This window comes from Trichosurus vulpecula, chromosome 1, assembly GCF_011100635.1.
Source record: "Trichosurus vulpecula isolate mTriVul1 chromosome 1, mTriVul1.pri, whole genome shotgun sequence".
Taxonomy (NCBI): domain Eukaryota; kingdom Metazoa; phylum Chordata; class Mammalia; order Diprotodontia; family Phalangeridae; genus Trichosurus; species Trichosurus vulpecula.
The window spans coordinates 401,700,152-402,853,584 of record NC_050573.1 but is presented as its reverse complement, the minus strand read 5'-3'; the positions used below and the strand labels follow the sequence as shown (position 1 = coordinate 402,853,584).

The 1,153,433-nt window shown below is 37.6% G+C and overlaps 5 protein-coding genes, 1 non-coding gene and 2 pseudogenes across 9 annotated transcripts; 6 read left to right on the top strand and 2 right to left on the bottom strand.

Moving 5' to 3' along the window:
- The first annotated feature begins 175,944 nt into the window (after positions 1 to 175,944).
- GDNF (glial cell derived neurotrophic factor) lies at positions 175,945 to 212,144 on the top strand. Of its 2 annotated transcripts, none has more exons than XM_036742099.1 (3): positions 175,945 to 175,981; positions 182,342 to 182,440; positions 211,669 to 212,144. In XM_036742099.1, exons 2-3 carry the CDS (start codon positions 182,368 to 182,370, stop codon positions 212,142 to 212,144), a joined length of 549 nt encoding a protein of 182 aa, XP_036597994.1. In that variant the 5' UTR covers positions 175,945 to 175,981; positions 182,342 to 182,367. The 2 variants fall into 2 exon arrangements, with proteins under 2 accessions (XP_036597994.1, XP_036597993.1); XM_036742098.1 differs by having other exon boundaries at positions 182,342 to 182,515.
- Positions 212,145 to 254,290: 42,146 nt separating this feature from the next.
- On the bottom strand, positions 254,291 to 574,372 carry WDR70 (WD repeat domain 70). The gene is made up of 18 exons (XM_036736844.1): positions 574,234 to 574,372; positions 574,081 to 574,140; positions 571,546 to 571,629; positions 565,801 to 565,921; positions 551,126 to 551,303; positions 522,372 to 522,431; positions 516,610 to 516,743; positions 502,927 to 503,080; positions 482,665 to 482,741; positions 406,607 to 406,781; positions 322,093 to 322,192; positions 312,200 to 312,284; positions 307,330 to 307,468; positions 279,920 to 280,020; positions 278,128 to 278,207; positions 276,145 to 276,261; positions 264,260 to 264,422; positions 254,291 to 254,567 (listed from the first exon to the last, which is right to left on the bottom strand). Exons 1-18 carry the CDS (start codon positions 574,256 to 574,258, stop codon positions 254,480 to 254,482), a joined length of 1,941 nt encoding a protein of 646 aa, XP_036592739.1. The 5' UTR covers positions 574,259 to 574,372; the 3' UTR covers positions 254,291 to 254,479.
- Positions 431,435 to 432,089, top strand: LOC118829989 (annotated as a pseudogene).
- Positions 574,373 to 597,526: 23,154 nt separating the features above from the next.
- On the top strand, positions 597,527 to 651,367 carry NUP155 (nucleoporin 155). Of its 2 annotated transcripts, none has more exons than XM_036762229.1 (35): positions 597,527 to 598,206; positions 601,001 to 601,138; positions 603,096 to 603,192; positions 604,615 to 604,685; positions 605,823 to 605,915; positions 606,617 to 606,783; positions 610,617 to 610,722; positions 611,436 to 611,509; positions 611,821 to 611,912; positions 614,581 to 614,678; positions 615,533 to 615,685; positions 616,893 to 616,993; positions 618,667 to 618,837; positions 619,432 to 619,542; positions 620,420 to 620,514; positions 621,816 to 621,904; positions 622,348 to 622,410; positions 622,953 to 623,103; positions 624,004 to 624,070; positions 625,033 to 625,148; positions 625,699 to 625,799; positions 626,872 to 627,002; positions 628,838 to 629,029; positions 629,963 to 630,101; positions 632,325 to 632,460; positions 632,996 to 633,149; positions 633,439 to 633,543; positions 633,987 to 634,141; positions 637,332 to 637,461; positions 638,392 to 638,505; positions 639,309 to 639,429; positions 639,869 to 639,979; positions 647,886 to 648,022; positions 648,900 to 649,006; positions 650,945 to 651,367. In XM_036762229.1, the coding sequence occupies exons 1-35, from the start codon at positions 598,044 to 598,046 to the stop codon at positions 651,081 to 651,083; spliced, it is 4,188 nt and encodes a 1,395-aa protein (XP_036618124.1). In that variant the 5' UTR covers positions 597,527 to 598,043; the 3' UTR covers positions 651,084 to 651,367. The 2 variants fall into 2 exon arrangements, with proteins under 2 accessions (XP_036618124.1, XP_036618115.1); XM_036762220.1 differs by having other exon boundaries at positions 597,928 to 598,206; positions 626,869 to 627,002.
- A 19,579-nt stretch (positions 651,368 to 670,946) lies between these two features.
- CPLANE1 (ciliogenesis and planar polarity effector 1) lies at positions 670,947 to 796,007 on the top strand. Its single transcript, XM_036746498.1, is given in 57 exon segments — positions 670,947 to 671,027; positions 673,582 to 673,645; positions 674,018 to 674,137; positions 674,470 to 674,702; positions 675,627 to 675,733; positions 677,275 to 677,431; positions 680,683 to 680,786; positions 685,153 to 685,335; positions 687,215 to 687,461; positions 687,618 to 687,776; positions 687,940 to 688,700; positions 689,080 to 689,288; positions 690,103 to 690,183; positions 692,233 to 692,397; positions 695,151 to 695,324; positions 698,697 to 698,925; positions 699,582 to 699,721; positions 702,499 to 702,716; positions 704,687 to 704,851; positions 706,559 to 706,697; positions 708,802 to 708,911; positions 709,071 to 709,229; positions 709,329 to 709,437; positions 715,211 to 715,496; positions 719,211 to 720,141; positions 726,239 to 726,402; positions 726,977 to 727,137; positions 733,795 to 733,877; positions 735,135 to 735,214; positions 738,507 to 738,584; positions 739,725 to 739,917; positions 751,069 to 751,350; positions 752,342 to 753,121; positions 754,453 to 754,604; positions 758,110 to 758,239; positions 758,727 to 758,781; positions 760,530 to 760,634; positions 761,140 to 761,164; positions 763,346 to 763,439; positions 763,892 to 764,002; positions 764,963 to 765,161; positions 766,581 to 766,611; positions 770,544 to 770,604; positions 770,606 to 770,779; positions 771,524 to 771,614; positions 772,382 to 772,531; positions 775,722 to 775,746; positions 777,928 to 778,056; positions 778,861 to 779,029; positions 781,707 to 781,765; positions 782,471 to 782,641; positions 784,733 to 784,857; positions 785,244 to 785,333; positions 793,830 to 793,981; positions 795,558 to 795,577; positions 795,777 to 795,808; positions 795,811 to 796,007. Coding segments are annotated over 57 exon segments (9,582 nt in total). The 3' UTR covers positions 795,891 to 796,007.
- LOC118835027 lies at positions 727,501 to 727,606 on the top strand. Its single transcript, XR_005009392.1, has one exon. It is a non-coding gene; the product is annotated as a U6 spliceosomal RNA (small nuclear RNA).
- Positions 796,008 to 827,057: 31,050 nt separating the features above from the next.
- On the top strand, positions 827,058 to 827,598 carry LOC118839064 (annotated as a pseudogene).
- A 38,476-nt stretch (positions 827,599 to 866,074) lies between these two features.
- On the bottom strand, positions 866,075 to 1,141,485 carry NIPBL (NIPBL cohesin loading factor). Of its 2 annotated transcripts, none has more exons than XM_036758735.1 (47): positions 1,141,024 to 1,141,485; positions 991,896 to 992,038; positions 986,725 to 986,890; positions 983,131 to 983,258; positions 981,243 to 981,342; positions 980,139 to 980,290; positions 971,987 to 972,147; positions 970,935 to 971,031; positions 967,055 to 967,669; positions 953,231 to 955,171; positions 940,900 to 941,082; positions 934,871 to 935,074; positions 934,548 to 934,619; positions 934,362 to 934,451; positions 933,125 to 933,228; positions 929,899 to 929,985; positions 926,326 to 926,557; positions 925,270 to 925,421; positions 924,576 to 924,656; positions 923,704 to 923,804; positions 912,060 to 912,198; positions 910,875 to 910,957; positions 910,068 to 910,200; positions 907,318 to 907,461; positions 906,294 to 906,383; positions 904,550 to 904,764; positions 904,304 to 904,406; positions 903,413 to 903,511; positions 903,160 to 903,306; positions 899,639 to 899,773; positions 897,703 to 897,801; positions 894,865 to 894,918; positions 891,476 to 891,584; positions 889,543 to 889,679; positions 885,970 to 886,110; positions 885,697 to 885,790; positions 884,858 to 885,012; positions 884,283 to 884,373; positions 881,674 to 881,847; positions 880,504 to 880,694; positions 874,097 to 874,204; positions 872,499 to 872,699; positions 871,593 to 871,739; positions 870,097 to 870,374; positions 868,799 to 868,973; positions 867,936 to 868,121; positions 866,075 to 867,368 (listed from the first exon to the last, which is right to left on the bottom strand). In XM_036758735.1, the coding sequence occupies exons 2-47, from the start codon at positions 991,957 to 991,959 to the stop codon at positions 867,003 to 867,005; spliced, it is 8,724 nt and encodes a 2,907-aa protein (XP_036614630.1). In that variant the 5' UTR covers positions 991,960 to 992,038; positions 1,141,024 to 1,141,485; the 3' UTR covers positions 866,075 to 867,002. The 2 variants fall into 2 exon arrangements, with proteins under 2 accessions (XP_036614630.1, XP_036614636.1); XM_036758741.1 differs by having other exon boundaries at positions 867,287 to 867,368; positions 867,895 to 868,121.
- Between the last annotated feature and the right edge of the window lie 11,948 nt (positions 1,141,486 to 1,153,433).

The window sequence follows — 1,153,433 nt, the reverse complement described above, 5'->3', positions numbered from 1 at the left end:
TGATCTGAAAGGGGAAGACTAATCAGGGATAGCCTGTTTGGCATGGTTCTGATTTTCTGGCTAAGATTACTAAAGGCATATAAACCTGTGGAAGGAGGAAATAATAGGAAGGATCTGATATAACTCTTAACTCACCTCCTCACTAAAATGTCTACCAATCAGGAAAGGTCCAAATGATGCACTGTCAGGCCAGTCAGAAGGAAGACACGTGGAGGTTTTAAAGACTCCGTTGGCCCTCACTTGGGGTCTTCAGTTATTGAGAAAGGCCATTGATCCAATTTATTAATTACTGTTAGCCTAATTAAATAAATTGATCACACTCTGGTCCCTGGCTTTGCTGAGGTGGCCAGAATAACCTATGCAACAATTACACACATCACTGTTAAGAAACTGTAATCTTTCCCTAGAAAAAATCCATGCCTCAATTTACCTCAGTGTCATTTTACTCACCAAACAATTACTCTTCACTGCACTGAGGATGCTAGATTTACTGCTGGAGGGAACTTTACAGGGATCACAGATTTAGAGCTTGAAAGGACCTCAGAGGTTACTGAGTTCAACCTCATTTTGCTAATGAGGAAACTGATGCTTGGAAAAGTTAAGTGAGTTGCCCAAGGTCACATAAGCATTAAGTGGCAAAGATGGGATTTGAATTTAAGCCATTACCAACACTTTTCCCATGCTACCATATGTATTAGTTCCTGTCTGTTACAGGGAAAAAAGGAACACTCTTCCTTATCTAATTTCTCTGCCTCCCGACTATTTAAGATGTCCTAATTTTCCACTGAAACATGCCAGTGATTTGCTCTGAAGCCGAATAGAATAATAAAAGGAAGAGTAATTTTAAAAACATGTGGGCTTAACATTCTGTAGTTTCTTGCTCTGATCATATTAATGAGAAAGTTAAAATTCAAAATCATGAAAATTTCTGTGAAGTAGGAGTATACGCAGACACCTGTGCTTGTGTGAATAGCGGCAGGCAGGCAGACTGTCACTGTGCTCCCCACAGTCAGAAATCTCCAGAGTGAGCCCTCAGGTGACAGCTTTTAGAATGTTCATTCTGGGTCTGAAGGCAGAATATTTTAAATGTTGCCAGCAAAGGAAAATAATACTCTCCCTAGAACTGAAAGGTAAAGAAGGGGAATGTGAAATGATTCTGGCACATCTAGCGTGGAATGAGAACATTGCCCTCAGATCTCAAAAGAAAAAAAAAACTGCATTTCACTTGGTCTGTTTCAGTGGTGAGAAGGCATCTTCCTCTGTTTATGGAATCCCTGTAAAATATACAGGCATTGCTCCCTTCTGCAATCTGGAAAATAAATTTGTAGGATTGTTATAAACAAGTCAAGGTAGGATTGCAATCTGTCCCTTTGAATGGGATTTATACATCCAGAGATTGAATTTTGAAGCACTGGTCTCACAGAAACTGCTGGATTCCGGCTAACTTTTCAGTGGTGCAATGCATCTTAAGTAATAGGCTCTGGGTTGGAACCCCTACATTGCCACATTATTATCTGTGTGATTTTGGGCCAGCAACTTCCCCTCTCTGTGCCTCAGTTTCCTCCTCTGAAGGAATAGATGATTTTCTGGAATTTCTGGAATTTTCTAGAATAGATGATTTTTAAGGTCTCTTCCAACTTCAAGTCTATAAGCCTATGATTCCCATTCAGCATCATGCCTGTTAAACCACATTCATGTCTTTGGGTCCAAAGTGCATACTAGTACCAGGCACTATACTAAGTGCTGGTGATACAAATATAAAAATGGAATCCCTACGCTCAAGGAGCCTATAATCTAAAAGACTGAAAAGTGGGGGTGGGTCAGAAAGGTGGTAGCTGCCGTGGGGAGTGGTGGAAAAGTTGAGCCAGATGAGAAATAATATATTCTGAGCTGAACACCTTCATTAAATAGAGGTTTTTGAGTTCATGTGCCACTCTCCAATCAGGGAGACGAAGGATAATGATGAGGTAGATGCTGATGGGATCTTGCAGTGTGATGATTACATAATGAATTCTAGCCCAAGATCTCCAAAATATTTTGTTGCCGAAGAGGAATCCTGCATAGTAATGAAAGCTATTCTCACTCAGTGAATTCCCAAGGTTGGTTCAATTTTGGTTCAACCCTTGGGATTTCATTCTTACTATAACATCTAGCCTTAAAATTATCATCTCCTTTTCCTCATCTTTTTGATAGATTTGAGTTGGAAACAGAACTTAGACAAGTCACTATCCTACTATTATTCCTTTATAATTAACGTCATGCGGACTTGTAGAAGTATATAAAATGACAACTTTTGGTCATTAAAGGAAAATATTAAGATGTCAGCTCATCTTCTGCAGACCCCTTGAAAGCATTTCCAGACAACTCTAGTAGCTGACAAGATGAGAGAGAGAGCATGGAATGCATCTTGCCATATGGTTTTTATTTCTTCTACTAGGTCTTTATATTTTGAAAGCTTTTCAATACAAGTGGTTTGGAGATTCCAAGTATTTGGTCTGGTGGCATCTGTTAAAGAAATGTTGTTCTTAAATATTTATAAATAAGTGTTATTTCCAAGCTTTGGGGACTACAGTTCTGTTTATTAAAAAGCCATAGTTCCAGAATGGTTTTTTTTTATTCTTGAAGCTATCAAAAGGGGGAAGGGTGTTGCATTTATAACAAAGTGATTTTTCATGCTAGTTTATACTTGAAAGTAATTTCTTGTTGTATAGTTCTAGCCACATAATCATGTCTAAGTATCCAGTACATGCTAAATGTTTGCAACCTGCAGTGATATGTTGCTTAGTTTCCACTGTCATTGCATAATCTGCATTGATCAATTAATCAACATTACTATGTGCCAGACACTGTGCTAAGTGCTAGAGATACCAAAAAAAAAAAAAAAAAGTCAAAAGGCAGTTCCTGCACTTGATGAGCTTACAGTCTAATGGGGGAGATATTATGTAAACAAATATATACAAAACAAGTTATATACACGATAAATGGGAAATAAATAACAGAGGGAAGGCACTAGAATTATGAGGATTTGGTAATGGTTTCCAGTAAAGGATGAAATTTTAGTTGGGACTTAAAGGAAGTCAGGGAAGCCAGTAGTCAGATTGGAGGAGGGAGAGCATTCCAGGCATTGAGGATAGATAGAAAATGTGCCTGGAGCAGAGATATGGAGTGTCTTATTCATGGGACAGCAAGGAGGCCGGTGTCACTGGATTGACAAGTACATGTTGGGGACAAAGGTGTAAGAACACGCACAAGGTAGGCAGGGATTAGCTTATAAAGGGCTTTGAATGCCAAACAGAGTATTTTGTATTTGTTCCTGGAGGTCATAGAAAGCCACTGGAGCTTATTGAGGAAAGGGGTTAATATCATAGGACCTGTACTTCAGGAAAATCACTTTGGTGACTTAATGGATGGAAGGTGGGCTCTTACAGATAATCTTTCTATAATTTTAGTAGTAATGACCTGACTCTGAGTTGTTCTCATAAACTCCCCCATGTATATAAATAAATGCATAAGACTCAGATGTTCGTTCAACACTTTATGAACTTAGCCATGAATATGTTAATGTGGATGCTTCCCATATAGGACCTTTTCATTCCACTCTTGGATCTAACTCATTTCAGAGGCTCCACACAAAGATAGACCACTCTTAATTACATGCAATAAATGTAGTGTCGTATACGTATTGTTAACTGTTACCATTGCTTTGTGAAGTACAGCCTGCTTGTTCCAAAAATATTTCTGTAAATTTTTAGCCTGTTTATCATATATCAATGAGAATGTCTATCAATCCTCTTCCGAATTTTTTCATGTGAAAGTGTTGAGGTGGCATAGTGGATAGTGCACTGTGCCTAATGGGAGGAAGACCTTATTTCAAATCTGACCTCAGATGTTTACTAGCTGTGTCATCCTGGGCAAGTCAGTTAGCTTATTTTCCTCAGCTTTGTCATCTGTAAAATGGGCCTAATAATATCACCTATCTTCTAGGGTTATTATGAGGATAAAATGAGATTATATTTGCAAAGCACTTTTCAAACCTTAAAGCACAATATTCATGCTACCTATTATTGCTCTATAGCTACTTGGGGTGATGAATTTCATTGTTCCATTATCATTGTACAAATTTTCACTTGGACACCCTATAGGTCTGTTGTGGCCCATTTTACCATTCCAAAAGTACATATGAAGACTGTAATTGCATAGGTATTAATTGTCCTATGTGTGTTCTTCCTGTTAAGCTTTTATTTCAGAATGTCAGTCAATCTCTTAACATATACAGCCTCAGCTTTCCCCTTGAGAGTGTTATGATCAATAGGAATTGCCTAGGTTAACACATTTATTAGGTATAACCTTCATCTTTTGGTTTGATTTCACCTCCAAATTTAAGATTAAAGCCTTCAGTCTTTATTTCTCCTTAACATCATTAAGTACTTTACACTTATTAGGCCCAAATGATATTTTGATATCAGTGGGTAAAGTTCCATTTGGCAAAGTAGCAGTTTAATATGTTTTTCAGTGGAGCAATGTAACATAATGTCATCCATGTATCAAGAATAATTAATCTGATATTTGGGGACAACTTTCTCTTTGACTTGAAAGAGACAGTTATATTCAATTATATTCAGGAGTGATAATAATGGGTTTAAGTTTAGGTAGAATTCTAGTGGTCATAAACTGTCTCATAAAATGCCACGTTTTATATCAATTGTCGTTTACATTACTGAATTAGTGATATATTTAAATAGAGGACAGTTTTCCATATGGACACCAAAATCTCTAGGAGACCATTGCTGATTGTCCTGACCTGTATCTTTCCACTGGACTCTGATGACTCTAAAGGAGAGAGTGAGGCTGATGACTCTGCGTAGCTCTGCCTCACTTAAGTCTAATTCCCTTGCAAGTCAAGATATCACTCTCCTGATGTTATTGGTCCTCTTTGAGAAGGAAGGACAAATAACAACAAATACCCTAGCATTCATTGGAACTATTTGATGTATTTGCAATGCATGACTAAGCCAAGACTACACAACTGAATCAAAAGCTTTATAGTAATCAATAAAGGTGGAATTTAGATTACAGAACTTTTAGGCCATTTGTACAACAATCACTGATTGAATCATGAGTTTTCTTTATACCCCTTGGCCTTTTGAACTTTTTGCTCCTTAGTCAATATGTTGTTTTCTTATAAATATTTACCATTTTTTCAAGCAATGCAAGCAATGATTGTTTTGTATAAAATTATATAAATGCATAGTTGGCCTATATTTGGAGGAATCACTGGTACTTTCATCTTTTAGTAATAAATATGTCTTCCATTAAGAAAGATAGAATTGAACTTGCGTTAGAGAAGAAGCTGGTAAATAATTTTCCTGTAAATTCACACACCATTCACACACACATCTAAGCCAAGAATTCCACTTTTCCAGAGAAGCTAGTGTCAATCACCTCCTTTCCATAACCAATTCGCCATTGTTTATATTAACAGTACACTTTTGATCCATCTTGCATTTTTATTGTATGGGTTTTCTTCAAGCCATAGAGGAGATCAGGGGTCTTTGATGATTTTCTCAAGCCACTTCTACCATTGTGGTATTCAAGGCCTGTCTTTAATATTCCTAGACAGCTCTACCTTTCCTCCTATGGTTCTTCCCTTCTCAATCTCTTTATCATATATGGTTATGTGTACATATTACACTGTTTTGCATCCTTTCACAAATTTGGGGAAATGCATTGACTCATAATGGTTATCGTAGATACTAACTTTTTTGAATTAATTTTTTTTTGGTAGCGTTGACCTATTAGTTAGATTCATACCATTGAACTCTAAAAGTGCTTTTCCAAATTACATTCTAAATATGTCACTCTCCTACTAAAGATTATTCAAGAAACTGAAGTTATCTTTGTTATTCACTTCAGTTTCAGAAAGCACTTTTGAAGATTGTGTTCAGTATGCATTTTTAGTGCATTCAAGGTTCTTCAGTTTGTCCCTCGTTGGACTTACGTCATTCTTAAAATTCTGTTCTTTTTTCATCTAATCTGGGTTTAGGAAACAGGTGTATTTTTAAAATAATTGCCCTACATTGATCTGCAATATAATAATAATAATTATAATAATAACAATAGCTAACATTTATATAGCATTTACTTTGTGCCATACAATGTGCTAAGCACTTTAACAATTATTATCACATTTAATCTTCACAACAACCCTGGGCATTAAATATGATTATTATTCTCATTTTACAGATGAGAAAACTGAGGCAAACAGAGGTTACCTGACTTACCCATGATCACACAGCTAATAAGTGTCTAAGACCAGTTTGAACTCAGACCTTCCTGCCTCCAGGCCCAGCACTACCCACTGCACCACCTAGCAGCTGTGGGGAGAAGGGAAACTTCTCTTGGCAAAGGTGGGATTTGAAATGAGGCTTGAAGGAAGCCAGGGAAACCAAGAAATAGAGGTGAGAGAGCCAAGCATTCTAGGCATGAGAGGCAGCTAGTGGAAAGACACCGAAGTGGTCCGTGATGTGTCACATTCCAGGAACCACAAGGAGGCCTTTGGAGCTGAGTCTTAGAGTGTGTGGAGGAGCATAACATGTAAGATGGCTAGAAAAAGAGGCAGCCACTGGAATTTGTTGAATGAAAAAGTGGCATGGGCAGACAGATGCTTTAGGAAAATCACAGCTGAGTAGAAGATGGCTTGCAAGGAGGACAGACTTGAGGGAGGAAAACCAAACAGAAGACAATAATAATAGTTCTGTTCAGAGGTGATTAGGGACTGAACTAAGGAGGTAACTGTGAGTGGAGGGAAAGGACCATACATACAGGCAATGTTGTGAAGATAGAAGAGAGAAGTTTTGATATTAGACTCAATATGTGCTATGAATGAGAGAATGAGAAAGGATGACAATAAGGCTGGCGGTACCTTGAACAGTAACAGGCAAGTTCTGAATGCTTTGGGGCAGGGGTGTCGTGAGTTCTGTTTTGGACACGTTGAGTTTGAAACACATATGGGACATACAGTCCAAAATGTACAAAATACAATTGATGATTTGGGACTGAAACTCAGGAGAAAGACTAAGAATTAATATATAAGATCTGGGAATCATCTGCATAGAGATGATAATTAAAGCCACAGGAGCTGATGAGATGGCCAACAGAGATAATATAGAGAAAAGGGCCCAGAACAGAGCCTTTGGGAAGGCCCACAGTTAGATGGTATAGTTTGCATGAAAAACCAGGAAAAGAGACTAAGTACAAGTCTTTGGATAGATAGGAAAAGAACCAGGAGAGAGCAATGTCACAAAATTCTAAATAAGAGAGAGTATGCAGAAGGTGCTGATCACTGACAGACAAACACCACAGAGGTGGTCAAAGAAGAGCAGAATTGAGATAAGGTCATTTGTTTTGGCAATTAAGAGTTCACTGGTAACTTTAGAAAGGAAAGTTTCAGTTGAATGATGAAAGTGGAAAGCAGACTGCAGAGAGTTTATGAGAGAGAGAGAAGAGAAAGTGGAAACACTGATTGTAGGTGGCTTACTCAAGGAGTTTTGCCAAGGAGAAGAAATATATAGGTTATCAAGAAGGGTAGGGTCAAGTGAGGGGTTGTGTGAAGGAAAGGGTAGACTGAATGTTATCCTGTCATATCAGACAGACCTAGACTTGTCATCCTTTTCTCTCCAAATTTCCTCCTAGCATGTGTTAATTTTAATCATAATATGTTTATTCCTGAAATATTTCTCATATTAGAAATTACATCACCTCTTCTGAAGCAGAGTCTGATCAGAATATTAGCTAACAGTTACTTGTAAATCAAATGAGAATTCCATGAAAATCCATTATCACAAATTAAAAGTAATAAGAAAGACCCATAAAATTTAAAGAGGTCAGAAAAGAAAGGGAAAAGATTGTCATCTACAAATTTGGTCCAACACATTGATTCACCTCTCCCCAACTTGGCTAAATATGTTTATATGGCCATTTCCTTCTCAAAACTTGAAAGCCTAGATAATGAAATGTCCTAATGCTCAGAATAATTAAGGAAATGAAATAGGACATGACTTGGTTTACGCCCTTGGGAAAGAGAGATACCTGCCCCAAATATCTCTCCCACAGACCTGCCACAGAGTCTGTTATTCTCTCCTAGAATTTGCAATACTTCTTAATGACCTGGGCATTTAATTTACCTAGGTTTTGCCTGGGAGGGTAGCTTATTAACCAGTTAATTTAGCTGAGATTAATTCTATCTGACTAGTACACTGCCACACAGCTAAGGACCCGAAGGAAATGGAATATGAGAGACTTGCCTTTGTCACTGGGGTGGTGAGAGAAGGCAGCCAGCTATTAGGGGAACTGTCCAAAAACAAGTGAGACTTTAGTAAGCCAAAGAGTATTTTGAGGGTCTTAGGTACTGGAAAGGGGAGGAGTAGAGCACAGAATAGACTACGGACTAGGCGCTGTGTACCCGGGTTATAAAGACAAAACAAAAATGAAAAGATCCTTGTCACCAAGGAGGTTACAGTTTACCAAAATATGCCTATACAGGCACATAAAGAATACGTGCAAAATAAAAACAAGGTCATTTTGAGGGAGGGACACTGGCAGATAGCGGCATCAGGAAAAGAGGTTTCCTATTTTCTAGGGTAAATTACAAATTCCTGTTTGGAATTTACAATCCTTCATAACTTGGCCCATCCTAGCTTAACACATAACTCCCCTTCCTTCATTCCGTAGTCCAGACCCTCTTCACCTTTGCTCATCATACAGCACCCTGTCTCCCATATCTGTGCTGTTACACTAGCTGTATGTTCTTCCTCCAATGCACTAATTACTCACCTACAGCTCTAAGGATGCTAAATTTCCCTGATGAGCCTGCTGAAGTGCCACCTTTAATATGAAACCTTTTCTTAATCCCCTCATTTACCAGTCTCCCTCTCAAAAATATTTCATATAAAATCGTTAAATCAAAACAAAATTAAATAAAAATATTTGGCATTTATTTTGTATGTATTCTATATGTGCTTATATAGTTATATATTAATAAAATGTAAACTTCTCTGATGACAAGGATACTTTCATTTTTGTCTTTATAACTGCAGCAAGTCACACAATGCATAGTAGACATTTATTGACTAATTAGTTGATTGATTGAAACAGGGAGGCATCAAAGACAAAATATTCATTCTTCATAATTTTATCAGAGAAGCTCTGGCTTGCAGACAAGAGAAGCTCCACCCATCTCTAGCTCAATAACGACAGCCACGAAAATCCAGACTGTACAACTTTACTCATTATCCAATACCTTAGCCATGTGAGGCAGACAAGGAGGCACAGTGGGTGGAAGACCTGAGTTCAAATCTAGCCTCAGATACTTCCTAGCTTCAAGACCCTGGTCAAGTCACTTTACCTCTGTGTCTCAGTTCTTTCATCTGCAAAAGAGAATAATATTAATACCTACCTCCCAGGATTGTCATTTGGATTGAAATACAATGAAATACTATTTGCAAACCTTAAAGAGCCATATAAATGCTAGCTATTATTGTTATTATGTGAGGAGCAGGATAGCAAGACTGAAATCTCAGCTGACACTTCCTTTCAGAACATCTGGAATAAATAGCCTTTGGATGAGAAAAGGGAGAAAAGACTGAAAAATCCCAAAAGATCACTTGTTTAATTGATTAATAGTTCTTGTGCAAGGTTTAGAGTTAGGTTTAGCAAAATGAGGTTTTTAAATTATCAGTGGACTTCCCCTCCCAGCAACAATACAATAAATAACTGAGAATTAGCTGTTAGAATTATATCACTAGAGTGAGAGAGGACCTTGGTGATTATGTGTGCCAGCACTATATTTTTTAAAAGGTGGAACTGAGGCCCAGAGTAGCAATGTGAATTGCCCAGCTCCACGTTAGAAGTAAGTAACAGCGGCAGGTTGGACCCAAGGCCTTACACTCCAAAACTAGCATTCTTTGCACTATACCAAACTCTCAGAGTTAGGAGAAACCAGAATCCCATGATTCTGTGACTTCAAAGGTCATCTAATCCATCCCACACTTGAGGAAGAACTTAGAACATTCCTGAAAACTTGTCATCTAATGATCTCCAGTGGAAGAAAGCTCACTTCCTCCCAAGGAAGCATATTCTACTTTTACAAAGTTCTAATTATTAAAGAATTTTCCCATCTATCAAGCTGAAATCTTCCTTGTTACCATTGTCTACCATAGCTCTGTCCTCTGAGACCAAACACAATAACTCTCACCCTCCCTTTCTACATGACAGGCCTTCAAATACTTAGAGACAACAGCTTTATTCCCTAAAAGTTTCCTGTTCTCCAAGCTAAACTTCCCCAGGTCCTTCAACAAACTCTGTATGGTGAGAGTTTCAAGGCCCCTCTAGATGTATTGTAGCTTGTCAATGCCCTTCCTAAAGTTCAGTGCCCAGAATTGAATACAATGCTTCAAATGTGGGATCATCAGAGCACATTATGCTAGAACCACCACCTCACTCATTCTGACTCGAGGCTTCTATTAATGAATGATAAAATTGCCTTGAGAGGCAGAAAGGCCTGGTAGACAAAACACTGATTTTGGAGTCAGGATGACATAGGTTCAAGCCCTGCCACTGAAACATGCCTAGCTCAGCCACCAAGCACAAGTCCTTCACCATCTTACTGCCACAGGTTTTTTCTCTTAAAGACCAGCCTTAACCCCAAATCATTCTAGTTCCAGACCAAGTCCTATCTGGTCGCTGTTTGGGCCCTGATTGGCTCAGAATGAATGTAAATAACAAGTGCTTCTGTTTTGGCCAGAAAACCTGAGGGTCTTCCCCTCCCAGATCTTTTTTTTTTTTTGAAAGAGGATATTCTTTGCCTCATTGTTTTAATTACTCCATAGTGTAGTCACCGAATGGGCACTGCCTCAGTCAAACTGAGACTTGTAAAGACCTTAGCTTGAAAAGGCCAAGGTCCCCCACAGCATCCTGGGCCATCTCCAGTCTTCCTGATCTATATCAGGTCACTGGACCCAGATGGCTCCAGAGGAGAAAGTGAGGCTGGTGACTTTGCACAGACCTCCCTCACTTAAATCCAATTCACTTGCACATCATGGCATAACCTCCCTGTTGTCATGGACCTCTTCGGAAATGAAGAACAAACAGCAGCAGTCAGAGGCAACTCAGATTAGAAATAAGTTTATGATCTTATCAGTTGAAGGAAATAGGGAGAGTTATCCTAAAGAAGAGGAGACTGGGGGAGAAGGTGATAGTTATCTTTACTAGGGTATCTTCCCAACAAATAGAGCTGTCTAAAAGTAGAGTGGGGTACCTCAGGAAATGTAGGACCTCCTTCATCAGATGTCCTCAAGTCAAGGGTGGATGACCACTTATTCAATTATACTTTCATGGGGATTCCTTTCATGTATGGGTTGGACTAGGTAAAGGTTGAGGTCCCTTCCAATTCTGAATTCTATGATTCATTTGAATTGCTTTCTAGGTGGCACAATGGGTAGAGTACCAGGCCTGGAGTCAAGGAGACTGGAGTTTAAATCCAGCCTCAGACACTTACTGTGACCCTGGGCACGTCATTTAACCCTGTTTGCCTCAGTTTCCTCATCTGTAAAATGAACTGGAGAGGGAAATGGCAAACCACTTCAGTATATTTGCCAAGAAAACCCCAAAGTTGGACACAACTAACTGACAACAACAATAATACCAGAAGGTCTCTACACCAATGAAACCTAGATCCAGGCCCAGTATTCAGTTTACATTGGATTTTTTTGTTTGCCACCTCACACTCTTGACTCAGACAATTTCCAGGTGATGAAAGCCCTCGGGTCTTTTCTGTATGACCTTATTTACCTAACCACTCCTTCACCATCCTAAACTTGTCGTTTGATTTTTTTTTGACAAAAGCATAGGACTTATCTTCATCCCTATTCAATTTCATCTACAAACAGGTGATTGTCCTGGACCAATGCTTGTCTATTCTATTTTAAAACTTCTCTGGGGATGCCTGACTTCATCTCATTAGCTTGCTCTGAGGTTCATGTATTCCTATAACAAAGAGATCCTCCTTCATATCTCATTTAACCTTGCCTTATTACAATTTAAACCTACTTCTTGTTTAAAAAAATTTAGGGGAAACAAGAATGGGAGTAGGGAAGATAGCCAGAAGGGAGCCGGGTTTCCTTTGGATAACCAGGATCATTCAGGCAAATTGCACGTACATTTGGCTCAGTTTTCCCATTGTATAGGTCTCACAAAGAGGAAAATGAGTCTCTTCTTCATTCTTTTCCTTTCCACGGCAAACACCTACCTAATCTCAAAAAGGAGGAGGGGGAAAACAGGATAAACGTTACAACTTCCCAGAGAGAACTCCCCCTCACAGCCAGTGAGCTATGTTACAGGTCAAGTCAAGTTAGGTCAAGGAAGTGCTTCGAGTGTCCAATATTCTTGATTTATCCTGTCAGCTGAGAGCTGTCAGGCCATGTGGTGAGTGTGGCCAGTGCAGCCAGGCCAAGCCAAGGGGGAGACAGTGTTGGTTTAAATAAGGAGATGTATCATGTTTAGTTGAAAGGCAATGTGCATATCCAACTGGGTGATTATCGATGTCAAGAGGAGCAAAGGATGAATGGAATATTAATGTAGTTAATTTATGCTCTGGGCTATTTCTCTTTTTCAGATCTTATCTATGAAAACAAATACTTCAATTCCACTCACACCCTACAACTCTACCAGAGAGAGCACAAGGAAAAGTAAGTGGAAAGAACAAGAAGAGGGTTGTTGGATAATCTGTGGCATCTGATTTTCCTCCTAGAGATGGCCTTTCGTAATGAAGTTAGGATTTCAGGCCCACCCTATCCAGGGCATGCCTCTAAAGGTACATCCTTGGAAGGCATCCAAAGAAAAATGAACAATACATTTCCAAATACTGCATTTTTTTGTGGTTTTGAAAGACAAGATGATAGTTTGGTGTGTTTTTTTTTTTTTAGTGTAAAAAATGCCAAGACTTTTAACTTGTGCTTCACTGTAAAACACGTGTTGGGAGCTGTCCTTATAGCTGGGGTGGGGCTGGGGACTAAGGGAGGAGAGAGAGGAGGTGAATAGGAAAGTAAAGGGAGACTCTGCTTCACAAAGAAATAATTGAATTTTTTTCCATTTCAGCGGTACACATCACCAGCAAGGTATCTGCCAGTGCTGGATTCTACAAAAGCTTGGGAGCACCTAAACATTCCTCATGGTGACAACCAGACAGTCACAGTGGCAGAGCTGATTGCCCACATAGCTCCTATATAGCCCTTTCTCCTCACCATTACTCAGCACTCCATCAGTTATAAACAAGTTAATTTGGCAGAAACCCTGGCTTTAATACCTCCCCTCAGATTTTGATGTCTCTCCAAATTAGAAGCTTAGCTGAAAACAAGAATGAATCAACTCTCAATGCAAGTAGACAGCAATATGGTGAATTCAGGTTTAACCCAGGGCTTACAGGCAAAGGGAAGCAATGCTGCCAGTCCAGACATGAGCTCCTTTCCCTCGTTTTAATGGGGGTGCTAAACTCTGAAACCCAGTTATAGCCACTCACATGCCAGGCATGTCAAAAACTTTAGGCTGACTCAAGTACGAGGTATAGCAACTCCAACTGATGCGGTCACCTAGGGCAGCCAGACTGAGCCCTGGACATCCTTAAAATCCTTTCCATGGAAATAGTTGCTCCATGGAGAAGTTGTTACATGATGTGAAAAGCCTGGCAGCCATCTGGGACCGAATGTTCAAGTTTCCTCCCCCTACAGCCCCTTGTGTGTCTGCATCAGCCACACAGGTCATTGAGAGGCCCACTAGATAACTTTACCCTCTCCAGTTCTTTTCCATCCATAGGCACATTTTGTGTGAGGACACAAAATGGGTTTGCCAAGCACTTTAGTTATGTATGCATTAATTACTCCAGTTGAAAGAGAATGGGGTGGGATGGGGTAAGAGTGAGGGGGGTAATAGAAGGGAGGAGAGACTGAGGGATGGGGTACTCAGAATGCACACCATCTTGGTGGGGGAGGGGAGAGATGGGGAGAAAATTTGGAACTCAAAATCTTGTGGAAATGAATTGAAAGCTAAAAATAAATAAATCTAAAAAGAAAAAAGCAACTAAAAATAAAATTAAAATAATAATAATAAAATAGCAGAATAGTTATTAAGATATTATAACTATAGAATGTAGACATTGAAGTAAATATTACAATAAATATGCAATGTTAAGTTCTGAGCAGTCAAGTCTCTAAGTGAATTTTGCTGAAACATCTATCATCAAAAAAGAAAGAGAATAGAAGTACAGTGAGGAAGGATATTGTAAGGAAAACACCAGCATGTAGGATGTAAGACAACAACAAGAAAAAAAACCCCTGCATGTCTCAAGTGAAAGACACGCTGAAGAAGACCCTAAAAATGTGAGGAAAGTAGAATGAGAGAGGGCATTAATGGCATACGGAAGATAGATGAATTAAGGTGTAGTGGGTGGATATTTGTCTATGAGGAAAGACAAGAAAGCCCATGATCAGATTTCCAAAGAACCCTGAAAGATACATTCTTCCTATAATACGTATTGATGTGCATGCTGTCCCACCAATAGTTTATAAGCTCCTTGAGGGCAAGGATTGTTTCCTCTTTGTCCTTGTGTCCTCAGTCCCTTGTATAGGGACTGGAACTTAGCAAGCATTTCAAAAATGTTGAATGACTGGTTACTACTATTCTCATCGCCCTCTCTAGGTCAGTGAAATGCACTGTGTAACCATCACAGTGATAGCTAGCAGTTATACGGCACTCACAAAGTTTGCTAAGAGCTGCACATATGTTGTCTTGATTTATTCTCACAACAACCTTACGAGGTAAGTGGTCATCATTATTCTCCTTTTACAGGTGAGGAAACTGACTTCCCCCAGGGTCTTTTGAGGTGGAATTTGAACTCAGGTTTTCCTCACTCCAAATCCAAAACTCTCACCCACTGGGACACCTAGCTGCCTAGCATGCATAGACAACCCCACAAGAACCAGTGGGAACAACCTTAGAAGGAACAAACTCAATGAATTTTAGAGGCAGAAGAGCAGTTTTCTAGTCTAGCCACACAAGAGGAAAGTGAGATGGTAGATCCAGGTCTGGAAGGAACCTCAGGGGCCATCAAGTCTAATTATCTAACTTTACACGTGAGAAAACTGAGACCCAGGGAAGTTAATGACTTGCCGAAGAGCATGAGGTAATAAGCAGCGGAAGCTGGACTAGCACCCAGGTCCTCTTATTCATGAGGCAATGCGGAGTCCCATGACATAATGGAGATTTTGTTGGAGTTTGTTTTAGAGAAATCAAACAGAATCAGATTACCTTTCCTTGGGCTCTGCATCCACATTCAGAAAAAAAAAATCACTTTGAATGCTACTCCAAGCCATGCAAAATTTGTGGCTAAACAAAACTCTAAGCCTCTGAGTTGAAGGGCTTTTGAAAGGGAGCAAAAGCCATCTCCAGATGATTCAGCAAAATAAATCACACAAAAAAGAATTGGAAATGTTGCTAAAAAATACTCTTTTACCATTTCACTTAACTCCAATGTCAAAACTGTCATGCTGGATGAAAAGAAAAGGAAAAAAAAATATGATTTATCTGAAAAATTGATCCAAGTGTCTCTCCTCCAGTCTCCATCCCTTGCAATAAATTTTACACAGCATTAAAATTACAAGCACACCTTTCTCATAAGAAAATTCCCAAAGAAATGAATCCAACCTACCATCAGTCCCATGCTTTCAACAGGAGAGTAGGACTCCTCACGTTTTTTGACCAGAGTCCAATCAGGCCCCTGATTCTCTCAGAGAGGGGCCCACACACAGAGAAGGAGCACAGAGATGGCAAAATTGGGGACTTATGATGAAGTGCTTCCTATGGAGGCCCGTGAGATCCTCTTCTTATTGCTTCTAGGATGGGGGTCATGATCACAGCCAGAGCTTACTACTCAGGTTCGGTGAGAAGCACTCTTGACTAACAGTCCAGCATAGCCACAGAGATCAGTAGCAAGTTTAAAAAGGAGCTGAGGCTCTGTTAGGTGCAAAACACGCCCTGCCAACATTAATGCAGATAGTCACTGACTCTGTTCCGGGAAGCATTAACCTTTATCAATGAGTTGGAAGTTATTTTGCAAATTTTCCCCCAGCCTCTTCAGAGATAAATACGGTGGCAATGTCGACCATGTTTTTGGATCCATGCATGAGATCTGAGTTCAGATTATAGCTCTGCCACTTACTGTGTGACCCTGGACAGGTCACCTAACTTTTTGGGGCCTCAGTTTCCTCATCGGTAAAATGAGGGAGTTCAACTTGATGGATTCCTTTCTAGCTCTAGATCTTTAATTTTATGAATAATAAACATATTCTATGGATAGCATTTTATATGTGCATATGACACCCTTTGTCAGTAATTAGCAAGGTGAGTATTAGTTCGGTACTATATAAAAGAACTACGTAGCAGATCTTATTAGACTATAAGCTCCCTGAGGGCCAAGTCTGCATCAGCTAGCACAGTGTCTTTCTTATTAAATATGTGCATATTTAAAAAATTTTAAATTGAATAAGAAATAAGGATGAGTAAATATAAATAAGAAAATCATAGTTGTTGTGCAATATAGTTAGAAAGTGGCAGGATAGAGAATTTCAAAAAATTCAATTTAGTTCAACTCAAGTTTACTCTAAGACTAATTCACAGAGAGCAAATATACTAGTTTCCCCTGAATGCTCAGGTACAACTTGGGTTGCTGACTTGACGGAGGGTAGTAGAGAAGTACAATCAGCCAGACAAAGCAATAATAACCTAGGAAGGTTTGGGGTATGCACCCCTGCTGCAGAGATTTACACATGATCGTTAGGTCTCAGCTCAGGAAATAAGAGAGTCGACAAGCCCAGAGACAGGGCACTGCAGTCTGACTACAATGTTAGAGTCAGGGAAATCCAGAGAGCAAACAGGAACATGGGTCTCAAGTTCAAAGCCAGGAATTCACTGATCAGAGTGATACCAAATCAAGGGACTAGGCTGGAAAACAGGTTCACAGAGCAGTGAGTCAAAAGCCAAGGGATTTACTTAGAGTAGAGACAGGAAAACTGCCCAGAGGATATAACAGGGTGCTTTGAGAATAATTATTTCCTTCATGCAAAGAATCTGCCCAAGACAGTGCATTGTTATCCCTTCCCAGCCCCTAACAAACACACATACGGAAAGAGAGAGAGAGAGAGAGAGAGAGAGAGAGAGAGAGAGAGAGAGAGAGAGAGAGAGAGAGAGAGAGATGCACAGCTGAAGCTAAAACGGCCATGGGCTCAAACAAGTGTCTATATCCAAGGTATCCCTTATTAGCATTCTTTGAGTGCCTCACATGAGAAAATATTTTGTTTGTAAAAAAAGGACAACTCTCCCACTAATTAGCTCTGTGACCCTGAGCAAGCCACCTTACCTCTTTAGACCTTACTTTCCTCATCTGTAAAATTAGGAACTTGGGCCCAATTATCATTAAAATCCCTTAAAAATCTTGGATTCTCTGTTAAAAATATATGTGCAGAAGATTATTGACTGTAAACATTGTAATACTTCCTCTATAACTACTTCCCCAACTCCTATATGTACACAAGGGTCAGGTCACCAAAGAGCAACTGACTGCTTCTCCCCTCAGGGTTCATAGGGTAACTTTAGGGGCTGAGTTTTCCAGTACTGATGCTCATGAGCCCCCATCAACATGTTTCCCACTTATTATCAGACTGTAGACTCAATTAACTTTTAGAAAAGAGTTTTTACTAAGGTGGTAAAGTAATAAGAATGGTTCAAAACATCCCCCCCACAAAAAAAAAACAGAACAAAACAAAACATGGGCACTCTCTGCAAATGTACACATAATGCCCCTGAGAAGAGAGTACTCAAACTTAAGGTGCAAAAGTAAGGAACATATGTGGCAAAGGGATACCTGCTTTGCACATTCTGGCACTAGGAGTCCTTTTCTCCCTTTATGTAGTCCTTAGAAAATGCCCCTAAGGAGTGGCTGTCTGCTGGTCTCAGGATCCATAGCCAACATTCTCTCTACCACAGAAGGTCACATTCCCTAAAGCCATTTTCTCCCTCTGGTAGCTATCTTTCTGTACCCATTTGTCCTTGGTGTGTCTCTTTCTCTCCCAAGTGAATGTATTATCTTCTACTCAACCTTTCTCTCCAATGACATAGTCAATTGCAGAAGGGAGATTGACAGAAGAGGAGAGAGAGACAAATTAAGAGAGAAACATATTATCAGGTAATAGAAGAATTATCAGGCATGCCTAGAACTGGGGAAAGTAGAGATGCATAGGAGTTTCCTATTCTTCTATCTTCATCCCTAGACCAAACAGACTGTCACTTGTATAGAATTCCCCCACACACACACTTCAAACATCTCAGTGACTTGGCTCAAACGCAAATCCTCAAGTCCCAAACTGAAACCTTCTACCACTGAGATGGACCCCTCTAGATTAAAGAGCTACTGAAATTTCTTGGCTATTTAAAGCCCATAAGGGCACAAATAGCTTGTTTGGTTAGCCAGTCAACTATTTCCCTTCTTGATACAATCAACTGAGTTCATTCCTCACAAAAGATCACTGAGCCTGAACCACCATATTTATACATTTAAAACTTTATCATAGCCTTAATTTAATAAATACAATACATTAATAGAGATGGGAATGTGGGATACCCCTCTCCCCCTCCCATGCAACCACCTCCCCCCTCCATTTTCAAAGCACAAATTTTAATACCACAGATTTCAGGGGCCTTCTCTGAGGAAAACACTCAGTGTGTTTCCTAGTACATATGCTCATTCCTCCTACTAGTCAGCTGCTTTTTATACGCTATCACACAACATGCCTAGAGTCTTCTTTATTTCCCTTAAACTATCTTCCTCAACTGTTGCTAGCATAGGGGACAACTACAGACTTGTTCTATGTTGTTTTCAGGGGCAGAACTAGGATCAGTGAATGAAAGTGTACTTGGGCTTTGTAGAAGGATGAACTTTCCAACAATGGGACAGCAAAGTAATGAGCTTCCCTTCACTGAGGATATATAAATAGAGACTGAATGTCCATCTGTCATACACACTATTCAGAGGATTCTCTTAGTGGTATTGTGGAAAGGTAAGGCCATGAACTCAAGGTTATTTCCTCCAAGAATGTGCTCGAGTATATTCGTAATTCCAATTTTAGGGGGAAAAATAACATTGTGAGAAAGCACTAGATGTTTCCACTATATGCAGCTGCCTTATTATCATAAGAGAAAATTTCAAAATCTGATATTATGTCTCATAAAAAACAAATTTAGCCTCAAGTGTTATGGGGGAAGGTTACTGGATGGGGATCCCACTAATACTCCCTTGAGTTTTATTATTTCTGAATATTTGGGGGAAATTGATCTTTATTATATGTTATTGGTTTCTAATAACATATTGGTTTGGTCACTGAATGACATTGTCACTTGCAACTTATAAGTAAGTGGCTAGGCTTAGCCTGCTACTTTCCTCTGGAAAGGAGGGATACAGTTTTCCCTGAGGAGTAAGTAGCCACAGATGTGGAACATATAGTCCCATTTTCTGGGAAAGCCAATTGAGACTCTTTAGAAAAAGTTTGTATGCTCTTATCACCAGGGGATCAAATCCTGAGTAATTAAGGAGAGCTACCTCAACCCCATTATCAGGTAATAAAAGAACTATCAGCCATGTCCAGAACTGGGAAAAATAGAGACGCATAAGAGTGTCTCATTCTTCCATCCTCATCCCTAGATCGAACAGATACCCATTTTCAGGATATTGGGGCATGTTGTTATTTTTATGGTTATCATTCCTACAGTTTCTTTTTATGCCTAGCACAGCTAGGTGGCACAGTGGATAGCACGCTGGCTTCCCTCAACTGTAAACTAAGAATAAAAATAGCACCTGCCTCCCCAGGTTGTTGTCAAGATCAAATGAGTTAATATTTTCTTAAACACAATGCCTGATGCAAAGTAGATGCCATATAAATGCTAGTCATCATCATCATCAAAATTATACCCTCTGGGCCAGAAATTAAAAGACCTGGCTCTAGTTCCAAGCTTTGCTACTAAATAGTTCTGTTACCTTAGATCAGTTATTTCTCCTCTCTAGGTCCCAGTTTCCTCATCTGTAAAGTGATGGGTTTGGACTAGGTAATATCTGGAGTCTCATCCAAGTCTGGAGCTTTTGATCCTATTATTTCTAAGGTGCCTTCTAACTCTAAAGTTCTACGCTTTAATACAGTTAGTAAAATATCTTCCTGAAGAAAATCAATACCAATATTATCTACTATTTATCTCTATTTTATTAATGCACTAAGATCATAAAGAGACTAAGTGCTTTACCCAGGGTAACAGTTTGTCTGAAATACAGAGAGGTGAAGTAGAATCCTAAATTCATCTCCAGCTTCAGCTCCAGCTCCTGAACTTAGTCCCCAGTCTTTGCCACCTCAGAATCATGGGCAAGTGTAAAGGAAAATCAAAACATTTCGAAATCCTGGACTTACATCCAACTCTATCTTAGAGAAGTTTAATCATTGTCAAACACTCACCACAACAAGGTGGCTGACAGAGTCCAGAAAATACCAACCCAACAAGCATTTAACCTCTCTGCCAATCCAAGAGCCATGGTAGCCAACCAGAAGCTCATCTACAAAATGTTATATAGGAAGGTGAGAGAAGATTCCAAAGCAGTGTCACCTCACAAAATAATGAAAAGTAATTGAAAGAGAAAAGAGCATGCAGAAAACTTGGTCTAAGCTTTAACTAAGTCAAATCATTCTGAAAACATTTGTAATGAGACTGGAAGGAGGACAAAAAAATACTCAGCATGAGATAGATTTGCCAGCATTTTATAGTCATTTTTTTTTCTTCACAAGATCAAAGTTTCACGTTCTACCACCTTACTCAGTACTTGACATTCTATTTGAAGAAGTAGTGATGGACCTTAAGAAAATAAAGTTGGCAGTCAATAAATAGGCATTTGTTAAGCACCTATTAGGACACAAACACAAAGAATGAAACAATTCCTACTCTAAAAGAGCTTACTTTCTAACAGTAAATACAACAAGTACACATACAGAAGGAGAGAGAGAGAGAGAGAGAGAGAGAGAGAGAGAGAGAGAGAGAGAGAGAGAGAATACAGTTATGGCATCCACATGATTTTTCCCATGGTGGTTTCAACATATCATAGGTTGGCATAAGAAGTAAAATGGGAATTTTGGGGGACTTTTATGGAAGCCCCAGATGACATACAAAGACTAGCAGATGACATAGAAAAAGTTGAGAAACTCAGAAAGGCAAGATTGTTATAAAAAAGACATTCCAGTAGACTCTAGCATCATACAAGAAAAGGCTAAGTCCTTATATGATTTCCTAAAAGAAAACGAAAGTTAAGGGTCTACCTCTATGGATTTTACATCGATTTTCCAGATTGTGGGGGTGCCTTGCCCCTAATCCTTGTGATATGGAAGGGATAACGGTAAATATAAAGAAAATAGATGCAAATAAATACAAAATAGAGAAGGAGAGAGATCACTCACATTTGAGGGGTCAGGAAAGACTTCATGTAGAAGGTGGTAGGGAAAGTGATTGCACCTGACCCTTTATGGGGGTAATATTATTTTAAAGTGATTCAGGTTATGATTTTAAAAACATCTCCAAGTGTGTGAGGGCTGAAGCAGAAGGAATGAAGATTCCAAAATAATAGAAAAGATCATAAATAACACAGTTATCAAAGATGGGATCAAGAAGACACCAGCAACTATCAGTCCATATGCCTTCTTTCTCTTCTCTAGGAGGAGATCTTTGTATCAAGGATCTCAATGGAAACACAAGTTGGAAAGAGATAGGCATCCAGAGATGATTTTCTCCAGCAGACCACATCTTTACTGTCACACTGCTAACTTGTAGAGAATAGAAAATCCTGTCATACCTATTACTGATTGATTTTTTAAAAGCATCTGAATTAGCAGAACAAAATGCAGTCTTGAAGGCTCTCTCCAGACAAGGTGTCTCCCAGGCATAGACTTAAATTATATGACTGTGACAGATGCAACTAACAGAAAAACTTAACTTAGTGACCTGACTGGTATTAACATCAAGTAAGGTGTAAAACAAGGAAATATATGCTCACCTAAAATCTTCACCAGTGTAATGGAAAGCACCCTGCTCAGTCATTTTTCAGTTGTTTCAAACTCATTGTGGCCCCATTTTTTTTGTTTTGGCAAAGACACTAGAGTGGTTTGCCATTTCCTTCTCTGATTCATTTGATACATGAAGAAACTGAGGCAAATAGGGTTAAGTGACTTGTCCAGGGTCACACAGCTAGTAAGTGTTTGAGGCCAGAATTGAACTCAGGAAGATAAGACTCCAGGCTTGGCACTCTAGCCATCACAGCACCTACCTGACCTACATTGCTCAAGGCCTAAGCAAAAGAAGGATTAACTATTAATTAATTAATTAACTAAAATTAACCTTCCCTCAAAGGTTCTTTATTGCAAGTGACATTATACTTATTGCACCAAAACACTATAAAGATTTTTTAATGAAATTCACAGCGATATGAAAGAGTCTAACAGTAAGATAACACTGGAAAATCAGTGTGGATGGAAAACATCCAGATTGTGACATGCAGATGAATGGATAGCCCATCTGGTTAGTCTGGTGAAGTGTATGGCTTGGGTATATACAGCAAGGAGGAAAAGAACTCTTCCCAGAAATAGGAGATGATAAATGGCTATAAATAATAATAACTTTTTTAACAAATCTCTTTCCTCACAATGGGTCCTTGCAACAGGTACTATATGCATTATTATCCTCATTTGGTAAAGAAACTGAGTTTCAAAGAGATTAAGTGACTTGCCCAAGGTCATGCAATTATTAAATATGAAAGAGAGAATTCAAACCTAGATCTCCCCATTCTAAGGCCAGAACTTTTCCCATCATACAATGCCTCTGAGCATAATGTCTTAATAATAGCTAGTATTTATATAATACTTTAAAGTTTACAAAGCACTTACGTGTATTATCTCGCTTTATCCTCACAATAACTCTGTAAGGCAGAGGGAGGTCTATGATGTGCCAGGAGCTGCTCTAAGCTCTTTATAAAAATTAATTCATTTGATCTTCACAATAACCCTGGGAGATGGGTGCTATTATTATCCCCATTTAACAGTTGAGGATATTGAGGCAAACAGAGGTCAAGTTATTTGCTGAGGAAGGAAGGAAGGAAGGAAGGAACAAAGGAAGGAAGGAACAAAGGAAGGGAGGGAGGGAGGAATGGAGGAACGAAGGAAGGAAGGAAGGAAGGAAGGAAGGAAGGAAGGAAGGAAGGAAGGAAAAGATGGAGGGATGGAGGAAGGAAAGAAGGAAGGAAGGCAAGAAAAGATGGAGGAAAGAAAGTAGAAAGGAAGGGGGAGGGAAGGGAGGAAGAGAAAGAGGAAGGGAGGAAGGAAAGAAGAGAAAATGGAAGAGAGAAAGGAAGGGAAGGAGAGAAAGAGAGAGGGAGAGAGATTAAGATAGAGAAATTATTAAGTATTTACTATATATCAAGCACCTAGCTAAGCACTGAAGATAAAGATTGAAAAGGAGCCCATATTCTAACTGGAAAAGACCACATACATAGAGGAGTCAGTTACAAGACAGATGAAAAGGTGCAAGGTTCTTAGGGTATAGAATCAGGTCTGCCCAAGGGTCTGGAGGATTCAACAGCAGAGCACCCAGCAAGGTCTGGTGGAACTTAGGGTACAGTTGCAGGGCATATGCTTTGGTCTTTCATCTTACTGGAAGCATTGTAGTTGGCGATTCCCTGCTCTTCTAATCAATGTGACCTGTTAGGTCCGTTCTCCTTTCCCTAATGGCAACTAGGCAGCAAAGGCTCCCTGGAGTCCCAGCAGGAGACATGGAAACAAATGAGATTGCCTAAGAGTATAGAGGAAGAATGGTCAAGAAGAGGGCCAGGGGCTGATCCTTAAAAATGGAGACAATATGAAGTGGAACCAGGGCAGGAGATAGAGGAACAACTTGAGAAGAAGGAGAAGAACCAAGAGAAGGTATCCAGTCACTAATCAACAGTATCAAACACTGCACTGAGGGAAAAGGAAAAGCCATTAGATTTGGTGATTAAGAGACCACATTTGAGAGAGCGGTAAGAAAGTTATACTTGTTCTGGGCTCTAAAGGATAAGAAGGATTTCATCAGAGAACAGTATAGAGGGGGAGAGCATAAGTGGAGGGTACTTCAGATAGAGGGAATGTTGTCAGAAAAGTGGAGGAATGCCCCAGGCGTGTCTTGGAGGTAGGAACAGGAGGGATGGCAGTATTCCAGTTTGGCTGGCATGTTGATTATGGGACCTGCAGATTTTGGAGTGAGAGAAAGCTGGAATGGCAGATGGCTGAAGTTCAGACCTCTGACACAACTAGACTGTAGTATAGAGAGAAAGCAGCTCTATTTAGATGGATGCTTCTTTTGTCATTCTGCTAGGTGCAGAGAGTGGAAGGGCAAGACACTGAATGAGCAAATGGAATGAGAAATCTAAACATTTTTTTTATTTCCACCTGAATTAAGCCTTTGCAATAGGGTCATGCAGCCATGAGATCCAGAGCTGGAAGATATATTTTCCATTATGGGATCCAACATCCTTCATTTTCCAATTAATGAAACTGATACCCAGAGAGAGAAAGTGACTTGCCTAAGGTCATGCAGATAGCAAGTAACAATGCCGAGATTCAAACTGAAATCTACTCACTCCAGATCTGATGTTCTTTCTACTACATAGGCTGCCTCCTCTAGAGCAGCTACATTGTTTGATTTGAAGTGGTTGTGAATCCCCACAAGTGACACATCTCCGTCCAAATGTAAAATCAAAAATGTATTCCAAAGTAATTGCTTTGACTATTATTTTAAGTTATCAACATTATAGCTCCTATTCCTAAACATGGTCATTGATATAATCAGCTATTAAAGCCCTGAAAGACTTAACTCTTTCACTACCTGAACTTATGGCCTGAGGTCCAGCTACCCTGATGGCCAAGCACCTCACCGTATCTCTCTAGGAGGTCAGCTCCAACCATAGTTCATTTTGTTCCCTAGCCATCTTCTTGCTGGTAGTTTTGCTAAGGCTTGCGTACTCTCTGTTCTCCATCATGTCCTTTCTAGTTCTGAAAACACAATCCGATAAATAATACCATTGATACTGGAAATGTCAATCTGCTTCCCTATGGGTCTTATGGGTCCACTCATTATGTCAGTAAGTTCTCAAGCCAGAATACCTCTCTCTGGCCAACATTCCTCTATGTGTGTTGTCGCTCCTATTACAATGTAAGCATCTTGAGGACAGAGACTATCTTAGCTTATCTCCACTGCTTAGCATAGTGCCTGACACATAAAAAACACTGAATGCATGCTAGTTCATTCTCTCATTCTCTCTCTCTCTCTCTCTCTCTCTCTCTCTCTCTCTCTCTCTCTCTCTCTCTCTCTCGATCTCTACCACCAGTACTCACCAACCTCTCTTCTTTTACAAGTCTACATCAACTGATTACAGTACCCTTTTCTCATCTTGTGGCAGTCATCTACTGAATTCCAGAATACTTTACCATTTCATTTGGACTGTTCAATATTTGGTTCATAGGCATCCCCTCTGCTCTACCCTCTGTCATCATCCTCAGAGACAACAGAATGGATGGGTAGATGGTTGTTGTCCTTTGTTCTCAAAGAGGACCAAAATGATATCTCTATGCTTGAGTCAAGATTCAATGTGTCCAACTGGCTGATCTGGCCTGATTGGCCCAGATGGATAGATGGGAGAGAGGAAGGGAGTAAGTGAGGGAGGGAGAGAGAGAGAGAGAGAGTTTTGGATGACAGGTAGGTGGATACACAGATCATCTTTCAAATACCCTGGCCTCATAGTTCCTAGGACTTTCAAATATTCAGACAAGCCCTATATGAACTCATTTATGAACTTTGAAATTATCAGTCAATAAGCATTTATTAAGTGCTTAACATATGCCAGACACTTTGTAAAATACTAGCAATACAAAGAAAGATAAAAGTGGTCCCTGCACTCAAAGAGCACTCGGGGAAGACAACATACAAGGAGCCCTACAGACAAGATAGATGCAGGATAAATTGGAGGTACTTTCAGAAGGAAGGTATTAACATTAAGGAAGACCAGAAAAAGTTTTTTGTAGAAAGTCAGACGTTAGCTGAGACTTGAAGAAAAGGAAGTCATAGGAGACAGAGATGATAAAGGAAAGAATTCTGGGCCTGGGGGACAGCCAGGGAAATGCCCAGAGACAAGACAGATAGCCTCTCATTCGTAATGCCTAGGAGGCCAGAGTGGATCTCAGACTATGTAGAGGTTTAAGAAAGGTAAGGGGAGTCCAGGTCATAAAGGGCTTTGAATGTTACATAGAGGATTGTGTTTTTTTTAACCTGGAGGTAATAAGGAGTTTATTTAATAGAGAGGGACATGGTCAGCTATTAAATTTGTCTTCCTTAAATTGATCTGACCATGTCCCTCTCTATTAAATAAACTCCTTATTACCTCCAGGTCAAAAAAAAACACAATCCTCTATGTAACATTCAAAGCCCTTCACTTTACTTTTGGAATGAAGGGAGCAAAGACTTAAGGCACCAACCGGAAGGCTATTACAGGAGTCCAGAAGTAAAGTGATCAGGGTCTCTACCAGGGAAGTCGTAGTGTTAAAGGTGAGAAGGATATACAAGAACTATACAAGAAACATTATAAAGGCAAAATTGACAGGACTTATCAACTGATTGGATATGGTGGGGAGAGGTAAAAAAGAGAGTGAGGTATTATGGATGGTAACTAGGCTTTATGACTGGGACAGTGGTGGGACCCTCAATAGAGATAAGAAAGTTAGGAAGAGGAAGAACCTGAGGCAAACTAACAAGTTCAATTTTGGACATTTTGAGTTTAAGATGTGTGGATCATTGGGCTTGAGATGTTCAACGGGCAGTTGGAGCTGTGAGACTGAAGGTTAAGAGAAAAGATAGCTCCGGATAAGTAGATCTGAGAATCATCAGCATCGAAATGATAATGAATTCATGGCAAGTGATGAGGTAGCCAAGAAAAGTAACTGCATCCTCTTGTCCTTCTACTGATGTATGTCACTCGCTGATTTCTAGTGAATCTTTTCCTTACCTTCATTACAACCTATGATTCCTTTGTTGTTGTTCAGTCATTTCAGTCATGTCCGACTTTCCGTGACCCCGTTTGGAGTTTTCTTGGCAAAGATCCTGGAGTGGTTTGCTATTTCCTTCTCCAGCTCATTTGACAGATGAGGAAACTGAGGCAAACAGGATAAAGTGACATGCCCAGGATTACACTGCTGGTGTCTGAGGCTGACTTTGAACTCAGGTCCACCTGACTCTAGGCCCAGTGCTCCATCCACTGTGACACTTTTATTTTCCCAGTCTATCAGACTTTTCCTGGCTTTACATGCCTTCATCCTCAACCTGAACACCGGGTAAAATGCTTTTCAATAAGGCATTTATCACCATTCTAGAATCCCTCAATCCTTTGACCCTCCTGCCCTCTAAGCTTTACCATTCTCCAAACCTATGTAAACTCATTATCCATTTTCTTCCTCGGTTGCTTCTATTTTGTCCCTAGTTTTCTAGGCATTACTGGATGAAGCCACAAAACAATTCTGAATGACTACTCTCTAAAATTATTCTGATCAAGTTCATAGAACATAATTTTACCTGGACCTCCCTTGCTGCTTGGCCATCCTTTTATTATCTTTTTCTCAGTGCTCATCCTGTTTGACCTATCTGAAGCATTTAACAGTGTGGATCACTGCCCTCCTTCCTGCTATTCTCTCCTCCTATTCTTAAGTTGTTCCTTCTCTATCTGCTTTGATGGCACCTCTTCCTTTTCTTGTTCCCTTAATATGGACATTCTTTAAGGCTCTGTCCTCAGTTCCCTTTTCTCTCTGTACTCTCTCCCTTGTCAACCTCATCCATTCCCATAGCTTCTCTTGCAATTTCTGTAATAATGAGTACCCCAAAAGTTCTCTAAGAACTCCAATTCTGAAAACCTTTGCTATTTTTCCCAGACTCAATATGGGATGTTTTAGGTATGTAATTCTGCAAATCATAGCTCAATTCTCCACTGATGCAATAATATTTATTTATAGCCTGTACAAGACACCAATAAAAAGCAAAAGCATTTAATTAAGACATAAAAGCAATAGAAATAACAAGAGGGAATCAAGTGACAGCGTAATTCTCTTCCCCAATTCACAAATGGCTTGAACTGCATATAGACTCCAAGACTACTCTAATCTAACAGTCCCTTTGGGTCTCTACGTCTGACTACATTGGTTCAGGGATCTCCCAGGGAAGAAATTCCTTCTTCCAATGCAGATTTACAACAGTTCTGCAACTTAGAGTCTCAGAGAGTTACCTGGGACCCTGCAGGGTTAAGTGACAGTGTTGGTCAAAAGCAGGACTTGAATCTAGGTCTTCTGACCCTGAGGCCAGTTCTCTTTCCACTACCTCAAGCTGACTCTCAATTCCGTTTTCATGCCCGTATCAATTAACCAGTACCCTATAAGAGTTTGTTGTTTTTTGGTTTTCATCTCTAAAACCAGCCAAGAAGTTCTCCCCCTCTTTTCCAATAACAGAGTGTTTTTAAGCACTTGCTATGTGCTAGACACCATGTTAGTTCCTAGAGGTACAAACGCAAGTGAGAAAGACATTCCTGGACTTCAAGGATCTTGTATTCTAATGAGGGAAGACAACACATAAGGGAGCTGGAAAGAGGTAAGGGAAGTGATAGTGACCAGAAAGTGACATTTAGGCCTGATTCTAGACAAGAAAAGGGTCTCCTATCAAAGCCGTGGTGCTTCCAGGGGCAGAATACAAGCTTCCTATGGGGTGAAGGTGGGCATGATAGCACGATAGTGGAGGCAGTGTGGTTTAGAGCCAATGGCCAAAAAGTGAGAACCCATAGATTAGGGGTGGGGAACCTGTGGCCTTGAGGCCACATGTGGTCCTCAAGGTCCTCAAGTGTGGCCTCTGACTGAATCCGAACTTCACAGAACAAAGCCCCTTAATAAAAGGATTTGTTCTGTAAAACTTGGACTCAGTCAAAAGGCCTCACCCAAAGACTTAGAGGGCCACATGTGGCCTTGAGGCCACAGATTCCCCACCTCTGCCATAGATAAATATCCATCTGGGCTCAAACAGCCCACAGCACATGGGATCACAGATAAGACACTCTATAGTGTCCTTGTCAACTAACCTTAAATAAATCAGAGAACATTCTGATTTCTACACTCAGCCTACCAATTACTAGACTCAAAGATCCCAAAGTAAAATCTAGAAAAAGAGACACCTTATCCTGACCAATCACCATCCTGGAACTTCTGAAAAGGAAGTAGTATCACTAACGCATCTAAGAAATAGGACTTTCCTATAAAAAAGAGAAATCTGGGAAGTGTCAGCTTCAGAGCTGCCACATTATCCCAATAGGGGAAACTCCCCTGCCATCATCTGGAGATAGAGGCAGACTTGGAGACTCTTAAAATCCCACTCTCATCTCCACCTGGCTGTAAAGACTCTCTTTTAATCTCTTTTGAACCCCTGAATCTTGTTTGGGCTTTCCCAAAGTGCAGATGTTGTTGCCACATAACTTCTAATTTAGGACGACATTTGCCACCAAATGCCAGAACTGAAGTGAGTGGGAGAAACTGGTCCAATCTCTGCATTTTTAAATGCCGGGAATTCAGAGAACTCTTATTCTACTCTAATTCATCAGGAGCCCCTTGAATGTGATCAACTTTCTCGCAACAGCCTAGGATCTGCTAAAGCTTCCTGGTTTGGTTCCAGGGTCATCAAGACTCTGCTAGTGTCCCTGGGTTCAGAAATGCCATGGCAGGGCCATTTAATATCCTTCCATTTCCCTACTCTGATTATAGCCCCAAACTTGCCTCCCTTCTTCTCTGCTGACAGCTCCTCAGGAACACTCTCCATGAGCCCAACCCTCCCCTTCTCAAATGCTTTTCTCCTTTTTCAGAGTCCCTGACCTGTTATACAATTGTCTCCTGGGATTCTGACATCCTGGCATTTCCCCCACTGAACAACAATTCCTTTGGTTTTTGACATTTTGGACCCACAAAGCTATGGTGGAGAGTTTCCCCTGAGAGGACTTCTTGCCCCTTTTATACTATGTGGATGGAGGAGGTGATGGTAAGTGTTTAACAACCAGTTCTCAAAAAAACAAACAAACCTACACACAAGACACACTTTTAAGTTTAATCTGCATTAACATTTTCTCTCTCATTTTCTTAAGTCTAGAGAATCAACAAAACTATAAATCAAGCCCTGATTTATAGCATTTGACAATTTCTGAGGTATAAATGCTCACACTGAAAATGTAACAATTGGCTCTCAGAAGCCTCTATGAACTGGTTCATCCATGCCCCTGTTCTTAAACCTTTATCTCTAACCCAGATTTCTGTCCTCCATTCCAGATCCTCATTCACAGTTGTCTTCTATGCCTCTTCACCCAGAAGTCCTTCTAGGACCTTAAACTCAACATGATAGGAAGAGCAGCATTTTTCAATTAAAAAAAGCACTCCCTCTGAAGTCAGAGGACTTGAATTCATGTCCTGCCTCTGATTTTTATTACTCGTATGACTTTAGGAAAGTCATTTAAGTTTCTGTGCCTCAGTTTCTTCATTTTCAAAACCAGGAGGTTGGACCTGAGGTCTCTTCAAGCTCTAAGCCCATGATCTTAGAATCCTATGCTCAACATGACAAATTAATACCTGAGACTGGAACTCTAGCCCAGGACTTTTTTTCCATTACCCACTGTAAACTTATTCAGAGCACAATCCACAATCTACTTATCCTCTTTCCTTGCCCTTCCTTCTTCCAGTAGCACCCATCACACCAAATAAGGATGACAATCACAGAGACCAAAGGATCAGACAGATGATGTCAGCAGCAATGGTGTTGTGCCCCAACAGAAAAAGGAAACAGTCAAAAAAGGATGGTCCAAAGGAAACCAGAGAAAGACAGTTTCCAAACAGAATAAGATTTTTTTAAAATTATTTTAAAGTGAAAAAAATAGTTAAGAAATCCCTGCCAAGGATGTCCCATCTGGTACACAGAGCCCATGACACAGCCTCCTCAGGTGGCCACACTTGGCTCTGAGAGACCCGTTTCATTCGCCACTGACCTTCACTGTAGACATTCCTGGCCTGTTTCAGTTATCTTCAAGTTTGGCTCCAGGAGGAGGTTGGAAAGGAAGAAGGGGTAGAATTGCCAGTGGCAACAGAGGCTTCTGATTAAGAAATGTTACTGGAATAGAAGTTTTGTCTTCTAAATCCCACAGAGCAGTTTTTCAAAAGAGGAAGAATGTGAAGGAGAAAGGAGAGAAACAGGAATTTATATGGATTCCAGTCTTGAGGGGTTAGGGGAAGAAGACACAGAGGGAACGTGATAAATGGTCTCAATGGTCTCAATCAGAGAACAGTGTGACCCTGCCAAAGACTGGACACACACAAACACACACACACACACACATACATGTAAAAATACAGGGACATGTATATGAGCATAACTTTACAGGTGCAAAGCAGTTTATATACATTATCTCATTTTCTATAAAAACGCTCTCTCCCATTATCTTCCCCAATGCTACAAGAAGTCTGAAAAACAGAAAAGTCTAGTATTTCCTCTATCTGGACACTACCTCTACTAACTTAGAACACAGTCCCTTGTAGATGTTTCTTTTTTTTTTTTAATTGGACCTGTGATTTCATCAGTCTAGGGAGCTCCCATTAAAAAATTCTTTCTACCAATGCAAATTCACACCTGCTCTTGCGTCTTACCTGGGGCAACTTGCCCAGGGTCACATGACCATAGGCCTTGAACCCAAGTTTTTCTTACTCTGGAGCCAGCTCTTTGTCTGCTCTGCAATTTCATCAAGGCGAGGAACTTCAAATTTGGAAATTCCCTCTGCTGATATAGATCAACAAATCATTAGCAACATACAACCTTGGAGGGTTGTCCATGACATTGAGAGGTTAAGTGATTTGTCCACGATAACTGTGCTTTGGATGCAGGATTTGACACCTCCTCCTCTACATCTTCCTGACTCCAACTCTGGCTTTCTATCCATTATGCCACGCTGTCTCCCAATGGTTGCTGTGTCCCTCCAAAATCCATGATGTGGTGGCCACTCTTCTGGTGATTAGTCTCTCCAAATCTATCTAGACACCATGGTGGTCATCAGACCCACAGAGGAAGCCTTTCCAACTTGGCAGGACTAGTCAGAGCCTGGGCTATACAGTCATAGTCTTCAAGAACCCAGTTTATCAACTCCACAGCATAATAAGGCATTGGAGTAGGATCTTTGCGGAAGTCTCCTTTCTACAGATGGAAAATGAAGCTCGGAGAATGTGATTCACTCACATCACACCACTAAACCATGGTAGAGGCAGGTTTTGGACCAAGTTCTTTTAAAGCCAAGTCCAATGACCTTTTCACTATTTGTTATTCCTCTTCTTACCTGAATACAAAGGTGATAAAATTTATAGAAATGAATTCTCTCTTGGAGAATCTAGAGAGAAACCATTATCTGAAAGACTAATTATGTCAAACAGAGTCATTTTGCTAGACAGTCTTTTTGAACTGCCAGGCCATGAGACAGATCCTTCTATAGGCAGAGAGTCATCTTTTCTGGAAGCTTGGAAGGGCAGACACAAAGATCTCTGCCAGTCTCCTCTGTGTCTCTCTCTATTTATACACTTGGGCCATGAAGAGTCTGGCTGAACTCTCGGACAATGGCCAGCCCAGAATACCTCCTCTAGCAATTATTCTTAGCAAAGGGTCCCTAGAGATTAGGTTTCTTCCTCAAAGATAACCACTAAGAGATGATCATAGCCTAGACCAGGTTTTCTTTACTTGGGGTCCATGAACTTTTAAAATATATTTTTTAAATTTCAACATAATTAGTTTCATTCACAAATCCTATATATTTTATTTTAGTGTAGTTAAAAACATTCTGAGAAGTGGTCCATAGACATCACCAGGCTGATGAAGGAGTCCATGACACAAAACAGGTTAAAAAGCCCAGCACTAAACAATTATTTTCTAATTTGACCACCATTTTCACAGAAAGAATCCAAGAGTTCAAGTTTCTATTCCATGACTTTTTGGTCATCAAAACCCCTAAGTTAAGTAAAGTTAAATAAGTTAAGTAAAGGGAGTATTATGAAAGCAGGTGGCGGGGGGGTGGGGGGGGAATTGTTCCCCTAAATAAAGTTCCTTAAAGAGAGTAGCAAGGAGGAAAATGATTCAGTCTGTAGGGGGTAACATAAGCTTTGTGGTACTTCCCTGGCTGGTTTATAATGTATGTACTTTTTTTTTAAAGAAATTGAATGAAAATAATACAGGATGACTCAAGTATTTTAGCTTTGTAATGAGGATAGGCAGGAAGCACGCCTGTGAAATACCTGAGCTGTACAATTACTAGATCTAAAAATGTGCAACAAAACGTCAATTAACCAGGACCTTTAATTTGATGGATGCCACTTTAGGAGGAAGAGACAAATGACAACAAAAGAAGAGGAAAGAAGGAAGGAAGGAAGGAAGGAGCAAGGGAGGAAGGAAGGAAGGTTGGGAGGAAAGAAGGAAGGGGAGGGAGGAAGATGGAAGGAAGAAAGGAACAAAGGGAGGGAGGGAGAGAGGAAGTGAAAAAAGGAAGAAAGAAGGGAGCGAGGGAGGAAGCAAGGGAGGGAGGGAAGAAGAAAGAGAAGGAGGGAAGGAGGAAAAAGGGAAGAAAGGGAGAAAGGAAAGGAAAGAAAGGAAGGAAGGAAGGAAGGAAGGAAGGAAGGAAGGAAGGAAGGAAGGGAGAGGGGGAAGCAAGGGAAGGAGGAAGGAAGGGAAGGAGGGAGAAAGTGAGGGAAGGAGGAAAGAAGGAAGTGAGGGAGGAAGCAAGGGAGGAGGGAAGGAAGCGAGGGAGGGAGGGAAGAAGGAAGGAAGGGAAGGAGGGAGGAAGGAAAAAGGGAAGAAAGGGAAGGAAGGAAGGGAGGGAGAGAGGAAGCAAGGGAAAGAGGAAGGAAGCAAGGGAGGAAGGGGGGAAGGAGGGAGGAAATGAGGGAAGGAGGAAAGAAGGAAGTAAGGGAGGAAGCAAGGGAAGAGGGAAGGAAGTAAGGGAGGGAGAGAAGAAGGGAGGAAGGAAAAAGGGACGGAAGAAATGAAGGAAACAGGAAACAGTAGAAGAGGGAAAGGAGGGAAGGAAGGAAATAAAAAGAGAAGAAAAGCAAGCTGTCAAGGGCTGGCCCAAAATGAGCACAAATTCATCTCCTATACACCATCTACTTCTCCATATTCCCCACATGGTCCAATGGAAAAAATCTTTTTTGACTACATTGTCAAAGGATGTAGGTTCATAATCCTGCCTCAAATGTGCACCTCATCTGTGAACTTGGGCAAATAATTTAACCTTCTTGTGCCTCAGTTTCTTCATCTGTAAAATGAGGGGTTGGACTAGATGGCTTCTGAAGCCCCTTCCCATTCTATGATGTGATATTCTTTGCTCTTTATGATGACTGAGTCCCTGTGAGATCCTTGGCAATGAATGAAATGTTCATTTATATTCTCAATAATGAAATTACTAGGGCAGATTAGTTGGTGATTACATAGTTTACAAAAATTTTCAATGATAAGAGTTTAGACAAAAAAGGATTTTAGGTTTAATTTTAGGTTTAACCTTCAGCTTAACAGAAAATTCAATTAAACCCCAACAATCCACTCCCCAAGAGTCTGGAAAATCAAAATTTTACTGTATGTCTGTGTCAAAACGTATGGGCAGCCAAGCATAAACTCCTTTACGCTCTATGAAAGTTTCCGTATCTTATCCCTCATACGGACAGAATGCTCTGTGACCCGACAGCCCTCCTTTTCTGGAGTTAGAAAACTAATAGGAACCAGCATTTGTCACTAGGCCTGAGTTCGTGTACTTTAATAGATTCCAGCATTGCAGTCTGCACCCTGTCACCAGAGACTTTTAAAATTCAACTGGACAGAAGCCTTGACAACATACAGCACAACTGAGAAGGATTCTGTCCTGGCAGGGAGATCAAGCAAAAGCCACGAAGGTCACACATTCATGTGTGTGCGTGCATCACAAACTCTGCCCAGAATCCAGTTAGGCCTCTAGTGACCAGGCTTCTCTCCTCTGGGACAAATCAGCTTGTCTAGTGCTCAAGGGAACAAGGGGACCCTCTAATGTGTCCAGGAACCTGAGCCAGCTCTCAAATATTATGAACTAGTAATGGAAGGGAACAGCAATAAACCCCGCTGCGTTTCTCCCTCGCCCCACAAAAAATCATTTGACTTTGAAATTAGTTCTGTGGATTTATTTATGAAGCAGTTGGGTTATTTCCCAAATTACCTTTTGCTTAGGCTAATACTACAATAAAATCCTTGAGCATGTACCAGGTGAAAGTGGACAGTGCAGGCCTGTATTTGATAATAATAATAATAATAAAACACTTAAGTGCCTACTATGTTCCAGGCACTGAGCTAAGGGCTAGGGATATAAATAAGTAAAATAAAGACAGTTGCTGACCTCCAGGAGCTTACAATCTAATGGGAAGAAATCATACACACAAAAGGTCAGGGGTTGGGGCAGGGTGCAAGAAGGTACCCAATGTGGTAAATGAAGAGATGGCTGGGAATTCTGAGTACTCTGTAAAGAGAAGCTTTGAGAGGAATTTTTTTTGCACCACTCTCCAGTCCTCCAATCAAAGGGGTAGAAGTAACTGAGGTTATTGATGGGGGCATGATTACCAAAGCTGACGCAATCTCCAAAATTATGTTTCCTGATGATGAGCTTATCCTGAAGAGAGTTGGGGGTGGGTCATAATGGTGTTGGAGCTGAAACCAAGCAGAGCAGCTGGCAAAAAATGAAAACATGCTTGATGACCAGGAGAGGCCAATAGAGACTTAAAATGAGGGTTTGGGGGTGCCATATATAAAACCAACAAAGTTGGAATAATCCAAATATCCTAAAATATTTCTGAAAAGGTCCCATGAGAGAATTTCAATCCTAATTACATTTTCCTTCTAAAATATTAAATATGATATAATATCTTTAACAAGCATGCTTGTTTTGAATATGTACACACTAGTGTATATACTGCATGTAGCCATTTGTTTCCTCTGGAAATGGGAATAATACTCCTTATTTTACTCAAAATTTTCCATAAACCACCTCTGTTCTTGGAATATTTCATAAAACTAACAGTACCCCCAAACTAGCATTTATGAGTTGATCAATATATTTCAAGTGCAATAATATTCCTCAGATTAATTTCAGAAAAGATAGAACAATCTTTTGTGAACAAAAGATTGGGTTATTTTATGTATGGTGGTGGTGGTGGCAGTGGTGTGTGTATGTAGGTATTTGTATGCCTGTACCTCAATATTTCAGTATGCCTACAGAGATTGACTTCCATAGGTCTAGTACAAAGGAACACACGTGTGTATGTGTCTGTATACAGGCAATATAGATATAGCTATGGATATGTCTATAGATAGTAATAAATATATGGTACATGATATAGTGGATAAAGAATTGACCTTAGAGTTAGAAAGACTTGGGTAAGCTGTAAATTTGCATTAGCAGCAGCAACCCATCTGCATTGGCAGAGGCATTATTCCCACCTGGATTATTCCCATCTCTACTCCTGATAAAATCACAGACCTGGACTACACGTACACACACACACCACACACACACACACACACACACACACACACACACACACACACAGTGTCATTCTCTGACAACCACAACAGCATTCAAGTCTAAATTCTGTGTAAGTATATATACATTTGCACACAAACACAAGTACATCTCTATTTACATACAAGTGTATATGTGTACATATGTCCATGTATTGATAAAGCTTCATCCTCTCAAGGGAATTTGCTTTCCAGAATCCTGTCTTTGGTGGACAGACTAGTTTGTTTCTGGAAATGTTTTCCATTTCTCTGGTTTACTATCCCTTAGTCATTTGCTTACTCAAATAAAGAAAAGTAGAACCTGTAAACCACTCCTGCCCTTTCCAGGTCGTCTGACATTACCACGGGCAACTAAGCTCTTCTTATTTCTCAATGACCAAGATTCACAAGGTCCCTGTTAGACACTCCCGTCCAAGCTCCTAGCCCTGCTACTGCCTGATTCCATGGTCACCAGCAGCAACCTTGTCTCCTAATTCTCTCCCTCTCCCTCTCCCTCTTCCTCTCCCTCTCCCTCTCCCTCCCTCCCCCCTTCCCTCCCTCTCTCTCTCTCTCTCTCTCTCTCTCTATCTCTCTCCCCACCCCACCCCCACCTCTAGGTAGCACCCAGGTTTTGTTTGTTTTTTAAAGGGCAGTATTTAAAAAGTCATTTTCAGCCTCAGTCTACAATCTACATATTTGGATTCAGGAAATCCTGCTTACAAAGTGCTTCATAATACTGCAGGCTACATCATGTTCTCTCCAGCCCCCAAGTACATGATGATATACATCTCTCATTCTCACACAGGAAGCCTCTCTTTATGATTGGCTTTAGCCACAGCAGGCAGTTCTAAATCCTATGATCTTATGGTTTTGAACGTGTTCCTGCTGTTTTAGGAAATGCCCAGAGAACTGCATTTCCTTGTGGTTATTCAGTATCATATAAAATGAAGGGGTTGGACTAGATTACCTCAAAGGTCTCTTAAAGTTTTAGGATCATAGAATCCTACTGTATCTCAGTTGGATGTTGTTAGAAGTGTAGAGTTGGCCCTCTGTTATTCAATCCTTTCTGCTCCTCCTCTGTGTTGGATAAGATAGAGCTGAATCCTTCCCAGACTTTGCCCGTCTTTTAAACCATGGGTGGTTTTAGGATGCAATCTTTTCTTTAGCTACCACTCTCCTCTCAACCCCGCTCCTTTGTGTAGATTCAATCAGCCATACCTTGTTTAAAAAAGTTAGCTTGATTTTCAGCCCTTGGGCAATATAACGGACCTCAGGTCCACATGGTCAATTCCTCTGATGTTTTATGAAACTTATATCTGATGAAAAGTTAATGAAAGTAACTCAGAGCCCTCAGTTAGGAAAATTCCTACCATTCAGATAAAGGTTTGGCTCTCTGCCCTAATTTAAATTTTTGTGTATCTCCAGCTAATCCCTGACTCTTTCTGTCTGAGGCAAAATCAAGTTATAGGAAATTTTTTGGTAGAAATGAACAGAGTATATTATAGTGTCTGTTATTAGACAGGCACAGAAGAGCTGAGAAAAATTGGTAACTTTACTCTAAGACCTCTGTTCTAAGACATTTGCAGGTTCTTATGTTCTACCTCAATCTTTCCCTTCTCTGTTGTGGTTTATCTCTCCTTTCAGTTTCTGCTTTCACTTTTTCTTTTCAGTTATTGATCTTGTGCCACCATACTTTCCATCTCAGTTCATTAATTTCTGGGTGGAGGTAGGGACACCGTCTCTCCGCTGTTGCTGAAATTGCTCAGTTCTTGCAGTCCCTGTTTCTTCTTCTCAATTTGCTCCCCACAGAATATGTCTCTTCTGTTAAAAACTCTTGGGCGTGACTCCATTTCAAAGACCATGAGAGGACCAAGTTGCTTTCAGAGCTTAGAGGGAATGCTTGTCCTTCTGAACTACAAATCTCAGGATGCCGGTGAATTCTAAAACCCTTATTTCACTATGGATTCAACAAACACTAAGAGTCTACTATGGGCACAACACTCTGCTAGGTTCGTGATATAAAAAGGGGGTGGGGAGTCTTGTTTTTGTCTTCAAGGAGCCTATAATTGGGTAAATAATCCTCTTTAACTATCTGAAAGACAATTATGTTTTAGAAGGATAACATTTATCCTGCCCAGTACCAGAAGACAGAACTATGAGCAATAAGTAGAAGTCAGAGTTTTTGGATACTTTTTACATAGAAGGAAAATTTGCCTAACCGTTACAGCTATCTCTCTCACAGTGGAATAAATGAACTGGTCAAGGAGGCTCTGCATCACTGGAAATCTTCAAGCAAAGGCTGATGATGACTTCTTAGGGATGTTATAAATCTTATTGGTACATTATAGAATCTCAGAGTTGGAAAGAACCTCATGGGGCAGCTAGGTGGCACAATAAATAGAGCACCAGCCCTGGAGTCAGGAGGACCTGAGTTCAAATTTGGCCTCAGACACTAGACACACTTACTGTGTGACCTTGGACAAGTCACGTAACCCCAATTGCCCTACCTTCCCCCCTCCAAAAAAAATGGAAAGGACCTCACAACCCCTCTCAGAACAAGACTGTTCTCATACAAGTGGTCATTTGGCCCTCACTAAAGACCTCCTATGAAAGGAGACTCACCACATTTCAGGGCAGTCCATTCTACTTTTGAATGGCTCTACTAGGAAACATGTCCTTATATTAAGCAAAACTCACTTGCAAATCTGGTTCTACTTTCTGAAACCATGCAAACAAGTTTAATCTCCCTTACACTGGATAGCCCTTTAAATACCTGAAGGCAGCTTCAGGGAGGCAGTGTGGAATATTTAAAATAACAGATCTCAAATCGGAGGACACTGGTTTGAATCTTGCCTCTGCCACCTACTAGCTGCGTGACCTTGAGCAATTTCCAAACAACAGTTTTCTCATCCATAAAATGAGGGAAGCTGGGGCGGAGCCAAGATGGTGGCTGGAAAGCAGGGACTTGCTTAAGCTCTCCCCCCAAATCCCTCCGAACACCTGTAAAAATGGCTCTGAACAAATTCTAGAGTTGCAGAACCCACAAAATAGCAGAGGGAAGCAGGTCTCCAGCCCAGGACAACCTGGATGGTTGCTGGGAAGGGTCTACTGCACAGTGCTGGGAGCAGAGCATGACCCAACATGTGCTGCACCAGGATCAACCAGACAAGGAGTATGGCAGAGCAGGCCTGAGGGCCATGAATCATTGAGCTGTGGCAGTTACCAGACTTCTCAACCCACAAACACCAAAGACCACGGAGCAGGTTAGTGGGAAAACTGTTGGATCATGTGAGAGAGTGGTCCAGCCCCAGCCCTGGGGGTGGTGGAGGTGGTGAGGTGGTGGAGGTGGTGAGTTGGTGGCAGCAGCAGCAGGAAGCTCCCATGGCTGCTTCCAGAGCTCCAGTGTCAGCTACTTCCAGAGTCCCTGGCCCACTCAGTGGGAAGAATCAAGTGGACCATCAGAGCAGGAGTACAAGGAGTGCTTTGCGGGCACAGAGGCAGGTTCTCTTGCTGTGCCCTGCTTGGATCTGGGTCACAGTCTTAGTTGGTGGTTCTTGGGGGAGGAGAAGCACTGCTGTGGCAGAGCTTGCAGTGACAGTAGAGTAGAAGTATCTCTGAAAACTGCAGTGCAGCCTCTAAAGCTTGGAACAAAGTACTCTCTACCCTAAAAGCAGTCATACCCTGACAAAAAGTTCCAGGGTCAAGTAGTTGGCTGGGAACATGGCCAGGCAGTGAAAACAGACTCAGATTCAGACTTTAGAATCTTTTTTTGGTGACAAAGAAGATCAAAACATACAGCCAGAAGAAGTCAACAAAGTCAAAGAGCCTACAACAAAAGCCTCCAAGAAAAATATGAACTGGTCTCAGGCCATGGAAGAGCTCAAAAAAGATTTGGAAAAGCAACTAAGAGAAGTAGAGGAAAAAATGGGAAGAGAAATGAGAGTGATGCAAGAAAACCGTGAAAAACAAGTCAATGACTTGCTAAAGGAGACCCAAAAAAATACTGAAGAAAATAACACCTAGACTAACCCAAATGTCAAAAGAGCTCCAAAAAGCCAATGAGGAGAAGAATGCCTTGAAAGGCAGAATCAGCCAAATGGAAAAGGAGGTCCAAAAGACCACTGAAGAAAATACCACCTTAAGAATTAGATTGGAGCAAGTGGAAGCTAGTGACTTTATGAGAAATCAAGATATTATAAAATAGAACCAAAGGAATGAAAAAATGGAAAACAATGTGAACTATCTCATTGGAAAAACCACTGACCTGGAGAACAGATCCAGGAGAGATAATCTAAAAATTATTGGATTACCTGAAAGTCATGATCAGAAAAGAGCCTAGATATCATCTTCCAAGAAATTATCAGGGAAAATTGCCCTGATATTCCAGAAACAGGGGGTAAAATAGAAATTGAAAGAATCCACCCATTGCCTTTTGAAAAAGCCCCCAAAAAGAAAACTCTTAGGAATATTGTTGCCAAATTCTAGCATTCCCAGGTCATGGAGAAAATACTGCAAGAAGCTAGAAAGAAACAATTTGAGCATTGTGGAAACACAATCAGGATAATACAAGATCTAGCAGCTTCTAAATTAAGGGATCAAAGGGCTTGGAATATGATATTCCAGAGGTCAAAGGAGCTAGGATTAAAACCAAGAATCACCTACTCAGCAAAACTGAGTATAATGCTCCAAGGCAAAATATTGATTTTCAATAAAATAGAGGACTTTCAACCTTTCTCAGTGAAAAGACCAGACAGAGCTGAATAGAAAATTTGACTTTCAAACACAAGATTCAAGAGAAGCATGAAAAGGCAAACAAGAAAGAGAAATCATAAGGGATTTACTAAAGTTGAACTGTTTTGTTTACATTCCTACATGGAAAGATGATGCGTGTAATTCATGAGACGTTTCTCAGTATTAGGGTAGTTGAAGGGTATATACATACATACATACATACATACATACATACATACATACATATATACATACATACATATGTGTATATATATATATATATACATATAGACAGAGGGCACAGGGTGAGTTGGATATGAAGGGATGATATCTAAAAAAATAAAATAAAATTAAGGGATGAGAGAGGAATATATTGAGAGAGGGAGGAAGGGAGAGATAGAATGGGGTAAATTATCTCCCATAAAAGTGGCAAGAAAAAGCAGTTCTGTTGGAAGGGAAGAAGTAGCAGGTGAGGGGAATGAGTGAATCTTGCTCTCATCATATTTGACTTGAGGAGGGAATAACATACACACCTAATTGGGTATCTTACTCCATAGGAAAGTAGGGGGAAGGGGATAAAAAGGGGGATGACAGAAGGGAGGGCAGTTGGTGGAGGAGGTAATCAAAAGCAAACACTTTTGAAAAGGGACAGGGTCAAGGGAGAAAATTGAATAAAGTGGGACAGGATAGGATGGAGGGAAATATAGTTAGTCTTTCACAACATGATTATGGTGGAAGTGTTTTTGCATAATGATACAAGTGTGGCCTATGGTGAATTACTTGCCTTTTTAGGAAGGGTAGATAGGAAGGGAAGAGGGGAGAGAATTTGGAACTCAAAGTTTTAAAAGCAGAAGCTAAAAAAAAGTTGGTTTTGCATGCAACTGGGAAATAAGATATATAGGCAATGGGGCATAGAAATCTATCATGCCCTACAAGAAAATAAGAGGAAAGGGGATGGGGGGAGTGACTGGGGAACAGGGCAATCAGGATATATGCCATCTTGGAATGGGGGGGAGGGTAGAAATGGGGATAAAATTTGTAACTCAAAATCTTGTGGAAATCAATGTTGAAAACTAAAATACTAAATAATAAAGCTCTAAAAAATTGAGGGAAGTTGGAAGTTGAGACAATGGATCCTTCCCTTCCTTGGGCACTGATAATCAAATCAACATTACCTTTTGCAATGTTGAAGGTCACGACCATCTACTGCTCTGTGGCTCCTCAGAATCACTTTTATTCTGAATCCATCTGTCTAGGCAGAAGATCTTTTTCCTGACTATCCAATATTCCCTGCTTCTTCATACCCATCCATGGAAGCTCCAGCCCTCTGGTGCCCTATTCTGTTTTTTCTATCCTTCCACTGTGTCCTCTGGCACCCCTATTCTAATGTTAACAAACTGCCCTTCATATTAAACTTGTGCCCTTCCCATCCACTTCACCCCTAGAAAATATTTGTATTTTATTTTGTAATTATTTATACAGGTACATGCTCTCCCAAAATAATGTAAGTTCTTTGAAGTCAAAGAGAGTCTTGTTCTGTTTTGGCATGTCCCACACTTAGCATATTGCCTGGCACACAGAAGTGTTTGGTAAAATGCTTAATGAATTAAATATTTGCTCAATCATTCATTCAATAAACATTTACTAAGTGCCTACTATGTACCAGCTTAGTTCAAACCCAGCCTCAGAGACTCACTAGCTGTGTGACCTTGGACAAGTCACTTAATCTCTGTCTGCTTTAATCCACTGGAAGAGGAAATGGCAAACCACTCCAGTATCTTTGCCAAAAAGAAAAGCCCATAAGGGGGTCACGAAGAGTTGGACATGCCTGAACAACTACAGGCCAGGCACTGTGCTGAGCACTGGGGATACAAAAAGAGACAAATATACTCTCTGCCTTCAAGGACCTTACAGTCTAATGGAGGGGAGGGGACAACATGCAAACAAATATATACAAAGCAAGTAATACATAGGACAAATAGGAAAAAATTAATAGAGGGAAAGCAGTGGAATTAAGAAGGATTAGGAAAGGCTTCCTGTACAAGTAGAATTTTAGTAGGGGCTTAAAGAAACCAAGGAGGTCTGTAGGCAGAGTGGAGGAGGAAGCACATTCCACTCATGAGGGACAGCCAGAGAAAATTCTAGGAACCAAGAGATGGAGTGTTTTGTTAACAGAATAGCCAGGAGGCTGGTGTCACTGGATCAAAGAGTATGTGCTGGGGAATAAAATGTAAGAAGACTAGAAAGATAACACTTTTCCTAGTGTCTCTTTTTCTCTAGATTTTTTTTAGAGATTACTACCTGCAACTCAACAAAGCAGATCCTGATACTACACCTGGAAGGAACTAAGCTCCTTAGATCCCATTTCCACCTAGGAACAACGCTCATAGGATGATGGGATCATTGTTCCTGAGCCAGAAGGAACTTCCAATCCCTCTTTTAGGTTAAATGACCTTCCCCAGGTCTCACAGGCAGTAAGTGAGAGAGGTAGGATTTGAATTCAGATCTAACTCCAGCACTTGTGTTCTTTTCACTGTACCACAAATGGCTTTATTGTTGGTGGTGGTGTTCAGTTGTTTTTCAGTCATGTCTGACCCTTCTTGACCCCATTTGGGTTTTTTTTGGCAAAGATACCAGAGTGGTTTGCCATTTTCTTCTCCAGCTCATTTTACAGATGAGGAAACTGAGGCAAACAGGGTTAAGTGACTTACCCAAGATCACACAAATACTAAATGTCTGAGGCTGGATTTGAACTCATGGAGATGAGTCTTTCTGACTCTGGGCCCCTCACTCTATCCACTGTGCCACCTAGTTGCTCATGAATGGCTTCCATGAATAGCTTTACCCTGGCCATTTTACACTCTGCCACTACTATTGCTCAATCCTCCAGAGACAATGCACAGAAAAAATGCAACCATCCCTCACCAATTCCGATCTTGAGATCATGCTTCTTCACCCTAATGGTTTTTCACTTTGCTCCCCCCTCTCCCTCACCCCCTCTCTTTCTCTGAGAATTATAATCAAATCAACACTTCTAGTATCTCTGGAAAGGGTATTTTAATCAAGTATCCTGTTTTTCCATTCATTTTCCATTATGAACTTCCCAGTCCATAAACACTTCCCTGACAGCTACTTCCTTACATGTGTTGTCTCCTCCATTGGAATTTAAGGTCCTTGAGAAGAGGGGCATTTTTTTAATTTGTATCCCCATCATTTTGTGCTGTAGTTGGCACATAATAAATTCTATGCTTTTCATTCATTCATTCATCTGCAAGCTCTTTCAAGACTTTTAGATGTGGTGTTTTGTTTTGTTTTCTGCACATAGTAACTCGAAATCATTTTTGGCTGCTAGGGTATCAACCCTCAGCTAACCATGTTTATTCATTTTTCCAAATCTGAAAATCATTCTCATAAGCAGAGAAAACAGCTGCATAATAAGAGCTGAATCCATCTCCTTCATCATTCTTCCAATTCAAAAATTGTCCTAGCTCTTCCTTTATCTTCTTCTCGTCCACCAAATAGTTAAGAAAACCCTTTTTGCTGAACCTAACAGTCATCTCAATTCTCATGTCTTTATGAACTTTAATGCTCCTCACATTATTATAGGCCATACTGCTATTTTGTATTCATCTCATTACCTGCCCTTGTTTCCATCTTTTGTACATATTTGTTAACTTTAAATTGGTCAATGAGTTTCCCATACAATCACATTAATCTCTTTAGACAATGTCCCCCCTTTTATTCTTCATTGGAATCATTTAAATTTGACATCAGAATTTTATCCCTGAGAGTGTCCCATAACTCTACTGCTAACTTCACCTGAAGAAACTTAGGATATAGGATCCTACCTTTTTTTTTTCACTGAACTCTTTGAAATCTACTGTGCCAAAATCTAGTGTACATGCCAGAATATTCCATTTTCCCTCTTCTTAACTCTCACAAGTTCTATGTAAGATGGCACGATCACTTCCTTCCCATGTGCTAATCATTTCTATTTTGGTAGTGAGTTTCTGCTTATTGGTCAGAATCAGATCCAGAATAAGTTGCCTTTTTTTTCTTCCATGTTTCCTACAATGAAATTGTACAGGCAAGTTCAGAAATTGTCCCCTACATTGTTCTTAGCAAAGCATCCATCGGATGTCCTTATAGGTGAAGTCCCCCATCTTATTTCTGCAGCTCATGTTCTGTTTCTAGAACCAAGTATTCATTTTCTCCCTCTGGCCAGGTAGTCTGTAGCAGATTCCTATATTGTTGTTTGTTGTTTAGTCATCCAGTCATGTCCAATTCTTTGTGACTCTGTAAGTCATACTGTCCATGGGGTTTTCTTGGCAAAGATGCCAGAGAGGTTTGCCATTTCCTTCTCCAGTGGATTAAGGCAAACAGAGGCTGAGTGACTCACCCAGGTTTACCTAGCTAGTAAATGTCTGAGGCCAGATTTGAACTCAGATCTTCCTGACTCCAGACCCAGCACTCTATCCACTGAGATACCTAGCTACCTCCTTGACAATATGGTTTCTGTTTCTTCTTTCAGTGGTCTTCAATCAAATATTCTTCAACCATGCTCTGGACCCTAGATTTCCTCCCATGATTACACTTCCACTGAAGTCTTACTCTGAAATCTCATTAGATTATGGAGGTGATCCTTGTTTCCCAAAAAATGTTCCACAAAGTGTAAGCTTGGGAAAGTCCTACCCAACTAGAAATATTTCAAGTAGGAACCCTGACTAGATTATATTTCTCTTATTCTCATTTAAAAACCAAGATAGCTAAGTTCAGAGAGGCTCTTCACCAGGATGGCTGTAGGGTGCTTTTTTTCAGACATAGCAACTATCCAAAAATAACAAGATTAAAGATCTTTGAAGTAGGGAAGTACACGATGCTACTCAACTATATTATCTTCTTTATCCGTTCTGTTCCTTTTGAATAAGGTGTTCCTGTCCATTGCTATATTCCAGTCATGAATCACGTATCACAAGGTTTCAGTGATGTCTATGAGGTCAAATTTATGCCTCTGCATGTAGATGTTGTTTCCTTCAATAGAACTTAAGTTCCATGAAGGTAGAGATGATTTCAGTCATTTCTTTGGATTAGCGCTTAGTAAGTACTGTGGATGGATTGAACTTCCCCTATGTCATCACTTTATTATTCTTAATATATGTGTGTATACAGTATGAAAACAGAGTTTTCTCCATACAAAGTCTTAGGGTGATTGCTGACTTACACGCTCCTCACGGCTATTTATTCCATCTACATTTAAGGACAATGTTTTAAAGGCCCTCTTCTTGCTCACACTTACTTTTATCTATAGATGTTAATTAAGTACAGACATCTGAGGAACACATCCCAAGCAATCTTGGATTAGTCTGTAAGAACTCTTCATCCCAAACTATGTGTCCTTTCAATCACACATTTCTCAGCCCTTGGATAGAAAGAGCGACTCTGTCCTTGGAGGTGAGACAATCAGCCTAACTGAATTATAGTCTAGTGGCCTGAGTTATTGCAGCTCCCAAAGAATCAACATGAATATAATGAATATCTCCACACTATAGTTTGAGGTGTCCAACTTTTCTGAAAATCAGGATAATTGCTGATCTTTGGTCCCAGAAATAATATCCTGCCTACTCTAGTTGAAACATAACATTTTTAAGTTCCTTTAGCTAAGTGGCACAGTGGTTAGGATGCTAGATCTGGAGTCAGGAAGAAACTGAATTCAAATTCAGCCTCAGATAGTTATGTGGCCCTGGGCAATTCACTTAATCTCTCTTTGTCTCAGTTTCTGCATCTATAAAATGGGGATAATAACCCTGTGAGGATCAAATGAGTTAATCTATGTAAAGCACTTCACAAACCTTAAAGTACTACTATATAAATGCTATCTATTAGTATTATTATTGAGTTTAACAAAGGGATCTAAATGCCCTCTTACCATATCCTCACTTATATATTTCAATTCCCTGTTAATCATTTTTGTTTTATCCTTCCCAGCCTGAAAAGCTTGCTCTTGGTAAAGAAAACAAGGACAAAACAAAAGTTGTTTATTTCTGAAAAAAAAAAAAGTTACTTTACCTCCCTATGGGTATCATGGTAGCATATCAAGCATTTGGCATTCTGGGAGATCCAACAACCAGGACACTTTGGTCATGTACACAATGACCATCAAAGATTTCACTCCTGTTTCCTTTCATTGACTTAAGTCTGGAAAGAGAAAAGAGAGAAAAAGACAATTTTATAACATATTTTCAGAAGACAGATATGACCTTTGGATCTTAATTGTCTTCCATGTGAGGAGGTTCTGGAATGTTGCAGTGGGAAATCTGACAAGCCTTGAGTAATGGTAATGAAGAGGAAGGGAGATGGGAGTGAGAGCTACAAATGCCTGGAGGAGAGGTGAGAATTGGGGCTGTGTCTATTCAGTGCCAGACATCTGAATCAACACTGAAAGGTGCCAGCAAATATTTGGACATTTTCTCTATGTGACTACCAAACGCTCTGGTCTGGGGTTTCATGCAGGTGTTTCATCCTGGGAGAGGCCCAATGGTACAATCCATAGCATATTGGACTTGACATCAAGAGACTGAGGTGTGAGCCCTGGCCCTAGCACTTCTTGAAGTGTACCTGGACATTTGACTTATTTTTACTGAGCCTCTGCTTCCTTCCCTGTAAGATGGAGGTAATACTATTTAAACTATCTTCTTCATAACATTGTTGTGTAGAAACCCTTTGTAAATTGTAAGGAGTCATATAAAGGTGAGCAATATATTGTTAAGGTTCTGATACAAATGCTGACTCTTTAATTCCACAAGCACCTTCTATGTGTCAGGTACTATCCTAGGCACTCAGGATAAACAGATAAAAAATGGTGTGGTCCATGCCCTTACAAAGCTTATATTCTACTGTTCTTAACTATTCTCCACGTTCTAAGTCTGCTGTGTCCCATCAAGTATTCTCTTTCTCATGTAAAGACTAGCGAGGGCCCACAACTCTAAAATTCATAAATACCATCTGCTAGGGCTCTTTCCTGATTGTTTCTCAAATACTCACTTTGTGTGTAAAGGAACTGGGCCCCAGAATCACATACAATGTCAAGACCCAAAACACTAGGAGACCACTCCAGCCTCTACCCAGCCCCACTGTCTCCACAGGCCCACAGGTCAAGGTTCACCCTCTAGCTCAAACCAACTATAATGTTAATTCTTCTCCTGTGCTCCATTCTCCAGACTTCTTTCTTTACTCTTGAAACCCTTGACCAAAAACACCCAGAGGCTGAATCTCATACTGTCGAAGTTTAGGAGTGCTGGGACCCCAAAATAGTGACATGTGGGTCCTGTCCAAATGAATGAGAGCCAAGTCTTCTGTCAGCCAAAGAAAAACAAGGTTTATTAAAACAAATCTGCCATATTGGCCAGACTCTTAAGGTATCCCAGCATTGGCTAGACTGTTAAGGAATCTGGGTGCTTTCATGGAAACAAGATGGATCTATAGAGAAAAACTATGGGAGGGATCTAAGGTTGGCCAAGTAGTCTGGGGTGATTGAAGGAGGGGTCTAGGGAGGATCTTGATGGGAGTGGCCAGTAGGCTGAGGAGACTAGAGGTCCCCCAACCAAGATAGGATTCAGGGTGGGAAATAGCCGAAGGCTATCTGGAGATAACAGACAATGGAGGGCTAGGTTAAAGGTAACAGAAAATTAGGCATTTCTTTCTTTCTTCCTTCCCTTCCTCCCTCCCTCCCTTCCTCCCTTCCTTTCTTTCTTTCTTTCTTTTTCTTTCTTTCCTTCTTTCTTTCCTTCTTTCTTTCTTCCAGACCAAACCTTAAATACATTTCACTCTGAAGCCAATAGATTGGACCACAATAGGTCCCTGCCCAAGCTCCACTTAATGGCTACATTTTAGGCCCTCCTAACTCAGAGTGAATGTCAATGGTAACAGAGGGTCTTCCCCTCCCACTTTGATTTTTTTTTCTTTTTTCTAATTAAAGGGGCCATCCCTTGACTCACTTCTTAAAAGGCCTATTCACTTAATGGGTGCTACCTCACTCAAAGTGAGAACCTGAAAAAACCTTAGCCTAAAACGGTCAAGGTCTCCCATTGCATCCTGGGCCATCTCCAGAGGTCCTGATGAATATCAGGCCACTGAACTCAGAGGGCTCTGGAGGAGAAAGTGAGGCTGGTGACCTTGCACAGCCCTCACTCATTCAAATTAAAGTCAACTGCAAATCATGCCATCGTTTTCCTGGTGTCATGGTCCTCTTTGAAAATGAAGGACAAACACAACAGAGAATTGGGTATAGTGATAATGAAAGGCTTATAGCCTCAGGCAAATGACAGATCAAGTGAGGAAACTCAAGGAGAGTTCGAGGTTGGGTTTTCCAGGGCACATAGACAAATGGGACCCAAATTTTTTTGGGGTAAGGGGCAAAGATTTCATCTTGGGCCTGTACCCCGTCAATACCACCATGCCAAAACAAGATCAGCAGCACCAAAATGATGTCTTAATAATCCTCTGTAGCTCAGAGAGTAATTGCCAGTTATGAACAACTGCCAGGCCCTTTCACCCTCCATACAGTTATTTGTCTTTCAACTCACACCATCACCAGAGTCTAATCGTTATTATATTAACTATAATTACATGCCATCTCAAACTCATAATGGCCAATTACATATTGAGAGGAGAAAGTAAGAAACAACTACCTTTACAATTACTACTATATGATAAGAGAAAGAGGTCTCTTCTTGCCCCCAAGGAGAGACAATAAACAGAATAAGCAGGCTGGGAAAGTGGGGTCCAGACCCTCTGGCACCAGGGAAACATCTTTGACCTGAACACGTGAGATGGATTCTCTGTATTGTTAGTAATTATTTGAACATTCAATTGGCTAGTCAATGAAGAAGGTTGAGTTAGTTAGGTTCACCGTATCAGAATATTGAGGAGCCAAGTTGTACATTACCATTTCTAAATACCAGTCATACAAAATGAGACTAAGTGGCCACACCATTCAACGACTATATATGCTGGTGGTCCCACTGTCCTATGGAATATTGTAAGCCTCTTTCCTTCTAACAAGGGTTCCTCTCTTGTATTTGTTCCCATTACTCAGGGCTTGGCAGGTAGGTCACATACTACATGCCAAACCTCTTTTAGATGGAAAGCGATTAAGACCATGCATGGCCCTCTGACCATATGATGCATCATTTTCTACTTCCCTTTTTGCTCCTTCCAGACCCATGTCAGTGAGGAGAAAGCCAAGTAAGTTTCTTCAGGGCTGCTAGCCTTCCGCCAATATCCTTGATTGCCTGGCCTCTCAAATTCCATATGTTTGGCATTCCAAAAGTCACAGCTGAACCCTCCCTTATCTGGAATTATTGGGGAAAGAGGGAGCCTGGACAAAAAAAAGGATCTACAAGAAACACAGGCTCATATTAGCCATCATCATAACATTGTCCTCAGCTGCCAGCAAGGAATAGCAATCTACCAGGCATGAGTTTCAAATCTACTTTTTCCTGCCCTTGGGAGGTGCTAACTAATGATCAATCAACTAGCATTTATTAAGCACCTACTATGTACTAGGTTCTGTGCTAAGCAAAGCAACAGTGGACAGCAGCGTTGAGAGGCAGCCTGATGTAATAGATAGAGCACTGAACTAGAGGTCAGAAAGACCTGAGTTCAAAACTTACCTCAAATACCTACTAATGGATGACCCTGGGTGAGTCACAACCTCTCTGAACCTCAGTTTACACATATGTAAAATGAAGGGATTGGACTTGTTGATCTGTAAAGTACCTTCCAGCTTTAAATTTAGGATCCTATACGATTCTCAACTTTTAAGGGATCCACCATTCATCAGCAATTTCTTCAGTTATTTAAGAAAAATAGTGGGAGAGAAGGGAGCACAAGGTAAGCTAGAGAGATGATCTCTACAAACTATTTTGTTGACAACAATCTTGTTATGTATGAATCCTACCAATGGGATATAAACCTGTATTAATAGGCTATAAATACTCTCTTGTGATAAGTGATTAAGGCTCCAAAAAGCAACTGTTACCTTATTCCCAAATCATGGAAGGTTTTAACAGTCAACCTGTAACTTATTCAAGAAACCACCTTTATGATGCCTATAAGTACTTGTTTATATAAACACTCCACTCAACTTTTTTGTGTCTGATGGAACCACAACGATGAAGCCTCCAGCTGGGAGATTCCCTCCCCACCATCCTTCTCCTTACTAATTTCGGTAGAAAAAATTAGGTGAGTTATATCTACAAAGCTTTCATTCGTGTGGCACTGTTTCTAACTAGTTCCTAAAGGATCTCCATCCCGTAGCAGACGCAGTTTGCCAAGGCAATGTAGGCCTAGGTGCTACGCCATGGGACCATCCCATGAGTAAGGGAAAAGCCAATCAAAAGGCTGGAAAGCTTTAAATTTAAAATTGGAAAATGGGCAACACAGACAGCATCTCATCTATTCACCAAGTAAAATTCCAAGAAAACTGATGTTAAGGTCAAAGAATAGAGAGCAGAGGTAGCAGGTCAGGAGAAAATACAAAAAGGAGAAAGATAGAAATGCAAGAGTACAGGATTTCACCTCTTCTCCCCCACCCCAAACTTGGGTCTGTTCTATAAATAGGGAAAAGGCACACACACACACACATACACACACACACACACACACACACACACACACACACACACACACACACACAAAAGAATGGCTACTCCCACAAGAGTCTGTCCTTCAGGAGTCCTAGATAACCAAATTACATTGGAAGCAACCTCAGCCACTGAAGATCATCCTGTTGGAGGCATGAAGACTTGGCTCCAAACCAGCCAAATTATCCTGGGGTAGCCTAGACCCAGAGACCTAATCAGTACTCATCTTCAGTACTCAACAAGTATTAACATCCATTCTCATGCACTAACCATCAAACTTATGAGGAGGGAAGAACTCCTTTAGTTCAGCTTCACCCCTTACATAAGTATAATGAACTACATGATTGTCTTCTTTCCATTATAATCACCCTACTCACACTGACCAGCAGTTCTGTCCCTTCTTTGATCCTCCTTATTTTTCCCCAACAGAGCTTTAAAAGTGTTTTTGTTATCTTCAGTATTCCTTGCTACCCTCAGATCATTCTGAGCTTTTGCACTAACACTGTTACAAGATTTTGTGTTGCTTTTCTAATTATTCTTCTGCTAACAACCCCTGCTTCCATCTTCTGTGCCTTTTTATTTAACTTTTAAAGTTTTATCGACGTGTTTTGTTTTCACAAACAAAAATGTTTACAATACATATATAGATTACTCCCACTTCTTGAGAGATCTCTTATAATGAGGTAAAACAGTTCAGTAAAATTTATAATAGTCACTTCATCTGAAACTGACTGCAACATTTCACATCTGTAGTACTGGTACCACCTCTCTGGTTTTTTTTTTAATTAAATTAGCAAAAATCTATTTTCTTTCCCTCCCTCCACCACCCCTACTCCACTGGAAGAAAAAAAGGAAAAATATATTTCTTATAACAAATATGCATAGTCAAGCAAAATAAATTCCTTCCATATCTGAATGCAAACATCTCATTTCACACCCTAAATCCATCCCTTCTCTGTAATGGATATCATGTTTCAGCATTGGTCCTTACAATCAGGAATGGTCATTGTTTTCATCATATTTCCTACAATATTTTCTTACATATTTCCTCATATTTCCCAGCTATTTGTCTTTACAGTGTTGTTATCATATCAATTGTTCTCCTAGTTCTGCCTATTTTATCCTTAGTTTATCAAAGTCCTCAAAATTACTCACTTTTATGATATCAGTGCTATAGGATAAATTGGTCTTCTGACCCTGCTGATTTCATTCTGTATCTATTTATATGTCTTCCCATGTCTTTTTAACATCATCTCTTTCCTGTGTTTTTATCTTTTTAAAACCTAAGTAGGTTAGTGAGTTCCCTATGCATCCACATAGGTTTCATTAGACAACTCTGCCTTTTCTTTTTTCCCCCATCTCCTACTCTTCAACATCCCCGTTTTCCTCTTTGTTGGAATTGTTTCTCTTTTCATTTCCAGAATATCATTCCTGAGTTTCTCATACCTCTTGGGCTGACTTCCTCTGTAGAATTTTTGTGTATGGGCTCCTACTTATCCTTTCTTGGAAGCCTTTGAACTCTTCTCTCCCAAAGTTGAGAGTTCATATTGGATAATTCCTGACTTTCCTCTCCTTTGTTCCAAGGTGGCATGGATCAGGGGTGGGGAACCTGCAGCCTCGAGGCTACATGTGGCCTTCTATGTCCTTGGGTGTGGCCTTTTGACTGAGTCCAAGTTTTATAGAACAAATCCTTTTGGATTTGTTCTGTGAAGTTTGGATTCAGTCAGAGGGCCCCAATTGAGGACCTAGAGGGCCACATGTGTCCTTGAGGCCGCAGGTTCCTCACCCCCGGAGGTAACTTCCCTCCAATGATACCACCATTTCTACTTCAGCCACCAATTTGTACCTCCTTGCTGGGGAAAGTCAGTCCAATAATAGCAGTTGCCCCACTGCTTTCTCTTCCTTTTAAAGAGTGAAATTAGCATAAGAACAAGCAAATTGATAGTTTCTCTACTTTTGGCAGAGAAAGAGAATAATAGATGTTTAGAGAATTGAAGGCTTTCATTAGTACTACTTCATTCCTTGTGCCAGGTTTGTGATCTCCTCAGCTATTTCCTCTTTCTGTCCAGGTGGTCCGTAGTAATGATAATACTGCTTCCGTTTCTGCCTCCATTCTCTTACTCTTGACCATTGCTCTTTGCCATACTTCCGTTCCACCACCATCCCTCCTTCTGGTTCCTGGATTTCCTCATTTAAGTATGTCTTCTAAACATGGAGTGTTACTCTGGCCCCAATTTGACAAGACCCATTCTTTGTAAACAAGCTATACCTCTCCAGAATTATCCTAGCCACATATTGCATCCCACCAAATTTCAGTTATAACAATGTGATCCAGTCTGCCTACCTGCATTAGAATCTTTAGCTCACTTTGCTTGTTACCCAAGAAGATTGGATAATTAGCCTCTTCATGAAATATAGCTGTATTCAAAATTCCCACAGACTGCTTCCATTCCTTTTCTGACCTCTACAAATTAATCAAAACCATAACACCTACCTATTTCTTACTGCCCATTGGTTGTACAATTGTATTAGCTCCCTAAAAAACTAAAGAATATCAAAATCTCTCATTGTGAACTTCTAAGACATTCCAACTCAGAAAACTCCCCCTGCCTCCACTAGTTCATGTCCTTCCACTTTCTACACACTTTTCTTAGCATAGGCTACAATTATTGTGAATCTCATTGCCCTCTCACTAAATGCACACTCCACATCCCTTCACAAAATCCATTATTAGTAATAATGTATGTACAAGTTTTGTAAAAAGTTGAATATATATGTTGATTCAATTCAATTTGACAGCCATTTATTAAGATCCTATTACATGGGGTATCCCAAAAGTTTTAGTGCAGCTATAAGCTTTAATAACTTAAAACTGAAGTTAGACTTTTGGGACAGCCCATATAATACAATTTAATTCAACAAGTGTATATTAAGTGACTACTATGTGCCAGGAACTGTGTTTAGAACTGATAGTGAAGATGGTCCCAACCTATGATATAAAGGCAAAAAAAGAAACAGTCCTTGTCATCAAGGGGTTTATGTTCTACTGGAGGGAAATGACACTACCTAGATAACTAAAATATACACAAAATAAATATAAAATTATTTGGGGGATATTTTGGGGGGTTACCAGCTCATACCAATGTTTCGATGTACTTAGGATTCAAACTCTGGTGGTGTCAGTAAGGGACTTGTTGAGAGATCATGATATGTCATTTGCATGGTACAATGGAAAGAACACAGAGTGAAAACACCTAGGTTCAAATCAAAATTCAAAATCATTTGCCCTTCTTGAGCCTTGGTTTTCTTTTCTGTCAAATGGGAATATCCACATTACCTATATTTCACAGAGTTGTGACAGACCCTATGCTACTAACTGACGAGACAAAGACAAAATTAAAAACAATACCTGCCTACTAGGGGCTTACATTCTACAGGGATGTTATTGCTAATGATAAATAAATATCAAATGATGAAGATGATGATAATGGCTTCTTACTCTACCAAGTGTGTTTCTTCTTTTTGTTCTTCCTTAGGTTAAAAAAAAAGGTCAGTGATATTAATTTTGATCTAAAATGACCATAGAAATGACCATAAAAGAATAAAACTGGTTTTCATTAATGGACTTATAAACTAGCTCTGAAGACAATGCCAAAGGGAAAGTTCCAAACATACTCTGAGCAAGAGCAGCATCGCTGGGATAAGTACATAATCCTTTTCTCTCCATCCCTCCTCCCCCCAGGCCCCAGCTCATTTGGAGCTTCGGCCTCTAGTATGCCTGCCAGAAAACCAGTCTCACTACTTTATAGATATGGCTCTCCTTGCCTCGTACCTAAGGAGAGCAAAGTGCTTTCTAAGCATTCAAATGAGGAGTGCTGGAGAGAAAGTGCTAGGAAAGAGGTGGGGCTCTGAAAACAAAAATGCCCCCTGCCTAGAGAATGTCACTGAAAGTGAGACACAGAATTGAAACACGGAGTAATCCGAGCTCCATGAATTTCTAGAAACCTGATCCAGGAAGCAGCAGTCAGAGATGGGGCAGCTCCTTTGTAGGAAAGGCATTCTGCGGATTAGGATGATCAGACTGAAAGGCAGAGGGGCACCCCACTACCCAGTGGACTCACCACCCCTTGGCCTTTCCTCCTCTCCTCATCCCTGCTACTTGTCTGCTATATTTTCATCTCATGACAGAAGGGAGATTCAAGAAGGGAACTTGAGGGACATGCTCCACCCACCCCACCCCCAGCACTCTGTGAACCAGAGCAGAAAGCGGCCTCTTCATTTCTCATCTAAATCACCCTGACTACTGATGCACTTACGCCAAAGAGGAAAGGCCAATGCCTCCAGAGTTAAACCATGATGAATTTGTAGTTGCTTCCCTTTGCAGTCTCCCCTTAAAAGAGTGGGAGCAGGGCTAGTGCTGCCTCCACCTCAGCAAGGGAGTCCCACCCCTCCAGCAAGAGACTCAAAGGACAATTACACCCTCTGAGGCCAAGAGAAGAGAGACCTGGGGCAGAGCTGCTCCCTTTTTAAAGATCCAGTGAGTTATCTGCTCCTCTTGTTCAGGGATCACTGAGAAGAGGGTGACCAGATGCAGCCCGAAGTACCCAAGTACTGAGCTAACACTTGTGATTGGCTGGAATGAGAGGAAACTGTCACCCTTGAAATAGTCAGAGAGGGGCAGTTAGGTAGCGCTGTGAGTAGAGCACTGGCCCTGGAGTCAGGGGGACCTGAGTTCAAATCCGGCCTCAGACACTTGACACACTTACTAGCTATGTGACCTTGGGCAAGTCACTTAACCCCATTTGCCCTGCCTTCCCCCCTCCAAAAAAAAAAAAAAAGAAGAAATAGTCAGAGAATAACACAAGGTATAAAATAGGTGCAGGCAAAAACTTGTAATATGTTCAGTAAAGTGCTACTAAAGACATGAAAAGGATAAACACACACTCCCAAATACACACAAAACTCTCTCTCTAGAAAAGAGTGGGTCATCTCATAAATCTAACACGGAGGTGGAACCCATCATCTCTCAAGGCAGTGCATTCCACTTTTAGACAGTAAAAGATGGGTTAGGACACCGACCCTAAGTCACACCACCATAAAGGGGCTGTTGAAAGTAAGTACATGGCCAGGGTGTCCCCAAGAGGCGGGGCTTCACATAAAGAATAGCCTTGTGTGTTATAACTCATCACTTGTTGAAGAACAAACTCAATGACTGTATAGAAGAGACACTGGGGCAGAAGTTGCAAAGATGGCCATTTAATTTAGTTTTGATGTTAGGGAAAACTTGATAACAAGCCATCCAAAAGTGGGGTCGTGTACCTCAAGAGGTGGTGAGTTCCCCCTCCCTGGTAATCTTCTAGCAAAGCCTGGATGGTCACCTACTGGATATGACATAGTGGAGGAGCCTTTCCAATGTGGCTTAGAGTTGATGGCCCTTCCATTTCTGAGATTCTGCAATTCTGGGAGTGTCCAACTTTGGACAAGACTTTAAAGCATGGACAGGGAACTCTCTAAGGCCATAAGATGTGGATGAGATGCCAGCTGCCATTGCAAGAGGGATATTCTTGAGCCAGGCTATTCCCTACAGCAATGAAACCCATCCAGGTCCACTTCCTTATCTCAATCCTTTTAAGACACCTGACATGCAATCACATGTGTCTAAGTACAGTCCTGGTGCACATAGAGAGACAATATGATACAGGGCAAAGGGTAAAGGGGAGGTAATAAGCGTTTATTAAGTGTCTACTATCTATCAAGAGCTCTGCTAAGTGCTGGGGATACAAATTACAGTCATATGATGCAAATATTGTGCTTCTTGATGCTGACAACAACCCTGGGAGATAGGTATTATTATTGTTGTGGTTGTTGTTATTTATTATTACCCCCATTTTATAATCAAGGAAACCGAAGCAGACAATAACTTAGCCAGGGTCACATGACTGGCAAGCATCTGAGGCTGGATTTTAACTCAGGCCTTCCTAACTCCAGGCCCACTGCTCCACCAACTGCTGGGAGCACTTGTCTGAGGTGGAGGCAGAGCTAGCCCTGCCTCTACCTTTCCAAGAAGACACTAAAAAGGAAGGAAACTCCAATTTAACCATAGCCGAATATCAGAGGCATTTGCTTTTCCTGCTCTGAGGTAGCCAAGTGAAAAAAAAAAACACTAGAGGGGCTTGGGTTCAAATACTGCCTTTATTTATTACCTTTGTGACCTTGGGAAAGTTACTTAACCTCCATGGGCCTTGGTTTCCCCTTTTGTAATAAGAGAGAGGGACCACTTAGAGCCCCATATCCTGATCCTATGATCCTATGAACAACAAGACAGGATCCCCAGTAATGAATTCTGGAGCGTTCTCAAGTCTGCTGGCTTGTAGATGGCAACACAATCTCACAAACGTGCGAAGGATGAAGGAGAGCAGGAAACCCACTTAAGCAGCTGCAGTCTACAGAGCTGACTTAGGGCATCTATGAGTAAGGTGGGCCATAGAAATGCCCCAGGAGGCACGGTTTGAGGCAATTCGGTACGACTGTGTCCTGATGGGCAAACAACAGCTGCACGGAGGCTAGCAGCCATCAGAGATGAGATTGCTCATTAAAGCAAAGGCATCTCCAAAGAGCACAGCCATAACTAAAACCCAAACATAGTTGATAGCCACAGGAAAGATTAGAACTAAAATGCCAAGGTTTGCAACAGAAACACACTTACAAATAGAATTATTTGATTTTTTAAAAAAAATATTTTCAACATACAAATTGAAGGAGTTGCCTACTAAGGTACAGAAGGACCTCAATATGGATCAGTAAAAGAAATACCCACCCCTATGTAACTTTTGAAGTAATTTAAAGATGAATTTTATGCCTTATTTGAAGTCTTTTCTCAACCCCTGCCCCTGCCCAGTCCAGTCAATAATGATCTTTCTTCCCCAAGGCATCTCACAGCACTTTGTACCTCCATTCTGTACTTCTATACTGTACTGTACTGTGCTGTATTATTTTATATTATAGTTTGTTGGGTGTGTGACTTATGGGAATCATTCACCTACCAAACTGGAAGCTCCATGAGGGCAGAGAATGTATCTAAATTCCATTTCAGAGCTGGTACTTTGCAGAGTGCTCTAAACATAATAGGCATTTCACAAATACTTTTAATCACTTACAGTATCAGTCAAAAAAAAAACTTTTAGCAAAATCTGAATCCATGCTATGAAATGTAAGATTTGTAAAATTTATACTTGTGAACAAACAGTGGCATATAATAAATATAGTCATTTCTATTCAAAGATAACAGTGCTGGCCCACCAGCAGCAGGGACTGTGCTTTGGGTTTATTTCTTTTCAGTTGTAGGAGCAGATTTACCCTATTCCACCTATACCCTGTCACCTGCTTTCCCTTGTGACCAATAACATGCATCTTCAGGATGGCTGACTGTAGTTAGAAGAACAGCAAGCAGACTGACCCAAACAAGGGTAAAACTGAGCCCTTTGTCTCATTAGGACCATGCTCTAACCAACTGGGCCAAGTAGCTTTTGGGACTTAAGCAGAAAGCCTATTTCTATAACCAAAAGTGAGTTGTAATTTGGGCCTCAAAGAGAGCAATAGGAATGGCAAGGAAGGGAGAAATGCAAGAGATAATGCATAGGAAAAAGTAGCTGATATAATATCAACAGGGATAACCAAAAATCCATAGGCAACCGTGTTGAAGAAGAAATCCATTGAAAAAATTAATGCTCTTAGATGGCTAGCCACACATGTACCTAGTATGGATAATCAACACAGCGAAGAAGAAATACTAAAACAAGGAAACAGATTTGAGCTCACAGGCATCACTAAGACTTGGTGGAATGGGAATCATGACTGGGATGTGGTTATAGAAAAAGATTCAACAGAATGCCTAAAATAGGGGTAGTGGAGAAGTGTGATATATTAAGAAAATAAACAAACATAAGGAAATTCAGGAACATAATGGGGAAAACATGTCGGACATCATTTGGGTGAGGAGAGAGAAACAGAAAAAATACTATCATTATATACTCCTAACTCCTAGATAATTAAAAGAAATTGATAAGGAGTTTGGAAAACAGATCACAAATCTAGCATGGAGAAAAGACCCAGTAGATATTAGTCTTGAATTATTGGAAAATTGATGGTACCCTTTCTCTGCTCAAAGAAGAGCAGCTTATAATTTCTTGGCTTTGCTCAACAATAATTTCATTCTTCAAAAGGTGGAGGAAATCAATGAGGGGGGGGGGCTTCATTTCTGCACTCAATTATCATCAACAAGCAGAATCATAGATCTAGGAGAGACCTTCCAAGTAATTGAATATAATCCCTTCATTTTATGGATAACTGAAGACCAGGAAAGTGAAATAATTTGCCTAATATCACACAGATAGTAAAAGTGGATTATGAACCCAGAATTTGACTCAGAACTTCTGACTCCAAGTCTAGTACTCTATATACCATAAAAGGGAGCAGACCCCACCCTCTCAAACCCAGGAGAACAGATATAATGAAAAGGGAACTAAGGCATTGAGGAACAGGATAGGAACTCAAATACTTGTAACTGGAAGTAAGGAAGTACACAAAGATCAAGGGAAGCCCTGATTATTATATCCAGTCTACAAGGTCAGAGCAAGAGTAGCAACTATTAAGCCACTAAGTTATTGACCTAGGGCTCCTTAAATTTCCCCTGCCCAGGGACTACATTGGCCCTAGAGCCAATTAGGGCTAAGCCTATGGGTGGGGTTAAAGCGTTCTAGCTTTGGAATTTGAATGCAGCAAGTCATTACACTTTCCTGTGGTTTGTTCAAAGGCAGAAAAAAATAACTAAAGTAGAAATGAGAACAACTTTTGGAGGTTGTGACTATATTTCAGAATTTTTAATAGAGAAAGCTGAATATAGTCTGGTACTCTCAATTTTTGGAGAGCAATTTTCAAAGGGTTTTGATAAAAGATAGATAGCATCCCATGAATTAAGATTCTTCAGAAGTCAGCCCAGGAGATATGGGAATGAATGAAATTCTGAAGGCACAGTGAAGACGAAAAGGGAGAGTTGTCTAAAGAGATCAATGTGAATGCTTAGGGAATTCAGCTACCTCAGATCTTGATTAGCCATGTACCAGAGAAGACAGCAGAGATGTAATAGAGGGTAAATACAAAAGTTTGACATGGCCCTCTGAAATGAGGGTGGTAAAGAACATCCCAAAAAGAGGTGGGGTTTTTTTTTGTTGAGTTGGAGAACAAGAAAAAGGATAAAATAGTAACACAACCATAGTTTAGAGTATATAAGAAGATGATAATGGGTAAAAGAGAAAAGACTGAATTATTGAACTTTTTTTTTGCTTGTTTTCTCATCTAAAGAGAATGACTTTCTAACTGCAATGAATAGAACAAAAATGACTACCAGAGAGTTAAAACCAGGGCAGTGCTGGAGTCAACTTGAACCAGTTTGCCAAAACTGATTGTTAAATTTTCAGTGTAAGCATTTCCACCTCAGAAATAGACAATCTATAAATCAGGGCTTGATTTATTACTTTATTGATCATTTAGACTTAAGTGTTAATAATGCAGATTAAATTTAAAAGTACTCGTACATACATCCTCCTCCCCACCCCCACCAACTCCAGAAATTAGATTTTAAACATTTACCAGCACCCCTCTGTGTTGTTCTATAAACATTGCTTGAGCTCAGGAGTGCAGGAAAAGGCTCATGTAATTAAGTAATGACCAGAATGGAAATCTGGTGACTGTAGGTTGATCATCATTATCATCATCATCATTATTGTCATCATTAGCATTCATATAATGCTTTAAGGTTTGCAAGTGCTTTATATTCATTATCTCATTTGAGTCTCACAATACTCCTGGTTGAAGCCCAAGATAGATCACCTAACTGCTTTCATTGAATTTGGACTATCAGATCAAACCAAACTATATCCAAGAATACTGAGAGAACTGGTGGGTGTGATCGCTAAGTTGCTAAGTTACCTTTGAAGGATCATGGAAAATAGGAATCTCCTACAGAATTAAATAAAAACAAATAATGTACCAGCTTTCTAAAAAAAAAAAAAAAAAGGAAAAAGAAATCTACAAACTATGGGTTGAAGAACCTGACTTCTATTTATGGCAAAATTACAGACAATTGTTAAAGGGATGGTTCATGAACATTTAGAAAGAGAAGCAGTGATTACTTGTACTCATTATGTTTTTCATCAAGAATAGGTCATACCATACTAATCTTATTTCCTTTTTTAAAAAGATAAATCAAAGACATGCTATAAACAAAGTGTGCCTAGGTTTTAATGAAGCACAATTAAACAGTTATTTCATGTTACCTTTATGGACAAGACTGAAAGAATTAGACTATGTAATAGTATAATTAGATTGTTATAGAGCTAGTTGGATTACCAAAGAGTCACTAATGGGTCAATCAACTTGGAGGGAAGACCCTAGGTGGTAGTACCATGGTACAGTGGAAAGAGTGTTAGACTTGAGGTTAGAGTACATGAGTTCACATTCCACCTCTGCCACTTGCTACCTGTGTGACCCTGGACAAGTCAATTAACTTCCCTGGGTCTGAGTTTTCTTATCTATAAAATAAGGAGTTAGACTAGATATTCTCTAAGATCCCTTTCAACTCTGTCTATGATATGTCCTGGGATCTGATCCTAACTTTGTGGAAGTATAACAATTTATCAATAATATGTATGAATATATAATTGACATGTCTTTAGCTTCATAACATGAAGCTAAGAGGGATAGCTAACTGTCCCTAGAAGACAGAGTCAGTACTAAAGCAATTTCACAGACTAAAACAATGGACCAATTCTAATAAGATAAAATTTAAGAGAAAGTAATTTAAATTCCTCTATATGGGTTCAAAAATATCAACTTTACAAATGTAGAACAGGGGAGAGGTATGACTAGAAATAGTTTCTATGAAAAACATCTGAAAGTCTTAGTGTGCTATGAGCTTAATACATCAACTCTGTGGAAAGGCAGCCAAAATTAACCTGATCCTAGGCTGCATTAAGAAAACATCTTCATGTGATAGGAGGAGGAAAAGCATTTATAAGTGCCTACTATGTGCCAGGACTGTGCTAGGCACTTTAGAAATATTATTTCATTTGATCTCTTATAAAGCACTATTCCTTTGCTTTATAATGGCATAGAGGTGATGCTGGGTTCTGAAAGGTAATTCCAGGAGAGCATAAATTTTAATAGGTTCTACCATGCTGAAAAAGCATGATAGTCTCAGCAACAGGGATGAATCTGCTGTCTGAGAATAGTATTTGTCCAGTTGACCAAGTTCTTTCTGGGTTTAGAGGGGAGGACCCTCACTGCAAAAGAATGTTATTTCATAGAGTAAGTAGAGAAAGGATACACAGGTATTTGAATCCCATCAGTGACAGATTCCCCCAGGTCTCAGGATTCCCATCTCTGGAGTATTTAGTAGGCTTGTCTGCTGAGAAAACTGTGCTACTTGAAACTGCAACTGAAGCATGGTCCAATTCCCTTTTATTTTTTTCCCATAGCTGGTATCAGTATAAGAAGGAGTGACCAGGACATTAGCATCAGTCAGTTCAGATCACATGTTACAGTAATGATTGGTCAGTTCCTAAGGGGCCCCTCATCCCAAGCTAATTATTCCTTGTGTTCACTCCATATTTGGTCAATAACTTGCACGTCCTAAGATGCCTACAACAATCAGAAGAGGTGGGCTCCTTAAACTCTTTTGTTCTGAACAACTGGGTAGATAACATGCATAAATCAACAAATCTTTCTATTGTCAACAACAGGATATGGGGACTATAATGCAGGCACCAGCTGCTACTAACTAACAGGATACAGAGAAACAAATATGTCATCCATCATTTCAAACAAGGATTCACTGACCACTTTTTGGCCAGGCATGGGCGCCAATAAGTCTGTTCCTGGTCTAAGTATGTGACTTATCACCCAATCAAAACTGACCTCTTCAAGGTCACCAGTGATGCCTTCATTGATGAATCTGGCAGCCTTTTCTCAGTGTTCATCCTTCTTGACCTTCTGAACAGCATTTGACACTAATGACCACCTCCTCCAGCTGAAAATCCTCTCTTATCTGGGTTTTCATGACACCATTCTCTCTTGGCTCTCCTTTGACATTTCTAGACACTCTTTCTCAGTCTCATTTGCTGGATTATCTTCCATGTCTTACTTTCTAATTGCGGGTATCCCCCAAGGTTCTAATCTTGGGCCCCATTTTTTTCTCTTTCTCTCTATATCTCATAATCTCCCATGGGTACAAGTATCATCTCTATGCCAATTACTACTAAATCTATATATCCAGGCCTAGACTCTCTTCTGAACCTTAGACCCATATCACCAGCTGCCTACTAGAGATTTCCATCTGGATATTCCACAAACATCTTAACCTCAACATATCCAAAACAAAATTCATTATCTTTCTCCTTCCTTACATCTCTATTTCTGCCAAGAGTACCACCACCCTTCAAGTCACTCAGGTATACAACCTCAAGTTTATTCCTTACTGTATTCAATTTTGAATTTAAAAAAAAAAGGTGCCTCTAACGGTCTACTACCAATAAGTGCTACAGCTACTTAAACACCCAACAACAACCATTTAAAAAGAGCATGCACAATAGGGTGAGCTTGTGGTCATGATAGATATAAGCGTTCTCTGTGGATGGCAAAAAATGGCAACTTACAAACTCTTAAAAACATAAATTATCCATATTTTATTGCACTTTTCCCCCAGTTTAAAATTTTAGCCAATACACATAAACCATGCCATTAAAAGAAGTCTCTGGAAGTGCCTTCTCCAAATAAGAATATGACTTTTTGCCACACTACATGATCCCACTTCTCTTTGGCTACCCAACTGCCTTGGCAAAGAGCTTAAGTTTAGCCGATTACAGTAGCTGGTGTAAAAGTTAATCTGAGCAAACATGGATCATTTCGCCAGCCCCATAATTAGGACCAGAAATCTGTAACTGAGACACATTCATAAAACTGGGGTTTTCCAAGTGCCAGCTTTTCCTTGGATCTATCAAGAATATGTTGGAAAGAAAGCTTTCTGCCCAAAGGAGTCTGATGGGAGGAGGTGCAGACTCACAAATGAATAATAAAGTAGAGACATATGAAGTGTGGGAGAAAGAGAGGGGTGTAGGGAGAAAGTGGGGGAAAGAGGAGGGGAAGAGAGAGAGAGAGAAAGGGAAAGACAGAGAGAGAGAGAGAGAGAGAGAGAGAGAGAGAGAGAGAGAGAGAGGTAGGAGAAGAGAAGAGAAAAGAGAGAGGGAGAGAGGGAGGCAGAGAGAGGAGAGAAAGGGAGGGAAGGAGAGAGAGAAGAGAGAAGGGGGAGAGGGAGGGAGAGGGAGAGAGAGAGAGAAAACCCAATCCAGTAGACCCTAAATACCCATCATATTGGGGTTCCAGGGCTAATCTTGTTTCAGTTTTTCAAGTGTCCTCTCTACCCATCTCTGTTAGCGACTCTTGGACTTAACATACCTGTGTTAGGCTAAAGAACAAGTGGACAACTTAAACAAAAATTCGCTGACATTTGCCTTGTCAAGGCTACTCTTTTGTTAGTTTTATGGGGTCTGCCTTCATTAAAGCCATTAACTCCTTTGAATAAGTTAGAAGGCTTTTACATTCCTACAAGTATGTTTGATTTTCATACATCTTGCCTTTCATAACAGGGACCCTGGCTCAGTCATTAGTTTTCTCTTCTGATATTTATAATCAAAGCAAAGGAGTTTCCTTAACCTATATTTGTAAATTTGTGAATTGTCTTTTTCTCCTTTAGACATAGCCACAACATATACAGTGAAGCAACAGACTCTTTTCTCAATAAACAGCCCTTGTTATAGACTCAAGGTATTGCTATTTGAACTAAGTGCTGACATTGGCAAGCCATCCTTGATGTGTTCAAGGAGCTGTAAAATTCTGGGCAACATGCATGGAGCCTTTCTTTCTGACACTGCCAGAAGGGTAAGACTGCCATAGCCCCATATGTCTTCAATTGCTAAGATATTTTTTTCTTACCACTTCTCACCGTGGAGACTTTTTTCAATCAATTTAATATCTAGGGGGGAGCCAGCTTGCTATTTTTGGGTTTTACTACGAAATATTTATTGAGCTCTGATTTACTGAGAGCTGTACAAAAACCCATCACCCCAGGAATTTGATCTTTCCAATAAAAAAGGGCCCAGAAATTGGCCAGGTGAGGGGTAGAGAAGAAAGAGAAACCCTTATGTAGCAATTAAGCAATCTACATGAGGCAATCTGATCAGACTAGGCCCTAATTCCCAGAGCAAGGAGGGGAAAAACAGACCCAGAAGCAGCCAGAATGACTGATGAATCCATAAATGTAAACACTGAGCACCAAAGGAATTGTATCGGTCCCTATATACATCTTTACTTGTCTTACTACTCATGATTCATGTATTCAAAGGTGCCTGGGATCTGCTTACCCTGGATCTGTACATTTGCAAGTGGAGAGAGTTTACTTCACATCCTCCTAGATATAAAATGGGATAAGCCTGCTGTGTTGTTCATAGGCTAGTCAGTGTTTTCTTCATCTGGATCTTTTGTTTTGGTATCAATAAATTATGACAAGTCAGCAAGGTGGTGCAGCGGATAGAGTACCAGGCCTGAAGTCAGAAAGACCTGAGTTCAAATCTGGCCTCAGATACTTACTAGCTATGTGACCATGGGCAAGTCAGTTAACCCTGTTTGCCTCAGTTTCCTCATCTGTAAAAAGAGCTGGAGAAAGAAATGGCAAACCATTGCAGTATCTTTGCCAAGAAAACCCCAAATGAGTTCATGAAGGGTCAGACACAACTGAAATGACTGAACAACAACAAGCTCCCTTAGAGCATGAACTGGTTCATTTTTTTAAAAAATCTTGAATCAATATGAAACACTAAGGTACATGGATCATTCTAAAGAGGAGGAAATACTTTAAATTGTTATACATGAAGTTGTACAATATCTTACTTAACAGAACCATAACTCAATTTAATCCAACAAGCAATGTCATGTGATCAGCAAGATGGTAGATTAGCCCTTTGGACCCATTTAACTCTCTAACACTCCAAAAAAAAAAAAGAAATTATGTAACAGATGCAAAGCAATTATAACTGAATCCAAAAGACAAAAAAGATGAGAAGGTAAAAGCTTTATGAGTTAATACCAGAAAATTCTAACTCTTAAAGTAGTAATTCAGTACTTCTCTCCTACAAGCCCCCAAGTTCCCTTGGCAAGGACACAAGGGAGACCAGATGACTTGAATGTTTGTGTGGTTAAGAAGGAAGGACCAAAACCATGCTGCCTTCTGACATGGATTTTAGGTCAAAGATTTCAGAGACTCTGACTGGAATACCTTCCCTTTTCACTCACTCTCTCTCTCACAAAAAGTGGCAGAAGTTAATTCTGTTAAGCCAGAAAAGGAAAAGATTGGAATTAAGGGAGGAATTGGGGCAGGTGACCAGCATATATGGTTGTGTTAAACCCTAAGGAAAGAGGACTACAAGCTGAGACCAGACTTCTTGCCAAGGGTATTCTGGGCAAAGACACGGGCCAGTGAATGCTATAATCCCTGTTGAGAAGGCTTAAGCTGTATGGCTCCAAAGGAGGAAGGGCAAGAAAGTAAGTGGCATGGGAGCACACAAAAAGATTGAAATAAGAAATATTTCAAGAGGAAAACCCTTCCTAAATATCTAAAGCACCAGCAGATACATTAACAAAGAGAATTTTAAAACCAAAAAGAAGGCTAGCCAGCAAATCCTCAAAGAAAATATAAAATTCTAACAAATCACACAAAATAAAGGCAAGTGAACCAACAATTAATGAAATACAAAGTCCTATAGACTCCCAATAAAACAGGGATAAACAACAAGAAAGATAAGAATTCTTCAAAAGAGAAATGAAATACAGAAGAGAAGAAATTAGGAATGGATATAGGTCAAAATCTGAAAGAACAGTTTTAGAACTCAATTAACAGAATAGAAAAAAATTAAAGTAGAGAGTTTATCTAGAGAAGTGAGAGATCAATAGATATGGAACACCAAAATGCCAAAGTAGAAAGAAATCTGGCAGAAGGGAAGCAGAAGACAATGTGAAAAGTACACTCCAACTCCATTGAAGTCAAAGCTATCAGCCCCCAAGGCAGAATGTATAGAGATAACTTAACAATCATAGGTTTCCCAGAAGAACATGAAAAAATTTTAAGGAGAAAATTTTAAGGCAAGAAATAACTCAATAAAACTTTTGAATACCAAAAATAAAGCATAATCTGAAAATCTCACATCTCCTGCAGGTGGGTAGCAGAAAGGAGTGGGGAGATCTGTGCTTCAAAACTCCAAGACACAAGGTAGTTAAATTTAATAATTTCAATGGTAAAAAATAAATATTTCAAATAGCTAGGGAAAGACCTCCAAAAATAAAGGACAGAAAATTTTAATAACACAAGATTATTCTGTACACCTGAAAAATCACAGAAGAAAATAGAATAGCAAAGAAAACACCAAAAGAACTCAATCAATAATCTAAAATGACACATCCTGTAAAGCTGAGCTAATCATCAATGAAAAAAAATGAACACTTAATTTTTTAAAAAGTGGTGTTCAAGACATTCCTTAAAAAATAAAACAGAAGTGAGTAGTCGATTTGAAAACATCTTCACTTAACAGGAGAGAGAGAATCCCATTGAATAGCAGCCCTGGCGGGGGTGGGGAGGCAGGAAGATGCATGTCTGCAATGGAAAATAGGCCCTTCATGATGAGTTTAATCTGGAAAGGAGTTGGTGATTTGTGAGGCCATCTTCTCTCAGAGTGCTGTATCCCTATGGACAACATCTTGACCCAAGAGAATGAATGTATAAGCTCCTAGGAGCAACTGGTACATAGACCCAGAGATGAGATGGCCTATTAATAGAAAAGGAGAATGACCATATGGAAGACAGAGTATAGACTTCGGCATGTTTCAGGACATGTGGTAATTTCTACTATGCAGTACTACTTCTATTTAATATTATTTCCTTCACATATTAACACTTCTTAGAGTAAAGTACAGTGGGGGGGGGGGGGATAATGAGCTAAAATTTATAAGCTCAATAAGTTAGGAATTGGTTAGAAGAGGAAACTCAAACATAGTCCTTCAAAAATCTTAACCACATGAATAACATTAAAGAAGCAATAAATAATGGCATATATAGTCTATAAATCTATAAATAAAATTTCAGAACAGATTGTAAGGGAACACTAATGAAAAGAACAAAGCAAAAAGAAACTGCATCAAAGTAGGTTAAGAAAAATGAATCATAGGGATAAAGTATAAACTGCAAAGAAGAATGAGATAAAAAAAACTTTTTAAAATTTCTAAAGAAATGAGTAGAGGAAAACACAAGCCTAACCTCATAACTTTAAATGTGAAGGGACTAGACAATCAAATAAAGTAAAAAACAGTGGCAGAACAGATAAGAAATTAAACCCCATAATCTGTTGTTTACAAGAAGTGCTTCTGAAAAGAAAAGACAAAGAGAACTAGAATGAGAGGTCTGAACAAAACTGACCATGTATCAGGTGAATAAAAAAAAAAAGCAGGAGAGGTGGGGATAGAGAAGCAAGAAAGTACATTGTTTAGATGAATCATAGACAATGAATCAATATCAATATTAAACATAATAAACATAAACATAAACCAAATAGCATAGTACCTAAACTCATAACTGAAGTTGCAAAAACATATAGATAATAATATAATAATAGGAGGAGACTTAAATAGTCCTCTCTCAGTATTAGACAAATCAAACAGAAAGATAAACAAAAGGAAATTATGGCATTAAATAAATTATTGAAGAACTTAGATATAAAATATGTCATCTTCTGAATGGGAACACTGAAGTGTGTGTGTGTGTGTGTGTGTGTGTGTGTGTGTGTGCAGAGAGAAAGAGAGAAATGTATAAAACATGTACATATATCTCGGAAACATATGACATCTTCACAAAACTACACCATGTAGTAAGGCACAGAAAAATTACAAATTAATGTGAAAAAGAAAGTAGAAATATAAAACAATATTTGTAATCAATAACACAATAAAACTACAATCAATAAAGAATATATTTAAAAGATACAATCCTGAATGGAGACAATAATAAAATTATTGCATTGAGAGAAGAAATTTCCACATCAGGAGTTCTCCATAACAAGGGCATCATAGTTTCAGTCCCAAATATCCCAAGTTAAATATTATAATGAAATAAGATACGATAAAGTTAACTTAACACATAAAATGATATTTATAATTATGCTAATCAATAATCAACCAACAAGCATTTGCTTAGTATTAATGATAATTGGTATGTGAGAGGCCTAAAACATACTTTACACTTATTACAATTTTGCCTATGTGGGGTGACACAGTAGATAGAGCACCAGGTCTGAAGTCAGGAAAATTCATCTTTCTGAGTTCAAATTTGGCCTTGGACAGTTACTGTGTGATTCTGGGCAAGTTACTTAACCCTGTTTGCCTCAATTTCTCATTTTTAAAATGAGCTGGAGAAGGAAATGGAAAACCACTCTAGTCTTTGCCAAGAAAACCCTAAATGGGATCACAGAGTCAGAGAAAACTGTAATGACTGAACATCCTACTCATAGCAAAGCTACTGTCTACTGAGAATCCATGAATACAAAAAAATGGTAAATACTAGGAGAATAAAGGAAGTCAGACAAGAATAAGTACCACAGTTTAGCCTAGAACAATGCCATCATATGGGGGGAAGGGAATACTCAGAAACATTCATTGACTGGGTAACCTAATAAGAGAGAGGCAATGACTGGGAGTTTACCACTACATAAATTGAACTAGCAAAACTCCATAGGATTCTCGTACTTTTAAAGGAACAAATCTAGCTTTAGAAAAACTTGAAGAGAGGATAGGGAGAATGGGGGAGGGATAAACTTATACATCAATATTTTTTGGTCACATTAAGCTCTGCCCTAGAATTTAGATAAAACTACCAGTCTAGTTCCTGACTCCAGACAAGGAGGGGAGAGCATCATCTTTATTGCTGGAGGGAGGAAAGGGGAAAAGAGAGTAGATTGCCTTCTGTCATATCTCCCCATAGCCCCAAATGACTGAGATAACCACAGCCCCCACAGTTCTTAAAGTGGGTGAATATATCCCATAAGGCAACAACAAATCGAAACAGTGATACCTCTACTCCCCAGCTCTTTTCTCCTGGGAGGGGGAAGGCTAGGAGATTTTTATTGTCCTACAACCCCAAACTTCCTAGGAGTGTGCTGGAGTTGGCTCAAACCAGCTTGAGGGAGCCGATTATTAAATTTTCAGTGTGAGCCTTTACACCCTGGAAATTGGCAAATGCTACAAGTAAGGGCTTGGTTTATTGTTTTGTTGATTGTATGGACAAGAAATTGATGGAGACAACAGTTAACAATGCAGACAAAACTTAAAAGTATGTCCTCTGTACATTTTTTCAAAGCCAGTTATTAAATGCATACCAGCACACCACTTACTCTGATTAACCCTTAACAGCTTGAAATTCAATTCAATAAACATTAATTAAATACTACTATGTGCATAGAGTCGTACTGAGGAAGATGAAAGGCTTTGAGAACATGCCATATGAGGACTGCTTAAAAGAATGTTTAGCCTGGAGAGGGGAAGATAGAGTGAGGGTGGTATTTGGTAGAAAGTCACACCATTGTTTCTTTCAAGTATTTGATGAGCTGTCAAGCAAAAGAAGGACTAGGTATTCTGCCTAAGTGCCTTCAGAAGAATTTCGTGATGGAGGAATTCTTGAACCCAATGGAATCTTCCTCTTAGCATAGCTATCTGGGAACTTTAGCTAACAACACAACTGCCATAGTTATTCAGGGTCCATTATAAATTCATGTTGCATAATCTCAACAGAGACCCTTGCCTCGAATTTCCCTGAAAAAATTAGGTACATTCATCAACACTTCCCTCTTCCATTACAATCTCCTCTTTCATCCCTGTCTCACATGAAGAGGTAGTACTTCTCCTTGCTAAGGTAAACCCATCTACATGCACAAGTAATCCCATTCCAACCCACCTTCCCAGCAGATCACTCCCTCTATCACAACTACTCTCTTACTAATCTTCAATCTTTCCCTGATTACTGTTTATTCTCTACTGCCTACAGTCATACTCCATCCTCAAAAAAAAACCCACCCTCATTTAATTGATCTTTTCCCACTAGCCATTGTTTTATATCTCTCCTTCTTTACATGGCTATCTATGGTAGATATGGTAGAAGGCCATCTACAACAGTACCTCTGCTTCCTCTGCTCTCACTCTCTTCCCAACTCTCTGCAGTCTGTTCTGACCTCATTATTCAACTGAAGCTGCTCTCTCCAAAGTTCTCTTTGATCTCTCAATCAAATCAAATCTCAGTGATCTCTTAATCAAATCAAACTTCCTTCCTCAGTTCTTATCCTTCTTGACCTCTCTACAGCCTTTGACACTTCCAGTCACCCACTTCTCCTGGATACACTCTTCTCTCTAGGTTTTCATGACACTGCGCACTCTCCAGATTCTTCTACATTTCTGACTACCCCTTCTCAAGTTCCTTTGCTTGATCCAGGTTATACCTACTAATGGGGAGCATTTCCTTAAGGTTTTATCCTAGGCCCTTTTTTCTTTTCCTTCTATACTATATCTTTGGGGGATCTCATCAGCCACCATGGATTCGATTATTATTATGCAGATGGCTCTCAGATCTACTTATCTAACCCTATCCTCTGACTTCCAAGCTCTCATTTCCAACTGCTCTTTGGACATCTCTAGCTGAATGTCTCCTAGACATCTTAAATTCAACATATCTAAAACTGAACTCATTATCTTTTCTCCAAAACCTTCCTGACTTCTCTATTTCCTCCCAATCACCCAGGCTTGCAACTTAAGTATCATCCTTGACTATTCGCTGCTGAACCTCAAATCTGAACTGAGGGTATGGTTCTTCAGAAACGTCACTAAAATCTCATGGATGAATGTAAATAATCAACTTCAAAAAAATTTGAGACAAATTAAATTCAGAAAATCCTACTTTAGGCTCAGAGCCAAACCAAATGAATAGCCCTAATGGCCTCAGTGTTTGTTAACTTTTTCAGAGCAACAGCTAAAACAGAGCTGTCCGTGGTCCTGAGACCATCCCTGTATCTGACCCTTCTCACCTCTTACTACCAAATTCTGCTTTTTCACCTGCTCCCTTGCTTTTGACTTTAATCTCTACAACTCCAAATCTGACTGTGCTTCTGCTTAATTCATGACACCTACTGTTCTACTATCCCACTATTTTTTATATCAACCATTCACCCACAAAATAGTGCATAGTAGTACAGTTGAAGTTAGTACCATATCGTGGAAAGAGTACTCTCTAATCCTAGTTCTGCCATTTAATTTTCTTTGTGAACTTGGACAAGTCACCATCTCTATTGAATCTGTTTCCTCATCTGTAAAAGGAGAAAATTGTACTAGATGAGCTCTAAAGTTACTTCTGTCTCTAGGACTTATCTATGATACAATGACCAGATAATCTCTAAGGCCCCTTCCAGCTCTAATATTTTAGTTCCATTACTCTAAATTTTACTGTTTTCTCTTCTCTATTAAGGATTATATCTGTGACCTGAGGGGAAAATGCCCAGAAGCAGGTTTCTGTGATGATGGAATCCCTGGGCTCCATTTGAATTTTCCCTTTGGCAAAGTGACTTGTGAGTTTAGCTGCTGAATAATACAACTGACATAGATATGCTGATGTAGCTCCATTTTCTTTAATAGAAGCTCTTTCCAGGCTGTATGGCCCAGAAATGAAAAAGGCCAAATGTCTATATGGGCAGAGTAAGAAGCTAATTATGTGATATAATAAGAAGAGTCAGTCAATAAGAATTTAAGTGCCTACTATGTGCCAATCACCATACTAAATATTGGGGATAAAAAAGAAAGGCAAAGGACAGTCCCTCCATTCAATCATCTCATAGTCTAATAAGAGAAGAGAGGCAGATAGGGCTTCTTTCCAAAATTTCTTCTTCATTGGCTAGAACGTTGTCTGATTGTCTCACTGTTTTACTGAATTAAGGCATCCTCTTCTGGACAGGGAAAATAAGGAAGAGGAGGAGGGAGGAGAAAAAGAAGGAAAAGGGGAGAAAAGAGAGAGGGAGAGAGAGACAGAGAGAATGAATGAATAATGACATGTTCCCTATAATGATATATTACTAGAAATCATGGTATCTCACAACCTCCAAAAACTCAAAGTTAAAGATGACCCAAAGGGCAACTTAAAATGCACGGCAGGCATAAGCAGTCAGCAGTACATAATCAGTAATGACTTGTTTGCAAGAAATTGTCAAATGAGGCAATGTATATAAAGTGCTATGCAAAAATTAAAGGTTGTCAAGAGGGTAAAGAATAAGATCATTCAACAAGAGTAAAGGATAACAGATGGACAACCTGAGTGCTGTACTGGTACCCACAGAATGTAAAAAGACCTAGAGGAAGACCTCCAACAGGTTAGGTAAATGTTCTAAGGAACATTTGTGGGAGGAGATGAACAGGAACTGGGCAGGAAGAGAAGGCTTGGATGACTGCTCAATGAGATCATTATCATCCATTAAGTACTGAAGAATGACATCCTTTCACCTGGGAAGGGTAACCTATTTATTTCCTAACACATTAGCAGAGATTAATTCATGTGACTAATTTATTACCACCCAGTTGGCACCTAGCAAAGTAAGTTTCAAAGTAAGGCTCAAAAGTAAGGGGAAAATGAAACATTGACAGGGAGTTAGGGAAAATCATAGAGCAGTATATCTGGGGCCAATGAGATATCACAATGGGGTAGTGGGATCCAGTGAGGATACATGGGGACATGGGGTATCAAGAGGATAAACACTGAAAAGAAGGGTAATGGTGCTTTTAAAAATGAACAGTCTTCACAATTTTGCCCAAGGATGACTCCATATGAGGATCATAGCACCCATTCGTATTTTGTATTTGTATAATTTTTTACAGTTTTCAAAGATTTGTCTTTCTGTTACCTCACATGACCTCTGAAAAACCGTATAGAGAAACAGAGCTTTTGGAAGGTCATCCCAATTTTTCAGATGGGAAAGCTGAAGGTTACTAAGGGTGATTTACCCATGTTCACACAACTACCAAGTGGTGGAGCTGGAAATATAGCCTAGTTCTTTTGACTTCTACTCCAGTATTCTAATGACTGGAGCATCCTGCTGCTAGCCAGCCTGCACCCACATGAAGGTAAGAAGCAATCTTCTTCAATTAAATTCAACAAACATTTACTAAACACTTGCTGTATGTAAGGAAGGAGTCAAAAGATCTGAGGCATATTGCGAGTGTCAACCAGCTTTTAAATACCACTGTTCTTACATTGCTATGATGTAGTTGTGAATCACGAAAGACCACAACCTTCAAAGGATCAAAACTGCAAGTGACTCAAAGAGTGCAGAAAGTAATGGTGGATATAAATAAGTCGAGACGTATTACCAAGAATGAGCAACACGCAAAAAAGAGAATTAAAAGATTATCCAGGAAAGTGATTTGTAATTATTCAAATAAATTTATTAAAATTTCCATGCCATTTGACTCAGAGATTCCACTGTTAAGCATATGCCCCAAGGAGGACAAGAAAAAATAGAAAGATCCCATATTCTCCAAAACATTAATGGCTGCACTATTTGTAGTAGCAAAGAACTGGAAACAAAATAAATACCTTTCTACTGAGGAATGGCTAGACGAATTCTGGTATGTGAAGGTAATGGAATATTACTGTGCTATACAAGAAATGAGAAATATAATACATATACATATATAATACATACATATACAAATATAATATATAGAGAGATTCATAGGAAGACTTCTATGAATTAATGCAAAGTGAAATAAAGGGAACCAGGAAAATAATACACACAATGACTACGAAAATGGAAATGCAAAAGACAAGAAGAAAACAAAAATGAATGCTGCAAAATTATAACTAAACCTGGCCCCAAAGAAGATATATGAGAAGGTACCCTCCACATACTTGTTTGCATATGTAGGGGTCTATAGGTGTCTAGCACTGAATATAATGTCTGGCTTTTCCCATATTTTGGCTACTTTTGCTGACTTTTTTTTCCTCTTTTTTATTCCTTACTATAAGGAATGATGCTCTGAGATGGGAAAGGGAAAAATAAAGGGCTTAATAAAAAAGTCAAGTGATGTAAAAGATAATGACAAATTTATTTTTAAAAAAAAAACAAGAATTTAAAAGAGAAAAGATTATCAACAAGATGTATGATATACCAAATGACTCCTACAAAAGGGCCCCTTGTTTGCATCAAACTACTGCTCAGCTGAACCCACAGGGGCTGGGACAGTCTTCCATCCCCGTATGCAGTCCTGTGGTTTGAACTGGATTCAGTGCCTAGCAGCCTGGAAAGAAGGGGATCCCTTTGCTCACATTTGTGGGCTCATAAGACTCCCACCCTAGCGACCCTGGAGATACCTATTCATTTTAGTGAATTAGACTGTGACTCAAAAGTCTAACGGGTCGCCCAAAAGGGATAAAAGAAAAAGAATACTCAAGGTACAATATGACTTAAGTATGGGACAGGTGATTTCTATATACAGATAAGAGCACAGTTAAACATTTAAAAAACTCACAGGTGGGAATTAAGAAAACAGGATACAGTAACAATGTATAACTACCATTACAATCTGCTGAGTAGCTAATATTTAAACCTGATCAGTACCTAAAGTAGCTACAACACCTCTGCTAGTTCTATGCCCTAAAGAGATCAAATAAAGAGAAAAAGGATCCATGTGAACAAAAATATTTATAGAAGTTCTGTTTGTGATGGCAAAGAATTGGAAACTAATGGGTTGCCCATCAATGGAGGAATGGTTGAACAAATTTTGGTATATAAATGTTATGAAACACTATTGTACTGCAAGAAATGAAGAAAGAAATCCAGAAAGACTTCTCTAAACTGATGCAGAAAGAAGTGAGTAAAAAACTAGGACAATTTGTACAATAATAATATTTTAAAAACAAAGGTCTTTGAAAGACTTCAGAACTCTGATCAATGCAATGACCAGCCATTATTCCAAAGGACTGATGAGGAATTAGGCTTGTCACCTCCTGACAAGAGGTGTTGGACTCAAGGTGCAGAATGAGACATACATTTTTAGACATAGACAATGTGGAATTTATTTTGCTTGACTGTGCATAGAGTTTTGGTTTTCTTTTTGTATTTTTATTAGATGGGTGGGAGGGAAAGAAAATAAATATTTAACTGAAAAATCAAATACCATTTAAAAAGAATATTTAAATGCTTTGAGCAGATTTATGAGATGCCTGATAATCAAGTTTTTTTTATTTCTCCTCTTATCTGCAGCACTATGACTCCACTCAAATACAAATTTCTTCTGAACTTTTTGTTCAGCCTCTCCTATAGTCAACTGCTTCTGCAGCTGCCATTGCCACAATCAAGCACTCCAGAAAACACCCCCATCATCTTTCCAGGGAATATAGTCCTACCACACTCTCATACCTCTAGATCTTTGAAACACACAAGGTCACCCTCTGGGCATGTCCATTCTGAGGCTGATACTAGGTCACTTACTCAGGAAAAAACATACACACAAAAGAGGTAGCCAAAATCCAGACTCAGGCTTGCAGACAGCCCCATGGAAACTGGATGGACAATAAAAGCAATTGTTTCTTCTTCCATATGACTCTTGGGACAGAGATAGAAAGAACTCATAGGCCTCACAGGCAGAAAGGAGGAGAGATGCAGAATGGATAATCAATTTTCTGGCTCAGTAGTCAATTTAGGGACTCTTCAGCATTGTTCATCACAGACCTCCTCAGTAATGAGTCATATGTGGCCAGAGGCTACACACCTACACGGTCATTGAGGACCAGAAATGGAGAGTGCTCATGCCCCCAGTGAGGATGGGGAAGGTCTTCAATAGACTTGGCTTCAATGAAGCTGGTGGTGGCTTGCACAGAAACTTCCATGTTATCCTAAATGACCCCCAGGACACAACACTACTGGATGGGATGAGGGTGATGATTAGTGTCGCCACCTCCCAAATTGTAACTAATCCCCTGGAAATTTCCTATACCTTATGAGTGCAGGATCCTTCAGTATTCATTGGTATTTAGACTTCATGTTGGCCCAATAACTTACTGTCTGCCCAATGGCCCATTTGAGGCAGTAGTACATTTCATATTCACACCATGCTCCCTCATCAGCTAGCTTTCCTTTCAGAGCCTAGACAAGTTCCTCTTTACCAATTATATTTTCAACCACAATAAGGGCTGCTGCTGTCTTTCAAGAATGAGACATTATCTCTGCATTTCAGACACAGCTGAGGCTATGTCTTTTTTCTCCTGAAAGACATTAATCTGTATTCACTGAGCATATGGATAGCATGTTTATCCAAGCTTCCATCAATTTGGTCATTTCATTCTCCTCACCTCTCTGTGCTTCTTGAAGAGTTTACTTGTCCCTTCCTTTGCTGGACTTTGTTTTTCTAAGTTCAGTCCTTAAGAATACGCTTATTTGAGAGGAGAATGTGAACATCCCTCCCTTTGTTGAAGGACTATGAGTAGGAAACATTGCACATGTTGTCAGACTCAGTTAATGTGTGTGTTAGTTTTGCTGAACAACATATCTCATTTCTATTCTTTGCTACAAAGAATGGGTCTCTGGGGGCAGAGGCAAGGGGATATATTTGGGAGGGGGAGGAATATGGCATAAAAGTAAAATGTATCAAGAGGAATGTTAAATGAAAAAAAGAAAAGAAATAAGCATTTAGCTTGCTAAGTGCTTTTTACAAATATTATCTTATTTGGTCCTCACAAAAACCATGAGATAGGTGCATTATTATACTCACTTTATAGTTGAAAAAACTGAGGCAGAGATTAAGTGACTTGCCTAGGTTCACACAGCTAGTAAGTGTCTGTAGCCAAGCTTGAATTCAGATCTTTTGAATCTAGGCCCACCCAATGTTTAATCCACCATACCACCTAGCCAGAGGGGAGGAGGAAAAGATGTACAAACCTCTCTGTTGAACTTTTAACAATCTGATTCCACCCTACCTCTACAGGCTTATTGCCTTTCATGCATTTTATCAAAATGGTCCTCTTTCTGCTCCTCCCACATGACATCCAATTTCCCATCTTCAGGCCTTTGCAAGCACAGGCTGTCCCAATGCCTCCCTCCTCACCTCTGCCTATTAAAATCCTGTTTTTTCCCTTACAAACTCAATGTAAGCAACACCTCTTACATGAGGCCTTACCTAATCCTCTTTGCTACTAGTGTACCCCCAAAAAGTTACCTTGCATTTACTTGGAACATGCTTAAATGTGTTTGTGTTTCCCCCGAGAGAATGGAAGCTTCTTCAGAGTAAGAAGTGTTTCATCTTTATCTTTTTATCCCCAGCCCCCAGTACAGTATCTGGGACATAGTATAGTCGGTTCTGCTACACCTCAACATCTGTATTCCTAAAAACCATCAAGCTATGCAAAATCGCATAATTAAACCACAGGGTTCATGGGGGGAATAGGATTAGGGGCACAATGTTCAAAATCTCTGTCAATGATACACAAGAAAAAAAAAGAAAGGAACCTAATAAAGATGCTAGCACTATCTTATACATGTTAAATGGTTAAGAAATATGTAAAGACTAGAATAAAAAGTGGCTACATCTGCAGTCTAGGGCTGCTGCTCAGCCTGTTCCCCAGTTCCCATGGGTCTTGGGATGCTGAAAAAAAGTGATGGCTATAGTCAGGAGAAGACTACCTCAGTGGGTGCAACTGGATGGGAAGGGAGATGGGACACAACCCTGGCTTAACCTGGGGGGGGAGGGGAGGGGAGTATGTGAGTGTGGACCAGCCCTCCTCCCCCCACAGCTCCCACTACGCTAGAAAATATATAATAAATATGGCACTTTATCTTGAAAAAGAACCATAATTTGCTTATGTGAGTGGGTGTCAAAAAGGTTGTAGCCTGTGGGTTATTGCAAAGTGGTACAGTTTTTCTGCTGTTTCACAAGTTTTTGAAGCAAGCATTAGAGCAGAACTAACTGTAGATCCTTAATAAGTACTGATTTATTGATTTCCAATCCCCTTTTATTTGATACATATTTCTCCCCATATTTTCTTGACACTCCTCCTTCTCAGACTCTTTTGCTGGATCATTATTCATGCCCACCTCTAGCTATGTGTAGATGTTGCTGTTGTTATGATTTGTCCTTCATTTTTGAAGAGGACCAATGACATCACAGGTGATATCTTGACTTGTACATGAATTGGATTTAAGTGAGGCAGAGTAGCACAAAGTCCTCAGCCTCACTCTCTCTTCCTGAGTCACCTAATTCTGGTAGCAGGACAAAAGTCAAGATGACTGGTAATGGCCCAGGATGCAGTGGATGACCTTGACGTCTTCAATGCCTCTAAGCTCTTCACAGTGCCTGCTTCAGCCACCTTCATGGCTGTTGGAACAAATTGTTCTCATCCTCCCATTCCACCAGGGAAAGTCTTTACATCCCCCTAACCCACCAACAGGTTTGAGGCTTGTCGGTTACTATCAACCTAGCTTAGCCCATCTGCTGAGATGGTTTACCAGGATGTGGCCACTTCTCAGACTACAGTTTCATGGAGCCACAGGTGAGAATTGAATGAAGGTAGACACCAAAAGTGGATGAGCAGCCCTGAAAAAGGGCTGAGAAGCACTCACAGCAGAGGTGCTAATCTTCCCTGAAGCCATGACTCTGTCCTGGGCCCCCCCCCCCCCAACCATCTCCCATCATATATACTCTCTCTGATCTCACCAACTCTCTTGGATTCAGTTAACATCCCAATAAAGGTAACTCCTAAATCTATATATCCACCCCAACCCCTCTGCTGAGCTCTAATCCCATATGACCAATTGCTGATTTCATATCTCTATTTGGAAACTCATAGTCATCTTAAACTCAATATGGCCAAAGATAATCTTTCCCCTTAACTCACCCCTCTTCTTAACTTTCCTATTTCTATCAAGTACATCACCATCCATCTAGTCATGAAGGCCCTCAAATACAGAGGTAAGGGATAAAGAATGGAAGATTACTCTGTATTTGAGGACTTTCATGACTGGATGGATAGTGATGTGCTTGGCAGAAATAGGGTAGTCAATTCTACCTCCTAGAGAACTTTTTCCCCTTATTTCCTCCAATTAGTAATCCACCCACCACTGCAACCAGAGTTACTAATTTGTTCAAAGTTGTTTGTTTTTACAATATTGTTGCTATATTATAAATTATCCTCCTAGTTTTTCTCTAAGATGTGAAATTCCTTTAAGAAATTTAGCTCCCTTTATAAAGCTGGGAAAAATGGGTATGGAACATTTCATATTCTACCGTTGGACTTGTGCCATATGCTGGTTAGTTTTGCAGAATTGCTTTTTTCTCTTTCTCTTTTAATCTTTGTTACAAAGAATGACCTCTGGGTAGGGGATATATTGGGAAACAAAGGTAAAAATACATAAGATAACTTTTTTAATAGTTCTTTGACGAGATGCTAATTCACCTAACCCTGGGTATTCTCTTTACCCCTTTAATACCACAGTGAGGATTACTGATTGATTCTCAGCCAGTTTGTAGAACCTTGGACTTGTCTTCTAAAAAGAAGTATAAAGACACATGAGCACAGAAACACAGAGAATGTGAGCTGGGAAATTGGACAGAGAGAAGCTAGTAGATTCAATTTTCTGGAGGGAAGCTTGTGCATCCAACACTGCCCCCTCTAAAGAGTCATGTGCTCCAGGAAATTGTGACAGCCCAGAGACACTGAATGTCCCAGTGACAAGCAATTCTTGAACAAAGAGGAACCTTGAGCTGAGGAGAAGCAAGGGTCAGAGCCTCAATGTGGAGGAACGAACATCAACCCTGGTCTTTATGGGAAATGTGAATCATGAGGACTATGTAGGCCCTAAATTAAAGCTCTGAACCCCAAGGTCTTTCCCCACTTGGGAAGAATCTCAACTTTAATGTATTATTATAAGTCTGCAGTGACTATGTAGATCTCAGGGGCAGGTAGGGCCCATCTTACTATAGGAGTAGGATGCTTAGATTTCTAGCAACCTCAAGTTTTCTGCTTGCAGAACAACCTCAACTCAAGGGGATGCCACATAGTACTTTGTTTCTGGGCTGAAGTTTATGTCCCTGTATGATCATGCACAACTTAAACATGAACTTCAGCCCAAAACCAAAGGCAGTCATCCCACACAAGGTAGTTCCATGGGTTTACGACTTGGAATGTTTTTGCATTAAGTTGATTTCTTATCTTTTAGCCCATATGTCCTCCTGAAAGGAAGAGGAAAAAAAGAGTCTCGCCCTGCCTCCTTCTCATATTCCTCCAGATCAGCAAGTTTAGAGGTAGAACTTTGGAAAAGAGAGTTAATTTCTACATTAAACTTTTATGGGAGATATACGCCAATAAATCAAAGTTTCCTAAATCTCCCCCATGTTCCCTTTAAAGTTTTTAATATTTTAGTCAGAGTTTCTTTAGATAATGCTGCTGGAGCCTATTGGCATAAATTTTTTCAAACACAAGAAGCACTCTGACTAAGGCCAGACTTCAGGAAATTACAAAGTTCTAATGACTTTCTACCTCTTTCTGATCCTTCCCCTTCCCCCCGCCCAGTTTCAGTCCTCTCCCTTTTCCCAATTGTCCTTGTTCCACTTCATCACTGCTCAGTTTCCCACTGTATCAGCTCCCTACCTGGGCTTGCCTCACTAGGTAGCCATCTAGATTCCAGACTAATTTCTACTTTTTTCTACTTCCCCATGATCTCATCCAATTAAATCTTATTCACCCATGTGAGATAATTGCTATGCAAATTTATCATAATCTCATTTTTCTTATGTGTTAACAGAGCAATATATGAACTCTCCTAAGGTTTTCTAGGTGTTTTAAGGCTGAGGAAAGTTGTTTTAATGCAATGGAATGGATTTCCAATAGTAAAGATTTCATGCCCTGTAGCAAACCAGTGGAGGAAGTATTTTGGAGAAAAGGTTCACTTATTTTTTGGAGGTGGGGGAAGGCATGGCAACTGGGGTAAAGTGACTTGCCCAAGGTTACGCAGCTAGTAGATGTGTCAAGATTCTGAGGCCAGATTTGAATTCAGGTCCTCCTGACTCCCAGGCTGTGCTCTATTCACTGTGCCACCTAGCTACCCCTCTTGTCCACTTTTCTATAGAACTCTCACAAACCACACCAAATCCACAGCCCAGAGAGAGAGAGAGAGAGAGAGAGAGGAGAGAGAGGAGAGAGAGAGAGAGGGAGAGAGAGAGAGGAGAGAGAGAGGAGAGAGAGAGAGAGAGAGAGAGAGAGAGAGAGAGAGAGAGAGAGGGAGAGAGAAAGAGAGAGAGAGAGAGAGAGAGAGAGAGAGATCCTTCACTCTGATGTACTGAAGCCATAGGAAGTCACTCATTGATGCTCTTAGGTGTGACACTAGTTTCATTAGTTTCATTTCTAGGATAGAGAAAGTTGCTTTCATCTAACATTCAGTTTCCATATTTCCTTAGAACTTGATGGATATGGCCATAGCACTGTGTTGTCTGCTGGGTATGCATCACCTTGAAATAAACAGCCTCTCTGAACCACTTTCTCCTCACATGGCATTGTGGGTCACAGCCTTCGGTCCTTCTAGGACACAGCAACAGAATGCCCTGAGTATAGCCAGGCTCTAAAATATTAAGCATCTCCTGTTGTCCCCAAAGACACTCAATCCAACATAGACAAGCAGGCCAAGCACTCGATACCCTGATTCAGACTGCCAGCCATGCAGGAACACAACCTGAGCACAGTGCGATGGAAGAGATAGCAGGCAGATCCATGTTGCTACCCCATAAAAAGCCTGGCTTGTCCTGGAAGCTGCTTCATGAATGCCCTAGATGCCATCTTTGGGAAACAGAATCACCTTTCCTTTGATAGATAGGCATCTTACCAGATGAAAGGGCTATTGTCAATCAAAGGATTTAGAACTGGAAAGTAACTTAGAGATCATCTTGCTAAAGCTGAAGAAACTAAGGCTCAGGGAGATTAAGGGACTTGTCCATGGTCACACAGCTGGAAAGTATTGGAGCACACATCTGAACCCAGGTTTCCTGAAAACAATTCTCTGCCCACTATACCAAACTGCCTCACAAGATGGCTAAAATGCCTGTAACTCTCAATTAACCACATAGACAATCCAAAATGACAAATAATCTAAATGTCATTTATAATTGATCCAGGGGAAAGTTGGTTTATGCTTTCATTTGGATAAGGGTGACCCCATGTTCTAGGTAGCTAGGTGGCACAGAGGATAAAGTGCCAGACCTGGAATCAGGAGGACTCATCTTCCTGAGTTCAAATCTGGCCTCATACACTTACTAGCTGTGTGACCCTGGGCAAGTTAGTTAACCCTGTGCCTCAGTTTCCTCATCTGTAAAATGAACTGGAGAAGGAAATGGCAAACCACTCTAGTATCTCTGCCAAGAAGACCCCAAATGAGGTCATGAAGAGTTGGACATGACTAGAAAAAGACTGAACAACATGTTCTAGGCATTCACAACTTTCCAACAATAAAATGAAATTGTAAAGATTTGATTCTGAAACAGCTAGAAAACTGTTGAACCTTCCTGTCCTGTCTTCGTTCTCAAATACTCCCTACCAATCACTCCATCACTTCTCAGGATGTTGCAAACCATCCGTTTAAAGCAGAAAAGCTTCCCTCCTCTTTCTCAGCTTGCTGGCTCACACCTTCCCTTAAGTAGGAAAGTCTGGCTTAAAAGTCCTCCTCTAAAATGACCTGTTGGGCCAGAAAAAACAAAGATTATATTTATGTCAATAAAATAGTTAAGCAAGTGACAATAGCAATAAGAATGTGAAAGAGCTTCCTCTTCTAAAAAGGACCCTATCGTTTTCAATGTGTAACAAGGAGACAATCAAGTGCCCTTGATATAAAATCCCTTCTTTGGGATGAGTGATTACAACAGCTGTATGAGGACAAATATATTTAGCCAGATTCTCCCTAGTGCCCTCCTCCCCTCGACCAACAAGTTAGGAGATAGGGATGGGGCACTCATCCTCTTAAGGGAACCCAGATTGCAGGAAGAAAAACTAGGATCCTGTTTAAAGAGGTAAATGGATTTCTATTCTTTCAGGCTATAATTAGAAATAGTATAATGCATAATGGAGAACGTGCTACTTTGCCATCAAAAAATCTAGACTGGAGCTACAGCTTTTCCATTTACTACTTGTGTGTTCCTGGGCAACTGACTTTACTTCTTGGGTCCCACAGTTTCCTCATCTATAAAATTCGATAACATCAAATGACATCTCATTTGCAAAGTTATATTTAGATAGAAAACTTCTCTCATGCCTGGAATCATAAAGGTCAGCTTGAGGTTAGGCTCAAGAGGATGGCCCATTGGGAAATAAACAAATTTGACTCAACTCAACCAGCACAGCCCAAAGTTGTGTGCAATAGGACTCTTTCGCTGACTTCCTGGAATTTCAGAAGTCGGAAATTCAGAGCTACATTTGTAACTCAGACAAATACAAAATAACATAGTGGTAAAAAGCTAGAATTGATTTGTGGCAAAGTCTGTTTATTTGAGAATGTGAAACAAGGGTGAGAAAATATAGAATCCCAAAATGTAACAGTTGAAAAGAAACTTCAACTGCATTTAATCCAATCCCCTGATTTTATAGAGGGAGAAATCCAAAGTCCACCCCCAAAGCCTACAGATGGCAGAATGAATGTTCCCAAACACTAAGTACACAAAGTTTCTTTTTTCAACTCACCTTCCTCACTTAGCCTGACTTTTGGAACCCCTTATCTCTTCTTTGTTCATCATTTTCTCCCCAATTTTTTCTTCTGTTGGTTACAGATTTTAGTTTATGTGCTTCAATTCAAAAAAAATTTATTAAATTCCTACTAAGTACAAGGCACTGAATTTACAAAGACCAAGCAAAACAGTCACTTCCCTCGAGAAGCTTACTTTCTACTTAGAGGGAAGGAAGGGTAACATAACACATAGACAAATAATGAAGAAGTTCAGGGAGCACTCATTCTAGCACCATGGGGAGGAACACATGCTAGCCAATTACTCAAGAGCACAAACAACCATAGACTCCTGGTTGATCCTTTGGTTCCAGTGATGGATATCAGAATGAGAATGCATTATGGCTACTCCAGACAAAAATTCTCTGGGAAAGAAACACAGAGGGAAGAGGCAGTCAGGGATACGCAATCCAGCCTCAGGCTCACCTAGATAACCATGTGCTGTCCCTGCCCTGTGCGTGTAGCCACCATAGCCGCTTCTGCTGGGAAAGGGAACATAATGCATCCAAAGCACATATCCCATGGACTCATTCCATTACAAATAAATAAAATGCTAGATTATTAGCAGAGGGAAAGAGCACTACAATCTCCAATCTTTTCCAGATGAACAGCTGTTCACCCACACCTCCCCCACCTTATACTTATATAGTTGATTTTTTGAAGACTAACATAAGATTTTACATTTATACATATTACACCTCATTTTAATTCATCACTCTCAATGTCATAGACTATTGAAATATTTTGGATGCTTATTTTTTCATTCAACATGTTAGCCATCCCTCCTAGGTCATGTGAAAACATGCTAAATGTACATGATAAGTTCCTACATCTCTATCCAAGCCATCAGTAAAAATGGCAAACACTAGCCCTGAGACTAATAAATAGTGCTATATTATAGCTTTCCTTCCTTGAAATTTAAAATAATCATCACTACTCTAGCAAACTACTTTTGAATCCACCTTACTATATCTAGCCCACATCTCTCTACTTTGTTCACAAAAGTAGCATAAAAACTTAGTCAAATGTTTTTGTTAAAATGGAAGTAAAACATGTTTGCATCATTCCCCTGACTTATCAGTGGGGTAACCTTGCCTCACGTCCCAGAAAAGGAAATGAGATTAAGTGAGAAAACTGGTATGACTTGTTCTTAATGGAGATATACTGACTCTTTAGGGTCACTTCTAGGTATTTCCCAACTATGTCTTCAAAAATATATTTTAAAATTTTGCCAGGAATTGATTTCAAGTTCACTGATCTCAATTCATCCCCTTTTTGAAAACTGAAACATTCGCCTTTCTTCAAATACTATGGCATCACTCCAGGGATGTGCTAGTAAATTATTAATAACAAGCTCTCTGGGGGGTAAAAATGTAGACAGGGGACACTTTTATGCTTAATCTGCATTATTAATATTTCTCCATCACTTTCTTAAGCCTAGATAATCAACAAAACAATAAGTCAAGGCCCAATTTGTAGTGTTTGGCAGTTTCTGAGGTATAAATGCTCACAACAAAAATTTAATAAATAGCTCTTGCAAGCTAGTTTGAGCTGTCTCCAGCACACAGCTATATCTCTCTTATTTTCTACAATCTTTTTTTAGATATTTTTATTTATTTCATTACATTTTTTTCTTTTTGATTCTTTTTTTTAATTTTTTAAGTTCCAAACTCTTTCCCTCCCTCCCACCTGTCCTCCACCTATTTAGAATGCAAACAATATATCAATTATACATATGAAATCACACAAAACATATTTCCATTTTAGCCATGCTTCCAAAAAATACAAAAAGCAAGAAAAATAAAGAAAATGGGGAAAAGTATGCTTCAATCACTATTCAGAGTTCATCACTTCTCTCTCTGGGGGTAGATAGCATTTTTCATCATGGGTTCTTTGGGATTGTCTTTGTTCATTGTCTTGATCAAAGTAGCTAAGTTTTTTGTAGTTAATCATCCTTACGATATTGCTGTTACTGTGTACAATATTGTCCATTTCTTAAATCATTTCATATAAGTCATCCCAGGTTTTTCTGAAACCATTCTGTTTGTCATTTCTTATAGCACAGTAGTATGTAGTCACATACTACAACTTGTTCAGCCATTCCCCAGTTGATGGATATCCTCTCACTTTCCAATTCACTAAAAGAGCTACTATAAATATTTTTGTATAAATAGGTCCTTTACCCTTGTCTTTGATTTCTTTAGAATACAGACCTAGTAGTGGTACTACTGGGTCAAAGGGTATGCACAGTTTTATGCCTTTGGGCATAGTTCCAAATTGTCCTCCAGAATGGTTAGATCAGTTCATGACTCTACCAACAATGCATTAGTATCCTTAATTTTTCCATGTCCCCTCCAGAATTTGTCCTTTTCCTTTTCTGTCAAGTTAGCCAATTTGGAGTGTCACATGGTACCTCAAAGTTATTTCAATTTGCATTTTTCTTATCAAGAGTGACTTAGAGATTTTTTATGTACTATTGATAGCCTTAATTTCTTCTTCTGAAAACTGCCTCTTTATATCTTTGACCACTTAGCGATTGGGAAATGGGTCTTATTTTTACAAATCTGGCTCAATTCCCTAAACATTTTGGAAATGAGACCTTTATCAGAGAAAATTGCTATAAAATTTTTCCCCAGTTTCTTGCTTGTCTTCTAATTTTGTCTGCTTTGGGTTTCTTTGTGTAAAAAAAAAATTTTAATTTTATTTAATCAAAATTATCCATTATACTTTTTCTGATCCTTTCTGTCTCTTGTTTGGTCATGAACTCTGTGTTTCCAGGGATGGGGAAGTTGCAGCCTCAAGGCCACATGTGGCCCTCTAGGTCCTCAAGTGTGGCCCTTCAACTGAATCCAAACTTTACAAAACAAATCTCCTTAATAAAAGGATGGGTGGGTTCAAAAACTGGGAGCCTGGGAGTAATTACTAAAAGAAGGAGCCTGAAGATTAAAATTAATGGCATTAGAGAGCATGAGGAAGGTGCTATTAAAGTTCTAAACATGAACAAAACTCCCATAATTAGTGAGTTACAATTGGGGCTTTATTCCTGCACATAAAATTTAGGCAGCTAACAGTACAAGGAAGGGAAGGGAAGACAAATTGTTCTCGTAAGCAAAACACAGTAGATACAGAAACTACCCTTTGAGAGATCACCCAATAAGGGTCCAAGGAATGAGAGAAAAGTAATATTAGTTGGTGGTTCTTTGTTTAGGTAGATGCCACTATTTGTTGACCTGATGACAAGAATAGAAAGGCGTTTTGTCTTCCCAGAGCATATATCTGAAACATAACAGTACCTCCCAAGAATTATCAAAACAGACAACACCTACCCATTTCTAGTGATTTACATATATACAAATGACATTTCCAGAAGGAACCCAAAAAGTATTGCCAACAATTATAAAAGTCTTAGGCAAGAAACTGAAGACAATTGGGGAGGGGGTAATATAGGCTATGTTTTCTCTTCACTGATGGCTAGTAAAGGCAAGGGATGCTAAAGAGAAATTTTTATTTGAAAAGTGAACAGATGATTAAGAAGGTGGTGACTAAGAATGGAATTTAGATTTCTCAGTCATCATTTCCAGTATAGAGTTGATAGATTCTTGGCCAGAGATGGAGTACATCTAACAAACATCACCTTGGACACTAGTACTAGCTGTGTAACTCTGGGCAAGTCACTTAACCCTTATTGACTCCCAAATAAATAAGGGCAACTAGGTGGCGCAGTGAGTAGAGCACTGGCCCTGGAGTCAGGAGGACACTTGACACATTTACTAGCTGTGTGACCTTGGGCAAGTCACCTCACCCCAATTGCCCTGCCTTCCCCCTCTTCAAAAAAAAAAGAACATTTGCCAAGATTGTTATAAACTTATTCAAAATGGCTTTACATTTAAAAAGATAGGGATACATATATGTGTATATGTGTATGTATATACACATATACGTACATACATACATACATATATATATATATATATATATGTACACATATGTAAAATGTCCCCCAAGTTAGATACTATTGGAAGTAGCCACAAAGAAGGGAGAAAAATAACAGCTCAAATATCCATAAATTCACAGGACACGAAATCCAAGAAAGGATCCAGTAGTAAAATGCATGGCCTTGAATGTCCATATTCAAATTCCCAAAGCTCAGGCAACAAACAAGAGGAACTAGCAGTGCTAATGCAAGGAGGCAAATTTGACCTCACAGTTATCACTGACTTGGTGGGATAAAACCCATACCTAGACTATGCTCTGAATAAGTATACTTACTCAAAGGAAATAAGATGAATTAAATATATATGGGCGGGGGCAGGAGGAGGATAGTAAGCATTGCTTATTAGCAAGGTATACTCATATGAGGAAATACATGACTCAGAGGGCAGAGGCTTGATGGGAAATATTTGGATAAAGGTCAAAGAAGAGAGAATCCAAAATATTTCCTCATTAGACTATACTACAGACCACATAGACAGAAAGAGGAAATAAAGATCACAAGCCTGACACAGAGATATGATAGAGAGTGATTGGGAGTATGGGGGTGCTTTATGAGATCCAATTATCCAGATATCTGCTGAAGTGCTCTCTCCGTCTCTCTTTTCCTCTCCTCTCCTCTCTCCTCCTCTCCACTGCTTCACTCTTCTCTCTTTTCCTCTGCTCCATTCTCTTCCTCCTTCCCTCTTCCCTTTCCCTCTTCTCTCCCTCCTCCTCCTCCTTCTTCTCTTCCTCCTTCTCCTCCTCCTCCTCCTCCTCCTCCTCCTCTTCTTCTTCTTCTTCTTCTTCTTCTTCTTCTTCTTCTTCTTCTTCTTCTTCTTCTTCTTCTTCTTCTTCTGTCTTCTCTCTGACTGTCTGTGTCTGTCTCTCTCTCTCCCTCTTTCTCTCTCCCCCCCCCTCTCTCTCTCTCCCCACCCCTAATTACTATTCCTCAAACATGGCACTGCATTTACAACCTCTACACTGTTTCCCACCCTGTCCCTATGCCTGGAATGCGTTCCTCCTCAACCACACCCTATAGACTGCCTAGTTTCCTTCAAAATTCAAGTACCACCTCCTAAAAGAAATTGATTCTGGTCATCCCAGTTGCTAGTGCCACTCCCCACTCTCTAATTACTTGACATTATTTTGCATTTATTTTTCTGTGCATGTGTTATTTATTTCCAATAGAACATAAACTCCTTAAGGACAGGCACTATTTTGGTTTTTATCCCCTTTATTCACAGCACCAAGCACAGGGCCTCCTAATAAATGAGCAAACAAAAGAACAAATGAATGAATGAGTATAAATCAGTCCACAGACAGAAGGATGGGCTTGGCAGAATTTCATAAAGTCCTTTTTCAGCTTGCAGCTGCTGAGATCCTAAATTTGCCCCAATTTTCCTATCCTCATAGAATATATAGGGATCACACAAAAAGGTCCTTTAAAATAGTATTTTGCTAAAATGACTCAAGACCAAGACCAGAGCTGGAATGTGTGCCGAGTTTGAAAATAACAATGTAAATAGGAGCAAAGGGTGAAGTCAGCTGCGCTCTAGGATCGGCAAAACATCTCAAATTATTTGTCTGAAAGATTTTGCAATTGGCAAGACCCAAACCACATTTTTCCAAGCATTTCCCCCCAACCCAGTCCCTCCACCCCACTTTACATTTTAAGCCCATGTGTATTCAAAAAATGTAATCCATATGTCTCTGATCCGTTTACACTTAACTCATCAAATTGTTGTTTTGTAAGAGTTGTTTGCTGTCTATGAAGCCTTCTGAGACTGTCTGTGAGGCCTTCTGAAGGCCCCTTTAAAGCCTCTTTTCTTAGAAACAGGAAGCTACAAGGGCAAATCATCTCGAAACTGAAAATATTGGCAGTTTGAAGGAAGGGATTCTAGGCCTCAGAGGTTTGCTTCTGAACATGGCAGAAAGGCAACCCCTACCAAGCAATTTCTCTCCCGAAAGCTGTTATCCCAGAATCCTGAAGTGTAACTCCTGGAACTCCACTGACCACTGAAATCAAACCCAATGCTGACTTTGAAAATTCGGTCCCTTTGCCTTCCAAGTCTCCAAAGACGGTTCAAGAATTTGGGGTTTCCCCAGCTATAGAGATAGAAAATACACACAAAAACTAGCATTGAGATTCTAATTTCTTGACTTCAGTCTTTGGTGGCATCAATGTTACCAGTTCCTATACCCAGACCAGAGCAAGAGGTCAGCATTCCCACCTCAGGAGCCCAACCTTTCCCTCAGTTCCACTTTTCTATTTTCTTTAAATACACACCCTCAGGGGAGAAAAAAACACTTTTAAAAACAAACCATTACATCTGATATGGTTTAACTCATCCATGTTTTTGGCTGTAGCAAGAGGCTCTGTTTGTGTGTGTGTGTGTGTTTTTTTAATTGCTAAAAGTTCAGCTAACATCAAATCTCATGGGAAAACTGATCTATATAAATGGGATTTAACTAAAGGGGTCTGGGCCACTCACATATGTTTCACATTTTCTAATCATTCTGAGTTCCATACATGGTAAGCAGCCTGAGAAATGATGGTGGTCTCATTTCAGCATCAATTTGGATCCATTTTTATCTATCAAGAATGGCAGAGTGAGGGCAGTGGAAGAGAATCTCCTCCTTCCCATTTGCAGACAATCAGCAGCTAGTATTTAGGGAAACCCTGGAAGTGTGTGAAGTGAATTGCCATTCTTGAAGATGTGCATGATCTTAAACATGGCTAATGCACCAGTTAAAATTCATGTGAAATGTGCAATTTCCCCAAGAGCTTAGTGAGAGTTCTTAGCATTTCATTGCTTTCATTTGATCTCTCCTCTTGCAAAAATCCATTTCTCTAGATCCAAATTAACAGTAGAAATGTATATAAAAATAAGCTTAAGAATCTATTTGGAGAAGTGGGATTTCATCAGTGTGGGCATGCTGTCCCCTGCCTCAGACTGCAACACTTTAATGCCTTTGCAAACAGTATGGTGAGTTGCTGTGGCCAAAAAGAAATTCATCATTTAGCGGTCACCCTTCTTATTCAGAGCCTCTTTGAGATTAGCAAGACTGATCTTGGTCCTCACAGAGTCCACATTTGAAGTACTTCCAGGCTAGTATTGCCCACTACCACAATTTGGACTTAACTGGCATAGACTTCAAGGACCCATAGTGACTTGCATGGCACAACAAAACACCAGAGTAGAATTTTGCTGTAGAATAAATATTCATGTGTCACATAGCTGCACATATGTGCACAAATACATACATGTTGCGGTTTAGTCTAGTGGACAGAATGCTGGAGTTAGAGTCAGAGTCAAGAAGACTTGGGTTCAGATCCCACCTCTGACACTCTGATGTGTGCTTCAAACATCTCCCTAGTATTATCACCTAAATAATAGATGGAGGGCAATGTGTGTTAGGAGTTCCCACCCTGGGAGTTATCCTACACTTGCAGTTCTTATGTATGAACTGATAATTATGTGCACACAGACAAATCCACACCTACCTCTAGTTAGGAAATATACATTAAAAACTTCAACAGTTCAAAAACCCACAATTTTATCAGTGTATATATGCCCACCAGTGACACAGACTTTCTATGACTTAAGTAGATATGCTTTGAGAGTTGCAGTAGTATAAGAAGGAAGGAAGGGAAGGAAGAAGGGAGCTAGAGAGGGAGAAAGGAAAGAAGGAAGAGAAATGAAGGAGGAAAAAGAAGGAAGGGAGAGAGAAAGAAAGGAAAGAATAAAGAGACAAGAAGGGAGGGAGGAAGAGAAAGAAAGAGAAAGTGAAAAAGAAAAAGAAAGAAAGAAGGAAAGAAAAAAAGAAAGCAAACCCATTATCCATGACTACCATATAGTCAACACTGTAATGAGTTTCTTTGGGTGACACATTGGAAAAGGTATTAGCTCTGGTGTCGTAGGACCTGGACTCATATGCTATTTCTGAAGTTTACCACCTGTATAACTTGAGGCAAGTCATTTAATTCCTCTAGCCTTATTTATTCCTTTGCAAAATGAGAGAGTTGGATCAGATGGCCTTCTAAGTCCTTTTCAACCATTTCTATTATCCCGTGAGTTTGTGATCCTATGACCTTAGCAAGGCTGGTACCAGTACAAGCAATATGCAATCTATCACCACACCTCTAAGGCTGTTCTAGGTTGGTAAGCTCCCACAGCTTACACCCTGAAAGCAAAACTACCAATAACCCAGGGTCTCTTCTACACCAAAGGGAGGCATTCATTGAGGACATTTGGTGAAGGACTATATATAGGCTTGTATCTGTAACACATGTGGCTCATCTGCCTACAATATTCAGGAGAATAATATTCAGCAAGGACATGTGCAATGAATTAACATTAACCACTACCATGAGGAAGTCCACCCTGTTCTGTCTTCTTCAGATCACATGGGCTTTTGAGGATCAAGAGGTTCACTGGGAAAGTTGAACTAGGGTCTGTAACTATAGGATGTTACCACCCCACTCAAGAAAGGTAGGAAGCAGGAAGAAAGAAAGAAATAGATTGGATCAGTAATTGGAAAGAACAATTGAAGGAGGAGCTAAAGTCATCCAAATACCAGAGCCTAACGTCATACATGTTGCTCCATACTGAATATCCTGGCATTTTCATAAGCTAAAATGAGGTTTATTTTAGAAGCTTAAAGTCTTATGGCCCTTCCACCACAATATATAAACACAAGAGAAAAAGAAACTGCCTTTAAAAATACAGTAGTCCTTAAAACAATTTGAAAATACCTCTCAAGTCTTTATGGATTAGACACAACTAAAGTGAAAAGTTGGCTATCTGGCAGTTTCATTTCCAACTTACTACTCCCATTACCAAAGGGGACTGTGGCTTTTCTGCTTACCTATAGACACCTTCCTTAGTCAGCCTATTCCATCTTTTAAGACCTATCTGTATCAATAAATGAGTAGGGAAAAAAAAGGTGGGCAGCTAGATGGCACAGTGAATAGAGTGCTGGGCCTAGAGGCAGGAAGACTCATCTTCCTCAGTTTGAATCTGGCCTCAGGCACTCACTAGCTGTATGACCCTGTGCAAGTCCTGTTTGCCTCAGTTTCCTCATCTGTAAAATAAGCTGGAGGAGGAAATGGCAAACTGCTCCAGGCTCTCTTCCAAGAAAACCCCGAATGGGGTCATAAAGAGTAGAACACTAAACTGCACAAAACACACTTGAAGAGAATTGCCCTTGAGTAAAACTAGTCTCTAGGACACCTTCCCTTCCCTTCCCTGTCTACCTTCTCTTCTCTACCCAAGTTTTCTAACCTACTCTTGTTCTTCCTACTTTCATGGAATCATAGACTTTTAAAGTTGAAAGAGGTTAGAAACCACCCCACATTTAATGAATAGAAAAATGAGACTCAGATTTGAGGAAGTGATTTGCCGAAGATCACACAACTCTTTGGTGACAAAAGCAGGTCTAGAGGTCAGGCCTCCTGACTCCCTGTGCCATTCTTATTCCTGCTCCCCTAGGGCTAATTTAGTTGCTTAGGGAATTTAACCAGCTCATCTAAATTCAAATGCCAGCTCTGCCACTGTACCCTGTGAAAGCTTGGGCCAGTTATTTGATCTTTGTGGTTCATTCTCCTCTTCTATAAAATAAAGGTCATGTCCTAGATGGCCTCAAAACTCCCTTCCAACTGAAAACCTATGATCGTTGGTGCTGATGTACCAATAAGAGAGAGCCAATGACTGTACCCAGAGAACCAACAAGCACTTTGACTGTGGTCTCACTTTTTTCCATTAACATTTACCCAGCATGGCTGAAAAAAAAAATTATGTTAGTGATTCTTTTCAGAGAACAGAATCTTATCCTTTAAAGTATATGTGTGTGTATGTGTGTTTTAAGGTTTTAAGCTTTAATAGCTTTATATGTTTTGTTATATAAGCTTTTAAAGCTTTAGAAATCTAAATAGTTTAGAAACTCTGAAAAGCTCCTGTAAGACTGGAGGACCAGCACCTCTGGTGTGAGGGTTTGCCAAGCCATTTTCAGGGCTATTGTTTTAACAATCCAGCTAGCAGCTTCTGTGGGGGCGTAAGATCCACCCACAGCCAGCACCCAGGAGGCTGCCGGCACGCCAGGAAAGCACAGGTTCTTTTTATCTGCTTAACCAAGGAAAGCATGGTGCTTACTTTAATCCAGCATACAGACTACATTCAGTTAGTTCAGGGGAGCATACAGACAGTATTCAGTTAGTTCAGGGGAAAAACCGGCCAGCACCCTGAACTTTAGAACATTCATTTAGTTCGGGGGGGGGGGGGCGGAAATCAGCACCCCGAACTTCAGAACAAAATACAAACAAATTACAAATATCAACAGACAGACCCAATACAACTCATAGTTACCAACATCTAGGTTCAGCCCAAGGCCTGGCCCAGAGTCACCCACCCGCTGCCTCGCCAACCGGGAAAAAAAAAAAAGGGATCTTCAAGCTGTCTTCTCCCGTCTTATAGAGTTTTTGACATCATCAAGCACCGCCTGAATGACCAGAGTTGATTGGTTCTTGAGTTGGCCCCTTCCCCTAGGACCCTGGGAGGTTCACGTCCACGTAGACTAGGTTAACACCCAATAGGGCATGGCTCTGGAGTCAACACCTCCCCTCAGCCAGCCCCATGAATCGTCACACAGGAAGTTCTCTGCTCTCCGGCATGGGTCTCTGGGCTTCCTGCCCCAGAAGAGAAGCAGCAGGCACCAGGGAAAGGTGAAGCAAGGCTCAATGAGATAAACTGAGTCACTCAAAGAAAACAAAGGCCATTCTGGTTACAGCTATTCATCCACCTTTGGTGTCCACCTTTCCACCCAACTCTCACACAGGGGCCCCATCTTGGTAAACCATCTCAACAGAAGGGCTAAACCAGGTTGAGGATAACTGAAAAGGCACAAACCTATCAGTGAATTAGGGAGATATCTACCCCAAGCATCTGAAGACCTCCTCCCAGAGGAATGGGCAGATGGGAACAATTTGTTCCAACAGTCATGAAGGCAGCTGAAGCAGGCTATGTAGAATACTTAGAGCTTGGTCAGCATCACAGACACCAAGGTCATCTGCTACATCCTGGGCCATCACCAATCATCCTGACTTTTGACTTGCCACTGGACTTCAATGACTCTGAAAGAGAGAGTGAGGCTGAGGACTTTGTGCAACTCTGCCTCACTTAATTGCAATTCATGCAGGAGTCAAGACTACCTATGATGGCTGGAAATTCTCTTTAAAACATATTTTTCACTTCCGTATTTTCTTCAATAGAACCTATCTAACAGAACTTTCTCTTGATGATTTACTGTTTGAGCAGCTTTTACTGTACTGCCCCCCCATTTGAATAGACTTCAGGTGAGGCCCCAGGTGGGGCCAATGAAGGGAGGTCTGATTATATCTTCACTCCCAAGTAGACCCAAAACCCCTAACTACTAGGTGCTAAGCCGATGTGGGCATGAAGCCCCCAGGGTCCTAAGGGGAGTTGCTAAGACCAGAGCCAATAGTAGGCACCCAAGTTCTGGTCACTCAGATGACGTTCTAGATGGCTAACAACTGTATAAAAACAGAGAACACAGCTTGGAGATTGGGACTTGGTGGAAGCAGAAGTAGCAGAAGCAGGAAGCAGCAGAAGTGGTAGAAGCAGCAGCAGCAGCAGCAACAGCAGCAGCAGCAGAAGTCAAAGCAGAAGAAGCTGAAGCAGCAGGTGCTACTGAGAGCAGGACTGACCCATGTGCAGACCAGAGAGTGCTGAGCAAGGGCTTGAGGCCAGTGGGTAATCTTCTTATAGGAGAGCCCTAGCATTGGGGGGAGGGAGGGAGCACGAATATGATTTGGCTTACTGTCATAATGTTTTTCTGTAACTTCTGGTTACTATTGTGAGGAGGACTTATTGGGCCTGGAAGCTTTTGGCCGGGATATTGAATTGGGGACACTGGTCCGTGGGTCTGCTACTCTGGAGTTTGAATAAATGCTTTGATTCCTCTACCTTCTACTTAGAGAATTCCTTATATCCTGCAATTCTGAACCATTCAGGCATATTTGAAATCATGAGTTCTGCCTTCATGTTATAGCCATATGTAGTCAGTACCATAACATCAGGAGACATTGAGATATGGCAGGCTTTTTTCTCCAATGTTAAATGGTGCTAGATTGCTATGCCTTTTTTTAGCCTTTCTACATACTTTTATTGTGTCCTCCTTCATTTTCTGGATAGGTTGTCATCTCTTGCTATTATTGGCATGGATGGAATGCTCTCTCTCCTCATCTCTGCCTCCTGGCTTCTCTGGCTTCCCAGTTAAAATCTTATCTTCTATAAGAAACCTTTCCCAATCCCTCTTACTTCTGGTGCCTTCTTTCTATCACTTCTTATTTACCCTGTATATAACTTGTTTATACATAGCATGTTGTCTCCCTCAGTAGATTATGAGTTTCTCAGGGGCAAAGACTATGTTTTGCCTTTCTTTGTATCCTTAGCACAGTCCTAGGCACATAATAGACAAGTAATGAAAGTTTGTTGACAGATTGCTACTTTGTGCATACTTCAGTGGATCCATGATCTTGACACTATAGATGTTTCCATGGATGCAATCCATCAATGCTTTCTCATCCGTTGAAGTCTTTATTCATGTCCTTTCATACATTGTCTATAGAAGATCAAAGCAATACAATGGAAGCCTCTTGAGTTTTTTATTATTTTTAATGTTTTACTGCTACTAGTGCAACACTCAGGTTATTCACTAGTTTCCCCTCACTATCTGCTACATAACTGGACTACCCCTGGTTCCTGATCACACAGAAGATGTCAGTGAAAACTTATTTGAAAAAAGAATAAGTAGGCTCTGAAATGAGGGACTGAGAAGAGATGGAGCATTAAAAAAATAAGAAAATATGGAGAAAATCACCAGTTTTAAAATGCTAAAGACAATTTATATAAAAATTACCTCAAAAGTCAAAGATAAGCAACTGAACTAGAGTTAAATGTCAACAAGAACAACATATGATCCAATCACTGAACTTGAACTGACTCCTGATTTATATCTGCTCATTGTTAAAGGAAATTATAGAGGCAAGGAGGATGAATAAGACGTTTTGTAGCAAAATTAAGGAGAGAAGATATACATCTGGACATGACTCCTACATTTCTCCCTACTTCATACTTGAGATGTGAACCTCAAGGTCAAAATATACAATGAATCAGCCGAACCTGCTCAGGAGAGATAGGAAATCCATAGTAGGAAGATGAATTTAAAATCTACAGCCATCAAAATATCCTCACTGATAGCAAACTTCAGCCTTAATCTGCATAATTGCTTAAGCTATAATGAAAGAAGGGGAGATAGGATAAGAAAATTGCAGGAAATGGTCATTGAAAGTTTTCTATAACTGAGAAAAATGTTCTGTTTTGGCTCTCTGATTTTATCCTTTCTTATCTCCTATTTTGCTGTCTCCTATACTTTGGCTAGCTGAATTGATCATTTCTTTGGTGTTCACTCATTTTTTTAGTTGTGTCCAACTCTTCATGACCCCATCTGGGGTTTTCTTGGTAGAGATACTGGAGTAGTCTACCATTTCCTTCTCCAGCACATTTTACAGATAAGGAAACTGAGACAAACAGGATTAAATGACTTGCCCAGGGTCACACAGCTATTAGTGTCCAAGGCCAGTTTTGAACTCAGGAAGATGAGTTTTCTTGACTTCAGGTCTGGTACTCTATCTACTGTGCCACCTAGCTGCCCCTTGTCATTTTTATCTCCTGTTAAAACTAACAAAGATTATTTGAGGTTAGATGTTATTTAGCCCTTTGGAATAAAAAGATTTTCAGGGGTAAAGCTGTTCTCTCTCTGCTTCCCATCCCCATTCTCTTTGGCTTCTTGCACTGTCATCTTCCCCACCTAAACTGCCTTTCCCCTCCTCTCCTTCCATCTATACTCTGCCCGGTCCTTCAGTGCTGAGCTCAGCTCTCATCTCTCAGAAAAATCTCCAGTCACCTTGATAGAACTTCTTCTCTCTCCAGAAGGACCTCTTGCCTTCTCTTCCCTCTGGAAGTCCAAACTGATCCTTCAGTGCCACCTCCAGCAGGAAGCTTTCTGCAACTTCTCTAGCCCACAATAACTTTCTCCTTTCTCTGGATTCCTCAAGCCTCTCACAATCAGCTCCACCCAATCTCACATTTAGTTCCTTACAAATAATTGGTCTCATGTGGAACCAAAACAATATATGCAATCACTACAACAAAATAAATGGCAAGAACCCTAAAAAGACGTTGAATTCTGAGCAACTGAAAAACCAATAATGGCCCCAGAGACTAAAAAATGAAATCTGTCTTGGCAGGAAGGCAGGCAGCTACTAGAGCCGAATGTTGTATACTTTGGCAGAGAAAGACTCTATTGGGTGTTTTTGCTTAGCTGTTTATCTTTGTTATGAGGAAATGTTCAGTTTGGCATTGGGGTGAGGATTTCCAGAAAATAATATGATGCAAAAAAAAAGACATCAGTAAAATATTTTTAAATAAAAAGTACAAAAATGAGGTTTTTAAGAACTGGTCTCTCATTTCATGGGAGTACTTGTCTGCCCTGTTACACTGAAAGTTCCTCAACAGCAAAGTCACATGTTATACTTCTGTTAGAGCGTGGGACATATAACAGGTGCTCAATAAATTCTTGTCAAAGGAATGAATGACTGTTTATGGGAGGAGCCACTGGCCTGTAACTGGGTGCTTCAATGCCTGTAAGTGGCAGCCAAGATTGGACTTAATCTTAGAAAGAGATTTAATCTAATAACATGAACAAGTGACTGGGATCTGAGACCTCCAGAGCTCTCTCATTTTGACTGCCACTGAATCCTTCCATCATAGAAAACCAATTGTATGGCTTCCCAAATTAGGGTTTTCTCAGTCCTGTGATTTAAAAAAATTAAATTAAAACTGCAATTGTCTACCAGTTTTTCAGCAACCGCAGTTGTGAGGAATCTTCTTGTGAGGTTCATGGATTTAGAGCCTGGAAAAGATCTTCCAGGCCATCCAGTCCAATCTGTTCACATTACAGACGAGGAGACTGAGTCTCAGAGAAGTCACACTGAGGAAGTAGCAGAATCAGGAAACAAACTAAGGGCTTCTCAATCCAACAACCGCTTCACTGTACCCAATCTCCTCAATAATGATATAGTTTCCTTTCCCCCAGGCTCACAGCAACCAGCTCATTGGTCACTGGACAAATCTCTCACACTGTACTTCAAAAACCTCTCAGCTGCACATGACCATGAACTATTTTTGGTTTTTTTCCTGAGAGGAAAATGAACTTAAAATTCACTCAAATTGTCATCAAATGAAAATTTTATGGGTCCAAAGAACTTCGGGTATTTCCTTAAATTTAACCATCTAGAATTATAGTTATGTTTTGTTTAAGCACAACCTTGTTTGACCTTTTTGAAATGGTTGAATGAAAATCAGTATTTTGTCCTGAAGATGTAGTATTTTGACAAACTACAAAGGCCAGAGTTCCTGAGCCCATAGTGGCAGAGCCTCATCTCTGCTTTCCTGCCCCATCCCCCCAACCCCAAAAAGTTTGTCACGGGAGTTAACATCAGGGCTTGTTAAGAGAGCACACATAGGATTAAGTTTCATTTTTAGTGGGCATGAATATCAAACTGCCTATTCCAGGTATAAGCAGGGCTTATGTGATTGATGAATGAATGAATGAGCATTTAAATGCTTACTGTGTGCCAAGCACTTCACTAAGCTTGGGGGATGCATCTAGGGGAAAAAAAAAAACCCAGTTCCTGCTCTCAAGAAGCTCACACTTTAATCAGGCAAGACAAAATATAGAAGATGTAGGTAAGGCTTGATTCAGGCCAGAACCCTGATAGTTTAGATTTAAGATTGGAATGGAATAAGATCCTCATTGAACTTTTAGCAATTAACAAGAGTCGGTGAGGCAGGGAAGGACACTCAGAGCAGGAGAAGGATTTTCTGGGAGGTTTCGGCCTTGATCCAGCTGAGTACAGCTCTCCTGTGCCAGTATCGATCACACTGTTGGTCTGTGGTCAGCAGCCTAAGGAATTTCCTCACATAGGAGCTGTTTTGTACTCAGGTGAATAGGAAGCTGCATCAGTGGTTTGAGCCTTGGTGTCCTCAGCCAAAAATCTCATGGAAAATACCTCTTATGAAAAAATTAGTCTAAATAGTATGGGATGGAGGTGGTGGTGTTTAGTCTCTTCAGCAGTGTCCAACTCTTCATGACCCCATTAGGAGTTTTCTTGGCAAAGATACTAGAATGATTTGCCATTTCTTTCTCCAGCTCATTTTACAGATGAGGAACTGAGGCAAACAGGGTGAAGTGACATGCCCAGAGTCACACAGCTAGTAAATGTCTGAGGCCAGATTTGAATTCAGGATGATGAGTCTCCCTGATTCCAGGCCTGGCACTCTATCCATTGTGCCACCTAGCTGCCCCATAACTGCTATGGTGTAGCACCTTAGTATAGTTCCCACCATACCACACCCCTTGGTGTCAAGCTCCCAAAGGTCTTTTAGAAGACTTCCCACCACCTAAATTGTTTTGGGTCATTACTGAACAACCTTGGCCTTAGGTAAGTGAGAAGCTTTGCATAGAATTCACTGGAGGGGAGAAAAACTAAACCAAAAATATAGCAAAAACAAAACAAAAATGACAAGCAATGTAACTCTTTCTCTGCCCCTGTTTGGAATGACCAATTCCCAGATCTAAATGATCTGGTCCGAGTGGCAGGTGATGCCAAATCTTTGCAGTACATGGTGAGTCTCCTAATGTAAAGAGGTAAAGATGAGTAGGGCCAGAAACATCATGGTTATAGTATCTATTGAATTTTTATTTAAAAATTTCCCAGTTATATCACTTACCCTTGCTAGGACCCATTCTGCTGGAGTCTGTGTCTCTGCCCACTCCACTAAAGTCCTTGTTGCCCCTGTGCTGAGGCCTGAGGACCATTGCATAAAGCCTGGGCCCTTCCTCCACCCACCTCTCATGCCAGGGCCAAGCACTACCCAGCTATGCTGACTCCAGAGTACTGCCCCTTCTGGGACCTGAACTCTGCCCCACCCCCATGCCACTGCCCCCTATGTAGGGCCCTGAATACAGCTGTGTATGCCTCTGTGCCTCACTTCTCTTCATCTTTAATGGTAGAAATTTGGATCAAATTATCTCTAAGGCCTCTTCTATCCTGAAGTCTCTAAAGCTGATCCTGTATTGCAGACAGACAGATATAAGGAAAACTTTTCTGATAATTAGAGCTGTCCAAAAGTGAAATGGGCTTCCTCAGAAAGCTAATGGCAGTCCCTGTGATTAGAGGTCTTGAAGAGGAGGCTGACTGCAAAGGCTCAGACCTTCAGGGCCCTGCCCATTCTGACCCTCCCCACTCCACCCCCGCCACTTTTCCACCTTTAAGATTCTTCTTCTTCATGCCCAAACTGGAATATTCTTTGTCATGCCCCACCTCTCCCCAATTTGCCCAATGCTCTGCTGCCTTCATGCTTTACTCACAAGGCATCCTATACCTGAAATGTCTTCCATTGCTTGACAAATTAAATTTTAAAGTTCAAAAGGCTGCCTCTCACATGAAGCTTTCCCTCATCCACCCTGTTGGTAAAACTATTCCTCCTGGAAACTCACAATGAATTTTGTTCTGTACCTGTCGAGTGTATAGTATTTTTGCAATATATAACATATTACATATTATGGTCATTTGTATTTATGTCAAATTATAAACCTTCCCCCCACTCCGCTGTTCTCGTCCTGGGGGAGTTGGTCTACTCAGTTTGGGGACTTGTTTCAAGTGGGAGTTGCCCACATTGGAGCATGTGTCAATTCTCACCTCATCTTTCTATTTCTAGCCATTCTCAAGACCCTCCACCCCTACCCCAACCATGCTTCATAGCATCCAACCATCCACCAAGACCCTACAGCCCAAGGCCCACTTTCTATCCACTGGGTTGTGCCTCTCTCTAACCTCCATTTTTTACCTCTTGCTCAGGGAGCAATAATTAAATCAATACTACCATCAGCTAGATGGGCAGCTCGGTGGATAGAGCCCTGGGCCTGGAGTTAGGGAGACCTGAGTTCAAATCTGGCCTCAGACCCTTACTAATTGTGTGACCTTGGGCAAGTCACTTAATCCTATTTGCCTCAGTTTCCTCATATATAAAAATGAGTTAGAGAAGGAAATGGCAAACCTCCAGTATCTTCTCCAAGAAAACCCCATGGACATTCAGAAGGGAATTTATAATTTTCATATTAATCAATATGATACATGTTATGAATACACTAATGATTTAGTTTTCTCAAGAGCTGCCTCTCTGGCTCAGGAGTCAGAGCTCACAATGCAGCTTAAACTGATTAATCAAAATTCTGACAAGGCTCACTATCACTGGACCTTAAGTGAAGCAAATCAAAGATTGTAGAACCCATTCCCATCACAGAATTCTGGTTCTATACTCCAGGGGAAGTGGTCAAACCCCCAAAGACTTGACTCCAGAATTGTTGCATCATGGGACTTAGGGGTTTCTTGTGGGAAACCATTAAACAATTGTTTATAATCCACCTTCCCCCTTCTTCCCTAGTAGTGATTTAAGTAGATAACCTATGCTTTTACTTCAGCTAAGAGAACATTCCTCACTCTGAAACTGATTAATTAAACGACTTGACTACTGGTACTCCCATCTCTAGGCCTGCTCTGTGTGGCTCCAAGCATTCTCAGGTTAGAGACTGGCTCAGTAAAAATTCTGTTAACAGCAGTATTGGCATGCTCCACGGGGTCACAAAGAGTCAGGAATGACTAAACAATGATCACCAAAACTAGAAAAAGCAAGACAATGTAGTGTCCAGTGCCTCTATTCACAGTTATTGTGGCTGACTAGACCAAAGCTCCTTTCCCTGGCCACCCCACTCCCATATGTGTTATAGCCCCCTAGAAGCTTCTTGAGGTCAGAGAAGGTTTCATTTTTATCTTGGAATACCCATCATTCAGTGCATAGTGGGCACTTAATAAATGTGTGCTGATCAAGGTCCCTAAAGACTGGGATCTTGTTTTATCTCATCTTGAAATTCCCTCCATATCCCTTTGGCACAGTGCTCTGTATGCAGTAGGAGCATAACATTTGATGAATGAAAGAAGACTGGATGACCATTTGTTAGAGACATTGCAGAGGGAATCCTTATTTCAATATAGGTTGAATTGGTTGATCTCTGAAGACTCTTCCAATTCTGAAAGTCTGACATTCTGAGATTTTGTGATTCTGTTTGTCAGTATGCAAGACTGGGCTGCTAGTGTACACATCCACGCTTCTCAGTCCAAAAAGTGACACTTACTAGTAAGGTACATGAGCTTTATGGTAACTGGGATCTGAGATGTCTATTTTGACTCCTCAGAGGCCTTTTTTGATTCCTTGTACTCAGATGAGGTCTCCTAGATAAAAGTGGCCTTGGGGTTAAGTGGGCATAATTAATAGTTATAGATCCCAAATACAATAGAGCCCAATTGCTGGGGTTCAAAGTCAAGAAGCATCACTTTAACTTGGGGATAACAAGAATTCATGTACAATAGTTGAGAAAAGGCATAAGCAGAAATCAATGCAGAAAGCAGTCCTCTGGAAATGATTTATAAAAATATTGCTGCTGAAATGAGAATATCTGGCAAATCTCATCACTTTGCCAATAGTCTAAATGCAAGCACTTGTAAAATAAGCTATAATGTTTTTAATTGCAATAAATTAATGACAAATGCAAATGGAAGAGTTATGGTTCTCTTGGAATCTGAGAAGAAGTCAAAGAAATGAAAATGATCACTGTTTTTATGACTTTCCGAAGAAGATCCTTTGATTCTGACAACTTGTGTTGAGTTAGAAGTGAGTAGAAAAGGATTATGCCTTCACTGAGCCATAGTAGCTTATTGAACTAATTTGCTTAATTTGGATTTCCTTTCACTATCAAAGCCCAAATCTCTTTGTAACCTTCTGATTTCTAATTTGGTCTCTTAGGTGGACCTACCAAGCAGGAAGTCAGGGCCAAACACAAAAGATTAGATTTGATTCTCGGGCCAAGGATGTTCCCTCACATCCAAATTCATGAATCCATTTTGTGATGTGATTCTCCAGAAGAAAAAGACAATTGAAGGGGAAAAAAAGTTCTTGAGTGTACAAAGATGACCCAGAGTGACCCCAATAAGGGACAATCCTTCTGGGAAAGCCAGTCAGAGGAGGCAGCCAGGTTTAACCATGACATGGTATGGAATTACTACCTACATACTGGTAAGCAAATATATCTTTATGCGGTTGTTAAGCCATAAAATATTATTAAACCTGAATTATTATTACATGAGGTAGGAATAAGGGGAAAAACCACCGAAGTCAGTTATTTTCTACTTTTAGAAAAAGAGACCACAACTGTTCTCTTGTCACATCTAACATGTTACAGATCCAGGAAGGCCCACATGACAAAGGAAGGGAATTCTGAAGAACTATTTGAATGGGACTTTTATTTACAGCCTTCTTTCTGTTTCTAGTGATTAATAGCACTTCTCTCTGGACAAATGATGTAAAGATACAGATCTAGAGCTAGAAGAGGCTTCAGAGGTCATCACACTCAATTCATTTATTTTACAGATGAGGAAATCGAAGCTCAGACAGGGGAAGGGTCTTGTGGAAGGTCACAGAGGTAAGGGAGTAGCAGAGATAGAATCAAACCCAGGTGCTCAGTCTCACTCCACTATGCTGTCTCCTCTCTGTCCAGAGAGTTTAGTAAAGGCTGTTGGTATATCATGGAAATTTGAAATATCTTTTCAAAATCAAACCTTACAGGCCAAATCAATTTTTCCCCTCCTCTTATTTTTCTCTGATTCTTTTGACTTATAAAGGAAACAGGACCTTTCCTTAAGCAAAGTTATTACTCCTACTCTCCCACCCAACTCATTTGAATGGGATTACTAGTTGCTGTGGAGATGATTTCATCATAATGAATAGATTTTTTTATTTCAGAAAGGAAAAAAGTAGCAGGACCAGATAGACTTTTTAAACTGCAAAGCTCTTTATAGCTTTTTGATGCCTCATTATAGAAAAGGGGAGAAATGGGAACTAAATTAAGTGGAATATTAACAGAATTGCTCTGAAAGGCAACTTTCCTATAAAACTGACTGCCACATAGGAATGGCAGCCCAAGGTAAAAAACTGAATCATAATTGGCATTTGCATAGCACCTTGAAGGCAGCAGTCTATGGCATGACAAAAAAAATCAAAAGGCCCTCCCCCAAAAAAGGATTCTCTCTGATGATCTGTCTCCCCATGGCTCCCTCCATTACTTATTCCTCTTGGTTAAGACAATAGAAACTAGTTAAAAGAACAAAATTGGAGAAAAAATCACTATCCAAGAGGGTTAATGCCTTAAAATATTATCAGCCATAAACTAATTTGAGCAAAAGTGTTCATGTTATTATCATCAGCTGCCTAAAAGATTGAGAGACAGGGAAGGTAAAGTTTTATGGAAGAGAAAGGAAAAAGGTACAATGGATGAAAGCTACAAAGAGGAAAATTTAGGCTTAATGTTAAGAGAAACTTTCTAGTGTTTAGAACTGCCCAAAAAGGAAATAAACCCACTGCCTCATTGGACTCTTTGAGCAGAGGATGGATGATCACTTGTTGGGTATGTTATAACAGGAATTCCTTTTGAGTATGGATTTGACTGGATGTTCATTGAGGCCCCTTCCACCTCTCAAAAATCTGTGATTCTGTGAGCATAGTTGCTACTGAAAAGCTCTACTGGAAGAGAGATGCCCTGGACATCCAGGAATCAGCAGGAGGGCAATCAGGGCATTATAGGATCCTAGATCTAGAATTGAGATGGATCTCCAAGGCCATCTAACCTAATCTACTCATTTTGATAAAGAGGGAAGTGCAGGCAAATAGCTATAGATGTCTCTGTCTCTGTCTCTGTCTGTCTGTCTGTCTCTCTCTCTCACACACACACGCACACACACACACACACACTCACACACACACACGTTTTTGCCTACTTCAAATTTTTCTGAGGATCAACAATGTTCATATTATTTTACTGGGTAAAAATCAAATCTTCAGGAAGCAAAGTTTTGTCTCATGCAAAAAAAATCACTTTGCTTCATTGGGTTTTTTTAAAGTAAGTTTGAGTTTTCAAAGTCATGATGTTCAAAGAGATCCCTTTGGTCATATTCAAACACCAAAGTAAAAAATAATATATTGGTTTACTATTATTACTTTTAAATTATTATTATTACTTTTAAATTGATTGCTGAAGTCTTCCTCCAATACTTCAATTATGAGCTGAACCTCAGTTCTTAATAATTATGCCCTGTAAGATCTCCCATGGCAAGAAAGTCGTGGAACATGGGTCTAACCATAAGATAAGAATCATTCGTAATTTTTGTTTTTGAAGGTCCAGTGGCTATGACAATGTACCACATAGCAAGTCTTTATTAAGTGTGTGTTTCGTTTTGTATCTTATTTTATTTTTAATTTATGAAACAAAATAAGCATTTCCATAACATAGTAGAATAAAAAAGATGATTGCACATAAAACTGCAAATTTACTGTATATAATTTGCCAACCCTTCTTAATATATAATAAAGTTATCACGTAAATTTATTTTTTCTTCTCTCTTCCCCCCACCCTAATGGAATTATCATCAGAGGACCAGAAATGTCCATCAAGTTGGTGATAGGGTGATGAATTTTTTTGTCCAGAGTAGCTATCAAAAGCTTTTTCCCAAATCACAATGGAGTCAGGTTCAACATCAAATGGGGGAGGAAGAATACTCATGAATGAAGGGACTAGTCCTTGAAATATTGAAATGTTATACTTTTACAATGAACAGGTTAATTTAGAGTAGGAATAGACTACCCTGGGAATCAAAAGACTCAAGTTCCAACCCTAGTCCTGCCACTAAACTAGCTTTGTGACCTTACATGGGTCATTTCATCTCTCTAGACCTCAATTTCCTCATCTGTAAAAGGGGGGAATTGAATTATATAATCTCAAATTTGGAAAGTTACTTCCAACTCTAATAATCTATTACTTCAGGTTACAGAATCACTGCAATCTAAACCTAGTGAGCAATAGAGTCCCAACCAGGGTGGGATAACTGATGCTTTTCCAAAAAGCCAAAATTTAGAGGATGCTGAAAACACTTATAATCCCTTTAGTAGAAAGAAAACTAGACTCACCAACTCATTAGAAAGAATAATTCACCCAGGTGAGCTCCTTCTTGGCCTGGTCTTGACCTGCTCTCTCTCCTGGCAGTGACTTCCTGAGCAAGTTGTCTAGGAGTATCTCCTGCATCTAGGGTCTATTAACCTCTGGGATCTCAATGTCTCATGAACTAATTCCTCTCTGTGTAGTCTCCTACCCAAACTACTAATTAAATTAATTTTGGCCCTGTAACAATTTTGTAATGTTGGCGCTATATCCAAGAATTGCTACTCTTCTAAGAATACATTTAAAGCTGCATGAGAGTAATTTCTTCTGTTTGCAGGAATATAGGCTCCTTTTTTCCCTCTTACTTTTGTATTCTTTGTTACAGGGGAAGTCTTGGTAGGTAGGGAAGGGGAGAACAATATATTAGGAAAGTCAGATGATAGAAAAATAAAAGATATCAATATATTTTTTGAATAATTAAAGCTCTTTCCATACCAAGTGGGCCTCAGAAGGTCCACTGCTGGGCATAGATGCCAAAGAAGTCAATTACAATAATAAAGCCCCTCATATTTCAAATTATTTTAATAGCAATTTTTATAGTTATTAGAATTAGAAGCAAAGTAGATGACCATGAGTTGAGGAATGGCCAACTAAATTGTGGTATGTAAATATAATAAAATATTAATGTGCTGTAAGAAAAGATAAACATGATAAATTTGGAGAAGCATGAGAAGACATATGAATTCATGCAAAGTGAAGCAGAACCAGGAAAACAATATCTTTAGTAAGTATAACAATATCAATGGAAAGAATGACCAAAAAATCAAAACTGAATGCTGTAAAATCATAATGACCTTGAAACATTTTTAATGTACAGAAAAAAAAATAGAAGGAAAGCTAGAAATAATTACAGACAAGCAAGACAACTTTGAAAGTTACATGTTGAATTTATTTCATATTTTGAGAGAAAAGAAATCTGTATATAATAGAGATTTTTAATTTCATATATGATTCTTTTTCCATTCTACTAGACATATGGAAATATCCATCTTATTTCAGTGTTTAGTTCAGAATTTTTTAAAATTTTAACAAAATTTAATGATCACATTTGTCTACAGAGATATGAAAAGTTACTTGCCCCTGATTTTTGCAGAGGTATGAGGGACTGGAGAAATAAAGCATTTATGTAGCATTTGCCATTTCCTAGCATTGATACGGCAGATAATACCACAGTTTTTTTTTAATATGTTAAGTTTTGTTGAACTCCATTTATTCCAGTTTTATCCTTTGTTATGAGGAATTACTCCCTGGGAAGGGAGAACAGGCAAATATATTGAGAAATGTAGGTGATGTAAAAACAAATATTTGTTTTAAAGAAATTTTTTAAGGCATCTCAGATCTTCTTGAGGGCAAAAACTCTTTCATTTTTATCTCTGCATCCCTAGAATCTAGTACAATAGCAAGTGCTCAATAAATGTTTGTAGAATTGAATGGAATTCTAGAACATGTTTTGTGAGGATAAAAACATTCTCTTCTAAAATATAACTACTAAAGAGTGTAAATGTTCATTCTATCAATCATAAAAGTAATTCCCTGAATGTAAGTGATGTATGCATGGTATGATGGATAGAGTGCAAAGTTAGGAGTCAAAATCCCTTGGTTCTCCTCCTGTTCTTCAAGTTACACTGCTCTGTGGCCTCCAAATAGCTTTAACTTCACTGGCCCTCAATTTCTTTTGTCTTTTTTGCAGTTTTCTGTATATATTTTATTTAATATTTTAGTTTTCAACATTGTTTTCCACAAGATTTTGAGTTACAAATTTTCTCCCCATTTCTACCCTCCCCCCCATTCCAAAATGGCATATATTCTGATTGCCACATTCCCCTGTCAGCCCTCCCCTCTTTCACCCCATTCTCCCCCTATCCCCTTTCCCCTTACTTTCTTGTAGGGTAGGATAGATTTCTATGACCCATTCCCTATATATCTTGTTTCCCAGCTGCATGCAAAAAAAAATTTTTTTAATTTTTTTAAGCATCTGCTCTTAAAACTTTGAATTCCAAATTCTCTCCCTTCTTCCCTTCCCACCCACCCTCCCTAGGAAGGCAAGCAATTCAACATAGATCACACACGTATCATTATGCAAAATACTTCCACAATGCTCATGTTGTGAAAGGCTAACTATATTTCCCTCCATCCTATCCTGTCCCCCTTTATTCCATTTTCTTTCTTGACCCTGTCCCCTTTCAAATGAATTTGCTTTTGATTACTTCCTCCCCCTGTCTGCCTTCCCTTCTATCATCCCCCCTAATTTTTATCCCCTTCCCCTTACTTTCCTATAGAGTAAGATACACAATTGAGTGTGTATGTTATTCCCTCATCAAGTTGAATCCAGTGAGAGTAAGATTCACTCATTCCCCCTCACCTGCCCCCCTCTTCCCTTCCAACAGAACTGCTTTTTCTTGCCACTTTTATGTAAGATAATTTACCCCATTCTATCTCTCCCTTTCTTCCTCTCTCAATATACTCCTCCCTCACCCTTAAATTTATTTCATTTTTTTAGATATCATCCCTTCATATTCAACTCATCCTGTGCCCTCTGTCTATATTCCCCTCAACTCCCCTAATACTGAGAGAGGTCTCATGAATTACACACATCATCTTTCCATGTAGGAATGTAAACATAACAGTTCAACTTAAGTCCTTTATGATTTCTCTTTCTTGCTTACCTTTTCATGCTTCTCTTGATTCTTGTATTTGAAAGCCAAATTTTCTATTCAGCTCTGGTCTTTTCATTGAGAAAGCTTGAAAGTCCTCTATTTTATTGAAAATCCATATTTTGCCTTGGAACATTATAGTCAGTTTTGCTGGGTAAGTGATTCTTGATTTTAGTCCTAGCTCCTTTGACCTCCAGAATATCATATTCCAAGCCCTTCGATCACTTAATGTAGAAGCTCCTAGATCGTGTATTATTCTGATTGTGTTTCCACAATATTTGAATTGTTTCTTTCTGGCTGCTTGTAGTATTTTCTCCTTGACCTGGAAACTCTGGAATTTGGCAACAATGTTCCTAGGAGTTTTCTTTTTGGGATCTATTTGAGGAGGCGATCTGTGGATTCTTTCAATTTCTATTTTACCCTCTGGCTCTAGAATATCAGGGCAGTTCTCCTTGATAATTTCTTGAAAGATGATGTCTACACTCTTTCTTTGATCATGGCTTGATCTCTCCTGGATCTATTCTCCAAGTCAGTGGTTTTTCCAATGAGATATTTCATATTGTCTTCCATTTTTTCATTCCTTTGGTTCTGTTTTATAATATCTTAGTTTCTCATAAAGTCACTAGCTTCCACTTGATCCAATCTGATTTTTAAGGTGGTATTTTCTTCAGTGGTCTTTTGGACCTCCTTTTCCACTTGGCTAATTCTGCCTTTCAAGGCATTCTTCTCTTCATTGACTTTTTGGAGCTCTTTTGCCATTTGGGTTAGTCTATTCTTTAAGGTGTTATTTTCTTCAGTATTTTTTGAGTCTCCTTTAGCAAGTCACTGACTTGCTTTTCATGGTTTTCTTGCATCACTCTCATTTCTCTTCCTAATTTTTCCTCTATGTCTCTTACTTGCTTTTCCAAATGCTTTTTTAGCTCTTCCATGGCCTGAGCCCAAGTCATATCTTTCTTGGAGGCTTTTGATGTAGGTAGGCTCTTTGACTTTGTTGACTTCTTCTGGCTACATGATTTGATCTTCTTTGTCAGCAAAAAAGGAATCTAGAGTTTGTATTTGAGTCTGAGTTCATTTTCACTGCCTGTTCATGTTCCCAGCCGACTACTTGACCCTTGAGCTTTTTGTCAGGATATGACTACTTGTAGAAGTACTTTGTACCAAGCTTTAGAGTCCAAGCACTGCTGTTTTCAGAGCTACTTCTACTCCACTGTCACCCCAGGCTCTGTCACAGCAGTGATCCTACTCCTCCAAGAACTGCCAACCATTACTGCAATTCAGATCCAAGCAGGGCACAGCAAGAGAATCCGCCTTTGTGCCCACAAAGTGCTCCTTGCAATCCCGCTCTGATCTGCTGCTAGATTCCTCCCACAGTGTGAGCCAGGGACTCAGGAAGACACTGACACTGGTGCTCTGGAGGCAGCCTCAGGAGCTTCCTGCTACCAGCACCACTGCAGGACCTCCTCCACCCCCAGAGCTGGCGGCCAGACCGCTCTGAACTTGATCCCGCAGTTTCCCTCTAACCTGCTCTTTGGCGTTTGTGGGTTGAGAAGTCTGGTAACTGCCACAGCTCACTGTTTCGTGGCCCCAAGGCCTCTTCCAGCTGGCTGACTCCGGGTCTGGTCTGTCCCAGTGTGGCCCATGCTGGGCTGCCCTCCACTCTCAGCACTGTGGGATAGACCCTTCCTCTGCTATTTTGTGGGTTCCTCAGCTCTAGAATTTGTTCAGAGCCATTTTTTACAGGTGTTTGGAGGCATTTGGGGTGGGGGGAGCTTAAGCAAGTCCATGCTTTCCCGATCTTGGCTCCGCCCTCAATTTCTTTACACATAAAATTAGACTGATTAAACAGTTCCGAAGATTTCGTCTAGGTCTCAAATGATATTATTCAAGCAGTACCTTATCACCTCAATGACTCTTCAATTAATTATTCAGTATATCCTCCAGCAGCGTGACCTTGAACACTCAAGATGTTGATGGGCTTCAGGTTTGTGCCACGTCAGGGTTATCTGAAGGAACTAGAAATGTTTAAAAAAGGTATAGGATTGGGGAGGGGGAGATAGGATAGTTACCCTCAAGTATTTGAAGGGCTTTTAGGCAGGAAAGAATTTAGTTGTATCCTGTTTGGTCCCAGAGGAAAGAACTAAGGGCATTGGGTAGAAGTCACAAAGAAAAAAATTTTCCCTTATATAAGACATTTCCTAACTATCGAAATGTGAAATGGTATCATGCTTAGAGGGAAGTAGATGACTCCCTCATTGGAGGCCTTCCTTCAAAACAAAGGCTGGAGGCCCACCTGTCCTATGTGTTATAGAAGGGATTTTTTTCTAGATATGAATTGGGACTAAATAGCCATTGAGATACCTTTCAGGTCAGTGATGATTTATCTTGTCTGGATGTCAGCTTCCTCCTCTGTATAATGTGAGACAGTTGAATTAAATCAGAGGTTTTTAACCTAGAGGTTCCATGGACAGATTTCAGAGGGTCCATGAACTTGGATGAGAAAAAAATTACTTCTTTATTTTCATTAAAAATTTTTAAATTACATTTTAATAAGGAAAAATTCATCTTCTTCCTCTCTCCTCCCTCCCAGAAATAAAAGCAAATTTTTTTTTAATTTTACAAACAGATATAGTCAAGCAAAACAAATTTCCTCATTGGCCATATCCAAAAAAAAAATAGCTTCATTTGACATTCTGAGTTTTTTAGTTCTCTATCTGGAAGTAGGTAACATGCTTCATCATTAATCCTATGGAGTTGTGATTGGTCACCATGCTAATAAGAGTTCCTAAGTCTTTCAGAGCTATTTGACTTCATAATATTGTTGTCATCACATAGATTGTGCTTCTAGTTCTGGCTACTTCACTCCATCAGTTCATAAAAATCTTCCCAGCCCAGCATCATTTCTTACAGCACAATTTTTATAGTTTTAAGTTTTAATTGCTTAAACTACACTAAGACTTTTAGGATACTTTGTATACCATAACTAGTTCAGCCTTCTCCCAATTGATGGGCATATCTTCAGTTTCCAACTCTTTGCCACCACAAAAAGAGTATTTTATGTTTCTCTCGATTCCTATGTTTGCACTTCAAAGTTTCTACACATCTATTTTCTTCTCATCAGGTGTGTTGAGAGGTCTTCTACCTAGTTCATTACAATTTCATTTTTTCACCTATAAAACTATGTTTAGCTCTGCTGAAGAAGTTATTGTTGGTTGTAAGCCTACATCCTTTGCTTTCTCAAATATAGTATTCCAAGCTCTTCACTCACTTTAAGTGGGGGCTGTTAAATCGTGTGTGATCCTGACTGTGGCTCCTTGGTACTTGAATTCTTTCTTTCTGGCTGCTTGAAGGATTTTTTTTTCTTTAACCTGAAAACTCTGTATTTTGGCTATAATGTTATTGAAACTCCATTCCTGGAGCCCAATTCACACAAGTTAGTACTTCCTTTTGAATTTTCTCTTTACTAGGTACACAGTCTAATAGGACCTGCATAATCAATTCTCACCCTGAAATGCCACCCTTAAGCATAGGTCTCTTCCTTAGTCCACCTTGGATCCGTGAACTGGAATTGGGCAATAAATGATAGTTCTACCAGTTGGTACCTGTTCTTTCACCAGGCATAAGCTTAGGCCCCTCTTTTCTGGATCTGTTATCTTTTCTTGCATAAGTATATAGCCTCTCCTTGCACTAGAAGTCTCCACCACCAATGTGTTCTTGGCCAGACCCCATCTACAATGATCTCAGACCTTTCTATCTCTCAACCTGGGCTGACCTGAGCTGCTATGATTACTCAGTGTGATTTTTTTTCCTTGGATTTTCCTATCAAGATTTGGTCCAGTGCATTTTGTAGATCTATTTGGAGGAGTTTGTTTCTGTTTTGTTTAGGGAGAGGGGCTTACTGCACTTCCTGCTACTTTTCCATCTTAGCTCTGTTTCCATTAACTTCTGAATGAAATCTAGAGTTTCCTTCAATTATGGATTTAGGCAATAAACCACAGTAGTATTAGTAGGACCCACTTTGTCACCAAGAGAAATCATAGCTACTTTCATATCACATTATAGTATTGCAGGTCTTAAAATATCATTTATGTTCATTACTATTTTGAAATTACTATAATTATTAGTTCTGGTGGATTATGCCTCTAGATCACATATGATCAGTCTTCCCATCTCAGATATCATTTCAACATACTGTTATTGCTTTCCTCTATAATCCTATGTGTTTTGTTTTATGCACTTAATGACATTATTCTGAGAAAGAATCCACAGGGTTTGCCAGACTGCCAAAGGAGTCCACAACACAAAGAACCCCTGGACTAAATCAATTCTAATGACCCTTCCAGAATTATTCTGTATTTTAGTTTCAACATTCTGGGAGTCCGATCACTTTTCCTATGGCCATATTCTCTCTAGATGCCTTCATCTTTAAAATGTTTTAGGATCCTTATTAGGTCAATTGCTCTAATTTTTAAAAAATACGATATTCCCAATCCTGAGAGAGAATATGCTCTTTGGAAACAGACCTAGGAGAACAACCATGAGAGATGTCCTAGCCTCATAAATCCCAGCCCCAAAAGAAACTAACACAAGTCTAAAAGAGGTTAGAGTACATATGTATATATTTTTTGAAGTTAATGAAGAATGCTGGTGGATTAGAATAATAGTATAGACATAGAACATTTAGACTTTTGCAAAGCATTAACAAATTTTCTCATGTTATCCTTATGAACAAGATGGAGGACTAAAGGACTAGATGATGTTACAGTTGAATCCAAACTAATTGAATGACCAGACCAAAAAAAAAAATGATCATCAATGGGCCAATGTTAACTTGAAGAGAGGTCTCTAATTGACTGTCCCAAGGATCTTTCTTCCTCCCTGAAGCCATTGTACATTTTTGACAGTGACTTGGATGAAGACATAGAAGGCACGTTTATTAAATTTGCAGGGGCCTCAAGTCCTGGAGAGACAGATAGTGTACTGGGTAACAGAACCAGAGTCCAAAAATAGCTAGGCAAATTAGAATTATGGACAGATCAAATAATATAAAAGTTAATAGGGACAAACTTACTTGGATTAAAACAATCAACTTCAAAAGGTCTAGACAGATAGATAGATAGTTGGATGGATAGCCAGACAGTTGGATGGACAGGTAGGTAATAGAGCATCAAGCACTTAGTTGTTCCAGGAACTGTACTAAGTTATAGGGATATAAAAACAAGAAAACAATGTTTCCAACCCTCAAGGAGCTTATATTCTACTAAGCAAAAAAACCATAAAGAAGAGCTCAAAAGTGGGGCAAAGTTAGAGGTGAGCGAGCAGAAAGTTAATGGACCCTCTCATGGTACAGTAGTTCCTGGCAAGGACTCACCACCAATCAGTGCATCGTCCAAGGGTGGAGTTGTTCCCAAGGGACCAAGCGGCCAGAGCAGAAGTGGAGTAGATCCCAGAGAGGGCTAGAAGTGGAGAGTGATAACCATTTGTGTTAAAAAAAAAGTGAGAGTTTAGAACCTCTGTTTAAGGCATCCAAGCCAGCCACATCTTTATTTCCCACCAGGCTGCACCTAGATTCTCCCATCATGCCCCAAAAGTAGGATAACTTCCCCCCTCCCTCCTTCCTTTCTTTGTATTCCTTTTATTATGGTCTCCCCCTATTAAAATGTGAGGTCCTTGGGGACATGGGGACACAGACTATGTGTCATTGCCTGTACTTGAATCACTAGCACTTAAAGGCATGCCTGGCACATAATAAATGCTTAGAGTTTGTTGACCCCTCAACTGACTAGGGAACCACAAGCTCCCTAGTGTTGTATGAAAGCCAAAGAAGCTAAATCTGTCTTGCATTAAAAAAGACACATTGTCCAGAACAAGGAAGAGGATAATTCTTCAACCTGCTGCTGCCATGAGAACACATCTGGAGCATGTGTTGTGTTCAATTCTGGGAGCAACATTTAAGAAGGACATAATCAAGCTGGAAGGCATCCAGAAGGAGGAAAAAGGATGATAAGCATGGTGAGAGGAATCAAGATGGACAACCAGCTAACTCAACAAGCATTTATTAAGTGCTTACTGTGTGTTAGACACTGTGATGAAACTACCATACATGATGCTGGCTGAAGGGATTGGAGCTGTCAAACCTGGAGAAGACTGAGGAGGGATGGAGACTATGTTTTTCAATGATACAACTGCACAATAATTCTCTTAAGTTCCTGCTGCTGCTGCTCAAAACCACAACCACAATGAAGGGGGAAGGATGAGTGAAAATCCTCTGAGCAACCAGATATCTGGAAAATATGTAGCAGGCATATTTCTTGAGCTCCTCAGAGGAAAGGTATCATGAAACAAAAATAATTCAATACTTTTTTTTCATGAAGAAGGAAGATCAACATACCACACGTGCAAATGCTGAGAAGCAGCCAAGTCAGCCCTCCTGCTTCTGGTTAGGCCAAAATTCGAGGGGCAGATTTTGCTTCCATCTGGTGAATCAACAAGCAGATATTTTGCTTTGCCCCACAGAGAAAGCATAGGTCTGCCTGGCACCTTGGAGCACCTTAGACAGAAGGAGGTCTTTCTCTGAAAACCTCAACCTGCTATTAATCTCCCACAGCCGATGTCTGGAGAAATATGTCCTTTATGCTAACCATTCTAGGAAACCACTTTCTGAAGAAGTTTCCTCCTCACTGTGGTCTTGGCATTTGATTCCAGTTGCTATAACAAAGCTCAGTGTTTGAATGTTTTTAGGTAGCACATGGGAAATGGCTAAGAGGGAGAAGGACCAAGAAGGGGAAAGCCCCCCATCAAACTCAAATTTCCCTATAAATATATGGAGCAAAATAATGGCTTTCACCTTTAAGGGTAATTTGCTGTACTTCCAATGACAATGACTGCCCAAGACTGGTGTCTTTGGCAAAAATTTTTCCACTTAGAGCAACTGGTTCTGAGTCCTGCCTCATAAAACACAGATCCAGAACTTCAGACATTCAAACTAGGAAATGAAAGGACTGGAAAATCTAACATTTGCATGCTGGCCCCTGACACACATTGAGACCAGACATGCTAAAGCTTCTCTTTGGTTCTTTAGAGGTTATCAGGATCACTCCATCTGCTTGACTAGATTCTAAATCTCTCCCCTTCCTCCCATGCTGGTGCTCGATCTAGAGGCAGCTTGTTACTATACATCCACCAACTGATTTTCCTAGGCTTGCCTTTCACACAGGTGGAATAGTAAACTATTTCTGTAGTGTGACTGAGGGACCTTGGAGAAACCAGCCATACCCACAAAAAAGCCTTGTGCCTGAGTTCAAATCCAACCTCAGACACGTACTAGCTGTGTGACCCTGAACAAGTCACTTAACCCTGTTTGCCTCAGTTCCTCATCTGTAAAATGAGCTGGAGAAGGAAATGGCAAAACCACTCCAGTATCTTTGCCAAGGAAACCCCAAATGGAGTGACAAAGAAACAGGACTGAGCAACAAAAACAGTATTTCACATTTACTCCTAATAAATTTCATAGATTTGTACCATAAGTCTAGCCTGTTGCAAAATTTTGGAGTCCTAATTCTGTAATCCAATGCATCAGGTATCCCTCCCAGCTTAATGACAGACCTATATAGTCCATCTGTGCCTTCTTCCAAGTTATTGATAAGAACATTAAAGCAGGGGCAGCCAGGTGGGGCAGTGAATAGAGTACTGGCCCTGGAGTTCAAAACTGACCTCATATACTTGATACTTACTAGCTGTGTGACCTTACGCAAGTCATTTAACCCCAATTGCCCTGCCTTCCCTCTCAAAAAAAAAAAAAGACCATTAAAGCACACAGCAATAAGCACAGAACCTCCAAGCACATCACGAAACACCTTCTTCCAGGCTGGTGTTGATATATTAAATATCCACAGCTTAGAAGAATGAAAAGAACCCTGGAGTTGGAGTCAGAAAGCCTATTAGCTACGTGACCTTGGTCAGATTCCTTCATTTGTAAAATGAAGGGGTCCGACTATAATTTTTTTTCTGAAGTCCTTTCCAGTGCTAATATTCTGTGATTTTGTGAACATGAATGTTGTTGATCCCAAATCTATCAAACTGTACTTTGTCCCCCAAAAAACATGAGTCTTGATCAAATATCCTACTGAAATCCAAGTATGTTAACTCTACTACATCCCCCTGATCCACTAGGATAGAAACTCAGTCAAAAAGGAAATGGTGCTAGCTCGTATAACTAATGTTCCTAAGGCAGCCTTGCTTACTTCACAGCTAGAGTTGCTTATCTAAAGGCTCACAAAGACCATGGAAGTTTTCAGCAGAGGACCTTGTTGGGGATAGCACAGCAGGGGTTCCATCTATGTATGGACTGGACTTGATGGAAAGGACTAGGGTCCTTTCCAACTCACAAATTCTTTGAAATCATCTCAAAAAGCATTTCTAAAGTTTTGTTGGAATCAGCTCCAAGCTTATTGTCCTATAATTTTCAGGATCCACGTTCATCCCCTTTGAAAATTGTTATTTGCCTGTCTCCAATACTTCAGCAGCAATCTTAGCCTCCGTTATGCCTCAAACATCACTGACAGTTCTTTACTCATATATGTTTGTTGAACTAACATCAGCTCAGCAATCACAACACCAATTTCTTTCAGTGCTTTGCAATGTAATGAATTATTTTGTACCATCAAGTGTCCCTTACTTAACTATACTTATCTTTTAATTTTAATTCTCTTTTAACCATAAACATACAAAAGTCATCTCATGGTGTGCTCCTAGGGAATTTGAAGCAAAAATTTATTGAAGACTTAATCGTAACAGACATTATGTTATTCAGCAAACTAAAGAAAATAAAATTTAATTAAGCTTAAGTTTTGGTTAGCAAATTAAACTTCACTCTAAAAATATGTATTTTTTTTAAAAATAAGACATAAAGCATCAATTTTTCTGAGACAGACTGTACCTGAGTGTACTCAGTAGCACATCCTATATTCACACCTATGCTCTTGGACATTTTTTGTTCTTCCATTTAGAATCTAAAGATTATTATCCTTGATAAAGAAAACAGGAGCAAAAAAGGAAATGGGTTGTTCCACATTCTCTTCAGTGTCCATCATCATCATCCCATCTACCTTTAAGCACTGCTTCTATTCTCCTTTGTTCTTCTTGCCTCCAGTATGGGGCAAAGGACTCTTTTGGGGCATTTAGCAATATTTCAAAAGCCTCAGATAATTCTGAGCTTTAATCTTTCCAAAACTATAATTCCAGGTTCTGGCCACATTTTTTAACAGAGTGAAATCTTATAGAGTCAGTGTATTATAATGGATAGACAGCTGTTCTTGGAGTCAGGAAGACTAAGCTTGACAAGTCACCTAATTTCCCAGCATCCTGGGCAGTCCTATAAGCATGGACCCAGGAAGCAGCACTGTATATTGGAAAGAGCATTGGCTCCAGAGGCAAAGGACCAATTCAAATCTTGCCACTAACATTCAATATAAGCTGAAGAACAGTTGCCAATTTGTATCGGTAAAGGCAGTTTCCTAACAATAAAATCACAAATGTAGACCAAAAACAGAGTTTCATAAAAAAAAAAACTGGTTGAACTGTGTGTATTAATCTCTAATCTATCACATCTACCTGTAGCTGGAGATAGTCTAATCAGTATTTCTTTACTGTATGATAACAATCTACTTGATAGTAGCTAACTGAATTGTGAGTTCCTATCTCTAAGGCATGTATCTTGAAGATACCTTCCTTCCAAGAAGTCATGCCTGAAGCCCAGGATGCATTGCTTTTCATTTCTACCTCTAAGAATCCTTAACATCCTCCAAGGCTTAACTTCTCTATGAAACTTTCCTTATCTCCATACTAGTTAATGTTCTCTCATCAAATTAACTGTTATTACTCTTGTTGCTAAGTTATATGTCTATTGTACTTAACTACCCACCCATCTTATCCACTGGTAGAATGTAAGCTTCTTAAGGACAAAAACTATTTTCGCATTTGTGACTTTGTAATCCTAACCTCTCTAGTTTTTGTTGAGTTGAACTGACCTGTTTCAGTGATGGGAAATATCCCTATAAGCTCTCAATAAGTTCTGGTTGAGTGAATGAAATGTAGAGGGAGTTATTACATAGAATACTCTGGTTCTATGAGAATGGATATATACACTGGCCTCTCACTGAAAAAAAGATATTTCCTTTTGCTGAGATGGCACAGCAACTCCTACCATTTGTCTACGTGACAATGGGTTTTTTTAGAGTCACTGAACATAACAATTTTTTGTGAAAGAACCTTTCCTTTCAGTAGATTTTAAGAGCAATACAAAGGCACCACCCTCTCTGTTGGTACCAATACACTCCTGTGAAATTCCAGCAAAGAAGGGAGGGGTTATTTGTCCCTTCCCACTCCCAGTAGCAACGGCAACTTCAATCTGAGCAAATGGCAGTGGGACCAGTGCTGACCTAAGTGAGTCTAAGTCAGTACTTCAAGTTCCTGGTTGCCTCTTCTGCCTTATGTTTCTTTTCTTAAGCTCATATCACTGAAGAGAGATTTTGAAAAATAGATGCTTCTAGACCTAGTACCAACCTCATGAGCTTGAGAAATCAGCAGTTCCTTAAATGGAAGGTATTTCCAGCAACTACATATGTTTGTATATATTTTATAGAGAGATGTAGATTTATATAGATTATATTGATAGATATATAGGTTGATAGGTGATAGAGATGGAAATAGAGGTGAAGATGGAGATGGAGACAGAGATACAGGTGTTCTTGGAGGAGAAGATAACCACTGGCTGAATCACCTTAGATTGAAAGGGACTAAAGAACCATGCCCATAGATTCAGATCCCAAACAGAGTGTGAATTTGTCAGTTGCTTGGAAAATACACATCCAAGGTGAATGCAAAATACAGTCCAGCAATCCCACAAAATTGTCTTTCCCTATTAAAGGTCATTTTCTTACATATGTGTTAAGTATTTATTAATATGCACTTATGTCTTTTGTGTTTTAAGTGTTTGTTTTATGATGGGAAAAATAATAGCTGTACTATACTTAATATCTATATCGTAACATTGAGTCCCTTTCTGGAAGGGACCTTGTTAGCCACCTTTGAAGACATTCCAGATTTGAGCCATAACTAAACTTTATCTGAGAGATTTTCTACTCTATGATGGGAGCATGATGAGCTAGAGACATGAGATAAAGCCTCATCCTCTCCCTTTCAGCTCAGATTCCCCCAGAACTGAATCTAGTCCATATGAGTCCAGAGTTAGAGCTCCTTGTAGGAAGGGTCCCCCCAACCTAAGACCATGGACAGGTTATTTTTTTCAAACAAAAAAAAGACATTAGCACCCACTAAACAAATTAGCATATATCACTTTAGAAGTGTCCCATACTTGGTTGTGGATAATGTGAGAAATAACAAAAGATATAGAAAGGTACTAAAAAACCTTAATTTCACCATTTTACTAAAGGCTGGTTCTACTCCCTCTCTCCAGACAGCTCAAATTCGACTTCCTTTGTGGAGTCATAACCAATTAATTACCAGAGCCAGTTGGATTACAGCTCTCTATTTAAAAAAAATCAAGCAGTATCTCCTTCCTTACCCTCCACCCCCTTTCCTATAGCCTTGGAGAAGGGGAAGAATGGTCAATAGTCCTAAATAAGAAACCAAAAGGAAGGAAAAGTGTGAACAGAGGATTCAGCTTTCTTAAAATTAAAACTCACAGAGGACAGGGACTATGTCTCATGTATTCACTGTATAGCCCTAACATACTATGATAGCTTAATACATATTAAGTAGAATCCAATAAATTCTAAGCCATTTTCATCCCCAAGGGAGAGGAGGGAGTATGGGAGAAGATTAACATGTGTTGTTATCTCCAGATGCTCTTCTCCAGGACTTTCTCAGGGTAATAGGGCTCACTAAAGGTAAAAAAAAGAGATGATACGTATTTATGTTCAACACATTTCTTCCTAAAGCCAAATATATTTGGTTAAATGTTCAACATTACTGAATCCCATCTCTTCAAGTCTGACATGAACTACCTAATCATCACCTAGACAGTAGTGGCAACAGGATATCTTCATTCCTCTCAACAGAATCACTGAGCAAAAAAAAATCCTTCAAGTGTCAGGGGAATGGGCCAGCAGCATTCGTTCCAGAATAATAAAAACAACAACTGGCATTTATATGGCTCCTAAAAGTTTACAGAGAGGCGATGTACAGGTCATCCCATTTGATTCTTACCATGTCCAGAAGTTAGCTAATCCATTTATTATCCCCCTTTTACAGATGAGTAAACTGAGCCTCAAAGAGGATAAGTGACTTACCATGATCACATAGCTAGTGTCAGAAGCAGGTCCTGAACTCCAGTTTTGCTTGGCTGCAAGACCAGCACCCTTAACACTACACCACACAATCTCCCAAGAAGTTTATTCTACTCCCCCAGTTGCTTGACCATAGAGCTAATAGGACTAACTTACTTGTCCAGGGTTACAGAGCTAGAGTGTGAGATGAGGTTAGATCCCAGGTGTTACTAACTCCAAGTGTAGAATTCTCTCCACTATACTCTTCTGCTTCTCATAAAGTCTACCATTTGAGAAAACTAAACCCTTTAAACCAATTCTGTGTTTCTGTTGTTGTTGTTTTATTGTGGCAGATTTTAGAGGACAAAGCCAGACCTGAAATTGTTGTATTCACAAAAGTTCATGGAGTAGAAGAAAAGAAAAAGGCGATGAGGGGAAGGGGAAGAAAAGGGAGAGAATCGTTTTTAAAGGACCACACTCTCTAATCAAGTTCTTAACTTTTTTGCATAGTAGACCCCTTTGGCATTCTGGGGAAGCCCATGGACCCCTTCTGAGAATAATGTTTTTAATTAATTGAAGAAAATACTAAGTTTCAATTAGGGATTAGTGAAAATAAGGATTTTTTTCCCATCCAAGTTCACTGACCCTCCTGAAATCTGTCCATAGACACCTTAGGAGTCCATTTACTCCAAGTTAGGAACCACTGATATAGACCAAAAAAAATACCTAATATTCCCTTGCTTCCTTTGTCAGGCTATCTAGGACAACTAAAATTTGAGCTCCCAAAATATTAAAGACATTAGAAAGTATGCCTGTTTATGCCTTTCCATTTAATTATAAAACATGTTACTGATGCAAAGTTTTTGTACACACACATTCAACAGAAAAAGATTTTTGCTGTGAAATCCTCTGGGAACCCACTCACTCTCCCCCCCAACCAGATGCTTTGCTAATTCTATTGTTTTGGATTTATTAAATCCATGGGCTCAACCAGTTATTCACTATGTCTGCCTCCCACATCAGGGGAAAAACTTTGGGGAACAAAGCTGGACAGGCTGACTTGGTAATTCCTACTGTGGCATCCCAGAGGATCAAGAACGGTATCTCATAAATCACAAAATTTTCGGTGAGTGAATGCTAAGGGGCCTGGAGAGATTAGCTAGTGTCCACTTGACCCAAATCATCTCTGTAAGTGGTCTATCCATTTAATTTTTGGGACCTACAAGGAAGATTCTATAATGTGCCTCAGTCATCCATTTCAAGGAATTGATTCCAAAATGTCATCTTCAAGGCAGACCCAACCACTCCAACTTTCTGATTTCTCACTGTACAGGAACCTCTGGGTTCCTGCTTTTCCCATGAATTTTAAGCCAATTATATATTCCCCTGATCTTTTTAGAGGAAAAGGATGGCTCCAAGCGATGAAGCCTTTGTGAAGTCCCCTTTAAACTAATCCCATAATAGATAGGCCATTTCTAGACATCTGTAAGCTCCCTGAATGCAGAGACACTTGTTATTTGTATTTATATCTACACATACACACACACACACACACACACACACACACGCACACACACACCCCACAGTGCATTGAACATAACAGGTAGGTGCTATATATATAGTTACAATAGTGAGTTGACTATGCATCTTTCAAAAAGAGAAGGAAAAAACCATTTTTATGCTTATGAGAATACGGGAAACTGTATACACTTTCATGAATACATAGCGCACACAAGGTAAGAAAGCAGTTGGATGATTCTATTCTAATCCTTTCTACTCTGTAGGAAGAATTCCTGGTTGGGTGAATAGTAGCCATAGAATAGATCTTTATGTGTATTTTGGGGATTTGTTGGGATTTTTAGTTTTATCTGTGCCTTTTGGTTTTATCCACAGTCATTTTCTGATATACCCTCTCCCAATGAACCACAAAGATCGTGAAGTGAAACTAAGCACCTATACAATGTTCTATGCCCATAACTCTCTACCTCTTATCGAGAGGAGGGAAATGTTTCATTATCTGTTCTCCAGGATCAATAATGATAAAAACTAAGGTTGAGACAGTAATTGAGCTTTTCAAAGCATGTTTCATACATTATCTCCTTTTGAGATCACAGTAACCCCATAGATATTATCTCCTTTTTCATAGATGATGAAACTCGGGCTAATGAAGGTTAAGTGACTCACACATGGTTACCGAGCTACTAAGTGTCAAAGGCAGAATCTGCACCCAGGCCTTGCTGACTACAAGCCCTACATACTATCTTCTCTACCATGCAATTAATCAAAGCAGCTTCTTTTCACCTTAAGAGCTATAATCAGAGCTATAATCACCACTCCAGAAGACTGATGATAAATCATGCTTCCCACCTCTTAGCAGACAAGTATTGGACCAGAGGTACAGAATGAGACATACATTTGCAAACACAGCCAATCTATGTATTTGTTTTGACTGTACACATTTGTTACAAGTAGAAGAAGGGCTGCCTCACACCCCTTAACCACACAATTAATGTAAATACCAATATGTTCTATGTTCTTTTGCCTGGTTTAGGTAAGAATGCCTTCTTTAACTGTTACAGAATCAAAGTGGAAAAATACATGTGAATAATTTCTATACATCTCTATTGAATCAATCAAAGACTTCAACTAGATAATAATAAGAATAGACAGCATTTATAAGTTCTGTAAGGTTTGCAAAGCAGATGACAGCACACAGGAAATGCCTTGTAGTTAATTGAGAGGAATCAGTCATGCTTTGTGGGGCTTTGGATAAAATAGCAAGAAAGTTCCAAATCCCCCATTCCAATAGGCCAGCCTTGGGGGAACTGTAATTCCCTGAGAGGGAATTAATTACTTGGTGGGAAAAATGTAGGGTAGAGGGAAGCAAGACCTTCTTTTGTCCCCCACCTCTCACTTAGAGAAACTTCAAAAGATGAGAAGATACAGACTTCTCAACAGCATCAGTAGCAATATTGTCAGAACAGCAGTGGTTGAATAGTAGCATATGTTCAGTTATGTCCAACTTTTCATGACCCCTTTTGGGTTTTCTTGGCAAAGATGCTGGAATGGTTTGCCATTTCTTTCTCCAGCTCATTTTACAGATGAGGAAATTGAAACAAACAGGGATAAGTGACTCAATCAGGATCATACAGCTAGAAAATATCTGAAGCTGGATTTGAACTCAGGAAGAATTTTCCTGATTCTAAGCCAAGTGTTCTACCCACTGTCCCACCTAGCTGCCCATCAGTAGCTGAGGATAAACTGCAAATATAAACCAAAAGCAGCTTCAGGATTCTATAAAGCAGTGACTCCTGTAGACCAACAAAGAGCTACACACACATCAAAGGGAGAAAAGGACTTCCCAAAACCAAGGACTGCGCACTACCCCTTTGTCACAGGTACTCTCTAAGTTTGAGCCTACTTTTCCCTAGACTGTGCATATAATTGTGGGAGGGTACATCCAAGACTTCTGAAGGGAATATTTTGTACCAACTGTTTTTACTACAACACCCTAGTAAATACTAGTTTCTATAAACTAATTTCAGCTTCCAGGCTGATAATCAATTGAGAGAACACTGATAGGGGCTCGTGAGCAACAGCACTAAAGAAATCCCTAAATCTCTCAGTGTTACACCTAGAGCCTTAAGGGAAGAATTCATCTGCAACACTCTGTGGAGTCATCAATATGAACAGAAGTTGAGAAATAGCCCAAGAAGGGGTGCTGCTCAAGGAAAGCCTTTTATTTTATTTTGAGGATAGAAGACTAGGGAGAGGAATAGTGATACCTAAAATTTGGAGGAAAAGAAACAAAGGTACATAAATTAATAATTAAAATAAAGAAAAAAAGCAATTCAGAAGAGGATACAGACCAAGAGGGCTATTCAAAACTACCATAGTAAATTTGAAATATACTTTTAGAAAAACCAAATCATACTTAGTAGAAGGGAAAGGATGGCTGGTTGTACAAACACTGTCTTCTAAACCTTTTACACCCTGACTTCCAACCTCATTATCCAACTGAAATTCCCCTGCCCAAAGTCATCAGCGATCTCTTAATTGCCAAATCTAGGTCCTCAGTCACCTTTCACCTAGATTATTGCAATAATAACCTTCTAACTGATATCTCAGCCTGGATCCTTTTTGATCTCTCTAGAATTTGACAGTTTTGATCACCTCTTCCTGTCCATGTTCTGTCCTGCCTAGTTTTGTGACACTCGTCTCTCCTATAGATTTTGCTCCAATCTGTCCAACTGCTCCTTCTCAGTCTCTTTGGATGGTTCTTTGTCCAAGCCACACCCTCTAATCATGGGTGTCCCCCAAAGCTTTTCTTGAGCCCTCTTTTCTTCTCTCTCTAGACTATCCCTTTGTACTTTGCTATCTCATCAGCTACCACTCAGGTGACTCTGAAATCTAAAACTGTACAGCCCTAACCTCTTTCCTGAGCTCTGGTCCCACATGACCAACCATCTTTTAGACATCTCAGTCTGTATATCTCAGGCATTTCAAACTTAACATGTCCAAAACATAACTTATTAGTTTTTAATAACTTAAATACTCATCTCCTGTCTCCATGTCTTTGCCCTAACTGGCTCCTCCCCAACCTGGAATTCTGTGCCCCCTGACCTCAGCCTTGTAGTCTCCCTGGCTTCCTTCAAGACTCATGTCAAATTCCACCTTCTGCAAGAAGCCTGTCCTGCTTCCCACCTCCTTTGCCCTGGCCAGATGCTAATGCTGTCCCCTCTTAGTTTGCCTTCTATTTACTCTGTAAACATCTTGTACGTATTCTGTGTGTGCAGGTGCCCATGCCTGCCCAGCTTGAGCCTTTTTCCTCATTAAAAGATAAGTTCTTTGAAGGAAGGAACTATTTTTGCCTTTCTTTGTATGACCTGTGCTTAGTACAGTGGCTGACACATGTTAAGGGTTTAATAAACGCTTGTTGACGAACTGAATGGAAACATTAATCATTAAATTACCAGTCAGACAAAAAACATCCTTTAAAGACACTGATCCAGCAAAGAATGACTTGGTACTCACAAGCCCAACACCCAATTCGTTTCAAAGGACCTTCTGAGGAAGCTGTTCTTTGGTGGCTCCCACTGTTCAGAACAAAGATTAGTCTGTGAAATCCTGTTTCAGGCCTCTCAGAAATATTTTCTCCTGTTTCTAGAAGTGAGGCTGAATATACCCTGAAGCTTTGTCTAGTGTCTAAAAAACTTGTATGCAATCCCCACACTGCAGCTTGTAAAACTAGCCTGTTCCTAAAAGGCTAGATCCAACAGCGGTTTCACAAAATAAACTAATAAATATTTGTCAGTGACTTTTTTTTCTTATTATTACAATATCTGGAATTAAAGTAAATGACTGGGGGAAATGTGCATTAAAACCATTCAGTCCTCCCACCCAAATACAGATGCTAACAGGGGAAGGCAATAGCTTCTTCCATCGGAAAATTCCCACATGGTTTAGGAGGAAAGGAACACCCTTCCCTACTTGATGCCGTGTGTGGTTATCTCCTCTTGGCTATTTTGGAACTGTCTGGTGACCTTAAGGCTTGACAAATATGTTGTCCCCATGCTTTTATTTATGATCTCATAATCCCTTAGATGGTGACAAATTCTGAGCTTATCGCGAATATATCAGGATCCCAATATGAGTATGAGATAACAAAAAAGACAACTCCAATCTAAGGCTGATGAATGCCAACCCAAACAGTAGCTGAATATGACAGCTGTTTGCAATTAAATCTAATTAACAAGTTTTAAACACTGCATTACCAGGAACCTCTTTGAAGTGTGGGGCTCGTTGACAGTTTTACTTGAAAAATGTTTCCCAAGGGAAACAAGTAAAAATTCATAGCTGAACATTTAACTTCCCATCTTGATTTATACTGTGATGTAGGCTTCATGATTTTAATTCATTTTTTCCCTTTACAAAAAGGTACAGATTCCAACAGTGAAACTTCACTCTTGGAACTACAAGGTACCTCCCTGCTGCAGAAACTATGTGCATGGCGAGATGCTACTGGACTCTAGTGGAGAGAAGGAGGTGGCAGGATCAGGAGGCCATGAGTTCTAATTCCCATTCATCACTATGGCAAATATGTGCTAGCAAAGTAGAATACTAAGGGAAGTATCTGAATAATGCAGGCCAATGTGTTGGCCCATCCCTCCCACAAACTTGGTGAATCATTGTCTCAGTGCTTTTCTTCATTTTGCTCATTGAGACTATTTCCACAAGTGTTTTGGACTCAGTTTTGATATTTATTTTCTTTCTCAAGGAAAGGAATAGGAGTTCAGTAGAATGTTGGGGAAACAATAAGAAAGCACATTGTCACAAGTCATAGGATGCTGTGAATGTTTTCTTCCGTGGGTTTGCTCGCTGACTTCACTGGATAGAACTGTCAGCCCAAACCATATGGGTACAAAGCAGGGACAAGACAGCTTCAGGGAGAGACCAAGGCATTCTCTGAGTGTACACCAGAGACTTCTAGAAGTAGATGAAAGAGGAAATTCTTCTTCCTTACAGGTAATGCTGAGACAAAGGAAAGAATTAAGCTGCTGTCCCAAGAGGCGGCTTGGATATCCGGCAAAATGGCAAGTTAAGCTTGAGGAGAGTACAGCATGGTATCAAAAAATGGTATCGGGCAGGGGGAACCAAAATGGCAGAGAAAAGGCAGAGACTCACCTGAGCTTTCCCAGATTCTCCTCCAAACAACTTTTTCAAAACATCTAAAAACGAATTCTGGAGCAGCAGAATCCACAAAAGGGTGAGGTAAAACAATTTTCAAGCCCAAGACAACATAGAAGGTCTGGAGGAAAAGTCTGTTCCACCAAGTTAAGAGTGGAGCACAGTCCAGCACAGGCTACACCAGCACAGACCACAACCCAGCAAACCAGCAGCAGGCCTTGGGGGGTAACTGAATCATTGGAGGCAGCTGCAGTTTCCAGAACTCTCAGCCCACAGACAGCAAGAGGGTTAGACAACTGGTCAGAAGAAGATTAAAGGGTTCCCTTTGCTGAATCTAGATGCAGGACTTTGTTGGGGAAGTAAAAGCTGATGACTCCATGAGACATCAAGAAACAATAAAACAAAATCAAAAGAATGAGAAAGAATAGAAGAAAATGTAAAATATCTAATTAGAAAAACAACTAATCTGGAAAAATAGATCAAGAAGAGATAATTTAAGAATTATTGGACTACCTGAAAGCCATGATCAGAAAAAGAGGCTAGACATCGTCTTTCAAGAAATCATCAAGGGAAACTGCCCTGACATTGTAGAATAAGAGGGTAAAATATACATTGAAAAAATCCATCGATCACCACCTGAAAGAGATCACAAAATGAAAACTCCCTGGAATATTATAGCCAAATTCCAGAGCTAACAAGTCAAAGAGAAAATATTGCAAGCAGACATAAAGAAACAATTCAAATATTATGGAGCCACAGTCAGGATAACACAAGATTTAGCAGCTTCTACATTAAAGGATTGGGGGGCTTGGAATATGATATTCTAGAGGACAAAGGAGCTAGCAAAACTGAGTATAATCTATCAGGAGAAAAAAGTGGATATTTAATGAAATACAGAACTAAGCATTCCTGATAAAAAGACCAGAGCTGAATAGAAATTTTAACTTTCAAATACAAGACACAAGAGAAGCATAAAAAGGTAAACAAGAAAGAGAAATAATAAAGGATTCAATAAGATTAAACTATTTGCATTCCTACATGCGAAGATGATACTTGTAATTCCTAAGAACTTTCTGATTATTAGGGCATTTAGGAGGAGTATATATAGACAGAGGGCATAGATGTGAGTTGAATATGAAAGTATGATATATAAAAAAATAAAATTAAGCATAAGAAAGGAATGCACTGGGAGACGGAGAAAGGGAGAGGCAGAATGGAGCAAATTATCTCATAAAAGAAGCATGAAAAAGATTTTACAGTGAAGGGGAAGATGAGGGAATGTTTGAACCTTACTCTCACTGGAATTGGCTCAAAGAGGAAATAACATACAGACTCAGTTAGGTATAGAAATCTCTCTTACCCTACAAGAAAGTAGGGAGAGGAGGGAATAAGAGAAGTTGGGGTCTAATAGAAGGGTAGGTGGATTGGAGGAAGCAGTATTCAGAAGCAAAATACTTTTGAGGCTGGACAGGGGAAAGGAGAGGGAGAGTAGGATAAATGGGGCCAGAGCCAGGGCTGGGGGGGGGGGGGGCAGGGTTAGAAGGAGGAATAGGATGAAAGGAAATACACAGTAATCACAACTGTGAAAAAAAATTTACAGCAAGTTTCTCTGATAAAGGCTTCATTTCTCAAATAAATGGTCAAAGGATATGAACAGGCAGTTTTCAGATGAAGTAATCGAAGCTATCTATAGTCCTATGAAAAGATGCTCTAAATCATTAATAATTAGAGAAATGCAACTTAAAACAACTCTGAGGTACCACCCCACAGATTGGCAATCAGATTGGCTAATATGATTGAAAAGGGAAATGACAAATGTTGGAGAGAATGTGGGAAAATTGAGATGCTAATGCGCTAATGGTGGAGATGAACTGATTCAGCCATTCTGGAGAGTAATTTGGAGCTATACCCAAAGGGCTATAAAACCATGCATACTATTTGACCCAGCAATACCACTACTAGGTCTGTAGCTCAAAAAAATTTTTTTAAAAAAGGAAAATGACCTATATGTGCAAAAATATTTATAGCAGCTCTTTTAGTGGTGGCAGAGAATTGGAAATTTTGGGGATACCAATCAATTAGGGAATGGCTGAACAAGTTGTGGTATATGATTATGATGATTACTGTGCTATAAGAAATGATGGGCAGGATGCTCTCAGAAAGACATGGAAAGACTTAAATAAACTAATGCAAATTGAAATGGGCACAACCAGAACACTGGACCCAGTAACTACAATGTTGTACAATAATCAATTGTGAATGACTTAGCTCTTCTCAGTAATACAATGATCCAAGACAACTCCAAAGGACTTATTATGAAAAATGACATCCATCTCCAGAGAAAGAACTGATGGAGTCTGAATGCAGATCAAAGCATACTTTTTTTTTACTTTACTTTTCTTGGGATTTTTTGTTCTGTGTTTTCTTTCACATGACTAATACAGAAATATGTTTTGCATGACTGTATTTGTATAATCTATATAAATTGCTTACCTTCTCAATGAGTGTAACAATAAGGTTTCTAGCAGCTGCTGTGGCTGTGTAAGACCAATAACACCAGCACACAGGAAGGGCTGCCAGCACAGATTCTTTGATCTGCTTTTCTAAGGAAAGCAACCTTAAGGGGTTAACAATCTCACTTTAATCAAACATACATATATAGTTCACTTAGTTCAGAGGGAAAAGCCAGCACCCTGAACTTCACAGCAAATACAAACAGAAATTACAGAGACAATATAAATAGACCAAATCACAATACATAGTTATCAGAGAAGCACCAACATCTGGGTTTTTTTCAAAGCCGGGGGACTACCCAGAGTATCCACCAACACTCTTCCAGTGAGTGAGAGCCCCAAACAAAATGTTAACCTCTGAGTTTATATACTCTTCTTAGGGCGCAAAGGCTTCACACCTAATCAGCAAAAGGCTGCTTAGCACCTAGCAAGACTTAATCAAAGGCACTTGATTACTTTAGCATTCTAAAAGAGAAAATAGTTTTTAAAAAGTCCCACTTTAATTACCAATACAATGAGTCAAGATGAAAGAGAGGTAGAGAGGGAGAGAATTTGGAACCCAGACTTTAAAAAAAATGGATGTTAAATATTATTTTTAACTGTGATTTGAAGAGGTGGGGAAAGTAAATTTTTTAAAAAATTTTGAAGAAAGAACAAGAATCTCACGAGAATTTGTGCTCCAAGTAGAATACCATATAAGAACTATATAGATTGTCTTCTTCCTTCTCCAAGAAGCAAGAAATTTCTCCTTCTAGAACAGAGGTGTCAAACATGTTAGCCCACCAGTTCCACAACACAAACTAGATAAAAATGTAATTTTGAAATATTTAACAAACTAAATAAAAATATGACAGAATATATAGTTAATGTTAACATATAAGTTTCTAAATTAATATGCAACCACAGGAATATTTATGTGCTGTTTAGTGGCCCCCACTTCTGAGTTTGACACTTCTACTCTAGAAGATTCATTGTCTTGAACATTCAAATTCAATTATTCTTGAAACTGGAGTTACCTATGAGATTTTGACCCATACACCTACTTTCTCTTCTAGAAGTCTAGATGCAGGGTTCATGGCGTCAGGGAATCTAGAATTTCTTCTCTACACAGAAGTCTGGGCTTCAAGAAGCAATGTCTTTGAATTCTCTTTTAAGCTGCATGAAAGCACATATTTCTGTGCCTATGTCTTTCTGCTGCAAATCACCATGACAGTTTCTGTTGGGGGACAGGGAGAAGTCCCCCTCTGCCCTCCATTGCTTCACTAGGAAAAAAGTACAGGGGGAAAGTGTGAGCTGGTCATTAAGAGCTGAGAAAGCTAGCCATGGGACTAGTCTGCTTGTTAATAGACCACAAAGGATATGATTAATCATCAATCTGGAAGGAGTTCCCTATGTCCCATCAATTACCTTCATCTGATAACTAATGCCCTATAATCTCATTAGGTTGATTGAGGAACTTCTTAAACCTGATCAGAAATAATAAAAGCCCATACCCTACCAATGGAAATCCCTTAATTTGATCACCTCCCTTAATAATCTATTATCAAGTTATTTAGGAAAACTCTCCAATTTGCAAAGGGATTCTACTTCCTTTACAGAAGGAAAACTATTTTTCAGGGTCTGGGTAGAGAGAGATGTTTTCACTGAATTAAAACCATAGAAGGTTTGATCTGGTGATCGAACCCATGTGTTTTTACAATGATCTCAGGGCATGTCAGGGAAGTCCCTAAAGCATAGTTTTAAAAAAATGTTAACTTTTCAAATTCTAAAAAATAAGTATTTTAGAGGCAAAATAATGTAGTAAAAAAAAAAAGCTGGCCTTAGTTCAAGTAAGAAATATATTCAAATCTTGCCTCTAACACAATAATAACTATGTGACCTTGGGGAAGTCATTTAACTTCTCAATGTTCTAAATAAGTCTTTAAGACTAGAAGTTACAAATAAAGTTCCTCATCTGAAAGTTCCCCACACCAGAGAAATTGTAAGTCTGATACCTAGCCCTAGCCCTAAACACCTGCCATACAATACAGTCGGGTTTACTTATGCACAGTTTTGTCCAGAAGAAATAGCAAAGACAAAGAAAACAACACTACTAGACAAGAAACTAAACTAGAAAAATGTGTATCCAGCTCCAACTTCAGTAAGCTGGCCTTCATCTGCCAGCCTTGTTTCACTCAGGGCTGCTATTTGGACGGGAAACCTTCTGTGTTCTCTTGCCAAGAGCTGTTCATCTTTCAGGACTACTGGATTTTGTGTTGTCTAAAGTGTGCACACATTTCATGTACTGATGGTGAGTGGAATCATCCTTGCAGACATTTTTGTACATTTTTGTGTGTTTTGATCACAGAGTCTAACAATTAACAACAAGAAAACACAGGTGCTCTATCAGCCACCACAGCACTATCCATACGTGGAACCACTGGTTATAGCAAAGGGAGAAGTTTTGAATGCTGTAGATAAGTTCACTTACCTTGGCAGTGTACTTTCTAGGGATGTACACATTGATAATGAGGTTGACACACTCATTGCCAGAGCTAGCTCAGTGTTTGGGAGGCTGTCTATCAAACTGAAGGTCTACGGAGCCATTGTGCTGACCTCATTGTTGTATACTTGTGTAATCTGGACAGTATGCCAGTGCTATGCCAGGAAACGGAATCACTTCCATTTGAATTGTCTTAGGAAGATTCTGAAGATCATCTGGCAGGATAAGGTACCAGACACTGAGGTCCTTTCTTGAACTAAACCATCAAAATTTCAAACTCTACTGCTGAGAATGCAACTGTGAAGGTCTGGCCACATTGTTTTAATTCAAAACGTACACCTGCCAAAAAGACTATTTTGTGAAGAACTCACACAAGGCAAGCATTCACATGGTGGTCAGAAGAAATGATACAAGGATATTCTCAAGGTCTCTCTTAAGAAGTTTGGAATTGATTGTGTGACATGAGAGATACTGGCACAGGATTACTCAGCATGTCATGCCCACATCAGAGAAGGTGCTGTACTCTATGAGCAAAACAGAATTGAAATAGCTCAAAAGAAACATGAGATGCACAAATTTAGAGCATCCACCCCAAATATTCACATAGACTATTTGTGCCTGACCTGTTGCAGAACATTCCTAGCTCATATTAGTCTGATCAGCCACAGTTGGACACAACTTGACTCCAGCATAGTGATGTCATTTTGTTCCTCTTCAAGAATGAAGGACAACAACCAACCAACTAAATAATAATTCACAATATGCAACATGTCCTGTGCCCATGTCCACAAGCAAACTTCAGGTCAAGTGCCGTATTTACTATATTATCTTTTGGTGCACTAGGAGCTATGGGCAGATGAGGGCTGGTCCACCAACAAATATACACACTTTCTTCTTCTTTCCACATTTATTTATTTTTAATTTATGAAATAAAACAAGTATTTCCATAACACAGTATAATAGAAAAAGATGATTGCACATGAAACTGCAAATCTACTATGTATAACTTGCTATTCCTTTTAAATACGTAGTAAAGTTGTCATGTAATTTTTTTTCCTTTTTTTCTTCCCTCCCTCCACTTTCCATAATTGACCTCCCAGAGTTATCCCACTCTTTCCCTAGTAGCTATAGACTTTGACAGGTGCCTTCAGAGTAGCAGCCCAAAGCCATGGATAAAACTACTGCTTATTGTTATATTTATATATTTCTTAATCACTTAACATGATAAAATAGTGCAATCACATTTTTATCAGGTTCCTGTCTTTTTTTTTAACATGCCACTGACAAAGTTTTTGAGTGCTGTGTTCATAACTACACTTTTTCCATAAGTCCTCTGGTTTCTATTTCAAAGTTTTGCTTAGAGTAGCAATTTTTAGGAATGTATATGCCCCATTATAGCAGAACTGACTGTACATTTTTTTTCTAGGCTAGCAGAATAGTGATTGATTATAATCAGCCATTCAAAAGGTACCACAATTGCAAAAAGACTGAGAATCCCTGTTGTAAAAGAGTGGAAATCTAAGGACACCATCGTGGAGAACATACATCCTTCCAGAGGCAAGAGGAAAAATAAGCAAAAATGCTGAATTAAGGAGGTTCAGGGGAAAATCAAAATTTTTCATTACCACAGAAACTCCAACCAAAAAGGATGTTAGAAAAAAAGGTAACTGATTAGTACTGATTATTCAAGATGAGGTTTGACTGCCAAGAGAGCTTTAGTTATCTATAGGAAAATGACCTCAGCAAAGGGGTGAGAACAAAATAATTGAATTCAATGAAAGTACTATAATTAGTTTCTCCAAATAATATTTACTCTTCAGGAGCTTTATAAAATAGGAAATATTAATTTGCCTATCCATACGCTGGCTTAAAAATCATTGTCGTTCTCCTTTAAGGCAACCCTAGAAAATCTAAGATACATGGTCTGTTATACTAAAGGATCAGAATCGTTTGTCCTCTATACATCACACCAGCATGAAACGATTCCCATATAAACAGATGATGGAGACCACACTGTCTTATGTCAAGAACCTTCTTAGTTTGTTTAAAAGGAGGCATTACTTCCCAGTAGGAAATAGAACCCAAGTTTTCCATTAGGGATGTATGTATATGTGTCTATATGTCTATATGTGCAGGCATAGCTCTTTTTGAAAACAAGTTTTGTAATTAAGATATATGTCAGCCTTATTTGCCACCATGAGAAGTTTAAGGACCTATATGTACCCCTAGATTTTGGAGATGCCAAACTACCTGATCACTAGGTAAGTTAGCAGAGGGTATTTCAATTCTCTCAACTCTATTTCCCCTTCCGCCCCGATCTCTCAGATTCTAAACTAGGCTGTGTAATAGCTAATATTTAGCAGACAGATAGTTTTATAAATATACATGTTAGGTCATTGATCCTCATAACAATCCTGTAAGGTAGGTGCTACTATTATCCCCACTTTACAGATGAGGGGATTCTGAGGCTGAGAGAGACCAAGAGATTTGTTCAGGAACAAACAAGCAACTAAGCATCTGAGGAAGGAATTGAACTCGGATCTTCCAGACTCCAACTCCAATGCCACTTGCACCACTGTGCCACTTGTCTGAATGTGCAAAAATTACATCTGCAATTTATTTTGTTTAAGATAGAAGACGGACCTAGGCATCAGGAAGAACAGGTTCCAGTCATGCCTCTCACCCTATGTGGGTGAACTTGGGCATTTATGCCAACCTTCCATAACATCCTGTTAGGTACCTGTCTGCTTAACCCACCAAGGTGAGTTTACTGACCTTTTCCTGGTTTCTTTTTGATTTGTCTACTTTTCCATCTTATAGATGCAGATAGATAGATAGATAGATAGATAGATAGATAGATAGATAGATATGATATGATATATGATATGATATGATATGATATGATATGATATGATATGATATGATATGATATGATATAGAAAGCCTTAATATAAGGTCTGTGTAATTTGTTCTAGATGACTCTAAAATCTCAAACCTGGAGAGAAGCTGGGATTTGAGGATGATAAACCAAAGTGGATAAATAAACAGAACCTTTCCCACCTTAATCCATTCAACCTCTTTAGTGTCCCAGGCAACTCTAATGGCTGCAAGTTACCTATGAGATACAGGCCTGCTCCTTTAGAGGGAGTTTCCACACTGATAATTTCCTGGGCTCATGGATCCGCAAATTGGCACAACAACAACAACCAAAAAATAAAATCAAAACCATAACAGTTAAGATGGGATGAAACTATTTCCACAAGGCTTTATTCTCCATGTGAACTGCAGACCGAGGGAATTCCAATCTATTCCTGGCGCTTTCTTGATCACTGCATTTGCAGCAAGACCCTGGATCTACATAGAGGCCTTCTTATTCATAAATAGTATATTAAGTGGATAAGAGCATAGAAGCTGTATGGGGTTAAAGAGGGCACACTGACGGGGGGTAGAAAAAAACTGAAACCTCTCTCAGCCAGAAACAGACCACCCCTAAGTCTCACCAACCATATTTCAAGTGCTGTTGAAAGTCTGAGTGGGTAAACATAACCTAATAGGTATAAAATGCTTGGTAAACTTTAAAGCAGTGTATAATAGTTGTGTTTTAGATTTTGGAGGGATTCAGGGAGGGGAGGGAAGGAAAGGCCTGAACTTAGGATTTCATGTGTGTGTGTGTGTGTAAGCTCCCTTCACTGAAACAGATCTGCAATTTGTGGGTAATTTCTAGTCTTAGAGAGTCGCCTGGGGGCACAGAAGTTAAATGGCGTGCTCAGGAATTGAAAGAAAGAAAAATTCCACAACAGCCTTGGCAGACTTGTCACAGCTGTGCCACCATCTGACAAGTCACATTTCCAGGAGAACTGCAAGGCAAGCATTGACAATTATATGAAAACCTAGAGAATAGTGCTGAGCCTACTGGATTGGCAGGATCAGAACAGTGGGTGCCTCCCTCTCAGCAAGATGGCCAAGATATGGGCAATAATCAATAGCACTCTATGCTCCCAAAATCTAAAGGAGCCATTTCATCTTTTTCCACAAAAGGGACCCACCTGAGTATTGGGTAGACCATAACTAGGGGTTCCAAATTCACTGACACTATAAACCAAGATTCTACAGGGCAACAGCTAATTCACTTAAATGATTAAAAGTGATAGTCTTAACTCAAGACTTAAAAAGGGCTACTTTTAATATCTCAGCTGCCCTTTGTTGTTACTGTGGTTTAGTCTTTTTCAGTCCTGCCAACTCTTCCTGAAGTCTTTTTTGGGGGGGGGGAGTGGTGTCTTGGCAGAGATACTGGAAAGGTTTGCCATTTCTTTCTCCAGCTCATTTTACAGATGAGGAAACTGAGGCAAAGTTAAGTGTCTTGCCCAGGGTCACACAGTTAGTAAGTGTCTGAGGCTGGATTTGAACTCAGGTCTTCTTGAACACCAGGCCTGGCACAAGTAGTCACTAATACTTTTGAGGTGGGGGAACAAACCTCTTGCAGAAAGTGGTATTTGAGCTGAGTCATAAAGGAAGCTGGGGCAAGTGATGAGGAGGGAGAATATTCCAGGCATGGGGATGACCACTGAAAAGGCACCAAATCAGGAGATGAAGTATCATGGCTGAGGAACAGCAAGGGGGCCAGTGCTGCTGGGTCATAGAGTGTGCAGAGGGAAGTGAAGTGTAAGAAGATTGGAGAGGTAAGAAGGATGCAAAGAGCTTTAAAAGCCCAATGGAGGATTTTCTATTTGATCATGGGAGTGATGGAGAACCACTGGAGTTTATTGAATAGGGGCTTGACATGGTCAGACCTGCACTTGGACAGCATAGTGGAGTGGAGAGAGACATGAGACAGGGAGACCAACCAGAAGGCCATTGCAGTAGTGTAGGCAGGAGATGGTGATACCCTGCACCAGGGTAGTATCTATGTGAATGGAAAGGAGAAATATACAAGGGATGTTATAAAGGTAGATATGACAAGACTTAGCAACAGATTGAATGTGTAGTGTGAGTATAAGTGAGGAGTTGAAGATTACACCAGGATTGCAAACCTTGGAAACCCTGGAAGGATGGTGATACCTTCAATATTAACAGGGAAGCTGGAAAGAGAGGGGGACTTGGGAAGAAAGAAGAGTTCTGTTTTGGACATGTTGAATTTGAGCTGTCTGTGGGACATCCTTTCCTAGATCATAGCACATAACAACAATGTTGCTAGCAGCTGCCGTGGAGATGTAAGTCCCATAACACCAGCACACAGGAGGGCTGCTAGTACAGGTTCTCTGATCTGCTTTTCTAAGGAAAGCAACTTTAAGGGTTTTACAATCTCACTTCAATTAAACATATATATATACATATATATGTATATATATACATATATATACATATATACATACATATATATATATATATATAGACATATATTCATTCCCTTAGTTCAGGGGGAAAAGTCAGTACCCGGAACTTCAGAGAAAACACAAACAGAAATTACAAGCTGAAATAACATAAACAGAGCGAATAACACAACTCAGCAAACAGGGCTTCTGTCTGTCCATAGCAATACACATATAGTTACCAGAGAGAGAAGCACCAACGTCTGGGTTTTCAAAGCTGGGGGACTCCTGAACAGCTGCCCAGAGTCTCATCTGGAGAAATCACAGGAACGCTCTTCTAATAAGTGGGCCCCCCAAGCAAAAATGCTAAGTGTATATATACACTTCTTCAGGGCCAGAGGGCGTCACAACCATGTGACACAAACTCATATGACTTAGGCTTTCTCCTGACCCAAGCAGGTCATCAAAGACTCTTGATTCAATCAAAGGCACTTGATTGCCTCAGTGCTAAGAAGAACCCCAAAAGAAAAAACAGCAAAAAGTCCCACTTTGCTTGCCATTACATAGGATCACACATTCAGAACTGGATTGAACCAAACTTCCCCTCACCTCAATTTTTTGGGAAGGGGGAGAGAACAAGCATTTATTAATTGCCAACTGTGTACCAGGCATTGTGCTAAGCACTTCACAAACATTATCTCATTTGACCCTCACATCGACCCTGTGATATAGGTGCTGTTAGTATACCCATTGCACAGTTGAGGAAACTGAGGTAAACAGTGATTAAATTATTGCCCAGGGTCACGTAGCTGGGAAATATCTGAGAACAAATTTGAACTCAAGTCTTTCTGACCCCAGGCCCAGCCCTCTATCCACTGTACCATCAGATGCCCAGGCAAGTCACTTTTCTCTGTGCTAAAGTTTCCTCATCTCTACCTCCATCACAAAGTTGTGAGGAAAGCTCTTTGAAAACCTTACAATGCTCCTCAAATAAATTATTGGAGTTGTCTAAAAATTAAACATAAATAGATTTCAGTAGATGCACATGGCTACATAACAGTATTTTACGGTGTCAGTTCTGTCTTATGAAAACTTGCTTAAGAGGAACAGTTACTAAATAAATCCCCATGGGTTTAAGGATAAAATTTTTCTTCTTGTTTTTATAAGCCACTAAAGTACTGTGATAAAAAGAAATTTCTTTTTATATTAGAATATTCTCTCTATTAATGCAGGATTTTGTTTCAAATTTTATATGCAAATTACAGTTCTTATAGTAACGTTTAACAGTAGTTGTGACATGTGACATGCTATTCATATGCTCTGCATGGTACATCGCCCTCAACAGAAAAGGGAGAGACAGTGACAGAAAGAGGGAGAGAGGAAGAGGGAAAGAAGGAGAGGAAGAGGGGGAGAGAGACAGAAACTGAGACAGAGAGAGGAAACCCAGGAGAGTAAGTCTTAGATACATATACGGATAAATAGACCCCATCAAAATGAAAAGCATAACTCCTTTCTCAATCATATTTTAACATTTTTCAGTTCTGGAAGTCCTTAAAATCATTTGCTTATACTTTCTGGAGTCTCTTTTGTCTGCTTGTGTCATCTCCAAAACCCAAAAAACGAGGATGTTTCCTACTTGTCCTATATCATTCAGGGTAGGTCTATGTACACAATAAACTCTCAGAAAATATTGTTCCAACGAACTAACAAAATAAGAAGTTGTTTATCAGCGTAGAAATCTTTGTGTTATAAAGACACCTTCATTGTAAACTTAGGTTGTTAGACTAGGGCAGAATCTTAGGGAACATTGAGTCTGTCCTTCCAGGAATCCTGGAATCATGAAGCAATTTTAGTTTCAGAAAAAGCAGCCCAGTTTCAGACATTTCTTCCAGACTTGACATGAAATCCTTTGGAAAAAGTCCTCTGCACTGGAATCTCGAAATATTGGAATTCTTTCACATTATGTCAAGCACTTCATTCCAAGTAACAATTTCACCCATGCTCCTGCACTCTAGCAAGTTCCTTCTATCTTGCTTTGTGCAGAAGGCATTCACTAGCAAAGTTTTGGACAAACTGAAATTGTACCTATTGTGTCTGTTTCACTTAAAATTATATTTTAAATGCACTAAGGGAATTCACTAGAGGAATGCTGCGGTAAATACAAATGAGCTAAGGGAAAACTTCCTAAAAAGATTATTGCTCTCCAAAAAGTAGAATGGGCAGCTTCACGGGACAGTGAGTTCTCTTGTCACAGAAAGTGTTGTTGCTCAGAAGTGGGTTGAACTTAATAAGTACCAGTGTTACACAACCAAAAAAAGAAGGATTCAATGATATAATGAAATGAAAAAGGAATTTTACTATGAGCCAAACACTGGGGATACAAATACAAAGAAAAGATATTCCCTGCCCTCGAGCGACTTACATTCTAAATTGAGGGCTTAGGAACGTCACACATAAGGGGATGGTAGCCAGGAGGGGCACTTAACTTTGGAAAGTTACAGGAATGATTAATGCATTGTCACACTGTTGATTTGATTATGGTTCCAGAACTGAGGGAGGAGGATAAAGGGAGGGGAAGTATGGAATAAAGTGCCCTGTGGAAGATACTGGGCTGAAACAAGTAAACAAGGGGAAGCGATCACCTAATCAGGACAGCAGGACTCCAGACTGGAAATGTTGTGGAGTAACAGATAAAGATACTTTGCAATAATACCATGGGACTTGATATCATCTGCACAATGTCATTATCTCCAGAGATCATCTGGACTCCAGATTCTGGAGGACCTCACCATCCACAAGGAAACTCTATTCAGCTGGTTCTATGTTCTGGATCTCCTCCAGTCACAGTAGCAAACACCTTTCTCCAGCATACATCTTCTTGTACATGCCTCGCCTGATGTTTATGATCAGAAGGTTGTTGAGGAGAGTTATTTCTCTTATATTTTTCAATGAAAGGGGGAGGAGGAAGCCTATAAGAAAAGAAAATGTCTATAAGGCAGCTTTTTGCACTATGAAATCAAATGTTGTTTTATTGTCTACAATAAGGACAGTGTGATTTTATAGTCTCTACGTATCTGAAACAAAAACTAGGAAGAAAAAGATAGAAAGAAATTCTATTTAAAATAACATCATAAAATACATGGGATTTGACTCACCAAGATGCCCACATGATGTAAATAAATACAGCTGTAGATTATCAACCTGCCCAGAAAGACCTTAAAATTTCTTGAATGACTTAATGGGCTTCAGGAGAACTCCATGAAATAGCTAATAATGAACTGTAAGCTTTTCACTTATTGTGCCATGAGCTCAAAACTTATCCTTCATCTGATACTTGGCTGGGGAGAGGTCACTAGGAGGTGAGATATTAATAGGAATTAAGGAGAAACTGTACTGTACTCCCCCCTGAGTCTATAAGGCGTTCATTATATTTCTCTCTGCATGTGTGTATGTGTGTGTGTGCGTAAATTAAATGCTTTGCTATCAGTATTTCTGATTTTTCCACTGTCTATGAATAGGGATAGTTATACTGTGTAATACTGATTACCCAAAACACTGAACCCAGGAAAAGTAGTGATATCCTCCAGAAGCAGAATTCTTAGGGGTACTTCAGGGACGTAGTGCTGGGCCCACTCTAGTCCAGCGCCACAGGGGAAGGTGTAGGCATGCACTCTATCTGGTAAAAGACAAAGAGGTTTCTTTCACTCAGCCCAATATCCATTCCATCATTGACTGTGTTAAAGAGGAAGGACCCAGAAGCTAATAGTAACCACAATAACAAAAACATTTAAATAGCGCCTACTATAGGCCAGACACTATGCTAAGAGCTTTTCAGATATTATTTCATCTAATCCTCACAACAACCTCAGGAGGTCCCAGCATCACACAGCTGTTAAATGTCTAGGGCCAGATTTGAACTCAGGTTGTCCTGATTCCAAGGTCAGCATTCTATCCACTGCACACTTAGCTGCCCCAATAAACAGGGCTTTCTTACTGCCCTGCCACAGGCTGAGGGCTGAGAATTTTACATATTCAGGGATAGGAAAGTCAGTAAAACCAGCAATTGTTTATATGAGAGAAATTGCAAAGAAACAGCAAAGGGAGGGAGGAGTCCTTTGCTAGCCATCTCAAATGGAAAGACCAAAGAAATTAATGAACGTAAGAAAATCTCTAAAGAAATACTGTAGGTAAAGAGAACCTCCAGGTACACTTCCAGAAGAAGAAAATAATTCTACAATAATTACAATTAGAACCCAATAAAATAATATAGATTAACTACAAGAGAAATGAAGGAAGAGATAAAGAAAAATTGGAGCTCCTGGGGAAAAACTTGGAAACAGGAAAATGGACAGCTTAGAAGACAAGCTAAAAAAAACCTTGCCAAAGTAATGGACACTAAAAAAAAGAATGGAGGAAACGGACATCAAAAATGCAATGACATAACAGAAAATATTAGAGCAATGTAAAAAAGGCAGGAACATTAAAACATGTGACATTTAACATCACAAATAATTGATTAATGTCTTTCCCAAAAAACATGCCAAAATGAACAAAACACCTGGGTACCATATTTGAAAAAATTATAAAAGAAAATTACCCATACTATGGGAGTCAAATCACAAACAAAATAGAGAGATCCACAGGTGGTCACTACCTGAAAGCAATTCCAGATTTAACATACCCAGAAATGTGAATGCTAATCTCTAGAGCTTCCAGATCAATGAGAAAAAATACTACAAACGTTCAGAAAAGGTGGGATCAGTCCAGTTAGAAGAAAACAGAAGGAAGCCCAGAAGGCATAACAAACAAGTTGCTGAATTTGTTATATATTTTAAAGAAAAACTAGCTGTACACAATAGAGATAAGCTATTTCACCAAATCTATTTCTGTATATATGGAAATGCTCATCTTATTTTACATTTATTAAGTTCAGAATTTTTTTAGAAAAGCAATTTTAAAAAAAGAAGAAAAGGAATGTAAGAGACAGGAGAAATGTACAAAGATAAACAAGTTGGAATAGTTCAAAATTTTAAAATTTTAAAAAAAATTTTAAAAAGAATAAATGATAACCAGTTGCCTACATCCTGAAATGAGGCTATGTTCAGAATCGCGCAACCTCTAAAGGTTGAGAGAGGAAAAACAAACTTGGGACCTGAATATGTAATGGAAATATGAGAAAATCACAGGAACAATAATTTTATTATCACAGTGAAAAAGCCTACCAAAACTAATGAGATGCAATCAAGACCACACTTTCCCTAAGCACTTAAATCAATGAACAAGGAAATCAATTAATTAAACAGGCAACTAAAAATAACTAGAAAAATCAAATAACCTCTGAGTGAGCACAAAAATGAAAATTCTGAAAATCAAAAAAGAGATTAAAAATTTTAATTTTTTAACTATGAGACCATAAATAAAACCAAGGTTTAAAAAAAAAAACAAAATAGGCAAACCACTAACTAGTTTGGTAATGACAAAAACAGGCAATGAGAAATAGAGAGAAGAAAACAAAATTTCCCAGGATTCACATCAAATGAAGAAGAAATAAAATGGTCAAAGGTTATTGTATCCAGTTATATGCTAACAAAATTTAAAACTATCTAAATGATACCATCGCAGAAACAAAAACATAAAAGCTATAAATTACTTCCAAAGTTAAAGCCCTGGACCCCAGTGGAGTCACAAGAAAATTCTAACAAACATTTAAAAAGAAATCAACTGCTATATTACATATTTTACAAAAACAAAGAAAAGAAACCTAAACTACACCTATGAAAAAAAAAATGTTTCTTACAACCAGAGAGAAATAATGCAGAGAAAGAAAGAATTGGCCACTATTACTAATAAATATTGAAGCAAAAATATTTCATAAACAATCAGCAAATAAACTAAAGAAATGTGTTCAAGAAATTATTGTTATGACTAGGTTGTATTTATACTAAAAGTGTCAGAATTGTTTATAATGAGGAAAACTATAAATATGTTACATCATATTAATAGCAAAAGCAAGTATATATAAATAATAAAACAATATTTACATGATTATATCAATAGATGCAGAGAGAGCCTTTGACAAATACAGCACTTATATGTAGCTAGTCCCATTGTAGAGAAAGAGATAGAGCAAATTGTTTCACCTGAAGCACTGTTTCTGGACGGGGGCTCAAAGGTAACAAAAAGGATAAAGAATAACAGATTCATTGGTTCCAACTCTCAGAATCAGGAGGGAACATTTATACCCAGACACCTATCTGAGCAATCAGTAGGGTGAGTGGCAACTAGGTGTGGCTGAACAATCCTAACCAGCACATCATCTCCATAACTGCTATAAGTGGAAACTCATCTGGGACAGAAAAAGTCTTGCTTTTGACATGGTTATCAGCAAAGTTTTGCTCTTTCTTAAGGTCTTGAAGGTAGTGGGGCACTGATCGTTAGGCAGGGTACAGAAGCCACTGAGCTTCATGGATTGTCTTTCTGGACTTATGATTGGTCTTATGGGAAATGACCTTGGGACACACTGAACATCCTGCTCACTCTTAAACATGGGTGTGGCTGATATCTAGATAAGAGTCGCATACTTGGCAATCTCTCCCAATTAGCCATAGGATCAAGAGATTGTAGATCTTGAGTTATAAGAGACTTCTGAGGATATTTGTGGACCTCTAATCCAGCCCTCTCATTTTACAGATGAGGAAATTAAGATTCAGCCTAAGGACAACTTTGAACAAGTTATCATTGGCTCAGAATGGGGGTTGAGAGGGATGAGGAAACTGCACAGTGAAGCTTCATGCACAAACTACAGAGAAGAAAAAAAGAAAATTTCAACTTTTAGCAGCCAAGTTAAAAAGTTGGAAGCAGATATTATGTATAGAAAACTGACCTAACATGAAAGCAAAATGGCTAGAATATGTTCTACTTAACACAAGCATTTATTCTCTTGAAGAAGACACTCTGCCTAAAAGGGGGTGGTAGCAGCGGTTTATTTCTGAATAAGCAATAAATGCATCCAACCCCTCTCAGGGTCTTAATCTACCCAATAGAATGGCTATTTCTACAGGTAGAGATTCATAGATAAAATCGTGACTTGAATCATGAAGTGGTGCACTGAAGTCACATCCATCACCCAGAACACTAGGCTGATCCACATGATGCCCTAAGGGGAATGGGGGAGATTACTACATGGAATCAATGATGTCCTCTGATAAATTGTGTACACTGCAACATGGTATTAAATGTCATATAAGATAGAGACTGAACCTTTTGATTTTATTGGCATAGTGGTAAGGAAACTCCCTCTCCTAATATAGATTATCACCTTCTATGCAACTTATCATCTTAGACACTTGCCTACACCAAAATTTTAAGTCATTTACAAAAGGTCACACAGTCAAAATGTGTCAGAAGAAGCATTTGAACTCAGGTCTTTCCAGCTCTGAGTCCAGTTCTTTATCCACAGTGCTACATGGGCTCTTTAAATACTATTTGTGGTCTCTATATTTGGTATCTACATGCATTCTTAATATGTAATGCTATATGTAATGAATTATATATGGCCTATGTTTTTACTCTTTAATAAACAACTTTGCTATATGTGCTATTTTCCAGGCTTCTGCTTAGGCCCTCTGCATCTAGCCTGCTACATGTAGTTTTAACATAGTACCTGCATGTGGCCTTTGTCATTAGAATAATTGCCTATAACTAGGCTATATGAAAATTAATAGCTCTTTATGATGCTTACTTTCGAATATACCTGTGTGCCCAGTTTGACTTGTTTTTGTTGTTGTTCAGTCATTTTAGTTGTGTCTGACTTTTCATGACCCCAGGCCCAGCCCTCTAAAAGCTGTGTCAGAGGAGGAGGTAGTAGAAAGGAGAAAAGTCCACAGGACTTCATTTCCCATGGTGCTGGTAAAGAAGAAAGCATTGAGAGAAATTCATTAGACCAAATTTCCAAGAAGGTTGCATATCTGGTCGAAGATCAGTGCCATATAGGTAAGGTTACTAACTGGTGGGCAAGTATTCTGGAAGAAGTAGTGTTGACCTTGAAGGGGGGAGACAAAAGGAATGTGTGGGGCAGTATAGCCATGGACTTCTGAACCCCGTACTTCAGGCAGAATTCTGATGATATCCCTGGAGCCAAGCCAAGAGGCTCCAGTGAACCTGTCCCAAGAGGCCTCACTGATCTCTAGCCTGCCCTTAGAGATGTTAATGGAACTCTACAAGAACAGTACCAGACCTTAAGCTTTTTAAGAACACACTGAGCTATGTGTTCTGAAGCAAATACGTCCCTTCTCCAACATGCTGGGGGAATCAGACTACTGTCAATTAAAATAAGTTTAGATTGTAATCCCCCAGGTGCCTTTAAGGGGATACATCCATTTATGTATAGAAATAGAGAATGAATCCATTGATTTCTAATTATTTCCTATTCTATTGACTTCCTTGTTGTTTACTCTGATTTTACTTCTAAAATGCTTCATTATTGATTTCTTTGGCTATATGAATAGAAAATATCACACAGTTGGGGGCCTCAGACATGATTTGCAAAATTTCTTACTCACAAAAGCCCATGATGATACTGGAAGCAGTAACAAGGGACTCTAGCTCCCAAGTTCTCACAGGGGCTTCAGGTACCTGATAATTAATAACTACTATGAATATTTATATTTTTCAAAATACCTTTACCTACTTTCTCACTTAATCCTTACCATAATCCTATGAGATAGGAGAAATTAGTGTGTTCCCCTTTTACACATGAAGAAACCAAAGCTCAGAGACTTGTCTAAAATTATGTAGCTGGTTAGGTGGACCCGGACCTAGAAGCTAGATCTCCTCACTGTCTTGATCCAGTGCACTGTGGTAGAGCTTCCAGGCTGTAAGACAGGTAACACTAGCACACAGGAGGGCTGCTAGCACAGGTTCACTCTTGATCTGGTCAGATAATGGGAGCACCAACTCCTACAGCATTCCTTAATCACCCTCCTCACAAGGGCCGGCAAGAAGTAGGGGCAACTACCTCCACATCTCGATGGGGTCAATCAAGATAGGCACAGCTCGTGCACTCCCCTAAACCCCCTCAAGCCTCAAAGGGGGCCAGTTTAGGCAAACACAGATTCCCTCCAAGACTTGATGGGGGCTGATCAAGGCACACACAGCATTCCAACTTGTGCATTCAACCCTAAGGGCTCCCCACTCATTGACCAATGTCCACCTGCTTTACAGGGCATCAGACAAAGAAGGCAAATTGCTAGCAACAGCCTCCAATTTTATATTACCTCATCCCTGTATCTCACTGTGCAGTCACAGTGGATATTTACAATTTAAGCACAAATGTTTATATTATTTATCATTATATAATGCTGTGTAACCATGGTGGAGATGTTTCGAACCATAATTGTGAAAACTCATATCTTATACCTAGTGTAAGTAAGGTGGATTTTAGTATAAGTAAGGTAGATTTTAGTGTGTGTAAAGTGGATTTTTGTTATTATTTCTTAGAGTTCAGTTTCCCAGGATCTGTGGCCATAACAACCTCAGTTTCCCAGGATCCGTGGCCATAACAATCTCTATTTCCCAGGTATTAGATATGAGTTTCCAGGCTCATGGTTCAAAACATCTCCACCATGCTTGCACAGCATTATATAAGGTTAAATAATATAAACATGTGTGCTGAAACTAAACATCCACTGCGACTGCACAGTGAGATACAGGGATGAGGTGATGTAAACTTGTGAGGCTATTGCTGGCAATACGCCTTCTTCATCTGATGCCCTATAAAATAGGTGGTTGGTGGTCAGTGAGTTGGGGAACCTTTATGGTTGAATGCACAAGCTGGGATGCTTTGTGCCTTGATCAGCCTCCGTCAAGGCTTGGGAGCAGGGAATCTGTGTTTGCCTCAACCAGCCCCCATTGAGACTTGAGGGAATTTAGGGGAACCTTTTAGGGTTGAATGCACAAGTTGTGCCCCTCTCGACTGGCCCCATTGAGACGTAGGGGTAGTTGCTCCCCCCCTTCTCAACGCCCCCTCCGAGAAGGATGATTAGGGAATGCTGTAGAAGTTTGTGGTGCTTCCGTTATCAGCAATACTGTGTTAAAGAAGACTAGGCTAGAATAAAGCTTATTATTAACCCCTTTGAAACTGTCTTTCCTATCTGACCAGATCAAGAGTGTTAGAGGCTGGAGTCCAAACCTCCAGTGTCTCCTGCATATTATGTCTAACACCTGGGAACAAGAGATTGTTATGGCTTTGGATCCTCGGAAACTAAACTCTAAGAAAGAATAACAAAAATCCACTTTACACACACTGAAATCTACCTTACACAGGTATAATAAGGTGGCGATGCTGCTCTGTACTGGTCAGATGAGAGAGAGAGAGAGAGAGAGAGAGAGAGAGAATGTATAGTGTGTATAAATATGTATATATGTATGTATATATATATACACATATATATACATATATATATATATAGTGTGTGTGTGTGTGTGTGTGTGTGTGTGTGTGTGTGTAGAACCTTGTATTCAGTTCTAAGCACCATAATTTAGAAAGGAGATTAATACCCTTCAAAAACATCCAGAGGAGGGGGCAACCAGGATAGTGAAGGCCATGTCATATGACAATAGGTTGAAAGAAATGTGACTGCTTCACAAGGAGAGAATAAACAAAGAGGAACATGATAAATGCCTTCAATTTTAAGGGCTACTTTGTGGCAATAGACTTGTTCTGTGTGGCCTGAGAGGGCAGAATCAGAAGCAATGAGAGTAAGTAACAAAGAGGCAAAATTGGGCTTGATGTCTGGAAAAATCTTCCTCACAATCAGAGTTGTTCATAAGCAAAATAAGCCACCTTGAGAGGTGCTTATTGGATGTCTTCAAAGAGAGGCTATATGACCTCTTATTGGATATCACTGGACTGAGAATTCCTTTTCAGGTATGGGTTGAACCTGACGGCCAATGAGATCCTTCCCAACTCTAAAATTCTGTGATCCTGAACTCTCCTTGCCCTTTCTTGCCACTGCCCAAGTCCTTTGGCCTCCCTTCAAGTAGACAGTATGAGCTAGGTATAGAGATGAATTCAGGGCTTCATCTTTTCTACCTTGGTACAATGTTCTAGGGCTTTTGTTTTCTATTCGACACTTTCTTCCCTCACTTACATAAGAAGCAATGACCTAGCATACTACCCAAATGGTGGCAGTAAGAAGGTGTCTTTTTGGCTTGGATTCTTCCCTTCATAATTAACAGAACACAACTGTGTATGTAACATTTTGATGAACTGTTCCTTTAAACACACACACACACACACACACACACACACACACACACACACTTCCCTAAAACTCCATGTCCATCTGCACGATTATTTTTCTTTTCTTTTTTTTCCTGGTTTATTTATTTATTTAATATTTTTAGTTTTCAGCATTGATTTTCGCAAGAATTTGAATTACAAATTTTCTCCCCATTTCTACCCTCCCCCCCACTCCAAGATGGCATATATTCTGGTTGCCCTGTTCCCCAGTCAGCCCACTCCTGCCCATCCCTTTCTCCCTTACTTTCTTGTAGGGCAAGATAGATTTCTATGCCCCATTGCCTGTATCTCTTATTTCCTAGTTGCATGCAAAAACTTTTCTTTGAACATCTGTTTTTAAAACTTTGAGTTCCAAATTCTCTCCCCTCTTCACTCCCCACCCACCCACCCTCCCTAAGAAGGCAAGCAACTCCACATAGGTCACATGCGTATCATTATGTAAAAGCCTTCCACAATACTCATGTTGTGAAAGACTAACTATATTTTGCTCCTTCCTATCCTATCCCCCTTTATTGAATTTTCTCCCTTGACCCTGTCCCTTGTCGAAAGTATTTGTTTTTGATTACCTCCTCCCCCATCTGCCCTCCCTTCTATCGTCTCCCCTTTTTTATCTCCTTCCTCCTTCTTTCCTGTGGGGTAAGATACCCAGCTGAGTGTGTATGTTATTCCCTCCTCAGGTCAATTCTGATGAGAGCAAAATACACTCATTCCCCCTCACCTGACCCCTCTTCCCTTCCTACAGAGCTGCGTTTTCTTGCCACTTTTATGTGAGATAATTTACCCCATTCTATCACTCCCTTTCTCCTTCTCTCAATATATTCCTCTCTCATCCCTTAATTTGATTTTATCTTTTTAGATATCATCCCTTCATATTCAACTCACCCTGTACCCTCTGTTTCTCTATATATGTATACTCCCTTCAGCTACCCTAATACTGAGGTCTCATGAATTATACACATCATCTTTCCATGTAGGAATGTAAACAGAATGGTTTAACTTTAATAAGTCTCTTATTATTTCTCTTTCTTGTTTACCTTTTCATGCTTCTCTTGATTCTTGTGTTTGAAAGTCACATTTTCTATTCAGCTCTGGTCTTTTCACTGGGAAAGCTTGAAAGTCCTCTATTTTATTGAAAATCCATATTTTGCCTTGGAGCATGATACTCAGTTTTGCTGGGTAGGTGATTCTTGGTTTTAATCTTAGCTCCATTGACCTCTGGAATATCATATTCCAAGCCCTTCAATCCCTTAATGTAGAAGCTAATAGATCTTGTGTTTACTCAAATTGTTTCTTTCTGGCTGCTTGCAGTATTTTCTCCTTGATCTGAGAGCTCTGGAATTTGGTGACAATATTCCTAGGAGTTTTCTTTTTGAGATCTTTGTCAGGAGGCAATTGGTGGATTCTTTCAATTTCTATTTTAACCTCTGGTTCTAGAATATCAGGGCAGTTCTCCTTGATAATTTCTTGAAAGATGATATCTAGGCTCTTTTTTTGATCATGGCTTTCAGGTAGTCCAATAATTTTTAAATTATCGCTCCTGGATCTATTTTCCAGGTCAGTGGTTTTTCCTATGAGATATTTCACATTGTCTTTCACTTTTTCATTCCTTTGGTTCTGTTTTATAATATCTTGATTTCTCATAAAGTCACTAGCTTCCACTTGCTCCAGTCTAATTTTTAAGGTAGTATTTTCTTCAGTGGTCTTTTGGACCTCCTTTTCCATTTGGCTAATTCTGCCTTTCAAGGCGTTCTTCTCCTCATTGGCTTTTTGGAGCTCTTTTGCCATTTGAATTAGTCTATTTTTTAAGGTGTTATTTTCTTCAGTATTTTTTTGGGTCTCCTTTAGCCAGTCATTGACTTGTTTTTCATGGTTTTCCCACATCACTCTCATTTCTTTTCCCAATTTTTCCTCTACTTCTCTTACTTGCTTTTCCAAATCCTTTTTGAGCTCTTCCATGGCCTGAGACCAGTTCATGTTTTTCTTGGAGGCTTTTGATATAGGCTCTTTGACTTTGTTGACTTCTTCTGGCTGTATGTTTTGGTCTTCTTTGTCACCAAAGAAAGATTCCAAAGTCTGAGTCTGAATCTGAGTCTGCTCTTGCTGCCTGGTCATGTTCCCAGCCAATTTACTTGACCCTTGAGTTTTTGGTCGGAGTGTGACTGCTTGTAGAGTAGAGAGTACTTTGTCCCAAGTTTGAGTGGCTGCACTGTTGTTTTCAGAGCTACACAGCAAGCTCTGCCACACCAGCACTCCTCCTCCCCCAAGAACCACTAACCCAGACTGGACTCAGATCTAAGCTGGCTCTTCACTCCTGCTCAGATCCACCACTTAATTCCTCCCACCAGGTGGGCCTGAGGCAGGAAGCAACTGCAGCTGTACTTCTGTAGCTACACCACCTCCTCTGCGCCTGGGGTGGTGGCCAAACCTCGAACTCCTTCACTCTGTCCCAGCAGTTTTTCCCACTAACCTTCTCTGTTGTCTTTGGTGTTTGTAGGTTGAGAAATCTGGTAACACAGCTCACTGATTCAGGACACTAGGGCTGGTTCTGCCCAGCTCCTGGTCTGGTTGGTCCGTGCAGCCCTCAATGGGCTCTGCTCTGCTCCACTCCCAGGTCTGTGCTATAGAGCTTACCCTGTAACCATCCAGGCTGTCCTGGGCTGGAGCCCTGCTTCCCGCTGCTATTTCACAGGTTCTGCAGTTCTAGAATTTGTTCAGAGCCATTTTTATAGGTGTTTGGAGGGACCTGGGTGGGAGCTCATGCAAGTCCCTGCTTTCCAGCCACCATCTTGGCTCCGCCCACCTATTTTTCTTTTCTAAACCAATTTTTCCCATTGTATTGCTCTAGGTTAAGTAATAAGCTTGAAAAGTAACATAGGAAAGATTTCATGTACTACTACTGTAAGTTTAGTGAAATAAAACCCTGCAGACAGCTAAAAATTTCAAGTTACAGTGCACCAAAAACTGTTCTTAATATTTTTGTGACATGATATATATAACTAATGTTTCATCCTGTCAAGAACAGTGAAGAGATTTCTTAAAGGGCAAAGCAATAAAAGTAGCAACAACAACAACAAAAAGACATCTTCAGGAAAAACTGAGTTCTGGCAGCTTGCAGTTCATTAAAAATTAATCTGAAAATATATTTTTCCTATTTTTTGTGGTTTGGGACAAGCCACTTCAAAAAAAAAAAGACTCAAAAGACAAAATGCTAAATTTCTTCCAGGACAAACCAAGATGCTTTTGTTGTAGTTTATAAAATTTGGTAACAATCATAAAGCAGAAATAATAAGCCCAATCCTTAAAGGTCCATTTCATAGTTCTGAAGCAATGTTGTACTTATCCTACTATTATGCTCAGATAAGGGCAAAAGTTCTTCAAGGCCAGGGGTTCTTTTCAGAATTCTATGAACACTTCCATTTGTTTTACAAACTACTGGCCCCATGTGAACTGGAGAGCCCAGTGCTTGGAGCTTATCTGTTCCCTCAATAACAGATAATTATCAGGCTCCAAGCACTGTGCTGACATCTCCTATGATAGGAGTACACAAGTAAGGAAATAAACACAAACAGCTGTGCTAATTCCAGCAGCATTCAAACACTAAGTAATAGGGGTTTGGGGGGGGGGAGTTGCTGAATCAAAAAGAATTGAATTCATACAAGAAAAAAATGTTCTCCAGAAAATAATTCTTCTAAAGTCAAAAGGACTATAATCATGGAACAGGAAAGAAAGAAGTGCAAAAACTATAGATTCAGAAAAAAATAATAGTTGAAAATGTTCTTTCTCTTCCTAATGTATATTTGTAATTTATAAGGCTCTATAATGGAGACCACATTCTCACCTGCCATGTTTGCATTTTAAATAGATCACTCATTGAAAACATTAGATGAAATATGGCTATAAAGAAAGAATTTTTAAATTGGGGGGGTCATTGAACCCCTTGTTGAATGAAACCTACGTACCCCTTCACAGAATCATGCTTTTAAGTGAACACAATAAAATGTATAGGATTGCAAAAGAAGGCAATTTTATTTAAATACATTTATCCAAAAAACCTTTTTCTTAATTTCGCAGACTTTAGTTTAAGAACTCCCAGTATTACGAATTGGTAGTAGTTGTGTCTCTGTGTGTGTGTGTGTGTGTGTGTGTGTGTGTGTGTGTGTGTGTGTTAAATAACAAGCATCCTAAAATTTACAATATACCTCCAGCTTAATTCTACTCCTTTCAAAGCAGCTACCTTCAGAGTCTCTATTAAAAAAAAAAAGATTTTGAGAAAAGAAATGTACACTCTATAACTAATCTAGTGGATCTATTGTTATTGTTTTGGTTTTTTTTTTTTCACTTAATCCCAAAACTAATTTTCTCCAGAAAATTAGTCTCTATTTTATAATCACACTCTCATTTATTTTTTCTTATTTGTAAAATACATTTTATTAACGATTTTTGTCTTTACATCATAGTCATGGGGGAGAACCCCTCCTTCAGACTGAACCCCTCCCTTGTAACAATGAAAAACAATTAATTTTTAAAAGTTCCCTGATTCAGTGACCATGTCTGACACACACAGCATAGAGGCACACTTCGTTATCTGTTCTCTGGCACCACCACTTGTTTTTCAACTTGACTTCCTTTTATCAGTCTTTTCATTTACTTTGTTGTAGTCACTGAACATATTGTTCTTTTGGTTCTGTGTATCTTGCTCTCTGCAAGATTCAGAGAAATATTTTCATGTTTCTCTAAATTCCTCATATATGTCATTTCTTTCAGTACAACTATATTCTATTATGTTCATATACATGATTTGTTCATTCCATAGTTGATTAACAAGCAATTTGTTTCCAGTTCTTTGCCACCACAGAGTGCTGTTAGAAATATCAATGTTATTGGAGCTTTTTTATGTCTTTGACATTATACCCAATTTCAATCCAAAAGGTATTTTTCTAAATAGATTTTTATTGACGACTTTTGTTTTTACACCACCCAGATTTCCCTTATATCCCTCCTCTCATCTCTCTAAGAGAGGTATTCCTTATAACAAAGAATTTCTCAAAAAAAAAGAAAGAAAGAAAGAAAGAAAAGTCAGAAAAACTAATGAATACATTGAAAAGAAAACTGATTTTATATGCAGTGTTCCACACCTAAAGATTCCTCGTCTTCCTCTACAAAAGGGAAGAGAGGAGTGTCTTTTCATATCTGTTATTTGGGGCAAACTTTGTTCTTTATAATTTTAAAACATTCATTTTCTACTATCTTGTGGTTGCTATTCTTTGCATTTACCATGTTGCAATCCTTGTGTCTATTGTTTTCCTAAATCTGCTTGTTTCACTTTGCATCAGTTTATGTCTTTACATTCTTCTCTGTATTCATAATGTTTTTTGCTTTTTAGAGCAGAGAAATTATTCCATTATCATACCAAAATATTCTTCTGCCCAGGTTATTTACTGTGAAATATTCAAGCTTTGGGGCCTGAAGCTTATTGACCTCTGCCAGCTAATGAAGTCCCCCTCCTCCTTGCAATGGGTCCAGGAAAACTTGCCCTTGGGCCTCAAGGCTTGCATCTTTCACACATTTCTATATTTCACTCCTCACTGAACCTCACCTACCTCAAGGCCTTGAGTCTCCTAACCCCTCCAAGTTTCTCAGTCTGCTTGGCTCCCTGGGTTGAAAAATCTGTCCCATCTAATCCCTAATTCTACTTTCCCCTTTCCTGCCTCTGCCCCAAGAACTGAATGACTATTTCTTGCATTTGTTCTCTCTTCCCCTTCTCACTGCTGTTATCCTATATTTGAAGGATTTTCTAGAGTTTATTTGGAAAGAAAGAAAAGAAGGAAGGAAAGAAGAAAGGAAGGAAGGAAGGAAGGAAGGAAGGAAGGAAGGAAGGAAGGAAGGAAAGAAGGAAAGAAGGAAGGAAGAAAGGAAGGAAGGAAGGGAGAAAGGGAAAGAGAAATACAAATTCAGAACTAATACAAGAGGGTAAGGAAGTAGGAATAATTAGGAAGACAAATCAAAGAAAATTAACCAGTCCCAGACTGGATGGTACTTGACCTTATGCTATCCAGTTACATTTCCCCAGAGCCTAGGTTGGCTCATGATTCTTTCAACTATGGAACCACCAGCTCCCTTAGGAGCCCCAGCAGAAAAAGATATCTTTTCCTAGAACACACCTCTATGCTGATTTCTAATGCACTAGATAAAACTCATAAACCTGTTCTGCTTTCTCAGACTCACTCTCAGTTAACCAGGAGACACGTCTCGGACACTGACTAGCATTTCATATTTCTCTTATATTACTACATGGTCACAACCAATCAATCAACTACTCAACTTAAACAAGCTAAGTCGATATCTCCCGATAAAGGGTAGGAAGTAAGAGAAACTGTCACATATAATTAGTATTTCTGATCAACTCTCCAAAAGTACACAAAACGAATCTACCTATTTGAATCACCCACTTTGTTCACCTAATTTGGTACCAAATTATTTCTGGATTTTTCTAAAACACAGTCTCTAAAAACAAATAATGCACTGGGGCTTGTGACTTTGCATGCCCTTATGCCATCACCCCCTCTTGTATGCTTTAGCGTCCATCATACTGTGCTATACACTATACCCACCAAATAAATATTTACTTTTCAAAAGCTATAAAATGCTTGTTGCAGGCTCTGAAGGCAATTCCCAAAAAGCAGCTACAAGAACAGCTTGGGCAATGCCAGTCTAACCCTGAGGCATCACTTCTGGGTCACCAAAGGGCTAAAGGAACTGTGCCCACTCCCTGTTCTGTTCCCAAACTTGGATCCGTTTCAGTCCTTCTAGAGAATCCTTCTAATGATAGGACCTAGGCTCCTCATTACTGAACTATTTAACTCATCGAGTTCCCCACGCAATGCTCCTCTCTCCTACCCTTAGGATAATTTTACTTATGGTTTCACATTTAGGAATGCTAAACACAGGACAGCTAGGTAGCATAGTGGATAAAGTGCTTGGCCTAGATTCAGGAACTCATCTTCCTGAGTTCAAATCTGACCTCAGATACTTTCTAGCTGTGTGACCCTGGGCAAATCACTTAACCCCATTTGCTTTAGTTTCCTCACCTGTAAAATGAGCTGGAGAAGGAAATAGCAAACCATGCCAGTGTCTTTGCCAAGAAAACCCCAAATGGAGTCTTGTACCTTTTCTGCAACTTAGGATCTTAGAGAGGTGTCTACAGCAGAGAGAGGTTAAGAGACTTGTCCACATAGCTAATATATGTCAGAGGCGGGACCTCAACCCAGGTTTTCCAGTCTTTAAGGTAATCTCTCTATCCATTACACCACACTGTTTCTTGTTACATTCATGATAACAATCTAAAATAATCATGATACTAACCACAATAATAACAGCTACCATTTAAATAGCTCTTTAGTTCTTTTCAAAGAACTTTATGCAAGTTGTCTCATTTGCCAAAGCAGAGAATCTCCAATGATTGCATCAACTACTCATTAAAGGCCAGGTATTTTATTTTTTTATTTCATTTTCTTTTCTTTTTTGAGATGATTGTGAGAAACTTCTCCTTTTCTGAAATCTTGGAAGAGAGCAATACCCAGCACATTTAGGTACAGTTACTTCTTAGCATGCAAATAATTCAATAACTCAAAGTAAGGTCAAAGATAATCAAAAGAGCTTTATTAGCCCATAGTAATAAACATTAAGAACCTACTTACATGCCACTGGGGATACAAATACTTAAAAAGGAAAGATAATTCCTGCCCTCAAGGAGCTTATAATCTAAAAGAAGAACTTACAGTCTAATGGATACTTATAATAATTACATCAATTATATAATAATTATAATAATAATTAGCTATGGAATTATAGAGCTAGAAATGACTTTAGAAATCATAAAGTCACAGTAAATCAAGTGAATAAGAGGATTAAGTGGGCCTCAGGATACTTGAGCCACAGGCTTACAGGATGACAAAGTCAGAGCTGGAAAGGACCTCAGAAGCCAGCTAGTCTAAAACCATTCATTTTACAAGAAACTGAAGCCCAAGGTGGCCAAGTGACTTGCCCAATGACCTTGAACAAATAGAGAGTATGGTATAATAATTAGATTGTGTTGCCTTCCTACTAAAAGACAAAGGAAGATGGTGGCCCTGAAAGACAATCCCCACAAGTAATAATAAGAATACTAATGACTCATCTAATGTTTACAAAGTGCTTTCCTCACAACAAACCAAAGAAGTAGGGAGGACAAGTCTAATTACCTCATTTTAAAGATGAAGACAAATAGAGGAGAGAAAGGAAGTCAGAAAAGTAAAGTAAGTTGGCCAGGGTGACAGAGCTAATAAGTGATCCATGTCATTCAACTTTTAGGTCCAACACTCTTTACATAACATTTTTTTTATTTCTTAACTAGTAGTGTCTGGACTCTTTCATGTCAAGAATGAGGAAAGAGAATGATAGACCTAGATATTTCAGTGTCCTAAGCAAAAATGTTAAAAACAACAAAAACCCAACTCTCTTGTCTTTTATGCAAATTTTAAAATAAGTCTCCAGATTCTTTTCTCTTTTCCTCTAACCAATAGGGGATAAGCTCCTTTGTATTTGCATCTTTGGAAGGAGGTCAAGAAGGCAGCTGGTAGGGTCTTTCTTTTTTTGTGTGACTCTTAATGTACTCTTGTACTTCCTCCATGATTGGAAGATTGAGGAGGTATGCTACATACATACTTTATAATATCAGGCTGATTCCTGCCAAGCCCTCCCACAACCACCACCACCCCATATACCTTTTTATGACCCCTTACTTACAGATATTGAAGTCATTCCACAAATATGACACTCCCCAGGCTCCTTTTGGTTAGATTCCTGATGGGTTTTTAGTTGTCTATTGTTTGACTTTGGAAAGAGAAGGATAATAATGACCTACCTCCCAAAACTGTCATGAGAAAATGTCATGACAGACCTCTTGAAGCAAGTCTTCAAATGTATTGAATACAACGCTAATTCTTCGAATTTCTGTAGCCGACCTTCTTCCAAAGAACTCAAAGCACTTCACATATGGTCTGCCAAATCCTCTCAGAGTATAAATTATGCCCCAGGAGTAAGTTAATCATTTGGAGGGGAGGAGTTAACTCTTTCAGGTCACTGGGGTACCATTTAGTACACTGCAGGAGTACAGCAATTTACAAAATGGCACCCCAGTGGCCTGAAGGAGTTAATGCAATGTAAATTAGTCCCAAGGAGTCATCTATGCCTTAGAAAATCTGGCTGATTATCTTATTTATCTTCTTTCTGTTCTTGTGAGGAAGAAGGAGGCAGAAGGGAAAGAGAGAACAAAAAGAAAAAAGAAAAATAGAGGCAGGTAGACCAAGGCTACATTACCCAAGGTCATAAAGTTGGTTGGCAGAAGAGACAGATCTAGCCCAAGTCTCTTGATCTACTGTGACCAATCCTCAAATAGTCTCAGCAAGGTTTGGGGACAGAATCTAAGGGAGCCCACAATACCAGCCTCAAAATCAGAGCAAAGAAGTTGACACCTATTTAAAAGATGTTTTACTAATTTAAAGGATATATATAAAGTATTATCAGAAACCTCTGAAGTTACATAAAACCAGACTGCATTTATATTCTGTAAATTTAGCAGGTACCTATTTACTGAGCTTGTTGAATTAAACAAGGATTCTTAACTTTTCGTGTATGTCATGGACCTATTTATCAGACTGATGGAGCCCATAGACCCCTTCTCAGAATAATATTTTAAAATGAAAAAAAAATATGGGGCAGATAGGTGGTGCAGTAAATAAATAGAGCACCAGCCCTGGAGTCAGGAGGATCTGAGTTCAAATCCGACCTCAGACACTTGACACACTTAACTAGCTGTGTGACCTTGGGCAAATCACTTAACCCCAATTGCCCAGCTTCCCACCCCCCCACTCTCACCCCCCCTCCAAAAAAAACTGAAAAAAAAAAACCCAAACCAGCCCATAGGGTTACAAAGGAAACTAATTACATTAAAATACAATAATCAAAATACGTTTTAAAAAAAAGTTAGCCTCAGGTTAAGAACACCTAGGTTAGGATCTTTATGGAGAAAATATAGTGGAATTTAGGACTTTTGATCATTAATCAAAGTAGATTGAACCTGAACCAGAGTTTAAAAGCTTGGCAATAGCCAAGGACTGAGAAAAGTGATGATTACAAATTAATGCAATTATTTTTTAGTAGACACAATAGCAAATGTTTATGTAATGTTTCAAAGTTTACAAAGCAAGTCATGTGCATTGTCTCTTTGGAACCTTAAAGCAACCCTGAGAATTAGGTATTACAAGCATCATTATCTCCACTTTACAGAACATAGTAGAACTTATACATTCAAACAAGACTTGGCCCCTACAGAGTAGTCAATCACCTCAGGCACATATATTTGTTGCAATGAAACTGGAATAGCAGGGGCTAGTCCTCACCTTTCCCCCATCATCCATGGAGCATACTCAGGGTTGCCATTCATGATTCTGGCAACTGAGTGTAAACTCTGAAGGGCCTACTTCTGGCATAAATATTCTGGCCACGTGTGACTTATTGCCGAGGGGTTTACACTCTGATATAACGATGCACCCCTTTATTGACAGTAGGGAAGTAACTGGTGACTCAGTGACTATACAGAAGGGATTAGTTGCTAATTTGGAAAGACTGTTTTGAACTGTGTCCTGAGAGGTAGGTGGAGTTGGATTGGCCCCAGGTGGCTTCAAGCATATGGCAGCTGAAGCACATTTTCTGCCTAGGGTAGCTTAAACCTGGGTGGTTTCCATTTCCCCCTTCCCCCTTCCCCATTCTCCCCCTTCCTCCCCTTCCTGCCCTTCCTCCCCTTCCCCCCCCTTCTCCACCTTCTACCTTCCCCCTTCCCCCTCCCCCCTCCCCCAAGAATCATCCTCAAGGTGGATGTGCCTGGGCTTGGAGCTGACCTTGTGAGCTGGAGAGGTCTGGAAGCCTTGGGTTTCATTGGCTTGGATTTGGCTGGTGGCAGGGGAAGCTTCTGCCTCTTTTTAAAAGGATGACAACTGACAAGAAATTGTTTTGAGTCTTGATGCTTTACCGGAAGATATGTACTAGGAGTTGTTCAGATAATGCTGAGCCCAGGTGAAAAGTAAAATGTCTAAAGAGCAGTCCTGTAAACTGCTTTGTGTTCTAGAATGGTATAAATGTCGGACTCCCAGCAAACTTTAATAGTATTTAAATAACTGAATCTTCTTTTGTTGTCAAATGAACTTTTGCCGGTGTCCTGTGTTTTGTTGTCATTGACTCATTTTCACTCATGTCTGACTCTTCACTATGAAGTTTGAATTCAAAGGGCCACACTTGAGGACCTCAAGGGCCACAGGTTCCCCACCCCTACCTTAGACCAATAAAATCACAGGTCCATCCCTATCCATATGATAATCATCAGCACATAAAACCAGAGGGAAAATCTCATTCCTAACCTCATCATACCCCACTTCATCTTTTAGCATGATAGAAAAAGAAATGTGGGATGGGGCAGGGAGGGAAGATCCTTTTGTTCTCTCTCCCTTCTGGGCCTCTCCAAAATTCAGCCTGTTTTTCTTCCTTCTTTCCAGATAGCTCAATATAGCTATAGATACAGATGTATGAATTTATGCATATATATTTGTAGTTAACATATATACATTTTTGGTTCTGCTGATTTCATTTTAAATCATCACCTACAAGTCTTTCCATATTTCCTTGTATGTTTCATATTTGTCATTTTTCATAGTGCCACATATTTCATTATGATAATATACCATAGTTTATTCAATTATTTTCCAATTGTTAGAGGGCATTTCCATTTTTTTTTACAATTACAAATAGGTCAGCAAAGGAATATTTTTCATGATTAATTCTTATTGGAAAGAACAAAATAATTTTTTTAATGAATCTTTCCCATCATCAGCCTTCAAAGGGGTTATATCTTTAGTCTCTTTAAATGGATCTGAAGAACAATGGAAGGCTTGGGGTGTGTTTGTTTTCAAGCAGTTGTATCACTGGTTGATAATGACTTTCCTTTATGGCTCTTTAAATTTTACAAAATACTTTCTTGTTAACAGCCTGCTGCTGAAAGAGGGAACACAAATATTATTTTTCTCTTGTTAACAGCCTGCTGCCGAAATAGGAAGCACAAATATTATTTTCCTCATTTTACAGATGGAACAGAGATTAAGTCACTTGACAACGGTTACACATTTAGCAAATGCCAGAACCAGGATGTAAACTCCGGTCTCTCTTTACACTCCTGCATTCTGAATACTATAGAACTGGCAAACCCAGTACAACAAATATAGAATGCCTGCTAAAAGCGAAGGACAAAGCTTGGTGCTACAGATACAAAGATAAACTGAGACAACTACTTTGAAAGAGCCTACTATCTAAAGGGGACAATAAGAAATGCATGCCAGGGGCACCTAGGTGGCTCAGTGGATAGAGCACTGGCCTTGGAGTCAGGAGGACAACCTGAGATCAAATACAGCTTCAGATACTTACTAGCTGTCACCCTGGGTAAGTCACTTAACCCTGATTACCTCCAAAAAAGAAAAGAAAGAAAGAAATGCTTGCCCAACAACTGTATCATATAAATTGATAGAGAAAGACAGACTAGGGTGATGGATAGAGAATCAGCTTGGCCATCAAGAAGACCTAAGTTAAGAGTCCTACCTCTGGTTCATACTAATTGTGTGACCAAAGGAACCCAGTCAGTATGCATGGAGAGAATTTCAACATCAGGAGTTCTTGATATTGATAAAATCAGAAATTCAAATTAAAAAAAATACCATGATATTATAAGTGCATTCCTTCCTCACCTCCACCTCTTAGAAGTCTTTAAAAGTGAGAGGGATTCAAGGAAGATGGTAGAACAAGGCAAGGAAATTACACGGCTCTCCCAAATTTACCCACAAATAATGCCTCAAAGTGAATGTTAGAGCAGCAGAAATAATTAAAAGTTGGGGTAAAGCAGTTGTCTAGCATAAGAGACAACTTGGGAGAATGTTAGAAAAGATCTGATCTCCCAGGGTGATGGTCTGCACTGATTGAAATGCAGATACCTCCAGTCAGATACCATCATCAACAAACAACAAGTCCCTAACTTTGATAAACTTGACTCCTCTCATCATTGCAAGGTTCAAAGACAGCTCCAAAATACTCATGATGGAAAAAGCTGTGCACATCCAGAGAAAGAATTACAGAGTATGAATGCAGATTGAGGCAAACTATTTGCTCTCTCTCTTTTTTTTCCTCCTTTTTTGGTTTTGTTTCTCCTTTCTCATGATTCATTCCATTGGTTATAATGCTTCTTTACAACTGGACTATTATGTAAATAAATACAATGTGAAGGTATATGTAGAACCTACACTGGATTATATGCCATCTTGGGGAGGAGAGGGAGGTAGAGAAAATTTGGAACCCAAAAACTTGTGGAACTGAGTGTTGCAAACTAAAAATAAAAAAAAACTTATAATTTAAAAAAACAAACAAACAAGTCCTGGGGCAACTGTGGGGGTGGCAGCCTCAACTTCAGGAAATTTCCCCCCATGGGTAGTATGGGGGGACAGGATCAGGGGAGATTACAAGGTCCTACTGGCTGGTATTGGAGAAGGGGTCCAGGTATGCTGATCAGATGCAGTCCTAGGCTGTGGCAGTGGTCAAAGAGGAGCAAGGACAGCTAGTAAGTGTGGTGTAGAGGGGTAGGGGCCCTGCTGGCTGTAGTCACTCAAAGGATAGTGGAGTCCCTGGTTTTGGTTCCAGGGCAGAAGGAGGAGCTGAAACTAGCAACCATGGAAGGGGTTGCAGGGAGTAAAAGTATCTGTGGTAACAGCCTTGCTGGGAGCCCTGGTTGAGGATCAGGGACAGAAAGGAATACCTGAATTAGGATCCCAGATACATCTCAGAAAACAACAACACAAAAAACCTGAAGCAAAAAAATCCCCCCACATCCCAGGACTCTAACATAAAGTTAACAGCCAAGAAATAAGCAGCCAAAAAAAAAAAAAGACCCAACCATAGATAGCTACTATGGTGATAGAGATGATCAGCTTCAAAGAAAAATGTAAAATGGTCACAATCCCAGCAAGAGTTCTTGAAAGAGCCTAAAATGGACTTTAAAATCAGAGAAGATGAGGAAAAAGTAGAGGGGAAAAAATAAGAGTGATGAAAGAACATCAAGAAAAGAAAGTCAACCAATTGGAAAAAGAGATCCAGAAACTTACAGAAGAAAATAACTCCTTAAAAATTAGAGTTGGGCAAGGGGAAGCTAATGACTTCATAAGGCACCAGAAAATAATAAAACAAAATCAAAAGAATGAAAAATAGAAAAGAATGTGAAATATCTCATTACAAAAACAACTGACATGGGAAACAGAGAAGACACAATATAGGAATTGTTGGGACTAGCTGAAAGTTATGATCAAAAAAAAAAGTCTAGACACTATACTTCAAGAAATTATTAAGGGGAATTACCCCAAAGTTTTAGAACCAGACAGTAAAATAGAAATTGAAAAATCCCACCAATCCCACCTGAAAGAGATCCCAAGATAAAAACTCACAGAAACATTATAGCTAAGTTTCAAGGCTCCTGGGTCAAGGAGAAAATATTACAAGCAACTAGAAAGAAACAATTAAATATTGTGGAGCTACAGGCAGGATAACACAAGATTTAGCAGCTTCTACATTAAGGGATCAGAGGGCATGAAACATGATATTCTTAAGAGCAAAGGAGTTGTATTTGTAAACAGGAATAATTTACCTAGCAAAGTTTTGAGTGTAATCTTGCAAAGAAAAATGGATATTTAATGAATTAAAGTACTTTCAGGTATTCTTGAGGAAAAGACCAGAGCTAAACAGAAAATATGACCTACAAGAATCAAGAGAAACATAAGAAGGTAAACATGAATAAAAATGACAATTTAACCTTAATTAATTTATTTATTCAGCACCATACCAATTGAACTACCAAAAAATTATTTTACAGAGCTGGATAAAATAATAACAAAATTCATCTGGAAAAACAAGAAGTCTAGAATATCTAGGGAGTTAATGAAAAGAAATGCTAGGGAAGGTGGCCTAGCCATACCAAATATTAAACTGTACTATAAAGCAGCAGTCATCAAAACTACCTGGTACTGGCTAAGAAACAGAGGTGTGGATCAGTGGAATAGGATAGGTACCCAAGATGGAGAAGTCAACAACTATAGCAATCTACTCTTCTATAAACCCAAAGAATCCAGCTTCTGGGCTAATAATTTGCTATTTCACAAAAACTGCTGGGAAAATTGGAAAACGGTAGAGCAGAAACTGGGCATAGATCAATATCTTACACCATATACCAAAATAAAGTCAAAATGGGTTCATGATTTAGGAATAAAGGCTGATACTATAAGCAATTTGGGAGAGCAAGGAATAGTTTACCTATCAGATTTATGGAAAAGAAAAGAATTTATGACACAGCAAGAGATAGAGAGCATTACAAAATGCAAAATGGATAATTTTGATTATGTTAAATTGAAATGTTTTGTATAAAAAAAGCCAATGCAACAAAAATTAGGAGGGAAGCAGAAAATTGGGAGAAAACCTTTATGACCAGTGTCTCTGATAAAGGCCTCATCTCTAAAATATACAGGGAATTGAGCCAAATTAATAGGAATACAAGTCATTCCCCAATTGAGAAATGGTCAAAGGATATGAATAGGCAGTTTTCAGAGGAAGAAATTAAAGATATCTATAGGTATACGAAAAAATGTTCGAAATCACTACTGATTAGAGAAATGCAAATCAAAAGAACTCTTAGGTACCACATCTCTCCTGTCAGATTGGCTAAAATGACAAAACAGGAAAATGATAAATGCTGGAGAGGTTGTGGGAAATTTAGAACACTGTTACATTGCTGGTGGAGTCGTGAACTGATCCAGCCATTCTGGAGAGCAATTTGGAACTATGCCCAAAGGGCTATAAAAATGTTCATACCCTTTGACCCAGCAATACCACTTCTAGGGCTGCATCCCAAAGAGATCACACAAGTGGGAAAAGGACCCATATGTACAAAAATATTTATAGTTGCTCTTTTTGTAGTAGCAAAGAACTAGAAATCAAGGGGATGCCCATCAATTGGGGAATGGCTGAACAAGTTGTGGTATATGAATGTAATGGAATACTATTGTGCTATAAGAAATGGAGAAGATATGGATTTCATAATAACCTGGAACAATCTACATGATATAATGCTGAGTGAACGGAGCAGAACTAGGAGAACATTATACACAACCACAGATATGTTGATTCTGTGATGACTAACCCTGATAGACTTCACTCTTCTCAGCAATACAAGGTTCAAAGACAATTCCAAAGGACTCATGATGGAGAAAGCTATCTACATGCAGAGAAAGAACTATGGAGTCTGAATGCAGATTGAGACTATTTGCTTTCCTTTTTTTTCTTTGTTTTTTTTCCTCTTTTTGTTTTTGTTTCTTGTTTCTCATGATTCATTCTATTGATCATAATTCATCTTTACAACTTGACTATTGTGTAAATAAGTTTAATGCAAAATTATATGTAGAAGATATATCGGATTCCATGCTGTCTGGGGGAGGAGGGAAGAGGGGGAGGAAGAGAATCTGGAACTCAAAATCATGCAGAACTGAGTGTTGTAAACTAAAAATAAAAAACTTAATTAAAAAAAGACTGATTATAAGGGATTTTATATTTATATATATAAAACATATATACACACACATATATACACATATGCACATGTGTGTATGTATATATATGTGTGTGTGTATATAATATATATACATTCCAGAAAAAGAACTGATAAATAGAAGTATGCATGGTATAGTTTTATATTTATAATTATACACACAAATGCGCATAAATATATATATATATATATATTATGTATAATACATACTGTGTGTAATAGATAGATATAGTGTGTGTAATATAGATATATAGCCAAATTGTTTACTTCTTATATGGGAAAACATTATCTGTAACTCTTAAAAATGTTATCATTACTAGGGTAGTTTGAAAGAACATACATAGAAGTCTTGGTGTTGAGTTGATTATGATGAAATGATTCTAAAAAAATAAAATTGGGTAGGTAGAGGTAAAATGAAGCAATTATCTCATACAAAGGAGGCATGAAAGGAAGAATTGTTTCAGTGGAGAGTAGGAGGAGGTAGAGGGCTTATAGTACTAGTTCTCATTAGAATTGGGTTAAAGAGGGAAGAGCATGGACTTCTAGAAGGTATAAAAGTCTTCTCAACATAGAAATGGGAGGATGAGGAAATAGGATAAGGGAGGGACTCTTAGAAGGATGTGCCTATTATATCATAAGCAAATTATAAGAACATGGAACATATTACCTACCAGACTTACAGATAGAAGAATTTATGAATAAACAAGAGATAGAGAGCATTGTGAGATTACAAAATGAATAATTTATATTACTTTAAATTAAAAGGGTTTTCTACAAATAAACTCGATGTAACCATGATTAGGAGGAAAGCAGAAAATTGGGGGGAGGGGTTCTCAGATAAAGGTTTCATATCTCAAATATATAGAGAACTGTGTCAAATTGATAAGAATGTTAGTCATTCCCCAATTGATAAATGGTCGAAGGATATGAACAAGCAGGTTTTGGATATATACAAAGCTATTATATATTGTCATATAAAAAATGCTCTGAATCATTATTGGTTAGAGGAATGCAAATTAGAACAACTCTGAGGTACCACCACATACCTATCAGATTGGTTAAAATGATAGAAAGGGAAAATGACAAATGTCATAGGGGATGTGGAAAAATAAGGACACTAATACACAGTTGGTTTAATTGTGAACTGATCCAACCATTTTGGCGAGCAATCTGGAATTATGCACAAAGAGTTATAAAACTATATATACTCTTTGACCTAGCAATACCATTATCAGGTCTGTTTTCCAAGGTGATCAGCGAAAAAAGAAAAGAATCTATAAGTTCTAAAATACAGCAGCTCTCTTTGTGGTGGCAAAGAACCCGACATTGAGGGGGTGTCCATCAATTGGGGAGTGGCTAACCAAGTTGTGGTATATGATTTTGATGGAATATCACTGTGCTGTAAGAAATGACGATCTGTTTGATTTTAGAAAAACTTGGAAAGACTTGCATGAAATAATGAAGAGTAAAATGAGCAGAACCAAGAGAATGTTGGATACAGTAACAGCAATATTGTTCAAAGAATAACTGTGAACAACTAAGCTATTCTGAGTATTATAAATACTCAAATCAACCACAAAGGTCCTATGAAGGAAGATGTTTCCACCTCCAGAGAAAGAACTGATAAATAGAAACATGCATAGTATGGTTTTATATTTATATTTACACACACATGCACATATGCTCACACATGTGTACGCGTATGCATGTGCATGTGTGTGTGTGTGTGTGTGTGTGTGTGTGTGTGTGTGTGTGTGTGAAATGGTGGCTTACTCTAGTTTGGGCTGAGGAAGGAGAGAGGGAGGGAGACAGCTTGGAACTTAAAATGTAACAAAAAAAACTTAATTTTTTAAAAAAGCCCTTCAAAGTTCAGATCAAACACTATAATGAAGTCTTTTTGAATCGCCCAAGACACTAGTATCTCCTTCCCTGCCGTAACCTTGAATGTTTTTATATATATTTAGATATGCTCATGTCTTCCCTGATTTTTTTAAAATCAGCTCCTAGAGGGCAGTGAGGGGCTGTTACATTTTTGTCTTTTTATTGCCATCACAATGCCTGGCATATGGTAGGCACGTAATAAATGCTTATTGATTGACTTGTCGCTTGATTGATTAAAAGCACCATGAGGAATATGAGAGGAGGATTATTTTAATCTGGATGCATCAAAAAAGGTAGAGGAGAGGTCATCCTGGAAGCTTTGAAGGAAAGGCTCTTAATAGGTGGGAACAGTAGGAGGGAGGGCAACCACTTCAGACATGGCGACCTATGTGAACAAAGCCAAAAAGGCAGGAGAATTCATGAAGCACAAATTCCTATCAAGTAAACTTGTGACTTTAAAAGAAAAAACATCATGAGGCAGTGAAAAGCAGTCTTGATTTAGAGTCAAGAGACCCGGCTTTGCATCCTACCTTTCATCCTTCCTAATCATATGGACATTGGTAAGTGTAACTAATAGTAAGACCCACAGTGGCCACTTCATAGGGCAGTTGTGAGGATTAAATGAGAATGGATTTAAAGTGTTCTATAAAGCTCCCAGGGTAGTGGAAAGAGCACTTGGCTCTGGAGTCAGCGAACCTGTATTTAAATCTGATGCCAATTATCTATGTGACCCTAAACAAGTCACTTAAGCTCCCTTGGCTTAGTTTTCTTATCTGTAAAATGAAAGGGATTAGACTAGATGGCTTATGGGGTCCATCTATGGTCCTATGATCTTGTATAACTACGAGTTAGTTATTATTGCTATTAGAGCTGTGATGACCCACATTATGATGGAGCCCAGGGACACAGGTCCTGGCTCTCACAAGAAAAGCAGCTGTGCCCTGAGCAAGAGCACATGGAGAGGGCTCTGTATATAGACAAGGCCTGAGCCATAATCCCTGCCATCCCCTCTGCACTTGGCAGCCCACAAAAATCAAAGGAGTCTGGGCATGAAAGTGTGAGGAGTGAGTTGTGTGTTGTAAACCATTGCAGCTATAAACAGTAATGCCTTTCCAATACAGAGATGTTATTCCCCCTGCCTGGAATGTTCTCCCTCCCTTCCCTAGTCTGTGTCCCATCCTTCCTCTGAGGTGCAGTTCAAACCCCATCCCTCCACAAAAGGCCTTCTCTGACCGCCTCAGTTCTCAGGGATCACATTCTCCTCTGGCCTCCTGCAGCACTCACACTATTCCAGGGCCACAGAGCTAACGCAGGAAGGACTCAAGGCCAACCAGTCCAGAGCTTCTTCATTTTACAGATGAAGCAACTGAGGCTCTGAGAAATAAAGGATTTGCCTGGGGTTACCCACAAGTAATAAGTATTAGAGCTGGGATTTGAACCCAGGTCAGGTGCTCAGTCCAAATCCATTGCTCTTTCCATTTGACCATCCCATCTATTTAGCTTTTAGTCATCATCAAATATTTATTTAACAAGCTCACAAACACAAAAACTCCCACTATTTACTGCATTTTTTCTAGATTTTTCTTTGCAAATTAAACAAAACAAAGCCCAAAGTGCAATAAACAATTTTTGGTTAAAAAAAAAACAAACAAGCTCTGCCTTGAATTATTCTTTGTCTCTTTATGTTCTTTGTTGCCCCACCACCTCCCAACTAGATTGTAAGCCTCTCTGAGCAGGAACCAGGTTACCGTGTTCTACAGTCCTTTGTAACCTGTACATCTAGCATGGCAAGGACACAGATAGTCTGTAAACACAGTTTGCTGTTGATGATACTGATGACGAAAACCTCTTCTGGTGGGACATCAGCTTTGAGTTACTTGGGTGGGGATATGATGAGCTGAGCCATTTTTGATCTTCTTCTAACCAAGGCCTTATGTTTTGCAAAGTGGCTGGCTGTGGCCTGGGGTATAATCTGGGGCCACTGAGCAATGTCTCCCCATGCAAAGCTCATAGTTCCATTGAGGATCAAATCCACAATTAGCGTGATCCTTATTAGCACACTGTCCTCACCAGATGAGCTAACTGCCCAGGTAGAAAGCCTTCCAGAGGTATAAAATTACACAACTGACCAGACATGTTTAGTGTTCCCATCTTCAAGTTCCAAAGACTGACATTCAGATCCTAAAATCTTAATGAATTCCTTCATCAGCCTACGACAGTGGGAGAATAAATACACCAAGAGGTGCTAAGTTCCCATTTTCTAATTCATCTAAAGGTATGCTACTTTCTAAAGAGAAACTATCAAAGAGAACAAAGGTGACATTTCACAGGGCTACAAAGAAAACACATGAGGAATTCTGAGACAGCTGAAGTAAGGTATGCATATAGATCATTAGACTTTTGCTTCCTCACAAACTTAAATCTCGGTAATGTTAGTAAGAACAATTTTCCTCCCACACCAGTTTCAACTAACAAGTTTCCAAAGTAGCTTATCTTTAACTTTTACAAAGAGTTTAATAATACATGATCTTCTTTCCCTCTCCCCCTCACTACTACACACACACACACACACACACACACACACACACACACACTTCCTGGGTCTATTGTCTATATCAGCTATGTGAAGACCCACATACTCCCCACCAACCAGATGAGTCATAAATATAAGAGGTATATGGATGTAAACTGAGACTGTATACACTTTCTGTGGCCTGCAGCTAGTAAAATAAAAGCAGTCCACTGAACTTGATTGTATTGCTTCCAGCAATGCAGGTTACTTCTTATCAAAGGAACTTTATTAAATATCACCTTTTACAGCTAATTTTATATCACATGTGACTGAAGGATAAGTTCTCTTCTCTGAACAACAGACCTTAGGAAAGGGCTCGTAGGACTTGGCGTTACGAGTTTGTTAGCCTTCATTTTTCTATAAAGAAAGATAAATCCTAGCTTCACCTATTTAGATGAAAAATGGTCTTACCTCTGCTTTTCAAGTATCTCTGAAAACAGGTATGATTTCTGTAACCTAGAAATTCAGGGACCACTCCCAAAGAATTGAAGTGTTTTCTTGAGGTTTTTTTCCCCTTTGCATTTCTGAAAACTTGGACAAAATCAGATTTAGTCAACCTCCTGTGACCTGTTCTCACAGAAATGATCTTATGATTCTGGAATTGCGATTTCGAATGTATGTGCCTACCCCAGTGTCTGGTATTATATTACATCAGCATGAAAATTAGCCCAGGCCTAAGGAGCCGGCCAACTTCAGAAGCCTTCTTCATTGCTTGCCATGTAATACATGATATGTAGAGCCTCTGACTTCAGCCAACAGACATTTGGAGACCGTGTTGGCCCTAGCATAGGGTCTAATCTAGCGTGTGTTTAGGTCTGAAAGCGAATCAGAAAAGGCACTCGAGGGCACGTCACAGAATAAGAGCCCTATAAATTCATCACCACTTGCAGCTTCCCCTGGCAAACCGACTGCTCATACTGGACTGCTCCACATCTGTCCCCTGTGATACACCTCCAGCTGGCAACTCCCACCCCTCTTTCCTTCCCCAGGAGAAGAGAGTGAGTGAAAGAGAGAAATAAAAGGAGACGGAGGGAAAGGACAAAGCATAGGAAAGAAGCAAAACAACCACCACCACCCCCAAGCCCAAACCATCATCAGGTCAAGCTCCTTCTCTCTGACCCCAGGGACAAGAGGAGTGGATCCAGAAGCCCAGAGCCCTTTGGTCAAGTTTGGAGAGCCCTAGTTGATCGACCTGAGCTCTTCCCAGGTTTCATTTGGATCTAATCGGGCAATGTGATTCAAGCCCTCGCCTGCTTTACGGAGATCCTACAGCTTCTCCCAGCACTGCTGAGCCGCACCTTCGCAGCGCCCCTCTCTCCTTCCAAACTCGCGTAGTTGTCTACTCCTGACATCCACTCCCACCCACCCCCCACCCCCATCTCGGAAGTCTCACGCACGGTTGCCTCCTTTTTCTTTTCTTTTTCTTCTCCCTTCCTAGTCTCCCCACCCCCTTCCACTTCAAGCCCGGGTGGTACGTGTGTGACTGTGGGTTCCCTCCCCCGTCTCCCACCCCCACTCTCATCTCTCTTCCCCTCCCCGCTCCCCACCCCCATCCCCAATATCCCCTCCCTTGCCCCCCCCCGCCCCCGGGCCCAAACTAGGGCTCTCCTAGACCATCCGCTGCTCCTGGAGCCCTGATGTCTTCATTGGACTCCCCGCAGGGGTTGATGGGGTGTCTCGCTCAGCTTTCCAAGCAAGAGGATCTCGGCTTCGGCAGCAGCAGCAGGAGCAGCAGCGGCTGCGGCAGCGGCAGCGGCAGCAGGAGCAGCAGCATCCTCCAGCCCCATCTAGTGCTCCCAGGCGGCGCTCCCCGCGGCGCAGAGCGCTGCCGCGGCTGAGCTACTGAGCGGCTGGGACTCCAGCCAGCGAAGCCCGGAGAGCGGAGCGCGGAGAGCGCATCGCGGCCGAGCGCAGCACAGCGCAGTGGGGCCGTGTCTCCCCCCACCCAAGGCAGCAGCGGCTGCACGGACTTGGTCCTCTGGGGGTGGGGGGGAGCAGCAGGAGAGCTGTCGGCCGCGGCGATCCCAGCAGCAGCAACAGCCGCCGCCGCCACCTCGGTCCACCCCTCGATTGACTCTTCTCCGCACCGCTTCCAGCAGGGATTGCGAACTTTGTGTCCAGACCTGTTCCGCGGGTCTCTGTGGTCCTGACCTCGGCCCCGATGCGTTTATTGGCTGGCACTCGGGCTTCCTGGGGTTAATGTCCAACTGGGGGTCTGCCGAGACCGGATCAAAGGTAAGAGGGGCTGTAGCGGAGGGCTTAGGTCTCTTCCCACCCCCACCCCCCCCACCCCACTGGGATGAGGGTGGGGAGAGGAAGGGATGGAGAGAACCTGGGTTCCCCTGGCTGGCCCTGCAGCGCCAGGCGTGGGACCAGGCAGCAAAGGAGAAGAGGGCAGGAGGATGAGACGACGAGGAGGTGCGGCGAACCCGAAGAGGGAAAGGAGGAGGATAGATAGGATGGGAAACTAGGAGGAGAGGGTGGAAAGGGAGAAGTTGAAAATGAGAAGGCAGAAGGCCCTGCCTAAAAGGGAACTTAGGTAAGTTTGGGGGAAGGTTATCTTCTCCTCACGTGCAACCGCCCCAATTCTGCCCCCGCCTTCCAGAGTCCAGGATGCCCCTCCGTGGAACCAGGGCTGTGCCACATTATCTATTCTGTTCTGGGATAGGGTGCAAGGGAAAGCGAAGTAGTCGTCCTCCCCACAACTTAAAGTGCCCAGGCTGTCCTCCCTACCCGTGTCTGCCGTAATGCTGGAAGGAAGCTATTATTAGTGAGCCCGCTTTAGTCTTCTCTGGGTTGAAAAGAAATGCAGATAACTGGGAGCGTGTGGCAAAGGTGCGTAAAAGTGGAAAGTTAAAGAGGACTCCCGTGGTCACTTCTGACTGGAGCGTTAAAGCGACTTGAATTAAGCCCGTCAAAATAGGTTTAATCTACATTATCATTTGCTGTCCTCCCCATCCAGGAGGTTATGGAAAGATGACTTCCCCCTTCCCAAGCATATACACCTGTATGGGTGCTCGCTCACCTTTGCACTCCTGTCCCTCAGGACTTTCCAAGCCTCTGCCGAGTGGCATAACTTTCCCCATTGATGTTTCTCAAAGCCTCTCCCCTTTCCACTCTTCCCAGTGAAAATTGGTGTGGGAGAGGGGAGATTCAGCTATCTTCCTTTTCTGCAGACATGCTGTCAAAATTAAACCTAAGTTAAGCATAGCACGTGCTAGATGAGCCCCTGGTCCCAAAGACATTGACCAACAACCACTGTGTATGTATCTTGTACGCATCTGACTTCCAGTGATGTCACTGTGCCTAGACTTGAGCTGTAAAATGAGTTTAAATAAAAAAAAAAACTAAAATTCCAGCTATGGCATGAATCTTCTAATGAATGCTTTGCTTTCAGGCTTTTCTTTTAAATGTAGCACCTGTAATATCACCCTTTTTTCATGTGGGGTCTCCAGAATAGCTACCCCATGTTCAAGTTCCTCTGTGAATATGCCTTCATTCAAAAGGATGGCCTCGCCAATGAGTCTAATTTTTCTCTACTCTTGGCTTCAATTCTCCCTACAAATAAATTCCAAGCTGAGGAAACCAAAGAAATTAATTCCCCATCCATACACACACACACACACACACGATGTCTTTGTTTCTTCCTAAAATGTTGTTTGCTTGGTGTCCTTTTGATGGGACTAGCAAATCCCACAAAATGTTTAGGTACTATAGGCCCTGATCAGCTATGCCTCTACTTTCTAAGGGAAGGGGTTAAGGCTGTCAATGTAACAAGTGTCAAGTGAGGGAAAACTGCAGAGTGAGACTAAACAATCTCTGTGGTAGAGCAGGACTCCCACTAACCTATTTGATACAGGACAGACTTGCAGTCCTTTAACACATCACTGCCCTAGCCTGCTTTGGACTTTCTGTTTTCTTCCACATTTTTCAGACACTTTCCACCCTGTCTCCTGGGATAGTATACCCATAGCCCAGTAAGAAACTAAATTGGTGACTCCCCAAAGCATGGGATGAAAACCAACCTGCTCAGCTCTTAAGAGTATGGTGAAATATTCACTGGATGGAAATTCAGAGGGTTAAGACAAAAGATTCACAGGAGTTAAAAATCACCTCAGAGGCTAGAGATGTTAAGTGACTTGCCCTAGCACTCAGTAAATAGCAGTTAGCTACTTCTTTCCTCATCTCTCTTCCTTACTTCCCCACATAACACTTCTCAAAGTATGCTATTTTAAGGCTCATCGCTGAGGTTAAAGTGTTGCTTACAAATATCCCTGTTATGTAGGTATATTTTCTTTCCTCCTTTCCAGGCCTCTTCCCCAGAGATTGGTTTAAAGCTGACATATCTATCTTCTCAAACCCCTTATCCCACTTTTTTATTTCTCATGTCAATCTTGAAACTAAAGCCCAACTGTAATTTCCTCAGACTTAAGAATTAAGAACGAGGAGGCAGTTATGGTGGTAGGAGTGTGAAACTATCTCCTTGACTAGGTTTTCTTAGGTGAAGAGTGAGGACAGACTTGGATTCCAAAGAAAAGTTGTCAAGAAACTAGTCCAGGTTAGAAGGAAGGTAGATTGGGGAAGAGAATGAACAACAGGGACAGTGTTAGGTAGGAATATCAAATAGTTCTAGGGGTAACTTCATAAGATTTTAAGGTGAGCAATTCCCCCACCACCACTTCTGTTATACTTAAGATGACAAATGACCAAACTTGCCAGCTATGTAGTAAGGTGGACCTATTGAACTATGGTGGGTTTTAGTGCCCCCTAGTGCCCAAAATGATGAAAAGTTATTCAGACACTTGGTAGGGAGGACAGTGACCCTCTTTCCAGCACCATTGATCGGATTCCTCCCTAGGAGCTGTACTATGCTGTGTACCTCAGATTTCGGTGTTGAGTGCCGCCAGGACACTTATCCTCCTGTCTGTAAGGCAGTTCATTAGCCAAAAACACCAGATCAGGGAATCTGCTTTCTTGTCCCATCTCCGCCACTGTTGACTTCTCTAGTGTCTCTGGTCCTCAATTGTTATTATTATATTACTATCATAACCATCATTAAGCACTGTTACAACGCTATATTCTAAAATCTTTTAGCTTTGGAAAGCACTTTATGTGTTATCTCATTGGATTTTCACAACAACCCTTCGAAAGAGGTGTTATTATCCTCATTTTACTGCTGAGGTTAAGTGACTTGCCCAGGATCAGTCAGTCTGAGCGCCTTATCTATAAGATGAGGAGGTTTTGGACTGCTTAATCTCTAAAGTTCCTTTATTGCTCTAATAATTTACAACTCTGTGACTTTGTCGCTTTCTTTGTGAGGATTGTTTTTTTAAAAAAGCTATATATGTATGAAAAAACTTTGGTGAATGTCGTAAGAGCGTAGGCAAATGCAAGACGCTGTTACTCTAGGTTTGCAGTTAAGCAGACTAGTCTGAAAAGAAATGGGGAAAGAAGCAAGAGGCACATTTGTTTGGGGGCAAACAAATGGAAAGAGAATGAGGGAAGGGAAGTAGAGAGAGGAAGAAAAGGAGAGAGTGACAAAACCCGGGGGGCTAAATAGGAAAAACAAACCTAGACCTTTGAGAAACACGTCCAGACAAAGCTGGGTCTACTTTTTGCACCCCTCTGCAGCCAGGCGGTTTGCATATGATGAGCCTGCATTCGGTTTCCTCCCCAGAATAGATACGAGAACGCAATAAGCTTTTAGCTCCAGAGCCTTCACTGAGGGCTTTCTCGGGAGAGAAGAATGCGCTTTCACCAGCCCAGGGGGCCTGTTTCGGGGACAGGAAAGAGCCGGGCCGTGAGCGGGAAGACAACCAGGGATCGGGGAGCCTCCTCTTTGGCGGGGCGTAGAGTTTTCCATTTCCATCCCTTGCCAGCTTCGCCACACTCCTAATTGAGAAACTCCACGTCCAATTTTTGAAATCTCCCATCCGCCCACAGCTTGGGGAAAACAGGGGAAAGCCCTTTTAATACAGAAGGGAAATCTGCTGGCTCCCTCTCTTCCTGTTGGTGGGCGGGAGGGGAATGGAGGCGGGCACCTGGGTTTTGAACGGTGCATTAACCTCGTGCCCGGGAGCTTTGGGGAGGATGCGGGCTTGCAGGCAGGCTGGAGGACGAGAGAAAAGGCCCTTTACGCTTCCCAAAGTCCTGCTCCCTAATTCCTCCCGCCCCACGCCCGTTTGCATGAATTCGGTGTCTCAATGTTTATTTGGAGTAGAAGGCAATGGAACCACGACCTTGGTTCCCCGCCCCCCGGGGGTAGCTCGCCGCAGCCTCCCCCCACCTCCGCCGCCCAGCGAACAAGCCCAGACCGGCTTGGGAGGCCGGAGCTGCGGGTCTCTCGGAGTTTCTTTTTCCTCCTTGCCAGCGCGGCCAAACAGCTGCTTAGCGAGCAAACAAATGCCAGGAGAATGGAAAACGCATCCATCTCCTCCGAGCTAGCTCCAGGGCGGGCAGCGGGCACCGTGGGAGGTGGCGGCCCAATTAAACGCTTCTCTAGCTGGGCCTGGACTGGCACTGGGGTTGTGTGAGGAGGCAAGAGGAAAGTCTGGAGGGCCTGGGAACCAGAAGGGCAGGGGACAGAAAAGATGTTGCCTAGATAACGCTGGCCCAGGGCAGCCACCGACTTTTCTTCCATCGCTTGCTGAAAACTCTGCTTCCCGCACCTCTTCCCCGCGGCTCCATCCCTTCCCTTTTCCCTTTCTGGTGGGAGGGGGCGAGGGCAAACTCGTTCTTTTTCCGACGGGTACGTTTTATTTAATGGGAAAGAAGGGCAGAGCTGTGGCATAAACCACGTGGAGTTTCAGGAGCAGGGTCGGTCACCAAAAGCCAGCAGAGTTGGAAAGGGAGACTGACTTTGGAAAGCTGGGGTCAGCGGGCGTCTACTAAAGACCTTGACTGAATTGGTCCATGGGGATGTCTGGTCCCTAGAACTCAAAAATACATACACACACGTTTCCCCTTCGCTCTCCAATTCAGCCCAAGTTTTCGCGGTTGGGGAGGAGGGGGCGCGAGTGAAAAGTAAAGTTTTGCGAGTAACAGAAGTTGGACGGCACATTTTTCTTTCCGCCTTGCCTCTGCCTTTTTTTTTCTTTTTGGGGGGGAAGGGGGGAGGGGGGAGGAGGAGGGAGTGTGAAAAATCCAAATGGTGCCCCCTGGCTGAGGGAGGCTCATATTTACTGTATCACGCTCCTCCTGCCCTAAACCCCCACCCCGCCCCAAGCTGGAGCCAGAGCTCGACGTGAAGCGCCAGCCCAGGCCTCCCAGTGCCCAGGTCCCCTTCCGAGAGCGAGCAACGCCCCGGAGGCGCCGCGGGCAACGTCCTTTTCTGCGTGCTCCCTGTTGCGCATCCCGGGCGATCCCTCCCCTGGAGCTGTGAGCAAACTGCAATGCTTTGTGCCTTGAGACACTTGGCTGGGGCTGGATGTGAGAGAGCGCGGGAGACTTCGCTTGGTCTGGTCTCCCTGGAAAGGGGAGGACGTGGGGGGAAATTCCCGGTAGAGGTGGGGGAACTAATGGGGCGGGGGGAATATTTCACTAGTGCTGTTGCTGATCAGATGTTAAGACAAGTGCCCTCTCTGCCTTACACTTAAACAGAATTAAAGCTGCCAGATGCCTACTAACATTCCTTTCCTGTCCCCAATAAAAGTTTGTTGGTTTGTTTTTGGTTTTATTTTTTCCCTTTGGTGCCGGGTTAGTGCAAGAAAAAAAAAAACGGGCCGCCAATAGACAAAGATGCAAGTGCACAAAGCGAAACCGGCTGTAGCCACTTATTGCAAGTGATGGATCAGGAAACCCTTGGGAGAAATTTTATTCTAGTTCTTGTAGCTATTAGCGGGTGAGCCCTGCGATGGGGAGAAAGAGCGGCTTCCACGGCAAGGCTCCCCATGTAGGAAAGGAGTTTCTCTGGGAAGGTTGGTTTCTCCGAGCTGCCTTTTGCGGGGGCGGAGGGGAGGGGTGGGGGGGGTGGAAGGTGTTAAAGTTGAATTGGAGGATGGGGTGGGGTGGAGAAGGAGCTTGGGCTCCGAGTCTGCAGCCTGGGCTGCAGATGTGTGGCAGGGCAGGAGCAGCTACCCAGCTCCAAGGCTCCCCCACCCCAGAGGTGGGGTCGGGCCGGAGAAAAAGGGGCACTGGACTTGAAAAGAGATCCAGGAAAACATGAGAGGTGGAAGGCACTCCTTCCAGCAACGGGTGAGGGCCTGAGGGGTTAGGGACTGAGTTCATTCCCCGAGTGCTGGAGGGTATCATCTAGGGAAACAGAAAGGGACACTAGGGACCGAAGCCCCAGCCTTCTGCCCTTTTAGTTCAAGTCCTAGCGTCCTGTATTACAAAGTTGTAATGGGAAAGGTTCCTAACTGGAAAATGTGCTCCCAAAGGGCATAGTAACAATAGTATGCGAGGGGGTTTCTTTAAGGAAGAAGTCACCTGTGGGGTTCGAAAGCGCATCAACTGGCATGAATGTGAAAATTGGCGGGGGCGGGGGGGGGGGCCACTGGCTTTGCAATGGGATGGAGAAGGGACTCTGCGGCTGTCCACATCACTGGAAAGTTGACCTATCCCCACCCCTCTCTCTCCTGACCCTAAACCCCCCAGGAGCCACCGCTGGACGGGAATCTAAGATGAAGTTATGGGATATTGTGGCTGTCTGCCTGGTACTGCTCCACACTGTGTCCGCCTTCCCGCTGCCTGCTGGTAAGAAGCATCCCGGAGGGCCAGAAGAAGAGTACTCCCCCAGCCGACTGGCTCCTTATGCTGTGAGAAGTGACTGTAAGAAACGTTCCCCAATTCATAGCCACCCTTTCAGACCTACTAATCATGCACATCACCATAAGAGCTTACAAAAAAAATAAATTGTGCCCCCAGGGGTAGAGATGTTCTTCTCTTAGACCTTGAGGAACAAGGGGAGGGCTGATAAGGGAAAATGGGAGGGTGAACTTTTTCTACAGAAGAGAGTAATGGGGTAGCAAAGTCCAGGGAAAGGGACACCCTGATTTTAGCATCAGATGCCTTGGGTTTGAACCCCAGCTCTCCACTTTGGAACAAATTCCATCACTTTTTTGGGTCTCTTTTGTAAAATAAGGAGGTGGGCAGGGAAAGGGATGCGAGTACAGAAGTGTGTATGTGTGGCCTTTCTCTGTAGTATGAAAAGAGCCCTGGATTCGGAATTACAAGATCTAAGCTCAGACCCAGGCTTTGCTATATACCACCTGTGTGGTTTGGGGGCCAATTCCTTCACCGCTCAGGGCCTTGGTGTCCTCCTATGCAAAGTGAGAAATTTGGACTAGAAGACTTTTGAACATGTCCCTTCCATCTCTAAATCTATGATCCTGTGACTTAGAGGAGCTCTAAAGTTCCATCCAACTCTAAATCCCATGATCCCTAGGAGGTTCAGGGTTACGAGATTATTTTTAAAGTGCTTACTGGTAAAAAAAAAAAAGTAGCAGAAAGTGGATAGATTTCAAGAGGTCTGTGAACTTGGATGAGAATTTTTTTTTCTGTTTTCATTACCTCTAACTGAAATTTAGCATTTTCTCCAATTATTTTACAATGTTATTCTGAGAAAGGATCCGTAAGCTTCACTAGATTGCCAAAAGGGTCTATGGCACACATAAAAAAAGTGTAAGATTGCTTCCCCAGCCTAGCTGTTTAGTTGGGGGAAATTACTACTTAGAATGTAAACCCCTTGAGGGCAGGTACCATTTCATTTTTGTTTTAATAAATGCGTGCTGATTGAGGTTCACCATGCAGAGTACCTCATCTGCCATACAATTTACCATTTTAGTCCATCCTTTCCAAAAGGAAAGGTCCTGATTTCTCATAAACTCAGCCAGAGACAAGATTTCTTTATAGAAAGGGCACACAACTAGGTAGTGTCAAATCTAGATAAAAGAATCTCCATTTCAACGTTAGGTAAAATTATTGACAAAGCAGCCTCTGAAGTGCTTCTTAAAGGAGGTATCCCCCCTCTGTTCCCTACCTCCACCCCCATCTTATTTCTGATAGGGCCTCTGTACCCACTGGACTAGAGGACCTGTGCAGCTTTGGAAAATTGGCTTTGGAGATCTGGAGTTTATAGAGTTGTCTGGGGTGTGATACAACTATCTCCTTCTCCCTAGATTTATTTCTGATATTTCTGATATTCCATTCCCACACCCTGTACCCCTTTGAGAAAACCCAAATTTTAATTTTATAACAACACTTGAGTTGTGATTTCATGTTATTTCATCAACATGGAGAACTTCTTCCACTATTCTAGAGCATATTCGTACCAGAAAGTGTTAGAAAAGGAAAGTGCCTTAGTCCCTAAGGTTACTCAATTTATCCAAAGTCAGTATGTGTCACAGTTTGAACAAAAGTCTATTTGACTCCAATCCTAGTCCTCTATCCATTATACTTACGTGTTGCCTCCAATAACAAATAAATTAGATGATTACTCACATTTCAAGAGGAGTCTTTAGTTCAACAAAAATATTCTGCAGAGATCTTATAAATAGCAAACTTTCCTACTGTTTCGTAAAAGGTGATTTGATTAAGTAAAATGGGTTCCACTCAAAACCTTTTAGCCATGTTTTATTGAATGAATTAATGAATAGCTACATTATAATGCACGACCAGAGGTAATGATAAAAAAAAAACTCCCATCCAAGGAGTTGACCTGATGACTCCTTTCTTTTTGAGGTAATAGGACAGAAATAGATATTTTAGAGGGTAATTAGCAATAGAAAATTCCCATCCAAGGAAGTGACCTGATGAATTCTTCCTTCTCTTTTCCCAAAGTCATTCCCTATGTAGGCATGGCCTACCATCCAGTCTATTCCAGTGAAACATACTTTGATCATAATCATAACAGAGGCAGCCAGAATACTCTGGCCATATGGTAGGAGGGGGAGATTAATAGTCAGCCTAAACCAAGAGGCCTTAAGGCTAGGAAACAGCTTATGGAATGTGATGTGCATGTTATGGGTCTAATTACAGCAGCGTAACCACCTTCCTTCCTACGGCCCCAGGAAAGAGGAGTGAGCTACATTGTTTATAGGGTACCATAGATGAACATAGACAGGTAAATTAAGAATAGAAGAGTGATCTATCAGAGACTGAAAGAGGTAATACTGTTGACACCCTGAAATTAAAGGGCCTGTTAAGAGAACACCAACCAAAAATAATTGTGTTATGAACCTATTTTTAAAAGCGTTAGAGCTGTTGATTCAAAACATTAGCTTGCCCTCTTAGCTGATGTAAATTCGCTAATCATTTGCAAGAGCCTCTGACTGTAACATTAAAGTGAATGATGCTACCTCCTTATCACAGTTACCTTTAAACCCCATTTCCAGAGCAATACACATAAGAAAGGCCTAGCAGCCTACCCACACAATATAACTTCAGCATAGGTTGAGAGGAAAAAGAGAAAAATGGAAGATAACTGCTTACCAGCATTGCACAAATGAAATGGAGTTTATCTCCAGCCCCATCTGCATAAGATAATGACAATTTATGCCAACTACAGCCTCAGTGAGCATAGGAGCATCTTAACATTGATCAGACAGCAGAATAACGGTGTACATATATGGCATGGAGTCAGGTAGCCAGGTGCACCAAAGCACTATGGGCACAACATTTACCATCTCTGAGCCTGTTTCCTTGTCTGCTGAAGGGCTGCTACTAGCCACATTACTTACCTGACAACATCATTGTGATGAAAACACTTTACAAACTTTAAATAGGTTTATAAATTTGAACTATTAGGCAAGGAAGTCAATGTAGTGAAAAGAGTGATGGATTTGGATTCAGAAGCTAGAATTTGAACTCAGCTCCCACACAACATTCATGTGAGGACATAAGTAAGTCATTTAGCTAATCTCTGAGCCTCATTTTCCTCATCTATAAAATGGGTGTGATACCGGCTTGCACTGCCTTTCTCACAGGATTGTTGTAAGGAAAAAGGCGTCTTGCAAATCTTAAATTGCTGTGTAAACATGAGTTATTCATATATACATACATACATACATATATATATACATACATACATATATATATACATACATACATATATATATACATACATATATATATATATACAGAGAGAGAGAGAGAGAGAGAGGGAGGGAGGGAGGGAGAGAGTTATTAAGTGGGCAGGTAGGTGTCTCAGTAGGGTTCCAGCCAGGCTTGGAGTCAGGAAAACCTAAGTTCAAATTTGGCCTTAGACACTTACTAGCTATGTGACCCTGGGAAAGTCACTTAATCCTGGTTGCCTCAGTTTCCTCATCTGCAAAATGAGTTAGGGAAGGAACTGGCAAACCACTCCAGTATTTTTGCCATGGAAACCCTAAATGGGGTCACAAAGAGTCATCTTCCTGAGTTCAAATCCAGCCTCAGACACTTACTAGCTGTGTGACCTTGGGCAAGTCACTTAATCCTGTTTGCCTCAGTTTCCTCATCTGGGGAAGGAAGTGGCAAACCACTCTAGTATCTTTGTCAAGAAAACCCAAAAGGAGTCACAAAGAGTCAGATACTACTAAACAACAACCAGATATTCCCTTGCAGCAGTGAGACCCCCCACGTTGGATCACATAACTAATGACACTATATTTATAATCTATTATTATTATTATGTTACATATTATTATAATACATCATATTATGATATGATACATTATGTATTATAAATGTACATATTATTGTATATCATATTGATGTATTTTATAATGTATATTATTATTATATATACAATCAAAAAGGGACCTGGAACGAGGAAACTGCAAAGCATTCTTAAACACCTTGACTTCATTCCAGGTACACTCAGGTAGGCAGGCCTGTCAGCCTAGTAAGGGCAAGATAAATAACAAGTAGGCCCACTTTGAACACTTAGCCAGTGCAAGCCACTAAGAATCACAACACCAACACCATTACAATTTATTGTCGATGTTCCTGCTTTTCTTCGCTCATGATGCACAAAGTCTTCTGTAGTAAACCATCACACATGTTTCTAAACGTTGAATTCCTTTGGAAAGTAGGAAGGATTCCAATGGCTGGATCTATGGGGATGCTGGTAAATGTTTAACAAATGGCCAACCTGTGGCACACTTTTAGTTTAATCTGCATTATTAACACTTTCTTAAGTCTAGACAATCAACAGAACTATAAATCAAGTCCCCATTTGTAGTGTTTGCCAAGTTCCAAAAGACATATGAGCATAAAAATGTAACAATCAGTTCTTGAGAGCTAATTGGAGCTGGCTCTGGCACACCCCTAACTGAATCTTTCTGATTTCTTTCAAAGGTTAGCAACTTAATCATTGAAAAAAAATCCAAAGTTTTTCAAGTCTATGAAGAAGAGAGAGAACCCACTGTAGGAGAGAGCCACCCTTAAAGTCAGGAAGGCCTGCGTTCTGGTCCCACCAGGTCTGACACATACTAGCTGTGTGATGCTGGGCAGATCCCTCAACTTCTCAGGGCCAAATAACTCTCTAAGACTATATGTTGTAGAGTAGCTGCTGATCTACATTGGTGGAGGGAGTTTCTTCACTGGGAGTTCAATACACCAGTGAAATAACAGGTCTAAACTAATAATGACCACAGTAGGAGCAAGGGTAAAGTTTATGAAGAAGAAATTCATGTACATTGTGCCCAGTTCACTCCTAAGTTTGGGATGAAATATGTTCTCTTGGTTCCAATGCAAAAGAATCAAAGCAACCCAGCTGGGTGGGTTACTGACGTAGGGTCTATTTTGGAAAATATTAATAACCCCATAATAGTCATATGCAAACAAGTAGAAACTCACATTGCTTACTTTCTTACCCTGTGATTTTTTTGCTCCCTAAATGAGGGGGCACCTGTATCATACAGCTTCTGTAACATTCCCTCATTTGAGATTTAAAATCTACTTCGTGGATTCCCAAAAACTACCTTTGTTTCTATCCACTGCTCACCAGTAAGTTCAAAAGAACTGAAGAATCACAAATGAAACTCATATCAATCTGTTTTGCTGTGTGGGGACACACTGCTTAGATGTGTACTCTGATATTTCAGTGGATCATGATTCCATCTATGATCCACACTGCTTAGACTTGTACTCTGATATTTCGGTGGATCTTGATCCCATCTATGGTCCACACTGCTTAGGTGTGTACTCTGATATTTCAGTGGATCTTGTATGATCTCATCTATGTGGGTCCTCCCTTCATTAATGCAGCTCTGAACCTAATTATATCCTTTCCTTCCTTTGCCACCCTCGTCTGTGCCCTCCACAGCAGTGGAACCCAATGTGCTGGGCCTTCCTCCAGATCAGTGGTTCTCAAAGTGTCCAGTGACCCCCGGAGACCATTTTAGGGGGTCCATGAGGTCAAAGTGATTTTCATAATAGCACTCAGGTGTTTTAATTTTTAGTACGGTAAAGAAGGAGGAAGTCACAGGTTCTTAGGAACGGTGTAGCAATCATCTCGTCTAGCCACCTCATTTTTCATGTGAAGATATTGAACCCCAATTTCAGAGCTAATTTGAGTTTTAAATATTTACATGAAGAGCAACACAACTAGCTCTTCTTATCCCTGGGGTATCCTCCAAGAACTGAGCCCTTGAAAGGGATCCATAGCCAGAAGTTAGGTTCTAGGGGTACAGAGTCCAGAACAGGCCCCTTCCAACTCACAACCTGACCTGGGTCCGTGGCCATCCTTTGATCCTCAGCTTCAGTTCTGCACCACCCCTTTCACGGCTAATGTGTTTGTATAGGTGTGATTATACAACATATGACCAACCAAGAATTGCACAAGGGAAGAAAAGGCCTCTTTTTAATGGAAGGGGTTGGGCTCGGTGGCCCCTGAGATCTCTTCTAGCTCAAGATCTAATGGTTCTGTGAGTTGTTCCTGCCTTTCACAGCAACTTCCCTTCTGCTTTTGACCCCCCATGTTCACTAAGGTGGTTTTGCTTTCAGTGCCTTTTCTATGTGAGGTGGTGTCTAAGTGTTCATAGGTCGTGGATAGCTTCAGCTGTTATTTCGGTTTTTCAATCATTCCGTCTAAATGTTTAGCACTAAAAAAAACAGCAAAAATAAAATAAATCACCTGGTTCAGCCCCCTCCTTTGACAGTTGAGGAAACTGAGGTGCAACATATCTAATAAGAAGCTAGCTTTTATATAGCACTTTAAGGTTTGCAAAGCATTTTACAAATACTATCTCACTTGATCCTCAAAACAACCCTGGGAGATAAGTGCTGTTTTTTTATCCCCATTTTGCAGATAAGAAGACTGAGGCAGACAGAGGTGCCATTAGTGATTAATGACATCAGGTGACAAGTGACTTCACCAGACTCACACAGATAGTAAGCGTCTGAAGCTATATTTGAATTAGGGTTCAGCACTCTATCTGCTATGCCCTAACCGTGGAATGTTACCATTAAAATGTTGTATAACACCAAGTTCTGGGTCAACCAAGTTACCTCCACTGGTCCACATTGCTTAGATTTGTGCTCTGATATTTCAGTGGATCATTATTCCATCTATGGTCCACACTGCTTAGGTTTGTACTATGATATTTCAGTGGATCATGATCCCACCTATGGTCCACACTGCTTAGGTTTGTACTCCGATATTTCAGTGGATCGTGATTCCATCTATGGTCCACACTGCTTAGGTTTGTACTCTGATATTTCAGTGGTTCATGATTCCATCTATGTGGGTCCTCCCTTCATTAATGTAGCTTAAAAGCTAAGTATAATCTTTCCTTCCTTTGCCGCCCTTGTCTGTGCCCTCCACAGCAGTGGAACCCAATGTACTGAGCCTTCCTCTGGATCAGTGGTTCTCAAGGTGTCCAGTGACCCCCAGAGACCATTTCAGGGGGTCCATGAGGTCAAAACCATTTTCATAATAGCACTAAGGTGTCTTAATTTTTAATATGGTAAATATCAGAAGATATAACTTATAAATAAAATCTCTTTGGGGGATTTTCAATAAGTTTTGAGTGAGTAAAAGAGTCCTGAGACCAAAACCTTTGAGAACCGCTGTTCCAGACTGCCTGACATTGGGTAGGTGATGTTGGCGGAGCACACGAGCTGCCCATCGGTTACCCCTTGCTCTTGCTACATGCCGGACTGGCCCACCTCCCTTTCCGGTCACACGTATCTCTGATGATATCCTTTACTGGCCTCTTTCTTCCCTTGCGCAATTCTTGGTTGGTCATATGTTGCATAATCACTGTTATACAAACTCATTTGCCCAGAAAGGAGTGGTGCAGAGCTGAACCTGGGGATCAAAGGATGGCGGTCCCCAGACCACGGACCCAGGTCAGGTTGCAGGTTGGAAGAGGCCTGTTCCGGCCTCTGTACCCCCTGAACCTAACTTCTGGCTCTGGACCCCTTTCAGGGGCTCAGTTCTTGGAGCATACCCCAGGGATAAGAATAGCTAGTTGTGTTACTCTTCATATAAATATTTAAGACTCACATTAGATCCCAAATTGATCTGGCTCTCAGCTCCAGCACCTATTTTATGTAGTAACTTAGGACCTAGAGTCTGAAAGATAGCTACCCTAGAAATAAAAGTAGTCCTCTTCCTTCTGTGGTTATTCTGCACTATTCATAAATAGGGAGCACCTTTCTTTCAGCAGAATGCCATAAATTTTCCTTACTTTTCTAAAATACGGGAGTCCAGACTGTGAACAAGCATTTGCTGGCCAGCCACCCTCTGCTCCATGTTGTACTAGGTACTTCACAGAGAAATAGGACCTGATTCTGATCCTCCAATCGGATCAGGTATCAGACCAGAGCACAGTAAACAATATTTAATCAGGTCAAAGTAACCTACAGCTGTAGCTGTGGAAAGATGAAGGGAGAAAGAAAGGCATTTTAGGTGGGAGAGAAGAGCATGAACACAAAGTGGGGAATTGGGAACGAGCTTGTAGGAGAAGGAGACGGAGGGACAGACAGTGTAGACTCCAGGCCTATTGCAGCAGAGAGTTGTTGTATGGGAGGGGAGTGGGGGAGCAGAGAGAGGAAGGCTGGATAGTGGAACCACAAAGAAGTGGGCAGAGGAACTTAGCCGTGATTTGGTAGATACTGGGGAGCCATGGCTAATTCTTGAGAAGAGTAACAGGAAACCAAATCACTGCATCACAGATACAAAGAAATCTAAGGTATGCTTCTAAATTGCCAGATCAATCAATCACTTAACCTATGCCTAATCAATTAGGCATTTATTAAGCATTACTATGTACTAAACAAGAGGGCAGCTAGGTAGCACAGTGGATAGAGCCCTAGTCCTGGAGTCAGGAAGTCCTGAGTTCAAATCTGGCCTCAAACACTTACTAGCGGTGTGACCCTGGGCAAGTCACTGAGCCACTGTTAGCCTCAGTTTCCTCATCTGTAAAATGAGCCGGAGAAGGAAATGGCAAACCACTTAGGCATCTCTGCCAAGAAAAGCCCAACGCTAATGAAACGATGCAACAACAATGTACTAGACAAAAATTAAATAGGCTCCAACTCCAAGACCCTTATATTCTATTGGGAGAAACAAAATGTACACGTACGAGTATATTCAAAATTAGCACAAGGAATTTGCGAGGGAGACAAGTTCCTGGGGAAATCAAGAAAGGTTTCATAGAGGAAGAAGTGTTTGAGCTGAGCGTTAAAGGAGACTAGAGACTCTAAGAGGAGGAAAGGTGGAAGGAATGCATTTGAGGTATAGAAGACTGTCTATGTAAAGACATGAATGTTGTGTATGAGGAACAGTTAGAAGGTCAGTTTTTCTGAAACATAGACTGTACGAAGGAGAATAACATGCAGTAATCTTGGAATGATACATGGGAGCTGGCTCGTGAAGAGTTTTAAATGCCAAACAGAAAAATCTATATTTGGCCCTGGTTGGTAGAGTGGTTGGTTAGTTGTTGTCCTTCATTCTCAAGGAGGACCAAAATGACATCACTACGTTGGGGTGAAAGTACAGTGTGTCTGACTGTGGCTGATCAGACCAATACAAGCTCAGAATGCTCTACCACAGGTGGGGCACAAATAGTCTGTATAAACATTAGGAGAGGACATATCTCTAAATTTGTGCATCTCATGTTTCTTTTGAGCTACTTTAATTCTGTTTTGCTCACAGAACACTTTCTTTGACGCAGGGATACCATGCTGGGCAGTCCTGTGCCAGTGTCTCCCCTGTTACACAATCAATTCCAGAGTTCTTCAGAGAGAACAGGGAAGAAAACTACACATACACTTATTTGGCCCTAGAGACAATAAGGAGCCACTATCACTGGGCCAGGGAGTAACATGGTCAGATACATGCTTTAGCAATATTATTTCTGCAGCTGTGGGGAAGGTGGATTGTAGAGACAATTCTTGAGGTAAGGATACTAATTGAGTTATTTGTCATAGTTTGAGCAAGAGGTGATGAGTGCCTAAACTAGAGTGGTTGAGTGTTTGATTAGAGAGAAGGGGATAGATGAGAAATGTTGTGTGGGTAGAATTGACAATAGATGGCGAGTGACTGGATATATGAGGTGAAGAGAGAGTGAGGAGTCAACAAGGAAGCCTCCAGGGTTGTGAACGTGAGTGACTGCAGAGATGGTGGTGCCTTTGAGAAAAATAGATAGGCTGGAAAAAGAGCTGGGTTTGGAATGAAAGATGATGAATTCTGTGTTGGACTTGTGCAGTTTGCTATGCCTGAAGGACATTCAGTTTGAAATGCCCAATAGAGGCAGGTAGTGATGCGGGGGCTGGCATTCCAGAGACTAGGGCTGGCTATCCAGTCCTATGAATCATCCGCATAGAGATGATAATTAAAGCCATGCGACACGAGGAGATTGCCAAGGGAGAGAATGTACAAAGAGCAGAGCAGAGGGTCCAAGACAGAAAACCTAGAATGAGGAGACTCTATATGGATGATGAGGCGGCTCAGAAGGCATAGATGGGAACTGTTCGGTATCAGGGTGTCCCTAGAGACGCTCTCATCAACATATTGTCAGAAGCATCATGAAGATTATTTTTTTATAAATTTATTTTTTATTTTTAGTTTACAATATTCAATTCCACACGTTTTGGGGGTTCCAAATTTTCTCTCCCTCCCTCTCCTCCCTCCTCCCCCCAAGACAGCATGTAATCCAATGTAGGTTCTACATAAACTTGAAGATTATTTTTAATGAATTGTATTCCTATCTTTATTTTTACTAAAATGCTTAAACCGGTGAAATTAAAATGAAACCTGACAGCGTAAGACAGAATTAGACCTGGAAGGGACTGCGCAGAAATCACCTAATCCAACCTTCCTCATTTTACAAATGAGGCCCAGGGAGGTTAGCGTCATAGGGTCATAGATTTAGAGCTGGAAGGAAGCTTAGAGATCAGTTAATTCCCCTCCCTTTACAGAGCCGTAAGTAAACTGGCATTCTAGCCTAGGCCCTCTGACTCCATCACTCGCGCCGTACCTAAACCGGTTTTTAGAAGGTAAGTTTTGTCCTAAGGCTAAATGAGGTCTTTTGGACCAGATAAGAAAGGAAGTTCCACAGAAATGATTCCCCTTCCCTGCTACTATGATTCCCCAAAATGCCCTGCCTCTGAAGAATAATAGTTCATAATAATAACCAGGATTTATATAGCCCTTTAAGATTTTCAAAGTGCTTTATACGTGTTAATTCATTTGAACTTTACAACAACCTTTTAAGGTATTATCCCCACTTTACAGATAAGGAAATTGAGTCTAAGGTTAAGCAACTTGCATAGGGCCACACAGCTGGTAAAGTGTCTGAGGCAGGATTTGAACTCAGGTCTTTCCTAATTCTTGGTCCAGTACTTTATTCACAGCTCCATCTAACCTGCCAAGTCTTGCAAATAACTTTCCAAAAGGAACTTTGGTTGTAATAACTCTAAACATTTGCCAATAACATCCTTAACCACTGCTAAAGCAGCCCTGCCCCTCTTTCCACTCCCCCTTTATTAGAAGAATAAGCAAACACAAACATCTGCTTTCTAAAAGGATATTCAAGTTCTCCCCCAAAACACAGATTTCCAGAAAAATCAAACAAAAAGTAAACAGAAAGGAGGGGTGGGGAATATTCACTTTCTTTTAGGTCCAGCGCATGATTTTTATTTGGGTCATTTGGGACACGTCATCCAATGATTATTTTGCTGCTCATTCCAAAGTACAAATCAGGAAATCTGGTGCCGATAAACATGAATTCATTTAAATTCTCTTGCAATACTATTGTTTTCACTAGTGAAAGAGATAGATGGTCTCCACAGACAAAGCTAAATTGAAGAATTAGGTTAATGATCTGGATTTATCCAGAAAAAGAGCAGAAAGTCAAGAAGGCAGTTTGGTATGGTGAAAAGTTGTTGCTTAGTCATTTTTTAGTTGTGTCTGACTCATAGTGACCCCTTTAGGGGTTTTTTTGGGAAAAGATACTGAAGTAGTTTGCCATTTCCTTCTCTTGCTCATTTTACAGATGGGAAACTGAGGCAACCAGGGTTAAGTGACTTGCCCTGAGTCACACAGCTAGTAAGTATCCAAGGTCAGATTTTAACTTAGATCTTCCTGACTGCAAGCCTGGTGCTCTACCCACTGTGCCATCTCGTTGCCCCTTGGTAAAAAGATTTGGAGTCAAAGGATGTGTGTTCAAATCCAGGCTACCACTTCACTCTCTTTGTGACCTTGCAAGTGACAACATATTTGAGGCTCAGTAAAGTGGAAAGGTTGGTCTGTATTACTACTAAGATTTCTTCCAGCTCTAAACTTAACATCTTGTGCATATAGCACATCAACAAGCACTAAAGAAATAGTTCTTGCCCTCAGACAGGTGGGTGGCACAGTTGATAGGGTGCCAGGCCTGGAGTCGGGAAGACTCATCTTTCTGAATTCAAATATGGCCTCAGACACTGACTAGCTGTGTGACTAGCAAGTCAGTTAGCTCTGGTTGTCTCAATTTCCCCATCTGTGAAATGAGCTGGAAGAGGCAATGGCAAACTACTCCAGTATCTTTGCCAAGGAAACCCAAATGGGATCACAAAGAGTCAAAGAGCTTTGCTGTTTCATAGGTGGGGTGGGACATTGAGCTTTCCTTTCATTGGGTATAGATGCTAAGTGCTACAGGAGCTAAGTGAAGGGAGAGAAAGGTGAGCATGGGGTGGAGTTGTCAGAAGAGAGGCTGATGCAGAGGGTAGAACTTCAGCTATGCACAGAAGGATAGACAAGATTTAGAAGCTGGTTGTACATTGTCTGTGGGATAAAGAGCCTTAATTTAATTCAGACAGAAATCCGCTTTTGTTTTAATTAATATAGGGTAGAAATGGATCTTTCTGAAGGAATCATCCCTTCTTCACTTTAGTCCTAGTGGAGGCTTGGCTAGAGAGAACATCAGTAGATGGTACAACATTCTCCCTGCATTGTGAAGTCATGGGATACTTGCATCATTAGGCATCATCCAGTTGAAGGCTCATGAAAGGTGGTGGTTTAGCTGTGGATTCCCTGAATTCAAGGATAAACACTTTCTGGCAAAATAGATGGAAGAGAATCCCCTGATTGGTTCATTTGTTTATTCATTCAGTTAACAACCATTTATTTAAAGCATCTGCTGCATGCAGAATACCATGCAAAGGAATGAGGGAGACACAAAGTTCTGGCATGATGTGGCTCCTTCCCTCGTGAACCTTACAGTTCAGTAAGACAAAAGTATGGAAGGAGACTCATTAGGTAAGTTGGTGTCAACTTGTGGAGAGCCTTGAATGCCAGGCTAAGAAGTTTGTATTGTATCCTATAGGCAATGCGGAGTGACTGAAGGTCTTACACCAGGAGAATGATGTTGAGAGGGCTAGGTTTGGAGTCAGAGCATATGGATTTGGATCCGACTTCTAAGAGACATTGGACAAGTCACTTCCCCTGTCTAGACCTTAATTTCCTAAATTTTATAAGGAGGTGGCTGACTCAGTGAATGCTAAGATCCTTTCTAACCCTGTTCTTAGATTCTGTCACTAGATAATGTCTGCCAAAATAATGTTTCCAAGGCATAGGTCATAATTCAGAAAGGAAAGGCTGCAGACAGAGAGGTGTAACAGTCCAGGTTGAAGGTACTGAGGTCCTAAAGCCAGGATAGGCAGATAGGTGCACGGGGGAAATGCACCCCTGAGTCAGGAAGACCTGAGTTCAAATGTGGCCTCAGACACTTACTAGCTGTGTGACCCTAGGAAAGTCACTTAACCCTGTTTGCCTCAGTTTCTTCATCTGCAAAATGAACTCGAGAAGGAAATGGCAAAGCACTCCAGTATCTCTGCCAAGAAAACCCCAAATAGGGTCACAAAGAATTGGATGTGACTGAGTAACAACAAGAAGCAAGGATAATGGTAAAGAGAATGGAAAATAGCAACAGAAATGAGAAATGTTGGGGCAGTTCTACTTTAGCAATAAAGAGAATTTTTTGTTAAAGCATTTCTCCCTTAAGCAAAAAAAAAAAAATCCTTTGGGAGATTAGAGACCCAAATACCAGTACCCATCCTTCCTCAAATCATGACTGTGAGAATTTTGTGCTTACATAATACCGAGACGTGCTCCCTCACAACTTACAAGTTTAAAGTCTTGGGAAGGCGCCAGGATTGTGAAAATACCAATGAGACAATTCTTCCAATTTTAAAAAAAGAAAACCGAGGCAGAGAGGTTGTGCAACTTGCTGTAATATTAGAACTCTGAGGCTTCTGAGTCTCTTTGGTGGGTGTTTTTAACTTCTGTCATGTAGATAGCATGGATTTGGATGTAACTTGTGATCTGATTAACTGGAGACTCCTGGGCTTACTTTCCAAAAAGCTCACTCATCAGATGAAGATATGCCGATCAAACCATTGCCACGATGAAAAACATTTCCATGCATCCACTTCCGATCCTCCTGTCTTCCCTCTCTTTCTCCTCCTCTCTCTTGTTTGCTCAGTCCCTGGAGGACCCCGTTCCTTTCTGTCTTGTTCAGCTACTCGCTAGGTCTGGAGGAAGCCAAAATAAGCCTGGGAAGGGACACAGAAGTGTGCTGGGGAGGAAAGGGAACTGGGCAGAGTGTAAAGGGGCAGCAGGGGCAGGGGTTTATAGGAGGCTTCACTATGTTTTTCACTCTACTCACTTGAATTGGTTAATACTGCAAGGGATTAGGTGGTGGTGGTGTTTTGGAGTGGATAGGTCCCTCAGTAAACTTTACTATGAAACTTTTCTTCCTTCCAAATCACCGGGTTTTATCAGGGCAGTTGTTAGTGGTTGGTGCTTATTACATCCTTGAGTATGTTTAAAATCTATTCTGTTAGAGTTCTGTTAGAACATATCAGGTGTAGCATGATGATGATGATGATAGATAGATACATAGATACATAGATAGACAGACAGATGGATGCCAACAAGTACACACCCTGTTGCATGTTTCTCTAACTTCTAAACAGGGAAATGAGGATCCTTTACCCAGAGGAGCCATACTGCCTTGCTATTGCACTGTTCCAAGGGAAGCTGGGAAATGAAGAATTGGCCATATATTCAGAAATCAGAGCAGGCCAAGTTACAATCAGACCTTGGATCCCCAAAATTACTATAACTTCACTATCCCCAATTTTGGTTTTTGTGGTGCTCTGGGCTGCTGGGGAAGCATTCCGGGGCATTTGTTGTAAGTAGCAGAGAAGCAGATTTTGTCTTAATATGAGAAAAAATACTTTGTAGTCATTGGAGCTATCTAAAAAGTAAAATGGAGGTACTTCAGAAAGGGAGGTCATGGGTCTTCTTAACTACAAGTCATCAAGCTGAATGAGCTGCCACCTGGTGGGGATGCTGCCTGTGCACAGAATTCATGTTTGGGTACAGCTTGAAATGGATGGACTCTGAGGGCCCTCCCAATTCTGAAATTTGGACTTTTTTTAAGGATATGCTTGCTTTCTCTTAGCTTAGTAGAAAGAATAGGAGGATGTGTCCATGGCCAGGAGGCAGAGATGTTTTTAGCAGAAGGGGGATGGGACTAATGTAAATAAATACCATTTCAATGACTTCTGAAGACTCTTTCCACGGCTATAGTACTATACTGTTAAATTATTTGCATTCTAACTGCTTTTGTTCTCTGGGCTTGAGAGAATCCAGAAATGCTTTTAAACCAACAAAACACTGATGTTTTTACAAAGCAAATACTTTTCAAATAAACCAATGTCATGCCTTGTTGTCAACAAACCACTGGTCATTCTGAAAGCTTGCTGGTAGCTTTCTAAATGGTCACAATAAATTAGTAAATTGTAGCAACTAATAATGGTTCACAGGAAGATTCATTTATTCCTGAGCCCCTCAAGTTAACTAGGGATCATCCTAGAAGCAGAAAACTCTAGTTAAGTATTAGGTGAGAATCCACTAGCACTGTTTTTGCTGAGTTGTTCGTATTTGGTGCACGTTTGGTGCCTTGACAGTTGCCACCACATAGATTTTAAAAGGCATATCAGCTAAGCGGCAAACAAAATTAAAACCTTGAAATGGTAGCAGATCCAAAAAGTTGCCAGAATTCTTTCTGAGAGTGAGAGCACTACCACAGTGAAGTCATCGATTAAGCTTCTCGTTTGGTCGTTTTTCAATCATGTCCTACTCTTCGTAACCCCATTTGGGATTTTCCTGGCAAAAATACTGCAGCAGTTTGCCATTTCTTTCCCTAGCTCATTTCACAGATGAGGAAACTGAGGCAAACAGAGTTAAGTGACTTGCCCAAGTTCACATAGCTCGTAAGTATCTGAGGCTGGATTTGAACTCGAGATGATGATAAGTCTTCCTAACTGCAGGCTGGCCTATCCACTGTACCACCCAGCTGCCCCACAGTGATTAAGCAGAGGAAGCCTAGACCAATGACTCCGGAGCCATAAGACTTGGATTCACACATCCTAATTCTAATGCTTAGTACCAGTGAAACCTTGGGTAAATCGCTTAGCCTCACTAGACCCCAGTTTTCTCATCTGTAAAATGAAAAAAGGGACAGCAAAGTGGAATGGTGGTTAGAATTTTGGGCCTGGAGTCAGAGAGCCCTTAGTTCAGATCCAGCCTCAGACACTTAATGGCTATGTTAACCTAGGCATGTCACTTAGCTTATGCCTCCGTTTCAGCAACTGTAAAATGGGTATTGTATTTACCTCACAGGGTTGTTGTGAGGATCAAATGAGATAATATCTGTAAAGTGCTGAGCACAGCACCCAGTATATAGTAAGTGATTAATCAATGCTTCCCCCCACACACACACCTAAAATTGGGGAAAGAGAGGGGTTTGGATTAGAGGTCCTCCAAGATCCCTTCTCATTCTGGATGTATAATCCTGTTAACTAGAGTGTGTGGCGTACTCTTCTGAGTGCTGGGAGTTTGAGAAATTCCTGGAAGTCAGACAATGGCAGGGCATAATTCATTTTATTCAGATTACAATTAAACCCCCATGCTGACCACAGTTGGTGAGTCCTAGCCATGGTTTCACATCTAATAGCCGGCTAAATGCATCCTAAAAATTCTGAAAGCAGGAGAGGAAGGAAAAGTAACTTGAAATTTTGAGAAAATGGAAAATTTAGCATTTATAATTCTTTTTAAAGAGAGAACTAAAGGAGCATAGATTGTTAGAGCTAGAAGAGCCCTTAAAGAGCATCTAGTTCATTTTACAGTTGGGGAAACTGAGACTCGGCCTGGGTAAGTGACCTGCCCAAGCAGAATTGGGACAAGAACTCAGCTCTCGTGTTTCTTACTATATAATGCTGCCTCTTATTTCAATAAAGGCATAAAAAAAAAAGATGGTTCGGTGTGAAGAGAATGTGTTGTATTCATTTCAAAAGAGTAGCCAAAGAAGTCATTACACAAACAAAGTTTAAAACCACTTGTTGCTAGCACAGAGTGGCCATATTTCCCATAGCAGCTGATTCCAGGGCCTGCTGTGGGTGAAGCAGCAGGTGGCAGTCTCTCTCCTGCTGAGAGAAATTATAAAACCCACCAACATGAAGTTGGGCATCAATACATTCCAGCCCACTGCATCGCTGTGAGATTCTAGCCAGCCTTTGAGGCATCACTGAAAGATAATGTCCCCTCCTCTCAACCCCCAGCAAGGATTCCGGATAGCCCTGGAATTGCATCAGACTTGTCATGTATATCTGGGAAATTGGAAAAGCCATGCTTGGAAGTATAGAGGCATAGGGTTTGAGGGCACAGTATCAAGAAACTCCTTCAGGGATCATGGGATTGAAGCTCTAAAGCAAGATGGGACCTCGTAGATGCTCTGGTCCAGCTACTTAACTTTTACAGATAAGGAAACTGAGGTCCAAAGAGATTGTGACTTGCCCAAGGTCACACGGGTAGTGAGCATAGAGTTGAGATTTTAACCTGGGTGCTTTGAGTCTAGAACGTTTTCTTCCTTTCCTTTAGAGACAATGGGGCTGTTTAAAAATGATATTCCATTGACCCTTTCAAAAGAGTACTCCAGACAGCTCAAACATCAAATAAATTTACACCTCGGAAATCAGCAAATACTGTAAATATTGTTTTATTGATTGGACTTAAAGAAAGGGAAGAAGAAAAATAATGCAGATTGAAATCAAAGGTGTCCAGGTGAATTTTTCTTTTAAGAGCCATTTGTTAAAAATTTACCAGCACATCCCTTCTCGTGCTTTGGCTATTTTCCTCTATTTCCTCTACCAGAAGTTTTTTCTGTAGTTGTCCAGGAAGGTGGTAGAGAGTGGTTGCAATTACTTTCTGCCTGGAATTCTGCCAGCAAAGGCTTGTAGTTAAACCCAACTTAAATGGCATAAGTACCAGGACATCTTGTTTCAATGGGTCCTGAAAGGTTGTCTATACATCAAATATATATAAATCATACCAGTTTTAAATGCATCAAAGACTTTTGATATTTAGAACAGTGAAATGGTGAATTATTTTGTAAAGCAGAGAATCTACTTCTTATTCATATTTTGCATAAACTCATATCATGTGTTACTTTTGCTTATTTCAACGCAGCAGACATTTATTAAGCATCTACTCTATGCAAGGCACTCCTCTAAGTACTGGGGATACAAAGAAAAAAAAATATACCCTGTCTTTAAGGAACTCCATTCTAATGAAGAAAACAACATTCATATACCCCAGGTACACTTGAAATAGGATGTTCAATCCAAGTTCGTCAGTTCCGGTTGAAATAATTATGTATGAAAAGACAAGCATTACCATAGTTTTAAATAGAATGAACTGTGCAAAAGTGTCGCTGGTTGGGGCTTATCAGCTAGGGAACTGCCTTCAAGGAATGTTAACAAAGATTTAGATTACTAATGCATAGATGGGTTATGTGTTCGTTTTTCATGCATCGTCAGTACCTGCATTCTTGTTATATGTTGTTTAAAAATCAATGTTTACTGTACTAGGGAAGCAGGTTGGGTCTATTAAAAAAGAAAAAGTAGCTAAATCAGACTGAGCCCAAACATCTGGTGTTTCCAGTTTGCTGCTCTTCTCCCTCTTGGCTCTGCTTAAGAAGTACGCAAGAGGGTGAGAGCGCGCGCGCGCGCACACACACACACACACGAGCACACACACACACACACACACACACACACACACACACACACACACACACACGGAAAGCAACCCCAGGCAAATCAGATGGACTGAATTGGAATGGCCCCATGTCAAATTTGCCCTCACTATAAATGTAGGAGTGTAGCCTGTTAAGCTGGACACTAACCACAAGTAAGGAAACCTGGGGACTACTTCAGGACAAGGTCCTTGCTCTGTAAGACCTTGAGGCCTCAGCTTGCCCTCATTTACCTCATAAGGATGCAATGCACATTAATCAAACACTGATGAAAATGGGCAGGAAAAGGGAGGATTCTCCCTTCCCCAGATTCTCCAGTACCCAGGAATAGAATCATTGCCCTCTTCCTGGCCATGGGACAATGACATTGGATTGTTCTCAATTCAACTACAGACACTTCTGCCATGGAAGATCCAAATATAGTCATATCCTCTTTCTTATTTACCTTGAGCCCTGGGAAGAGACCAACCCATGTTTCCCTTCCACTCTTAGGCAGTAAATTGAAGAAGTCTTGCCTCCATCTTTAAGGGTTTCCCTCCATCAGATGACAACAGTTTATGACTAATCGACCCAGAATTTGAAGAATGAGGGGCAACAGCAAATGAACATAAGGCAACTCCAATGATTAAACTCTTATTGTCATGGCTACTATAACTAGTAAACAATGAAAAACATTACATCTTTGACCTCAGTCTTCTTATATAAGACCAAACCTAAGCTCCACTTTTTTAAAGAGAAAATTAATATCTGAAGAACTCATTTTGTCTAAAGGTTGACAGACATCACCTAATTCCAGCTAGATCCTGAGAATGACTACTCTAATTTTAATTATGTTTGTTTGTTTTTTAGCATGACCATTCCAGGAAGTTCACTAAGCCCTTAAGTTGTTCCTGTAAAATAGCATTGTCTTTACAAAATAACCCACTCTTCAAGCCTTTGTTACTGAGGCAAAGAGTTTCCATTTTTCCTTCATCAGTCAAGGGCAGAGTGCCCCCTTAAACTCTGCCCTGCCAAAAGGTTTCATTTGTTAAAGTAACACTATGTTTATGCTATCAATGCATCAAAGTTAAAACATTTTAAAACAGAAAAATGCCCAAATATTTGGATGCTCTCTGAATCATGGCTTAAGTGCATTTTATCATTTTAGTATTTATAAAGCCTTCTTTCCATCTCATTTTCCAACAGATTCTATCATAGTGCATTTGGGAAATGAGCAGGTATTCGGGCTTTTTAGACTTCTTTTTTTTTAAGTTTGCAAACATCTTACCATCGACATTATTTAATACTAATAAGCATTACTCAGTGTCTGGACAGCATGCCAGGACCTGGACAGAAAGCATTTGCTATCTTAAGTAACTTACTTTGAGGAATTAATCTGAATTTAAATCCCTTCCTTCTGCCCAGGAGTTCTTAACCTAAGGTTTGCGAACTTTAGATAGATTGATAGATAGATAAACTGTATTTCAATATAATTGGGTTCCTTTGAAATTTAATGTATTTTGTTTTATGCATTTAAAAAAGACAATTCTGAGAAACAGTCCAAAGGCTTCACTAGATTGCCAAAGGGGTTCATGACACAGAAAAGGTAAGGAACACCTGGTTTGGTATAATGCAAATCTATGGGCTTCTCATTTTATCCAATAGTTTTTCTCCTGGACTTAACTCAAGAAACAATTTCTTAAGCCCTTATCACCCACAAGGCACTTTCCTAGGGCCTGGGGAGAAAAAGACAAAAAAAGAGTATCTGCCGCCAGGAAGCCTAATTGAGCCCCAGATTCTCTCTGCAAAAGCTATGGTAGTAGACTCATAAAAATTCATTTAACTAGCCTCTGTGGAAGTGGGTAACTAGGCAATCACAACCAGTCCTATCTCCTCAGCTGATATCAGTACATCAAGGTTTCCTTCAATGAGTTCTGAAGTGGTCCCAGATCCAGGCCTAATATTGTCAGGCAGAAAAGTGAAAAGAACAGACTTTTTGTTAGAACAGTGTGGTTTTTTTTCATGCAATGGTTGGTCCTTATCTCTTTTCCAGAGTTAATATTAATACAAATCTTTGAGTATACATACTGACTATTGATTACATTTTTCAGCAAAGGATACAAGAAACCATTAGTTCCATAAAAACAATCATATCTTGGAATTTGACCTATTCCTCCTACCCCCGTTAAATGGCCCAGTTAACAAAATCAATGAGGTTGGTATAATGCAAGTCTTCACTTAGAGTGTAAAGTACATTTGACTAATGTAGCATTGATAATCTACTGTCAGTCTGCCAGGATGATTTGGATCTTCAAGTTACTGGGGCTCTAACTCTGATAAAATGTTGATGTCTTTAACTGTTAAAGCTCTTTTCCTTGGAATTCTAAGTAAGGAGGAGGGGAAAGAGGGGAATGAAAAGAGGGAAAGATACCTATCTTATTTTCTAATAAATAAATGAAGCCCCTGAGCCAAAATCAAAAAAATCAAGCAGTGATTTCTAGAGGGAGCAAGCTATCGTGCCCCTAACTTGGCTTCGTTATTTTGCATACTGTAGACATCCACTTTGATATCTCATCTTTGAGCAAATGTTTGTAATTTGTTCTGTGGGCCAAAGGGTCACTTCAGAGCCATGGTTACAGAGATGTTATTATTAAAGCCTAGACATGTTATCATATTCAGATCACTGTGTGATATTTCAGGCCATTTGGAGAGCAGCCCTGTTGTAGTCTGTCTTAGCACATTTTTAAGCAGAATTATCCTTCAGAATCAAAAAATAAAATAAAAATTTTACAATTTCTTGAAGTGCCTTTTGAAGTTCTGAGCATGCTTTAAGGACTGAATAAATGCTGATTCACACTACCACCATATTGGCAGGGAGTGACTTAATTTTCCCCCAATAAAGTTTACAGAAGATGTGTTCCTAAACTATTCTAAGTTGAACTTTTGTAAATCAATTTTCTCCTCAGTCACCAACATTAAAATTTCAGAAATGGGGGCAGGTAGGTGGCGCAGCGAGTATAGCACTGCCCTGAGTTCAAATTGGCCTCGGACAATTGACACACTTACTAGCTGTGTGACCTTGGGCAAGTCACTTAACCCCAATTGCCCTGCCTTCCCCCCTCCAAAATTAAAAAAAAAATTTAATTTCAGAAATGCTTTTATCTTCCTTTCTGGTGAATTTCATGTTGACTCTAACTTCTCTTGGTCCTACAAGTCATAACTTAAATGTGGAAATGGGTTGTGAATCTTTTTGTAAAGTAAAGAATCCTTCTTAAATGTCATTAAATACTACCTATCATCCATTTTATGATTTCTCATTTTTATGTGTGGAGTTTTCATAGGATCATAGGATTTAAGTCTGGCCGGAACCTTAGATAGAGGTCATATGGTCCCACCCTCTCATTGTACAGATGAGGAAGCTGTTGCTTTGTTTTATGCAGGGAACACTTGTATTTATTTCCTCTTTGGTAGCTAATTATTGAACGTGTTTCAGATCATGAGTTTTCCCAGAAAACACCTCATCCGTGCCCTTTCATGACCTGTTACAGTAGGTTTTGCTATGTGAAAACCAAAGTGTGTTAGAGTCTTGACCACAAATTCTTCCTAAGAAATCTATAGCTAGTAAGTATATTTCTATGGACCCACTACTACGCACTCATCTTTTCAAGAATGTTGCCCTGGGTGTGGAATATTTCAAATACTGTTAGACTTGGTGGATATATTGGTTCATTTTACTGAACTGCTTTTTCCCCCTCTCTTTTCAAAAATCTTTGTTGTGACAAGAGATGGCTAACTGAGTAGGGAAGGCAGAGAGCTGGAAATGGATGTGATGTGAAAACAAAAGGCACAAATGAAAATATGAAAAATACATCACCCTGTAGGGTACAGGCCTTTGTGTCTTTTTTTTCGTGTGGTAAATCCCAAGAATAAAGAGAGGGAGTGTTTGTCAGCCAAGAAGCATTTATTAAGTGCTAACTATGGGCCAAGCCTAGGGCTAAGCACTGGGGATACAAAGAAGGGGAAAAATGCAGTCCCGTTCTCAAGAAGGTCACAATCTAAGGAAGGAGATAACATGTAAATAATGTCTGTACAATGAAAATGGGAGGTGATTTCAGAGATGGGAGGGCAGAAACTAGGCCAGTTTTACTGCATTATAAAGTACAGGGAGGGGAATAAAGTTTAAGAAGTCTGGAAAAGGTAGGTAGGGGGCAGGTTGTAAAATGACAAACAGGATTTTATATCTGATCCTGAAGGTAATAGGGAGCCATTGGAGTATATGGAGTAGGGGGGTTGACATGGTCTGACCTATGCTTTAGGAAGGTCATTTTGGCGATTGAGTGGAGGATTGGAGTGGGAAGAAACTTGAAGCAGAGTGACCAACCAAAAAGGGCTCCAGGCATGAGATGATGAGGGGCCTATGCCATGGTGGTAGCTATTTGAAACTACTTTTCATTGTGGGGTCTGAGGCCTCTGGAGAATGGCTAAGGAATATTTGTTTCCACTAGTAATTTGTTCGGCTTTGTCATCCCCAGTTGTGAGTTACTATATACTTAATGAAATATAAATTTGATCCCACTAAATCATTTAAGATCAGTACCTAAAACCAAGAAAATTTTTAGATGGTAAATGGGCAACTGGCTTTGGGAAAGTATATTTCAATAAGTTCAGAGAAAGAAAAGCATGATTTCATCACCAGGAAGTCTAAAAGAGAAACTAGCTCAGAAGGTATAGGAGGCTCTTTAAAAGGAAATCCCAACAATTCAGTCATGATTCTTACGGGGGTGGTATCTAAAGAAATACTGGCTGATAAGCTCCAAAGTTAAAAGGACATTTAGAGGAGATGGAAGCTGGGGCAGGTAATCAAGCCCATATATAAAAAATGTATACAGTAAAGCCCAAAATAAGCTAAGGCTTGCAATAAAATGGTAGATACATCAGAAAGGGTTTTAATAGCTATGTTCAAAGCAGAAGAGGAAGAGACAGGCCACCCTGCTTGGGGGGAAATATAATCTAACTATATATTATATATCATATATATAACATTAACAAAGGAGAAGGGAAATGGAAATACTCAACTCTCTATCAAGAAGAATGATCCTTAGACTAGAAGGGGTATGGGGAAAGCATGATTAAGAGGGCATTAAGTCCCCAAACTTGTGAGGAGATAATGAAAGAGCAAAATTGAGTTGAGTTCTCCTGGACCCACTGAGAGAATTCTCATGTTACTCCCACTGTCAGCCATCTTTTAAAGATATGGATAATGGGAAGGGTACCAGAAAACCATTGTCTTACCCTAGATTTCTAAAGGGTTCAGAGGAGGAGGAGGAGTAAATTCTAGAAATAATGGACCAGTGAGCTTGAAGTTAGTACCTAGTAAAATTTCAAAAGGGATGAAAAATGGAAGGTTTATGTGTGTGATGCAGTACAAGGAGTGATGAATTTGAAGTGATGAACTTGGAGTAAGTAGACCTGAGTTCAAATCCTAGTTCTGTCACTTCTTACCAATTATGTGACCTTGGGCCACTTAACTTCTCTGAGCCTCTGTTCTTTCATCTGTAAAATGAGAGTTTTGGACTAGACTTCTAAGTTACTTCTAATCTCTAGATCTATAATCCTTAAAAAAGAAAATATTAGTCACTAGGAACAAACATGGGCTCACCAAGAATGAGTAAAATCAAGTATGTATCTTTCCTCTTTGATAGAATTACTTGAAATACTATAGAACTGGTATTCTCATACTCATTGAGTGTTGTTTTACATTGCTATTACTGATTCACAGGTACTAGATTATCCTCATCTTTGTTTCTCTTTGCTAATACTAACTAATCCGGTTATATATTTGTCTGAATAAAGGAATATATATATATATATATATGCATGTATATGTATGTATTGATTTGGGACTTAAAAGCATGCCTAGGGATTAAGATCTTTAATGTAGACAAAGCATATTTGGGTTATATCATTGGCAGGTAATAAAAACTCTTCAGGGAAAAAATACAGAGCTATGTGATGGAAGATAGTACATTTAAGTAGATTCAGAATTTATTAAATGATTATACCAATACCATAAATGCTGACTGGTGGTTTGATGTCACCTTGAGAGAAGTTTCTAGTGGTATGCTGAAAAGTTCTGTCTAGTTCAACATTTTTATCATTTACTTGAATGAATGAGTATAGGTCACATTTATATAGCACCTTAGCATTTGCAAAGTCCTTTATAGACATAAAGACTTAGAATATCACATCTGTGCGTGACACAAAGCTGGAAGGGAGAGTGTGTACCCCTAAGATGGGAGTGTTCTAGTCTTGAAGATGATCTTGGGGCCAGGCCCTGCCCTGGGTCGAGGGGCAATATAGTGCAGACCCTTCTCTCTTGCTCAGATTTTCTTTTTCCTTCTTTTAACTTTAACTTTTTTTATTATTTTTAAAATGTTATTCTACTTTTTGTTAATGCCTTCTGTTTCTACATCACATTCATTTCTGTATATATCCTCTCCCCACCCCTACCTTCTTCCCCCATCCTTTGGAACAAAGATTTTAAAAGAAAGAAAAAGAAAAGCAACCATCCCACCATTAAACCTTGTCTGACAATACATATGTCAAGCTCAGAGTTTCCACAAAGAGGAGAGATCTTTCTCTGGGAAGATGCCACTTGTGGGCCTGGGCTGAGGTAGGGAGTTAGCTATGGGGTGGGGGGAGATAGAAGGAGAATCAGCATTGCTAAATGCCAAAATGGACCTGAATTTGGAATCAGGAGCTCTGGGTTCAAGTCTCAGATTTGCCACTTACTGCATGTGTGACCCTGAGCATGTGTCACTCAGGGAAGTGGTTCCCTGAGCCTATATCCTCATCTCTAAAATGAGTGGATGGGACCAAATGGCCTCTAAGGTCTATTCTTCCAGAACTTCTCTCAAGGTGACATCAAACCACCAATCAGCATTTATGGTATTGGTATAATCATTTAGTAAATTCTGAATCTACTTAAATGTACTAGCTTCCATCACATAGCTCTATATTTTTTTCCCTGAAGAGATTTTATTACCTGCCAATGATATAACCCAAATATACTTTGTCTACATTAAAGATCTTAATCCCTAGGGATTTTTCAATAGGATATGGACTTTTCCATGCCTTAAAAGAAAGTGAAGGCACCAAAACATTCTTATAGATTCCAGTGTGATAGATGCAGACTAATACTAGACTTCAGAGATCAAAAGAACAAGGTATGCTAGAGAGATCACACGAAGAGATCACAATGCATATACATTCCAATGCATTGGAAGCTAGAAAAGCTTAGGATTTTGGTTTCTACTGCAGGATAGGTAGGACCTGCTGTATCAATAAACAGGTTGTAATACTAATAACAATTATGATTATTGTTACATAACACACATAGCTCTTTAGAATACAACAACCCTGTGAAGGATGCAACACAAGTTTTTTTTTAATTTTATTTTTTTCATATTTATTTGGAGCGTTGTTGTATCATTGGTAAAGTCTTGCATTTCCTTTTTTGAAGATTTCTTATTCCTTTGCCCATTTACTTATTAAGAAATGACTCTTGTATTTTACGTTTCACATCCATTGGCTATCAGACCTTTTAGCAGAGAAATTTGTTGCAAAGATTTTTCCTCCAGGTAACTGTTTCCCTTTTAATTCCAACTATCACAAGTATTTTTAATCCCAGTTTTACAAACAAAAAAACAGAGGATCTGCAGGATTTGCACCTAGATCCGGGGTGGGGAACCTGCGGCCTCAAGCCTCATGTGGCCCTCTAGATCCTCAAGTGTGGCGTTTGAGGACCTAGAGGCCCCAGGTTCCCTGCCCCTGATCTAGATCCACCACACCCCACTCCACCATTTTATGCTAATGAAGAAACAGTCAGTATGTGTAAAGGTCTGTATTAGGATGAATCTGGTTATATGCTTACAAGATTATTGGTAGTCCCCAAAGACAGATGATTGTCCTGACTGTATTTTTGAACAAGTGGAATTAATTTAGTCCTTTTTTATCTCAATACATAACATAAGCCTAAGGACAAACTCAAACATTACAATAAGGGGAAAAAAAGAAAAAGGACGCATCCCACAACCACGGTAAACCCCAGAGTCCGTAAATTCAAATCCTATTCTAATAAACATTAGCTGCATGACCAGGGGTAAGCCAATCAATCTCTCTAAACCAAACTTTCCTCACCTGTAAAATGGGACCCATAATACCTGCAATAGAGGCTACATGTGGCCCTCTAGGTCCTCAAGTGTGGCCCTTTGACTGGATCCAAACGTCTTGTTCTGTGAGGTTTGGATTCAGTCAAAGGGCCGCACTTGAGGACCTAGAGGGCCACATGTGGCCTCAAGGCTGCATGTTCCCCACCCCTAGCAAGAACTTTGTAAACCTCAAAGTACTTTATACATATCCATTGTTCTTATAAATGTATTCAACTTGTTTGAATTTCTTTTTTCTTCCTTGAACCTGGTCAACTCAAGTAAAAATCAAATCAGCCTCAGAATTTAAAAGTCAGAAGAGATTACCTGCTCCAGCACATAACCATATAGGAATCCCCTTTACAAAACCCTCAGCCAGTAATGGTCTGACTTCTACTGGATGACCTCCAGGCAGGAGGGTCCAGTTCCCTCCTGAGGCGACCCATCCCACTTTTGTACAACTCCAATTATTAGGAAGTTTGTCCTTCCGTCAAGCCTACATCTACCTCAATGCACCTTTCAATCTTTGCTACTACTTGGGCTCATTTGGGTCAAGGGAAACATATTTAATCTCCTCTTCATATAGCAGCCTTTCAAGTACCTGAGGACAGCTTCAGGTCTCCCCCCAAGTCTTATTCAGGATAAACATGCCTATCAGGGCAGTGAGGTGTCACCAGACCTGGAGTCAGGAAGCCCTGAATTCAAATTTGACCTCAAATGCTTACTAGCTACGTGTTCCAGGGCAAGTCACTTAACTTCTGTTTGCCTCAGTTTCCTCATCTGTAAAAATGAGAATCATAACAGGATCCACCTTCCAGGGTTGTTGTGAAGCTCCAATGAGAGGATAGCACAGAGCCTGGCACCTAGTAAACATACATATTATTACTATTATTCATCTCCCTTTTCTGATCCTTGGTCTCTCTCACCATCCTGTTTGCCCCCTTTTGAATGCTCTCTAGCTTGCCTGTGTCTGCATAGAACAAATAACAAGCTATAGTTTTTAATAGCAGACCTTATCAAAGGCTCTTAAACCTCTCAAAGACATCATTTCATCATTCCATGTAAGACCACTGTCGAGTCAGCCCCTGTTCTGGCTGTGCAGCTCAAAAAGCCAGGACTGAGAGCTGCATTACTCACCTCAGATCACACAGGAAGTCAGCGAGACTGCTATAAACAGAAGCCAGAATCCCTGGCTCTTGATCCTTGGCAGTGTCCATTAGTCACAAGGAAACCGAGTTAGAAGCAAAACACCAGCCCAGCTCTTCTGCACCCACCTACCTACTCACCTAAGGATTTGTATATTTTGTTTCTGTTTGCATGCGTAGTGTTACCTGGTTCTACCACTAGTTACCTGTCTGTGGCCTTGTCTCATTTTCCCCCGTCTAGGCCTTCTCCTTGAGCCTCTTTTAGGTAACAGCTCCTTGTGTGGAACAATGGACAGAGAACTAGTCTGGGAGGTAGGAAGAGGGTGTTCAGGTTCCACACCCCACTCTGCCCCCAAACCTCGTCTGACACATACTAACCTCACAGGATCCCGCACAACTATACACAACTAGGAGATGCCATGCAGGTGCCTTTCTATGTTGGTAGAGGAGGTTTCCTCACTGGGAATTACCTATGCTTATGACATCACAGATTTGGCCAAAAACAAACAAAAAAACTTAGTCATGCCCATGAATTCTACATTTATTCTTCCAAAACATCTTTTCTCATTCATTCATTCATTCTCGGCTTTTTCAATCATGCATAATGCACCAGACTAGAGCAAACTTATCAGTAAGGTTGGCCAGCACCAGCATGGCTTGTCCTAACCCCTCAGCCACACACCTACCAGGAAGATGAGTCTTCAGAGACCAACCTCCTCATTTACCCTTTTTTTGGCAAATGGGGAATCTCACACTAGCAGAAAACAACCATGCAATCAGTGGACTAATTCTCCATAGGGAAGCATTTGTCCATCATTTCAGGACATTTGCTCCTGGCTCTCCACCAGTTTTATTTAGTGAGGTTTTTCTTCTCGTTTAAGGGTATGAACATTTTTTATTTCTAAGTTCTCAAATGAGTCTCCCATCAGCTTCATCAGCTTCACAGGTGGAAGGCCCATCTTTTTTTTTTCAGACTTCCCAGGTTGCGGGCTACTTTACGGGCCAGTTAAAATGCAGGTGGTGGTTGTTTATTGCCTCCCGAGTGTGACACTTGTGTCTTTTCTTTTTTAAAACAGCAAATATGCCGGAGTATTATCCTGACCAGTTGGATGATGTTGTGGATTTTATTCACAACACAATCAAAAGACTGAAAAGGTCACCAGACAAACAAGCAGAAGTGTTTCCTCGGCGGGAGAGGAACAGACAGGCTGGAGCAACCAATGCAGATAGAAAAAGGCAGAGAGGACAGAGGGGCAGGAACCGGGGCTGTGTCTTAACCGCCATACATTTAAATGTGACTGACTTGGGTTTGGGATATGAAACCAAAGAAGAACTGATTTTTCGATATTGCAGCGGATCTTGTGATGCAGCTGAGACCACATACGACAAAATATTAAAAAACTTAACCAAAAAGAAAAGGCTAATGAGTGACAAAGTCGGGCAGGCCTGTTGTCGGCCCACTGCTTTTGACGATGATCTGTCATTTTTAGACGATAACTTGGTTTACCACATACTGAAAAAACATTCCGCTAAAAGGTGTGGATGTATCTGACTCTGTTTCCGGGAGACGGCTATGTATTGCATTCCTGCTACAGCGCAAAGGAAGGGACCAAGGTTCCCAGGAAATGTTTGCCCAGAATGGAGAATGAGGACCAAGGATGGAGATGAAGGAGGAGAAACAGGCAGAAGTCAGCCATCATGGGAGCCTGGTGGAGGGAGATCCAGCTACAGACGACTGGATAAGAGAGAGAACGGCCCTCTGGTTTCTACAGGAAAGCAACTTCAAGGCGCATCGCAAGCTCAGGGCCAGTGTTCCTGGATGGATGTTGCCACTGTCATTTCACTCGGTACAATCCACCATCACCTATCATCAGCTCGGAATGTGCTGAAAGAACACAACCACTTAGTCTCCTGTGGTTTGTTTTCACATGTTTGGTTACACCAGGCAAATAATGCTGGTGTAAACTCACGTGGCATTAAGAGTCATTACTGAAAGTCAGGAAGTTATTTTTTTTTCTGTCACTCAGTTAGGGCATACCTGCCCCTCCTCCCATCTTTCCCCTGTCCCCCCCCCCGCCCCCCACAAAAAAATATATATAAAACAAACAGATACTAGAAACAGCCTTTTGACTTTGAAGTTGAGGCCTAAGATATACTTGGACAGGAATCTAATGGTGGGTTATTGATTTTTAACAAAATGTGTTGGGTGGGAAGAAATTGGACAGAAACTAACAGGCTGTATTCACTGACTAAAGAAAACCTGAAAGTATTTTCTTTATATACTCTTGGAAACAGGAAAGGAGCTGTGGTTTTAAGCAGCATACATTTCTAGGAGAGTGAGGGGGAAAACAAGCCCAGATGCACCTCGGTGTACAAGGAGACAAACAGGTCTCTTTCAGTTTACAGCTGGACAAATGTCACATCATCACTACATTTATGCTTGGTCACCAGTGGCCAGATAGAGTACTCGATGCAATGCATCCATTTCAGATACAGAAATATATAGAAGAATATTTATTGAAATTTAAGTTATTGTTATTTATTACAGTTCACTAATGAGTTTCTTTTTTTCCCCTTATTTATTAAAATTTCTTTTCCTAAAGGTGCCAAAGTGTAACGTGCTTGCAAAGTACAAAGAAAGAAAGAAAGAGAATCAGATTGGGAACAAGGGTCCATGCTTTTAAAAATGTTAACAGTTTTTGGATAGCCAAAAAAAAAAATCACTTACTTTACCTTTTTCCACAAAACTTTCTGGTTAAATTCTCTAGATCTACCTGTTTTCCGACTATTTGTCTAAAACCAAGCGGAGAAACATTGTTTCTGAGGGACCCCCGTACCCCCTTTCTCAGATGATTTCCACAGATCAGTGAGCAGAGACCAGTGGCACTTGGCTTTATTTCTCTGTTGTTCCAACACTGAACAAACATGCCATAATTTTCACTCTGTGTTGTACTTAAGCTTTTTTTCCTTCCACGTATGTTTATCTATAATATGCATAAATATATATGAAAGGCGTAATACCTTTTAGTAGTTAGTCCTGGATTTTAAAGTCAACTAAAAGGTAAACAGTTCATGTTCAGTAGCAGTCAGCGTTTTGCTGTGATTCACTGAGAATCATTCACACAAAACACACCCCCTAAAAAATGAAACAAAACAAAATATACCTGATTTAAGAAGGAAATGTTCTGAGCTGGGAGCCAGGTGCTGACTACTGTGATCGAAACAGTCGCATTGGTCACCTTCCAGGAGGCAGATTGTCCCATTTTCCCCCAAAAGCTTTTTGACTACACCCTCAGACCAGCAAGTAGTAAGCTGTTCTTTTGTGTGAAATCCCTTTAGGGTAACACAACACGACTGAGGAGGTCAGAGGCTTCTGGCCTGGCCACAAAAACATGTAAATGGCAGGATTGCAACAATTCTGGTGGATGGAGTGGAAGAAAGTATAGGGTCAGCCATCTTTGCCAGTGTCCCCTAAAGTGGATTTTTCTGACAAGCTAATTGGGATGTGCATTTGTAAAGAAAAACAACGTCGGGCCCTATATTGTGGCTTTTTTTTTCCATTTTTGTCAGGAGGGATTTTTTTTTAATCAAGAAAAAAACGTTTAGCTATTAACAGCAATGGTTTGATAAGAGTTGGGAATTCCAGTTGGCTTCCAACCAATTAGCCATGCTCTTTTACAAATCAACCCATCAGCTACCAACACTAATCCCTGTGAGACCTGAATTCTCCTCATCCCCACCCCTACTTTTCCCTTCCTGCACCTCCAGATTGGAAACCAAGGACAGGATGGCCGCATCCCTTCCAGCAGAATGGGAAAGCCAGGCCGTGTAGCTCTTAGAGGAGACAAATCTGTTAATTTGCTATAAGAATTCAGAAGTGTACCCCCAGAATTATCACCCTTGCTCAGATAATAATATTGACTGCGTGCAGAGTAAACTGCTGATTTTTTTTTAAAGTTTCAGCCTAAATTAGTTTGCTGCATTAAAATCCAAGCCCTTGTCTACACTGGCTGCAACATTTCAGGAAGTGCTGTGGGCACATTCCCTGTGTCCCCTCCACACCATAAGCAGGTTTGAACTTTTGCAGATCTAAATACAGCTAATCTACAAAAGGGTAAAGTTTGTGATTTTTCTTCATCATCATCATCATCATCGTCATCGTCGTCGTCCTTATTATTCTAACTATTCTAATTGTTATTATCACCATCTGAAATAGGAGTGCACTTCTTTGGAAGCTCTGATTTCACCTCTGATCTATGTCTCAGTCATTTGTGTTATACAACCAAAGTTCTCTACAAACTTTATTTTTGTACAATATCATTTTGTAACTTTTTACAAATAAAAGCTCATTTCTATCGTTCTCTGTACTTTGACCTTCCTCTAGCTGCTGCTTGTGTGCTCTGCCTCACTCCCCACATCAGATGCTATAAATGTTTAAACATCTGCGCTGCTAGATAACAGGACTCTGTACCTCCCTCTGACTCCTGCTACCATGCCCTCAGAGGAAGGATTGGAAAGTCATTCAATGGGGACAGCTAGGTGGCAAAGTGGATAAAGCAACTGACCCTGGAGTCTAGGGGACCTGAGTTCAAATCCTGCCTCAGACAGTTATTAGTGACTCTGGACAAGTCACTTAACCCTGATTGCCTCAAAAAATAAATACACAAAGTAATTCAGTGGTGAAAAAGTAAAATAGATGAATGGTGCAGGAGGGCAGCAGTAGGAAAAGTAAGTCATATTCATAAGGATATACCTCCAACCTTTTCCTCTTGAGAGAGCCTACTGCACCACTCATTCCATGCCACACAGAGGATTAGATCTGGGGCTGTACCTGTGATTCATTAGTCTAGAGAGCACCCGAAAAGGAGGCTCTGTTCTCTGCAAATTACAGGCTTAGAGAGTTGTTTAGAGTACTGGCAGGTTAAGTGCATTGCCTAGGAGCAAAATGCTATCAAGAGTCAGGGGCAACACTTGAATCCAAGTCTTCCTAGGTCTCTATGCCCTACACCATATCCTGCCTGTGATGCTTACAACCTGTGTGACCTTGGGCCACACCCCTTCACCTCCCTGGTCCTCCATTTCATCATTTGTAAAATGAAGAAGTTATTTCGAGGGTCCCATCTAGTTTCAAATCTATGTCACGGTGGATATGGAGTCAGGTAGACTTACCTTCCCGAGTTCGAATCTGGCCACAGGACCCTGGGCAAGTCACTTCACCCTGTTTGCCTCAGTTTCCTCATCTGTAAAAGGAGCCAGAGAAGGAAATGTCAAACCACTCCAGTGTCTGTGCCAAGTAAACCCCTAATGGGGTCACAGAGCCAGAAGGACTGAAAACAGCTGAACAACAACAGATTATTTCACAGATAACCTCAATGATCCATTGTAAATTCCCAGGCAACTTCATTGATCCATTCTCAGATACATATTATTAAAAAGCAACAAAAAAAAATTGAAGTTGATATTACCCTCAGAAGCCAGTTTTCCAACCTGGGTTTTCGTGTGGATAGCATTCTGAGAGGTGCTATGTTTTGCTCAAGCTGCCCTCACCTTTTCTAAAATGGGTGATCCTTTGTTTAGAGCCCTCACACCTCAGTTCTATTTGAAGAACAAGGCTATAAAATAGGAATGAACAAGTCAGGGCTTTTTTTCCCAGGGTGCTCACGTCAGTTGCAAAGAGTTATAGCAATATAATTCTATATCCTACTGTTTGAGAGATGGGTGCTTACACTTCCCAATAGCTGGACATTTTATATAGAATCCTGTTAGGGCCAATAGTCCTTTATCCAGTGTTTTATTAGAGACTTCAACACCATGCTGTTGGGATTCATTTCATGACACACTCTACTGGAGACTGAGTCTAGATGGTGTTTACTTTGTAAATTCTTCCCCCACCTCCATGTGCCACCCCAAATAAAGCTGCCCCCAGCACAAGAATTCCAAGTTAGGACTCTGTTAGAGAAGCTGAGGGGATGGTGAGATAGAGCATTAATATGAACCTGTGAGCCCACAGGCATAGGATAGTCTGGGAAGGAACCTCGAGGCCACACTCTTATCTAGCCATCCTCACCTTCTGTAAACAGGGATGCTAGAAAATGATGCATCTTTAAAAAGATAGGAAAGGGATGAGGGAAGGAAGGAAGGAAGGAAGGAGGGAAGGAGGGAACGGAGGAAGGAAGGAAGGGAGGGAGGGAGGGAAGAGGAGGGAGGGAGGAAGAGAGGAAGGGAGGAGGAAGGAAGGGAGGAAGGGAAGAAGGGAGGGAGGAAGGTAAGAAAGGAAAAAGGAAGGGAGTGAGGAAGGAAGTAAGCGAGGCACGAGGAGAGAGCGAAGAAGAGGGAGGGAGGGAGGAAGGAAGGAAGGAAGGAAGGAAGAAAGAAAGAAAGAAAGAAAGAAAGAAAGTAAGGTAGGAAGGAACGAAAGAAAGAACGAAATAAAGAAAAAAAGAATAAAAAAAAGAAATAAAAAAATAAATAAAGAAAGAAAGAAAAGGAAAAAGAAGGAAGGAAAAAAGAAATAAAAAAGTCACAAAAGGGTTTTTAACAAAGCAGCCATCCCCATCCCCTCACTGGGTGGGCAGTCCATAGACAGTAAATGCCCCTATCTTCCACTAACAATGGGATAGCACAGTGGATAGAGTGCTACGCCCAGAGTCAGAAAGACTTGAGTTCAAATGTGACCTCAGATACTTACTAGCTGTGTAACTGTGGGAAAGTCACTTAACCCTGTTTGCCTCAGTTTCCTTATCTATAAAAAGAGCTGGAGACAAGAAAACCCCAAAGAGTTGGACACAACTGAACAACAACAATCTTCCACTGGAAGTATGAGCTTTTCCTTAAGGCACAGGGAGCCACCACATCTCCCCAGCCTGTGACAGACCTCTTCACCATGTCTTCACATCCTCTGCTTCCATTTCCCTTTTTATTCCTCCCCTTCACTACCATCTTTATCCACAGACCTCTTGAGCCATTTGTTCTCCTGATCTATGTTGAGAAGCTTGGGAGAAGGAAGGGTCTTACATCTAGTTCCTATTTAAGACACTAGAATGGTTGTCATGCCTGATAAAGGGCAAACCACTCATGTTCACTAATGTTCCAAGACACTTTAATCATCTTTTTTAAATGGGGGGGGGGGGAGGCGGGGAAGGGACTCATGAATCAGATGTCCTGGAGAGCCCTGGCATCTGTTTTTCTAATACTTATAAGAGTCCGGGAAGAGAGCGTAACTTAGGGGAAGTAACAGGGCAGAGCTGGAAGGAAAGAGAGGTAGAAAGACCTCAGGCTTCAGGAAATCAAAGAAAAGTGAGTAGAGCTGAGTGATGGCAAACAGGGATGAGGTTTTGAAACATTTGGAAAAGATTATGTTACTTAAAAAACTTTTTTCTGATGAGAGTAGAGGTTTTTTTTTAATTCTTTTTTTATTTAATATATTTAGTTTTCAGCATTGATTTTCACAAGAGTTGAATTACAAATTTTCTCCCCATTTCTACCCTCCCCCCCCACTCTCCAAGATGGAGTATATTCTGGTTGCCTGTTCCCCAGTCAGCCCTCCCTTCTGTCACCCCACTCCCCTCCCATCCCCTTTTCCCTTCCTTTCTTGTAGGGCAAGATAAATTTCTATGTCCCATTGCCTGTGTATCTTATTTTCTAGTTGCATGCAAAAACTTTTTTTTTGTTTTTGAACATCTGCTTTTAAAACTTTGAGTTCCAAATTCTCTCCCCTCTTCCCTTCCCACCCACCCTCCCTAAGAAGTCAAGCAATTCAACATAGGCCACATGAGTATCATTATATATAACCCTTCCACAATATTCATGTTGTGAAAGACTCACTATATTTTGCTCCTTCCTAACCTATCCCCCTTTATTGAATTTTCTCCCTTGACCTTGTCCCCTTTCAAAAGTGTTTGTTTTGATTACCTCCACCCCCATCTGCCTCCCTTCTGTCATCCCCCCTTTTTTATCTTCTTTCTCCTTTTTTTCCTGTGGGGTAAGATACCCAATTGAGTATGTATGGTATTCCTTCCTCAGGTCAAATCTGATGACAGCAAGATTCACTCATTCCCCCTCACCTGCCTTCTCTTCTCTTCCTACAGAACTGCTTTTTCTTGCCACTTTTATGCGAGATAATTACCCCATTCTATCTCTCCCTATCTCCCTCTCTCAATATATTCCTCTCTCATCCCTTAATTTTATTTTATTTCTTTTAGATATCTTCCCTTCATCTTCAACTCTCCCTGTGCCTCTCTCTCTCTCTCTCTCTCTCTCCCTCTCTCTCTCTTTCTCTCTCTCTCTCTATATATATATATATACATATATATATACATATATATATACACATATATATACATACATATACATACATATATACATACATACACATTCACTTATATATATATATATATATATACACATAGACATATATATATATATGCATATTCCCTTCAGCTACCCTAACACTGAGGTCTCATGAATCATACACATCATCTTTCCATGTAGGAATGTAAACAAAACAGTTCAACTTTAGTAAGTCCCTTGCAATTTCTTTTCCTTGTTCTTTTTCTTGATTACCTTTTCATGCTTCTCTTGATTCTTGTGTTTGAAAGTCAAATTTTCTATTCAGTTCTGGTCTTTTCTCTGAGAAAGCTTGAAAGTCCTTTATTTTATTGAAAATTCATATTTTGTCTTGGAGCATGATACTCAGTTTTGCTGGGTAGGTGATTCTTGGTTTTAATCCTAGCTCCATTGACCTCTGGAATATTGTATTCCAAGCCCTTCGATCTCTTGATGTAGAAGCTGCTAGATCTTGGATTATTCTGATTATGTTTCCACAAGACTCAAATTGTTTCTTTCTGGCTACTTACAGTATTTTCTCCTTGATCTGGGAGCTCTGGAATTTGGCAACAATATTCCTAGGAGATTTCTTTTTGGGATCTATTTGAGGAGACGATAGATGGATTCTTTCAATTTCTATTTTGCCCTGTGGCTCTAGAATACCAGGGCAGTTCTCCTTGATAATTTCTTGAAAGATGATATCTAGGCTCTTTTTTTTGATCATGGCTTTCAGGTAGTCCAATAATTTTTAAATTATCTCTCCTGGATCTATTTTCCAGGTCAGTGGTTTTTCCAATGAGATATTTTACATTGTCTTCCATTTTTTCATCCCTTTGCTTCTGTTTTATAATAGCTTGATTTCTCATCAAGTCACTAGCTTCCACTTGCTCCATTCTAATTTTTAAGGTAGTATTTTCTTCAGAGGTCTTTTGGACCTCCTTTTCCATTTGGCTAATTCTGCCTTTCAAGGCATTCTTCTCCTCATTGGCTTTTTGGAGCTCTTTTGCCATTTGCGTTAGTCTATTTTTTAAGGTGTTGTTTTCTTCAGTGTATTTTTCAGTATTTTTTTGGGTCTCCTTTAGCAAGTCATTGACTTGTTTTTCATGGTTTTCTCATATCCTTCTCATTTTTCTTCCCAATTTTTCCTCTACTTCTCTAACTTGCTTTTCCAAATCCTTTTTGAGCTCTTCCATGGCCTGAGACCAGCTCATGTTTTTCTTGGAGGCTTTTGTTGTAGGCTCTCTGACTTTGTTGACCTCTTCTGGCTGCATGTTTTGGTCTTCTTTGTCACCAAAGAAAGATTCCAGAGTCTGAGACTGAATCTGGGTGCATTTTCGCTGCCTGGCCATGTTCCCAGCCAACTAACTTTACCCTTGAGTTTTTCAGCGGGGTATGACTGCTTGTAGAGTTAAGAGAACTATGTTCCAAGCTTGGGGGGATGCGCCAGCTCTGCCACACCAGCACTCCTCCTTCCCCAAGAACCCCCAACCCAGACCGGACTTAGATCTTCAGCAGGCTCTTCACTCCTGCTCTGATCCGCCACTTAATTCCTCCCACCAGGTGGGCCTGGGGCCAGAAGCAACAGCAGCTATAGCTGCCCCACCTTCGCTGCCCCCGGGGCAGCAGCCGAACCATGAATTCCTTCCACTCCGCAGCTTTTCCCACTAACCTTCTCTGTTCTCTTTGGTGTTTGTGGGTTGAGAAGTCTGGTAACTGCTGCAGCTCACTGATTCAGGGCGCTAGGGCATGCTCCGCCTGGCTCCTGGTCTGGTTGGTCCGCACTGCCCACGCTGGGCTCTGCTCCGCTCCCAGCTCCATGCGGGATTGACCTCACCCAGAGACCATCAGGTTGTCCAGGGCTGGAGCCCTGCTTCCCTCTGCTATTTTGTGGGTTCTGCAGTTCTAGAATTGGTTCAGAGCCATTTTTTATAGGTTTTTGGAGGGACTCGGCAGGGAGCTCATGCTAGTCCCTGCTTTCCAGCCGCCATCTTGGCTCCACCCCGAGATAGATCGAGAGTAGAGTTTTTAACCCCATTAGATGTTATGCTTCTATCTCAGATGGACCTAAGTTTAAATCTGTCCTCAGACACTAGTTGTGTGACCCTGGGCAAGTCACTTAACCTCGGCTGGCCTCATTTTCCTTATCTATAAAATGGGGATAATAGTAGCATCTAACTCCCAAGGTGGTTGTAAGGATTAAATGGGATAATATTTGCAAAGCAAGAAGCTCCATGTTTGCACATAGTAGGTGCTTCATAAATGCTCTTCTCTTCCCCTCCCTCCTCTTCCCACCCCTCACAGGAGTCACAGCAAGATAGGAAAGCAAGGTTGCTCCCCTAAAGTTATGCTGAGTGAGAGCTCTTTCTGGAAGGAGTTGCCCAAGTGCCTAATAGGCAATTAATTTTTTTTATATCCTGTTACCCCAACTTCAGGCAACCACTCCCCACTCTAAGGACTTAACTTAGTCTGTCCCCTTCCAGCAAGACCCTATTTGAAGATCAAAAACCCTTTACAATACAAATAAATGAATCTCTAATGGTCGAATTTCGGTAAGAGAGGTTTGGGGATGGAGGGCAGGGTTGGAGGGAAGATGACATCTTGAAACTCTTCTACCCATATGTGTCACCAATCTGCCTAAAGGCAGCTTCTACTGGTTAGTCTTAGTATTGTGGTTCAGTCCAGGCCGAACAGCTCCTGAGATTTTTTTTATATTGATTACTACTATTACTGGGTGAATTCATCCATTACCAGTATGTGATCCGATTGGTCATATTTTCATTTTCTCCGCAGCCTGGGCAACGGTGCCTCCACCCCAGCCTCACTCTGCCATGGTTTCAAGTCTCTGATCTGGATGGAGTTCCTTGGAGTCGATTACATCATTGGCACAGATAGTACATCTATAACCTATGGTCTTAGAGAATCACCAAAGACTTTATGTTTAAGCGACTAACCCATGGACACACAGCCTGCGAGCATTAGAGATGGTATTTGCACTCTCAGGCATTGTAGACAGAGTAATGGGCTTGGAGTCAGGAATCTCTGAACTCAAACCCTGTCTCAAACACTCACTAGCTGGGTCACTCTTGAAACTTCTCTCAGCCTGAGTTTACTTACTCCCATGCAGACCAGTGACTCAAAGCTGAGGCAGAGTTAAAAAAAACAAACAAACATTGCTGAGGCTCTGGAGAAAATGAACACACGACCGATCTGATCAGTCACTGGCAATGGATAAGATGGGGGTAAAAAATAGCACCTACTTCATAAGGTTGTTTGGAGGATCAAAGGACATATAACATATGTCAAGCACTCTGCAAACCTTAGAATGCTCTATAAATGGCAGCTTAGCCCAGCACTCTATCCCTATGCCAGGCAGCCTCTCAATCTAATCATAAGAGGAAACTACTCATCTCTGTCCCTTGAATGGCCTTCCTGATGGGTAATTGGAGCCAGCAGCACTTGGAAATTTAGGGAGCTGGGCACCCAGTGGAAGGAAAGTATGAAAGCTTTACAGCATTGGGCCACACTCCCACCTTGAGCCTGAAAGGGCTGAAGGGAATAAGCATTTATTAAGCACCTATTATGTACCAGGTGCCATGCCAAGGGCTTTACAAATATCCTCTCATTTGATTGATGAAAGGCATTGTTGAGGGTTAGGCATTTCAATCACTTCATATTTGAAGCTGCAAAGCAATTCAATTCTAACTTTCCTTCAGGTTCTGAGATCCTATGTGTCTACCTTCCTGACATCCAGCTGGGATTCAATTCATTTCAATTCAATGAACATTTATTAGTCACCAACTGCAAGCAGAGTTGGTAGCTGGATGGTGAAGTGGTTAGAGCAACGGGGCTGGAGTCAGGAGGACCTAAGTTCAAACCAGAAACTTACTGGCTGTGTGACCCTGGGCAAGTCATTTAACCCTATTTGCCTCAGTTTCCTCATCTGTAAAATGAACTGGAGAAGGAAATGGCAAACCACTCCAGTATCCTTACCAAGAAAACCCCAAATGGAGTCATGAAGTTATCAGTCATGACTGAAACAACTGAACAGAGCAAGCAGAGTACCGTGCTGAGCTTCAGGAGATGACATACGGGTACTGCCTTCATGGTATTTACACACTAGTAGAGAGAGGTGATACAGACATAGATAACCATAATCCAAAGTGGCCCATGATAACCGCATTAGAGAAGAATGAATAGTTACGTGAGGTCTAGTCGGTAAAGATTTCATGAAGGAGGAAGCTTTTGAGTTGGGCTTTTAAAATGAGTAAGAGGGGCAGCTAGGTGGCACAGTGAGTAGAGCACCAGCCCTAGAGTCAGAAGGACCTGAGTTCAAATCCAACCTCAAACACAAGATACACTTGCTGGCTGTGTGACCTTGGGCAAGTCACTTAACCCCAACCACCCTGCCTCCAAAAAATAAAATAAAATAAAATAAAATGAGTAAGAATTCAAACAAACCAAGACAGGGAAGGAGGACATTCTTAATGTAGCTGGTAGTCTGAGCAAAGTCACAGAAATAGGAACAGTACTTAGGGGAGAGGTTGCCATCAGGAATTGGTGATGACACTAAACTTATTTCCTTTCCTGACAATGTGACAAGACTGATTGATCAGAGAACATTATAAACATCATTTGCTTGAGTTTGGCCAAGTCCTAATGGATCTCTGTGATTCTGGATGGAGGGGTCTGGTGGAATGCCCTGGGATCTATTCATGGTCCTATTCTGTTTAACACAGGACCATTTTAATCAATCAGGCACAGGGAAGGAGGCCCCTGTACTTTCCTGCTCTTGTCTTAAGTGATTCCATTTTAGAATTAGCCATCATTTCAGTGTAAACTGGCGATTTCGTCCACCCCCTAGATTTTGGTTTCCCTCTACCCCAATTCTTGTACAAGGTCAAACCTATCAAAAGATAGAGGTTTGCCTATTTCAGACCCTGAGGTCAATGACAGACAATCAGAGGTCAGAACTAGAAGTAGTGGACTAAAGTTGCAGAGACAAAGACTTAAGCTCAAATAAAAAGAATTTTCCTAGTGATCAAGCCTCTGCAAAAATGGTCTGCCTTAGCATAACTGGAGGTCTTCAAACAGATGTTTTGCTATAAAGAAGTTTCTGTCCAGGTAAGGGTAGTATTTAAAAAACAAAAAATTTCTGAGATTCTTTCCAACTTTGATTCTATGATTCTAGGATGGCGATAGTTTCTATAAGTATAGTCTTTGGCAGGGGTGGGGAACCTGCGACCTTGAGGCCACATGTGGCCTTCTAGATCCTTAAGTGTGGCATTTGACTGAATTCAAATGGGAGGATTCAGTCAAAGACCATGCTTAAGGATCTAGAAGGCCACATGTGGCCTCAAGGACGCAGGTTCCTCGCCCCCAGTATGGGCAACTTATATCTGACGTATAGTGAGACCTTTAAATGCCAGGGGATACCTAGGGTTTTGTGCCTACATACCAACATCTTGAGGTGGGGGAGACATACTTCTCCCCTACAATGGCCCACCCCTCTGGCACTCTGCTGGCACTGGCTTGACCACCCCCTACTCTCTCACCCAGATCCAGGCCACCACACCTGGAGGTTTCCATTGCTCTTCATCAGATTGCTTTCCTCGTCACCATATTCCTCTTGCCAAGTCAGTTGAACTGCATTGGGGAAGAAATCTCAATCTACTTGGCCAGGTCTAGGGACCATTCACAGTGTAATGGACACCCAAGATCAGCAGCAATGGTAGCCCATGCCCACCTCCCTAACAGTAGCTCTCTCTCCCACCCCCCTGCACCTCCACCCTCAGCTCAACTGAATTTGCTCCAGGTGCTGGAATTCCTAGTTACAATTCTGTCTGTAGTTGAGTTCCACAATTATTTTCCTTTTGATCAAGCACTTCCCTTAGACTCTTTCTCATCCCTTCTGAGCTCAAAAATCTTAGTTATCTAAATAAAAACTACTTCAGTGTCCAAATCATTTACCAAAACTAGTCAAACACAACACAGGTAAAGTTACAGAAGTGAGGAAGAAGCAACGAACGACTAGGGTGAAGTGAGGGGTGAAGTATGTTAAGGATTTACCTCCTTTCTTCCCTTACTCAGTCTTTCTTTTCATTTGCTAATTCCCCAAAGAGAAGATATAGATAGGTAGATGATAGATAGATAGATAGATAGATAGATAGATAGATAGATAGATAGATATAGATATATGTATATATGTGTGTATGTATATTTAAGCACTGTTTCCTCCCCAGGCATTATAGTCTAGAAATATGATTTTTAGCAATATATTCATGTTAACAAAATATCATGACAATAAAGTTTGGAGGTCCACCAGAGATTGTCATCATGAGATTTTGTCTTCATGGTGTCAGTTTTCTGCAGGGGGCGAATTAACTAGAAGCACAGGTAGGGCATTTGCTTTTGTTTTTAGCCAAGCCACATCTATTGGGTTCTAATTTAATCTGGGTTCCCCATCATCAGTTCTGTCAAAACATCATTCCACAAGAAGAGCTCTGCTCTCAGAATCAGATTTACAGAAAGAAGGCAAACAGTGCCAAGCATTCTTCCCCAGTCTGAGCATCTGAAAATGGGATTGTTTCTCTGTTTTTTCATCACACACCCCACACACCTTGGCCTTGGTTTAAACATTTCCAATCATAGCCTTAGGGAGGGAGAAGCTAAGCTCAAGATTCAGCTTGTACTAGAGGACCCATCCAGAAGAAGGTGGTCAGGTCATTTTCCATCACATGGTCTCCATTACTAGTACAGCTTTCCAATTTGTCAGACCTCTCTGTTTTCTGCCTTTGACCAAGACACACAGGGAGAGAAATCAGATGAAGGGCAGAAGGTAATAGGACAAAATGGCGACTGTTTTCTTCTGGTGGTCTGCCCTGGGGGTCATGAGTGTCCCTACCATTAGCTGTCATTATGTGCTCCCAGGACTCTGTGGAACCAGCTCCTTTCCACCACACACAGTATTCTGTCTTGATCATTCCCTGTCGCTGGAGCTTTTCCTGACAATTGCTTTCACTCCAAATTCTTTCTTCTTGCAGGCCATAATGCCAAACACTCCATCATTTTTTTTTTCTCTGAAAGAATTGCACACTATTTGATGTGTACTCTGGACCACAGCCACAATTAAACAAACAAAAAAAAATCCATCCAAACACATTAATCTCCTTGCAAGCTTCTTCCCTTCAGGGTTCACTGTTGACAGGGAGCTCTGTTCATTCATCTTTCTGGCCTAGAATTCCATCAACAGGATGCTGATCTGAGATCCCTGGAGCTAATGGACCACATCCACCCCCCAGGCTCTGTCTTCTCTATAGGGGAGCTAGGAAGACATATTTTTGCTTATCTTCCACTGCTCTTCTTCAAGGAAAGATATCTGAAACAGAAGTGCCAATTGACAAAGAAAAGGGAAAAGGAACTATTTATAGAAAAGTATTTATATTTTATAAATATTTATATTTAGCAGCTCTTTTATGGTGGCAAAGAATTGGAAATCAAGGGGATATATATTAATTGGGTAATGAAAAACAAGTTGTGGTATAAGATTGTCCTGAAATACTACTACACTATAAGAAACAATAAGCAGGATGCTTTCAGAAAAACCTGGGAAGACTTATATGAACTGTTGCAAAGTGAAATGAACAGAATCAGAAGAACATTGTACACAGTAACAGCAGTACTGTAGGACAATCAACTGTGAAAACTTAACTACTTTGATCGAGACAATGATCCAAGATTACTCCAAAGGACCCATGATGAAAATGCTATCTGCCACCAGAGACAGAATTGATGACTGTGAATAGAGATTGAAGCATACTTTTAAAAAACTTTATTTTTCTTGTTTTTTTTGTCTGTGGTTTTTTGTTTTGGGGTTTTTTGCAACATGGCTAATATGGAAATTTGTTTCCCATGACTTCGTATGTATAATCAGTATCAAATTGATTGCCCTCTCAAGGAGCGGGGAGGAGAGGAGGGAGGAAGAGAATTTGTAACTAAAAAAATTTTTAATGAATGTTAAAAATTTGATTTGCATGTAATCGGGAAATAGTTAATGAAATAAAAAAAAAAAGAAATCCTGACTGAGGCCAGATAGACCAGGCTTAGTTTTTGAGGTTATCAATAATAATATTCCTAAGTAGCTTGTGACCCCATCCAGAGCTTTCTCTGGGAACATCAAAACCTGGCTCACTTCTAGGGTATTCAGGTCAATTTACCTGCTAGCAATCAGGGCAAGTATTTTGAACATAAATATTGAATGCAAAATGTTGTATTTTGTGTATAAAATACAGATAAGGACAAATACAAGTTAACACACAATCAAGCAAGGCCATAAAGGAGGCTCAGACCCAAGTTGAGCAAGAAACAAATTCATCATTAAGCCAATGCCACGGGCCTGTGCATACTGTGATTGGGGTCCCCCGGAAAGTACAAGTTCTATACATCAGTCTGCTGGCCCTTCTGTGTCTGCTGCTGCCTCTGGCTCTTCCATCGCTGCCACTGTCTCTCTCATCGGCTGCATCGTATCACTGTCTCTGCAGCTGCCATCTGTTGCATGGCACTGCTTTTTAGTGGGCTCTGCCCCTAAGCAGTCAGCAGAACAGGGAAGCCCTTGTTTTCTGTCCTCATTCCCTTCTTCCTTCTTCTTCTTTCATATAGTCTCCTCTCTATTCTCAACTCTTTGTTATTTAGTGTGTTATCCCAAGGCCAGAGTGTTCTGGGAAATGTATTTTCTTTCCTCCAATTAATAAACATACCTTCCCTGAGGGTGAAGGGAAGAAAGAGGAGTAAAAACCTACAAAGATCCTCCTGTGTATTTCTCTCCTACTTCAGAATAGAAGTTACCTTAACCCTCATTCCCCATTTCTAAAGACTATAGTCTGTATATTTTAGGGGCTTCACTTTCTGTTGTGATCAAGTGATAAATGGTGCAGAGAAGGCAAGGAGGAGGAGGATTGAGGAAAAAGTCTTTGTTAACCTTAAACAGACTAGATTCAACAGAGTAGTGGAAACAAAAGCAAGATTGCAAGGGATAAGGACTGAGTGGGGAATGGGGAAATGGATGTAATAATATGTAATAAATGTAGACTGTTCTCTCTATAAGTTTGGCTGGGAAAAGAAGGAAACGGCCTGGTGGCTTGAAGAGAGCAGAACCACGGTAAAGTGTATTAGGAGGGGGAAGACTGGGAATGAAACTATGGAGAGAGAGAGATTCAAGACACAGGAGAGGGGCAGCTAGTTGGCGCAGTGGATAGAGTCCTGGAGTCAGGAGGACCTGAGTTCAAATCTGACCTCAGACACAGTGCGACCCTGGGCAAATCCCTTACCCCAGTTACCTGCCCCTCCCCCACCCCACCCCCCAAAAAAAAAACACAGGAAAGAGGAAAAAGATGACTGATAGAGCAGGGACTTGGAATAGGGGAGATGAGAGAGGAGAAAAGACATAGAGAGGTTGGTCTTAAAAATAAAAAGAATGACTTCTCCTGAGACACGAGGGATAAACTTGGATTTGTGATTTTTTGGTACAGGGACCTCCCAGATGAGGAAAGTCCCTCTACCAAAGTCAACAGGTATCTTCCCTGCAACATATAGTGTTAGAGAGATGCTGAGAGGTGGTGTTTAACAGCCAGCATGTGTCAGGGACAGAGCTTAAAAGTGGGTCTTCCTGGCCAAGGCCAGCTCTCTATCCACTATGCCACGCTCCACCCCTCGTGTTTGTGACCCCTGAGATCTCGGGTCAAATTACTTCATCTTTCTGGACTCAGTTTTCTCATTTATAAAATAAAGGGATTGGGCTTGATGACCTCTAAGGTCCTCTCTGGCTTCAAATGTATGACCCTTAGGTGATCCAGCAGACTCTTTGATACATGGCCTTGTTGGCCAATTCCCAGGTATGTGCGTGTAGTTATATAGATATAGTATATTATATATTAAATACATAATTATGTCATACAACATATATAACACATATATGTTGTGTGTGTGTATATGTGTGAGTATATACGGGTAACTCTGGAGTGTAAACGGAGACAGACACAGAGACAGAGACAGAGGATGACTTGACCTCTCCTCTTTGATTTTGACCCCACCCCAGGATGAATCTGGGTCCATGTGAGCCCTGTGCCACTTGTCAGGGTACACATCATTTTTCCATGCTGGAGCTGCATGAGTACAGACAAGCAGGATTTCTTCCACTGGCTTTTCACTGGTCTGAGATCAGTGTAATTATGTGCAAGGTGTGAGAGAAGAGACAGGCAGGACTTGGGCTGTGTCTGGGCAGCTCGCCGGCAATTATCTCAGTCCTTCCCTGTTTGTCCTTATTTGTATATATTAATATTCTCTGCAGATGTGCTGCCCATGGTGGGAAGGGATCTCAGAGAGCAGGTAGGGCGTAAGGTTTCCCCCTTGGGTGGAGAGAGAAGCCCCTTATTTCTCAGGCTTGCCTAGGCAGGAACACATTCCTGCTCTCATGGGCTTGTAGCCACCACTGCTACTGAAAAGATTACTCTCCTTTCTCCCCAAGCCTAACTGGTCCATTCTACAGTAATTTCTCCAGGTTGTGAAATAAGCTCTGTGGTGACCAACAGATTGAACCATTCCAATTGAGCCACTGTAGATACACTCTCAGGCCCTGCCAGAGGGTCTTCCTGCCCTCTAGATGTGGCTGGTGTTGGGACCTCAAGGAGAGGTCAAGTGTGACTCAGGAGAGTCACAGAAGAAGGAAATCCAGGAAGTTTATGTCAGACAGCTCAAAGTGAATGTAAAGGCTAGCCTGTAAAGTCACAGGACTTTAGTGAAGCAGTGTGATGATTCCATTCTATTTGAAAAACAGCTGTAAGCAGCATGAGGTAACCAGGGCTTTTCCCCCAGGTTGCCCACATCAGATAGGGGCAGGTGGTGGGTGTGATTATACAGATTGTCAGCACGATAGGGAGGGCCTGACTGCCACAGTGGGAAGGAATACACTATAACCAGTCATACCAAAGGATATGTCCTGTAAGAGGGGTGCTGGGGAGAACCCCAAACTTGCTGGCCTCACTCACCTTCCATGAAGCTGGACTTGGTCTCTCACTGAGGAACGTGAATTTTGCTGGGATGGAAGAGCAACTCCTGATTGGTTCCCAGGACTCAAAGGTTATATTGAAGATGGTCAGGAGGGTGGACTTAGGCTATAAAAACTGTGAAAATAACTCGGAGCTAAACTCTATTATCTCTCCCTGGTGTTAGCACAATCTGTAGGCATTTAACAAGCGTTCTTTGAAATGGCAAGGTCAAATAGTGACTTCCAAGGATCAGTAAGGAAGCCCCACTACTCATCTATTCACAGATAGGTGGTGGACCCAGATTGAGACATAATATATTTTGGACATGGACTGTGTGTAGATTTGTTTTCTTGACCATGAATACTTCTTAGAAGGGTTTTTCTTTTTTTTTCTTTTCAATGGGGAGGAGAGTAAATAGATTTTTGTTTATTTGAAAAAATAAATTTCTACAGTTACATATATACATCATATATGTATATTATATACATATGAAAAATTTTAAGGAAATGGCAAGGATATCTCCTGAGAAGCAACACAGCACAATGGGAAGAGCCTCTGTCTCTGGACTTAGAGGACCAAGATTCAAATCCTGCTTCTGACAGCTTACCCCTTGTTTGATGCTGGACCCATCACTTAAGTGGCCTTCTGTTTCTTTGTCTATTAAATGATGGGGTCAGACTAAAAGGATCTCTGAGGTTTCTCTCAAATCAAATGAGATCATATTTGTCAAGTGCTTGCTTAGCCTAGTGCCTGGCACATAGTAGGTGTTTTTTAAAATGCTTCTTCCTTTTCCCTTCTCTGCAGCTCTAAATCTATGATCTTAGGATGCTCTAAAACTCCTCCAATTCAAGGTTGTCCTCTGTGAGTCAAGGGCTCAAGGGGATGGAAAAAAGATTTAGAATTGCTGCTGCGGGGCATCTGATGGGGAGTTAAAATCTACATAATTTTCTACTATGGCAAGTAGGTGGTACAATGGATAGAGGGCTGGGCCTAGAATCAGGAAGACCTGAGTTCAAACCCCACCTCAACACTTACTTGCTGTATGACCCTGGGCAAGTCATTTGTTACTCTGCCTCAGTTTCCTCAACTGTAAAATGGAGATGATAATGGCACCTTCCTCAAAGGATTGCATGAGGACCAAATGAGATAATATTTACAAAGTGCCTGGCACATAGCAGGCACCATATAAATGTTAACTATTGTTTGTTATTAGGAAGACTTTCTTGAGTAATTTGACACTGCACTGTGTTCATGAAAGCCTAGATAGAAAAAACAATCTTAGTGGGCAGGTAGGTGGTGCAGTGAGTAGAGCACCAGCCCTGGAGTCAGGAAGACCTCAGACACTTGACACTTACTAGCTGTGTGACCTTGGGCAAGTCATTTAACCCAATTGCCTTGCCTTCCCCCTACCAAAAAAAAGACAAATGAAAAAACAATCTAGGTACGTAAGGTAAAATGACACAGCCACCATTTCCAAATCATGCTGCCTGAACTCCGGCTATCTGTAAGCAGACTTTCCTGATTCCCTTTAATGCTGGTAACTTGGATAATTTCAATTATTTTAAATTAAAATTTTCTTGTATAAATAAAATCAATGCAGCCAAGATTAGAAGGAAGGCAGAAAATTGGGGGGAAACTTTCACAGATGATCTCTCAGATAGGATGTGATTGTGATGGGATACTGCTGTGGTATAAGAAATGACAAGCTGGTTGATTTAGAAAAACATGGAAAGACTTGGGCCTATGAAGGAAGATGCTGTCCGCCTCCAGAGAAAGAACTGACAAATAGTGTGGTCTTACATATACGCATTGTATATGTATGTATATGTATATATATAATATCTGTTATAGATATATATGTATATGTGTGTATATACATATACATATGTTTATAGCCGTATATGTATGTGTATATATACGCATGTGTATGTATGTTTATAGATATATACATATATGTATATACATATCTATAGATATAGATATATTTGCATGTAATTGTAGCCTCCTCTAGGGTAGAAGTGAAGAGAGGAGGGAGGGAAGGAAAGAGAAAAAATAAAATAAAAAGTACACAGCAAAGAACAAAAGAAAATGTAGAAAGAAGCACAAAAAAGCTGAGTTACTTTGAAAATTATGTGTAGGATCTATTAGATAGGTTTTCGTGAAATGGAAATTTATTGTTTTATATTGAATCTTCTCTTCTACTGTGTACATGGAAATGCTCTTTTTTTCTTGTTTTGTATTTGTTTAAAATGAATTGTTAAAAATTTTTAAATGCCAGTAACTTCACTCTATTGATTACCTCCTGTCTATCCTGTATAGACCTTGCTTGTCTATAGTTGTTTGCATATTGTCTCCCCCATTAGACTGTGAGCTCCTTGAGAGCAGGGACTGTCTTTTGCCTTTCTTTGTAACCCCAGCACTTAGCACAGTGCCTGACACACAGGAGATTAACTGTTGGCAGATTGTCAATCTTATTCTACTCCTCCCCAACCTTGTACTCTGCTCCCTAAACTCTGTAGGTGACCTTTCACTTTATCTTGCCCAGAATCAGGTCTCCATATAACTTCCCAGTGACCAGCTCTGAATTAAGCCTATCTTGTCTGTGTATATTGTGCGCTTTGCTGATATGTGACCCCCAACCCTCCATATCCCCTTTATGTGTCTTTTTTCTCTGTTAGGATGGAACTTCCTTGAGAGCAAGACTTGCTTGCTTGTATTTGTAGCCCTAAGGCTTAGCACAGTACTTAATAAATCCTCTATCTGCCTGTCTCTGTCTCTCTGTCTCTATCTCTCTTTCTGTCTCTGTCTGTGCCTCTCTCTCCTTCTGTCATCCTCAACCATGCCTTGAAGAGGATAAAGTTTCTAGCTGGGATCTGCAATCACACATAGAGCTTATCTCTGATCTATAGACAGATTAAAACAGCCTTAATAGGTTCATAAACGAGCTCAAAACATTTCCAAGTTTCTACTGGAGAGAAGAAGAAACAGAAAGACCCGGATTTAAATCATGCCTGAGACTCTTGCCAGCTTCTTGGCTGTACAAGTCACTTACCCCCTGTATTCTTCAAGCAGCTCTTCTCCTTCTGTCCTTCCACATACTCTCGCTCGCTCGCTCGCTCTCTCTCTCTCGTTTTCTTTCTTTCTTTATCTTTTCTCGAAGAACAAACCTTAAACTCATTTCACTCTGGAGCTCATATATTGGACCACGATAGGTGGCTACATCTTGGGCCCTTTCTCTTTTGACTAGCAACCCTTAGGGTCTTCCCCTCCCAACTGGATTTTTTTTCTTTTTTTTTCTTTTTAATTAAAGGGGCCATCCCTTGACTCACTTCTTAAAGAGGCCTATTCACTGAATGGTGTCACCTCACTCTGAGTGAGAACCTGAAAAGGCCTTAGCCTAAAAGGGCCAGTGTCTCCCACTGCATCCTGGGCCATCTCCAGTCATCCTGATGAATGTCTGGCCACTGGACCCAGATGACTCTGGAGGAGAAAGTGAAGTTGGTGACCTTGCATAGCCCTCCCTCACTCAAATCAAAGTCAAGTGCGAGTTATGTCATCGTTTCCCTCATGTCATGGTCGTCTTCGAAAATGAAAGACAAACACAACAACTAGACCAGTAGTCTCCAAATTTTTTGGCCATACACCCCTATCAATAAAAAAAAAATGTGAACACATACCACAATATGTGCATATGTGTTCATTTGTAAATTATTACTGATAATTATGTTCATTTTAATACTTATACAAAAATGGAATGTTTAAACAGATAAGATAAAGATAAAATAATATCTGATCTTTGTTGTTCATCCTTCATTCCTGAAGGGGACCAGTGACATCACAAGGGTGACATCCTGACTTGCATGTGAATTGGATTTAGTGAGACAGAGCTGCTCTAAGTCATCATCTTTACTGTCTCCTCCACAGTCATGGAAGTGCAGTGGCAAGACAAAAGTCAAGATGACTGCTGATGGTCCTAGGATGCAGTGAGTGACCCCTGCCTTCCTAAATTAGGTCTTTCCCAGGTTTAAGTTTGTCTGAGGCCATGGCCAGTGACTAAGGGTGAGGTAAGAATTGAGAGAAAAGATGGCCCAATTTACCATTACAAAACTGTCAGTTTGGGAGGGGAAGACCCTTAGAGTTTCTAGGCAGAACAGAAAACAATGACTATTTACACTCATTCTAAGACATCATAACCTAAACAATGAGCCATGGAGGCTTAGACTGTGTCATTCTGTGATTTGGATTGAAAGGCTTAGTCAAGAAGTTCCATTTGAAACACAATGGGCTTTTTTTAAGCCTGTTTTTTCAGAGCTATATTTCAAGAATTCATAAATGAAAACTATGCAGGCCAAAAAGTAAAAAAGAAATGATAATAAGCAAATCAATAGAAATTAATTTAAAAAATAAATTAAAATCTAGGCTCCAAACCCCAACATTTCTTACAAAATATAAGTTACCAAAAATTATTTGTCCTTTGTTCTTGAAGAGGACCGATAATATCAGAAGGGTGACGTCTTGATTTGCTCATGAATTGGACTTAAGTGAGGTTAAGCTGAGCAAAATCCTCAGCCTCAATCTCTCCTCCAGAGTCAGTAGGGAGCCATGGCAGTTTTTTAAGAAGCCTTGTGTCTTAGGAAAAATCACGCTGGCAGCTGGGTGAAGGATGGATTGTAGAGAGGAGAGATTTGGAGCAGAGACCAATTAGTAGACTATTGCAATAATCCAGGCAAGAGCTGATAATGGTCTGCCCCTGGCAGGTGGCTGCATGAGCAGAGAGAAGGGAGCAGATGAGAGAAATATGAAGAGGTAAGTAGCACAAAATTTGGCAACCGACTAGCTATGTGGAGTGAGGGAGAATGAAGAGTTGGAAATACTGAGGTTGTAAACCTGGGTGGCTGGAAGGATGGTGGTGCTTTTGATAGTAACAGGGAAATTTGGAAGACAGCTGAGTTTAGAGGAGAAAGATATTTTAATGATATTGGTGATGCACATCACACTTTCAATAGTGTCTCTCCAATCCTGCGTGACTTCCTCCTTCTCACCCAAAATGGTAAGATGTACTGTTATCACTGCCCTAGAAGGAAATGTCTACCTGGGAGGAAGCTGTTGCAGCCTCAAGGTGATCTGGGGACACTGTAAGAAGAGGGGGATGTACCTGTGCAGCTGCTTCTGAGAGGGTTCAGTAATGCCCCAAGGGGCCGGATACTGAGGGACAGCTCAGAGAGGGGAGTGTCAGGAATAAGGAGAAGGGTGACAGTTAGGGCCCTAAGCTATTGTAGAGAAGATGAGATGGGACCCATCTTCCCACCCCCAATTAGCTGATCTCATGCCCCACCCAGGGGGCCCTGGCCCCAACTTTGGAGTCTAATGAAATAGGTAAATCTGCATTGGTGGGAGAGGTTCCCACAATGAAGATATCCTAGTTTTGTTTTGTTGTTGTGTTACTTTTTTAACCAAACCTGTAAATCCCAGTAAAGAAACTCTTACCAATGCAGGTCTGCAACTGTTCTGTAGAGTTGCCTAGAGCACTGAGATTAAATGATTTTCCTAGAGTCACACAGCCAGATTGTGTCTAGAGGCAGAACTTGAATCCAGAATTTCCTAACTCTAAGGATAGCTCTCTATCCACTATAAAATCATCAAACCTGCTCCCTTATAGAGAACAGCAATTCACTGATATTGAATGAGAGATATAAAACCTTACCATTGAATAGCACCTTATGCCCCCACAATCCTGTGAGGTTATTGATCTTATTATCACCACTTAGGGGCAGATAGGTGGCACAGTGGATAGAGCACTGTGGGCTTGGAATCAGGAAGACTCATCTTCATGAATTCAAATCCAGGCCTCAGACACTTACTAGCTGTGTGACCCTGGGCAAGTCCCTTAACCTTGTTTGCCTCGATTTCCTCATCTGTAAAATGAGCTGGAAAAGGAAATGGCGAACCATTCCAATATCACTGCCAAGAAAACCCCAAAAGGAGTTATGAAGAATTGGACACAACTGAAAACAACTGAACATCAAAAATTGACATCTTGCAGTTGAGGAAAATGAGACACGAAGATATTTGCTGATATATCTGGTAAGTGGTTAAAACAATTAGAACCCTGGTCTTCAGCCTTCTTAACCTAATGTTCTTTCTCTAGTACTCCAAGCTGCTTCCCATAACCATCAAGGTATGGCCTAAATGACATTACTAACCTTTACAATCTGTTTACTTCACGGAAAGCTTAATTAAGGTCTGATTTCATGTTCATTGAATTCTGCCTGCCCCACAGCTAAGGCCACATAATAAGTGAGGTTGAGTGACATCATTAGCCAAATACAGTAGCTATTCAAATGTGCGTGGACTCCTTACATAATTACCTAATTATAGCCACTGGGTGAGCATCATACAATAATACACTGTGTCATGAGGCCAGTGAATGACTGTCAAATAGCCAGATAGCCCTTTTAATCTTATTTGATATTAGACAGATAAAGGAGAAGAAATTCAATGGGGGTTTTGTGGGGCTTTCTGGCCAAACAGGTCATAAATCTTTCCGTTCACCAGAAAGGCCTGCCCTGCCCTGTGAAATCAACAGGACACTTCAAAGCTGGAAAATTAGTGCAATGAGAAGTATGCCTGACCTTCTGGCTTTCTGTACCCGGGTCAAAAGAAGAGGGCCACAGAGGCCATGAAGTTCACATAAATATATGTGCATGTGACAGGCAGAGTAACATATAGGCACCAATTTACTAACCCCACCCTTTCTCTTATTTGGAAAATCTCATTTTATATTGACGTCAGCCATATTTTCTGCTCTCGGTAATAAGAGCAGCAAAAGACCATTCCTAAAATTCCAAACCCTGGACAAGGGCAAAGCCAAATCCAGTAGGAAACACTAGCTTCTCCAGGATTATTTGGAATGACCTGTTATAGTTAATTATAAGTGCTGATGGACTTAGAGTCACCACTCTGCCCATATTTTAAAGATCTCCACTTTTATAGATGAGAGCTTTCCCTCTATGCCAGGTACACCAAGATTACCTAGGGTGGGAGCAGTAATCCAATCTAAAGGTTCACAAACCTTTTGGTCTCAGGATCTCTCAAAAATTATTATTATGGACCTCAAAGAGTTTTTGTTTATATGGGTTATGTCTAATAATATTTACCTTATTAAAAATTAGAACTGGTAAACTTTTAAAATATTTATTTCTTAATTCATTGTTATTATTTTAACAATTAGTAAATGCCACAGATTAATGTAACATTTTTCTTAAAAATGATTTAGCGAGGAGGGTGACATCATTTTATATATTTTTGCAAATCTCTTTAATGTCTGACTTAATGAAAGACAGCTAGGTTCTTATATCTGCCTCTGCATTCGATCTGTTGCTATGTGCTGTTTTGGTTAAAGTATATAAAGAAAATATAGCCTCAGAAATACAGGCAGAAAAGTATTTTGATAGACAAGTAATATCTTAGTATTATTATGAAAATAGTCTTGGGGACCCTCAGATGTCCTTGGACCACACTTCAGGAACTACTGTACCAATCTTGCTCCCATGCCACTTAGTCTAATTTTTTTTAAGATATTGAAAACATCCTCAAGACTTGGTTGGTTCAAACGGACTGAGTAATGGAGATGCTGACATCCTTTCCTGGATGCCTGAATACAAAGCAACCACAAGGAGGTCTATGAGCATTCTGATGCTGGAAAAGGATGTGGAAAAGGATGAACTCAAGCAAAGGAACTCAAGCAGTTTAATCAGCTCAGTGTGTCATCGATACCTACTCTTTTTGAATAACCTCTCTGGCTAAACTAATTAAATCTCCTTTTGTTCACTGTTGGGTGACCTACCAGTGTCTCATAGTTTTGCTCCAATATCAAACACAAACTACCAGGGGTCTGGCCTATTTCAGGCCCAGACCAGAACATCATCCCCTCTAAGACTTTCTGGTAGGACTTTCTGTGAACAAAAAATTCCTCTCTCTTGTTAAAACACATCCCCTTACTTTTTATTCAGAATTGGTAAGCTAAAAGACCAGAAAGTTGTGTCAAAACAAAATATATCATTTTTAAAACCCATCTTTGGCCAATCGAGCGATGACCATTTCTGCATTGATGATCAGGCAATATGCCATTACTGAGCCCCTCCACACTCTCAGCTTTTCCATCTTGGTACTACTTTCCACAGCTTAGACTCTATTGACACAGCCTTTGAGAAATCAGGGTCCTAGAGACAAGCAGGACAGCTCTGAAACTCACATCTGACTTTCTTTTATACATTTTTAAATAGCAAGTGGTATGTAATGGAGACTCACAATTTCATATACAATCCTCTTTTTCTGCTCTTCTTAGTCAATGGAAATGTTCACCAAATGTTTGTTGGTGTTTATCGTGTTCAGAATAATGAAAAATAAAAACAGAGCAAAAAAAAGTATATTCTACCTCACCCCATACCACAGAGGAGGATGTACTAGAGAGTCCCTATATGTTTCAAAAGAAATTATTCACTTCCAAATAATGGGAACATAGTATACTTAAAAGGGTAGCTAGGTGATGCAGTGAATAGAGCACTGGGCTTGGAATCAGGAAGACTCTCTTCCTGGGTTCAAATCCGGCTTCAGGCATTTCCTAGCAGGGTGATCCTGGGCGAGTTATTTCACCCTGTTTGCCTCAGTTCCTCAACTGTAAAATGAGCTGAGGAAGGAAATAGCAAACAAGTCCAGTATCTCTCTCAAGAAAACCCCAAAATGGGGTCACAAAGAGTCATACGTGACTAAAATGACTGAAAAATAACAACAAAATCCTACAAAGCTGTTTTGGGGCAGCTAGGTGGCACAATGGATAGAACACTGGGCCTGGAGTCAGGAAGACTTAAGTTCAGCCTCAGATACTTACTAGCTGTGTGACCCTGGTCAAGTCATGTTACCCAACTTTCCTCATTTCCTTGCCTGTAAAATGAACTGGAAAAGGAAATGGCAAACCACTCCAGCATCTTTGCCAAGAAAACCCCAAATGGGGTCATGAAGACATGACTGACTGACTAGCCAACAACAATACATTTAAACATTGTTCTTTCACACATAATTTACATTTTTACCATACCCAAATGCATAATAAAAATAAATTTGGTCAATAACCTATCCAATATTGACCTAAGAAGTTGTAAAACCTTTGTTCATATGCTCATCTGGGGTACTTTCCAATACCATGGAGAATGGGCTGCTTGGAGTCCAAACAAGAGGATTCTCTGTTGAGAGCAAGGTACTTGAAATGCTCCGATTTATTGATGATATTGCATTCAATGTATCAATTTCTGAAATGCCAGAAAACCTCCCCAATGAAATCCGTAGCAATATGAAAGGATTAGTCTAACTCTTACTTAATTCTAAATCCAGTTTATTGTTCACCTGCAGTGCTGGTCCGAGAGATAGACACAGGATGATGAATTAATTTGATAGGCTGTCTGCTCAGTTAACATGACACACCTGAGAACCATACATTTTCCCACCAACTTGGTTTTTCCAAGGTGGTTGTTTAGAACACACACTGCAGAGGTTTTTTCCAGATTTTAGAATGAGAGCCTGAGAAAAGAGAAGCCTAAAAGTACTGACAAAATGTAACCCAGATCCTTCAAGTCTTTGTAGCTGACAATTCAGTTCAACTCTACTCAATTCAGGCCAGTTCAGCACATAGTCATTACATCGGTACACAGTGTTATAAACTACCACCACCTCCAAGCTCTAGGTTTATATAGACTAGGTTTGATGGCCTGACCCCCAAATAAATTATTTCCTCTAGGAACCTCAGAATATAGTTCTATAAGTTTCCATCAGAGTCTAGCTCCCATGTAATAGTGCTCGAGGTCATAATGCATCTCAAGTAGAGCCTTAATTTGACCTCATAGAAAATGCAAAACAATTCAAAGCAGCTCGCACAGAGTGGATCTAATTCTCTCCTCTCCAGTGAGTCCCACCATCAACCCAAAGACTTATTCAGTCTCATTCAGACTGTACATATCATTATTACTAAATATAGTAATACATAAGTTATTGTGCATGTTTATTGTTTAAAAAAACTATTAAGTATTTACATTAAGTATTTGGTCTCCAGTGAATAGAAAAACCAAACTTGGTTGTTGGACAAATTCCAACACCTTCTCACTGGGCCTGAACTGTCCAAAGAATTCATTTGTAGCAAAAGACAAAATCTAGGATTTTATTCCTTCATGTCATGACTCTGTCCTTTGCTGCTCTTCTAGCTTCCAGTCCTTGCCTTTGACTCTCAAATCCTCTAAAATACTGGGGTTCAGAAAATCCTACTCAGCTACGTGATTCCCCTTTTCTAGGGCCATGTGGGTGAGCATGTGCAGCTTCAGTGGGCCTCTGCCACTGTCCCCAGCTACTGTCATCTCTTGGGCTAGGAGGCTCCATCACTGTCTTTCCATGGGTGCCATAACCAAACCTAGAGGGGTGACAGTTGAGCCTTGGGGGAAGAGGGATGAGAGCCTGTGGTAATACCCAGGCTTCCATACCTCTACTAACAGAGTCTGCAATTTGGTGTGCTCAGCTCTCTCTAGACCTCTCCAACTCAGTCTGGGGATCTGCTTTACTCCTTTTACAATTCAAATGGGCAGCTCTGATCCACAATAGCTTGAACTAATCAAACTATCTTCCAGATGCTGGGATTTAATCAGTCATCCCTAATGAGGCATACATAGACCCAGGATTTCTCAACCCTCTAAATGAACCGTTAGTGGGCAGATCTAAACACTCAGTAGTCAGGCAAGGCAATGGCCTTACATCCCCCAACCTCATCAAGTAGACGAGGCTTCCCTGACCATTTGGCCCAGCTCCCTTCTCCTCACAGATAATTATACATACATAGACTCTTAGAGTTAATAGGATCTTAGAGAGTATCTCCTCCAGGATTTCTTACCTTTTTGTGGGTCATGAACCCTCTGGCACTCCAGGGGTGGGGAACCTTTGGCATCAAGGTCACATGTGGCTTTCTAGGTCCTTGGGTGAGGCCTTTTGACTGAGTCCAAGTTTTACAGAACAAATCATTTTATTAAGAGGATTTGTTCTGTGAAGTTCGGATTCAGTCAAAAGGCTGCACTTGAGGACCTAGAGGGCCACATGTGGCCCTGAGACCACAGGTTCCCCACCCCTGATTCTAATCCATCCTCTCATCTGTCTCTTCTCTGCAGGTGTTTGCTTTTAGAATCAAGCTGTCTCAAGATTTGGGCCTGAGTACTTTCATCATGTTCTGAGGAACCACCCTATGGATGCTTAATCGATGCCCTGAAATGATTAGTGAAATATACCCTACATGTTCCGGATGTGCTTGTAAATCCATAGCAAAAAGTTGTAGTGAAGTGCTTGGGCCCCGGGAGAAGAAAAGGGCTCATCCAGGGTCAACCACATTTTGTTGCAGGCTTGTGGAGAGTGTGGAGAGAAATAGTGATAGACAAGTAGGAAAAAAAGATTTTTTTTAAAAAACTTCCACAGGACATTCAAATCCTTTAGTCACATTTTGGGTAAACACTAGCAAAAGGCATTTCCATTGCCCCGACTGACACAACCCTGCTTTCCCTCTGACTCTTCTCCTCATCTCACCCCACTTGCCAGAGTATCATTTTCTTTCACCCTCTGCTTAGCTCCTGCCACCCAAACTTCTCCTCTAAACAAGAAAGCAAGCAATCAGCTGGGACTCCCTTGTGTAATGAAATATCTCACCCCAAAGATATGCTCAGACTCTGCTGGCCCAATGTCAGCTCTCCCAACTTGCAATGTGCAGTGAGTGGCCCTACAACCAGTCCAGACTCCCACAAGTTTCTAATTAAAACAAAACAAGTGTTGCTCTAGACTGAGAATGGTTTCTGGGGGTGGAAAGGCCGCATGCCTCAAGTCTTGTGTTTGGGTAGATAGCCCACAGAGTGGTGATCTTTTTAGTTGCAAAGGCAAATGTGCCTTCTTGACTGCAAACATGGGTTAGTGAAATTCAAATATGGTGCCTCTTAACTGCATTAATATCTGGCTCTGACAACAAAGAATTGGAAAGATTTCATTCAGGATGGCATTAAACAGATGAAAAACGCTCACATTTTTAATGAGACAGAGCTGCAAAAATAAAAAGGCAGTTCTCCCCCTCAGGTTATAAAAATGCACCTAACATTCTCCAGCTTGATACCATTCAGCCTCATTGGAAAGGCAAGCATTCTGTACTCTTTCATTTCCTGAAAATAAAAACTCCCATACATTAGACAGTGATTAGACAGGACCTTTAGCTAACTGTAATTGAGGCACTAAAGCTAAGAACGCTCCACTCCCAGAGAGACCAACAGTTTCAGGTTGTACCAGACCAGCTATTGTGAAGGATAATAGTGGTAGGACTTCAAAATTCCTTTTGCTGAATTAAAGAAAATTATGCCAAATCCCAATATTAAGGAATTTTCAGCCAGCCTTATGCCTGTTAAAAAAAAAAACAAACCTATTCAACAGAAGAATACCAGCACAATGTCACGATCATAGAAATAGATTTGGAAGCTAACTTAGAGTTCATCTTGTCCAACATCCTCCTTTGACAGTTGAGGAAACTGAGGCCCAGAGAGGTTAGAAGCATTACCTAAGGTCTTATTGGCGAGAAAGTCACAGAGCCAAATTTGAATCCAGGTCCTTTGATTCCAAAGCCAACATTCTTTCAATAAGCACCACCCATACCGACATTTATATGCCATTCTAAAATTTAAAAATTGTTTTCCATTCTATATCTCAGTTGAACCTTACAACAACCTGCAAAATGGGAATACCAGCACCTACCAACCAGGGTTGTTGTAAGGATCAAATGAAATAATATTTGTAAAAAGCTCTTAGCGCAGTGCCTGGCATATAGCAGATACTATAGGAATATTAGCTATTATTATCACCCCCAACTTCCAGGTGAGGAAACTGAGACTCAGAAAGTTTGTGACTTGCCCAGAGTCACACAGCCAGTAAGTGTTGGAGAGGATTTAAAACCAGTTCTTCTTCCCTACAAGTTCAGCAATACCTATTGTGCCACATAATAAAATAAAATGGGAAATTAATTTCCAAGAACAATAGCTGTGACTGGAAGGAGGGAAAGAATATTCCGAGAAAAGGATTCCTGCTGAAAGTGATGCAAAGTTCTGGAAGTTGGAAAAATATACCCAGTATTACAACAGTTGAATTTTAATGGCCTGGCTACCATCAGTACCTTTTTAATCAACAGCTGTCAACTCAAGAGGAATGTGAAATGTTGAGATCAAGTCCAATCATCTTATTATGGACAATTCCTTTCATACCCCATCTGGGTCTTAATAGATTGCTTTATAAGTTCTCCAATCAAAACATGCATTGTCTGATGTCCACCCTCCTGAGAAGGGACGCACCTCTAAACCTTTTTTTAGGATAGATTTTAGGTGGCACACATTGATTGCTTGGACCATGATCCTTTTCAGCTCATTAGCGCCTAATTGAGCTCAAGCTCTGCTGGCAAGAACTAAGGATGAGGCATTGGAGTAAGATGTGAATGGAGGCAATTCATCCTGGGGACATTTTCCATGAGAAGAGAGCTTTAGTTTAGAAACTGAAGTTAATTAGAAAATAGAATATGAATTACCAAAATTAATCTTGCAGCTATCTTAATGGAGAAATGGTATAATTTCTGGGTAAAGAAGAAGCCTTTAAATCCTAGTCACATATAGTCAGTGGGGCCATGCCACGGCTTCAAAAAAAAAAGAAAGAAAGAAAGAAAAAAAGGAGGGAGAGGCTAAATTTTCAGACTCTTTGACCCAGAGAGCCCACTTCAGAGATTTTATCCACAAAGTGTTCTTAATATCAAGAAAAAAAAAACATAAGTCCAAGGTTCATAGCAGTGTTTTTTAGGATAACAAGTTGGAAGCAAAATATGTGCCCAAAGATTGGAAAAGAGATGAACAAATGGAATATTATAATGCGTAAGGCATAGTAAAAAGGAAGAATTTAGAGAAACACGGGAAGATTTGAGTGAAGTGATGTAAAAAGAAAGTAAAACCTGAAAAATGATAGGCATAATCTCTGCAACAGTGTTTGGAAGAAGAGGAAAAAGCAATGTGGACAAGTAACAAAACTGTGGTCAATTACAGTGGTCACTATCATTTAAAGAGCTAGTCACAATGTGTCAAAGCTAAGAGAACACATTCTTCATTTAATGGACAATCTATCAGTTTAGGGAAAGTGCTTTGGAAAGGGTTTGTTGGATGTTTGTTGGGAGGTATCCATTGTGTCAAAATACAACGTATCAATAATTTATTTTTAAATAGGCTGTCACAGTGTACAAGCAGTGTTAAACATTTCTGACTCACTGATATTCTCAATCTCATTAGCATAATACATTGGTTTACTAACTTCAGATTTGACCCCCTTGCTCTGGCTTTAAACCCTGGATAATACATCTATCTCTAGTGTCAATCACTGAGCTTACAGCTTTTCAAGCATGCCCTGGGGAAGTGGGAGGTGAGGAGAAAGTGATATTAGAGAGTATTAATCAGGGGCTCAGCCTTTCCTGACCTGGAGGCACAAACTCCCACCTTACTGGAGCAACTAACTTCTTACTGGTATACTTCATGCCCAGACTACGGAGTTCAGCAGCCTGGCAGGCACACAAAAGTCGACAGATTTTGAAAACACAGAATTATAGAATCTTGGAGCCAGTTAGCTGGCAACAGTTCATCTAATCCAACCTTGATATTTTACAGATGAGCAAACTAAAGCTTAGAGTGGTGGGGGGTTGGGAAGGTAGGAGGGAAGTGAATTGCTTAAGATTACATAGATAGTGTCCGAGCTGAAACTAAAGTCCAGGTAGCCTAGCAGATAGCATACCAGGTCAATTTTAGGGAGGCAAGACCCTCTTAGATTAGAACCTTCTATGCTACCCTTTGGTGCAGCAATACCACTACTAATCCGTATCCCAAAGAGATCACCAAAAGGGGGAAAGAACCTACATGAAAATATTTAAAGCAGCTATTTTCGTGGTAGCAAAGAATTGGAAATTGAGGGGATGCCCATCAACTGGGGAATGGCTGAATAAGTTGTGATATATTAATGTAATGGAATACCATTGTACTATAAGAAATGACGAGCAAGCAAATTTCAGAAAATCTGGAAAGGCTTACATGAACTGATACAAAGTAAAGTAAGTGGAACCAGGAGATCATTGTACATAGTATCAGCAACCCTGTGACAATAAACTATGAATGACTCAGCTCTTCTCAGCAATGCAGTGATCCAAGACAATTACAAAGGACTCATGCTGGAAAATGCTATCCACATCCAGAGAAAGAACTAATGGAGTCTGAATATAAATTGAAGCATACTATGTTCACTTTTTTTTTTGTGGTTCTTTTCTTTTGGCCTGTTTCTTCTTTCACAACATGAGTAATATGGAAATATTTTCTATGTGATTGCACACACATAAGCAATTTCAAATTGCTTGCCATCTTGGGGGGGTGGTGAGGGAGGGAAATAATTTGGAATTCAGATTAGAAAAGTGAATGTTAAAAATTGTCTTTATGTGTAATGTGAAAAATAAAATACTATTTTTAAAAAAAGAACCTTTTATGTTTGATCTAGTCATTTTGGTATAGTGAAAAGAGAAATGGGTTTGGAACAAGAGGAACAAGAATCCAAGGTCTGCTATCTACTAGTGATGTGGTTTTCTTTAGGGCTGTTTCTTCAACAATAACATTGCAAGGTTGGACTAGAACAATAGTGTCTTATTGTTTAGCAGTCTAGTGAAGCCCATGAACTTCTGCTCAGAATAACGTTCTTAAATACATAGGATTACAAAAGGAAACCAATTATATTGAAATACCATTATTAAAAATACATATAAAACACCTCAAAACTTCAAAGCACTATGTAAATGTCAATCGAAATCAATAAACATTTATTAAATGCCTACTGTGCTAAGAGCTGTCATCTATCATAATTATCGGTATTAGATTGGTTTTAGATATGTCTTTCTGTTAAAACTTCCACAAAATATCCAGTTTCCTCCATTTAAAAAATATTTTTCTGGTCTAGCAATGTATTATTCAAGCTTTCTATCAACTGTCGTCCATTCTTGCTACGGGCCAGACTTTCCTGGTTACAAATATCCTCATGATATCTTTGACCTCCTTTCTTGCTTCCAAGCCATTGTTGGCAATCTGCTGCATCTAATAAAAGCCTGCTAAATGACATAAAGATATGGCCCCAGCCTCCAAGGAAAAGACATGTACATTGATCCATGGAATGTACATATTAGAATATGAGAAATGTAGGAGGAGGGAGTGCTAGGAGATCTTTGTGTAGATGACTAGATTAGGGAAATCAGTCTCAAATGGTATCCCGAAGCTGCTTTGCTTCCGAAAGCATCTCTTCCCTAAACTTTATTCCACAGTTGGTTTAGAAGCCTCCCCTCAGACCACCTCTATTTGGCAACATTCTTTTAGCAGTTAGTAAAGTACCAGAAATAGGACCAAAAAGAAGAGGGGCATTCTGATGGCATTTTTGGCTTAGTCAAGGCAGCTCCCATTTCCAAAGAATCATTGTTGCAACAATGACTGAATGGATGACTAGTACAGAAGTGCCCACAAATATGTACCCTGCAGAGATGACCTCTGGCCATGACTTATACCCCCATAGTGGTTTGAAGTGGTTTTCTCCAAAGAAAGAATCACATTCTCCATTTGAGGGTTTTAAAAAGGCACCTGTGAATAAAGTATCACATATTTCAAGCTTCTGCTGCGGCAGAGAGAATGCTATCTTGAGTTCCATTCAAATCCTAACGTTAGTGTAACTACTGTGTGATACAGTTTCTCCAAGAGTAGGACTGGAGTTATTTAAAAATGCTTATGCTTGGCATTAAAAAACCTTCACAGAATTTTCTAGCTTACCTTTCCTGACTTATTTCATGCTACTCTCCTTTACCCACTCTATATTTCAGCCGAACTGGCTAATTACTGTTTTCTGAACTACCCACTCTGACTCCCACTGTGCCTTTCACTCTCCAGTCCCATATGCCTCACTTTGGCCTCTTGGAATGCCTGCCTTCCTTCAAGGTTCAGCTGGTGTACTACCTCTTACGAGAAGCCTCGTAGATGGGTTTGCCTTGGCAAGGAGAAAGGCCTTCTCATCATGTGATATGGAGTGAAGGAGAAGATAGTGTCAGAAGGCATTTAAGTGATGTGAGATGAGGAACAGAGGAGAAGAGGGAGCTCTCTTCAAATACCTTCAGTTTTTTCAATGTAATATGAGGCAAGGTTCTCAAGTAGATCACATTTATGATACCATCTTTGTATTTTTAGTATTTCATTTGCATGAATTGAAATTGAAATTCACTGGAAGGGCATTGGAAAGATACATGGTGGGCATAAGAAGATTGTAACACATTACAAACAATGAATTATGAAGAATTAAGTGATAGCAGCTAGGAAATGTATAAAAAAATAAAAGGAACATGGGCTAGTCCCCTGGTGAGAATTCATCCAGCATTCAAACTGTTGCACAGCAGCATGCTCCCCTGATGTTCTCAAGGAAGGCCCTCGGCATGTTGTGTAGGATCCCTTTGATGAACTTATGGGAAGATTCAGATGACTTGCCCAAGATATGCAAGAGTAGATAGGTTGCAATGGAAAGAAAGACCAATGTTGATGAAATCACAAATCCACTTGAGTTTTTGTATAGCGTAAGTATAATAAATTGACATCTCTTTGTATAAGGTATATTTTAGTCCATGTGTGATACAAGAATGTGGCATAGTGAATAGAGTGCTGGGCCTGGAATGAAAAAATTTGAGTTTAAATCCTGCCTCTTAACACTCAGCTGTGTGAGTGACCGTCAGCAAGCCATTTAATCTCTAGGTGACTTAAGTGAAGTTTAGCTATTGTCTACAAGGCTTAGGCTAGCATATCTGAGGTATAACATGCCTGACTTCAGTGCCGGTCACATCGTGGTACTATTGGAGGGGGTTCCTACACCAAGACTTCCTTACGCTGATAAACTTTTGAGTATTTTAGTGGGAGAATGGAAAGAACACCAGACAGAAGTCTAGAGACCTGGTCTCTGTACCCAACTCTGCCACTCAGTGATCATGTGACCTTGGCAAGGCTCTGGAGTGTTGTTGCTGCAGTTTAAATGTGTCAATTGTGTGAGTTGACTAAATGATCTCCAAGAATACTTCTAGGTCTACAATTCTAATTTTACAATTATAAATGATCATGGGGATTTGCTATTACTGAGCCTCTGCTTTTATGACAAATTGTTGGTTGTATCTATGCTATATATTATGGTGAACACTTGGCCAGAAATGTAACACCATAATTATACTGCTCCCATAGGAGCATACAGTCTTTAAAATAATCTCTTTTTCAACAAACTACAAAATAGGGATAAATAATGCTTTACCTATCTCACAGAATGCTACAATGAAAAAAGCAATTTGTAAAGCATGGAATACTACAGAAATATGACGTTTGCCAATGGCGACACCTAGGAAGCCTAAAAAGGTTTCTAGGAAGACCTTGAGGTGAAACATGTGAAGGTTTAACAATGTATTTCCAGAGCCCAGAAACAATACCATTTATTTTTGGATAATCCATCCACCTACTTGACTAATGTGGTAAATTGTGAGCTGACCACACAAAAATTAAAAAAATCATTTTGATTGTTGTTGAAAGTTTATCAGAAGCCATAGCTTGGGAAATGTGATTAAATTAGAGGCAGCTGGTGGCTTAGTGGATAGAATGCTGGGTCTGGAGTCAGAAACACCTGAGTTGAAATCTCACCTGTGCTAGCTGTGTGATCCATGGCGATTCACTTAACCTGTTTGCCTCAATATCCTCAACTGCAAAATAGGGACAATTAATAGTATATACTTCCCAGGGTTCTTGTGAAAATAGGATAATTTTTTAAAAGCACTTAGCACAGTGTTTATTCCTATAGCCTTGCTATAGTTATTCACCCTTCACCTCGAAGAAGAGGACCAATAGCATCACAGGGTAATGTCTTGACTTATGTGAAATTGGATTTAAGTGGGACAGAACCAGGAATTGAATCCAGATCATTTAAACCCGATGTGCTTTCTATTACATCACTCTGCCTCCCAGGTCTGAGGTTTAATTACTACCATATGTTTATAGAGTATTTTGCATCCAAAATGCTTAATTTACATAAGCTTATTTAATCCTCACACCAGCCCTATTATTTTTTAAAGTTATATACACTAATTATTTCCAAATTACTGAACCCCTCCCTAACACATATATAATCCCCTTTTATATCTGTAATGAAAAGGACTGGCCAATGAGAGCCCAGTCTTTGAAACATGCACTTATAATAGTAATAATAATGATGATGCTAATAATAACTAACACTTATATAATGCTATATGGTTTGCATATGCTTTGAATATATCTTACTTGATCCTCACTCTGTTTTCAATCCAACCATCATGTATTGAGGATGGAAGTATTTTATTATGAAGGTGTGGTCATATTCTACAGTGTAGCATTATCTGACCCTGTCTATGAGTCCAAGCCTGAGCATGCTCCTTGAACATAGATATGTTTAGTTCATCACTGTTGATCTCTCCTTCCATTGCAACTCATCTATGCTTGCATATCCTATGCAATTCATCCATGTCTTTCCATAAGTACATCAAAGGGTCTGCACTCAGCATGCTGAGGGCTCTTCCTCATTCTTTTGATACGGACAGAACATCAGTGGAGCATGCTGGGTGTGCGATAGTTTGAACATTGGGACAATGGTCTCACCATGGGACTAATCCATTTTCTACTTTGCTTTATATATCTATTTCCTAGATGGCATCATTTAGTTTGTAATTCATTGTAAAATGCTGCAACTTGCTCATGCCTACCATGCACCTCTCCAAAGCCTTTCAGGTAAATTTTAATTTCACTTCATGAAAATTAAATATTAAAAATATAACTATTGTATCATAAACATAATCCTACCTAAGAACCTTGCCCCATTTTCAACTGAAAAAAATTTGAAAGCATTAGCAGAGAGTTCTGTCTTTTCCCCAGTTCCTCATATCATTCAGATGTTTTCTGACAGTCTTTTCTTTCACTCTATTTCACATAATGAGGGGAAATGTTTTATACCAGATGTTCTTGTTCTAACTTCTCAGTAAACCCATTTCTAAAAGTTAATGTAGTGCAACTGGTTGATTGTTAATGGGGAATATACCAGTGGGGACTCATAAGTGACAGTACTAGAAATCTCAGCCCCTAGTACCCAGAGAGGAGTAGTAGTAGTAGTAGTAGTAGTAGTAGTAGTAGTAGTAGTAGTAGTAGTAATAGTAGTAGCAGCAGCAGTAGCAGCAGCAGTGGACCAACCTCTGGGGAACCCAACTTGTAAATATGAATATCCAGTTGGGGCAGTGGCCTCAGAGGGGATGCAACAGAATCATTAAAAACAGTTTAGTAAAAAGAAAAATCTGATAGCATGGCCATATCTGAAAGTATTTGGTATAGCTTATACCAGGGGTGGGCAACCTGCCGCCTCGAGGCCACATGTGGCCCTCTAGGTCCTCAAGTGCAGCCCTTTGACTGAATCCAAACTTCACAGCACAAATCCCCTTAATAAAAGGAGTTGTTCTATAAAACATGGACTCAGTCAAAAGGCCCCACCCAAGGACCTAGAAGGCCACATGTGGCCTTGAGGCTGAAGGTTGCCCACCCCTGGTCTATATGCACAGTCCCCTCCTTTTCTACCAAAAGGAAGAATGTTCATCATTTGCCTTCCAGGACCAAGACTGGACATTGATTTAATCTGAGATCATTCATCTATTAGTGTTATTTTCATCTACATTATTATAATCACCACAAATACTGTTCTCCTTACTTTGCTCAGCAACAATCCATAGAAATCTCCCTACATTTCTCCTGCTTGATGCTTTGTGGTGCAATGATATTTCATTATATTCATGCACAGCAACTAGCTCAGTCATTCCCCAATTGGCAGTTGCCTACTTTGTTTCTGGGTTTGTTGATTTTTTGGGTTTTTTTGCTACCACAAAAAAGTGTTGCTACATGACTATTGGGGATCTTTTAGTTTTTTTCTCTTTGGAGGTATATATGCCCAGTACTGGGATCACTGTGTCAAATGTATTAAAGTATAAAGACTTTTTTCACGTAATCTCAAATTGCTTTCCAGAACATTTAAACCAAGTTGCAGATCCACTATTAATGTATATGTGTATATGTATGTATGTATGTATGTTATGTTAGTATATATAATACCTATCTTTCCATACTCCCTTCAATAGTAATGACAGTTACCATTTATTATTAAGCTTACGAAGCGCTTCACGTACATCATCTCATTTCACCTTTACAGTAACTGGCAGGTGCTATTATCACCCCCATTTTACCGACTGATGAAATTGTGCCTATGGCCACACAGCATCACTACCTATTTCCACTTTTTTTAATCATCTTTGTCAATTTGATAGGTGTGAGGTGAAACCTCAGTTTCATAACAACTCTGTTACAAAGGTATAACTAGTATTAGACCTATTTTACAGATGAAGAAACTGAGGATCAAGGAGCTTGTGATTTGCCTAAGGTCACCCAATTAGCAAGATTTGAGATTCCAACTCAGGTCATTCGATTCTTGTCTAATGCTCTTTCTCTTATAACATAATGTGTTTGTCTTTGCTTAATGCAGTATATTCATGTTTTTTTCAAGTTTGATAAACCTCAGAAACCAAGGTAAGTTGAAACCAGTTCACACAAGAGGGCTCATTTGTTTGCTGGGGTAACAACTAAATAATTTGTGCAATAACACTCTGTCCCTGTTTTTTTGCATCGTGAGTGAATGTAATCAAGTCGAGTTTCTTCCTTCCCAAATCCTGATTGTACAAAATAGATATACATCTCTCTGACTTGATGAATCTGTGATTTCGTTAATTTGGGTGTTCTATCGATGTCCATCAAAAATCTTCTAGAGAAAGGTGTAACAAAACCAAAAGTAAAATAAAATTTTAAAAAATCTTCTAGATCTGAAGAGACAGGCTTCCAAAAGGTTTCATTACCATGCTAATGAAAAAGCCTCTGAAAATGTTAGGCTAGTCCTCAGGTAAGAAACACTAAATTTATCACTGGTGCCTTAGACAAAGTTGTTCCAATTTGGTAAATCTTTCTTGAACTTCTTTCTGTTCCACTCAGGCACCCAAGAGTCACTTTATACCACAAGGAGGCATTAGAGTTGTCTGTTTTAGTTATCAAAAACAATACTAACTGCTTGGTTCTGGAGCTACTTCAGGGAGTTCATGAGATCATCCAGTATTTTAGGGAGAGCAGTAGAGGAAAGACCCAAGGGAAGAAAACAGCAAGGTAAAAGCCGTCATGGTCAATAGGTCCAAAAACTATCTAATGTACTTAATTAAAAAGTAAAAAAAAAAAAAAGCAAACTAAGAAAAGTAGTGATGTAAATGTTTCGGAGTATATGGTATTTGTAAAAAAAAAAGAATAAAGTATGGGCGGAGTTTACACAACAGTTACACAGTTTCTAAAGGAGTGGTAGCTAGGAAGGAAGCTTTTAGAGGTGGGAGTGGGGAAGGAAGGGATTGTTGCCCATGGGCTGTGTAAATCTAGTCCTTAGGCCAGATCTCAATATAATCAGTACAATCTGAGAATAACTATCTTCCCCAGAAGAGTAATGTAATTAATAGAGAGGATGAGGAAGGGAAGGCTGAAATGTGCTGGTCAAATCAGGGAAGATCTCAGAGCCTGCAGAATAGCAGATCAGAAAGCTGTTAAATCAGCAGATGCTGGGGGTCAAGAATCCCATTATGTCCTCCCAAGGAGAATGTTAGATCCTCCAGAGCAGACTATTTAGTTTTCATCTTTGTATACCTAACCTCCAGCATGGTGCTTGGCATGTAGCAGGTGCTTAATAAATGCTTGCTGAATTGAACTGGGCTTGATTTTTCAATCTTCTCTGTGATAGGCAGCACAAATCTCCCAAATCTCGCATGTCTGGAGCAGTGTTACTAAATTCCAAGACAGGACTCTAGGAAGCAGTTGGCCTTGAAGACCCGACAAGAGGCTTCTCATAATGTAGCTGTAGTTAAGGTAGGTCTTCTTCATCTCCTCAGCTCCGTGGGAAGCTCCCTGAGGGCAGAGTTCATGGTTTATATGTACCTGAATTTCCCACAGTTCCTTGCACAGTGCAGGCAGTCAATAAGAATCTATTAAATGCCTGTGCCACCAAGTCACCAGGCAGCTGCTCCATGGTAAACCAAAATGGGTCAGCCCCAAAGAAGACGGACAGAATAATGTTTGAAGGGATCTAATGAAGTAACAAAAATAACAAACAACCCAAAGCAACGACTGACATTTATAAAGCACTTTGAGGTTTACAAAGCACCTGACATACAACACTCTAAGGCAGACACTGCTAGTATGAAGATCCTCATTTTATAGATGAGGAAACTGAGGCTTGGAGAGGTTAAATGACTTGACCGTGGATAAACAGCTAAGTAAGTTTCCAAGTAGGACTTGAACTCAGATCTTCCTGATTTCAAATTCTGCACTCTGTGCTTTCTGCCAGATGCCTCCCAGACAAAATGAGGCATTATACCTTCAGCCAGTCAGGAAAGGGATAAAAAGCCAGGTGCGGATCAATCCAAACCAGGGTAGACCAGAGGCAAGGATTCTTTTTATTTCAACGCCACTGGAAAAAGCAATGCTTATCTCAGCCTCACACTTCTCAGAAGATACCAACACTGATAAACTTGAAAATGAGGAGGAGATTACTTCCATTGACTAGATTAGGTTCTGAGTTTGACCTTTAGCCCTAGAGGCTAGAAGGGACCCTCTTTTTACTGTGCAGTGTAAAATGAAAATAGGATATTAAAATGAGTCAAAGGACAGGGACATAAATGTTTTTCAAACCAAAATCTTTATCGAATTAATGAACTCAGTCTAATAACTATTTGTAGAGGCATACAAATAACTTATGTGAAATTGTACAAAAAAGATGGACTTTTTTTTGAGGCAATCAGGGTTCAGTGACTTGCCCAGCATCCACAACTAATAAATGTCTGAGGTGGGATTTGAACTCAGGTCCTACTGACTCCAGGGCCAGTGTTCTATCCATTGCACCACCTAGCTGCCCGAAGATGGAGAATGTTAATTTCCATGTTATATCTCCTTGGCTTCAATTTGTCCCAAATAGAGGCAGCTGTGAAGTATGTAAAAATTTTCTCTGAAGATACAGAAACATTTATAGTAGTTGACTATTGCTTCCAGATAAAATGAAATACCAGGCATGGGTTAAGAATCTGCTTCTTTAATGAAAATAAATGGGTTTAATAAATGCAACAAAAATATTTGAGCACATAGCACAACTTAAAACAGTCACTACTGGTGTTAGGAATCAATATACTCATTTATTTGCAAAGAATTAAGAAAAAAAATTGGTCATCACTCCACTCCTCTCTGACCTCCAAATGGATTCTTCAAATTTTACGTTTTTTCCATTCTGGTTCATTCTTTGTTTCTTCGTCTTCAGATTCTACTTCTGCAAAAACAGTTTTAGGCTGAGTCCTAAAACAAAAGAGAAGGAAAGTAGTTTAGTTAGTGAGTACTTACTGAGCTCTCAACAAGATGCGGCTTTGTCCTTTTGGCCAAGTGCTAGAGAACGAATTAAAAAAAAAAGCCATCATTACTTCTGAATGATTAAATTCTTAGGTTTCTAACCACCAGAAGCAGGCGGGGGGATGGGGGGGAAGCGGGGAAGGGATCTGTAACGTTCAGACAAGGATTCACATCCCACAGTGTAATCTATGTTCCCCTAGTATAAAATGAAAATGTAATTTAAATACTGTGGAACCTCAACCACCCAACTTCTGAACCATCTGGAATCCAGGCAATTTGGTTCCATTTTGGGGACTGAAAGGAACTGGGGAATAGAGCTGACTAAGGAGTTGTCTAGAAAGTGAAGGTCATCAGAGCTAGAGCCACAGCAAGGCCTAGGCAGAAACTCCAACCAATCATTTGTATTTCTGTATAGCTACACTGTTCCAGTCTTGAATGGCTCTGCCATATGAAATTTTAATGTGCTGCAGAAGAAAGACTTAAATTAACTGTTTGTTTTGTTTTTTTTTTTTTAAATTAAACTGGTGTTTTAAAAATAAAGGATACTCTGCAGTTTTACAACTGCCAGAAAAAAAGACAATGGGGTTTCTGACCAGTTCAATGTATGGAAATTCTGAGACTTTGAGAAGACACTACTGTATAGTACTATGGTATAATAAATAAAATAATCTTCATGAGAACTTTCTATGCTTTATAATTAAGCTCAACTTCATGAAATTCTTGCCTATTATTAAATCAGAAAATGCCAGCTATTGGGATTTAAATAATATATACTTCAACATTTCCTCCATGGTTGATTAGTTCCTCCATTAAAAAGTCATTTTATATCTTGAAGGAAACAATTTTCAAAGGAAGCGTAAGTTTTTAAAGTTTAATTTTTAAAACCTTATACATTCAAACTATGGCTTAATTTCCTCAAGATGCTTCAAGAGTTCTACAAAGAATAATTACCTGGTTGTGTGAATGTATGCTCACATGCATGGCAAAACTTTCAATTTTATCTAAGTTTTACAAATATATACATTTTAAATATATACATGTGTTTTACAAATATATACATTTTATGTATAGTTTAAGGAGAGGGGGAAGAAAAGGTCACAATTCTGGATGACTTCTTACTGTTACTTTATTACTTTCAGAGAAGAAGCAAAATCCACCCACAACTCATGCTAATGCTACATGGCGTGAGTTGCAAACCAGAATTCCTGAGGAACATAGTAGCCAGTGGCCCGTCTCCATTCATACAAACCTGCCTGAAACCTAAGGGTCCCCCTCACAGAACAAGTTGGTTGTGCTACAGTTATGCTACCCTGAGATATCGCTATATGACATTTGAGTACAGGTCGAAAGACTAAAATTTAAAAAAAAAACCAGCTTCAGAATTTCATATGCTATGGTGCTACTAGATTACTAGAAAGCTGGATAGGTCAGCTTCCTTCCACAATACACTCAAGGCAGGTAAAATACATCTGTGACTTTTGGCAAGAACGCTGAATATTTAATTATGGGCAAACCTGTGCAGGAATGGCCTTGTCCAGTGTAAAATATACTTTTAAATTAAATATCTAGTTTCTAATGGGGAGAAAAAAGACATGATTTTCCCAAAGAGGGCAGAGAATGTCTCCACAAGCCAGGTTTAAATTTATTAAATTATTGAGACTATAATGAAACTGAAATGCTGCTTTTCTGGATATCACAATTAAATAGAAAAGAGAAATGGAGGTAAACCTAAAGGTAAGAAAGTGATTTAAGGACACTGATATTTCTTTTCATTTTCCTTCTGAAAACATATAATTATGGCATCAACTTTACAAATGGAGATCCATAAAAGATCAGGAAAATAATTTAGCATATAAAGTAATATATGCAGAAGTGTTTTATAATCACAATATATAAATAAAACTTATCAATATCAAATCAAGACTTTATAGAATCCTAGAACTACCATCTAGTACCTAGTACCTTAGAACTGGAATAATCTGCATTATATTTATTTAGTTTACTAATTTTTTGTCCATGTGAAACATATTCATTTTATAAATGAAGAAACTGAGGATTGGAATTATACAGGCACAGAATTAAACAGAATTAAAAAACTATTCTTCCCCTGGGGAATGTCTAAATTTGCCTCTCTGCCTAAAAGATGAATAACTTCCAAAAGCAAAAGAAAGAAATCTAGGTCTCACCAGTATAGTCACTGGCTACAAAAACAGATTTCTTTTCTTGTCTGAGGAAATGATTTGGTACAATGATCCTAAACATAATTCCTGTCCTATGAGTAATTACAATCTAATAAAGGAAACAAACACTGGTTAGACAATTAAACAAGCAGTGATGTTATATTATTATATATTATGTTATATATAATAGTATATATCATATAAATAATTAATATCACATATATCAGGCCACATGTTGTAGTCAAGAACTAGATTTGGAGTCAGAGGGCCAGAGTTCAAATCTTCTCTCTGCCACTCAGAAGCCATAAGATCTTGGGCAAGCAACTTAAGCATTCTAGGAGTTGGACTAGATGGTGTCTAAGTCCTTTCCAGTTATAAATCTATGAGCTCTAAAATGTAGGCAGGAGCTGACCTCAGATCGTACCACTTACAAGAGATTATCCATACAAACCCTAGTCCAATGTGCATTTGTTTATTCACTCATTTCCCTGGACTATTATTCAGCTGTTAAACCTCTTTTGTTGTTATTGTTGTCGTTCAGTCTGACAGCAACAACAAAACACATCGACAATCTTTGCTTCCCTTAATGGCTGCTGTGATTTCATAGGACTCAGTAGTTACAAGACATAGCTACAGAATAATGGTCAAAAGGGGACCTGAGTTAAGTGTGCAAAGCCTGCCTCTTGCATCTAATATAGCTAAGCCAAATTACTCAATTCCTCAGTTTTCTCATCTGTAAAATATGTATAATAATACATATTTGCAGTACCTATATCTCAGGGTGGTGGGGATCAAATGAGCTAAATACATGGAAAACCCTTCGTAAAACTTAAGTAGTACATAAATGTCAGCTATTATCATTATTATTAGATGATGCCCTCTACAAGTTACTTTTTAGATTTCTCAGTTCTATCAGGTATTTAATATGCTCTAAGTATCCATTCTAAAATCCCATTTACTGTTGGTCCTCAGGCTTGTTTGGAGAAAATGAGAGCCCCTTTTAACAAATAATCTCACAAAAAGTCTGAGAAAAAACCTACAAAATCACAACTATATATACAACATGCATATATACAACTATATATAAAGAATAAGCACACCCACCCTGCTGTTTTTACTTTTTTTTTTAAAGCATTCCACTGGTCTTGCAGAGTTATTTAAAACATCAATACATTCCCCCCACCCCCTTGCTATTGACTGACTGATAAAGTTTTAATTTAGGTCTTCTATGCTCACTTTCCTTTAGCATTTGGTCTACAATGAAACAGTCAAAATATTTTCAACTATAAATGAAAGTTCACAGATCAAATTCTTTTTAATCATCATTACTCATTTGATATGATTCATTCATAAAGTATAAAGCTAGCTTCAGGCCAATGGCAAGAATATGAGGGGGAATCCCTTGTATTATTATTCACAAGTATGTAAGTAGAAGCCACAGGCTTTCTTGGCTTAGGGCCCATTGTTTATTATAAAGAAAAACCTCAAAGTGCAAAGTCAATTATAGCCATGACTTGATAATCTGACACACTTGTTAACCCTATTAGGATAAATATGGACCAGATGAACTCTAACCTAGTCGTTACAATCACAGAATTATTCAAATGAAAGGGCTTGACAAAAAACCTGTAGTTTCAATAGTCTTTTCTATTCAACATCAAATCAAAGATGACTACTGTTAAACGTAAGAAACACTTGAAAAAAATGAAAAGAAAAAAAGATTTTTCTAGATAAAGAATTTTCCATTTTCTTTATGTTTCTTTTTTTTTCTTTTGGAGGGGGGAAGGCAGGGCAATTAGGGTTAAGTGACTTGCCCAAGGTCACACAGCTATTAAGTGTGTCAAGTGTCTGAGGCCAGATTTGAACTCAGGTCCTCCTGACTCCAGGGCTGGTGCTCTACTCACTGTACCACCTAGCTCCCCCTTTCCATTTTCTTTATAAAAAAATAATATGGAAAACAGATAGGTACAAAAAGAGTAATCCCCCTCACCTCCTACCCAGAATTATACAAGTGAAAGTTCAAAGACTTTTTTTAAGGATAAAATGAAGTGGGAGAGATGGAAACTAAGGGAAGGGGAGAAGAACCCAGGAGCCCTGTGAAGAATCCTAGGAATAAGGAATAAGCTCCCAAACTGCCAGCAGCCACCTGATCACCAAAGTGAAAATACGCTAGACTGATAAGCCAATTAGATTTGAAGAATACAACATACATTTTTGGAAACCTTAACTGGCCATTTACAACAGGCAAAATTATGTATTATAAAACTTTTATAATAGCTAGTATTGTGCATTTGGCAACGTGTACAGCCTTATTAATCAAGTGTACATTCCTTTACATAATAGATATGTTTTTGAAAGTGTGCACAGACTGCATTTTAAAAAAATGAATGCTGTGTAAAACACCTTGGGGTCAGGAGGAAGGAAGAAAGGGAATGGATTATTATTTGAAGCAAGCCTGTGGTGAATCCTTTAGTACAACTGAGGGTGTTTCTACAAACTTTTGTAAAGTTTGGATTTTGGACTGAGACACACTTAAGGCTACCAGTGAAATATTGCCTGTGCCTGAAGTATACTCTACTTAAGGCACAAAGAGTACAGGAACACACTGGGTAAAGACAACCAACATAGCTAAAGCAATTTTCTTTCTCCACTGTGTATGTCTCGTATACACATACACAACGTGTATTAAAATTTTGCCCTTACCCCATACGGCTTTACATGGGGTACTCTGAAAGTAATGATGATATTTTCGTGCATGTGTGTTTATAGATTCTGTGTCAGAAAGGATATGCATATTGAAAATTAAATTTACTGAACCAGCAATAATGGCAGCATATTTGGCATGAAGACTCACCATCTACTGACAGAGCTGTCAAGCTTGGCAGGCAGCTGGCAATCTTCCAAGCTCCCACACACACATCTATCCCTGTCTGGTGTGTAAGCTAATAGCATTCTGGACCTACATCCTGCCCACTCCTTGGCTAGCTCCTTTTTTTTTCTCCCTCCAGCAACATCTTTTAACAAGAAACTGTAACTAAATCTGCCCACGTGTGGTTGAATGAGAGCCTTCTGTGATCCTGCTGTGTTTTAAAACTTTCATGGCTATTACATTGCCAGTGTCAGGAATGAAATCTAATATCCAATCAATGAAATTAAAGGGCCCAAACACACTGGCTGAGTTATCAGCATTAGAAAATTTAACAGTGTTGAAGCATGTGCCACATTTAGGCATGTACAGGCAAATAAAACATAATTATGCTTTTTTTAAAAAAAAATGAAAAAGCAGTCCCTATTAAATCTACATTTCATCATCATCAGCAGAGTCAATTGCAGTGAAGAAAAACAACCAGGCATACATTCTCGATTACAGTGACCTTTAAAAAAAGATCCTTTTAAACACTAGCTTCCCTTCAAACACTTTGCCACTTGGCAGTAAACTGTATACTCTAGCAGGTGAACAGAAGAGAAAGAGCCAAGGCTGGCTAACCAATGGCTGTGTTGTGTACAGTGCAATGGGCTTAGGAAGAAGAGCTCAATAAATGTTAGGGCATAAATTCAGGGCCTCTGAAGGGGGTCTGAGCAAAAGGAAGAAGTATATAGGGATGTACATTTAACACAACGAACAGACACATGCCCTGCCAACATCTCAAACTCTCTATGACCAAAAGAAAACTTACAACTTCCCTCAAAACCCACCCATTCTTCCAGGTTCCAATTTTTCTCGATGGCACCACCCATCCCAGTCACCCAGACTCAAAACCTTAGAGCTAAATCAATTCAATTAAAGCAACAAAGGTTTATCAACCCTTTATTACATGGCAGACACTTGGATATAAAGACAAAAATGAAATAATCGCTGCTCCCAAGGAACTTAGATTCTACCAGAGGGAAGTAATGTGTAATTAGATGGGCAAGTACAAAATACAGACCAAATATATACAAAGTGATTTCATGGTGGTTTATGGACAGCACTAAAAATTGGAGGAATCAGGAAAGATCTTTTTCAGAAGGTGGCAACCAAATTGACCCTTGAAGGGTTACAGGGATTTCAAGAGGCTGAGGTGTAAGAGAGCATTCCAGGGTGACTGCCAAGGGGCAAAATCACAGAGTGGGACATGGAAATATATGGGGAAGACCAAGTCCTGTAGGCCAGTTTTCCTGGAATATACAGTGTGTTAAGAGTGAGCAACGTGAAATAAGTTTAGATAAAAAGGTTGGAGACAGATTATGAAAAGCTTTAAACACCAAAAAGCAAACTTTGTATTTTTTTTATCCCAGAGGCAAGGAAAGGCTGATTTCTTTATAGAGACAAAAGCAAAGAAGGAAAAAAAAATGAGAGAAAGTAAAGAGTAGAATGGAGTATGGAGGGAGGGAAAGAGGGAATTCACAATGCATTGCCTCTATTTTTTTTTCAGTAGTAGAAAGTGAGGTCCTTTGCTATAGGGGTGGGAGAGGGAAAGGAAGGGGAAGAGGGAGAGGGAGATGGTATAGGAAGTCTGGGGAGCGAACAGTTGTAATAATCACTGTGAAGACAACAAAGGGATCATCATGTGACTACAAAGGTTTAGTTAAGATTAGTTAACAACTCTGTGGTGAACCAGGGATCTATCCTGGGACTTCTTACCTCTTCTCTATCTCTTGGCTAATTTCACCAGTTCCGACAGGTTCAACTATCCCAGTCCCGCTCTTAAAATTCACTTCTGGATCACAGACTGCCTAATGGATATCTGCAACTATATGTTTCAGAGGCATTTCAAACTCAATACACTTTCAACTCTTCTCTCTTCCTCACTCCTCATAAGCACTCAGTCTTTTCAATTTCATGTCCACATATACCTTAGTTCAGTCCTTTTCTCTCTATTCACATAGCCATCTAGTTTAGGTCCTGATAACCCCTCACCTGGACTTCACTGCAAAGGTCTCTTAAGTAGTCTTTCCCCTTCCTCTCTGTCTCCTCTCTAAACTAGCCTCCACATAGCTGCTTTATAAAAGCTTGTAGGTATTTAATAAATGCTTGTTGATTAATTAAATTGTACCCAGTTGGCATGGTTGTATGGTTTTCTCCAGGAGCAATCAGCAGCACACAAGCATAAGTAAAGAAGGTGGGTGATGTAAGTAATTCATGGTTGAGATTTGGCAAGGTGTGACTGACAAGAGGACAAAGGATTAAGTGATTCAGGAATAAACAGATGATGGTATGTGTCTACACTGGGCAACAAGGGTGAAACTAATAAGAGAGGGAAGCAGAATCGGAGTGGGGAAACAGGCTAGGAGAACCAGAAGGCATAGAGAGATTAATGGTGAGCAGGCTACATTATGAATGAAGAGTTGCATGTCAGAAGTGGAGAAATTGCACTATTATGTACTCCCATAACCTGCCATTCCACTCAAATTCCTTATATTTCTATTAATGGCATCGATATATTCCCAATTGTTTAGGCTCAAAACCACTTCTGGCTCTTCCCTCTCCCTTACTCACAATATTCAATAAATTGTTGAATCTTCTCCCTCTCCTACTTGACCTCTCCCTATGTCTCTCTTTCTCTCTTTACCCCCCCCCTTTCTTTTCTTCTCTCCTCCTTTCCTTCTCCCTCTCTCCTTCTTTCCACTCATGTGGGTCCCATCCTGGTTTGGGCCTTTATCACTTCTTTACCTAGAATGTTGTAATAGTTTCCTAACCAGTCTCCCTATTCATCCCTTCTAAAAATCATTGTTTACATAGCTTCCAGGATAATATTTTAGTGCATAGGTTTGAAAATGCTATTTTTCAGCTTGGACCCTGAATGACTCTATATTCTGTAGGATACCAACCCTTAGCCAGGTATTGAAAGCTCCTCCACAATCTTGCTCCAACCTTTCCAACCTTATTTCACACTATTGTCCTGTATGCAGTCTCACATCACTCAGATGCCTTCTGCCACTTTCCTCCTTCACCCATAGTTCACATGGGTGCCAAGGCAAAACCCTCTCCATGCACAAGTGATCCCATTTCATCCCCTCTCTAGGAGATTGCCCCCTCTGTCATCCTCACTTTCTCATTTATATTTAATCTCTTGTCTACGAGCTGCTTCCCTACTGCCTACAAACGTCCATGTCTCCCCCAACCTCAAGAAACCCTCACTTGACTCACCTATCCCCATTATCGTCCCATACATCTCCTTTTTTTGTGTGATTAAACATTTTGAGAAGGCTGTCTACAGAGGCATCTACTTCCTTTCCTTTCACTCTTTTTAATAACTGAACAGTTTGGCTTCAGACATCATCATTCAACTGAATGTTACTAACAGTTTCTTAATACCTCAATGTAATAGCCTTGTTTCAATCCTCACCTTTCTTGACTTCTCTGTAGCCCAACACTGTCAATCATCTTCTCCTCCTTGATACTCTCTTCTCCCTAGGTTTTTGGGACACCATTCTCTCCTGGTTCTCCTCAAACCTATCTGACAGCTCCTCTTTAGTCTACTTTATCAGATCTTCAGCCAGGTCATATTGCTAACTGTGGATGTCCCACAGAGTTCTTTTCTGATCCTTTTCTCTTCTCTCTCTATATTATTTCAATTGATAATCTCATAAGTTCCCATGGATCCAATGATCATCTTTATGCTGATGACTCTCAAATCTATTTATCCAGCCCTAATCTCTCTACTGACCTCCAGTCTCACATCTCCAAACGCCTACTGAATATCTCAAATTGGATGTCCCATAGACATCTTAAACTCTTCACATCTAGAACTGAATTCATTATACTCTCCCCCGCCCCAAACCTCCACTCTTCCTTACTTCTCTATTAATATTGAGGGTACCACTATCCTCTTGGTCATCCAGATTTACAATCTAGGTGTCATCCTTAAGTCCTGATTTTTTTTCATTCCCCGCCCCCGCCCCCCCATATCCAATCTGTTGCCAAGGTCTGCCCATTTTACCTTTGGAACATCTCTTGAATATGACCCCTTCTCTCCTGTGGCACTGCTACCACCATAGTGCCTATCCTCATCACCTCACACCTAGATTACTGCCAGAGCCTGCTGGTCAGCCTACCTGCCTAAAGCCTCTCTGCACTTCAGTGAATCCTCCACTCAGCTGTTAAAAATGTTCTTCCTAAAGTGTAGGTCTGATCATATCACCACCCCAACTCAATAAATTCCAGTGGCCTCCTTCACTCTGAGGATCAGATATAAAATCCTGTGTTGGGTGTTCAAATTCTTTCATAACCACACACCCCTACCCACATTTCCAGTCTTCTTACACCTTACACTCCACATTTCATTTATAAAAAGCACTTTTAGCATCTCCTGAATCAAACATAAGGTCATCAAGTTGATGAATGATGGCTATGGATACGGTTTTCCATGCTTAAACATATTATGATAAAGAAAGGAGTACAATGGTGCCCAAAAGCCTATTTGCACATGGCAAACTCTAACTTGTTTTTAAAAACAAAAACGACAAACTAGTCCTTACTTGGAATATGCTGGAGCAACCCAGTATGGGTTATCCTCAGCTTCCTTTGCGTGCCGTAAAATGGCTTCCCGGGGATTGCTGTCGTCAGTCTTATCCAGAGCAATGTTTTTCACTATGTATGATGACAAGGTTCCTCCATGGGTTCCGACTCTACCACCACGACCTGTTTCAGTGCAAAGAATAAAATTAAGAACTGAATTAGAGACATGCGCACCCGGGCAATCCCAGTACATTCTGTACTTTTAGCAGTTTATTTATCCAGCGCTATTTGATAAGATTGAAAAGTGTTTAGAGTGGGTTCCACAAGTGGCCTGTTGATTGAATTATGATATGCTGAGAAAGGGTGAGTCGGCCTATGAACTCCATGGTGACCTGATTTCCATATTTCTCAGTGGAATGAACTTTCCATCACATGGAGTATCTTCAAATATTAGATGTTTCAATATTATGTATATTAATTCCAAATCACACTGGCTTTGTTTCCTATGTTAAGGCAGTATGTGCTATTTTAGTAGGTCCCTATTGGCTTTAACTTAGAGTGATCATGAAAATAAAAGGAAAAAAATTTCAAGCTCCTCATGACATATACAAACATAAAGATAATTTTTCACAATTCTCCTTAATTATCCCTATTAACAAGTTTTAAAAAATCATAACATTTCAATTTTATTTAAATTAGGCTAAATTCAAGTTGATATATCCAAGGTTAGGCTATTTTTACTTCTCAGTTGTTAAATGTATACCATAGTATACACTGTCAATGTTGTTAGGGAAAACACTGCTTTCTAAGTATGTTCCAGATGGCTGATAAAATTGAAATTTAATTCAATTCAAAATCAAATTAAACTTAAGAAAAAAAACACCTCAAAGTGAAACTCACCACTATATTTCTGAGTACCTAATACATGCAAGGTTTTGAGGTAAAAACCAAAGCAACTAAGAGATGGAAGGGATCTCAGGAACTTTCTGAAACAATTTATAATTAAGAATCCTTTGTACAATACATGCGACAACCGGTCATTTTGTTTGAAGACTTCTAGGAGGAGAAAGGAAGGTGGCATGGAACCCTTCCCAAGACAGACCATTCTACTTTAAGGCTTCTCTAACAAACAGGCAAATCTTCCTTATACTTAGCCTAATTCTGCCTCTCTGAAATTTCCACTGCCCTCTGGGGTTAAGAAAGACAAGTCTAATCCAGTTTTCATACAACTAAGATTCAAATACTTGAACGCATCTATCATGTCCCTCACTGAGTCTTCTCTTTTTGAGGCTAAATAGCCCTAGTTTCTTCAACCAATCTTCTAATGGCATAATGTTGAGGTCTTTCACCATTCTGGTTGCCTTCCTCTAGAAATCCTTGAGCTTATCAATGTCCTTCCTAAACTATGCATCCCAGAAATGAATGCACTATTACACATGAATGCAGTATAACACATGAATTTTGATGACGGCAGAATACAGTGTAAATGCCATCTCTTTAATCATGGGCACTATTTCCTTCTTAATATTGTCTAAGATTGGACTAGCTTTTTTTTTTTTTGGAGTGGAGAGAGGAGGAAAGGGGAGTGTGAAAGATTCAAAGCTTACAACCTCATTAGGGAAGTCAAGACACACATAAAAAAGAAGTAACAAAAAATTATTGGAATAATAATTGAAGACAACTATAGAGAAGATGTCATAAGGCAATATATGATTAGTTGGCCAAGTTGACTTTAAAAAGACAACTACAAATAAAGAAAAAGAACATAACATGTTGAGAAATTTAAACTCCTAATCTTAGCACTCAAAGTCTTCCACAATCTTACTCTGTCCAGTCCAGGGGTAGGGAACCTGCTGCCTCGAGGCCACATGTGGCCTTCTAGGTCCTTGGGTGTGGCTTTTGACTGAGTCCAAGTCTGACAGAATAAATCGTTTTATTAAGGGGATTTGTTCTGTGAAGTTTAGATTCAGTCAAAGGGACACACTTTGGTGTGTCTTATCTGATACTACTCCCATTTATATATCCTATACCTGATCAAACTGTACTACCCTCTGCCCCCTCTCCATGTCTTTGTTATATCTTCCTCTCTCCTTCCTTTCCCACCTCTCTATCTGTTGAAAATTGCTGCCTTTCTGTAAGGTTTCTATATCAGATTCCATTCTCTCCAAGAAATCTTTTCTGGATGCCACCAGGTGAAAGATATCTCTCTCCTCAAATTTTTCATAATACTTTGCCTGGCTCTCCTTTACATCTCTCACATTATATTTTGTGTCATACTCCTTTGTGTATATGTTTTATCTACTGCTTTTAAACTGTGTACTCCTGGAACATGAGAACTGCTTTTCATTTTGTATCCGCAGGACCCATTACAGAACCCTGCACATATGAGGAGCTTAATAACGATTTCTTGAACTGAACTGGATAAGGAAGGTTTTACATAAAAGGTAGGATTTGAACTGGGTCTTGAAGAATGGATAGGACTTGTATAGGCAGATAGAAGGGAGTTCAATAACATTCATCTGAGTTACAACTGGACATAATGGTAGGAAAGGGTAATGTTTGTGGGTGGACAGAAATTAGTAAATCAATTTGATCCAAGCAAAAGATTCAGCAGGGGTCAAGAAGAGATTAAGCTGCAAGCAGATTGGCTTTAGATAATAGAGAACTTTGTAATAACTTATATTTTATAAATTTAGAATTGGCTCAAAGAGGGAATGAAATACATTCTCAGTTGGATATAGACATCTCTCTTACACTATAAGGAATTAAGACGTAAAGGATAGGGAGAAGTGGGAGAGGGGAATGGGAGGAGGGAGGGAATATCAGGGGAGGCTGGTGGTCAGAAGGAAAACACTTCTAAGTTAGGGACAGAGTGAAAGGCGAGAAAGAAGGGTAAACGGGAAAAACAAGATGGAGGGAAATATACATATAGTTATCATAACTGTAAATGTGAATGGAATGAACTCACCCATAAAACAGAAGCAGATATCAAGATACATTAAAAACTAGAATCCTACAATATGCTGTTTACAAGAAATACATTTGAAGCACAGAGACACACACAAAATAAAGGTAAGGAGCTGGAGCAGAATCTGTTATGCTTCAGCTGAAATAAAAAAAAAGCAGGGGTAGCAATCATGATCTCAGAAAAAACAAAAGCAAAAAAAGATCTAAATAAAAGAGATAAGCAAGGAAATTATATTTTGCTAAAAGGTATAATAGACAACGAAGTAATATCTATACCAAACATATATGCGCCAAATGGTATAGCATCTACATTTTCAGAGAAGAAATTAAATAAGTTACAGGAGGAAATAGACAGTAAAACTATACTAGTGGGGAAACCACAACTTTGCCCTCTCAGAACTAGATAAATCTAACCAAAAAATAAACAAGAAAGAAGTTAAGGAGGTGAACAGAATTTAGAAAAGTTAGATATAATAGACCTCTTGAGAAAACTGAATGGGAATAGAAAGGAATATACCTATTTTTCTCAGCAGTACATGGCACCCACACAAAAACTGACTATGTATTAGGGCATAAAAACATCACAATGATCTGCAAAAAGCAGAAATATTAAATGTATCCTTTTCAGATAAAAATGCAATAAAAATTACATTAAATAAAGAGTAGTGAAAAGATAAATCAAAATTAATTGGAAACTAAATAATTTTATTAAATTAAATAATATTAAATTAAATTAAACAATGGGTCAAAGAACAAATTACAAAAACAATTAATAATTTCATTAAAGAAAATGACAACAATGAGACAACATTCTAAAACTTGTACATGCAACAAAAATAGTACTTAGAAGAAAATTTATATCTCTAAACGCTTACAACAATAAAATAGAGAAAGAGCAAATCAATGAATTGGGCAAGCAACTAAAAAAAATAGAAAAAGAACAAATTAAAAATCCCCAAATTAAAGACCAAATTGGAAATCCTGAAAATTAAAGGAGAGATTAAAAAAACTGAAAGAAAACCATAGAACTAATAAATAAAACTAGAAGCTGGTTTTATGTTAAAAAACCAAACAATAAAACAGAAAAACCACTGGTTAATTTGATTTTAAGAAGGGAAAAAGAAAATCACATTACCAGTATCAAAAATGAAAGAGGTGAATTTACCACCAATAAAAAAAGAACTTAAAGCAATTATTAAGAGCTATTTTACCTACCCATATGCCAATAACTCTAACAATCTAAGTGAAATGGATGAATGTTTACAAAAATAAAAATTGTCGAGACTAACAGAAAAGGAAATAGAATATTTAACCCTACCTTAGAAAAAAAATTGAACAAACCATCAATGAACTTGCTAAGAAAAAGTCCCCAGGGCCAGATGGATTCACAGTGAATTCTACCAAGCATTTAATACCAATACAATATAAACTATTCGGAAAAAATGGATGGAGTTCCTACCAAATTCCTTTATAACAAATATGGTGCTGATACCAAAATCAGGAAGAACAAAAACTGAGAAAGAAAACTATAGACCAATTTTCCTAATGAACATTGATGTAAAAATTTTCAATAAAATACTACTAAAGAGATTACAGCAATATATCACAAATATCATACACTATGGCCAGGTGAGATTTATACCAGAATGCAAGGCTGGCTCAATATCAGGAAAACTATAGCCATAATTGTGTATATCAATAACAAAACCAAAATTGATATGATTATTTAAATAGATGCAGAAAAAGACTTTGACAAAATACAACACCTATTCCTTTTATAAACACTAAAGAACACATGAATAAATGGAGCTTTCCATAAAATAAGTACTAGCTATCTAAAACCAGTAGCAAGCATTATCTGTAAAATATAAGCTAGACGCCTTCCCAATAATAAGATCAGGGGTGAAGCAAGTATGCCCATTGAGGCCACTATTATTCAATGTTGTTCTAGAAATGCTAGCTATATATTCTACCTGAGCTAATCTATGTATTCAATGCCATCCTAATTAAATTACCAAAAAAATTATTTTATTGAACTAGGAAAGATAACAAAATTCATTTGGAAGAACAAAAGGTCAAGAATATCAAAGAAATTAATGAAAAAAGAAAATAAAGGTAACAGTACCAAACTTTAAACTATATTATAAGGCAGTAATTACCAACACTATCTAGTACTAGCTAAGAAATAGAAAGGTAGATCAGAGGAACAAAAAAGACATACATACATAGTAGTAAATGATTATAGTAATTTTGTGTTTGACAAATGTAACAATTTAAGTTATTGGGATAAGAATTCACTATTTGGTTAAAAAAAAATTTGTTGGGAAAAGTGGAAAGCAGTCTGGCAGAAAATGGGTGTAGACCAATATTTTATAGTACTTACCAAGATAAGGTCAAAATAAATACATGACTTAGATATAAAGGGAGATATCATAAGGAAGTTAGATGAACCTGGAACATATTATCTATCAGACTTATGGATAGGCAAAGAATTTATGAATAAACAAGAGATAGAGAGCTTTGTGAGATGCAAAAAGATAATTTTGATTACATTAAATTAAAAAGGATGTGTGCAAATACAACCAATGTAACCAAGATTAGAAGGAAAGCAGAAATTGGAGGAAAAATTTTATAGACAGTTTCTCAGATAAAGGTCTCATATCTCATATATGCAGAGAACTTTGTCCAATTTATAACAATATGAGTCAATCCTCATGTAACAAATGGTCAAAGGATATGAACAGATAGTTTTTGGATGAAGAAATGAAAGCTGTATATAGTCTGAAAACAATTTTGAGATACTAGCTCACACCAATCAGATAGGCTAAAACAACAGACAGGGAAAATGAAAAATGTTGGGGGGGATATGGAAAAATTGAGACACTAATATACTGTTGGTGGAACTGTGAAGTGATTCAACCATTTTGGACAACAATCTGGAATTATGCCCAAAGAGTTATTAAACTGTGTATACCTTTTGACTCTGTAACACCTGTCTAGGTTTAGGTCTATTTCCAAAGGTGATCAGGAAAAAGGAAAAGAACCTATATGTTCTAAATTATGTATAGCAACAATCTTTGTGGTGACAAAGAAATGGAAATTGAGGGGATGTCCATCAATTGGGAATGGCTAAACAAGTTGTGGTATATTACTGTGACAGACTACTACTGTGCTATAAGAAATGATGACCTGGTTGATTTCAGAAAAACATGTTAAGACTTGCATGAAATAATGAGTGAAATGAGCAGAACTAAGACAACGTTGTACACAGTAACAGTAATGCTGTTTGAAGAACAATTGTGAACAACCAAGTTATTCTGAGTATTATAAATACTCAAATCAACTACAAAGCACCAATGAGGGAAGATGCTATCTACCTCCAGAGAAAGAACTGATAAGTAGAAGTATGCACACTATCATTTTATATATATTTATATATCTGTGTTAAATGGTGGCCTTCTTTAGTGCAGGGTGGGAAGGAACAGTTCAGAATTTAAAATGGAACAAAAAATAAGCAAACTTTAAAAAAAGAAATGCTAGCTATAGCAATAAGAGAAGGAAAAAAATTGAATAGATTAGAATAGGTAATGAGTAAATAAAACTATTACTCTTTGCAGATGATATAATGGTATAATTAGAGAATCCTAGAGAATGAACTAAAAACTAGCTGAAATAATTAACAACATTTCTATATAGTATCAACAAAGTCTAAGACCAAGATACAGAAAGAAAAATTCCATTTAACTGTAGATAATATAAAATACTTGGGAGTCTACCAGCCAAGAAAATTCAGGAACTATATGAACACACTTTTCACATACAAATAAAGTTAGATCTAAACAATTGGAGAAATATTAGTTGTTCATGGGTAAGCTGAGCCAATATAATTAAAATGACAGTTCTACCTAAATGAATCTACTTATTTAGTGCCATACCAATCAAACTACCAAGAATTATTTTACAGAGCTAGAAAAAATAACAATAGCATTCATCTGGAAGAAGAAAAGGTCAAGAATATCAAGGGAATCAATGAAAAAAAATGTGAAAGAAGGTGGCCTAGATGTAACAAATCTGAACCTGTATTATAAAGCAGTAATCATCAAAACAACCTGGGACTGGCTAAGAAATGGAGTGATGGATCAGTGGAATACATTACGTACACAATACATTGTAGAAAATGACCATAGTAATTCGGTGTTTGATAAACCCAAAGATTCAAGATTTTGACCAAAAAAAAAAAAACCCCAACAAAACAAAACTGGGAAAACTTGAAAGCAGTTTGGCAGAAATTAGATATAGACCATCATCTCATACCATATACCAAGATAAGGTCAAAATGGGTACACGATTTAGACATAAAGTGTGATGCCATAGATCAAGCCTGAACAACATGTATCTTGTGCAGGCCTGTTTCTCATTTTCTACATTTTTTACTGGCCACCTGAAATCCTTTTATAGGCTGCAAGAGCCCATGGGCCGAAATTTGTACAGGCCTGCCATAAGTAAATTAAGGGAGTATGGAATAGCACAACAATATTCCATTAGAATCATATACCATAACTTGTTCAGACATTCCCCAGTTGATGGGCAATCCCTCAATTTCCAGTTCTTAGCCACCACAAAAAAGAGTTGCTATAAACCCTTGTAGAAATAGGTTCTTTTCCCCTTTTTTGGACCTCTGTGGAATACAGACCTAGCAATGGCATTGCTGAATACAAGAGTATGCATGGTTTTATAGCTCTTTGGACATAGTTCCAAATTGCTCTTCAGAATGGTTAGATCACTTCACAACTCCACCAACAGATCTACGGATGAGGAAAGAATTTAGGACTAAACACAAGGTAGAAAACATTACAAAATATAAAATGGATAATTTTGATTATATTAAATTAAAAAGGTTTTGCACAAACAAAACCAATGCAACCAAAATTAGAAGGAAAGCAGAAAACTGGGCAAAAATTTTTTTATAGCAAGTATCTCTGATAAAGGCCTCATGAGTCAAAATTATAAAAATACTAGTGATTCCCCAATTAATAAATGGCCAAAGGATATAAACAGGCAGTTTTCAAACAAAGAAATCGAAGCTATCTATAGTCATATGAAAAAATGCTCTAAATCACTGTTGATTAAAGAAATGCAAACCAAAACAACTCTGAGGTACCACTGGACCTTAAGGACCATTATACTTTTCCATCTGTCTTGTAGCTGAAGCCTGCCTTGTATTAGAATATATTAGAACTTGAGCAAAGCAGGGACTTTCTTGCTTTTCTATTTTCATCTTCATCACTTAAGACAATGCTTTGTACATAATAAGCACTTAATAAATTTTCCTTTATTTATTCTTTTTAAAAACTATTTCCCCATGTAACAGCAAGCACCCTGGCACACCCAGGATGGCCTGCTAGCACTGGTTCTTTGATCTGCTTTTCTAAAAGGAAAGACTACTGTAATCTAACATATATAAATCATTCACTAGTTCAGGGGAAAAGGACAGCACCCTGAATGTGGAGAAAATACAAGCAGAGAAATTAGCACAAAGATCAACAGACAGGGCTCCAGCTGTCTAAACACAGCAATACAACCACCTACATATACCACTGGATCGGGGAAGCACCACTACATCTGAGTAGTCGGTGGGACTCTTAACAAATGGCTACTCAGACACCCATCCAGGGAATCAAAAGGTCCTTCTCATGAGCAAGCCCCCAAAGCAAAATAGCACCACAGAATATATATACACTTTTGGCTAATAGGCTCAGAGCCAGAAGGCATCACAACCCTCCTGACTCAGTGCCTAATTAGCTTAGTACCAAAACGTGTGAAAGCCTTCCTACAAGCAAGTCTCCCCTAAGCAAGCTTCCCTTTTAAGCAAGTTCCTCTCCTAATGGGCTCTATGTGACTCAGGATGTATCACAGCTGGGCCAGAGCTCAAAGTAGTAAGACATCCGTGATTGAACACAGGTAGTCACATAGGCCTATTAATGAACGGGGAAGATCTTCTTATTCCATTAACATTACACCCCATTAATACGACAGAAAAGGAAAATGATAAATGTTTAAGAAGATATGTGGAAAATTGGAACATCAATGCACTGTTGGTGGAGTTGTGAAGTGATCTAACCATTCTGGAGAGCAATTTGGAACTATGCCCAAAAAGCTATAAAACCATGCATACTTTTGTATTCAGCAATGCCATTGCTAGGTCTGCATTCCAAAGAGGTCCAAAAAAGGGGAAAAGAACCTATTTCTACAAGGGTATTTATAGCAACTCTTTTTTGTGGTGGCTAAGAACTGGAAATTGAGGGATTGCCCATCAACTGGGGAATGTCTGAACAAGTTGTGGTATATGATTCTAATGGAATATTGTTGTGCTATAAGAAAAGACAAACAGCATGATTTCAGAAAAACCTGGAAAGATTTGCACGAACTGATGCAGAATGAAGTGAGCAGAACCAGGAGAACATTGTACACAGTAACAGCAATATTATACGATGAACAATTGTGAATGACTTAGCTATTCTCAGGAATACAATCATTGAAGACAATCCACAAGGACTCATAATTAAAAATGCTATCAGCCTCCAGAAAATAAACTGATGGAGTCTAAATACAGACCGAAGTATACAATTTTTCATTTTCTTTCTTTTTTTGTTTGAGTTTTCTTCCACAAAATGATTAATACAGAAATATGTTTTACATGACTGAACATGTATAATCTATATCAGACTGCTAACAGTCTCAGGAAAGGGAGACGGGAGGGAGGGAGAGATAAAACTGGGAACTCAAAATTTTAAAAAAAGGTTAAAAATTCTTTTTATATGTAATTGGGGGAAATATTATTTTAAAAAAAGAATAAATGAATGAAGTTTTATGTGCTTACTATGTGCAAAGCACTGTCTTAAATGATGAAGATACAAACAGAATAGGAACAAAGTCTCTGGTCTGCTCAGATTCTAATATATTCTAATACAAGGCAGGCATCAGCTACAAGACAGGTGGAAAAGTATAAGGGTCCTTAAAGTCCAATAGCAAGATAGCTGGAAATTCTTTTTTACTGTAATTTTCACTGACAAGACCATATTCTTTTCTGATGTCAAACCATCTGGCAGCACCAAGGACTTTAGTGGCAAGAACCTTCTCTTCTTCATCTTCCATAGCTCTTACTTTGAAGGAAGTAGGAGTTGCAGCACCTCTAGATGTGCCCAGTCTCCACAAACATGGTTTCCCTGGGCTATAGCTGCAGGGCCTGGGCTGAAAGTAGAGCTGGTAGTCAGTGAGATGCTGCTAGAGTACACAGTGCTGGGTCTTAGGAGAGGTGGTGGTCAAGGTGATGACAGGGATTTGGCATTCCAGGCACATGCTGTCTCTCAGGGCAAAATGCTGTTTTAGCTGGGCTGACCTGCCTGCCTTTTCGTAGTTGGTGATGGTAGCGATGGTGGAGATGGCAGGCCTCATCTCAACAGGCAATGCTCCCCTAGCGGATGGTTTGGTGGTCCGAAATGGATTTGGGTCTGATGGTCTTGAGGGCATACTATTCCTGGAGCTTTCGGTATAATGTATTTTGTTATCTAAATATTATTACCCCTATTTTACAGATGAGGGAAACTGATACTCAATTTAAATGAGCCACTCAAGGATACACAGTAAACAGAATTTGAACTAGGGTCTTTTTACTTGAAATTCAGTATTTTTGTGTCAGTAAAGAATCATTTAGTAGTTTTGAGCTGGGGAAACATGATGAATGAGACAATTTAACAAGATTAGTCTGGTTATAATGTTCAAGATGGCCTGATGAGGTAAGAAATGAAAAGTAGTGAAATACTTTAGCACAATATATGGTAATTTAGGCAAGAGGGTCTAAGAACCTAGACCGGGATAGTGGTAGTGGGAAGGGAAAAGGATAGATTATTAGAGGGGCTTCAAGTGTATGGTCTGGTGATTAAATTAAAGGAGAAATCAAAGATAAGGTTAAGATTCATCATTGATACAAACATGCAAGTTTAGTTGGAGACACTGATCAAAAGAAAAAATGATTAGTTCAGTTTTATTCTTGCTGAATTTAATGATATCTAAGCAGAAATCACTGCAGTCAGAAGGTGATATAGGGCTAAAACACAGGTGAGAGGTCATCTCTATAGCTCTACACACTTAGAGAGCAAAGAGCAATTGTGAGATAACAGATGAAGTTATAAGGACTGTAATGTGCAGCAGATAACACCCTCATTCACATAACATCCACTTTCCATTTCTTAAAGAGCCTACCAGAAGTCTATCCTGATCCTCTGGTTGCTAGTCCCCTTTCCCAGGAAATTACTTTGCATAGAGTTTATATTTAATTTCCTACGCACACGCTGTTTCCCTCCAATAGAATGTAAACTCCTTGAGGGCAGGACTATTTTGTTTTTGTCTTTGTATTTCCAGAGTAATACATGCTTGTGGAATTGAATTTCCAGGAAATCCTATTAATTTTTATATTCTCGTGAAGCCAATATGAGAAGCACAGTGGATAGGAATCCAGCCCTGAATTTAGGGACAATGGGACTTAAGTCCTGCCCTTGACACAAATAGCTTAGGTATCCCTGAACAAGCTACTTAACCCCTCGGTGGTCTATGTAACTGTCTGAGGCTGTAAGTGGTAGAAAAGATGCCACCCTGGATTGTAGAGAGCTCCCTTGTCCCAATGAAATTATAGGTCTAGTTCTTATTGCTATCCCTTTAGAGTCAAGAGAGTTAAGGTACCCTCATTCGGTAACTCAGGTTACTTTCCTACTTGTCTAAAGTTCCACATGATATCTATGTGGTGGAAATTCTGGTCAAAATTATTATAACGTATTAAAAACAATAATCTGAGGAAATTTTAAAGGAACAGAAAATCTAAGTTTGCAATATTTTTTCCTTGCTGTTTAATGAACCTATAAAAACAACAGATCATACTTACCTGGGCCTGCCACAGGGGGTTCAGGTTTGTGAGACTTCAGAGGATCTAATCTATCCTTTTCCAACTGTTTCCTTGTACTTCGTTGGCGTGGCTCACGGAACATAGGCAGTGCATGAGCTGGAAGTCACATTAAAAAAATTTCATTTTAATAATAACTCTTCCATCCAAAAACATAGCTAAAGAATGACTAAGTGAAACATGAAATGGAAGGCATAATGACAGTCTCCATTTGTAACAACAGACAGTCTTACTATAACCAAATTAGCCCATTTAGTTTGTGGATTTTTAGAATCACTTGTTCACCTCTCTTGGAATAGAACTACACACAGGAAACATAGTTAAATCCATGTCACAGACTTCAGTTATGAAAATACACTTCCCAAACCGTTTGTAAGCTAATAAAACTTGGTGAGCAGCTAAAACTCAGTTTCCGTGGGACTTCCTAAGATTATCCATCACAAATCAAAGATGAATAACACTAACAGTTATATTGTATATAGCATGCCTTCCAATCCACAGATTTCCCCAGATGTTTCATAGCACTGAAATCACTTCACACATCACTGAACTTTGACCAGGTCCAAGGAGGAGTGTGACAACACTGAGCAACAGTAGGAGGCCGGAAGAAAGAAACACTGTATGCCAACAAAACTAGGATAAAGGTTGCCCTGAATGTAGTGGGGTGCCTGAACTTTTGGTTTGGGCAATTTAGTGGTGACTTGGGCTGTAGGCCTGTATATGAAAATGACTCCACAAAATAAAAAAAAAAATCGAAGTAACACTTCTCTACATACTGAGGGTCAGGTAACAGTTTTATTTTGGGGTTGGGGTAAGTGCAGGGGAGTGTTAAATACTTGTCATTGGAGCAAAACAGTCAGCATAATTCCTTTTAAAACTCACATCAAAACTGACTTCTTTCAAGAAGAAAACTTTTTTCTTCCAGGGGGTCAGGGGCGTAGGGATATTTTTTATAATAAATATAAATGCCTAAAATTTATATAGTTGTTCGCAGCAAAAAATCTGGAAGTACTTTTTCATCCCCAGGAACCAAGACCACATCACTCACCAGTGAAATGCAGCTACCCTGGGAGGGGGTGGGGCAGCAGAGAACAGCCTCTGTGCACAACAGTATTTTTAGGAGGGCAAGTGAAAAATAGCTTTTCTACTTCAAACGACTTTAAGGGTGGGGTGGGGGTAGGGGGGAATTTAAGCAAGCCGCATGTAATTACATGAGCTGGAATTTGGTCATGACACCGAGTTTAACACTTCTACTCTTGCAAAAAATGTCATGGGATATCTTTAATGATCCCAGGTTCTAAGGAGGTTGGTTTTATGTTTGATCCGCCAGGCAGAACCACTGGCCATACACTGCCCCCTGGGCAGGACATAAGGGCACTGGCCAGGCTAGTAGGCACTGCAGGGCTTGCTTAGCCTTTTCAAAAGGCACTCGGTTTTCTTTCTCAAAAGTTGTTTTAGTCACTTGGAAGGGCATCCATTAATGGGAAATAATCAGCATGTCTGTAAAAAGCAAGTTTGGTCAGGTCAGTTAGATTACATTCCCTGTCAGAATGACACCTGATAAATCTTGGAGAAGACGATTAGCTTTTATTGAGATTTTGTATCTTGTTGCACATAATTTAACTTCACACACAGAGATCTGGATCCCTATCCCATGATCTTAGGCTAGGTTGTGGGTCCTTCAGAGGCTCACAACCCTGATGATGTCGGGTTACACCAACCAGGATTTTCCCTTCTGGGTTGTAATAGTGACATGAAGAATCCAACAGCCCTGTCTGTCTCTGGTGAGTCACATGAGTTAAGTAAGTAAGCTACTGCATGACTGGTAGTACCTTCCATTTGAATGAGATAATTTTTCAATATACGTCTGAACTGAAGGCTTTTTCCTCCTCAAAATCCATGAAATCAACACCACATGAAAGCAGACGAGAGACGTAACTTTTAAAAATCATTCCAATCACTTACGAGTTATGATGTAGTCCTGGGTTAAAGTCTCAGCTTGTCTAGTCTTCCGTTTGTTTTTAACTACACATAATTTTGCTCCCCTGAGAGGAAAAACAAAAGAAAGAAAAAGCCATTTTCTTTGGTCCTAGAAACAAAGCACGCGTTGAAATAAACAGACATTTCTGCTCGGAAGTTCACTTTGTACGTGCCATCTTGCCAAAGTCCAGAACTCGGCAAGCTAAGGGAAATAGATACAACTTCCAAGATAATGGAATTCCACTTACAAAACAAACCTACCACTCAGTGGCCCTTGACATATGATGGGATTAGCAAGACAATGTGGCAAGTGGACAGAATTTAGATACTATTTTTCAAAAACTTTGTAGTTATTTTTTAAAGAAAAACATAAAGACAGCCTTGTAGAGACAGTTAGGTATCTGTCCTTTTTACCCTCAAAGAACATAGAGTTCAAATTCTAGCCTAGGATACAGAAGAAAGCAGCCTGGGTGGTCTACATTCTGAAGGGCATCTGTCCACATCTCAAACAGAATCCACATAACTCTCTGGAATTCAGTATGACGGGCAATGTTGGAAAGAGCTAAGGGGCTGCTGCTGCCCAAGACTGAGCTGAACTGGCTGGCTCTGTGCAAGGAACCCCACACTTCTTCAAGTGTTCTTGCAAGAATGCTTGGATGTCTATTTTAATATCAGCAAGGAAAAATATTTTTTAAAAAAAAATAGATTTGGAATTTGCTGAATGAGTGTTACATCAGGGTTAATAAACTTCTCAAAAGAAATGGGCTTCTATCTCAGTCATATCCCTTGCTTTCAGTTTCCTTGATAACAACAAAATGACAATTAGTTTCATGTAGCATAGTAGACCTGTTTTTCTAGAAATGGCAGAGATATAGCACTCTGTAGGAAAAGAGGACTGGCAGCTTTGATACACTGCACCAAATCATGGAAAATGAATATTCACTATCTGGTCAAGATTATAACTAAGTCTTTCTATCCTTTAAAGGAACAAAGACAAACCAGTCAAAATAGCCTTAATGAGAAGCTTGTTTTGAAAATGAGAGGAATTTACTGATAAATTGCCCCAACAATGAATGGCAAGTAAATTTCCCCACAATTAAAAATCAGAGTTCTCTCCATAAAAGAAAACCTTTTGGAAAAGAACAAAAAACTTCAAATCTTGGTGCAATGACATATGTAAAGAAAATGGAAATAGCTGAAGGATCAAATTAAGATATTATGCTTTTAGAGAAGTGTATCTTTGGAATACCCATGTTCGGAGCCCGATGCTTAAATGAATGAATGAATAAATATGTGTATGTGTATAAAAATAAATAAAATTGTGCTGTCTCCATCTGCTGGCAGAGAACAATCTTACCAAACATCTGAACTAGCAACCTATAGAAAGAACAAGCTATCCATTTCTATTTCCCAAATTTGTGCATGCATCCCTCCTAATGCACACTGTGGATCAGAGTGGGTATGGGAAAGCAGATAGGATTTTTTCCCCTTGCACTCAACATTCCAGTTAAGGAATTACAAATCCCCTGGAAACTCTCAAACACTGTGAATTCTGTATGGATCAACGAGGATACCAAAACTGTCTCTGAAGCCCAGCACTATAGGCTCAACATTTTAGTCCTAGGAGGCCTTACTCAAACCAGCTGCATTTTCCCAAAGGGCAGATCTCCATAAAAGAGAAAAGAAACAACGTAAAAGAAGAAAAACCCATCTCCCTCCCCTCCTCCACCCCCTGTTGTTGCTATTTCATCTTCAATAAGTTATACTTATAAAATACCTCTGACTCTTGTTGGGATCATAATACACTTTAGCCAATCCATTTCCAGTTCCAACCATGATCTGGTTTAACTTCGGATGCCACAGGCAGCGTACCACACTCTGAAAGAGGATTGGAACATTAGATAACTTGCTCTGCTTCTTGTTAATATATTTTAATATATTAGTTAGAATTTCAGCTGACCACTAGTTTATTAAGTGAAACACATGTCTCTTTTTTCCTCCTCATCACTGTTACTGATAAATTTTCAGGTCATTCTCTTCTGAACCACAGTTATATTCATAATGTTTAGTTCTTAGTTCATCACTTGGTGTCTGTATGACACCCTTTAAAAATCAAAAAGATGTTCCCTTTTTGACATTTTTCCCCCTTTCCTGACAGCCTTGAAACCACAAAGCTAGCCTTTCCCAGCTCTGTTGGCTTGTGTTGTTGGCATCTTGAAATGCTGGGCCCACATAAGTGAGTTAGGCTCACCACTGAAGCAGACTGGGATCTCAATGTTTCATGCTTCTACACACACAATATGTCCCTCTGGATGACAGATTGAGGCCTGCTCTTTCATTTATTTATTGTTTTGATCATAGAGATCAGAATTTTGTAATGTGTTTGGGAACAATATTGTCCATTTGTAGTCATTCACCTATATCTCATTTACCTCTGAGATTTAGAAAAAAATACAAAAACAGAAAAAAATGTGCATAATGGAATTAAAAGTCTTAATGCATTTAAAAAATATGAGTGGGTCATATGATCATGTGATTTTACTGCCAGTGAGGAAAACTCACATGATTTTTTGGATCCAATGGACCCTAAAGTTTTTGTTGTCTCTTCCTAATCCGTTCCCTAAAGTGCTCAGACAGAACTACAACCTGCATTTTTGGTTTCTGAAGGGATACACAGTAGTAGAAGGGAAGGTACAGAGAAGGGGAGCAGAGAAAAGAAGATAAAGTCAACAGGGGAGAAAGCACCAATACCTCAAAAAAATTAGTGGCCCTTTTCCCCCTATCACCCCTACTTTTCCAGGACTGCAAAATCTTCTCTGACACAGCAGACAATATGTGGAACTGAGGCTAGAGAAGGTACCTTTATACAGAGAAACATGAAAAAAAAGTAAAGTTAGGGATCTACCCTTCAGAGTTACAGTAGTAAAAATAAAACTCACTGGAGTTTTGGAATGGAACTTGGAATGGAATTCATTCTCCCAAAATCTGTTTACAGCTGTCTTTTCCAGCATCTTCTTCCAATATTGGACCAATATCTGACCCTCTCTGACAGAGTAAGATTATTCCTGACCTTTCTCTTTGTGGTCTTATAACACACTAGATCACTAGGAACTTCCCAATGCCCACATGCAGTTAGATGATAAAGCTAGAAGAGCCACCAACATACACGTAGCAAAATGTCCACATAGATTGCTCAAATAGTTTTCTATGTCCTTCGACAATGTTCTAAGTGAAGATTTCATTATGTCCTTGTGAGGGATGGTAAAAATAATTTCTTGATTTTTCTCTCACATTTCTCTCACTCATTTTTACTCTGGTGCTAGGGAAAGAGAAGTGCATGACACACAGAGAGATGAAATACAAAAATAACACAGGACAGGAAAGAGGGGCCAATAAGGATCTTCAGAAACCCCTGCCAAAAAAAAAAAAGAAATGAAACGATCATTGCCAACCCTCCAAATTGGCTCTGAAACAGCAGTTGATTTAATTTAATGGAATTATAGAATGTTAGCACTCAAAAGTACCTTAAAGATAATTCTGTCCAACCACCTGATTCATGGATGAAGAAATCTCTTGCTCAGTACACTGAAGCCTGGACAAACAGATTCAAGACCTGCTGATTCTCAAATATGAGTTCGAATGAGGGAGTTACAGAATTGGGCCACCAATCAGGGTAGACAAATCCCAAGAAACCAGGCCAACAGGCAACTTCCAGAGGCAGCATGTCCACACAGGCCAACCACACATTCATGACTGCCTCCTGGAAAAGTCCAACCTTGGTGAGTATTCCTCCATCCCTATTCACATACGCTTCCTTCCAAACCCATTGGGCAAACTAGGTGGCACATAGACATACTGGGGTGGGTAGGGTGGGGGTAGATACAGTTCACAGTCCTTTTGGCACTGGAGAAGGAGAAGGCAAATGAAGGCTACTTGAAATAAACAGCCTCTCCAGTACCCTGACCACTGCTATAATAAGTAAGCAAAGTAGCCAACAGGGAGTGTGAGTGGTCTGACTGAGGGAAAGGACACTTAAGACTCAATTACTCTAAAGAGGTTATTAATCAAATACTATAGTGGTTCCAAAACATGGAACGACAAGACAGAACTGAAGGTCAAAGGTGGGTGGGCCGTTTCGTTTGTTAATGTTTATTGTATGTGTGCAGCTAACCTTTCTAAACTCTGCAGCTAATGTGGTTCCACACTTTGTACTGTCAAGGAAATGTATCTTATAGCAGGGTATTGGACATCAGCCAACCCAAACAAACCCTGAGACGGCATGGCTAGGAGCAAGTAGAGCTGCCACACTGCTAACTTGTCAAACATGCATGCCCGGCCATACTTAACAACAGTACACGTGCCTCCTAGAAAGCTAAAGGAGCCACTGTAAGACAGGCAAGCTATAAATCCTGAGAAAAAGGTGCACTCAATCAGTCAACAAATATTTCCTTGCATCTCCTTCCTTCAGAGGTTGCTTCTGTGGATTAGGGATTGTGGGTATGTGCATGGGTGGGTAGGGACTGTTGCATTCTGAACAGCAGATTTATAGTGATATACCAAGTGAGAGGCTAAGACACATTTTAATCCAAGGTTAGGGAACACACCCTTGGTAGATAGGGTGATGTGGGTGCTTGAACAGTCAGTACTAAGTTTTCACATTAAGATGAAAGAGGCCATCTCAAGGAGAGCACTTTAGTGTTAAAAATAGGTTCTGCAATCAGTCCGCATATTGTAATCTGCTAAATTTCCAAATTTGGTTAATAAAGTATTTTTTTCTTTATACTGATCTAGTTAATCTTACAAAACATGCAAATCCATTCATGGCTTCCATTAGCTACCCAAGTTAAATTCCATTTTGGCATAAAATTAGCTTTGGTCTTTTAAACCCAAACCAGCTTTCCTTTGAGCATTATAATGTGGCAGTGCAATAGAACCACAAACTAGCCAGTAAATACTCAGTTCTAGCAGCCGCAACAAGCTGGAGTTGGAGATCATCAGCAAAATAACTACCAGGAGTTACAAAATTTTAAAGCATTCAAACAAAAGCATTTTCCTTTCCTACAGAGAGGAAAATAAGGCAGAAACAAGGGTGGGGATAAAAAAGCACAACCAGCAGCCTGCCTCTAAATTCCAAAATATTTTAGGTTTGCTGCATTAACTCTTCACAAGAGCAAAGCAGCTGTAAAGCGTGACAAATTTGCTGTGCCCTTTAAAAAAAATGAACTCAGTGACACAAGTGGTGAATTAGCCTCTAGATAGATATTGTCATCTCCCAATCTACCCAACTTCACAGTGAAAATCAGTAAGTTTAGAAACTTGCTAATAGGCAGGTGGCACTATTAAAATCACAAAGAAATAATCCCACTTGTATCCACTTCACAAGTGTTACTAAAAAAGAAATCAATGCCTGTGTAATATCGTCTAAGTCTGTATAGCATACATCTAAACACCATCACCACCTTTCTATACATACTGAAGAGAGGAAGCCCAAGAACCCTTCAAAATATTATATCTTAGACATTACTATGTTGAAACTCCATTTCCTGACACTTTCCAGCTGCTAGCCCATACTATAAACCAAATCCCATCTGGTTTTAAATATGTTTTGTTTTCATCATCCTGCGTAGGGATATAAAATCTATATCTTCAAACTAACAGATTATTTGGGACAGTTTTCCAGGGCTTTCAGATCAAAATCCTTACCCCTACCAGTGATGGGAAACACTCTATTTTAAAGTCTTCTTGTGATTTTCCCAAAGCACATGTCTGAACATGTCACATCCTATACTCAAAAACTCCAGTGGCTCCTTATTACCTCTAGGAACCAATATAAACACCTTTGGTTTGATATTTAAAGCTCTTCACAACCTTGTCCCAACCAGCTTTCCTGGCTCATTACACATTACTTTCCATCCTATACTCTATGATCTACCAGGGGTGGGGAACTTGCGGCCTTGAGGCCACATGTGGCCTTCTAGGTCCTTGGGTACAGCCTTTTGACTGAGTCCAAGTTTCATCGAACAAATCCTTTTTAAAAATTTTTTAAAATTAATTTTAGTTTTCAACATTCACTTCCATAAGCTTTTGAATTTTAAATTTTCTCCCTCTCCTCCTCGCTTCCCCAGACGGTGTGCAATCTGATAAAGGCCTACATGTACATTCTTATTAAACATTTTCACATTAGTCATGTTGTAAAGAAGAATTAATGGGAGAAACCACAAGAAAGAAAAAACAAAACAAAAAAAAGAGAGTAAATAGTATACTCTGAGCTGCATTCAGACTCCATAATTCTTTCTCTGGATGTGGATAGCATTTTCCATCATTAGCCTTTTTTTTATTTATTTTTTTATTTTTAGCTTACAATACTCAGTTCCACAAGTTTTTGAGTTCCAAATTTTCTCTCCCTCCCTCTCCTCCCCGCTCTCCCCTATAGACGGCACGTAATCTGATATAGGTTCTACATATACCTTCACACTGAACTTATTTACATAATAATCCAGTTGTAAAGAAGAATTATAACCAATGGAACGAATCATGAGAAAGGAGAAACGAAACCAAAAAAGAAGGAAAAAAAAGAGAGAGAGCAAATAGTTTGCCCCAACCCGCATTCAGACTCCATAATTCTTCTCTGGATGTGCATAGCTTTTTCCATCATGAGTCTAATGATCTCCTGGTTCTGCTCCCCTCACTCAGCATCAGTTCATATAAGTCTTTCCAGGGTATAACATCATGAGTATTTTGGAGTAACAAATGCTTTTATTGAGGGGATTTGTTCTATGAAGTCTGGATTCAATCAAAGGGCTGCACTTGAGGACCTAGAGGGCCACATGTGGCCTAGAGGCTACAAGTTCCCCAACCCTGGAGCCCAACTAGCCTTGTGGTTCCTCATAAAATACTCTATCTCCAAACTCCAGGCCTCTACACTGCCTATCATATTCTCTCCTTACTGTCATTCCTTGGCATCTCTGCACTCCTCAAAACGAAGCTCAAGTGCCACTTTCTATAAGAGGTCTTTGCTGGTCTCCCCAACTGCTAGTTCTTCCACCAGCTTACCTTGTATCTATTTTGCATGTGCTTTGTCACTCATTTCTAAACTGAAGGCAAGGACTGTTTCATTTTTTGTTTCCTGTATCCCTAGCTCCTAGCACAGAGTCTGACACATAGTAAGGACTTAAAAGCTTGCTGACTAGTTGATTAAAGAAGCCCACAATTGACTCCCAATTGAATCTCAACTTACTGAATTCAGACCAATGTCAGCTTATCAAGAACTTTTTAGTTCTTGATGGATTCTAACATCTAGTGTGTTAGTTATCCTTCCCAAGTCTGTGTCATCTTCAAAATATGATGAGCATCCCATCTATGCCCTTATCAAAGTTATTAATAAAAATGTTAAATAGTACTCGGCTGAGCACAGTTCCCTAAGGTATTCCACCATAGACCTCCTGCCACACTGACATTGAACCATTAATGACAAATCTCCCAGTCCAGTCATCCAACCAGCTCTGAATCCATCTAATTGCACTAGCATCAAATCCATTCTCTCTTCTTCACAATAATGTTATACTTTATTAAAAACTTTGCTAAAATCTAGGTAAACAGTATCTATAGCATGTTTCTTATCTATTAGTTCAGTAATCTTGTCAAAAAAGGAATGAGTTTAGTCTGTCAAGACCTGTTCTTGATGAAGCAATATTGCCTCTGTAATCACCACTTCTCTTTCTAGAGGTTCACCAACCACCTTTTTAGTAATGTATTCTAAAATTTTCCTAAGAATAAAGGCCAAATTCATTGGCACATAGTTTGTAGATTCTGTTTTTTAAAAGGACAATTGCCCTTCTTCAGTTGATACTTTTCCTGTTTTCTAAGGTCTTTCAACATTACTGATAGTGGCTATGTAATCCCATTTGCTGGTTCTTTCAGGACCTGAGTCAGGTGGCTTGAATTCATCAAGACTCACAATCGCCTTACTCATTTTGGGTATCAATTTCTTTCTTGGTTATTTTTGTTCTGCCATTTCCAGTACTAAGATAATTTTTGCTGGTAGAGAGATATGAAATTAAAATTGGGCAGCTCTTTCTTTCTTGCCAGTTATCATTGACCCACCACGCCAAGCAGAGATCCTATTTGTTTTGGATCATCATTTTTCTCCCAATATAGCTTTTTTTTTTTTAGGCAACTGAGGTTAAGTGATTTGCCCAGGGTCACACTACTAGTAAGTGTGTGAGGCCAGACTTGAACTCAGGTGCTCCTGACTCTAGAGCCAGTGCTCTATCCACTGTGCCACCTACCTGACCTCCAATATAGCTTGTAAAAAATTCCTTTGATGTCCTTAGCTTCTCTCATCAGCCTCAGATCATTCTGAGCTTTGGCATTTCTGACACTATTTTTATAGGACCTTATCATGCTCCTAAATTCATCCTCTGTTATATGACTTGCTTTCATCTTCTGTACATTTCCTTTGGTCAAATCCCATTATTTCCTCCTCACTTGAATTTGATTCTTGAGTATCTCCTATATCTCTGAGTTGAACTCAGGCAGACTATCTATCCCTGCAATTCTCCCTATTTCACTGGAACCCTATGAAATCTGGTCTCATATTAGGGTGCTTGTCAGACTGGATCTGCTCTGATTCTCTATCACAAAACTCTAGGAGAAAGTCACTTCCCTCTAGAATTACCTTCGTTTCTACCCTAGCACTCAGTTCCCCTTTGTTAGTGAAAATCAGAACAAGACTAGAACTTCCCTCCTTCATCTTTGAAGGATGCCCTTATTATTGAGGCTAGTCAAAAAATTATAACTGCTTTACTTTTGGCAGACAGCAGATTTCTGGATAACTGAAATTCACAATCACTCCTCTATCATCCTTCTGTGCCACACCTGTGATTTGCTGCCCAAACTCCTCACCTATCTCCTCTTTCTACTTGGGAGGTAGTGTAGTAGGCTCTAATAACAAAATATCTTGTTTTTCCCCTCTACTAACCTTCATCCAAATGCTCTCCACCATTCTTCCACCTTTTGGGTCCTGGATATGCTCTCAGGAATATATATTTTTTAATATACAATGCTGCAATGCTCCCCACCCAACCCCTTTTAAAATTAATTAATTGATTTATTACCATTTCTGTTTCTTTTAAATGAGGTATACCAGTCCAAAGTCATAGTCTAGTCATGGGCTTCATCTCATCAAAACTCAATGACACCTATGTGGTCAAATTTTCTTTTTTGAAATTAGGATCTCTAATTTCTCTTGTTTGTTGCCTAAACTCTGGGCATTTTTGCATAGGCTTTCAAACCCAGGGTTTTCACTACTGGATCTTATCTTTAATTTTATTCCCACAGCTCCATTTTGCTGATTTTCTTAATTACTATTATATATGTATATATGTATACATGAACAAACAACACAGTTAACCCGCAAAATTGCTATGTGGAACAATGCTTGTTTGGTAAGTAAAAAACCCTAGTCTTCTTCCTCTTCTTAAAGCTACCTCCCAACTTCTGAGGAAAGATATCACTCTCAAGAGGCAGGGAAGACACATAAAGAAGATGATATAAAAACTGAAGTCTTTGCAATTTTGCTTAGGGCCTTCTTTCTGTGTTTAACTTCAACTAATGAGAGACAAATAATGATTTTGGAGGTACATGGGCTAAAATGCAGTTATATGTGGCAATTCCTCCAGACATCTGTAGACCTCATCTCAATAATTAAACTCTTCTCACCATCAATGGAGCCCAGCTGTTCGTTTAGACTGTTTTCAAGCTGCCTAGTTTACTAACATTTCAGAGTGAGAAGTGACGGCCTGAACCTAGAACTAGGACTAAATGCAAAACACCTACTTAAAAATTAGTAAATTAGTTCTTATACAGTGAAATGAAAAAATTCATCTATTACACAGACTATTTATATTCTCTATGGTCTAGAATTAAGGTAACCACCAAAGTAGCAAATGTGGAGCCTCACAGCTATTCTGGGCATTAAATGAATCACATCTGTGTCTGATAACAACCTGCCTAAGGAATTATAGCAGAAAAAAATTCCATCTGAAAATAGAAAAAAGATCTCTAAGAGGAAGAGAATTAAATGATTTTCTTCATTTAATCCAAAATGGGAAATGTTATTTAGCCCCAAAAGAACTTACTTCCAACTTTTTAAAAGTTGTTTTTTCCTTTAAAATCATATCTAATAAAACAATCAGGGAGCAGAGTGAAAAGGAGTGTGAAGTCTGTGACACTGATGGACTGAACAACGCAATATACAGTCACAGAATCTATTAATGTAAAATTACCCCAATTCCTCCATGCCTCATTAACTCCAATTCTATGTGGACCAAGTCTCCTTGGCCTCTCTCCCTTCTTTCCCCTCTTAACCCTATATTTTATATCCACGAGAAAAGGCCATTCAGGGAAATGTCATTAATCTTTAGAACAGTGGGGTAATTTTTTTCTCTTTCATCATATATGGTTTCCCTATCTTCAGCATCTCATCATACAAACTCTGCAGAGTAACCATCCTACTGTAGCAATGATTATATTATCAGCAGTATTGGAATGGGCCCCCCACTGACCACTGAAGTCCCAACCCTTTAGCCTCCACTCCAAAGCCCTCCACAATCTGTCCACAAACCTATCTTTGCAGCCTCGTGTTACATATTCCCCTTGATGTATAGTCTATGATCCTGACAAAGTTAACCTGTTTGTTCCCATGTTATTTCCTCACAAGGTCCCTATGACTAGACTACATTCTCTACCCCCTTAATCCTGCCCAAATCTCTGCCTACTGAAATCCTACTTATTCCTCCAGGCCCAGCTATAATGCTAGTATTTCCTTAATAACTCTAAGGAGACATTTTGCCTCATCCAAACTCACAGTACTGTGTACCTCTTTTTGAGATATTATAATCTATTCTGACTTAGTCATTGATGTACATGTCTTATCTCACCTCATGGACTATAAGCACCCTGAGCGGAAGGGATTATGTCCTATTTATGTCCCTAGAGCTTAGCAAATAGAAGTACTTAATGTTCTGTTTAGACTGCTACAAAGTTAACTGTCCTAAGATTATTAATCAGATTCAGGTAGGGGAAGAAAATATGTCTGGGGAAAACAGAAAGCATAAAAATACCTTACCAGGTAAATATGAAATTATATGGTATTGGCAAAGACAATGGAATAATATTTTAAAATGAGTTGAGTAAGTATCATAAGCAATACTATAGTAATGTGGAATGGGCAAAAGGAATGGTCTGCACCCCATGTAAATAAATGAAGTGTACAGGTTATCAAACAGTTAAATTGATATCTGACACAACGGAGATGTACTCTGGAAGGGAGATATGAGAAGTCATTAAGTGTGTAAATCTAAATGTAATTCAGGAAAAGCAAGGCCTTCCATGATGAAATGGATAGGATATCTAGGACATTATTAATCCTAATATAGTCCTGGTGAAGACATAAAAACCCATAAACCTTTTATTTAGTCCTTCAGGCTTCCACACCCTCTCCTAGTACACAGAATAGTAAGACCTATCATTTCAAAAAAGGGAAAAGATCTTTGGTTATGTGCTAATTATAGGCCTGAGTCTCACAAACCATGATTATGAAATACTGGCCAAAGTTCTGACAGGACAGCTGGAAAGTTTATTACCCAACGATTATTCATTAGATTCAGGTATGGCAGGAAAAGTTGTCAGGGTAAAACATAAAGTGGCATAAAATATTTCATCATGGCCCATTGGTATAAGATGATATGGGGTTGGCCTTGGACAATGCAGTAATATTAACAGCTCCTGGATATTAAAGAATCTTTTTGTACATGTTATATCAACTTCAGTTTTACTTTTTTCAGCATTTCATTGGGGCAATCAAATGTGATTCTCACACATAGTAGTACTGAGTATCTGAATTTCCATACAATTCTGTAATTCACAAAGCCCCTACTTGTACTTGGGAACTAGTCCACATATCAGTGGGATAAAACATGAAACCAGTGAACACAGGAGAAGTATGTTTCCTATTTTATTATATCAGGAAACAACAATTTACGCACTGATTCTGAGGAAAAGAAGTCATGGGTATAGAAGCTGATAAATCTGAAATGTTTTCCTTGAAGTTCTACATATCCCAGTTGTAATGAATGTCTTTCAGGGCTACTCATTATTAATAGAATAAAACAACACAAAGAAACAGAAAAACCACCTAAAAAGGAACAATCTATTCTATGACAAATTTAAAATTTGCCATTCTTTCAGTCAAAACAATCAACTTATGTATTGGATCTGGAAGCTCTTCTTTGGTTGGCTCTGCATTTACCGAAATTCACAAAAAGGGATAGCTATTGAGATAAAAGTGCGAAATAAAGGCACAACACTACCGATTTTGAGTTAGTGACATACGTCTGCACTGTTCAAGGGTCTACTGTTTGGCTGTAAATAGAACTGTGTAAAAACCAAAACAACTTGACCTATGAGAATTGAGACAAGTTAAAATCCTAATCATTTAATGCATTTACAAAGATAATGATGCCCTCCTAATAGATCTGAGATTATAAAAGAAAGAGAATAATGAGAGGCAGTAGAGATTAGTAAAAAGAACACTCTACGCAGGGATTTGTTTTGTGTGACTATACTATATTTGTAACAGGTTTTGAGGGAGAGAATTCAGAACTGAAAATAAAATAAAATTGAATTTTTAAAAAATGTCAAGCTAGAGGAAAGGAAGGAAGAAGGAGGGAGGGAAGGAGGAAGGGAAGGGAAGGGAAGGAGGAAGGGAAGGGAAAGGAAGAAGAGAAGGGAAGGAGGAAGGGAAGGGAAGGAGGAAGGAGGAAGGGAAGGAGGAAAGAAGAAGGGAAGGAGGAAGGGGGAAGGGAAGGAGGAAGGGAAGGGAAAGAGGAAGGGAAGGGAAGGAGGAAGGGAAGGGAAGGAGGAATGGAAGGAGGAAGGGAAGGGAAGGAGGAAGGGAAGGGAAGGAGGAAGGGAAGGGAAGGGAAGGAGGAAGGGAAGGGAAGGGAAAGAAAAAATGAATGAATACTGGTCTTGAATTTATAAGACTTGAGTTTGGGCCTCAGCTCTTCTACTTAGCAGCTGTGTGACACTGCGTAAATCATTTACATCACTGTGTCTCAGTTTCCTTATATATAAAATGAAGATAACACTTGTACTTCTTGCAGAAAAGAAAGTATTTTACAAAATTCCAATGAAGCAGATGTTAGAATTTGTTTTGTTTTGTTTTTAGGAACAACGCTGGATTTTCAAGAGTATGCTACATAAAATTTCAAAAAAAAATGCTTACTTTATGTGTGATACATTGACATCTCAAGATATTAAAAGACCAAAAGAAAGGGCTTCACTGCATTTGTTAAAATATCCTTTTACAGGACCTTTAAACAGAGACAGACGAGAACTACAATATTTGGAAGTTACAGAGGCGGTAATATTTGTGCTGGTAGAAATACTTATACCAATGAAATCACAAATTAATCTCAATATCAAAGAAAAAATATTCTACATTGTGAATTTTTCCCCTATGGAAAACAAATCACATTTGTTCATATACACATTACTAAAATTAATATTTTAACCATTACCACTGTAAATTTATATAGAGTTCATAATATTTTTAAATCACTAATAAAAGTTCCTTACAAGTGTTAAATCTTATGTAATTGTGTTTATGAGATTTCAAAAGCAACAAGAAAAAATGGCTGCTACTTTTCTTTAGCAAGAAACTTGATAAAAAAGAAACTCCATAAGGCAGACCACATAGGCTATAATAGCACATATAAAATGAGAAATTTCAAAAGAATATGTACATGAATCATAATTAATCAAAGGAGAAAAATTATCTTTAAACATGTGCTGCAAATAAAATTTTAAATTGCAAGGGAAAACTGTCAATGTGGATGCTCAAGTCTGAAATTAATAAAAATGGAAAAATAACCAAATACTCATTCTGATCCCTTATTACATTCAGTACTGCTAAGATTCTTACTGTGTTCCCTTTTAGACTTCACAATTTAGATGCAGGCAACTTAGTAAAGGCTCAGCAGAAGTTGAGAAAAAGCAGTAAATAATTCGTACTGTTTGGCCTAGAGAAGACTGAATAACAACTTTATAAATGGCATTCATTGCTCAGCTTTTCTCCATTTCTAAGACAGAAACAAAAGGAAGGAATAACACTTATAATATCTCATACTTATATAGCTCTTTAAAGTTTGAAAAGTGCTTTACATATACAGGGTGTCCTAAAAGTTTTTTTTTAAATAGCTTTAATAACCTAAAGCTGCATTCAGATTTTTGAGACTTCCTGTATTATATCCTTAGGTAGGTGCCATAATATTTTCCATTTTACAGGTGATGAACCTAAGGGGAGGTTAAAAGACTTGCCCAGAATCACACAGTTCATAAATGTGTGAAGAAGGAAGAGAAATCAAGTCATCCTGATTCTAAATCCAGAGATCCTAAAAGCATTTTAGGTTAGGTGTACAAAAAGTTCGCATAACGGGATGGCCTCCCACAATATTTGTGGAATTCTTTTCTTTTAAAAATAAGACAGATTCCCACTTGTTTGGTTGATTGAGACACGGTCCTTCACAGAAATATGGAAATGAATCGTATATGCTCCCAAAGGTCCTTTGATTCTTTGTTCTAAATGACTTCTAAAGTCATAGTAAATAATACTGAGAAATTCATAAAGTGTGTAGCCTGACAGCTACTACAGCACTAGTCATTAGTTTAGCCTAGGAGGAGCAATTTCTGGCCAGGAATATATTCCAGGTCACTGAAATTGCAAAACAGAGTGATACGTGTTCAAGAACAATCAATCAACAAGCACTTCTCTACATCTGGTGCTGTGCACTTAGGCACCTAACTGGAGATACAAAGTTGAGAATGAAACAGTCTCTTCCTTCAAGAAGCTTATATTCTGTTGGAATGGACAATAATGGGAGGAGTACTGAATTTGGAACCAGAGGTCCTGGGCATATAAATCATGACTCTGTCATCGACTACATAAACTTTCTGGGCCTCAGTTTCCTTATATGTGTATTGAGGGGGTTGTACTAGATGGTATTTAGGTCCCTTCCAGCTCTAGATCTGTGATCCAAGGCAAGCATATACATAAAATTAAGGCAAGACGATCTGGGAGCACCAGCAATGGAGGGAACAGAAACTAGAAAAAATCTCATGTACAAGGTTACACTGACTGAGTTTTGAAGAAAGGTTGTTATACTTTCTGAAAAAATAATATTTACAAAATTTATTCCTCCATTTATTTGACTTCTGTATACTGAATGCAGCAGCTGATGACAAGGACTCTGTTGCCTAGTGTCATCGCCTAGCTGTATGGTCATCATTTCTAAAGTGTAGAACAAAAGGGAAGAGAAGGGAGGGAGGGAGGGGAGGGGGGAGATACCAAATTAACATATAGTGTCATAGGACATTAGGGCTACAAGAAACCTTAGAGAACATCTAATCCAACTTCCTCATTGTTACAGATGAGGAAGTCCTGTGAGATTGGGTAATTTGCCCAGTCCATAGAGTAGATAGTAGCTAGCAAATTTTTTTTCTAAATATTGAAAAGTTTCAAATTAGTTCCCACTATGATTCTTACCTAGATCATGTTAAAACTTGATAGGGCAACATAATAAACACTAAACTAACATGACATGTGAAGGAAAATACTATATACTCTATAAATATTTCTTCATTAGCGTGTGTATGTGGGTTGCCATCCAAGTATGTGTAATAATCACTCTATCTACTCTTAGAAACCCACATAGTGTTGAAATGACTGTCCTTCCACTCCACAGTATTATTACCCTGGAGTCTTCAAAAATGACACCCTTGGGGTAACATTAAATGTAAGATATAAACAATTCACATTTGTAGAAAGTTTTACTGGTATAAAGTACTTTCACATATTTAATTTAATCTTCATAACAACCCTGTGAGATTGTCTGACTATAAGTATTATCCCCATTTACAAATAAAGAAACTGAGGCTTTAAGAGTTAATAATGAATTTTAATGAGCTACACTAGAGAGTAAACCCCTCTGAATGAAGTCCAAAACACAAATACCATGCTTTATCAGGTTTCTATAGCTAGGCTCAACTCCATTCAATCTAACAAATATTTATTAAGCACCTACAGGCAGATGTGATAAAATTAGGAAGAGGTCTAGCAAAAGAGATCACCTTAGTTGGGGACATCAGGGAAGGCTTGAAGGAGGAAATGGCAGATAAACTGGGCCTTGGAGACAGGTGGAGATGAGTGTGATGGAAGGCAGGCAGAGCTGATTCCTAACATGAAGGATGGCATAAGTTAAACAATGGAGATCAGAGCAGTATAAGAGGAAAATGGAAAAGGGCTGGAGCGAGATTAGGGACAGTCTTCTCTATTAACATTAGGGGTTTTAATTTATCCATAAGTACAGTAAGCAGTGTGGAAACACTGAAGGCTTTGCAGAGGGGAATCACAATCAGAATAGTTAAGTAGAATACTTGTAAGGCAGTAGTTTGTTTGCTTGTTTTTTTTCTCTTTTGCTGAGTTCATACACAGATCTCCATCTTCAGTCTTCATGCCTCTGCCCAGCTGGGCTCCATGGCTAGAATGCACTCTCTCTCACCTTTGACTCTCAGAATCCCTAGTTTCCTTCAAGGCTCAGATGTTCAAGCACCACCTTCTACATGAAACCTTCCCCTTAGATGTTAGTTTCTTCCCCTGAAATTCTTTTGTATATATTTTTGTATAGACCTATATAGGAAGGCTATGCTGTTAAGTTCCTTAAGGCTGACTGGTCTTTATATCCCCAACACTTAGGAGAGCACCTGGCACTCAGTAGGTGCTTAATAAATACTTGATTGATTGGTGTGCTGCTCTGTGCAATAAATAAGAACAATTTTTATAGTTTGATAGATTTAGAACTGTAAGGAACCTCCGAGGTCATCTTGTCTAACTCCCTCATTTTACAGATGACCTAACTAAAGCCAAAGGAAGTTAAATGATTTGGGCCAGGTTAAACAGGGCTAGGATTTGAACATAAGTCCTTGGATATCAGTTCAATGATTTTTTTTTTCTCTTTGTAGTTTCATGCATTAAGGGATCATAATTCAAAGGTTACATGATCTGAAGAACAACAACAACAAAAATCTAAGGATGCCCTGCTCCGGCTACTAGCATTTGCTCCTTTTAGCTGTTTTTTAAAAAGTTTATGTTGATGTCTTACTTTTTACATCATTATTATTTTCGTCATTGCCTCTCCCCCTCCAAGAAACAGCCCCTATAACATCCCCTTGTTTTTGACGGACAAAGACAAAGGAAAAGAAAAGGAAAAATCAACACAACCAAGCAATTCATTGAAAAAGCCTCCAAACAGCTGCGATGTGCAGTACCTGCGGACCTCTCACCTCTGTGTTGGACTGGGTTTGGAGTGTCCCCTCAGATCTCTTTTTTATGAACATGCTCGTTCTCTGTAGCTTTTTAACATCAGTTTAGCTCTCAAAGTACATGTATAACGGTGGACAAATCACTTCCTTTCTCTTTTCTTCAGTTTCCTCATCTGTCAATTGAGTAGGAAGGATGAGATAATCTTTGATGCTGTGAAGATGTTACTGGACAAAGGAGCATAACACACCTAGAAGCCTGGTTCACATAATGCCCTCTCTTAAGCAATGTTCTGTATAGTTCCTAGACACATGTCCAAACAGGAATACCAGCATGAATACATAAAGAGTACTCATTTCCAGTACTGGCTGCACCTTCACTCATACTCCTCAGCTCACCAGTCGAGGCAGGGGAGCTGGAATACTCCCTGCTGCTCATTGCCACATCTAGGTTCTCTCCCTACTTCCACCACTCAGTAATCTTTCCTCCTTTTAAGTTCATACTATTCATATCTACCAGCTGATCAAAATCCTGGTAAGTCATTGTCTATAGACTGCCCAGGTCACTCCCTTTCCTTCATCAATGCATTTGGTATATGGCTCATAATTTTTCTCTTCTCCTCAACTCCTGCTTTTATATAAGGGGATTTCAACATACATACATATTGACTCTTACACCAATTCAGTTCTATACTATCCTTGCTTGAATCCCCAGTCTATCATTTTGCCAAGTCTCAGCCTTGGATCACTCCCACTATTGTTCCTTCACTCCTACATAAATGCTAGTGAATGAAGGTTGAGAAAATTATACAACCATTCTGACTGGGCCCCCTACAAGTTTATGTTACAGAACATCAACTGGGCCATCATGGCTTCTAGACAATCCTATACTTGCCTTATCAACTCACTGTCCCATTCTCCATAGCAGTTCTTCCAAATCTCTTCATCCCTCCTCAAACATATCATAGCTCCTCTTCCCCCCACTCTCTCAGCTGAGACCCTTGCCTCGTATTTTACAGAAAAAATTGAGGCTGTTCACCACGAACTCCCTCTTCTCCATCTCTTAACACTAAGACACCTTCTGTCACCCCTTCACCCCTATCTTACATGATGAAGTGGCCTTACTCCTTACCAAGGCTAACCCCTCTACCTACTCAAGTGATCCCACTCTATCTCATCTCCTCCTACAGATTGCCTCCACTGTCATAGTCATTTTCACTTATTTTCAATCTCTCCCTGTCTCCTGACTCATTCTCTACTGCCTACAAACATGTCCATGTCTCCCTCATCCTGAAAAACCCTCACCTCAATCCCCACCAGAAATTTTCTATAACTCTTTTGCCCTTTATAGCTAAACTCCTCAAAAAGGCTATCTATGATCAGTGCCTCCACTTTCTTTTCTATCACTTTCTTCTTAGCCCCCTACAATCTGGCTTGCTACCCTACTGTTCCACTGAAGCTACAACCTCCAATGATCTTACCAATGATCTCTTGATTGACAAATCGAGTGGCCTTTTCTCAATCCTCATTCTCCTTGACTTTTTTTTTTTGCAGCCTTTAAAACTGAAGACCACTCTCTCCTCTCTGAAACTATTTTCCCTCTAGGTTTTCAGGACACTAATCTCTCCAAGCTCTCCTTCTACATATATGACCACTCCTTCTCCATCTTCATTGCTGGATCTTCACCCAGATCACACCCTCTGCTTTAAGTGTCTCTCAGGGTCCTATCTTGGGCATTCTCTTTTACCCTCTATATTACCTCATTTGGTGATCTCATCAGGTCTGATATATTTAATTACCATCTATATGCTGACAATTCTATCCCACCTGCCTGCAGCCTTTCAGAGCACATTCTCTTTCCCCCTAAAGCCTCCCACCGTCCCAGTTACGGTAGAGGGCAACTCCCATTCCCTTAGGCTCACAATCTGGGACTTATCCTTGACTACTCATCTCCCCCACATCCCTCACCCCTGCCCCTGCCATATCCAATCTGTTGCCAAAGCCTATTGATTTCACCTTTATTACATCTCTCAAGAATACATCATCTTCTCTTCTGCAGACCTTCATCACCTCATGCCTGGACCATTTTAATAGTCTACCAGTGGGTCTGCCTGCCCCAAGCCTCTTTCTATGCATCCATGGCATGCCCTCATCAGAGAAGGTGCTGCTATGCTCTATGAGCAAAGCAGAACTGAAGTAGCTCAAGAGAAACATGAGATGTGAACATTTAGAGAATCGACCCCAAATGTTCACATAGACTATTTGTGCCTGACCTGTGGTAAAACATTCCAACCATGTATTGGTCTGATGAGCCAGTATGACACTCTATGACTTCACTATAACATAGTGATTTTGGTCCTCTTCAAGAACAAAGGACAACAAACAACCAAAATGATTTTCCTAAAACCCAGGTCTAACCATGTCACCTGGCTACTCAATAAACTCTAGTGGCTCCCTATTGCTTTCAGGTTCAAATACAAAATACTATGTTTGGCATTCAAAGCCCTTCATACCCTAGCCCCTTCCCCTACCTTCTTGTATCTTACTCTTTAACACAGTAGGTTGTCCCATAAAAAAAGAACCTCTATCTCTTAGCTCCATGCTGCCCCCATGCCTGGAATGCTCTCCCTCCTCCACTCCACCTACTGACCTCCTTAGCTTCCATTAAGTCTCAGCCAAAATCTCATTTTTTACAGGAAGCCTTTCCCAACCCCAACCCCTCTTAATTCAAGTGCCTTCCCTTTGTTAATCATTTCCTATTTAGCTATATATAGCTTGTTTGTACATATTTGTTTCCCCCATTAGACTGTGAGCTCTTTAAGCACAGAGACTGTTTTCTGCTTCCTTTTGTATCCCCAGTGCTTAGCATAGTACCCGGTACATAAAAGGCACTTAATAAATGTTGACTGATTGAAAGGGTTATCTAAAATTTGCTCACTCTTTACCCACTAGACTTAACTATTCATTTGAAATTAGGTTGTGAATATTCTATACACCTTTAACATCTCCAACCCAGTTTTGGGCAAATATTCGAAAGCTTGTTAAAATAAGCATGTTAAATGAGCCCCATCAGGAGTTTGCATTATTCAACTTACCCCAGAAATTACAGGAAAACCTCATTAGGCTGATATCAGTTTATTCAAAATAGTCCATAATTCAGAGCAACTGCTATTCCCTAGTCAACCATATGCCGGCTTGCTCTTTAATAAAAATCAGATAACAGAAATCTAGTTAATTCAAAGTCAATTTTTCCATGCCTTGTGTTTCATATTAACAAGGTTTCACTCTTCTAGAAGGCAGATAACATTGCCAAATATAGTCTCATTTTCAGCCAGCAGTTACTGTGCCTAAGTGCTTACTCTGCCCACATCTCAGGTTCCTTTGATTTCCTCTCAACTCGGCAGACAGCTTGAAGCTGGCAGAGAAGCTGTCACTTTATTACCTCTCCCTTTTCTAAGAGGGCTTTAAAGTTGGGTCATTCTGATTAAGCTAATGTTTTACATCAATCTGAAAGCCATCATCTATTCTAGTTAAAAATGGGTTACAAGGAGGAGAAGAATCAGAGGGCAGAAAAGGGCAGTGTGGAGCTTCTTGAGTGAAGTTTTTGCTGTTTGGATTCATTATTTTACTTGAAGTTGATTTCCAGATCATAAGATCAAACTATATATCAAAATAAAAATACAATACAGTGAAAATTATCAGCGATTTCTGATGATTGATAAATCGACATTAATTGTGCAGCTGCTGCCTCCTTTTATAAACAAAAATCATCAAGAGTTGACCAAAACCTGAATGAGTAAAAAGTTGTCCCTTTGATATTTGTAAATTAAGATCAATAATATGCCTAATCAATGCTCTACATTTATTTCTCCTGGTCCATCTCTAACTAGAAAACGTATAAAGTGGTCAACAAACATCAGTAAATCACGTAAAAACAGTGGTATCAAACTCAAATAGAAACAGCGGTCACTCATCTGTACATGAGGATCGCTGCTGGCCACATACTAACTTAGAAAAACACATATTAATATTCCCTATGTTCCACTACATATTTTTATTTTGTTAAATATTTCCCAGTTACATTTTAATCTGGTTTGGGCAGCATTCTGGAGTGTCTCGCATGTTTGACACCTTTGATGTAGAGAAGCTTCCTCATAGGCAATGACTTATTACAACTTGAAATAATTCATTTCAGATATTTCTAATGACATTCTGGAAAATCACATTTGATGTGGAAGGAGAACAGTACGTGATTCAAGTCCCCTCAGAACCTCAATACTTCAAGGGATCCATGACCTGATCAATATGAAAATCAAGATCACGGTCTTTACTTTCCCCATTTCTCACTTATTAGAGCCAATGGCTGTAAATAATTAGCACTGCTGTACTTGTATGTAGCTGTTTCTTCTTCATTAGTCAACCAGACAAATATTTATTAAACACTTTCTGCTCTACTCCAGGTACTGGGGATACAAAAAGAAAAATGAAGAAAATCTCTATTCTCAAGGGGCTAGCATCCTATAGGGGAAGACATATAGACATAAGTACAGATTAACTAGAAAACAAATATGAGGTAATTTAGGTGGGGGGAGCAGTTGGGAAGGATCAAAAAAGGCTTTGTGCAGAAGATAGTGTTTGAACTGTGTCTTTATGAAAGTAGGGTGGAGGGGAGGAGTGAGTGAATTACAGAAATGGAGTATGGCCAATACAAAGAAAGGCATGGAGATGAAACATGAAGAACAACCTGTGAGGAACAGCAAGAAGGGCAGTTCAGTCGGACCTTTGAGAGTAGGAAGAGTAGTAATGTATAATGAGGCTGAGACAAAAGTAGGGGCCACACAAGAAAGGAAGTTTTTCCCAATCACTCAGTTCTAGTACCTTCCTTCTGCTTATTATTTCCTATTTCTCCAGTACATAGTTTGCTTGCCCATAGCTGTTTGCATCTTGTCTACCCTACCGGATTGTGAGCTCCTTGAGGGCAGGGATTATCTTTTGCCTTTCTTGTATCCCTAGCACTTAGCACAGTGACTGGCACACAGTAGGCACTAAATAAATGTTTACTGACTGATTCTTAACACTCCCTGCCTTTTTTCATGTCATTCTACCACCACCATTAAGGACTGAGGCCAAAAAGACCTCAGGGTCACTTGTACTTTTGTTTCATGGATTGCCATCATTGAAGAATTCCTCACCTAATGGTCCAATGAAAAGTCTCCTCACACTAGCTAGGCTAGTCCTCAGATAGCAGGCACAGTCTATCGCTGGAATCTTCCTTGAAGCTTTTCCAGCATGGCAAAACCTGACAGGGCTTCTGCTCTGCTGGCACAGACTTGAAGAACCCAGAGACATATCCATATTTAATTCAAGTTTCCTGCAGAACCTCACATAACCAAAAACCAAAACAAAACCAAAAAAACTGATAGTAGATTTTCTTGCTTATAATTTTTTAGGGGGGAAATCTAAAAAATATTTTTGCAAGATGAAATATTAACTAAAATTCTGAGATGGCAGGGAGTAGTGAAATGAGGATGCCACAAAGGAGAAAAAGAAGTGTTAATAATTCACAAATTGGATAGTGAATCTCTGAAGATTTAAAAATTAACTGTGGTTTCCAAAATAATATATAAATTCTGATACTTCAAAATTGGAGATCATTGACCAAGTAGCTACTTAACATAATTACAAATAAAATTTTCAAAAGACAATTTTAATATTTCTCACTCTGGTTATTTTCTGTTTTTCTCATTCAAATTTTGTCATTTTGAAACTTCCCAATTCCTGAGATTGTAATTAAAGAAAATTTCTTTTCTCCCAGCCTCCACAGCCCTTTTTCTATTCCAGCTCTGTTTAACTACTTTTATTTAAAAGGCTTAGTTGTTTCTTTCAGTTCTGCTACTGATATTTTCTTATTTTGCTGGTCAATTTTTATAAGACCATGGTACTAAATGATGGCAAATAATTCAGAAAAAGATTCAAGCTCACGTGTAAAATTTTGAGCTTTTCCCTTTTTAACCCAATGAAACCTCAAAAATCTTCCTGATAGTTATCAAAATGAAATGAGATTAAAAGGCTACAACTTGAACTTAAAATTAGGCTAGAGACTTCCTTGGGAATTCCAATGTAGTAGTAAAATTGCACGAACCATTTTTCTAGTTAACAAAGCATATAAAGGAAATTTTTATAAATATTTTGTAATTGGTTATAAAAAGATTATTACTTTCTATTAACATTTTCATAATTTTAGATGTTTGACATAAAACAAAAGAATAAAAAACATCATAAAATGTGATGAACTATAAAGTAAATTATTTTATTTCATTTCTAAACTTTACCTTATTTCATTAATTATTTACAAAGAAATATCTTTTAAGACTCGCTAGCCAAAACAGAGCAATGGAAGCTTAGCTGAACAAGGCAAACTCAAACTAAGAGTCTGGTCTTCAAGAAAAAAGGAAAAAAGAAAGCCTGGAAATTCAGCAGTGAAGTTATATTTTGGAGCTCATCCTAGAAAAGAAGCCAAGAACAATAAATAAGGTGGGAGTTGGGGAGTAGCTAAACTATAGTGGTCACAATACTATTTGATTTAACACACTCCAGAGGATTAAGCTGTAGAGGAAGCAATATTTTTTGATTTTAGGAAACCCTTTTGAAAGATGTAGAAAACATCCAAAGGAATTTTAATATAACTATACAATGTATACAAATGCCACAGAATATGTGACCTGGGTAAGTCACTTAACCTCTAAGCACACTAGGCAACTTAGTTAAGACTATGAGTTGCCCATTGGTTCACTAATAGCCTTTCTCACTAGGAAATTAATGATATTAAAGGTAATATCCCTCCTTATGCTCCCCCTGTCCATACATGCAGATGTTATTTTACAAAAATAGGTAATACTTTTTTTTTTTTTAACATTAGCTGTCTCCCATCTAGGATGCTCCCAGAGGACAGTGACTACCTTGGTTTTGTCTTTAAACCCTCCGTGGCTAACACAATGCTTTCAATATATTTTTGTATCTCCAGGGCTGAACACAATGCTTTGTTCTGGGAGGGAACCAGAATGGAGAAGATGAATAGAACTATACTGGTCAATGTAGCTGGACAGCCTTAGGACAGGCTTGAGGACACCACTCCTTTTATACATGCAGTCACATAACAGCACCAAATTTTAGTAATAGCAAAATAAACAGGTACTTTTCCTTACTGTGGGATGTGGCTTTTTCTTAAAAGTATGGAGACTATTTGACTCTCTTAATGATGAAAACACACACTAAAATAAAAGAGGTGATTCTTGGCCCATCCAACAATTTACCCATCCTTACTGCATTCCAAGGAATGCATTTGTTTGTTTTCTTACATTCCGAGAAGATTTAAAACTTGAGACAATGGGTCAAAGGAGCAGTTTAAAGCCCCTTTAACATACCATTCTGCTAGATAAACAGAAACTGATGCTGCCTGATGGTGAGGAGAAAAAACCAAATCAGTGATGAAAAAAAGGTGGCTTTAAGGTATATTTTCCTTTGCTCTCATTAAAACAACATGTTGATTCATTTGCTTAAAGAAGAAGGGCCTTATAATCTCTTCTTAGAGTGTCTTGAAATGCTCAACAATATCTATTCTTTTATGTGAATAAACCTTGTAAGAATCTAGCAATCATTCTTCAAAACTCTATTTTTCTGAATTGAGCATACTTTAAGTCTATCAAACTTAAACCAAAAAAATTACAGAGATCATAACAAAATACAAAACTAACACACAAAATGACACGTCTGTACAATATACATGTCATTCCCTATGTATGTGTGATATGGTGGCATATTCCCTTAGATAATTACATTAATGAGGTCAGGATGCTAAGTTCAATCCAAATTGGCTCAGTTTTAGTCAGAGACTTCACACTAGCTACCACATAAATTTACTCTTTTAAAAAGTCATAATGGAGATCAGATAAAAGAAAACGGACAAAGGAAAGCAAATTCACTACAACTACCATAACAATCCAAGTATATTCTCCCCTGATGGCAGGTCTACCACATGAGTTTTACATGTGAAAAGTGACCTAGCATTATTAGCATGTGTCTATTCCTAGAGCAGAGATATCAGGTTGTAGATTCTGAAAATTTTGTATGCCGTATTCTTAAGAAATAAACAAAATCTATATAGAGGCAATATGTAAGAAATCTATCTCTACAATAAGGTAAATAACTAAGGCATAGGACAGTTCAGGTTTTGCTTTAGCAACTTTACAAGATGGGAAAGGATTTAATGGTACAAAAAAGACATTTTCTCTGCTAGTTTAAACAAATGTCTAGTTTCTATTGCAACTTCAACACTAAGTTCATTTACAGGACAAAATGACTTAATTATTTTTTTGCTGCAAAATGTTAATCAATGCAGTAAATGTGCTGACATTTTATCAAAGAAACCCAAAAGCCATGAGTACTCTCTGGTTACTCTACAATTTTAAGTTCTCCAACTGAGCTCTTATTGCTCTAGGAAGGCCCTAATGACACTGGCAAAACTACATAAATATAAAAATATATAGAAATATACATTCACACATATATGTATAAATGCTGGGAGAAAATTCTGAATTGTGTTATAATTTCTTTCTCTCTGCTATCTACTCTATTAACAAGCCTGGTTTATAGCTATCTTTTCATGATGGCTAGCTTCATGGTAGTGAAATAAATTGCTTACATATATTTGTTTCAACACTATAAATTAAAAGTATTCTGTCTAGTATTCGAGTTTCTGACATGCACGTTTAACCTTTTCCATGGCATGCACAAGACTAACATAAACAAAGAATATCCACAGGGTAGGTTATCCTTAAGATACATACTCCTTAACAGCAGGTTATTTAGAAAATCTTACATCAAAGGAAAGCTTTCTGAGGAGCTACTGAATATATTATAATGTTTAACATTAGATACCTTGGAAAAATCAGAAGGTACCTGAAGCAAGGGAAGAAAAATGTTTCCAGGCTGCCTTCTGTTATGGTTCTGCAGTATCTTCCTGGAACTGAGCTGTGGGCTAAAAGCCAGAGATTAGCCTCTGGTCTTTAGGCCTACTGCACTGCCTCTGGGCCAGTCCACATCCGAGACCAGTCACTTTTTGACAAGGTACAGGTGTAACTGGGCCTAATGGGTGTGGTTCATTTTGACTCTTTTGGGTTGTCAATAGGATCTATGATCCTATAATCCAACTGGATATCACAATGTTTAGCCCATGATAAGGCCTGGGAAAATTAAACTCCTAGGAGAAGTTAAAAGAAAGAGACAGAAGCTAAGAAAGTGTCAGGGTAAAAAAGGCATATGGAGGCAAAATTCATAAGAAAAAAAGACAGGTAAAGTAAGTATCAGGAAGAAAAACGTAGGGCAGAAAATATTTTATTAATTGTGGCTTAGTCTTATTTACTTTAAGTGAAACTTAATGTCCACTTTTGTTGAATGAATTTACAATTTTCATTGCATTTTAGGTGAAAAGGAAAAAGACTAACAAAATGGCACTTGTTATTAATAGAAATTGTTAATCGTTAACATTTGAACCAGCCAAAATGACCATCAATTGTGTAATGACTACATTATTATACATGAATGCAATGAAATATCACTTGTGTTCTAAGAAACAACAAATATGACGAATACAGAAAAGCAAGAAAAGATTTACATGACTGAATTTAGCAGAGTCAAGAAACACAATACACATAATTACTACAATGTAAAGAACAACCACAAAACAATCAAAAGTGAATGCAGCAAAATTATAAAGAACAAGGACAGTTCCAAAAAAGAAATGAGAAAGACCCTTTGTCTACCATCTCCCTCCCCTGACTCATCTTACTCCCTGGTAGAGGGGGGAGGCCCACAGAAGTGATACACTGCATATATTTTCACATTTTTTGACATATCAATCAATTTTGCTGATTTTTTTCTCTTCTTTCTCTTTTTTCCTTTTTTTGTCCTCACTTTAGAAAATATTATCTGTTATATAGGATTGCTCTTTGGGAAACAGGAAGGGAATGGAGCCTAAGAGAAATGTGAATGATATAAAAAACAAAACATATCAATAAAATTTTTTTTAAAAAAAGTAAAGTAACTCAGGATACAAATCTGTCACAATTATGGGCCCTGCTCATTCCAACAAACAGCATGTCTCTTCTCCAAACTGGAATCTCAGTGCCTTTAAAATCCATTCATTTTTCAACATTCTTTAATTTGTTTATATTGCCTTTTAGATTGTAATTTGAGAAAAACATAACACTAAACAATGTTGAAATGTACAAATAAGTAAAAGCCATAATGGAAAAAAGTCAACTTTTTCTGGAACAATCAATTACAATAATTTTATGTTTTGGGATTTAAGTTAATGTACTCAAAAGTGTTTTTCTTAGATGTCCAGTGTTATACTTGGCTCCTGGAAACACCAACTTCACTAAAATATTATTAGTGTTGGAACACAGCAAATTATGTCACAAGATTAAGATTTGTAAAACTGAGGTGCCCATCTAGAATTACTCTCATTTTTGTTAATTTCCTCCTCTACAGGTTGAAACAAAAGTGTGGTTTCAAACTTAGTAGCTGCAAATATATATAATAGTACTAAGAGTATTTAATTATACAAGCGTAGTGGAACAGTTTTATTAATAGCAGTATAAAAACATTTGTTCAGTTGTCTTCACTACTAAAGCATGTAATATGTCACAACTGTTTACAAAGAACTGAAAAAGCTAGATTAATTCATATGAATACAGTTTATGGTAGAGGAATTTGCTAAAGGGCTATATACTTTTTTCAGAAAAAATATATACATGCAAAGCCCTTAATTGGCCCATTTTATACTCTCTTGGGAAAGTATAATGGTTTGTTTTACTAACTAAATAATAATATACAATAAAAGAACTATAAAGGGTATATTTTTACTTCTGGGAATTGCTTCTCTTACTGTATTCCATCTATTCCTGACATAGTTCTAATTTCATGATGTATTTTAGGTCTTATAAGAATGCCTGAAAATAAACCCGAAGCTTTGAAGTCATTGAAATTATTTCTAATATATGTAAATTGCCAACTAAGTAAAAGTTGAATGAACCCATACTGAGGCTTCAGAAGCAGGTGAGTGGCTCAATTGATAAAGAGCTGAGTCGGGAAGACCTGAATTCAAATATGACCTCAGATACTTCCTAGCTATGTGATTTTGGGCAAGTCACTTAACTCTGTTTGCCTGAATCCACTGGAGAAGAAAATGGCAAAAAAAAAAAAAAACTCCATTAACAATATGGTCCATGGGGTTACTAAGAGTTAAACAGAACTGAACTGAACAACAACAACATTGAGCCTTGTTTTAAGACAAAACTAACAATCAGGGACACAGAGAAAAGTTCTGCTAGTCTAGAACAACAGTCCCTCCACATATCGTTACCCTTTGCGTATATAAAAATTTCCTGCCTCCCTCCATTGCACTATTCCTCTAAATTTATACACATATAGACATGCCCTGGAAGATTCCCTTTCTTCTCTGTTCTCTGATGAAATTTCTTCATAGAGTGGGCAGAAGGCGGGGAAGGTGCATCGGGACACTTACAGCCACGAAGAAAGGTCCACCTATTGCAAATGTGGTAGTGGCTCCATGTTCAGCAAAGTCCTACTATGTGGCAAGTCCTCCTTGCCCAAAATGTCCCAAATGACAAGAGGGAGAAAGTCATTGTTAAACATAATGTTATTTGTGTACTAAAAAGTAACAGATGATCCTAACTACAAAGCAAACTTTATTTCAATGGTAGAAGTAAAGTAAAAAATACATACTGCATTGGTGACATCGATTTCATACACTTTATGGAACGTCTGGCGTTCAAAAAAAACAAGCCTGCCATTGCCACCTCCCTTCTTAACAGATGTTCCAGTGACCAAAAGCTTATCATCTGGACTGAAGCAGCAATCGGTCCTGAGAAGAGACAAACAGCTGTCACAGCATGTGAAAAGGTGATGGTGCAATTATTATGAATAAAGTATGCAAAATGTTAGAAGTGAATTCCTAAGTTTTTCATCTTTATTTCTGAATAAGGGTGAGAAACAGAAAGAGGAAAGAAAAAACCAGCTTATAACTATTTATTTAATATTTTTAGTTTTCAGCATTGATTTCCACAAGATTTTGATCTACAAATTTTATCCCCATTTCTACCCTCCCCTCCCACTCCAAGATGGCATATATTCTGATTGCCCCATTCCCCAGTCAGCACTCCCTTCTGTCAGCCCACTCCCCACCCCCATCCTCTTTTCCCTTACTTTCTTGTAGGGCAAGATAGATCTCTATGCCCCATTGCCTGTATATCTTATTTCCCAGTTGCATGCAAAAACAACTTTTTTTGAACATCTGCTTTTAAAACTTTGAGTTCCAAATTCTCTCCCCTCTTCCCTCCCTCCCCTACCCTCCCTAAAAAGGCAAGCAATTCAACATAGGTCACATGTGTATCATCATATAAAAGCCTTCCACAATACTCATATTGTGAAAGACTAACTATATTTTGCTTCCTCCTATCCAGTCCCCCTTTATTCAATTTTCTCCCTTGACCCTGCCCCTTTTCAAAAGTGTTTCCTTTTGATTACCTCCTCCCCCTATCTGTACCTCCCTTCTATTGTCCCCCCTTTTTTTATCCCCTTCCTCCTTTCCTGTGGGGTAAGATACCCAACTGAGTGTATATATTATCCCCTCCTCAAGTCAAATCCAATGAGAGCAAGATTCACTCATTCCCCCTCACCTGCCTTCTCTTTTCTTCCTACAGAACTGCTTTTTCTTTCCACTTTTATGTGAGATAATTTACCCCATTCTATCTCTCCCTTTCTCAACATATTTCTCTCATCCCTTAATTTGACTTTATTTTTTCAGATATCATCCCTTCATATTCAACTCACCCTGTGCCCTCTGGGTGTGTGTGTGTGTGTGTGTGTGTGTGTGTGTGTGTGTATTCCCTTCAGCTACCCTAATATTGAGGTCTCATGAATTACACACATCATCTTTTCATGTAGGAATGTAAACAAAACAGTTCCACTTTAGTAAGTTCCTTATGAATTCTCTTTCTTGTTTACCTTTTCATGCTTCTCTTGAGTCTTGTGTTTGAAAGTCACATTTTCTATTCAGCTCTGGTCTTTTCACTAAGAAAGCTTGAAAGTCCTCTATTTTATTGAAAATCCATATTTTGCCTTGGACCATGATACTCAGTTTTGCTGGATAGGTGATTCTTGGTTTTAATCCTAGCTCCATTGACCTCTGGAATATCATATTCCAAGCCCTTCAACCCCTTAATGTAGAAGCTGCTAGATCTTGTATTATCCTGATTGTGTTTCCACAATACTCAAATTGTTTCTTTCTGGCTGCTTGAAGTATTTTCTCCTTGATCTGGGAGCTCTCGAATTTGGCAACAATATTCCTAGTTTTCTTTTTGGGATCTTTGTCAGGACGCCATCAGTGGATTTTTTTTTCAATTTCTATTTTACCCTCTGGCTCTAGAATATCGGGGCAGTTCTCCTTGATAATTTCTTGACAGATGATATCTAGGCTTTTTTTTGATCATAGCTTTCAGGTAGTCCAATAATTTTTAAATTATCTCTCCTGGATCTATTTTCCAGGTCAGTGGTTTTTCCTATGAGATATTTCACATTGTCTTCCACTTTTTCATTCCTTTGGTACTGTTTTATATCTTGATTTCTCATAAAGTCACTAGCTTCCACTTGCTCCAATCTCATTTTTAAGGTAGTATCTTCTTCAGTGGTCTTTTGGACCTCCTTTTCCATTTGGCTAATTCTGCCTTTCAAGGCATTCTTCTCATTGGCTTTTTGGAGGTCTTTTGCCATTTGAGTTAGTCTATTTTTTAAGGTGTTATTTTCTTCAGTATTTTTTGGGGTCTCCTTTAGCAAGTCATTGATTTGTTTTTCATGGTTTTCTTGCATCACTCTCATTTCTCTTCCCAATTGTTCCTCTACTTCTCTTACTTGCTTTTCCAAATCCTTTTTGAGATCCTTCATGGCCTGAGACCAATTCATATTTTTCTTGGAGGCTTTTGATGTAGGCTCTTTGCATTTGTTGACTTCTTCTGGCTGTATGTTTTGGTCTTCTTTGTCACCAGAAAAAGATTCCAAAGTCTGAGTCTGAATCTGAGACCATTTTTGCTGCCTGTTCATGTTCCCAGCCAACTATTTGACCCTTGGGCTTTTTGTTGGGGTATGACTGCTTGTAGAGTAGAGAGTACTTTGTCCCAAGCTTGAGGGGCTGCGCTGCTATTTTCAGAGCTACTTCTACACAGCAAGCTCTACTACACCAAAGCTCCTTCTCCCCCAAGAACCGCCGACCAGGATTGTGGCCCAGATCCAGGCAGGGCAAAGCAGACTTTGCACTCCAGCTCTAATCCACCATTTAATTCCTCCCACCAGGTGGGCCTGGGGCTGGAAGCAACTGCAGCTGTAGCTCTGGAAGCAGCCTCAGAGCTGCACCAGCTCTGCGCCACTGGGGAGGTGGCCAATCTCTAACTCCTTTCACTATGTTCCAGCAGCTTTTCCCACTAACCTTCTCTGTTGTCTTTGGAGTTTGTGGGTTGAGAAGTCTGGTAACTGCCATAGCTCACTGATTCAGGGTGCTACTCCTGTTCCACCCAGCTCCCGGTCTGGTTGGTCCTAGCACAGCCCATGTTAGGCTCTGCTCCACTCTGCTCCTAGCTCTGTGCGACAGACCCTTCCCAGCAACCATCCAGGCTATCCTGGGCTGGAGCCCTGCTTCCCTTTGCTATTTTATGGGTTCTGCAGCTCTAGAATTTGTTCAGAAGTCAACAAATGCAAAGAGCCTACATCAAAAGCCTCCAAGAAAAATATGAATTGGTCTCAGGCCATGAAAGGTCTCAAAAATTATTTTTATGACTTATTTTATGACTCTCTGATGATAGAATTATTTCTTTAGACCTATTCCCTCCATTCCCAAAGCTTTGAATTGGCCTTGCCATTTGCCGTTAAATGAAGCACAACCTCGACTGCTATAGATGGCTGTTATTAACAGATCTTGTTATTAGGAGTCTGGTTATCTAAATAATTTGCAAAACATATACACAAACATATGCACAAAGCTGACTTCTGGTAATTGACTATATTATCCAAAGTGCATAAACAGCATTATTGGTAGCAACCTTATGAACTGTGTACATATTAAAATGACATGTTTTTTAAAAGATGAAAACTATAACTAAAGTATTTCTAAATATTTTTTTTAATCTTGCAGTTTCCTAAATTTGGTAATTCAGTTCCTGTCAACCCTAGTTACAGTGAATACCAATGTGAAATTACACCTCAACAGTCATAGGCAAATTTGTCACAGATCTAACCACAAGGCTGGGAGTTCAAATCCCAATTTTGCTGCTAATTCACTGTGATAATCTACAACACTCCTTTGGTTAGCTATTTAGTAAAATGGATATAATACTCAATCAATCAAACAGGGAATGACATAAATAAGTAAATGATGTCAAATGCTTGGACAAAAAGGATCATAAAGGTATTTGCATAATAAGTATTAGGATTAAGTCTATTGTAACGAGGTAAAGTATATACCATATAATAAAATATATAAAGATATATGTGATATATTTATATACATATATACATATACATATAAACACTTCCTTATAATATGCTTATAAAGAAGCGTTAAATATATTTCTATACCAGGAAAGCCCTATATTGATGAAATCATAGGTGTGATTTAGAAGTTTAAAATTAAAATACAAATGCAAATTTACATATTTCTACACACACACACGCACACACACGAGAGAGAGAGAGAGAGAGAGAGAGAGAGAGAGAGAGAGAGAGAGAGAGAATGAGTGACAGAGAGGGAGGGACATGTGGTTTCATCGGTGTAGGGAATTCTTGGTGTGGAAACTTCATCTACTAATTCAGTGGGCTGTTATTTATAGTCTTAGGAAATTGACTGGGAGCATTTGAAGGTTTGGAGGCAGTTAGGCAGATAGAGTGCTGGGCCTGGAGTCAGGAAGACTTGAGTGCAAATCTGACCTCAGACACATACTAGCTGTGTGACCCTGGGCAAATGACTTAACTTCTGTTTGCCTTAATCCACTGGAGAAGGAAATGGCAAATCGCTCTAATATCCTTGCCAAGAAAATCCCACGAAGGGTCACGAAGAGTAAGACATAACTGATCACCTGAACGAGCATTCAGAGGTTTAGTGACTTGCCCATGGTCATACAGCTAGTATCTGAACCTCAGTCTGATTCTAGAGCTGGACCTTTATTCACTAAGCCAAAATGCCTCTTACGTCTATATTTATATACTCACATTTTCACACATATATTTTAGCATATGATTAACAGAACTATTTTATTTATTTCAAAACAACCTCATACTTTAACCTAATCACAAAAAATAATATACCAATAGGAACCTTCAACTCTATCTTTCATTACTGTCTGGAGAATCAACCTAAAAGAGGAAAAGTAATGTGGTTAATAAAAAGAGGCCCCGGGGGCAGGAGGGAATGGGGGTGGGGTAGATCAAATCCCAGGGCAATCTTTTGGATGCCCTAAATGATAAATAATGTGAGTAACCCCTAATTAGAGGAAATTTTGCATTTATCTACCAACCTTAAGTGCATCAAAATCAAAGAACAGCCACTTACATTGAGAAGAAGGTAGGAAGATTTGAAGCTGAAAAGAGCGGTTTCTTAAACTGTCGGATGTCCCACAGTTTTAGAGTATCATCTCCTAGAAAAGGAATGAGGGGAAAAATGAAACAGCATGTTGCTGGTTTCATGACTTAAAAATAATAGCTCATACATATAAAATATGTTTTATTTTTCAAATGCATTTGTTTTGGGAGACTGTAAAATGGTAGAAAGGAGGCAGGTATCTCTTTATTAAGAAGACTTCCAGATATTACTTTCCCATTTTTAACAGCATCTGTAAAATAAAAAGAAAGTCTCCAACAAGTGCTCTCAAGCCTGATTTTCAAGCAGATGGTATTTCCCCCCAGGGCATTTCTGCAGGACATCCGGCTTTCTTCAAAAGCTCTTAATTGACTAACCATCAGGACTAAAATGCAGTTCAACTCCTCAGAGACTCTTTCCCCAGCAAAGTGTTGGTAAAGCTATCCATTCATTAACACTGATAAGAATGATCCTTGTCAATCCCTCCCTCACAATCTAACTATAACTGCAACTATTATTTATTGCTCTCCTGTGTACTGCACCTTTTCCTAGGCAATTTAAGAGTAATGAATTTTTTAAAGTATCACATTCTTATATTTCGATCAGGCTACTAATTCCTGAATAAAATGACAGCCGGAACTTACACAAACAATGTCTTTGTTGGTTATGTTCCCCAGTGCCCACAGCTGGGACCTGCCTCATCTCCCTCTTGTACAACATGGAATTTGCATCAGATGCAAGTGAAGTGAATTGAGATTCAATAAAAATCTCCATTCCCTCACCAGCAATCTTTTCTTTGAAGTTCAAAATTTGGCAGGTATGCTGATGTAGAACTGGTTGGATCTCCATCTGCTTTTATTGGACTAGATCCAAAAAAATATTCCCAATGGAATATTAACTTACTGCTTCTATTCTTAACAGAAAGTTACCAAGAAGGCCACAATCTGCAATCTACAGAAAAACATTAATCTGCATTAAATAGTTCAGCTGGCGCGGCAAGTATTAGAGCCAGAAGAGTGATTTACAATATTCTGGGGGCTACTGGCTGAGTATACTTAAATTGAGACGTTATACAAATAATACAAATGTTTACCTATCAAACCACCAAAACGTCTGTTTTTAGGATGAACGACAGGAAAAAGGGAAAAGTATATAATTATTATTATGGTGATCATTCTAAGAATAATACTAAGCATTTACTAATATTAACATGACACCATACAAGCTTCTCTAGGATTTCTAGAGACTTGATTAGATGTAGTCTCTTACCACAAGGAGCTTACAATCTGGTGGAGAAAAGAGATGGAGAAGCAAACACAGGTTATATTCTATATAAAATGCTCAAGATTATGCAGAATAAAGTGAAAAGAATTTGGATGAATTACGATTCAATCATTCAATTTGGATATGGATGTGCTCTTGGTAGAGGTAGATTTTGACCTGAGTTCTAATAGAATGATGAAAGAGATACAAACTGTTCATAAGATCATAGAACTAGAGCTGAAGATCATCAACTGGAGCCCCTCCTCATTTTGCAGATAAGGTCAGTAAAGTGAAGAATGAGTAAATGATTTGCTCACTGTTACCCCACTAGTAACTGGTAGAGCCTGGATTCTAGGATCTCAAGTTCATCATTTCTTCAGTCAGTCAATAAGAAGCCATTAAGTGTCCACAACACAGCAAAGACACAAGGCAAGCTCTGGATACAAACAAAGGCAAATATACAGCCCTTGCCCTTAAAAAGCTCACATGAGGGAGACAGCATGCAAATAACTAAGAACATACCAGATGAACCTGAGTGAATGGAAGGTAAACTTAGAAGGAAGGCACTGACCCAGGGAGGGATGGGAAAGATTTCACTAGGATGCAGGGTTTGAGCTGAGGAGGGAGAGTATTCCAGGAGGCAGCAGCCCAGCCAAGTTCCCCAACCAACCTCCTCCACAGGGATCTAGAAAATGTACCAAATCAAATTCAGATCAGGAAAACCAAAAAGTCTCAGTCATGTTTCTAGACCACACTTAGAGAGACCTGCAGACACTGGGGACAGAGTCTGGCCAGGAGTGTACCAGGAAAGGAGCATTCTCGTACCTGAGGACTGAAAGTGGAACGAGATTGGGCACTGGGGCAGAAAGAGACCCTAGGAGATCCCTGGACTAACATGGGGAGCAGGTGATACACAGTGATATATAACAGGTGATATATGGCCACTACTCCATCCTAGGTCACAGATGCCTGGAGGAGAAAAGTGATTGCACTAGGATGTGTATATGGAGCAAACAAGTTTAGAAGCAAACAGCAGCTAAGGAGCAGAACAGGGACTTGGGTCTAGCTTCTAGCCCAGCATGGGAGCCTGCAGTAGAACGACCATTCTAGAAGTCCCAGATCAAAGGCGAGCCTGCAGTCCAGTCACTCTGAATCTGCAGACCCTCCCAGCAGGCTAACAGTGGCCAAGTCCAGTAGCTATCTGGAACTGAAACTCCCACCCAGGGACAAGCCAACAGACCCACATGTGAAGTCAGGAACATGCAGAACTCAGACCAGAAGAGCAGTGAACAGACTTAACCCCCTGATCATGTTAGCTTGATATCACTGAAAGCTTGAAGGGGTCTCAGTCTGAGCTGCAAAACAACCAGATATAAGGAGACAGAAAGAAGCTCAACCCAGATATTCTCCCTAGAAGGGCACAGAACCTGGCACTAACATAAGAGTCCAAAGTCAAGAAGGAGGCTGGAAGGATAAGCAAACAAAACAAAAGAATCCCATCATACAGAGCTATTATGGTGAGAGGGAAGCTTAAGACACAAATTCTGTAGAAGAGAATGACTCAAAAACATTTACAAGCAAATCCTCAAAGGAAAATCTAGCTTGGACACAAGTTCAACCAGAATTTCTGGAAGAATTAAAACAAGGGTTGGGGGGATGGGGGGGGGTTTAAGCCAAAAAAATTATTTCACAAACTAAATGAGTAGTAGAAGGAAAAATGGCAAAAAAAATGAAAGTTATGGAAAAATGATATGAAAAGAGCATTAACATTTGCACAAGAGGTACAAAATCCTGCCCAAGCAACAAAATCCCTGAAAACTAGAATGGACCAAATAAAAGCCAATGACTCCATGAAACAACAAGAAATACTAAAACAAAGTGAAAATACTGGGGGGAAAAAGAGAAAATGTGAGAGCTCTCACAGGAAAACAACTGACTTGGGAAACAGATCCAGGAGAGATAACTTAAGAAACCTTGGGCTACCTTAAAGCCATGAACAGAAAAGGAACCTAGACATATTTCAAGAAATCTTAAAAAAAAAAAACCCAAGCAGATCTCTTGGAATAGAGAGCAAAATAAAAAATTAAAATAATCCACCAGACACTTCCTAACAGAAACCCTAAAATGGAAACTCCCAGGAACATTATAGTCAAAATCCAGAGCTCTTAGGTCAAGGAAAAAAATACTGTAAGCAGCCAGAAAGAAATAATTAAAATACCAAGGAGTCAGTCAGGATCACACATAATTTAGCAGCCATCACTATAAAGAAGCCAAGAGCTTAGAATATGATATTCCAGAAATCAAAGAATATGGGCTTATAACTGATAACTGATCCAGCAAAACTGAGTATAATCCTACAGTGAAAAAAATGGTTATTTAATAAAGAAGACTTTCAAGCATTCCTATGAACTGACCAGAGGTGAAGAGAATGTTCTCATTCAAACACAGGACTCAAGAGATGCCTAAAAAAGTAAACTTGAGTGAGCAATCATAAGGGACTAAACAAGATTAAATTGTTTACATTCTTATATGGGGAAATATGTGTAGCCCCTCAGAACTCTATCATCATCAGGGGTCACAGAGGGAGTCTAATTAAACAGAGGGACTGCTTTGATGATCTCAGAAGAAGAATGAAAACGGTAAGGAACAAGAGCTCACTAGGAGGGGGGGAAGTAGAGGAAAAACGGGGAAAATTATTTCACATAAATGGGGTGTACAAGTATAAGTCAATACAACAAAAAGGAGAGAGTGGTGGGGAGTGAGTAGGACACCTGAACTTCACTCTGGAAGAATACACACACACACACACACACACACACACACGCACGCACGCACACGTACACACATGCACACATACACTCATACACATGCACACATAGTTGGTTACAGAAATACATATTACCCAATAGAGAAATAGAAATGAAAGGGGTTAAGAAAAGGGAAGGATTGCTAAGAAGCAAAACAAACTCTTGAAGAGGGGGCAAGAAAAAAAAAGAGTATTTCGGTGGTGATGAATAGCCATGGAAAAAGGCACCAACCAGGTTGGGAGATGGACCATTCAAGCTGGTGCATCTGGATCATGGGAGTGTATGGAAGGGAGTAGTGTAAGAAGACTGGAAAGGGAGGAAGGGATCAGGTTGTGAAGATCTTTAAATGCCAAAGAGAGCATTTAGCATCTGGTCCTGCAGGTGATGGGAGCCACTAGAATATACTGAGTAGTGACTGGCATGAGGTGTTATGGGCCTGCAGCAAAGTCTATAGCTGTGTGAGTGGAGAGAAGGGGACATATAAAGGAGATTTTATGAAGGTAAAAATAACAAGATTTGAGAACAGATTACATGTGTGGAGTGAACCACATTGTATGGACGAAAACCTGAGTAAGTACTGGACAGGGATAAGATAAATACAAGAAGAATGATAATGGAGCAACTTTTCTTTTTAAATTCTGAACTTGAACACCACAAAAAGAGCATTTCCATCCACACTACATACATGAAAAGAGGATTCCACGTGGATTCCACATTTCTGTTTCATAATTTCTGCTTTCAGAAAAAGTATATAATAAATTCTACACATTACTTTCCAAACAGTCCCTGCCTGTGCTTCCTTATGAAACTCTTACCATTCTCTTCCTTGCATTTTAAAAATGTTTCAATAGCCTTTTTAGAGGCATCACTATTGCTAAACTCCCTTTACTCTGACTGCATTCTCCCAGATTAATTGAGAGAAAGAAAGGGAAAAAATGCCCTTGTAACAAATAAGCATAGTCAAGACAAACAAATCCACACAGTAGCCATGTCCAAAAATGTATGTTCTTGTGTCTGTTCTCTCTGTGTCAGGAGGTGAGCAACAGAATTCATCATAGGGTTTTGATCAGAGTTTCTTAAGCCTTTCAAAGTTGTTTTCATTACAACATTGTTTTTCTAAATTGTTCTCCTGATTCTGCTCACTTCATTCTGTATTCATTCATATTTCTTTCACACCCCCGACTTTAATTAGTATTTTTTTCTTCCTCCCCTCTTATAATCAGGAATTTTGTTTTGCATGTGACTAATTCTTCATCCACAGGATTATCCTCTCTTTAACATTCCCCCAGTCTCCTCTGTTTCCAATAGACCCTGGCAACTTTTCATTTAGGGTTTCTTGAAATACAGTGTCTGGGCTTTTGTTTTTTAATATGGTTTTCAGGGAATCCAGTGATTCTTAAATTATTTTTCCTTAAACTGTTTGCTGGGTCAGTTTTTTTTTTAATATGAGATATCTTTGATTTTCTCTTATCTCTTGACTTTTGTTCTAATAATTCTTGTTGCTTCAGAGTTATTGATTCCTGTTTGGTCAATTTTAATTTTTAGGGATTACATTTTTAGGATCACTTTCTGTTATAAACTATTTATTCTCCTTTCAATTCTTTTCTCCAGAGCTTTCATTTTAATTTTTGACACTAGTTGTTGTTTTCTTTGATTTACTCAAAGCTAGGTGGTGAAGTGGATAGAGGGCCAGGCCTGGAGTCAGGAAGACTCATTTTCCTGAGTTCAAATCTGGCCTCAGACACTTACTAGCTGTGTGACCCTGGACAAGTCACTTAACACTGTTTGCTCAGTTTCCTCATTGTAAAATGAGAAGGAAATGGCAAACCATTTCAATGCCTTCACCAAGAAAACCCCAAATGGGGTCATGAAGAGCTGGACATGACCAAAAAACAACTGAACCAGTTTTTGGGCTATGGTAGCCAGCCCTACTAGGTCTCTTATTGGGCTCCCTGAGTTCTTCTACTGACTTCCATCTGACAGAGTTAGCCGCCAACTGAATCTTCAGGTTCATAATGCTAGATCTTCAGTGCCCTCTCAGACACTTGGGGCCTCAGAGTCCGTAGGCCTGGACTTTCCCCTTCTGTGAGCACTGAGGCTCTGAATGGGTCAGCAGTGGGTTTTTCACACTGCTGCTCCCTAGGTTGCCAGGAAGCCTATCCTAGGGTGTTCTGATAATCCTATGGCTTTTTCTGCAGAATGTTTTGCCCATGCTGCCTCCAGACACAGAGTCTAACAGGACACAAATGTCTTGTCTCTGGTCAAGCTGGCATTAACTTTGCTGGAAAGGACTTATTGCTTTTGGGTTTCTGGCTGACGTTTTATGCACCAGAATAAGTCATTTTTACTATAGTTTCTCACTGGATTTCTTGATCATTATTCAGTCTGGCAAAAAATTAAGGGTTTTGCTAGAATAAGTACATAAGAACTGGACAGCCTGCCTCCCATTTAGCAAGCCAACTTGGCCAGAAGTCCCAAGGGCAATATGCTATTATGAAAACAAGACTGGCTCTGGCTTAACAAAATGTACATTATACTCCCAGTTCTTTGACTTACTACCTGTGTGACCTTAGGCATTCACTTCACTTTTCTGGATCACAGTTTACTCACCTGTAAAACAAGGGATTTGGACTAATTCATCTCTATGATCTCTTCTAGCTTCAAATCTAGTGATTCAAGAGTATTAGAAACACAGTGTTGTGCAATATTGGTGGGAATAAAATCATTGAGTGATTCCAAGTCCAAAGACAGGAATCTATACTTGATCTAAAACTGAACTGGTAACCAATAGAAGGTTTTGAGGAGCTTGATAATACGATCAATCCAATCACTCCAGACTGTTCTAAAGAAAGAGGACGCAGACAGGATGTCTCCAAAGTTTATAGTGGTCAAAGCACGAATGTAAAAAAATAAAAAAGGAGCCTGAAAAAAGCATCAGAAGTAGGAGATAGAGAGACAATGAAATATATGTGGCAGTGATGGATAAAAAAGGATGAAATACTCATCAAAGACTTCAGTAGGTTGAAGGGAGAAAAGCCATTGCCAAAAGCAAAAAAAGTAAAAAGCCTCAAATTTCTGGCTTTGCCTTCCTGAATTGAAGGTGGCAACAAGACATAAAGGCAATAGGGAGTGGGGAGCAAGGGAGGGGGAGGGGAGGGGGGGAGAGGGACAGGGAGAGAGCGAGACGGAGGGGGGAGCGGGGAAGGGGTAAGGGGAGGGGCAGAGGGGGGGAGAGGGGGAGAGAGAGAGAGAGATAGAGAGAGAGAGAGATAGATAGAGAGAGAGAGAGAGAGAGAGAGAGAGAGAGGAGAAATAAGCATTTATATAGCCTCTACTATGTGCCAGGTACTTTGTAAGTGCTTTGCAATTATTATCTCATTTGATCCTCACAACATTGTGAGGCAGATGCTAACATGGTCCTCATTTTACAGTTAAGGAAACTGAGGCAGGCAGCCTTGCCCAGGGTTACAAAGCTAAGGCTGGATTTGAAATCAGGTCTCTCTGACTCTAGACCTAGTGCTCTGTCCCCTGTGCTATCTCTAAGCATCTTAAACAAAGAGTGAAAGATATGGGTCTAAATTGAAGGAAACTCATTGGGTTAAAACAGTATTTTAGCGTATCATCTCTGTATCGCTGCACACAAGAGAAGATAATCTTACTAGAATGAATATATAGACAAAATGGTCAGAGCTCTAAAGAATATCCAAAGGTGAGAGACAAGAAAAGATGATATGGCAAAGAAGACACTAAAAGAGATTTACAATAATGGAAAGAGCTCTAGAGGAGATATTCCCTCTGTCAGGCTACTGACTAACTCCTGGACAGAATGACAGCTCAAATTTAAGCAAGGCTGCCTTATAATTTAGAGGGATAAGGGCTGACTCTGCGGTCTCACTGGTATAGATAACTCCAGGGGTGGAGGTTAAGTCAAGGAAAATCAGATCAGACGTGACTGCTGCTTGAAGTAGATAGCTGGATAATGATAGACTTGAAAAAGAAAGCAGAGTGATTTAACTCATTTCATTTCTACTTCCTCTGCCAAAGAAAAATGACATTAGGCCTGGGAAGCAAAGGAAAAAAAAAGATTAATGAGGAATTCAAATAACAAATGTTGGAAGGACTGTGGGAAAACAAGTGCAATGACAAAACAAAAAACAAAAACCAGTCACTGCCCTTGATAAGCTAACATTCTACTAGGGGAATACGTCATGGATATAAGCAATTAAATACAAAATGATGTCAATAAGGAGAGAGTGCTAATAACTAGGGGATTCAGGAAAAGCCTCACATAGGACAACACCTGAGCGGAATTCTGAATGAAACTACAATTTTTACGAAGAGGACATAAGGAAAGACAGACTGAAATCTGGACAAAGGAAACCACTTGTGCAAAGGCAAATAAGGAGATGGAAAGTTGTACACAGGGATTTGCTAGCAAGCCAGTTTGGTTGAAATAGAGAGAAAAGGGAGAATGGAATAAAGAGCTCACAAAGGTGAAAAACTGAGATACTACTGGAAAGGAAGTTGGGAGAAGGCTTTAAATGTCCAAGTGAGCATTCCACAAATGATAAATGGTTCAAGAACAGGCAGTTTTTGAAGGAAAAAAATCCAATCTATTAAGAGCCATATTTTTAAAAAATGCTCCAAATCACTAATAGAGAAAAGCAAAAAAGAAACTTTGACTTTCTACTTCACACACATCAGGCTGACAAGAAAAGAAAGAGACAAATGCTTGAGGGACTGTGAGAAAACAGGAGCATTAATGTAACGTACATCCCAGTGGTGGAACTTCTAGAAAGCAATTTAGAACCATGCCCCCAAAAGTCACTAAACTACATACTCTGACTCACCATTAGTCAGTCAACTAGCATTTAAGTGCCTACTATGTGCCAGGCACTACTAGATCTATACTCCAAAGAAATAAAAGAAAAGGACCCATAGGTACAAAAATATATATAATAGCTCTTTTTTTGTAGTGGCAAAGAACTATAAATTGAGGGGGCATCCACCATTGAGGGGAATGGTTGAACAAATTATGGGACAAGTTCAAGAAACCTGGTAAGACTTATATGAAATGCTGCAGAGTAAAGTGAGGAGAAGGAGGACAATTTGCACAATAACAATGTTACAAAGATAAGTAACTCTGGAAGGCTTAATATCATTGATCATAATTCCAGTGGGCCACTGATTGATTATTCTGTCCCACTCTTAACAGAGATGATAGGCTCAAAATACAGAATAAGAGTGTAATAAATATTGTTTTAAATGTTTCCTGGAAAGCAGAGTAGAGTTATGTGGCTAAATAAACTAAAAAAGAGGAAAAAATGGGAATATACTACTTCTGCTTACAAAGTTACAGTTATGTGTATTTTCCTTTCTTCTGTGGGTCCACTGGCTGAAGATAATACACTGCTACCATGTTCCAGAGAATAGACTGTCTTGCAGCACGTATGGAAAGTATAATTAGAATATTAGCAAATAAGCAGTGGAGATACAGCTTATCCTTAGAATGAATCCTTGAAGAATTTAGAACTCTTAGGAAAATGGCAACTAAAGTTGAGATTTATGAAAATCAATAGAACACTAAAAATATTTTTGCTTGATTTTTTAAAATAACCTATAGCAGCATAATGATTAGTTATTTTAATGAAAAGGTAGACTAATATAATACTAAATATAAAAAATAGAGCTAGTTTTGATTTTTTCTAGGAGGTTCACTTTTGATTTTAAAATGTTCATTTTGTATTGAAAACAGTGCTCTGAACAACACATACTCAAGAATTTTCTTACACTTACCTCCCCGAGAGGCAAGGACAGTGCCATCATAGGAAAATGTCACACAGGAAGTGTCTGTGCCAGGATCATGGGCCTGTCTGCAGTGGAATTTGGTATGAACCTGTTCATGGGAGGAAAAAAATTAAGGTTTTTAATTCAAATTACATCATTGCTGTGCAAGGTATACAACATGCTTAAATAAACATTTCCATGCATTTTAAATAGTGGAGATGTTTCTCAAAGTGTTTTATATCACTTTTGTTACTGGAAAATTATACAGACAAGCAGTAATACATAAAATAACTAATAACAACAGCTGATGTACTCAAAGGTTTGAGAAGTGTTTTACCCACATCATCTCATTTGGTCCTACAGCAAGCCTATGGAGTAGGTGCTATTATTCCCATTTTACAGAGAAAAGGCTGAGAGAGGCTAAGTGACCTGCCCAGGGTCACATATTGAATATCTAGTTGTTTCTGTTCAGTCATTCAGTCCCATCTGACTATTCCTGACTCCATTTGGGATTGTCTAGTTAGAACTACTGGGGTGCTTTGCCATTTCCTTCTACAACTCATTTTACAGATGAAGAAACTGAGGCAACCAAAGTTAACTGACTTGCCCAAGGTCACACAGCTAGTAGGTGTATGAGGCTGGATCTGAATTCAGAAAGATGAGTCTTCTTGACTCACCTAGTTGCCCAGTAAGTATCTAAGGAGAATTTAAACCTAGCTTTTCCTGATTCCAAATCTGGCACTCTATCTATTTATGCCGCATTGGCTTCCTTAAGTTCATTATTCTATACTTAGTTTTCTGAACTGTTTTCTTTTAAAGAAACATGCCAAGTAGTTTTGTAGTTGTGAGGGAAATATCAGAGGTCATAATCAGAGGTTCATAATTAAACAGTACTGTGTGATAAGAGCCAAGATACGGATATGTTTGTAGGAAGCTTAAGTGGAATGAATACAAAAGTTGCTGGAGGTGAGGAATAAACAGCCTTGGGGGCGGGGGTGGGGGTGGAATGGGAGCATAGCTATGATAAAGGAAATCAAAGTATTTATTTTATAGTAATTTGGTATTCAGAAGGTACCCAGGTTATTCTCACAAAATTACCAACAAGATGGAGAACTAGATATTTTTCTAATCCTTTCAAACTTCTCCTAAACAGAAATTATATGCTAAAGATAATGCAGCTTCAGTTGTCTCAACAGTCTAGGACACCCAAGACCCAAAAGAAGGTCGACAAAAAACAAAACAAAACAACAAAAACAAACCCATGAACTGATACCTACCCTAAACACAGGTAGTAGTCACTCCCCACCCACCCACTATGATAGCCAAAATGATCCACAAACATGCAACAAAACCCAGACCCCTACGCTAGTACCCCCACCTTCTCCCCAGTGCCTTAGATATCAGACTTCTAGACTATGTACGTTTTTTTGGCTCTGGTAGTCTGTACAACAGCAGCTTTCTATGCTACAAAAAAATCTCTGTAGAAGAGAAGGAACAGTGCAGGCCATGAGTCTGGACCTGAAACAGAGTTTAATTCTATACCCTGACCTACTCCCTCCTTCCAACGTCTGAGATCCAAACTTCAAAGGGCAGAAATCATCTCGGGCTGCAAAAGCACCAGCGTGGAAGTGCTCAACACTGCTGAGCAGAACTGAGGAACAGAGGGAATGGGACTGTGTATGTGTTGGGGAAAGGGGAGAGGGGGAAAGAGGGTGATATGGCACTCTGCTAAGTCTGAGGAGAAGAGCCCAGTATTTAGCTTCCAGTTCTGTCCTGCCACAAGTCACTTTGGGCAGAGACCTAGGCTAGTGAATCATGAACTGTCCAGTGGACAGTGGGCTGTGAGGCTTTGAGAAAACACCATTAGAGGGAGAGAGTCAGAAAAAGAGTAATAGGGAAAATAGGGGGAAAAAAGACTGAAATTACCAAAGATTTCAAGAGGAAAAAAACCTCAAAGGCCTTGAGCATAAGCATATAAATCAACAGATAAAACATTAACAGCAGAGAGAAATATGGTCTCCAGATTTAATAAATGAGTTCAGGCATCTATGAAAAAAATATTAAAAAACAAAGGGAAATGAACCAACACTTAGTGAGACAGAGGACCCTGTAGAATTTGAGAAGAACATAGAACCATAACACCTGTTTCTGAGTAGATTAAAAGAGAAATGAGAACTATGAGGGTAGAACACATGGCCTGAACAGCATAAATAATTGGTAGAATAGAAAAATGTGAATTTGAGATGGGAAGCCTCACCACAGAAATAAAATAGAACTATTTGGGGATGCAAAAGAAAGGAGTGAAGAAAATCTAGAAGAAAAGCAAAAAGTAAAAACATCAAAAGGGAACACATGCTCTTAATTTAAGCAAAATATATTGATCTTTTAGACAGTATGCAGAGAAACAAATGAAGAATTACAGGTCTCCCACAGCAAGACAAGTCAAAAAATGTGAACAGCATTATACAATAATATAAGAAAATAGTCAATTCTGAACACAGAAATATCAATTAAAAGAATGATAGACTGCTGACAAATAATTAATAAATAAAAACTGCAAACTCCAAAACATATAGTGGTTAAATTTAGCAATTTAATTCAGAAACAACCAATTCTGCAAGCAACCAAGAGAAAGACGTTCAAACATGAAGGAAAGGAAATTTAAATAACTTGAGACTATTCTGTACCCACCAGAAAACACAGGAGAGAATGGAATGTGTTCTGAAAAGCAATGGAGCTCTGGAAGCCACCCAGAATGACCTAACCTGCAAACAGGATCTAAATTATAAATGAAAAAAGATAGACATTCATTAATAAAGAGGTGTTCAAAACATTCTAAAATGAAAACTAGACCTGAAGAGCTTATTTGCTTCTTGAATACCCTAGACAACAGAAATGCATGAGTATAAATGAATGCAGCCACAGAGGAAAGCAATAGCAACAGAAAGAGGAGAGCCTTTTTTTTCAATAGACATGAAGAGAAAGAGTGAAGGCACAAGTCAGGTGGAAGTAATGGTATAAAGGCAGGCCTGGAGCATTATGGAAAGAACTTCAAAACACCTCACCTGCACGTGAATCAATGTCTTTTGTAGGACAACTTTACAAAATGGGAGAGTGGATGGAAAGGAAGAGGAAGACAGAGGGAAGTGTATGGTGCGTCCAGGTCAAATTGAAGACTATTAATGAGGAGATGATTCCTATAGTTTCTCAGGAAGAGAAAAGCCTATGGGAAAGTGGGTGAAGAGAAACGGGAAAAGACTGAAGGGGGGACACTTTGTATTGATAGTGAAAAGAAGTTTCTATGATGAATGCTCCAATGGGTAAAGAGATGTTCTTTGAAGGGAGATGGGGACAATATGCAGAGTGTTTGAATTTGGTGTTTGAAAAGACCACATATCCTGCCTTGGGAGAACAGAATTGAAACTCCTGAGGGAAACTGGTACCTGGAGGAATGGAGGGGCATGGGTCCGGGGAGGATATATTTGAAGGAAATGGGGAAGGAAAGTGATGAGGGGGAGGCTATAGGTCCGAGGTCAGCTATATGGTCAGGGACAGGTTGGGAAGGCTGATGGGGGAAAGGGAAACAAGACCTGAGGGAAATGGGACCTGAAGGAATCAGTATTTTTCTGGAGGTGAGGCACAATGGAAAAGGGAAATTTATGGGGCAAACTCTATTATTAGGTAGTGGCAGAAACTGCTTAGAGTGGAAAGTCCAGAATGGATACTTCAAAAGTTTTGACTTTATGAAGAATGCAAAGAATAGAGAGACTAGATAAGTATAGGGATTGTGAGCCAGAGAAAGAAGGTCTAGAGTAAACAGAAAGAGAAGATGGATAATGAAGAGAATGAGTTGGAGAAATCCTCTCTGGAAAGGGGTACAAAAAATAAAACTAAAAAAAAGACTAACAGAAGGAGAGGAGGAGGAGGAATCTATTTGATTGAGAGAGAAAAAAGAATAAAATAACTAGATAAAACTAGATATAAAATGTCTAGATAAATTTTCAAAAGGAGGAAAGAAGTTCAGAAGCAAGCAGCAGTTGTGTGGCTCAGACCCTAGGAATAACCAGCATAGAAATCCTAGACCAAAGGGAAACCTCCAATTCAATCACTCTAAACAAGCAGAGCTTCCCAGCAGGCTGATAGTAGCCAAGTCCAATTGATCAGACCTGAACAAGGGTTAGGAACTTGCGGAGCAACTTTGGAAGAACTGAAAGTTTCCACAAGCTGAGCCTGAACTGTCCCTGAGACCCACACAACATAACAACATTCAATATACCCAAAAAAGAAGCAACAGGACCAGTCCAATCTTTCCCTAAGAAGTGGACAGAGCTCAGGGCCAACAATAAGTCCAAAGACAAGAAGTGGGGTAGAAAAATGAGGAAACAGAAGAAGATTCCAATTATAAAGTTGGTGATAAAGCAGCTCAACATGCAAACCCAGAAAACAATGGCTCCAAAATATCCACTAGCAAAGACTAAAATAAAAACACTGCTTGGGCACAAATTTAACTAGAATTCCTGAAAGAGATGAAGCAGATAAGGCGGAAGGAGGGAGGAGAGAGCAAATGTTTTTCCCCCCAATAAAATAAGAGGGCTAGAGGAAAAGAGTGGAAAAGAAATGAGTTATAGAAGAAAGAACTGGAAAGGAAATTAACAGATTAGTGCAAGAGATTAGTGCAATAAAACTTGCCCAAACAACAAAATTCCTGAAAATTAGAATGGATCAAATAAAAGCAAATGACTCCATAAGATGACAAGAGATATTAAAAACAAACACCAAAAAAAGAAAGAAAATATAAAGTATTTCATAGCAAAAAATGACCAACCTGGAAAACAGATCAAGGAGAAAAAAATTAACAGTCATTAGATTATCTGAATATCATGATCAAAGAAGAGCCTACAAAACATAGTTCAAGAACTTTTAAAAGAAAACTGACCAGATCTCTTAGAACCAGAAGGTAAAACAGAAATAGAAAGAATCCATCAGTCACTTACTGAAAGACACCCCAAAATGAAAACCAGCATACTGTAAGTAAACAGAGTTAGTTTCATCTCTTCTTTACCTATCTTTATGCCTTTTTTTTCTTTCTCTTGTCTTATTGCTATTGCTAACATTTCTTGAACTATATCAAATAATAGTGTTGAGAGAGGATATCATTGTTTTATTTCTATATTTCTTGGGAAAACTTCTAGCATATCTCCTTTGCATATGATGGATGCTTTTGGTTTTAGAAGATAGTTATTTTTAATGATAACAAAAGAGGTCTTTATGTCTATACTTTGTAGAGGTTTTAGCAAAAATCTGTTGCACTCAAAGACTTTTTTGACATCTATTGAGATGATCATGTGGTTTTGAATGTTTTTGTTTTTAATATAATTACATTATTTAATGTTGAACCATTCTTGCATACATTGTCTAACTCAAACTTGATTAAAATAAATTATTTCTTGTAGAAAGCACTGTAGTCTTTTGACAATATTTCATTAATGATATTGGTCTATAGTTTTGTGCTTTTTTCTTCCTGGGTTTAGGAAGCAGAACTGTATTAGTCTCATAAAAGGGATCTGATTGGGTGCTTTTTTCCCCTTCAATTTATAAGAGTATTTTCTGTAAAACTGTTAATAATTATTCTTCAAAAGTTTGAGAGAATTCTCCTGTGCATCACCAGGATAGTTCCCCTCTCCTCACCTTTTATAGTTCCTTTATAGTCAGCTCTATTTCCTTTTCTGAGATTGGATTATTAAAGATGTCTATTTGGTCTTGTTTGGATATTTTATATTTTTGGAGGCATCCTTATGTTCTTTATTTTGCTAGCATATAAATGTGCATAGTATGCTCTACTAAATTCTTTTTATTTATTCTTATTTTGTTGTAATTTCATCTTGTTCTTTGCTATTTTGTTATCTGGATTTTCTGCCTCCTTTTTAAATTACATTGGCTAAAGTTTAACCAATTTTTTTTCGCATTAAAAATTTTTTAATAGTATAGGATTTAAGTAAAATTTTCTGAAATACAAGCCTTTCTTTAGGACTCTCATGTATATATTATTGGAAAAGAAATATAACTTTCAAGGTAAACAGTGGCTAGCATCAGTCCTTTAATCTGTATTTAAACATGTTATAGATAAATTAACACATTCCTTCAACTGAGGAACCACGGCAATAGCTGGTCAAGAATTTAAAAAGAAAACAGTATCTATCATTTCTCTTCCTTTAGTAAAATAATCTAGGAATAGACATTTATTACAATGCTCAGGTTAATAGCTCCTATTGTGGTTGTACACATTTGTTTTTTTTTTTTAATTTAATTTATTTATTTAACATATTTAGTTTTCAGCATTGGTTTTCACAAGAGTTTGAATTACAAATTTTCTCCCCATTTCTACCCTCCCGCCCCACTCCAAGATGGCGTATATTCTGGTTGCCCTGTTCCCCAGTCAGCCCTCTCTTCTGTCACCCCACTCCCCTCCCATCCCCTTTTCCCTTCCTTTTTTGTAGGGCAAGCTAAATTTCTACTCCCCATTGCCTGTGTATCTTATTTTCTAGTTGCATGCAAAAACTTTTTTTGTTGTTGTTTTTGAACGTCTGTTTTTAAAAACTTTGAGTTCCAAATTCTCCCCCTCCTCCCTTCCCACCCACCCTCCCTAAGAAGTCAAGCAATTCAACATAGGCCACATGTGTATCATTATGTATAACCTTTCCACAATACTCATGTTGTGAAAGACTAACTATATTTTGCTCCTTCCCAACCCATCCCCCTTTGTTGAGTTTTCTCCCTTGACCCTGTCCCATTTTGAAAGTGTTTGTTTGATTACCTCCACCCCCATCTGCCCTCCCCTCCATCATCCCCCCTTTTTTTTTATCTTCTTCCCTCTTCTTTCCTGTGGGGTAAGATACCCAATTGGGTATGTATGGTATTCCCTCCTCAGGCCAAATCTGATGAGAGCGACATTCACTCGTTCCCCCCTCACCTGCCCTCTCCCCTCCTCCCACAGAACTGCTTCCTCTTGCCACCTTTATGCCAGATAATCCACCCCATTCTATCTCTCCCTATCTCCCTCTCTCAATATGTTCCTCTCTCATCCCTTAATTTGATTTTATTTCTTTTAGATATCTTCCCTTCATCTTCAACTTACCCTGTGTCCGCTCTCTCTCTCTCTACATATATATATACACACACACATAGATATATACATACACACACATTCACTTATATATATATATATATACATAAACATATATACATATATGCATATTCCCTTCAGCTACCCTAATACTGAGGTCTCATAAATCATACATGTTATCTTTCCATGTAGGAATGTAAACAAAACAGTTCAACTTTAGTAAGTCCCTTGCAATTTCTTTTTCTTGTTCTTTTTCTTGATTACCTTTTCATGCTTCTCTTGATTCTTGTGTTTGAAAGTCAAATTTTCTATTCAGTTCTGGTCTTTTCACTGAGAAAGCTTGAAAGTCCTCTATTTTATTAAAAATCCGTATTTTGCCTTGGAGCATGATACTCAGTTTTGCTGGGTAGGTGATTCTTGGTTTTAATCCTAGCTCCATTGACCTCTGGAATATCGTATTCCAGGCCCTTCGATCTCTTAAGGTAGAAGCTGCCAGATCTTGGATTATTCTGATTGTGTTTCCACAACACTCAAATTGTTTCTTTCTGGCTGCTTGCAATATTTTCTCCTTGATCTGGGAGCTCTGGAATTTGGCGACAATGTTCCTAGGAGATTTCTTTTTGGGATCTATTTGAGGAGGCGATCGATGGATTCTTTCGATTTCTATTTTGCCCTGTGGCTCTAGAATATCAAGGCAGTTCTCCTTGATAATTTCTTGAAAAATGATATCTAGCCTCTCTTTTTGATCACGGCTTTCAGGTAGTCCAATAATTTTTAAATGATCTCTCCTGGATCTATTTTCCAGGTCAGTGGTTTTTCCAATATTTCACATTGTCTTCCATTTTTTCATTCCTTTGGTTCTGTTTTATAATTGATTTCTCATCAAGTCACTAGCTTCCACTTGCTCCAATCTAATTTTTAAAGTAGTATTTTCTTCAGTGGTCTTTTGGACCTCCTTTTCCATTTGGCTAATTCTGCCTTTCAAGGCATTCTTCTCCTCATTGGCTTTTTGGAGCTCTTTTGCCATTTGAGTTAGTCTGTTTTTTAAGGTGTTGTTTTCTTCAGTGTATTTTTCAGTATTTTTTTGGGTCTCCTTTAGCAAGTCATTGACTTGTTTTTCATGGTTTTCTCACATCCTTCTCATTTCTCTTCCCAATTTTTCCTCTACTTCTCTAACTTGCTTTTCCAAATCCTTTTTGATCTCTTCCATGGCCTGGGACCAGTTCATGTTTTTCTTGGAGGTTTCTGTTGTAGGCTCTTTGACTTTGTTAACTTCTGTCTATATGTTTTGGTCTTCTTTGTCACCAAAGAAAGAATGCAAAGTCTGAGACTGAATCTAGGTGCATTCTCGCTGCCTGGCCATATTACCAACCAACTTGACCCTTGAGTTTTTCAGCGGGGTATGACTGCTTGTAGACTAAAGAGTTCTATGTTCCACGTTTGGGGGGGGATGTGCCAGCTCTGCCACACCAGCACTGCTCCTTCCCCAAAAACCCCCAACCCGGACTGGGCTTAGATCTTCAGCAGGCTGTGCACTCCTGCTCTGATCCGCCACTTAATTCCTCTCACTAGGTGGGCCTGGGGCCAGAAGCAACAACAGCTGTAGGTGCCCCACCTCCGCTGCCCCCGGGGCTGGAAGCCAAAGCGAACTCCTTCCACTCCCGCAGCTTTTCCCACTAACCTTCTCTGCTGTCTTTGGTGTTTGTGGGTTAAGAAGTCTGGTAACTGCCACAGCTCACTGATTCAGGGCGTTAGGGCCCGCTCCGCCCGGCTCCTGGTCTAGTTGGTCCGTGCTGCTCAAGCTGGGCTCTGCTCTGCTCCCAGCTCCCAGCTCCCAGCTCTGTGTGGGATAGACCTCACCCAGAGACCATCCAGGCTGTCCTGGGCTGGAGCCCTGCTTCCCTCTGCTGTTTTGTGGGTTCTGCAGTTCTAGAATTGGTTCAGAGCCATTTTTTATAGGTTTTTGAAGGGACTCAGCAGGGAGGTCACGCTAGTCTCTGCTTTCCAGTTGCCATCTTGGCTCCGCCCCCCCAAGTTTTACCAATTTTATTAGTCTTTTCAAAGAACTAGCTTTTAGTTTTGTCATTTCTATAGATTTCATTTGGTTTCCAGTTCATCTATTTCTCCTCCAATTTTTATTCTCTTCTCTTTTGTGCTTATTTTAGGTTTGTTTATTTGTTGGTTTTCTAATTTTTAAAATGCCTATTCAGTTCATTAATCCTCCCTTCTGAGTTCAATGTATTTCTTAAAAAAATAATTGTTTTATCTTCCTATATTTTGGCATGTTTCAGTAATTCAGTAACATTTCAGTAATAACATCCAAGCAGAAACAGTAATAATAACTTTTTCCCTAGGAAAATAGCCAGCATTCAATATTGAATCTTACTCCCCAATTCCCAACCCCAAGCACACTGTTCTACAAGCAGGTTTTAATTGTGACTTTCATCTTTTTACAAAGAGAGGAATGACGAAAGCAAATAGTTCTGTGCCTTTTTCCAAAATCTCAATGAGACAGGACATGGAGACAAAATATAGCAATTGTCTTATTATCCCTCCAGAGCAGAGAGTCTAAAGTTTTTCATTTCTCCAGGTATCTGTTTTGCTTTTACAATCCTGAAAGATTCAAAGACAAAGTAGAAAATTAAACTTTAGGGTAAGTTGTTTTGTATGTTTTTAGGAAATAAGGTACTTAAAATACAGGTTACAAATTTAGTTCAAGCTAACAAAGTTTAGATGTTTTTATGAGTCTACTGAAAAGTAAAATATTAATTTATTTTCTTTCCTCTAATTCAACTGGCAGAGTCTCATGAATATATTGTTCTACAGAGTAATATAATCCTGCTGTCAACACCAGAAAGAAAAAATTGTCATTTGGTCTTGCACCCTCATCAAATTAAGACTGTGAAACTATATAAAAACTTTTGACAGACACTGAAAACAGGTAAAACAATTTATTTTATAAGTCCAATATGTACATAACATTTTTATCTAAATTTAACCATACCTGTTTTTAAAGAATAGTGTTTTTAAGTAAGACCTAAACATTATTTTCTGAATGAAAATTAAAGACATCAAAATAGCAGTTAATATAATGTTTAAAGGTAGAGTTAATTACTGTATTATAGTTAATAGGTAAATATTACTATTCATAAAAGCTATTCATAGAGCTATATGAATACATGCATAGAAAAACAACAGGAAGAGGAAGAATTTAATGTGAAACATGCATGAAATGCCAACTATGTGTGCACAAATGTCCAGAATCAACTATGAGTTACTTTTAAAAGATCGCTCCATTAAAGAGTATTAGTCTCAATCATTTATTTAGAATATGCAAAAAAAAAAAAAAAGTACACTCTACAAAGCAAATCTCCTGGCTTCCACTCCCACTCTAAAAAAAAATACTTATTACTTTATGACTCAAGAGAAGATCCTTATAAAGTAGCAAAGTGATATGAATTTAAAATTAGATTCAATAAGATTTTAAAGAGCCCACTATGGTAAAGGTTCTGAATATGGTCGAGAAATATGGAAAGTGGATGGGTCATAAACCCAGGCCCCAACTTTATATACATTTTATAATACTGATTTATTTCTATCTTATATAAACCATTACCATAGATAGCACTTTCAGGTTTTACGGAATGAAATTGTTTTTAGTTTTAAAATCAATCACTCTCAACAAAAAAAATTATTAAGCAGTTCAAACAGATTGAAAAACACTGGCACGATATGGGGCATTTGGAAGTGTCGACGCTCCTCCCTGGCCTCTTTTTGGTTTATTTGTTTTTTGAACTAGACCTGTGAAGTGGAAATTCTCTCTAACTATGCAACTTATGGTCTTAAGGAGTTAACTGGGGTACACTTTAGATTATCTTATGACAAACTATTATTTTTTCTCCAAATAAATTAAAGAGATTAGATTACCTATCCACTTAGATGAACGCTTTACTCTCAGCATTATGCCTATATATGTTAAGGAACTTGTCTCCTAATTCAACTTCAGTATCATCAAATCAACAAGACAAAAAAATATATACAAATTAAATAAAAAATAATCTAAATTGCTTCAACTGTCTCACTCAAGAAATCATTTATCAGCTATTTTAGAATTTAAACAAATTCAGAGGGTTACTAAGGGCCACTAAATAAATTATTTCCAGCCCCTCCCTATTCATTTCTGATATATAAGACAGAGGGAGAGGGAGAAGGAGAGGGAGAGGGAGAAGAAGAGGGAGAGGGAGAGAGAGAAGCAGAGGGAGGGAGAAGGAAAGAAGGAGAAGGAAGGGACAGAAGAAGGGAGAGGGGGAAAGGATATGACTTGAAATAACAATTTTATCTCCTTTGGTAAAAGGAGGTAGCAGGACCTGAATTTAGCCTCATTTTCCTGCCTATATTCTCTCCAGATAACTGCTGAAGACCAAAGAATCTGCCAAAATGTAAACAGCAAGAGAAGGAAGCAAAAGTCAGATTAATTGGCTGATTCATTAATAACTGATATTTGAATGTAATATTAATCCTTCTTTCAGTACACATTAACAATATACATTTCTTTCTAAGTGGTAATCATTTCCAGCCCAGTAAATAAAAAAAAGTCTCTGATTCAATCACTTCTCTTACATAGTTTCAGTTACTCTGATAAGTCTGGATTTTTTAAAATATAAACACAAAATAGAACACAAGTACAGAACTAATCCAATTCCCATTTTCCTTTTTCTCCTACCTAAGAGGGATGCATGTAAAAATTTCTTGCCCTTTCAGAAGACAAGTGCTTAACAATTCTAAGATGGTAGTTTCATCTTTTCAAGAAAAGTCAAAAATCTAGTAACACAATAATCTAGTACAGGCTGGGCTTGTATTTAATGGCTTTGAGCAACTTATCACAACACAGACCAAATAATCCTATTTTACTTAACCAAATTAAATTAGATTTCACTATCTCACTTTTTTTGGCACCTGCTTTGTAGAACAAGAATATTTTTCAACACCAGCTCTTTTTTCATCCCATTCTATTTGCAATTGTTGGTTTCAAACAGAATGCTTTCCTCAGGAGGCTATGGTATATTTTCAACCAGCAACAATCATTTCCTCTGTTTTGATACTGAATAAGATATAATGGTTCCAGTAGATGGGAAGGGAGAGCTGGAGAAAGACTAGCCCTCAGAGGAAACAGAAGTCATTACATTTAAACTGATTTTCCTTATGATCCCTAGGTGAATTTTTCCACATTTCTAATCCTTTCTTTAAAGTAAAACAGTCATGTTCCATCAAGCAATTCCTTTCCCATACACACCATCTGAACCCCAGGAACACCTCTTTGGGGCTTGATGTAAAGTATCATATGTTATACATCACAGACATTGGGTACCTTCAAAAAGAATTCACTTAATAATAAATATAACAAATGAAACTTCTGAACTTTTGACCAAGTTTCAAGGAAACAATATGTTTCATAGTAAGCTGACAGTTCTCCAAGTTTCTAATGCTTTTTTAAAAAAAAAGTTATGTCTCAGCCAAGTTGTTTTTCTTCTTTTCTGTCATTTATGTTTTATAACTTTTTTTTTCCTTTTTAAATTAAAAGGAGAATAGCTCAAAGAGGTGGCAGAAAGCATGGCCAACATAACACTTGCTAGGAAGTCTGTGTCCCCTTTCCTTCAGACCCTCAAGAATATGACTTCTGAGTTGTAGAAGGAGGGAAAGAGTGCTTTATTAAGTTGCATATATATATACACACACACACACATATATATACATACATATATATACACACACATATATATATATATGTATTCAAATAGTCTGATCAGTCAACAATATTTACTGAACACCCACCATGTACAAAACATTATCCTGAAGAGAAGACATGGCCCCTCCCATCAAGTAATACGCAAGTAGAGAACTAGAAGTCTTAAGTATCTTTTAATTACAAAATCACTTTATCCAATAGACCATCCACAGAGTACGGGCAATCAGTAAATGTTTCTGATGTCAAAACAAGAAATATTAATAAAACTTTTTTTAAAAAATCCATCCCCAAACCAGTATAAGTGAACAAACACAACAGTTATATACTTCTTATTTTTCATTGATTTTTTTTGTTTGTTTTTACATCACCTTCATTTCCCAATATATCCTTCCCCTTCCCTACCCAGTAGACCAACCTTGTAACAAAAAGAAAAAAGAAAAAGTAAAGTAAGTAGTTCAGGAAAAGTAACCAAACACATCAACTAAGTCTGCACTGCTCCACACCCATAGTCTCCCACCCTTACCAGGAATGGAAGGAGGCATATCTCCTTATCTCTTATTTAGGAACAAGTCTGACCACACATGTTTTTATGGGGATGAAGAATAAAGAAAGAAATCATATTGGGGAAGGGTTAAAGCACATTCAAATAACTAAGCAGTGCTATGAGACCTCCCACCTTCCAATTCAGCTTAGTGTATACTTCTAGAACCATTCTTATGTTCCTAAATAATGGAACAGGCATGATTTGGGAGATATTTTTTTCCCATGGGAATATGAATAATCCCATAATTTTACTTGTCTAAAAGGACTATGCCTGGTTGTAAACTATGTCAGATTTATATAGGCTTTATCCAACTCTGACATATCTTCCCTGTACTTAGTCAGATCTGGGGCTGAGATGATAATGAACTGATGCAGGTTTAGCTGGAGAAAGAGAAAGCTGCAGGGCAGCAAGTATGCAATTGGGATAGTTTCAGACATCCCACACAGAGGTAAAGATTTGTGTGAGGTTCTGCAGCCTGGGATTTTTCTAGGTCTGAGGCTGTAATCTTTTTGAGGGTTAACAGCATTTTAGTCTTTTCTCTACGTTTAGCAAAAAACAATCACTCCTTCAGTTAGAGATGAACTGAAACTACGGTGACATCGAGGTAATGTCTCACCTGAATTCCTACAGTGCGCACTACTTTAGCTGGTGCACTCGAAGGCCACCTGCAAGTGCAGAATGCATTTAGCTCAGCTGCTGCTTTACAAGTGAGAATCCCAGGGAGAACCTGACACCACAGCTTTGGAACCTGCCCGAGCTTTCCCTCTGCTCACAACAGCAATTCAAGGTGTTTACTTTAGTCTATAAAACTCTTTATGGCTTGGGTACTAGTTTCCTTCAAATTAATCTCTCTTCATAAAAACCATTAGCACAGCTCAGTTGGTGTAACAGCATTTCCTGAGTTTATGCTTAAGAAAATGGGAAGAAGTGTGGGAATGGTCTGTGAAGGGCTCCTGGTTTTGGAAATTCAGGAATGTATCCTGCCCACCTTCCACTGAAGTGGGGTTCAAATATATCAATATGAAAACATGATAACTGTCTCTGTTTAAAGTATCTTTTTTTCTGGCATATTTTACTGCTTCTGTATCTTAAATTCTAAAAAAAGCAGAAAAAGTTTAAATAACATTAATAGCCAGCATTTCCAGAACACTCCTGAGTTTGCCACATCCTTTACATATGTTATCTCATTCAATCCTCACAGCAGCCCTGTAAGGTAGTTATTATTACTGTTACCCCCACATTTTAGAGATGAGAAAACTGAGCCTGAGAAAAATTAAGTCACTTGTCCAGGCTCAGACAGCTCGAAAATGTCTGAGGCAACAGGGGAACTCAGGTCTTCCTCTCTCCAGGCCCGGCTCTAGCCTACCTAAGGATCACAGTGGAGGAGAAAAGGACCTTAAAGATCATCTAGTCCAACCCCTTCCATTTAGAGATGAGGAAATGGATGCCCAGAGACATAAAGGGATGTATCAAATCTGAGATGGTCATGAGTGACAGAACTGGAATTTAAACCTGGATTTTCAATGTCAAATCTAATGACCTTTCCAAAATAACATGCTGCCTCTCCTATTTTAAACATAAGTTTACTAGGAAAAGAAATGCACTGAGAGAATCTTGCACTGAGAAAGGCCTACAGACTACAGAAAATTCCACTTTAAAAAAAAATCTTCTAAAGCAACACATGCATGGGGGAAAAGTATCTTAATTGTATCTAAAAATCATTAAAAAAACAAAAAAATCATTCAAATATGCAAATTATACAATCATTCTTAAAGTTTTGCATTTTTTTGGAAATCACTACAACTTTCATTTGGCAACATTTTGAGGAACTACCACCTTTTTTTTATTTTAAACTGTTTAATGAAAATAAAGGTTTCAAGTGTTCATCAACTATAAAAGGTGATTTAGATGGCAATTAGGTTGGTGTTAGTGATGGTACTGTGGTTTTAACAGCATGAATCGATTCTTAAAATTTTTCCGAGTAAATGTATTATATGAAGCAGATATCAACAATTTTTTAACAAAGGATCACCAAAACCCAAAATAAGCCCTTCCTCAATTTTATCAACATTAGTAAGTCAAGTGACTCCTCTAACTCTTACAATTTGTCCCTGGTCCCATGTCCAAATTTTAGCAAACCTTGCCTATTACCTCAAACCCTAATAAAACAGAAAGTTTAAACAGTGTTCAGGTGGCATCAGGAGTTCAAGAATACGGATACATTATGGGTCATGAGCCAAAGCCCTGAGATGGGTGACTCCACCATCACCCACCACAGTCCATGGCATAATCTGATACTGTTCATTCATTTCAAACGTCATAGATTGCTCCTCCTTTATCCCAGGATATCAGACTAAAAGAAATTCCAAGCAATTCAAATCTTGTTCACCATGGACAAAAAGCACAGATGATGAACTGGTAGTAAGGAAATCACAATGGGCATTTCAGTCCTTTGGTGTCATTTAGATGTCATATTAGAAAGCGGAACTTTAAGCCAAGTTAACAAAGAAGCTTGGGGAACAAGGGGTGCAAATTTTGTGGCTCATATGTACATCTGAAATTTAACTTTAGCAACCTCTAATTCAGCTTTTAATTAAAGGTTAAATTGAAAGTAACCCAATTATACCGGAAATGCACTGCTGCTGAATGACCTGCCCAGGCTGGAAGAAACACTTGGCGGTTTGGCTTTGAAGTTCAGCTGCCCAAGAAAGACTGGCAGCCAATCTTCAAAGAGAGCCGCTGCTTCCTTCCCTCAGCCTGGCCGCCAAGCTTCCCGGGCAGCTGGGTACATTTTCCCAGTTTCTGCCCAGCTGTCTGTGAACTTTGGCAGCTGGGCCAAGTTGGAGGTGGAAGGGGTGGGGGAAGAGGAGAGAATGATGGAGACTGGAGAAAGGAGGGGGCCAATGGAGGCAGGAGGAAGACTACGGTGGGTTTCTTTAAATACAAACTTACTAATGTTCATTCAAAAGAATAGGCTTTGAAAAGGGATAAATGACCAGTTACATGTTATAGCAACTTTAGAATTAGGATGAAAACATAAAACAACAACAGAAAACCAACTTTGCTTCAACGGCTGGAAGAACCTCATAAATCTAAGCAGTGAGTAGCAGTCTCCTGGTATAAGTGAGGTGAATGCCCAGGACATGAGTCTGGGGGCAATGGGCAAAGCATCTATCGTTATTTATTTTGTATTTTTCCAAAAGCACAAGCTTATTCTTCATGGAGACTTTTGGTGGTTTGTGTCTGCTGACTGTTGTGGCAACCATCGTGTTCCATCCCCACCTTCCCCTCCCCCCCACAACTGAAACAGTTTCTTTGGTTTTTGTGCCTGTGCAACAGATGCTTTGAGAAGGTTGGGACCTTTCACACGAATATTTCAAGTGTATTATTCCGTTCATTTTCACTGACCGTATTCTGTGGGTAGAATGTAGTAAATGGTGTCATCTCTAGATGCAAAATTAACATAGAACAATTCTGTTAACGGAAACAAATGGTTAAAAATCTAACCCAGTTTGAAATTCAATGTGTGGATGGAGTAGAAAACAAAAAGAACTTGGCTATTCTTACATAGTTAAAATGTAGCTTTGTATATATAAGAATAACAATTAGAAAACATTTTCTTTAAGATTCAGGTGAAGACAAAGCAGAATGATGAGGTTACTGCAGACACTATAAAATCAAAAGGAAAGGACCTGTTAACTCAGATAGATGATGCTTTAAGTCAAACTTAACCTGAAATGCAAAACCAAACTCATCTAAATACTTGGAAAATGACTCCTATTCTGATGTTCTTCACACATCTTCACACATGCTAGTATTAGACACAAAGTGACACAACACTGTTAAAATCATACAAAGTAAATGCGACACACAGCACCAAGTATACAATTAATGAACATTTGTTGAATTGAGATGAATTGCTGAAAATAAAGCAATTATGAATGCAGTCTGCCAAAGTGGAGCTACTCTTTTCCCCAAGACTAAGAAAAGACTGATCTAGATTTCTAACTCTCCCAAAAGCTAAGTGACAATATGGAGGGAGTAGAGAATTAACCTACTTCCCAAGGAAGGTGACATGATAAAGTTTAGTCTGCTCATAAGCTATCAAGGAAGAACTAATCTTCTCTCTTTTTCTGGTAGATGAGGGGCAGGTATTCTTTTATAGCTGAACCTACTTAAAGATAATATATGAAAGCTAAAGTACTTTCTTTGCCCAACTGTAGTACATAACTATTAATGCCCTAATTTAATGAGCTCCTACTACACCTTCTCAAGGAAGCAAGAGTAGAGTAAAAGCAGCCAATATTTCATTGACCCCAAAAGAATTCACTGAGCACAAGAAAGACAGTGAAACAGGTGCTACCAGAGATTTAAAATATATATATATATATATATATAGGTATGAGACACAGTTTTCAAAAGATTTACAATCTAGTCTATTTAAACACTCTCTCTGTGTCTCTATCTCTGTCTCTCTCTGTCTCCCTGTCTGTTTCTGTTTCTCTCTCTCTCTCTCTCTCTCTCTCTCTCTCTCTCTCTCTCTCTCTCTCTCTCTCTCTCTCTCTCTCTCTCTCCCCCCTCCCCTCCACCCCCAGGGCCTATAAAAGGTAGTTGCAGTGATTTGGATATCTCAACTGAAATCATGAATTCAGTTCACATAACATAACAGATGAGGAAAAATAAGGAAGCTAGCTTTGTTGTTTGGATTATTTTTAAGCCTGAAAAAAAGAAAAAAAATAAGTAGGGACACACAGTCTTCAAGTTTATGAAGTGACGTTATCTCATTAGCAGTAAACAGCTCTTTTCTGCATTCACGGATACAAAAACAAGAGAAACAAAACTTTAGTAGTAGCAGAAAGGCTCTATCTATAAGCTCTAGGGCAGGGAAGAAAATTCATTGATCATGTATCTTCTCCAGCCTCTAGCACAGGGCCTTGCTATGTGCTTAACAGATACTTATAGAATGCTGGATATAAACATTCAGCTTAAATTTTGAGAAGAAGTTATTAACTATAATGGTGAGACACAAGAACAGGTAACCAATGAAAGCCTCTTCTGGCAATTTCTAAGAGAAAGGCAGATGACTAGTTCTGTGAGATGACAGTAAGACATAAGGACAAATTAAGGGGTCTAAAGGACCCTTCCAGATTATCTTCCAGTTCTATAACTCATCAAGATCATTAAAAGTATCATTAATTGCTTATTTGTGTACGTCACTCTTAGGCACTATGCCAATTATTTATAGTCTACTATTTCAATACCCACTTTCTACAGAACTTTAATTTCAAAATTTAAGTGTTCAAGACCCTCTTACTGCAATCCCATCTAAGATTTTCATTGGAATGAGAGAATTTGTGACACCCCACCCCAGCCTCCTGCAAGTACAAAGGAAATGTTTTCTTCCTTATTTTTTAAAAAAACCTTCAAAAAGGGAATTATCATACTCTTTGGGAGCTAGATTGGGTGTGTTTCTCTGTGTGATTTACTAGCAAACACAAAAAAAAGTCTGAATGAGTTTTATTATTTTCCAAAGTCAAACTGGTTAAGATAGTTCATGATAGAGGATAAGATGGAGACTAGACCTGCAATATCATTCACATACAAAACTCCTGGTTAAGAAAACTCTTATCAATGCAGTTTTGTACCGTCTCTACCATGTAGAATCTTCTAGAACCATCTAGAACACTGAAAGATTAAGTGAAGTTCCTAGGGTCAACCAACCAGTATGTGTCAGGCAGCACTTGACCCTAGACTTCCTGGCATTGAGGTCAGCTCTATCTACTACACTACACTACTGCCTCTCCATAATACAGGAATCTTTAGCAGTGACTATATGTGTGTTTCTGTTGTCCTTGAGAAGTAACAGAGCATTAATTAGATCAAATACCAAGTTAAAAGTCCTCATTCATGTAAAGAAAGTTTGAAAATGACAAAATATTAGAGGCAGTGATCACTAGACTTTAAAAGTATGTTTCTAATTTTATAAAACATATATAGTATGGGGGAAAAAAGATCAAAATTATAAAATAATTTAAAATCAAAATTTAAATGCATAAGAATTAAAATGCCCTATGTGTAAAGTACTGCCTCTTTAGTATATGAGCATTTTATTTAATAAAACGGGAAGAAAAAGAACATTAACGAGAAAGAAGAGTAGCTTGATACTATTCTGAGCAGCTGAGAGAAAACCCCAGCTCAGATAAATGTACTGAGAGGACCTGTTTGAAAGCAGCCCACAGGCTTGTTATAAGGATTGCCTGAAAGGGAGTGGGGGGGGGGGCTGCAATGCATTGTGGTCTATCAGCTCATTTACATATGGTTGTTTTCAGGGTTGTGAAGGACATAGCCTAGAAAAATCTTTGTTATCTATCTGTGACATAACTGATAGAACTGTGAGCTGAGGCTTTTTAAACCTAGATAATAGATGGGAATAAGCCCAGTCTGAGGCATCAGAAGCGGGATAAAGATGGATGAGAAATTACAGATCAGAAGAATGAGAAGACACGGCAATTGCCAGAAGATGACAACAGAGACTGCCCCCTGAGCAGAGCAGAGGAGAATCAGACCATGAGAGCGGATGTCTTGGGCTGACTTGGCTGAGAGAGGAAGCTTCTGTCCTCACTGGAGAAGAGCTCTGAGGCTGCCGGAGAAAGGAAAGGTCCCGTGCTGAAGAATCAGCTGGGTCTGTCAGTACTGTCCTCTGGCGTCATCTACTGATGACTTTGGTGACCAGGGGCTTAACTGTATTGTCCTTTGCCACCCTTTCGGGCTTTAAGGAAGGAAACAAGCAATTATTAAGCACCTACCACGTTATGTGCCAGGCATCGTGCTAAGTGCTTTAAAAACATTACCTTATTTGATCCTTACAACAACAACTCAGGGAGGCACGTGTTGTTATTATCCCCATCTTCCAGATGAGGAAGCTGAGACAGACAGAGTTTAAGTGACTTGCCCAGGGTCACACAGCTAGTAAGAGTCTGAAATCAGATCTGAATTTGAGTCTTCCTGACTCCAGGTACAACACTCTATCCACTGAGCCACTCTCAGCACTCAGAAAGCAGATCTGAGGAACTTGGTAAATGCTTTACACTGCTTCAATGCCCATCCAAGGGAGGCACCCTCTTTCACTGAGTAATACTGAAACTTCGATAAAAGAAAACGCAGAACATGCTTCAGTGTTGTGAGATTAGCAAAGGAGAAGCTTCGACTAGCAGGAGGGGAGAAGGGCTGGGAAGAGGAGCAGGTTAGTACAGTGAAGACTATTGCTAAAGAGATCACTAGCATCTAGGCCCACAGACCAGGGTTATAAGTTGCCCCAAATATGTGTTTCCTTACTTCTATACTTCATCTTTAGGTTTCTGTATGTGCCCACTCCCCCACCTCAGCCCCACCCCACAAAAGGGCACTGTGCTACTTGATGGGAGAGTGTGACCCAGATTTATGGGTAAGGTGTGATATTCTGATTAGTCCTGCTTTTGCCTTCTATGGAGTAAATGCTGTGATTATTCCCATTTTTCCTTCTGAGTAAATGTCATGATGATTCTTACTTTTGCTTCTCACTAGTAAATGTTTCATACATGAGCCAATGGTGTCCTTGTGACTGATGTCATGTAAGTGGAAAGAATGCTGGTACGGTCTCAGGAGCAGTAGTGGTAATAAGAGGGCATCCTCCAGGCTATGCCTAGGACCCCAAGAGTTTAACTGTAGCTAAGACAGGCAGTGGCCAGCTCCCTCTCTGGAACCCACAAGTATATCTGCAAGCTGGGGAAGGGTAAGGAAGCCAGTCCAAAGTGAGGGAGGTGAAGGTGCCATACTAGACAACACCCTTGCACTACACTACCAGAGTGGGTAAATCAGCAGCCACTCTTAAGTTGTAAATATGTAAAAGATATGTAAATAAGTTTAGATATGTTAAAGGCACTATCAATTTATTTTCTCTCTCTTCATTTTATAAACTTGTTTATTGTCTACATTTTAACAAGTTTGAACTTCACGGAAATTAACAGATGGTTACTATCTGAAGAGGTCATCTAGTCCAAGATCCTCATCTTACCAAGGTAAATGACTTGCCCAAAGTGACAAAGGCAGGAAAAAGCAGAGTCAAGATTCAAACCCAAGTCCTTCTGACAGCAAATCCAGCACTGTTCCTGCTGAACCCATGCTGCTCTCTCACAAGAAGTTTTTAAAAAGTTTTTGTGAAAGCACTGTTTTTCAGTAAAATATACTGCAGAATATTTAACAGTACTTTTGGATAATTGCATTGTTTTTTAGAGTTCAATAGTAACTTTTGTCATAATTAATGCTACATTACATATGTGCATGTGTAATTTAAATGTATGCATAACATGTAGTCTATGTGCATATTACTTGTGCATCAAAAATGACAAATACCTCTTAGAAAGCTACATTCCTAGATAACATACAATTTATTTTCACTTTTAGCATTCACATTCATGGCATAAAAGCCTAGAAAAAATGTAAGACATGAATGTCCAGCTCACCAGAGAGGCAGCATGGGCCAGTATCTAAAGAGCCAGCCTCAGAACTGGCAGCTCCAAGTTCTGATTCTGCCTGAGACATTTATCCCACATGTGGCCAAGGGGAGTTAGGCTTCGCTGAAGATCGGTTCCTATAACTGTAAAATGGGAATAACAATACAACAGCAGTTACCTAGCAGGAGTGTCATGGCATCCAAGTGAGATAATGTAGGTAATAATGTGCTTTGATAACTTTAAAGTGATATCTAGATGTCAATACTTGCTATTAATGCGACTGTATAAAAAAGCATTGAAGTAAAATCACATCCAGCTAACATGCAGCCTTTTTTTATTCATTTCATGTGATAAAACTCAAGATATTTAAATTACTAATATGCTTTAAAAACAGAATTTAAGCTAAAATTCTATTCCCAAATTTACAAGGATCATTTCTTTCAAAATGATGTATTTTTATCCTGATAAGCTATCTTCTAATACGTGATACATCCAGGTTTCATGTTAGTTTTTTCCAGTCCTTTCAAAAAATAAGCACTTTCCATCCCTCCCAATAAGAAACTTCCTAAATTTAAAGATCTCTAACAAGTCCTCAAAATCTGCTAAACAACTGAATTACTATGTAAATGGATATTATAGAATACATACACACATGTAAAGGGAGAGTCACAACTGTAAGGAAATCAAGAATATTTCACAGCTATCACTATACAAATATCCAGTGGCGCTTCACATCAAATTCTAACACCCGCCTTTCCGTTCTTTAAAAAATCCCATGTTACCTGCCAATAAAACAAAGCTCTCCTGGCAGAAATTCGATGTGACAGATCCTTCTATATGAAATTAAACAGAAATCCACACTAAACTGGGACTATTATAGTTAATAGAACAGAGAGATAAATCAAGACGTAAAAATTTCAGTGCTTTTATTTGATTGAATGCTGTATGTCACAGACAGCTAACTAGTATTAACAATCGGTTTTCTTGCTATACAGGCACTAATCTGAAAATCTACACATATTCCACTGAGAAATAAGCATGTATCTCTTTTCATAAAATGAAAATAAAAGTAAAACTTCTAAAATTTCTCTAAGGACAGGTTGAAGGAAACGTAAAGGAGGAATAGACACATAAATTTTCCTTATTCTAGAAAATGTTAAAACTTGATGACTCCACCTACAGTCTATGTTTATTTGTGAATTTTCTAAGCCCTTTCAGGTCTATGGATCTTGCTCTAAGTAGCAAATAATTTTGATTATATGAAGTTGAAAAGGTTTTGCATAAATCTAAATAAAATAAATCTAATAAATAATAAAATAATAATTATATTAAATAAAGTAATGAATAATAATAATAAATCTAACAGCTAAAATTAGAAGGGAAACAGGTTAACTGGCCTCCAAAAATCTTTATACCAAGTTTTTCTGATAAAGGTCTCATATCCAAGATATAAAAGGAATTGATTCAAGTTTATAAGACTAAGAGATCTCCATTCCCAATAGATAAATGGCCACAGGATATGAAAAGTCAATTTCCAAAGGAATAAATCCAAGCTACCAATAACCATATGGAAAAATGTTCTAAATAATTAAAGAATTAGAGAAATGCAACTAAAGCAATTCTCAAGTTTATACTTCATAACCATCAGGTTGGCAAAGATGACAAAAATGACAAATGTTTGAGAGACTTTGTAACTAGCACACTAATGCATTGTTGGTGGAGCTATGAATTGGTCCAATCATTCTGAAAAGCAAAATGGAAATATGCCTCCAAAATAACTAAAATTTGTGTACCCTTTGACCATACTACTAGACTTATATCCCAAAGAGAACAAAGGAAGAGGAAAGGGACCCATAAGTATAAAAATATTCATAGCAGATCATTTAGTAGTCAAAAATTGGAAAGTAGGGAAGTATCTATCTATTGGAAAATGGCTAAACAAATTAATGTACATGAATATATTGGAATATTAGTGGAACGGGCAGTTCCAGAGGAAGACTCCTATGATCTGATGCAGAAATGAGCAGAATTAGAAGAAAAATTTAAATACCAACAACATTATAGAGCAAAACAACTTTGCAAAACTTTAAAACTCTAATGTAATCATAAATCATGAGTCTAAAAGAGTAAAGATGAATCATGCCCCCTACTTTCTGTGAATTGATAAATTTAAAATCTAGGATGAAACATACATATTTGGACATGGCCAATGTGGAAATTTATTTTGCTGAACTACGCATATTTATTGTGAAGGTTTTATTTTTTTTAATTGTTCAATGTGGGGTAAAGGGTAGTGGGAGAGAAGATAATGAATGTTTGGAAAGCAAAATAAATGGAAAAATATTTTAGAAAATCAACTTCCAGGCCCTTTCTTCTATATTTCCACCATGGTCATCAGCATCTCAATAAAATTCAGTTCAATACAAGGCACTGTATTAAGGGACTGTACTAGGCACTGTACATGTGGAGATCAAATGGCATAGATCCTTGATCCTAAAGAGCTTATTATCTAATGGAGGAGGAGAGGGAGATAAAACATCCACACAAAGAACAATGATACATGGTCAAAATGTAATAAATACAGACTATAGGTCCAGACAAAATGCTATAAGATATCTGAAGGAAAGACTCTTCAGCTGGTAGAGAGGGAGTGGGGGGACAGAGCTTTAAGAAGGGGACAGTACTTTGACAGAAGGAAATGATTTTAACAAGATATGGGGATGACAGGCAACGATATAAGAACAATAGAAAAAAAGGCTAAGGATGGAAGATAGTTTGGTTAAAACTGAGACCTGAGGAGAATAAGGCAAGACACAGCTGGAATGGTAGGTGGGAGCCAGGTTGTAGAGTGCTTTCAATGGCAGAATCAGGAGCTGAAATCTTATTGGTTAAGCAATGGTGAACCACTGAAGATTTCTGAATAAAAGAGCACCATAATCAAAAGAGTGTCTATGATTACATGAATAGCAATGCAAAGAATGGATATATGTAAAGCAGTTTGCACATTTTAAAATAATACATAAATATCATCATCACCACCACCAATATTACCATCATTGTAGACTAGAAGATCAGTTAGAAAACTTCTAATAGTGTAGGGAGAGAAATGACAAGTCTTGAATACAGTACCTGCAGTGATTGTTAAAAAAACAAAAAAAGGAGGTGACAGATGAGACACAGATGTTTAAGCAGTAGGCTAAGCAACCAAGTGAATGTGGGGGAATGAAGGAGAGAGCAGAGTAAAAAATATTTCCAATGCTTTGAGCCTGGATGAATAGAAGAATGATGGTGCCATAAATGAAAGAAAATTAGGAGGTGGCAGCACAGATAGAGGGAGCTTTTTAGGAAAAGATAATGGGTTCAGTTTGGGACTTCAAAAATCCACACATCCAGTCCAGATCTCTCACCTAAAGTCCAGTCCAATGTAACCAAGTTCCTGCTAGACATCCTTAACTGATGTCTGATCAGCATTTCATTAATCAGTGGCACAAAAGTGTTCATTATCTTCCTCCTAAATGCAGTCCCTCTTCCCACGGAGGGTACCAATATTCTGGTCATCCAGGATTGTAATCTCACAGTCATCCTTCTTTGCTCCTTCTCCTTCAAATGTATAAACAATCAGTTGCCAATCCTCAATCTGACTTTTCAACATATCTTGCATGCATCCCCTCTTCTCTCCTCATACAGCTACCACCCTAGTTCAGGCTGCCTTTACCTCTTGCCTCCCCTATTCCAACAATTTTCTAACTGTTCCTCCTGTCAAAATATCTTCATAAGACTCATGCCACTCTCCTGACCAAAAGGGTTCATCAGTTTCCTACTGCCTCAAGGATAAAATACAAATTCCTTGGTCTTACAAGACCTGGCTTGACCTTATCTTTCCAGACTTACTTTTTCCAGTGACTTTCCATACACTCTACCTCCCAATCATAATGGCCTACTGACTGTCTCCTCTGTCTGTCTATGCTTCTGAACAGGCTGTTTCCTGGCACTCCCTCCCTCACTCTGTCCCTCAGATTCCCTAGTTTACCTCAAGGCTCAACTGGTATAATACATATGAGACTAGAGTTGTAGAATCTAAATTTAGGAATCATCTTCATAAATATTATGGACACGGAAGCTGCACTATAACCAGGTGCAAATTACTTATGCTCCCTCCACCCTTTGTTTTTTAAACCAGCAGAGCCTACTCAGGTCTAGATCACTGGCATCCCCTTGAAGTGGCAAACTGCCAACATTTTGTCAAGTTAGGTTCCCAAGCCCCTAATCCCTTGTAGAAAGAAGCTGACTGGGTTCCATTAGCCCTAGCCCTTTCTCATTCTCCAATAACAGGACACTCACCCTTAAGGTAATTTTTAGGTGTTTAAAGGTGATTCACTATTGAGTTAAGAAAAATAAACAAAGGTGGTAGAGAAAGGAATTACCATAACACATGAAAATAGTGAGTACTCTATAATGGTTATCACAGTTTAGTCCTGGTCCTGTAAGTGCCTTACATAAACATTCCTTCCTATCAGCTTAGATTTTTATATTAATTTGGTTCTAGTTCCATAACTGAAGAACTGGCTTATAGAACTACCTTGTCATAGTCCATCACAATATGGTCCTCTAACTCAGTGGTCCCCAAAGATTTTAAACTGTGCACCTCAAATGTCTCCTCAAAATACATAAATATGTTTAGTTATAAGTTGTACATACACACACAGTGCAAAGTTCAATTTATTTAGACACTTGGTGCTCATGTCTGTCAGAGCTGAAAAAAATAGATTTAAAAAATACGCAGCTCGATGCTGAGTGAACAGAACCAGGAGAACACAGTAACAGTCACAGTGTTCGATGACTGACTTTGATAGACTTAGCTCTTTTCAGCAATGCAAGGACCTAAAACGATTCCAAAAGACTCACGATAGAAAATGCCATCCACATCCTGAAAAAGAAATATGAAGTCTGAATGCAGATCAAAGCAGACTATTTTCTTTTTTTTGTTTTGTTTTATGTTTTTCTTTCTCATGGTTCCTCCCATTCTTTCTAATTCTTCTATACAACATGACTAATGTGAAAATATGTTTAATAGGAATGTATATATAAAGCCTATATCTTATTGCATGCCATCTTGGGGAAGGGGAGAGAAGAATGTTGAAAACTAAAAATAAAAACTTCTTTTTTAAAAAAATGGAAAAAATACATAGCTCCAAATGGAGTAAATGTATCATTATAAACTTATATTATCTATTTTTCAATTCCACCTATCAATTATACAAATATTTTTTTGTTGAAATTTGGCTAGTAAATTTCTGTCTTCTGTGGCATAACTCAGTTTTTCCTGCACATTTTTCTAAAGGTGTTGCATTTTAAAAATAAATTTTTAACAAATGAGTTCAAAACCCACTGAAACTCAATTTGGAATATTTCAAAACATGTTAGAAAATTGTGTTTCAGATTTTTTTAAGCATGAAGGAACATTTTTGGCAACAAAATCACTTAACAATGGAAACATTTCCAATCATCTGTTTTCAAAATGCTCTCTCCATAACACCAGTTTCTTTCAAAGGAATTACCTTCTAGGTCATTGTTAAAACATCATCTTTGTCTGATATCCAAGATATGTTGGGTACTAATACAAATATATAACACCAAAACCATTCCCCCAAGTTGTCCAAGGATATGAGCAAACAATTCTCAAAAGAAGAATTGTGAACTATTAATGACTATATAAAACATCACTCCAAATCACTAACAACAAGAAATGTGAATCAAAACAACTTTCAGGTTTCACCTCATATATAGCGATTAGCAAAAATGAAAAAGATGGAAAATAAAAAAACCCACTAATTTGACATCTCAAACATGTCAGTTGTCTTGATTCAAAAATGCCAAGCAGTGCATACAAGTGCAGTTTTGAGTATTGAGGAGAAGTTTCAAAAAATGAAGTATTTTGAAAGAAATGAGAACATGTGATCTCTCCTCAGCAACAGGCAAAAATGAATTCACATCATGGATCATGAGAGACAACGTCATGAAAATAAAAGAAATGCCTATGACTGAAAGCACTGTGCTCCTAACACATTTTTCCTAAAAGCCCTGTGGTTTTTATTGTGTGATTCTGAACAGCACAGGTTTTGGGGAGCCCATATGTCAGATTATGGTAAAACTGACTGTAAAGATTTGACAAAATATTCTGAATTCAGGAACAGCCTAAATCTGTAATTTAAGCACCAAAGTCCAATTTGTTCTGCTATCTGAAAAATTAGCAACACACAGGAGCATCAGTCATCTAGATGGCTGTGGCTATGTAGAGTCAAGTCATCATCAGTAATTAATTTTCAGGAATATATTAAACAAGTATTTGACAAGTTATACTTATATGTGCATATGTGAATACATAAAAATTTCATTGATGCTTTTTGTTTTTCTATCATAGTTATTTGGGGATACAAATCCCTGCCCATTCTGGATCCCTAAACTGTAAGCAAAGTTTCCCCTGTAATAAAGAAAAAAAACTAGGCAAAAACAATTAATCCAGACTATGTTTGATAATGTATTTGTCATTCTGCACTCTTGTTCCCTTGGTTGGGCTCTCTACTAAGAAGAGATGTGTTATTATCTGATTTCTGCCAGCAATAACATTTTTAAATATCACAAATTTTACCTATTTCATTCCTATCTTCAATGTAAGTAATAAGAACTTCAACATCATCATTCAGTGTTTAATGAGAAATGCTAGCTTTTTCATTTTTTATTTGTAGAATGTTTCATTTTGCTTTGTCATTCCATCCCCCGTGCCTGGCACAGCCCCTTACAAAATCCTAATAAATGTTTGTAGAATTAACCTGGTGATGAAATTATAAATGCTGGATCTATTCATTCAAATACAAAACTACCAAAAGTGTCTAAACTGAGCACTTTGCCTTCAATTATAAACAACTTTCTTATACCATGAGAACTACTCATACATTTCTTATGCAAAAGAGTTTCTTCAGGTTTTGTCTTTTAAACCCAATATGAAGGATAAAACTGAAAATTTTAGAAGCTTTAATGAACTATTCATCCTTATTTTCATATCAGAGAAAAAAAACTGAGATAGCATTTCCAGACGATCAAGGTCTCCAAAGCATGCAGAAGCAAGGGCAAGGTTAAAATCTATCTTTTTGCGACAATAAGTATTATCACTTAGTTCTTAAAGCGATGCAGGTCAAAGTCAATTAAGTCCTAGGGAGCTAAAGAGGCATAAAAGAAAATGCCTAAAGAGTCCAATTTCATTGGTGGGAAATCTTTAAAGCCTCATTTGAACTTAAATTTATTTTAACAATCTGCCTGGCCTCAGCAGAATGGAAATGAGAATTATCAAAAACCTTTATTCCTTTATCTTTTATATAAAACCTATCTGGATAACTAGCAGCAATTCTACTTTGGTAGCTTGTGAGAAATCTTCTTAGGTCCAAGACAGTGGTTTCTTTAGCCATCAGGTTACCCACTGCACAGTGCAATCCGGGTCAAAGAAAAAATAAAAGGTAGCTGGAAAATGCTCTACCTATTTATTTCATCACCCTCTCTGCTAACTATTTAGCATCAATGACTGTTAGGAACAAGGTTTATGTAACACTATATAAAGGGAATTTTAACTTTTGAAGTGGTAAAATTAAAATATTTTGGAAGTCTCAATCTTTAGAAAAAGGTTTTCTTTTTTTACTACATCTTTTTCTGTAGTTATAAAATTCTATACGACTATCATCCAATGCATGGTAGACTAATAATTTTTTTAATTACAACTTTCATTTGGGAGAGAAAAGAAATATTTTTATTTATACCTAATATGTTACTGGATAGAAATATGAACTCTCACAGGAATTAGAAGTCCAAAATACTGCCAAGTTTGCTAATTGAAAATGATTATTTTCCTCTATTCAGAAAACAAACAAACATTTCTTGTTTACCATTTACCAAAAAATAGCTGCATGTGGACTGTGGTGGCCATTTTTCTAAAAGTATCATGCTCCAACCAGATCATGACCTTCTGAAGATCATGTCTCCCACTTCTTTGAAATGTCTCTCCCCTAGGCACATAGCAGGGTGCCTTGCAAAATTACTGACTGAATAAAAATTTATTTAATCTGTTCATTTATGTTGAGACATTTTCACTAGCTAGATATATAAAGATTGGGTTGGACAATTTGTATTAAAACTATTTTTTTCTGGCGTGGAGCCAAGACAGTGGAGTAAAATCAGGGACTTTTACTGAGCTCTCCCAAATTCCCCTCCACACAACTTTAAAGTAACACCTCAAAACAAATTCCAGAGCAGCAGAATCAACAATAATTTTCCAGTCCAAGACAACTTAGAAGAGGCAGCAGCTTTCAGAGTTCTTAGGCCACAGAAAGGAAGGAGATTGGACAACTGGTCAGAAGACGATTACTGGGAACCCTTTTCTGGAACTGGATGCAAGACTCAGTTGTATTGCCCATACTCAGTTCAGAGTACCAGTCCTAGGGTGAGGAAGAGCACTAGCTCACTAGCATTTGCAGCCCAACAGGAGCTAGAGCCCTGGGCAAAGGTCCAGGAAGGAAAAGAGTGGATCATAGAGTATAACTAAGTGGGATTTAAAGCACAAATGGGGGGCTGGTTCAATATTCAGAAAACTGTCAGCATAACTGACCATATCAATAACAAAAACAACAGAAACAATATGATTATCTCAATAGATGAGAAAAAGCCTTTAGACAAAATATAACACCCATTCCTATTAAAAATACCAGAGAACATCGGAATAAATGGAACTTTTCTTAAAATGATAATAGGTATCTATCTAAAATGATCAGCAAGCATTATCTATGATAGAGATAAGCTAGAAGGCTTTCCAATAAGCTCAGGCTTCCAATGAAGCAAGGATGCCCATTATCACCACTATTATTCAATTTTGTTCTAGAAATGCCAGCTATATAAGACAAGAAAAAGAAACTGAAGAAATTAGAATAGGGAACAAGGAAAGAAAATTATCATTCTTTGTATATGATATGACGGTATAGAGCATCCTACAGAATCAACTAAAAAACTAGCTGAACTAATTAACAACTTCAGCAAAGTTGTAAGACATAAAACAAACCCACATAAATCATCAGCATTTCTATATATTACCAACAAAGTCTAGCAGCAAGAAATAGAAATAGAAATTCTATTTAAAATAACTACAGACAATATAAAATACTTAGGAGTCTATCCACCAAGACAAACCCAGGAATTATACGAACATAATTACAAAACACTTTTCACACAAATGAAGTCAAATCTAAATAAGTGGAAAAATATTAATTGCTCATGGGTAAGCTGAGCCAATACAATAAAAATGACAGTTCTACCTAAATTAATCTTCTTATTCAGTGCCACAGCAAACTACCAAAAATTATTTTATCGAGCTAGAAAAAATAATAAAAAATTCATCTGTAAGAACAAAAGGTCAAGAACATCAAGCGAATCAATGCAAAAAAAATGTGAAGGTGGCTGTACCATATCTCAAACTGTATGACAAAGCAGTAATTATCAAAACAATCTGGTACTGGCTAAGAAATAGACTGGTGGATCGGTGGAATAGTTTAGGCATACAATACACAATAGTAAATGACTATAGTAATTTAGTGTTTGATAAACCCAAAGATCCAAGATTTTGGGACAAGAACTCATGATCTGACACTCCCCCCACCCCACCCCACCCTCAAAAAGCCCAAAACCAAAACCTGGAAAAACTGGAAAACTGTTTGACAGAAATTAGGTACTGACCAAAATTTCATACTGTATACCAAGATAAGGTCAAAATGGGTACATGATTTAGACATAAAAGACAATACCATAAGCAAATCAGGGGAGCATGGAATAGGTTACCTATAAGGTCTATAAGGGAAGAATTTAAGGACCAATTAAGAGATAGAACAAAATGCAAAATGGATAATGCTGATTGAATGTAATTACATTCAATTTAAAATTTTGTGCAGAAATAAAACCAATGCAGCCAAGACTAGAAAGAAAACAGAAACGTATAGGAAAAAAATTTATTGATAAAGGCCTCGTTTCCGAGGGAAAAGGTTATAGAAGGCTGTAAGAAGGGTGTTTAGATTTTGGTGAATGAGAGGATTGGGGGGTGGGGATCCTTGGAGGGGGATAGGCAAGTAATAGGAGGGCAAGGTAGCAAGTAGAAGTAAAGTAGAAGAGGCAGGAGGGATAGGAAACGAGATGTGCACAAACATAAAAACAAAGATCAGGAGTAGAATTTATTTGGGAAAGTATATGTCTATTTATGTATGTATATGAGTGTGTGTATATATATATACGTGTGTTTGTGTGTGTGTGTGTGTGTGTATATGTATATATATATATATATATATATATAGCTACAGAGAAGTATATCCACACTTAATTGTAACCTTCTGGGGAGAGGGGAGAGGGAAAAAAAGAACAAAGTAAAGAGTGCACAGCAGAGAACAAAAGAAAACTAACAAAGAAGAAAAGAAAAGATGAATAGCTCTTAACACAATGTGTAGTATTTATAATACAGGCTTTCCTGAAATGAAAATATATTGTTACATATTGTGATTCCTCTCTTATGTTCTGCTACGTATGTGACATGCTTTTTCCCCCTTTTCTTACTTTGTATTTAAGTTTATGATATGTTTTTGTTTCTTTTCTCTATTCTCTACTTGTGTTCTGGTGTTAAATTTTTTTTAAAAGCCTCATTTTTCAAATATATAGAGAGTTGAGTCAAATTTATAAGAATAGAAGTCATTCCCCAATTAATAAATGGTCAAAGGATATGAACAGTTTTCAGAAGAAAATGTCAAAGCTATCTACAGTAACATTAAAAAATGCTCTAAATCACTATTGTTTAGAGAAATGCAGATTAAAACGATTCTGAGGTACCACCTCACACCTATCAGATTAGCTAATATGACAGAAAAGGAAAATGATAAACGTTGGAGGAGATGTAGGAAAAGTGGGACACTAATGCACTGCTGGTGGAGTTATAAAGTAATCCAACCATTCTGGAGAGCAATTTGGAACTATTCAAAAGGGCTACAAAACTGTGCATACCCTTTGACCCAGTAATACCACTACTAGGCCTGTATCCCAAAGAGATTTAAAAAAAAAAAAAAAGAAAGAGGACCTATATGTAAAAAAAAAATTTATAGAAGCTCTTTTAGTGGTGGCAATTAATTGAAAATTGAGGGGATGCCCATCAATTGAGGAATGGCTGAACAAGTTGTGGTATATAATTGTGATAGAATACTATTGTGCTGTCAGAAATAATGAGCAGGAGGCCTTCAGAATTACTTTGGAAAATTTACACAGACTGATGCAAAGTGAATTGAGCAGAACCAGGAAAACACCATACAGAGTAATAGCAACCAACTATGAATGACTTAGCTATTTTCAACAATACAATGATCCGACAGTTCTGAAGGACCTATAAAGAAAAAATGGTATCCACCTTCAGAGAAAGAACTGATAGGGTCTGAATGCAGATTGAAGTATATGTTTTAGAACTATCTTTAGTTTCCTTTTTTGGAAGGGGATAAGGATGGGGGGTAAGGGATTTCTATGTTTTCTTTCACAACCTGGCTAATATGGAAATATGTTTTGCATGACTGCACATATATAATCTAAAACAAACTGACTGCCTTCTCAATGAGGATGAAGAGGAGGAAAGGAGGGATAAAACTTGGAAGTCAAAATTTTTAAAAATGAATTTTAACATTTTTTCATATAACTGGAAAAATGAAATATAAAAATTTTCACAAAAAACCTTTTTTTCTTTCAAATGCATTTTTAAAATTCTCTCTTCTCCATGCTACTTCCTCTACACCTTTATTTCTCTATTTGTACTTCCAAGGTTAATAAGAAAAAAGGACTCTATACTTTCAGGAGAAAATTTTTCAATGTTTATGGAATAGTAACTGTAGGCTGAACACTGTATTACTATACTAAGTGTATGTGCATTGTGAGCTCAATTATATTCTTCTTCCTCATGCCAATCCTGTTTCTTTCTCCATTTCTAGGCTGCCATGTGCAACTTCTACATTTCTGAAATGTGATGGAAACCCTACATCTCTGATGTACCTCTAGGGTCTTGGAAACAGAAATATTTATATCAGTCTCTCTATCTTCAGTGGATGCATTTGATTTCATCACATTTTCACCTTTAAAAGTCCAATCCAAATGCACCTTCCTCCATGATGTCATCCTTACAGTAACAACCTTCCCCATGAGATCTCATGTTACACTTTGTTTCACAATTTTTTAATGTAAGTAGCAATATGCAGTGGGAAGTCTACTAGATTTTGAGTCAGAGGGCCTGAGTTCAAATTCTGATTCTGCCACTTAATACCTGGGGACCTTCAGAAAATTAGTCAACCTCTCTGGGTCTAAGTTTCTCAAGTATAAAATGAAAGGTGGGGGAGGGAGAACAAGTTGGAAAAAATGATTTCTAAGATCATTTTCCATTCTAATCTTACAGATTTATTAATATGTCATTGTGTTTGTCTTCTTTGTTCTATTATAAGATTTAGGAGGACAGGAACCTCACCTTGCTAAATTTTTTTTTTAGTCTCCCCTAATGACTAGTACATTATAATGCTACATACAGTAGGCACTTAATGAAAGTTTACTGTTGCTTCCTCTTTTGTTTTCTTTTTTTTTAACTGAGATGGAGGTCTGGGGAGGAAGTACTAATACTGATACCAACCCTTTGTGAATAGTAGGAGGTCAGAGATGGAATGTAAAAGCTGAGGAATGGTTAACTGAATCAATGATAGAACACATCCATAATCTTTTTTAAGGTTGTTAAAGGGGGCAATTATGTTCTTATGCAAAAAGTTCCTTGTTGCCAGGCAGACACAAAAAACTATATTTAACAAACCACTGATCTGATGTGTTGTGGTAGCTATTTCTTATGTTCTAAGAGCCACTTGTAGAAATGTGATTATTTCTGAACTACAGCAGGTTTCAATCATTAGACTTTGGTTCAAATCTGCTGAACCATTTCAACTTTGCATCTGCTATACAGGTTTATCACTTTTGTGTGATTTATATGGCCATGAAAATAATTTCAAGACAATAGGAAGTCTTTGAAATTCAGAAAAGTATGTAAATGAAGGGCTTTAAACTAACACGAATCTCAAATTGTCCTAATAACAACTCCAAAAGTCCTCTGGCATCCACTTAACAACTATATTAAGGATTTTTTTTTAAATGTAGAGAATATGGGAAGAGCTCTGGATTTAGTAACAGAGAACCGAGGTTCAATTTTTGGCTGCTTTTTACTCCCTAGATGATTTCAGGGAAGTCATTTACAGCAGTAGTGTCAAATTCAAAGAGAAATGGGGAGCACTGAAAAATTATAAGGTTCCTTAAAGGCTGCATATTGACTTAGAAAACCAAACATGTTTGTAAATTTCTTTTTTATTAATACATCAACACATTAAAATCAAATAGGAACTACATTCAATCCAATTTAGGCACACTTGGCAGTGTTGTGGGTCACATGTGGCCCACAAGCTGTGTTTCACATCTCTGACTTAGAGTCTCTCAGCTTCAGGGTTACACCTCCATATGACTGTTATGAAGAAAGTATTAGGAACCTGAAAGTGCTACCCAATCTGACTTATGATTACTACTTTGGGTCAGGGAGATCAGTTCCAGATATAAATGTATGATCATATGATCTAAATTAGTCTCAGAGTTAGAAGACAGAAAAGGCAATGTCAGGAAGGGGCAGCTCAAGGTCAATCTAAGGAACATGTGGTCAGCAACTAATACTAATATTGATGTACCACAGTTGCAAGAATAATATTGTATTAATAAAGTGATATCGATTTCAGTAGCTATCATCTTAGTGACAATTCCATAGGTCTTATATGGATTCTGAGTTCCCAGTTTTAGAGACATTTAGATGAGGTACCCTTTGTTCTCTGAATGGAGAAATAAGGTTTGCTTTCAGTGCCATCTCTTTTAGCTCAGGTTTCAAAAGGAGGGCAATGTTATTAGCACCAAGTCCCTATAGCATTGCCCATAATCAGAATTAGGAAGGGTAGAAAGTGGGGAAAAGAATTTTGTCTCCAAAAGGAAGTGTCCTATAAATTTGGGTAGATAGAAGAACTGTTTAAAGGTTAAGTTCTTCAGTAGTTAATGGTAGTTGTAAAACTGAGAATAATTGGTTCAAATAACTCCTAGCAAATTTCCCAGCATTAAAAGATGAGAACTGGGACCTAAATTACCTGCTGATGAAGTGACCTTAAAGATCCATGGCCAAAAAACCCCAAAAGACAAACAAACACACATACACATACACACACACACATACACACACACAGAGCAGGGGAGTTAAGGAAAGATGACCTTGAAGATTTCCCTTCATTTCAGAATTCACAAGAAAATGGTAAGAGCTAAGCTCACCATCTTTCAAGATTCCCTCAATGAATGTGAAACAAGCAAAGACAATTGGGTAAGGAACTTGAATGAAGGAGGTGGTAAGGGTTCTTCAAGGCCGACGGGAAAGCTAGATATTGTTAGGTACTATCATATGTGACTAAACTGGAAAACCCCAGCTATAATTTGAGTGCCCAATGAGGGGAGAAGTCCTTAGGTTCTTTTCACAGTGGGTTGACAGTAAATTGTAGGTACGATAACTAGCAGCATTCTGGGTCTCAGAGGCAGAGCTGGCATAATGGAAGGAGCATTGGACTTAAGAGTCGGAAGACCTGGGTTCAAGAATCAGCTCTGCATCCTAGCTGTGCAGTCATAGGTAAGTCACTTAGCCCCTCTGACTATCAGTTTCTCCACCTGCAAAATGAAATTATAAACCTTTGCACTATATATGCCCCCATAGGACTGTCATGAAAAAAGCATTAGGAGCCTAAAACTGTTACCCAATCTGAGTTGCTACAGCTTTGGGGAAGGGGGATCCAAAACTGTCATTTCATCTGCATAAGAACCTCCTGATGAGGAAACTCCATTTACTAAAGCAGGGAAGCAACGGTTCTGCAATTTCTATAGTCCTCGGGGGCTGGCAGGCCACTGAGAAGATGAGAGTCTTGCCCAGGATAATGCAGCCAATCTGGGTCAGAGGTGAAATTTAAATCCAGGTACTCCTGAGTAAAGATAGCCCTAAACTATACCTTGTTGCCTAATATTATTAGGTTATCTACTTAATATTATCTACCTAATATTATTAGGTTATTGTCTACAGTCTTGTTTTACCATTAGTCTGGAGGCAAAACTGGCCAAAAAACAACAGGCAAAAAGATCTTCACATCACTGTTTATCAGCCACAACCCCTGCTCTGCCTCCTCTTCTACCAGTCCTATAATAAATGTCCGGCTGCGTCCTTTTCTCTTTGCGGATGTTCCATGAGGGAAGCATCAAGTGTCCCATCTCTGCTGTTCTCATTAAACAGAACCTCTTGGGAGGCCTTCCTATAGCCTCCTAGCCTTGCTCCTGAGCTCTGATACTTGTTATTTGTTCTTCTTGACAAGCAGTATAGTATAGGGGATGGAGAGCCAGTAATGAGACAAGTCCTGCCCCTGACACGTTTGCTGTGTGATCCTGGCATATTGTGTAAACCTCTTGTGCTCGACACAACTCTCTAAGGGCACAAGCTGCAGAAAAGGTGCCAATCTACATTGGCGGAGGAAGTTTTCACACCCATGACTTCCAAGCGCCAATGAAAGCACAGAGTCAGTCCCCATTATTATTCTTACTACTGCTGTTATTGAAGAGCCCAAGTCTTGGACATTGCTGCAGAAAACCAAATTCTGACCAGAAGCAACAATCTTAGACTAAACCCAGGGTGCTAATGGTTACAGCAGTCTTGTGCTCTGAAACATCACGCCCCACCACCCTGAGGTCATTTCAATAGATGGCAAAGCTTTACCATGTCACTGGTAACTGTCCAATCACCCATCCCAATCCTCCAAAACACTTCAGGATATTTGCCTATACTGAGGATAGAATAATAGTCACCCAGAGAAAGAGTGGTATTGTGGTAAGAACCCAGGATCAATTTCTGATTCTACTCCTTAAAATCTCTATGTCACCTTGAGTTCGTAATTTACCTCTCTTGGCCTAAATTTCCTCATCTGTAAAATGAAAGGATTAAACAGATTATTTTTGAGGCGGATTCTAGTGCCCAAAACATGTTCTGTAATCTTCAATTCAATCTAAATTAGGATGGCAGTAGAAAGGGAAGAGACTATCATGACACGAAGGGGCAGAACAGCAGACAATGTGATAATGAAAGAAACGAGTCAAATTGGGAAAAAGATGGTTAGTACCTAACATGGAACTTGGCACATAATAATAATAAAAAAAACCAACAACTTCTCTTCCTATATTCTCTTTTTTTTAATGCTTACATTCATGCATAAGGTTTACAGATTAAGGCTCATGGTTTTGTGCTAAAGGGTGAGGACAGCTGAGTAGAGTGTGGAGGGAAAATCATTTCCTATTTCTCTTCCTGTGCTCTTCCCAGCTTGGCTCATGTACACCACAAACTTCTCCCAGATTTATCTTTGTAATCACTCCTTCCCCCACAATACATAGAGTAGGCACTTGATGTTTGATAAGATGAATGAATGAAAGATTTCAGAGTGTTCCAGATGCCTCACTTGTACCTCAGGTCAAGTTCCACTTTGTAAGAGTAAAAAAAGAAAAAAGCATTAAAAATTACACTTAATTTTTTTCTTTCAGAATAAAGACAGCTGGCTTTTTATTTTGTAAAGAACTTAGAAATTTGAAAAGGCAACTTGTGACTTACTGGGACCAACAAGATCAAAAGGGGCGGTAATACAGATAGCAAATATCTGTTCATGGTTTAAACTCGAAGTATGACTTTATAGCCTAAAGGGGAAGAGTCTTTAGATCTAAATGTCACCATTTAAAAAAATTATTGTGATTATTTTTAACTCTATCATTCTCTTGGTAAAAAATAAGAAAAACCACACAATATCTTCTATTTTAAAAGAGTTGGTGGATTCTGTCAGAGTGAACAAGGAACATCTACAGAAGCACTATTGTTAAAACCTGAAACTCATCGGTGACTAAAGCTAGTATAAAAATACTGTAGTTGAGAAAGTTAAATTCTATGTCATAAAAGCATGTTTAAAGTCATGTTTTATATGTTATAAATAATGGAATATTTAAAAGTCATTAAATTTTTTTGATGGCATTAATGTATATGAAGTTCCTTTGCTAGTTTTTCAAGTTTAATATTTTTTCACAATTATTTTCTGTACACTTTCCGTGCTAAATTTGCATGTTTAGACACTTGGAAATACTCATAAGGAGTACCAACATAACCACAGGTATTCCATTTAGATAACACAAGAACAGCTAAGAGGCAGCAGCTGCTATTGAAAGTTATAGGGATCTGTATTTTATTAAGCTACACTGGAGTCAGGATAAAATAAGAATTGAAGGACTAAAACATTTACAGTCATCATCAAAGAGTTCAGAATGTACCTCAAGCTAAAAGATAAAGTCACTGCCCACAAGGAGCTTGCAACATAAAACAGACAACATTAGCAGAGATGACCAATAAAAGATACAAGCTGACAAAATGGTACAACAACCTGAGACGAGAAATAACCTAATGAACCATGACCATGGACTCCAGGGGAAAAAAAACAAATACATATACATACATAAGGTTGACAGATTAGAATTCATGATTTGGTGCCAAGGGGTGTAGGGACTTGGGAAAAGACTGAAAAAGGAAAGCAGTTTACTACTCCTCCCTCTCATTTAGAAGAGCTGACTTTATGTTCTCAGTGTATTAATTGATAATAATGCAATTTTTAAAAGAATTTTTAGATGCGTCTTTAGAGATAAATAATAATGTCCATATCCACTTGGAAAAGGAACAAAACCTCATCATAATGCTTTATTAAGACTTTTATTAGGCTTTTCTTAATCACATCATTAGGATGTGTAGGACTATGGAAAATTATTACTAGGTTTTTTCTATCACATAATAACAGTAATTCCCAGAGGAAAATTTTTCTCATATATAGATATATATACACACACATATACATATATACTCACACACAACTGAGAGAACAAATACAAAACCTTGAAGTACTGAAAAATTAATTTATTTGCTATTATAATTAACAGTCTCCCTTTAGTTAATTTTTATGTTTCATTTTTCCTCAAAATACTCTAACATCACTCATTCTTCAACGAGCCTATTAATGACCTAATGTTGTTTATAAAGCTCACACAAGTTCATTTAATAAACTACACAGTTTTTCATTAAAGTGTAATAAAATTACAAGATATTAGAAAACTTTTAACTGAATAACAAATGTTAGAAGTTGAGAAAAAAAATTGTACTTGTTCTTGAAGCCATAAGACTAAAATCCTTCAGTCAAGCACTAGCCTGCTAAGCCATCCTTGTCAATTTTATAATTCATCAGCTGATAACACAATTATGCCTTCTATTTGGTGGAACAGAGGAAGGAGGATAATGATACTGCAGCCAGCAAAGTGGGGTCCAATGAATCATGGGGACTGGACTGAGGTAGCAGCTTTTTCTTTAGTAAGAGGGTAGGACTCTTTTGATTCAAAACTGACTTTCAGGGGCTTCTCCATTGATTTGGCAAAGTTTGGAATACAAAATGCAGTGTGTCCAAAAAGCCTCAGTGTATTTCAAGCTTTAATAGCTTAAAACTGCACTACAACTTTTGGGACACCCAATATACTGACTTTGACCCTAATATAGAGAGAGCTGAAGAACAAGCAAAAAGATACACCATCGAGCACAAATGACCTGACTGGTGAAATATGAATACTGAGTGGGGCTTAAAGGTACAGGTCTTCAGCTCTCTTCTCTCACATCACATCCTTTCATTTTTTCAGGCAGGCAAAGGAGTACTATTTGGCTGTTCTGCTTCGACTCAGGTGATCACATGCCTGGTTCAGTGAGGCCTCAGACCGCAACTATGTGATGATCCCCTTCATCCTCCTTTGTGTGCTTCACATCTTTGGGACTGCTGTTAAGAATTTTATTTTCAATACAACTCATTTTTGATAGATTTTAATTATTATTGTGAGCTAAGAATTTTGCAATATTAAATCTGTGTGCTTGATAGTCTCCATTAAAAATCTTTATGGGGCAAAACTGCTTGTTTTGTGGGATTCAGCTCACCAGGTACTGAGAGTGCTGCCCCTCAACAGATATGGGTTCTGATAAGCTTAACAATTCTACAGTCAGATATATTACTTTTCCCCACTTCTATGATACACTGTAAAATATATAGCCAAGTTCTCAGATATTCTACACTTTCCCATAACAAATGCCTTGTATAAAACTATTTCACTAATTTATCAAATCACAAAACCTGACCTCTGACTTCAAGGTAGCATGAGGGTAAAACTAGCTACTAAAACAAATGAAACTAGTCAGTAAGGATAAACCTCAGACCACAGGGGCAACTGGTGCCCTGAGCCTTCCATCTGGACGTTCAGCAGGCATCTTAAACTCATTATATCCGAACCGGAACTCAATATCTTTTCCCCTAAACCCAGCCCACCCCCATCCCACCCCCACCTCCTACCTTCCCTGTTATTGTAGAAGGCAACACCACCCTCCCAGTCCCTCAGGCTTGCAATGTAGGAGTCACCCTGGATCCCTCACTATCTCTTACCCCACAAATCCAAGTTGTTTCAAAAGCCTGCTGATTTCACCTTTGTAATATCTTCTGAATATGACCCCTTCTCTCCTCTGACACTGTCACCACTCTAGGGCAGGCCCAGATCACTACAATAGCCGGCTAGCAGGTCTGCCTGCCTCAAGTCTCTCCTTATCGTCCATTCAGCAAGTCTGATCATGTCAACCTCCCCCCCCCCACTCCCCAGCCCTACTCAATAAACTTCAGCAGTTCCCTATTACCTCCAGAAACAAATACAAAATGCTCTGCTTGGCATTCAAAGCCCTTCATAACCTAGCCCTGTCCTATCTACCCAAGTCTTATTATACCTTACTCACCAATATGTACTCTGCAATCCAGGAACACTGGCTTCCTGGCTGTTCCCCAAACAAGACACTCCAACAGCTCTGGGCACCATGCTTGTAATGTTCTCTCTCCTCTGCACTGACTACTGACCTCCCTGGCTTCCTTCCAGTCCTAGTTAAAATCCTACCTCCTACAGGAAGCCTTCCCCAACTCCTCTTAATTCCAATGCCTTCCCTCTAGTAATTATTTCTTATTTATCCTACACATAGCTTGCTTTGAATATATCTGTCTGCACATTGTCTCCCCCATTAGATTGTGAGCTCTATGAGGGCAGGGAGTGTTGTTTGCCTCTTTTTGTATCGCTGGGGCTTAGCACAATGCCTAGCACATAGTATGCACTTAAATATTTATTGTATTGAACTGAACAAAAAATGAGTACTGAGGTCAAAAGCTGGAATGCCTAGTTACAAAAGGCCTTTCAAAAGATGGTCACCTAAGCAGGATTAAGCAGGAACATTAACTAGAAATCGAATATAAGACTGTTTTCAGTTTCAACTGAGACAATGAAAGTATAAGCACTACACAAACTGTAAAGTGACATATAAACATAACTTACTATGTAATTATAGAACAGTCCAAAACTGCATAGTAAAAAATACTATTTAAGGTGTGAATGAGGTAGATATCCTACATGGTTTTGCATCAGTCACGCAGCTTATAACAATAATTACTTTCTACACTTTGAAAGCTCCACTTTCATATTCATTCATTCATTCAACAATCATTTGTCAAGCACTTTAGGTAGCACACTGCTAGGAGCAATGGGATACATAAAGAATTGACACTTGCCCCCTCCCCCCCAGAGGCAGGTGTAGGGTGGAGAGTAGGGTCAAACAAGCCACAAAAACAAATAACATCAATGCATCATGTAAAAGCTGTTTCTTTAGAATTGAGGGGATGAAAACAAGATTGCAAGGGGATAAGGAAAAGGTGGAGAGAAAGTCAATGAAGAAAATGAATGTAGTTTCAAGAAATTTGGCAGTCAGGGTAAAAACAGGGAATAGGGCTTGACTGAGGATCAAGAAAGAAGGTCCTTGTTTTGGGTTGCTGAGGGTGGGGATCAACATGTGTGTGTATATGTATGTGTGTGTGTGTGTGTATGCATGAGCATGCACACTGTGCACATGCACATGCACAACTGTGTATGTGTAATAGATATTATCACGGAGAGAAGATCTTTCCAGATTTAAAATGGGATTTCTGGGACTGTTTAGAGAAGATTTCTGGGAGGAAGACAACAAAAGCATAAAGCCAAGTAGGGTATGAGAATTTAGAGTTCATTCTCCATCCTAGGGCCACGTAAACAAGACTAAGCAACAAGTTGGGTCTCTAGGCATATGCTAACGTGGTCTTCTCCTCCAAAGAAAGACTGAGACCAGAAATAGTCAAGTAACTAAGGAAAGGGGAAGAACAAATTAAACCATGGGATTTTTCCAAGGATAATGATTACATGTGGGAACACTGGACTGGTGAGGGGATAAAGAATGGTTATTATTTATCTGAAAGGGCTGATCATGGGCTTTAAACTGGATGGGGAGGTAAATCAAACCAGAACAGGAATAACAAATGAGAAAATAGGGAAGAGTATAAGGATCAGAGATAAGGACAAATTATCAGCTTCTGTAAGAATTAGGAGATGTAGAAAGACAGGAAATTGTGGTCGAAACTGGAAATTTCAGAGGCCAAGATTTTGATTCCACACTGGTGTACAGTTAAAGTTAACTAGAAAGGGGAGGGGCGGGGGTATGGTTATAGGAATTGAGGAATTATGAAGTCAGGATATCACAAGAATTATCAACATGAAGAATGACATGTAAGATCAAAGGTTCAAAGATCCTACTCATCATTCATTCATGCTGAGCTATCAGTGATTAACATTTATAAATTCTTCTTCTCAAGAAATTTGCAAGGCACAAGTCTGACCTGAACCAGAAGAGAATTAGGAACAAGGGTGGATAAATGACGTAACAGAAGTCAGCAATGGCAGCTAGAAAGAAAGACAATGTAGCCATGGACAATTACTATGAATCCAGGAAGATCGAGTATGGGAGCATCAACTATGACGAAGTGGGAATCAAGGCAAAAGCCTGGCACACACTGGGGCCGGAGACCCAGGAAAGGCTTTTTACAACAATCTTTAGGACATAGGCAGGAAAAAACAACTAACTGGCATGGGCTACCATTTGTAAGAAAGAATCATGCTAACTAGTGGAAGGATCTTTGAAACACAGGCTTCCCCCAAAATTTTGAACCAAGGATAGTATTGGTTGCACAATGCAAATTGTGACTGAACCAATGGGCAAAAGCAAACATGTGTACATAGTACAAGTCAGAGAAAGAAAGAGTAGAGAGAAAGGCAGCTCCAGATAACTCACAAAATTAAAATTCAAAAGTTAGGACCAGAAACTCTAAAGAACTATTATATTTTAATGCAACAGAAAGTATAGGTAAAATTTACACACACACACACACACACACACACACACACAGTGGTATTTATACATTATTATACTGAATACACAAACAGAATTAGAGCGATGAAACTTTTCTAGAGATATGCAATAAAGCACATATGAAAGCTAAAGAAATTATTTTGGACATGCTGAATTTATTTTCATAATTCTTTCGGATTTCCTCTTGCTAGATGATTTAATGACAGACTCACACTAGAGTTCCTAGAGAAAATAAAAGATGATTGTTTAGGGGAAGTGAAGAGGTATATTTGCTTCTTTTCAGTTAAAAAAAAAGGAATTCTGAGTTCATGTGGAAAGGCAAGCTGGTTTGGTGTGAAAGGAAGAATCTTTGGCATATCATAATTGCTCTAACAATTGCTCAATTCAACTTAAAATAATTATCATAAATTTTATTTGAAACAAATGTTACGGTGAAATTGGCCTAAAATATTATTCCCTCTTTGAGGTATACATGTAATGTGTGGGAAAATGTTCAATTCCCATGCAAGTATCTATAAAGCAATATTATTCCCATATATTTTACCTCATATGACATTTGAAAAGTCTGGTCTGCTAGCACATAGATCATGCAGAAGTTTCACCCCTCCCCACCCCCCCAGCATATAAAACTAAAAATAGGAAAACATAGATGTATGCTGTCAATGCGATTGTCTAAATAAATTCCCTTCAGTTCCACATGTTTTATGGTTACTAAAATCCTTTTAATTTTGAGCTATTTCTATAATTTTTATTCACTATCTCTGCAACAATATACAAGCATCAACTATTTTTTCCCAAGATACACTTAACATTGATTCCAAGGATCATTTTCATTAAAGATGACTAAAATAGAGTTTTTAAATGTCTCCTTTTTAGTATATTTCAATAAATCAAAAGATCTGTCATCAGTATAGACAGGCAACTAGGTAGCATATGTAATCTAGTGTTGGACCTGAAATCAGAAAGACCATAGTTCAAATCTCCTCTCACATATTTATTAGTTACATGACCCTGAACAAGTTACATAGCCTTCGCCTGTCTTGATTTCCTCATCTGTGAAGTGGAGATAATGATGGCACCTACATCTCAGACTTATAGTATGGATAAAATGAGATGGTTGTAAAGGGCTGTGCAAACCTTACATGTTAAATAAATGCTAGCTGGGGCAGCTAGGTGGCACAGTGAGTATAGCACCAGCCCTGCAGTCAGGAGGACCTGAGTTCAAATCCGGCCTCAGACACTTGACACACTGACTAGCTGTGTGACCTTGGGCAAGTCACTTAACCCCAACTGCCCTGCCTTCCCCCCCTCAAAAAAAAAAAAAAGAAAAAAGAAAAAAAAAATAAATGCTAGCTGGGGTGGTCATATACTCCCTCCACCAATGAAGATCATAACTCTTCCAAATTTGATGGTACAAGACAAGGTACCATAGCCAAAAGTTCACCACCAGACAAGCAGCATTTTAGTCTAATTATCCACCACCAGGTTTGTAGGCCAAGCCTTTTCAGTTTGATTGAATCTAGCACAGCTTGTGCTCCCCTAACAAAGCCTTCCAGAACCAAGGTCACCTCCATGCTATAATGAGGCATCAAAGTAGGGTGTAAGTGGAATTATCACCAGATAACTAAAGAATGAAAGCCAGATTTTAAAAGTTTTTACCTAACAGACACAGAAATATGCAGATTCCCATTTTATCTTTACTAAGGGGAAAACAACCTGTCACTCTGATACTGTTTTGATTACTTCTACAACTTCTCAAATACAGTGATCTCCTTTTAACTGCTACTTTACTTGCATCCCTACCATACTGTGAAGAGAAAAGAGATTAGCATGTAAAGCTGATCCCAATTGTTCTCTCCTGGATTCTGATTCAATGTACACAGTTCAACTCTTTCCCTTTACCCTGGTTTCCAGAGGTAAACACTGGTTCCTCTACCAGGGCAATTCCCTCATACATAATTTAATGCCTCAGCTAAGAAGCATCTAATGTATGGGCAACATGTTTATAAATATTCATATATATATGCATATATATATATACATACACATACGAATGAATGAACAGGTGCTGCTGGAGCATTCACAAATCCAAGAGAGCTGCCTTTCTTTGCATGGGAAGAGAAGGTCCAGGTCTTGAAATTAAGGAATGGTGAATAAAGTTCTCCTTTGTCATTAGGGCCAGGCCATGAAAAAACATGTTCCATGGCTAGGTTCAATCCATTCAGAAAACTTCAGATGATGATGATGATATTTCTATAGTACTTTAAGATTTATTAAATTTTCCTTATGAGAGACAGCATGGCATAGTGCATAAAGAGCCAATCTAGGAGCCAGGAAGACCTGAATACTGGTCCTGCTTCTGACACATAATATTTTGTGACCCTTAGCAAATTATGTAACCACATAACACTGTAAACAACTATTTAAGACTATAAGTTCTTGAACTGAAAGAAGAAGTTTCCTTATCCTGTAATTTCCTAAACCAGTGAAACCAAGCAATAAGTATTTATTGGGCACCTATTATGTGCCAAGTACAGTGCAAGGTGCTCAGGAGACAACTAAAAAGAATGAAACAATCCCTACTTACAATGTGCTTACATTCTAATAGGAATCACATATAGTCCCTATTCCTAAAATTTTCCTCAGGTTATACAGTATGCAGTACTTTGAGTACGCAGTCCAAGTATTATTCTCATTTTAGAGGCAGTGAAACAAAAATGTAAGTGTCTTGCCCATACTAACACAAATACAAATATGAATACTAATATTAATAAGGACTGGGGTCAGAATTCAAATCCAATTCTTTACAGATTGCATGTCTAGCATCTTTTCCCCTATGCCATGCTATCTGGTTTTTGTCAAAAGTTGTTATAATAGATTTTAGTTTTATGAATAAGATCTATAATACCACTATAGATAATGAGTACTAAAGATTATGGATTGTAATAAAGGATATTAGTAACTAGTTTAGGGACCTTACCACCATTTGAAACTACTCCTATGAGAAAATTCATTTCACCTTCCCCCAAAAAAACCAACTTCAAAAACTTTAGAAATGCAGAGTTTGCATTTTGGGGCTCACTTATATGCTGCCCCAAAACACAATGTAATGGGAACTTATTATTATATTGCATTATGTTATAATCTAATTGTTTCATTTGCAAACTGCTAATTCCCCAACAAGACTATAAGGACCTCAAGGACTCACCCACGTGCCTTTTGCTTTGAATTGGCCACCTTATTTGTGAAATAAGTCTAGATGAAACCATTATAGTAATAGATAGACTTGTTTCTTTCTGTGCTTTAGAGAGTAGTAGTTTATCTCCTGTCAGCTATTTGCAAACACCATATGGTCAAATGTCTGGACTCTCTAGGGATATAAAGTACTATTATTTGAGAAGTCAGAAAAGTATAATATGAGTGTATACACATATCTGTATATGCACATATATATGTATACACACATATATATACATATAAACACACATTTATTTATTCATCATTTATTGAAAAGCTATTATTTGTGAGGTATAAGTCAAGCTAAGGAGGTATAAAAAAGGATAAAAATATTGATTCTACTGTTAAAGCTTATTCTGATAGGGAGATAAGCAATTTAATGAGATAACATAATGCAAAGTGTAAGTGCATAAGAACAACAAAATACCAAGAGATTTAACAGGAAAGGCAGACAATTCATGGCCAGGGGGAAGGAATAGAAAAGGTTTTTCTAAGGAGGGGGTATTAGAACTAAATCTCCAAGAATGGGAGGGCTTTTATAAGAAAACAAAAGGTATGGGGCCTTTGAGGCTCAGGGAACACAGGGAAGGAAAAGGGGAAGATGAATGGTGGGGACAGACCCATGCATGCACATAGTGTGAAGAAGATCATCTTGGATAAGATGCCCTAGGTTCTACTCCTTGCTCTGATACTGGCCAGACAGATGACTTTGGCCAAATATCCCTGTGCTTCAGTTTTACAAATGATTTTTCTTATCTCTAAAAAAGAGTACAAAATGAGATAATGGAAAATGTGAAACACACAGAAATGTGAAAAGTGATTGTTACAGTCTCTTCCTATTACTTTTTTCTTTCTCTACCCTGGCACCTCACAAGGGAGGAATAAAAATAGAAGGGTTGGAGAGTAGGAAAAGGGAGATATATGAGCCTGAAGAGGTAAGATTGGGGATAAATTGGACCTCACAGCCTGAAGTCCTAATATGTTAATTCGAGCATCACCAAAAATCTTCACAGAGGTGATTTCCAATCATTTGTTGTAAATTAGAACTGAGGAAAAATTACATACTAGTCAACATTTTGCATTCTTCATTTTCCCTTCAAAATTCTTCTCTCAATGACCTCATCCTTTCCCTTGCTTTACAAATACCATACACTTTTCAAAACTGATTCCTCGTGTAACCTAAGCAACTCTTTTCTTCACCTTAAACAAAACTTCCTTCCCCAAATCCTACAAAGATCTGATTAAAATAAGTGACAAACAGGCTGAATAAATAAGCATTTTAATAGGTGTCCATTAACTTAGTTTTCTCATCTGTAAAATGAGGAAGTTGGTCTAGAGGGCAAGTGAGGTCCATTCTAGAACTATGATTCCCATGTACTCAAATACATCTTTAACCAATAAAGTGGGCAGGTAAAATGAGTGCCCTGGTGCCTCTTCACTAGTTTGGGATAACTTTGGCCTGCATGACTTCAATAAGAACAGGATATACCAGATTAACTTTATTCATTTTTGGCAAGGTTACTAAATTGGCAGACTGGGGAAATTCTGTAGGTATATTTTACATCATTACCATCACCATTACCACCATCATCATCATCAACAATGTTCATATACAGTACTTTAAAGTTTACAAAGCACTTTACATATATTGTCTCACTATACCATATTTTACTCTAACAGTCCTTTGAGATAGGTCCCCATTTTACAGGTGAAAAAACTGAGGCGGAGAAAAGTTAAATGACTTGACCAAGGTTATACAGGAAGTATCTGAGGTAATATTTGAACTCAAGTCTTCCTGATTCCCAAGTATCTCTATTACCATTATTTACTGGACCATCCAGCTACTTCAATGTTAGCAAAGCGTCTCTCAATGCGTTAGCAATGACCATCTCTCATGCCATTACTGTACACAAGATGGATACGCATGCTAGATGGCAGTACAGAACTGGTTAAAGGGCTATCCAAAGAGTGGCCATTATTCATCCAAAGGAAAAGGAAGGTCTCTACTGCAGTGCCCTGGAATCCTTGGCCTTATGCTGTTTAACATCTTTTATCAATGACTGGCAAAAGGCGTGCTTATCAAATCTGTAAATGACAGAAAGCTCGGAGGAAGAGCTGATGTAATACAGTCAGCATCCAAAAATATCTAGAGTACTAGAACACTGGGACAAATATAAGAAGATGAAACTTAGTAGAAAAAAACATAGTCTCACATTTGGGTAAAAAAAAAAAACAAAAAGCTGGGAATTCTTGTGAACTACAAACTCAGCGTGACTTAGCAGCCGTAGGCAAACAAGTTAACACGGTCTTTGACTGCATGAAGAGATGCCAGGCTCAGAAATTACAGTCCAGCCATTCTCTGCCTTCACTGTGCTCGGTTCAGTACACCACATTTTAGGGCAGGCACTAATAACATGGAGAGGATTTAGAAAAAGGCAACCGGGATATGAATGGCTCTAATTTCATATATATTATATGAGTAAGATGAAGGAACTGGGGATATATAGCCTCAAAAAGAAAAGGTTTAGAGGGCCCATTAAGAGACAGTATGGTGCAAATGCAAATGTGGCAAATTTGGAGGGAGAAGATCTGTATTAGAAGTATGCCATGAGACGCTAGACAAATTATCTCACCCCCTAGGTTGTAGGTGCCTCATCTATACAAAGAGTTCATCGGTTGTTTGTTGTTCATCCTTCATTTTCAAAAAGGACCAATAACATCAGGAGGGCGATATCTTGACTTGAAAGTAAACTGGATTTAAGTGAGGCAGAGCTGTGCAAAGTCATCAGCCGCACTCTCTCCTCCAGAGTCATTGGATTCCAGTGGCAAGACATAGGTCAGGATGACTGGCAATGGTCCTGGATACAGCGGGAGACTTTGGCTTTTTGAAGCTAGGGTCTTTCCCAGGTCTCAGTTTTTCTGAGGCAGCATTCATTCAGTAATTAAAGGCTAAGTAAGAACTGTGGCAAAAGATAGCCTAGTTTGCCTTCACAAAATAATTAATCTGGGAGGGGAAGACTCTTAGAGTTTCTGGCCAGAAGAGGGACAATTGCAATTTACACTCACTCTGAGCCATCAAAACCCACACAATGAATAAGTGAAGTTTGGGCTGGGACCTATTATTGGCTAATCAGTGAAAGCCAGAGTGATTTGGGTTTAAAGGCACAGTCAAGTAGCTCCATTTGAATCCCAATGGGCTTTATCAAAGCCTGGTTTCCCAGAGCTATATTTTAAGAAACCATAAATGAAAACTACAGGAGACAAAAGAGTTAATTTTCTCAATTTTTGAAAAAAAAAACCCATAGTGATAGAATAAATAAGTAGGAAAGAAAAACGGCCAGCCCCCAAACCCCAAGATACTTTTGCAAAGTATAAGTGATCAAAATTTATATTCCTTTGGAGAAAGCACCCACATGCAAAGGTATGACTCTCCACATGGACAGTGGGAAAGGAGGAGGAGAAGAGGCCAAGATCTCTCACTGCATTTGGACCTACGTCTTGTCACTGGACTCTAACGACTCTGGAGGAGAGAGTGAGGCTGATGACTTTATATGTCTCTGCTTCACTTCTAACTCAAGACGTCATCCTCTTGATGTCATTGGTCCTCTTTGAGAAGGACAAACAACAACCTGTGAGTACCAGTAGCTGCCCCTGGGGACTCAAATGGCCAGTTCCAGTTGGGAAATGCACCTATTTCCTCTTCCTTTTCCTCCTCTTCCTTTCTTCCTCCCCCTCCCCCTCTAAATCAATGAGAGGTTATAATCTAGATTCTAGAAGAGGAGTACTAAAAACACAAAAACCATAAGTATGAAAGTAAAAGTTATTTGTGTAAAGGTCTCTTTTTCCCTACCAGGCTATAAGCTCCTTACTAGGCCATGACCATGAGTTACATATCTTTTTATTTCACCTAGAGTTTAGCAAAATGTTTACTGATAGGAGGTGCTCATTAACAAATATTTGCTGAATTAAGTTCTTTTGAGGCCTGAAATGAAAAAAAAAACCACAACACTAAGAAATTTTAATAAATAGTAGGCCATTAAGTCATGTGGCCTATTCTGATGAGTCTTCAGTCTTTGCAATGGCTGAATGGTAGTCAGGTAGGTTTGCTGGGCATGCTGGTCCTCCAGCGCAGTGCTGGGCTTTTTGTTTTAGTTTTTGGAGAAACTCCTCCATTGGTCTGCTTTATTGAAACTTCTGCAGGGTTCACTTTGAAAAATACTGTTCTAGAGTTGGCAAAGCACTTTTTAGGGGCAGCATTCTTTTTTTTTCTTCACAGCCAAAGAGAGACAAAATTTATCACAGGTTCACCATATTGAGTTGTCTTAAGAAATCTCACCCTTTGTGACAATCACTTTCACAAGTGGGCCAGATTCCATCTGTAGAATCTGAGCCCCTTCATGGAGGCAAGATGAAACTTATATACAGGAAGATTGTGGGAGGGATCTAAGGTGGTCCTAGGGTGTTGGGAGGAGGGGTTTAGGGAGGGTCTTGAGGAGGAGTCTAAAAAGAAGCTTGATGGGACTGGGGTAACTAGAGGTCAGACTCCAGGAGTGGGATTAAGGGTGAGGCTACCTGGTGATGACAGAAAACGTAGGGTTAGGCTATTCATGGATAACAGATTTGGGCATAGACACTTTGATAGGATCAAGGGTGAAAACTAGCCAGACAATGGAGGGCTATGCTAGGTTAAGAGTAACCTAGCCTAGAGATTTGGGCCTAGCCAAAATGAAAGGTTTATGGCCTCAGGCAAACTAGGGGCAGCATTCTTTGAGCATGCTCTTTCTCCCTCAGTAACACGGTCTTAACAATTGCATATTCATAGGCTGTCATCCAGAGGCAATTCCTTCTTTTTTGTTTAGCCTTATCTGCCTGCAGTTAGACCTGAACAGGCAAGATTCCCACAAAATGGTTTATTAGCTATAATAATGTTTATAGTGGCTATAAGATTATATTGTTTATATTGTTATCTCATGAATGCTAAGGGCATGATTTTACATCAGTGGCATTCTACAGGGTGTCCCTAAAGTCTGGACACACAGGAAATCTCATTAACCGGTTCACCTAAGACTGTGTTGTTCAGAGACTTCTTTTTCTGGGGTATGCTAAAGGAGAAGGTGTACTCAATGAAAATCACAGATGTAACACACTTGATTGATCACATAGAGAGTGAATGTGCTAAAATTGACAGCAAGGTGGAGTTACTGTATCGAGTTCATGTGAATCTTGTAAAGCACATCAACATTTGCATCACAAATGATGGAAATCATATTGAAGATGTTATTTGTCAATATTCCAATTAAAGAAAATGTTGTTGAAAATTTCATTCATTTCATTTCTTGAAAATATGCATTTTTCCTATGTGTCCAGACTTTAGGAACACCCTGTATAATCTAAATACAAATGGAGGTCAGTATGCAGCCAAGCCATTCTTATTGTCTGAAGTGGCATCTAGAATCCAATCTAAAGAAGTTCTTTGCCAGTCAGATCTGTAAATCAGTTTGACAAACATGTATTAAGTCTGTGTTGGTGCCAAAGTTCAGATAGGTCCTGCCCTCATGGAGTGCCCAGGCTATTAACTGTAATCTTCTGTATTTATGTGATAATTCAAAATGGTCTTGTAGTCACGAGAACTGGAACTCTAAGCCAACCCCCAAGTCTTAACTCAATCGAATCTGGAGTCTTCTCTTCCTTGTGGTAGAATCCAGATGCCCCTTTTAATTCTCAAAGATGCCAGTATGTTCCTCAGTGTTTCTGTCAGCATGAGTACATTGCCAATAGAATTCCACATATTGTAACATATGTGCCAATAAGTGAGCATCCTAACACCTGCTTCCGCTGTGCCCCTGTGACTGCCATACAGTGATGGATTGATTGATTACCCTCCCATAGGGAGGAGTGAAAGCTGCTTGACTCCCACCAGGATTGCACTGTATATATAATGATCATCTACATAAATTTTATATGTACAATAATTTCCCTTTTTATATGTCAGGTAAATATTTGTAAGAGTTATACTTACACAAATGAAATGATTATAATAAGTACTAATATTTTTTCATGTTTCTTTGCCTGGATAAAAACTGTTTATCACTATTAAATAAAGAAATAAATAGTAGGTCACTGCATGATAAAATACTAAGCCATATGTTATAAATAATGGAAGATGGGAGGAGGGGTGTATGGAGGAATAGATTATGACAGGATTCAATATCCTACCAACAATGATATGTACACATAAGGTTCAAATAATATCAAATCATCACTAGAAATACCACCCCTCTGGCTACAATGAAGTAAAAGTAAGTTTGAAGAAGAAAGAGGCTTGCTTGCAGACCAACAAAATGTTTCACATTTTTGGCTCACATTTTACTTTCTGTATATAAAAGCATTACTAGTGGTGCTATCTAGTTAACATTAAACATTTACTATTTTGTTTATAATGGTTAAAATACTAATGTTTGGCCTTGTAGGCTTACAAAATAAATTATACTGTCTTAAAATTCAGAAACAGAATTGAGACAGTCATCCACTACACTGAGATACTCCTTATATAGGCTTTAAAGGGTTTCATAGTAGCCCCAAAGTGTCTGGTCTTTTATAAAAAAGTGTAGAAGGCTTTACATAAGCATGAAAAATAAGGTTAAATATATTAGGGGGTCAGCAGCACAAAGTCCATAATAACTGAAAAGAGTTAACAATGTAAATAAAATGTTATAATTCCAAATGTAACAAAAGCAAGATCAAAGAGAAAAATTTTTAAATGGAATAAGACTTAAGTAGCTAGATGATGACTTGTAATTTAAGAAATTATATATATTTTTCACTATTATTCCTTCTGACTTGTAACTATAATTAAAAATAGTTTAACAGGTTCTCTTACTACCCAAATTTAAGTTACTCTCAAATTAAAGGTTCAACACTTAAAAGACATTTTCCAGACAAATCTAGTAATACAATTATCAAATACACAGTTTATAGTGGGCATTTTTAAGAATGTAAGCTTCTTATATATAGGGATTTTTTCATTCATAGTATTTATATTCCCAGTTCTAGAACAAGGCCTGGAAGACAGTAAATGCTTCATAAAGACTTGCCAAATGATTATTGAGTGACTTCTAAGTATAGAAGGCCATAGTCCAACAAGGGAGAACTTGGGAATTCTACACATAACTAGGGGAGAGAAAGCAGAGGGGAGCTATAGCAACACTAACCAACAGGGCACAGATATTTTTTAAAAGCAAATGCTTTTTTGATAACAAATATAGTCAGGGGTCTCTTGGAATACTGTAGCAGTCAAACTATAAAAATTACAAGAAATAATACTTTTTAACACCCAATAGCTACTTTAGAAACATCTATCTGATACATGCATTTCAGTCAGTCAGACAGTCAATAAGCATTTATTGAGCACCTATTATGTGCCAGGGATTGTGCTAAACACGGGGGATGCCCCCCCCAAAAAAGGCAAAAATACAGTCCCTGCTCTCAAGAAGCTTACAAACTAATAAGGGAAAGAAGCAAAAAATAAATATGTACAAACAACTATATACTGGATAAAGAGGAAATAATTAAAAGAGTGAAGGCATGAAAATTTTAAGAGTGTTTGAAAAGATGGGATTTCAGTGTGAACTTGAAGGAAGTCAGAGAAGCACTAGAGGGGGGCAAGGGAGGGATATGGCAAAAGAGGAATGGAGGACAGCCAGAGAAAATGCCTAAAACCAAGAGACATCTTGTTCATGTAACAGCCAGGAGGCTAGTATCACTGGTTTGAAGAGTATATAGTGGGCTATTCAATACAGTACAAGAAGACATATACGGGGTTAAGAGGCTGGATTATGAAGGTCTTTGAACACCAAACAAAGGATTCTGTATTTAATCCTGGAGGTCACCGAGAACCCCTGGAGTTCACTGAGTAGGAGGGTGACAGAGTCTGACCTGTGCTTAGGAAAAATCACTTTGGCAGCTGAATGGAGGACACATTAGATTGAAGAGAAACTTGAGGCAGGCAGGCCGGCCCGCCAAAAGGCTAGTGCATTCATCCAAGCATGGGGTAATGTAGGCCTACACTAGGGTGAAGGCAGTATCACAGGACAGAAGGGGGTATCACTGAAAGATGTTGGGAAGACAAACACAAAAGACCTTGGCAACAGACTGGATATAGGGAATAACAGATGGTGAGGAGTTAAGGATCACACTTACGCTGTGATTAGAAGGTTGGTGGTGTTCTCAACAGTAATGGAGTTTGGAGAGGAGAGAGTTGAAGAGGGAAGATAATACATTCAGTGTGGGGCATGTTTACTTTAAGGTGTCTACTGGACATGCATGTTAAGATATCTAAAAAGCAGTTGGAGAGTTGAGACTGAAGCTCAGAAGAGAGATTAGGACAAGATAGGTAAATATGCTTCAAAAGATCCATTTGGGGGATGCATTACATTATATTATATAACCACATGGGTCATGATATGAAGAAAAGTAAAATTCTAAAGCAACTGGTTCACTCACAATAAGAAGCTGGAGGTACAGGGCAAAATCTTTGATTAACTCACCTCAGAAAACTAGCATTAGAGAACTTAGCTCATGGCTAAACGCTACAAAGGTGATGATGTTGACTGATGCTGTTTAACTGAATTTCCTCACTCAATATAGGCCAAACACTGTTTTTATCTCAGTTAAAAGTCTTTCTAAAATGGGACTAATCTAGGTTACTGACTTAGTAAGTACAGTATGATAGATTATTATGATAATCTATTTGGCCAAAAATGCCTCCAGCATCATCATTTTGAATGTTACTTTTTTACCATGGAAATACTATAAATACAGATATGGAAAATAAAGAATGCTGGGTTAAATTTATACCGACCTCAGATCATGCCCTTTAAGTTATTTTTTTTAATCTCTCATATTAACTGGATTTGTCGTTTTCTAAAAACTGAATGCAGAAAAAATTTTTGAGATTATAACAATTCTGAGAACATACCTGTTAACTGGGTATAGCACAAGCAAATTAACTACAAGGTTTTGTTTTATTTTTTAAATAAGTTCTACCTTTTAAAATTTCTGTGTGTTATTTACAAACATTTACTACTTTGTTCGCATTTACTAATTTTTCCCTTACTAATAATGTAATCTACAAAAAAAAGGCATGTTTACCAAAGTAAGATCCAATCAAAGTCTAAGGATATGAATAGGCAGTTTTCAAGGAAAAAATTCCAAACTATCAACAAAATGAAAAGCTGTTCCAACTGACTAAAAATAAGAGAAACACAAAACTGAGACTGATCACATACCTAAGAAATTGGCAAAGATGAGAAAAAAAGTGACAACTGTTAGAAGGCTGTAAGAAAACATGCACATTAAACAGTGATCTGGTACAGCCATTCTGGAAAGCAATTTGGAACTATGTCCCAAAACTCACTAAACTATGTATATCCTTTGACCCAGTGACACCACTATTAAGCTTATAACCCCAAAGAGATCAAAGAGGAAAAAGATTCATATGCACAAAACTGTTTCTTTGAAATTCTTCTTAATATTTCAAAGAAACAAATTAAGAAGTTGCTCATTAACTAGGAAACGGCTAAATAAATTACAGCATATGAATGCAATGTAATGTTATTGTATGACAAAATGATATGGCTTCAGAGAAACAAAGGAAGACACGGATGAACTGATACAAAATGAAGTAAGCAGAACAAAGAGAACAGTTTCTACAGTAACATTAAAAAGAAAAACTTCAAAAGAACTGAGAATTCTAATCAACGCAATAACCCAACATATTTCCAGAGGACTTCCTGAAAGAGAAGTAATAAGACTGAAGACACAGAATAAAATATGATTTCAGACATGGCCAAAAAGGAATCTATTTTGATTTGACCACGAGTATTGTTACAAGGGTTCTGTTTTTCTTTTTTCCAGTACAGATTAGGTGAAGAGAGAATGAAGGGAAAGGAGAGCTAGGGAGAGTGTGTCAGAGGTAGCTAGTGGCTCAGTGGATAGAGTGCCAGGCCTGGATTCAGGAAGACCTGAGACCAAATCCAGCTCCAGACACTTACTAGCCATGTGGCCCTGGGTAAGTCACTTAACTTCTGTTTGCATCAGTTTTCTCAACTCTAAAATGAAGATATAATAGCACCTACCTCATAGGTTGTTGGGATGATCAAATGAGATATTTGTAAAGTGCTTTGCACAATGCCTAGCGAGTAGCAGGAGTCTGTTGTTGTTGAGTTGTTTCATTTGTATCTGACTCTCTGGCAGTTCTGATGTTTTGATGGGGTTTTTATGGCAAAGATACTGGAGCGGTTCACCATTTCCTTCTCCAGCTCATTCTACAGATGAGGATATGAGGCAAACAGTAGGTTAAGTGACTTGCCAAGAGTCATACAGCTACTAAGTGAGTGGGCCAGATTTGAACTCACATCCTCTTGACTCCAGGGCCAGTGCTCTATCCACTGTACCACCTAGCTAACCCCCAATAGGAGCTTAATAAATGCCTGTTCCCTTCATCTTCCCTAGCCAACAGAAAAAGTAAGGAAAGAAAAGGGGGAAAAAGGTTAGTAAAGAATGAAAAAAAATGCAGAGAAAGCCAATAAGAATCACAAACATGCAGGACAGCTTTGAAAGTTTAACAAAAACACATTTAAATGTATGATACTCTTTTTCTGTTCTACTATGTATATGGAATTTTATTTGATGACTTAAATTCAAAATTTTTTTTAAAAAGGTCCTTTTATGATACAAACAGGCAATTTTCAGTTGAAGTGATAGTGATTAGAGAAATGCAAATTAAAGCAACTCTGAGCTACCATCCCACACCTATCATATTGGCTAATGTGACAAAAAAGGAAAATGACAAATTCTGGCAGGGATGAGGGAAAATTAAGACACAAATGCATTGTTGGAAGTAGCATACTGATTCAACCATTCTGGAGAGCAATTTGGAACTATACCCAAAGGGCTATAAAACTGTGTATACCCTTTGACCAAGCTATACTACTAATAGGTCAATATGCCCAAGAGATCAAAGAAAAAGGAAAAGGACCAAAAATATTTATAGTAGCTTTTCTTGTGGTGGCAAAGAATGGGAAATTGAGATTATCCATCAGTTGGGGAATGGCTGAACAAATTGTTGTATATGATTGTGATGAAATTCTATTATGCTATAAGAAATGAGGAGCAGGACACTCTCAGATAAACCTGGAAAGACATAACATGAACTGATGCAAAGTGAAATGAGCAGAAACAGGAGAACACTGTACATACAGTAACAGCAATATTGTATGATCATCGGCTGTGAATGACTTAGCTATTCTCAGCAATACAATGATCCAAGAGAATTCTGAAGGATATATGACAAAAATGCTGTCCATCTCCAGAGAAAAAACTGGTGGAGTCTGAATGCAGATGAAAGCATACCTTTTCTTTATTATTCTTGATTTGGGGTTTGTTTTTTTTTTGGTGTTTTCTTTCATAGCATGACTTACAAGAAACTGTGTTTTGCATGACTACACATATATAACTTATGTCAAATTGCTTGTCCTCTCAGTAAGCGGGGTAGAGGAGGAAGGCAGAGAATTTGGAACTCAAAATTTGAAAATGGAACATTAAGAGTGTTTTTACACCTAATTGGGGGCGGGGAGGAGGATAAAATACTAAATTAAAAGAAAAAGAAAAGATCTTTTTTCGTGCTCACTGATACACAGATATTATTTTAGCACATTTCCCTGTCAATATATCTACAACCCACTTGCCTCCTTGATAACTGCTCTTACTGACATTTTCTGAACTGTAGGGTTTTGATTCACAGACAATTTCTTTTACTATTTTATTAATTACCACTAACACACACACCATGAATGCTTCATTCAACTTTTTAATTCTTCCATATTTTTGGTAAAGTTCCAAATTTCCCAGCTGTATGTTATAAGTGTAAAAATGCTGTTTGCTTAGAACACTTTTTTTCATTATTATGACACAGATGGTACTAACATCCCAAATAACTGGAGTTAAATTCACTCTATTTCAATCTTACTTTTCTCCACATTTCCCTAATATGTTTATGATCCATAGCAGTCACCTGTCTTTAGGAATTTTTTCTAAAATTAATACCATTAACCAGTATTTTCTTTGCTGTACATCGACAGGAACGAAAACAGCAAAGGGTGAGTTCAGACTTTTTCAGAGTTTGTCACAAAATACAAGCATACTCTTCTTAAAATATTATTTGTTGGTGAGAAAACACGAAGGCCAAAAAAAAAAGGTATCACATCACCAAAGGACAAATGTTAAAAATGATATAAATAATATTTGAGTAAAAAGGAGATATAGGGATTTTTGTGACACAGGTAGAAGTTTGGTTAAAATGCATAAATGATTTCCTGTCTCCTTAACTCTCTATATTCTAGCTTCCAACCTCATCATTAAACCTCCAAAGTTACTTTGTTACTAATGACCTCTTAATTGCAAAATCTAATGGCCTTTTCTCAATCTTCCTGACCTTTCTGCAGCCTCGGACACTGTCAGTCATCCTCTTCTACTAGATGCTCTCTCCTCTCTAAGTTTTCAGGACACTTGGCTCACCTGGTTCTCCTCCCACTTGTTTGACCTCTTCTCTGTCTCCTTTGCTATCTCCAACCACGCTGAGTCCACTAACCATGGGTGTCCCACAGGCCTCTATCCTCAGCCCTCTTCTCTTCTCCCTCTATACTATTTCACTTGGTGATCTTCTCTGCTCCCATTTCAATTATCATCTCTATGCAGATAAGTCTCAGAACTAACTACGTGACCAGTCCTAACCTAACTCCTGATCTCTAGTCTCCCAACTGCAACTGCCTATTGGACATCTCAAATGGGATGTCTCACAGACATCTGAAACCCAACATGTCCAAAACTGAATTCATTATCTTACCCTTCAAACCCTCCCTTCTGTAGAGGCTACCACTATCAGGCTCAAAACCTAGGTATCACCTTTGAATCCTCCTTCACTCTCTCACCCTCCATATCCAACCAATGGCCAAGTCCTGTCATTTCTACCTTCATAACATCTCTTGTATATCCCCTATTTTCTCCTTGGACACTGCCACCACCCAGATGCAGGCTCTCATCACCTCACTCCTAGACTACTACAACAGCCTGCTGGTTGGTCTCCCTGCCTCAAGCCTCTCCCCATTCCAATCTAACCCCTATTTAGCTGTCAAACTTATTTTCCTGAAGTTCAGGCCTGACCATTTCACCACCACCACCCCCCTCTCTGCCCACAATTCCAGTGGCTACCTATTACCTCTAAGATCAAGTGGAAAATCCCGGGTTGGGCTTGAAAGTCTTTCATAACCCAACCTCTTCCTACCTTTTCAAGCCCTCCATATCCTGTGCCATTCATACTGTTTCTCCTACATGGCACTCCATCTCTTGACTTCACTGGCTATTTCCCATGCCTTGAACTTCCTTCCTCCTCCTCTTTCTCCTCTATGCCTTCTTGCTTCCTTGACTGTCTTCAAATCTCACCCAAAGTCCTACCTTCTGCAAGAAGCCTTTCTTAATCTTAGTGACTCCTCTCTTTTTATCCCGTATAGACGTTGTGTGAATATAGTTGTTTTCACGTTGTATGCCCTATTAAATTATGAGTTCCATGAGAACAGGAATTGTTATTTACCTTTCTTTATATCCCCAGCACTTTGCATAGTGCCTGGCACTTAGTAGGCACTTAATAAATGCTAGTTGACTGAATAAAGGAAAACTACATTGTGACAACAACATGAGAAATTTAAATTTGTACATAAGTTTAAGAAGTATGGATCTTTCTGGTTGACATGCAACAGCCACAGGCAAGAAATTTAGATGATATGCTGATAACTACTTCCTAGGGTTTCAAATAATAATGAAAACACATGATTTTTAATTCAAAATGACATATTCAAGCACAAATGAATTTTTTAATGAAACAACTTTTAGGTATTGAACCTGGAGTAAAAGGACCTAAATTTGAATGTTTTCTTTGCTGCCTATTCTCTGCATGATCTCAGTCAAGTCACATAACATCCTACAGGACAATTTCCTCGTATATAAAAATGAGGGAGTTAGACTACATGACCTCTAAAACCTTGTCCAGTTCTATATCTATGATTCTATGACATTTTTGTGAATAATCAGAAAATGAGTATAGAATCATCTTTGTGACTCTTTTTAAAAAAGTTGTACTGATCCCTTTGCTTTTATATCACATTAGCTAAATACACCAACCTTCCCCTTCCCCAAACCCCTGAGGTAAAAAAAAAGTATAGTCACTTCTTTAGATTAATTACAAGTTATTTTACAGTATGACTCATAAATTCAAAGCCCCACCTAGAGTATATTTGTGTGCCTTTCCTTCTTTAGCCTTTCTAATGTTATTTCCATATTTTATCATATTTGCAATTTGGTGGGTCAGAGTTGAAGTTTCAGAATTATTTTTATTTATATTACTCTTATTCATTAGTACTTTAGAGAAATTTTTCACATTGCTCATAGTTTGCAATTCTTTTGAGAAATCTTTGTTAATATCCTTTGACTATATATCTATTAAAGAGAAAGCATTCACTTATTTGTTACTCAGTTGCATCTAACTCTTTGTGACCCCTTGGATCATAGCATGCTAATACGGTCCATGGGTTTGTTTTGTTTTGTTTTGTTTTGCAAAGATACTAGAGTAGTTTACCATTTCCTTCTCCAATAAAAGCAAACATAGGTTAAATGACTTGCCTAGGGTCGCACTGCTGCTAGTAAGTATCTGAGGCCTCATTTGAACTCAGGTCTTCCTGACTCCAGGCCTAGCTCTCTATCCAGTCATCTACCTACCTGCCTTCACTTATAACAAAGTTCACTAAAATCAATCAACATAAAACCATGACTAAAGAACATATAACATTCTATATTCAAAGATGCCCATCTCACTATCTAAAGGAGGAAGGTACATTTTCTTACCTCTTCTTCAAAGTCTATTGGTCACTATAATTACACAACATTCAGGTTCTGCTTACAATGTTGTCATCATCAATCAACAAGCATTTGTTAAGCACTAAGAATGCAAAGAAAGACCAAAAAAATCAAGTTCCTGCCCTGAAAAAGCTCAAATTCTAATGAAGGCAACATGTAAGTAATGAGTTACATACAAGATATTACACAGAACAGATGGAAGACAATCTCAGAGGAGAAGGCACATGAGTCTTGAAGGAAGCCAGGGAAAACTAAGGTGAAAGCAAGGAGGGAAAGCCTTCCAACCAAAGAAGACATACAGCACAAAAGCACAGAGATGGGAAATGGAGGCTCAGGTTCAAGGAATACTTTGTAGGCCAGTATGGCAAGATCATATGTATATGGAAGAGAGTAATTGTAAAAAGACTGGAAAAACAGAATAGGGCCAGTTTTAATTGGTGGAGTACTCTCTATTTTAACTCAGGGAAAACAAGGAGTCACTGGAGTTTACCAAGTTAGAGGCTGAAACAGGCAGAGCTAAGCTTTAGGTTAAAATGACCTTGGCAGCTGAGTAGAGGAGGAAATGAAATAGGAAGAGACTTAGAGATAAGGGTTCCTTTGAAGGCTGCTGCAATAATCAGCAAAGAGGTGCTCAAGGTCTGAACTAGGTTGTGGCTAGGTAAGCAGAAAGCAGGAGACGTGTAAGAGAAATATAAAAGTAGAAATGACAAAGTTTGGCAACAAACTGTATATGAAAGGAGAGGACAAGGATGACAGTGACGTTCTAGGCCTGGATGCCTGGCTGGATAGTAGAGTACCAGACAGTAAGGCAATAGGAAAGTTTGAAAAGGGGAAGGTTGGGGGAGAAATAGGAATTCTATTTTGGACCTGTTGAATTTGAGATGTCTGCAAGACAATCAGTTTGAGATGTTTGAAAGATGGTGGTGACGTATGACTGGGGCTCAGGAAAAAAACTAAGGCTAGATGCACGGATCTAGAAATCAGCTGCACAGAGATAATAAATGAATCCCATGGGTGCTGAGACCACAGAGAATGAAAACAAAAGGGGGTGACAGTATAAATCCTTAGGGGATATCCACAGTTAATGGTCACAACATGTACAAAGATCCAACGAATGAGACTGAAAAGGAATAATCATAAAGTCAAGAAGAGAATTAAGATAAAACATCATGACAAAAACCTAGAGAGGAGAGAGAATCCAGGAGGTGAATAATTATGTCAAACGCTGCGGAAAGGTCAAGAAACATTTAATCTGTCACTACTACATGTGAAACACTATGTTAGACACTGAACGAGAAAAATGATGAGTAAGATAGCCCGTGTCCTCAAAGAAATTACAGCCTTGTAGGATGGAAGTTACACAAATACATAAACACATGAAGTGAAACACAAAGTAGAATACAAAAGTGTAAGAGAGGTTCAAAGTGCTAAGAAAATTCACAAATGGAAGGGATCACTGGCTGAAAAGTTCTGAAAAGATTAAATAAAGGAAGAAATATTTGATTCAGATCTTGAATGCAAGAGGATATTTAAGAAGACAGGAAGGAATGAAAGAAGGAAGGAAGGGAGGGAAGGAGGGAGGGAGGGAAGGAGGGAGGGAGGAAGGAAGGAAGGAAGGAAGGAAGGAAGTCTTAAAATTCTTAAATATCTCACAAAATTTTTTCTTATACAGTAATAATTATTTAAAGCTAAGTTTTAATTGCTTGATTTTAGTTAGTTTGTAGCTCATTCAAAATTCTAGCAAAATTCTTGGCAAAAAATTTTCAAAAAATGATAAAACTCCAAGTCGGCAAGGTTGTGAAGAAACAGGAACAGTAATACAAAGCTGCGAGTAGAATATAAGGAGTCAATAAGATTTGCATACCCTTTGACTCAATAAGCTTGTTGTGTATAATGTGTTCTCAGAATGTTATCATAAAAATGTTTATACATACACACATATGATCATTATTTGCAAACAGAATTAGAAAAAATATTGAATTTTGATTAACTAAATAATCTACGGCATATCAGTGGAATGGAATGCTCAAAAAGGGCATGAAAGTGATAGATATAAACAAATTTGGAAACACCATTATGAAGTAATGTGAAGCAAAAAAAAATGCAAAATCTTAAGACTATATATACAAGTATATACATGGACTAGAACTATATAAAAGGAAAAATATAAACATTCTCAAATAAAGAGATGAACAGAAAAACAAAGAATACAAAATACAAAGGACCTTAGCTATTGGGGACACTGACAGAATAATTTTAAAGTCTATAAATAGTTATAAATGTATGGTTAATTGATTTTATGCATATAAAAATATGTACAATTAATTATAACAAATAAATGAACAAGGTTCAATAGAAACAAGTTTAATCTCCTCTACCTTCATCCTCCTGCTTTGTAGGACTGGAGGTGAATACAAATCATCCATTTAATAACTTATAAATGACTGGGTAGGAGAGAAAACTAAAATCTAATGCTAAAATAAGTTTTCTGAAAGTAATAGAAATGGTTTCTATGTGTAAGAATAACAGAGAAGCAACATAAAAAGCTTTTAATTTTAGAAACTACATCTCAATTTTTGAAAAGTGAACAACTTAAAATCTTAATATGCTATATTTTGCAAAAATAAGATGCATTTAATAGTTTAGACTTTCATAAAAATAGCTGACAATTACTGTAACTGTCCAGCAAGCCTCTCTTTAAAAAAGATTTGTTGAACTTCATCAGTGACAAGAAATCAGAGACCCCTTCCGGGCCTGCAGGTAATGTGGTCCCAAGGATACACTGCCCAGCTATGTAATTAATTCTTTTATTCATAAGTCAGATCTTTATCAAGTTACTATTTTGCACACAGAATTGAGCCTGGTGTTTTTCTCAGAATAATAAATCCATTTTATATTCTTTAAATCTTTCACAAATGATTCAGTGACAGATTTCACAGATTCTCTAATGTGAATTTGATATATTATGCAATCACAATATCTAGTTTCATTACTCAAAATATCCACACAAATGGTGTAAGACTCCCAAAACAGACAATGCTGTTAAATATTTGTTTTAATTTTTTTCAGATTCATACAATCAGTTACCCAAACCAATTTTAGACCCTATGAGCACATAATTTAACTCTACTGCACTCCTATTTCAGAGACATAAAGACTACTCTTAAAATTTATGAAGACTTGTATTAGTGTATCTGTCAGACACCAACTCTTTAATTTATATGAGTTTTGATATCAGTTGGCTTTTCTTTCCAAATTAGAAGAAAAATATACTGACTAAGATATTTATTGCTACTGTATATCTACAAATCATTTATTTCAAAAGCTTCACCAAGTGGAAAATATTTATGTTAAGTATTAAAACTATATCAAGATAACTATGCTTACATTGTATATTTAAAATTCAGAAGCATGATCTGAGAATTTTCTTTGGCTGTAAAAGACACATCACTTACTAGCTCTGAAAGCTGTTATGCAGAAAAAAATTAGAAATTTTATAGTTTTACCACTAGTGGTGCAAATAAAAGCTCCATTTTTCTATGACTATTTTTTATTTCTCTTATTTAAGCAAATGGCATATTATTCCACCTTTCTTTATCAAAAACTACCATAAGAAATATAAAATAGTTACCAATAAGTGGTTTCTAAAAAGGAAGACCCTAGGTCCTCAATACATTCAAAACAAATTTAGAATTGTGTCAAATACAGATTTTTCACATGATTCCTCCAATTAAATTATGATTCTTACAGAGAAAATATTAATTTCTCAACATTTACAGCATGCTCTCCAAAAAAAAATTATTTTCACTTTTATGCCTTTATCGTCTTTGAACTGTCCTTTCCTCCAACTTATACCAGGAAATTTTAGTATAGTAAGTTTAACATCTGCAAGGGTTATGATTAGAGGTTGAAGAAAAAAAGGAAATGACACCTGGAAAAGCCTATTAGAGTAAGCACTGCAAACATAGTATTAGCCATTGGAGGTCATGCTTAACAAATTAAAGTTATCTGATATGTACTACCATGACAGATAAGACAAAGTCCAAGAATCTTGAGCAATTAGATTCCAAAAAGTTCTCAGATAAGATTACTAGAAGATTTTTGGAGGAAAAATACACATGGAATGAGTTCACAGATCCACTGGAGTATGTAAGTAGCTCTAGATGTTTCTGACAACTTCATAATGAATATAAAAATAAGAAAAAGGCAGCACACAACTGCCAGAAACAGAATACTGAAAAACTGGTTGCTATTCTGACCTAGTGTGATTTTTATGGTGCTCTTGGAAGAGTATACTATAATCCAGTATAACTCTTAAGTTACCAACAGAACAGAATGTAAGCTCCTTAAGAAACAATTGTATCATTTTTTTCTCTATATTCCCAGAGCCTAGCATAATGCTTTGCACACAGTGGTACTTAATAACTGCATGATGACCAATTAGGAGCAAAACATCAGAAGTCAATGATTAAATTAAAATTTCCCCCAGGACCATATGTATTAAAAAAGAAATAATAGCAGACCAAGGAAATCATTAAGGATAGCGATTTGTTCATTTTTTTCTGATTTGGGAGCAGGGTACCTGGAGGATTGGGGTAGAGGGAAGAACTGGACCTATAATTTCACTGACACAGGGAGCTGTCAATGGCAAACTCCCTTTCCCAATTCAGATCAGCACCAGCTCTGTAACTTAGAAAGAAAACCAGGTCTTCCTAACTCCTCGGTTAGCTCTCTAACCATGGTACCATTGATGCCACTCTCTTAATATAGCTCTCCTAATACATATTTAAGGAATAAAAAAAAAACCTAAGAATATCTCAAATATTCTACATGGGGTGAGGGAAAGGTAGATTAGGGAAAAATCAGAGCATACAAATATACATCTATATAAAGAAGGGGCGGTGGTAGTATCCAGTACTTGTACTCACTCTCATCTGAACTGATCAAAGAAGGAAAATACACACACACACACACCCCACTCAATAAACTCCTCAGGCTTCCTATTGCCTCCAGAAGTAAATGCAAAATGCTCTTTTTGGCATTCAAAGCCCTTCATAATCATTGTATGATGAAGGGAATGGTTTCAGAAAAACCTGGGGAAGACTCATATGAGGTGATGCAAAGTGAAGTGAACAGGACCAGGGGAACAATTTATATAACAACACAGTAAAGCCAAACAACTCTGAAAGAATTAGGGATCCTGATGAGTTTAATGACCAACCAGGATTCCAGTTCAGGATAAGACTTTTTTTTTTTACAAGCCCAATGTGTAAATTTGTTTTGCTTGACTATATACATACCTATCAGGGGTTTATTTTTTCTCAGTGGGGAGGGAGGGCCACAACCATGCTAAGAATGGAAGAAGGCAGGTTTTTTCAGATGAAAATGTGTGTGTGTGTGTGTGTGTGTGTGTGTACATATATATGTATAAACTTTTAAAAAAACCCTCTCAACTTCAATTTACTGATCTCTAAAATTAGGAAACTTTTATCTGTAGTAATTTCCTCACATGATTACTGTGAGATTCAAAAGTGATTCAGTATATATATCTATGTATAGGTGCAAACTTTAAAGCACTATATACTATAGAAATATCAGCGATCGCTACAGTTATTTTATCCTAGAGGCAACGAGTCATTGAAGCTTCCTGAGCAGGGTCAGACAAGTCCTTTGGGAAGATTATTTTGGCAGCTCTGTGGAGGACTGGAGAAAGAAGAGATGAGAAAAGTCATGAGTACAATTCAGAGATGGCTGCAATAATGCAAATTTAAAAAGAGGAAAAGTCCAAATTAGGATAGTGGCCATGACTAGAAAGAAGGGATCAAAGATGTTATAGAGGTAGAATCCACAAGGCCACACAATTTTTTTGTGGTGAGGATGTTGGGGGAATAGGGAAATGAAGGAGAGGAAAGAATGCTTTTGAGGTTCTGAACCTGATTAACAGGAGGAATGGTACCCCCTTTAACAGAAAAAAGGAAGTTCAGTAAGGGATGGTGTGGTGGGAGCAAAAGCCTAATTTCACTGCTTTCCCTCTCAAGTCAGGTTAGTTTTTGCTTAAAAGGTATTGAAACTGTTATTGGATATAAGTGGCTCCAAAGAGGAAGGCTTGGGTCATCATTAACAGAGCTTTCTTTATCATATGGGTACAAAAGAGCTAGGACACCAGCCCTTTTGTCAGGCCAAGCTCTTGGACTAGCAAGATGTTGAACACTGAGGTGGGAGAGCTGCTGTTGCTGCTGTTCAGTTGTTTCAGTCATTTCCAACTCTTCATGACCCCACTTGCAGTTTCCTTGGCAAAGATACAGGAGCGGTTTGCTGTTTCATTCTCTAGCTCATTTTATAGATGAGGAAACTGAGGCAAATAGGGCTAAGTGACCTGCCCAGGGTCACACATCTAGTTTTTGAGGTCAAATTTGAACTCAGGAAGATGAGTCTTCCCTACTCCGAGCCTGACACTCTATCCACTGCACCACCTAGCTGCCAAATCAAAGACATATCCTGTATGAATAACTTCCTGGCTCTAAATATCCTTCTCCTGCTACAGTGAAAGTAAGTAATCCTTTTGTTAAATGTTAGAAGGATACTGAATATCTCATTTTGTTCCAATTTCCAAAATATATGGAGTCAATTTTGAATTCTCAAGGGACTGGCCTGATTTAGGCCCCTGCTTTAGGGGCAGGAGGTGATGAAGATAATGAGTTCCTTTTTGGACATGTTTGAGTTGCCTATAAGACATACAGCTGTAGATGTCCAAATGGCAGTTGATGATACGAGACTGCAACTCAGCTTAAAGATTAGGGTTAGATACACAGATCTAGCAGTCATTTCCATAGAGACTATAATTGAACTCAAGGGAGCTGACATCATTTAGCTTCTTAAGCACTTATATATTCTCTAAGAAGAGTTGTTTTCACTATTAATATAGTCAGCAAAGCAGTTTCTTCAAGGACATTCAAACTCAGTATCTCCAGAACAGAACTTATTAAATTCTCCCTCCCACCACTACCTTCTGCTTTCCCTATTATCACAGAGCTCCCAGTCCCTCAGGCTCAAAACCCTAAGAGCTATCCTGGTTTCCTCACTATCTTTCATACCCCGCTATATCCAAGGTGCTGCTAATGCCTGACGATTTCCCCTTTGCAACATCTCTCAAATGTGCCCCCCTCTCTCCTCTGACACTGCCCCCCTCTAATGCAGACCCCCATCACCTAACACCTGCACTATTACAACGGCCTGCTGGTGGGTCTGTCTGCCTCAAGTTTCTCCCCACTCCAACCCATTTGTCAGCCACTAAAGTGATTTTTCTAAAGCACAGGTCTGATCATTTCAACACCCTATGCAATAAACTCCTCCAGCTTCCTATTGCCTCCAGAAACAAATACAAAATGCTGTTTGGCATGCAAAATCCTTCACAACCTAGCCCCCTCCTACTGCTCCAGTCACCTTACACCTTACTCTCCATCACATACTCTTCAGTCCATTGACACTGGCTTCCTGGCTGTTCCCCAAACAAGATACTCCATTTCTCTGCTCTGGACATTTTCTCTGGCTGTCCCCTATGTCTGAAAAGTTTCTTCCTTCTCCACTCTGACGACTGACCTCCCTGGCTCCTTTAAGTCCAAACTAAAATCCTACCTTCTAAGGAAGGCTTCTCCAACTTTCATAATTCCAATGCCTTTCCTTCAGTAATCAATTAACTCCTATTTATCCTATATATGGTTTGCTCTGTATATACTTATTTGAATGTTGTTTCCCCCATTAGATTGTAAGCTCCTTGAGGGCAAGGAATATCTTTTGCCTCTTATTGTATCCCCAGTGCTTAGAACAATGCCTTCTGCATAGTAAGTGGGTAATAAATGTCTACTAATTGATTGAAGGACACTGCACAAAAGTAATTTGGGCAAAATCCCTATCCAAATTATCAGAAATTCTGAATTAGTGGGAATCTAAACTAATGAAATTTTACTGAAAAGATATTTTCTGTTATCAAGCAACTCAAGAGTATAGATCACATTTTCCTATATGACTGGGAAACATTTAATATACACTGCCCAAAATTTTCACTCAAGAATGTTTTTTTGGTGGAGCAACAACTATAGAGCAAGTACCAAGGCCCCTGCAGCGTCTACTTTATTCTCCTCACTCTATATTCTGTTTGTAGAATTGTAACTGGAGAAACAACTAAAAGAACAAAAAAAGCACTTCCTTTTGTCTTTCTATCCTACCCTCTGTTTTGTCATTGTCAGTATAAAGCAGCAGCAGCAGCAACAGCAACACTACAGTGGGGTAATTCAGTCATGTAACTGAATATATACATATCTTTGTCACCACTTCTCAATGGGGTGTGTTAAAACCCAACTCTTTCCCTGGGCTTCGATGCCTCATCCCAATCTGTTCTCACACATGCAGATCTATGTTCACAGAGATAGACCACCACTCCACAGTTACTGTCAAACGCTCCCACAGTCATCAGGGCAATGCTATAGAGGGGAAATAATCTTCCCCAACACCATTCTATCTCTTGAGCCCCCATCCAATGTGTTTTCTGTCTATACAAGCAGCTGCTCACAAGCGAACGCATCCAAATAGTGTGTGACTTTTATAAAACCAGCCAGTCATAATAATGAACCATTTACATATTAAACATTAAAATTTGCTTAAGGCAAAAGAAATGATATTGAAGATAATAAATAATAAAATACATATTTACATGCACATTATACTCAGATCATACTCTCACACCAATGTACTCGTTACATATTTATATAAACCTAACAGGAAAGCACATAAAGGAGGGAAACTCACGTACTTAGGTTAACTCACACCTCTAAACAGCAAGCTTGAAGGTTATCGGTACACTCAAAATATAAGTAATACAGCACACAAAACCGATTTTCTGTTCACCCTTGCCTGTGGATCATCATCACTCTTCAGTGATGGAAATTCACTGCTCTCTACTTGAACATAGCCTTTAAAAACTCTTTCAGTTAATCATAACCCTCTAAAGAGGGTTTAGAAAGTGTTAGCTCTTAAAATGAATAACAATTCCTGTTAAGCTAGAGAACTACAAAGCACATCCAACTAGCTACCTCTGGGTTTTAGAGAATAGTCCCACCAGCTATTCACTCACCTAGATGCTGCACTGTCCAATCATAAAGAAATTCTGGGCAAGATAGCTAGGGCCTATTCTTGAAGTGAGCTCCCTGGGATATCAAAGCACATTAAGAGCCCCCTCTGCTTTTCCTTCTCAAATCAGAGGTGGCAGCAGAAAGCAACAAGCTCTTAGGAAAAGTCTGACTGTCCTCCAATTCCAGGTGGAGATAAAGGGCAAGCGTGAAGTCAATCATTTATTAAGTGCGAAGAGCTAGGAATACAAAGGCCAAAACAATCACTGTTCTTAAGGAGCTCATGGTCAAAAAGGAGGGATGATACGTAAATATCTATGAACACACAAGAAGGAAATAATTAAAAGAGACAAAGCACTGGAATTAAGAAGGGTTGGGGAAGGCTTCCTGTACAAAGTGGGATTTTAGTTTGGACTAAAGGAGCCAGGGAGGTCAGCAGTCAGAGTGAAGAAAGGAGAACTTTTCAGACATGGGAGACAGCCAAAGAAAATGTCCAGAGCAGAGAGATGGAGTATCTTGTTTGCGGAGGCCAGTGTCACTGGATTGAAGAGTATATGGTAGGGAGTAAGGTGTAAGGAGACTGGAAAGGTAGGAGGGGGCTAGGTTATGAAGGGCTATGAATAACAAACACAGCATTTTGTATTTGTTCCTGGAAGCAATAAGAAGTCATTGTAGTTTACTGAGGAGGGGGATAACATGATCAGACCTATGTTTTAAGAAAATCATTTTAGTGGCTGAGTGGAAAATGGTTAGGAATAAAGAGAGACCTGAGGCAGACAAACCCACCAGCAGGCCATTGCAATAGCGCAAGTGTTAGGTGATGGGCATGCTAGTTGACTGAGTGATTAAAGATGAGTAGAGCCAATGGCAGTGAACTTATACTCTTTCCAAGAGCAGAGGTAGGGCTGCTTTCATTCTTGTGCCCAAAGTAAAAGGGGGCAGGAGGGGAGAGGGCGGGAAATAGATATAGACTCAAGCTAAATTTGCCCTGCATGATAAAATGTGAAGCATGTCCTGGAGCAAGATAGATATTGGCTAGGTGATTGTGCATTCCTTCACATATTTACCAATAGGGGCAATCAGCCCCAGGGTGGACCCAAAGCTGAGTGGATTCACTAAACCAAGAAATGAGAGCATATTCTCTGGAGGTCAGGTTAAAAGGGTGGCTGGTTCAGATGAGAAGCAGAACAAAGGAGGGCAGTCGAAATGACAGGATGCCCAAGTAGGCCCTGGATTCTTCATGGATTCCTGAGTGAGATGTGAAGCATAGTCTAAAGCTGGCTAGGACAGTGATAACTGATGTTTGTAAAGAGTAAACAAACATCCTAAACGATTCTGGAGCATTGTATAATTATCAAAGTGACTCAATGTCACCCATAGGATGTAGAATCTCCTTGAGGGCGGTCTCATTTTTGTCCATTTATTCTGAGTCATCTATATTATTGTGATTTCGTACTTGAATTCTTTCTTTCTAGATGCTTGCTATTTATCCATATCCATACATCTATATCCACATGTAAATGTGAACATATCTATCATCTAGATAGCTAGCTATTTTGTGACCCAAAAACTTTGGATTTTTGCTACAACATTCCTGGGAATTTTCATTTGTGGATTTCTTTCAGGTGATTAGTAAACTCTCTTTTCACTTTGCCAATTAGATATTAATAGTTCTGGGCAGTTTTTACTCATGAGTTCTTGAAATATAATAGTCAGGCTTTCAGGTAATTCAATAATTTGTAGATTATTTCTCCCTGACCTGCACCTGCTTTTTAGGTCAGTTGTTTTTCATAGGAGATATTTTATGTTTTCTGGTACATGTTCAGTCTTTTGATTTTGTTCTAGCATTTCTTGCTTTTCATGGAATATCTCTGTCCCTTCTAACTTTCAAAGACTCTGTTACTTGCATAAGGTTTTATGCCTACTACGCTAAAGCAGTTGTTCTCTTTCCAATTCTTTCTCTTGTGCTCTCATTTCTTTTACTTAACTCTTGCTTCATTTCTTCCAGTTATTCCAGTAGAACTTGTGACAAGTCAGTGGGTCTCTTTGAGGTTTTGCTTGTAAATAATGTGGAGTTATTTTCTCCTTGTAAGTTTGCATATTGGGAATTCTTGGCCCCACGGTATTTTTATACCATCAGTGTTTTCTTCTGTTTATGAATTTTTCCAGCCTTACTTACTAAATTAGGACTATGTGTCAGAGGCAGGCTCAGTATTTCTGAAAAGAACAAGACAGGGAAAGTGGAACTTTGGTATTGATCTGTAATATCTGTGGTCTGAGTAATGAATGCTGTGCTCTTCAAGGACTTCCACGATGGCTTCAGCCAGTAACCTAAGGCAAGAGTGGTCTGTACTACGATGACCTGATCCAGGAAAATCCCTGACTGGCATATTGGTCTAAGCCCTAAAGGAGCTACTGAGCCCCAATTCAAGAACAAAGAGACACAGCTACAGACTCCAAGTGTCACTGGCTAGTCTGGACTCCTGTCTCCCTGCCCCCACCTACACAGCAATATGTTTCAAGTTTACTGACTTGCCTCTTATTCCTGATAAAGCAGGCTTCTGGCAGCTGACCACCCAGGCCAGGCATTTCTGGCCTGCTAGTTTCTAAATTTCTCTTTGCATAGACCTGGCCTGGAAGAATTTAATTTACTACTGTTTCTCCTCGGATTTCTTGATCATCAGTCAGTCTGGTGCTCTTTTTCATCCTGGATGAAGTAATTGTGAGAGAGCTATTTCCACTATTCTGTTTCCATTCATTCTACCACCTTGAGAAGCCATGAATATGGTGACCACATTTTTTTTTAAACTGCAAACCAAAACAAAAGGTCTATAAAATGATTTTTCTATTTGTGAGTGAAAACAAATATTTTAAATCAGGATTGCACTAGAAAAATCAGGGTGTAAGGTCCCCATATCCATGGGATACCCAAAAAGGAGGAATAAACAGATGGAAAAGAATGTGGAAATAATACAAAATGGTGGATGTGGGCAAGAGTCAGAGAAAAGGAGAAAAAGGGGTTCACAGAAGATGAGGGGGTTTGAGGAAACCACAAAGGGAGAGGAGAACAGCAAGAATTTTGTTGCAGTTGCAGAAGAAAGACAGAAGTAGCAATGCAGTATAGTGATAAAAGCAGAGAAAGTTGCTCTGAAGATCAGATTCTTGAGTGTTTCCAACATGGGAATGCTCCATGGTCTCAAAGGAGTCCAGAGAGCCTAATGTGAAAAAAGCTGATCTGGTGAGACAGGAACAAAGTTAGCACATTATAAACAAAATAAGATGCAAAGCAGCAGACCATGAAGAAAGTAGAGACAGACAGGTCAATGGATGAAAAAAATTCATTCACATACATCAAGAGTAATCACATGCTCCTCTAGATTATTGTGTGTTCTTTTTATGTCCTTATTCTGGTGAATGGGGAAGAGAGGAAGGAGACTAGTTAAACCCTCTTTTAAAGGAAATGCATAGGTGTCCTCCTATTGAGGAATATCTACATAATCTGTGGTATATGAATGTAAAGAAATACTATTGTGCCATCAGAAATGATGAATGGACAATTTCAAAGGAAACTGGGAAGAGCTCCATGAACTAATACAGCAAAGTGAGCAGAACTAGAATAACTTATGAAATGATAACATTTGAAGAAATCTACTTTTGAAGCCAACTTAGAACCCTGATGAACACAATGATAAACCACAAGTCCAAAAGAATGAAGACAAAACATGCCACTCACCTTCTCCTCAGATATGATGAACTTAAAATGCAGACAGAGACACACATTTTTGGATATAGCCAGTGTAGAGGCTCATTTTGCCAGACTACAAAGCTATGTGTTAAAGGCTTTATTTTTAAGTTGTTTGTTTTTTTTTTTTAATTTGCTCAACTGAGGATGGGGGAAGTAGTGGGAGGGACAGATTAATATTTTTAATCAAAGGATATTATGATATTATATGCTATTTATTTTACCATAGTTTACTGCTGTGCGGTAATACTGCTCTAAATTAAAACTCAAAAATAGAACCACACTACCAAAGGGGAATGGTGAAAATACACTTCATCATCTTGCTACTAAAAAAAAAAAAAAAAGTAGTACAGTATATCGGGGAAGGTGCTCCAATTCAATATAACAAACCCTAGATTTTTAGAGAGAAATATCCCTTAAGTAGAAAAATACAATTTAAAATGCTGCAATGGTTTGATAAGAAATAGTACATAAGAACGTTTAACTTCCTTTGCTCTGATTCTATGTTCCTAGATATGCATGATTTTTATGACAAAGCCATTTCTGTTCCTCATTCAGAAGTGATAAACTGGTGTTCTAATAAAAAAGGAGGCACTGAAACATTTTTAAAAAAGAATACACAGGAGAGAATGGATGGAAGGATGACCAGAAGGAAATATAAGTGGGATAGCTTTGAAAGTGTTAAATTTATTATATACTTAAAAGTAAAAGCAACAAAATAAAAAAAGTTTATAGTTTTTCTGCTCTATTTTCTGCTCTATATGTAGAAATACTTATTTTATTGAATATTAAGTTTAGAAATTTTTTAAAAATAAATTTGTATTCTAGTTTACAAACGGACAGTTTGTATCATCATTGGAGGGAACTCTTGATCTATGAGATCATAGATTCATTTGAATTATTGAAGTTTACAGATAAATCACAAGTCACTGCTTCCAGTCTATTCTCCAGAGCCCAAGTACCCCTAAAGGAATCAATAAAATCAAGTTTCTAAACATGCAAAGATGAAGGCAAGTTTTAGGGCTATGGCAGCCCCATCAGGTCCAGAAAGCCAAGCCTGTAGTACTATTTAGTCCTATTTTTACATTACTACAATGCACCATGAAGACAAAACTCTACTTCTTTTTCTAACTATATACTATAGTAAGTACCAAGCAACTCAAAATATAAAAGTGAATTAATAGATGGTTAAAAAAAAAGTACTAGCTAGCTACTGATGGGAGAGTGATTGCTAATTGTCTATATGCACTCAGACTTGTTAAAGTGAAAAATCAAAATTAACTCCAAATTGAAGTGAAAAAATAATCAAGATATGGGGTACTATCACAAAAAATTTTTATATTAGAACAATATATGAATACTTCAAGCATCTGAGACTTTGTGAATAAAAGTACTCCCTTTACCTTTGCAAATATACCAAATATCTGAAACATCCTAGTAGATAACATTCAAAAGTTCCTATGATCCCCAAACTGATAACCTCAAGTTGATAAACGTCTCTTAACCTAGCTTTTGTGGTTGTCATTCAGTCATTTCGCCCATGTCTAACTCTTTTTGACCCCATTTTCTTGAGTTTTTCCTGGCACACTTAGCTAGGGCTAGTTTTCTGTGTTATACATGGAATCCAATAAGGGGCCTGTACTTGATTCATTTCCATCTTACAGAACTTGTGCTCCAAAGACACAGGCTTTGAGAATGGAGGTTAACTCCATACCATGAAAATGTAGAAATTTACTGGAGCAAAAAATTAGATCAATTTTAGCTCCATCATTTACCTAGCACTATGGTTCTTGCTGTTGCAGGCCCATAACAGCCGAGAAGCTGAGAAGCCAGACTATGCAAATCATCAACTAGAACCTTCCTGCCACTGAGCCAGGTCAACAACTATAGTCATGGCAATATTCCCATCACTCTTTCTACACAAATATTCCTTACGCCTAGGCAGAGTTGGCAAACCAGAAGAGAGGCAACAAGAAGCCAGAGAAGGCCAAAAGCATCTTGCATCCATATGCTGGTAAATTATGTACCTTCTTCTTCAGCCCACGAATACCCCAAGAGCCCCTGCTGCATCCTAGTCAAAAGCTGAAAAAAGGTAAAATTCCCTATCTAATAAATGGGAAAAAATCAGGAAGCTCAAAGTCTGGCCTCCAAAATACTATCATGATGTAAATGTAATAGCTTGCCTTATATAATAGTTAGAAAATTGTGGATGCTTAATAAATGTCAAAAAAAAAACCAGCAACACTACTTCTAGTGTGATGACAAAGAAACGTTCTTTTATTTAAAAAAAATCATTTCATTGTTTTATTTTTGGAAAATATCTTTGGAGAGCTCGCTACTAAACAGCAAATGGTTGGTTTGTTGGTTGTCCTTCCTTCTTAAAGGGGACCAAAATGACATCGCTATGCTAGAGTCAAGTTACAGTATATCTGACTGTGGCTGATCAGACCAACATGAGCTCAGGTCGGACACAAATAATCCATGTGAATATCTGGGGTAGATTCTCTCAATTTGTGCATCTTCCGTTTCTTTTGAGCTACTTCAATTCTGTTCTGCTCATAGAGCACAGCACCTTCCCTGGTGAAGGCATCCATGCTGAACAGTCCTGTGCCAGTATCTCCCACGTCATGCAATCAATTCCAAAGTTCTTCAGAGAGACTTTGAGAGAGCTCTTGCATTGCTTCTTCTAACCTCCAGGTGAGTGTTTGCCTTGAGTGAGTTCTCCACAAAACAGTCTTTTACACAAACGTACCTTTGGCATTCAAACAATGTGGCCAGCCCATCAGAGTTGCGCTCTCTAGAATAGACTTTGAATGCCTGGCAGTTTAGTTTAGTTCAAGAAAGGACCACAGTGTCTAGTATCTCATCCTGCCAGCTGACCTTCAGAATCTTCCTAAGATAATTTAAATGGAAGCAATTCAGTTTCCCAGCATAGCGCTGGCATACTGTCCAGGTTTCACAGATATACAACAACGAGGTCAGCACCACAGCTCTGTAGACCTTCAGTTTGGTAGTCAGTCTAATACACCTCTTCTCTCCACACTTTCCTTCAAAGATTCCCAAACACTGAGCTAGCTCTGGGCAACTTGGTGATGCAGTGGATAGAGCACCAGCCCTGGAGTCAGGGGGACCTGAGTTTAAAACCAGTCTCAGACACTTACTAGCTGTGTGACCCTGGTCAAGTCATTTAACCCCAACTGCCTTAAACAGCAAAAAACAGGTTTTTTAGGAACTCACAATGCATGCATCATTAAAATGGAATAAAATGAAATCACAAGTTGTTTTTACTCATCTTAAAAAGTTATATTGTGTAAAGAAGTTTCCTAAGTCTCCCCACCAACAAAACAACTTATCAACTGCATAAAAAATCTTATATCATAGTCCTCATCACATTTGACCATGTATTATTTAGTTATCTGCTCCTGTTTCATCCCTTCTATATTCTCTAAGACTATAGTCAGATAGAGTCAAATATAGTTGCAGACAAGTGCCAAACTGCACTGGGGGTGGGAATTTCCTTATCCAGGAGTTCCCTACACCAATGAAATCAATCACAAGTTCAGTTCAGAAACAGACAGATGAACTGTGCATCTCCCCCACTTCTTCTTTTCCCACCTGGCTGCACTCTTTTGTACTTCGAGAACCTCATCACCCTACGAGATCACATCACATCATGTGTCATCATTACTCTCTGCCCTTGGGACCCCTCTGATTGGAGAGTGGAGTAAAAAGGTCCTCCCCAAATCTCCATTTAGGGAGGGTGCCCAGGGCTGCCGCCTCTTCATTTCCTGCACTCCTTCAGACCTCTCCATCATTCTTTCCCTCTCCCCCTTCTCCATGCCCCCCCATCCTTTTTCAGCTTCCTTTTGTGTGCTGTCTTCCCCCATTAGATTATAAGCTCCTTGAGGACAGGGACTGTCTTTGTTGTATTTGTATTCCCAGCACTTAGCAAAGTACCTGGCATATAGTACGTGCTTAATAAATGTTTACTGATTTCTTGACTGACCACTGTCCAGGGCAATATTTTGCACAATATATGCTTAGCATCTGTTTAGAGTAGTTTTATCTTTGTATCCCTGGCAAAGAGCCTTATTCAATAAATGTTTACTTGGTAAGCATATGCAATATTATACAACAGCATGACTATTCCTGAGCATCTATTATTGCTACTTATAGAGTAATAAGTTATTTTGAAAAATATGACTGTACACTTTAATAATTAACTCATCCTCTTCCATATCATCAAGAACATAAGAAATATTTCTATTCAGTTGGATAATACTGCACTGTAATAGAATATATGCTCCTCAAAGGCAAAAAAAAAAGGTGTCACTTTTGTATTTGTGCCCCTAGTAAGCAGCACATGGTAGACACTTAATAAATGTTTCTTGATGGCTTATTAATAGTTCAACCACTCCCAACTGTTAAAAATGCTAATAGCATAACATTTGCTTGTCTTTTAAAGCACTTCACCTCAAAAATTTAAAATGCTCACTCTGAGATATATTATTAGCCTTGCTGAGCACATCATCTGAGTTTTCTTAATAAGTGAATACATCAAATTGATAGACCTTTGCCATCAAAACACAAGAAATAAACTCAAGCAAACCACCCCTTTTAAGAAGGAATGGTTCTTTCAGAGTTAGAGAATTTATCAGTTGTGGGCAAAGCTCTATTTCTTAAAGAAATTCTATTCTACTCAATTACTGTACTGTAGGACTGGATCCAACATGAGTATTATAGATACATACTGGTCTTAAATACTTACACCTAAATGATACAAAAATAAATTATACACTAGCATAATTTGTTTCCTTGGCTGATGCAGGGGAAAAAACTGCCATGTTAATTCCCATAAGTCTTTTATGTTTCATTTTTAGTCAGTGTTTCTCTGAGGAAGATTTATTATTGTCAGAGTACCAAGCTAGTAGTGGATTTCTTTGTTTTTTTCGGGAATCTATTTTCAAATCAAATTGTATTTCTTCTTAGAAATTTCCGCTCCAAGTTTTACTTTCCTTCTCCATGCATGTATATATGCAAGCCAATGAAAAAGAAAATTAATATGATGAAAGGAGTATGTGCTTTATTTAAATATATGACACTGAAGGAAATAAAACTTCAATGATAGGCATGAAAATTCCTCCTGATTATACAGTATTAGAATGAAGGGATTTTATAACTGGAAGGTACCAGTAGCATACCAGGTATGCCAGTGCTTCTTAAACCGTGATCATGACCCCATATGAGGTCATGAAAAATTTGGCAACAGTAAAAGGCTTTTGAATGTGCAATGACCAAAAATTAATTAAATTAACTTTTAAATTTTAAAATTTTAATTAATTTAATTTAATTTTAAAATACAAATGTACAATGAATCTGAGGTGTTTCTGGCAGCACTTGTCCATGTTGCATCATGTGACTTCACTGTAGCCTTGGTTCTGAACACAAAGCACTCTCACTTTGCACTGTGCATCCCGTCACGCCACACAACACCAATGGACTCTGCCAAAACGCAAAAAGTGGTCGCTAGAGGAAAAATGTTTTAGAAGCCCTGCTCTATGCTACTTTTCTAGTTAAATCTACACATGTAGCCACCATAGAAGATGGAAGAGCACTGAAGCAGTGTGATATTCCCAAAAGAAAGCTCAAGCTGGAATTGGGCCACTATTTTCCTGGCTTGCCATTTATTGCCTACGTGACCTTGCCAGACATTTAAAAACTGTTTTGGGCACGAATTTCCTTTCTCATCTGCAAAATGAGAAGGTTAAATGAGATGAACTCTAAGGCCTCTTCTAGCTCTAAATTTGTAAGGCTAAGAGCATATGAAAGAGGATGTGAAATAAGCGGCCCAGAGGTACTGGTTCTGAGAACCAATGCAAAAATTGTAAATACATCCCAACATGAAAGCTACAGCTTGGCCCATTTATAATAGGATAGCTTTATTTAATAAAAGTGTTTAAGAAAATGATTTTGAACATCATCAAAGTTTTAAGTCGGAAAAAGAAAACAAGCAACCTAGGAGATCTTCAGGAAGATAAGACAAAGTCCATTTTCTTAGGGTAAGGAAAAGCACAGAAGCGAGGGGAGGGGAGCACAATGACCATGTCCAAAATACTTTTGGTATTTTCTGTTTGTCAGCTATTTTTATTTCTGTTTTTATCTCTATTATAAACGCCATAAAACTTTTTAACAGCACAGAGATTTGAGAACCCCTACAAAGTGTAAACTTTGTTTTTACAGAACAATAAATTTTTAAGTGACTGGCTTTCATCGCTTCTATGTACTGTTCATTTAAACACAGTACTAAAATATTAAGCTTTCTTCTGTAGCTTTAAGAGTATTTAATACATTTAGTATTTGACATACACATCTGCCTTTCCCTCTGAACCTGAAAATGCACTTGATCAGAATACCAACAGGTGTTTATAAAAATACATAGAGATGATTAATAATTATTTTAAAATATGTCCACAGTACCACATACTGTTGGTGTCATCCATAATTCCCAAGATAGGCTTATAAGTCCATGATAGACCATATAAAATTAAGGCATTCATCTATACATTATGAATATACCAAAATGAAAGCATTGTAGATATTTTTGCAAAGTATTATTTTTACTATTTGACTTTACTTCTATATAATCACATAGAAGTAATTAATCACATAAAATTAATTACCCTACCATGACAAGTTTTATAACATGATGAAATGAAAAGGAATCTCCTAATGTCACTTAGGCTAACTGCTTTCAGATAGGGTACATGTATTCATAAAGGAATATATATTAAGTATAAGGTAATAAGGAGAAGGCATTAGTACCTGAAGAGAGCTGTAGTTTTTTAACTAAAGTTTGGTGAATAAAGTTTAAAATTACTTTTAACTAAATTCCAATATAGATAGTACTTTTAAATCATCATATTTTACTATAGGTAGCATTTCATCTTCTTTGTTTTTTGTTTTTGTTTTGCAAGCCAATTGGGGTTAAGTGACTTAACCAGTCACACAGCAACTAAATGTCGAGTATCTGAGGCCACATTTGAACTCAGGTCCTCCTGACTCCAGGGTAGGTGCTCTACCCACTCTGCCACCTAGCTGCCCCTGGTAGCATCTCATTTTAATGAATAACATTTAAGATTCAATCAAAAAAACATTCTGAGTGCCTAGTTCAAAAGAAGATTATAATCCACTTTCCTCCAATAGTCCACTGTTAGTACATGTGAATGATAAATTATGGGGGAAATGCTGTATAAAGGATGTACAAGGCATGGTCCTTGTCCTCTACGTGAGTGAACTTAGATAAAATGTCTTTTTTCTAGATGATGATATGAACAGTGACTACAGCTTGCATATATATGTGGCCAAAAAGACGAAAATGAAATAACAGCAGTTTTCAAACTACACACATGTGAATGTGGTCCTTTGGTTAATATCTATGGAAATGATGCAAAAGTCTTAATAAGTATCTGAAGCAATGAGGTAACCATTTACAGGTAAAATGCAGACAGGCAGCAGGTATTGTCAGACAAGCAATGGAAGAAGATGGGAGTCTGAACCCTGGCTTCAACAATGAGAAGCTGTGTGACTTGGGAAAAACTCCTTAAGTTTTCTGAGTCTTACTTCTCATCTTTAAAATGGAGACAATAATACTTACACCACAGAGTGGCCGTGAAAATGCAATGAGATAATGAATATAAAACTGTTTTGTAACTATAAAATGCTATTTTAATGTATGATGTTATAATTAGAATCACATATGTCTCAGTAAAAAAGGGCAGCTCTATTCTTTGTGGCTTAATAAATTTGATCTGGCATTTTAGAGCTTAATAAATTCGATCCGGTATTGTAAATAAGACAAAAACTTGGGCACTGGATAAAGTTTTCAGCTTTCAGATTTTTACATTTAAATGATGGCCTCTGAAATGCTGCATGTCAGCTATACTGATTTCTTCCAAAGAATGAATATTTTCTTTGTTGCACTTTAACAAAAAAATCAATCAGTTGCAAATGTTTTCCATTTTATTGTTTCTCACTTGCTGTGATATACTTCATCTTTACAGTATCCAGGAACAAAAACGAATACCACAACAGATGATCACACTCTTCATTCCCATCTTCTAATCCAGCTCTCCCCCAACTTCCCTCATCCTCTGTGACACTCTTAAATCCTAACTCCCATTTCCTGGTGTCTTCTCTCATTGTATCTCACTTCTCCTACCCAGCCCTACACATACTCATCTCACATCACTTCTAAATCTGTACCCCATTTTATTTCTAACCCTATCCTCACAAGACCTACTCAGTTCCCATGGTTCAAATTCTCTCCCTTCCTCTTCAGACCTCACTACTGTAAGAATCAGTCTCTAAGCTAAGTCACATAGAGCAAAGCAGGGATAGAACACAGCTTAATTCATCACCCTAGGGTTGAAAAAAGTTCCAGTGACTACACACAAGAGTAAGGATTATCTCCAAATCACTGGAGCATCTGTACAATCTCCCTTTCTCCATGGTCATGTGCTGCTCCCAACATGGACCCATAGCTCTCAGTCCCCTTTGGATGATAGCCTACTTTCAATCTCTTCTAGTTCTGTCTCTTAAAAATCCAAGGTACTATGGCAACGTAGGCCAAGATTATTCATATAATGATAAAAGTAAGAATGGGAAAATATACCTCTTTAATAATTTTGGGTATTCCATCAATAAAGGCAAGAATATTTTTAAGTATATTTTTAAATGCTCTGTTAAGTCACGCCATAAATTTTGTCATATTTCTCTCTTTCAAAATCTAATTAAAACCAAGAACTTCAAAGTGCTTTTCTAAATTTGTTAAAATGCTTTACTGTTTATAAATGGCGGGTTGGAAAGTTTGTTGAAATGCTGTTTACTGCAAAAGGTCCAATGTTTGATCAAGTTAACACAGGTTTCAATTTAAACTAAACTCAGGAAATTCACCTTCATAACATTTAACATTGTGTTTGTCTTATTAAGGTTGTGATCTTTAAAAAAAAAAAAAGCAGATTTAAATGTCCTTACTTACACTCATATTTCTGTCCCAGATCTGGATGCTTCCATCCTGACAGCCAGCTGCAATGAGCTTCCCATCTCTACTGTATGTACAAGTGGTTGGAATTACTTTTTTCCCCTGAACTGTTCTTGGTTTAAACACACTCTTGTGCTTCTTATCATTGTCCACATCCCAGGTTCGCACAGTCCTGGAAATGGAGACAGAATGTTTCATTTACAAAAGAATTAAGCATAGAAAAAGGAGGAGTTCACATATACTACTCAGAAAACTTTTAAACAGTGAATTTGACATTTTATTTAAAAACTAAAATTAAATGTGCAAAGGTGGAGAGGAGTGACTTTGTTTAGAAAGTAAGACTGTGTGAATATCATTATGCTGTTCCCAGTCCTCTGACAAACAGCTTAAGATTGACTGCAACTCCAGTGTGTTTCCAAGGTGTTTTACAGTTTATTTAACTGATTCCTGAACACTCAGTTCATTGCCTTTCTGATAGACAAAAGATGTAACTCTAATCTTTTTTGCTTGCCTTTTATCTCTTACATATTAGCTCCATGAAAGGCACTACATGCAAAAACACCACCACCACCACAAGTAGGCCGGTGCTGATTTATTCCTTCTTAGTATGGCCATATATCAGAGGATGATGATGGTAATGATGATAACGATGATTACGATGATAAGAATAATATTAATAATAATAGTAGCTTACATTCATATGTTACATTAAGGTTTCTGAAGGTCTTTAAACTTATTATCTCCTTTTATCCTTACCACAACCCTGGAAGGTAGGTGCTATTAATGATCCACATTTTTTTAGAGACGAGGAAACTGAGACAAACAGAAGTTAAATGATTTGCCCGGGGTCACACAGTTAGTCTTCAAGGACAGATTTGAATCAGGTCTTCCTGACTCAAGGTCCAGTGCTCTATCCACTGTACCACCTAGCTGCCTACATCAATCTTGTCTATAAACTGGGCCAATAATATTCATGAGGTGCTTTCTTTGAAGTCTTCAGCTGAGAAGCCCCTCATATAGTCACTATTTGGCTTCCTGGAAAGCTAAAATAACACTAAAACATCAAAACTAACATTTAACAACCCCCAGAATCTCTACAGCACATCTATGTCATTAGTATACAAATCAAGTGGGCAGATTATCAAAATTGGGGTCAGGAGGGTGAACTGCTAGCCTTGCAAATCCATGTGTAAAATAAGAATTCACGTAGAGTTTGCTAGTGACAATGTGATTTTACTGTTCTGAATCCCTGAATCAGTGCCCAAAAAACGGATGGTAGAGTGTGAGGCCATTAGGTGTCTGTCAAAACATTTTATGTTGAAGTGCATGTATTTTGAAAGCTGGAATGAAATCTGGTCTTATAAAATTAAAACTTTCATAAACAAAGATTTAAAAATAGAAGTATGATCTTCCCAGGCCTTTCTGGCCACAAAAAGAAAACATGGAAAAGACAAGAACAAGATACAGGTGGAATCATTGTACTGCCTCAAGCACAAATGTTTTCTGTCTTAAAGTTTTGAGTTCTTTCCAGAAAAAAATTCAAAAAACTTCTGGCGGCATCTACTGCCTAAAAGCATCTCAGCTTTTGGCAGAAGTCAAGGAAAGCATTAATTTTGTATGGAAATCACTTAAGAGATAGTGGTTTAATTTTTCTCCAAAGACTACACAAATAATTTCAGTGATGTAAGAAATAAAATTCACTGCCTCCTCTACCATAACAAATGCAACCAAGAAAGCCCACAAAAAGGACTAAATACTGATGAGCAAGTGAAAACTCCATTTTAACTCAGAGGGCCTAGATCCAATTCAAATAGGTACTTACTACCTCTAAGGCCTCAGGCAAGTCACCTCCTTTGTGTTCCAGTTTCCTCATTTGTAATAAGAGGGGGATAAACTGCATGACATCTAAGGCCTTTGCATCTCTAGAGTATATGATTAGTTCCAATGAGGACAAATAGTCCAACTTTCTATCATGACCCATACACAGAACTGCTGGTAAAGTCAAACTCCCCTAGAGTTCCTTTATATTTGCATGCCTCTCATGATCTTCAAGATGGTGAGGAATTCACCATGCAACCCCCCACTCAAAAAAATGTTGCTGCTTCAATTATCCATAAACAATAAACAGAATAGAACAAGTTCTATTCTAATATTTAGAAATTTGCAAATGTTTTAATTTTGGCACAAAGATCTTGAGATATCCAATCAGAGCCTTTCAAGCCTTATAAAAATGTAAAAACAATAAGGATTAGATATTATAAATACATTTTAATAATTTATTAAATCCATTAAAAAGATTAATAATTAAAAGTCACTGGGGAAGAATTTATCAAGGAAACAGATGAAGTCAGAAGATGAGAAAGATTTTCTAATTTCAAATTTTTATGTCAACTTCCCCTTTTCTTTTAGAGGATCTGTGACTTTACTATGTGGAGTCTCTCCTTCACGAACACAGAGAAACTTCTCAGTAGTTGCTGGTATTAAAGAAATTCATCTCCTGATAGCCAACCTGTTGAACCTTTCCAATTTGTTCTGTTAAGTTTGGATTCAGTCAAAGGGCCACACTTGACGACCTAGAGGGCCACATGTGGCCTCGAGGCCACAGGTTCCCCACCCCTGATGCTAGACTCTTCTGAGGGTAGCATTCCTTTGCTGGGGCCTGCTACAGCACCCAAAAATAGTCAAGATGGTCATCAAGAATTCAAGGCAAAGGCCACCTCTATGCCACAAGATACATAAAAGTAGGTCCATGATGGTCCACCAATTTTCCTATCCCACAAAAATTACACGATGTCAGAATAAATACCCTATGATCCTAATCCATGTCCTTCCACAAAGCTGACAAAAAGGCATGAAAGACTTCTTTCAACGTATCACTAAAAGGTAAACTATAGCTACAGAATTCTCCTGATATGTCAAGTCTAGTAATCCCGTCCAAAAAAGGAAATGAAATTTTTACTTGGGTAAAAATTGTTCTTAATAAAGCACTGCTGACTGTGATCACAGCTTCCTTTTCTAGTTGCTCACAAACCATCGTTTTGATTGTATCTTCTGATCAACTGCTGGGAATCAAAATCAAGCACACTGTCGTATGGTCTGCAGATTCCATTCTCTTCTCTTACTTGAAAACAGGGTAAAGAGTTCCCTTTTTCCAGTCTTGAAATACCTCTCCTAGTCTCCATGATCTTTCAAAAATCACTGACAGTATATCAGCAATCACATTTACCAGTTCTTTCCACACCTTTGGGTCTGGGGATCCTGATCTTCCCTTATAAGTGTCAAAATACATATGATTCTATGTTAGGAATTGGAGTCAAAGATCATGCTATATAACTTTATGCTTTGCTGATCACCTCAGAAGTTTGACCTCAGAAGATCAAATTAACACTTTTCTACCAACATTTGAGAAATTCACTGCAGTCACTGAGATGTTTTACTTCTTAAAAGCTTGTTCACAAGCACAGAAAGAACCATTAACTCTAACCCTAACCCTAATTAGCTATGAAACATCAGAGAACATGTAAAGAAAATACTCACATGCTCAATTATTCTTGTTGATGGTCATAAGTAAGAGTAAGTACATGGTTTTAATAAATGATGCTGGAATTGAGTTTATATAAATTATCTCATTTACTCCTCATAACACCCCTACCTAGGACTTTGCATAATCAAACAATCTACAAAGTGACAAAAATATCCCGAGTTACTACCAACTTAGCTAAGAAAAAAAAAAAAGGGGTGGACAGGAGATATCCTTGAACAAGTTCTAAGTTAAAATAACAAATGCTGTTTGGTAAGACAAACAGATTGTAGATAAGTGAGATCCTTACTAAGAGCCTAGTTGGCTTGTTCAGGTCCTGGGCCATTCTGGAGACTCAAATTTCCCCTGGTGACAAAATAGCAGACACAGAGTTACTCTTTATGTCCAACAGCCTGAGTCATAACTACAGAAATGACAAGAAAGGAGTCAGAGGAACGAAAGAATGAGGAAACACTATTTTCTGGGCAAAATTATATCCATTGCTATTTTCTATTATTATATTGTTCATGTCTATGAAAGATGAAGTACACAAGAAAAAGAACTGAATACATTCATAAGCAAAAGGGCTTTCTCATCAAGACATGTAATTTACTTTGGAATATTAATCAATCAATTACTAAACATTTATTAAGTGTCTACTATGCACCAGACACTGTGCTAAGTGCTGGGGATACAAAAAAGGGCAAAAGATAGTCCTTAACTTCAAAAAGTTTACAATCTAATAGAGGAAACAACAAGCAAACAAATATATTCAGAAAAGCTATATACAGGAAAAACAGGAAATAATTTTTAAAAAGGAAGCTACTGAAATTAAGAGGGGTTGGGGAAGACTTCCCGTAGAATGTGGGATTTTAGATCAGACTTAAAGGAAGCAAAGGAGGGCAGCAGTCTGAGTGGAGGAGGGAGAGCATTCCAGGCATGGGGGACAGTTAAAGAGAATGCAGGGAACAGAAAAAAGGAGTGCCTTGTTTGTAGAATAGCAAGAAGGCCAGTGTCACTGGATCAAATTCTATGGGGAGGATTAAGATGTAAGAAGTTTGGGAAGATGGGAGAAGACTAAGTTATGAAGGGCTTTGAGTGCCAAACAAACCACCGGCCCATCACATTGTCATTCCCACTACAACTACCTTTGCTCTGGTGCCCTCTTCTCCTCACTGGTGACCCCCTTCCCAGTACTGCCATTTTAGGAAGGACCTCAGCCATGGTTCACTTCAATCACACTCTAACCTTCTCCAAACTCTACCTCTCTCTCCTTGACTACCACATTGCCCCTGATGGTAGCCTTCCCCCAAGCTCACTTTCTAGCATCCCATCAGAATGGAAGCTCCTTAAGGGAAAAAACTGTTAGTATTTGCAACCCTAGTGCTTATTACAGTGCCTGGAAGGGAAGACGTGAGATATAACTGGAAGGGTAAGTTGGACTCAAACCATGTTGGACCCCGAATGCCAAACTAAGAAATTTGGCCTTTATCAGGAGTCACAGGAGAGCCAAGTCTTTAGGCTTAGGAGTAATCTGAGTCGACCTTCACTTTAGGAAGATTAATGTGTTAGTGGTATATGATATATTTGAAGAGGGAGAAACTAGGCATGAAGAGAAGTGACTGTTTACTTCCCCTTTCTTTCTTTTTCTTTTCTTGTCTTTTTTTTTTTTGGTACCTCTTGCATCAATAATGATGGTCTGGAATCATCCCAACTTTTAAACAGATGCATATACCATAGAACATATATCACCAACCCTATTATTTCACCTGTGAATACAGGTACATAAAAGCAAATTCTTAAGCTCTAAAAAGATAGTGGGAAAAGAGTAATATATTACTTTCAAAAATTAGATTTTTCAGTTCTGGGTATGTGTTTGTGTATATATGTGTGTGTGTGTGTGTGTGTGTGTGTGTGTGTGTATACATACACACACACATTATATATACATATATATGTATATATATGTATGTATGTATGTGTATGTGTATCTTTAAATGTATCCATGTTAAGGAGCATGTAAACATGATTCACATGCTTTGCTTCTGTATGGCTAAGATAAATTCAAAAATGAACTTGAAAATAATAAAGAAAATATACTTGGGCTTTATCAATAGTTATCCTATCAGTTGACAACAACCATGTTGAAAAATTCTGGCACATGAATGTAATACAATATTGCTTTTCATAAAGACAATTTCTAAAAAACAGTCGTTTAGTACAATTTTGTTCCCTTCCTTGCAGAAGTGGAAGACTAGGTGTGGCGTTAGATATAGAAATACAGCTAGAGATAGAGACGTGTGCATGTGTATGTATGTCAGCATATACATACATATATACATACACATATATATGCACACTTTTAAGTCAGTCTATGTGTTGGCTGGTTTTGCTGAGCTTTTTTTATTATAAAGGTTGGCTCTCTGAGTAGAAAAAGTGTAGGGGGGTATATATTCAGAAATGAAAGTGACATAAAAACAAAAGACATCAATACAATTATTTTTTTAAACATATTATGGGGGCAGCTAGGTGGCACAGTGAGTAGGGCACCAACCCTGGAGTCAGGAGGACCTGAGTTCAAATCCGGCCTCGGACACTTGACACACTTACTAGCTGTGTGACCTTGGGCAAGTCCCTTAACCCCAATTGCCTTGCCTTCCCCCTTCAAAAAAAAAAAAGCTTAAAAAATAAATAAAACCTATTATGAGGGGGCACAAGGCAATTGAAGTCAATGTGTCAGTGTCAGGAAAGGTCAGGCAACAGTTAACAATAAACTCAATCAGATAACATTATAAAATGACCACTATCAGATAGCATTAGTAAAAATATAGTATCTATAATATGGAGTCATACTTTAGAATCAACACTGGCAAACATGTACAAGATTGTGAATGATCACGATGGTGAAGGGACTTGAAACTAAGGAGGAGGGAAAGAAATGTGAGAGAAAGAGAGAGAAGGAAAACATGGGAGAGAGATAAGACAACTATTTTCAAATATCTGAAGGGCTATCATGTAGAAGAAAGATGATGTGTGCTGAGCTGCCAGGAGAATTAGGAACAATGCAAAAGTTAAAGGCAAAGAGATTTTGGCTCAAAATATTTTTTTAAAAGAAATCTTCCCAAATAATGGAGCTATCCAAAAATGGAATAAGCTGCTTTGTTTGGGAATAAGGTCCCTATTGCTAGAAGTATTCAATTTAACAAAATTCAAAAATTCAATTTAACAACCCTTTCTTAAGTACCTATGATGAGCCGTGCACAATGCTAGATCCTGAGGACAAAAAAAAAACAAGCCCTTGCAACACGTACATCAAAAATAAAATGTAGGGGGAGTGGAGCCAAGATGGCGGCTGGTAAGCAGGGAATAGTGTGAGCTCTGTACCGAGACCCTTCAAAAACTTATAAAAAATGGCTCTGAACCAATTCTAGAACGGCAGAACCCACAAAACAGCAGAGGGAAGCAGGGCTCCAGCCCAGGACAGCCTGGATGGTCTCTGGGTGAGGTCTATTCCACACGGAGCTGGGAGCTGGGAGCTGGGAACGGAGTGGAGCAGAGCCCAGCCTGAGCGGCATGGGCCGTCCAGACCAGAAGCCTGGCGGAGGGGGCCCTAGCGCCCTGATTCAGTGAGCTGCGGCAGTTACGAGACTTCTCAACCCACAAACACCAAAGACTGCTGAGAAGGTTAGTGGGAAAAGCTGCGGGAGTGGAAGGAGTTCCCGGTTCGGCTTCCAGCCCCAGGGGCAGCGGAGGTGGGGCAGCTACAGCTGTTGTTACTTCCAGCTCCAGGCCCACCTGGAGGGAGGAATTAAGTGGCGGATCAGAGCAGGGGTGCACAGCCTGCCGAAGATCTAAGCCCAGTTCGGGTTGGGGGTTCTTGAGGAAGGAGCAGTGCTGGTGTGGCAGAGCTGGCACCTCCCCCCCAAAGGTGGAACATAGAACTCTGTAATCTACAAGCAGTCATACCCCACTGAAAAACTCAAGGGTCAAGTTAGTTGACTGGGAATATGGCCAGGCAGCGAAAACGCACCAAGATTCAGTCTCAGACTTTGCATTCTTTCTTTGTTGACAAAGAAGACCAAAACATACAGACAGAAGAAATTAATAAAGTCAAAGAGCCTACAACAGAAACCTCCAAGAAAAACAAGAACTGGTCCCAGGCCATGGAAGAGCTCAAAAAGGATTTGGAAAAGCAAGTTAGAGAAGTAGAGGAAAAATTGGGAAGAGAAATGAGAAGGATGTGAGAAAACCATGAAAAACAAGTCAATGACTTGCTAAAGGAGACCCAAAAAAATACTGAAAAATACACTGAAGAAAACAACACCTTAAAAAACAGACTAACTCAAATGGCAAAAGAGCTCCAAAAAGCCAATGAGGAGAAGAATGCCTTGAAAGGCAGAATTAGCCAAATGGAAAAGGAGGTCCAAAAGACCACTGAAGAAAATACTACTTTATACTGGAGCAAGTGGAAGCTAGTGACTTTATGAGAAATCAGGATATTATAAAACAGAACCAAAGGAATGAAAAAATGGAAGACAATGTGAAATATCTCCTTGGAAAAACCACTGACCTGGAAAATAGATCCAGGAGAGATAATTTAAAAATTACTGGACTACCTGAAAGCCATGATCAAAAAAAGAGCCTAGATACCATCTTTCAAGAAATTACCAAGGAGAATTGCCCTGATATTCTAGAGCCACAGGGCAAAATAGAAATTGAAAGAATCCATCGATCGCCTCCTCAAATAGATCCAAAAAAGAAATCTCCTAGGAATATTGTAGCCAAATTCCAGAGCTCCCAGGTCAAGGAGAAAATACTGCAAGCAGCCAGAAAGAAACAATTTGAGTACTGTGGAAACCCAATCAGAATAACCCAAGATCTGGCAGCTTCTACATTAAGAGATCGAAGGGCTTGGAATGCGATATTCCGGAGGTCAATGGAGCTAGGATTAAAACCTAGAATCACCTACCCAGCAAAACTGAGTATCATGCTCCAAGGCAAAATATGGATTTTCAATAAAATAGAGGACTTTCAAGCTTTCTCAGTGAAAAGACCAGAACTGAATAGAAAATTTGACTTTCAAACACAAGAATCAAGAGAAGCATGAAAAGGTAATCAAGTAACGGAAACTGCAAGGGACTTACTAAAGTTGAACTGTTTTGTTTACATTCCTACATGGAAAGATGATGTGTATGATTCATGAGACCTCAGTATTAGGGTAGTTGAAGGGAATATGCATATATATATGTTTATGTATATATATATATATAAGTGAATGTGTATGTATGTATGTATCTATGTGTATATGTATGCATGTGTATGTATGTATATATATATATGTGTGTTTTTATATATATACATATATATATGTAAAAGAGAGCAGACACAGGGTGAGTTGAAGATGAAGGGAAGATATCTAAAAGAAATAAAATGAAATTAAGGGATGAGAGAGCAACATACTGAGAGAGGGAGATAGGGAGAGATAGAATGGGGTGGATTATCTCGCATAAAGGTGGCAAGAGGAAGCAGTTCTGTGGGAGGAGGGGAGAGGGCAGGTGAGGGGGGAATGAGTGAACCTTGCTCTCATCAGATTTGCCCTGAGGAGGGAATATCATACATACTCAGTTGGGTATCTTACCCCACAGGAAAGAAGAGGGAGGAAGATAGAAAAAAAAAATAAAAGGGGGGTGATGATGGAGGGGAGGGCAGATGGGGGTGGAGGTAATCAAAACAAACACTTTGGAAAGGGGACAGGGTCAAGGGAGAAAATTCAATAAAGCGGGATGGGTTGGGAAGGAGCAAAATGTAGTTAGCCTTTCACAACATGAGTATTGTGGAAGAGTTATACATAATGATACATGCGTGGCCTAGGTTGAAGTGCTCAACTTCTTAGGGAGGGTGGTGGGAAGGGAAGAGGGGAGAGAATTTGGAACTCAAAGTTTTAAAAACAGATGTTCAAAAACAAAAAAAAAAAAGTTTTTGCATGCAACTAAAAAATAAGATACACAGGCAATGGGGTGTAGAAATTTATCTTGCCCTACAAGAAAGGAAGGGAAAAGGGGATGAGAGGGGAGGGGGGTGATAGAGGGGAGGGCTGACTGGGGAACAGGGCAACCAGAATATATGCCATCTTGGAGTGGGGGGGAGGGTAGAAATGGGGAGAAAATTTGTAATTCAAACTGTTGTGAAAATCAATGCTGAAAACCAAATATGTTAAATAAATAAATTTAAATTAAAAAAAAGAATATGAACAAATAAAAAAAATAAAATAAAATAAAATAAAATGTAAAACATCCAAAATAATTTTCTGGGGGAAGGTACTATCAGTGTAAAAGGTGGAAGAAGCCAGGGATTCTATGAGTCAGAGGAAATGAGGAAAGAGTTGTTGCATGTCTGGGAGACAGCTGGTGCAAAGACATAGAGAAAAGAGATGGAACCTCCTGTATGGGGAAGAGCAAAACAACTAGTTTGGCTGAAAAGTAAGCCTATGATAGAGATGTGCCTCATGAAATAAGCCTGGAAAGACAAGCCAGAGCAAGACTTTGAAGGGCTTTAAAAGTCAAATAGGAGTTTGTCTTTTATCCTAAAGGCATGAGGAAGCCACTGAAGCTTCTTGGACAGAAGAGTGGCATGGGCAGACCTCTGTGCAGTATGGATTAGTGAGAAGAGACTTGAGGCAGAGAAATCACTTAGGAAGCTACTGCAATAGTCTGGACTGGAAATAATGAGGGCCTGAACTAGGTGTTGGCTCTGTGAGTCGCTAGCAGGGCACAGATGCTAGAGATGTTGTGGAGAACAGAAACAAGCAAATATTTTAAAAACTGACTGGATGTGAAGGGTGAGAGAGAAGGAATTTTTGAGGATGACTCTGACATGATGAAACTAGGTGATTAGAAGGATGATGGTACCCTCAAAACAAAGAAGCAAATTAGGAAAAGAAGGAGAAAAGGAAGAGAGTTTTGTAGAGTTTGAGATGCCTACAAGGAGTCTAGTTGGAAATGTCCAATGAGCAGCTGGGGATACAGGACTGCAGATAAGGAACTAGGGCTTAGAAGAGGGAGTGAGTCATGGAAAGGGATGTTAGGTGAATCCATGGGAATTAACAAAATCATCAATACAGAACACAAAGAGGGAAAGACAAGAGGGCCCAAGACAGAGAAAGCACTTGTTGGGAATCCTGCAGAAAAGATACATGCCTCTAAACAGGGATTTGGAATGAATGACCTCTCAGATTCTTTTCAACTGAGAGAAGCTACCTCAAAGTTCTTTGTTTCTACAATCAATCACTAGACTCTTCAAGCCATGCAGATATAATGGATGGGTCAAGGGTAGACAACTCCAGAGAACAAAGGGAATGAATCTCCTCCACATGATCCACTCTTACTTTACTAGCTGGCTCTTCATTTTTGAAATATTCTTATTACACACAGGAGCAAAAAAGCAACATGGGAATTTGGCCTTCAAAAGAAATGCAATTTGCTCATAAATAACTGTTTAGAACAATTTATAACCCAACTGCATGACTATGTTATTACTGCATGATATTTTTGCATAAAGCTATAACAGTGAATTCATGCATGAGTTAGGCTGTCTAGTGAGTTGATTACAGTTAGGGAGCATAGGATAAGACTGATGAAATAAGTCCTCAATAAATCAGGATCTGATATCTTTATCCTGTCCCATGAGGGTTCATTTGGGCCTTTTAGGAAAATTTCTCACTGGACAATGGAAACTATAATCTAGCTTCCTGAGAAATTACTATATTGAAGGATCGTAGGATCAGAGTATGTTAATTTTTCCTGAATATCCAGTGAAATTCAGTTAAATAACTTTTAAACAGTAGATTCCACATCTGCAAAGCAGATTCTATTTTTTTTTCTTTTAAAGTGCCAAAGAGTGATTCAAAACAAAGTTGAAAATGAGATAAATATTCTTTTGGAGAGGCAATGGAAAGGTTGCATGAGGATTGAGAAGTTAAATAGTGTTTAATCAAGCAAAGTAATGAGGTTGGTATTAAATTCAAAGTATATCAAAAAAATAGCATATTTTTAAATATTTCTCATTAAAACCTTTTGAGAGCAGAATACTTCAAAGAATAAAAAAATGTTAGTGCTACAACACATATTACATAAACCAGAGATCATGCAGTTTAATCCTTTCAATACACAGAGGGGGAAACTGAGATCCAGAAGGTGAAGTGGCTTAACCACAGTCATACAATAAATTAATAGCAGGGCAAAGACAAGAAATTGCATCTCCTAATAAGAGGCCCAAAGTTCTATGCATATGATATCTTTACTCAAAGGATCATCCATAAAGATTAAGGAATACTGAAATTCACGAACTTGAGGATGAACTCAGAAAACTGAACACATATTACCTTCAAATGGAGACAAATGGAATAATTAAATGCTATGCATGTACAACATATTATCTTACACTTACATTGGATTAAAAATACTACTACTACTACTTTCTTAAGCAGAAAAATATTCCTATGTTTTAGGTTATCTTTAAAGCTAATAGGAAGTAAAGTTAAATATTATTTATATCTTACATATTCATTAGTGAAAAATTGTTTTGCATATCAGATTACAGGGTAATGTGGTTACAGAGGGAGAATAAAATAGTAATAATTGTTCAAAAATGAAATTTTTATTCCAAACCCTCCTTGTTCCATTGTATAACCCTTTCCTCATACCAAGTTGTAAAGCAGACAGCACATATGTTATGAACCCTATTTTACAGATGGAGAAACTTAAGCTTAAAAAGGTAATAACTCATACATGGAAAGAGGGAAAGCAGGAGGGAACCTGAGCCCAAGTCTTCTGATTCCAAAGCCCAGGCACTTTCCACTGCCCACACATCACTACCTCTCATTAAGATTATAAAGGAGGAAGAATTTTTTGTAAGATTTAGTTTTTTTTAAAGGTACCACCTATTTTCACATCACATACATTTCCAAACACATCTTTAATCAATCTCCTACTTAACAAGCCATCCTTTGTAACAAATAGTCTAAAAGAAACAGGAAAAAAAAAAAGTAGTTCAGCAAAATCAACATATTCAACAGGTCTGAGAAGTATATGTAATATTCCACACCTATAATTCCCAAATCTTCAATGAAGAGGAAGTGATATATTTTCTCAACCTTCATCTAGGGCTAAACTTGATAATTCTAAATAATGTTAAGTTTTATTTTTAGTGTTCTTTCCACTTAACATCACTAGAAGTATTCTGCATATTGTTTTCCTTGTTCTCTTGAAATTTTTCAAATTTACTACATTCAATGGCATAGTAATAATGTGCCATAATTTCTACAGCCATCCCCAGTGGCTTAAAAACACTGATGTTGTTTCCAGTTCTGTGTTACCACCAGAAATGTTATTAGGAATATTTTGACATATATGGGATCTTTAGTTTTATGTTCAATCTTTTGGATTATGTGACTAGCAGTGAGATTTCTGGGTCAAAGGGCACAGGTATTTTATTCCAAATTTCTTGAAAAACACAATTTCAAAGTATATCGTACCAGTAAGGTATTATCATTAGGTTACCTCACGTCCACCCTTGAACTACCTTTCATAATTTCACAGATCTAGAGCTGAAAAACACCGTGTAGTACATCTAACTGGATCCTCTTCCCTTCCTTTTTTTTTTAACAGATGAGGAAACTAAGGCCCAGAGAAGTTAAGTGATTTGCCCAAGGTCACACAGGTTAAGTGTCACAGGTCAAGATGGCAGACTGCTGGTGATGTGGGACTGGAGTGCAGGAGGCTAAGGTTGACAACAGAAATCTGAGCGTCATTAAAATAACCTGGGAGATGATGAGATTACAAACGTAGGCAGTATAAAGGGAAAAGAAAAGAGAACCCAGGACACGGTTTTTCAGGATACCCAGAGCCTTGACGTGAAATGACAGAGGAGAGGAACAGTTAGAAAGGTGAAAGGAAAATCAGAACAGAAAAGTATCACAAATGCCCAGAGAAGAGAGATTATCGAGGAGGAAAATCCATGGGTATAAGTAATCAGCAACATAAATGTCAAATATGTAGAATAACATTACCTGTGTGTATATTTATGTCCAACATTTTATATCATTTAATTAAAAAGGTTCAGTTACTATTATATGAGTAAATCATTCTTTTGACTAGTATATATTGCTAGGCACACAGATCACAAGTTGGTTGAGGACAGCTGTCATTTATTTATGGGAACTGTAATTCACTTCATGGGAATACACCCAGGAGAATACTTCTAAGGCAGTAAGTGATAGAAAGTTTCCTTGTGTACCAAAAACAAAATGAGCAGAACTTTTTGTGGAAGAAAGTGGGTTATGACTGAATGGTTTAGCAGTGGCTTAAGGAAACGGTAGGTAGCTCTGTGTACCTGGACTCAGGAAGACCTGAATTCAAACATGGCCCCAGAAACTTACTACCTCTGTGACCTTGGACAAGGCACCTAAGTCAGCCTCTATTTCCTCATCTGCAAAATTAGGATAATAGCACCTACCCTTCTGGGTTGTTCTGAGGATGAAAAGAAGTAATACTTGTAAAATGCTTTCCAAAAAGTAAAGTGCAATAAAAATATTATTAATAAACTTTTGTTGTTGTTGTAGCAGCAGCAGCAGCAGCAGCAGCAGCAGCAGCAGTAGTAGTAGTAGTAGTAGTAGTAGTAGTAGTAGTAGTAGTAGTAGTAATAGCTAACACTGGGGCAGCTAGGTGGTGGAGTGAGTACAGCACCCCTGGAGTCAGGAGGACCTGAGTTCAAATCCGGCCTCAGACAATTGACACATGTACTACTGTGTGACCTTGGGCAAGTCACTTAACCCCAATTGCCCTGCCAAAAAAATAAAAAAAAAATTACAGCTAACATTTATATAAAGCTTACTATGTGCTAAACACATTTGATCCTCAAAACAGTCCTAAGAAGTAGATGCTATTACTCTCTTAATTTTGCTGATGGGGAAACTAAGGCAGACTTAAGTGACTTGTCCAAAGTTACAGAGCTAGTATGTTTCTAAGGCTATATTTAAACTCAGGTCTTCGGATTAAGACCCAGAGCTCTATCTACTGCACCACCTAGCTGCCTCTATAACATGAAAGTAAGGTAATGTCACTGTACTGTCAGAAGAAATGAATATGAGAAATTCAGAGAAACACGGAAAGATAAATATGAGGTGATTTAGGACAAAGAAATATGAACCAGAAGAACTGTATGTACAATGATTACAGTAATGTAAATGAAAACAATATTAAAAAGCAAATGAACAGAGATTAAAGGCAAACACTAGTTACCAAGGATAAGTAGTGAAACACACCTCCTTCCACAAATGGGGATTAAACAATTAGATGTAATTGCTGTGGTGTATTTCACTTAACTATTTTTATTTTGACAAAGGAAGGCTTTATTGGTTGGAGATAGAGAGAAAGGTCGACATCAAGAAAAGTCACTAATAAAATTTTTTTAAAAAATGAGGCCCTCACCTAGCTTTTACCTAATTTCCAAGATTCTCTACTTTAAGTAAGAATAATGAATAGGGAAATTTTAGATTTCATCCAGAAGGGAGGACCAAAATTTATATCCAATTAAGATAATCTTCACATAAATTACCTAACATACTCAATATCCAAGTAAAGTAGACAATTTTCATCAAAAAAAATTTAAATGTTTTATATACCTGGGGCCCAGTGAAATCTCGTATTTGCAGTCTTAAAAGATATCATTAGGTTCAAGCTTTGGAAATAGGTTGGGGTGTAAATTCTTACTGTCACAGTATATAAGGTATCATTTTGTCAAAAGAAACTAAATTATTTGGCTAATTCAGAAATAGTGAATTTGTATCAGAATTAAGGAAAAGGATCTAAATTTTTGGACTTTAAATCATTTGTTTACTGAGTCAACAGAATGGTATTTCTTGAGTTTTAGAATTTTAAAAAAATAATCAATGTTCAAAACTCTTCTAAACATCCTCCTTTGTTGTTTGATTATAGCCAGAAGGTGGCTATGCCAGTAAAGTACAAACTCTGAAAGTTCTTTGGAAAGGCTTCGTGTGTGGAGCAAATGGAGGACATGTCATGGCTATTACCCAAGGGATGGTTTAGCTAAATTCGGGAATTTAGCTACAGGTTCATTGCAGGATGATGAGTTTTGTGGTCACAGCAATTCTAGAAGACTTGTCTATAAAATCATAGAAGAGCTCCTATCTGAGTCTATGGAGGACTATCCATACCAATAAAAATCACAGATCACTGAAATATAATAGTTTGAAGGTCTTCAGCTTAGAAACTACAAATGTCATGGAACATTACGGAAATGGCCCAGCATCTTCAGTCTTTTGGAGGAATGTGTACATGAGCACATGTATGTGTACTTTCAATAATTTAACTCCTGGATTTCAGTTGTCAACATTTTTAAAAGGTCAAAACTACAAATTCACAATAATGGTTATATTGCAATAGATGACAGATAATGTTTACTTGTCCCTGGAAGATGGGCAAGTCTCTTAACCATTTTGAATCTGTATCCTCCTTTATGGTATAAGAATAATGCCATCGTTATTTGCCTTACAAGGTTGTTGTAAAGATCAACCGAGATATGAGATAAAGCATGTGACCTACCTTATAAACCTTTAAATATTAAACAAATGCAAGTTATTATTATTCCTGAGGAATGCAAAGAATCTGTTACTTCTAAATGGATTTGTCCCTCATTGGTAGCACTAAAAATATGAAAGATAGCTTTAAGACAATATGTTCAGAACCAACCAAATGGAAATGCATTGTAGCTGTCGTGTGTGGAGCACATGGGACACCAAAGGGGTGTATTGTTTGCCAAATACAGAAAGAAAAAAAAGTTAATGTAAGCCAAAGAAGCTTTCCATAGTTATCTGGCAATACAGCTTCTAAATAAACTATCTTAATTCAATTCACATGTGCAAGGGTGGATAATTTAAAGCAGGATGTGTTTAAGAAAAAACATTAAGCCAATTCATTAGGTAGATAAAAAGCATAAACCAGTACCTAGTGGGGAGGAAGAGGAAGCAAATCACACAAACATAGATATCAAGAATAAGCAGTATGGTATAATGGATAAAGAGAACAAAACTTGAAATCAAAAGAATGTATTCCAAAAGCCGCAATAGACTTACGTAATCATGGACCTAACAACCTATACTAGCCTCATCTCTATCATCTGCACAAACAGTATAGACAGTATCAATGTGGGGAAAGCATTTTCCAAACCTTAATTCACTATTTTAATGTGATTTTTTTGTATTATTATTATTGTACGAGGAGAGAAGAGGGGGTCAATTGAGCCAATTAATGAATTATCATGTCCCACTTAAAGTAAATTCTATTCCAATAATACAGCAATATCTTTATCAGGTTAGAATATTTCTCAACTAAAATAATTAATCATAGGCCAGAGGTTGTTAAATCATTTTGGGATCATGGGAACCTCCGGCAGTCTGCTGAAGCACTTTTCAGAATATTTTTAAACACATGAAAAGAAATAACTTAGGATTACAAAGGAAACTCATCGTATGAAAATATAGTTATCGAAATATTTTTAAAATAAATTCATAAATTCTAGGTTAAGAATCTCTGCTTTACACTGAATGCAAAAAAGTCCTTGATTAATTTAGATGCCCCTAAAAGCCAGAAGGTGGCTATGCCAGTAAAGTACAAACTCTGAAAGTTCTTTGGAAAGGCTTCGTGTGTGGAGCAAATGGAGGACATGTCATGGCTATTACCCAAGGGATGGTTTAGCTAAATTCCCGATGTTGCACAGGAAGTATGTTCAGACTGGTTAAGGAAGTCTGGTGGTATACAACATATTCAGAAATCTCATTCTCTTAGCCTCAAGTCTTTTTCTCCAACTAATTTTCCTATTACTGTCAGGGCACCACCATCTTCACAGTCAAAAAGGCTCACAACCAAGGTGTCACTCTCAATTTTTCACTCTCTCATCCCTCATACCCAATTAGTTAACAAGTCCAATCGATTCTATCATAATAACTATTCTATATGGCCCCTTCTCTCCCTTGACTCTGCCCCACGCTGGTGCCAGCTCTCATCATCTCACACCTGAACTATTTTATTAGCTTGCTCGTTGTTCTCCCCTCTTCAGTTCTTCCCACTTCAGTCTATCCTACATCCAACTGATCTCCCTAAAGTGTAGGTCTGTGACTGCCTCCAACTTTAGGCAAGAGTTTCTTAAGCCACTGTGTGGGTTAAAAAAACAAGGAGAAGGAATCAGTTTGGGAAGCAGGGGGTTCTTGGTTTCCTCTTTCCCCACCTCCTTGGCTGGCAGGGCTTCTTAAACTTTTTCCACTCATGACCAATTTTAGTGTTCTGGCAGCTTGTTGGTGTTGCATGGCCTGAGGGCATGCATAGTGCAAAGTGAACATGCTCTACGTTCAGAACCAAGGAGAAGTTGCTGATGCAACAGGCTGCCATAAACACCTCTGATTCATTACGCATTTGATTTTTTCAAATTAATTTCTGGTTGTTGCATGTTCAGACACCTTTTACTATTGGCCAAATTTTTGCAATCCCATATGGGGTCATAACCCATATTTTAAGAAGCGATGGGCTAGAGAAGGCCTTCGTGAACTTAAAGAGGTAGGGGGGTTGTGGAATCCCCCCGGCGTTCTAACAGTAGCCCCATAATACCTGACATGATTTCCCAAGGTCAGACTGGCCTCAGTGAGGAAAGGCAGACTGAAGGCACTAGAAGGAGCCCAGCAGAAGAGCTGAACCAGATCTGAGGGTTACTTCATAAGTACTCAGAACAAAAGGACTTTGAGCAACCAGTAGTGGTGAGTTACCTCTTTGCAACACATGGGCTTTAAATCTGATGGGAAAAGGACCCACATGTACAAAAATATTTATAGCAATTCTCTTTGTGGTGGCCAAGAAGTGAAATTTGAGGGGATGCCCATCAACTGAGGAATCGCTGAACAAGTTGTGGTACATGAATGTAATGGAATACTATTGCGCTATAGGAAATGATGAGCAAACAGACTTCATAATAACCTGGAAAGACTTATATGAACTGATGCTGGGTGAAATGAGCAGAACCAGGAAAACATTGTACACAGTAACAGCCACAGTGTGAGATGACTGATTTTGATAGACTCGGCCCTTCTCGGCAATGCAAGGACCTAAAACAATTCCAAAGGACTCATGGTGGAAAATGCCATCCACATCCAGAGAAAGAACTACGGAGTCTGAAGGCAGAGCAAAAGCAGACTATTTTCTTTTTTGTTTTGTTTTGTTTTTTTCTTTCTCATGGTTCCTCCCATTCATTGTATTTCTTCTATACAACATGACTAATGTGAAAATGTTTAATAGGAATGTATATGTAGAGCCTACATCAGATTGCAGGCCATCTTGGGGAGGGAGGAGAGAAGGAGGAAGAGAAAATTGAAAACTTATGGAAGTGAATGTTGAAAACTAAAATAAATACATTAACTAATAAATCTTCTGAGCCTACTTCTCCCTAAACTGTGTTTGTATCTGTGGGAGAATGTGACACAGGGTTGTTTTATATTACTTATTCTTACTATGCCACTTCAATAAATGCCCCTAACTAAAAGCTAATTAATTCTGGCTGACTAATTGATATCAACTCATAATCATGGAGGCAGGCATACTTCGAGGGCTTCTGAGCATAAGAAAAGCACCCCCAATCCTTCAAGAACACTGAGGAGAGACTGGTAGCCTAGCCCTGGAGACCCAACTTGCCAATGCACAAAGGAAGTTGGGAAAGCAGTTTCTAAAATATTTGTAACAACTTATTGTTGCAAGGTCAAAAACAAGGTCACTCATTCTGTCCTTTTATACTATGTTGATGCAGACACAAATTTCAAGAACCCATATATGTAAGAAGAAATGGAGAAACTATATGTAATCAGAAATATTATAAAATAAATTTCAGTGGATTTTAAAAATAAATGCAATGAAATATATTCTTAAGGAAAAAAATATACATAATTGAATGAGGAAACACTTAGTGGTATAAACACAATAAAGTAGGAAAACGTGATACATATGTCTTTCCAACATAAATTTACGTCACTTTTTAGGCAGATAGGAATTTTTATTCTTTTTTCATTAAGCTAATATCTATAGAAGCAGAAATAACATCTAATTATTTTCCCATATTCTTGAGGCTTAAAGATGAAAATGGATCCCATTTTTAATTATTCATGACAAAAGAGTAGAGAGTAGAGACAATTTTTACCCATTCAAAAATAAATAATGAATATCACTTCACAATACATGAAATCCTTTGCCAAGGTTGCTGAAAAATTGACAGATACAAGTTTTATCTCAGTTTTTTTCTTTCTGCCTACCTTGAGAAAGATATGACAACTCAGTCAGCAAATATATACTGCCTACTCACGATGTATAAGACATTGTCCTAGGTATCATGGAGGACACAAAGATAAATGAAGCATAGTATTCATTTTACATGAGTAGGAAAAATTGTGACCAGGATATTGACATGTTTACAAGTAATCCAAGTCATTTGCTTTATTCACGCAATAAATTTTTTTAAAAACCTGACAAATTAAAATACATATTCTATAGAAGCTGAATTCTATATATTAATCATTTGGATGTTATACTAAGATCTGAATACTGAATAGGCCACAAAGCCTATTCTAATTTATAAAATACTATATTGGCTTGTATATGTACCCTCCTTAGAATGAATTGAATTAAGATGAAGAGATGAGCAAAAAAGGACAAAAAAAAAGAGATCGTATTAATCTATTAATAAGGTTTTTCAAAGTGTGATTTTGTTTATTAGTTAGATTTTCATTTCCAGAACTACAGAAGAAGAAAAAAAATGCATTCCAAATACATTACATCCCATATAGAAAATATTCTTTTTTAAGTAAATACCCATTTTATGGAAATTAATGTTTCTATTAAAGACTTTGGCAGAAGTATATTCACAACAATGGCATAAAAGGAATAAGCAGTTAACACTTGCCAAATATAATAGTTAAAATAATTTAGGGATAGTCTGGATAGCACTAGTATCCATTGTTCTTTAAAAGTTTGAGAGAAGTAGCCTATGAACTTATCAGGACCAGGAGTTTCCCTCCCCCCAATTTGGTAATTCCTTTACAGCTAGTTCTATTTCCTTTTCTCAGATGGTATTGTTTAATATGCCTATTTGGTCTCCTGTTAGTTTGGATATTGATATTTTGAAAGTATTCCTCTGTGGCTTTTGTGTTATCAGTTTTTAAGCATATAATTCTGCATAGTGGGTTCCAGTAATTCATTTCATTTCTTCTGCCATTTTGTGATTTCACCTTGTTCATTTGCTATTTCATTGACTTGATTTTCTGCCCTTTTCAATCAGGCTGACTAAAGGCTTATCAATTTGGTGTTTACCAGCTTTTAGTTGTGATTATCATTTCTGTACCATTTTTAGTTTCTAATTTACCAATTTCTCCTCTAATTTTCAATCTCGCTCGTCTTTTATGCTTTGTTTGAGTTTGCTTATTTGTAAGCTTTCTAATTTTTAAAATGAGTATTTAGTTCATCAATCATCTCTTTTTCTATTTTGATAAAGTATGATTTTTAAAGAATATGAGTCTTCCCTTTGGAAGCAGACTGTTTTAGCTGCATCTGATATGCTGTTTCATTATTATTATTTTCTTTCACATAATTACTTATTGTTCCTTAACCCATTCTTTGTTAAGTTCCCATTTGAGTTGATCTTTTGTTTGTGATCCCTGATCTGAATGCTTTTTTCTAAATTACAGACTATAAAAGATGTTTTAGTATTTCTGCCTTTCTACATTGTTATATTTCTGCACCTTAATAATCAATTTTTTAAAAAGTTCCATGTGGTGTTGAAAAAAAAGTATAGTGTATAAGTATTAGTGAAAAGATGACAAAAGCCTTTTAGCTTTAGTATCTATACAGCTATGCAACTTTTAGGTACAATTTCTATGAAGGTTGATGATGGCACAGTAGGAAGACCACAGGGCCTGGAGTCAGGAGGACCTGAGTTCAAATCCAGCCTCAGGAACTCAGTAACAGGGCAAGTCACTTAACCTCATCTGTCTAAAATGGGAATAATAACAGCACCTGATATTTGTAAAGTACCCGGCATATAGGAGGTATTTAATAAATGCTTGTTTCCTTCCTTTTCCCCACAATTTGTTCAATTATGTATTTTCCCTTTTCTCTGTTAGATTTGTCTAAAACTGAGAGAGGGACATTAAAATCTACAACTATTATTTTGTTATGGTCTCCTTCCTGTAATTCAATTTTTTTTCCCTTTATAAATTTAGATAATGAGGCATTTGGAACATATAATTCTAATACTGATATTGATTTGTTGTCTAGGATTTCTTTTATCATAATGTAGTTTCTTTATTTATCGCTATAGGCATTGTGAATTTCTGGTTTTGCTTTGTCTAACGGCATGATTACAGTATCTGGTTTTCTGGATTCATTGGATTCATAGTAAAGTTTGTTCCAGCACCTCATTTTCATTCTCTGTTATCTTTATTTTTATTTGGTGTATAACTTATAATCAACTTTCTTAATCTATTATTCAGTTTTATTATATTGTTTCATTTATTCACATTTAAAATTGTAAAAATTAGGTTTATATTTTCTCCATTTGTCTCTAATATTGCATTTCCTTAATTAGAATTACTTTGTGTTCCTCTTCCTCTGTTTAGAAATATATTTTATCTCTTCAGTTATCTTTGCTTACTCTGATTTAAGGCAATGCTTTAATGCACTGACTCTCTGCAAGTTGCTCTCAAGCCCTTCCCTCTGACCCCAACCCTGGCATTCCTTTCCCTGGTTTTAGAATTGTACTTTGTTAATTCCCTTTCTCTGTCTTCCTTTTATATATTTATCTCATCAAATTCTTTCTTTTCTCTCAGTTAATTAATTTAAATCCTCCTTTCCTCCTCTCCCCTTTAACTTCTTTTGTTAGGTTTTACTTTTCATTTTCTGCCCCATTTTTCTAAAATGTATTCCTTTTCCTGTTCTCTTTATCTTTCCTTTTTTTCTAATCTAAACTTTTATTCTTCAATTCATGACTCAATCATTTATTCCATCTCTGTGATCCTCATGGAATTAAGGCTTCTGAATTGTCTATTTTGAAGTCTCTCTTCAAAAGAATTTCTATCACTGCTTGTAGATCGTGCCCCACTCTCTGCTGTGTTTGGGTCTAGCTGAGGCATAATAGATTTTACTCCAATCCCTTATTTTAACTCTTTGTTATGTTTTATATGTGTTTCTTGTAAACATATTGATTGGATATTGATGGATTTTGATTTCTAATATCTGATAACCTCTTCTGTTTTATGTGAGAGTACATCCCATTCTCATTTACATTTATGCTTGTTAATTGGATCTTAAATGTTTTCTTCTTATTATTCCTCTCTCCCTGTTTATTTCACTAGCTTTTCTTTTTCCCCCTTTTAACCTTCTCTTCATTATCCCCTCCCCAAACTTATTTTGTTTTGCTTATGAATAATTCCTCCCTGAATATACCTTCCTCTTTACAGTGTTCTTTCCCTTCTTCATGTTTTTATCTACATTTCTACTGTGCCAAACTCTATGTCTGTGATCTACGCTCTTTTGACTCACTTGGATGAAAGCAGAGTCCAAGTGACACTTGTTCCCTTCGCTCATTCTATATTTGCATGTAGTTAGACTTGTATAACCTGATCATGAAGTCCTCCATCTTTTCTCTCATTTTGACAATGCATCCTCTCCTCCCCTTTTCTTTTTTCTTAAAACATAACAAAACTATAGTTCTTCTGTCTTAACTGACTACCTCTATGACCCCTGGTGACATTAGGATTCTGAAAGAACCCTTTTAACGCCCTCCCCCATTTTCATAAACAGTTAATCCTTACAAAATCCCTTTTGATTGTTCACCTGTGATTATCTTTTTCATTTTCTCTGGATTCCCATATTTGTACTTCAAAGTTCCTTTTCAGCAGCTTTCTTTTTATCTCCCCTTCAGGAATATTTGAAAACATTCTTTCACTGAAGGTCCATTTCTTTTCCTTGTAAGATTATACTCAGTTTTGCTAAATTATTCTTGGTTGCAGACTATTGTCTTTTTGCCTTTTAGAGTATGTCATCCACAGTAACAACTTCTTTATAGTGACAGCTGCTAAATCTTTTGTGGTCCTAATTGTGGTTCCTTGATATTTTAATTCTTTCTTTCTGGCTGCTTAAACATCTTTTCTTCTTTTGTCTAGAAGCTCTAGATTTTGGCAACAACATTTCTAGGAATTTTCATATTGGAGTTCCTTTCAGGAGGTGATTGGTGAATACTATTTTCACAATGCCTTCTTCCTCTAATATTTCTGTGCAATTTTAATGATTTCTTGAAATATAATATGCAGAATATTCCTTAAAACCTACCACACAAAAGGTATCCACTGTGTCAGAAATTTTGGACAGAAATGGACAATGCACTCTCATGTGCACAAGAAACATCAAATGACCACTATGTACTGCAGACGTGACTGGAAGGGGAGTGTAATTTCACAATAGGTACTTAGAGCTATCAGCAAGAAAGCAGATTGCTTATATAAGTGATATCAGATAGGCAGATGCTGTCCTGGATATTGTGATTGGGGGATATGATAACAGAAGCATAAGTCGGAATATATGATTTGGGATGAGAAAAAAAGAGTAATCAGTAAGGATGGAAGCTCTCGATTTCCTTGGATAGCTCTCCACTGTCTATCATGATATACAGAAGTGAGTACATAAGGGCTTTGCTTTCTGTTCTTGTTGCCAATACCAATCTATCAGTTCATGCCATTAGGGAGCAAGAAATGGTGAGAAGCATAAGACTTGGTTCTGTGTAGAACAGTCTATATAAAGAATGAGTAGTAAACTTGGCTCTAGGTTTCTGCTACCAAAGGAAGCACCATGAAACCTAACATGTTGCTTCTTCGAGATCTGCAAGGAGGAAGATGCCACCACCAGTATTACTAAACTCTAGAGTTAGAAATCCCATATTTTAACTGCTTCACTTTGTGAATGAAGGTGAGGGTGAGAAAGTGAAGTGATGTGCCAAGTGTCACAAAATCATAGTAAGTGGCAGAGCCATAATCCAAAACCAAGTCTGCACATCCAAGGCTTTGAGAGTTTTCTCGTTCCATGGCAATGTAATGGCAACCCTTTTACTTCAAATAATAGTTAATGTTACTCTTTTCATACTAAAATAACTCTTGCCTGTGTCTCTTTATTTTTGTTAGATTAAAAAGTCTAGTGAAGAAGGTTAAGATGGCAGCCTCCATGGCTGTGTCCCGGGGAATCCGGTGGTTGGGGACGGCGGCTCAGCGGGTGACCCCTCTGGGGGCCCAAGCAGCCTCGGGCCTCAGCAAGGACATGCTCCCGGGACCGTATCCCCGCACGCCGGAGGAGCACGCCGCCTCCGCCAAGAAGTACAACATGCGAGTGGAAGACTACGAGCCCTACCCGGACGACGGCTTCGGGTATGGTGACTATCCCAAGCTTCCAGACCACTCTCAGCATGAACGGGACCCATAGTATGACTGGGACCATTCAGAACTGAGGCTGAATTGGGGTGAACCGATGCACTTCGACTTTGATATGTACACTCGAAATCGTGTGGATACATCCCCCACACCTGTTTCCTGGAACACTATGTGTAAGCATTTCTTCGGCTTCATGATGTTCATGTTCTGGTTAGGAGAGGTGTTCCCCTCCTATCGGCCTGTGGCTCCAAAGCAATATCCTTATAACAACCTGTACCTGGAGCAAGGAGGTGATCCCAGCGTAGAGCCAGAGCCAGTGGTACACTATGAAATCTGAAGGACCTAGCCTGAAGGGCCACTGACTTTCTCCTGTGCAAGCCTACTTGATCAGAAAGATTTAACCTTAATGAAATACCTAATGAAACTCAAAAAAAAAAAAAGTCTAGTGAAGTCAGAAGGGGGTGCATACTAAAGATGTTACAAAGGTAGAAAGGATTTAGCAAATGATTGGAATTGGGGGGGGTGGTAGGAGTAAGAAAGTGAGGAGTCAAGGATGACACCTGAGTTACGGAAAGTGGGAGGTAGAAATCTCTCCCCTTAAATAAGTTACCATGGAAATACATTATTTTAGTATCTATTGCAAATTACTATTTTAGACAAAAAAAGTCATATAATTATTTTTCACAGTATTCCTGACATGGTAAAATTGGTGCACAGAATTATATTGCGGAAATATCTAGAGAGAAGTAACAAAAGTAGTAAAAGGATCCTTTCCACAAAAAAAAAAAAAGGTAAATGGAACCTCAAGTAGTATTCTATGTGATTCTATAAAAAAGAACTTATTTAGATATAATCACAGGAAAAAAAAACCCTCTGTGATGCAGAGTCTAGTCTCCTGGCATTCTTAAGCATTCACAATGGATCCAAATTCAAAAACTTAAATCATCTTCCAGTTGTGTCCAACTCTTTATGACTCTGTTGGGGGTTTTCTTGGCAAAGATACCGGAGCGGTTTGTCATTCCCTTCTCCAGCTCATTTTACCGATGAGGAAACTGAGGCAAACAGGGTTAAGAGACTTGCCCAGGTCACATAATCAGTAAGTTTCTGAGGCCAGATATGAACTCAGAAGATTAATCTTCCTGATTCCAGGCCTGGTACTCTATTCAGTGCTCCACCTAGATGCCCAATTTAGAAACTACCTCCCCAGCAAAACAAAAACAATGAATACAACAAAAGCCTATACTCCTTTTCTTACACATCAATCTGACCAAGGTCACTTTTCTCCTCAAAATCTTTCAATTGCTCCCTATGGCCAAGTGAAAAAACTTCAAATTCCACTGGCATTCCCCAGGCTGGTATCCCTCATTTATTTACAACCACATTACTCCTCTCTACATGCACTATGACTTGATATAATTCAAGGAACATTTATTAGAATTTACTGTAAGCAAGCCTTCTTGCTTGGCACTGGGAATATAAAGAGAGAAAGGACTGTAAGCAAGTCTCCTTGCTTGGCACTGGGAATATAAAGAGAGAAAGGAAATAGTTCTTACCCTCAAGGAATATACATCATTCTAGAAAGATACAATATTAGAAAGGAGGACCTTCCTACTGCAGTGCTACCACCCAACATACCTCCCTCCTTAATGTACTTCCTTGTCTGAAGATGATGTGAACGCATTCTGGTTGACAAAGGCCAGACCTGGAAGGAGGATGTGGTGACCCAGAAAATGTGGGTACAGAGGATCTCAAATCCAGTGGCCTCTATGGGCAGCTCCCTAAATCCACAGATGGAGACTTTGCCTTCTACCAGAGCAAAACCATCCTGAGATACTTGGGGAACAAGCATGGGCTTCATGGCAAAGACACTAGAGAAGATACCTTAATGGATGTGGCAAATGATGGGGCGGAAAACCTTTGAATCAAATAGTTCGACTTACCTAACAGAACTATAAAGCATGAGAGGAAACTATGTTAAGGGACTCCTTGGCCAACTGAAGTCTTTTGAAATCCTGCTGAAATCCTGGTCCTCACAGAGGACCAGATCTCTTCTGTGGATTACAATCTGCTAAACCTGCTATTGATACACCAGATCTTGACCCCCATCTGCCTGGATTCTGCCATCTGTCTATGTGGTCTGGCTCTCTTCTCAGCTCACAATCAAGGGCTTCCTGGCTCAGTGGCAATAGCAAACACTGGGGGCTTGGCCTTGGGATGAAAAGAAGGAAGGGAAAGTGGGAGTGAGGAAAGAAAGGAAAGGAGAAAGGGAGGAAAAAAAAAAGGATGGAGGAAGGGAGGGAGAGAAGGAGGAAAGGAAGGAGAGGAGGGAAGGAAGGAAAGAAGGAAGGAAGGAAGGAAGGAAGGAGCATTTATTAACCACCTAGTATGTTCCAGGCACTATGCTAAGTGCTCTATCTCTCTACTGCTTCAAAGCCCCATCTGGCTATCTGCAAGATAAGGAATAAAACAATGTCTGAAGAATTAAAACTGTATAATACAGGAAGAAATGGAAAGGTACACAGAGTGTGAGCAGGCTACAGGAACATTTGAGAGATATTGCTGGTTGGGTTCCAGATAACAGCAATAAAGCAATTATCACAATAAAACGACTCACACAAATATTTTGGTTTCCCAGTGCATATAAAAGTTATGTTTACCCTATACTGTAGTCTAGTAAGTGTACAACAGTGTTATGTCTAAAAAAATTCACATACCTTAATTAAAATAATTTATTGCTAAAAAAAATGCTAACCATTATCTGAGCCTTCAGTGAGTCATAATCTTTCTGCTGGTGGAGGGTCTTCCCTTGATGTTGATGGCTGCTAACTGACCAGGGCAGGGATTGCTGAAAGCTGAGGTGGCTGTGGCAATTTCTTAAGATAAGACAACAATGAAGTTTGCCATATGGATTGAATCTTCCTTTCATGAAAGATTTCCCTGTACGGGCAATGCTGTTTGACAGCATTTCAGCTACAGTAGAACTACTATCAAAATTGGAGTCAATCCTCTTAAATCCTGCCACTGCTAAGTTTCAACTAAGTTTATGTAATATTCTTCAATACTGTTGTGTCTCAGGGATTAGGGAGACCTGAGAGAGGGAGGGACGGGGCGGGAGGAAGGGAGGGAGGGAAAGAGAGAGATGAGAGGGAAAGAGAGGAATGGCCAGTCCGAATTGCAGCCAGAGCACATACAACATTTATCAGTTAAGTTCTCCAGTTCATGGGACTCCAAAGTAATCACAATATTAACATTAAAAATCACTGATCACAGATCACCGAACAGATATAATAATGATGAAAAATTTGAAATATTGTGAAAATTACCAAAATGACAGAGAGATATGATGTGAGTACATGCTGTTGTAAAAATGGCTCAGATAGACTTGATCAACGCAGAGTTGTCACAAACCTTCAATTTGTAAAAAAAAAAACAAAAACAAACTGCAACATCTATGAAAGCACAAAGTGATACTCAATAAAATGAGGTATGTCTGTTAAACCCATAATAAAAGGATTTGTTCTTTAAAACTTGGACTCAGTCAAAAGGCTGCTCCCAAGGACCTAGAAGGCCACATGTGGGCCTCCAGGCCACAGGTTCCCCACCCCTGTCATAAACAAATTTAAAGAGCAAGAAAGGAGATAACTTTTGCAACTATGGACGGGGTAAGAGTTCTTGATCCAATGTGGGAGAAAAGATTACAGAATTTAAGACATAAGAATTTGATCATATAAAACTGAAAAGTATTTGACAAAACAAGACCAACAAAGTGAGAATACAAAGTGAAATAGTTAATTGGGGCAGGGGAACTATAACCAATTTCTCTGATAAATTTCTCTGATATTAAAGATATATTAGGGAATTCACAAAAATATGTAAGAACAGGAGTCACTCCCCAACAAAGAAATGGTCAAAGAATATGAACAGGCAATTCTCAAATGAAGAAGTTTAAGCTATCAACAGCCAAAAGAAAAAACTTCTCTGAACCACTAATAACAAGAAAATGGCAAATTAAAATAATTCTGAAATTCCACCTCACATCAGTAAGAGTGGTTGGGATGACAAGAAATCAAAATGATAGTTGTTGGAGAATCCATAGGAAGACACGAACACTAATGCACTGTTAGTGAACCTGTAAATTACTATAACCATTCAGAAAACAACTGGGAATTATATCAAAAAGGCACTAAATTGTGACTAACCTATAGCCCAATTATACTTCTACTAGGTTGATACCCAAAAGACGTCAAAAACAGAAGGAAAAAGCACATGCACAAAAACATTTTTTAATATAAATTATTTATTTTTAGTTTTCAACATTCACTTCCATAAGTTTTCAATTTTCTTCACCTCCCTCCCCTCCTCTCCCAAGATGGTGGGCAATCCGATATAGGCTCTACATATACATTCTTTTTAAACATATTTTCACATTAGTCATGTCATATAGAAAAATTGGAATGAATGGGAGGAACCATAAGAAAGAAAAAAAAAGAAAGGGAGCAAATAGTAAGCTTCCATCTGCAGTCAGACTCCATGTTTCTTTCTCTGGATGTGGATTCCATCATAAGTCTTTTCAAGTTGTTTTAGGTCCTTGCATTGCTGAGAAGACTAAGTCTATCAAAGTTAGTCATCACACAATGTGGCTGTTACTGTGTACAATGTTCTCTTGGTTCTGCTCCTCTCACTCAGCATCAGTTCATATAAGTTCAGGTTTTTCTGAAGTTCGCCTGTTCATCATTTCTTATAGCAAAATAGTACTCTATTACATTCATATACCACAACTTGTTCAGCCATTCCCCAATTGATAGACATCCTCTCTACTTCCAGGTGTTGGCCACCACAAAAAGAGTTGCTATAAATGTTTTTGTACATGTGGGTCCTTTTCCCATCGTTATGATCTCTTTGGAATACAGACCTAGAAGAGGTATTACTGGGTCTGCAAAAACATTTAAAGCAGTAATTTTTTTTTGAGCAAACAACTGGAAAAAAGTGAGTACTTATTTATTGAGGAGTAGATGAACAAATTATGATTTATGAATATAACTGAATATTATCACATTGTAAAAAAGTGACAGAACGAATAAATTCAAAGAAAGCCAGGAACACTGGTATGAAGTGATACAAGATTAAGTGAACAGGACTGTAAGGAAGGTGGGGGGAGCAGTTTTGTTTCCATAGAGTTGAAAGCATTCCTCTTCCTCCCCTACCCCCCCACCCAGCTTTGGCAGAATCTAAGTTGGGTGACTGGTTAGAACTAGTTCTAATCAAAGCTCTGGGGTGAAAGGTTAGAGGCTTGTATGCATGCTTAAATGAGCCATTTCAGGAGGGCATGAGGTAGGCAGTCAAGGTGTTGTATCTGGACAATGAAGAGCCTGATGAGAGATTCGAAGGTGAGGGTAAATAAAAAGATTGGCGTCCATCTGACTCCTTTGCACTCTCCTGTACTCTGTTCAGGGGACGTACCCATTTATTCAGATCAAATAAATGTAAGGTGGTGTCCTTTCTCATAAGAAAGCAATAAAATTCTTTTGCCTTTTCTCAAGAACGGTCTCTATTTTTAATGTGAGTAGTGGTCTCAGATCCACACAGTACCAAGAAGACAATCTATACATTGATTACAACATAAAAACACACAAAAATTTTAACCAAATACAGCTCCAAAAGACTAAAGATGAAGTATGTTTTCCACACCTCTTCATAGAGGGGTGTTGGGATAGAGACACAGAATGAAATTTTCATTTTCTGACACAAACAACAAAACACAAACTTGTACTGCTGCACTATCCATATTTATTATAAGAGAGGGCTTTTGCAGGAGGAGGAGAAAGTAACATAAGTAGGAATAAGGTTTAAAGTGAGGTCCAAAAATATTTTAAAGGAAAGAAGAGTATGAAACAGGTAAAAAAAAAATAAAGTGAATGGAGACATAGACAAGAACAGTGTTGGTTCTACCCTGTTAAAGTAGATGTATAATTTTTAAAAGCAAACTGTATTTGGTTTCATATATAAAACTCTATCTTCGTAAAGTATTTTTGTGTCTTGATAACTGCTAAGTTCATAATAAAAAAAAGTTTAAAAAAAAAGACAAAAAAAAGAGCAAAAGCAAAAGACATTATTAAGGAAACGTATGATGAAGAAAGAAGGTGGGCTTGTCACTTGGCAAGGGTAGGAAAGACAGGTGGGATAGCCAGAAAGCACTGGTACGCTCAGAATGTCAGGAGAAAATAAAAAAGGCCTCTAACACATTCATTGGATCTCCTGAAGACATGGATGAGAGCGCTGCTCAGGACAGGCAGGCCTGATAGGGTGTGATGTACATTGCTCTAGCAGATGAGACCACAGATCCATTTCAGTATTTGAGTACACAAGGTAATGTGACTGGGTACATGCTAAATATTCTAATTTAATAGTAATGTTTAATGCTGCTGCCACATCGAATAACACTGCAAGTAACACTGAAGAAAAAAAGCATATTTTCTAGAGACTGAGAAAAATCACTAGGAAGAAAGTAGCTTCAGCTTCACAAATTAATTTTTCAAAAAGTCAGCCATGGTACATTGCACAGACAGACACTTGTGCATATTTAACAAAAGTTGTTAGGGGGAGGCTTAACTTAACTTAGGGGGAGATTTAACTTGAAGGATTTAAGGCTGGATCATTTTGTACAATCTCCTCGTTTACACATGGGAACATGACTTGCCCAAGCAGGACAGACTGGCACTCCCAGGATTCCATCCCAGGTCTTCTCATACTAAATCCTGCTCTTTTCCACTCTATCATGCTGTAAATAAATAAAAACCAAGCTAAATAAGGGACTTTTTCAAATTTCTACGCTACTTTTGTGGTCAATACTCATTTGGCCCTATTCTATATATCATACTGGATATTATATATATTGCAGACTGGATAATTAATGTTAACAATGACCCTGGATCACCATAAACAAGGTTAAATTGTGTTCAATAAATTAAGAAGGCATAGAATTATTACATTATAAAGACTTGAACATTATGTGAAAATGTTCCCTATTTCCCAGAAAAATTACTTATTTAAAATTACTAATTCCTGTTGACTCTGGATAAGTTTATTATCAAGAAATGCAATAAATTATATTCATAAAAAAATCACAAAAAAGTGTAAAAAATGCTATTTTTAAAAGTTAAAATAAGCATCAGCCATTGGCTTATGCATTTGTGGAGAAAACTATTTTCTCTCCGATACCAAAATGAAAGCAAATAGTTTGTTTAATGCTATGTGCGCTGGTTTCACCTTCCAAATATCAGCCATAAAGGAAATGAGAATTCTGTTAAAAGCCTTTATATAAACATAAGCACATTTGATGGGAAGGGGCCAGACCAAAGGTCAGTGGGAGTTAAATGAGGGGCTTTTTAATAGAAGATACATATAAACCTGAAAAGTGACTACAAAGAAAATGAGAGGGTAACAGTGTGAAGAATCATAAAAAATACAGAGGGGAAAAACTGAAAGAGAGCCGCATTTGTGTGCCCAAAGAGATGACCCATAAGGATCTTTTCATCAGCAGGAAAGACTGTGTCAATTTGAAAAGACAAACAGAAACCTGACTAAATCTGAGACAAGCAAAAGCATGCAGATTCTCAGACTGACATGATATGATAAGATGTACATGATTCCTGAACTGTGAGACCTGATTCTGTTGGGTGACCCTGTAATTTCTAAAAAGTGCCTCCTGACAACTAACTCTTCCAGACTCCAGCCTGGGAACTCTTAGCATTTCCGATGTGGATTGCAGAGACAAAGATAGAACACTAAAAGCTGCCAAAACTAAACAGGATATCACTTTCAAAGGTCAAAAAAGCCCCCACCCCACCCCACCCCTTGCCTTTCTCCCTTGACTATAGATAAATTATACAAACCAAGCATGAAAGTTAAGAACAGTGAAAAGGTGACTTTCTATAGTAGGCCACCCTGCTATATATAGTAAGTTCTACATGGTAATAAAATGTAGTTTTGGATGTATAATCATAGTGGTTATTATGCTTTAAAAATAATCTCAAGAACATGAAATCAAAACTTGGATACCTGACGATATTACTATCTCTTGCCATCGGGAAATTTTTTCCAGGTTTCCAAATAAGTCAGCATTTCATTTCTACTTCTAGAGCTATTCACTGATTTACAAAATAGACCTGTTGCTGAAGAGGTCTATAAAAAAATGAAAGTTTGTAAACTGAACAGTTTTCCCATGATTTTCATTGTGAAATCCAACATGCATTCCTATGCAAAAGTATACTTCTTGGTGCATGTTTTTTTAATTCATTTCTTTACTGGCTTAAATCTTCAAAGCCTCCCCATTGTTTTAAGGACAAAATACACTCTCTCCAGATTAGCATTTGAAGCACTTTACAATCTAGCTCCAATCTGCCTTTCTGTGACTCTCCTTCCAAAACACAACTTTCCATCCAAACTGGCATAACTGTACCCCCAACAAAATGTTTCACCTCCTCCTCTCCCTGCGCTATCAGACAAGTTCATTCACTCATGAACAACCAGACTGTTGTTCTCTACCTCCTCATTAGGACTTGTTAGAATCCTTGGCTTCCTTCAAGGTTTCACATTACTACTTCTACTCCTACTCCTACGACCTTTCCTGATTCTCTCAGTTCTTAGTGTTCTCTCTTTTCAAATTATCTTACATTTACTTCTCTCTATATTATGGCACCCCTAAAGCCCCTCAACTTTAGGACATTTTAACTTCTTTAAAGGCAGGGATAGTTTTATTTTTATACTTGTATCCCCCTTAATTCCTTGTACATGGTAGGTACCAGTATTTGCTGAACTGAATTAAACTGTCGCAATGGAACTGTACAAGGCAATATGAGCTGTTATATTTCATCATTCCCTTCCCTCTTCCCCAGTGTCATGACAAGGGGTTGCTGACTCAAAGCTGTCTAACTCAAATATAAGACTGTGGCACAGTGGACTGAGCAGAGGATATGAAGTCAGGGAACTTGGTGGACAATCAAGTTGCTTCCCCTATTTGACACTCAGTTTTTTCATCTATAAAATGAGGGTACTAGGGACATTGACTGCATGATCACTAAGATTCCTTCTAGGCATGACTATATGAACCTCTTACTGGGTTATAACATTCTCTTTCAATTGTGCCAGGCACTGAACTAGGACGCAAAGACAAAAGTAAAATAGTTGCCTACCCTCAAGGTGATACTCTATCAGGAGAAACAAGACAAATATATAAGCACATACAAAATGTATCCAAAGTTGTTTTGGGAGGAAGGATGCTATCAGCTGGAGGGAATCTAGACAGGCTTCAAGTAGAAGGTGGTAACTGAGATGAATCGTGAAAGAAACCAGGGATTCTAAGAGGTATAGAAAAGGAAGGAGGACATTCCAGGCATGGGCACAGGGAGAGAAAATGTGATATGCTGTGTTTTGTGGAAATTTGAAACCTGAGACTGAAAGACCAAAAAGGAGCCTAGGATAATCCAGCTGAGTAGAGATGGGCGGTCTGAACCAGAGCAATGGCTATGTGAGTGGATGGAAGGAGAGATATATTTTGAAGGTAGAAACAAGATTTAGCAACTGACTAGAAATGTGGTGGGTGAGAACCTAAGTATAATATTGAGGCTGAGAACCTGAATGACTGGAAAACTGGTGGTACCATCGGCGGAAATGGGCAGTTTGAAAGAGAGCTGTTATGGGACAACATCACCATCAATAAACATTTATTAAGTACTGGGGATACAAAAAGAGGCAAAAGACAGTCCCTGCCCTCAAGGAGCTTACTATCTAATGGGGGAGTTTTTGTTGTTTAGTCCTTTGCCAGTCATATCCAATTCTTTGAGACCCCTTTTTGGGGTGTTCTTGTTTCAATCGTGTTCAACTCTTCATGACCCCATTTGGGGTTTTCTTGGCAGAGATAATGGAGTTGTTTGTCATTTCCTTCTCCAGTTCATCTTAGAAATGGGAAAACTGAGGCAGACAATGGTTAAGTGACTTGCCCAAGGTCACACAGCTAGTGTCTGAGGCCAGATTTGAATTCAGGAAGTCTTCCTGACTCCAGGCACAGCACTCTATCCACTGCGCCACCTAGCTGTCCTCTATGGGGAAGATAACATGCAAACAAATATACAGTACACAAAGCAAACCACATATGGGTTAAATAGGAGATAAATAACAGAGGGAAGGCACTGGAATTGAGAGGGTCTGAGAAAGGCTTCCTGTAGATGCTGGGATTTTAGTTGGACTTGCAGGAAGTCAAGAAGCTAAGTAGTCACAATGAAGAAGGGAGAACTTTTCAGGCACAGAGGACAGCTGGAAAGAATGTCTGAAGGAGAGAGATGGAGTGTCTTGTTTATGGAACTTCCAGGAGGCAAGTGTCAATGGATTGAAGAGTATGTGTCAGGGATTAAGGTGTAAGAAGACTGGAAAGGCAAGAGGGGGCTAGGCTATGAAGGGCTTTGAATGCCAGAGTATTTTGCATTTGATCCTAGAGGCAACAAGTCACTGGAGTTTGGGGCGGGGGGGGGGGAGTAGAGTGACATGATCAGATCTGTGCTTTAGGAAATTCACTTAAGTGACTGAACGAAGGATAGACTGAAGTGGGGAGAGACTTGAGAAGGCAGACCTACCAGCAGGCTACTGCAATAATCCAGGCATCAGGTGATGAGGGTCTGCACTAGAGTGGCATCAGAGAAGAAAAGGGTATGTATCTGAGACATGTTACAAAGGTGAACTCAACAAGCCTTGGCAACCACTTACATATGGAGTGTGAGGTAGTGGGGAGTATAGGATAACTCCTACATTGTTAGCCTGAAGTTTTGAGAGGATGATATAGCCCTCTACAATACTTCTTATTTTGAAACTCATCCAACTCACATGGAGAGGCGTGTTGTGAAGAGAGGCCCTGATTCATTTGCCTCATATGAGAAAGTTTTTTGGGTAGGCTGTCTCTGGGCTTAGTTTAGAAAAAAAGGAAAAGTAGAAAACAGAGCCTAACTTTTGTGACAAGTGCTAGAGATGGAAGAATATTTATGTGGAACAATAAAGAAATAAAAAATTAACATAATATAAATTCAGCACATACTGCTTAAGAAGTAGTTCTCAAAGAGTATATACTGATTTGCATTAGTACAGGAAGTTCCCACACTAAGAGTCCACTACAATGATGACATCAGAGCCCACACCAAAAACACACATACACACACATACAGGCACACACACGCTCTTTTTAGTCACCCAGGGTCACAAGCTTGGAGTCCTCCTCCACCCTTCATTCTTCCTTACTCAGGCTCACTCGTCGTGCCCTTCACCATCACCTTCTGTTACTTACACAGTCACTCCTCTAATTCAGGCCTTCATCACCTCTTGCCTAGACAACTGCAATGGTCTTTTCCCGATCCAAACTGGGTTCTCAATCTCAAGGCTCTCCCCTCTCCAATCTAGTTTCCTCTTAAATGCCAAAGCAACAATCCTATAGCCTAGATCCAACCAGGCCATTCCCCTGCTCAAAAGCTCCAGTAGCTGCCTCTAGGATCAAATGTAAAAGTCCCTCACAGTCTGGCTCCAGGCTTATTATTCATGACTGTCCTTCACACGCTGTACCACCCAACCAAAATACGGCCATAACTGCTGTTAAAGACTGAAACAAAGTATATGGAATAAAATATATTACTCAGTTATCCATTTATTTCTGTACTGGTTTAGTCAAGGCAAGATACTAGTTACATGCTTTATCTATAAAGCTAAATAAAACAAAGTGATAGTACGCTTTTCTTCCAAATTCAGAGCTAGTACTGGGCACTAAAAGTTACATGGTAAGACAGAAAAGACAAATGCAATGCTAAGCGATCAACTTCAATTACGAATATAAAGTCAAAATTATTTTGATAGAGAAAAATTTTGGATTTGCTTAATTATAAAAATCTTTCTCTAAAGTCCTACCCAAGTCCAGACTCTGACATTTACTATTCATGTACCCACAGGATCAGAGAACCAAAGATAGAGAGAAAAAGATCTCAGAGGGTTTCTCATCCAACTCTTTTGTTTTATGTAAACTGAGCACAAGGGTGCCACCAAAAGAGAATGGATATCAGGACCCCGGAGTGACCAAGGCAAGTCGCCTTGCCCATGCACATCCCTTGCTCCTTCATGCTTTAAGCTTCTTCATACTGACACACTCGGCTGCTGGGGGATATGGGGATACAGCACAGCTTCGATCCTTCCCCTGCCATCCAAGGAAGTGCCTTTGTTTTCAGCTAATTGTATCAACTAGCTGGCCCCTAAGAACAGGGGCTTGTTTTAGGACTAGGAGACCACAAAGTATCCTGAGACCTGCAGACACCTGCACCTCTTGGCAGGCATCTAACCTACAAACCTATGAATGCCAAGTTAGGAAAGTAGCCCTACATGAATGTCACTTCAGAATGGCAGCAGAGGTTACACTCTGCATCAATAAAGGGAATTCCCAAATTGATGAAACGAGTTCTTATTCTTTAGATTATCATAAAGGAATATTTAAAGCTGAAAGGGACTTTAAAAAGCCATCAACTACAGCCCTCTGACTTTACAGATGAGAAAACTGAGGCACAGAGAGGTTAAGTGACTTTCCATAAGGTCAAACAGCTCTTAAAACTCTGAGGCAGGCATTAGCCCAGTTCTTCTTGACTCCAGGCCTGTACTCCATCCATCAGGCTGTACTAGTGATAAGCAGGATCAGACAGTGTCCTAGGAGCAAGGTAATTTTCTCAGAATCCAAGAATTAAAAAGGATTTCCAGAGGCCATCTTAGTTAAACCCTTACAAGTAAGACAAAACCTGTCTATACCACCCTCAGTATATGGTCCTCCAGACTCTGCTTGTAAACTTTAGGGAGAAGAGAACTGTGACTGTACTAAAAGCCTAACGACTGCAGACACCCCTGAGGCCCAGGAGACTCATTTCTTATGGAAGGCTGCCTCTTTTCCAGATACAGGGTGCGGCCCCATAAGCCACCTGACAAGGCTTCCTTGTCATTTTCTGATAACCTCCACACCCCATGCTTAGACTTAGTTCACATTAGTCAAAGCTAAGTATTTCCCTGTCTATGATGTCAAAAAATGAAAAAACAACCAAATGGGTAGATGTAATGCACAGAGTTACAACAGGAATGCCTTGAGAATCCCTTACTCCCTTCATACTTTACAGACATCAAGTTCTGTCTCCTATAGGAATCCCCCTCATTGCTAGTGCAAAAATTTCTTTTGTATCTGCTTTGAATATATCTGATTTTGTGTTTACTTTTCTATGTATATGCTATTGCCCTTCCTTAAGATTTAAGCTTCTTGAGGGCAGAAACAGTTTTATTTTAATCAACTGCTTGAACAGTATCTGATACAAAAAAGGACTCTGTTCCAACAAATGTGTGTTGAATGAGTGAATATCAATGAATGAAATCATAGATCCTTTAGCAAGGGATTCTTCAGCGATATTCCTGGCATTTTCTCAGCTAGATATTCATGTTCCCAATACTTCCAAGAGTGCTTCATGCCAAGGAGCAGGCACCTTTCTGCAAGGAGGGATACTGAGGATAACCCTGACAGAAGACAGGAGAGTGACAAATATAGAAGATGTCCTTTCCTTATCAATCAGTCAATTAATATTTATTATTGAGCCTACTATCTTCCTGACTCTTTGTGAAATCCCATCAAAGTCCCGTAATTGCTATTATGAATTAGCAAAGAAATTTACTACTTCAGGAAAAGTAAAGGACAATTTAAATAAAATCCTAAGACTAAGTTGCATGGAAAACAATTTGCTTTATGGTATCAGTAAAAGCTCATCTGCAAAATGAGCTGAAGAAGAAAATGGTAAACCCCTCTTGTATCTTTGCCAAGACAAACCCAAATCAGGTTACAAAGAGTCAGACATGACTGAAATGACTGAACAAACAACAACAACCATAACCAGTAAGAATCATGCAGACTGGACTGAATCATCTTAATAGCCTACCACCTATGTTTTTCCTTTAAGGCAACTTGGCCAAGACTGGGGTGACATCAATCCACTCCTAAACCTTTCATTTGTACATCCAAACTGTCAGTGTCCTTGTTCTCCTATGTTTGCACATTTTACAAATAAGATATATTTATGATCCTTCTCTATATACTTTGATGACATGGAACTGGTTAAATCCAACCTAGCTCTGACACCAGTGAGAAAAGAATGATATAAATATTGCCTGGGGATACAGGAAGGGAAGGTTGGCTATTGCTCAAGGCTAAATCAAATGGGGGGTGGGGGGCAGGATTTAAGAAATCTAAAAGAGAAACATGTCCAATAAATTGACAATGAAAAGAAACATGTGGCAATAGACTCTCACTGTGCCAAAGTAGCAATCTTATAAAACAAAATAGTGACGTCTGGAAGACAACTTCAAAAGTTTAGAGATTGTTTCTCTTTGTGGAGCTACCCTCTTTTTCCGTCGTCTCTTCCCCACTACAGGAATGATGGCAAGCTAGGCACTCTTCCTGGCTGAGACAGTGTCAAATTAGGAAGGAACAAGTGAAGAGAAAGAGAACCAAGGATGACCAAAACTGGATGAACTAAGCAGGAAAATGTCAAGTGTAACTAGATTCAAAGGAAGAATTGATCCTGACTTTGATCTGCCTTTGCTGACACTATTACCTCTACAAAAATGTCCTCCCCCAAGTTGATCTATCTAATTTCAACCCATTCTTCAAAATTCAGCTCATGATCTTCATCTTCCAACACATCTTCAATGTTCAATCCAACTCACAGTGACTTCTTTCACCTCCGAACCCATATAACATATCAACTCGCTTGACATGTTCTGTAATATCTAATTACAGTGATTTATATTCATGTCTTGACTTTTCAATAGACTACAAATTCCTGGAAGGCAAATGTTACTCTCCCTATTTTACACATGAGGTACCTGAAACTCATGGAGATGAAATGACTTGCCCAAGGTGATACAACTAGTAAGCAATGGAGGAAAGATAAAGATTCTCTTCACTACAAGGCAGCATGGCTTAACTGAAAGAAGCAGTAGGGGACAGGAGGGATCAGAGGTATAACCTGAATCCCAATCTTCCTGACTCAAAGGCTAGATTATCCACTACTCTGCACTACCTCTATTTTATTTCTATATTAAGGAAAAATCTGTGTATTTTTATGCTTAAAAAACACCTATATGAGCACTGTGCTAGACTGAATAAATCACAGTTGAAAGGGATCTATTATCCTAAATCTCTAACTTTCTAGGTCACTGTCCAAGCACATTTCATAGCTCTTTGGAGGTACGGAGTTTGCTTCCACACATCCTTTAGTTTCTTTTTGGCTTTTAAAAGTCAACTTTTTGATTTCGAACTGAATGCTCGGATTTGCCAAGACACAGTGTCTCAATGTGCACACACACACCACCACCACCACCACCCCCCCCCACACACACACACGCACACACAGTATATTCCAACTATTTCTGGGTACAGGGAAGAATTAATTTGAGGTGGGACGAATCTTTTTGAGAAATGGCTAAAATTCATAATCTCTTCATTTTGGAGCCTTGAAAGATTTTTTTGTCCTCGTCACTGTAGTTTTGAACTATGATAATGATATTCATAGATGAGTTCATTTTTTTTTTACTATCTCCTTGCTGAATTTTTATAGATTCCAATGACAGTGGTACTTAATTGCTATAATCCTAGGGAATTTTCTCAAAAATGCACCTTAAAATATAATAATCAGATTGTTTTTTTCTACCTCAGTGTTTTCAAGGGCAGCAATAATTCTGACAACTTTCATTACTTTCGAATTTTTTTTCAAGTATAGCTCAATTTTCTGGGCTTTTCTAATACAACTGCATTATCTGTCATTCCAATCTCCAATCTACTAATTCTGTTTTTAAATATTTTCAAATTCTTTATTTTCATTTCAGCGTGGGTGAGAATTGCCGCTGTTTCCTATCAAGACTTCCTTAGATACATTCTATTCCATTGAATCCAATTTCTTCACTATTTCTATAAATTCCTTTCATGATTTTTAAATTTGACTTCACTCCTTCCTTTAATTCATTTGGTATGTTTGTGGTCCATTTGAGAGTATCTCTAAGGATATCTCAGGTTGCTGTCACCATTGCTGCTTCTGATTCTTATTCAATATTTCATCTAGTGCTTTTTCTACAATTTCCCTTACTCCATGATATTTTCTCATGTCATTAGAGTTCTTCATCTATGGGCTTCTTTGTAGAGTTTTAATCTGAAAAACAGTATTTTCCTTCTTTGTGATGTTTTCATTGTTACCTGTGGCGGAGGAGGGAGGAGTTAGAGGTGGGCACAGTGAGAGGGTGTAAAAAGAGTTTGGCTCCCTTTCAGTCATATAGTGTAATGGAAAGAGTGCTAGTTTTTAAGTCAGAGGAATTTAATTCAAGTCTCTGTTATGCCATTTTACCTCTGTATGCTTGGGCAAGTCATTTGGAGTCAGTTTCCTATCTATAAAAAGAAAAGGTTAACCTAAATGTTTTCTAAGGTCCTTTCCAACTCAAAATTTATGATCTTTTGATTCTTTCAATCTTGTTTTGCCATCTTCCTTGGAATCCTATCATAAGCAGAAAAATTTAGATTTTTTTTTTTTGGTTAAAATCACAGTCTAAACCATGGATTCTTGACTTGAGGCTGTAAATTTGTTTTTAAAAAACACTTTGATAATTTATTTTAATTCAACTGGTTTCCTTTGCAATCCTATATACTTTATTTTATAAATTTTAAACATTATTCTAAGACATGTCCACAGGCTTCACTTAGTTCCTTAAGGGCAAGGTCTATCTTTTGCCTCTTTTCATATCCCCAGAACATAGTTGGTGCTTAATAAATGTACACACACACACACACACACACACACACATATGCAGAGAAAAAGACAATGAGTAGTTAAACAATTATACAGCAGAGCTGACTTCAATGAAGAAATCTTTAGGGCTCATCTCACTATGCACTCTCAGTTTATATTCCTCTGAGCCTCACAAAAAGTGTTAATAGCTAAAAAATGTATCACCTAGTGATCAATCCATTCAATGTTAAACTGGTACTCAGGCAAAAGACATTTCTTCATGATGTCTTTTCCAGCTTGGTAGAACATGCCAAACCTTAATGTGTGACAGGCATTGCCTTGAAGAGCCTAAAATGAATTCTATGCCATGAGGAATACTGTCATAATCTTTTATCATTCCATCTTTCCCTCTGCCTTATAACTATTGAGCCTGAAGTTAATCTTCACAGTTATGTAACCCAGTAGATAGAGCACTTGGCCTGGAATCAGGAGGACCTGAATTCAAATCTGGCCTCAGACACTTACTAGCTATGTGACTCTGGACAAGTAACTTAACTTCTGTTTGCCTCAGTTTCCTCATCTGTAAAATGAGCTGGAGAAGAAAATGGCAAACCCCTCCAGTATCACGGCAGAGTCAATCGTGACTACAAATAGACTGAACAACTAACCCTGACTGTAACTGCCAATCCTTTCATTTCTCCATTTCTCTCTCATGCCATTACCGGCAGTGGCTAGACTTTGATCCCTTTGCTATCTTGAACCCTTAGTGAACCAGTTCAACTCCACACTATCCGCTGCACTGGAGTGCCCTGCCAAATTTACCCTACCGCTGATTATGCCTTGCCAAACTTCAACCTCGGGTTACTGCCACTCTCTGCTGCCTTCATTCCTATTCACATGCTGTGGAAAGGAGATGGAGAAAATCAGGAAACCATGATGACTAAGTCTACTATAAATTTAAGTCACCTAATCTCAAATGGAGACTCACAGCAGCAAGACAATTCCCTAACTCATTTCCTATCGCACTTACAACAGTGGCTACTTAAAGTTTTTATCTTTCTTCAAGCTTTCTACAGCACCACCTCCTCCTACTCTCTGAGGACCATGTCCAAGGACCTACAAAAATAGATGGAGCATAAAAATAAAGCTAATGATACAAATATACACAAAGCAGATAAATATAGGACAGCTTAGGAGAAAGGTACTAGGAGCAGCGGAGCAATCAGGAAAGTCTTTAAGCAGAAGATGGTGCTTGAGCTAAATCTCATATGAAGAGAGGGATTCCATGAGGCAGAAGGAAGGAAGTACATTCTAGGCATGGGGGAATGGCTAGAGCAAAGACACAGACAGAGACAGCGTGTAAGGAGCGCAGAGAAGGCTAGTGTAGTTGGACTGCAGAGTGCTGGAGGGGAAGCAGTATCCTGAGAAGTATACCTTTAGGTTAAGGCCATGTTGTATATGGCTTTAGAAGCTAAACAGGGAAGTTTCAATTTTATCCTAGAGGAAACAAGAAGCTACTAGAGTTGACTGAGTAAGGGAGTCACAGAGTCAGATCTATACTTATGGAAAATTACTTTGACAGCAATATAAAGTTATATAGAATGTACTGTAGTCAGGTGAGAATTGAGGCAAGCAGATTAATTAGGAAGCTGTTGCAACAATCTAGGAAAGAGATGATGAGAGCCTGAACTAAGGTGGTAGCCAAGTGAGAGGAGAAAAAGGGTTGAATATGAGATATGGTGAGCATGATTTGGGAACTTAAGTGATACGTGGCATGAGGGAGATATCTTGGAATCATTTGCATAAAGATGATTATTTAAATCCACAAGAGCAAATGAGGTTACCAAGAGAAAGAGTGTGGAGGAAGGAGAGAACCTAGGTCAATGTCCACAATTGGGAGGTGTCACATGGATCACATGCCAGAAAAGGAGAATGAAAAGGAGAGGTTAGCCAGCAATAGAAGGCAAATCAAAAGACTCCTCTGTTATCCCCTAGGTTTATCACCCCTAGGCCTTCTCAAGCCAGAAAATCCCTCACTGATCGCAACTTCTTTTGTGTGGTCTCCCCTTATTAAAATGTAGGTTCCTTTATGACAAAGACGGTCTCTCTTTTGAATCTGTATCCCCAGCACTTAACACAATGCTTGACATGTAGAAAGCACTAAATAATACTTTTCATTCAATTATTCTCCCTTGGGTTCTATGACACTGTTTTCTGGGTCTCCTTTTGCCTATCTCTCCCTGCTCATTTTAAGTCTCCTTTAATGGTTCATAATACATCTCCTATCTCCTAAGCTGGGATGTCCCTTAAGGCTCTTGTCTGGACCCTCTTCTATCACTACATTACCTCCTTTAATGATCTCATTCAACTCCCTTGTGTTCACTTATCATCTTTAAGATATTAGGCAGATCCAAAATCTCTATATGCAGCACTAATCTCTCCTAAACCCTACTTACTGAGCATCTCTACCTGGCTATCCCATTAGTATCTCAAATTCCACCTACATCCTCTTTTCTGCACTCACACAGCCTCCCACCCCAGCTCAGGCCCTCATAGGCCTCTTATCAGGACTACCACAACGTCCTCATGATCGGTGCCCCTGCCTTCAGCCTCTTCCCTCACCAATCCTTGAGGCTCTTTGAGTAGAGCCAGTGAGGATGTTCAGAAGCTAGCTCCACATGCTGCCAAAATAATATTTCTAAGGACCACAGGTGACCACATTCCTCTCTGATGAAAAGCTTTATGTGGCTCTCCCTCTCCTTCTGTAGCTTTTGCCTCTAACAAAAGATACATGCTGCTCAACCCAGCTTTTAAAACGCTCCAAAATCTGGTCTTAACTAATCTTTCCAGCTATGTTTCACATCTCTGTCCCTCATTCATCCTACATACCACCTAAACTGGATGCCCTGCTGCCTTGAGCATATACCCAAGTAACCTCCATGGCCTGTTATGTATTCCTTCCTCTACGTGCCTCTAGGAAGCTTTACTGTTCTTCAAGACTTAGCCCAGGTATCACTCCCTAGATGAACCTTTCCTTGATTTCTCACCCACAATCTCCACCTTTCTAAATGTTAATGTTCTTTTCTTTATCAACTTACATTTTATTACTTATATCTGCAATAAAATGAAGCTCCATAAGGTCAGGGACTATTTATTTTTTGGTTTTATATCCTCAAAGAATAGTACAGAATCTTGCACATAGTAAGAGACTAATAAAAGATCTGTTGAAGTGAATTGACAATTGCAGAACTGAAAATATAATTCTGGGTGAATCACTGAGGAAAATGTTATTAACATACACACTAATTAGGAGAAGAGGTTTAATGACCAAGTACATTGTTCCCTTGTATTATATCTGTGATTTTATGATGTCTAAAATACAGGAAAGCACTTATCAAGAATGAGTTATTATAGTTTTTTTTTCTAGCAGCAATAAAAGCTAACATTTTAATCAAGACAAACTTTAGAAAATATTAACATAGGGAAGTATAGTTTATTTAAAAAAAAAACAGCTTTCCTGAAATTTATATAATCATAAAGCATTTAAGGGAGAGTAAAAAAGGACAAGTGATAAACCCTTCTTTGTATCATACCCTGCAATTAACTACTCAGTCTTCATCATCTCTGTCAATAAGTGGGAAGAACAAGTAGAGGAACGCTCTTCTCCAATACAGAAATACATAAAAGGCACACAAAAGGTGAGGGAGTGAGAAGGTAAACCAGTATTTCTCTGACTGTCAGCACTGTCAGAAGTCGACCAGAGAAAGAATAAAAAGAAGACTGAAAAAGATAAAAGTTTTTCTAGCCAATCTTTGGGTAAAAGTTGAAAGGCCAAACAAAAAGGAAGATTTCTGTTTCAAATTATGAGTTCTAACAGTCCACACAGACTATGTCATGGATCGTTTTCTTTTATTCTCTACTTCAAGTGAGGCCAACTCTTGAATTTTCACATGGAAGACATTCTTCTTCCTACAATCACTTTCCATAAACGGCCGGCAGGCCGACCACACACCACAAGAGCACTGGTCTATTAGTCACACATACAGATTTATTTAGTCATACGTTGAAATTGTACTAATTGTACTAATGCTACCTTGATTGACCTAGAAATCTCCACACCCAAAAACAAAAGTAACCAAAGCAAGGTAGCATAAACACTGCAGCAAGCAACCAATTTGCAGGATCTTCCTCCTCAGCGTTGTCTGCCCTCTCTTCTCTAAAAAGTCACATGAGACTCCATCTGTGCCAGTGATGGCATTCAAGATGACTATCAAGTGAATGGAGATGGTAAGAAGGGCAAAGACCGCACAATATGTTTCCCCTATGACTCTACACTGTAACAGTACACAACAAAATACCTTATACAACTATGACACTATACCCAACAGAATCAGAGCTATAATGAGTTATTGATCAGCAAATGTGAAAGATACCAAATATTAACTGAACATATACTATGTGAAATGTACTAAAGAGGACAAAAATGAGAATTCCTCATCCCTTCCTTCTTCAACCAGGCTGGGAGGTGAGATCTCGCACATGCACACACACACACACAAAACTACACCACGTAATTTTAATATAACTACAATGCAATACAATATAATAATATAAATAGCCAACAAAAAAGGTAAAGAGTTCAAAGGAAGGAGGAAAAAGTGCTTCTGGCTAGGGGAACCAGGGAATACTTCACGGAAACGATGTGGCATTGCAGCTTGGCCTTGGCAGGTACCATAGTATAGTTGAAAGAATAGTGAACTAAGAGTAGGGAGAAACTTAGATTCAAATAACCACCTTTAACCTTTACAAAATATGTGACCGTGGGAAAACAATACCCCTGAGCCACTCAGGTTTTCTCTATCTGTAAAGTAGGAATAATAGTAATATTTGTAACACCATAGGGAGAGGGAGGTAAACAGAGAAAGGGAAGAGAGGGGAAAAGAGATACTGACAGAAAAAGCCTTAAAGACAGAGCCTTAGACAGCACCATCTGAGGGGTGGTATTAATGGTAACTGAGACACAAAAGAGACACAGAGGGACTCTGACTGGGAAGGGGAAAAGAAAAAAGAGGGAAATGTCATGAAAACCCAGAGAAGAGAGATAATTCAAAAGGAGAGGGTGGTCAACAGTGTCAAATGATGCACAGAAGTCAAAAAAGTGGAAGACAGAACAAAAGCCAATGTGTATAGGAGAAGGCTATCAGGAATGACAACTGTACAACAACAAAAAGCAGTAATAAAACTATTAGAAAACAAACAAGAGTCAGAAGAAGGAAAAGGTTTCAGGGGAGAAGATGGAATATCTCAGTTCTAGACACATTAAGTTCAGGCACTAACAGGTCAAACAGATGTTCAGGAGGCAGCTAGATTAGTGAAAGTGTGCTGATTTCTGAGAAATCCATTTAAAAAAACAGAGATTAATCAAAAAATCACTATTATATTACCATTCTCCAATTTTAAATTAAAGAAATCAGGATTGTTTTGAAAATTTTGCTCCCAGAGCCAAGATGGCAGCTGGAAAGCAGGGACTTGCATGAGCTCCCCACCAGGTCCCTCCAAAAACCTATAAAAAATGGCTCTAAACAAATTCTACAACTGCAGAACCCACAAAATAGGAGAAGGAAGCAGGGATCCAGCCCAGGAGAGCCTGGCTGGTCACTGAATGAGTTCTATCTCGCACGGAGCTGGGAGCAGAGAGGAACAGAACCCAGTGTGCGCAGCCGCAGGACCAACCAGACCAGGAGCCAGGCAGAACAGGCCCTAGCACCCTGAATCAGTGAGCTGCGGCAGTTACCAGACTTCTCAACCCACAAGCACCAAAGACAACAGAGAAGGTTAGTGGGAAAAACTGCGGGGGACAGAGTGAAAAGAGTTCCAGGTTCGGCCACCTCGCCAGGAGCAGCTGGGGGTGGTGCAGCTACAGAACTACAGCTGCAGTTGCTTCCTGCCCCAGGCCCACCTGGAAGGAAGAGAAGTGCAGAGCCAGCTTAAGATCTGAGTCAGGTCCAGGCTGGTGGTTCTTGGGGAAGGAGGAGCGCTGGTGTGGAAGGGCTGGCTGTATAGAAATAGCTCTGAAATCAAGGCGCACCCCCTCAAGCTTGGAACAAAGTACTCTTTACTCTACAAGCAGTCATATCCCAACAAAAAACTCAAGGGTCAAGTAAGGTGGCTGGGAACATGGCCAGGCAGCAAAAAAACACCCAGATTCAGTCTCAGACTCTGGAACCTTTCTTTGGTGACAAAGAAGACCAAAACACACAGCAAGAAGAAGTCAACAAAGTCAAAGACCCTACATCAAAAGCCTCCAAGAAAAACATGAACTGGTCTCAGGCCATGGAAGAGATCAAAAAGGATTTGGAAAAGCAAGTTAGAGAAGTAGAGGAAAAATTAGGAAGAGAAATGAGAATGATGCAAGAAAACCATGAAAAACAAGTCAATGACTTGCTAAAGGAGACCCAAAAAAATACTGAAAAAAATATTGAAGAAAACAACACTTTAAAAAGTAGACTAACTTAAGTGGCAAAAGAGCTCCAAAAAGCCAATGAGGAGAAGGATGCCTTGAAAGGCAGAATTAGCCAAATGGAAAAGGAGGTCCAAAAGACCACTGAAGAAAATACTACCTTAAAAATGAGATTGGAGAAAGTGGAAGCTAGTGACTTTATGAGAAATCAAAATATTATTAAACAGAACCAAAGGAATGAAAAAATGGAAGACAATGTCAAATACCTCACTGGAAAAACCACTGACCTGGAAAATAGATCCAGGAGAGATAATTTAAAAATTATTGGACTACCTGAAAGCCATGATCAAAAAAAGAGCCTAGATATCATCTTTCAAGAAATTATCAAGGAGAACTGCCCTGATATTCTAGAGCCAGAGGGTAAAATAGAAATTGAAAGAATCCACAGATCGCCTCCTCAAATAGATCCCAAAAAGAAAACTCCTAGGAACATTGTTGCCAAATTCCAGAGCTCCCAGGTCAAGGAGAAAATACTGCAAGCAGCCAGAAAGAAACAACTTGAATATTGTGGAAAAACAATCAGGATAACTCAGGATCTGGCAGCTTCCACATTAAGGGACGGAAGGGCTTGGAATACAATATTCCGGAGGTCAATGGAGCTAGGATTAAAACCAAGAATCACTTACCCAGCAAAACTGAGTATCATGTTCCAAGGCAAAATATGGATTTTCAATAAAATAGAGGACTTTCAAGCTTTCTCAGTGAAAACACCAGAGCTGAACAGAAAATTTGACTTTCAAATACAACAATCAAGAGAAGCATGAAAAAGTTAAACAAGAAAGAGAAATCATAAGGGACTTACTAAAGTTGAACTGTTTTCTTTACATTCCTACATAGAAAGATGATGTGTATGATTCATGAGACCTCAATATCACAGTAGCTGAAAGGAATATGCATATATATATATATATATATATATGTGTGTGTGTGTGTGTGTGTGTGTGTGTATACATATATATATATATACATATGTGTGTGTCTATGTATGTATATGTGTAGGAGTGTGTGTGTGTATATATGTATGTATGTGTGTATATGTATACACACACACACACACACACACAAAGGGCACAGGGTGAGTTGAATATGAAGGGATGATATCTAAAAAAATAAAAGCAACTTAAGGGATAAGAGAGGAATATATTGAGAGAGGGAGAAAGGGAGAGATAGAATGGGGTAAATTATCTCGCATACGTTGAATTGCTTGCCTTCTTAGGGAGGGTGGGTGGGGAGGGAAGAGGGGAGAGAATTTGGAACTCAAAGTTTTAAAGACAGACGTTCAAAAACAACGACAACAACAAAAAAGTTTTTGCATGCAACTAGGAAATAAGATACACAGGCAATGGGGCATAGAAATTTATCTTGCCCTACAAGAGAAGAAGGGAAAGGGGGATGGGAGGGGAGTGGGGTGACAGATGGGAGGGCTGACTGGGGAATGGGGCAACCAGAATATACGCCATCTTGGAGTGGGGGGAGGATAGAAATGGGGAAAAAATTTGTAATTCAAACTTTTGTGAAAATCAATGCTGAAAACTAAATATATTAAATAAATTTTAAAAAAAAAGAAAACATGAACAAGATATGCACAAGATATGAATGACCTTGGATCTGCCTTAGTGGAAGAAATTGTTTCAAATACAAAAATGACTAACAGTAACTCACAATCATCGTAGTGATGAATTCACTAGCTGCTGTCTGACTATCTTCTTGGGCTCTGACTCCCTGTTTGTCATTTTTATTCTGTTATTTCCAACATAAAAATCATTCCTCATGACAGAGAAAATAAGCAAAATCAGAGCAGTCACTTAGCTTTTTTCTGTCCCTTCTTTGGGCCTCCTTTTTAGTAGCAATTAAGAAAACTGCTTCTTCACTGTCCTTAGTTTCCCTTTTCAGTCTCAGTTCATTTCAGCCTTAGAACTCTTGATAATGCTTTAACATGGCTGTGCTATGGTCTTAAATTCATCCCTTGTTATCTAGCTTTGGATTCCTCTTCTATAAATTTCTATTTAAAATCTAAGTTGGTTGGTGAACTATTTTACCCACATCAGAGTTATTTATACAAATACTATTTTTTGTTCGTCATTGGAATTGTTTTCCTTAGAGTTCTGTGTCATCAGAATTTCCTTCTCAAGCTTCTCCAATCCATCCTGGGCTGACTTAACCTGTACCATTTTAGTCTAGGTGATCTTGACTATCCTTCCTCCAAAGGCTTTGAAATCTGCTTTCCCAAAATCTAGAAGACAAGACAAACTAGGCATGGATTTTATCCCTTCTGGTACAAACTCTGGGGGGGGAGTAGTCATCCCCCACCCTCAAGATTCTTTCATGATTTCAACCCCATCAATTATTCCTTGTTCGTGAAAATCAGACCCAGAACAGAATTTCCCCTTGCTATTTCCTCTCTCTGTTGAATCTTAGTCAGTCTTTGTCAATGCCATATTTAAACCTCAAGACACCACTGGATTCACTACTTTATCTGTCTCTGGCTGATCCTTAACAGCCATCACCAGTTTTTAATTCTTTTTCAGTTTCTTTAGCTGTGAATCATTCCCCTTCTCCAAGCCACACAGTAGACTCCGTGCTACAGCTCACATTCAAGATCCTTACTTTTTGCCTCAAATCCTTTACCAATCTTTCCCAGGCAAAATTACTTTTTATATATAATTTTCTTGGGTTAACCTATTCATTTATTGTCTCTTTTTTTGCATTCTATGGTTTTTTCCAAAGGTGCACCAGAAGCCTAGAAATTCTGTAAGGGTCTATGAAGTACTTTTTGAAAATTTTCAGCATGTAAAGTAGTAATAGCCTGTCATTCCTCAAAATTCTACCTAGTGGCCTAATATCAGGATATTTTATCAGGTCTACTTCAGTAAGGCAAGTATAGTCCTGCTCTGTAGTTCTTCCATCTGCCAAACTACTTCCTGAACTGATTCCCCTCTACTCCCTCACTAGACCACAATCAGCTAGGAAACTCATCTGACCAGGGAGTGAAGGAATGTTCTCAATCATTCCATTGTCAAAAGCTTTAAATCATCACTAGATTGCAGCTCCCAACTGAAAGGTTGTAAAATAGTTGCAAAGTGTCATTACATAATGAAAGCAAATTTAAAACTAGAATTCACACCTTTGATATCTTTCAATTGTTAAATAACAATTTTAAATAGCAACACTCAAGTTTACCTTCAGACTGAGTTATAATTCATATGGTATAGACCAGAGGCACACAAAAATAACATGTTATAGTTAAAACAATATAATGTATATGAAATTTTCCTGTGATTTATGGGCAAACAACACACTTGTGGGTTAGGAACAATTCATGTTTTTAAAACTTAAGCAAAGAATGAGGGAGGAAAATAATTCACTTGGTAATCCAAGTGTTCCTCCCACCCCCGCATTGGAAATCCTCATAGGACCTAGAAAGCAGGAATGTTGGGAGACACCAAACAATTACTTAGGCTTCAAAATCAACTGGTAGCCCCCATTAGTCCCCAATATAAGAGGTATGTTTTAGGAGAAGATTAAGGAGTTTACAGGACAGAGAGTGAAAAATTAGTTTAAGTATAGATATAATTTTGTCAAAGATTTACTTCTAGGTAAAGCAAATAAGAAATGTTACAATGGTCAGCCTGATTAGGATTTTTTAAAAAAGTCAGAAAGATATGCAGGAAAAAAGACAGGAAAATCCATCTACCTTATCACCAGACACAACAATAAAAAGTCTTGTTTTTTAAAAAGTCAATTTAACAAATCAAAGAACTTAAAATAGAATGTTTACGCCTGTTGAGTAAAATAATTAAGTAAAATCATTTTTTAATTGGCGTTAAATGTAATGTCAGTAGCAGTTCCAGAAAAGGATTCAAGCAGCTATCTCTACAGTATCTGCTCAATTTAGATCAAATAATCAAGAAAATTATTATCTTGATTCCTCAAGATGGGAAAGTTTAGAAATTAATCCAGAGAAGAAGGACTGAGTTGAAAAAATAAATCAAAGAATAAGGAAAGAAAGCTCAACACAGGTATTCTATTTCCTGAGACTTGTGGTATTTATTTCTTAGTGGAAAACTAAGAAATTCATTCCACTTCCTAAACCCAAGGTTGATGTGTGTACTTTCAGTTCAGGATTTCAATAATATGGCTTATATTAAGTAGGTGCTCAATAAATGCTTCAGGAATGAACACAACAGATTTTAAATAAAAGGAAATATGCCAAGATGGCAAAAATACTCATATTTCAACTACTGGGAAAATCCTAGGTAAAAATAAAGCATAGTTCAAAAAGTGTAAATTGAAGTTTTATACAAAGAACAAGACCTACATATGTGGTTTCTGTCCAAGCTGATTAACTTAAACTGAGTAGCACAACTTAACTGAAAAAGGAGTTTATACTTTATAGCCTACCATTTTCAGAGTAGATCCAGTTTGGGTTTTGGGAAAAGAATTCTCCTCATTCTGTCCTCTCTTCTCTCCATATCTTTGTTCACACCAACATCAATGGCTGGGATATTTTCTGCCTGGAGAAAAACCTTCCTTCAGTGCTTACCTCAGGCACCTCATAAGTCTTCTGAGTCCCTCAGAGGAAGTGATTTGTCCTGCCTCAGACTTTCCATAGAACAGTGTCTGTATGTCTCTAACTTCCCTTATTACATTCTGCCCTGTGTTAACAGTTATTTGCCTATCATTCTACTTCAGAGGAGCCTTACTTAGTACCTTTTACACAGTGGAGTAAAGGCAAAGACAAGGAAAGCAGCTCTCGATTTCACCTTCGTTATTTTGATGGGGGATGAGAAGCTAGAAAGATACGCCTATAGCTGTGATTTCCTAAATGTGGGGTACTCCAACTATGGAAATGTTTTTCATCTATGTAGGCTGATAAACTTATAGTGTATCTTAGAAACTGCAACTTATAAGTTTATGTGACTTGCTCATGATCACAGAGTTAGTATCTATCAGAGGCTGGATCTGAATCCAAGTTTTCCTAATTCCAAGGCTGGAGGACCATCCACTATGCCAAGATGCATCCCATCTTCCATGGAATAAGTGCTTTATGAATATTTTAATTTAACAGAATTGTATCATCAGCAGGAATAAGTTTCACTGAATCATCTACATTGTATAATTCACATTCTTCCCAATAACACAGGTAGCTGACAGGACTAGACACATGATCTGTGGCACTATAAAGTTTTCACACACCCTCTACTTCAAGATACAGCCCTGTCATATCACACTGATGAGACTTCTGCAAAACAGAAATTATGTACCAAAGACAAAGCAACACTAACTCTCCCAATGGTTTAGGATACCCAGAAACCAAAAGATGTTTTAAAAAAAGGAAATGAATCCATAAACTGACCCTCACTAAACATGAGCTCACTTGGCATCCCTCCCCCACTTCTCACGCAGGGAGGCTACACTAGAAGACCCTAGGATACAACAGGTTGTTGTTGTTGTGTTTGTCCTTCATTCTCGAAGAGGACCATGACATCAGGGAAATGATGACTTGACTTTGACTTGAGTGAGGGAGGGCTGTGCAAGGTCACCAGCCTCACTTTCTCCTCCAGAGCCATCTGGGTCCAAAGACTTCTAATAAACCCCCATCCCTGGCCTCACACCATTATCCTCCATCCCTCTTTTTCCAGTAGAGTGGAGACACTGGCTCCAAGCCTCAGAAATATGCTTTACGGCAGACGGTGGGGGGAGGATGTTGTGGGGGGGAGTGACAAGACAGCCACAAGGCCACAGCCCATCAGGAGCAAAAAGCCTCCTGGGGACCACAACCCTAAACGCCAGCACTACAAACTGTGAACTGCCAGTGGGGAGGAGGCCGAGATGCTTTTAGATCCAGCCCCTAAGGTAACCATCATCTAAGGGGACAAAGTCATGAAGTGTTCAAGAGAAGAAAATCAGGAAGTGGAAAAAAACTAAAACTATCAAAGATCTCTGGAAAAAGAAAAACCCAAAGACCCTGAGCATAAGCATGTAAATCAGCAGGAAAACATTAACAGTAGAAGAAAATATGGCTCCAGATCTAGTAAGGAGGTTCAGGCAGCTATGAATAAATGCTACAAAACAAAGAAAAATGATCTAACACTTGAGACAGAGGAGATGTGAAATTTAAAGAGAATGTGGAACCACAACATGCTATTCCTGAGTGGTTCAAAAGGGAAATGAGAATTACGAGAACAGAATTTATGTCCTCCATAGCAGAAATAACGGGCAGAATAGTAAAACTGGGATCTGCAATGGCAGCCTCACCAAAGAAACAGAAAAGAGAACAGACTGGGAACGAAAATACACAGTAGTGAAGCCTGATCTAGAAGGAGGAAGCAAAAAAAGGGGGAGTGTTAAAAAATTTTGCTTACAAAAAAAAAATAAAATAAAATAAAATAAAATAAAATAAAATAAAAAATTTTGCTTACTATGCAAGTAAAACATACTTAAACTCAAAAGACAGGATGCATAGAGACAACTTAAGCACCATAGATCTCTCAGAAGAATAAAACAGAACAAAAAACCTTAAGTCATAATACAGAAAATAATAGAAGAGAATTGCGCAGAATTTCTGAACACAGAAAATGAAATGGCAATTAAAAGAATTCATAGATTGCCTCCAGAAAAAAAAAAAAGCCAAGACAGCGAACTCCAAGACAAATTGTTAAATTTAACAATTCAATTCAGAAGCTGTAAGTTCTTCAAGCAATCCAGAAAAAGACCTTCAAATACAAAGTGAAGGAAATTCTAATAACACTCAACTATTCTGCACCAACCAGAAAATGTAGGAGGGATTTGAATAATGTGTTCCAAAGAGCAATGGAGATTGGGACGCAGGCCAGGGTGACCCACTCTGAAAATCTGAGCTTAACCAAATAAGTGGAAGAAGACAGATGTTCAATACCAAAGAGGGGTTTTAAACATTTTTAGAAAGAAAACTAGAACTGAAGAGGTTTGCTTCTCGAACACCCCACAAAACAGAAATGCAGCAGCCAAGGAAAACAACAGTAACAGAGTGACAACAGAGAGACACAGATGAACAACTGCTTACATGTTAAACTACTGGAGCTGTCACAGCTTACTTAGTCAGGTAATGTCATGGCCTACTTTAGCCCTCTGTGAAACTGATAATCACTTAGGCAGCAGAAGGACCAGTCACATCATTTGATGCAAAAATTTCCTTGGTCCCTCAAGGTACTCTTAAGTTCTAATCCTTATCATATTTACAATACTTAACTGTTGAGATCAATGCTGCCTATTTTATTTCTGCTGACGCCTCATTCTACTGAAGTATTCAGAAACTTAAGATTTCTTGTTTTCATTTGTGGAAATAAGAATGAACAGGAAAAAAATCAAGAAAGAGAGAGCATGTATTACACAGAAGAACAACATTTTACATAACAATCTGTAGAACACATACCCACAAAGAACAAATCCACAGTTTCTGTGTTTTGCAATAAGGAATTTTTTTCTTCCCTGAAGTCATCTCATTGGCTAATTCAACAGCTACTGAAACTAATAAATTCTTCATAACTCTCTCTCTAATCTCTTTTCAAACACGGCCAAACCTCAGAATATGGAAGACATGTAAGCTCTACAAAATCACCCTCCCCTCTTTTGAGATCCAAAAATTCTAATGCACTACTACCAAGGCAAGAAAAGAGCAGGATAATCCTACTAGATATTTTGATGTTGTTAGTTTTTTGAGACACTAGTTAAAAAGATTTGTTACTAAATTTGGGACTCTTGATCTAATCAGTGTGTTACTGTGAAAAATCAAACAATAAAAGCTGTTAATCCTTTGCTTTCTTGACTGGTTTATGTGAAGGTGTTGGCAGATTAAGTAGATTACAATGGTTCAAAACTATTCTACTTTCTTTTGGCCATTTAGAATTTAGACATAAGTCTACACAAAACTATCTCTGGGCTTTACATTCGGCAAATAATTGATGTTTGGTTATAAAGAGCAGGCTACAGATAAAACATCACAGAATGTTTTAGTGCCTTACAACACAAAACAAATATACATGTTGTTGAGTGAAAGAAAATGTGTGTGGCCTTTTTCCTTTTGCCTGTTCACATATCATGACAGTTCATTTCTAAAGCTCAAACCAAGAAAAGGAAAGCCATTTCATATAAATAAGAACATCCAATTGTGGAAATGGCTATTTGACAGTGACGCTTGAAGTCTTTTCAGATCAACAGTCAAATAAAAGAGCGGCACCCAGACCGTGAACTGTCTGATGGACTACATGCTTTTACCAATGATATAACAAAGTAGCATCAAGTTAAAGTGTATAAAAAGGCAAAGTGGAAGGGAAAAAGCATTATAAAGCACCTACTACATGCTAGATATGGTGCTTAGTGCTTTACAGATAATGTTTATAGATGTTATTTAATAATAGAAAACATTGTATAAATCAACAAAATAGGACTGCCCTACTTTCTGTATGGCTGAGCAACTAAAACCATTCACAAACAACATACCCTACTATGAGGATTTTGTTCATCGTGACCAATTCTTCATGACCCCATTTGGGGTTTTTCTTGGCAAAGATACTAGAGTAGTTTGTCATTTCCTTCTCTAGCTCATTTTATAGATGAAGAAACTGAGGCAAACAGGGTTAAATGACTTGCCCAGGGTCACACAGCTAGTAAGTGTCTAAGGCCAGATTTGAAGGTGAGTTTTCCTGACTTCAGGCCCAAGGCGCTTTCCATTGTGCCATCCAGCTGCTATATGGATTAGTATCCCCCAAAAAGCAGAATTGGCAGCTCTCAAAACTAGATGGGGGAGTATTTGTAACTATACATTAAATAGAGGATATTCTCAAAGACAAAATATATAAATTTATTATTAATAATTGTACATAAAAAGTTCTGGTACAAATAAAAGAAATGAAAATACAATCAGAACTAAAGATGAGGAGTAGTAAATATACACACAAACATATCTGATGAGTTTAACATCCCAAATCTTTAGGGAATTGACACAAACTTATAAGATTAAGAATCACATCTAATGGGGAGTAGTAAAAGTCAGCATATAAGCTACAATTATTTTCATTGTGAAACTTTTGGAAGATAATTATCATAAACACTGCAATTCAAGATGACCAAATATCTCATGAAATAATTTTTCTTGTTGCCCTGGGTATATGATAACTGTTGAGTCCTGAGCAAACAGCTCTCAAGAGAAAAGACGTGAACTATTAATCCAAATATTCAAATGAATCTGTTATCTCAACCACATGTATGTTCCCTCTAAGGATGAAGATTACAGTCCATTCTGTGTAGTTCCCATCCGTGTGCTTTCCTAAGTGTACCACAGAGAGTCCACACAACAAGCTAGTGGATTTCTTTTATTTCCCGTGACATACTGAAATAGCTCCTCATCAGATGTCTGGCCACTTAAAGATGAATTCTTTGGCCACAATAATCCATAAAACAAAGCACAAAATGATAGTCAGTGACAATGTAGTAGAAAAGGGGAAAAGGGTATGAAGAACCCCACAGGTTCTGCTGGTACCCTAAATGTTGGTTTCTTTTCCAGTAACCAAATGGACATATTTTTAGAGGAACTAAATCATGTCAATTAGAGATTCTGACAATAAATAAACCCAGAAGAAGGAAACTTCAGTTAAATGAAAACTTGGCATTTTCACTTTTAAAAAAAATAGAAGACCAAAGATTAACAGAAGGATAGAATGGCAAAGAAAGGACCTGGAGACTCCCTGGACATTGCCATTCCAAAGGGTAGCAAAGAAAGAACTCAACAGAATTGGTTTTATCAAATACCCACAGACAAGAAAAAAAAAAAAAGATTCTTTCATGGTCATTTTTGAAATAGTGGGTAACTTATGTACCAACAGTGATAAAAAGGTAGAGAAAGTCTATGAAGAATTCAGTAATACCTTCCAAAATAAATCAACATGCACCCTGATATGCAGCAACTTTAATTTAAAGATCAGAATAGATAAGGATGATAAAAAAAAAGTATATCAGAAAGAACAGATTGGAAAGAAGGAATGAGAAAAGCTAAAGACTTAGAAAGCATACAGAAGTCTCACACTTTTGCCTTCTTCAAGAAAGTTAACAGGAAGATTTGTATACAACAAGCACTCTAGGGTTGGGAATCTGCAGCCTCGAGGCCACACATGGCCCTCTAGGTCCTCAAGTGTGGCCCTTTGACTGAATCCAAACTTCACAGAACAAATCCCCTTAATAAAAGGATTTGTTCTGTAAAACTTGGACTCAGTCAAAAGGCTGTACCCAAGGACCTAGAAGGCCATGTGAGGCCTCGAAGCTGTAGGCTCCCCACCTCTTCTCTAGAATAATACAAAAAATGAAATTGATTATATCTTCACAGATAGGAAAAGACTCATTATTGATGTGGAAGTAATAGCCAAATCAGCCTGTTGATGAAAGCCACTGAACTGTTAGAGCAAAGATCAAGATTAACAAGAAAAAAAAAACCTAGAAGAATAATCATAAAAATATATAGTTTGCAAACTAAACAATTCAATCCTGAACTATTCAAACTAGTAATTGATAAATAAAAATGGAAAATAGAAAGAAATGACACAACACTGACTATAATTTAATAAAATAAGTTGCCAGAATGAGACCAAAAGAACCTAAAAAGCACATGAGCTAACACCTGACTTATTTGTCAATAAATGAGACATATTGGCCAAAGGCAAGCAGACTATAATTGTTTATAAAATGTTAGGAAGAAAGATGTTGGAAGATTATGAACACTATTGCTTCATAAAGTGAACATAAGCAGTAGAGGGTTTAACCAATTTAAATAAAATGTGGCAAGAGATGCAAATAAGCAAAGTTATCCTGAGGACATTTAAAGAAAATGGAAGAACAAAGAACAAAAATGGAAAAGACTTAAAAAAAAAGTTTTAAAATAAAATAATTTCACCACTGAGGAAAAAAGAACTACCATATTTGGATTCTAACACCACAGTCCCAGAAGTGCTTATAGAGAAAGTAGAAATGGCATTACAGAGATCAGAAATGAAAAGTAGATAAATTGTATCAACTGTACAGACATCCTGGGAGATGACATAATTATGAAGGAATCATAATTATTGAGGAATCAATTCACAGAAGGAGAAAAAGATACCAAAAGCATGGGGAAATTTGCAGGTCTTAATTTTTTTAAAAAAGCAACTAAAAACATCAACAACCTCCTACCTACAAGCCTACCTCCCCATTTATACAAATCATCAATTATAGTCCTTAAAAATACTCAAATCACCAATAATTTAAGTAAGTAAATAAATGCAGATCTCTGAGGTGTCACCTGAAAAAATACAATCAGGTAGGAGGGGGAGTATAAATGCCAAGAATAAAACACTTGAAACAAGTTCAATAAATTAACTGAATTTATATGATCCAGACTCAATCCCATAACATACAAACTCCAAAGTAAGCAGTTTGCTCAGTTTAGGGTCATTCTGGGTACAGTCTCTGGACATCTAAGCCCCACCTGTTGGCTCACCTGGGGACATTCCAGGCACTCTCCTTCCAAGACGTCTCTTAGGACCCCCAAGCTGTACCTGCCTGGGAAGAATTCCTGGCTTTATACTTGACTGAAAAAAAAAAATTGAAGCCATGAGCTCCTTCTTTTCCCCTCCTCATCTAACATCACCCACATCACATTATGCTACTATCTCCTCCCTCCCTGTTTCATATGAAATGGTGGCCCTTCTCCTTCTTAAGGCCAACCCCTTTACCTGCACAAAGGATCCCACTCTATTCCATCCTCTCCAACATCTTCTATCATCCCCACTCTCACATTCATCTCTAATCTCTCCCTATCTACTGGCTCCCTCCCTACTGCCTACAAACATGCCCATGGCTCCCCTATCCTCAAAAAATCCTCACTTGATTTATCCATCACTACAAGATATCCTATATCTCTTCTCACTTTTCTGGTTAAACGTACAAAAAGGGTCCCTGCTTCCTTTCCTCTCACTGTCTTAACTCTTTGCAGTCTGGCTTCTGACTTCATTATTCAACCAAAAGTTCTCTCTTCAGAGTTACTAATGAGCTCTTATTTGCCAAATCTAATGGTGTTTTCTCAAAACTCACTTTTCTTGATCTCTCTGCAGCCTTTCAGATCGGAGATCACCCTCTTCCCCATTATATTCTCTTCTCTGTTTTGACACATTGCTTTCTTTCGGTTCTTCAACATGTAATCCACTCCTCTCCTCCTCTGCTAGATCTTTATTCATGTGATACCAAGGCTTTGGAAGTCCCAAAGACTGTGTCCTGGGTCCTCTTCTTTTCCCTCTATATATACTATTTCATTTGCTGATCTCATCACTGCCCACAATTTCAACCATCATCACTATGCAAATGACTGAGATCTCTCTCCTGACCCTCTGTCTTACATCTCCAACTACCTATTGGTATGTCTGGAACTGTGTGTTTCACAGATCACTTAAACTCAACTTATCCAAAACTGAACTCATTATCTTTCCTCCCCAAACCCTCCCCTCTTCCTAACTTCCCCACAACTATCAAGGGTAGCCCCATCCTTACACTTACTCGGGCTCACAACATAAGTGTTATCCTACTCACTCTCTCATTCCCTGTATTCAATCAGTTAGTTGCCAAGAACTATCTTTTCTGCTTTTGCCATATTTCTCAGCTATATCCCTTTCTTTCCTCTAACACTGCCACTACACCGATGTAGGCCCTGATAACCTCACATCTGGACTATAGCAATATCCTGGTTGCTTTCCTGCCTCAAAGTCCTCTGCTCCAGATGATCCTCCACTCAACTATCTAGCTTATCTTCCTAAATTGCAAGTGACCAACACACACACACACCCCTTCCCCAATTCAACTGGTTCCAGTAGCTTCCTACTGGCTCCAGAATCATATTTTAAAAAACCTTCTGTTTGGTTTTTTAAGTCCTCCACAACCTGACCCTTTCCTACCCTTTCAATAATCTTATTCCTTATACCCCTCCACATACTTTGCCTTCTATTGACACTGGCCTCTTTGCAGTTTCTCTCATGGTACACTCCATGTCCTGACTCCGGGCATTTTTACTTACTGTCCCCCATGCCTAGAACTCTTTCCCTCCTCATCTTTGCCTCCTAACTTTCCTAGGTTCTTTGAAGTTTCAGCTAAAATCTGACCTGCAAGAAGTCTTTCCAGATCCACTTTGATGCTAGTGACTTCCCTCTGTTAATCATCTCCAATTCATATTGTAAATAATTAATTTGCACATAGTTGTTTGCAGAGGTCTCCCTCCTTAGACTGTGAGCTCCCTGAAAGCAGGAGCTGTCTTTTACCTTTGTAGGTATACTCAGTGTTTAGAATAGTGCCTAGCATATAGTAGACCCTCAATAAATGCTTGTTGACTTGCTAACTGATTCAAAAAGCTTTGAAATTTGGCTTCTCGAGTGATCATAACCTTTTGCATGACCATTCTATAACATTTAACCTCCAAAGAGAACAACTGATCTTTTAGCTAAAATGCTTAGGATAGTGCTGTTTATATTAAAGTCTGGTATTGTCCTTGGCATGGCTATCCCCAATACTTCTAAAAGTGGTGAAAACTGTAGCCTGGCAACATTAATTCTATTGAGCAAAAAGTGTTTGCATAATACCGTGGTGACGCAGGAGGTGTTCAGATGAATAACATTTATGCAAAGTTTCTACAGTATAATCATATTATCCAAAAAAATGTGTTTATCCATGTGTGCAAATGAATATTTTTCTTTTGATGCATACAACTAAGGCTTATTGAAGTGTCCTGGCTCTAAATTCGACAACTTTCACAGAGAAATTTCCAAAGGTGGCCTCAAAGTACATGTTAATTTTATTAGACAAACACAGGGTCAGAAGAGAACAGGATTAAAAAAAAGTTGGGAAAATGTGGGGTATCATTGGCATAAAGGACAGATCTTCCTTAAAACCATTCCCTAACTTCAATCTGGAGGAAATTTGCTCAATCAGAAGCATATTTCCTGAAACCAGTCAGAAAAAAATTAACAGTACCCGTGAGTATATTAGTGACATTTGTTCCTACTAAATGCTAACATCACAGGTCTAGACCAGGAAAAAAATGTTAGTAAGGCCTAAATATTCACATAACACTCTTCATAAGTGAAACACATATTTCACATTTTACTCTCATTCCCAGAAACTCTCATAATTATTATAACATACTTATTTGACCATAATTTCACTTAAATATATTTATTTTCACTATCAGCAATTTCAAAACTTTCATCTTAATCATTAATACTGAGGACCCAGAGGGATGAAATACTTGGAATTTAAAAACAAAAGATATCAATAAAATAAAATCTACTATTTAAAAATAATAAAATTTGCCAAATATTGAATAATTTCAAGAAATTCCTAGTAAAGAATGAAAAATAAATTAGTTCTAGTTCTCAACCTATCATTTTAGAAATAAGTTTTATAATTACCTAAGGAAGCCAAAAGTGGCTTGGTTTCTTGATTCTTATCCTCTAGCACATTGAACTTTATTCCCAAACATAAAAATCCTTGATCCCTAAGGAGAAAAAAAAATATCCCATCACTGATCTGTCTAACAAGACAAATTTGGATGGATTTTGTGATCTCATTAATGTGGGCACTAACTCAAAAGGAGAAGAGTGCAAACCTTTTCCATCTTCTGCAATGCCTCACCATATACTTCTGTCAATCTTCTACGGGGACTCCCCCTCCCCCACATGTTGGAGGTCTTCCTCTAGGTCTCTTGTCACAGCATGATACCAATGGAGTACAAGGGTTGTTCATCAATAGAAGGATATCTAGCCCTCCATTTTACTCATTACATACAGGGTTATATGGATATTTTGACAGAGCCAGATTTTTTTTGTATCCAGATCTGTGAATTTACCATTTTACTGTCACTAAATGATCTGTTCATTTCTTCTCCTGGTCATACATCTCTTTGATCATAACTTTTATAATCCTTTTGGTATATAATTCTTCACTGGTAATCTGCTGCAGTATATTCACTCTCACAATACACCTTCTCCATTGTCTTTTGGGTGGCCTATGCCTTTAATTCTTTGAAGACTGTATACTATACGATCCATAGGCACACAGCATCACCAAAAAAAATGGATCTTTGGGAGAAGGTTAGACTTATGAAAAGCATTGCATAATTTCTCAAAAGTAACCCATACTTCTTCCTTCTTTCATTTCAATTCTAAATTGAGCTCATCATCCATCTCTAGGTGCTGTGAAAGATATGTACCCAGATCGACTAGCTCTATGAGCTATCCTTCTGACCAGATACAGAGGTGCTCTACATTGGAGCAGCGGGGATAATAATCTTCTATTGCACCATTCCCCAGGCCAATACATAGCTCATTATTTTTTTTCAAATATTAATAACTCAGTTTAAGAGAGGTATGGGAACACTCGAAGGGACAACACCTTCCAAACTACCAATTCTGCTTCCAGACCAGCTTTCACAGACACCATCTGAAGAGGAAATTCCTGTGTCAAAGGGAGCAGTGATCCTCATCAGTGGCCAACCAAATGCCACACAAACCAGGGGAACCAGGCTAGTTTACGCAGCAGGGCATCCTGAGGGAGAAACAGGAGGCAACCAGGAAAGTCAAAGCACCACAACTATCCTGACCATCATTTCCCCTCTGACCTAGATGGAGAAATCCTAGAACTCTGAACACAAAAGCCTTGGGAATGGCAGTTCACCCAAAATCACCAGACCAACTTAATGCTCAGCCCTCACATCCATCAATGGAAGGAGAAATTATTGTTGAAAGCAATCACCACTAGCAACAACTGCTGACCAATTTTGCCACAAACAGGCAGATAAGCAGAACTCTGGGAGTAGCACCCCCCAGACCACCAGTCTGCTTCCAGATCACCTCTCACAACCATCACCTGAGGAAAAAAAACACCTGTGCAGGAAAAGCCAGCCATCCTCACTATTAGCCAACTAACTGCCACATACAGGGTAAGCATGCCAGCCTCACTGAAGCAGTAGGGTACCCTGAGGAAGAGACAGGAGGCAGAATGTGCCAAGCGAGTAAAGCCACCACCATCACTTTGACCACCATCTCCCCTCAGTTCTTCCCGATGGGACAGCCCAGGAGCCAAAATCTAAGAGCCCTTGTAATAGCTATTAGTCCAACCCCCTCTCATCAGCCATCATTCTGGGAGGCAAATCCTGTGGAGATGCAGCCCAGCAACTGTTCTGTAGGGTGCTACAGTCACAATTATTGAAGACTCAGAAGAGAAAGTTCTTTTCACCAAAGTCCTTAACCTTGCTAAATGGTTCAGTATCAGAAAATGTCATTCATCAGTAGAAATGACACTAAAGAAGAGGCATCACCATCTGTTTTGCCTCTATAGCCAAAGGACCATGGCACTCTTAGATCTGACTTGTAGCTGAAACTTTCCATATGTGGGCTCAGGGAGAGGAGGGTCTTGTTCTACTTTTCTATTTGTGTCCCCAGAGCTCAGCACAGGGTTTTGTGCATAGTAGGCCCTTTCTAAGATAATGAGAAAGATTGAAGGCAAAAGGAGAAGGGGATGGGAGAGGATGAGGTGGCTAGATAGTGTCATGGAAGCAACAAACATGAGCTTGGACAGACTTGGGGAGATAGTGGTGGACAGAGGGGCCTGGTGTGCTGTGGTCCATGGGGTCTCAACTGAACAACAACAACAACAATAAAGCACTTAATAAATGTTTTATTCATTCAAGTGATATTCTCTCTCTTTATCAAATAGTTTCTAAGTATTTTTAATTCAAAATCGGTGATAAGGTCAATGTACATATTCCCAGTTGTGTTCACATTCTTTTTGCCCTACCTAATACTCTAATTTCCAACTTCCATACACCCTTCTTTACACAGGAAACTGTCTATTTCTGGTGTACTGATACCTCACCTATATGCAATCAACATGTTCATGAAAAAGGTGTATATAAATCAGATCCTACTTTACTACTGACATTTTTTTCAGAAAATATATTTCCAAAGAAATTACAGTTAAGAATAAGGGAATAAACTACTAGCTTCCCCTGTATTCCTATGAAACCATCAATGAACAGTTTATTCAACAGTGTTGGAATCAAGACTAAGAACTTAGTCATAGGAGAAAGGCCCTCTCCAGTTCCCAGTAGATGCAAACTTCATGGGGTCCTCGCTGGTATGAAAGGCTAAAAAAATAGGGCAATGGAGATTCTCTTGAGGGCTTATATAAAAACATACATATTGATTGAAAAGAAAGGCAGTGAAAATCCAGAAAAAGCAGAGGTGCTAGTTTTCAGGAGCAATCACTACCATTTAAGAGCCAAAAAGCTAATGGAAGGTATGGTATACATATACCACCCTGAAGCTGCGGGTGTGAATCAAGTACAGAAGGCAGTGGATCAAAGCAAAATTTCTCTTGCTGGATTTTGCTAATTTTATACAAATAAATTTTATTTCTTGGGGGAGAAAAGATTAAAAGAAACCTTTTAAAAGCATATTTAGAAGTAGAATTTCTAAAGAGCATCAACACTCTACATTAACCAATGATATACTTTTTAAAAGTAATATTCTTATTGATGACACTCCTAGCAACCTGACCACAGAATTCCTCAACCTATATGATGGTCATTTTTCATTTGTCATAAATGAAATAAAAAGTCATTAACTCCTATTTTAAAGGTGTCATCAGACACAAGAAAGTTAACTACGTCTTATGGCTAGCAGATTTTAAGGTCACATTACTTGTAAAAAAAATTAAATATTCCTAAAATTAACAAATTTTCTATCATAGCTACAATCTAAGGTGCTGAACTTCTAAAGCTGAATACTGAAGAACTACACAATACCAAGTATATAAAGATGGTTCACATTAAGAAAACAATGAACACTGTTAATTATATTAAAAACCAAAACATCCAAAACCACATGAACATCTCAACAGATGCAGAAAAAGCCTCTGACAAAATACAGCACACTTTTATGATAAAAATCCTACAAAGCAAACGTATAGAGGGACAAAATTAATGCACCTAGGATAAGAAGGAAGTGGTAGAAAGGGAAAAAAAAATCTTTATATCAACTTTCTTTGATAAGTTTATATGTATACAAAATATATAAACAATTAATAAATATATGACTAATAACTACTTCCCAATAGGTAAGTGGTCAAAGGATATGAACCATTCTTAAGAAAAGAATTGCAGGGACAGCTAGGTGGCGCAGTGAGTAGAGCACTGGCCCTGGAGTCAGGAGGACCTGAGTTCAAATCCAGCCTCAGACACTTGACAGATGTACTAGCTGTGTGACCTTGGGTAAGTCATTTAACCCCAATTGCCCTGCCTTCCCCCCTTCAAAAAAAAAAAAAAAGAAACGCAAAGTATTCACAACCACAAGAAAGAAGTTTCCAAATTACTAATAACAAGAGAGATGCAAAACAAAACAAAGTATTCATCACATGAAAGTTCCAAATTACTAATAACAAGAGAAATGCAAAACCCTGAGTTTTTGCATCACACCCTGCAAATAAAGTGACTAAACTTTTCATAGCCTCTGAACCAGAGACTCCATTACTAGGCTTATATCCCAAGGAGGTCAATGATAAGAAAAAAGTCCCCATATACACCAAAAAATTTATAGCAGCACTTTTTATGATAGCAAAGAACTGGGAACAAAGTAGATGCCCACTGATTGGAAATTGGTTAAGCAAACTGTGGTACACAGATGTAACAGAATCTTACTGTGCTGTAAGAAATTATGTATATGATAAATACATTGAGAAGCATGGAAAGGGCTACATGAACTGAAGCACAATGAAGTAAGCAGAGCCAAGAAAACAATAAACATAATAACTACAACAATGTGAATGGAAAAAACAACCACACACCCAAAAATCAAAAGTAAATGTAACAAAATTATAAAGATCAAGCAGCACTCAAATGAAGAACTATGAGAGGACATCCTCAACCTACCTCTCTGTGGAAGAAAGACATCCACAGGTGTTACACATTACATATGTTTTTGGATTTTTTTCAATGTATTGATTGATTGTGTTGATTTTTTTTCCCCTTTAAAAAATGTTACTCATTCAATGGAATGGTTCTTTGGGTAGGGAGATGGAGCAATACTGGGGATAACTATGATGATGTAAGAAAGAGAAGACATCAATAAAAACTTTTTTTTAAAGAACTATACAAAGACCATATATGTTTAATATTACAATGAATATGAATTTAGTACAGCTGCATGCAAAGCACACAGGGGTCATGTGACTCTTCCATTTACTAAGAATTGCCAATGTGTCTGCTGGGTCACTATATTATTATACCAGCAAAAACTCCAGGGGTCCAGTGCCCTATACCCCTCTCCTACCTGGGGCCAGAAAACCTAGAGCCCCTTGGCCCTACTTCCCAAATCAAAAAGACAAAGATCACATGAAAGAAACAATTTAGGCAAGCTGGAGAGAATTTCTGCAGCTCTTAATCATTCCTATCAGGGTCCAAGAAGCCTAAAGTTCAGAGCCCCAACACTGACTCCCTGCCCTCAAAAAGCTAAAACACTTAAAAGAGAAACTTTATGGAAGTACACACCAACAAATGGCTCCAACTTCCTTCTCAGCTTCTAGATAGGTTTGGTGAATAAAATACTATATCAGTTCACTTCTGCATAAGGAACATACCAACTCCAGCTATATTAGTTTCCCTACCCCAACCACGCAGTTTCATCCCATAGATAATGCTCATCTTACCACCTCCTAAACCCCTGCCTCTATCCTCCCTGTTACTCTCCATTCTCATCTCTTCACCCATTCCACTGTTTTTGCTGGAATTCCCACTCTCTTACCAACAAACACCCTAAACACCTTCCAACATACAGAAAACCAAACTCATAATTTTTCCCACAACTTTCTCACCTCTCACATTCAAAAAGTTTCTTTTGATTCTATCTTCTCAGTAACTGTAAAAAAAAAACAAAACAACCAAACTATACCTTCTCCTATTTATAATGCTACTACCCTAATACAAACTCAAACTGCCATGCACTTAGTTTTTACATCAGTTTCCTTACAGGTCTTCCTGAATATACTGTCTTCCTCTCACTATCCATCCTTCATACCACTGCCAGAATAATTTTTCTTAATGCATAGTTCTAAAGAAGTTATGGTGCAAAGAGCAACGGTTTTGGAGTCAGGGACAGAGCTTAAATCCCATTAGTATCTGTATAACTCTGGGCACATCGCTTACTGGGCCTGTTTCTTCTGCTGTAAAATGAGGTCATTTTCCTTATTATGTCTAGGGTACTTTCTAATTCTAAATTCATGGACTTATTATCTGGGCATGTCACTTTCTTACGTATCCATTGGTCGTGCAGTAACAACAAGTAAAATTCAGTTTTCTGTTTGGAATTCAAAACCATCCACACAAGTTGGCAACACTCAGCATCTCCAGTCTTATCTCATTAATTACTCATTAATTAGTCTCTAGGCTTATCTCATATTAATTACTTGCCTCCATACATTGTACAAGAGGGCACTCTCTACCTGCAAAATATGCCCTATATTCTTATATCTTTGAACAAGATGTTTCCCAACCCTTGAACAGCCTCCTCTACCTGTTAAACTCCTACCCATCCTTCAGAAGCCAATTCAAATGCCAGATCCAACAAAAAGCCTTCCTTGACCCACCACCATTCCTCCAGTCCAAGAATTTTACGCCCTCATGTCTCACATGGTATACTTTGCTTTCTAGCTCTCTAAATACCTATCAGGTAATACTGTATATAAGAGCTTTCTGTGTTGGTCTTGTACCCCCTGCTACTATAAGCTCTGTGAGACTAAAGCTTCTCAACTTTTTTTTCTTCCCAGTTTATTAATTTAACTATTTTCAGTTTTCAACATTCACTTCCATAAGTTTTAACAGTACGCAATTTGATATGGGCTCTACACATACATCCCTATTAAACACATTTCCACATTACTCATGTTGCATAGAAGAATTATAACAAATGGGAGAAAGCATGAGAAAGAAAACAAAACAAAAGAGAAAATAGTCTTCTTTGCTCTGCATTCCAACTCCACAGTTCTTTTTCTGGATGTGGATGGCATTTTCCATCATGAGTACTTTGGAAAAGTTTTAGGTACTCCCATTGAAAAACTTCCTAACTTTTATCTCTCTCACCTAGCACTCTCACACCTAGGACTCGGCACATGGCTGACATTTAAATGTATCAAATGCTTATGTTACATAAGGTCCTTGAAGGTACAGGTTCTTTCATTTTTTTTCTTTGTATCCCAGAACTGAGCACATTCCCTGACACTTACTATGTGCTTAATGTTTATTAACTGATTATTACCACTGATACAAAATAAAAAAGAGGCCTTATCTTATTTGAAAAAAAAAGCCTTTGTTTTTGCTTTTGAAATAAAATACATTGTTGAACAATTCTTTGTAGGTATCAATTTCTTTTCATTTATTCTTTTTAGAAAACCTTAGTAGGAAAGGTGAAACTACAACTATACACTACTACATTTCTGATATGCTTAAGGAAAGGTTTACCATCCTTTTAAAAATTAGGAATACTCTTTTGGCTTAAAGATTTCTTTACATAATTTATTTTTATTATATTTTTAAATTAGGAGTGATTTCTAGCTTAAAGATTTATTTACATTCAACACAGGAAAGGTAATAAAAAATTAGGCAAAAAACAAAGAAAGCAAAATGAGCTTATGCACCCTATATGGCAGCCAGGAAGGAAAATGAGCTGAGTAATATGGAGACTGATAAGGGACTACTGAAATGGCTCATTTCAAAACAATTTGTGTGTAGTATATAATTAATCTGATGCACTAAAATTTATAAAGATCAAACCTGATTAAATGTAGTTGACCTGAATTGTTATTACCCCAATTCTTTGCTATGTTTATAAATCACTAATAAACAGAAAGTCTTAATTGAATACAACTCATATCGTACTGTTGTTTTTAAGATACACAATTCCGTTGCTTTCCATTTCAAGCAAATAATGAGTTACCATAAACTGCAACCTCAAAAGTAAATAAATAAGTCTGACACTTGGAAAAACCAGCACAGATCCATTACCTAATAAAATAATCACAAATATGATTTGGCCACCAGCAGGACCAAAGTGTATGCTAAATGATTTATTATGACATTCCCAGTAGAGAGTAGTTATTAGACTCAAAGACACATTTTAAAGTTGTACTGGGAAAGGAAGGCTGCTAGTGGAGGAAAGGTTAGAAGTATGAATTAGGAAAGCAATTTTTTTTTAACAGTAAACCAGATGTAAAAAGTAACCTTGGTCCTGGTCATAATGACAAATCACAAAATGAAGGACTGCTAAATTTCAAGGCTGGCTATAATTCTGTTTAAGAAAGAGAAAAAAATGAGACAAGGGACATAGAACACCTGCTGCTAAAGAATTTAATATCACTCAGACCTCCTGTTTGCTCACATGGAAATACCCCCAAGTGTGGTAAGAAAACTTCCAGATAACGGATGGTTTGAATAATTTTTTTTATTGCCTGTATTCATAAGTGTCAACCAACCTCTTGCAGTTATACTAACAATAAATATCACTATATTTATTATAAACAATAAGAAATATTAACATTACTACAGGATTTTGGCAAATGTGAAAATAACAATGAAATTTTTAAGTGGTCCCTAATTTTAAACTACCAATGGCTGATCACATCTTCATTCATTCAAAAAGTAATTATTAACCATGTAGCCCAGATGGGACAGCTAGGTGGAGCACTGCACTTGGAATCAGGAAGACTCATTTTCATGAGTTCAAATCTGGCCTCAGACACTTAGAAGTGACCCTGGGCAAATCACTTAACTCAGTTTCCTCATCTGTAAAATGAACTGAAGAAGGAAATGGCAAACCACTCCAGTACCTTTGCCAAGAAAACCCCAAATGGGATCACAAAGAGTTGGGCACAACTGAAACAACTCAGCAAGAACAACAAGTCTAGGCCAGATCTTCTCAAAGTAACAAGTTAATCTTAACTATCTGCTCAGGACAAATGGAAAAATTCAGATGCCCCAAGGAGATCCAACAGCTTTATTCATTCAAACATACGTCATAGTAGACTCTAATCATTTAAAGAATATATTCCCCAACACTAGACCACCTTTTTCACTTGGCTTCTCTACATGTTCTTCTCTTTAAGGGAACCTATGTTATTTGCCCATCTTTCTAAACTATCTTCCTAGTCCTGCTCTCACTGCCTTTCAATCAAGAAGCCTTTTCTCATTAAATATTTTACTTCCTTCTTTGACTCTGTGAATTCTCCCCTTTGACCCCCAAAAGTACAAAACAGCCTTTATTGAGATAATTTCCACTTTTCCCTTGAAATCACTCTAAAGAAAATGCTTTCAAGTTTAACTTCAATCTCTTACGGTTCAAAAGGATCAAAATTAACTTAATGACAACTACAGCAATTTATTTATAGCTTCATTTATCTAGCATCATCAGAAACGGATGGGTCTATGTTCCACATGAGGATTTTCAATATAAATGAAGCTTACTTAACTTTTAAATGTCAAAATTTTACTTCTGCCACTTTTCATAGATCTTTCTAAAATCTAAAAAAAATGTAATCAATTAAATAGTTATTTAATAAGCATTTGGTTTGTGCTTCACACGCAATCCTAAGCACTGGAGATATAGAAACAATAACATCAATTGCCCCTGCCCTTAAGAAATTCACATGCTATATATCTTGACCACCAATTATTTTATCTACTTCTTAGTTTGTCTATCTTCTTTGTCATTAGACTACCAGTTATCACTTCTCACTGCTGAACCGTTGTGCATAACTGCTCCCGCCATCCCTAAGCTATTTGCCTGTATGTTGAAGAATCAGGACTTATATGAAATAAGAATAAACAGGACTCTCAGTAAGAGGCAAAGGGTCCAAAGAAGGAGGGTAAGACTAAAGAAAAATGGTAAGACTTTAGTGCTGGGCTTGTGTAGCTCCTGTTTTCAGTGCTAAGAAGTCTTTCCCCTCTTCCTTGCAGGCTAAGGGCTGTGTTCTGGAAGGCTGAGGTTGCCATCTGTCTCCAAATGAGTAGGTTGTTTGACTGCACTTTTCTTCTCGCTTATGCTATATTAATATCTTTTCCCCTTGCTTATTTCTATAATTGCCCAAAACCTTACTTAAGCCCAGTGAGTACCATGACTAATTCTGTTCTCAGTACATAACAACGAAAATTACAGCAATCCACTGATATATATAATTGATGTCCTAAGCTGGCATAATATCATCACTCCTTTTTGCCACACTGCCCACATGGTTATATCAAAAAGAGCTTAATATAAATTAAAATTCTTCCCCAACATAAGCATCCAAAAACAACTTAAAGGTTCATATTAGTCCATATAGAAATATGGAAATTTGACATAGAAAACCCCATTTGGACCTCTATTGTTTATAAAAATAGGACAGGATTCTATGTTTTATGTTCTCAAAGTACCATCCAAAGACCAGTAATACACCTGCAAGGCAGAACAGAAAACACAAGTGCTAAAAAACTGCTAATTTATTTTTAAAGAATTTCAATTGTAATTTTGTTCATTTGAAAATTGTTTTTTCTCTTTAAAATAAAATACAAGATAGCAACCAACTGCTTAATTGCCATGCAGTTAGTTAGACCACATTACATAATTCCTAAAGCAAGACCCTATTTATTTGTAGTAAGATAAACAGTCTTTGTCTAATATCAGAGCAAGATATCTTCAATGAAAACACTAGGGGTCCTAAATAAATAAATAGGGCATCTAGTTGGCACCAGGATAGAAAGCTTGGCCTAGAGTCCAGAAGACCTGAGTTCAAATCCAGCCTCAGTTGTGTGACCCTAGCAAGTCACTTAAACTATCTGCCTCGGTTTCATCATCTGTAAAATGGAGGTAATAATATCACCTACTTCTCAGGGTTGTTGTAAGGTTAATACGAGATAATAATTATAAAGCACTTGGCACAGTGCCTGGCACACTGCAAGCACTATATAAATGTTAGCTATAATTATTAAATAGCCATCTATATATAACTCACCATGTTTCCACATTGGTGACCCAGCTTCCACCTGCCATCTAAACATACAAAGCTATCAAGCAGTTTTACAAAATACAAATCAGGAAATTGCGTACAAAAATTTGTGTTCCTTTATAAAAAAAAAAAACCTTCTGAAGATGTAAGAATTAAAAAGATCTACTACTTTATTTCAAGAACTATACTTCTTTTAAAGCATTTTGCATTTAATATATTGCATGCCAATGTCTTATGTGGCTATTTTCTCCCCCGATGCAGTCGGCAACCTTTCTATGGTTTCCCATCTTGTTTAATAATCACCCATGTCCTTCTAGAAAGAAAGCACTAGAAATGTTACAAAATCAAACAGAAAAATGCCTTGGAAAACATGAACATTTCAGTCACCCAAATAATCACCACACCCGATAGCTTTCTCAGTCCTGACACTTCTGCCACATTCAACAATAATGATAATTTATCTTCTTCCTTCTAGATACTATCCTCTCTTTACTTTGATTATTATGGTTCTCTGACAGCCTCTATTCTGGCTGCTAGTCTTCTCCACAGACACCTTAACACAGTATTCCTTCATGCAGTTGTTGATCCTTTGCTCTCTCTTAACCTACATTATTCCCGTCACAATCTCTCCAATTCCCATATTAAATATCTTTGCTAGCTGAATGTCTCTCAAATCCCTTACTCCAATCTCAACCATTCTCCTGAGCTTGAGAACCAAAATTTCAACACTATACTGGATGTGTGAATCTAATCTAGTCTAGTCTAGTCTGGATCCTTATATCAATTCTCACTGCAATGATCCCAGGTCATACCCTTATTATTTCTTACATCAATCATTGCAACAGTCACCAAGTCAGTGTTTCCTCCTGCCTAAACATTGCTATCAAATCAACTATCCTAATATAAATCTTGGATGTGACTCTAGCATAAAAATATCTTCTAAAGCTCCCTAATTATTTCACCTTCTCTGTTAAACTAGAAACCAATCTTTTCACTTAGGAACTCCTGCCCTGGAGCCTGCTGTACTGATGGGTAAATGCCTCAACAATGGTCCACTCTGTTTAGATTAGCCCCAGTGATGTTTCAATGTATACCCTGTACATCTTCTCATTAACTACCTTGCCACAACATGAAAAGCCAACTCCGTTCTCATCCCTTTCTGGTTCTGAAATCAAATCAATTTTACCTGCCATTGCTGCTAGAAAGGATGTGTCAATCTGCTCCCCTATAGTTCTGCTTCATCCCTGAAAATTTCCAAACTGAACATCCCTCCCTGGCTACCACTCTCCTATATGTGTTGCTCCCTGCTCTTCCAACTCAAGCTCTTTGAGAGCAGGAGCTATGTGTGCTTTTGTATTTGTAACCCCAGTTATTAGTACAGTTCCTGGCACACAGTGAGCACTTAATAAAATGCTGTTTCATTCCTTCCTTCCTTTGTTCATTCACTATTTTCAGTAGTTTAGTCAGTCAGTCCAAATACCTTAGCCTGCAATTCAAAGGACCTTCATGTTTTGGCTTCAATTTATTGTTCCAGTATTATCTCTCACTATTCTACGTGCACTCTAGTTCTATCTAACCTAGGGGTACTTAACCCAGGATCTATGAACCTTTTTCTTTATATCTTGACGACTGTATTCCAATATGATAGACTTCCTTTATAATGCTTTTAGTTTATATATTTATCTTTTATCTTATATATTTAAGACATTATTATGAAGAAGGGTTCATAGACTTCGTTGCCAAAACATGCTATGACATAAAAAAGTTTAACAACTCCTGCTCCAGTCAAACTACACTGTTTTCTATAGCCTGAACATATCTGGCACCCTGTGTTTTCTGTTAATTTTATTCTTTATATCTAAAATTCTCTCTTCAACTTTCAAAGCTGGTACCAATATCACTTTCTCCAATTGTATCACCACCATAGCCAGAAAGGGATCTTTCCCAACATCATCAAGGCTAGATGTCCACCTCGTCCCCACCAGGCCTACACTCAAAGCCTTGCCAGCTTGGTATGGCACAGCACACCTGAAATCTCCAGACACGGACTCTGAAGACCCAAGCTTCTCATATCACAATACTCATCTTTTTACCCATTCAGTTCCCCTGACAATCCTAGTGGAATTTATACTATATCTTTTTTCATAGTATTTTTCCTGTTTATATAACTACATATTTCTACTTGTTAAAATCTGAAAAGCAAAAGAAGAAAACCATGGAAAATATAAGCTCCTTGAAGAAAGTGATTATTTCACTTTTGTCTGTGGATCCCAAGGCTAAATACATAGTATTTAGCATGGGCTTAAGAAATGCTTGTTTGATTGACTGATTTCTCAGTCACTACCAATATTATTTCCAGGCCTCTTTACTAAAATAATAAAGTCACATTAAAAAACTCAACATAGTTAATTATAAAGTTAACATTCACTGGCAAATAGAAATAGTTAGAAACACAAACAAAAAGACAATTATCATAAATAAAAACTATAAATTTTGTTTAGCTTGTTTTTTAAAAAGGTGAATATCAACTTAAAACATAAGTTAAAGAAAACCTGGCAAACATTGTGGTGCATGCCTCAAATTAAGATTACTCACCCATCATTTGAACAAGTCAAAAATTCTTCCTTTATTTTGGGATGCCAGCAGCCAGTATTAAGCATTGCCGTGTGACCCTAAACAAATGAAAATAAATTTGTGCTAAAAAAGCAGACAGGCAATTGGCAAAGATATCAAAAGGTAAGAAAGTCAATGTCAGAGCAGTTGTGAAATGAGAGGCATATTTGTGTATTATAATGAAGCTGTGAGTCAATATAATAATTTTTATAACAACTTGGAATATACAAATAAAATGATTAAATGTTTATACCCTTTCATCCATATTTCACTACTATTTCATACCCCAAGGCCACTGACAAGAAGAAAGTCTCCATATACACCAAAATATTAAAAACAGCACTTCTTGAGAAAGCAAAGAATTGAAAACAAGGTATATGTCCATCAACTGGGGAATGGCTAAACAAATTAATTATGTGAATGTAATGGAATATCACTATGCTGTAAGAAATGATACATACAATGAATACAGTGAAACATTAAAAGATTTGCATGAAGTAGGCAGAGCTAAGGAAACAATATACACAATGACCATAATAATGAAACCATTATGAACCATCACCAAAAAATCAAAAGTGAATGTTTCAAAATTACAAAGAAGTAGCATGGCTTCAAAGAATAGATATGAGAAGACACACCCACCCCACCTGTTTACAGAGGTAATAGGTCCAAAAGTGTACACTGCACATCATTTTCAGACTTTTGCTTTAAAAATATTGTTTGTTAGATTGGATGGCTCTCCAAGAGGAGAGCAGGAAAGGAAACTGTGGTGATAAAAAAAAAGATATCAATAAAAACTTTTTTTAAAAAAAGAATACATGTAAGCTAAAATGCCCATGCCTTTTGACCCAAAGATTCCAACACCAGGCATTGATAAAAAGAAAGCCCCCAAAAATACCAAAATATTTATAGCAGCCTTTTGATGCTCCTCAATGTGGGAAATAGCTAAATAAACTATGGTACATGAATATAATGAAATATTACTGTGCTACAAGAAACAACAAATATGATTAATATAGATAAGCATGAAAATATTTCCACAAAATAATACAAAGTGAAGTGAGCACAGTCAAAAAGCAAGATGAAGAAAAAGAACCACAAAACAATGGAAAATAAATGTTGTAAAATTACTAAGAATAAGCATAGCTACAAAAATAATGTGAAAATACAACCTTTCCCATTCTCTCTGCAGAACTGAGAGATAGGAGGGAAAGAGAATTTTCTATGGGTGTAGAACATTGCAAATATTGTCAGATTTTTAAATGAACTGATGGGTTTTCATTAACTTTTTCTCTTTCTTTTTCTTTTAAAAGAAATTCTTTGTTACATGGGATGGCTTCCTTAAAAGGTGAGAGGAAGCACAGGAGGTAATTTAAGTACTATAAAAATAAAAGATATAAATATAACTAATTTTTAAAGTGCATATAGACCTAGTTTTATTTTAATTAGAGATCTAGCCCTCAAAAAATTAGTTAAAAGATATGTCGCTCTGATTTGACCTCATAACTTAGAAAAACATGGGAAGTCATGTGAACCGATGCAAAGCAAAGTGATGAGAACCAGGAGAATTCTGTACACTGTAACAGCAATATTGTAATAATGATCTCCTGTGAAACTCTTAGCTACTCTGATCAATACAATGATTCAAGATATTTCTAAAGGACGCCTAACAAAAAATGATATCCACCTCCACAGAGAGCTCTACTACACTGAGTGCAAGTTGAAGCCTAATTTTCTCACTTTCTTCATTGTTCTTGCTTTTTTTGCTATATGTTTAATATGGAAATATGTTTTGCATGACTTCACTTGTATAACTGATATAATATTGCCTGTCTTCTCAATGAGTGGGGAAGGAGTTCAGAGAGAGGGAATTTCGACCTCAAAATATACAAAAATGGAGAATAAGGTGGGGAGGGAGAGGGAATCACATGAACTTTACTCTCATCTGACTTAGACAAAAGATGGTACATATGCACAGATGTAATATTATAGCCAAATTTCAGAACTCCCGGGTCAAAGAGAAGATACTTCAAGCAGCTAGAAAGAAACAATTCAAATATCACAGAGCCATAGTCAGAATCACACAAGATTTAGCAGCTTCCATATTAAAGGAGAGGAGGGCTTGGAATATGATATTCCAGAAGGCAAAGGAGCTAGGTTACGATCAAGAATCACCTCCCAGAAAAACCGAGTGTAATTCTTCAGGGGGGAAAAGGAACATTTTACGAAACAAAGAATTTTTAAGCATTCAAGATGAAAAGTTCAGCGTGGACTAGAATAACTGACATCCAAACAGAAGATTCAAAAGAAGCAAAAATAGGTAAACATGAAACAGTAATCCTAAGGACCTCAATAAAGTTAAACTGTTTACATTTCTATATGGAAAGATGATGTATGTAATTCCTAAGAACTTTATCGTTATTGGAGCAGTTAAAAGGAGTTTACAGAAGACAGAAGGCATGGGTGTGAGTCAATTATACTGGAATGATCTCTAAAAAATTAAGGACTGAGAAAGAGGACTGCAACCAAAATTGTCCTTAGGTGAAGATTTAGATCTCCAAACCCTTTCGGCAATAAAAGACAAAAAACAAAAATTACTTGATGGCTACACACTGCCATCTGCTTAAACCCACCACATTTCTTTATAGTACCCTCTATTTGGGGACACTGTTAGTTCTTCACATGCAATGGCATTCCAGGTTTCACTGCCACAGAGCAACACCAGCAAAATGTACTGAAGAAATGATATAATTATTAGGAAAAATAATACAATCTTAGTACTATAAAGAACATTTGAGGGGAAGGGGAAAGGGAGGAAGAATTATTGCCTGTTACATGCCAGACACTGTTCTAATGTATAATGTATAAACATTATCTCATTTGATTCAACTCTTTCATTTTGCAGATGAGGAAACTGAGTCACAAAATAATTAAATGACTTTCCCAAAGTTACACAGTGAATTACAGGTAGGGCCAGGACTAAAACACAAGTCTTCAGTTTTCTAGTTCAGAACAGTTATCACTGTACCATGCTGTCAATACCACAGATCCACAACCACAGTTAGAATACTCAATAACTAATATAAATTTATCTAACTATGAGAAACACTGTGGTAGAGTATCTAGAGAGGTCCCTTCAAAGGCAAGACCTGGACTCGAGTCCTATTTTTGATAATAGTGGCTGTAGGGCCCAGGGTAAATTACCTCATGTCTCAGGGGTCCAGGCAATAAGACTATACCTGCTGAAGTGATAAAAGGTTTTCCTCACCAGGAACACACTATGGTACTGAAATCACAGGTCTGGTTTAAAAAAAAAGGGGAAGTTGCTACTGTTTTTTTTCTTAAAGCTTATAAAAAGAGATGTATTTATATACATAGTCTCATTATTATGAATATATAGCAGTTCTGTAATGTGAAGTTAGCTATATTTTTGTCCTTTACTCTGTAATGAAATATTTTGAAGATATGTTTAAATTATATGTAGTTATCAACTTACTCTCACATATAATTTGGAGGGATGGGGGAAGATGGGGCATGGATAGACTTGTTTTCATTGGTGAAGAGAATCTCCACTAAACAAATTCCCTCCACCAATGAAAATAAGCAACTGCTTTACAACTTAAATTCTCAAGAGAATTATCTGGGCCACTGAGAGATTAAGTGATTAGCTCAGGAAGTATGTCAAAAATTAGAGCTGAACCCTGATCTTCCTAACTAAGGACAACTCTCTATTCACTTTGCCACATTGTCTCAAAAAGATTATTATCACAGCAGTCAGCTATATCACTAAAATTTACAGCAAATCTTCAAAAATGCTCATCAATTCAACAACCAAGCAGATTAAATAAATAACGAAAAGATAACATGAGAGCAAATACATACCCACAGCACAAATATGTACAACATACTTACTACGCTTTCTAAAAAAACACTGTCATGAGCCAACAAAATAATTTTCTAAAGTTTTAAGGAAAAAAAATGAATTTTTTTCTTTCTATTCAATACTGATAGCTGATTGGACTGAGAGGAAAATGGGAGGTCAGGTTAAAATTAGAAACTTAAGACTGGAGTCTTTTACTAACTTCTAAGATTAATGTGGAAAGGATGAAGCTTGGTCCTGGGAAATTAAGTTTGGTCTCAGTCTGTCAGTTTGTCCTGTTTCTCCAGGAAAAGAGTTTACTTGAAACTCTAAAGTTATTTACTAAATTAATGAGAAATCAGAGATCCCATGTACCAGGCCCACATATAAAGAGGAAGATACTTTTCATTTTATTGCATTTAAGAAGGGATAGTCCATAATGTCTAGCAAATATTTAACATTGCTCATAATATGGACTTGAATATTTGTACATTTGATTTGAAAAAGCTTTCTAGAAAACTTAAACAATATACCAAGATAAATTCCAAATGTATAAATGACTTAGAAATAAAAGTTCACACCATAAGCAAAAAAGCAAGTAAGGAAATATCTAGAACAAACTACGGATATGAGAAGAGCGTATGATCAAACATGGGATAAAGAAGATCACAGATAATAAAATGACCAATTTTAAATATATAAAACTGAAAAACTTTTGCAAAAGGAAAATTAAAAGTAGTTCACAAATTGGAAGGAAAAGAATTAACTGACAAAAAAAAACCTTTGAAGTAAATTTCTCTGATAAGTCTAATAACTAAGCTACGTTAAAAAATTGATTCAAGTATAAAATGATGACAGTTTCCCCAACAGATAAATTGACAAATGGGGGCAGGAGGTGGCGCCAGGATGGTGGCTGGAAAGCTCTCCCCTGGGTCCCTCCCAACACCTGTAAAAAATGGCTCTGAACAAATTCTACAGCTGCGGAACCCACAAAATAGCAGAGGGAAGCAGGGCTCCAGCCCAGGTCAGCCTGGATGGTCGCTGGGAAGGATCTATCGCACAGAGCTGGGAGCAGAGCGGAGCACAACACAGCGTGGGCTGCACCAGGAGCAACTATACCAGGAGCTGGGCAGAACAGGCAGTAGGGCCCTGAATCATTGAGCTGTAGCAGTTACCAGACTTCTCAACCCACAAACACCAAAGACAACAGAGCAGGTTAGTGAGAAAACCTGCTAGATCAGAGTGAAAGAGGCGCACGGTAGGCCCCAGCTTCCAGCTGCTTCCACAGCTCCAGCTACTGTTGCTTCTGGTCCCAGGTCCACCTGGTGGGAGGAATTAAGTGGTGGATCCCAGCAGGAGTGCAGAGCCTGCTCAGATCTGAGTCAGGTCTGGGTTGGCAGTTCTTGGGGAAGGAGGAGCGCTGGTGTGGCAGAGCCTGCTGTGTAGAAATAGCTCTGAAAACAACAGCACAGCCCCTCAAGTCCGGGACAAAGTACTCCATACTCTACGAGCAGTCATACCCCAACGAAAAACTAAACAGTCAAGTAGTTGGCTAGGAACATGGCCAGGCAGCAAAAACACACTCATATTCAGACTCGGATTTTGGAATCTTTCTTTGGTGACAAAGAAGACCGAAACATACAGCAAGAAGAAGTCAACAAAGTCAATGAGCCCACATCAAAAGCCTCCAAGAAAAACATGAACTGGTCTCAGGCCATGGAAGAGCTCAAAAAGGATCTGGAAAAGCAAGTTAGAGAAGTAGAGGAAAAATTGGGAAGAGAAATGAGAAGGATGCGAGAAAACCATGAAAAACAAGTCCATGACTAGCTAAAGCAGACCTAAAAAAATACTGAAGAAAACAACACCTTAAAAAATAGACTAATTCAATTGGCAAAAGAGCTCCAAAAATCCAATGAGGAGAAGAATGCCTTGAAAGGCAGAATTAGCCAAATGGAAAAGGAGGTCCAAAACACCACTGAAGAAAATACTGCCTTAAAAATTAGATTGGAGAAAGTGGAAGCTAGTGACTTTATGAGAAATCAAGATATTATAAAACAGAACCAAAGGAATGAAAACATGGAAGACAATGTGAAATATCTCACTGGAAAAACCACTGACCTGGAAAATAGATCCAGGAGAGATAATTTAAAAATTATTGGACTACCTGAAAGCCATGATCAAAAAAAGAGCCTAGATATCATCTTTCAAGAAATTATCAAGGAAAACTGCCCTGATATTTTAGAGACAGAGGGTAAAATAGAAATTGAAAGAATCCACTGATTGCCTCTTGGAAAAAATACCAAAAAGAATATTGTTGCCAAATTCCAGAATTCCCAGGTCAAGGAGAAAATACTGCAAGCAACCAGAAAGAAACAATTTGAGTACTGTGGAAATGCTATCGGGATAACACAAGCTCTAGCAGCTTCCACATTAAGGGATCAAAGGGCTTGGAATATATTCTGGAGGTCAAAGGAGCTAGGATTAAAACCAAGAATCACCTATCCAGCAAAACTGAGTATCATGCTCCAAGGCAAAATATGAATTTTCAATAAAATAGAGGACTTTCAAGCTTTCTCAGTGAAAAGACCAGAGTTGAATAGAAAATATGACTTTCAAACACAAGAATCAAGAGAAGCATGAAAAGGTAAACAAGAAAGAGAAATCATAAGGGACTTACTAAAGTGGAACTGTTTTGCTTACATTCTTACATGGAAAGATGATGTGTGTAATTCATGAGACCTTTCTCAGTATTAGGGTAGTGGAAGGGAATATACATATGCATAGATAGAGAGCACAGGGTGAGTTGAATACGAAGAGATGGTATCTAAAAAAAAATAAAATTAAGGGATGAGAGAGTAATCTACTGCGAGAGGGAGAAAGGAAGAGACAGAATGGGGTAAATTATCTCGCATAGCTAGATGGCGCAGTGAGTAGAGCACCGCCTTGAAGCCAGGAGGACCTGAGTTCAAATCCAGGCTTAGACACTTGACAAATGTACTAGCTGTGTGACCTTGGGCAAGTCACTTAACCCCAATTGCCCTGCCTTCCCCCCCTCAAAAAAAAAAAAAAGAAACAAATTATCTCGCATAAAAGTGGCAAGAAAAAGCAGTTCACTGGAAGGGAAGAAGGGGCAGGTGGGGGGGAATGAGTGAATCTTGCTCTCATCAAATTTGACCTGAAGAGTGAATACCATACACACTCAATTGGGTATCTTATCCCACAGGAAAGAAGGAGGAAAGGGATAAAAAGGGGGGATTATAGAAGGGAGAACAGATAGGAGGAAGAAGTAATCAAAAGCAAACACTTTTGAAAAGGGACAGGGTCAAGGGAGAAAACTGAATAAAGGGGGACAGGATAGGAGGGAGGGAAATATAGTTAGTCTTTCACAACATGACCATTTATGGGAGTGTTTTGCATAATGATACATGTGTGGCCTATGCTGAAGTGCTTGCCTTCTTAGGAGAGAGTGGGTGGGGAGGAAAGAGGGGAGAGAATTTAGAACTCAAAGTTTTAAAAGCAGATGCTCAAAAAAAAAAAGCTGTTTTTCCATGCAACCGGGAAATAAGATATACAGGCAATGGGGCATAGAAATCTATCTCACCCTACAAGAAAGTAAGGGGAAAAGGGATGGGAGGGAGGGGGAGTGGGGTGATAGAAGGAAGGGCTGACTGGGGAATGGGGCAATCAGAATATATGCCATCTTGGAGTGGGGGGAGGGTAGAAATGGGGAGAAAATTAGTAACTCAAAATCTTGTGGAAATCAATGCTGAAAACTAAAAACTATCAAATAATAAAGTATGGAATTTAAAAAGTTGAGAAATGACAAGAACAGATAGCTCAGAGAGGAAGAAATCTAAGTTATCAACAAATGTGAAAAATTACTCCAAAACACTAATAAATACAGAAATACAAATTAAAATGATTCCAAGTTTCTGCCTTACTGAACAGGGTGAGGCTAGCTGGTTCAACTAAGAAATTAACCTATAACTTAGGCCTCATTAACGAGCTATTTTAATTTTTTTAAAATTCACCAACTACACAGATACAGTCCTCTTTTAATCAGACTGGCAAAAATGAGGAAAAAAAGAAAAATGACAGTCACTGCAGAGGCTGCACGGCAACAAGGACACTGACTAACATATTTTCAAACACAGCCAATGTGTGGATTGTTTATTACAAAGGTTTTCCTTTCTTTCCAATAGCAGTAAGGTTACCAAAAGGAGAAACAAAGAAGAAAAATAAGAAAAGAAGGCTACTGAGGCATTTTTTTAAAGGCACAGTAAGGAACCAAAGAAAAGTCAGTAGGAAACACGAAGCAGGACGGCTTTGAAAATCAAAAGTTGAGTTTATGCTTAAAAAGAAAAGCAAGCTACAGATAATGCAGACTCACAGCTTCATATACAATCCTCTTTTCCTGTTCTACTTTGTATGTGGAAATACCTATCATATTAGGTGTTTAAGTTCAGAATAAAATAAATTTTTAAGAAAATTAAGAAAATAAAATGTTTAAAAAGGAAATACATCTAGTCACTTACAGTAGCTAACTATACAGTATTCAGAGTCAAGAACTCTAAGCTGCGTATTATACAGCAATAATCTGAAATCTTCCCACTATGAATGATGACACTAGTTTGTAAAGGTAGGAGCAAGAATGATACCAGGCCATTGGAATGTTAAGTGGCTCCCTGTTAAAACAGTGACTAACAATGAGTCATGAAGAAAAGCAAGTTCAGCCAAATATTCTCAAAGAGATCTAAACAGAGGCATGGCTCACATTAGTGAAAAAAATTTAAGGTGAACAATTAGTAACTAAATCTACTCATTGATCAAATTAACTGGCTTATCTCTCTTTTCATTTAATCTTACTAGATGCCCTCATGGAAGATTCTCTCCCTTTACTAAGTATCATTTTAGTAATGAGGTCTTAATCTGAAATTCATATGACAGAGGGAGAAACACTTTATTTCCATACAATTCTGGCATTTCTCCCTCCTAAGATAGGAGCTTTTAGAGTAATTTTTCCAAAAGTTACCATAGGTTTGTGCCAATCCAATTGGAATCACTTTTGGCCAACATAACTGACTTGAAAGGCTGCTATTTGGGGCCACTGAACAGGGTGAGGCTCTCTGGCCCAACAAAGAAATGAATCCATAACTGTGGCCTCATTAATGTGCTCTTCTAATTTTAAAAACCAACTAACTACACAGATAGAGTTCTCCCTTAATCAGAATAACAAATGAGAAAATTTGTTATAAAATCATTGCCAGTTCCTAGTAAAAGTCAAACAAAAATATTAAGAAGCAAAGTCCAGAATCTAGGCAAAGAGTAAGTTCTGAGTGGATTCTGGATAGAATCAAAAAAATAATGATAATCAATAGATCTGCTGGGCCCTCAGGTTTGAAGATGATGCCAAAGTGAATCGACATCAAAAAGGGCATTCTGCTGCTGTGCTTTGGGGTGCCATGCTTATTTCATAACTAGACATAAGAAGAAACTGTGGGTGAAAAGTTAAAGCTCTCTATTTTCTTAATTATCATTTCTTAATCTACTGAAGGTATTTTAAATTATCAGGAGTGGAAAAAATATGCCTTGTAAATTTTCCTTAAATAAGGCTGCCAAAGTTAAGACTTTATTTAAGAAACAGAATTTTTGCAGAAATTGAGTGCCTACTCAATGAATATGAGTGAGATACATATTTCTTACTTATCTTTTTTTCTTTATGTAAGCAACTCATTGTCCTATCTTCACAATAATAGTAATATGTTCAAAATAAGGTACTCAATTTCAAAGAGTTTGAATTGTTTGGAGCTACTCAAGACAATTTTCGAATCAATGCTATCACATGCCAAGACAATTCAGACAACTGTACATATTTGTTGCTGCTCAGGCATTTTCAGCTATGTCCAACTCTTCATGACCCCATTTTTGTGGCTAAGATACTGCAGTGGCTTGCCATTTCCTTTTCCAGCTCATTTTACAGAAGAGGAAACTGAGGCAAACAGGATTAAGTGACTCACCCAGAGTCACATAGATAGTAAGTGTCTCAAGCCAGATTTGAACTCTGGAAGATGAATCTTCCTGGTCCAGCACTCTATCCACTGCCACACCTAGCTGCCCACAATAGTACACATTATCTACACTGAATTCATTCTTTGGAATGATCAAACAACGCAAGTTAAAAGTTATCTTCTTGAAGTTAACCGGCCTAAACCTTAAGATGCTCACTTCAAAAATTAAAGGAAGGGAGTTTTGCCACATTAAAAAGAGGATAGACAGTACAGACACTCTCACATCGTCAGGACTCATATTCAGAGTTGTTTTCTTAGTGTGATAAACCACTATACAAAGTCACTGTATACTACAACAAATGGAAAGAATTCACAAGACAGCTAGCCTGGGTTGGCAAGATAATATGTAGTTGTAGAAAAGTTTTATTCCTCTTTGAAACTAAGTAGGCTACCTAGTTACTATATTTTATGATATTTATCTCCTCTAAAAAATGTTATCTAATCAACTCCTGATCCCAATTCTGATTCAGTTATCTCATTAAATAATTAAAGCCCAAGCTCCTTGCTTTCCCCATAAGCCTAAGAACCTACTGTAGTCCCCCATGTATAAGACCCACCCTTTTTCGAAAAATTTGGGTTCTTAAAAATGGGTGCATCTTGTACAGTGGTTGTAGATTTTTTTACTTGCATTTCCTGCTTTTTCGCACTTGTTGTCTTTGCGCTCATTGTTTCGGTATATTAGGTTACATTTTGCCACATTCTGCCCAGAAATGGCTCAGAAAAGATTTTTGTACAGTGCTGAATGCAAGTTAAAGTAAGTTTGGTCCTCCTCCAACTGAGAAAACAATCCAAGACTGGCTATGGGAAGAAGAAACCCTACTGAAAACGCCATGGCAAAAGAAGCTCATGAGAGGCAAATAAGCAAAATGGCCTGATTCAGAGAGGGAACTGAAGATATGGATTGAAGAGCAAAGGGCAATTGTAATTCCTGTGTCCACAAAGATGGCTCAGCATGAGGCAAGAAGAACTGCTGATGAAAAAGAAGTTACTGATTTCAAAGGAGGGCACAACTGGTGCTTCAGGTTCATGAACTGGAATGGACTAAGCATGCATACACGGACCAGACTTGCCCAAAAGATATCTGAAAGCTATGAGCAGATGAATAAAACCTGAGTTCAATAACTTTATGTAAGACATTTTTTTTTAATTTCGGGCCCCAAAATTAAGGTGCATCTTATACATGGGAGTGTCTTATACATGAGGAAATGCGGTAATTATGCCTCTGAACCCTTCATTACTACTACCCTAGACCAAAGCAACTGCCTCTGTACCAGACTCCCAACTTCCAGTCTCTCTCCTTTCTGTTTCTCTTTTTGTACAGATTAATGTTCTCCTCTAAACTCTTTGTTAACTGCCCAATGCCATCTGAATGAACTCCAAACTGAATAAGTGCCCTCCACAGTCTAGTCCCAATCATTCCTTCTAGGTTTATTTGATACTAAACATGTTGGGGGGTGGGGGGGCGGGGTTGGTTTGGAGGAAGAGGTTCATGGGAAATAATTAAGAAAATTACCAATTTTGACAATAGGAAACTCAAAAACCAACAGAAGCAACAAACAATAACTGCACATGATACAGAGCAATTGGAAACACAGACTCCACAAATCACAGAATTGTCTTTAGGATTACAGAACACAAAGATTCAGATCTGGAGGAAAGATCATGAAACAGTAATCTCAGGATTACTGACATCTCAGGAGACTTAGGAGGAAAAAATAAACTGAAAACTATCTTCCAGGAAATTGTCAAAGAAAATTTCCCAGAATTAGAAAAAATAGGCAACAAAATACAACAGGACCTTGAAAAGGAAAAATTCAAGATTTAATTTTCTTTATATGAACATCTGATTATGTCACTCCTCTGCTCCAAACTCTTTTTTAGATCTCCAGGACACAATATAGTTAAACTTCAACCTTAAAAGTTAATGGGAAAAATATTTTAAACTGTCAAAAGACATAGAGAAATAATATCCCTTAGTCAGAGGCCATATAAGCATAATCACAGTAGGTTTTTCAAAGAAGATGAAAAAGAATCAAAGAACTTGGAACATAATACCTAAGAAATTAAGAAGCATGGGACATTAATTCATTTCAACAAGCATTTATTAAGCACCAATGACTTGCAATATTGTGCTAGGCACCCAGGATGCAAAAAGAAAATAAAAAGACACACAGTCCCGGTCCTCAAAGAGCTTTCATTACATAATTTTACTGAGAGTGGGGACCCAAGAATTATCTATCTAGCAAATTTCTTCATATTTTTTTATTGCAAGAGATGGCCATTTGAAAAGCACTGAAACTTTGTAATGCTGAAAGAGGCATACATTCAAAGAAGTTTTCAACCAGTCAAAATTCTCAGAATAAAACAAGTATAAAAGTTCACACTTCTGACATCAAGATAAACCAGTTTTAACAAGATGTGAGAACTCTCAAAGTAATGTAATCACTGAATCACTAAATGTTAAAAGAATGCTATTTCAGAGAAGGAGAGAAAAACAAAGGAGTGGAGAAGAAAGGGAAAGAAAAGCAAAAAGCCAAGCACCAATCACTAATAAAAGAAAGCTCCCAAGTTTAAGGGAAAAAAATCTGCATAGTTATTAACAGGCAAGAGTTTTGTTTGGAGTGATATTAGTGTAATAATAGAAACATTAACAAGAAAGCAAGCAGTCCCTTCCAATTAGAATGACGGAATCAATGACAAACCTAATATTCACATAAAGATAAATGTAAATGGTCAAGAGTCACAGGCTCAAAATTCAACAATATTCTGTTCACAGGAAATACTAAATGCGGAAAGATTTAAATAAATTTTAAAATGGATCAGTGGTCCAAAATTTACCACACTATCACCAAATCACCAAAAAAGAGGACTAACGACATTAGAAAAAGTTTAACTACAATTAAAAAGCATTACCATAGAGAAAGGTATTATCTTATGTTATGTCCTATGCAAAATGACAATATAAAAATGTTTAAGAAAATGCATTCAGTCATTCTAAATTTATGTGCATTAATGAAAATCTCATAATCTTAAAAGACAAAACAGCTACAATATCAATAAAAATGGGAGATTTTAACACCTCCTTTATAAGAATATGACAAATAAATTACTGAATTTAACAGAGCAACGGGCAAGGCTGGAGATCAGTATAAATATTTTGGAGAGCAATAGGAAATATAAAATGAGTCACAAAAGCAATCATACTTTTCGACCTAGGGTACCAGTATTAGTATTTTATCCTAAATAGAATCATAAAGGGAGGGGGGGCGGGGCATGGAAGGATCTATCTGTACAAAAATATCCCCAGCTACTTTATTTGAAATGGCAAAAAAAAAAAAAGATAGAAACAACCATATTTCCAATAAGTAGAGAATGGCTAAATACATGATGGTACATTAACATCATGTAATGAAATACCTTAGTATCTCAAAAAATTATAATAAGGAATACAATGAAATATAGAAAAACTTACAAGACATGAGCCAAAGTGAAATCAGTAGAGCCAGAACTGTATACAAGCTGATCATAATTATTAAAAATCAAAAGGAAACAAAGTAAAGAGTAGTAGAACTTAAAAAGTAGACATTAAAAGAATAATAATAATAGCAGTAGTAATAACAACTAGCATTCATAAAGCACTTTAAGGTTTGCAATTCATTTTACAATTACAATCTCACTTTATCCTCACTGCAACCCTGTGAAGCAAATGCTCTTATTATCCCCATTTTTCAGATGAGAAAACTGGTGTAGACAGAGGTTAAATGACTTGCGCATGGTCAAAAAGCTAATGTCTGAAGCTGTATTTGAACTTGGTTCTTTCTGACTCCAGATCCAAGGATGAACAAACATTTTGGGGGGAAGGGTTCATTTTGGTCTAAATTTGCATTCATCTACTTTACTTTTAAAAAAATTACGGTTTTTGTAATTTTTCCTTTTTGTCATCTTTGCTACTTTTATAGATGTGTGGTAAAATTTCACATTCATTTTAATTTGCATTTCTCAAATTAGTGGTAATTTGGAACAGTTTTTCATGTGGTTATAAATATCTTGTGCTCCTTCCATTGAAAAATGTTCACTTGCTAATACCATTATCCCCTGAGGAATGGCTCTTTTTCTTATAAATTTAATCAGTTCCTTATATATGTGTGTTGGTAAATAAAATGGGCTCTTAGCACTCAGCCCTAGAAGAGTTTGGCCTTTGTTTCCTTGATTAGATTTGGGAGTCCTTGGTGACCTTCTTGCCTCAGGGGAGGGCCTAGTTTACACATGACTTTGAGTGACATGTTTGGGACATCAGAGGCTTTTAGATCACATGGGTTTAAGTTGCCTCTTTGTTATGATTCTAGGTCATGTGGGTGAGTCGCATGTGTGACTCACCCCTGACCCTGAAAAAGATATAAAACCAGGGGTTGGCTTTCTCTTTTTTGGAGCTCTTACCCACAGCCATGGTGGCTCATGTGACTCTGGGCCAGCCCTTGTTATGAGCTCCCGGGCTGAACCTAGATGTTGGTAACTATGAATTGTAATGGGTTTGTCTGTTGATGTTTGTAATTTGTTTGTATTTGTTCCGAAGTTCAGGGTGCTGGCTTTTTCCCCTGAACTAAGTGAATGATATTTGCATGCTGAATTAAAGTAAGCTTGTCAACCCCTTAACGTTGCTTTCCTTACTAAAGCAGATCAAGAGAACCTACGCTTCTGAAGCGTGCTGGTAGCATGCTTGTTGTTGGGCTTGTGTTGGTCTTTCACCCCCCACAACAGCTGCTAGCCAGATTGTTGAAACAATATCATAGAAATAAAGTCTTTATCAGAGAAACTTTCTGCAAAGATTCTTTCTCTCACTTAATTATTTCCCTTTTAATATTAGTTTTATTTGACTTGTGCAAAACCCATTTTAATATTATGTAATCAAAATTATCCATTTTGTCTCCTGTGATCCTCTCTATTCCTTGTTTGGTCATGAACTTTTCTCCTATCCATGGATATGATATGTAATTTTTCCACAATTCTCTAATTTGTTTATGATTTGACATTTTATATCTAAGTCACATACCCATTTGGAACTTCTTGTTCAGTTGTTTCGGTTGTGTCTGACTTTTCATGACCCCATTTGGGGTTTTCTTGGCAGAGATAACAGAATAGTTTACCATTTCCTTCTCCAGTTCATTTTACAGATGAGGAACTGAGGCAAAACAGGGTTAAGTGACTTGTCCAGGGTCACACAGCTAGTAAGTGTATGAGGCTTGATTTGAACTCATGGAAGATGAGTCTTCCTAACTTTAGGCCTGGCACTGCACCACCTAGCTGCCCATTTGGATAATTAACTTTGTATAAAGTATGAGATATAGGGGCAAAACAGGTATATTAACGTACTGTTGGTGAACTTGTGAGTAGGTACAACCATTTTAGAAAGCAATTTGGAATTACATGCAAAAAGTTGCTAAACAGTATGTGTGCCCTTTGACACAGGTATACCATTGCTAGGGCTATATTCAAGAGATCAAAGTAAAATAAAAAGTTCTTTACATTTAAAATTACTTCCAGTAGCTCTTTTTCGGGTGGCAAAAAAACCAAACAAACTGGAAACAAGCAAGATGTCCATCAACTGAGGAATGGCTAAATAAGGTGTGGTATATGAATGTGGAATACTACCATGTTGTAAGAACTGAGGAAACAGATGGTTTCAGAAGGATGTGGAAAGCTATATAAACTAATGCAGAGTAAAGTAAATGAAACCAAAAATATATATACTTTAACATTATACAAATGTTCAGTTTTGAGGGCTTTTATATTCACTTATAAACTGATAAAAAATGAAATAAGAAAAACCAGGAGAACAATTCATGCAATAACAACAATATAGTAAAAACAAACAACTTTAAAAGATGGAAGAACTAGGACCAATACAATGAACATTCATGAGTCCAGAGTATGGATGACAAAATATGCTATCCATGAAAGATGATAGATTTTGGAAACAGAATAAAACATACATATTTTTGAACACAGCAATTGAAGAAATTTCTGTTGCTCACGTATGCATGTTTGTTACAAGGAATTTTTTTTCTTTTTTTCTAATAGGGACAGGGGGACAAAATAGATTTCTGTTAATTATTTTTTAATTAGAGAGTTGGGGAGCTGCCACAGGTGTGGAGTATTGCATGCACTTTGATACTTCACCGTATGTACTAGTTTTATTTAAGTTTTACTTTATTACAAAAGACTTCTCACAAAGTAGATCTATAAATGTAATATAATAATAAGATACACAAATAAAACTTTTAAAAATAAAAAAGCTAGTATTTAATGTAGAATTTTATTCTCTATTATACATATTTAATTCAAAATTGTTCTATGCTGACTTTTCAAATTTATAATTTTTGAAAAATGTAAATAATAATGGTCAATATCAATTAGTTCAGTGGCCTTAACAAAGAAATGTTTTTAAGACCAATCAATATAGAAAGGTCAAGCTCACAAATCTGTGTGGGCTGGAAGAGATAAACCTACCTGAATCTCAAGGAAAGTAAGCTACCCTAAAATTTACAAGAAACGTGTTCTCTCTCTCTCTCTCCCTCTCTCTCTCTCTCACACACACACACACACACACACACACGTACATACCTTTTTGCCATTTGTCACCTCGTTGATATTTATAAATCTTAGTGAACACAAAGATTTAGCCAGTGTCAATACTATTATATCAGTAAAACAAACTTAAAACAAAAATGCCATTTCAAGCTGGGACCAGTGGTTGAGACCATGACTGGTACGTCTCTGCCACCTAGTGGCAACATCCCAAAACTTCAAGTGTACAACTGAAGAATAAAAAAGGCCAAGTGCAAACACAGTTGTGCCTGCCTTAAAGCTTTAAAGACTTACATTTCTAAACTTGAAAATACAAAGCATTAGCCTTGTCAAAAATCCCATGAAAGGGTTACAAATAAAAAAATGGACTCTCCTACCAAAGTTTCAAGATTATCTAGAGATGCAATGAAGAAGGGCTGGGCCCAGGGCTAAAAATGTGGGTTCAGCCACTTATTCCTCCTGTGACCTTAAACTCAGCCTCTCTCTAGGCCTGTTTCCTCATCTATTAAAAAAAAAAGACTGGACCAGAGGATCTCGCATTCTATGACCCTGTAATTCTAGTAAAGGAATCAAAAAAGGATGATATCTCATTTAAAACAACTGTGCACCTTTGGCATAAGACTAACTATAAATATTCTCTCTACATATATAGACAGACAGGTAGATGCATAAATAGATACACACATATACACACACACCTATACAAAAATATACAATATACATGCACATATACATATATGTGCATGTACACATATATTTATACACACATATACATGTAAATATATACACATTACATTTTTAATCAAATAGGTAAACTGTAAGATTAGAAATATAAACAATTTGATCTATACAAACTTACAAGCTAATTAGGAAAGCTGTTCATACTCAAAGCACGTGCTATTTAGATTTTAATAGGGCACATATATTTTTGATGTCCTATTTTCTAAATTTTATAGTAAACTCGGAAGTTGTTCATTATTCTTGGACTCAGAACAGAGATTGAAATTAAAGATTTGCCTCATTCAGGCACCTACTTCTAAAAAAATCATTCTTTACTTATCAAACCTAACCACTCAAGCCAGGAACTGCAACCCAAATATCAGTAACATTTCTTAACCATAAAAATGGCCTATTAACTATATTTCCCTCTGGGCAAAACAAAAGCCAAACAGGAACCACTATTTCTGTTAAAGGTTCCTATAGTACAGAAATAACATCCTAGAGAAAATTATAGTATAATCACAATTACTTTGTAATCTGATAATCACCCTAACATTTCCTTCAAGATTTCTTTGTCCTCCATCACAATTCATCTCTTCTAATCTCACCAGGACTGTGATCAAAAAGCCACTGGACTGGACATCAGCAGCTCTGGTTCTACAAAACTGTGGGAATTTCGTGAAGTTACGCTCTGTAAACTTCAGTTCCCTCATCTGTAAAATCCTCCATGGGACAACTATAGGAAGTTCATGATATTTAAGCTTCAGTGTAATTTTTTTTAAAAATTGGAATGGTGTGGAAATTCCCTCCTCTAATTATCTCAGCATCTCATTTATAAGTGTGGTCTGAAAGAGTTATTTAGGGATTCAAAGGACTCCTGGTCATGCAGCCAGCAATGCCAAAGGCAGAATCTGAGTCCAAGATCTCCTGACACTGAGCTGCATCCATCTATCCACTGTACCACACAGCCTCTCTATGTAGCACCCATGTGAAAGAGAATATAAATTGAGTTCAATATTCATCCCAAGACAGGAAACTTTGATTTCTCTACTCAATGAAAATACAGCTCATGACATTTCCTCAAGGGAAATACTATAATACAAGAATGGTTGTTGTAAACTTCTGCCATCCTTCCCTACAATATATCCGAAATTTATCCAAGATACCAAATGACCTCAGAATGATGCTAAGTAAAAAATTATCAGGTACCAGGACAGTGAATTGTCTGGACAGCAAAATTCTACACTATGTTTTCAAAAACAATAATAAATCTTACAAACTTGCAAATGCAACTTTTTAAATTGTGCAAAATATCCTCAACTAAACAAGCTGACAAATAACTTTCTAACTCATGATGGAGTAAAAACACAAGGAGCTGGATGTATACTTTTAAAACTTTCCCAGCCTTGTTTCCTGAAATAACTCTATGCAAAAGAAAAAATGGAATATCGCTTTCTGTATAGTTCAGTTAGAAGAAACAAGCAAGCTATTTCTCAAATAAAATGGATTTTCCCAAAGACCACATTCAACTACATGTAATAGTACATTTGAAAATTTCTTAGATTTGATTCCTGTGTCCATACGATTTGCACGTGATTCATACAAAGCCTAGTATTAGTTCATTTTCTCAGCTAAATTACATTATTGCAATTTTTCAAGTTGTCACTTTTAAGTTCTCTTCCTTTTGTTCCTTTTTTACCTACTGACTTCTCACTGATTTATGAGAGTTGCTTAATAAATGTTTACTAATTTATATGTGGCAATATATGTGGCAAAATATGAGCACATTCAAGGGCAACATAAGTGAGAGATACTGAGTAAACCTAGAGTCTCTTTCCCCAAATCTCCATTTGGAGAATAGCTCTGGGGCAGGTTTTGTGGGCTGCAAAATGAAAATATTAATGTGGGCCTTAAAATTCTGCATCCATTATACACTTAGAGTCCCCTATTCAACTCTGATCTTCTGACCCATATTTTGCAATATGCCACTTGGAAAATACATTCATAACAATGATCAATAGGATAGAAAAGTCAGCTTCCAGTGCTCCTACCTCTCTAGCCTCCATCTCTACTATTGAACTTAAAAACATGGGAGTGAGGGAGGAGAAAGAGAGCAAGCAAGAAAGAGACAGAGACAGGATGTAGATGTCGATGTCGATGTACACACACATGTATTTCCCATCTAGAATAGCTGGGCTGCAGAAAGTCCTTCAGGCACTCCTGTATCCTTTATTCCTCCCTCCTTTATCACCCTCTCCCATTACCCGGCAGTCTGGGGTACCCAGAATGCATCCAGAATTCATCACACAACTGAATGAGATTTTTGTTGTTCAGTTCTTTTCAGTCATGTCTGACTCTTCATGACCCCTTTTGGGGGCTTTTTGTCAGAAATACTGGAATGGTTTGCCATTTCCTTCTCCAACTAATTTTACAGATAAGGAAACTGAGGTGCAGGGTTAAGTGATGTGCACAAGGTCACACAGCTAGCATGTGTTTGAGGATGGACTTGAAGTCAGGAAGATAAGTCTTACTGACTCCAGCCCTAGCACTCCAACCACTGGGCCTAAAACAGCTTACCAACCTCTCCACCTCCATCCTGGAAAAAAAAGATCCAGTTGAATGTGAAAAAAAAAAGATAAGTAGACTTTTCTTCTTATCTTGAAATCTAATTTTACTTGCTTATTCACTACAGGGAGAATGGGCATCCACTCTGTATACAATGACTAGGTTCTGGGAATTTCCACCTTAACATTTTAAGAAAAATTTCCTACAACAAAATACCTTGGTGTCCTATGGAAACCCCTATAAAATTTTACCCTTCAGGAAAATTAAAGGAACAAGAAAAAGATTTTATGAATTATTCCACCACTTCCAACTCCAAATAAGAAAATTAAAGGTACAATTTGATCTTCAATATCAAGAAAACAATCCAAATAAGTAAACAGTCATGATTCACAATTTAAAAATTAACATAATGATGCTATTTGGAGTTCATTCTATATTGGTACTCACCTTAGTGTTGGCCATGTCCACAATATACTGGTCTCCTTTCACACATTCCATCACTAGGAAGCCATCTCTGTCAAGCACTTTGGCCTGAGAGTTTCCAGACACCACAAGAATCACATCTCCTGTGCTGCTATACTGTAGTGACTTAATTTGGTGACTGTGAAAAAAAGAAAACACTCAGATGAAGCAAGGTATTTATGGGCATCTAAAGCTTCTTCAGTGATTGGGAATAGGGGGAATATTCACGAAAAAAAGCACCAGGCATGAGATTCCCGAAGCCTTTAAGAGAGATTTAAAAAAAAAAAAAAAAAGGATGATACAACACACCCAAGGTCACTGTAAGAAAGTTTTCACGATAAAAAAAACTTCATATGAAATGTATAGATAGAAATATGCTCAATAAAGACAAAAAAGGTAAACAAGTGATTTTTGGTCACACTAGGGATGCCTTTTGGGGAGTGTATTTTTATATTTAAGAAAGTAAATTTTCTGCTTACATTTAGAAAAGTTTCATTATTTTTTCTCTATATATCAATTACTTTTTTTGGACTGAATTTGCAGATTTTGTTCAAGATGGAGATTTCTAGTGAGAAAACTTTTTCCACAAATGAAAGGCAATGAGTATAATGGAGTGAAGAGTGCTGAGTGTGGAGTCAGAAGACCTGGGTCTGAAAAGAAGCCCTACAGCTTAACAGCTAGGGGACCTTTAGAGTGTAAGATGCATACGGTGTCAGAAAACTAAAAGGGTGGAGGGGAGCAGGTTATATAAAGGGCTTTGAGCACTCTGAACTGGCATGAGGAGAGATTTGTGGGAAGGAGATCAACCAGCAGACATGAAGAGAAGAGGCCGCCCCCCCAGTGTAGTGGCAGTAAAAAAAAAAAAAAGAGGGGACATATTCATGAGATGTTGCAAAGCTAAAATAGACAGGCCTTGGCAACATAATGGACTGTAACCAGAATGGCCTTTGTTTTCTTTGAGTGACTCAATTTATCCCAGTGAGCTTTACTAGGTGCTAAGCCCCAGGCCCAAACCCCATTAGGTGTTAACGTAATCCATGTGGATGTGAACCTACCAGGGTCCTAAGGGGAGGGGCCAACTCAAGAACCAATCACCAGAGCCTGAGCTCTGGTGATTCAGATGATGTTTGATGTCTGAAGCCCTATAAGAAGGGAGGACAGAGCCATTTGTGCAGGGCTCTGGAGATGGTGTTGACGAGGAGACTGGGCAGCTGTAGCTAAGGAGCTCTCCAGCTTGTAAACCCGGATACTGAAACTTTGTTGAACTCTGGTAACTGTGTTAGGATTTGAATCAGACAAAGTCTGTTGATGTTTGTAATTTATTTGCATTTTGTTTTGAAGTTCAGGGTGCTGGCTTTTTCCCCTGAACTAACTGAATGACATTTGAATACTGAATTAAAAGTAAGCTTGTCAACCCTTTCACCTTGCTTTCCTTAATTAAGCAGATCAGAAGAACCTGTGCAGCTGGCAGCTTACTGGGTGCTGGCTATGGGTGAATCTTATACCCCCACAGAAGCTGCTAGCCAGATTGGTGAAACATGGACATGAGAGGTAAGAGTGAGTGACAAGTCAAGGATGATACCTAAGTTGTGAGCCTAGAGGACTGGGAGGATGGTGGTACTTGCAATAGTAATAGGGAAATTTGGAAGGGAGAGGATTTGAGGAAAAGATTATGAGTTCAGTTTTGGATATGTTGAGTTTAAGATGAGTAAGGGTATGAATGGCAAACCACTCCAGCATAAGGCAACAGAGCTCAGGCCCCAGCACTGACAGTGCCGAAGACAAGGTGGCAGCAAAACTCCTGCACAGGGAAGGAGAGAGGGAAAACCTGTGGCACAGGAGCCACCACAGCACTCACTCACTAAACACAAGGGCACTGTTTACTCAGCACAGGGGGCCAAGCACAGGGCCCAACTGTCCTAGCACAGCACAACAGCACTTAGACCAGAGGTAGTATCTGCTAATGGAAGGCAGAGTCAGGCACTGGCAGAAGGTGCAATGTCCAGGAGGAGAATCATCTGGATCACATTTGAGAAATTAAAGTTCTTTCAATGGTTCCAACCTGTTCCCTGCTAGAAAAGCCCAATTTCTTTATACTCATACTCCCTTTATAGATGTTATATGAAGGTAGATCATGGAATGCCCTCGACGAATGAATTAAAAATCACTTAGTAAGCACTTACTATACCCAAAGCACTGTGCTAAGAGATGCTGTTCCCAGGGTTTTTAGGCACAGGGTCCTGAGCTATCTCTACTGGGGTCCAAAAGGATATGCTAATAGTGGTCTGGACCATTTGGCACACAACACTTCCTGTATATCAATAGGAAATCTGTTAAACTACTTACAGTTTAACCAAAGACAACCAGAATGATGCACAGTGATTATAAATACAATTAACACATTGCCAGTGATGACTTGCAAGTAAGGAACAACATAAAAGAAACTCTCAAGGCTATGTATGACTGAAAAAGGAAGTGGGTCAGTCACGTGATAAGAATGGGATATAACAGATGGATTGTCCAAGCACTGCACTGGTATGCACGGAATTTTATAAGATTCATAGGAAGCACTCCAGAGTTTTGAGTAGGTCTTCTGTGGAGGATCTGGGGAAAGACACGGATAAGCATCACACAGAATGAAAGTGTGGATGGATTACAATTTTATGATTGGAGGAGGGACATAGATGAATGAAGTCACAGATCTACCAAAGTACCTTAGATCTTAATTTGCTTCTACTCTGCACTTGCAGTATCTTAGTTTTCACTCTGTAAGAAAGCACTATTTAAGTAAGCACATTAGACTACAAAATGCTTACAGAACCTAGTGAACTGTTCCTGACATGGGGAAGAGACTCTAATTATAAGGAATTATAGATTTAAAAAAGCCATCAATATAGTTATTATTAAACATGTACTACAGTATGTTTACCATTGTCTTGGGTACATGTATATAAAGGCTAAGACACAGAGATCATCATCAGGAGTTTACAATCTAGTATAAAAAAGCAGGCTCTATATATGGTGCTCCTAAAGTCTGGACACATAGGCAACTGACAGCAATGTGGAGTTATTGCATCAAGTTCACATGAATCTTGCAAAGCTCATCAACCTTTGCATCACAAATGATGGAAATCATATTGAAGATGTTACTTGTTAATACTCCAATTAAATAAAAATCTCATGCATTTCATTTCTTGAAAATATGCATTTTTGCCTATGTTTCCAGACTTTAGGAACACCTTCTATATCTAATAAACCTCTTGAAAAACTAATTTTCCAATAGAGCTCTTTTCTCATCAATGTCAGTACTCTGTCCCAATGGCTTCACAGATTTCTTTCCAAACACAAGCTCCTTTTGTGTGTACAACTCTTTAGACAAAAGTTTAATGCCCTGACTGAAAGTTTAACCTAACAAATCAGTTTTATCTGCCACAAAAGAAACATTGAAGATACCTAGTTCTGTCCAAATAACAAATCACGCAGTCAATTTAGTTTCCTAAGCTTTGAATTCCCTCCCATAATACACAGCACAACCTCTCCATTCCTGCCCATCTTCTAAGGCTCTCAGACATGTCATCCCATAAATTCACCACAGAGGGTCCATTGAACATGCTAAAGGCCTTCTTCTGTTTCACATGTCATGGACATCAAAGGAACACATAAACTGTCCATCAGTTTAGTCGTCACTCACTCTCACTATGTGACTGGCTCAATAATTTTTCCAGTCATGCATTTTTTTGCAATATTCTTTAGACAACTTTTCCCATAAAAGATTTCATTTGTAATGTGGGACACTCGGCTCTTGCCCTTTATGGGCCTCTCCATTTTCACTGGGGTAGTTTCTGATTTCAGTTCTTCAGAGATTAGAGTATTCTACTCCTTAAAGCCATACGTCATTACTAGAAAACTCTAAAATAATTTTAAAGGAATGCATCGCTAATAAAGGCTGCAAAAGTCTAACAAGCATTATAAAAGTTTAATAGAAAAAAATGAGCAATCAAGAAACAAAATGTGTTGGTAACTCATTTCCTATATGTGACTGCACATACAAATACCAAACAAAGTAGAAAGGATTCTAGTAGCAAGCATCTCAAGTGGAAATGCCTAGTCTGATCTCTAAGTTATTCAAAGATTAAATGATAGAGTATCACTTTCAAGACACTTATCACCTGTAACTAACTCTAAAGGAATGTGGCCACAGGTGCGTGTCTCCTTACTTCAGGGGAAGTGACAAAGAATTCCCCAGTAGGGAATAAATACACAGAAGCACTAGACCAAAGCAAAGCCTTCTAATTCCAACTGAAAAGCAAGTAAACTGATACCAAAGCAGATAGCAATTTAAAAGTAAAGATGATCAAAATCTCACTTGAGAACCAAACAATCAAAAGCAATCTACCCAGAATAAAAATGGATTCTTTTGAAGACTGGGTCTCCCTATTTCACCTAAGTTGAAAGTATAAGGGCTGCTCATGGGCATGATGCTGCCACAGAAACGTTTTTAACCTGCTGTTTTTCCAACATAAGCTACTTCACCCCTCCCTAGGCAGATCACTGGCCCTCTGCTCCCAGACTTAGTTCAAACATCCAATCAGCTTTATCCTTACAAAAGCACAGAAATCTCAAACTCAATCAATTGACTAAGCTCTCAAACTCTCCAGCAGCAGGTGTGTAACACCAAACCTGGTCATAATTATTTTTAAAAACACTTGCCTCCGTGGATTTTTTCCCCAAATACAAGCACTTTTTAATGTGTGCAACTCTGTGAGCAAAAGGTCAACCACTTAGCAGAAAATTTATCCCAACAGACTAGCTTTATTGGTCTGAAGATAATATAAACATCAGAGATGCCTAGTTCTAATCAAATAATAGGTTTTGTAGTCAAATGAGCTTCTGAAATTTGAATTTCAAAGCTGACCTAAAAAGAAGTGATATTTCAGACATGCCTCCAATATATCAAGTTAATATCAATATCACCTGTCTACTAGAAACACAACAAATATACAGAAAAAAATATTTTCAAAAAGATATTTTAAATCAATAATAAATCAAATTCCCAAACCATGAGATCAAAGGAACATTAGTGATAATAAAAATTTAAGTAGGAAAAAAGAATAGAACCTCAATTATTTTTTTAAAAATCTGCTATATTTAGCATTCTTATCAGTTCCTGGGTCAGACTAAGCCATCTCTCTGTGAATATTTTTGTGGTGTCTAGACCACTGACAAAGAAACTTCATGTTAAGAACTTCTAATGTGGAAACTCTCTCCACAGATGCCGATCAGCAATTAGTCTGTAGCTTTAAGTCTTACGAAGTTGTCCAGAGCACTTAAAAGTTAAGTGCCTTACCCATGGTCATACAGCTAGTATATGTCCAAAAAAGGACACGAACTCAATTTTTCCTCATTCTATATGTTATGCCAAACTCTGTATGTGCATTTATATATACACATGTACATACGTAAACATTCACATAATGAATACACATATCCATAAACAAAATTATATGTGTATGTATAAATTTATTTATCACATTGCTTTTCTCTAAACACATTAGCCAGACACCTGCTACTCAGCAATTACACATTGTCCATTACTTGTGAAATTCTGAAATTCTAGATGACTGTTCTCAAATTATCAGCACTTCAAAAAGGTACTTCCACAGTGGTGAGATTCAATGCATCAATTCCAAAGGCAATGACAACTCAAAGGAAGCTCTTAGTGCCCTCAGCAATTAGTCATAATGAAAAAAAAAAGGAGTTTCATCAAGGCAGAAAAGATCAAAGCAGCTCAGAGTGCCCAAGTTCCAAAATATTTGTTTCCCTTAAGAGAGAAGCTCAGAAAGGCAGAGGCAGAACTAACCTCAGAGTGCAGAATCAGTGCTAGGATATCCCAAATAGAACAGAGACTTTTCCAGGACATGTAGGAAAGATCCTATTTGGTAAAGTTCTGATCTAGTTCCCAAATTTAAATCAATACCACTTGAAAAAATTGAACAAAATAAGTACATGTCATTTGAAATCCTGAAAACATTATGACCATGAGTTGGGGAAAAAAACCAAAATGAACACACAGACAGAATTATTAATAAATATACTGTGTGAAATGATAAACTACTGCAAAAAATGGAATGAACAAGTAAGACTACAGAGTATATTCTTCCTAACAGTACCCAGGTGATTAATAATATGATTGTAAAGCAGATAAACAGATTTTATTCAAGATAGCTTAATTTTTTTTTTCAAGTCAAGAAAACTTGAGTTCAAATCCAGCCTCAGAAACTTACTGGCTATGTGACTCTGGGCAAGTCATTCAACCTTGGTCTGCCTCAGTTTCCTTATCTGTAAAATGAGGACATTAGCGCCTACCTCCCATGGCTGCTATGAGGATCAAATGAGATAATGCTTTAGAAGCATTCTGCAAACCTTAAAGCACTAAATGTAGTTATTATTATTATTATTACATAGAACATATTTTACATGATACCTCTATTTTGTCACTTTCCACTTTCTCTTCAAGGTCTTCAGGCCCACCAAAAAAATGTGTGTGCCTAAGGATTCCTTTGCCACATCCTCCTTAACTGCAGAGACCACAGAGTGAAAAGGATGAAACCTGAAGTCATTAGACTCAGAGTTAAAGAGAATTAAGGAGCCTGTTCAAATGCTATCACATCAGCTTCTCAAATTCCTGACTAAACAGCTAATATTGTGATCAAAGAGAAGAAACAGAACGCCAATCTGACAGTAACCAAGAGTCATATGGAAGTAAATGAATGCACTCTCAGGCAGTAACACTAATACCGATCCAAAGGATTAGTGACATTGCACAATTCTTTCTATGAAGTTATTCCTGGGAGGAGGAAGGTGGAGAGTGAGGAGTCACTTTTAAAGCATGTGTTGCCCAGCTAGCAGAACAAGCCGGGACACGCACTGCAGATAAATAAATACAGCTGTTCAGGGCTGTCACTCGAGGCTCAGGAGCCACAGAATCTTGTTGCAGTTACTATGACCTCGCCATAGAAATTACTCACTATTAGGAGCAAATCACTACTACCAACTGTCACTCTGCTCCTAAAACACTGTAAAGGAAGCTATACATACATATGAGGCGTTTCCATCATCACTGATCAAAAGTCCCAGACTTTCTACTCTCAGTCAGAAGCTGAAAAACTTTTTCTCAAAACGTGCCTCAGGTCTATGTGCTACATTTCTAGCCAAGTAGGGAAACAATCATTTGAGGAAGTCAATCAACAAGCATTTGTTAAGCTTCTGCTATATGCCAGGCACAATGGGAATACAAAGAAGATCCCAACCTTTCCCAAAAAAGCCAGTCCCTACTCTATAAATTACATGCCAGATTAAAGCATCCCAGAGTATAAACTTCCTGTAATTCCTTATATAGTTCTACTTACACCCCAAATACACAATAAGTATTAATTAGTGGTAATTAATAGTAGTAAAGAAAGATTATGTGGAGTTTGATTCAAAAAGCAAAAGTTTCTGTTACATAATTAGAAAATGAACCTCAAGACAAATTTGTGCCATAAAGAAACTAATAGATATAACAATATGCTTCACTGATTGGCATAGAAAATGTGCATGGTTGCCTATTTGATATGCAAAATAAGATGTAGCCACAGAACACTATTCCTTGAGAACGCAATTCTAACCCAAGATGAAATATTTTCTTATTAACACTATAAATTCACATTATTCAACTTAAACTGGGCCCTCATTGCAACAAAGTAATCCTTTTGCGCCTCCCTACATGATTCACCTGGGGCAGCTGGGTGGCAAGTAGATAAAGTGCCAGGCCTGGATTCAGGAAGACTCATCTTCCTGAGTTCAAATCTGGCCTCAGCCACTTACTAGATGTGTGACCCTGGGCAAGTCACCTCACTGCTTGCCTCACCTTCCTCATCTGTAAAATGAGCTGGAGAAGGAAACAGAAAACCACTCCAGTATCTTTGCCAAGAAAAGCCCAAATAAGATCACAAAGAGCCAGACATGATTGGAATAACTGAACAACAAAATTATTCCCCTTTCTTCACTCCCCATAAAAGTCACCCCAAACCTTTTCTTCATTTCTCAAGTATTCTACACTTCCTCCTCTCAGCTGAAGAATCTGTCTCTTATTTTACTGTGGAAATTGAAGCTACCACCCTGAATTCCTTCTTCCCTTCCCCTCGTCTCAGATCCCTCCATATCACTTCCCACTCTCTCCTCCCTTCTCCCAGTTTCTAGTAATGATACAATTCTTTTCCTTGCCAAGGCCAGCTGTAATGGGAATCAGAATGGGACTTTTTTACTGTTTTCTCTTCTGGAATGCTAAGGCAATCAAGTGCCTTTAATGAGTCTTGCCTTTGTTTGAGTGGGGCAGGTAAAGTAGGAACCTTTTGTTGTCTTTTGTTTTGGAGTGCTTCTCAGCACTAAGGCAATCCAGCATCTTTGAGTCTTTCAAGAGTCACTGACAGGAAACAATGTATATGAAGGGGTGCTAGTGATTTAAAGATCTTTCCCACACCCTTTCGCTAAGTAGGCCCTGAGCACTCAGGGCCCTGAACAGGGTATATGTGCTTGAAGGTTAGCATTTCACTTTTAGGGTTAAACTCACTGGAAAAGTGTTGGTGACGAGACTCTGGGTAGCCACTGAAGCCCCACCCCCAACGGCTTTGAAAACCCAGATGTTGGTGCTTCACTCTCTGGTAACTACGTATGTATTATTCCCATGGAAAGAGAGAAGCCTGTAGGTTGATCTGTTTATATTTTCAGTTTGTATTTGCTCTGAAGTTCAGGGTGCTGACTTTTTCCTCTGAACTAAGTGAATGATATATGTATGCTTAATTAAAGTAAGACTGTTAACCCCTTAAAGTTGCTTTCCTTAGAAAAGCAGATCAAAGAACTTGTGCTAGCAGCCCTCCTGTGTACTGTTGTTGTTGGTCTTCTTGTTGGTCTTACACCTTCATAGCAGCTGCTAGCAACATTGTTGTTACACCAGCCCATCTAAATTGGTACTGGAGCCCATTATCTAAAAGACTTCCCTACTCTCACCTCCTATTATCTCAAGTTTCTGACACGTACACATGTACAATAGGGTTGGGTACAGAAATACACCTTTCCAAACAGGGAAATAGGAAGGAAAAGAGTTAAAGGAAAAAGGATGAAGAAGAAAGGTAGATTAAGGGGGACATCAGTCAGAAGCAAAACAGACCCTTAAAGAAGAGTCAAGGGAAAAAGAGAAGGAAAAAACTATAAAATAGGATGGAGAGAAATAAAGAATTAGCTATCATAACTGTGAATATGAATGGGATGAACTTATCTATAAAATAGAAGATAGCAGTATGTTTCAGAAACCAGAATCCAACAATATATTGCATACAAGAAACACACTTAAAACAGAAAGATACACACAGTTAAAATAATAAGAGGCTGAAGCAGAATTCATTATGCTTCAGCTGAAGTAAAAAAAACAGGGATAATAACCATGATCTCAGACAAAGCAAAAGCAGAAAAAAACCCAATTAAAAGAAAAATTAGATTTTGCAAAAAGTTATTACAGACAATGAATTAATATCAATACTGAACATATATGTACAAATGACATAGCATTTAAGTTCTTAAAGGAAAAGTTAAATAAGCTATGGGAAGAAATAGACAGTAAAACTATAATAGTGGGGGATCTCAATTTACCTCCTCTCAGTCCTACATAATCGAACCAAAAAATAAACAACAAAAATAATGATCACTTCAAAAGATATAGAAATGTTTTTGACAAATACTACACTCATTCCTATTAAAAACAGTAGAAAGCATAAGAATAAAAGGAGCTTTTTCTTAAAATGATAAGTATTATCTATCCAAAACCAGGAGTCAGCATTATCTCTAATGAGGATAAGCTAGAAGCTTTTTCAATAAGAACATGAGTGAAGCAAAGCTGTCTATTGTATTATTCAATTTTGTACTAGAAATGCTGGCTACAGCAATGTGAAGAAAAAGAAATTGAAGGAAAGAACACAAGCAAAAATGAAACAAAACTAACACTTTTTACAGACAATATGATTGTTTATTTAGAGACACACAGGAACTATATGAACACAATGACAAAACATTATTTACATGAATAAAGACATCTGAGTAATTGAAAAAAATACCTAATTGCTCTGCCAATACGATAAAAATGACAATACTACCTAAATTCATTTACTAATTCAGTGCCATACCAAGCAAATGACCAAAGGATTACTATACAGAGCATAATTTAAAAATTTATTTGGAGCATCAAAAGTTCAAGAATAGCAAGAGAACTGATGGAAAAAATGGGAAAGAGCCAAGCAGTACCACATCCCAAACTAACTACAAAGTTATAAATCATTAAAACAATTAGATAGTGGATCAGGTCACATGCTCTGTGGATCATGTGGATCAGGTCACATGATCAATAAGACGGAAAACCAGCCATTTTCTCTGATCCCCTTAAACTCTCAAACCTCTCCAAAATGGAAATTATGAATTGACTATAAAGAATCTTTAGCAGTAGCCATTATTTCAAACATCTGGAATCCAAAAGATGGTTTAAAAAAAAAAGAACTTCTACACTGAGCTCACTCAGGACCCCTTCCCCACATCTCAAGCTACTGGCAAGAAAACTGCACTAGCTGACCCAGACTCACATAGGCTCAGAATAAAACAACCCCACACCCTAGTCTCCCCTCACTTTTTTCAGTGCCATGGAGATCTTGGCTCTAGGCTACAGAAATCTAATATGGCCAGGACAGATAACCAGAGCCCCTCTGCAGTATTCCAGACTACAGAAGTTTACTGGGGCCACCCAGTCAGTGTCACAGAGCAGCATTATGTGCTGAAAAGATCTCTACAAAAAAGCCAGCAACAGAGAGAACGGGGCAGGTCCTAGGTCTCAGCTTGAAACAGAGCTCAATTCCACACCCCATATCACCCTCCCCATGAGAGCCACAAAAACACAAATTACAAAATTAACGCCTGTAATACCAGCATTACAATTCTCTATGTATGCTGGGGCAGAGAACTGAGGAACAGAGAGAGGAGGACATGACACCAAGAAAGAATACCTTGGGGTTGGCGGGGTGGGGAGGAGGAGGAAGATGAGGCGGGGCATGCTACTAAGCCTGAGAGAAAGTACTCAGTATCCATATGGGGCCAGTGCTGACCACCCAAAACTCACTTGGGGCACAGAGCTAGACTGGTGTACCATGAATTGGGAATTGGCCGGGGTGGGAGAAGGCTGAGATGCTTTGATATTCAGACCCAAGGAAACCACAATCAGCGGGGAGTAAGCTAGAGAGTCAGAAAGAAAGCAATATGGGAAAATGGGGGGGGGGAGGGGCGGAGAGAGACTAAATTTACCAAAGCTCTCAGGAAGAAGAAAACTCAAAGACCTTGAACATGAGCAGATCAATTAATAGGGAAAACATTAACAGTAATACATACACACACACACACACACACGCGCGCGCGCGCGCGTGCGCTATTCCTGAGTGGTTCAAAAGGGGAATGAGAATTATAAGAGCAGAATTTATGGCCTCAACAGTAAAAAATAATGGGCAGAATAGAAAAGCTGGAATCTGCAATAGCAAGTCTCACTAAAGAAAAAAAAAGAGAACAATAGATTGGGAATGAAAATTTATAGAAGTAAAGGACAATCTAGAAGGAGAGAAGCAAAAAACAGTAACATTAAAAGAAAATATGTAAGCAAAACATAAAAATCTCAAAGACAAGATGCATACTGATGACCTAGGAATCACAGGCCTTCCAGAACAGGACAGAACAAAAAAAACTTGATGCCACAATGCAGCTTATAATACAAAATAATAGAAGAAAAGCTGATGGCAGTGGAAATGATTATATATACAATATACAAAAGCAAATAAGCACAATAACCTAATGTTATATTTGATCCTGGAAGTGATTGGGAGCCACTGGAATTCACTAAATATGGGAAGTGACATGGTCAATTGACAGCTGGGTAGAGGACAGACAGCAGTAGAGAGAAACTGAGATAGGGAGACCAAAAAGCAATTGATCAGCATGAGATAATGAGACCCCAGACCAGGACAGGGGCAGCATCAGAGGAGAGAGGAGGGCTTAGTGAAAAGATTCTACAGTGTCATTTAACTTGAATATTTACAAATTCATATAATACCTACATGAAATTCTGAGGAACTAACAGAGGCAAGATTCACTAAAAGAGAATATAAAAATTGTATAGAAGTGTTACAAAATGCAAAGCGGATAATTTTGATTACGTTATATTGAAAAGTTTCTGTATCAACAAAGCCAATGCAGAAAATTGGGAAAGAATCTTTACAACCAGTGTCTCTGATAAAGGCCTCATATCTAAAATATACAGAGAACTGAACCAAATTTATAGAAATATAAGTCATTCCCTAATTGAGAAATGGTCAAAGGATATGAACAGGCAGTTTTCAGAGAAAGAAATTAAAAATATCTATAGGCATATGAAAAAATGCTGTATATCACTATTGATTAGAGAAATACAAATCAAAACAACTCTTAGGTATCACATCTCTCCTGTAAGATTGGCTAACATGACAAAACAGGAAAATGATAAATGTTGGAGAGGATGTGGGAAAATTGGAAGACTGTTACATTGTTGGTGGAGTTGTGAACTGATCCAGCCACCCTGGAGAGCAATTTGGAACTATACCCAAAGGGCTATAAAAATGAACATGCCCTTTGACCCAGCAATACCTCTTCTAGGGCTATATCCCAAAGAGATCAGACAAGTGAGAAAGGGACCCATGTGTATCAAAATATTTGTAGTAGTTCTTTTTGTGGTGGCAAAGAATTGGAAATCAAGGGGATGCCCATCAACTGGGGAATAGCTAAACAAACTGTGGTATATGAATATAATGGAATACTATTGTGCTATAAGAAATGAGGAGCAGACAGACTTCACTACGACCTGGAATGACTTACATGAACTGATGCTGAGGGAGGGAAGCAGAACCAGGAGATCATCATACACGACTACAGACATACAGTATCTGTAAGGACTAACTTTGACAGACTTCACTCTTCTCATCAATGCAAGTTTCAAAGACAGCTCCAAAAGACCTCATGATAGAAAAAGCTATGCACATCCAGAGAAAGAATTATGGAGTCTGAATGCAGATGGAGGCAAACTATTTGATCTCTTTTTTTTTTCTTCTTTTTTGGTTTCGTTTCTCCATTCTCATGATTCATTCCATTGGCTATAATTCTTCTTTACAACTGGACTACTATGTAAATAAGTTCGATGTGAAGATAAATGTAGAACCTATACTGGATTACATGCCATCTTGGGGGGCAGAGGGGAGAAGAGGGAGGGAGAGAAAATTTGGAACTCAAAAACCTGTGGAACTGAATGTTGTAAACTAAAAATAAAAATAATTTTTTAAAAATTTTTAAAAATTGGATAGAAATGAACAGTAACTAAAATAATGTTTTAATTGTTTTAGTCATAAAGCCACAGGAACTCCACAGAATCTGTATTTTTCAAGTTGTGCTAATTTACTATATTCTGTTACTGTGCAATAAAAAAAGTCTTGGTGAGTAATTTAGAATTATAGAAATTTGAGTTATCAGAGACTGTGACTTCAAGTATAAAAAAAAAGCAGTCATTTCAATACATACCAATCACAGGGTTGAAGAGATCGGAAAGCTTGAAGGGAAGCATCCATCCCTGCAAAATCCCAAAATTTAACATCATAATCAAATCCTCCTGTTACCAAACGGGCACCTGAAGGGTCCAGACCTAAGGCGGAAACCTGCAGGGAAGAAAAGTCACACAAAAATAATTAGAGAAAAGTTGCTCACAGCCTATCCTCATAAGCTACAGGATGTTCTTAAAAACAAAATAAAAGAGGATTAATTTCTTCGTTCAACATATATTTAATTGTTGCTAAAGGGATCGTTTCATTCTTTGGATTTGTACTGCCACGCTTGGCATGATACCTGGCACATAACGGCCACTTCATAAATACTTTCTGACTGATCGATGAAGAGTCTACAATGGGTGAAAGGATATTAAGAGTATTCAAAAGGTTTGCAAATTATAAATGACCACATGAAAATATACTTAGTCAAAAACAGTTGGAGGAATATAAATTAAAACATCTCTGAAGTTTCATCCCACTCCATGAAAATTAACAAAAGATTAAAAAAAAGGTTCAACAGCAGAAATCAATACAATTTAATCGGTAGAAATAGCTTTCCTCTTTTAAAAGTTTATATTGCTTCTGAATAATCCTTGCATTAATCTACTCTCCCATTTCCCTTTTCCCTCTTGCTTCTTCTGTACTAAACTATGTGTTTGTATGTGGGTGTGTATGTGTGTGTGTATTCTTTCTTTTGACCAGTTCAGATGAAAGTGAGGTTAAAGTATCCTCCGCTCTCCCCAAAACCCAATTCCTTATTGCATAGACTTCTACTTGCACAAGCCTTCAATGTGAGATAATTTTTCCCATTCTTCCCTTCCCTTCCCTCTCTCCCTCCCAGTAAATTCCTCTTCCCTTCCTTTACTATTCTTCTTTTAAGACCACCAAAATGTAACAGAACCCTCCCAGGCCTTCTGTACAATTAAACTTTCTCTATAACCCCAGATAATGATAGATTTCTGAAGGGATGCATGTATCATCTTCCCACATTGGAATGTAAACAATTTATCCTTGGTTAGTTTCTTATGATTTTTCTGCTCACATTCAACTTTTTATGCTTCTCTTGATACCTGGGTTGGTATATCTACTTTTCTACTTAGCTCTAGTCTTTTTGTCAGGAATGCTTAGAAGTTCTCAATTTTATTAAAGCTACATTTTCCCCCTGTAAAATTACACTCCATTTTGCTAGGTAAATTTTTCTTGTTGTAAGACTAGTTCTTTTGCCACTGGGAATATCATATTCCAAGCTCACCAATTCTTTATCATAGTGGCTGCTAAAACATATCTGATCCTGTGACTCCTTATAGGGCAGCAGTTTCTTGATGCAGCTCCCCTTACCTTGACACAACTTTACACACACACACACACACACACACACACACACACACACACACACACCCCTACAACTTCTTTATGGCCCTGACTTCCCCAATGGCTTCTCTTCCCCCCACCCCCACCCCCACGAAACGAAATTGCCCCAGTCTCTTTGGTACACCTGCCTAGGGCCAAGAAAAAGCCCAAGTCATGTGGGCTCCATGTCTCTCAGATGTGGTAGGTGCCCAATATCATTCAAGTCACCATACCCTGGTGACTGACCAGACACATTTCCAAAGAGAGACAAAGAAAACAAATGCCAATGTATCTTTGCTGCATATGCTCACTGCATTAGAGCAAAGTAAACTTCCTCATCTGTTAAATGTTCAGTGCCTCACAAATGCCTTATTTTGTTCCAACATCAAACCTAAACTAAGAGAGTAGTGGCTTTAGAGCCATACCTACAGGACTGCCCAGCAGCAGTGAGGGTCCAATTGAGGTCGTGTAACATAAATTTGTAGTGAACCCAGTTGCGTGATTTTCCCCACACTTGTTCAGCAGCTCACAAGCAGGAGTGAAGGCAACGAATAGTGGGAGTGATCCAAGGCTGAGGCTTGGCGAGGGCAACTGACAACATGATAAGGAGGCTAGAGAGCCAAGAGAACTAAAGGATCAAGGGACTGGAGGTCACGGTGAGGACAAAGAGAAGGGTTTTGTAAGGGAAGGCAGAGGGAGAGGTGAAAAGCCAATAAGCTTGTGCCCAAGGAGAAACAGAAGTGTTAAAGGTTATTGGTACAGGAAAGAGAAAGAAGAAGGCTTGACAGAGAATGGTTACTAAAGCCTGCCTTGTTGGGGATGGCTTTACTTGAAAACCGCTGAAATAGGAAAGATTTATTAGGCCAATGAGTTTGCGTTTTAAGAAGGCTCATGTAACTCATCTGGAACTTACAAGCCACTTTTTGCCTACCCATACTTGGTATGAAGAAGAATCCCTACTCACCCTATATACAATTTGGGGTGTTACTACCAAAGGGACTACTGCCATCAAAGGGAATGTGAGTGAGCTGGGCCTTGTGACACAAAGAGGAAAAGTTATTTGGGGAAAATACACACAGGTTACCAACAATCTGGAAAATGATATTTGCATAAAAGCTGTGTTGCTTGTTTGACTGAGTGACTGAAATTCTACACATCTGACAATTATTAAAGATTCTACAATACATCAAGAAAACCACAACAGTTATTACACTAAACAGTGTCAGTAGGACCTGAGTTCAAATCTGGGCCTCAGACACTTGACACACTTACTAGCTGTGTGACCTTGGGCAAGTCACTTAACCCCAATTGCCCTGCCCTCCCCCTGCAAAAAAAAACAATTCATTGCTTTGCCAGAGTAACCTGGAGGCCATTATCCCCAGAAACAACTAGAACACTGATGCTTTAGTATATTATCAATAATTAAATGTTTTATAAAAGCTTACATTTATAATACAGTAATTCACAAACTGTCTACAAGTCCAGTGGGGTGGAAGTGGCCCTGAGTTCTTGAATGCTACTCCTTCAGAACAAGCTGACAGGTTCTTCTGTGCTAGACAAGATAGGTACAGTCCTACAGAGAAACTGTCTCCAATTGGAGGACCAACCAAACTGAGCATATGGAAGTTCATCACCAGAAGGTGGCTATTACACTATTTGCCCAAGGCAGCCCATTAAAGCCCCTCAGTTCTGCAGTGACAATGGCAGAATAGGGGAAAGCGGAGGAAGAGGCTAAGAAATACACCATCTACCAACAACTGTTAGGACTTCAAATGTGAGATTATCATTCACTGACCACACTGACATGCTGAATGGACAACCCAAGTCACATTAATCTTCACTTTGTTGCTATCAATTAAACTAGCGAACAAAAAGGAAGCTGCACCTAAGAACAAGTAAATGAGTTGGATTCATTGTCCATTCAACAGCAAAGGAAAAATTTTATGGGATTGTTCTTACATAGCAGAACTTATAATGAATACTTTCAAAAGACTGAAGCTAAATACAGTTTTTACACCAACATTTGTGGCAGATGAAGAGGCAGAGAAATTATATTATTTGTCAAGTCCCTCCAAATTAATTAAATCAATATATACTTTTAAAAATGAATAACGATAGAAGGAATGTCTATTTTACTATATTTCCTATTTTTCAGATTTAAGATTTTATTATCTATTGAGCTGGACTTAATGGAAATGTCAGGCTGGAACTACTCTAATCAGTAGTGTTATCTTCACATCTTTATCCTTCCTTTAACTTAGCTTTAGTTTTAACCTTTTTTTCAACTAGTTAATCAGTAAGAATAAGTGATACATCAATAGTCAGCCATTTCCATGTCAAGATTTCTTGTGATGTTCTACATTTACTAGATCTAAGGCTTCCAATTCTAATCTTGATTAAAGAATTCATCATCTAAAGATTGAGGCTTCTTAACTACCTACAAGCTTACATCCTCTTTTATGTCTTTATCCCAAACAATTTTCTCCAAAATATTTTTTGTCATCCTTCCTTGTGCCTATCTTCACAATGAAGTCAATCAATCAAGTATTTATGTGTTTAAGATGTGTTGACCATTATGCTAAGCCCTGGTGATGCAAAGACAAAAGTGAAATAGCAGGTAACATTCCAACAGGGGTGTGAAGTCAAGCCAAGTCAAGAAGCACTGATGAAGCACGTGGTATGCACCAGGCCCTGGGCTACAATGAAAGGCAAAAATCAGTCCTTGCTTTCAAGGAGCTCATGGGAAGAGACAATACACAAATAACTAAGGAGGAAGATAACAAGTATCCACATGAATATATATAGGACACATACAAACATATACAAAGTTACAAGGTACTTTGGGGAGGGGACAGATAGCTGATAGCTAGATCATCTGTTTGCTGAATCCTAATCTCAAGGTATATACTAGCATAATTTAAAAGCTCTGGTCAGGTTCACTTCAAAATTTTAGTCTTCTTTTATCCTCTGCAACAGATAGATACTGGTACATAAGCTGCAAATACCTTCAAGTAATAAAAAAAATATCTTTTTGCTTATACACATTGAGCACAAAAGGGAGATAAGCAAGTATCTTGTGAAATGCTATTTTTCATCATTAGACACACCATCAAAACCAACTCCACCACATCTTTATTCAACTCTCAAAGAAAAACTTTCAAAGGAAAATGAGTCACCCCTGCCAGTTATCACAATTCATTTATGTCCTCAGGTTTCACTTGTAGCAAGAATGTCAATATGGATATAGTTCAGTTGCTCCTGTAGTGTTATTGGACAAAGATAGCACATTTAGACCTGGCATTTAAACCAATGTTTTTAGGAAGTCTAAATAGCACCCTATTCCCTCTTTTCTACAATTATTCTATCATATAACATAAGTCAAAGGTGGGGCTTGGTACAGGGAGAGGGCACACAGGCTGAGGGCCTTTGAATACATTTATCTGTTTCATAGATAGTAAGGGCCAAAAAAATTCTATCAACTAATAGAAAACCTTCTGGAAATGAGTCTCTTCTTATTCAACAAACCACTTGATCTGGAATTATATCGAAAAAAGCCAGCTTGTGCACCACTCACATAACATCAAAGAACCCAGATCATTTGAACAGTACAATGAGGTATATTTATATTTCATGTAGAGAAATAATGAAACATAAAAAAGATAACATAAAGGAAAGAAAGAAGAATCAGAACAATTATACACACTGATTGTGGCTACATATCTTTTTAACATACAAAAACATAAAAGAAAATCGACCAAAAAAAGGGACAGGTAAGCAGAAAAAAATAAGAAAAAACGATATGCTTATTTTTTTCATTGTACATCATTCTGAATGTCCTTTTTTTAATTAGTTTACTATATTATTTAAATTTTACAATTAAATAGGTAATCATAAGTTTTTAAATTAGCTTCATATAACTATGAGAAATATAATTGTGTTAATAAATTACCAAAACACCAAAAAATATAGATCTCAAATGTATATAGTGTCCTAATATCCATTCTTCATCTCAAACATTAATTCTACAAAAGTATAAAATCAGTTATCTTTGAATATTGGTTAAAAGTCAAGAATATCAGAACATTTTCCCATTAAAAATATACTTTTTAGTTTCTAGTCTTGCTACTTCAGGTTGCTGAATATAAACTAGGATTTAGAGCCAACAATAACAACAACAATAGCAAGTGTTACTATTTTTAAATAATAAGCAAGCACTGTTTCACAGCAAGGACAGATCACATGGAATAAAAACAAACATGTCTACCTTTTACTCCTTTAGTATTTGTCATTTTTGCAACATCGGTCATACAACTTGTCTTTAGTAAATTTTAAAATTGCTTTATCATAATTCCACCTTTGAAAGAAAAGTCCCACCAGTATAACACTTACTGTTTTACTGCCATGCTGTAGAGTGATTTCATGAGAATCAGGAATTTTTTTGACAGGGTTCTGAAATGAGAAAATTACTTCCTATGAGTGAATCTGAAGACCAGCAACAAAACAAGGTATGATTTCTTTCAACCCAAGCCTGTCATTAAAAACAATGTGCATAAAATACAAGATGATAAAACAAAAACATCAATCCCAAAGAATTTTTTTCAATACCTTAATAGATTTGGAAATAAAAGAAATTTGTGAGACTAATCTCCCCCATCTAGAGGCAGAACTACATTTCATTACCCCAGGCAGATAAGAATGCACTATACTTTTTTTTTTAATTCTCTAAATATATAATCCCCTTCAACAAGCCATTATTTGTGGAGAGCTTCTCCTTATAATTAACCTGTCATTCAATATAAAATCTGATGAATTTTTTCCTATTTTTTATGAGAAAAGAAGAAATTGATAATAACTTTTTCTACATAAAAACATTGTGATTAATAATACTATAGAAAAAGAAAGTAGTTTCAAACATAGAATAAAGGGGAAATGACTTTCAGGATAGTTTCAAAAGAAAAAAATGAATCAATGATCTCTTATTACATGTTATATAAAGAAAAAATAAGACGACTATTACCAGTGAACAACAAAGAAGAAGAAAATGTATCTCAATAAAAAAAAAATTTGAAGAAATGCCAAATATAAAGATGAGCACAACACACAGCACATTTTCTAGATTATTTTCAACACAGGCAGAATCAAACTTGGTGCCATGACTGCACAAAGTGGCTAACACTGCCACAAAAAATGAACAAGAAAATCAGCATTAATCATTTTAAATTCAAGATTTTTCAGTATGAACTGCTAGTGTATGGAGACTGATATAACAGTGGAGGCAAACTGATATAGCAGAACAAGAACAAGAGCTAAAAGACTCCTGTTCCACTATTACTAGCAGCCTTTCTTGAGTCTGACTTTCCTTAACTATACAAATTCCACTCAACACATAGAGTTGTCTTTTGTTTCTCTAAACAACATGATCTCACTAAAAATATCCATGGGCCTCACGAGCTGGGGCACACAAAAGCATCACCCCTCTGTAGATTAGATTCTATGATCAACTAGGTGAATACTCTTTTTGTAGGCTGATTTTATGAGGTTTATACGTATATACAAGATTATCATTTATTATTTCACTGTATATAGTTAAAACTCAAAGGATAGGCTTTGGTCTCTGTTATTGTCAAACTTAAGTAACAATATATTGCATTAGTTTTAGCTTTGACTTATTGGCATCGTGAATCTTTGTTCTAGTGTAATAGGAAATGAAAATGACTACCTTACCTAAAAAAAGATAGGAAGCACCAAGTTCAGAGAGAAAAGACTGCTCCGCATTTCTTATGTAAGAACTGATTCAGTACGTTTCTAACATAGGCCTAAGAAGATATAAAGGACTTGAGCAATAAGGGAAGAACAGAACAGAATGGGAAGATGAAAAACCAGACATTTTTCCATTTTCTCCTGAGTTTTAACATAGAATCATGAAAGTCATACTAGAGGCAACCATATTCAACTTTAAGTTCAAGCATATTTTCATAAGCCAAATAGAAATCCTCTACTCTAAATTATCTGGGCCACCTACTCCAACTAATTAGTAGGAATAACAGTAAGACAATTGCTCTGTAAGCAATATGTAAAAGGTACACTTAGAACAAACTATTACATTTTTTTTTCTTCTATGGAGTGCTTTCAAAACTCCACAAATAATATAAACATTGTCACCAGAAAGTCAGACTAAAGAATATTTCATTTAAATACAGAATATGTGTGTTTCTCTGTGTATTTATGTATATAAAGAGAAACTACATGTACTTAAATATATGTTTATGTATACATAAATATTCAACATTTTAAAGAGTAAAAAATCTGAGAATATAGATCAGCTTAGCATTTGTTAGAAAAGGGTTAAATGTTTAAAAATGTTTATGTTTAAAATCGAAGTTTTGTTGAAAATCATGTAAGGCATAACTCACAAAAAGCACATATAACTGGCATAACTAAATAATCTAAAATGGTAGCAATCCAGCTTTTTAAATTTTTTTACATGCATTCAGCTGGTGTTGACTATTCTTTTTCCAGAACTCAGGACTTTTTGAAATATGGTTTGGTGTGAAATTTGTGAAAGCATTATTTTTAAGATTGGCTGGCCAAGGACATCATAAAGCACAAGACTTCAACGAATCTTTTTATTACCAGAATCCATAACAAGTAGTGCAACTTTAAAGTGAGAAAAAAAAATCATCTGTGTGCTTCCAGTGTCAACAAAGGATCATTTCTCAGGCTCTTTTCTCTGCCCCTAACAACAACAAATAAAGCTACCATATCTTGAATCCTGTGAAAGATTCCATCTGATTTCAATCTTCACAAGGAATTCGAATTTAAAAATCAGAAAGTTGTTTTCTGGGGTAAAGGTCAAAAGCTAAAGAAACAGTAAAGTAAACATGCACTGTCACAGAAAGGGTTCCCAGTAAGAATCCTGCCAAGAAATGTCTAGAAGAAGGCTCAAACCCACCTAAGAAGAATAAAAGGGGCTGCTTCCCCTCCCTGAGAGGTTTCATGCTGATCCAGCCCTGGTACCTATGGCAGCAGAGTGGACCAGGTTGCAAAGGTCTACTCGAGAGTAAACTTGGTAAATACAGTCCCATAAGGGTTATGGGAAATTCAGACATTACTTGAGTCAAGAACTCTGAACCAAAAACAATGAAATTAACCCACATCCACCATAGATTAAACTAGAACCCCTGGTGTCTCTGAAACTGGCCCTGGTCTAGGGAGCCATTTGAATAGTACCTCCCCTTCTCTCTAGAGTAACTGTGGCATCTAGAATGACTACAGGTCCAAGATGAGGCTAGACACTGATTCCTGCAGTCAAGGGCTGGTAATTCAGCATCAGAAGACTAGATGACCTTAAAATTTCATATCCTATTACATGTTGCATTATGGTTTGCTCAGCACAAAGTTAACACAATAAGAGATAATTTACATTTGATGAACTTCTACAACAACTATAAGAATCATCATCTACTTACTACCTTTTATACCAAATAATCTTTAAAATATTAAATTTTATTCTTCAGTGTTGAATTGCTCTCCTTTACCTTTAAAAAGTCCCTAGGTGTAATGCGCACTGGTTTTCTGGCACTGGTGAAGATTTTATGCTGATTTAGTCACATACTCTCACTTATAATAAATCTGTGAGATTGGGGGTTCCTAATGCTTTCCTTATCATGGACCACAGAGATGCCCACCCCACTCCCCGGCAGTCTTGGAAGCCTGTAAACTCCTTATTGCTCTGTGTTCATAAATGGACATGCTAAATTTCAATTAGAGGTAAGTGCAAATAAGTATGCACTTTTTTTCCCATTCAAGTTCACAGATCCCCGGAAATTTTTGGTATCATAGATCCCAGGTAAAGAAGCTCAGTGTTAAGAGTTTGGCTGGTGAGGGTCTTTTATCCAAAGAAAACAGTAAAAACAACCCTTTTCATGATCAAACCTGAAAGACTGGTGCATTTAGCACTATATTCTAACCACAAAGCAAAAGGAGAAATTCCCTGTCTGCAACAGAAAATTTATGTTTAAAAGTAGTATAAAATATTATTAGATAATTAGAGGTAGGGGGCTAGATTGTGAAAAGTCTTGAATACCAGAATAAGGAGCTTGGACTACATAGGCTTGGAAGTTATATCATAATTCTGAGCAGAGAAGCAATAAAGAAACTTATGTTAATCTGTCAGGAGAGGGGAGATGGGACCCAGAGAGATAAGTTAGTAGGAAATTATTATGATTAATCTATGTATCAGGTGATAATAACCTAAATTAGGGAAGGGTGGCAGTGGAAATGGAAAGAAACAAAGAGTTAAGTTTTGTTATCATTATAAAGTAAGAGGCAGAACCACTGTACCTATGTTCTATCTACCTTACTTTGTTCACTCCACCAGCCCAACTAAATGAACCAGAAAGTTCCACTAATCCTGTCACTGAGACAAGAGAATACGCAGTGTTTTCTTATTAAACTCAGGAAGTGTCCTATTTAATATAAATCTGTTTTCTTTAAAGGCTTCACTCTGACAAATGCTAAATAATACAGCAATCTCCTATCCCTCAACAGGGCAATTTTCATGAAGTATTATTTTCTCTTTGAAATACATATTAAGAAATTTGTTTCATGAAACTCAATGTGCAAAACAAATCACCAAAAACTTTCATAACCTTAAAAACAAATAGGGTGGAGATCATCACTCTTTAAAAAGAAAAGGGCTGACAGTCAGACATTTCTTAGCAAATAAATTATTTTTATTGCTAAGGAATCCAGTAAAAATAATTGAGTAATTTTGTAATGAAAATAAGTGCAACACTGAAAAGATACTCAAATAGAACACTGAGCATTTGGGGAATTCTACCAGTGTAGGAACATTCAATTCAAATAACTACCAGCTTCCATCTTGGTCGGGGGGGGGGGGAAGAAGGGAGGGAGGGGAATTAAATTTAAAAATCAAAAGGTTGTGGAACAGAATGTTGTAAACTAAAAATAAATTAATTAATTAAATAAAGAAAAGAAGGCCTTTTCCAGTCATCCCACTACCCTGGCTGCAAATACCTTCCCCTCTCAGGTGACTTTCTACCCACTCTGTATGTATCTTGCGTGCATTTTGTCATCTGCACACACAAAATTAATTCAGCTAATCAGAACAGAAACAAGAAGCTGGGGAAAAATCTCTGCAGCAAATTTTTCTGATAAAGATCTCATACCCAATATACAGAGAATTGATTTAAAATTTAGAAGAGTAAGAGCCATTCCCCAACTGATAAATGGTCAAACGTTGTGAACAGGCAGTTTTCAGAGAAAGAAATCTAAGCGGTTACCAATCATATGAAAAAAATGCTCTAACTCACTAATAAATAGAAATATGCAAATTAAAATAACTCTGAAGTATGTCCTCACATTCATCAGACTGGCAAAGTCAACAAATGATGGAAGGGTTGTGGAAAAACAAGTACATTAGCCCATTGTTGGTATAACTTTGAAATTGTCCAGCCATTCTGTAAAGTGATTTGGAGCTATGTCCAAAAAGCTATAAAAGTGGGTATATCCTTTGACACAGCAATACCATCACTAGGTCTATATCCCAAACAGATCTGAGAAAAAGGAAAAGAACACAAATGTAAAAAAAATTTATATCAGCTTTTTTTTTATAGTGGCAAAGAACTGGAAGCTGAGGCAGTGCCCATCGACTGGGGAATGGCTAAACAAGTTATGGTATAGGAATAGAATGGAATACTATTCTGCTGCAAGAATGATGAAGGGAATGATTTGAGAGAAACCAGAAAGACTTGTATGGGCTGATAACAGCGAGGTGAGCAGGACCTGGAGAACAATTTCTATCATAACAACAATATCATAAATATAAACAACTTTGGAAGACTTAAGAATTCTTATGAATACAATGAAAAACCAAAGTTCTAAAGGACTTATAATGGAACATGCTGCTTTTTTTGGACATGGCCAATGTGAGAACTTGTTCTGTTGACTATAAATAACTGTAAAAGCCGAGGCGGGGCAGGAGGAGAGAGAGAATGCAACCTTTAAAATGAAATGTTAAAAAAAATTTTCTGAAGACCAAGTAAAGCCCACCCTCCCATCAGAGAGCCTAACCCTAGCACTAGGCCCCAGTTCTAGAACCAAAGCTGCAAAGTTAGAAAAAACTGAAGAAAACAGTGATTAATACAAATCGAACATAAATCTATAGATAGTCCAAAAATCTAACCTAGGAGAGACTATCACCATAACAACTACAAGCAGACACTCAGAGGAAAAAAAAATCTCTTTTCCACAAGGACTACATGAATATATGGAATAAATGAAGAGATTTAACAAATTAAATAGAAGACCTATAAGTTTTACTAATGGAAATAGCATTTTAAAAGGATGCATTATCATCTGCTTTGCCAGTGGATCTTAAGAGGGAAAGAAGGAAGGAAAGAAGGGAGGGAGGGAAGGACAGGAAAAGGAAGGGAGAGGAGGGAAAGAAGAAAAGAAGAAAGGAAAGGAAGGAAGGAAGGAAGAGAGGCAGAAGGAAGGAAAAATATGTCAAGTGCCTACTATGTACCAGCCACTGTGCTAAGTGCTTTATAAATCTTATGGGCTAAACATTTGAATAAAAGTAACCTGGCTGAACTTCAGTACCAAAATTTGAAAAAAAGGAGGAGGAGGAGGGAGGGGGCAAAGGGAAAAAAGGAGGAAGAAGGAGGAGGAGGAGAAGGAAGAAGAAGGAGGAGGAGGAGGAAGGAGGAGGACAAGGAGGACAAGGAGGAAGAAGGAGGAGGAGGAGAAGGAGGAGGAGGAGACCTGCAGAGAAGACAGAACTGTGAGAGGAGAGAGCTGTGAAGGAGATGGAGAACTGGAAGAGATGAAGAGAGGAGAGACAGAGAGAGAAAACTGGAAGGGCTGAGAGAAAGGACTGCAGCACATTTAGGAGAGACACAGAGATGCAGAGACAGGAAGAGGGAGAACTGGAAGGGCTCTGAGAACTGCAAGGACTTCCAGAACTGTGGGAGGAGAGGATGCAGGCAAGCAGACAGTTAGAAATCATGATTGAGTGTTTATTGGAAGGCCCTAGCAGAGGGGAAGATTATAGGATGGCTTGGCTCCTTACTGTGATACTGTGTTTTAATTTCCTTGCTGTTATATTGAAATGGACTTACTGGTTTTGGGATACAATTACTGCTACGTCAAATTGGAGTTATTGGTTTTGGGATTTGATCCTCTGGCGTCTGAATAAATGATTTACTTCTTCTGCTTTCTATAGAGAGAGTCTCTTGTATTCTGCAATTCTGAACTATACAGGCATATTCATGGTCACCATCGAGACCGTGAATCTTGCCTTACCGATACAAATAGTTGTAGGAAAAAAATGTTAAAATAAATAGATTAAGGAGGACCTTTAAATCCTGACAAAGTAGTTCTGGAATGTAATGGAAAATAAGGAACCACTGAACATATCAATGGTAAGGAGAAAATCAATAGTAACAGTACTCGCAGGAATGGTCAGTAAGCAGTATTCAGGATATAGGAAGAGGCAGAACTTAGTGTCAAAGTAGAACAATCAGGAGGCTGTAGGGCTTGAACTAGTATAGCAGGAGAGAGAACACAGGACCTATTGAATAGAGGATCTTTACTGAACACAATATGTGTTTGATAAGGTTTTGGTGTTACGATTTTATGTGAATGTAGAGGGGATAGATAAGAAACATTTCACAAATGAAAAATGGATAAGATTTGGTAACTTACTAGCTAAGATATGAAAGGAGAGGAAATAATTCAAATAATTCAAAAAAGACTTAGATGATTTCATGTCCATATAAACCTCTAGTTGAAAGAACCCTTCAACTTTAGACTAAACAAGAAAATTGTTTTCTCCAATTCTCAATAAAAATCACTGCATGTAAAAATGAAATATATTCAAATACTTATTAAATGCCTTCTGTGGGCAAGACAGAGAGCTCTATAGAAGATACAAAGTTCAACTCACAATCCTTGCCTTCAAAGACAACAAAATAATTGCACTTCTTTAAGCTAGTGAAACTAAGTATTTACAAACTAGAATTTAAAGTTCTATTCATTCCATTCTCAAATATTCATTAAAAATGATATTCTTCACATACACTAACAAGTTTAGAAAGCTATATTGTTAGAAAAAATGCATAATCTGAAATTTCAAAAAATATTTTTAAATGCTCTTGCATGCTTCATTTAACCTCAAAAATTACCCAAGAAGATTTTAAAGGCCATGGTTACTCTAAATTACTGCAGGAAGGAAAACACAATTTCCCACCTTAATCACACAGCTGGTTTCAATCCTATTACTGCTATGATTAGCAATTTTCCCAGCCAAGCTATAAATTACCTTCAAAATATTACCACTTATACTCTTAAGAGCTATGAGAAGTACATTTTTAAGTAAAGTGACATAACACTGACAAGCAACTTCAAGAAAGCATCTAAAAATGTTTTCCTAACTTTCACTAGACATGTTTAAGATTTGTAAAACTCAAATTACTTATTTTTTTCTAGAAATTTTAATTTTTGATTGCTTTCTTCTAAACAAAGGACTATATGGTTCAAATGAAATACTGTCTATAAAGCATTCTGCAAACTTGAAAGTGCTATGTTTATTTCTATTATTATTATTCTACTAACGCTAAGTTTCCAATGCTATGATATCACTGGCTAATACTATAGTAAAATCCTACTGGGATGCTTCTTCAGGGCCTGAAGGCAGGCCAAGGCTCTGAAAGACTATGACACCAAAGCAATGCAAATTCTGGTAAGTCCTTCCAAGTTAAAAAAGTTTGAAGTATGGCCCTGGCAATGAATTATCGTCTAAGAACTATTCCAACAAAGGTCAGAAAGCTAAATCACCTGAAGGCTGATGAATTCTTTTGGCCATAGGAGCTCATGACACCATATACTCAAAATAAACTCATGATGAAACCATAAGAAACCATAAGAAGAGCTGTGATCTACATTGGTGGAAAGAATACTCATACCTACAAAATACCAGATTTTCTTAAGCTGAATCCAAAAATGTTTAATAACATTTACTTTGAAATTAAATTGAAATGCATATCACACCAGTTTACTACGTGCTCTTATAGGCCAAAACAGAAAAAGAATAAAATTGATTCCACCTGGGGTTGAAGGAAGTGGTAGAGACAGACAAGGTTAAAAGGCTGGAACACAAGGTTCAGGACCTACTATAATGAAATTCAGCCCCCAAAGAGAAGGTTCCCTGGCCAAGTAATTTTGCATAGCCACCACTCAGAGGAAATGGGAAATTTCTTCTCCAAAGACTGTCCACTTCTGGGATTCACAACCTTTCTCCCTGCACAATGACCCAAAATACAAAATCAAAAGTTAATAATTCTAAAGTATACAAATGATTTATTTCAAGGTAGCATAAGGGAATCTTGGAAATAAAGACTATCTATCGAATAAGTAACATTATAAATAATATCTCATGTCTGTCTCCCTAGGAAATTTACTTTCATTTTAGGAATGTGGCATTTAGGCGCTATGGCCAGAGAGGGAAAAAGAAAGGTGACACACTGGGGACTATCCGAATGATACAAGAAAAGAGAGGAGCAGAGTAATACAATGGCAAGAACACATTAGAGAGATAAAGAGGGTCTGGCTAGAATGAAAAGAGCAATAAATGGTGGGAAAGGAGAATAGAATATCTTAAGGCAAAGAATTGTACTTATAAACAAGGTGATCGCACAGACACATTAAAAAAAACTTAAGAAATTATGCTTTGCTTAAAAAAAAATTTGCTCCAGCTTCTACCCTACCTCTCTAATTCTACTCCAGTACTTCACAGGAGCTGTCATCTCACTGAAGTCAGACGTTTTTACAACATTACAGAGTGCAAGCCATCCATGCTTTTGTGTTTCTTGAACATGTCCTGCATTTCTTGTACATGTCATGATCCTCCAAAAAATCTACCCAATGTACAGGAGATTTTTGTTGTTTTTGTTTTTTAAGAATCTAGCAGATACAAGTACAATATTATGGCTGTCCTTTTTTTTGTGCTAAACACAAGGATAAACTCTACTAGAGGAAAGACTCCCTATTCCAAAAGAACTGCTGGGAAAACTGGAAAGGAATTTGGCAAAAATAAATAGATAAGGTTTAGACCAACACTGTATCATATATCGCAATAAGTTCCAAATGGATCCATGCTATAAATATGAAAGATCACAATTATAGAGAACAGAAGAAGGTACATCTACGGTTTGGGGAAGAATTCATAAGCAAACACGGGATAAAGTTTATTATAAGAGGTTTAAAGAAAGCAAATTTTACAGCATAAAATTTTAGAAGCTTGGCACATACAAAATAAATCCATTTAGAATAAAACAAGCTGTCAACCTGGAAAAATACTTTCAACATAAAAAAACATAAGAATCAATGGACTTTTAAAAAATACAGTATGCAACTATCTAAAACAAGAACTGGAAAACTACAGCCAGTGGAGCAAATACTGCCCTCTGCCTATTCTATATGGCCTAGCAGCTACAAATAGATTTTACATTTTTAAATAAAATTTAACTGCAATTAAAAATGTAAAAAAGCATTCTTATTCTTCACTCACTGGCAGGCCAGATTTGGCCCTCAGGCTATAATTTGCTGCCTGCCCCCATCAAAAATCAAGAGCAAATATTATATGTAATGGAAAAAAATTAAGAGCTTTTCCATTAAGATAAAACAAGAATACCCATACAATTTAACACAAATGCCAACAATAGCAGTAAGAAAAATCAAGAAAATAAATACAGGCAAAGAGAAAACAAAATTAACACTTTTTGTAGATAAGATGATGAAATACTTAAGAGAACCATAACAAGTCGACTAAAAAATGAATTGAAACAGTAACCTCAACAAAGTTACAGGATATTAAAAAAATCCACAGAAACCATCATTGAATTCTGGTAAATAATATGCTGAAGTAAACAACCGTAGTAGCCTAGTGTTAGATAAACAAAAAGATCCCAGGCTACCAGGATAAAGACTCATTACTGGGAAAACTGAACAGCAGAATAAAAGAAATTAGATTTAGATCAACACCTCACACAAATGATTATAAAATCTAGATATAAAAGGTTACATCATATATAAACATATCAAAAATTACCTAATAAGAATAATACTAGCTAACATTTATATAGCGCTTACTATGTGTCAGGCACTGCGCTAAACACTTAACAACTATTATCTCATTTGATCCTCATAATAACCCTGCAAGGTAGATATTATTATTATCCTTATTTTACAGACAAGGAAACTGAGGCAAATAGCAGTTAAGTGACTTGCCCAGGGAAACAAAGCTAAAGGGTATCTGAAGCTGGATTTTAATTCAGGTCTTCCTGACTGCCCAATATGGTGCTCTATCCACTATGCCACTTAGCTGTCCCAAGATATGGATGAAGATATAGCTCCAGATGTCGATAAATATAGGTATAGGTATAGACAGAGATACACAGATACAGAAATCTCCAGTCCTAGTTTCTCTCTAGAATGTCAGTCACATGTCTCCAACAGCTTACTGGACATTTCAAGCTAGTGTCATATACATATCAAATTGACATATTGTGTCCCCCCCTCCAAAAAAATTCACTTTTTACACCAAAATCCATCCCTCTTCCAAATTTCCCTTCTTCTGTCAAAGGAACCACAATTCTTCCAATCACCTAAATTCTAAACTTTGGTATTATCCTTTATTCTCCACAGGCCTTCACCTCACAAACTGTCAAGTGTAACCCAAAAAAAAAAAATCCTTCAAACTGTATTAAAGGAAACATTAATGAGAACAACTCCGAAGTTCCACCTCACTCCAATCCTATTGATAAGAACAATAAAAGACAAAAATGGTAAATACAGAAGGGGCTGTGGAAGGACAAAGGTGGTAGAGCTGTGAACTGGCCTAACCACGGTGAAAAACAACAGATTCATATTGAAAAAGTCATTATGCGTTCTTCGACCTGGCAATACCACTACTGAGAATTGCCCACAAGCAAACCAAAGAAGAGGAAGTTTCTATTTTTTCATGGTTGCAAAGAGCCCAAAGCAAAATGGCCATCCACTCACTGGTTGGGGAGTAGCTGAAAAAAATCTGAAGACTATGAATATGATGGAATACTACAGCACCATAAGAAACAACAAAAATGAAAAGTTCAGAGGAATTTCGGAAGAATATATAATATATAAAGAATATAAATGAAATGATGGTAAAATAAACAAAAAACCAAGAGAAAAATCTACACCAATATTTTAAGTAAAACAACAGTGAAATCACCAGAATTCAGATCAATGTAGTAACCAATCTTGACTTTAGAGGACTCACAGTGAGGCATGCCTTCACACCCTACTCCCCTTCTCCTCCAACAGAGTTGGTGGACTATAATAAGGTATATACCGATCAGACATTACCAATTTGGGTTTCTCTGTTTTAAATTTTGCTCCACTACATTTCTTGGAATTCTATTTGGGTAGAAAATATCTAAATATCTTGAAAGTAATAATGATTTGGGGGGGGGGGAGCATGGAGATTAATAAGAAATTTGTTTAAAATTAAAAACAGTGAAAAAGTTGATTATATATCATACAGCACAATACAAATATAATCTTTGTCACAATACTTTGTGTACATATCACAGTCTTATTTTGTATCACTTTATATTATACCTATTTTTATATGGATTATGTAAGACTATAAGCACCTAAGGATAGGAAATAGTCATTAACTAAGCCTTTTATCTCTATCAACACTTCAAAATGTTCATAACAAAGTAATATCTGTAAATTAAGAACAAGGTGGTCAAAATAAGCACTTAGTAAATACCCACTAAATTGCCAGGCCATGTGGATAGAAAGACAAAAATGAAACGGCCCCTGAGCCCAAAAAGCTTATTCTATAGGGTAAGAGAAAATGTACATGTATAAATATATAAAGATTCATAAAATATAGATACAAAATAATTGGGCATGGGGGTGGCACTAGGATCTGGAAATATCAAGAAAAAGTTCATAAATGAGAATCAGACGGACTTGATTATAACCTGGAAAGACTTATGTGAACTGACGTTGAGTGAGGGGAGCAGAACCAGGAGATCATTATACACAATTACAGACACACAGTATCTATTAGGATTAACTGATAGATTTGGCTCTTCTCATCAATGCAAGGTTCAAAGGCAGCTCCAAAAGACTCATGAAGGAAAAAGCTATGCACATCCAGGGGAAGAATTACAGAGTCTGAATGCAGATGGAGGCAAACTATTTGCTTTCTTTTTTTTTCCTTTCTTTTTTGGTTTCGTTTCTTCTTTCTCATGATTCATTCCATTGGTTATAATTCTTCTTTACAACTGGACTACTATGTAAGTAAGTTCAATGTGAAGGTATATGTAGAACCTACAATGGATTATGTGCCATCTTGGGAGGGAGGAGGGAAGACAGGGAGGGAGAGAAAATTTGGAACCCAAAAACTTGTGGAACTCAGTGTTGTAAACTAAAAATAAAAAATAAATTTATAATTAAAAAAAAAGAAAGGGTTCAAAAAAAAGTGGCACTTGAGGCTTGAAAAAAATGGGGGATACTTAAAAAGACTGCTCTAGTTATCCCAGAGGCCACTGAACCTGGAAAATGATACTCCAGGTCTAGAGTAGCAAAGAGTGGTAACTGTTCCCTCCCTAAATTAGCGCCTTAAGGGGAAAACAAATTAAATCCACAAGGAACCAAATGTTCAAGGTAATACATGTAATCTCCTGGGATAAAAATTACCCTGAGAAAAATCTATTTTATCATTAATAATAACAACTACAACTACTGGATTTGTTTCACTATCACGCAATGAGTTACATACAACTGGCTGCTTCCACTAACTTGAATGCATTTTTCTAGTCCACAAATGCACAGCCTGCGGACCTTGGCATTTTTTACATTTTTTCTTAATTTTCTAAACTTCATATACAGGACTAATAGCTTAAAAACTTGCATGGAAAACCAACCAGTCACAAGTGGTAAAACTCTCTAAGTGATTCTCAATAGAGAAAAAGTACGATTCCTGCAAATACTCTGGAGCTTTTTAAAAGGAGAGTAAAAAGAAAATAGCTACCAGGGTTTTCAGAATTGTCTTTTTTCAAAAACCAGATATTTCTCTATCACTTCAATTCCCAAGGGATCACTTTAAGATTTGAGTGAACCACTCCTGCAGTACCTCTCCTCCTGCATCAAGGTCAGAGGATCATAAGAACATAGATTTATTGCTGGACAGGGTTCTTAGCCTTTTTTTGTGTCATGGACCCCCTTTGACCATCTGGCAAAACCTACAGGCCCCTTCTATGAATAATGCTTTTCAATGCATAAAATAAAATACAAAGGATACCAGGGAAAACCAATTATACTGAAATATAGCTAATGAAATAGTTCATACTTTAAAGTTTGTACATATTACTTAAGGACTTCTGGTCTAGTTTTAGTCCTTCATTTTACAGCTGAATAGACTGAGGCCGTGCCCTACGTCAGAGAAGTGTTAAGTATCAGAGGAAGGATTTGAACCTAATTCATGTGACTCTAGATCATGCTCTTTCCACTAGCCAATGACAACTATTTTGTGGGCCTTTTGTTTTAAATTTGAACTTCTAATATCAGTTCCTTATCCCATGTAACATGAATTAATTAAATAACTAATGCACTTATTAAATTACGACCATGTGCCAGGTACTATGCCAAGTAAGAGCTAGGGATACAAACACAATTAAACAAGACAGTTCCTGCCTTCCAGGAGTTTACATTTTAATAGAAGAAGAAAATAAATATAGGGAGTGGTGATCAGGAAAGAGTATTTTGGACCAGGGAGTCAAAGGGATGATGATGAGAGATTCATGGGGTGACTGACTGACATTTTCTTTCCATGAATGGCAGTGCTGATTCCATACTGTTCTCAGAGCTAGAGTCAGCAACATAAGGCAAAAGTTAGCTACTCAGAGCCCACGTTCCCCAGAAAAGACTTGGAGTTCTGACAGGTGATAGAGACTAGAGCTGCAGGTGACATGGTAAAGAGAGGGCCAGGAGCTGGTGTGATGAACCTGGATGGGATAAGATCAGATTGGAGTTTAAATCTAATTTCTAAAATCTTCCCTCATCAAAACCTAGGGAAATTGAGAGATTTTTACACCTCTTTTTTTATAAGATGAAAATAGGGGAATGACTGAACAGTAATTTTATACCTGTTACCAAAAGGACACAGGAGGATTCAAATGAAATCTGTGCATTCTAATATATTAGCCACATTTCAAAAGTTGTAACTTTTTTATGAGTGCTTTGTTCCTCAGGAGAAAGGCAGCTGATTCTCACAATTTATGAAAGGAAATCAAACAAGCAAAATAAGTTATGTGCATGCTCTGCAATCCATTTTTAAAGAAGTTTTTAATCACATTAAATAAAAGAAAAATGCTCACAGTATTAATATAAGGACAACAAATAAAAAATGATTTATACATACTGCACAAAATAACACTGAACTCAACATATAAGTTCTTGAAAAGTTATGGTAGCACAGATATAAACTAAGATTAAAAAAAAAAACCAACAACTATGAAATGTGGAAAAGAAATCCAAGGAATAATTGGATCTGGTCACTATCAAGATTAAGTATCTGTAATCCCTATATACCACTAAATGCTCACCTGGAAATATTCTACAGTTGCAAGGTAATAACATTATCTTCCATCTGCAAAATGATATCCCCAAAGTAAAAATGATCTGTTTGCAGTATCAGCAATTTAATTTTAAAAAGCTCAAAAATACTGGGGTGCCTACCTACCTATAGTAAATGCTTTTTTAAAGTAAAAGTACTTAGCATTTTGGAGATTAAGCATTGAAATTAATCCCCATCTGTGCTCTCTGCACACATGGATTCACCTTCGCAAACTGCAAAGACTTCCTCATTTGAAAGCCTACTGCAAAAATAGCTATCCCTCTAATATAAGGATGGGCCTCAAATTTAATGAGTTTCATGTCTATTTCATCATAAAGGTAATTAATTTAAAATCTTCAATACCATCAAGTTCTGGAACTGCCTCCACCATGACCCACCTACCCTCCATTTTCCTCTCATGAAATTTAGAAGCAATTTGAAGAAGTCACTGCCGGAGATGTTTTACCAGGCGCCACAGAATTCTCTGTTCATAGAATTCCAAGGAAGAGTGGGAGTGCTGGTTTCCATATGTGACCACAACTTCCAGAAGTAATCTCCCTCATTTACTAAAAGAGATACAGAAAGAGATGTCTCCATGGTCACACAATAAGCCAGTGACAGAGGTGAGACAAGAGCACTGAATTCCAATCTCACAATCTCAACTCATATAATTATCTATGTACCTTAATACATCATAAAATAGTATCATTTTAAATGTATTGTATGTATGCATATAGTTAAAAAGAATTTAAAATACTTCCTTATATATCAAAAGTAAAGCATCCATTAGTCTAATTTGACACTATCCCTAACCCTTTCCTGGTTATGCAGCTTCTCAAGATGGTGTCAAATACAAACATTTCAGGACATCTCTATCAATTAGTTCACTCAGGCTTTGTCTGAATACTTTTGGTGAAAACATCAACTTTGGGTTCAGACTAACAGAGAAATACTTAAAATTATAAATTACTTTAAATTTTATTTACATGCACAATAATTGTTGTTTTCTTCTTACAATTTGTTCCAAAAAATGCATTCTCCAAACAAGAATTCCCATTTGCCAGAAAAGAGAAAAACACTCATCTAGACACCACATAACTAATGTAGTTAGTGACTTTTTGTCCATCTCTTTTTCTTCTAAAACTTTGGTTTACATTCCCCATACGATAAATCAGGGGTGGGGAACCTCTGGCCTGAAGGCCACATGCAGCCCTCTAAATCCTCAAGTGTGGCCCTTTGACTGAATTCAAACTTCACAGAACAAATCCCTTTAATAAAAGGATTTGTTCAGTAAAACTTGGATTCAGTCAAAATCTGCACCTAAGGACCTAGGAGGCCACATGTGGTCGCAAGGCTACAGATTCACCATCTCTGTGATAAATGGTCAAAGGATATGAACATGCAATTTTCTGAAGAAGAAATTCAAGTTATCAAGAGCTATATGGAAAAATTATCATCAATAATAATTCAAGAAATTAAATTTAAACAACTCTGGTGTTCTACCTCACAACCCCTCAGATTGCTACCTGATGAAACAGGTACATTAATGTACTATTGACAGAACTGTGATCTGGTCTAATTCTGGAACGCCTTTTGGAAATATGGCCCCAAAGTTATTAAATTGTGCATACTTTTTGACATAATAATATTGCTACTTGAGCTATCGCCCAAGAGATGAAAGGAGGAAGAGGACCCAGCTCTTTTTGTGATGGCAAAGAATTGGAAATTGAGGGGGTACCCATCAATTAGGAAATGGCTGAACAAATTATGATCTATAAACATGATGATAGAATGCCACTGAGCTAAAAGAAATGATGAAGGGAATCGTTTCAAAGAAACCTGAGAAGATGAATATGACCTGATTAAGAATAAAGAAGCAATATATCTAAAAGAGTAATTAATACAGTAATAACAATATTATAAAGAAGACAATAAATTATAAAGCTCAGAAACTTGAACCATCCCAATGACCAACCATGATTCCAGAAGATACATAATGAAACTGGCTACCTGGCAAAGAAATGATAGACTCAGAGTACACGCTGAAACACAATTTTTTTTGCACAAAGCCAATGTGGGAATTTGTTTTACTTGACTATACATATTTACAACAAGGATTTTGTTTTTCTTGCTTTCTTAGGGAGGAAGGGGGAAAAGAGAGAGAAGGGATAGAGAGAAGGCAGAACTACATTTGGAAAAAATAATTTAATTAGTAAATAAATTAAATTATGGCTTAGCAAGGAAAACACCATATCAGGGAATTCTCAATGAAAACTCACTAGGAGTCTAAATGAATTTTAAAATTAACAACAGCAAATATAAGAATCCAGCCATGGTTCCAATCTCACATCTTAAGGGACTGATACAGAGAGCAAACTGCTTATTAGTGACTTATGGTTCAAAGGGCATGGAGTCCTTCAGGGTCTCTAACATGCTTGGACAAATGTTTTTTCAATGGTGTTATAGTGGTTCTGAGATCTTTTATTTTTGTCTTTCTCTTTATTATCAACCAATTCTTAACTCTAGGAAAAGCACTGACCCCAAACTGGTTCCAGCTATCCTCCCCTTCTTTTGGTACTTCTAGTACAAAATTTCCTAGGCTTTTCAATTACTAATTATGCTTTTAAATAAAGTGATTAAAAGATTTACACCCTTTAACTCAGATACCATACCCTCTAAACCAGAGATTCCAATACTGGGTACCCCAAAGAGGTCACTGAAAAGAAAGTCCCCATATACAACTATGTATCTGTGAATTTTTTGTGATGGCAAAGAATTGGACACAAAATAGATGCTTATTGAGGATGGCTAAACAAATTGTGGCACATAAATGTAATAGGAAAGATTTACATAATGTGATGCAATATTAAGTAAACTGAGACAAGAATACAATATACACAATGACCATAACAATGTAAACAGAAAGAACTACTACAAAACAATCTAAAGTGAATGTTATGAAATTACAAAGAATAAGCATGGTTCCAAAGAAGAGACATGAGAAGATACCTCCATACCACACCTTTGCATGAGTGTGGAACACTAAATATAATCATATTTTTACAATATATTAATAATTTTTGCAAATTTTTTCTCTCTTCCGTTTTTTTTAAAATATTGTTTGTTATACAGGATGATTCTCTGTTAAGTGGGAAAAGAGAGAGATTCTACTGGGAGAAATATTGGTGATGTAAATATATACATACACATATATTTACATGTATATGTATATATGTAATTATTATTATAAAAATGTATTTAAAAGAAACTTCCCAAGCTTGCAAAATAAATATATCTGGTTTTGTCACTTTTTAATAAATGATGTTACAAATATTTCAAGTGATAATTCTAAATTAGTTACACAGACCCCTGGCCCAAGCTGTTGTCACGTTCTGAAAACGGTAAGAAATCTGAGAAAGATGAATCTTCTAAAAATGGTGGTTTTCTCCTGCTTCAGGTCATGGTGCTACCATTGTGAAGGAATCACCTACCTGAAAACATCTGGATGAAATTAAAAGTGTTACTTATTATTAATTTTCCATCTTCCACATACACAAAAACTTAAAAATATAAACATCAAAACATGAGGAACTGTCTCTAAAGTTGATAACCCAACGCCTGTCTTTTGCTTCCTCAAAAAAAAAAAATCTGATGTTATCCTAGTGCCGTATCATTCAGTTAAAAATATCTACACCCCTTAGAGGTTACACTGAGAAAACCACACATTCTCATAAAATCCAGCAAATATTTCAAAGACATCTTAATCATAATAAATCAGAAGGTAAGCAGAGGAAAAGAAACTTCCTGGAAACAAGATACCACCATGGTGTGAATCATTTACAATATTAGCTAATACTCTACAGGAAATGACACCAGGTGATATCTGAGTCCTAGTAAATATGGATTAACTCTGAAAGTGGATTTTCCCCTCTAGCATATCAAATAATTATGATGAGAGTGTTTCCTTTTAGTATGGTATTTACACATTATATCTTGGATACACGTCTCAAGAAGACAATAGTCATTATCAAGTCAACAAATAGCTCTCTCAGCAATAACCCTGCCTCCTCTTCTTCCTATGCCTTCTCCTGGATGACCTTTCACATTATAGGTTTCTCTGGTTCAACTGTACAATTCCTGGGAGGACAAGCAGCTACTTTCTCCTTGGAGCATCCAACTTTTTCCTCCTCAGAAAGAGCTACCAATCTATTTTAAGCTATAATCATACAACTATCCTTTCCCTTCCTTCCATCTCAGTGTAACAGGCTTCCATTCTCCATCATCCTGACAAAAGTCAAGTCTCTTTCTATTCTTCCATCACATCAGATTCTTTTTTTCTCCCAATAAAGCTTTATTTCTGTTTCCTATAGGACCCCTTTATTCTCCCTAATAACTTGAGACTTGAATATGTGTTCTTAAAATCATTTCACATTGCCCAAGAACATGGAAGACTAAACACTGGTAAGAGTTATTCAGCTGTGGCAGAAATACAAACAACACACACTTGACAAAAATAACTGCAAATTCCCCCTACTCTCTACAGTGGCTGAGAGTTTTTGCTTTGTTTCTTAAAAATATTTAAGGCTATTTACATCTCGACTGGTTAAAACTTTTCGGAGACAGCTTTCCTCAAACTCCTTCATAACACAGTTTTTAGAGGAAAATCCTCCATTCAATATCCGGTAAGTATGTGCTGTGTGATGCAAACTGGAGTTTCAAGATAGACAAATAGATTTTATCCTGACTTGAAAACAACAAACTTAGCTAAACTTTTTTTTATAAAATTTGAATTGTAACTTGAGAACTTACATTTTTAAGTCCTAATTTCAGTTATGTTACGAATTATTCTAACAAAGGGAAAGGGAGAGAAAAAGAAAAAAGCATTTATATAATGCCTACTACATTCCAGGCACTGTGCTAAATGATATACAAATATTGTCTCATTTAATTCTCCCAACAATCCTGCAAGGTAGGTGCTATTACTGGTCTCATTTTACAGTTAGGGAAACCGAAGCAAACAGAGGTGAAGTGACTTGCCCAGGGTCACAAAGCTGTAGTACCTGAGAGTAAACGTGAACTCTGGTCTTTCTGACTCTCTGCCCTATGGCGCCACCTAGTGAGCTCAAAGGTGTAAAACTGCAATTGCCAACAGTACAGTCGAGTCTTCATTCTTTGCAAGACATACATTTCTGAGTGACACAATGAAGGACACAACAAAAAAATAGAAGAACCCTGACCAACCCTGACCACCACCACCATCTCCCACCTTTCATCCTTGAAGAGCAAAAGAGACAAGATTGTTCAATTGATTTTCCGCCCAACAGGACCAATCACAAGATGGACAATGGGAAATCTTTATCCATTTATTTTTTTCTTACGTGGATGATTAGGCCAGACAGTGGACTCCGCACTGAAGCTCTGGGAACAAAGGCAAGGGCCTATGAACACCCCTGCCCACTTACCAGGAACTTCTTCTGCTCTTATGGTCATTAGCTGGTCTCTCTTGAATTTGGGAGGAATCCACAAAAAATCAAATACAAGAAATTACACAAATTAAAAGGTGAGTCTTAGCTAATATAGTTCTTACATTTAGAAGCCTTAATATGAAGTCTGCCTTGACCAATGCATATTATTCTACTCACTGTATTTTTTATCTCCAGAACCTTCCTGGAACATAGTAAGGGCTTAATAAATGCATGCTGACTAACTGATTGAATGCAAATCCCTACCCTTCCACATCTCAGAAGGCATTTCCTGTGTATGTAGCCACAACACTTATCATCTAGTGATGAACATTTCAATGTTGATCTTCTCCAAATTTAACTAGCTGAAATTAGAACAACACTTCTCACCCTATACCTAGTTAAGATCAAAATGGATACATGACTTTGCTATAAAAGGTCACATTTTAGAAAAGAATAGAAGAAATTGCCTTTCAAAGCCACAAATGAGGGAAGAGTTCATGACCAAATGAGGTATAGAAAGGATCACACAAGAAAAAATGGACAATTCCAATTACATAAAATGTGCAAAACAATATCAATGTCAATCCAAAATCAATCAACCTAAAATTAGAAGAGAAAGTTAACTGGGAAAATATTTGCAGTAAGTTTCTCTGATAAAGGATGTCCATTATCACTCCTATTACTCAATTTGGTACTAGAAATGTTAGCTTTAGCAATGAGAGAAGAAAAAGAAGTTGAAGGAATTAGAATAGGCAAAGAAGAAACTAAATTATCACTTTTTGCAGATGATATGATGATTTACTTACAGAATCCTAGAGAATCAAGTAAAAAAGCTACTTGAAATAATGAACAACTTTAGCAAAGTTGCAGGATATAAAATAAACCCACATAAATCCTCAGCATTCCTATATATTACTAACAAAGCCCAACGGCAAGAGATAGAAACAGAAATTCTATTTAATTCTATTTAAAATTACTAAAGACACTATAAAATATTTGGGAGTCTACCTGCCAAGACAAACCCAGGACCTATACGAACACAATTACAAAACACTTCTCACAAAAATAAAGACAAATCTAAATAAATGGAAAAGCATCAGCTGCTCATGGGCAGGCCAAGCTAATATAATAAAAATGATAATTTTACCTAAATTAATTTACTTGTTCAGTGCCATACCAATCAAAATACCAAAAAATTATTTTACAGAGCTGGATAAAATAGTAACAAAATTTATCTGGAAGAACAAAAGGTCCAGAATATCAAGGGAATTAATGAAAAGACATGCGAGGGAAGGGAGAATAGGCGTACCAGATATTAAACTGTATTATAAAATAGCGGTCATCAACACTACTTGGTACTGGCTAAGAAAGAGAGTCGCAGATCAGTGGAATAGGTTAGGTACACAAGACGCAGTAGTCAATGACTATAGCAATCTTTAATAAACCCAAAGAATCCAGCTACTAGGTTAAGAATTCACTATTTCACAAAAACTGCTGGGAAAACTGGAAAATAGTATGGCAGAAACTGAGCATAGCCCAAAATGTTATACCATATACCAAAATAAAGTCAAAATGGGTTCATGATTTAGGAATAAAGGCTGATACTACAAGCAATTTGGGAGAGCAAGGAATAGTTTACCTGTGAGATTTATGGGAAAGGGAAGAATCCATGACCAAACAAGAGATAGAAAGCATTACAAAATGAAAAGTGGATAATTTTGATTATGTTAAATTGAAAAGTTTTTGTACAAACAGCCAATGCAACAAAGATTAGGAGGGAAGCAGAAAATTGGGAAAGAATCTTTACAACCAGTGTCTCTGATAAAGACCTCATGTCTAAAGCATGCAGGGAACTGAGTCAAATTTATAGGAATACAAGTCATTCCCCAATTGAGAAATGGTCAAAGGATATGAAGAGGCAGTTTTCAGAGGAAGAAATTAAAGATATCTATAGGCATATGAAAAAAATGCTCTATATCACTATTGATTAGAGAAATATAATCAAAACAACTCTTAGGTATCACATCTCTCCTGTCAGATTGGCTAACATGACAAAATAGGAAAATGATAAATGTTGGAGAGGATGTGGGAAAATTGGAACACTGTTACATTGTTGAGGGAGTTGTGAACTGATCCAGCCATTCTGGAAAGCAATTTGGAACTACACCCAAAGTGTTATGAAAATGTGCATACCCTTTGACCCAGCAATACCACTTCTAGGGCTTTATCCCAAAGATACCACACAAGTGGGAAAGGGACCCATATGTACAAAAATATTTATGGCAGCTCTTTTTGCGGTAACAAAGAACTGGACATCAAGGGGATGCCCATCAATTGAGGAACGGCTAAACAAATTGTGGTATATGAATGTAAAGGAATACTATTGTGTTACAAGAAATGAGGAACAGACTGACTTCATTATAACTTGGAAAAATTTATATGAACTGATGCTGAGTGAGGGGAGCAGAACCAGGAGACACACAGTATCTATAAGGATTAACTTTGATAGACTTCACTCTTTTCATAAATGCAAGGTTCAAAGACAGCTCCAAAAGACTCATGATGGAAAAAGCTGAGAACATCCAGAGAAAGAATTATGGAGTCTGAATGCAAACTGAGGGAAACTATTTGCTCTCTCTCTTTTATGTTCCTCCTTTTTTGGTTTCATTTCTCCTTTCTCATGATTCATTCCATTACTTATAATTCTTCTTTACAACTGGACTATTATGTAAATAAGTTCAATGTGAAGGTATATGTAGAACCTATAACAGATTACATGCTGTCTTAGGGAGAAGAGGGGAGGAGAGGGATGGGGAGAAAATTTGGAACTCAAAAACTTGTGGAACTGAGTGTTGTAAACTAAAAATAAAAAATAAATTTTAAAAAATTTTTTAAATTAAAAAAAAATTTATGAAAGGGGTGGTTTCAGAGAAACCTGGGAAGATTTTTATGAACTTACATAGACTGAAGTGAGTAGAACCAGAAGAGTAATTTATTCAATAACAACAACATTGTAAAGACAAAGTACTTTGAAAAACTTAACTGTGATTAATATAATGACCAAAACAAAGAACCAATGAAAAATCAACGCAACCCACCTCCTACAATACCAGCAGCAAGTGCACTAGCACACCAAAGGACACGACACAGGCTTGCAACAAAACACATCCCCATACGCCATCCTCCTTCCAAAGTTCCAGTGCCATGAAGGCTCTGGCTCTAGGCTGGAGGAGTTTGTCTAGGACAGGCAAGACATCCAACACGACCAAAGCCCTTCACGAACAAAAGCCTTCCAGGGGCCACAACTTCATAGGAATGGAATATTGTGTTACAAAGAGCATAGGAGCTCAGGATGCAATCTCTTGCAAATGAAATATCTTACGAATCTGAGCTTAACCATACAGGACAAAAGATCGACATTCAATAAAGGAAAATTTGAAACATTTTTAGAAAGATAACCAGAAGAGATTATTTGCTTCTCAAAGACTGCAAACAATAAAAATGCAGGAGAAGTGAATAAAGACAGCAGTAGCAACAGAGTGATAACAGAAAGAACAGTAAAAGAATTCTTCCTAAATGTACACAATGAAACAAGAGTGAAAGTTGAAATTTGGTAACAGTAACAGTGAAGAGGAGCACAAAGGGCATTGTGAACAGAACCTGGCAACAACCTGCCTACGGGAATGCTTCTTTTATGGGACTACATTGTAACATGGGAGGGGGGAGGGGGAAGAAACAGTGATACAAAATAAGTGATGCACCAGGGTCATCAGGAATTACCTCTGTGTCTCCAAAATCGAAAAACCTACAGGGGAATGGGTGAAGAGGAGAGGGGAAAGACTGAAAATAGGACGAAAGGAAGGAAGACTTACTTTGGTGGTAGGAAGGGGTTCTACTGATGAATTCTCTTATGGGCAAAGGAAGATGAGGGTCTGACATTGGATGAGGCCTGGGGGATTTGGTGCCTTAGAAGTCTATTTGTTCTGGAAAAAGACAAGTTGAAATCCCTGAAGGCAACAGGCACCTGGAAGACCAGGGGAGCAGGGGCACAGAAGAAATTTCCATGTAAGTGTAGGAAATGAAAGGTCAAGAAGAGACAGTATGAATCAGTAGTGGGGATGTCCCCTACCATGGGATAGTGTTCACTCTGACACTTGCAATAACAGGCATTATTCTGAGGGTGTAGCACAACAGAAAAAGGGAATCCATGAGGTAAGCCCTACAAGGCAGTGAGAGAAAGCACCTACAAGACAGTGCCTTCTAGAATGGATACTGAAGAAGCCTTGATTTCATGAAGAATACAAGAAAAAAGAGAGACCAGATGATAAAAGAGATCATGAATCAGAGAATAAGAGTCTAAACAGAAAGAGACAATGTATAACGAAGAGAGTAAGAGAAATAAATCCTTTTTGAAAAGGGATGCAAGAAATGAACAAAAAAAACCAATGAACAGGGCTAGCTGAAGGGGAGGAGAGGAAGGGAGAATCTACTTGATTGAGAGGAAAAAAAGAGAGGGAAGAAATATAGAACCAGAAAAAAGCAAGGGAAAGGAACTAATAAACCCTAAAAGGAAAGGGTAACCAATTAGAAAAGAGAATCTGGGGGAGAGGAAGAGAGCCAGGAGGAAGAGGACCATCTTAAAAAAAAAGATTAAAGTAAATGAAGGAACCATGTTAACAGCAGAAGAGGAGAAAAAACATACCTGAAAAAAAAAAAACAATTTAAGAGACAGATGGAGGAAAATAAAAATCTAACGCTTATCATTTTAAATGTGAAAGGATTAAACAATCATTTTACTGAAAACTTGGATAAGAAAACAAAACTCTACAATCTGTTGCTTACAAAAAGCACATTTAAAAAAATAAAGACTTACACATACTAAAACTGAAGGGATAGAAAAAAATTTTACTATGCATCAAGTGAATCCAAAAAAGCAGGAGTTGACATCATGCTATCAAACAAAGCAAAAACAAACAATCCCAAAAAAAAGGATTGACAGGGAAACAATACTATGCCCAAACAACAATAGACAACAAACCAGTATCAGTAATGAATTTATATGCTCCAAATGCCATAGCATCCAAATGTATAAAGGAAACATTATCTGAGCTTCAATACATAGATAGCAACACAATAGAGACAGGAGACTTCATATCCCTCTATCAGTTTTTGATACGTGTAACAGAAAAAAAAAAGAGAAAATATGGAAATGAACAAATTTCCGGAAAACCATCTAGCATTCATCAAAAAAAAAGAGAGATCAATGGAACATTCTAGACAAGGGAGAATCTGAAACAACAGAACTCAATAACTCTGTGTTTGATAAAAATGAAAACCATAAATTACCTAGAAAAAACTCTTTATTTGATAAAAACTGTTGAGAAAACTAGAAAATAACCCAACAGAAATCAGGCTTAGATGAATGTCTTATGCCACACTCCACAATACATTCTTAATGGATATGCAATCTAAATATTAAAGATCAAACTATTAAAAGAGAATCAAATTATATTCCTCTCACAGCTTTGGGTAGGAGATGTATTTTTAATCACTAATAATAAGATAAATTCAAATTAAAACCTTTTAATTTTACCTCATACCCTGCAAATTAGCAAAAATGACCAAAAAATGGCAATAGTTAATGTTTGAGGGGTTGTGGAAAAATAGGCACATTAACATATTATTGATGGAACTGTGAAATTTGGGGAAAAAAAATTTAGAATGATGTGAATAAAGTGACTAAAATGTCTAGACTCTTTGACCCAGAGACTCCATTGCTGGGCTTATCCCCCAAGGAAAACACTGATAAGAAGAAAGTCCCCATATAGTCCAAAATATTTATAACAGCACCTTTTGTGATATCTAAGAATTAGAAATAAAACAGATGCCCATTGACTGAGGAATGGCTAAACAAAATGTGGCACATGAATGTATTAAAATATTACTGTGCTGTAAGAAACAATGTGTGTGATAAAAACAGAGAGGCACAGAAAGATCTAAAAGAACTAAAGCAGAGTGAAGTAGAGCCAAGAAAACAATACACGTACTAACAATGTAAAGGGAGAGAACGATACACCAAAAAAGTCAAAAGTAAATGTAAAAATTATAAATATCAAGGAGGACTCAAATGAAGAGATTGAGAACAAGAGGTCAACCCCAACCCACCTCTTCCCGGAAGTGGAAGGTCCACAGGTGTTACATATTGCATATTTTTTTCAATATATCAATCAGATGTGCTGATTTTTTTTCCTCTCTAAAAAAATACTATTTGCTTTGGGGCAGCTAGTGGCGCAGTAAGCAGAGCACCAGCCCTGGAGTCAGGAAGACCTGAGCTCAAATCCGGCCTCAGACACTTGACACACTTACTAGCTATGCGACCTTGGGCAAGTCACTTAACCCCAAACGCCCTGCCTTCCCCCCACAAAAACAAAACAAACAAAAAATAATACTCTCTGTTTTAAGGGATGGATTTCTAGAAAGGGAAGAAGGACAGATACTTGGGATAACTATGATGTAAGAAATAAAAGATATCAATAAAAACTTATTTTTTGAAAAAAGGTATATTTCAAACCAGCTTCCCACAGCATTCTGCAATTTCACCAGTGTCTAGAATTTTCAGTGAACTATTACGCCAAACCACAGAAAAACAATTCATTCACATTTGAGATTTATTATCACATTAAGGTGAAAAGAAATAACAACATTATGCAGGATCATTGGTGTAGGTAGCTGGGCAGTTCCGTAGCTACCAACATACTAGGCAGCTGGTGCCATTGTGGATAGAATTCTGGGTCTAGAGTCAGGAACACCGGAGTTCAAATCCAGCCTCAGGCACAGCCTCTATTTTGCCTCAATTTCCTCAACTGTATAATGGAGATAATAATACCTCACAGGGTTGTTGTGAAGATCAAATGATGTATTTTTAAAAGCACGGGGCAGGGAACCTGCGGCCTCAAGGCCACACGTGGCCCCCTAGGTCCTCAAGTATGGCCCTTTGACTGAGTCCAAGTTTTACAGTTTAAGGGGATTTGTTCTGTGACATGTGGCCTTGAGGCCGCGGGTTCCCCACCCCTGGTCTAGCACATTGTAGCTGCTACATAAATGCTTATTTTTTTCCCTCGCCCTTCCCATACCTGTTCCAGTCCCAACTTGAGCTCCAATCTTTGCCATACTTGACAGGAGGAAAAAAGGCAAGGGAGAAAATGGTGCCAGGGGAAAGGAAGGAGGTAGGACCCTCTGACCAGCAGACCTGACTATCTGTGCTCAGAGCCTCTCCAGAGTATTCACCAAGATGCTCAATAAAGACAATCTGTGTCACAATTTGAGGTTGTAAACCAATGCTCTATCGCAATCATTATATGCTCCTTCTTTCTTTTATTCTCCTTTGTTGTTGTTGTTTTAATTACCAAATTACAGACCGAAAATTTAAAAAGATTTCAGAGATCATATAGTCCAACACCTTCATTTTACACATAAGGAAACCAAGATCCAGAGAAGGAAAATAAATTGCCACACATTACAAAAGGAAATAAGTAGCAGAGTGGGAATTTAAACTCGGACCTTCTGAACGCCGAATCCAAGATGCCTCTTGAAAGGCAAAAAAAAATCTATCTCGTCTTTTCATAGTTTCTGGCACATATGAAGCAATCAATAAATGTTCTCAGACTTAATGATTAAAATTGAGGGTTGGGCCCTAAATCTAAAGCAAATTTGTCTAGCTTTGTCTCACACTATGTTCTCAAGTTTATTGTACGGAGCCAGGTGGGAAGTTGTATAGAAATGCTTTACCTTCAGAAATGCCTAACTATGGAGGAGTATCACAAACAGCAATCTGTAATCAGAAATCGGTTTTTTATGTTTTTGTTTTGTTTTTGTTCTACTTTTTTAGAACAGTACCTTGAGTACTTTACACAAATAGGAATGATCAAGTAAATGATATAGCTTAGTGTATGAATGCAATATAACAAGACAGTAACACTTACAATTTCATCTTGCATTTCATCGTCATCATCATCACTATCATCATCACTATCCTGGTATCCGGGTGGGAGTGGGGGACCTATGAGTTCATCTGTATCTTCAGATTGTATTTGGGGTGGCAAAGGAGGCCCAATTAATTCTTCATCAGAACTATCTTCATTTCCACTGCTCTCTGTGTCACTAAAAATAGAGAAAAATAATTTTTTTTTTACATTCAACCCTATCTTTTCAATCTTCTTACATTCAACTCCGACTCCATTTAACCTTACAATCCCACAAGGCCTTTCTCCCTGAGATAGTTGGAATGTGAGATAGTTGGAGTATCTTGTGTGAACTTAATTGTTTGGATGCTGTCTCCCCTCTCAGAATGTGAGCTATTTTAGAACAGGGACCATGTTTTTGCCTTTATTTGTATTCTAGGTGCTTGGCCTTGAAACATAGTAAGGAATAAATAAATGTTCATCGATTGACTAATTCTCTGCTATTGTTTAACAAAGCATTCACAAGATGTGTAAAATCTCTCAATTTTTTTAAAAAACTGGATTTTTAACATTACTGTTAAATATATAATTCTAATATTATTCTTGTTTTATTTTATCTCAACTACTCAAATAACTGATTTTTCTGATTTTCTCACTCAAACTATCTCAAACTCACTCAAAATCTGATAACATCAGATATAAATCAGAGGCACTGGTAGAGGCTGGGGAAAAGGTATTGTACAAGTACCAGCACCTCCATATCGCTGGAAAAGATCAACAGGAACATATTAGGCTAAAGAATCTTCACCCTGTTTAAATGGACATCCTTCAGTTTTCTTTGTCTTATAATCACTATACCTGTAAAATTAGCCAAATTCTGTTTGAAAGCTGAGTATATGAAACAGTAATAAGAAAAACTCAGTATCATCCCCAAAATATTTAAATACATATTTGAACTACTATCAATTCCATGGTTGCTGTTCATCACATAGAACACTCCATTCGCCATCTCTCATGCTGCTTGTGTTGGTCACTCCTGTGCACAGAATGAACCCCCTCCTTGCCTTGCCTCTGAGAATCCCATTTCCTTCAAAACTAAGTTCAATGACACCTTTTACAAGAAGCCTTCCCCAATTTCCTACTCCACTCTCACCCCAACTGTTAGTGTCCAACACCTCTAAAACGACTTTGTATTTATTTGGGATACAAATACTTATATCCACACAATAGGTTGTGAGCTAAGGGCAGAGACTATTTCATTTTGGGTTTTATAAGCACAACACCTAATACTGGTGTTTAATAAATGTCTGCTGATCAACTGGCATACTTGCTGGATTGAGTGCACTATATAGTTTTCTAAAATTTCAAAAATATTAAGTAGTCTAATGCTTTAAACTACTTTTATTTTTTAATCTAAAAATAATTGTAACATTCTTGTTTTCATTCGTGAGAATCATTTTGGATTTAATTTCTTTATTCCTGACAATTCAATGTTGTAAAGGATAAACACTGTACCACCTTATACAAAACATTAATAAGTACTCTGACTTGTTTTCTCTTATAGTGGTGTGAAATATGGGTTTAATTCAAATCCTTTCTTATATGAACACCTTATAAAATGCATACATTTTCATGAGGGCTGTTATTTAATGGGATAATCCATGACTAGAAAAGGGTTTTTTTTCACCCTAAGCAAAGTTAACTAGCCCATAAAGAAATTAAACCTGGAATTCCTGCTCTGTTCAAATACATGAATTATTATGCTTAAATATCTATTAGTCATACCACTTAAAGGATCAAAGCTGATTTCACGGCTGATATAAGGGAACTAATATTCAAGAAAAAAAAATAGTTGCAAAAGACTTTAGGACTTCTAGCTCCATTTTTGCCTTTTAACTTTCAATATTCAGAAGCCAAAAGTAAAAACTTTCCTCAAATAGTAGTCTGGTACTTGGGGCTTGTAGCAGTGGGGGGAGAGGAGGTAGTCCATAAAGAGCCAAAACTGTTCCTTGTTGCAAAAAGAGATGCATTCCATTTGTCAAATATTCTTTGATTCAACATGATGCAAGGGCATGAAGGAGGCCATGAGAAACGTTACTAATTGGATTAGAAAACAGTTAACTTCCAAATGCTTAATTTTTTCCAGACTGGCTACCATTAAAGATTTCAACAAATTATCAAGTTAAAAAAATAGAAATATAAAATAGCAGCCTCAGAGAAGAAAAAGCCATTGCTTTCTAGTATTAATTTTTTAATATCCAATTTGAAAATTCCTATTTCACAACAGCTTATCAGATCCATTCAATCTCTAAGTGCTCTTCTGGTTCAAGGAATCCAAAAACATATTTTTACATATGGATTGATAGGCAGATAGATAATCAGAACCCAGATAATTTAACTTATACACATAAAATGCAGTGGTAGGTAAATAATTTGGGAAAGTCATAATTTTGATCTGGTTTCATTTTGTGACAGCAATAGTCCTGAGTTTTGGCCTCTACTAAAAAGACTGACTCAGAATATCTGACCTTTTCCAGATGAAACAAACGAACTGGACTCCCTACTTTAAATTAGTTATGTCAGTTGATTTATGCCATATATATTTCATTTGCCATCTTATGTGGTGTTTTTAATTCCAAGAAAATGGATATTACTACAACGGGTAAGGGGGGATAGAAAGGAAAGGAAAGCTATTGAAAATTTTCTCACATAATCAGGGTACACAAGTAGACATTTATATAAACAAGGATAAGGGGTTGGATGGGGGGTATTGACTGACACTAGAATCTGTCATCTGAACTAGTCAAAAGAAGAATATCCACACACACATACACAGAGTAGGATATAGAAATATATTTCACTCAAGGGAAAAAGAAGGGAAATGGGAAGAGGAAGAGAGAATTGGAGAGAGGGGAGATTAAGGAATTAGTCCTAAAGAAAATAAACTTTAGGGACATACAAAAATATTTATAGCTCTTTTTGAGGTGGCAAAGAATGGGAATCTGAGGGAGTGTCCATAAATTGGACAGTGAATGAACAAGCTATAGTGCGTGTGTATGTGTGTGTGTGTGTACTATTGTACTTAACTCTTTATCAGCATAATAACCACCTAGGATTCCTGAGGACTAATGAAACATGCTACTTGACAGAGACGTGAAGAACGAAGATTGCAGAATGAGACAAATTTTTTTTTGGACATGGACAATGTGAAAGTTTGTTTTGGTTGACTACACGTCCATAATATCTCTTAATTTTCTTGTATTTTTAATTGGGGGGAAGGGGTGGGAAGGTGAAAAGGCAGATTGTAGCTGATTAAAACAATAAAATACATTTTTTAAAATTTATGATGAGCCTTCCAAGACAGAAAAGTAGACCAAAGCCAAGAAACTAAGTTCCCTAACTCCCCTCAACAAAAACTGGGAAGGAAGAAAAAAAACAGCTCTTCAAAAAAAAAAAGGTCTTCTACCACTATCAACAGATGCATTGTTGCAGGGATGAGGATCAAATAACAAAGCTGTTGGCAGATCCATGAGCTGCCTGGAGAAGAAGTAAGGAGAAACGGAAAGAGAATGATGAGCTACTGAGCATTTTGCCCAAGATTAGGCTGTAGGAACAGAGTTAGGAAAACTATCCAAGCTTCTTCTGTAGCTGCTGTGTTCTCTAGAGGCACTTGCATCCTCCCCCACTCCCAACTAGGGACGAAGAGAAAACAGAAAACCCTGAAGCCTGGAGCCAAATCAACCACAAAACTGCAACTCTATGTTCCAGGTTATAAAAGGAAAAGCGAGAACAACTGAAGAGAAAAATTAGGAGATCAAGAAAAAGGCTTCAACAATAGTCCTAGCAATGAAATAAACAGCCTTAAGCATCCGGACATAGCCACAGCCACCAGTCCCCCCTACCCTTACCCCTTTCTACACCTCTAACTGGGACTTGAGAATACACACTAGGCCATTCCCCTCCTATCACTTTGTCCAATGCAGAAGGTAGGGGAAGGTGGGAAGAAAGGAGGAGTGGTGATCCCTCTTATATTCAAGGTCATCTGCTTTTCAAGATATTTTTAAAAGGGAAAAAAAAACTATTAAAACAGCAAGGAAGTAAAGGCTCTCACCTAAAAGATAATGAAAAAACATCAACTAAAAGCTAACTAGCTAAATTGTGTAACAGAAAAGAAGAGAAAGGACAAAACTAAAAGAGAAAGGAAGGCGATCTGTACCAGAAATAATGGAAGGCATTTAAAAATGTAAAATTAACTAGATAATAAGCACAATAAGGGACTTCAAGTAAGATTCTAATGGTGGAGGGGAAAAGAAAGAACTTTTAATTTAGATTGTTCGGGATGCTGGATGGCATTAAAAAGGAAAAGACCTAAACCTCTGCAGTACAAGTGACAACTAGAATAAATATTCCAGAACAGACAATATCACAGGTATCACATCACCTTCCCAAGTGGAAATAATTCACAGGAACACAGCTTAGAGAAATACAAAATGCAAGCCTCTCAGATCAGTAATTATTAAATTTCAAAATAATGAAGAAAAAGAAATTTTAGTGAATCCAAAAAGAAAAATCACATATCATAAAGTACCAATTAGAATCATCCTATATATACTTCAATAACAACACAAGCAAGAGAGAAAACTGGTCAAAAAGTATGTATACTAAAAGGAATATATTAGAAAATTTTTGTTCATGCTATACTGAACTTTTTCTTGAAGCAAAAAAAAAAAATTCAAAAACCAAAAAGTTCTCAAAGAATGAATTTATAAAAATCCAAATTTATAAAAATAAAAGGAAAACTACATTCAAGGAAAAACTTCATATCAGTGGAGAAATAAGTACTCAATGAAAATAACTAGATAATTTAAGCCTGAAGCTAAGTCTACAAATTAAGGCATTAAGACATTGTAAAAAGAAACAGAAATAAATTAGGTTTTGAGACTTTTTTTAATGTGAATTATAATTTTAAAAAGAAGAAAGAGTTAAATATATAATTAGGTTAATAAATTTAAAAACATTTCAAAGGGACAACAGAAAAGAGGACAAAGAAAGGAGCCAGCTATGCCGAAAGCAAACATTCTTTATTCAATTTTTTTAAAGAAATAAAGCTACAAGAAATAATTGTTACTCATTTAAAAGGCAAAAAATGTTTGATTCTTTAAACAATTTTATTAGTAGAAACTTTAGAAAAAATAAAGTATTTCACTCCTTTTAAACATTTATAATAGTGAAAAAAATTAAAAAGCTATAAAAGAAATCAAATTTAACACATATTAAATGTGAATTAACTGAATTATCCAATTTTAAAAAAATGAGTTATGGAATTAATTTAAAAATGTACAACAAAATCTATTAATATGCTACTTACATGAAACATTTAATGCATCAAAAGATATATACAAACAGAAATGAAATAAACTATATTGATCTAAAATCTATCACATAACTGTAAGCTCAAAAATACAGCAGTATCAGTATTATCTGATATGCCAGAAAAGATTGAGAAAGACAGATAAGGGTATTATATAATGTTGAAAGGAGAATTAAAAGATGAATATAATAGAACATTTAATCTGTATGTAACAAATACACTATCCAAACAGGCCCCTATGACCAGAATGCACTCTCCTAACCTCCACCTCATAGAATACCTGTTCTTCCAAGACTCAGCTTGAGTACAACCTTCTCTAATCTCCTTTTCTAGTGTTCTCTCTTCCTAAACTACCTTGTAAGTATTCTTTAGTTTGTATGTATTTATTTTGCACACATTTTAATATATTTGTTCATACATATTTATTTCCCACACAGAATGCAAACTCCCTGAGAACTGGAACTGACTTTGCTGCATCCCACGGTACCCAGCAGGACACCTGATGCTAAGCAAGCACCTAACAAATCCTCGTCGGCCAACTGATAAAATCATTTGTCAGTTGAATTATTAAAAGGTGAAAATAGGTGAAAATATAACAGTAGGAACAATTATCAGAATATGATAAATCTGGTACAAAATATTGTGCAAATAAAAGAAGAAACTATAAGCACTGACAACTCTCTCCACCAGGGCAGACAACAACTTAAAATCTAAGACTCAGTAGATAAATGCTAGGGAGTTGTCTAAGGCACACAGAGGTTTAATGATTTGCCCAGTTAGCAAAGAGCAGAGGCAAGATCTGAATGCAGATCTTCTGACTCCAAAGTAACTCATTTGTAACCTTGAAAACTGACTGGCACAAGGAGAAATTAAGTGACTTGCCCACGAATCACACAACAGTAAAAAGCATCAGGGATAGGACCTGAACTGAGGTTTTCCTGACTCTAAGACCAACCTTTTATCCATTCACCCTTAGACTCTCCTGATAAAAAAGACTAACAACAAAGGAATCAAAACAACTGAATAAGATGTAATTGCGAGAACTAAACATAATAGGCAGAGGGGATACACACTTTTTGCCAAGCATAGCAAAACTCCTACAAAAGCTGTGCACACGCTTAGGTATAAGGAAAGGCTGGGTAAGTTCAAAACAAATGAAACTACGTATGCCATATTTTCACACTGCAAGTCAGACATACATAACACTACTCAATAAAACAGACAAAGCTAAGGAAACGTCTATTTAACAATAACCAGATTAAAGAAGAAATTGGAAAAACTAATTTTTTTTAGCAGTAAAGATTTTATTCTCAAATCCTAGGAGTTACATCACTTTTGTGATTTTATTTAAATAGATACATTAAAGCTGTTTGGTTCAGTTTTCAAATTCAAACTGAATAGAAAAAAAATTAACCCTGTTCTATATTTTTTTTATCAAAGCTGGCCCTATTTTTTAAATAGCCATTTGTCAAAATCTACAAGCTAAAGACAAAGAAGTCCTCAGAGCTAAATGTATAGAACTGATTCATAAAACTGAAATGAGTAGTTAAATTGATTCATAAAAATAATTATTATCTACAATTATAAGAGTGAAAAAGAAGCAACGTATAGTCTGCACTCAAAAAATTATAAAAGGAATAGACTTAATAGCCTTTAAGGAAAGTAGAAAAAGAAGAAATATAAAAACAAAAATAGGTAAAAATTAAAAATATAGCAATTGGATTAAGAAACTACCAGGTGTTTTTCCTGCAAGAGCAATAACTTAAACCATTACCCTAACTCATTAAAAAAAAAAAGATCACCACAAGCAGAAATGAAAAAGGTGATCATAACAAATACAAAGAGAAACTAAGACTACTATCAGGGAATGATACATTCTAAAAGAAAATTTGAGAACTTAAATGAAATATTTCCAAAAACATAAATCTCCATAACAGAAAATAGGAAATAAACCTATTTCAAAAAAAATAGAAATAAGGTAAGTCATCAGAGAGCTACCTTTCCAAAAACAAAGGACCCACATGATTTCCTACATAAATTTTTTCAAACCTTTGAAGAACAAGTAAGTCTTTGAGATAATCACTGTAACAATTAGCAAAGGGAAGAGACTGGCAGATGCAGGATTCAAATCTGTCTAAATCCTGCGCTCTTCCTAATAAATTATACTCTTTATCCAAAGATACAGAGGGACAGACAGACAGACAGACCAAGAGAGAAACAGAAAGAACATCAATATTTATTGTCATTCCAAAGAAATAAAAAAAGAAGAGTTCAGGAGTTGACTAATAGGTCAAAATTACAGCACATATATCAATAACAGAAGACTATCCTCTGACCCTATAAATGTAGGGCAGTTATGAGATCTGAGAGCTCTGAAGGGTTAACTCCACTTGTAGAAATCTCTCTCCATTAATTCCGATTCTTAACTTATCTGTAATTTATATTCTTAGAGAGTTGCCTGGAATACCAAAAAGTTGAGATTCGCCCAAGACAACACACAGTCAGTAAAAGTTAGAGGGAAAAGCATAGAAGACTTCCATGAAGTAATGCAAAGTAAAGCAAGCAACACAAAGAAAACAATATACACAATAACTATAACAATGTAAATGGAAAAAAACAAAAAAAATTGAAAATTGCTACAAAATTACAAAGAAATAGTGTGACCCCCCCCCCTTTAAAGGAGAGGTATGAGAAGATACTTCCCTCTTTGCAGAGGTGTGAGGTCAATGGGCATGGAACACTGCATGTATTTTCAAACTCCTCTATCATTTTTTCTTTTCTTTAAAAAACTATACTCTTACATAGAATAGTTCTTTGGGAAGACATATTTAGGGAATATAAAAACCAATGAGAGCAATGAAATGTTTTTTTAAAAAGAAATATATAGCATTGAGATTAAAAACCAAAATTGACCAATATATAATGAAAACCATACCAGAAAATGGTATGCAAAAAAAAAAAAAAAACAACAATGCAGTAGTCATGAAAAGACCTGGTTTTAATTGCAACACTGCTACCAATAAGCTGTATGACCTTCCCTCACTGAACTTCAGTATATTCTCATCTATAAAATTAAGAAATTGAACTAGGAGTTTTCTAAGATCCCTACTGACTCCAAAATTCTTTATCATTCCATAAGTTAACAATGGAGAAAGGAGTCACTATTTAATAAACATAGTTGAGGTACTATGGAAAAAAAATTATTTGTTTGGATCTATACCTCGCACTGTAATATATCTCAAATGTATCAAAAAAATTTTAAACCAATTTATTACTAGAAGCCATGAAAAAAAAAATTATCCCAGATACACAGAAGATAAATTTTCTTCTTAATAAAGAAATGAAAATTATAAACAGAGATAAACATATAAAGTCTGAATATTTTAAAAATAAGCATAACAAAATCAAACACAGTATAACAAAAGCAACAAAATAAGATAAATGTTCATAACACAAAAACAATAAAAAGGTCAGAAATGTGGGGAAGTTCTACTATGGAAATGCCTTCCACCAGTAAGGACAGTGGAAGTCATCCTTAACTATGGCCACAGAGCCTATGTGACAGAGGTAAGCATTGGACCCAGCTCTCCCTGACCTCAAGGCGGGCCCTCTATCTACCACCATGCTGCCTCTTCAAAAGAAATATACCATACAAATACCCAGACTCCACTCTCTAAATGGGGTTAAAAGAAATGAACAAACATTTCAAACAAAAGGCAATAAAAACAACAAATGAAGACACAGAAATGTAAACATCTTTAAAGTATTAATATACAGCTATCAAAGTAGCCAAAAAATCCATTTTTGGCCAGAAAGTCAGAATAAAGGTAAAGAGTAGGGAGAAAAGGGAAGGAAGGAAGGGAAGGGAAGAAGCATTTATTAAGCACCTACTATATGCTAGGTACTGTGCTAAGATATCACAAATATCTCATTTGATCCTCACAACAACCCTATAAGGTAGGTGCTATTATTATCTCTATTTTACAGTCGAGGAAACTGAGGCAAACAAGTTAAGTGACTTGCCCAGGGTCACATAGCCAGTAAGTGTCTGAGGCCAGATGTGAACTCAGCCACATTTGATTCTCACAACAACCATAAAAGAGAGAAACTACAGACATTTTTATTCCCATTATGCATAAGGAAACTGAGATTCAGAGAGGTCAAAAGATGCACAGTCACAAAGTTAAAAGGCCATGCATAATACAGAATCAAACCCTCTCACCACAAAATCTTAGGACTGATCCCTACAGTACAGAAGAAAATATAATGAGGGTCCTAGTGACATGAAGTGGGAGAAAGTGAAGCTTCCACTTGGGTGTAGAGGAGCAAATAAACTGGACCTTTAAGGACAAGTTGGATTTCAAAATGCAGAGAGAAGAGGACATCTCCAAAGGAAAAGGCAGAACCAAAGTGACAGAGTCAAAGGGGCTAGATGTTTACCAAGGACAGTTCATGGTCAAGTTTGGCTAAAACCAAGCTTTGGAAAAACTAGGTAAAGGAAGAGGGAGACATCAAACTGAAAGATCCTTAAATGCGAAGGTAAGAATTTGGGGTTTTATTGGACAAAAAATAGGGCATCCATTGGAGAGTAATGACATAGATTTATGCAAAAGGAAAATTATATGGCAGTAGCAGGAAGGACAGATTGTAGGCCAGGGAGAGACTAAAAACAGGGAGACCAGTTAAGAGGCTACCTGAGCAGTCCATGTGGGCAGTAAAGAGAGCCTCTAAGTAGAATGATGACCAGGGATCTGATAAGATGAAGCAGATTTGAGAGAGAATGCCAATGTAAAACTAATAGGAATAGGTAATTAATATCCTCTCCCACCAGGTCCTATATTCAAAGGTAAAACACCTGAAAATACGGAAATAATCCATCAAAAGCAAAATAGTCAATTTTCCTTTTCCCACAGGTTCTGGATATTATTTTCTCCACCAAATACAGTCTCAAAAAATGTTCATTAACTAATTCAACCTAAGGACTCTCAATGTTTCCCTAAACAAAAATACATTTTTCCAGAGTTTTAATAAAATCATTTCACAAGTCTTCATTAAGGAAACTTGTTTTTATATTTAGAAGGAATACAATCACTTTGTTGATTCTCCAGAAGACTGATATAGGAAATGTTTCCCACAGTGCCTCCTCCAACACATGGCAGATTTACATGACTCATAAGATGGCACTGTAATCATTTCCCTGGGAAAATTAAAAATTAATAGTATCTCCTTGTTTTTCTCTTTTGCTTGTGTCCAATTTGAGCTTATGAATGTTTTGTTTTAAAAAAAATTCTCTTTTCACGTCTTTGTGATCAGTTTGCACATTTCGATTATTCAATGTAAAATCAAAAAGCCAATCAGGATCTTAAGACACCTAATTAATCCAACCTCCCAGCCTCAACAAAAGAATACAAATACAAGATCCCAGACAATAATCTATCCTATTTTTAAAGATTTATTTCAAATGTTTATAAACTATCAATTTTTTTTACACTAAGATTTCCCTCCCATTCAGAGACTAATCTCTTCTTGTTTCTTGGACCCCTCTGACAGTTGGGTAAAGCCTACAGGCTCCTTCTCAAAATAATATTTTTTAATGTATTGAATGAAATATAAAAGATTACCAAGGAAATTAATTATATTAAAATCATCACGAAAAAATTTAAAAGAACTAGGTGCTTGTAATGCTGAGATCATTTCCAATTTCATCACTAACTATAATGCCTGCCACTGTTACAGCTGAGCCAATGTCCTTCATCAACACAGAGAAAATACTACCTCAGCCAGGTAGTTACAATATTTACCACTGCTCTGGCCAATAAGTTCTCCGTTAATATTACCTGACAGACAAAAATCTTAAGAACTATAAAAATGTATTTCTTCAATCTCAAAACTGTCTTAACTATCACTATCATATCATTCTAAAATGCTACAAAGGGACTTCACATGATAAATTTAATAAATATCAACTAAAAGCACCTGCATGCAGTTGAAAATATTAATATGGGACATTCAAAAATGCATTAAAAATTGACCAAAGACTTGGTACTTGCAGTTTTTATGTACAACTGCCTAAACACAGAATTAAGCCTGAATTCTTCCAAGACATGGTTCCCTTTGAGCATCTATAATGGTAATTTAAATTTGAAGATCTTTCCCACCCATTAATAGACCCATGTGATCTGCTTACGTCACAGGAAGCCTAACTTACATGTGGTGGGAAGATCTTGCTGAACGAGTGGAACTAGAAGGGTGGAGCAGGAAATGCTTAGAACCCTGGGAGGAGAAGAACACAGGCAAGGAGTGAGCTAAGATTTGGGAGTGTTTGTGGGAAGGCCCCAGCAGGGGGGCTGATGGCTTTGGGATGGAGTCGTTCTCTGCTGCGATATTGTGTACTAAATTCTTTGATGCTATGATGCACTGGACTTACTGGTTTGGGGACTTGGTCCTCTGGTGTTTGAATAAATGTTTTACTTCTTCTACCTTCTATATTGAGAAACTCTTATATTTTGCGATACAAAACTACACAGGCATATTCACAACTATCGTCGATGTTGTGATTATTGCCTTACTGATACAGCATCTAATCTTAATTCTAGTATTACCATTAAATACAGCCAGATCAGTTGCACTATCCCTAAAATACACCACAAACATCCCTGACACCAAGTCTTTGTTCAAGCTGTTGATTCTCTTTAAAATGTTCTTCTTTCTCCTGCCCAACAGCTTCTTTCTCCTACCCACTATTCAAAGTCCAGTTAAAGCCCAGTCCTCTTTCCAAGAAGCCATGCTACACATGTCTCCTGCTTTTAGATGTATGTGCTTCTGTGGAATAACTCAACAGTCACTTGGTTTTCAAATAAAAATAACTCTTGATTGTCAATGCTAGGCATAAGCAAAGCAACTCAGAAAATAAGGGTCAGTAGATAACTTAAAATTCACTTAGAATAAATTTCTCAGGTATTTTGAATACAGGTGTGCTGGAAAGGGGTCACCAAGCTAACCTACCTATCTCCAACTCCTGATCAACTCCCCTGAGTTCCCCTGCTCCAAGTAAGAATGAAAAGCAACAGCTTGAGGAAAATTCCCCTTTCACTAATTTTTTGGATGACAGGCACACATTTTATGGAAAAAGATGAATAAAGGCTGAAGAAAAGAAGAGAAAAGGAAGTAACCACCTTTCACAGCATCATCTTGGATCTTTGAAGAATTTTTTCTTTTAATCCAGAGACTCTTAAATTGAGGTCCACAGACCCACAAGCAGATCCATTTGTATCTTTGCTAAACTCTAAATGAAATTTAGCATTTTTTCAATTACAAATGAGGGCAACAAACATTATTTTGAGAGGGGGTCCATCCATCAGTTTCCCCAGAATGCCAAAGGAATTTGTGACACAAAAAAGGCAAAGAAACCTTTGTTTCAAGTTTTTGCTAGGCTTCAGGCTATATGCATGAATCAAGAAAATAAGAAAAGTTAAGCAAAGGAATAAATCAATAAATTTAAAGTCAAGAAAGACTGCAGGGAAATCCTATGGCTAATAAACATCAATTCTAATTACTAATATGAATGGCTGAATTAAAATACCTGCTCAAAATACCTAATTTGGGAGTGTTATTTCACTTCTTCTCCGCTAAACCTCTAGGCAACACAAAATAATTAAGCTCAAATTATCAAATTATCTAAAAACTGAAAATATTTCTTTTTCATTGCCTATCTTTTCACCATGTCATTTAATATAATCCTCTAGGAAAAGAAGATAGACAGTAAAAGAAAGGAAGGGGGAGAGGGAAAACAGGGTCCTTTTTTTCCATTTTAACTTGCTGACAGCTCTAGGAAGAAAAAGTAAAAGACAGATAAAATGAGATTAATGTTTCAATTTATACACTCTCCTTACAGATGATACAATTAAAGGGAAAACTATTGTTATTGGCCTAAAATCACAGCTGAATCCACACACATTTATACAGTCACATACATACATGGCATGACTGATATTTTCTGACAATCAGTTTCCTTGACACCTGTCCCTAAACTATATACTCAAAGCCAAGGGCAGAGACACTTACAAGGGCTTCTCTCCTCTTATACCTGCCAAGTCCTTGTTAGCATATTCCTGAGACTGACTACCCTACCCTGATACCCTATGGATCCTTAAGCGCCTGATGTTCTCAGTTTCATGTCTCACCACATGCTCTGATGACAGCAAATTCTCTAAAACATTTGCATATCTGTATATAACACACAACACACTCACAAATATTCCCATACACCAACATACATACAACAATATGTGATTTAAAGACAAATACATTAGAAAGACTTAAAATATACTACATGAATGGGGAGAAAAGTTCACAAGAAAATAAGTGAAATGAGAAAAAGAATGGAAAGAAAATGGGTCAGAGACCATGAATAGAAAAGAGCTAGATAAAGGAAAATGATGCAAGTTGGGGAATGACTTACTAAGGCGGTAATTTAGAGAAAAGAGGGAATGAATAAGTACAAGGGCAAAGTGATGTTACCATAAAATATTCCTTACCATGTTTTATATATCCAACCTAATTTAATGTACATCAGTAAATTCCACCAAGGAAATATTCAATATTTCCTCTCAATATTTCCTCTCAAAGGGCCATTTTGTGGATGAGGATGTAGCTACCTTACAGAGTAATCATACTCAGAAGTTTAGAAGTAGTAGCTGGAATTCCTATTTTCCTTTTAATATTATAATTCAATTGTGATGAATTTACATATATCTTTTCTGAACTACTGAAAAAGGAACTTTTAAGCTTTTTACAGCTACATGTACTTAAATTACATGTACAGCCTTATCAGCTATTCCCTCCCCACTTTTATCTTCCTTAAATCAGTAAATTGTAAGATGTCGATTTTTTTTATTTTCCACTACCCATTTCAAACTAGCAAAAAGTTTACCATAAATGTAAATTTTCTGAAAAAAAGACAAAACAATGTAAACTGAGAAAACAAAAACTAGACAAAAAATGTGAAACAGATTTCTTGCTAAATTTGTAATAATGCACTCTGTAGTGAAAATGCATAAATATATTACACTACATCTGGACTACATCAGGAAAACTCAAATTATTTAAAACATAACAGATATAATTTCTCATGGTCTTAGACTTGGAGATGTATACTCTGAATTTGAATGAAAGCAAGAAAAATGTGCAAGCTTTTGTTCTTTTTGGTAATCAGGTTTAAATTTGCCTTTTGATCACTAAAACAATAACAGTAATATTATGACAATTTGTTAAATAATTAGACAAATGAAAATGTTGCATAGTTCCTTCTTAGAAAACTAGGCACCTGGAAGCTGATACAGAAGGATGCTTGGTCAAACTTGAGCCTGAAGGTATCGATTCATTATCTTCATGTTGCCTTCTTAATTCTCTCCCTTTCTGCAGTTCTTCCTCTTTCTCTCTAGCTTCTGAAAATGGAAGAAAAAAAAAGAATTCATACTTGGGCTTCAAATATTTCAGTATTAAAAAAAAAACAGGAAATACAGTATTTTTCTTAAAATTAACATATATCCCAAAATACTAATAAACAAATAAGGTAAATTTCCAAATAAAGTTCTGAAATTTAAACTACTAACATTTCAATTAAAAAGAAAATTCCATACCATGCCATTTAACTAAATGAAAAATACATTTGCTCCAACGCCATTGTCCATTTACAATTTTTGTAATCAATGTGAATATTATTCAATTTCCACAGATCTAGCTTTGCCATCACTTCACGAGACTTTATACATTCTTTTTCACTGTCTTTGTCTCTGCCGTGTTTCATTATACTAATAAGCAATAATTTATTCAGCTATTCCCCAATCAGTTAACAATAATAGCTGACATCTATCAGAGCACTTCACATGCTATTTCATTTGAAATAACAATAACCATAAGACTTAGGTGTTGTAGCCAGTATCACCACATCTGATGAAAACACGGAAGCTGTGGTTCAGAGAGAATCCAAGTCAGTTCTCCCCAGCTCCGAGTCCCACACTCATTCCATGATGCAGTGTTGTCTCTCATAGGTAAAATAGGCCTGAAAATTGTCAAGACAGGGTCTTTTTTTTCCTTTTAATGACATCTTTAGCCATAGTCCAAGCAACATGATTAGTGAGTAAAACAGTATAGTCAGTTACATAACTTATATTGTGTGTTGTTCTCAATAAAGCTTATGACAGTGTCAAGTTTCACAAACTACTTAATGGTGTCCCTACAGGTCAGGCAATATTGGATTTTAGCTTTTTCTGCTAAATTGTATTAAAGATGATGAGATAAAATTGTACAAGGGTCAATTAATTAGGTACTGCTGTAAATCACCACATCCACAACACAAAGACAGCAACTGCATTTTTCACTGTGCTCTGAGCATAGACCACACTGCTTGTATGCGGTAGTCACTGAGTCCAGAGCAGCCTTATAAAGAAAGTGAATACATAAACAGCACAGGAAAATGGAATTTAACAGAAAACAAGAGGGAAAGATAAAGGCATACACATCTGAAACAAGCAATAGAAGGGAAAGATAAGGACATTTGCCCCAAGAAACAGCTGGTCACCGGAGCGGTGGCTTTTATCACCAAACTTGAATTTTGTAAGCAGTGTGATCTAAGTTCTAGCAACAATGTCCAGAAGCTCAAAACAGACACTGAAGCAGTGTCCTCTTCCTGTTATAGTGGGAGCCAGAAATCCAAGCCAATTTCTTTCCCATCACAGTCACTTTCTTATCATAGTGGCAGCAAGAACCCTGAGCCAAAGTTTCTTTTCCATCAGTGTCTTTCTTTTATCAGTTCCCATATTCAGTCCTAGATTATACACATGGTTACTCTAGACCAGTCCTGCTCTAGAACCATATTGTTACACAACTTATCAATTTCTTCTCAGGATACACTCTCATATGTTTGTTGGTAGGAATTTCCAAAGGCAGATGCAATCATTGTGAAACACCTGTACCAGAGCAAAGCAAAATTAATACAGTAACTATTATTATCATAAAGCACAGCGTTTTCAAAGCTACCTTAATCCAGCCTAAACCTAGCAACCAAGCCCCAATGTCCCATCGAGATATCCCCTCATGTTTAATGTGTTCTAATTCTGATTGAAACTTTCCAATTCAGTTCAGATGACAGATAATGTTGGGTGACTGATCAGATACAAAGGTGTAGCATCCAGCCCCCACTAAGGTATTTAATCTAATTAAGGTATTATGTAGCCCCCACTAAGCCACCTCCTTAGCTAGCTAGTGAAGAATCAAGAGCCATGAGATTCTACAATGCTAACTGTCTAACTTTACTTACGTTAGGAATGATTTGGCATTGCTGATAGATTCATTCATGAATCTTTTAACAAAGCATCAGTAAATCTAAGGATGCCAATGTGATTAACTGTTATCTCATAATGAGGAATGAACCTTCTGAGGTCAGATTCTCCCAAAGCCTGGATATCACTAAGATCATTTAACTGAGTGTCAGAGGACCTCGGTTTCCAGATTCGTCCCCTTGGAAGTGTGGGATATGTTTGAATGTCAAGTATGATTACTCCCCAGATAGCACAGGCTACCCACTGATGGAGGTCATGTAAACTACTGCCCTATGCCTAAAAAAATTAGGCATAGCAAAGACCATCTGGAATAGCTCTCAGGTTGGGTGGCTATCTGGCTATTCATTAAAATTTCCCACAACATTTTCAGGGTTCCATTAGCAAAGGTCCCTCCATGCAGGCACTACTCTTGATTAACCTGGTCCATACTCAGCAAGTGTACCCTAGTAAAGTCCTCTTTCCAGAGCAGACACTATACAAGGGGCCTTTACTTCTGTGATGGCAGTGTAGGAAGTATAATTATAAATGGTGATATTCCAGTGCTTTGGATTAGCACTAGCCAGCTCCCCATCATTAAGGGGAGGGCAATCAGAGCAGTGCCTCCCTTGGTAGTGAGTGGAAACATTCATACACACCCAACAGTTCTCTTTAGTGACTGGGGCCACTTTCTGCAACGATCTCAAGTAGAAGATCTTCAGCTGATGGAAGCTCTGCAGGTGGGCTCTTGGGGGGTGAGGGGCTGGTTAAGGTTGTTACAGGAACTGGAAGGGCTGGGGGAGTGGTGCCATCAGGGGTTTTATATGAATTATTATTGCTGAGATGCCCTGTAATCGCTGGACTATCTGAAAACCAGCAAATGAGGGGAAAGGCATACTTGTTCAGATGGGCTATTAACGTCAACTATAATTTCAAAAGAATCACAGCAAAGGGAAGGGCACTGATACTGAACCTTAATTCTGAAATCTCATAATGTAATATGATTACACTTCCCCAAATTCTGCCAATGAAATGACAATGGATTCCAAGAAATAGAAGAGGTTCTCCCCAAACCACAAAGCAGGATGAGAAAAAGACAAAAAAAAAAACCAAACCCCTCAATTCATACCAGATCAGGGCTTGGATATAGTTCACACAAGAAAACTTAAGCTAAAGGGCAGACTTTTCACTCATCTGCTTCTAGATCACCATTTCTGGGAGGTATGCCTGTGCTGTTTCCTCAAAGTCATCTGCTTCCAGAGGTCCAGTGTCCTGTTCAAGGAACTCAGTATCTTTTCCTCCTATGGAACCAGGTTTCCTTTCCCTTGACCTTGATTGCTGTTAGGATGGTCAAAAGCACCAGGAAGGGACCTCTCCTCTTAGGCTCCAATAGATCCTTGTGCCAGGTCTGTACAAAGACCTGGTTATATGGTAGGATTCAGTGTGCAGGGACATCCAAAGGTACTGGTTATCCTAAAGCTGTGTACCTGTGAAGGAAGGATAACTGGCACTGCGAAGACCTCCTCCTCCTCCTCATTACCTCACCCCACCCTACCGCCACTCAGTCCCTCAGTGAAGAAACATGGGCAGGGGAGAGAAAAGATAATGACAAAAGGAGTCTGTCAAAAATGATTTTAAATGATGAAAACTTCAGTTTTGCCTTTGGGGAGGTCCTAAGACAAAATAATGCTAATGGAAGGGCAAGTAGCCCTTTTAATCCTGTATCTTGGCAGATATTGGCTAGTTTGTCGTTGTCGTTTGTTTTGTTTGGGGAATGAAGGGGGTTGGAGGCAATCCGAGTTAAGTGACTTGCCGGGGGTCACACAGCTAATAAGTATCTTAAGTGAGATTTGAACTGAGGTCCTCCTGACTCCAGTGCCAGTGCTCTATGCACTGTGCCACCTAGCTGCCCCTAATTTGGTTTTAATTGACTCTCTACTTGTCTTAAAGACTAGGGGTAATGAGGTGTGTATTATTTCTATTGAATCCCTATTGTCTGGGTAAATCTTTGAATAATGCTACCAGTGAAGAAAGTCTCCTGGTTCCTTTCAATAACTAAAGACAGGCTGAATGAGGAATGACTTTTTTTTTAAAGACCTTTTATCACCACCTCATCTATAGTTCTATGGCTTAGAAATTTTCAGGCCAACTGCTGAGTTGATCTACTAGAACCAAAAGATGTCTACTTCCCTTGCATTTGGACATATTTGCAAAATTTATCTGAAGTCATGAAAAAGGGAAAAATACTCAGGGGTGACCTTCTGGGGGGACCAGAAGATTTCCCCCCTCTGACTGGCTGTAGGAGCTGAGCATTTGGTTATGGGCTATGGTTCTCTGGTGTCTGAATAAATGGTTTACTTCTTCTGCCTGCTATGTGGAGAGTCTTGCATACTTGTGATACAGAACCACAGAGGCATTTTGACAATTATCATCTACATTGTTATTACTGCCTTACTGTTTCAATTATCTGCACAGAAATGACAACAAAACCCATAGGAGCTGATGAGATCATTAAGTAAGATGTAATTATTAATCAAAATACCAATGGACTACTCCATAAAGTTATAAGGAAAGTTAGATGGAACTATATCTGATACAAATCTACTATAATATCCATTCCCAAATGAAGAAATAGCCAAATGACAATTTTAGGAAGAGGAAATATAAATTGTTTCTAAATAATTAAAATAGTCACTTTCTATTAAATATAGAATGAAAATTAAAAGGGTAAGGTACCAGAATGCATGCAAATAGCAAACATAGAATTAAACAATAAAATTCACTGTTTCCAGGGCTTAGGATAAACAAATACTTTCATCACGTTGTTGGTGGATCTATAAAGAGTTGAAGCTTTGGAGAGACCGAAACTGATACCCTTTAACTCTTTGACCAATTTATATCTCCCACTAGAGTTGATCAATTAATTCATCAATGAAGTTAAAAGTCCCAGAGAATCAATAAAAGCACACTTGAAAATGCCAGTAAAAATAAATTGTGAGCATTCAATAATGGAAAATTTGGTCAAATCTCCATCTTCTGTTCAGTTGCAATTTTTATCATATTCAAAAAAAGTCACCATGGTATGGTCTATCACAAGCCAAACATTTTGCAAGTTCACATTGCTTCCACTGTTTTTTACTATTTTGGGAGGTGAGAGTTCCAATAATGTTCTGTCATCCTTAGTGATTTGCAAATGAACTTGTACTCTAAATGGAGAATGAGGGACAGCAAACAAAGCTTAAAACAATTACCAGGAAATATCAAAAGAACCAGAATAATAATCTAAAGCAGGACTGTCCAACCTTAGGTTTTTTTTGAAATAACAGACGATATATTTTGATTTGTCATTTTAGTGACAGCTCTGCGGTAGCTCAGCTTAGTTTATTAAAGCATTTATGTAAATTTCTATGCTTGTAGGCGGGCCACATGCAGCCTGCGGACCGCATTTTGGACAACCCTAATCTAGAGTAATAACATCTCTAGTACTCACAGTAGGTCCTCTATAAAGGATTAATGGCAGGTTATACATAAGAATCACAGAAGATGAGAAGTTATAGCTGGTTTGTTCTTTGTACTAGTGGCAGGATTATTCACATCCATGAGATTACTTAAATTGAAATATTATGGAAGCTTAAAAATCATATACACTTGTTCAAAAAAAAATTTTAAAAGTATTTAATAATAACTTTGTACTATTATGCAACTTATAGCGTTTAATTTAAACAAATGTAAATGCAGGTATCTAAACTTACCCAAAACTTTCCTACTTCTTTCTACAGCTGTTCTTCGGGTTTGCTCAAACATGGCTTCCAAGTCAAATGTCCTGGCTTTCTTTCCTAAAATGGAGGGGCATGGATGACTACTGCACAGTGAATATAACATTTTTGATTAGTCTAATTTACAGTATAGTACAGGATGACCACACCATATCACAACTAAGTGTTCAATGCACAATAGATGCTCCTCTAGTCTCCAGTTATCACTTCTTTAACTCAGAAATTCTTGTCCTGCTGTGGGAGGGGAAAAAGAGAGGTAACTCTGTGTCTGTCTGTCTGTTTTAAGGGGGAGAAGAGGGAAAGCAGCAATTATGTCTCTAAATTAAAGAACTTAAGAACCACTCCCTTGAGTACCATTTCTCAAAGACATGGGGCAAGCCAAAAAATAGCTTAACCACTGTATAAAACAATGATAATAGCAAATTACCTACTTCAAAGTGTTGTTATACAGTTCAAATGAGATAAATGTATGTCAAGTACTCTAACATGCTTTAAGGTGCTCTATGTTAGTTATCAATGCTATGTTCACACATCTTCAGAGGCTTTAGACCCCACACAGATAAATAAAAATAGGGAGGATAGCAAGTGAGTTAGAAAGGAAAATAATTGTTCGGCAAAATATCTTCTATTATGGATATCCATTCCTGTTTTGCAAGCTACAAGTGTGCTGGAAAATGTTATTCCCCCTTATGCAACTTGGCAGTACTCAGACAATGCAGGTGGGAGTGGTAGTGGTGGTGGTGATGGTAGTAGCAAAAGTACCAAAAGTAAGAGAGGCAACTTGAAACAGTGAAGAAGACACAGGTTCAAGTGCCACCTGTAACACATACTGGCTGTGTGACCCTGATCATTTAACCTTAGGCCAGTATCTAAGACTGTAAGTTTATAGAGCAGGTGTTAACTTGCTTTGGTGGAAGGAGTTTCATTACTGAGAGTTCCTTATACCAATGAAATCACAGGACTAATACAAATGATAGTAATGTTGTACTGAAGTAGTCAATACTGATGCACTAATATTGCAGAATTTACTACAAGCTGTTCAATCATAGCACTTTTGAGATAAAGGGAACTACAGAAATTATCCAGTGGGACCTCTTACCCAATGCATGGCTCCAAACACAATACCACAGTCATAAAGCAGCTTTGCTTTTTCATCTTTTCTCTTAGTCACTTTTAGGAACAACGGCATACATACATGCATACATATATAAACAAGGATGTTTGGATGTGGAGTCCATGTCTATTGCCATGAAAAAAAAGGGGGTGGATGGATGGAATCTTAAGCTCTTCAGACTGTTAGGAATATACATATACATATATATATACATATATATATATATATACACATACACACACATATATACATACATATGTGTACATATATACGGGTATGTGTGTCTATATATGTATGTATCCCCAGCACCTAGCAAAGTGCTTAGGACAGCAGGTACTTAATAAATGTTTACTGATGGCTAATATGGAAATATGATTTGCATGACTTCACATGTATAACTGACATCATTTGCCTTCTCCATGGGTAGTGGAGGAGCAAGGGAGGGAGATAATTTAGAACTTAATTTTTTTTAGATGAATGCTAAAAATAAAAAACAAATTTTGTAGAAATAAATAATAAACGTTTGTTGATTGATGTCAAACATACACTCATCACAAATATGCATTTCCCTTTATGACTAGTAAGGGATGAGGTCACAGAAGCAATCCATCAAGATTAGTTTTTGTTGCAGTTTTCCTTTGAGAGATGCCTTTGTCATGTATCTATATTTCATAGAGTTCCTATTTATCTCCTAGCATCTGCAGCAGTTTTCTACTCACAGGGACCAATGTAATCTCCACTCAGTACCAGGTTCTGCAGAACCTTTTCTGATCTAAGACCTTGACTCCCTGAATGCAAAGAAACTTAATCTGCCTCCCCTTCCTGCCGTGCTCCCTGCACCCCGTTCCCCACCCCCACCCCGTTTCTCCCTCTTCCATCTATCTGCTCCTGCTCCTCCCTCTCCCTCTCCTCCTTCTCTCCCTCTTCTTCTTCCTCCCTTCTCTCTCCTTCTTTCCCTCTTCCCTTCTCCTTCCTCTTTTTCCTCCCTCCCCATCTTCCCCCATCCTCCTCCTCCTCCCTCCCCTGCTGCCCTCCCCAGTTCTTCCTCCCTCCCCCTCCTCCCTCCCTTGCTCTCCTCCCGAATTCTTCCTCCCTCCTCCTCCTCCTCCTTCTTCCCATGCTCCCCTCCCCAGATCTTCCCCCCTACCTCTCCTCCCAGGCCTCCTGCTTCTCTACCCAAAGGCCGGCCAGAGAAGGGGCAGCAGCGCCGAGCTGTCAGAGGCTGCGTAGGCCTGGGGGCTGCACTGGGGCCGTGGATGGGTGACCTCCACTCCAAGCGGAGGAGTCGGGGCTACCCTGGGGGTCCCGGACACCCAAGCCCCACGGGCCCGCTCTTTCTCCCCGGGCTCTCCCAGGGCTCCTGCAACGCCACCCCCGCCCGGCGCCCCCGAACTCACCAAATCCGGTGAAGCCCATGGTGGAAGCCAGCTCCGGATCGGCTGCCGGCGCTTCGGTGCCTGTGAGGCAGGAAGAAAGGGAGAAGGGAGCTTCGTTAGGACCGCTCTGTCTGTCCCGGGCCGCCCCTGCCCCCGCCCAGAGACCGAACCCACCATCACCGCCTGTGGAGGTTTCCATGCCGGCTCCACGGACAGGTACAGACCTATATCACACACACCCGCCCAGCTCTGCGAAGCCGGGCGGAAGCGTGCTCACAGCGGGGCGGAAGTGTCTTCGCAGCCGGGCGGAAGCGTCCGCACGAAACAGGAAATGGCGCCGCTGACAACGAGAGATGACGCGCCTGGCCAGAGAAGCAGAACGCGGCTCCTGCCACAGCCCCGCCTGGTGGGAACGGCGAGCAATAGAGCAAGCGCAGGGAGGATTTCTAAGGCTCGTGGGTAGTGTGTTGGGTTCTGGCGATGGGGAAGCAGCCGCGGCATAGCCCCTGCGCTCAAGGATCTGACACCCGGGAGCCTATATGTACTTACATTTATAAGTATATACAGAATAAATTCTAAATAGTATGGGGGGATGGAGGGGAGGGAATCAGGAAAGGCTCATCCGTCTGTCTGAGACTTGAAGGAAGTAATAGATTCCATAAGGCAGAGAGGGGAGGGGAAGAAGGAACGGCGATCCAAGCAAGGGGTACCTCCAGTGCAAAGGCTCGGAGATGGGAAGGTGATGTGTGAGGAACATCCAGAAGACCTGAGTGTGGAGTGCAGGAAGGAGAGTCAGGTCTAGTGGGGCTGGAACAATGGGTTTGGACTAGGTTGTTAAGGGCTTTCAAAAGCCAGGGAGGAGTTTATGTTTCCATTGACCACCAGCTGCTCTCTTTGGTATCAGCTCCATTCCCCATCCCTGCCCTCAGCCACTGAACCGCCCCCCCCCCCTCAACCTTTCAGCTTCCTTTTGTGTATTGTGCCCGACCCCCACCCATTTAGATTGTCATTTCCTTGAAAGCAGGGACTGTCTGTCTTATTTGTATACCTAGCGCTTGGCACAGTACCTGGCACATAGTAGGTGCTTATTAAATAAGGAGAGGACTGTGACCAGACACTCTCAGCTAGATGGAGGATGGATCGGCCTGGGAAGACATCTGTGGCGAGGAGCAGAATGAGGAGGCCTCTGCAGCAGTCCAGGCAGAAGCCGAGAGGGCATGCGTGGAGGGGTTGACCCTGCTGCCTAGTAAGAGGTCAGATGGAGGGAGAATGTAAGGGTTTACGTGGCAAGACCTGACAACACTTGCTTATGTGAGTACACCCTACCCTAAGCTGAAAACCATGATTCTGTTTTTTCTGGACCAGCAATTTTATGCATATAGGAAAATCCCACCTGAGGAAACTCTCTGCACCAAAGCAGATCAGTGGTGTCAGAGAGCTGCCTAGGGCACTGACAGGGCAAGTGACTCGTCCAGGGTCACATTTCTAGTATGCCGCAGAGACAGGTCTTGAATCTAGGCCTTCTGACTCAATGGCCTGTTCTTTTTCCAATCTGTAACACAACTTCTCCACAATATTATTTAAAATGACAATAATGTGCAAATAGACTTACTTTTATAAAAGACTCTTCTCTTAAGCCTTTGAGGGAAACAGTACAAGCATAATTATACCTACTTTGGAGTTGAAGAAAACAAGACTCCAAGAGGTGAATTAACTAGCTTTAAGTCACATAATTGGCCAAGCTCAACTAGAACCAGGTTCAGTTACTCCAAATGCCCTTTCCATTAAATCATGTTCATGTTTGGATTATTAATGATAATACTAAGATAACATTTTGAATTTATATTTCACTTTAAAAGGGATCAGTATTTCAGAGAATTTTTCTTAATTTACTCATTCAAAACATATTAAGTGTTATGTAATAAGCAGTGTGCTGGGGAATGAGGGTGATACAAAGATAAAAGATGTGATACAAATCCACTCTAGCGTCTTTGCCAAGACAACTCCAAAATGGGGTCACAAAGGGTTGGACACAACTGAAACGACTGAACAAATGATACAAATACAAATGTGAATATGAAAAGTGCCTTAGAGGAGTTAAGGATACCAAGAAGTCATATGAGAAAAATCACTTTCTACTGGGCCAGAAAACCGCTATAAAACCTGAGTTTCACAATAAGTATGTGAAAATATTTGATAGCAGAAAAACCTGATGCACAGATAGGTTCTGAGTTGTCTTAGACTATATATAGACTTAATAACTGATCCTTCCTGGAGAACTAAAATAACCATGCTAATAGTATTTGCAAGGGCTACCTCTGCATAAAATTGTGAAATATGGAAAATTTGTCATAATCCTCTACTTCCTATACTTTTTCTCACAATGTAGGTACATTCTTGATCCAACCTAAGAGAGAAAGAAGTTCGAAAAGGGACACAGACAAGCAATGTTGGTACTACCATGTTCACCATTTATTAAGTATCTTTAGGAACAAAATACCATCTATATTAGGTACAAAGACAATAGGAAAAATATTTGTTGAAGTGAAAATAATTTGGAAAATGAGTAAACAAGCTTTCACAAATCAATAGATAGTATATTACATCTTTACAAGTATGCAATTGACAAAAAAAAAAGAGAGATCCCATTGTGTTTGTCAGCTACAGAAAAAACATTCAATTCCATAGAGTGAAATGCTGCTTTAAAGGCTTCCTTCAAACAAGAGGTTTCTCATACATATCTTAAAATTATACAATATTCCTCAAAAGATACCACATAAATAATGTTCAATGATGCCATGGTTATTAATATGACCTCTAAGACATGAAAGAGAGAGACACATGCTCATGAAAGCTATTTCCACTGTCACAAAGAGCATCTAGTGCAGAGTCCAAATCAACTGTGGTACCCTATAAATGCTGCGGTCCTCCAGATGCTTCTCTTTTACGTCAAAGCCCTGAAATATTGCAGAAGTTCTAAAGTTAGTTCATAATGCCTCAAAAAAGTTCAGCCTGACTCTGTCATCAAGGAAAAAATGAGAGTGCCTGTTGTCCAGTCTACAGTAGGCAAATGGATCAACGACCTTTGCAGCTAGTCCATCAGTGCATCTAATTTTGCATATATATTTCAGTTGGATAATTAGTTGGGTACATAATTGAAATGGAAGAAGGGAGCAGACTGGATTACTTTTGGAAAAGTGCATAATATTACGTGATAACTAAAAATAAAAGTATCTGTGAGGTCTGAGAGGGAGGGGTATTCAAGAAAAACATAATGCAAGAGATGACGTTTGAGTTAAACTTAAAAGTATGTTTAGGATCTCACTGGATGAAGTGGGAATGAGCATTTCAAGAATGAGTATAACAAGAGTCCCCTTAAGCTTTCCTGAGGATTCTGGCTCTGCTACTTTTTGCTACTTTTTTCAGGATCAGTATGCAGTGTTTTTAATTATCACTTATACAAATCCCAACCAGGCCAACACTCTCTATCCACTGACCATGAAAGCCATAATAACGGCTAGTATTAATGTAACGCCTTAAGCAGTTATACAGGGTGTCCCTAAAGTCTGGACACATAGGAAAATTGACGGCAGTGGAGTTATTGCATCAAGTTCGTGTGAATCTTAAAAAGCACATCAACCTTTGCATCACAAATGATGCAAATCATATTGAAAATGTTATTTGTTAATATTCCAATTAAATAAAATGTTGAAAATTTCATTCACTTCATTTCTTGAAAATATGCATTTTTGCCTATGTGTCCAGACTTTAGGAACACCCTGTATGGTGTCATTTATATACTGTCCTTGCATACATTGTCTCATTTGATTCTCACAGCAATCCTGGATGTGGGAGCAATTTTACAGATTTTTTGGAGGAAACAGTCAAACAGAGGTTATGATTTGCCCAACGAAGCACAGCTAGTAATTATCTGAAGCAAGATTTCAAATCAGGTCTTCCTAACTGCTTCTGAAGTCCAGGACTCTAGTCAGTGTGCCACCTAGCTGACTCCAATTGCAAGGCATATAAATAATTAAGACATAAGAGACATAGAGATGATGATTGAACCCATGAGAGCTGATGAGATCAGCAAGTCAGAAAGTATAGAAAGAAAAGAGAAGATAACCCAACATAAAACCTTGGGACTCACCTGTACTTTGATGCCAAGATGTGGAAGAAGATCCAGAAAAAGAGACCAAGAAGGGAGTGGTCAGAAGGGTAGGGGGAGAACCAGGAGAAAGCATTATCACAAAAACTCAAAGAATATCCTGGAGGCAAGGGAAGTCAATGATGTCAAATGCTGCATAGAGGTCAAGAAGAATGAAGAATGAGAAAAAAAAAGCATCAAATTTGGAAATTAAGAAATCATTAGTAACTTTTGGAGACAAGAGTTTCAATTGGCCAGCATATACCTCTAAATGGTGAGAAGTGAGTCACAGTAGAGTAAGTAGAGCAACAAATATAGACAGTTTTGTCTAGGATTATTATTGATAATAAAAATAGGATATAGACAGCAGAAAGGACAAATACACATATTGCAATAATGCCATACAAAATTCCACCAGTATAAATCAATAGCAATAAAAGGAAAACCAAAAGAGCCATTAAAAGCACTTTCATCACCAAACTTACTTGCCAACAGAGAGATACAATAAGGGCAACACAATGATTATAAACTCTCTTGTAAAATCTTAGGGAGAAGTATACTAGAACTTTATGAGCAGTATCAGCTCACAAAACAGAGGAGCAACGTCGTGTAAAACTAGTTTAAAGACAGCTTGCCAACAGATGCAACCAAGTAAAGTCATTCCAAGGATAGTTAAAAATCGAAATGGGAGGGCAACAAGAAGGAAAATGGAAAAAATTGGCAAAGAGTTTTATAACAAGTTTTTTTCAGCATCAGTTAGAGTAGAGTTACCACATTTGGACTCTTGACACCACAGATCCAGATGCACTTAATAGAGGAAATAGAAATGGCTGAAGAAAGCAAAGACGAGAAAAGCAACTCAAATACAAAGTCTGAGAGGGTATCTACATTAGAAGTGACAAAATTGACACAATTAAGGAACTGATCCATAGGGTATCCAACAGAGAGAAAAATAATAGAACACAACCATAGACATTATTAATACAAAAAAGGGCAACCAAAAGACTATCAACTTCTACTAACCTGTATGCCTCCTTTCCCATCTAGATAAAAATTTTCATGTGACTAATCTACATTCATATTGAGGGCGTCCTCAATGATAGCATTATGAGAGAGTAGGCGAGCTTTCACAAATGATATTCCTCAGTAGAACATGGGGCAGCTAGGTAACATAGTGGATAAAGCGCTGGGACCAGAGTCAGGAAGACTCATCTTCTTGAGTTCAAATGTGTCCCCAGACACTTACTAGCTGTGTGACCCTGGAAAAGTCATTTAATTTGGTTTGCCTCAGTTACCTAATCTGTAAAATGAGAAGGAAATGGCAAACCATTCTAGCATCTTTGCCAACAAAACCCCAAATGGGGTCACAAAGAGTCAAACATGACTGAATAGCAACATTTCCTATCAATTAATAAACATTTATTAAGCACCTACTGTGTGCTAGTCACTGCATTAAGCTCTGTGGATACAAAAAGAGGCAGTCCTTGCCTTTAAAGAGTTCTCAATCTACTAATTCCCTCCCTGTTTCCTTCACTAGACTGTATCATCCCTTCAAACTATTATCCTATAGCTTTCCTCCTTTCCTCAGCCAAACCCCTAGAAAAAGTTATTAATACTAATTTCCTCTACTTCTCTCACTAACTCAATGCTTTGCAATATGACTTCTGACCTCATGACTCAACTTAAACTGTTCTTTCCAAAGTTATTAATGATGTCTTCACTGCCAAATCTGATTATCTTTTCTTAGTCCTCTCTCTGCTTGACCTATCTGTTGCCTTCTGTATACTCTTTCCTTTCTGGAGAATGGTGCCTTCCAGCCCACTCCGCACAGCCATTATCAAGGTGAACAGCACTTGGGGATAAAAGGCCCAATATCCTCTCCACCACTACTGCCAACAAGCAACTGCTACCAACTGGCAGGTGAACCCACAATCCTAGTCATAGCAGCACATAGCTCCCTCAGATCATTTGTCCTGCTTCCAGCCCAGCTTCTATAGCCATCATCCCTGGAAGTAATCCCTCTAAAGATAAGCATTGACAGCTGGTACTGTAGGTGCTGCAAACCCCCACCTCCTCAGCAGCCACAGCTACTGATAACCTGGAAAAAGAAGCACTCATCATTAGAGTCATTTGTACTGTCAAATGGTTTGGCATCAGAAAAAGATATGGTTTTACTAGTGGGTATGGCATTAAAGAAGATTTGTTACTATAGAAGGCCAGCTCTGAGAAAGTCCATTCTTGGATAAGATACAGGCCAGGTTTTCCCTGAAGCCTGTTCTTGCCCTTGGGCTGATAACTCAGCATGTGGGCTTTCCAAACCTCGCCCCCCCACCCCCAGCACACACATGCTCTCTCCAAAGCTCCCTTGGCACATACATGCTCTCTCCAAAACCTCCACGGCACACACCGGTTAAACACCACCTGTGGGCTATTAACACAATATTGTTTATGGCAAAAGGGGAACAAAGCACGAGGAAGTCATGCTATATAACAAATGTCTCCCATGTGAATTTGTTGATCTGCTTGCCTAAAAGGGTACATAAGCCCTTTTCTTCAGCTTAACAAATGGAGCTATCCTATACTGTCCTGCCTGGCCCATGTAATCTTTTCACTCTCCCCGGCATTGGGCCATCTCCGGCCATTAGGCTCCACAGCCAATGGCAGCAAGTGGTGCCCCAACAAGGGACCCTGAGGCAAGGGACACCTGAAGCAGACGAACCCAAAGCAAACAGACCCGAGGCAACGGACTTGGAGCAAACAAACCCAAAGAAGATGGACCAAGGTGAACACAGACCCAAAGCAGATGAACCTGAAGCAGATGGGTTCAGAGGACAGAAGCTCTGAAACAGTGAGTCTCCCTTGGAGAGGCCCTGGTAAAAAAGGAGCTTCAGTGGGCAAACACAGTCAGCTAAAATAAGGGAGATAATCTTTCCTCGGGGATTAAGGAGATGGGAGAGCAATGATCTTTCCTCTCCTTTACTTTCACTTTCCTTTTCTAAGTATCACCAGGGTTATATGGGGATTAAAGAGGTGGGGCAGACACAATCTATACTATATGAAAGCCTTAAAGAAGCTAGTAAGGGAAAGAAGTCTCTTAATAACAACTACCCAAATCACAAGAATTTTTAGAGACAGCAGAGATGGGCACATCTCCCCTACAGCTGGGGATCTGCCCCAGGTCATCTTAAAAATTTGGGTCTCTAAGACCCCAATAAAGCATGGCACCTGGCCTCCGTTACATTCCTGACAGCCAAGCAATTTGTGTAAAGGATTCAAAAAATCCTCTGTGTTTCCTGTCTCTGTGTCTGTGTTCTGTCTCTGTGTTTCTGTGTTGAGTGTGTAACCTGACACCCTGTAACGTCCACTATCTGTCTTTCTTTCCCTCCCTGACTCCAGTCTTTTCAGAGGAACAGGAGGGCGGGAGAGAAAAAGAGAAAAATGTTTTCTTGTTTAGGTTTTTTTATGGAAAAGGCAAGATGGAGAAGTATCAGGTCAAAATTAGAAAGAAATAAAGTTTGGAAACTTTTGGGAAATAGTTGGAAATAATGCTTTCTTTCTTTCTCACTCCATTCCACATCTGGCCAATTTGAAATGTGAAGAGAGATAAGAAAGAAAGTGAGAAACTTTTCCCTCAGATTTAAGTGAAGTGTGTTACTCCCAATATGATAAATCAGAATTTATTATACCATTTGGCACTAATCATGTTGGTAAACAAAATGGACTCTTAGCACTCAGTTCAACCAGGTACCCTTGAAGAGTTTGGCCTTTGTTTCCTTGATTAGATTTGGGAGTCCTTGGTGACCTCCTTGCCTCAGGGGAGGGCCTAGTTTACACTTGAGTTTGAGTGACATGTTTGGGACATCAGAGGTTTTTAGACCATGTGGGTTTAAGTCAACTCTTTGTGATGATTCTAGGTCACGTGGGTGAGTCACTGTGATGATTTTAGGTCACATGGGTGAATCGCATGTGTGACTCACCCTTGACCCTGAAAAAGATATAAGAGCAGGGGTTGGCTTTCTCTTTTTTGGAGCTCTTGCCCACAGCCATGGTGGCTCGAGTGACTCTGGGCCAGCCCTTGTTAAATGAGCTCTCGGGCTGAACTTAGATGTTGGTAACTATGAATTATATTTGGTCTGTCTGTCAATGTTTGTAATTTGTTTGTATTTTGCTCTGAAGTTCAGGGTGTTGGCTTTCTCCCCTGAACTAAGTGAATGATGTCTGTATGCTGGATTAAAGTAAGCTTGTCAACCCCTTAATGTTGCTTTCCTTAGTAAAGCAGATCAAAAGAACCTGGGCTTTTGCAGCATGCTGGTAGCGTGCTTGTTGGGCTTCTGTTGGTCTTTCACCCCCACAACAGCTGCTAACCAGATTGTTGAAACACTAAGGCAAATTGGAAAATGGATAGATCTCAAAAAGAGACACTTTGAGTCTCCCAGTATGAGGAGAAGGGACAAGGAGCCACTGGATATTTTTTTCCAGAGTCCCGCTCACCTTTGACTGGCAGATTCAAAGTCCTCACTTTCAAAAAGTTTTTAAGGAGTGAACACGAAAGTGAAATCTACTTGAGTAAAAATTAGAATCACTAAAATTCTCTTAGAAAAACGAAAGAAAGGGGGCAACAGAAACATTCCCGTATTTTCTTAATAGACTCACACAAGTCATCCAAATGAGTGTAGGGGACGCTGAAGCTGCCAATATATTGTTACAAAAGTTGGCAGTTGAAAATTGTAATGCCTATTGTAAGAGCCCTGCTAGGTGGGGGACCTCATATGACCATCTCTGAGATGATTCAAAAATGCCAAAAAGTGGGCACAATGGCATACCAGGCTGAGGGTAGTGGCCACTGCTTTTAATCAACAGCAGCCAAAAACCACTGTAAAATGCTATAACCATGGAAAGTCCAGACACATGAAAAAGGAATGTAGAGCACCACGTAAAGGGATACAGAAAAGTTCTGTGTCCCAACCAACCACACCGTGCCTTAGGTGTGGAATGGGGAACTGGAATGTGGAATTGGGCATCAGAATGCTGTTTGAATTTGGGAAACCACTCTCAGGGCCAGCCCTGGCCCCGGCAAACAATAGGGGCCACCCTTTCCCTAGTTCCCCCTCAGACGGTTCCAACTATGACCCTAACAATGGGACTCCTCATAGGATGCTCCTCCCAGTAGCTCCTCCCTCAGAGGGCTCATTATAGTCCCCGGGGTAGTAGATTCAGATTACATGGGAGAAATCAAAATTTTATTATACACAATCTTGCCACATCACATACATATAGGAAAGGGGGAGAGAATAGCGCAATTGATTTTGATAAAATATGAAACCACAGGGAACTATTTTCAGAAGGTTCGGGGCTCACAAGGATTTGGAAGCATAGGAAGAAAGGCTTTCTGGGTACAAGATATTACAGAAAAAAGACCAACTTTGAAAGTAAAAATAGAAGGCATAGAATTTGAAGGATTGATAGATACTGGAGCAGACAAATCAATCATCGCAGACCAACTTTGGCCAAAAGCCTGGCCACTAGTAACAAGTGATGTCATTGCAAGGAGTAGGGACAGTCACCATCCCGAAACAAAGTGCAAGATGGTTAAGCTGGGAGGTTGAGAAACAGAGAAGAAAATTCAGACCATATGTTTTATCATATCTACCTACAAATCTATGGGGGAGAGACCTCTTGGGATATATGAAGGTCACTATACAACTTCATCCCCCCTAGGATTTTTAGGAAGGGCCACTGTCATAAATTCTAAGAATAGAGTTCCTAAGGAAACCTGGCCCGCAGTATGGGTCGAACAATGGCCTTTAACATCAGAAAAAGTACAGGTCCTTACCGATATTGTTAATGAACAATTAAAAATTACTGGACTACCTGAAAGCCATGATCAAAAAAAGAGCCTAGATATCATCTTTCAAGAAATTATCAAGGAGAACTGCCCTGATATTCTAGAGCCACAGGGCAAAACAGAAATTGAAAGAATCCACCAATTGCCTCCTCAAATAGATCCCAAAAAGAAATCTAGGAATATTGTCACCAAATTCCAGAGCTCCCAGATCAAGGAGAAAATACTTAAAGCAGCCAGAAAGAAACAATTTGAGTATTGTGGAAACACAATCAGAATAACAAAAGATCTAGCAGCTTCTACATTAAGAGATCGAAGGGCTTGGAATATGATATTCCGGAGGTCAATGGAGCTAGGATTAAAACCAAGAATCACCTACCCAGCAAAACTGAGTATCATGCTCCAAGGCAAAATATGGATTTTCGATAAAATAGAGGACTTTCAAGCTTTCTCAGTGAAAAGACCAGAGCTGAATAGAAAATTTCACTTTCAAACACAAGAATCAAGAGAAGCATGAAAAGGTAATCAAGAAAAAGAACAAGAAAAAGAAATTGCAAGGGACTTACTAAAATTGAACTGTTTTGTTTACATCCTACATGGAAAGATGATGTGTATGATTCATGAGACCTCAGTATTAGGGTAGCTGAAGGGAATATGCATACACACACACACACACACACACACACACATATATATATATATATGTTTATGTATATATATGTATATGTGAGTGTGTATATATGTATGTGTGTATATATATGGAGAGAGAGAGAGAGTGGACACAGGGTGAGTTGAAGATGAAGGGAAGATATCTAAAAGAAATAAAATCAAATTAAGGGATGAGAGAGGAATATATTGAGAGAGGGAGATAGGGAGAGATAGAATGGGGTAAATTATCTTGCATAAAAGTGGCAAGAAAAAGCAGTTCTGTAGGAAGAGAAGAGAAGGCAGGTGAGGGGGAATGAGTGAATCTTGCTCTCATCAGATTTGACCTAAGGAGGGAATACCATACATACTCAATTGGGTATCTTACCCCACAGGAAAAAAGGAGGAAGAAAATTAAAAAAGGGGGGGATGACAGAAGGGAGAGCAGATGGGGGTGGAGGTAATCAAAAACAAACACTTTCAAAAGGGGACAGGGTCAAGGGAGAAAATTCAATAAAGTGGGATAGATTAGGAAGGAGCAAAATATAGTTAGTCTTTCACAGCATGAGTATTGTGGAAGGGTTATACATAATGATATGCATGTGGCCTATGTTGAATTGCTTGCCTTCTTAGGGAGGGTGGGTGGGAAGGGAAGAGGGGAGAGAATTTGGAACTCAAAGTTTTAAAAACAGATGTTCAAAAACAAAAAAAAAGTTTTTGCATGCAACTAGAAAATAAGATACACAGGCAATGGGACGTAGAAATTTATCTTGCCCTACAAGAAAGGAAGAGAAAAGGGAATGGGAGGGGAGCGGGGTGACAGAAGGGAGGGCTGACTGAGGAACAGGGCAACCAGAATGTAGGGTAGAAATGGGGAGAAAATTTGTAATTCAAACTCTTGTGAAAATCAATGCTGAAAAAAAAATATATTAAATAAAATAATAAAAAAAAAATAAGAAAAGTGGCAGTTAGGTGGCTCAGTGGGTAGTGAACTAGATGTGAAACATGGAAAACTTAAATTGGAATCCTCCCCCATACACTTTAAGGAGCTGTTAGTATGACTCAGAATTATGTTGCAGCCAGTTCAAACTGACTCCTGAGAGCTGATTGTTAAATTTTCAGTGTAAGCATTTACACTTTGAAAATCAACAAATGTTACAAACCAGGGCTTGATTTATTATTTTGTTGATTGTCTATACTTAAGAAAGTGTGAAAGTATTAATAATTCAGATTAAACTTAAAATGCCATGCAAAAAAAAAAACTATCTGCACAGGCAAGGTCATCATCCCCGGGAAAAGAACTTGTTTGAGTTATGTAAATTCTAAACAATGAACTTGGCTTGCTGAGAAATTGCAGGTTCATGTACAATAGATAGAAAAGATTCTAATGATTGACTTTTACACCAGGACAAGTTTAAATTTGAGAAGGAAAGATATTTAATTAAATCCCTTATATGTATATGAGTCCTGGCAAATCTTTTTTCCTTATTGCAACTAAAAGCAACTAACTGTACCTGGCTATAGGCTATAATTGGTGGAACTTGCTGTTTATGGCAAAAGGCACTTGGGACCATAACTAATTTTGCTTTGAGTTTGAATTTGAGTCTGCATTAAATCAGTATCTGAGAGAAATGCCACAAGCTACTCGCGGGGAATGTGATCCTCTACCGTTAACAGGTGGAGGTCTGCATTTGGGAAAAAGCTGAGGGGACGATCTTAGTCTCAATCTAGGATGGGATCCTCCTGGCTCAGTTTCCCTTTGTGTTCCTTTGAAAAGGAATGTTCCCACCTGACTATTCCTGAGTTTAGCTATGGAAACAGATACTACATAATTGAAGAGCTATAGCTATATTTCAATTTAAACAAAGCCAAGGATGTTTTATCCTGTCATATTTGGCATGTCACATTTCCCTGCTTTTTTCCTTCTATAGCAAATTTCTATGATTGGAGCAAGTAGTTAGTATAAGATATGAGCTCTTTTGTGTTATCCTACTGGGCAATCTAATAATACGTGTGCAAAAAAATTATACAATCTGCTTAAGACTCACCTTTAGATGTTAGCTTTGTTTTAAAGGATTGTGAGAGCAGCAGTACTTTTCCTGTGATCAGTCTCCTACTGTTACCAATGTGAGATTCTATTACAACACCTTTTTGACTAGGAAACTTTGTGACAGCTAGGAATTCTTCAGTAACTAGAAACTTTGTTTGTTATTACCAACTTAGTAAAGCTTTATATACAACAGTAAAAATGCACGTGAGCCATTTAGGACTCGCTTTGTAAATATTCCTTAAGCAATGTAAGAATGTTATTCTGTTATTTGATTCTAAAGTCTTGTTACAATTAATGTTGCTAAAAAGAAAAATGGTTTGTGGTTTATTTTATAAATGCCATCAAAGAAATATGACATGATTAAAAGGTTAAGATTCTGTATGCATTGTGTTAAAATTGACTATTTAATGTATTTATGTATGTACTGAAGCCTGTTATTAATTCTTTAAGTGACATCTCATCCTCCTGATGAGGAAATTAATAATGGATGAATGTAGAGTGTAGGACACTGGCTTCTGATGTGAATTTCTTAAACATGACAGTTTGCCATGGTTCAAGTTTTGAGTTTGTGAGAATGATCAGGGTTATGGAGTTTGGAGGTGGTATTTTGGAATTGTGCTAGATCACTCTTGTAGGAGAGTGGACAGAAAGCTGGTTTCTACAAGAAGAGAAGAAGATGCTGAGATGCAGTGCTGGAGATGGCTGGAACTAAGGACCAGAGGATTTCACTGATGGTGTTCCTTGCCAGACAGCTGTATAAGAAAGGACTTTTTGAATCTTAAAGAGACAATTGCTTTTTGACTTTATATTCAGAAAGGGGACTGCCACCTTTGATTTGTCAATGCATTGAATATTTACTTAAAAGGGGATTACTATGTACAAGTTTGTCTCTCCTATCCCTATTTCTTTGTATCTACAAATTTATGGCATAATCATAATGTGACACGAGATACAATTGATTTAGAATTTATCACCCATTTAACTAAAGACAGCAAAGCCCCAGGAATTGATCCTGAAGGGAACTCCTAAAGTAAGTCAAAACAACATTGTTGCCACTTTCTCCCCTTGTTTGCCTTCTTAACACTATTGTGTCTCATAAGGCCCTGTCTTCTACAAGCTGTTATTTGACTCATCACTAGCTTAAACTCCATCTTAAAATAATGGGGAGGAGATGTAGAGCTCCAGCTCTGAGAAAGTCCATTCTGGGATAAGATACAGGTCAGGTTTTCCCTGAAGTCTGTTCTTGCCCTTGGGCTGATAACTCAGCATATGGGCTCTCCAACCCCCCCACCCCCACCCCGCACACAAGTGCTCTCTCCAAAGTTCTCTCAACACACACATGCTCTCTTCAAAACCTCAACGGCACACATGGGCTATACACCATCTGTGGGTTATTAACACAATATTGTTTATGGCAAAAGGGGAACAAAGCACAAGGAAGTCATGCTATATAACAAATGTCTCACACACGAATTTGTTGATCTGCTTGCCTGAAAGGGTACATAAGCTCTTTTATTCAGCTTAATAAACAGAGCTGTCCTATGCTCGGCTCCCTGGGGAGGGGTCTCCGGCCGGCGGGGACCCTGATCAGGAACAATGAAGAGACAAGGAGACAGAGGTGGAGAAGTCTCGTTTATTCAAGGAAGCAGCAAAGCTTTTATAACAGTTTCAGCCAATCATATGCTAGCTCGGCACCTGCAAGGAGGCTTATTGCCAATCATGTAAAAAGTTTTAGCTGTGTGTATGCCCTCGTGGATCCCCTGTGCACTGTCTCATGCTCAGGTGTTGCTGAGAGTGTGGAGACCCGACCCAGCCTGTTTGGCCTTGACTGTGAATGGAGGCAGCACTCTTTTCCCACGGGACCAGCTGTGAGCCTCAACAGCACTTAACAGTCCTATACTCTCCTGTCTGGCCCATGCAATCTTTTCATTCTCCACAGCTTTCAGGCCATCTCTGGCCATTAGGCACCACAGCTGCTGGCAGCACATTACCATCTGCTTTGCCCCTGCATCCTAATGACCACAAGACCTTCCCATCAGTCTTGCAGCTGAAACTTCCTATACGTCTTATGGCCTCCATCTGAAGGGGAGCACTAGAGAATAGAGATGTCCTGGGTTTTCTATTTGTGTAACTCAGACTTAGCACAGTTCTTTGCTTTGTAAATGCTTTCCCACTCATTTATTCATTCGTTCATTTTTTGTGATATATTCTTGTGGTTCTTTTACATGTCTAATGGCTCCTCAGACTCCTTGGCTCATTCATCATCCTCATGACATCTCAACTCTGAGTATGATGCAAGGCTCTATATTGGGCCCCTTTCTCTTTTTTCTCTGCTCTTTGTCTCATTGTCCTCATCAGTTTCTATGGGTTTTATTATCTCTATGCAAATGACTCAGTTCTATATATCTAGCCCCAGCCTTTCTCTTAAATTCAGTCCTACATCACCAATTGCTATTTAAATATTTCAAACTGTATGTCCCAGAGATATATCAAATTCAACATGTCTAAAACAGAAGTCATTATATTTCCCTCAAAGCCCACCCTTCTTCAGAACTTCCCTATCACTGCTAAAGGCACCGACATTCTTCGAGTTTTCTCAGGTTCATAACCTGATTATTATCTTTGACTCTTTACTTTCCCTCACTCCACATATCCAACCATTTGTCAAATCTTGCCTGGGCCTGGGAGAAGAAAGGATTTGAGAAGGAAGACACAAGACGGGACACACCAAACCACCGTCTCTTGCCTGGCTTTCTGGGGAAAAAAGGACACCAAATTCTATAATGCTCCCTTCCTCAGTCACAAGCCTGAGCCTCTCTAGCGGATACCTCCTCTCTCCTCCCTTTCTTTCCCCTCCCTCTTCTTCCCCTCCCCAGCTTTCCAACTATACACAGATGATGCCTAATGTTCTGAAAAGTCTCCAACCCAAGGCCAAATGCCTAGGGATGTTGATAACCTAAATCCCATTGTTGGATAATTAACAAACTCCCACCCTCTCTATCCCAGCCAGTGATTCTGAACCCCATCTTTCATTATCCAAAGACTTTCTGTTTGTCCCATACTGCCTGCTCCCTTCTTCCCATTCCCCTCATCCCACCCCGACCCCCAACCCAATATCTCACTCTAAAGCTACCCTCCCAACACTGTTCTTTAGAATGGCTGCTCCATTATTAATAAACTTGCTTCAAGTTAAACCCTTTCCTTTCCTGTTTCTTCCATCTTGAGCTCACTGAGACCTGACTCCCTGACCCAGCTTCCATGGCCATTCTTTCCAGCACTTGTTACATTTTCATTCATACTCCCAAATCATTATTCAAGGTGACGGAGTTGTAATACTCATACTCCCCAGTGTCACTTCCATGCTTGCTATGTACCTCCATTACTCAGTAACTCTCCTCCTTTGAGCTTCACTTAATCCGTATCTACCACCCAATCAAAACTCTGGTAGCTGTTACCTACCGATTATCTATCATTCCTCCACAATTTTCAGTGCCTGGCTCACAGTGTTTTTCCCTTCCCCAACTTATACCCTCAAACTGAAGGTCTTCAATATATATCTTGATACTCCCTTAAACTCCCTAACCTCACAGTTCCTCAATTTACTCATTTCTCTTCTTCACCCAACCTCAGCCACACACAGAGATTGCTATCACTCACACATGTTCCACATTCATGTTTATAATCTCTTTAATTCTTTTATTTGAGCGTTCTACCTCTCCCTCTCTCTTGCAACTCCAAAGCGTGTTTTTCATCCTCACCATGAATTCCAATGCCTTGACCCCCTCAGTTCTTTCCCAGGCCATCACCCCTACATGGGTCTCCTCCCTTCCCCACCTTGGTCCCTGGTAAACCAGTTCGACTCTATACTGTCCTCTTTTCTTGAATCCCTTGCCACTTCATCCTATTGCTCATCTTGCCCCGCCAAGTTTAAGCCGTGGATTGTTCCCAACACCCACTCTTTTCATTCCGACTCACACGCTGTTGGAAAAAGCTGAAAAAAAATCACAAAATCTTGGGTCCACTACAAATTTATGTTATATAATCTCAACCAAGCACTTACTGCTACAAGGCAATCTTTTAATATTTCTCTGATTGATTCATTATTCCATTCATCACAGCACCTTTTCCCTACCTTTTCATTCCTCTTTAAATCTCCCACAGCTACACTCCTCTTTCCTCCCACTCTATGAGAACCTTACCTCATGTTTCACTAAAAAATCTTAGCTATTTGCCAAGTGCTCCCCCTTATCTTCTCCATTTCACCTCACATCATTCAGATGACTTCCTCCTCCATCTCACAAGAAGAGATAGCCCTTTTTCTTGCCAAGGCTACCCCTTGAGTGCCTTAGCACAGTGCCTGGCATATAGTAGTTGCTTAATAAATATCTGACTATTATTGACTTCTAGATGCATGTGATCCTATTCCATCCAGAAGATTGCCCCCTATATATCATCCCCACTCTCTCACTAGTTTTCAATCTCTCCCTGTCTACTTGTTTCTTCCCTGCCGTCCATATCTCCCCCATCCTCAAAAAACTCTCACTTGATCTGTCCATACCTGTTATTATCCCATGTTTCCTCCCTTTTGTGGCCAAACTCCTTTAGAAGGCCATCCATAATCATACTACCAACCACTTCCTCTCCTCTATTCTTGACTCTCTGCATTCTGGTTTCCAAATTCATCACACAAGTGAAACTTGAAGTTTTAAACTGATTTCAATTTCCAAATCTAATGTCTTTTTCTTTATCTTCATCCTTATTGACCTTTCTGTAGCCTTTAACCTATGGGTCACCTTCTGTTCCTTGATATTCTTTTCTCTCTAGGTTTTCATGACACTCTCCTACCCCATTTTTCTCCTAACTGTCTGACTGCTCCTTTTCAGTCTCCTTTGCTATATCTTCATTCAGGTAATGCCCCAAAATTGTGGATGTCTCCCAAGGCTCTGTCCTAGGTCCTCTTCTTCTATACTATTTCTTTTGGTGATCTCATCAGATTCCAGGTATTCAAATAACAGTCTTCGTGCAGATGATTCTGATCTCTATTTTGTCCAACCTTAACCCCTCTCCTGACCTCCAACTGTCTACTGGACATCTCAAACTGATTGTCTCATAAACATCTTAAACTCGACATCCTCAAAACTGAACTCATTATCTTTCCCTCAAACTCTTCCTTCTTCCCAAACTCCTTATTACTATCAAGGGTAACACCATCCTCACCCCCAATCTGTTTGGGAGTCCTGTCAATGCCACCTTCATAATAGCTCTAATATATGCTTCTGTCTCTCTCTGCTACAGACCCTTACACCTCACAAGTGGACTATGGCAATAGCCTTCTGGTTCATCTCTCAAACTTCAAGTCTTACCCCACCCCAATCCATCCTCCATTCATCTGTCAAAGTGATCTTCCTAAAAGGCAGATCTGACCATATGGTCAGTGGTTCCCTATTACCTATAAGATCAAATATAAACCCTTCTATTTGGATTTTAAAGCCTGGCCCTTTCCTTCCTTCTCTCACCTTACTTCTGAGAAGATTAAAATTGATCCTGTATCATTTATTTATTGATCCTAATTACAATTAATTGATTTTGTCCTTTAACTGCTTTGATCCTATAATTGCTTAAGTTGTGGGTCTTTGTCTCTGAACTTAGTTCAGAATTCAGCTGGTCTGTAATGCAATAACTTAAAAAATCTAGTTCTCCTAGTAATCACTGATCTATTCTTGCCTATTCTTAGCTGACCTTAGGGAAATGTTTGTGAACACAACGGAGTTGGGTCTAATATCTTTACATCACCAAGCTATCCTTCAAAAATGCCTGGTTTGCTGTCAAAAAGTCTAGCCCACTATCTTGCACCTGGACTCAATGAGCACTTTTTAGTCTCAGAAGAGAAGAGAGTTGTTGCTAGCCTCTATTACCAAACTTCCAAATAATCATGTTGTTCCCCAAGTCTCAGCTCTGTGATCAATCATGTTGCCCTCAATTCTATGATGCCACCTACCCTGTTCTTTTCTTTGTTCTGTACTCCTCAAAACCTATAAAAGGGGAACTGTTCTTTTGCTTGGGGTCTTTGGCATAAATGGAAGCAAACCATTGACCCAGTTATTGACCCAGCTAATAAACTTTATCTTGCTTGGAGAATTGCCCCAGTTTATCCTTTTGTTCAGTTTCACCTGTGACACTCTTCTCCCCTCGCTCTGAGATCCAGTGACACACGATTCATTGCTGTTCTTCCAATGAGACATTCTATCTCCAAGCTCCATGCATTTTCACTGGCTATCCTCTATGCTTGGAACTCTCTCCCTCCTCATCCTGGCCTGCTGGCTTTCCTGTCTTTCTTCAAGTACCAGTTAAATTCTTACATCCTGTAAGAAGTCTTTCCTGGTCCTCCTTAGTACCTCTTTTTTGAGAGTATCTCCAATTAATTAAGTATGGTTTGTGTATACACACACAGTCACATGGAAGCCTAAGTCACATGAGCTTGAGTCACATGAAGCCTGTGGTGGGAAGGGCTTGCTGAAAGGGTGGAACAGGAAGGAGTGGAGCAGGAAGGGTGGAGCAGAGCTGAGAGGAAGGAAGTTGGTCAGATCAGTTAGAGCTAAGAGACAGAGAGGAAGCAGGCAGCTAGCTGTGAGTGTTCATTTGTGGAAAGGCCCTAGCAGGGGGAAGGCTTGGGGATGGCAGTGCCCCCTGCATTGCTAATGTATATAGCTTTCTTTGTTGCTATGATGGATTTGGCTTTCTGGTGTGGGATTCTGTTTTCTGGTGTTTGAATAAATGTTTTGGTTTTCTGTTGAATTTTAGTGATTCAGAACTATGCCAGCATATTCATAGCCACCATAGGCATTGTGAATATTGTGTTGGTGCTACATTTGGTGACGAGGATCACATTGGCGATACAGTACACTAACCAGACTATTGGTCCATGGCCAGCAGGAATCAAATTATCCAAACTTCTATTAGCTCTACTCTGATAGGTGGGGTCTATAGAGAAGATCATCCAACTTCCTGCTAGATGTGGGTTGGGTGGAAAAAAGAGTCAATCTGGTTGTATAGCCACTGGGTTATACACCACTATATAATCACAAGTCATAACCTACTGTTCCCCTTCCCTTCACTCCTGATAATGGATCAACAAACAACTGAGATAGTAGAGACTTACTCTTGTTGGAGAATGGAGGTGTTCAAAGAATCTGAACCAGGTAATTTATCTAGTCAGAAAGGAGTTGCCTATAACATTAGAAAAGAGGGCTTGTTTCAAGTATGCATCCCACCATTCCACGATGCCCACTGCTTGAGGGCGGTATGGGTAGTGGAAGACCTATCTAATGCCCTGATTTGGGGCCCATTATTAAATTCAGGATATGGTAGAATTCATTGTTATTAGAAACATGATCTGCATAATTGGGGTCTTTTTCAAGGGCCATGATAGCCTTCCATTAGGGTCAGTGACAAGTGTAGCTAACTCATACCCTATCAAGATATATCATAGGCTCCAGTGTCATGGAAGAGGCCCTACATAGTCCACTTGCTAAGATCTAGACAGCTATACTCCCTGGGGGATCTTCCCTAAGGGTCCTTTTCTCTGTGGCAATGAAATAGGCAGAAAGTACAACCAGCCTTCTTTTCCTTGGCTTCTTTCTGAGTGAGGTAGAGATTTAACTGGTGGGCCTAGTCCTGCACAGTGTGTTTATTTCCATAGCACAAATCCATTGTATTACTGAGGAAATTTGTTGCATATAGTTTTGATGAGCTATGTCGTTTCATTTTGGATTCTTCAGGGGAGAGTCCCTTTCTGTGGCCAGATACACAAATGACAGACATGGCAGTGAGTTCTTCAGTTCAACCTCTACGTGGAAACAAGATGATGCCCTTTTTCCCCATCCTCCCATACTGGGTTGGACTTGATCTTCTAGTTGCTGCCGTTTAACAGACCAAACAGCTAGTCCATGGGCCACAGCCTATGAATCAGTATAGATGACTATTTCCTTTTCACTCTTTAGTTTGAAGGTAAAGAGTCAGTCAATAAACATTTATTAAGTGCCTACTATGGGCTAGGCACTGTGCTAAGCACTGAGCATACAAGTTAAAAAAAAAGAATCCCAATCTTCAAAGAGTTTACAATCTAATGAAGGAAGACCACACAGAGGAAAGCTAAAAAGGGTGGGAAAGATGGGAAGGAGTAAAAGTACCCAGTGCAGGGATATGATGGTGAAATCTAAAAGTTGTATAGCTGGTGGGAAATGGAGAGAAGACTGTGCTAAGCTCCTTTCTTAAACAGAGGCCCTGGAGCATATGGTCATGCACTCCATGAGCATTGCTCATAGCTCTGCCCATTGGACTGACTGACTATTGGCATGAATGATATAAACCTCACCTTCAGGCATCTCAATATTGTGGTACTCCACTGGACAATCATTTTTGATGCAAGAGGTTCTATCAGTAAAATAGGCCTCTATGTCCTCCAAGAGTGATGAGGGCCTTAGCTAGGGGTGTGGGCAACAGATTACTTTTGGCACATCTCCTTCAGTTTGTTGGTCAGCCACTATTCATGCAGCTTATTCACCCTTCTGGGTCTGTGCTTTCCTTTCCTTTGAATGTACCATTTCCATATTGATGCCTCTTGAGCCCTCTCAGGCTTGTGCAATTTGTTATTGGGCAAGACACATTGGAAAATGGAGATCTTAAGTCTCATTGTATAACTCAGGGCTCAGAAGCAGGCTAATAATTGCTTCTCAAAGAAGGTATAATTAATGACTGCCCACAAAAACCCAGAACCCAAGGAGTCTCTCTGCCACTTTCTCCAGTCTCTTGCCATTAGACTAGCTGAGTCTTGGTGTTCAATGGCATCAGTATATGACAGGGGTCCAAGGAGAACTTACAGGACCACCTCCATGGATGCTTCCAACATAATATGGCTATATTCCTCAATCAGTCTGTGTAGCATGGCAAGTCCGTGTAGCAGATGATGATCCCTAAATGTGGGATATACTCCTGCTGGAGGCCAAAAAGTAGAAAGAAGGCCTGAGTCTCTTTCTTGGCTGTTGAGGGGTTCAAGGCCAGGAAACTACATCTTGGTAAAATGTACCACAGAAAATGAATTAATATCAATATTAAACATATAGGCACCAAATGGCATAGTACCTAAATTCTTAAAGGAAAAAGTAAATAAGTTATAAGAAGAAATACACAGTAAAACTATAATAGTGGGGATCCTCAGTTCACTCTTCTTGGATTTAGATAAATAGAAGCAAAAAACAAGTAAGAAAGAAGTTAAAAAATTGAATAGAATTTTAGAAAAGTTAGATATGGTTGACCTCTGGAGAATATTGAATGGGACTAGAAAGGAGTATATCTATTTCCTTCTGTGAATGGCACATTGACAAAAGTTGACCATTTTAGGGTATAAAAACCACACAAATGCAGAAAAATAGAAATATTAAATGCATCTTTTACAATAATACAATAAATATTACATTCAATAAAGGATTTTTGAAGCAAAGGTTAAAAATTAATTTGAACTGCATAATTTATTCTTTAAGCAAGTGGGTCAAAGAACATGGAGTAAAGGGAAGGGGACCACTGACCATATCTGGCTTTAGTCTACCTTTCTATGCTTATTTCACATCCTTCATGACACCCTATAGTCCAGTCCAACTGGCCTACCTTCTGTTTTCTGTACATGAAATTCCATCCTCCATCACCATTTCTTTGGACTCCCTACAGGCTCCCTAGTTTTCCTCAAAGCTCAGGTCAAGTGTCTCCTACAGCAAAATCCATCTTGATTCTTGAACACCCTCCTCCCCAACTAACTCTATTTTGTATAATACGTTCTGTTTTCTCGACCAAAAAATAAAACTCTGTAACACTGTAAGCTTCATGAGGTCAAGGATTGTTCCATTTTTGTCTTTGTATCAACCACCCTTAGCACAGAGCCTGAGCACAGTAGGTTTAGGAATGATGTTGATTGATCTGTATTCATAGTTTCCCCACAGACAAACATCTTGAGGGCAAGGTCCACCAATTGTAGCATTGTGTCATGATATCCTAGGCTCCAAGCCACAATGTCTGCCTAGCTCATAGTCAGCAGGCTCTTCATCAAGGCTGCTACTCAGTGCCTGTCACATCAGTCCCACAATGCTGGTTGATTTGAGTTGGAAATGAAGCACTTATCTCTTTGAATAGTAATAATAATGATTTTATTATCGTATTTTTGCATATTTATATATGAAATATTTATAGGTTTATGTATAGTACTTTTATACTGCCATAAAAACTTTACATATATAAAATGTTTTATCATAAATTTCAAAGTTTGCAAGTGCTTTACAAACATCTCACTTTATCCTCACAACAACTCCAAGTATTAGGTGCTGTTATTTAATTATCCTCATTCTACAGATGAGGAAACTGAGGTAGACAAGTAAATGATAAGTGCAGGGCTGGAGAACCTACAGCCTCAAGGCCACATGTGGCTCTGTAGGTCCTCAACTGCGGCCTTTTGATTGAATCCAAACTCTCTAATAAAAGGATTTGTTCAGTAAACCTTGGACTCAGTCAAAAGGCCGCACCCAAGGCCCTAGAAGGTCACACGTGACCTTGAAGCCGCAGGTTACCCACCCCTGGACAAGTGACTTGCCCAGGGTGGAACAGCAAAGAAGCCTCCGAGGCTACTTCTGAACGCAGGCGCTCCTGACTCCGCCTGAGCTCTGGGCACCGTGGTGCCCCCTAGCGGCCCTGGGAGGTCCGGGATCCCTGCCCAGCCCGGGTTCGAGCCTCGGCTCGCGCTCATCCCGTAGCCGGAACCCGCCTCACCTCGCAACCGGCAGCCAGATTCCAGAGCCCAGACCCCCTAACCCGCTCCCCTTCCCCTTCCCTTTCCCCTTCCCCCTTCCTCTTACCCTTCCCCCTTCCCCTTTCCCCTCTCTACCCTCTTACCCCTTCGTCTTCCCCCACCCTCCTGTCCTTTGTCCTCCTCCTCTCCCTCTCTTTCTTCTTCCCCATTCACTTAGGCTCCAGCCCCTCCCCTCTCACCTCTCAGCCCTCCCCGCCAAAATTGCATCCCTCTTCGACTCCACCCTTCCCCCTCTCTTTCCTCCAGCAACGGAAGGTCCAAGAAGCGGGACTACGGAACCGGAAATGCGTCACTGCCGGGCGCCCTGGCGCGTTTTTGACCAGCGCCCGTGGGCTGCACGCCTCTTCTGGGGTTGGGTCTCTTTTTCATCTCTTTATTTTCAGATCTACCAATTTTTGTCGCCGCGACAGTGACGGCGGCCTCGCTGGTGCGGGACGGGTCGCTGACCATGCCGTCCTCGCTCGTGGGCCCGGCGGCCGCGGCCGTCACGCCTTCGGCGGTCGCGGCCCTGCAGGAGGCTCTGGAGAACGCGGGGCGGCTTATCGACCGCCAAGTGCAGGATGACCGCCTCTATCCCGACCTGTCGGAGCTGCTCATGGTGCCGGCCCCAAGTGAGATATGTTTGCTCGCCTTTCAGTCGTGGCTGCCAGTCCCCGGCCTCCCTCCTTTAACTCTTCCAGCTCCTACACCCCAAGCTTGGGATGTAAATTCATTTCTGCGTTTATTAGCTCCCAGTGTGTGCCAGGCGGACAAAGGCTAGCCCTCAGGGCGCTTGCTTTTGGAGTACGCGGATAAGAAGATAAGTAAATTCAAAGTAGGCAGTGATGGAGACAGTGCCGTAGGGAAATTTGATCAGAGAGGACATTTTCAGCTGGAGGAGGCAAGCAAGAAAGGAAACACGGAGGAAGTAGGGTCTTTAACTGAGCCTTGAAAGGAGAGAAAGATTATGAAAGGCATAATCTACCCCATTGCACGTATCGAGGTGACATCGAGTTTGGGAGAAGAGCTAGAAGTCTTGTTTGCTGGTTTTATATTTTAAGTATTGGAGGGAAGATTCTTGAGCTGATCAAGGTTTCGCTAGCTGGCCTCAGAAGTCTTAGTTCTAATGTTATGTACTACAGTAGCTTAAAAGTCTTCCATTTAAACTCTATAAGCCAGCCATTATATTCCTGGCAGAATTATTTTTCTGGTGCATAGGTCTGGTCATCGAAATTAGCAAACCGTTTATAAAGTACCTACATAGTACCTACAGGGCACTATGCTAGACAAAAATGGAAGGCCCTGGACCAGGTTACAGTCCACTGAAGAATGGTAATGTGTATGCAGAAAAGTAAAAAGTGCAAGGAATGAGGAGGGAAAGACCATTCTGAGCAGTTGGGGAAGGCTTCAAGATGCTGGTGGGAACTAAGCATTGAAGGATGATAAAGGATTCTGAGGTAGAAATGCAGAGGGAGTGTGTTCTGGGAATGAACTATAACTTGTGGGAGTTCACAGAGGGAAGAAATGGCAAGTCCAATTTGTCTTGACATAAGTGTGTAATGGGAAATAAGTTTGTTAACGTAGACCAGGGCCAGATGGTAGAAACCTTTAAATTCTTGCATAAGGAATTGGTGTTTTGTCCTAGATTCTGCTCAAAGTTAACAGGGAAGTGTCATCATCCGACCTATGCTTTTGAGAGATTATGTTGGCAATTTTGTGAAGGATAGAATGGTGCTGAAGGGAAAACTGGATGGAAGGGAGACTAATTAGGAGCCTGTTGGGATGGTTTAGGTGTTGAGGACTGAATTGGTCTGAGTAGATCCAATCAGGAATTCAGAATGGTATTTGTAGTATATGTCTAATTCAGTGGTTGACCCTTTCCTTTCCTCTTTTATCTCAACCTTTGTTCTCCTAGGCAGCACCAGCATATAGAGGAGAGCAGTACAATGCTTCTCTATTATTCTGGCCATTTCCCTCATGCTGGTATTCCACTGTGGAAGCCAGATGGCAGAGGAGTTTGAGATTTTTTGGCTCCTCAATACTTGTGTGCCATTCCTGTTGGGTTTTTTTTTTTAAGTTTTAAACCTAAACTTCTAGACTTGAAGAGTGCCACAGGAGATTGACAGTTAATACTGTGTTCCCACAAAGAATTGCTTCCTGTATAAATGCCCCTCTTCCATTATTTTGGGTCCCAAAATTGTAAAGCAGTTTGTGAGCTATTATCCAACATTCAACAAGCAGCCTTTATGAGTATTATCATTAACTTAATGTGTAGTAGCAAAAATATTATGGAAGGATATCTTATTTTTAGAGTTTTATATTTTAAAAAATTTTATTACAAATTAGACAAATTTGAACATTTCAAAATAAAAAATAACAAAAAAGCATTGTATGTGATGCCACCAATCAGTAATGTAGTACTTTTAAAAACTGTATGTTAAATTTAATTTCCAACACTGCTCTGCTTCTTTGTCCCTTTCTGTTTTCTTCTATGCATTTTAAAATATTTAATTGACACTCTTTTCTTATCACTGTCATTCAGAAAAACCCAGAAAAACCCTCTTATGTCAAATAAGGACATCAGGTAAAACAAATTGCTTCATTGGCCATATCTAAAAATTATATGTCTTAGTCTACACTCTCAGTCCATCACCTCTCTGTCAAGAGACAGCTGCTCAGTCCTAAACCTCTCAGTCTTCTGGAATCTTTTTCTGTCATTCTATTGACTAGTGTTCTTAAGTCTTTCAAAGTTGTTTTCTTTATAATGTTGTTGTTATTGCATAAATTGTTCTCTTGGTTTCGCTTATTTCACTCTGCATCATTTCACACAAGAGTACCCAGTTTTCTCTGAAACCATCACTTTCGTCATTTTGTACAGCACAATAGTATTCTATTATAAATGTTTTTGTACTTATAGATCCTCTCCGTCTCACTTCTATCCCTTTGTTTATGCTTATGTGCCTATGAGATATCTCTATTGCAAAAAGAATGGCATGTTCCATGAGGAAAAAATGAAATTAATCAAAGAAAATAAATACAAAGTTTTATCTCTATAATTTTTTGTTTGAGAATCCCAAAGCATCCCAAATCACATGATTGTTTCCATTGAAGAGTTTACCATGTGGTTGGGGAGAAAGTATAACCATACTTCAATAACTTCAAAAATAGTTATAGAACATAAACATAGGGAAGTAATGGGTTTTGTCAGGAAATCTTCTGATATTTTTATCTTCCTGATTTTAGATACAGGTATTTTATTGCTATTATTGGTTTGTGATGTAACATAAGCAAGCTTCAGGAAAATAACTTAGCTCACTCGCCCTAATAACCAAGTGCCAAGATCCACTAGAGACTATAAAGAAAAATTCTTTAATGCCCCAAATAATATTACTGTTCATTTTGAACAAATGATTTTCTTTGTTATAGGTAATCCCACAGTTTCAGGCATGTCAGACATGGATTATCCTCTACAAGGACCTGGTTTGCTCTCAGTACCCAGTCTTCCAGAGATCAGTTCCATTCGAAGAGTTCCTCTCCCCCCTGAGCTTGTTGAACAGTTTGGCCGTATCCTATATTTATTGGGGGGGGGTGGCAATGAGAGAGAGAGTGTGTGTATGTGAGACAGAGTATGTGTGTGTGAGAGAGAGAATTGAGAACTTTGTGTTATTTAGATTATATTCATTATTTCTTGGTTTAGTTTTTGTCATGAAAAATGTTGGTTATGCTCAAGTCAGTGTTGTATACCATGTGCTGAAGATGTATTCCTGAAAAATTATGATAAAATTTTACAAATTGTATAATTTAAAATGTATTAGTGACATTTGTGAGACATCACTATTTAAAGAAATCTCTAGTAAATCATTTTGTAATACAGACATTTTACCCCTAACTTAGTTGTTTTGTAAGTTATTATGCTCCTGTTCAAATAGTCCTCATAGTTACTCATGGATTCATCTCTTAAAAAATGACTATGACTACTCTTCCTGCTATAGGAAATAGGAAGATGCCAGTAGTGTGGTGTCTATTGGGTTTCTGGAGAATGACTATATCTTGGGTAGGATGATGAAGAACATTTAGAGGATCCCTTAAATTTTAGTCTTTAAAAGTGGGGTACACTTGTACCATTTTTCTGTAATATAGGTGCATTTATCATTTGGCTTGGTTTTTTTTGCATACTGTTGTGTATTTTAATGATTTATAGCCTTTGATAAAGAGCTCAAGGGATTATACAAATAATTTAACTTGAAACTTAATTGGATGTTTAAAAAAGAAAAGGAATTCATGTTTTGAAACATTGACTAGGTTTGCTAAGTGGCACATTGAATAGAGCACTGGCCTTGGAGTCAGGAGGACCTGAGTTCAAATCCAGCCTCAGACACTTGACACACTAGCTGTGTGACCTTGGGCAAGTCACTTAACCCCAAGTCACTTCCCCCCTCCAAAAAAAAATGAAAGAAACATCGACAATAGCAGCCAGGTAATGGAAAGGAAATACAAATGGACTAAGAGCAGAGCATAAATAGAAAAGTTAGCAAAAGAAAATTTGTTTCTGCTAAAATTTCTAGTCTTAGTTCTTCTGAAGTGCCTAAAAATATCATTTTATTATGTTTTCTGCGTCTTACACTCCAGCCTATCTAAATTTTTAAATTTACATTTAACGCAATTATAATACTTGAAATTTTTTATCAGAATTGTCCTGTGGATCTCATTTTCACATTTCCTACTCCTGTTAATTTATATAAGTTGTTCTCTTGTAGGACAGAACAATTTTTTTATATTGTGTTCACACATAGACTGACTTCAAACTCTTACTTAGCATCTTTATTACCATCCTTATTTTACAGAGAAGGAGCCCGAGACTCAGAGATAGAATAACTTACAGCTATTAAGAATTTGGACTTGTAGTTCTTTCTGACCACAAGTTCAATACTCTTTCTACTCAATTGTTCCACTTTGTGAAATTGACACCTATTCATGGCTTCCAAATGCCATACATAGTTGTATCCCAATTAGTATGAACAATAAATCCCCTTGAGGTGGTTGCAGGTATTTTAATTTTTCAGAGTCATAATTATTTAAAATATGATAATTAGTTACAGCCTAATAGAAACATGCAGCACAAATTCAAATAACGCAGCCAATACAGAGGGATTCATTATTTGCATTAATCAGAACCTACTTGAATGTAATTTTTCTCCCCATTTTTCATGAACAGTTTTTCTTATATTAAGCTTTGATGTTAAAATTCTGTTTGGTACATTTTTAATTAGGTAGTTAACAAAATTAAATATCACAAAATAGATAATACCATATGTTGCTCATTCTTAAGGATTGCTAAGAATTTTTCTGCTTTAAAAATCATGATTCTTGATTGAAGATAAAATCTTTTAATAATTGATAGGTTATTTACTCTGTATAGGGCATGAAGAAGTTATAACTTGTTTAAACAATTTTTTTAGGCTTCTGAAACAGGTTTGGGGTGAGATCAAAACATTTAAACCTTACATCTATAATGCTTCAGATATGCAGTGTAACTGTATGATGGGAGTGTTCCCTCAAATCGGGAGGGCATGGCTTACTATTGACAGTGACATATTTATGTGGAACTATGAAGATGGGTATGTATGTTTTGAATACACAATTAAAATGAGATTCCTCTGATGTTGAAACTAGAAATCTTAACACCTACAATGTACCTCTGTTCTTTAATTGTACTGTTCTCCTGTACTTTTCCTAATAATCTGTAAGAGAATTTAAGAAGCTCCTTTTGAAAAATTTACAGTTTGGTTTTCCAGTCAGTCATCAGTTCATACTTTCAACAGTTGCCATTTTTAAACAGATCAGGCTATCCAGATCATCTTAACATTGTGATGAAAATAGAGATTACCTTTAGCTAATTTTGGTATAATCATAGAACTTAAAGGTCTAATGAGGATCTTAGTGATGTTATAATCCAACTCCTTCATTAAAAATGAAGGGAACAGAAAGAAAAAATCACGTAGTTGTTTAGTGGCCTGTCTTCTGATTTCCAGTCCAGTGCTTTGCTACACTGCATTGAAAAAGCATAATTTGAATACAGTTCCTTGAAGAAATGGAGAAGACCCATTACATATAAGCAAAGTACTTGATATAAGTAAAATACAGAATTACTGGAAGGTATGGAGCATAGGAAATATTTCATGGTCAACATACATATGTAATCTACAAGTGATTTCTTGTGTTGCCACCTTTTTATTGTTGGTAGATTGAGCATAATCCAGAGTTAATCCTTTAATGTTTAGCTTTAAAGTTGGATGAATGTGTTAGTTTTTACTTCACTCTAGTGCTAATCTATGGAGTGAACACTGAAGACGTGGTCCTACCTTGTATACTACTGGCTACCGCACACCCTCATCAGACATTTACCTTTTTATCTTTTTTTCCCTCCATCTTTCACCCTTCCGTTTCTAACACTCTCAAATCCCAACTTAGCCACTCAGATGTGGAACATTGTGATGACTACTATATCCATAATCACTAATTTTTTATAGTGAATGGGTTTCTTCTGTTTTCCTATGGGCATTTAAATAATGTAATATGTCCAAAACGTTGCTGAGGAAAATATTTGTACAGCTCTTTATTATAGATTATTTTTGAAACAGTGTACTTTTCAAAAGCTTAATGCAAGATTTGTACATTTAAATACAAGTTGAAAGTTCATGTATTCCTGTTTATTTTGTTGTTCAGTAATTTTTCAGTTGTGTCTGACTCTGTAACGCTATTTGGGGTTTTCTTGGCAAAAATACTGGAGTTGTTTGCCATTTCTAACTGAGGCAAACAGGATTAAGTCAGATCTGAACTCAGGAAGATGAGTCTTGTTGACTCCAGGCTCAGCATGCTATCCACTGTACCATCTAGTTGCCCTGTTGCTGTAAATATTAATGACTCTGGTTTTTGTAATTAATAAAAGTAGTAATTAAAGATTTACTTGATAAATAAATTGAATATTAAAAGAATTATGTTATTCATACTTGTATAACTTTTCTTTCAACTATTGGCAGAGGGGACCTTGCCTACTTTGATGGACTTAGTGAAACTATTCTTGCTGTGGGTCTCGTGAAGCCAAAGCCTGGTAAGAAAGTGGAATACTTTCACATGCAGAGAAAGGGAGAAAAAGTGTGTGTGTGTGTGTGTGTGTGTGTGTGTGTGTGTGTGTGTGACTCCAGATGGTTAGAATCCATATGTAAATGCTTTAAATGAGCTAGATTTTCTTTTGAATCCTTGTGCTTAGATTACACCAATTGAAATTAAAATAATTTAGATGTAAGACTTCTTCATTGTAAGTGTGAAAATAACTCTTTTAATTCTAACCAACAACTCTTTTCTATCTGAAATATTTTAAATTTGTTCCTCTTTCATTATGGTGCCTAAATACTTGACATTTAAAGTTGATTGGAGGTAGTGGTATTTTAGATTTCTGTTTAATGTAATTTTCCAGTATCTTTAAAAAAATTGTTAAATGTGCCATTGTTTCCAATGGCTACATTGTACTTTTGGGTTTTGCATCCCTTGTCTTGGGATTGCTAGATGAAATTCATAAAATCCCCAATCATTTTACCTAATGTCTTTCAACCTATCTCCTCCCCCAATCCCTTTATAGTTGGGAACAAATAATAGAGTAAATGAATTAGAATTTTATCTCATGTCTGGCATTTCTCCAAGATGCTGATTAGCATTAAAGTAACTATAAGTTACATGAAAGGAGTTTGCTTTAAGGGGGTTAAAAAAAAACCCCAAACTCTCCCCAAAAAACTGAATTCTGTATTTTAGGAGTGGAAGTCATTTTTAAAGATAAATTGAAATGTATGCTTACTCTTTGTAACTGTTTTTCCTGCAGATACCAAGTGAATTTGGTTTAAAAAAAATTTAGGTTGTTTTAAAATTACCAAGAAATGCCACGTTCTTATGTTTGTGATCTATCACTTTCCTATGCAACCCACATTCTGAATGTTAGTCATTGCAAGATTCTCTCCCAATGTTTGCTTTCCAACTCTTATTCAACTGAGACAGATTATTTGTGACCTCAAGTTACTATAATTTTTGAATGTTGTGTGTTAGAAATAATATACATATGTTATAAATCAATACTAATTAGACTAGAATCAGATAATATTAAATTTACTATACACAGAATAGATTTTTTTTTTAATAAACTCTCGTTCTTCTTCCTTAAGAACGATCTCTTTATCTGAATTTGTCCTCTTAAAAGGTATTTTTCAGCCTCATGTAAGACACCTCCTGGTTCTGGCCACTCCTGTAGATATAGTGATTCTAGGACTCAGCTATGCTAATTTGCAAACAGGTATGTATGTATATTTATTGTGTCTTAAATGAAAATATTTTGAATCGTTTGATATTTTAATTTGAAACTAATCTACTTGACAATATTAACTTCATTGGCTATTTAATTGGAAAGAGCATAACATTTCCCCATAAGTTTGGGTTAATCATGGTCTAACTTCTCTGCCTAACATGTAAACATGCTGATTTATTCAGAATTTTGTAGTAAGTCCTGGTCCTTGTGAGTCTTAATACTTGTTTTAGAGGCAAGATTTTGTGACCTAAATACAGACACTTGTGTGAAAGAAAGGATCATTTTCAAAGTGCATTTTAGATGACTTTATGCTTAAATCTTTGATTTCAGTATATGCTTAAAGCAGAATCATACTTCTATGTTCCCATCAATTTAGTCCTTCTCAAACTTTTTCCAGATTTGTCTGACAAATGATTTCATCATGTACTTAAGGATTTCTTCAAATATCCTTAGGTCTGTTTTACTTGAGTATCAAGTAATTAAGAAATGAAATAAATATTTCTTATTCAAAACCATAAAAATATTAACCTGCCTAGCACATTTTAAGTATAACCATTTACAAAACTCTTTAAGTCTATCATTAATGAAATCCATTATTCATGACAGTATGTGATTATGCTTTAAAACCAAAAAAGTAAAGTGGATATTTCTCTTAGAGTTATGAAATATTTCATTGTTTCGTAAACTAGGTGTTGGAGTCTTTAATGACAGCATGTCTGGTGGAATGCAATTACTTCCAGACCCTTTGTATTCACTACCCACTGACAATACTTACCTTTTGACAATTACTTCTACGGATAATGGTAGAATTTTTTTGGCTGGAAAGGATGGCTGTTTATATGAAGTAGCATACCAAGTAAGTATTCAATTTTAGGAAACTAGACACAATTATCAATCTTTTTGTGAAGGTGGGGATGGTTAGATTTTTTGAGACATTTTATTTTGAAGATTGTGGTAATCTTATGAAAATGAGAAATGTTCTGGAATTAAGTATTTTATATTAGAGAAAGAATATAGAAAGGTGCTTAGAAAGGTTTTAAGTTGCTTTTCTAGGGTAAAAGATAAAAATCTTAAAAGGACAGAAAATTAAAAAAAAAAAAAGTCTTTTAGCAGAAGGGAAATCTACCCATGTAATATCTTTCTGCTGGTTTCTTCAAATTCCATTGGCCTGGCATTCTAGAATCCTAGGTTGTTTTCTTTAATTAGGGGACATATGATTGAGGTATCAGAATGAGAATTGATTTGTTAGCAAATATATGAATCATTTTTTCAATCAATCCATAAACATTCATTAAGCTTCTACTGTGTTGCAGGCACTGTGCTAAGCACTGAAGTTAGAAAAAGAGACAAAAGACAGGTTCTGCCCTCAAGGAGCTTACAATTTTTAAATTTAAGTTCAAATTAGTTACCTTTAACAATTGTGATTCTTCTTCAGTGTTAGATTGTTTTCTTAAAAATTGCAGAAGTTGATTAATTAAAATGTTTCCTTGTCTAATCTTCCTTGATTTGGCAGAATCACAAAATGTTTGAATTAAGAGAAACTTAGAGTTTATTTGACCCACCCCCTTCATTTTCTTTTTTTTTCTTTTTTAAAAAAAGGTTTTACTGATGGCACTTGTTTTTTAGATCATAGTACTTTCCCAGTTTATCCCCATCTCCATTGAACCCTTCCTTGTAACAGAAAAGCAGTTGAGGAGAACAACTTGACAGAAGAATTACATCTCTCAGTGTGTGCAGCATTCTGTCTTCTAACTACCAAGTAGAGGGAAGTGTTTCACATCTGCCCTCTGGGAATAATTTGGTCAGTTCAGTTGATTTGAATCACTCTGCCTCTTACTGTTTTTATTTACATGTTATGGTCATATATATTTTTGTGGTTCTACTTTTTTTTACTCAGTTTATATGTTTTCACATGTTTTTCTGAATTCCTTATACTTATTTTTTTTAATGACACAATCATTCCATTATCTTGATATACTACAGTTTGTTCAGTTGTTTCCCAATTTGATGGGAACCTACCATGTTTCTAACTTTTTGCTATTGTAAAAAGTTCTGATATGATTGTGCAATTATATGTAGGACATTTCTTTCTATCTATTACTTTCCATCAGGTATGTGCCCATTAGAGTGGAAGAAATGAACATTAATGACATTTCTAATTTCAAGTTATTTCCGGCATGGTTAGTTAGACCAATCCACAGCTTCACTACTAGGCTTATAGTATGCCTGTCTTCCCAAAACCCCATCTAACATTAACTATTTCTGTCTTTTCTCATCTTTGCTAGTTTGGGTGTAAGGTATAAATTCAGAGTTGTTTTGATTTGCTTTTCTTTTATTAGTGATTTGAAGCACTTTCCCATATTTGCAGTTTATAATTTACATGTTTTTAAAAATGCATTTTTTGGATATCATTTGTTCTTATATCATCTAAGTTTCTTCTCCCCTTACTATCTCCCAGAAGGCCATCCCTTGTAACATATTTTTTTTTTAAAGGAGAAGAAAAAAAATCAGGAAAACGGATCAGTATGTTGAAAAATTCTTATGACTATAAGCAGAGTGGACACCACTACCCCCACTAACCTCCCAAATGTACAAAAGGAATGTGTATAGTAGGAATGTGTAGGGATGGGTAGTTATCTGCTCACCTCTTCTTTGGAGTCTAATTTAATCTTTGTAATTTCACAACATTTTTTTTTTTTTGACATGGTGATGGTGGTGGTTCTTTTCATTTACATTGTTGTAGTCATTGTATACATTGTTTTCTTGGGTCTGCTTATTTTACTATGTTTCATTTCATATAAATCTTTTCATGCTTTTTTGTATTCATTGTTTTTGTCTTACAACACAATAATACCATCATGTTTGTGTACCACAGTTTATTCAGTCATACTCCAATGGATGGACATCTACTTTGCATTCAGTTCTTTGCTATCATAAAAAGTACTACTATAAATAGTTTGGTGCATGTAGAACTTAAAGTTAAGTGATTTACCGAGGATCACACAGCTAGTAAGTGTCAAGTGTTTTGAGACCAGGTTTGAACTCAGGTCCTTCTGACTCCAGGACTGGTGCTGTGGCCACTGCACCACCTAACTGCCCTGGAATTTTTTTAACAATGACCTTCTTGGTATATATTCCTGTTAGTGGAATTTCTAAGTCAAAGTGTATGAGCGTTTTTAGCCACTTAACATAATTCCAAATTGCTTTCCAGAATGGTTTTTGCAATTCACAGCTCCACCAACAGTGAATAGAGTGCTTGATCTTTGTATAACTTCTCCAACATTGTTGCTTTTCTTTTTAAAACTGGTTTATATCCTATTACTTATTTATGTCCTTACTACTTACTGAAGGACAATTCTTGGCCTTATGTAACTGTATCAGCTTGTTATATTTTGGATACTTTTATTAGAGCTATTTGATGCCAGATATTTTTACTCATTTGACAGCTTCTCATACTAGCTGAACTGATCTTGTCTATCAAAAGCTTTTGATTTTGTAATTTAAATTGTCTGTTTCATCTTTTAAAATCTCTCCTATCCCTTTAATGCTTAAGAATTCTCCTGCTAACCATGTATCTGAAAGGTGTTTTATTTTACAGAGGAGGAAATGGATACACAGAGAATGATCCTACAGGTGGTGGGATAAGTAGAACTTGGATCTACTATTCTCTCTAGGGCATTTTACACTACTTTGCATGATATCCCCACAGAAAGCCTCACTAGAAAGTTACAGAAAGTAATCATAAAAACATGACTCAGAATTGTAACACTTTTTTACAATATTCAGCATATTGACCCTCAGTAATATTGATTGACTAAAAATTTTTTAAAGTATGGAACATGTTTGTTTCCCCACAATATTCCTTTCTTTGAAAGAACTCTCCTTGCCTAAAATGTCTTATGCATGTTAAGTTTTTATTGTTGTTAGCTTATTTTCCAAAAGTAATAATAACTTCCTTGGGGTATAAAGTCAGCAACAGAATTACTGAATCAGAAAATCACAATGCTAAGAATTAGGAATAATTTTAAAGTTTTTTTTTCAGTAATTCTAAATTATGTTCCAGAATGGTTGGATACCTAAAGCCTTTTCCGATCCTCACCCTCAGTTGTTAGTGTTTCCCCATCAAAATGACCTTGTATTTATTTTGTTTATATTTTTCTGTGTACATGTCTTTCTTTCCTTCTTTTTCTGCTCTTACCCCCTGAAGTTCCATCAATAGTGAATGTGTGCCTTGTTCCCTACATCTCTCGTAACACTGAAATTCTCCACCTCCATTTCCAAATGCACAGACCTCTGGGGAGGCTTGCTGCCACTGCTGTGATTGAGTCTTTTAAAGGAATTTATGTGAGGTAGCCAAAAACCCATAAACTTTTAGAATTGTGGTGGTGTTTTTTTCTTAAATATATGTATCCTTTTCCTTACTGCTTGATTAAGAATTTTCAAGAAAATATAAAAATTAGTTTACCAGTACAAAGCATTTCCATACCAACGCTTCCAGAGGGAAAATAAAGATGACACATATGGGCAAACAGATGTTCTTTGGCTAAGTTTTAATGACATATCCTACAGTTTTTAGTTTTTAACAGTCCTTTGTAACCATTGACATTTTGTGCAACAGATACACAATTAAAATTCAGTAATTGTTATGGGGGAGTTAACATAGAATTACAATTTTTTATATTCCTCCAGGCAGAAGCCGGCTGGTTCAGCCAGAGATGTAGAAAGATAAACCACTCCAAGAGTGCACTTTCTTTCCTTGTTCCATCTTTGCTGCAATTCACATTCTCAGAAGATGGTAAGAAACTATTAAAGTCACGGATTTTACAGCTATACTTAAAATAGTAAATTGATGTTTTATTGGCAAATCCTCATCCTTTTGGGAAAGACTTATTTTACATTGATTTTACTAACATGTGGCTTCTAGAGTCTTTACACAGAGGTATTGTGGGTATTGTTGCTAGGGACTCTAAAAGCTATGTAGACAGGCCGGAAGAAATTGCTAAAAGAATAAACTATATGCTAATTTAAATAAATACTTGTGAATACAGGTGAAAATAATGAATTCTATTTTGTGTTACTTAGAAGGACTTATTTGGGGGAAATTTGTCTAGAACTGAACTTTTCATGAAATATGGGATACCTACATGTGAACTAAATGAAACTCATTTCTGTGAAGTAAATCAGTATATTTATGGAAATTTTTGGCTGTCTTCAAGGAGAAGAAATGGATAAAAAAGAAAAGTACAGGTCATCTAAAGTTCAGTACACACAGTACCTTGTGTTTATTTATGTGGGGCTTTAAATTTTTTCCAAAACATTTTCCATCTATTTCATCAGTTTACACCTCACCAGAAACCTTACTTGGCAAAGCTCTCCTTTAAATAGGTTGGAATCTTTGCTAGACAGTATTGGGAAGAAGGCTCTGAGGTATAGAGGTTTGGTGCAGCAAGGTTACCTTGTTTTAAATGGCTTGTGTTCAATTTTGTTTTTATTTTCCCTCAAACTTAGATCCCATTGTACAGATTGCAATCGACAATTCCAGGAATATCTTATACACTCGCTCAGAAAGAGGTGTGATACAGGTAACTAAAGATATCCATTTAACATTTAAGAGAAAATAAAAGAAAAATAATTCTTCTTAGTAGAAATGATTGGATCTTCATTAGGATATTCATGGATTTCTAGAGCTGTTTGCTTTTTAAAAAGATATTCCCTATTTCTTAAAATTCCTTTATTGTAGCTACCAACTTTGTCCCTTCTTTTTCCATTCTTGCATGAAAAGTAGATAAAATAAGCTTAGGAAAAAGTTTGAGGAAATACATGTGCATGCTTTCATGTGCCTTTTTTCCTTTGGAAGGAGGGAATTATCTAAACATAATTATATTAATTATAGGTTTATGATTTGGGCCAAGATGGAAAAGGAATTTCCAGAGTTACTTCCGTTTCACAGAATGCTATTGTTTGTGCCGCTGGGAACATTGCAAGGTAATTGAAAAAAGTAATATTAAGTATTTCTAAATATCTCTATAATTAAAAATTCATGAATTAAAATTGGGATTACACTTCCATTTTTGAAAGAATGTTGACAGCATATTCTGGTTCTTAAAAGAATCAACTAAGCCTGAGTCTTTCCTCTAAAACAGAAGACTTGTAAAATTCAAGCAATCGTGAAAAAGCAAGGTTTTATTTACTATTCAGTCAGTAATAAAGATTGTAATACAAATAATGAGCCTAGACCATAGCAGTGCACACAGTTGTGTTTTTTGAATTTGCTACTTGTTCTTCCCTGCTATTACCCCACGGTTTGTTGTTGGTTTTTTTAAGAAGTTAATCTCTTTATAGTGATACATTTTCTTTTGTTCTTGATACCATTCTTTGGACAGATTTCTAATAATGACATTACTAGGTCAAAGGATTTGATCATCTTTTATTTCTTTTTACCAGATTGCTTTCCTAAAAGATTCTACCAGTAGTGAATGAGTATAGCTTTTTCTCAGCAACCCAACCAAACATTGCATTTTTATTGCTTTTAACTATTTTGCTAGTTTGATACATAAGTTTTTCCTCAATGTTGTATTCCTTTCTGTTCACCTCTCATAGAGGTTAAACAGTCTTTTTTTTCAAAGTTATATTAATAAGTTGTGCGTTCTCTTTGGAAAATCTCTTCATTTCCTTTGACTTTTTATCATGGAGTTGGAATTAACTTTGTTCATATTCAGCTGTTCCTCATAGCAAGTTCATATTTATGTTATTTTTGTTTGCCATATTTTTCCTACATATTTTTTCCTATAATTGCCACAATTTTTTCCCCATTTCCCATTTTTTCCCATATATTTCCCATATACTACCTGTAATTTTACTTTTTAAAAATTGTTATACAAAATTTGCTAATTTAATGTAAATCAAATACATCTAGATAGTCAGCATGGTATAGTAGATACTTGGAGTCAGGCTAGGAAGACCTTTGTTCAGTTGGACACATTGTCTGTCTAGGCTAGTCATTTGTTTCTCGGTGCTTCAGACGAATCTAGAGGAGACTTTTGCAGATACCAGAACATCATTGATACAGGGAGTTTCCTTGCCAGGAATTGCCTATACCCGTGAAACCATAGGTCTGCTACAAAAAATGAACCTATCTTGTTCCTAATAATTATTCTATTCAGTACCCAAAAGATGATTTCCCCTCCCCAATTGAGATAAATGCATTATTCCATTTTCTTCTCTCCTTTTTAAAGTGTCTTTTTTTTAATGTTTGAATTTTTGTTCAACTGGAATTCATTAAAGTATATAACTCACTGTGTTTTGTGTGTAATGCTGGTCTAAACCATTTACCACCTAAATTATTAAGATTTCTCATATAAATTTGTTTAATAATAGCTTTTTTAAAAACCATTCTATGAGTTTATCAGCTGGTAATATTTTGTATGTGTGGATGTGATTGCATGTCTGGTATCTCATAATCTCTTCCTTTGCTCTAGTGCTTTTTTTGCCCATTACCAGGTAGTTTTGATGATGACTTTGCAGTATGTTTCAAAGTCTTCAAGTGCAAGAACACTTTTATCTGCCTTTTGTTCTCATTTCAGTGTGACCTTTGATATTCTACTTCATTTATTATTTTCATTTAAATTTCATTATGATTTTATTTAGCTCTATGAAAAAACTTTTTCATATTTTGATTGGGATTGATTAAATATGTAAATTAACTTGGGGAATATTGTCATCTTTGCTCTCTTAGCCCACTTCTGAGGATTAGATATTCTTTCATTTGTTTAGATCTTCCATTATTTTGTTCATTTTAATTAGTCTTATTATATGTGTTGTTAGATTTGTAGTTTATTATACTTTCTAGTATATTTTACAGATAAATTTCACATTCCCACAGCAACTTTTCCTTAAAGTTTAAAAGATGAAAAAAGCCTGCCTTATCAGAGTTCCTATTCTAAATTATACTAATTTTTTTGTATATGAGAATGAGAAGAATATAATTATTGTTTACAGTTAACATCATTATATGTACTATTAATCAAATTGGGCTTTTTTTCCCACTAACATAGGCTAAAATTTCTCATGCCACCTCAGTTATCCATGAGATTTACAGATCATGTTTGTATTTCAGTTTTGGTTAACTATGAAGTAAGCATTGTTTTTTGCCATTGCTCCCTGTAGGGTTTCTTTTTTGTGATATTTTCTTGGTCTTTCTCTTTAAATAAGAATGTAAATGATGTTGGTAAATTAATTTCATATCCTGTGACCTTGCTAAAGTAATTTTTTGGTCAAGACACCATATTTTGTGGTTATACCATAAGTCATCTACAGATAATGGTATTTTCACCCCTTCATTTCCAGTGTTAATTCCTACAGTGTTTTTTTTCCTATTTTGCTGTAGTTGCTAGAATTTTCAATACCATGTTAAATAAAAGTGGTATAAGTGAGCATCTTTGTTTTATATCTCTTTCTAGTGGGAATACTCCCAATATTTTCCCATTGTTTATTATGTTGGCTCTTGATTATTTAATTTAATCTTAAGTTTGGTTGGGATATGTTCAACTGTGTAAAAATGTTTATTGTAAAAATCTTCCCTATTATAACTTACTGCACATTTCCTGACACCATGAAATTTTTTTAAAATTTTGATTTTTGTCTATTGTTTTAGGACCATAGATCGTTCTGTTTTTAAGCCAATTGTCCAAATAGCAGTGATTGAAAATTCAGAATCTATAGACTGTCAGTTACTGGCAATCACACATGCAGGTATGTTTAAGTCATCAGATGAAGAGATAAGACAATTTATTTTCTGCTTCTATTATGCATCATTTTATATATATATATAACCACAGTCTTAATGTAGAACTAGAAAAGACCTTCGAGATATCTAGTCCAAGCTCCTCATTTGGAAAAAGAAAACAAAAGAAGGTACAAATTATATATATATTTCTTCAAATAGAACTTTCTTTTTCAAGGTTTACTTTGAGTGGATGAGGAAATCAGTCAATCAACAGAGTTATTAAATGCTTACTATGTGCCAGGCATTGGAATACAAAGACAAAAATAAAACTGTTCTCTTCTATCAGAGAAGACAGTGCACTGTATGAAAACATACACAAAACTAATATATAAAGGACAAGGTTTTTCAGGGGGCAGGGAGGTGTTAGCAGCCTTGGGGAGCTGTAAAGACCTCTTTCCTGAGGTTGTTGAGTCAAACATTGGAAATGAGGGGTTCTAAGAGTCAAGCGAGGGAGGCCCAGAGCTCGGAAACGTTAAGTAACTTCCACAAGACTTTGTAATTCGTTTGTTGCAAAGCCAGAGCTAGATGGATGCTGGATTGCCGCAACCCTGTTGTGGTTTTGGAATCTCTACAGTAGTTAACCTCAAGTTGAATAACTGCTTCACTACCAATTAAAAATACAAAAAAAGTGGTTTTAGTTGATTGTGATAGCTACAATTTATTGAACTCAAGTAAATATTCACAATTCAAGTGAATTCAAAGACTTTATAAATTTAGCGGAGTTCTTTGTTTCTTACTAAAACTTTTGATGTTAATGTGTGCCACTAGCAAGCATTCCTTGATTATCAGTGACTGATTTTCTTATTTTCCATGTGCCTAGGTGTAAGATTATATTTCAGCACATGCCCGTTTAGACAACCATTTGCAAGGCCCAGTACACTGGTACTAGTTCATGTCCGCTTACCTCCTGGATTCTCAGCTTCTTCAACTGTGGAAAAACCATCAAAGGTGCATAGAGCTCTTTACAGCAAAGGTAAGTGCTAGAATGTGCTTTTGTTATATTTTTTTGTGGTATGGACTTCAAGACAGAGAATTGCATCTTAAGCAGAATTTTTCTTTTTTTGGAAGGGGGAAGGCAGGGCAATTGGGGTTAAGTGACTTACCCAAGGTCATAGCTAGTAAGTGTGTCAAGTGTCTGAGACTGGATTTGAACTCAGGTCCTCCTGACTCCAGGGCCAGTGCTTTACTCACTGTGCCACCTAGCTGCCCCTTAAGCAGAATTATTTCAATTGTCCCACATTTTGCACGTTTACACCATTATTATTGAATATTACAATCAGTGTAATACTTTCTTAAGGAGAATTCATAAGTGTGCTTTTCTATTTTACATTTTATTACTTGATGATGCTAATTATTCTAGATCATTCTAAAAGTTCAGACTTTAACTATTGAAAATAAAAGTTTTGTTTTAATTAAGTCATGCCATGAATGTTGGTAAAATTACTTATACCTGCTTTACTCTCTAGTATGTGTGACAAAGATATTTAGCATTTCTGTAGCAACTTTTTTTAAAATTAAAAGATGAAAGAATTAAAATCTCACTTTGAGTTTACACTCCAAATTCATTTAATTTTTTTTAACATGAGAAATGTTTTGTGAATGTTATTTGTATTTGTGTACTGTCAGTCAGCTTCCAGTTTTTTTCTGTTAACATATGATAAAATTTCTTATTGGTACATGGGTAATTTATTTCCTTTCAGGAGTGTCAGTGGATTCATGCACTAAAACCAACAGTATTAAGCCACTGACAATAAAGTCAGCTAAGGATGAGATGGGGTTAAGTACAGAGAAGTACTTGACTCAGCATGTGTCTGACTATTTTCCAAAGCCAAATAACAAGTTTAATTTTTTTCTTTACTTATTTTTAAAAACATTTGTACTTCTGCACACAGATAATGTAGAATTTACTGTGTACTTCCACTGTCTTAGGACTAACACTTTATGTGATGCTGAATATTGAACAAAAAAATGCAGTAAATATTCTTTTAAACACATTTTTCCTTTAAGACAATCAGAAGTAAACTTGAACCAATTATTGTTTGTTTGAATTTTACATTGGTTAATTATAGAATAATGAATTTTAGGTTAATTAATTTTTTAGAGTTAACAAATGACATTGGTTACCCATATAATTTGGCTTAGTGCATATAGTCATATTCATGTCACTTTTATGCATTTAGGTATTCTACTGATGGCAGCTTCAGAAAATGAAGATAATGATATTTTGTGGTGTGTCAACCATGATACCTTTCCATTCCAGAAGCCAATGATGGAAACCCAGGTAAGTCATTCTGCGTGTTCTGAATTGCAAATATTTAAAAATGTAAATACATTCCTATAAGGAAGAAGGAAGATTGTGATTTAGTTTTGCTTATTTGCTTCTAATTATCTAGTAATATGAAGTTATATTAGAAAATTAAATGGAATTGAACAGTGTTCATTTACTGTTATAGTTTGTTCTTTGAAAATTATTATCAATGCTGTGTTTGCAGTGAGTTTCATCTAATTTGAGTTCTTAAAAGTTTCATATGATGTACATGAAAGTATATCAAAAGAATCTGCATTTGTTCCTAGATTTCTTCTTTGAAATATACTTTTGTTTCTTAATGAATTTTCTTTTTTCAATTCTACGAAAACTCACTTTTCTGGTCAGTTTTTTCTTCATGAGGCAATTTCTATGGTTTAAATTGTTTTCGGATTATCTAGAATGTCGTGCCTAAATTTTGGAGTTCAGAGAGTTGAGAGACAGTGCTAGAAAGCTATGGTTATTACAGTTCTGAACAAAAGAACACTACCGGATTTGGACATAGGCTAACCTGTGTAACTACTCTGGGCCTTAGTTTCCTCATCTGTGGTATTAGGGTTTCATACTAGAAGATATTTGTAGTCCTCTTCCAGTCCTCAATCTAGGATCCTATTAGTCAGCAAGCATTGGTTAAACAGCTGCTGTGTGCTATACACTGATGATTAAAAAGGTCAAGTATACACAGAATAAATATAAATACAAGATAGATAGGGAGCAAGGGCACTAGCCATTGGTAGGCATTGAGAAGGGCTTCATTTATTGAGAAGGTGGTGCTTAAGCTATGTCTCAGAGGGAGACGCCAGGGAGGGAGGGAGCACTATGTAGATTTTGGTGACATCTTGTGTGGGGACACAGTAACTGAGGGTTTGATGGAAGGTCGTGTAAGCAACAGAGAAGGCCAGCTTGCATGGATCATACCAAGTGTGTGAAAGGGGTATAATGCACTATGAAGCTAGGAAAGTTGGTTGGGGCAAGGCGATAAAGAACTTAAAAAGCTAAAAAGAAATATTTGGTCCTCTCAGCTATAGGGAACCTCTGGAGTTGATTGAACAGGGAAGTGACTTGGTCAGATCTGCACTTTAGCAGTTCTGTGGAGAATAGCCTGGAGTGGAGTGGAAACCCAAGCAGGGTGACTATTGCAATAATCTAGGGAAATAGTTATGAGGGCCCAATCTAAGGTGGAGGCTTTAGAAATAGAAAGATGGACTTGCATCCTGTTATTTTATGAATGTTTCTCAGAGGAGGAGGAAGAGATGTAGAAAATTATATCAATAAGAACTATTTGGTGGTAATGCGGAAACAGTTATTTGCATTTTAACAAATGTCAAATTAATTGACCATTATCGAGAAGTGAGCTATACTTTGGGTTAAGAAGAATGTATACCGTGAGCCCATTGTAAGCATATCATAAGCCAAAATATAAATGATTTTGAAGTTCAAAAATACTACTCCTTTGCCTTTTTGATCACAAGGAATATGTATGAATGAGGGAAAGAACTGAAAATCATAAAAATTGGGAATTGAATATAAATGTCTAATGTGTGTTTATTAATTTGTCTTTCTATTCATAGAATAGTAAAGTGATTTTCTTAAAAGTTCTTACCTACAGTTAGTGACTTGTGAAAATGATTTTCTTTTTAAATAAATAGATGACAACACGTGTTGATGGTCATTCTTGGGCTCTCTCTGCAATAGATGAGTTGAAAATTGACAAGATAATAACACCTTTAAATAAGGACCATATTCCAATAACAGATTCACCAGTTGTTGTACAGCAGCATATGCTACCCCCAAAGAAATTTGTCCTGCTTTCTGCTCAGGTAAGTGTTTGCATTTCATATTAAAATAGAGTTAAAGAAAAAGGAAATAGTGGTTAATAGCTCTGTGAAACAATAGGCTTTAATAAACTCTCATTTAGCACAGTACCATTATCTTGTGATAGTCATAAATATTTGTTCTAATGAAGTCTTAGTGGACTATTATAATTTTTATATATCTTAATGGAGTTATAATTTATATGTAGATAAAATAATCTGAAAACTGTGGATCTTAGAAGAAGAATAACAGTTTCCTGAAATATATGCTTTATTTGCCATTATTCAGTATTTTGAAACAATAGAAGGTCCAATGGCGTCTGGGATCAATTTCTAAGAGCAGCTAGTCAAAAAAAAAAAGATCAGTATTATCATTAGCATTTTTAGCAATGTTTTCTTTGGAAATATATTATGTGGTTCTGTGGATCAAGTATTATGTTTGATGTTGAAACATTATTGACTTCTCTGGGAATGTTTGGGTTTTTGTCTTGTTTTTTACAAGGGTGTTGAGTTCTTTATCATTTCAATATTTGCCTTGGTGAGGGTTGTTACTCTGTAGTTGTAACATTTGTGCTTATCAATTTCCTCATTTTTTCTTAGGGGAGTCTCATGTTTCACAAACTTAGACCTGTGGATCAACTGAGGCATCTTCTTGTTAGTAATTTGGGGGGAGATGGAGAAGAGATTGAAAGATTCTTCAAATTGCATCAGGTGAATATTTGTAATTCCATATAGTCTTGTCTAGTCATAATAGAGTGTTTACTTTTTTCATATAATCCAGGTAGCCAATAGGTGGTTGTTTTTACCTCATGTTTATACCATGAAATTTCAGCTTAAATAATAAGCCCAAGTGAGCCTCTTTGGTTTAAACTTCTCTTGTTTAAAGGTGAGGATTACTATGATGTTGAAAAATAACAAAGTCAACCAATTTCATTCCTTAATCTTTTTGTATTTGTTTTTATTTCTTTAGCAGCTTCAGTTTTGTCTTTCTATATTGATGTTTGGGGAGAGAACTGTATTTTAGGATCCTTATTGTAGTCTGTTCTGATTTTTCCTGTGAGTAGATTTAATGAATGTACTTTAATCTATGTTATAGCAAAGTAGGGTCCTATTATTTTAAATGGTAAATATAACTTTTTCTGTGTCATTAATTTGACTTTTCTTTACAAAACATAGAATGTACTTTTTCCTATCACTGGTGGAAAAAATAACCCATAATGAAAAAGCTATCAATTGCTTTAAAAAACAACAACTATAACTCAGAATAAACCAAAATGACTGTTAAGATTAAATACTTAAGGAGGCTTTCATGACACAATACATTACTCTTTTCTGAGTAGTAGGATATTAAGTAGGAGATGTCCATAAATGATGAAATTTAGATTAAACTAGGGAATAAACTAGAAGTAGTACTATTAATTAGGTAAGGAGTGCATATGGTAATATTACAGGATATGTTTTCAAAATGGGCAGTTGTGTCAAATTTTTTTTTAGCATTAAAGCATTTTAGGATTTTAGCATTTAGGATTAAAATATGTTTAAATATTTTAATATTTGCAGTATTTATGGGTGATAATATTTCCTATAGGAGGACCAGGCTTGTGCAACTTGCCTTATCCTGGCTTGCTCCACCGCTGCCTGTGATAGAGAGGTATCTGCTTGGGCAACTCGTGCATTCTTCAGGTATACAGATAAATGTTCATTTCATCTGTATTATATTGTGTCAGATGTATCTCTGAATCCTGGAATTGTAGCTTTTAAAATTAAAATATTGTTGGAAAAAAGAACATCATTAAGCCTAGTTTCAAATTTAGACTGTTAATGAGTAGCTCTTGAGCAAGAAATTGAATATCAATCAATAAACATTTGTAAAAGAGATTTGTGCTATTTACCTTCCTTAGAGATGCCAAGGGGATAAGAGAACAAAATTGCCCTTGATCAGGGACCATTGAAATTGAACAAATCACATTAACATAGCCCATATGAAAATAATGAATGGTAATGTGCACCTCCTTTCTCATCTCCTCCTAACCTGAACCTCAGGTACCATGACACGTTTCAGCCTACTCTTTTTTTCTTTTTTCCTCCTTTCTCTGTTTTCTCTCCTTTTATTTCTTGGCATTCTGGTAACATTTTGTGAGTCTAATTTTTAAAATCTGTTAATGAAAAGCAGGTTCCATTAGGACAAAGAACTTCATAGGCTTTAAAACCAAAGGCCTTTCCACTTACCACTGGAGTATCTATGAGCAAGTCATGTCACTTCTCTGGTTTCCTCTTTTGTAATAGGAGGGGATCGGGTTGAGTGATGCTTTTCCTACTCTAATTCCATTACCTTTCTTTTTCTGATTAACTTTGAGAAATAAGCCCCCAATAAAATGTTGATGAGGAAGAATTAGATTGATTCTGCTTGGTTCCCGAGAACAGTGATTAGGAAAATTACAGTGCTCGCGTGTATGCGTGTGTTCATGTGTGTACGTAAAACAGCGATGTACAAAAAAGTAATGGGCTGCTTTTGAAATGGGAAAAATAATGAGTTTCCTTTCTCTACCCTGAAGTCCACTTTTCAGTCATATTATAGAGTGGATTCATGCTTCAATTAAAAGTAGAAATAAATGACTTCCCTTTCAGTTCTTAAGCTTCTGCTATTTTGTACTATTATATACTGATTAGTCAAATTTTAGTGACAGTGAAGGACTTTGAATAGTTCAGAAGAAATATGTTCTTTTAGATGTTTTCTGTGAAAAAAATAACATTTTTAGAAAGAGTGCAGTATGATTTTAGAAATAGAAGCAAAAGACAGCCTTATGTGGAAAGTACAGTGCTATTTTGTATAGAAAAATGTTTATTATGGGCATATGGTTGATGTAATTTTAAGAAGTATGTTTCATATAATACTTTTGCCTCTTAAACATTTTGAACCTAACATGGTTTCTGAACAACATATATAGTGAATGAAGTAACTCAGGATTTGTTTATTAAAATAGGTATGGTGGAGAGGCACAGATGAGATTTCCATCAGCTCTTCCTCCTCCAAGTAATGTCGGACCCATCTTGGGATCTCCTGTCTATCCTAGTGAGTATGAAGCACTGAAATTAAACTGTTTCAGTTACTTTGTAACCATTTCCACAATGTTTTTTAAACATTGAAAACATTTGATTCTGTTTTAATTATTGCTTGTTTTTTATGATACAACATACATATCTATTGTCATCTTATATCTTAAATTTCGTAACACGTTGGCATCATCTCAAATAACATAGTTCCCTGACAACTAAGACTTTGTACCAGCATTCCCCAAAGTGAGAATTCTCAGAAAGCTTCAATCATGTTACTGAATTATTTTGCCTCTGATAGATTCATGGGGAGTGTTCAGCTTCCCTGGGCTCTGTCCTTCATGTCTGTGGGGATATGGTCCTCACAGGCCCATTGGGCTTGAGGCATACTTTCTCACATATAGAATCTATTTCTAAAGGTTTTTATGTTTCTTTATAAGTATGTTCTGATTTTATTTTTAGGTTCTCCTATGCCTGTCAGTAGCCCATATCCTAATCCATCCTTTTTGGGAACACCGTCTCCAGGTACTTTACTTTATCTGTTTCAGACTTAAAAGCACTGACAAGCTAACATCTACCCTAAATATTCTTTGGTTAATATTTTACATTTTTGTCCCTGGTAGGGATTAGCAGTGGAAGTTCTCTTCCTTAAGACTCTGTTCCTACTGCAATTTAATTTGCAGACATTCAGGAAATGAATGAAAATAGACGAGTTAGCAAAAGAACATTACAGCTGCCATTACCCCGGGACAGCAATGGGGCTCAGTTTAACAGAATGCCCTTGGTATGTTTCTTGGCACATCCCTTACTCAGGTGCTAGAGTGAACAAGTTCTAAATTAGCTCCTACATAATCTTTTTCCAGACTGGAGAGAAAGCAAAAATATTGTCAGTCTTCCTTTACCTGTACCTGGCATTCCTCTCATATAACGTAGATGTCTCAGGGTCCCACATTTGGACTTGAATTAGGTATTAAGGAAAACCAAACCAAATATCTACTTAATTGTGTCATTCACCTGAGGAAAACATTTATTTTTGACGTTTTGGAAACTTTTTATGTATGTCTTAGGTGTGCATTCTCCTACCATGTCAACACCAGTATATCTTACTGGAAGCCATTTGTCTCAGCCTACTACAAGTATTGGTTCTATGACTGGGCCAGAGATGGTGTATTCTGGCAAACACAATGGTATCTGCATTTACTTCTCTCGAATTATGGGGTAAGTTACTTAAGGAAAGTGCATTGTTTGAGTTAGCTCTGTAACATTTTCTATTCTTTTTAACTTATAATACAATATAATTTTTTTTAGTTGGTAATAATAATTTTGTTTAAACAATACAGAAAAAATAAAATCCCTGGAAACAGTTAAGCAAAACAACACCAAAAAGGGGGGATTATAAGTGATTTTATACATGGCCATGCTCTCCTGGGTTTTAAAAAACAGTTTTATTCAAATAAAGGGAGACTAAGTCTTGCAAGGTAGCACCAGCATCCATTGTATATTTTTAAGTACTTAATGACACATGTTTTTACATTGTTTTCCTTTCTGTAAAATTTCTGTCTCCTCCCATATTGAGCAAGTCATCCATTATAAGAGAGAATAAGGAAATAGAAAAAACAAGTCAGCCCAGCCAACTAATATATCAACTAAATCCTGCACCATATGCAATATTACACACCTAGAGTGTGCAGAAAAGAATGGGAGGTGTATTTTCACAATTCTTTTCCAGGGCCTGGTTTGATTATTATAATTATACTGTTATGTTTCATTTAGTAAGTTATTTTACTTTATTGTAGTTGTGTATATGTTTTTCCTGGTTCTGCTTACCTCCACCTACATCGTCTTATGTAACTGCTTCTCTTCATATATTTCATCAGAATGATTTCAAGAGTCTCCTTTAGCAGCCTTACATAAACTGCAATTTACATTATTTTCTCTCAACAAAAATTTAATAAATGAAGTAAATTTTACTTTTTGGGATATGTCAAGTATAAAAGCAGGTGATTTCTTCAGCATTGTGTGTTTTAATTGATATGCTAGATGAAGATCATTAACAATGTTTAGATTTTTTTTTTGAGTCAATTCAAAAGTTAATTAAAATATTCTTCTGTGTTTCAGAAATATTTGGGATGCAAGTTTAGTTGTGGAGAGAGTATTCAAGAGTGGCAACAGAGAGATTATTGCAGTAAGTGTGGGGTGCCGGTTTTTACTTTTTTTGCTTTGTACTTATTAGGCTCTTTTTTTAATCCTTTTATTTGTATACATTTTATCAATTCTTCTTTCTTTTTAAATATTATTGCCATTTTACAGGGACACCTAATAATTGTCTTAAGTCCTCCCAAATAATAAATATAATCAAGGAACCAAATTGATACAGTAGCTATGTCTGAACATAGTATGTATTAGGCTTTTAAATGAGAAACATTTTTGCGTGTTTGTACCTCATGATTTATCTCAAATTAAAACAATTTAAATATAAAAGTTTAAATTTTTTTTTTAGAGAATCCATGTACATTATATACATATATGTGTGTGTATATACATATACACATATTCACATGTATATGTAGAGATATCTTCTAGTTGTATTGAGTTGATGACCTTTCAGATATCCTCTTTTATCCACTGCTAAAGATTGTAGAATTGGAACTGTCTTGTTGACCTTTGTACTCCATCAGATTAGAATCAGAGTCTTAGAGATCTTACAGGTCATGAGGGCCAAAATCTTTATTTTATAGATGATGACACACAGCTGAAGTGACCTGGAAATCTCTTTGTGTATCCCCAGCACTTAGCACAGTGCCTGACACATAGTAGGTGCTTAATAAATGTTTATTGATTGATTTACAAATATAAACCCAACATACTTCTTTTTTGCTTGTCTTTTTTTTTTTAACCAAAAGTTATCTGTCATCTTTTCAGCTCTGATGTTATTGTATTTCCATATTTGTTTATGTACTAACCCCTTTGTTCTAGTCTCAGTATTAATCAGTGGGTAGCTTCCTTTGTTGTTTCTGAAAATCTTGCTTCTTGCAGCGAACTCATCAAGTTATTTTTATTCAACACTGACTGTTCAAGTTAACTCTACATATTTTATTTTGTAATGTAAAGTTTTTCACCTTTTTAAAATGTTCCTCTTATTTGTAGATTGAAAGTAGCGTACCACCTCAGCTGCTAGAATCAGTGCTACAGGAACTAAAAGGTTTGCAGGAATTTCTGGACAGAAATTCACAGTTTGCAGGTGGACCCATAGGGAACCCACAGTAAGAACAAAATTTGTCTTTTAGAAAATTTTTTGTTTTAAATTAACCATTTTTGTTTCATTTTTAAGTATAAAGTTTCATTCAAACCATCTTTTCACTATTTACTATAAAATATTGGTCCATGTCTTAAAAACAAATTCACTTTAAATGGTATTTTCCCAGTACCAATCATCCTTAGATAAGGTGGGTCTACTATATTGTTTCACCTAAATATTAGCAAGGAATTTTACTTCATTTAATTCATTTCACCTTGATTTCTGCCAAAATTGTCATGCAGTCTTCATTTTATCTTTTGTATATCTTTTGAGTTTGTGTTCATGGCCAAATATTTGACATGTTTTATTATTTTTCTCTCAGTTTCTTGTAATTTCATTTCCTTGGGAATATTAAAGGGGGCATATAGCTCTGATAGCATACTCTTTTATACCCTCTTTTGCCACCCTTCTTTATACTAAATCTTTGGAACTTCAACGGTGAAGGAAAAATTAATGTAATTCAATGAAATTTCCACATTTATTTCAGCTGCCTAAATTTTTTATTCCAATTTTAGTACTACCCCTGCCAGAGTGCAACAGAGGCTGATTGGGTTCATGCGTCCTGAAAATGGAAGTTCTCAACAAATGCAACAGGAATTACAGAGGAAATTCCATGGTATGTTACTATTCTTGCAAAATTAAACATGCATCTCTCTAGTCTAGAGTCCCAGTTAGTCAGATTTGCCAATTAACAGATATTAATTTCCTGATTTGTACAAAGTTCTGTGTTTGGTTTGAGAGAAACAAAGATAAAAGAGGGCCTGAGCCCTCTCTAGTAGATTGGAATGAGTGAATTTAAGTCATTCACACGACAGCATAAAACTGCTGTCATGTTCCTAGTTACTGGGATAAACTGCAGTTAATGATGATAACCTGTTATCTGTAAAGTATTTTTCAAAGTGCTTTTACATTCATTTCCATTAAAATCTTTTTCTAAAAAATGTAATCATACTTTTTTAAAAAGTAAAAGTTTTATCCTGCTAAGATTTTGTGTCATACACAAAATAAACCTATACGGATTTCAACCTTATCTTTTTTTTTGCTTTCACTTTGGTGGAGGTACTTAGCCAACAATGACATGGCCCCAGCAAGTGATATCCAAATGAAAAGCAAAAAAAAAAAATTAGGATGCAGAATTTCTACTTTTGGAGTAATAATAAAATGTTCACAACCATAGGATGGATATATGATGCCTTCTAAGAAGCTCCAATTTTGTAAAAACTCACCAGCCATTGAATCCTATGCATATTAATCAAATGTTCTGACTATAAGAGTTTTCCAGGGGATGAGCATTGTCCCTGCTCTTACAATTTTCATTTTATGTTAGTGATAGTGTCCTGTGGTATGCCGTCATAGCAGCTCCTGAAACATCTTAGAAATCTAATGTCAGCAACTGTAAAACATAAGTGTTCTTAACCATGGGTCCCTGAACTAATTTTTTAAATATTTTAATAAATGTTTTTCAATATAATTGCTTTCCTTTGAAATACTTAGAATTTCATCTTACGTATTTTAAGACATTCTGAGAAGGGCTTCTCCAGAGTGTCAGAGAGGTCTATGGCCCAGAAAAGGTGAAGAATGGCTGCTCCACTGGCTTCATTGTCATTCTCTGCCCACATGATTTCACCGCTATACTATTTTACATTGATCTTTATTATGGAACTCCCTAAGTTTTATTTTTCCAGCAGAGGCTCAAGTGAGTGAAAAAATTTCACTGCAGGGGATCCAGCAGTTGGTTCGCAAATCATACCAGGCTTTGGCTCTATGGAAACTCCTGTGCGAACATCAGTTCACCGTCATTGTAGGAGAGCTTCAGAAGGTATTTTTTGTTCATGTAACATTAACAGAAGAGTTCATATTGTTTCTTCAGATATGCTTGACATTTATTTACAATTTAGAGGAGTCAGTTATTTTGGAGATTTGATTAATTTACAATAATGATGTTTGAGAATGATCATCCCAAAATAGTGTGAAGCATGGTTACTGGTTATAAAAACTGACCTTTGAATGAGTGTGTGTCTGGCTGTCTGTGTCTCTGTCTGTCATTCTGTCTGTCTGTCCGTATTATTCTGGTTCACTGTGATTCCTTCCCCTAAGTAAGAGTTTTTAGAAAGGATTATTAATATTCCTTATTTCTCGGGTAAAATTCTTTTTTTGGATAGATTCTTACTCTTTGAAGTTTAGAAAACTCAAGGTGGCATTTCATCAGAGATACTCTGCTTATTAATGAAAACAATTATTTGTTCAGTGCTAACCTAAATAATAGTTTTTAGCTTTATTTAGCATGCATTATAGTTTGAGGTAGGCTTTAAGGTTATTTATAACATACCAGCAATGCAGTATTCGGTTTGTAATTTATCTGAGGGCTATCTCTGGCTAGTTTTCTCTGTCACCAGTCTTCTGGACTTCCTTCCTTCATCATCATATGGTGTGTGCTTTGGAAATGCAAAGTAAATAATAGCCTATATATGGAATATGTAATTACCTGCTCCTCTCCTGTAAGGGCAAGCAAAATGGGACTTTTTGCTGTTTTTTTCTTTTGGCAATCAAGGCAAAAATCAGGCAATCAAGTGCCTTTCATTGAATCTTGCCTTTGTTTCAATCAAGAGTCTTTGATTGAATCAAGAGTCTTTGATGACCTGCTTAAGTTACAAGAAAGTCTAAGTTACATGACTTTGAGTCACATGGTTGTGACACCCTCTGACCCTGAAGAAGTGTATATATACTCTGAGGTTAGCATTTTGATTTGGGGCTCACTCATTGGAAGAGTGTTTGTGTGATTTGGCCAGACAAGACTCTCGATAGCCGTTAAGGAGCCCCCCAGCTTTGAAAACCCAGCTGTTGGTGCTTCTCTTTCTGGTAACTATGTATATATTGCTGTGGACAGAGTTAAAAGCCCTGTCTGCTGATTTGTGTTATTTGCTCTCTTTATATAATTTCTGCTTGTAATTTCTGTTTGCTCTGAAGTTCAGGGTGCTGACTTTTCCCCCTGAACTAAGTGAATGGTGTGTGTGTGTGTGTGTGTGTGTGTGTGTAGTTTAATTAAAGTGAGATTGTAAACCCCTTAAAGTTGCTTTCCTTAGAAAAGCAGATCGAAGAACCTGTACTAGCAGCCCTCCTGTGTGCTGGTGTTATTGGCCTTATACCTCCACAACAACTACAAGCTGCATTGTTGTTACACTCCCCCCTCCCCCCAGCCCCATCACAGTCACATAATGAATCAGAAAGATAAATGTGGAGAATTTTTGAATTGTTCAATGTTTTTGGACTCCCTGGATTCCTGTTGTTACCCAGTTAGGATAGATAACCAACAGACTGTAAAAATGTGTTCAAAAAAGTTGACTGGTAGCCAGGAGCCTGGGCTTTAGTCCCAGACTACCAAGGTTGGAAAAATTAATATTTCCATGCCTTTGTTTTCTCATCCGCAAAGTGGGGGAGGGGTGTCTTGGTCCTGTAAGGTTTCTTCTAGTTCAAATGCAGTGATTTTATGGTTTGTTTAAGAATGATGGCATTTCCTTTGTATTATGAATTTAGTTGGTGTTTGGGGCTTTTTATCCACTGGAGAGAAATTTGTGCACACTTCCAAGCAAGATTATATATAGTGTGCCACTTCTCTACTTTTCAAATATGGAGTGGTATTTTTTTTTCTTCTAGGAATTTCAAGAGCAATTGAAGATCACTACTTTCAAAGACCTAGTCATTAGAGACAAAGAGCTGACTGGAGCATTGATTGCTTCTCTTATCAACTGTTATATCAGAGATAATGCTGCTGTTGATGGCATCAGTTCACACTTACAAGACATCTGCCCTCTTCTATATAGCACAGATGATGCAATTTGTTCCAAGGTATGAGCATTAACAAAAGGATCCAGGATTTAGGAAGATGTTTCTGGTTAGTAGGGCACTAGATATGAGTCAGTTGTATGACCTTGAACATTCTATATGCTTTACTTCTCTGAGCTTCATTTTTCTTTTCTTTATAATGAATTTGTTAGACTAGATGATTTAAAATGTAAAGAGGACTTAAGAATTTATCTTAAAATGTTTCTGTTTTATACCAAAAAAATGTATTTATATCTGAATGCCTGAAATTAAAACATAAAACACTTAAAAGGACAAGTCGGAGTTGCAGTAAAAATTAATTTTAACCAAATATTAGAAAGTATACTTAATAATAATGAAATTATATTTATTAATAACTCACATTTATATAGCCCTTTTTGATTTACAAAGTGCTTTTCTATAAAACATTGTTGATAATAATATCTGTAGTGCCTACCTTATGAAGCTGAAATGAAATAATTTATGTAATGCATCTTCAGACTATAAAGGACTATATAAATGGTTGTCATTTTCTTTATTATAATTTCTTGAAATAACCCTGTGAGATAGATAATGCCATTATTATGCTCCCTTTTTTATAAATGGGAATTCAAAGATACCTATCATCAAACATGTAGGCTTTTATTCATAATCTACGCATATATTGAATTAAAGGAATATTCATTCTTCCTCTAGGTAAAAAAGATTATAAAGTTGTCTTTGTAACTTTTATCTAGGGATACCAAACATAATTTTGATTTTTTAATTTTTATTAAAGATCTTTTATCAAATGGCTTCCTTTCTGCCTAACACTGTATTGAAGAATCAAATTTGTAAATTTTTTACGTTTTAATGATAATAGAGCAAGGTGTGTGTCCTATCCTAGATTGAAGATGTTGGAATATTTCTTTACATTGTACATATTTTTGCATAGTATGATTATCTATTTATGTTTAGGCAAATGAGCTTCTTCAGCGCTCCCGACAAGTTCAAAGCAAACCTGAAAAGGAAAGAATGTTAAGGGAATCACTGAAGGAATATCAGAAAATTAGTAATCAAGTGGATCTTTCCAATGTTTGTGCTCAGTATAGACAAGGTGAGATGCAAAGTGTCTTTTATATTTTTTTAATATGCAGGATCAAGGGTGGATAATAGAATACAGAGAGAACAACAAATGAGGGAAGTTATGATTGGAGAGCATCTTGATGAAGTAGATAAGGAACTGAACCTTTAGTTTAGTTGTGCTAGGTATATGATCTTCACCCTCCTCCATTCTAGTGAACCTAATATTGTGTCATCAAAGTGTGCCCTGTATTGATTCCAACGATTGTGTGACATTGGCACTGCTTTCTGCAAACATTTCAGTGCTTTTTTGTTTTGACAGTTGAAACTTTACACCCTATTCCTTTTTCCACCTTGGTCTAAACAAACTACTTTTTCTATATGTATGTGTTTTCTTAGGTTTTAAAAACATTTTAAAATTGAATTTTTAGACATTAGATGATGATGTTTTGAATTTCTCCAAAGTGTTCCTTATTTTACTTGATAGACAGTTAGGGTTTATATTCCATTCAGCCAATATTTATTGATGTGCCTGTAGTTTGACAGAGCATTGTTATAGCCACTGGGAGAAACAATAGACAAGTCCCTTCTCTCATGGAGCTTACAGTCCTGGGCACTCTGTAGAGGAGGGTAAGAAAGAGCAATAGAGAGCTAAATGTAAAATAATATACAGTGAGCCCTTAAGAGAAGTGCAGCATAAAGTGGTATGTGCAGTTCAAGAGGGAAGTAATCGCCAATTGAGTAATGGTTAGAAAGTTCATATAAAAACAGAAAGGAATTTAGCAGAGTTAGAAGAGAGTAGACATCTTGAGCTTGGGAAGCATCTTCATCAGAGACGCAAAAATGGGAAAGCTTAGTGCAGGAAGTTTTGGGGAATAAATAGTGAGCCATTTTAAAATGTTTATTCATTATTAAAGGTAAGTGATGAGAGCCTTTACTAAGGTGGTAACATTAAAATAGGGAACAGATGTGGATGTTGAGAGAGTAATATTGGCAGAACTTGATCGGGCAGGACTTAATTGGCAGGACTAGATATGAAAGGTGAGGGAGAAAAGCATGAAAGACAGCGTTAAAAATAAAATAGAAGATTGATGGTGTTACTCACAAAATCAGGAGGAGGATCCAGTTTAGGAGGGAGGATGTTAAGTAGAGAATGGTTTTGAATTTCTTCATCCCCAACAAGGAATTAAAAACCACAGATACACTAAAATTTTAAGACACTAAAAAGTAGGAAAAAATTTTGTGAAATGTATTTAATCTTCTTGGGTATTTGTACTTTGAATCATGCCATCTGTGGAACACAAAAGAACCAATTTTTGATGATGTTAATTGTGTTGATGATGACACCAAGATACCAGATGGTGAAGTTTGTAGATAATATATTACTTTTGTATGCTTGGGAAGCTGTGTTCTCTTAGCTGGTTGCTTTTTTCAGTGGTACTGATCACAAACCATCCTCACCTTCCCTTCCTGGGGGTTGCAGTGCAGTACAAAAGCTATCCAGCCTGGCACTTCATGATTGGTCCATCATATCTTAAAAATATTTTACATATTTTAAAATTATTGTAATGTATTTTAATTAATTTCTTAATAATCTTTTTTGTCCTTCTTTCTCCCCTTCCCACTTAAAAAAATAACAAGAAACATGCAAAGTCAAGTAAACAGATTCCTCTGTTGACTGTGTCCAAAAATGTGTCACATTCTGCAAATTTAGCCTGTCACTTCTCTGTCAGGAAATGGGTAGCATTCTTTATCACTGGTTCTCTCAAATCATGGTTAGTCATTGAGTCATGGACCCTTTTTTTCCAATGGCAGCTAACAGTTACATAGCATTTTGAAGTTTGCAAAGTACTTTATTTTCTCGCTTTTTATCTATTTTGTCATTTGATCGTTATATCAACCTGATAAGATAAATGCTGTTTTCCCCATTTTACAGATGAGGAAATTGATGCTGGCTAGGATAGCACAGGAATAAATGTCTGATGAAGGATTTGAACTCAGGTTTTCCTGACTCCAAGTCCAACACTATCCACTAGGCCACCTGTCTCATTTGTCTGGTTATATATCTGTTCAATGATACCTTTTCTGTTTTTTGTGTATTCTCCATCATTTGATAAAATGCTGCAGCCTTTTCGCACCCACCATGCATCTATTTTCCTTTGGATGACCTGCAGTTTGGATTCTTCAGGTGTGGTTTTCCATGATTCATAGCCAGCTAATCAATATAATCCCCAAACTCATTTTTCCTTTCCATTAGTGCGTTTTTATGAGGGTGTTGTGGAACTCTCTCTCACTGCTGCTGAGAAAAAAGATCCTCAGGGTCTTGGACTCCATTTCTATAAACATGGAGAACCAGAAGAGGATACTGTGGGACTGCAGGCTTTCCAAGAGAGGCAAGTTGACAGCTGACAATCCTAATGGTTTATCAGGGTTATACGTACTGTTTTTTGTTATTGTTTTCACATTTGAAACAGTTTGGTTTTAATACACCTACATATGTTTATTAAAAACATTTTTTACTTCATCATGAATTGTATTTTTAGTAATAATTTGAAGTTAGTTTCTGTTCTAATTTATTTTGTAAATTTAGGATAGGGCTTCTAAAAGCCTGCACAGTGTTGGATACCTGTTGAAGAAAAGCACACAAAGAAAGTTTTATAAGCTATGCCAAAGTACTTGAGACATTTTTGGTATTTGTTTTTATTATATCATCAGCTTTTATGTTTGAAAAGGAATTTGCAAGTATGTTTGAAAAAAAATCACTGTGTAACTTGTAGTTCTTTTAGTACAAAATAAAAGTATAAACTGTATAATTTTATTCATACGTATCTCTATTAATTTTTCTCAAATTGAAATGTTTACTTAAATTACATGAATAAAATTTAAGCCAGTGTCTAAATGTCTATGATGTCTTATAAATTTTTACAGATTGAATAGCTACAAGTGCATTACAGATACACTTCAGGAACTTGTCAATCAGAGTAAAGCTGCTCCTCAGTCTCCCAGTGTCCCTAAAAAGCCAGGTCCTCCAGTTTTGTCGTCAGACCCCAACATGTTGAGTAATGAAGAAGCAGGACATCATGTAAGGAGTCAGTTTTTGAAACAGAGTTTGTGGAGGTGTGTAGGAAGTCTTGGGGAAAGCATATCTCTTCGAAATTGCACCTCAAGTGATCCCAGCATAGATGGACTTGCATTGTATCAGAGCCATTAATTAACTACACTACTGTCCATTCCAGGCTCTGAAGAAACCTCAGATTTCTGTTTATTCATAATGGTTATGACTAAACTGGTGTGTGTGTGTGCATATATACCAGATGATCTCAATCATTGAATTTTTACTATATTTTCATTGTGTATTTGCTGTCCTTTAGTTTGAACAAATGCTTAGATTGGCTCAACGGTCTAAAGATGAACTTTTTAGCATTGCTCTTTACAACTGGCTGATACAAGCGGACCTTGCAGACAAACTGCTGCAGGTAAGAGGGGTTTTCATTCATGCTTCAATTCTTTCATTAGTGTAAGGGTTGCGCATACCTAAGTACATGTTTAAGAATTGGGAATTGTGTTCTCTCATAACCTGTTAATATGGAACAAATTTGTGTCTTTTCTCAGTGTGTATGTGTGCAACTGGCTATGTCTAAGTATCACGGTATGACCTGCTTCAAATACAGTAGGGAACTACCTGTTAAGAGCAGCATTGCTATTCATGAACTTACGTTATATTTTTAAAAGGCCTTTTTAATGAAGATTGTCTCCTTTTTCTACTTATTCTTTAAGATTTTATTTTTACGTTTCTGAGTTCCTTAATGGGATACAATTACACATTAAAAGATATTGTGTATTTTGCAATTTTGTTTCAATGGTGCGTGCATATTCAACAATTAGTAAATGCTTTTAACTGACTTTCTGAATCTTCCAGATTGTTTCCCCATTTCTGGAGCCACATCTGGTCCGTATGGCCAAGGTTGATCAAAACAAAGTCCGTTATATGGATTTACTCTGGAGATACTTTGAGAAGAACAGGAGTTTTAGTAATGCTGCTCGAGTGTTGGCTAAACTAGCTGATATGCATAGGTATGTAAAAGGTTTTGTTTCAGTGGGAGAAATAATTAAAAATCTCATTAATTCTGAAATGACACTGAAGTTTTAGAAGAACACTAAAACTTTAGTCATTCAGGTGCTACTAACTTAGGATTCATGGTCACTTGGAGTGGCTCGAGCTGAAATTTGCCTTTTTCCTACACACCTATGAACATATGGACAGCTAGGTGGTGCCATAGTTCACAGAGTGCTGGGCCCGGAGTCAGGAAGACTCATCTTCCTGAGTTCAGATCTGGCCTCGGAAACTCCCTAGCTGTGTGACCCTGGGTAAGTTTGCCTCAGTTTCTCATATGTAAAATAAGCTGGAGAAGGAAATGGCAAACCTCTCCAGTATCTGTGCCAGGAAAATCTCAGATGGGGTCACAGAGAGTCAGAGACAACTGAAATGACTGAACAGGTTTTACTCTACTCTTCTTAGCCCAGGCCTTAACTGGATCCTTTCTAAAAGGCAGGGTATTGAGAGGACTTGAGGATGTGCCATATAAGGAAAAGATTTTTAAAAGTGTGAAGACTTCGTGGGGGCATGAGAGAAGTTTTGAAGCATTTAAAAGGTTTTCGTGTGGAAATGGGGGTAGGGGGAGAGTAGCGCAGGGAAGAGACTTATTCTGTTTGGCCCACAGGAACAACCAGAAGCAATAGGTGGAAGCTGTTTAAAGACAAGTTTTGCTGGGCTACTTCTGGAGGAAGTGGCTTTTCCTTCATTGGATGTCTGGAGGCAGGTGCAGGGTTGCCACATTTTGGAGGCTGTGGTAAAGGAAGTTTTGGGTCAGGTGGAGGCCACTCTAGTTAGCCTCAGAGCCTCCTTCCCACCCTTGGATTCTGTGGTTCTTTTCAGGACCATCTACCTGAGAATACTCTTTATTGGTTGCTATTAAATAGAACTGCTGGATTTGCTTAAAAGTAATTTAACTATATTTCTTTTTAATTATTATATAATTCTGAATGTTCAGTAATTCAAACTCCAAATGGTTCAGTTAGTGTAAGGGCAAGTTATATAATGACAAGATGTGTCAAATAAATTTTGACCATTTTAACTAGGCTTTTTTATGTTGATGTCAGTGAAACTTAGGTAAATCCTGCATGCATTCACCTCTCGTTGTTAAATGAGATAAATATGTAGATAATCAGAACCCCATTTTAATGGATAAATTTATTGAGGAAAGAAGTCAATGCAACAAGAATTATTAAGCAACTTTTATATGCAAGACATTAGAAAATACCCTTAAGGTTGCCTGTTCAGGATTTCACCTATTTGTGGTAAAATCTGCTCAACCAAGCTTTTGGCCTGTGCCATATGATGAAATATTCCTCACAGCAGTAATATGCTTTTAAATTCTGTGGTTTGTGGGAATTTATGGTGTATATTTTTGTATTTTAGTATCATCCTTAACCGTGGCAAATGATAGTGTACTAGGTGTGAAGGCCCAAAAAGAGAAAGAAGCATTGCACTTTGCTTTTGGAGTTTCCCTCATTGAAATACAGCTGCACCGCCTTCCACATGGCAGAGCCGAGTGAGCTAAAGCTGGGCAGAGTCAAGGTAGAGGAGGTTACTAAGGACCAGGCCTCTTAGAAAAGATGAAACAAGATCTTTAGAACCCCTCAGGTCATTACTTAAAGTAGTCAGTTTATTCTCTTTCCTTAAGAAATTTTGTATCATCTTGTTTTTACTTTAAGAGCACATGGAACCCCAAACTTAAGTCCAGCCTTCCTGCCTCTTACATTCACAATGGCTCAGATTCTCTGTGGAAACTCTCAAATCCAGCCTCCCAGGGGTAGAGAAGGCTGCCTGTACCTACTGATCTGAAGAGGAGAATGGAGGAAGCCAAAGGAAAAAAAAATTAATGAGCTTTGAAGTCTCCTAACAGTTAATTCATGGACTATCTAATCAAGAATCAGCATTATTAGTGTTCATTTCAACACAGCAATTATCTACCTTAAGGGTACAGCTTATGCTTACAGAGTGCTTTAAGATTTGCAAAATGCTATACATATATTATCTCATTTGATCTTCACAACATCCTTGGGAGATGGGCGCTATTATTATCCTCGTGATCCAGATAAGGAAATTGAGGCAGAGAAGGCTTAGGTGAGCAGGGTCACACAACTTATTAGTAAATATTTAGGGCAGAATTTGGACCTGAGTCATCGTGATTTCAAGACTAGCATCCACCCAGTGCACCATGTGGAGGAGCATACAGTGTAGCCTTTGTAGAGTCCAGAAGTGCCTATTGTGTAAAAAATTAGGGCTGCTCATTGTCTTTTTGGTCATGGAATCCCATTCCATTCCTTTCCTAAGTGACCTCTTTTAGAGAATCTCGGAAATAGGTATTATAAAAAATTGTTTTATGTTACTGTAATTATCACATTAAATATTGATTTTGGTGCATGGATGGACACCTAAAATCAGAGTGAATAGTCTAAAAGAGAAAATGATTAAAAGTTTTCAGCGAAGATAGGAAATAAAACATTTAAATTTGGTGTTTATTGTTTCATTTCCTTATTATGCCATCCATGCAAAATAGTCGTTTTTTTTTAATCTGCCTGTGATTGGTGGTGATGAACAGTACAGTTAAGGTCACTTGCTCATCCTAGCCACTTGTTTATTCTTTGCTGGGTTACTTCAACACCTGCTCTGATACTATTGTTTCATCATCAGCTGCCACCAGGCCAGAAGTCTGAACCATGTCCTCCTTTCCTATGAACCTCTGTTTAAAAAAAACCCATTCCATTCATACGTACTTTTAAATGTTTAGGAAGGATAGGAGGAAAAATCCCTTTGAGAAGCAGGCTTAGGAAGAGTTTGAAATTAGCTAGGGTAACTAACTCAGAAAATGTTTATAGAAGCTTTACCATGGTCACTCCTTATTATAATTGACACTCTTTGTGACTAGTGTACAGCCTCTGCTTGAGGTTAGGAGCCAAGTTTGATTCAGCTCTTAGATTCCCCACAGTGCATAGCTTGTTGCTTAGCCAAAATAAACAATAAATAATAAAATCTTATGGATGGATATTTTAAGGAAATACTGTCTATGAGTTTTCACAGTTACTTGTCAGTAGTTTAGAATGCCCTTTTATGTTCATTTTAGGCACATTACTTCATCTTAACGTATGGGCCTTGGTGGTTGAGGCACCTAATTTAAAGCAACTTTTTTTTTTCCTTCAGTACTGAAATTTCACTTCAACAGCGTCTGGAATATATTGCTCGTGCCATTCTTAGTGCTAAAAGCTCCACTGCCATTTCATCAATAGCTGCAGGTGGTGAATTCCTTCATGAACTCGAAGAAAAGATGGAAGTAAGGAAAATGAGTCATTGAAGCCTTCTCATTATGTCGCATACTTCAGGAAGCGTCTGCCTTGCTATTTAATTATGTTCTATAAAGTGGTAGATCTGTAGCAGTCACAAATTTTATTCTTTCTTTTTTGTCCATGTTTCAGTGCAATAAAAATGCTGGAGTTTTTTTGTTTTTTTAAATCAACCATTTGGGTTATCTAGCTAATAACCAACATTGAGATGTACATAGTGTGGCATAATAGATGTAGTATGGCCTCCGTTATCAGAAAGACCTGGATTCCAGTCATGTGTTTGACAGGTACTGGCTGTATGACCTTGGGATTTAGCTTTTTAGTACTCCAGGCACCTCTCTCAAGACTAAATTTCGGAAAAGGCGACGACCTGCATAAATAAGAGTTCCTCATTGGGAGCTCTTTGTGGAAGGAGACACGGGGAAGAGAATAAGTGTTTATGTAGTGCCTATTTTGTACTGGCCCTGTGTTCTCAACAACACTGTGAGTTAGGTAGTGCTATTTTCCACATTTTGCATTTGAGGAAACTGAGGCAAAGAGGTTAAGTGACTACCCAGGGTCACACAGCTAAATAAGTATCTGACACTGGATTTAAATTCAGGTCTTCCTTACTCCAAGCTCCACACTGCCACCTAGCTGTCTCACTCTACAGCAGTGATTGTCTACACTAATGAAATAACATCACAACTGTCAAGAGAGATGTTGCTGTTGTTTAATAATTTTATATATTTCCTTTCTAAGGGGTTATACAAGTTATATAATAAGACAGCGGCTTTGTTTATAATAGGTTTTGTGAGATCCACAAGGTAAAGAGTTGTTGGTTTACTGGAGGATTTTATTTCTTCATTATTTTCCTTTCAGAACTTTAAGTATCTGTTATTTTACCAAAAAATGCCTTTTTTTTTTTTTAAAAAAACTAGGTTGCTAGGATCCAGCTTCAGATACAAGATACATTACAAAGGCAGTATTCCCATCATTCTTCAGTGCAAGATGCAATTTCACAGCTAGATTCTGAGCTGATGGATATAACCAAGGTAATTAAAAAAAAAGACAAAACTATTGTAGAGATTTTAAAATTTTTTGCCAAAATGCCAAATGAGGTTATTTGGTTTACGTGGTTTCAGGGAATCCCATTAAAAAAAATAAGATTCCCTGGAGTCTGAAGGCCAGGAAAGTTTAATGGTTCAGAATCACCTTGCTGTTATTTCTAGAGGTAACTACTACTTTATTTGAAAAAAGCAGGTTGACTTTTTCAACCATAGTGGAAAATACCCTGATACCTTTTAGGAGCAGTCTAACCCTGAAAATCTGTCTAATTTTGCTTTGTTTTTTCATAAAGATCTCTTAATACAAAAAATTACCAACCTCCACCCTTTCCTTTGGAAGCATTCACTTTTTCATATGCTTTTCAACCTTTTTCCACTCAGACTTTTGACTATGACCTTTCCTTCCAATTTGAATTATCTATGTTTCTCGGTTAGAGAACCCTATATTAGTACTGTTTCAGTACCATGGTTTCTCAGACTCCTGTCTGGGAAAGGTGATTTATCTTTAATAAATAAACTCCTAGCATATTTTTTAAAGTAGGACTTTCTGAAGAAGGAATTTCCTCCCATAGTTTCAGCTTTCCCTTTCTTAAAAGGCAGTTTTCAATATCATATTTCAGATTCCATTTTGGGGGGGGGAACCCTTGTTAATATGTTTTATTTAACTTAAATAGGATGGATCAAATTTCACTGGATTGGTTTTCTACATGTATTCTTTGGTAAATCTGTTGTTTACTTTTTTAGCTGTTTTGCAACTTAATTTTTGTGTTTTTTTCTTTTGTTTTCTGCAGCTTTATGGAGAATTTGCTGATCCATTCAAACTTGCAGAGTGTAAACTTGCAATAATTCATTGTGCTGGTCATTCAGACCCTATCTTGGTACAAACACTTTGGCAAGATATCATAGAGAAGGGTAAGTACTTGGATATACTGATAAAAAATGTGTAAATGACTTGGAAGAAGTAAGAAAATTGCTAGTTGCCAAAACAACAAGAACGAGTAAAGATTGATGGTTACGTGAATGACTGAATACACAGCGATGTAGATTAGCAAAATTACAAATTTAATTTATCATTCTAAACATTGATGTATTCTGACCACAAAGAAAGCTGTATTTCTGTCGTGTTGTAAATGTTATCTTTGAAAAACCACCTAGTGACAGTAATAGGTGCCTGCCCTAAACCTCCTTCCTGGCTGCCACTCTGGGAGGGCGTGGCAGGAGTGCTAGCATTAATAGGCCAGAATATACTAATAATGTTCATCATCGTTTCAGTGACTTCTTTTAGACCACTTTTATAAGTTTTAACTTTTGAAAGGAACATAAATGTGACAGATTTCTTTCTTTCTTGCAGAGTTGAACGACAGTGTGACAATGAGCTCCTCAGATAGGATGCAGGCTCTTAGTCTGAAAATCGTGCTGCTTGGCAAAATTTATGCTGGCACACCTCGATTTTTTCCTTTAGGTAAGCAGTGAATATTGGGGATACAGAGATAGAGATAAATACATATAAATATTAACAAACAATTGCTACAACAGGTTGTTTTTTTCTTTTTTTACTCCCATGGTAACATCATATACTTGCTAAATCTATGATGTGATAAGTGTAATAGCTCTAAGTAGGAATGGAATTTCAGGGTACCTCAGAGGACCATGCTGCATTAATTGTTGCAGGATGTTTTATTTTTATCTGTAAGTAAAAAGAGACAATAGGTTAAAAATGTTTACTTAAATTATAGTATCTTCTTTTAATTGGTTTTGAAAGTGCATTTGCACAGACAAGAAAAAGCACAATATCAAAAATGTGCAAAATGCAATCCATAAATATGTGATTATTTATGAATTGCTGTCAGGACATTTTTGTCACACATTTGCCACAGACAAGTTTTTTGCAAATAATCCTACGTCGGGTCCTCTTCCAGCATTTGTTACTCTCACACATGCGACACCTTTGGGCTAGGGGAGCATTGCTACTATAACTTCCAGTTTGCCATTTGAACAATCTCCAGTAAGCTTGCTCACCTTTTGAATGTTTTTTTTTTTGTTAAGATTTTTTTATTTTTAGTTTACAACACTCAGTTCTGCATCTTTTTGAGTTCCAGATTTTCTTCCCCTCCCCACCCAGATGGCATGGAATCCGATATATCTTCTACATATAGCTTTGCATTAAATTTATCTACACAGTGGTCAGGTTGTAAAGAGGAATTATGACCAATGGGATGAATCATGAGAAAGAAGAAACAAACCCCCCCGACCCCCCAGAAAAAAGAGAGAGAGAAAAAGGAGAGCAAATAGTTTGTCTCAATCTGCATTCAGACTCCATAGTTCTTTCTCTGGGTGTAGATAGCTCTCTCCATCATGAGTCCTTTGGAGTTGTATTTCAACCTTGTATTGCCGAGAAGAGCCAAGTGTATCAAAGTTAGTCATCACAGAATCAATATATCTGTGGTTGTGTACAGCATTCTCCTGGTTCTGCTCCGCTCATTCAGCATTATATCATATAAGTCTTCCCAGGTTATTATGAAGTCCATATCTTCCCCATTTCTTGTAGCACAGTACTATTCCATTACATTCATATACCACAACTTGTTTAGCCATTCCGCAATTGATGGGCATCACCTTGATTTCCAGTTCTTTGCTACCACAAAAAGAGCTGCCATAAATATTTTTGTACATATGGGTCGTTTTCCCACTTGTGTTATCTCTTTGGGATACAGCTCTAGAAGTGGTATTGCTGGGTCAAAGGGTATGCATATTTTTATAGCCCTTTGAACATAGTTGCAAATTGCTCTCTAGAATGGCTGAATCAGTTCACAACTTCACCAACAATGTAACAGTGTTCCAACCTTCCATGTCCTCTCCAGCATTTATCATTTTCCTGTTTTGTCACGTTAGCAAATCTGACAGGAGAGATGTGGTACCTAAGAGTTGTTTTCATTTGCATTTCTCTAAATCAATAGTGATTTAGAGCATTTTTTCATATGCCTATAAATCTCTTTAATTTCTTCCTCTGAAAACTGCCTCTTCATATCCTTTGACCATTCCTCAATTGGGGAATGATTTGTATTCCTATAAATTTGACTCAGTTCCCTGTATATTTTAGAGATGAGGCCTTTATCAGAGACACTGGTTGTAAAGATTTTCTCCCAATTTTCTGCTTCCCTCCTAATCTTTGTTGCATTGGCTTTTTTTATACAAAAACTTCTCAATTTAACATAATCAAAATTATCCATTTTGCATTTTGTAATGCTATCTCTTGTTGTGTCATAAATTCTTTCCTTTCCCATAAATCTGATAGGTAAACTATTCCTTGCTGTCCCAAATTGCTTATAGTATCAGCCCTAAATCATGAACCCATTTTGACTTTATTTTGGTATATGGTGTAAGATAATGGTCTATACCCAGTTTGTGCCCTACCATTTTCCAATTTTCCCAGCAATTTTTGTGAAATAGTGAATTCTTAGCCTAGAAACTGGATTCTTTGGGTTTATCAAAGAGGAGATTGCTATAGTCATTGACTACTGCGTCTTGTGTACCTAACCTATTCCACTGATCTACGACTGTGTTTCTTAGCCAGTACCAAGTAGTTCTGATGACTGCTGCTTTATAGTACAGTTTAATATGTGGTATGGCTAGGCCATCTTCCCTGGCATTTCTTTTCATTAATGCTCTTGATATTGTGGACCTCTTGTTCTTCCAGATGAATTTTGTTATTATTTTATGCAGCCCTGTAAAATAATAGTTTGATTGGTATGACACTGAATAAGTAAATTAATTTAGGTTAAATTGTCATTTTTAATATATTAGCTCAGCCTAACCACGAGCAACAGATGTTTTTCCATTTAGATCTGACTTTATTTTGTGAAAAGTGTTTTGTAATTATGTTCTTATATTTCCTGGGTTTGTCTTGGCAGGTAGACTCCCAAATATTTTATAGTGTCTACAGTAGCTTTAAATGGAATTTCTTTTTCTATCTCTTGCCGTTGGGCTTTGTTAGTCATGTATGGGAATGCTGAGGATTTATGTGGGTTTATTTTATGTCCTGCAACTTTGCTAAAGTTGTTTATTATTTCAAGTAGTTTTTTACTTGATTCTCTAGGATTCTCTAAGTAAATCATCATATTGTCTGCAAAAATTTAGTTTAGTTAGATAATTTAATTTCTTCTTTGCCTATTCTGATTCCTTCAATTTCTTCTCTTATTGCTACAGTTAACATTTCTAGTACCAAATTGAATAATAGGGGTGATAATGAACATCATTGTTTCACCCCTGATCTTATTGGGAATACAACTAGCTTATCCCCATTACATATAATGCTTGCTGATGGTTTTAGGTAGATGCTATTTATAATTTTAAGGAAGGCTCCATTTATTCCTATGCTTTCTAATGTTTTTTAATAGGGATGGTGTTGTATTTTGTCAAAGGCTTTTTCTGCATCTATTGAGGTATGGTTTCTGCTAGTTTGGTTGTTGATATAATCAATTATGCTGATAGTTTTCCTAATATTGAACCAACCTTGCAATCCTGGAATAAATCCTACCTAGTTGTAGTTTATTATTCTCATGATAAGTTGCGGCAATCTTTTTGCTAATATTTTATTTAAAATTTTTGCATCAATATTCATTAGGGAAATTGGTCTATAATTTTCTTTCTCTCTTTTGACTCTTCCTGGTTTGAGTATTAGTACCATATCTGTGTCATAAAAAAGAATTTGGTAGGACTCCTTCACCTGTTTTCCCAAATAGTCTATAAAATATAGGAATTAATTGTTCTTTAAATGTTTGATAGAATTCACATGTAAAGCCATCTGGCCCTGGAGATTTTTTCCTAGGGAGTTGAGTGTATTTTTAATGGTTAATTTTCAATTATATATTATCAACTTAGAATGAGGTGATGCCTATTCAGTGAATTAGGACTCTTTAAGAAGTGAGTCAAAGGATAGCCCCTTTAATTAGAAAAAAAGAAAAAAAAATCAAGCTGGGAGGGGAAGACCCTCAGGGTTGCTGTTCCAAAGAGAAACAGTTATTACCATTGACATTCACTCTAAGCCAGGAGGGCCCAAAATACAGCCAGTAAGTGGAGCTTGGGCAGGGACCTATTATGGTCTAATCTATGAGTTTCAGAGTGAACTGGGTTGTGAAAGAGGAAAGGAAGGAAGGAAGGGCGGAAGGAATCTAGCCAGTAAACCCCAAGTTAAGTGGGCAGCTTCTGGCTACCAAAATTTACCTTCCTTTGGAGAGGAAAGGGAGAGGACAAGCTGAGTTACCCAACTAGCTGGGTCCCCATTCAGGCAGTACATGAAAAGTCCTTAGCCTTAAAGGGCCAGGGTCTCCCATTGCATTCTGGGCCATCTCCAGTCATCCTGGTGAATATCAGGTCACTGGATCCAGATGGCTCTGGAGGAGAAAGTGAGGGGGGTAACCTTGCACAGCCCTCCCTCACTCAAATCAAAGTCAGCTGCAAGTCATGTCATCATTTCGCTGATGCCATGGTCCTCTTTGATGACAAAGGATAAGCACAATATATTATCAAGATGTTGATGAGGACCATATATATTCTATGATGTTCTGGAAGTCATAGAAAAGATGCCTAGGCCAACTCCTGCTACTACCATATTGTTGTAAAATAGCATAGATCTGGCTTTTGGGTTGTCGTCTGCTGAACTCTGAACATCTGAAAGGCAGTGTGCTCATCCTAGTTACAGATTTGGATCCCTTACCCTGTCATGAAGGCAGCATCACCCTAGCTTCTCTGTAGATTTCAAAACCAGTTTCACGCAGTAGCCTACATGTCTTCATTACTTCTAGAAGTTCTTTATGGTTCTGAGAAATAGTTCTAACTATGCTGCATCTTTGCTTTGAAAGTCTTAAGAAAAGATCAAGAAATGTAAAAAAAAGTTACTGGTTACATTGTAGCCTTTATTGAATAGTGTTTTCATGAGCTTCAACATAACATCTGTAACTACACTGGTCCTTCTAATATTGTCGTTCACCAACTAAAGGAATCCATTTAAGAAGTACTAGTTTTCAGTGTCAATTGCCAACCAAAATTTCGGGCCAGATTAATCTGGCTTGTTTGGTACATGTAGAATCAACCCATTAAATATACATCAGGAATTAATGCCTCCTGACAGTTTTTAATAAAAAGACTGCATGCTGAGGATACTGGACAAAAATTGCCCCAAGATATATTTCGTTTCCGTTATGCTTTCAGGTCAAAATGAAGGAAACTGATTACATCTAGGAATTTGTTACATGGCATGTTTTTATTGAATGAAGGACACACCCAGTGCTATTCCACACACTTTTTGTGGGTATGTTTCTTCTACCAATAATGCCAGGAGCAGCAATAAGAACAATGAACTTTCTACTTCATGGAATGTAATAGACTAATTAGCATTGCCTTTTACTTGTTGCCCCTTGGCATTTGTACATTTCTAAAAGTTTCTGAGCTTTCACTTTCTAAATAAAATTCAAAAAGAACAAAAGGGACTTTGCTTGAAAGTATGGGTTGTAGAATATAGAAGAGCGCCAGATCAAAATAATTTTAGCTGTTGCAAGAGACCTCCCACCGCTTGAGAAGGAGCAGCCCACTGCCAAGAAGAACCACCTTTACCTTTCAGCCTCTGTAGTTCTTTATCTCTTTTGTTGTGAATTTGGGTCCAATGAGAACTAATTACCCATTACCTTTTAGATTGTCAGTTGTAGAAGGAACTTCATTGATAGACTCATCATCACTGAAATCAGATGAGGGATACTCTCTTTCTGCCTCTTGCATTGCAGTTGTATTTAAATCATCAAATTTCATCATCTGATAGTTCACCTTCAGATGAGTTGGATGGAATATTTCTTATTAGTTTTAAACTGTGAGAGAGTTTCATGCACTTTATGAGTAAGAATACGTGCAAAGCTATGGCATTATAACAATAAAAATTCTGAAAATCTGGAAAAAAAATTAGTTACAGTGGAAACTACATGCCATGATAAAATTTTGTTTTACTTTTTAAATACATTCACATTTTATCAACATTTGACAAATTCTACTGTTCCTTCAAGGGGAAAAGACTGGGCAAAGAAATACCCATTAGAAAAAATTTAGGAACATTTCCTCCTATTTACAAAAAAAATGTATGAAGTAATATAATGAGTCATTTGACCATCAGGTTCTTATAGATAGAACCATGTTTTTATTTTTCTTTAGTTTCCTGAAGTCTTTAGAATGCTAAGAAACATTCATAACTAAACTATAGAAAAAATTGTGAAGTAGAAACACTTCAGCTTTTTCCAGTTTCAAGTGTCAAAAAGAAAGTTTGTGTCAGTTGCACGCCTTGTCTTTCTGGTGTTAAAAGCCAGCAGACTAAGCTGCTATTTACAGGAAATAGATGGAGAATTAGGTTTTATTCACTATTCTTTCTAGTTAACAAATTGATATAGATTTGATAGACTTGCTTTTTAATTTTCAGAGAATTAGGGTAAAATAAACAACACTAAAACTATACTGAACAAAATCTAGTGTTTAATTGAGAATTCGGGGTTTTATTAGGAACTTGCACTTTTTTTTTTTTGGAAGTGGGGAGGACAGGGCAGTTGGGGTTAAGCGACTTGCCCAAGGTCACATAGCTAGTAGGTGTGTCAAGGGTCTGAGGCCGGATTCGAACTCAGGTCCTCTTGACTCCAGGGCCAGTGCTCTACTCACTGCACCACTTAGCTGCCCTGCACGTTTTTAATGTAGATAATTATTGTACCAGACTCTAAACATAGGAGTTGTAGATGTTTGTGCTGAATCTGTCCTAAGATGTAACCTGGAAGTAGCTCTTTTTCTTTAATATCAATCGTTGATAATTACCTTATTATTTGTTTATATCTTTCTCATAGAGTGGAGAAAATTTTTTTAGTTATTTGAGCTTTTGGGATAACTGAATTCTTAAAACATATTTTGCTATTAAATACTTAATCCTTTTATTTGTGCCATTATAGGGTAGCATAGTAATAGTTACAAACATCAATTTAACTTTTAAAGTTTATAAAGGAATTTCCTTCCAATGACATTTTATCCTATGACATAGACAAAGTGCTAGTCTTAGTTTTCATATAAGTACATGGAGTTTCAGGGAGGTAGCGAGATTTGACCGTGGTCACACAGGCCCATGTCTCTTGACTCTCTAGTCCAGTGCTTTTTGTACAACACCATGAAAACCTTACTCTGTCTCCAAGAATTGTTTATACACACACACACACACACACACACACACACACTCTCTCTCTCTCTCTCTCTCTCTCTCTCTCTCTCTCTCTCTCTCCATTTTAGGAATAAAGCTCTTAGATTAAAATGAGGTACCAGCCTAACAGCAGTCATGCCTCTTTTTTTCTCATTTTTTACTTATTCTCTGGACAAGAATAATTTAAAACTTTTAATTTTAATTTGGTTACAGTAATATAGAAAAACAATACTGTTGACTTAAGTCTGAATTGTATATTTCCCATAGGAGTGATGTTTTCACTGATTTATATTCTTGCCCAGTTTCCTGTCTGAATGACCACTGACCTTCGTTTATGAGATTTACTGGGCTTTGGGAACAGAAGAAAAAACCAACCAAAGCACAAGAGATAAAATGTTTATCTTGACCTCAGGAGCACAAGGCTCTAACAAATTGAGATAACCAGGCACAGAACTATCTGAAAGTATTTGTCCATCGGAGGCTTAATGTTATTTCAAAATTCATACTAATCTATAAGATTAATTTGCAGTGCTTAGCCATCTTAGGAGAGTATTAACTATTATTCTGTGGACAATAATTTAGTAGATTTATGTGTGCTAAATTCTGAATCATTTGGTCAAATTGAGGAATTGTTTAGTATCTTTGAGAAAAACCAATGAAATAATCTTTCGAATCACTTTTGAAAGACTTAATAATACAGACCAACCACAATTCCAGAGGACTCATGATGAAACACGCTATCTCCAGATGGACTCAGAGTAGTTTGAAGCATGTTTTCCACACTCTCTGTCTCTGTCGCTGTCTCTTTCTCTCTCTCTCTTTCTGTGACATGGCTAATGCAGGAATTTGATTTGTGTGACTATATAGATTTGTAATGGGCTTTATTTTTCTTGCCTTCTCAGTAGGTGGGGGAGGAGAAAGGGAGAGAATTCAGAAATGAAACAATAAAACAAAATTGAATTTTGAATTTAAAAAAGGAATATAAATTGAACCTTTTTTTTACTGGCATAAAAAAATGCCTGCTAATTCTAAGTAGATGACATTAATTTTTCAAGTGTAACCTATGTTCCAATCTGAAAATTTTTCTTTGAAACCTACTTCTAAATGAATAAAGCTGTTCCTAATTTCTTACTTTGTTTTTCCTCCTTTTCAGATTTTATTGTGCAGTTCTTAGAGCAGCAAGTATGTAACCTGAACTGGGATGTAGGATTTGTGATACAGACAATGCATGAAATAGGAGTGCCACTGCCCAGACTGTTAGAAGTATACGATCAGTTGTTCAAATCAAGGGTAAGGAAAATACAATTGAAACATACTGCCTTTTGTTTGACAGATTTGTAGTACAAAGTGCTATGAGAAATGTGAGAAAAGAAGTGTTTCTCAGAAGATTTATTTAATGGCACAATTATCTATCTCCTCAGTCTGCTAGTCTTTTAATAATTAAATGGATTCTAACTCAGAGTGCAATAAGCAATGTTTAGAACCAAATTATAGACTAAAAAGCACCAACTGTGATGGCCCCCTTCAATAAAAAGGAGTCAAACTTTGTTTAACTCATTTAAGCTATTCATTCTGTAAAATTCTTTTCATTGAGTGAAACTTCAGATTAACATTTTATTTTACCTAGTATTTGCTTACTTTTACTCCTGAAGATGAGCCATACGTATTTTCTTGATGATCGAAGCCCATGGTCTTATTTTGCCTTTTTAAAAGCATATTCACAAATATATTCTCATTTGCTCTTCACAACAACCTTGTGAGACAAGGAAGGCAAGTATTACTGCCCTTCTAACAGATTAATAAACTCCAGACTGGGGAGAATATGTGACCTGTCTGGTGTTAAAGAGCGCATAAGAGACAGAGCTAGATCCAGAACTCAGCTTTGTGCTTTTTCTCATCAGGGTATCAGCCAGTCTATACAACAGTCCATAGAAAGATATAGATTTCCAAAGAGGGGTTGGGTTTTCCCCAAGGTTACACAGAGAGTAAGTGTGGCCCTAGGATTCAAACCCTAACACCCAAATCAACACTTCACCAGGTGGTGCCACCTCAAAACAATCAGAGTACTTGTTATTAATAGTAGTAAATCTAACTTCTTTAGCTGACTTAGATGCTTAATGAAAGTGCTTATAGTTCATATTTCTTTGTATGTCTCTTTTCTTTATAGGACCCATTCTGGACCAGGATAAAGAAGCCCTTGCACCTTTTGGATTGTATACATGTATTATTGTCTAGATACGTTGAGAATCCTAACCAAGTGTCTAATTATGAGAGGTAATCAGAAATTATTGAATGTTACAATATGCCAAAAGCTTTTAAAATTCTTAAGATAAAGCTCTTGCAGTAAGAATTTGAGATGGGAAAAGTTGTAAAACTGTTTCCTTTTGACTAAGTGGATCAATTTGACATAATACAAATTAACTGTTAAAAATTACTCTCTGGGGGCAGCTAGGTGGCGCAGTGAGTAGAGCACCAGCCCTGGAGTCAGGAGGACCTGAATTCAAATCTGGCCTCAGACACTTGACACATGTACTAGCTGTGTGACCTTGGGCAAGTCACTTAAACCCAATTGCCCTGCCCCCCCCCAATTTTTTTTCTTTTTTTTTTTTTTTTGTAATTTAATATATTTAGTTTTCAGCATTGATTTTCACAAGAGTTTGAATTGCAAATTTTCTCCCCATTTCTACCCTCCCCCCCACTCCAAGATGGCGTATATTCTGGTTGCCCTGTTCCCCAGTCAGCCCTCCCTTCTGTCACCCCACTCCCCTCCCATCCCCTTTTCCCTTCCTTTCTTGTAGGGCAAGATAAATTTCTACCACGAACTCCTTCTACTCCCACAGCTTTTCCCACTAACCTTCTCTGTTGTCTTTGATGTTTTTTGGGTTGAGAAGTCTGGTAACTGCTGCAGGTCACAGATTCAGGGTGCTAGGTCCCGCTCCACCTGGCACCTGGTCTGGTTGGTCCTGCTGCCGCCCATGCTGGGCTCTGCTCCACTCCCAGCTCCATGCGGGATAGACCTCACCCAGAGACCATCCAGGCTGCCCTGGTCTGGTGCCCTGCTTCCCTCTGCTATTTTCTGGGTTCTGCAGTTCTAGAATTGGTTCAGAGCCATTTTTTATAGGTTTTTGGAGGGACTTGGCGGGGAGCTCATGCTAGTCCCTGCTTTCCAGCCACCATCTTCCCCCCAAAAAAATTTTTAAAAAATTACTCTCTGTTGTTGTAATTGACCTCCTCATGCTTTGCTATTAATATTCTCCTGTTCTTAGAAATTTATAAGGAGTGTATGTAAGTAAACTTATAATTTCAGCCTTTTCGCAATACCTTTCTTTAAAGGTCTTTAAACTAACTCGTCTAATCATGTAGCTACATAGCCCCCTGGGGTATGTGAGCTCTGACTATGTATACCCAGGTTGACAAAATTCAACAGGTGTTAATGAATTCTAGGCATTCACGCTCTTTCATATTAATCCAGCAAAGGTTTTTCTGGTTCTCATTAGCTCCTAACTTTTTATTTACATCTCTAACTCTACTCCATGCTAAATAGAAATAGAGAAGGGAAATAGAATGAAACAATCCAATTCTACTTTAATTTTGAAAACTGCTTAAGAAAAATCTGAAAAAAAAAAGATCATGATTGTTACCCCCAGCAAAACCATGTTAGAGACTGCTGATCTAAAATTTAAGTTTCTCTTTCATTTTTAATGTTGCAATATTCCTAATTTCATTGGATTTTATACATCCGGTCATAATTCTCATTCTCAAAATGGCCACTTTTAAAACCTTAGAAAAATTTATTGGCATAAATTACCAAAGGTATTATCTATAAAATCCATTTCCCTTCATTCCTTGATTTGTTTTTCCTCATTTTCTCCCCTTTTTTGTTTCTGGGGTTAGAAATGAGCATAGCAATGTCTAATATGCTGTCCATCCTGGCCCCCCTTTAGATCAAGTATCCCCTTCTACCAAATGATTATTATGTACGTAAAAGTACCTAAAAACTTGAAAGCAACACTTACTGGCATTTCCCTAACTTTACTGATTATTTCCCTAATTTTACTTTCCGTAATTTTATTGTCATTTATCCCTCATGTGCACATTCCATTTCCACCTACCTTTGATTTAAGAAAAAGAAAAAAGCACCTGGGTATAAGGGCATGTAAGAGATGTTTCCAAATATATAAACTGATAAACCTCTATTTATTTTTTTTACAGACGACGTTTTACAAATCTCTGCATGGATGCTGTTTGCTGTTATCTTGTTGAACTGCAGTCCATGAGCTCAACACTAGCAGTACAGACTAGCACTGGAAATTTTAAATCTCTTCAGGCTAAATTAGAACGACTTCATTGATTACTGTGATGGAAATGGACTTGAAATATGTGTTGTTTGAGCTGTAAAATAAATGTTCAGATATATGTACCCTAATCCAGAAGAATAGCTGCCCCAGAAGACCTAGGGAATTAAGTGCATTGTACAATCAATTGGATTGTATGGTTTCTGTGTTCTTAACTTTCTGGTATATACAAGTGGTAGAAAATATGCCAAATGACTTTTTTTACTGCTAGTATGTGGTGTTAGTCCTTTTAAAAAATCATTTTTATGCAGTCGAAATAACATGTGTTGCCAAACTAAAACCTGTATTGAAGTCTCTTTTTCACACCTCATTATACATAGAGATTAAAGATGGCACTATGTGTGTGTATGTTTTACATATAAATATATATGCCTTGCTTGTGATTTTTATAGTTTAAACATTCAGAGTTATCCTAAAAATATTTATATTTAAGAGATGTTAACAGACTTTCTTCCCTACATTGCAGGTGGGAAGTTTGTGTGTATTGATTACAGTTACTGTATAACACAGTTTTTTGATCTTTGTTACAACAGATGGCTTACTGGAGAAGGCAAGGGGGAACATATTTGTAAATTAGTTTAATGAAAACAAGACATCAATAAAAATAATATAAAATGTTTTAAAAGGATTATCAGGACAGGCAGCTAGGCCAGTTCCTGAGTGATGATTCAGAGAGAAAGTAAATTATTTTGGAAAATTCTACAGGGAACCTCAGCTGGAATGGCAAAGTGATAGGTTGCTGAGAAGTTAGGTTGTTCATATACCCCCTGAAATTTATATATTAAAAGAGACAAGTGACCAAAAAAATCATGCATGTTACAATTTTCCCCCAGTCCACCATGAGCAAAACAGATAACAATATTTTTTTTTTAAATAGTGTGTAGAGGGCAGCTAGGTGGCGCAGTGAGTAGAGCACCAGCCCTGGAGTCAGGAGGACCTGAGTTCAAATGTGGCCTCAGACACTTGACACGTACTAGCTGTGTGACCTTGAGCAAGTCACTTAACCCCAATTTCCCTGCACCCCCAAAAATAAAATAGTGTGTAGCATATGGCAACAGGTTAAATATCAGAAGCAAAAAAGGTGAAAAATTAACTAAGTTAACTGGAGATATCCTCAAGTGAATAATCATCACAGTTAATATTTTTATAGTACTTAACACAGAACTCTATATATGCAGTATGTCCCCTGACCTTTCAACCCTTTAAGGTAGTTGGTATTATCTCCATTTTATGATAATTAAACTTAGTCTAATCTTATAAGAGATTTGTGCGTGGTAACATAGTCAATGTCAGAAATAGGATTTGTCTCTTCTAATTCCTAGTATTCAATTCTTTAAATGATAAGTAATTTAAGCAATAAGTAACTGTGAAAATCACCAGAGGAAATAGCTTATAAAAATTTGAAAAATATGACAAGAACCAAAGCAAGAATTACCAGGTTGTAAAAGTGATCAGAAGAAAATATGAAAAGACGTGTGGTAGACCAGTAGTATCAAACTCAGATAGAAACAGGCCAGTAAATCATGGGTAAAGATTTCTGCAACTATATGTCAATACAGAAAATGACATTAACATGATCTATGTTCTATTGAATTTTTATTTGTTAAAATATTCCCCAATTACATTTTAATCAGGCCAGAATAAATGACACTTCTATAGGATTAATTTTGTGCTCAGAAAGACCTGGACTCAAGCCTTTGTTCTGACACACTATATGACTATGGGTAAGGCATTTAAACTTAGTGCCCCAGGGAACTTTAAGAATATAAATTATGAATGAGTTGCCCATCTTTAGTGGAAGGAATTCCCTACACTGATTGAATCAGGTCCACCTCTCTCCTGCCACACACAGACAAAAGAATAAAAAACCTGAAAAAAAAATAGAAGCAGTTGGCAAACTACACTAGAAAATAATATAGGGCCAGCTAGGTGACACAGTGAGTAGAGCACCGGCCCTGCAGTCAGGAGGACCTGAGTTGAAATCTGGCCTCAGGCACTTGACACGTGTACTAGCTGTGTGACCTTGGGCAAGTCACTTAACCCCAATTGCCTTCCCTTCCCCCCTCCAAAAAAGATATCATCAGGTTTTTTTTTTTAAGCCTATAAAATAGAGTTGTAAAGAATGTAGATGTAAATGACAATTTTAAGTAAAAGATCAAGAAGCGTTAAACCTCTGGCTAGCTAACGTGAAAAATTTAGAAAATTCAAAGATTCTACAGATAATGTTCCAATCAAAATCCTGTAGAGTAAGAAAAAAATAATTGGCAAGGATAAGGATGGACCTTCGATTTTATTGCTATGAGGAACTTCCAGATTAAAAAGCTCCCATCTAATAATGCAGATCTAGACCTCTGCAACTTTACCTAAAGCCTTAGTTAAGTGACTTACAATATTACTAAAAGAGACAAAATTTAAAAGACTGCCAAAATTCACAATTCACCTTGTTTAGATATGTTACAATTACAATGCCAACATTACTATTAGAAATACAAAGAAAAATTGCTGCAAGCCGCAAGAAAAAAATACACCAAGGGACAGTAATCAGAATCATTATACGATCAGATCTTTTATTGATGGCTTTTGCTTTTGTATCTCATTTCTGATTATGCCTCTACTACACCAGTATAGATTTTCTTAAAATGTTATTATTTTGGTCCAGCCACTCTTCTCAACTTGTCTTAAATGCTATTTATACTTGCAGCACATCAGAGACAGGTTGTAGAGTTGAACTATCGTTCAGCCTTCATTAATGATGAGATCATTTTAGGAACTGTGACAAATTTGTTCTGTGTGTGTGTGTGTGTGTGTATATAATCCTACTGGTTCAATTTATTAATTCCCTTGAAATGATGTTGCTTAGTTGGGTCTCCTTCCCAGTCTTCATGGATCCTTACATATGAGTTAGAAGAAGCTTTGAAAACCTGTTGGTCTTACTATACCTCATAAATATCCTGTATTTTTCCCTTTCTCAACTAAACTAGAAAAAGTTGTTTTATTAATTTCTTCCCTTTCCTCAACCCTTTGAAATCTAGCTTCAAGCCTCATCACTGTACTGAAATTGCTTTCTCCAAAGTAATTAATGACTTCTTAATTGCCATATTTTATGGTCCTAATTTTGTAATCTCTGCTGCATTTGACACAATTTACTACTCTATCCTCCTAACACTCCTCTCAGTTTTTGTGACATTTCCCTTCTAGTACATCTACCTGTCCGATTGCTCCTTCTCAAGTCTTCTATCCTGGCTCTTGATCCATATCCTGCCCCCTGACTGTGGATGTTCACCAAGGCTCTAACCTCTTTTCTCTATATTCTTTTGATGACCTCATTAGCTCCTATGGCTGATTAATAGATCAATATATCCAGCCACATTTTCTCCAGAGCTTCAGTCCCACATTACCAAGTGCCTATTGGATAATTCAAACTGGATGTTCCAAAGACTTTTCAAATACAACATGTCCAAAACAGAGTATGTTCTTTCCCACAGAATCCACCCCCTTTTCTAAGCTTTCCTATTTCTATGTAATGTACCATCCTTTAGTCTCCCATGTTCATAATCTAAGTGATATCTTCAACTCCTCACGCTCCTTCACTCCATATATTCAGTCACCAAATCTTTGTTCTTACCTCCTCAACATCTCTCACATCTGACTGACTCTTACTCTCCACTCATATAGGCACCACCTTCAACACCTCTCCCCTAAACCCTTGGCAAGGACCTTCTAATTAGTCTCCCTGCCTTCAAGTCTCTCCCCACTCTAATCCATCCTACACAAAGCTACCAACATGATTTTCTTTAAGCACACATCTAACTGTGTCACTCCCCTTTTCAATAAACTCCAACATCTCCCTGCAGGGTCCAATAAAAACTCAGTTTTGCTTTTAAAGCACCTCACCCCAACCTGTGTTTTCCGCCTCATTATTCATTACTCCTTTTCCCATACCCTATCACTTAGCCAGTCTGTCCTCCTCCCTGTTCACACATAGCCATGCGTGGGATGCATTTCTAAGTAATAGGTTGTCAAGACCCAATCTAAGTAAGGAGGAAAAGAGATGCCCTTCATGAACTGCCATGTCCTAGCTTGGTGAACTTATACATCCCCATGTGCTGAAAGAATTAGTGGGTATGACTGCTGAGCCACTGCCAGTGATACTTGAAAGATGGAAAACAGGATAGATAGCATAAGATGAGAAAGGATTAATGTCCCAATTTTCAGAAAAGGGAAGAGAGCAGAGCCTGCAAACTGAAAAACACCAATGATGTTACCTTAACTGAAAATTCTAGAATGATTCATTAAAGAGATGGTTGATAAACTTCTAGAGAGGGAAACAGTGGCTAAAAAGAGCCAAGACAGCTTCATCAAGAACAGGTTATGTGTGACTACAGTTCTTTTTTGACAAGATCACTAAAACTAGTAGATGAATGGAATGTTATGAAAAAATTTTTATTAGCTTTTGATAAAGCATCTCATTTTTGTAGAGAAGAGGAGAGATCTGGGTCGCACGATGATACAGTCAGAGGGATTAAGATCTGTTTGAGTGGTCATCTTTGCAGGAAGTCTTCAGTGGAAAACTGCAGGGGATTGGCTCTGTGCTGTTCAGTGGTTTTATGGACGGCTTAGAAAGGTATAGATGATATAACCATGAAATCTGCAGATGCCACAAAGCTGAGATGGACAGAAAGCATAATGAATGATGGGTTCAGGATCCAGAAGGCATGACAGGCTGGAGACATACTTTATCTAATAAGATAAAATTCAAAAGGGATAAAATCCTGAACTTGGGTGTATCAAAAATCAGTTTCACAAGTATGAAATAGGGAATCATAGAACCATTTTTCTGGATTAAAACAAAAGATCTGAGGGGGCAGGGTCTTAGTGAACTGCAAACTCAATATGAGTCAGCCATGGGATGAGGCAGCCAAAAAAACGAATCCAGTTTTGGGCTGCATTAGGAAGGATATGGCTTCCGGGAATAGGTAGGTTGTAGTTCCATTGCACTCTATCTTCATTAGACTTCATCAACAGATTATGTTCAGTTCTGGGCACCATAATTTAAGGATATTGATAAGCTGAAAAGTGCCCAAAGGAGGACAACCAAAATAGTAAAGGGCCTGATAGGATGAATTTGAAGGAACTCAAAATGTTTAAACTGGAAAAGACTGGGACGGAGAGAGGAGGCTGGGTAGAGAGGAGTACATAATATGATACTTGAGGGTACTTGAAGGACCATATTGTGAAGGAGGACTTAGACATTCTTTTTGGCCCCCAAGGATAAAACCAAGAGTAATTGAGGGTGTGGGTAAGAGGGAAGTTTCAAGAGATGAATTTAGGCTTGATGTCAGGAAACATCCTAAGAACTAGAGCTGTCTAAAAGTACAATGGCTAGCAGGTTCCTTGAAGGTTTTCAGGCAGAAGCTGAACCAGAATTCATTGTGTGTTATAGTGGTGATTTGATTAAATGGTTCCTGAGGTCTCTTCCACCTCTCAGATTCTGATTTCTTCCATTCTCTCCTCTAGAACCACTTCTGCCTGCCCCACCCCACCCCCACCTTCATCTACTAGTTCTCTTTCTCCTAACTTACCTACAGCATTTGTCATTTTCCTTTTTTTTTGTTCATCAATTTTGCTGATAGGTGGAAGACAGAATCTCAGAGCTGTTTAATTTGTATTTCTCTAATTCCTGATTTAGAGCATTTTTTTTTAGTATGGCTTTTGGTAGCTTAGGTTTCCTAAGCCTTTTTAAAAGTTAGTAAAAGAACAAATCTACTAATGTTCTGTGGCCTTATCATGGTATAGAGGTGACCTAGGGTTCTCAAAGTCTCTCCCAACAAAGTGTAAATCCTTATAGGTTCTACCACACTAGAAAGGATTCGAGAGGAGCCCTAACAGTGGACTTAGTTTATTATCCAAACAACTCAATTTGGAGCCACCCATCACTAAGTTGGCTGTAAGACAGCAAATTTTTGACTCTTAACACTTGCCTGTTCCTACTGCCTAAAGGCCTAGTGTGTTATAGTTTACACCTCTCTCACAGTCCTCTGGTACCCTTGAGGAGGTTTCAGGTGTCTAGTGTCTCTGCCATTGTTTCTAGCCCTCTGCCAATAGTGTTTTCCCATATTGTGGGGGTTGAATCTCCTGTGCCCCAGGTCCCATTAACCACTAACAGTCAGAATAGCTTTTACAAAAGAGTATTTACTTCAAAGATATAACCACAAATATACAAACTTACTCCCCAACAAGTGGAACTAAATTCTCCCTCCACCCCCAAATACCACCTCACCCTCTGGAGAGGGGAAAGGGAATTAGTTCACAGTTTAACTTCATTTCTGTAGAACACAGTCCCAAGTTCCAAGTCCAAAATTACATTAAGGCTCAAGTCCTGGACATCTTAACTTCTCAGGGCTTCCTTGCTGGATTGGCTGGCTATAACATTCTCCCAGGAATCCTGGCTCCAAGGTCTCTATGGCTCTGCTTACTTCACTCTGCATCAGTTCCTGTAAATCTTTCCATGCTTCTCTGTATTCATTATATACCATTTCTTTTAACACAGTAATATTCCATTACATTCATGTGCCACAATTTGCTTAGCCATTCCCCAAATGATAGGCATACCTCATTAAGGTATAAGCCCAGCAAATGGATCTTTGAATCAAAGAGAACGGACATTTTAGTCACTTTATTTGCATAATTCCAAATTGCTTTCCAAAATGGTTATGCTAATTCACAACTTCACCAACAATGCCTCAAGATGCCTATCATCCCATAATTCCCCAACATTGACTCTTTCTGGATGTTGTCATATTTCTCTGTTTGTACAGTATGAGGTGAAGCCTCTAGGTTGTTTTGATTTATATTTTGCTTATTTCAAGTGATTTGAGCATTTTTTCATATACTTACTAATAGTTTGCAGTTTTTTTGAGAATTATTATTAGGGCAGTTAGAAGGGGTATACATGGACAGAGGGCATAGGTATAAGTTGACTTTGATATGATGATTAAAAACAATTAATTAAGGGGTAAAAAAGGATTCTACTGAGAGAAGAGGAAAGGGGGAGGCAGAACAGGGTAAACTACATCACATGAAGAGGCCCAAAGACCTATTACAGTAGAGGGAAAGATGGGAGTGGGGGGAATGAGGTGACCACTGTTTGAACCTTACTCTCATTGGATTTGGCTCAAAGAGGGAATAACATATACATTCAGTTGGTTTTAGAAATCCATCTTACCCTATAGGGAAGTAGGAGGACAAAGGGGAAATAAAAAGGAGGTGATGGATAGAAGAGAGGGCAAAGTGAGGGAGGCAGTGGTCAGAAGCAAAACACTGGCGAGGAGAGAAAGGTTGAAAGGAGAGAGAAAAGCATAAATGGGAAGGAGGAGGGAAATAGGATGGAGAGAAAGACACAGTAATCATAACTGTGAATGTGAATGGGATGAACTCTCCCATAAAGTGGAAGTAGATATTGGAGTGGATTTAAAACCATAATCCTACAATATGTTGTTTACAAGAAACACATTTGAAACAGGGGGATACACACGGAGTAATGGTGAAAGGCTGGAGTAGAATATAGCATGCTTCAGCTGAAGTAAAAAAAAAGCAGGAGTACCAATCCTGATCTCAGACAAAGCAAAAGCAAAAATAGATCTAATTAAAAGAGATAAGGAAGGAGACTACATCTTGCTAACAGGTATCACCAAGTGGTATAACATCCAGATTCTTAAAGGAAAAGTTAAGTGAGTTACAGGAAGAAATAGAAAGCAGAACTATATTAGTAGGGGACCTCAACCTCACCCTCTCAAAACTAGATAAATCTAACCGCAAAATAAATGAGGTTATTTAAGGAGGTGAATAGAACTTTTAAAAAGTTAGATATGATAGACCTCTGGAGAAAACTGAATGGGGATAGAAAGGAATATACCTTTGTCTCAGAGGTACATGATACCTACACAAAAATTGACCATGTATTAGGGCAGAGGTTCTCAAACTTATTTGTCCTACTGCACCCTTTAAAAAAATTATGCAGTGCCCTCCTAGAAATCTACTTTCTTTAACCTTCTAATGTTTTTTTTTGAAATTTGCTTCATTTCAAAAACAATTTTTTAAATGATACCTTAAATTTAATAATTTATTGTAAGTTTGTGGGGGTTTTCCTACATTGAAACTTTGACGATGCAATATTGTGTTATGTAACTGTATAGTATCACATTGTAAACAACATGCACATATTCCTGCTGATGCATGTTGGACTTCCTAACATCGTGCCACATGCTCGTGCAGCAGCAAGCACCCTAGCATACCCAGGATGGCCTGCTAGCACAGGTTCTCAGATCTGCTTTTCTAGGAAAGACTGCTCAAAAATTGGTTAACAATCCTACTTTTAATTACATTCACTAGTTTGGGGGAAGGGTCGGCACCCTGAATGTCAGAGAAAATACAAGCAGAGAAATTAACATAAAGACCAACAGACAGGGCTTTTAACTGCCTGAACCAAAGCAATATTGTTATACACTTTACATTCATAACTGAATTGAGAGAGCCTTTACATCTGAGCAGTTGGGGGTCTGAACATATGGCTACTCAAAGACTTGACCAGGGAATCGCAAGGTCCTGCTCACAAGCGGGTCCCCAAAGCAACTCCCAAAGCAAAATACCAACTCAGAGCATATATGTACTTCTCAGAGCCAGAAGGCATCACAGCTCTCATGATTCAGTGCCTAATCAACTTAGTACCAAAAGGTGTGAAAGCTTTCCTACAAGGAAGCCTCCCCTAAGCAGACTTCCCTTAATAGGCTCCATGTGAGGCCTATTAATGGGCAGGGAAGATCTTCCAATCCCATTAGCATTACAGCTAGCCTGTCAATACTTGCTTGTTAAGACTTGTTGGTGGACATGACAACTGATCAGTTATATTATAACTGATTACAACTTGTTATAACCATTATAATTTGCATTTTATGTGCTTATTTGGAAGATAATGTAATCACTATGACTTTAACTCTGTTACACAACAGATGAAACATGTATGAATGGTTCTTCAAAATTTTCTTATCTGTTCTTTCCTTACACTTCCACCATCCCCTTATTTTTATTCAATGCTCCCCAGTTGCACCTGAGGCTACTACTGCCTCCCTGGATTGTTCCAGCACTGCCCAAGGAGCGGTATTGCCTATTTAGGGAATCTATGTAGGGCCTAAAAATCTCACAATCAAATATAGAAAGGCAGAAATATTAAATACATCCTTTTCAGATCATGATGCAATAAAAATATGTTCATGGAAAGACAGACTAAAAGGTAATCAGAAACTAAATAATCTAATCCTAACGAATGAGTGAGTTAAACAATAAATCGTAGAAACAATCAATAACTTCATCAAATAGAACGAAAATAATGATACAACACACCAACATTTATAGGATGCAGCCAAAGCAGTTCTTAGGGGAAATTTTATATCTCTAAATGCTTACATGAACAAAATAGAGAAAGAGGAGATCAATCAGTTGGGCATGCAACTAAAAAAGCTACAAAAAGAACAAATTAAAAATTAAATACAAAATTAGAAACTCTGAAAATCAAAGGAGAGATTAATAAAACTGAAATTAAAAAAACTATTGAACTAACAAATGAAACTAAGAGTTGGTTTTATGAAAAAAAAGTTGATGAACCTTTGGTTAATTTGATTTAAAAAAGAAGAAAACCAAATTACCAGTATCAAAAATGAAAAGGGTGAATTCATCACCAATGAAGAGGAAATCAAAACAATAATTAGGACCTATTTTTCCCAACAGTATGCCAATAAATCTGGCAATCTAAGTGAAATGGATGAATATTTACAAAAATATAGGTTGCCCAGATTAACAGAAGAGGAAATAAAATATTTAAGCAACCCCATTTCAGGAAAAGAAATTGAACGAGTCATCAATGAACTCCCTAAGAAAAAATCTCCAGGGCTAGATGGATTTACCACTGAATTCTACCAGACATTTAAAGAACAATTAATTCCAATGCTATATAAACTATTTGGAAAAATAAGCAAAGAAGGAATCCTACAAAATTCCTTTTATGATATAGATATGGTGCTGATACCTAAACCAGGAAGAGCCAAAACAGAGAAAGAAAATTATAGACCAATTTCTGTAATGTATATAGATACAAACTTTTTAAATAAAATATTAGCAAAGAGATTACAGCAACTCACCACGAAGATAATACAGAATTTATAGCAGGTATGCAGGGTTGATTCAATATTAGTAAATCTATCAGCATAGTTGACCATATCAATAACAAAATTAACAGAAATCATATGATTATCTCAATAGATGCAGAAAAACCTTTTGACAAAATACAGTACTCATTCTTATTAAAAACACTAGAGAACACTGGGAATAAATGGCGTTTTCCTTAAAACAATAAGTAGCATCTATCTAAAATCATCAGTGAGCATTATATGTAATGGGGATAAGCTAGAAGCATTTTCAATAAGATCAGGGGTGAAACAAGGATGTCCATTATTACCACTGTCATTCAATGTTGTCCTAGAAATATTAGCTTTAGCAATAACAGAAGAAAAATAAATTGAAGGAATTAGAATAGGCAATGAGAAAACAAAGCTATCACTCTTTGCAGATGATGTGATGGTATACTGAGAGAATCCTAGAGAATCAACTAAAAAACTACTTGAAATAATTAACAACTTTAGCAAAGTTGCAGAATATAAAATAAACCCACATAAATCATCAACATTTCTATATATTACTAACAAAGACCAGAAGTGAAAGACAGAAAGAGAAATTCAATTTAAAATAACTGTAGACAATGCAAAATATTTGGGAGTCTACCTGCCAAGACAAATTTAGGAACTATATGAACACAATTACAAATTTTCACACAAATAAAATTAGATATAAATAATTGGAAAAATATTAGCTGCTCATGGGCAGGCCAAGCTAATATAATAAAAATGACAATTCTACCTAAATTAATATACCTATTCAGTGGCATACCAATCAAACTACCAAAAACTATTTTATAGAGCTAGAAAAAGTAAAAACAAAATTAATCTGCAGGAATAAAAGGTCAAGAATATCAAGAGAGGGGGGCAGAGCCAAGATGGCAACTTGAAAATAGGGACTTGCTTAAGCTCTCCCCAAACCCCCTCCAAACACCTGTAAAAATGACTCCAAACAAATTCTAGAGGTACAGAACCCACGAAATAACAGAAGGAAACAAGTCTCCAGCCCAAGACAGCCTGGATGGTTGCTGGGAAGGGTCTATCACACCATGCTGGAAGCAGAGCACAGTCCAGTGTGGGCTGCACTAGGACAGATCAGGCTGGTAGTAGACCAGGTGGAGCAGGCCTCAGGGCCTGAATCACTGAGCTGTGGCAGTTACCAGACTTCTCAACCCACAAGCCCCAAAGACAAAGGAGCAGGTCAGTGGGAAAACTGCTGGATCTGGGTGAGAGAAGTGAATGGTCTGGCCCCAGCACTGGGGCCAGCGGGGGTGGTGTGGCAGCAGCAGCAGGAAGCTCTGGCAGCTGCTTCCAGAGCTCCAGTGGCAGCTGCTTCTGGAGCCCCTGGCCCATACAGTGGGAGAAATCAAGTGGCAGACCAGAGCAGGAGTTCAGGGAGTGCTTTGCTGGCACAGAGGCAGGGTTCTCTTGCTTTTTCCTGCTTGGATCTGGGTCATGGTTCTGGCTGGTGGTTCTTGGGGGAGGAGGAGAGCTTGTGGTGACTGTGGAGAGGGCCATTTTTCAATAGGCATTTGGAGGGTCCTGGGGGAGAGCTTTAGGCAAGTCCCTGCTTTCCAGCCGCCATCTTGGTTCCACCCCTATTATCAAGTTTTTTATATGATTTTTCTCCTATTGCATCTTCAGCAAAAATACTGGTGCATAAGCTGCAATATGTGATGACTAAATATATGATGAATTTATTTACTTATTTTGCTTTTGGACTGGATGCACTCTATAGAGTGAATTGTTACTAAAACTGTTCCTGATCGAAAGATGGCAGAGAAAAGCCAGGGACTCACCTAAGCTCTCCCAAATTCTCCTCCAAACAACTTTAAATAACACCTCAAAACATATTTTGGAGTGGCAGAACTCACAAAAGGATGGTATGAAACAATTTTCCAGCCCAAGATAACTTAGAAGGTCAGCAGGAAAGGTCTGTCACACAGGGGTGAGAGTGGAGAGCAGGCTACAGCAATGCAGACAGGATCCCAGCAAATGAGGAGTAGGCATTGGGGGCAATTGAATCTGAAGCAGCAGCAGCTGCATTTCCTATACTTGGATCTGGGTCACAGTCCTAGGACGAGGAGGAGCACTAGCACACCAGAGTTTGTAGCCACAGGGGAATAGGGACCCTGGTGTGTTGGTAAGCAAAATGGGCTTTTAGCACTCAGTTCAACCAAGTGCCCTTGAAGGGCTTTTGTTTCCTTTGATTAATTCAGTGTATTTCATTGAGTCTTACTAGGTGCTAAGCCCCAGGCCCAAACCCCTATTAGGTGCTAAACCTTCGTGGGTGTGGATTGGTAACTAAGGTGGGGCCCAAGGTGGGGATAACTAAGGGAAGCCTGATTAGATCTTTGCTCCTAAGTTTGCCCCAAACCCCTAATTACTAGGTGCTAAGCCTATGTGGGTGTGAAGCTTCCAGGGTTCTAAGGGGAGGTGCTAACTCCACAGCCAATCATAGGAGCCTAAGTTCTGGTCATTCAGATGATGTTTGATGACATCTGAAATGGTATAAGAAGAGAAGACAGAGCTATTTTCTCAGGGCTCTCACTCGTGGTGGCATGCTGATGTGGAGACTCCAGGCAGCTGCAGCTAAGAGCCCTCCAGCTCATAAACCCAGATGCTGGGACTTTGTTAAATTCTGGTAACTATGTACTGAGATTTGAATCAGACAAGGTCTGTCTGTCGATGTTTGTAATTTGTTTGTATTTGCTCTGAAGTTCAGGGTGCTGGCTTTCCCCCCTGAACTAAGTGAGTAGTATTTGTATGCTGGATTAAAGTAAGATTATTAACCCCTTAATGTTGCTTTCCTTGGTAAAGCAGATCAAAAGGACCTGGGCTTTTGCAGCATGCTTGTTGTTGGGCTTGTGTTGGTCTTTCACCTCCACAACAGCTGCTAGCCAGATTGTTGAAACACCTGGTCACAGTTCTAGGGCAGAAAAGAGTTCTTGTGGTCTCTCACAGACCAGAAAACAGGCCAGGAAAGTAGTAAACACACCTCTTCTTAGATTATATCACCTCGGAAGAACTGAAAGCTTACATATGCCCAGAACTAGCTCTGAAAACAGCTGCACAAAAAACCTGAACCATAGGATGCTACCCCCTCCACCCTGCAAGCAAAGCCCAACTTTAATATAAAGTTTAAAAAGTCAAGAAATAGTCTGGAAAAACAAACAACAAAAATTATACCAATCATAGAAAGTTACCATAGTGACTGGGAAGATCAAAACAAAAATTCAGAAGACAACAAAGTCAAAACTGCTACATCCAAAGCCTCAAAGAAAAATATGAATTGGTCTCATGCCATGAATTCAAAAAAAGGATTTTAAAAATCAATTAAGAGAGGGAGAGGGAAAATCAGGAAAAGAAATGACAGTGATGCAAGAAAATTACGAAAAAAGAGTCAGCAGCTTGATATAGGAAGCACAAAAATACTGAAGAAAACAACACCTTAAAAACTAGAATAGGCCAAATGGTAAAAGAGGCACAAAAATCCAATGAAGAGAAGAATGCCTTAAAAAGTAGAAGTGGCCAAATGGAAAAATAGTTATAAAAACTCACTGAAGAAAACAATTCTTTAAAAATTAGAATTGGGCAAGTAGAAGCTAATGACTCCACTAGACATCAAGAAGTAATAAAACGAAATCAAAAGAATGAAAAAATAATAGAAGAAGACGTGAAATATCTCATTGGAAAAACAACTTATCTGGAAAATAGATCAAAGAGAGATAATTTAGGGATTATTGGACTGCCTGAAAACCATGATTAAAAAAAGAGATCCTAGACATCATCTTTCAAAAAATTATCAAGGAAAACTGCCCTGATATTTAGAACCAGAGGGTAAAATAGAAACTGAAAGAATTCACTAACCATTTCCTGAAAGAGATCCGAAAATGAAAACTCCTAAGAATATTGTAGCCAAATACCAACACTCCCAGGTCAAGGAGAAAATATTGCAGACAGCCAGAAAGAAACTATTCAAATGTCATGGAGCCACAGTCAGAAGAATGCAAGATTTAGCATTTTCTACATGAAAAGATCAGAGGGCTTGGAATATGATATTGTGGCAGGTAAAGGACCTAGGATTACAACCAAGAATTACCTCCCCAGAAAAACTGAGTATAATCCTTCAGAGGGAAACAAGGATATTTAATGAAATTGAGGACTTTCAAGCATTTCTGATGAAAAGATTAGAGCTGAATAGAAAATTTGACTTCAAAATACATGTCTCAAGAAAAGCATAGAAAGGTAAAAAGGAAAAAGAAATCAAAGAGACTCAATAAGGTTAAACTGTTTACATTCCTATATGGGAAGATGACACTTGTAACTCCTAAGAACTTTCTCATTATTAGGGCAGTTAGAAGTGTGTGTGTGTGTGTGTGTGTGTGTGTGTGTGTGTGTGTGTACCTGTATGTGTATATGTTGAATATGATGAGATGATATCTAAAAAATAAAAGTGAGAGGTGAGAAAAAGGAATGCACCAGGAGAAGGAGAAAGGGGGAAAGGAAGAAGTAGAATAGAGTAAATTATCTCACATAGAAGAGTCACAAAAGAGCTTTTACAGGGGATGAGGGGGACATGGGGAGAATGCTTGAACTTTAGTCTCATTGGAATTGGCTCAAAGAAGGAATAATATACACACTCAGTTGGGTATAGAAATCTATCTTTCTCTATAAGAAAGTAGGAGGGTAAGGGGATAAAAGGAGGGGACTGTAGAAGGGAAAGCAGATTGGGGGAGGCAGTAGTTGGATGAAAAACACTTCTGAGGATGGACAGGGTGAAAGTAGAGAGAGTAGAATAAACAGGGGGAAATAAGATGGAGGGAAATAGTAATCATAAACATGAAAAAAAATTTACATCAAATGTCTCTGACAAAGGCCTCATCTTTCAAATATATAGAGAATTGTCAAATTTATAAAAATAAGAGGTATTTTCCTATTGATGAATGCTCAAAAGATATGAACAGATAGTTTACAGATCAAGTAATCAAAGCTATCTCTAGCCATATGAAAAAATGCTCTAAAGCACTATTGATTAGAGAAATGCAAATTAAAACAATTCTGAGGAACCACCTCACACCTGTCAGATTGGCTAATATGACATAAACAGAAAATGACAAATGCTGGGATGTGGGAAAACTGAGACACTAATGCACTGTTGGTGGAGTTGTGGATTGACTTAACCATTCCACAGAACAATCTGGAACTATACTCAAAGGGCTACAAAATCCTTTGACCTAACAATACCATTACTTAGGTCTGTATGATCCCAAATAAATTTTAAAAAAAGGAAAAGGACCTGTATGTACAAATATTTGTAGCAACTTTTTTTCTGGTGACAAAGAATTGGAAAACGAGGGGTGCCCATCAGTAAGGGAATGGCTGAACAAGTTGTGTTATACAATTACCACAGAACTTACATGATTCTATGCAAAGTGAAATGAGCAGAACCAGTAGAAAAGTGTACACAGCAACAGCAGTATTGTACCATTATCAGCTGTGAATGACTTAGCTATTCTCAGCAATACAGTGATTCAAGACTGAAGGACTTATGATGAAAAATGCTATCCATCTCCAGAGAAAGAACTAATGGCGTCTGAATGCAGATTGAAGCATACTTTTTTCAAAACTTTTTTTATTTTGGGTTTTTTTTGCTCTGTATTTTCTTTCAGAACATGACTAATATGGAAATATGGTTTGCATAACCTATAGCAAATTGCTCACCTTCTCAATGAAAGGAGAGGGGAAGGAGTGAGAGAATTTGGAACTCGAAATTTTTAAAAAAATGTTAAAAATAGTTTTTTTTAAATTGGTGCAAAAAGGAAAATACTAAAATAATTTTTAAAATTCTACCGATCATAACCTAATGCTTTATTTGTGAAGTAAGTGAATCAATAGATAAATGAATGGGGCGGAAGCCACATATTAAACAGAGTAGGATAGAACAGAGAGGTGACAATGATAGGAAGTGGCGGAATACGAAAGACAGAAGGGAGGGGGAACTAAAGAGCCCTAAATTAAAGAGTCAAACAATTTAGGTGTACCTGAAAATCCAGGATTGTGAGAAATAGATGAAGAGGTGATGACTGAAGAAAGCAGAGGTGTAAAAGAGAAGGAGGGAGGGAGGGAGAGAGAGAGAGAGAGAGAGAGAGAGAGAGAGAGAGAGAGAGAGAGAGAGAGAGAGAGAGAAGGAGGCATAGCGATGCTTCCCTAGGCAGCTGAGAAGAATGAGGAGCTGGAGGAGGAAGGGAGAGAGGGAGAGAAAGGGAGAGGGATAGAGACAGAGAGAGTGGAAGAAAGCAGAAGAGGAGATTAGAGAGGAAGCAGGGAAGAAGGGATGCCTAGAAGCGGGGAAGGGGAACAAAGATGGGCGTGGAGAGAACCTGGTCTTTCCCAGGGTGCCAAGGAGGATAGAGGAGGATGGGGAAAGGGGGATGGGAAGGCAGAGGAAAATGTTTGCTTTTGGGAAAACTTGTACGGTCCTTCATTGACTCCAAGGTTTCCATAAGAGCAAACGCCCATCTTTTTAACCTTCTACAATTCTTATACGGCAATGAAACAGAAAATAGCCGCCTCCGACGGAGTGAAAATGAGTATCACAGAGAAGGCGACAGAGAATCACATGGTAGGTATGAGCAGGAGGCAACATACAACCAAAGAAGAACAGAAATAAAAGATGTCATCAAACGATTGTATAAGAATAAGGAAGGTGAGCTGATTATGTGACAAGGCCATTAGTGTGGGAGAAGAGAGGGCTGAGGGTTATGGAAGGAAAGAAGGTGAGGGAGGGAAGAGGTTGAGGGACGGAGGAGGATGGGGGATGGAAGAGTAAGGGGTGGGGGAGAGTTTGATGTGGAGGGAGAGAGGGAAGAGGAACGCGGGAGGGAGGAGGATGGGAGAGGGAGGGAGGAGGATGGGAGAGGGAGGGAGGAGGATGGGAGAGGGAGGGAGGAGGATGGGAGAGGGAGGGAGGAGGATGGGAGAGGGAGGGAGGGAGGAGACCCCATCCTTCGGGACGCTCTGAGCATGCGCAGAGGCCTCGGCTGGGCGGCCGCAGGGAGGTGGCTGCTGCGGGTGCCGGGGCTGAGGGAGGCCAGAGGCGGGTGCTGAGGCGGGAAGCGGGGAGGTGGGCCCGGGATCTGTGTCCAGGAGAAACCCAGGCCCCGCGGCCGTTCAGCTTTCTTCCCGCCGGCGCCGGCCCTGCCCCGGCGCTCGTTCGGGGGCTCCTGGGCCTCCATTTCGGCGTGCGCCGGTCCGTCACCCCGCCTCACCCCGGTAAGTCTCTCCGGCCTCTCCCCGCAGAGCCCGGGGTTCCCCCTGCTTCCACATCGGTAACCTTCCCCCGCCCCTCCATCCATCCGCCTTACCTGGAGGGACCAAGCGCTGGGCCTGGAGTCGGCAAGACCCGAGTTCAGATCCCTCCTCAGACACTTATTAGCTGGGTGACACTGGGCAAATCATAGAACTTCTCTCTGCCTCAGTTTCCTCCTCTGTAAAATGGGGATCATAGTGGCACCAGTCTCTCCGGTTTGCTGTGACGATCCGGTGAAGTAATATTTGTGCCTCATTTGTAAAGCGCTTAGCACAGTGCCTGGCACATAGTAGGCTCTGCTTACCTCCTTCCCCTTCCTTCTTCATTGTCAGTCTTCCTCCAAGCCCCTGCCTCTCTCATTCTTCCTCCTGCCCCCTTCATCCTATCCTCCTCTTCACCTTTCCTCATTAAACAGATTTATTTATTTGCATTGTCTCTTTATTGTGAAATTATTTATCGACAAACATTTCAATAAACAAAACAAGGATTGCATATTGAAACTGCGAAATTCATTTGTTTTTAAAATAATATGTTAAATTTAGCAGGATTGTAAAAAGTGACCTATTTGTGTCCCCTTTTGCTTTTCTTCGGTGTTTTTTTCATTAATTCATCTCTCTCTCTCTCTCTCTCTCTCTCTCTCTCTCTCTCTCTCTGCCTCTGCATTTGTCACTTACTGGTTAATTTACCTATTCCTTCCTCCCTTGTAACAAAGAATAGTCAAGCCAAGAAATCAACACATTGGCTGTATCTCAGCATCGATGTGTCATTCACATGTATTAAGGTCATCCCCTGTCTGCCAGGAATGAATGCTTCACCATTAATGGCCCCTCATCTTTTACCAGTCACCCCCAGTATCTAGGCAAGCTCCCTAATCCCGGCTTCTTGGTTTCCAGGGTTTGCTTCAAGATTCAGCTCAAATCCCACCTTCAGTAGGAGCCTTTTCCCCTTGTCCTTCCAGCATGTTGATATCTCCCCTTTCAGATTGCCTTCCATCACTCTGTGTATAAATCTCTAATGTACCTAGTTTACATGTTGTCTCTCCCATTAGAATATGTGCTCCTTGACTACAGTGTCTGTTTTCTGCCTTTCTTTGTATCCCCGGTGCTTAGTTTAATGAATGCTTGTGGGCTAATAAGGGCCCTCTTGGCCCTTGAGGAGTAGGTTACCTGCATCACTCATCCGGGTCCCTGGTACAGGTATCTGACCACAGAAGTGGCTCAATATCACTCTCTTTTCATTTCCCTTTACCAGCTATTCCCTACTTTCCCCGTCTTGCTCAGAGCAGAAATTGCTTCCCAGAAGAGTTAGTGTTCTTCTTGGAGTGACATGGAAATGGGCCGTACTTTCTAGATGAAAAAGCATTACCTAATCTAAATTAGCAGGCCCTAGCAAACCTACAGCTTAGGCATTTCGGTATCTAAGAAGAAAATATTTCTCTCTGGGGATTAAAAGCTTGCCAGATGATTGTATTTCATCCTGTGTAGAATACAGACTAAATCTTAGAATTGTTTATGGCACAAGTAAATTACATCTGCTACTTTAAATAAAGACAGTGTTTTCCTGTAGTGTTGGTTTACAGTCTTAATGTTTTATTCATTGTATCTCATTCTAATTTTTTTCATTATAAAGTTTATTTTTGGGACACTTCTGTCTAATCTTTTTCCTCACTGAAATGAATGAATTTTGTTGTGATTGGGAAACTTATTAATATCTATCCGCAGCATAAATACCTTGAGAATTATGTTGTGTATGTGGTACAGTAAGCTATAATCTTAGTTTTTTCTGTAAAATGTGTCTCACCTTGACTAAATAAGCAGAAGTCTATTACCAAAAAAAGGAATATATTGTTAGGTCAGTTTTTTTGGGGGGTGGGGTGGGGTTTAATAATTGTCCTTATAATTTTACACTTCTGCTTAGTTTGCAAGGAGGCAATCATCAAAATAAAAAGGTTTTGTACAATTGAAAAACTAAATTACATACAGATCAAAAAAGCATGGGAATTGCTATTGACTAATCTTTTAGGAAAGTGATGGATGTGAAACAGGCTTGAACAGTATCCCTGTTTTTTAGCTGATATGTTTCACTCCTCAGAAAACTGGTTTTTTTTCTTTTTCTGGAGAACAGAAGTGGATAGGGAGTGGGGAGAGAGGAAGAAGTTGCCAAGATGTGTTGTCTAAAAGGAGTCTACCCCCTAAATATGAAAAGCTCATATGTATATGTGAAATTAAAAAACTATTTATTTGTTGTTTTCCCCCCTATCATTCATTAAGGCATCCTGTAACCTTTTCCTAATTATTTTACTCATTGATATTCTTGACAACATGGAGGTTAAACTAGAAGTTTTATTATCGACAAGCATCAAACAGAAAAAACCTTGGCCTCGAATTTCCTGGCTGGGACAGGTAGGTATTTCTTTTCATTCGTATGAACGTATATGTATTTGTTAAATGTTTTATATCATGTATAATAGTACTTCTAAGATAGAATAAGGTGAATAAAATACCCTTTCATTTGAAAGTAAAATGCTTCCTTATCTATTTAAGATATATCAGCAGGCAGACTATTTGCTTATAGATATTGGCCTTTGATGGGACTTTAGTTGATCCTCTGCTCCAATCTCATTTTACAGATGAGGCAGTTGAGGCCTAAGGAAGAAAAATGATTGGCCTGCTCAGGGTCACTCAAATAACAGGTGACTTAGCCAGCATTTAGCCCAGGTGCTCTAATGCCATCCAAGGATAGTGTTTTTCTCACTATCCCATGTAACCTCCCTAAATAAATGTCATTTAAAAATATGTAAAGATCTTTTTCATTTTAGGAAAATTATTTCTACAAGAATTTATTTGAAAAATATATTTTGCTATCAGTTAAATTTTTCTGTATTATTTGGAGATAGGGTGGTGTAAATCTGAAGAGGGCAATCTTCTAAAGGTAGGACAAGTAGGGATGGGAACCAGATCAGATCACAACCCCTCCATGCCTCCTCAAGCTGGGTTTGTGAACTTCAGTAGCTCCTCTGCATCCTCCATCTAAAGATACCCCTCAAATAAGATACTTCTTTAATACTTTAAGTGTAAATGTGATTTTATCAGAGTGGGTATTCCCTACGACCTTATAGATTGAAGCTTATGTTTGCTTTCTGAGTCTGTGCAAGTCATGTTCCAGCTCTTCCATAGATCTACAAAAGATCTACCTGACATCCTGGGAAGCTTCCTTTGTTTTTTGTATATTTTGTCAGTTTCAGTGGAACACTTGGGCTCTCCCTCAGTGATCCTTTGCTCTTGCCATCTGACCAGGTTATTTACTTTTCTGATCATATATTTCCTTCATGGTGTTCTTTATGTCTATTCTTCTGGGTCAGTCAACCATTGGGCAGATTGTGCAGATTACTTCCACTGACTATACTTTTCACTATTAGCCTTTGAATTACTTGCAACTTTGATTCCTCTGAGACTGTGGTATTCTCAGCCATACAGAATGGATGGGAGGACATTTGTGTTAAAAAGATAGTTCTTTGGCCCAAGGAGCAGCTTTAGTAAAAGCATGTGGAGTTTCTTAGGTATAATTCAGATAGTTTTCTTTCTCCTATTTAATTATGAACCTACTTCATTGTCCACTGACAGTGTTTGTCTCAGATAGACATGCTAATATACTAATTCGATAGACTGGACGTTCAACTGCATATCATAATCTGGACAAATAAGCATTCTTCATCTATATAGTTACATGTGTGTGGATTATTGGACTGATCTCTTTTGAATAATCATGGATTTCATTGTGGCAGCCCTTGTGCAGTCAAACCCAATATACTGAACAAAAAGGAGTTATCTGGAGGACTTGCAAAGGGAATCTCTTTTCCATTTGAACCTGGTGCAAACCTCTTCCATGAAAGTTACATAATCCTGAATAAATCTATTGTGACTGACTGGAGACTTAATGTTGTTGTTCAGTCATTTCAGTCGTGTCTGACTCTTCGTGACCCCATTTGGGGTTTTCTTGGCAAAGATACTGGAGCGGTTTGCCATTTCCTTCTTTAACAAAGAATTAATAGGTTATGCCTATCTATAATATGGCATAGTACAAGAGTTCTTAATCTGGACTCCTCGGGTGCCCAAGGTATCCATGAATAGATCTCAGGGAATGTGTAAATTTAGGCAAAAATAATTGCATCTTTATTTTCACTAACCTCTACCTGAAATTTAGAACTTCATTTGTTTAAAAGAATCATTCTTGGAAGGGGTATGTGGGCTTTACTAGGTTGCCAGAAAGGTCTATGACTCAGAAGAAGTTAAGAACCCATGGCATTGTGGTTAGAAAACTGTATTTTGAGTCAGGAAGAATTAGTGTGGAATCTTGCTTTTGACACTTAACAAGCTATATGGCCCTGGTCAAATCCTGTAACCTACCTGAGCCTCAATTTCCTCATCTCCAAAGTGGGAATGATCATAGTACCTACCTTGACAGGATTGTTGTGAGGCTCGAATGAGATTATATATGTAAAGCGCTTTTCATACCTTAAAGTTTTATGTAGATTTTAGCTGTATAGTATCTCTGGAAGCCCCCTTTGCAAATCAAAAACCTCAAACTGCATGAAGTTTTTAAAGTAACTATTAGAGTTATGAACTAGCAGATAAGATGCTGGAAAAGGTACTTAAAGAGTACTTACACAGCAAAGATATTTAGAAACAGTGGAAAATTCTTAGATAGCTTTCACTTATTGCTGTGTATGTCCATTATATGATTTCTGATTAAAATGTAAAATCATTCTCAAACTGGATTTCATCTCCTGGCTTTCTCGTGTCCACTTTTTATTGGTGCCACTATAGTTAGAATAAGTGAAGGGATCTTGGCACCTCAGTGTTTTCAGTGTTTCTTCTTTTGTAGGAAAAGGAAGCTATTTTCCTTTTGGATGATAAGTATATAAATGAAATTAATTTACCATCTGGAAAAACAAAGAAGAAAATCCCTCGTCTACAGCTTTTGCTGAAAAATGTTGTCATCTTAACAACTTCTAGTAATGGTTAAGTATTACTGATATTTTTAAAAGCCTAAATTAAATTGATTTTGAAAGTAATAGTTGCATGGATAGAGAATTGGTCTTGAGCCAGGAAGGCTTAGTTCAAGCCCTGCTTCTGACACTTACTGGCTGTGTGAGTTTGGAGAAGTCACTTAACTTCTCAGTTTCCCAGACAATTCTTTAATACTATGAATTGCAGAGTAGCTGCCAATCTGCACTGGTAGAGTGTTTCCTTGTTGGGAGTTCCCTATACTAATGGAATCCCACAGAAAAATGGATTTAAATTTGTAGTAATTCATAATTGAAGTGAATGGCAGAACATTTTCAGGTATTTTAGTAACAGTTTAGAAGGAATGCTTTTCTTTTTGGAAACAGATGCTTGGCTCGCTGGGTTACTTAACACTGGTGAAATTTTTCTTTGGAACAAAGATCAAGACTGCTTGAAAACTGTATCTGCAACTGAAGAGCCTAAGACACTGATAACAGCAGCCTTAGGTAGGAATCTCTTAATTGTCTGTTTGCATTTATCAAAAAATGGAAGGGGGGAAGTATAAAAATCCTAACTGACATCTCATTTCATTGTTTTTGGTGACACCTGTCTCTGGTATACCTAACATTTTTGTGCTTAATATAAATTCATCTTTATTAACACTGTTTTCTTCCTTTTCACATGTTTTGTGTGTTTTGAGTGTTTTTTCTTTTTAATTTATAAAGTTAATGTATCAGGAATTTCTAATTAGTAGGGCAGAAAAATCGGCAAATTTTAAAAAAGAACCATAGAGCTAGGAAATTTGGCCTTCTGATGAATGGTTATTTTTCCCCCCCAGAATGTTCTCTGAGACTGTATATCTATGTATCAGGAGATGGAAAAAGAGTTCTACTTACCATACCTTCTGGATGCATCTTGTTGTGGGAGTGTTTGGAGCCTGAGAATATTGTATATTCCAAAAACTCTTCACTGTTGGGTCAGTGGACACAAATCAAACCTGAAAAATCAATCATTTTGCCTTCTCCTGAAGATAAAGAAGCTGTAGTAGATGCTGTTTTTATAAGAAATGAGGTAAATTTGAAATTAGGCAGGTATTATGTGATTTGAAATTGAGGGAAAAAGTGGTCTACTTTAGCAAGATGTATAGAATTCCAGCTGTATAATTGGGATGGCAATTGTAAGAATAGCTCATTAGTCATATAGAAAATTTTCAACATTTCCTGTCCAAAGTTCTTTAAATATCAAAAGGAATATGGTTTAGACTTGTAATAGATTTTTTCTGATTTTTTTCAATAGCATATGCAACAATATAAAATTAATGGGATTAAGACTGGAATTTTATATTTTTTAATTGTATTGTTTGAATTCTAAGGCCCCCTTACCTCAGATTTTCTTATAATAAATATGTGCTGATGCTTTAAAAAAATAAAATTTTATTGATTTTTAAAATATTTTCCCAATGCACCTCTCTTTTGGAGAGCCATCCCTTTTGATAAAGAATTTAAAAATAAAGAAAAAAAACAGTTGTACAAAATAATCAATATATCAAAAAAGTCTGACATATATGTAGTATTCCACGCCCACGAATCTCCTTGTCCTTGTTCTGCTTTTTTTTGCTTTCCATTATTTCAAAAGTCTTTCCATATTTATTTATATATCTCATAATTGTCATTCTTAATTACATTATAATGTTCAGTGACTGAGGTCTGTCATTCTTTTACTAATGGACAGTGAGTTGTTTCTAGGTTTTTGCTATTACAAGTAATGCAACTATAAATATTTTCATAGTTAGCCTTTTCTTTTATGATATTCTTAGACTATATTTTAACAGTGGCATCATTGAGTCAAAGGATATGATTTTTAAGATTTGTACTATACTGCCAGTTGGATATGAGAGGTGTTTTAGTTTTGGCTTTCAAATTAGTTTACAATAATGGTAACTTATTAAACCTTTTTGTCAAGTCAAATCAGTTCTTTTTTCTTTGTTTTTGGCAGTTGCTTGGTGATTGCTGCTTGTGTTCATTTACCTTTTATTCTGGAGAATATTTGATGTTAACATTTTTGGCACTTCAGTGGCATGAAAATGTATCTCGATCTATTAGGTGAGAATAACTTTCCTTTTAAAAATAAACAAAACCTAAACCCTGTTTATGTACCCTTGTTAAGTTTTTTTTTAGCATGCATACAAAATAATAAAAAGTAAAATAGATAAACATCCATGGACTGTTCCCTGTACTTTCCAGAATATGAAAAAACAAAACAAAAAAGAGTATTGTTTCATTCCTTGAGGTTGATGTTTAAAAGTTTGAGGCCCTTGAAGTCTTTGCCCTTTTTTGTATTGCTTATTTTCTTTAAACTGGCAAAGTTGTTATTCATGATATAGTGGGAACTTGATTTATGTTAAGACTGTAGGGACACATAATTTGCAAAAAGTTAAAAAACAAATTGAAAGTTAAAAAGACATATGATCTATTTGTACACATGAATTTTTGTATTTTTTATTTCTTATCAAAATGTTTATTAACTATTGTATTGCAGTAGAATAGTATTAACTCACCTAGCACTTCAAGTTTTACCAAGCACTTTCCTTACAACAGCTTGTAGTGTAGATAGTGCAAATATTACTACTATTTTACAAATGATGGAACTGAGATGGAAATGAGTAAAATGATTTTCTCCAAGTTAACGCAATCTATAAGTAGCAGAACCAGCATTTGATTGCCAGTCCCTCATTTCTGAATATCAGGAAATCTAGGTGTAATATCAATTAAGTTGGGTGTCTTTGATTGAGTCTTACTAGGTGCTAAACCCCAGGCCCAAACCCGTATCTACTAGGTGCTAAGCCTATGTGGGCGTGAAGCCCTCACTGTCCTAACGGGAGTTGCCAAGACCAGAGCCAATAGTAGGAACCTAAGTTCTGGTTGCTTAGACCATGTTTGATGACTGCTAAAGAGTGTATAAAAAGAGAGAGAAGAGCTATTTGCTGGGGGCTCTCACTCTTGGAGGTGTGTTGATGTGGAGACTCTGGGCAGCTGTAGTTAAGAGCCCTCCAGCTTGTAAACCTGGATGTTGGGACTTTGTTAAATCCTGGTAACTGTGCATTGAGATTTGAATCAGACAAGATCTGTCTGTTGATGTTTGTAATTTGTATTTGCTCTGAAGTTCAGGGTGCTGGATTTTCCCCTGAACTAAGTGAATGATATTTGTCTGCTGGATTAAAGTAAGATTATTAACCTCTTAACGTTGCTTACCTTAGTAAAGCAGATCAAAAGCACCTGTGTTGGCAGCTTTCTGTGTGCTGGTTGTTGGCAGGTCTTATGCCCTTACAGCAGCTGCTAGCAGATTGTTGCTACAAAGGTTTAGCACCTAGTAAGACTCCATCAAAACACAATTGATATTACACTAGGCCCATCAGACCAGGAAGGTTTGGACTATTAATAAAACACTTAGGTTACTCTTATTTAACTGAAGGCTATTCTGTTCTGCCCCAGATGAAATTTTGAGGTATCTTGAAAATGATCTTCAAAGGTGGAAATCAATAAAGGTATACATCTGTCATTGCAGCTATGTTAAATTTTAATTACTTTTTAAAGTTAGCAGTATGTGATGGATTTATTATGATTACATTATTTTGTTTTTACAGTTCATTGTCATACCAGGTCCATTGGGCACATCAAGAATGTTTTCTGTGTACCTTGGTTCCTAAATGTGAATCAGTGAAATCAAGAGGAGCCCTGATTATAGCATTTTCAAGGGATGGCCTTACCCTGGCAGTAACTCTTAATCAAAAAGATCCAAAGGTCAGTAGAATTAATCTCTCCAGCGGAGTGGAATCTGTAAAAAGGCTGCCTTGAAATCATCTTAGAATTTCCCTTGAATATATAATTTTATTCTCTAGATACTTTATTTCCTTAATATTGAGTCTCTAGAATAAATATTACTCCATTGTTCTAGCAACTAGTACTAGTTACTACTAGTATTAGTATTACTAGTACTCTAGTAACTGCTTTGGTAATTATATCCAAAGCTATAGTGTAAAATGGGGCAGCTAGGTGATGCCATGGGTAGAGCGCTGGGCCAGGAATCAGGAAGGTCTGAATTCATATCCAGCCTGAGACCCTTACTAGCTGTGTGACCCTGGGCCAGTCACTTACCCTCTATTTGCCTCAGTTCCTTATCTGTAAAATGGGGACACACTGAAGAAGAAAAAGGCACACTGCTCTGGTATCTTTGCCAAGAAAACCCGATGGACAAAAGTCCATGAGGTCAGGTAGAGTCAGACATGACTGAAGGATTGTACAGCAACAGCAAATGATCTAGGACTCCTTCAAGCTTCCTTACCACTTTTTGTGCATAAGCAGGGGGCTCAGATCCTGTAGTCCTGCAGTCTGAAGCAGGCCCGAAGCCGCTTTCAGAAGCAGATCACAAAACCTCTGGGACTCTCCTGCCTACTTAGGGATCCCTTAATTGGGGATTGGGCTAGAGTGGATCCTTGAGTAAGTGCACTAGCATCATAAAATCAGATTCGGAGCTGAAGGGGTTTCAGAGGCCATCTGCTTTATTTAATAGCTGAAGGAACTGAGACCCAAGAGATGAAGTGACTCGTGCAAGGTCATGTAGATAGCAAGTGTCAGAGATAGGATGTAAATTCAGGTCCTCTGACTCGAGAGCCAGTGCTCTTTCTATTGTATCTCATGTTGTATCTAAGTCTGTGATTGAACTCATGGTCAGCCTCAGGTGTCCAGGTGACTTTAAAACCAGAGTTCTTAACATAGAGTCTAGGGATTTGTTTTTTTGTAAATTTTGGATATCTATTTCATTATAATTGATTTCCTCCTTTCTAAGAGGGTGCCATAGGCTTCACCAGATTGCCAAAGGGGGTCCATGACACCAAAAAAATTAAAAAACTCTGTTCTAAAACTTTATTGAGTTCTAGGTTGAAGATCAAAAGGTCTTCTAAAGAACCACTAATCAATCAATCAACAAACATTTAAATTTTTTATATATATCTTTTTTTCCATCACCTATATTTCCCCTTGTATTCTTCCTACTCTCCCTTCCAGAGAACCATCCCTTAAATAACAAAGTTAAAAAAATAATAGAAAAAATTCTCCAAAACTTACTGATACATTGGAAAAAAAGACCTGACATTACATGCAATGCTCAGCACCCAGGGAAAGCTCCCCCCTCTACCCAAAGGTGTGGGGGGAGTTATCTGCTTACATATCTTTTTTGGGACTAAGCTTCAACTAGCATTTAATAAGTGCCTTCCATGTGCCAGGCATTGTGTAGATTCCTACCGTCACGGTGCCTACATTCTAGGGGGAAAGACAATATATATAAATGTAGGTAGATAGAAAATATATACAAAATTGTTAGAAGGTGATTTCTGTAGGGAGGACACTAGCAAGCAGCTGGGCTTGCTTCAGGAGGGCTTCATGTAGCCGGTGGCTTATTAGCCTCTGACACCGCCTCTGGTCCAGTCCCTTGTCACTTCACCTCTGGACTATTGAAATAGCCTGCTGGTAGGTCTGCCTGCCTCAAGTCTCTCCACTTCAGTCCATACTCCACTCAGATGTCAAATTGACAGCCCTAAAGCTTAGATCTGACCTGCCACCCGTCTATTCAGTAAACTCCAACAATATTATACCAATTTGCATTGCCAGTGAAAGTATATGAGTTTTATCTGTTTTTTCTCAGTGCCATTTGCATAGAGTTTAAGCATTTTTATTTATTGTTACCAGTTGGATAGGTATAACCTAGTTGCTCTTTAAATTTGCATTTTAAAACTTATCTGTGAGGCAGTTACGTGGTTCAGGGGGTAGAATGTTGGGCTTGGAGGCAGGAAGACTCATCTTCCTGAGTTCAAATGCAGTCTCAGATACTTGCTAGCTGTGTCACCCTGGGCAAGTTGCTTCACCCTGTTTGCCTGAGTTTCTCATCTACATGAGCTGTAGAAGGAAATGGCAAACTATTTGTTTCTTTGCCAAGAAAACCCCAAATGCAGTTATGTAGAGTCATACATGACTGAAAAAAGACTTAACACACAAGTTTGAACATCCTTACAAGTTTTTGTTTTTTCTTTTGTGAATTGCCTCTTCATTTGTTCATTGGAGAGTAGGTGTTATGCCTTTTTAGACAGCAATAGCTTACAGATTCTGGATAGCAAGCATTTTATGACATGATTGCTGAGAAAAATTTCTCACAGCTTGTCACTTATCTTGTTTTTATTGCTCTGTTCATTGAACAGTTTGAAAAAAGTTATTTTATCAGCCTCATCCATAATTATTTTTTTATTTTTTTGAGTGATAAGAACATAGTTTCCACATTTGGAATTAAATAATAATTCTGTTTTCTTCTAAAATTTTTATTAAAAAATCCCCCAAACCTTTATTTATCTAATCTTCTATTTATCGTTTGTCTGGTGTGTTGTAGTATGAATGTGGATCTAATTTTATTTTTCTCTACATTGTTATCCAGTTTCTCTAACATAATTTCTTGAGTTATCAATAGCTATTGATTAGTATGGCATTTAGTCCTATAAGGAGGTATGCTAGACTTTTTTTTAAAACTAGTAATAGATAGCTTTAATGGTAGGTCTTTTATCTTTTAAAGTCAGAGACGATAAGTCTCCCTGAGATGTTTTTTTAATCTCATTTTCCTACTTTTTTTCCCCACATAAATTTCATTATTTCATTTAATTCTACAAAGTATATAATTGGTATTATTTCTAGTAATGTGATTTCAAGATAAAAAGCTATAACCAGTTTTATGAACTGATAAAACCTGACTACGTGCCAAAATTTTGCTTCACCATACCCTGCTATAGTTATCTGCCCAATTTCTGTACTCCTTTGTTTCCATTATATGACTGGAAGTTTCTTAAGTCCAGTAGGACTTAGTGTGTGTAGGATTGGTAGAATTGAGTCTAGTATTTTAATGTAAGTGTTATTATTAATATTTTGATCTAAAATCAGAATTTATTAATAAAGATTCTTGCAGGTTACAAAATAATCCTCAGTTTATTTCTTTGTGTTTTTTTGTTTTCTAGGCCACACAAATTCTATTTATAAACATACTGAATTTTGTTACTCTCTGTGGTAGTCTTAAAGGTTGTAGCAATAAGAATCCTGTGGTTCCATCCAGACTCATTAGGTAAGATCTAAAGAATGCCAAAATAATTTTACTTTTTTTATTTATTTAATATTTTTAGTTTTCAGCATTGATTTTCACAAGAGTTTGAATTACACATTTTCTCCCCATTTTTACTCTCCTCCCCACTCCAAGATGGCATAATTCTGATCACCCCGTTCCCCAGTCAGCCCTCCCTTCTGTCATCCCACTCCCCCCATCCCCTTTTCCCTTACTTTCTTGTAGGGCAAGATAGATTTCTATGCCCCGTTGCCTGTATATCTTATTTCCTAGTTGCATGCAAAAACTTTTTTTTTGAACATCTGTTTTTAAAACTTTGAGTTCCAAATTCTCTCGCCTCTCCCCTCCCCACCCAACCTCACTAAGAAGGCAAGCAGTTCAACATAGGCCACATGTGTATCATTATGTAAAACCCTTCCACAATACTCATATTGTGAAAGACTAACTATATTTTGCTCCTTACTGTTGTATCCCCCTTTGTTCAGTTTTTTCCCTTGACCTTGTCCTTTTTCGAAAGTGTTTGCTTTTGATTACCTACTCCCCCTATCTGCTCTCCCTTCTATTGTCCCACCTTTTTTTATCTCCTTCCTCCTTCTTTCCTGTGGGGTAAGACACCAAACTGAGTGTGTATGTTATTCCCTCCTCAGGTCAAATCCGATGAGAGCAAGATTCATTCATTCCCCCTCACCTGCCCCCCTTCCCTTCCTACAGAACTGTTTTTTCTTGCCACTTTATGTGAGATAATTTACCCCATTCTATCTCTCCCTTTCTCCCTCTCTCAGTATATTCCTCTCTTATCCCTTAATTTTATTTTATTTTTTTAGATATCATCCCTTCATATTCAACTCACCCTGTGCCCTCTGTCTACACACACACACACACACACACACACACACACACACACATATATATACACATGTATATTCCCTTCAGCTACCCTAATACCGAGGTCTCATGAGTTACACACATCATCTTTCCATGTAGAAATGTAAACAAAACAGTTTAACTTTAATAAGTCCCTTATGATTTCTCTTTCCTGTTTACCTTTTCATGCTTCTCTTGATTCTTGTGTTTGAAAGTCAAATTTTCTATTCAGCTCTGGTGAAACTGAGAAAGCTTGAAAGTCCTTTTTTTAAATTTAAAGTCCATATTTTGCCTTGGAGCATGATACTCAGTTTTGCTGGGTGGGTGATTCTTGGTTTTAATCCTAGCTCCATTGACCTCCAGAATATCATATTCCAAGCCATTCGATCCCTTAATGTAGAAGCTACTAGATCTACATAGATCCTGATTGTGTTTCCACAATACTCAAATTGTTTCTTTCTGGCTGCTCGTAGTATTTTCTCCTTGATCTAGGAGCTCTGGAATTTGGCAACAATGTTCCTAGGAGTTTTCTTTTTGGTATCGTTTTGAGGAGGCGATCTGTGGATTCTTTCAATTTCTATTTTACCTTCTGGTTCTAGAATATCAGGGCAGTTCTCCTTGATAATTTCTTGAAAGATGATATCTAGGCTCTTACCATGGCTTTCAGGTAGTCCAATAATTTTTAAATGATCTCTCCTGAATCTCTTTTCCAGGTCAGTGGTTTTTCCAATGAGATAGTTCATATTGTCTTCCATTTTTTCATTCCTTTGGTTCTGTTTTATAATATCTTGATTTCTCATCAAGCCACTATCTTCCACTTGCTCCAATCTAATTTTTAAGGTAGTATTTTCTTCAGTGGTCTTTTGGACCTCCTTTTCCATTTGGCTAATTCTGCCTTTCAAGGCATTCTTCTCCTCATTGGCTTTTTGGAGCTCTTTTGCCATTTGAGTTAGTCTATTTTTTAAGGTGTTATTTTCTTCAGTGTTTTTTGGGCCTCCTTTAGCAAGTCATTGACTTGTTTTTCATGGTTTTCTCGCATCCTTCTCATTTCTCTTCCCAATTTTTCCTCTACTTCTCTAATTTGCTTTTTCAAATCCTTTTTGAGCTCTTCCATGGCCTGAGACCAGTCCATGTTTTTCTTGGAGGCTTTTGTTGTAGGCTCTTTGACTTTGTTGACTTCTTCTGGCTGTATGTTTTGGTCTTCTTTGTCACCAGAGAAAGATTCCAAAGTCTGAATCTGAATCTGAGTCCATTTTCACTGCCTGCCCATGTTCCCAGCCAACTACTTGACCCTTGAGTTTTTCGTTGGGGTATAACTGCTTGTAGAGTATGGAGTACTTTGTTCCAGGCTTGAGGGGTTGCGCTGTTGTTTTCAGAGCTATTTCTACACAGCAAGCTCTGCCACACCGGTGCTCCTCCTCCCCCAAGAACTGCCAATCCAAACCTGACTCAGATCTAAGCAGGGACTCCTGCTGGGATCTGCCACTTAATTCCTCCCACCAGGTGGGCCTGGGGCCAGAGGCAACTGCAGCTCTAGTTCTGTAGCTGCACCACCTCCGCTGCCCCCGGGGCCATGGCTGAACTGCAAACTCCTTTCACTCTGTCCCCAAAGTTTTTTCCCACTAACCTTCTCTGTTGTCTTTGGTGTTTGTGGGTTGAGAAGTCTGATAACTGCCACAGCTCATTGATTCAGGGTGCTAGGGTCTTTTCCACCCGGGTCCCGGTCTGGGTGGTCTGGACACGGCTCAAGCTAGGCTCTGCTCCATTCTGCACCCAGCTCTGTGTGATAGACCTTACCGAGTAACTGTCCAGGCTGCCCTGCTTCCCTCTGCTATTTTGTGGGTTCTGCAGTTCTAGAATTTGTTCAGAGCCATTTTTATAGGTGTTTGGAGGGTCCTGGGAGAGCTTTAGGCTGGTCCCTGCTTTCCAGCCTCCATCTTGGCTGTGCCCCAATAATTTTACTTTTAAAGAAGTTATTACAGAACAATTTTTAGAAGTCTTGGAATTTTACAGATGTCAAGGGTTTGCTTTATATCCTTTACTGTTTGAGGGTAATAGATTCTAATAGTAAAGTCTTTGAAGCAGTCATTATCAGAAGTGGGAGAGGGAGGTATTAGAGAAGGGAATCATATATATAATTTTCTCTTTCTTTTTTCATCTCTTTATTTTTTCCCCTTTTCCTTCTTAGGAGAGAGGAGGGGTTGAGGTATGATGAAAAAGTTCAGATAAAGTAGAGAAGCAGAACAGGACTAATAATGATACTGGGGGGGCTGAGATTATAATTTTTCAGTCTTGCTTATATGTTAACGTAAAACTGGCAAACTCTGGCATTTGTGCCAAAAGAAGCCCAGGAAAAGATTTTCAGTGGCATATCAGGGCTTTAGAGGTAGTTGCACAGGTGGTAGATGTTGGACGTGGAGTCAGGAAGACCTGAATTCGAATCTGGTCTCAAACACTTAGTGACCCCTGAGCAAGTCACTTAAGTCTGCCTCAGTTTCCTTAACTATAAAATTGGGATAATATTAGCAATATTGTGAGATTAAATAGAGTATTTGTAAAGTGCTTAGCCCAGTTCCAGGCACATAGTAAATGCTTATTCCATTCCCTTTCCCCTTCCTCCTCTTCCCCACCTTGCCTTTAGGCAAAACTGCAAGGAAGACAAAGTTTATCTTCCTACTCTCTCTCTTTCTGTCTCTGTCTCTCTCTCTTTCTTTCTCTCTCTCTCTCGACCATCCACCCCCCCCATTACCCTCCTTTGCTATCCCTCAAATGGCAAGACACCTCAAATGTTTCTTTGGCTGTACAGCCTTATCTCCTTCACTCAAATTTGCCCCCTTTTAAGATAACTTTTTTTCTTTCTTCCACACTCAAAATTTCCATTCCCTGAATACTAATGCTCTCAGCTAAGTATTACATGATTTAGGAGGCCCTAACCTTTGGAGAGGGGATCATTCCTTTGGGGATGGGAGCAATTGAGACTGGTATCTAAAATGAATCTCAGGAAGAGGTGGTACTAACTAGTTATGATGAGATTTTCTCACTGGGGAGGGAAGCTCCATTTAGGGGATGTCATGGCAGTGTTAACTGTTTTGGAGACCTACTGAATATGCTTCTAGAATGATTAGTGATCCCTACTCTATAGTTGGAGGCTACTAATCTGACTAAAGCAATTTACAATTATGTATGAGTGCCCAATAGACTTACACTTCTAGTGGGTGTTTGCATTTTGAAAGCAGATTTTGTTATCCAAATGAATGTGTTGAGTGGAATGTACAGAAGAAAGATTTTTTGAGAAAATAAATAAAATACTCCCCAACACATAAAATAGATAGAATCAGTATTATAGTTATAGCTGACTCTACACTATTCACTCTTCCAACCCCATCACATTTGTGCCTTTGGAACTCAGAAGACATCATTTGGGGAAACCCTGGATTTTTGAAAATGCAACCTATATTTTATTGGTGAAGAGTTTTGTGAATGTGTTGTACTTTTGTTTTTCTAGGTCCTACTGGGTGGGTGATATCAGCTGGACTCATGATAGCCTTTTTCTGGCCTGTGTATTAAAACGTGGCTCCTTGGTTCTATTGAGCTGCTTGGGTGAATTGCTTACTTTGGTCACATTTGGTTGCTCTATAGAATTTGGACCAGCAGAATTTATTCCTCTTCATCCACTAATAACATATAGGTGAGACAGCATAATAACATATAAGTGAGCTATAATTTTTAGTTGTTTTAATTAGTGATGGTATCTTCCTTCCTGGGTGTTACTTGTTGTATAGATTTTTTTTTATATAATTTCATCTTTCACCTTGTCTTTCTTTTGTGTCTGTCATTTCAATATCTGTTTCTTATTTATAGTTCTCTCCTATTTTTTATTATGGCTTTACCCTGGTGAAAAATTGACATTGTGGCCATGTAAGTATATTATTTACATGTCTTAATAGCATCAGAAAAATATAAAGTTAATAGTGACATATTACATTTCTTGTGATAAAAGTTTAACTGTTTAAAAATTTATAAGTCAAAATTTATTTGGCACATGAATTTTTGCATTTGTCCTAGAAGTTTTAGTTAGTTTTTTCAAATAGTACCTTTGTTTAAATAGAACCTTTGTTCCTTAATCACATTGTCCTAAACTGTTGAAGTAGGAATATATAAAAATACATTTATTTCTAATATGAATGTCACTTCTGATTAATTTTAATGTAGAATTCAAAATGACCAGTAAAATTACTGGCTAATCTAGCCACGGTTTTACATTTATAACTTTGAATTTGTTTATTAGAGAATGACACTTGTGAGGTATAGAGCAAGTTTTGGGAGGTATTTCTGTACTACACTGAAGTTATTTTTTCACTTGTCTATTAAGTCATAAATGATTTATAATTTGTAAGGGAATCAGTGATTCCCAATTTTTATTGTCATTTAAAGTATTTATGTTGGGATAGTTTCTAAAACAAAGTATAAAGGGTTTTTTACCCATGTAGCAACCTTACAAAGTGAGAACATATTTAAAAGAATATTAAATAGTTAGCAGCTATACTTACTGTGACTTTCCATATAAATGTAGTGATTACAATGGCCATTTAAATTTATGGAATTTTCTGAATGTTTGAAAAGACCTTTTGTCTACTTTTGTTGAGTTGGTGCGGTTGGTCCCTGTCATATTAAATTTCCAGCATGATGAATTCAACAAATGCATATCCTGGTATAGTACCTCCTTTCTCTGTTCTTCTCTTCCCCCCAAACTCCAGCCCTAGAACTTGAAAGAACTGCTGTTAAGAATATTAGAGGGGCAGTAGTTAGAGGGACTTTTGGTAGATGGTATCTGGGAATTATCCCACTATCTATTATCCTTTCCACTGACCATTCCTTTACTTTTGCCCCAAGTCATTTTCTTAAGAAGGCTATATACCTCAGTATATTTCAGGTGCTTTAAAAATTAATTTATACAACCATTTAATTTCAAAGAATACTTATTTTTATTAAATTATAGAAATACCAAATTTCACTTAGATAAAAAAAATTTTCCACCACCATTTCCACACGCCTTCCCTTATTACTGATTTCTTATTTTTTTACACTTCATCAACAGAATGCAAATGTCCCTAACTTCGCTTCATCAAATTTAATGAACATTTCTTGAGTGCCTATGTACAAAGCACTGTACTAGGTTCCCTGAGAGATATAAAAATAAGATATGTAAACCTAGGACCTTAAAAATCTAATTGGGCGCTTATTCTGTTTTAAATATATTGCTAGGAGGCAAAAAAAAATGAAAGAACTGATGAAAATGCCATGTTTTGCTGAAAACGTAAAATAATAATAATACTGTTTAACCCAAAATACATTATTGTGTTTTTCCTAAAAGAAAAAACAAGTAATTTTATCTTTGCATTTCATTCTTGCTCTTTTATCTTTTTATTCTGTCTCTTTTTATTTCTGTCTGCTTTTTTTGGCTTTTTTCTTGGAAAACAATATAAAATGGAAACATTTTATTATTTCTCTGTAAACTTTTCCCTTCTAATTCTTTTTTTAAAAAAATTTTGGGGTTTATTTACTAGACCACAGCAATTTGTACTGCAAGATTCAAGTTATTCCCCTGATTCATCAGCCTCTGATAATGACCTGACGAGACAGAGATTTTCTGTAAAAACACACTCAAGATTACCCTACCTAATTGTCTCTGATGGATATATGGTTACAGTACTTCGATTTTTTGATAATCTAACTCCATCTGTACTTATGAAATCATTTCTACTTGAATCAACCCAAAGGCTTGAGAAAATACATCAAGGGTTAATATCTCAGGTATGACTTTTATAGATAATGTAAAACATTTACATTGCATTATTATAAAAATTAAAATGATAACGTGATTTGTTTTTGTACATTAACATGTTTCTGGTATGGGAAAAAGTCATGAAAATATGAGTTTGTAATGTCTTGCACTGTTCCCTTTTATAGGCTAAAGGAAAAAATCTGAGACTGCGATCATTGGATTCGCTCCGGTCTAGTCTGTTAAAGCATCAAGGAAATCAAAGTTCAGTTGTCTCTGCCATCCCCAGATTCTTGCAGGCAGAGGAAGAAGTAGGGGAATTAACTGAGAAAATGACAGATCTGCAGGTACTTGACCTCACATTTTATTTACAGTATTTCAGTACTGTACCAAGAAATACAGCCTTTGTTTCTTGCTTGTAAAGGGGAAAGAGAATTGGGGGACCCTGATCATGTCTATAGCATCATTACTTGGAGGTATTTGACATTCAGTTTTTTTTTCTCATTTTAGGATCATGAAATAGAAGAAATTAATAATGGTACACAATTTCCCAACAATTTTTTCCCTTTTTGGAATCAGAAAAGTGATTCTTTGTTTGAAGAAGGAAGACTAGAATTTGCATCCATGTTTGATACTATTCATGCAAAGGATGATGCTAAGGAAAAAGATGATATTGTAACAGAACTACATTCTATTCAGAAAAATCTCCTTGCAGCCTGGAATATTGGAATTTCAAAAAACGTGGAACACAAAAAATTAATGTTAAATTACACAGTAATCTGTATTACTCATTTTCTCTACATTCTTCAGTTTGTAAAATGTCCTTCTCCTAAACAGAATCTTTTTTTAAATAAGACCATAAGGCACAATGCCTGGCTGCACTGTGTCTTTCAAGTTTTTCATCAGTGTCTGTCTGTTCAGTACTGGGATCTAAGATACAGACAGGACATGGGACATTTGGTAAAGCTGACCTCACAGACACTGAAATTGATGTTCGTTCAGCAAGAACAAGATCAGTTATTCTCAGATACCCTTTTAGGATGTTTCAACTTACTTAAGATGGTCTCTGACAGTCTAAATGGCGTATATACTCTCAAGCATCAGCTGATTTCAGCATCCTCTGATGGAAATAGGACAGTGAATCATGAATCATTGGTGGTACCTATTTTTCAAAAACTTTCTTACAACTGCACTCAGAAATCATGGTCATGGAATTCTTTTTTAAAGATACCTCCTCAGGCCATAAATCTTGTTCAAAAGCCAGGCCACAGGTATGATTGTATATTTATATTACTATGTCATTAGAGGCTTCATGTTATTAAAAGTATTATAGTACTTGTGGAACAAAAGCAATCTTCACAAGAATTTCTTACATAAATTTTAAGAACTGAACAAATATTTTTAATCAGAGACTTGGGGAATATTAAGTTTGGATTTTGGAAATTACATAAGTTTAGAAAAATATTACCAGCTTTTGAGTATTCCAGAAAATATTTGTGAAAGGAGATGTTCATAATAAAATATGTAGTTTTTAGAATTTAAATTGAGACAGATATCTGGAAAATGATAATTACCTATTAGATATATCAGAAATAAGCTACATATTCATTTGTGGTTTGTTTTTTATATGATATTTACCTTTCTATGCAGGTTATCCATCCTTTGGCAGTTGTTGTACAAACAAACTTTGTGGTATCAAGCTCATCTAAGTAGGACGGACCCTAAGGACGATAGACAATTAACCAAAAGGATAGCACATGAAGAATCCATTGTCAGATCCTTGTTATGCCATATACAAGCTATTCTACAGACGGCAGGATTTTGCTTGAACCAAGCTTTGGAGCTTAAATCTGTAATTGGTCAGTGTCCCAAAAGGAATTTCAATCCATATGATTAAAAATATGTTACTGGTTTTTGTCTCCTTTTGGAAGTAGTGATAAAGATTTGTCATATCTACTCTCAAGCCAATGGAATAGAAAAACATATTTTTTTACATTTCATTATGAATAAATAATTTGTATAAAAACAACATCATGCAACTGAGATGATATCGCTCCAGCTATCTTTATTAGAGTAACTGCACATATTTATATGTAATTAAATCAGGGTACAGATACGACTTGGTGTTCTGTCTTTTTCATTTAACATTATTAATAGCATAGATTTTTGTAGGTTTTAGAGCTGAAAGAGACTTTCAGTTTAAACATCATCTTTTCTCAATTTATGGATAGAAAAACTGAAACCTAGAGAGAAACAGTTACTTGCCCAAAGTCATATGTCCATTTAACATTATCAAGATGCTTATTTTTCAGGTTGTATATATTCCATTATATGAATCTAGCAAAATTAGTTAAGCTTTTCCCCCATTATGGGGCTTTTGGGTTATTGCCAATTTTTTTGTGCTTGTAAATGGCATTGTCATGAACATCTTTGGACAAGTTATTTTTTTCTCTTTGGTGGTTATTTTTCTTTGGCATCTCTTCCCCAGTGTAGGCTTACTGAGTCAAAGGCTATAAATAGTTATATGGTACTTATAAATATTGATTGTCTGAAAGTCTTTATGGAAAGAAATTTATAGTGTCATTAGTGATATTTTTGTATAGTTGTTTCCCTACCAGTAGAAGGGTTTTAACAATGTTAATGATAGCTGGTTTTATTCTTTTTTTTTTTGAGGTGAGGAATACTTTCTTTTGGGATCATATGAAGAATCTGTTCAACTATGGAAGAAAGCACTACAAGAAAACAAAGCAATAGGTAATGGTACTGTCCCCCCAAAATAGTGGCCAAATGATCAACTACAATTCTAGAGAACTTAGGACTGTATCCATCTCCTGATAGAGAAGACATAGAGCATTAATTAAGACATATTTTGGGTGACATTATCTGTGCGGGAATTTGTTTTGCTTCATTATACATTTTTGTAATAGAGATTTTGTTCTCCTTATTTTCTTATTTGGTGGGAGGTGGGTGGGAGGAATAAAGTGGGAGGGAGAAAATGCTGATCTTAAAATTTAATTTAGAAATAATAATATTTGCTAACTTAGAGGTGACTAAGTATGTCATTTGATTTACTGAGCCTGTTAATTCATTGAAAATAACTCTAGATTTCACAAAGCTGAAAGCATTTTTTTTAGGCCCAGATGTAATAGAAAATTGCTTCATAGTAGTTGTCAAGAAGGTATATTTAAAAATTTAATCTCAGTATATCTTATGTCTATAAGCAAAATTCTTACATCTTTTAAGTTAGTGCAGAATTTTTCAGTGACTCCAATTACATGTTCAAAGGAGAAAAGTTGGGATTGTAAATAAAGTAATGTTTTTTGTAACTTGGGGAAAAATGTAGAAATAAGGACTAGGAACTACACATTGAGCCTTTTAGTCTACCTGAAGTGTTTTCTTTGAGAAGATATGAAACTTCTGTCCACTAACATGGCTTGGAGAAGTTCATCCATGCTAAAAGCAGGTACAAACTACTTTGGCTAGGCAGATTTCTATAAAAAATAATTGAGTAGAATTTCTAGGGGTCTCGTTTTTGAGGGCTTTATGATTTCTAAGTATTAGTGATACTGATAGACTGGGTAGGGGTAATCTGTTCCTGGCTGCAAGTACTCTGTTTTATTTTTATTTTTTGGTAAATGGTATTTTATTTTTTTCCAATTACGTGTAAAGATAGTTTTCAACATTCATTTTTAATAAGATTTTGAGTTCCAAAGTTTTCTCCCTTCCTATCCCTCCCCAAGATGGCTAGCAATCTGATATAGGTTATACATGTACAGTCATATTAAACGTATTTCCACATTAGTCATGTTGTGAAAGTAGAAACAGAACAAAAAGGAAAAACCATGAAGCTCTCCCCCGCCGCCCCTAAAGTGAAAATAGTATGCCTTGCTTTGCATTCAGGCTCCATAGTTCTTTCTCTGGATGTGGATGGCATTTTTCATTTGGAAAAGCATTCTGTTTTAGAAGATCTTTCCTAGCTTTTAAATAGCAATCATTCAATCAATAAACATTTATTAAGCACCTACTATGTGGCAGGCACTCTGTTAAGCTTTGGGGGTACAAAAAGGGCCAAAAGACAATCCCTGCCCTGAAGGAGCTTGTAATTTTTGACCACTTAGAAAGCATTTTACCTGAGGATACTTCATGGTAGGCAGTTCCTCAGGAGGTTTCATTGTTTTCCTTTCTGTTCTACCCTGTATATATTTGAAACCTGAATCATCATTAGTCTAAAGTAAATGCTAATGTGTAAATTTCTTCATCAGACTTTTAGATAGATGAGCATTATGTGAAATAAAATAGGATCTGTTGAAACGTGGATAATTGTAATCCAACCAGTTAAGTCCATCAGAAATTAAACCTCTACTGTGTGCAAAGCACTGTGCTAGTTGACACAAAGACAAAATGAAAAACTTTCTATGATCTCAAGGAGCTTGTGTATAATATGTAAACCAGTAAGTATATGCATGATAATTTTAGGAGGAGGGAGTGAGCACTAACAACTAGTGGCATTAAGAATGGTTTACCGTCAAGAATGGCACATGAACTGAGCTTTGAAGGAAGCTAAGTTTTCTGAGAGATGGAGGTGAGGAGGAAGGACATTTCAGGTACTGGGGAATGGCAGAGAAGTAAAGAGTAGGGAATGGGGAGCAACAAGAAGGCTAGTTTTGCTGAAATGCAAACTGAAGGGCAGTAATAAGAAATAATCTTTGAGGTATAGATTGTAGCTTATTCAGAACTTAAAGAAGAGCTAAGCATTATTTTTTTGTTTTTAATGAAAGCTTAACATTTTATCATTTGGTCAAGGAGGAAAGAAGACATACATTCTTCAGACACGCTATTATCTTGCTCAATTGTATTGTCATCTCTATTGTTATAATTTAAATGATGCTCAAGGAATGTGTGATCATTTGGTAAGAGAAATACTGAGACAGTCTCAAATGTCTATCAAAGAAGAGGAATATATTCCAGGTATGTTTTTAATGTGAATATATCTAATTTTGCTAGTGTCCAAAACATATGAATATAGACTTAAGTTTGCTATTGAAAATTTGATGCCCTTCCTCCAAAGTGGAAATCTTCATGGTTGTATAATGTTGGTTAAATTCTTTCCAAAAGGAATACATATTAGTATTCCAAATATCTTCTTTGATACATTTTTTCTGTAGCTCTTCATTTATTAAAGTGGCTCATTGAGGTCATCACCAATTTTCTTTAATTAATATAAGCCACGAAGTAACTTAATGCTTTGTTCTTTAGATTTAAATACTATATCACTAAGCAGGTACAAAAATATAAATGCATAATAACTTTGTTAATGGGTTAGGCTTACTTGAAGAATTGGAAAAATGGATAAAGATGGGAACATATGGCATGCACTTATAATAGCTTCAACTTGATTTAGAAGCTATTGAAATGAAACATTGTTAATAGTTAAAGGAAAGGACATTGATATAGACTCATGAATTTCTACATTGGTTTAATATATAATCTTTGTGTCATGGGATATTTTTGTTATTGTTCAATACTCAGAAGCTCTTTAAAAAAAAAAAACTACTGGATTGTTTTCTGAATGGTTGAAGTTACCAAAAGTCCGATGGATTAGCAAGCATTTCTTCATTTATTAATTCAATTATTAGTTATACTTAGTAGGATATATGCCAGGTACTGTACTAGGTAGGGGGGTAGAGGGAAGGATACAAAGACATAATTGAAGCAGTCCCTGCCCTAAAAGAGCTTACATTCTGGGGAAACAATTTGTACATACCCAAAATTTATCTAAGTATAAACAAAATACATGACAATAAATGCAAGCTGATTTTTTATGTATAAGGTAGCACTTCAGTTGAGCGTTGAAGGAAAATGTGGGTTCTAAAAATCAGTGATGAGGAGGAGTACATTCTAGGTATGGGGAACAGCCTGTGGGAAAAAATACCCAAACCTGGAGATGTGGAATGTTGTGAATGAGGGACAATAAATAGGCCAGTTTTATTGGATCATATTGAGGGTGAAGGGAAGTGTTATACAGGATAGCCCAAAAGTCTTAGTTCAGTGTAAAGCTTTAATAGCATAAAACTGCACCAAGATGCTTGGACCATTCTGCATAATAAGGCCAGAAAGGTAGATTGTAGCCAGGTTTTGAAGGGCTTTAGGTATCAAACAGAAGAGTTTTTATTTGATCCTAGAATTAATAAGGACCCACTAGTCAGGGAAGTGACTTGACTTGTGCTCTTTATCATTGGGGTCTTTTTTTGGTTTTGGATTTGAGTTTGAGATGCAGTTGAAGAAATCTCAGAATCTGCTCAATTGGTACAAACTGTCCTTAAGGATTGGATTAATAAGGCCTTGACAAGCAGAAAATTAAGTTCTTGAGGGTAGGATTTTGTTTCCTTGGAATTTTATAATTAATAGATAAGGTTTGGGTCCAAGTCAAGAATACTAAAATAATATTATTTCTTAGTATTTATCTTAGTGGGGCAAGGGGGCCTTAGCATGCTTGGAGAATGCGTACAGGACATCTGGTTCCAAATGCCCGGTAGCTAGTTGGCAATGCTGGACTGAAGCTCAGGAGAGAGGCTAGGGCCAGGATCTATAGATCTGGGAATCATGTGCCTAGAGATAATTGTACCATTGGGAGCTAATGAGGTCACTAAGAGAGAATTTAAAGAAAGAAGAGAATAGGGCTTAGCATTCCCCCGATAGTGGCCAAAGCCACAGTCAGGGGACAGGAAATAGATGATGATCCTGTGAAGGATACAGGTAGGAAAACCAAGAGATAGCAATCAAAGAAAAGCCAGAGACAACAGTAGGGTCAAATGCTACAGAAACATCAGAAGAATGGGAACTAAGAAAAGACCTCTGGATTTGGCAGTTAAGAGAAAGCTGTTTCACTTTGGAGAGGGCAGTTTCATTTGAGTGATGAGGTCAGAAGCTTGATTGCAAAAAGTTGAGGTGTGAGAGGAGACAACATATAAGCAAAGATAACTAGACAACTTTTTCAAGGAGAAAAAGCAGTGAAAAAGAATAGAGTTTAAAGGATGATAACTTGAGAGAACTTTAGAGTCAACTGAATGTTAGCCACAAGATAAGTGAGATGAAACTGTAACATGTTTTACATGGGATACATTCTATTTGGGCATGTAAGTTCTTTCCTCTTCACATCTGAAGAAACTAATGGTTCCTTTCCACCTCCTCCAAATTGATATGACAAAATTGAGCAGTTAGTAATGTTAGAAAGATTATAATTTCCACTTAGTATACAGGACATGCTATTATATGAAATGACCTACAATGACCATATTCTTGAGAAATGAGATTGAATTTTGTATTTTAGCTGTGTGATATACATCTTATATGTTTTTAAAACCCGAATTTTAATATAGTTTATTTAGGATTCGAATTGCTAAAGTCCTTTTCTTTGTAGTTTTCAAAAAAAATAGCTAAGATTATAATTCTTGCATCACTAGAATTATGTTAATAAGACTCCTTGTATTTTAAAATTATTCTGATTTTAATACTTGAATTAATTGTTTAACATTCCTATTATTTTTGAGGTTAGATACCAAGACATAATCGCCAATTATGTCTTTTTGGTTTTTTTTCATCATAGACTTGAGTATAGTGTATAGTTGCGTATATAAAGAATTGTTAGATGGATGTTTAACACTTTTCTGCTGGTTTGTTTAGAGTCCCCTCGTACTACCTGTGTTTTTGTTGTTTTTTAGTTTCAGAGAGTTTTCGTTGTGATTTTGGAATAATTGGAAATGTTCATCCTGAAGCTGCACTTGTGGTTGTTCGGTGCATGGCTCGATTCATGGCTGCCTATTTCACCAACCAGCAGCTTTATGTGCTCCCACCTCACAATGTGGGCATTCTTCCTCCACTTCATATAGAATCAGGTATTTTTATTGAAAGAATAATATTTAACTATGCCTCAGCTTAAACAATGCTTTATTGTTCTCAAATATAACACTTTAGATTATGCTTCCGATTGATTGACAGCACTTAAAGATAGTTCTCTAGCTTGAATTAAGTTGACTTTTGTAACATGAAAATGCCAATAAGATCAGGTTCTTACATTCATTGACTGGAGATATTCTGTCATCTCTTTTTGGTAATTGATAATCATAAGGATTCCTGTTACTGGATGTTTTTTAGTGCAACCTGGACAAGCTTTATTTGTCACAGATGTTGTATAGATAGTCTTTTTTTATAAGTAAATTTTTGTTAATAATTCTTTATGAATGAATATAACAACCTTTTCCTTCTGCCTCTCACCCCTTCAACCAGTGAGTTTTCATGAGATCCTTCATACAGAAATGATATCTGACTTCATTTCCACTTTTGGGATTCTGTGGTTTCTGTGTCTATTTAGAACAGAACTGTCCTCTTTATAAACATATATACATTCAGACATATTACAGCAAAGTTCCATGCATTTATTAGATTGCACATTTTAAAAATTTGTGATCATTTAGCAAGGTACTGGGTTGAAGTTTACTTTTGTTCTTAACGTGAAGGGAGATATAGGGATTTAGGACAGAGGATCTTAGAATTTCAAGGGACCTTAGAATTCATCTCATCCAACTGCTTCATGTTCAATATCAGGACTTCTAATTTTTTTCCACTCGTTACCCCTTCAGCACTTCTTAAACTGTGGGTCGCAATCTTGTATGGAGTCATGACCCACAGTTTAGAAAGCACTGTCTAGATGAGGGAACTGAGGCCCAGAGAAGTTAACTGACTGGTCCAGTGGTAGTACATTTAAACAATTGACAATTTGAGAACAAATTGTTGCTAAACACTTTAGAAAAAAAAATAACCTAGTTATTGGCCATGCTGCCATTTTAGTCAATAGAATAATTAAAAGTATTCTCATTTGTTCATTAAAACAGGTCCTTGGGAACTTTTGCCTCCCAGTACTTAGGGATTTTTTACTATATATATATAGTTATATTCATCTTGATTAATGAATCACTTGGAAACAAGGCTTATTTATATCACGGTTCATTGGCTCACACTTTAAAAACTGGAAGGGACTTGAAAGGTTGTCTGGTTCAACTTCTCAGAGAGGCCCAGAGAGGTAAAGTCACTTCCTCAAGGCCACATAGATAGCAAATAGCACAATTGGCTTGTGTATTCAGATCCTCTAATGCCAGAGTCTGCATTTTTTTCAGGCAGCTTGTCAGGAAGATCCAAATTCACATCCATTGGATATTTACTAGCTGTGTGACCCTGGGCATATCACTCTTTGTCTGCCTCAGTTTCCACAACTGTGAAGTGAGGATAATAACCCCACCTACCTTGCAGAGTTATTGTGAGGATTAAATGAGAGAATATTTCCAAAGTGCCCTGCACAGTGACTGGTGCATAGTAGGTACTTAATAAATGCTTATTTCTTTCCTTCTTTCTACATTGTTTTCCATGACCATGTTAAAATTGGCCACATTTTTCGTATTTGTTCTATAGAGTTCAACTGTAATTTACTTGTGTAACTTTACAGGATATAAATGCTTTCATGCATAACTTCTATTTTGTCCTTACATATTTGAACATAAAACAAATCATAGGCAAAATTTTTAGGTGAGTAACATTTGCCTTTAGAAGTTCCAGACTCTTCTTTTTGTATCCTTTTACTTTTTCGTTGGTGACTTCTTTCTTCATGTGCAGGTTTTGTCTGGGGTGGGAAACTTGTGACCTCGAGGCCACATGTGGCCCTCTAGGTCCTCAAGTGCAGCCCTTTGACTAAATCCAAACTTCACAGAATAAATCCCCTTAATAAAAGGATTTGTTCTGTAAAACTTGGACTCAATCAAAAGGCTGCATCCAAGGACCTAGAAGGCCACATATGGCCTCAAGGCTGCAGGTTCCCCACACCTGTCCATGCTTAATTAAAATATGGCCTTTTGAGTGAAGTTCACTGGCTTAGATAACCAGAAGCTGTGGGCAATGAACTTAGGTGAATTTAGAGAGTTAGGTAAGTTACAAGATAGTGAGCACTGTTAGTCAGACTATAGGCAACTAGATTTGAGAAAAGTGAAAGGAAGCTAAGCACTAAAGTAAAAGTAAAAGGAAGCTAAGCAAGGCCTTTAGGTAGAGTAGAATGATTAGGTAACAAGCTTAAGCCATTGCTATAATAGGACAGGGTATAATGCTGGCATGTGAACTGTTGCTCCATTGTAGGCTGCTAGGGTTCTGAGTGCTATTATCCTACCCATGGATAACTCTGTTTGGCTCCCTTCTCTTTGCCAAGCAGAACACTAGACGTTGAAGGAACCTTTTCCAGTTAATATGACCTCTTTTCTTATTGGGATGGAAAATCATCTTTATCCACTCAGGAACCTTGGGTATTGGTGGCCAAAGACAAAAAGAGCCTCATCTTCTGGCTTTTTTGGGGTCTCATTGGGATGCTGAGGGCTGCTGTGGCTGTGGGCTACTCTGTCAGGATGTCTGTAGAACCTTTGACATTGGATTTGTCATCAGGGAGCCTGACATATTGTGTTGATTGGAGGTCTGAGTGGGGACTGACAAAAGAATCTAGTCTTGGTTATTTACATTTGTTTTTGCTGCCCTCAGTCTCCTCCTCTGTTCTCAGTCTTGAAAAATGGTCAAGAGTCAGAATTGAGTGTGGGAAAGAAAGAAGAGAATGAGAATACTCTAGGCAAAAAAAAATAAGTGATACTCTTTGATCTGAACCCAAACTTGATTCTCAACACCTAGGGTGTTAAGCCCCTTTAAGATAATAGCTCCAAGGATGTCCTAAATAAGCCTTTAGGGCATTAACTTCAAATCCACAAGGCTGTATAGAGACAGTTTTATATTTGTTGATTGATTTAAATATTGCGTAAATGAGTCTTGATCTGTGAGTCAAATCCAGGTGTTTGCATTTTTATCCATACCATTCACATAGGTAGTGAAAAGGAACTTTTAGAATATGTTAAGTATCATTTGGAAAGTCCATTTGGGTTCTTTGGATTTCTGTGGCTTTGTTTTAAAGAAGCCAGCCTAAGATCTCCAAGAACACTAAGTAAAGTGGTTTCATTCTAAAAAAAACCCAAAACCTCAAATACTTCTCCTCTCCTCCAAATAACCCCAAACCCTAAACAGTTTTACAGTTTGGGACTTTATCGCAGAAGATTGAATGAATCAGCCAGTTGGGGAGGTCAACATAGGCATTTAAGGAAGCATGCAGGTATCCTAAAAAAATCCCAAGTTGTTTTATAAATATACTTAAAATTTTATATTTCTTCTTTTTATTTATTTGTTCGCAGAACAGTCTGTTCGAATCATTCCTCTGCAACACTCTAAGGTGGCAAGTGTTATTAGAGATCAAAACCTCTCTTATCTGTGGACAGTTGAATATGCTCTTGAATTGCTGTTTATCACTGGTCTGATCCCAGAGGCTGTGTGGCTTGCTCACAGACTTGGTGACTGGAAGATGGCTGTTTCAATTGGTTTAGCCTTCCAATTATGCTATAAAAGTAACAGCAATTTATCAAGGTGTGTATTTTTCAAGTATAAGTTCACACTTACCACACTAGTGTCATAATTTTGAGAGTTTAATTTTTGTTATTACTATTTTTTGCATTTTTATAGGAACTTTGTCACTTCCAAATGTATTTATTTCAGATTAATACTCACCTTCAAAGGGGCACTTACTATACATTTTATATAGAAATTGAAAGAAATAAATTATATTCTCATTTTTTTCTATAATTGAGGCTATAAAGGAGTCAGTTAAAGTGGTTTGTTTTCTGTTGTTTTTAAAATTCTGAGTAATATTTATTTGATCTCTGAAGATGAGGACAGTATAGTTTTGTGGAAAGAGCACCAGACAGTGAATTCTAAAAACTGGGCTCTTAGCCCCAGTTCCTATACTGTTAGCCATGAAACTATAAACACGTTTATTAACTTTTTTCTGCCTCATTTTCCTCATTCATAAGTCAAGAAAAATATTTGCACTATTTATTTCTTAAAGTATAATTTTAGGCAAGGAGCTTGTTAAATAGTAATGTACTACATTTGTAATATCTGTTATTTTATTATATATAACTATCTTTTTATAAATTAAAGATGTGTAATAAATCTTGGCATTTTCACTTTTTCCATAATAGGATTGACTTTTTCCTTTGTTTTCTTTTCCCAAATGATTTGAGGTATAAGAAGAAGGACTTGACTCTACCATTAAACATGACTCCAACACGAATTTTTCAGGAAAAACTACAGTGTTTTTTAGGTCAGCCAGCATCTTTGGAAGTAGTTAATGAGTTTGGTCCTAAATACAAACAGTTTACAGGTATGGTACCTATCATTTGGTGTTACATGTATCAGGTTAATTTATGTAAATTCCTTCATGCTGTTTCTAAAAGTCTTATGTGTCCATGGATTGAACTATACCTTAATTTTATTATCTGAAAAGAGTAGACAGTACTTGCAGTTTAAATACCTGAGCTCTCCCAAACTCATTAAGAACTTGATGGACCTGTGATATTTTTGTGGTTCCTCTTCTTATGTATGTACATTACAATCTCTTTATATTTTTATTGTTGTGCCTTTCTTATATCTATTTTTCCAGTAATCCTTCATAGAAAACAATTTAAGATGCAAGGAATACATACCTTCCCCAGGGGTGCTTCCAGAATCTGTCTTTACACTATCACTCAGTAACCTTGCTTCATTAAGGGTCCCTATTTATCATCCAGTCAGGATTCTACTAGCTGTTATCTGCTACCCTCCAGGACATTTTCCCTCCTTCCTCAAGGAATTCATTGCCTGGTTCACAGTCTTTCTCTTCTCTCCTGCTCCTGTCCTCATGCCAGAGGACTTCAATTTTTTTTTTTTTGTTTTTGGCAGGGCAATTGGGGTTAAGTTACTTGGCCAAAGTCACACAGCTAGTACATGTGTTAAGTGTCTGAGGTCGGATTTGAACTCAGGTCCTCCTGACTTCGGGGCTGGTGCTCTGCTCACTGCGCCACCTAGCTGCCCCCAGAGGGCTCCAACAAACATCTTGATACTCCCTCAAATACCTTTACTTCCTAGTTCCTTGACTTGCTCTTTTCCCATGACTTACCACCCCACCCCACTTAAGCTGCAGAAATGGTCATAACCTTGCTCTTGCTATTGTATGTAAATATTCCACTTTCATGTTCATGAACTCAGAAATTCCTTTATCTGATTATAATCTGTTGTGATTCTCCCTTTCCTTCTGCCTCACAACCCCTATATTTGTTCTTTATCTTTCCTGTAGCCTCTGGTGCCTCTATCCTTCAGTTCTTTTCCAGGCCATAGCTCCTATACTGGCTACACTCTAATCCCTTGCCCATCCATACATCTTAGTAAACTCTCCTCTTCTCTCTAGTCTCCTAGTTCTTTATTGGAATCTTGCCCTGCCAAGCCTCATCCTTATATCACTCCTATGACTACTGCATTCACTCTTAGTCATGTGCTTCTAAATAATGGGAAAAATATGAAACTGTTCAGATTGGGTTCATGACAAATTGATTTTGTGTAATCTTAACTGGGACCTCACTATGGCATAGTGATTGTTTTGTTCCTCCCTAATCAATCCACTGTCTCACCACAGCAACTTTTCCAGACCTTTTCTTCCCTCCTTAAACCATACTTTACCCTACCTTCTCAACCAAGAACTTTGCCTCTCTCGCTCCTCCTGCCCCCCACTTTGGATTTTACTTGGTGATCTCATCAGCTCCTGTGGGCTCATATGGGTTTAGTGATCTATTCACATGCTTCCTAGATTTTTATACATACACACATACACACATATATGTAGCCTGTATAATGCTTGTCTCTTTGGAGCAGCTAGGTGGCACAGTGGACATAGTACTGAGTGTGGAGTCAGGAAGATCCAAGTTCAAATCTGGTCTCAGACACTTGCTAGCTTTATGACCTTGGGCAAGTCACTTCACCGTTTGCCTCATTTTCTTCATCTGTAAAATGAGCTGGAGAAGGAAATGACAAACCGCTCCAGTATTTTTGCCAAGAAAACCCAGAAAGGGGTCATGAAGAATTGGACATGACCAAAATGACTAAACAACAAGAAGTCTCTATCACCTATTGCCTTTTGGACATCTCTGATTAGATGTCCCATTGGCATCTCAAATTGAACATGGCTAAAACAGAATTCATCATCTTTTTCTCATACCTCCCCTGTTGCCAACTTCTCCCTTATTGTCACGGGGACCACCGTCTCAGTCATTCAGGCTCCCAACTTCGGTGTCTTCCTTGATTCTGCATTCACATCAACTTCACATATCCAGTCTATTGTCTACCTTCTCTACATCTTTTGTATGACTTTCCTCCCAATTCACATAGCCGGCCGCCCTGGTGCAGGCCCTCATCGTCACATGCCTGTACTATCACAGTTGCTTTTTGGTTGGTCTCTCTGACTTGTCTTTCTGCTTTCCGTCCATCCTCCATCCAGTTGCCAGAGTGATTTTCCTAAAGCAGAAGTATGAACATGTCAGCCCTTCTTTGAATTCCAGGGGCTTACACTGATCCTACAGGTCCAAACATAAAATCCTCTGACATTTAAAGCTTTTTACCACTTGGCTCCTTACTACCTTTCCAGTCTCCTTGGACTCTTCTTCTCTCTACTATCTATCAGCAATACCATTTTTCTTGATGTTTCTCACACGTCCCTCTTATCACCTGACTGTATGTTTGTACTTGCTTCTGGGATGCTTTCCTCCTCATCCACAGCTTTTAGCTTTCTTGGTCCTTTCAGATTCATCTCAAATCCTGATCTCCCTTGCTGCTAGTGTATTTCTCTGGGATTACCTTCCACTTATTCTGGATATATTTTGTATGAACATTGTCTCCCCCATTTAAATGTGAGCTCCTTGAGGGCAAGGACTACATTTTTTGCTTCTCTTTGTCTTTGTATCCTTATTGCTTAGCAGAATGTCTGGCATATAGCAGACACTTAATAAATAATTTTAACTGATTGTATGTAAGTATATTTATGCTTGAGAGTTAATGTTTAAAAAGTTTAGGTGCTTAGCTTTGAAATTTATTAGTTTCCATAAATTAAATATTTGTCTTCCCGTTTTATAGATCCCATTGAAGAAGAAGATGTAGACCTACTTTTTAATTCCATACAAGAAGTATTGAAAGCAGCAGTTATGGCTGATGCCGATATTCTCTCAGAGACATTTCAGCTTTTGATAGACTCAGCCAAAGACTTCAGTAAGAGGTTATGGGGCTTAGTACCTATGGGCTTGTATCTTCCCTCTCCTCCATTATATTGTCCTCAGCCAGCTGTTCTTAGTGAGGTAAATACGATGGATTAAAGTTTAAAGTACTTTGAAAATCAGTTATCCTGTTCCTTTTTTATTTTACTGTATTTTTAAATAAATTATTTTTTCTCATTTTTATATCTCCTTTGTTTCCATTGAGTCCCCTCTTCCTCCAGAAAGCCATCTCATATAATAAAAAATAAAAAAGAGGGGAAAAACCTTTTCAGAAAAAAATAACATATTGGAAGAATCATCTGCTGTGTTACACCCCTGCAAAGATATAGGGGGAGGTGTCTTCTCATATCTTTTTGGAGCCAAGCTTGATCATTGTAATTTTGCTGTATTATGTTTCCATTATTTTGTTGTTGTCCTTTCCATTTACATTTTTGTAGTCATGGTGTATATTATTTTCCTGTTTCTGCTTATTTCACTTTGCATCAGTTCACAAAGGTTTTCCCTTGTTTTTTTTGTTCATCATATTCATTGTTTCTTTCAACACAAAAATACTTTGTTATGTTCATATACTATAGCTATTCCCCAGCTGATTGGCAACTACTTTGTTTCAGATTCTTCTCTACTGAAAAAAAGTACTGCTATAAATATTTTGTTATTTATGAGGCTTTTCTTGTTGCCATTGACTTCGTTGGGTTATATCCTATAGCAGAATCAAAGGGTATAGACAATTTAGCCACTTAATTTGCATAATTCCAGGTTGCTTTCTAGATTGGTGTCCCGGTTCACAGCTCTGCCAATAGTGCATTATTACGCCTGTCTTTTCACAACCCTTGTAGCATTGAGTAGTCCTCTCTTGTGTTATATTGGCAAATTTACTGAATATGAGATGAAACTCTGGGGTTTATTTGATTTGCATTTCTTTTGTTATTAGTGATTTGGAGTAGTCATTCATATATGATTATTCATAGTTTTGTAGTCTTTTTTGAAAACTGTTCGTATCCTTTGACCATGTATCTATTGGGGAATGACTTTTGGTTTTATGTATTTCTGTTGGTTACATATATACGTGTATGTATGTATCTATCTATCTTTGATATTCGATCTGAGATATTTGATACAGTTTTTTTCTTATCTTAGTTATATTAATTTTGTTCATGCAAAATCTTTTCAATTACCTATAATTTATTTTACCTTTTGTAATTGCCTCTGTCTCTAGTTGTTTAACATTTGTTCCTAACCGTAGATATAAGAGGTATCTGATTTTGTTTCCTGTAAGGTTTTTGAAAATAAAACTGTAATAAAAATGGTATTCTGAAATATATAAAATCTTTTAAACCATTTACAAATGAGAATAGGTAATTTCATATAAAATTCTCATTAAGTAATTGAACAATATAGCGCTCTTTGTTTATTGTCACAACAAATCAGAGTTGAATTCCGGAAGTTCCCAAAAATACTTCCAGTCTGTATACAGAGGTATATAATAAATACTTCCAATCTGTTATTTGTTATTGCGCTGCCTATTTTGAAGGGCTATTTTTTTTCTTGTATTAGGTAGATAGTTTAAAAATAATGCCCCATAGAACCTTTTCATCATTTTATCCCTCTTTTGTTTCCTCTTCTCTGAGAATTTTATGTATAACTTAATTTTCTTTTTAAATATACAGTCAGTTGAATGAACAGCTTTCAAGGCTGTCTGCTTGTCTGTTTCTTTCTGGCTTTCCTTCTTTTCTCTTCTCTGCATTTTTTAAAAAAAGGTGCCATACTGACCTTTTAAAATTTAATCTAATTTTATTGAACAAAATTTTATTTCATTTCCTTCCTTGTAATTCTTTAGAAAATTTTCAGTTTGAGGATCATTAAATATCATTATTTCTTTCTTTTTAGCTTTGACTTTTGAAATTCTTTATTTCATTGATTCCCTAACCAAATGAAATAATATTTTTTAAAGCACAGTGCTTGGCACATAATAAAGATCTTAATAAATGATTGTTCCTTTCTCTTCATTTACAAACATGACACATTCCCTCTTTTTACTTTGCATTTCTCAGGACCATGGTGATGACCTCCTATTAAAAGCCGAGAAAGATTATCGCCAGAAGGTGTCTGGCATCCTGCAGCGAATCCTTCTGCTCTTCCGGGCAGCTTGTTGCTCCTTTCCTGCAGCTCAATGGTACATCTTAAAATTGAGGTGGTCAAGAAAAGTGATGCAAAAGGTAATGTCACCTTCACCGTTGGCCCTGCTGTTTGTCTTCACCATCCTGACTGATAGAATTTTCTCATCACCTTGTTCCCTCTTTTATGGCTGTCTCTGTTATTTTTACACTGAAGTGGAGCAGGGCTTTGGTTCAGTGTCTCATTGTGTGGAGTCACTCTTTTCTGTTGGATTTCTGGCCTTGTGGAATAGTCACTTGTGGTGCCTGCTCGCTTGCTCACCATATGGAGGCTAGGTTTGAAGCTCTCTGAGGACAGGGAAACTTTGTCATTTTTATTAGTGTCTCCAGCACTTAGCACAAAGCACTGACTATCTGTTGACAGGTTCCTAGTAAATGTCCAATTTAATGTGAGGCTGTGCTAGAAATAGGAGTGTCCTTGGCGAAAGAGGAGCCTAAAATATCCCTTCTTTCCTTTGTTTCTGGGTGAGATGACTGATGGTCAGTCAGCTCTTTCTGCCCTATCTTCACACTTGTATGAAGCAGTATCAAACAGGTTAAAATAAGTTACAAAAACATTTTGGGCCTTTTTGCCCATGTTGCAGAGCAGGACAGGGTTGGATTTTGTTAATTTTTCTCAAAAGTTTTATATGACCAACCATAAGCTTATGTGACAGAACAATTACCTGACCTGTCTAGGACTATTAAAAAATAACCAGACCTGTTGATTAGGGCTTAGATCTGTGCTTTCATTTTGTGTGTTCTACAAATGTAGTTCTTCCCTGCACCTCAGAGTTTTAGCATGTTGGCCAGTTTCCTGAGATGTCAAAGGCCTTGCCCAGAGGCATGTGGCTGGTGGTGTCAGAAATAGGACTTGAACCACACATACTAGACTGCCCCCTGATAAATCATACTTACAAACGGTAAGTAGAAAATGATGTTGATTTTATTGAGAAACCAGGCCTAGAGATCAGAAGGCTTTACAAGTTTCAGCATTCTCAATTTTCCTTTAGAGGAAGCAGAGGATAAATAAACGTTTTCCTTGTTTTAGAGATGGTGAAAAAATTAATAGAAGTTAAGTAATTTACTTAGCTTTTCTGTCTCTAAGGATATATGGGAGCTTCAGAATGGTTTAAATAAGATCCTTTTTTAAAGTATAATTGATTCTAGAAAGATTCTAACTGTATGGTTATGGCAAAATTTTATCATAGTCTCATTTTCCTTTCTTTTTGATTAAATCGAGTGTTTGTGTAGATCCAGAGCTACTCCATTTTGAGAATTACTCCATTTTGTTCACCTCTATTTGCCTGTAATTTCCCATGTGTCTGTTACAATGCAAGTAACCCAAAATAGGATATGATATAGTATTCTATTATGCAGCCTATTCTGAGGAACAGCCTAGCCCCCTACATCCTGTTATAAAGAAACCCCTAATCCCGAAACTGGGTAAAAGGAGTATTATACCAGGTTAACCTCGAGCCCACTGACATAGACCTTAACCAATCAATTTTTACCCCATCCCCACTCCTCTCCAGTCCTATAAAAAGCACTGTTTCCTCCCTGAATGGTATGACTCTACCTGAGTGGGAGAGGCACCTCACTGGCAAACTTAACAAATCTTGCTTTGTTTTATAAATTTCTGGTCCAGTTAGCTGGTTATTCCTGTTCCCCCATATTTGTGTAGACCCACAATGGTTCTTGTGAAATCAGTGTACTGGTGATTTCTAAATTCCTATAAAATTAATTTTTTAATCATTTTTCTCCTTTCAGATTCGAATGAAAGGCTCCCTTCCTTTATTGAGTCCTTTTCCAGAGTCTTTGCTTCATTATTGTAAAGTTGGTATGGCATTCTATCGACCTGGAGCCCCTGAAGACCAAAAGCTTGATGAAGTTTCATGTAAAACAATAGGTTTGTAGCAATATGAACTTAATGATTTATAATTTGATTTGGGGCTAAAGAAGAACTGCATGTGATAAGGTGCTTTCCTAGATTAAAAAAAAACTTTAAAAAATAATAGAATAGAGCATCTTTTGTATGTAAAAATATTAGTACGTGTATTTTTATGTTTCATATTTTATAACACGAATCTTTGTTGCCACTACTCAAAAATATTTAAAAATTTGGTTGCTATTTTTATGTTAGAACTTGTTAGAATTTGTAATGTCAGCACTCAAGAGAGTATACATATTTTGGGGCCACAGTTTCTTTAATTTGGGTCTTATGCCATTAAATAGTGGTTGTGATTGTAGTTTGAATAACATGGTTTATGTTTTAGGTGACACATAAGTGAATTTATAGAATTTTCAGTTGGGTGGGACCTTCAGTTGGAAAGGCCCAACCCTTTCATTTTGTAAATGAGGAAATTGGTTATAACCATTAATTCTGTACTTTTTTTTTTAATAATTGGATTGTTTTTCATTGTCTTTTATACTTTTTATAGTCTGTCCCTAGAGGAAGCACTCTTAGGAAAGGGTGAGAGATGGCAAAAAGTGCTAGGCTTTGGAAATACGGCTCCCTTAGATACCAGAACTCTACAGACTAAAGACTGAAGGTTGTTTTTTGTTTTTCCCCTCCTTGCTTTCCCCTTATTCCTTCAGCTGCTTGAATCTTTCAGGAAAACAAGAATGAGAATTAGGTGATGGCTAGAGGTGTTAAAAACAGGGCCACCAAACCCCTGAGTGTAACCCAAACCAGGTTAAAATGTAATTAGGAAACATTTAACAAAAATAAAAATACAATAAAATAGATAATTGCATTTTTAAACTAAGTCATTATTCAGCCTGCTACAATCCTTGTGAATGGTTAAGTTGCCCCCATTCTATTTGAGCTTGACACTTGCTCTAAGCTCCTCTGCCATCCTTGGTACTGACCTTGACCCTGTACTCCTCCTGGAAAGTACTCAGCTTTGCCACTGAGGAGCTGTGTAGCATCAGGAACATCCTGAACTGCACTTGACTTATCTCTGGAGGACAGGCTAGATGGAGTCCAAGGTATGTTCCACCTCCCAAATATTAAAATTCCTCACTGTCAGGTAGATATTTTTAAGTCTAATAGATATGGTAGAAGAATTCATTATTTTTTTAGAGACAGTTTTGAAAACTTTTCCCACTTGTCGTCCCTCTGTCCCCAAGGAAGCACACTTACAGATCAAGTAGAAAAGGTTGCCCATTTGAAAATGAGGTTAGATGGAGGTGGGCAATAAGTCTTTTTTAAAATTTTGAATGTATAGAGGCTATGTATACTAGTGTATTTTAGTAAGTATATTTATGTAATATATACCCAAGAGGCAAAGGCAGCTAGATGATGCAGTGGGTGGAGCACTGGGCCTGGGATCAGGAGGACTCATCTTCAAAAGTGTAAATCAGACATTTACTAGCTGTGGGACCCTGGGCAAGTCACTTAACCCTGTTTGCCTCAGTTCCTCTTCTATAAAATGATCTGGAGAAGGAAATAGCAAATCATTCTAGTAACCATGCCAAGAAAACCCTGAATGGGGTCACAAAGAGTCAGACACGACTGAAATAGCTCAACAAGAACAACAGAAAGAGGCAGCATGATGTAGTGAACAGGGAGCTGGTCCTCAGAGTCAGGAAGAGGTAGGTTTAAGGCTTGCCTCAGGCATATTGTTTGTGTGACCCTGAGCAAAGGCGTCTTGTGATTCCCCAGACAATTCTCTATGACTGTAAGTTACAGAATGTTGATCTCCATTGGTGCTGGGAATTCCTTATCTAGTGAGCTCACCAGAGCTTATCTGGTGATCTAGAAGATACATTCATACATCTATGTATGTATGTATATGTATACATATGCATATGTGTGTGTATACACACACACACACATACATATATGTGTATTTTTACAGGGTGTCTCAAAAGTCTTAGTGCACTTTAAAGCGTTGGTAGCTTAAAACTGCACTAAGACTTTTGGAACATTTTGTATATCTCTCTAAAATACAAAGACATGAGCATATATTGACTAATATTTTTCAGTTACATAACTATTTTTGATTCAGGTTGCTTCAGAGAACTCTGTGCTTTGTGTTGGATGCTTCATGTCCGGGAAAAATTGTCGTACAGTTGTAGACAATATCAGATAGCAAGAGAAAATGTGGAAAAGAAAAAGGTATTCATATTTAGAGTAAAATAATAGTGGTGATAACTGAATTCATTAGATTCTTTTGTGAAACTACTCTAAATGATCTTAACCTCATTTTAAAATGATTTTACTGAATGGAGAAAAATATTTCCAGAATTATTTCCCTCTCTATTAATTTCTCTCTAGGATATGGAGTTGGAGTTTGATTCTTGTATGGTAGAGCACTGTTTCAGTGCACTGGAATGGGCATGTAGAATGTTACCTTTCTCTAGGTTTATGAATATTGAAGAACTTGTGCAGGATATAATTTTGAGTCTTATTGGAGAACTCCCACCCACCAGAAAGGTAAAACTTTTAGCTCTTTGGGTGCTGGACCTTTGCAAGACTTTGACTTTATTGTTACTTCTTTACCCATAGAACTAAGATAAGTTTATTTTTGCATAGGTGGCAGAAATTTTGGTGAAAGCATTTCCCAATTCTGAAGATATAAGAGTACCTTTAAGAGAGAAATATAATTCTCTTCATCAGAGACTCAGACATTGTACCGTGAAAGGTAATGTGATTTCTTGATTTTGTTTGATAGTAAATGCATAAATTCCTGAGGAATATGATTTTTTAGTATTTACAACCTATAGACAATGCTCTTCTCTATGTTTCCTGTTTAGTAGACATGGAGAAAATGAGAAGCTAGAAAAACCTGTACATTTTAGGGAGGAACTACTTATATTGTTCTCTTTCCCCTTACTTTATCTCCCTTAGAATGTTCTCTATGAAGGCTTAAGGCCAATGTAGGTTAGTGGAAAGAATGCAGAATTTGGAGACACAGGACAGTATTTTAACTCCTGGCTCTGTCATCACTAGTTGTATGAATGCTGATGAGTCACTTAGCTGCTCTGGGCCTCAGTTTCCTTATCTGTAAAGTGAAGTTGTTGGATTAGGTGACACCTATGATTCTATGAATGAATCCTGTACAGAACAGGTGATCCTGTGGAAATTGAAAAAGAATTAGAAGACACCATGTGTTCTTAACTATTATCCATTGTCTGAGTCTGTTAATTTAGTCATTCCAACATTGTTGCATTATTTCTTTTATCAAGAAGCTTGAGCTGTCTTTAGTCTGAGAAGCATTTTGTTAAAAAGTTATTTATTCTTATTATTATAAATTTATCAGTCATTATTATTATTTACATGTAGCATCTACTGAATGTCCAGACCAGATCAATAAGTATATGTTAATATACTTATATCTGTTTTTAGAGATTTCTAGAGATAGTTTCTATAATTTCTGTTCTATATATTCTCTTGAAGTATTTATGCTTATAGTCTGAAACTAATTCCTTGTTTCTTTTATTAACTTCTAGACTTTTTTCCTTTTGTTCTTTTCTACTCAGTTGGAATGGAACACAGTAATTCTCTAACATCTAATTATCATCTCATTCAATGAACTAAAAAACTAATTTTATTAAAAAAACAGGCACTGTGCTAGGTATTGGGGGTACACATAAAACATTTTAAGAATGTTTTATTAATGCTGTTTGTTTTTATATCAAAGTCATTTTGGGGTATAGCCCTTGTCCCTTTTTGTACCTCTCCCTTCTCTTGTCCTCCAAAACTCCCCAATACCTTTCTTTTTCCCTCAGTGATCCTTTCCTTATAACAAAAAAGTCACTATGCAAAATTGTAAATCCAAGACAGAGACTGAGTCCCACAGCTGGTGTCACATTTTACATTCATTATCCCCACCCATCCAATGAAAGGAACGAGGAACATTTCTTTTTCCCTTTTCTAGGTCAAGATTAGTCATTGTAATTACACAGCATTTGTCTTTGTTTTAGTAATAGTCTTGTATAGTCATTGTGTATATTATTTTCCTTGTGCTTAATTCGACACATCGATTTATATGTTTTTCTGAATTTCTCATAGACATTTTTTTACAATATAATAATATTCCTTTACCTTCATACACTACAGTTGGTTCAGCCATTGTCTAATCATTGGGTACCTACTTTGTTTTCCATTTTTTGCTAACATAAAAAGTGCTCCAATGTATACTTTGGTATATATAAGAAATTTTCCTTAGGGCATCTTGAGGAGAAGATAGAAGGCTGCATTTGCCAAGCAAATCAAACTTGCACCACCGTGATCACTAGCTCTCCTTGGACCTTGATGGAGATAGCCTGGTACCCTGAATCCAAGAATTTGAGAATAGCAGCATCCTCCAAACCACTATACCTGCTTCCATTTTGGCTTTTGCAACCATCATTGAGAGGGGGAATCGTTGCAGAGAAGGAGTCCACCATTCTCATCACCACTAGTAACAACTGCTGACCAACTCTCTAGGCACAAGAACTCTGATAGAATCCCCTATGACCACAAGCTTTGCTTTTAGCACAAAGGTCCAGTTATCTTCACCACCTGCCAACTGTCTGCCATACTTACAGGACAGACAAGGTAGCCTAGCTGAAGCATCATGACACCCTGAGGGAGAGACAGGAGGCAGCATTTGCCAGACGGGTCAAATCACCACTAGCACTATCTTCTTCACCACTTCCCCTTAGACCCCAGTGGAGAATGCCCGGGGCCCTGAGCCCAAGAATCTTGGGAATAGTAATGCTTCTAGCCCAGTACCCATAGCCATCATCCTGAAATGCAGGGCCACTCATGTCACCCCCTACTCGGTAAACTCCAGTGGCTTCCTGTTGCCTCAAGGAGCAAATACAAAATACTTTCCTCATAACATAGTCCCTCCTACCTTTCTAGTGAAAGGATTAAGATTAATCCTGTATCATTTATTTATTGATCCTATTTACAATTAATTGATTTTGTCCTATAACTGCTTTTGTCCAGTAATTGTTGAAGTGGTGGTTCTTTGTCTCTGAAGAGATTCAGCTGGCCTGTAAGGCCTCAAGGAATTTAAACTGATCTTGGAGAATGCATGTGAACACAAGGGGGTTTGGGCCAGATATCTTTGCTCTACCAAGCTATCCTTGAAGGATGTCTGGTTTGCTGTCCAAAAGTCTGGGCTGCTATCTTGTACCGGGGCTCAAACAATGAGCACTTCTTAGTCTCATGAGAGAAGAAGTGGGGGGAGGGGCCGGTGTTGCTAGCCCATATTACCAAACTTTGAATCAATCACGTTGTTCCCTGTACCTCAGCTCTGTAGCCAGTCAGGTTGTCCTCAACCATATGTTACCTCCCTGTTTTGCTCTTTGTTCTGTACTCTCCAAAACCTATAAAAGAGCAACTGTTCTTTGGCATAAATGCAGGCAAGCCATTGAGCCATTTATGGAAAAGTAGCATTCCCCTGCTGATACATGTTATCTTGCTGGTAGATATGCCTCAGTTTATCTTTTTGTTAAGTTTAAATTGCAACACCAGTCTTCTTACACTTTACTCCTGTAAGGTATGATTGAATTTTGTTTAAATTTTGTTTTAAATTTTTATGGAAATATGATTTGAAGCCATACTGGTGGCTAATGTAGGAGGTAAAACTGTTTTTAGGGGGCAGTGAGGGGATGTTGGCCAGCTGATAATTAACATATCTAAAAGGCAGACTCCTTTTCTTTGTTCTTAGAAGGCCGTTTCCTGTATCTCAAAGAACTGCCAGGTGAGGTGTCATTCCCACCGGATGAGAGCCCATTAACCCAGACTCTGGTATTAGATAATGGGACTTTTATTATTGATATCCTGGGCTCAGATCTTCAGACTCACACTTTTGTCAATTCTCTTAGCAATTGAGGAGAAACTTTTCTTATGCAGACGAAAGAGGAGGAGACTAGAAGCATTTTTGGTCTTTCTTTTATTTAAATATAAGGAAAAATGAAAATGAGAAGGGAGGGGAGAACTGAAATATGGAAATAAGAAGATGTAATCAAGGGGTGGCATTTGGTGAATGCTGACCAATGTGAGTCAAGGTGGGAAATTCAAATCTGGATGAAATATAAAAGGACTTTTGTAACTAGCTTAAGGTATGCTTGTGCCTGGCTTAGAGTAACTCACCCATTAGAAATGATGTGAAATAAAAATCTTTTTTAAAAAATTCATTCATGGCCAGGTGGAATTTTTGGTAAGAGAATAATTGGCTAAAATAAAATAACTTTCCTGGCTTCACAATGATTATTGTTTTTTGTTTAGAGTGAGCCACGTTTCTCACACTCCTCAATATGTACTCTTTGATCCAGTGACAGTGGGTTCCCTGATGTTCCACAAACTACACATTGCATCTTTCAGATCTGGGCATTTCCCCGGCTGTTCCCCCATGCCTGAAATGCTCTCTCACCTCTGCTGTCTTCTTTGATGAGGGCACAGTCTCTGGGAACCCCCTTGAATCTGGAATACAGTCTCTGGGAGCCCCCTTGAATCTTCCAACTGCATCTGGCCTTCCCCTAAGGCCACAAGCCTCACATTATCATTAGGCCCAGATCTCTACCTAGCCTCACCCTTTGTTGTTCAGCTACTTCCCCACCCTTGATATATCAGTATCCATGCCTTCAGCTACTTCCCATCCTTAATTCCATTCTCTAGGTTCCTGGACTCTGACCCCACCTTATCCTCCTTAGACTTCCCCTCAAGACCCTCCCTAAGCCCCTCCTCTAGTCACCCCAGACCACCCCTCAATCCCTCCTACAATCTTTGTGTATATAATGTCCATCTTGCCTCCATGAAGGTGCTCAGATTCAATCTAATTCATTAGGTTGAATCTGGCCCACTTGTGAAAACAGGCATCACAAAGGGTGGGATTTCTTAAGACAGCCCATTATGGTGAATCCCTAATAAACTTTCTCTTTTCCCTTGGCTGAGAAGGCTTGAGTCGAATTCTTTCGGCAGGACCTGGCGTGTAGGTATTTTGGGGTCTCGAGCACCCCTAGAAACCTGTGGTTCCCCAACAATCATCATTTACAACAACCTCTTCATTCTTCGCTCTAACTACTGACCTCTTTGGCTTCCTTTAAGTCCCAGCTAAAATCCTATCTTCTATAGGAAGCCTTCTCTAAGCCTTCTTAATTCCAGTGCCTTTCCTCTTTTAATTATTTCCTATATATCCTGTGTATAGTTTGCTTTGTATATATTGTGTGTTATTTCTCCCATTAGGTTATAAGCGCCTCGATGGCAGGGACTGTTTTCTGCCTCTTTTTGTATCCAGAGTGCTTTGTATAGTGCCTGGCACAGAGTAGCAGGTGCCTAATAAATGTTAATTGAATGAATGAATAAATGAATCATCTTGAGAAGCAACCCCTGTGGGGAAGTAGCCTGGCAATTGCTTCTGCTGGAGCAATAGCCACAGCTAACGAAGACCTAGAAAAGAAAGTTCTTGCCACTAAAGGCCTTACTTAGTACTGTCAAATTGTCAAATATCCTAAGCCAATATGATTTTATCAGTGGCGATGAAATTAAAGAAGAGGCAACAGTTTTCTTTGCTGCTGTACCCTAAGGACCATGGAATCTTTTCATCTGATTTGTAACTGAAACCTTCCTTATCTGTTGTCTCCTCTGTTAAAATGTGAGCTCCCTGAGAGCTGAGACTCTTCCTTTTCCATTTGTAGCCTTAGCACTTAGCACAGTGCTTCTTCTTTCTAGTAATGGACTCTTTTATTGACTTTTCTTATTTAATTACACATTGTTTTCCAGAGTGATTGAGCTATTCCCCAACCCCACCAACACTGTATTAATGTGCCTGTGTGTGAGCCTCAGTTAAGTCTCAGTTCTTTTTGCATTTCTTTTTTTGTTAATGATTTCATATAGTTGTTGATAATTTGCACTGTTTCTCTTGAAAATGATTTGTTCATATCTTTTGGCTGCTTCTCATCTATTTTAAACAGTAGTCCATGCTTAGCATTCTTTTATCTTTGGTTAAACTAGACCTGCACGAATTATGTAAACTTCATTGGGCTGCAGATAGGTTAGACTAGAGACAGACTGATGATGGTTGGTTGCTATGGGTCACGTGATAGCCCCCTGAAATCCTTTCGCAGGCTGCAACAGGCCCGCAGGCCATATGTTTTACAGGCCTGGGTTAAACTAATATTATCTTTTTCAATCTTCCCTTTAATAGCTTCCTTTCTAGTCTTTTGATATTTTTTATTGTTTACTAGACCCCCTCTGTTCTCCATATCTTTCCTTAAAATGATTACAAATTGAACATTACTTTGCAATCCTTCTGTACCATTTTACTTTTAATAATTTGTGTTCTGATGGAGCTGGAAGGTCATAGAAATCTGTTCCCTTCTATTCTTTCTGCCACTAAAATAGATACCTGTTTTTTCCTCCTAAATCTTTATTTATTGAATGTAACATTAAATTCTCTTTGATTATCCTTTTCATCTTAGGTCCACAAACTGAGGAAATGATGTCTGTCATCATGCATTCTATTTACAAAGTGAGGGTGAAAGCTCTGAAACGAGTAAGGAGGAATATAGGCCCTTTTGAAATGAATATCTGGGAACCACCTGAAGAAGAGACTGTAGATAATAAGATTCATACTTATGACCGGTTTTCACTTGGGACCAGTTTGAGCACAAGCACCCTTACTGAAGTGGGAAATTCCCTGGCTCATAGTGATACAGAGACAGCAGATACTTTCTCAGAAGCTTTGTCATCTGAAAAAAAAAGAGAGTAAGTAAATTCAGATCAAAGGTATAGTGGAGCTCACTTAATATCACTTTCTTTGGGGAAAAATGTTCCCATTATCTACAGATGTTCCCATTGTCTGTCTTCCTATACCAATCTTGGCTGGAAAATGACTTACTATTACTTTTTCATGTATTTTTCCCTCAGAAGTCAGACTGGTTCATTTCCTATATCTTTTTCGAAAAGTTTTGGGTGAGGAGCTTGCTGTACTGCTACCTGTTGCTCTGCTTTCGTAGCATTCATTTTTAATTATTTTGTGATCTTTCTTTCCTTTTACTTTGTCATAATCTTTTTGCATATTGTTTTGTTGCCTCTGTTTACTTCACTTTGTATTAGTTCGTGTAAATCTTTCCATGCATCTCTATATTCATCGTATTTGTTGTTCCTTACAGCATAGCAATATTCCATTATATTCTTGTACCACAGTTTTTTTAGCTTCAATTTGTACCTCAGTTGATGGGCAGCTACTTTGTTTCCTGTTATTCGCTACCACAAAAAAGTGCTGCTATAAATATTTTGGTGTATATGGAGCCTTTCTTTTTATTATTGACCTATAAGCCTAGCAATAGAATTTCTGGGTCAAAGGATTTGGAGATTTTAGCCATTTTGTTTGCATAACTCCAAATTACTTTCCAGAATAGTTAATGCTAATTCAAAGCTCTGCTAACAATGCGTTAGTGTGCCTGGTTTTTTCACAGCCCTTCCAACATTGACTATTCCTTTATTTTGTCCTCTTTGCCAGTTTGGTGGGGATGAGGTAAAACCTCAGAGTTATTTTAGTTTGCATTTCTCTTATTATAAGTGGTTTGAAACATTTTAGTGGTTTTTAATAGTTCAAAATTCTTTTGATAATTATTTGTTCATATCCTTTACCACTTAACTATTAGGGAATGACTTTTGGGTTTATCTATTTCTGTTAGTTATCTATATATTATAGATACCAAACCCTTATCAGAGAAACCTGATATAAATATATTCTCTCATTCTACTACTGTTCTAGATGCATTTGTTCATACAGTTTGATGTAATCAAAATTATCTATTTTGTTTTTCATACTTGCCCCATCTGTATTTCACTTGGGATGGGTTTGAGTAGAAATACTCTTACATAGTTCTTATTTGTTTAGGAATTCATCTCCATAGTTGTGAGAAGGTATATAATCTGCTTTTCTGCTTTATTTTAAAATGGTATGGACTTTAAGTTCATATGTTTATTTGAATTTATTGTGGAAAATAACATATAGAGGAATATTTCTTGGTGAAGTGCTCATTAGTCAGTCATTTATTAAGCACCTTCTGTGTGACTGGCATTATGCTAGGTGCTGGGTATACAAAAAAGTCTCTGCTCTCAGAGAGCTCACAGTCTCATTAGGAAGACAACATGAAAACAACTGTATACACATAAGATATATAGAGGATAAATTGGAGATAATCAGTAGAGGGAAGGCACCAGAATTAAGGAGGAATCAGGAAAGACTTCATGTAGAAGGTAGAATTTTAGCTGAGACGTAAAGGAAGTCAGTGAAATCAGGTAGCAGAAATGAGGAGGGAGAGCATTTCATGCATGAAGGACAGTCAGTGAAAATTCCCAGAGTTGGAAGATGAAGTGTCTAGTTCAGGGAGTAGCAGGGAGACATGTCATTAGGTAACTAGATTGAAGAGTATGTTGAAGGGGGTAAGGAGGAAGACTGGAAAGTTAGGAGGAGCTAGGTCTTTGAAGACAGAACAGAAGATTTTATATTTGATCCTGGAGGTAATAGGGAGTCCCTGGAGTTTATTGAGTGTGCATGGGGAAGTTTGACATAGTTGCACTTACACTTTAGGAAAATTACTTTGTTGGCTACATGGAGGATGGCTTGGAGTAGAGAGAGACTTGTTGCAGGTAGATCAGTCCAAGGCTGTTGCACACCGATACCAGGGTTGAATGGATGAGGGCCTGTACTAGGTTGGTGGCAGTGTCAAAGGAGAGAAGTGGGCATATTCAAGAAATGTTTCAGAGATAAAATTGATAGGACTTGGCATCAGAGTAGATATGGGGAGTGAGAGAAAGTGAGGAGTTGGGTCGAATACCTAGGTTGTGAGCCTGGGGGACTGGAAGGATAGTGGTATCCTCAATAGCAGTAGAGAATTTAGGAAGGAGGGCATCCTTGGGGGAAAAATAATGAGTTCAGTTTTGTATGTGTCAAATTTAAGATGTCTGTGGGATATTCAGTTTGATATGTTCTGTAGACAGCTGGAGATGGGAGTCTGGAGGTTGGGAGAGAAGTTCATAGGTTCCCAAAGTGGGCACTGGAACAATCCAGGGGAGCAGTATTTTTTGAAATGATATAAATTTAAAAAAATTAAAGGGTTAAAGAAAGTAGATTTCCGGGGTGGGGCATTGAATAATTTTTTCTTTGGAAAAGGGGGCGGTAGGTCAAATAAGTCCAGGAACCTCTGTTTAGGTCTGAGAAACATCTCCATTGAGATGATCGTCGAATCCATAGGAGATGATGAGATCACCAAGTGAAATAATGTTGTTGTGTTTGTCCTTCGTTCTTGAAGAGGACCATGACATTAGGGAAATGATGACATGACTTGCACTTGACTTTGATTTGAGTGAGAGAGGGCTGTGCAAGGTCACCAGCCTCACTTTCTCCTCCAGAGCCAACTCAGGACAAAGTGCTGTGGGATATCCATGGTTATCAGATGAGACTTGGATGAAGAGCTAGTAAAGGAGACTAAGAATTCATGATCAGACCAGGAGCAGTAGAGCCGTGCAGTTTCACAGAAACCTAGGAAGAAGAGAATACCAAGGAACAGAACGTGATTGACAGTGCTAAATGTTAGAGAGGGATTAAAAAGGATGAGGAGGAGAAAAGGCCATTAGAGTTGGAGAAAGCATTTCAGCTCTCATTGGAGAGAGCCACTCCCATTGAATGATGTTAGAACCCAACTTCAAAGACTTCAGAGAAAGGGGACAGAAGCCTTTATTTTAGATGACGTTTTCAGGGAATTTAACCACATAAGGAAGGAGAGACATTAGACAATAACCAGTGGGATGTTTGGATGGATGAATCAAGTAAGGAGTTTTTGAAAATGGGGAATGGTGGCCATGTGCATAGGCAATAGGGAAACAATTAGTAGACAGGAAGAGACTGAAGATTAGTGAGAGAGCAGAGATGATAGAGGGAGCAATCAGCTGGAGAAAATGGGAAGGAACTGGGTCACTTGTGCACGTAGTGGCAGAAGGCATCTGAGTGTTGAAAGATGAGGAGAGAGGAGAAGAGGAAGCTCTCAGTGAAATATGGAGCAAGGTTCTCAACCAAGAGAGTGAAGGGAGGAGGAGCATGAGAGGTTTAAAAAAGGGATAAAATGTTTTGGAAAAGGTGCTGTGGTCAGCGGAATAGTCAGGGAGGTGTAAAAGATTGCCTTGTGTTTTTCTTTCTGGTAGATTTTATGTATTCTTAAATAATTTTAATTTCTCCCTTTGATATCTTTTATGTATTGCATTTCAGAGAATCATCAATTTTTTTAAAGTTGTAAGGGATCTTCAATGGGATCATCATCAACAGCCTGCTCTCACTCCCCATTCCCACTTCTTCCCTTTTATAGATGGGGAATTAAGGCCCAAATAAATTAATTGACCTGTTTATGGGGGGAGACTTTGTCAGTAATGAAGAACTAGTTTGAATTAATTTTTTTTTATATTTCATTATAGGAATGCCCAGAATCATGCAGAATTCACATTGATTAGTAAGCACAAAAATAAGAAAAAAAAGTTCAATTTAGAAGAATGTCCTGAAAGGAAAGGTGATTATGAAAATTTACCAAGAGAAAGTAAAGTTCCTATAGTAGGTGTTTGGGAATTTGAACGTGATGATGACGAATATATTAAATTCCTTGATCTATTCTTGAGTTATGTACTTGAAAAAGACCTGACTGGTTCTAATAATCCTGGTATTCCTTTTCTAAGTAGCTTTTCAGCCCATCTTAAGGAACATGAGCTTAATTCTTTGCTTTTTGATGTTCATACAACATTAAAACGTCGTCAGGGCAAATCCAAAAGCCAGAATGTGTTCAGAGCTGGCTCCTGCTATGTTATCATTCCTGAGTCTTGTGAATCAGAAATATCATCTACTTTGAATAGTGAAAACTTCAAAAATTTGGAAAATCAAACATCTTCACCTTCAGTATTAGTTGTTCAAGGGCCAAGATCTTTTATACAAAACTCTTCAAATGAAGTAATGAAAAGCACGGGAAAGAGAGGCTTGTTTGGTTTAAAAGAAAAATCGATGTACAGAATCAAAGATGACAATAGAGAGATACCCATGCCCCACAGATTACCAAAACAAGCTTTTCTTCCACAAAACTTTAAGGCTACAAAATTCACTTATAAAGCAGTTCAATGGAATGACATTATTCCTCATGAAGAACTTTCTCCAGAACTAAAGAACAAATTTGGAAGCATAGCAAAACTGCTGGAATGGATGATAAGATGGTCTGATAGAAGAATGCTCTGTGACTCCACTAAACCTGAATCATCCAGCCCTGTCATACGGGTGAGGACCTCAGCAGCTGCCATTTTAATGTCCCTCTGGCTTTTAGAACAGTCATGCTTTGTTCAGCAAACAAGTCGTGTTATCTGTAAGGTAAGAAAACACTTGATATTTTTTGCCAAGTGAATGTGATTTATCACATATTATGTGCTCACCATGTTCTCCTGATGGTAGATCAGCCTCTTCCCATGCTAGGCTGTTAACAGCTCTCCAGCTTAGGTCTGCTCTGAGTGACTTTTTTTGTTGTTGTTCAGTTGCTAATTTGTGTCTGGCTCTATGTGACCCCATGGACTTTGTCCTTGGTGTTTTCTTGGCAAAAGTACTGGAGTGGTGTGTCATTTTCTTCCTCAGTGTGTCTCTATTTTACAGATAAGGAACTGAAGTAAATAGGGGTTAAGTAACTTGCCAAGAGTCACACAGCAAATAAGTGTTTGAGGCTGGATTTGAACTCGTATCTTCCTGACTTCAGGCCTGGTGCTCTATCCACTGTGCCACCTAGCTGCCCCAGTGACTTTTGGTGGAATAGAATTGGCCCACTGGATGCTGGGCGCTTTCCCTCAGGTTTAGTGAATTGCCATGCTGCTCCTTCCACGTGATGTCCTGTCCTGTCCTGTTCCATCTGTTTCTCAATTCTCTCACCTAGCAGTACACACCACTGCCCTGTTGGTGCTATTGCAGCCTGGGTTGACTACTCTTATTTGTGGTTTTGTTCACCATGGCTCGAAGAAGAAAGGTGAGGTGGGGTTTGGGGTATGCATTCTCCACTCTACTGAAGGAATATTTTGCAGTACAGAATCCTTCCATGGTACTAGCTATGGAGGCCTTAGCAAATATGTTGCAGTTTGGAGCTTGGACCTCTATGGCTCTAGAAAGAGGGATGTGGGCCTGGGGTGCGGGGCTGTGTTTTTTTTGTTGCAAGCCTATGGCAGTGGTCACTAGTGCAGTCTTGTTGTTGGTAGTGTGGTGGGCGGTGGGGGAGTGAGTGTTTAGTGTGTTCAAATTAGGCATTAGTGCATGAAATTTTTTACATTCTTTTGAGTTTCTGGTGTCCTAGATCAGGGAGATAGTTGAAGTTGCTTTATCTTTGGAGTATGATATCTGTTTAGGAGATGTTTGAGAGATTATGTGAGGATTAAAGAAAATATCAAGTCCTCCATCTTTTTGATGGGGTGCTTAGGTGCCTGTGCTTGGACCCCAATTCCAAAATCACATCTCTCCCTAGCCATAAAACACTCTCTCAGGCAATTTCTCTCCAGCCCAAGGGCAGTATGCCCTAGCAAAACACTTATTTCTCTTCCTGATATAGTAGCCAGCTGCACCTATAGAATTTATTAGTTTGAACTGGTTGCATACTGGCTGAACTGGCTGTGGATATTTATGACTCACTGTATCTTGAACTCCTCATTATGTGCATCTTATCATATATCAGATATATGTATACTCCCTTTGTTTATCTTGTCTAACAAGACATTGATGGAAGGCAGCCTGGGTATTTCTCAGTCAGCCCTGACCATTAGTTGACTTAGTGATGTTGCATGCCTAAAACACACTTACATGTAGTCCCACCCTTCGGCTATTTCTCAGTGAACTCTAGGTAAAATACCTGTGCAGTAGATACAAAAAGTGCATGTTCCTTTGAAAAAGGACCACTCCTTCACCACTCCCTAATCCTGCCCTGTTGGCATATTTGTCATATGCTTTACTATAGTTTATTTTATATAAACATTAACTGTACCCCTCTAAGGTTGCAGGTTCCCTAAGAACTCTTGCCTGCTGAAAAGCGTAACAATAAATCTTTGCCATCTTGACTTAAAGAATGCTAGAGACTGTGAATTCATTCCAGACAGCCCCTCCCTGGAAACTCCAGTCTTAGGGTTCCTGTATCCCTCCAACCCTCATCATATTGATCATGTGAACTGAAGTTCTAGAATGGGATTGTGAGATTGGCGCTCAGGAGAGAGATGGAGGTTGGATTAAGTATTCATTTGTGTAGTGGTTATGAAAGAGGCCATGGGAGTAGATGTGTTTTCTGAGAGTGATTAGAGGAAGAGAAGAGAAGAGAAGAGAAGAGAAGAGAAGAGAAGAGAAGAGAAGAGGAATTAGCAGCCATGGTAGACATGCACAATTAAGGGGTTGAAGTGCATTTAAACAAACTTTTTACATGCCAGACACTATGTTCAAAGAAAGATGAAACAGTTCCTGTTCTTAAGAATCTTATTATACACAGGTGCAGAATACAAAAGTAATTTTTGGCTTGGATAAGAAGCTGTAGTGCAGATCAGTTAAGATGAATAACAGCAGAACCATGTAGGGAGAGCAGTTAACAAAACTTTATCACTACTTAAAAGGGGAGAAGGAGAAAAAATGCCAACAGGATTCACTAGTTTCAGTGTGCAGCCTGCGTTGCTCCCAACTGAAGGTGGCACACAGTGGATTGGTTTGTGGCACTGAACTATAAAACCACCTTCACACTCTGGTCAAAGGCCTAGAAGCCCTCAGGGCTAAAACATCTATAGACTTAGACAAAGAACTTACATGTCATTGAACTTGCCCTGTCCTTCCAGAGGGAAGATAGCTGGGACCAGTAAGATGAGGATATTTTCTAAATTGCCTAATAAGGAGTGAGGTTGCTGCTGTTTGTCCTTCATTCTTGAAGAGGACCATGACATCAGGGAGGTGATGCCATGACATGCAAGTGAATTAGATTCAAGTGAGGGAGGAAGGAGTGAGGAATGTGGGGCAGGGACGTAAAGAACTTAACTCCAACTGTACCATCCCACAAGAGGCTTAGGGGTGGATAGTGCCCCCTTTCTGGGTTTATTAGCCTTAATATACATACATATATACATCCTGAGAAGTTGGGACCATACTAGTCATACTTGCTTTTACCAGTTCATAAAAGCATTAATAATAAGGGGTATCATCATAAGCATCTTTAAGAAGGTGGGGCCCTTGACCTGAGCTTTAAATGCTCTTGAAACCCTAAAGTACTTCATAGCTATCACTTATTTTTGATGATGTTGCTGTTATTAATACCTAGTGAAGAAGACTGAGAAGGATAGTCAAGTAGTAGGAGAATCAGAATTGACTAATGTCATAGAATCTAAGAGAGCAGAGAATGTCAAGGAGGATGGAGTGGTTAATTAGTGAACAGCTATTTATTAACCACCTGTTATGTGCCAGGCACTGTGGATGCAAAAGCAAAAATGAAACAGTCCTTGCCTTCTGGCAGTTTACATTCTATTAGGAGAGAAAAAAGTGTACATATATAAATATATACAAAATACATATGTGGTAATTTTGGGGAAGGGGGAGAGAGGCATTAGCAACTGATATCAGAAAAGGCCTCATAGAAGGTGGCATTTGAAATGAGCTTTATAGGAAACTAGGGATTCTAAGAGCAAAAATGATGGGGCATGTGTTCTAGGCATAAAAGAAAGTGTCTTCAGAGCCATGGGGGTAAGAAGGATGTAAGATGCCAAGAACAGGAAGAAGAGGAATTTGCTTGCACCGTATGGTGCATGAAAAGGAATAATGGGGAGTAAGATTGGAAAGGTAGGTTCAAAAAAAAAAAAGGAAAGGTAGGTTCAGACCAGTTGAGAAACTACAAACAAAGGAGTTTTTATTTGGTCCTGCATGTTTCAGGGAACCACTGGAACTGCATGAGCATGATAATTCCATGATTCAGATCTGTGCTTTAGAAAAATAACTCTGACAGCCTGTGTAGAAGAGAGACTCAAGGCAGAGAGAACAGTTAGGATATTGAGAGTTGATGAAGGCCTGGACTAGTATGGTGGCTGGAGTAGAGAAAAGTGGATGAATGTAAGAGCTGTAATGAAGATAAATTTTGCAAAACTTGACAGTGAATTAGATACATGGGTGATGGAGAGTGAGGAGTTGAAAATGACTCTGAAGTTGTGAATCCATCAAGGATAGTGACCCCCTTGACAAAAATTGGGAAGACCTGGGGAAGGGCTAGGTTTGGGGTGAAAGTAAGTTCTAAAATGTTCAGCAGGCAGTTGGTGATTCCCACCTGGGACTTAGGAGAGATATGTAGGGCTGGATATATTAGATCTAGAAATCATCTGCATAGACATGATGATAATTATACCCCTGGGAACTGAGGAGTTAAGCATTTTGGATAATGTAGAGAAAAAGAGAAGAGAGTTTTTTGCAAGAGTGTTAAATGCTGCAAAAATATCAAGGATGAAGACTGAAAACTACTAGATTTGGCAATTAAAAAGTCATTAGTGACATTGGAGAGAGGAGTTTCAGTAGCATGGTAAGGAAAGAGGCCAGATTACTGGAAGTTTTAGTGCCCTGCAAACTCAATGTGAGTAATAGTGTGATGTGGTAGCTAAAAATGCTAATGTGATCTTGGGCTACATTAAGACCAGCATAGGTTCCAGGAATAGGGAGATGACATACTCCTACTATTACATTCTGCACTATTCTGCCCAGAATTCCTATGGACTATTTGGTTTAGTTCTCAGCCTGGTTTAAGAAGTATATTGATAAGTTAGAGAGTGTCCACAGAAGGACCTTGAGGCTGTGACTCATGAGGATTGATTGGAGTAACTGATATGTTTAACCAGAAGAGAAGACTCAAGGGAGAGTGACAGCTATTTTCAAGTGTCTGAAGAGCTGTTGGGTGGAAGACAAATTAGATTCCTAATAATGAAAGGTGTTTGAAAATAGAATGGGCTGCTGAAGAGTTTTCTGGGTTTCCCCTTCTTGGATGTCTTCAATCGAAATGTGGAAGACCACTTGTCTGGTATGTTAGAGCGAGAATTCCTTTTTATATATAGGTTGGATCAAATGACTGCTGAGAACCACTCTTCTCTCAGATTCTGTGATTCTGTGGAGGTGTATAGTAGAGGTGATCCGAAGCTTGAGAATTGTTGTGGTGGAACTGGTGGTAGGACAAAGAGGGAAAAAAGATTTAAGGGTAGAGAATAATGCATACTTGACCTAGTCAACTAGCTATGGAATCAAGACTGTGAAGGCAGAAGGGAAATTAGGCCAATATAAGACTTGGAAAGTTGGGATGGATGGAGGGGCTAGAGGTCATGGTGAGGACAGAGAAAGATGGTATGTATTCTCCTCACAGGTGACTGTGGGCAGTTTGGGCTTGTTTTTGGGCCCTGTGATTGGGGTCCCCAGAGGTTATACTGAACTAAAATGTAGTGCCAGTATTAGACTCATGGTCAAATAGGAAGGGAGGTCCGAAAAGCTGTAGAGTTTTCAGAAAATGTTAATGTTTCTCCATTAACTGTCTGATAAAGGCTTGCTTTTGTCTAGAGCACCATGTCCATTGTGCCTCCTGTACTATAAGCAGTATTAGTTTTTGTATCAGTCTGAACTCCCAGGGCAAAGCCTCTGTGAAGCCTTCCCTGACCTCCCAACCTAGAACTAATTTTACCCTCGTTAGATTTCATAGCACTTTATCTAGTTATGCACTTATCAAAGTCTAACATGCAGTATATTTAATTATCTAAAGTCTTTTTTTCTCCTACTAGATTATATCGACTTTGAGATCAGGGATATCGTTTTATTTGTTTACTTATTTTTGTTCTCCTTTCCTCCTGCAGTGCCTAATGGAGCTCCTTGTATAGTGAGTGCTGAATAAATGTTCTTTGGATGAATTAACAAAAACAAAAAATTGGAAATTTAGTTTTCTGTTGGTTCATTCTAAATCCTAGTGGATTTAGGTAGTTAGTGACACAATGTCATGGTATCTTATTGCTGCTTGTTTCTGTTAAGCTTTAAATTTAACAGTTGGATTCCAAAAACATTTATTAAGGATTTTCTCTGTACAGTGTCCTGTGCTATTTGGTTAGTATTAACTTTTGTAGAGCATACTAGATAAATCCTAATAACTCCATATTATATGTTGTTAATTCTCACAAGATATGCATCCTTTTGAATAAGTATAGAATAGAATTAAACAATGAGCCAATGTGGTACTGTATGTTGGATTTGGAGTGAGGAAGTCATGGGTTCCCATCTTGCTTCTAACATATAAAATTTTGTGATCATGGACAACTAACAACCTTAGTAGCAATTGATAGAGGATGCTGTAGAAGGAGTCCCCATTTGGAACAAATCACAGAGCTTTGAAGTATCTCTGTACTTAAGATTAAATAAAATAAAGGATACAATAATAAACATTACAAATATTTTGTTTTAGGTTCCAGAGAATCATTATTCTGTGCCTTCTGTGCTCCTACCTGAAACTAAATGCAGTATTGAGAAAGAAAGCAGTGTAGATACTGACTGTCCAGCATCAGTGCCAACTCCAAATGAAATTCAGGAAATCCATAACAGTGATGAGCCTTATGAAAACTTTTTGGAGTAAGTTTTTAATTAGAATTTCTTGTCAGCAGTGTAGGTATGTGGGGAGGACTTCTGGACTTGAGACTGGAGATATTAAATGATTGATTTTTGCATGTCTTTTAACTATAATAGTAAGTAGTGAGGATCCCTTAACAATTTCTTTTAAAATGATGGAAAAAATAATTTATTTTTCCTCTTATTTTTTTTTGCTTAAATCTTTCTGAGAAGGTGGCGGTGATTGAATATTAAATATTTTACATGTAACCTGTAGGATTACATAAAAACTACGAGTAATCAGTTTTTAATAAAATTTTTTGTTGAAAGTAATTGAAGTTCTCTTAGTCATTTCAGTATGCAGGATATGTATTCATTAAGGAATGACAGAAAAGACTCCTTTTTGAAAGGGGTCATATAAGTTAGAATTCTTCTCATCTTTTGAATATGGATCTTTTCATGATTATCTAAGAAGGTCTTTTCTGCTTTTAAAAAATAACAATGACTGAACCATTTTGAAAAAAGTACTTTTGTCAGAAGCCACATTTGGTCTCTAAGACTAGTTTGTAATTTTTTTCTGGCATATTTCTATCAATAGAATAACAACTCAATCAAAAGATCCTGAAATAAAAGAACTCGTTGAGGAGAGCATTTCTTTTACTCATGTTACTGATAAAGAATTTACAGATTTTGATGAAGATATCCTAGAAGAAATGGAAACATTCACACAAGAGGAAATGAAAGCGCCAGACTGTGGCGGTAAGTTCATTTAGTAGATAACTTATTAATTTGATGTTATAAACTTGATGTTAATTTTAAGCCAATATTGTGGTTACTATATTTACTTTAGAGTTGTCTAAAACTATAATTTTAAAATGATTTTGATTATTATTAAAGAGTTTTTGTTTATTAGCTTGGAGAAATGTATATTTTTGCCTAAAATATCTAAGCTACTTGTAAATTTTTTTCTTGTTGTACCATTACAATGTCCCTTAGACTATTTGTATGAAAAAGTGTTATCTCTTAGATTTGGTGATCCAGTTGACCAGGATCCCTGGATCTGAAGCTCATAGAGCTTTAAGAATCCAGAGAATAACTTAGCCGGTGACTAAAGACTCATGAGTACTCACTTCAAGCACATACGTTAAATTTGTAACTATACAGAGAAGATCAGCATGGCCCCTTGTACAGGGAGGACATGCAAATTCATGAATCCTTCCATATTTTTACCAGGAGAGCAATCTTTACAGTAACGGCAATATTGTAAAGATAGTTAATTTGAAATAACTCTGGTAGACACAGTGACCAACCACAGTTCTAAAAGACTCATGATGAAATATGCTATCCATCTCCAAATAGAGAACTGTTGGACTCAGAGTATGAATGAAGGCATATTTTTTCTTTTTTAACATGGCTAGTTTGGAAATATGTTTTATATCACTATAGATATTTATAATAGGTTTTGTTTTTCTTTCTCAATGAGGAAAGGAGAGAATTTGAAACTGAAAAAAAGAATTAAAAAATCTCTGTACTTTAAAAAATGAAAAAAATAAAAATCATGGCAAGTACATGGGAAACACTTCATGATGACACAAGAAGAAAGGGATAAAGATGTAGTCCATAGTTTTTAATAACTACAGTATTTCACTTCAATTTAATAAGCATTCACTAAGCTATTTACTGTTGGCTGGGTATATGATATATACTAAGCACTGAGTGTGAGATAAAAAATTTAAATAAGTTCCATGAAGCTTACAAAAGGTAGGGGGGTTATGACACAAGTAACTGTAATATGAAGTAGTACGTAAGTGAATCAGAGAGGTCCATGTAAAGTGTTACATAAAGTCCGGAGAATAATCATTACTGATGGGGCAGTTGGGGAAAGATTAATTGAGAAGGTAACTGACATTTGAGGTGGTTGCGTGTCAAAGATAGGTAAGTCTTCAAAAGGCTGGGGTTGAGGTATTGGAGGCCATTCCAGGCATAAAGAAACAGTGTGAACAAAGGCATGGAGATTGAAAAATGCGAGGCATGTACAAGAGACAGTTTGTGTAGACATTTGATTGGATCAGAGCATATGTGGAAATAATATGAGATCTTAATGAGAGGCATGGTTGCACCAGATTATGAAGGGCTTTGAATGTTCCTCTCTAATAGTCAGTGAGTGATCTCTCCCGTGTGTTAATTTTCTCCTATACCTAAACATTAAAATGGACAACTCACATAGACATATATAAATTTTCATCTGCCTTTAAGTCAGAAGTACACAGAACAGTACAAAAGTATGAACCAGTATATGTTTATTTGGATAGAGCTCAGAACATCTGAACTTGACTTGGTAGGCAGTAGAGAGTTATTGAATGGTCCATTCAATTCAATATTCAATTAAATTAAGATTTGTTAAGTGCCTGCTATGGACCAAGCACTGTGCTGTATGCTGGGTTTTGTATAAGATGTCAGCGTGCATATTGTTTCAGTTGTGACTGACTCTTCTTGACCTCATTTGGAGTTTTCTTCACAAAAATACTAGTGTGGTTTGCGATTTCCTTCTCTAGCTCATTTGACAGATGAGGAAACTGAGTAAACAGGCTTAAGCAACTTGCTCAGGGTCTCACAGCTAGTCTGAGGCCTAATTTGAACTTAGGTCTTCCTGACTCCAGGGCCGGCACTCTGTCCATCGCTTTACCTAGTTGCCTGGCTCATGCATGTAGTTGTACCTGAAGAAGATATGCTTGGCAGCCATGTGGATATATGCATATGTATGTACACTCACATATATATGCATAATATATGTATAATACACACATACATACATATGTGTAGTTGGGTAAGGATAGTATAGAGTGAAAATAAAGGGTAATTGGTTATTACAATGGCCTAGTCAGGTTGCTAAAAAGGACCTGATCTAGGATGTGACAGTGGTGACAGTTGTGGTCCCACATCTGGGACAAATGATCATCCAGAGCCTGAGGATTCAAATAAATACTCTTTAATCAGAACATCCAGTGATCTCCAGATAACAATTAATCCACAGGGTAATAACTAGTGCAAGAATGTTAAAGCAGGTTAAAAACCTCTGACAAAGAGGTTCTCTAAGGTATCAGAAGCTCCTTTGCCAAAGTCCTAAAACTTACACTTTCTTGATCCAAAGGGTCTATAGCTAGGTTAACTCAAATTTTACCAGGTCTGCTTCTTTGCATCTTGGATCACAACAACAGTTGAGGTTGTGAAAGTATGGGAGTTAACTCAGATTCCACTAGTGTTCTCTCTACAACAAATGGGACTGGAGAAGAGGGAACAGATATAAAAGATATTGCTGAGGTAAAATCAATACGACTTGGTAACTGATTCACTGTAGCACCAAGATTACCAAACATGGGAGACTATGTAAATGATGGTATAATGCTGGCAAAAATATTGAAGTCAGGAAGAGGAGCCAGTGTTTAGGGACAGACAATAAAAAAAACATTTCTCATGAATATATTGAATTTAATGTGCCATTTGGACATGAGAGTGTCCTGTAGGACAGTACAGGTGTTCTATAGGCAGTTAGAAATAAGGGTTGTAGTTCAGGTGAGAGCTCAAGGAGGTTTGGTGGTCATCTATATATAGAAGTGATAGTTTAAGCTGTGGAAATGAATGAGATCACCTCCAAATAGCACATTCATACGAAAAGAAGAGGACCAAGTCAGAACGGGGGGGGGGGGGGCATTTCCACATTAAGGGATCAGTAGCAGAGGAACAAGAGCCATCAAAGAAGAGGAGTGATTAGAGAGGTAGGAGAACTGAAAAAGGCAAAAAGGAGGAAAGAATATCCAGAATGAGAAAGTGTTTGATAGTGTTACTTGCTACCAAGAGCAATTTCAAGATGAAAGACTAGGCACTTTTTCTTATCCTCATGACCCTCTCAAACCTCTCCAAAATAGAAGTTTTTAGAAGAGATAAAAGCACTTTTAGCTGTTTCCAAGGTCTAAAACACCAAGAACCCTAATGAAGTAAAAACTCAATGAACTATCATCAGAGAAGGCTGCTCTCTAACCCACAACATGCTTACTCAGCACCCCCTCTTCCATCAGCCATCATGTTCTAGCAGGACTTCATAAGCTGACTGACTGGCTTGCAACAAAACTCAGCTCTATCCTACCCTCAACCTTGTGCCCTAGAAAACCAAAAGCTAGAAACTTTCTGTGGCTGGTGCAGCAGCATAGTAATGTTCTGTGCAGCAGATAGAGATCTGAGGAATAGAAGGAACTGGGGCAGGGCACCAGCATCTGTGCCACTCCACTAGGTCTGAGGAAAAGGGGACTGATATCCAATTGAGCTCAGTTCTGTCTCTCCAAAAGGCATTTGGGGCAGAGACCAAGGCCAGTGAATTCTTCAGTATGGGAGAAGGCTGAAATAAGTCGAAGGTCTGTTCCTTGGGGGTCACTATCATCAAAAGAAAAGGAGTCAGAAAGGAATAAGGGAATATAAGAGAAAAAGATTGAACTTATCAAAAATCTCAGGAGGAAGAAAACTCAGTTAAAGATATTGAACATAAGTAGATGAACCCACAGGTAAGTTATTAATAACAGAAAGGATATTGGCCTCTAGATTGGCCAAATAAATTCAGATATCTATGAATAAATATTGCAAGACAAAGGACACCTGATGAAGCAGAGGACCTATATGGAAAAACATCAGGATGTTACAAATGATTTAAAAGAGAAATAAGAATTGTGAAAGCAGAATTTATGGTCTGCACAGCAGAAATAATTGAGAGAATAAAAAAAACTTGAACTCACCATGGCAAACTTCACCAAAGAAACAAAAGGGAGAATAAATAATTGGGAATGAAAATATACAGACGTGAAGGATAATCTTGAAGAAGAGAAGCAAATATCTATACAATTAAAAGAAAACATGATCTTTATATAATCAAAACTTAACAATTTCTATGACAGGATGCATAGAGAGATAGCTTAAAGATAAGAAGTCTCCCAGAAAAACAAGACAGGTCAAAAAAACTCGAACATAACCATACCAGAAGTAATCCAATAAAACTGCCTTCAATTTCTGAATACAGAAACCAGGGTGCCATTTCAAAGAATCCATGGATAACTTCCAAGAAAACCAAAACCAAAACCTATGTTTCAAACTCCAATACATATAGTGGTTAAATTTAACAATCATTGACAACAGATTTTGCAAGGGACCAGGAGAAAGACCTTCAAATAGGAATTTCAAATAACAGAAGACTTTTCTGTACCTACTAGAAACTCCAGGATGGGATGGAATAATGTATTCCTGAAGTGACATACCCTGCAAACGTGAGCCTAATCATTAATGAAAAAAGATATGTTCAATGAAAAAGAAATATTTGGAGCACTTCTATAAAGAAAATCAGACCTAAACATGTTTGCTTCAAAAACAGACCAGACAATAGAAATATAAGAAAGGCAAAGAAATATAGCAACCAAGTAAGATATGGATAGTAAAATAAATTACTTCAGGGAAAAAAAGGAAAAAATAACTAAAAAGAAAAAAATAAACCTGTTAACAACAAAATAACAACAGACCATTAAGAGATTTCTTTCGAAGAACACGAGGAGACAAGGTTGATAGCAGAAGTGAAATAGAGAGTGATAGCGGAGGCCTGAAACTGGACTAAATCTTACAACACACTCCCTGTAGGTCAATCAGTCTTCTTTGTGTGACTATTTTGAAAAAAGGGAGGATGCAGAAAAGGGGAAAGGGGAGGTAGAAAATAGAAGGGATTAGGTGACATATCCTAATCAAGTCAAAGGTTAACAATGAAGGGAAAATAACTCCTGTAGCCTCAAGAGGAAGCAGGCCTACAGGAGAAGAGGTAGGAGGCAAAGGGAAGGACTAAAACAGAGGGAAAGAAGTGGAGAAGTCTTGTTTCATTGGTGGAAATGGGGATCTCACTGAAGAATGCCCCTATGGGGGAAGAGAGATCAGTAAATGGAAATGAGGACCTTATAAGGAGTATAGTATCCAGCGAGTTGGTGTTTGGAGAGATTAACTTACTCATCCATCCTGGCTCAGGAGAAAAGGAATCAGAGCTCTTGAGGGCAAATTTTGCCCAAAAGAATATTTGAGCATGGACCCAGGGAAGAGATTTCATGATGAATGGGGAAAAATGATTGTGTAGAAGAGCAGAAGGTAGTAAAGAACTGCACAATAAACACTGGAAAATTCCTTCGAAGGAACAGTGCTACTGTTTTCTGTCACCTGCAGGAATTGATATTCCTGAATGTGAGTCATAACAGAAGAGAAAGCATTTTCAGTACTGTGATGTAAAGGAATGCCAACCTATGAAGAACAAGTGTAGACACTGTACTCTTGAAAAATATTTAAAGGATATTTGTCATTGAAGGGTTGGACAGAGATGGGAGGATAGAAAGGTCAAAGGAAGTCCTTTTTAGAATTAGGAGACCTGAGCATGCTCTTAGGGAGATGAAAGGAACACGGCATTCCCTACCATGGACTCTCAGTTCCAAACCAGTTGGACTAGTAGCTTGCAGTTCCTCGAACTTGGCTTTTTGTTTCTCATCCTCTTGCTTTTGCACAAGCCATCCCAATGTTCTTCCTCATCTTTTCTTTCAGAATCCTTAACTTCCTTCAAAGCTCAGCTAAGGTGTCACTTTCTCCATGACACTTTCACTGATTTACCTAATTTATTAATGATCTCTGCTCAGATTATCTTGCATTTATATATCTGTATAGATATACATATGCATACATATAGATATTTATATACACACATATTTATACACACAAACATATATACATACATATACACGTATATTTACATACACAAACATATATATATGTGTATATATATAAAATTTATATTTATATTCCTTTCCTCTTCCCCCAAAGAATATAAGCCCTTGAAGGATACCAACAGTGACTGTTTTTCATCTTTGTACTGGCAGTTCCTGTAAGACAGAGTGCTTTGGCTGTTAGTAGTCACATAAATGTTTGTTGAATTGAATTGAAAACGTATGACAGAAGGGATGATTGAGCAGAGTTTTGGAGGTTATCTGACAATATCTAAGCAAGAGAGATGTCTCTTTTCTGAGACAAGATAATAAATAAGAAAAATGGCTGATACTAATGAGAAGTTTTAAGGGGTAGAATATGGAGATCGAGAGACCTCAGTGAAGTAGAAGGCCATCTACCCTGTTATAAGTGGTGGGGCATGGGGGCTTGAGGAGAGAGTAAAAGTTTTAGAATGATCACTCTGAGGAACCTAAGCATTTAATAATCATACTTCTAAAAATATTCCTCTGAAAAAGTTAATAAATTGACTATCATTTAGTTTTCCATTTCTGTAGTCTATTCTAAGTGTTCTAAAAATTAACTGAGTTCTAAGATAATCATTTCTGCTTTTTTTGTGTCTCAATCTAGAGAACTCTGAAGAATCATTTGGAAGTCTAAAAAACACTGATGTTTCTATCAGCCTTATGTCATTAGAAGGGCAATCAGAAGAAGTAAGTAAGGTTACATGTGGGTGACTCAAGTTGACTCTTTCTTCTTGTGTTAATGTTATCAATGCATCTACTTAGAGTATAAACATTATTAAGATCTCACTATTCATTTTATTTTAAAAATTATTGATGAAAAAAATCCCCATGCAATATTTTTTCCTTAATTTGAAATGTTGAAAGTGTCTGTTAAGTGAATTGACTTTAGTTTCTGAACTTTAATTTCATAAATTGGTTCAATAATTGAATATAATCAGTGAAAGTGGCAGATGTCTTAAGTGTTAGGCAAAATGTGTAATTTCTTTAATGTCCATGTAGGAAAACTTGTGCATATTATATATTCTTTGGGTGTCTTAAAACTTTAAACATTCATCTGATAGAATACTTTATGCACAGCTAGACTGAAGATATTTTTAGATATTTTACTACTTGAAAGAATTCTTACACAATGATCATTACATCATATTGTAGAGTTAAAGTAATAGAGTAATTAAGAACCCTGTATTTGCATGAGAGCAAAAACAACTGTACCATTCTGTTTCTTTCTCAGCTAGCTTGTAAGCTTACCTGTCCTTCACTTTTCTATCTGCCTATCTATATCTTATTCAAGGGACAGGTGGCAGATTATGCAGTCTAAATATCTGGACAACAGCATGGTTTCATAAGCCATCTATTTTAAATTCTTGCTAGGTCACAGTGTTATTAAAGGAAACAGATTTTGCATAGACCATTTATTTGCTTGTTAGAGTTTTGTTGCTTTAGGCAGAGGTTTCTAAACTTATTTGGCCCTCCCTTTAAAAAAATTACTAAGCTCTCCCCCTCCCTGAAATCTACTTTCTTTAACCCATTAATGTTATTTGGTTGGTTTTGGGTTTTTTTTTAATTTGAGTCTTTTCAAGCTACTACCACCCCCCTGGATCGTTCCAGCGCCCCCCAGGGGGCTGTATTGCTGACTTTGGAAACCTATGCCTAGGGGAAAGGTTCTTAACATCTTTTGTATCATGGTTTCCTTTTGCAATTGGTGAATCATATGGATGCCTTGCTTAGAATAATATTTTAAAATTAGAATTACAAAATAAACCAAAGGTTGGTGAAGATACGGAGAGATGTAATTTTTTCTTTTGCAAGTTCAAGAACCCCAGGTTAAGAACCCCTTTTCTAGGGGAATGGTTATTTATGATGCTTAATTAGAGTCGTGATGCCCATGGCCATGCACAATTGTTCTTTTTTTTTAATGCCATTCTATCATGTGCTGTTTTTTAGCAGCATTCCAGAAAAAAGGTTGAGTGTCCATTGAACGAATCAGTGGAAGTACTAGTGAAAACATCATTTGAGCAGAAAGGGTAAGGTTTAAAAAATATTTTAAATGATTGTAGTTGGCTCATTGAGTTCAGTGAAACTTTTCCCTTAAATTTTTAATAGTTTTTTCTGAGGTTTATTTTACTTATATATCAAGTTTTACCTTATTGTATTTGAACTGAGGCTAACAGTCACTACTTTATTTGGCCTTGGCAGATGTTATGTTTCTTAGTTCTCTCAGTTGAACTGCAAGTGATTTACTTGTAAAATACTTTTCTCATCCTATCATATCACATAAAATGCAATTTGAAACTATAGTGTGACAACTTAACATCGGTTTTTACTTTGTACATAGTATTTCTACATAAGTTTAAGGTTTGTGAAGGTCCGTTTCAATCTTTTGAGTTATATGTTTGTTGAAAAAGCCTCCAAAAGAGTACTAGTAAGAAACATAGTATGCACACATTTTTACCTTGACGTTCAGATTCAGCAGAGGTGTGCTAAGTGGATATGCCAGACATGGTCCTTTACCACAAGATGAGATTATTGACTGATACAAATTGGCATCTTGCTGCCTATGCTCACCCTCCAGATTTGTGATCATTGCTATACATTCTTACCTTTATTCCCTACCTTTTCATGTGGTATTTCAGTAAACTTCCTCCCCATATTGAGGCCCCTTGTGCCCTCATCTCACACCTAAACACTCACTCCATCCATACTTTGAACTGCTCCTCATCTACCACCAGAGACCATGTGACTGCCCATGCACTATGGGAGCATGGAGTCTTAAGATTTGAGAGACCCCAGAATTGATCTAGCCCAGCCCCCCCCCCCATTTTGTTTAAGGAAATTGATGTCCAAGGAGAGGAAGTGATTTGCCTGGATAGTAAATGATGTTGGAGTCCAGATGTGAATGCATTTTAAAAATCCAAATCTAGTTTTCAGGAATCAGTCAGTCAACTGGCTTTTATTAAGAACGCTGTCAGGTACAGATGCAAAGAAGGAAACAATCCCTTCCCTCAAGGAGTGTGTATTCTATTGAGGGAACTGTGTGTCTTTGTGTGTGTGTACATATACACACACACAGACCAACATACATGCCACTGTAATGGTAATCAGGGAAGGACTTTTTGCTGTTCTTCTCTTTTGGGATACTAAGGCTGTCAAGTGCCTTTGATGAATTTGGCCTTTGTTTGAATCAGGCAGGTAAAGTGGGATCTTTATTGTCTTGGAATACTTCTTAGCACTGGGGCGGTGGAGAGTCATTGATTTGTATATGATGTGCTGGTGGTTGAGGAGTTTTCCCATATCCTGCTTTCCCACACCCTAAATGCTAAGTTGGCCCCAGCCCTCAGGGTCCTGAACAGAGTATATGTACTGGAAGGTTAGCATTTGACTTTTGGGGGTACACTCATTGAAAGAGTGATGAGATTCTGGGCAAGCCGTTGAAAAAGCCCCCTCAGCTTTGACAACCCAGACAGATGTTGGTGCTTCTCTGATAACTATGTATTGCTATGGATAGACTGGTTTGTGTTATTTGGTCTGTTTATAATGTATGCTTGTAATTTCTGTTTGTATTTGCCCTGAAGTTCAGGGGACTGACTGGCTGACCTTTTCTCCCTGAACTAAGTAAGTGATATATGTATATTTAGGTAAACTGAGATTGTTAACCCCTTAAAGTTGCTTTCCTTAGAAAAGCAGATCAAAGAACCTGTGTTGGCAGCCCTTCTGTGTGCTCTTGTTGTTGGTCTTACACAGCCACAGTAGCTGCTGGCAGCATCATTGGTACAGCCACATATGTGTGTATACAGAAACATAGAATAAATTAAAAATAATGAAAAGGTAGTTAGGGAGAGAGGGGAGTTGGTGAAATTAGCTTCTTTGCCTGTTGGCCAAATAGCAACCTCCCCACCCCCTTAACAACTGCCCCCACCCTTTTTCTTTTTCACGGGCTAAGATTTCTGGCCCAATACAGACTATTCATGGACTTCCACTTACGGTGATATCCACATACTAGGCCAAGGTGGCCTTTGTCGAAGTGTTGCCCTGAGTAGCAGGTGAATATGGAGTCTCACAGGGAAGGGCACATCAGCAAGATGTAAAGAACAGTGTCTCCTGGAGGAAGCATCCATGGTTCAGATAAGTCATGATCAGAGAGAGTAACCCAGACCCATGTCAGATCAGGCCAGGTTTTACCAAATACCAGATCCGAAGGGCCAGAGTAGATCAAGGCAGATGGAAGGAGGGCAATAAAGACAACAAAGGAAGACAATAGGCACCTATGACATAGTTGTTGATTTAGACAGCATATACTTTAAATGAATCAAGGAAAGGAGCTCAGGTGTCGTTTTGTCCTCACAAGTACACCAGGAACCTTCTGATTTTTTTTTTAATGGGACCCTTTATATCTCTGGTATAGAGACTTGGCAATGAGGCACTTCCCCTGCCAGTTTCTGCAACTTACAGTCTAAGGCGCTAAGTGCTCTTACCAGGTCCTATCAGCCATTGTGTATGAGAGATCTAACTTGAATCTAGGTTTTCCTGACTTTGAGCCAGATTTTCTATCCACTATATCATGCTGCTTCTTGCTTTCTGGTGGTAGCTATTAAGTCTTTACACTCCTGGATGTGTGACCCTGGGAAAGTCACATAAGCTCTTAGTATTCTAGGCAACTCTTTAAGATTTTATGTTTCCAAGAAGGTACTGACCTGCGTTGATAGAGAATTTCTTCACTTAGGACTTCTCTATACTACTGAAATGAAGAGGTCTACTCCTTACTCCTATTAAGAAGATACTTTAATAAATAAAATGACATGTGCAATACAGATATTTCTCTTAATGAAAAACAAGATTTATAGTTATTTATACGTATTTGTATATGTGTATATATTTATATATTATATATGTGTGTGTACACACACACACACACACACACACACATGCTTATATGTAACAAGTGGGCTTAGTAATAAGGACCACAAATTTCACTTAAGAAAGGAAGAAAAAACTTTTAATATTCTGAAAATTTAATCTAATATTTATTTTAAGCCCTGTGTTCATTTTCTAGTGCTGTCCAGTCAGAGATGTTTTTCATACATTGTGTTTAAATGGTCAAAGTCTATTCATTGCCTTTCAGTCAGTTGCTAATTGCTATGGAGACAATTGTAAACAAACTATATTTATGAACTCAACAGCAGGCTATTATAAAGGGATAGTGATTGTGTATCCATGTATCCATGAAAGACTGAGAGTTAAATTGCCTACATTAGGGGTAATTTAATATATGTAAAATCTTGAAAATATGCTACATAAATCTCTTTTCTAATCTTATAGTATGGTTGAGACTGGTGCTGACACTAAACTCACCATTCCTCACTCGTTCTGTTTAGATACAAGTGCAGATCCTCCTAGGTAAGAGAAAATGAGTTATATTTCTCATGAAATAAATTATAGTTTCCTTGTACTTTAAGCTGTGAATATTTTTGCATGTATTTGATACTACAAGTGTATTTTCTACTTATCATTAGGATATTTAAAACAGATTTTAAACCTTGTATTATCTACATTTTAAGGGACCAAGGAGGCAAAATTTTAAGTGAAAATAGGAAATAAACAGTTTATTTGTAAAAAGAGGTAGACTTTGTTCCCAATTTTCAGCTTCTAATCATGCTTTTAAAAGATCATTTAAAAAATCCTCTACTCTCACAAGATACATTATGTTGTGGAAATACTCCTTCCAACCCCAACTTCCAATTTTATTTTATACTCGGTGAGAGGTAGGGTGACCCGAAGGTTAGTGTTAATAGTCTTTCTAAATCAGTAGGATGATTTTTTTTTTTGCATTTGTACTCATGAGGCTCCTAAAGATATTTTCCATATTAACAACGAGAATTGATGTTAATGAATGTTTATTTAAACTAAGGCACCAATCTGTCTTGAAATAAACAGGACAGCTGTAGTGTGTATTTCATAGATCTAACTATAAAGGCTTATTTGTGTACCTTAGTCTAAACGTGAATTCCAAGCATGTTGTTATCCCAAGTTCAGTCTCTCTGGAGAAAAGACTTTAATTTCCACATAATTATACATATCCAGATAATCAGATCTTATAACTTAAACAAGTTTGAAACCAAAGTTTTTAGAAGGAAAGAGAAAGAATTAAGAAATACTATTTTAGTACCTTTCCTAGATCAGATTTGAAATCATTTAACTGATTTTTTATGTAGACATATATAAATGTGAGTATCGATCCCTTTATTTTTCTTGTGAGATCTAAGCTGTAATTACTTTAATATGAATTGCCTTCTTTATGATTTAGACCAGGCAATTTTCAGCTTTTCATAAAGACCGTCTATCTTTGCTTTAAGTAGTTTTGATAGGCTTTATAATCTTCATCACCTTCTTTTCTAATCAAATAGGCCATGTTGTCCCTGAAGTGCAGTTTACTGACAGTGTGTACTTAAGTAAAGAGAAAGGTGGGATCAATGTATTCTAATCACTGTTTTGAATTTACTTGATCATATTAGTGATTTTCTGTATCACTTCACACAGCATACAAGTTTCTGCACCAAAAGACCCGTCTTCCTCAGTTCCTCCTTTGGTATCAGATACAGCCAGTATTTCCTCAAATACTCCTGTTTCAAAACGTCACAGGAGACATAAAGATGTGTCCCCAGTTCAACTACCAGATTCTTCAGAACCTGTTAGGCAGATGCTCAACGATGAATTGTTTAGATTGGTTCAGGTAAGCTATGTGTGTACACACACACGTGTGTGTTTGTGTGTATACATGTGTGTATTTGTGTGTATGTGTATGAAGCAGAATTAGAGAAATTGAGACAGTAGTTTTCTTTCAAAAGAACTATGGAAAGGCAAAAATTGCTTTCAAATTAAATCTATTGATGCCTGGTGTCAGAAAATGACTAGTTAGAATCTGATTCTAGAAGATCTTCCTGTTCTGAATTTTTCTCTGGCTGTTAGTTACATGGAACTAAACAAAGCTAATTTTATTGTTTTGTTCCCTAAGGGGCCACCTATTTTTTAGAAGACGCCTAAAAAACTCTCTCCTTTTCTCTCCATAAATTGCACCATCAGTTGGAGATTCTTGAGGGCTAATAAATTTTTCCTTTAGGATCAAAATACTCTCTGGGAGAGTTAAGTAAATTGGTCATTTACGCCTTAGTGTTGGTCATTTTTCTTAGATTAGTACCATTTGACCTTAGCCAGTGGAATTTTTTAAAAGACTAATCATGATTGGACAGAAAGGCAAAAAAACAGACTGGAGTTAGAGATAGTGTACCCTCCCATTCTCAGGTGTCCTTTCTTGGCTGCTTCCCTGTCTTCTCTTCTCTCTTTATTGTAATAATCTGCTACTGGGGACCTTTTGAACTTGTTCCCTTAATAGGAATCCCTTATCAGGGTGTTCCTACATTCTTATTTTAATGAGAAAAGCTAAACCAAAATTCAAATGTGTTTACTGTTTTATGTTTTTAATTTTTATGGAAAGCAAAATACATCACAAAAATTTGGGTTTTATAAAATTGTTTTTGAACTTTTATAGACTGCCTTTAAGTCTTATAAGTGGCTGGCTATCTTGTTTGAGTAGTAGTTTGAGATGTGTCTTGTACAAGTTAGACACTTAAATAAATACTTATTAAATTGAAGCATCAGTATTTATCAAATGTTTATTTAGTGTTTACCATAGTCAAGGCATAGTGCTAAGGACTGTAGGGGTTACAAAGGTAAATAAGTTGTGGTCCCTGCTTTTAGTTGGACCTAAAAATAGGAATGCAAGTACCTTAAGGATTAGTCTTAAAGAATGCAAGTACCTTATGGATTAGTCTTAAACATACCTCATCCTTTGGGGCAAGGATTGGGGAGAATAATAGTGAAAAATTGGGGGGAGTATAGTATAGGGAGTTTTCATAATCAGACAATTTCAGGGAGCGTGTGTTCCCTCCCATACCAGAACAAAAGTCCCTTCTCCAACAAGTTAAGGGGATCTCCTCTTTAATGTCCTGAGACTTATCAGTGAAAGAGGGTAGGCCATCAACCATTAATTAGAGGCTCAAAATAAAAGGGAAATATTCTTAACAGTTGAGTTAAAGAGAAACAACAAATGTAGAACTGAAGACCTGTGGTTATATATAGCACAAATTTATAGTGAGTTGAAATCAGTTTGATTTTTATTGTTGTCGTTGATGTTTTAATTGATTAATTTTATACACTTTTTAAAATTTTGAATTCCAAATTCTCTCCCTTCCTCCTGCCTCACTTATCGAGAAGGCAAGGAATATGATACCCATTACATATGTGAAGTCACACAAAACATATATCCATATTAGCCGTGTTACAAAAAAAAGCAAGAAAAATAAGGTGAAAAAATATGCTTCAGTCTGCACTCAGAGTTCATTAGTTCTGTCTCTGGAAGTGGATAGCATTTTTCATTGTGAGTCCTTTGGAATTGTCTTGGATCATTGTATTGATCAGAGTAAGTAAATCTATCATAGTTGATCATCGTTATAATACTACTGTTACTGTATAAAATGTTTTTCCTGGTTCTGCTCACTGAAACCATCCTACTTATCATTTCTTATGGCACATCACAATCATATACCACAATTTGTTTAGCTGTTTCCCAATTGATAGGTATTCCCTCAATTTCTAATTCTTTACTATGACAAAAGAAGCTGATAATTTTGTATATGTAAGTCTTTTCCCCTTTTCTTTGATCTCTTTAGCATATAGTCCTAGTAGTGGTATTGCTGGGTCAAAGGGTATGCACAATTTTATAACTGTTTCGGTATGGTTCCAAATTGTTCTCCAGAATGGTTGGACCAGCTCACAACTCTATCACCAGTGCATTAGTGTGCCTATTTTTCCGCATTCCCTCCAGCATTTGTATTTTTCTTTTTCTTTCATGTTAGCCAATCTGATAGGTATGAGGTGGTACCTCAGAGTTGTTTTAATTCTCATTTCTCTAATTATTAGTGATTTAGAACATTTTTTCATATGAATATTGATAGCTTTAGTTTCTTCTTCTGAAAACTTCCTGTTCATATTCTTTGACAATTTGACAGTTGGACAATGGCTCTTTTCTTTTAAAATATTTGACTTAGTACCTAAATATTTGAAAAATGAGGCCATTATAAGAGAAAACTTCTCTAAAAAATTTCCCCAGTTTTCTGCTTTCTTTTTGACTGCATTGGTTTTGTTTGTGTAAAAAACTTTTTAATTTGATGTAATCAAAGTATCCCATTTCCTCCTTTGATCTTCTCTATCTCCTGTTTGGTTTCAAACTTTGCCCTACCATAGATCTAACAGGTAAAATTTTGCATGCTTCTCCTGTCTGCTTATGATATGCTCATTTGTATTCAATTTCTTTTTCTAAGATAGAGTTATTAGTAATTCACCTTTTATGTCTAAATCCTGTGCCCATTTTGACCATAACTTGGTGTGCTCTGTGAGATGTGAGTCTATGCCTAGTTTCTGACAGACTGCTTTCCAGTTTTCTAGTAATTTGTGTCAAATAGTGATTTCTTGCCCCAAAGGCTTAGATCTTTAAGTTTATCAAACACTAGATTTCTATGGTCATTTACATCATTGTGGACCTAATTTAGTACACTGATTCACTATATTTCTTAGCTAGTACCAGATTGTTTCAGTATTATCACTTTATAATATTAGTTTGAAATCTGTCACTGATAAGCAACCTTCTTTCACATTTTTTTCCTTGATTTTCTTGATATTATTCACCCTTTGTTCTTCCAGATAATTTTGTTATAATTTCTTCTAGCTCTGTAAAGTAATCCTTTGGTAGTTTGATTGGTATGGCACCAAATAAGTAAATTAACTTAGGTAGAATTGCCATTTTTATTATATAGGCTCAGCTTATTCATGAGCAGTTATTAGTTCTCCAGTTGTTCAGATCTTATCTTTAGTTGTATGAAAGTGTTTTGTAATTGTGTTCATGTAGTTCTTAATGTTGTCTTGGCAGGTAGACTCCTAAGTATTTTATATTGTCTGCAATTATTTTAAATGGAATTTTTCTTTCTATCTCTTGCTGTGGGACTTTATTAGTAATATATAGAGATGCTGATGATTTATGTGGTTTATTTTATATCCTACTACTCTGCTAACATTGTTAGTTGTTTGAACTGGATTTTTAGTTGATTCTCTAGGGTTCTCTGAGTATACTGTCATATTGTCTGCAAAGAATGATTATTTTACTTTGTGGCCTATTCTTATTCTTTCAATTCCTTTTTGCTAGAGATAGCATTTTTAGTACAATATTAAATAATAGTGGCAATAATGGACATCCTTGCTTTACCCCTATTCTTACTGGGAAGGCTTCTAGTTTATTCCCATTTCAGATAATGTTTGCTCTTGTTTTTAGATAGATACTTATTTTAAGAAAAGCTTCATTTATTCCTGTGCTTTCTAGTATTTTTTAATATGAATAGCTATTGTATTTTGTCAAAGCTTTTTCTGCATCTATTGATATTCACATGCTTTTTGTTCTTTTTTTATGGATATGGTCAATTATGCTGATAGGCTGATAGTTTTCCTAATATTGAACCAGCCCCACATTCCTGGTATAAGTCCCACCAGATCATAGCATATTATTTTTGTGATAAATTCCTTTATTCTGCTTACTAGTATTTTATTTAAAACTTTTGCATTGATATTCATTAGGGAAATTGGCCTGTAGTTTGTTTCTCTGTTTTTACTTTCCCTGGTTTAGGTATAAAACCATATTTGTGGCATAGAAGGAATTTGATAGAATCCCTCTTTACATAATTTTTCACATAGCTTACGTAGTTGGAATTATTGTTCTTTAAATGTTAGTAGAATTTACTTGTAAATCCATCTGGTCCTGGGGATTTTTTTCTTAGGGAGCTCATTAATGGCTTATTCAATTTCTTTTACTAAGATAGGGTTAGTTATATATTTTATTTGCTCTTCTGTTAATTTGGGCAATTTCCATTTTTGTAAATATTCATTCATTTCATTAGATTGTCAGATTTATTGGCATATATTAGGCAAATAACTCCTGAAAATTGCTTTAATTTCATTTTCATTTGTGGGCATTCACCTTCTTCATTTTTTATATTGTATTTATTAGTTTTTTTCCCCCCAAAACTGGTTCCTAGTTTTAGTTTATTAGTTTTTTTTTTAACTTTCAGGTCTCTCTTGATTTTTAGGATTTTTGTTTGGTGTTTAATTAGGGATTTATAATTTTTTTCTAGGTTTTTTCTTTTTATTTACATGACCAATTCATGATCTGTTCTTTCTCTTTTATTGATATAAGCAATTAGAGATATAAATTTTCTTCTAAGTACTGCTTTGGCTGAATCCCACAAATTTAGTATGATGATTTGGCATTGTCATTATCTTTAATGAAAGTATTGATTGTTCCTATGATTTGTTCTGTGATCCATCTATTCTTTAGGATTAGATTATTTGGTTTCCAATTAATTTTTAAAATACTTCCCAATTATATGTAAATAAAAAATTTTAACATGTGTTTTTAAAAATGTTGAGTTTTAAGTTCTCTCCTTCCCTCTCTGCCTTCCCCCTTCTTTGAGAAGACAAGCAATTTGACATAGATTAAACATGTGCCATTAGGTAAATAGATTTCCCTTTTAGCCACATTGCAAAAGAAAACACAGACAAAAAAATGAAAAAATAAAACAAATGTGTTTCAGTCTGCATTCAGACTTCATCAGTTTTCTGGAGATGGATAGCATTTTTCATTATAAGTTTTTTGGAATTTTCTTGGATCATTGTATTACTGAGAACAGCTAAGTCATTCACAGTTGATGATTGCACAAAATTGCTGTTACTGGGTAGAGTGTTCTGGTTTAGCTCATTTCACTTTGTATCAGTTCACTGTCTTCCCAGGTTTTTCTAAAAGCAGACTGCTTGTCGTTTCTTATAGCACAGTAGTATTCTATCACAATCATTTACCATTTACCACAACTTGTTCAGTCATTCCCTAATTGATGGGCATTCCCTCAATTTCTAATTCTTTGCCACCACAAAAGGAGCTACTATAAATGTTTTTGTACAAATAGGTTCTCTCCCCCCACCCCACCTTTTTATTTGTACAAAAACTTTTTAATTTAAGATAATCAAGATTATCCATTTTACATTTCGTAATGCTTTCCGTCTCATGTTTAGTCATAAATTCTTCCCTTCTCCATAAGTCTGACAGGTAATCTATTATTCCCTTCTCTCCCAAATTGCTTATAGTATCAACTTTTATATTTAAGTTGTGAACCTATTTTGACTTTATTTTGGTATGTGGAATAAGATATTGGTCTATGCCCAGTTTCTGCCATGCTATTTTCCAGTTTTCCCAGCAGTTTTTGTGAAATAGTGAGCTCTTATTCCAGAAGCTGGACTCTTCAGGTTTATCAAAGAGTGGATTACTGTATTCATTGACTACTGCATCTTGTGTACTTAACCTGTTCCACTGATCTACCACTCTGTTTCTTAGCCAGTACCAAGTAGCTTTGTTGATTGCTGCTTCATAATACAGTTTAACATCGGGTATGGCTAGGCCTCCTTCCCTAGCATTTCTTGTCATTAATTCCCTTGATATTCTGGATCTTTTGTTCTTCCAGATGAATTTTGTTATTATTTTATCTAGTTCTATGAAATAATGTTTTGGTAGTTTAATTGGTATGGCACTAAATAAATTAATTTACATAAAATCATCATTTTTGTTTTATTAGCTCAGCCTGACCAAGAGCAACTGATGTTTTTCCATTTATTTAAATCTGACTTTATTTGTGTGAGAAGTGTTTTGTAATTAATTGTGTTCTTATAGTTTCTGGGTTTGTCTTGGCAGGTGGACTCCCAAATATTTTATAGTATCTACAGTAACTTTAAATGGACACCCCACCTTTTTAAAAAAATCTTTTTGGAATACGAGCCTAGTAGTGGTTGTTGCTAGATCAAAGGGTAGGCACAGTTTGATTGCCCTTTGAGTATAGTTCTAGATTATTCTCCAGAATAGTTGGATCAGTTCACACCTCTACTACCCAAAGTGTATTAGTGTCCTAGTTTTCCTACATCCCCTCCAACATTTATCATTTTCCTTTTCTATTATATTAGCCAATCTGATAAGTGTGAGTTGTTACCTCAGAGTTGTTTTAATTTACATTTCTCTAATCAATAGTGATTTAGAGCAGGGCTTCTTAAACTTCTTCTACTAACGACCCCTTTTTGCCCAAGAAATTTTTATGCGACCCCAGGCATGTAGATATATAAAATAGGTATACAAATCAAACATTTACTGATAAGAAATCATAAAGAAATTTATTTTAAAACAATTCTTTGGTATACATATAATTTTACCTTTTATTAAAGATGAAAGCAAATTTGCATACTAATGAGGTGGATGTGCTTGTTTATTTTTACATAAAGAATTAAATCTTGGTAGAATATTTGATACTGTAGGACACAGCATCTTCAATGTTTTTCAGAGTTGATCGATATTTTGATTTTATAATTGTCAATGCTGTGTTTAGAACCAAGGCTACAGTGAAGTCACTTGATGCAACATGGGCAAGTGATGCTAGAAACACCTTGGATTTCATTATGTGTTTGATTTTGAATTATTTTTTGGTTGTGTGTTTGGAAACCTTTTACTGTTACCAAATTTTTCGCAACCTCCACATTCAGTTATGTGACCCCATGTGGGGTTGCAACCTACAGTTTAAGAAGCACTTAAGGGTAGAAAATGGAAAAAAGTTTAAGAAGCTCTGATTTAGAGCATTTTTTCACACAGTTGTAGATAGCTTTGATTTCTTCATATGAAAACTGCCTGTTTTGATCCTTTGACCATTTATCAAATGGTGCATGACTTTTACTCTTATAAATTTGGCTTAGTTCTCTATATTTTGAAATGAACTTAATCAGAAGCACTTGTAAAGGGGCAGAGCCAAGATGGCAGCTGGAAAGCAGGGACTTGCCTAAAGCTCTCCCCCAGGACCCTCCAAACACCTATAAAAATGGCTCTGAACAAATTCTAGAACTGCAGAACCCACGAAATAGCAGAGGGAAGCAGGGCTGCTGTTGCTGGGTAAGGTCAATTGCACAGAGCTGGGAGCAGAGCGGAGCAGATCCCAGGGTGGGTTGCGCCCAGGCCAACCAGACAGGGAGCCGGGCAAAACAGGCCCTAGTGTCCTGAATCAGTGAGCTGTGGCAGTTACCAGACCTCTCAACCCACAAACAGCAAATGCAACAGAGAAGGTTAGTGGGAAAAACTGTGGAGACAGATTGAAAGGAGTTCCTGTTTGGCCACCACCCTGAGGGTGGCAGAGGTGGTGCAGCTCTGAGGCTGCTTACAGAGCTACAGCTGCAGTTGCTTCCAGCCCCAGGCCCACCTGGTGGGAGGAATTAAGTGGCAGATCCCAGCAGGAGTGCAGAGCCTGCTTAGATCTGAACTGTAGTCCAGGTTGGTGGTTCTTGGAGAAGTGCTGGTGTGGCAGAGCTTGCTGTGTAGAAATAGCTCTGAAAACACCAGTGCAGCCCCTCAAGCTTGGGACAAAGTACTCTCTACTCTACAAGCAGTCATACCCCAACAAAAAGCTCAAGGGTCAAGGCTGGGAACATGAACAGGCACCAAAAATGGACTCAGATTCAGACTCAGACTTTGGAATCTTTTTTTGGTGACAAAGAAGACCAAAACATACAGACGGAAGAAGTTAACAAAGTCAAAGAGCCTACAACAAAAGCCTCCAAGAAAAACATGAACTGGTCTCAGGCCATGGAAGAGCTCAAAAAGGATTTGGAAAAGCAAGTTAGAGAAGTAGAGGAAAAATCGGGAAGAGAAATGAGAGTGATGTGAGAAAACCATGAAAAACAAGTCAATGATTTGCTAAAGGAGACCCCAAAAAAATACTGAAGAAAATAACACCTTAAAAAATAGACTAACTGAAATGGCAAAAGAGCTCCAAAAAGCCAATGAGAAGAATGCCTTGAAAGGCAGAATTAGCCAAATGGAAAAGGAGGTCCAAAAGACCACTGAAGAAAATAATTAGATTGGAGCAAGTGGAAGCTAGTGACTTTGTGAGAAATCAAGATATCATAAAACAGAACCAAAGGAATGAAAAAATGGAAGACAATATGAACTATCTCATTGGAAAAACCACTGACCTGGAAAATAGATCCAGGAGAGATCATTTAAAAATTATTGGACTACCTGAAAGCCATGATCAAAAAAAGAGCTTAGATATCATCTTTCAAGAAACTATTAAAGAGAACTGCCCTGATATTCTAGAGCCAGAGGGTAAAATAGAAATTGAAAGAATCCACCAATTGCCTCCTGAAAATGATCCCAAAAAGCAAACTCCTAGGAATATTGTCGCCAAATTCCAGAGCTCCCAGATCAAGGAGCAAATATTGCAAGCAGCCAGAAAGAAACAATTTGAGTATTGTGGAAACACAATCAGAATAACACAAGATCTAGCAGCTACTATATTAAGGGATCAAAGGGCTTGGAATATGATATTCTGTAGGTCAATGGAGCTAGGATTAAAACCAAGAATCACCTACCCAGCGAAACTGAGTGTCATGCTCCAAGGCAAAATATGGATTTTCAATAAAAAAGAGGACTTTCAAGTTTTCTCAGTGAAAATACCAGAGCCGAATAGAAAATGTGACTTTCAAACACAAGAATCAAGAGAAACATGAAAAGGTAAACAAGAAAGAGAAATCACAAGGGACTTAGTAAAGTTGAACTGTTTTGTTTACATTCCTACATGGAAAGATGATGTGTATAATTCATGAGACCTCAGTATTAGCTAAAGGGAATATACATATATACATATAAAATGTACCATATACAAAGTAACAGCGATACTTAAGATGATCATCTGTGAATGACTTACCCTATCCTCAGCAATACGATTCAAGAAAACTCTGAGGAACTTATGATGAAAAATACTACCCATCTCCAGAGAGGGAGAGAATTGATGGTGTCTGAATACAAATTAAAGCATACATATTTTACTTTAAAAAAAAAAAGAAACACTTGTAAAAATTGTTTTCCAGCTTTCTGTTTTCCTTCTAATTTTGGTTGCATTGGTTTTGTTTGTACAAAAAACTTTTTGACTAATATAAATAAAAATTATATCTTTTATATTTTGTAATGCTCTTTATGTCTTCTGACAAGTAAAACTAATCCATAGATCTCCTGATTTGTTTGTGGTATCGCCTTTGTGTCTAAATCATGTATTCATTTTGGCCTTATCTTGGAATACAGTGTAAAATGTTGGTCTGTACCTAGTTTCTGCCATACTATTTTCCACTTTTCCTGGCAGTTTTTTTCAAATACTGAGTTCTTGTCCCAAAAGCTGGAATCTTTGGGTTTATCAAGCACTAGATTATTGCTGCGGTCATTTATTCCACTGATCTACCACTCTATTCTTAGCAGTATCAGATAGTTTTGATGATTACTTGCTTTATGATATAGAGATCTGGTATTTCTCATCACCTTTCTGCAGCTTTTTTGTTTTTATTAATTCCCTTGATATTTACTTAGAGAATCCTAGAGATTCAAGTAAAAAAACTACTTGTAAAATAAACTTTAGCAAAGATGCAGGATATAAATAAACCCACATAAATCATCTGCATTTCCGTATGTATTACTAAAAAAGTCCACAGCAAGAGATAGAAAAGAGAAAGACCATTTAAAGTTACATTATAAATATTTGGGAGTCTGCCTGCAAACAAACCCAGGAATTTTATGAACACAATTACAAAACTCTTTAAACAGATGTTTACCATAATAAAGAGTAAGTGTCAAACACTGGACTACTACAGTTATTTACTACTGTCTATTGTGTGCCTAATCTGTTCCACTGATCTACCACTCTATTCTTAGCCAGTACCAACTTGTTTGATGATTATTACTTTGTAATACAATTTGAGATCCAGGTACTTCTAAGCCACCTTCCATCACAGTTTCCCCCATTGGTTCCCTTGATAGTCTTTATTTTTTATTCTTCCGATGACTATTTTGGTTATGATTTTTTTCTAGGCCTCTATAATTTTTTCTAATTTGATTGGTATGTCACTGATTAAGTAAATTAATTTAGTTAGAATTGTTATTTTTTATGTGGGCTCAGCCTACCCATAAGCAATTAATATTTCTCTAGTTGTTTAGATCTTACTTTATTGGTGTTTTGAAGTGTTTTTGTAACTTTGTTCATATAGTTCCTGGTTTTGTCTTGCAGGTAGCATGATTCACTTTTTTTTTGGAGGGGGGAAGGCAGGGCAAGTCGGGGTTAAGTGACTGCATGATTCACTTTTAATTTTTTTTGTGGTTCTTTTCATTTACATTGTTGTAGTCATTGAGGATATTTTTTTTTGGCAGGTGGTTTCTGATTGTTTCATTTTCTATCAGTTCATATGGATTTTCCCATGCTTCTTTGTATTCATCAGATTTCTCATTTCTTACAGTACAGTAATATTGGTTACATTTGTATACCACAATTTATCTAGGCATTCTACAGTCTATGGGCATTGACTTTGATTCCAGTTCTTTGCTATCATAAAAAGTGTTGCTGTAAAGATTTTGGCCTTTATGGGGACTTAAGTAATAGGACTTTAGGACTTTAATAGGACTTAAGTAGAGGGTATTATTTTATTGATATTCTTAAATCTTTTTCGTTTCTTAGATATGTTTATATTTCCAGCTATACTGTAAATTTTGTGAGGGTAATGTTTTTTTCTTTCATATCCCTTACCTAGCACCTAATATAATATTTATTGCCTGGCTGACTGAAAAAAAAAAACAAGGATATGACTCAGACTATTGACTGTTCTAAGCTGTTCTTACTGTTAAATAATTAAACAATATTTTTTTTTTACTGTGTCCTAGTTGCAGCAGATCAACTTTATGAGCCTAATGCAAATAGTAGGATCATCGTTTGCCAGCCTTCCCAATATACAGCCTACACAGCATTCTCAAAATATGCATTTGGAAGGAAGCCAGATTTCAGGCCCCACAAGAGGCAGTGGTGATGTTGAGCCTACAGGTACAAATCTTAAGAGAGATTTCCTACTTGGATCTATTGGAGAAAATTCCAGACAGTTTGAAAAAAGCAGACCTCATCATGAAGGAATTGTCCAGCCTGATCAGAACAAAGTTGGAAATAATCAGGTACCTTATATTTTTTTTTATGATTTTTTTTATTTATTTAATATATTTAGTTTTCAGCATTGATTTTCACAAAAGTTTGAATTACAAATTTTCTCCCCATTTCTACCCTCCCCCACACTCGAAGGTGGCATATATTCTAGTTGCCCTGTTCTCCAGTCAGCCCTCCCTTCTGTCACCCCACTCCCCTCCCATCCCCTTTTCCCTTCCTTTCTTGTAGGGCAAGATAAATTTCTACGCCCCATTGCCTGTGTATCTTATTTTCTAGTTGCATGCAAAAACTTTTTTTTTTGTTTTTGAACATCTGTTTTAAAAACTTTGAGTTCCAAATTCTCTCCCCTCTTCCCTTCCCACCCACCCTCCCTAAGAAGTCAGGCAATTCAACATAGGCCACATGTGTATCATTATGTATAACCCTTCCACAATACTCACGTTGTGAAAGACTAACTACATTTTGCTCCTTCCTAACCTATCCCCCTTTATTGAATTTTCTCCCTTGACCCTGTCCCCTTTCAAAAGTGTTTGTTTTTGATTACCTCCACCCCCATCTGCCCACCCTTCTATCATCCCCCCCTTTTTTTTTATCTTCTTCCTTCTTCTTTCCTGTGGGGTAAGATACCCAATTGAGTACATGTGGTATTCCCTCCTCAGGTCAAATCTGATGAGAGCAAGATTCACTCAGTCCCCCCTCACCTGCCTTCTCTTCTCTTCCTACAGAACTGCTTTTTCTTGCCACTTTTATGCGAGATAATTTACCCCATTCTATCTCTCCCTATCTCCCTCTCTCAATATTCAGCTACCTTATATAATGCAGAACATAAAAGATTTTGTGATTTCTAAGGTGTTTTTTTTGGTTATTTGATTAAATTACTGTTCTCTAGTAGTTAATGTTCCCTTCACTAAAAAAATAAATCACCATACATACCATATTTAAATTAAGGAATTCTGATATGTTTTCTACAAATAAAAACTATCTCTTTTTTTTCTCTTTCAGAATATTCCATCCTTTTTTGTTCCTTTAGGTCACTTAGATGGCCAGTCTAATAATGGAAAAGTAACTCCAAAATCTCCAGGCTTGTCCACCACTCCAGGTTCTCCAACTTTTGCTGCAAGCAATCACTTCCATTTGTTGTCCACCACACCCACCATTCACAAGAACCCTATACTTATTCCAGCTGTAAAAACCTTAAATCCTGCCAGTGGTTTTCCTTTGCTTAAGATTCAAATGAAGCATGAATTCAAACCCTTCTCTGTCCATCCAGTAAGAGCTCCACAAGTAACAGTCAGACCCCCTCCAGAACCAAAAGAGGCCTGGGGTTCATCCAATTCTGGAAATAAACTTCTTTCAACAGCACACAGCATCACTCCAACATCCCATTTGAATTTGAGCCAGTATGATGTGGAAACTGTACAGAAAGCCCTTGAGCAGAAAAGATGGGCAGAAATAAGAACTATAGATACCCCTAAGCATCTCAACTTAGATCAGTATGTTGAACAAGAAACCTTGACACCTCAACATGACTCTTCAGTGAAAAAACAAGAAAAAATATTTGATGTGAGACCAGAGCCCTCTGGAATACCTAATCAGAATTTTCTTGGTGTTCCTTTATTACACCTGCAACTTAATCCTACTATTGGGTTTTCACCAGCTTTGAGAGCATCAGTTTCTGCTCCCTCAATCCCTAGTAGACCTAAAGAAAAAGAAAGAGACTCAAAAGAAATCTTGTACCCAAGCATAAAGTTACTTCACACTTGCTTACCCCCAGAACGCAAGGTAATGGATTTTAACAGTTTAATTCAGTAGCAAAGCAGTACAAATATATGATTCCTTCAATGAAAATATTTTTGAACTTCCTATTTTGATAACATGATTTCTTATGGAAAAGATATTACTAACTAATACATTTAAACCAGTAATATGAGATGCCATATTATAGTGGAAGGAGCACTGGATTTGGAGGCAGAGGCTTTGGGTTTAGATCTTGGCTCTTTTACTGTTTCTATGGGCATACCTCCCAGCCTCAGTTTCCCCCTCTGTAAAATAAGAGGTTTGGACTAGAGGATTCTGAAAGTCCTTCTTAGCACTAAATCCTATGGCTTAGATATTCTAATTATTTATTTATTTTTGACTTTTTAAAAAAAATTTTTAGTTCCAAATTTTTTCCTTCTCACTCACCCCTCCGTCACCTATTGAGAGGGCAAGCAATATGATATTGGTTACACCTGTGAAATCATGCAAAACATATTTCAATATTAGTTATGTTGCAAAAGTAAGAAAGATAAAGTAAAAAATATTAGGCTTCAGTTTACACACTCAAGAGTTCTTCAGTTCTCTATAGATTAGATATTTAAAAGGTCTTATGTAGTCCAATGATAGTGAAAGCTGCCTTGCTGAGATCCGAGAGCAAGAAGGAGGTAGGAGCAGTTGTAGTGGGCATTTGTACCTGGCTGTAGTTATCTAAAATATTTAAGTAGCAATGAAGCAAGCGATTCATAATGCTGGTGTGATCCTTTTATCACTGAGATTACGCTGTATAACACTGTTTGGGGATAATTTAGTTTGAGGAGATAGTAAGAGAAGAAGCCAAGTAGAGCTTCTGTTACATGGTGCCATAGAATTGCTTCAGGATTTTGGACTTTTGTTTCTGCTTGTATTCATAAATTTTGTTCTTCCATCAGCTATTCTGAAAGGTGGCCAGGAGAGGGAGTGGTACGTGCATTTCCCTCACTGTTAGGGAGTGGAAGGTCAGGGGCTTTTGGCAGTGCCATGGGGCCTGGGCTGGATTCTCTGAGGAGCTGGCAGCTCCTTCTCACATAATGACTGCAGCTGAACAGACTGGACTGTCTACTGTTTCCTGTTCCCCTCCTGCTTAACTGGCTTAGTCCAGTGGATGAGAAATCCTAGTTAGTGCTCTGTGGCTGTAGCACTCTTCAAATATAGATCTACTCTTTAAATACCAAATCATCTTGTTAGCTTCTTGCTTGTGAATTTTAATTTAATTAGAACTCATTCTTTTTGTGATTACAGTATTTTAAATGGGGTTGGGGTTTGTTTGTTTTTTTTTATTTTACTTTTAACTGCATAATTTCTCCTCTCTTTCACAGTGCCAAAAACCAAAGTTCATTCCACTTGAAAATCTCATTGCATTTAAACAAAGCCAGCAGAAACAATCACTTAATTTATTTGAACATGGGAAACCTGGGAATATCCACCTTTTAAAGGCCAAAATAGATCCAAAAAAAGAAAATAAAAAAAGGTAAAGTAAGATTTTGTAAAAATAAGTTAGAAAATTCATTGTCAATCTTAATTATACACGTGGAATCTTAGAGCTGAAATAAATTTTAAAGTTAATTATGATGTAGTGAAAAAAATACTAGATTCCCAAGTTTGATTTCTAGCTGTGCCACTTAATAGCTTTGTGTCCTCACATAAGTTATTTACCTCTTTGAGCCTCAATTTCTTTACTTATCAAGTATGACTAGTAATACGCTGCTGATATCATAAAGTGGTTGTTAGGATCAAATAGAAGAATGTTTATAAAATACTATTTGGGGAGGCAATGTTGTATAATAGTAAGAGGCACTGGTCTTGGAGTCAAAATATCTGGGTTCAGGCCCTGCCCCTAACCTGTAATATTTATTTGACCCTAGGAAACTCGTTTAACCTCTCATAGCCACAGTTTCCTCATCCATAAAGTGAGAAAATAATATACATCATAGTTAGTTGTTAGAAAAGTGCTTTGTAAACCTTAAAGCACTGTTTACATTTGAGTTGTTACTGTTTATTCCAACCTTCCTCTCAGTGCAGGAATTACTGCTGCAGTATTCCTAAACTCTAGTTAATTGGTAAAGCTAGGAATAAAATCACTTTTCCCACCTCTCCATCTAATGCTTTGCCCCATAGCCTCTTCCTGTTTTTAAAGTTGTCTTCCAAAATGGATCTCATTAATTTAATTCAGACTTATTTCAATGTATTCCATAAGCTTAAAGGATCATGCATTTCGCTCATGAAAAATAAAAGTACATTTGTTTCATCTCTTTATTTCTCCTTCAGTGGGTAGAATTAATTAAGGCAAATTCTGTGTTCTTTAAAAATTTTTTTATTTATTTCCTTAAGTATTTCCCAATTACATTTAAATTTTTTAATATCCATTTTTTTGAATTTTTGAATTTCATATTCTTTCCCTCCCTCTCTACCCTCCCTCACCCCTTGAGAAGGCAAGCAGTATGATAGGAATTATACATGTATACATAGGAAGTCATATAAACTATATTTCCCCATGTTGCAAAAGAAAACACTCAAAAACCAAGAAAAATAAAAAAAGCCTGCTTCAATCTGTATTCAGAGTTCATCAGTTCTGTCCCTGGAGGTGGATAGCATTTTTCATCATGAGTCCTTTGGAATCATCTTGGATCATTGTCTTGATCGGAGTAGCTAAGTCTTTCATAGTTGATCCTCATTATTGCTATTACTGTGTACAATGTTCTGGTTATGCACACTTCACTTTGCATCAGTTTATATAAGACTTCACAGATTTTTTCTGAAACTGTCCTATTTGTCATTTCTTATATCACAGTAGTATTCCCTCACAGTCATATACTGCACTCATTCCCAGTTTGTGGGCATCCCCTCAGGTAATAGGGAGCTACTGGAATTATTGAGAGAGGCAAACATATAGGCATCAAACAGGCACTGTACTAAGTGCTGGGGCTACAAAAAAATGCAAAAAGAAAGCCAGTCCTTGTCTTTAAGAAACTTGAATTCTAATGGGGGAAGACAATACACAAAAGGGATCTAAAAAGAGGAGTTTGGGATGTGAGGAAGATGCCCATGCAGGGGCATGACATTGAAGTCCAGAATTAAACAGAACCAGGAGAGGAATAAAAGTTCATTGGCCTGGGACCTTATAGCAGTAAGGCAAAATTCATGACCTTGAAGAGGGCCATGGACATGCCTGAGTGGTTCGGAATCATGAAGTATAAGGAGTTCTCTAGGTAGAAGGCAGAGGAAGTACAACATTTATTTAGACTCCAGAGGATCAGATTCAAGGACCAATGTCCCCAATTTGATATTGTAGCAATAATATTTCAAAACCGGTAAGCCCACCTCACTGTAGTAATAAGGAAATTATACCAAAATATTATAGCAAAGAACCAAGCCGTATTGTAGCTTCCCCTCTGTGCTAGGGCCTTCCTATAAAAAGATCATTCACGAATCCTAACTGTCTACTCAGCACTCTCTCGATGCTGGCTCTCTGTTTCTGAATCCTGCCACTTTCTACTCCACTGCTCCCAGTTCTCAGTTCTGCTGCTCCCAGTTTTGGGCTCTCTTTTTATACAGTCCTAGCTGTCATCTGATTGAGTAGAACTCAGAGCACATGCCATTGGCTCTGGTTTTGGCAACTCACCTTAGGACCCTGAGGGCTTCATGCCCCCACATTGGCTTAGCACCCAGTAAGAAGGAGCTTGAGGCCTACTTACAAACAAAGATATAATCAGACCTTCCTGCTTAGGCCCACCTGATCCCTATTGAATGGGTAGGGAAGATCTTTGATCAGATTAATACCACAGACCTTTCTCAAAAGAGAGGCCCAAGGCAGGAACTCACCAATCAGAAAAGGGGTTTGGCATGGTGGAGTGGTGTTTCTTGGTGGGAATGCTGCAGAGGTGGTTGGATGTTCCTGGGTGAGGAAGCACCAGGGATCCAAGGAAAATTCTAGAGTGAGACAGCGGCTGAGGCAGAGTAGGAGCATCACATGGACTGGCTCCCTTCATCTTTGAGTTCACCTCAAGGCTCTGATCTTGGCTTTTTTTTTCCTTTCTACACTTTCTCAACTGGTGACTTCATTTTGGGAAAATCACTTTGGCAGCTAAAGGAAGGATGAGTTGGAATGGAGAGAGACTTGATGCAGGAAAACTATTTGGAATGCACTTGCGATAGTGGAGAGTGCTGAGGTCCTGGATTAGAGATGGTGGCTATGTCAGTGGACAGTAAAGGAAGAATTCAAGGGATGTTAGTGGAGGTTGAAATGGAAAGACTTGGCAATTGATTAAATAGATGGAGAGTGAAAAGTTAAGATTACACCAAGAAATTGTGTGCATGGGTGACTAGAAGGATATTGAAGCCCATAACAGAAATAGGGAAGTTTGGAAGAGGGACATAGATTTTGGAAAAAGATAATTAATTGATGTGTATTCAGTTTAAGGACATCCAGTTCAAAACGCTTAGTATGTAGCTGCTGCAAGACTAGAGCTCAGAAGAGAAATTGGGACACCACCTGTTCTCAAGTAGTCTGTGCTGGATCTTCATCTGGCTCACTAATGGTAGCTGGGGGTGTCAGTCCTCCCCCAGGGTTGTCTTGGGTCCTCTTCTTCCCTCCATCCTACTTCATTTGGTGGTCTCATCAGTGCCCAAGGATTCCATTATCATTTTTGTCCAGATGATTTGCAGTCTGCTTGTCTAGCCCTAACCTCTTTCCTGTGTAAAATGTAAAAATGTACAGGAGAGGGCAGTTCAGTTGGCTAGTGTTGGCACTACTGTTAAATTCAATATACACTTTTTCTTTTAAATGGAAATGTTCACATTTTCTGTTGTTCGGCATGTTTATAAAAGAGAAAAAATATTTTGTAAACTGTAAAGGATTACATAAACATAATATTCTGTTACTACTTACATTTTTCCTCAGATGTCCTTAAGAGTGTTCATTTGCCAATATCTTGTTTCTTTTAATTAATTTAAATTTTACAATTTTTTTATAACAGAGAAAGAAGACGGGCTAAGAAAGACCTTCAAGAAAAGAGTTCAGAGAAACAAGAGAAAAAATGTGTGACATTCCGATCAGAGGATTCCATTATTAATCCAGATGGTTTAGAAGTATTTGTGAAACAAGAGGTAGAAGAAAGCCACCGTCAAACTTTAACTAACATGTACATGGAGCTCTATGCCTTTTTATTATTTGGACTAATCTTATATATTTAGAAAGATTATAAATTGACAAACTCTCCAGAACATTAGTATAGTAAGGCTCATATTATAAAATGGAAATTGCCTAGAAATAGTTTTTTTTAAGTATTTCAAGCTAGACAGAAGGGATTTACCACAGAATAGCCTCAAGGTTTTAATGTTCAGATTAAACAGGGTCTATGTTTAATATGGACATAATAAAAATATGCCACTTGAAAATATCTCTAATCCTAAATTATATGTACCAACCACTGACTTACAGTGAATTGAAAATACTACATTTTCCTGCCTGGGTAACGTACTTCATGGAACTAGATAATAACTTTACACAATATGATACCTAAATAATGTTAAATACCAAAAATAATAAGCCACATTTTACACTAACCAAACATTCATTTTGGGATTTATTTAGGATCAACAAGAACAACCTATTCCTCAGCCTACTGATTGTTTTGTAATTCCTTTGGGTACGTATCTTTGTGATTTGTAAATAAGTTATATCTAATTTAAAGATCAGATAAGCTTTTTGAGGGATAAGCTTACATAACCACAAGAGGTAGATCAATCAGATTTTTCATATTATCATCTGTAATAAGAAGATAAATTTCCACATATATAAATACGCTTATATCCAATGAAAATCTCCCCTGGAGAACTATCATCAGGCTTTGGTATTTGAGGATTGAAGGAAATGACATGGGTAAGTGGTAGGATCTCACACACACTAATAAGATATTCAGATAAGTGAATTTATAGAGGTTCTGTATAGGTCACAATATAGAAGTTGGTTCAGAAAAGAGAACATGCGATCTGCACTCAGAAAATTGGTTTAGTTGCTGCCTAACTATAGGCATATCCTAAGTCTTAAGAAGATAAAGATGCTTGATCTTCTCTCCTCTAAATGTGATATTGTTTGAAGAGCTCATCTATCCTCAGTGACTTCAGTATGTTTCCGGTGACTCCTAAATCTAGTGTGTCTCTCATTCCATTTGTCACAGCTCCAGCGTTTGCCTGCAGTTCCTTACTGAACATTTACATTTTAAGTCCTCATGTCGTTCAAAATTCTCTCCAAACTTACTACTAAGATTTTCGTTGTTATCTAAACTAGAAACCTTCAGTCCTTTGGCCTATCTTTCTGTGGCCTCTGAATCTAGCCCTGACTACATGAAGGTTCAGACAGACCATACCAGTTCTTACCTCTCTGGCTTTTGGTTGTTCATTTATCTGAAATATTCTCTCTGTTTCCTGTCCAAACTTTCTCATCCTTTCTGGTCCAGCTCACATTTCATTTTACCACTTTGTCCATGAAGTCTTTTTTGACAAGCCCTGCCCTCATCAGTCTTGTCTCCTCTTGAGCTGCTAAACAATGTAATACTGTGTTGGCAATCAAAATAGGCTCTTAGCACTCAGTTCAACCAAGTGCCCTTGAAGAGTTTGGCCTTTGTTTCCTTGATTAGATTGGGAGTCCTTGGTGACCTCCTTGCCTCAGGGGAGGGCCTAGTTTACATGGGTTTGAGTAGCATGTTTGGAATATCAGAGGCTTTTAGACCACGTGGGTTTAAGTCACCTCTTTGTGATGATTTTAGGTCACGTGGGTGAGTCGCATGTGTGATTCACCCTTGACCCTGAAAAAGATATAAAACCAGGGGTTGGCTTTCTCTTTCTTGGAGCTCTGAGCCACAGGAGGAGTAGCGCGTGACTCTGGGCCAGCTGTTGTCGAGCTCCCTGGCTCGTGAACTCAGATGTTGATGCTTTTTGGTAACTATGAATTGTGACTTAGTCTGTTTCTAATGTATCTTTGCATTTGTATTTGCTCTGAAGTTCAGGGTGCTGACTTTTCCCCCTGAACTAAGTGAATGACGTCTGTATGCTGGATTAAAGTAAAATGGTTAACCCCTTAACATTGCTTTCCTTAGTAAAGCAGATCAAAAGAACCTATGCTGGCAGCGTTCTTGTTGTTGGGCTTGTGTTGGTTTTTCACCCCCACAGCAGCTGCTAGCTGGATTGTTGAAACAAATACTTAGTTATCTATTTTGTACTTTCTTGTTTTGTTTACTAATTGTTTCCTGTTTTTGTTTCCAAACTTGATTACCACCAACCTGGGTGCAAGGCCCCTATTTTCCCCCAAGACTTCTCATTGTGCTGTGTACATAGTAGGCACTGATTAAGTTGGTTGATTGATTGTAGTTCACTTGGGTTTTTTCTTGTATTTAAGAATCACTGGAAGAGGACATCACTACTTCGGCTGGATTGCATTATATGGCTTCTGTAAAAAAGAAGGTGGTAGAAAATCAAGATGCAAGCACAAACACAGACCCAGGTAAAACACCACCCTGGCCCTTTACTTGGTTGTTTTGTGGTTGACCAGGGTAGCTGAAAGATGCCTGGATTTTGAGTTGGAATGCCCGGGTGTGAATTCCAGCTCCTAAACTTCACAAGCTCTTTGACTTTAGGAAAGTCACTTTACCTCCCTAAAAACTTAGTTTTCTGATCTCTGAGAAGGAAATGATAATACTTGTACTAGCTGTTTCTTTTTTTGTTTTGTTTTGTTTTTGTTTTTTTTGGAGGGTGGAAGTCAGGGCAGTTGGGGTTAAGTGACTTGCCCAAGGTCACACAGCCAGTAAGTGTGTCAAGTGTCTGAGGCCACATTTGAGCTCAGGTCCTCCTGTCTCCAGGGCTGGTGCTGTACTTACTGGTGCCACCTAGCTACCCCACTACCTGTTTCATAAGGTGCTGTGAGGAAAGGCCTTTGTCAATCTGAAAGGGCCCTGTAAATGAATTTGATTGCTACTATGTTTATGCTACTAAAATACTTCTTCTTTTAGCATCTCTGTTAGTGATGAGTATAAGGTATTTGTTTAGGCTTTTTAGTTAAAGTGGTTTTAAAAGAGATTAATTATTCTGGTGTAGATTATCTGTGGACTGTTTTTGTTTCCAGATTAGCTTCCTCTCCTTTCTCCCCGAGCCAGCTGGCTGGTACATTACTGTAAAAACAATTTAAAATAAACTTAGGTAAAATATAATAGAGAAAGGTATACCTCTGTATTTTCATGCATTATATAGTGTATTCCAAGTCAAACATAGATTATGTTTTTATTTTGGATTCTTTGCCCCAGCTTCTTTTATTAACATAAAAAATTTGTTAGGTAGGCATTGAGAGGCCACAGATAGTAAAGTCAAGTTGGAGGTAGGTAGGTCTGAACAGGCATACTATGGGAAGTATCTATGAATGATTGTATAATAATAATAACAGCATTTATGTAACACTTTAAGATTTGCAATTTAAGATTTATAAATATCTCACTTTATCCTCAGAACCACCCTGGGAGATAGGGTGCTATCATTATCCCCATTTTACACATGGGGAAGCTGAGGCAGACATTGGTTAAGTGACTTACGTAGAGTCACACAGTTAGTAAGTATGGTTGGGTTTGAATCCAGGTCTTCTTGACTCCAAGTACAACTCCCAGTTTGTCAACTCTTGATGATGTAGTTTACGGGTGATGAAACTTTCAGAAGTCCATTAAATACCCAGATTAATTTCTAGGAAAATTTTTTTTTGTTCCTGTAAACTGGTCCAGTATGTAAGTGATGTATCTGAAGTTCTCATATTTAAAAATTGCAATTTATGCTTTTAAAAAATTTATTTCTGTTCAACAAACCTTTCATGACTTTGAAAAGGCTCTGTGTTAGTTGCTGGGAATACAAAAAAAGTGAAACATTCCTTGCCCTCAAGGAATTATATTGAGAGGATGCATTTTATACACAGGAATATATTCCAAAATAATTTTAGTAGGGTTAGTAGCTCAATAACACATGCTCTTACTAAGTAGTAAGCAATTCCGTGTTAAAATGCATTTAAGTAACTGATTTGGAGTAATTTTATCTTCATTAAGTACATAATTCATTCCAAAATAAGGAAGCTAATTTATTTATTTTTTAAAATTAATTTATTTTAGTTTTCAACATTCACTTCCATAAGATTTTGAGTTCTCAATTTTCTCCCCCTCTCTCCCTCCCCCGCCCCCCGCCCCGAGATGGCATGCAAACTAATATAGGCTCTACATATTAAACATATTTTCACAGTAGTCATGTTATAAAGAAGAATTAGAACCAATGGGAGGAACTACGAGAAAGGAGAAACAAAACAAAACAAAAAGAGCAAATAGTATACTGCCATCTGCATTCAGACCCCACAGTTCTTTCTCTGGATGTAGATAGCATTTTCTATCATGAGTCTTTTTGAGTTGTCTTAGATCCTTGACTTGCTGAGAAGGGCTAAGTCTATCAAAGTTAGTCATTGCTCAATGTGGCTGTTACTGTGTCCAATGTTCTCCTGGTTCTGCTCACATCACTTGGCATTAGTTCATATACGTCTCTCCAGGTTTTTCTGAAGTCTGCCTGTTCATCGTTTCTTACAGCACAGTAGTGTTCCGTTACATTCATATACCACAACTTGTTCAGCTATTCTGCAATTGATGGGCATCCCCTCAATTTCTTATTCCTTACTAACACAAAAGTAGCTGCTATAAATATTTTTGTACATGTGGGTCCTTTCCCCATTTTTATGATCTTTTTGGGATGCAGACCTGGAAGTGGTATTACTGGGTGAAAGGGTATGCACAGTTTTATAGCCCTTTGGGCATAGTTCCAAATTGCTCTCCGGAATGGTTGGATCAGTTCACAATTCCACCAACAATGCATTAGTGTTCCAATTTTCCCACATCTTCTCCGACATTTATCATTTTCCTGTTTTGTCTTGTTAGCCAATCTGGGAAGCTAATTTAAAAAATCATTTTTTAATATGATCAAACTCAACAAATCATTTCTGCCACATGAACGTATAGTTTTTTTTTCTTTTGATAATTGTATGTTACCTTAGAAAGTCTGTCAACTAATAACGAAACAGCAGTTCATTAATTAAAAAATAGCTAAATTGGTGCCATGCAGACATACGGTATCAGTGAGTTTTTTCTTTTTCTTTTAATTTTTAGCTGATTGTTATTTATCATATTAATATAACTTTTTAAGATGTTACCACGTTCAGAAGATTCAAGTGGAAAATGTTAAAAATGACATTGATGCCTTACTAAAAACTAGACTCTTAGCAAATAAAGTTGGAACAGTGAGTTAAAATACACAGCAGATGTCTGGCAAGCATATGTTGTACATACTGGTATGTGGAGACTGTCTCAAGAGGCAGACATTTTGTAACCATTTTATTTGTGGATAAAAAGTAGATACATTTTCAAAAGATGCTTTTTGTTAACATTTTTGAAGTTCTACTTTACATTAATGACACTCTTTTTGTTCCTTGGAGTTTTTAAATTGTGAAGAGGAATGTTTTTTATTCAGTCTAATTTAAAAAGATGTTAGTAGAGATTATATTATTCCACAAAAATTGCTTTGGAATAGAATTTTACTTGTGTTTCAATCAGTACTTTTTTACATTTATCAAATATGTATTCTGAGTTGCTTGCCACTACTGCCTTCAGAAAGTTCATGTTTCAGGTCTGCTCCTGAAATTTTTACTTCTTTTGGACTAATTCTTAATTTCTTGATTTCACTCACCTCTAGTACAAGAATATTGAGTGTTCCTCAATGTTGGCTCCAGATGTTTATTTAAATCTCAGATTTCCCTCTGAGACATCAGAAGCACCTTTGACATCTGATCCTACATCTAATGTGTTGTATTTACTTAAATGCTTGTAATATGTTGACATATTATATAATACATCATAATACATCCTATTGCTGAGTGCTAAAATTTTTGTCATCTTAAGGGTTTGGTGAAATACATTTAGAGAATCTAACCCTAATTATCTAGGTTTCTCATTAAGTTAAAAAAAGTAGAATCTAGGTCATACTCTCCAATTAGGTTGCAAACTGGGACCATTTGTTATCTACGACTTCAGCAAAGCTTAGTAATTCTGGATACATACCAGATTCATATCGGCTTCAGTTCATATCTCTGCAGTGATGATACCTATATTTAGACATACAGCCTCTTTAACTAGCTGTTTACATGTTGTATCCTCTAGAGGAATATAAGCTTGTTGAAGGCTTTTTTGTTGAAGAGACTTTTTTAAATTAAAAACTTTAAAAAATACCATGCATTTTTTTCCTCCTTCTAATTTCTCTCACCCCCATTGGGGAAAAAAAGGGAGGTAAACTCTTATATGCATAATCAAGCAAACATATTTTCTGTGTTTCCAAGGTCTAAAAATGTGTTTCCTATTCTACGTCTTAAATTCATCAGTTCTCTTTCATGAGGCAGGTAGCATGCTTCATCATTGGTCCTCTGGAATTATAGTTGGTCATTTCATTGATGCATTCTTAAGCCTTTCGAATTATTCATTTTTACAGTGTTGTTATTGTATCAGTTGTTCTCCTAGGTCTGTGCACTTTACTGTGCCTCATTTTGTATAAATCTTCCCAGATTTTTTCCGAAACTATCCGTTTTGTCAATTCTTACTTCGTAGTAATCTTATTTGTTTTTATAGCTCTCAAGACTAGTATAATGTCTTACATGTCAAAGCTTTTCAACAAATACATGTTTGTTGGATCTAATTACCTTTATAACATATTTGGTCCTACATAGAAAACTGTATATTTAATTCTTTAATTTTTTGGCTTGCTTTACCTCAGGTTGGACACAATTATATAAATGTCATTGACATTGAAGCTACTGATCTTCTTCAGGAATTGCCCGTTAGAGAAGAGACTACAGATAATATTGGTAACAAACAGGAAGGTGATAACATGGAAATTCCATCTTCTGCAGACCTCCACTACATGGCAGCTTCTGTTGCTAATGCAATTCCTCCTGACCAGTTCATGAATAAAGGTAATAGCCATCCTTCTGCTTTTTTAAAGCAGTGAAACATTTGAAGAAAAAATAATTAATATTGCTTTGGTTTCCCTATTTTCAGCTGTCTTCAAAGATCCTTCATCTGAATTTCTTTCTTACAAGTCATTTTTACCTTTGTACCTTAGGATTTTTTTATTTTAATGTGTAAATGCCATCTTATTTTCTTCATTACTTGACACAGAATTTCCAGATCTTTTCCTATTCTTATACTCCCAGAGGTGAACAATTTTTCCCCATTAAGTATCTACAGATTTTGTAATAGAAGAGCCAGAGGACAGAGGTACAGAAATGAGGAGCCAAGTTAAATTCATAACTACTGTTCAAAATGAAAAGGGAGATCATTTCATGTTTATTCTTTAAAAGGAGATAAAATCAAGAAGAAATTTTGACTAAGCAAGGTGTGGTGGGGGAAATGATTGTAATTAAAGAAAATTCACTGACATAGTACCAGTACTTAATGTACTGATGTTAGTAAACTGTATAATCTGATAGTAGGTAGGTGAGTTTATATAAATCATTACCAAGAGGTAAAATTCTATACAAGTCAGTCCAAGAGGGATGGGAAATCTCAAGAATGAAATTCTGAAAACCAAAAAGGAACAGTTCTGATAAGGAAGAAAAAGGGGAGTTGTCTGAAGTGACCAATGTAGATACACAGGGAACTTCCCATCCAATTTAGACTCAAAAAAGGCAGGTACAGAAGATAGAAGCAATATTGGTAAGGAAGGATGAATGTAAAAAGCATGGAAGGGCCTTAGGATAAATTTAGGAGTGCTAAAGTTCAGTAGGAGCAGTCTGGCAAGGGAAGCCAAGGACAACAAAGATTTGGATTGGAGTTTTTAATGTTATTTTAGAGTATTCACTTGAACAGATTTGAGTAAAAAGGCACGTCAAAGAAAGTGTAGGACTGCTGAGGATGGATGTAATAATGACAGTGGACAACAGAAAGAAGGTAGAAAGGTTCAACTCTTATTTTACTTCAGAATGCTCTGCTCAGGAGATTTTTGTATTGGGAAAAAGGGCAAAAATATCTATCTGGAATTGATGCTCAAGATAAGTAAGGAGACAGTAAGATACTTGTCTTTCAGGAGCTGAAGTCATTAGACTCAGATAAACGACCTCATAGAGTACTCAGAACTGGCAGATATTATTGCTAAGCCACTGTCAGTAATCTTTAAAAGATTTTGCAGAATGGAAGGGCTGGTAAACTCTATGTGCAGTGTTTGGATTTATTCTCGAAGGCTTGTTACTCAACCTAGATTTTTTTGTTTGTTTTTTTTTTTGTTTTTGAGAGAAGTTAGTAGCTAATTTCTCATCCAGTTTACCTTTCTACATTTCCCTTGATTCTTGTATTTCTTTTTTAAAGCTGTTACTCAGTTCTTGTCTTTTCATCAGAATTATTTAAAAGACCTTTATTCTATGAGAGGTATGTTTTTTCCCATGTAGGATTATACTCAGCTTTTAGAGAGTAAATTATTCTTTGTTGTTTATACCTATATCTTTCGATTTTGGAATATAGATAGTCCTCACTTTATGTAAATTTGCATTATTATAAATTTGACTCCCCAGTCAGCTAGAGGCAGTACCCTAAACTGGCCTTGGCTGTGGCTCCTAGTAGGTTTGGCAACAACAGCACTGATGCAGCCTCTCACCAGGGGTCCTCCACTCCAGGCACTGAGGGCATTCCAGCTGTGGGGGTCCCAAACACTGAAGTACTCTGGCTGTAGGGCTGCAGAGCCATGGAGGGGGCAGGGCCACATGGAGCCTTTCAAGGGGAGAGGGAGGCCTGCAGAACAGTCCACTTATGTTAAGTGAGAATTGGCTGTATAACATTCCAAGATCACCACTTGTTTAAAGTACATATTGCCACATCTTATGGGATCTTGATTGTAGTTCCTTGATATTTGAATTGCTTCTTTCTGAGTACTTGCAGTAGTTTTCTTTAATTTGGGAGCTTCTGGCTATCACATTCTTGGGAGTTTTCTCTTTTTTTTTTCAGGAGATCAGTGGATTCTTTCTATCTTTACTGTATCTGGTTCTAATAGTTCTGGACACTTCATTTTGATTCCTCGAAATATAGTGTTCAGGCTTTTCTTTTCTTTTTTTTTTCTTTTTTTTATCATGTTTTTCAGAGAGTCCAATGATTCTTACTGTATTTCTTCTTGACCTGTTTCTAAGTCATCTATTTTTGATATAAGATATGTTATATTTTATTTGTTTCAATCCTCTGATTTTATTCTAATATTTCTTGTTGACTCAAGGAGCCATTGATTTGTGTTTGGTCTAGTTTTTAGGGAGTCCATTTCTTGGGTAAGATCTACTACTTTTTATTCTAAGCTATTTATTCTTAAAATTCTTTCCTCTATAGAGTTTTTATTTCATTTTTCATTTCTTGTAGGTATTCATGTAGTCCTTTTGGAAAATCACTTTTGAGGCTCTGTTGTGGTTGTTAGGGAGTTCCTCACTCCAGATTTGCAGTAGTTTTTGATACTGCTCAGTTGTCTCCTTTAATTTCCTCCAATCTTTAGCTTTAGTTCCCGAATTGGAACTTTGTACCAGGACCAGAATATACACCTTTCGGTGTTTTTGGGTGTAGTGGTGGACCTGCCTTGTGTCCTATTGGGTCCCTTAGTTTCCTAATGCTGACTTCTACCTGCCAGGGTCAGCCCCTCTGTATCTTCAAAGTTCAGCATGCCGGGTCTTTAGGACCCTCTCTAGCATCTCAGGGCAGCGTATTTGGGAGCTCATTGCCCTGGCACCTAGTCTATCCCAGTCTGAGCTCAGAGGTTCTTGTACCATGGGTGCTAGTGGTTTCTTGCCAGGGGTGCAGGTTACCTATATTACCAGACAATCATTTGCTAGGCCAGAAGCCTACGCTGAGGTAGCACTGGCTTTGCTGGTCTTTCCTTTTTTATTGCCTACATACTTATGGGTGACCTTTTGTAGTTCTGGGAGAAGTCACTACCTATAATTTCTCATAGAATTTCTTCATCATTAGTCAGTAAGTACACTGCCCACTTCAGAATTTTGCTAGAGCAAATATTGCGATATGGATGATCAGCCTCCTCTCTGAGCAGCTTAAAAGTTTAGTGAATTTTTTTGTATGGATACCAGAGGCCATGGGTTTTATTTACTAGTAGCTTTCTTAGATTTTGTCTCCTGTGAACTCATTATCTTTACTATTCTTCTCCTTCCTACCTTGTAATTACTGCATGGTAACGTGGTATCCTTGTTTGATATATTATAGAGAATTCTTTCATGAAAGGTTGGACTAGGTGGACATCGATGTTCCTTGTACCTCTCAAATTCTCTCTTTCTTGTGTATTTCTCTTGGTGGACATATGTAGACAGTTTTTCTCATCCTTTGTTTTTTAGGGTAAAGCTTCTTTGATTAGATTTGCTAGATTCTTGGCAAATACATTTTCACTAGCCCATGATATGCTGCATCTATAGTCAGGAGCTTGTCATTTCTTCTGTTTTAAGCTATGATCCAAAAGAAATCCAAACGCCATTCTCAAATAATCATCGTTTTTCACTGTTCCCTTCCCTACCTTTTGGCTCTGAAGCTCTTGCTTACATTGGTCAAAAAGAGCTGAGAATAGTACCTGTGATCCTAAAATCTTTAGTTTCTTGCTGGATTTTTTTTTAATATTAGAAGTGTTTTCTAGGTTCTTCTTGTGATTTTTATCTACATTACCAAAAATGAGTAGTGTAGTTGTCCAGTTTGAGAAGACTTGGAAAGTGTTTGGTCAAATCTCAGGATGTGTTTCCAGAACAAAGCAGATCACCTTCCTGTTGTTGCTCTCAGGTCAATGAATACCTACCTCACTGCTCCTCAGCAGAGTCAACTCTTACCACTAATCATCGTCATTGTCATAATGATACTAGCTGACATTTGTATAGTGCTTACTATATACTGGGTACTGTGCTAAGTGCTTTACAATTATTGTCTCATTGGATCCACACAACAACCCTGGGAGGAGGTAGTTGCTTTTATATGCCCATATTTACAGGTGGGGAAACTGAGACAAACAGAGGTTAAAGTGATTTGCTCCAGCCATACAGTGCCTGAGGCTGGATTTGAACTCAGCCAGACCTTCCTGACTCCAAGCCCAGCACCCTATTCTCCGTCCCACCCAGCTATCCTAAGTTCATGCATTCTTCCTCTCACCTCTACTGGATACCTCACTTGAAAGCACCTGTGGACTTACATCATCATTCTCCAAAGACAGAATTCAACTTCCCTTTCAGAACACTGAGCTCTTTTCTTTGGGAAGAGTTTCATTTTTGTTTCTTAGCTGCAGTTCCTAGTATTGTCCTTCTCCGTGACATTCTTCTACCTCTTCAACTTCCTGCTGCAGGTTAGGATTTTGCTCTCTTTCTTCAGATCTGGTTTCTTTGTTTTTACATTGAAGCTTTTCTTCTGTTTTTCCTAAATCATATAGAGGCAGAGGGAGGGGAACCCAACCCCCCACCCCCCAACCTAAAGAAGTGATTGGAAATGACTGCAGCCTTCTTTGATTTACCTAGAAAAGAAACAAAGACTGTGCATTAACTTCAACAAGATAAACGTATATTTACAATAATTTTCGGTCCTATTTTATGTTGTTTTCCTTTGCCAAGTTGTAGTCTGTATGTCCTTTTGGTTCTGCTTTGATTGCTCTGCTTCATTTCATCTAACTCCTGCCATATTTTTTTCTTTGTTTTGGCCAGTTTATTTTGTTGTCTTCTTAAACCACAATTTAGCCAATTTAGCAAAGGTTTATTTCCAGGTTGTTGGGGTTTTTTTTTGCTATTACAAACAGTATTATTATGAATGTTTTACATAAATGGGTCTATTTGACAAAAGCCTAAGTAAACAAACTTAAAAGGAACATACTGCTGTCCAAAATGGTCAGACCAATTTACAACTCTACCGGCAGTGAATTAGCATGCCTGTTTACCCACATCCATGCTCCTAGTTCATCTTATGTCCTTTATCAGCTTTGCCTGTTGGATATATTTTGGAGTCTCAAAATTGTTTTAATTTTCATTTCTCTGCTTATTTGTGATTTTTTAATGCTTTTGAAAGGCAAAGCTAGAGATTGAAACGTAATCATTTCATGAAGAAACCCTGAAATAAAATGGTAATTTCCACTATAGTTAATGGACTCTTATTTAACCTAAATTCAAATTACCTTATGTTTTGGAAAACATAGTAGTCACAATGTAGTGTTCTATTCATACAACAAAAACAGTTAGGTCTTTGAGTGAAAAGATAGAAATGTAATTCTGTGTTTGTATTTATTATTCTAGGAATGTCAGTGTTCATAATTTTATTAAGTCTGATTCTAAATCTTACTTTTTTAAATATTAAAGTTCTGCAAAAGTACAGCCTCAAGTCCAAGAATCTGCTGCAGAATCAAGTGGTGTCGAAGAGTTTTTTAACCTGGAAACGGTGCCAAGATTTCAGTGCCTCACCTTACACAGTACCACCAGAAAAAAAGATTGATATAAAGCACCTTACCACTAAACTCCTGGAAATAGACGAAAAACTACTGGTACTACAGAACATCGCAACTAACGTAGAGCAAGATTTTAGCAACACTAAGTTGGTATGTCCCCCCTGTGCCTTAAGTATCATTTTTTTTCTTCTTTTTTCTTTTGAAACAGTTTATATTAGATTTTTATGTGATGTATTTATCATGTTTGACTTATCAAAGTAGTGTGGTGGTTTAGATATCTTAGGTTTCTTGGAAAAAGATGTTTCTCTTGTTATAAAAATTAATATTAATTGCAAAGCCAGAGCTCAGTTCTATCCAGATGTTGCTTTGTGTTCCTGGTTTTGTATACTTTTTCTTTTTAAGGAATTTTAAAGGTTCATTTGTCGTAAGGTCAACATTTTATTTGAAATTTTTTCCAGTATATCTTTTTTTAACTTACTTAGTTTTAGTTTTCAACATTCTAAATGTTCTAAAATTTTCCCCCTCCTTTCCTTCTCCTCCTCCCTAAGACAGCATGCAATCTGATATAGGCTGTACATGTACAGTCATATTAAGCATATTTCCACATTATTCATGTTTTTCCAATATATCTTAACTTACCATTGTTTATTTCTAAGGCAACACTTATTTTAAAATTAAATCCTATTTGCTGAATCTCCACCATCTGTCCAATTTTAGGGTCAAGCCCACTATTTCTTTCAAAAGTCATTGTCTCTTTAAGCATATACTTTAATAATATATAGTGGCATAATGATTTTTCACCTTTAATAGATAATTTAAGAAAACTGTTTTAGTCAAAAAACCTGATATAAATATGAAATTTAGGATTGTTTGCTATTGGATATTTGTTTTCAGGTGGTGAAGACAGAAGATCCCTTGGAATTGCCATATTCCCCAGAAGTGGATAAAGAGACATTTTCACAAACTTTTAGAAATCCTGAAGAGGGTTTGTATTCAGGAAAATAGTGACCCACTATATTAGTGTTCATTTACATTACAAGAACAAACATGTTCTTTGGAATGACAAGCAATTAGAAGATTTTGGGGGTTTGGGAGGATGGAAATAAGGAAGTGAGCTTGGAATAGATTTTATATTTTTAGTATTATCCATTTTACATTTTCTAGCCATTTAACGCATGTACCAGGAACCCTTTACTAAGCAGCTATCTATCTCTTAAAACCAAGAATTCAAGTTCTTCTGGTATTTTTATTTAAACTATTACAGAAGGCCAAAGAAGGCAGTGCAGAGAAGAGCTTCTTTGTGGATTAAGGATGTGGCTCTTCTGAGATGCATATCTATACATTGGAATGTACTCATGGGATTAATTGCCTCGAGTGACCACTACTGTGTTTGGCAGTTGCTGTTTATCCAGAAGTAATCTTGAGGAATAGCAAACATATAATAAAATTTGGAGAGCCAGTGGGAAAGTTAAACTTTTAAATATCTGGTTAGTGATGAAATAATTGATTTTTTTCTATTGAGAGAATGAAAATAATACAGCGACTTTCTAAAGTACTCTTTAATTATTTTGCTTTAAGGGAGAATTATCATTTTAGAATTCTATATTTAGAGAATTGTTAGAATCCATGGGAGTTACTATATATATTGTCTTGATGCTAAGTGGGGTAATATTAATTAACTTATGAAATTCTCCCTTTTTTGCTTTTTTTTTTTCCTGCCACCACTCCTGTCTTTGCTCTACAATGGATCAGCATACTCTTTTAGACATGAAATTGAAGAAGAGGAAACTCCATTACTTGAATTTCCTGAAACAAAGCATACTGTATGGAGCTCTGGTTCCTTGTCTTCTATCGTTTCATCTTTTAATGTTTCCAGTGACCAGATTACTTCTACTGGTACTAGTCTTTATTCAACTTCTTTTTGCTTTTTATCTTATGAACTGATTATTATGAAGTGATTATTGACTATTTGGAAAGATAATGTTATCAAAGGTGTTATTAGTGCCATGTTTATGATGGCTTTGTGAAGTCATTTACCTTTTTTCTAGATTACTTTATGGAGAAAAGAGAGTCCAGAAGTTGTACCATTCAAGTTGATTATTGTTCATCTTTAAAAGAGTTTCTTTATCAGAGTCTATCGAAATGTATTAGCAATAGTGGAATTTCAACTGTCAGTTAGAATTTCAGCTTAATAATGCCTACTTTTTAATTAAAAGCGAGAGAGCATTGAGAATCACTTGCCCCTAGCACATTGTAATATCATACCCTTATCTGGACAGACAGTGTAACATAGTAGAAAGAGCTTTGAGTTTGCAGTTGAAAGATCGCAGGACGTGGTTTTGTTATAGATATACTTCATTTTATATGTTTAGTAGCTAACTTGCTTTCCTTTATGAAGAAGTAAAAGTCATATCTCTTGACCAAAGCAAGGGACCAAATTCTTGGAACTCTTGTTGGATATCCAACATCAGTAGGCCAGCAGGGACTGACAGAATGCATTGCTTCTCCAATTACTGGATTGTTTGACCAGTATTTATTTGTCCTGTAAGAAAAAGGTAAGATAATTATTATTGCAGCTATTATTATTAACTTACATTTCTGTAAAGTATTCCTCTTCAGTCCAATTCAGTTAATTTGTATTGAATAGTCAGAGGATACCTGGACTCTGGCGTCATACTCAAATATAAAGTGACATGTTAGAGGATTTTTGTACCTAGTGCCCCTAAGAAAGAAAATGTGGTTAAGATAGTTTCATACTAACCAAACATTTATTAAACAACTTCTCATTTTATATAAATAAGCTCTAAGGGCCAGGCACTGTGCTAGAGATAAGCAAAAAAATGGAACAATCTCAGCTCTCAAAGGAGTTTACATTGTATTACAGGAGATATAACAATCCATATAATTATGGATGGAGCACTGGTCCTAGAGTCAGGAAGACCTGAGTTCAAATATGGCCCCAGGCACTTCAATGTCAATTTACTCATTATAAATAAGGATAATATTACACCTACCTCCTAGGAGTGTTGTGAGAATAAAACAAGATCACATTAGTAAAGCACTTCACAAACTTTAAAGGGCTATATAAATTCTGGCCATTATATATGTATACACACACATAAGTATATACATAGTAAATATGAGGCAAGTTGTAGGGGGTAGGAATTGAAGTTTGGAAGGCAGGAAAGGCTTCATGTAGAGGTGGAAGTGCTGGAATTTTGAAGGAAGTGAGATGTTCTGTGAGTGGAGATAAGGGAAGAATCATAACGGGCATTTGGGATGGCCAGTGTAGAAACATGGCTAAGTAGACAAGGGTAAAGTGCTGTGTGTGTGGAGACAGAAAAGACCAATTTGGCTGGACCATGGAGGATGAGAAGGGAAGTGATGTATAAAAATACTACATAATAGAACAACTACACTATACAGGGTGTCCCTAAAGTCTGGACACATAGGAAAAAAATGCGTATTTTGAAATATTTGGAATATTAACAGACCTTAGCCCCCTTGACTTCTTTTTCTGGGGTATGCTAAGGGAAAAGGTATACTCAATGAAAATCACAGATGCAACACACTTGATTGAATGCACAAAGAGTGAATGTGCTAAAATTGATGGTAATGTGGAGTTATTGCATTGAGTTCACGTGAATCTTGCAAAGCGCATCAACTTTTGCATCACAAATGATGGAAATCATATTGAAAATGTTATTTGTTAATATTCCAATTAAATAAAATGTTGTTGAAAATTTCATTCATTTCATTTCTTGAAAATACACATTTTTGCCTATGTGTCCTTATATATAAAATATGTCTATAATTTAGGAGATAAATTAATTAAGCAGATTGGATTTAAGAACAGATTGGTTCCAAAGATTTCAAAGTTCTTTTATATAAACTAATTCATTTTTCTTTATAAGATCTCCATTGGGTGAAGGGAGGGTAGTATTTGAATGAATGATTTCATCAGTATATTGAACTGGTGATGAAGCACAATGCAGTTCGTTAACTTCAGAATTTGATAATCTAGGAGAGTTTCCAAGGTATTGAAAAGTTAAATGATACATATTGGCTATATGACTCTTTGGCAGATCATCTAACTTCTCAGTACCTTGTAACTGTGAGGCTACTCCATCCGCTGTACCATGTTGTCTCACTCTCACCCCATTTTTAGTTGAAACATATGGAAAATTGAAGACATCAGTGGTTTCTAAGGTCGTAAGGTGTCAGTTTTGAAGAATTAGAATTTAGCTGTCCATTATGATGTATTAGACCAGTCTTACTGATCAGTCAGTTACAGGGATCGATCAATTGTATTAACTCCTAATCAGAAAGATAGAACTTTGTCCTTTCCTCACCTCTCTTTGTCTTCTCTTTACGTGAATATTCCTACCCATACCTACCATTATTACCGCGAAGGCTGTTTGCCTATACTGAATAATTCCCAGCAGGGAATTCATAGTAGTAAACCTGGCAATCTCAACAGTTATTTGCCCATACCTCACTTTTCATTCACCAGGGCCTATTTTCTATTTTCCTCTCATAAGCAGACAAGTGCTGATATGCTCTTACTAACCTATGCTCTGTCTTGAAGTATTTAGTCTGGGTCATGGAAGTGAGAGTACTACAGATGTTCAGGACCTAACTATTTAGTTGTTAGACTGGTCAGAAATGAAAAGGTGTATTTAAATTTAATTTAGTTATATTTTAAAGACATTATTACTCTTTGAGCCAGGTTATGCTAAGGAAGCTATTTTCTGAGTTTATTTAGACGCTTTTGGAGTTGTATTAATTTCATGCCTTTAGAGTATTGGGTGGTACTATACTAATTCTGTGTTCTCACTAGTCTGTGTGCTTCCTTAAGTACTTATGGATAGTCCTTGCTTTGAAAGAGTAAAGTGATAAAAATAAAGTACCTTAATTACCAGATTGCATCATTGTTTGAGAGTATGTAACAATTTGCTCATAAGTATATCCTTTTATGTTAATAGTACCAAATTGACTGTATTTAAAATATTTTCATTACTAGTGACCAGATTTTCTAGTTAACTTTATTAAAATTCTTATTAAAGATAAAAAATTTCTGTTTTAGGTCTAGCTAGTAGTGAAGATTCTGTTGGAAGGTAATATATCATGATTAATTTATAATCATTAATTTTAAAAATTTTAATATTGTATTTTTTCCCACTTACATGTACGAACATTTTCAGCATTCATTTTTAAAAACTGAATTCCAAATTCTCTCTTTCCCTCTACACCCCCTCATTGGGAAGGCTGGCAATTTGAAATAAGTCATCCTTAATTTACTTAAAATTGAGCATTGTATCCCCAAATTTTGTTATTTGTGTGACTGTAAACCCATGGTTCCACACATCTTATAATCTGCTTGAAAGCAATATGGTAAATTTCCATTTATCCAGAATGGACAGGAGGATGTGGTGCTCTGATTAACAAGAGAATTATGGGTACTCGAGTGTTGATATATTAGACTCTAGCTAAAGCATTTGTGTACCCTAGTCAAGGCTGAATACTATGCTCCTTCCCTCATATCCCATGAGTGTATTGAATATAATTTTACATCTTACATCACTTATCTTGACCATCCCTATTCCCAGCTGTTGTGTGCCTATGAAGATGGGCACCCACCCAGAGGCTTTGATCTTCACATTTAAGTCATAAAACTTGAGGTGAAGGTTAGAGTTTAAAAAAAAACTTAGGAAGACCTCAGGACCTCTAGACTACTCTCATTCCTCAGCATTCTTTTGCTTCAAGTATGCATTATAGGTTAAAGCTATCTGAAATAATACTCTCACATTTGTCAATTTGTGAGATTTACTAAGACTTATTGGTTTATTTTTAATACGTGTACCCAGCATGAGATGGTTATTTCCTCTCAGGCTCTTTGGGGTAGCTATCACCATGTGAATTATAGTCCATGTTAGAGACCAGTGAAGAGGTTTTTCAACTGAGATATGCAGAAGTAGCAAACAGAAATAGCAATTCTACGAATATCTTAACCTATGTTCAGGAACTGAGATAAAGAAGTCAGATATAACTAAAATTTGGTGGCTGGGTGACAGAAGAGAGGTTGGTTCTGTTAAAAGAAATAGGAAAGTGAGAAGAAAATCCGAAGGGAGAGATAAGTTTTGTGTACTCTGAGTTGGTGGTGACAACAGGAGATCATCCTGAAGTAGGCAGCCAGGGGGCATTGGGTGTGGGGGAGAGGAGCCAGAGACACCAGAGTGCAGCCAGGAAGAGCTTGGGTTCCAGTCCAGGCTTTGCTATTAATTGTGTGACTGTGAACACATTGCTTGATCTCTCCATGCTCAGTTTCCTCTTCTATAAAATTATAGTTTATGAGTGATCTCTAAAGATCACTATATGATTTCTTATAAAGTTTCTTTCAATTCTAAAATTCCTTGATTTATGAAATTCTTTTTACTTAATGCAGGGTCTGTGGATTTGAATAGGAAAAAATTTACATCTTTGTTTTCACTGACCTCTCTCTGAAATTTATCATTTCCATTAGTTATTTAAAAACATCCCAAGAAGGGCTCCATGACATAAAAAGATCAGTCTCTGAGTATGATGCAGAGAATATTCATATTATTACAGTGCTTTAAAGTTAGCATTATGAACACTGGCAGGGACTATAAGTATAATATAAAATATTCTGGTAATTTTCTGTTCTTTAGATGAATGGAAACTACTGTTTTTTATTTGTTTAATTCATGCTCCCAGTTGAAAAGTTTGAATTGGTTGGGTAATTTTTTTTCATTTATAAAATCTTACCAAGATATGCATCAGAAGAAAGATTCCTTCCACAAGTAGTAGTTACTAGTCTTGGAATTGGGGCATATTGAATGATTGTTATAGAACACACTGTTAAGTGAATAATATTAAAAAAACAGGCATTTTTCAGGGTTCATAGCTAGGTGAATAGGAACACTACTGATCATTAAATGCTTTTTCTGTCATCTGTAGACAGCATGATAGAGTGGAAAGAAGTCAAGTCAGGACACCATGGTTCTAAGTCCTACCTGACTGTGTAACCTGACCTTCAGTCAGTCATTTCCTTCTCTAGGCCTCAGTCTCGTCATCTAGAAACGGAGGAGGTTAGGCTTGATCTTTGAGGTCTCTGAAGAGGAACACACTGACAAATTATTTGTGGGCTATTCAACTTACTGAATGATAATGGTGCAGTTGAGCAGTTTAAATACTTTTTTTTAACATTGCTTTTGTGTTTAATATTATTTTTATTTCAATCATGATTGACTTGGTTCACACTGCATTTGTAAATGAAGTGTTTCAGCAGATTTTCAGATAACTGGACTAACTGATATTGCTGACATAATTGGTGATCTTATCACTGAGAGTGGGGTATCCAGTGAAGAACTTGGTTTAACAGAATGCCAAGCCAAGAAAATCTCCAGGTAATCGTCAGATGATTCACATAATATAATTTTAGGTTGAACTGTAGCTTATTTTGATTCATTAATATTTAAGATTCATATGAATGCATTAAAGCACCTGAAATATTAACCCTGAAATAAACTTAAGATAACTTTTAGTTAAAAAGTTAGGTCAGACAGATCTTATCTTGACTAATTTTTCTGGGTGAGTGTTGGTTTTTTTTTTTCCAGAAACAAAAGATTGGAATTGCAATACTTGTATTTTCCTGGAGAATGTTATACTTGTAGGACCACTTTGTTTCAGTATAAAGAGCCAATAAAATTACTGCCAAAGTTGTTGTTTTTTATTGTTAATCAAATTTCATCCCTCACCTGATGAATACAAGACATTTTTATTGGGTTCATTTTGAAAAAAAAAATTTTTTAAAAGGGAGAGATGATCTCTATTGCATGTATAATAGGAAATGCAACTTAAAAAATTTTTTAGGAAAGGCTTAATCAAATGAGTTCTAAACACTCTTCTTTAGGGTAAAGAAGAAATAACAGTGGGATTTGTTGCATGAAATGATCTATTTAAATGACAAATCATCGCTTTGATTTGTTATATATCTTCAGACCAAGCTACAAAGGAGCATAAATCCGTTTGCAAAACAGTGTTGCTTTCTGTCACACATAGAAGAATCACTCCCAAAAGTTATATTTAAGATGGGAGTATTTTTGGTAGCATTTATGAGTCTCATTAAGTAAAGGTAATTAGTTTTGACCACTCTCAACTGCAGAATCAGGTTTCAAAGGTAAAGATATATTCACTGTTCAATCTATCAGGATCCATGGCACCCCAAGGAAGAGAAAGTCACAAAGAACAGAGAAGGAGAAAAGAGAGATAAGAGCTTGGATGAAAAAAAAAAGAAAGGAAAGGATGGCAGAGTACCTGGCACAGCTAGCTGAGAAGAGAGAGAAAGAATATGAACCCTTTCAGTCCCAAAAGCATCTGGTAAGTCCTTACATACAAAGAGTGAAGGGGTCACAATATTACGTGGACTCCCTTCTTGACCCATCTAATTTCGCATTCCGATTAATTTCTTTTGTTCTATTCGGTTAATTCTGGATAAGATCAAATATAGTGGGGGATATACTTAGCATACTAGGATATGCTAATACAAACACACCTAGACAACTTTTTCCCTAAAGAGATTTGCATGCATTGTACTTAAAAGTATTGATTCCCTTTCTCTACTAGTTTATTTTTAGTTTTAATTTTTGGCTTAAAATTATAGAGCAATTACTTCTTCTGTGTTAATATACCAAGGGAGTCAAGTATACACTTAGGTGTATATGAAAGGTAGTTGATGTTAATTTTTTTCCTCAACTCAGATAAACCGAGGAAGTTATAACCCTTTAGTTTTCATCTTAATGTAGATGTAAGCAAACTGATCTGAAATTCTTTTGGTATGGGTACATGAGAAGGTAGCCAGATGAGAACCATTTGGCCTCATGCATTAAAAGCAGTCCTATTTACTTAACTTTTCAGTTTTAAATCTCCCATTTAGCTTAAAGAAAATAGAGATTTTTATGGCCCAGCCATGTACCACAAGAACAGTCTCTCACTTATATGTTTTTTAGTCAGTCATCAAAAATCTAATGAGTGACTACTATGTTTAAGTATGGGGAGTTAGCACTAAAGAAAAGAAAGTTACACTGTTTAAAAGTGCCTTTTAACCTTTTTTTTGATAACTCAATGGCATCATTATGAAAATGTAATTATCGTATGGGACAGCTAGATGGCTCAGTGATTAGAGCTCTGGGTCTAGAGTCAGGAAGACCTGAGTTCAGATTTGACCTCAGACTCTTAATTAGTTGTGTGACCCTGGACAAGTCACTTAACCTCTGTTTGCCTTAATCCACTGGAGAAGGAAACGGCAAACCACTCCAGTATCTTTGCCAAGAAAACCCCATAGACACTATGGTCCCTAGGGACACGAAGAGTTAGGCATGGCCGAACAACAATAGCAGAAGTTATTGTATGTTGTGCTGTAATTCAGTGATTCTCTTAAGGGTTATTGACAAATGAAAAGCTATTTCCCACCATAGTAAATGTACTGCTGTGACTTTTGAAATCTCACGTCTGCTTTTTATATGATTTATGTCACTTTTCTTTCTACCAGCCTATAAAAGTGTGTGCCTCTAACAAAGCTAGATATCCTTTCCACTTATTTTGCTGATATTAATTTGCTATGAGAAATCAAATTACAAAGCCTGTTAGAATTATTGGTAAAGCAAGAGTACATGGGCCAAAAAGGATTATTTTATGATTTAAGTCCAGGAGCTTTAGGCATGGAATATATTCACTTATACTTGTTTTGCCTCCTAAAAGATTTTTTTCCCTCTTCATTCCTGGCTGTCAGTTGTGTTTCGAGTAGGTGAGGTTGCCAGTTAAATTATAACCACATAAATTAGATTTTACTGTAATTTTAAAATTTATATTAGAATTTCTATCAAAAATCGCTTTATCATTTTGTTTGTCTATATAGAGGGTTGAGCAAGTAAATTGCTTTATGCCTCAATTTTTCTGCATATAAAATAGGCATGAATGCCCATGTGAATCACAGAAATGAACTTTAGTAGGTTCTGCAATGATAGTGTTTACATATATAATATTTGCCACTTTATCCTATTTACCCACAGTATTCATTCTGTCTCATCAATCAGCCATAATAGTAAACCTTAAGCAAACACGATTACCACTTAGATTGAAAAGTAAAAGACCTATATTCACTTATACATCCATCAGTTATTCTGTTAGTAGGAATACAAAAAAATACTAGAGAATAAAGCTGTTCTAATCTCTGAAATGTTACTTATTTTTCACATAAAGTACCGCTTTTCAAGAATGTGGGGATATCGTTTGTAAAATAGTTTTTGCACAGACTTTTTTACATTGTTCTTAGGTTGCTTACTTAACACTTGAATTGAGTATTGTTTTCTGGTTATGTGCAGACACTTTATTTAAGAGAGATTTCATTCCAAACTCAATTTAGATAACTTTTAGGAGATGTAAGATGGTCATGCAGAGGCAGGGTAGTATAGGAGAGCTGAGCTAGCCCCCAAGCCCGGGTGACCTGGGTGCAGGCCCTGGTCCTGGCAGTGTGCCTCTGGGGAACTTTGCCAGACTAAGGGACAGAGGCGGTGCTTAGTCATACTTTTGGGAAAAAAGCAAGTGGGATGACATAGTGAGTCGTGGTTTCATATGCAGTCTTTTGTCTTCTGGGTCTTTGGAAATGCACTTTTAAAAATTCAGAATAAAATAAAATGAAAAGACTTAAGTTACAGAAAGGTTGCGAATCTATCGTTGGAGGGAGTTTCCCACACTAAGGAAATGGCAGGTACTAGGCAGAAAAACTCTTCCTCAGGTGATGAAATGGAAGTGTTCCACCACAAAATCTTCCCTCAAGTCTCTTGAGGCTGTAACTCCAACCAGGATTATTATTTCCATTCCACAAGACTACAGGGACATACCTATAAAAGGCAGTGATTGAACCAGCTAAAGACTGTTGTGTGTTATACATTTTTGTCGGCAAATTCCATTGCAACTTCCCATTCAAGTATATATGAGCTATGGAACAGGATAATGTAATTGTTTGGATTGAGCTAACTTGCTGTTTCTTGTGCAGTTGTGTATGACTTCAAAGGAAATTAGGCTGTGTCAGAGGATGAAGAATGAAAAAGACAGGTAAATTGAGCAAATCTACCATGAATGCTATCACCTATACTTGTCTAAATCTTACATAATTTTCATTGACAGACTTCCTGGCTACCGTCAGAAAAGATTATCTGCTGTGACAATGAAATTTATTACATCTTACATCAAAAGACCTACTTTCTATAATCTCCCCTCTTTCTTAGTAAATATAAGTTCAGGGAAAAAAGAACACTACTTAACATTGAACATGGCAGGCTTAATTAGGCTTTAGTTTGCAAAATCTATTATCTCTTTCATCCTTGTGGCTTCTCTTCTGTTCATATGAATCTTACCTCTATGAGGCTTTGTAGTGTAATGGAAATGGCGCTGAATTTGGAGTCAGAAGTCATGATATGACTTTGAGTTCTACTTCTTCCACTTTCTAGCTCTGTGACTGTGGGTAAACCACAACCTCTGTGAACCTCAGCATCCTCAGCTTCTTAAAAGCTTACACTACTTACCTTGTAAGACTCTTGTGGAGATCAAATGAAATAATGTATGTGAAGGGCTTTGTAAGCTATAAAACATCACATTAGCATTATAGCAGGAATATGCACATGCAGACGAGTTCTGCCTTTTCATGGTTCTTATGGTGAAAACTAAATGCCCAGGATCCACTGCAAATCTCTGTAATTTCAAAGTAGCACTCACAAAACAGTATGCTAACATGCTTGTATTTTAATTTCTTTTCCAAAGATTACAACTGTCTGAACACTATCATCGCCGAGTTACACAAGCATATAACCTAATGAATGAGTTGTTATTCGAGTCAGCGCAGGTGCCAAGAATGTCCTTGACAAAGCCAGCAGGGAGCCCAGCCAAGTCTCCTCGCATTTCTAGGAAGCAGCATCATCTTCCTCCTAGTGGGTAAGAGAAGGTCTGACGTTGGTCACTGGGCAAAGGTCACTTTTCAGTTTTCAAAGGCAGAAATTCAGCATTTTGTCTTTCATATAATTAATTTGAGGCTAGGTCTTTATGTCTGTCTTTAAACAAATACAGTGAATTAAGAGAGTGTAAATATACGTTGGTCACAAAAGCTTTGTGAATTTATAGTTACTCCATGAATATTAGTTGCAATAGCACCATAAAAAGGGGTAAAAGTCTTAGTTTTGCAACCAAAACAGGGAACATATTTGAATAATGTACTTCATGTTGGGGTAGCTAGGTGGCACAGTGGATAGAGCCCTGAAGTCAGGAAGACTTATCTTTCTAAGTTCAAACCTGGCCTCAGACATTTATCAGCTGTGTGACCCTGGGCAAGTCACTTAACCCTGTTTGCCTGAGGTTCCTCATCTATCAAATGAGTTGGAGAAGAAAATGTCAACCACTCCAGTGGTTTTGGCAAGAAAACCCCAAATGGGATCACAAAAAATTAATTTTTTGCAACCCAACAATAACTTCGTTTTAAATATTGGAGAATCTGATATATAAGCAATAATATTGATTACAAGCCATTTTTTCTTTCACAGTGGTTTTCTTTCTACCTTGGGCCTGGGTCCAGTAAACAAGAATAAGTGTCACTTAGAATATCTAAGAAAACATAGTATATGGTTACAAGATAAACCATAAATTGATTGGTCTATCTTATCTGTCAGATGAAGATCCAGGTGTCTTAATGAATCACAAACTGAAAATGAATTAGCAGAATGCACACAGGAACTGGGAAGAAATAATTAAAAGAAAAATATATAAAAAGACTAAAAAGGAAGTTATAAAAGGGGGAAATACAATGTGTAAATAGTGCTGGACCAGCCTCTGAGCCTCAGTTTCCTCATCTGCAGAAGGAAAGAGTTGGAATAGATGATCTCTGAGGTCCTTCTAGCTCTATATGCTGGACCAGCCTCTGAGCCTCAGTTTCCTCATCTGCAGAAGGAAAGAGTTGGAATAGATGATCTCTGAGGTCCTTCTAGCTCTATATCCGCTCTTGTGAAGGTTTTTTGAAAAAAATTAAAAGATTTGGGAATATGTGGGATAGTGGATATTTATTGCAAGTCAGGAAAAATCTATGTTCATGTCCCAGTTCTAAGACATGTTGGCTTTGTGACCCTGAGCACTTTCCATGAATATGTTAAAAACAGTTTCTTCTCTGCATCAGTGAAAGGAGTTTCCTCATTCAGAGTTTTCTGTACCATTGAAATCATAGGCCTGGATAAAAAAGTGTAGTCACAGAATGTCAGCATTAGAAGGGGTGCATGCCACCAGGACATGAGCAAGACTCCCCACTGCAACATGCCTGAAGTAGTGTCATCCAGCCTTTGCTTTTAGACCTCTCTCTAATGAGGAGGAACCTACTCTGTCCCCACACATCCCCTGCTATGTGAGATAGCTCTCATTGTTAGCAAAGTTTTCCCAAGCACTCAGCTAAATTTTCTTTTTTGAAACTTCCACTCCATTGCTTCTTGTTCTGTTTGCTGGCGCCGAGGGGAACAAATCTTCTCCCCATTGTGTGTGACAGACCTTCAAATACTTACACGGGCTAGCCACCCTGAGCTTCTTGAGCCTATCTTTATATAGCGTGATCTTGAGACTCTTCAGTATCTTAGTACCCTTCAGCGTATAATCACTAGCTTCTCAATTCCCTTTCCTGAATGTGGCAACCAGAACAGAACCAAAGCTTCCAAAGTTTAGCAAAGAGAAAAATCCAGAGATTCTTTAATGAATATTGTCAAGTATAGAAAGAAGAGCTACGCTTTCTACAGCTCCATTAAAAAAGTGATTTGTGTTAGACATAAAGGTGATTTATTGGAGATTATTAGATATTGAAGAAATGGATTAATTAGAAAATTGTGAAAACACTTCGATAAGTAAAGGAAATCTTAAGCTGGTAAGTTTTGGTAAAACTACTTATGTGGATTTGGAATTGTGCTGTATTTGTGGGAACTAAAAAATTTATAGCTCATGTTTATTACCAGCATATTTAGATTGTGAAAAATACAATAGCTTTTTCTCTCCTTTTAGAAAGGACCATAATATTAGTACCTTGTCACCGAGTCGAAATTCAAAAGTTAGATTTGCTTCCAAACCTACTTATATTCATGGAAGATCCCCTTTAAGCCAACATCAACATCCATCTCAACGAAACGGTAAGACTTAAAACCTTTAGCCCTGTAGAAGTGTTACTACTTATGACCGTGGTTCCATTTTGGTTGTTACTGCCGTTACCATTGACCACAACAAATGTGGCGAGGTTTTAAAGAAACGGTCTGCTCTCCAGGGAGCCGTCACAGACATCTCAGATATGCAAAGCTCTCTTTTCCGAGACTTCTCCAGTTGCAGCATTATTTTCCCTTCTTTCCTGATTTCTCAGAATTCCTGGTCTTTAGAAATGCCATTGCTGGCTACCTTGGAAAAGACTGTCTTGCTAGAAATGAGAAGGATAGTAAGCCCAAAAGTCCCTTCTACCTTGTGTTTGAGAATGTCTTCGTGTCGTAGGCCAAAGTCAAGGGTGTTATGTGCATTTCCCTTTCAGGAATGGCTGCTCTTCCAATAAAGAAAACAACAGAAATTACCAAAAGGCCTACACGCAATGTGTCATGCTCTCCAGACCTCTCCAGGCAAGGTAAATTATAAAAAATCAGATGTTCTATAAAAAAGTGTCTCCCAGAGACTTCACCATGTAGCACACACTCAGTTGAATTGCCAGAGGAAAAACTGGTAGCGACTCATCGTGGTTATATCGTTGGGTAATAACTCTGAGGGGCTGGACTTCTCACATAAGTTTAGCTAGCTCTCATGTAAAGGTCCCCAAATGTAAATGTGTTTGGGGTTGTAGGGTTAGTCACATGTGTTGTGGTGGCCTGCTCCCGCATGCCAAGGATGCACATGAGGCAGAGGGTACTTCACAGGTCATGACAAGAGAAGTCTTTTTCTCTTCTCGTGGCGTCCTCACCAGCTTCAGTAATGGGGGGTGGTAATAGAGGAGATCTCTGCTGCTCCACCGGAACGGGAGGCTCAGTTTGCTTGGTCTTTGAAGACTCGACGACCTCTGAGGTCACTGTGCTGTCCCGTCTCAGGTGACTCTGCCTCTGGGCGTACGCTGTCTCATCTGCCGCCTGGCAGCTCACAGCAGTTCTGCTTCAGTCACCACCAGGAAGCAAAAGAAACAATAACTGTAGTTTTAATGTTGCCTTGTACTGTTTTCCATTGAAATAAGGAAAAAGGAAAGCATGTCTCTTCCCCTTCATTACCAGCTATTAGAAAGAAGACTTTATGTTTGTTGCATCTACTCACACATTTGCAATTCAGCTTCCAATCCCACTACTGTATTAAGACGGCTTTGTCTCTGCCCTCAGTACCAACGTCAATGACTTTTTCTTAGTCCTTTTGGCCTTTGACCTTCCTGCTGAATTTCACATTGTTGATCCTGCCTGCTTTATCCTTGATTTCCCCACCTAGGCATGGATAGTCTCCAAATCTCTTTCCTCTGCCTTTAAAAAAAATAAGGTAACTGAAGGAACATAATAGTGTATTTACATCAGAAAAGGGAAAAAAATCATACCTTGAAAAAAACCTAATTCTAGAGACAGAGGAAAATATAAATCTTATTCTTATAACATTAATCCAATAAAACAAAAAAGAATGAATGGATAAGAAAACAAAACCCTAGAATCTGTTGCTTATAAGAAACACATTTTAAAAACAAGACATGCACAAAATAAAGCTGAGGGGATGGAAAAAATTTACTATGCGTCAAGTAAATCCAGAAAAGAGGAGTTGCCATCATACTACCAGACAAAACTAAAACAGACATTCAAAAAATAAAAAGTATAAACAAGGAAACTATGTTATGCTGAAAGGAACCCTAGACAATGAACCAAAATCAGTAATAAACTAATATGCTTCAAATGCCTTAGCATCCAAATTCACAAAGGAAACATTACCTGAGCTTCAAGAAGACATAGACAGTAACAGATTTCAATATCCCTTTATTTTTGGTCAAGTTTAACAAAGATAAAAGGCAAAATACAGAACTAAACAAATTTCTAGAAACTAGAGAATTAAGCTAGCAATTACTAGAATTAAATTAGAATTGCTAGAAGTAAACTAGAGAAACTAGAATTAAAAGACCTATGGTATCTTCTAAATGGGACAGCAAAAGAATAGACATATGCAGCACCTGGAACTTTAGCAAAAATTCACAGAGATATTGCAAACAGATGTAAAAAGATAGAAATTGTCAATACAATCTATATTAACCATAAGGTAACAAAAGCAAAAATTGGTTCAGGGACCACAAACAAAAGATATAGGCCCAAATGAAGGTTTAACAATGAAATCTTAAATAATGTATCTAAGAAGAAATTGTAGAAACAGTAATTATGTAAAAGAAAATAATAATGATGAAACCACATACGAAAATTTCTGGGAAGCAGCTAAAGCACTCAAGGGAAAATCATATTCTTAAAATCACTGACTAACAAAATAGAAAAAGAGAGAAGATTAATGAACTGAAATATGCCTTTTAAAACAAATAAACCTAAAATGAGCACAAAAAAGGAGATACTCATAATTAGAGGGAAAACACATAGATTAAAAACAAAAATCCCCATAGAAATGATAGAACTAAAAGCTGATTCTTTGAGAAGATGAATAAAATTGACAAGTCTTTGGCTAATCTGATTAAAAAGAGCAGAAAAATCACATCAATAAAATAACAAATGAGCAAGATAAAATCATGATAAAAACTGGAAGAAATAAAAAAGAATAATCAGAACATATTAAGAACATTTATATGCAAAACTGAGAACATGAAAGACATGTACCTTCAAAAATATAAAATACCCAAACTCTTAGAAGATCAGATAGAGATTTTAAATAATTGCTCAGAAGAGGAAAGACATTTCACTGTAAAAAGAGCTACCAAAGAAAAGAACTAATCTTGATGGATTCACAGGAGAATTCTAACGAACTTTTAAAGAACAGTTAATACCCATGCTTCACAAATTATTCTCAAAAACTGAGAATCATCAGAAGTCTTTCAGGAGACAAATACAGTCCTAATTCTTAAACCAGGGAAAAATAAAACCCAGAAAACTATAAGGCGATATCATTAATGAACATTGACTCAAAAATTGTAAACAAAATCCTATCAAACAGACTACAGTGATTTATTCAAGAAATCATTCATGATGACCAAGTAGTATTTATACCAGATGCAAAGATGGCTCAACATTAGAAAAACAATTAACATAATCATATTAAAAATCAAAACATCCAGCACCACATGATCATCTCAGTAGATGCAGAAAAAGCCTTTGACAAAGTAAAACATTCTTTTATGCAAAAAGCCCTATGAAGTATAAGCATAGAGGGGCCTTTTTTAATGTCATAAAAAGCATCTATCTAAAACCAAAAGCACATATCATATGCATTTTATACAGATGGAACTTTTCTCTGCAGAGGGGAAATTCTCTCGGATGTTAAACTGCTCAGACACACTTCTAGTAGAGCAAGTTGCCTGTAGGGTGTGTCTGTCCCTGAGGACATATACCAGATGCCCAGATTCCTCTTCCAGGTGGCCATTCTAGTAGGAGAGGCTGTGGTGTGCACAGCCTTGGGTTGAAGCCATAGATCTGCATCTCAACCAGAAGTGTCTGAGGCAGCCAGTGTACTGTCCTCAGGAGCGTGTAAGTCGAATGAACTTTATGGTCATCTCCAGGAAAATGGTGCTCATGGAGATAAGTGATGCCCATAAATTTTTGAGAAAGGTGATAGCAGATGCTGTCATTGTAGAACATGGTAACATGCGACTGGTGGAGGCAGTTTTGTTACTAGAAATACATCGGGCACAGGTGCACCTTCTGTTGCTTAGTCAGGAAGCTGACTTATCTGTAGACTCCTGACTCCCTGACCAGCCTGCCAGTCGTACTGAGGATATGGCACTATCAGTTCCTACCTGCAGATCATGTGGGCAGGACACGATGGTGCAGAAAGAAATCCACAGTTTTGATGAAACCAGAAAGGAGCTTTTTTCTTGGATAGAACAACCTGGATAATGATCTTCACAAAGAGTCTGGTGGACTGAAAATGTGGGTGAAGGGAGAAGGATGCTGTATCTGACATTTTTTTAGTACCCTCACCTCTGGCCACACCAGTACTTCCTCAGTGTGGGGAGATCATCTCCAGCTGGCTGGTGGAAACAAAGGCCATGGCCACAAGGGCAGCTCATAGGACCCATACAGCATCCTGGCTCTTAAGCATAGGCCCTCAGCACCTCAAAGCACGTATTATCTGCAAGGTTCTTAGTCTTCTGATTGGATGAGGCATTTTGGGATTCTATTTCCTCATTTGCAAAATCCAGGGCTTACTAGATATCTAAGGTCTCTGTACGGTAAAGATAGGATTTTACCAAAAGGTCTGGAAATAATTGCCATTCTAATATTATTATTGAAAGCCTACATCTAGAATATTATGCAGGTTCTGTTTTGTTATCAATAAATACCCAACTTGGAGTGCTATTTTTGGAAATTTTATAAAATTTACTCTTGAGATTTGTGCAGCTTTTTCTTACATATTTTGCTATTATCTTCTGATGAGTTGTCTCAGGTAGAGCTTAGAGAAAAATGAGTGGCCTAGAACAGGACAGTACAAAATGGTCCTCAGGAAGAAGCATCTGAGTAGAAAAGAGCACTGCCTGTTGTGGCCACTCATTTAGATTCTGGGTTTAGAGCTGGGAGGAGGAAGGTAGAGGCTTGCCTAATTTAACCCCTCACTTCACAGCTGAGTCAAATGAGTCCCAGAGGAGTAACTGTCTTGGTCAAAGTCCCACAGGCAGCAAATGAGAGCTGCTGTTTAAGCCTTTATCCTCTGACTCCAAATCCAGCCTGCTTTCCATCACTCCAGTGTTGAATATGCCATCTGTTGGTTAAAATTTAAACTAATGATGCTGAAATTCTGGCTTGAGAACTTTCATTTCACCAGATTCCATGATGGTCTGAATTTGTTTTTAAGAGGTTTTTTTTTTTTTTAGAATTAATTGTTAACATTTCAAAGCTTTATTTGTAAAATAGTCTTGTGCATGTAAATTAATATAAACTGTTCTCTGTAGCAATCCAGAACGTAATTATAAGGCCCATTTCATAGATGAAAATTCTGAAAGCCTAGAAACCTTCCCAGGGTAGTGTGAGACGAAGCTTCCCAGTTACTGCTGAACTTCTATTACATCTTGAATTCAGAGAAACAAATTTCACACCTAGTTCTTTCCAGTGACCGTTTTTTGTAGCATGTTAAGTCTGCTCTTTAGCCCTTGTTCAATTTTCTTTATCATCTTTTAATCTCTCTTTTTATACCACCTGCTGTGGTGCTTGTCATCAGCATCTAGATTCACTCTTCAGCTCATATTTTTTAAAGAACAGTTTTTACTTCCTGCAAAGATGGGTTCAAGATTTGTTCTTTCTGTAACATCCTCACCTTATAACTTACTCCTGGCCTTGTGAACTACATTGACATTCTACTTAAAACAGCAAAGATAAACATTTTTGGGGAGAATAAGGTTTTTGTGCAAGACTTTGAAGTGGCAGCCATGGTTCCTGTCTTCAGAATTGTCATGGTACAGGTGGCTGTTGAATGACATTATCCTCATCTCTCTTCATACCTTTAGTCTGTGTGTATCTAGCTTGTCACCTTAAAGTTCAACCAGAGTTAAATATCTAACCTCTTCTGTTGACAAAACATCCATCTCTTCCCTTAGCTAGATTGTTTGTCTTCTTTGTGGTAACGTAGGAGTTTCTAGGGGTAAATTGCCTTAGATCCTAGGATTCTAGAAGAATTTTTTTTTCATATTTGAAAAGGTTTTAAGAAAAACATGTGTGTGGGGGTGGGGGCAGGGGAGTTGTTTGCCATCCTTGAGCCCATCTTTTGACTATGTATTTGAAAATCATAATTTTTAAATAGATAGTATAAGATTGATTAGGCTAACTTAATTTTAATCGATTAGAATTTAGGTAGCACTCCGAAGATAGTACTTAGAATCTTACCATGATAGTTATTTCTTACATCTTAAGGTAAAGATGAAGTTATTTCTTACATATATCTCAGTATGTAACCATAGGGTGAAATATGTACCCATGTGTGACAGTAATGGTAACAGTAGCTCTTTTCTTCAGGAGGACACTTTACTGATTTAGCAAAACTTGGTATTAGAATGTTTGCACTTATTATCAAGAGATTGCAAGTATTTGTGTCTAACAAAGTAGTTTGAGTAGTTCGCTGGATGGTCATTGCTACCACATCAAATCAGTGTTGCTTTGGGGTTAATCTAAGTCTGAATGAAGTGTGTATGTGTGTGCGTGCCTGTGTGTGTTTTATGGTACAGCAGGGTACTTTTGCCAGGGGTGTTAACACACACTAGGCTGCTTGTAAGCTTCAAACCTGATGTAATGAAACTAGATAATAGGTTAACAACTTTGGGACTTCAACTAGAAATCATCAAATAAGGAGAACGATGATACTCTTTTAAAAGGCATATACTCCTGTGTTACATTCCATGTTGTCTTTTTTCAGAAAAAATGATTATATATGAAAATGTGAATTGATATTACATATAGTTTTACTTTTTAAAAAATATATAATAAATTCAACATGTTGCTTTCAAAGATGTCCTCTCCACATTTCCTTCTGAAATTACTTATTTTCTTCTGTGCATTTTAAAAAGTGCTTTAGTGACCTTCTCTTCTTTTTGGAGGGTCAACTTTGTTGCTAGTTTCTCTTTCCCTCTTCCCCATATTCAAAAAGAAAAAGACATTTATAGCATGCAAAACAGACAAACCCGCACGTTTACCATTTACAAAAATGCATGCTCCTTTCTGCCCCTTGGGTTTGTTGGACATCTGGCAGGTGATAGGTAGCATGCCTCATCTGTCCTCTGGAGCCCAGTGAGATTTGTCATTGCATTGCTCAGAGTTCTCAGAAGACTGCTGATGATTGTTTTTCTCTATAATATTGTTATCGCTTGCATCAGTTCATACACATCTTTCCAGGTTTACCTGAAATATTCCCTTTCATAATTTCTTATTGTGCAATAATATTCCATTACATTCATATGCCATAATTTCTTCAGCCATTCTTCAATTGATAGATACTTCCTTTGTGTCCAGTTCTTTGTTACAACAAAAAAGTGTTACTATGAATGTTGTTGTACATGAGTCCCTTTTCTGTTTCTTTGGGTCGTCGGTCTTGTAGTGGTATTGCTGGGTCAATATGCATTGTATTCACCTAGAGTGCCCCAGTGTGCCTGCCTTTCCCTAGCCCTCCAACAATTGTCATTTTACTTCTTTTTTTGGTCACCTTTGATAATTTTCTAAGTTTGTAAGTCACATTCCATTTTTTCACCTAACTCTGTCCACCTTATCCCTACATTGCTGATGTGAAGGCAGTCATTTTCATTCCTGAACATAAATAAATTACCCACAAGGCAAGGGGGAGAGACTGTTTGGAGGCTACTAATGGGCATTTGCTGTAGAACAGAGGCTGGCAAACTATGACCTATGGGTACTGGCCAGATCTGTTTGTGTATGGTCTGAGAGCTGTTATTGGAACACAGCCATGTTCATTTATTTACATATTGCCATTGGCTGCTTTTGTGCTACGAGAGACTGAGGTGGTGCTCTGATTGCCCTGTCCTGCTGCTTGGTTCACTACAAACCACAGTGATTTTTGAGGGCCACACATATTAGTGTACCACATTTTTTATTAGTGTTACCAGTGCATACCTATCATACTAAAACAAGGAATGAGGCGGGGGAAAAAGTTCCATATGATTTTTTAAACTCAAGGTTGAGATTGAAGTTTTTCAGAATGAGAAGAACCGCCCTCATTCATCATTACCCAACCCTGTATGGCTTTGGAAATGAGCTTTTGCTACAGGCTTGATAATGAATTCAACCTAAAAATCACAAGACACTTCACTCGTATGTGAAACTTATACGATGGTCAAGTCAGTTCAGCAACAACTAACATTGTTTGACTCACAAATGATGTCAAGCTGCTTTTATACACTTCCTGTCCTATCAGGAGTTAAAACGAGAAGCAATATCTCCATTCCCATACAGATTTGCAGTGGATATATTTTCCAACCTCGAACTCCAGCAGCCTTTTTAGACCTCGATGTAAGTGCAAAAGAAATTTCCATATTTCAAACTGCATTTAACTGTGCAGTTGAAGAGCTTCCACCTAACCCTCATTTGTAAGCCATTAATCGCATGTGAATGACATGCTAAAAAGCCAGTTTTCAAGAAAAGAATCGAATAGAATTCTTTAAATGCCTTCCAATCAATGATTATGATTAATTAAAAACATATGCTCATGGAATGATATCAGTATTTGCACTGCTTGTCTATGTGAAAAGACATTTTCAAAGATGAACTACATAAAATCTCATTACAGATCAGCATTAATAGATGAACATTTCAATTGATTTTGATGATAGGAGATACTCACTTTGGACTCTAATCAAACAAAATGTTATTCCACAGAAAAAGAATTCCATTCTTCCCACTAGTAGACCTGTAATACTAAAAACATATTTATTTTTAATTTTGAAATTCATCAGTAAAGTACCTACTTACCTCCTTAGCTTTGCACTGGCCTGCAAAGCCTAAAATATTTACTATCTGGCCCTTTGCATAAAAAGTTTGTCAACCCCTGCTTGGAAGAATGGGCTGAAAAATGTGTTCCGAAGCAGTGGCAGTGTATATGAAAGGTTAATTATCCTATATCCCAAGGCAGGTCTTTCTTTTGAGTTTGTCTTAGCATCTGTAAAGACTCTCCACTCCAGGCCTCTCATAGTAGTTCTTAAGTTTTGAGCCTTGAGAGAAAATAACAATTATTTCTCTCTCAGATTGACACTTTAATAGCCTTTGCTCTAGGACGGCACCATATAGAAACTATCAAATGCCCTGAGAAGAATATATTGCTCGGACAACTGTGAGTCTAACTGTGGAATATAATAGGGTGCCTTGGCCCCAACAGTAAATGTCCTAACAAAGAATACTGATATCCATCTCAGGAACGTGTCAATATAGCCAGATATATCACCTCTGCTTTTTCTCCTTTGAAGACTTTGGTTATCCCCCTCAACGAGCCAGATCCATAAAAAGTTCTGAAACCAGTACATCCACAAGTAATGCGGAAGAATACGAGAGGGAACACAGGACTATGCCTGAAGGTGTTGACGAGATTCTTTGCAGAAGTCCAAATTCCTCCCTTGAGGTAAGAATTATAACTTCAACAGGTTTTGCAAGGGAGTTGGGTCTCATGTTGGATAGGATTGGGATGGGGAAAGGATGAAGGACATGTGAACGAAAAGAAGAGACTAGCTTCACATGGATACGGAAGTCTGGGAATGAGCCCAGTGTGAATGGGATAACAAGTATCTCTTTCTTTTTGTCTCTTTAATCTTCTTGTTCCCTAAAGTTCTTGTCCTTTCTCAGTTGGATCTCTAGTTCACAAGTTGCAAAGTCTTTTCTTACCATTGTAACAACTGAAGCCCCCTCTTTTCACCTCTAGTCTCCTAATATTTCTTTCTCTTTTTGTCATCTTCTGTTCCACACAGATTTTAATACTTCATAACTTTTTTTTTCTGCTGTGAAGGCTTTGGCTCTGCAGATCTCATACCTTAGATTTCAATTCCTTGTGTCAGCATCCATGCTTTCATACTTCAGCTCAGAGTTGTCATCTTCTTACAAGTTCCTTGCTCCTTCTTTACAACAGCTGTTGAATAGTGGATGGATCTTCATTCTCTACTTTCAGGAATATCTGTTGCAGGGAGAACTATGCTATGTCTGAAGTTGCCTGAAATCAAGATGGTTAAACTTACCCTTTTTTATACCAAAGTTACTTTGCCAGGAAGCAGTTGTCCATAGCGGGTCTGAGAAGTTAGAGTCACTACCTTTGGTTCTCAGAACCCTAACTAATCCCATAATCACTATTACAACCCGTACAAATCTTGTTGTGCTTAGGTTATCTTATTTAAAATATTATATGGTCCTATTGCTTATACTCGGAAGATTTTCTAGGCTATTCCAACTGAAGAAGAAAGGCTCTCGAAGCACTGCCAGAAGCGCAGATAAATGAAATAAGAATTCCATATTGGTATGATTTGAACTTTGAGCTGATTGCTTGTAGGGAAGTTAGGCAGAGACAGGATGATAAGTGCCATTTCATAAACAGCACTTGGGAAATTGCAGTAGAGACATAGGTTGGGGGGATGAAAATGGTATTAGCTTCCCTACATGAGGATGACTTTGACCTCAGCCATTTATTTTCTTTCTTCAATTCAGCAAGGAATTATTGCTTCTTATTTGCCAGAGATGTAAAGACAAAATCCAAACAGTTCCTTCCCTCAGGAGTTAGATTCTATTTCTTTTGGAGTGATATACAAAAGATCTTAGAACATCCTCCTCATTTGGTGCCTGGTACTCACAAGTCGTCTTCAGAGAAGACGGGGGTCAGTTTGGTGATTTGTTACAGCAGGGATGAAAGTAGATTGTTGACAATTTGAGAGCCCTTTTGGAAATGAATAGAAGAATCCTGTTGAAAACCTCACTTAATGCCAAATTAATGGTTCAAGGTAATCCCAGAGACCCTTGTAAATGGGCTTTTGGTATCATAAGTAAGACACCTCTAGAGGTTCTGCCTTTTCCCCAATACAGTGAATGATATTCAGAACTACGTCATTTTAAACTAAAATTGGACTCAGAGGAATTCTAGCCAGATTTCTCAGATTTTCTTTCAGCAACTAATCCTTTTGTAACTAACCGGACCAGAGAAATATTGCTTATTTGAGGACTTCTTAGATGATTTCCAGTCCAACTGCTAGAGCCACTCTTATTTACCATTACTGTCAACCTCAGATGGGCTGTGAACACTAACCATGATGAGACAGGTCAGAGTTGGGTCCAAGGATCTCTTTTTAGGTTTTATTTAGCTTGTCTAAGTTGGTCAGGAATGGGACTAACCAAATTTTTCCCTTTGCTCAATAGAACTTTCACCACTGAAGATGAAGGTTTCCCATAAGCATCAGTGGCCTGGATAGTGGGTCGAGAGCACTGGCAGCATCCTCAGCAAGATTGACTGGCGTGCTGTTGATGACCTGGTGGCCGCGGTAGAAAACACGTGAATAAGTTGTGCCTTGGGCAGTGTGTGTCCAGGCTGCTGTGCACAATACCAGAGTGACTGATGGTAAAAATGACATCTCAGGGAAAGACTTGGACCAGAGAAGGGGGATTGTGATGACATGATACTAGCATCAGGGAAAATTCAATACATGATTCAAACTAGGAAGGAGAAGACATTGTGCCAGCTATAGTGCCAGTCTCTGCATTGTACAAGGATGGCCACACATCATTAGTAAATTAATCATATCACATGAATAAAACATTTTCCTTAAATCATATTATTTTTATTGTTTTTCATCTTTAGGAAACAGTAGAAATGTTTTCATGCTTTTCATTTAAAAGTTCAGATGTTTTAGTCCCCGTTCAAATAAATGTATACAGAACATTGTTTTAAATGGTTTTAAACCAATAAAAATTTTTTTCTGGCCTCTATTGTGATTTAAAATAGCTAATGTATCTAGGCGAACCTGATTCAAATGCCTGTTTGACCACCTAAAATGAAAGGAAGCTTGTGAACAATGCATTGGGGGTTCCAGAGGGTTGTACTGATTATTACAGACAGTAGTCACAGAGGAATCTGGGGGAGGCATGTCTGAGGTGGAGTGAGGACAGATAGTTTTTGCTTTAAGCACAGATGTTTCTGCATCCCTGGATTAGGAGAGAGATAGTGGGAGGTTGTTAACCAAAGGACAGGGATGCAGCAAAGCATTTGGATTGGAGCTCTACCAAGAACATGACATGTGCGCCTGCCTCCTGAACATGACCATAGGGATGGACTTGGGCACAGGAGTAGGCATGTGTGTCCCAACGTGGCTAATGGGGGAATTGGTTTGTTTCCCATTTTTTTTCCCAGGAAAGGAGAGGAGCTGGTTGGAAAAGGAAAAATAAATATATATAAAATCTAATTAAAAATAAAGAATGACTAAATTTGAAGGTATATTCATTATTCATTGTTGGAATGCACCTCTATAATGAAAATATCACCTAAATTGATCTATAAGTGGAATGCAATACCAGTCAAATTACTAGGGGTATGTATGACTTATAAAAGTTTAAGTAAGAATTTAGCAAAAAATCTAAAGTCTCAAGTGAAATAGTCGGGGGGGGGGGGTTGCGGAGCGCAGGGAGGACTAGCACTCCTAGACCTGAAATATACCACAAAACAGAAATTATCAAAACTATTTAGTTACTGGTTAAAAAAAGAAATGTAGGCCAGTGGACTGACCATGAGGGACAATCAGAAAAAAAATGATTCTATAACCCAGTGTTTGATGTATCTTGGAAAATAAATTACATGGAGAAGAATTGCTTTTTCCTTGATTCATTCATACATCCTGCGTTGGGTTCTAAGCCTTATTTCAGCTAACTGCTTTCCAGTTTTCCTAGCAATTCTCCTTGAAGAAAAAGCACTAAGTGCCAGGAAATGTGCTGATTGCTGGGGATACAGACACCAAAAGGAGACAGTGCTTGCCTTGAGGGGTCTTACATTCTAATAGAAGATGAGAGAGAGAAGAGAGTGGTAGCCAGGAAAAGGTGTTAGGTTCTAGGAGATGAGGGTTGGTGAATGAAATCATTAGGCAGGCAGTTAAGACACAGCAGGAATGGTAGCATTTTGATTTGTTTAGTATTATCCAAACGAAGCAGAAAGATGAAGATGGGAGAGTACAAGGGGGGCATGGTGGGAAGATATTAGCAATTACAGGATGTAGGGCCTGCTCTGGAGGCAGCTAGATGTACTCAACTTCCATTAATTAGGAGAACATGGTCTGAGGGTGGGAGGCAGAGGGGAGTGTTAGGGCATCATGGCAAGGTATGCCACATTACATTAATACGTGACTGGAATATTAAAGTCATCATGAAAAAGAGCCAAGAGAACTAGATCAAGTACCTTTCACTACCGTGGTTTGGGGTACAGTTTTTAACCAAATTAGAGAAGCCATCACAAAAGATAAAATCAGTAATTTCTTGACTTGTAACTTATTTGGTTAAGTCATCTATTTCTTGTTTCTGGCAGGACTGGCATATCTGATGACTATCACTTCTGTTTCTACTTCCAGTAACCTTTACCTAAATACTCTCTTTTTGCTTCCCTCTTCTAGTTTCTGGATTTTGTCACGAGTACTTTTTTAAAAATATATTTATTTCTTTACATTAATTTTTCAACATGAGTACTTAATATATAATTCTTATTTTCACCTAATATAACTTCCTGTTTGCTTTGAATAAAACATATCCTTGAAAGTTATATTCTGGTCATGCATCTCATTTAGTTACTCATAGAGCATCTCATATAGCTACTGATTATGTGGCGGCCAGCAGACTTCTTTCGTATTAATTATTAGCATATCAGAGAATATATGACTTCTCAGTCATGTAATCAACAAGATGACAATTACTTCCTCCAAAACTCCAACTCTAACCCTCCCCCATGCCACAAAAAAAGGAATTATGCACCAGATTGAAAAAGAAAGCATCCTTGTCAAAGTCTTTTTATGAGAGAAATACAGTCCTGATACCTTAAACCAAGGAAGTTTAATAAAGCAAGAAAAAAAAGTATAGACCAGTGTGATTGTTGAATATTGATTTAAACAGTTTGAATAAAAACCTGGCAAAAGACTACAGTAATTTAAAAAAAAAATCATGCTCAATTTGGATTTATGCCAGGGATGCAAGGATGGCTTATCATTAGAAAGACAGACTCATTAATTAGCATATTAAAAATAAAAAATTAAAGCATATGATTATCCCAATAAATGAAGAAAAGCCTTTGACAAAGCACAATATTCATTTATGCTAAAAACCCTACGAAAAGTATAGGCATAAAGGGACCTATATATGATAAAAAATACCTAAATACAAAAGCTAGCATTAAATCAAAATGAGACAAGAAACTTTTCTAATAAATATAGGACTAAATCAAGGATGCTCCTCACTATTTGATATAGTTCTAGATATGTTAGTAATAGTGAATAAGAGAAATTAAAGGCATAAAGATAGACTAAATCATCCTTATAGGATTTACTCAGAACATCCCATGGAGTCAGCAAAAAAACTAATTGAGACAATAGCTTCAGTAAAGTTGCAAGCTGCAAAAATAACTCATAAAAATTCAACATTCCTATGTAATAATAATAATAATAATAATACTATAATCTAGGAGTCAATAATAGAAAAGAAATGCCATTTATGATAACTACAACCTAATTAAAATATCTGGAAGTCAATCTACCAAGACACAGTCAATATCTGTGTAAGTATAATGATAAAAGTTCTCTTTTAAACAACTTAAATACCTGAAGTGATATTCAGTGCTCAAGGCTAGGCTATGCCAACATAATAAAAATGACAATACTACCAAGGTTAATTTACGGATGTAGTGCTACCAAACTGCAAACTACCTGATGAATTATTTTACAGAGATAGACAAAATAATTTTTTAAAAATTAATTTAGAGGAACAAAAGACATAATATCAAGGAAAATAATTTTAAAAGGTAAGAATGAAGGAAGAATAGCACTGCTAGATCTCTAACCACAGTATAAGCCAGAAATTATTGAAACTATTTGGTACTGGTTAAAAAAAACAGAAAAAGAAAATCAGTGGAATAGACTAAATATGGAAGAATGAGAACTAATCAGACTCAATAAACCCAGTGTTTAATGAGCCTGAAAATGTGTATCATCTAGAAAATAACTTTGTATTTAATGAGAACTTCTGGGAAAAATGGAAAGAAGTCTAGCAGAAATTAGGCTTAGATCGATATTTTACATTATATTCCACAAATTCAAAATGGATATGTGACCTCAGAATATTAAAGAACATCGCACGGAAAAATTAGAAGACAGAAGCAGGTCATAGATCTTTCACAGATGTGGTTGGGAGTGAATTCTTAACAAGGGCAAGAGGCAAGTACAAAAGAAAGTAATTTTGATTACATTAAACTGAACAAGTTTCATGTGAAAAAATGCAACTAGGATAAAAAGAACTGGTTAACTAGAAAAAAACTTTGTATCTAATGTCTCTGATGAGGATCAAATATAAGACAAATATAAAACTAATAAATATATGGCGGAGGGGGGAGGAGCTGGAGATGGGGGTTGGGGTCCCCCACAGGAAAAACTCTCATGGTGGTGAGAGTTAACAACGCTATCCTTAGCTTCAAGAGGCTAATGGATCTGTGCAAAAACCTGGAGTTCCAGGCTCCTGGTAAAATCATTCGCCGCCCCCTTCCCTATTTTATAGTCAACTCCTATTTTTGTACTTCATACATAATGACACAAATAATGCACAATACCTTTGGAAAAGAATTCCTCCTGCTTTCAACTCTGCAAATTCTGAATTTTGGGGGAATTTGGTCAGTAGGACAAAAAATCTGGCAATGAGATTTCTTAGGACTCCATACAACCACTGGTTCTCATGAATGGTCTAAGAGATATGGCTTAGAAGACCAGACTTTGCCCTGGTTTCTCAGGCCAGTATCTCAATGATTACTGATATTGCAACACTTGTTGGACTTCCTGTTGAAGAAACAGCAAAAAGGTATATTATGGCAAAGATGGCATGCTAAATCCACTAACAACACCCCTGAACCCAAGTGGCTCAACAGGATGTTTCCTATAACACACTTGTTCATGAACTTGTTTCAGTCCCACCAATCTCACATAAAAATAATTAGCCGTACTGACTCTGGCTCTTCTTTGAAAACTGATCTGTCTTTTTGTTCCAGATCAAATCTGCGAATCTTGCATGCTAACCGATCTGGAAAACCCAAACTGTTATTTTTTTTTTAAATGCAATTTATTTATTTAACATATTTGGTTTTCAGCATTGATTTTCACAACATTTTGAATTACAAATTTTCTCCCCATTTCTACCCTCCCCCCACTCCAAGATGGCATATATTCTGGTTGCCCTGTTCCCCAGTCAGCCCTCCCCTCTATCACCCCCCTCCCCTCTCATCCCCTTTTCCCTTCCTTTCTTGTAGGGCAAGACAAATTTCTACGCCCCATTGCCTGTGTATCTTATTTTATAGTTGCATGCAAAAACTTTTTTTTTTGTTTTTGAACATCTGATTTTAAAACTTTGAGTTCCAAATTCTCTCCCCTCTTCCCTTCCCACCCTCCCTAAGAAGTTGAGCAATTCAACCTAGGCCACACATGTATTATTATGTATAACCCTTCCACAATACTCATGTTGTGAAAGGCTAACTACATTTTGCTCCTTCCCAACCCATCCCGCTTTATTGAATTTTCTCCCTTGACCCTGTCCCCTTTCCAAAGTGTTTGTTTTGATTACCTCCACCCCCATCTGCCCTTCCCTCCATCATCCCCCCGCCTTTTATTTTTTTTTTTATCTTCCTCCCTCTTCTTTCCTGTGGGGTAAGATACCCAACTGAGTATGTATGGTATTCCCCCTCGGGCCAAATCTGATGAGAGCAAGGTTCACTCATTCCCCCCTCACCTGCCCTCTCCCCCCTCCTCCCATAGAACTGCTTCCTCTTGCCACCTTTATGGGAGATAATCCACCCCATTCTATCTCTCCCTATCTCCCTCTCTCAGTATGTTGCTCTCTCATCCCTTAATTTCATTTTATTTCTTTTAGATATCTTCCCTTCATCTTCAACTCACCCTGTGGCTGCTCTCTCTCTTTACATATATATATAATATATATATATATATATATATATATATATATATATATATATATATATAAACACATATATATATATATACACATACATACACATACATACATATACACATAGATACATACATACATACACATTCACTTATATATACATAAACATATATACACACACACACACACACACACACACACACATATATATATATATATATATATATATATATATATATATGCATATTCCCTTCAACTACCCTAATACTGAGGTCTCATGAATCATACTCATCATCTTTCCATGTAGGAATGTAAACAAAACAGTTCAACTTTAGTAAGTCCCTTGCAATTTCCGTTTCTTGATTACCTTTTCATGCTTCTCTTGATTCTTGTGTTTGAAAGTCAAATTTTCTATTCAGTTCTGGTCTTTTCACTGAGAAAGCTTGAAAGTCCTCTATTTTATTGAAACTCCATATTTTGCCTTGGAACATGATACTCAGTTTTGCTGGGTAGGTGATTCTAGGTTTTAATCCTAGCTCCATTGACCTCCGGAATATCGCATTCCACGCCCTTCGATCTCTTAATGTAGAAGCTGCCAGATCTTGGGTTATTCTGATTGGGTTTCCACAATACTCAAATTGTTTCTTTCTGGCTGCTTGCAGTATTTTCTCCTTGATCTGGGAGCTCTGGAATTTGGCAACAATATTCCTAGGAGATTTCTTTTTGGGATCTATTTGAGGAGGCGATCGATGGATTCTTTCAATTTCTATTTTGCCCTGTGGCTCTAGAATATTAGGGCAGTTCTCCTTGATAATTTCCTGAAAGATGGCATCTAGGCTCTTTTTTTGATCATGGCTATCAGGTAGTCCAATAATTTTTAAATTATCTCTCCTGGATCTATTTTCCAGGTCAGTGGTTTTTCCAAGGAGATATTTCACATTGTCTTCCATTTTTTCATTCCTCTGGTTCTGTTTTATAATATCCTGATTTCTCATAAAGTCACTAGCTTCCACTTGCTCCAATCTAATTTTTAAAGTAGTATTTTCTTCAGTGGTCTTTTGGACCTCCTTTTCCATTTGGCTAATTCTGCCTTTCAAGGCATTCTTCTCCTCATTGGTTTTTTGGAGCTCTTTTGCCATTTGAGTTAGTCTGTTTTTTAAGGCGTTGTTTTCTTCAGTGTATTTTTCAGTATTTTGTTGGGTCTCCTTTAGCAAGTCATTGACTTGTTTTTCATGGTTTTCTCGCATCCTTCTCATTTCTCTTCCCAATTTTTCCTCTACTTCTCTAACTTGCTTTTCCAAATCCTTTTGAGTTCTTCTATGGCCTGGGGCCAGTTCATGTTTTTCATGGAGGCTTGGTTGTAGGCTCTATGACTTTGTTGTCTTCTTTAGGCTGTATGTTTTGGTCTTCTTTGTCACCAAAGAAAGAATCCAAAGTCTGAGACTGAATCTGGGTGCGTTTTCGCTGCCTGGCCATATTCCCAACCAACTAACTTGACCCTTGAGTTTTTCAGTGGGGTATGACTGCTTGTAGACTAACGAGTTCTATGTTCTACGTTTGGGGGGGAGGTGCCAGCTCTGTCACACCAACACTACTCCTTCCCCAAGGACCCCCAGTCCAGACTGGACTTAGATCTCAGCAGGCTGTTGCACTCCTGCTCTGATCCGCCACTTAATTCCTCCCACCAGGTGGGCCTGGAGCTGTCAGTAACAACAGCTGTAGCTGCCCCACCTCCGCTGCCCCAGGGGCTGGAAGCCGAACCTCGAACTCCCTCCACTCCCGCAGCCCTTCCCACCAACCTTCTCCGCAGTCCTTGGTGCCCGTGGGTCGAGGGGTCTGGCAACCGCCGCAGCTCACATATTCAGGGCGCTAGGGCCCCCTCCGCCCGGCCCCCGGCCTGGATCGTCCACGCCGCCCAGGCTGGGCTCCGCTCCACTCCGTTCCCAGCTCCCAGCTCCCAGCTCCCAGCTCCCAGCTCCCAGCTCCGTGTGGAATAGACCTCACCCAGAGACCATCCAGGCTGTCCTGGGCTGGAGCCCTGCTTCCCTCTGCTGTTTTGTGGGTTCTGCCGTTCTAGAATTGGTTCAGAGCCATTTTTTATAGGTTTTTGGAGGGACTCGGGTACAGAGCTCACTCCAGTCCATGCCCACCAGCCGCCATCTTGGCTCCGCCCCCCCCAAACTGTTATTTTAAATCTATTGAATGACACAACCTAAATATTCTTTATCAGAACATGTGATAAAAGATATGTCCTCAAGCATTATACTGAATAGCCACTGAGCCAATTCTTATTCACATAAATATTTATTAACTCATGGTAGTATTATGTGGTATTATATTATCTCATATATCATAAAATAAATTGTATTGTATTATATATCATATTATATTATAATTATGTGGTATTATAGTATTCCTGATAGGGAAACATGACTATCCCAATGGATAGATTTAAAATGTAGCAGATGAGCAAAAAAATTATCTCCTTAGCAAACCAGTTTGTTAATTGTTTTTAGCTCTTATCTATGCCTATGTTTCCAGGGAGAATATGCTAAGAGAGGGGTTGGTGGCCTTGAAAGTAGTAATGAAAAAGGACAGAATTCCTCATTATGTCTTTAAAAAAGAAAAGATAACAATAGGTATGAGGTATCTTTAAATCAGAGCAATCCATTACGCTAAGGACATCACTTGTCCAAAAGTTCAACTCAAGGGTAGCATGTCTGATGAGCAGCTATTATAATAAGCCTAACAGCTTGGCTCATTTTTTCTAAGTATAACTTGTAATTTCTGTGTGGAAGTTATGTTATTTGCATCTTTCCTAAGGGAAATACTTCTTAGAGCCAATTCTAAACATTTGTTGTCAAGAGAAAATTAAATATTTTTTTAAAAAGAACATTTGCATTTTGTGCTCAGTATTAAAATAGTCATCTTGTAGCAGAGGATGATGTGAACTGAATTCTGAAGCAGAGAATGACCTGTCCTTACAGAGTTTGCTAGTTGATAAAGGTTTCAGAGGAAGGATACTAAGATAGCAGATTAAGGCAGGGACTCTCCTGAGCCCTCCCAAATTCCCCTCCAAAGAACCTTGCAATAATGCTTCAGAACCAATTTTGGCACAGTGAAGTAGTCTACCAGCCAGGACAACTTGGAAGGTCAGCAGGAAAGGTCTGTCTCACAGGGGTGGAAAGGGAGTGAGGTTCTGTGAGCAAGTCAGTGGCAGAAGGCACCAAAGGAGGCCAGCAGCAAAGCCCCTTCCCCCAGTGCAAGCCAGTAGGGAAGTTAGGACAGGTCGGCAGGGAGGCCCTCCCTCCAGCACAACTCAGTAGCTAAGCCCTGAGGCCTAGTGCAAGCCGGAAGCAAGACTCTGAGCCCTAGCATAAGAGAGTTGAGAAAGTGCTCTCTCTACTCTAAGATCAGAGCTCAACTTTTACATGAAGTAAAAAGCCACAAAATAGACTGAAAAATGAGCACACCCCCAAAACAAACAAACAAGCAAACAAACAAACAAGAACCTGACCAAAGAAACTTACTATGGTGACAGGGAAGATCAGACACAAATTTAGAAGAGGAGAACAATGTAAAAACAGCTACATATGAAGCCTCAAAGAAAAATGTGAATTGGTTTCAGACCCAAACAGAATTTCTGAAATAACTCAAAAAGGATTTTAAAAGGCAAATAAGATAAGTAAAAGAAATTTGGGAAAAGAAATGAGAGTAATGCAAGAGAATCATGAAAAAAGAGTCAGCAGGTTAGTAAAGGAAGCACAAACATTCAAAAAGGAGGTACAAAATTTTAGTGAAGAAAACAATTCCTTAAAAAGTAGAACTAGTCAAATGGAAAAGGAGGTACAAAAGCTCACTGAAGAAAATAATTCCTTAAAAATTAGAACTGAAGAAGTGGAAGCTAATGACTCCATAAGACATCAATAAATGATAAAACAAAACCAAAAAAATAAATAGGAAAAAGTGTGAAATATCTCATGGGAAAAACACTGACCTAGAAAATAGATCCAGGAGAGAGAATTTTAGAATTATTGGACTACCTGAAAGCCATGATCAAAAAAAAGAGCCTGGACATCATATTTCAAGAAATTACCAGGGAGAGTTGTCCCCAATATCCTGGAGCCAAATAGAAATCAAAAGAACCCACTGATCACCATCTGAAAGGGACCCCAAAATGAAAACTCCCAGGAATATCACAGCCAAATCCCAGAGCTCCCAGGCCAAGGAGAAAAAAATACTACAAGCAGTCAAAAAGAACAATTCAAATATTATGGAGCCACAGTAGGGATTACACAGGATTTAGCAGCTTCTACATTAAAGAACTGGAAGGCTTGGAATATGATATTCCAGAAGGCAAAGGAGCTTGGATTATAATACAGAATCACCTACCCAGCAAAAAAAAAATGGTATAATCCTTCAGGAGAAAACATGGATACTTAGTGAATTACAGGGCTTTTAAGCATTCCTAATTAGAAGACCAGAGCTGAACAAAAAAATTGATCTTCAAATACAAGACTCAAGAGAAGCACAGAAAGGTAAACATGAAAGATAAAATGTAAGAGATTCAGTAAGATTAGACTGTTTATATTCCTAAATGGCAAGATCATACTTGTAACTCTTAAGAACTTTATCATGATTAGGGCAATCAGAAGGAATAGACTGAAGGGATGGTATCCAAAACAAAAACAAGATTAAGGGATAGGAAAATTGCACTGAGAGAAGAGGAAGGGAGAGATAGAATGGTATATCTCACATAAAAGAGATGCAAACAGGCCATTACAGTGGAGGGGAAGATGGGGGTGGGGATGGGCAATGGTTGAACCTTACTGTCATCAGAGTTGGCTCAAAGAGGGAATAACATACCCATTCAGTTGGTTGTAGAAATCCATCTTACTCTGGGAAATAAAGGGAAGGGGATAAGAGAAACGGGGGACTGATGGAAGGGAGGGTGGATTGGGGGAGGTGGTAGTCAGAATTAAAATATTTGTGAGGAGGGACAGGGAGAGAGAGATACACACGCAGACAGACAGACACAGAAAGAAGGATAAACCAGGTAAAAACAGGATGGAGGGAAATATATAGTTAATTATTGTAACTGCAAATGGGATGAACTCACCCATAAAATGGAAGTTGATAGCAGAATTGATTAAAAACCAGAATCCTACCATATGCTGTTTACAAGAAACACATCTGAAGCACAGGGACACACACAGTGTAAAGGTAAGAGGCTGGAACAGAATTTATTATGCTTCAGCTGAAGTAAAAAAAAAGCAGGCATAGAAATAATGTTCTCAGACAAAGCAAAAGCAAAAATAGATCTAATTAAAAGAGATAAGAAAGGAAACCACATCTAAAGGAAGGAAATTATATGCCAGAAGTTACCACAGACAATGAATACTAAATCAATACTAAATATATATGCATTAAATGGTATAGCATCCAAATTTTTAAAGAAGTTAAATGAACTACAGGAGGAAATAGACGGTAAAACTATACTAGTAAGGGACCTTAACTTTCTCCTATCAGAATTAGATAAATCTGATGAAAAAATAAGCAAGAAGGTAAAGAGGTAAATAGGATTTGAAAAAAGTTAGATATGATAGATCTCTGGAGAAAACTGAATGGGAATAGAAAGGAATACACCTTTTTCCTAGTGGTACATGGCATCTACACAAAAATTGACCATGCATTAAGGCATAAACCTCACAACTAAATGCAGAAAAGCAAAAATATTAAATGCATCCTTTTCAGCTCATACTACAATACAAATTACATTCAATAAAGGGCAGTGGAAAGATGGATAAAAAATTAATTGGAAAGGATGTAATCTAATACTAAAGAATAAGTAGGTCAAAGATCAAATCATAGGAACAATTAATAATTGCATTAAAGAGAATACAACAATGATACAACATGCCAAAATTTATGGGATGCAGCCAAAGCAGTACTTAGGGGAAAAATTTATGTCTCTAAATGTTTATATCAATAAAATAGAGAAAGAATAGATTACTGAATTGAGCATGCAACTTGGAAAACTAGAAAAAGAACAAATTTAAAATCCCAATTAAACATCAAATTGGAAATTCTGAAAATCAAAAGAGAGATTAATAAAATTCAAAGGAAGAAAACCATTGAACTAATAAAACTAGAAGCTGATTTTGTGGAAAAAAAACCCATAATATTAGAGAATCAACTAAAAAACTAGTTGAAATATTAACACCTTTATCAAACTTACAGTATATAAAATCAACTCATGTAAATCATCAGCATTTCTATATATTACCAGTGAAGAAAGTCCAGCAGCAAGAGAGAGAAAGAGAAAGGCCTTTTAAAATAATGGTAAATAATATAAAATACTTGGGAGTCTATCTGCCAAGACAAAACCAGGAACAATATGAACAAAATTACAAAACACTTTTCACATGAATAAAGTCAAATCTAAACAATCAGAATAACATTAATTGCTTATAGGTATGCTGAGAGAATATAATAAAAAAATGACCATTCTATCTAAATTAATTTACTTATTCAGTGGCATACCAAACTACCAAAAATTATTTTATAGAAATAAAATGAGAACAAAAATGTCAAGAATGTCAAGGGAATCAATAAAGAAAAGTTATTTTTGTGGCTTAGCCATACCAGATCTCAAACTGTATCATAAACTGGTAATCATCATTACAACCTGGTATTAAGAAATAGAGTGGTGGATCAATGTCATAGATTAGATACAGGATACATTGTAGTAAATGACTATACTAATTTAGTGTTTGATAAACCCAAAGATGCAAGTTTGGGTACTATAACTCATTATTTGACAAAAACTAATGTGAAAACTGGAAAAAAGTATGGCAGAAAATAGATATAGACCAACATCTCACACCATATACCAAGATAAGGTCAAAATAAGCAAATTAGGATAGCAAGGAACAGTTTACCGGTAAGATTTATGGACAAGGGAAGACTTTAGGGCCAAACAAGAGATAGAGAGCATTATGAAATGTAAAATGGATAATTCTGATTATATTAAATCAAACAGGTTTTACACAAACAAAACCAATGAAACCAACATTAGAAGAAAAGCAGAAAGCGGGAAAATAATTTTTACAGCAATTTTCTCTAATAAGGAAGGGCCTCATTTCTCGAATATATAGATAACTGAGTCAAATTTATAAAAATAAGCATCATTCCCCAATCAATAAATGGTCAAAGGATATGAACAGGCAGTTTTTAGATGAAGTAATCAAAGCTGTCTATAGTCACATAAAGATGCTCTACAACACTAGTGATTAAAGAAATGCAAATTCAAACAACTCTGAGGTACCACCTCACACATATCAGATTGGCTAATATGACAAAAAAAAGTGGGGTCACAAAGAGTTGGACACAACTGAAAAAATAACGAACAACAAAAATAAGCAAAGGAAAACCAAATGGGGATTTGGGTGGTAGTCCAATTTGTCTTGAAGGAAAGGAGACTACAAGCAGGTATGACTAGACTAGACATGTTCCTCTCTGCCTGTGCCCCAGTGTATTGAGGGCAGGAACACAGGTTGGTGACTGTTTTATTGCTTCAGTGTGAAGAAATTGAGGTAATGGCAGCCTGGCAGCCTGGGCTGGAGTCAGGAAGTCCTGAGTTCAAATCTGGACTCAGATATTTACTAGCCGGGTGACCCTGGGAAAGCCACTTATCCTCTGTTCTCCTCAGTTACTCATCTGTAAAATGGGGACACATTGGAGAAGGAAGTGACAAAAATGTCAAACCACTGTAGTATCTTTGCTAAGAAAACCGAATGGGACTTGTCAATGGGGTTACGTAGTCAGACACGTCTGAATGACAAGGATAACAACAACAAATGAGGATATGATGGGACTAGCATTTCTGGATGTTTGGCCTTACCTTTCCTGCAACTTCCTGATTGTCTAGGAGGATAAGAAGTTCCAGTTCTGTAAAAAATGAAATCTGCATCTCTCAGATTTGGTGAGTGAGTATCCCCACCACACAACCACACGGGGGTGGACTGACTGATCAAATGGTGGAATCCAAATTGGAGGTCAGGACTGTTGTGCATGCAAAGAGGGACTTCGGTTTTTGGTTTTTTTTGGCAGGACAATTGGGGTTAAGTGACTTGCCCAAGGTCACACAGCTAGTACATGTATCAAGTGTCTGAGGTTGGATTTGAACTCAGGTCCTCCTGACTCAGGGCCACTGCTCTACTCACTGCAGCACCTAGCTGCCCCAAAGAGGGACTTGGAAATGAGGTGGGGAGGACAGTCAGACCCACGGCCGCCCTGCTAGTTAGGCAGAAATGGTTGAGCACAGGAAGGAACTTTGGGAATGGCTCCTGAAACCGGAGGTTGATAAAAAAGCAGATAATGGCCAGCACCATGGGGTGCTAGTAAAGCCCTACAGAAAAATTAAGAGGGCAGCTAGGTGGCGCAGTGAATAGAGCACCGGCCCTGGAGCCAGGAGGACCTGAGTTCAAACCGGCCTTAGACACTTGAAACATTTACTAGCTGGTGAGACCTTGGGCAAGTCACTTAACCCCTTCCCCCTCCAAAAAAAAAAGAAAAATTAAGGACACCAGGGGCCCTTCAGCCCTATCCAAACCTGAGTAATCCCCTAAAGCAGGGGCCTTGAGGCTCCAGGTTCCCCATCCCTGCAAAAGTCTCTGCCTCATTTGGATCATGTAGGGGAGGCCAGAGTCCATAGAGCAAAGGAGTATTATGAGCACAGTATCTATGTGGACCCTTTCAGCAACCTCTAGCCATGTTACTGTGGGTAAGCCCAGTAGAAAATCCTTAGAGTTGCCTGAACAAACACATTGGACACCCCAGCAGAGTGGAAGACATTTCTTCTCTAGTGATAGAGAGATGAAGGAAGCTAGAGTACTTTGTTATACCAGCCACTCTTTCAACATCCCTGTATTACCTGCATGGAAGGCAGCTGGCAGCTTACAGTGGACTAGTGGGAGCTGAATAGTCATGTCTATCTCTATACCTGTCCCTGATCTTGTCAATGTTGTAGATCAGGTCGCTCAAGGGGAGTGGTGGTGGGAGTAATCAAATTTACCAAGGCTTTCTTTATTCTTGTGGCTGGTCTTGTCGGGAGTAGTTTGTTTTCATCTGGGAAGGAGTCTAATATACCTTCATGTCCTTCCTGGACTAACCTGAACTCTTCCTTCTACTGCCACATTATAGTGAGCTGAGATCTGAAAGAGGCCTCCCACCTGAGGGCACAGATGTACATCACTATGTTGATAACATAATATTGATTGGACCATTTGAGGCCACAGTGGTGGATGCCCTAGATCAGAGTGGGAAATTAACCCTAAGAGAATACAGGGTTCAGTCTGCTCAGTCAAATTTGGGGAATAAAGTGGGTGGGGCAAACCCCAGAGGATTCCGAACAATCTAGAATAATATACTGATACTTGCTTCCCCATGACCTAAGAAGGAATCCCAGGAACTTTTTGGAATTTTTAGGCTTTTGAGAACCCATGTTCCCCACATGGGTATGCTGTCAGGATCACCTTGTATCCCCACCCCCAATAGGCAAATCTGGACAAGGGTGATTATATGACCTCTTTCATCTGTTTTAATAGCATCATCCTGTAAGAGTCAAACAGCTGCTCCTCAGAAATGGCGATGGTGCACTAGAAGTCATCTTTGCCTGGTTCCTCTGGTGTTTGTGCCCTTCACAAGCAGGTGTGACCAGGCCAGAGACTGAGGCCTCCAGTTCAGACCCTGGAATCCTGCCTCTTCTGCGGCCCAGTGGACTCCCACCTATAAGCACCTGGCTCCTAAGAAATACCGTATTGCTTGGTGAACTGATGGCTCCCTTGGCTACAGCTGTATACACAACTGGACTTTAGCAGCCACTAATCTGGTAATAGGAGATAGATACATGTCTTTAAAAAAAATCAGTGCTAGCCTGGAAAAGGGGTACCTCTTAATCGGTGGTATCTTGGATCTTGTTTCCATAAAGACTTACCTGGTAAGGATGTACTGTTTTTGGAGGGGGTTCTGGCTGATCCTCTCCAACCCTTCCCCAGCACAGAGTTGTCTTGGCCTCAAGGTCCTTGCCTCTTCAGAGGGCTCCATACACCCTGGAGAATTAGCTCAGGTTACAATTGGAAGTCCTCCCCAGAAAGGGATGGGGGAAGGATGGGTGGTGTTGTTGGGAGACATCTTGTTTTCTAGTATTATGGGGGAGATGAAACTGTTATGTATTTGCCTGGAAAAAAGGGAATCCCTTAGTTGACTTAGTGTAACCTCTGAGCCATTGGGTGAGGATAAGAGATTCTATTTAGCCACAGTGGAACTAGGGAGCAGCCTCTAAAGGGGAAAAGAGTTTGTACGATTCCCTCGATGTACCTCTAAGGGAGGCAGAGATTTTGGCAGATGGGCCAGGGAATACTGATTGTGTGGGTTGTAGAGGTTCTACATCAATTTAGAATCGTGGGATGAGGTTTCCATGACAGAGGCTCATGACCTCTTACTCACTTTATGATAAATGACCTTGATGAGTGATAAAGGATTTCTGACGGTACCAGAAGTGTCCCCCATTCGCTGGCCTTGATGTTCGTGGAGCTACTCTAGCTTTCTGTCACCACCGTACTCAGAGAAGAAATCTATGACTATACTGGATGTGTCATCCTCTGTACTCTACCTGTGTTGTTTTTGGTACTTCTCTGGCCTGTTGTCACCAATTTGCATTAGGAGATCTGCCATGAACTGAAAAGATTTGTTCTCATTCATGACATAGGCTAGTAAATGACTTGTGACTTGTTCCTTCCAAATAAAGAAGAAAAGTCCTAGGATTTCTCACTTTTGTTCGCATCATTTTTGTTTTGTTTTGTTTTTATCTTTTCTACTTTTTCTTCCCTTAGTACTACTTATGACAGGAGGACTTTCCACTATATAAGCATTTACAGGATGGAAGATTGAGACTGGGCATAGCCAAGATAGCAAAGAAAAGGCAGGGATTCACCTGAGCTTTCCCAAATTCCCCTCCAAACAACTTTAAAAAATACCCCAAAGAGAATTCTGGAGCAGCAGAACCCACAAAAAGATAGGGTGAAACAATTTTCCAGCCCAAGACAACTTAGAAGGTCAGCAGGGAAGGTCTATCATACAGGGGTGAGACTGGAGCACAGTCCAGTGCAGGCTATGCCCCAGAAAATCAGCAGCAGACCTAGGAGGTGACTGAATCAGTGGTGGTGGTGGCAGCATCCAGAATTCTCAGCCCACAGATGGTAAGTGGGTCAGACAACTGGTCAGAAGAAGAGTACAGGGGTCCCTCTGCTGGCATTGGGGCAGGACTCTGTTGCATTGCCCAGATTCGGATCCAGAGCAAAGTCCTGGGTAATAGTCCCAGGGCAAGGAAGAGCACTAGCACACCAGAGTTTGTGGCTGCAGGGGGATAGGGATCCTGGTCACAGTTCCAGGGCAGCAAAGAGTGTTTGTGGTCACTCACAGACCAGAGCACAGGTCAGGAGAGAAGTAAACACATCTCTTCTTAGATCATACCATCTTGGAAGAACCAAAAACTTACAGGTCCCTAGAATTAGCTCTGAAAACAGCCAGACAAAAAAAATATGAAGCTTGAGACATTGCCCCCTCTACCATGAAAGTAGAGCCCCACATCAACATAGACTTAAAAGTCAAGACATAGTTTGGGAAAATGAGCAAACAACAACCAAAAAAGGTATTGACCATAGAAAGTTACTATGGTGACAGGGAAGATCAAAACACGAACTTATGACAAAGTCAAAATTGCTGCATCGCATCCCAAGCCTCAAAGAGAAAATGCAAATTGGTCTTAGGCCCAAAAATAATTCCTTGAAGAACTCAAAAAGGATTTTAAAAATCAAATAAGAGAGGTAGAAGAAAAAAGTTGGGAAAAGAAATGACAGTGATACAAGGAAATCTTGAAAAAAAAGTAAACATCTTGGTAAAATAGGCGCAAAAATACTGAAGAAAATAACACCTTAAAAATAGAATAAGCTAAATGGTAAAAGAGGCACAAATATCCAATGAAGAGAAGGATGCCTTAAAAAGAAAAACTGGCTGAATGGAAAAAGATATACAAAAATCCACTGAATTCCTTAAAAAGCAGAATTGGCCAAATGGAAAAGGAGGTACAAAAGCTCACTGAAAAGAATTCCTCAAAAATTAGAATGGGGAAGTAAGAACTAATGATTCCATGAGATATCAACAAAAATAAAACAAAATCAAAAGAATTTTAAAAATAGAAGAAAATGTGAAATATCTCATTGGAAATTCAATTGACCTGGAAAATAGATTGAGGAGAGATTATTTAAGAATTATTAGACTATCTGAAAGCCATGATGAAAAAAAGCCTAGATATCATCTTTCAATAAATTATCAAGGAAAGCTGTCATGATATTCTAGAACTAGAGGATAAAATAGAAATGTAAATAATCCACTAATCATATCCCAAAAGAGATACAAAAATGAAAACTGCCAGAAATATTATAGCCCAGTTATATCAGCATTCCCAAGTCAAGGAGAAAATACTACAAGTAACCAGAAAGAAACAATTCAAATATTGTGGAGTCACAATCAGGATAACACAAGATTTAGCAGCTTCTACACTAAATGATCATAGGGCTTGGAATATGATATTCTGGAGGGCAAAAGAGCTAGGAATTTAACAAAGAATTACCTACTCAGCAGAACCAAGTGTAATCCTTCAGAGGAAAAAGTGGATATTCAAGGAAATAGAGGACTTTAAAGCATTCCTGATGAAAGAACAGATTTGAATAGAAAATATGATTTTCAAATATAAGACTCAAGAGACGCATAAAGAGGTAAAGAGGAAAGAAAAGTCATAAGGGATTCAATAAGGTTAAACTGTTTACATTCCTACAGGGGAAGATACTTGCAACTCATAAGAACATTCTCATTATTAGGGCAATTGAAGGAGTATATATAGACAAAGGGCATGGGTGTGAGTTAAAAATAAAATTAAGGGGTTAGAAAGAGGGATGCACTGGGAGAAGGGAAAAGAAGAAGAAGAATGGGGTAATTATCTCACATAAAAGAGGCCCAAAAGAGCTTTTATAATGGAGGAGAATATCAGGGAGGTGGGGAAGAGCATGTGAAACTTATTCTCATTGGAATTGGCTCAAAGAGGGAATAACATACATACTCAGTTGGGTATAGAAATTTATATTGCCCTACATGACAATAGAGAGGAAGTGAATAAAAGAAGTGGGGTGCAGCTGATAGAAAGGAGGGCAGATTGGGGGAGGCAATAGTCAGAAGCAAAACACTTTTGAGGATGGTCAGGGTGAACAGAGGGAGAGAGAATAGGATAAATGGGGGAAAGAAGATAGAGGGAAATATGTGGGGGGAAAAACATTTTTACTGCAAGTTTCTCTGATAAAGGCCTCATATCTCAAACATATAGATAATTGAGTCAAATTTATAAAAATAAGCACCATTTCCCAATTGATAAATATCAAAGGATATGAACAGGCAGTTTTCAGATGAAGTAAATAAAACTATCTATAGTTATGTGAAAAAATGCTCCAAATCACTATTGATTAGAGAAATAAAAATTAAAACATCTCTGAGGTACCACCCCATACTTATCAGATTGGCTAATGTGACAGAAAAAGAAAGTGATAAATGTTGGAGGGGATGTGGGAAAACAGACAGTAATGCACTGTTGGTGGAGTTGTAAATTGATTCAACCATTCTGTATAGCAATTTGTAACTATGTCCAAAGGGCTATAAAACTGCGAAGGGCTGCCCATCAATTGGGCAATGGCTGAAGAAGTTGTAGTATGTGAAGGAATACTACTGTGCTATAAGAAATGATGAGCAAGATTCACTCAGAAAGACCTATAAAGACTTACATGAACAGATGCAAAGTGAAATGAGAATATCCAGGAGAATATAATAACAGCAATATTGTATGATGATCAACTATGAATGACCAAGCTATTCTCAGCCATACAATGATCCAAGACAATTGTGAATGACTTATGATGAAAAATGCTATCTCCAGAGAAAGAACTGATGGGAATGCAGATCAAAGTATATTCTTTTAAACTTTATTTTTCTAGCTTTTTGTTTGGTTTGTGTTTTCTTTCATAACATGACTAACATGGACATATGTTTTGCATGACTGCATCAAATTCTTGGCGTCTCAATGAGAGAGAAAAGGAGGAATTTAAAACTCAAAATTTTAAAAAATGAATGTTAAAAATTGTTTTTACATGAAAATTGGTGGAAAAAAATAAAATATTAAATAATTTAAATGATGGAAAATCCTCTAGAAGATCCCCAGGGTCTTGTCACCAAGGAGTGGTATGTGATAAGACCAGCATTTCTGGGGTACACTTTTTTCTTCTCATCCACAGTGTGGGGAGGTTTTACTTGAAAGACAAAGTTGCCCCAGGGCTTGATTGGCCTTAGTTTCCCTGATGCAACTGCATGATCATCTAGGGACATAATAAGTCTCAGCTGCATGTAGTCTAGGTCCTCATATTTCATGGGTGCCTAAAACCATACAAGTCATCAAAGCTGGATGACTTATTGACCAGATAACTTTCCAGATAGAGACAAGGAAGTGCCGTGCATTCAGAGATGCTAAGTACTACTGTATCTTTGTTGCATATTCTAGCTGTTTTAAGGCAAGGTAAACCTCCTTTGTTAAATGTTTCTTGACTTGTGAGTGCCTCATTTTGTCCTAATATCAAACTAAGAGGATATTCGCTTTGGAGCTGTACCTACAACAGAGGAAGAGCCAGAAAGTGAGCTCCTGAAGAATTTCTTTAAAAGGCTGAAATGCCAATGGTTTCTTGAGGAAAAACCCGGAAGTCCAGAGCAACAGCATACAAATTAATAGAGATTATTTTAAAGCCAGAAGGAATGATGAAGAATACATCTTCAAAAAGAATACAAAACTCTCATCAATACTGCAAGACAAAGGAAAGTGAACCAATAGCTGATGAAATACAGAATCATATGGCCTCCCAAGATAGCATGGGATAATATTAAGAATCTTTAGAATGGTCCAAAAGAGAAATGAAAACCACAAAGAAAAAAATTAGGAGTAACTATAGGTCAGAACTTAAAGCTCTCAATGAAGAATTTTAAAAAAACAAACAAACCAATCAACAGTTTGGAAAAAAAAATGGAATTTATAATGGAAAATCTCACTGAAGAAACAAAAGAAAGATGAACAAATTTGAAACATAATAATGCAGAAATAGGGAAAATCTGAAAAAAAAGAAGCAAAAAACAACATTAAAAGGACATATGGACTCTATATAGACCCAAGCAAAAATCATGAAGATGGGGCATTAGAATCCTATGTCTCCCAGAAAAACCCAACAAATTTTTAAAAATCGAATACCAAATCTCTCAAGTCCATAGTGCAGGAAATGAGGCAAAAGAAATGATTGTGATATAGAAAACTAAACTCTAATCAATAGAATTTACAGATTGCCTCTAGGAAAAAAAAGCCAAGCCAAGACAAACAAAACAAAACAAAACCAACCCAAACCTCTGTGCTTCAAACTCCAAGAAACATAAATGGTCACACTGAACAATTTCAATGACAAGCAACCAATTTTGCAAGCAATCAGGAATGACCTTCTAATATGAAGGTAAGAAATTTTAAATTACACAAGATTATTTCAGTCATAACAAATTGAAGGAGGGAACTGAATAACATTTTGAAAGCAATGGAACTCAAGCAGCAACACAAAATGGCATACCTGAAAACTTGAGCCTAATCATCAAATTTAAAAAAATGAACATTCAACAAAAAAAGTGACATTACATATTCCTGCAAAAAGAAGAGAAAAACCAAGCAGATATGGGCAGGTTATTCAATTTACAAACATCCCAAACACCAAATACAAAGAACTACACAAGTACAATTACCAAGGAAAGAATAAGTAATGGAGCAAATTACTATATATTTAGTGGGAGAGAAAGGAGAGGGAGAGGGAGGGAGGGAGGAAGGGAGGAGAGGGCGAGAGACAGGGAGAGAGAGAGAGAGAGAGAGAGAGAGAGAGAGAGAGAGAGAGAGAGAGAGAGAATGCACAGAATACATGTAGATGTGACATACACATAGTGTTCTCCCCTCCCTTTAATTCCTCCTTCTATTCCACCTAGTGTGAAGTGTTTTAAATTGGATTTTAGACTCTAGGGAAATACATTGTTACTAGCCTGTTAGGCAAGCCATCTCTTACTAAATGTCCATATTCCATTTTAAGCCATGGTCTAGAAATCCAAATCCCATTTTCAGATACCATCTTCTTAACCAAGCTTTACCATTTTGTTCTCTTTGTATGATTTATTCTCCTTGTTCTGTTTACTTCATTTTACATCAGTTAATATAAATTTTCTCAGGTTTTTCTGAAATCATCTTTATTATTTCTTACAGCAAAATGGAATTCATCACATTTATGTATCATAACTTCTTCAGTGATTTGTGATAGTTACCTACTCAGATTCCCATACTTTGTTACCTCAAAAAGAGCTATAAATATTTTCATTTATCCTTAGTATTTGTTTTGCTTAAGACTGATCCCTCCTTTGATTTAGCCTCTCTCCAATTCCTCCTTTTCCTGTTTCCTTCCTTTCCCTGGTAAGTGAAATATATATATTTTATGTATTCAACTGAGTGTATGTGTGTGTATGCACATGTGTGTGCATATTTTTCCTTCCTTTGACCTGTTCAGATGAGAATGAAGTTCAGGTGTCAGATGTTCCCCCCAACCTCCTCCTCTTTGTTTGAATGGATATCTACCTGCAGATAATAATCTAATAATTTTTCCTAAACTTTTCCACCTTCCCCCCTAAGTATATTCCTTTTTTTATCTTTCCATCCTTCTTTTAAAACCAACAAGACCTAACAGAATCACTCCCAGGCCTTCTATCCAATTATAGTCTATGACTACTAATGATAAGGTTCATGGGAGGGGGGAGTCTCCCCATATTAGAATGTAAGAAGTTTATCCTTGTTTAGTCCTTTGTCATTGTTCATTCATGTTTATTTTTTCTAATGTTTCTCTTAACTTGTGTGCTTGAACTCCAAAGTTCTATATAGCTCTAGTCTTTTCATCTAAAATGCTTGACGTCCTCTATTTCATTAAAGGTCCATTCACCACTGCACCTCCTGTAGGATTATAATCAGTTTTGCTCAGTTTTAGGAAATGACCAGTGGATTCCTTCTATTTCCATTTGACCATTTGGTCCTAAGAGATCTGAGCAGTTTTCTTTTTCAGATTTCTTGAACTATGACGTCTAGGCTCTTGTCTTGGTCATGACATTCAGACAGTCATATGATTCTAAAATTATTTTCTCCTTGATCTATTTTCCAGGCCAGTTATGTCTGCTATGATACTTTACATTTTCTTCTATTGTTTTCAGTTTTTTGACTTTGTTTTACTATTTCTTGTTGTGTCCTGGTGTCATTGGCTTCTATTTGGTTCTTTCTAATTTTCAGTGAGTTTATTGCTTGGACAAGGTTTCGTATCTCTTGTATCAGGCTGAAGTGAAGAGGACCTGTGTTTAAACCCAGAATCAGATGCTTACTACCTGTGTGACTCTGGGCAAATCACTTAAATTTTTCTGCCTCAGTTTCCTCAAATGCAAAATGGGTACGATAATCACACTTACTTCCTAGGGTTTTTTTGAGGCTCAAACCAGATAACACCTCTATATTGCTTAGCAAAGTTCCTGGCACACAGTAAGTGCTTAATAAATGCTTGTTCCTTTCCCTTCCCCTTTGGTCTCTGTATTCCTTTTCCATTTCTTTCTTGTATAACTCTCATTTCTTTTCCAGTTTTTCCTCTAGTACTCTCATTTCATTGACAAAAACATTTTAAACTCTAAAAACAATCAAAACAGCTCCAGTTTCGTCTTTTAAGAAATTCTAGTTGAATTTATGTCCAAGCTATTTTTTTTCTTTCAGGCTTTGCTTTTAGATATTTTGGAGTCATTCTTTTTTTTTTTCTTGAGTGCTCTTGTCATTGCAATAGCTTTTTATGGTGGGATTCTTTTTTTGTTTGTTAGCTCATTCTTCCAGCCTTTTCCCTTTACTCTGGGTTTGATGTTAGGGCTGACCTCTGTGAACTTTTGTAGGAAAGGGTTGCCTTGACATTTTGCTGCTTTCTCAGGAGTACTGAGTGCTGTGCTGTTCAAAGATCTCAGGGACAGCTCAGGCTCAGCATCCGCAAACTTCCAGCAATCTGAAAGTGGTCTGGTCCAAGGAAATGTCTAATTGCTGATTCTTGGTTTGAGTTCTACAAGTTTCTAACACCAGTTTGGGCCCGAGTAACAATAGATTGCTGCTGGACTCAGTCATGGTCAGCCATCCAGGAAGCTTTACTGGTTAAGTGAGAGAATTGCAGCCTCTCATTTGGTCTGGAATTCCTGCCCTGGTTATTCTTCTACAGGCCTCAGGCTGCCCTGCTCCTGTGGCCTGAGTCACACTTCTCCTGCTTGATTCTGAACTTGCTCCTCTCTTGGCATGCCTCTTATGGCCTGAGACTGCTGGAATGCGGGTGTGGGGCAGGTCCCCGAGTCAGTCTGCTCTGGATCTGTAACCTTAAACCGAGTAATGGGCTAGTATGGATCTGGGACCTCTTCTTGTCCTGGCACATAGCATCTCTCTGGACACTGAAGTGATCCACCAGTGCCCTGCACTTGGCCCTGTCCAGTGTGCACAGACCTCTCTGTCTCCCTATACCAACCTGGTCTGGAAAAACAACTTACTGTGACTTTTTCTTGGATTTCTCCATTGGGATTTGGTCTGATGCATTTTCTAGATATGTTTGGAGGAATATTGGGGTGGGGGGGGAGCTCCTTGCTGTACTACTTCCTGCTACTCCACCATCTTGGTTCCCTTCTCAATACCTTTTAAGGAAAAACTAGCCTAATTGGTATACAGTGTTTAGGATATTGCTTTTACCACATGGGGAAACCAACAACCTTTTTTCTTCCTCTGATCCTTATTAGATGACCTCTCGCCTGAGAGTATTTGTTGAGCTAGTTTATCTTTCTTTAGAGGACAAGCAGCTTCTCACTCCTTGGAGCATCCAAGTCCCTCTGCTTCAACATGAATTTCAAATTTATTTCTGAGATCCAAGTGTTCAGTGGTTCTTTCTTTTTTCCTTTGTGTGACATTCTCCTATCTTACATCTTTTTGGAACAGTTCAGAATTCAAATTTGCCTCTTTAGACTCTTGTTCTTGGTTTTCATATTGAAGTCCCCACCCCCACCTTTTTTCTCCAGTTTTTAAGCAATATTTTGTTGCTCACAATAACTTGGAGACTCTAGAGACCAGTTCCTTGGCCATCTTTACCTTCTCTTTCTGGAAACAGACAAGCCTGCATGTTGAGCATTGCTGCAGTCACTTATTTATGTTTCTGCTGAAGCTATCAGTCCAAGGCACAGCAAAAAACTCCCCTGCTCTCCATATTAGCTGGAAATGAGATCCTCAGTTTTTGGAGATTCCAAGTCCAAATTTTTCATCCTCCTTTTCACTTTTTTTTTTAGCATCCTATTAACGTTTTGACCATTTTATAGTAACTTGATATATAGTAGCTTTGGTAATGTCATTTCCTCTGCTTAACTAAAATGTTACATCTTTTTGTGAAGCTACTGATGCTACCTTGTAATTCTCTGTAGTACTTGATAGTCATACTCAAATTCTTTCCCTCTCCTCTTTAGAACTTTTTCCTTGATTCTTTCTCATTCTTCAGACTAAGTCTTATACTCAAGTCTTTCTCCCCCCTCCTACTTCCCTGTCTGAAGACCTCCCAAATTATTCCTCTCCAAATTTGGTTTCTGACCTTCCCAATTCCAAAATTTTCCAAATCAGTCTCATTCCTCAAGCTCTACTTTGTCCCTTTCCTCTACACAACCTCTTCCTTTGGAATCTAGAAGTAGAATTCTAATTTTGCATTGATTTGGGTTTTTTTGTGCTGGATTGAATTTCTTCAGTATAGAGAACTCCAGTGTGAAAACTCTCTTCATCATTACAGACTGGAAAGTCATGTGTGTAACTTGTAGTCTTTGCCAGTTACCTGGGGCACTGAGAAGTTGTGACTTGTATATGACAGCAAGTATACTGTCAAAGGCAAAGCTTGAACCTAGTTCTTCCTGATTGCAAAGTTACCTTCCTGTCTACCACGCAAGCTTCCTATTCTAGGTTCTGATTTTAATATTTGTTCCAACAAGCCAATTGTCTATATTGGCAATTTATCATTCCTCTGCTTAAAGATCATATTTTTGTGATGTTATTCTATGCTAACCACATCTAGTCACCTCTTAACTCTTTTTCACAAAGAAAGCACTCATAATATTTCTGTATAAAGCTTCTGTATAGGCTATAGGCCTCTGACTTCTCTGTTTACTTACTCCTAAACTATGTTTTTTTTTAAATAACATTTTTTTGCCTTCTTCCCTTATTTTCCCAAAAGTTACTGAACATTAAAGTATACCTTGATTGCACTTAGGAGGTCTTATTGAGTTATTTATAGAATTTCCTTACCTCCTCATCCTTTACAACAGATATAAGTGACAATTCTTTTCACAGTGGTCATTTTGTAAAACTTACCACAAGTACTGCACGGGTCTCACAAAATATAGTTTCTTGTTGCCTTTGAATGCCTGCGCATTAAAACCAACTCATTCATTTGCCTCTCTGAGGGAAAATCTGTTCCCAGGCCTTTCACTGAGATGTACCTTTCTTTTTACCCCTAGTTTTCTTTCTGGTGAGAATGCCAAGATTAATATAATTCAATTTCTCCAATAATATATTCACCCAGTCATTGGAAAAGACCTTGCATATATAGTATCAACAATTATGTTAACAGTTATAGCTGGCCCCAAAACTATAATTTGGTGCATCTTTCTGCCATTGTCACTGCAGAAGCAGCAGGGGCGGCACTGGAGCAAAAACCATTTTGTATTTTCTTTATGAGTTGCTATGGTCCTTAGCTAGGCTGGTTCTTAGGAAGTGGATATAGTCTGTGGTAGAGATAGTATTTGATATTCTTCTAGCAGGTTCTCTGCAACCTTCTACTCTGTTGGCAACACTTTTTGAAGATCTCAGGGTTAACAACTTATGGTTAAGCTAGTGATAATGAGGATTATAGAGGAGCCAAGCTCTATCACATTGAAGACATAAAAAGGGCACCAGATTGAATAATGATCAAGAAATCCAAAGAGAAATAACAGTGAGCCTTTTCATCCACTCCAACAAGGATAGCCAGAAGCTTTTGTACACTGGGAGGGGGATGAAACCAGGGAAGGCAGCACACATTCAGGGACAGAGACCAGAAGTCAGCCAATACTTTCTTACCAGGGATGATGAAGGAGGCCCCGAAGACTTCAGTCCTCTCCCTGGGCTGATTCACCCGCCAACCAGTGCCCTGAGCAGAGGCTGACCATGAGGTCAGGTGGAAGCCAGTGGTAGGAGATCAGAAAATATTGGCCTGGATTAAAAAGGACTGGGCTACTCCAACCAAGAGCCTGGCCCCAGCACAAAGTCCCAAATCAACAACCAAGGCTGAATGTATGAGTAAATGGAGGTAAAAAATACTGAGTAATAAAGAAACATTATGCAAAGTCTCAGAAAATAAATGGTTTGGCCACAGACAGGCAGCCAGGTGGTATACTGGCTAGAGCTCTGGATCTGGAGTCAGTGAGACCTGAGTTCATATCTAGCTTCAGATACTCATTAGTTATATGACCCTGGGCAAGTTACTTAACCGTTGTCTGCCTCAGTTTCCTTGACTGGAAAATGGGGATAATAATAGCACCTACCTTCCAGGGTTGTTGTGAGGATCAGATGAGATAATTTGTAAAAGTGTTTAGCACAGTGCCTGGCACATTATTGTAGGTAGTTAATAAATGCTTGGACAGCTAGGTGGCACGGTGGATAGACAGCCAGGCTTGGAGTCAGGAAGACCTGAGTTCAAATACAGCCTCAGACACTTACTAGTTGTGTGACCCTGAGCAAGTCACTTAACTAATCCTGTTTCCCTCAGTTTCCCCATCTGTAAAATGAGTTGGAGAAGGAAATGGCAAACCACTCCGTTATCAAACCGTAAATGGGGTCACAAAGTTGGACAAAAATGAAATAACTGAACAATAAATGCTCACTGAATTGTCTTGACAATGACTCCAAAAGACAAGAAATATTAGAACAACATCAAAAGATTGGAAAAAATGGAAGGAAATATAAGGTAGCTACTATTAAAATAACTGATCAAGGGGAAGAAAAAGAATGAGAGAATTTTAAAATGATCAGATTCCCTGAAAACCATAACTGAACAAATTACTTTTCCAGCCTATTTATTTTTCCCATGTCCCCCTTTAGGGTTATCTTGGAGTAGTAATAATAAATAATTTGGGTTTAATTTGTGTTAATGATTTTGCTTAAAAGCACTGGAAATATGTTGAAACCAGCCCTGCTGGATTCATTACTTTCCAAAATGCCTGGAGGCATTACATAGGCATTGACTTATATCCAAAATTTCAAAAAATCATTAGTTCTTGAGTTTAAAAGAAATGGGGGGATGAGGGAGTTTTTAATCTTTTTCATTTTTTTATTTTAATGAAGTACAAAATATTGGACTATATAGGAGGGCATATAACTCATTCTTACTAATGACTAGTAAAAAAAATGGATACCATATTTCAAAAAATCATAAATTGAAAATTGCCAGGAATGTCAGAACCTAAATCGAAAGCTTTTAGGTCAAAGAAAAAATACTACAAGCAGCAAGAAAGAAAGTATTTCAATACCAGGAAACCAGTCAGGAGCACACAGAACTTGACAGCAACTACTATAAAGGTAGGGGAAAGAAAGACTTCAAGTATGATATTCCCAAAGGCAAAATAAAGATTTGCATCCAAGAATAACTTACCCTGTAAGATTAAGTATACTCCTTCAGGGAGAAAAATTGAACCTCAAATAGAATAAGAAGACTTTAAAATATTACTGATGAAGAGACCAGAGCTGAGTAGAAACTTCAAAATACAAAGAGAAGAGTTAATAGAAACCTAGAAAGGTAAATAATTGAACAATTGGAAGAAGTTAAATGATGAAGCACTTTCACTCTTCTAGAAGAGAAATTCACAATCCTAATGTTTTTAAAGACTACAAAAGGAGTCAAAGAAGACAAATAGTACCTGGGTATGGCTTTGTCAGGAAAGAAAAGGGAGGGGGAAAAGGGAAGACGTCAGGAAAGAAATGAGGAAGACGGGGGAACTTACTATTTCTTAGCACTGGACTGTACAAGGAGAAGTACATTATACTAACGTGAAGGAAAGGGTAGAAAAATAGCAATCAAGATGAATCTCCTTCTGAATTGGACAAGGGAGGGCTGAACACACACAAACATGAAGTGTAGTGCAGAAGTACACTGGATTCAATAATGAAACAAGTGGACACAGGGTGAGGGAAGGTGGTTTAAGACTAGTATTGAGAAACGAGTTACAAGGAATACAAACTAACTTCAGAAGGGTGTATTGTAAAGAAATTAAAAAGCGGTGATCACAGTCATTCTTTTTCACTATGGTCTTTGTAAAGCAGGGCATGGAGAGCAAAAGTATGAAAACTTTTTTAAGTTAATTTTTTTTTTAGTTCTTTCTCTTTCTTTTTTGAAAAATTAAATTTCTAATTTTTTTTTCCACAATGAAAAGCTACCTTCTCTCCTTTTCACTTCCTTTCCCCTATGCTCCTGCATTGAGAAAGAAACACAAAATCCCATGATAAATATACCACTAGGCAGAATAAATTTCCCCACTGTCCACATTTAAAAAGAAAAGGTTTATTTTGGGGGGACGAATAACTGATTTTATTGTATAAGACAGCAGCTCTGTAATAAAACTTGAATTAGTTTTTGAAAGGATTTTTTAGTTTAATCCACAGTATCAATTTAGTTTCACATACAAAATGTTTCATAAAATTACACTTTATACTTTCATTTGAATATCTCACTTAAATTTCCTGATGCAAGAAAATGAAACCACAGATAGGTATGAACAAAAGCAAAATATTAAACAGAATATCTACTTTACTATAACCTCCTAAATAGTTCATAGTTTTCTCAGCTCTACTGATTTAGAAATGAATGGCGCCTATACATTACAGTAAAAAGTAAATTATATCTACCAAATTTGTATAAACTAGGTCCTGGTGAATATATGTTTTAAAACAGCTTAGAGCCACCAGAACTATAATTAGTCAAGTAATATGCTAAATGATAAGGAACCAGGAGGAAACAAAACATTTCCTATTTGTAAGTTTCCGTGGATGATCACAATTATCAGAAATACGTCCACATGAATCACTCTAAAAGTGTATGTCTAAGTTACACTGTCTAAAGGAAAAGGACACTCTTTATGATGGGATTAAAAAAATAGAAATATCAATCTTATATGCCTCAACTGTAAAAATTTGTTTTAAGAAAGACAGTGACCATTTTATAGTTTATTTAAAACCTGTTCTGATTTGAAGAGTTCCAAAAGTTTATACATCATTATTGCTGGAAAATTTGAAGACAGTTATAAACAGCAATAGTGATGAGTCAGAATCATTTCCCTTCATGTACTAATATGTAGTAAACCCTCACCACAATACTGTAAGGTAGGTGCTGTTATCGTTTTCATTTTACAGTTGAGGAAAACTGAGGCAAATAGAGGTTTAGGTGATTTGCCCAGGGTCACACAGCTAGTGAGAGTCTAGCAGGATATGAACTCAGGTCTTCCTGACTCTGGGTCCAGCTTCTCTATTCACTGGGCCGCTTAGCCGCCTCCCCTCTGGAATCATGGTTGGTGGTTGCAATGATCATTTCTAAAGTCTTTCATTGCTTTTTGTCATAATAATAATGTTATTTGAATAAAATGTTCTTGGGGCAACAAGGTGGCACAGTGGATGGAGCATCAGCCCTGGAGTCAGGCGGACCTGAGTTCAAATCCAGCCTCAGACACTTGACATTTATAGCTGTGTGACCTGGACAAGTCACTTAACCCTGATCTCCTTGTCAAAAAAATGTTCTCGTGGTTCTGGTCACTTCACTCTCCATCAATTCACACAAGTCTTCCCAGATTTCTCTGAAACCATTTCTTGGATCATTTCTTAGACCACAATAATATTGCATTATGTTCGTATACCATAAATTATTCAGCCATTCCCCAATGATGGGCACCCAATTCTTTGCTACCATACAAAGAGCTGCTATAAATAGAAAACTTAAAGAATATAAAAGAGGGAAATAAATGACAATCATAATTATGAATGTGAATGGAATGAGCTCACACGTTATGGGGAGGAAGATAGTAGGATGGGTTGAAAAGCAGAAGTCAAGCCTTGTACAGGCAGTGCTGAGAGCAGGTCAAGCCAGTCTAGTCTGTGTTCAGGTGGCGGCTGTGGCTGTGGGAGCAGCTGAGCTCAACACTCTTCAGGATCACAGCTTGGGCCCACACCCAAGCTCCTTTTGCCCCAGCAGTGGTCACAAACCATGATGTCAGCTTTAGAGGAGCTACAGAAGGACCTGGAAGAGGCGAAAGAGTGCTGGAAGTCCATGATGCTCTAATAGCAGAGAAAGTCAAACTGGAGACAGGGATCAAACACAAGCCAGCAGAATGGACAGGAGAAACTGTTGATGATGAGAAGTTGACAGCTGTGGCTGCCTCCATTTCAGTTGGTTACACAGCGAAAATCAGCAGTCATGGAGAGACCAATCCAATGCATTTGTGAAAATCTACATTACCTTAACTAGTGTTCCCCAAATCCCCACTTAGAATACATAGGTGCCATTTGAGCTTTTGGTAAGAATCTAAATGGGGAAAAACTACCCCATGAACTTACTGACGTTAATCTCTGTGGAAGGTCATTTAAGAAAGATCAAGAGTTCTTGAATTATGCAAAAAGAAGTTGGAACAGAATTGGGATCACCGACCCACATGATTATGAAGGTGCTACAGAAGACTTATGAAGGTGGAGAAAATGAAATGAAAAAGACCCATCACTAAAGTCTAGTGAAATCGAAAGAGACATAAACTAAAAGAGAGAGCAATTCTGGAGCAAAAAAGTCCTTCACCCACTAATGTGAATATATTGTTTCCAATAGCTGTGTAGGTGCATTTGACAAATGCATTGTTATGTATCTTTCTTCCAAGCAAAGACTATGAACTCTTTCCATTTCATGTTGGAGGATTTATTTAAAATAAAAAATGCTTTTATTTCAAAAGACTTTTGAGGAGGATTGCCTTAGTGTCTTTATTTTTGTGTGCACAAAAATGTCGTTTCTTTATTTCAACATCAAAGAAGCCTTGCTAATTTAAAAATGTTATATACATGTACACATATATAATACGTACATATATATATATATATATATGTATGTATGTTAAAGGCAGAATCCAACATGTTTATTTGGTTGTTGCTTTTACAAGAAACACACTTGAAACAAAGATTCACACAGTGAAAATGCTGGGCTAGAGCACAATTTATTAAGCTTCTGGCAAACTCAAAAAGTATGTGTAGCAATCTTGACCTTGGACAAAGCGACTGTAAAACAGAAATCGTTAAAAGGGATAAAACAAGGGAACTACATTATACTTAAAGGCACCACAGACAATAAATAACATTGACACAATATACATGCACTGAATGGCATCATATCTATCGAAAGGAAAAGTTAACTGAATCAAATGGAGAAACAGATAACAAAATTATAATTATTGGAAACCTCCTTGGGCTCCTTTCAGACCTAGACAAATCTTAACAAAAGATAACCAAAAATGCCTGTAAAGAATTTTAGAAAAGTTAGATATAATAAATCACCAATGATTACTGAACTACAAAGGCAATGAACATTTGTATAGCCCCTTTACAAAAATCCAATATGCACCAGGACATTAAAACCTCATAATCAAATTTAGAAAAGCAGAAATGTCAAAAGTAACCTTTGCTGAGCACAATGTGACAAAGTATAATGAATAAAGGAAAGAAAGGATTCAAAGTTAAATGGAGACTAAAGAATTTAATCCTAATGACTTGGTTGGCAGAGGATGAATTTTAGCACTGGGTAGCTACCAAAGCCCCAGGTCCTGGCATTGCCACCCACCTCTGGCTTTCAGGGCCTCCTGGGCCTTTTCCAGAGCTGGCCTGCCATGGGACAAGACCCTCTCTACCTCCAATTCTCAGGACTTTGTACAGCACAGGCAAGGCACCACTGACATCTGAATGAGGTCTAGTACCTATGTGTGGCTCCCACAAGATACATCACCTGCTGCAAGGTTGGCCCTTGGACATTCTAATCACGTCATTCTCTCAAGTTGACTGCTTTTTAATTACTGATGACTCTGCCTGAACTCACTCCACCATGGTTTGTGATAGTCCCAACTCCCTTTAAACCTCCCTCCGCAACACCCTGCCAATTTTTTGCTGCAGGTCTGCCTACACTTTCCATTGTGTCCTCTGGAATTCCTGCTTCATAAACAACAAACTTCCTATTTTTAAATCTCTTCCTTTCTTATTTCTTCCTTCCTTTGCCGCTCAATGAAATCTGCTTCCTTTCCTAATTAGACTCACATTCAGAGCTTCTTTGAAGAAATGTAGCCACTGGAAGCTTCATTTTCTACCTTGATGGACATCCCACATCATTAACTTTTTTTTTGGATCAGCAATCAACTGGGGAGACTCAAACCACTGGTAAGTACTGCGTAGCTGGAAATGAAACAAGCGGGGGATGTCTCCACAAGTTTGAATTTCTGTGACGTGCCTGGGGCAGGTACAGAATATCTGTGCATGCTTCAAGGTGGGGAATCTCCGATCTTCTTTCCTAACTTAACATTTATGGTCCTCAGCAAATACCCAGGTTGGTTTTTTTGTTTTTTTTTTTTTTACAGTTTTCTTCCCACATCCTCAATCCCTCAGCAAAGTCTTCTGGACCCCTTGGAAGTTCAAGCATTATTTTTTCACTTGCTACCCAAGTGTTACGTAGGAAAGGGGTCTCAGAATAGTCAACATGGCTAAGATCTTATGCATGTGGTTCCAAATTTACATCTAGTGCTCACAATAATTGACCAAATAAACAGTTACAGATTCAATAAATGACATTTTATAGAGCTTACCTGGGATTATCGTTTGTTTATTACTTTAAAAGGGCCTAATAGAAAACACTTGAAATTAAAAAAAAAAAAGAACATGAACTAAAGCAAAGCTATCAAAAAAGCAAAAATTGGAGAAAAGAAAAATTAAGCTACCCCTCGCAGAGAAAGAAACTCTTAACCACAAATTACTTCCTAAAATATCTGGAGTTTTTTCCCACAGGGATTAGGCCCTAGAGTTCGTATCAATTGGAAATAACCCCCTCACCCTTCAGAACATAAATCCAGTGCTATGGTTCCACATATGGTATGTGTTAAAATGTCTGTCTCATTTTGTACCTATCGGTTCCATCACTTCTTTGTCAAGAGGTGGAAAATTTACTCCATCGTAATCTTCTGGTGTCATGATTCTGATTGCATTGAACAAAGTTCTTAGGTCCTTTCAAAGGTTTTTTTCTTTATAATGTTGGGGTTATTGTATAAGTTTTTCTGCTGGTTCTACTCATTTAATTCTGTATCAGTTCATACAAGTCTTTCAGGTTTCTCTGAATCTATCACTTTGCCATTTCTTATGGCACAACAATATTACATATACACATAATATGATTTAAGCTGTTTCCCAGTTCATGGGCAGCCACTTGTTTCTGTCAGTCAACAAGAATTTAGTAAGCATTTATAATGAGTCAGCTAGATGTCTCAGTCAATAGAGCATTGGGGCTAGAGGTGGGAAGATCTAAATTGAAATCCAGCCTTAGACACTAGCTGTATGACCCGGGGCAAGTCACTTGATCTGTTTGTCTACTGGAGAATTAAATGGCAAACCTCTCCAGCATCTTTGTCAGGAAAATCCCATGAACAGTATAGCCCACGGGGATCACAAAGTCAGACACAAGCGAACAACAGCAACATGTTGCGTCATGTGCTAAATGCTAGAATGCAAAGAAAGGCAAAAAACCATTGCTCCTGTTTTTAAGAGGCTTATATTCTAATACACAGAGAGAGGAGACAGCATTTAAATGACTAAATGGAGAGGTGGATGCCTTACCATTGTACCCAGCTGCATTTCCTGCCTGGTTTCTAGCCTTCTGTAGGATGAGATTCCATCTTCCCAGGATGTTGCTGCTGACACGTGGGGACAGGGTACCATTCCATCAAATTTCTGGCCCAGTCTCCTGCCTTGGAGAAAGAGAGTAACACCACTCCATCTCCTCCAAGCTCTTGCTCAACATCTGAGCTGTCTAAAGGGGACCTGGTTCCCTACTGAAGACAGAAGCTCTCTGGCCATGCTCTCCAGCACTGGCTGCATTTTCACTCATGCTCTTCCACTTACTGATCAGGTGGAGGAATTAGAATATTACTTTCTTTCCACTGCCACTTCAAGTTCTATCATCACTTGGTAACCTCCTCTCCTTGCGGGTCCATACAATTCACATATGCCACCCAACCAAACTCCTGGTAGCCACTGTCTACAGACCTCCGGGATACTCCTTTTCTTTCCTCAGGGAGTTCAAAATCTTTCTTCTCCAACTCCTCCCCTCATACTATGGACTTCAAAATTCATATTGAGACTCTCAAACACCCTACCTCTCCATTTCTCATCCTAGTCATTTCCCATGATCTATTCTATTCCACCTCAGCTACACAAAGATGGTCGCAGTCTTGATTTTTCTATGCCTACAACGTATCACCTCCATGTTTAAATATTCTGAAATTCCCTTATCTGATCACAGCCTATTAGCTATCCACTTCTCCCTTGTCTTCTAGTAGCAAATCCGGTTCTTCTTCTATACCTTGATCTACAACCCCTTGGCCCTTCAGTCCTCTCCCAGGCTATCACCTCTGCACTGGCCCACTCCTTCTTCCACATCTTGACCCCTCGGTGAACCAGCTCAACTCTACACTGTCTGCTTCTTGAGTCCCTAGATTCCTTAACATATTGCTGCTTGTGTCTTACAGCCTTGGATGGCTCCCACCGTGTCTTTGCTCTTGCAGCATGTTGTTGACTGAAGGTGGAGAAAATCATTCAACTATCCTGAGTCCACCACAAATCTGTGTTATATAATTGCAACTGGAACTTCACTGCTGCTACGCAATCCTTCTATATCTCTCTAATCAATTCTATTCACTACAGAGGCTCTTCCAAACCTTTTCACCTCTCCTCAAATCTCCCATCGTCCCCCATCCATCTGCCATCTTGGCTGATAACTTGCCTTATATTTTACTGAAAAATTGTGGCCATTTGCTGAGAGCTCCTTCTTTTTTTCCTCTTCATCTCACATCACTCATATGCTTTCTGCCATTATGTTCTCCTCCAGCCATGCGCAGGTGGAGGTGGCCATTCTCCTTACCAAAGTAAACCCCTCTACCTGCATAAGTGATCTCATTCGATCCCATCTCCTCCAACAGATTGACCCCTCTGACATCCCCATTGTATCACTCATCTTCAATCTTTCCCTTCTACTGGTTTCTTCCCTGATGCCCATGTCTCCACCTACCTCATCCTCAAAAAAACCTTCACTTGATTCTTCCCCTTGCTAAATATCATCCCAGATTTCTTCTGCCATTTGTAGCTAAAGTCTTCGAGAAAGCCATCTACAATTGGTGGTGCCACTGTCTTCTTAACTCTCTATAGGTTTCTGCCCTCACCATTCAACCAAAATTATTCTCTCCCAAGTTACCAATGATCTCTTAGTTGCCAAATCCAATGGCTTTTCTCAACCCTCAATCTCTTTGATCTTTCTGCACCCTTTGATACTGTTTATCATTCTCTTCTCCTGGATAATCTCTTCTCTCTAAGGTTTTGGGAAAATGACCCTTTCCTGATACTACTCCTACCTATCTGACCAGTCCTTTTTAGCCTTGTTTACTCATGCTCATTGACCATGAGGTTTCTCACAGGGTTCTGTCCTGGGCACTGTTCTCCCTCTATGTACTTCACTGGGTGATTGTGTCAGCTCCCATGGATCCAACGATCATCTCTATGCTGGTGATTCTCAAATCTCCTTATCCAGCCCTGACCTCTCTACTTCAGTCTTGCATTTTAGTCAGTCAATAACATTTAAGTGCATCCTATGGGCCTGATACTATATTAAATGAAGAGGTTACAAATACAAAAAAAGAAAAACAGTCCCTGTCCTCAAGTTTACAATTTAATGGGGGTAGACAGACAAGACACTAGAGGAAGCTGAAAAGCTCAGGGGACAGAGAAGAGCTACTGGGTGAGGGGCATGATGGAGAAGACCAAAGGAATGCAGCCAGGTAGGAAATAAAGAGATGGCTGGCCTGGGCTCCTTCTGTTGATCTGCCCTCCAATCAGTGGGAGCAGAGTACTAATAGGACTGATGAGGTGGTGAGCATCCAGGCTTTTCAATCTTACAGCAAGATGAAGTTGCTGGAGGCATGAGGAAGTCTAATGGAGGTGGCTGGGTGGGAAATAAGAGACATCCCCAACTCCCCACCAGACATCTCAAACTGGATATCCAGGAGACATCTTAACTCAACATGTACAAAATCGAACTCATTCTCTTTCTCCCCAGCCTCTCTCCTTTCAAACTTCCTTATTGCTGTCAAGCAAACTACCATCCTCCTAGTCCCCCTGGCTCACAACCCAGTTGTCACCCTCACCTCTTCACTATTGTTTATCCCCCGTATCCAATCTGTTGCCAAGACCTGATTTCCCCTTTGCGACATCTCTTGAATACGACCCCTTCTCTCCTCTGCCACTGCCTGGACTGCTACAATACCTGCTGGTTGGTCTGCCCACCTCAACTCTCTTCCCACTCCAATCAATCTTCCATTCAGCCACAAAAGTGATTTTCCTAAAGCTCTGGTCCAATGTAATTTCCTCCCCCAAACCTCTAGTATCAAATACAAAATCCTGTTTGGTGTCCAAAGCCCTTCCTAAGCTAGCCCCACTTGTAGCTTTCTAGTCTCCTTATACCTTATACCCCACTACATTCTCTTTGATCCAGTGACACTGGACTCCTAGCGATTCCTCATACAAGACCCTCCATTTCTTAGCTTCTGGGCATTTTCTTTGGCTGTACCCCAAGCCTGGAAGGTTCTCCTTCATCTCCACCTCCTCACATCCTTTGCTTCCTCCAAGTCTCAGCTAAAATCTCACCTTCTATAGGAAGGCTTTCCGAATCTATCTTAGTTCTCACACCTTTTCTTTGTTGATTATTTCTTCTTTATCCTGTATAGAGCATGTTTGTACATAATTGTGTGTATGTCATGCCCTCATTAAATTCTAAGCTCCTGAAGGACTGGGTCTTTTGACTTTCTTTGTATCCCTAGCTCTTAGCAAAGTGGTTGGCACATAGTAGGTGCCTAATAAATGTTTATTAACTGGCTGAAATAACTGTGTACATATAACTATAAATGTAGGCACATTCAGTGTAAATGAAAGGTTATCTAAGGAGTCCCTTGCTGCAACAAAAAATGCTGCTGTATTTTTCTATGTATATCTTCCCCTCTGTCATAAGATTGTAGATTTATGGCTAGAAGGGGCCTTAAAGTCTAGAGTCTAACTCTCTCATTTTATAGATGAAGCCCAGAGTAATTAAATGAGTTGTTGAGCATCACACAAATAGAAAGTGTCTGAGGCAAGATATGAACTCAAGTCTTCTAGACTCTAAGTCCTGAAATCTATTCAGTATCCAAGATTTCTCCACAATATTGACCTCTTTGGAATATATTCTCAGTATAGTTATCACTTTGGATGTAGTTCTAAATTGCTTTCTAGAATGGCTGCACCAATTTATAATTCTACCAATGGTGCATTAGTTGCCTGTCATCTCATAGTCCCTCCAATAATTATCATTTTCTGTTTTATCATCTCTGAAAATCTCATGGGTATGAGGTAGGACCTCTGAGTTGTTTTAATTTGCATATCTGGTATAATTAGCAATTTGGAGCATTTTCATGTGGTTGTTGATAGATTGCTTTTCTCTTTTGAGAACTGACTGTTCATACCTGTTGACTATCTATTGGGAAATGGCTCTTAATCTTATATATCTGCATCAATTCCCTATATATTTTAATTATTAGTCCTTTATTAAAAAATTTACTTCAAAGATTCTTTTCTCAGTTCATTGTTTTCTAATTCTAATCTTACTGTTTTTGTTTATGCAAAATCTTTTCATTCTTATATAATTAAACTTCATTTTAATGTTTCTACCTCTTGCTTGATCAATAACTCTTCCCTGCCCATAGTTGTGAAAGGTGTCTCTTTCTTTCTCCTCTAATTTGATCTGACTTTTTATATCTGCATCATATGTATCCATTTGGAGCTTACTGTGGCATACTGTAGGAATGCTGTCCACATGAAACCTAATTTTTGGGAGCAGAGGCAGTTTTTTTGTAAAATAGTGTGAGTCCTTATTCTCAGTGTAATTTTTAAAATGGTGGGGGAGATGTGAGCATGTTTGTAGGCAGCAGAGTAAGAACCAGAAGAAGAGAATGGAAATTAGAGATGGGAGATGATAGTGGGGCTAATATGCTGGCAAAGATGGGAGAGAACATGAGTACATGTACTGGGTTCAGCTTTGGCAAATACAAGGATCACCTCCTCATTACAGATTAGAGCAATGGAATAGATAGTGAGGGATCATGTCAGGGAATGTGAGATGAGAAGGAACTAGCAGCAAATGGCCTGGATGTTTTCAGTGAAGGATGAGATGAATCCTCAGCTGAGAGGGTGGGATTAAAGGGTCATGTGTGAAGATTGAAGATAAAATATATTTAGAACAGTTGATGTGGGGAATGGGATGGATAATCAGGGAGTAGAAGGATTGTTTTGCTGCAATGAGGTCCCAGTTGAGATTAGGCGCCATCAATTTGAAGTGGATTCAATCAGCATGGATTCATGACTTCCTCTAGTTTCATTCAGTAGCATGTGAGTAATAGTGAATGAGGCAGATGGTAGGATAAAACCACGATTGGGGTTTGGCAAGCATGAGTTGCAAGGGAGTGGAGAGCTGAGGATCATATAGAGCTGAAGCAAGGGGTCAGGACAGAAGTGACGATGGTCTTGGAAAGTCTTGAGGAGCAGAACTGAAGGTCATGGTGAGGACAAAGAATACATTTAAGAGTAAAGATCAGATAAAGAAATAATGCAAAATTGCTTAAATTCATGATAAAAATAAAAATAAAAAACCCTCTGCCTACATAAAAACAATAAAACAACATTAGTATATTGTGGAGGAAATTAGACATCAGTTGGTGATGGATTTACATACTTACAGACTCTGGAGAATAGTTTGGCAGTACTTGTTTAGGTTACAAAGTAATTACACCTTTTAATCTACTAGTATACCCCTACAATGTAACAACAGTCAACAAGCATTAAGCACTTACCACCATGCCAGGCATCGTATGCCCCAGCAGGGCATACAAATACAAGCAAAAACAAAGGCAGCCTCTGCCCTCAAGGGCTTATATTCTAATTAGAAATAAAAGAGGGTTGAAAATGAAGAGTAGGGGGAAGGTACCTGGTGCTGGGGCATGTGGGAGATGTCCAAAGGAGTGCAGGCTGGTGGGGAATGAAGATAGCTGGCCTGGGCACCCTCCTTCAATGGAGATTCCAGGAGAAATCTTCTACTCACTAATCAGAAGGAGGGGCCCCAGGGATAGAGGGTACTTCCAAGGTGTGAGTTATAGAGCTGAAATGACCTAAGATGAAGCGTTTCTGGGGTGTGATGAAGGAGTCTGGGAGTACAGCCTTGTGGGAAGTGAAGAGATGGCTGGCCTGGGAGTTCTCCTTAGATGGAAGCTCAGGAGTCGTCTTCCACTCTCTAATCAGAGGAAGGACCTCTAGGGCTGACCTAGGCATCCTCCTTAAATCAAAAGGTACTGCCAAGGTGTGAATTCCAGGTGAAGTGATCTAGGACACAGAGTTTCTGGGGCATGATGGGGGAAGTCCAGGAATGTAGCCTGGTGGGAAATGAATGTAACATCTTAAAGGATGTGCTGTAGAGAAACAAAAGGGAGCAGTCAATACTCATGCTGAGGCTTAAGGGCTCACACCTGTTACCTAGTTGAGTGAAAATATCCCATAATACTACGGATTTGGCTCATTCTTCCCACCTACTCTCACAGGTCCAAGTGCCCAGAGACAACCAAAACACAGTTACACTCAAACTCTCTCATAGTCCTACGGGTGTGTTTAGGGGAAATACACATCCTGCATTCATCAGTCTAGCTCATGAGTCTCCATCTACAATATTTCTTATCTATACAACCGGCCATTCACAATGATGACACTTTTAGAGTTCAAATATGATGATTTATATAATTTATATAATAATAAAGCAAAAGAAATGACATAGATATAAGCATATAATCTCAAATACATAAATAATAAAATACATCACAATACACACATACACCCAGGTCACACTCTTCTACCAATTCACTCACATAACTATTGTGAAGAGTGGGAACACACTTATAGGAAGCCAGCATAGCAACGTATTAAGGGGAATGAGGAGCTTAGGGCAATTCACAGCTCTAGACTACAGGTTCAATAATACTGATCCATTCAGGAACATCTTCATCCTTGGAAATGCTTCTATCATCACTGCTTGATGACTGAGTCCCACCATCTTCTTTATTGCAAAGTAGTCCTTTTCAGGCTCTTTCATTAACCATCACTGGTAAAATCGAATTCAGCAAGTGTTAGCTCTTAATATGAACAGCAGTTTGATGGTGGCAATGAGAGCCTCATGACTCCCAATAACCCATCTTTCATGTAAGAAGCCACAACTTCCCAAATTTCTCCTATCAAACACTCAGTCCTTTTTGAATCAACCTCAATCTCCATATGTTTACCTGATTTCTCATTTTCTTAATTTTACTTTCTTTTAAAAGAATATGTATCATATACATAAAAGATGTATATGTAAATTACCTGAGGCACCCATCATGCTTCCACTGAAGTCTCCAAAAAGGTAGTCTGTTGTCTCCAGTGCCCTTAAAACTCTTTCTTTACTCTCATATTTCTCTAGCTTTAAATAAAAGATCTTTCTCTATCTCTTTTACATCTCCATAACAGTAAACTGCTCCTACAGAAGACAGACATTCAAGTCCTCAAATGCATACTGTAGATAATTTCTCTTCAAAACCGCACAAAAATCCCACCTAAAATCTATTTCTTCATATACATATTTTAGCAGTTTATATAGATATTGTCAACCCTTTCCATAACAATATTCAAAGCCTCCAAATTGCTTATGCTCTATTCTAAAAATCCCCCTTTCTCTGTCAGCAACTTCAAAGACCAGATAAGACTGACAAGGGGTGTCTTTCCTGGGAATGTCTGCAGTCAGAACAGTGGGCTAGAGACATTTGCATCTTGCATCTCTAAGTGACCCTACCTTGTCAATTGTCTTGTTTACCTAAGAACTTCCTTTCTTTGACATGGAGATCATAAACTGCAGTTGGGATTTGTTACTTAAACCTTGTCTGTCTTCTTCCAGTCAATCAGAGATTTCCTTCTGATTCCATGACCGTGTATCTGCTAGCTTCAAGGGAATAAACTATATGAATTTATATGTCACCTAGTCTGTCTGCCTACCAAACTTTCAGGTCTACCGTTATGGTGCCATGGATTGTGGATGGAACTGATGGAACGGGACAAAGAACAGCAGCCCAACCTCGCCAATGCTAATAATGATTCAGGCGCCTCAGGATTAATTTTTCCTGGAATCTTGGCCTTGATGGTGTTGGGGGTAAGTTCTCCCTATTCCAGCTTCCAAAGGACTTCCCACTAGTTTGGCTGAAGTCTGAAATTCCCTCTGGGCTAGCTCTGGGGGTGGGGACCAATTCACATCGCTCTGGATTAATTAGGTCCCCTCTGCAGATCGATCTTTGGAAATTAGTACAAGTATTGCCAGTGCTAGTGTCAGTTAACTAAAAATAGCCCAAATTATGTTGGCTGCAATAGGGCTCTTTTGGACTGGTCAAAGTTACTTTATCTTAAAACTAAATTAAGTTTAAGAGGCCAACAAAACTTCTAGCCAGGGATGGGAACGTTTATCACCTTGGGTTTGCTGAGAAGGCTGAGCGAGAACAAAAGGCAGAAGCCTCTTGCCTTAAGACTTGCAAAGCTGCTTCAGCATCACCCTCAGTATTGGCTAATTCCCATCTCACTCTCCCCTCTTTTCCAACAACTCCATCCTAGCTGTTCCTCCACTCCTTCTGCCTCCTTTCCCTTGAAAACTCTGATTAGGGGGAGGATAAATGCACTTTGTCCTTACTCCTAGCCTTTCCCTTATCTGCCCTAAGGAGAATAAGATTGACAAGGGGAATCTGCCATTGCCTCCTGCCTCCCCCCTCCTTTTTTCCCTTCCCAAGGGCTGTTTTTGAGAAGGACAGCTATACTCTGGATGTAGGTTATGGAGAGTCAGAAAAATCAGGGATGGCAAGGCTCTCCCAAAGACCATAGAGGTGCTCCAAGTAAAAGGTTGCAAGGATCCCTGTCAGATCTTAGATCCTTGCAAATTCCCCCAAACCCGCTTTCCTCGGAATAATAGTAGCCAATTCATGATGAGGAGTTTCTAACAAGCCTCTAATTCCCTCTCTGTTGTTAAATTGTGAGCTCAGTTCGTGTTTGTCCCGTTAGTTGTCATTTTGTCTGTCGGTGTGTGTGTGAGTGTGAGTGTACGTGCCGTGAATGAGTTTGTTACTTTGTAAAATTGAAATGCAGACAGAGATTTCTAAGGCTGCAGCTAGGGAAATAAAGATTCTTTTCCTTGTAATTTCTGGTCTGACCACCTGGAATTACAGTGGAACATAAATTAAAACATTTTAGCAGATTCTGGGATTAATCATTAAAAAGTTTGGAAACTGATTAGTTGGAATTTGGGAGAGAACTCTTGAGACTGTAGATCACTTTAGGAGCTCACTCATGCTAAAACACCTCCTCCAATCCTGATCACTCATTCCCCACTCCCTCCCCAGAGTTAAGAGGGTGTCTCAGTGTGGGATTTTAAACAGCCATAACTAGTCCTTGTTAATCTCTCATCCCCAGATCAGATTATGAGATGAGAATGTTGGAGAATTGTAGAGAAAACTTAAATCACCTTGTCCCCACCTGGCAAAAGGAGCGGAGGCTCAGCACATTCATGGGCTGACAGTAGCTTTGTGCCTCCTGGGCACTTTGGAGCCCATTCTTTTGGCAAAGCTGGAAATGTCACCCAGGTCCTATACATCTTTTGCCCACTCTGTCCAGGCAGCTGCAAAACCACTCTAGGCTCAGTAAATTCTGCAGTTGTGGGGGAAGGGAAAGGTAGATGGATTGGGCCTGTGCTTAGCATTCCTTAAGCTCTGCCTCCAAGAATTGTCTTCACTGAGAAACCAGCCTCTGCTCAGGTAAACTTCCCACCTCTCTGTTCAGATGCAAAACTGTATTTCATCTCTGTTTGACCTGTTCTGGATTTGTAAAGAGAAAATAATAATGGTTGTTATGGGATCAAAATGATATAATGATTGTAAAATGCTTAACATAACATCTGGTATATGTTAGACATAACATGATTATTATCTCTCTCTGATTTAATGTAATTGTTAACTTTTGAAGTAGTTTTTAAAATACCAAAGGTAATAAGTTGAATAATTTCTATATGTGACAATTGGAAATGCAATTTATGTCATCTGAAATTTATTATTTCTGTATTTCTAAAATTATATTGTATTCCTAAAATTCTCTTAGATTGTGAAATTTGAGAAGACCATTTTGTGATGGAAAAGAATATTATAGCAATTTTAATCTGATTTGATATATTGTGAATTGGTTTTTAAAGAGATGTGATAATTTGATGATTTGGAACTGTTATATTTGGTTAGAAACAAGTAATAATTAATAATACTGATATTTACAATGAGAGCAGATTTCTATTTAAATCTTGTCTGTTATGATTGTTTAAAGTTATAGCTTCAACATAATGATGAGATGAATGATTCTCTGTGCAAAGTGATTTAGAAATGTATTTACCTACTTTGATAATGAAGTGAGTTTCAAATTTTACATACATAATAATGTTTAGGGTATTATTACATTTCTATAGTCTAAATGTTATTACAATTTTATTGTCTGAGGAAAATAATGAATGGGTAAGAAGCTGATAACTTAGAGAAATTATAAACTTCCAAGTTTTGTCTTTATTTAAAAGGAAGTTCAGTTAAAATTGTTTTTGCTATAAGTCAAGTATTTATACAAAGGTCTTGTTTGGGATCTCCTCTGGTAATTTCTGTCAATTCAGGATACATTGTAAACTGTTAAAATGTGATTTTATAGATAATAATCTTTTATTTTACAATGCCAGAGTATTGGACCTTAGAAATTAAAATGTTACCACTAGTGATTATGAATCCAGATTTGATTTGCTCATCCAACTAAGTTATGCTCACCTGATTGGTAATTAATTGGTTCTGTTTCAAGTTTTAAATACATGATAATTGCTTGTGGTGTGCTTATATTTCTAAATTTTCTTATATTGTGCAACTTGGTTAACATTGCATTACCTATGTTGTTAGAAAAATGATTTTTCTTATAATCTAGATGTTGTCAGACTAAGAATTGTACTTAATTAAGAAATTGAGGTTGTTGACTGAAACAAAGATTTTTGGAATCATCTAGTCATGAATTCTTATCAATCTTGTGTAAAGACTTCTGTGTGGAGGAATGCCTATGGAGTAAGTTTTTAAAGTCCTGGTAAACTTTGTTATTATGATAAGGCTAATTTAATTGGGAATGTTTTTTTCTTATAGAAAGTAAGTGTCCTTCCCATTACAACACCTTTTTGACTACAGAACTTGTGATATCTAGGAATTCTATAATAATACTTTGGGAATAAGGATATTTTATATCAACTTAGTTTTAATGAATTCCAATGTTTAAAGGTTTTTGCTGTAAGGAAGAAGAAGAGATGTCTATCATTTTAAAACTTTCCAACTAATTTTCTTTGTAAAAGTTTAGTGACTATTCCTCTACCATCAGGACAAATTTTAAACTGTTTTTTTTAAGAAGGGAAATACTTTGGAAGGATGTTTTGAAAAAAAAAAGCCTCTTGCGTGATCTTTTTTAGAAGGCCTACTCTGAATTTGTAATCATTCCATGGCCTAAGCAAGAGGTTAAAATTAGTGTTTGAATTTATCATATGTAAAAGATTCAATTCCTGAAGTGTCTTTTTCCTCCAGAATGAGTGTAATTGGGTAGGATAAAAAAGGTGAGAAACAAAGATATGTATCTATTCAGTAGTGAGATCAAACTCAGGAACTGCTTTGTTTAAGGCAGATAAGGTTTGGGGATGAATGGGGGGTTGTCTTCCTGTCCTACATAGTAATTAAGGAGAGAGAGTATCAGGGAGTATTTTAGAAGACAGAAAAGTTATGTAACTTGATTTCAATTAATGCTTAATCAAATTTGGAGCAGTCCTATCTGAGGATAACAGCACATATTTATTTGCTATTTAAGATTTTATAGAACTACAATTTATATTGTTTTAAGCTCTGATTATCAAACAGAGCTAAGGAAGTTACATTGTCCCTCTTTTCTTTCATAGCAAATTTATATAATCAAGAAGTTTTGTTAGCACAATGCTAAATCTATTAGGATGGACATTGGAAGATCTCTGAATTACTATAATGGGATGCAAGAATGAATAGCTTACAATTTTGACCTATGTTCATGGCCAAATAAAAATAATATAGAGATAACATCTTCCAAAAGGAGGAATGATTAGACAAAGTAATAAGACAAAGATGTAATGTGATAGATGTCTAATTAATAGGAAAGCAAAATTTTGAGAAAAATAACAGGATCAGATTGATTCCTCTAAGAATTATATACAGATGCATATGATTGGTTTCCAAAAATTTATTATGCTTTGGTAAATAGATCTAAATTTGGATTTTGTACAAAATTGTATAAGATAGCTGTAAAGTAAATTTATTTCTTTTTTTATTAAAGTATCTGTCTGATAATTTTAAAAGGTAGATGTGCTCATTTTATGGTTGGCCCTTCACATTTTAAGATACTTACACCAGGTATAAGATTTAGGGAAGGACAGAAACAGCAGATGATATATAAACTGAAATTCTCTGAAGTTTCAAAAATTGGAAAACCAAATTTAAATGATTGTTCTAAGTTATAGTAAATACGAGTTATCTGGGAATAATCAAAGGATTGGGTAAATTGGTACTCTTGTATAGTCATAGGAAAGGTAATATTCTTTTAATATAATGGGAATAATTTGGACAAAGGGAAAAAGAGTCTGTGAAATAAAGATACAAATGTAAGGTTGAATCATTGAATCATTATCCATAGACTAAGGCTGGGATTAAAGGTACTTTGTTTCTATATGGAATAAGGTCCTTAAATGTTTCAAGTGATATAAGAGCAATTGGGTATTAATACAAATGGTGTAATTAATTGCTGAATTAAATCAGAGACATTTTCAGTTTGGGGAAAATAATTTCAGTGTTCCTTAGAGAAAGTTGTAGAATATCCTGGCATTAATGGAATAAGTTAATGTGGATTTGAATTCATTCTATCATCTAAAACATAAATATAAAGTTAATGTGTGAACCTATCATATTTATATGGTTCAATTCTTGAAGAATATCTCATTCTTTCAGATCAAGCATAGTTTATAGAAGAATAGAAAATAGAGGAGAACTGATGCAAATATCTTAGAGCAATAACTTATGATCTTAATGGGAGATTTTACGAATAAGGGAGGAAATGCATGCAAGCTATTTATAGCTAGCTTTAAGAATGTTCCTTAAGCAATGTGAGATCATAGTCATATCTTAAACTGATTATTGACCTTGCTATTGAAAGACTTAATGGGACTGTTAACTGACTGTTTTTCTGAGTCTAACTACAGGTGTGAATATCAAGGAAGGCTGACCTAAGATGCCAGCAGCCCTGTGGGGGAGCAGGCATGAACTGCAGGTATGATTTCATGGGAGGGTTGAGAGAGCAACTTCTGCATATGCTGAGGTGGGACTTTCTTGACTTAACTGAAACCTGGCAGACCTTTAAGTCTGGATCAACGCAGCTTGCAGTTTGACATAACTTCTGCCTGGTGTTGAAAGGAAGCTGGGGAAAATATGGTCCCCTTACCGTAAGTCCCTAATCTCTTAGTGGCAAATTTCTATAATCAGAAAGTTTTGTAAGTACAGTAACTAATCTATTAAAATAATTGATTATGGAACATTTTAGGTTACCATAGGACTGGAACTAGTCTTCCTGTATAAGTTAAGGTAGTTTATGAGGGCCTTGTATAGGGTCATGTATAAGTTAGGGTCCTTTAATTCTTGGTAATGGTATAGAGACAATTAGGTCAAGGACTTGTGAGAATATTATTTTGTTAATATCATGCCTGTCTAAAGCTTTGTTACAATTAGTATGTTAAAAGAGGAATGGCTTGTGGTTTATTTTGTAAGTGCCATCAAAGAAACACGGCATGACTAAAAGGTTAAGATTTATATGTACTGTGTTAAAAATTGGTTATTTAATGTATTTATGTATGTACTAGAGCCTATTGTTAATTCCTTAGTGAAATCTCATCCTCCTGGTGGACAATTAATAACGGGTTAATGTAAAGTATAAGAAACCAGATTCTGATGTGAATTTCTTAAACATGACAATCGGTCAAGGTTCCAATTTTGAATTTGTAAAAATGATCTGGGTATTAGGATTAGAAATGGTACACTTTAAATTGTGCTAAGGTAATTTTCATAGGAGAATGGAAAGAAAGCTAGTTCCTCCAAGAAGACAAGAAGAAAGATGCTGAGATGCTGTTGCTGGAGATGGCTGGAACAATACCAGGGACCAGAGGACTTCACTGATGATGTCCCTGCCAGACAGCTGTATGGGAAGAGACTTTTGAATCTTAAAGGGCATTGTATTATTGTTTTCTCCTGTTACTTAGGGGTCCGACTAGGGCTGGACTTTGGCCCACAAATGTTCCACTGCCTTAGTGAACAAAATAATGCTGTCCATGATTGTTTTCCCTCTGGTCTGAGGGGCCACTCCAGACACAGAGATTAACTGGTCTCCCTGGTCAGCAAAGGAAGAAGTTTTTTTTTAGAACTTCCTTTCCCTTCCCTGAAGAAGAGTCATAGCTTTCTTGGTCTATAGGTGTTGCTTTTGCTCACCTTGACCAAAAGGAGGAAATGTCAATCCTTTCCCCAATAACATCCTTCTTGTACATGTATACTTCTTGTATATACTTTTCTACTTGTAGTAGGTATCAAAAATGCTAGACCATAACAGGGGCAATATCTTTATGTAATAAATACAAATATTTTCTTTTGCACAAAAACAGCTCTAACAATTCCACTGTTGGGAGTATGCCCTGAAAGCGTTTATCAAAATTTCAAAAAGAGCTCGGGACCAGCATCAGTATGTACAAGTGTAACTAAAAAACAAACACACAAACAAACAAACAACACAACAACAACAAAAGACTGAAAGCAACCATATAAGAGAAAAAGTGAATGAGAATGAATGGACAAATCCTGATTTAGAAGGAGTGGCTGAATAGTCATTATATTTTAGCCAAGATGTATCCTAGCCTCTTTTCCTACAGTTAACCCCTCCATTTGTGTTCTTGATCACATTTCATTCAGTTTCAGTTGGAGACTTTACTCCAGTGATTATTTCCAGAACCTCTTTTTCTTCACCCTTCTACTTTGCCTACACAGTTATTCATTCAATCAATCAATAAGTATTTATTAGGCAAATACTATATGACAGACAATGCAGATCTAAGTACAAAGAATTAAACAATTCCTATTTTCAAAGACCACATGCTTTTTTTTTAATTCTGCATACCTTTTCTTTAAAATTTTTTTTCAAAATTAAATTTTATTTTTTCCAATTGGCAAAAATCTGCTTTCTCTCTGATCCACTGTCCCCTTCCCCAAGAAAGACAACAACAAAATCCTTGTTACAAACATGTATGGTCAAATAAAACATTTCTGCATTAGTCATGTCCTGTATCTACACACCCACACACACCCCTTTGCTATCTATAGCTATACATCAATTACCATAAGTGTATTCCTAGTCTTTCATCATATATTATTATATATCTATATATAGACATTTAGATATATATACATCCACACATAAACATACATAGATATTCACATACTAACAAACATATATATTTTTACACGTTTCTCATTTTGTACTCTGAGTCTTTCACCTTTCCCTCGATTTCATTTTTCTATTGTGAAATTAAATACCAATAAAAATGAACATTTTCATATGCTTTGTAAATAGAAAAAGGACTGAACATAAAATTGTGACACTATCATGTATAGCTTACTTTTCTTTACATAATAAATTCAATAATATATTGCATATTACATAAATTCACTATATAATTTCTAAAGCTATCATGTGTGATTCTGGCTTTCTGTAGCTTCTGTCATTTAAAAAAATGCTTCCATGATCCCCTTTTTATCTCTTTGGCTACCCTTTCCATATCCTCTCCCCTTCTTCTCTACTGGGGAGAAAAAGAAGCAAAACCATTTTAAACCAATAAGCAAGTATAATCCACACATTGGCCATAACCGAAACATGTATGTCACATTCTATTTCCTTGAGCTTATCCATTCCTCATGCTTATCATTTGTCTTCTGGGGTCAGGTCAGTCTTAACTTACTTCTTAAGTCCTTCAAAGATATTTTTCCGGGACAGCTAAGTGGTGCAGTGAGTAGAGCACTGGCCCTGAGTCAGGAGGACCTGAGTTCAAATCCGTCTCAGACACTTGACACGGGTACTAGCTGTGTGACCTTGGGCAAGTTACTTAACCCCAATTGCCTTGCCAAAACAAAAAAACAACAACAACAAAAAACAAAACAAAAAACAAGCAAAAACAAAGATATTTTTCCTTATCATGTTCCTATTATTGTATAGATTATTCTCCTGGTTCTGGTGGCTTCACTGTGTGTACTTAAGTTTATACAAGTCTTCCCAGTTTTCTCTGAAACTATCCTTTTCTTCATTTCTTACAGTGCAATAATAATTTCATTACATTTTGATTTTTTGAAATTCAATTTTATTTTATTTAATGTTCCAAATTCTCCCCCTCCCTTGCCCACTGAAAGGCAATAAAAACAAAGCCCATTAAAATTTGTATAGTCACGCGAAACAAATTACTATATACCCTGTCCAAAAAGAGGAAGAAAAGAAAAAAAAAGGGAAAATATACGCTTCAACTTGCATAGTAAATCCCTTAGCTCTCTATTTGGGGGTGGATAGCAAGTTTCATCACAGATCCTTTGGAATGTGGCTGGTTATTGATCAGAGTTCCTAAGGTCTCTAAGTGATATCTTTATAATGTTGTTACCATATAAATTATTCTCCTGGTTCTGCTCACTTCATTTTGAATCAGTTCATACAAACTTCCCAGATTTCTCTGAACAATCTCCTTTATCATTTCTACAGCACGGTGGAGGGGCAGCTAGTTCGTGCAGTGATAGAGTGCTGGGCCTGGAGTCAGAAGATCTGAGTTCCAATCCCGCCTCAGACTCTAGCTGTGTGACCTTATGGCAACTCACCCTGTTGGCCTCAGTTTCCTCATCTGTCAAATGAGCTGGAGAAGTAAATGGAAAACCATTCTAATATCTTGGCCAAAAAATCCCAAATGGGGTCGCGAAGAGTTGGATACAACTGAATATGACTAAACAACAACATCACATTACAATATTATTATGAAACTTGTTGAGCCAACTGAAGGCATCCCTTTAGTTTCCAATTCTTTGCTATGTCCTTTTCTCAGTCCTTATATTCCATGACTTGCTTCTTTGGGGGCTCATGTTCTCCTTGACCTGAAAGTGGAATGTTTCACAAGGCTCTGTCCTCAGGTCTCTTTCTCCTTTACACATTCTTTAATAATCAAAGGATCACAGAGATATAGAGTTGGAGGGCCCTCAGAACTCCTCCTGTCTGACCTCAATTCCCAGAGGAGGACACTGAGGGCCACATAAGTCCAATGGCTTGCTCAAGGCTACATATGTAGTGAGCATTCAGAAATGGGATTTGAACCCTGTTTCTCTGATTCCAGAGTTATTGTTCTTTCTACTGTACCCTCACTACCCTGATCTTATCCGTTCCTATGGCTCCAATGATCACCTCTATCTTTCAAAACCATATGTCCCTGCATAGTCTCTTCATTGAATTCCCCTGTTTAATTCACAAACTATAAAAAAACAGTCTTCTTAATGCCTAGGTCACTCCCCTATACATTCAATAACAGCTTTTAAGTACCTACTGTATGCAGAATACTGTACTTGGTGCTAGGGGAGACATAAAATATGGCCGTGACAGTTTCTGTCCTCATGGAAATTCAGTGGCTTCCCATTGCCTTTTGGACAAAAACCAAACTTCTTCATTTGGCATTTAGGGTTCTGAAAAATCTGGCTCAGAGCCACTTTTCTAGTTTTATTTTGTGCTATACTCATCCATTCACTACATTGCAGTCCAACTCTATTACCACACCTGCTTGTGCCTTCTCCACCTCTAGGCATCCTGCCCATGTTTACAGTTGTAAAGCTCTTCTCATTTCTATTTGTTGAAATCCTTCTCTTAATTCAGACTTACCTCAGACACCACCTCCATGAAGTCTTCACAGATGTACCATGCCTGAAAGTGAGCTCTCCTTCTTCAGATTTTTCTTACAGAACTTTACCTATCTTTCACCTCTGATGTGTCACAGCCTACTCTTTATCTTCATTACTTGTGGATATATTTTCTTGCCTTCTATTAGATTTAAGTTGCTCAAGAGAGGAGATTATATCTTTTCCACCCTAGTAGTAGAAATATCAGTAGTAGTATCAGCAGTAGTATCAGTAGTAATATTTGTAGTAGCAGTAATGGTGGTGGTGGTGGTGGTGGTGGTAGAAGCAGCAGTAACAGTAGTATAGTAGTAGTAGTAGTAGTAGTAACGTTTCATAGACATAGCAGAAGAGATTAAAATCATGTGAGAGCAGGATAAGGTGCCTACCTTCCCAGCACAGAGCCTGAGATGCTGAATAACTACCTGCTGAGTGATTAGCCTCCCAGTTCCTTGAGCTGTGCCAAGAATGAGCCTCCTCAGGATGAGCTCACATCTCAATACTTTAAGTCAACCACAAGAAGCAATTACTTCATCCACTTATGCAACAGTTTGTAGACCAACAAATATGAAATAATAATAGCAGGAGAGTGACTTGTCCCAGTACCATTTCTCTTTGAATCCCATCAAAAGAGAGAAGAATGAAACACTTGACATTTATGTAGAAGTCTACGCTTTGCAAAGTACTTTTCATATTCACTATCTTATGAACTCTGTTAGGCAATGCTGCCAGATCTTCATTTTACAGATGTGTAGACTAAGGCTGAGAGTCACACAGCTGGCTACTGAGGTGGGCTTTGAGATCATGCCTTCTTGACTCTAAGTGCAGCACTCTATCCACTGTGCCATGCCCATTGTCCATCCATAGGTTCCCAAAGTGGACGACACTGCCCCCTGTGGGGTGCTGGAATCATCCAGAGGATGTGGTAGTTGCCTCAGGTGCAATCGGAGGGTGTTGAATAAAAATAAGGGGGCAGTGGAAGCATAAGGAAGAAGAAAGAAATTTTGAAAAACAGTTTGTAGGTGGTTCATCTGTTGTGGAACAGAATTAAAGTTGTAGTGATTACATTATTTTCCAAATAAACACATAAAATGCAACTATAATTAATTAGTGGTCAAGTCTGCTGACAGGTCTTAATGAGCAAGTGTTGGCAGGCGAGCATGTCACCCATTGTCAGGAAGTAGAGCCAGGAATATGTGCGTGTAACGATTTGTTGACAATACAATACTATACAGTTACATAATGCAATATTGTGTCATCAAAATTTCAATGCAGGAAAAAACCCACAAATTTACAATAAATTATTGAATTTAAGATGTGTCATTTAAAAAATATTTTATATATTTTTTGAAATGATGCAAATTAAAAAAAAACATTAAAGGGTTAAAGAAAGTAGATTCCCAGGGGGTGCTGAGTAGCTTTTTTTTTTTTTTGAAAAGGGGGTGGTAGACAAATAAGTTTGGGAACTTCTGGTCCATACAAACCAGGCGCAGTGGCCTGTACGTAGCAAATGTTTAATATATGTTCGTTAAATTGTTCACAAATACTTATTTACAAATTAGACAAGTTATCCTGAAATAATTTCCATTTAACAAATGGGGATCCTGAGCCTTGGGTTACAGTAATCATCCAAAACAAACATGGAATCCATAAATGTCATTTTTGAAAGTCAAGTCTCTTGACAGCACTGCTTGAAGGATGACTGTTCAAAATTTCTTCCTAAAGGAAAAACACGTGCAGGTGCCAGTTTGGGTGCCCGGTAAGTACAAAGTACCATTAGGGATCTATCTTTAAGTAGACCTTGCTGTCTCAGGTCCATGAAAAGAATCTACCAGTGTACATGGAACCAAGTTTTCTGGGGGCGGTGAGTTAGATGGCCTAAAATATTCCCTTGGTAAATCAGAATTTAACTATATAACTCTACCCAATCCATTTATTTGTTTGTCAGAGAACAAGAAAAATAAAAACAAAATAAAACAATGGGAGGAAGGTCAGTCAAACCCTTACCTACAATATCCAGAGTTTCAAGAAAAGTCAGAGGAAGGATTAGAATTAGAAGTCCTGTTGCATTGGATTACCAAGGGGGAACCCTATCCACACTCTATGGCCCAGTTTCCTAATTTCCCTGTAAGCTGCAGACAAAAAAGGGGGAAAGAGTTAATACTGCCAAATGACACAATGAATCTCCCCACTGTGTGAATGAAAGGAGACAGAAATCATGGTATGATAATTAGGAAGAGTTAGAGAAATGCTTTTAACAACCTAAAGATTATAATAAGACAATACTTACCCTTTGCTGCTAAAAGCAGGTGATCGATTAGCTGAAGGATATTGTAGTGATTTTTTTTCTTTTATGGTGAAATTTGGATGTAATTCAATTTAGATATACATTTGGTAAGCACCAAGCACTTTTCTAGATTTTAAGGATACAAAGACAAAAAGAAAAAAACAGTATTTGCCCTCAAGGTGCTTACATTTCAGGAGAGTGGGACAATATGTACAGAGAAAAGAAAATACAAAATAAATTAAAAGTAATTTTAAGGGGTGGTGATGATGGAGTAATAACAATTGAGGGAATTGGTTCTCCATCTAGGAAGGCTCTTTTTTTTCATTGATCTTGCTAAAAAGAACTAAAAGTATTCTTGTGAACTGCTTCTGGTCAGGAAAATCTCATGCAATGTCATTGTATCATCAGGGGGGTCTTTTTATCATAGCCTCTAACAGAATGTATTTTCAGCCTTGGTTTTGTCACAACCTAAGGATGGGCACAGGGTTAACTCAAAGGGTTTCCCCAACTTCTTAAAATTTTTTTCTTTGATTTTATTCAACATTCACATAGAACAACAGCAACAAGAAAAACCCAACAAAAAACAAAGGCAAGTATGATGCTGTCAACTGATGTTTTCCACTTGTCAAGTTTCTCAACAGGGTTCAAATGTAAAAGAACATAAAACAAGAAAATTGAAAAAAAAAATCATCTGAATAAATAAACTTCCTAGTTCAATGACGGCCACTAGGATTTACACTGTTTTCTAACTCTTAAGTGATTAGCCACAAACCAGTTAGAGAAGTATTAGATTTTGAAGTAAGAGGTATAGAAAGGGTCAAGGAAAATCCACCTACTAGGTAATTAGGTAGCATAAAGTACTTAAGATAGATCATTACCTTCAAATATCATTAGGTACACAACTGGTCCTTCCTCATTCCTTCAAGGTTACCTTTGCCATGTATGAATAGTGTAGTAGGCGGCCAAGGTCTAGCTTAGTAAAATGTCCTAATTGTGGTCCAAAGAGTAAGGAAACAATGTTAGAAGAAAATTCTTTCATTCTGTAGAGGATTTTTTAATCTAGGAAACTGCAGAAAAAAGATCAGAATTTAAATGAACAAAACCCACTTAGAAATTGGCAAAATAGATTCAAGATGTTCCTATGTCTTATATGTAAAGGCATGGCTGACATTTTATGATGTGAACTTACCCAAGTGAAAGGGAAAACTTCAAATGGGATTTTCAAAAAAATTAACTGTAAAAGAAACACTTCTATAAAGTTTAAAACCAAGCTTATAAAAAGGTTCTCAGGAGTAGTTAAAAATGGCATCTAAAATAATTTTTGAGTTAAAAAAATACAAGATGTGAATTTCTTTTAACTCAATAAATCAAGTCACAATAGTTATGGGCTGTACCCAACACCAGATAGCATTCTGGGATAATGGTGACTCTCTTGGAACTTCGAGAGATGGCTTCCTCTCTCCCCAGCTCCATTCCAATGGGATAACAATACTCCTTTCCACTGTCTAAAGGATTAGTGTAGATTATTCAACCAGAATTTTATGACAAAATTCTCATTCTTCCTGCATTTAAATGGAGTTTACTCACAAAAGCATGGTATAACCATATACAAAGGAAAAGGAAAAAAAAGCCAAGAATATTAAAACACCAAGTATTGGCTAGGTGCTCCTGGTTCCTAGCCAGGCCAACCAGCTCAAAACCCCACTTCCTTGTAGGCAAGGCAAAACCTAGGAATTGAAAGTAAAATAGTTGGCTTCTCAGATTCAGATTTCTCCCTCCCTCAGGAGTCTGGGTTGGGTCTGGATTGCCGCTTTTTTTTTTCTTTTGTTCCGCCTATGCTCCAGTCTCTGTTTGGTTTCGCCTCATGTGTCAGTGGTTTCTTCTGGTTACATTTCCTGCTTCTTACCGAGGTAGATATTCACCAATTGCTCTTGAACCTGTTCATGTCCAAGGGCCTCAGTCCTTTCAAGTAAAGTTTCTGGTGGTGGAAAAATAAGTTGGCTTGTGCTGACAGCCATATTATCTCTCTCCTCTCTGTGTCCTTTCTCCTTGAAAAGTATCGAGGGGCCAGCCTGGGTAACCCCACCAAGAAAATCTTTCCATCACTGCCTCAGTTCTAAAGCTTTGTTGGTAGGTTAATATTTGTCCTCTCTGCCCCAAATCAGCTAGTCACATTTTAAATTTAGGACTTTTTTAAAAAGAGTTTTGAATGAAGCTTTTTCTTGCATTTGTACGGCTCTTATTTTTTGTTATCCAGTTGTTTCATTTGTGTCTGACTCTTTGTGACCCCATTTGAAGTTTCCTTGGCAAAGATCCTGGAATGGTTTGCCATTTCTTTCTCCAGCTCATTTTACAGATGAGGAAACTGAGACAAAGAGGTTTAAGTGACTTGTCCAGGGGTCACATAGCTGGTAAATGTCTGAGATCGGATTTGAACATCAGATGAATCTTCCTGACTCCAGACCTAGCACTCAATGCACTACACAAACAGTATAGGGCAAGGAGAGCACCAGATCTGGAATTAGAGGATTTGGGTTTGAATCCCAGATCTATCACTCAATACTTCTTTAGGACTCAGTTTCCTTATCTGTTAAGAAGGTTGCTAGAGATGACCTTTATATGAACACAATGATATCTTAAGCTCCTTAGGCCTATTTCCTGATCTGTAAGAACAAAGTAAGAGAAAGGAATGGAGTTAGATCCTATTCAAGGTCCCATTTAGCTCTAACATTCTGCAGCTTCTCCCTTATCCTCATTCATGATATACTTATTCTTTCTGGAAACATCTGTAACTAAACAATTGAACTCTGCAAGTGGAGCAGGAGAGGTAAGAGATTGGTGCAAAGTTAAGACCTCCATGGGAGCACCTCATTTTCTGTGCTCTCAAGAATAAGATCTAGAAATACAAGATCTAGAAAAATAAGATCTAGAAAGACTCATTAAATATTCTGGACTTCCTCCCTTCCATCCTTTATAACCCTATGTAGAAGATCCTGGATATATCCCTTGTGGGGGATTCTATGACCTGCACTTGTATTTGCTTTCTAGATTCCAGATTCAAATCTTTGTCTTTCCATGTGCAGGTACCCCTCAGGCCTTTTCCTGGGCCCTCTTCTCTTGACTTCTGGGCATCTATTATTGCCTCTATGTAGATACTTCAATGATTCAAGCCAGATCTCTAGATCCAACTCTTACTACTCTCCTAAGCTCCAGTCTCCCACCACCACCTGTCTTTTGGACATCTCCAGCTGCATGCTCTGCAGATATCCTGAGCTTAACACGTCCAAAATGGGACTTACTACCTTCTCCCCTAAAGTTACCTTTCCTCCAAACTTCTGTATTTCTCATTGAGGGAACCACTATCCTCCCAGTACCCTGAGCTCATAACTTTGCTATCTTTCTTCCCTCTCCTTTACCTCTCATATCCATTTAGTTGCCAAATCCTGTTTATTTTCCCTCCACAACGCCTCTTGCCAATCTCCCTTCTTCCTTAGTCACAAAGCCACCAACCTTTCACTACCTGATCACCTCTGGCTTGAATTACTGCAAAAGTTATCTAATTGGATGTTTGCCTTGAAGTTTCTCTTCTTTTCAATCTCTCCTACACAGTAGCTACCAAAATAAACTTCACAAAACCAGTATGACCATGCCACTTCCTTGCTCATGAACCTTCAGTTTCTCCCTGTTTCTTTTAGGATAAAAAAAACTCCAAGGTTTGACATTTAAGGTATCTCATAATTAGGCTTGAGCACATCTTCCCAGGGTTATTTTACATTATCCTCCTCTTATTCTGTGTGTTCCAGTCACATTGTCCAATTTGCTCTTCCCCAAACTTGGTATTCAATTTCCCATTTCAATGCCCTGAATGTACTCCATTCTCATCTCTACTTCTTAGAATCCCTGGCTTCCTTTAAGGCTTAGTTCAGGGATCAATTCTTCTGGGAAGAGTTTCTTGGTCTCCCTTAGCTGGTCCTTAAATTATCTTGTGTACGTGCATATGTACACCTACTTATTTGTTTATACATTATATTTCCTCTAGTATTATATGAATTTGAATATAAGCAAATTTTTTGTCTTTGCACCCCCAGCACCTGACACAGATCCTTGCTGTAGGTGGCTAATACATGTTTGTTAGGTTGGATTAGCTGTGGATGCATAGAGATCTCATCAACAAAACTCAGATTTTAAATGGTTATGTATAGAAGATGGAAGAGAAGAAAAATACCTAAGAAAGGAGGGATACAAAAGATTTCTATAAAAATTTGCTAAAATCCTAAAGACTAGAATGCTTGAATGGTGGTTGGTGAAGAGTGCTAAGAATGGCAAAGATATTTTAAAAAAGGAATAAGGGGAAAAGGGTCATAAAAAGGACAGAATTCTTGCTTAGGAGGATAGGAAGCTGAGAATGCTGAATTACTCACCCTTTATTTTGCTTCTGTTTCCTCTTTCAAGGAGAATTGCCCTTGGAATGGAAAGGCTGCAATGAAAGATGGTTTGTAGGGTTTGGAAACCCAAATGAAGAGAAAATTCAGGCAGCATCTAGCTGTACTCAACAGTTAAAAGTCACCAAGCCTGGAGAACTCTATTCTAGAGGACTGAGATAACTGAAAAATGCTAAACCTCTGGTGAGCTTTAGAGACCCTGGAGAAAGGCCCTAGCTCTGTTCCTCACAGATGAAGCCTTTCTCCAAAAATGCCCTCCCTAATAACTGCTCTGTATTTACTGTCCTTATGTTTATTCTGTCTTTAATGTATACATACTTACACATATATTTTTGTTGTGTCCTTGAGAGAAGGGATTATTTCGTTCATTGCACACAACACAACAACTGGGAAATATGTGCTACCTAACACATGCTTGCTGATTAACAGCTGTCAGATGCGCTGGTGCCAAAAAACCAGGCAGTTTTAGTAAGAGCAGGGCATGCTATCCCTAAACAATGGGAGTGCAAACACCAGGGGACGCATGTAGGATAGCTGAGATTCACCCGATGCTGAGATACACACCTGGTACGTGAGCCACGGGATAAAGGTTGCCCTAATTTTCAAAAAAGAAAATAAAGTAGTATCTTTAAACTATGTATTGATGAGCAGATTCCTGGGGAAATTCTGTAATACAATATCAATGAGATAATATGTGAGAAATTAGAAAGTGGGATCCCCCAAACCAGCATGGTTTCACTCAGAATGGGCCACAGGTGACAAAGCCCTTCCTTTTATTTACAGGGTACCTGTAGCTAGGGTGACAGAGTTAAATTTCGACACAGCACTTGACAAAGATGCATATATTACCCTTGTGGGTAATATGGGAAGATGTCGTTTAGACGATAGTAGTGTCAGGTAGATTTGGAACTGCTTGAATGATGATGATCCCTCCAAGAGAGGGAGAGCTCTCATGTACTTTCTCAAACATGAGATCAATTCTTGATCCTGTGCTGTTAGATATTTTTTCTCAAGAAAGAGCTTGGATAAAGTGATAGAAGTGTGGAGGACAGCTAACAGATTAGATAACAGGAGGTCAGGTCCAAAAGATCTAGAAAAACTGACCGGCTGGAATGATGAGTGGAACTGAATAAAGTGAAATTTAGTAGGGATGAAGGTCGAGTTCTACAGAGAATGGGGGAACAGTGGCTTCCCCTGGCAAGAAAAAAGATCTAGGGGTCTAAGTGAACTGCAGTCTCAGTATGTATCAAACTGTCATCTAGTCAAAAAGGTTGATACTATCCTAGGCTGCATTAAAAGAGACCTAATTTCCACAATGACGGAGGTTTTACTCCTTTGCCTTGGTCAATTCACACTTCTACTAAACACTGGACAATCTGGAAAATCTTCCTAACATTGACAGCTTTCCAAAAGGAGAATAGGTTTCTCTTCACTGAAAATTTTCAAGCAAAGAGTTAGATGACCAAGGTTGGGAACATTACACAGTAGATTCTTTTTTAGGTATGGGTTAGACCCAATGATTGTGAGAATACTTTCCTATATTGTGACACTTACATCTGTTTCTGAAGTCACAAGCTTTAAGAGAAAGTCTTTTTATTCCCTATGTTTGTGCCCTGAAAGCTTTCCATGTTAATGAAGGGCAATGATGTTTTAGAGTCTCTTGGCTGGTGAGAACATTACAGATATACAGCATGTTGGCCCACATACAAATTTCTGTACCAAACCAAGGGTACAGTAGACATTAAGATTATTAGCTTCCTCATTTTACAGTGATACATTAATGAAAAGTTGCAGGAAAATCAGAATTTTGACCCTAAATGATTGAGTTGGCAATGCTTTCTTTAGATGCTCTGATGGAGCAAGATGCATACGATAAATCCTTTTCAAGTAAGACAATCACACCTAAACTTATCTGCTTTGTAAATATGGATGTTATTATCTAACTTTCTGAAAGCAGAGCAGATTGAATCTAGGGGAGGCTTCTTGTGGCCTGAAAGGGTAAATTCTCTATCAGCAAATGGACAAGCTTTGCATCCTGCTCATAGTAGCCCGATCCATTGATTAATAAATTCAGTGAGGCATAAAGAAGTTATGTGATTTCTCTATGAAAGCATCTGGAAAAGAGGATCTGGGTTTCCTGACTTCCCAGCTGGCAATAACAATGGATTGAGTTTCAAGGTATCCAATAATTAAACTATACCACACTGCATAAAGATCAGAGAAGATTAGAGCTGGATTGTGATCTTAGAAATCATCTTGTTCAGCTCTAGAACTATACAGATGAAAAAGCTGATGTCCAGAGGAAGGAATGACTTCCCCAAGATCATTCACATTCCTAATTAGTGGAGTAACAGGAATTATAGATGAAGCTTCCTGGGGCCTGGTCTAATGTTCTTTTCATGATACTACATTGAGTTTTCTACTTTAAAAAATATACATAATTTCTGTTACAAGAGATTTGGAAGGTGTAACCAGAATGGCCTTAGTTTTATTTGAGTGATTCAATTTATCTCAGTGAGCTTTACTAGGTGCTAAGCCCCAGGCCCAAACCCCATTAGGTGTTAACATAATCCATGTGGATGTGAACCTCCCAGGGTCCTAAGGGGAGGGGCCAACTCAAGAACCAATCACCAGAGCTTGAGCTCTGGTGATTCAGATGATGTTTGATGTCTGAGGCCCTATAAGAAGGGAGGAAAGAGCCATTTGTGTGGGGCTCCCGAGATGGTGTTGATGAGGAGACTCCGGGCAGCTGTAGCTAAGGAGCCCTCCAGCTTGTAAACCCGGATGTGGAGATATTGTTGAACTCTGGTAACTATGTGTTAGGATTGAATCAGACAAAGTCTGTTGATGTTTGTAATTTGTTTGCATTTTGTTTTGAAGTTCATGGTGCTGGTTTTTTCCCCTGAACTGAATGCTGAATTAAAAGTAAGCTTGTCAACCCCTCCACCTTGCTTTCCTTAATTAAGCAGATCAAAAGAACCCCTGTGCTGTTGGCAGCTTTCTGGGTGCTGGCTGTGGGTGAATCTTATACCCCCACAGAATCTGCTACCCAGATTGTTAAAACAGAAGGGCAAGGTCAGTAGGTGGTAAGGCACTGCAGATATACATATACAGACAACCGATGCCTATGTAACCTCCCAGAGACACATTTACCTTCTACTTATAATAAAATTAAGCTTATTATGACTCATCTGCTATACTATGAATATTGTACATACATGCAAATTTAATAAATGGTAGCAATACTTTACTATGTGGAGAGTATTCTTCTTTCTTACCTGAAGAGAAGGGATACATACCATTTCTGGTAAGAAAAGGGGGACTTCTGACAGAAGATTAAGCTAAGGTAAAAATTTCACAGTTCTGAGTGAGTAGAGAGATTCTTTCTAGCATAAATACATTATTCTGGCACAATTGTTTATATGAACAATAATACTTAAACAAAATATTAAGTTCAGAACAAGGGTAATGTGAATTATATTCACACCTACATACATGAACCATTCTCCTTATTATCTATGCTTATTCCCCTCTCTTCTTTAAGCAAAGATTACATAATAATAGAACACATTTATATGAAGAACAAATACAAAAACCAAATTTATATAAAGGATAAATTAGGGATTACCTACTTTACGGATTCTTTGCTTTATAAAGGGATTCCTGATCAGATTCCTTGAACTATTGAGCTCTCCTAGTTTAAGTGACCCAATTGATGAAATCATAATTTATGCAGATTTCAAAAACCTATCACTCTCTGTGAGACACATGAGTTTCTTGGTTTCACTTGTCCTGATTGGCCCACGGCAAAGAAAACTAAGTCAATTGATACTTACCTAGTTGTTTGATTCCTTCTTTGCTCACCTACCAACAGCTGGATTGATCCATGTTTAGGATCTTGTATTCTCGGTGTAACCAGAACTGGAGAAGAAATCCTGAAAACTGCAAATGATTGATACACAGAAGCTCTGAAAAAAATCCTTCCACTAAATCTGGAGCCATTGCTTGTGACCTCCCAATTCAGTTTCTGCAAGATGGCTTCTGTGTCTGTTGCTTCTATACATAACTCCAAAGCATTTATTTCGGAAATAAATAGTACCCACTTCAACATCCTGCTCGAAAAAAATATCAGGTCTGAAAATTGTACTAGGTAAAAGTCCAGGCCCACCATTGTTCTCAGAAGTGTGAGGTCAGGATGAAAACAAGGCAAGATGAAGGCACTGGACTGATGATTTCTAACAGAGCCTTGAGTTCTATTTTGTATGGTCCTATGAGAACATCCCTGAGAATTAACTCTGGTGAAAATTACTTTTTGACCAATAAGATCATTTGGACAGTAACCATACAAATGAGTAAAGCCTCAAAGAACAATTTCATCTCACTGGTACTGAACAAATACTATGAAGATATGCCAACCAACCAGCTTAGTTTTTAAAATAAATAGGCAGGTTTGGCTGGAAGGTCTCTAACTCTAAAATTCTTTGCTAAATGTAGTATGAGACTGAACCTAGTCTATCATTTGACTTTTCGGTAGCTCTGATTTTTGAATGTTTCTTCTTACGTTTAACCTGAATCTGGCCCTCTACACCTTCTGCTCATTGGTGTCAAGGGAAGAATCAGAGGAAACAGAACAAGTCTAATCCCTGTTACACAAAAGGCTTCAAATATTCAAAGACAGCTGTCATGCTCGGTTGGATTCTTCTCTTTACTATGCTAAACATCTCCAGTTCTCCCAATCAATCCTCATTTGTGTAGCATAATGGATAAAATGCTGGATTTGGAGTCAGGATGACCTGGGTTTGAATACTGCCTCAGCCACTTGCTAGCCTTGTGACCCTCACCAAGACACCAATCTCTTTTAGCTTTAGTTACATTATCTGTAAAATAGAAATAAAAAGCAGCACCTACCTCACAGGGTTGTTGTGTGGACTAAACCAGTATGTACATATGATATCTTGTAAACAAATCTTAACAAACCAGAGCAATGTCAGCTATTACTATATGGAGTGATCCCCAGGCCCAATGTCATCTTGGTCAGTCTCTTCTAGTCAATCTCCATCTTATCAATGTCTTTCCTAAAATGTTATTCAAGACTAAACACAATATTTTAGATATGGTGTGACCAGGCAGAGTACAACCTCCCTAAGTCCTGGGCTAGTGCCTCTTAATGCAGCCTAAGAACACATTACCTTTTATGGCTGCCACATCATATGGTTGACCTATAATGAGCTTGCCTTCCACCAACACCCCCAAATCCTTTTTACACAAACAACTGTGCAGCCAAGCCTCCCCAGTACTCAAGGCCACAATACACTGTAAGAGAAGATAAACACCTGAATAAGCAAGCTGTAATAATGTCATGCAGAGAAGAGGGATCAATGAGTCTGCTGCTTCAAATATCCACCTAAGCTGAAACCCTTGGGTTCATGAGAGGACTATGTAAAATCATTTGGAGAATAAGTGGGAAATTATATAACTGTGGGAGGTATCAATATGATTTCTCCTTTCAAAAGCACTAGAAAATTCTGAAGGGTAATATCAGTAGGGATATTACATGGGTATTACATTACATTGGAGACTTGAGAAACTGTAACCCACCTATAGTCATGATAATAGTTTTGAAGACTAAATATACGCATTATTTTAGTAACAGGATGTTAGAGTTAGGAGCTCAGAGCCTAGCCAGTCAAGGCACCTCATTTTGCAGATTTTGGACGCAGTTAATTGTTTTACTTACCCATATTAATGGAAGGGAGTAGTGGTACAAATAATCCCAAACAACGGATAATCCAAACACAGTTTGGTGTTGTAGTATCATTCCTTCAGATTAATTTTCTTAGTTGTGTTTCAATTAGGCTAATAATGACTTTCGTTCCTTAAGCACATATATAGAAGTCAAGAAGCTCAGGTAAAGCTAAAAAAAGCTAGAACAGGATTTAAAATTTAGACAAAAGATTTGACTAAATAATTCCACAACAGAACCAATGCATTCGATACAGAAAAAAAATGATCTTAAAGTGGTTCACACAGTACTGAAGCAAGTTAGGTAACCATCTCACCTTGAATGTACTCTAGGGAAAAGATTTTCTCAGATGATAAGGGCACTCAGTGCTATTTTACACATCTTCTCATAACAAACCCTGGAGACAGGTGGTGTTATTTCCATTTTACAGATAAGAAAACTAAGGCTAACAAATATCAGGTGGCTCACCCAGTGTCACATGGCTACTAATGTTGGAGGTAGAATTTGAGCTCAGGCTGTAACCTTATAAAGATTACACCAGAAATAAACTGTGTTGTAGTCAACGAAAGGGCCTGATGAAGATAGTCAGAAGCTCTACCCCAGGCAAGTCCTTTACCCTCTGGGCTTCAGCTCCCTCATCTATAAAATTAGGGGTCTGGCACATGCTTAGCGTTTGTTTTTTTAAAAATTTGATTTGACTTCTAGCCGGACAGTCCAGCTATAAACTTTATGATTAGAATTTAAAACTCTATAGGCTGAATATTTATTCAAAAAATTTTTTTTTATTGAACTCTTCCTTTTCCTCTAGCATCTAAGAGCATCTAAAGGTATCTTATTCAACACATAATTAATGTCAGAAATTAATTGAAACTAAATCAGTTTTGGCCAATACCTAAAGTAGCATGCCTACCTATAACCAAGATTCCTGGAAAAGAATCGTCTTTTTTTTCAAGGAGGTGATATTTTGAAAGCTGGGTACAATGGAATTTCTACATTCTACCATGAGGCAGTGTGGTGTTAGTGGAAAGAACCTTGAATCTGTAATCAGAGGACCTGGATCCAAATGCTGGTTCTGTCTCTATCTCTGCTTGTAAGTACATATAGGCAAAACCCCATTAAAACAAGTAATATGACTGTAAGTTTAAATCTCTCTATACAACAAAATGATAGCTTAGCTTACAGTTCACTTGTTTTAAGGAAAGTAACTTAGACTCTTGAAGATTATTATTGTCACTTTTTTTTTTTTTGGCACAGGGATTGGGAAAGGTATGTCCAGATCTGTGAATTCATTGGTACAGGGATTTGCTGGTGAGTAACCTCAATCAATGCAGATCAACCCCTATTTGCAATTAATAATCTTAGAAAGTAGCTTGGGGCTCCAAGAGGTTAAATGACTTGTCCAGAGTTACAGAATGTGTCAGAGACTTGAACCCAGTTTTGACTCTGAGACCAGCTTTCTAATCGTGATGCTATGCTGTTTCTCAAATCTCATGAGGGTGGTGGTAGTAACCCATAGACAAAATGTTGGAGAACTTGGATGGTTAAGAACTGAAAGCATATAAAAGTTCAGTTCTTATTCCAATCCTTAATCTCCAACTAGCTGCTGGACACGGATGTTCCAGTGTCTCCTCAAATTCACAACTCATAACTCCCAACTGGTCGTGACCTCTTTAGTTCATCTTTACCATTTCCCCCAAATATCTAGGCTCAAAGATCTGGACTGACCTGACTCCTAATAGGACAATTCTTCCTTTGAAAGGTCTCTTGAGGACATTCTCTGCTCTCCTATATTGTCACCACCACCATCATCTAACCCCTTACTTTACTGCACTAATTTTATTCGTCAAATCATTTCCAATTTTTTCTCTTTCCACTAAATTTCACAAACCATAGCCATTTTATTAATTCTAAGACATTGCTGTCGTGATTTCATTCCCCTATTAAAAAACCTTCAATGGTCCATATGGTATTAAAATCGAAATGTCTTATATCCAAAGCCCTTGCCTTATAGGCCATATTGTGGTAATATGTACCTAATTATGTACAACTTACCTTCCCAATTGGACTGTAAAAATCCTGTAGCTAGGGACCAAGTCTTGCTATCCCATGCAGATCTGCAATTGCCCCAAACTGATAAATATACTTTATATTAATACATCTATCTTAGGAATGAAGGCATTAACAAGTGTTAAAGGCAGAAAATCTTATTAAACAAATCCCAAGAGGGAGCCTCAATTTCAGTAATGTTCAGTAGTTTTTATGTTAAATCACTTTTTTGAATTTGTATTAGTGACAACTTAGGAAGCAAAGTTAAATATTGTCATTCATTATTAGAATGTGCCCATCTTAATATTGGTGCTGCCTGCAGATGAGGTAAAGGACTAGAGGATCATAGGATTTATAGTGGAGCTAGAAGGGAATCTGGAAATCACTTAGCCAGCTCCCTCACTTTACAGATGAGGAAACTGAAAACCAGCAAAGTTAAGGGATTTTCCCAAGGACATCTAGGCAGTAAAAGTAGCAGAGCTGGAATCCCAATCCACAGCTTCTGACTGCAAACGCAGGGAATCTTTTGGGTTACATTATGCTTGATTTCATTTTGCCAAAAAATTTTAAAGTGTTATGCAAATTTAAAACCAAATACTTTGAAACTAGGAGTTTTTCTGATGTTTTAAACCTAAGACTAACTTTTCAATTAGAACTGAATTTCACATGTGAACCTATCTTTCTCTTTTGAAGAGTTCTTTCTGGTTGAGTTTTAGTTAATATAGAAAGCACTATTTGTCTCACGTGAAAAGGCTCTAATATCAACATTATGTACATTTGTAATTAATTCAGAGAATAACGCTAAGCAACATTCTCAAGTTATATTTTATTTAAGATCAATTGCTTTCCAAGGTATTGGGCTTTTAAGATGTAGTGAGATGTGTAGTGTGTGCAGTGAAATTACTCATTCAAAAAAAACGAAGAGGTTAGATAACAAGCTGATTCCAATTTGAAGTGCTAGTCAATGTCTGGTGTGGTATAGCTTCAGTTTGAGGAATTAGGTGAATATCATCCATATCAAGCCCAGTAGCCATGGAAATTAAATGTTTTATTATAACAACCACTTTAGTAATCTATTTCATGTTTCCATTAAATGGTGAAAATAGATCAACAGGATAAGAATTATAGTATCAATGATAATCTAGGTATCAATAATTTTATTTCTTAAATTTTCATATAATCCAAATTAAGACAATCTATTACGGCTGATGGAAAAAAAGAGCGGTTAGCCAGGGGACGTGCCAAATAGCAAAAAATTTCAGAAACTTTCAGGAACAAAGAGCCCAGCTGATCACGTTTTTGTCCAGTAACAATCAAGTTAGCAATGTTTTTACTTGTAATTAAAATTTATTACCATTTCTAGTGCATGTTCTGGTGGGTTTTATGTTTTCATATAGAGCCTTTTTCTTTAAAATCATAATCGGTAGCACCTATGTGACCATAACAATGGTTCTGGGTAAGAGCATAATTTCTAGGATTTACAAATAGTAAAGTGGTTTGTGAGATGACATAAAACACCAACAGAATACACCTGGAAACAGCAAGAATTTAATTTCCAAGCTAGAGTGTTGCTATGTTTTAAACACACTTTCTCATAAAACATATTAATAATAAGTCTTTACTTACCTGTATATGACAGACTCTGAACATCAGCCATGACGTATGCATGATAGACCTGTTGCCATCTCAAACAAATAGGCAGAATAAGGTGTATAGTACCCTGTACTGGAATCTCATTTTTTTTTTTAAAGAAAAAGATCTTTTTTTGGCCAAGCATACTGTTGCTTTTAAATACATCCTCAGGTATTGTTTCTTGTAAACTCACTTTAACTTTTAAAATGTGTTGATAGAGGAACAATAAAGCAGAGAGATTAAAATCAGAATGCTAAAATATGAATCTGATAAACCGTCTCAATCAATGAAACAGTTAAATCCAAAGATGTACTAGGATGGCATTGCGACAAGATTATGTCATACCTAGTAAATTCTATGTTACTAACACTAATATAACATGGTAACCTAACAAATAAGGTTCCACAATCAAGACGGAATTTTCAGTTTTTCAGTTGTTTAAGGGGTTTTGACTTCTGGTATTTTAAAGAAATTTTGAGGTCTAAAATTTTCTGAGTTTCACAGTTGGACAAATGGTAGATTATGTTCTATTCAATTTCTATGCTGAAAGTTATACTATTTCACGAATTCTTAACTTCCAAGAGTAAAATTCTCAATGGAAGCCTCATACAAAGCAACTTATTTTCTCTATACCTAGAACTCCTGTGAAGGACAACACTGTGTGGAAGTCATGGTCATGACGAATGTCTGAAGTTTGGTATGACTGTGAAAACAATATTGAGAATAAAGGTCACAATTAGCCAGTAGGCAACTGGCAGGACTGCAGCAATTTTCTTTTAAAACACCATTCCAGGTGCCCATTTCCTAATCTCTGTTCTTCACAGAGCACTTCGAATATATATTAAAGACAAAAAAAAATCTAATTTTGCCCCCAAACAAATTATTATAAAACGGAAAAGACAACAACATGAACAACTAGGGAAGCAAAACGTTTCCTTAGAGAAAATGTTCAACAAAGAATTCCACATAGGAATTAAATCCTGAGTTACCATTTCAGTTTAATAGGTTTGTACAAAAAAAAAAGTGTTTTGCAATAGCATTACTATTCCTCACAAACTGAATAATATAATTTTGTTCGCTGGTTTCTTAAAACCGAGCATTCCACAAGTTAAATGTGTTTTAAAAATCAGGTTTATTTATTTGTAAGTGCACCTGTTTTAGCGAATTAAACTTGAAATATCACTTTGTTTTTTGTAAAAATTACTTATTCCCCACAGATTTTCAAACATTAGTAGCTCTTGCCACTTGGGTCACTACTGAAATCAACCCGTCAAGCACTTCTGTTTTTCCCAGCTAGACAAAAGAAGTCTGTGTTGACATATATGGATACAGATAAGTGCTCCTAAAAGATTTATGATACAACTTTAAAGTAGAAAATAAAAAAAACCATTTCAATTAGTAAAAAATATTATAATATACAAATAGCATTAAAAATCATTTGTGAAAAAGGTAGTATAATTACCAAATTTCATACCCATCTCAATCCTCAGATTACTTCTGAAATAAACCTCTACAATTTTAACCAAGAGAAATGCTGGTTACCCAAAATAGAGAGATTGCTAAGTTTTCCCAAAGTTTAAACTATCAAAATTATCATTTTGACATCATTAGAAAGAAATCGAAGCATACAAGGAATAAACTATAGTTTCTTTTTATATCAAAATGTACTCTTGAAAATGTGTTTGGCACAGTGCTAAATCATATATAGTTAATACTAAAGATCGCAGGATACAATAAAACCCTGGAGTTAACTGTGTATACACCCTTTTACGGGAGAAAAATAAAGATACCAATTATTCAGAAGTCAGTCAGCCTATACAAACTGTATAAACAATATTTTATGTCTTGCTTTGAAAACCACTGATAATAGTAAAATTTACATAAAAGACTGCAAAATAATATAAATGGATTTAAACATATCTTTACAATAAGAAATTCAAATGGAAACAGACAAGTAACAAAGAGAAGTAAAAAAATTTATTGCAGTATTTGTTCCACCAGATTGCCTGGGGATCCCTTTTCTTGTATTATTTCAGGGTGACCTAATACATCAAAATCTACATTTACAAAAACTCCTCCTGCAGATAGGTCATAGATACTGCATGCTTTTTTTTTTTCAACAGAATAAATTATATATCCAGGGGAATCTGCCATTTTACAGCCTGGAAAAAACAATGCTTCCCTGGAAACTGGGCTAAGCTAAAGAAAGCCATCCGCTGCTAGGTTAAACTCCAAGAACACTTTATTAAGAACATTAACAGACTAATTTCCAACATTCACTTGTTTATTTTATTAAACAGAAAGTTTTTTTTCAAGATATAAACAATTTTTGTTAAACTATAATACAGTGGGAGTAAAAATGAACTGAGAAGTTTCTGCTGCACAACAGCGAAGGAAGCTCCCACAAAAATGTTTACCAAACATTTCCTTCTTATTTCCTGCGTCCCAGGTTCCATTCTTACTCTTCATAAAACTGATTTTTTTTTTTGCCAGAATGTTGATATTTCAAGTTTCTCTGCCTTTCATTTAAAATTCCTGTAATTTGGCTGCATGTACAAATTCATTAGCTGGAAGTCCCATCCTTGGCGGCATACAGCGATCGTAAAGTCTGAACAACTTTATTAGTCAGCTTATTAGCACTCGTTAGAGCAATTTTTTTGTAAATAATGTCTGACTCTTTAATAGTGTCTACCCAAGGCACCAGTTTGCGACCATCACGGCGTTTAGCCTCAGTCCAGGAGCCGCTGTAGGAGCCTGCCATCCACTGAACACTGAAGCCACTGCTGGTTTTCTGTACTACTCTCGCAATTTGTGGTCGATCTTTGTACTTTGGACAGCAAATAGCGATGACATCCATGACATCAACACTTTCATTCATCTGTGCTGCCAATTCTGTAGAGTCTGAATTTCGTTTTGACCTTCTCAATGACTAAAACATTGGGGGGGAAAAAAGACCAAGTGTTACACAAAGAACTTTAGTGAAATTATTGCTTTTATTGCTTTTAATCCCTTGACGCCGGGAGTTGGGATTTCCCAGCATACTTCCATTGCCGGCAATGAGACGCACCGTGACCGCCAGCGCCAAGGGGTTAACACTTGTAAAACCACATACTCTTAATTTGTACCCGTCTTTACTCTTATTGATATATAAAATATATATATATGTATATATATACACATAAACCATAAAGCTACATAAAAACCTGGCAACAATAAAAAGGATAACATATACAATACATTCCAAAGGAAAATTAATAACCCTTTATAACTGGGTAAGTCTTATATTCTGTTTTTTCTTTTTTATTGTCTTTTCTATTAAACTTTCTACAAAAGGATGTATAAATGGTTAAGTAGAGAATATCTATCTACAAAATGCTTTCCCTTGTGGATTACATTACTTTGTGTACATTTAGTATAATAGACTGACATGTATAAGCACATAAAAATCATTTTACGTAATACGCTGCGAAATACGTTGACTCCTCCTCCGCCTCACCCCTGAAGTGCCTCCTCCTCTATCCTCCCCATCACTTTCATCATCTTCTGTCTCAGCTGCATTATTTTTAGGGCTGCCTCCTCCAAGCAGTGAGGTAATTGCTTTGTTCCGGGCATTTGTGCTAGCTGACACCTCCCCTTCTTCTTCTTCTTCATCAGGATCCAAATGTTCCATGAGGAGCTTGAACTATAAAAAATAAACGTATTTCACAACTTCAGTCAGAATAAGTACTTCAAAACACTAAGTATCTAGTACTGGCTAAATAGTGGTATGTGATTAAGACACCTTGTCAATATCATAGTGTAACTACCAATTCAAGTAAAACTTTGGGAGCATCCCTCCTTCCTCATTTGATATCACATTTTTACCACCTAAAAGATAAATATGAATATTGTTGACAGAATGATTTTTTAAAATGACTTGTCTAAAATAAACATAGTTAAAATGCTCTGAAAGAAATGTACATTATACTTCTGGAGAGTTAAAATAATTTTATTATTTGAAAAACAATGCAGATGGCATCCTTGTTGAAATAAGAATAAACTATTTTTAATGGGCTTCATATTTGATTTCCTGTTTTATATAAAGAAGTTACATTACAAAGGGTGATTTCAAGTTGAAAGTTAACCATTAGGACTCATTTAAGAGGTAAAGAACTAAAATATCACACAAAATTAATGAAATATTTTAAAGCAGTCTTTAAAGAGGTATTTTATTTTAATTCTTAATGTACAAATAAAGATTTCATGTACAAGCCACTATATTTTATACTAATATTTAAAAAAGTAATTTCACTAAAAATACATAATATCATACAGAATACTTGTGAAAAAAGGAACATATTTTGTAGTTTTGTTACTCACATCTAGATATTGTTTAACTATACTCCTCTTCACGTCTTCTGTAATTTTGGAATTAGACATATCACTCCGTAGGAAATCTAAGGTTTGTTTAGGATGAAAATGGATTCCTGTTTTTCGGTTTATCGCTTTATCATATACTTTTGCAGATTCAGATGGAGAATACTTCTGAATTTTACTGTTTTCAGAAAACAAAAACCCAACATTTGATTTTTACAATTTGAAGCATTGACATTTACACTAACCCATCTACAATTAACCCAATTTCAACCAATAAAATGAAATGTGCCACTTGGAGGAGCATCTGAATTTAGTACATTTTATAAGGTATCTAGGGCTTTAAAATAACTTGCTTCAAAGAGATTTTTAGATCCCTTGATTTTTCAAATAATAAAAAAAAAAACATTATCTAAGAAGCCACGCTGCACATTTCAGAAATTAGGATAGGGTAAGAAAGTAAAACTTGTATCTAGAAACATGGTCTGCAGAGCGGCATAAATTTAATTCCCCAAAAGCCTGTGTATTATATTGTACTGTATTTCTCAAAGAACTAAAGAAGATATTAACAATATCTCATTCTATTTAAAGAACAGGGTCATCTATGAAATCAAGATGGCCATGTGAATAATGTAGTACAGAAAAGAAAGCAGTCTTTGGGGCTTGAATATAATGAGATAGTATTTTGTACTATAAGAAGACTTATATGAACTGAAGCAGACTGAAATGAGCAGAACTAGGAGAAAAATATACATAATGCTACAATAATTAAGCTAAAAAACACTACGAGGAAACAGAATTTTGAGTAATTATAATGACCAGTACTGGCCTTGTAGAACAGATGAAAAACACACCTTCATCCTTTCAGATAGAGTAAGGAAGAACTAGAAAAACAGAGAAAGCAGAAATGGAAAACCGCTTACCCTTCAAGGAGTACTGATATTCCTCTGATTTTATAAGAATTTGCACATTTTCTAACTCTGTCTCAGAAGAGAGTCCAAAATTTATATAAAGTGAAGAGCAGTGAGATTTATATGAAGTTAGCTTGGAGGAAGTCTATAGACATTCTTAGTGTACATCTACTTTTAAGGCTATGTACATAATGTTTTAAAGAGAGCTAATAAAGGATTTAAGAGAGATTAGAAAGTTAGTAGTAACCTTTCATTTTGACTGTACCTTTCTACCATCATTGCATGCAAAAGAATACTTGCAATGTGAAGATGAGAACACAATCAAAGCTTAGCTCCTTATTCCTTTAAAGCTATTTGAGTGAGAGTCTTCTGTCACTATTTCTTTATCCTTACCTATCAGAGAATCCACAAAGGTTCTTTAAATGTTGTTTTAACATCAGAAGTAATAAAATACCCTGGGACACATTTGCAAACTCAATTAAAGGACTTGAATTGTCTGGTAAACATTTCATCACAGCATTTATGTCATCTTCTTCATCTGAATCTGAATCAGAGTCAACTCGTTTACGTGACTTTCGAGGTTTGGAAACCTCTTCTTCACTATCACTTCCGGATGCACTTTCCCGGTTTGGTGAAGGTTTCTTCTCTTTCCTCTTGTCTTTCACCATAGACTGAAAGAAAGATGAAATTGGCTCATCTGAGAACTACAAAGATAAATATGGGCTTCATCTGACAGGATATAATATTCCCTAAAATTTTTCTATAACAGGTTTCTGTACATCAAATCCTACTGATACACAGATTTTCATCATAAAAATGAAGACAAGTACCCCTAGAAAAAAATTAACCTCAAGACAAAATAAAATCACAGGGCAATAAATTTTTTGAAGTCACTTATTTTCTGTGACGATATAACAAAAATATGAAAATAAATTATAAAATTTAAATTCTGTATCAAGAATTATTGTTTTGCACAATATCTTAGGGGATCTAAAAGAAGAAAAATAATTACAATAATTAATGTAAGCTGAACTAGGCAGCAAAGTCACCTAATTTTAATCAGTTCTTCTTCTTTTCAAGTATCCTACAATAGGATAACATACAACTTTGATCAGATCCTGATGAACCTATCAAGCTTATATAAATAGGTTGGCCTAAGCTAAAAAAGAAGGCAGAAATACAATACAGAATTTTACCGAATTAAAGCCTGGGAATAGATGAAGGTTGGGGAAAATGAATCTACAAATACATGTAAATAGCAAATGAACCAGGGAGCACATATACTATAAAATATGGTTAAAGGATTTGGAGAATTCTTTAAAGCTAGTTCTCCCTAATTTAGAAATTTGGTGAATTAAAAATCTGTATACACTAAAATATTACCCAAGGAGAAAATACCATTCGTATCTTTCAATTAATTATTTATTCAATGGCAAATTTTACTCTCAGTTCAATAGCAGGCACTTTTACAATTAAACTATACAAGATCACAAAGAATATATATTACACATTAACGGGACTCTTAAACAGTGCTAGTATCAATAGATAAATTTTAGATAGTGGTGAATGGTGATTTTACTTTGGATAGTGGTGAATGGTGATTTTACTGTATGTACAAAGAGCCTATAGAACACCCAAGGTCAGTGCTTAAAGTAAGAGAGGAAGTGGGATGGTTTTTAAAAAAATCAGAGATGAGTTATTTTTCGGCCTTCTTGAAAAGAAATGGCATTTTGCTAACTTTCTCCCATTCAAGGACTGCCAAGGGTTTCGTGCTGACTTAAGAGTTTATGTATCTGTCAAAGAAATAAAAATAAACATTGAGAAGCAAAACACTGAAACACATGTTTTTGTTTTAATAGATGCATTAAGGGTTACCATGTGTAACTTACCTCCTTAAATGACTGTAGGAGGTTACTGCCAGAAACAGAGAGCGTAATATCTATATGATGCATTATAAACAATGGTTCTTCCTGTGTCTGGTAAGGGAAACAGGCTAGATTGTCTGCTATATACAAGAGCATATTCACTTCTGTTTTCTGTAAATTAAAAGGGCAAAAAAATAAACAATTTGTGTATTCATATTCTCAACATGAAATGCAAAAACAGATATCAACGCCTAGTGCATGGTCTTCCCATCTAAATAAAAAAGAAACTTTTCCTTCCACCCTTGGCACCACCCATGAACTGGGTTCATATTTTTCTTTTCCTGTCATGCAGTTTCTCTTCTGAGGAGGACAGTCTGCCTTCCTGGGGAAAGGGGTGAGCATGGAAACCATACCCAAGACTCTTCAGCAGCCCACCAGGGTCCAACCAGTCTTTCTCCCTTTAGTCAACCTTCTGTCTTCTCTCCTCAAGTGCTCAAGCTGCTGAACTCCCCAAACCTTCTTAATGCCTGGCCCCACCACATCCCAGCTTGCCTTCCTTCACTGCCTGCATTTGCACAACTGGGCATTTTGCATCCCTCCTTCGATCTGTCTCTATCAACTTTAAATACCACAGAATTTCAGAGTTGAAGGGACCTATGCAGCCATCTAATCCAAACATATCTGAAAAGGAATCCCCACTCTAACAAACAGTGATTACTAAAAAATTAATTGGTAAGCATTATATACTAAGATAAACTACACTTTAGTTATACTAAATTTTCATACTTTAATTTTTATTCAGTGTAATTTTTTAATCTGCAAATATTTAGAAAAATTAAGAAAGTAGACATTAAATATTTTCATTGTATACCAGAAGGTAAAATTTAACATCACAGAACACTTAATTAAGAAAAAGTTTTTTATGCTTACTGCTGTGTCATCAAAGAGATTGAGTAAAGCAATTAGAAAGGCTCGTCTGTGTTGGCGATTTCCTCGGATCATGGAGTAAAGATGTGAACACAAAGCACTAGAGGATTCATCTTGTCTGAAACCCCTTACGGCATCTTTTGGGGATGTGTTGATTGCTTGTTGAACTTGGTAAGACATCTTCATACCAGCCACAGCTTTCATCTGAAATTATAAAATCTTCATTTTTATCATTGAAATAAAAAAAGGAAAACAAGAATAAAAGGGCACTATATCCTGAAATACATTTTGAGTCTTACTTCATCATCTGGTCCTTATTTCATAGTACGAGCATCTTAGAAGAGAATTTTGCAAAATGTCAATTTGTTGTTCTCAATTTTAAGTGAAAACTCTTACCAGATCTCAATACCCATTTTTTTTTTAAATCCAAAGACTATTTCCAATTATAAAACAACTGAAAATTAGGTCATAGCATTTTAAGGAAGGGATCACATTATTTTAGAGCTTTAAGTGACTTTGGTCACATAATTTGTTATCCTAATTTTAGAGATCAGGGCCAGGGAGGTCAACAGATTGGCTGAGGGAGGTCAACAGATTGGCTGAAACTCACAAAGAGCTAGTTAGTAGAAGAACTAAAACTCAGAACTCTTGTTTTCTGACTTAATGCTCGTTCTACTATCATAAAAAGCCTTCATATTAACAGGAGGAATTAAAAATTCTATGAAATTAATTTGGTCAGGAGAATGAGTTTAGGAATGGATATTCATAACCTTGGAGTCTTCATTTGCCAAACTTACTGAGCAACAACCATTCTGCATTAGTTATTATATATTTATTACAATACATTTTCCATTGGTGAATATGTAGAATTCCCCTTGCCTTGTTAGATTCTAAGTTCCATGAAGACAGGAATCATCTTTTTATTTGGGGTTTAGTAGGGTGTCTTGCACAAAGTAGGTGCTTAAAAGGTTGCTGAATGAAGGCATACATGTAGTATTAGTATTTAGCAACTGTTATTTGAAATTATTTATCATTATTAAGGCTCATACAGTTCTGAAGTCCAGCTAATAATTTTAAAAGGTTGAGAAAATCTAGATTTTAAGATATGAATGACCTAATAGTACTGACAATAGTAAATAGTTTTTTTAAACAAATATTAAATTTTCACAGAAAAATTTATGGGAGTGTTTTTGCTAAAAATACACAATACAAGGCCAGAATTTTAGATGTAGAAGAAGCTTTAAAGTTCAGTTCCAGAGAGGTTATGATTAACTTTAAGATTATACACCTAATTAATGGAGGCAGAGCTTAAACTAGAACTCAGATCTCTTAAGTTCCCTATCTAATTCTTCCTTTTGTATCATACTGCTACATACTGCATACTCCATTTAAATAATTTATTTTAAATTAGAACTTTACTCTAGAAATAAACTTGGTGCACATGAATTAAACAGTCACACATTTAGAAAAATAAATTTAAAGACACATTAAAAAATTTTTTTAAATGAATTGCAAGGAGGTGATTAATATTGTGGGGCATTCAAAAGTAAAATCAAAGAAAAACAAATTTAACTTAAATTATACACATTTCAAGTACATACGTGAATGAATCCAGCATATTTTTTGTCTATTTCCACAAGCTGCTGGTCAGCTTTATTCCGCATGGCAGGCTCAGGGTCTGTGCCCATAGCAATTAAATATGGCACACACTAGAAAGGAAATAAAGGGTATTTAAGTCATTGAGGTACTGCAAACTACCTGAAACCTAGTTTAGCTAAATCTTAGGAAAATTTAAGAATTATTTGGCAAAGTCATTTACATGAACTATAGCCTGATAAGTTTCTAATGCCTAAAAAAATGCTTTGGTAACTACAATTTATCCAAGGAGTACATAAAGTATTACTTTTCTCTCAGGTGTAGTCTATAGAAGAAAGTGTCAGACCACAGGCAAAGAACAGATTATGGAGCAATTTTGAAATTTCATTGGTAAGTTATGAAGCCACCTTCATAAAACTTCAAACATGACTAAGCATTATATTTTTGCTGAATACATTTCAAATGGTTATCATTTCTTCAAACAAGCTTGAAAAGAACACTTGATTAAAGTTTAGCATTAATTATGTCATGTAATAAGTCCCAGTGAGAAGGTAGTAAATTTAAGATTTGGATAGCTAAAAATAAAATTGTTCTCTTATCCTTATGCTGTTTTAGGTAGGGTTCTGAAGTGATTAGATACTAATTAAACTGCTCTTTTTGGTCAAATGAGTTGACTAAGCATGAAGAAATCTTACAGAAGAGACTTCTATATACTTTCCCTATACATTCTTCCTATACACATATAGAAATATTAATTTTTAAAGACATTAAAGTTAAGTGTTTGAAAGGAAAGCTATGCTGTCTTATTTAGTGCTTTAAAATGTTAGATGAACTGACACAAAGTTCAATTTTAAATATGTGCACGTTATCATCTTCATATAATTTTTTGAGAAAGAAGGGATCTGAACTATAATTTTATCAGTGTTATCAACTCCTATTTGGTGGAAACTAGCTCTACTGGAGCATATCTCTTCTGTAATTTATAGTTTCAGAGAGTGCTTGTGGCATTGAGAGGTTCTGTGATTTGAAGGTCATGAATCTAGATCTTCTTGACCCAAAGGATGGCCCTCTATTTACTATGCCATGATGCTTCTCCTGATAAAGTATTTTACTGGGTATAAAAATTAGAGATTAAAATAAAATGTAAAATAATGATTCACACTTATACATTATGTAATCCTATATAATCTTACATGTAATCCATATCAAAAGCTTCAATACAATGCTTAGGGCTCATAATGTGGAAAGGAAGGAACATATCAAGGGAAACTTTGTTATACTAATATTTATTTTAAAGCGGAGAGTATTATAATGAGGGTTAAAGTGTATAAAGAATACACTGGTTATAATCAGTCTGAGGTTGCAATAAGGGAGAAGTCAATATGGTACTCCTCCCCCAAAGCGTACACAAGTTCTACAGGCAATGATTTCAGAAAGAAAACTTATAACGTAAACCTATTATTTCTCACTCTTTCCATTTTCTTCCCACTCACCACCACCTTAATCCAACACCTAAAGCTTTTAACAATTTTAAATTGGGGGGTCTCAAAGCTATGTTTCCATCAATTATCTTGGAAGCAGAAAAATTTTTTTTACATGCACATGTGTAAAACCCAATAAATCAGTTATACACAATAATATTGCTCCAGTTATCTTAAGGTCAAGTTTCTGGCAATCTAAACCATAACAGTACTTCCATGACGATTAAATAGCTACCAAAAAAAAAAAAAAAAGATCCCATGCACTTTACTCCATAAGAGAGGCCTTAGGGTGAAACTGTTATTTTAATCAAATAACTCTACCAAGACTGGTAATTTGGTCTTGGTGCTGAAAAGGAAGTACTGTTTTGAAAGGAAGATGGGCTGAATCAGGAAATAAGAAAGCAATGAAGAGGGCGGAAATGTAATTTATAGGTTTTATATATATGTATGTATATTCATTTGTTATTTATGTATTTCTATGTTATGTATGTTTATTACACATATACACACAGTGACACATACATATATATCAATACACATATATTTTATATGTACATACACACCTATCCTAGATATAAAAGCAGCCTAGGTTCATTAAGTACAGAGGCAAACAACTTATTCTTTATCCTTTCTATTATTTATTAGAATACAGTTCATAAATATGGACCTCAGATCAGTAAGAAAGGGTTATATTATATTTTCTGTTTAATTATATTTAAAGAGGCAGAAGTATACAGCATGCTCTAGACATACTTTAATTAAAAATGATTAAAATAAAATGTTCTAGCCATTTGAAAGGATAAACTAGTCATGCAAAAAAAAAATACTAATGTGAACTGTTACATAAAAGTGTTCTATAGGCATATTTTCTGTGTATGGTTTCCCTAACCAACACTATAATGCAATAGCATTGTTCAGTCAGTCAGTAAGTAAACATTTATTAAGTGTCCACTATGTGGCAGACACTCTGCTAAGTGCTGAGGATACAAAAAGAGGCAAAAAGTCTCTCTCTTTAAGGAGCGTGCAATCTAATGGGGGAGATAAGAAGCAAATATGTAAAAGTAAGTTATATACATGATAAATAGGAAATAAAGAGGGAAGGCACTAGAATTAAGAGAGGTTGGAAAAGGCTTCCTATACAAGATGAGATAAGCCAGTAGGTTGAGATGAAGAAGGGGAGCATTCTAGGCATGGGAGACAGAGAAAACGCAAGGAGCTGAGGGATGGTGAGTTATTAATGGAAGGGCAAGAAAGCCAGTGTCAATGGACTGATACTGGGAATAGGATATAATGTGGGGAGTAAAATATAAGACTAGAAAGGTAGGAGGTAGGGAATGAAAGCCTTTGAAGGCCAAAGAAAGGATTTTATTTTTAACCATGGGGGTAGGGAGCCACTGGAGTTCATTGAATAGGAAGGTATCATGGTGGGATCTGCATGTTAGGAAACTCACTTTGGTATCTGAATGGAGGATGGGCTGGAATGGGGAGAGGGTTGAGATAGGCATACACACCAGGAGGCTATCACAACAGTCTAAACATGAAATCAAGAGGGCACATACAAAGGTGGGGTTTCAGAGAGAAGGCCCTGTACCTGAAAGATGTTGTGAAAGTGAAACTGATGGAGTAAATGCATATGGTAAGGAGTTGAGGATGATACCTAGGTTTTGAGTCTGAGGATGGTGTTGCCCTCTATAGTAAATAGGGAAGAAATGAGGGAAGGAGGGCTTGGGAGGAAAGATAATGAGTTATTCTAGATATGTTGAGTTTAAGATGTCTACTGGACATCCAGTATTAAATGTCAGAAGGGCAGCTCAACTTGTGAGACTGGAGGACAGCAGAGAGGTTAGAGTAAGATGGGTAAATTTGACAGTCACCTGCATAGCAATGGTAATTAAATCCACAGAAGGTGGTTGAGATCACCAAGTGAAGTAGAAAAGAGGAAGAAGAGAGGTCTCAAGATGGAACACTGTGGGTGTGACCTAGATAAAGAGGAACCTGATAGGCCTGATAGAAAGAGGTATCCTGAAAACCAAGAGAGAAGAGAATAACAAGGAAAAGAGGGTGATCACCACTGCCAAAGGCTGCAGAGAGGTTGAGAAGAATTAGGACTGAGAAAAGGCCTTTGGATTTGGCAAATAAGATATCACTGGTAACTTTGGGAAGAGACGTTTCAGTAGAATGATGAAACTGGGAACCGGACTGTAGGGGGTTAAGAAGAGGCAAAAAAGAGATAAAAAGTGTAGGTGCTCATTGTAAATGATGGTCTTTTAAAGAAGTTTAGCCACAAAGGGCAAAGGAGACATACAGGTCTATAGCAGGGATGGAAGCATCAAGTAAGTGTTTTTTTTTGAGGCGGAGGAGACATGGGCACGTTTGCAGGCAGTAGGTAAGGAGCCAGTAGTCATGGAGAGACTAAAGATAAGTGACAAGTGAGGATGACAGAGCAGATAAGCTTTTGGAGGAGATGGGATGGGATGGAATTGCTTATGCAGGTACAGGTATTGGTCCTCGTAAGCTCATATGAGAGAGGTGAAGGTGAAGATAGTGGCAAAAGGCATCTGAGTGATAAGAGGGAACTTGTGGCAGATGGCCTTAATTTCTTCCGCAAAATATAAGACAAAGCTCTCAGCTGAGAGAGCAGGGGGAGGCAGAGCCATGGGAAGTTTGAGGAGGTACAGAAAGGTTTAAAAGAGCTGCTGTGGAAAGTGAGATAGTAAGCTGATAAAGGAGGTAGAGGAGGATTGTTTGACAGCAGTGAGGGCCTAGTTGAAGTTGCATAATATAAATTTGTAGTGGACCTAGTTCAGAATGGCTGTTTCTCTCTATCTTTGTTCAGCAGCATATGTAGAAGCAAAGGTGGCAAACAGCAGTAGTCATCCAGGGCTGAGGTTTGGCAAAGTGTAATCGATGATATGATAAGGGGACCAGGGACTCAAGAGAACAGTACAGAGTTGAACTGGTTTATTAAGGGCTCAAAATGTAGAAAAAAGGAAACAGTAGCTACTTCAGGGGAGATGGCTTGGGAGAGAACTGAGGGGTTGAGGGATTGTAGGTGACAGTGTGGAGGAAGAGTAAGATTATGTAAGGGAAGGCAGAGGGAGAAGTGGAAAGTCAATAGATTGTGGCTGGACAAAGGGATTTCAGAATTCTTGAATGTGAAGGTGGTACATTTATATGTGATTGCAACATCATGAGCATGACCATCTTTGTGTATGGCTGAGTTGGTGTAGAGGTCATAGGAGGTGAGTAGGTTGAAGAACTGAGTGGTTAGCATATTTGAGGGAGAACCAACATGTATGTTGAAATTCTCAATTATGAGGGCAGGAAAGAAAAATTTTGAGGCAGGCACTGAACACAATGAAGAAGGAAGGGGAGTGATCTGGGGATTGGTAGACAATAGCTACCAGGATTCAGACTGGGTGATAAATATGAACTTCATGAACCTCCAAGGAGGAGTGATGGAGGAAAGGGCAGAACCTGGAAATGGTAATGGGAATCAAGAAGTATTTCAACTCCACTCTCTAGACAAGTGAGTCATGGAGAATGAATGTAGGTGCAGGTAGTACCAAAAGGATGGCCTATGAGGCTGTGCTATTGCAGGTGGGGAGGGAAGGTCAGGTTGCTGTGACTGTTAGAAGATGGAAGAAGCGGGAGAGGAAAAGATTTAGGATGAAGGGAAGTTTGTTGTCTACAGTAGAGGCATTCCAGGTCACAGTGGAAGGGGTTGGAGGCATTTGGTTGGGTCTTTGGTGTGGGAGGGTAGAGGGAGATGAAAATAAGGAATTAGGTGGTAGGCAGTTGGGGAATAGGGTTTGATGGTGATCTACAGGAGTTCAAAATCACTGGCATGTGCAGGGTGTGACCAGTTGTGAGAATAATAGAGTGGAAGGTGTCACTCTTCTTCCGAACAGAAAGCAAGAACAACATGAGACGGAAAGCACATAAGATAGAAGGCACATGGGATGGTCAATGGGAGGCCCCATTTCACTGTTCCTTTTCCCTTTAAATGCTGCAGATTAGGAGCAAGTTAGTGCAGAAGAAGACAGAAGTTTCATCTATGTAGCAAGAGATAGAAGTCCTGCTCGCTACTGACTTTCCTCTTACTTAACCAAATTTCAAAGTAAAACTAGATTTAATTACATTAGTATGATAATATTCTTATATTTTCTTTTGAGGACTTAGGATCTGCTACAATTCTATTAGCCAAAATCATCCATAAAATAAAATTACCATGAATTTCTAAAATTGCTCATGGCATTATGGTAAGAATCTAAGTGTGAAAAGATACTAGTGGATTAAAAAAGTATCTATTCTCAAACTGATTTGAAGTATTATTCTGAAATTTTTCATTGGACAACTAAGTTTTGAGGAAAAGCATTATATAAATCTAGAAAGTAAGTAATAGCAAACAAGATGGAGGTTTGGAATAGCTAATTCAAAACAATTCTGGCTTACCTAAGTTGGTTATGGCTTAGTGTGAATTCTCTTTAGGCCACAGATTCAACCCTGTGTCGGTCACTAAAACTTATGCGCTATAGATTACATATCTAACCTAATTAATTACCTCAAAAATGTATGCTGTTGGTCCAAATCTGAGAATGTGTTAATGGATTAGCACAGATTTGTCAAGAGGACTTGGGTCTTCTGGACTCCCAAGTTACGCACTGTATCCACTGTGCTACCTAGTTCCTTGCGTACACACACACACACACACACACACACACACACACACTCACTCTCTCTCTCATGTTTCCAGTAAAACAGAAAATTCCTTACATATTTTACTGAAATTTCATTTTGGAAGTTTCTCAAACACTATAAGGTCCTGAGGTAAAGCAGGCAAATGTAACACCCATTTGAAGCACAAGCACAACTTTATCAACTCCTAATATAGCTTGATCCAATGGCAAAAAGAATTCACCCCTGCTTACCTGAACTGGATGAATGAGTCCCTGGTTGAGGGTTAATGCAATGACATTTAGGGCAAAGTGGCGCACACTTGACTGGGTGTGAAAGAAAGCCTCAAGAACTTGTTTGAGGTAAAGCTGCATGATGGAGCTACTCATCCCTGAGGACACATCACCCATTTCTTTCAGATCTTCTTGTTTTGCTACTTTCTTCCCTAGGAAAGGAAGAAAAGATTGAGTAAAATTTTACTGCAAATACCCTTTTGTTGGATACATTCTCTTGCTCTGTCTTATGTCTCTGTTCAGGATCACAGAACCTTAAAATGGTAAGCTCACAAAGTTAGTACTTAAAAGGAGTAAGACTCTAGGTAAAACAGAGATTAGTCACTTTCAGAGGTGAAAACCTTCAAAACACAGCTTGTGAATGGGTTGACAATGAAAACAGTGAGCTAAATCTAATCAAGAAAGTCAGATATCTTTCCAAATTTATCAGAAGACAGCAACCGAAAATGTAATGGATATAAAGAAAATCATGATCTGCTCAATTATATTTTAACAGGTCCACAGCAATGGCAAGTCAACGGATGCATGGATATATGAATGAATTCTATAAAAAATGAGAAGCCACAGGGAGAATTTATGAGTGTGTGTAGTACTAATGAGCACTGTTTTTCCTTTTCCAATTCTTGATCCCCTCTCTCTTCCTAATAAGACCTTAAATTTATTTGAACTTTAAACATTTCTAAGCGTTTAACCATGCTTAAAAATATTTAAAGGAAATGAAGAAAAAATGAAATACAGTAATACTATGTCTTCCTATGCACAAAGGAAAAAAAAGTTGTTCCTATACCATAGGAATGCCACCTCTATCCTTCTGAGTTAAGAAAAGTCCATAAGTTAATCTTAAAATCAGTTCTCCTTCCTCTGCCTTCTTTCAGATTGCTACTTAGTTCCAAAGCAAACTCACTCTGGATGGTGTTAGCATTCTGCCAAAATGACGCAGTAATTTATGAATGCCTTTTTAGCAAGTCAATAATATTCAGGACTATTTAACCAGAAAGCAGCATGGGCTCTAGAAAAATAGGGCCTCAAAACACTCACAAAAGTAAAAAACGAATTACTTTTCCCCTCCATTATTTTTCCCATAAAGTACACTAAATGTTTAAAGAAAAATTTGAAAAAGCATTCACTTACAGTCTTTATCTGCCTGTTGCATACGTGTATCTTCTTCTTGCAGGTAGGTTTGGAGATTTTTTAACACTTGGATTTTTAAATTTACTGAGCTGTTCTTATCAGCTAGAATGCTGTTATACAGATTCTTTACCTCTTGCTCAAACATTAGACTTGGATGCTGAATAAATGCAAATCCTAGGGAAATGGAGAAAAATTTTTTGATGCAGTCACTTCAAATTATGGGTAAACTATTTCAAAATACAATGAAAATTTTGGTAAAAGATATAATTTCCTTAGTTCAGAAAAAATAATACTTAAAATGACTTTAAGAGTATGCAGGTAGCCTTACCTAGAGAAGTTTTAGAGCAGGAACTTCTTTCCCCATGTTTTAAAAACAAGAAATTGCATTTCAAAGGAGAATTTCACACAAGAGGAAAACTTGAGGAGGGAGCAGGGCCTAGTGGCTAGGGGAGTGGATTGGGAGTCAGGAGTCTTGGGTTCTATTCCTGGCTCCACCACTGACTTGTTGTGTGACCAAGGGTGAGTCACTTAATCTCTCTGTGCCTCAATTCTCCATCTGTAAAATGGGGACAATAATATTTACCACCCACCTACCTCAGAGGGATGCTTTCAGGATTTAAGAGGTCATGTCTTTAAACATTTTCAGATCCCTAGTAAAAGGTACTATATATGCGTTGTTTTTTTTAAGTTGAGCTATTATAACTGCCTGATAAAATGAAATGGCTTGTTTTAGGTTTTTCTACCAATATCTTCAACCAAAATGCTAAAATTAATTGAAACCCAAAATTCCTTTGATTTCTCCTTAAGTGATTTCTTATTGCACTTGCAATGCTGAACCTACAACCTTGATTATGCTAATGCAGCAACAGATATATCAAATGATATTATTATTTGCGTTTACAAACATCCTCTACCAATGTCTTATTCTCATACCTAATTGCGGTATAAGGTGACTCCAAGTTCTGAAAGCTTACAGCAGTGGGGCACCAGTTGCAGTGGGACTACTAAGCTAGAAAGGCTTCAAGTATGAGCGCAGTGGAAAAACTCAGTGTATACTGTCTGAGGAGCAGCCCACTTAAGCTCAGATGGGTCATTACAAGGTACACTGTAGGAGGATGGATATTTTGGCCAGACTAACTCCCAAAGATCATTTACTAAAGCAGAGAGGGGTTGCAATCTGAGTTGACAGGAGTACCTATTCATCTACAAAATCACAGATTCTTGAAGTATTGACATAATGTCTTATCACCCAATAAAATTTTATTTTTTATTTAAAGGTTTTTAAGTGTTTTCTAAATAGCATATGAAAGCCCATAGTATCATGGCTACTTTCTAATTCTGAAACCAAAGCATGGAGAAATCAAATAACTTGCTCAAGGTCACACAGCATATCCAAGGACTAGGCAAGAATATCTTCTAATTGCTGGTCTTAGAACTATTTCCTAGATAGCACCATTTCTTTAAGTTAAAATAATTCTCTTTCAGTTCTTTGAATATTTTAACTTCTGGTTTTATTATTGGCACCTCTCTACTACACAAGCTTCCTATTATATGATACATTTATATTTAAATGGCTTGAAGCTAATATTGCATAAAACTGCATCCCTAGTTAGATTAAAAAAAAACCTAATAAAACTTCCTACTATTGAAGTCTCTGAATGGAAAGACAGAAACACATAGCGGACAATGCAGGCTAGGTAAGGTCTTGCTCAAAAAAGCAACAATAAAGATGACAACATATGACTTCTAAACATTACAACAAATATAATTATAAACTTTGATGCATTTTTTTCTTACAAACAAGGCCCTCAGGAAAAAAAAAGCCATAAAGTTTTCTTTCAAGTAAGTTAAAGAACTGTTTGTGTCTGAATCAAGAGTGATTGAGCATTGTGAAGAGATCTGTACCACTTTGAAGGCAACTTTGGAGTGCCCTTTAAATGTCAACTTAGGCTCTTTTACAGCTACACTGTTCATTTTTCCCTCATCCTTTAGCTTATATTTAAGCATTTTCAGGTACCCCAGACTCTGAAAGAGCAAAGCCAGAATAAAAACACATCCCAATCACACGATACTTCTAGGGTAGGGATATGAGAAATGTCTTAAATTTGTAAAGTAATTTGTATTATGGTAGTTGTATAAATAAGGGGGTAAATATATTATTAATTTTGTTTGTTACTATATTTTTATCCTGTATGTAAATTACCCTTTATTCAAGAGGCAGGAACATGCAATGAATTTGTAAGAATAAGTCACACCCATGTGAGGTGGATGGGGGATAGATATTGTTAACTTCATTTTACTGATGAGGAAACTGATGGACAAAGAAGTTAAGAGACTTGCTCAAGGTCACCCAGGAAGTCACTGGGAAAGCTAAGACTAGAGTTCAAACACCCAGTCTAGTATTCCATACATCAGACCATGCTGCTGTAACCAACACATTCAAGAGAATAGCACGTTGAATCAAACCATTCAAGAAGTGACTAATTAAGTTTTATGTACAGCAAGATAAAAAACAAGTGAAGAACATGCAATTATAATAATAATACTGAGGTTAGCCAACCTTAATCCCCAAACCCGTAATAAAAATAAAGTTTAAAATACTATCTTACCTAGACCAATAATGGCTTTGGTTTGTACTTCCTCATCTGAATGTTTGGTAAAATACATCAGGAGTTCAAGTACTTTATCCTTTATGTTAACCTAGTCAAATAAAGAGGGGAGAAAAAAGGAACTCATGGAATGGTCTTTGGTATACAGATTCTATTTTTCCACCTTAAAGAATACCTAGAATCCCTGAAGTAATCTATTCTAATTCCTCTTTGATGTAAGAATCCCTTCTGTAACAACTTTTTGAAATGATAATCCAGCTTTTGCTTAAATATCTTTGGTAATCAGAAGCTCACTATCTAAAGAGATACCTGTTCCATTTTCAGACAGTTCTCACTTTAAAAATGTTCTTCCTCAGACTGAGGTGAACCATGCCTCTCTCTAACCTCTTTCATTGGAATTAAACTGATGTAGAATTTTAATAAGTAAAACATAAATCAGCATCATTCACAATTTTACACATTTTAGCAGACAAAAGACAATTTGATATAGATTGACTCATTTTTCAACATTATCATTTATTGCTTTTACAGATAAAATTCTTAAATAACAAATTAAGTAAATTAGAGAATGTTACCTTACTGCTGCCTTTAAAGTCTTCTTGATCAAAATCAAAATGGCGACACAGAGCTCCAACAGTGAAAAGGGATCTAAGCAGTGCTGGTTTATTTGATGTAAGTACAGTGCTGCTTGAGTCTTCCTGATGCTGAATTTTTAATTTTGAAAGTGCACCTAATGAAAAGATACTTCGCTTAATTATACTCACCAATATGTCCCTGAATTAGTGTGTTAATTATTATGTAAAATTTTTCTAAACATGACAAATAAATAGTAATCCCATCAAGAACACATTCATGCTAATATTAGGGTCAATGACTTTCGCACCTGACTGCCAGCTCACTTTTTTACATTGATTCTATTTCACAGGGTAACATATTTCTAAGCTTAAAAAAAATTAGGAGTACACCCCGTTTGGATCTTGAAAATCGACTCATGAAAGATGTAAAATTAGGAAAAATAATATGGGGAAGTTTTACAATACAGAGCAGGTAGTGAATTTATCAAAGTCCATGAAGAATGGGCTAACAATGTAAATAACTTCCAAGAAGAAGTTAGAACAAAGATTTAATTCAATTCGGCAAACATCTGTGAAGTGCCTACTATGTGCAAGGTACTATGCTATAGCTGCTGGGGAAACAGACAAATAGTGAGTCAATTCTAGTATTGAATTAATTAGATGGGCTGGGAGAAGGGAAAATATTCTGAGGATACACACCTAACATTTCTGAGGCTGTTATTGTGAAAAATTACCATATCCTCCCACCCTATCCCTTGGTATAGATATAGTATTGGGCTTGGATTAAAACCACAGAGCTGATGGAATATGTCAAATTTATGTCTTTATGTTTAACTTACCATAGTATCTATTGAAACAAGCCCACACAAATTTGTAATTTTGTGTGACTTTATTTACAACAGCCCCAAGACAGCTCACACAATGTTGCACTACCTAAAAAGATGTAGAAAAATGTTACTATTTAGATAAATTATAAGTGGAAAATGAAAAGCTATAAAATGTTCATGTTTCTTTAAAAATCCAGGTTGCCAATTTAAATAATTAACAATATTTAAACAATTATCACCAGTTAATTATGTGTTATCTAAATATAAACATAAGAGAACACTTACTGTCATGCCATATTTGATGATAAGTTTCATTAGATCTTCCTCAATGGTGGCAAGGAAGGTTTCACTTGGGTGTTCCATCAATGGCACTACTAATTCTAAGATTTTTGCAACATTGCAAATGACCATGAAATCATTTTGTGTCTGTAAGGCCAAAATTAAGAAGGATTAAAATTTTGTGATTACTCAAAATCTGGGAAGAATTAGGTGTGTTTGCATGTGCGTGAAGGGTAGGTAAGGTGAAAGAATTATGCCAGCTCTAATATGAAAAATCGACCCATTTCTTCTCTTTTTAAGAATATAGGGAAGTGGTGTGGTAGGGTGGGAAAAAAGCTTGTCTGGAAGTCAAAAGACTTGGGTTGTAAGTCTCTCATTTCTCAATAACTTGTTGTGTGACCTTGGAAAAGGCACTTCACTTTTCTGGGACTCAACTTTAAAATGGGAAGACTGAACTACATGATCTTTAAGGTCCCTTTTACAGCTCAAAAATGCTATTATAGTATTATTTAAAGTAAATGCTTTAAATCTAAATTTTAAAATCTAAACCAAATATAATATTTAATAAGACAAAAATAATTTATCACTACAAATATAAAATTAGAATTCATTCAGTGAATGAATAAAACAATTTTAAGTCCCATTTCTTTAATAAATGGCAGAAATGTAAGAAAATATCAGTTAAAAATTACTATTCTTTTAAGCTAGTACTTCTCCAATTGGTGGGTTATAAATCCTTTTAGAGAGATTATGGATAGGAATGAAAATGATCCTGGAAACTAGAGTTCTATAGTTTTCAAAGGGATACTTTTGAAAAAAATTTGTCCTTTCTCACTTTGCTTAGCCAAGGAGTCTCACTTCTTAACAATCAAGAGGCATTTGTTATATACTCACTATGCTTATTAGGATTCCAATTAATATTATGATTCATTTACTGAATTGCCATTTATTGCCTAATATGTACAAAATGCTGGGTTATACACTGGGCAAGCTGCAAACTAATGTGATCTATGTATCTATCTATCTACACATGACCAGTATCCTTCCAGAGTTTACAGTCTAACAAGGAGAAGATTACACATTAAAAAAAATACGTAACTATACAATAATGAAAATGCAGAGCACTATGGAACAAGAAATGGAGAAGGCAGTATCTGAGTTTGGCCTTGATGCATAAGTAGGTTTCAATGACACAGATGAGGGAGTAAGAGAAGAACATTTCAGACATAAGCAAAAAAAGGTAAAGGTAGAGAGTTAAGAAAGTGCTAAACTTTTGGGAAGGGTGTCAAGTAGTCTGATGTGATCACAACACAATATGCCTGGTAGGAAAAAGAAGGCTGTAAAAAAGTGTAAGTTAAATCCTGATCAAAAGGGACCTTAAATGTCAGACTAAAGAATTTATATGTGATATAGCAAGCAATAGAGTACCACTAAAGGCTGCTCCATTAGTATCTCTGAAATGTAAGGAGGAAGTACAGGGTACCATCACTCCCTGCCTTGTGAATTCATGGAAGGATATGAATAAGAAGAGGAGGACAAAGGATGGGAAGGCATGAATGGGTGATGATCTATATCGTTGGAGGGAATATCCACACAAATGAGACTGCAGATCCAGTATTCGAGTAGCTGAAGGAACCTATGAAAGATTTTGAGCTAAGAAGCGACATGATGACCATGGACTGATTTTTCAGTAGTGACAAGGAATGAATTAAGAGTAGGGAGAGACTGTCTATAGATAGGTCAATTAGGAGGTTGTTACGGTATAATCCATATGGGTAGAGGGTAGTAGTGATAGAAGCAAAATGAAAAGATGGATATAAAAAACACTAGGTAGACAGAATCAGGAGTACTCTGTATATATCTTCTATGAGGTTTGAAGGCTGAGTGACTAGGAAAATTTATATGTGATATAGCAAGCAACAGAGTACACATATAGGAAAGATTTTAAGTTCTACTTTGGGCACATTAAACTTGAAGTACCTGAGGCATATCAATCTGGTATACCATTAGACAGTTACAGATTCAAGCCTGAAGTTCAAGGACAGGAATGCGCCAGATTGGATATGGAAATTTGGGAGTCATGTGTATAGAACTGAGAGTTGAAATTGTGGGAATGGATGAGACTGCTAAGAGGGTGTATTGAGAAAGAGGTCACAGGAAGATAGGTTAAGAATGGAATGTTAAATAACACCTGTCTTAAAGAGTTGAGAAAATGAAGACAAAGAAGGAACTGTTAGAAAAGTAAGAGGAAAATCAGCAGTGTGTGCTGTCTTAGTAGCCACAGGGTATGAGGTGAAGAAGAGTGTCAAAGAAGTGAGTAAGGTCAGCAGAGAAATCAAAATGGATGAGACCTGAGTGAAGGTTCTTGAATTCAGAGATGAGGTTCATTTGGTAACCTTTAAGGGAGTAATTTTGGTAGAGACAAAACAGAAGCTTAACTGTAATGGGCTGGGAAGTGCTAAGGAATTGGAGACATTAAGCAAAGATGACTTCTCAAAAAGGTGAGGCAACACAACTCATTTCTTTCTTCCCAAGGACTAGACAAAGTCAGCAAGGTGGAAAGTATTATGTTTTTTTCCCCTTAAAGAAAAGAGTGGGAGAAAAAAGGCCTAGAAATAAATGAACCCTCTACAGGAGACTCATAAAATACCTTTTTAAAAAGCACTTGACAGTGAGCTTTCACGTACATCATCTCATTTGACTCTCACAACAACATTCTAGGAAAGCCAGGACAAGCATTCTTATCCTTATTATGTCAAGGAAAAAACCAAGCTCAGAGAGATGCAGTGACCCGCCAGAAGTCACAACTATGGCCGGTGGTGGCGTCTAGTCCTGAACTCAACTTCTTCTGCCTCTCTTTCTCCAGGGCTCTCCTTATTATGCTTCACTATCCTTCTTTTCAGTTCAATCAATGGACTATGTATGGCAGTTGGAGAATACCTATGGCAAGCTAGTCATTTATGGATGTACTTAATGACTCTGTAAAGACAGAGTTACGGTATCACAAATTTTACTTGTCCTTATCTATCTTCTCGCTTCTCTTTTCCTGGCAGGCCCTGAGTTTTTTCATCTAGAAAAATACTCAAGACAACCTGTTAACTGAGGTTATTAACAAACTTCTATCACCAGTGGTGGACATTAAGTATACAGAAATCAGGACAAATAATTTCCTTATTCATAGGAAAACAAAAAATAGTGGTAATGAATGACATATGCAGAAAAAAAGTCCATGATTTTAAAAGTTAGCTCTTAAATAGGCTACTTAAATCTATCCTGCACATGTCTATATATTAAATAATTTTAGGTCTAAGTTTTTTTTTAATGGAAATGTACAAAGTATTATACATACTATAATAAATGTTTCACTTCATTCACAAATATACCCTGAAACACAGACTAACAAAAAACTAAAAGCTGAACATTGCCCTAAGGCTGTATAAAGGACACAGTGTATTTTCTTCATGTTCAACGTTTGTGACCTATTAGTAAAACTCTGGTTGATATTTCCCTTTATTATGTGAATTATAAATTTCAAATCTTCCATCTTTTACTTAAGAAAGGCACTTTTCTGATACTTACGCTACATTTAGTGGTAAGGTATGGTTGCATGGTCATGGCATGTTTGACCATTAGCTGGGGTCTGATTTTGCTGAATAAGAACAAAGTGGTTATGCAAGCTACCAATCGACCAGAATTCGCTCCCTTATTGTCAGAATCTGGAAAAAAAAAATTAAAATGAAAACACAGTGGAAATTGTACAGAATATAATCTAAACTATTTTACTAATCCCTTGGGGAAAAATAACGTAACTTTGGGTAACTGAGGATAATAGAGAAGGCTTTTGCTCCCAGAGGTGGGGGGATGCTTAGTGGTGTGCGGAGCTGGGCTGGGTGATTTCAGTGACAGAAGTAACAGATGAGGAAAATTAAGCCAGGAAAGGGGTTTAGCTGTGGTCAGAGAGAATCTATTTCAATGCAAGTAACAATTATTAGGCATCTAAAGTGTGCAACACACTGTGCGCTGTGGGAGATGTGTATTTTAGATAAGATAGGGCTCCCCCGCCCTTATGGGTGGGGCTAAGCTAAAAGGACACAGAAAGCAGAGGTAATAACACAAAATGGGGGATGAGATAAAGATGGCTAAAAGAGTGGTGACAGGTCGAAGAGTGTTAGGGTTAAAAGAGGAAGTTTCCTTTTGGGGGACAAATTGCACTACGTGGGTCAAGGTGAATTTTTAGAGTAGGAATCAATAATCTTTTTATAGCCCTACTGAATAATACCCTTGACTGTCAAAGGTAGGGATAAATAGAGTAGAAAGAGAGAGGGGAAAAAAGGAGGAGAAGAAATGTGGGAAAGATAAAAGAAAAAAGATAGAGGTGAATAAAGTGGTTGTAAAGTATTACTCTGAATTAATTCAGATGTGTCACTAAATGACATCTGTGTCAAGGGATGCATACATTTCCTCTGGAGAATGATTTATTGCTGACTGTTCAGGAATTATGGAGCCTTGTGAGTTTTAGATTATCTATATTAATATTACCACATTAAGTAAATTAAAATCATGTGTTTATACATTAACGCTAAATTTCAAAATTGAGAAGTAGCAAAAAATGAGATGATCTTTGTTCTGATAGAAGATGAGATTTTAATTTCTTAAGGTGTTTTGACCACTAATTGAAAAATAATTTTCAAGGCCAAAAATAAAATAAACAACAGCTTAAAAACCCTCACAGAATTAAACAGAAATATTGTTTTAAACTTATGAAATCACTTTCTTTTCAATAAGCTAAAAAAATGATTTAAAAGAACTAGAATTCATCTGTCTGTTAAAAATTCTAAAATGGAGCTTTAAAATTTTAAGATATTCCTATTAATTGAGCAAAAAATGGCCATTGGGCTTAGTTTCATTTATTACTCCAGATCCTAGGAGGTATGATTTAGAGTAAGATTTGTAACCTTAATAGCTTAGGTGGCTCAGTGTTGGGCCTGGAGTAGAAAGACTCATCTCCCTGAGTTCAAATCTGGCCTCAGACACTTACTAGCTGTATGACCCTGGGCAAGTCACTTAGCCATATTTGCCTCAGTTCCTCATCTGTAAAATGAGCTAGAGAAGGAAATAGCAAACCACTCCAGTATATCTGCCAAGAAAACCCCAAATGGGGTCATGAAGAGTCGGACACAACAAAAACAAGTGAATTGTGATCTTACTGAACAACTTTAAGAGGTTTATTCAACATTAACAATCCCATAAAGTATAACTTGGATTTCAACATCAAAAGGATGTAGACAAAATACCTATACTATATTTTAATGACAAGAAGAAATCTGAATCTTGTTATTTAGAAGTGAATGGGTGCTTAACACTTGTTGATTCATTGGCTATGCAGAGAGGAAAATGAGTACAGAAAATTGTCAAGCACCCTATTTTATATATATGCTTACAAGACTATGTATAGTTAGATATACATATTTTACATATATTATATAATGAATATATAAAATGTGTGACTTACCAGCTAGAGATTCCTCATATTTAAGGATATGCTCAACTAAGTTATCAACAAGCTGAGTACAAGCTTTCTTTACAGGTTTATATGAAGCATCCTCTTCTGACTTCAAAAGCTTTATGAGATAGGGAAAAAAATTCCAGTAAAGTTATCGAATATGCAATGATACAAACACAACGGCTTGTGCCCTTAAATAAAAATTCTGCAGTATAATCAAATGTATCCAATAACTTAACAATGTATGTAAAAATACCACATTCTAAAAAGAAATTCCAACATGATCTTTAAGAAGAAAAGGGGAAGAGGGTGACACAACTAGGGTAAATGTCCTTGGGCTAAGTAAGTAAATAACTGAAGTAGTGAGTTATAGCAGGAATATAAAACAAGGCCAAATCACATCTTGAAAGAATTGTGTGTGTGTGTGTGTGTGTGTGTGTGTGTTTTGTGTTTTTTAAGCAGAGTTGGTATGAAATTTACCTTCACTTAGAAAAGCCTTGAAAGTAGGCAAATTGATACAGAGAATTTTTTAGAATGCAAGGAAAACATCTAGAATGCATTAAGAGACGTTAGATTTTTCCAAATAAATTAAAATAGCATCTGATGACATGAACTTAAAATATGGAAGAAAGTGGTAAGTTTACTTTTATTAGGGATTGTAGTCTTGAGGGAGGGAGGAAAAAAAATGGGACCTAGAGAGCTTCCCATTATTCTCCTGTACCCATCCCCTCCTCCTGCTGCAAGAGGTCTTCACCCTGTCTTTCAGAGGGAGAATGGGGTAGGAAAAAAGTGGAGATATTTTACCCTCTCCTTTGAAAAGTGGTAGTCTGGATTTAAAGAAAAATTAGAATGTCAATTGAACCCCAGTGTATAATCTCTTATAAAAGTATACTGTTATCTATTTCTTTCCTATCAAAATTGACTACATTTGAAATGAACTTCAACTCCAATTTTATATTCATAGAATCTTAAGTCTAGAAGGGAATATTAAGTAATTTGGTAGGAAAATAAAGTTGGTAATCTTTTTTTCAGAGCTTTAAGAAACACTTAAAACATTATAAATGGGTTCTCTGTCTGTGAAACAGATTGTATTAAGCTACACATAACTTAGTTTATAATCATCAGGCAATTAAGCTAAATAGATGAGCCTAGAATAGAAATGCTGATAAAAGGATATTTTTGAGAAATATATCTATTTTCTTTCTATACAAATGTAAATCTTTCAATTTATGCAACCTTTATTAAGTGATTACTATGTGTTAAGAGCTGGAGATATAAAGAGGAAAAATGACACAATCCTTCCCATTTGAAGGACTCAATTTATTCATTCTCATGCCTGAACCTCAAAGTGAATTGTGTAAATGTGAACTACGCTTCCAGTCCCTTGCCCTTCCCTTGCCCTGCAACTTAACACTCTTTTCTTACCTTCATTTGAGCAGCTACTAAAACCTTACCTTTTCTAGAATCTAAGAATCTTTTCCCACTCTTGCCCCAATAGCAGGGTCTTCCTTTGTAAATATATTTTATATAACAACTTATTATTCATATTTCTCACACTTGTTCATTGTGTTTATTTTTGCTACCTCTAATACATTCATATGGCTGCTGTTGGTCTGAGATAATACGCCCATTAAAGTGACGAAGTTTTCTTTATAAAATTCTATTTGCAGTGTCATAAACAGAGGGATTTACATGCCTTATGGAAACTAACAACAATATCACTTGGCTTCAAAGTGCCTATACTAAGATGGGACAGCAGTAAAAACTGAAAATGTTTTAATCTGGGCTGAGCAGTGAGAACTCCATATATGTTAGTACGGAATTAGAAAAAGTGTTTCATTTTCCAGGCTGCAGCCAATTTAATTATTCCAGTAACTCCTATTTCACATATCATCACCATTTACCCTTTTCAACTCCCTAGTTAATTTTCAGTATTTATGTGTATAGATATACAATTATTGGGGCTGGTTATATTTACATCACTTGTGTCTATGATTATATACATATTATCTATTGCTTATTTATATAAAAACGGGTTTTCCATTTTTCTTATTAAATTTTAAATCCCTCTAAGGCAGGAACTACACATAGCTCCTATTTCATGTCTACTGCTACTATTACTTGGACAGAATGGATGCCAAGTCACTGCTGCACATTTATGGATTAAACAAAGGAATAGTGTTGAAATAAGTTAGCAGATTAGTATTGATTAGATAAGTGTTTCTAAAAGTCACATAAAACAATACAGGTGACACTCTGGTGATCTGAATGTCTCAAGTGATGGTACCAGTACAGCAAATAGATGAGAACAGTTAAGTCAACAAAGCTACTGGTGGCAACCTTGTTCATGACACCCTAGGTGATGTTGCCACAATAATGTAGCTGAGAAAAAAAGGCTAACACATAGGGTGAGGGTTAGGAATCTTATAAACATTTTATTGTGGATATTAAAGAATTATCATTTTGATTTTTTTTGGACTAGACCTATACATTCATTGGTATAGGGAATGCCCCAAAGAGATAATTCTTTCTCTATTCCCTATGAAAACAGACACTCTGTCTTTCAATCAGCTAGCCAGAGCTAGCAGAATCAGGAAATACAACCAAGTTTGTCAGCATCTGGTTCAGAAAATGCTATTTATAAGGTATATTTGGAACCCACTGATCATTGGGGCTTTGGAAGGATGTGACCCTGCTACAGTGTTATCCAAACTAAAGACTAGGCCTTGGGATACAGACTTGATGAAGAAATGGATGGTGTGGGTAACTGACACCTGCTTTGTATTTGGTGCTGTGAGAGGGCAGCCTGTCTTTGAGAAGTGTGAAATTATTGGTCCAGGGTCACACAGGCAGCATGTGTTAGAGGCTGGTACTGTGAATAGGCATCATTCTGATTTCAGAGCTGGCTCTTCATCCACCAAACCACTGTAGCTCTCTTATGATATATGAAACTCAATTCCTGACCTTTTTCAGACTTCACTTTCAGATAGACCAGGGGTGGGGAACCTGGTCACATGTGGCCTCAAGGCTGCAGGTTCCCACTGCTGTGCTAGACTTTTCAACTTATTTACGAACCATGCTATATGGCTAACATACAAGGTTTTAGGAAGTCATTTTATACATAGTTTTCCTTTTGTTATGTTTTTTTTTGAAAGAACAGCTTGTATGTCATACATTTTGGCCTGAGTTTCTGTTGGCTACTTTTGTTTTAAACAATCTTATTTAAATTAACCTTAAAAATACAAAATAAGGAGTTTTCAAAAATGGGCAATGGTTAGGATTTTATCAAATGTTAAAAGTGAAAAATAAATATTATTCAACGTTTTAGATTTTTATGTTTCATAGATACAAGTTTTTTTTTTCAAATATTTATAATCAAAAGTCAAAGGTATACTCACATTTTGAAGAAGCTGTTCAAACCAGTCATATCCAGTATCTCTACAAGCTGCAACCTTAGAGGAAAAAAAAATGTTATAGGGTCATAAAAAGTGCACTTCTACAGAATATCATTAAAACATATTTGTGCTTATTTGCCACTTGTTTATGTATTTTTGATCTTCAGAATTATAAAATTATTTTAAAAGTCAAATCCATGCATGTGTGTGTGTGTGTATACACACACACATACATATTCTCCCTCTTATTGGGCTAAATAATTTGATGATAGTGGCCTTAAGTATAATTCTGAATAAATTCCAAATTATTCCAATTAATAAAATTCTAAATAATTATTATTCCAAATACTATGAAAATCCTGGGAGATGTCAATTTAAGAATTAATGTAAAGCAGTAAAACCAGATATTACTTACATTTTAATCAATAACCTGATTATTCTACCTTCTAAAAGCCTAACCCTCACTTTGCTATTTATCTTCCTCATAAACAGTTGCCTTTTAAGATTTTTCAAATAAATCCAAGGTGCAAATACAGATGTGAAATTTGCTAGTGATTAAATTTGAATGTGATCCAAACAAAGAATTTAGGCAAATTTAAGACTCCATATAAATATGCCATACTGTCCATTAAATTATACAAATTGAAATTTGTGTAAATACATAAAGTTTCTTGTCCAATGTTGTGTGTATTAACACAAAACGAAGGCATTCTGATGAGGAAGAAAAGGGAGAGTTGTCTAAAGAGACTGATGTGGATGTTCAGGGAACCTATCAATCAATGTAGATGTAAGGAAGACATACAGTGACAACAGAAACAGGGCCAGGTAATAGAGAAAAAAGGTAAAATTGTGGCACATCAGAATAGTGGCAGCTGTGCCAAAGTGGAGAATGAGCTGGAGCAGGCTGGGGGCAGGGCAAGAAAAACTGAGTACAGCATAAAGATTTTTTTGTTAAGCCAGACAGTTGAAGAAAGGACGACCAAAGAAGGGACAGAGCTGCCACGAAAGGCTGATAGACAACAGGACAACAGTACAACAGTACAACTGCTGTATTCCTATTGTGCTTCTGTTTTCTCTAGCTAGGTAAATGTCTTATGGGTTGGAAAGGAAATGATAAACTGACTCATAGGGAGTTGAAGCCCAAGAGAAGTAGGGGGACTGTCAGAGAGCACCTACCTGTCCTTATCTGAGGCTACTGAAAGATCTTGTATAGGTGACTGCAGTCACTTATCAATAATCTTGGAAAATGGGAGAGTTAACATAAGGACTGCAGAAGGGCAAATACGAGTCAATTCCTGGACTAGAACGGAGGCCTGACAACTACAGGTCAGTAAGCTTGACTTTGATATCTGGCAAAATTCTTGACTCTATTGTTTAAGTGATAGTTGGTAAATATCTAAGAAAAGTAAGTGGTGCTCACAAAAAGCATTGCTTCCAAGAAAGGTAGGTTATGCCAGAATAATCTTATTTCTGACAGCATTACTACAATAGAATGCTATAGGTAAAGTTTATCTAGATTTTTAGTAAAACAACTAACAAAGCCTTATAGGCTATGGTTTGGCCAGGGCAATTTGGAATATGTTAAATGGTTAAACTCGAGACTAGTCATTAAAGGTTTGATGTCAATTCTGAGTGCTCCAGGGATCTGTGCTTAGGCACTGCACAGACAGTAAAAATCAACCATTTTGCAGAGGACACAAAGTTTGCAGGGGTAGTTAACATATTGCATGACAGGCTCTAAAAAACTCTTTGAGAGTTTAGAATACTTGGCCTAACCAATATGATAACAAAGAATAGGAATTAACACAAAATCTTAGAAATGAGTTGGGAGAGGCCTGGCTAGGTAATAGTTCATTTGAAAAAAATCAGTTGGTTTTACAGGATTTCAAATTCACTAAGTGCCAACTGTGTGACAGAGCAGCCAAGAAAGTTCACGTGAGCTTAGACCACATTCAGGGAGGGATGTGTCCAGAACTAGGGAGGACGAAGTCCTGCTGTTCTCTGCCCTGGGAAACTGTATGCTGTACTGAGTGTCACATTTTAGGAAGGATATAAAGCTGGAAAATGTTCAGATAAGGGAATCTAGGGTTGTGAAGGGCCCTAAGATCACACCACAGGAGGATTAGTCATGGTAATAAGGGATATTCAGGCGAAGGAGACAGGATGTAAAAGTAGAAATGATAGATGTTTCCAAGTATCTGAATGACTGTTACGTGGAAGAGGAATTTGACTTTTCTGTTTGAGCCTAGAGGGCAGAACTGGGAGCAATGTTTGGAAATCACAGAGAGACAAACATAGGATTTATGTAAGGAAACTTTTTTATTTTTAAAACAATTAGAGCCATCCAAAAAGAGGAAAAAGAGGTTGTGGTATCCCCCTCCATGTAGATCTTCAAAAATTACAGCATCACCACTTTTCAGATGTGTTGAATCAGAATTCCTTGTAAACAAGAACAAACTAGAGGATATCAGAAATACTTTCCAATGAGAGATACTGTGGTTATAGGACTGTTGTCATCTTTGCTTCAACATCCCAAACTCTACTTTATCTCTTATCAAGCTTTAGGGGGCTGCGGGAAGTAGAGGAACTAGGCAGGTGTCAACACTGTCAGGACTTTGGTTTTCTTCAGGGAACTCCATGGTGGAGAGAGGGGTTGTGAGGGTCAACAAACAAGCTCCCATGACTCTCTCCTACTAATACCTTCTACAGACTTGACAGGAAGATTCGCAGAGGCAGCAAATGTATGACCTGTATCCCCATCCCACGTCTGTAATAAGCATATGATTCTAAGTGATACTGTACACACAGGAATCAAGCCCTTGTTCTAACTCCAATTCTTACCACATCAGTGATGTTTAAAATCTTCCTGGTCATTGCTTCTTTGTCATGATGAGGAGTTGGAGTAAACCAGAGTTTCTGGAATGTTTCATTTACTAATTTCTAGAAGAAAGAAAAGTTCCAAAACTGAGAAAATGACTCACATATTTCAAAATTCCTAATATTAAATTCTAACTCAAACCAACATGAATTATGTAGAGTCAAAGGAAAATATCAGAATTTCTATGTGAATTTTCACACTGACCCAAGAATGAATTTAACACATTGGCCATTTTTCAGCTATATTTTTGTAATGAACAATGTTTCTAAGTATAAAAATAAACATGAAGAATTTTCATTGTTCTAAACGTTCAAATTACTTTGAACCTTATCAGAAGTCAAAGAAAATTTCATCATAAATTATGAACATTGCAGATTATAAAGAACACTTTATGTTTGGGTAATTACAAGTATTAAGTTACACAGCTACATTTAAATGTTTTATTATTGTTAGATGATATAGTCATAGCTGTTGGGAGAAATGCAACTGCTAGAGTTAATTATTAATCCAGAGGCATTAATACATTTTTCCTCCCGAATGCAATTTTTTCAGGTAAAAAGACAGAATGAAGACATAGGAAGACAGTCCTTTCCAAAGTATTTAAGAATATATGAGAGAATAAAATAAATCTCTCTTTAAAAGATTCAATTTCTTATCTAGAAACAATCTACATTTCACTGATAAGAAAAGAACAATGTGACTTGTCTAAGGTCAACCAGCAAGCTGGTTGCAAACTCAGCATTCCTGGCTATCAATATTTTCAATAATCATTTTAAATAACTTTCTAGAGAGGCAAGAAAAGTGAATCCAAAGATAAAGCATGAACTGATACAAAAGGCCTCTTTGAGTTCTTTTAGGAGTTTTGTAATTATGAAAAATTATGCACTACGTTTATCTAGTTACCTGAATGTTGGATATATTCATTAAGTAAGACTTTTCTCTACAAATTAGGCCTATGATTCAAATTAATTTCTTCAGTGTTCTTGAACCTCAAAAGCTTTATGCATTAAGGAGAAAGTAATTTGTTTAAATTTTTAAATAAATAAAAAAGTTACATACTGGAAAAAGTTAGTATAAAAACATTTTACCTCAGCATTTTGGAAAATGCTATAATTTATGCTGATTGAAAAAAAAGTGAATGAACACAGATCATCCTTTATGGATGATTAATCTGTTAACTATGAATTTGCATGTATTTATTAATTCTGACATTTTTAGAAACAAAACTTTTTTTAGAAGTAAAAAAAAGATCAACACTGAAGACCAAATAGGTTTCACTTTAAGTCAAAATGTTACTACTATACATCTTATTTGAGAATAACTTCAGTAATCTGAGCTCTCCAAGGCAGTGAAGGTAAATAATTCTCTCATCTGAAATAGTAATGTTTGTGTTTTATTCTGAACATCTCAGATGGTTTTTTTTGGGGGGGCTAGTCACTAAACATAAAAATGAGGCAAAATTTAGAAATGAAAAAAAAATATGTAAATCGCTCTGAAAATTTTAAACTGCTATTATATAAATGCTAGTATCAAGTATTATTAGGGTTAACTTGGTGTAGTAGTGGAGAGAGTGCTGGGCCTATGATCAGAGTGATCTGAGTTCAAATGAAGCTTCAGACACTTACTAGCTATGTGACCATGGGTAAGTCACTTAACCCTTGCTTGCCTGAGTTTGCTCCCAGGGTTGTAAAGAACAAATGAGACTAATACTTGCAAAGTGCTTAGCATAGTGTCTAGCACATAGTAAGCGCTATATAAATGTTAGCTATAAGAAAAATAATAGCAAATATGAAATACAGCATGATGATTTATATTTAAAGTTTTCATATAAATTATGCATATCCAGATGTGACAACTATTTAACTTATTGAAAAAACAGTTTTTGACTTTTCATCTTACCTTAATGCCCTCTTCATCATTTACTCTGCGGATCATTTTCACACACATCTCTGTGATTTTGGGAAATGTTGGTTGTTCAATACATATATCTCTCAGAATCTTTATGACCCTTTTCCTGACACTGATACCAGTATCCTGGAAAAGAAAATTATGCCATTCTTAAGAGTCAGAAAAATTATGACATGATATATTAGATACCAATATGACAATAAAATGATAAAACATGCAACATATAGCAAAATTACTACTGAAAAAACTCATGTGAGAAATGTTCTTAATTTCTTAGATAAACATGGTGAATATGGGAGTTATTCTGAATGCTAAAACTGTTTGAATATTTTATTATTTTTGTCTATTACACATTTTCTTCAAAATGTCCTTGTAATTGAAGTAACTATTTCAAACAGTTATATTATTTAATTATTAGGTATTAATTAAATATTAAATAATTATTTTACATGATAGTCATTTTTTTTAAAGGAAAGTAATATCCAAGAGGGCAGCTAGATGGCACAGTGAATAAGAGGGCTGGGTCTGGAGTCAGGAAGACTCATCTTCCTGAGTTCAAATCTGACCACAGACACTTACTAGCTGAGTGAACCTGGGCAAGTCACTTAACCCTGTTGGCCTCAGCTTCCTTATGTGTAAAAGGAGCTGGGGAAGAAAATGGCAAACCATTCCAGTATCTTTGCCAAGAAAACTCCAAATGTGATCAGAAAGAATTGGATACAATTGAAAAACGACAATGTCCAAGAGCTGAAAGTAGTACTATCTGAAAACCAGAAATGAATACACTATTCTACAGCAAGGTGCTGATAACCATTAAATACAGTGAGGGAATTTCTTTACAATTCCCATGTGATAGTCTTTTATTTAATAACAATTTCATGTGAATTTTTAAACTATTATACAAGGTTGACTCATATTCATATTTACTGTGATCCCTAAAAATACTTTTATACCATATCATACATATAAAGTTATCTTCCATCTCATATTTGTACAATATATTTTTCTCCTCTCATTCTGTACCATCCCAAATAAACCTCATTTAGATGGCAATTTGAGTAGTGATTTTTTAGGCTTGCAAACAAGCATAATTTTTCCCATTTTCATGGATGAAAAAACAGGTGACTCAGTAAATATTTTTTCAGCCAGAAACTGTTAGTTATTTCAAAAGTGGAAGTATCACTGACACTGAAACTACTTTAATCTATCACACTGTTCTCAATGGAAGTAGAAATGGTGTGCATAATTATGTATTACTATATATATGATGAGAGATTTAGAACATTTTACTGCTGTAGATAGCTCTCTTTTAAACAGCACTACAAAAATAATGAATCTCATTCTCCCTTCTACTCCTGTGAAAGGAATAACTAATAAAATGCTTTCTTTGGCCTATTCTCAGTTATTTTGCTTGAACTGGAACTACTATGTCCAATTAGAATAGAATATTATAGACTAAAACACACTATTCCTATTTCTTTCTAAAGACAGTAAAAGAAATTACTTCAATACATGAACAACACAACAGTCACAATATGGGAATATGATTTAATCTGAGCTTAGGGGCACAGACTATCAAAACATGTCAAAAATGTCATCAAGATACTTCAGTTTCCTAAATGACAGCTGGAAAAGGAAACTCAAAAGTCATTTATTTAATATCTGTCCTCCCCAATCCCACCTCATTTTACACCTGAAGGAACTAAGCCCGAGAAAGCTTAAGTGACATATGTATGGTCAAATAGGTAACTTTGCAAAGTCAGATTTTCAATTTATGTGCTGTGACTCTAAACACGGCATTATTTTCACTGCACTATACTAGTTTTCATTTACTCATTCATTTATGTATTACTCTTTTCTTTAATCATTTAATTATTATTTATTTATTTTCATTAAAACAATGACAACAACCAAAAAGGAAAACAAGTATTAATTCTGTATAGACAAAGCATGGCAATGATAGCACCACTATGCTGAATTTGCTACATATTAGGAATTCACAGTTTCATACACAATCCCCAAATTCTAGCCTTTTTTTTTTTTAAACAGAGATGCTTGTTGATTTTCTAGAATTCCTGCTCACCCTTAATATTTTTCTCATTGGAACAAACTTCTGGCTTTTAACATTGTTTTTATTAATTATAAATAAAATTCTGAAAAAGAGGCAGTACCTTATGTATTGGTAATTAAGGAGGGGTTTTAGCACTTATTCAGTCAAGTGCCCTTGAAGAGTTTGGCCTTTATTTCCTTGATTAAATTAGCAGTCCTCGATGACCTCCTTGCCTCAAGTGAAAGCCTAGCTTACATGGGTTTGAGTGCCATGTTTGTGGCATCAGAGGCTTTTAGACCATGTGGGTTTAAGTCCCATTTTTGTGACATTTTTAGGTCATATGGGTGAGTTGCATGTGTGACCCACCTTTGACTCTGAACAAGATATATAAACCCAGAGGTTGTCGTTCTCCCTTGGGGGCTCAATCATGCAGGAGTGTTGATGTGGAGACTCTGAGCAGCCATTGTTAAGAGCCCACTCCTCCCCCCAGCTTGTAAGCCCAGACTTTGGGACTTTGTTAAACCCTGGTAACTATGATTTGAGATTTGAATCAGACAATGTCTGTCTGTTGATGTTTGTAATTTATTTGTATTTGCTCTGAAGTTCAGGGTGCTGGCTTTTTAACCCTGAACTAAGTCAATGATATTTGTATGTTGGATTGAAATAAGATTGTTAACCCCTTAACGTTTCTATCCTTAGTAAAGAAGATCAAAAGAACCTGTGCTGGCAGTGTTCTTGTTGTTGGGCTTGTGTTGGTCTTTCACACCCACAACAGCTGCGCCAAATTATTGATACCTTCTGAGGTGTTGCAACATCAAGAAACAAACTTTTATTTGTAAGTATGAATAGCAATCCTAAATCCTGTCTTTGAATTGCCACATGATCTTGAGTAAAACAAGCCATCTTAAAATGACCCTAACCTTTCTCAGGCAGTTGCTTGAGATGAGGCAACTATAGAACAATTAGCAAAATATAAAGCATAATGCTTCCTTCAATAATTTCTTTTTGTCAGTGTGGGTAGTCCTTCTACTTATACAGATTGCAATCTTTCTACAACCTAGTAGATGGTTTTTTGGCCAAAGAATTCCCCACCCAATGGCCAAACTGGTGATGAGGCTCTTTAAATATAAGCATACTGGTTCTTCCAACTTTATAGCTTAAAAGTACAAGACCTGTGGGACATCTGGTATAGTCTGTCATCATGCCTATAGTCCAGCTTGGTAGCAATGAATGAGCTCAGTAACCCATTAATTTCTTCACAAAATTGTATGTTGAATCAAATTCTAGAATTTTTATTAAAAACACATTTTAGATATATAGGCAAAGCCTCATGTTAAAGAAATTGTGAGGATAACAACTTATCATCTCAAATATACAAATCAAGGAGGCCTGAAAAAAGGAAGTTTGTCTTAAGAAATAGGACAATATAATGAAAGTTGGTTATATCACAAAAGAAACCTACCAATATTCGTTCAATCAGCATGTCATAATACTGTTCAGCAAGCTGAGGTCGACAAAGCACAAACCGACCTAATAATTCCACTGCTGCCTCACGGACACTAGTGGAATTATCCATTAATCTTCCATGGACACCTCGCTGCATATCCAACTAAAGAAAAAAGCAAATTATATGTTGTTCATAGGTAGAATTAATAAGTATGGAGAAAAAAACACAAATACAAATACAAACAATTTTTCTTTTTTGTTTGTTTTACCCTTGCTAAAATGCTGGGGTCTACCGCAACAACCTCAGATAAACACTTCATGGCTTTTGTTCGAACAGCTATTGCATTTTCACCAAGTACTCGTAGAATCTGGTAAGAAAAAGCAGAAATCCTAATGAATTCTATAAAGTGGAAGAATATACAGAATGCAAAACAATAATCAAAGAACATATGACAAAAACTAAAATAAACACGTAGAAATCTAACCATTTCCTTTCATTTTGATAAGTTTGATAAAGTAAGATCATGTAATCCTGGTGACCTAATTCAAGTAGCAAAAGGCAGTGAGTGCATGTAGAAAATACAGCATTCGAAAATTTTGGGTATTCCTATTGTCCTAGTAATCTTCAACTTAATATAGCTTTTACTGATACTTCAATTGCAAGAAGGATATACAACTCCACTGACTTTTATTGAAGTTATCAGTAAAACTGAAATCACAACAGTGAGTTATGCATGACCTTTTATATAAAAGTGGCCCAAAATATGATTTCTAGAACTACTCTTCTAAAACGATCTCCAAGAATGATAAAATCATGCACATTTCTAGGTTTGGTCTCTCTCTTGCTCCTTTTCTTGAACAAGTTTTAAATGATTTTTCCAAAATAAATACATGGCTGAAAAGTAAAACCTAAGGTTTCACACATATTGTGACTTCCTAATGCCACAATCTATCTGATAATGCATTGTTATGCATTGGTAAAATTTATATTCAGAAAAAGCAGACATGGCAAAAAAAAATTAAGACAAAGACAAAAACCTGGAGATTTATTATGGCTTATTAAATAACCAAGCTTAAGAATGCATATTGTTGTACACCACTCCAGGTCTGGAATCAGCAAGCCAACTCTATTTCACTGCACAAAACCTTTTTATAATTACCTGTGTCAAATAAATATCGAAGCTCTGGGCAAACGGCCTCATAGAGGCCAAGTATCTAACAATCAAGCAAGCATCTTCATAGTCCACGGTATCAGAATTCATCCTGTAAGAAAAGTCATTAAAATTTTTTTTCACAAAAATGTTTTTAAGAAGAAAATAAAATTCAAATGTGATTATGCATATATGTGAATATATATGCTATATCTATATATAGATATGTACATATATTTCTCCTGTAGAACTTACTTTAATGTACTGAACTGAGAAGGTGTAGTTTTAATAATGCTTCGAAGAAATTTTTTCCGACCTTCAGCTCGATGCATGATTTGACCAGTTGTTTCGACCTCCTTTGCATGATGTGTCCCTTCTGATGAATCCTCATCTTTCTGTGATTTCATTGCTTTTTCTGTCTCCAAAGTTGTGTCCCGAAACCACTGAGCTATGTAAAACTTACGAGAAAACTAGGGAGAAGATACATGGATCTGAGATTGATAGACCTATTAATGTCATAATTTAGAACACTGATGTATTATGCATTGTTTTTGATAACTTTAAAAAATGCCAAATCTAACTACATAAAAGTTCATGTAAAATTCAATGTTTATGGGAATGTGAAGGTTTGGAGAAAACTAGAATAGCCCAAAGGCCTTTAATAAGAGAGAACTTTCATTATTATTGAGAAAAAAAGGACCTTTTTTTTTTTCATGTAGATATAACTTCCTGAAATAGATCCAAAGAACTCAGGAGCAAAAAGGAACCTTAACATCATTTGATTTTAACTTCTTATTTTACAGATGAGGAAACCGAGGTCCAGAAATGTTAAGTAAATTACCCAAGTTCACACAGCTACAAAGTAGCAAAGATTATGCACCACAGAACCAAAAATTTCAAGTCCAGGATTCTTTCCATTACACCACTCTGACTCACACAGTATTTCACATAAAATATAGGACACAGTAACTGAGCATTCAAATAAGAACAGTGACATACAGAATCAAGATAATTCCAAGCATGATTATTAACTTTGGGACAATCTAAAGCATTTGGAATTAAACAATGAAAGTTTATAAAAATATGCCTTTGGTGTTTTGAGTTTTTTTCCCTTTCACTAAGAATGTAGCACTAATCAGCAAAATAGTTTTAAGTACTCATACTATCTTCCACCTCTCACATTAATTCATGACATTAAATAGCAGCAATTAGCACAACCTGGGATAGTAGGAGGAGATAAGTTAGACTAGCCTGAAGTTGCATTTGAAAGTAAAATATTCAATAAGATTTTCTTTAAGAAGTATCCTCCATTCTTATGCCTGATACATTACCTAAAATTACATCTAGGTATTATAGCCATAACTACAAAACAAAATCTAGACATAAGCAAACAAAATGATGCTGTGACATACTTAAGAACATCAGACTTTAATTCTGTGAGGCTTTAAGACTATGATAAAATTTATGTTACAAAGAAACTAGAAAAAAGGCTTCTTAGTATTTGTTTTGCAAATATTTTTAAGGAAAAAAAAATATGGTAGCAGATGGATCTCCTAAAAATCCACTACTGATCGCACTAAATAACTGTCTAACCTCTTGCAGTTATCATAAACCTTTTTTGGTGATCGGTTCTATTACAAAACTTTATTAAAGAGCAGAATTTAGCATAAGATAGGTTCATCTGAATTCAGAAAGTCCAAACTATAAGAAATTCTCAAATGAGGGACCATAGGTATAAAGTTTACAGTGATACTTCAGTGTACTTTACTATGACTAATTAGAAAATTATTTTTATATACAATTCAAGTCATTGTTGCAAAATAGTTGATGGCTATCTTCTAAGTAACCATTTTTAATATATTTCAAGATAAGAGTCAATCCTTTTCTCTCTAGAAAAAGATTTCCAACATCTTTACCATCTTGTACAAGATACAACTTTTCAACTCTAGGCCCTACCCAAATATATTTGACACAATCAAAAACGAAAATGGAACCCTACCACCAATGAAGGATCAGTCTCAGTGTTTTCATCCAAGTAATCTAGCAATGCCTTTTGCAGTTGCTGAATTTCATCTTCCCCTCCTGTAACCTGCAGTATAATGAATAAGTACTTATAAGATTTTAATTCATGATATCAAAATATCTAGCTGAATGAAGAATTAAGTTGTTAGATCATGAGGATGAGGCATTGTTTAAATACAGAAATAAAAACAAAAATGATAGGAATTTGAAACGTGAAAAAAACACTTAAAATATTCTTAATTTTAGGTTTTATTCTTTATTTGGAGTACTTTTCTTCCAAAGATTTTATTCTTTGGATAGGTACTTAGTATAAAAACTTTCCAAATAACATACTTCTTGAGAGAAGCAATAATTTCTCCTTCCACTTTTCAACCATATGCAGAGAGGAGCAGAAATAACCTTTTCTTCTTGAGTCTTATTTCCAATCTGTCAGGCCAGCTCAAAGAATGACGCTCCAAATATCATATAGGTACATGTGTTCTGTATTCTATGCTACTATATGCTGCCTATTTTTGGGAACTACTTAAAAAGTAAAAATCTGAGGAATAAAAATGATATGTCTTTCGATCTGTATTATAGACACTTTATTCCATGGTGGGACAACAACTATAATTACAAGTAAAGCAGTTAATATGAGCTAGAGAGTATGAGATTCTTTCTACCATGAGGGGTTTCCAGAGTTCTGTTCTTACATTTAAGTGTTTTTGACATTACTACTTGAGCTGCCCCTTGGTATGGTAAGTGTCTAGTACAGTGCCAGGACAGAGTATGAAGTGAAATTCACATGCTGAACTTTCACCTCAAACTTAAATCATCTGCTGGTTTTAATTTGTAACCTTGAAAAACCATTAGATATTCAAATTACTTCCTAAAATTAGTCCTTTATAAGAAAAACTGTTATCTAATAACAAAAGCATTTATGAAAATGCTACACTGAACTATATTCTAGACTAAAGAAAGCTTCCTATGTTTTCTACAATTTTATTTATATAGTGTGATACCTGTTTTAAAATTCGAGCGATAGATCCTTGATCCATTTTGCTTGTAACAGCATCTTTTCTCAATCGTGCAGCTACTGTTCCAAGATAATCAAGAGATGCCACTCTTAAAGCCATCTCTGTTGACTTATTGCTGAACTGATGAACCTAAACACCAAAATTAAATAGGATTTCCTTTTATTTATAGATAACATTTTGGCCAAAATACCATCATATCAATTCATTTTACAAACTTTCTATCTCTTTGTAACAACATTTGTGTTAAAGACATGAACGTTAAACTGATAGAATCTAAAAACCCTGGCTAGTAGGTTGTGCTTTTTGTTGAATCATAAACTACGAGGAGAGTGAGTAATGTTAATGAGGATGGAAAAACAGGCAGGGGCCAGGTTTTGAAGTTTTTAAAGAGCTGAACAGAGAAGTACATATTTTATCCTACAGGCAACAGGCTCAAGTAGGAATTGATTGGGTAGAGGAATGCTATGGCCAGGTCTAAGCTTGAGGAAAATCACTTTGGCCATAGAGTGTAGGATGAGCTGCAATGGAGAGAGATTTGAAGCAGGAAGGTCAAACACAAGGATGTTGCAATAATCTAGGTGAAAGGGGTGCATTTTCATGTGCAAGCATAAACTTGTAGGATAAGTCTATTTGTTTTTTTTAATAGACTTCTTCAAAAAACAAACTATTGGTAATACATACTAAAAGGAACTGTTGGAATGTCAGGGCTGAAAAAGACCTTATGGATATGGAAACTGATACAAAGGAAAAATTAAGTAACTTGCTCAGTCACACAATTAGTGGCAGAAGCGGTAAGAGGGACAATAGCTCTGAAGCTAACCACGTTCTATTATACTTTGCTGCCTACTTGAGTTCTAATTATTAAGGAAACTTAAGATTAAGATGTTACCATAATCTTCAGTTCATAGTTGAAATTTATAAAGTGCTTTAAGATTTTCAGTGCACCTTATATCAACTGTTTAATTCCATCCTCACAGCCAGTGTACTTAGGCACTACATGTATTATCAGCCCCATTTTACAGATGAAAACCAGTACAAAGGGACATTAAATGCCATGTCCATAGTCACAAAGTTAGATGGAAGTGAAATTCAAACACTGGTCACTGCTAATTCTACGTGCTACACATATTCTATTACACCCATGCTGCCTCTATAGCAAAGCAGCTTCAAATAAGTTAACAGCTAAGACTCTAAACTTTTTAATGTTCCATATTTCAAAAATCTAAATGTGGTCTTCAAAATGATTGCTAATATAACAATTTTTTGATAGGCATTCCCCTTACTGAATTCATTAAATAAACAGTGCCCAGCCTCTTCAAGCTAGCCCAGATATGGCTTTCTTGTGTGTAATGCCAGTTTGGAGATGAGGCACTATGTCAGGCAACATTCCTTGCCTCAGATCAATGAGGGACATCTGCATCAATCTATCTATTAATGGGAACAAAATTTCAAAAGATAATCAGACATTTACCTGAGCTAACTTGATAGGTAACTGAAAATGTTAGAAAAATTTTAAAATAGTAAAAACTGAAAGGAAAATGAAGAGGTTACCAAATAGGAAGGCTATGAGGACTACGCTCATGAAAGATATGCATCATTAGCTACCATATTATCCATGTTGTCCACATGTGATATTTCAAAACTGAAATGTTTAAGGTATAATGATACAGGACATTCTTGGTGCTATCTTTTCCATAAATCTTTTTCAATTTCTACCATATACACTCAGACCCTGGTGGAGACAGCACAGGACCCTAAGCCCAAAAGCCCTACAGACCACTAGCCTTGCTTCTAAGCTTGTACCCAAAGCTATCATCAAGGGGGGGCAAGCTTTGTAAAGCAGGGGCCAGTCATCTCTATCACCAACACCAGTTTCAGACTATTAGCAACTGGCAGGTTAGCTCCAAAACGTTGGGAACAGATGAACTGCCCACTGGCACTGCTTCCAATCTGACCTCCCCGCACAGCAGAGCTCAAGGAAGCAATGCCTGTGTATATGTCACTCACCAACTTACAACGTAGCCCTCACCTCCTCAGCAGCAACAACTAGTAAAGACTGGGCAAAGAAAATTCTCTCCACTCAAGCTTTTAGCACTATCAAATGGTTTAACAGCATAAACTGATATGGTTTAATTAATGGAAATGACATTCCCCATTACTATCTGCTTTGCTGCTGCAACCTATGGACTATGGGGCTCTTGCTTCTGACTTGCAGCTGAAACCTCCATAAATGTTGCCTCTTCATCTCAGAAGGTGAGTTCCTGGAGAACAGGGATGGTCTTGCTTTTCTATTTGTATCCTTAATGCAATACTCTGCACATAAGAGTTTAATTAATGTTTTTTCATTCATTCATTTTAAATGTTTCAGAATGAAATTTTAAAATGAAACATTTCATTTTGTCATTACTATGTTTTCAATTTAAAAACCTCAAGTAAGGAGAAATTAATGAATTAGGATCAAATGATGCCCTTATCCATTTTTCTCAAATCATGAAACAAAAAAATAATTCTATTAAAACTGCAATCAGTGGATCATTTTATCTAATATAATTATGCAAAAGCTTCAACAGCTATTAAAATGAAAATTTATGAAAAGTTACTTGTAAGGCACTGGATGTTATCATTCACATATGAGAAAAGTATTTCTCTTCTTAAACTTAGACAAGATATACAGCATACAACTATATTATGCTGCCCAGACGTATTCTAATAATCTTTAAATGCTATATTCTTACCAAGAGTCTCCCTAACAAGCTAAGTAATAATTCGGCAGCTGGCCATTCTGGTTTATTGACTGTAGAAAGGAGATCTTGAACAAAATTTTCAAAGAGTGGTCTGTAATCTTCTTCACCTTGCTTACTCCCACACCTGTTCAAGACAAGTAATAAAGGAGGATATGAATTTAAACATTGGTTTTGCATAAAAAGAGCTGAAACATGTTTCTTAGATATCCTGGTTCAAGCAAAAGGTAAATATATATTCCATTTAATGAAACATGGCTTTAAATAGACTATTTTAAATACTACATAACAACCTTCAAAGGTGAGCTTTTCTTCTAAATGCCCTCACTATGTTCTACTTCATTTTTGTTGTATTTATTCCTGATAACGTACACATGATTCCTTGTGAGGTACTACATTCAATTAATTGAAACAAAAAATGCTCTCTCTAGCATCTCAAGTTTTTTAACCTTGGCTCCATTTTTATCTATTCTTTCCATCCCTTTTTCGTAGACTTTCAAGATTAAGGTGTGAAACCATATTTTCCATGAAAGGAAAACAAGAGAATCGGAATCTAGTTTTATAACCTTTCACAGACCAATATACTGAAAGTATTAATAAACATACTATGGGATTTTAATTATATCCACTTTCTCCCCAATTTTTAATCTAATATTTTATTTTTTCCAACTACATATAAAACCAATTTTTAACATTTGTTTTTTAAAATGTTGAGTTCCAAATTCTATTCCTTCTTCATTCCCCACCCCCTCCTTGAAAAGACAAGCAATATGAATAGGTTACACATGATTACACTCTCACTTTTTAAGGAAGATGGAGAGGAAATTCTGCGCTGTTCGCATAGCTGTCTCATAAGAATTAGTAATGATGACATCCTGATCCACCTAAAATAAGAAAAATTAATTTAAATTATAGAAAAACTAACCTACAAGGTAGCACTGTCATTGGAGTGTGCTGTTATTAAACGTTTATAGTCACTAGAGCAAGGCATTAGTTGTAATAAGTGTTAAAAAAAATCCACTTATGTCCTGAAAATTTCGGCAATAATATTACACTTTAAGTAAATTCTCATTTCTTACAAAAATTAATTTTCATGTTGGTACAATAAAGTTAATTCAGTTTTTTGTGTGTGTCAAAGAAAGGCATTAGCCTCAATAAAAAATTATCAAGTAGCAACTCAGCAAATGAATTCAATATGAATGCACATGTATATAACCAGCAATAATCTACTTTTCCAAAGGTCAGAATAAGAGGAAATTGTGGCCAATGTTACAAAGAGGGCCTTAAACAAGACATTAAGAAAAATCACTTAAGAAAATATATAATAAAAGAAAAAAACACTATAGCAGATAACCAAGGGTCTAGGATGATTTGCTTGAAGTTAAAACTGGGATCCTGGAAAAAGAATTCCAAAGAACTGAGATTAAACATGGAATACTACTTGGCCAATAACAGACCAGCTGATTTCATGCATTAACAGCACTTGAATAATGTCCTGTATTTGTGTAACACTTTTTCAATATACTCTCACATATATTATATCATTAAGTCCTTATAAAAAGTAAAAGCAAGGCAGGTAGACAGTTTCGCTACTATCACTACCACTTTACAGATAAGGACACAGACTTATTCAGACAGGCCAAATAACTTGCATCTGGACTGTAACTGTGTCTTCTGACTGAGTGACTCTGAGTCGAGTGCTTGCTTTATGACATACCCTATCTTCCTGTAAATTGTCTATAAACTGTAAACGATAAGCCTAAATCATGTCCCTATTAATTTCCATGATAATCTCAGACATGCATTCTTGTGGGAAAAAAATTTGTCTTTAAATTCCAAGAAAAACCCCATTTAATGTGAATATTTGTTTCAAGGAGCACCAAGGAGAAATTATTTTATAAAAGTCACCACATCACTAAGAGAATGTAATTTAGGTATAGACATATACATAAAAACATATTCAATATATTTAAAAATATTCCTTACCTTTTTGTTTGATTCCTCTTCTGAATTAGAATCTTTCTCTGCTGATGGTAGGTGTACCACACATTGAATAAGTTGTAAAACCAGTGCAGTCACCATCTGAATATACATAGGCTCGCCATCCATATCACTACTATTTAATCTAAGAACAGGAAATAAAAGACATTATTATTTCAGAATATCCTAGATCATTTGAACTTATAAAATATTTCAGTGTATTATAAGTATTTGGTGATAACATTATTATTAATCTAGTTTTACAGTGGAATGTTTGGCTCATGAAAATATTAAGAAAGATCCCCAAATTCTTAAAGTCTTGAAATCAACAACAACCAGACAGTGATCAAATTAGAATTGAAGAAGACCTTAGAGGCCAACTAATCCAGCTTTTTCATTTTAGAGATGAGGAAACTGAGGCTCAGAAAAGTAAAGTGAGTTGCCCAAGGCAAGTGGCAGATTTGTGAATCTGATCTCATTCCTTAAAAATCCAGTCCTCTCTTTTCCATTAAGCCACACTGCCTTCTTCATCCACTGAGTATCCACTGTGCAGAGGCTCTGCACTAGCAGGAGCAGCAGTTACAATAGAAAGCACAATGTGTAGTTCTTGTTTAAAAATGAATAAGAAGTGAGACATAAAACAATACTTTGGACAAAAACAACAGAAATATGACATATAAAAACTGACTTTTTACAGCAATATTCAAATATAAATTAAATACTTAAGTAGAAGAATAAAGGAAATATTGTGGAAAGATCATAAAGTTTTTGCAGTTTTAAATATTAAATAAGAAATGGTTTGAGTAAAAGGGATAGGGAGAACCCACTGGATGGGGAAAACACTGAAAAATACTCTTTAAGTTAGTTCCTCTTATTGTCGCATTCAGAGTGGAAAAGAATACATGTTTTAATGGCAACTTACTTCCAAAGCTTAACAAAGTAGTGAAGTCTATTCCTTTTTCCATAAAGTATCAGAAGTTATTGTCTATGTAACATGAGAAAAAGTCTGAAAACTGTGGCTGACTATGTGATGCTTTCAACCATGAAATGCTTAAAGGCAAAACCTACTCTAAAACTCTAGATCCTAACTTTTAGCTTTCTATTACTGTGCAAAAAAGTTTTCTTACAATCCTGATTATGACCAATGTCAGATGCCAGTGGCCTAAACTTCAAAGAGGAAGAAATTATTAATGGTGTGGGTGAAAACTATTTATTTTCTGGTAGTATGGTCATCTCACTCCCTTGTCAGTAAGTGAAATATTTGCTGACTAAGGAGCTCTCTGGGCTCCTTAAGTCTTGTGTGACAACAGATTTGCAGCAGTTAAAATTACATATAAAATTATTATTCTTGTTGTTAATGTCATCTCTGATGTCTGTTTTCTTGTTCTCATCACAGATGACTTATTTATATAGTTCAAGACTGAATTACTTCAATTGTACTCTAAATCTTTTCCCCCTCACAATTCTGTCTTTGATTTTTCTTTATTTTGATCTTTGCACTGACAAGTCAGTAATCTGACTATACAGAGAGCTGATTCAAAGATAACTCCAATATCAAAAATAAGTTTTCCCTGTTTTATTAAAATATAATCTATTAAATTTTTTTTGTACCATTACTTGGTGCTTGCTATGTCCAACTCCTACCACATCTTTTTTCCAATAAAATGTTCATGATACAAAAATATGAATCTTTCGTGTGGTTTGCAAGTTGGCCACTGAATATCAGAGTATATGTTTATTTAATTTGGAAGGTCTTAAAGAGTTTTTGTAGAATTTTTCTACTTCTTTACCCTTAGTAACCAATGTTAGTTCTTAAGTGTAATTACTTTCAGAGCTGTCTTTTTGCAAATTTTTATTAATGGTACTATAATACAAGATAATCAGATATCCCATAAAAAATATTTCTAATTAACTCTGAAAATAAAACAAAACTATTCTGCCAACACTTTTATTTGTCTTTTCAAGGATGACCTGTGATGCATCCTGCAATGTCTTTCTCTCTTTCTTTTTATTTCTATCTATCTATCTAGAATATACAAACGGATGATTCAGCTTACACAACTGGAGATAACACATTTAAATTCCCCACAGTCAGTCAAATCAAGTTAAAAGTCAAAAAACTCTGTGACTGTCACTACCTTCTGTCCCAAGTCTACTGCTTGGTTATAGTTACTGCAGGAACAGATGAGGGTCACACATGACCGAAGGTGTCAAATGGCTACACGAGTTTAAATTATAAACTTGTTTGTAAAATCTTATGAGGAGTGATAATTATGAGCAGCATCTTCTAGTGAAATGAGTTTAAAGTAAGATTGGCAATGAATCTAAGTAAGCAAAGTTATTTCAAGGGTATTTAAGGATGAAATGAAAGTAATACAATAAATAGAAGAAAATGTAAAATATCCATGAAGATTACTCTAGCAAACGTTTTTCATCTTTCAAGCTGGTGAAACCACCACATTTAGACTCTAATTTTGCAGTCTTAGATGTTCTTATAGGGAAGGCAGATGTGGTATTAAGATCACAAAGATGAAGAAAAAAGCAAGAATGGATCACACCTATATAGAAATCTATGCCAGAGGATACACAAGTATGAGAGCACAAAGGGATCAATATGCAAGTCCTCGTAAAAAGAGGGAAGGTACCAAAGGTGTGGAAAAAATACTGGAACTTATTTAATGTCAAAAAAAAAAGTGATGAAAAAAACATCAATAATATAGTTACATGCTGATGAATGGAGGTTTATTTAAGGTTCTTCCTCTAAACATAAACATAAACATCAAGTAAGACATAAAACAAGGAGCTATATGTTTGCCAAAGATGTTTGCTGCTGTGATGGTGGTGATTCAGCACAATCCAAGTTTAAGAAGTTTTTCTGTGGATAATGCAGTCCTCCAAAAGCTCCTGTTTGTGATGACACTGTGGTAATTGCAATAAGTTTTTGAATGCTCAATTGCCTTTTGGAAGAGCTGTGTAACCATTCCAAAGACTTTGACCATCCACAGAGAAAGGATCAAATGGATAAAGAATGGTTTTCGCCCAAATTATAATATATATATCTGGATTGAAAATTTATAGAGCTTGTTCATCAATATCTATATGGATGACAGACAATACAATGATCAACAAGTTAGATCTGGAGTTGAACAGGATGAAAAGCATGGGCTGTGCTGCCCTCAGCAAATTGTAAAATTCCTTTATAATTTCATGCTTCCCATGGAAATAAAAATCCATATTTTTAAATGTTTTAGCAGTGTTGCTGAAGGGCAGTGAAAAATGGAATACAACAGGATCTAAAGAATTAATTATCACAAATATCACAGAGGTCAACAGAGAGGTGCACCATGAGACTCTGCTGGTTTCAACACATAACCAATGGGGAGCTTTGAAAATGAAGAATAATCAAAGATGTTATCAAGGAAACATGGTAAGAAATAAAGAAAGGCTGGTCATGTTTGGTGGATAGCCAGTACTCCAATGGTAACTTCGTGAAATCAGGAGAAAGAGAGGAAGGGCTTGAAGATAGTGAAATTATTAGAGAATATAGCCGAGACTTGAACAGGATGGGCAAGGAGGTTGTGATCTTTAAAGCTGGAGGGAAATCTCTAATTAATGAGATCATAGATCCTTTCAAGTATTTTGAATATAAGCATGCTGAGGATTATATAAGGTAGAAATCTGAATTTCAGGTTATTTTCCCAAATAGTTGGGCAGTAGGATATTTAAGCTAAAGGTTAATAAGCCAGAACTGATCCCAAAGTACACAAAAGTTATTATTCTGGTCCAAGAGACACAATTATATTTCTGACAGATAGCTACGTATTTATGACAGGAAAAAGATTAGCACTGAAGAAAGTGCTTTGTATATAGCTGACGATGGTGACAAGAAAGGAAATTAAACACATATTTACAAAAAACTAGCATTAGAATGACACTATATACAAATCTGCCTTTTACGGAAAAGAGGGAGGGAGAGGAAGAATAATAAGCACTTTTGTAGTTGGTGCCTGCTAGGTGACAGGCACTGTTGCTAAGCATTTTCTACAAATATTATTTCACTTGATTATCACACAATCCTGTGAGGTAGGTGCTATTATTAGCCCCATTTTTACGGAGGAGGAAACTAAAGCAAATTGTGGTTCAGTGACTTGCCCAAGGTCACATACATAGTAACAGTGATAATGATGATGATGGCTAAAATGTATATAGTGCTTACTATGTGCTAGGCACTTTGCTAAGCACTTTACAAATATTTCATTTCAACCTCACAACAGCCCTAGGAAGTAGGTGCCACTATTATCCCCATTTTACAGATGAGGAAAATGAGGCAAACAGAAATTAAGTGACTTGCCCAAGGTCACACAACTTGTAAGGTGTGAGACTGTATCTGAACTCAGGTCTTCCTGACTCTAGGCCCAGAGCTCTATTCCAAGGCATTTAAACCAATAAAAAAAGTAGCATGGAAATCAATATTAAATTATATATGGTCCAGAAAAAAAAAACACGAAGACATAAAAGTGCTTTAGCAATGGAAGTCTAATCTGTGATCATCTATGCCAAATCTATTTTTTGGATTTGGAAGACCAGGTTTGTTTTTTTTTAAACATTTCAAAATTAATTCGATTAACTTTCCTTAAAATAGCACGTACATGTATAGTAAAACAGGTTTCTAAAGTGTTTTATACTTTAGTTGCATATTAAAAAAAAGTTCAAAAGAACAAATTCAAGAGACTTTTAAAATGATTTAAAATAAAGGTAAATGCACTCTATAGAATGATAGGGAGAGAATGTCACAAATGAGGAACAGTGAAGGGCAGAACCATGACAGCAGAATAAGAGGGTGAAGCACAGCACAGCTTGCCCACAAAACCTTCTTCACAAAAATCTAGAAAAAACACCATACAGGATTCTGATTGGGAAAGCCAAGTGGAAAACAATGACAAATCACAGTGAGTCCTTTTTTCAGCCTAGAGTGATTTAGAGAGACTTAGGTCTATAGATTTTGGGGAAGGGAAATAGCCAGGAATGTGCATGGCAGGAAGCATTCTAGCACCCAAGGACAAGGCAGGAAGCACCAAAGCACAAAGAGATCACAGGGGATACCTGAACAAGGATAGAGATCAGGAATAGATGTCATTTGGAAGCTCTTTTGCTAATTTCCCAGTTCTGGGTCACAGATCCAGGGCAGAAAGGAGTGGTCCCACAGAAGTACTGGTGGGCCCCTATCTGGTACTGAGCAAGGATTAAGTTCTTTAAGCCTACAGTAGCTATGTGGTTCTGATCCCAGAAGCAGGGTGGGGACTTGTTTCTATTCTCCCAACTCAGAGTAAAAGCCTGCAGTGAACAGCCAGGGCAGGAGTCCTAGACAAAAGGGGAGCCTATAGTTCAGTTGCTCTGTACCTGCAGACCCTCACAGCAGGCAAACAGTGGCTGAGTGCAGCAGCCACCTATGGAAACTCTTAACCAGGGATAAACTGATAGGACCCAAACCTAGATCAAGAACTTCCAGAATTCAGACCAGGTCCGTGAGTAGATTTTGCCCAGGATCAAATCATTTGGAAGGACTGAAACCTTGTAATACACCAGTTTGAGCTGTGGGAGTTCGATCCTGATCGTCTACTATTTAAGAATGACACTCAGAGAATTTTCCTCATCATTTCCCACCCGGTTATTTTCCTGTACTTCATGATCTCCAGATAAGGTTTGGTCTCTACTGAACAGATGAGGTGTAGAAACTCATCATTCTGCAACATGAAATAAACCCTGAAATTCTCACCTTGTCACATCATTTCCCACCCTGGCTGCAGGACTTCAACAGGACCTGGGTTCCCAGTAATTTGCCCCTCTCTCCTTTTCAGTTTCTCTTCATGTGTTGTCTCCCCCATTAGACTGTGAATTCCTTGGGAGCAGGGTTATGCCCTATGTCCTTTTTTTGTATCTCCAGCACTTAGCAAAGTGTCTGGCATATAGCAGGTGTTTAGTAAACATTTATTGACTCTACTGATTGAAAGCAGCAGAAAGAAACAAGAAGACAGATGATGAGGTTAGACATTCATCCCAAAAGTGTGTAGAGCCCAGCACAAAAATAAAGTTCAAAGTTGAGAAAAAAGTTGGAAGAATGAACAAAAACCAAAAGAATACCATTATAAATAGATTAGGGAGACAGGAAGCTCAAGACACAAATCTAGAAGAAGGCTTCATGATTCAAAAATGTTTACAAGCAGAACCTCAAAGAAAAATGCAGTCTGGACACAAATCCAATCAGAATTCCTAAAAGAGCTAAAGCAAGAGTTAAAAAAAAAAAGAACTAAAAAATTTTTTGAAAAAACCAAGTGAGAGCCATGGAAGAAAGATATGAAAAACAGAACAAAAGCTTGGAACAAGAAATTAACAAACAAAAACCTTTATTAAAGAAAATAACTCCTTAAAAAAAATCAGAATTTACTAAACAGAATCTAATGACTGCAGGAGATATGAAGAATTATTTTAAAAGTTAATGACATGAAAAAAAATAGAAGATGTGAAAAGAAAATGTAAGGTATCTCAGAGCAAAAACAAGTGACCTAGAAAAACATGAGGGGAGATAATTTCAAAATCATTGGTCATGAAAGTCATGATCAAAAAAAAAAAGAGCTACACCATCATATTTCAAGAAATCTGAAATTGCCCAGATTCCTTATAACAAGAGGGTGAAGCAGAAATTTAAGAACTATACTAGTCTCTTCCTGAAAGAAACTCCAAAATGAAAACTCTCAGTGATATTAACAGCCAAAATCTAGAGTTCCCAGGTAAAGTCTACAGGAGTCAAGAGGAGTATAAAACAATAAACATGAGAATGCAAACATAAGGATCTAAAAACAATTTATATTATTATATGGGAAGATGTCTATCACCACCACCATCATCGTCATCTTCATCATCCTCAGTTATAGAGGGAGTCTAATTTGACAGAAAATCAGAAAATGATTCTATTTAAACTTTTAAATTAAATATTAGCAAGAAGACTATAGCAAGATATCACAAAGATCACTATGACCACGTTGAAGTTACACTAGGAATGCAGAGCTGGTTCAGTATCAGGAAAACCATAAACATGATTTACCACATTAATAACAAAACAACAAAAAAAATCACATATATTTTCATCAACTGATGGAGAAAAAGCTTTTGACAAAATATAATATCTATTCCTGTTAAAAACACTAGAAAACATAGGAATAAATGGAACTTTTCTAAAAAATTATAATATCTATCAAAAGACAAAAACAAGCATTATCTGTAATGGAGATAAGCTAGAAAGAAGTCTTTTCAACAAGATCAGAGGTAAGGACAAAGTGTCAATTATCACCATTACTATTCACTAAAGTGCTAAAAATGCTAGCTATAGCAACAAGTAATTAAAGGAGTAAACATGTGGAAAGAAAAAAAAATATTATTTTTTTTTTGCAGATAATATGATGGTTTAGAGAATCCTAGAGAGTTAACTGAAAACTAACTGAAATAATTATCACAGTTGCATGATGTAAAATAAACCCATAAAAATCATCAGCATCATTCCTATATTATTACCAACAAATTCCAATAGGGAGAGATAGAAATAAAGATTCCATTTAAAATAATGATAGTACGAAATATTTGGAAGTCAACCTAACAAGAAACACACAGGAACTCTTATGAACACAATTATAAAACACTCTTCACACAAATAATGACATCTAAATAACTGAAAAAATATTAGCTGTTTATGGGTAGGCTGAATAATATAATATGAATTACAATGCAACCTAGATTAATTTAATATAAAATTCACCGCGTAACAAAAAGGTTAAGAACATCAAGGAAATTTTAAAAGGTGGGAAGGAAGTGGGTCTGACAGTACCAGATTTCAAACAACACTACATACCTATAATCACTGAAACAATTTTGGAGTGAGAAAGAGAGGTTGATCAGTGGAACAGAATAGTTACAAATGTATAGAAAAAAGAAGCACAGTATCCTAGTGTTTGATAAATGCCAAGATCCCAGCTACTGGGGCAAGAACCCTCTATTTGACAAAAATTACTGGGAAAACTGGAAAGCAGTCCAGGAGAAACTAAGGTCAAAATGGGTAAATCATTTAGACATAAAGGGTGATATCATAAATTAGAAGAGCATGGAAGAAATTACCTTGGAAAGAGGAAGAATTTATAAGAAAACAAGAAACAGAGGGGCAGATGGATAATTTGATTACATAACAATTTTTTTCTTGCACAAACAAAATCAATGCAGTTAAAATTAGAAGAAAAATGGAAAATTTGGAGAAAAATCTTTGCAGTAAGTTTCTCTGATAAATGTTGCATTTTTAAGACATAGGGAACAGAGTCAAATTTACAAGAAAAAGCCATTCCCCCAAGGGATAAATGGTTAAAGAATATGAACAGGCATTTTTCAGAAAGAGAAATCTAAGGTATCAATGGCCTTATGAAAAAATGTTCTCAATCATTAATAATTAGAAAAACGAATATTAAAACAACTCTGAGGTACCTCACACCTATGCAACTAACAAAGCTGACAAAAAAAGGAAAATAGCAAATATTGGAGAGGCTGTGGGTAATCACAGGCACATTAATCCACTTTTGGTGGTGCTAGCAACTGGTTCAAATATTCTGGAAAGCAATTTGGAATCATGCCCCAAAAGCTATTAAATTGTCCATATTCTTTGATCCAGCAATATTGCTATTAGGCCTATGCCCCAAAGAGATCAAAGACAGAGGAAAAAGACTCATATGTACCAAAATATTTAAGGCAGCTCTTTTTGTGCCATCAAAGAAATGGAAATGGTGGGTGAGGTGGGGAGGGGAGGGTGGGAGATATTGCCCATCAACTGGGGAATGGCTGAACAAGTTATAATACATGTATGTGACAGAATGCTACTGTATAATAAGAAATGTTGAAAGGGATAATTTTAGAAAAACCTGGGAAGACCTGCATTAACTAATCCAAAGTCAAGTGAACAGAACCAGAAGAAAAAATTATGTAATAATAATAATATTGTAAAGACAAACAACTTTCAAAGATTTAAGAACTCTGATCAACACAACAGAACCAACCACAGTACCAGAGGATTCATGATGAAACATGCTACCCACCTTAGTGATGGCCTCAGAATATAGACTGAAGCATGTGATTTTTTGGACATGCCTAAGGTGGCATTCAGTTTTGCTTGACAATATATATTTGTAACAAATTTTGTTTTTATTGATTTCTCAAAGGGTGGAGGAAGTTAGAGGTGGGAGGGAGAGAATATACAACTGAGAATAAATCTGAATCAATTAAAAAAAACAAGTGATAGAATAGGCAAATAATGGCAAAAGCATACAGTGACTGAAGGAGAGTGAGGTATATCAGCCTGAAGAGATGGACTGAAGTTCAATTGTGAGGGCTTTAAATGCCAAGAGAGTTTATATTTTTTCTTGAGACATTGGTGAAGGACCACTGAAATTTCTTGTGAGGCACGAAGTGAATGAAATCTTAAGAAGTTGCCCAGCTTGACTATCTTGTCAGGTTTTTATTTTGTTTTGGTTTTTTTGCCCCTTGTCTCCCTTTCATACACTAGATTCCCAAGTTGTTAGGGATCTTAGATAGCATCTAGTCTAACCCTTCATTTTGTAGATGAGGAAACTAAAGTCCAAAGAGGGTATTTATTTGACCCAAGTCACAGAGTGGTAGAAATTAGATTTGATCCAAGTTTAGCACAGTGCCCGTTAATAAATGTTTACTGATTGGTTGATCCCAGGTAAAAGATTTAGAGTTAGAGCTACTAAAATGTAATCCAACCCTCTAAATTTTTACAGATAAAGAAAATGAGGCCCAGAAAGATTAAGTGATTTGCCCAAGGTTGTGTAAGTAGTAAGTGGCAAAGCTAGGAATTAAATCTAAGTCTTCTGATGCCAAATGCAGTATTTATTCTATTTTACTACATTATAAACTTGTCTCTTGATCCAACCCCAACCTACTTGTAGCTAAATTTTTTTTTTGGCATTAGGTTGGTAAGTAATCATTTTATTCTAAAAGGCCACCTTGCTATCCTGTAAATGACAAATAGAGGCAGGCAATAAAAATTAATTAGGTAGCCAACAAAAGATTTGTACAAGCTACTCTGCTTAATTATGTCAATTAATAAACAACAATCAATGAGTACTCATATACATGGCACTATTAAGTCACTTTCAGTAAAGATCTAAAAAATGACAACAAGACAGAAAATAGATTGAACTTGTAAAATATAAAAAAGGTTTATTTCAGATGAAGTAATAATGTACAAGGAGAAGAGCCATATAAGAGTTAAGCTGATCCTTGCTATTCTTCCCTATTTACTATACTATACTATACTATGTCTATACAGGAAAGCACAATTTTTGTTCCTTAGGGTTAGGTTGCTATTTGTTTCAACAATCCGGCTAGCAGCTTCTGTGGCGGAATAAGATCTACCCACAGCCAGCACCCGGAAAGCTGCCAACAGCACAGGTTCTTTTGATCTGCTTAACTAAGGAAAGCATGGTGAAGGAGTTGGCAAACTTACTTTAATTCAGCATACAAACAGCATTCACTTAGTTCAGGGTTCCTTGGGTTCCTCTTACCCTGATTCCTTGCTACCAGGTAGTTTGTCCCAACATTAAAGAGGCAGTTCTGTGGCACAATGGATAGTGAGCTAGACTCAGGAAAGCCTGAGTTCAAATCTGGCCTCAGATTTACTAGTTGTATAACCTATGGCAAGTTACTTAGCCTCTACTTGCCTTCAGTTTCCTCAACTGCAAAATGGGGATAACATGCCTCTGAGGGATGACATGAGGATAAAATGAGAAGAATTTGCAAAGCATTTTGTAAACCTTAAAGCACTATGTAAATGCTAGCTGTTATTATTGTTATTGTTATTAAAGAAAATTCCATTTTCAACTCTAAATTTTCTGCTTTCTCAAAAGTAAGTTTCAAGAAGAACATGAACTGTGTAACATTCATTACTGGGACTATAGTGCTCAATTCTTTCAAGGTAAAGTGATGTATAGAAAGAGATTTTCTGACTCCCAGGTCACTCAGAATAGCACAAAAACCAGAAAGTAGGTGATAACAGAATTTCTGAGACAGGTAAAAGCCTCAGAGGGCTACTTGAACAAAAAACCTAACCAAACAAACAAACAAAAAACCCCTGAACAAAAAACCAAAATCCAAAACAAAAAAATCCCCAAGTGACCATACAGCATTTAGTTGGAGAGCTTCAGTTAGAAGGACTCTTATTTCCTACAGCATCCCATTCTACTTTAGAAAATCATTAATTGTCAGAAAGTGCTTCTTTATATAAAGGCAAAATCTGAGATCAGGGCTAAGCAACTTCTAGAACAAGTAAACACGGCAAACATGTGTTGTGTGTGATAGGCTTGCTACACTACTATGATGCATGTAGAAAACAGACTCAAGGAAGAAGTGGCACAAGAAAGTGATGCTGGTCTCTCACTTAGACCACTCTCTTCAATAATAATCATTTTCTGTAGGAAAATAGGTATGTTGCCTTATTATCCTAACCCTTAGTTTTGCTTTCTTTGAAAGCAAAGATAAGTTATAGAGTGTTATGGTCTCCTGGGGCCTCCATTATAATGGACCACTTCTATTTTACCTGAAGTTCCTTAGACTCCTCTTGCTGGTTGGTAATCTTGCAAGTGAAGTGAAAATTTCTTCCAAAATCAACTGCCTATGTTTTTCATACCTTGAGAATACCTATTTAGCAGTCATAAGATTAAAAAACAAAACAAAACCCAAAAGATTAACATTTGCTCAAAACAAAAATGACACAGATTTTAATTTCCAACAGTATTGTATTCCATCTGCTCTGTATGTTTCTTGGATGTACTTGATTCTATATATGTCCCTTCCCTAACGAGAACATAAACTCTTCAAGGGCAGAGACGGATTCTGACTTTCTTTGTATTTACGCTGCATAGCATAATGGCAGCAATTAGTAGGCACCACAAACGCTGAACATTTTAAACACCTTAAATGATCAATTCCTACATGGAGATATCCTGAGAATTTGGCCATTACATTATGATTAATTCAAAAAGGATTTCATAAATGTCTGCTGTTTGAAAGGTATTATATTAGGCAATGTAGATACAAAGAAAAAAACCCATATAGTACCTGCCCTCCGAGAACAAGAATTCTATTGGGGAGAGGGGAGATAATAGAATAAGTATGATTATTTCACCTCTAAATGGTCTTGAATCATTGTGATCATGTTTATTGAGAATTCTTTTAGTTTCAAGGAAAGCTTTTCTGGATCATTACCTTCTTATATTAAACTGACCCCAAAGAAATCTATCTACTAAATGTATAAAGCAGATAATTTATGGAAATACAACAAAATCGAAGACTTAAAAAAAATTGCCAGATAACAACACCCTGCAAAGTATTAGTGACATTTTTGTTAATATTATTTTCTTAGTGACATAATTAAAACAGCAACTACAGATTTATAGAAATTATACTTACTGCAGTGACTAATTTGATGGCACATAACTGGAGTTCACTGACATTTTCTACAAAAAACGGTGTTATTCCCATTGATGATATCTACAAAAAATATGGAGGAAAAATCTTTCACTATTATGCCCAAACTTTCCAGATAACCCACGTATGGACTTGCTAGAAGACCTTGGGAACCATTCTGCATTTTTCCTGCTAGTCACTCGATAGCCCAATCAGCTACTCATTCTGCTCCACTAGGGCTCAATTACATGTCACAGACAGACAGACAGACAGACAGGCAGTCAGTCAGACAGACAGACAGACAGACACACACACACACACACCCTACCTCAGAAGCCCATAATATCTAGCCTTTTTCTTATCCTCAACCGTCCTAAGACAAGGAAGAAAACTCAGAACATCGGGAGACACCAAATCAAATGTTTGCTACATGATCCACTTTTTGGGAAATAGTGGGTTATTTTTTCAGAACACCAAGCAGGCATTTATCAAAACAACATTTATCTATATTTATGAAACGTCTTTGGCCAAAATATGTTTGCTGTTTTAGACCTCTAATGTAGCATTTTTAAGGAAAACACATTTTATTTGAGCTTGAAATCCTAATTTGGCACTGATAAGTGAATAAAGTAAAATTACATCTATTCTTTAGTTTTCAGTTATCATTTACAAATTACAAATTACAAAAAATACTTGCCTGAAGAATTGTTGTATCAGTCAGGAGTTGTATCTCCAAAAGTTCTGCCAAGCTGCTAACGATATCACAAACTTTGTTATAAAGCATTACGATTACTCTCTGCTTGTGAGTGGAACACTTGGCACGTTTTGCCTTTGAGGTTAATACTCCTCCTAAATTTTTTTAAAATTGGGGAAAAAACTATCAATAAAGTATTTTAACATTAGAACTAAATATAAATTTTATGAATTGAAAATTTGAAAGATTCGTGTATTTCTTATTTGTGTACATCAACCCCCCCCCCCGCCCCAGCCAAACCATTTAAAATAAAGGTTGTTTATTAAGTTTAAAAAGTGTTCGTTGATGATATTTAAACTGAAAACATTTGTATATAGCAACAGATGATTGATGGTATACTTGGTAGGCAATTAAAAATCTTGATACTACAACAAGAACTTTGTATATAATGTTCTTGACTTGAACCAAAATGAAAGATTAGTTGAATTTTGAATTTCACTGATTCAGTCAGTTTGGAATCATATATGACTTTAAGCATAGTCAAAATCATTTAATAATAGATGCCAAAGTGTAGATTATTCAACATCCAATATCTTTTAACCTCCTATTACCTAGATGATGTCTATTTCATTGTCTATTTTCAGAGGTTAAGGAAAGGGAAAGATTTTGAAACTTAATATAGCTGTTCCCACAACTACAATTTCATTCTCAACTCGGGTAAAGACTAGGTAAAGATAGAAATTATTAAAAAAAAAACCTGTATAAGCTGTATTTTTCCCTAGCAGTACAAATGCTAGCTTTGCTGTGCATAAACTATTTTCCAAACAAATTCTTGTTTAAGTATCACAGATAATTGATAAAGGGTCACATATATAATAAAAATTAGACAGTGTTTCTATACTCTTTCTGATTTCAGCATTATTTTAGATTTATGGTACCACCTGAAGTAATCATCTGTTAACTTTGTTTTTCACTTCACTCGGAAAAATATATAACAGAAAGATTTAATTAAGGACTAAATTAAAAAATGTATATGTCAATAAATAATGACAAACTAACCGCCATGAGGATCCACTCTATAGACAGGATCATACTGAGGATAAAGAGTATTTTGCAAGTGAAATTTAGTGTACTGTATAACTCTTTCTATTACATCCTCGATATATACAGCTTTTGGCATGTTAGGTGATGTCATAATGTTGATGGCTGTAAGACAAGCATCTGCTGATTTTGTAACTCTCTCCATAATTAGGTCTCTCCACAGACGTTCTTCTTCTTCAGTGTCATTATTCTACAAAAGAACAGATTGTTAATGTAGGAATATACACATTCAGCTTTTAAAATACAGCATAAATGAAAATTATAACACATTGGACTTTACTTCCAACTTTCACCACTAGATGGAACTCTGGAGGTAGATAGTTATTCTCAAGGACAACTATCCTTAAGGTTGTTGTATGAAACTATTTCTACATAACTAATATTCTTTTGTTGCTGTTATGAACATTTATTTGTATGGTCAAAACACCAAATATTCTTCTGTAGTGGAAAAAGAACTGAATTTGGAGTCAAAGACTTGGTCATGAATTCCATTTAATTTATTACCTGTGTAATCTTGGCCAAGTTACTTAACCTTATTGGAGTTCCTCTTTATAGTAAAGACTTTGTAAGATGATTGCCAAGGTCATCTCCTAGCTTTGGACCCTATGATTTTTTTTTTGGTGAGACACAATAGTATTATGGAATCCAAAGTATATGCATATTTAGGAAGATTGCTAAATGTTTGTAAGTTAACCTACCAAATACCCATTCTGATGAACATAATATTTCTGAGGAAACAATTTCAAATTTACTGATTTATCTATATAAAAACCATTATTTTCAGTTGACAAAATGGAACTCTAAAATTGGAACTCTGAAAAAGCATCAAGCAATTACCCTGTCAGTGACTGGGCTAAATACTAAAGATATAAATATAAATAAACAAGAAAACGCCCGTCCTCAAGGAGCAAGACAACACTTGGAGGGGAAATAGCAAACCTGTGAGTTTGTGTGTGTGTGTGTGTGTGTGTGTGTGTGTGTGTGTGTGTGTGTGTGTGTCTGTGTGAGAGAGAGAGAGAGAGAGAGAGAGAGAGAGAGAGAGAGAGAGAGAGAGAGAGAGAGAGGAAGAGAGAGAGACAGGCAGATAAGCTGGGCGGGTACACATGTGGTGGCATAGTTTGGAAATGGTTGGGAAGAGGTATGTTTGCCTGGTTCTGGGAAAGATTAAGACTTATTCTCATTCTGTCTCAGTGTCCTGGGCTTCAGGGGCAGAGTACATCAAATTTTTGTGTGTTTACATTAATTATTTTTCCTTGTATTATCTCTTCTGGTTCAGGTAGCAGGACTATATTTCTCCCATAAAATGGGTCTAGTACAGTGCTTTCTCACTTTTTGGGAACAGTCTGTTTAGTATTGTTATTAATTGTTCAAAATGGATGTGTGGCCTGAATATTTAAGATCATAACATAAAAAAATTGGAAAAGTAGATAATATATCTTTCATATAGTTAGGAGATGTATTCTTTACAAAACAGGGGATAGAGGCAATGAAAATGATAAGACAGATAACTTATTATATGAAATTGAAAAATTTCAGTATAAACAAAATTAATATATCTGGGATAAAAAGGAATGGTGGTGGAATGTGAAAAAAAAATCACACATAGATGGTGTCTCAAAAGTCTTAGTGCAGTTTTAAGTTGAGCTTTTTCTTCTTCGTAGAAAGAACAAAATCAAAAACAATTTAAAGTGAATGCTACAAAATTACAAAGAACCAGAATTGCCCCAAAGAAGATCTATAAGATCATGAGTTGTTGGGTAGTCAGGTTTCTTCTAGATTTTTATAGCCACATTAGGTTGTGAAAAACTTGGAAAAAGTTTTAAAAAAAACCTGTCAGGATACATTCCTAATTGGAGTTATACTGTAAGGCAATTAAGTATGAGGAATACAAAGAAATGTGCAAAACTCTGTATGAAATAATGCAAAGGAAAAAAGGAGAAACAAAGGAGTACACATTAATTATGGTCATAGGGGAAAGTGAATAAGAATGGATGAGAGAATACTAATGGGGACTTAGAAGAAGTACATGCCAAAGTGACAAGTTGCTTTATGTATTTAATTTAATTATAATTATTAAGCAAACAGTTATTTCTATTGATGATTAATGTTACGTTTCTAATAAATGTTTAATTTGAGAATTTCAAGCTAAAAATCAAACTGAGCATACTGTGATTATCACAGTACTTTCATCATAAACTCTTAAAAATATCTGCTGACCATTCAAGCACTTATTATCATAGTCTGCCTTTAAGTGTTATTTAATTTTCCTCAGACATTTGTTTCACCTATCCAATTGGATCATAAGCTCTGAAAGTAGGCACATAATGTATGCTTTTATATTCTATAAAGTAGTTTAACACAGAGCCTTAAAGCAGAGTTTAATACACTGCTGACTATTCCTGCACAAACAAAATCTATAAGGATGCTCTGGTAGGAAGTCCCTTCCAACTCCATAATTCTGTGAAGAGGGAAAAGATCCCAAGCAGCGTGCTTTTCCATTTTAGAAACAATCACCACACACATAAAATTACTACCATTTGTTGTAACTATTTTATAAACAATCAAAACATACAAATATGCATATAAAATTGTCATCATTTAGTGCAGCCATTTTGAGATGTAAATTGTAAAATTTTATCTGAATATGAAAAAAATACTTAAAGTATTTGATATAACACCTTTAACAGTCATTTCAGAACGAACATTATCACAAGTGAAGGTATGCCAGCAGCAAGGTTAAGTAACCACCAATTACAAATCAGTTGATAACTACCACAAATTGTTCCCTTGCTGACTTCAAGCATGTCCAACCAAGTCTTCCTGGGCCTTAAGAAACCACAACTACACTCCATATTCTTAAACTATCATCCTATACCTCTCCTCTCTTTTTCGGGCCAAATTATTATAAAAGTTGTCTATACGCTGCCTCCACTTCCTCTCCTCTCATTCACTCTCTTTGTAGACTTGCTTTTTATTTCACCATTTAATCAAAACTATGCTCTCCAAAGTTACCAATGAATGACAAATTTCATGTTCTTTTCTTAGTCCTCTTGCTATCTGTTGCATGTGACACTGTTGACCATTTTTTCCTCCAAAATACTTTAACCTGTTATTAAAATTATTGTATGTCTGTGTATGTATATACACACAGACACATACACAATGATTATATGTACACATGAATACACACATTTATTTAAAAATACACACAAACATATGTCTCCTTTGTTAGAATATAAACTCTTTCTAAGCAGGAATTATTTTATGTCAAGCATAACACAGTAGGCCTAAGTGCTTCTTGACTATTGATATGAATTTTCCTCCAATTTAAAAATCTTTTAAAATGAAAGTTCTTAAAATTGAAAGAAAAATTGCATTTACTAGAGTCAACTTGTCTTATATAGAGTTTAAAAAAAATTCTCATTTAAGAAACCAATCAAAAAATAAAAGATACTTGTAAGCTGAAAGACCAGTATAATATAATGCTGACAAAATTAAAAGCAGAATTACCAATATACATCTTAAACTTACATGATTCAGCAATGTAGAAAGCTTGGACCCATCCTGAATATTCTTCTCCAAAATATTTAGAACTTTTACTGTTTTATCTGTTGCAAGCTATAAAGAAAATACAAATTATCATATTGTTTCTAGAAAACGTGATGAACATGCAGTAATTATTTAACTAAAATTGCTCTTTTCAAGTTTCCATTCAGGATTCCAGAGAATAGAAAACCACTACTCAGCAGCAAAGAGAGAAAGAAAATCTTCCTTTTTTTTTTTTTTTTGAATTTTCTATTAGGTAAGTATTATTCTGAAGAGGGAATCAATACCTAGGATTTTGTAGTTTTGGTGGCACTACCAAACCATGAGTGAGTACATCAAGACAACAGACAATTACAAATGATGATACTTCTAAAGAAGATTCATAAAACACATAACACAAAAAACCTGGAGATTTCTAGTCCAACTAGCTTCTAGATGAGTGAAGTGGGACTTCAGAGACATGAGGTGATTGCTTATAGATGAAACTAAAGCCCAAATGCCTTGATTCTCATCTTGGTTCCATTTTTATCAACCTTGGCTGCCAGGCATGAGTATGTTCGCTTTTGTGCATGGGGCTATCTCCAAGCCAACCAAAGGCATGAAGGAAATTAAATAAAGATAAACCTCTAGAGGCTACCTGAAGGTTAAGAACAGTTGGCTACAAAACTGAATTAATTATACCTGAGGGAGGTCTGAAAAACATAACATCTACTACACTGCAGGGAGTCAATAGATATTTGTTAATTGATTCAATGACATTTTGCATAAAGGGCACACATAGTGCAGTGGAAGTCCACGGTATGGTGAGAAGAGTGCTGGACTTGAAATCAGGAGACAGGAGTCAATCACATCCCCATTACTCACTGGCTACCTCACTAGGCGCAAGTCATTAAACTTTCTGATCTATCAGAGTCCTCGTTTGCAAACTGAGCAGGGTTAACACTACCTACAGGATCTAACATATAAGACTGTTGGGGGGCAGCGTCCATTAAGATAAGATATCTAACAGGCTTTTCAAGTTTAAAGAATTATGTGAATGTCAACTATTGGAGTTACTGTTATATCGAATTAATATTTTGAATGGAAGAGATGCATAGTGGATTGAGTACTGAAGTTGGGAATCAGTAAAACGTGGGTTCAAATACTGCCTTTGATGCATCATACCTTATGTGTCCACAGGCAAGGCTCTCTGTGTCTCAAACACCACTGAGACTTGTTACAAAGTTACTGACATGTTATCACCTCTGATATCACAAATCTTTGATATATTATATTATTAATGCTGGATAACAAAGTTTTATTATAAAGAAATAAGAATCTAAAAAAAGGAGGAAGGAATCAGTGAGATATAACAAAAAGGAAATCCTACAATAGGATTTAAGCAACCTGGATTCTAGTTCATGAATTGACATTAGCTAGATATAGAGATTTTGGGAAAGTCTTCAGACTATTTGTTCCTGAGTTTCTTTATACAGGAAAAGACTGAAACTACGTAACTGTTAAGGTCCTTTGCAGCTCTAAAATTTTATAAATTTTCAAATCAGTAGAATACATTTTCTCCAAAAAAGAAAAAAAAATTATTAAATGCTAACTTTTACAGCTGAAACTGCTGAGATATAAATCTGATGTGAACTTTTTTATTTAAATATCCCGTTTAGAAAGTGAATATCCAGAATTTTCCTTCCCTATAATCTTTTCCATATTAAAAAAAAGTTACCTGGTCCTGGGAATAAGATTTTAAAGGTTTTATAGTATATCATAATAGCAAAAGTTCTTGATAGAATCTTCTAATATTTTTAGAAGTAGAAATACACATAATTATGTAACTTTAAGAAACTCAAAAAACCTAAAATTTAGATTTGACCCATTGTGATATTATAAATAAAAATTTGGTTATACAAAAGAAATTAATATATATAAATATCAAGAGGAACCACACATTCCTATACATAGGAATATCTGGCTTGTTTTAGAAAAGTAGAGTAAAAGTATAAGTTCATTTAAAAATTTTATTAAAGTAGAAACATTTTTCAAACTAAATGCCATAAAAATGATTTCAAAAAAAAACCCCTTTATGACGAAGCCACCTCTTTCAATACCAACTTCACAGATACACTTATATTTTTAATAATTATTATACTGTCTTTGAGCTAGAAATAATTATCGTTATAAGTTTGAAGTAAGGGGAAAGATTCAGAGAGATGCTATATATGATGAAGCATGGCACAGTAGGTAACAGTCCCAGATTTGGAGCCTGGAGGTCTGGGTTTGAATCTCTCCCCCAAAGCCCCAGAAACATTAGTTATGTGACACATGAATTAATCTTTCAGCACCTGAGTTTCCTAATCTTTAAAATGGAGAAAATATTTTTCTAGTAAAATCACAGGAATGCAAACCTTAAAGTGCTACTAATAAGTGCTATTATATGGAATCAATATTATAGCACTAAACTGATCTATTACTCAAGTGCTGGAATGTTAAATTATCAGTACAGGTCTCAAAGCAATCACTCCAACCATATGTTCTTGGTACGAAGGTTCACAATGACCAAAACTAAGTATCAAAGCAAAATCCTAGGGGATTTATGAAAGAAATACTATTTCACTGCTCTTACATGAATGTTTGTAATTAAATGTGATGAAATTATTAAATCAAAGATTAAGAAGGACTAATAGGTTACCTGTACTATAATCCTGTTTTAGATCAGGAATGTGCCCTTAATTGTCCAATACAGATTTTGTTACTGTAACTTTGGTAATAAAAAACATTCTTTTGGTAATATCATATTCCTTTTATTTTTTACCATCTTAATTTTTCAGAAAAATACAGGAATAGAATGGTAAGATTTTGATTTATTCGTAAAGTGTTAAGTATAGTATATTTCAGAATTATCTGTGCATGCATCTCATCAGGGCTCCTTCCCTCTTTTCCTTTCTCCCCATAGACAGTAAGCTCCTTGAAAGCCAGGATTATGCCAAAGTTTGTTATTTCCCTTAGGGTTCAGCACACCGTTTTTCAAGCAACAGATGCTTCATAATTCTTGAATTAGATATACTTATGATCATGACTGTTTTCTAAAGAACTAAGAAATTAATAAATATATTAAACTGATCTACTTCGCAAATTTTAGATGTAAACATGGAATCTAAAAAAAATTAATTCCAAACATTTATTACTAGACATATGTATGAATTTTAATTTAGAGAAATACCTTATCCATTATTCCCATTGCTTTAATTTTAGCAGATTCACTGCCCAATTCACTAAGCTGATGTTTTCCTAATAGTAGTTCCTGAGGAATTTCTTCATCATCACCTAAAAGACAAATTCAACATTTTAAGTGAAAGAAACATTTCATAATGGTTAGATTTATTTTTAAAGAAACATCTTAAACAGAGTAATTCAGTCTTGGTCATCTGAACTTCTGGACAGACCCCCCTCACCCTCCCACCCAGAACTTAAATGAATAATAGCATCATTTGAATATTTTTCTTATCCCTCAGGTAAAATCTTGCCTTAAAAAGACTGATGAGCATAAAAATTCTTCTTAGAATAGGAAGCCCATTTTGAAAAATGAGTATTTTGCAAACCATGTCCTGTCTGAAGAGTTGAAGTTTAGTACTGCCAACCTTACCCTAGTGAAACTTAGTGTTGGGAGTGGAGGGGGATTAATTCTCTCAAATCATGTGTGCTTTAAAAATCCAAAGCTACACCATGAAGCTATTCACCAGTTAAGAGACTAAGGCTCCTGACATTTAATGCTTTTACATAACTGCTCATTATTAAAAAAATACTAGCTGAAGAAATGACTATTAAAAATAGCTCTGAACAGGCTTATAAATCCAGGAGATCCTAGGTGACCACTATACTTATGAAGGTCACAAATGTGGAGATAAGTGACCTGACAATGAGTATATGAAATCCCAGAAGGTATAGCAAAAAGTTGTCTGGATCAAACTGATTTTCTGTTTTTTGAAGAGGAAGTGATAACAATTCTCTCTCTCACTTTATCTATGAAGTAGCTTAGAAACTGCACTGTTATTAGACAATGTTCTAAGTGGTTGTGCCCACATATCCACATAGTCCCCCAAATACTGTGTACCATCCCTTGAAAATGCCATACTACAAATGTTTATACTGATCCTGTTCAACCAATTTTTCCCACTCTCCCAATTCTTCAAGCCCTAACAATTCTTAATTGCTTTTTGAAGCTTCCTCTTAATTACACTCATTTCACGCCTCTCACCATTATCTGACCTCCCTTGGCTATGTCAGAAAACCTAACACACAATAATATACTGACTTCCATTGTTATTGCTTCAGTCTTGCCCCACAAATGTGTGTCCCCTCTACGAAGCCAGGAACCTTATTCTTCTCTGTATCTCTCTCCAGCAACCAGAAAGTATTAACAACACAGCAGATACAGAATAGTTCTTAAAATGAATTACCAAATGCTGTAAAATCCATGTCTTCAAGATTTTCTAAAATATTCTCTATTGAAGCAGTAAATCTCTTAAAAGTAGAAGAATCCATCATTTCTGTGGTAGAGATAAAAATTTTTAAATTATTTTTATGTAGACAGCTGAAAATTCAAACTGAACACTATGGAAACATAATAAAACTACTAAATTTACCTTCAGGTGTTAGTTTTGGTTCGTAAGCTTTCCGTTTCTTTTGCTTTTCTCTTTTCTTCATTTTTCTAGCAACTAAAAATAAGACAGAGACTTTAATAAGAATTACAACTTAAATTGATTTCATTTTTGTCCTACATCTTTTTGAAGTAAATATTTGAAGCAACAATTTCAATACGAACTAAACATATATGCTTTTCTTTTGAACAAATAAAGTTATCAGAATGCTTGAAATTATCTTATTAAAGATTTAAAAAATAATGTTTAAAGTTAGCCCTAATGTAAAATCAGGTAGCATAAGGAATCCCTTGATGCTTATGGATTACCCTCACTAAGGCTGGGAGGAGGAGAATAATCTTCCATGTCTGAATCTGATGGGCTGCGATTTCGATAACGGCCACCACCGGAACTCCTCCTGCCTTCGTGAGAATGGCCACTTCTCCTATGATCCCCAGAGCTTCGTCTGTCACGCTCTTCATATTCCCAAGCTTTATCATCATCTTTGTCCTTCTTATGTCGTTTCCGAGAAGCTAAAAGTAAATTTTCACGACAAATGATTTACCCTATTTGAAAGACTATCAAAAATTTCTACTTCAAAATTTTTCATTGTGATTTAAGGAAATTCTAAACATTTCTCTTACCTAAAAGAATAAATACAGCATAAAAATACTATCTCTAATTTTAACATGGCATTTCTGGACTTAAAAGTTTTACAGAAAACAGGGTCTTCTAATATATTAGGTCTCCACACTTTTTTGATCACGCGCCCTCATCATTAAGATGTTTTAGAGCATGCACTTCCATTAGGTGTATATTTATTTATAAGACATATACACACACATATATACACATACTGCTGTAATAACATATTATGTACATCATAAACACACAAAAGTTAAAAAGGATTAAAGGTGAAATAAACAATATTTTAAAATATTTTCTGTTTAGAGGAAATGCAAACCCCCGCCCCCCCCTTTTTGCAATGTGATTGAATATGCTCCATTAAAAAAAAATCCCTATGTATGTCCTGGGGGATAAGGTAAATTTGTAAATGAAAATTGTTAGTAATGCATTTTTCACTTAATTTGATCAATGTACCTAGCCAAACAAGCAAATTTCTTATTTTTGAAATACTTTTTTTAAATTGAAAGATATACAACAATTAAATTATGGCCAAAACAATCAGTGAACATAATAGCTTTTCACCAGAAGTCATGTTTGTCTGTGTGGTGACACCATACACAATGCAAAAACACAAGCAAAAGTGAATTTTCTCTGATTTCAACACAGCAGAAAAATTTTAACATAAATTCATTCTTCTTTCTTTACATGGTTCTACTTAATTAATGGTATCATTTCTTAATTTCTTCTTCAAGTCTGGATAACTTAGTTGTGTTTTTATATAAGTGAAAGGAATAGCAAGAAGGTCAGTCTGGCTGGACCACAGAGTGAGGGAAGGGGAGTAATATAAGGCTGGAAAGGTATGTGGGGTAGAGATTTGTGAAGGGCTTTAAATGTCAAAACAGTTGAGTTTATATTTAATTCTAGAGTCAAGAGGGAGCCAATGGAATTTACTGAGGGAGATGGCAAGGGGCCAGAGCTGTGTGTGTGTGGTATGTATGTGTACGTGTGAGTGTGTGTGTGTATGTGTGCGCATGCGCGCGCGTGTGACACAGTCAAATTTACCCCTCAGGAAAATCAGGTTGGCACGTGTGGAAGATGCAGGAATGAGGAGTGACCTACAGTAAAAAGACCAATTAGGAGGCCACTTACTAGCTAGGTAAAAAGTGATGAAGGCCTGATTTAAGTTGGTGGCTGTGTGAATGAAGAGGAGAGGACAAGCATTATGGAGATAGAAAGCATAAGATATGGCAAGCACTAAATTAAATGAGGGAGACAGAAAAGTCAAAGGATGACATGAGGATGTGAATCCAGGTGACTGGTTCCCTTACAAGAAATAGGGAAGTTAGGAAGGGTGAGTTTTTGGAGCAAAATAATCAATTAGTTAATAGGATTTATTGAGTGCTCATGTACCAGGATACATTAAAATATGTAATGCCAATGCCTGCTTACCCTTTGGAACTCATTCTGTCCCACCTAAAACAGGAAAGGGAGGTCTGGGCAGGAGGAGGTCTCTTACTCACCAGTCTGCCCAGGAGCACAGAGACCAATCTCTGAGGGGTGCCTGATGAAGCTATAAGGTGATCCTGGGGTGGATATGTTGCAGGGGAAGATTTTTCCCAATGGTACCTGTAGAGCACCTCCACTGGGTACCTAGGTTCTAATAAGATTAAAACTGCCCTGAGGATTGTCACCAGGAATTGCGAGGGGGTGGGTTAGGAGCTCATACATTGGAGGAATGGGGTGGAATGGGGAGTGTTGGAGGCTAATGGGCAAAGAGTAAGTGTGGTTGTGTACGAGACAAGCCCCATTGGCACCCATGTGGATTGTGAGATGCATCCCATCTTCCCACCCACTAACTGGCTGATCACAGTGCCCTTGGGATCATACAGTGACATGTCCTCATTTTGGTGACCACTGTTCTAAGAAACACAATAACAAAACAGTAAGCAGCAAATCATACTTTCAATTCAAGGAATTCTGTTTTCTGTAATAACTACTACATCAAATCCAAAATTAAATATGGTTCATGAATCAAACTACATTTAAGACCTGAACAAGAACTTATGAGTCTTACATAAACAGAACAGAGGGAAGAAAGGAACTGCAAAATAGTAGAGTGAATCCATTATGTGTGTAACCTATCAAGAGAATATAGATTCTCGGAGTTGGAAGTGATTTTCAGTGAAGAAGAACCTTAAGTCATCTGATTCCACTTCTGGTTATTGCTAACAGTTACGAAGTTTCTCCTAATGTGTAAGAGGAATCCATCTCTCTGCAACTTCTAACCATTGCTACCTGTTCTGCCATCTGAGACCAAACAGAATAAGGACCATCCTTCTTCTACATAACAGCTCTTCAAGTCCTTGAAAGCAGCAATCACATCCCAATAAGTCTTCTCTTCTACAGGCTCAACATCTCTAGTTCTTTCAAATGATCCTTGTACAATTTGGCCTCCAGTTTCCTCTGAATCCTCTCGAACTTGCCAATATTCTTCCTAGAATTTGGTGGCCAGAACTGAAAAGAATACACCAGATGTGGTCTGACCAGCACAGAATACAAAGTGACTGTTACCTCCCTCCTTCTAGACACTATGCTTTTCCTAATGAATCCTAAGATGACAAGAACTTTTTTTGGCTGCCGTCATGTCACTGAGTATCAGACTCTGAATTTCACTGGATCAGAGTTTTCTCAGAATGTCATGCTTCCCCCATCTTGTATTCAGGTTGATTTTTATTTTTACCCCAAATGTAGGACTTTATATATTTCTCTCTCTTTGATTTCATTTTATTAGATTCAGCCTATAATTTTAACATGCCGAAATCCTTTGGATTCAGATTCTGTCATTTCACTTGTTATATACTCCCTTTTCCAGCTTTATCATCTGCAAATTTGCTAGGAATGTCATTTATGCCTTCAACAGAGTCATTAATAAAGAGTCACTAATAAAAATATTAAACCTCACAAGGCCAAGTACAGATCTCTCATATTGCGATACCCACTGACTTCTTTCTAATCTGACACTGACATATGAATGACTACAACTTGGTTTTGATAATTCAATCAGTTTAAAATCCACCTAATTGTACCGTACAACTAGCCTGTGTTTCTCCATCTTCTCACAGGGACAACATGAGAGACTCTTCAAATACTTTAGTGAAATCTAGCTACTGAATTTGATTAGTAAAAGGAACAGACAACTGAAACCATAAGTATTTTGGTAGACTATTTGGACTGGAAATTACAGTTCTGAAGATACATAATACTTGCTGATGCTCTTTAAATACTCATTTATTTAGTTTGATTCTATAGCTAGGAGCCTCCTTTCAGCTCAAGGAGAAAAGCCCTCTGAAGATTTGTGAATTAAAATAGTCAGAATTTCCCTTGATGGTTTAGTCTTCTGGTAAAATAATGAGCCTGTATAAAACCTGGCCTCACTGAATTCTCTTATTAGACCTCTTGCCCACACCAGAAAGCTTACTTTATGGACCTGGTTTTAAAACAGAGCAGAAGGTACTACACTACATCAGTCTTTGACTAAATTTCCATAACCTAGTTTAGTCAGCTATAGGGACCTTTCTGCCTATTCCAGAGAATGGTGAGAATGGTGCTCCCAATTTAAACCTGGTTCCACATCTGAAATACTGAATCTCCATCTGTGCTTGAACACTTAGATTCTATAATTATTTGTGCTCTTGGTCTGGCTTATATTTCTAGAGACTAATTCCGGGCTTAAAATGATAAACTTTATCATTGCATTAGGCTAACATCTAATAGAGCTCGATTAAAAAAAAAAGAGTTAAAAATAGATAACAGGGCTGGAAAAGAACATTATTGAGAAAGAGTCAAATACACTAATTGGATATATAGCTAATAATTGAAAAAATTATAAAAATAGCATCTCAGAGTTGGAAGAGAGCAATTTAATCCAACCCATACCTTGAGAGGAATGCATTTGATGCCATCGCTAACAAGTGGTTATCTAGTTTGTACCTGGGTTGGTCTTCTGAATGTTGGCCCTGATTTGCTTATTTAGTACTTACAACATGTCTTTAAGATTTGGTCATACTCCAAGGATTTGCAATGCCCTATAATGACCTCATGCCCTCTTCCATATGAATTTACCCTATCCTTGTCATAAATTTAGGCTGTGCAATGACTTAGTTATTGGGTCGTATTGACCAGACCCAGTCCCAAGTCCCATCCCATTCTTAAGTCATGACTAGTCATGATTTTGCTAACAAGGTGGTGGTAGAAGATGAGGGTAGTGAGAATTCATAATTTTTTACTTTGTTAAGCAGTGTAAATACAAATAATTAAGTTCCTTAGAAACTGCCAGAGGGTGGGAATGGGGTGGCTTGAAATCTAATCAAGTTCTAATCAGGTATCCCTTTCTCAGGGTAACACACCAAATCCCAAAGGCATGTCTATTTTCAAAGTTCTGTACAATTATTCTTCTGTATCAGTGGACATACAATGCACATTAAGTGTCATTAAAGAAGAAGATATGATTGGGAGGTGGATGAGGTAAAGGTAGTATTTTCTTCTCTTTATGACTAGACCCTTTGTTTCCTAATGTGTTACCAAAATCAATAGTTTGTCCAATTATAATACTAGTCCTACAAAGGCCCATAACACAGAAAAAAAGGGGCTCATGATACATGGCACATATTGCTACTACTTAATATGTGTTGAATATCCATTATGTGCAAAGCATTATGCATTAGAATGGGAAATTGTTTTGAAGGTTGTGTTACTGATATGCTTACTTCTATTTAAGTTTTCTTCACAGACACAAATAATAATCCACATCAAAATGATACAATTCATTGAACAACTGAGAAGTCCATTAAAAATATTGCTTTGCCCTTCTTATTGGCTTATTTTGTTATTCCAGCTGGTGTGGGATTAGAATGGGTTAACCTTGGTAACGTATGTCTTTGATGTTTGCTCATGCCCCTTTTCAGGTCTCATTCTGGAGCCCCCTCTCTCTTACTTCTTTGACCCTACGTCTGGCCTGTGACCTTCTCATTCCTACCTAGCGTGGTGACCTCCAGCTGGAATTAGTTTGACTAAAACATCACTTTGTACCAGCCTTCCCCTTGAAGAGGCCCATATACTAGAATTACCTTTCACTCACCCTTCCCCACTTAATAACTTCTTGAAAAATGATAAAAATAAAAGAATACAATTGAGTTGGTTGGAAGGAATGCAGGAAAGAAAAACAACTCTGATACACAGACAACTAAGCCCAATATTGCAATTCAATGAAAGATTCAGAATGGCTAAGTAGATGAAAATCTTTCCCTAGAAAGTAGAGAGTTAATGGAAGAATACTAGATCCTAGCTTGTTATAAAGGAAAGAAGAGCTTCCGACCACAAAGATATCATTTATATGGCTAATCTATATGTAGTTAACTGCTTTATGTTTTACAAATTCAGAACCATGTTTTTTCTAATAATAAGGCATTTTAAAAAATTCTTCTAATGCTATTCAATTCTGTCAGATTTTTTATTCAACTTAAAAAGTGGCACAAGTCTGACTTTATCCGTACATCATATATGTGTCTAACACTTTTAATCCTGAGCACTTAAATGTGGTTTGATGCAGTCCTAAACAATTATATCACAATAAATATTATTTTCAAGTTAGGTCATACAAAGAACAAAAGGAAATTGAAAAGACAGCATATATCTCAATAGTATGGCAGAAATTAGGTTACACACTACTTACATTCAAAAGCATCTTCACTGTCATTGTCTTCATCCGAACTGATTTCAGCATATTTTGGCTTTTCATTAACTGTGCTACGTTTGCGCTTGTTCATTTTCACACGTTCACAAAGTGGCATGGTAGATTCAATTTCTGCCAGGAGCTCAGGGGGCAATTCTTTTAACACTGACTGATCTATACTACCTATTAATGAAGAGTAAGAAGAAAATTTAAATCTGAAGATAAATGAAAATATTTAATTACATTAGTATAGTGGAACCTAACTGGATTTATAGGAAAAGTTTATTTTCACATTAAATACATTCAAATTTTAATACTCTCATTTCTAGTAGTCATAATTCTAAAATGTTATACTACAATCTGTTGCAATGAGTATATGTGGGTATGTACTTATATAAATCTCTGAAAACGACACCTATTGCAAATTAAATGCTAAGGTCTAGACAAATAGCAGGGTGGGGGGGGGATATAAAATGTATTTCTAAAAGAAACTAAAAAAAAAAACCCTATCATATAGCCTTTTTGAAACCAATGAAGCTTCTGCCCCCTTAACTTTTTTTTTTTAAATCTCTGGTAAGCTGTTTGCATCTGGTGATTGATGTGCAAGGGCTGAATTTTCCAAAATCCAGAATACTTTCATTCACACTTAAAATTTATTTTGCATGAAATAATTTTTAAAAATAGAGAAAAACTATTCTCAAATATTATTATCAAATATCCTCCATGCTATGAAAAATTATCATTTACAGTAAGTGATCTCAGATGCTAAAAAAACAAACAAAAAAAATCAGAAGCTGTCAAAAATAATTTGTCCAGGATAAGTTGTCATCAATGAGTAGGAAAGATGAGGGCTTATTTTACTTACCCACGTAGCTCCTAAAGTTACCAGCTAAGGGATAAAAGTGTTGTTGGGCATGTTAAACATTGAGTACTTGCTGCAAGGGTTCTGTTAAAGCATCAAACTTTAATACAAAGTAGGGGAAGAGAGGATTTCTGATACAATGTGGACATCACCAAAATTTGATTTGTCCTTGATAATAACAGTCTTACGTATACATAATGCTCTAATGTTTACAAAATGTTATATATATAAATATATATATTACCTCATTTTCAAGGAATTAATTAAAAGATCATAAAGCTCATTGGATAGATGGAAAAGCAAGCTTGGAAAGCAAATAGTCATATACTCAAATATAGGTCCATCTAAGTTCATGATATTTCAAACTATGCAGTACCTACTAACATTTGAATCAAAGATATGACAAAATAGGAAAGAAATATATTATGATAACTCAGAACAATGAAATAAAAGATACGATCTATTATTTCGGGTAATGGTTCAGATAGATGTTCACCTTATTCAATAAAGTTTCATTAGGTTGTTCTCTCAGTTACTTATTCTTAGAAATGTAAGAGTTGAATTGTCTCCAATAAAGGATAATGTGAGTGGCTCTAGGACTTTTTGTATTGTTGTTTAACACTGTTTATGACTCATTCCTGTCAAGCCCCAATCATATAATAACATAACACATTGGTTATGATCTTCATTTTACAGAACTGGAATTCAGTCTAAAATGGCCATATCTGAAACCAATCTTGTTCAATCAAACTCCTAAATGGAAGTTATTATGGCTTCCTTGCAATAGTTATCCTGTTTTGTTTATCTATCAATGCATCATTTCCCAGTACATTGATGAAAGTCACACTATCTCTAAGTGCAGAATTAAATCAGGGAAAGCTTCTATCTTTACCACACTTATTAAGCAATAATGCTTTGTGTACTCCAATTAGATGGTAAGTTTCTTCAGTGCATGAGTCATGTCTTCTAGTTTAAATGTTTTCCCCCTACCAGTTGCCTCCATAGGATCCAGTATACTGTTCTGTATATGGTAGTGATGCCATAAATATTTACTAAGTGATCCAAATTTTCTGATGTTGAAAATTTGGAAGAATGCTTCTTGGAAGCCATATAGGATTGCCCTGAAAGGAATTTTTGAGGCCATCTAATACAATCTTGATTTTACAAATGAGCAAACTGAGGCATTGGTAGAACAAAAGACTGGTATCATAGTTATTAATATTGGTATGTATATTCCCTAAAGAAATCATTAGTTCTTCTGGGGCTAGGACTGAATCTTTTTGCTCCATCCCACTTCTCCCTTGCTGAAATGTAGCACGATGGAAAAAGAAAATCTTATCTACCATTGCCAGAGTCTAGGTCCACCCATGATGCTTAATGTTTCCAGAACTCAGGGTGAAGCAGCTTTGCTGTTTGTTGTAGTTTCTAACTTTGTCTGTAAATGTTGAGAGGTATAACTTCAGATCTTGGAGCTTTAAAATGTTCCATATTTCAGAATACTTTAAAACACACATACACACAGACACAGACACACTCTCTCTCTCTCACACTCATTCAGAGCAGTCCACTTACAGAAGCTGCTTCACTGTATCCAAATAGTTTAAGTCCTAACAAAGTGGCTTGAAAGTTTGAGCTATTTATCAAACAGTTGTAACCCACATGGGCCCTATGTAATTACCTAAAGTCAACTCAGGAAAACTAACCCTTTTTCATCTTTATTAATATAGGCAGCAGATTGTACTTCAATATAATGCAGAGCCTTTGATAGCTATTTCTTTTCCTGGTGAGAGGGATTTTTTCACTTCCATGTTTGTGACTGTGGCCTAGGAACTGAAATTACCAGACTTTTGACAAAAGATTAATATGCCTGGAATTCTTCCATATTGTATTAATGAGGCTTTAGTCATCTATTTTTTTCTCCAAAGTGCTACTATGCTAAGAGTGGTAAGCTCCTTGAGAGTTGGGATTGTTTCATCCTTCCTGTCATCTCCAGGGTCTAGCAGATACCTATTCATATTTGCTTGTTGACTGATAAGTAAAATCTTATTGCAGTAAAATGATCAAAACAACTTACTGTGAATTTTTTAAAACTAATTTACATATAGGCAAAAATTGCAACTAGCATTTCTAGTATCTGAAAGAAACTCAAGTAGAAGTGGCTACTCAATGGCCCTTACCATACTCAGTCTATAATTACTTTTATTCCTAGTTGTACTAAGTTTGGCCTCTAGAGCAGAGGTCAACAAATTCTAGCCCACCCAAAACACAAAACCCATTCTTAGCTCACTGACTATACATAAACAGGGGGCAATAGTGTGCCAGTCCCTGCTCTAGAACCTATAGTGTGGTTACATAAAACAAGAATATGCTGTATGACTATATCACTTCAGAAGCATCACTTCTTGCAACAGTTACTAAATTTAAAAAAAAAACACAAAAAAAATATTGTACTAAAAATCATTAAAAGCCTAGAAGTTCCAAGGCTTACTGTTTGGTAATTGATAATAATGAGGCTGCAAATATATGTGATTCTTTGTAGAGTAAAACACTGAAATTAACAGTAGAACCTCAATTAATGAATTCTCCTGGAATGAAAACTAAGGAAGTCATCTAGGCTAAAACACAAAATGGACCACCCACTATTTATCATGCAGTGTAAATGTATACCCTATAGTTCAAAAGAAACACTTCCACTAAACAACACATGTAGACAGTCGTGCACTGACAGAAGTCTCCTTTTACAATTTTTATTTTGCTGCGGACAAGCTGACCAAAGGCAGAATCGTGAAGTTTAAAATATTTCTTCATTTTTCACTACACTTAATATTCCTGTTAAGGAAACAGCAAAGGATCTGACATCAGTCATTTACACTTTTCTTCAGAACTCCCAGACTCCTGTCCATACTTTTTTCTTCCTTCTATGATGATCCCTCCTGAACTTCAGGGCCTTCTGCTCTTAACTCCAAGTTTTCAATAAAAATAGGAAATGGCCTGATACCAATTCACACTTGACTGATAATTTAACATAACCGAATTTTGGGAAATGGTTACCTCAACCAGTCTTTTATGCCTTTTATATCTAATTGTGAAGCGAAAGGCTTTTTTGAGAGGACTTTGGGGAGAGAATGTGATGAATGGTAATTGGACTCATTTAACCCATAAGGTTGCCTTTAATAGGTAAAGCTTATTTTCCCTTCTTAGAATAAGGTTGAGGTGGGAGAGGAATAAGGAGAGGCAAGGAAAGAAAGGGAGGCCACAAATTTGGAGCTAGAAGGGACAAGGGAAGTCATCTAGTGCAACTAAATCATTTACAAAATGAGGAAACCGAGATCCAGAACTATTAAGTGACTTGCCCAACACTATATATGAAGTAATTGACAGAGTAAGGTTTTGAATGGGGGTCTTCTGACTACAAATTCAGTATCCTTTCCATTGTATGATGCTCCAAGTCAGATGGGATAGTCCTTGATATTACACCCATGCTTATTTTATGTTTCCTGGGATAGCTACCATTATTTCAGTTAGTATTTAATGATAGTTTCTAATTATAATTTGACTTTTCTGATATCCTATATTGCATGTCAGTAACATATCCACTTTATTGATGGAAGTATTACGTTAGCTTAAACCATATGAAAAAATGAGACCCAGCATCAGTAAATACATACTGAAGTACTGCATTTACAAATATGTATAGTTCTTCGTTATGAATTTGTATTATCTATAAATTATATATAAACACATATAGTTTAAATTTAGTCTAAGTTCTTTCTCAAAAACCAAAGCATCATCAAATTTCAAGTAACATTTATATATGATTTTCTTGTAGTAATCTGTGGATACCACTGATCAATACTTTATGTTTGGAAATTTGGCATAATTTTCTTGTATTATTTCTACATTTTTTTGAGCTATCATGTTCTTCTAAGAGATCTATGATCCTTAAGTTCTCTTTGTGCATTCTGTCTTCAAGGTCAGTTGCTTTGGCAACTTTATGGAATACACATGTTCTCGTTTCTGTTTTGTCAAACTATCCTCTTCTTCTCCATTTGTCTTCTAAATCTTTTAATTTCCCTGTCATGGTTTCAGTTTTATTAGTCTAACTGTGTTTCAAAATTCTACGGAGAATGCCCAATTTTCTTTGATAAAAACTCCAACTTCTAACCTAAAACCATTTCTTTTATGGTTTCATTTTTTTTGGAGTTGTTCAGAGGTTTTCCGTTGTAGTTATGATCTCTCACCAGTCTACAGATATCTATTTTGCCAGACGTTATTGATTTACTTTCCCTCACATTATAATGTTTGCTAACTCTAATTTGGTTTTTCTTTGCTGCTCTATTTATTTTTCCTTCTGGTTTTTAGGATCTTTTCTGGTGGTCTGTATGCTGGGATTTTAGTATTTTTTACTTGCTGTCTTTGGTCTTTAATACTTTTTTCTTGCATCACCCATTACTTACCTTTTCACTGGTGCCTCATACCCCCAGGTTAGGTTGGATTAGTCCTGCCTCTACCTCCAATAGAAGATAAAGACTGGTTAGCCTAGGACAATGCCTAGAGTAACCTCTGGGGTATGGGACTTGTCTTAGGCAGTTTTCCAGTTTTCCCTTTCCCTGAAGCCCAAAACACTGACCCACACAAGTTCATTTTTCAGTCAGCCTGATTCCTCCCTCTCCTTGCATCTTGTGGAGCATGGGAGAGAGGTGTCTAGTGACAATGTTAGGACAGAGTCATCAGAGGGAGAGGGAGACAGACCTGGTCTATGGATGACCCAACCTAGCTTGTGTTTACTGCCACAGACATGGGAGGGGCGAGTGATGAGCAAGTGCTTTGAGTATTAAAATTCACTGTTGTTCATAAGATTTTCTTCCTCCTCCTGGCTGTACTGACTTCTTAACTTGAGGATTTAGCTCTAGTTATTCCAGACCTGGTACATAACTGCTTTGTTTGGAGGTTTTAGGGGTAGAGTAATTTTCAGAGCAACAAATTGGCCTCCTTGTTGGTCATGTGACCTGAAACTTTAACAATCATTCTCAAACACTAAGTTACAGAGGATTTAGAAATGGGAGTAATCGATTATAGTTCTAAATATGTGTATAACACCAGATATATAAATATATAAATAGAACGGATATTCAGTAGAGATTAAAAGAAAATAAATTTGAGATAGGAGGCAGCTTGGAAAAACAGAATATATACTGCCTCTTCAGTCAGAGGACACAGATTCAAATCCTGTTTCTGATGCTCTGGGACCCCTTAGGGCAGATCACTTAAACTCCATTGGTCTGAATTTCCTCATCTGTAAAATCAGGACTTTGTACTAGATCCCTTCTTGCTCTATGTTCCTATGAACTTCACTATAAAATTAAACCAGTATTTGATTTTATACGTACATTTACACACACATACACAAACACATATGTAGTTGGTATGAATGTAGGCTCACTTCACCCTTACTGCATTATACAAAATCTGAGTGTCACCTATAATCATGCTCTATGAATAATTATACAGACAATGCATATTCACATATGTTGTTTTTTTTCCTTCCAAAGACACCATGCTTTACGAGTACTGTCTGCACCTAGACCAATATAGCATGTTTAATGAATGTGAATACAGCACACAAATCCTGGACCATCAAGATATAGGTAAAGTTGTACAAATCAAAGTGAGAATTATAACTACTTCAAATTTGCCAATAAATACCAGAAAACTGTCAGAAAAGAAAATTTCTTCTCCATATTTGTTTCTTATTTTTATTTAAATTTTTCTAAAATTAGGAAACTTCTGAATACAAACAGAATGAAATTCAGTTTAATTGTCTGGATATTTCATAATAAAAAAAAAAAAACTAAGTCAAGTGTTTTGATTAAATTACTGGCCAGAAATTCCTAGGGTAAAAAAAATTCCCTTATTTGAGACACTTGGAAAATGGATAAATCATGTGCTTTTGCTTTTAATGATTTGTTTTTTATGAGACTATTTGCTATCATCAACTAGTTAATAAGCATTTATTACTTGTGATGTGCCAGGCACTGTACTAAACTCTAGGTATGCAAAGATAAAAACCGAAATAGTCCCTTCTACCAAAGAGCTTACATTCTATCAGGGAAGATAATTTGCAAATATATGTATGTGTGCACAGAATAAGCATAAATAAATAAAAACAAGGTAATCAGGCAGTAGTTGTTGAAAGGAGATTAGAATAAGCTTCTTGTAAAAGGTGGCTGTTTTGATTTGAAGGACTCTATGAAGGAGAGGTAATGAGCAAGTCAATTCCAGACATTGGAGATAGCCAGTAAAACGGCAGAGAGATGAGACCTGGAGGGCTGCACATGAGGAATAGACTGGGGAGAGGAGCAATGCATATGAGGGGCTTTAAAAGCCAAAAGGAGTTCATATTTCATACTGGAGGGTAATAAGGAGCACTGGAGTTTGTGTAATTTGGCAGCTGTGTGAAAAAAGGACTGGAGCAGAGAACTATGCGACAGCAAAGAAACCAATGCATTAGTCCAAACGAGAAGTCATGAGGGACTCAAAGAAATGTCAAAAAAGACGACATAAGGGACATGAATGATTGGAAAAGGAACTGGGAGAAGCAAGTAAAGCAAGGTATCAAATTTAAGTGTTGCATTGATATACAAGATTAATAGAACCAAAACATGCTGAGTAGATCTTTTATAGACTATAACTGCAAAAGATGAAAAAGCCTGAATGGGTTACAATATACTCTAGCCACAGAGATGGTCATAAATTCACTGACATTTACTATAATATTACAGATCAGGTGCTGGAGAAAAGAAAAAAAAATAGCTATCAACTATATGGGGCTTAAAACCAACACGTAATCTAGAAGTTAAGATTTATTCCTGGAAAAATTTTTTTCTGTGTTTTAAGTTTAGTAAATTAGCTACTGACTATGCTATATGTATACACAACAGTGCTGAGTATAATATGACATAGTATATCATCAAAAATCACTTTTTCATTGGATTTTAGAACACAATTTTATTCCAGATATATGATATGGCTGAGATAAATTTGTTTGGTAATCATTGGATAATTACTAGAAGGTAGTTGTATAAAAGGGGATACGTTGCCAAAAGCATTGTTGGGGAGATTCAGTGTGCAACCCAAGTTGAAGACATCTTTACAGGCAGTACTGTCTTCTCTCTGTTCTTGTTTTTGGATGATGATGCTGTTATGTCAAAACCCAGAACATTCTGTACCTCTGGAAACCACTGAGTCTAGCCTAACTATCCACATAGGAAAAAACAGCTGGATAAGGAATTCTTATTGTCTAGATCAGTGGTGTCAAACCCAAATAGAAATGGGGGCTATTAAAGAGTACATAAGGATCCCTGTGGACTACATCTTGGCTTAATTTTTAAAATGTTTTATTGTATTTTTAATTAGTTTGCAAACACATTTTAATCTAGATTGGACTGCATTTGGGCGAGAGTACCTTGAGTTTAATACCTCTGATTCAGATTATGACACGCACTTAGATTGACAGCCTGTACTACTTGTTCATCAGTGTACATACCCATGGACAGATATTGCAGATGTGACAAATTGGACCCAGAATCAAATAGGAGAAACAGAGCAGGAAGATTTGTTGTTGGAAAACTTCTGTACTCCTTTAATGATTCCAAGCTTCTTCCAGAAATAAAGACCTATCTGTTTAATGGCCCTAGCCATGTGGTATGGCTGTCCTTTATGAAGCAGTAGACTCTTTGAAGAATTAAAAATGAGAATCATTCAAATGGTAATAGAGAGGTGTATGATGGATGTGTGCAGCCACTAACAAGTAACAACTGAACAAGAGCTAGAGTAAAGAATGCCATCTTAGAAGTGTACAATTGAAAAAAGAATACAGGCTAGCCCTAAGGTATAGTATATATGATACTGTTTTCCCATTAGACCATCTCCTAAAAAAAGAGGAAATAAAAAAATTATCTGCCATCAGAATTATAGTTTCACAGAATAATATTCAGTTGCATTAAATAAAATGTGATGATTACAAATAAAAAGTAAAAAAAAACCCAAAAAACCAAACCAAACCAAAACCAATAAGTGACTAATTACTCTTGGAGTACTTTTTCCTCCCAAAAAGCACTTCGTGATACTGACATTTTCTCAGAAGTCAAATGTATACATTAAGATTCCTTACTTCCTTCTGATTAAAAGGCCAAACCAAAATTTTGTAACACCAAATCTGATCTATAGTACGGTTCAGTGAAAAACTGAACTGAAATAATTTTAAGTTTAAATTTGTAAATAAATGTATATTCACTTTACCAACACATTTTTTTCAATGTGAATTCTTTTGGTAATTCAAAATGAAAATGTAGATTGCTAATTATTAAAAGAATCTGCAAGTTTCTCCTGGCATAAAAGAAAGAAGTGGAACTATTGCCAGAAAATAAATCTCAATGTGTTGCTCTGTAATCATCTTAAAGGGCAAGCAGCTTAAAAAAAAAAAAAAGCATTCTCACAAGATTTTTTTTTTTTAAATAAAAAAGGTGTGAGGAATAAATAAGTTGTTCTCTGTTCAAAGATCCACAGAATTTAGAAATAGGTGTTCCCCAAGATTTTGCTTTGGATGGGTTCCTTTTTTCTTTCTATATTTTGTTTTTGTAGTTCATTTGCTCCTTTCATGAGAATGGGCTACACAAGCAGTAAAGGCATCTTTGATCAAAGTATAAAATGGAAATCAGGTTTTTCACAATGTATTTTACATATCACATCTTCATAGTCATAGAACTGACTGAAAGACAAGGAGAATGTACTTACTGTTTCTTGACTATAAAAAACTACTTGTTTTAAGTAGAGCAAAAGGATACATTACTAAGGTGTCTCCCATGCACAGTTAAGATCATCTATGATTTCTTAAAAAGATCCAACAGACAACTTTGATAACTCTTTGGTTAGTAATATCAAGAGAGGTATTAAATAGGTAATTAATATCAAGAGAGGTACTAAACCAAGAGAGGTATTAATAAATAGAAAGGTATTAAATCAAGAGAGATACTAAATTATGAGCTTGACAAAGGTGTCTATTATCATTCATCACAGATGTCAGATAGATGTAGGACTCAGAGTTGTGTTGATTTCTTTTTTGGAGGAAGCTGCAAAGGGTAGTAAAAAGAATGTTTTCCCACAAAAACTGGAGAGATGGTGTCTGAAGAGTGGAAATGTGAGAATGGGACAAATTTTAAGCTAAGACCTCCAAGTAAGCATACGATTATTAGTGAAAAAGAGGGAAAGGGGATGAGACAAACTTGAACAAGGAATGAATGGACAGCATAGTACAAAATGAGATTTTACCAAGATAAAAGGTGGAAGGGAAAACTGGGAAGGTTGATGACAAATGAAAAATTGTTACTTGACTATTACTGTACACAACAGCAATAGGTCTCCACAAAGTTTTAATGTAATAGAGCATCAGACACAAATGAAACAATAAATTCAGTGAGTGGCCTAAACCCATGATGGATAGATAATCACTGTTGCGTGTTTTGTAAAAGAAATCAACATTACATGCTATTTCAACTTCTTTAAATGAAACTAGAAGAAGCAACCCAAATAATATTCTTCCTTTTCTCTTGAGGAGTTCTCTAGGAATCTTTCCAAACAACTGGTTAAGGAAGGAGTTCCAAGCCCCTAAGAAGATCCAGTACTAATTGTATCCCTAGGAATCAAATACAAAAAATTCAGGAATACTCAAGATGTTATATAATCTCAAAGGGAAAGGAATTCTTTCCTTTCAGATGAGTTTGTACTGATTACAATTCAATTTATAAATGGAGTTTTTGGTGAGCTTTCAAAGAAAATCATAAGCAGAGGACCAGTAGTCAGTCACCTATATTCTGTGATCTGTGAATATCTAATAGATATGGCCTCTAATTCATTTCTCTAAATAACTACAAAACATTTTACTTATGTGAGGATCTTTAAAAATTCCGAAACACTAAGCACTTGTGTTTAGTAAAAAACTCCACTTGTTATAATTAATACAGATGAGATGGCTGCTCCTGTACGTTTAACACTATATGGTTTTCTTGAATTAGACACCTTTTACATGTCCTTTAGCATTTGATAAAAAATTGTTCAGAATTTCTACATTCCTCTCCCAACACATAAAACTAACGAAGATAGTAAGTGGTATGCTTATAGTTTTCATGAAAATATACTTAAAAATTAACAATGAAGAACATTATTAGTAAAAATAACTAGGAAAGTTACTGATGATAATATCTATAGAATCACTACAGGAATCACAGAAATAAAATGTCAGTTATTAATGTAAATAGTATTTATTCCTCGCTATTGTATTCAAGAAGCAGCAAAAGACTTGTCTGGAATAAGGAGGGCAAAGTACTTTTGTCTTAGTGAACTACCAAGTAATTAGGAAGAAACAGATGCTCCCAAATAAGAAAGGATCAAGATGGCACTTTCCAACTTTCCTTCATAAAAGCACATAGAAGAATTTGTAGAGAAGTCAACTTCAATCCAACAAAAATTTCTTAAATTACCTTCATCCTGCAATCTTTATTTCACGAGCAAATGACGTTAATATGCATTCAAGTAATAGATACTAATGTCTAACAACTGACCAGGATCACATAGCCAACATGCTGCACGCATATGTATGTATAAACACCCACACCCCCCCCCCCGACACCCCCACCCCCAAACACCCCCACCCCCATGTTTGTAACCATCCAGTATATACAGGAATAAGAGATTATGCTTAGTTTCAATACTGGATACAACTCAATCCAATACATGCTCAAATAACTTAACCTAGAAAACCTAATAAAATGCTTATGCCTCAGACACACAGTTTTCCATGATTTCACCATTACACAGACTATGTATGCCTTTAGTTTACTTTTTAAATATTATTTTCTAGGTAACTCAATCAAGATACACAATTAAATGGGAATAGCACACAAGAGATAACAGTAGCATAAGAACCTCTAAAATTGGAAAAACGCATTTGTAATTATTTCCTTTGTACTTCACTCTGATCCTTTAAGGGAAGTTAGAGACAAAAAAAATTAAAACTATGACAATTAACTGTATTGTAGAACATCCACAAATGAACTACTATTTTTCTGGAGATGCTGGATACCTTCGCTTTATTCAATATATTAGAAAAATATTCTGATAAGAGACCAAAGTAAAAAAAGGGAAAACACATCTAGAAAGCTAAACTGAATTTCACACAATAGGGAAAACTAAATCTAAATGATATCATTAAATAAGGAAAAGACATCAATTACACTAATAAATTTATCCGTGCTCACTGGATTTGTATCAGTGTGCATAAATCTAATACTCTTGCATGTAGTGTATTCATTTCTCTCATTTCACAAATTGGCCTTGTTTCCATATTTAACACCTCAAATTTAGCAAGAATACCAGGTGCAACAGAAAGTACCAAAATAAAATATTCCTTACCTTTATTTGATTTGGATGGCTTATTCTTGCTAGCTTTAAGAGAACTTCTTGATCTGTCCTCTCTATCCTTAATTAATTTCTGAACATCATCCAAAGACAGCTTCTGCAGGACAACTACAGGCTTAGCTCCTTTATTTAGATCTTCTACTAGTCCCAATTTTTCCATTTTGTCTCTCTGTTCCCCCTTAAGTTCCATTTTTCTTGTCTCCTGAGTAACATTGCCATCTTTATCTCTCTTGATTTTTGGAATGACAAAATTTTTCAATGCACCAGATCTGCCCCCCAACAAATAACTGGGAAACTCTGCTTTATTGTCAGGGTGTGCTTTATTACTATCTACTTTACTTTTATTACCATCTGTCCTCCGGTCATCTTTACTATTTGGTGATTTAAAACCAGATCTATCAGATCTTGTTTTGCTAGTATCGCCTCTACTCTCTTTAACACGAGGACTATCAGGTCTTGATTTCTGTTCCCCAGAAGATAGTCTTTCCCTGGACTCCCCTGATTCATGTCTGTGTTTTCTTTCTAGTTTATCTGGTTTTGAACCATCAGATTTAACGCTGTGTTTAGAATCATGCTCATTTCTGTTGGAGGATCTTAATGTATCTGGTCTTCGAATTCTGGACTGATCTCCTCGATGTCTCTCTGATTCAGTCCTATCCTCTGATTTCTGTTTATTATCATGGTCACGCCTTAGTGACTCAGAAACAGATCGTCCATCTGGCCTTTGCTTTAAGGTTTCTGATCTTTCAGATTTTACTCGAGGAGAATCAGATTTAACATCCTGTTTATGCCTTGTTTCAGGTTTCTTTTCTGCAGATGCCTTTCCAGAATCTCTCCTATCATGCCTGTGCCTCGGAGTTTCAGGGCGGCTGTCACCCTTCTGTTTGGGGGTTTCAGGGCGGCTATCACCCTTCTGCTTGGGCGTTTCAGGGCGGCTATCACCCTTCTGTTTGGGCGTTTCAGGGCGGCCATCACCTTTCTGCTTGGGAGTTTCAGGTCGGCCCTCACCTTTCTGCTTGGGAGTTTCAGGTCTCAGCTTGGTTGTTTCCTGTTTACCATTATTTTGTTTATTCTCATTTGGTTTCGTGTCTGTTGTTTTGCTTTCATTTTGTTTTGATTCTAATGTTTTGCTCTCATTTTGTTTCGTTTCTGTTGTTCTGCTTTCATTCTGTTTATTTTCTGTAGCTTTACTCTCATTTTGTTTAGCTTCTGCTGCTGGTTTGCTCTCAGTCTGTTTAACTTCTGTCACTGGTCTACTCTCAGTCTGTTTTGCTTCTGTTGACCTGCTCTCATTCTGCTTCACTTCCACGGCTGCTGGTCTGTTCTCAGTGGGTTTAGCTTCTGCTGCTGGTTTACTCTCATTATGCTTGGCTTCTACCAGGGATCTGTTTTCAGGTTGCTTAACTTCTGGCACTGGTCTGCTCTCAGTCTGCTTAGTTTCTGCCGCTGATCTGCTCTCATTCTGTTTAGTTTCTGTTGCTGGTCTGTTCTCATTCTGTTTTGTTTCCGCTGCTGGTCTGTTCTCACTCAATTTTGTCTCCAACAATCGGTTTTCATTTGGTTTAGATTCCATCAATTTGTTCTCATTTTGTTTCATTTCAGTCTTTACACTCTCAGAATCAGACTTTTTCCTAGGGGTCTCAGGATGGTTTTCAGGTTTTTGTTTAAGAACCCCAATATCTTCCTGATGAATAGAAACAGCCCCATCATTACACTGTTTGCTTTCTTCAGGCTTTTTAATGGTGTCTGAATCCTGAGTTACAGATGCCTGAGACTCTACTCGTCCTGCCTGATGAAGATCAATGCTAACCATTAGTGCTGGCCTTGACCCATTTCCTGTAGAACCTGTATCCTGAGAAGCTGGTCTATTACCTCCAGTAGCACCCCCAGCCTCCTGTGGGTAAGAATCTTGTTTTCTTTTTTTCAAAGGCTTATCTGAAATTTAAAGATAAATATATGAAATCAGTAAGATATACATATTCACATCTCATAAAAATTGCTATATTCTGTTGTTGGCAAAATTCATCAATGCAAATTTTGTAAACATATCTACTGGGCAATTTAAAAAATGTTGCAATCTGGGTGGGTATGACTGTTTTAAAATCAGGGCTTAACAGAATATTTATGTACAGTGAGTTTCAATTAATATATTACAAAAGCTGATAAATACATTTCTTTAGTGCCACAGAGTGAAAAAAAGTCAACAGTATAGCTACTATGGCCTCTAAATACTACTGAGTATGTGAACTTAGTAGAACTGACCTAAGAGTCTAGAGAACAGAAAATCTTAATAACATTTTTGTTGAATATAGTGAAATGTGATATGGGGCTTCTAAGGCATCAAATGGAATTAAAATTGACATTAAGCATAAAACTATTACACACACACACACACACACACACACACACACACACACACACACACACACTTTAGAATCAGTTATAGGTATGTTTCCCCATGCAAGAGGAAGACAAACAATACTCTCTTTGGGTTTAAAAAGAACATCTTTTGAATCAAGACAATTCATTGTAACCATTTTTAAATGGGATGAAGCAAAGTATTCTAAAACTGTCAGCAGCCCAAATCAATTAACATGAGCTTTTAATAACAGGTGTTTGAAGAAACAAAGAAAACAGAATTTATACCATTTTGAATAGGAAAGTACAGAATTTTTGGCTCTATTAGTTAAAAAAAAAACACTTTATATCAAGGATTTGCCATTTGTGATAAAGATAAGTAATATATATGAAAAGTTCAAGAATATATGCTGTGTTCAGTACAAGTGAATTTGAAGTTTTAAGGAAGCACCATATCTTATAATTAAGTATTATAGCTGAGCATATGAAAAAAAAAATTACTTTCCTAACTGTGAGCAGAAAGTAAAAGTAACTTCTGCTGAAATCTATATTATGTTCCACAAAGCAGGGTCCTGCATGTTTTACATTTTGGGTTCAAAAGGAAACATTTCACAATATTCAAACTGTATTTTTAAATGAAATAATTTGACAGCTTGACAATACTGGATCTAGCTTGAAAATAACCTATTACATAATTTTCTATAAAGCTGAATTGACAGTTATTTCTTGTAAACAATCACATTACTGCAACAATTTTTAAACTGACACTTTCACTTGTGAAAGAGTTTATTTACTAACTTGACAATTATTTACCTCTTCATTTTTCAAAGCATGCTCCTCTAGAACGGATAGCAAGCTGTCTCATTATTTAAAAGTATTCATGACAAATTCTTATAGAATATATTCATCAATGTTCTAACTTTGCCAACAAAAAATTATTCAAGAAAAATAGAGTTATCACAAGGGAATCATGTGACATTTGGGGAGGCGAACCAGTGGTGGCAGAGACTTGTAGTTTCATCAGTATAGGGATATTCTACAATGTTAAGTCACTTGTCCACGTTTTGGATCCAAGTGCTCCTATCTGATTAGTTTTTCAACAACAATCTGAGAAATGACCATTCTTGTTTGTCATCTAATTTAACTAAGAAAAAAGAATTCTCATCATTGTGCACTTATAAATGATTTTGCCAGTAGTATCTACATGAGGTGAAAAATTTAATACATTTATGCAACTAATAATAATACTAGCTAACACTTATATGTGGCTTACTATGTGCCAGGCACTGTGCTAATAACTATTTTACAATGATTATCTCATTTAATTCTCACAATAACCCTGTGAGGTAGATGCTATTATTATTCCTATTTTACAGATGAGGAAACTGAGACAGACACAGGTAAAGTGACTTGCCCGGGATCACACAGCTAATGAGTGTCTGATACCATACGTTAATGCAGGTCTTCCTAACTTCAGGCTCAGTGTCTGTCCATTGTGATACCTAGCAGCTCAAGTTATTTTAATTTTTAAACAAGCATTGAAAATCCAAACATACACACATAGGTATGTATACAAACACGTATTCATGTGATCACCAATTTAGAGGTGGAGGGGCCATTCTACAGTTCTCTCATTTTACAAATTAGGAAATTAAGGCCTAAGGAAGTTACATGATTTATACTTGGTTCCAAAGGATCAGACATTACCATGTATCCCCAGAAAACATTTACATTGTCACTGAACCACAGAACTATAGGTATGCAGGATGGCAGAGTCATCTGTAGCCAAAGGATCAAAGCTTAAGCCTCTGCTCTGGTACTTTACAGCTGTGTGAGTTTTGGCTAGTCACTTAACCTCTTTAGCCTTCATTTCCTCAACTATAAATAAATTCAAACAAAAACAAGGAGGGTCTTATGAATCAAATGACCTCTGAAGTTTCTTCTAGCCGTGAATCTACAGACGAGAAATAATCTAGTAAATGGAAGTTTGGGGTACTAGAAAGAGTATTGGAATTAAGAGTTTGAATCTCAGGTCTGCACGTATTACATGTGCGACCACAGCAAATTAGCAGAAATTAAAGCTTACATTTATAACATTGTGGAACCTTCCGTGCTAAAGCAGAAGATTTTGTAATAGGCTTCAATTATATTCTTTTAAATCAAATAATTATTTAATAACATATAAGTTGTTGCTGGAATGGCATTTTTTTTTGCAGGCCTTGGTTTCTCCAGTAATAAAATGACTAGATGGTCTCTAAAGTCCTTTCTATATCCAAATCTATGAACATGTGTATTTGTATTCAATGGACTCAGTTGAGATATCATTCTTCTGCTCACAGTTATCCTAGAGAACAGATAGGTAGCTTTTTGTTTTGTTTCTTGAGCAACATTCTTTTTGATAACTGTTAAAAATTTTTCATTTAATATTTCCCTACCCACAAAATTCATATTTAAAACTGCGTGCCAGAAAGCAACAAAGTTATGTTTCTTTCTCAAGATGTTTATCTTTACAAAATGCTCTCCTGAACCGTTCAAACAGAACTATAAGATTTCAGAATTTCAAATGAAACATTCACTTATGAAGATAATTTAGGTGATGCCATAAGTATTGACCTGTAAAAAGGGAAAACTCTTGAGCATCTTGTGATTTACTTAAAAGAAATCTTATCCTAGTGAAATTAAGCAATGTATCTTTTTAGAGTAAATTGTATTATCATTTTTTAAAAACTGAGAATATTTTGGAAGTTTATTTTTTAAAAGAACTTCAGTGTATTTAGGGGACTACAAATTACTGCTACCAATTCCATTTCAATTTTCATCATCTAAACAATGAAACTGAGCAGATTCTAATTTAACTTCAATATGAGAAATAACTATTATGGCACTGAATTTTGGTAAAGTATAGAATCACTGTGACATTACAGGATTTTTAAAATTATTGTACATAGGAGTGTTAAGGGATATAAATATTATGATAAAGATGGCACTGACTATTATAAGTACAGAAATAATACCTGAAAGCATTTGAGCGTGACTGACATGATTACAATTAGCAGAGGTATTATGCTCTTTCAATTTTGTTCATAAAATAAAACAATAGCTAAAAAAAAAAGCATACAATATATCCAACTAGCTAAAAGTATACCATTTGCAGAAAACTTGAAAAAATTCTGTCACGACAGCAAGGTTTCTCAGAGCTGAGCAAGTTTTGCTTTTCTAGTTTTGATTTAGTTCCTCTGAGCATGTCAATTTTTATGTTTTTGTTTTTTGCCATCAGTCCTTCATTTCCCAACCTTCTTCACCTGATAATCAAAGCCATTTTAATGAATAAGTTCAACATTATGGACACTGATTCCTTTGAATCCTCCTCATCTAGGACTGGACAAATCCCTGAGATAACTACATACAAAATCAATAATGAAAAACCAACAACCCTGCCAAATCTAGATGCCAATGTCTTCAAAATAGGGAACCATTAGCTTCAGAAGAATTCTGATGAAGTTGAAAAAAAAAAAGGCCAAGAAACCCCGCATATAAAATATTTTAAAACCATCACTATCTGAAACTGCTAAAAGTTATAGCTGAAAGTGCTTACTACAAAAGTCAGATAATTAGCATGCATATTAGCTCTACATATCCCTAAAAACAAAAGACTAAGTATTATCTAAATCCTACTAAAAGCTAAGTGCCACATTCTGAGTCTGTCAAAAAAAAAAATTAATTTTTTCCCTTTAGTGTATCAGTTAGGAAAAAAGAATGGACTTTGGAAAAAGGTGAGTATGATCTGAGAAGGGTCACTTTGCGGAGAGATTAATTCAGAGATCATTCTGGAAGAAAACCAACAATGGGCCTTTTGAACTATAATTTATATTTAATTATTTGGTTAGCAATAATTCCCACCATCACACTGCTTTTGGACTTTTCCAGAAATGCCCACTATGCCTTCCTTTACCCAGGAAATTCATCATGGGGAGGAAATCTCGATTATGCTGTAAAACTGAATCTGCCCATACTCACCTCTCATCAGGTCCTCTGTTCCTCTGATTAGACCCTCCAGCTGGAGGGTAGGGCCATGAGCTCTAGTTAAAGAAAAGGCCCCAGTATTATTTTTTCTTGCAGTGGGGAAGGCAGGGCAATTGGGGTTAAGTGACTTGCCCAAGGTCACCAGCTAGTAAGGGTGTCAAGTGTCTGAGGCTCCGGATTTGAATTCCAGTCTGACTCCAGGGCCGGTGCTACTCACTGCCCCACTAGCTGCCCCAGCATATTTTTTCTCCCCTGTCTCTCCCCAGTTTCACTACTTCTAGACTTCCCGGGGAAACACTCAACATTCTACACTCTTCCCTGCACACCCACTCTCTCTTTACCCCCAGCTTTTGGCTTTCTTCTGTGTGTAGTCTTCTCTCATTAGAATGTAAAACTCCTTGAGGGAAGAGGCTGTCTTGTATTGTATTTCCAGGGCTTAGCATGGTGCTTATAAAGTGGACAAGGAGGAGGACTACTAGCTAACAAGGAGAAGAAGACAACAACTACTACTACTATTTTAAACCCCAAATTGTTAGGAATGTATAGAGGAAAGGGTAACTGTTTGTACACAGAAAACGCAAAGGTTAATTTTGGGAAAACTGTTAATGTGCATCTAGTATATCCAAAGAAGAAAAGCACATAGGAGTCAAACTGGTAGTACCTGGTTATAGAATGGCATACTCTATGGCAGAGGTGAGGTCCTATCACTATCCAGGTGAAATTATTCTTTATACCTAGCCAAATCTCTTTGTTCTAGTTCTACAGTTACTAAACATTAACTTTTTGATCACTAATTTGGTTTCTTAGATATGGTATTTGAATCTAGAAGAAAGTATGCTCTAGATAGGGGAAAGAATTAATTGGCCACTGTAAATGAACAGATGAGGATTCTGGCATCAGAGGTCACGCTACTATTTTTGAGCTTTTTTTTCAGTACCTAAATATCCCTGGATAAATGAATTGCAAAGTTTTAAAACTATGGAACCAAGAAATTATATACTAGATGATTGAGATGACAGAACACTACAAGGCTAAGCATAAATAGTATCAACAACCTTATAACAACATGCGATAAAAAAGTCAAATTTTAAGAGAACACTGTGCCAGATATAGTACAAAAACTTAAGTGGATAATTTATGAAAAGGTAACTTAATATTAAATATTTTAAAGGTATTTCTCATTATAGGGTCAATTTATGACATTTACCAAAACCTTAAACAAGATCCCAACTTCACAAAAATTTTATGTATTTTCATATCTGTGATATCATTTGCAACTTCAAATCACCATATGGAATATTTAATCTTGTTAACATCTTTAGTAAGGCCTCAAAGTCACATGTTCCCCACCTCTGTTCTAGACACTTGGTTGCTATCACTAAACAGTTAAATACACCTTTTAAAGAACACCCTAGAAATAACAATGCTAGAATTCAATAAAGGAAAAGTAAAAAAAAAAAAAAAATAGGGAAAAAACACATACATTACTACATTAAGGCTATCAGTTATAAATCTAGATATTTTAATGCCACTTCAAAATGAGTGTTTTTCCTGCTATTTAAGTTTTAAATTATATTGTCATCATGAAAGACAAAAAATATTTCATGTAAAAAGAGTTGTATGATGCCACAAATTTCGATTATATTTATAAGAAGCATGTTAAATTTAACAATTTTTTCACCACTATTCCACTTGTCTCTGTCCTAATTTCTATTATATTTAAAAGAAGCATGTTAAATTTAACATGTTTTACCCGCAAACACTATACCACTTGCTCTATGTCCCCTAGTTTCTGCTCTCTTCAGTACATTTTAAAATGTTTCATTGATGCCTTTTCTTGCCTTTCTTTGATCTATTATCATAACTCCTTATTCATCTCTTGTTTCCCAGTAAGTTTCTCTACCCCCAGAAATAAATAAAAGTCTACCATATAATCAGGAAAGAACCTATTTGGTCATGTCTGAAACGGGTATATATTTCATTCTACACTTATGGTTGGTCCACTGCCTAACACGAGGAGAGACACATGAATAATGTCAGTCTTCTGGTGCTGTGGTTGCTTAATGCGTTTGATCAGCTAGTTCTTAGGTTTTTGATAGTTTATCATTACAATGTAGTTATATAAATTGTTCTCTTGGCTATGCTCAATTCATTTTGAATCACTTAGCACAAGTTTATGTGAATTCATCTCTTTAATTGCTTCTTATGACACAATCATATTTCAATACATACATATACCATAATTTGCTTAGCCACTCTCCAGCTGGTGAGCATCTACTTTGTTTCTAATTCCTTAATATTACAAAAAATGCAATTATGAATATTTGTGTACACAAAAGAACATTCCGTCTGTCTTTAATCCCTATCAGACATAGGTCTAGTAGTGTTATTGTTGGGTTAAAAGATACATGTAGTTCTGAGACATTTGGGGTTTACTTTCAAATTGATTTCAAGAATGGTTGGACTACTTAGTTCACAACTCTATCAACAGTAAATCAACATATCTGTCCTCCTATATCTTTTGCAATTATAGCTATTTCTTTTTGCCATCCTTAACAAATTAATGGGTGTGAGGTAGAACCTCAGTTATTTTTAATCCGTAGTTCTATTATTATTATTATTATTACTCTTACCGATTTTCATACAGTTGTTGATTGCCTTTCTTCTTTTGAAAATTGCCTATTCATCCTTTGACCATTTTTTTTTATTATGGATTGGCTCTTATTCTTATATATTTGGATCAATTACTTATGTATCTGGAATAGAAGTTTTCCCTGTAGTTAACTGTTTCCCTTCTAATTCTTGTTGCACTGATTTTATTGGTACAAAGTTTTTCAGTTTTATGTAATCAAAACTGAACATTTTATTTTCTGTGACCATCTCTATCTTTTGTTTCATCAAGGGATCCTTTCCAATTCATAGTTGAGAATTTCCTTCTCTGCTCCTTTAGTTTATGACAGGACCTCAAATCAATGGACTATACCCATTGGAAGTTTACTGTGGTATAGGGTGTGAAATGCTGAGCTAAACCTCATTTCTGCCAGACTGTATTCCAATTTTCCCAGCAGGTATGTCAACAGTGAGTCCTTGTCCCAGTATCTGGAGTCCCTGGGTTTATCAATCATTATGTTTCCATGTTCAATGTCCGCTGGTTCTTATATACCTAATCTGTGACAGTGATAGACTTCCACTACTTACGGATGAATATACATATATATATATATATATATATATATGTATATGTAAAATTACAAGAAGTAACTCTTTGGTCACTTGATTAGTAAAGCAGTGACTCCACAAATTAATTTCAGCAATATTTCTATATATTGGCATAGGTCAACTATGAACAAATAGTCTTCCCCATTATTTAAATATTGCTTTACTTGTTTAAAGACGATTTTGTATTCTTAAGAGCATCTTGATAGGCAGTTTCCCAGAAATTTAAAACATTTTATAATTATGCTAAAAGGAATTAATTTCTCCATCTCTTCCTTTTAGACTTTGTTGGTAATTTAAAGAAAGGCTGACAATTTTTGTGAGCTGACTTTGTATCTGGCTACTTTACTCGTTGTTGTTTTAATTAGTTTTTAGTTGCATTTTTAAGGATTATGTGAACTGGAGGTGTCATTTATGGCCTAGAGCCAGATTAAAATGCAATTGGGAAATATTTAACAACAACAACAAAACGTATACATAATACAACATAGAAAATAATTTTCTAAGTCAATATGCTGCCCCTCAGGGACATTTCTAGTTATGTTTGACCCCACTGATCTAAACCATCTACAAAATGATAGTTTAGTTTCATCTTTGCCTATGCTCATCTCTTAATTTTTTTTCTTACAGCTAACATATCCAGAATGATATTAAATAAAAGTGGTGACATATTTGCTTTAAACCTATCTTTTTGGAAACATCTTTATCAATTTTTCCACTATAGATAATACCTGTTTTTGGTTACAGGTAGATATTGTTTATCATATTAAGGAAGAGTCTATTACTATATTTTTTAATGTTTTATGTATGCTTGTTCAGGTTATGCATAAGGCTCAAAAGATGCCTACACGTTCCACTCCTTCGTCCATATTTGTATACCTCTCTCACAAATCCTAATTATTTCAAACAAATTCTTGCTACTTCTTTACCTTTTAACTAGTATATTCCTATTTCTCTTTTGATCCCTCACATTATACCATCAAAATAGCATACAGCCTTTGTGTACATATGCTCCTTAACTCAAAGAACCTTGTAGTCAGAGGGAGCAGAGGGAATCCATCTTTCCCCCACATTAGTACATAACTGCCATTATTTACTTTCTTGCAATTGTGTATAATTGCCTTTCTAGATTTCTCTTGCCTTTTCATTTCAATCTCTGCTCACTTCTGATATTTTAAAAAAAATTCTCTATTCTATTCTGTTAAAGGTTCATTTTCTCCCGTATGACATTATACTCTATTTTGCAGGATAAAACATCATTTATATTGTTATATTTTTATTATATTATTATAAGAAGTCTCATTTATTATTAAAAGAAGTCATTTGCCCTTTGGAATATTGTATTCAATGATTTTATCTCCTTTTTTGTAGCTACAGCCTAGTATTATTGTGGGATCATAACTGATTCCTTGAGACTTGAACTCTTAACATAGTATTTTCTCTTTATCTTGAAAGATCTGGAGTTTGGCTCTGGTATTTCTTGGTGCTTTCAAGCTATAGTTTCTTTCAGGAGGTTTTCAGTAGATTCTTTCTATTTTCATGTTGCCCTCTGCTTCTAATAAATGAGCCAATATTCTTTATTATTTCTTGATGAACAGTATCCAAGTTTTTGTGTTTGGTAACAAGTTTCCGGAATCTGATGACTCTTATGTAATCTCTTTTGGACCTGTTTTCAAGGTGAATTGTTGTATCCCCGTTGCTTAGCACAGTGTCTGACACATAGTAGGCACTTAATAAATGTTTATTTATTGATGGATTTTTTAATCTTTTAACTCAGAATATTTATTGTTGTTTCATAGAGTCACTGAGTTCTAATTGTTGTTATGTTTGCAAGGAGTTCATTACTTAAGGTTTCCTACATTTATTCTAAACAGTTTTCTTTCCACTGATTTACTCCAGAGTTCTTATTTCAGTTCTAATATCACTTTTTATCTCTTGCTTCATTTTTTCTGGCCCCATTTTTGTAGTTTTTGCAAACTATGGCATGTTTTTTTCCTTCTGCATCTCTACTAAAACATGTTATGGAATTAATCTTTTTGTCTGAGTTTATTAGCTCTTAGGCTTCTGTTAAACTATACTATTTCTATTTATGTTTTACCTGGTGTGGACCCTCTCCCTAAGTTCCAAGGCTATAGGTAATTTTACTATAGTAAGGGTTTGGTTTTCTAGTGTAAGATCTCTCCCATCTATTGCTAATTTCTGGTTGTCTTTTAACTTTGCAGTTTTGGATTAGATGGAGGCATTTTCTTTTTGTATCATTTGGTTTTCCCCTTACGTTCTTTGAAGGGGAGTGCATGGTAGACTTGGACTTCTCTATAATGGTTCCTAATATCATTGGGTCTGAATCTGGGTCAGAGAGAGTTGAGAAGTAGAAGCCCACAGACTTTGTCACCAGATTACAGTGGGAGTGACAAATACCTTCTTTTTCATATAGGACCAGGTCAGTAGCCTCAGAAAAATTCTACATCAATTACACTTGCCTAAGTTTCAATCAAGTCATATCTAAATCTTTACATATTGTTTAAAAATACAAATGCTAATTTAAAAAATCTTCAAAGAAAGGATGTACTTTCAGGATGCCAATAAAGCCTTTAAAAAGATCTATTCATTTTTCCCCTCAATTTCCCCAAAATTATCACAAATATTTCTAGTGGGAGGCCTAAGTCTATCCATTTAACTTTCAAAATTTCTGTCCAGTTCATGAGTATAAACTTTGAACAAATTCACATAAAGTGCAACAAACAGAAGAAGCCGACAATACATGTTTTTCAACAAAAATGAAATGTACAATATATAATCAGTTATCCTGATTGTTAATTAGCATATTATTTGCAAAACACAAGCATTTCATGTTTTCTAGGCATTAAAATTAGCATATTATGTAGGTGAATCTTACTCCTTTAACTCTTTTCTCAGCAAGTTTTCTTTTATCTACTTTTTGTCACATAATGAAAAAATCCACACAAACATGAAGTTCTACCTAGCTGAAAAAAATTCATTTAACGATAACCCCCAAAGAGGAAACATGAGACTAGAAAGCAGACCAAAAAATATTTTAAATAATAACTGAAAGCACAAAATAATTGCCGGACCTTTCTATTTTTTTCTTCAGGATAGGAATCTATTCATTGAGGAAAACCATAAAATCACTATAACATCTAAACTGGACTGCCTTATCAGAAAGACTCTTTAAAATGATCAATTTTTTTTTTCACTGAATCCTTGCTATCAGGACCTTAATTTTATTTGATCATTTTCTAAAGTCATTGTGTCTTAAAGTTCCATTATTAAGTAATATAATGTGAATACTAGGTGAATGTGAAAGAATACTTACTTGACTCACAGTAAATCGCAACTGTATGAATTCTGAAAAGTCCGACTCCAAATACTACCTTAATGAGATACATCACACAATCCAAATGACACGACTGCAAATGATGACCTAAAAACCTAAGCAAATCCATAACCTTCTCCTAAATGTAATAAAGAGCTGTCTTGGCTTTGGCACAAACTAATTGCAGATACATAACTCTTATGTATTCTACTTACGGAACAGAAGTGATACAAACGCCAATGAACATTTTAGTAGAAAAACATCCAAGATAATAGCTAGTCTTTATATATACATATACATATATATATGTGTGTATATATATATATATATATATATATATATATATATATATATACACACATATATATATATGTATATGTATACACACACGGCTTTAAGGTTTGTAACATGCTCAACTTATGTTTACTCATTTGACCCTCAAACAAAGCTGTAAGGTAGGTGCTATTATTATTATTCATATTGTAGACAAAGAAGCTGTGCCAGAAAGAGGTTAAGTGACTTGCCCAGGGGCACTGTCTGATTAAAACCCAGGTATTCCTGACTCCATCACTCTATATACTATATCACCTAGCTTCCATAAATACGACATGACATGATGTGATAATATAACACATAACTGTGGTATATCACCTAGAGAAATCATCAATATTTTTTCCAACAATTACTTCTATAAAAAAAATCAGGATTCAAGAAGTTAACTTCCACTTGGTACTGGTCATAAATTAAAGAAGGAGAAGCATGGATGGTTATAAAGTATAAAATGTGGTAAAACAAGAAATTTGTAAAATTATCATATAAAATTTTCTGAGAGGATGACAGGGTAGGTAAGGCAACAAAAAACAGGCAACAAGGCATAACCATTTTACCTTTATCTTGAACTTCCTTTGAAAAACGTTCCCTTTCAATAGCCGATTCCCGTTCTATCCTCTCAATTTCAGCCAATGCATCCAATTCTACTTCATCGTACAGCGTTCCTTGTTGCTGAGATTGTACCACAGAAGTCTGAGGTTGTTTTGCAGTAACTGACGTGTTCTGTTGTAAAACAGGCACTTGTTGTGCCTGAAGGAATGCTGTCTGTTCATGTTGTGGCAAACACGGCGCAGCGTTTAGTGGGCGGTTTACATCCTGTGGCGTAATGGGTGTTTTCGAAGTTTGTCCTGGGTACTGCACATTGAAAGGAATATCACTCTCTGATACATTGCTATTTTCTATACCAGAAAGCATATCTTCCTGCTGGTCCATATCTGAAGATCTTACACGAGAAAGTCTTAACGTAAGTTTAGTAGAGTCCTTAGATGGAGAACTAATGATATCATACATTGCAGCTTTTTCACTCTGGTCTTTCTCATCTTTGCCTAACTTCATTTTCTTTTGTTTCTTTTGTTTTCTTTCTGGTGAATCTAATAATATGTCAGGTGGAACATCTCTAGGTGAAGAATAGGGTGGAGGTTGAGACTGTAGGATTAATGGTGGTCTTGATCCTAGAAAAACAATTCAAAAGGACTGAACAGTTATGCTGGTATGGATCTTTTGTATCTATCCATGGAATAGTAGAAGTATTAAATATGTAGTAATATATGTCCGTTCTAAAGCAGCTACTAAAAAGGGTAATGTAATTCATTATGCCCACGAAAAGAATTTATTCAACTAACCACAGGTAACAAATACGCTTTGCAAAAAACTGGGCTGGCCAAATACTGGACACAGAAACTCTATGGCAATTATGATTTAATGCTATGGGCTACACTTTTGAAAGGTTACAGGAATCTAACTACAGCAAAAGGAAGAAAGAAGAAAATGTTTAAAACTTCTCTAGTCTCCTCTTACAAACTCAGGCAGCATGGCAGAGTGGACAGTACAGTAAACTTGGAGTAAGACTTGGGTGTGAACCTCTCATTAGCCAATAACTAGTTCTATAACCCTAGACACGTCACTTAATGTCTCCTACTCTCAGTCTGTCATCTATAAAATGGGCATGATTATAACACCTACCTCAGAGAATTTTTTTGAGCAACAAATTAAATAAGAGAGCTTTGTAAACTTTAGCACACTATATAAATGTTAGCTACTTACAGCAGGATTAAGCTATTTAAGCCATTAAAGCTTAAAGCTGTACTCAGCCTTTTGGGACATCCTGTACTAAACAGTTAACAGGCCTCAGCAAGTGACAAGGCTCAAAACGTTTCCACTCAAAGAAAACATTACATGCCACGTGTGAAGAAAAGTATATTAAAACAAGAATTAGGCTTGTCCTGTCTGACCCCAGTGGGGCAAAACTAGGCACTGTGGATTGAAGTAGTAAGAGGCAAACACAGGCTTGATGTAAAGAAAAACTTCCTAATAATCCGAATTCTCCAAAAGCAGAATGGATTGCCTTGGGAGGTACTAAATTCCTTCTCACTGTAGGTCTTGAAAAAAAAAAGGTCAAAGAGTACTTATTGGACATATCGTAGAGATAACTTTCTCAGATATGGATTTGACTAGAGCAGAGGTGGGGAACCCATGACCTTGAGGCCACATGTGGCCCTCCATGTCCTCAAGTGAGGAACAAGGTCCAAGACTGGATTCAGTCAAAGGGCGGTACTAGAGGGCATAGAAGGCTGCTCCCTGCCGCCACCCCCCCCCACATGCATCTTAATATATTTTATGCAGCAGGACACTAAAGTATCTCTGAAGATGTTTTAGAACAAACTCAGTGGCAAAAGTTTTCTGAATGAATAGCAAATTGCCTCTGCAAACATTAAATACCAAAAAAAAGACGTTGAGGAGACTTTCATTGCTCTTGAACACTGTGCACATTGCTTAAAGGAACAAAATATACTAAAGAATTGTAAATAAGTTTTTTTTTTTGTTTCTATCATGCACATGAAAGAACAGAGCCATAAAGACATACAATACCACTAATTGGTTCTATGAAGGCTAGTTAGGTAATGTAGCATTAAGCAGGGGCAACATTATTATTAGCAGTACTGTTATCATCATCATTATTATTCTTAGTGCCTATATTTACATAATGTTTTATGGTTTGCAAAGCACTTTGTACACATTAACTCATTTAATTAAAGTCAAATTAATCAGGTTCATATAGATAGCCCAAAAAAAACCCCAACCCCAAAACATCAGAGAAGGGTTTGATTATAATGAATATGAGCAGTTCTTAACAAAAAGACACTGATCAGAATGAGTCTAGGTATGGTGTGCATATATATTTCTTTCTGTTCTTAGTACTATTATTTTTCTTGGGAAACATTGTTTTTCCTCACTTTTCTAGGGTAATTCTTCCTGGATGTTTTTTTGATAACAATGCATTATTTGGTTATATGTCTTACAATTTCTATTATGTCAAAAACTTTCTAAATATCATATTCTAGTCTTGAAACATTTAAATATCTGGGCAACAATAACAAAGCGTCATGGGATCGCAGATTCACAATTTACAGTGATCTTCCTTTACCTCAATTTCAGTATTTCAGAAATGAGGAAGCTAAATGCTAAAAGTGACAGAGTCTGAATCTGAACCTGGGTCCCCTCATCCCAAATCCATCACTCTTTTCAATCCTGCATATTCAAAGAACTAAGAATCAGAGCTTAAATGTAATACAATTTGAAATCAGATATTTTCTATTCATGAACATTGGGTATAGAAGAAAGCCAACTAATAAACATCTAAATGTACAAAACAGATAAATTGAAGAAATTAAAAAAGATTATTTGCTTCACAGAAATATTCACTTTAGAAAGCTCCTCTAATGCATTTAAAATAAAATCTGATTTATAAATAATGTTTTAGGAACATCTGTACTGCTCTGAAATGAATATTTTGGATGGGAAACTATGTACAACAACATGACAGTTGTTGCTATGAAATATCAATCAGTAGTTCTTTTTCTTGAGTATGTTTACATGGGACTCTAAGAGTAGTCTAGCAAGAAACACGATTTGATTCTCCATTTGTTGTAATTCATACAGGAACCACACTAGACAAATTTGTAAGATTCTAACATATTCCTTGGGCACTTTAATAATCTTAGGCTAATTTGCCATGGGTTCATTTATCGCTTAATCTATCACCATCTAACCGATGAAAAACATTCAAGTATTTGCATTGCACTATTGCTATTACTTACAAAATATTGCAGTTTAATACTTATTAATTCTCCTAGGAAATATCACTTTTCATGCTGGTTGTTAGTGAGACTTTATACTTTTGTGCAAGAGAAGGTACTTGAATACAGGGAGTATCAAGTGAAAAATTAACATTTTCCCAAATGGTTCATACCTCACTCAAGAATCTGAATGATTCAAGGAGATAAAATATACCTTAAATTATACTGTTAATTTCAGAGATACATCTGTAGTTTGGTTGCAACTCAATCAGAAAGTTAAACATCCTTCTATAAATATTAATAATGAAAACTCATTCTGGTAGCAAACATTATTTGATCTTAAAGGAAAGGAACTGGAGAGACTGTCATTTTTGTCAAGGTCACAAAACGAATCATTTTAGAAAGTGAGAAAAAAAAATTCACATTTAAATGTTTCTTCCCAAATACCAAGAATCTAGAAGAAATCAACTAGAAGATAATATACCTATATAGACTTCTTTAAATTACTGCATTGCTGGCGGAAGACGGAGAATTCTGAAGGGCAAATGCCTAAAGATGTAGTTACTCATTTGAAAAGAGAAACTCATATAATATTTTTAAGGTAATCAACCGATGAGATGAATTAAAACTACAATAATACCTTTAGGAGTTCCATCACTTCCGGCTGGGGAGCACACTGGCTGTGGAGACCTCAAAGGAAAAGATGCAGCATTCCTCATTGTTGAAGAATCTCCATCCTAAGAAAATAATCATAAATGTGCATGTCAAAGAGAAATTTCTTAGCAGTGTTAAAGAAAAAATACTAAATATCAATACTTCAATGATATGCAAAGGGTCAGTAATTCAAAACTATAATTTTTCCACATCTTCCTGTTTCTTCTTGATTTAATATCTCAGAATCAAGTACTTCATGTTTCAAAAAATAATGCATCGGCTAAGCATGGCAAGGAAAAATAACTAGTAGCACTATATAATATGCTTCCCTTTATTTCTGGTTGCCTTTTTCAATTATGGGTTTCACAAAAGTCTATGTGACCACCATAACACTGAAGAAATGAATTGTAAATTTACTAAGTTCAAAATAATTTGAAAATTTCCATAAACTTGACCAACAAAGATACCATTTCAGATAGATGATATTGGTCGTAAAGTGAAAGGTCTATCCAGAAAAAAAGTTAAAAGTGGAGAACCACAAGACAGGCTCTTCCTGATCCCCTAACTTACCACTTTCCAGCAAATGAAAAGAGAAAGTGCTAGATAATTTTTTGTTGCACAACTTATATGCAAAAGTTCTACTGAACACACCAAAATTTTAACATGCTTAAAATTTTAACAGTAGCAGTAAAAGCAAAAGTCAACCTTAGAATCACAAAACTAGACAGGATCTATAGTGCAGCTTCTTTATTTATTGATATTATTGAAAATAATGAAAATAGCTGCCACAATGTAGTGCTTTATATTTCATAGAGCTTTTTTTTTTCATTTAGTCTTCATAACAACTCTGTGAAGTAGGCAGGGCATGTATTGTTACCTCCATTAAATAAACTGTGGCCCAGAGAGATTAAGTCACTTGCCCAAAGTCATACAGCTCCTAAATAGCAGAACCATGACTAGAACCCAGGTTATGATGTAATGTAACAAAATAGTAAAACTACCCCTTTACCTTAAAAATAGTGACTTTTTTTTACATACATCACTACTTAGCCTGTGCACCATGTGTAGGTAGTCGTCACTTGAGCCATGTCTAGGATTATCAGCATGATGATTAGCTGAATTGCCAGACAACTGACCAGAAACTTTATTATCATGCATGTTTCTCAGCCCACTTGGGACAATGGGACTTGATACTGATGCTGAAATTAGAAAGAATAATAAAATTAACAGCTTTTCAGGAAGAAAAAAATTTATAACTACTTGGAGTATACTGAAAATGTTTAATCAATTACAAACAATAGTCAGATATTATGGTGTAATAGCCAATTAATTTAATTTTCAGACTAGGAGAAAGTGCAAAAAAAAATCATAATTTTTGAGTAAATAGCTGAAAAGATATTTGTAAATACAGTGAATTTTAAAATTATAATAACTTTTTGCTCAAAATCTATAGCTGGAATATATTAACATTTTTATCTTTAACAAAATAGTATTTTATACATACATATACATATCAACTATGTAAATAATCAAAATAGCCTTTGCAGTACAAAATCTGCTTACTCAATTTCAACTTCTCTATTAGAAGCTGAATCTTTAAACAGATTTGGTAGCATTGGGCTTTGTCATAAATATGGGAAAGTATTTCCTAAGCGAGGAAAGCTCACTTTAACTACCTGAAAACTAGAAAGTGATTAACCATGCAATAACATATGCCATTCAACTGAATTACTCATTTGATTTTACCCCATGATCCCTCATTAGTAATTTCTGTGAAGAGAAAAAAAAATTCACTTTTATAATAGTGGTACGAATAAAATATAGAGTCATATAAACCCACCCCCTCCTCCTAACTTTCCTTTTTCTGTTGAAGACACCACCGTTCTTCCAGTCAGTCACTCAGGTCACAAGTTTGTATTTATTTTGTATTTTTTATATTCGCGTTGTCTCCCTTGTTAGAATGAAAGCTCCCTGAAATAAGAAACTGTTTCATTTCTGTCTTTGTGCCCCAGAATCTAGTATGGTACCTGGCCCACAATGGGTACTTAACCAATGCTTTACTGTTGGGCATTCCCCTTATCCAATTAGTTGCCCAGTCTTGTTGATCCTGTTTCCTCAACATTATAAAGATCTCTAGCACTATATGGCTTTATAATCTAATACTAGAAATTGAAGCTTCCCAAATCTTCCCATCTAAGGTTATTCCATTTTACTATGCTGCTAACTGTATCAAGTTCATTGTCAACTCCACATACTCACTAAAGGGAAACAACGTCTTCTTTCATTTAGGTAACATTTTATTATAGCTATTGTTAATGGAAAGACTTAAGCAGTTCCAGACCAAAATTCAATTTTTTGAATTTTGGCAAAAGCTTTTTCCAACGAAAGAACACACCATAGAACCATGGAAACAATTTATATTTATACATGATGCACTTAAAATAGTTGTATAATTCCTGTTAATGTATTTTTCTAAAATCTTTTCTCTAAATTGTACTTATACTTTTTCATAAAATCACTCTAAATTAAGGGACATAGACTTTAGTAAAGAAATACACTAATAGAGATTTTTACAGCTCTACAGGCCTTCAGAGATCATCTTGCCCAAGAAAACGGAAGCCTAAACAGGTTAAATGAGGTTGATATTGTTGTATATCTAATTAATAGCAAAGCTAGGACTAATGTGCAGAGTTAGATAAATTCATCTTACACATAGGTAAGTAAATAGAATTTGCGCAGATAGTAAATTTTGTGGAGAGTACTTACAACTACAGGATTTAGAAATGGCTTCTCAAAGGAGGGGACATGAACAGAGCTTTAGAGGGCACAAGCAATTCAAAGCAGCAGAAATGAAGGAGAGCACTCCATGCCTGTGCGAAAGTCATGGAGGTGGGAGATGGACCATCCTTGAGGGCAGGGACTTTAGTCTTTGTACTCCCAGTGACTGGCCCAGGGCCTGGTACAAAGGAGTTTAAAAAATGCTTATTCATCTGAACTGAACTGACTACTAGCTATTTGACAAATTAAATATGCTCCATCTCTTTGCCAAGTGCCTAGAATGCACTCTCCTCATATCCACAGGTGCAGCCATGAAGTCTCCCCTGGTCCTCTCTGCTTAAAGCAGAAAAAATTAACCTGAGGCCTGGGAACCTGTTTTTAGAAAAATACTTTGTTAAGTGTATTTCAATGTAATTGGTTTCCTCTGTAATACTATTTTATGCATTTAAAAACATTATTCAAAGAATGGATCCAAAGGCTTCATCAGATTGTCAACGGACAACGACATGACAAAAAAGGTTAAGAATTCTTTAAAGTGTTTTCACTTATCTCTAATTTTGCGAGATTACACTGTCTAAATCTTTCCTTTGGCCATCATATGCTACATTATATTATACTTATCCATGTATATGTTCTATCTCTGTAGCATCTAAGGTCTTTGAGGTCTGTAACTATGTCGTTTAAGAATACATGTTTCCTACATCTAGAACATATTAGGAATTATTGAAAAGGCTATGGAACAAATTCTAAGTCCACCCACTAAAGACCAGGCCCTTAAGACCTCACCACTCTATTATTGCAACAGGTCTCCCTTACTCTGTTCTCTGGCTTTCAATGCATTTGGCATGTAAATGTCATATTTTTGTTCCTCATGACATCAATTCATTTGGGAAAACATTTATTAAATGCCTTTTATATGCTAGAGACAGAAAAACGAAAAGCAAGGAAATTACATTTTACACATTTCCATTATATCATGTCTTTCCTCAGAAATAAGTTGTTCCTTACTGGTCTCCAAAGTGGAATGCCAATAATGACCCCCAGCTGTGGCAGGAACCCAAACAATTTGTAATTAACACTAATCAGGAGGGCCACACCCACCCTTTCCTATGATAGGCATGCTTTTCTTTACATCAAGCCCAAGCAAATCCTTTACCTATTATTCCCCAATACTCCACTATTCCAACTCTTTCCTTTTATGTGTAAGCTCCCAACAGCTTCCCTTCTAAACCAGGCATTGGCCCCTCAAAGGAGTTAAAACCTAATTGAAACCCAGCCACCAGGGCTGTTTGGGAAACTTCCCACCCACCATACCCAGTATTTGCTATCTAGTGGCTGAAGGTGTTCTCTGTGCTCCAAGGCAGTGACTAGCAAGAATCCTGTGTAGTTTGGGGTGGGACAGACTGGGTCATGTAAGATAAACAGGCACGGCATCACAGATCTTAATATTTTATCTTCCCCCCAAATCCAGCCTTTTCCCAAACTTTCCCTATTATAATCTAGCGTTTCACTATCCTGCCAGTTATCCAAGTCTGCAACCACTGGGTCTTCCTTTAACTCCTCACTTTCAATCACTCCATATAATAGAGCAATTATCAAATTTTGTCATTTCTGTCTCCACAACATATCTCACATCCCCTGCTCTATACCACCCAGTTTAATCGTTCAACATCTCTACCTGGGCTACTGCAATGGCCTCCTAATTAGGTCTCTCTGCCTCAAGTGTCCCCTTGTTCCAATGCATTCTTCATATAACTTGTCAAAGTGATTTTTCCTGAAGCACAGGTCTGGCTATGTCACAACCTCCTCCCATACTTCAATAAATTCCAGTGGCTCTATATTGACTCTGGGATCACAAATAAACTCCTCCATTTGGTAATTAATGCCCTTCAAGATCTGTCCCCAAACTACCTTTTCAACCTCGTAACACACTATTCCTCTCCCTGAACTCTACTGTCCAACAAAACTTGCCTTCTTGCTGATCCTCAAACACATATGGAAGTACAACTAAGATATTCAAATATGAATAGGAAATTAAAGCATGATATCATCCATTAAGCAGAACCACATAAAGACAAAGATTTGTATTATATTGAACTGAATTGAAACTGAGACTTGAATTGAAACCAGAGACAATTCACTTTTGCTTTTATTTTTTTTTGCATTGTGTATGGTGAACAGCTACACACAAACATGACTTTTGCAGAAAAGCTGTTATGTTTACCATTATAACCTTTATTTGATTATTGTATTTTTCAATTAAAAAAGTATATTTAAAAAGCAAATTTAGCGGCTTAGCTAGTTACAATGATGAACTTAACTGAATAATTAATTACTAACAAAAATTATTTACATTTTCACCTTATCCCCCAGGACATACACAAAGATTTAAAAAATATAATGAAGCATATTCAAGTGACATTACTTCCACTAAAAATATTTTCATTGATAAAGTTTTAGTGAGAGCAAAAAAGGTTTTATTTTCCTATCATTAATAAAAGATATTTGAAGAACATTTATTTCACCTTTATCTTACCCTCTGAAATTTCTGGTTTTGAGTAGGTTTTATATTGTACATAACATTTTAGTATAATAGCACATATATAATTTATAAATAAATATACAATACATATATTGCCAGTGCACACTCAAACACTTTTTATAGAGGGGTGCATGATTAAAACAGTGGCAAACTCCAGCTTTTAGCTATTTATTATCTGGCTTCAAAGAACCTTATTTCTAGCCTTCATCTGAATTGTCTACTTTGGTCAGGCTGTCATATTAAAAATATGGAGCACATGAACGTTCTTTATCCATCTAGCCTCTGCACATCCTCTCACCTAGCCCATTTAAAAAGGCCCAGTTCAAGTCTTACACCTCCTCTACCAACATCTTTCTCAGCTATTTTACTTTATCCTGATCTCTTTCTACTCCTACTTCCTATAACACTAAACTGGCACCACAAAATTTACCATTTCCTTACATATGTTAAAATTTCAATAAAGAATTTCTGTAGAAGAATTTTTAAATCACGATCAGAATTATAGAGAAGTTGACAGAAAGCTGGCCTTGGAGGGAGAAGATCTGACAGCCAGAGGCCATGTATGACCCTGAGCAAATTTCACCTCTTATGTTTCAGGCAACTCTCTAAGACTATAACTTTTAGGGAAGGACTTGATGTGAACTGGCATAGAGGAAAAAAAATGAAATATGTTCTGATAGTAAAGAGGTGGGAAGAGTTGTTATGAAGACCTGAGATCACAGAGGATCCCAAAAGTATTAGATTCAGAGCTCAAACAGACTTTAAGAGATTGGATAAGCCCAGTCAGGAATCAAAGCTACACTACTACAGAACTGGACAGAGGTTGAACTGGGGAGGTTGGACTAGGGGCAAAAAAGGGAGAAAATAAGGAAATCTGATTATTAAATTAGACTTGCTATCTTGATGTGGGAAACAGGCAGGACCTTGGAAAAAAGTGCAGAGCAGGCAAAGTTTGTCTACTACTATCAGATCCTCCCTTTATGGGAGTGGAAGTGGAAGCTTCTGCTTCTTTTCTCCTTTTCCTGCTTTCTTCCAATGCTCTGCCCCTATCTGGATGAAGGAGAAACCTAAGCACACTTATGTGGCAGTCTGATTCTCTTAAGACTATCACTCTGGCCTGCTCCCAATTTCCTCTAGCTCTTTTCTCCCCAAGTTCTCAATGAGTAATATATATCTCGTGGGGGTATAGATTTGATTGTCTTATTAAAATAATTGATTTTAAAATATAAAAATTTTATCCTCAGGATATTTACATTTTACAAAAGAGTTTTATAAATTAAATGATTCCAGAAATATGAAATTCTTTCCTTCCTTCAAGGTCTGTTACATGTTTTATCTCTTCCATGAGGCTTTCTCTAATTCTCCCAGCTCGAAGTAATCTCTCCCTTATTAAGTATGGACCTCTCTTTTGCATTTATTTTAACTTACAGAGATTTAATGTACATGTCTTATATTCTCATCTATATTGTAAGGCCATTTAGGGAGGGGACTGTGACCAATTTTATCTATGTATCCCCACTTCTTGGATAAATGAATGCTGAATATAAGTTGCAGATTTAGCTCTGGCAACTGTTAAAAGGGATTTCAATAAAGGGAAGGTTTGGTAGATAACAAAGCTAAGTGGAAGGAACGAACATATGACAAACAATTGTCTAGGGCAGTAGTCTTTCAGAAGCTCCAATGGGTTATGGCAAGACCTCAAGGGAAGATGGGAAGCATCCCATTATCTCTGTAGTCGTCAATGATGTGCTTGAACCCTACCTGCCCTTTCACCTATTATCATTCAATATTCCTCTACTCTTTTCCTTCTCAATCCCCTTGTTTAAGTGCCCAAATTCTCTCCTTCTGTTTTGGGTATGGGCCCCTCTAGTTGATTATAACCTGTGTTTAGGGAACGAGAATGAGAAGTTACTCAGACAAAATTGTACTAGTGTGCACTCTGAGCCTATAGCCCCTTACCCAGATCGCTTTGTGGGTCTCAGGACCCCCTGGGCAGATCCTTTAGTCTTAGGGAATGGCAAGTGAATAAGACAACTGTTCCAGGAGCCCCAACTCTATCTTCTGTCTCATAAGATGAACAGAAATGTATTATTTGTATTACAAATCTCATTGCTTTATCTTTCCCCCAGATCCACTCTTCGTACTAACATCTCTATTTTTGTCAAGGATATCCCCATCTTTAAAGTCACCCAGGCTTACAAACAATAAACCATTCTCAATTCCTCACTTTCATTTTCTTCACAATCAATCAACTGCCAACCTTATTGATTCTACCCTCCAGTCATCTCTTGCATCCAGTCCATTCTCTCTACTCATACACGGTCTCATCAGCTTTCACTTGGATTACTGTAATAGCTTCCTAATCTGTTTCCCAGGCTCACTTTCGCCATTCAAATCCATCTTCCACATCACTGTCAAAGTGATATGCCTAAAGCACAGGTTTGACTATGTTAATCCCTAACTCAATAAACTGCAGTGGTCCCCTACTGACTCTAGCATTAAATATTGTTTCATTTTCATTTTATCCTGTTAAATTTATATTTTCAGTTGATAATGTACATAACATTCATATCATAGTACATACATACATTTTTTTAAAAAAATAAATATACATATATTGGAGGTACATGCTCAATTTTTTTTTAACTGACAGAAGTGCGCAATCAAAAGTGTGGAGACCATAGACCTAGGGAACAACAATGAATTATTTTTAATAATAATTTTCATGAAAGCAAATACTTTTAATCCTAGAAAATTACACATACGTATTTTATATGTTGAGGCACATCAAATGTATTTCAATGAAGGCTGAAAAATCTCCAGAGAGCAGTAACAAATCAGGCAAACATGTTTCAAATAAAAGGCTGGTACAGTTTTGAAATCTTGGATTGGTATCCAATTACGTTAACATGCTGTCAATTCCAGTAGTGCTGGCACCAAACTAATAAATTACAAAGCTCCAATTACAATTTCACCATATTGCTTAGGAAAATCATGACAGGAATATTTTAAAATTTCCATAAAATCTATTTTCAACTCAACTTAGTTTGAAGCATGTTACAAATAATTGATACCTTGTTACTGAAAAGCTCATTTACTTACCTAAACCATTTCATTGTTAATTTTTTTTTCCATTTTGATTACTAGACTATTATGAAAGGAATTAGCATGAAATAGGCTATATATGTATTCTCAAATTTGGTTAACCTGGTAATTGTTTTTGTCTCTAAGCTATTAAGACATGGAAAAATATATGCAGATTTAGAGTGAATATTCTTTAACATAGTCCACCTCTTTAATTTTTAAAGAAACAGTCATCCATTTTTTCCTGAGTATAAAAATCATAGTATTTTAAAGCTAGAAGAAACCTTAAAATTCATACAGCCCAACATTCTGATTTTATAGAGGAGGAAACAGAGACAGAAAAAAATTAAATGTTTTGTTGATAGTCAGTTATTAATGGAGCCAGGAGCAGAACTTGTGTTTCTGGACTGTTGACCTGTGTTTTTTATATTATAGCACACTAACTATTAACTAATAAAATTAAAAGTTTTATTTTAGTAATAAAAAAACATATCTTTTCTTAAACATTTTGCTGTTTTTATAATAGTTCTTTGGAGTAAATGTGCATTATGAGAAATTAGTTGTGCAATACAAACTTAAGTTTTTGTACCAATCCTGTAAATGCTTTTTAAAAGTTTTTTTTAAAGTGATTAGAATATAGTTGATTTACATAAAGAACAGTCAGATATCTTTGATAGCATTTTACTAAAATCTTTAAGATAAGAATACCAAAACTAGTAGCTAATCTGAAATGTACACCATCAGGCTCCGTAACATCCTCAGTAAAGAAATGTCCAACAGTCTTACCTTGCTGCATCTGTGGATGTGGTGTGTAACTTGGAGGATGTGAGTATGGCATGTATCCTGCAGGGCTCTGTGGGGCATATGGACTAGGCACTGGGCTGTTTGGTTGTGCCATATATCTGTTCCCAGAGCTTGTCTGTGGGGGCACAAATCGGCTAAAACCCCAAAATCAAATGAAGAATTATATGAGGAGATGCAATTAATTATTTCATTCCTTGAAATTTTATTTTCACAAAATTCTCCAAAGTACATTTGTACCATATAGAATTATGGAAACTTAAGACTTACAAAATATTTAGGTAACATTCAATAGATTCAGATTTGCTTATTTTAATTAAGAGTTAAAAGTGATGAGATCAATTATAAAAGTTGTGATCACTCAGTTAAAGTAATTCTTGCTAAAATATACTTAATAGCCTCCACACTTTCTTCTAGTTTAGTTTAAAATACCAAAACTTTCTATCCCTTTTCCCAATTTAACTAATAAAATGATGTCAGTTCAAGTTCTAGTGAAAGTAACTATAGGGATGCTTCATGTTCTACTGTTCATAATTCCTTAAAAAAAAAAAAAAACAACAATCAGGCATAAGTTTTCCTTTAATGCTTCAGGTATCTTTGTTTTCATGAGTGGGAGTACTCTACAGACAAACACTAAGAACTATTCCTCTTTACCAGTGCTATCAAACTCAAATATAACAGCTGACTGCATATTGACTTAGAAAACCAAAACTTAATATTTTATATATTGTACTGTATTTTTATTTAAAAAAAAATTTCCCAATTACATTTTAATCTGGTTACAGTCGCACTGGAGGTGGGGACAAGGGGGTTGGGTTTCTGCCTGCTACCTGCAGGTCAAGAATTTGACACCTCTGCTCTACAATGCAGTAAGTGGTCTTAATGAGTTGCTATAGTTAAAAATAATTCATCATCTGGTGACTACCTTTCTGCTAATGAGATTTAGATGCATAACGCTTTTAAATAATAAACTCTAAAACTACTACAGAACTAAAGCAAATGTTTTATAGTCTAACAGAATTTTTTCTAGAGAAAACATGGTGTCAGATGTCCAAAACAAAAGCCATGCTTAATAATTATACATATTACCTGGAAGGGCTATGTGAGATAGTGGTTTGTTGATAATTGGAAGATGCAGGACTACTGTGCATGGAATTTTGAGAAAGTTTATACTGGGACATCATCATTCCTATACAACATACAAAAATATTATTGTATTAATTTCTTGTAACGATAACACCATCTTTTAACCATATCAAACTCAAGTGTATTTTCTTTTCACAAATATTCAAAAGTTCTTATTTTGAAAACATGGTGTCTCCCTTTTTGCTCCTCTTTTCATTTTGACTGGCATAAGAAGGCAGTAATAAAAATGACTGTAAACTTCACATAAAAGTTTATAATGTATATAAAAGTTTATATAAAACCTTTTCATTATATAACCAACTGCAGGAACAAAACTGGAGACCTTATAAAGCTTGAATACTATATTTCAAACAATCATATATTTAGGAAGGACCTTAGTAGTCATTTGGTCCAACCTTTGAGCCAATGCAGCAATTTCTTTCTAAATCATCCTTGACAGATGGTCTTGTAGTCTCTGCTTGAATACTTTTACTGATGAGGAGCTCCTTACTTTGTAAGATGGACAGTACATTGCAACACTAGACAGTTCTCCTCAAAAATTATGCTACCTGCCTTGTAACTTCCACTTAATATCTATCCTTGTTTTTCTTTCTAGAGCAACAAAAAATAAGTATACTCCCTCTTCCACATAACAGATAACTGAAGACAGTTATTAAATCCTTCCCTAATCCTTGACTTCTGTTCTGTGGACTATATATTGTAAGCTCTTTCAACTGTTACACATATGACATTTTATTACAGAGAAGCCGGATGGTATAGCAAATAAGAGTACTTGATTTGGAGTCAGGAAGACATGGGTTTAAATATCACATCATACACCAGTTGTGAGACTTTAGACAAGCTGCTTAACCTCTCTCAGCCTCAGTTTCCTCATCTGTAAGATGAGGTTAACAATGCTTGTAAGATGCACATCAAAGGATTCTTGTGGGAATCAAAATGAGACAATATTAGTAAAATGCTTTCTAAATCTTGAAATGTCACATGAGTGTCAACTATTCATATGGAATGAAGCAAAGTTCAATTTCTGGTAACTTTAAGGTCCAAAGTGAAACCTGTCTATTAAAAACTTGAAAGAGCTTATGATCTACTTTCAAACTCTTTTCAGCTCGCTCCCCTCCCCATAATTTCTCGCTAAATTTAATTTCCTGCTTTTAATTCTTTTAAATTCCCAGGCCTAATGATAGCTACATACTTTTTCTAAATCTATATTTTCCTCAAAACATAAGCGATTCTGGACTTTATACTTTAGTAATTATTTTATGTGGAGTGCATGCAGTACGGCTCAAGCGAAAGGACTGTAAAGTATTTTCTTAAAAAAAAAAAAAATTTCAAGGCAATTGGGGTTAAAGTGACTTTCCCAGAATTACACAGCTATTGAGTGTCAAGTGTCTTGAGGCTGGATTTCAACTCAGGTCCTCCTGACTCCAAGTATTTTCTAATTTAAAAACTGAAACAACAAAATGGAACTTCTAGAATAGGAACTCAGGATGAAGAAGGTGAATGAAATCCTAAAGTCTATAGTTATCTCAAGGTACAAAATTCTCAAAAAACTTCAAAAATCCAATGGTATTCTCTTAGCTTTACCTGACTTCCATGGAATTCTAGCACCATAAAAACCTGAAAGGATGTTATTTATGACTAACATTTATCCACTTCTACTATGTACATGGTCCAGTTTAAGGTATTATTACAGTCTAACTATGTAAATACCAAACTATATGCCATCTTATTAAGAAAAAGAGACACAAATTTACATGTAATATACATTCGGGCATTTGAACTATGAAGAAAAATATATTTTAAAATGTAACTAATAGGAAAATATTCTCACCACTCTGTACGTATCTGTTCTGCATGCTTTTCTCCCTGAAAACATTAGGATTCCTTGCCAGGACAGACTGCAGCAAGACTGGTATGTCTCCTTCTGGATCATCACTACCAAGATTATCTTTCAACTCTCTAGCATTAAAGAAATAAAAAAGAAGATAAATAAGCATATAAAAAATGTCCTAAGTTATAAAAATTCCATTACTCTACATAAGCCAATAAAACTTGGAAGAGGATGAAATGCAAAAACCAAGAGTACTCACAGTAATAGATAGTAAACATATAGATGTTTCATAATGTATGGACTCTGGGAATAGAGATCCTTGAGTGAAGTAAAGATAATCAAGAAGGCAAAATGATTTCCTAAGGATGAAATGTGTTCCAGGGAGTGTACTATCCTATGGAGTTATAATTATCTAAAGAACTTTGCATTTTTAAAAATATAAGGTAGAAGATAAATGAGGTCAGCTCTCAGTTATTAACCCCAATAAAAGATATAGAAAGGAAAACAATTCAAAAATTATTTTCTGGTTCTGGATTGCACTTTTTACTCTTTAGGTTTCAATGAGAGTGATATCGATTATAGCTAATATATTTATTAGCTAAGTACCTTGTACAATCTCATTTGATCAACCTGTGAGGTAAGTGCCATTTTACACATGAGGAAACTGAGGCTGAAAAGAGATTAAGTGATTTGTCCAGAGCCACACAGCTAGTAAGTGACTGAGGTGGGATTTGAACTCATGTCTTCCTCACTGCAAGATCAGAGTTCTATTCATTAACACCACTTAGATGGCACCATGATGGAATGGAAAAAGCATCATACTTGGAGTCAGAAGAGCTGGCTTTATTGTCCTGGCTCCACTATTTGGTAGCCTTGTTGACACTGTAGGAGTCACTGAAGCTCTTTAAGCTACAGTGTCCCCATCTATAAAGGAGGGATAGAAATAATAAACAATTAACAACCTTGAAGGGTTGTTCTAAGGCCATGGAAATGTTTTGTAATTACAATGTACCACATATATGTACCATATATGTTATTATATCACAGCCTCTGGTGCTTTTGAACATAATTTCCAACAAAATAAAGGAACAAGAATGTAAAGGCCTCACGGAGTACAGAAGCCCTCCAATTTCCCTATTCTGTAGCCATATACCAAACTAAAAGTCAACACAGGGAATCTAGATACCAAATATTAAGCACAGTACCTACTGTGGATAAATCTGAAAGTAAGAACTCAATTATCTTCCTAATTCTATTAGGCTACTTCTCCTTTTCATTGTTTTGAATTTCAATGTTCCATTCACTTGATACTGCCTGATAGAGACTTATTAGGGAGTTGTTGCTCTTAGATACATTATGAGCTCCTAGAGACAGTAAATTAAATTGCATCACAATAAAGTGAAGAATGTTCTTACATTAGCTGAACAAAGGCAAATAGTAAAGGTAGCAAAATTCCACTAAATTCAAGCCAACAAACAATTACTAAACAGCTGCTACGTGAAAGGGACTATGCTAGTTACAAAGAAAACCATCATCCTCAAGGGGGTAACCACTGGAGGACTGGGGTGGGCCGGAGAGGAAGTGCAGAGAGGGCGGAGAAGAGAAGGAAAAATGAAATGAGAGCCTAAATAACTAGAATTCAAGATAGCATGGACGTACTAGAAAGAGGACTAGGTTTTAGAGTCACAGGAGGTGAGTTTAAATGATGACTCTCCCATCTTCTCCCTATGTGAACTTTTTCTGGGCTCCATGCTGACACTTGGATGTTTTTCAACCTGCTGCAGCACTCTTCTCAACGTGCAAAGTCTGAGCATGCACCATGGCCCCTTCCAAACAGATCCTCCATTTTAAACAAACTGCATTCCTCTGGTATCCTCTGTTGATTTTTTGGATATTACCCACCATGGTCCAAGTACCTTTTGCTGATACCTCCTGCTTTTCAGTTTCCTTTTCTGAATTGTCCTCTGCCATTAAGTTTTTTGAGGAAAGGGACTGACTTTCTTTGTGCTCATATGTATATTCACAGAGCTTAGTAAGGGGCCCAGTCCATAGCAAGCCCTTAATAAATACTTACTGACTTGAATTTTGGAAAGTTACTTTCTGGGTCTCAGTTTTTGAACCATAAAATCAGAGGATCAGACTAGTTATTTCCTAAGGTCTCTCCCAGCTCTAAATCCATGATGTTTTCATTGGAAGTACAAAATAGAAGCCCAAAAATGACACGAGAAGTTTGAAGAAGCAACCACTTTTAACTAAGGGGATCTGAAAAGACTTCAAGGAAGAAGCATCACCTAAATTAGGCCTTGAAGTACTTAGGGCAGGGCACAATCTATGAGTAACAGTATAAAACCAAAGACAGAACATGTAGCAAATGAAGGGAGTTGTGTTAAACAAAGCTGGACAGGTGGACTGAAGTCAGATTGTGAAGGGCTCTAAAGGCTAGGATAATATGATAACACTAGAATAACAAAATAGATTTTGTTTAGCAGGCAAAAGAGATAAGCCTGACATTTACTTGTGGACCGGAGAGGAAACAGAGGGGAGGCAGAAAGACTGGTTTAGGTGGCTCTTTCAGTCCAATCCGTGGAATAGCTTCACTGTCTCAATACATTTAATAGTTTTAATATCCACAAAAATAGTAGTCACATAGATAGTATTAAGCCTTAGAGTGCTCTACCCTAATATGTTTTCTCCAGGAATGATTTGTATCTAAAAGCTGAACTACCTATACATAATAATTTGGTTTCTATCAATTTCTAAAAATACAAAAGAGCCTTGAAAATGAATTGCATTGCAATTTACATATTTTTAGACAGTATTATTTTTTAAAGCCAGTCTCTGCAAAATCTGTTCAGAGTACTATATATGACAGTGGAGGGGGGGGGGGAGAGAGAGAGAGAGAGGGAGAGAGAGAGAGACAGAGAGAGAGAGAGAGAATATGCACTACATTTGGAATCAAAAGATTTGGGTTCAATTCCCAGCTCTGCTGCTTACTACCTGTGTGACTTTATCACACAATCATTCATCTCTCAAGAACTCTGTTTCCTTATCTGTATGAGTAGGTGAGATTAAATGATCTCCAAAAGCTATACAACTCTAAATCAATATCCTAAATGTTTGGGATTGCCTCATTTTGTGTAAGCTGTTCGTGGAACTAGCTTACTGAATTCCTTCAGGTATTTTACCCACCTAATTTTAAAACACGAAAACAGCCTCCTTACCCCTAGTAATATATTCTAAGCAAACATTACATTACATTACATCCTAAGTACCTTCAGCATCACTATAAAAGAGAAAGTAATACTCATGAAGAACTCTGGATAGTTAAAGGAGTTAAGAATGATCCAAGTAGAACTGTAAAAACGAAATGGCATAAAATTTTGATCAAAATAATTGCACCTAATTCAACTTCCTTCTCTTCCTATTGCATTGTGGTCATCAACTTGGCTACTTACATAATAACCCCTGCCACCCCATGACTATATTTTAAGGACCAAAGTCAAAGAAAGATAAAAACAGTCAATATAAATTACATTAGTAAGAAAAAAATCTGAACTATATTTACTTTTAGGTATAAAGGTAGATAGTACTTACATGTGATCTGTTGACACCTGGTTGAGGGTATGAACAAGTTGTGAAACCAAATTTTCATCCCTACAGGCCAAAAGGCAGTTTACCTCTTCTGCTATTCGTCCATTAAAGAGAAGGCTCTTTGTAGTTGTAGCAGGTAAAGGAGATGGAAGAGGCAACTGATTCAAGACTATGTGGGATAAAAATAAAATATCAGAAATTTATCCAACATAAAAAATACTACATATTTTTTTTCCCTTAAAGGAACTTGAAAACTTGTTTTGGAAAAAAAAAAAAGATTACATTGTAGTCTCCCAAGAATTTAAGTTGAGAATTGCCTGAGGATATGAGAGGTGGATGGGAGAGTTGGGAGGGGAGGGCAAACTGTAAAACCTAAGAAAGAATTATTAAAGAGAGTCAAGGTACAAGATACCATCAAAGATATGACTGAAAAGATAGGCTGATCATGTAGCAAAAGTGAGAGACAAAATGTTCCACTGGTATTCCTGCATTGTTAGAGAAATTTCAAGGAAGGCCCCTAGCACACAGGATGGAGTTGTGTCTAAACTGAGGAAGAGCATGAATAAGAATCACATGTGGATGGACTGTGCATAATTGGAGGGAGCATCCAACACTAATAAGATCATAGAGCAATTTGAGTATTTGATAAACTGCAACTTTACTATACAGCATCAATAAAGCCAATCAAACTTGCTTTGTAAGTATGTGCATTTAAATAAATGAAACACATAAAAATTCCACAATAACTTTTCAGTTACTCTCTAAGTCTCCATCTTTCCCGCTTCCCCCTGCCTTGTACATTCATTTCCACTTACTTTCAATTTTATACAGTCTTAGAGTATGCTCTGTTTCTCTGGTTCCACTTTTTCTCCTACTTTACCTTATTTTACAAAGGTCTTCACAGTCTTATTTAGATCCTTTAGTAAGTATCAATCTTAAGTGTATTATGATACCCCAATAAATAAATGTACCACAACTTAAAAAGAGAAACCAAACTATTCACTTATTATACATTTAAGTTGTTAATGCTGCTACAATTATTCTTTAACATATAGTTCTTTCCTTTCCTCTTCCTTTCTTATAGCACACTCAGAATGTCCTGAATAAGGGAAATAATAAGTCAATGGATAGGGTTACTTTTTGAAGAATACTACCAGACCTTATATATCCCCCACCTCATTCAGTTCAGAATTCTGCCAATGTAATTCCATCAATTGCTCTTGTTTCTCAAGAATACGTGGAAGTTGATTCCCAAATAATGTATAGATTTTGTTCTTAATGTAAATTGGGATTTCTTTTTGAGACATTTTCTTAATGTCTACTGCTTTTATTTAAGAAGGCTAACGATTTGTATGAGAACTTTGTGCACTAAAACGCTGATGAACTCATTTAATGCCTCAAAATTAAGTTTTGATTAGGTAGATGGGTTTTATAGGTTTAACCCCTTGCTAACCCATGCAAAAATATTCTGACTTTTCCAATGTTATTTCTTTTGTCTTTTTCTTTTCTTGTTGCCTTGGCTAGCTGTTCCAAAACTATTTGTTAAAAATAAGTGGTAAATGTACTACTACATACCCCAAAGAGATCAGAGAATGAGGAAGAGGATCCATATATACAAAAATATTTATAGTAGCTCTTTCTGTGGTGGCAAAGAATTGTAAACTGCCCATTAATTGAGGAATGGTTGGAAAAAGTTATGATCTATGAATGCAATGGAATACTATTGTGATGTAAGAAATGATGAAGGGGATGGTTTCAAAAAACATCTGGGAAGACTAGTATGAAGTATTGCAAAGTGAAGTGAGCAGAATCAGGAGAATAATTTACAGAGTAACAGCAAAATTGTAAAGAAAATCAATTGTGAAAGACTTAATAAAAAACAACAAACAAAATTCAAGTAAATGTCTATTAAAACAAGGAGACTGGACTAGATGTTCTTTTAAAGTCCTTTTGATCTTTGTATCTATATCCTTCAGTGACACACAAATGCTAGGTTCTGGAGATATAAAGAGCGAAATAAAATCAAACTGTCTCTGGTCTCAAGGAACTTAGACTCTAATGGCAGTCAGAGAGATAAACAAACTATACACAAGCAAATACAAAGCATATAAATAAGATACAAAATAGCTTCAAAAGAATAAAAAACATTACTGAGAAATCAGGAAAGGTCTAATGAATTTAGGGATTTTCTTAGCCTATGGTAAGGAGAATGTGAATAAAAGATGCTGGGGATACCTTGTACAAAAGTATAGAGGCAGGATATGAAATGTCACAAATTCGAATGTTTGTTTTCACTAGCTATTTCCACATGCATGTATGTTCTTTCCCTCCTACCTCTGTCTCCTGGCTTCCTGTCTCAACTGAAACCCTACCTTTTTGAAGAGCCTTTCCGAGTCTCCCTTAATGATTATCCCTAATTTATCCTGTATGTATCTTGTTTATATAGGTTTTTTACATGTTACTCTCCACTTAGACTGTGAACTCCTTGAGGGAAGGTATGGTTTTTGCCTTTCTTTAATAAATGCTTGTTTAGTTAGTCAGTCAACTAGTATTTATCAAGTTAAGGTGCTAATCTCTGAGTAAAGGCCATTTCCCTAAACCAAACCAAAAGAATAAAAACATAAAAACACACAGAACCTGTTTAAGGAGCTCACAGGCTAATGGAAATTGACTTGAAATAGGTTTCAGCACTAAGTGACTAGTATATCTAGAGGGGAGAATGTGTAAAAGGGAAAATACATCTGGAAAAGCTGGAGCCAGCTGGATGAAGGGCTTAAATATGTTGCACGTTTTTGAATAGGGAACAACAAAAACATGTGTTTTAGTTCTGTTATGTGAGGTTTCAAGTCCTACCTCTTACATACATTAATTAGGCATGTCAACCTAGGCAAGTCGCTTAACGTCTCAGTGCCTTAGGGAAGACTATGAGATGTAGATGAGATGATGACCTGCCTGAGAAGAGGGAGTTTACTTACTGGGAGTTCTCTAGACTAATGAAATTATAGGTTCTCCTGAACCCATATCCCTCTGTGCCAATACAATCTGAGAGCTCACTCTGTACATAACACAGTATCTTAAAAATTGTAAGGGTCTTTATTGGTCATTTATTCCAACCGCCACCTGAATCACATATCATCTTTTTAATATCCCTGACCAGCAGTCAGCCTGCATTTCCTCCAATGGAAGACTTGAGGAGAGACACATAGAATTCAAATTCACTACCATCTCCTGTTCCAACTCCAATGAGGCCAAAGTAGCTGCTTCCATTTCTGGACAGCTCTCATGTTCAAAAATTTTTTCTTCTACTGAACTGAAACCCAGTTATTTCATTTAAGTTTAACCCAATGATCTTAGTACTACTCTCTTGAAGCCAAGGAAATAAATTTAATCTGCTTCTACACAAACATTTTATTACATAAAGATGTTAATCAGAACAAAGATACGTCATAGGAAGTAGAGCTGCAAGATCATTTTGTCTAGCTCCTTCATATTACACGTACGGGAAAAGGTGTCTAGAGGAGGTTAAGTGACTAAACCATAGTCAAACAGATAGTAGCAAAGATTATATTCAATCTCAGGTCTTCTGACTATAGTCAGACTATCATCTCTTAATTTTTAAAATGTGTTGCTATATTTTGTAAACTAATACAATATTTTTACATTTCTATTTATTAGGGAAGAGAGGCACTGTGGATAGAGAGCTGGCCCTGGAGTCAAGTCCTGTGCCTTACAAATACTGGCTCTGCATCCAGGGCAAGCCACAATTGCTCAAAACCCCAGGCCATTCTCTTATAAATTGCAGAGGAGCTGCCAATTTATATTGATAGAAGAAGTTCCTCACTGGGAACTCCTTCTAATGATAAAAGCACTGATCTAGTATTTTTTTTAAAAAGTTATTCAATTTTTTTTTTTTTTTAGTATTTGCCTAGTTGGGCAGTATACCATCTTTTTCTATTTTTTTTAAACTAATCTATATGTTAAAAGGATTATTTGCTTGAACTCATATGGATGACGTAGGAGGGTTTTTTTTGAGTGGTGAGGTCGGGGAGTAGGTTGGTTAACTTGTTTTACTTTTCCTCTGAAACTTTTGCTATTTAAGTAATAAATTTTTATGTATTATCAGTTTTGTTCATTTGCATTTTTGAAAATATTAGTCTATTTTATTTAAGCTTTCTAATGTGTTAATATATGGCTTTGTATATTCTTGAAGATTCCCTAATTTCTTTAATGTTTGTTCTGATTTTTTTTGCAATTTTGATTTGTGTTTTATCTCCCTTTCAAAAAAAACTGCTAATAATTCATCAATTTTTATTGGTTCCTGGTTTTACAGTTCAACTAAGCCTTCATTTTCTAGTCTCCTTCTGCTTTCAGCTTTTTCGTTTCTCATCTTTTATTTTCTTTTGGATTGCTTCCTTATTTCCACCTGGTTCATTATAGTTCTTGTCATTATAGTTTGTTATTTCTTCTTTGTAGTTTACATATAGGATTTGCCTTTTAAATAAAAAGACGGATTTATTTTACCACATTATATGTGCAAGGTACATTACTCTACCTTCAAAAAAGTCCTTTCAGTATACTTACCCGTGGAGTAGTTCTCTATCTAGAACTCAGAACAGTCTGTGTTCTTAACATTTTATCAGAGAGACCACGTTAATATACAAGTAAAGTCATCAATTTTCTGTACACAATTTCCCCCCTGCTGCTTGCCGTAACCAAAATGTTCACGTATGAAAGGGGCAGTACCTTAAACAAGTGCTTTTCTTATTCATATACAGAGTGACATAAACTATAATCTGATTACTTCTGTTACTTGTACCAAAGCTAATGACATTATTCTTTTTTGGTATTTTGAAAATATTAATAAGCTTAATATGCATTTTTAAAGAACTTATTCAGGATGGAATTCCTTTTCTACTATAGTCATAGTAATATTGTAGTTCTTTATTGATGAATTCCAAGATTGAGACTGATCCTTTTGTTTTCATACCATATGAGGATTTAGGGATCTAAATGTATGTTCTTAAGACTTTTGCATCAGTTTTGCAAACTTTGTTTTTCTTCACTTGTGAATCTCAAGTTGCTCTTTCTAAAATGAGGGGAAAGGATTAGGTGATATTAAAAGGTTCTTTACAATGCTAAAATTCTGTGATTAAAGTGAAGTACAATCTACTTACGGTCTGTGAGACTAGCAATCCCCGCAAGAGTAGTGATGGGAACATGAGGCATATCCCCATTCATCCTGAAATTTTGGGATGGTGTTGTCTACACAAGTACTTTAGCTTAGGTGCCAGCTATCATTACTTCCCATCTCCCAACACTGCAAAACAAACAAAAAACAAATGGCTTGTAAAATTGGAGAAAAAAATGGAGGGTGACTAGTAATAATAAAAATAACATTAATAGGCAAACCTTTAATCGAACACAAAAACTAGAAGATTCATAGAAAAGGAGCAATACTGGTTTCTGTCTTTCAAATATATTATTGTGTAACCACACTGAGGGTTACCAGTTTGTCAAGCACTGAAATAATTCTTTTATACAGAGGTCAAACTCTTCAGTCAGTACAAAGCCCTCCACAAAAAGGCCCCAACTTATCTTCCCAATCTTGTTAACCAAATGCTCTTTTACAAGACCTTCTTTTTCTTGATCTACCTGGACTAAACTCACTGTTGTCAAAGACTCCTGGTGTTTTCCTCCCCCTGGTACCTTTGCTTACGTAATTTTCCCTTCTTTTCATCTAGCCAATATGTTGTTTGGATACCTATATAGCCTTCGAAGTCTAGTTCAAGACCTACTTCCTTCCTGGTATTTTTCCAGATCCATTAAGTCTGGAAACAATGACCTCAAACTTCTTGAAATTCATGGCACTTATAAAGTCCTCATAACTGCTTTTGTAATTTACTCATACTTATTTTTCAGTGTTTTATGCTTTACTTTCCCAATTATATCATAACTGTGTCCTGAAAAGACACATCGCCACCCCCCCCCCAAAGGGCAATGCTGGTACTATCATGCTTAAGTATGCATGTGTAAATATAAACATAATGGTAATGTTTGTCAAGTTTGTAATTTTAAAAAATTTTACTTTCTGTATCTAGTATCTTATACACAGCACACCCTTAGTAAGTTTTTAATGACCAAATGGTCATTCTGCCATAATTTGGCACAAAAGAATTCTATCACAGCAACAGAGGCTGGGTCAAATCACCTTGACCACCATCTTTCTTCAGATCCTGATAGAGACAGCCCAACACCCTGAACCCAAGAATCTTGGGAACAATGCTCCCAGCCCAGTGCCCTCAGCCATCATCCCGGGAAACAACCCCTATGCAGCATGGCAACTGCTCCTTAAGGTCCCACCAAAGACCCAGAATAGACCAAAATCCTTAGCACTATCCAAGGGTTCAACTTCAGAAATGTATGTGATTTCAACAGTGGAAAAGACATTAAAGAAGAAGCATTACCATTTGCTTTGCCACTACACTCTAATGACACGGGACCTTTCATCTGGCTAGCAGCTGAAGCCTTTCTTAAGTGTTGTCTTCTTCATGAGACTATAAGGTCTTTGAGAGCACGGATTGTCTTACTTTTTTATCTGTATGCCCAGTGTATTGACCACTTGTTAAATGTGTTGTATTAAGGCATGAATTGGACTAGTTTGCCAATGACATCACTAATCACTTTAAAATTCTGTATTTACTTTTCTCAGGCAATTGACAGGCATTTTGCAACTGAGTGTCAAGCAAATGCATTACTAGTAGATAACCCAGGGAAAGTGGTAAAAAGTATAAGAAAGCAAATGAACAGACAATCCTGGCATGAACAGAGGAATTCTAGCATAAGAAAACATTCTGGGGCAAAGAGTCCGAAGAATTATGGAATCTTAGAGTTGGAACACATCTTGTGAGTAACTTGACCTCTATCTCTCCTCCCAATGTAAGAATTTTAGTCTCTGCTTGAAAACTTCCACTAACACTAATGCAATGTTGGTGAAGTTGTAAGCAGATCCAACTATTCTGGAGAGCAATTTGGAACTACGCACAAAAGCCTATAAAACTGGGTGTACCTTTGACTCAGCAATAATACTACTAGGTCTATTTCCCAAAGAAATGTAAAAGAAAAAAGGAAAGGAAAAGACAAATATGCACAAAAATATTTCTACCAGCTTTTTTTTTGTGGTGGTAAGGAAGGAAATTTGGAATTTGGAACTCAAAATTTAAAAAACCGAATGATGACTTTTAAAATTTGATTGAAAAAAGATATAAAAAAGAAAGAAAAGAAACTTCCATTGATAGGAAGCCAGGAGATGGAGATAAAGAGGAAAGGGAAGCCCCCTATTTGGAAGGCAATTTACTGTACTTGGTGATTTTTTTATAGATAGTTCTAATTGTTGGCAAGTATATCTTAAAAAGTGAGTTTCTACTTACTTCTATTGTATCCCCAGTGCTTAGCAACACTTGGCACATGGTAAATGTTTAGTAGATGCTTTATTAATTCATAACTTTATATTGAAATCTGGTTCCCCTTAAATACCATCTCATTGGTCCAAACTCTTACGAATGAAACAACAAATAGCTATTTCTTCCACTGATATGACAGCGTTTCAAATGTAGGAAATTCAATATCATATCTCTCTTGTTTTTCCCCTTCCCCTAGAAGGTTCTCCCTTCCTTCATCTCTAATCACAGGCATTCATTAACCATTCCTTAACCAATCAACAAAGGTTTATTAAGCATCTACTATATGCTAGGCAGTCTGCTAGGTGCTAGGAATATAAATAAAATGAAACAAAAGACCTTAACGTTCTAAAGAAGGGGACATGTAAGAATATACGGAATAAATATAAAGAGAATATATACAAATAAATGATAAGTAATTAAATACAAAGCAATGTGAGAGGCAGGGCACTAGCAATTAAAGAGAACAGGAAAAGGTTCATGTCCACGAAGACTGTCTTTAAGGAAGAGAAAGATTCTATATGATCAAGGTGAAGAGGGATTGCATCTTAGGCATGGGGGGACCACCAGTATAAAGGACAAAGATGAGAGATGGAGTATATGTGTGAGGTACACAGACAAGGCTAATTTGTCTGTACTGTAGAGTGTGGGAAGAGGAGTAATGTTCAGTGAATCTGTAAATATAAGTTGGGACCAGGTTGTGCAAGTCTTTAAAAGCTAAAGAGAATTTACGTTTTATGCTGTAGCTAACAGGGAGCCATAGGAGTTGATTAAAAGGGAAATCACATGGCTCGATCTGCACTTAAGGAAGAGAACTTTGGCAAGTGTACAGAGGATAGACTGGAGTAAGGAGACACTTGTGGCAGGGAGGCTAATTATGCTGTTGCATTAATTTATACGAGAAGTGATGAGGATCTGAATTAAGCTTGTAACTGCGTGAGTAGAGAGAAGGGTTTTTGACACAAGAGATGTTGTAAAGGTAACAACAGCCAGATTCAGTAATCCTGAGATAATGTATCTTCCACACCTCTCTCAAAAATTTCTGGTTGCTTGCCATTGCATATACTGTAGTTTGTCAATCTCTTTCTTTAAGGAAACATGAAATGTCTTTCCCTCTGGTCATAAATTATCCCCTCCTTTCCTATGAACCCCTAGTTACTATGAATCTATTTACCATCTACTTTGTATTGTATTTATTTGAATACATATATTATTTCTCCCTAATTACTACTTTTAGAGCAGGGATTATGTTTAATTCACCTTTATGCAATACTTTTCACTGTCTTTCACACTGAAGGTGCTCAATGAATATTTATTTAACTGGAAGTATTGTACCTAGAATTGGACACAATAGTATGGTATCCTAAAGATAAAATTTGTGCTAAGGAAAGGTTTTCAAGAACAGCATACTGGACAAAGTAGATGCCCATTGACTGAAGGAAGGCTAAATGAATGGTGGAAAATGAATATAACAGAATATCACAGAGCTATAAGAAATGATAAATATGATTAATAAAAGGCACAAAAGACTTATCTAAGTGAAGTAATCATAGCCAAGAAAAGAATACTGACAATGACTACAACAATGTAAATGGAAAGAACAACCACAAAATGAATGCAAGTGAACACTGCAGAATTACAAAAAACAAGCATGGTCCCAAAGAAGAGAAATCAGAAGATATCTCTCCCCTTACTCTTTTGCAGGGATGTGAGGTCTGCAAGTGTGAAACTGCATTTATTTTCAGACTTACTCAATGTAGTGATCATTTTTTTCTCTTAAAGGGAGAAGGAGGAAGGTAGGAAAAATTTAGTTAATTCAATAAACAAAAGATACTGATAAAAACTTTTTTTAAAAAAAGAGTAACATACAGGAAAAAAAAATATTCATTAGAATATTTAAGCTCATTAGAGGAAGGAGCTATTTCTGTATTTTTGCCTGTCTTTGTACCCCTAGAACAGTGTCTGGCACATAGTCAAGTCTTAATGAATGTTTGTTGACTGACTGATTGGAAGGGCTGGCAAATAGAATGTTGGCAATGCTGTAAACTGGTCCGTCTATTTTGGAAATCAATTTGGAATCATGCAAGAAAAATGGGTAAACTCTCCATATCCTGAGACTAGAGATTCCACTACTAGGCACATTATACATCCTAATGAGGTCTAGGAAAAGAAAGAATGGTCCTACATATTAAAATACTCATAGTAGCATACTTTGTGGATGCAATAACTAAGCAAAACAGTCGCCTACTAATTAGTTATGTCTGAAAAAAATGTGGTGCATAAATGTAGTAAATAGAATATGTTAGTGCAGTAAGAAATTATGACTGAGGAATTCCGAAGAACATTCAGATATGTATGAAATGATGCTGAATGGAAAAAGTGGAAGCAAAAGATACAAAATAACTACAATAATGTAAATGAAAAGATCATGAACTGAAAAACCAATAATGGTCCCAGAGACAAGATAGTGAAACATAGCTCCATCTTTATAGTAAACAAGCAAGCAGCTGCTAGAGCAGAGCATTCTGTACATTATCAGAAAAACCTATTTAAAAAAAAATAATAAAAAAGAAGTGCCAGGAATGGATTGGGGGTAAAGATGGGAAAAATAATACTGCTGTGAGAGGGGGTAGGCATATTCTTAAACTAATAAAATAATAACAACACACATACGCACTCAAAGTAACAAAGTACTTTCCTCACTCATCCAATTTTACAGATGAAGAAATTGTGCTTAAAGTTCCATCTTCCATGAGAAGGCTTTCAGGATTCCTTAATCTTAATGCCTTCTCTCGGGCACCACCCTCAATTTAGTCTGTCTATATCTTGTGTGTACATGGTCATTTGTATGTTTTTACCCCATTATATTGTGAGCTCCTTGAGATCAGGGACCATGTCTTTGCATTTCTTTGCATCATAAAACTTACTCAGCATACTGCCTGGCACATAATAGGTGCCTAATAAATGCTAGTAGACTCACTAGACTCAGAGATTTGCTAAAGGTCAAACAAGTAAGGAGCAGAGTTCAAGCTGCTTGCGGGGGCAGGGTGGTGGGAGGGGCAGGATGTGAAGAGGGTGGGAAGTACAAATCCATAAACATGAAAACAACACAAATAAAAGGGCAGCAATAATTTACATATTTTTACATCACTCAGAACAAAGCTTTGACCTGGATGGTTTGAAAAACAAGACAAAACAATAATGTTTTCTAGGTTTAGCACCAAGTTTCACAGGCTGAAAGTGCAGTTGCAGACTAAAAGTCAGATCTATCGTGGCAAAAATTCACATTTAAATCTATACACATGCACATATTGGTCCATACACACTCAGGAGCCCACTTAGTACAGACCTATAACGTTCATTAAGCTGGGTTTCTTTTTATTGATCTATTCTTTCTTACCACACTGCCTGGAATAGTTGAGAGGAAGATGAAGACTTGACTATTCTGACTAAACCCAGTGTTCTTCCTACCATGCTCTTTTTGGGGGCAAATGTCCTATGACGAATTCACAAATGGACCAAGGCTCTTCTACCATTCACAAAAATACGGACTGTGACACTATCTCACCATCTCACAAAATGAATACTGTACACCCGTCTTCTCTTTGAATCTATAAAGAGCTATATACTTCACTGAAAGTCCACAACTTCTTTAATGAACACTATTAACAAATTAGATAGACCTTGTTGATATGTTAATACTGAAGACCTTAACCAAAGAGTTTGACTGACCAGTGACTTTTATTAGCGGAAGGCTGTGAAGTCTGGCAAAGCTTTAAATCTAATTCTAGATACAATTATTTGGCACTGTGGATAGTGTTGGAATTGAAGCCAGGAAGACCTAGGTTAAAATCCACAGAGACTTACTTTACGGTTTGACCCTGGGCAAGTAACTTAATCTCTCTCGGCCTCAGTTTCTTCATCTGCAAAGTGGGGAAAGCAATAGCATCTACCCCACAGTGTTGTGAGGATCAAATGAGTAACTTTGTAATGAGTTTGCTTTGCAAAAGAACTATATAAATCTTAGTCATATATAATTTGTTTCAATCTATTCTCGCTTTTATTTAAAGGTTTTTTTGGTGTGCTTAGAACTGACAATAGTTGTTGAGGTTAGTTGGCCTGTCTCTTTTCCAAGGCCAAACTCTCCGTGCTTTTGAAACCATTCTTTCCACTTTTCTTCAACAGTATGCTTCCCTTAATCATTCACTCTCTAATCTTCAATTGCTAGGTACAAGTTCACTCCCTATTCCCTCCAGTTACTTTCCTTTCTCAGTCAATGCCTAGGAAAAAAATGTCTACACTTCTTGCCTTCACTTCCTCATTTTTCACTCCTCAGTCCTTCAAAATCTGGTTTGCAGCCTCATTATTCAACTCTAACTTTTCTCCAAAGTTACCAACAATGTCTTAAATGTTAAATCTGGATGGACTTTTATCAGTCCTCATCCTTCTTGATCTCTCTGTTGCGATTGACGCAGCTGACCACCCTTTCCTCCTGGATGCTTTCTCCTCTGAGTTTTCATGAGACTTCTCACTCTCAACCGACCTCCCTATCTATTAGCCCCTTTGCTGGCTCACCACCCATATCACGTCACCTAAGTGGGTGAAACTAAAGCGTCAGTCCTGGATTATTTTCTTCCTTCTTTCTACACTCTTTCTCAATGATCTGATCAGCTCCTATGGTTTCAACTACAGATTACTCCCAGATCTATATATGTAACCCCTGGCTCTTCCCTGAGGTTCACATTATAATGGAGGGGAGATAAAGAGCAACTTTCAGCTTCAAAACAGATGGAAAGGCCCAATGGTGCTTAGGGCTCAGTGGTGAAGCAATGCATCTTTTACTGTCTTTTCCACTGACAAAAACTGTATCATGTACTTTATAAAGCAAACAAAAACTGGAAATTTAAAAAGATCAGATAACGATAAAAGATAAAAAATAAGATAAAATCTTACTTTAAATAAGATCTATGTCGGGGGAGGAAAGCTAGGGGAAGGTAGAAAAGACAACTTCTGCTTTTGGGGAGGGGAATAGTAGGGATGAAAATGACAACCTATCTGCCTGGGGAGAAGCTTGGGACTAAGTGTCTAATACAGCCACAGTAGGTATAGGCAGGGAAAGGAGGGCAGAAACAGGTGGTAACCTTAAACACACTCATTGGCTGTCCTACTGTCCTTATTTCAATATTTTTTCAGGCACCCAATGGACTGTCTTGATTGCATCTCCCCATGGAGAGCACACAGTACATTAAGGTCAAGTATTCAGTTTCCCAGTGAAAGGTTAGCTTTGTACTAATCCAAAATTAGACTGCTTAATTTCATAAGTCATTTTTATAACATGTGCCATAGGTTAGTTAGCCAGGTGAAAGAGTAAATTAATACAAATGTTCATCAATAGAAAAACAACGGTTACAGTTCTAAGTCCTAAGACTTGATGATTGACTAGAAACATCATTTTCAAAAGGAAGACTTTACAGTTGTTAGGTACTCCTACAAGGCACGGACCTTATATTTGCCTTTGCCTCCCAGCACTTAGTTCCAGATCTGGCATATAGTAAGTGCTTTTTGACTGACTGAAGGAAGAAAAATGACTTTTATTCACAATACAGGTTTCTAAGGCTGGCACTACAAAGACTATCCTGAGTTCCATCTAGCATCACAGCCAGTTCTTGAGTGACAGTAACAGAATGATGTCTCATCCAGTCTACTACAACCCACAGAAAATATCAGTGGGAAATCATTAGAGACACCTACTCTTGGAGAAGGACACGTAGAACCAATCCACTATAGTTTTAATGTGTGTATGTGAAGGAGATGAACTTACCTCCCTGGGTTAAGATAAAATGAGATATTATAAATGCTTTGCAAATCTCAAAGAGCCATATAATATTAATTGTCTTGTTGTTGTTATTATTATAGCATATGTGTTAAGGATGGATTGGCAGAGGGAAGAACTAGAGGCCAAAATGGGTTACCTTGGGCAAATTACAACCTCTGAGAGTCCTCATCTTACCTCATTAGTGAAATAGGGGAGTTGGATCTGACAACTTGTAGGGTCCCTTCCTGCTTTAAATCTACAACTCTTACACAGAAGCAAACTCTCCCTCTGAAACATTAACCCACTGTTCCTAGTTCTGCCTTTCAGTAACAGGAAAATGGTGATTTTTGGCACAGGAATGTCTGAAGGCAAGTCTGTCTTTCTTCTCATACACCCCCCCCAAGACACAGCCGTATGCACTCACACATATCCACACATGATGGACTATATACTACATTGTATTAAAAAGGATAACAGTAAAGCATAAGTTTCAGCAAGAAACACGTGATGTTGATCACTTGGTTCGTTCTCATTTGTCAGTCATATCCCTGTCCTGTGGGACTGGAGCAAATAGTTTTTCTTCCCTTCCATTTTCATCTCTTATTCTAAATAAATAACAGGTCACGATATCATACATAGCCTCTTAAGGCCTCTGATTCAGACCAGTCTAAGACAAGAGTTCAGGTAAGAAGAAATGCATGGAGTAAGCACAGGTAAATATGAGTCAGGGGATGACAGAGTAGATTCATGACAAAGTAGCCATAGAATAAGGGAGGCAAAATTTACATGACTTAGCAACTGCCGGGAAGGGGGTGGGGGTGGATGACGACCAGAGGGAAGAATCAAAGAAAGAGTGGCAACTTTCTCATTCATTTTAATTGTTTTAATTACTGACATTGCAACAATATGGCTTATATTATGATTTAAATAGGCTGATGCAGCCCAGTCTAGGAACCTAATTACCTCTGTAATTTCTATGGAAAAATATATTATCGGTTCTAAACTAATTTGTAAATGGACTTCTGGAACAGAACTCATTTATCAGTCTGGACTACCTGTATTTCAACTATCCATGCAGTCCTCTATCATCCAGGATACATCAGAGTTGGTTCTGGTTTCTTTATTATAAGGAAAAAATAAGGCAACAATTTTAAAATTTCCAAATCAACAAAATTTGAGTGGAAAAATTATACTTTCATACTATTACTGTCAACTTTATAAGGATCCCATTAATTTTTCAAATGAAATATAATAGTAGACAAAGCAACAAAAGCTCATTTGAAGATATATAAAGATGTAATAGAAAGGACAGAAGAATGTAAAAGAGCCAAGTTTCTTTTTCTTGGTGTTCTTCCACTAAGCAGTAGTGTAAACTTGAGCATTTAAACTTTCTATCCCTTAGTTTATTCAGGTTCTGCACGTAGCAGTCACTTAAGTGTCAGCTGTATTATCTAGATCTACAAAACAGTTTGAACTCTGTAAATCTCAAAGAACCAGTCCTACCATCTACTGGCAGAAATAAAGAACTGCAAATGAATTTTAAAACTTTCAAGAGTTTTAAAAGATTCTTTCAGTTTTAAAATCATTCACTATCAATTACATACACACATCCCTCCCTTCCCTGAACATGACAAAGAACTGAGAGATATGATCAAAAAAGAGATAGGATTATAGTATCACTTTATATTAAAACAAACAAAAAGGCTAGGATTATGAAATTTCAATATAGTATTGGTTTACATAGGTATAAAGAATAATGGATTCAAATAGGATATGATGTAATTATACTTCTATTTTACCAATATTATTGCTATTTATATTGAACAATTCTATTAATCTGCTTTAATATTACCATTCTAACTTTCAATGGGGCTATATTCTGCCCTGGTGAGACCAGCTTACTGTGTTATAGTCAGGAAGCTTTGGGAAAGATTTTTAAGCAGGAGCGACTCAAGCAGTCAAGACTAGAAGCCATTCCACATAATAATAGGTCAAGGAAATAGGTTCAAGGTCCTTAGCCTGATGAGAAGATTTAAGATGGAGGAGATACAAAGGTCTATTAAGGGCTTTGTATTTTTTTTAAGGGATGGGGGAAAATTGGACGTTTGTTACAGACAACAAAGAAGAAACCAGTAGACAGAGGGGAACAAAAGCTGAGGAGTGATGAGATTAAGGATACATATATATGTGTGTATGCATGTATATATATACACATACATACATACATACATACACATATATATGCATATATAAATGGGGGGGTTGGCCTTAGAGACCTTCTAATACAATCTCCCTCATTTTGCAAATGAAGAAACTGAGGTCCAGGGAACATAAACTATTTATTCAGGGTATAAAAGATAGTAGAAGGGCCAGGATTTGAAGCTAGATCCTTAAACTACAAATTCAACACACATAGAGTACCACACCACCTCTGCAACATCCTAGGATCTGAAAGAAAATTTGGCTCTTTTGTATTTCAAAAAAGAGCAGCTAGGTGGCTTGGTGGATAGAGTGCTGAGCCTGGAATCTAGAAGCCCTGAATTCAAATGTGACCTCAGATACTTACTAGATGTGTGACCTTGGGCAAGTCATTTAACTTCTATTTGTCTTAATCCACTGGAGAAGGAAATAGCAAACCAGTAGCTTTGACAAGAAAACCACATATGAGGTCATGAAGAGTTGGACATGACTAAACAACCACAACATTTGAAAAAAAATCTATCCCTGGCAGTTCTTCCCATCTGCTTTCAAAAAGCTATCTCTACCACAGGCAGTTGAATGGCATAGTGGATAGAGTCCAGAGGTAGAGTCAGGGAAAACTTGAGGTGAAATGTAGCCTTAGATACTTACTAGTTTTGTGAACATACAACAACAATAATAACAACAACATTATTACCTTACTTATTAGAGATTTTGTTTCACTCTATCTTCTCAAAAAGAAAAGTATCATCCCAAAGAAAGACGTGAAAAACTAAAGATGTTAAGACTGAGTTATGTGTTTGATTTTTGACAAAGAGTTAGGACAGATAAGATGGTATGAAGAATCTGCTTATTTCAGCTCACCATCAGTTCACAGTAGTTTGTCAAAAGGAAAGACTAAAGCTAGGACTAGTCGTAGCAAGCAAACCCTACAGGAAGAGGAATAGGGGAAAAGGGGTTTATGTTTGAAATGTTAGAGAACTGAAAAGTTATCAATCAAACAAATTATAAGCTATTTGCCATTTTTAAAAGCACAGAACTGGTGGTCTTAAAGCTTTTCTAATAAGGAAATATCCTCTAAAATATTAAAATGAATCTTGCTTTACTTGACTAGACCTATAATTTGATGGCATAGGAGTTCCCAGGGAGGACTTCCTCTATAATGTAGACTGGCAATTTTCTTTGCAACTTATAGCCTGATGTACAAAATGATGCTTAAAACCCATTTTTTTTCTGCTGTGTGGTACTTTCAACAGTTCTTTCTCGATTCTGCTTGAAAGAGCTGAAACCTGGGTATTAATAATCTGGATGGTAATAACAAGTTTTTATTAAAATAGTACCTTAACTGAGAAATTCGATCAGCTCCAGTAACTCATCAAATTTCTTTTTTTCTCTTATAACTTGAGGTTCATAGGCTATTTTAAATTTTTTTTTGAAATTATTTTTTGAGTTTTATAGAATATAACATTAGATTCTGAACTCAAAATCAAGTCACATGAATTCTGAAGATTCAAAATTGATATTTACCTGAATGTTTTAGAAGAAAAAAGTCTACGTCCTTTATTGTCATGGTACAGCCTTTACCAAAATGCTAGTAGTCCACAAGAGGGCACACTTTAAATGACTATAACTGAAAATCAGGGAATTATCAGAGCTGAAAGAAACCTGAAATAATGTCCATAGGACATTCTTCATCTCCCCTGTCTACTCACTTTATACAGAGAAGGAAACTAAAGGCAGAGATGTTAAGTAATTCTCTGGAATTGTGTGACCTTGAACAAGGATTTTAACTCATCTGAAAAATAAGGAGTTTGTATCCCTTCTGGTCTTTTTATGATTCAAATTTTATTTTATGAAATCAAAGTTTACATTTTATTAGAGAACTAAAATGTTAGCCAAGTTCTATATCAACAGAAGGGCAACACACTGACTCCTGGTTACAACCTGGAATAATCACTTAGCATCTCTTGTCTAGTTTACTCCCCAGCAAAATGAGATCCTAACATTTCTATAACCTACCTCAATGGGTTACTTCCATGAGGAAATAAAATAAAATCATCACATAAATGGGAGATTATTATTATTTTTAAACAACTGATATGAAGTGCTTTGCACAGGTAGGGGTGATACAAATGTCACCTATTATCACATTGATATCAATTGTCACCAAACATTGAAGAATATAAATTGAATCACTTTATTTTATACCAGACAGAAGAAAAATGCAGGGAAATGAATATTGAAAGTTATATTACATTCATCTAATCATGATACCATTTAATATAATAACAACCAACATTTAAGTTTTGCAAAGTGCTTTATAAATATTTTATCTTCAGAACTCTAGAAAGTAGATACTGTCATGATCCCCATTTTACACATCAGGAACTGAGGCAAGATAGTGGCTTCCCCAGAGCCACACAGTTGACTCCAGGTCTTGTACTCTATCCAGTGCACGGGAATGCAAATACAAAGAATGAAACAGTCTCTTATTCTAAGAAGCGGGAGGGAGGGGGGGAGCGTGTACACACACACACACACACACACACACACACACACACACACACACACACAGAATAAAAGCAAGGTAAATAAGATAGGGAGGGAGGGCATTAGTAAGTGGAGGCATCAGGAAAGGCTTTGTGTAGAAGATGGAAATTGAACCACAGCTTGAAAAAAGTGAGGGCTTCTGTTAGAGGTAAAGAAACCAGCATTACAGGCGTAGGTGTTAGCTAATGCGAAGACATAGAGATGGGAGATAAGTGCTGTGTATGAAGAAGCAAGTAGTGGGAACACAGAATGCTCTAAGGGCATTCTGATATAAAGCATACTAATGCTGCAAAGATATAATTGGGATCAGATTGTAAAAAGAGGGAGGGGCTTTAAATCCAGGGAACATAGTTTAATCCTAGGTCAACAGGGAGCCATTGGAGTTGCATGGGTAGACTAGAGTTACAAGGTTAGATCTGTAGTACTTAAGGAAAGTCACTTTGGCAAATGTATGGAGGATGGATTAAAGTGGGGACAAACTAATCAGAAGATCACTGCAACAGTCTAGGTTAAGAATGCATGAGAGCCGAAATCCTTCTAGCGGCTATGTGAGTAGAGAGAAGGGGTTGGATGTGAGAGATGTGGTGGCAAAAAGATTTGGTGATTGGTTGAGATATGTGGGGTAAGGGAGAGTACAAAGTTGATTACCATCTAGATGACAAATCTGGGAGACTAGAAGAAGTCAGAGTAAGAGGACAGAAAGGGGACCCAAAACAGAACCTTTAGTGAGTGGCCTATAGGCAGGGGCACGAGTAGAAGAGATATGGATAAGTCAACAAGATTGAGAAGGAGGGGTCAGAGAGATGGGAGGAGAACCAAGAGAAAGTAGAATCATGACAACCCAAAGGAGACAGTAGAGGCTTGAATATTAAAAATAAAGAGACTATCCAGAAGGAGAGGCTAGTCTATTGACTATTAAATGAAGAAGGTCAAGAAGAATGACAACTGTGGAAAGAAAAATCCTATTTGGCAAATGAGTTAGATTTTCATAAAGAATTGAAAAGTGAATCAGAGAAGCAAAAGCAATGCATGGAGACAGTTTTTTTTTTTTAAAAAACATAAGTCTGACTCAGAAAGGGAGGTCAGATATAGGACAAAAATTTGAGGGGAGAACAAGCAGAGTCTGGAGGCTACAACAAATTTAGCTGTACCAAGAATCACACCAACATGCTAAGGTTTACTTGGTCTGGTCTGGCTTGAAGCCAAATTGTTTGATAGGTCTTTCCTTAATCAATCTCTCAGATAGCTTAGCTTGATGACAACTAACAAAGATCAGAATATATTTAAAGAAATTTGGAAACTTTTTCAACTAAACAGGTTATGATCAACGCCAAAAGTGTTTAAGACATTCTAAAGTTGCTTAATGTTGAAAACATGTTATGGAAGTACATAGGCAAGAAGACATGTAGTAGAATTTAAGCTCTTTAAGGGGACTGTTTGGCATAGTATATCTCTTGAGCTTGGTGCTTAATATTCTAGGGCCTAGAAAGGTGGGCTGGGAGAAGGAATAAGCATTTACATAGTGCCTACTATGTACCAGGCACCTGTGCCTAAACACTTTACAATGGATCCTAACAACCCCATGAGGTAGGTACAATTATTAACCCCATTTACAGCTGAGGAAACTGAGGCCACATAAAGGTTAAGTGATTTGCTTGGAGCCAATCAGCTAATGTCTAAGAATAAGATAGTATTTGAACTCAGGTAGTCCTGACTCCAGGCCCACTGCTTTACCTGTTGTGCCACCTAGCTGCCTCTGACAAATCCTTTAACAGAAGAGGCATTTAGCAAATACTTAATAAATACTTGACTAATAAATGCTTGTTGAATTGATTTGGACATGAAAATAACTAGTTAGTTTCCTTTATGGCCCAAAGTGGTTAAACCTGTAGGCAGTCAAGATTGTATATAAATCACAGGATCATAAAAATTATAGCACAGATTTAGAACTGGAAGGGACTGATAAGTAACCTAACCTAACCCTTCTCAATTTACAGATGAGTAAACTAAAGATCCAAGAGATGAAATAATTTGGCCAAGGTCACAAAGGTATTAAGCAAAGGTGCAGGGAAGAATCAAAATGTGATCCTCTTTCCACTCTACCATGCTATTTCTCTAACACAGTAGAGGGGCTGCACTGAGCCAATTCTTGTTACCAATTAATCAATAAGCATTATTAAGTTCCGTGTGTGCCAGAAACTGGAGCTACAAAGACAAAAGTGAGGAATCCGTCCACTACTCTCCATAAGAGTTTACATTTTTCCCTTGGGAGGTTTACAATCTACTCCTGTGACACAGTATAGACAACACAAGCATATACAAATAGATAAAAGATGATTTTAGGGGTAGGTACTTATAATTGAGAGGATTAAAAAAGTCTTTATGTAAAAGATGACACTGAGTTGGGCCTTTTTTGGCTGGATGGTATGGAGTGTAAAGGAAAGTAAAGTGTAGATAAGGCTGGAAAAGATATGTGAGGGGCTAGGCTGTGAAGGAATTTAAATATCAACAGAGTTTATATTTGATAATTGTGGCACTAGAAAGCCACTGGAGCCTTACCGAATAGGGAAGTGACACAGTCACACCTTCATATTAGGAAAACCACTCTAGCAAGTATAGGAAAGGCAGATTAAACTAAGGGAGATTTAAGACAAGGAGACAAAGAAGAGGCCACTGTAGTGGTCCCAGTGGAAAGGTGATGATTCCTGGACAAGGATAGTGGCTTATGAGTGGAGAAAAGTGGACAGATTCAAGATATGTCACAGAGGCTGAAATGTCAATATTTGTCAAGTGAACTGGATGTAGGAGGTAAGTGGGAGGGAAGATGACGATGAAGATTAGAAATGTATGGTGAGTGGAATGTGGTGGTGACCTGGACAGAGATGGCTAAGTATGGAAAAGGGGTAGATTTTGAGACCTATAATAAATTCATTTTGGACAGATTTAAGTTTGCTGTCCCCAGGACATCAAGCTCGAATGTCAAGGGGCAGTTGTTTGATAAATGGCTGGAACTCAGAAACAAGACTATGGCTAGTTATATAATCCAGGAGTCATCTACATAGAAATGAGAAATAAATAATAGAAGCTGATGAGATCATTACGTGATAGTTCAGAGACAACTGTAGGGTGCAGCCATGGCAAATTGCCAGCTGGAGAGAATTATATGAATAATCTTCCAGCAAAGGAGTTTGAAAAGAAGCGGTCAGCTAGGGAAGAAGACAATCAAGAAAGTAGTGACACACAAAAGCTGAGAAGAAAGAAATCAGGAGAAGAGGGAAGACAAAAGTGACAAAGACTGTAGAAGGGGGAAAAAGGATGAAGCCTGAGAAAATGCCAAAAGTTTGGCATTCAAGGGCAGCTCTAGAGAGAGCAATTCTTTTTAATGAAGTCAGAAGGGAGACTACAAAAGTGAGTGAAAGGAAATGATACTATACATAACTTTTTTCTAGGAGTTTGATGGAAAAAGGGAAGACAAATACAACACAGAAGGGGACCAGTATATAAGGAGAAACTAAAGATCAGGGAAAGAGAGAGGATGAATGGGAGGGGAATATGCTGAGAAGTTGGGAGAGTATTAACTCAAGCATATTCACAGGGGGTTGCCTTGGTGAGAAGGGCTACTTCATCAGAGATGAAGGTAATGGGAGATGAAATCAAGGGCTTATGAGAGGAAGAGAACGAAGAACTCACAGGGAATGGCTCAGTTTTCTCAAAGAATGAGAAAAGTTCTGCCTCTGTGAGGGTGAATAGAGGTGTGGTGTAGGAGGCCTAAAGAGGAAAAGCAATAAATAGATGGGGGATCAGTACAGTATATAGCTATAAAGAGCTGGCCTTGGGATTCCAATAAAGCCCTGGGTACCAAGTCCTATTTCTGATAAATACTACTTATATATCATAAGCAAACTTCTGGGTGGCTTCAGATAATTTTTAAAGATTAAATTACCAATACAAAAACATAATTGCCCAGACAGAACAGAAGAGGAAGTAGAATACTTAATAACCCTGTCTTAAAAAAAGAAATTGAACAAGCCATAAATGACCTCGCACCCAGTACTAGTTGGATTTACAAGTGAATTCTACCAAACATTTGAGGAAGAATTAATTCCAATGCTATATAAACTGTGTGGAAGATAGGTAAAGGAGTCCTACCAATTCCTTCTTTGACACAAATATGGTGTTGATAGCTAAACCAGGAAGAGCTAAAACAAAGAAAAAAAAAAGCTATAGATCAATTTCCCTAATGAATATTGATGCAAAATTTTAAATAAAATACTAGTAAGGATATTACAGCAATATATCACAAAAATCACACACTACACCAGTGGGATTTATACCAGGAATGCAGGGCTGGCTCAATATTAGGAAAATTGTCAGTATAACTGACCATATCAAAAACAAAAACCAACAAAAATCACGACCATTTCAACAGATGCAGAAAAAGCTTTTGATAAAATACAGCATTCAGTCTTATCTCTAGAAAGCAGAAGAAAAAAACAGAGCTTTCCTTAAAATAATAAGTAGTATCTACCTAAAACCATCAGCAAATAGTATCTATAATGAGAATAAGCTAGAAGCCTTCCCAATAAGATTGGGAACAACAAGAAAAGAAATTAAAAGAATTAGAATAGGCAATGAGAAAAAAACCTGACTCTTTGCAGATGATATGATGTGAGAATCCTAGAGAGTCAACTAAAAAAAGTTGAGATAAAACTTCAACAAAGTTGCAGGATATAAAATAAACCCACACAAAACATCAGCAATCCCATATATTACAAACAAAGTCCAGCAGCAAGAGCTAGAAAGAGAAATTCCATTTAAAATAACTGCAGACAATATAAAATACTTGGGAGTTTACCTGCCAAGACAAACCCAACAACTATACGAACACAATTACAAAACACTTTCCACATAACAAAGTCAGATCTAAACAACTGTAAAACTATTAATTGTTCATGGGTAGGCTGAGGCAATATAATAAAAATGACAATTCTACCTATATAATTTACTTATTCAGTACCATACCAATCAAACTACTCCAGAATTATTTTACAGAGCTAGAAAAAAATAATAAAATTCATCTGGAAGACTAAAGGTCAAGAATATCAAGGAAATCAATTAAAAAAATGTGAAAGAAAGTGGCTTAGCAGTACCACATCTCAAACTGTATTGTAAAGAAGTGGTTATTCAGGCAATCTGGTACTGGCTAAGAGGTGAAGTGGTAGATCGGTGGAGTGGACGATAATGGTAGTCTGGGATCGGATGGTCCTGGGGATCCAGGCTTTTGGTGCAGGAACTCACTGTATTACACAGGGATTACTTTGGGGACCAGACCAGAGGGTGGTTCGGCAGGGTTTAGGTATGGACCAACATTTCAGGATGGGCTCAAGGCAGGCACATAATTTGGAGCCGGGAGTGGGGGGGAGGGTGGTGGTGGTGGTGAGGGTGTCATGGATAAGTTAGTAGAACATGGAATACTTCGCTTGTTGGATCTATGAATAGGGGAGGAATCTGTGACCAAAAAGGATATGTAGAGTACTATGGGATGTGGGATGAGTGGTTTTGATTGCATTAAGTTGAAGGGTTTTTTCAGGGACAAAACCAGTGTAGCCAGGATTGGAGAGACAGCAGGAAAATTTTTGCTGCAAGTTTCTCTAATGAGAGTCTCATTCTCTAGAATGTGGAGAACTGAGTCAAATTTATAAGAATTTAAGTCATTCCCCAATTGATAAATGGTTAAAGGACACGAACAAGCAGTTTTCAGAAGAAGTAATCAAAGCTTTTGATAGTTATATGAAAAAATACTTTCAATCACTACTGATTAGAGAAATGCAAATTAAACCACTATGAGATACCACCTCACACCTTTCAGATTGGCTAATATGACAGAAATGTTGGAGTGGATGTGGAAAGATCAAGGCATTAATGCAGTATTGGTAGAGTTGTGAACTGATTCACCCATGTGAGGGAGCAATTTGCCCAAAGGGCTATAAAACCGTGTCCATCCTTTAATCCAGCAATACCACTATTAGGTCTTTATCCCAAAGAGATTTTTTAAAAAAGAAAGAAAAGAAAAAGTCCTAGCCTAACTAAAAGGGATATACATGCCCAATAACAGGAAGATTGGGAAGATGGGTCTCATTCTACCCTCCCCTTGATAGGCAATTGGGGGTGAGGGTTTGTTTCCAATAGCTGCTCTCCAATCATCCCCTCAATACTCCCCAACTCTGTTCCCTCACATACTGTAAAAAACTCCCACCCCCACCCTGACCCTGTTAGGCATTGGCTCCTGAGCACAGGTATAACCTAGTCAGGTACCCACAGGGTACAAAAGCTGTACCGTGTACATCCACCTGTACAAAAGCTACTAGGAAAAATCCTCCTCAACCTCTCATAACCCTTGTGCCTTTTGCAGGAATTCTAGAGACAGGGAATGGTTAGTAAACCCCTATTCCCTTTTCTTTTTGAGTGGGATAAAGTAATACAAGACAAGCAAGAATGAGCTAGCTCAAATACTACCTCAGACTTTTTCACTAGCTGTGTGATCCTGATAAAGTCACTTTACCTCTCTGTGCCTCAGTTTCTCATCTGTCAAACGAGGGGGGTTGGACTTGATGGCCTCTAAGGTTTAACCTACCTCTAAACGTATGGGTTCCACAGATGGGTTGCAATCTGTATTGCAGATCTCATTACATTACCTTCTCTCCCCTGCATTACTCATGAGGTTCCCAACCTTTGTATTACTAACTCCTCAATTTTCCTTACCTCACATATACAATTAGTTCAAATCTTTCTATTTCTACCCCCACAATACCTCTAGCATCTTGTCTCCTGCCCACCCACACAGTCACCATCCTAGTTTTAAGTGTTCATGATCTCTCACTGGACAACAGCTTTTCTACGGGTCTCTCTTCCTCAAGACTCTCCTCCCCCAATTCATATTTTAGACACCTACCAAAGTTACTTTCCTTACATGCAGGTCTGACCATGTCACCACTCCCCTTAAATAAACACCAGTGGTTCCCTACTAGATTACTGGTATAAAATATAAACTCTTCTTTAGGTATTTAAAATCCAAAGCCTGTCCCAAGTCTTACTATACATTACTCTCCTTCCTGCATTACTCAACAGTCCAAGCCAAACTGGCCTTCTTGCTGTTCCTCCTACTCATAGAAAAACCAACTAAGGCAAACAAATCCTACTGGGGAATTTAAGGTATAACACCACCTACTAAATAGAACCACTAAAAGATGGAAGAATGGCTCACAATGGAAAATGTTCTACTTAGTAAAGATCAGAAAAAATGAACTTTTGTTTGTTTTTGTACTGTAAAGGATTAATATATATGCAGAAAAAAACATAACATCTGCTGAAAAGCTAGTACAACCTATTATTTATTATGTTATATAACTTTCAATAAAAAGTACTTAAGAAATTCACCTACTTGATTAGTCATACTAACCAAGTTGAGTGGATAATGAATTAATAAACAATTTACAAGCCTTCCCTACCCCCCAGGTCATATACAGGGATTAAACAAACAAACAAAAAAGGTTGCATACTTAAATCACACTGTTCCCCTTAAAAATATTGTTAATATTTTAGTAGAAGTAAAAGGGAGTTTTTATAGTTATTCAAATAATATCTTTTCAGTTTATTTCATCTTTAAGTTCAATTACTTAAAAATGTCTTTGGTGCATTTCAAATAATGTGCATAATATGGTGGCACAGTAGCTTCTGTAATACAAGTGGATCTCTGTATGACTTCATCAACTTTGGCATCAGGGGTGGGTTGGGGATGGTGCCTCCAATGATGCAGATTAACCAATATACTCCTGTCTTCCTGTCTGTCCTGTGAAATTTTTGTCTACATTGTCACCAAAGTTTGGCATAGGAAGCCCACTCAACGTGCTAGAGACCGTTTCCTGACATGGTACCAGTGAAGCACTTTGGTTTATGGCAATCAGGAACGGGGAGTTTCATTTTACAAAAAGGTTTCAGCCAGGACACCAGTAAAATAGATAGATTCAGCCAGGCAACTACAACTATGAAATAGGTGCTAAGCAATGTAAGTGCTCAATAAAACTTGTGAAATTGAACTGAAATACAATTAAATCTGAAGGTATAAATAAAAAAAAAGCAGTCCTCTCTGTACATATTATGGTTAAATATACTAGTCTTCTTGGTCACAACCACAGAGAGCCACTGAGGCAAATCTCAAGAAAAATGGTCAGTAAATTAGTGCTAAAATGTACTTGCAAAAACACTTGTAGTAGAAGTTTCTGGAAAAAATAATATCCAAAAGAAATGGAACAAGGTATGAGTTAAATGGCAAGAAGAAAATAAATGGGACTAAAACAACAAATGAGCCTTTGTTCCTGTTACATGACCACCTCATATTCAGTCTCTATTACACAATTCTTTTTTTTTGGAGGGGGGAGGGCAGGGCAATTGGGGTTAAGTGACTTGCCCAAGGTCACACAGCTAGTGTGTCAAGTGTCTGAGGCCGAATTTGAACTCAGGTCCTACTGACTCCAGGGTTGGTGCTCTACTCACTGTACCACCTAGCTGTCCCTCTATCACAATTCTTTAATAACTTTTTACACACTATTTTTCAGTCCCTCACTGGTCATATGTTACAACCTGTTCCCATGCACCTCTCTAGTGCCCACTGTGTGACACTCATTTTTAATTCTTCAGACACTATTGTATTCTATGTTTCCTTGTAGTATAGCAACACTGGTACAATGATAAGGAAGACTGAGATCATTAAGGAATCTTGGCAATCTTCCAAAAGCAATCCAAACCACCATTCTCTTCTTCCTGTTTAATTCTGGGTCCAATTCATTGTATATTTCTATATATGCATGCTGTTGGCCAAGCTCTAAAGGATGTCCATCCAAATGCGTGTTAAAATTTGGGCAACAGACATTCTTCATTTCTTTAAACTAGTTTTTACCATCCACTGCTTCTATCTGCTTCATGAGATGATACTGCTCATAGTACAGGAGTTTATTTTATAAATAAATATACGTATAATAGGATTGCATATTTAAAGTTTTTCTACTGATTGGGGGTATGTATTTCAGAAAGTTTACAGAACTCTCTATAGGGTTGTGAGATCTGCCATAGATGTCATGCTCAACTTTTAAGATTTTAGAACTAGAAGTAAAGTTGACGATCACTTAGTCCAACTCTTTGATTAATTAGCTAAATGAGGTAGTTACATGATATGATGGAAAAAGTCTTGTATTTGCAGCTAGAAGACTTAAATTCAAAGATATCTACATATGATCGTGGGCAAATAATTTAGTTTCATTGAGTCTCAGCGGAACTAAAAGGAAGTAATCTATGAGGTCTTTTTTTTACTTAGTAGTAAATGGCAGTGCTGACCCAAGAAGATAGTTTTCCCAGCAACAGACTAGCAATTTTTCTACTGTATCAGAGAATTCCTAAAAATGAAGGCAAACAATATTAACGCTTAACAAGACTAGCAATAATCAGTGCTAGGAAAAACAAAACAAAATACCAGCACTGAAATTTTACTTACTCCAATTCAATTATGTCATGATGAATGCAACAGCAGAATAATTCCACTATGGTAAACTAAAGTGAAACATGCATAGTAGGCAGAAAAAACTTCCGAAGCACAATGAATCACAACCCCAAATAACAGGACCTAGCTACAAATTTATAGGACAAAGAAAGCAGCAAGCAGAGCAGACTGGTTTATGGCAATCAGGAAAGGAGAGTCTCATTTTACAAAGAGGTTTCATATAGGCCACCAGTAAAATAGCTAGATTCAGCCAGGCACTACAACTATGTAATAGGTGCTAAGCAATATAAGTGCTCAGTAAAAACTTGTGAAATTGAACTGAAATACAATTAAGTCTGAAGGTATAAATAAAAAAAAGCAGTCCTCTCTGTACATATCATGGTTAAATATACTAGATTTCTTGGTCACAACCACAGAGAGCCACTGAGGCAAATTTCAAGAAAAATGATCGGTAAATCAGTGCTAAAATGTACTTGCAAAAACATTTGTAGTACAAGTTCCAAGAGAAATGGAACAAGTTATGAGTTAAATGGCAAGAAGAAAATAAATAGGACTAGAACAACATCACTCTCACAAAGCTTTAATGATTTAAAGTAAATAACTGAAGATTATTTAGGATTGAAAAGTAAATTAAATTCCTATAACTTAGGCCTTAATTACATTAAACACAAACCATATCTCTAGATTTTAAACATCAATCTGCTTAAAACCAATTTTCCTTCCTTTTGCCTAAGTGATACCCCAATCAATAAATCAATCAGATATTATTAAGTGCCTATTACAATACGTTCCAGGCACAAGGTAGTCTTTGCACTTGAGGAGTTTACATTCTAATAGGAAAGACAACATGTACATATAAAGGTATATAAAAATACATACAAAGCAGATATAAACTACTCTTGGAGGGCAAGACCCTAGCATGCTCTTTGGGAGGCTGTTACAATAATCATGGGCAAGTAGAAATTAGCTAAGTAGGAATAGAAAAATAATGATGTGAAAGATATCATCCATCTGAGAGAAGATCATATGGAAAAAATCCACCCAAGATGAAATATGTTTCTAGTTTGGTTATTAGAAGAAGAGGCACAGATAAAATTATTTTCTAAATATAAAACTATTCATCTACTTTTGGCTAAATTAGGAACTTTCACTTTTAAAGACCAACCTGAAATTAGAATTTTTTTTTCACCTTTGGATACACTATCTTAATTAAGTATATCCAGCATCATCACAAAAACAAGTCAGTTTGTATGTATGAAAATAACTAACAAATGGGGGAGGGCAATGTTTTCCTCTATCTTGATCATACTGCTAATAATTTTTTTTAAACATTCCTCCTCCTATTCTTCAGTAAGTAAAAAGCTCCATTCATACCAGGTAATAATAGATTTGAACATAAATGATTTTCTGATCTATTAAATCACTGTATCATAATTACAGTCTGGTAATGGGGTCAAATTTAAATAATGAATTGCACATAAATAACCCAAAAACATTAACAAGACTTGTTCCATTTCCTATTTTCTTTTTTATGCAAGTATTTTTTAATACTTCACAAATTCTGGAAATATCCTATCTGCTCCATACAACTCTCTGACATAGGTGCTGTTATCACATTTTACAATTAAAGAAACTAAATCTAAAAGTAATGATTTGAGTTGCCAGGATTATAAAGCTGTATGTATTTAAGGCATAATTTGAACTATTCTGACTTGGGTGGAGTTGTAGGTGTGAGGAAAGGAAGGAACCAGTAGCTGAATGAAGGGACCAGAAAAGATCTTTGTATAAGGTAGTACTTTAACTGAATCTTGAAAGAAGGCAGGGATTCCAAGAAGTAGTGAGAAGAGAATGAATTCTAGGCACAGGGGATAGATAGCTAACTAGAAGGCAGTAGATCAGAGATGAAGTTCCATGTGTGAAAAACAACAAAGTGGGCAGTTTGGCTAGAATGTAGTATATGACAGGGATGAATGTAAAAGGTAGGATGTAATATGTGATGGGGACAAATGTCAAAGTAATGTAGGATAAGGCCATATAGTGAAGAGCTTTAAATGCTGAAGAGATATATTTATATTTGATCCTCAAGTCAATAAGGTGCCATTGGAAGCTACAGAATAAATACAGCCAAACTTACATAGTCTGATAAATTTGGTAGCTTATGTGAGAGGTAGGTTGGTATGGGGAAAGACTTGAGGCAAGGAGACCAATTAAGAGGCTATAGAAATAATTCAGGCAAATGGTGAAGAGGGTCTAAATGAGGCGGTGGCTCTGAGTAGAAGGAAAGGATATGACAGATGTATCGATGGCAGAATCATCAAGACTGCACAACTGAAAGGATATGTGAGGAGAGAAAGAGAGTTAGGGGAAGACAAGGTTGCGAACCTGGAGAACTATATGGATGGTACTGTCCTCAATAGAAATAGGGAAATTGTAAGAGAGGTAGGTCCAGAAGAAAAGATAATGAATTCAATTTGAGATGCACTGTGGGAATCCAGTGTGAAATGTCCAATAGGCAGTTTGTGATGCATGATTGGAGCAAAGAAGAGAGATAGATGGGATATGTTGATCTGACAGTCATTTGTAGAGATGAAAATTAAACCCATTGGAGTTGATGACCTGAGTAATAATGGGTTCTTAACCTGGGGTGGCCCATGAACCTGTTTTTCTTTAAAAAATAAAAAAAAATTAAAATTCTGTATTTCAATAAAATGGTACCCTTTGTAGTACTATAAATATTTCATGAATTTAAAAATATTATTCTAAGATGGGGTCCCCTAGGCTTCATCAGCCTATCAAAAACAGTCCAATAACACCAAAAATAGTTAATAATTCCTGTGAGAGTATAAGAGAGGAGGACCTAAGACATAGCCTTAAGGTATATCTCCTTAAGGGCTGAACAGAAATGAAGCTCCAGCAAAGGAAATGGAGAGAAGCAGACAAGAGAAAAAAAGAACAAAGAGAAAGCAACACCACAAAAACAGGAGAGCAGAGAGTATTCAGAGGTCAAAAAGATGAGGGTTGAGAAAAAGGCCATTAGATTTTGCAATTAAATATCATTAGTTACACCACAGTTCACAATATATTCAAATTGATGTGTGAACTGAATACTAAAGATCATACTATAAAACATTAGAATAGAAGATTATGTATCTTTCACAGCTTTGAATAAAGGATGAATTCTTAACCAAACAAGGGATAGAATCAATTACAGAAGATAAAATAGCTAACTTTGATTACATGAAATTGAAAAGCTAAAGAAGGGAAATGGGTGAGTGGGGTGAAAATCTATCAAATACATCTGACAAGGGTTTAATATTCAAGACACATAGACAACAGATATATTTAAGACAAAAGCCATAGCCCTATAGAGAAGTAAATGGTCAAAGGAGATAAACAATTCTCAAAAGAAAAATTGAAAACAATTAACAACCATATGAAGTTCCAAGTCACAAATAACAAGAAGAATACATCAAAACAATCCCAAGGTTTGACCTCATCCCCCAAAAGCTGGCAAAGATGACAAAGATGGCAATAATCAATTCTAGTGGGGTTGTGGAGAGACAAGAACACTAATACACTATTGGTGGAGCAGTGAATTGGCGATCTGGAATTAAGCAAATAAATAGCTAAGATGGCTATATCTTTTGAACCATAGATTCTACTGCTTGGCATACACTTTAAAGAGATCACTGATACCCCTTTCTGTATCTATCTATCTAAACACACTTTTTTTTTGACAGCAAAGAATTGGGACAAAATAGATGTCCATTGACACTGAAGATTACTGATTGGGGTAGAGGTACAGCAGAGGAGAGGGTTTGAAATAATGAGATCCATGCTTTAAGAAAATTCTTTGGCAGTTTTGTGAAGGATGGATCAGAGTGAAAGCTGGAGTGAGGGGAGGCATGAGTCAGGGAAATCAATTAGAAAGCTATTACAGTAGTTCAAGCAAGAGGTCATGAAGGTTGTGAATTAGAGTAGTAGCACAAGTGGAGAAGTGAAGACACATGGGAGAGACCATATAGAAAAGAAAGACAAGATTTGCTAACAGATTGGATATGTGGAGTGAGAATTAGGAAGTAGTAAAGGAAGAAGACAATACTAAAAATCTGGGATATTGTAAAGATGGTGATGCCCTCTACTGAAAAAGAGAAATCTGGAGGAGGGATGAATTGGGGGAGAAAAAAAATGATATGCTGCGTTAAAAGGTTTTAAGGATTTCCAGTTTGAGACGTCTTTTTAGATATTTTGGGTTTGAGAGGTCTTTGGAACAATTAATTTAAAAGTACAAAAGGCAATTGGTGATGGGGGACTGCAGCTCAAGAAGAGAGATTAGAGTTGGATATATTAATTCTCACAATCTGGGAACTATAAAAGAACAGAGAAGTGGGTCCAGGACAAAGCTTGAGGGTATACTCAAGAGTTAGTGAGCTTAACATGGCTGATGAATCAGCAAAGGAGATTGAAAAAGTGAGGTAGGAAGCAGAAGTAGAAGAAAACAGAATCCAAAAGACCCAGAAAGGAATCTCTAAGGGCTAAGGATAGTCAATAGCATTAAATGCAAAAGAGGAAAGCCCTCATTCACAAGTTATGGCACAGAAAGGATGTGTGGGCTCCTAAGAGCAGCTGGCAAACAGAAGGGGATATAGATGCAAGGCAGAGCACAAAAGATGAGATAAGCATGGTCTTTGGGAAGGAGAATGATCATGGGGAGATCCAGGAGGAGAAATGGTTTTTGGGACACAAGGTAAACTCAACCACACAGTGCTACTTCTGTCCAAAATTACTTTCCTCAATAATTGATACTTCTAAGAGTGAAAAAAAGAAAAAGAAACAAAAATATACTGAGAGAAAGATATAAAGTGTAATAATATTAAATTGTTAGAAAAAGTAATTCAAACTCATTATTTAACTCCATGAGAGGCACACGAAGATTAAAGGGAAAATAAATAAGGGCACAATCCATAAAACAGAGAATAAAATTTCAGACTTAGACTTCAAGAGAATTATAAGGAAGAAAACAAAGAAAATTGTCTTGAAAAAGGCAAAGTAAAAAGAAGACTAACAAGAAATTTTAAAAAGAGTGATGATTTCATACTAGTTCCCCGCTAAGAGGAAAGATAGAAATCAATAATTTAAGGAAAAATCCAAAACTAAAGAAGGAGTAGCAACAGGAGAAACAGTGGAAATAGAGCTACATAATAAACAAAGAGCAGGGACAAAATATTTCTTTATGGTGATTAGAAATTTTTTTAGCACTAAAAGAAAACACCCCGCAAAGGTGAATATAATGCAGTCTTAATAAATTCATTATGAAAGAGCAGAAAAATGGATTTTAAAAAAACCAATCCAAAACTTATAAGCTGTTTAGGTAAAAAAAAAATCTAAAAAAATATCAAAATTGAGAGTGGAATAATCAAATGATTCAAAAAAAGGAGTTGCAATCATGCTATAAGGAAAAAAAAACCCAAACATTCCAAATATCAGGAGGGATAAACAAGGAAATTACATTATGATTAACAGAACCACAGACAATGAATAAATAATATTAAACATATTTGCAGCAAATGGCATGGTATCTAAATTTAGGGTTAAAAGCTTTATGTTTTCTGAATGGCAACATCAAAGAATATACACACTTTTCAGCATCAAAGGATACCTTACAATAACAGACCCTAAAACAAGGCACAAAAAATTATAAATGTAAAAAAGCAGAAATACTAAACACAGCTGTTACAAACAATAATGTAATAGAAACAGTAATCAAGACAGATGTCAAGCAAAAGACACAGACCTACACAGACTTAGTAACAAAATCCTGAAAAACTAGAAGGCTAAAGGATAAATCACAGAGATAGTAACTCTGTGAAAGACAATGATAGTGATGGAACAACATGTCAGTATTTTCTGGAATGCAACTCAAAGCAATAATCAGAGGAAAAATTACAAAATAGGAAAAAGCCTTAATGAATATAATAAAATTTAAAATATTAAAAAAACCAACAAATAAGGAAACCCAAAATATGGAGAAGAAAGTTAAAAATTTCAGAGAAAAATAAACTGGAAACCAGAAGACTGATAAAACTAAAAACTGGGTATTTGAAAGGACTAACAAAATTGATAAGAGTTTTAGCCAATTTGATTTTTAAAAGAGGGAGGAAAATCAAATTAAATAAATGTAAAAGGTAAAGACACAACCAAGAAACAATTTTTTATCACGTATCGCAATAGGTGAATTTAACTGAATATCCTTCATCTACCTCTACCTACCTTTTAACTACATACCTACATGACCTCTCCATTATTATCAGATTGGATATAAGCTTCTGTCCACGATTTGCCAACACATACCAATAACATCTCATCCTCACATGCTAAACCTCAGGGGTGGGGAACCTCAAGGCCACATGTGGCCCTCTAGGTCCTCAAGTGCAGCCCTCTGACTGAATCCAAACTTCACAGAACAAATCCTTTTATTAAGGGGATTTGTTTTTGGAGTTTTTGGAGATCATGAAGTCCAAGAGAGCAGCCAGGTGGGAAAATCTTGTAAATAAGATAACAGTTTTTAGGTGTTTTTTAAAAAAACATACACATATATCATATATACATGTGTATTTTATAGTCTGCATATCTTGAATGCCAAACCTTTGTATCACTTTTGTTTGTGCAGAAGCTTTTCAATTTCATGTAATCAAAATGATCTATCTTGTCTTAATTGCCACTATTCATTGATTGGTTAAGAATCCATTTCCTACCCACTGTTGTGAAAGGCATATGATCTGCTTCTCTTCTATATTAAGGTCACATTAATTTTGATTTCATTATGGAATATGGGGGTAAGATGTCGGTCTAAGCCTAATTTTTGCCAGACTGTTATCCACTTTTCCCAGCAGTTTTTATCAAATAGGGAGTTTTTCCCTAAGTAATTTGTTTTTCAATTTATCAAACACTGGATTAACATATGAAATTGTAGAATGAAGATTAGGAAGATTCTGCATGATGTTAACTCTGAAGCCCACATTTCCTCAGTATGTCCTGTCATTGAGGCCTCTCCCTCTCTGGATGGAAAGCGTAAGAGTTGGACATCATAGAGCCCCCACCAGATCCTCCCAGGGCATTTACCTCATAATTTCCCATCCAGGCTGCAGGAATTCCATCTTGCTCTTGCACAGGCTCACTGCCCCCTCCTCCTTCAGCTTCTTTTTATTATGTTGTCTTTCTCTGGTTAGATTGTGAACTCTTTGAGGACAGGAACTATCTTATGCCTTTTTTTTGTATCCTCAGCACAATGCCTACCTGGCACATAGCAGGTGCTTAACAAATGTTTATAGACTGATATATATTGTTAAAAGATAGTATATGAACAGTTCTCAAAGAAGAATGAAAAATAATTAACAACCACATGAAAGAATGTTCTCACTACTAAGAAAAGGAATGCAAACCAAAACAATTCTTAAGGCTTCACTTCACACTCAAATTTAAAAAAGATCAAGATGACAATGAATGGTAAGTCAATACTGGAGAAGCTGTGTAGGAAGATAAGTACACTAATGCACTGTTGGTAGGGCTGTGAATCAGTATAACCATCTTGGAAAACAATTTGGAATTATGTAACAAAAGTGACTAAAATGTTCATACCATATGATACAAAGATTTCACTATTATGTTTATATTCCATGGAGGTCACTGGCAAGAACAAAGTCCTCGCATACACTAAAATATTTACAGAAGCATATTTTTGTGACAGTAAAGAATTGGAAATAAAGTAGATGCTCACTGATTGGGAATATCAAAAATCATGGTACTTGAATGTAATGGAATATTTACCGTACTGTAAGAAATGACAAATGCAGAACACAAAGAAATCAAGGAAAGAAGCAAAAAAAAAAATATACATAATGCCTACAACAATGTAAATGGATGTGAACCGCAAAACAATAAAAAAGAATGCTGCAAAATTACAATGAACAAATATGGCCCCAAAGAAAAGAAATAAAACGACACCCATACCAAACACCTTTGCAGAGGTAGGAGGTCCTTGGGTGTTGCTCATTGCATAAATTTTTCAAACTTTTTCAATATATTGTTTGGTTTTGCTGATTTTTTCCCCTCTCTTTCTCTTTCTGAAAACTGTTGTTAAAATAAATGGCTTGCTGGAAAGGGAAGAGAGGAATATTGGGAAAAGTGATGTACAAAAGCAAAAGAAAACAGTAAGAAAATTGTTAAAAAAAAATTTGTGGCTCATCAGCTGGGTCTGTAACAGAGGGTAAACCCAGTTAACTACAAAAGTGCATGAAATGATTTAGGAGTAAAGTCTGATACTATAAGCAATTTGGGAGAGCAAGGAATAGTTTACCTGTCAGTTTTATGGGAAAGGGAAGAATACATGATACAATAAGACATAGTGTTACAAAATGCAAAACGGATAATTTTGATTATGTTAAATTGAAAAGTTTTTGTACAAACAAAGCCAATGGAAAAAAGATTAGGAGGGAAGCAGAAAATAGGCAAAGAATCTTTACAACCAGTGTCTCTAATAAAGGCCTCATATCTAAATATACAGGAAACTGAGTCAAATTTATACAAATTTATACAAGTCATTCCCCAATTGAGAAATGGTCAAAGGATATGAACAGGCAACTTTCAGAGGAAGAAATTAAAGACATCTATAGTCATATGAAAAATGATCTAAATCACTATTGATTAGGTAAATGCAAATCAAAACAACTCTAGGTACCACACCTCTCCTGTCAGTTTGGCTAACATGACAAAACAGAAAATCATAAATGCTGGAGAGGATGTGGGAAAATTAGAACATTGTTACATTGTTGGTGGAATTGTGAACTGATCCAGCCATTCTGAGAGAGCAATTTGGAACTGTGCCAAAGGACTATAAAATGTGCATACCCTTTGACCCAGCAATAACACTTCTAGGGTGTATCCCAAAGAGATCACCAAGTGGGAAATGGACCAATATGTACAAAAATATTTACAGCAGCTCTTTTTGTGGTGGCAAGAATTGGAAATCAAGGGGATGCCCATCAATTGGGGGGGAATGGCTAAACAAATTGTGGTATATGAATGTAATGGAATACAATATTATTGTGCTATAAGAAATGAGGAGCAGATAGACTCATTACAACCTGGAAAGACTTATACAACTGATGCTGAGTGAGGGGAGGAGAACAGGAGATCATTATACACGATTACAGACAGTCTCTGTAAGGAATAACTTGATAGACTTGGGTCTTCTCATCAGTGCAAGGTTCAAAGACAGCTCCAAAGGACTCATGATGGAAAAAGCTATGCACATCCACAGAAAGAATTACGGAGTCTGAATGCAGATTGAGGCCAACTATTTGCTCTCTTTTTTTTCCCCCTTCTTTTTTGGTTTTGTTTCTTCTTTCTCATGATTCATTCCATTGGTTATGATTCTTCTTTACAACTGGACTATTATGTAAGTAAGTTCAATATGAAGGTATATGTAGAACCTACATTGGATTAAATGCCATCTTGAGGGTCGGGGGGGGGCGAGGGAGGGAGAGAAAATTTGGAATCCAAAAACTTGTGGAACTAAGTGTTGTGAACTAAAAATAAAAAATAAAATTTATTTTTTAAAAAAGTGTATGAAAGTTGGAAATGATAAAAGGATACTTTGAAATGTAGGAAAAGTGAAATTCATACAATCCAATTATAACAAGTCCTTCTATTCTTGTCACTCATTGATTTTTTGGTCATGCTCAGTACCACTGGCTTTTGAGATGTAGTGGATCTGCCACTTAACTTCCTGTGTAACTTTGAAGAAGTCACCTCCCCTCTTGGCCTTGGTTTCTTTGACTGTAAAACGAGAAGGCTGTACTGTAGCCTCTGGTTTCCTTCCAGCATGAGTCAGTCATATCCAAGTCAGCTACCAGTACGCAGCAAGACCATCAACTACTTAGAACAAAGCTAAAAATTAAAATTAAAAGGAGAGAGAGAGAGAAGATACTCTGAATAATTTTAGTAGTTTTCACATGACCCTATTCAAATGATCCATCAATGGTTAAACAGAAAAAGGGGACAGGGGAAAGGGGATATTGTATTATATTTTAACTGTTTATTTATATCTCCTTTAGCTTATTTTTTATTTTCCTAGTTAACAAGCACTTTTTATTCACTCATACTTCCCACTATGTTCCACTAAGCAATTAATTTTTTTTTTAAATCCAGGAAAATTTAGCCTCAATACATAGTTGTATAGCAAAACAAATTCCCACATTAGCCATGCCTGGAAATGACTTTTATCACCTCTCTGCTAGGAGGTGAGTGGTATTTCATCTTTATTCTTTTGGATCCATGGTTCATCAATTGTGTTGGTCAAAGTCCTAGAGTCTTTCAAAACTGTTTTTCTCTGTAATATCGTTGTCGTGTAAATTGTTCTAGTTCTGTTTACTTCACTATGCATCAGTTCACTGAAGTCTCCAGTTTCCTCTATAATTGTCCATTTAGTCATTTCTTGGTTTATTAATATTGTATTACATTGGTATAGCACAATTTGAGTAGTCATTCCCCAAAAGGAGGTCACCCCTTCAGTTTATAATTTGAGGCTACCACAAAAATATCTACTATAAATATTTTTGTGCATTTAGGCCCTTTTCTTCTTTGATTTCATTTGAGGTATAGGTCTAGTAGTGGTATAGCTGGGTCAAAGGGTATGTATGCATATTCACTAATTTGTGGGATAGAAGTTCCAAAATGCTTTCCAGAATGGCAGGATCAATTCATATTCTCCCTTAGCTCCTATGACATTGGAAATCTTCCTCTTTTGTCATTTTTGCCAGCCTGATTAGGTGGATGATAAAAAGTTGTTCTAAGTTGCTTAAATGTACATTTCTCTAATTATTAGTGATTTAGAGAATTTTTACATGATTTTGATAATTTGGATTTCTTCCAAGTTACATGCTCTCTGAAAAGTCATCACCTTCTAGCCAAATTTTCATGTTCTTGAATTCTTGTATTCATAACTACTGATACTTTATCCATGAAACTCTTTCTTTCTCTGGCTCTTTGACAGTATCTCGTTGTCCTATTTTTGTGTTTATTTCAGTTTTCCATAATTATGAGAACTCCCCAAGGCTCAATCTTTACTTAGCTTTTTGATCCTCTCTACATTTTCTTCCCGAAGAAATTCCAGGGATTACACAATAGGCAAGATGATGGAATAGCTGTTGTACCGCAAACCCACCACTTCTCTTTTGGAACCCCTTCAAAGCTTGGCTTTTTTCAAGGAACCTTTCCTAATTTCTCTCCATTATTATTAATTATTAATGTCCTATCCAGACTACTAGACATCATACCTACATACATACAAACACACACACACACACACACACACACACACACACATTATACTGCCCAATTAGAGTGTAAGCTGCAGGCAGATATCGTATACCCATACCTGGCACAGAGCATAAATATTGTAGGCGCTTATTTGATAATTCTTCAACCCCAAAACCCCAGAAAAAGAAATCCAGGACTAAATACAGAGCAACTAAAGCTGAAACAAATTCAAAATAGAAACACGGTAAAAGGTAAAAGATCCATGAAATTTCATGGGAAAATAAAAAGATGCAGAGGTCCCAGTCAGCATTCCCACTGACCAAAACCATTCCATTCTCCTTATGAAGGCAACAAAAGGTTCTATGACAAAGGTCCAGGAGAGGAGATCCTTACCAGGCCCCTTGCCCATGGCAAAGATTAAGCCTGATAATGATTCTTCCCAGCCACATGAAGGAAGGGATAATGTAGGAGATGTGGGGAGATGAAACAGAGTGCATCCTAGAGTTGGGTAGAAGGGAAGGAGCTTTCAGGGACAGACGAAAAGGTAACTGAAAACTCAATTAGGGCCAATGCTTGACTCCCACCTCAAAGGAGGAATAAGATTTCCCACTGTAGTAGGAAAGGAGAGAGGGTGAGGAGAGCTATGCAGAAGTAAAAGGGAAATGGGCCAAAGAGGAGAGAAACCAGAGAAATGAACTGCGGAATGCAAGATAAAGTCTGAAAAATCAAAGGAGAAAGCCGTAGGAGAAACCTAGCTCAGGAATAGATGAACCAACTGAGATCATAAAGATAAAGGGGTGAAGCAATGAGAGAACAGAATGTTGCAGGCAAAAATTATACAAGGAAGGAAAATGAACTAAAATTCACTGATTTAGAGAATTTGTGGTTTCCTAAGAGATCATGCAAAAACTTACAGAATGACCTGAGAAAAGGGAATAAAACTTTTAAAAGTTAAGAATGAAATTAAGTCAGAAATAAAACAGATCTTTTCAAAACAGCAAACTCAGAAGGCAATGGAAAATGTCTTCGACGTAGAAGCTCTGAGAGAATAATATTGAATACAAAAACAAGAAATCTGGTAGAAGAGAAAGAGAAAGACTTTCAAATATGAAGGAGTGCCAATGCAAATAACCCAGAATTATTACTCTGTAGTCAACCAAATCAGAATAGTGTATTCCAAAAAGCAAAGAAGTTCAATTATGTAACCCAAATGACATTCAGCAAAGCTAGCCTAAACATCAATGAAAAGATGAACCTTCAGTAAAAGTGTAAATATTTGAGGAATTCTTCCAAAACAAAAGAAACTAGCAAAATCCACAATAAGACCTGAACAGAATATTTCCCTTGTGAACACCCCAAATAAGAGAAGCACAAGAAAGGCAAATAATAAACATCAAAAATAGATTAAGCAATGAAATACATTTTAAATGAAATCAAAGTTTCTTTCTTTAATCAAACAGAATGGAAGGAAGCAAACAGGTAGTTTCCTTATTAGGCATTAAGTATCTACCAAGGTGTTAAATACCTACTATGTACCAGGCACTATGCTCAGCACTTTACAAATATTATTTCATTTGATCTTCACAACAAGCCTGGGAGGTAGGTGCAATTATTATACCCATTTTACAGATCAGAAAATGAAACTGAACAAGCCATAAAGAAACTAGCAAAGGGGAAAAAGTACTTAGTACAGATGAATATTTACAGGTCAATTCTATCTAATGTTGAATGAGTACTTAATATCCATGCTACACTAATTATTCTCAAAAAATGAGAAAAAATTATCAGATTCATTTTATGATACACATATGGTCCTAAATGAAGTTGGGGGCTAAACAGAACTGTGCTGAGTCTACTACAAATTTATGTTACACAATCTCAACTGGATCCTCATTGTTACAAGGCAATTCTTTTATATCTCCTTAATTAAACTACTATTCCATTCACCACAGCAGATTTTAAAAACCTTTTTATCCCTTCTCAAGCCTCCCATAACTCCCCGTCCCAATTTTCTCACCTGAGAACTGTGCCTACATTTCACTGAAAAAACCGGTCATTTGTTGAAAGCTCCCTCTCCTTTCCCTCTTCCTCATTTCACATCATCCAGATTGTGTTCTGCAACTATCATCTCCTGCATTACCCTGGTCTCAAATGATGAGGCGGTCCTTCTCCTTACGAAGGCAAGCCCCTTTTCATGGTTAAGTGATCCCGTTCCATCCCATCTTCACCAGCAGACTGACCCTATCCTCTCCACTCTTTCCTTATCTTCAATCTCTATTTATTGGCTATTTCCCTATTGTCTACAAACACTCTCAGTGTTTCCATCATACTCAAAAAGCTCTCTCATCTCTTCCTATATATTATCCTATGTCTCTCCTCCCTTTTGGGGCTAACTTTTTGAAAAAGCTATCTAATCAATGTGTAGTCTTCTTTCCATCTTTCTCCTTAAGTCTCTACAGCCTGGTTTCCAATCACTCCCTTCAACTGAAATTACACTCTCCAAAGTTACTAATGACACTGTCAGTTATCTTCTTCCTGATATTCTCTTATCGCTAGGTTTTCATGACACTGTTCTATCCTTGTTCTCCTCCACCCATCTGACCACTCTTCAATCTCCTTTGCTGAATCTTCACCTAGGACACAATTACTAATCATGGACGTTTCCCAAGCTTTCTCCTGATCCCTCTTCACTTCTCCTTCCAAACTAACTTGTTTGGTGTTATCATCAGCCCCCTTCGATTCAATTATCATCTCTATGTAGATAATTTTCATTTGTCAAATCCTACACCTCTTTGTATTTGTATTCACAGCTCTTTACTTTTCATGCATACTTTGATTCATTCACAAAATATTCTGAAATCTGGAAGTGCTATTTCCCTTTCATTCTTAGTTTTTAATCATGGTTAGATGTCACAGAGTAGGTGACAATGCCTTAACCATGTGCCAGGATGCTGGCAATACAAAGAAAGGCTAAAATCAGTTCTTTCCTGCCCTTCCCTCACCTCCCCAAGCAAGGCTTATCTTGCAACAAGCTACTAATTAAATAATAAATATTTTCTGCTTGATTTGCTATTGTTCAGCCATTTCAGTCAGTGTCTGACTCTTTGTAACCCCATTTGGGGTTTTCTTGGCAAAGATACTGGTGTGGTTTGCCATTTCCTTCTCCAGTTCATTTTACAGGTGAGAAAACTAAGGCAAACAGGGTCAAGTGACTTGCCCAGGATCACCCAAGCTAATAAGTGTCTGAGGCCAGATTTGAACTCAGGGAGATGATCTTCTTGACTTCGGGCCCGCAATCAATCCACTGCATCACCTAGCAGCCCTCCTATAAACTTAGGGTTCACTTATCTTAAAAAACAGAAACAAAAAACTTTTACCTGACTGTATCCCACCACAAGCTATAAATTCCGACCTTTTTCTCATCCTTTTCCTCCCTACATGATGATACTGATCACCCCTCTCCCTTGCCTGCATTCTCTCTCTTCTCTGAGTGTTTGCGACACTGCTCTCTCTTGGTTTTTCCTTCTACCTGTCTGACTATGTCTTCTTAATCTGTTCTGATGGGTCATCATAGACCTCTCTATCCTCTAACTGTAGACATACCATGGTTTTGTCCTAGGTCGTCTTCTCTCTCTATAATCTTTCCCTTGGTGATCCTATGCAGATGACTCACAAATCTTTATAACCAGCCACACTATCTCTCCTGAGCTCCAGAGTCCCATATCTTTAAGGGTCAATTGGACATTACCAAACGCATGTAATGTAGGCATCTCAAACTTAACAAGTCCTGATTAGAATCTCTCCCCATTCCCCTTTCTGTCAAGGGTACCACCATATTTCTGGTTACTTAAACATCTGTCTATTGGACATCTTAAACTGGATGACCCACAGACACTTATTCTCAACTCAGTAGATCTAAAAGTGAAATCATTATCTTTCCTCCCCCAATCCCTTCCCTCTTCCTAATTTTCCTATTAGTGTCAAGGGCACCACAAATCTTCTATCATCCATGACTTCTTACTGTCTCCCCACTTCCCATATCCTGTGGATTCTAACCTTCAAAATACCTTTGAATACTCTCCCTTCTCTTCTCTTGACACTGTTGCCACCCTGATGCAAGCCCACGTCATCTCATGCCTGGACTACCTGGCACATGGTAGGCACTTTACAAATGCTTTTTAATTTGATTCAGGCTCACAACCTCGGAATCATCTTCCCTCATCCTAACTTCTTCAACTCTCCCTCACCTTTGCCTTCACTGCTATCAGGTGCAAAGTCTTGTCAATTCTACTCCATAACATCTCTAACACCTGTCCCCTTACTCGCACTGATATTACTACCAACTTGGTTGAGGGTCTTATCTCCTCTTGCCTAGATTACTACCAATGCCCTAATTTTTCTTCCTCCTTCTAGTCTCTCCCTTCCACATACAGCAGCCCATGTGATAATTCATAAAGAGCAGACTGACTCTGCTCAAGAAGCTCCAGCCATTCTTACTGAAACATATCACGTTTCCTGTTGGCATTTAAATCCTTCACAATGTAATCTAGCTCCTGCCTACCTTTCCAGACTCATTATACATCATTTCCTTTTATTCATTCTAAGGTTCAAATATAAGTTCCTAGAAGCAGGAACTGTTTCATTTTTGTCTTTGCCTAGCCCAGTGCCTGGCACATAGTAAACACAATAAATACGTACTGATTGATGCCAGCTCCCCAGCTTTAAATACAACAAAAATAAAACTTCATTGTCCCTTCAAAATTTATGAGATTAGTTCAATCTTCCCCACATGTTTACCTGGGCTGAGGCCAGTGTATTCACTGTCTCTGCCCCACCCCCCAGATTTCCATTCTGCCTTAACATTTTACTTATATCATTTTCCTTCTCCATCCTCCCCAACTATTCTAATTTTACCCCAAACTTAGAGACTTATTAAGTCTCCTCTCTTCAAAAATGTCTTTTTCAACTACTTCAGCTCCCATCAATAGCTCCTTTCTCTTAACTCCTGCATCTCTTATTTTCTGCACTTCTATACCACACAATTGAGCATTTGATTACATAAGACTTCTTTTATTTGTCCTTAATAATTTCTTATGTGTAAGTCGTACCTCCCCAAAGAAAATGTGAATTCGTTATGAATAGAGATTGTGTCATAACTTCTTTGGGGACCCTCTCCACTCAAATGGCCCAGTGCTTGCGTAATATTCATTACAAAGCCTGGCAGATGGAAGGTTAAATTGAAGTTTCTGTATGTGTGTATACACATTGTATGTATACACATAGACATGAGCAACTGTTAGTGAATAAATAGATAAGACAAGTTACTACCACTCCATAGTCTGTACATATACATATTTGATATATTTTAGGATTACAAAATTTTACATATCTTTAAGTAAGCTGCTGAAAAGAAATGCCAGGGCAGACCTATACAACTCCAGCTGTATACAATCAAACATTAGGTAAGAGATTTTAACAGCATTAGGTGAAAACTGATAAATACAAGGATGATATTATTAAGCCATATTCAAACACAAATTAAGAAGACTCAACAATGATTTTTATTATTCCTGACTTTTATGTTATATTTACACCAGGTTAATTTACACCTCCCCACCCTCCAACCTTACAATGGGAGGAGGTAAATATGGAATATTCAAACTAGAGAAAAAAACAAAACAAAATGGCCTAAATAGATTCTTTAAGGTCCAGTAAAAATATCAAATATAAATACTGCATGACTAGTAACAGATAAAGTTAAACATTAAAATTAGATTGCACCTCATCCACATTAAATTACTGACAACAGTTTTGCTTTGCAATCTACATTAAATTTGATGAAATCTTATCTTCTTTACAAGGCTACTAAAAATAGCTCAACATAGATTGCTACTTGGTTATTCATTCTTTTTTTAAAATCCACAAGGAAACTTCACAATGAATTTGCTACCTACTAAATTTTAGCGTGTTTGATTTCCCCATCATAGAATCTTGTCAATTTGGCACATAGGTTGCTCCTTCTCTGCTTTCTAGAACACTCCTAAAACCTTGAGGTAACACATCATTCAAGACATAAACTGGAAGATAGCTACTTGGCAAATGTTACGCAAATACCAGCAATAGTGAGCTAATGTATTCTGAATGACTATGTACAAATTCCAATACAATCAGAGTATAGACAGAAATCTGTGACTAGATGGAAAAACAGAACTTTAGAATTGGAAAGGACCTTAATGATCTGTTTTTTGATTTGGTCTAACCATCTTATTTTACAGATATAAAACAGATTCAAAAAGCCCATAGCTATCGGGCATTTGCGAGTATGACTTGGTTTTTTATTTGTACTGTTGCATCAAAACTGTGAACACCTATAGGACCTCCACGACATCTGTGGTAAGCATGAAGCAGATGAAGACTTCATGCAGTCCAAATTAAGACATCAAGTGGATAGACATAGACCACTGATGTAGTTCATAAATATATGGAAAATGGAGCCAGGTTAAATACGAAAATTAAAAGTTGAAATACATTTTGGGACATGCTAAGTAGAACTTTCAATAATTCCAAAGTGCTCCCTTACACGAAGGCCTAGCATTTCAACAATACTCTCCAGGTGATACACTATGACTGTGAATCATGGAACAGTATTATATCAGAAGAATCAAAATTTTAATGCCTGAAAGACATGGCAGTGATGATGAGGACAGAGAGGGTGTAAGAAGGCTATAGTATATTTAACAATAAATAGCTAGTAACATTTGTATAGTGCGTTAAGGTTGCAAAGTGTTTCACAGATCTTATCTCATACAATTCTTTCAACTCTGGAGGGGTAGGTGCTACTATCCCCATGAGGAACTGAAGCTGAGAGAGTGATTTGCCCGAGGATCACACAGCTAGATGACTATGTGAGACGGATTTAAAACTCACATCTTTCAACTCCAACTCCAGTACTGTAGTTCACCACACAATTTAGCTTGCTCATCAAATGACTGGCACACAAGAATCATAAAAAACTGCATTAAGGACATGAAGAATTAGTAAAGTATATGAATTGGTCATGTATCAAGAATGAGACCTAACAATAACCTAACAGGTATGGTGGTTATCTATACCCAATCAATCAAGAAACATTAATGATCTCTTACTCTCAGACAGCCATTCAACAGTCAGTCATCGAGCATTTCTATACCAGAGACCATGCTAAGTGCTAAGAACGCAAACATAAGCAGAAAGAGTCCCTCCCAAAAAGGAGATTGCATTCTAATAGGGGAAGACAACATATAAAAGATTGTGGAAAGGACAATGAAGCACAATGAGTCAGGAGAGCAAATCTAGAGAAGAATGAAGATACAGTTGGCCTGAATCTACTCCTTAAAATGGGAGGTTCCGAGAGGAACAAACCAATGAGAGGCAGAGGCTATGGGGGTAGAGGGTACTTCTAATTAGTAAATTCTAGGACTAGAGTGAGTTTCTAGGATAAAAAGAATTCTGAGGCATGGTACAGAAAGTCTTGTGGAAATGAGTCAGGTAAAAGTTTAGCCTGGAAAGGCAGTGTGATATGGGGGGGGGGGGGGGGAGGGAAGGAGTAAAAACAATTCCTACCTTTAAGAAACTTACATTTTAATAAAGTATTAAAACATATTGTATAGAATATATGCAGAAGATCTATAAAACCACAAAGAAATGGAAATCACATAAGATTTATATAATCTTTACTGATAGAAGAAAATGTAAATTGATGAGATGATTGATCTGAAGATCTACTCAGGTATACAAGTCTTGGCAATGCAGCTATCATGAAAGTGGGATATCAGAGGATATTATAATCAAAGGGATTTGGAAGTCATAAAAAATACCAGATGACTGGGGTCAGGTCAGCTTACGATCTCTCTCACTTTCACATATCCATGTAAGAAAGGGAGGGAGTAAAGACTAGGAACCTGACTTTATCCAAGTCCACCATCATGCTAAGTTACATATTAGAACTTCCAAACTTACACTCCTGTTCCAAAATCCAGCTCAGTATTGTCTCTAATGGTGACACCAAAGAGTTAGTATAAAAGGATAAATATGTTCATCTCTATCACTCCATAAGGGTATTTTTTTTTCTCATTAGTGTGTGTGTGTGTGTGTGTGTGTGTGTGTGTGTGTGTGTGTGTGTGCACACTGCTATTCCCTTGATTATTTGAGGTGTCCTTCTCTGGACCATTTCCAGTTTCAATCTTTCCTGAAGAGCAACAGCAAGAACAACAGGTGATATTTTTAAGGCTCAAATGAATCTTGATTTTGCACAATGGTTAAAAAAAAATCTTCCTCTTTTGTTCTAGAACTATTTTAACTTTGCCAAGAATTTTTCTGGTTGGCCCTTTGGCTAAAGAAAGAACATCCAGCTGGTGTCTTCGAGGAATATTCTACAGATTCCCAGCTCCCTTTTATTGATTATAATAAAACTAGGAGCCTATCATTCTTTAAGTACATTCTACAAGTACAGTTTGTCAGGTGAGGCATAAGACAGAAAATTATGAAACATTGTAAATATGCCACACAGTAGTTATTCCCATCTCTCCTTTGCAACTTTGATCTTTGAAAAATGGTGTATTCTGATATTTTTAACCATACCTAATCCCTGGGAAAACACTCATTTTTTAAAATGTTTTTCTGTGTTGAGCAGCTCAAACTGCATGCCCTTGAGCAAAACATTGTATTCTCTGGACTTCACTTTACTCATCTGTAAATGAAGGAATTGCAGTGTAAGTGGACAGAATAACAACAAAAGCCTAACCGAACACTGTATGATTACAATAATGAACCTTTTTTTTTTTTTTGCCAGAGAAGAGATGAGAAATTATACTTCTCTTTGTAGTAGTGGAGCACCATGAACGTGGGAAACAGTACATACTGTCAGACATAAATGATTTATTGACTGCTTTTGCTGAAATTTCCCCTCTTTCTTTTAAAAACTTTGTTACTCACTGAGTAGGAGGGGAAGAGGAAGGGGAAGGGGGAAGGGGAAGGGGAAATGGGAAAGGGAAAGGGAAGACTTGAAAATGAAGGATCCATCTCACCCTTTACCATGCTGTAAGAAATGGGGAAACAAATTATTTCAAAACATCATGGAAGGACTTATATGAACCGGTGCCAGTACAAAGTAAGCAGAAAGAGAACAACAGTATATAATATCAACATTGTAAAAAATGAACAATTTTGAGGACTTTGTAAACTCAATTAGAGTGAACCAGGCAGAAACAAGAGAACAGTTATACAGTGACAACTCTGTAAACAACAACTTAAAAACCTGTAAGAACTATGATCTCATTCATGATTCCTGAAGACTGATGAATGAAACATGCTATCCATTATACTGGGTGTTCCTAAAGTCTGGACACAGAGACAAAAATGCATATTTCAAGAAATGAAATGAATGAAATGTTCAACATTTTATTTAATTGGAATATTAACAAATAACATCTTCAATATGATTTCCATCATTTGTGATGCAAAGGTTGACGTGCTTTGCAAGATTCACGTGAACTTGATGGAATAACTACACATTGCCATCAATTTTAGCACATTCACTCTTATGTGTTCGATCAAGTGTATTGTGTCTGTGATTTTCATTGAGTACATCTTGTCCTTAGCATACCCCCAGAAAGAGAAGTCAAGGAAGCTAAGGTCTGTTAATATTCTAATTAAATAAATAAAATGTTGTTGAAAATTTTTGCCTATATGTCCAGACTTTAGGTACCCCTGTAGCATGGTGATGGATTGGGGTATGGAATATGAGGAAGATACACACACAAGTATATTTGTATATAGCCAGAGGAGGAATTTGTTTTGCTTGACTATGCATATTACAAAAATGTTTTTTTTCTTTTCCTTTTTTTAAAATGGGGTGAAAGGTGGGAAGAAGAAAACGTAAGGTTCTGTTAATTAAAAAAAAAAATAGGAAGGTGGGGGGTGCTAAAGATGTGAAAACTTACATGTAAGTCCCAAGTGTTCAATCTGCTTTTTTAGACACAATTTTAACAATCACTTAGTAAGCAATTATTAAGCACTTACTATTTGCAAGGCACTATGTTAAGCCCTGGGGACACAATGAAAAAACAAAAGGCCAACCCCTCTACATGCACCCTTTATCTCTTGATAGCCTTTCTTCTCTAGCAGACTACTCCAATAACATCCCCACTCTCTTTCTAACCTTAAATTTCTCCCTAACTATTGGTTCTTTCTCTGCTGCCAAAAACGTATCCATTTTTCCCTCACCAAAATAGAATAAGATGAAATAAAATAAAAAACCTCCACTGCCATTCCCTGTTAGCTCTCATCTTTTATTTTCTCCTTTGCTCCTCTACTTCAGCCCTTTGAAAAAGTCATCTGTACTCAGTGCTTCCAATTCCTTCTTCTAAATCTACTACAATCTGGCTTCCTACTTAATCATTCAAACGAAACTTCTCTATAAGGTTGTCATTTAGCTCAACTGACAAACTGACGGTCTTTTAAAAATACTCATCATTTTCTTTTCCTTATATTCTTTCCTCTCTGAGGTATACTATCTTGGTTCTCCTCTTACCTGACACCTTCTAAGCATCCTTTGCTGGAACTTTATCTTATACATACCCTCTTTCTGTAGGTGTCCCAAGTCTCTTGTCTTGGGCTCTATCACTTTTTGTTCCTATTCTGTCTCTCTGGTTGATCTCACCCACTCTCAGAGATTCTATTGGATCTATTTTCCAGGTCAGTGGTTTTTCCAATGAGATAGTTCACATTGTCTTCCATTTGTTCATTCCTTTGGTTCTGTCTTATATATCTTGATTTCTCATAAAGTCATTAGCTTCCACTTGCTCCAATCTAATTTTTAAGGTAGTATTTTCTTCAATGGTCTTTTGGACCTCCTTTGCCATTTGGCTAATTCTTCCTTCAAAGCCTTCTTCTCCTCATTGGCTTTTTGGAGCTCTTTTGCCATTCGAGTTAGCCTATTTTTTAAGGTATTGTTTTCTTTGGTGTTTTTTTTGGGTCTCCTTTAGCAAGTCATGGACTTGTTTTTCATGGTTCTCTCACATCACTCTCATTTCTCTTCCCAGTTTTCCTCTACTTCTCTAACTTGCTTTTCCAAATCCTTTTTGAGCTTTTCCTTGTCCTGAGACCAATTTATGTTTTTCTTGGAGGCTTTTGATGTAGACTCATTGACTTTGTTGACTTCTTACTGGCTGTATGTTTTGGTCTTCTTTGTCACCAAAGAAAGATTCCAAAGTCTGAGGCTGAATCTGGGTGCATTTTCACTGCCTGGCCATGTTCCCAGCCAATTGCTTGACCCTTGAGTTTTTCACTGGGGTATGGCTGCTTGCAGAGTAGAGAGTATTTGTTCCAAGCTTAAGGGGCTGAGCTGTTGTTCTCAGAGCTATTTCTACACAGCAAGCTCTGCTACGCCAGCACTTCTCCTCCCCCAAGAACCGCCAACCCAGATAAGACTCAGACCTTTTTTTTCCTTTTTTAAAATTTTTTTTAAATTTAATTTATGTAATATATTTAGTTTCAACTTTAATAAGTCCCTTGTGATTTCTTTTTCTTGTTCTTTTCTTGATTACCTTTTCATGCTTCTCTTGATTCTTGTGTTTGAAAATCAAATTTTCCATTCAGCTCTGGTCTTTTCACTGAAAAAGCTTGAAAGTCCTCTGTTTTATTGAAAATCCATATTTTGCCTTGGAGCATGACATTCAGTTTTGCTGGGTAGGTGATTCTTGGTTTTAATCCTAGCTCCACTAACCTCCGGAATATCGTATTCCAAGCCCTTCGATCTCTTGTGTAGAAGCTGCTAGATCTTGTATTATTCTGATTGTGTTTCCACAATACTCAAATTGTTTCTTTCTGGCTGCTTGCAGTATTTTCTCCTTGATCTGGGAGCTCTGGAATTTGGCAACAATATTCCTAGGAGATTCTTTTTGGGATCTATTTGAGGAGGTGATCAGTGGATTCTTTCCATTTCTATTTTTTCCCTGTGGCTCTAGAATATCAGGGCAGTTCTCCTTGATAATTTCTTGAAAGATGATATCTAGGCTCTTTTTTTGATCATGGCTTTCAGGTAGTCCAATAATTTTTAAATGATCTCTCCTGGATCTATTTTCCGGTCAGTGGTTTTCTTAATGAGATATTTGACACTGTCTTCCACTTTTCATTCCTTTGGTTCTGTTTATAATATCTTGATTTCTCATAAAGTCACTAGCTTCCACTTGCTCCAATCTAATTTTTAAGGTAGTATTTTCTTCAGTGGTCTTTTGGACCTCCTTTGCCATTTGGCTAATTCTGCCTTTCAAAGCCTTCTTCTCCTCATTGGCTTTTTGGAGCTCTTTTGCCATTTGAGTTTAGTCTAGTTTTTAAGGTGTTGTTTCTTCAGTATTTTCTTCAGTATTTTTTTGGGTCTCCTTTAGCAAGTCATTGACTTGTTTTTCATGAATTTTCTTACATCATTCTCATTTGTCTTCCCAATTTTTCCTCTACTTCTCTAACTGCTTTTCCAAATCCTTTTTGAACTCTTCCATGGCCTGAGACCAGTTCATGTTTTCTTGGAGGCTTTTGTTGTAGGCTCTCTGACTTTGTTGACTTCTTCTGGTTGTATTGTTGTTGGTCTTCTTTGTCACCAAAGAAAGATTCCAAAGTCTCAGACTGAATCTGGGTGCGTTTTCCGCTGCCTGGCCATGTTCCCAGCCAACTTACTTGATCCTTGAGTTTTTCAGCGGGGTATGACTGCGTGTAGAGTGAAGAGTACTATGTTCCCAGCTTGGGGGGGATGCACTGTTGATTTCAGTGCTATTACAGCCAGCTTTGCCACACCAGCACTCCTCCTTCCCCAAAAACCACCAACCTGGACCTGACGAAAATCTTAAGCAGGCTCTGCAGTCCTGCTCTGATCTGTCACTTAATTCCTCCCACCACGTGGGCCTGGGGCCAGAAGCAACTGCAGCTCTAGTTCTGTCCTCAGAGCAGCACCACCTCCACTGCCCCTCGGGGTGGTGGCCGAACCTTGAACTCCTTCCACTCTGTCCCCTGCAGCTTTTCCCACTAACCTTCTCTGTTGTCTTTAGTGTTTGTGGGTTGAGAAGTCTGGTAACTGCCACAGCTCACTGATTCAGGGCACTAGGGCCTGTTCTGCCTGGCTCCAGTCTGGTTGGTCCGGGTGCAGCCCATGCTGGGCTCTGCTCCCCTCCACTCCCAGCTCCGTGGGATAGACCTTACCCAGAGACCAGCCAGGCTGTCCTGGGCTGGAGCCCTACTTCCCTCTGCTATTCCATGGGTTCTGCAGCTCTAGAATTTGTTCAGAGCCATTTTTATGGGGGGGGGGGGAACTCACGCAAGTCCCTGCTTTCCAGGTGCCATCTTGGCTCCGCCCTGCACTCCCAGAGATTCAATTAACATCTCTAAGCAGATGATCCATAAGGTGTGTGTGTCTTAAAACTGTACTAAGACTTTTGAGACACTGAGTACTGAGAGATCATCTGAATGATGATCCCATTCAACTGTATTAAATCCTAGTGAAGAGAGCAGTAGGCACTCTTTATCCACTTGGACATTGCTTGTTTTCCACTCCCTCCCTATGTCTTACATTTAACTTGCAGAAGTTAGAAGACTTGCCTAGGATGGCTTCAGATTTATTGCTAACCTTATAGGCTGAGAAAACAGTAGCTAAGATATCTAACTGGATTTAGAGGGTAGCCCAGTTATGTAGGCAAGGTCAAGGGATAACAGACAAACAGCTTCCTATATAGTCCACTGGTATGAAACTAACATGAGAATGATGGAATCCTAATAAAGCTGTCCTCAGCCCCAATATCCTAACTTCCTTATAGGCTTCACTGAACAGCAGGTCCACTGCCCCTACCTAGCCACTCATCCCCTCCCCCCCCAACTCAATATCCTAACTTCTTCACATATGCCTCATTGCTCACTAGTACGCTAGTAGTGCGTCCATGAACTCATATTTCTCATGGAAATAGCAGGCTTCTAGCTAGCCACTGCCCCCAGACCTATTCCTCATATTTCCCACAGAAACAGCAGGTGTGTCCATGTACTCAACCACAACCACATCCATCTAGCCTTAGGCAGGACCATAATACTCAGCCAATCGGAAAGCAGCAGCACCAGGATGCCCTAGCAGAATGTGGACCCCAAAACAATAGAAGGGACTTTGCCTAAGTAGGCACCTGCACAGGGCCTAGTAAAGAACTGACCTAGAGTGAAATTATGATGTAGGGAGGCTTATTATAATACATACATACCCCACCATGGGGTTTTCTGTATGCATTGTGGGTAATCACATGTGCAGTTCCACTGCGGCTAGGACCTCTCCCCTACCTCCTGCCTTTTAATATTCATAATTTCTGTTATGCAATTGAATCTTTATCCTATAAAAATTCATCTTGCTTTCTCTGAAGTTGCTGGTTCCTCTTGGAACTTAGCCCACTTCATGAGAGGTGTCAATCTCAATAAATGCCTATACTTGATTAGAGGTGGTCTGACTCTGAATTCTTTTGAGATAGTTTCACCACACACATCATGGAACTGCAATAGTTTTTGGTGTCCCTGGGTGGGCAGAGTCTAAAAAGCAACAATAACATCCTATAGCATAATGGGTGAAACCCTAGTGGAAGTCTTATGGGAAGATCACAAACAAGAGTCAGGCAGGATAAAAGAGCATAAGGGTGGGTTGACATATGTACCACTGGAGGTGTATTCACATAGGATAAAACCATAAAAAACAGTTCCTAGTTTTGGATAAAACCACAAAAAACAGTTCCTAGGTTTATCAATTCACTGGTTATTTTTATAATTTCAATTTTATTAATCTCTTTGTTAACTGAACATTTCCCTCTTGTTTAATTGCTGTTTTTTAAAAAAGTTCCATGACCCATTTGCTGATTTGTTCTTCCTTTTCTTGATGAAAGCGTTAGAGAAGTCCTTAACTATTTGTCTACATATAGATTTCAAAAAGGTCCATGAACTTTGAGGAGAAAAATATTTGGATAATTAATATTTTATATCTCATTATAATCAGTTTCTTTTATAATTCTATATTTTATGCATAAAGTCATTCTTCTAAGAAGGGGACCACTATTTTCACCAGGCTTCCAAAGAAGTCCATGACAAAAAGGTACAACCTCTGCTTTAGAGAGATAAATTTTCCCTTGAAGACTGTCTTGGCCGGATCGCCAAAGTTTTGACAAGTTATATAATTGTTGTCATGTCCTTTAATGGCATTATTTGTTGTTTCTATGATTTGTTCTTTAACCCAGCAATTCTTTAGGATTAAGTTATCTGGTCTCTCATTTTTAATCCTTTCTTAAAAGGCCTTTTCCTTTATTAAGTGTAATTTTATTTTTGGTGGCCAAAAAGGATGTATTAATATCTCTGCTTTCCCAAATTTGTTTGTGAGGATTTGAATGCCCTAATGCATGGTTAGTTTGTGTAAAAGTTCAAGGGCAGTAGAAAAAAAAATAGGTATATTCCTTTTTATACTCATCAGGTCCACAAGTCTTAAGATAGGAGCATTTTAAAAATTCCCTTTAGTTTGCGATTTCTGTTTTATTGCTCCCATTTCATTTATAATTCACAAAAGCTAGAATGAACTTTGTTTATACATTAGAATTAAAGTGTGAGGTACTTGAGAACTATTGGGGGGCAGAAAGACTAAAATTAAAACTGCAATGTCTTCTTTGGAGTGTTACTGTAGACTGCGAATACTCACAAAAACAGTGGCTTACAGGAGCAACAAGAGCAGTTTCTGACACATCTATGTTCTCTGCTAGAGGATGTGCCCTGTGTTAAATAAGAGCTATTTCAAGTTTAAGGATCATTCAGAAGATCATTTCTAAGGCCTTTAACCATAAATTCCTTTCAATAACTTACACAGGCATCCGAGTTTATTCCTGTAGGATTGAAACTATAAACTGAACACTACAGAGATCAGCAAACCAGACAACTAGGAATTAAATTCATTTTAATTGCCAGTGATAAATATTTGTGATAACATACTACTGGCAATAGTTTTCATCCAATTATCTGAGTCAGTGAAATTTTACAAAAATCTTATCATTCAAAAAGCTCAGATCAGAGTTTGTTTAGTTAAATATAGCCGGTGAAAACACTGATGGGAGGAACATAAAACTTTCAAAGGTAAGAAAGGTCTTAAGATAATTTGTGGATGGCAGTGAAGAAAAAACTTAAAAGAACCCTAGAGTCAACTAAAAAATTAAGGAAACAATTAGTGACTTCAGCAACCTAGCAAGATAGAAAATAAATCCATGTAAATCATCAGCCTACCTACTGACAACAAAACCAGAAAGATGATAGAAAAAAATCTCATTCAAAATAAATATATGTACTAAATAACTGTTCATATGAAATATATGAATAGTTGGGAATTTTTCTACCAAAACACATTCAGGAACTACATAAATGCAATTACAAAATACTCTTCATAGAATTAAAGATAGACTTAAGTAATGAGAGATGTTACTCTGTGGGAGACAGAGTAACAGTAATAAAAATGACAATACTACCATCGTTTATTTGTTCGCACCATACCAATCATGGATTACTTTAGAGAGTCTGAAATTAAAAAAAATTCATGCATAGGTGTCCAAAGTGGGAGATGCCACTCCCTGGGAGTGGCAGTGCTGGAATGATCTAGGGGGGTAGTAGAAACCTTAGGTACAATTGGCAGGCATCAAATAAAAATAAGAGGGCAGTGGAAGCATAAGAAAGAGAAGATAATTTTGAAAAACCATTAGGATGTTTCATCTGTTGTTGTAACAGAGTTAAAGCTGTTGTGATTACATATTTTCCAAATAAACACAAAATGCAAGTTATGACCGATCAGTGGTTAAGTCCACTGACAGGTCCTAACAAGCAAGTGTTGGCAGGTGAGCATATTGAGCATTGTTGTGAAGTCCAACATGCGCTGGCAGGAATATGTGCACGTCATGACTGTTTACAATATGATAATATACAATTACATGATGCAATATTGCGTCACTAAAATTTCAATGCAGGAAAAAACAAATTTACAATAAATTATTAACTTAAGATGCATCATTTTAAAAATATGTATTTTATATATTTTTTGAAATGACACAATTTCAAAAAACATTAAGGGTTAAAGAAAGTAGATTTCCAGGGGGGGTACTGAATAATTTTTTTTAAATGGGGCAGGTAGGCCAAATAAGTTTGGGAACCTCTGATTTAGAGGAACAAGAATCTCAAGGGAAGAAAAAAAACATGAGAATGAAGGATACCCTGGCATTTCCTCGTCTATATTACATGGCAGTAATAACTAAACTAATTTGATACTAGTTAAAAAATAAAATGTTGATCAGTGAGATAAATCAGGTACCTAAAAAAAAAGAGAAGCAAAGAAAGTAGCTTAGCAATTGAGAAAGTCAAAGACCCTAATTGCTGGTGTAAGCATTGAATATTTTTTTTTTAAAACTACTGGGAAAATCAGTAAGTAGTCTGCCAGAATTACGTTTAAATCAAGATCTCAAACCATATACCAAATGGGATATAGGACCAGATACAGAGTTAAGAAAGGAAATATCTTTCACAATTATGTGATAGGGGAAAAGTTGATGACTAGATGAGCCATGGAGAGGCTCAGAGAGGATAAGAGAATAATAGCTGTGAAGCTGGAAGAAACCTTAGAGGCCACTGAGCCTAACACTTTTGTTTTACACATAAGTAAACGTAGGTTAAGAGAGGTTAAGTTACTTGCCCACATGGCTGAGGGCAGGATTTGATCTCTTCTTCCTGACGCTAAGCTCAATTTCACTGTGCCACCTAGCTGCTCCACAAACAAATGACAGATAAAATGGACAATCTTGATTTAAACTAAAAAGGTTTTGTCCAAATAAAGTCAAAAGGGCAGGAGGTAGATGGGGGAGGGGGAGGAATCTTTGTAGTAAGTTTCAAGGTTTCATTTCCAAGATATATAGACAAAGCCATTCCTCAACAGATAAATGATAAAAGATAAACGATAGTTCTCAAAGAAGAAACCTGCACCATTAAGAACCATATAAAAACCTCTAAGTCATTTATAATTAGAGACATGCCCATTAAAATAATTTTGAGGTTTTACTTCACACTCATCAGACTGGCCAAAGTGGCAAATGTTGGAGGGGCTGCTTTTAAACAAGCTCCCTAAGGTACTATTGGTGGAGCTCTGAATTGGTTTAGCCATTCTGGAAAACAATTTGGAATTAAACACATAAAGTCGCTAAGAGCATACTCAGGGATGACATTACTATACCTATACCCAAAGAGATCAAAGAAAAAGGAAAAAGACCTATATACACATAAATAATCATAGTAGCTCCTTCTGATGTAGCCAAGAAATATAGAGAGAGTGCCCATAAACTGGGAGTTGGCTAAACAAATTACAGCATATGAATGAAAATAGAATATTACTGTATTTCAAGAAATGATGGAAGAGACAAGTTTCAGAGAAACTGGGGAAGATTTGTGTGAACTGATATAGAGTGAAGGGAACAGAACCAGGAAAACAATTTATATGATAACAACAACACTGTAAAGGCAATTTTTAAAGACTTAGGAACTCTGATCAATCTATAACTCCAGAGGTCTGATGAAGTTATATATCCTTCTGACAGAGATGTGATAGACTAAAGTTAAAGAACAAGAAATATCTCAGACATAGCCAATATGTAGATTTGTTTTGCCTGCTTATTACAAAGGTTCTGCTTTTTTAGGAAGAGAGGGGGAGGGAGGGAAAGAGAGAAGGGAGAGGGGGAGATGTAGGGAGGAAGGAAAAAGGAGAGGGATGGGAGGGTGAGAGAAGAGAGAAAAGTAGGAGGTACTTAAAAGTTCAGAAGGAAACAAACAAGTAGGAGAGTTTGTAAAGTACTATGTTGAATTTATTATACATACATATTTAAAGACACAGGCTGTATCTAATAGAAATTTGGATTCACATACAATCCTCTTTTTCAGTTCTAATTTGTATACAGAATTGCTCACTGGGAAGTGTTGGTTAAGTATACAAAAAAATTAGAATTTTAAAAAATATTTAAAAATATCCCAGAGGTACCATACCAAATTAATAATTCTTGTTGAAAATCATTTACTGGGCTGTCATACAGAACCTTTACTATCAAACAGTAACAGATTCAAGATTAATATATATACTAATGAATAATAACAATAATCAATAACATCAATTCTTGCCACAATAAGATTTTCTACCAAAACACATTCAGGAACTATATAAATGCAATTACAAAATACTCTTTATAGAATTAAAGATAGACTTACGTAATGAGAGGTGCTGCTCTGTGGGAGACAGAGTAACAGTAATAAAATGACAATACTACCTAATTTATTTGTTCAGCACCATACCAATCATGAATTATTTTTAGAGAGTCTGAAATTAAAAAAAAATACCTTATTTTACAATTATGAAACAGGAAAATTTACCAACAGTTCAGTGAGTCAAATGTTTCAATGCAAGATTTCTTTGTTTCAGTATTACCTATTTAACTAAGTTCCTTGTCCTACCGCACTTCCTTCTGCTATGCTCATTGGAACATTCAGTTTATCAGATTCCCACTCCTCCTCAATTTTTTTCCTCCAAACTCTTAATTCTATCTACTAATTGATATTTGGCTTTCCCCTTTTTTTGTCTTGCACCATGTCCATGGTGACTGTCTCCACAGTTGGCAGTTTCTTAGCACCCCCCAAATTCAAAAGAGTAGAATTCTCTTTATTCCATTAAACCTTGCTGTGCTGAAGAATGAGTGCTGGTCACTAACTGTGGGCATTCCACAGGGCTCTGCCCTGGGCTTTCTTTTCCCTCTATATTATTTCACTTGGTGATCTCACCAACTCTCACCTCTATTCCAACAATTCACAAATCCTGCCCTAACCTCTCTGCTGACCTCCAATTTCTCATCTCTACCAGCCTTTCAGATATCTTGAACTGGATGTCCAGTAGACATCTTAAATTCAACATGTTCAAAACAGAACTCCTTATTTTTCCTCCTAAACTTCCCTATTACTGTCAAGGGCACCACCATCCGCCCAGTCCCCAGGCTCACAGCCTAGCTGTCACTTTCAATTCCTCACTCTCCCTTGCCTCTCATATCCAACCTGTTACCAAGGCCTGCTGATTTAACCTTCGCAACACTCTTCAAATATGCTGATCCTGCTACCACCCTACCACAGGCCCACTACACTATAGCAATAGCCTGCTGGTTAGTCAGTCTGCCAAAAATCTCTCCCCACTCCAGGCCATTCTCCATTCAGGCATCAAATTAATTTTCCTAAAGCACAGGTGACAACCCTGTCCCTCTTCTCCCGCCCTTCAAAGCCTCCTTTGCTGACTCACTTCCCTATAATGCCCCCTGTCGATGTACCCCAAGACTGCCCTGGACCCTCTTGTATTCCAGTTTAGTTTTTCATATGGTAAACTTATCAATTCCCATGGGTTATCAGCTTTATGCAGATGACTCTCAAATCTATATATTCAGGTCTGGTCTCTCTCCAGTCATATATTTCTAGCTACCTAGTGGATATTTCAAAGTGGAGGCCTTAAGGACATCTCAAATTCAACACTTCCTAAACCAAACTCATTATTTTTCTTCCCAAACCTTCCCTTTCAAACTTTTCCATTTCTGTTGAGAGCACCATCACCCTTGCAGTAACTAAAGTTTGAAACTTTGGCATTAATCTTTACTACTAAGTCTTACAATTAGTTGCCAAATCTTGTAGAATCTATCTCTACAACAGTTCTCAGTCCTGGCCCCTCTAGTGCAAAACTCTAGTTTAGGCACTCAGCAATACTGAGACCTGCAGCACTACAATAACCTCTTATCTCTTTCCTCAGCCCCCACTCCACTCCAATCCATTATACATATGGCTGCCAAAGAGATTTTCCTAAAGGGCAGGTAAGATATTGTCACTCACTTACCCTATAAACTTCAATAGCTTCCTATTCCCTCTAGGATGAAATAATAACTTCAGCTTTTAAGGTTCTTCACAATCTGAACCTAGTTTTCCAACCCTATTATACATCACCCCTGTTCTTTCATGCTACAGTCCAAGCCAAACTGGTTTGCTTTCTGTTCATCACCCAGGACTCTATCGCCTCTCTCCAGGCCTTTGTACTTCTTCTCCCCTCATGCCTGGAATGCACTCCTACCTCACCTCTGCCTCTGGTCAATTAAAGTATTTCACAGGAAGTCTTTCCTGCTTTCCCCACATGCTAACGTACAAAACTTCCTGCTCCTGTGATGGCCTCCCCCACAATACCTTGTATATACTTATTTGTGTATGTATTGTCTCCCCTGATAAAATGTACTCTTTGAGTACAAGGAAAGGTTTCTTTTCCTTTTGGAGGGATGGTGGTGGTGGCAGCAACTGTATCCACAGTGTCTGGCACATAGTAGGTACTTAATTACTCGATGACTGACTCCTAACCTCCTACTATGACCACATAAATAACTGGTAGCAAAATTTCACTTCATGCCCCATGATGAGACCCATCTTTGTATCTTATGTAAAAAGGAAAGTACTACACCATCTCATTGTACTAAAGGGACTGCTGTTTAATCTTTTACTTTGAATTTCAACATTCTTTTAAAAGCCATTTTATTTATATTTATTGTTACTTCACAGTTATTTCTGAATATTCACTTCCATCCCAATACACATATGTGCACATAAATAAACAAACCTCTTCCTTGAAACAACAACAAAACCAGGTAACGAAACTTAGATGAACTGATGCTGGGTGAAGTGAGCAGAAGCAGGAGAACATTGTACACAGTAAAAGTCACACTGGGTGATGACACACTTTCATAGACTTGGCTCTTCTCAGCAATGCAAGGATCTAAGATAACTCCAAAAGACTTAAGATGGAAAATGCTGTCCACACCCAGAGAAAGAACTATGGAGTCTGAAGGCAGACAGAAGCATACTATTTGTTCTCTTTTTTCTTTTTGTTTTGTTTCTTCTTTCTCCTAGTTGCTACCATTGATTCTAATTCTTTTTTACAAAATGACTAATGTGAAAATATGTTTAATATGAATGTATATGTAGAGCCTATATCAGCTTGCATGCAGTCTTGCGGAGGGAGGAGGGAATGCGGAAAATACTGAAAATTCAAAAGCTTATGGAAGTGAATGTTGAAAACTAAAAATTAAATAAATTTATTTTTTTAAAAATCAGATCAGCAAAAATAACCATTAAGTTACTTCAATTGAATGTAACTGTCCTAATTGCTTCCCATCTCTCTACTAAGTAAAGGACAGTATATTTCATCATCTATTCTCCAGGACCAAGAATAATTATTAAGATTACTCCAAGTTTGGCTTCCTTTTAGTGATCTTTTGATATTCATTGCTGTAGTCACTGTCTATATTGTTCTTAGAGTCCTCCTTACTTTGGGCGGAGCCAAGATGGCAGCTGGAAAGCAGGGACTAGCGTGAGTCCCTCCAAAAACCTATAAAAAATGGCTCTGAACCAATTCTAGAACTGTAGAACCCACAAATTAGCAGAGGGAAGCAGGGCTCCAGCCCAGGACAGCCTGGATGGTCTCTGGATGAGGTCTATCCCGCACTGAGCTGGGAGCAGAGTGGAGCGGACTAGAGCCCAGCATTGGCGGCGCGGAACAACCAGACCAGGAGCTAGGCAGAGCATGCCCTAGCGCCCTGAATCAGTTAGCTGCAGCAGTTACCAGACTTCTCAACCCACAAACACCAAAGACAACAGAGAAGGTTAGTGGGAAAAGCTGCTGGGGACAGAGTGAAAAAAGGAGTTCGAGGTTTGGCTACCACCCTGGGGGCAGCGGAGGTGGGGCAGCTACAGAAGCACAGCTGCAGTTGCTTCTCACCCCAGGCCCACCTGGTGGGAGGAATTAAGTGGCGGATCAGAGCAGGAGTGCAGAGCCTGCTGAAGACCTAAGTCCAGTCCGGGTTGGGGGTTCTTGGGGAAGGAGGAGTGCTGGTGTGGCAGAGCCGGCGCATCCCCCAAGCTTGGAACATAGTACTCTTCACTCTACATGCAGTCATACCCCGCTGAAAAACTCAAGGGTCAAGTTAGTTGGCTGGGAATATGGCCAGGCAGCGAAAACGCACCCAGATTCAGTCTCAGACTTTGGAATCTTTCTTTGGTGACAAAGAAGACCAAAACATACAGCCAGAAGAAGTCAACAAAGTCAAAGAGCCTACAACAAAGCCTCCAAGAAAAACATGAACTGGTCTCTGGCCATGGAAGAGCTCAAAAAGGATTTGGAAAAGCAAGTTAGAGAAGTAGAGGAAAAACTGGGGAGACAAATGAGAAGGATGCGAGAAAACCGTGAAAAACAAGTCAATGACTTGCTAAAGGAGACCCAAAAAAATACTGAAAAATATACTGAAGAAAACAACACCTTAAAAAATAGATTAACTCAAATGGCAAAAGAGAGTCCTCCTTACTTTATTCTTCATTCATACAAATCTTCTGCTGGGCCATTTCCAATTGTCCTGATCTATATGTGACCAATGGACCCAGATGGCTCCAGAGGAAAAAGTGAGACTGGTGACTTTGCACAACCCTCCCTTACTCAAATCCAAGTCACTTGCAAGTCATAGCATCATCTTCCTGATGTCATGGACCTTTTTGAGAATGAAGGACAAACCACAACAAATCTTCCATTATTTCTCTGAATTCCTAATACTGTCTCTTTCTGACTTCAAAATAATATTCTATTACAGTAAAAACACCAAAACACCATATTTTTTTCTGCCATTATCCAATGGATGGATACCCCATTTTATTTCCAGCTATTTGCTCCCACAATCCTATCTACCTCACAATTTTTATAATTTCTGAAGCATTTTCCCCCCAACACTGACTGTGTTATGATCCCCATTTGTAAAATGGGGAAGCTGAGGCTCAGAGAGGTGAAACAGTCTGCTTAGGGTCAAAGAGTTATTAAGTGTTGGGGCTGAGACTCAAACTCTTCTAAAATTTGTTTGGGTTCCAATACAACATACAGTTTATAAGTTCCATTGAAGTCAATCTATAAAGAAAGCCTGTAGTGTAACAGAAAACACTCCCTGGATTATAAACAGCATCTAAGTCAAAGTTTTTTCCAACTGTAAAACAGGGTAATACCATCAAAACGACCCTAAAATCAAGTAAATAAAAATTATAAGGCACTTAGCACAGTGTCTGGCACTTAGTAAGTGCTATATAAGTGTTTATTATTATTATTAGACAAAATTGCTATGCAAACCAAAACAGGTTAACTTGTAACTGTAAAGTAGTATTAAAAATGTGAAATAAATGCCAGTAAAAGAAATAATTTTTCTAATGACCTTAAGTTTTCCTTTTCTTTTTTTTAACTAGTTTCCTTGTACTCTAGATTTCACTTATCAGCTTCAATTCCACTATTTAATGGGAATAGTCACCAGTGAGACCCTCCTTCGCTCTTCTTTGGTCATCCAGAGCCCACAGGGTACCAGGCAGGTCCAGGTGCCAGCAAGACCCCTCTCCAAACTTCCTGTCAATGGCTCCTTTTCATTTCCAATTCCTGGTGAGAAGCTGGCCACTGTCCATCCCCACCTTTGTTAGAATGAACTCAGAATCTTGGCTTCATTCAGACCCTCCACACCTCTACATATTTCCAAATGGTGGTAGGGAAGAACTCTCCAGGTCCTTTGTCTTGCCGAGCTGACATGGATGCTCACAACACTTAAATTAGCTCAGGAGTCACAAATTATAATCTTTCTGCTAAGAAGAAAGACCATCAGTCCTTCCTATATGCCCTGCAACTTTCCCTGTACCTCTAGGAGTTAAGATTTCCCTATGCCCTCCATACTCTTGGGCACTGCCATTTCACCTTCTGATGCATCCATACCCCTAAGCCTTTTCTATCCCATATGCGTCTTCCTCAATTTAGGTATGAGTTGTCTTAGGGCAGGGACTGTCTTTTCTATTTGTAGCTCCAAAGTTTAGTCCAGTGGGTGGGATACTGTAGGCAACACATGAAATTTTTCCTCTACTCACTTTTCTTTTTTCCATTTGAGCATTTCTAAAGCCATGAAAACAAAAAAGGCGGACAGTGAAATTCTTATATACTGCCAAACGACAATCTCTTAAGTGCCAAATCTAAAGGTCTTTTCTTAAGCCTCATCCTTCTTGACTTCTCTGAAGCCTTTGGGACTGCAGAGCCCCTCTCTTCTCTTACTGTATTCTCTCAAGGTTTCCTTGATATTACTCTATCCTGCTTCTCATAACTATCGTATTGGTTCTCCTAACTATTGTACGGCTTCTTCTCAGTTTCCTTTGCAGGATCTTCATCCTAGCCATGCCCTCTATTAATCAGGGATGTCCCACAGAGGACCTGGGACTTCTTTTCTTTGCCCTCTATACTATTTCATTTAGCAATCTCATCAGCTCCTAAGGATTCAATTATCATCTTTTTGCAGATAAATCTCAAATGTATTTCTCTATCCCTAACCTCTCTCCTGACTTACAGTCTCCTATCTCCAATTGCCCATAGGATATCCCAAAATGAACTGGATGTCTCATAGACATCTTAAACTCAACATGTCCAAAACGGAATTCTTATCTTTCCCACTAAACCACTCCCTTTTCCTGCTTTCCCTATTATTGTCAAAGGAACCACCATCTTACAAGTCACACAGGCTCCCAACCTAACTCTCCACATCCACTTTGTTGTCAAATCCTGTTGATTTTACATTTAATCCATCTTGTCAATATGCCCCTTCTCTCCTCTGACGTTGCCACCACCCTGATTCAGGTCCTCACAACCTCACCAGGATTTTGCATAGCCTGCTGGTTGGTTTCCCTTAAACTAAGTCTCTCCTCACTCCAGTCCATCTTCTATTCAGTTATTGAAGTGATCTTTCCTAAGTGCAAGGGTCTGATCATGTCACCTCTCCCTCTACCCCCAAAAACTCCAGTGGCTTCCCATTACTTCCAGGATCAAATAAAAAAAAATCCTCTTTATGGCATGCAAAGCCCATCATAACCTGGTCTCGTTCTACCTTTCTAGTCTTCTAATGCCTTCTTATGCCTTACACCTCTCCCTTATGCCTGTGATCTAGTGACACTGGCCTCCTTGCTGTTCCTTCCACATGACACTTCCACCTCCTGAATCTCTCTTCTCTCCTCTTCTCTCCCTCCCTCCCCCCTCCATTTCCCTCCTTCCCTTTTACTCTCTGCTTCCCCACTCCACCCCTCTATCCATCTCCACCTCCTGGCTTCCCAGCATTTAGATACATCCTCTGAAGAGATGTGGGAATTTAAAATGATGCAATGAAGAGGCAGAGTGGACAGTGAGCTTGTTTCATGGTTAGAAAGATTTTTGCTCCAAGCTCCATTTCTGACACCTCAGCTTTTGGTTGTGCATCCCTGTTCAAATCATTTAACCACTTGGTCCTTCAGGAAACTTTCCAGTACTATATATTGTAGAATAGTTGCTGATCTGAATTGACAGACGTCTCATCTAGAGTCCACTATACCAATGTATTCACAAAACTGGTCCAATTGATATAGTGATATTTACTAAAAATAAATCATGAATAATAAATAAGATAGAGTATAGCTGTGATATTTACTTTTGGATATAAGCTGTAAGAATCCTATGAACAATACATGAAGTAAAATTTTCTCTATGAGATAAACTTAAAATTTTTCTCAGAGATAGGTGCAGTTTTTGTATGATTTGAAGTACAAATATAATTCAGTAAGTGATTGAAGTGCTCAATAAAAATCCGGAATGTATCAATTTTTTTTTTACAATTTGCAAAGCAAATTTGATTTAATTTTTCACAACTTCCAAGACTAAAAAGGGAATCTGAGTACACACCATAGTTACAATATTTCAGTCTGGAGCTCCTGAGAGCTGGCAGGACTTTGCAAAGACTAAGTAAATACTTTATGTGAAAGGAGGAATTTGCCCAAGTAGAAGGAATCTTTCCTCTGACTTCATAGAACATGTTGTATGTATTTTATGACACTTATTACACTCTACCTTTAATATGGAGTATTTTGTACATGTGAATTATATGTTTGATATTTATTTCTTTATTCCAATAATAAATATATCAGGCCACTTAGAATCTACTGCTCTGCCTCCTTTCAACACCATGGAACAATATGCCCAACCCAGGAAAAGCTCATCACTACTAAACTCACCAGAAGGTGTCAATTTAGATAAAAAAATACAATATATGAAATATAAGAATCTGGAACGTGTTGATTGAAATTGAGGGTATTTTAACTTTTTTGTATCATGAACCCTACTGGCATCCTAGTTATCAGAATAAGAGAGTTAAGTGAGAATTAAGACAGAAATTTTGAAAATCAACAGTAATAGGAGTAAGGCAAATTTCCAAGCCAGGAGAGTCCGAAAGGCCGACAGGACAAATCTATAGGCTGGGAGAGCGCTTGGCATTTACAGTTGCTCCAGACAGCACCAAAGCTGAAGCAGCCACGGAAACCAACATGCCAGACAGGCTGGGAGAAAGCTGGCGCCCAAAACTGGTAGAGATCCCCAGGCCTCCCAACGCAGGACGGCAGTCTGTGGAAGACAGTCTGTGGAAGCGACAAGAGGCAGCAGCGCAAGGCCACCGGCCAGGAGACATCACCTCCTCAGGCTTGAAGCCCAAAGGTATGACACGCTTCTTCTTGAGTTAGAAGCGCTAGCAGTCTGAGTGGGGCAAATTTCCACGCGGGAGAGTCCTAAAGGTCGACGGGATGGATCTGTAGGCTGAGAGAGTGCTTGGCATGCGTAGTTGCCACCAGACAGCACCAAGAAGAAGCAGCTGTGGAAACCAGTCAGTGGTCCAGGCTGGGAGAAAGCTGGGCACCCAAAACCGGCAGGGTCCCCAGGCCTCTCAACACAGGATGGAGTCTGTCGAAGCTACTAGAGGCAGCAGCGCAATGCCTCCAGCTGTGAGACATCTACTCCTGAGGCTTGCGCCCAAAGGTTTGAAATGTGCCTTCTTGAACTTCCGGGAGACATAATGGCCAGGTAAACAGCTCTAATCCTTTCCACCACCCCCACACAGAGAATTCCTCCGGAATAAAAAGGTGGGATAGAGGAGACAGAAGTGGGCCTTCAGTGGCCAAGCAGTGGGAGTTCCTGAGTCCTAGAGGGGCAGAGCCAGCAGGGGTCAACACCAGGAGCCCAGATGTGCGCTCGCTCCCCCAGGGAAAGTGCCAGACACCAGCTCAAACAACACACAGCTGAGATCATTGCTGAAGAGCAAGAGTGCTGCAGAGCAACCCTGGGGAAGAGGGGACTTCAGGCAGCCAGACCCTTCCCTTACACCTGAGGAAACTGAAGGCTATAATTCACAAAGTCAGTAACTAGGCTCACAATCCCCAGAATAAGAAACCTGGGAGAGAGAGCCCTGAGCCCCAAAAGCAGAAATTCATTGTAAAGCCAGGGAAAGGCTAACCAACATGAAGAAGAACACAAAAAAATTGCGGACCATTGATTCTTTTTATGGAGACAGGCATGTTCAAAATACAAATTTGGAAGACGATAGCAATGACACTATACCCACATCTGATACCTCAAAAGGGAATGTGAACTGGTCTCAAGCCCAAAAAGCATTACTGGAAGAGCTAAAGGAGCATTTTAAAAACCAAATTAGGGAGGTAAAAGGAAAACTGGAAAAAATGGGAAAAAAAAGACGAAATCAAATCCTTAAAAAATAAGATTGGCGAAATGGGTATGGAGATTCAGAATCTAAATAGAGAAAATGACACCCTGAGGGGTAAAATCAACCAACTGGAAAAAGAGACTCAAAAGCAAATGAAGAGAGCAACTCATTAAAAATTAGAATTGAGCAAGCGGAAGCTAACGACTCTATGAGGCATCAAGAAGTAGTCAAACAAAATGTGAAGAATGAAAAAAATAGAAGAAAATGTGAAATATCTGATTGGAAAAACAACTGACCTGGAAAACATCCAGGAGAGACAATTTAAGAATTATTGGTCTACCAGAAATCCATGATGAAAAAAAGAGCCTTGACAGTATGTTTGAAGAAATTATCAAAGATAACTGCCCAGAGGTCCTAGAACCAGAGGGTAAAAAAGGTCATTGAAAGAATCCAACGATCACCCCCTGAAAAAGATCCCAAATTGAAGACACCAAGAAATATTATAGCCAAATTTCAAAATTACAAAGTCAAGGAGAAAATACTGCAAGCAGCCAAAAAGAAACAATTCAAATGTGGAACTATAGTCAGGATCACGCAGGATCTCTCAGCTTCTACACTAAATGACAGGAGAAAACTGGAATAAGGACATTCCGAAGGGCAAAGGATCTGGGACTACAACCAAGGATCAACTACCCAGCAAAATTGAGCATAATTTTTCAGGCAAGGAGATGGACATTCAACAAAATAAGGGAATTCTAGACCTTCCTGATGAAAAGGCCAGAACTCAATGGAAAATTTGATCTTCAAATACAAAACTGAAGAGATACATAAAAGGTAACAGGGGGGAAAGCCCCCCACAAAGCTTATTAATCATTAAGGGCAAAATTACTTACATCTTTATACAGGATATATCATCCTATGTATGTTTTACATATATACATGTGTATAAACACACACACACACATATACATATAAAGCAGTCTTGAGAATAGTACAACTATTATGACAATTGAAAGGGATACATGTAGACTGTGAATGTCTGATAAAATAACTGATATAAGTATAAAAAATATAAGAGATGTAAAGTGAGGGTTTATGGGAGAAGAGGTAAGGAGGTTGTAGAAAAGGGTAAATTACATGAAATGAAGAGGCACAAAAACACATTATAGTAGAGGGAAAGAAGGGAGGGAGAAGAGCAGTATTTGATCTCTATTGTCATCTGATCTGGTTCAAGAAGGGAATAACATACCCTAATAAGTATAGGAATATAACTTTGTCCTACAGTAGAAGGAGGGGAAAAGGGGGGAAAAAGGAGGGGGTGGTCAGAAGGAGGGAAGAAGTAGCAAGTTGAAAATGGTAAGATAGGGAGGGGAATCACGAACGGATGGTAAACTGAGGAAGGCCGCTGTAAAAGCAAAATTTTAGGGAGAACCCACAAAACAGCAGAGGGAGGCAGGGCTCCAGCCCGGGACAACCTGGATGGTTGCTGGTGAGGTCGATAGCGCACGGAGCTCGGAGTGGAGGGGAGCTCAGCATGGGCGAGGGCAGGACCAACCAGACCGGGAGCCCGGCAGAGCAGGCCCTAGTGCCCTGAATCAGTGAGCTGTGCCAGTTACTGGACTTCTCAACCCACAAACACCAAGACCACAGAAAAGATTAGCGGGAAAAGCTGTGGGGGACAGAGTGAAAGAGTTTGCAGTTTGGCCACTGCCCCAGGGGCAGTGGCGGGAGGTGCAGCTACAGAACTACAGCTGCAGTTCCTTCTGGCCCCAGGCCCACATGGTGGGAGGAATTAAGTGGCAGATCAGAGCAGGACTGCAGAGCCTGCTTAAGATTTTCGTCAGGTCAAGGATGGTGGTTCTTGGGGAAGGAGGAGTGCTGGTGTGGCAGAGCTGGCTGTATAGAAATAGCTCTGAAAACAACAGCGCAGCCCCTCAAGCTTGGAATAAAATACTCTCTACTCTTCAAGCAGTCATACCCTGGAGAAAAACTCAAGGATCAAGTAAGTTGATTGGAAACATGGCCAGGCAGCGAAAATACACCCAGATTCAGTCTCAGACTTTGGAATCTTTCCTTGGTGACAAAGAAGACCAAAACATAAGTCAACCAAGTCAAAGAGCCTACATCAAAAGCTTCCAAGAAAAACATGACCTGGTCTCAGGCCATGGAAGAGCTCAAAAAGGATTTGGAAAAGCAAGTTAGAGAAGTAGAGGAAAAATTGGGAAGACAAATGAGAATGATGAGAGAAAACCATAAAAAACAAGTCAATGACTTCCTAAAGGAGACCCAAAAAAAATACTGAAGAAAAACACCCCTTAAAAAATAGACTAACGCAAATGGCAAAAGAGCTCCAAAAAGCCAATGAGGAGAAGAAGGCTTTGAAAGAAAGAATTAGCCAAATGGCAAAGGAGGTCCAAAAGACCACTGAAGAAAATACTACCTAAAAATCAAACTGGAGCAAGTGGAAGCTAGTGACTTTATGAGAAACCAAGATATTATAAAACAGGACCAAAGGAATGAAAAAGTGGAAGACTATGTGAAAAATATCTCATTGGAAAAACCACTGGCGTGGAAAATAGATCCAGGAGAGATCATTTAGAAATTATTGGACTACCTGAAAGCCATGATCAAAAAAAGACCCTAGACATCATCTTTCAAGAAATTATCAAGGAGAACTGCCCTGATATTCTAGAGCCAGAGGGTAAAATAAAAATTGAAAGAATCCACAGATCACCTCCTCAAAAAGATCCCAAAAAGAAAACTCTGAGGAATGTTGTTGCCAAATTCCAGAGTTCCCAGATAAAGGAGAAAATACTGCAACCAGCCAGAGAGAAACAATTTGAGTATTGTGGTAAAACAGTCAGAATAACACAATATCTAGCAGCTTCTACATGAAGGGATCGAAGGGCTTGGAATACGATATTCCGGAGGTCAATGGAGCTAGGATTAAAACCAAGAATCACCTACCTAGCAAAGCTGAGTATCATGCTCCAAGGCAAAATATGGACTTTCAACAAAATAGAGGACTTTCAAGCTTTCTCAGTGAAAAGACCAGAGCTAAACAAAAAATTTGACTTTAAAACACAAGAATCAAGAGAAGCATGAAAAGGTAAACAAGAAAGAGAAATCCCAAGGGACTTACTAAAATTGAACTGTATTGTTTACATTCCTACATGGAAAGATGATGTGTATGATTCATGAGACCTCAGTATTAGGGTAGCTGAAGGGAATATGTATATGTGTGTATGTATGTATGTGTGTGTACACACACACACACACACACACACACACAGACACACACATACATATCTATATATATATATATGTATATATATATATATGGCTAAGTGTGTGTATATATATATATATGTGCGTGTGTGTATCCATGTATATATGTATGTGTATATATGTATACACATAGGGGTGTGTGTGTGTGTATAGACAGAGGGCACAGGGTGAGTTGAATATGAACGGACGATATCTAAAAAAATAAAAATCAAATTAAGGAATGAGAGAGGGAGACAGGGAGAGATAGAATGGGGTAAATTATCTCTCATATAAGTGGCAACAAAAAGCAGTTCTGTAGGAAGAGAAGAGGGGGCAGGTGAGGGGGAATGAGTAAATCTTGCTCTCGTCGGATCTGACCTGAGGAGGGAATGCCATACACACTCAATTGGGTATCTTACCCCACAGGAAAGAATGAGGAAGAAGATAAAAAAGGGGGGATGATAGAAGGTAGGGCAGATAGGGAGAGGAGGTAATCAAAAACAAACACTTTCAAAAAGGGACAGGGTCAAGGAAGAAAATTCAATAAAGGGGGATAGGTTAGGAAGGAGCAATATATAGTTAGTCTTTCACAACATGAATATTGCGGAAGGGTTCTACATAATGATACACATGTGGCCTATGCTCAATTGCTTGCCTTCTTAGGGAGGGTGGGTGGGAAGGGAAGAGGGGAGAGAATTTGGACCTCAAAGTTTTAAAAACAGATGTTCAAAAACAAACAAAAAAAAGTTTTTGCATGCAACTACAAAATAAGATACACAGGCAATGGGGTGTAGAAATTTATCTTGCCCTACAAGAAAGGAAGGGAAAAGGGGATTTGAGCGGAGTGGGGTGACAGAAGGGAGGGATGACTGGGGAACAGGGCAACCAAAATATAAGCCATCTTGGAGTGGGGGGGGGGAGGGTAGAAATGGGGAGAAAATTTGTAATTCAAACTCTTGTGAAAATCAATGCTGAAAACTAAATATATTAAATAAAAAAACTAAAAATAAAAACCTGCCCTAATTGCAAATAAATTAAGCATATAAAGGATTCAATAGTAAAACTTACTGAGGTGTTGTTGTTGTTTTGTTGTGTTGTTCTGGTTGTTTTAATATGGTTCGACATTAAGGCACTGAGAGGGAGAGACAGGTAGCAGCATGTTCTCAGCAAGCCAAAACACCACCGGCACCACCTCCTGTTGGCCAGTAAGGGAGACAGCCCAGGACCCTGAACCCAAGAGGGGCGGGAATGGGGATGCTTTCATCCACATGCCTTCAGGCATCCTCACAATCCAGTGCAGAAAGGCAGAAGTAGTCAAAGCATACTTTTCAGACCATGATGCAATAAAAATTATTTGTTATAAAGAACCAGGAAAAATAAGCCAAAAATTATTTGGAAACTAAATAATCTAATTCTAAAGAACAAGTGGCCCAAAGAACAAATCTGAGAAACAATTAATAACTTCATTCAAGAGGATGACAATGATGAGACAACATACTAAAACTTATGGGATGCAGCAAAAGCAGTTCTTAGAGGAAGTTTCATATCTCTAAATGCTTACATGAATAAAATAGAGAAAAAGGATATCAATGAATTGGGCACGCAACTGAAAAAAGCTAGAAAAACAACAAATTGAAAATCCCCAATTAAATACCAAATTGGAAATACTGAAAAATCAAAGGAGAGATTAATAAAATTGAAACCAAGAAAACTACTGAATTAATAAATAAAACAAAGAGCTGGTTTTATGAAAAAAACAATAAAATTGATAAACCTTTGGTCAATTTGATTACAAAAAAGAAAGAAGAATATCAAATTACCAGTATCAAAAACGAAAAGGGTGAATTCACCTCTAATGAAGAGGAAATCAAAACAACAATTAGGAATTATTTTGCCCAATTGTATGCCCATAAATTTAACAAACTTAGGGATATGGATGAATATCTACAAAAACATAAATTGCCCAGGTTAACAGAAAAGGAAGTAAAATTTCTAAATAACCCCATCTCAGAAAAAGAAATTGAGTAAGCCATCAATGAAATCCCTAGGAAAAAATCTCCAGGGCCAGATGGTCTTACCTGTGAATTCTATCAAACATTTAAAGAACAATTAATTCCTATACTTTGTAGACTATTGGGGTAAATAGGTGAAGAAGAAGTCCTATAAAATTTTTTTTATGACACAAATATGGTACTATTACCCAAACCAGGTAGAGTTAAAACAGAGAAAGAAAATTATAGACCAATTTCCCTAATGAATATTGATGCAAAAATTTTAAATAAAATATTAGCAAAAACACTGCAGTAACTTATCATGAGAATAATACGCTATGACCAGGTAGGATTTATTCCAGGAATGGAAGGCTGGTTCAATATTAGGAAAACTATTAGCATAATTGACCATATCAACAACAAAACTAACAGAAACCACATGATCATCTCAATAGATGCAGAAAAAGCCTCTGACAAAATACAACACCCATTCCTATTAAAAACACTAGAAAGCATAGGAATAAATGGAGCCTTCCTTAAAATTATAAATAGCATCTACCTAAAATCATCAACAAGAATTATTTGTAATGGGGATAGGCTAGATGCATTCCCAATAAGATCAGGGGTGAAACAAGAATGTCCATTATCACCCCTTTTATTCAATTTGGTACTAGAAACATTAGCTGTAACAATAAGAGAGGAAATTGAAATTGAAGGAATTAGAATAGGCAAAGAAGAAACTAAATTATCACTTTCTACAGATGATATGATGATTTACTTAGAGAATCCTAGAGAATCAAATAAAAAACAACTTGAAATAATAAACAACTTTAGCAAAGTTGCAGGATATAAAATAAACCCACATAAATCCTCTGCATTCCCATACATTACTAACAAAGCCCAACAGCAAGAGATAGAAAGAGAAATTCCATACAAAGTTGCTGAAGGCACTATAAAATATTTGGGACTCTATCTGCCAAGACAAACCCAGGGAATATATGAACATAATTATGAAACAGTTTTGACGCGAATAAAGTCAGATCTAAATAAATGGAAAAATATCAGTTGCTCATGGTTAAGCCGAGCTAATATAATAAAAATGACAATTTTACCTAAATTAATCTATCTATTCAGTGCCACACCAATCGAACTATCAAAATATTATTTTACAGAGCTGGATGAAATAATAACAAAATTCATCTGGAAGAACAAGAGGTCCACAATATCAAGAGCATTAATGAAAAGAAATGTCAGGGAAGGTGGCCTAGCCATATCAGATATTAAACTGTACTATAAAGCAGCAGTCATCAGAACTATTTGGTACTGGCTAAGAAAGAGAGTGGTGATCAGTGGAATAGGTTATACACAAGACGCAGTAGTCAACAACTATAGCAATCTACTCTTTGATAAACCCAAAGAATCCAGTTTCTGGGCTAAGAATTCATTATTTCACAAAAGCTGCTGAGAAAATTGGAAAATGATAGGGCAGAAAGTGGGCATAGACCAATATTTTACACCATATACCAAAATAAAGTTAGAATGGGTTCATGATTTAGGAATAAAGGCTGATATTATAAGCAATTTGGGAGAGCAAGGAATAGTTTACCTATCAGATTTATGGAAAAGAAAAGAATTCATGACACAACAAGAGACAGAGCATTACAAAATGCAAAATGGGTAATTTTGATTATGTTACATTGAAATGTTTTTGTATAAAAAAAGCCAATGCAACAAAGATTAGGAGGGAAGCAGAAAATTGGGAGAAAATCTTTACAACCAGTGTCTCTGATAAAAGCCTCATATCTAAAATATACAGGGAACTGAGCCAAATTTATAGGAAAACAAGTCATTCCCCAATTGAGAAATGGTCAAAGGATATGAACAGGCAGTTTTCAGAGGAAGAAATTAAACATATCTATAGGCATATGAAAAAATGCTCAAAATCACTACTGATTAGCGAAATGCAAATCAAAACAACTCTTAAGTACCACATCTCTCCTGTGAGATTGGCTAAAATGACAACACAGGAAAATCATAAATGCTGGAGAGGATGTAAGAAAATTGGAACATTGTTACATTGCTGGTGGAGTTGTGAACTGATCCAGCCATTCTGGAGAGCAATTTGGAATTATGCCCAGAGGGCTATAATAATGTTCATACCCTTTGACCCAGCAATAGCACTTCTAGGGTTGCATCCCAAAGAGATCACACAAGTGGGAAAGGACCCATATGTACAAAAATATTCATAGCGGCTCTTTTTATAGTAGATAAGAATTGGAAATCAAGGGATGCCCATCAATTGGGGAATGGCTGAACAAGCTGTGGTATACGAAGGTAATGGAATACTACTGTGGTATAAGAAATGGGGTATACAGACTTCATAACAACCTGGAAAAACTTACATGATATAATACTGAGTTAGTGGGGCAGAGCCAGGAGAACAGTATACACAACGACAGATATATGGATTCTGTCAGGACTAACCCTGATAGACTTTGCTCTTCTCAGCAACACAAGGTGCAAAGATAACTCCAAAAGACTCATGATGGAGAATACTATCTACATCCAGAGAAAGAACTATGAAGTATGAATGCAGATTGAGGCCTACTTTATGCTCACCTTTCCGCCCCCCCCGCCTTTTTCTTCTCTCTCTTGTTTCTGGGGTTTTTTTTTTTGTTCTGTTTCTTCTTTCTCATGATTCATTCCACTGGTCATAATTCTTCTCCACAACTTAACTATTATGTAAATAAGTTCAATGCAAAGTTATATGTAGAAGATAAAAATCAACAGTAGTAGACAGTCAAAGAAAATTAGATTGGTGACATTGCAAATGTCATACAGGATTCAGAAGTATGAAGTTCACATAATTGGAGGTGGTAATGGTGGTGGTGACAAGTACATAGCAGCAGAAGCAGCAGCAGCATCTAACACTTGTACAATGCTTTAAAGGTTTGCATTATATGTTAACTCATTCAATCCTTACAACTCTGTGAGGGAGGTACTATTTTTAATAGCACCATTTTACAAATGAGGAAACTGAAGCTAACAGTAGTTAAGTGACTTGTCCAAAGTCCCAAGTCACAGCTAGTAAGTATCTAAGGATTCAAAACTCAGGTCTTCCTGACTCCAAGTTTAATGCTTTACCCACTAAGTCACCTAGCTGACTAGGACAGCAGAAGAAACTGCTATAGAACATACAATCTTCAAAATTAGCCTGCCTTTAATAAAATCACTAGAGATGTTCCCAAAGACTCTGGGCATCATCTTAACCTGTTCTATATCTATCCTATCACCTTTCAATCATAAAATGTTTTTTTTTTACTCATGTAAGTTAATAATACATTGATCTTAATAATAATTTTTATATTTTCTCTACAACCAACTAAATTTTAATATAAATAATTCTTATTCTTATCACTACAGCCTGAGGTCAAACTCTCTATGACTCAAGTGTAGCCTGAAACAGATTAAAATGTCATCGGGAAATAAATAAAAATACAACCAAACACTGAAAAGGTTGATATGTGGTTTTCTGAGTCAATATAGGACCAACAAATATCCTTTTACTGGTCTAAGCAGAGTATGAAAATTTGGATCAAGAAAAGCCTCAGTGATTTTGTTTCTTGACCTGTATTATTCACAGAGAAAGCATTGATAAAAATAAATAGCTCTTTAACTAACAAATGGCAAGTTACTTGCCAGGCAGTAATCCAGGCAGCTCATTCTGAAGTTGTCAAAAATCTCTTAACTATTAACAATTGCAAGTGTCCTCATTTTACTTTATCTTTTTGCAACTTTTGACACCATTGACTACCACCCCTCCATTTACATTCCCTTTCTTCTTTATTTCCATGACACTACTCTCTCCATAGCCTCCTCCTGAATTACTACTCCTCAGTCTTCATTTTGACTCATCATCATTCTCTAAGTTGTACCTTGAGTCCTCTAATCTCACTATACCTTCTCTCAGTGACTCTCAGATTCCATGGGGTCAATTATCATCTCTACTAAAGATGATTCTTCCATCTGTACACATCACATCATCATCTATTTATCAGACATCCCTACCTACATGTTTCAAAGGTATCTCAAACTCATCACGTCCAAAATCTCCCACCCCAAACCTCCCTATTTCTGTTGAGGGTACCACAATCCTTCAGGAGTAATCAAAATTTACAAATTTCCATTCTTCACTCTTTCTTGCCCTTCAAATCAATGCCATTATCTAGTTGATTTTTATGTTTAACTATACTGTGCAATGAGTACTGGATTTGGACTGAAAGGATCAGGGTTCAAATCTAGCCTCTGCCAAAACCACTGTGTGATCCTGAGTAAGTAACTAACCCTCTCTGGATATCAGTTTACTCATCTGTAAAGTGAGGGTTTTCTATTAGATGACCTCTGGGGTTACTTTTTGGTTTTCAATGTGTTTGGTTTGTTTTTGTTTTTTTGAGAAAAGCCTTAATTTCAACTCAGAATCTGAAAAATGAAGAAAAGAGTAGCTCTTTTTGACTCAGCAGCCTGAGTTATAGTTGTTCCTGAGCTCAAATAGGAAAAGTGAACCGAATGTATATGCTTTTAAGACAAACTGTTCATAATTTCAGGAGCTGTTGCTCATTTTTTTTTTAGCTTTACACGTTTAGAAAAGAAGCAAATGATAGTGTGCCTCGTTCTATATGTTAAATCCTTTAGCTCTGTGTCAGGAAGTAGTATGCTTCAGCATGTGTCCTCTGGAAATGAGGTTGATCATCTTTGCACTGATCAGAGCTCTTAAATCTTTCAAAGTTGTTTGTTTTTATAATACTGTTAAAGTATAAATTCTCCTGGCTCTGCTCACTCCACTCTGCATCAGTTCATTCAAATCTTCCCAGATCTCACTGAAACTGTCTTTCTGTTTCTTACAAAACAATAGGATTCTGCTATATTTATGTATCATAATTTGGTTGGCCATTACCCAATTGATGGGCACTCCCTCAATTTCCAGTTCTTTGCCACAATAAGAAGAATTACATAAATATTTTTGTACATATGGGATATCTTTTTCTCTTTTTGGTATAGGTCTAATGGTGGTATTACTAGGTCAAATGGCACATTTTTGATAGTAGCAAAATTAAATTGCTTTTTTTTTTTTTCAGAAAGTCAAACCACTGACATTTTTGGTTCAATTCCCTTAAGAGTTGTACTTCAGAGGCACAGATATTCTATTTCCACCAATAATGGTTAAAATATTTAAAGAAGAGCTCTTTTCAAAGAGGATTTTTCAACTGAGGTTCAATTCATCTTTTCTTCCTTTTCTTTCCTGGAGGAAAATAAACACCCCAAACTAATGCAGAACAAAGCAGGCAGAACCAGAATAATGTACGCATTTAATATTACACTGTTAAAGGACAACCTGTGAGAAGCTTAAGAGCAAACATGATTCCAAAAAAGTGAGAATAAAGCATATTTTCCAACTCCTGGTAGTGAGGGGATGGGCTATCGGTATAGAAGACATACCATTTTGGATACTACCAGTAACACTAACTTGTTTTGCCTGACTATACTTACTAGGGGGTGGGGAGGAGGGTGAGGGGACTGAAGAGAAAATAAAAAAAGAAAAGGTAAAAAAAAAAAAAGAATAAAGTGCAGAAGGGGACAGAGAAGACAGTGCTGTTACTACAGTGTTAAATGCTAAGCTTGGTCCTTGTTCTCAAAGAGCTAACACTTTAATTGGATTAACTGCAGGACAAATGGAAAGGCTTAGAAGTCCTAAGGGTACAGCAGGGATAAATGGCAAGGTACAAGGTCTTTCTTTAGGTTAAATAAGTAGCTTAGACCACAGAAGTTTGTGGTTTATAGGGCATAGAGGGAGATCAAATGGTAAGGCAGGGAAGACAGTAATGTTCAGCTTAACTCCATCTCACCAGAAGGAACAGAGTTAGTAATTCCCATCTCATCCAAGCCATGTCCAAAGTCATAGAGAATGTGTTCTGCTTACCTTGGTGCTATAGGGTTTGGCCGGGGTGTGGTTGGAAGAGACCAAAAGAGAAGACCTGGTATTGCCTAGTATTCCCCAATACCTACCCATAATGAATTAGACGAAAACAACAATTTTACCTGGCATTATAAAATCTCTTCTTACATAGCTTATATTTACTGAATTGGCCTGTTGAGGAAAACACTTGCAGGTTATTAACTACACTGTACTTTGTACTTTCACAGCTCTCATCAAGGATTTCCAAATTTTCTACTAGCTAAAACATAAAAAGTGACTTCCTAGTTCCTCTTTTCATAAGTTATAGCTCAGAAATCCTGTAACTTCTAACCAATGAATAGCTCTGTGTGTAAAATTGTCTCAACAATGTGCAAGTAATGAGAATGATATATGGATAAAAAGCCAAGGCTAAAAGAAACAGATCAGTGAATTGGGAAAGATTGAGAACACTGAAAAAGATAAAGCTATAACACCAACAATTTAATAAAACTACAAACTTACATGTACTTACATGCAGAAAAGAGGACATTAATGAATTACAAATTAAGTTTTAAAAGTTTAAAGAAAAAAATTGTGGAATGACAATAAAAATGCTAAGTTAGCTAACAGAAAAATAAAGTAACAGAGTAAAACATTAACATAGTAATCAAGGAGACAGCTAGGTGGGGCAGTGAGCAGAGCACTGGCTGTGGGGTCAGGAGGACCAGAGTTCAAATTTGACCTCTGACACTCTGACACACTCACTAGCTGTGTGACCTTGGGCAGGTCACTTAACCCCAATTGCCCTGCCTTCCCGCCTCAAAAAACATAGTAATCAGGAGGACTGCTGGTGTGACAGAGCTGGCGCATCCCCCCAGGCTTGGAACATAGTTCTCTTAACTGAAAAACTCAAGGGTCAAGTTAGTTGGCTGGGAATATGGCCAGGCAGTGAAAACGCACCCAGATTCATTCTCAGACTTTGGAATCTTTTTTTTTGGTGACAAAGAAGACCAAAACACACAGCCAGAAGAAGTCAACAAAGTCAAAGAGCCTACAACAAAAGCCTCCAAAAAAAACATGAACTGGTCTCAGGCCATGGAAGAGCTCAAAAAGGATTTGGAAAAGCAAGTTAGAGAAGTAGAGGAAAAATTGGGAAGACAAATGAGAAGGATGCAAGAAAACTATGAAAAACAAGTCAATGACTTGCTAAAGGAGACCCAAAAAAATACTGAAAAATACACTGAAGAAAACAACACCTTAAAAACTAGACTAACTCAAATGGCAAAAGAGCTCCAAAAAGCCAATGAGGAGAAGAATGCGTTGAAAGGTAGAATTAGCCAAATGGCAAAGGAGGTCCAAAAGACCACTGAAGAAAATACTACCTTAAAAATTAGATTGGAGCAAGTGGAAGCTAGTGACTTTATGAGAAATCAAGATATTATAAAACAGAACCAAAGGAATGACAAAATGGAAGACAATGTGAAATATCTCATTGGAAAAACCACTGACCTGGAAAATAGATCCAGGAGAGATCATTTAAAAATTATTGGACTACCTGAAAGTCATGATCAAAAAAAGAGCCTAGATATCATCTTTCAAGAAATTATCAAGGAGAACTGCCCTGATATTCTAGAGCCACAGGGAAAAATAGAAATGGAAAGAATTCACCGATCACCTCCTCAAATAGATCCCAAAAAGAAATCTCCTAGGAATATTGTCGCCAAATTCCAGAGCTCCCAGATCAAGGAGAAAATACTGCAAGCAGCCAGAAAGAAACAATTTGAGTATTGTGGAAACACAATCAAAATAACCCAAGATCTAGCAGCTTCTACATTAAGAGATCGAAGGGCTTGGAATACGATATTCCGGAGGTCAATGGAGCTAGGATTAAAACCAAGAATCACCTACCCAGCAAAACTGAGTATCATGCTCCAAGGTAAAATATGGACTTTCAATAAAATAGAAGACTTTCAAGCTTTCTCAATGAAAAGACCAGAGCTGAATAGAAAATTTGACTTTCAAACACAAGAATCAAGAGAAGCATGAAAAGGTAATCAAGAAAAAGAACAAGAAAAAGAAATTGCAAGAGACTTACTAAAGTTGAACTGTTTTGTTTACATTCCTACATGGAAAGATGATGTGTAGGATTCATGAGACCTCAGTATTAGGGTAGCGGAAGGGAATATGCATATATATATATGTATATGTATATGTGAGTGTGTATGTATATATGTATGTATGTGTGTATACATACATACACACACACACACACATACATATATATATATATATATATATATATAGAGAGAGAGAGAGAGAGAGAGAGAGAGAGAGAGAGAGAAAGAGAGAGAAAGAGAAGGCACAGGGTGAGTTGAAGATGAAGGGAAGATATCTAAAAGAAATAAAATGAAATTAAGGGATGAGAGAGCAACATACTGAGAGAGGGAGATAGGGAGAGATAGAATGGGGTAAATTATCTCTCATATAAGTGGCAACAAAAAGCAGTTCTGTAGGAAGAGAAGACGGGGCAGGTGAGGGGGAATGAGTGAATCTTGCTCTTGTCGGATTTGACCTGAGGAGGGAATGCCATACACACTCAATTGGGTATCTTACCCCACAGGAAAAAAGGAGGAAGAAGATAAAAAAAGGGGGGGATGATAGAAGGGAGGGCAGATGGGGGTGGAGATAATCAAAAACAAACACTTTTGAAAAGGGACAGGGTCAAGGAAGAAAATTCAATAAAGGGGGATAGGTTAGGAAGAAGCAAAATATAGTTAGTCTTTCACAACATGAGTATTGTGGAAGGGTTCTACATAATGATACACATGTGGCCTATGCTCAATTGCTTGCCTTCTTAGGGAGGGTGGGTGGGAAGGGAAGAGGGGAGAGAATTTGGAACTCAAAGTTTTAAAAACAGATGTTCAAAAACAACAAAAAAAAGTTTTCGCATGCAACTAGAAAATAAGATACACAGGCAATGGGGCGTAGAAATTTATCCTGCCCTACAAGAAAGGAAAGGAAAAGGGGATGGGAGGGGAGTGGGGTGACAGAAGGGAGGGATGACTGGGTTTGGGAGCAATTCAGGATTATTGAAAGTGCTTCACCAGCTGCTAGATGAAACTCACTTGAAACTGTCTGGCATATAAGTCGGTGAAAGGATGACTGGTGTAGCGGAATGAGGGTCAGCCTAGGAAGAGAGAAGGAAGAGGAAGACCTTGGTTCAAGTCCTGCCTCTGACACATGCTAGCTTGTGACCAAAGACAAGTCACTTTACCATTTAGTGCCTAAATTAACTTCCTGAGACTAAAATTACAAATCAGTTGCCAGTTTGTAACACTAGGGGGAATGTCATACTGTGATTTCATTAAAAAGAATCATAGGTCCAGAGCTTCTATCACCCGTTCTCATTAAAAAAAAAAAAAAAAAAGGCCTAGGTACTTTGTAGGGACAAAAAAAAAGTCCTAGCCTTAAAGGACTGTATATTCTACTATGTGGGTACAGTATGTATGCAGACTAAAAAACAAAATTTATGCTAAGTAAATTTCAGAGGGAAAGAATACTAATAATTTAGGGAAGGGGGGGAGGGGGAGTCTAGAAAAGCCTGGACTATGAAGGTGGCACCTGAGCTGTGCTTTCAAGGAAATTAGTAATCATAATATAAGAATGTGGAAGGAGTATATTCCAGACATAGAGTTCAACTTGTGAAAAAGCACAGAGAAGGGAGATGGAATATCACATACAAGGATCAGCTATCAGGCCAGCTTGGCTGAAACAGAATGTGTGTGAAGGAGGCATAATATGAAATAATGCTGGAAAGGTAAGTGCTAAGCAGTTTCTAGAGGCTTTAAATGCCAAGTACAGGATTTCATGTTTTATCCTTTAGGAAATAGGGAACCATATTTTTCAGTATATTAGGTAAGTGATTGGGAAATAGCTAGTTTGTTCTAGTTTGCCTAGAACACAGTTAGTTAGCTTCTGTGTAAATACTTTCAGTAACAACTCACTATCTCAAAAAATAGCCATCCATTTTCTAACAGTTCCAATTATTAAGGAAGTTCTACCTGATGTTGAACTAAAACATGCCTCATATCTTCTAGGAAGTACTCTGCTTTCCAGGTCTATATTGAATAAATTTAATTTTATTACCATAAGATAGTCTTTCAAATAATTGAAAAAAATTACTTCCCCTTTCCCCCCACCAACAAAAGTACAAGGCTATTTCTGATAGGTCAAAAGTTAGAATCTCTTCCTGCCTTAAAATACAAAAAAGGAAGTCACTAAACAGTCACATGCTTTTATTACTACAAGGACAACTAACTGAAACATTAACCATAAAATAAGGAATTTATTTTAAAACAAAACATAAATGTGACACATTGCTTTGTTATTCAACTTTAGTGATTTCTGCCTCACTTTTTATAATTTCAAATTCCAGACCTCCTTTCTTTCTCCTCTTCACTCCCCTTCTTCAATGAAAGATCCTATGGAGCACAAGTAAACATGAGCTAGAAATAGTAAATTATTATTATTATGTGCTTCTTACTTTATAAAGAACTACATGTACTCTGAATGTTACCAGTCTTAATATTATCACTGAAGTTGGTTCTATTCATTTATCTAAATTTGCTTATATAATCTACATGACTCATCATTAAAATAATCTTGAATTGGTGGTCTTTTTGATAGAATTTACTATATTCTCCAAATCCATTACCTTCTTCAAACAACTGGTAACTAGAGGAGAGGATGGTCTGGTCACCATCTATCTGATTCAATTCATCTGAACTGGGATGATCTCATAGGACAAATTAAATTAAAACATTCAAACAATTTTTTCAACATCCAAGTTGTTTCATTAGTCATTAAAAAAAAAAAAAGCCGCCACCAAAAAATTCTTCCTTTAAGATTTTTTCCTTATTTGAGGCAGAATATGCCCTGAGACTAAAAAGTGGTTAGGCTCACCAATACATATTTTCACTCAAAACTTTACACACACACAATCTCTCCCCCCCCCCCCTTTCTCTCTGAATAACAAAATTCACAGAATTTCGGAGTTAAGATAAAAGCCTGAATTGGTCATCTACTCCGACCTATGCTAGAAAAAAGAGTCTTCTGGACAACAAATCTGACATGTGGTCATTCGGGCTTTACAGTAAAAGGAAAACCACTATCTCCTGAGGGCCAAACATCCATTTTGTCTCTCACTGTGAACAAATTCTTCCTCACACTGAATCTAGAATCTATTGCACCTTTCACATGTAGGTCTTAGCTATGCCTCAAGGCCAAGTAGAACAAGTACAATTCTTCTTCTACATGACAGCTGTTGACGACTTCCAAAAGACTTTTCTCTGGTCCCCCAAGTCTTCTCTTTTCTAGGATGATCATACTAACTAACTGATCCTCATATGGCATGAACTTATATAGAGCCTTCCCCTTGCTGAATGCATTTCTCTGGACACCCAAGTTATAGATTTTCTCATTTCTTATTGGGAAAAAAGACATAGGATCCTTAGCCTCATTTATTAAATGTTTAATATTACATGGCATTAAACTGGGTACTTTACAAGTGTTTCTGCTTTCAAGAAGTTTACAATCTAAAACAGTCAACACATTTGCACACAAACATGCTTAAAAAGCCAGAACATTAAATTAATGCAATTTAATATACTTATACAATACAGTAATAATAGCGGCTAATATTTACATAGCACTTACTACATGCCAGACACTATGCTAAAGCACTTTACAATTTGTTATTTGATTTTATCCTTACAACACTACTGGGGAGTAGGTGATTATCTCCATTTTACAGATGGGGAAACAGATTATGAGACTTGCCCAGGGATACACAGCTAGTGTCTGAGGCCATACCTGAACACAGGTCTTCCTGACTGGATGCCCAAGACTCTACATAAGCCACCTAGCTGACCACTAGCAGAGTATTACTTATGTGAATTAGGCCCATTCTTTCATGTTCATTCTGTACGCCTTACCTGGAATGTTCTTTTCATTTTTTTCTTCTTATCCAAAGTCTACAAACCCTCAAATCCTCCAAAGCTCATCTCAGTCCCACTTCCATGAAGCCCCCTGCTAATTCTTGCCCACCATGATTTTTTCCCTTCCTAATAACCTAGAAAGCTTATGATGATACCAAACTATTTTTAGGGGGTGTGGGGAGGGGGAGGGAGATTCAGCTCTGTGGTAGAGAACTTCCGGTGAGGAAACTACAAATACAAGATTTCCAACTCTTCCGCAATTTACTCTCTAGTCACTGAAAGACTGTTACGGCCAGGGTCATAAAGATGATGTTCACATGAGGGGAACCTGAACCCTTGGTACTCCTCTCTGTACCCACTACATCAGGCCTGCACAACAAACAGCCCACTTGCCCGCGCCAAAGAATTTCAGCGGTCCGCGGGGAAAATGTAGGGTTGCCACTGCACAGGCTCCTGTTTGTCACGTGACCAGCGGCGACCAACCATAGTCAGCCAGTCGCGGCTGGCCTGTCACGTGACTCACAGCAACCAACCATAGAGAGTCTGTCTCTAGTCTAACCTATCAGCAACCCATGCCACCTCTCTCACTTGCTAAAATCAAACATTAAAGTACCTAATAAATTTAGTATAGTCCTTTAATTTGCTATGTGTCTAACCATTGGATAAATGTAAAACGTGTTTCCTTTAAGAATTATGAAGGCAAGGATAATGACACAGATTTTATTTCCTCAGGAAAAAGCCAGGTTCAACTTGATCTTTTAGAATGAATTCACTGGGGAGGTCTCAGACGGCTTTAAATTTTCTTTCTAAAAGAGACCACTAGTTATTGCGTCTGTTGGAATTTTGTTTTTAAAGTGTCTTATCTGACTTTCTGGGGTCATACATGATCTAAGTTCAAGATATATGTCTACATCCAAAATTCTCTTCCTTGGCTATTATGACAGGATCTTTTTCTCTTTTTTTCTTTTTGGAGGGGACAGGCAGGGCAATTGGGGTTAAGTGGTCACACAGCTAGTAAGTATCAAGTCTTAAGGCCGAATTTGAACTCAGGTTCTCCTGACTCCTGGGCTGGTGCTCTATTCACTGTGCCACTTAGCTGCCCCTGATCTTTTTCTTACGAGGTTCAGCAACTTATTTCAATTAGTGTACAACAGTAATTTTCTTTGTGATTTTGCACAGAATATAGAATTACAGAATTTGGAGTTGGAAATTATGTTAAAATGCATCTAAAATCCTCAGTTTACAGATTGTGAAAATGAGTCCAGAGATTTTTAAATTAAGAAGTAGGAGATGAATTCCAATCTTCTGAGTGATAAACTTATTAAGGAGGCAAGAATTTATTAGATATTAAGACTTCCAAAACAATGAGATTGATTCTTCAATATTACATTTTGCATCTATGCTAATTTTGTGATCTGTATTAGAAGAAAAGCATCCTCAAAAGATAAATGTTAATGTCAAAAGATATAAGTGGTTCTTAAAAGAAATGAAAACTATGAACAAATATAAAAGAATTCTCCAAATAACTAATAATAAAAGAAATACAAGTCAAAATAACTATAAATTATTTGTATGTAGTGACTTAAATAGCCATAGTCTTTGACCCAGAGATTTCATTGCATATATTACAAGGAAGTTAAAAAAAAGTTTCCATATGGAAGAAAATACTTATAGCAACACTTTTTGTAGTAGATGGCCATCAACTGGAGAAGGACTAAATCAATCAGTCAATGAATAAACATTTATGAAGAGCTTTCTATGTTCCAGGCACTGTGCTAAATGCCGGGGATACAAAAAGAGGTAAAATATAGTCATGTTATGGTAATATGAATGTTAAAGAATGTTATTATGATGCAAAAAATATGAGGAATCGAAAGGGTGAGAAAACATTAAATAATGCAAAGTAAAATAAGCAGATCCAGGGAAACAATATATCAAATGACTACAACAATGTGAATAAAAAGGACAAAAAAAGATTGAAACTGAAAGTTTCAAAATTATAATTCACTCTGAAGCTCGTAATGACCAAGTTTAGTCCAAAAAAAGAGATATGAGGAGGAGCCTCTCCTTGTTTATTTGAAGAGATAGAAGATTATAGGTATAGAGTACAAAATATAAAATCAGACTTTAGCAGCATGCTGGTAGGTCCTGCTGAATTGGATATGTCTCTCCCTCCCCTACTGCTCTTTTGTAAAGAGTGGGTTTTCCTAACCAACCAGGTCTGCCCTGATCTCACTTCTAATCTACTTAGTTTGTCCTTCCTTATGCAGAGTGGTCCTCCTGCCCCTCCTTCCCAGAGGTTAAGCATATTGGTACCAAACTTAGGGCAGATAAAGCACAATGAAGCTCACATCACTGAAAGTTCAAGGAATCCACCAGCCTCAGATGCCCCAGTAGCAGAGATTGCAAGTGTGTGTTCACCATGTCTAGCTTTCCTCACCGCACTTTTAAAATTTTCTATTATAAGGAACTGCTTTCTAAGAATAAGAGAGAGGAGACATACATTAGGAAATGTAGGTAATGTTAAAAGATAAAGTAATACTTTTTGTAAAAGAACACAGGGATAGGGGAACAAGGTCAAGATGGCAGGGTAAGAGTCAGTATTTTTGCCTAGCTGTTCCAACACATCTCCTACCCAATAATCTACAAAACAATGCCAGAACAAATTCTGATGAGCAAAGAAAATGGTATATTGAGTAATTTTTTTTTAAACCCAAGGCAGCTTAGGAAGATAGACAGTGGTTTGTGCACATTGGGATGGCGGCAGGCCAGCAACCCAGTGATGGTAGGGAGTGGGAACACTAATCCCAGGGACAGAAAAAAACCCAAGCATCAGGGTAGGAAGAATCAGAACAGATACCATCTGGCATCTCAGTCACCTATTACCCAGCTCCGAGTCATAGATTCAGTGCAGAGAAGAGTGGCTGTGATCAAGTGTAGGCCATAGCTGAGCACTGAGCCCAAAACAAATTCCAGAAACTTAGTTTTGTAGCTCTGAGCACAGGGGCAGAGGGTGACTCAGTTTTAAACTCCAGTCCAGCACATAAGCATTCAGTGAAAAAGCAGGGCAGAAGACCAAGACCAAAGGAGAGCCATGCAACAGTAAGGCAATAATCACAATGTAGATGATAATTGTCAAAATGCTTATGTAGTTCTGTATCGCAAAGTATACGAGACTCTCCACACAGAAGGTAGTAGAAGTAAATCATTTATTCAGCCACCAGAGAACCAGATCCCATAACTAAATGCTCAGCTCCCACAGCCAGTCAGTCCACTTCATCATAACAGCAAGGAACCCAAAACATTCAACACACAATGTAACAACCTGGAGACTGGCCATCCCAAAACCTCTCTGACCCCCTGCTGGGATCTTCCCCAAAACAAACTCACAGTACACCTAAATCAGCCTGTTCAGTTCTAACAATCACGAGGGCGGCCATTAGCAGCCATTAGTAGCCATAACATATCCCTCTCTCAGCATTTCCTATGATGTAACTTCCTTTTCCTATCAGGAGGCTCCTCCCACCACATGTCTTAGGCTTCCTGTGATGTAAGCAGGTCATATGGCCTATTAATGGGTGGGAAAGATGTTCAAATCTAATTGCTACTACAAGCCAGTAATTCATTCATGCGGCACCTACAAAACCTCACTAACAATGACTGAGTTCGAGCAATGTTCCACTGAAACTCAACTACACACAAACCAGTAAGACCCAAACCTGGGTCAGAAACTTGCAGAACTCAGACCAGGAGGTCAATGAGCAGACTTCTCCATAGATCATACCACTTTGGAAGAAATGAAAACTTGCAGACCTGTAGATTGAGCTGTGAGGAACCACATGAACACAATTACAAAACACTCCACACAAACAGAAGTCTAAATAATGGGACAAATATTAATTGCTCATCAATTACCTGACCTAATATAATAAAAATGACAGTACTACCTAAATTTTCTTATTTAGTGCCATAGCAATCAAATTACAATCATTGCTCAAATTTCATGGAGATAACATTCCTAGAAAACAGCACCAAAATAAGATAAAATAGAACAACCATACAAACCACCCAAAAATGTTGATACATTGAACCTATGGGAAATACGGGGTTAGGTTCAAGGACAACTAAACTAATCTTTAGCTAGGGCTGCTGAAAATACACCTTTCTGCATACAATTCTTTATAACAAAACATTAATTCTAATAATATACACTTTTCCTAACACAGTAACCATGGAATAGCCCATAAAATATAGTACACAAAATAAAATTGGTAAGATGTAAAACATTTTTTTCTCACTAGTAATTCCCTAGAATTTTGTGACTTTTTGTACTAATATCAATTAAAAAAACTGATTTCAGACAATATTCACTTTTCATGACACATGAAATCTACAGTACCATAAATACTGTACAGCAAAGAAAACTCTTAAAATTGAAACTTTTTAAAAACTGAATCTTACTTTCCACTGTGTCAGATGGCGGTGGCAGGGCACTGTACCATGTACTATACTACTGTAAACTTGTCTACCTTGGTCACCCTCTGAAAACCAAGGGAGAGGTTGCTGGGATTTTAACTCAGGAGAGTCAACCAGCACCCCAGCATGGTGAGTTCCATTTGCCCCCATCTCCAGTCCTTTTAAGCACTCCAGCAATCCTGGGAGCAGAGGTAGTGCTTACCAAGAGCACCCTAGGAAGAGTGCCCTCCCCCTCCTAGCTAAGCACCCTAAGCCATGCAGCTGTAATTCCTTCCCTCCTTCATTCCCCCTGTCCACAGAAGACTGAAGGAAGCAGTCAAGATTGGGTCTTTATCAACTTCCCCATTTGCTCTGAAGACTTTAGACCTCCAACACGCTGTCCCTACTGGGCATAACCTGAATTTGTGGTTGCCAATCTGAAAGTGAAAATGAAGTTTCTAATAAACCAAATCACCCAAATGCTTGAAGTCGAAAGTTAAACACAATGAATGTTGGAGATCAACTATGACAAAAAAAATTATTTGAAAAAGCAAAAAAAAAAAAAATCATGACAAAATTTATCCGGAGGACGAAATGGTAAAGAATATCAAAGGAATCAAAGAAAAAAAATTGGTAAGGGAGACTAGCAATACCAGATCTCACTATACCACAGAGCTATAATCATTAAAACAATTTGTCTCTGAGTTAGAAATACAGAAGTTTATCAGTGGGACAGATTAGGTACATAATATGTAGAATTGAGCACAATATACAAATGAGCACAGTAACCTAGTAATTGATAAATACAAAGATCCCAGCTTTTGGGGCAAGAACTCACTATTTGACAAAAACTGTTGGGAAAACTTACAAAGTAGTCTAGCAGAAACTAGGCATAGACCAACAACACATACTATATACCAAGAGAAGTTCAAAATGAGTACATGACTTAGACATAAAAGGTGATATCAAAAGCCTATTAATGGAGCAGGGAGAAAACTACCTGTCAGATCTCTGGAGAGGGGAACAGTTAGTGGCCAAGCAAGAAATAGAGCTTCACAAGGAATAAAATTATTTTATGATTTTTTTTATGATTTTGCACATATAAAACCAATGCAGCTTAAATGAAATGAAAAGCAAGAAACTTGGGAAAAAATCTTTCAGTAAGTTTTTTTTTTTAAAAAATAAAGGTTTCATTTCTAAAATAAATAGGAAACTGGGTCAAATACAAGAATAAGAGCCATTCTCCAATTGATAAATGATCAAAGGATATGAATAGGCAGTTTTCAGAAGATGAAATTCAAGCTATCAAGAACCATATGAAAAAATGCTGTAAATCACTAACAATTGACAAAATGCATATTAAAACAACTCTGAGGTACTACCTTCTACCCGTTATATTAGCTAAATGACAAAAAATGAAAATCGCAAATGCTGGAGGGGATATGGGAAAACAGGCATAGCTCATAGAACTGTGAACAAGTCCAACTATTCTGGAAAGCAATTTGGAACCACGCCCAGAAGGGTATGACAGTTATCCCTTCCATGTCACCAACGTGAGGGGCATGGTGCGCCCCGAAATCTGGAAAATCAGTTTAAATTTTTGTGGCCCTCCCTTCATACCAAAAAAGTCTGAATTATTATGGTATTAAGAAATAAAATATGTTGCTATTATATAATACTCTACTATATTTTGTGCATTTCTGAGTTTCTAAACTTTTTCCAAGTCATCTTGCAGCTTCCACAAAACTCCCCCCAAATTCCTATTTAATTTCTCATGCTAACCCCTGATATATCAAAACTATGATTAGGAAAGTTGCGGATAACTGTAAACTGTACATTCCCTTTGACACAGTGATATTCCTACTGGGTTAGGTCTATATCCAAAAGTGATCAAAGAAAGAGGAAAAGAGCTCATATGTACACAAATAGTTATAGCAGCTCTTTTGATATCAAAGGCTTCAAAATTGGGGAATGGCTGAACAAGGTATGATACATGAATGCACTGGAATACTATTAATTTGTAAGAAATGATGACTTGTATGAAACTCATGTAAAGTGAAGTAAGCAGAACTAACAGAACAATTTATAAAGTAACTGAAATATTGTGTAAAGATAATCAACTTTGAAAGATATACTCTAATTTAAGTAACAACACAATGACCAACTGCAATTCCAAACTATTCATGATGAAACATGTTATCTACCTCCAGAAAGAGAACTGAAGGACCTGCATTACAGATTGAAGCATACTTTCTTCTATTTCTTTTTTCCCCCTTTGAAACATGGCAATGGGGAATTTTGTTCTGCATATCTATCTATCTATCTATCTACCTATCTATCTATCTATATTTAATGATTTTTATTTTTCTTGCCTTCTCAATGAGTGGGGAGAGAAGGGAGCGGGAGAGAATTCAGATCTGAAAATAAAATTGAATTAAAAAATAAAAAAGTACACTATCAAAATGCCCTGTGTGGTTGAGTATAATTTAGTAACAACATTCATTTCTGTTCCTCTGCCCTTGTATCCTTACCTGAATTTTTACCTCTGCTCTTTTATACTAACCTGAATGTTTTCCACTGTGTGCAACATCCACAGGTTCCTTCAAGGCTTTGTTCAGGTGTTAACTTTACATTTCCACCCCCCCCACCTCACTTGTAAAGTCCTTAGTACTTCCTTATTCCTGAAATTACTCTAGTTACTTATTGGGGTACATGTTTTATTTTCCCAGGAAAACGTACCATATTTCCCCATGTATAAGATGCATCCTTTTTAGAAAAATTTGAGGTCTAAAAACTGGGTGTGTCATACAGTGGTTGTATAATTTTTTACTTGCATTTCCCGCTTTTTCGCACTTGTTTTTGAGCTCATTGTTGTAGATTATTTTACTTGCATTTCCCACTTTTTCGGGCTTGTTGTCTTTGTGCTCATTGTTTCGCATTTGTTACCAGTATATTAGGTTACATTTTGCCACATTCTGCCCAGAAATGGCTCAGAAAAGATTTTTGTACAATGCTGAATTCAAGGTAAAAGTGATCTAGTTTGCAAAACTGAATGGAAATTGTGCTGCTGAATCTTAAGTTTGGTCCTCCTCCAACTGAGAAAACAATCTGAGACTGGCTACAGGAAGAAGAAACCCTACTGAAAACGCCACAGCAGAAGAAGGCCATGAGAGGGCAAGTCAGCAAAATGGCCTGATTCAGAGAGGGAACTGAAGATATGGATTGAAGAGCAAAGGGCAATTGGAATTCCTGCGTCCACAAAGATGGCTCAGCATGAGGCAATTAGAATTGCTGTTGAAAAAGAAGTTACTGATTTCAAAGGAGGACACAATTGGTGCTTCGGTTCATGAAACGGAATGGGCTAAATGTGTACACGCACCAGACTTGCCCAAAAAATGCCTGAAAGCTATCACCAGATGAATAAAACTTGAGTTCAATAACTTTATGTAATACATTTTTTTTTCAAATTTCGGGCCCCAAAAGTAAGGTGCGTCTTATATATGGGGATATACGGTAAGTTCCTTGAGTGAAGGGATAGTTTTTGCCTTTGTATCTCTCTCTCTTATATCCAATAAAATGACCTGCAATCTATAAGAAGCAGGCATTGTGTAATTATACTAGATTCCTCTACAACACTTGGGACAGTGCTAGACAAGTAGATGCTCAACAAATGAACAGTTGCATTTACAGTGAACTGAATTACAGCATCTCAGGGTACGAAGGCACCCAACAGGTCATATAATCCAATCCATGTACAAACAAGAATTCTCTATAAAATACCTCCAAGTGGTCAAACAGCCTTTTAAAAAGACCATAAGAATAGAGACAACCTACTACCTTCTAAAGAAGCCCATTAAACATTTGGATAACTTTATTAGAAAGTTTTCCCCCACATCACTAAGCCTAAATGTGCCTTTTTTTTTTTTTTTTTTGCAAATTCTGCACAAGGCTAGTAGTTCTGCCTTCTGGAGCCAAGTAGAACAAATATAATCCATCTTCTAAATTCAATATTTGTGGATAATTCACTTGAGTCTTTGAGACTTCTAACTAGACATTCTCAGTTGCTTCAGCACATCTTCACGTAGTATCTTAAGTCCCTTCACTATTATTGTTGACTTTCTGTGGACGCTATCCAACTTATCAATGCTCTTTTTAAAATGTGGTGCTAAGCACTGAATGAAATATGATTTAAAAAATCACAATAGCAATAACAATGACAATAATAGCTAGTATTTATATAGTACCTACTGTGTGTTAGCATTGTGTTAAGTGCTATACAAATATCTCATTTGGTCCTTACAACAACCCTGGGTGATAGGTGCTATTATTATCCCTATTTTACAGATGAGGAAACTGAAGCAAACAGAAGTTAAGTGACTTGTCCTAGGTCACAGAGTTAGTATTAGTGTCTGAGGCAAGACCTGAACTCCAGTCTTCCTGACTCCAGGTCTACTGTTATATAAATCCACTGTGCCACCAAACTGCCAAAATATTACAGATGAGATATGACCAGGGAACAGAATGGTGAAACTCACACGTCCTGGTCCTAACACCATACTCTTGTGGAAGGAGCAGCAGTTTCCTGATACCACTTCCCTGATCTTGACACAGCTTCCTTCTCCCACAAAACCTGATTGGTCCCAGCTTCCCTGATCTGGGGGCATAAAAGGACCTTTTGTAGTTATGTAGTTGCTACTTTTTAGACATGGTGGGTTCTATGTCAAGGCAAACTTCCTCCTGTGTTAAATGTTCAGTGACCTGCAAGTGCCTTATTTCATCCCATCATTGAACCTAAGAGGGTGTTGACTTTAAAGCTGTGCCTACAACACCTCTTGATGCAGCCCAGTATTGCATTTTTAGGTAGCATATCACACTGCTGACACATGAGGCTTACAACCCAACGCAAACCCCTAGACTTTTTTCAGATAAACCACTACCAGTCCCTGCCACCCACATTCAAAAACTGAGATACTGCATCCTGACCTTGTCCTACGTGTTAGCTATTAGTGCTAGCTTTTTGTAATCCACAAACTTGATAAACATGCCATCTATGCTTTTATCCAAATCAGAGCTTAAATATATTAAAATAGCTCTCAAGTGAATATCCCAAAGTCAGACCTAAAAGACAGGGACTATGGGAATCCAGAATGTTCAGAGACACTTTCCTGTTTGACATTCCTTGGAATGGGGGTTCATAGGTCTATCAGGAGAGAAGAAAAAACTTCTAATATATTTCATTATCTCTGTGTTTTTTAGCATCTCTTCCTCTTCTTAGAATGCACAGAGGGCATACGGAGCATAGAACACCACGAAGGTTCAATGTGAAGCACTCAGAAGTTTAGCGTCAATCAAAGGATTTTAATCAGCCCGATTGCAGGGGGCAACATCATTCAACCCCTTTGTGACAAAAGAGCATTCTGGGACTCCCTCCTGTGAAAGCAACAATAGCTTTTGTACCAATGAGCTTGTTGGGATAGTGACACTCTCCATGTTTGGGAGGTTCAAAGGTCTGGGATCCATGACACAACCCCCAAGAAAATGTGGTGACTTTTATGATGCTGGAAAACAGGGTGCTGTCTTCTGAGGTTGAGCACCCATCTTGTACACTAGACCCAAGATCAGGAGTTCTTTAAAAAATAAAAGTTTTTGAAAAGCAGAACCAGATTTGAAGTCTGAGTACCCCAACAATTTGCTACTTACCACTTATAAGACTTTGAGCAAGTTGCTTTACTATTCAGGATCCTCATGATCTTCATTTATGGAATAAATAAGTTGGACCAGATTAACTCTAAAGTCCCCTTCAGATCAGAATCTTATGATCCTTTGAACAGGTATGATTTAGAAATATAGAATAAGGCTAAGTACATAGAGTTAGTAACAAAAAGTAGGTCTACGTTCAGATAAAACATGAGTCATGAGTTCTTTTACAATAGGTAAGTTTTTTGGAGGACAAAAGAGTCTATGCCAATTTGATATTTTTCACAGATCATCAAGACTTAGTAACTCTCATCTAAGTGAGTGTAACCAGGCCAGGTGGAGCCTCTTTCAGTCCCTTTTGCTGGAGAGACAGAGGCTAGTAGATTGTTTGAGTTCAAGAGTTCTGAGCTATAGCACATCTAAAACCAATACAGTGAATAACTGTGAACTGCAGAGAGGTAGGGTGAAAGGCAGGAACCAGGCTGCCTACTCAGTCAATCAATAAAGCACCTTACTTAAGTATTAAGCCCTATGTGCCAAGCACTGTGCTAAGCACTGGGAATACATAGAAAAGCAAAACAAAGTCTCTGTTCTCAAGCAGCTCACAGTTTAAGGGAGACTAACACGCAAACAACTATGTACAAACCAGATAAACTGGAGATAATCTCAGAAGGAAGGTACTAATATTAGGAAGACAGAAAAAGCTTCTAACAGAAAGTGGGGATTTAACTGAGACTTGATGGGAGCCAGGAAGCAGAGATGAGGAGGGAGAGAGTTCCAGGCATGAGACAAATAATGAAAATGCACTGAATCTGAAGATAAGAGTGTTGCGTGGAATGAGCAGCAAGGAGGCCAGTACCACTGAATCAAAGAGTATGTGAAGGAAGTAATGTGTAAGAAAGAAGGCCGGAAAGGTAGGGGTTGTGTGTTTATGTTCATTTATGGAATAAATGAGTTGGACCAGATTATCTCTAAAGCCCCCTTCAGATCAGAATCTTATGATCCTTTGAACAGGTATAATTTAGAAATATAGAATAAGGCTAAGTACATAGAGTTAGTAACAAAAAGTAGGTGGGGTCCCACTAGGTTATGAAGGGCTTTGAAAGCCAAAAAAGGCTTTTATATTTGATCCTGGAGATGACAGTCATTGGAGGTTATTGTGGGGGTAGGGTGTGTGTGGGGGGGGGCAGGGTGTGTGTGTGTGTGTGATATCAGACCTGAGTGTTAGGAAGATCACTTTGACTGCTGAAGAGAGAATGAACTGGGAGGAGAGATTTGAGTTAGGGAGAACAAACAGCAGGCTATGCAACAGTCCAGGTGTGGAGTAATAAGGGCCTGCACCAGAATGAAGGTGGCTTCAAAGGAGAGAAGTAAGCATATGTGAGAGGTGTTACAAAGGTAAAATTGATGGGCGTTGGTAACAGATTGGATAAGGACAGAGTGAAGAATCTAAGGATGACATCTAAGTAGAGAGCCTGGAGGACTGGGAGGATGGTGTTGCCCTCAACAGTAATAAAGAAGTTAGAAAGAAAAGAGAGGAAAGATTAAGTTTAGTTTTGAACATGTTGAGTTTCAGATATCTACTGGACATCAAGTTTGAGACATAGGAAAGGCAACTGGAGATATGATACTAGAGGTTAGCAAAGAGGTTGGGGCTGAATAAGTAGATTTTAGAATCAATGGCATAAAGATGATAATTGAATTCATGGGAACCAATAAGACCACCAGGCAAAATTGTATAGAGAGAAGAGAAAAGGGCCCAGGATAGAGTCCTGTGGACACCTATAGTCAAGAGGACATGACCTGGATTCAGCAGAGACTAAGAAGGATTGGGTAAGACAGGCTGGAGAACCAGGAGTGGCAAACCAGGCCAAGGTGGAAAAAAAGAGCAGGTCCAAGATTCCATGCCAGTCAACATTGTGATCAGGCTTGTGAGAGTCCAGTGTTCTTCCAGCCCAGGCTAGACAGGGAGACCTAGTCTCAAAACAAGACTTCAGAGAAGTTTTAAGTCATACAAGCAATCTCTTTATAAATACTCTTTTTTTCCCGGCCAAAAATTTCTTTTTTCTCTGAGCACCCATCTTGTACACTAGACTGGCTGTAAGTTATATAAATCTTTTCATTTGCCCAAAATACAAAATGATCTTCCAAAACAGATTTGGCACCACTAAGGACATTGAAAAGAGTGCTCCACAAATTGTAAAGGTAATTTCAAAAGTTTTGAGCAATGGCAGTATCACCAGAAAAAAAGCATAACGCACCATCATATCCAATACTAATTTAGAGGTATAAATTCTACATATATGTTGAAAAAAAAATTACTTTCTAGTAATATCTAGCAGATCAGCTATTCCAAAAATTATATATGAGACCACTATATGTAGTTAAAACTGCCCTAAGACTTTTGGGACACCTATCCTATATTTGAATTCAGCACAGAATGTCAAGTATTATTTTTTTTTAACTCTTAAAATGAACCCAAAAAGTTGTGTCAAAGATTATGCAGTCTTTTGGCACGAAGCTGAAGACCAAAGGGTGTGTTTTCCTCACTGCTGTCCATTGAAGAAAAGGAATACTGCAGAAGAGAAACATCAATTGAAAGTGAAGAGCTGGCTAAGAAGGGGATTTGAATTTTTGGATCTTGGTTTACCATAAAGTGTTGATAAATTCCTGGACAGAGATGAAGTATACCCGACAAAGGATAACAAGAATGCATTTGCTAGATGTCAAGGTCTTTTTAACCAAAAAGGATAGAGAAAGGAGAAGACTGCCTAGGTAAATCCCCAAACTTAGAGAATAGCTACAAGGAAGAAAAGCAGCTGAAATACCCAGGAATTCACAGGTAACAACCCTCCCCTCCAAAAAGAAACTGTGTACACATACTTAAATGCCCCAACTTTAGGCAACAAAGAGGAATTAGAGGCATCTTGACATAGCAGGTATCATTTAGACTTAGTGAGATGAAACCCATGACTAGACTAAAGAAAGGCCAGGAAAAAGCAGGCAGGTGGGGTAACATTATGTAATTACGAATTTATATTCATGTGCTAAAACGTAGAAACTAAAGGGACGAAGTATAATGAAGAGTATCTGGGTGAAGGTCAAAATAGGAAGAAACATTTTGTTTCCGAAGTGTTCTCTCTCTTGATAAAGAAACTACATGAGCACTTTGGGAAATGGATCACAAATCTGGCAGAGGCATAATTATCATGGTGACTACAGATTTCAATTATCCAGACATTTGTTGGAGCTCTTTCTAAACCTAAAGCAGAAAAGCTAATAACTTCTTAATTTGTCTTAGTAATAATAATTTCATCCTTCAAAAGGCAGAGAAAACTCACCAACAAAGAAGGAACTGTTTTTTGGGTAGGAATGATAGGAACCTCCGTGGAAAGTGACAACTCCACCCTAACGTTTGTGATACGAGAGAGGAAATCTGGGCATAATCTGATATACACTCTAGATTTGGGAGAAACATTTCAAAGTACACAGAGAAAAAGAAAGTAGGTCCTCATGAACTGAAATTAAAATATTTCAGGCAATATCAGCAGAAAAGTGATGGCAGATATCTAACAACCAAATTTTAAAGATACAAGAGGAAACAATTCCAATAAGGCAGAAAAGTGGGATTTATCTGAAGAGACTAATGTGGATGGATGCAACAAATTAGATTTTTAAAAGAAACGTACACAAGACGGAAGAAAGGTAGAGTAACAGAGAATGAGTAAGAGTATAGAATGATTTTATAAAATTAGGTATCTGGAATTGTAAAGCTCTTTATGAACTGAGGCTATCAAGAAAATATAAGAACAAACAAAAAAGGTTATGTTTTTTTCAAAGCAACAATGGGAGGAAGACAAATGAAAGACTTTTGCTTGAAGTGGATAGGACAAGAATAACCAACAACAAAGAAAGTTGTTCAATTCTTATTTTGTTTTCTCTCTACAGGGGGCATTAGGGAGCCCAGATGACTTTAGAGTATAAGGGATATTTGGTGGTATGGTCAGTCTCATACTTTTAAAAAAAATTAACATTGTGTGGAGAATAGGTTTGCAGTGGGGTGAGACCAGTGGCAGAGAGTACAATAAAGAGGTTCTTTATTGCAACGAAGTGAGAAGTACATACATCTTGCTTAAATTTTCACATAAACTGAGTATTATTTAGGTTACTATTAACACCACCACCAAAAATTTTTTTAAAACCATTTGTCTTTGATCCCAGTTATATCAATAGGGCAAAATTCATGACCTCAAAGAGGACCATGAGTATGCCTGAATGGTTCAGAATCGCAGAATATAATGAATTCTCTAGGTAGAAGGCAGAGGAACTATAACATTTATTTAGACTCCAAAGATCAGATCCAAGGACCAATGCCCCCAATTTGATATCGTGGCAACAACATTCCAAAACCAATAAGCCCACCTCACTATAGTAATGAGGAGATTACAATAAAATATTATAGAAGCAAACCAGACCATATTTGTGCTTCCCCTCAATGCTAGGACTCACAAGTCCCAAGTCCCTGCTCAGCAATCTCTCCTGAGGCTCCTTTCTTGGCTTCTTCAGCTTCTGCCCTTTCCACAGTCAGTTCTCTTTTTATACAGTCCTTAGCTGTCATCTGATCATTAGAGCTCAGGCACATACCATTGGCTCTGGTCTTAGCAACTCCCCTTAGGGGCCTGAGGGCTTCCCGCCTCTCTCAAACTAGCTAACTAGTTTGCTAACTGGCCTGGGGCCTCACACTTAATTAAAGGGTGTGGGCCTCTCTCTAATCAGACCTCCTTAGGTTGGTCCCACCTGAAGCCTATTCAATGGGCGGGAAAGATCTTTTCACTTACTAATTGGCTTTATACCAGTAGTGGAAATGAGTATAGCAAAGTGGAGGTGGGACAAAATTGGGTATTGATATTTAAATTGAAGACAACTGAATTTTTTAAGTCCTGACCATATAAAATCAATGAATATATAGCAGTACCTCCTATTGCAATACCATGCATCTGAAACTTAAAATATATCTTAAAAGCCATGTCTGTCTTGTCCAGAAGACCAGTGCAAGGAGCATTACTGAGTATAAAACTTTTCTCTCTAATCTTCAATTTCTGCCTGTCAACTTGCTCCTTTCCTGCTTACTAGAAATATGCTCAGATATCCCACAATTCTTAGAAAACCTTCAATTTACCTTATTATGCTCTCCAGCTCTAATCCTATATCTCTGCTGCCTTTCACAGCCCAGTTTCTATAAAAAGAGGTCAATATTCATTGCCTTGACTTCCTCTCTCCTTTTACTCAATTCTCTCCTTAAACTTGGCTTCTGAATTTGGCATTCAACTGAAACTGCCCTTTCCAAGTCATCAACGATCCAGTTCTCTCTCATCTTAAAGGAGTTATTAATTATTTTATTGATGTTTTATGTTGCCTACATCTTCTCCTTTGTCCTTCCTCTTTTCCCTGCCTGAGAGCTGCTCCTTATCTGTCTTGTCCCAGGTCTTGAATACACTCCCTCCTAACCTCTACCTCTTCTTAAAAAAATTGCTAGAATTCTTTCATAGTTCAGCTCAAGCATCACATCCCATATAACCTTTCCTGATATCTCCTGCTATTAATATCTAGGCATCTCCACCAGACTGTAAAATATCTACCCCAAAAATGCTTCGGGGATTTTTTTTACATGCACTGGACTTAGAAGTCTTGTTCCCACTGAGGAGATGATGAACTCTGATAAACATAATGATATAGTGGGAAGCAAAATTACTCCAGAATTATAGAAATTCCCAAATGGAGATGGAATACTACAATACAAACTTGCACCATGACATATCTAAAAAGTTTAAGAAATTTATCAAAGACACCAATTTAAGCATGCTATGATGCCTAGAAACTTGCCTGATTTGAACCCCATTAAAACCTACAGATTATAATCAATGCTAAACTTAGAAAAAAAGAACTGTTCACTTAATATCCTATGTGACTAAAGTGTGGTTTCATGATGAAGAATCAAAGAATATCTATCGAAAGCTTATGAACTCAATGTCAAGTTGTATAAAACAAATGACTGCTTAGGATACAATGCATATTAAGTTTTTAAAGATACAAAAAGTTATTTGTTTTTATAGTATAGGCCAATAAATTTTAATTATTTTTACTTTGTCCCAGTTAATTTGCACACCACTTTTTATACAGGAGCAGTTTCAAGCTCTTAAACCTTTAAGAGGTTGTATATCTAGCCTTGGTCTCTCTCTTGAGCTCCAGTCCCACACAGCCAACTGTCTACTACTGCATACTCCAGAAACATTTTAAACTCAGCATATTCAAAAGTGAATTCATTATATATCTCCCCAAATAAATCTATCCCTTTTCAAATTTCTCTATTTTGTTAAGAGCATCCCCCTCCTTCTGGTCACCCACATTCACAAACTTGGACCATCCTTGACTCTGCACACTCAGCCCACATATTCAATGAGTTGCCATATCTAGTCAATTCTACCTTCATAATATCTTTTATATTGACTCTCTTTTCTTCACTCACGTAGCCAACACTTTGTTCAAAAGCCCTCTTCACTCCTCTCACCTATACAATAGCCTCCTAATTTGTCTCTCTGTGTAAAATCTCTCCTCTCTCCAAGCCATGCTCCATGCAGCTACCAAAGCAATAATCCTAAAGCAGAGGTCTAATTATGTCAAGAAAAGGCCTCCTGTTCACAAGGCTCTAGTGCCTCCCATTAAAATAAAATAAAAAACTCTATCCTGTTTGTCATTCAACACCCTTCACTTTTGGCTCCAGCCTTGCATTCTAGGTTTGTGAGACTTTTTTTGTTTGTTTGTTTAGTTTTTGGTAAGAGAGGGTATTTGAGAGGGGAATTTATTCAACAACAACTGTGGTACTTTTAAAAACCCCACAATATTTATCAATGAAACACTTTAAAAATAAATGAAAACTTAACAAAACATTGAATTTCACCCAACCATTAGTCACCTATTCTTCTCCAACCACCATACTGATAAATTATTAAGCTAGTAAATCCAAATGGAAGACATGGACAAGGATACTTTATACATCTGGATCACAAAGAACAGACATTGTTACCTATTTCTCTTGCCTATCAAATAGGAAATACACAACTAAAAGTGGGTGGAACCATTACTTAAGCAGGTAATAGAACACTTAAACTGTTTAAAATGAGATTTCCCCCACTTAATCTTAAATACATATTTGAATTAAAAGTAAGGTGTAATGGTAGGCTAAAATTTAAAATTAAGAACACAAATAATATTATCCTGACATAGACATAATTAGCATACTGGATAATTGATAGCCAAAGCAACTGTAGTATTTTCTCAGGAAGCACCCACAGAGTACTCAAGACATAGATATTATATAGAAATGAATCATGAAAGAAAACAAAGCCCCCAAAAACCTTCAAGGGAGTGAAAAGATGCAAAAGTCAAAGTGAAAGCCCCAATAGTTTTTTAATGAAATTTGTTTCAAAATTTAAAAAAATACCCTCAGAGACTATGAAATTGTATAAACCTTATGATCATAAATTCTTGGTTAAAATTATGCACCATGTTCTCAATGTACATATAAAGAAATCAATCACCTTATATTAATTAAAAAGTTCTACTCTATTTGGAGTGTTATGAATAAATTAATATTCACTATAGGATTACTAGTTCAATAAAACAGTCACCTATAACATATATTAATAAAAATTCTAGTTTGCATTCCTTAGAAGGGCCACCTTTTTGTCCCTGTTACAGTTTTAAAGTATGAAGATGAAACAATTCTGTAACTCCTTCTGAATGAAAAGTCTTAGCCAGTAAAAACTGTAGTGATGCCATCTATGGGACAGTTAATGGAATGCAGACAGCTTGCAGCAAAGAAATATAAAGACTGAATCATATTTATCTGAGGTCTACAGAGAATAATAATCCTTTAAGAGCTGAGGTTCTTAACCAGGGGTCTCGTGATCTTATTAAATATTTGATAACTATTTCAATATAATTTATTTCCTTTATATATCTTATGTATTATATTTTGTTCATTTAAAAATATTCTGACAAGAGTTCATAGGTTTCACCATACTGCCAAAGGGGTCCATGACACAAAAAGGTTAAGATCCTCTGATTTTGAGGTGGAAGGGACTTCAGATCCTATCTATTCCAATATGTTCCTTTTTAAGACAGAACATCTGCAAAACATTTGGTGTTACTAAATATTGCTTTACATACCTACACCCCAAACATAAACAGTATCCAGTTTAAAATTCATCTATAGTGGTCTTTAGGAATTTTTTTATGCTAGTTTTTTGGGTATAGATAATTCCCAGGGCAAAAACTCCTACCTATGCATATCAGCAACTGCTTTGTAACTTATTTTACAGAGAGATGCCTGGACCAAGAAGTTCTGCTAAGTATGTCAAGGGCAAACTTGGGCCCAGGTCTTCCTGAATCCAAGGCCAGCTATCTAGATCCACTAAGCCAGGCTGTCTCTCTAAGCATTGTTAATAACTTCTCTTGTCTCATGGACAACCAAGTTAAATAAGTTATTGGCCTACTAACTTTACTTAACAAGCTAAAAACTATTATGTATCAAAATAAGACATGTTAGTAACTGCTGTCCTGATCAGGAAGAATTTTGATTAACATGAAATTTAAAAATCAAGAGCATTCACCAAAATAGTTAGGTTTTAAATAGTTGATAGTTAAATATATACACATATAGAGATGAAACATTTTCAAGGGAAAGAAGTACTGCATAATAATACCAAGGCTAGACATCTGCAAGAATATTATTGAAATTAACATAAAAGAGACTGAAGGGAGAAAGCAATGTTTCCTAGAAAAATTAATCTCAGGGTTTTTACAATGAACTTGACAAAGTAACCTACATTCTATAAAAGACCTTGACAAAATTTTACAAAAAGGAGCAAATTTATTATGATCAGTCTCTAAACATTAATAACCAAAGTTACCAAAATTTAAGAGATTAATGAAAATAAATCTCTCATCCTATGTAAGCATGAAAAATATACATATAACTTAAATTTCAGTATAGCAAATAGGATTGCAAAGGAGGGTTCACAGTAACAGTGCTTTCTGGTTAACAGTGAACAATCATGTATAAGTGTTTTCTTTGGACTGTCCACTAAGTGGTCTCTGGAAAGAATATGTCAAGGTGTTGCCACTACAGGCAGGGAGAGAAAGAGGAAAGCAAAGCTTTGGATAAAAATGCTCTGTGTTTTAATTAAGTTTTAAAGTCTTGCCAAGAAGAAGTAACAAAGCTTTAACTTCTTTTTCCAAACATCCCAGATATCCAATCAGGAAGCAAAATTCTGAAACAGCATAATACATTAAAAAAAATCATCTAGGAGCCTGACAAAGAAAAGAGGTAGAAAATATGTGTTCATGACCCTTCCTTTTTTTTTTTTAATGAATTTAAACCATAAAGGAAAATGGGGCATTTTAACTTTTACAAAGGGCTTTATCATGTAATTTGGCTTTCCCAATGTACTCCAAGTATCATTTTCATTTTACAGATGAAGAAACTGAGGATCAAAAAGATTAAGTGGTCAACCAACTATTGGATGCACACCTTTAATATCTTTGTGGAGCTTATCATGATGGAATCGAACTTGTATTATGGCCAGTCTATTACTGTCATTAAAAGTACAGAAAGATATACTTTTTAAAGAAAGGTTTTTTAAAAAAGCAAAAAATTTATTTTTATTTACACAATAAGGTTATTCTCTATTATCAACGTTTTTATAAAAAACCTAGTAATTGACAGTACAATTTAGAATGTTATTTTAAAATATTCTCTTTTAATAAGGAAAATCTAAATACTAAGTTCTTAATTTCCTTCCCTGGTTATTTACATATAGGTTCTTATGCATCATTTCATTTTAATAGTCACTTTCATTTAGAGAACTGATGTTTTCATTAAGATGGCATTATATAAAAATGACATATTACAGGACAAGCACCAGAATAGTCCTTTTCCTAATGAAGACAAACTAAAATCTTGGAAACGTATGTTTTTGAAAATAATGAAATTAAGAAATTTGTGGTGGCAAAACATAATGACACTTTTAAAACTAACCTTGACAAAAATAGACCAAAGAAAGGTAAACTTGAGTAGATTAAAATTAAAAATAAAAAACAAAAAATTAATGATAATGGAACTTAGGTCAAGTAGAAACTGGACAGTTTGCACCTGACCATAAGCTAGAGTAATATTTTCTGAAGTGAAGGACCAGGGCATGATCCCAAGAGTATGTGATCAGCCAATCAAGAAGATGGGTCCCATCTCACTTTTTCTACAATAACAAATTGTAATGGTCTGGTCTCCAACTTTACTACACCATCCACTTCACCCATTATTAATCAATACTTCCCCATTCTATCCTCTTCCATCAGTAAGCTTTTCTGTCCCCTTTTCAGTATTTTTTCTTACTAATAAATCAGATTAAGTCTCTTATCCAACACTATCTTTCATATGTACAAAAGATGAAGCAGTCTAGAGATTCTTAAATCCAAAACATATTGATGGCAAGGCCCTTTCGGCCAAGATAAAAAACACATATGTATTTATATTTGAATATAAAAAAGCATTTTATTTGATAAGAAAACACCACTTAAAAGGCTCTCCTTTAGCAAGTTTTTTTTGGGCATGTGACTTTGTTCAAATACATTCTGATTATTAATACCAAGTGAAGCAACAAATGGAGATGTTTGGTCAACAAAGGTGTTTGTTGTCACTGTTGTTATGGTGGATATTCAGCACAAAAGCCTAAAAAAGATGGACTTCCTATAGAAGACGAGGCTCTCCAGATAGATATGTTTGCAGATGATACTGTACTGATTGTATCAAGTCCCAAACTGTAGAACCTACTATATAAAACATATGCTTACCCCAAAATATAAGTCTAATTATCCATAAAGGAAAACCAAGTAGAAAGATATTTATCCAGACTTTGATATGAAGTTAGATGAACACCCCATGGGGCTAGTCAATCAGTTAATCAATCAACAGGTTTTATTAAACATTTATCAAGAACTACCCTCAGAAAGTTTCCATCCTATTATAGGCAGAACAGCATGTACACATATAAGCAAAAATATCAACTAAGTAATTTGTGTGTATGTGGGCAGTGGGGGGAGTTGGGGTGTGGAGGGGGTTACCAATCCCTGGGGGTGGGTAAGAGAGGGAATCAGGAAAAGGTGGCACTTCAGTCATGCTTTGAAGAAAACTAAGGACTTGAAGAGAATTCCATAAGCACAGGGCCTCTTATCCAGGCACAGAGACGAGAGATGGAAGGTTGTGCGCAAACAGCAAGAGTGCCAGTTTGTCTGGACAACAGAGGTCGTGGATAAATAGTAAAGCTAGAAAAATAGAATCAAAGAAGGTTGTGATGGGCTTTAAATGCCACACAGGACTTTGCATTAGATCCTAGAGAAAAAAGGGGGCTACTAAAATTTATTCAGCAGTAGAGTGACACAGGGGCAGCCAGATGACTCAGTGGATAGAGTTCTGGGCCTAGAGTCAGGGAGACCCAAGTTCAAATTCAGCATGAGATACTTACTAGCTAGTTGTGTGACCTTGGGCAAGTTGTTTAACACCTGTTTGCCTTGGAGGCAGCTAGGTTCCTAATGGATAGGATCCTGAGCCTAGAGTCAGGAAGACCTGAGTTCAAATTCAACCTCAGATGCTGACTGGCTGTGTAACCCTGTGCAAGTCACTAAACTTCTGTTTTGTCTTAATCTTCCAGAGAAAGAAATGTCAATCCACTCCAGTATCTTTGCCCAAAAAAATCCCATGGACAATATGGTCCACAGGGTCATGAAGAGTAGGACAGAACTCAACAACAACAACAAAAACAAAGAGTGACACAATCAGATCTATTTGTTAGGATTAATTTGGCAGCTCTGTGGAAGATGGATTTGAAAGAGGAGAAACTTGAGGAATGAAAACTAATTAGAAGGCTATTGCAATAATCCTGGTGAGAAGTGAAGCCTGAATAAAGGTGGTAGCCTTGTGAGCAGAGAGAAGAGGGCATATTAGTAAGATATTGAGGAGGAAGAATCTACAAAGTTGTGAGTATTTGGCGTAAGGGATAGTAAGGAGGAAGGGATGACTCTAAGATTGCTTCCTGTAAGAACAGTACTGTCCTTGATGGAATACTTAAGTTTGGAAAACAGATGGGTTTGGGGAGGAAAGAATGTGTCAGTAGATGCATCTTGACCCAACACCAGAGATGGACACTGAGCTGGGACTAGAACTGAAAAAGAGAATGGCCTGGACTGCATCAGGGAAATGTGCAGTGCCTTTAATGACTCCAAGTTTCTAAGAGAAACAAAGACCCATCTTTTAACACCAATATTTTTCAGCTGTGCCAAATAGCTGTGAGTAACAAAACATCACAGATTCTGAGGAATCCAAATTGTGGATTACCCAAATGGCAATAAAGAAGCTAAAGGCAGTACGAGTAGGCTGAACCGGATTACCAAAGAAGAAATGAGAAAAAGAGAAGTAACATAAAATGTGTCATCAGAGAAATGGACAACTGGAAAAGGTGACAGTTTAGTGATGTAGTAAGACAGCCTGTATGCTGCACTGGTAGTCCCTTAATGTCAAGAGATCTAGAGGAAGGGCCCTAATTTAGATGGATCCTTTGAGGAGAACATGAAATAAGAGTTGCATGAGAAGACAGAATGTGTAGGGTTATGATATAGGTGCTCTGCAGAAGGGAAGAGATGAAGGAGGCCTTTCCTGATAACCCCCAACTGCTAGTGTCTCCAACCCAACCTCACCTATTACCATGGATTTACTTTACATATATTTTGTCTATACTTATATGTGTCTGGGTTGTCCTGTCTTCCCCATCCCCATCCAAAATATGAATTACTGATGAGGGTAGGGTCCGATCTACTTAATTTTTGGTCTTTATGTCCTCAGTGCCTAGCAAAGGGCCTGGCATATAGTAGAAGTTTAATAAATACTTGTTCATTGATTAAGTGCAGCCGTGCAGCCACATCCATGAGATGACAGAGCCATCAAAATAAATATACATTTTCATATATATTTACACAAGTGTTTGTGTGTGTGTGTGTGTGTGCGCGCGCGCGCGTGCGCATGAGAGAGAGAGAGAGAGAGAGAGAGAGAGAGAGAGAATGAAACCTGGAGACAGTTTGTGATACAGATAGCAGTGTAAGTATGGAGAAGCTAAACATCAAAATGTTGGCCACTACATGTTCAAATTTTTTGGCCACAACTGGTTACCAAGGCATGCAATCTACATTAGGAGAGCACACATATACAATGTAAATAAACATACATACATACATAAATACTGTAAGAATCAAATTTCATTAATTCACAAATATAGTTCATAGCCCTTCTAAATTTAGTAGATTGTTTTCACAAATTACTTTGGCAGAAAAAAGTCATCATTCTCTAACCACCAGGTGACAAACCTCTCCAGATTTAGTGAGCAATGTCCTTAGACTAAGCTGATAAAGCTTTTGGTTGCACTTTAATAAAATGGAATAGGAAAAGAACGTTCATTCTATCACTATGCCAGTTAAATACATACTTAATATTGTCTAATCAATCAGTCAACAAGGATTTAATGACAGCCTACTATATGTGCTGGTCACAGTGCTAGGTACTGGGGATACAAAGACAAAAAATGAAACAAGTCTGTGCTCTCAAGGTTACGTTACACCAGGAAGACAACACGGACATTTTAAAGTATATATAGAATAAATATAAAATAAATGAGGTTGGAGGGTGGGGTTGGGGTGGAGGATGAATGGGACACTAGCTGTTAGGAGGAACAGGAAAGGCTTCATATGAAAGGTGGGGCTTGAGGTTGAAGGAAGTAGGTTGGGATCCTAGGAGATTCAGGTAAGAAGGAAGCCCCCCTTTCAGGCATGGGGGTAGGGGGTGGGATGGGGGTGGCGACCAGGACAAAAGCACTAAGAAGAGATGAAATACTTCATCATAATACAGAAGTGGACAACATATAGCAAATATTGCACTGAATAGCACCTGAGGAAAACTGTAAGAGTACCTTAGTGTGATCTGCCAAATACTTTTTTTAACCCTGCCCCAATCTACTAAATTTTTTTTGCCCTTTTTCTTCTACCTATACCATATGCCATTCACAAGCACTCACAACCTTTCCTAGTCCTAATTATTTAGCACTTAGAACTAAAAAGCCACATAAACCACTCCCTTAGTATACTTCAGTGCTTATGAAAAATCAATGCAATTTACCAAATATTTATTAAGCTTTTGTTGTAAGCAAAATATCATACAAATAACAGTTTAGACAAGGCAGCCCCTGCACTCTATAACTTAAACTTGTAGTAAAGGGATGTAACATACAGAAGTAATGACATTATTAAATAGCAAATAAATTGATAAGTAAGTACTATATGAAGTCTGAAGGAAGCAAATGTCATAAACCAACAGTGGGAAAGCTTCCTGGAAGTGGTTGTAAAGGATAGGTTAAAAACTCACCAAGGAAAGTGATAGGGAGTGTATCTCAGTCATAGGATAGCATGACCAAAGCACAGAGGTGGGCAACTGCAGGGTATACCAAGGACACCAAGCAGTTCAATTTGGTTGGGAGTAAAGTATACCAAGAAGAAAACAGTATGAGATAAAGACCAAAGAGTAGTATCATAATTATGGACCACTATGAATGTCAGGCCAAGGAATATGAACAATATTTGGTAGGCAAGAGGAAACCACTGAGAGGTTTTGAGCAGACTACTCAGAGAACAAGAAGATGACTAAAGATGAGCATATGGAAAGCACACCTAAAAGAAGCAGGGAAGTCTTGGCAGTACCATAGCAGCTGTTCCAAATCTTCCTTTTCCTCACACCTCTTACATACCTTTTCTCTCCTCCTTTTGTGCTCCCACAGGACCTTATCTCCCACTTAACAGAGAAAATAAAGGCCATATGCTATGAGTTCCCTTTTCCCCCTACCCTACAAACTCAAAACACTCTCTACACAATCCCCTATTCTTGCCTCTTTTGGGCCTAAGAAATCCAATCCAATTAAATAAAATACTTTGAATAAGAAAGCATACAGGTGATGCAGTGGAAAGAGTACCAGACCAAGAGTCAGAAAGACCTGAGTTCAGATCCAGTCCCAGACACTTAGTAGCTGTGTGACCCTGGGGAAGTCACTTAACCCTGTTTGCCTCAGTTTCCTCATCTGTAAAATGAACAGGAGAAGGAAATGGCAATCCACTCCAGTATCTTTGCCAAGAAAACCTTAAATGGGATCACGAAGAGTTGGACACTCCTGAAAGAATGAACAACACTATGTGTAAGGCATAGCACTAGGCCCTGGGGATAAAGACAAAATCTAACCAATTCCTACCCTCAAGGTGCAAATTCTATATTCCATTGGAAAAAAAAAAAGGTCCCTTTCTCTTTGCCAAGGGCCTGTTCTCCTAAAGGAAGACTCCATTTTTTTTTTTGTCTTAGATCTTATTCCTGGGATTCTTCTTAGAGGCCAACAAACATGACCAGATCTATAGGAAGCTTAAAGACTCACTTATCCATATCATCTCTTCAAGCTAGCATACTAAAAATCTTTTCCCTTATTATCAAGAAAAAATTTTCTCCCCTTCTTATCTCCACTTTCTAACCTACTGGCTTCTCAACTCCTTACAATATTGATTTCTGATACTCTAATACCCTCTAAATGAAAATGCTCTCTTCAGAGGTATAACTTCTAAGCATAAGGTCAGACCATACTGCTGTACTGTGGTCAGTTTGGGGTACCACAATTTAAGACTGATATTAATAAACTGGAGAACCTACAGAAGATAACCAAGGTGGTGAAGATCTAATTCTTCACATTCTATTTAAAGCCCACCACGATTTGGCTCAAACCTACATTTGCATATAACTTTCCTTCACACATACTTCTATATTCCTGCCAAGCTAATTAATTAACTAATTAATTGTTCCCTGGACTACAAACTGTTCTTTGGCTCTTTTAGAATCCTTAGCTCTCTTCAGGACTCACCTCAGTTGCCACCTTCTAGATTAAAGCCTTTCCTGATCTCTGTTCCACCCCACAACTACTACTTGGCTTGTGTTCTTTTCCCATCCAACAGAGAATTTGCATGTTCTCCATAGGCTATAAGTTCTTCATAGAGACTCTTATTTTTGTCTTATAGTGTCCTGGGTATATTGGGCTTCTTAGTAAATATCTATTAAATTGAATGAGTATGAATAGTAGGCTGGAGGAAGAGGAAACAAAGAAAGAGCTGGTAGAAAAATCCATTAGGAAGCTATTAACCTACCAGGTTAAGTGAGTGGTGTGGTAATATGGGTGTGTACTCGAATTTTGGGAGTAGGAATAGGGATAGGCAACGAATGAGATATATGAACCAAGGAGTCTTGGTCACTAACTATATATGAGAAGCAAGGGAAATGGCAGATTAGAAAATAATACCAAGATCATGAATATAGGTGTTTCTCCTCAAATACAAATTAGGAAAGATGAAAAAACGTGCACAATCTATGCTGGAAAGGCATGAGAAGACAGATAAGCATACTAATGTAGATGAATGTAGTAGAAATGTGAAGTGGTTCGACCATTGGTTGTATGCCCATTGACTGGAGGAATGGCTGGAAAAAGAAGACAGCATGTGAATATAAAGGAATATTTGTAAGCATTAATAAAAAAACAAATATGAGGAATTCAGAACAATTAAGACTTGTAAGAACTGATAAAGAGCAAAATAAGGGAACAAAGGACAATATATACAATGATTACAGCAATATAAATGTCAGAACATTAATAGAATGTTGAACTGTGTAATGGAAAAAACAGTGAAGGTCCTGGGGAAGAAATAATTAAAAATATTTTCTCTCATAGCAGAAAGGTGGGGGACCACTAAGCCAGAATATTGTATACATTGTCAGAAGAGCTCAGATATTTTTGTTTAATTCCTTTTCTTAAGAAAAAGGAAGGTGGGGGGGGGAAGTGATTATGAGGTAAAGACAATGCATTTCAAAGTAAAACAAAAATAGAAACTCTATTCTAATAGATATGTAAATTTTGAAAACTGAATTTTCTAACACTCAGTAAATCTGCAAAGATGATGAGATAGAAATGATCAATGCTAGAAGGGCTACTGAAAGACAGATATACTAATAAGGTATTGATAGGGCTGTAACCTGGCTCAAACATTCTGGGAAGCAAACTGGAAATATACTTTAAAAGAGACAAAAAAAGGCTACAACCGTTAACCCAGAGATCTAACTGCTAGGCATACAGCCCATGGAGGTCTAAGAAAGAAAGGTCCCACACAGTCCAAAATATAGTGGCAAAGACATCTACAAAGCAGGTGCCCATCAATGGAGGAATGGCTCAACTGTGGTGGAGAAATATAACGGCATATTATTGCACTCTAAGAAATGGTGAATATGCACCATTTAAAGAAACACTAGGACTTATTCAAATGGAGGCAGAGTGAAATAAGCAGAACTAGGAACACAATATATACAAAGACAAAAAGTAAATGGAAACAATAAAAAAACCAAAACTGAACTCTGTGCAATTAAAATATAAAACCATTCTCAAAACAGGAGTGAAGAAAATGTACCCTCCTTCCTTTATCAAAGAGGTGGAGAACTATGGATATGGAATAGGCTATATACTGTCAGATGTAGTTAATATTCCAACTAGGTTTTATTGTTCTATGTTTTCTTTTTCTTTTAAAATTCTTACTATAAAGTATGAATTGCCGGGCAAAGGGATATATTTTAAAATGAATGTGATGGAATAAAAAGTTATCAGTAAGACAATATTTTTAAGAATACCATAGACTTAAGGGGGAGAAATGTGAATTCAGAAGGAGGAACAGGTTTTGGTGAAGTTAAAATTAGCTGAAACCTGGAGATGCCGAGTCTGGGATGCTAAGCAGTAGTATATCCAGGTGGGGATATTTGTAGGCAGTTGGAGATGGGGGTCTGGATTTCAATAGAGGGTTTGTGAGCAGTTTCAGCCAAAGCTATAAAGAGAGAAGAGAGATTTCAAAGAGTTTATAGGATAAAAAAGGCATTTAGAGTTGGAAGGGAAATCATCTAGTTCAACTCCCTCACCTTTCAGATAAAGAAACTGAGACCCAGAGAACTTAAGGAACTTGCCCAACGTCACAAAGGTATTAAACAGCAGAGTAGGGATTTGAACCCAGCCATCTGATTACAAATCCAGCAAGCAATCTCTGCACTATGTCACATCACGTATCTTCGAGTGGCATCTTTGAAAAATCTTATCTGACTAGGATCATAAGATATCACAGTTCTAGAGTTAGAAGAAGTCTTAGAGATCATCTAGTTTGATCACCTCACTATATAGACAATACTGAGGTGAGAGCTCAGAAGGCAGTAGTTGCCTGAGGGAAGGAAAGGGAAAAAACATTTATTAAGCTCTTCCTATGTACCAGGCATGGTGCTAAGTTCTTTACAAATTCTATCTCATTTGATCCTCACAATAACCGAGACACAGAAGGTATTATTATCCCCATTTTACAGTTGAGGAAACTGAGGTAGACAGAGGTTAAATGTAAGGGTCTGATGCCAGACTGGAGCTTAGGCCTTCCATCCTGCACTGTCTACGAATTTACTAATTTTTTCAGGAAGCTTGAAAGGGAATATAATCACAGGCAAATATAGAAGAATAACCCTTAGTTAGAAATAAGGATACTTCTCCCTACAAGGCTAGTGGAAGGAAGTGAGATTGGGTGATGATATTGATTTTCATATATCTGAGCAAGTTCCTATAAACTAGCCTCAATGTTCTCATTTAAAATCCTCTTCTTGAAGGCTAGGGCTATTGGAGCAGAGTTGGGTGTATAACCAAAGAAGAAAGTATTTGAAACAGTCATGGTGGGGAATAAGACAGGGTATCAGTAAGAACAGAATAGTAGGATTGGATTGGTCAATGGTAGTAAAGGCCAAGCTGAGCTTATGTACTATAAATTATAGTGAATGAAATCAATTCAATTAGTAAAACTGAATTGATTTGACTCATTATGGTTTACTTTAGGCCATTAAAATTTTGTACCAGAAAAGAATGCCAATTGCTTAATTCTCTGTACTTCTTCCTAGAAAGAGGGTAGGCCGATTCTAAATTTATTCATAATTATAAATGCTCGAACTTCCAGGTCACGTGACCAAGAAGGGAGGACTAGACATTTTCTCTTATCCCAACAAACTTCTCTAAAGGAGAAATTCTGCACCAAAGAAAAAGCAACTTAAGCCATTTCTATGGTCTAGAACAGGGCTGTCCAACCTTAGGTTTTTACTGAAACAAAAGACAATATATTTTGATTTGCCATTTTAGTGAGGGCTCTACAGCAGCCGGGCTTCGTTTGCTAAAGCATTTATGTAAATTTCTATGCTTGTAGACAGTCTGCATAAATCTTTTGGATAGCCTTGGTCTAGAATATCCAGGATCCAAAAGGAGGTTACAAACAAACAAATGAAATGACACCTAACTTGAACTCACTTAGCACCTGCACTAATCCTCACCACTCTACTAGCCATGAGATTACACTAGCTGACCAAAGAACCAAACACAAGGGCTTGTTTAAAAAAAAAAAGCCAAGGATCGGACACAGGGGCTTTCAAAAAACCCAACACCAGACCCCAGCTCCAGGCTGTGGAAGTTAGCTCTGCCAGCAAAAGATAGCCATTGCCAAGGCAGCACTCAAGGAACAGAAGCTTGCTGGGGACTACAGTGACAGAGAGCCAATGCCAAGGCAGGCAGTGGTCTGTGCTTTAAAACATGTCTCACGAAGAGTTGAAGAACAGAGAGAAAAAAGCAGGACACACATTGGGGCTTGAAATAGAGCTCAACACCATACCCTATTCCAACTTTTCTCTCAGAGTCTCTGAGACACAAACTACACAAATGAATATTGCGGCACCAGCCTTCAATGCTTTGAACTGCTAGTGCTGACCCAGAGAACTGAGGAACAGAGGGAGCAAGGCACAGGACACTTCAAGAAGTGGGGAGGAAGGGGCCGGGAACAAAGGGGGAGAGGGGAAATGGGGATGTGGCAGGGCTGTGCAACACTCACTAATCTTGAAGGAAAGAACACAGCATTTAGCTGAGACCAGTTCTGTCCATTCAAGTCACTTAGGACAGAAACCTAGGCTGTTGAGTTTTGAAATGCCTATATGGGAAGAGGCTGAGACTCTGAGATCCAATCCCCAAGGAAACCATCATAAGAGGGGAGAGAGTCAGAAAGTGAGCAATAAGGAAACTAAAGGGGTAGGGGGGTGGAGGGAGAGACTGAAATTATCAAAGATCTCAGGAAGGAAAAACTCAAAGACCTTGAACATCAGCAGATAAATCAATAGGGAAAACATAAACAATAGAAGGAAATATGGTCTCCTGATATAGTAAACAAGCTTAGGTATCTATGAATAAATATTGCAAAACAGATCGCCAATACTTGATGAGACAAGAAGATCCTGTGGAATGTGAGAAGAATATGATACTGTAACACACTTTTCCTAAGTCTCTCAAATGAGAAATGAGAACTATGAGAGCAAAATTCATGGCCCACATGGCAAAAATAACACACAAATTGGAAACTGGAATCTGCGATAGCAAGTTTCACCAAAGAAACAAAATAGAGAACAGATTGGGAATGCAAATACACAGAAATGAAGGACAATCTAGAAGAGAAGCAAAAAACAATAACACTAAAAGAAAACATGCTCACTATCTAAGCAAAACATATTGATCTTAAAGACAAGTTGTATAGAGACAACCTAGGGAACATAAGTCTCCCAGAAGAACATGAAAAGATGAAAGAAACAAACACTATAATGCAATAAATAGTAGAAGTAAACTGTCCAGAATTTTTTAACGCAAAAAAAGAAATACTAAATTCAGAGATTGCCTCTAGAAGAAATGCAATAATGTGAACTCCAAGACATATAGTGGTGTTAAACTTAAAAGATTCAATTCAGAAACAAGTTCTGCAAGTGATCGAGACAAAGAGCTTCAAATACAAAGGAAACAAAATGTGAATAACACAAGATTATTCTGAACCCACCAGAAGATTCAGGAAGGAATGGAATGGTATATTCCAAGGAGCAATGGAGCTCAGAATGTAGCCTAATACAAATATGAGCTTAGCCATAAACGAAAAAAGAAGGATGTTTAATAATAAAGATGTATTTGAAACATTCCTAGAAAGAAAATCAGAATTGAAGAGATCATTTTCTTCTTGAACAAGCCATACAACAGAGGCAGAAGGGGTGAATAAATGCAGCAGTCAAAAGAGTAACAGCAAGAGTGACAGGAGAGACCAGCAAGACTTCTTTCTAAATGTAGACAAGGAGACAGAGGTGAAAGCAAAGGTCAGATGGAGATAACAGTAAAGAGGTGGGTCTGGTGCATTATGGACAAAAACCGAGCAACATCTGCCTCAAGGTAAATCAATGTTTTCTGTGAGACTACATTAAAAATGGGAAGGTGCATGAAAGGGGGAGAGGGGTGCAGGGGATAGAGGGAAATATATGATATGCGCAGGTCCAACTGAAGAATAGCAACAAAGCAAAGGTAAACCCTGTGGTCTCAGAAGAGGACCTGCAATAGGTGGGAAAGGAAGACAAAGAGAAGGAGGGAAGCTGGAACTCCTAGAGGCAACTGATGGTGGGGGGAGAGAGGATGCCAGTCTGAGGGCATGGATCCAGAGAGATTTTGAGGCAAATGAGGGGAAAAAAGATAATCAGCAGGAGGGAACAGATCAATGGCATGTTGCATAATCAAAGACAAATTGGGAAGCTGGGGGGGGGGGGGGCGGGGGGCGGGCATACCTGCCATGAGCTGGTGTTCACTCTGACATCTGCAAGAATTAGCAATGTTCTGGGAATGAGGCACAATGGAAAAGAGGAATCCAAGAGGGAAGCTGTACAAGGTAGGTGAAGAAACTGCCTAGAGGGGAAAGACTAGAATGGATACCTTGGAAGTTGTGGCTAAATGAAGAATACAGAGAATAGAAGACAAGATAATTACAGGGTTCATGAACCAGAAATGAAGATCTAGAGTAGAAAGAGGGGATGGATAATGAAAGAGAATGAGAGTCATCCTCTCTGAAAACAAGTTCAAAGAATGAAAAAATTTCAAAACTAATGAGCAGGACTAGTTGAAAGGGAAGAGAGGAAAGGGAAATCTACCTGAATGGAAGGAAAAATGAGGAGAGGGGAAGATAAGATAAAAGCAGAAAGAAAAAGAAACTAATAAAACCTCAAAGGGAAAGGCTTTGGGAGAGACAGAATTAAAACACCTATGATGAGAAGGGAATGGTCGAATGGGAAACTTGAGAAAACTATGATGATAACAGAAACAGAAGACATCAATAAAAACTTTTTTTTAAAATAAATAAAACAATATTAGTTCAATCTGGTTTTAATATTAAAAATTAAAATATCAATAATTAAGACCTAGTTTTATTAGAGTAATAGTGACAATAAGACATAGTGTGGTTTGTCTATTGTCTACCCAGAAATCCATAGACTTAGTAGTATGGTCAATTGTATCATAGCAAATGGTGAATTGTCCAATTTATGGTCTCAACAAACAACGGAGTGAAATAAAGCTGCAAAACAGGTACACACTCAACCTCTTATATGCAAGCTATACTTGTCACATATTATTCATGAATCAGTGCATGCAGAATATTATGCTCCAGAAATATATCCAAAGAAAGATAAACAAATAGTAATGAAATGTTTTTCAGAGTGAGCAAAGCACTATGGAGTGAAAATAAGACTGAAAAAAAAATTGAGATGGGTATCTGCCTGTACAGGCAAATTCTACAACCTTAAGATTTTTATTACAAAACACAGAGATTATACTTAGGACCACAGGTTTAGAACTGAAAAGGATCTCAGATGTCATCTAGTCCAACACCTAATTTCACATATGAAGAAAGTATGGTCCAAAGAGGTCAAGTGAGTGTGTTCACAGATTACACAGGTAAGTAAGTGGCAGTCAAGATTTGAACAGAGGCCTCTCTGACTCCAAATCCACAGTTCACTCTATTATACTGTACTAGCAGTATATTATCCAAAGATGTACTTGGTAACAAAAAAGTGAAGAACCAAATCAAGACAGCTAACATGTGAATTTCCCAATGTAACTTTAAGCTCCAGATGAAATTAAAAAACCTCTATGGAACATAGATCTCTAATTTCTTACACAACTGTGTTAAGTTAATAAGCATTCATTAAGCACTTACTGTGTGATGCTAGATAGAACAGATACATCTTTTTAAGCGGTTTCATGACACTACTCATAACATTGCTCATGAGATGACTGAATATCAGGGTATGATCAATAATAAGCAAGGTCCTAGAAAACGGTCCATCTATACTGAAGTCACAGTACAACTGCACATGGATAACAGCAGGAAAGACAAGGAAATGCTTCTAAAATTCAATGAAACAAAGTCTCAAAGAATCTAACATAAATTTGGATTGTTAGATGGCGGCGGGTAAGCACGGACTAGAGTGAGCTCCCTACCCGAGTCCCTCCAAAAACCTATAAAAAATGGCTCTGAACCAATTCTAGAACGGCAGAACCCACAGAACAGCAGAGGGAAGCAGGGCTCCAGCCCAGGACAGCCTGGATGGTCTCTGGGTGAGGTCTATTCCACACGGAGCTGGGAGCTGGGAACGGAGTGGAGCAGAGCCCAGCCTGAGCAGCGTGGAACAACCAAACTTGGAGTCAGGCGGATGGGGCCCCTAGCGCCCTGAATATGTGAGCTGCGGCAGTTACCAGACCCCTCGACCCACAAACACCAAAGACTGCGGAGAAGGTTAGTGGGAAAAGCTGCGGGAGAGGAAGGAGTTCACAGTTCAGCTTCCAGCCCCGGGGGCAGCAGAGGTGGGGCAGCTACAGCTGTTGTTACTGACAGCTCCAGGCCCACCTGGTGGGAGGAATTAAGTGGCAGATCAGAGCAGGAGTGTGCCAAAGATCTAAGCCCAGTCCGGGTTGGGGGTTGGGGAAGGAGCAGTGCTGGTGTGGCAGAGCTGGCACCTCCCCCCCAAACGTGGAACATAGAACTCGTTAGTCTACAAGCAGTCATACCCCACTGAAAAACTCAAGGGTCAAGTTAGGTGGTTGGGAATATGGCCAGGCAGCGAAAGCACACCCAAATTCAGTCTCAGACTTTGGATTCTTTCTTTGGTGACAAAGAAGACCAAAACATACAGCCTAAAGAAGACAACAAAGTCATAGAGCCTACAACAAAAGCCTCCAAGAAAAACATGAACTGGCCCCAGGCCATAGAAGAACTCAAAAGGAGTTGGAAAAGCAAGTTAGAGAAGTAGAGGAAAAATTGGGAAGAGAAATGAGAAGGATGCGAGAAAACCATGAAAAACAAGTCAATGACTTGCTAAAGGAGACCCAAAAAAATACTGAAAAATACACTGAAGAAAACAACACCTTAAAAAACAGACTAACTCAAATGGCAAAAGAGCTCCAAAAAGCCAATGAGGAGAAGAATGCCTTGAAAGGCAGAATTAGCCAAATGGAAAAGGAGGTCCAAAAGACTACTGAAGAAAATACTACTTTAAAAATTAGATTGGAGCAAGTGGAAGCTAGTGACTTGATGAGAAATCAGGATATTATAAAACAGAACCAAAAAAAAAAACCAGAACCAAAAAAAAAAAAAAAATAAAAAAAAAAAATAAAACAGAACCAAAGGAATGAAAAAATGGAAGACAATGTGAAATATCTCCTTGGAAAAACCACTGACCTGGAAAATAGATCCAGGAGAGATAATTTAAAAATTATTGGACTACCTGAAAGCCATGATCAAAAAAAGAGCCTACATATCATCTTTCAAGAAATTATCAAGGAGAACTGACCTGATATTCTAGAGCCACAGGGCAAAATAGAAATTGAAAGAATCCACTGATCGCCTCCTCAAATAGACCCCAAAAAGAAATCTCCCAGGAATATTGTTGCCAAATTCCAGAGCTCCCAGATCAAGGAGAAAATACTGCAAGCAGCCAGAAAGAAACAATTTGAGTATTGTGGAAACACAATCAGAATAACCCAAGATCTGGCAGCTTCTACATTAAGAGATTGAAGGGCTTGGAATGCGATATTCCGGAGGTCAAGGAGCTAGGATTAAAACCTACAATCACCTACCCAGCAAAACTGAGTATCATGTTCCAAGGCAAAATATGGACTTTCAATAAAATAGAGGACTTTCAAGCTTTCTCAGTGAAAAGACCAGAACTGAATAGAAAATTTGACTTTCAAACAGAAGAATCAAGAGAAGCATGAAAAGGTAATCAAGAAACGGAAATTGCAAGGGACTTACTAAAGTTGAACTGTTTTGTTTACATTCCTACATGGAAAGATGATGTGTATGATTCATGAGACCTCAGTATTAGGGTAGTTGAAGGGAATATGCATATATATATATATATATATATATTTAAGTGAATGTGTATGTATGTATATATCTATGTGTATGTGTATGTATGTATATATGTATATATGTGTATGTATGTGTATATGTGTATATATATGTGTTTATATATATATAAGAGAGAAAGCAGACACAGGGTGAGTTGAAGATGAAGGGAAGATATCTAAAAGAAATAAAATGAAATTAAGGGACTAGAGAGCAACATACTGAGAGAGGGAGATAGGGAGAGATAGAATGGGGTGGATTATCTTGCATAAAGGTGGCAAGAGGAAGCAGTTCTGTGGGAGGAGGGGAGAGGGCAGGTGAGGGGGGAATGAGTGAACCTTGCTCTCATGGGATTTGGCCTGAGGAGGGAATACCATACATACTCAGTTGGATGTCTTACCAGGAAAGAAGAGGGAGGAAAATAAAAAAAAATAAAAGGAGGGGGGATGATGGAGGGAAGGGCAGATGGGGGTGGAGGTAATCAAAACAAACACTTTGGAAGGGGGACAGGGTCAAGGGAGAAAATTCAATAAAGCGGGATGGGTTGGGAGGGAGCAAAATGTAGTTAGCCTTTCACAGAATGAGTATTGTGGAAGGCTTATACATAATGATACATGTGTGGCCTAGGTTGAATTGCTCGACTTCCTGGGGAGGGTGGGTGGGAAGGGAAGAGGGGAGAGAATTTGGAACTCAAAGTTTTAAAAACAGATGTTCAAAAACAAAAAAAAAGTTTTTGCATGCAACTAAAAAATAAGATACACAGGCAATGGGGCGTAGAAATTTATCTTGCCCTACAAGAAAGGAAGGGAAAAGGGGATGAGAGGGGAGGGGGGTGATAGAGGGGAGGGCAGACTGGGGAACAGGGCAACCAGAATATATACCATCTTGGAGTGGGGGGGGAGGGTGGAAATGGGGAGAAAATTTGTAATTCAAACTGTTTGAAAATCAACGCTGGAAACCAAATATGTTAAATAAATAAATTTAAATTAAAAAAAAAATTTGGATTGTTGGGAAGCAACTGCCTGGTGTGCTGCTAAAAAGAGAATGGACTTGTTCTTTATGAGCAAAAGTAAAGGCTGCCTCTAAGTCTAGGCATCTGAAAGAGTAGTTATGATCACTGAAGGCCAAGTATCATCCATATTTCATTGAGAGTTGGAAATGACCTTGGAGCTCATCTAAAATATTTCCTTTTACAAATGAGGAAAAAGACTCAGAAAGGTTAGGTGAATTTCTTGAGGTCACACAGGTAGTGACAGAATTCAGAACTACTGACTCTACATCTTACTACTGTGTTACAAAAGGTACCTTCAAGTAGCATTATCTCTGAAAATGAAGAGTAATATACATGTATAACTTATATAGTCTAAGATTCAAAGGAACTTTTTTTTATCTGATTAAGATGAAAGGATCATAGATTTGCAGCTAGAAGAACTTGCAAGAAATTTGGTTCAATCCTTTATTTTACAAGCAATAAAACTAAGAGGTTATAATTGCCCAAAGTCACACAGATGCAGATATTATTACGAGGATTTGAATCTAGGTCTTTTGACTCCTTCCAGCATACCAGGGCTGTCCAACTTAGGTTTTTATTGAAACAATAGACAATATATTTTCATTTGGCATTTTAGTGATAGCTCGGCAATAGCTCGGCTACCTTTATTAAAGCATTTATGTAAATTTCTATGCTTGTAGGTGGGCCGCATAAATCGCACTGCAGGCCGCATTTTGGACAGCCCTGCAGTATACCATACTGTCACATGTACAATACTAATTTAATGTTGGAAGTACCATATTTGAAGCCTAAACAAAAAACCTCCAGGAAAAATAAGAAAGCCCAGCATAATTTCTCTGCATAACCAAGAGGCTGAAGTTAGGAAGGGAATGGGTCAGTTGCACTTTTGCTTTATAAATAAATGTATGGAACAAATGTAAAATTATTTGTGCCTTGGAATACATGACCTGAGAATTATAAACAAGGCAAAACCAAAAACATGGATGCCCTTTGAAAAGTTAACTAATTAGACTGCCACAAATTGTGTTGTTCATGATAAGTGATGGCCACAAAAGAAACTAGAGAAACTAGAATTTTCTTTTGAATTCATATTGAGGGGACATCAGGGGTTTCAGCAATTACATTAAGGAGAGAGGAAGGCACCTTAACTAGATCAGGAAACTACTTCATAACCAGAGGACCCAAGGAGGTTATATAAAACTTGTTCTTTCTCTGAATCATAGGGCCTAGAAAAAGTCCACAGATACTTCTTTATCAAGGTGCCTCGTTATCCTCTGGCCCAAAACAGTGCATTAAGACTTGGAGGGATAGAGGAAACATTCTCAACTAGCACAAACCTAAGTTATTTATATAATCGTGAAAAAATGAAAACTAGTACTAAAGTTCTTTAACTTTACTATAGCACTTATTAATACCACACAAATCAACACTTAATTATACTCTCTTACATTTTTTCCTAATAATTTCACGTACGTCACTAGTCTTGCTCTACTTGTTAGACTTTACTTCTCAACATGACATGTCAAAATTCTTCTGTATCACTGCAGCAACTACCTTGTTCCTAAACACATGAAAGGTGTTTTCATAAACATTTCTAGTCTGACTGATTCTTGGGTGGCAGAAAAAACTGGAAGGAGGACACTACCCTCCTGAGAGGCCAGAAATATAGATTAGGATGGTATTGATTAGGTATCTCATCAAAGACGCAGGGGCAGTTGGTGGTGCAGTGTATAGCGTGCCAGGTCTAAAATCAGGAAGACTCACCTTCCTGAGTTCAAATCCAGCTTCTAGTACTTTACTAGCAGTATGACCCTGCACAAGTCACCCTGTTTGCCTCAGTTCTCTTATCTGTAAAATGAACTGAAGAAGGAAATGGCAAATCACTCCACAGTACAATTGCCAAGAAAACTCCAAATGTGAGGTCATGAAGAAAAAATGTGACTGAAACAACAGCAGAAATCACACTTTCTGAAAAAGACAGCCTTGAAACTTAATACGTTATATCCTCCAAAGAAAAGATAACAAATCATATTTTTAAAAGAATCACCCAACTGGACTAGAGGATTTAGAGGTGGAGATCATCTAATCCAAGTCTCTTATTCTGCAAATGAGAAAACAAGCTCTGAGAGGGTAGGTGACTTGTTCAAGGTCACAAAGCTATTAAGTCTTAAAGACAGAATTCTATTTCTAATTCTCTGACTTCAGCACAATGCTGTTTTCAAAATACCACATAGCCCTTCAAAAAAGTATTTTCCAATAACAAAATGTGCATTCTATTTTAATACTCTTGCATTCCCTTTAAAACAAAAACACAAAAAAATTTATTCTAGATGAGGGTAACAGAAATATATTCCAAAGAAAATACAGTCAGTGTCTGGTAATTTGTACTAATGAAAAAAAGAAATGGCAAAAGATCATTGAAAATGCTGGATTAGCTCCAAATCATTTGTTTGTTTACAGAAGGTATTTTTATGCTAACATTTGAATATGGGTGTTTCTGATATCTTAGAATTCCTAAGACTTTTAAAAAACAGGTGTACCACAAAAGCAATCAGGAAATGTAAATCAATTACATTTAAGTGCTTTAGGCAAAGCATTAGAAAGAAAAAAATAGGATGAATCCTTTTGCAAATAGAATAGTCACTTGCTTTTTTCTTTACCAGCTCTGTAAATTCATATTTTTGTGTATCAGATTGGGAGAGGAGGTAGAACACACATTTCTAATGAAAACATTTCGTAAAGGTCTGACTGCCTGGCTTTACTACATTGCCCTCTTTCCAACTGTAGTAATATCAAAACCAAGAAACTCTACCAGTTTAAAAAGAGAAAGAGACAGACAAGGTTGGACCTGGTAATGCTCAATCTGAGAAAAAGTGCGACTGGGTTCAAGACCCAGACCACAAAGTAGCAAGCTTTTCTTTTATTTATCCAGCAACTAATTAGAGACGCAAGATGCAATTCATAATCCTAAGGTGTTTTCCACAATTATACACATAGGTAATAACAATTAATAGTTGACATTTATATAGCACTTTAAAGTTCACAAAGAGCTGTACTTACATGATTGCATTTAATCCTCAAAGAAATTAATGGATAGGGCTGCAGACCTTTTTAAAAGAAATGTACAGTTTTAGAAATTAGTTTGCACATTATTTTCTTAAAACATAAAAATACTCCTTATGATACCTGAAGGTAGTTTGGATTGCTCATTATGTTTCTAGGCAGTAGGGAAGCAGCTAATAAACAAAGAGAGACTGAAGATCAGTGAGTGTGAACGACAGAGGAGGCAATCTGCTGGAGAGAATCGGATGGAATGGGATTACTTGTGCATGGACAACAGACTGCCTTGGCAAGGAGAAGGGTCACTTCATTATGTGAGATGGAGGTGAAGGAGATAGTGGCAAAAGGCTTCAGGGTGATGAGATGAGGAGGAGGGGAGAAGAGTGAGCTCTCAGCAAAGGGTTTCATTTTTTTTCCACTAAAATATGAGACAAGGTTTTTAGCTTAAAGAGTGGGAAGAAAGGGTTGGAAAGCTTTGGAAGAGCTATTGTGGCTAGTGGAGATGGCGAGTCAATTCCGGAGACGTAAAAGAATTGCCTTTTAGCAGTGAAGGCCCTAGCTGAGGTTATATAACATAAATTTGTAGTGGACCCAGTTGGTATGGTTTTGTGATTTTCTCTAGCTTCATTCTTCAAGCACATGTGTAGAAATGAAGACAGAAGACAGTGGCAGTGATCTAAGGCTGATGCTTGGCAGGGCAAGATCTTTGATATAAGGGGGTAAAGGACTTGAGAGAAGAGGATCGTGTAGCTGGTACATCAAGTCCTAGGAATACAAAAAGAGTCAAAAGACAGTCCCTGCCCTCAAGAAGTCTACAATCTAATGGAGGAGAGAAGCAGCAAACAAATACGTACAAACAAGCTATATACAGGATAAAAATGAAATAACTAAAATTAGGAAGGCACTAGAATTAAGGAGGTTGAGAAAAGATTTCCAGTACAGTAGTAGTATTAAACTCAAATAGAAACAGATCCCTGTGGGCTGCACATTTACTTAGAAATTCATGAATTAACATTATCTATGTTGTATTTTGTTTTTATTTATTTTGTTAAACATCTTCTAACTATATTTTATCTGGTTCTGGCCCACTGGGGAGTTTTGCAGGCCGAAGTCTGACGATGGTATTTTAGTTGGAACTTAAAGGAAGACAGGGAAGCTAACAGATGAAGATATGAAGGGAGAATATTCCAGGCATCATTTTCTTAAAAGGTCTTACTGTAACATAAGATTTTTCTTTATGTTCTTCCATACTTAAATAAAGAAAATGCCAATGGCTCCATCGTTCTAGCTGCTTCTTGGGTAACTATGAGAAAAAAAGGAAGATGAGAATAGGATATCTTTCATGTCTTCTTTAGCTATTCCTGATGTACCATTATTTTCCCCTTTCTCTCCACGCCTTCTGTATGGCATATTAAGACCATAATGTAGTTGAGGTCATGGACACTATCTGAAAGGCTATTAGCAATAACAGTCACAGCTCTATAAAAAGAAATTAAATTCATTAAAGTTTTACAGTAAGCCTAAAGTTTTCTGGTGCTTTTAGAAATGTGTGTGTGTGGGAGGGATGTATGTGTATACGAGTACACATCCACACGCAAATAATTTGAACCTGCCTGTGAAGAAGGTACTTTATAGTCCAGATTTTATGGATGAAGATACTGAGCTTTAGAGAAGTCAAGTGACTTGCCCAGGGCCACACATCACAAGATTTGATTTCAGGTCTTCCTGACTCCAGGCTAGCACTTTATCCACTGCACCCACCTTTAAATACCTTTTAGAGCAAGCATACATTTTCCTATTCCTAAAAAATGATACTTATCTTAAAAAAAAACCCAAAACATTTTCAGCCAGGGATTTCTAGAAACTTGAAGAAAATTAACTTTCAGAGTATTCGATTACAGAATCTATAATCTAAACTTTATACTGAGAGCTAGAAAAGATTTTAATGTTCATCTAAAAGGTAACAGAGGTCCCCTAGTCCAAGTCTATCATTTCTTAGATGAGGAAACTGAAACCCAGCAAGGGAAAGTGATAAGTGGGAGAATCTAGCACTGGATTCTCTAACTCCAAATCTAACATTATTGCCACTGAACCACACTGTCTCCTCTATACCACACTGGTAAATGTTTCGGAAGCTCATGAATCAGTAGAAAAAGCTAGAAATTCTAAAGCTCAAACCACTCATTTAACTCATGAGGAACTCAAGGACCAAGAGAGGTAAAATAACTTGTTCTTTGGCAAAAAGCAAGTTAGTAGGAGCAAGACTAAAATTTAGGTCTTCTGCTACCTATTCCAGGGTTCTTGTTACTATACCATCCTAACCAATGAAAATGTAATTCTGACAAGAAACAATTAATGGTATTAGAGGGAACATCGATAAGAAATGAAACATTTTAGTGTCACTGAAAGGTTAACAAAAGATTTAATTAACATTCAAAAATGTGCAAAGATACCTAGCATCTATAGTGGTGCCTCCATCACCCCCCCCCCAATCTCATATGGAAATGTATATGTTGAGCAAGGCAGGGTGTCTTCAAACATTCATCAAATTGGAAGGGCCCTAGCCCCATACAGATGAAAACATTCACGTCTCCAGAAAACCAGTAAGCTAACTCAAAGGGGGGAGGGAGGAGAATGGAGCCTTGGTAAGTATCAGCCCCATCAGGTATCCATTAGCTACTCTAGTGGACTAAAGAAAGAATAAAAATAAACAAAATAATACAATTGCATTGTAATTCCTAATATACATGTGTGTAGAGTTTATGTTTCATTACATGTACTCCTCAGAATGTTTTTAAACATATAAAATACATAGGGGATTACAAAAGAAACCAATTATCCTGAGATACAGTAAACACAATATTTTGGGAATAAAAAAGTTTACAACCAAGTTAAGAGCCCCTGAATCTCTCATTTAGACCAATATGACAAAGAATAACTTAAAAGACTGTTGCTATATTATGGATCCTATCATGTAACCCAAATATATAATGATGTATTAATACAGAAAACCTCTAACAAAGTTTTTATATCCTTGTACTTTGAGACCTATATTACTGGCATCATAATGGAGCTTTTACTGTATTAACATTTGTTACTATTCCTTAAGTATACACCAAGTATTTGACAGAAAGGCAGTTCAAAACAAGTTGCCCAGCTGAAATAGAATAATGGGGATTCAAAGCTTATGATGAAAATCTGCAAATTCATGTGACATCGATGCTGGAGGGAAAATGCCCACAATAATATAAAGCAAATGAGAATATTAAACTGTGTGCTGACAACGGGGTCATATTGGCTAGGTGGAAGTATGCCAGAGATGATAGGCAGAGTTCTTTGCCCCTTCCCTTGTCCCCACCTTGATGCCTGATGACTTGAATTAGTATGTGGCAGATGAGCACAGGTCCACCAACAACTCCAGGAGCCTGTTGGTACCACCAGGTATCAGAAAATAGGGAGGAATGAAGCTTCTCAGAGTAGTCCAAATGAAATAAGCCTAACATTAAATTATTTTCCCTACTTTAGCTCCTTCCCCTCACCCACCCCCACCCCCAAAATAAAACCCTTGCAGCATCAACTCTTTATGCCTATTGTCCAAAAACTACTGCTATCCAACACTTGCTTACTCTGGAAAACAGTGGTGAACTCTTTAGGACCTACCCTCTTGGGAAGGGCAGGAATCTTTGCTGCTGACCAAAAAGTGTGAGGTGAAGCAAGAATTTGGTGAAGTAGTTTTGCTCCTCCTCTCAAGAACTTATCTATATGCATTAAAGAACCCCTCCTTTAAAAGGATCAAAACTCAATTCAATTTGGCTCAAAGGTTTATTAACAATCTACCCTCAAGCAAACTTGTTTGACCATTTGAGACTCCTAAATATAGTGTATTTATATCTGGATCCTACAATTTTAAAGCAAAAGTGTCTAGTCCTGATCTGAGCAACTTAAAACCAGCAGCTAAAATAATTTAACTAGCAGAACTCCTAAGATAATACATAGTAATGTTTAAAATTTGAAAACTACACACACAGAGAACTCCAAGTCATGTCCACCACCTGTGCTACAAACACTACAAGAAAAAGTGCCAACTCCTGACTCACATGGGACTTTGGGGGGGGGGGGAAGGGAAGGCAATTGGGGTTAAGTGACTTGCCCAAGGTCACACAGCTAGTAAGTGTGTCAAGTGTCTTGAGGCCACATTTGAACTCAGGTCCTCCTGGGCCTGTGCTCTACTCACTGTGCAACCTAGCTCCCCCGGTTTTTTTTTTTTTAATTTAATGGGAAGGTGTAGGGGGAAGGGGATTTGGTGTGTACCCACACCTTCACAGTAATTCCTTAGGGCACTGTTATTTCTCAGTTCCAGGACATTACAACAAAAGCTACAAACCTCTCAAGAAATACAAACATGTAAAAATATTTCTCTAAAGGTCACTAAAGCACTATCAAAATTTAGTACAAGCAAAAAGTCACTTAAAATTTAATGTCTTTCATAGTTTCAAAGTTGGTAGAGATCTTAGAGGATATTTTTTCCAACAGTCTCATTTTATAAATAAGAAAACAGATCCAGAGAAGTTAAAAGATATTGCCCAAGGATACTGAAGTATTCAGTGGGGGCAAAACCAGCATTCTAACACAGGTTTTCTGATCCCAAAGCCAATGCTCTTTTCATTACACCATGATGCTCCTCACCATCCTTTCTGACTCTGCCTCTTCATGGCTTCCTCTCTAACACTCAAGCTGATCAATTATCTCTTGAAAATCTTATGAAAAATATGTGTGAGAAACGTGGTTGGGGATCACTGGACTTCCTAGGCAGGGCCAAAGTCCTGAGGAAGAACCCTGTGATAATCCCCAGGGAAGGCTGTACAGACCACAGGACTCCCAGAGGAAGACCAAGTGGTAGCCATCCCTTAATCTGTGGGGATCACAGGGCCTCCTAGGGGTCAGACCCTAAGGAGGACCCAAGTGATGGCCCCTTAGGAGGCGGTAAGATCACAAGGCTCCCGAGACAGGGCCGGAAGTCCCACATGATGTCCCCTTAAGAAGGCCGCGCAGACCACAGGGTTCCCCAAGGGAATCCAGAGTGGTAGCCCTCTTAACACAGCAGTGGGGATCACAGGACACCCCAAAACAAGATCCAGTAGTAAGCCCGGCGAGCTTCCGCTGCCTGTTGCTTCCCTTCACCTGACCTTAGGAAAATCCATGTGATTTGCCCATTCACACCCAAAGAACTCAAGACCAGAGTGGGCAGAGGAAGCCATTTTATTACGCTCCCCGAGAGAGCAGGTGTAGTGCTCTCGGGAACACTCACGCTGATACAGCTGCAGGAGCTGGGGTAACCATTCCCTCCACTCCTGCTAGAGTCATGGTTAGTTTACAGTCTTTGTTTTTTACATAGTTTTCCTAGGTTATACAGTTTATATAAATAGGATAATAAGGATACAGAAGCAAAAGTGAAGTTAATTAGATTTTCCTTGTCTTAGTTTAGGATTAAACTATATTCTTTTACTTCTCCTACTTTCCCTCTTTAACATATGCAAATTATGCAAATCAGTAGGCCTGGATTCTTGACCAAGACCAGACCCTAGATAAGCTCGAACAGGTTCAAGTGGGTTTGGCCTCCCTAATTCCCTAGACTGCCTTCTCAAAAAGTATGCACATGCCTACAAGCCTCTGACCTCTCACCTGACAGACCTTGAGGCCTGGTCTCTGCTAAAGCTGGGGTGGGGGGAAGCACACCTTTAGTTCTGTGGAAACAAAACTCCTCCTCCCATTTCTTACAATATGTAACTCCCCTTTCAATCAATCAATCAAGCAAGCAATAACAGTTTACTAAGGGCCTACTATGTGCAAGCCAGTGCTTCCACAAAAACTCAACTTATAACAATGTGAAGTAAAATATCTAGCTACAGTAATGATCTAAAAGAACTATAATGCATTTCATTGTATTTCTGCTCCATTTCTTACTGCACAGGCACAGTCTTAATCTACACGCAATAGAAGATAAGGTAAAGCCACAGACTGAGCCAAAAAAACTTTCACACAATCTTTCAGAGCCATTGAAGTTTTGTTCCTTGGAAAGAAGTGTTATCTTATCCCATTTGTTATTTTTCATACAGTAGATATGCCTAGTTGTCATGTGAAAACTGTCATTTCTCATTTCTAAAAAAATAAAATATTCCATTTTCAAATAGTTCTAATTGTCAGAAAGTTCTTCTATTGAGCTTAAAACTCCTTCCCTGTAATTCTACCCATTGATCCTAGATCTCCCCATTGATGTCATGCAAAATAAGTGATCCATCTTCCATTCTCCTAGACATTTAATTTTTTAACTACCTGCCTTTTCTTGTCTAAATATTGGTTTTCTTTGTATTTTTTTCTCCCTATCTAAAACTTTCTTTTATAGTTGGGCATGTGCAAAATCTGTTAAGGGAGCTTAGATGTACAACTGGAAAAGAGATAACTCTTTGAATGCTACAGTATTTCCTCAAAGGTAAGAATGAGGAGTACAACTTGTAATGTTAGACAGTTGCCTAGAGAGCACCAAGAAGTTAAATGGTAACCAGAGTTACGGAGTCCTTATGCGTCAGGGAGCAAGATTCGAACCTAGGTGTTCCTAACTTCAAGGCCCATTATCTATCCACTACATATTACTTCTCAAAAATTATTTAATATTTCCTCAAAGGTAAAGAGCTTAGAAGCAAAAACAAAATTCTGTATGATTGCATGTAACCTGTCTGATTTAAAATTATAAAGTGAATTAACAGTGTTGTAAACTGTTTAACCTGTCATTTACACTTCTGCCTTTACAACTCATAAGTTTCTAAAACTTAAAAGTTTAATATCCTAAGTGTTTCTTTAAATCAGATGATAAATCAGAAATAAGAGGTCCTGACCTTGTTGGATCTTTAACAACAGTTTGGGAGAGAGAGGGAAAGGAATCCAGTAACTCTCTTTCTCCCCTATTCAGATGATCAGTGACTGGTCTATAACTTACTCCTAAAGAGCTGCCTGGGGAGGTTAAGTGGCTTGCCCAAGGTCACACTGCTACTATGTGTCAAAGGTTGGACTTGACTTCCTAAAGTCAAGGCTGATCCTCTATCCACTATTCAATGTTGTTTCCCTTATCCGCAAATACAGTATCTAACTTACAAATAATGCTTTCTTACTATGTGCAAGATACTATTTTAAGTGTCAGGGATACCCAGACAAAATGAAACAGTCCTGATACTCAAAGAGTTTACTTGACTATCCCAGAATAAATACCTATCTATATTCAGAAAGAAGAATTTTCTGGCATTAAACATATGTGCATGTATCAAAATTCTATAAAGTTGTTCTTTCATATTTTCTAAAAGTTTAAGACAAATTCATAGAAAGCCCTGGAATTAGCCTTTTATATACCTAGGAGCAGTCACAATTTTGTGCCAGGCATACAGTAAAGAAATATTTCCCTTTATTGTACCTGTACTTTTACAGGAGAGGATGGATGAATTCATTGCCTTCCTCTGCTAGTTTCCTCAGTCACACAAATAAGAGCAAACAAGTATATTCGTTCAAAATCTACTTTAAATCACTCAAAACAATTCTGCCCCTTGCTTTAATTTGGTTTCTTCCTTAGGATGTCCACAAACAGAAGTTCTACAGCATCATCTTAATGTGGGTATGAGATTGTCTTAGTAGATAAAACTTAAAATAATGAAGCCATATTGTAAAAAACTTACTCTACGAGGAACTGTTGTACAAAATGCATTAGAGCCTGAGTTAGAAAACCTAAATTCTAGTTCTGTCTACTAATTTTACTTGCTGTTTTTTTACATGTGACAATATGAATTTCAGTTTCCCTACTTGTAAAAATGTATCTCTAAGGTCTCTTCCAGGTGAAAGATACTGTGTTTCTAAGAATTAAAAAGAGCTAGAAAGAGGTATCTGGCTTTTCCATCCAGCCTCCCAAGTTCTCTTTATAAGCATCCAGTGATAAGTGCTGACTTGGGAGTTAGAAAGACCTAGACTTAAGGCTTTGACACTTAGTAGTTGTGTACCCAAGGATAAATCATTTCACCTCTATGACCCTCAATTTTCTCTTCTACAAAATGGGGACAGTACCACCTGAAATCCCTACCTCACAAAGTCAATGTAATAATCAAACAAGCTTATATAAAGCACTTTGCAAACCTTAAAAAGCTATATAAATTCAGCTATCATTGCTATCTCTAAGCTAGAAATTAACAGCCATCTCAGCATGAAGGCAAAGCCCTAACTCAGGCATGCCTGCCTTCTCTCTCAATTTGCTATCTGACTCATACTTTTTTTTTTTAAAGTTCTTTTCTGTTTTCTAAATGTGAAGGCAGAATTTCAAAACTTTCTTTTCTGAGCTCCTATTGGGCTTGGCATTTAGAATAATTATAAAAAAAGATATCATTAACCATGGTGTTTCTGATAATGACAAATAAGGGTTCAAGAAAGCAATCACTGATGGACCAATGGGGATAATCTCTGATCTCATAATCACAAATACTTGCTTGCTATTAGTCACAAGGGAAACAAAACAAGATGTGTGTGAATGGATTAGTAGAACTCAGTCACCAAGCTTGATCACTTATTATTAAATGATACAGTATACAGTTCCAACTACATAATGTCCCCTGGTTGGAAGCTGAATCCTCAACTGCTAATTCTGAGCCATTGATCACCAGCGGTTTGGATATAGTAAAGGGTATGTATTTCAGTCTTAAAGGAAAACACTTCATTTGAAGCAACGATTTTTTTTAATAACAACCTCAAGCTAAAACTTCCTAGGGTTTCCTTCTTTTGATTTAAATTTCTAATAATGCTATAGCGTACCTCAAGATGACAGTTCTAACTGGAGAATGTCCCTTCAACATGCACTTTCAATAAAGTACATATAACAAAAGTATAAACTAAACGATAGGAAAACTAGGAGTTCTCTACAATTCATGTCATGATCCTCAATAAATGTATACAACTGGAACGAGAGTAATGGACTAATGCACACAAGAGGGGATATATGGTAAAGGAGTTGTGTCTGGAGATTATGGAAAGGGGAAAAAGGAAAAAATGATCACATGATATTACTATCATGATAAACTGAGGGATAAGGGAAGGAATGACAGACATGGTGTCTGTGACTAAAGGTTTGGAACTTGGGCTCTCCTGGGCTTCTTAAACTTTTTGTTCCCTCCACCAGGTCAGGCAGTGCTGTTGCATGGCCTGAAGGCATGCACAATGCAAAGTGCACATGCTTTTGTGTTCAGAACCAAGGCTACAGTTGCAAGATGCAAGAGGGGTAAGTGCTGCCAGAAACACCTCAGATTCACTAGAGTTTGATTTTTAATTAATTTGGTCATCGCACATTCAGAAACCTTTTACTATTGCCAAATTCTTCTTGACCCCATATGAGGTCTCAACACACAGCTTAAGAAGCACTGTGAAATGGCATCAAACTCAAATAGAAATGGGAGCAGCTAGGTGGCGCAGCGAGTAGAGCACTGGCCCTGGAGTCAGGAGTATGGGAGTTCAAATCTGGCCTCAGACACTGGACACATTTGCTAGCTGTGTGACCTTGAGCAAGTCACTTAACCCCAATTGCCCTGCCTTCCCCCCTGCCAAAAATAATTCATAAAAATCATAAAAGAAATGGGGGCCACTATACTGTACATAAGACAGCTAGATGGCTCAGTGTATAGAGAGCTAGGCTTTAAGTCAGGAAGACCTGAGTTCAAATGTGACCTCAGGCACTTACTAGCAGTGTGACCCTGGACAAGTCACTCAACCTCTATTTGCCTTAATCTACTGGTGAAGGAAATATCAAACCACTCTATTACCTTTGCCAAGAAAACCTCATGAACAATATGGTCCATGTGGTCATGAAGTCAGGCCTGACTGAACAACAACAAACTGTATATAAGCAGTTCTAAATGTAATATTACTTTGTTTTATTATATTTTATTCATTTTGTAAACTATTTCCCAGTTACATTTGAATCTGGTTCAAGCTGCACTCAGTAGCTTTGTGGGCTACATACATATGAGATACTTCTCTAGGTATTTCCCATTACCAGTTTTTAAAAATATATTCATAAATTAACTTTTTAAAAGAGTAGTACAAACATACAAAAGATATCTTGAATTTGTTTCAGGTCTTGAGATTGCCTTCTAAGAAGCCTAATAAAAAACCCCCAAAAATAAGGAAACAAACTCAAAATCTACTGGATGGCTTGTAAACATCTTAAACTCAACATATAACTGAACATTATCTCCCCCCCTGCCCCCCCACAACCTTCTCCTCTTACTAACTTCCTTACTGTCCAGGGCGCTCTCATCCTTGGGTGTCATCTTTGACTCCTTATTCTCTGCTTCCCTCCCCACCCCATGCAATCTTTTGCCAAGTCCAGTAGTTTCTCCCCTGATAACATTCTCTCTTGACATTGATCTGACTCTAGTACAGTCACTCATCACTCCACGCCTAAACTATTACAAGAGCCTGCTAGTTGGTCTGCCCACCACAAGTCTCTCCCCATTCCAGTCCATCTTCCATTAAACTGCCAAAGTGACTTCCCTAAAGCACAGGTCTGACCATATCAACCCCCTCTATTCGATAAACTCCAGAGGCTACTTATTACCTCCAGGATCAAATATAAAATCCGGTTTGGCTTTTAAAGCTCTTGATACCCTGGCTCCTTTCCAATTTTCTTATACATTACTTACTCTTCTCTCTTCTCCTCCTTTTACTTTCCCCACCTAACCATGAGCCAGTGACACTGGCTTCCTTGCTGTTTCTGGAACAATATATTCCATCTCCCAATGGTGCATTTTCACCAGATGTTCCCCAAGCCTGAAACACTCTCCTTCTACACTAAATTATCATGTAAGTATTTTGCTTGTGTACAGTTGTTTTTCATGTTGTCTCCACCTCTGAGTTGTGAACTCCTTGGGACAAGGTCTACTTTTGCCTTTCTTTGTATCCCTTGCACTTAGCACATCGCCTGGCACACAGTAAGCACTTAAATGCTTATTGACTTGACTTGGCGCCATACTACACTACAGTCACATGAGATTCCTCCCAAGGAAGGCATGATACAAAGAAAGCAACTGACAAGAAATTTTCCGCAGTAGCTCCACAGAAGCCTTAAATGAAATTATATACCCGAGGAAAACTAAGAACAGAATCTGCTGATTTTTAAGAGTTTCTAAACCACATGTATATTTGTAGCATCTAGGAGTCAAGTAGACCTGAGTTTGAATCCTGCTTCAGACACTAAGGACATTTTTGACCCTGGGCATGTCACTTAACTTCTCTAGGGTTTCAGTTCTCCATCAATAAAATGGGGATATTAATAATAACATCTACCTCGCAGGGCTGTTGTAAGAATCAGATGAGTTAACTAGTTTTTTTTTAAACTTTTTTTTCTTAACAAGTTCTCTCTTAAAGAGCTATGTAAATCCTAGCATCTATTATTATTATTATTACAATAGGCATTATCGCAGAAGAATAATGGGGAGGAATCAATACAAGAGAAGCACAACACTTTTTTTTCTCAGTCTCTCTTGTTAAATATGACAGTTCTTTCCTTATATAGTACTATAAGGAAATGACTCGCAGGCCTAGCATATTCGTAAGGTTCAAGTCACTTACAGCTGGGGCCAAAGTGCGTCTAAGTCCAGCAGTTTCATGAATTAACTACCAGTGGTGACAACAGCAAACAACAACAACAAAAAACCCTGACAACAACTAGGTCATGTAAACAGCACTAAAGAATGAAAATGTTTACTAATGTGAAATATCCTTTCATCTTCCTTTTTTCATTTTAGTTCTAGGAGCTACTAGGGCAACTAGGTGGTAAAACAGAGATAGTACCAGGCCTGGAGTCACAAAGACCAGAGTTCAAATATGGACTCAAGACACTTACTAGTTGTGTGACCCTGGATAAGTCACTTAACCTTGTTGGCTCCAGTTCCCACATTTGTAAAGTGAGCTGGAGAAGGAAATGCTGCCAACCCCCCCACCCCCGCCAAAAAAAAATCCTTGATAAGAAAACTCCAAATGGGGTCATGAAGAGTTGGACACGACTGAACAAAGTTCTTGAAAAGAAATTAAGATATTTTTTGAAATAAAATCAAACACCAGTTTAATATTTCCATTTAAAATTTTGTCTTAAAAAGACCCTTAAAGCCATTTATAGAGTATGATATCAACTAAATTATTAACCTTTCTTGAGTGCAGGACGATATTCTATATTTCAAGTCAATTTAACAAATTTTTAAAAACTGCATCTAGTTTTAAAAGTAAAAAAATATTGATACTAAATTATATTTGTGTTCCTGGGTACAAAAAAAGACGATACAAAATAATATTTGCTAAGTATATAGGGAAGTATTCATTTTTAAAATAAAAACAAATATTTATTCTATTGCTCTAGAGGATATGCTTCCTCTCCTCAGGAAGTATGGTTTTATACTAGGTAGACAAAAAGACGTGGGATTAAGTCCTGCCGTCCCTTTCCCACCCCTAAAACACCCCAACTTGACACAAATGGGCTCTATGATCAGGACAAATCACTTAACCCCTTAGGAGGACCATGAACTGCTGATCTGCATGTGCAGATGGAGTTTCTTACACCACTACCATCCCAACTCCATTTATTAAATGGAATTTCTCACACCCCTTACCCCCAACTCCATTTATTAAAGCAAGATTATACACAAAGGATTTAAGGTCCTAAGTATACAAAAAGGAAAAAAATAATATTTTTTCACCAAAGGGCAATTACCTACCATTTAATTGGCCTGGTTATAAATACATATAAGGATAAAAAGAGCTATTTTCAGTGTTCTCTAGTACAGTCCTTGGTCACAAAGTATTCCATAACAGAAACCCATAAAAAAAGCAAAAAACTAGGGCCCTCCCTTCAATTAATGAGTTTTTTTTAATTAATCTTAATGGAGTGGTGTAGAGGAAAAAATACTGGACTCATTGAAACAATAGACTTGGGTTCAAATCCTACAACTAACACTAATTGTGTAACCCTGGCAAGTCATTTAACCTCAACCACAGTTTCTACCTTTGTAAACAGGGAAAATGAAATCTTTTGCAAATAAGGGCTATATGAAATGTCAGTTACCAACTTCAGTTAATAGGATTAAGCTGGTGAAAATGTAAGCATATCTGTTAAGTACTTTAAAAGGAAAGACAATGTGAAAAGGTTTTAATTCACAAACAAGTCCAAATTTTCCACCAAACCAACAAGTTCTCAAAGAATCAGAATATACCCAAAATAAATATCAATCTACCAGTTCAGAATAATGGCTAATAAATGTTGGTAGCACTATGCCCTTCCCCCATGCCCATTTTTTCTATATTGTCTTCTCTTTCTCCCCTTTTATCTTATACCCTCTAACATCATCTTGATCTTGCATATGCCTTATGTCTTCCAGAAGTACCCTTAGACATTTATCCTAGGTTAATGGAAGTAAAGGCTAAAACATTACTAACGAAGATGATTTAGTTTTGCATTAATCTACAGACACTATAAATGCTTTCCTCATAGCAGCCAGATCACAACCCAAGTATTTAAAGCCTAAGCTAAAAACCAGTTAGCACAGATGAGAATGTTGCCATAATGCAATTAACAGTATTTTTCTTTTTAGTTGTCTACTCTGTCTCCTTACTTGGTATGCATACATCATTCTTCATCTGTCAGGCCTGATATTACAAGAGTAGCATAGGGCAAATGGGGGGGGGCAGTGAGGGGAGGGTGAAAGAGCACTATCTACAAAGTATAGTTAATACAAAGTAGTGAGCAAGAGGCTACCAAGAGTGAGTCAAAGCAAGACAGGGAAAATTCAAAACTGAAAAACATAGAATGAACTCAATGTACAAAGGTGGTGTGTGAAACACATCAAGAAATTTGAGATTTTATCATCTAAACCACTTCAAACCAGTTTAGATTTTAGATCAGAACACTGGACAATATTTCAATTCAACAAACATTTATAAAACACCTAATGTATGAAAACATTGCACTGAGACACTGGAGGACATAATTTCTGACAGACCCTGCTTTTATGGAACTTACTTTTTAATAGTCCGTTAGGTGTATGACACATACACAAATAACTGTAATTTACCTGATAGATGTATATGGGAGATGCTAAGTGCTATGTGAGAAAGGGGAATTGGGAGGTGCAGACAAAGGTCATTAATTAACTAAGGAGATCAGTGAAAGCTTCAAGGTGAAGGCAGTATTTGAATAGGGCTTTGAAGACTAAGGAGGAGGGCTATCTTCTAGCTCCATCCCAATCGTAAGTCACATAATTCATTTATTGTATAAGCAAATGCATAAGATGGATGTGGGAGGACTGAATTGAGTAAATGAGTTAAATGGTAGGACGACAACAGGTAGTGGATGACAAAGCCAGGTTAAGGACTTTGAACTTGACTCTTCAGCCAACAGGAAGCAACTGGAAGGTTTTAAACAGAGGAGTAACATAACCAGATCTAGGCATAAACAAGATCAGTCTGACAGGGGTATAAAGGATGGATGGGAGGAGAAAAGGCAATATGCAATTACGATGTACAAAACATGGTTTGAGTATTGGTTAGGGACTGGATCTGTGATTTCATTGCTCTAAGAACTATCAGAAGAAATGCCCTCACTTATCCAATGAACTGAAAATAAGTACAATTTAAGACATGGTCCCTTTGCCCTCCAGGAACTTATAACCTAGTTTGGGAGATGAGACATATACAGGTGAAAAGCCAAATAATACAATAAAAACAAAATCAATAGAATACTAGAAAATGTCACTTGATAGTTTATGATTAATTGCCAGCGGAGAGGGTAAAAATTAAAAATGATCATATATTCTGAGGGTTCCGAAAGCGGAGAAATCACTGTGGCTTGAAGTGGCTCTGAGAGAGTTCTAGGAGAGAATCTTGAGCTGTATTAAAGGCTAAGCAGAGGAAAGAGGGAGGACATCCAGGAATAGTGTAATAACTACAAGGGTGTAACACAGAGAGAACACAAAATATGTTTGGGACACACTGAGTAGTTATCAAACTCCTAGGCCAATAACCAAATCATCATCCTAGAACCAAAATTAAAGTCATAGGGTAACACCTTTGGAGACAGGACATAAAAGTCTTTTAAGAAGTTTTAAATATATGGTTATATTGTGGGGAGCATAGTTTGACCTGGGGACATATCTAAGTTACTATGAATTCTATTATAATTCAATCCCAAATGAACTTGAGCTGATTCCACCTAATTTTATCTGCTTTTTATAAAACATTTTTCTAATAAAAAAAATCATTATATCGCAAGTTCTAAGATTTTTATTTGCACAAAGATTTTACAAAAATATATTTTCAGAAAACCTTCTGAGAGAAGATAGCTAGTGCTATATATTCCACACATAAGCTTTTCCTTATTCACAAAAATTTCATCCTAAATATTACCCCTCAATTTTGATCTGCTCCTCCTTGTTAAGTGTCCTTACCAGCTCACAACTTCTATTATTTTAATTTTTTTTTGCTAAAACAATTTCTGATACCATATAAGTATTCCTACAAATGACAGCTGGTCAAATGCTTTTTCCTATTTTGTCTAAAAGTTTATCTGTAACATGTAAATGACCTACCTATGACCAAAGTGACAAAAGTAAGTAATTTATCAAAGTCACTTTAAGGTTAATCCTGAAATGGACCACAGCTTATATGAAGGTAATGGAATATTATTGTGCTACAAGAAATGGGGATGATTATGGACTTCATAACAACCTGGAAAAACCTATACAACATAATGCTGAGTGAATGGAGCAGAGCCAGGAGAACATTATACACAACCACAGACATATGGATTCTGTGAGGACTAACCCTGATAGACTTTGCTCTTCCTCAGCAACACAAGATGCAAGGACAACTCCAAATCTCCACGATGGAGAATACTATTTACATCCAGAGAAAGAACTATGAGGTATGAATGCAGACACACTATACGCTCGCCTTTTCCCCCCTCTTTTTTCTCTCTTTTGTTTTTGTTTTTGGGGTTTTTTTTGGTTCTGTTTCTTCTTTCTCATGATTCATTCCATTGGTCATAATTCTTCTCCACAACTTGACTAGTGTGCAAATTAGTTCAATGCGAAGTTATACGTGGAAGATATATCGGATTCCATGCCGTCTTGGGGAGGAAGGAGAAGAGGGAGGAAGAATCTGGAACTCAAAATTATGTAGAACCGAGTGTTGTAAACTAAAAATAAAAAAAAATTATTAAAAAAAAGAAATGGACCACGGCTAGAAAAAAATGTGATCTATACGAGATAAAAAGTGTTAAAAAACCAGAACATTAATCATATCAGTACATGTTCTGGAATATTTCTATTATTCCATAAAGAAATAATGCTGATAGCTTCAGATAAAGTTAAGTTGTTTTAATAACTTCTATAATATTTCTTTTAACATGAAGTCAACAATGCTTGGAAAATGCCTTCTAAAAGCAGCCCTGAAGATATAGCTCTCAAAAAAATAAAGTTAATCAAATAAAGTATACTTCTAGAATAAACTCTAGAGGTTTAGAAATGGTACATCAATTTCTTATTAATCTTCCACCTGAATCTACTTAAACCCAGTCTTTTGAGTTTCAGGTCTTTATTCCCATGTTAATGTGCTTACACTAGATGGTCATGGAAAAACTGACAAGTGATCTTAAACACTACTATTGATTGTTGTTTGGTAATATAGGTATTCCATTGCTTTACTGAGCAGATACATCATCTGCAATAAAACTGCTGTGAAAGTAATCTGTATAAAACAAATCCTACTTTCCCTACTGATTTAAGTGAAATTAGAAGACTTTTTTCCACTGAAAGAGTAGTGGTTATTTCCTTGACACATGAGATGTAGCAGAAATCAGAATTTTATATCTGCTCAGTCTATTTTTCCTTTAAAAGCATTTCTTGTCTCTAGGATCTTCTATCTCCGGAAAACCAGGCAACAGAAAATTTTCCCATGTTTTCTGAGTCCCTGACTTTACCTGCTCCCTTCTTCTTACTGGGATATTTATTTATTGTGCTATTAGAGCCAACACATTTGTTTGAGCAGGAGACTTCTAGGTCTAAGTGTATCCAACCTAATGTACTCCAGATTAAAAGTTCTTAACTTTCACAGGGGAATAAGCATTTATACAGTGCCTACTATGAGCCAGGATGTTCTAAGCATTTTGACAAAATATCTCATCTGCTTATTTGGAGGTGCCTCATAATTATCACAGCATGATAAACTTAGAGCTTGGAAGGGACCTCATCTCAGACATCACCTAGTTCAGTCACCTCATTTTATAGACAAGAAAACGAGACCCAGAAAGGTGAAGGGACCTGCTGAGGGGTCACTTGAACCAGGTCCTCTTACTTCAAAACCCAAGTTTTCTCACTCTACCACACTGCCTCTTAGTGTCCCAAATCTGACACATAAATCTTATATACAAGGGGAAACCTGTGCACACTACTTCTCACAAGGGAAAAAATGGAAAGAAGAAACAGTTAGTTGAATTATCAAGGCATTTAGAGAGTACATTATTTTTTTGCTGACCTACTGCTAGGTAAAAATAAGAACATCTTTAACACCTTATGATAATCAGTGTGTTAAGTTCTATCCTGTTATTGTTACTAACCTGGTTGTATTACTTGAAAATTTTCTTACTGTTTAAGTATACTGATCAGAAGCCTGAGGCCAGTGAAATGGCATGTTTGTCCAAAAACCTGATGACACATACAGGATGAAAGATGATAGTATAGCAATAATAGTGCACAAAAACCTCATTTAACTAGCCCTTCCCCTACTTTAACTGGACTAGTTGAACTATTCACACTATTATTTCTTTTGTTACCAATGTTAGATAGAATGAAAATGCTGATAGAATTTTTAAAAGTTATTTTCAGAATTCTAGCACTTAGTAAAGTACCATGGATATCATAGTGCCTTCTAAGGAAAACACCCTAATTGGGGAAAACAAAACAAAACAACACAACAGAAAACAACAACTGTAGACTATTCTAGGGAAGAAAGAATCAAAAACTTACATGAGACTACATGCAACATTACCAAGTGCAGAATTTCTGAACTTACACGCAAGGCAGTCAATACCTACTATAATACTTGACTACTGCTACCAAAAAAATTGACAGGCCTATATAAAAGATGGTACCACAACCTACTATGTTTCTTCTTTCGGTTTTCTACTTTCTACAATGAAAGCAAAGGTGCCTTCAACTCTATCCCCTGCACCACCTAGCTGCCAAGCCCTCCATTTCCTCATCTGTAAAATGAGGCCCAGGGAGATTTTGTGACTTGCCTTAAGTTACATAGGTATAATAAACCTCAGAGGTCGGATCTGAACCCACATTCTTTGACTCTGAAGTCAATTCTCTTTCCACTGTACCATATGATTCCACAATGAGCATCTTCTACTGCAACAATAAACACAGTTGATTAAACTATTTCTCCCTGTTTTATGTCTCATTTCATATCAATAATCAGAGAATCAAAGTTTTTGTTGTTGTTACATCAAGGAATCCTATATAGGCTTAATATATTAATGTGAGAAACCTTTTTGGAGAAAAACCATTAAGGCACTTTGTTCTACCCAATCAAATGTTTTTATGGTCAACAAACAATAAAGCACAGTGTGATCTTGCAGTCTCAATCAGCTATGTGACCATGAAGATGCCGTCTTCTACAGAGTATCATTTGCAAAAGCCCACTACTTCCTGACTCATATTTTCATTAAGGAGGGTCTTCATATATGTATGCAAATTATTATAGATATATGACTATCTTGGACAGATAATGCAGGTGGATAGTGAAATGGGTCCAGAAATGAATAGAAGTTAGAGAGTGGGCTGGGCTGCATCTGAGAAAGGATGCAGTTCTTTCGGTGATTTCGAACTTCTCCCAGAAGCAAAATCTTACCTTTTAAATGCAAAAATTCTTCCAGAATAAGAATTAAAATTCCAGGTCACCCATAGGACAATGTAGATAAGTATGATGGGTGAAATAGGCTGGGGCATATTATGAACAACGAATTGTGTACCTGACGCAAAGAAACATATGCAACGAAAAGCAAGTAGACCAGTAAGGTAGTTAGTGTAAAGGCTAGTTTTCACTACCTGGCCAATATACTATTCTACTATCCATGAAAAGTCAAGAAACATGGTCCTCAGGAGGTTGGGTGGAACACCACATCCACAAAATCACAAATAAAATGAAGACTACTGTATTTATAGTACTCTTCATTCTGATCCTTTTTGTTTATTCATTTATACTTCGCCTCGTTAACTTTTTCTCCCTTTCTATATATGGCTGATAGACCACCTTAATTTCATTAAATACCATTTCTCTTCTTCATTAACTAGTGTTAAATAGGGAGGTGCTAGTCATGTCTTTACCTCTCCCTTCTCTGAATTTCTATTTTACTTAGTGGAGGCAGTATAGTATGATGGAAAGAAAACTGGAAATTAGGAACATGTCTCTGTTCTGCAGCTAACTGGTTGTGCGACTTTGGGTAAGTCACTTCACTCATTTCACAGCAGTATTTCTAACGGCACAGAACCAGAAACAAAACAGATACCCAAAGATTAGGAATGAAATTAGAAATAGCCAATTACATTGACTAAACAAATGTAATGGATTATGTACTTCACCCTAAGAAATGGTCAATATGAAGAAGCATGAGAAGATGTGTATGAACTAATGTAAAGTGATAGATGTAAAGTGATAGAAGTAGAAACAAGAATATACACAATGACAAATATAAATAGAGAAAGAAGAAAGGAAACTGAACTGCCTAACTATAATGACCAATAATAATAATAACCATAATAACCACAGAAGAGATAAGAAAATATATTTCTTTCTTTGTAGAGATGGGGATTGTGGGCGTGGTACTATATACTTTTGTCAGTTAGACTGATGTGTTAGTTAATTTTGCTGAGTTATTTCCCCCTCCCCTTTTTACTCTATTTTACTCTATTTTAAGTGATAGCTGGGGGTTAGGGTGGGGTGCAACGAAGGATATATTCAGAAATGAAGGTATTATAAAAATAAAAATATCAACAAAATTTTAAAAAAAGGAATTACCCTGACAACCTTATGAGGCACCTCCAATGGCTGCAATAAGAAGTATGACATTGTGGGTAGAATGCTGGAAGTTTACTTAGAAAGACCTGGAACTGAATTCCAATTCAGACCCTTATTTGCTGTGACACCCCACACAAGTCTTTTAACTCCTCTCTAAGCCCGTGTACACATCTGTGAGGTGAGGATAACTAACAGCACCTATTTCAGAAGGTTGTGAGTGAGGATCAAATAAGAAAATGTGTGTAAAGCACTTTGTGAACATTAAAGCACTATATAGATGCTACCTATTATGATCAGTCACATCACTTTAAAAAACTTATTCCAAAAGGTTTATGTTGTTTGCTGACCCTGTACACAATGTATGTACTCTTTTAAAGATGGGAAGAAAGCTTCAGAGACCCATCTTCCCTGAGGATTTGTATTTATCTATGGCTCAGAAAAAATACAAAATGGCTAATTTTATACTCAATACTTTCCATAATTAAACAATCAGACCATTGGTTAGTCTCATCAAGTTTTTTGACCTTGGAACACTAGAAATATTACCAGGTTTTAAAATACCATACTTCACTGCATGACTGTCACACCCTGCATTTTTTTCTCCCCAGTCCAAAAACTGGTTTACAACCTTTCATCCTGTAATCATCACATGGTATAATTCTGTTCATCAGCCACTTAAACGGTAAACAGGGCAGCAATGTATTCACCAGTGGCATATGGATATGCATTTATCTCGGGTATTGCAAGGTACTAGCCTAGAACTCCCGGTGCAGGTGCATTGTCAAGTATTCAATTTTAATGTATATTCAAGAGTATTCCCTGCACCCTAATCTTGCACCAAAGCCAGTAATAAATTATTTTTTTAACTAATACTAGCACAAAAAACCCCAAAACCTTCATATAATGGTCACACCCCACTTTACCCCCAAAACTGTCATAAAATCTGTGACGGTTATATAAAGATTAAACATTTTTTTTGTTTTTATAAATATTCCCTAATCTTGAACTCGGCTTCAATCTTTGGATGCAGTACACCTATGTCACTTACAATGTCATTTTGGACTGACAAGTCACCTCACCCTCCTGCCTCAGAGTTCTCATTTGTAACATGTGAATGTTGGACAAGATGGCCTCTGAGGTCTTTTCCACCTTTATACCCATAATCCTATGGGCTTAGCTCTAAGGAATAAGAAAGATTCCATTTTCTCTTTTCTTAACTCTGGTCCTTCTTGACTTGAAGCAATCTGTATAAGATTGTTCCCAGAAAAAATACTAGGGAAATATAATAGGTAATGTATATAGAGTCCTAAAGTTTACCAAGCACTTTGCATACATGCTTGACCCTCAAAATAACCTGACAAGGCAGCAGATACAAGCCTTATAGAGATGAGTAAAGTGAGGATAAGAGGGCTTTTGTTGCTGTTATTTGCCTGCAGTAACAAAGCATCATATTACTCCTTTCTACTAAAAATCATTGTAATGTGTCCTATTCCCCAATAGTTTGTGAGTTCCAATAGAGCAGGAGAGTTATCATTTCTAAACTTTCTGCCTCCCCTAACAGCCAACAGTGAGTGGCTCAGAACACAACAGGTACTTAATAAATGTTTGTCGAAGTGTACTAAACTAATAATCTTAATGATTCTACAGAGAAGTTTTAACCTGATTTTTATCTTAAGATTTCAGAACATTTTAAACTTCTGAAAGTTTCATCTTCTATTTGGAACTATGTACAAAGCAGAAGTTTAAAAAATCAGCCCCTCTTCCTCCTAACTGGCACCCCCTCAAAGCCAGAAGCCACAACCTTTCAAAAGAAAGGAAAAAAAAAAAGGATGGTAGAAAAGAGATGAAAAAACTGTCCAAAGTCAAATGCATATTTCATAAATCTCTTAGAAACTTTAATTATCTTATGTTTGTACAGCAAAGATATTAATTTCTTAATACTTCTCACAAAAATGGATAGAATGAAGCTAACTTTAGCACTGCTCAACACTAGTTATTCAACCTCCAGGTTTAAGTTGCACGAAAAAGTACTACTTTGCTGAGGCATAGACAGAGGCAATCAGTTTCTTTCACATGAGTCAAGTATAAAAAAGTGTGGGAGTATAGAAAGACTATGTCTAATTTAAACTCATGCATTGTAGTTATAACCTGATTATAGTTGAGGGAAAACTGTGAATCACATATAACTACATGAAAACGATCAACTTACTTAGTTGAATATTGACTTCAAATCCACAGGAGTATTAAACAAAGTACTAATGGCACATTAAACATACTGAAAAGGTTGCCCAATAGTGTTGAGAAAGGTACTGATCTATCTCCTTCTTAGGATTATATAGAAAGATATTTTTGTTTTACAAATAACAAATCAGCTACAAGTGTAAAGACTAATATCTAATTTGTTTAATTACATGTATTAATAAAAGATATTATATTTAAATTTTATTTTAATGATACTTTCTTTGACACTTCTGACCATACGCATAGCCGTTCCCTTGTAGTAAATTCCCACAAAATAGCCTAGTACATGTGATTTTATGGTGGCTAACATATAGTGTTACAAAACCATCGAAAACCAATGTGAACATGCATTTAACATAAACAAAAACATTAAGCAAAATGATCAAGACTCAACCCTGACCAAAAAAAAAAAAAAACCCACACCAATATCTCATAATTGCCTCACATTTCAGTGCCTGGCACATAATAAGTTCTTAATAAATGCTTGTTGATTAGCTTCATAGTTATTCAGAAATGAAAAGTTAAATTTAATTAATATTCCAGTTTCTGTTAGCATCAATGAATTCCCTTCAATGATCAAAGTTTGAAAATTTTATCTTTTACTGACATAAATTTTTTTTGGTCTGCAAAAGAAATGAATTCGGCCAATTTTTTTTTAAAAGCATATAAAAGAACATTTTAAAGATGTAGTACCTCCATTTTAAAGAACCTTTAAATTACCTAAGTTTACATATGTAAACTATCAAAGCCAATAATAGCCTATACAAACTGCTAGTTGAAAGTTCAATATATTCTATAAAAAATTGTGAAAGAAATAGATGAAATCTTAATCTGACTGTTTAGCACTTGTGTAAGTAGGAAATATGTGGAGAAATGCACTAAATATTACAAGTTCCTAATATGCTAGGGCTGGAAGAGACCTTGGAAATCCAAAACCCTCATTTTTTTAGATGGGAAAACTCAGGTCCAGATAAGTGATATGATAAGTGATACACTCAAAGCTATACAGCAAGTAAATGGCAGAGCTGAAAGTAGAACTAGGATGTCCAGACTCCTAGTTGAATACTAAGTTATTTCAAACAAAAAGGGGGCTTTATACGTTTTCCTAATTAAGCTGCTATATTTTTGTTGTTGTTCAGTCATTTTTCAGTCATGTCTGACTCTCTGTGACCCCTTTTGGAATTTTCATGATGGAGATACTGGAGTGGTTTGCCATTTCTTTCTCCAGCTCATTTTACAGATGAGGAAACTAAGGCTAACAAGGTTAAGGGATTTGCCTAGGATCACACAGCTTTTAAGTGTCTGAGGCCAGATTTGAACTCAGGAAGAGGAATCTTCTGGACTCTAGGCCCTTGCACTCTCCACACTATGCCACCTAGCTGTTATAGGATGTTTATTTGTGTATATACGCATCTGGATCAAAGACATAATGCCCACAATTTAAATGCTGTTTGCATATGGGCTCTTATTTATGAGGCATAACTATAAAGTAGTGAATCATTTTCTTTTAAGTAACCATACTAGAACTGGCTCTGAATAACTTGGGGATTCGCCATCATTAAAGATAATCAAAAGAATGTTACACAGCTTCTAAACCCAATTCCAAAAGGGTAATGACAGTATTAACTGAGAAAAGTCTTTTGCCTCTCAAGGTGACTCCTTTCAAGAGGACAGCTTTTAGTTTTAAGTTTAAGTTTGGTGTTTGCTTTTTAAACTGTTATTTACAGTCATATATCTTAACTGTACTGACTTGGGGCAATTCACTTAACTTCTCTGGGCCACAGTTTCTTCATCTGTAAAATGAAGAGGTAGACAAGACAACAATCCTTAAAATCCCTTCTAGTTCTAACATTCTGTGATGATTCTATGCTGTCATACAAATGCAAATATAAATAAAACAAAGTTTAATGAAGTTTGGTTTCTCCCTTTCACATAAGGAAGTCCAAATCTACTCTATTAGTTGCAATTTATTTTGATAATCTGGCCTCAGACCCTTACTAGGTATGTAACCCTGGGCAACTCACTTAACCCTGTTTGCCTCAGTTTCTTCATTTGTAAAATGAGCTAGAGAAGGAAATGGCAAACTACTCCAATATCTTTGCAGAAAAAACCCCAAATGGAGTCACAAAAGAGTTGGACAGAATGAAACAACTCAACAATAACAAAAACAATTTCTAATAAGTATACCGTTTGGGAAAAGTAAAGCAATCACATATTTTGCAAGTCCAAGTTTAAAACTCAATGTTTTATAACCAAATTAGTGTCAGAAATATTGATAATTATTCAAAGTACCTATCTGATTTGCTTCAGTTCAATTTAATTGCCCCATACACAATTTCCTTTTTAATACAACTACACACATCAATTTACTAAGAAAATGATAATTATAAATTCTTCCACTTTCTTTTACTTTTAATGTTACTCTATAAAACTTTATCAGAAATAGCTAATTCCTTCAATAGTTTAAAATTTGGAAAATACAAGCAATATCTAAAACCACCAAACCAAAAAATGACTTTAAATTTACTTCAACTGGTCCCCAACATATCAATATTCAAGTTATGAATTAAAGGCAACTATGACTTTTGTCCTTTCAGTTTCTGGGAAAAAATTCTGACTACATAAAAACATGGTTAAAAATATAATCCTAATCTAAGATGAAAACATCATCCAAAAGCTTTTTTGATTCAACTGTAAAGACTAGAAACACTAAGTTCCATGCTGACAACTTAAAAAATACAATCATTACACAAAAATTTCAGGAGAAAGGAATGCTTCCTTTAAAGTAGCTATTTCCTTTATCTTCTATAAGATCGACATATTTAAATCAACCTACCAAAATACCTCTCAAATCATGACTTAGGAGACAGAAACAGAGTTTTTATATTGTGAACATCCTTTCAAGATGTGTTCCATCCCTTTTTTTTTTTTTGGTAACAGATTGGAAAAATCACAAAGAACAGTAAGATTATAGTTAATCCATGGATAGGGGAGTCAGTGTCAGGATTCCGGAATTCCTATCCTGAGCTCAGACCTTTCTTATAGCATCACAGTCTGGGGGCTAACAATTGCTTATTCTCCCATTGAGTCATTGCATGTATTTGGGCAAGTCCCCAGGCCTCTGTGAATGTCCATTTCTCATCCAAATGTGTAAATAATGCTGATCATTTTTGTCACAGAGATATAATGAGAATACCTATAAAAAGCTTTCTAGTTATCCTGGGAAAAGCCTTTTTAAAACCTAAAGAATTTTTACAAATGACAATCTATATAGTAAACTATAGAAAAAAAAATTCCTCATTTTGATTCTTAAAGAATGCACAAGAAAATGGTTTACCAAAGGTTATAATACAGGGTACCAAGATGAAATCCTTAGTTATGATTAAATCTTTATTCTTAGCTTATGCTTGGACACTTTTGTAATAATTTTTAGTGTTCACATCATTCTCCCAAGTTTATTGCAAATCTGAGTGCAGTGAACAAAGTTAAGAGCAATTTAATATTTACTTTTACCTTATTTCTATATTTAAAGACAATTTAATATTTGCATTATCCTATTTTTTATTTAAAGGTAATGCTGGACTTAAAACTTTTTCACATGGGCTGTGGTTCCAAATATTTACCTCATTCAACTCGGTGTTAAGTTTTCAGAAATTACATTTAAAAGTGTTTCCAGGAAGAATTCCTGTTTTTGATAGATCTTTCAATCAAGTCATGTAAATGAAATCTCATGTAAGTAATTTTATGGATTACATGAAGAATAGTTTTTCCTTTTAGGTAACATCAAAAAAGGGTAAAGTAATATCAGATTCAAATTTGTAGCTTTCATATACCAATCTATTTATGTTTTTACAAAATATTCCTAGGGAAAAATATATGAAAGAGTGTATCAAACTCAATACCAGTTTAAATTAAATGTTTCTCTAAACTTCATGAGGAAACAGTGTCAAATATGAGTTTCTTTAGGGAAACCTAAAAGCCCTAGAATAAAGGAGATTAAATGGATTGGTATTATTAATTGGATTGGGTTTTGGTTGTGTGTTTGCTTTTCTTTGCTCCAAGGTAAGAAAATTTCCATTTTAGAATAGTATACCACATTTTCTTTTGAAAACTAATTACTTAGGAAAGACAATATCCAAAATAGTTCTACTGAACTCTATCCAATCCAACAAAGAAAAATGACTATTATGTGTTAGGGATGCTGAAAATCAGTCCTGCCCTCAAGAGCTTACAATCTGGGAGTGTTGATGAGGGAGGAATACAACAGTCTTCCTCTTTAGATAAGGCAGTAATGGCTATATCTGATAACTGCACTTAAAACCAAGAGTATCAAGATAGGCTTCCAAGAGTAGATGGCAAAGGACTGAGCTATGACAGGGATTTTAAAGCTTTCACTTTCCAGTTCTAAAAGAACAAATAAAATTGTACATTCTTTAATGAAATTCGTATTTAATTTCCAACTTGAGATGTTCCTTAACATATTTACCATATAATCAAAAGTTCTCTTAACTTTTTTACTGTTACAAATTTTGCCAAGGCACAAAACCCAAAAATGTCATACCATACCTAAATAACTCAGATATTGAAAATGATTAACTACTTAAGTTTTAACCCTAAGTTGAAGTATTCCCTGATTCCATAATCTGGTTTTAAGAGTTATCATAAATTGATTAATATGAATACTCAATAGCAAAAACAAAACAACAACAAACAATAAAAAAAACCCCTCAACCTAACTCTATTAAATAAATTTGAGATTTTTAGTGTAAGGAGAAACTTTTCTGGAGTTGGCCACTTTCCCAATATACAATGGAGGTGTAGAAGACAGGAACTGCCCATGTTATCTTTTTCTCAGAGGATCTCAAAAAATTTGGAGAATACAGCCTTGTCTTTGTTTACATCTAAATAGTTATGCAGTTAAATGATTAGTTGAAGGTTAGTTTCCTAACAGATGGGGGTTGGGGGAAGAGGTATGAACAGTATATTCAAAAGCTCTGGGGGAAAAAGTCCATTTTAAAAACTGTTTTCAAATTCAGGGGAAAAGAACCTGAAAAAGAGAAGTTTAATTACCCACTTAATATGCAAAAAAAAAAAATTTTTCACAATATTTCAGGGACAAGTCAACAACGAATCCATGATTGTGCTTATAGCTCCAAATTACATACAGAAAATCAAAATGAATTCCTAAAATGGGAAAAACAAAGTGGTCAGAAAGAAAATATATATATTGAACATCTAACACTGCAATTTTAAACTTTTTTTAATCCACGAGAAAACTTCTGTAAACCACTGTAAAATAAATAGTAGGGATGGTATGTCGCTTTCTGATGATGAAAAACTAACCAAGTACAACTATTTTTTTTTCCACAGTCCTTTGCTGTAAAGTAGAGAAGTCTCAGATCCAAAGTGAAACAGCTGTTCAATTAGAGTAATAAAGGACAATCATAGGAGCATATATGGTTCATTTTGTAATTTATACAATAGTTGGTTTGATATGTGTGTGTGGTCTGTGTGTGTGTGGTGGGTGTGAGTGTGTGTGGTGTGTGGTGTGTGTGTGTGTGTGTTTTAAAGAGCTGCTCTCTCAGAATGTGAAATGTTGCTCCCTCCCCTTCTCCTGCTCCTCCCCTACCCCCCACCCCAACCCCCACCCCAAGCAGGCCTGAGGCCCTGTTGCAAACAGTGTCTAACAGGAGCAGGCAGCACAAAGACAGGAATGGGAGATTAGTGGGAGGGAGGGAGGCCGGGATTGGGGCTCAGCAGGAGCTTCAGGCTTTTTAAAATTCAAACTGCTCCCTGACCAATACAAATCACGGACACGCTACTGACTACTACACGGATTTACAGCATTAAAAACACGCCTTCTACGTGACAGCTATATTAACTTGACCCTTTTTAACATTTATTCTGAACGTTTACAGACATATAGTAGAGTTCAAAGCAAGCGAGACCCTAAACTCAAAAAATAACCTCCAGAAAAGTTACTTATTGGACAATGACAATAGTAATTTAATAAGGCTACAAAAAATCTTTTTGAACCAGTGTAACACCAACTAACAAACTTAAGGGAAATGTGAGCAATGTTGCTTCTTAACGACTTGAACATTTTTTAAAATAGATATGAAACAAAGTATCAAACAGTATAATCCAGGTAAGCATTGATTTCTATGCAATTTCTATGAATAAAGTTTCTTTAATTTAAATTTTAAAACTTGCATTTCCAGTTCAATCACACACTACTACTTAACAATTCACTTACACAAAAACACTAGAATTTGTTTAAGAACTGATACTCTTTCTCGAGCCATTTACGGATACATTGACCTATTAAAATGACACCTCTCTCATTACACAGTCAAACATCATGGGCACAAACAGCCAATGACAATCCTGAGACCTCAAAAAGATCTACCCTGACATGAAAGGATAGCACCTTTTACATTCTTTACCTCAGGGATGTTAAACATAACTTGATTTCTATCCTTTTAAATTCTTCTCTTTTATCTCCACCTCTTAATAATAATCACATGTCCCACCATATCTATCAGCTCTTTTTTCGCCCCTCTACTTCAGGTAAAGAAGTACCCCAAAGTAATAAAGTATTCCATTTATAAAACGCTCTTTCAAACTCTTAAATTATTCCTACAATACGTAGTGACAGGGTATACCTGTCAACAACTTTCCACTTATCTTTCAAGTGTTCAACTCTTTAAGGAGTATATTAACTGTTTATGTCACTTTGGTTTTCTGTATCGCATTCGTAAGTGACGATTTAATGCCTTTAGAAGGGGGAAACGAGTCTCTATTAACTTTTGCATGCCCAAACAAGTTTAAAAAAGGAAAATAATTACTACTAGAATCGTTTCTGGGTATTTAACATTTGTCTCACTCTAACTGAAACTACTTCCTCCCTTCCCAGGGTCACTGGGGGGGAAGAAGGGGGGGTTGTTTGTTTCACTGAGACCTTTCCCACTTCTCGCACCGGGAAAGTTGTAAATACAGAGCAGATCAGGGCACACTTGCTGTTAGTTGTATTGTTTCCGCCTCCTCGGTCTTACTACCGCTTCTCTCTCGGCTGAGGCCTGTCACTGAGAAGCGATCGCTCCGCTCTGACCGGAGCCTCTCCTAATCCCCGAGCTCAAGTAGATTCCGCTGGCCCGCGGCCTGCGCTCTCCGCCGGGCCTACGCCTCCCCGGCCGCCCGGCAGGAACCAAATCTCCTCCTCCAAAGTCGGCGGGGAGAGATTCTAAAAACCGCCGCCGGTCGAGGCGCCTGCTCCCGGGGAGGACAACTCCACAGTCGCTCCGCCGAGGAGACCCGGGGCTGCCGGGGACGGGAGCGGGAGGGGGAGGAGAGGAGCCCGGGACCTGGCCCCGCCGCCGCCGCCGCCGCCGAAAGAAAGAGAAGGAAGGAATTTACCTGGGCGAATCGGCGTTTGAATCCGTGGGGAGGCCGAGGCCGAGGCGGCTGTGGTGAGCCTATAATCCGGGCCGGGAGGGGGGGCGACTGAGGCTCCTCTTCCGTCTCCTCCTTAGTGCAGTGAACATGTAGAGCCAGGGGGAGACCAGCCCGAGAAGACAAATCGCTGCTTCTTCTTCCTCCTCCTCCTCCTTCTCCCACATAGAAAACTTACAAACACCCGAACGGGGGCCCCAGCTACCGAGGGGGCATCGCAACCGGCCCGGGAACCAATCCTCCTCTCGGTGGGGGCGTCTCTGCCTGCGCTTGGCGGGTCGGGCGAGTCGGTACCGAAGGAGGGAGGGGGGGGGGAGGGCGGGGGGTGGAAAGGAGCCCTGTGTGTGTGTGTGTGTGTCTCTCGCTCGGTCTCTCCCTCACAGAACTAAAATGCCGACCGGAAGTGCAGCTGCAGGAATGACTCCCTCCACCGGCGCCAACACCAACAACCTCCACCTCTCCCCCACTCCACTTCCGCCACTGCCGCCGCCCGCCCGCCAGCCCGCTGCCGCCGCGCTGCCTACTACTACTACTCCAGTCCCCCTGTCCGCTGCCAGTATCCCTCGTCGCTGCTCGTGCCGCCGCCGCCGCGGCACAGCTCCTCAGCCGAGCGCAGCTGTAGCCGGGGCCGGCGGCTTCGGCGGCGGCAGGAACAGGCTCCCCTCCAGCGGCGGCGGCTACGACGACTGCTCCTCCTCCTCCTCTCTTCAGCCTCTACCTCGCTCCCTCCTCTTCCTTCTCCTCCTTCTCCCGCCGCCGCCGCCGCCGCTGCTCCTACTGCTGCTGCTGCTCTGGGTGGGGTGTGGATTTTGCCCTTTATTGTAGCTGCTGCCGAGGTGTATTTTCGACGGCCTAGGAGCGGGCCGGCTACTTTCGCTCTCGTTCTTGTCTTTCTTTTCCTAGGGGAAAATGAGAAGACCTCAGCTTCGGGCGTCGTCGGGCTTCCCGCGAGGGAGACCAAAGGAAGGTTTTGGGGTGGCTTCCCTTCCAACCACACCCCCACACACTCACACTTTTCCCGGGAGGGACTTAAGGCCCGGGACAACCGAAGGCTGAAGAGGATGGTTTGTGTGCCCCGGCTTCTGCCCAGGTTTAGGGAACGCTGCTCGTGGGTGGCCACGTTTGGACTCCCGCGATTCGATCGGATTTTCAGGCGCTGTCCTCGCGACCAGGTGGATGTGCCATCCTTTACCTTTGACAGAGCTGACTTTATGCATCCATATGCATATATGTATATATGCACACCTTTTGCTTTGGTGGAATAATAGGACATAACACCAGGTGAAGGAAGCTCCAGCGATGAATACTGAAATATTCTTGGCATTTTTTGCCTCTGGAAATCCACCGGTCTCTCCCGTTGTCTGCCATTCTTCTCAAATGTTGGGGGTTTTGTTTTGTTTCTTTTCACTACTGGGGAAATGGGCTTGTGGGCAGTGCTATACCGGGGAAGTAAGAAAATATTCAGATGCCTATCTCCTTTTCTCCCACCTGGACGTAACTGGACATAAGTTAGCTCCATGTGCATAAGGTATTTTGTGTGTTACATTTATACACCCCTCTCAGGACTAGATGGAGCTGTTGTGTCCTGGGCGGGGGTGGGGTTAGGGGTGGGGGGAGATACTTCCCCAGAGGAGAAACTGCAGCTGCCTCGGAACCGGCAGTGAGGTGCTGCTTCAATTTTATGTTGCTATTGTCTGCAAGACAATGTGTCTGTGATGCAACAGGTTTTAAACTCCCTTTCTGAAGTTAACCCCGAGAAAGAACCCGTACGAGACCAGAGGATTTTAACTGTTGTTAGTTAATTGGATTACTCTTCAGATTTCATTTTAAGGCTGTACCTTGTTTCCAGTTCTTTAACTGTAACAAATGAAGTAACTCCCTTAACTTGAACGATCCTTCCTCCCTTTTTCTCATCCTGTTTCCTTGAGTGATACTTGTTACAATGCTCTTCAGTTTATTTGTTCAAAGGGAGGAAAGCCTTTACTTCAAAAGCAGTACAGTTGTTCAGTGAATTAATTTAAAATTGAGCTGAATTTGAATTGAATTTAAACTTTGATATGTTTTATTCCATTTTAATAAATTTGGTAAAATTATAAACAGGTTACATTATTTGCATGTGTGTATGCCTGTTTTGATTTAAATAGTAATATATGTAATATTTTGTCAAAAGTAAACAGGGATCTTGACAAATCAATTAACAGGTGAATTAGAAATGCAGTCTAAAAATCCTGAGATTGAGCTGATCTTTATTAGATAATGTGCCTAGTCAATATTCATTGAGTATTCACAGGAGAGAGCTTTATGGAAAGGTTCTGAAAAGTGAAAAATCTAGGAAGAACAACTATTTAAGTCCTGTATCAAGATATCATAACACAAACTATGAAAACACTCACCAATACAAGTTAAGACAAGTTGGGGGTGATGACTTGTTTTTAAAGTTCCTACATAAGGGCCCTACGGAGGACTGTTGATTAGTTCAGTTAGTTCTATCACTTGTATTAGGGGCAGCTTTTCTCTTCCCTAATGACAAACACAATGCCTAATTTTGACCACCTTCCTTCACATACGTGGTCATCAGAGTAACCCAAAGAAATGTCTATCATAGATGGATAGGTCTAAATTCTTCACTGATAGTGGGGGGGGTAAGGGGGGAATTAAAAGTCCTACTGATAGTCTTAAATGGACTGAAAAGCCTGACCATGCTCTTATTCTCTAGGGGCAATTAAAATGCTAATACATTTTACTTTACAATTTCGTTCTGAAAAAAAAATGTCTCAGTGAAAGCTGAAGCTTAAATTAATTTGAAAACTTATCTAACTTTTAGTTCACTTTTTTTAGAGCTATTTAAATTACTGATCACCTGTAATAAACTTAGATGTATCACTAAATTAATAACAATGACTTGAAAGGTGGTACTAGAGATAGAAATGAAATTAAAATACTTGTTTTCTAGTTGCTTTTACAAAACTAAACTTAAAATAAAAATACCTGCACCTAAACCTAAAGCTGTTCGATTTATAGTGTATATGTACTTATATAATTAATATCCATAAATTACATTTTCTACATAAGATTTACAACATGAAAAAAAGGATTGTAACCTCACAAATAAGATAAACTGGTTTACAAATATTCTTCCCATTAAGGTCTTACTACTAGGTCTTTTACAAGTTTTAAGTCACATACAAACATCATATATTTTGACTTAATTTCAGAATGCCATCATTTTAAATCTGCTTGGAGGATCTTTATGTTACTTCTTATTATCTCTTGAACTTTAGCAAGTAAACTAGTTAATTCAGCTTGTTGGGTAATTTAACAGTTATACAGTCATTACTTCCGATACATAAAATGCCAACTTAGATTTTCACATTGGGGTACTCAAATGGATCTTTAATCTCATGATATAGGTATGCTTTCCAACTATTGTAGATTGCAACCCAGTCCAGACTGTCCCTCTTATGTGACTCTTGACCATGTCCTACTCTAAGTTCACCACAGGGGGTCCACTTTATTACCCTGGAGGGCCTTCTTCACTTTCTCCTTGATGTGGTGAGGATATGATTGAACCACAAGGTGTCTATCAGTTATTTCTCCCTCTTGCCACATGACTAGCCCATCTTCCTTTCAGTTATCAATGATAATATCTTTAATATTGCTTGTCTATAACTCATTTGTTAATGGCAGCCTGCTCACAGCTATCACATACTTCTCCATTGCCCTTGATTTTGTCCTCCATTTCAGTTATTAGAGACTAAATGTTCTCGATTTATAGCCATACAAATGCTAGAAGAAAGTTGGTATTTTTTTTTTTAAAACTGGCCTTTGTTTCAGGGAGAATCTTGGGTCATCAAAATAATTTTTCAATTCACAAAGGCAATCTGTCCACTCTCCTATTCACAATTCGTGCCCATTGCAGGATCTGCCCTATCTATTCTCTCTCTCTGTCACTACAAAAGCACTATGAGTTTTCCATTAACTGCATATCATGGTTTGAACAATAAGCATTATTCATCACATATAGTGTGTATAAAATTGAAAAATACTTATTATTTTCACTTCATGGCATACATAGCATCATACAAATAATGCACCCCTAACTTTATGATTAGTGGGGTGCTGGTATTAAATGTTTTCAATCATTCTATTGCCAAAATGTCAAATTGTCATGAATCATAGACTCCGAGTTAGAAGGGTCCTCAGAAGCCATCTAGTTCAAATTATGTCAGACCTAATCTAAAACATTCCTGGCAAATGGTCAGCCAGCCTTCATTTGAAGGCTCCTGTGATATGGGCTGCCTTGAAAAGCAGGAAGTTACCTTTTGGTTTTAGACCGTTCTAATCGTTACTTATGTATTCAAACACTAAGTTCCTACTATATGATAGGGGCAGTTAGAAATTTTACATAGATCCAGTCATTAGGAAGCTTACCCTGCCCCCCCCTGCCCCGGCCAAGTATAATTCTTAAAAGAGAGCCCATGGATTTGAGATTAAATCTAATGTTATGATACTGATTAGAAATTACTATAATAATTTACAAAATGGTAAAAAGTGCTAAGTTGATGACCCCATTATTTTTTTCCAATTATATAATGTTCATTTTTAAGTAAAGATATTACTCTTATTGTATGGTTTGAATTTGGTTATTCTATTTACATTCACTTTGTGTCAGATACTTTAGTATTGTTTTCTTAGAATACTATTGCAAAATCGTAGAAATCTTTAAAATGCAGACCAGAAATTCTCCTCTAGTACACCACCTAGTGTTTTAATAGTTTATATGTAAATGTCCAAACTGGGGTTCTGTAAGGAAACTACTTCATGACCCGGAATTTCAGTGTCAGTGTTTTGCTGGTATCTGGCCAAAACTTATCTGGGGAAGGAAGAAGAAAAGGGAAGCAGAGGTACTCTTTTAACAGTATTCCCTCCTTACTTTATATCAGTAAGATCACATATCAAATAAGATGAAGTACAAGATGGTGTTTTGCAAATTACAATATCATACAACAAGCAGAATGATGATTTAAATTATATATAGCAGTCACAGCTGGCCCCTTACCAGAAAAACAGAAGATACAGGAGAGTATGAAGGTCTGAAGACCTAGTTTTGAGTCCTGACTGTGCCACTAATTCACTTTGTGAGATTAGGCAAGTTACTTAACCTCCCTGAGACAGTTTCCTCATCAGTAAAAATGAGAACTGGATGATCTCTTAAGAGTCCTTCCAGTTCTGATATTATGTCTATGATTTAAATCCTAATTTAATTCAGTAATTTCGTATTTTACTTTTCTGACCTCTGCTGAGTAAATTTCTTCCCCCTATCTGTTATTTAACTGCTTTAAATATTACAAATTATCATCTCCCCATGCACTCAATATTATTTGTTTTGTTCATATGTATTTAAAGTCATTTCCCCCACAGTAAGTTGACTTCTCCTATTGTCACAAAGCATCCATGATTTTCTATACTTCTGCTTAGCAAGATAACATATTTAATTTTACCTGAAGAAAGGAACTGCCTCATTATATATGCAACAGATAGCACTGAGTGTATTACGGTCTATTAGAATATACTGGCAGGTAGAGATGTGTTATTTTTAAGTTTGCTGGAAATGCATTTATGCAAAAACACTATTAAGAATTATGTAGTTGTAAGCTTTGATTCAGAATTTATCAAAGTTAAAATTAGTTATTTTAAAAAGAAACACATTTGTTTCATTATTTTTGAAACCTTAACACAGTGCCCAGCACATTACTTAATCGTAATTGGTTTTTTCGAAATAGTTTTATTTTCAATTTATCAATAAAGTTTTTTCTTTTTTGAGGACTGTCCTCCTGTTCTTCCTTGCTTGAAGTTAGTAGGTCAATAAACATTTATGAATGCTCACAGTGCCAGGCACTGTGCTAAGCACTGGGGATACAAAGAAAGGCAAAAGACAGTCCCTGCTCTTGAGAAGCTTTACGTCTAATGGGAGAGACATGCACAAACAAAATATAACATGATAAATTGGAAATAATCAACAGAGGGAGATGTACTAGTATTAAGGAGAATCAGGAAAGACTTTTCTTGGAAGGTGGGAGGCAGAGGTAAGGAGCAAGAAAATTCTAATTATGGAGGACAGTCAATGAAAATGCACCAAGTTGGGAGATGGACATGTTTTCTCTTAGGAACCAAAGGAGGCCAGTGTTACTGGATCCTGGAATACATATGGAGGTTATGAATGGTTTTAAAAAGACAAAGAGAAATTTTATATGTAATAGAGTGTTGGATAGGCTGGATCACCTGAGGTGAGGGGACCAGCTTCTGGGAAAAGAATTCTCTCCATTCCCCTACCATGTAGGTGAGAATAGCCTCTTCCAACTGGCTACATAGACAGAATACACTGCAACTTTTAAAACTGCCATATAGGACTCTAGCTCTCTTTCCTGCTGCATCCAGAGAAAGTAAAGGTCAAAGTACACTTACAATACAAGCACCAGGAACTGAAATAGTTTGGGGAACTTCCCCTCCTCCCAGCTTTCACTCTGTGGTACTGAGAATCAGACTAGGGGTTTGGTTTGTTTTGTTTCTGGGTCTAGGTGTAGTGGTGGAATCTCCACTGAGCCCAGGAGTTTCAAGCTATGGTGACCTTCAAGGCATGATTTCAGGCTAGATGTGCAGCTCAGCCAGCCCATCAGGGAAGCCCTGAGAAGCCAGAGTGCCTGGGACTCCATCCCAGGTGGGGCTTTGGCACAGAACTCGGATATGTACTATATAGGCTCTGAGCTAAGCTGTATTCCCCTTCCCCTCCTCAGAATTTGAGGTGGTGGTAGGATAATGCCCTAATGTTGTTAAGGAGTATGTACGTATGTATAAATACACATCTATGCCTATGTGTATATATAATGGTCAATATATACATGTGTGTATATGGTTATTTATATGAATGCATAATATATGTGTATTTATTTAACATTATACCTTTGTTTTTAAAAGCCAATCCAACTATTAAATGGTTAAATTAAACTGGGGTATAGAGGATCTCCTCTCAATTTGAGGAACATGATCACTGGGGCCTGGAGCCAATAGCAGAGAACCCAGATACCCTAACTTCTCTTCAGGGTACTGGAGAACTCTGGATTGGGGTGAAATATAACACACTTGGCCTTCAGGCAGTGAGCAGCAGTAATCACTGTTACATTTATTTGATGCTGGAGTTATAATAGTGAACCACTGGAATTTATTGAGGTGGCATAGGATGACATGGTTAGTCTGATGCTTTAGGAAAATTTGGCGGCTGAGCAAAGAATGGATTAGAATAGGGAGAGACTTGAAGCTGGAAGACCAACAACAGGCACATATCTAGTTTAGGTGTGAGGTGAGAAAGGCCTGCAGCAGGTGGTAACAGAATCGGAAGAGAGAGGGGGTGGGGTATATAAGAGAGATGTTTCAGAGGCAGAATCAACAGGACTGGCAACAGATTTGATGTGGAGTGGTAAGAGAAGGAGCTGAAGATGACACCTAGATTGGGAGCCTAACGTGAATTGGGAGGTGTTTGAGCAGAGTAATAGGAAAATTAGGAAAAGAGGAGGGTTTGGGATGAAAGCGAATGATCTCAGTTTGAACATGATGAGTTTAAGATGTCTATGGGACATCCATTTCAAGACATCCAATAGGTAAATGGAAATATGAAAATGAAAGTGAGGAAAAAGAGATGTTAGGACTTGATAAATAGATCTGGGAATCATTAGCTTAGAGATGATAATTTAATCAATGAGAGCTGCTGAGATCACCAAGTGAAATAATTTAGATGGAGAAGAAAAAAGAGGCCAAGGACAGAGTCTAAGTGCAGAAGTAACTCAGGCTGACTGAACTGAAAGAGCACAATATTTAAAAGTTATTTCATTTTTTGAAGGCAATAATACAAAATTCATTTTAAAAGTTCCTTCCAAAGTAACTCAGAGGCTTGCAATATTCATATTAAACTGCTTTCATAAGCAGGTAGCATCCAGTCCAAAGAAAGAAACTTTTTACAATACTTAAGTCTTGTTGAATTTGTCAAATTCCAAAATCCAGAATAATAACTTGTTTTTTTCATATATTTCTAGGAGTTTTAGGTCAAGAACATGTGGGAGAGTTCTGGAAGGCTGTCACTTAGCTGGGAATTATACAAAAGGGTCCCTTACTAAGAAAGTACTGTATTTTGGAATCAGAAGAGCTGGATCAAATTCTGGCTGTACTATCTACTAGCTGTATACCCTCAAACAAATCATTCAACTCGCTTGGCTTTCAAATTCCTTTCCTCGGTAAATTAAATTTTGCACCATATTCCTCACGAGGAAACAAATGTGATAATGCATGTAAAGTGCTTTGTAAATCAGAAGGCACTATAGACATGATAATTTATGCTCAGAAGGATATTGTGTGTTAATTTCAATAAGAGGACTTAGGATGGATGGCTGGAGAAAAATATATATGTTGCTGGTAGATTTGTCACATCATATCATAAGGATTTGGGGCAAGGGAATCTTTTTTTTTGTTTTCTCCATGGGGTACTAAATTATTTGGATTATTTGATTTCAGGTTACTTAGATTTATGGTTCTTATTGATGTCTTCTAACACTATTTCTAATCTAAAAAACTTAATATATCCAAATAGTTTGTATAGACCCACTGCCTCTAGGCTAAATACCAAACTCTTCTGTTAGCATTACAATCTTTCACAACCTGACACTAGACCTACCTTTCCAAAGAGATTACACATTATTCACTCTAATACACTCACTTTATATCCTAGCCAAACTAGTGTACCTTGCCAGTCTCCATACTAGACATTTTATCTCCTACCTCTGTGCTTTGCACAGGCCATACCCCATGGCTAGCCTCCTCACCTCCTCATTTGGATCCTTTAGCTTCCCTCAAAGCTCAGTTCAAGGGCAAACCTCCTTCAAGGCCTTAAGTCTCCAAGTTGCTTATTTATTTTGTCAAAATTCCTCATTTTTGAACATGCTTAATCCAAATAGTAGAATGTGTTCAGTTGTTTTTCAGCCATGTGCAATTCTTCATGACCCCCCCACAGATACTGCTGGGCTTGCCATTTTCCTTTCCAGCTTATTATAGATGAGGAAACTGAGGCAAACAAGGTTAAGTGACTTGCCTGGGATCACATCTAGTAAGTGTCTGATGCTAGATAGAACTCAGGAAGCTAAGTCTTCCTGATTCCAGGCCTGACACTCTATCCACTGTGCCACCTAGCAGAATGGAAGCTCTCTTAAAGGCATAGACAGCCATTTTTACATTTGTATCCCCAGTGCCTATCACAGTGCCTGGCACATGGTAGCTACTTAATAAGATGCTTACGGTTGATTGACTAACATGTGACAAAAATTAATTCCCCTAAATTATGCTTGATTTTCTCTAATAGTACCTCTTGGCACTATCCTTTTAATCAGATAAGAGCTATTTATTTTGAATACCATAGTGCATGTTACCCTTCTACCCTGGCAATCTATGACTTATATCCACATGTTAATATGTAACCAATCAAGGTACCAACAGATAAATTTAGACAGCTAGAAAATATATTGAACATCCTGACATAGTTATATAATTCGGGAACTTGCCCTCCCCACTTTCCCAAAAAAGTAATGAGAAGAGGAAAATTTACATTCTTACTATCTGGAATCCCATATCTAATTTATTTTATCCTCAGAATATTGTGGAATGGGAAAAATGAGTATGTTACTACCTTTCCCTTTAACTACAAAATGCATTGTGTATATTGTTCCTGTAATAGATTTTTACTGATTTATTCAACCATTCTCTTTCAGGAAATAAATTCTTAAGGAAGAATATGCACCAGAAATGGGGGAAATATTCTGTATTTAATTTCTCCACAAATTATATTAATGTTGCATTAAGCATTTTCCTCGGCACATACAAGCCATCCCTTTTAATTTAAAAAAAAAAGTAAGGTTAATAAAGTAATTTTGCTTTTCAGTGAGTTTCTATTACTATAACTTTTCAAAATATTTATTTAAATTTGCGTGAAGAATTAAAAAAAAAGGAAAATCTATTTAGTGGGAATGAGTAAAAGTATTTGACCAAACGACTTAACATTGAACCTTAAAGAGTACAACATTTTAAGAATCTCTCACAAGGATCATTTTATACTAAATCATGTCTACCAAAATATTTTAAAAGATCATTATTAGCTATAGAAGATTAGTATATTTTCAAAAGGGGAGCAATGTTGAGAAAAATCTGTTTAGAAAGCATTAATGGTTAAGGATTTCATTTTTCCTAAACATGCTTTGATAAGCTCACTTTTAGCTCTAAGTACTCAAAACTTTGAAATTAAGGTCAATAGTTTCCTGAACAAGACTTAACATGTATTAATGATAAGGAAATGTAAATTTACATATATAATTTAAATATGTATAATAAAATTGTTGTAATGAAACTTATTCAAGCTAATTCATATAAACGTTTTACAGGCACTACACTGTAAGAAATACTACTATTAACCAGAAGAGGGAGCCAATTTAGTCCTAAAAGATTACAGGAGTACAAAAGAAGGCCACATGACTTCCTGTTTTGAGTTTCAGGAATTTAGTAGCTGATACTAGTGCTGAATTTGGGCAAACTAAAACTCAAATCGGGAGTGGTGGGGCCGAGGCAAATTGCCAAAGTATATGAATATCAAATTTAAGTTAGAGACCAACTTAAATATATTCACACTAATAGATGTTTATTTATTATTATTATTATTACCAGCAGTTGGGTTGTAAGTATATCAGATTCTCTAACATACAGTGCATTCAGTGCAATGATGGGATCAAAGAAATGATACTAATTATCATTTGGGAAATAGTGGATATTGAACCTGAGGCACAAAACTGGGGACCATGGTATTTTCACATAAAAATGCACCCTTAAAGCATAATGAATTGCTTAGTCAGACAAAAGAGTAAAATAAATGTTATATTTTTCCATTTTGGCTGAATACTCTAGGAAAGTAATTTGTTTTGTTTTTGAAAAGTAAATGGAGATTAGATTTTTCAAAAAGATTTACATTAATTCTCATGGTAAGGAAATATAGTATCTCAGCATTAGTTAGTACCTTAAAGGTCAGTCTAACCTGAATAGAAATTTCGTCTACAACATCCTTAACTAGTGGTCACTCAGCCTCTGCTTGCAGAATTCCAGCAAAGAGGAACCCCACTACCTCCCAAAGCAGCCCAATTCTCCTCTTGCACACCTCTAATTGTCAGAAAGTTTTTCTTTATATCAAACTAACTCTATGTTTCATAACTCTCCCTACCCTTGCCATCAGAACCCTCAGTTGCTCCTACTTCTGTAGCTTGGGACCAAGCAAAAGTCTTTTCTTCTGCATGACAATTCTTCAAATGCTTTGAAGTTATAATGTTTCCCACTGTCTTCCTTCTTTCAGGCTAAACATCCCACATACCCTATGTTCCACACCAAACTGTACACATCCCAAACTGTACATCCCAAACACATCCCAGACTTAGTGTTTTCTCTCTTGAAATTGTTTTTATAATTCAATATAATTGAATACTTGTACTTATTACTATGATATGTTACGTTTATGTGGCTCTGTGGATAGAGTACTAGACCTGACATCAAGATTCAAATCTAATCTCAGATAACTTACCAGCTTGGTGACTGGGGAATAAGTTTTTGGCTTCTTTGAATTTTTTTTTTTTTGGCTTTTGACTTTGTGATCCAAGTCATTTGATCTGACTGCCTCAATTTCCTCAACTAATACTAATAGTACTTACCTCCCAGGATAAAAGGAGATAATATATTATAACAATTATGTTACTTGTAGCTACTGTGGCTGTGTAAGGCCAATAACACTGGTACACAAGAGGGCTGCTAGCACAAGTTCTGTGATCAGCTTTTCTAAGGAAAGCAACTTTAAGGGGTTTACAGTCTCACTCTAATTAAACATACATATATCATTCACTTAGTTCAGGGGAAAAAGCACCCTGAACTTCAGAGAAAACACAAACAGAAATTACAAGCAGAAATTATATGAACAGAGAAAATAACACAAATCAGCAGACAGGGCTTCTAATTGTCTGTCCATAGCAATACATACATAATTACCAGAGAGAGAAGCACCAGCATCTGGGTTTTCAAAGGGGAGGGGGTAGCTCCTTAACGGCTACCCAGAGTCTCTCTAGCAAAATCATAGGAACGCTTTTCCAATGAGTGAGCCTCCAAGCAAAAAACCTCAGAGTATATATACACTTCTTCAGGGTCAGAGGGCATCACAACCATGTGACTCAAACTCATGTAACTTAGGCTTTCTTGTGACTTAAGTAGGTCATCAAAGACTCTTTATTCAATCAAAGGCAAGGCTCAAT

What these genes read in the sequence shown, in the direction of transcription:
- WDR70 (XM_036736844.1), bottom strand. Translation starts at nt 574,258, where the DNA reads ATGGAAACCTCCACAGGCGGTGATG. An exon ending in CCTTCTGTATCAGCTTCCAG is followed by an intron (nt 551,304 to 565,800) that starts GTGCCTAGTTTT and finishes CTCTATTTTTAG; the next exon opens with TGACACAGAGAGCAGTGGAA. An exon ending in TCTCTTCAACCCTGTGATTG is followed by an intron (nt 503,081 to 516,609) that starts GTATGTATTGAA and finishes TTTTTTTCACAG; the next exon opens with TCACCAAATTAAGTCACTAC.
- GDNF (XM_036742098.1), top strand. Translation starts at nt 182,368, where the DNA reads ATGAAGTTATGGGATATTGTGGCTGTCTGCCTGGTACTGCTCCACACT. An exon ending in TTATGCTGTGAGAAGTGACT is followed by an intron (nt 182,516 to 211,668) that starts GTAAGAAACGTT and finishes TTTTTAAAACAG; the next exon opens with CAAATATGCCGGAGTATTAT.
- NUP155 (XM_036762220.1), top strand. Translation starts at nt 598,044, where the DNA reads ATGCCGTCCTCGCTCGTGGGCCCGGCGGCCGCGGCCGTCACGCCTTCG. An exon ending in GCTCATGGTGCCGGCCCCAA is followed by an intron (nt 598,207 to 601,000) that starts GTGAGATATGTT and finishes TCTTTGTTATAG; the next exon opens with GTAATCCCACAGTTTCAGGC. An exon ending in GCTTGTTGAACAGTTTGGCC is followed by an intron (nt 601,139 to 603,095) that starts GTATCCTATATT and finishes ATAATGCTTCAG; the next exon opens with ATATGCAGTGTAACTGTATG.
- NIPBL (XM_036758735.1), bottom strand. Translation starts at nt 991,959, where the DNA reads ATGAATGGGGATATGCCTCATGTTCCCATCACTACTCTTGCGGGGATT. An exon ending in ACCAAAACTAACACCTGAAG is followed by an intron (nt 934,452 to 934,547) that starts GTAAATTTAGTA and finishes TCTCTACCACAG; the next exon opens with AAATGATGGATTCTTCTACT. An exon ending in ATATGAGGAATCTCTAGCTG is followed by an intron (nt 889,680 to 891,475) that starts GTAAGTCACACA and finishes TTTTTTTTCCAG; the next exon opens with ATTCTGACAATAAGGGAGCG.